General features: G+C 41.0%; 8 protein-coding genes, 3 long non-coding RNA genes and 2 pseudogenes across 30 annotated transcripts in view; 8 read left to right on the forward strand and 5 right to left on the reverse strand.

Annotated features, from left to right (window-relative positions):
* LOC122559715 (uncharacterized protein C3orf18 homolog) overlaps positions 1 to 22775 on the reverse strand; it is a 93937-nt gene extending 71162 nt beyond the window's left edge. For 4 of the 10 annotated variants that reach the window (XM_087997167.1, XM_087997163.1, XM_087997165.1 and 1 more), the window contains exon 1: positions 22630 to 22696. The gene's annotated coding sequence lies outside the window, so the exon portion shown is untranslated. Of the gene's footprint in view, positions 1 to 22629 lie in introns of all 10 variants that reach the window. The other 6 variants (XR_006314514.2, XM_087997170.1, XM_087997171.1 and 3 more) reach the window with 4 other exon arrangements.
* Positions 22776 to 35949: 13174 nt separating this feature from the next.
* Positions 35950 to 45229, reverse strand: llph (LLP homolog, long-term synaptic facilitation factor). The gene is made up of 3 exons (XM_043709645.2): positions 45093 to 45229; positions 40884 to 41093; positions 35950 to 38348 (listed from the first exon to the last, which is right to left on the reverse strand). Exons 2-3 carry the CDS (start codon positions 41083 to 41085, stop codon positions 38185 to 38187), a joined length of 366 nt encoding a protein of 121 aa, XP_043565580.2. The 5' UTR covers positions 41086 to 41093; positions 45093 to 45229; the 3' UTR covers positions 35950 to 38184.
* A 17-nt stretch (positions 45230 to 45246) lies between these two features.
* LOC148146743 (uncharacterized) lies at positions 45247 to 55495 on the forward strand. The gene is made up of 3 exons (XR_015760420.1): positions 45247 to 45462; positions 48370 to 48441; positions 55297 to 55495. It is a non-coding gene; the product is annotated as an uncharacterized LOC148146743 (long non-coding RNA).
* On the reverse strand, positions 50615 to 76435 carry tmbim4 (transmembrane BAX inhibitor motif containing 4). Its single transcript, XM_043709643.2, has 7 exons — positions 76282 to 76435; positions 57210 to 57318; positions 56296 to 56401; positions 55104 to 55137; positions 53580 to 53697; positions 52019 to 52064; positions 50615 to 51313 (listed from the first exon to the last, which is right to left on the reverse strand). The coding sequence occupies exons 1-7, from the start codon at positions 76367 to 76369 to the stop codon at positions 51107 to 51109; spliced, it is 708 nt and encodes a 235-aa protein (XP_043565578.1). The 5' UTR covers positions 76370 to 76435; the 3' UTR covers positions 50615 to 51106.
* A 13728-nt stretch (positions 76436 to 90163) lies between these two features.
* Positions 90164 to 120444, reverse strand: LOC148146744 (uncharacterized). Of its 3 annotated transcripts, none has more exons than XR_015760421.1 (3): positions 120396 to 120444; positions 98414 to 98479; positions 90164 to 90429 (listed from the first exon to the last, which is right to left on the reverse strand). It is a non-coding gene; the product is annotated as an uncharacterized LOC148146744 (long non-coding RNA). The 3 variants fall into 3 exon arrangements; XR_015760422.1 differs by lacking the exons at positions 98414 to 98479; positions 120396 to 120444 and adding exons at positions 92478 to 92558; positions 96782 to 96916; XR_015760423.1 differs by lacking the exons at positions 98414 to 98479; positions 120396 to 120444 and adding an exon at positions 96782 to 96920.
* On the forward strand, positions 96912 to 121088 carry helb (helicase (DNA) B). The gene is made up of 13 exons (XM_043709641.2): positions 96912 to 97261; positions 100296 to 100655; positions 103985 to 104178; positions 104532 to 105323; positions 108885 to 109065; positions 110381 to 110522; positions 111256 to 111401; positions 112832 to 112925; positions 114973 to 115032; positions 116519 to 116684; positions 117694 to 117840; positions 118613 to 119293; positions 120724 to 121088. Exons 1-13 carry the CDS (start codon positions 97060 to 97062, stop codon positions 120835 to 120837), a joined length of 3279 nt encoding a protein of 1092 aa, XP_043565576.2. The 5' UTR covers positions 96912 to 97059; the 3' UTR covers positions 120838 to 121088.
* A 715-nt stretch (positions 121089 to 121803) lies between these two features.
* Positions 121804 to 580842, reverse strand: grip1 (glutamate receptor interacting protein 1). Of its 7 annotated transcripts, none has more exons than XM_043709637.2 (25): positions 580442 to 580842; positions 259211 to 259291; positions 244203 to 244338; positions 242245 to 242390; positions 239206 to 239289; positions 236403 to 236478; positions 231997 to 232142; positions 231102 to 231249; positions 221432 to 221601; positions 215627 to 215782; positions 202996 to 203151; positions 201995 to 202181; positions 195664 to 195809; positions 192910 to 192990; positions 176388 to 176457; positions 169759 to 169904; positions 160447 to 160591; positions 159472 to 159611; positions 158656 to 158841; positions 132441 to 132594; positions 124811 to 124922; positions 124615 to 124683; positions 124043 to 124279; positions 123277 to 123423; positions 121804 to 123147 (listed from the first exon to the last, which is right to left on the reverse strand). In XM_043709637.2, exons 1-25 carry the CDS (start codon positions 580494 to 580496, stop codon positions 122908 to 122910), a joined length of 3414 nt encoding a protein of 1137 aa, XP_043565572.2. In that variant the 5' UTR covers positions 580497 to 580842; the 3' UTR covers positions 121804 to 122907. The 7 variants fall into 7 exon arrangements, with proteins under 7 accessions (XP_043565572.2, XP_087853299.1, XP_043565571.2 ...); XM_087997173.1 differs by lacking the exon at positions 580442 to 580842 and adding an exon at positions 402581 to 403052; XM_043709636.2 differs by lacking the exon at positions 580442 to 580842 and adding an exon at positions 312497 to 313508.
* Positions 580843 to 637814: 56972 nt separating this feature from the next.
* cand1 (cullin-associated and neddylation-dissociated 1) lies at positions 637815 to 670151 on the forward strand. Its single transcript, XM_043709633.2, has 15 exons — positions 637815 to 638070; positions 644046 to 644189; positions 647841 to 647995; positions 651519 to 651642; positions 654248 to 654504; positions 654617 to 654722; positions 655013 to 655155; positions 655895 to 656187; positions 657091 to 657232; positions 660425 to 661918; positions 664877 to 664972; positions 665064 to 665233; positions 665328 to 665492; positions 665726 to 665833; positions 668884 to 670151. Exons 1-15 carry the CDS (start codon positions 638003 to 638005, stop codon positions 669106 to 669108), a joined length of 3690 nt encoding a protein of 1229 aa, XP_043565568.1. The 5' UTR covers positions 637815 to 638002; the 3' UTR covers positions 669109 to 670151.
* Positions 670152 to 683683: 13532 nt separating this feature from the next.
* LOC122559392 (uncharacterized) lies at positions 683684 to 701678 on the forward strand (annotated as a pseudogene). The gene is made up of 6 exons (XR_015760505.1): positions 683684 to 683749; positions 687304 to 687371; positions 692987 to 693119; positions 696810 to 697006; positions 700338 to 701251; positions 701353 to 701678. The product of XR_015760505.1 is annotated as an uncharacterized LOC122559392 (transcript).
* A 49498-nt stretch (positions 701679 to 751176) lies between these two features.
* LOC148146745 (uncharacterized) lies at positions 751177 to 751854 on the forward strand (annotated as a pseudogene).
* Positions 751855 to 822922: 71068 nt separating this feature from the next.
* dyrk2 (dual-specificity tyrosine-(Y)-phosphorylation regulated kinase 2) lies at positions 822923 to 842065 on the forward strand. 2 transcript variants are annotated; one of them, XM_043709627.2, is made up of 3 exons: positions 822923 to 823898; positions 824558 to 824697; positions 839089 to 842065. In XM_043709627.2, the coding sequence occupies exons 1-3, from the start codon at positions 823856 to 823858 to the stop codon at positions 840688 to 840690; spliced, it is 1785 nt and encodes a 594-aa protein (XP_043565562.1). In that variant the 5' UTR covers positions 822923 to 823855; the 3' UTR covers positions 840691 to 842065. The 2 variants fall into 2 exon arrangements, with proteins under 2 accessions (XP_043565562.1, XP_043565566.1); XM_043709631.2 differs by lacking the exon at positions 822923 to 823898 and adding an exon at positions 824153 to 824185.
* A 49115-nt stretch (positions 842066 to 891180) lies between these two features.
* LOC148146746 (uncharacterized) lies at positions 891181 to 892887 on the forward strand. The gene is made up of 2 exons (XM_087997559.1): positions 891181 to 891195; positions 891295 to 892887. Exons 1-2 carry the CDS (start codon positions 891181 to 891183, stop codon positions 892885 to 892887), a joined length of 1608 nt encoding a protein of 535 aa, XP_087853685.1.
* Positions 892888 to 1045258: 152371 nt separating this feature from the next.
* Positions 1045259 to 1052084, forward strand: LOC148146747 (uncharacterized). Its single transcript, XR_015760341.1, has 3 exons — positions 1045259 to 1045342; positions 1045619 to 1045700; positions 1051954 to 1052084. It is a non-coding gene; the product is annotated as an uncharacterized LOC148146747 (long non-coding RNA).
* The last annotated feature ends 101349 nt before the right edge of the window (positions 1052085 to 1153433 follow it).

The raw sequence follows: 1153433 nt of genomic DNA on the forward strand, positions 1-1153433 counted from the left end.
TGAGAGAGAGAGCGTGAGAGAGAGAGCGTGAGAGAGAGAGCGTGAGAGAGAGAGCGTGAGAGAGAGCGAGAGAGAGAGCGAGAGAGAGAGAGCGAGAGAGAGAGAGCGAGAGAGAGCGCGAGAGAGAGCGCGAGAGAGAGAAATGGGATCACCTCTAGTGCGACATGAACCCAAGATCCCAGTTGAGGCTGTACTCATGGGTACCGAGCATGGCTATCAGCCTCTGTTCACAACTCTGCACTGTTGCATGTCCTGAAGTCCACCCTACAGGACATTCACCCAAAGATCTGAGGTTGAATATCCTTGACCACTTAAGTGTTCCCCCATTGGGAGGGAATATCCCTGTCTGGTGATTGTTGCACCATGTCAACAGGCAATAGACAATAGGTGCAGGAGTAGGCCATTCTGCCCTTCAAGCCTGCACCACCATTCAATATGATCATGGCTGATCATCCTTAATCAGTATCCTGTTCCTGCCTTATCTCCATAACCCTTGATTCCACTATCCAACTCTTTCTTAAATAAATCCAGAGACTGGGCCTCCACTGCCCTCTGGGGCAGAGCATTCCACACAGCCACCACTCTCTCAGTGAAGAAGTTTCTCCTCATCTCTGTCGTAAATGGTCTACCCCGTATTTTTAAGCTGTGTCCTCTGGTTCAGCACTCACCCATCTGTGGAAGCATGTTTCCTGCCTCCAGAGTGTCCAATCCTTTAATAATCTTATGTCTCAATCAGATCCCCTCTCAGTCTTCTAAACTCAAGGGTTTACAAGCCCAGTTGCTCCAGTCTTTCAGTGTAAGGTAATCCCGCCGTTCCAGGAATTGACCTCATGAACCTTCATTGCACTCCCTCAATAGCCAGAATGTCTTTCCTCAAATTTGGAGACCAGAACTGCACACAATACTCCAGGTGTGGACTCACCAGGGCCCTATACAGCTGCAGAAGAACCTCTTTGCTTCTATACTCTTGTTATGAAGGCCAGCATACTATTAGCCTTCTTCACCAACTGCTGTATCTGCATGCTTACCTTCATTGACTGGTGTACAAGAACACCGAGATCTCTTTGTACTGCCCCTTTACCTAAATTGATTCCATTTAGGTAGTAATCTGCCTTCCTGTTCTTGCCACCAAAGTGAATAACCATACATTTATCCATATTAAACTGCATCTGCCATGCATCTGACCACTCACCTAACCTGTCCAGGTCACCCTGTAATCTCCTAACATCCTCCTCACATTTCATCCTGCCACCCAGCTTAGTATCATCAGCAAATTTGCTAATGTTATTACTAATAACATCTTCTATATCGTTAATATATATTGTAAAATGCTGCGGTCCCAGCACTGATCCCTGTGGTACCCCACTGGTCAGTGCCTGCCATTCCAAAATGGAGCCGTTTATCACTACTCTTTGTTTCCTGTCAGCCAACCAACTTTAAATCCCAGTTAGTACTTTGCCCCCAATACCATGCGCCCTAATTTTGCTGGCTAACCTCCTATGTGGGACTTTATCAAAAGCTTTCTGAAAGTCTAGGTACACTTTGAGATATGTAGGGAAGAGGTGTTGGAAATTCTAGAAAGGCTGAAAATAGATAAGTCCCCTGGGCCTGATAGCATTTATCCTAGGATTCTCTGGGAAGCAAGGGAGAAGATTGCAGAGCCATTGACCTTGATTTTTATGTCCTCCTTGTCTACAGGAATAGTACCAGTAGACTGGAGGATAGCAAATGTGGTTCCCTTGTTCAAGAAGGGGAGTAGGGATAACCCTAGTAACTATAGGCCGGTGAGTCTCACTTCTGTTGTGGGCAAAGTCTTAGAGAGAATTGTAAGGGATAGGATTTATGAACATCTGGATAGGAATAATGTGATCAAGGATAGTCAGCATGGTTTTGTGAAGGGCAGGTCGTGCCTCACAAACCTTATTGAATTCTTTGAGAAGGTGACTAAGGAGGTTAACGAGGGTAAAGTGGTAGATGTGGTGTATATGGATTTTAGTAAGGCGTTTGATAACGTTCCCCATGGTAGGCTACTGCAAAAAATACGGAGGTATGGCATTGAGGTTGGAGGTTTGGATTAGGAATTGGCTGGCTGGAAGACGACAGAGGGTAGTAGTTGATGGTAAAGGTTCATCTTGGAGTGCAGTTACTAGCGGTGTTCCGCAAGGATCTGTTTTGGGACCATTGCTGTTTGTCATTTTTATAAATGACCTGGAGTAGGGGCTAGAAGGTTGGGTGAGCACGTTTGCGGATGATACGAAAGTCGGTGGAGTTGTTGACAGTGAGGAAGGATGTGTCAGGTTACAGCGGGATATAGATAAGTTGCAGAGCTGGGCAGAAAGGTGGCAAATGGAGTTCAATGTGGGTAAGTGTGAGGTGATTCACTTTGGTAAGAGTAACAAAAAGATGGGGTACTGGGCTAATGGTCGGATACTTGGTAGTGTGGATGAGCAGAGGGATCTTGGTGTCCATGTACACAGATCTCTGAAAGTTGCCACCCAGGTAAATAGTGCGGTAATATGGCGTACTGGCTTTTATTGGTAGAGGAATTGAGTTCCGGAGTCCTGAGGTCATGTTGCAGTTGTACAAGACTCTGGTGCGGCCGCATCTGGAGTATTGTGTGCAGTTTTGGTCGCCATACTATAGGAAGGATGTGGAGGCACTGGAACGGGTGCAGAGGAGGTTTACCAGGATGTTGCCTGGTATGGTAGGAAGATCGTATGAGGAAAGGCTGAGGCACTTGGGACTGTTTTCATTGGAGAAAAGAACGTTTAGGGGTGACTTGATAGAGGTGTACAAGATGATTAGGGGTTTAGATAGGGTTGACCATGAGAACCTTTTTCCACGTATGGAGTCAGCTATTACGAGGGGGCATAGCTTTAAATTAAGGGGTGGTAGGTATAGGACAGATGTTAGGGGTAGATTCTTTACTCAGCGAGTCGTGAGTTCATGGAATGCCCTGCCAGTAGCACTGGTGTACTCTCCCTCTTTATGGGCATTTAAACGGGCATTGGATAGGCATATGGAGGATAGTTGGCTAGTGTAGGTTAGGTGGGCTTGGATCAGCGCAACATCGAGGGCCAAAGGGCCTGTACTGCACTGTTTTTTTTTCTATGTTTCTACTACATCTACTGGATCTCCCTCATCCATCTTAAGAGTTACATCCTCAAAAAATTCCAGAAGATTAGTCAAGCATGATTTCCCCTTCATAAATCCATGCTGACTCTGACCTATCCTGTTACTAATATCCAGATGTGTCGTAATTTCATCCTTTATAATAGACTCCAGCATCTTTCCCACCACTGAGGTCAGACTAACTGGTCTATAATTTCCTGCTTTCTCTCTCCCACCTTTCTTAAAATGTGGTACACCATTAGCCACCCTCCAATCCGCAGGAACTGATCCTGAATCTATTGAACTCTGGAAAATAATCACCAACGCATCCACGATTTCTCGAGCCACCTCCTTCAGTACCCTGGGATGTAGAACATCAGGCCCCGGGGACTTATCAACCTTCAGACCTAACAGTCTCTCCAACACCAATTCCTGGCAAATATAAATTCCCTTAAGTTCAGGTCCTTCAGCTACTGTTACCTCAGGGAGATTGCTTGTGTCTTCCCCAGTGAACACAGATCTGAAGTACCAATTCAATTCTTCTGCCATTTCTTTGTTCCCCTGTTTCTGTCTTTAAGGGCCCAATTTTAGTCTTAACCATTTTTTTGCCTTTCACATATCTAAAAAAGCTTTTACTATCCTCCTTTATATTTTTGGCCAGTTTACCTTCATACCTCAAAGGTCGACTCATCCCTTGGCATTGCGTCTGCTTGGTTTCGCCAATATATAATGCCTTAGGGCATCCTTGCCTCAATCGGGATCTTCGGTTCATATCACACTACAAGTTACCCCACCGTACTACACACTTTCTCTCACACACACACACACACACACTCTCTCACACACATTCGCACACACACTCACATGCACGTTTTCACTCACATATACTCCCTCACATTCTCCCTCAAGGTACATGCACATACATACACACACACCCATAAACTCTACCTCTCATGCATACACACGCACACACAAATCTATGGGGTGAATTTGCATTTGCAGATATGTATTTACAGATACATTCCAATTTGTTCAATAAGTACATGATCTGTAGACAATCAATGATAATCAATGTGGCATTTTATAAATTCCTACTTTGGAAATAAATCTGGCTCCAGGTTGAGAGACAAACAGACTTAAAACATTACCTCATCTAAAATGCATTGTCTGACTTGAGGTGTCACCTTTATTCTTATAAAACCTGAAGTTATCTCAGGGCAATGATTTACATATTATTCAATTGAAACCTACAGCACCAATCTAACTGATGAAAGACTTAATAGCCATCACTTTTGGTCAATAAATTTGCATTAGTTTTATGACTCTTTGATCTATTACTTATAAAATCTGTATCCGATATATTGTCTCTCACCAGCTGCCTGAGGAAGAGGGGGGAGGGGGGGGGCTCCAAAACCTTGCGGTTTCAAATAAACCTGCTGGACTACAACCTGTTGACATGCGATTTTTGACTGTAACAATTGAAGTAGACTATTTCTAGATGTAACAAGACCTGGATTAACAGCCAGGCTGTGCTGCTACAGCCCGAGTAATGACCACCTCCAAAGGATAACAATCTATCTCTCATTGACATTCAATGGCATTATAAATACCAAATCCCCTATCATCAACATCAAGGGAAGCTATGCCATGTCTCAGTTCGTATGCAGCATTCCTTTAACAGATATGCTCATGATATCATCACTGTATCACAGTACGTGACCTAAGAGCATAAATGTTTTGGGCCTTATTTTAACTAAGTGTAGCACATTATTGAAAGCAAGCTACTCTTTGTAACAGAATACCTTAATGGTAACCCAGACACTGAAGGACCTGTGATTATAATATTTGTATATATCAAAAGCTGAAACTCAGCTATCCTCTTTAGTTCTTATTTCACTGGAGTTTACACAAGCAATGCTTCATCATACACAAATACCCTGCTGGATGCAAATTCATTAAAATGCTGGCAGTTCATAGCTAACAGCGGTGACAATTTATAAAATAGTCCCAAGATCTTGGAAGCAGACATTTGAAAACCACACTGTAGATCAATAGATAACATTTCTGGATATCGTTATGTTCACAAAATTAACAGCACCAATTTCTGTAAATAAAGATTTGGAAATTGAACAGCCATTAGGCAGACAGCTACTCCTTTTCTGCTGAAAACCTCCATTCTTAGAAGCCTCATCTCTCTTTTAAAACAACGGAACATCCTGCTTTTCAATTTAAACTAAAAAAAGGCAGTCAAAGGCTACTCACTTTACAAAGAATTTCTGAATGAAAATACAGCCATTAAAATATTAATCATTAAAAAGCAGTTTAGTACATTAACAAGACTTAACTGCATGTAGAGGGTTTTGGGTAACAACATTTTGTTTCACCAAATTGGTATCAAAACAAAGGGAACATCCTCAATTTCTTCTCCTCATTCCTAATTTTGTGCAAACTCTACCTAGTGGCAGAAATCTCATAAAGGTCTGAATTCATGAAAAGAAGTTTCTACACTAACTAAATCCTAGTAAGGAGTAGCAAGAAGGAAAATAAAGTAAAATAAAAGCAGAAAAACTAAAAGAAACAAACACTACACACACCAAAAACACAGCAAAACCTTCAATGAGAAATGGAAGGCAAACCTAATTATGGTCAGAGTAGGCAATTATATCTTTACTGATTTTGTACTATTCAGCAATACATGCAGTTTTATTTTAAAGATCATGTGATAAATGATCTCTGGAAGAGAGCTTGAAAATCATCTTTGTTATCAGTAAGGAGGTGGTTTGAGAATTAATGATTCGATCTTCCTGTTGATGATCAAAAATCCAAAAAAATTCTGGAAGGAACTCAAAGACCAGCTCAAGGTAAGCATTAACTCTGGGATTAAGACCATAAGACATAGGAGTGGAAGCAAGGCCATTTGGCCCATCAAGTTCACTCCGCCATTTAATCATGGCTGATGGATGTTTCAATTCCACTTACCAGCACTCTCTGTGGCCCTTAATTCCTTGCGAGATCAAGAATTTATCAATTGCTGCTTTGAACACACCCAACGTCCTGACCTCCACTACGTTCCGTGGCAATGAATTCCACAGGCCCACCAGTTTCTGGCTGAAGAAATGTCTCCTCATTTCCATTCTAAATTGACCCCCTCTAATTTTAAGGCTATGCCCATAGGCCCAAGTCTCCCCTCTTAATGGAAACAACCTCCCAGCGTCCACCCTTTCTAAGCCATGCATTATCTTGTACGTTTCTATTAGACCTCCCTCAACCTTCTAAACTCTAATGAATACAGTCCCAGGATCCTCAGCCGATCATCATATGTTAGGCCTACCATTCCAGGGATCATCCGTGTGAATCTCCGCTGGACACCGTCCAGTGCCAGTTTGTCCTTCCTGAGGTGTGGGGTCCAAAATTGGACACAGTATTCTAAATGGGGCATAACTAGAGCTTTATAAAGTCCCAGAATCACAACACTGCTTTTATATTCCAACCCACTTGAGATAGCAGAATACAACTCATATCATCCAGACAACAACCCCAAAAGTCTGTTGACAAGTTGTTGGAAGATGCTGCAGCAAATGGCATGAGTATGTCCTTTTCTGAAAAAGAGCTCTCAGAGAAGCTTATTGAATTGGTAGTCAACTCTACACCAATTAAACCCTTCAGGAAAGATTTTATGGACAAGAAAATGGGTCATGTCATTGATACTTTACTTGAAATGGACAGAAGAATGGAGTTATTATGGCAGGCCAACAATTATATAACAGGTGCAGCCAATACTTATACTATCATCAAAGTTTACCAAACTAACAACATCTGTAGCAGATGTGGTTTACCACATCTACCCAAAAGCTGTCCAGCTTTCCTTCATATCTGCAAAACATATGTGGCACCAAAAAATGTGTGTACAAGAAACCTGTTTCCAAAAGGCAAACCAGACCCCAAAACAAAATACAAGTGACCAGCAAAATGGTACAAAACCAGATGGGAGCAAATAAACTGTTAAGAACTTACACACATATATCTATGAAGGGTACAGTCAATCAACAACTAACATGTTGATTGTCTGAGGTCAACAGAAGATCTTACAGTCATTAACATCATAGAAAAAGACATACTGTTACAGCCTAAAAGTGAAGAACTAACTAGTACTGTGCACCCCGAAAGACATGTACCTCAGCAAATGATGCTCCATGGTCTAACCTATAACATACTATCATAGTATATTATGGATTCTCAATTCTGTGCATTAGCAGAATAAACTACAATGCCAATTCACATGCTCATCTTGGTTTCCCAAAATTATCTACCTGGCTAGACTATCAGTGTACAGAGATCTTGCTAAGTCATAATTCATGAGATTCAAATCAAACCCTCTGTGGCAGAACAGACCACAACTGATGCAATTGAATCAGTCAGTCTCAAACACTTATACCTAGATCAATTCAATGTGATCAACAATCATAAAGGAGGATGACAAGTATACCATAAAGATGATGCAAATTCATTTATTGGAATTTGAATTATTAATTCTGTGTTGACCTATTTGAACCATTATTAAATTGACAACACTTGTCTGTATACAGCCAAGTATATCTGTTTGAGATTATTTTTTATCTTTGGATAAAGACAGATGTTGTGTCATGTATCACAGTAAGTATGCCATATACCTTTAACAGACATGCTCATAATGTCATCACTGCATCATAGCATGTGACCTGAGGACATGAAGATCTAAATTGAACCATTTGAAGCATAACACATTGGTGAACACATGTGACTTTTTAATTATTGAATAGCATAATATTAGCCCAGACACTGAAACAGCTTCGATTGTAATATTTGCATATATCAGGAGCTGAAAAAAATGTTAAATCTTTCAGTTCTTCATTACATACACCTAGCTGTTATGTTACGTGAGTTAACAAAGCATTGCTACATCAGGTACAAATACCCTGCTGGAGGGTAAGCCACACAGTGATCTGAAATTCAAGCATACAAATGTAACGACTACTAGGTTTTGTCAAAACTGGAGAAAGGCGGAGAAAGGCAGACATGGTAATGGAGTACACTCATTGTCAAGTATCCTACATTTTCCTGCAACACTCAAATCTCAATATCAGGGCAAAGAAATATCTTTTGCTAGCAATAAGCTCCTTATTCATTAGCCTAAACATTCACAGTGAGTGAAACACTGAGCACTGACTTTAGGATGCACTGCAATACCTCAGTAAGGGTTCCTCAGAGGACCTTTTAAAGGCACAACATCCATTACACAAAAAGACAAGTTATCCAGAAGGTGCATGGGAGTACCATCACTTACAAATTCCTCCCTAAGTTACTCATTATCTGGACATGGTCACGTACCACAATTTCTTCTTCAGTGGTGAATCAAAATACTGAAATACTCCATCTAACAGCCCTGCAGAAGCATTTCAAGAATGTCCACTGTACCTTCACAAAAATGTTAAATAAGGATAGGTAATTAGTGCTAGGCTATTCAGACTGTTAACAGCGAGGAAATAAATTTACAGAATTACTTTATTTTACCAGGCCAAATACTTTTCTTCAACAGTCTTACACGAAATTTTTTAGACCCCTTCAGCTAGAGGATAATAGTTTAAAATTAATTTTAAATCTTGTTAGGACATTACTTTGCCACGCAGTAATGATCAGATTTTGACTGTGCGATCAGAGAAATACTAAATAGGAGGCTAGAAACTTCCCTTCAGCAAGTTTACTAGGCCACATTCACAAATACACAGCCAAAGCGATAGCAAAGGAGAGAAGGAGAGTGTGTATTTGCATACAGAGAAGTTTAAAAATAATAAAATGATGAAAACAAAGAGGAAAGGTCTTATGCTTTTGACAAGCAGGTTCGACTGAACTTGTGAATTATCTTGAAGAAGTCCTTCTCAGGTGAGTAAACAGGTAAGAGTTCACAACATAATGGTCTGGACACTGATACAAGGTCATAGAGTCATAGAGATGTACAGCATGGAAACAGACCCTTCGGTCCAATCCGTCCACGCCGACCAGATATCCCAACCCAATCTAGTCCCACCTGCCAGCATCCGGCCCATATCCTTCCAAACCCTTCCTATTCATATACCCATCCAAATGCCTCTTAAATGTTACAATTGAACCAGCCTCCACCACATCCTCTGGCAGCTCATTCCATACATGTACCACCCTCTGCGTGAAAAAGTTGCCCTTTAGGTCTCTTTTATATCTTTCCTCTCTCACCCTAAATCTATGCCCTCTAGTTCTGGTCTCCCCAACCCCAGGGAAAAGACTTTGCCTATTTATCCTATCCATGCCGCTCATAATTTTGTAAACCTCTATAAAGTCACCCTCAGCCTCCGAGGCTCCAGGGAAAACAGCCCCAGCCTGTTCAGCCTCTCCCTGTAGCTCAGATCCTCCAACCCTGGCAACATCCTTGTAAATCTTTTCTGAACCCTTTCAAGTTTCACAACATCTTTCCAATAGGAAGGAGACCAGAACTGCACGCAATATTCCAACAGTGGCCTAACTAATGTCCTGTACAGCCGCAACATGAACTCCCAACTCCTGTACTCAATACTCTGACCAATAAAGGAAAGCATACCAAACGCCTTCCTCACTATCCTATCTACCTGCGACTCCACTTTCAAGGAGCTATGAACCTGCACTCCAAGGTGTTTTTGTTCAGCAACACTCCCTAGGGCCTTACCTTTTTTATTATTTCATGCTTTTGTATTTTTATAGCATGAAAGCAGCAGACTGATGACCATCAAGAATAATTCTGCAATAAAACTGCCAATGCTCTTTTCAATGAGTGTCATTCATAATTTTGATTAGATGGAATAGGGTATAAATAAGACAAAAGATGATTATATCAGAACACTGTATCTCGGGGAAATATGTGTAATGTAAGGAAACTTTATGTATGAGTAATGGAAACTAAACCCACATAAGGAATTTCACTTAAGAGTCACAGAACTAAATACCAGTTATATTAATAGTCAATATTAAGCCATACTTTGTGGCTTCAGCAGGAACCCAGATAATTTAAGGGGAATTATCATTACAATCACACTTCCATCTGCTTTTGATTTTCATGGTGTTATCTGTTCCTTTCCTCTGATGTTTCTTTATTTCTTCTCTTCAGCTTGCACCTCCATTTTCTTCTTTTTTCTGATTCTGGCTATGTTAACTTTTACTTTGTGTTAGATGTGGTGAATGGAGATGGGTGGGAAATTTTTCTGAGAACTGCAGTTGTGAGACAATTATGGTCCTGCTTTATTCCCTTCATACCTGCTTCCTATTCTTACATTCTCAATGAATTAGTTGCCTGTTTAACTTCTCGGGATTGTATACATATAAAAGGAGGACAGGAGAAACCTAACTTGTTCATCAGGCCATCACCCAAATTTGTACCCCTCTCCCCCCCTGCTGCCATAGAATCTAGTGGAAGTTTTTTTTAAAAAGCTAATTTATCCTGAGTTTTCTCCTATCTCCTCTCTGACTTCTAAAACTGAACAAGTGTGTTCTAGGAGATCATAATACTAATATACCTTCTATATGCAGATATGCTTGTCATTCTCAGGAATTTATTAACCTGCCCTTTGAGTGGTTGCATATTAAAAAAAACACTATACTTATCAGCAATTTGTTTCACTGTTTAATGATTGTCAAAATATGTTTCACTGAGCAACTGACCTAGTCTATGCTTTCGTAACTGGTGGTTCCATCACTGGTCCACTACAATATGGCTGGATAATATCACCCAACAACTATGATGAGGCCTAAATATTTCAATATAAATGAAAAGTAAGCCCTTTATAACAAATTGTTGATTTCTAAGTTCATATCTAAAAAAAATCAAGATAAAGGAGTCCAAAAGAGATTCGGAGTGATCTTGAGCATGATAATGTGAGGCTGACCAGGACAAAAGTAGTGAAAGGCCCAAGCTGAGTGGGGTTTTACCAGTCAGTAAGGAACTCAAGATCTAAACAAATGCATGCATAATCTAAGAGAAAGCTGGTTGCTAATCTAGATATAAGACTAAGTGCAATCAACCTTATCCCCTGGTCTGGCTTACACATGACTCCAGATCCACACAGTGTAGGTAATTCTGAACTGCTCTCTGGGCAATTGGGAATGGACAATAAAATGCTGGTCTGTCCAGTGATGTCCACATTGTGTGAACGTACGAGAAAAAGATGTGTTTTCTCTGCATTTATTAAGATCCAGCATTGCAGTTAGCATGACTGTTCCCAGAAGAAACCATGTAGTGAACAAGGTGAGGATTGGTTGGATTTAAAGGGAGGTTGGAAAGCATTGTGATCTGTCTCTGGGTTTCACTGCTGCAGACCATATCTGCCCAGCATGAATGGTAATCTTATACAATTCCATCACTGGGGACACGCTAACTTTAATTGATTGGAATGTCTCAGCATCTCGGTCTAGTTTTTACACAGCCCTTTATTTCCTCTTTGGGGTGTCCCTCATCAATGAGGCTAGTAAACGTGAAAATGGAATCTCAGTTTGCATCTTAAAAGCTAAATCTGCCTGAACCAGTCTTTGGCTCCTGTTTTAGTGACAGAGGGCAGAGTCAGGTTTAATGGGCTTGGATAGTACACCATCGACTATAAAATACAGGAGCAGAATTAGGCCATTCAGTCTGCTCCATCATTTGATGATGGCTCGTTTCTCAAGCCCGTTCTCCTTAGTGGGACTAGTTTAGTTTGGGAAACTTGGTTGGCTTGGACGAATTAGACCAAAGCATCTGTCTGTGCTTTATGACTCAATGACTCTATAATATACAAACTGGGCAGGAACAAAGAGAACTGCCTGGCAACTCTTTGTTCTCTTAGAGAACAATGTCCAAAAAAAGGTAAGGAACGTCTGGAAAATTGCATGCAGAGGTAGTGTGGAATAACAAACCAACAAGTGGACCCAGGTAATATTTTACAACACCATGTACAGATGAGTGGCTTATGCTTTAAAAGACAATACTGGAAAGGGTTACCTGATATCACAAGATAAGGACTACCCATTAGGATATAAAAGACTGTTTCTAGGAGGAGATAACCAGTGCTGCAGTGGTTATCATTTTATTGTGTGCACCAGAAGGTTTCAGTAGCAGTAATATGTACTTATACTCAATTTTGCACTTGATGCCCCATACGAGACAATCAGGTATCAAAGATGTAATTTAGTTAGCTATTAAGTAATATATAATGAATCTGTTTACAGTTTATCAAGACCGAGCCAATTTCTGCTGAAAATGTTGTGTGGACATCATTCCCCACATTGTGTTAGTAACTTAGCTTAAATTATTAAGCAGGATTTGTGGCAGTGAATCTATCCAAAGTATCCCAGGTAGCTCAGGTGAATGATGACAATATTTTAATAGCTTGCCAGCATGACAGGTCCTTGGAAGTGAGGATGATATCTGTCAGGCTAGATGAGTCTTCAGGTGACTAGGAAGCCTAATTTCAAAAACATGACAAAATGTTGACACAGGAATTACACAGGTTTGTTGCATTCCAAAATCTTTGTAAACATTGAATTTGATTCCAAAGTATGTAGCTCTGTTATTTGTGACAAGATACAATATAAACATTGTTACCATTATCAAAAGTAACAGCATCAGTTTCAAAATCTTTGAATTATTTCAACTTAAAAACAAGAATAAGATGCAAAAATACACTCTGCACCAATCTCACCGTCTGTGTATGCTAGCTTGTGTTAATTAGAATGTTTATATTTTTAACTGTCATCACACCCCAGGCAATAATCTGAAGTTTTCCAGTCCTGATTCTGCTTTAAGGGGTATTGGCATCACGGACTCGTTTACAAATAACTGAATTTAAGTTGAAGATAGACATCTGCCTTTAATCCCAGAATAAGAAGTGGAATGGGCCCTTCAGTGATTTCCTCTCGCCTGGGAGAGGATTAAGTGGCTTGAAATTAAGGCATACCGTGCTTTACTCCAAAAGGGCAAGCAGTGTGACAATGATCTAAAAATTTACCAGATATTCTTAAATTCTTCTGGTATCCAGGCAACAACTAGACTGGGACACCAACTAAGCCCCATTTACTACTTTCACACAATACTAGACTACAGTTAGACTCTCAGGCTGAAAAGTAGGAATCAACTGATCGGTTTGTCACTATCCCAGCCACACTACCTCTGATGTAGAGATATGACCTTTGATATGTCTGGAGGCTTAAGCAATGTTTGACGAAACGGTCAGTTATTCAACAAATTAGGTTGTAGATTTTGCAGACCTTCAGACCAATTCACCTTGAAGCCAAAATTTAAACAAAAACTGCTGGAAATATTCAGCGGGTCTGGCAGAACATGAGAAGACAGAAACTAGAGTTAATGTTTCAGATGAATGATCTTTCATCAGATTTTGAGCCCTGCCTCATTCACACCTCTTGTGTTTTACATATCACTACTGAAATACGTACATTTTTAATTGTCAAGATAACAAGTAATAACAATACCTTTTGTAAGTGTGGAATATTTGAAATTACGCAGAAGCAAATTTAGAGTAATTCAACAATATCCTCAATAATTATCACCCCTCCACAAACACAAGGAAAGCATTAATTTCTTAAACACTACAGTATTTAAATTGGCACAAGACATAAGATAGCAACAAAAGATCTTTTCAAAATACCTTACAAACAGGTCTTACATGAAAAACATGGCTTTGCAAATTGGCAAGGTCACAATTAATATGTTTTCATCACATATGCACAAAATTGAAAGATATACTATTTTAATCTGATTTCAAACCTCAATCTCAGATGTATATTTAATATCTGGTCTGGTTCTGATCTTGATCTACCCTCAATTGCAGTCTGTAGAATAGTTTCCAAACTCTTATCTATTACTTCAATTATATTCCCTAGTTCTAAACCCCACTAAATTAATTAGTCATTGCCTCACTACATTTCTTTCATTACGACAGTGTGACCATACTTTCAAAGTATTTTGAGTGACATTAAATCACTTTGCGGTGTCCTAAGGTCATAAAAAACACAAGAAAAATGCAAGATGATCCTTACGAAAATAAAATCGTATTAGTCATTAGAAGGAGGAATGATTTCTTTGAAATTTGGTTGCTTTACATAATATAGAAAATGTTCTTATCTAATTTGTAGACTCAACAGATCCTAGCAGATGCGATCCACAAAATTTTTCCTTCTCGTTATCTGAATAGGCATCACTCCAATCCAAGTTGACAGATCATGGCTGAAAGTTTCCCTCACTGACTTAAACCAAGATGGAAACTGACACGGAATTTTCCTGTCAATTCTCAGCAGTGTTAAGACTAGCTAATGGTCTCTGCAAATGACAGGCAGCCCCCTCTCCAACATTCTACTCCAGCAGAAAGCTGTTCCAAATGCTCCCTCACATCCTCTCCCTACCTTTCCTCCTCCTACTCCCTTGCATGCTGCCAACCATGCCAGCAGTCAGTCACTCCCTTGTATTATCTCCTAACCTCAGCAGTCAGCTATTTGTCACAGCCTCTCCTCACACCCCAGTATAGATACTATCCACACCGTCACCATGGCTGCTACAATGTTGGACCTCGGATTATGTAGTGCCACTTGTCTTTCCAGTGCTTGCTGCTCCTCATCTCAGATGGTTTCCCTGCTGCCTCACTAGTGAGGTTACCAACAGTAAATGTGGGAAGAAACTGCCAGTGAATGGAAGAGCTGCTCCTCTCAAATTCTGTCAATCGTGCATACGAGTGACAGGTGACTTTCCTCTGATTAGTTACATCCTTAATTGAATTTCCCAGCTGTTTTGGGGGCTTGAGGACAAATTACTTCACTGGGCCCATATATTTTGAATATTAGCATGATGCATAACTACATATCATATTACTCTAACTTATTTATTCTATAAAAGGTAATTTTCTTGATGATAAATTACTTCCTTTCAACATTTCGAAGGGTTTTCATTAACTTTGTCTTAATTTATCAGAAAATAAGTACATCATAACTGATTTGTCCAAGTACGTAGGAATAGGTTACAAATATATAGTAATGCATTGTGCATACACAAATTAGATGCATATGCTGACATTTATCAAGTCATGTGTTTTTATCAAGTGAAGCTTAATTATCATACCAAGTTGCTATCAATTGTGTGGTTATAATTCAAAGGAAATAATTGTTAAAATGCAATGCATCACAATTATTTGACAAAGTCTCCTTATTATGAACGTAAGAACAGGTTATATTTTTGAAAAAAAACCTAAATTCATCGATAAAGAACCAAGAAAAATGGTGATTTTTTTTCCCCCCAGAATATAAATATTATATAATTTTCAGTGCGGGCTAGGTGGACCAAAAGGTCTGTTTCCATACTGTATGACTATGACTCCAACTTTATAATTTAGCTTTTAGTAAAGTAGGTGTCCAAAGCAAGGTTAGTTCTCTGATGGCTTTGCAGGTCTCTGCTGAGTTTGCTGATCTAAAGTGGATGGGAGGAAATATGCTATAATTGGACTTCCCTTTCCTAGAAAACTTCAGAGGGAAAGAAAATTCTAATGGGCTACCTGTTCCTGATCTGATTCCTTTCAGAAAGTTAATACACAAATGGCCATCAAGGAAAGAAAGGGTGCAATCAACTACAGTGTTCTTTACAGTTGAATAGCCTGTTCATTGTTGTGACTCACTGGGTTAGTATGCTATAATTGAACTTTGCTATTCCCTGAATTGTACAAAATGTTAACTTTTTTAAAACAATTACATACACTACCCCAATTTACCTGATTATCAGCTGGCCAAATTTCTTGTTGTTCTGCCTTCTTTCTCTGGATGCTTCCACTGCTTTGCAAGAAGTGTAGAGTAACAATTCACTTGGAAAATATCATTAATTTATCAATTCAAAACTGCTGCAGGAATGTTGGTTTTAAACTGAATTTTTGACTGCCGAGAGTGGCTTCTACGTTGAGAGAGTCTGTACAATTTGTTATGAAGATGTGAGTATACTGTTTCTTGAAGAGAGTTAAAAGCTAGCATAACAATCTAACACAGCACCAAGTGTCCTGAAAAAGATATAATGTAACATTTGGTCAAACAACTTGATTAGCTGGTTGCCTGGAAATTACAAAACAGATCTGAATTAAGCCAATCAATTTAAAACTTTTCAAAAAACCAGCCAGATGTCAAATCTTCTTTACTTCTTCTTAGGGATTTCTGTTTCACAGATTACTGATCGATAAAGGTATCTTTAGGAGAGCTATTCTCCAGCAGTCTGCAGATGTCGTTGGCTTGGAAGTTCTCCTCCCAACTGTTCAATTTTCCCTGGTCTTATACCCCCCCAAAGTATCGGATTGTGTCATTGGCTTTTAAGATTGTCAATATACTCAATTCAAACTTGATTGGAGTTTGTTTTTTTGGGGGGTATAATTTAAACTGATTGGTTTAATTCAAATCTGTTTTGTCGTTTCCAGCCAACCAGCTAACCGAGTTGCTCGACCAAACGTTACATTATATCTTTTTCAGAACACTTGATGCTGTGTCAGGTAGTTCTGCTAGATTTTAACTCTCAAAGGTCCGGTACACTCACATCTTCATAAAGAATTCCTCTCCAACTTGTTTCCAGCTCCAAACTGCTCAGCCACCACGAACTAACTCCATAATTATTGCCAAGCAAAAAGGTCTGTTGACAATATTGTCACTAGTCTGCAGACCAGTGAATTTTTTTTTGCCAACAAGACCTGGATCAGCACACACACTCAGCTCCTGATCACCTGCAATCTGAACCTCCAGCATTGGTTGCTCAAACAGTTGTTCAAAATTCCTGCCATGGCTATCAGGTACTTGCTTTCAAATTTGCAGCCACTCTTTCAAACAAACAGTTTTCCTAAGAAACTGTTGTTTCTCATATCAGTCTGAGAATTAAAAAAAAATACAAAAAAACCAAGACATAGTCCTTACATCACATTCACTCTCTAAACACTTAAACAATGGGAGCTTGAAAAACATCCCTGAGGCCAGTAAGAATCTATGAATCCTAGTTAGTGCCCTAGAAAGATCTGGCATTTTGAGATGAGGATCGAGGCGGAAAATGGAGAACAGTGATTTGTTTTCTTGTTCAGATGTACAACTTAAAGGCTCTCCAAAGGCTTCATAATTTATCCAGTCAGTGACTATACCACATAAATTAATATTCATCTCAAATTCCAATTTGTGTTATTTCATCTCAAGGTCGCCTATAATTTGCCTTCACACCGAGAGCAAAAGATAAACCAAGAAAGACTAAAAATGTTGCCAACAATTTCACATATGGGTGCCTCATCAATGTAGGAAAGGACTCAGTTGTGACGTTCATCACAGTTAAATAACCTACTGACATTCGGTCAAGACCCACAGATGAACCAATACTTACAGAAAATAATGAAGCATATTGAGAGATGACGGAAATGAAGGTAAATAATAACTTACTGTCTTCAAAAGCTAAAGGGGTTAAAAATCTGGCAAAAGAAATATTAAAAATACACTTGATTAAGAAGGCAGCTTTGGAACATTTTATCATGCAGAGATAATGTCTTCTTGATCTTGAAGAGCAGAACTCCAAGCATGAATATTACAAATGCATAGATGTCCACCCTTTTCTCTGAATAACTGCAGGATATTATCACCAATGGTCCATGCTATTTCTGACTGCTAAGTTCTTGCAACATAGTACAAGAAAAGCACCAAGGTAAGTCACACTGCAGTGCTATTTCTGGCTCCTGAGTTCTATGAGCCTGATTCTATTGCTGGGTCCTGAGTTCTCATAAATGATGCACACCAGTTGGAAACATAAGAGGCATGTGCAAATGAAGGAGGCATAGGCAGGATCATGACTACAGAGGTTGTAAAAGGTAGCCATTCAGAAAATGCATTGACAATCAAACTTTGAGGCTCGATTTTGAAAGGAATTACAAACCTGATATTAAGAACCGTACAAAGGACAGTAGTTCCAAGAAGAAACACAATCAATAATTCAATTTTTATCCTTTAGTTTCACATGCATTCTGTTTGATAATGGAAACCCATATCAATCAATTTTTGACATTCAGGTTGAAATCAGTAGTAGTTCATCAACATATCTAAAGTCAAGGGCACAGCACTAAAAGTGATCTTATGAAACATGATAAGTGCTAGAGGATTGTGGGATCTAAGTTTGATATGTTCTGGAAGTAAACAATGAAAATGAGACCTAAAGTGATCAGAGTTACAAAAAAATCATTGATTCATAGAATCCCTATAGCGTGGAAGCAGGCATTTCAGCTCATCAAGTCCACACCAAACCTCCAAACAGCATCCCATCCAGATCTACCATTCCTCCCAACAACTCTGTAACCCTGCATTGCACATGGTTAATCCACCCAGCCTGCACATCTCTGGACACTACAGGATACGTTAGCATGGCAATTCCATCTAATTTGAACATCTTTGGACTATGGGAGGAATCAAAGATGGGATCGCAATAGAAATCCGAGATGGAAAAACACAGTCCTCAAAGAACAGTAAGAATCAGATGGGGAGGGGCTTGTGTGGGGTGCTTGGGATGGGGTGAGTAGTGGAGGGGGTGAGGTCATGAAGTGATTTGAACATAAAGCTAAAAGCTTTAAATTTGAGTCACTGAAGGACTGGGAGCAACATAGATCAGCGAGCATGGAAGTGAATTTAGAGATCAGAATTTAGAGATCAGAATTTAGAGGTGGCTGAAAAACAGCACAGTTCTGGATGGGCTGGAATTTATGGAGGATAGGAGGTTAATCAGACAGCACTAGAATAATTATGCCTGCAAGTGACAAAGGCAGATGAATTAAAGTATGGGCAATCTTATGGTGGTAAACTTATGAGGTCAGAAATGGAGAGAAGGATCGCAAGGCTGCAAAACACAGTCTGGTTAAATCTACAACAGATGCAAATAAGAGAGGTAGAATTAGTGATTACTATATAAACTGGGTGGCAATCAGCAAAAGACAATGGCTTTTGTTTTTTCTTAATGGTTAGTTTCTTTTTACTAAGATTCAAAACATCCCCAGAATTAACATTACTGAACCTGAACACAGAATTTAAAATAATTTCATCACACAATGTCTGTAAAATTGTACAACACTGAATTAGGTTTTAAATGCAGTAAATACCCCAAAATGTAATTTGGTAATATAAATTCTAAAAAATACAAAAGCTATCTGAACATTTTGCATTACGAGTTATAAACCTCAGCACATAAGCTTAATTACTTCTTCGTTATATGAATAGGAAAGGTTTGGAGGGATATGGGCTAGGTGCTGGCAGGTGGGACTAGATTGGGTTGGGATATCTCATCTATGACTATGACTAATATTATAACAAAAAACAAGATTGAAATATTTAATTTCAGAAATCCCATTAACATCTGTACTAAAATATTAGTGACCTATGACCATAGAGTACGTTTAATATTGTATTAAAATGTGATAATAAGTATATAACATATTATTGTATACTTATTATCACATTTTAATACAATATTAAAATAATACAATATTATTCTGATTCTTAATTTTTTCAAAAGTTATCCTCACCTACACTATTCAAGCCAGACCAAAACTAGCAAAGGGGAAAATAAATTTCAATTAGACCCAACTAAGCAAAGACAGAAAGTTTGCCTATTTTGGATTTCTAAAACTGGTTAAAAAGTTACAGATATTAGTTACAACAAGCATTAATGCTCCTATCGCAATCTCATAATATGTTTGTCCCATAACAAGTCAAACCTCAAGTAACACTTGTAATATATTTCTGGCATATTAAAATTGTTCCACACCATATTCTTGTGGACTTCCTGAGAAGTGTTTTCACTTGTGCCATATAAGTCAGACCACTTTTTTTAAAAAATCATGCACCAGTTCATTATTCACTTGAAACAGCCCCAGGTTTGCCGAAGTTCATTTCATTTAATGTGTAAGAAACCTTTGTCAGTTCCACATTACTTTTAGAAACAAAAAGGTGTTCATTCAGCTTCATGGCTGAATGTAGGTCAATACTGCAGAAAGAAAAAGACAACTTTTAGACTAATCATTACACCAGTATTTTACATATCACAATAAAGAGCGGTAAACTACATATAAAAAAACCAAAAGAATTGCAGATGCTGGAGATTAGAAACAAAAATAGAAATTACTGGAAAATCTCAGCAGGTCTGGCAGCATCTGTGGAGAGAAATCAGAATTAACGTATTGGGTCCAGTGACCCTTTATTAGAACTGTTCTGAAGAAGGGTCACTGGACTCAAAACATTAACTCTGATTTCTCTCCACAGGTGCTGTCAGGCCTGCTGAGATTTTCCAGCAATTTGATTCTGTAAACTGCATATAATTTCCAATTGAAGTATACTGTAGTTATGAATTTGAGGAATGTATTTACATGTTCTCTGAACAAAACAATTACGTTTTACTTAAAAATACAATAATTATTTGCCATCTTTGGATTACAATTCTTCTCACTACATCCAAAATTTTCTACTCCTCTCAAAACAAAACTGACGTAGAGTTCAAAAATGTCTGACACTATCTTGATTCTCTACCAAAAGGTCGCTCAATACATGTAAATCTTGGTAATGCATGTTAACATTTTCTGTTTTAATTTCAGATTTTGGGCATCTGTAATATTTTGCTTATGCTTTAATGAATGCAAGCAAAGCTTTTGACAGTTGAGGGCACCACATCCACTCATATACAAGCACTTTCCAGTCGACGTCACATGGCAGCTACCAACAGCAAAATGTTTTGGTCGGTTTTCTTTCTCCCTTTCCTATCTGAGAAGTCTGAAGGTAGTTCTACTAATCCAACTGTTGCCCTGTTGAGGTTATTTGACTGAGTATGATCTCGGATCAAACTTGGAACTGGTGGTTCAGGAGAAAGTGAGGACTGCAGATGCTGGAGATCAGAGTTGAGACTGTGGTGTTAGAAAAGTGCAGCAAGTCAGAGATTCCTGATGAAGGGCTTATGCCCAAAAAGTCGATTCTTCTGCTCCTCAGATGCTGCCTAATCTGCTGTGCTTTTCCAGCACCACACTCTCGACTCGGTGGTTCAATACTGCACCAAATAGAATTTTAAACAATATGGAAAGTAAGATTTATTTCCTCCTTCGAGAGTGAAGTTTTCAATGCTACAAGGTACAAAGCAAGAAACATACAGTAAGTGGACCTGTTTTAAATTACCTATTGAAAATAAGATTATGTGGTGTTTCATAACAGGTTGCTATTATCTGTTTGAAGTTACTGAATCAATGTGAATCCAATAACAATTAGGTGCTATCACAGAAAGATCAGGTCAATTTATCAATCAAAAGTGCAATGCATAATAGATTCTGCCTTAAGTTGATACATGTTTGGAATGTCTAGGTTTGTAGAACAAGTGGAATGGCAGTCTGTGGAGTATTAGAGGAGGATCGGGGGAAAAAAATTCTAAAATGCACAAGCAAACTACGATTTTTTTTCTGCTTCAGCCATTGGGGATTTTATGCCAGGTAGTGAACACTTGGAACAGAATGGGGCATCAGCCTGGAAAGTCATTTGACAAAAGGATTGAAACCGGTATTCCTGCTGTAAGAACAGATGGCAAAACATTGGGATTAAAAATTAACGTTAATAAACATAAAATAACGGAAGGCGAAAACAAAAAAAAAACAATACCATTATCAAATAGCATATCAAGTTGCTTTAACCACTACTGAAATCAATACTGTTAGGAAAGTACAACAGGGCATCACCGTTGACAAACGTGGCACCAGGCGCATACAAGGACTGTAGCATTTCAAAAGGCAGCCAACACCACTTTACCAATAAGGGCTATTCGGAAAGGGGAATAAGCGCTGTTTTGCCAGGGATGCCAGCATCCCATAAACGAATAAATAGAAAACCAATTTGTCCTTATGGTTAATATCCAAACTTAAGCTTTATTCCCATCCAGCCAAATATGGATCATCTTAGTTCGGCTTGACAAATGACGAAGCAATATTAAACCATGAAATTCAATGGGGACAGCTACGAAATTAAAACCTGCAAATGCTCAGTCGTCAGTAACATTCGCATATTGTAGAGACCACAGAAGTTTTGTTGAATAGCAACCACGCAACATGACATGATGTTTTCTTTTGGGAAGTCTCCATCAGTCCAAATAAACAAATTTGAGCTGATCCGGGATGGGTGCGGACAGGAGATTAAGATCAAATTACAGCAAAAGTAGCGGAATATCAGGTAACGAGCGAATGGTAAAGTCTAAGCTGTCAAACAGGATAGAGCTGGGGACGGGTGAAGGAGCCCTCCACCCTGGTAACCGCAGCTGTCAGCTGGCATCCCACTCCAGAGAAACTTTCCGACAAAGACTCTCCCAACTCCTAAAGCTCGGTAGCTCCTTGCCGTCAAGATGACATCCCGATTCCCCCCACCCTTCCCTTTCCGACTAGGCGTTTCGTTCACGGGTGACCCTGTCACACAAGAAGCCGACATTTTACTCACTCGGACACTCCGCCGACTCCCGTCACCTCATCACTGTTCGGCCTCCCGGATCACGGCCGGATTAGGAGGGAGGCTTGTGCGCATGCGCACCAGGCCCAGTGCTCGTGCACGTGACGCCCGAGGCCGGAGAGACGAGAGCGCGAGTCCTTCTTGCTCGCGCTGCTACCGTGGCCCATCTCCAACCGTCTCTGAGGTTGCACGTGCCTTGGAGCGATGGCAGAAAGCTCTTCCTGAGAATGCACGGACCCAATGGGGTCAGGGAAGAACCTTCTCTAAGGATGCGCGAGCTCAGCAGGGACTGGATAAAACCCTCTGAAGATGCACGAGCTCAACAGGAAATGGGGAAAAAAACCTTCCCTGAGGATGTACTAGCTCAGCACGGACTGAGTAAAACCCTCTCTGAGGATGCACCAGTTCAGATAGGACTGAAGAAAACCTTTTCTGAGATGAACAACCTCAGTAGTGTTAGAAACAAAATTCAATAAAATTTAGAGGAGACCACCAAAGCTGGAAACAAGACAATTTATTACGAACTTGCAAGTAAGGGCTTCAATTGCATAAGCAAATAAAAGCAAATTAGAACTTAGGTTAGTGTATAGTTATACCCTTTGAACTGAGTGAGGTCATCTCTCCAGACTCCTAATTACCCAATCTCTCTTACTATTTCGCCTCTACCTATCTATGCTCCACACCCATTGCCCCTTTCTTTCCAAGTTGGCAATTTCCCCCTTGCACGTGCTGTCAAAAGGCTAAACTCTTATCTCAATGTTCCCCTTTGTAACTTCTTTCATTATCCCTAGGTACATTCCATTCTTGTACATACATCTTAACAATGTATCTTTTTCGTGCTTTGCTTATATGTTTCAGTAATCTTAGCTTTTTGCTGAAACTGTTGTTTTAAATATTATGGTAAAAGGAATTATTTTCTTTAATAAATCTACATTAAAGTTAGTACTTAATTATCCATAATTATGCACTGAAAAGTAGAGATACTCTTCCCTAGATACCTGCAGAGCTAGTAGTTCTCTTGCTGTACCACTTTTCTGTATGCTTTTTCTACATCTGCAAAAACAATACTTTTACCCCATTTCTAACAATAGGGACTGAGGAACCCCTCTCTGAGGATGCACTAGCTCAGCAAGGAGAGGTAGTTACTAAATTTGCAGTTGACACCAAAATTGGAGGTGTTGTGGACAGCGAAGAAGGTTACCTCAAATTACAACAGGATCTTTATCAGGTGGGCAATGGGCTGAGGAGTGGCAAATGGAGTTTAATTTAGATAAATGAGAGGTGCTGCACTTTGGGAAAGCAAGTCTTAGCAGGACTTATACACTTAATGGCAAGGTCCTAGGGAGTGTTGCAGAACAAAGAGACCTTGGAGAGCAGGTTCTTGAAAGTGGAGTCGCCGGTAGAAAGGATAGTGAAGAAGGCATTTGGTATGCTTTCCTTTATTGGTCGGAGTATTGAGTACAGGATTTGGGAGATCATGTTGCGGCTGTACAGGACATTGGTTAGGCCATTGGTGAAATATTGTGTGTAATTGAAAGGGTTCAGAAAAGATTTACAAGGATGTTGCTAGGTTGAAGAATTTGAGCTATAGGGAGAGGCTGAATAGGCTGGGGCTGTTTACCCTGGAGCATGGAGGCTGAGGGTAACCTTATAGAGGTTTATAAAATTATGAGGAGCATGGATAGGGTAAATAGACAAAGTCTTTTCCCTGGGATGGGGAAGTTCAGAACTAGAGGGCATAGGTTTAGGGTGAGACGGGAAACATATAAAAGAGACCTACAGGGCAACGTTTTCACGCAGGTGGTGGTACGTGTATGGGATGAGCTGCCAGAGGAAGTGGTGGAGGCTAGTACAATTGCAACATTTAAAAGGTATCTGGATGGGTATATAAATAGGAAGGGTTTAGAGGGTTGTGGGCTGGGTCCTGGCACGTGGGACTAGATTTGGTTGGGATATCTAGTCGGCATGGATGAGTTGGACTGAAGGGTCCGTTTCCATGCTGTACATCTTTATGACTATGACTGAGGAAAACCCTGTCTGAGGATGCACTAGCTCAGCAAGGTCTGAGAAAAACTCTGAGGATACACAAGCTCAAGAGGGTTTGGGTAAAACCATTAGAAGCTGTTTTCCATTTTTGATTACTTTGATGTGTTCAATCAGGATGCAGTGATAGAGATTTTAATTGCAGCACTTCTGTTTATAGCATGAAAAATGCAGAGTTCAAATAGCCACTTTTGGACAAGAGACCCAGCTCTGAACAACAGGATCAACATCAATTTGGGGTCTAGCAGCTGAGTGTGTAATTGTTGGCTCACTCAATTTTATGGTGTTTAATGTAATTGTGCCAAAAGATGTTTTCTGCAAAAATTAATTATTTTAAATATGAGAAATTTCATACTTATACAAACTTCAGTACAGATAACACATTCTGCATGCACTGTGAATAATCCTGCATAACAGCGAAATCTGCATTCACATAACAAGTCCTCTGAGATGCACAGCCTCAGCAGAGACTGAGGAAAACCCTCTCTGAGGATGCACTAGATTAGATTAGGTTTCTTACAGTGTGAAAACAGGCCCTTCGGCCCAACAAGTCCACACCAACCCGCTGAAGCGCAATCCACTCAGACCCATTCCCCTACATTTACCCCTTCACCTAACACTACGGGCAATTTAGTCAGGCCAATTCACCTAAACTGCACATTTTGGATTGTGGGAGGAAACCGGAGCACCCAGTGGAAACCCACGCAGACACGGGGAGAATGTGCAAACTCCACACAGAGAGTCGCCTGGAGATGCTGGAAACCAGATTCTGGATTTGAGTGGTGCTGGAAAAGCACAGCAGTTCAGGCAGCATCCGAGGAGCAGGAAAATCGACGTTTCAGGCAAAAGCCCTTCAACTTTAATAACTTCATGGATTGAAAGAATCAACAAAGATATACTGTTGTACATGGATAGAATCAGCAAAAACTCTTTCTGGAATAAACTGCTTATTGAGATGAAAGAGACAAGGAAGCACTGTTATAAAGGAATTGTCAGTAACATGTGAATTAACCATCCCTGGGAAGGAGTTTAAACAACATAAACAAGCTGTTTCTTGGGAGAGAGAAGATAACAACTGCTTGATAACCTGTTGCCTCCTGTCAAATGGGCAAATAAGACTGCCTGTAGAATTAATGTTTTGAATTAAAAGGGTTAATTACAGGAAAAACTGTGGTTTAAACAGATAGCTAAGCCTGAATGTAACAAGGAACAGGACAGCTACTATTGATAAGGCAAGCTACAGGCTTGACATCTTCAAAAATGTTTTTAATAATGGGAATGAAAGAATGATTTGATTCATCAATAATGTCACACCACAACCTTGAAAGAGAGAAAATTGTATAAGAATCTAATAACAGATCAAGTCATAAGCAGAACTTTGAAGCACAACACTGTACTAGGATTGAACCCTAGACATTTCCAGACACAGACACTGTTGGTGAAATCTTGGCCAGATTCCATCCTTAATCAAATTATAACCAAGTTAGATTGTGAGGGTTTAACCTGCTCACTTGCAGGCTCTTATTTTGGTTGCTACATGCAGTAAAGTTTAAATCATTGTTTCAGTGCTTGAGTAGGAATAAGTGGCTGAATCAAAGGGGATTTACCCACAATAAGATAATGCAACAAAATCACAGATTCGGCTTGGGATGACTCTAAACTGGCAAAATTCTACATCATTCAGCATATTTACATGCTTGGGAGCCAAACATTTATTTGTTTTAAATTGTACATAAAATTGATCTCCTGCAATGTTGTTTAGGGTAATTGAAACACAGTCATTATGCTTTTTTCCTAAACTAGCTTCTGTCTTCCTAAGCAGTACTATAAATAGGTAAGTTCAAATAATTCTTAAGCTATTTCAGTACTTAGGAAACATCAAGGTCAAACAAAGGGTACTTTATTTTGTGAATTCTAGGCCTCAGGCCAATATTGCAAACAGACATTGGATTTTTTAATGAAACATAAGAAATATAGGAAAAAGGAGCATGAGTGGCCCATTCACCCCTTTGGGCTTGCTGTGCCATTCAATATGATTATGGCTGATAATTCAACTCAGAATCCTGTTCCCACTTTTTCTCTATGCCTTTTAATCTCTTTAGCCCTAAGAACTATATCCAACTATATACTTTTTGAAAACAGTAGCTGATTTGGACACAACTGTTTTCTATGGTAAAGAATTCCGCAGGCACACCACTCTCTGGAGAAATAAAATCTTTAAATTGTGATCCCTAGTTTGGACTCTGTGGTCATCAAGAACTGCCCTGCATAAACTCTTGTCAAGTCCTTCTGGAATTCTTCATCCCTCTCCATTTGTTTGAACTCCACAGAATTTAGTCCTAACCAAACCAGCCTCTCATTGTACCTGTCAGTCCTGCCACCTCAGCATTCAATCTCATTCATTGTACTCTCTTCATAGCTAGAACATCCTTCATCAGATAAGGAGACCAAAACACAAGTATCACATAATACTCAAGGTGTTACCTCACCAAAGCCCTGTACAACTGTAGCAAAACATCCCTGTTCATGTAATCAAATTGTTTTGCTATGAAGACTGACAAACCACTTACCTTCTTGGCTGACTGCTGTACCTACATGATTACATTCAACAAATAGTGTACAAGAACACCCAGTCTCATTGCACGTCCTCCTTTCCCAATCTGCTATTCAAATAATAGTCTATCCATGTGCTTCCAAAGTGGATAACCTCACATTTGTCTACATTACACTTGATCTATCAGGATTTTGCCCACTCACTCAACATGTCCAAATCACATTGAAACATCTCTGTGACCTCCTCACAGTTCACCCTCCCACTCAACTTTGTGTCATAATCTAAAAATTTTAACCGAATTTATGTAGAGTAAAACTTTGAATGATCTTTGCATTCAACGTAATTTGTATGAGTATTTTGCATATGGATAACACTGTTTACATAGTTGTCTAATATTGGTGATGTCATTGGTAGGAATTTGGGTAGATTGCAGATTTCATGCACTGGTACCAGCATTATCAAGCTTCATGCAACAGGGGCACTACTCAAAATATGAGATGAAAATCAAAGAAAAATACAGCAAATGCTGGAAGTCTGAAATAAAAACAGCAAGTGCTGGAAAAACTTAGCAGCTCTGATAGTTCAGATCAAAAGGCTAGTACCTTCATGTCTCTCCCAAAAACTAGGCAAAAAAGCCTTAAATATATCTGCTATTCCATCCAGTGCTCCCATTTGCACAAAGCCAAATATCACAAAATAAAATCATCCCCATAGTCTTTAAATAAAATAGAATTAAAAAGATTTTAAAAAAAATAAAGGTAAGACAAGTGCAATAGATGAATCTGGGAAATTGGTTTAACTGGTGGAGCAATATAAACGTTGGCAGGGGAAAAATTAAGAAAGAATCTGTTATGACTAAATTAGGAGGGTAGACTGTTTCCTTTCTTTGTCCTGCAGTGCCCACAGCAGAATTTAAAATTAAATAGAAAACTGACATTACCAATTATATATATTGATTTACAAAGTCGGTATCAGAAATAAGTTTGTATTTTCACTCATGGGATATCGGCATCGTTGCCTGGGCAATCATTTATTGCCCGCCCCTGGTTGCCCTCGTGAAGGTGGTCTTGAGCCGCCTGCTTGAACCACTGAAGTCCATTTGATTTAGGTAGACCCACAATGCCATTTGGAAGGGAGTTCCAGAATAGAAGCAACAGTGATGTATTTCCAAGTCAGGGTGATCAGTGGCTTTGAGAGGAACTTGCAGCTAATGGCATTTTCATGTATCAGCTGCCCTTGTCCTTCTAGATTAAAGTGGTCATGGATTTAGAAGGTGTTGTCAAAGGGGCCTTGGTGAATTTTAGCAGTGCATGTTGTAAATGGCACACACTGCTGCTACTGAGTGTCAGTGATGGAGGGAGTGGATAGTTGTGGATTTGGTACCATTCAAGTGAGCTGCTTAGTTATGAATGGTGTCAAACTTCTTGAGTGTTGTTGGTGTTGCACTTGCCAGACAAATGGGGTTTGTTCAGTCACACTCCTGAATTTTGCCTTGTATATTCTGGACATGTGTTGGCGTGTCAAGGGCTAAGTTTCTGACCTGCTTCTGTAGCCAGTGTATTTATATGGCAAGGAGAAAGTGAGGACTGCAGATGCTGGAGATCAGAGCTGAAAATGTGTTGCTGGAAAAGCGCAGCAGGTCAGGCAGCATCCAAGGAACAGTAGAATCGACGTTTCGGGCATAAGCCCTTCTTCAGGAATGAGGAAAGTGTGTCCAGCAGGCTAAGATAAAAGGTAGGGAGGAGGGACTTGGGAGAGGGGGATTGGAAATGCGATAGGTGGAAGGAGGTCAAGGTGAGGGTGATAGGCCGGAGTGGGGTGGGGGCGGAGAGGTCAGGAAGAAGATTGCAAGTTAGGAAGGCGGTGCTGAGTTCGAGGATAAAGTCTTGCAGTGCGTTTACAATTCTTAAACTTTGATGCAAGACATTCAATGAAAGAGAAAGAAAGCAAAGTTGCACTGTGGCAGTTTCTCTTTGACTGTGTTCCAGATAAATGATCAAGGGTCAGGAGTAGGCCATCTGGTCCCTCAAGCCTGCTCCACTTTTCAAGTAGGTCATGGTTGGTTTTAACCAAAACTCCATGTTCCCACCTAGCTTTGATAACTTTTCAATCCCTTTCCTAAAAGGCTATTAATCTTTTCCTCAAAAATATTTAAAGACTCTACTTCAAGGAGAGTTCCAAAGACTCATGATCATTTATAAGAAAAAAAGTTGTCTCATCTCTCTTCAAGTGGAAGCCCCCTTATTGTGCTGCAAAACCCTAGATGTGGATTCTTCGATAAATGCAAACATTTTCTCTGCGTCTGCCCTGTCAAGATCCCTCAAGAAATTATGTTTCAATCAAGTCAACTCTCCTAAATGTCAGAGGATACAAGCCTAGCCTATCTAACTTTTCATCATCCAATGCTAACCCAGTCCTACCCTTTGCTATCGCAGCACAAACTCACCACTCATCCAGAGGCACTCCTACTGCCTTTATACTCTTCTAAGGATTTACTCGATCTGTCCTGCTATATCTCACATATGCTTCCTTCTTTTTCTTAACCAAACCCTCAATTTCTTTATTCACCCAACATTCCCTATACCTACCAGTCTTTTCTTTCACCCTAACAGCAATATACTTTCTCTGGACTCTCGTTATCTCATTTCTGAAGGCTTCCCATTTTCCAGCCATCCATTTACCTGCGAACATCTGCCCCCAATCAGCTTTTGAAAGTTCTTGCCTCATACCATCAAAATTGGCCTTTCTCCAATTTAGAACTTCAACTTTTAGACCTGGTCTATCCTTTTCCATCACTATTTTAAAACTAATTGAATTTTGGTCACTGGCCCCAAAGTACTCCCCCATTGACACCTCAGTCACCTGCCCTGCCTTATTTCCAAACACTAGGCCAAGTTTTGCACCTTCTCTAGTCGGTACATCCACATACTGAATCAGAAAATTGTCTTGTACACACTTAACAAATTCCTCTCCATCTAAACCCTTACACTGTGGCAGTCCCAGTCTATGTTTGGAAAGTTAAAATCCACTACCATAACCACGCTATTATTCTTAAAGATAGCTGAGATCTCCTTACAAATTTGTTTCTCAATTTCCCTCTGACTATTAGGGGGTCTGTAATACAATCTCAATAAGGTGATCATCCCTTTATTTCTCAGTTCCATCCAACTAAGTTCCCTGGATATATTTATGGGAATATCCTCCCTCAGTACAACTGTAATGCTATCCCTTATCAAAAACACCACTCCCCTCCTCTCTTGCCTCCCTTTTTGTCCTTCCTGTAGCATTTGTATCCTGGAACATTAAGTTGCCAGTCCTGTCTATCCCTGAGCCATGTTTCTGTAATTGCTATGATATCCCAGTCCCATGTTCCTAACCATGCCCTGAGTTCATCTGCCTTCCCTGTTCAGCCTCTTGCATTGAAATAAATGCAATTTAATTTATCAGTCCTACCTAGTCCTTTGCTTTGTTCCTGCCTGCCCTGACTGTTTGAGACGCCTTTGTTCTCAACTGTGCCAGTCTCAGATTGATCTCTTTTCTCACTATCTCCCTGGGTCACACCTCCCCCGACCTTACTAGCTTAAATCCTCCCTAGCAGCTCTAGCAAGTTTCCCTGCCACCATATTAATCCCCTTCCAATTTAGGTGCAACCTGTCCTTCTTGTACAGGTCAATTCTACCCCAAAAGAACTTCCATTGATCCAAAAGTGTGAATCCTTCTCCCATAAACCAGCTCCTCAGCCATGCATTCATCTGGATTAGAGTGGTGCTGGAAAAGCACAGCAGGTTAGGCAGCATCTGAGGAGCAGGAAAATCAATGTTTCAGGCTGATAAAGGGCCTGAAAAGTCGATTTTCCTACTTCTCGGATGCTGACTGACCTGCTGTGCCTTTCCAGCACCACTCTAATCTGGACTCTAATCTCCATCATCTGCAGTCCTCACTTTCACCATGCATTCATCTGCTCTAACATCCTATTCCTGCTCTCACTAGCTTGTCGCATCAGGAAATTACTAGTCTCGAGGACCTCCTTTTTAAATTCCTGCCCAACTCTCTGTATTCTCCCTTCAGAATCTCAACCTTTTCCTTCCCTATGTTGTTGGTTCCAATGTATAAAATGACCTCCTGCTGGCCCCTCTCCCTCTTGAGAACATTCTGCACCCTCTCTGAGACATCCTTGATCCTGGCACCAGGGAAGCAACACACCATTCTGATTTTTCGCTGCTGGCCACAGAAACGTGTCTGTACCTTGGACTAGAGAGTCCCCTAACACAATCGATCACTTGGAACCGATTGCATTGAAAAATATTTCATTTTATTTCCAAAGGTGCACATGTAAAAAGCCATTTTATATTTAATATACTGTACTTGGAAAACTTATGTAGTAAAGGTACTGGAATGTTGATTGATTTCAAGGTTAAGTGGAAACAATAGTAGTTATTTCTTTAAAACATTGAATTGGAAGTTCGCTGTGGAAGTTCGAGATTATTTTATAATAAGGCTTCCTGTAAGTACTGTTAATCCAGAGATCTAGATAATGTTCTTGGGACTTAGGTTCAAATCCTGCCATGGCACATGATGGAATTTTAATTCATAAAAGAAATCTGGAGTTAAGAGTCTAATGATGACCACGAATCCATTGTTGATTGTCGGAAATATCCATTTGGTTCACTAATGTCCTTTAGGGAAGGAAACTGCCATCCTTACCTGGTCTGGCCTACATGTGACACCAGACCCACAATAATCTAATTGACTCCAGGCAGTTAGGTATGTGTAATTAATGCTGTCTAGCCAGCAATGTCCTCATCCTGTGAATGAATAAAGAAAAAAATAAAACTGGTAAAAGCTGTTTGCCTGTCTGTAGACCCCTACTGGGGTTGTTTTGAAAATACTTGGTTTCATAGAATCTCTACAGAATGGAAACAGGCTATTCAACCCAACAAGTTCATACCTACTCTCTGAGGAGCACCCCAGACTTACACCCCACCGATGCCCGTAACCCTGCATTTCCCTGAGATGATGCACCTAATTTACACATCCCTGGACACTATGGTCAATCCACCTAACCTGCATGTTGTTGGGCATCTGGAAAAAAACCCATGCAAACACGGGAAGACAATCGCCTGAGGCTGGAATTGAACCTAGGTCCCTGGTGTTGTGAGACAACAGTGCTAACCAATGAGCCATTGCGCTGCCCCAATTTTTTTGTTTTTGTTTTCTTCCAACTCAAAACAATGTTAGTTTTATCTCCTTCCATTGGAAGGAAAGCTTCTAAAAATAAACTGCACATAAGAACTGCACAGCAGATTGTTCCCACTTTTGAAAAAATACTCTCTTGTTAAGCTATGTACAAGTTTACAATATAGAAGAACTAGATAATTTAGCCCCTTGGGCCTGCTGCAACATTCTGTAAGATCATAGCTTACCTGTTATTTTGAATTCTATATTCCCATCTACTCCAGATAACCATTGGCAAATGGAATGTTGGCTCTTATTTCAAGGGTGTTGGAGTATAAGTGTAGGGAAGCCTACTGCAACTGTACAAAGTTCTAGTGAGACCCCATGTGGAGTACGATCAGCATTTTTGGTCCTCTTATTTAAGGAAGGATATAATTTCCTTGGAGGCAGTTCAGAGAAGGGTCACTAGGATGATCCCTGGTATGGAAGGATTGTATTATCAGCAAGACTAAACAGATTGGGATTCTACTCATTGGAGTTTAGAAGTACGAGAGGTGATCTCATTTGAACATATAGGCTTCTTCAGTGGCTTGACAGGGCAAATGCTGAATGTTTCTTCTCATGGGAGAGTCTAGAACTAGAGGGCAGAGTCTCAGAATGAAGGGGTGCCAATTTAAGACTGAGATTTTATTTATTCATTTGTGGGATGTGGGTGTAGCTGGCCAGTATTTCTTGCCCATCTCTAGTTGCTGTTGATAAGGTGATGGTGAACAACTTTGTTGAACCATTGCAGACCATGTGCTGTGGCCAGACTCACAATGCCTTTAGGGAGGGAATTCAAGGAATTTGATTCAGCAACAGTGAAGGAATGGCAAATTACTTCCTAGTCAGGATGTTGAGTGGCTTGGAGAACAATTTGCCAGTATTCCAAGTATCTGTTGCCCTTGCCCTTGGAAGTGGTCATGGGTTTAGAAGCTTGTGTCCAATGATCTTTGGTAGGCTTCTGCATGCATCTTGTAGGTAGTACACACTGCTGCTACAGAGCGTCAGTCGTGGAAAAAGTGGATACTTGTGGATGTGGTGCTAATCAGTCAGGGTGCTTTGTCCTGAATGGTGTCAAGCTTCTTGACTGTTGCTGGTGCTAGGGTAGAGGGGAGTATTCCATCATACTCCTGACTTGTGCCTTGTAAATGGTGGACAGGATTGGGGAGTCAGGTGGTAAGTTACTAACCACGGTATTCCTAGCCTCTGACTTGCTCTTGTAGCCACTGTATTTATATGGCACAGGTTCTTGTCAATGGTAACCCTCCAGGATGTAGATAGTAGGGGATTCAGGGATGGTGGTTAGATTGGTTCTTATTGGTCATTACCTTGCATTTGCATGGCATAAATGTTACTTGCCACTTGTCAGCCCAAGATTATACATTGTTGAGATTTTATTGCGGCCATAGATTCGTTCGCCAAGCAGATGTGTTTTTCTGCAAACATTTAATCAGTTTGCTAGGTGACGTAGTCAGTGGACCACTAGTGAAGCATTGGTGGTCTGACATGTCTGGTATTTACTGCATTTGAAAATGGACTGCTTCAGTACTTGAGGGGTCATGAATGCTACTGAATATTATGTAATCATTAGTAAAACACTTCTGATCCTATATTGGAGGGAAGATCATTGATGAAGCAGCTAATATGTAATGATTTAGGACACTACCCTGAGCAGCTCCTGCAGAGATGTCCTAGAGCTGAGATAACTCAACTCCAACAACCATGACGATCTTTCGTATATACCAGACATAATTTCAACCAGCAGAGTTTGCTCCCTTAACCCATTTTACTGGGGTTTCTTGATGCCAAATTTGGTCAAATCTTGCCATGATTTTGCTGGAGCATGAATATAAAACTGCACTTTACTGCCTTTGTCCCTTTTGGCCTATGAAGATCCTTTTTTCATGTCCGTTCTCCTCTCTGACCTGGCTGTAGCCATTTGAGCAGCCATCTATTTCTCCATATTAAAGCAGTTCCATTTTTAGTGCACAAAGTACTTTCTAAATGCATTTGTTAACTCATGGACCATTAATTTCTGACACTGTAAGAGATTTGGATAAAAGCCAAATGTTGGAGAGTTTGGTGACAGTGCATGTGGAAGTTTTCGTGGAATGAAGAATGGGAAAGTAATCAAAGTAGTTACAATTAAAATATAACAAAGAACAATATTATTGTTTAAAAATGCATTTCAAACATTAGTTTTGGAGATTATAAATTGATTAAAAAAATAGAAGCAAGACTAATAAAAAAAGGCAAAACTTACAAAATTATGCAGAGCATGGATAGGATAAATAGACAAAGTCTTTTTCCCTCGGGTCGGGGAGTCCAGAACTAGAGGGCATAGGTTTAGGGTGAGAGGGGAAAAATATAAAAGACATCTAAGGGGCAACATTTTCACATAGATAGTGGTACGTGTATGGAATGAGATGCCAGAGGAAGTGGTGGAGGCTGGTACAATTGCAACATTGCAACATTTAAAAGGTATTTGGATGGGTATATGAATAGGAAGGGTTTGGAGGGATATGGGTTGGGTGCTGGCAGGTGAGACTAGATTATGTTGGGATATCTGGTCGGCATGGACGAGTTAGGCCGAAGGGTCTGTTTCCATGCTGTACATCTCTATGACTCATACAAAAGAAAAGCATACAGTTGGGAGAGGCAAGTTCAAAGAAAAGCACCATGTATGAGTAAATTGAAGATAAACAAATATGGGAGAAAACCAGACCAGAAGTCAGAATAAAAAAAAAACTGAATGACCAGTAATGGGGACATAACAAAGACAGCGTTTCTTAAAAAAAACTCTGCAATTTGGATTTTAAAAATGCACAAATGAGGTTAAAATTTAAAGTACAACTAAAAGAAATAGATGCACAAGGAGCCAAGAAAGAAATAAAAATACCAGAGACAGTCCAAAAGTGCAATTACAAGCAATAAAACTAAACTGGGATTGATAATAGAATATTATGGAGAAGTAAAAAATTTTAAAGCACAAAGTTTGAATTTAAAAACAATAGCTTAAACAGTAATAAATGAGATTTCAACCAAACTATCAAAAGCAGCTGTTTCAATAAGAACTTACAATCCACTACTTTATAATCCAAACAATTTTGCCTCATCCCCTCCTTCAAATCCCCAAACCTGTACTAATGAATGACCCTAATTCCCATCATTCAGATCAATCATGGGGAAATCAGATAGTAAAATAGACAGAAGATAACCCAAGGTGTAGTGGTAAGGAATATGAAATGACAAGTGTTAGGGTAAGGAATTCAACAAGCACCAGGAATGGCTACAAGAGTTATTACAGTTGCAAAGACCAAACCTGATTGAGTCAAAAACCAGAAGTCAATAATGAGTTAGAAACTCAATTGTCAGACTGAATCACTAGTGAGGCAAAGCTTTCTTTCAACTTTACTTATCTGCAATGTATGGTAAATATCATTTTTTAGATTCTGACTTATGGCAATACTGAACAAGTCAGATCTCAGAATGAAAGCTGGCTTGATATACTGTATGTTTATTTTGTTTAGTTAGTTCCATGGCTGGTAGTCACAGACATATTCACAAGGCTGAAATATATTTAAATGAGGTATATTAACACAAAAGACAAAGCAAGCTAGAGATGGTAAAGTTAGAAAGATCTTAAACATCCAAAGTTCAAACTGGTTTTCCAACACTATCCTATAGACCCACATTCAGAGAAATTACCACCGAGATGTAGGTTTGCTCGCTGAGCTGGAAGGTTTGTTTTCAGATGTTTTGTCACCATACTAGGTAACATCATCAGTGAGCCTCCGGTTAAAGCACTGATGGTATGGCCCGCTTTACATTTGTGTGTTTAGATTTCCTACGTAAACCATCAGTGCTTCATCTGGAGGCTCACTGATGATGTTACCTAGTATAGTGACAAAACATCTGAAAACAAACCTTCCAGCTCAGTGAGCAAACCTACATCCAGAACCTCAACCTAAGCCACAAATATTCTCAAAACTCGCTAAATTAACACTTTATTTAAACTCATTAGAGTGCCTACTTAATGTTTCTTTGCTGATGGCTATGGTGACAATTTGAGGAGTCCTTTCAAATCTGCTAACATTAACTTTTCACAAATTTGAGAGCCTAAACTTTCTCAGTTGTAATAACCTTCATATTTCTAGCTAATCCTTCCTGGTTTGGAAGTTTCATGAACTAAACCCTTTTGCTGGGGGGTAACGTTCCCATAACTCCTAGGAGAGAAACTAATTTCTAAACTCCCTTCTGTCTTTGCACTGAAAACAAAGTTAATAATCTTTAATGTTTACCCAACCACTGAAAGCTCAATTATATAACCTTCCCATCGATTCCACAGGGGTTTGCAATCACCTGCTTCATCACAAATGCTGGATTTAAATCACCATTCTAGAAGTCTCTGACATTTTAAAAAAAAACCTTCACAGAAGTAACCAATATATAGGTCTGAAATTAAAATTCAAAAAATGATATTTTAGATATAAATAATACTTTTGTCAGGACGACGTAACCCCAATTTTGTATGCTTTATATTCAACTACCACCCATATGCTTTAGAGTTCGAAGAAAATTGGTGACATCATCTTGAGTCTCCAAAGTCATCATCAGAACATTCCAATTCTCTTGGTTAATATCACTCATTTCTGCCTTGGAACACTTCAACCCCACGGCATCAATGTGGACGTCACCAGTTTCCTCATTTCCTCTTCCCCCACCTCACCCCAGCTCCAAACTTCCAGCTCAGCACTGTCCCCATGACTTGTCCGACCTGCCTATCTTCCTTCCACCTATCCACTCCACCCTCCTCTCTGACCTATCACCTTCATCCCCAGCCCCATTCACCCACTGTACTCTTTGCTACCTACCCCCACCCTCCTCTCATTTATCTCTTCACTCTGCAGGCACTCTGCCTCTATTCCTGATGAAGGGCTTTTGCCTGAAATGTCGATTTTCCTGCTCCTCAGATGCTGCCTGAACTGCTGTGCTTTTCCAGCACCACTAATCTAGAATCTGGTTTCCAGCATCTGCAGTCATTATTTTCACCTAATATCACTCACTGTCATGTGTTTCAGATGGTACAAGTTAGATGACTACAATCTGTAACATTGCAATGAGCAAACAATAACTTGGAAAATATTTCAATGGAATTTAGACAAATGCTCTTGGCAAGTTTTTATTTAGGTACATTACAAAATATTGTATATTTATTAAAAAGATTTCTGACAGCCAAACTGCACATTATGTTTGACACGAGTAAAGACGAATTGATAACAAATGTAGAAGTTTTACCAAGACTAGATCTCTTTAGATGAAATTTATATATTTAATTGTTCTTCTCAGGATATTTTCTCCACCTACATAAGCAGATCTATCAATCCCTTTTGTGTTCTGTAAGCTAAGAACTCTTGGTTAATGGGGAAATGCTAAACTTGCTGTGTAAGTGAACCTTAGAACACTAAACACCAGATTTTCACATCAGTGCCATTTTGTTGTTGTTGTGGTAACCTTTTAATCTAAAATATGTTCCAAGTCAAGAATCTTCAAAGGTACAGAACATCATACTAGAATTGTTATGGTACATTTCTAAAAACATAGATGACAACACTTTCACTGGCAACACATTAAAACATTTGAAGTACCTGCTTTCCAAAACTGATGTTTATTTCCAGTCTTATCATAATCTTAACTAATTAAGTTCTTGTATGCTTTATTTTCTTACAAGTCTAGCAAACCAGTCCCTTTGGATGTTTTGATTTTCGCTTCTTTTTCAGTTGGCTTTTGATCTTTTTTCTTTGTCTAGGGTGCATCCATACTGGATACTGTCCATGTTCATTTAAAAGAGTCTTTTTGCTCCTTTTATTATCTGTATCCATTGGAAATGCATCGCCTGTGAAGGATAAGTTGTATTTAGAGTGTTAGAAAACATTTAAATTACTTCCCAAATTGAAGGGTTTTGCCCGAAACATCGATTCTCCTGCTCCTTGGATGCTGCCTGACCAGCTGTGCTTTTCCAGCATCACACCTTCACCTACAAACAAATCGAGTTAGTGAGATACGGTTTCCATGCATAAAGCTATTTTAATAAGGCAATATTTATTCATCTTGAATGTATGCATGGAAACCGTATCTCACTAACTCGATTTGAGTTTTTTGAAAAGGTGACAAAGAAGATTGATGAAGGCAGAATGGTAGATGTTGCCTGTATTGAATTCACCAAAGTGCTTGCTAAGGTTTAGATTAGATTAGATCACTTAGTGTGGAAACAGGCCCTTCGACCCGCTGAAGCGCAACCCATCCAGACCCATTCCCCTACATTAACCTCTTCAACTAACACTACGGGCAATTTAGCATGGCCAATTCACCTAACCTGCACATTTTTGGATTGTGGAGGAAACCGGAGCACCCGGAGGAAACCCACGCAGACACGGGGAGAATGTGCAAACTCCACACAGAGAGTCGCCAGAGGCGGGAATTGAACCCGGGTCTCTAGCGCTGTGAGGCAGCAGAGCTAACCACTGTGCCACCATGCCCCCCATCAGGTTCTACATTGTAAACTAGTTAGTAAGGTTAGATGACATGGGATCTACCGATCACCTTCCCAGCTACTTTCCCTCCACCCCCACATTTCTCTCTCAGCCCCCAACCACATTCCTGATGAAGGGCTTAAGCCCGATCATCGATTCTCCTGCTTCTCGGATGCCACCTGACCTGCTGTGCTTTTCCAACCCCACACTTTTTGACCTAGGGTATCCAGGGGGACCTCGCCAATTTGATATAGAATTAGTTTGGAAGTATGAGACAGAGGGCGGTAATAACATGTTGCTTTTCAGACTGGAGGCTGTGACCAGGGGTGTGCCCAAAGGATCGATGCTGGGTCCACTGCTTTTCATCATTTATATAAATGAGTTGGAATATGGGAAGCATAGTTAGTTAAGTTTGCAGATGATCCCAAAACATGTGACGTAGTGGGTAGTGAAGACTATTATCTCAGAGTTAAACAGGACCTTGATCAGATGGACCAATAACTGGCAGAAAATGCAATACCTCACATCTTTCCAAATTAAATTCCAAGGCAAACCAGACCAGAACTTATACAGTTAATGGTGGAACCCTGGGGTGTGTTGCTGAACAAAGAGACCTGGGGTGATGTGCACAGCTCCTTAAAAGTGGAGTTGCAGGCAGACAGGATGGTGAAGGCGGTGTTTGGCACACATGCTTTTATTGGCCAGAACATTTGAGAATAGGAGTTGGGATGTCATACTGCAGCTGCACAGGACATTGGTGAGGCCATTTTTGGAATTCTGAGTACAATTCTGATCACCCTTCTACAGGAAGGATGTTGTTAAACTTGAGATGGTGCAGAAAAGATTTACAAGAATGTTGCTGGGACTGGAGGTTTTGAGTTCAAGGGAAAGGCTGAATAGGCTGGGGGGTTTTATCCCCCAAGGAGCATCGGAGGTGGAGGGATGACCTTATAGAGGTTTATAAAATCATGAGGGACTTAGATAGGGTGAATAGCCATGTCTTTTTCCTACTGTGGGAATCAAAACTAGAGGGCACAGGTTTAAGGTGAGAAAGGGAACATAAAAACGACCGGAGGGGTAACTTTCACACAGAGGGTGACGTGTGTATGGAATGAGCTGCTGGAGGAAGTGGTGGAGGCAGGTACAATTACAACATTTTAAAGGCATCTGAATGGATTATCAAATAGGAAGGGTTTAGAGAGATAGGGACCAAATGCTGACAAATGTGACTAGGTCAGATTGGGATGTCTGGTTTGCACAAATGAGTTGGACTGAAGGGTCTGCTATATAAATCTATGACTATAATTAATGCACCTCTGCCAATTAATTAAGTGCTTATGGAATAAACAATTATCTGCTGTAGACAAATTAGATAGGATCCAGAATTAATCCATATTATGTACCGTTACCTCAAGTCAGGCAGGACAATGTTGTGAACATTATAATTTAGGATCCTTAGGTAGGATGGGATTGAACCCTTTAAGCAGTCTGTGGCCATGGACAGAAGCAGCTCTAAATTTGGTTGCAATGTCACCATGACACTGACAGTCAATAATAGCTACTTGAGTTCTATATAAAAGATTAAACATGGCTTCTGACAAATTTATAGAAGGAAACAAAGTTACATCACAATTCTCACTTCTAAATTTATAATATAATTTCTTCCTCATATTCCTCCAGACAAAGTTAAGGGACATTACATTCTCTTATTCTAAGTCATTATCTTATTTAGTCTCAAACTTCTGCTTCAGATTTTCTTGCCTTTTAGAATTTGCTGGCCTTTAAAGAAGTGTGGGTACTGATAATAAGCCTTTCTTGATGTACCTTTTCTTTAAGCTTGGGTGCACTTTATATGGAACATTGCTCAATAGTTTCCCAAAATTTAGAAAATAAATTACCATCCTCATTTGCAGCTGGGTTCTGTTTCAGTTTCTCACATGGTACCACAGTTGCAATTTCTTTAACATCATTCATAGTGATGTCACCAGTGCCATCCACTCCTAGTATACGTTTCAGTCGAGTAAGCTCCTTTGGTGCATTTTTTTTCCTCTTTTCTGCCCGCATCTTCCGCTTCCACTTACTTCTTAGGCTTTTTGCCATTTTTCCTTCTGCATTTTAGAAAAGAAATTACACAAAGTCTAATCTTAGATTGACGTAGAAAAGTACACACAGAACTGGCCCTTTGGCCCACGATGTTGTGCCGAGGTTTAATCCTAATGTTAAATATAATAACTTAACCCATGCACCCCCCAACTCACTGCTATCCATGTGCATGTCCAGCAGTCGCTTAAATGTCCCTAATGACTCTGCTTCCACCATCACAGCTGGCAACGCATTCCATGCATTTACAACTCTCTGACGTCTCCTTTATACCTTCCTCCTAATATCTTCAAACTACGACTCCTCGTACCAGTCAATCCTGGCCTGGGGAAAAATCTCTGGCCATTGACCATCTATTCCACTCATTATCTTGTATACTTCGATCAGGTCTCCTCTCTTCCTCCTTCTCTCCAGAGAGAAAAGCCTGAGCTTATTCAACCTTTCTTCATAAGGCAAGCTCTCCAGTCCAGGCAGCATCCTGGTAAACCTTCGTTGCACCCTCTCCAAAGCCTCTATCTTTCCTATAGTAGGGCAACCAGAACTGGACACAATATTCCAAGTGTGGTCCCACCAGGGACTTGGAGAGCTGCAGCAAAACCTTGCGGCTCTTAAACTCAATCCCCCTGTTAATGAAAGCCAAAACACCATATGCTTTCTTAACAACCCTATCCTATGTACTTGCATCCCTCTGTTCCTCCACACTGCCAAGAGTCCTGTCTTTCGACTTTCTAAAATGCATCACTTCGCATTTATCCAGGTTGAACTCCATCTGCCATTTTTCAGCCCAGCTCTGCCTCCTGTCTATGTCGCACTGTAGCCTGCAGTAGCCCTCTATACTATCGATGACACCTCCAACCTTTGTGTCATCTGCAAATTTACTAACCCATCCCATAACCTCCTCATCCAACTCATTTATAAAAATTACAAGAGTAGAGCCCCAAGAACTGAGCTTTGCGGGACCCCATTCAACAGTGACCTCCAGGCAGAATATTTTCCATCTACAACCACTCTCTACCTTCTGTCAGCCAACCAATTCTGAATCCAGATAGCCAAATCTCCCTGTATCCTATACTTCCTGACTTTATGAATGAGCCTACCATGGGGAACCTTATCAATTATCTTGCTGAAGTCCATACATACCACATCCACTGCTCCACCTTCGCTGACCTGTCTTGTCACCCCCTCAAACAACTCAATAAGATTTGAGACATGACATGCCCCTCACAAAGGCATGCTGACTGCCTTTAATGACACTGACCACAGACGTAAGACTGACTGGTCTGTAAGTGACAGGGATTTCCTATTACCCTTCTTGAAAAGGGGAACAACATTCACCTCCTTCCAATCCTCTGGTACAACTCCCGTGGAGAGTGAGGAGGCACATATCCTCGCCAGCGGATTAGCAACCTCCTTTTTCACTTCCCAGAGCAGCCTAGGATAAATCTGGTCTGCCCTGGGGACTTATCAATCAATGTTTTCCAAAATTTCCAGCACATCAACTTCATCAATCTTGATCTGGTCAAGACTATATCCCAGTTCCTCAAAGTTTCCATTCACAACAAAATCCCTTGCTGAAAACCGAAGCAAAAAATTCATTTCGGGCTTCCCCTATCTGCTCAGACTCCACGCACAAGTTCCCTCTGCTATCCCTGTTTGGCTCTACCTTCTCCCTAGTTATTCTTTGATTCCTCACATATGAGTAAAATAAGATAAAGGTTTTATTCTCTAACTGGCAAACTGAGTAAATGTATTATCTAGTATTGATCTATAGAGTCATAGAGAAGTACAGCATGGAAACAGACCCTTTGGTCCAACTCGTCCATGCCGACCAGGTATCCCAACCCAATCTAGTCCCACTGCCAGCACCCAGTCCATATTAGTCCAAACCCTTCCTATTCATATACACACCCAGATGCCTTTTAAATGTTGCAATTGTACTATCCTCCACCACTTCCTCTGGCAGCCCATTCCACACGCACCACCCTCTGCGTGAAAAAGCTGCCCCGGGGGTCTCTTTTATATCTTTCCCCTCAACATTGATTGAAAACACTGTTAGTGAATTAGTACAACTGAACAAAATAGAACTGAGTAATAAACTTAATTCTCAATTTTCTCTCCCCCATGTTTGAAACATCTTATCTATTAATTTTAATTTCTAATATTGGATAGGCACAAACGAGACAAGACAGCAGAAATCAACTTTCACGTTAAAAAGATAGCCAAACATATGCACCAACACAATATCAAACCTTCTTAGATTTACACATTATTTTTATTTGTTTCACTTTAAATGGTATTTTCAAAAGGCTTTACTACAGTTTTATTAGTTCATGAACTAAACTCAACAAGCCATAGTTGCTTGAATACATTTCAAGGGCCTACACTCAATATTGTACTGTTGCTGTACCAGACTTTCAAAACTATATTTGCTCAGAGGATGTGGGAGATGCTAAATGTGGGTGGGCCAGCATTTCCTGCACATCTCTAATTGCTCTTGATGTGGTAGTGGTGGTGAATCTTGAACCATCATAGTCCATGTGATATATTCAGCATTTTTAGGAAAGCGATTTCAGCAAGTTGACCTAATGATAGAGAAGGAACAACACACAGGCAATGGTGTTCACATACATATGGTTGTCTTTCCTCTGGGTGGTAAAGGTTATGTAATGTAAGTGTTAGCAATGAAGCCTTGGTGAGTTACCACAGTGCCTCTCATAATGATATACACTGCAATGAATATAATAGTGAATTTTGAATGTCATAGATGGGGCGTCAATCAAGCAGGATTGTCCTGGATGGCATTCAGCTTTCAGAGTGTTGTTGCAACTGCACCTATGCAGGCAAGCGGAGAGTGTTCAAATCACACTCTTGGTCAGTAGCAGTCCCAGTGTTGTTGACAGGATTTCATGATGGTAACTTAATGGTATGAGGGGATGCTCAATACCTTGCAATGTATGGCACAAGTGTCTTTGACATTAGATGCTCCTGGGGAATTAATTTTTTTTTTGGAAGGAACAACTGCAATATTTGCTTAGTATTTTACAACGCAAAACAAAACATATCCTGCACACAAATGAAAATGATTTCCATTTAGAATCTTCTTTCCTGAATGTCTTCCTTTCATTGGACAGCTTAGTTTACATTGATTGTTTTGTTACCTCAGTTTTGAGTTTTTCTACTCAACTTCTTTGTTGGTAATGTTTGTTACACTTAAATCTCTATTTCCTTTGTCAAAAGGTTATCAAAGTGGTCCAATAAACAACTGATCAATTCAGAACATGATGAGCCCAGACTTTGTTCACTACTTCAGTAACAGTAGGACATTGCAATGCTGTTGCTAAGTTGAAAAGAATATTCCAGCTAACGTAAGTGGTGTAATTATAAAGATAACATTAAAAAGTTACATTTATTTACACCCAAGGTATTTAACAACAACTGCAACAGCAAAATCATTCTCTGAAAGATCCTAATCTACCAGCCTTCCTCTGAGAGGCAGAATCTGGAATATAGATCGGGCGGCGGGCCGAGGATCAGCCGAGTGGGATAGGATTTGAGGGTACACTCTGGCCCCGTGTAGGGTAGTCTTTAGAAATACATGCGTGGCAAAACATGCAGATGTGATTGAATTTGCTAGCTATTTGAAAACCCATCAGCCCAGAATAGAAATAATGTCATCCTCGATCCCGAGGAGCTAGGTAGGAAGGTGGAGAGAGGCGGAGAAAGTTTTAAAATCAACGTAAACACTCTGCCAGAATAACAATTAAAATATAATGTGTTTGAAGCCACAATAATGGCTGGGTCTGGGCAGAGTGGTACTCCCTTGTCTGCTCCGCAGGTAAGGCGCACGGGGTGGGGGCTTCTGGCGTCGGGCCGACCTCTGAAACCAGCTCCTGTATGCAGTGGCAGAAATTCAGCAAACCGGACTGATCGCATTCACAACTCGCTGCGATTCCACAGTTGTTGGTTTCCCTAATAAAGATGAAAAAAAGAGAAAAGCAATCACTTACATCAGTCACGCCGACCACCACGTTCACCAGCTCCGCGTCCAACATGAAAACGTTAGAGCATTCTGGGATACTGGAGGACTCCGGCAGACCTTCCTCCGAGCATCTCATAGATAGAGGATTGTGGGATACTGGAAGACTGTCTCAGCAGATCACTTCCCAATGTGATCCTTTAAAACACACGGGGGCGATGTGGGTCGTCTGAGTGGTGCTGCAGATCAGATCGAGAGTGTGTTGCTGGAAAAGCACAGCAGGTCAGGCAACATCCGAAGAGCAAGAAAATCGACGTTTCGGTCGGAACCCTTCATCAGGAATGAGGCCGGGAGCGTCGGGGGTGGAGAGATCAATGTGAGATGGTGGGGCTGTGGAGAAGGTAACTAAACGTGCAATAGGTGGAAGGACTTGGGGGTAAACATACCAAATGCCTTCTTCAGTAGCCTGTCTACCTGTGACTCCACTTTCAAGGAACAATGAATCTGCACTCCAAGGTCTCTTTGCTCAGCAAACTCCCCAATTGTGAATTTTCTGAATTTCCTTAGGCTTCTGGGGGAATAGAGGCATTGGGATGCTCTCTTGGCTGGAGTGTCAACATGAATGAGCTGAGATACATCATTTGTGATATTTACACCTCTGCCTCAACACCACTGACAGACAGAGGCGTGTCCTCTACTCCACATCCTGATGCCAGCTCTTTCATTTTGCTGGCATTGAGAGATTGTTGTCTTTATACCATGCTAATAAAGTCTCTTTCCTATACTTTGTCTCATTGTTTGAAATCTGACCAATTACAGTGGTGTCATCAGCAAATTTGTGAATGGAATTAGTTGAATTTGGCCACATAGTCATGAGTGTAAAGTAAGGGGCTGAATATGCAGCCTTGCGGGGCAAAAATGAAAATTGCTTCTCACTATAACATACTCCTCTGATAATTTTCTGCTTTTCTTCCAGTATAATGAAGTGCTGATGTACGTTTATTGAGGCAGCTCCTGACATACCACTCAGGGTTGAGTGTGTGATGCTGGAAAAGCACAGTAGGTCAGGCAGCATCAGAGGAGCAGGAAAATCAATCTTTCAGGCCGGAGCCTTTCATCAGGAATGCGGCTGGGAGCCTCGGGGGTTGAAAGATGTGTGGGGCTGGGGAAAAGGTAGCTAAGAGTGCAATAGGTGGATGGAGGTAGGGGTAAAGGTGATAGGTCGGAGAGGAGGGTGGAGCAGATAGGTGGGAAGGAAGATTGACAGGTCATGAGAGCTATGCTGGGCTGGAAGGTTGGAACTGGGGTAAGGTAGGGGGAGGGGAAATGAGGAAACTGGTGAAGTCCACATTGATGCCCTGCAGTTGAAGAGTTTCAAGGTGAAAGATAAGACGTTCTTCCTCCAGGCGTCAGGTGGTGAGGGAGTGGCAGTGGAGGATGCCCAGGACTTGCATGTCCTCGGCAGAGTTGAAATGTTCAGACACGGGCGGTGGCGTCCTGGAGATGTTCTCTAAAGCACTCTGCGAGAAGGCGTCCAGTCTCCCCAATGTAGAGGAGACTGCATCGGGAGCAATGGATACAATTAACCCACCAACTCCCACAGCTACCTATATTACACCTCCTCCCATGCTACCTCCTCCAAAAATGCTATCCTGCATTCCCATTTCCTCCACCTACACCGCAAATTCTCCCAGGAGGACTAGTTCCACCACAGAAGATACCAGATGACCTCCTTCTTTAAAGACCAAAATTTCCGCTCCCACTTGGTTGAAGATACTCTCCAATGCATCTCATCCACGTCCCGCATCTCCACCCTTGAACACCACCCCTCCAACCGCAACAAGGACAGAACCCCCCTGGTCCTCACCTTCCACTCCACCAACCTCCACATAAATTGCATCATTCACCAACATTTCAACCACCTACAAATGGACCCCATCACCAGGGATATATTTCCCTCCTCATCCCTACCCACTTTCTGCAAAGACCATTCCCTCTGCAACCACCTGGTCAGGTCCACACCCTCCCAACAACTCAACCTCCCCTCCTGGCACCTCCCCTGCCACCGCAGGAATTGCAAACCAGCGACCACACCTCCGTCCAAGGCCCCAGAGGAGCCTTCCACATTGTTCAAAGTTTCACCTGCACTTCCACACGTCATTTATTGTGTCCATTGCTACCTTCTCCCTCGCCACCCTCGAGGCTCCCAGTCTCATTCCTGAAGAGGAGTTCCAGCCCAAAACATCGATTTTCCTACTCCTCGGATACTGCCTGACCTGCTGTGCTTTTCCAGCAGCACTCAACTCTGATCTCCAGCATCTGCAGACCTAAATTACAAGTCAAGTGTCCTAATTAGATACAGAAAAGAGAATGAAAGAAAGAAGACGCTTAAAAGAAAAATATTGTAAAAAAACCTTAGAAGTGAAATAAGACTTTCTTTTTCCTCTTTCGGGGCCTTTTAGTGGAAAAGTATTATACAGGTTCAAAGCCAGTCACTAAAAGTCTGGAAATGTCGTGCAATAATGGCTAGATATTTCTGCAGAGAATTTTGTATTTATTTATATCGCAAATACAGCAATTCCTTGAAACTCAGCAAGATTAATGGCAAGTTCACATTTTCTATGAAAATCACCACAAATTGCTGCATGATTTGCAACTTTTCCCTCACTAAAACGTGCTTTTACTCTGCTAATGGCATTTACTGTAAATGTTACTTTCCAAGAAAATTCTGACTCATGATAAATGACCTAAACAAAGATGTATGTTCCTTTTATATTTATTCAATTAAAAATATAAATTTCCAAACTAGGCATGTAAACAACTTTGTTAATTTTCCAGGGTACTGTTTTAATGTCTTGTGCAGTGACTGCAATAAAAATACAATTCCAGAAGCCATAATGTTATTGGAATAATGTGAAATTCCTTAGATTTAAGTGAGAGGAAGATGCTGTCATTGTGTGGCAAAGTGGTTATCCTATTTCCAGACAAATGTGTTGGTTTCATATCTTACTGTAACAACACAAACACAACAGCTTAAGTAAACCTGCAAGGGCTTATTGATCAGAATAAAGAAATCTGATAATTGCATGGAGTGGTAATCTTGCTTGTAAAACTGCAGAAGAGAGAATATGAGGAGAAAGTGAGGTCTGCAGATGCTGGAGATCAGAGCTGAAAATGTGTTGCTGGAAAAGCGCAGCAGGTCAGGCAGCATCCAGGGAACAGGAGAATCGACGTTTCGGGCATAAGCCCTTCTTCAGGAATTTTCAGCTCAGAAGAGAGAATATGACAATCTACAATGTTTTCAACAGGAAAGTACCTGGATCTTGGATTTTAAAACTAAATTCAGAAATTAAGAGGAATTGCACAAATAATAGAAAAATGTGAATTAAAGTCTAGTTACTTTGTTTTCAACTTAGATGCAGAAGTGTCTGGAGTTATGTGATGGAGGTTTCTTGGTTTTGTTTGGGAGTTCACTGATGATTGTACTTTTCTCTTGGACCACTGAAGTCAAATTGAAAACAGAAGATAGTAACCACAAGTATTAGAAATAGCAGAGAGAAAGAGAGAGTGAATAGAGAGCTGAAAGATAGAGGCAGCAAGGTTGCAGCTAGGAGCTCATGTTTATACAGAAGAGACTCAATTCATCAAGTTTAAAAACAAGCTGAAAGATTCACCTAGCAATGGCTACGGGGAGGGATTTCTAACTCATCCTTTACCATAAAAGTCAGCTTGGACAATAAAGTTTATGTGGTTGGAAAAGGAAGAATAGTTAGAACATAGAAAAATACAGCGCAGTACAGGCCCTTTGGCCCTCGATGTTGCACCGATCCAAGCCCACCTAACCTACACTAGCCTCTATCCTCCATATGCCTATCCAATGCCTGTTTAAATGCCCATAAAGAGGGAGAGTACACCACTGCTACTGGCAGGGCATTCCATGAACTCATGACTCGCTGAGTAAAGAATCTACCCCTAACATCTGTCCTATACCTACCACCCCTTAATTTAAAGCTATGCCCCCTCGTAATAGCTGACTCCATACGTGGAAAAAGGTTCTCATGGTCAACCCTATCTAAACCCCTAATCATCTTGTACACCTCTATCAAGTCACCCCTAAACCTTCTTTTCTCCAATGAAAACAGCCCCAAGTGCCTCAGCCTTTCCTCATACGATCTTCCTATCGTACCAGGCAACATCCTGGTAAACCTCCTCTGCACCCGTTCCAGTGCCTCCAGATCGTTCCTATAGTATGGCGACCAAAACTGCCCACAATACTCCAGATGCGGCCGCACCAGAGTCTTATACAACTGCAACATGACCTCAGGGCTCCGGAACTCAATTCCTCTACCAATAAAAGCCAGTACGCCATATGCCTTCTTCACCGCACTATTTACCTGGGTGGCAACTTTCAGAGATCTGTGTACATTGACACCAAGATCCCTCTGCTCATCCACACTACCAAGTATCCGACCATTAGCCCTGTACCCCATCTTTTTGTTACTCATACCAAAGTGAATCACCTCACACTTACCCACATTGAACTCCATTTGCCAGCTTTCTGCCCAGCTCTGCAGCTTATCTATAACCCGCTGTAACCTGACACATCCTTCCTCACTGTCAACAACTTGGACTGATTGAGGAAAATAAAGTCTACATAAGAGACAGAGCAACATTTAACTGTGGCAAGCGTATTTTTGGTTATTGTAAAAGTTAAATAGGGATAAGTAGCTTTCGGAAAGTGTGTTAATTCAATGTTTTTTGGATAAATCAAACTTGAAATCTTGTTTTTCATCATTTTCGTCATTCACTGGAAGTTCTACTTTGCTTTTTAATAAGTTATTGGTCTTTACTAGGATCTGACAAACATAGCATGAACAGACATGTGGCTCAGCTTATATTTCATATAACCTGCTTTCCACTATTTAACTCTATTCCTTTCCCCATTTATGTATTTACTTAAGTTTTATGCTAAGTTTCATTCATGATAGTCACCAGTTCCATTTTCTAACCTCTCAGAGTTTAACTAGCGTGCATTCTTGATCTACTTGAAATGTATCTGTAGGTACTGTTGCATGAAATGTCCCATTTTAATACTTCAAGTAGACCATGTCAGATACTATAAATGAAAACAAAAGGTCTACATATTTGCCAAAATGTGCCTTTTTATAAATCTGAGGTAAAGGACACTTCAGCTTGGGTCTGAATAAATAATTTGTCCCAAATTAAAAATAAACACAAATTGACAGTCTAAGGTGGGATAGGGATGGATGAAAAGACCAGAGTAGTTCTCAATATCAAATATCAATTGGCACTTTTGACCTTTTTTAAAAAAATTTAACATTTCTCACTATATTTTACAAATCCCTTATCCCTCTGTAATTTTCTCTACTCCATGATTCTCCACCTCAAGTCACTTATTCACTTTACATCAGTCCACCTTTGTCAGCCATGCCTTCACATGTGTAGGTCCCTAAACAAAAGGAGGTATTTTGTAATTGTTTGCTGAGTACAAGACAAAATCATTATATATCTTTTAAAATAGGCACTAAAGTATAAAATGTGAACTACAGATTTTATTCAAATGATTGCACTCAAATGATTTTTTCTTACAGAATAGGACTTCAACCTATAAACACAAATTACAATAGAAAAGAACAGACAAAAAATCTTTCATTGAATCCATGTCACATTTAGAATTACTTTTTTCCAGTTTAGCATCAAATTTCATTCAGATTTTTAAAAAATTAAGCTCTCTAAATTCAAATCAAACAAAGCTGAAAATATGTTGGATTTTAGGTCTGGATTGGTGTTCCTCCACAATTTATAATATTTTTCTTCAACTATTCACCCAGAAGTGCCATCAAGCAAAACTATACAAATTGATGATTATTAGTTAAAACTATCTACAGCAGACAACAAATACAGATACGATCACTAAGAACAAAGTTAGATAATAAATCAGCAAGTCCATACACAAAGGGCACCCCTTCATTAAATTTAAGTTAGAGATATATTAACATCTTTTTTCTGCAATAATCCTAGAGATTACTTCTTGTTAAGTGATTGCAGGATTCGAAGGATATGCAAGAAGAGATTAATGATATCCAAATATAAGTTAATTGAAGCCAGTACATATTCTTCAGGTGAAAGCTTGTGCATCAAAACATGTGTATCATAGATGATAAAGCCACAGAAGAGGAGAGCTCCTGCAGATGCAAATACAAGCTCCACTGTGTCACTCAAGAAGAACAGCTAAAGAAAATTAACAGACAAACATGTTAGGAATTCTCTTGTATTTAATGCAATTACTTTCTCTACTTTTAAATGATACATAATTAACCCTGGATCCACTAATTCTACAATGTAAATGTTTCAAGATTCACATGAACAATCCAGCTTATTTTGATTAGCCCCAGAACAGAAGCATTAAACGATATCTCTGACAGCACCTTGATCTCAACTGATGTTCTAGCACTAAGAGGCCATACAAATAGATCACTAATTAAATCTAATACAGGTGGTGTGTGCACAGTTTAGCTGTCCCACTATCAAAAATAATTCTCTTTGGATATTCACTAAAATATATCAAGAATTACTCCCTCCCTCCAGGACTAGACATCATATTGGATTATTTTCACCAGAGGAAATTATACAGTTACATGGAAACCTTACTGATCCAAGGTTATGACTTCTGTCAGGGCCTTATTTCTATCAGATACACAAAGTATAGCTTTGCAGCAGGGCCTTAAAGCTTTTGTCTACATATGGCAGCAGAAAATATTACATGAATCTCACAAAAGAATGAAATAATTTATAAAGAGGCATATTAAATTAATAAAATCCAACTAATTTACCTATACCCATGTCTCTAGCCACATATGTACAGTGAAATCCACAGTAAATGTATTATGATTTAAACCAATTAATTTCGTACCATTTAAAGCAACCAATACTTACTCTTAAAAATCCAGCCAGGAACAAAATCCACAGACATGCAAAAAGACTAAGGAGAAGACAAAAATTTAAAAATTGCAATTTAATCATTACCCAATGCAGATTATAACTCTAATTATAAATTGGATGTGACAATTAAGGCTAAGCATCATCAGGTCTGTGGAAACTGTTAAGATATGGCATATTGGTAACTTCGCTATTTTGTGCTTTGGTCAATCCCCTAAAGTTATGCAAGTATACAAACAATTAATTGAGAGTACATGCTCTCAGATTAAAATCCTCAAAAATCGTTTTAAGAACAAATGCTAGCCTACGCAACACCTACATTCCATAAACAAATTGATTTTTTTTTTTAAATGGCCAGTTTGACTTCTGAACTGAATTTGAAATTACTACTATAAAACAGTGACATCATTTCCTTCCCAATTTGGTCATTACAAAAAAGTAGTTACCAGGACTGACACTTTTTGTCTGCTTAATATACTTATCTGTAGTCTACTGGTAGTGGCCATGAACATTGTTACACAACATTTAACAACACACAATGGCTCTTCAACAAATAATTCTTATCTGTGCAAGTAATTTACAATGATATATATCAACAGTACTACTACAGTAAGATTTCCACAAGTTTTAGATGTAATGTATTATTGAACAGAAACTTACATTGTAATATAAACCAGGGCATAACATTTGGCATTCTTCACTTCCCTTTACAAAATTGTAATTTCTGAAATTATTCCCTAGGCTAATGAAGTCCTTTGGTACTTAACCTATGATGTCACTGAGTGAATTTTAGCAGAATGTGCAACTGCAGGACATCACAGATACTATTATTGTGTCCTGAATCAATGTCACTTACACTGTAAATAATAGTTTCTATATTTTATGCAATTAAAATAATTATGGATTGCTTATTGTTATAACCTTGTAGTTAGCACCCAAAGTGTTAAGACTCGGTGGCACAGTGGTTAGCACTGCTGCCTCACAGCACCAGAGACCCGGGTTCAATTCCCACCTCAGGCGACTGACTGTGTGGAGTTTGCACGTTCTCCCCGTGTCTGTGTGGGTTTCCTCCGGGTGCTCCGGTTTCCTCCCACAGTCCAAAGATGTGCAGGTCAGGTGAATTGGCCATGCTAAATTGCCCGTAGTGTTAGGTAAGGGGTAAATGTAGGGGTATGGGCGGGTTGCGCTTTGGCGGGGCGGTGTGGACTTGTTGGGCCAAAGGGCCTGTTTCCACTCTGTAATTAATCTAATCTAAAAAGACTCCTATCATTTGAGTTCAAAAAGTGCACTGAAGAGCCACAGTGTAGAAATAAGAGATCTAAATGAAAATTTCCAAACTCAGCCATGGCTCAGGATCAGGACAAGAATGAACTATGTAACAGCTGTCTTCAGGTCACAATGCAGCAATTTATAGTGGCAATTTATTTCCAGATGTTTAAAAAAGTACATTATCTAAAAAATTCATCTTTAAAACTACGTAGTATCATAGTATCCAAAACTAAAAGGACATTACGTAGAACTTAAAGCATATCCGGTTTTCTCTTTCCAGTGAACATACCCTGCTCCATATTTGCTGAAATCCCTCTTTGACTGAAATGTGTAGACAGTCAATGCAACAAATACAGCTGTAGTCAGAATGAATGCTTGCAGAACCACTGAATAATCATAGAAAGTGACTAAAAATGAAAGAGGACAGATTTAAAACATTGTCAGTCACCGAACAGACAGACTGTTCGCAATATATCTCTGAAGCAACATTTGATTTACTGCAGTATCTGATAATGATTAGACACAAAGGCATGGATTTCTAAAAGCAATTTCATACAGGCAAACAAAACTTAACATAACTCTCAGATTTCAACTCATAAAATTTAAACAGTTATGTTGCTTTTCCTGTTATTGCTCTAATATAACTGCATTAATTTCCAATACCAGAGTGAGGTGGCACAGCCACCGAGCACACGTGAAAACACAACTTAGCACTGCCATTATAGTTTGGCAGAATTGACATGTATGTGGTTTTAAATAAGCTGTACTACGCTACTAGACCATCCATGAGGTACCCCTGAAATTAATTAGAAAACCGTTGACTAAGAGGCACAGTGAGAAAGAGCCCTCTATGCCTCACCTGTTGTTGTCCTCATTGTATGAGTGAAGTGGTGAGGTGTGCAATTAGGCATGCAGTCAACAGGAGGCCTTTGCAACAACCAAGGCAAAAGGAGCAGCCAGAAAGTTCTGTTGCAAAGAAAGTGGCATGCCATGTAGTGAGGGAAGCAACCAAGAGGGGTCCAGAGGGAAAACAAGTAATGTGAAGTATGACAGGGAGCAATGGAGGTGTTCAACAGGCCCTGTGCAGTGGTGTGACTTTAGCATTGCCGTCTGCACATGTGCAGGTGGCCACCTTGGCACTGGCAACACACACTCCATCCTAACATACACATCATAATAGGTTTATGTGTAAAAGTCTCAAATTCAAGTTATTGGGAACACTGCACCTACAAGTGTTCAGTTTATTTACATGATACATTTCATCTTCATAAAGCAAAACTCAAACTGCCAAATGTGTGCACAGCTAAAATTGCAGATTACAAAGCTGAGCATTAATAAACATGTTGTTCCTTTGTCTGGCTTGGATTACTCTCTCCAATGAGGTTATCTGATGCAACTGCAGGAAAAATACAAACACTGTGTGGTAATCTATTATATCGGAGTATTGTGGGCCAGCTTGTCAAAGACTATTAGCAATTTTATCAAAGAGGATCAATTTGGTTCCATAATTCAATTACCAAGTATATCAATGTGGAATCATATCAATATCAGGTATCTCCACTACCACCTTCCACCCAAGGAATTATAAACCAGGAAAATTGCTCAAATTTTTACATGATATTTACATACCATGCTTTCCCTAGTCAAACTTTGCTAGTAGTAAAGCAAAAGAAGAAAGATTGATAGAACCAAGATGATGATATGACTGTTCGTACGCACATTAGCAGAAACAAATAACCCATTACTTGTAATATGTTGAGTTAAATCATGTATTCCTGCAAACAAAAGCTAAAAATGGAGAAAAAGCCCTTACCAGCAGCAGCCACAGTTGAAGCTTCCAGCAGGGTCTGTGGAGAAAACATTTACTTTATTCATTAAATGTTTAAAAAACACATGCAGCTACCGTGGGCAACTCTCCTACTAAAAACCCAAAACAAAAATGTCTGATCAAAAATGACAACAAACATATAACACACACAAAACGTTAATGGTTTCTCTCTCCACAGATGCTGCCAGACCTGAACCTCTCCAGCATTTTCCAATTTTACTTCAAACAGATTATGATCACAACTTTAAAGATATACAGCGCATTGTTCCACACCAACTTTTAAAATCAATTTTGACGGAAGCATTATCTATGGGACAGACTAGGTCAAGCAATTTAAAATTCGTCAGGACAGAAGTTACCCCAAATTCAAGCTGAATTGTAATTAGTCAAAGGATTAAGATGTGGAACCCAGGTTACACAGAAACAACTTCTGGCTAGCAATTAGGGACAACTGCCAATTTTAACATGGCTTTTAGGCATAGAACCTACAGGGAAATTAGCCCACAGTTGTCAGTTTTGACAGTCAGTAAGTACTGCACAAATAAAATAGATTCAAAAAGCGTGGTGCTGGTAAAGCACAACCGATCAGGCAGCATCCTAAGAGTCAATGTTTTGAGCAAAGCTCTTCAGAGCTTACTCCTGATGAAGAGCTTATGCCTGAAACATCAAACCTCCTGTTCCTTGGATGCTGCCTGACCAGCTGTGCTTTTCCAGCACCACATTTTTTGACTCTGATCTCCAGCAACTGCAGTCTTTACTTTCTCCTAACCGAAACAGATTGAACTATAACTGAAATGTGATTTATGTTAGCTAGAGATATCTAACAACCCCATTTGGAAATGTTAACTTTTGCCAGAGCTTGTAAGAAATAACTGATTTTAACACTAGAAGATTATATTCCAATGCTATTGCTATTGTACTGTATTGATTTCCCACCATGTTGTATGATTTGGATTGTGTAGATCAATTAACAGGAGCATACTTTATTCGTGTATGGCCAGATTTCTCAATCAAACATTTCACAATTGACTCTCACAAGAAAAGTTGGTTAGACAAACTTTCTTTCAGTACAGAAACAAGAAACTGATAAAATAATGCCTTTAGCAATTTAACTCAGTGATATTTAGTTAACATGTCTGTATATGATCTCAATTCAATTACTTTGTTGAGTACTTACAAAAGCAAACAGGAGATACAGATTAATGGGATGTTGATGTCTATAAATCGCCAGAGCAATTATTAGACCCAGCGATCCTAAACATGCTACCAACACCAATTCAGGGCTAGAATGGAAACAAGGTAATCAAGTTAGAAGCACACATAGAAAAATAATACATATTTTTATTAAATTTTAAATTCAGAGGAGATAATGAATTTTAGTATTATTGCTAGACCCAGAGATCCTGGTAATGTTGTGGGGACCCAGGTTCAAATTCCCCATGGCAAATAGTAAAAATTGAATCCAAGAAAATCTGGAATTAAAAGTCTAATGATGACCATGAATTCATTGTCGATTGTTGGGAAAACCCATCTGGTTCACTAATGTCCTTTAGGGAAATTAACGGCTGTCCTTACCTGGTTTGGCCTACATGTGACTCCAAACCCACAACAATGTGATTGACACAACTGTATATGAAGAGTTATGGATAGGTAATAAATGCTGGCTTTGCCACTGATGCCAACATTCCTTGAATGAATTTTTAAAAAAGCTTCATTATACAGTGGCAACAGAAGAACATTTGTAATCTACTTCAATATTAGAACTGGAATTAGATAAACTTAATTACTGGAATGCTCACATCACATCATGAGGTCAGGCAGCATCCAAGGAACAGGAGAATCGATGTTTCGGGCATAAGCCCTTCTTCAGGCTTATGCCCGAAACGTCGATTCTCTTTTCCTTGGATGCTGCATGACCTGCTGCGCTTTTCCAGCAACACATTTTCAGCTCTGATCTCTGATCTCCAGCATCTGCAGCCCTCACTTTCTCCTCACATCACATCATACCTTAGTCACGACAAAAACAAAACAATTATGGGAAATGGTGACCTAATCCAATGTAATGTATATTACAAAACTAATACAAGTTACCTTCCGTGAACGACACCCTTGATTGTATCACTATACATGAACACAGCAGATGTCACAGTAGTAAGAATAATCTGGACAGACAAGATGGTGTATACCTTCCGCAGGAACCCTATCACAAGGAAAGAACTGACATTAAATATAACATCTAGAGGCAACATTTATGTCACAAGGAACATTGTGGTTCTAATGACATATTTATTAATCTCTTCAAAGTACCGTATTGTTTTCACTATTGTGTTGTCATTTAGAGATAGCCTTTCCAAAGATTTTCTAATCAACCTGTTCTGAGATGTTATTACCCACTTTTGGAGTAGTTGGGACTTGAACTTGAGCCTTCAAGTTCATAAGTATGGACCCTACCATCACCTCAAAACCCTTTCTACACCTTTCTCTTCTATCACCTGCAGCTGATGATCTCTCCTTGCCACCTTTCAGACTAATTGGTCATCCACAAATAAACACCATGTCACCCAGAACAAATCACAGACCCAATGATATCCAAAGAAAACATAGCTCTGTGATTCCTATTTTCTCCACAAAGCTTTCCCACCTGGTCACATATTTCATAGTTTAACTTGCCCAGATGCCGTAGCCCTCATCATACCTTGGCCACTGAACCAGTTGAAATTACAGTTCTAAGACTCAGACAACGGGACATTGATCAGATGGGCCAATGGGTTGAGGAGTGGCAGATGGATTTTAATTTAGATAAGTGCGAGGCGCTGCATTTTGGAAAAGCAAATCAGAGCATGACTTATACACTTAATGGTAAGGTCCTACACTTAATGGTAAGGTCCTGGGAAGTGTTGCTGAACAAAGAGATCTTGGAGTGCAGGTTCATAGTTCCTTGAAAGTAGAGTCGCAGGTAGATAGGATAGTGAAGGCGGCATTTGGTATGCTTTCCTTTAAGAACATGGACTAAAGGAGTTAGAGGGTCATGTTGCGGCTGTACAGGACATTGGTTACGCCACCTTTGGAATATTGCATGCAATTCTGGTCTTCTTCCTTTTCGAAGGATGCTGTGAAACTTGAAAGGGTTCAGAAAAGATTTACAAGGATGTTGCCAGGGTTGAAGGATTAGAGCTATAGGGAGAAGCTGGGGGTGAGGGGTGACCTTATAGAGGTTTATAAAATCATGACAGGCATGGATCGGATAAATGGACAAAGTCTTTTCCCTGGGGTGGGGGAGTCCAGAACTAGACGGCAAAGGTTTAGGGTGAGAGGAGAAAATTTAGAAGGGATCCAAAGGGCAACTTTTTCTCACAAAGTGGTGCACATATGTAATGAGCTGCCAGAGGAAGTGGTGGAGGCTAGTACAATTGCAAGATTTGACAGGCATCTGCATGGGTATATGAATAGGAAGGCTTTTGAGAGATTATGGGGCAAGTGCTGGCAAATGGGACTAGATTAGGTTAGGATATCTGGTCCGCATGGATGAGTTGGACTGAAGGGTCTGTTTCCATCTTACATCTCTATGACTGAATAACTGAAAGTCCCACAATACCCCTTCTTAAATGGACCTATTAATTTGTTTTAAAAGGGAGAAGACTTCTACCTTATCCCATTTCACATGAAATAAGGATTTGTGAAGTGACTTTTAGAAACAGACAAATTTTTACAAAGTTCTAATGTACAGGAAAAGACTCACTCCCTTTTTCCCACCACACCATCACTATCCCATCACTCACGGAGTTTCCACCACTATATTCTATTCTCCTTCCCTCCTTCCCATCTCACTTTCTCCTTCGCCAACACTATCCAATTCCCCTGCCACCACCTCTCTCTTTCCCACCTCCCTCACCTCGCTCATCAAGCCTTTTTCTCCCACTCATTGCCACAACCTTCTCCCCTCTGACCCACATTACCCTCCCATTACTTACGCTGTCACCACCACCCCGCGTCTCTCTCACCCCACGTCCCCCCACTCCCCTGTCTCTCTCACCCACCGTCCCCCCACTCCCCCATCTCTCACACCCCACGTCCCCCCACTCCCCCCGTCTCTCTCACCCCACGTCCCCCCACTCCCCCCGTCTCTCTCACCCCACGTCCCCCCACTCCCCCCCCGTCTCTCTCACCCCACTTCCCCCGTCTCTCTCACCCCACGTCCCCCCACTCGCCCCGTCTCTCTCACCCCACGTCCCCTCACTCCCCCGTCTCTCTCACCCTACGTCCCCCTCACCCCACGTACCCCCAGTCCCCCATCTCTCTCACCCCACGTCCCCCCACTGCCCCGTCTCTCTCACCCCACGTCCCCCCACTGCCCCGTCTCTCTCACCCCACATCCCCCCACTCCCCCCATTTCTCTCACCCCACGTCCCCCCACTCCCCGTCTCTCACACCCCACGTCCCCCCACTCCCTCCGTCTCTCTCACCCCACGTCCCCCCACTCGCTCCGTCTCTCTCACCCCACGTCCCCCCACCTCTCTCACCCTACGTCCCCCCACTCCCCCCGTCTCTCTCCCCCCGTCTCTCTCACCCCACGTCCCCCCGTCTCTCTCACCCACGTCCCCCCACTCCCCCCGTCTCTCTCACCCACGTCCCCCCACTCCCCCCGTCTCTCTCACCCCACGTCCCCCCACTCCCCCCGTCTCTCTCACCCCACATCCCCCCACTCCCCCCGTCTCTCACCCCACGTCCCCCCACTCCCCCCGTCTCTCTCACCCCACGTCCCCCCACTCCCCCCGTCTCTCTCACCCCACGTCCCCCCACTCCCCCGTCTCTCTCACCCCACGTCCCCCCACTCCCGTCTCTCTCACCCCACGTCCCCCCACTCCCCCGTCTCTCTCACCCTACGTCCCCCTCACCCCACGTCACCCCACTCCCCCCATCTCTCTCACGCCACGTACCCCCACTCCCCCCGTCTCTCTCACCCCACGTCCCCCCACTCCCCCGTCTCTCTCACCCCACGTCCCCCCACTCCCCCCGTCTCTCTCACCCCACGTCCCCCCACTCCCGTCTCTCTCACCCCACGTCCCCCCACTCCCCCGTCTCTCTCACCCCACGACCCCCACTCCCCCGTCTCTCTCACCCCACGTCCCCCCACTCCCCCGTCTCTCTCACCCCACGTCCCCACACTCCCCCGTCTCTCACCCCACGTCCCCCCACTCCCCCGTCTCTCTCACCCCACGTCCCCCCACTCCCCCGTCTCTCTCACCCTACGTCCCCCTCACCCCACGTCACCCCACTCCCCCCATCTCTCTCACCCCACGTCACCCCACTCCCCCGTCTCTCTCACCCCACGTCCCCCCACTCCCCCGTCTCTCTCACCCCACGTCCCCCTCACCCCACGTCACCCCACTCCCCCCATCTCTCTCACGCCACGTACCCCCACTCCCCCCGTCTCTCTCACCCCACGTCCCCCCACTCCCCCGTCTCTCTCACCCCACGTCCCCCCACTCCCCCGTCTCTCTCACCCCACGTCCCCCCACTCCCCCCGTCTCTCTCACCCCACGTCCCCCCACTCCCCCCGTCTCTCTCACCCCACGTCCCCCCACTCCCCCGTCTCTCTCACCCCACGTCCCCCCACTCCCCCGTCCCCCCACTCCCCCGTCTCTCTCACCCCACGTCCCCCCACTCCCCCGTCTCTCTCACCCCACGTCCCCCCACTCCCCCGTCTCTCTCACCCTACGTCCCCCTCACCCCACGTCACCCCACTCCCCCCATCTCTCTCACCCCACGTCCCCCCACTCCCCCGTCTCTCTCACCCCACGTCCCCCCACTCCCCCGTCTCTCTCACCCTACGTCCCCCTCACCTCACGTCCCCCCACCCCTCCCATCCCTCTCACCCCACGTCCCCCCACCCCTCCCATCTCTCACCCCACGTCCCCCCACTCCCCCCGTCTCTCTCACCCCACGTCCCCCCGTCTCTCTCACCCCACGTTCCCCCCCCGTCTCTCTCACCCCACGTTCCCCCCCCGTCTCTCTCACCCCACGTCCCCCCCCGTCTCTCTCACCCCACGTCCCCCCCCCGTCTCTCTCACCCCACGTCCCCCCACTGCCCCGTCTCTCTCACCCCACGTCCCCCCACTGCCCCGTCTCTCTCACCCCACATCCCCCCACTCCCCCCATTTCTCTCACCCCACGTCCCCCCACTCCCCGTCTCTCACACCCCACGTCCCCCCACTCCCTCCGTCTCTCTCACCCCACGTCCCCCCACTCGCTCCGTCTCTCTCACCCCACGTCCCCCCACCTCTCTCACCCTACGTCCCCCCACTCCCCCCGTCTCTCTCCCCCCGTCTCTCTCACCCCACGTCCCCCCGTCTCTCTCACCCACGTCCCCCCACTCCCCCCGTCTCTCTCACCCACGTCCCCCCACTCCCCCCGTCTCTCTCACCCCACGTCCCCCCACTCCCCCCGTCTCTCTCACCCCACATCCCCCCACTCCCCCCGTCTCTCACCCCACGTCCCCCCACTCCCCCCGTCTCTCTCACCCCACGTCCCCCCACTCCCCCCGTCTCTCTCACCCCACGTCCCCCCACTCCCCCGTCTCTCTCACCCCACGTCCCCCCACTCCCGTCTCTCTCACCCCACGTCCCCCCACTCCCCCGTCTCTCTCACCCTACGTCCCCCTCACCCCACGTCACCCCACTCCCCCCATCTCTCTCACGCCACGTACCCCCACTCCCCCCGTCTCTCTCACCCCACGTCCCCCCACTCCCCCGTCTCTCTCACCCCACGTCCCCCCACTCCCCCCGTCTCTCTCACCCCACGTCCCCCCACTCCCGTCTCTCTCACCCCACGTCCCCCCACTCCCCCGTCTCTCTCACCCCACGTCCCCCCACTCCCCCGTCTCTCTCACCCCACATCCCCCCACTCCCCCGTCTCTCACCCCACGTCCCCCCACTCCCCCGTCTCTCTCACCCCACGTCCCCCCACTCCCCCGTCTCTCTCACCCTACGTCCCCCTCACCCCACGTCACCCCACTCCCCCCATCTCTCTCACCCCACGTCACCCCACTCCCCCGTCTCTCTCACCCCACGTCCCCCCACTCCCCCGTCTCTCTCACCCCACGTCCCCCTCACCCCACGTCACCCCACTCCCCCCATCTCTCTCACGCCACGTACCCCCACTCCCCCCGTCTCTCTCACCCCACGTCCCCCCACTCCCCCGTCTCTCTCACCCCACGTCCCCCCACTCCCCCGTCTCTCTCACCCCACGTCCCCCCACTCCCCCCGTCTCTCTCACCCCACGTCCCCCCACTCCCCCCGTCTCTCTCACCCCACGTCCCCCCACTCCCCCGTCTCTCTCACCCCACGTCCCCCCACTCCCCCGTCCCCCCACTCCCCCGTCTCTCTCACCCCACGTCCCCCCACTCCCCCGTCTCTCTCACCCCACGTCCCCCCACTCCCCCGTCTCTCTCACCCTACGTCCCCCTCACCCCACGTCACCCCACTCCCCCCATCTCTCTCACCCCACGTCCCCCCACTCCCCCGTCTCTCTCACCCCACGTCCCCCCACTCCCCCGTCTCTCTCACCCTACGTCCCCCTCACCTCACGTCCCCCCACCCCTCCCATCCCTCTCACCCCACGTCCCCCCACCCCTCCCATCTCTCACCCCACGTCCCCCCACTCCCCCCGTCTCTCTCACCCCACGTCCCCCCGTCTCTCTCACCCCACGTTCCCCCCCCGTCTCTCTCACCCCACGTTCCCCCCCCGTCTCTCTCACCCCACGTCCCCCCCCGTCTCTCTCACCCCACGTCCCCCCCCCGTCTCTCTCACCCCACGTCCCCCCCCCGTCTCTCTCACCCCACGTCCCCCCCGTCTCTCTCACCCCACGTCCCCCCACCCCTCCCATCTCTCACCCCACGTCCCCCCACTCCCCACGTCTCTCTCACCCCACGTCCCCCCGTCTCTCTCACCCCACGTTCCCCCCCCCCGTCTCTCTCACCCCACGTCCCCCCCCGTCTCTCTCACCCCACGTCCCCCCCCCGTCTCTCTCACCCCACGTCCCCCCCCGTCTCTCTCACCCCACGTCCCCCCCGTCTCTCTCACCCCACGTCTCCCCCCGTCTCTCTCACCCCACGTCCCCCCCGTCTCTCTCACCCCACGTCCCCCCCGTCTCTCTCACCCCACGTCCCCCCCCGTCTCTCTCACCCCACGTCCCCCCACCCCTCCCATCTCTCTCACCCCACGTCCCCCCACTCCCCCCATCTCTCTCACCCCACGTCCCCCCACTTCCCCCGTCTCTCTCACCCCACGTCCCCGCGTCTCTCTCACCCCATGTCCCCCCGTCTCTCTCACCCCACGTCCCCCCCCCCGTCACTCTCACCCCACTCCCCCCCCGTCTCTCTCACCCCACGTCCCCCCACTCCCCTCGTCTCTCTCACCTCACGTCCCCCCACCCCTCCCATCTCTCTCACCCCACATCCCCCCACCCCTCCCATCTCTCTCACCCCACATCCCCCCACCCCTCCCATCTCTCTCACCCCACATCCCCCCACCCCTCCCATCTCTCACCCCACGTCCCCCCGTCTCTCTCACCCCACGTCCCCCCGTCTCTCTCACCCCACGTCCCCCCATCTCTCTCACCCCACGTCCCCCCCCCGTCTCTCTCACCCCACGTCCCCCCCCCCCGTCTCTCTCACCCCACGTCCCCCCGTCTCTCTCACCCCACGTTCCCCCCCGTCTCTCTCACCCCACGTCACCCCCGTCTCTCTCACCCCACGTCCCCCCCGTCTCTCTCACCCCACGTCCCCCCCCGTCTCTCTAACCCCACGTCCCCCCGTCTCTCTCACCCCACGTCCCCCCCCCGTCTCTCTCACCCCACGTTCCCCCCCCCCGTCTCTCTCACCCCACGTCCCCCCCCGTCTCTCTAACCCCACGTCCCCCCCCCGTCTCTCTCACCCCACGTCCCCCCCCAGTCTCTCTAACCCCACGTCCCCCCCGTCTCTCTAACCCCACGTCCCCCCCCCGTCTCTCTAACCCCACGTCCCCCCCCCGTCTCTCTAACCCCACGTCCGTCCCCCCGTCTCTCTAACCCCACGTCCGTCCCCCCGTCTTTCTAACCCCACGTCCCCCCCCGTCTCTCTAACCCCACGTCCCCCCCCCGTCTCTCTAACCCCACGTCCCCCCCCCCGTCTCTCTAACCCCACGTCCCCCCCCGTCTCTCTAACCCCACGTCCCCCACCCCCGTCTCTCTCACCCCACGTCCCCCCCCCCGTCTCTCTCACCCCACGTCCCCCCACCCCTCCCATCTCTCTCACCCCACGTCCCCCCACTCCCCCCATCTCTCTCACCCCACGTCCCCCCACTTCCCCCGTCTCTCTCACCCCACGTCCCCCCGTCTCTCTCACCCCACGTCCCCCCCCGTCACTCTCACCCCACTCCCCCCCCGTCTCTCTCACCCCACGTCCCCCCACTCCCCTCGTCTCTCTCACCTCACGTCCCCCCACCCCTCCCATCTCTCTCACCCCACATCGCCCCACCACTCCCATCTCTCTCACCCCACATCCCCCCACCCCTCCCATCTCTCACCCCACGTCCCCCCGTCTCTCTCACCCCACGTCCCCCCGTCTCTCTCACCCCACGTCCCCCCGTCTCTCTCACCCCACGTCCCCCCGTCTCTCTCACCCCACGTCCCCCCGTCTCTCTCACCCCACGTTCCCCCGTCTCTCTCACCCCACGTTCCCCCGTCTCTCTCACCCCACGTTCCCCCGTCTCTCTCACCCCACGTTCCCCCGTCTCTCTCACCCCACGTTCCCCCGTCTCTCTCACCTCACGTTCCCCCCCCCCTCTCTCACCCCACGTCCCCCCCCTCTCTCACCCCACGTCCCCCCCCGTCTCTCTCACCCCACGTCCCCCCCCCGTCTCTCTCACCCCATGACCCCCCCAGTCTCTCTCACCCCACGTCCGTCCCCCCGTCTCTCTAACCCCACGTCCCCCCCGTCTCTCTAACCCCACGTCCCCCCCCTGTCTCTCTAACCCCACGTCCCCCCCCCGTCTCTCTCACCCCACGTCCCCCCCCAGTCTCTCTAACCCCACGTCCCCCCCCGTCTCTCTAACCCCACGTCCGTCCCCCCGTCTCTCTAACCCCACGTCCGTCCCCCCGTCTCTCTAACCCCACGTCCGTCCCCCCGTCTCTCTAACCCCACGTCCCCCCCCGTCTCTCTAACCCCACGTCCGTCCCCCGTCTCTCTAACCCCACGTCCCCCCCCCGTCTCTCTAACCCCACGTCCCCCCCCCGTCTCTCTAACCCCACGTCCCCCACCGTCTCTCTAACCCCACGTCCGTCCCCCGTCTCTCTAACCCCACGTCCCCCCCCCCGTCTCTCTAACCCCACGTCCCCCCCCGTCTCTCTAACCCCACGTCCCCCCCCCCCGTCTCTCTAACCCCACGTCCGTCCCCCCGTCTCTCTAACCCCACGTCCGTCCCCCCGTCTCTCTAACCCCACGTCCGTCCCCCCGTCTCTCTAACCCCACGTCCCCCCCCGTCTCTCTAACCCCACGTCCGTCCCCCGTCTCTCTAACCCCACGTCCCCCCCCCGTCTCTCTAACCCCACGTCCCCCCCCCGTCTCTCTAACCCCACGTCCGTCCCCCGTCTCTCTAACCCCACGTCCCCCCCCGTCTCTCTAACCCCACGTCCGTCCCCCGTCTCTCTAACCCCACGTCGTCCCCCCGTCTCTCTAACCCCACGTCCCCCCCCCGTCTCTCTAACCCCACGTCCCCCACCCCCGTCTCTCTCACCCCACGTCCCCCCCCCCGTCTCTCTCACCCCACGTCCCCCCACCCCTCCCATCTCTCTCACCCCACGTCCCCCCACTCCCCCCATCTCTCTCACCCCACGTCCCCCCACTTCCCCCGTCTCTCTCACCCCACGTCCCCCCACTTCCCCCGTCTCTCTCACCCCACGTCCCCCCGTCTCTCTCACCCCACGTCCCCCCGTCTCTCTCACCCCACGTCCCCCCCCGTCACTCTCACCCCACTCCCCCCCCGTCTCTCTCACCCCACTCCCCCCCCGTCTCTCTCACCCCACGTCCCCCCACTCCCCTCGTCTCTCTCACCTCACGTCCCCCCACCCCTCCCATCTCTCTCACCCCACATCCCCCCACCCCTCCCATCTCTCTCACCCCACATCCCCCCACCCCTCCCATCTCTCACCCCACGTCCCCCACGTCCCCCCGTCTCTCTCACCCCACGTCCCCCCGTCTCTCTCACCCCACGTCCCCCCGTCTCTCTCACCCCACGTCCCCCCGTCTCTCTCACCCCACGTCCCCCCGTCTCTCTCACCCCACGTCCCCCCGTCTCTCTCACCCCACGTCCCCCCGTCTCTCTCACCCCACGTTCCCCCCCGTCTCTCTCACCCCACGTCCCCGCCGTCTCACTCACCCCACGTCCCCCCCCCGTCTCTCTCACCCCACGACCCCCCCCAGTCTCTCTCACCCCACGTCCGTCCCCCCGTCTCTCTAACCCCACGTCCCCCCCCGTCTCTCTAACCCCACGTCCCCCCCTGTCTCTCTAACCCCACGTCCCCCCCCGTCTCTCTCAACCCCACGTCCCCCCCCAGTCTCTCTAACCCCACGTCCCCCCCCGTCTCTCTAACCCCACGTCCCCCCCCCCCCCGTCTCTCTAACCCCACGCCCCCCCCCCCCCGTCTCTCTAACCCCACGTCCGTCCCCCCGTCTCTCTAACCCCACGTCCGTCCCCCCGTCTCTCTAACCCCACGTCCGTCCCCCCGTCTCTCTAACCCCACGTCCGTCCCCCCGTCTCTCTAACCCCACGTCCGTCCCCCCGTCTCTCTAACCCCACGTCCGTCCCCCCGTCTCTCTAACCCCACGTCCGTCCCCCCGTCTTTCTAACCCCACGTCCCCCCCCGTCTCTCTAACCCCACGTCCCCCCCCCGTCTCTCTAACCCCACGTCCCCCCCCCGTCTCTCTAACCCCACGTCCCCCCCCCGTCTCTCTAACCCCACGTCCCCCCCCGTCTCTCTAACCCCACGTCCCCCACCCCCGTCTCTCTCACCCCACGTCCCCCCCCCCGTCTCTCTCACCCCACGTCCCCCCACCCCTCGTCCCCCCACCCCTCCCACCCCTCGTCCCCCCACACCTCCCATCTCTCTCACCCCACGTCCCCCCACTCCCCCCATCTCTCTCACCCCACGTCCCCCCCACTTCCCCCGTCTCTCTCACCCCACGTCCCCCCGTCTCTCTCACCCCACGTCCCCCCCCGTCACTCTCACCCCACTCCCCCCCCGTCTCTCTCACCCCACGTCCCCCCGTCTCTCTCACCCCACGTCCCCCCGTCTCTCTCACCCCACGTCCCCCCGTCTCTCTCACCCCACGTTCCCCCCCGTCTCTCTCACCCCACGTTCCCCCCCGTCTCTCTCACCCCACGTCCCCCCCCGTCTCTCTCACCCCACGTCCCCCCCGTCTCTCTCACCCCACGTCCCCCCCCCGTCTCTCTCACCCCACGACCCCCCCCAGTCTCTCTCACCCCACGTCCGTCCCCCCCGTCTCTCTAACCCCACGTCCCCCCCGTCTCTCTAACCCCACGTCCCCCCCCCGTCTCTCTAACCCCACGTCCCCCCTCCGTCTCTCTCACCCCACGTCCCCCCCCAGTCTCTCTAACCCCACGTCCCCCCCCCGTCTCTCTAACCCCACGTCCCCCCCCCGTCTCTCTAACCCCACGTCCCCCCCCCCGTCACTCTCACCCCACGTCCCCCCGTCTCTCTCACCCCACGTCCCCCCGTCTCTCTCACCCCACGTCCCCCCGTCTCTCTCACCCCACGTCCCCCCGTCTCTCTCACCCCACGTCCCCCCGTCTCTCTCACCCCACGTCCCCCCGTCTCTCTCACCCCACGTCCCCCCGTCTCTCTCACCCCACGTCCCCCCGTCTCTCTCACCCCACGTCCCCCCGTCTCTCTCACCCCACGTCCCCCCGTCTCTCTCACCCCACGTCCCCCCGTCTCTCTCACCCCACGTTCCCCCGTCTCTCTCACCCCACGTTCCCCCCCGTCTCTCTCACCCCACGTCCCCCCCGTCTCTCTCACCCCACGTCCCCCCCCGTCTCTCTCACCCCACTTCCCCCCCCCGTCTCTCTCACCCCACGTCCCCCCACTTCCCCCGTCTCTCTCACCCCACGTCCCCCCGTCTCTCTCACCCCACGTCCCCCCGTCTCTCTCACCCCACGTCCCCCCCCGTCACTCTCACCCCACTCCCCCCCCGTCTCTCTCACCCCACTCCCCCCCCGTCTCTCTCACCCCACGTCCCCCCACTCCCCTCGTCTCTCTCACCTCACGTCCCCCCACCCCTCCCATCTCTCTCACCCCACATCCCCCCACCCCTCCCATCTCTCTCACCCCACATCCCCCCACCCCTCCCATCTCTCACCCCACGTCCCCCCACGTCCCCCCGTCTCTCTCACCCCACGTCCCCCCGTCTCTCTCACCCCACGTCCCCCCGTCTCTCTCACCCCACGTCCCCCCGTCTCTCTCACCCCACGTCCCCCCGTCTCTCTCACCCCACGTCCCCCCGTCTCTCTCACCCCACGTCCCCCCGTCTCTCTCACCCCACGTTCCCCCGTCTCTCTCACCCCACGTTCCCCCCCGTCTCTCTCACCCCACGTCCCCGCCGTCTCACTCACCCCACGTCCCCCCCCCGTCTCTCTCACCCCACGACCCCCCCCAGTCTCTCTCACCCCACGTCCGTCCCCCCGTCTCTCTAACCCCACGTCCCCCCCCGTCTCTCTAACCCCACGTCCCCCCCTGTCTCTCTAACCCCACGTCCCCCCCCCGTCTCTCTCACCCCACGTCCCCCCCCAGTCTCTCTAACCCCACGTCCCCCCCCGTCTCTCTAACCCCACGTCCCCCCCCCCCCGTCTCTCTAACCCCACGTCCCCCCCCCCCGTCTCTCTAACCCCACGTCCGTCCCCCCGTCTCTCTAACCCCACGTCCGTCCCCCCGTCTCTCTAACCCCACGTCCGTCCCCCCGTCTCTCTAACCCCACGTCCGTCCCCCCGTCTCTCTAACCCCACGTCCGTCCCCCCGTCTCTCTAACCCCACGTCCGTCCCCCCGTCTTTCTAACCCCACGTCCCCCCCCGTCTCTCTAACCCCACGTCCGTCCCCCGTCTCTCTAACCCCACGTCCCCCCCCGTCACTCACCCCACTCCCCCCCCGTCTCTCTCACCCCACGTCCCCCCACTCCCCTCGTCTCTCTCACCTCACGTCCCCCCACCCCTCCCATCTCTCTCACCCCACATCGCCCCACCCCTCCCATCTCTCTCACCCCACATCCCCCCACCCCTCCCATCTCTCACCCCACGTCCCCCCACGTCCCCCCGTCTCTCTCACCCCACGTCCCCCCGTCTCTCTCACCCCACGTCCCCCCGTCTCTCTCACCCCACGTCCCCCCGTCTCTCTCACCCCACGTCCCCCCGTCTCTCTCACCCCACGTTCCCCCGTCTCTCTCACCCCACGTTCCCCCCCGTCTCTCTCACCCCACGTCCCCCCCGTCTCTCTCACCCCACGTCCCCCCCCCGTCTCTCTCACCCCACGACCCCCCCCAGTCTCTCTCACCCCACGTCCGTCCCCCCGTCTCTCTAACCCCACGTCCCCCCCGTCTCTCTAACCCCACGTCCCCCCCCGTCTCTCTAACCCCACGTCCCCCCTCCGTCTCTCTCACCCCACGTCCCCCCCCAGTCTCTCTAACCCCACGTCCCCCCCCCCGTCTCTCTAACCCCACGTCCCCCCCCCCGTCTCTCTAACCCCACGTCCCCCCCCCGTCTCTCTCACCCCACGTCCCCCCGTCTCTCTCACCCCACGTCCCCCCGTCTCTCTCACCCCACGTCCCCCCGTCTCTCTCACCCCACGTCCCCCCGTCTCTCTCACCCCACGTCCCCCCGTCTCTCTCACCCCACGTCCCCCCGTCTCTCTCACCCCACGTTCCCCCGTCTCTCTCACCCCACGTTCCCCCCCGTCTCTCTCACCCCACGTCCCCCCCGTCTCTCTCACCCCACGTCCCCCCCCGTCTCTCTCACCCCACTTCCCCCCCCCGTCTCTCTCACCCCACGACCCCCCCCAGTCTCTCTCACCCCACGTCCGTCCCCCCGTCTCTCTAACCCCACGTCCCCCCCGTCTCTCTAACCCCACGTCCCCCCCCTGTCTCTCTAACCCCACGTCTCCCCCCCGTCTCTCTCACCCCACGTCCCCCCCCAGTCTCTCTAACCCCACGTCCCCCCCCGTCTCTCTAACCCCACGTCCCCCCCCCGTCTCTCTAACCCCACGTCCCCCCCCCCGTCTCTCTAACCCCACGTCCCCCCCCCCGTCTCTCTAACCCCACGTCCGTCCCCCTAACCCCACGTCCGTCCCCCCGTCTTTCTAACCCCACGTCCCCCCCCGTCTCTCTAACCCCACGTCCGTCCCCCGTCTCTCTAACCCCACGTCCCCCCCCCGTCTCTCTAACCCCACGTCCCCCCCCGTCTCTCTAACCCCACGTCCCCCACCCCCGTCTCTCTCACCCCACGTCCCCCCCCCCCGTCTCTCTCACCCCACGTCCCCCCACCCCTCCCATCTCTCTCACCCCACGTCCCCCCAATCCCCCCATCTCTCTCACCCCACGTCCCCCCACTTCCCCCGTCTCTCTCACCCCCGTCCCTCTCACCCCACGTCCCCCCGTCTCTCTCACCCCACGTCCCCCCCCGTCACTCTCACCCCACTCCCCCCCCGTCTCTCTCACCCCACGTCCCCCCACTCCCCTCGTCTCTCTCACCCCACATCCCCCCACCCCTCCCATCTTTCACCCCACGTCCCCCCACGTCCCCCCGTCTCTCTCACCCCACGTCCCCCCGTCTCTCTCACCCCACGTACCCCCGTCTCTCTCACCCCACGTCCCCCCGTCTCTCTCACCCCACGTCCCCCCGTCTCTCTCACCCCACGTTCCCCCCCGTCTCTCTCACCCCACGTCCCCCCCCGTCTGTCTCACCCCACGACCCCCCCCAGTCTCTCTCACCCCACGTCCGTCCCCCCGTCTCTCTAACCCCACGTCCCCCCCGTCTCTCTAACCCCACGTGCCCCCCTGTCTCTCTAACCCCACGTCCCCCCCCCGTCTCTCTCACCCCACGTCCCCCCCAGTCTCTCTAACCCCACGTCCCCCCCCGTCTCTCTAACCCCACGTTCCCCCCCCCCCCCGTCTCTCTAACCCCACGTCGTCCCCCCCCGTCTCTCTAACCCCACGTCCGTCCCCCCGTCTCTCTAACCCCACGTCCGTCCCCCTCGTCTCTCTAACCCCACGTCCGTCCCCCCGTCTTTCTAACCCCACGTCCCCCCCCGTCTCTCTAACCCCACGTCCGTCCCCCGTCTCTCTAACCCCACGTCCCCCCCCCGTCTCTCTAACCCCACGTCCCCCCCCGGTCTCTCTAACCCCACGTCCCCCACCCCCGTCTCTCTCACCCCACGTCCCCCCCCCCCGTCTCTCTCACCCCACGTCCCCCCACCCCTCCCATCTCTCTCACCCCACGTCCCCCCACTCCCCCCATCTCTCTCACCCCACGTCCCCCCACTTCCCCCGTCTCTCTCACCCCACGTCCCCCCGTCTCTCTCACCCCACGTCCCCCCCCGGTCACTCTCACCCCACTCCCCCCCGTCTCTCTCACCCCACGTCCCCCCGTCTCTCTCACCCCACGTCCCCCCACTCCCCTCGTCTCTCTCACCTCACGTCCCCCCACCCCTCCCATCTCTCTCACCCCACATCGCCCCACCCCTCCCATCTCTCTCACCCCACATCCCCCCACCCCTCCCATCTCTCACCCCACGTCCCCCCACGTCCCCCCGTCTCTCTCACCCCACGTCCCCCCGTCTCTCTCACCCCACGTCCCCCCGTCTCTCTCACCCCACGTCCCCCCGTCTCTCTCACCCCACGTCCCCCCGTCTCTCTCACCCCACGTTCCCCCGTCTCTCTCACCCCACGTTCCCCCGTCTCTCTCACCCCACGTTCCCCCCCGTCTCTCTCACCCCACGTCCCCCCCGTCTCTCTCACCCCACGTCCCCCCCGTCTCTCTCACCCCACGTCCCCCCCCCGTCTCTCTCACCCCACGACCCCCCCCAGTCTCTCTCACCCCACGTCCGTCCCCCCGTCTCTCTAACCCCACGTACCCCCCGTCTCTCTAACCCCACGTCCCCCCCCGTCTCTCTAACCCCACGTCCCCCCTCCGTCTCTCTCACCCCACGTCCCCCCCCAGTCTCTCTAACCCCACGTCCCCCCCCCGTCTCTCTAACCCCACGTCCCCCCCCCTGTCTCTCTAACCCCACGTCCCCCCCCCCGTCTCTCTAACCCCACGTCCCCCCCCCCGTCTCTCTAACCCCACGTCCCCCCGTCTCTCTCACCCCACGTCCCCCCGTCTCTCTCACCCCACGTCCCCCCGTCTCTCTCACCCCACGTCCCCCCGTCTCTCTCACCCCACGTCCCCCCGTCTCTCTCACCCCACGTTCCCCCGTCTCTCTCACCCCACGTTCCCCCCCGTCTCTCTAACCCCACGTCCCCCCCGTCTCTCTAACCCCACGTCCCCCCCCTGTCTCTCTAACCCCACGTCCCCCCCGTCTCTCTAACCCCACGTCCCCCCCCTGTCTCTCTAACCCCACGTCCCCCCCCCGTCTCTCTCACCCCACGTCCCCCCCCAGTCTCTCTAACCCCACGTCCCCCCCCCGTCTCTCTAACCCCACGTCCCCCCCCCCCGTCTCTCTAACCCCACGTCCCCCCCCCCCCGTCTCTCTAACCCCACGTCCGTCCCCCCGTCTCTCTAACCCCACGTCCGTCCCCCCGTCTTTCTAACCCCACGTCCCCCCCCGTCTCTCTAACCCCACGTCCGTCCCCCGTCTCTCTAACCCCACGTCCCCCCCCGTCTCTCTAACCCCACGTCCCCCCCCCCGTCTCTCTAACCCCACGTCCCCCACCCCCGTCTCTCTCACCCCACGTCACCCCCCCGTCTCTCTCACCCCACGTCCCCCCACCCCTCCCATCTCTCTCACCCCACGTCCCCCCACTCCCCCCATCTCTCTCACCCCACGTCCCCCCACTTCCCCCGTCTCTCTCACCCCACGTCCCCCCGTCTCTCTCACCCCACGTCCCCCCGTCTCTCTCACCCCACGTCCCCCCCGTCACTCTCACCCCACTCCCCCCCCCGTCTCTCTCACCCCACGTCCCCCCACTCCCCTCGTCTCTCTCACCTCACGTCCCCCCACCCCTCCCATCTCTCTCACCCCACATCCCCCCACCCCTCCCATCTCTCTCACCCCACATCCCCCCACCCCTCCCATCTCTCTCACCCCACATCCCCCCACCCCTCCCATCTCTCTCACCCCACATCCCCCCACCCCTCCCATCTCTCTCACCCCACATCCCCCCACCCCTCCCATCTCTCTCACCCCACATCCCCCCACCCCTCCCATCTCTCTCACCCCACATCCCCCCACCCCTCCCATCTCTCTCACCCCACATCCCCCCACCCCTCCCATCTCTCACCCCACGTCCCCCCACGTCCCCCTGTCTCTCTAACCCCACGTCCCCCCCCCCGTCTCTCTCACCCCACGTCCCCCCCCAGTCTCTCTCACCCCACGTCCCCCCCCGTCTCTCTAACCCCACGTCCCCCCCCCCGTCTCTCTAACCCCACGTCCCCCCCCCCGTCTCTCTTACCCCACGTCCGTCCCCCCGTCTCTCTAACCCCACGTCCGTCCCCCCGTCTCTCTAACCCCACGTCCCCCCCCGTCTTTCTAACCCCACGTCCCCCCCCGTCTCTCTAACCCCACGTCCGTCCCCCGTCTCTCTAACCCCACGTCCCCCCCCCCGTCTCTCTAACCCCACGTCCCCCCCCCGTCTCTCTAACCCCACGTCCCCCACCCCCGTCTCTCTCACCCCACGTCCCCTCCCCCGTCTCTCTCACCCCACGTCCCCCCACCCCTCCCATCTCTCTCACCCCACGTCCCCCCACTCCCCCCATCTCTCTCACCCCACGTCCCCCCACTTCCCCCGTCTCTCTCACCCCACGTCCCCCCGTCTCTCTCACCCCACGTCCCCCCCCGTCACTCTCACCCCACTCCCCCCCCGTCTCTCTCACCCCACGTCCCCCCGTCTCTCTCACCCCACGTCCCCCCGTCTCTCTCACCCCACGTCCCCCCCCGTCACTCTCACCCCACTCCCCCCCCCGTCTCTCTCACCCCACGTCCCCCCACTCCCCTCGTCTCTCTCACCTCACGTCCCCCCACCCCTCCCATCTCTCTCACCCCACATCCCCCCACCCCTCCCATCTCTCTCACCCCACATCCCCCCACCCCTCCCATCTCTCACCCCACGTCCCCCCGTCTCTCTCACCCCACGTCCCCCCGTCTCTCTCACCCCACGTCCCCCCGTCTCTCTCACCCCACGTCCGCCGTCTCTCTCACCCCACGACCCCTCGTCTCTCTCACCCCACGTTCCCCCGTCTCTCTCACCCCACGTTCCCCCCCGTCTCTCTCACCCCACGTCCCCCCCGTCTCTCTCACCCCACGTCCCCCCGTCTCTCTAACCCCACGTCCCCCCCGTCTCTCTCACCCCACGTCCCCCCCCGTCTCTCTAACCCCACGTCCCCCCCCCGTCTCTCTCACCCCACGTCCCCCCCCGTCTCTCTCACCCCACGTCCCCCCCCGTCTCTCTCACCCCACGTCCCCCCCCCGTCTCTCTCACCCCACGTCCCCCCCCCCCGTCTCTCTCACCCCACGTCCCCCCCCCCGTCTCTCTAACCCCACGTCCCCCCCCGTCTCTCTAACCCCACGTCCCCCCCCGTCTCTCTAACCCCACGTCCCCCCCCGTCTCTCTAACCCCACGTCCCCCCCCGTCTCTCTAACCCCACGTCCCCCCCCGTCTCTCTCACCCCACGTCCCCCCCCGTCTCTCTCACCCCACGTCCCCCCCCGTCTCTCTCACCCCACGTCCCCCCCGTCTCTCTCACCCCACGTCCCCCCGTCTCTCTCACCCCACGTCCTCCCCGTCTCTCTCACCCCACGTCCCCCCCGTCTCTCTCACCCCACGTCTCCCCCCGTCTCTCTCACCCCACGTCCCCCCCGTCTCTCTCACCCCACGTCCCCCCCCGTCTCTCTCACCCCACGTCCCCCCACCCCTCCCATCTCTCTCACCCCACGTCCCCCCACTCCCCCCATCTCTATCACCCCACGTCCCCCCACTTCCCCCGTCTCTCTCACCCCACGTCCCCCCGTCTCTCTCACCCCACGTCCCCCCGTCTCTCTCACCCCACGTCCCCCCCCGTCTCTCTCACCCCACTCCCCCATCGTCACTCTCACCCCACGTCCCCCCACTCCCCTCGTCTCTCTCACCTCACGTCCCCCCACCCCTCCCATCTCTCTCACCCCACATCCCCCCACCCCTCCCATCTCTCTCACCCCACATCCCCCCCCCCGTCTCTCTAACCCCACGTCCCCCCCCCCAGTCTCTCTAACCCCACGTCCCCCCCCCCAGTCTCTCTAACCCCACGTCCCCCCCCCCAGTCTCTCTAACCCCACGTCCCCCCCCCCTCCCCGCCCCATCATCTCTTCCCCCTCAGCTATCTCCCTAACCTCCCCCGCCAACGCTTCCATTCCTCCTCCCCTCCCCACCCGCTCTCCCGACGCCTGACTCTCTTGTGGGCTCTCCTCCCTCCTCAGTGCGCAATGTGGGCCGCGGCCGCAGCTCCAGTTCCTGCCCCTCTCTCTCTCCGTGCCCCCTGCCCCGCTGGGCTGGGCTGGGCCGGGCCGGGCCTCTCTTTCTCTCCGTGGCCCTGCCCCGCCGGGCCGGGCCCCTCTCTCTCTCCGTGCCCGTGCCCCTGCCCCGCCGGGGCGGGCCCCTCTCTCTCTCCGTGCCCGTGCCCGTGCCCCGCCGGGCCGGGCCCCTCTCTCTCTCCGTGCCCGTGCCCCTGCCCCGCCGGGGCGGGCCCCTCTCTCTCTCCGTGCCCGTGCCCCTGCCCCGCCGGGCCGGGCCCCTCTCTCTCTCTCCGTGCCCCCTGCCCCGCTGGGCCGGGCCGGGCCGGGCCCCTCGCTCTCTCTCCGTGCCCCCTGCCCCGCTGGGCCAAGCCGGGCCGGGCCCCTCTCTCTCTCTCCGTGCCGCTGCGGTGCCCTTACCCATGCGGATGTCGACACTGGCCGACGCCACACTGGTGCCATAGTTGAAATCATCTTCGATGGACGATCGGGGATAGGGATCCATCATTTCCCAAAACAACAGATTCCCAATAACTACTTCCGAGGTCACCCGCTGACCTTTCCCTGTGGCGCAGTCTGATCCCAGAGCAGCACAGCCTTCCCTAACCTCGCCCTAAACCCAGCAAATCAAATACTGAAGCAAAATACTATCGCTGCTACAATGCTTCCAGTTTGTTGCTTTGTTGGTTCGATTTTTAAAAATTCTTTCTTCCGTTTTAACAGCTGCAGTGCAACCATTTACACCTTAATTCGACACATCTTTTGTTTGTGTGCAATATTCATCACTAACCCACTCTGTGAAACATTTCATCATTTAATTTCTGACCTGGACCCTATCGTTTTACACAGACTTTCCCTTTTGTTTCTTTGTGCTGCACCTTCCACTTCCTCACCAATTGCATTTATCTTTCCCCAATTCTGAAGAAGAGTCATTGCCCTGGAACTTTAATTTCCCTTGACATTCAATTGCATAAGCATTATAAAATTCGCTATTAACATCCTGGGAATGATCATTGACCAGAAATTGACTTGAACTAGCTGTTTAAGTACATATGGTTACAACAGCATATTAGAATTTACTGTCATATGTACTCAAATGCATATGTTGTCATTCCTATCTTAGGTACAAAATCTTAAGTATAAAGTAGAGAAATAAAGAAACAAATGTTGAACGTCACATCCTCTTTAGTATTAAACAGAAAAGCAAAGAAATAAGGTTAAAAGTTCAACTGTCTTTTCTAAGTTGAGAGTGTGTTGCTTCTCCCCATCCCCCCATTTATCTCTCCATCCCCAAGACTCCCCCATGCTCATTCCTGATGAAGGGCTCCAGCCCGAAACGAGGACTCTCCTGCTCCTCGGATGCTACCTGACCTGCTGTGCTTTTCCAGCAACACACTGTCAACTCTGATCTCCAGCATCTACAGACCTCACTGTCCCTGTCTTTTCTAAATGCTGAGTTTGCACTCCCTGTTTTGAACTGCTCTCCAGGAGACCTCGGGCTGATTGCACTCACCATTGTCACAAATGCCAGCGGATATCCCTCACAGCCATTCTGGGCTTGCTCCTCGTGCATTTGGCTTGATCTCCAACCACCAAAGCCCCAATTATAGGCTCCCAACCACTGCCATGCAACTGACGTTAAGGTAAAGGAAAGACCTTTTAGAAAGGAGATGAAGAGAAACTTCTTCAGCCAGAGAGTGATGAATCCATGTAATTCATTGCCACAGATGGCTGTGGAGGCCAGGTCATTGAGTATACTTAAGACTAAGATAGGTTCTTAATGATCAAGGTTTACTGGGAGAAAGCGGGAGAATGGCTTGAGAAACATATCAGCCATGATTGAATGTTGAGCAGACTCGATGGGCTGAATGGCCTAATTTCTGCTCCTATGTATTATGTACCTCTAGCTGAACACCAAAGTCCTGATCTGCACCCCTAACCGTTGCCATGCTCCAGACCTGATTAAGCTGCAATGCCATCATCACTGCTATCTCCACGACTGATCTCTCGCCAGAAGGTAAATTCAAGTTCCGCTGCGCTTGCCGAATCTGCAGATGCCAGGAAACCTGAAGCTGTCACTCTCAATACTGCCTTGGATACCAGCGGATCTCTCCTGCTCCCATATTTGGCTCATTTTCCTTGCAATGGCTCGATCTCCCACACGCTGTGATCACTCTCCTCCACACTGCACTACTCACTCTCCACAAGATCATAGAATCGCAACAGTGTGGAAGCAGGCCATTTGGCCCATTGAGTCCACACCGATCCTCTGAAGAGCAACCCACCCCTTACCCTATCCCTGTAACCCTGCATTTCCCACAGCTAATCCACATATCCTGCACATCCCTGGTCACAATGGGCAATTTAACATGGCCAATCCACCTAACCTGCACATCTTTGGAGTATGGGAGGGAACCAGAGCACCCAGAGGAAACCACAGGGAGAATGTGCAAACTCTACACAGTCACCTGAAGGTGGAATTGAACCCAGGTCCCTGGCCATGTGAGGCACCGGTGCTAACCGCTGAGCTACCATGCTGCCATAAGAAGGTAAGTCAATTAAAATAAGAAAACAGTGAAAGAAGAAAAAAATAATAAAAACAAACACAGCAGATAAGCTCTGAGCAGGAGCCCTCCACTGTGCTTCTACTCCACCGCCATCTTGGATCATAGTAAAAAAAATCAAAATGCTACAAATTCTGTGGCGAGAAACTCATCTACAGACACCACAAATCATGTCCACCAAAGCACAAATCGGGAGTGTGATGGAATACATGGATGATTGCAGCTCCAACAGCACTCAAGAAACTCAATATCCTCGGAAACAAAGCTGCCACTTGATCAACCCCTGTCACCACTTGCAAATTATTGCAGGAAGACAGGAGAATACAAAAAAGTTAAGAGTGGATAAAGATCTGGCAGATAGAGTTTTATATGAGAAAATGTGAAATTGTCCATTTCGGCAAGAAGAATTAAAAGAAGCATATCTAAATGGTGAAAACTTGTAAGTTTGAGATGTACAGGGATCTCAGTGTCCTCATACATGAATCACATAAGGTTAATATGCAAGTACAGAAAGTAATTAAGAAAGCACATAAATGTCGTCATTTATCTTGAGGGATATTGAATACAAGATAGAGAAATTATGCTTCAGTTGTATAGGGCATAGCGGTGGCTCCATTTGGAGAATTGTTTACAGGATTGGTACCTTATGTAGGGAATAATGTAAATGTGTTGGAAGCAATTTAGAGAAGGTTTACCAGACTAATAACTGGAATGTGTGCATTATCTAATGATGAAAGTTTTGACATTGCTAAACTTATATCTACTAGAGTTCTGAAGACTCAGGGTCAAGTTTATTGTAACGTTTAATGTTTATTGTAAGAAATTGAAGAGTCATGACAGGGTACATGTGATTTGAAGAGAAAATTATATTAATGATTTAGCTGAGGGAACTAAGTGTAATATTTCCAAGTTTGCAGACGATGCAAAGCTGGGTGGATGAGCTGTGAGAAGGATACAGTGAAACTTCAGAGTGATTTGGATGACTCTGTGGACGGCACGGTGGCACAGTGGTTAGCACTGCTGCCTCACAGCACCAGAGACCCGGGTTCAATTCCCGCCTCAGGCGACTGACTTTGTGGAGTTTGCACGTTCTTCCCGTGGCTGCTTGGGTTTCCCCCAGGTGCTCCCGTTTCCTCCCACAGTCACAAAGATGTGCAGGTAAGGTGAATTGGCCATGCTAAATTGCCCGTAGTGTTAGGTAAGGGGTAAATGTAGGGGTGTGGGTGGGTTGCGCTTCGGCGGGTCGGTGTGGACTTGTTGGGCCGAAGGGCCTGTTTCCACACTGTAATGTAATGTAATGTAATCTAATGTAATGTAATCTAATGGATGGCCAAATACATGCTGGATTGAAATATAATGTGGATAAATATGAGGTTATCCAGTTCTGTAGCAAAAGCAGAAAGGCAGATTATTTTCTGAATTTTGATTTATTGGGAAAGGAGGAGGTGCAACAATACCTGGGTGTCCTTGCATACCAGTCCCTGAAAATAAGCATGTAGGTGCAGCAGGCAGTGAGGAAGACAAATGGCATGTTGGCCTTGTGGTGATGCTACTCCTTTAACAAGGTTATGGTGTCCTTGCTTTTTTTTTCAGGAGGTCATAAAAGACACAGACTCAGAAAAATCTGAGTTTGAAAGGTTTTAGGGCCAGTTTGATTATAGCTAACAGATACTGCCTCAGGTAAAAGGCTTTTAAGTTTAAAAAAAAACTTGTACAATGAAAGGGGAGTAGATAGTTCTCCCAGCTCAGCTTTTCTCTGGTTGGATTTGGTTTTGGCAGTCTGGCTATTCACTGAAGGCAGTCAGGCAGGTATACAATCTGCTGGACACAAAGAAGCAGATCCATGCTAGCTCTCTCTCTCACTGACCTCTCTCTTGTAAGACCCTGTGTTTAATTTTACCTTTTGTGCCAAGGGGTGTTTATGGGGATTTTTGCAAGTATTTGGACAGGATCATTAAGTTGGGATAATCTGTTGGGTTTTCAGATAGGAGTTATTCAGTATTCTGTTCTCTTTTGTAGGTGTTTCATTCAGTAATCTTGTAAATAAATTCTGTTTTGTTGAAAACTATGTGGTTTGACCAGCTGCATCCCTCCTGGAATATCTATGTTACACTTGCTTAAAACAACTAGCAAAGTTAGAATCTGGGCTACTTTCTTGAAATGTTTTGAGGGAGTCTGGCCTCGTCCATAACGGACTTCATAATGAGAGATTTTGCACAGAGGAACAAAGATGCCATGCTGCAATTGTACAGGGCCTTGGCGACACCATAGCTAGAGTATTGTGTGCAATTTTGGTCTTAACTAAACAATAATGTTCTGGTTTTGGAAGGAGTGCAACAGAGACTTATTGGACTGATCCCTGGCATGGGAGAAGTGATGAAAAGAAATTAGATCGGTTGGAACTATATTTAGAAGAATGAGAAGGGATGACATAGAAACTGATAAAACTCTGACAGGAATAGACAGGGTAAATGCAAAGGATGTTCCTGATGATTGGAGAGCCCAAAAGAAGTATTCAAGTCGAAGGATTGGCGGGCGGTGGGGGTCGGTCTTTTAAAGCAAAGATGAGAAGAATTTCTTTAGCTAGAGAATGGTGAACCTGCAAAATTCCCTGACACAGGAAACTGTTTAGGCAAGACATTGAAGACTTTCAAATAAGATATAGTTTTATATATACTTAGGACAAAAGGAATGAAAGGATATGGGAGAAAGCTGGAAAAGGTACTGAGTTGGATGATCAGCCATGATGACCATGATCATGGCCTACTTCTGCTTCTGTATTGTATGTTTCTAATTTATTTTGTACATAGTAGAAATTTTTGATGTTTTTGTAACAATACCAAATAAGCAGATTGTCCAAAATTGTTGTTTTCCTTTCATGCAATGAGTAATGCAATTCAATAATATTATTTTCATGAAATGGATAGCAGTGAAATAAATTGAGAAATGAACTTCATAGCAGCAAACTTTCATTTTTAGATTTTACAAAAACACCACATAAAAATACCCATTTTTAACCAGGTCAGTAGCATGGTGGATAAGAGTGGGTTTATGTCTGTTGCCTGAAATAAAAGACTTGAATAAGAAATTATTAGCAAATAAGCATATAACTTGGAGGTAACCTTGTATCAGGGAGCAATGACAAAGGGAATGTTGTCTTTATTGGAGAGACAGTTTTTCGCCAGATACATGAATGACCTAGATCCTAAGGTATAAAAAGTTGTGGATTCAAATGTTAAAAGTAAGAAATTAGAAAAGGCACAGAAGTAATGAGTTATAGAGTCATAGAGATGTACAACACAGAAACAGACCCAACCCGTCCATGTCAATTAGATATCCTAACCTAATCCAGTCCCATTTGCCAACACCCGGCCCATATCCCTTTAAACCCTTCCTACTCATATACTTATCCAGGCGCCTTTTAAATGCTGAAATTATACCAGCCTCCACTACTTCCTCCGGCAGCTAGTTCCATACATGCATGACCCTCTGCGTGAAAAAGTTGCCCCTTAGGTCTCTTTTATATCTTTCCTCTCTCACCCTAAACCTATGCCCTCTAGTTCTGGACTCCCCCACCCCAGGAAAAAGATTTTCTCTATTTATCCTATCCATGCCACTCATGATTTTATAAGCCTCTATAAGGTCATCACTCAGCCTCCACGCTCCAGGGAAAACAGTGCCAGCCTATTCGGCCTCTTCCAAGAGCTCAAATCCTCCAACCGTGGCAACATTCTTGTAAATCTTTTCTGAAACCTTCCAAGTTTCACAACATCCTTACAATAGGAAGGAGACCAGAATTACACGCAATATTTTTAAAATAGCCTAATTAATGTCCTGTCCCATCGCAATATAATCTCCCAACTCCTATACTCAATGTTCTGACCAATAAAGGAAAGCGTACCAAACGCCTTCTTCACTATCCTATCTACTTGCAACTTCACTTTCAAGGAATATGAACCTGCACTCCAAGGTTTCTTTGTTCCGCAACACTCCCCAGGATCTTACCATTGAGTATGTAGGTCCTGGGAAGATTTGCTTTTTCAAACTGCAGCATGTCACATTTATCTAAATTAAACCCCATCTGCCACTCTTCAGCCCATTTGTCCATTTAATCAAGATCCCTTTGTACTCTGAGGTAAACTTCTTCATTCTCCACTACACCTCCAATTCTGGTGTCATCTGAAAACTTACTAACTATACCCCTAGGTTCACGTCCAAATCATTTATATAAATGACAAAAATGTAGAGGACTCTGCACCGATCCTTGTGGCACTCCATTGGTCACAGGCCTCCAGTCTGAAAAACAACCCTCCACCGCCACCCTCTGTCTTCTACCTTAGAACCAGTTCTGTATCCAAATGGCTAGTTCTCCCTTTATTCCGTGAGATCTAACCTTGCTAACCAGTCTCCCATGGAGAAGCTTGTCAAACACCTTATTGAAGTCCATATAGATCACGTCCACCTGTCTTGCCCTCATCAATCCTCTTTGTTACTTCTTCAAAAAAACTCAGTCAAATTTGTGAGACATGATTTCTCATGCACAAAGCCATGCTGACTATCCCCAATCAGTCTTTGCCTTTCCGAATACATGGAAATCCTGTCCCTCAGGATTTCCTCCAACAACTTGCCTGCCACCAATGTCAGGCACACCGGTCTATAGTTCCCTGGCTTGCCCTTACCACCTTTCTTAAACAGTGGCACCAGGTTAGCCAATCTCCAGTCTTCCCGCACCTCACCTGTGACTATCGATGATACAAATATCTCAGCAGGGCTTAGCTTCCCACAGAGTTAAGGGTACACCTTATGTCCTGGGGATTTATCCACTTTTATGCATTTCAAGATATTCAGCACCAATTCCTCTGTAATATTTAAGATGTCACCATCTATTTCCCTACATACTAAATCTTCCATGTCCTTTTCCACAGTAAATTCGCTTAGTATCTCCCCCATCTCCTGTGGCTCCACACATAGGCTGCCTTGCTGATCTTTGAGGGGCCTTATTCTCTCCCTAGTTATCCTTTTGTCCTTATTGTATTTATAAAAATCCTTTGGATTATCCTTAGCTCTATTTGCCAAAGCTATTGTGTACAGTTCTGGTCACCGCATTATAAGAAGGATGTGGAAGCTTCAGAAAGGGTGCAGAGGAGATTCACTAGGATGTTACCTGGTATAGAAGGAATGTCTTATGAGGAAAGGCTGAGGGCCTTGAGGCTCTTCTCGTTAGAGAGAAGAAGGTTGAGAGGTGACTTAATAGAGACGTACAAGATAATCAGAGGGTTAGATAGGGTGGACAGGGAGAGCCTTTTTCCAAGTATGGGAATGGCAAACACGAGGGGACACAACTTTAAAGTGAGGGGAGATAGGTATAAGACAGATGTCAGAGGTAGTTTCTTTACTCAGAGAGTAGTAAGAGTATGGAATGCTTTGCCTGCAACAGTAGTAGATTCGTCAAGTTTAAGTGCATTTAAGTCGTCATTGGACAGGCATTTGGATGTACATGGAATAGTGTAGGTGGGATGGGCTTTAGATTAGTATGACAGGGCGGCACAACATTGAGGGCCGAAGGGCCTGTACTATGTTCTATGTTCTACCTCTGCCTCAGGCAACTGTCTGTGTGGAGTTTGCACATCCTTCCTGTGTCTGCGTGGCTTTCCTCCAGGTGCTCTGGTTTCCTCCCACAATCCAAAGGATATGCAGGTCAGGTGAATTGGCTATGGTAAATTGCCCATAGTGTTAGGTGAATTAGTCAGGGGTAAATATAGGGTGGGGGAATGGGTCTGGGTGGGTTACTCTTCGGAGGTTCAGTGTGAACTTGTTGGGCCGAGTCATAGAGTCATAGAGATGTACAGCATGGGAACAAATCCTTCGGTCCAACCCGTCCATGCCGACCAGACATCCGAACCCAATTTAGTCCCACCTGCTAGCACCCAACCCATATCCCTCCAAACCGTTCCTATTCATATCCATCCAAATGCCTTTTAAATGCTGCAATTGTACCAGCCTCCACCACTTCCTCTGGCAGCTCATTCCATACATGTACCACTCTCTGTGTAAAAAAGATGCCCCTGAGGTCTCTTTTATATCTTTCCCCTCTCACCCTAAACCTATGCTCTCCCATATGGACTCCCCCACCGCAGGGAAAAGACATTGTCTATTTATCCTATCCATGCCCCTCATAATTTTGTAAACATCTATAAGGTCACCTCTCAGCCTCCAACACTCCAGGGAAAACAGCCCCAACGTGTTCAGCCTCTCCTTATACTTCAAATCCTCCAAACCTGGCAGAATCCTTGTAAATCTTTTCTGAACCTTTTCAGGTTTCACAGCATCTTTCTGATAGGAAGGGGACCAGAACTGTACACAATATTCCAACAGTGGCCAAACCAGACCTGTACAGCCGCAACATGACCTCCCAACTCCTGTACTCAATACTCTGACCAATTAAAGAAAGCATATCAAACGCTTTCTTCACTATCCTATTTACCTGCTACTCCACTTTCAAAGAGCTATGAACCTGCACTCCAAGGTCTCTTTGTTCAGCAACACTCCCGAGGACGTTACCAATAAGTGTATAAGTTCTTCTAAGATTTCCTTTCCCAAAATACAGCAACTTGCATTTATTTGAATTAAACTCCATCTGCCACTTCTCAGCCCATTGGCCCATCTGATCAATACCCCCTATTGTAATCTGAGGTAACCTTCTTCGCTGTCCACTACACCTCCAATTTGGGTGTCATCTGCAAACTTATGCTCGGATCCAAATCATTTACATAAATGACAAAAAGTAGAGGACTCAGCATCGACCCTTGTGGCATTCCACTGGTCACAGGCCTCCAGTCTGAAAAACAACCCTCCGCCGCCACCCTCTGTCTTCTATCTTTGAGCCAGTTCTGTATCCAAATGGCTAGTTCTCCCTTTATTCCGTGAGATCTAACCTTGCTAACCAGTCTCCCATGGGGAAGCTTGATTCTTGATTAGTGGTGCTGGAAGAGCACAGCAGTTCAGGCAGCATCCAAGGAGCAGCGAAATCGACGTTTCGAGCAAAAGCCCTTCATCAGGAAGAAAGACAGTGAGCCTGAAGCGTGGAGAGATAAGCTAGAGGAGGGTGGGGGTGGGGAGAAAGTAGCATAGAGTACAATGGGTGAGTGGGGGAGGGGATGAAGGTGATAGGTCAGGGAGGAGAGGGTGGAGAGGATAGGTGGAAAAGGAGATAGGCAGGTAGGACAAGTCCGGACAAGTCATGGGGACAGTGCTGAGCTGGAAGTTTGGAACTAGGGTGAGGTGGGGGAAGGGGAAATGAGGAAACTGTTGAAGTCCACATTGATGCCCTGGAGTTGAAGTGTTCCGAGGCGGAAGATGAGGCGTTCTTCCTCCAGGCGTCTGGTGGTGAGGAAGCGGCGGTGAAGGATGCCCAGGACTTCCATGTCCTCGGCAGAGTGGGAGGGGGAGTTGAAATGTTGGGCCACGGGTCGGTGTGGTTGATTGGTGCGGGTGTTCCGGAGATGTTCCCTAAAGCACTCTGCTAGGAGGCGCCCAGTCTCCCCAATATAGAGGAGACCGCATCGGGAGCAACGAATACAATAAATGATATTAGTGGATGTGCAAGTAAAACTTTGATAGATGTGGGGGCTCCTTTAGGGCCTTGGATAGAGGTGAGGGAGAAGGTGTGGGCGCAGGTTTTACAGTTCCTGCGGTGGCAGGGGAAAGTGCCAGGATGAGAGGGTGGGTTGTAGGGGGGGCGTGGACCTGACCAGGTAGTCATGGAGGGAACGGTCTTTGCGGAAGGCGGAAAGGGGTGGGGAGGGAAATATATCCCTTGTGGTGAGGTCTTTTTGGAGATGGCGGAAATGTCGGCGGATGATTTGGTTTATGCGAAGGTTGGTAGGGTGGAAGGTGAGCACCAGGGGCGTTCTGTCCTTGTTACGGTTGGAGGGGTCGGGTCTGAGGGCGGAGGTGCAGGATGTGGACGAGATGCGTTGGAGGGCATCTTTAACCACGTGGGAAGGGAAATTGCAGTCTCTAAAGAAGAAGGCCATCTGGTGTATTCTGTGGTGGAACTGGTCCTCCTGGGAGCAGACACGGCGGAGGCGGAGGAATTGGGAATACGGGATGGCATTTTTGCAAGAGGTAGGGTGGGAAGAGGTGTAATCCAGTTGGCTGTGGGAGTTGGTGGGTTTGTAAAAAATGTCAGTGTCAAGTCGGTCGTCATTAATGGAGATGGAGAGGTGCAGGAAGGGGAGGGAGGTGTCAGAGATGGTCCAGGTAAATTTAAGGTCAGGGTGGAATGTGTTGGTGAAGTTGATGAATTGCTGAACCTCCTCGCGGGAGCACGAGGTGGCGCCAATGCAATCATCAATGTAGCGGAGGAAGAGGTGGGGAGTGGTGCCGGTGTAATTACGGAAGATCAAGTTCTACGTAGCCAACAAAGAGACAGGCATAGCTGGGGCCTATACGTGTGCCCATGGCTACCCCTTTGGTCTGGAGGAAGTGGGAGGATTGAAAGGAGAAATTGTTAAGGGTGAGGATCAGTTTGGCCAAACGAATGAGAGTGTCGGTGGAAGGCTACTGTTGGGGACGTCTGGAGAGGAAAAAACGGAGGGCTTGGAGGCCCTGGTCATGGCGGATGGAGGTGTAGAAGGATTGGATATCCATGGTGAAGATGAGGCGTTGGGGATGGGAAACGGAAGTCTTGGAGGAGGTGGAGGGCGTGGGTGGTGTCTCGAATGTATGTGGGGAGTTCCTGGACTAGGGGGTTAGGACAGTGTCGAGGTAGGTAGAGATGAGTTCAGTGGGGCAGGAGCATGCTGAGACAATGGATCGGCCAGGGTGGTCAGGATTGTGGATCTTGGGAAGGAGATAGAACCAGGCAGTGCGGGGTTCCCGGACTATGAGGTTGGAAGCTGTGGGTGGGAGATCTCCTGAGGTGATGAGGTTCTGTATGGTCTGGGAGATGATGGTTTGGTGATGAGGATGTGGGGTCATGGTCGAGGGGGCAGTAGGAACAGGTGTCCTCGAGTTGGCGTTTGGCTTCAGCGGTGTAGAGGTCAGTGCGCCAGACTACCACTGCGTCCCCTTTATCCGCTGGCTTGATGGTGAGGTTGGGATTGGAGCAGAGGGATTGGAGGGCTGCGCATTGTGAGGGTGAGAGGTTGGAGTGGGGGAGGGGGTAGACAGGTTGAGGCGGTTAATGTCCCGGCGGCAGTTGGAAATGAAGAGGTTGAGGGCAGGTAATAGGCCAGCGTGGGGTATCCAGGTGGATGCAGTGTGTTGGAGGTGGGCGAAGGGGTCCTCGGAAGGTGGGCGGGAATCCTGATTGTGAAAGTAAGCTCGGAGGCAGAGGCGACGGAAGAATTGTTCAACGTCATGCCGTGTATTAAATTCATTGATGCGTGGACGGAGGGGGATGAAGGTGAGTCCTTTGCTGAGGACTGATTGTTCGTCCTCAGTGAGGGGGAGGTCTGGGGGGATGGTGAAAACTCGGCAGGGCTGGGAGCTGGGATCTGGTGTGGGTGTAGAGCTGGGAGTGGGGGCGGAACCTGTAACTGGAGTGGGTGTGATGGTGGGGGGAATGGGGGTGGAGTCATGAGCAGGGGTAGTGTTCCCCTCGGGGTTCTGGGGGGTGGGGATAGTGACAGTGGGGTCTGTGGGGGGCATGTTAGCAGAATGCAGGTGAGTGGCGCTGGTGGGGGCAGAAGTGGTGGTGACCACGGCAGTAGGGGTGGCGGAAGTCACTGAGCATGTGGCATCAGCGATGATGTGAGGGGAGGAAGTGATGTCACGTGTGATGCATGAGGAATTGTGAAGGGTGGAAGTGGTTGTGGGAGTGGCCATGATGGGGCGGAAGTGACATCATCTATCAGCGTGGGGGTGGTAGCTGCATTAGCCGCTTGGCTAATGGCGTCTGAGTAGATTCCGAGGCCAGGGGAATCTTCTGGAATGTTTGAGGAGCACTGGTTATGGAGGTGGGTAGATAAAAGTTTGTTGTACTTACAGTTTTTGATGTTTGAGATGGAATTGAAATACTGTTTTTTGAGAGTATGAATTCTCCTGAGGATGTAGTACAGAGTGGGTCCTTTGCAATTCTGAGAGAGTGTGGCCCTCAGCTGAGGCAGGGATGACTGTAGAGAGGTTAGGTGCCGGCGCATTGCTGCAAACGTAGAGCGGAGGATCTTGAAGGAGAACCGTTGCTGGTGTTTTTGAATCTGTAGTCTGTACTGTTTGTCCTGTTAGGGTCTGAACTTTTTACCTCCCATGAGGAAGCTTGTCAAATGCTTTACTGAAGTCCATATAGATCACATCAACCGCTCTGCCCTCATCAATCCTCTTTGTTACTTCTTCAAAAAACTCAATCAAATTTGTGAGATATGATTTCCCACGCACAAAGCCATGTTGACTTTCCCTCATCAGTCCTTGCCTTTCCAAATACATATACATCTTGTCCCTCAGGATTCCCTCCAACAACTTGCCCATCACCGAGGTCAGGCTGACTGTTCTACAGTTCCCTGGCTTGTCCTTACCACCTTCCTGAAGTAGTGCCAGCATGTTAGCCAATTTCCAGTCTTCCGGCACCTCACCTGTGACTACTGATGGTACAAATATCTCAGCTGGAGGCCCAGCAATCACTTCTCTAGCTTCCCACAGAGTTCTCGGGTACACCTGATCAGGTCCTGGGGATTTATCCATCTTTATGTGTTTCAAAACATCTAGTACTTCTTCCTCTGTAATATGGACATTTTCAAAGTGTCACCATTTATTTCCCTACATTCTATATCTTCCATATCCTTTTCCACAGTAAATACTGATGCAAAATACTCATTTAGTATCTCCCCCATTTTCTGCTAATCTCTCCTGTCTATACCTGACATATGCTTCCTTTCTTTTTCTTAACCAAAACTTCAATTTCTCTACTCAGCCAGCATTCCCTACACCTACTAGCCTTTCCTTTCACCCTAACCAGAACATACCGTCTCTGGACTGTCATTATTTTATTACTGAAGGAGTGAGAAAAACTATGCCAGGTGGAGTTCAATGCAGCAAAGTGGAAAGAAAAATTGGAATATTTTCTTTTTGGGGAAAGCAGAAGAACTTTAGAGAAGGCTGCAGATCTTGCTGTATGTACACAAATGTGGCACAGTGGTTAGCACTGCTGCCTCACAGCGCCAGAGACCCAGGTTCAATTCCCGCCTCAGGCAACTGATTGTGTGGAGTTTGCATGTTCTACCCATGTCTGCGTGGGTTTCCTCCGAGTGCTCCGGTTTCCTCCCACAGTCCAAAAACGTGCACGTTAGGTGAATTGGCTGTGCTAAATTGCCCGTAGTGTCAAGTAAATGTAGGGGAATGGGTCTGAGTGGGTTGCGCTTCAGCGGGTCGGTGTGGACTTGTTGGGCCGAAGGGCCTGTTTCTACACTGTAAGTCAATCTAATCTAAATAGTTGAGAACTCATGCGCCAGTAAAAAAAGGTAATCAAAAGAGCTTTTGGAATGTTAGCCTCTATCTGGAATACAAAAAGGAAAAGATTCAGCATCATTTCTACAGGGCTTTGGTCTGACCCCACCTTGGATTCAATTCTGTGCACAAAACTTTAGGAAAGGAAAATAAATGATTGGCACTTAAAGAGTAATTTTCATGACCATCAAATATCTTATGGAGCTTTGCATCCGATGGAGTATTATGAAGAGTAGTCATAGTGTAGGAATCACTGTAGAAAATATGTGCACAGCAAACCTCCAGAAATAGCATTGTGATAATAACCAAATTGTCTTTTTATTGAGATATTGACTGAGGAATAGATATTCTCTCAGATACCAGGTTAATGCCACTTTTCTTCTTCAAAATATTATTTGAGAGGGGTTACATCCAACAAGCAGCCAAATAATACTTGGGTTTGGCTTCTCATGTGAAAGACACTCCTTTGATTGTCCATCTGCATTGCTGCACTGGAGTGTCAGCCTTGATGTTTGTTCTTGACCCGGAACTTTAAGAATCAGAGGCACAGTGCTGTCAACTGAAAAAAAATAGAAAATGCTAGAAATAATCAGCAGGTCTGTGGAGAGAGAAAACCAATTAACTACAAAGATAGAGACTATTTACAAAGGATCAATATAAAAGGATCATGAAAGTGCAGGTGGAGAAAGTAGATTATAGGAGAGAGAGCACCAATAATTTTGGAACGATGTTGTAAGTTTACTCGCTGAGCTGGAAGATTTGTTTTCAGATATTTCATCACATTGCTAGGTAACATCATCAGTGAGCTGTTTCATATTACTGGATTCATAGAGTCATAGAGATGTACAGCATAGAAACACTTCTGGTGAAGTGCTGGTGTTCGGTCCCACTTTCTATTTGTGTCTTGGTCTGTTAAGGTGGGTGATATCATTTCTGGTTCTTTTTCTCAGAGGTTGGTAAACTGTGTCAAACTGATGTGTTTATTGATAGAGTTCTGGTTTGAATGCCAGGTCTCAAGGAATTCTCATGTGTGTCTCTGTGTAGCCTGTCCTCGGGTGGATGTATTGTCCCAGTCGAAGAGGTGATCTTCTTCGTATGTACATAAGGATACTAGTGATAGTCAGTCATGTCTTTTGGTAGTTTGTTGGTGTTTGTGTGTCCCGGTGACTAGTTTCTGCTTGTCTGTCTGATGTAGTGTTTGTTACGGTCCTTGCAGGGTATTTTGTAAATGACATTTGTTTTGCTGGTTGTTGGTACAGGGTCATTTAGGTTCATCGGTAGCTGTTTAACTGTGTTGGTAGGTTTGTGGGGTACCATGATGCCAAGTGGTCTGAGTAGTCTGGAAGTCATCTCCGAGGTTTTATATATGGTAGTGTGGCTAGAGTTTCTGGGCGTGTTGTGTCCACATGTTTGGGTTTGTTGTTTAAGAATCAGTGGACTGTGTTTATCAGCTACCTATTGTTCTTGAATATACTGTATTTTTCTTCTGCTGCTCGTAGTTCCTTGATGCTGTAGTGTTGTGGCCTGTTCAAATAGTGTCCTGACGCAGCACTGTTTGTGGGTGTTAGGATGATTGCTTCTGTAGTTAAGTATCTGGTCTATGTATGTTGCTTTCCTGCAGACGCTGGTCTGCAGTTCTCCATTAACTGCTCATTCCACTGTGACATCTAGAAAGGGGGGTCTGTTGTTCTCCTTCTCTTTTGTGAAATTTATGCCAGTAAGGATTTTGTTGATGATGTTGTAGGGTTCCTCTAATGTGTTCCGTTTTGTGATGACAAAGGTGTCATCTGCATAGCGGACCCAAAGTTTCCCAGCCCCTCCCCCTCCCCTCCAATTACTGGATTCATAGAGTCATAGAGATGTACAGCATAGAAACAGACCCTTCGGTCCAACCCGTCCATGCCAACCAGATATCCCAACCCAATCTTGTCCCATCTGCCAGCACCCAGTCCATATCCCTCCAAACCCTTCCTATTCATATACCCATCCAAATGCCTCTTAAATGTTGCAATTGTACCTGCCTCCATCACTTCATCTGGCAGTTCATTCCATACCTGTACCACCCTCTCTGTGAAAAAGTTGCCCCTTAGGTCTCTTTTATATCTTTCTCCTCTAACCCTAAACTTATGCCCTCTAGTTCTGGTCTCCCCAACCCCAGGGAAAAGACTTTGCCGATTTACCCGAGCAATGCCCCTCATAATTTTTAAAATCTCTATAAGGTCACCCCTCAGCCTCCAATGCTCCAGGGAAAACAGCCCCAGCCTGTTCAGCCTCTCCCTATAGCTCAAATCCTCCAACCCTTGGCGACATCCTTGTAAATCTTTTATGAACCCTTTCAAGTTTCACAACATCTTTCCGACAGGAAGGAGACCAGGATTGCATGCAATATTCCAATAGTGGCCTAACCAATGTTCTATACAGCCGCAACATGACCCCCAACTCCTCTACTCAATACTCTGCATTGACCAACCAGGTTGTACCCAGCTACTTGTCTTCACCTATTCCCACTTCACTACTCTGCCCCCACCATCCTCTTTATCTGAAGCTCTCCTTATACCCACCCTGAGTCCTGAATAAGGGTTACAACCGAAATGTTAACTTGTGTACCTCCAGACGCCGCCTGGCTTGCTGTGTTCTTCCAGCCTCCTGCTTGTCTACCTTGGCTTCTAGCATCTGCAGTTTTTTTGTCTGTAAGAAAGGAGAGAGGCAGAAGACAGGAAACTAAAGGCATGTTAGCCTGACTTTGGTCGTGGTAAGATTTTAGAGTCCATTATTAAGAATGAGATTACAGGTACTTGGAAGTACATGGTAAATTAGGGCTGAGTAAGCATGGCTTCATCAATGGGACGTCATGCCTGACAAATCTGGTAGCATTCTTTAAGAAGGTAACCAGCAAGTTAGACAAAGGAGAGGCAGTGGACATGATGTATTTGAATTTCCAGAGGCATTTGATAAGGTGCCACACAGGAGGCTACTAAATAAGAGGCTAGAGGATTGGCTGACTGGCAGAAAGCAGAAAGTGGGGATAAAGGGGTCTTTTTCAGGATGCCATAAGACCATAAGACCATAAGACATAGGAGTGGAAGTAAGGCCATTCGGCCCATCGAGTCCACTCCGCCATTCAATCATGGCTGATGCGCATTTCAGCTCCACTTACCAGCGTTCTCCCCGTAGCCCTTAATTCCTCTAGACAACAAGAATCTATCAATCTCGGCCTTGAAGACATTTAGCGTCCCGGCTTCCACTGCACTCCGTGGCAATGAATTCCACAGGCCCACCACTCTCTGGCTGAAGAAATGTCTCCGCATTTCTGTTCTGAAATGACCCCCTCTAATTCTAAGGCTGTGTCCACGGGTCCTAGTCTCCTCGTTTAACTGAAACAATTTCCTAGCATCTACCTTTTCCAAGCCATGTATTATTTTGTACGTCTCTATTAAGTCTCCCCTTAATCTTCTAAACTCCAACGAATACAATCCCAGTATCCTCAGCCGTTCCTCATATGTTAGACCTGTCATTCCAGGGATCATCCGTGTGAATCTCCGCTGGACACGTTCCAGTGCCAGTATGTCCTTCCTGAGGTGTGGGGACCAAAACTGGACACAGTACTCCAAATGGGGCCTAACCAGAGCTTTATAAAGTCTTAGTAGTACATCTCTGCTTTTATATTCCAACCCTCTTGAGATAAGAGACAACATTGCATTCGCTTTCTTAATCACGGACTCAACCTGCATGTTTACCTTTAGAGAATCCTCGACTAGCACTCCCAGATCCCTTTGTGCTTTGGCTTTATTAATTTTCTCACCATTTAGAAAGTAGTCTATGCTTTTATTCTTTTTGCCAAAGTGCAAGACCTCGCACTTGCTCATGTTAAATTCCATCAGCCATTTCCTGGACCACTCTCCCAACCTGTCTAGATCCTTCTGTAGCCTCCCCACTTCCTCAGTACTACCTGCCTGTCCACCTAACTTCGTATCATCGGCAAACTTCGCTAAATTGCCCCCGGTCCCCTCATCCAAATCATTAATATATAATGCGAACAGCTGTGGCCCCAGCACCGAACCCTGCGGGACACCGCTCGTCACCGGCTGCCATTCTGAAAAAGAACCTTTTATCCCAACTCTCTGCCTTCTGTTAGACAGCCAATCCTCAATCCATCCCAGCAGCTCACCTCGAACACCATGGACCCTCACCTTGCTCAGCAGCCTCCCGTGTGGCACCTTATCAAAGGCCTTTTGAAAGTCTAGATAGACCACATCCACTGGGTTTCCCTGGTCTAACCTACTTGTTACCTCTTCAAAAAATTCCAACAGGTTTGTCAGGCATGACCTCCCTTTACTAAATCCATGTTGACTTGTTCTAATCAGACTCTGCTCTTCCAAGAATTTAGAAACCTCATCCTTAATGATGGATTCTAGAATTTTACCAACAACCGAGGTTAAGCTGATTGGCCTATAATTTTCCATCTTTTGCCTTGATCCTTTCTTGAACAAGGGGGTTACAACAGCCATCTTCCAATCATCCTGGACCTTTCCTGACTCCAGTGACTCTTGAAAGATCTCAACCAATGCCTCTGCTATTTCCTCAGCCACCTCTCTCAGAACTCTAGGGTGTATCCCATCGGGGCCAGGAGATTTATCAATTTTAAGACTTTTTAACTTTTCTAGCACTATCTCTTTCGTAATGGCAACCATACTCAACTCAGCCCCGTGACACCCTTTAATTTTTGGGATATTACTCATGTCTTCCACTGTGAAGACTGACGCAAAGTACTTGTTAAGTTCTCCTGCTATTTCCTTATCTCCCATCACTAGGCTTCCTGCATCAGTTTGAAGTGGCCCAATGTCTACTTTTGCCTGTCGTTTGTTTCTTATGTACTGAAAGAAACTTTTACTATTATTTCTAATATTACTGGCTAGCCTACCTTCATATTTGATCCTCTCCTTTCTTATTACACTCTTTGTTATCCTCTGTTTGCTTTTGTATCCTTCCCAATCTTCTGATTTCCCACTGTTCTTAGCCACTTTATAGGATCTCTCTTTTTCTATAATACATTTCCTGACTTCCTTTGTCAGCCAAGGTTGTCTAATCCCTCCTAATCCCTGCTCTCTTGTGGGCTCCATGACAAGCTGTTCCAAAAAGCCATCCTGTAAGCATTCCATGAATTCCCTTTCTTTAGATCTTTCTTTTCTTGGGAATGAACTTCTGTACAGTGTCCTCAATTATATCTACAAACTCCTGCCATTTTTGCTCTACTGTCTTCCCGGTTAGCCTCTGCTTCCAGTCTATTTTAGTCTGTTCCTCTCTCATGCCCTCATAATTACCTTTATTCAACTGTAACACCATTACATCCGATTTTTCCTTCTCCCTTTCAAACTCCAGACTGAACTCTATCATATTATGGTCGCTACTTCCTAAGGGTTCCCTTACTTTAAGATCTTTTATAGAGTCTGGTTCATTGCAAAGCACTAGGTCCAGAATAGCCTGCTCTCTTGTGGGCTCCATGACAAGCTGTTCCAAAAAGCCATCCTGTAAGCATTCCATGAATTCCCTTTCTTTAGATCCACTAACAACATTATTTACCCAGTCCACCTGCATATTGATGCTGGCAAGTAACTAGTGGAGTTCCACAGGGCTCAGTGTTGGTGCCAAAACTATTCATGTTATTCATTAACAATCTGGATGAAGGAACTGAGGGCATTGTTCCTAAATTTGCAAATGACAAAAAGATAGGTGGAGGGACGGATAGTATTAAGGAAGCAGGAAGGCTGCAGAATAACTTGCTAGGATAGTTAGCTAAGAAGTGACAATGTGGGTAAGTGTGATATTATGCACTTTGTTAAGAAGAATAGAGGCATAGATTATTTTCTAAACAGGGAAAGACTTTGGAAATCTGAAGCACAAAGGGACTCTGGAGTCCTAGTTCAGGGTTCTTTTAACAGGCAAGTTCCGTTGGCAGTTAGGAAAGCAAATGAAATGTTAGCATTCATTTCAACAGTGATAGAACACAATTGCAGGGATGTACTGTTGAGGCTCTATAAGGCTATGGTCAGCCCGCATTTAGAATATTGTGAGCAATTTTGGGCCCTGTATCTAAGGAAGGATCTGTTGATGTTGGAGGAATGTTCCTGGGGATGAAGAATTTGTTATATTAGCAACAGTCGAGGATTCTGGGTGTGTACTCGATGGAGTTTAGAAGGCTGATTGAAACTTACAGAATACAAAGAGGTCTGTTATAGAATTGGTGTGGAGAAGACCTGAGGGCACAGCCTCAGAGTGAAAAGAGCAACCTTTTAGAACTGAGATGAGGAGGAATTTCTTTGGCCAGAGGGTGGCAGATCTGTGGAACTCATTGCTGCAGACGGCTGTGGAGCCAAGTCATTGAGCATATTTAAGACAGAAACAGATAGGATCTTGATTAGTAAGGGGATCAAGGGTCATGGGAAAAAGGCAGGAAAATGGGGTTGAGAAACATATCAGCCTGACTGAATGGCAGGTCAGACCTGATGGGCTGAATGGTCTAATTCTGCTCCTACATTTTATGGTGCTGGATCATGCTGGGCTAGCCTGAGGGAATTGGGCTGTGCTGGGCTTAGCTTGGATGTGAGGGTGCTCAGTTATGCTGAGCTCTGAGGAATCGGAAACAGAAATCATTGGATAAAGTCAGCAAATCTGGCAGCTTCTAGGATTTTAGAATCTGATTCCAAGTTCCATATTTTTACCCACCCCTCACCTGGTCCTGGTACGGCATGGGTTGTTTTTAGCACAGTCACCCGTAGTCAGGTATTCCTAGGCCTATTGTCATATTACATGGGAAGCATTCAGCATACCTAACCCATCATCGCACTCTTATTATCCTTTATTCAACCTTTCTTATGTACTGGTCTGCTATCCATAATCTCTTGTGTACTTACCCTTTTAATATCTTTCTTTCTCTCTCTGTCACTCTCTAAGGGATTGGGCTCCATCTATCCTGCTGACCGCTCCCCCTCCCCAGAGTAAATGTCACATTTTTCATCGCTACTAAATTCTGCTGGTGAGTGACAGACGTTAAACTCAGCTGAATTCCAACGGGAACTGCCAGACCTGCCGAGTTTCTCCCGCAACTTCCTGTTTTTGTGTTAGTGGGTGGAGGGTGGGACCGAGTTGAGATCGCTGTGAGCAGGCTGGATCGGTCACAGGATCTGCCGCAATGTCCAGGCAGCGCGCGGCCTTGGGCAAGTCCCTTGTTGTAAATGGATACTTTTTGCCTTTAAAGAACGATGTAGCGAAGGAAGGTTCAGATACAGAGGACGAGGATGATGATGACCCGCAGTTCCTGGACCTCCAAGACATGATGAGCGTGTCTGACGGCGCAGTTTCCGTCAGAACCTCTTCTGTTGCTCGGCGGTTCGGTAAAACAAAACGTTTCTTTGTAGTTTGTTCAAATGTAGTTTATGGTGCAAAGCAGCAAGACAATCGCTGGTAAAACCTCACTTCCTTACTGACTGAAGTGGCCTGCAACGGGTCTTGTACTCCAGCAACTGGAAATCTTAAATTAAAACTAAAGCTCGGGATACTCAGCAGGCTTGGCAGGATGTGGACAGAGAAACACCATTCACGTTTCAGGCTCGTGACCTCAGTAAAGATTTCGGATCTGAAGTATTAACTGTGTCTCACTGTCCACGGATGCCGCCAAACCTGCAAAATATTCCCGGCATTGTCTGTCTTTTAATTTGTGGCATGTGCACAGTGGCCTAGATTTTGTGGTCAGTGGCGAAGTTAGATTTGGACCTCTCATCACAATGATGTAGATTTTGCGACACTAATGATAGCAATTTTTATTAATATTCATTGGTGTTCCTCTTCTGACTCTGGTAGCAACACCTGGAATCGGCACAGGTTCAATTAAACCCCGTAATCTGGAAGCTGTTGCTGATTTTCCCTTACGAATGTTTGATTGCACCCTGGAGGTTACACAACAGAAAACGAAACTGACTAGGTTTTCACTTATAAAAACCATGAAAAATCAAAATTTTTGAATAGGTTTTATCAGCGTTCTAAATTCATAATTGCTGTTGAACGCATTAATTGGCTGTGCAGTTAATTTTAAAATCAACTAGGCAAAAGTGAAGACTGCAGATGCTGGAAACCAGAGTTTAGAATAGAGTGGTGCTGGAAAAGCACAGCAGGTCAGGCAGCATCAGAGGAGCAGGAAAATCGACGTTTCGGGTAAAAGCCCATCATCAGGAATGGAGGCAGGGGAGCCTCCAGGGTGGAGAGATAAGTGGGGGTCGGTGGGGCTGGGGAGAAGGTAGCAAAGAGTACAATAGGTGAATGGGGGTGGGGATGGAGGTGATAGGTCAGAGGGGAGGGTGGAGCAGATAGGTGGGAAAGGAGATTGGCAGGTTGGAACTGGGGTAAGGTGGGGGACGGAGGGGAATGAGGAAACTGGTGAAGTCCACCTTACCCCATTTCCAACCTTCCAGCTCAGGACTGCCCTCATGACCTGTTTAGTTTAATTTCTTTCCTGGTATGGGAATACTTCAGCATGATTGACTGCTTACCTGGATGATTTTTCTTCGTGCACACCTGGAAATCCTTTTGACTTTGAATCAGATTTAAATTGACATCTGCAAAGTGAAAAATCCACATCAGATATGGTTTGTGGCAAATGGGCTGTTGAAATATTCTGAAGATAGTGAAGCAGGAATAAATGTACTACTTATCCTTTGATTTTAATTAAATTTCAGTGAGAGGGCATAAGAGTTACAAGCTGAAATATTGAGTTTTAAAGAAAGTGTTTCTTTGAAAATATGAATTTTTAATTTTGTGGCAAAAGTCGACCTTTCAATATATAAAATTAATTTTTCAGGGACAATGAGGCTTTTGAGTAAAGAATTTGGGCTTGATATATTATTGAAAACAGTTCTACTTCACTCTATAGGTTCACAATATTCAATGTCTTTTACAAGAATTGTTTTAGCAAGGAGAGAGTATATTTTGGCTTAAAGATTCTTGCCTCATTTGCAATCCGGAGTATTTTGTGAAGAAGTATGGAATGACTGACAGCAACTTTGGATTTAACTGAAGGCATGGTTGAGTTACTATCATTTTAACAGCAGTAATATGGTGAAAACTGATCACTTGTATTGGCTGTACTGCAGAAAAATCTAGTCTGTTGTATAGGAACAAACTACGCCAAAAAACTCTGATTATATCACTTGGTCAAAAGTGCAACAGTGATGTTACGAGAAATGCTGGAAATACTCAGATTTATGGTTGACGATTTGCTAATCAGTAACTGCAAAAGTGATAAAGCATCTTAATTAATAAACATGATTGCAAGATCAACACAGAATATGGTAGAGATAATTAGAGTAGAGAAAACCATGAAAAGATAATGAGCATTTGGAACTGGGGGAAAGGAATATTTCTGCTTGTTTCAGCAATTGTGATTGTGCCTGTGAATGAAGGCCATTCTTCATCCATTTTGAAATTGTATAGTTATCTTATTTGTCAACATTTTAAGATGTTAGGAGATATACTTTGGGTATCATTCAAGATTTTGCAGTTTTTGACATTGGATGATTAATGCAAACAGATTGGCTACTTACAAATCAAAGCAATTAGCTCTGATGTGATGGCATGTGAAAGTGTTTTTTTTTGGAAAGATATAAGATGGCAGCCAGTATCCTTAAAGCTATACTCTGGAAGGAGCAAATGGCCTGGAGGTTCATCTCCGGGCACAACCATGCAGTTTGTCAGGTTACACTCAAATTTCCTGTGAATCTAACAAGAATCTAGTACTTGAGCAGAGCTGTTAGAAAGGAATTCCGAGATTTTAATCCAGCAACAAGGAAGAAATGGTGATGTCGTTCCAAGTCTGGGTGGTGTAGTGTTCAGAGGCAAGTCATCGTAGTGATTGTAATTTGAAGACAGCCTCTGACAAACACAATTGCAAAATGCCCTGAACCTAGAGGTGGTAGCCTTATTACAAATGGAGGGATTGAAAGACGGTTGGTAAAGATTTAGAGGTATTGGGCATACATGAACTTGCTTTTGTACCTAAAACTCAAAATTCTGCATTCTTTTAGAACAGTACTTGATTAACACCAAGATTGAATGTTTCTTTCACTGCAGCTGTGCATAAAATTGTACAACATCTTCAGGAAAGTTGTAAAACTGAGTAGGGAATAAAATATCATATAAATAAGCCTTATTTAGATCAAATGAAAGCCATTGTTAACAAATTATTGAAAATGCAATATGATGAATCCTTACAGAACAGTTTTAAAACTATTCTTATTTCCTCAGTGATTTCATATGAGAAGGTGGGCATCTTTGAAAGCAAAATTAGTTGGAAGAGATGTAAGTAAATGATTTAGTGTTGAAACCTTAAGTTAGCAGTCAGACTTAATATCTCTGTATTTATCTACCTTTCCCTAGTTAAAATCAATGACCTTGACTCCAACAGAACTTACAAGGTGTCTGGAAGGTTTCATTTTACAGACCCATGGTGGAAAGTGGCTGCAAAGATCAAGTGCATCCAGAAGAAATGGTATTTACAATGTACATCCTACAGTCTGAGGAGTCATCTGGCAAAGCAAAGAAAGGAAATTTTCAGCCTGTTCCTAACAGCATGTAAAGTTCATGAGCAACATAAAAAACAATTTATTGAGACTTTGACAGAGGATAGTAACCTTGAATTTTCAAACCTGTTGATGACCTTACAAAGGATTGCAGATAAGGAGGCAACACAAGAACCAAACTTTGCAAAAAGCATTATTGCAGCCATAAATAGTTCAGGTAAGCTTTGTGTCGCTTTTTGGATTATAGATTTTGCTCTGTATTGAAACGTTGTACGTAATCTTCAGAATTCAGTAGCATCGATTTATAGAGATATACCGCAAGGAAACTGACCCTTCAGTCCAACTCATCCATGCCAACCAGATATCCTAACCTAATCTCGTCCCATTTGCTAGCATTTGGCCCATATCTCTGTAAACACGTCCTATTCATATACCCATCCAAATGCCTTTTAAATGCTGCAATTGTACAGCTTCCACCACTTCTTCCTCTGGCAGCTCATTCCATACATGGACCACCCTCTGCATGGAAAAAGTTGCCCCGAGGTCTCTTTTATATCTTTTGTCCCATTAAATCTAATGAGTAAAATTCTCTGTCTGGTGTGCATATTGATATAAATGGATAAATCTTATAGAAGTATCTTTTGAGCTCATTTAGAAATGTTTTGTCGAACTGCAGTGCAAGAAGTTTAGAATGATAAACACTTACTTACATTTGCAGGTTATTATATCAATTACAGGTCCTTTTTTGTGCAGCCAAAATGGATGTTTGGACAATGAAGCATTTTAAAGTCAATTTTCCAAATTCATGAAACAGTTTCTCACCATTTCTGCTAGTTTATTACAGATTTTCAGAAGTTTCCTTAATAAATCACTCCCAGCACCAAAAACTAACGTTTTCTTTTAACATTCTGCTTGTGTCGAAATGCTCAATATTCAAGTACAAACTAGTTTCATTGATTTTATGTGGTCTGAATGTCTTTAGTTTAACAATTTGATCCACAAATTTCAGTAACTGTAGTTTAGTGTATACAGCATTTGCCTGCAGTATTCAGAATTCAACCTGGAGGGGACTTGCAGCCCTACCCAATTGATTTATGATTACTAATGCGAGCTAATATTCGGAATTTTAAAATAACCACCACCTGGTACATTTTCCGAACTGAATGTACTTTTTTGTGATCCTGTTGGTTGAAAGCTACCAATATTAACAGAGAGGAAATATAAGAATTCATAGTTCTATCTATAAAAGGTGAAGCCAAGTTTGTTTTTACTCTATTAGTTGATAGCGTTACAAGAAGTGAATACTTCAGATTGCATTTTTAAAAATAAAGTTACAAATGTCATTCATAATCACAGGCATATGGAAGTACAGCAAAATTAAAAGGTAGGACTATAAAACCTGAAGTATAGCTTCTGTCTCAAGGCACACTTTGTTCTCTACAGTGTAGGGTATTTGTAGTTGAAAGCTAATATTGATACGCTGCTTTCAATTCAATGAAGATTGCTGTCATTTAGTTTATATCCTGTTTCATGTAAAATCACAGCACTGGTTAACCAGTGCAGTATTTCTGGAACATCATTGCTATACACGAGCTTGAATCTTCTGATCTCTGGCCATATGACTAAGATGTGCATTCTGGACCCTGCCAAAGTTTTAACGCATAGACCTTTTTCTGAATTCACTCGTAAGACATGGGCATTGCTGGCTGGCCAGCTTTTCTTGCCTGTCCCTCGTTGCCCTTGAGGGTGATTGGTGAGGTGCCTCCTTGAACTGTTGCAGTCTAATAGGGTCCAAAAGGCCATTCTTTTATCTCTGGGACTCTTTGCAAATGTTTCAATTCTGATGTACTTATCTGGATAGTTATTCAGAAAATATTAGACAGATCACACAACATTCTCTCAAAGCGTTTGTGCGTGTGCAGCTGCTCCAATTTTCCACACATGCTGATAAGATTAGAAGTAGCAATGTGTTTGAATTTGTGTGGCTCATTTTGTAGCTATAGTTAGAGTGGAGGACATTTCTCTGTCAGCATCAATGGCCCTGAGGCAGAGGTAATTTAGCTTAAACTTCCTTTGAGGAAATATCACCAACAATCTATCCTGGTCCATCTACATTGATGGTACAGTCAAGAATGAACACCAATGCCTCTACTACCTCAGAAGGCTAAGATAATTCGGTTTGTTCACAATGACTCTTGCCAATTTTTACAGATGCAACTATTTGGTTAAATCACGACTTGGTATGGCAACTACTCTGCCCAAGACTGAAAGAAATTAGAGAATTGTGAATGCACAAACTAGCCTTCCTTCTATTGATACTTGCCACTGTCTTGGGAAAGTAGTCAACATAATCAAAGGCGCCCCCTCCACTCCAGTTTATACTCTTGTAACTTCTGCCCACTGGGAAAAAAAAAAGTTTGAAAACATACCAACAGATTAAGGAACAGCTTCTTCCTCAGTGTCATCAGACTTCTGAACCACCTCTAATATTAAGAGTTGATCTTTCTCTGCACCTTGTCTGTAGATATAACACCATATTCTGCATTCTGTTCTATTACCATGATGTACTTGTGTAAGCTATGATTTTGTCTGATTAGTATGCAATACAATGATTTTCATTGTATCTCGGTACATGTGACAAAAACAAATCAAAATGAGGAAAATGTGCATGTGGAACTTTGTGTCAGATACAGTAGGTAAGATGCATTGTGTGCTGTATCTCTAAGCAGCAGGACTCGGGTTTAATCTCTGATTTATGTCCAGTTAGACAATTTCACGCCAGATGTATGTCAGGTTGTTGTTTGATCTCTGTAATATTGGTGTAGGGAGAAGAACATAATCCAACTTGCAATTTTATTCTCGTATTTGCTGCCAGAATTACATGTCCCTGCATGTCGGACAGGGTCATGATTTGGCTCAGTCATATTGCAAACAAAACATTTTTGTTTACATTGCTCATGATCGTATAAAATGATAGAACACATTTGAGGATTGAATAGCCTACTCTTGCATGTATAATCTTTGACTAGAGGATGGGAATGGCATTGGATGCACTGCCAAACTCAATGACCTTTTCAGAATTGAAGTAAGTGGTTAGTTATTCATGAAGTGAATGTGGGCATTTTTGATTGGACCAGCATTTATTGCGCATTCTGAATAGCCCTTGAGAAGATGGTGATGAGCTGTCCCCTTCGAAAGCACAATTGGGGAAAGACTGTAAAACCTGGTCCTGCCGGTGAAGCCTGCATGCCCTGAGTGAATAAAATGAAAATTTATAAAAGGAATCAGGGTTTTTTTTGTGTGATATTAGGATGACTGTTTATGTTGATGATAACAACTTGTATTTTGCAGTGCTTTTAATATAGGAAAACATCCCAAGTTGCCTTTCAGAATTGTAATCTGATAAATTTTGCTTTAGAACTGGACTATGACAACCCTTAAATGACTGCCATTAACAAAACAATCTGCGTGCTAAATGAATGCACGTGAGCATATGCATACGAGATAACATTTAAGATTCACATTATTAATTGTGCAATAATTTAGTTGAAGGCCAATATGTGCAATATGCGTTAAAGTTCCACAACTTGATGGAGATCCTGCCCAAACTTCTGCCGAAGCATTTCTTGGAAATTTTAATGCCGAAAGAGGAAAATGGAAGAGTGCCCCGTGCATGGCATATTCTGGAGGAGTTGGAACATTTGATTCAGACAGCAGTATGGAAGCTAGGATTCAGTCAAGTAAGCACATCTGTTTGCACAATTGTCAATATGAGTAAATCCCAAGTATGGTGTTGGTTTTATTTTCTGTCTGAGCATTTAAACTTTGTAGTTTTTCATCTGCATTGCTCTTCTAAGTTTCATTGACTATAGTAGCTGTGTTTGTGAGAGGGAAAAAAACAAAATTCAAATGTTGGCAAACACAATGCACAATTAAGGGAAACAATACCATTGTAAACCTGTTTCTAATCCTGAACCTTCCACCTTTTTTTATTAAGTCTTTTAAGAAATTCCAAGATCCTTTTAAGGTGCAGATGGTCTCATTAAATAGTTCAATAATAATTTCTGAAGGACATTTCCTTTACTGTTGACAGATTCTTTCAAAGGAGCTACAACTGATTGGTTGTGAGGCATCCTTGTTGGCCTTTGAGGAAGCTGACCTAATGAAGACAATTCCAGAGTTACAAAGGCATGCTTTGGTCATTTATGATAAGCTGAAACAGACTTGCTGGAGTAAGGGGCACACCTACGTTCAAGTTGATGAACTGACTGCATTACGCTCATCAGAGTTCAGTGTTCAAAGTGCATGGGAATCACTAAAATTTTTAAAGGACTCCAAGATAATCATAATTGAAAAAAGGCGAGTGTACCTCAAGTGTTTTTATAACTATGAGAAAGAAATTGCATCTTGTATAAAGGAACTTGTGAATAAACCTCCTTGGCACATTTCTCTATCTGAAGCTTTGACAAAAGCCAGTACTGCAGAACAAATGGAAACACTACCTGAAAACACAGAGCACATTGAAGAAGTTAAATTGGATTCTTATCAATTGAAAGCTGCTATCATGATGTGTGAAAATCCTGTTACAGTCATCAGTGGTAAAGGTGGCTGTGGAAAGACCACACTTGTCAGCCACATCTTCAGCACGGTAGTTAAAAATATGGAGAGTGCAGATAATGAGGAACTATTGCAAGCATGTCGAGATCTTGAGCAGGATGAATGGGCTCCTGAAAGTTGGGATATTCCAGTGGGCAAAACTCCCAATGGTGACTCTGTTGACAAAGTTGATGTCAGAAAGGTATCTGTGCTGTTCACTGCACCAACTGGAAAGGCAGCATCTCTTTTAAAGAAAAAAACTGGGTTTAATGCTTATACTTTACACCAGGTAATTGCCATTCAATGATACTTGTGGATAATTCAAATCTTTTAACATGTTTAGCATAAAGTAAACATGATTTTTAAGAAAGTTCCTAAAACACTTCTATTGCTCCTGTGTAGGAGGTCAAAAAGAGAGCCTAAAACTTTGAGCAATGTATTACTCCAGACTACATGTAAACATTCAGTGAATTGTTGGTTAGTTTCTTTCAACTTTCAAAAAATAACTGGTGTATATTTTCACTACATTAGACTATATTATTAAGATAATTTTGGTTATTTATATTAAGGGAGAATCTGAAAGGGTCAGAATAACTTTGGAAGCAGCATTTACTGGTTGCCATCAAGGGGTGCTGGAATCCAATTGCATATGGGAATAAGAATCTTGACAGTAATTCTAGTGGCTGCTAACAGTTGAAATATAAATTAGAACTTTGACAAAGCTAGTTTTGAGTATTTAGTTCAGAGCCAAGTACAGTAATGTGTTAAAGACATAATTCCAAACCATATCGTGGCTGGAAATTTGGAAGTCAGGTGATAGCAGGATTGTGCTCCACACTATAAGAAACTCTCCCATAAAACTTTAATTCCTGTTACTGTTTGTCTGTTTTCAACATGAATATTTTACTGAAAAATTTATCGATTAAGCTTCGAGATTGAACATTTCTTAATTCCTGTCTTTAGTCTTGCTTTGATTACCTTTTCTGATGTTAGCGTTTCTTTAATAGCACCTTTGTTGTTGAAGCTGTTGGTGAAAAGCTTGGTCGTTTCTTCAAATTGTGTTGCAGCTCCATTTTCTTTTCTGACTTTCCCTATCTCCCTGCCGTATTAGTGTGATCCACTACCATCTCTAATTAAATCTCCAAATCAGGATAATGACCCTGATGTTTATGCCAGTAATGACAGCAATACTGTCAGTGTTTGCTATCATCACTTCTCTGAAACTGACAATCATTTGGAGTGCAGGCACACACAGTTAAGCATTAATGCAGCTGTAGCTGCCAGTGATTCCACACAATGTGATTTTGAAATCCCTATATACCCCAGTCACACCAAAGACCCTGAACTTCCCCATTTATACTGTTAGTCTTTCCGTAAAAGCCACTGGGAAATACAGAGGAACCTCGATTATCTGGCATTCAATTATTCAAATATCGGCTTTTCCGACAAGATCGCAAGGTCCCAATGCATGGCTAAACTGTTATCCAGCATTCGATTATCCAGGATTCAATTAACCAAACGAATTACTGCCCTTCCGTGTCTCCTTCGGATAATCAAGGTTCCACTGTAGTTATATCTTGTTAAATGAGGAGTCACTTTATTTTTTAGCCTACTAAGTTCTAAATTACAGACTCTGTGACCTTGGAAAAACTACTTATTTATGGAATATCCATATTCTTCAGGACAATTTTAAAAATAACTAACATTTTGAGATGTTTTAAAAGTTCATGACTTTTTAACTTCTGTTTTCATTGCAAATGTATTTTTTCTTTTAATTGTTAATAGGTAACTTGAGTAACACTGAAAAAGGCATATTTTGTCAAAGCTTTTTGTCTTGCACTCATGAGGACAAGTCAAAAGAAATCCACATGGTGGGGGGGGGGGGAAGTAATATTCATACTGTATGCGAGCAGAGTGCTTTTTGGCAGGTGAATTGTTAGAGACATTGCCATGTAAAATGCACCAGTTAATGGTGACTGTCAATTAACTGCCAAGCATTGTTTACATTTTTAAACAGTGTCAATTTACTTTGGTCAAGGGACTGCCCTGAGAAATGAACCAACGAATACATGTCACCTATTTTGTTGTACTAAATCAGACTTTGTGTCTGTATGTTATATCTGTCTGCCAAGAACAGGGTCATGTCATATGTTGCCTCCAGGTCTCACAACTAAGGAGACACTGACTGACAATCCTAAATTTATTGTCAACATAATCCTTTTCATATTAAGAAATAAGTGGCAAACTTTGTCCAATTGCAGAATCACATCTAATTTTGGACATGCCTGTATTTTGAATTTTGCAAGCAGAGACTGGTTGGGTGGTCAGTACTTTGTTTGTTTGTTGCTAACAGCTGAAGGAATAAGCTTTCTGATTTGATCTACCTGTCATTGGGATGTGTGGCCTACATACATGGCATCAGCCAACACTGAAATTCATATGCAACATTTTCATTTGTGTGAAAGGCAGAACATCATCTTGGCTCGATGACAGCAGCATCCATTTAGTGGGAATGCTACTTGTGTAGCAGGACAAAAGAACTAGCTTGATCTGTTCCTTAAATTTTAAGATGCCTTACCCTAATCTGAGGTAGACTTGGCACATTTTCAAGATAATGAATTGTAAAATAGAATAGAATAGCCTTTATTGTCACATGCACTCGAATCCACTCCACTCTCCTGCCTGACCTATCACCTTCATCCCCTCCCCCACTCACCTATTGTACTCTATGCAACTTTCTCCCCACCCCCACCCTCCTCTCATTTATCTCTCCACCCTTCAGGCACTCTGCCTGTATTCCTGCTGAAGGGCTTTTGCCCGAAACGTTGATTTTACTGCTCCTCGGATGCTGCCTGAACTGCTGTGCTTTTCCAGCATCACTCTAATCTAAACACAAGCAGTGAAAAGTTTGTAATGTCGCCTCAATAGTGGCATCTTAGGTACAGGTACTTCAGATTTTTTTTACAATTGAAAGATTCAAAGAAAATTTAGCGAAAAAATGCAAATTTTTCAAAAAAAGAACTCTATTCAAACTCCAGAATAAGAGTAGAAAGTGTCTTTAAGTACTCAAATTATAGTCCTTTTTCACCTGAGTCTGTGCCAACTGGCCTTCAGAACATGAGCCCTTGCTGCCTCCACGTGCTGGCCTCCAGCCCAGACTTGCCTCCAAGACTCTTACTAGGCTCTGATTGCCTCCTGCTCCGGCCTCTGGCCTGTCACTTGCCTCCAGGACTCATCTTCTAGATTGGCCTGGGCTTGGTGTCCTCCTCCGCCCCTAGCTGGACTTGATCTCTCCTCCATTCCCTCCAGATAGGGTAGTTTACGAAGTTAAAAGGTTGGGATTGGGTGGTGGTAATTGGTGGAAGTGAAGAGAAACTGCAGAAAAGAGGCAAAAAAAAAGAAAGAAACTGGCAAGCAGAGCTGCTCCATCTGCTACCATCTTAGATAAAATGGCCATTAGTCCATTGCTAAATGCATGAGAAGTGATCTGTTCAAGTTAGCCATTCATCCACAGGATGTCATTTATTTATTGCATCACAAAATGTGGGCTCTGCTAGCAAGGCTAGCTGTTGTCATCAATCTTTTTGGAAACTTCTTTAATTCATTCCAATTTTCAGGTTTTATAACTCTTTAGGATTAAAAAAATGAACATGTGGAACTGCATTAATATTGGTATTAGAAATAGTAGTAGCTATAATGATGTTAGTGAGGTTTTATACACTTGTGTTTTGGTTAGTAAATATTGCACAGAACATTTTTAAGTACTTGAAAATTGATTAGAGAGAAATATAAATGTAAATTTCATATCTGTCTGAATAAAGAACTATTGAATTGTGTTTTTTATAAACAGGTGATGTGGAATTTCTGGGCTACAGAGAAATCAATTGCATCCGGGAAACCTCATGATTGGATGTTTTCTGATGTCCAGGTACTGATTGTTGATGAGGGAAGTTTGGTCTCCGTGCGTATCCTAAGTACTGTTTTAAAGTTGCTAATGCAGCATGCCAATCTCAAAAAACTTATAATCCTTGGTAAGTATCTGATGATCAGAGTTCTACTCATTCTTAGAATGCATTAATATGCAGTGCAAATTACTTGCATTTTCTTCAGTTTTCTTTTGACATGTCACCCAGAGGGAAACAGATTATAGAGTACAATTACAAATGGTGTTAAGTAAACTTGGTTCCAACCTCAGTGCTGCCATGAAATATAATTTCAGCCAACAATGTGGTGAAAGTGAATTGATGAACATTTCCAGAAATGACCAGTTAGCTTTACCTGTTTAAAGAAAAATCATAACTTTATGAATAGGACGGGTTTAGTGGGATATGGGCCACTGCTGGCAAATGGGACCAGATTAACTTATGATATCTGGTCGGCATGGATGAGATGGACCAGACAATCTGTTTCTGTGCTGTGTATATCTATGACTCTATTATTCTCATTGTTACAGAAATGTACTGATTATTCTGTTTGTATGTCATTGTAATAATACATTTGTAGATTTTAATTTGAATATCAGTTTCTACGTGACTATGTTCCTTGTGTCTAGAAGTGCTTCCTCTTCTATCAGAGGTATCCAGCCTCTTAGAGCATATGACATGGCCCATTTGATTTAAATTGTCTGAGTCATGCAGAATTCTGATTTAAACATCATGTATAATTCCTAATCTAATTTGTATTTTTTCAAATCCTTGGACTGTTACTTATGTCTCCATCATCCATCCATTCTACATGTTTCCTCTCTCCAGCAATTTCATTGGTGGTCTCCTTACTTTTTTTATTCCTTCTGTATTTTCCTTCCTTTTTGTAGGCTTCAGTATTTTTTCCTTTCCTTTGGCTCTGTAGTTATGGATGGAAAGAATCACCAGCAATGGCGTTCAAATGGCGGGGTTGAAATGATGGGTATTCCTGAGTGAGGAGCTGATAGTTGAGACCGGATCTCAAATTCAGTATGCTTTGTGGAGTTGGTTATCCCAAGAGGAGCTGCAGGAGATCAGCCTGAAGCAATGTCCTTCTCATGGGGACTGAAAAAATAAATGTATTTGATGACCAACTAGTGCATTGTTGATGCGAGAATGAGCATGTGCAGATTAAGTTTAAACACAAAAACAGAAAATGCAGAACCAGTTGAACTTAATGTTATTTTTCTCTTGACTGATGCTGCCAGGTCTGCATTTTCTGTTTTTACTTCAAATTTTCAGCATCTGCAGTATTTTGTAAAGTTTTCAAAATGCTGGATCAGTGCACTGTTGTTTGGTCATCCCTGGATTTGAACAGTGTTTCTATGTGTGCTTTTTCTAGTTTTGTGATATATAAAATTACATCTTTTGGTTTTTTTTCTAGGTGATGTTAGACAGTTACCAAGCATCGAGCCAGGCAACATGTTAAGTGATGTTTTTTCCAGTTTGTACCGCATTAGATGGAGCATTGAACTACCAACCAATCATCGTGCAGAGAGCCAGCTGATCATAGATAATGCTGCTAAGTATGTCTCTTTGTTTTCTTCAGAAGTGCAGTTGTCTACTCTCATGCATGCACTTGAACTGAAATAGTTTTCCTGTAATGTTCTCATAATCATTTACAAACTCTGTCAACAACCACCTTATTGTCCTCTGTTGAATTTTGAATGATCTGCCTTAATATATAAGCACAATAATCCTGACTAGTCTGTTTGCTTTGATGTGTTTTTGACACGTGCGGTTGGATCTTCTCGTTTTATTTTGGCAACTTTAAGATTGCTTTGTTGCTTTAGTGTCATTTGCGTTGTTGGTCACTTTGTTTTTCCTTTTGTGTATTAATTTTCTGATTAGTGTTCATTTTGTTTCTGCATGAATTACAAATAAAAGAAAGGGTTTACTACTAGCCTGCATGCCTGAGAAATGTAAAAGCTATATATATAAGGGCATTGGTCCAAGCATAACTTGTATTTACCTTCCACATTGTACAGGTGCTTCAATGGCATTAATGAAGCAGATTGTCTGAATGTGTGTGTTCTGTGTGAGCTCTATCTGCTCACTCAAAGCTTTATGTCAGTCATCTCCTTCAAGGCAAGATACTAATTGCAATTGCTACCCATAAGTCACTATCTTCAGAAGACAAGATGAAAAACAGTGGGGATCAAGGTGGTTGGGAAAGGGAAAGTGGTTTTTGAAATCGTTTTCATGACTTGCATTCTTTTGATGTAACCACTTCACTTTTCATGACTTCTAATTTCTTAGGATTGCTGAGATGGGTTTGAAGTCTACATATAAGGAGTTGCAATATGACGCAGTGATGCACATATCAAAGTCCATAGATGTCATCATTCCAACACCTGATAAAAAATTCATTCTTGTTTCTCTACCCTCCATACATAATTCCACCGGTGAGTCTGGAAATGATTCATATTGATTTAATGCTTGGACTTGCAATCAGGAAAGGATGTTTTACCTCAAACACTTGGGCATTTATTTTTTCATTGGCTGGGTCGCTCGCTGGAGACATGGTGGATAATGCAATCCTGCCAGTCATGGTTGCTCACAACTAGTTATGTGATATGGTACAGTGATGGGCATAGACATCACTATTCCAATATGAGACATCTGCCTTTCACTCAAGACAAAGTCCTCTTTCAGAGAATTGCTGCCATTCAGGTTGGAGCAGTGGATACCACTGAGATTGGAGGCAGTCCCAAATTTAAAAGTGGCAGGAGTTCAGATCAGGTAAGTAGGAGGCGTCATGGAGAGTGGATTGGGAGAAAGGAATGGGCATCATGATTTAAAGAGCAGACAGGTTAGAAGCACTTGGATAGTGCGACAAGTATCTTTTAGGTGGGTTGCCTACTCTTGAAAGAATGAAAGTAATAAAAGTGTGCCCTGCTCCACCTGCCTGAGGGCCAAAGCAGTGTGACTTGGTAATGTCTGCACTTACATGAACCTTTCCTGCAAGTCTCAAAATTGAGGCCAGGCTGGGAAGTAACCCTTGGATGGATATTTATAGGTTCCTGTGTCCACATTTATAATATAAATATCCTTTTTATAAATTTCTCATCCAATAATTACACATTCTTTCCTGCTGGTACTGAATTAAATCTGTGTGCTTGGTCTAGTTGTACCTGGGCTCCTAACACCGCTCTGTCTATGCAGTGCCAGCTTTATGCTTGTGATGCCGCAGTTTGCACATCTTAAGGGAGTTTGGATTGATCTATATACATCAGATTTTTGTTAAGGTGAATGAATGCAAATAAATGCTATTAACTCATTGTTATGTAGGTTGAACTTCTAAAGATGACAGGGAATTTAGATTTGGGCATAGTATTTATGTTTCAGATGCATATTTGTATTGAAGAGTACGGAGAACCAGAGTGAAACATGGAAAATAGGACCAGGAGTAGGCCATTTCACCCTTTTAAACATGCTCTGTTATTCATTATGATCATGACGGATTGTCCAACTCAGTAAATAGTTCCTATTTTCTCCCCATACCCTTTTAACTCATTAACCTTAAGAACCATATTTAACTCCTTTGAAAACATCCTTTTTTTTTTTTTAAGCCTCAACTGCTTTCTGTGGCCAAGGATTCCACAAGTTGTATGAAGAAATTTCTCTTCCTCTCAGCCATAAATGACCTACCCCATATCCTTAGACTGTGTTCTCAACTTCCCAGTCATTGGGAACAGGAAAACTGCACTGAGCTGATTTAAAAAGCTTGGAGTACCCTTGTTTAAAAATTTTAAATATGTGAAAACTTATTTCTTGTTTGTCTGGTTACTGTATTTTAAAGTATGATGGCAATGTTTACATTTTTATTTGTCAGGGGCAGATCTTCAAAAAGCTATTGAATGTTTACTAAACTCAAAAGCCCCAGGACTAGACGATGACGAGACTTCACAGTTCATTGCGTTTAGACGGTAATTATATGTTTAAGAAAGGTGATAATGGATTCAACGCATAGTGTTTCTGCCCAGGTATCACTGCAAAAACTAAAACAGGAATGTGAAAGATAACTTACTGCCCAATGTGCAGTGGCATACTATAGGGGTCAGTGCTGGGTCCCTTATTGTTTGTGATCATAAATGATTAGATGAGAATGTTGGGAAGGTGATGCATGATAATTAAGTTTGTGATTGACAAAGATTGGTTGGGTAGTTGACAGTGAGGTGACAGGTTACAGCAGGGTATGAACAAATTGGGCAGACCAGTGGCAGATGGAATTTAACTCTGATAAATGTGAGGTGATGCACTTTGAAAGAAGGAACAACATAAGAGAGTACTTCATGAATGGCAGCTCAGTGGAGCAAAGCGATCTTGGAATGCTTGTCCACAGATCCTTGAAGGTAACAGGATAGGTTAATAGGGTGGTTAACAAGGATTAAATGCAAGTGTCCTGTAATGGTCATGGCATATAAGAGCAGGGAAGTCATTTTGGATCTGTACAGAACTTTGGCTAGGCTACAGCTGGAGTATTGTGTGCAGTTCTGGTCACCACGCTACAGGATGGAATTGATTTGAATGGGAGGGATTGTAAAGGATATTCACCAGGATGTTGCCTGGGATGGAGCATTTTGCCGATAAAGAGAGGCTGGATAAGATCAGGTTGTTTTCTCAGGAGCAAAGAAGGTCAGCAAGTGATCTGATAGGCCTGCCATTCATCAAATACTTATGAGGGCCATGGATAGTGTGAATAGAAAGCAACTGTTCCCCTTAGTTGGAGAGTTAATAACAAGGGAATATAATTTTAAAGTGAAATGCAGAAGGTTTTGAAGAAACCCAGAGGACGGTGGGTGTCTGGAATTCACTGCCTGGGAAGGTAGTTAAAATAAGAAACCTCAAAAACTTTAAAAGGTACTTTTCATAACATTCAATGCTATGGTCCTAGTACAGAGAAGTGGGACTAGTTTAGATCGTAGCATATTTTTGGCAGTATAGAATTGATAATCCAAAAGGCCTGTTCTGTATGATTCTATGACATAAACTTGCAGTAAATTGAGATTTGTTGAAGATATTAACCACAAGCTGCTTAGTTTTTAAATCAATGCTTTACATACACTAAGATTATCTTAATGGCCTTTGTGAAAATCATTTGTTCTCTAAATTGCTACTGCTTATAGCTACTGCTGTCGGGGAATGCCACACCTGTCTGTTGATGCCAACCTCATGCATCCACTGTAGTTCATCTGCTGTCATAATCTGTTATCCAACTAGCCTCAGTCAAACCTTTTCTACTGCCTTCTACTTTGCCCTTTAGAAGAAATCTCTGCAGCTGTTTTCTGGTTATCACTGTTTAGTGTTCTTTTTGATTGGGCAAATTCAAGTTTCTATTTTAAAATACGGTTACAAGAAAGAAAATGACCTTTCACTATTCACCTTTGACATAACGGAAATATATCTTAAGTTAGCACTTCTTGTAGAAAGTGAGGCCCAATGTGTTGTTTTATTTATTCATGGGTAGTTGATAGCAGCAGAATTTGTCATCCCAAAATGCCCTTGAGAAAGTGGCGATGAGCTGCCTCCCTGAATAGCTTCAGCCCATCCAGTATGGTCTATTGTACAGTGCTATTAGGGGATTTCCCAGGAGTTTGAACCAGGCACTATTAAGAAATGATGAAACAGTTCCATGTGTGGTGTTTGGCTTGGAGGGAAATCTGTGGGTAGTTGTTTTCCAATGTGTGGCTTCAATTCCAATTCTCATTCTTTTCTACTGGTTATTTTTTATTATACATATTGAAGAGTAACTATAAAGTGTGACATAATGCTTTATTTATTTTGATAGGTTTAGATGGCATTTGAGATGCTATGCTCAAGCAGTTCAAATTTTACTGTTTGTGTGTGCAGTCCTAGGCTGCATTGACTGTTTTGTCTTTTATCTTGAACTAGATTGTTGTAATATTGAACATCTGTTCAAACGTCAATTGATGCCTTAATCTGCATTAAGATTTCTGACTTCTTATTACACAGGGCGGATTGTGAATTAATTAATGAACTTTGCTGCAAGCAATATGCAGGCCATTCGATTAGGTAAGGAGTGCTGCTAGCTGTGTGACAATTAATCTTGCCTATATTTTCACTTGTAACAGAATGATAGTAAAGATAAAGATTTTCCACAGAGTACCAAGTTTAGTGCTTATTGAAATTACATTATTGCAGTGATACATGAGTAACATACACTTTAAAAGAAACATTTGAAAGAGTCATAAACAGCATCTATTAGTGTATTCCCAGCTACTAGGCTGCTATGTAGTGTGGAACATAGGAATTGGTAAAGACCATTCATCTCCTTTGCATCTTGTTCTACCATTTAATTTGATCACAGCTGATCTTAATTGTGTATTCATATTCTGTAACCCTTAGTATCCTTGGCTAGCAAAAATCTAGTAATTACATTTTAGAAATATTCAATTGGCCTAGCCTGGAGTTTTAGATTTCCTCTCCCCTTGTTATATAAGACATCGTCCTTGAACAAGGCGAAAGTGAGGACTGCAGATGCTAGAGATCAGTGTCTAGATTAGAGTGGTGCTGGAAAAGCACAGCAGGTCAGGCAGTATCCAAGGAGCAGGAAAATCGACATTTCGGGCAAAAGCCCTTCATCAGGAATGAGCATTCCTGATGAAGGGCTTCTGCCCGAAACATCAATTTTCCTGCTCCTTGAATGCTGCCTGACCTCCTGTGGTTTTCCAGCACCACTCTAATCTAGACATCGTCCTTGAACAGACTAATTTATGCTTCTCAAACTGTGGGAATAAGCTGTTACAATTTTTAAGGCTGTTTCCCTTTGTTCTAAACTCCCTGCAGAGGAATTTTTTTTTAATCCCAGAATGAAACATCTAAAATGTTTTGGTTTTCTTGTTTTTCATGTGGAGAATATCAGTACTTCATTATCCCAACTTGCTTTTCTTTTTGAAGCAGTGTTGAATAGTGAACTCATTAGTTCTCTAAAATAATTAAATTTGGTTGATTTTAATCCCACCTCATCCAGCTTCACTTTCACTTCAGATACGAGTAAATATGGTGTAGGGTGCTGGAATTCTTTGCCACTTCCCCACAGAATGCATCCTAGTACATTGGGTTTTCTTTACCCAAGTTGTTGCTTGTTACTTCCTGGCACACTGCCAAATGAGTTCAGATCACTTTGAGCCTTTTCAAAAGCTATAAAAATAAGTTGCTTTATTCTATTGCCTCCTTTTTTAATTGCTGCTATTCTCTTTTAAAGTTTAACTTGCATATAATGTTATCTGCACAACGAACATCCTTCCAGACCCTGAAGGTGTGAATAATTATGTGAATAGTGTGAAGATGGAGAACGGAGTACAAATGATTATTTTGGAAAGATATGCAAAAATTCATAACACTGACTTATTCCAGTACTTTGGACATCCTGCCTCCACTATGCTTAAGCTCATGGTTTGTCATGTGCATTATACAGTGGAGATCATGCTGCAGTAATGAAATTTTTGATAAACTGTTTTCCAGTGATCAAGTTGCACAAATTTTGATTGTATTTCAGAAATCATAAAAACAAGATTGATTTCCAAGTTGGGGACAAAGTGTGCTGTTCAAAGAATGGATATGTCAGAGACTTTACACAACAATCAGAGGCGCAGACAAAGTCAGAATCAAAAGAAGAGAAACGAGTTCGTCTTTGTAATGGAGAAATCTTTTTTATCGCTGAGGTAGAGCCATGTACAAGTTGTTCTGGTATAACGCACACTTAATCAATGCAAATTGACCATAACACAGTTGACTAATTGTGGACGCTGTTTGGATAACATGAACATTTTACTGAATAGATATGGGGATATTCCACAACGTGATTTTTGATAGCACGAGGTTGCAGAGGAATGCAAATGTCGTGTCATAACAGAACGATCTGTAGTTACTAATTTGCTTTTAATAGTGACCATTTTGCACATAGTTAAAAAATTTAGTCTTATTTCCTTACAACCATCTGTTTACTAAATTAGATTTTTAAAATGATATTATTTTGCATTTACCTGTATTAAATATTTTTAGCACTCCTGTTGTGTTTGGGATATTCTAAAGTTAGAAGGAATTTTTTGAAATACTGATGCTTTCTTTAACTAATGGAGTGCCTTGGCTAAGGAAAAAAGTAGTAGTATTTGGTTCTGGTCAGAATTTGAGCTCAGCTAGAGGGTGTGAAAGATGTGCATGTTTAATGCTGCAGGGGTCAGGTTTGTGTGGAAGAAGAAGGAAAGTGAGAAGATAGGAAGAACATGACTTGGGTAAAATGCAATGGACTCATTGTGAAGAATATTGGACAGAGGCATGAGAAATAGGTACTTGGGCTGGCCACTGAAAGCTCGCTGGTGCCTATGAACTGTGTCCCAGCAAAAATCAACGCAGTTTAAGAAATTGGAGAATTTGTAGGATCCAGGGGTAGCAGTAGAAAACAGGCAGTAACTCACTAGCTAATTCTCACTAAATCATATTTAGAATGCGAAGAATTTAAGTTATAATATACTTCATAAGTTAGTAATTTTAATCTTTCTCCCCAGACAATAAATAGCAAATTGATCACTTTTTGCACATGTTGCTTCCAAGGAAAAGAAATTCAGGCAGAGCACAATGCATGTAATTGATTTTGCCAATGCACACCAATTAAAATTAGTCTGTTTCTTACATTTGGATGGATTTTTAAAAATTGTTTTGTTTGGTTTGCAGTATAAAATTGAACAAGTCAAGAACCAAAGCTTTCATTATTTGCTACTGGATGATAAGGATAGTCGGCAAATATTAGTGAACTATAAAAGTGTAATGAAAGAGTGCAGATTGCAACATGCTTGGGCCAAAACAATCCATACTTTTCAGGTAAGGAAAGGAGCTATCAATTCATTTGTTATCGGTTTGTACACCAAGCTGCACTTTCACCGGTTTGACTTTAAATGTTGGAATGGTTAAGCATTAAATATATAGTAGTATTTAGGCAAACACTTACTTAACTCCACAGGATGCAAGGCCAAGTGACGGTAAATGAGATTAGAGTGGCTATGTGCTTGATGACTAAAGGGCTTCTTTCTGTGGTGTGGTAGCTGTGACACTGTGACTCTAAGTTTGGGCTATATTCATGAGTTACCCTTTGACTCAAATAAATCTTGTCCAAATACTGTATCATTTTGATTCCTTTTACTCTCTCTCAGTTCATAATTGGCAGTTTAATCCAGTAGTTGAAGAAATAATGATTTCTAATAAGATAAGTCTAGGTAGTAAGTTGTTTTAATTGTAATTAGAGTCATAGAGATGTACAACATAGAAACAGACCCTTCGGTCCTCAAAATAAAATAGCAGAAGGGACACTTGAAATAAAAATCAGAACATACTCTGCAGCTCCAACAGCATCTTTGAAAAGAGGAATAATGTTTCATGTGGATGACCGGTCATCAATTGTTTGATTGTGTAGGACATTTATCTAATCATTTTCTAGGAAATGAAACTGCAATGATTTATCCTTTATCTATGAATACCACAACTAATTTCAGCATTTCTAGCTGACTCACAGTCTAGCGTCATTTCTAGTATGTAATAAATTCTGTTGAACCCTAATCTTTAGAACACCTCTAATGTATCGCCACTTGTATTTTAGGGTTCTGAAGCTGCCACAGTTGTGTATGTTGTAGGATCAGCAGGAAGACAGAACTGGCAGCACATCTATACTGCAGTCACACGAGGGCGCCAGCGTGTCTATGTTGTTACTGCTGAGGACGACTTTATTAAAGCAGTGACGGCCAAAAGCCCTCACAGAAACACCCGACTGCGTGAATTGCTGCAAGAGAAAATACGAGAAATGGAATCCACTTCAAAAACTGCAGGATTACTGACCAAGCAGGAACCATGTAGCGTGCTTTTGAGAGTGCCTTCCACACCTGAAGTAGCGGCCTCAGCACAGTTCGATTCACTAATGCCCTCTGTCCAAGTAGTGGATGACTCTGTGTTCTGCACAGCCAATGAAAGAAGAAAGGACAATGGCAAAATGGATCCTCAGGAAGGTGACTCCTTCTCAGCGGATCTGGCATTTGCACAAGATTACAGTTGGTCACCTCAAAGTCTGGAGTTTGAAAACAGGGACTGTGAGGTGCTGAAAAGTACAACAGCTGTGCACAGCAGCTCTCTTCAAACTAGTGGTGGAACCACAAGTGATATTCCAGTCACAATGACTGGAGAGGAGGTCGCAAGTTCTAATAAAGTTTCAACACCTTGGTCTTGTGGCAGTAAGAGAATTGGTAATACTGTGGAAGATGAGAAATCACCACAAAAATGCTCGAAGGTAATACTATCTGTGAGCTGGTGTAAATGTCTGAATAATTAATATTGGACCATAGTTGATTTTTTTGTCACGTGGAAAGATGCCTTAAGCACAGCAGTGTTCCGGGTAAAAATTATTGAAGGGAACATTAGTCCACAGCACTAGTGACAACTCTTTTTTTAGTTTAACTCCTGAGCAACTGTAATTTATGTGAAGGTATTCTCCATAGTGTTATACTTATTAGTATTTCATTAGAACCAATGAGAGAAACCAAAACAGAAAAATTGCTGTAGAAACTCTGCTTTCTCTCCCTGGATGCGGCAAACTTGAGTCTGGTGACCCTTCTTCGTTGTCATAACTCACTGATCTAAATTGCCGCACTGTAACTTTAGGCTTTTTGACCTTCTCTCTTACTCTCAATTGTCTAATGACATTGTGATGTCTATCTTTCCCAATGTTTCTGCACTCTGGTGTTCCCTCAGATGTTGCCTCTTGGTTCGCAAAACACTTGCCAACTTAGTTTAAACTTTCTCCTGCAACACCAGTAAATTGCCCCATGTGGAAATTGATTCCAGCTCTGATTGGGTGCTACTCATCAGGCCTGGACAGATGCAGTGTTCCACAGAGCTGGTTCCCAATCCCTCCCTCATGTACCACTTCCCAGCAGTCCATTCATCTTCCTTTATATTCATTGCTGTAATCATTTGTGTGGTATGGCGAGTGATTTGGATATTACAACTTTTGAGATCAAGAACAAAATGTTGGAAAATGACAAAAACAAGTGCTGGAGAAACTCAGCTAGTCTGGCAGCATCTGTGATATCAGACTCAAATTGTTAACTCTGTTTCTTTCTCTATGGATGCTGCTACAGGTGCTGCATTTTTATTGTTTTCCATTTTTACTGCTTTAAGGTTCTGCTAGCCGATTGGAACCAAATACCCTAAATTCTGTAGACAGAACCACATTTATCTTTTATGAAAACGGTACCAATCTGACATGCTATTTTGTCACCCACCTCAGGGTCTTCTGTACTATCTGGTAGTCACCTATTCTCACTTTCCCTGCATACAGTTAAGATGGAAATTGACCACATCTCTAAACATGTTATCCATTAAGCACTTACCAGTTGGCATTTCTGTAATGCACCCGAGGTAATTTCCTTGGTTAGTGGTGGTTAGTACTGCTTCCACGTTGTTGGGTTTTTATGGTTCTTGATTCCTGCACTAATGGTTATCCTGGTCAAAGACGTGACATAGAATATCAATATAGTGTGGAATTGTCAAGCTGCTAAAAGTTCTAGATACTAAATCTTGGCTTCTTATAACTAAAGGAAAAATAACTGAAGATTTTTGATGCTGGTGCCAACGAATGCTAAGAACCATTGATAGTATTGCGGTTGGGAATTTAAGTACCTATCTTATGCACTCAGCCAAATGTATTTTGTTTTGTAGATATCCTTGGTGGAATCACCTCTTGCCTGTAAGATGTTTAGGCAGCTGGCACTTGACTACTCACCCCCAAGACACAACTTGAAAGTAAAGCAGCTTTTCAAAGAAGAAAATTGAAATGAGATGATGCCAAACCCCCCAAAAAAAAAGAGGAAATGTGCAATAAGTTAAAGGAGTAGCATGCTTTCATGGAGGAGATTTAATGTTGTGAAGAAGTTGGAGGTTCTAACAATAGTATTTTTAAACTGGTTTTAGGAGAACAATTTGCACTGACTTGTAAGATTAACTTGTTTAAAAATGTGATCTGATTCTGTTTCGTCAATTACCACCAATTACCATGAATAAAAATAATGTTTAAAAAGACAGAATATTCATTATTTCATTTCCTTAAAAGATCATTTTGCAGAAAAGTGTTTAATTTTGACATCCATCTCTGATCACTACCAAGCAGTAATGTATCTTATACTGTATTTGTATTTTAGGTAAACTAGACTACTGCAGTCATGTATGCTTTTACTGTTTTATTTCATCTTGCATATCCCTTACAAATTAGCAGTGAAGATTCCCGAAACCTTAAGAGGACGATAAATATCATGCTACCAAAGTAGGAAATTTGTACAAAAATACTTTACAGTTTATAATACTTGTCTGTTACAAATAAAAATACATTGTCCAAAGGACATTAGTATGACAGATTTGATTCAAGTTTGCCGAGAGTCGAACTGTCTATATCTGTTGTTGGCAGTGTTTGTTCTAAATATGAATCATAGTGTTAGGCAGGAAAACTTTAACATAATGGATGTATTCTTCAGTGTTCGAAAGTTTAAATGGATCAAAGCAGGGTACAGCTGCTCTCTATTTCTTAGGTGTCAGGTGTAGATTTTAGGTTTTCCAACCAGTGGTAAAAAGTTTGCTTTTCATTGATCAAGTGCACTAGATTCTGCCCATTGCACCTTTTCATGGTAAGATTTCACCTGATGGTGGAAGTTAACATCTAACCTGGTACGTTTGATTCACTGAAGTGAGGCACAACCAACAATAATACTAACATTTAACCAGCCTTGAAATTCATGTACATCAAAGTAGAGTTCATATTTCAGTTTTACTGATTTACAAAGTCAACCTTTTACAAATACAAATGTGTTAATCATGGACCTTAACATGTAGAAGACACATAAATGAACAGGTTTAGGATTACCTATTTGGATTAATGGATTAATATTAAGACTTAATAATCTGAAATGGCAGGTGTATATATCAAGAGTTACTGTCATGGTGGTAATTTTAGAATCTCCATGGTAAAAGATGAGGCCACAAAATCCTGGTAAAGAGAAGGTCACCTGTGGTTATTTGTTTTTTTTTTAAACAGGAATGGTGTTTTACTTTTTTTCCCAGCAATTAGCATTCTCCTTTTGCAAGTCAGTGCAGTGCTTTGAAAGATCAAGAATGAAGTCTTAGCTATCATTCTCTCATTTTTGCAGTTTGTAGAAGGAATTCCTCAATATTCAAGTCTGAGCATTGTGATTTTAAATATTTCTGGAAATCAGAGCTAAGGATCGCATTGTAAGGCTCGTACTGCTTCCCTGTGAGAATTCTGTTAAAAGATAACTGCCCCAAGAATGAAGCCTTCAGGTTAGATACCAACTGAGTGAAGACTGATTGAACATTGTCTGTGCAGTTTAGACCCTTTTAAACATCTACATTTCACTAGGGATTGCTGCATCAATAGCTTTGGAATATAATCACGATTTTCAATTTAATTAAAAAGGCTCATTTTACATTTTATGCAGCATGTATATTTTTTGTCCAGTAACCAGCTGGCAACATCAATAAAAAGGTTAATTTTTAAAAAGAATTTGGACAGTAATCACCAGGAAAAAATAAACTACTCTTGGCATAATAGTGCACAGGTTTTGTTTCATGGCTGTGCCCTGCATAGACTGGCTTAGTTATGTTTCACAGTTTTGTCAAACCTGTTAACAAGTCTTTTTTTGTCATTTGTGGTGTTGAGGGGAGGGGGTCTTAAAAAAAAAATAGGTTTCTCCTGATTTATGAAATCTGTGCTTGGAACTTGAGAGACATGAATGACAGACTGAAAAGGCAGGTGTTCCACAAATGAATGTTAAAGTGAGTTAGCACCATAAAAGTATAGACAATACTTCAGCCTATTGGACTGAATGCATTGCACTACAATGTATTGGTATTCTCCTGTATGTCTGTACTACCGAGTCTTCCCTTCTGCTGCCTGAAAACATGAGCTTCGTCTTGCTCACTCCATTCTCCTGCTTGGAACGTCTGATCTACCGAGAGCACCTCCTGAAAGGCCAGTGGGTTTCTGCTGATGACCAACTCAAGTTTATTGCCAGAATCTGCTATGAGAGGCACCACCAGACAGCAGTCAAAATCTCTCGTACGGATGTGATTTACCTGTTGGAAGGAAATAAAGCCAACACCAATCTTTCAGTCTCTACTTTCAAATAATACATATAGCCACAAGATTTTTTTCCCCCGAGTGATTTATACAGTTATTGAATTTCATTGATGAATCTATTATACCTGCAACAACCTGTCGTAGGGTTTGACACCACCAAGGGCAGCTGGTCCATTTGGGCGAATGTTGTTGACATACACACCTTTCTCAAGCAGGCCATCTGAAACACTGAATCCAAAATCCTCAATATCTGAATCTTTATAGAGGGTTACCTAAGAAAGATTTCAAGAAGGTACTTAATCAATTGGTAACTTTCCAAATTGGTACAGAATCAATGTACAGTGTGCATCTTGTTTGGGAGGTGTACTTGTTTTTGCAATGAAGAAAGTGCTGGGTAAATGTGACAGGTGTGGCAACATCTGATGAGACTTCAGAACCTAAAGTGGTTGCCAATAGCTTAAAAACCACTTCCCAGCCCCTTTCAGTTCTCAAGAGTCACATTGGAATCAAGATATTACATCTGTTTCTTCCTTCATAGATGCTGCCAGACCTGGGTTCCTCCAACACCAACACTTTCATTTCAGATTTCCAGTATTCTGCTCTTAGTTTATCCAGCTGTTTTACTGGAACACTACAAAAACTATCAAGCAGAGAACAATGTGCAACATTATTTGAATAAGCTGTCCTTTCTATTTGAAAGCAAATTACAAAACAGATCTACTTCCAAGTCTAGCTTTACGAGTCATGAAAACAATTGATTTTTGCTAGTCTAATTTATGCAAATAGTAAAATTGATAATTCAATTTTCAATGTCAGTTTCTATAAAGGAACACATCTGAATTGAGAAACACAAACACCACTAGAATGATCATATTTTATGAAATCTAAAACCTTGTGCAACTCCACTGGTGTTGGTGACATGATTTCTTTCATTTCTTGCTTGATCTTTCTAATAGCAAGCAACTTCGATCTCCCACCATCTGACGGTAGAGTGTTGCTACGGGAATTCTGGGTGTAATGAACCCTGACAGGATTTCTCTCTTGGAAGCTGGACTGTCTCCCCAGCGGCCTGTGTGTCATGCTGTTTTCATGATTAAGACTCAGTGCGCTCCCAGACATGATTGTCGCCTGTTGGATTAAATAACAAAGCTGTAAAAGTTCAACATCCCGAAAAATGAGGTAAGCAGGGAACTCTTATTAGCAATGTTTGTGAGAGTTAGAAAAACTGTACGTAGTTACATTCACACATTTGAGTTGATGTAGAGAATTAGTTGCATAATGCTTGTATTAATATTTTAACACTATATGGGGTTTGTGTTAGGAAGGATTAAAAGTAAGAATTGTCAGTTTTGAATTATTAGCTGTTAATTTTAGTTAGTTTTAAGCAAAAAAAACTGTATTAGAAACTGTACAATCTTAAAAATTACTACCTCACTGCAATACTAAACAGTCAAAAAATGTACCAATATAGCCAAGTTTTTCAAATTCAGTTGGTTTTGGTTGCCAGCCTTCTTTAAAGAGGAGCTAGGTTCCTGTAATCATTAAGACCATATACAAGCTAAAGAAAAAATGCTGATGCAAAACTTTGACTCATTCATTTAATATTATTGGTCTGAAATGGTGACAGTCTATGCATACCAAAGAACAAAGCCTTATTACCTCCAATTCTCTCAGGATTCCTGATTGACCACAGGTCTCCAAATCTTCTAGAGCCTGGGACCAAAAGTTTTCTTCCTGATCTGTTTCTAAGCCATCATGACCACCTACATATCTGAAAGTTGTCCAAATAAAAAATACGTAATTAAAAACTGTATGCAGGGTGCAGTTTTGATGTCCAAAAAACTTTGAGAAATTACATTGTTTTACTGTATCAATCGCTGTTATGTAGAATATTTACAAACACTATGGCCTCAACTGTAGATTATGTCCAAATTCTGTGCAATGCCCTTTAATGTCTTCACATCTTTTCTCGAGTACAGGTTGCATTTGAACAATTGTTACAATGATAAGGAATTTTAGTTGTATGAATGGATTGGAGAACATAGAACAGTACAGGGCCTTCAGCCCTCGATGTTGTGCCGACCTTTTATCGTACTCGAAGATCAAACTAACCTACATACCTTACATTTTACTATCATCCATGTGCCAATCCAATTACAGGAACCTAGCTCCTCTTTAAAGAGTCACTTAAATGTCCCTAATGTATCTGACTCTACCACCTCTGCTGGCAATGCATTCCATGCGCCCACCACTCTGTGTAAAGAATCTACCTCTCACATCTCCCCGAAAACTTCCTCCAATCCCTTAAAATTATGTCTCCATGTGATAGCTATTTCCACCCAAGGAAAAAGTCTCTAGCTATCCCCTCTATCTATGCCTTTCATCAGCTTGTACACCTCTCACCCTTCTTTGCTCCAATGCGAAAAACCCTAGCTCCCTGAACTTTTCTTCATAAGACATACCCTCCTGGCCAGGCAGCTTCCTGAAATCTCCTCTGTACCTTCTCTAAAGCTTGCACATCCTTCCGAGAATGAGGCGATTGGAAATGAACACAGTACTCCAAGTGTGGTCTATAACGTGTGGGCCTTACAGAACTGCAGCATAACCTAGCAGCTCTTAAACGTAATCTCCCTGCTAATGAAAGCCAAGACACTATATGCCGTAATAACCCGATCAACTTGGGTGGCAACTCAGAGAGATCTATGGATGTGGACCCCAAGATCCCTCTGTTCCTCCGCACTGCCAAGAATCCTGCCTTTAACCTTGTATTTTGCATTCAAATTTGATCTTCCAAAATGAATCACTTCATACTTTGCCAGACTGAACTCCATCTGCCCCTTCTCAGCCAGCTTTGTATTTTGTCAATGTTCAGTTGCAACCTACAAACCCCTTTACACTCTCCACAACTCCAGCAACCTTTGTGTCATTGGCAAACTTACTAACACACCCTTCCGCATCTTCATTCAAGTTATTTATAAAAATCGCAAAGAGCAGAGGTCCCAAAACAGATCCCTGCGGAACACCACTGGTCACCAAGCTTTAGGCTGAATACTTTCCATCTACTACCACCTTCTGTCTTCTATGGGCCAGCTAATTCTGTATCCAGACAGCCAAGTTTCCCTGTATCCCATGCCTCCTTACTTTCTGAATTAGCCTACCATGGGAACCTTATCAAATGCCTCGCTAAAATCCATATACACCACATCCACTGCTCTTCTTTCAAATGTGTTTTGTCACATTCACAAAGAATTCAATAAGGTTTCTGAGGTATGATCTACCCCTCACAAAGCAATGCTGATTATCTCTAATCTATGCTTTTCCAAATAATCATAAATCCTGTCTCTCTGAATCCTCCCCAACTAATTTTCCCAGCACCAATGTAAGACTGACTAGTCTATAATTCCCAGGGTTATCCCTACTCCCTTTCTTGAACAAGGGAATAACATTTGTCACCCTCCAATTATCTGGTACTACAGTAGACATGATACATAAAACTCATCACCAAAGGTGCAGCAATCCCTTCCCTCGCTTCCCATAGTAACCTTGGGTATATCCTGTCTGGCCCAGAGGCCTTATCTTTTCTTAAGTGTTTCAAACATTTCAGCATTTCCTCCTCCTTAACATCAACATGTTCGAGCACATCTGCCTGTTTCATGCTGTCCTCACAAAGACCAGGTCCCTCAGTAGTGAATACGGAAGCAAAGTAATCATTAAGGACTTCCTCTATCTCCAGGCACATGTTCCCTCCACTATCCTGATCAGCCCTAACCTCACTCTGGCCATCCTCTTGTTCCTCACATAAATGTAGAATACCTTAGGGTTTTCCTGAATCCTATCTGCCAAGGCTTTTTCATGCCTCTTTCTATCTCTCATAGGTCCATTCTTCAGTTTCTTCCTGGTTACCTTGTAACCCTCTAGAGCCCTGTCTGATCCTTGCTTCTTCAACCTTATTTAAACTTCCTTCTTCCTCTTGACTAAATGTTCCACATCTCTTGTCATCAAAGGTTCCTTCACCCTACCATCCTTTCCTTGGCTCACTGGGACAAACCTATCCAACACTCACAGCAAGTGCTCCCTAAATAGCCTCCACATTTCTGTCATGCATTTCCCTGAGAATATCTGTTCCCAATTTATGCTCCACAGTTCCTGCCCAATAGCTCTGTAATTCCCCCTCCCCCAATTAAATATTCCCCCATACCATCTGCTCTTGTCCCTCTCCATGATTATAATAAAGGTCAGAGAGTTGTGATCACTATCACCAAAATGCTCTCCTACTGAGAGATCTGACACCTGACCTGGTTCATTGCCAAGCAGCAAATCCAATATGGCCTCCTCTCTAGTTTTCCTATTTACATGTTGAGTCAGGAGTCCTTCTTGGACATACCTGACAAAATCTGTTCCATTCAAACTATTTGCCCTAAGGAGGTTCCAATCAATATTAGGGAAGTTGAAGTCACCCATGACAACAACCCTGTTACTTCTGTACCTTTCCAAAGTCTGCCTCCCAATCTGCCCCTCCATGTCTCTGTTGCTTTTGGGGTTCTATAGAAAACTCCCCTGTTTCTGACTCCCACCCATACTGACTCAGTAGACAAACCCTCCTCGATGACCTCCCTTTCCGCAGCTGTGATACTATCCCTGATTAACATTGCTACTCCCCCACCTCTTTTACCTCCCTCCCTATTCCTTTTGAACCATTTAAACCCTGGAGAATCCAGCAAACATTCCTGCCCCTGTGACACCCAAGTCTCTGTATGGCTACAACATTGCAGCTCCAAGTACTCACTCTACGTCCTGACACTTCCTGCATCCCAGAAGCTGGGACTGTTCTTAGAAAAGAGACAGATGCAACAATGTTTAATAGAACATAGAAAAATACAGCGCAGTACAGGCCCTTTGGCCCTCGATGTTGCGCCGATCCAAGCCCACCTAACCTACACTAGCCCACTATCCTCCATATGCCTATCCAATGCCCGTTTAAATGCCCATAAAGAGGGAGAGTCCACCACTGCTACTGGCAGGGCATTCCATGAACTCACGACTCTCTGAGTAAAGAATCTACCCCTAACATCTGTCCTATACCTACCACCCCTTAATTTAAAGCTATGCCCCCTTGTAATAGCTGACTCCATATGTGGAAAAAGGTTCTCATGGTCAAACCTATCTAAACCCCTAATCATCTTGTACACCTCCATCAAGTCACCCCTAAACCTTTTTTTCTCCAATGAAAACAGCCCCAAGTGCCTCAGCCTTTCCTCATACGATCTTCCTACCATACCAGGCAACATCCTGGTAAACTCCTCTGCACCCGTTCCAGTGCCTCCACATCCTTCCTATAGTATGGCGACCAAAACTGCATACAATACTCCAGATGCGGCCGCACCAGAGTCTTATACAACTGCAACATGACCTCAGGGCTCCGGAACTCAATTCCTCTACCAATAAAAGCCAGTACGCCATATGCCTTCTTCACTGCACTATTTACCTGGGTGGCAACTTTCAGAGATCTGTGTACATTGACACCAAGATCCCTCTGCTCATCCACACTACCAAGTATCTGACCATTAGCCCAGTACCCCATCTTTTTGTTACTCTTACCAAAGTGAATCACCTCACACTTACCTACATTGAACTCCATTTGCCAGCTTTCTGCCCAGCTCTGCAACTTATCTATATCCTGCTGTAACCTGAAACAACCTTCCTCACTGTCAACAACTCCACCGACCTTCGTATCATCCGCAAACTTGCTCACCCAACCTTCTAGCCCTTCTCCAGGTCATTTATAAAATTGACAAACAGCAATGGTCCCAAAACAGATCCTTGCGGAACACCGCTAGTAACTGCACTCCAAGATGAACCTTTACCATCAACTACTACCCTCTGTCTTCTTCCAGCCAGCCAATTCCTAATCCAAACCTCCAACTCACCCTCAATGCCATACCTCCGTATTTTTGTACAGTAGCCTACCATGGGGAACCTTATCAAACACCTTACTAAAATCCATATACACCACATCTACAGCTTTACCCTCGTCTACCTCCTTAGTCACCTTCTCAAAGAATTCAATAAGGTTTGTGAGGCACGACCTGCCCTTCACAAAACCATGCTGACTATCCTTGATCACATTATTCCTATCCAGATGTTCATAAATCCTATCCCTTACAATTCTCTCTAAGACTTTGCCCACAACAGAAGTGAGACTCACCGGCCTATAGTTACTAGGGTTATCCCTACTTCCCTTCTTGAACAAGGGAACCACATTTGCTATCCTCCAGTCTACTGGCACTATTCCTGTAGACAACGAGGACATAAAAATCAAGGCCAATGGCTGTGCAATCTCCTCCCTTGCTTCCCAGAGAATCCTAGGATAAATGCCATCAGGCTCAGGGGACTTATCTATTTTCACCCTTTCCAGAATTTCCAACACCTCTTCCCTACATACCTCAAAGCCTTCCATTCTAATTAATTGTGACTCAATACTCACATCGGCAACAATGTCCTGTTCCTGAGTGAATACTGATGAAAAGTATTCATTCAGTGTCTCCCCAATCTCTTCAGCCTCCACACGCAACTTCCCACTACTATCTTTGACTGGACCTATTCCTACCCTAGTCATTCTTTTATTGCTGACATACCTATAGAAAGCCTTAGGGTTTTCCCTAATCCTACTAACTAAGGACTTTTCATGTCCCCTCCTTGCTGCTCTTAGCTCTCTCTTCAGATCCTTCCTGGCTACCTTATAACTCTCAATCGCCCCAATTGAACTTCACGCCTCATCTTTACATAGGCCGCCCTCTTCCATTTAACAAGGGATTCCAATTCATCATTAAACCATGGCTCCCTCACACGACCCTTTCCTCCCTGCCTGACAGGTACATACTTATCAAGGACACTCAATAGTTGCTCCTTGAACAAGCTCCACATATCAATTGTGCCCATGCCTTGAAGCCTACTTTTCCAAGCCACGCATCCTAGGTCGTGCCTCACCGCATCATAATTTCCCTGCCCCCAGCTATAACTCTTGCCCTGCAGTACACACTTATCCCTCTCCATCACTAGAGTAAAAGTCACCGAATTGTGGTCACTGTCCCCAAAGTGCTCACCTACTTCCAATTCTAACACCTGGCCTGGTTCGTTACCCAGAACCAAATCCAGTATGGCCTCACCTCTTGTTGGCCTGTCTACATATTGTGTTTGGAAACCCTCCTGCACACATTGGACAAACACCGACCCATCTAACGAACTCGAGCTATAGCTTTCCCAGTCAATATCTGGAAAGTTAAGGTCCCCCATAACAACCACCCTATTACTTTCACTCTTCTCCTGAATCATCCTCGCAATCCTTTCTTCTACATCTCTAGGACTATTAGGAGCCCTGTAGAAAACTCCTAACAGGGTGACCTCACCTTTCCTATTCCTAACCTCAGCCCAAACTACCTCAGATGGCGAGTCTTCATCCATCGTCCTTTCCACCGCTGTAATACTATCTTTGACAAGCAATGCCACACCTCCCCCTCTTTTACCCCCACCTCTGACCCTACTAAAACATTTAAATCCTGGAACCTGCAACAGCCAATCCTGTCCCTGTTCTATCCATGTCTCCATAATAGCCACAACATCGAAATTCCGGGTACCAACCCACGCTGCAAGTTCAAAATAGCTGTGTTCAAAACTGGGAGAGGTCAGAGTCAACCGAGGAAAGCTGATCTCAAGGGGCAAAGGTAGAGGGGATGGTTAGGAATGAGGGGAAAAGCTAGAAGATGGTTGGAAGAGAATGAAAGGTGACATGAAGAATTTTTTCCTATGCAGAGAATGTATACACCCAAAAAGCTGGAGGAGGTAGATTACATTATGGCTTTCAATAGGGAATTGAATATAAACATACAATCTACATCTTGGAGGTTGCCACTGACCAGAAACTATATTAGATCAGCCACAAAGACGGTGGCCACAAGAACAGGTCAGAGGGTAGGAATTCTGCAGGAAGTAACACACCCCCTCTCTTCCAAAGGCTGGCTGTCATCTACAAGGCACAGATCAGGAGCATGATAGAATATTTACCGATTACCTGGATGGGATGAGCTCTAACAGCACTCAAGAAGCTCCACAACATCCAGGACAAAGAAACCCACTTGACTGACATCTCATCTACCACCTTCACTCCTTCCACTATCAGTGCGCAATGGCAGAAGTATGCACTGTCCACAGGATGCACAGTGGCATCACATCCAGGCTCCTTCACTACCACCTTTCACACCCATGAGGTCTATCATCTAGAAGGTCAAGGGCAAATATTTCCCCTCCAAGTCACGCAATATCCTGACTTGGAACTCCATTGACCCAATGATGGTAAAGCAATGACAAAGTACTAAATCACCTTCCCAACAGCACTCTGGGTAATCCTACAGCCCAAGGACTGCAGTGGTTCAAGGAGCAGTTAACTGCCACATTTGAGGGTGATTGGTGATGGGTAATGAATGCAGGACAAACTAGTGACACCATATCCCATGAACTAATGAAAACAAGATAAACATTTGATGTTAAAAAAAATGTGCTACAGGTTTGTGGGTGAGTGGGCTAAAATAAATTGCTCTTGCAATGAGCCAGTGCACATTCCTAGGGCTGAATGGCCTCCTCTATACATCCATTTTGCTTGGTTGGAGACACTGGTCAGCTGGGTGACTTCGACCGTTTTGTATATTTAAATAAATACAAGCACTGTCTTTGTGTTATACCAGGTAAATGTACACCACCACCCCCCCGCCCCCCCCACCAACACACACCACACACACCACCCACCACACAGCCATTATCTACAATTCATTTGGTGAACTGCTAAAACAAAGAACTGTATAATTACCATGTGCAAGGTTTTATTGACCTCCTAATTACATGGGCTTGGAATCAAGACTGGAGGGTTGAAATTCTGATCCATAGGGATAAAAGCCTAGGATAATGTGTAGCTAGAGTCGGGGACTACATTCTGAAGTAAAACCCATAGCTGCCAGGTTTCCATCTCGATCAAGATACAAATCCCAGGACTGGAGGGTCACTTCATATCCCCACTCTGTACATTCTGGAAGCATCAGATTTTTTTTTTACATTGTAAAAGCACAATCCGAAAGTCATTAATTCAGTTACTACAGCTATTCTCTGAGGTATTTCTCATACGTATTCTCATATTCCATCTGTTTCTGTTCATTTTGAAGTTGTTCATAAATTATCAAAAAAGATGAAACCATAACACAAAAAGATTTGGATCTGACTGAAAAATGAACTGTATGCTCACCCACTAGTGGTAGGTCGATCCCATTCATCATCACTCAATGTTGTTTCATGATACAGGTTATTATGATGCCTGTTGGCAGGTGAGAAACTTAGTTTGGCACTTCTCCATTCATGTGCATGAAGACTGTAGCCAGAGGCTTGATAGCCAGAAGGACCTACGCGAAGACACAATAAGAGATTCAAACCAATCATTTCAGAAACAATAGGTTTGATAAAAGATTCAGAACAAGTTAAAACATTGGCAATATCATCCACATAACACAAGTGTAGGAAATTTGCAAGTCAAGAAAAAAATTATCGTGAAGGATCATTCAATGATTATGTCTCACAACCAAGAAGATTAACAAAAAGAAATAAATATCAAATTCCTTGAGTTGATTATTAATATTCCCTGGATTGTAATTTGGTGGAATGGAATTTGAGTTTTGTTGAAAAAAAGGACACATTTTGCTGAACTATTGTAAAAGGGAAAACATTGATACTGCACGGGAGGAGAGGGCTGATTTGAGACGTGGATTCTGGTAAAGGTGTTGCCATGACAAATGCATCAGTTAGATGACAACTGACAGTTAACTGCTCATGTTCTGTCTGCAAAGAAAAAGGATCTGTGTATTCGTTTATTTAGTGTTTGGATGCACAAGTACACCACAGTGAACCTGACTGACAATCTTAAATCATACCAGCAATAAAATTTGAATGCCACATTACTCGTGTGAAAGGTAGGCAGAATCATGTGTTGCATAACCAGTTGTATTGCTACTGCATAGCAGTAGTGTAAAACAGCTAGAATATTTCAGATACTTTCCTCTTTTGAGCTAAACTGGGAACTTTTCAGGACCAAATGAGACAGCCTAAATCCCACTCACTTATTGAAAGGTAAAAGTGAGAAATGATCTCATCAGAGTTGTCACTATTCGACAAGAGTTTGATGTGACCTAATTCAGTATCAATCCTTCATGTTGGACAAATCATTGTCAATTAGGCCAACCTTATCATATGTGGAATCACAGGAATCCAACACATGATAATTCCTGACCAATTTCTCAAAAATCATTGAGAAAGGGAGCTCATTTGACTGTTCTATTTCAAAGGTGGGCACAGAATAAAGCCCATTAGGGTGCGTAAGAACATTTTTAAATGCAGCTGTGAATTTAAGTATAGCAAACCTATCATCCACATCTTTGAAATACACAAGGTTGGATATCTTTCCAAAGAAGAGTTTTTTTTTTGCAGGATATCGCAAATTAAAATTGAATAAATTGAAATCAAGATGTTTGAGAGAGCTGGAGCCAGTGGGAATCTCACTGCAACATCATTTGGCCTTTGTTAAAATTGAACTCAACTACATGAGTTCATAAGTTCAACAAATTCTGATTCACAGATTCTGATCATAGATTGCCACAATTGCAATGAATGATTGATTAATAGGCTAGCAGTCAAATGAGCACATTGACAGCACATTGCTATCGACATGTAAGTGCTAATCTATTTCAGATGATCCTGGAAGGGGGTTATCTCAAAATATTTGAGCAACTGGTGAAGCTAGGTGTTTCATGCTGCTACTAGGCAATAGTAATAGATTAGATTCCCTACAGTGTGGAAACAGGCCCTTCGACCCTCCGAAGAGTAACCCACCCAGAACCATTCCCCTCTGACTAATGCACCTAACACTATGGGCAATTTAGAATGGCCAATCCACCTGACCTGCACATCTTTGGACTGTGGGAGGAAACCGGAGCACCCAGAGGAAACGCACACAGACACGGGGAGAATGTGAAAACTCCACACAGACAGTCACCCGAGGCTGGAATCGAACCTGGGACCCTGGTGCTGTGAGGCAGCAATGCTAACCACAGAAATGCTGGCTGACAGGATGCTGTCATGGAGCCAAACCCATATTCTGCCGATACATAAAAATGAGTAAAGTAGTTTATCAAATTCAGTGCTAGTGAGATGTAAGTTACAAAAGCCGTACATCCCGAAGATCGGTGGACCATACCAAACCCTATGTCTTTTCAGTTGTTCACAATGAGCAAGTTAATAACTGTATCCAATCAGCCTGCACTTGCAACACAATGCCAAACATTAGGGCAACAATTGTTAAATAATCACAAGTATGCAAATAATTAAGCTGACAAAAGATTTATGATAGGCTCTCAGTGTAGCATACTTGTGCATATATGAAGCTATATATAAACACATAGGGGCCTGTTCTTTGTAGAAAGGATATACACAGAGTTTTTTCCATCTCGCAAAATGGTGACAGCCATGCTCTAGTTCATTTCTCTGCACAATGCCTTGACCAGAGTCAACCTGCCTGGTTTAAAACTTAAAGAAAGCTTGGCAGTTAACAGTTAATTAACATCGAAATGTGCATTCTCCATGCTAATGCCTCCACCAATGAGTTCACTTGTCAACCAATCAACATTCTCCACTCAGAGAATAAATATTATTTTCCCTTTACGTTGGTATTCCTGCAAATTGGAATGAGGAGTGAAAGATTGTGTCTTTTGAAATTAATGTACCACTTCCACTCCAGCAAAATGTTGCGGCTGAGGCTAAGTTACAGTTCAACATTACATACAGCCACAAAAAAATGTAACCATACTGGCAAAATGCAGATTAAGGAAATATCATCCAATTTAACAATTGCTTTGTCACGTTCACAGATAGAAAACTTGAGCTTACTGTATTAAGCCATCCTTTATTTAATCAAAACGAATAGTCCTCAAATTATAGCATGCAATATGTCTTCACTTAAAGTTGTGGTTGCATTCATAAAAATTGCACCTTTAAGTGAATCATAGCTTCCCAGAGAAATCAATGTTGACTTGTGTTAGGTTCCTTCAGACATTTCTTGCTTGCAAATAAACAATAAAAGGTTAGCATATACTTCTTTATGTACACAGTGCTATATATTTCTAGCTGAAATAACATGCAAAATAAAATAAAATTTTATATAAAACAAACACTAAATTTTGGGACCTCAGTAGAAATCAACTTAAAAACATCAAGTTGAAAATGGTGTACATTCTTAAATGCTTATTCATAAACAAAGTGACTTTAAAAATACTTAGTTGATCGTGTTTAAAAGGACTAGACTCCATCTAGTGGTGGAAACCGGCTGGTGGAGGAAGAGCAATGCACGAGGTTGAGGCTAGGACATCAGTGCAAGCTCAGAATGACAGGCTTTAGAGAAAGAGACAAAGCTTACTTTAAACAGAACGGTTGCTGGAGGAAGGTATGGGTGAAAGTAGCTGGAGGAAGGTCAGTAGGAATTCAGGAGCAAATGGAGGTGATGAAAGAAGATCTTGAAAGTAGGGAGATCACAGAACATGAAGACTGTGGCAAACACAATATAAACTCTTTACATTAAACAAATATATTGTCATTACTGCATTAACAATGCAGATGTTAGTTGAAACTTTATTGCTGGAACAGCACAGCAGGTCAGGCAGCATCCAGGGAACAGGAGATTCGACGTTTCGGGCACAGGCCCTTCTTCAGGAATGAGCAGAGAGTGTTCAGCAGGAGAAGATAAAAGGTAGGGAGGAGGGACTTGGAGGAGGGGCGTTGGAAATGTGATAGGTGGAAAGAGGTCAAGGTGAGGGTGATAGGTCGGAATGGGATGGAGGCGGAGAGGTCAAGAAGACGACTGCAGGTCAGGAAGGCGGTGCCGGGCTGGAGGGATTCGGCTGAGACAAGGTGGGGGGAGGGGGGGATGAAGAAACTGGTGAAGTCCAAGTTCATCCCCTGTGGTTGGAGGGTTCCCAGTCGGAAGATAAGACGCTCCTCCTCCGACCGTCGCGTTGTTGTGGTTTGGCGGTGGATGAGTCTAATGACCTGCATATCCTCGGTGGAGTGGGAGGGGGAGTTGAAATGCTGTGCTACAGGGTGGTTGGGTTGGTTCGTCCGGGTGGCCCAGAGGTGCTCTCTGAATCGCTCCGCAAGTAGGCGGCCTGTCTCCCCAATATAGAGGAGGCCACACCGGCTGCAGCGGATGCAGTAGATGATGTGGGTGGAGGTGCAGGTGAATCTGTGGCGGATATGGAAGTTTCCTTTGGGGCCTTGGAGAGAAGTGAGGGGGGAGGTGTGGGCGCAAGTGTTGCACCTCCTGCGGTTGCAAGGGAAGGTGCCGGGAGTGGAGGTTGGGTCGGTGGGGGGTGTGGATCTGACAAGGGAGTCGCAGAGGGAGTGGTCTCTACGGAAAGCTGACAGGGGAGGGGAGGGAAATATATCCTTGGTGCTGGAGTCCAAACAGACCCCAGCACCAAGGATATATTTCCCTCCCCTCCCCTATCAGCTTTCCGTAGAGACCACTCCCTCCGCGACTCCCTTGTCAGATCCACACCCCCCACCGACCCAACCTCCACTCCCGGCACCTTCCCTTGCAACCGCAGGAGGTGCAACACTTGCGCCCACACCTCCCCCCTCACCTCTCTCCAAGGCCCCAAAGGAAACTTCCATATCCGCCACAGATTCACCTGCACCTCCACCCACATCATCTACTGCATCCGCTGCAGCCGGTGTGGCCTCCTCTATATTGGGGAGACAGGCCGCCTACTTGCGGAGCGATTCAGAGAGCACCTCTGGGCCACCCGGACGAACCAACCCAACCACCCTGTAGCACAGCATTTCAACTCCCCCTCCCACTCCACCGAGGATATGCAGGTCATTGGACTCATCCACCGCCAAACCACAACAACGCGACGGTCGGAGGAGGAGCGTCTTATCTTCCGACTGGGAACCCTCCAACCACAGGGGATGAACTTGGACTTCACCAGTTTCTTCATCCCCCCTTCCCCCACCTTGTCTCAGCCGAATCCCTCCAGCCCGGCACCGCCTTCCTGACCTGCAGTCGTCTTCTTGACCTCTCCGCCTCCATCCTACTCCGACCTATCACCCTCACCTTGACCTCTTTCCACCTATCACATTTCCAACGCCCCTCCTCCAAGTCCCTCCTCCCTACCTTTTATCTTCTCCTGCTGAACACTCTCTGCTCATTCCTGAAGAAGGGCCTGTGCCCGAAACGTCGAATCTCCTGTTCCCTGGATGCTGCCTGACCTGCTGTGCTGTTCCAGCAATAAAGTTTCAACTTTGATCTCCAGCATCTGCAGACCTCACTTTCTCCTCAATGCAGATGTTAACCAAGTCAACTTTAAATGAGGAGGAACTTCCTGTATGACAGCTAAGTTATTTAATACTTTGATGTAAAATAGTGTGTGGACGATAGTGGTACAGCATATTCAGTTTGGTCACAAGTTACTAGCAAATTATATTTCGTAAAAACATTTTATAATGAGGCATAATATCTTCCATCAATTTTTGGTTAAGGTATCCAAACCATTGTCAGATATTATTAGTGTGCAATGTGCACAACACTGAAATGTGACATACCTATTTATGAATTTAAAAGCAATCCTCTCATGCAATTGGTAGCAGACAAAATTGTAAACAGTACATTATACAGAGAACACACTTTGCAATCAAGATTTATCCAGGAAACAAGAAACTTTGAACTATGTGAAGTTAGGAAAACACTGAAGGAAATATAATAACCTGGGTGGGATGTTTAATCAATCAAAACACATTACATGCTTCAAGCCAAGATAATTTTAGATAAATTAGTCTAGTCCATATTCATAATGACAGGCTCCTGAAAAGGTGAGAGATATACTATTAACTGAGGGTCACTCTTTTGATGATGGATGTCTAACTGAACATTTGAAAGCTAAATGAGCTTTCCAATTGTCATCGTTCATGTGGGAGGAAATGTGAAGATGCTCAATTGAAAATTATTAACAGTAATAAATTATTTAAACAGACTAAGGTTAATTATCTCATCCAGCCAGGCTTTCGAGAATGCTGGTGTAGAGATTAAAGTCTGTTATCTATAATAAATAGACAGCTATTACATTTACTGCATATTTCCAGTTTTTCACAGAAAATTGATTTTCGTCAAATATACAGTAAAGGAAATCATGAGTCTGTTAGCTCAGTTAATTGGATGGCTGGTTTGTGATGCAGAGAATCACCAACAGAGTGGTGATCACCAACAGAATCACCAAGCCAGCTGTGGCTACCACGAAAGATGGTCTTTCTCAATCTCACCCTTAGCTATGAGGCACCAGTTGTCTCTCTCTGAGACAGTAGCCCTCCAGAACAAAGGTGACTTTACCTTTTACTTTTACAGGAGGCCATTCAACCCACAATGTCTGTGCTGGCTCTTTCCAAACGTTATCCAATTAATCCCATTTTCTTGCCGTTTCCCAAAATTCTACAAATTATACTTAGTTTATATTAAATTGTATAGATACCAATAAATTCACTTAAAACATAAAACTGTATTTCATTTTTTTCATTTTCCCTACTTATTTAAAAATAGATATCAACTCCTTTCTCCAATCAGTCAATAAGCACACTGACATTAGGCTAGCATTCAACATTAAGCTGCCTTTTTTTTCTGGCAACATAAATGGAGCAATTGAAGGGTTAGAATTAAAATCAATTTGCCTTCAAATACTAATTCACTTTTAACTTGCTGCCTGTGTTTTAACGTAGAGCCTAGGCAAAAACCTGCTCCAGCAGTTTTCTGTTTAGACGACCTGTACTTAGATATTCTGCAGTACACACCTGGGATGAGCTTTTTTAAAATGCGATTGGAGTTGCCTAATCAAAGTAGATTATGGTGAAACTTTCTATCTCTCAAAGGATCAACTTAATTTACATCCCAGTTGTCCCTGATACAAGAATTGGGGGATGTAATTAGCAATATGACCACCACGACAAAGAAACTAGACCTTTTATTTCACCCGTCATTTTTTCTCTTTCAATAACTTCAATATATATTTAAATTACCAAGTCGCTGAATTAAATTAGATTAGATTAGATTACATTACAGTGTGGAAATAGGCCCTTTGGCCCAACAAGTCCACACCGACCCGCCGAAGCGCAACCCACCCATACCCCTACATTTACCCCTTCACCCAACACCACAGGCAATTTAGCTTGGCCAATTCACCTGACCTGCACATCTTTGGACTGTGGGAGGAAACCGGAGCAAACCCACGCAGACACGGTGAGAATGTGCAAACTCCACACAGTCAGTCGCCTGAGGCTGGAATTGAACCCGGGTCTCTGGCGCTGTGAGGCAGCAGTGCTAACCACTGTGCCACCGTGCCTCCCACAAATTGTTTAAATTGAATTTAGAAAATAGAGTACTAAATGCTGGAAAGAGTTTGCCCCCATAGATTATCTATTATTCAGGTAGCCAACCATAAGGGTCACAACGACCTCTGGGTAAATTGATGATCATGTGACCTATCACTTTTGGTTTGAGTTATTGAGTTAAACGTTTATGAGCTTCTGATGCACCTACGCACTCAGAACAGACTAATTTTCAAAAACAGTTAGTAGTGGAGTTAAGAGGAAGTTACTGAACATCTGACACACTTAATTCAAGGTTCCCTCATAAGGTTTAGGAACTTCCCAATATTTAATTGGTTCCGCATGTTTCTTTTTGTTGTGCTTTCTGATGGGACAGCTACTCCCTTCTAGTATAGTGGTCTAGAATCATGTGATAACTACATTTTCAGAACAATTTTGTGGAGATTGTCACGACAATTAAGTAGCTTTTGCTTCTTTTTAGTGTATTAGTTATTTTAAGATTTTATCTAGCTTATTATAGTTGAATCATCTTGTGTTAGCTTGGTGGGATGTCTTAAGCATCATCTTACTGACTCGATTTTGAAAATAAATTAATCATCAGAATGAATGCAAGGCGAGCAGAGGTAATGCTGGTTACATTGAGAAGATTTATACAAACCAAAAAGACTTTCTTCACTCGCCACAGGAGATCACAAGCCTGGGGACAACTTGCTAAGGGAGGGGGGCATTAAGATACCTTATCTGGAAATTAGAAAAGACTTGAAAGCAATGTGAGAGTGATCTAGTATGTTCAGATATTACTGCTATATTGATTAGAAATAGTCAGGGTTTCAACAGGGCAGGGTACCCTAACTGATATGAGCAGGGCTGAAATCTGGGCAGAGTGTTTGATGAATCAAAGTGAGGAATTTTCATTGAAAATTAAAGGATGTAAAGATGGTTTGACAGTCATCCAGTCTCAATCTTTAGTATTAACTTTATTATAACTAACTGTTGTTTGTACATATAGGTTATCTCTGAAAGATCAAAAATCTTTGCTAACAGAAAAAAGTTCCTGAAGTCCCAGTACTAGAATAAAGATCCTCCATACCCACCTCATTTGCCAGGGCTCTCCATCTCCCAAACTATACATTCCCCGTTATAATCTCTCGCTGACTCCTGATTTCCTGTCCACCTTTATCCTGGTTTCCCAGTCTCCCTCTTTGTTTCTCCATTCTGAATTCTCTTTCTATCCCCCACTCCCAATCTCCCATTGTAGAAATCACACTCCTCTCAAATTGCTGAGATTCCCTCATTCCTAGCCACTCCCCTGCTAATTGTTTCATATTGACACAGCGCTGTCCTGCTGGTCATGGGACATCACAGATGTTGGAGGCTTCTCTAACCACAACCAGTGATGTTACAGAAGTAGAAATCATAGCAGGGGAGATGCATTGCAATTAGATGTTTAAATGGCTGATCTCCCAAGCTCTCAAAGAGGGTATGCACATGTGTGGGTATCTGGGGGGTAATACCTCTGATTTTAGGAACATTGGAAACTCAATGTGGAAGACAGCCAAGTCTGATAACCCCATGGAGATGTGACATAATGCAAATCATTGTTAGCAATTAGGAATAGGAGTATCAATTGAGTCTTCCTTTTCCTACACTTGAACAAAGGTCACATCTAAGAGCCCCTTAATGTACCCCTTGCTGAGACCTAGTAAAACATATCAACGCAAGGCTTTTGTTACTGGCTTGGTAATAGTGTAGTGAAGTCCCCCCTGTGAGCTTTTTTAGATTACATTACAGTGTGGAAACAGGCCCTTCGGCCCAACAAGTCCACACCGACCCGCTGAAGCGCAACCCACCCATACCCCTACATTTACCCCTTACCTAACACTACGGGCAATTTAGCATGGCCAATTCACCTGACCTGCACATCTTTGGACTGTGGGAAGAAACCGGAGCACCCGGAGGAAACCCACGCAGACACGGGGAGAACGTGCAAACTCCACACAGGTGGGAATTGAACCCGGGTTTCTGGCGCTGTGAGGCAGCAGTGCTAGCCACTGTGCCACCGTGCCACCCACTTCGCTGCTTTGGTTATCTGTTGGTAATGCAGTCTGCTACTATACTGCAAATGAAAATAGCTGTTTTTGTGTTCTTTTTCTCTCCCACAGACAATAACAGAGAAGTTGAAGTGAAGGAGAACTTTCTACCCCACAGATCTATCGAAGACAATGAGTGCTATACTGCTTTGGAAGCAGCGGTAATCCTATTTATCTTTGGCCTCTCTTGGTTACTGACTGATTACACTTGGAAGTTAAATTCCCAGTTTAATATCATGGTTTAGAAATAATAAAATGAATCCTAGTTAAATGAATAGCAAAGTTCTACAATTTCTAACCATTTCATCAGGTGTAATTTAATCTATTTGCAATCACCAGTGTAAGTACCACAGATATACATAAGATTTTGGTACACCGAATAGCCTATTGCCAATCATCAGACATGTCCTGAACGACTCACTGTACAATGCAACAGGATCAAGGACAAATTAGATGCAAATTTCAGTCCCTTTGGAGAAATCATGTTTTCACTTAAGGTGTCAATTTGAAGGTTTGTGTCGAAATAACTTACACTAAATAGCTGGATGTCACATTGTTGTTTCTGCATCTTCACACTTTTCCCTTGGAAACTAATGTGCAGTTAACAGATTAGTTCATAGGTTGCAACAATCTAATAGGTGTGAACACACTTTCCATAATACTGTTCTCCCTACCCATGATTGTTAGTCCTCTATGGCAGGACAGGTTTATGAATTTTCATAACATATATGTGATGAGCCAACTTAGAATTAAGAGGCAGAGCTGATCAAGACTGTTTGAAGCAGGGTTTGAACCTCTGACCTCCTGACTCAGGGAAGGCTTTTATCAACAAGCCAAAACCTCCGACAAATGTAGGCGCAGTAGGCCATTCAGCCTTTTGAGCTTGCATATATCAGCCAGTAATAAAATGATTGATTTAATACTCCAAAACCAGCTTCCCTTGATATCTTCATATGCCTTAATTTGCTTGGCTTCAAAATTCCATTTTGAATATACTCTGATGAAAAATTCACAACTGTTCAAAAAGATGTTCAAAAAAAAATTCAACACCATCTGAGTGATGAAATTTCTCCTAAACTCAGTTCTAAGTGACCAACTCCTTATTCTGACACTGTGATCCCTAATCCTAGATTCCCTCGACTATGGAAACATCCTCCCAACATCAACTCCATTGAGCCCATGAAAAAATACTTGAATGAGATGACTTTTGGGGAATATAGGCCAAATCTACTGACTCAATTCGCAGAGGACAACCCCCTTATCCCAGGCATCAGTCTTTGCCATACTTCTCCCCAGTGAAAATATGGCTGTCTGAGGTAAGGAGAGCAAAACAGTATTCAGCACTCCGGGTGTGATCTCAAGCAAATATGAGAGTAAGAATCCTTTACTCCACAACCTGGATTCTTTGCAGCAAAAGCAGGTATATTTCTTAATTGCTGGACATACTTGCATCATAACTTGCCATGATTAATGAACAATGTCAATCTGTATTCACCAATTAGATGATGATTCTACTTTTCTATTTTTCCATAAGTGGATAACTTCACATTTTCCCTTATTATTCCATCTGCAAGTTTCATTAGCCATTTCAGTTTATTTGCACCCCTTCACAGCTAGCTTTCCCACCCAACATCAGTAAGTTTGGATATATTATCCTAGGTACATTCATCAAAGTCATTGATATGAAAGGTAAATTGGTTAGAGTCAGAGTAATACAACACGGAAACAGACCCTTCAGTCCAACGAATCCATGCTGACCTGTCCAAACGTCTTTTCAATGTTGCAACTGTACCTGCATCAGAAATTAATATTTCAAAGCACTTTATATTCAGCAGAATTGGACCTGATGTTCTGAAGAAGGTGAACTCAATCACACTTTTGCAAATATTTTCACAGTTCTGCAGTGTTCAGCAAGTCAAATGCATTATTGCCAAGGTGTGGTATTCCAGGAAGCAGTGCAGAAATTGAGAGTACAGTAATATCTAACAACACAAAAGTGATCAGAGGCCTAACTGATCTGGGAATTCAGATATAAATGGTTTGGTATGAAGTGAAAAAGCCAAGTAATGTGTGTATCCTATTACTTGAGTATGGGTAGCATTAAAAAATATTCCTTTTCAACACGGATCATTGAAGTATTTTAGAAAGGATTGATCATGTGTATGGGGCTTGGGATGGAATAAGTGTTTTCTAAATTCAATCTCAGGACAGAACCTGTAGTTTTTTTAGATATCAAACATAATAGTGTGAAAAACCCACAATCTTATCTGACTGAAATATTATTTTCTCTTTGATAGTTATATTGTTTTTACATTTATTTTAAAAAGGTTGAAACTTCTGTAAATACAGATATCCTAGCTAATTTATATATAATAAATAGCAGCATGGTGGCTCAGTGGTTAGCACTGCTGCCTCACAGTGCCAAGGACCTGGGTTCAATTCCAGCCTTGGGTGATTGTGTGGAGTTTGCACATTCTCCCTGTGTCTGCGTGGGTTTCCTCCGGGTGCTCCAGTTTCCTCCCACAGTCACAAAGATGTGCAGGTCAGGTGAACTGGCCATGCTAAATTGCCCATAGTGTTAGGTGCATTAGTCAGAGGGAAATGGGTCTGGGTGGGTTACTCTTCAGAGGGTTGGTGTGGACGTTTTGGGCCAAAGGGCCTGTTTCCACACTGTAGGGAATCAAATCTAAGCATACTTTTAAAAAAAAAATTCATACTAATTACATATGGGTGTTGGCTACTTTTATGAATGGTTTGAAAAAAAAGCAAGTTCTTTCCAAAATCATGAGCGAATCCACTGTGTGTTTGAGAGCTTGCAACTCCTGCAGTGTTAATGGAAAGTGATTTGCATGATGTTGGAATAACAATCTGGCAGTGTAAACAATGACAGCCATGAATTAATTTTTGTTTAAAATAATCAAGGGCTTGATTTTAGCTTCAGAAACCCAGATTAGACATTTTGTACAGTTTTGGAAGAGATCAGAAAGAAAAACAGAAATTACTGCAGAAACCCAGTGGGTTTCTGGCAGCATCTGGGGAGAGAAAAACACAGTTAGTGCTTCAGAGACTAGCATGAATCTTCTTCAGAGTTGATGTTGCCAGTTTCTCCAGCGCTTTCTGTTTGTAACTCAGTCCTACATTCAAACTATTTTACTTTTATTTGAAAGAGACCTAACTGGGATCAGAAGCCTAAAGAATTTTAGGGAGTGGGTTAACTTAATAGAAAGTTAGTTTATGAAGCTTCCAGATAAGGAGGGCTTGGTTAGAACTCTGAAGATCATTAAAAACTGAGAAAGCTTTCAGTTTTGTGAATATTTATGTTAAAACAACTTCACAGTTCACAGGAAAGTATTGAACTTAAAGGCATGAGACAGAGGAGTAATCTCTCTGGATTTGAATTTAAACTTTGATTTCCTTTGTATTTTAAGATTTTTAAGAATGCTGCTCTATATTTGGATAGCTTGTTTTGTTACATTTTATTACTTTTTCCTTTTATGTATTATTGTTTTATTCTTAAAGAAAATCCGCAGCTTGCAATCTTATGTTCCACTAAATGACTACTATGTTAAAATAAAAAGACAACATAGGATTCAACAGACTAGGCTTCACACTCAAAGATGTTGCAGACACTGGAGAGTTTGAGTCATGAGAGAGGTTGGATAGGCTGGTACCTTTCTCCTCGAGTGTGGGAGGCTGAGGGGTGACCTTATAGAGGTTTATAAAATCATGAAGGGTATGCATAGGGTGAATATTCAAGGTCCCCAGGGTAGATGAGTCCAAAACTAGAGGGCATAGTTTTAAAGTGAGAGGGTAAAGATTTAAAAGGGACCTGAGGAGCAACTTTCTTTCATAGAGGGTGGTGCATTTATGGATCAAGCTGCCAGAGGAAGTGGTAGAGGCAAGTACAGTTATAACATTTAAAAAGACATTTGGACAGGTACATGGATCAGAAAGGTTTGGAGGATTCTGGGCCAAATGCAGGCAAATGGGAAGAGTTCAGTGTAGGAAACCTGGTGGGCATGGATGATTGGGCCAAAGGGCCTGTTTCTGTACTATGTGACTTTATGACTTATCCAGTAATAACATACTGTACTTCTTACCAAGGTATAAATCTAGCAAGTGTTCCATCAAATCAGACTAAAACCCTGCAAATTAAATGTGTTACAGTATTTAGAAAATATAAAACTGAGAGGTGTACCCTAATTTGTACAGTGACCATTCAAGCAGCAAACCAAATCAAATAAGGAGTGCATCAATAACTAGCAAGGATAGGTGGTTTTAAAAAGTCAGATGTAATGAGCTATCATAAAAGGCCATTATAAATGGACTGAAAAGACATGAAAAGCACTGGGTTGAGTGACATGGTGAAAAGGGGAGCAGAGAGCCTGACATTGGAACAGGGCAACTTTGTTTTTAACAATCCATGTTGCTTGTGTTGGATAGATTTGGGTGAAGCATATGTGTTATTCCCCAAAACATAAAAGGCAGATGTACAATAAATGAAATGTTGTGGAAAATATGAACGAATAAGTTAAAGCAAAAGTAAATAATGAGTTAAAAAATAAGACATTTTAAATAAATATTTCTATTAAAAATTGTTTCAAATCTTTTACAAAACAATGTATAAAAACATGATCAAAATACGAAACGATAGAGGTAGTACAACAATATCATATCACAATACTATTAATGATAAAATACCTACTATTCCACCAGAACAAATGTATCTACTTAACTTAAACTAGACCACAATCAAATTAAATAAAAATTAAACAAAGCTAAATTCAAATTAGCTTAAATTAAATTTTATCACATTACTTTATTCTATTTCACTCGCCACACCTCCACGAAAGTTCCCACCCTTGGGGGCACCAGTCATTGTACCCGTATTTTGTTCCCCCAGCTTCCCTCTCCCAGGGCCCCACAGGTGGCCAAACGGATATCATGGCCCTAATTAATATTACCGATAAGTCTGCGTCAATATAATGAAGAAAGGGCCGTCACGTTTTATAAAACTTCTCCGTTTTGTGGTGCACCATATCTGTGAAGTAGTCTCAGGGGAGATGCTCCATCACCAGCCTGCATTAGACCTAGGGTTTGTTCCCAACATCCAATTCATTAAAATGTTCTTCTTCGCACAGTGGGTAAGAACTTTGCACAGTCTCTTCCTGTGTTCCCCAGAGAGAGCAAATTTGGCAACCCAGAAGAAGAAATACCAGGTCCACTTTGACTTCAATTCTCAGGTTTTCCTTCAGCTCACTTACTATGGCACTTCTGTATCTCCGGATCTTGCAACATGACCTGTAGCAGTGTGTGAGAGAACCGATACTAATTTTACATTTGGGACACCCTGGAGACGCTCCTCTCTTGAACTTAGCTAGCCTCTCTGGTGCCATATGTAAAATTTTCAATTACATGGCCTGTGATTTGTTACATATTGAGATTTTCTTTACATTTTCCATATACCTTCCCACGTTTCCAGTGAAATATCCTCTCTTAGTTCCTGATTCAAAGTCCTACAAGTCTCTCCACATCTTCTAAGGCACGTACTTTCTGTAATGATACAAAGTACTAACTGAAAGAGCACCCATGCACCAGAGCACTCTTTTCTCCATGTCTGACTTGTAAGGCTGAGCCAGGAGCTTGATCTTCCTCTTATCTAATCCCTTATCTGAAAGTACCGGAAAAGGTCCCTATTAGACAATCCATATTTCTGACTTAGTTAGCTAAGTGACATCAAGACCTCGCCCTTGAATAAATCTCCCAAATAAGAGATTCTCTTCGTATCCCAAGCCAGAGTCCATTGCCCCAGATTTAAATCCTTGGGCTCCTGCCAATAGGGTGGGAGGTCTTAAGCCAATTGCCCTTGGCTTGCCTCATTACCCTCCAAGCCTTCACCGTATTTAAAATTGGTCTCTTACACTGCTCGATCATGGATTTCATCTTATTATAAAAAATAGATTAACTAGGGGACATCACGACTGCGAGGCTTCAACATCAAGCCAAAGTGATTCCGAATCCCCCTGTACCTAGTCACCCACATATGCTAACAGGCCACTTATTTGATATCTTTTCAAGTCCGGAAGGTCCACCCCCACTCACCCTACTAGAGTTGCAATTTAATAAATTTAATTAGGGGGCGCCTGCAATATTAAATAAAGGATCCCAGCTAATCACTGAGCCTCCCTAACACTCATCTGTGTAGCAACAAGGGGAGCATTCTCATAGGGTACAACGGCGAGGAAGAACATTCATTTCAATCAGGGCTATTCGGCCTAAACATGATCCCACCGCCACAAATCCTGTTTTATCCTCTGCAGTAGTTGTACATAGTTAGCTTTATACAGCTGGTGGAAGGCAGGGGGAATAAACATTCCCAAACATAAAAAATGTATTGACAACCATCTAAACAGGAACTGCGTGCCATTCTTCAGATCAGGCACCTCCATTAATCCCTCCCACTGGCATAGCTTCTGATTTTGTGAAGTTGATCCTGTAGCCCAAAAAACTGCCAAATAAATAAAATTTTTGAATCAATCAAGGAACAGACTCCTGCAGATTGGCCAAGAACAAAAGGACATCATCAGCGTATCGGGTGATCTTATGATCCCCCATTCCCACCCTTGGTGATGAAAGAGGACACCCCTGTCAACTACCTCTCCCAATATTAAAGTTTTCTGACTTAGTGCCTTTTGTCACGATTACCACCTTAGGATCATTATACAATACTACCACCCATCTGGCAAAGGCTTCCCCCAGACCAAAGCTCTCTAGGACCCCAAACAGGTACAGCCATTCTATCCAGTCAAACGCCTTTTCCGAGTCTAGGGAGACTACTAAACCCGGGATCAATCTTTGCTGGCATACCTGCTGTACCCTCCTGAATATTGTTGGAGGAGGTACAGCACTTAACAAAACCCATTTCATCTTCTTTTATAATATGGGGCAATACCTTTTCCAATCTCAGGACCAGCACCTTTAACAGAATTTTAAAGTCTACATTCAAGAACGAAATTGGTCTGTATGAAGCACATTCTTCAGGGTCTTTCCCTTCTTTAAAATGAGGGAAATCTTAGCCTCCCTAAAAGAGGGTAGAAGACAATCCAATGTATAAGAATAGCTATACATCCCCAAAAGTGGCTCCACCAACACACTTTTGAATTCCTTATAAAACTGACTCAGGAATTCATCTGGCCCCAGTGCTTTGCCACCCTGGAGATGCTTGATTGCTTCCTGTACCTCTTACATCGTCATAGGTGCATTTAACAGGGAGACCTGCTCAGTGTTTATACTGGGGAGATCCAGGTTCTCAAAAAAGGTCTGCATTCTTATTGCACCATCTATGCTGCCCTCTAACAGGTGTAACTCTATGAAGTATTCCCTACATCTAACACTGATCTTCTTCAACTCACGGGTAACCATGCCAGCCTTGGATAATGGATCGGGAAACATTCTTCTTTCTCACCAGATATCTACCTGGCTTATCTCCAAATTCAAACAATCTTTGTTTAGCAAAGGAGACCTTTTTTTGTCACCTGTGTGTGTAATGAGACAAGAGCAGCCCGGAGAGCTGTGACCCACTGTAGCTTGACCAATGAAGGACAATTATAATATGCTTCCTCAGCCAATTTCAGCAGGGCCTGCAGCATCCGTTGCTGCTCCTCCCTCTGCCTCCTTCTAGTTGTCGAATACAAAATGATCATAAGTGTGCCTTAGTGGCCTCCCTAAGTACCGACGGATTACTGACCTTCCCCGACTTGATAGTCCAGAAGACCCTGACTCTACTTGTAATGCACGCTACAAATTTGCTATCCCTTAACAGGAATGGGTCCATGTGCCAGTGCCATTCCACCATCCTTGACTTTAACATCTAAATACTCTGGTGCATGGTCCGCGATAGTTATATTCCCAATTATCCAAGCCAACATTCTGTCCAATCAAACCGATGGCATAAGGAACATGTCAATTCGCGTGTGGCACTTGTGTGAGTTGGAATAAAAAGAAAAGTCTGTTCCACTAGGGTGGAGATGCCTACACACATCCACCAATCCCAACTCCTCACACATGTCCACCAACTGTCTAGATTGTGTGGGCCTACCACCGAGGCCCATTGGCATCCTATCTACCCTGAGATCCATTAGGCAGTTAAAATCCCCTCCAGTGATCGTGCAGCACACCCTGAGATTCAATAAATTTAGCAACTGCATCAATCAGAAATTTAAGAGGGTGTGCTGGGGGACAATAAACATTTGGGACGCCATACTCTTCTCTATGTATTAGAGCTTTAAGAATGATGAACAGTCCATGTTTGTCCTTAATTTGCTCAGTTACCTGGAATGGGAGGTTCCTTTTTACCAGCAGAGCCACTCCTCTACTCTTGGAGCTAAAGGATGAGAAGAATAGCCTATCATAACCCTGCTGCTGCAGTTTCAGATGTTCCTTATCAGTTAAATCAGTCTCTTTTAATGGGGGAATGGCTCCCTTTTACATTCCAGGTGCACCACCTGAACAAATCAATCACTAACCATGGCCATCCAGGGCAGCCCGTGATTTCCCAAGGGGAGGAAGCTTATCTTGAGGTATGGCAAGCAAAAAAGACATTAACTCTAAGGTCTAAAAACTACAACAACTAAAAAACTAACCTCTACATTTAACTTAAACACCTAAATAAACCCCAATTTACTAGAGATCCCCCCCCTTCCCATAGGGGCAATCCTCACTCCCAACCTGGCTCCATCAAGCTGAGGTCGCACCCTAGTCCCAGGCAATGCACATATAGAGAAAACATGTTATTTACATTGAGAGCTAACAATGGACGACTACCCTCCCTGCTCCACACCTCTTCTCCATACATTTTAACCACAGATCCAAAAGAAAGAACAGCAGCAAAACAAATCCCCAGATAATAACTAACCAACTGACCAAAATGATAAATAAATCGGGTTTTACACCAAGGCATTACAAAAGCTATAAAACCGATAACCACAAAAAGGGGAGAGAGGAGAAAAAGAGGGGCAGAAAAAGTAAAGAAAAACTGTACCATTGTCTATAACAGTGCCACTTCCACCAACATTACCCCCCCTCCCCCACCCCCAACTCCCAAACTGAGTCCTTTATTTAAAAGCTCTCAAAGTCCTTGGCCTTTTCTGCTGAATCAAAATTATATACCGTCCCTCCATGAGCGATACGCATCACTGCCGGGTATCTCCAGGAATATTAAATGCTCAGATCTCTTAATTTTCTCTTAACTTCACCAAATACCTTTCCCTTCTTAATTATGGCTCCTGAGAAGTCTTGAAAAAACATTATTCTTGAGCCTTTATATATTACAGCCTGTGAATCTCTTCCCAGTCTTCTTGCTATTTCAATCACTAACTGTTTTTCTTTATAATGTTGGAGTCACACGAGGACCGGGCGCATTGCAATCTCGTAGGCCCGCTCTACACTTACCAGGCCCAATTCCAACCCCAGCCCCAGGAACCTTTGGAGTCACTTCTCCAGGAATCTAACGAGATCCTCACCTTCCTTGCGCTCCGGGGGCCCTAAGTTTATCTTCTACTTTTGTTTTCCAGGTTGTCTAGTTGTTCCTGAAGGATCCCAACCTGGTCTTCCAGCGGTCAGATCCTTCTGCCAAAGACCTCTGCCATGGTCCTCTGCTTCTACTCTTCGGTCCAGTGTTTGAATCTCCTGCTCCTGCTTTTTCAGCAGATATCGGCTCCATCGCTGCTTCAATCTTTTCTGAGTTTGGCAAACTCAGAATAAATGCTGCTGCCCATTAAATCCAAAGGGGCCACCCTGGGAGTTTGAGCTATGGCTATGGACACCCCTGACATAGTAGGAGAGTGCCCTGCTTGCTATACCTTTTGCACCTTTCCCTTTATTTGCCTTCATCCTGATATTAGAGCTGTCAAACCACAATTTTAGCAGCTCCAGGTGTTCAGTAACTTCATATTATTGATTTTTCTCCTACAGATGGTTAACAAGGTGGGGGGTTAAAGGTCAACCTTGCCAGGGGCTATGGTACAGAGCCCAGCACAGCAGACCACTCAGACTGCCACCATCTTGGATCTCCAAAAATAAGATTTTAAGCAGTCTCAAGTTGAGAAAATACAAATAATAAATGTTCATAATTTAAACACCATTGTATGTGTAAAAGGATCAAACTGAACTATGATCAACTTTCTGCCATTTACACTCAGAGCCATAGAGACACTGTACAGAAACAGACCCTTCAGTCCAAGTTGTCCATGCCAACCAAATATCCTAAATTAATAATCCAGTCCCATTTGCCAGCATTTAGCTCACATCGCACTGAACCCTTCTTCTTCCTCTACCCATTCAGATGCCTTTTAAATGTTGTAATTGTACCAGCTTCCACCACTGCCTCTGCAGCTCATTCCATATATACACCACCCTCTGCGTGAAAATGTTGTCCCTTTAGGTCCCTTTTACATCTTTCTCCTCTCACCCTAACCTATGCCCTCCAGGTTTGGTCTCTCCTACCCTAGGGAAAAGACCTTGGCTATTCACCCTATCCATGTCCCTCATGATTTATAAACATAAACCCCTACAAGGTCACCCCTCAGCCTCTGAAGCGCCAGGGAAAATAGTTCCAGCCTCTCCCTGTGGCTCAAGCTCTCCAACCTGGCAACATCCTTGTAAATCTTTTCTGCATCTGTTCAAGTTTAACAACATTATTCCTATAGCAGGGAGACCAGAACTGAATGGAGTATTCCAAAAGTGGCCTAACCAATGTTCTATAAGCTGCAATATGATGTCCCAATACTCAATGCACTGACCAATAAAGGAAAGTGTACCAAATGCCTTCTTCATTACCCTGTCTACCTGCAACTCCACTTTTAAGGAACTATGAACCTGCACCCAAAGGTCTCTTAGTTTGACAACACTCCTCAGGACCTTACCATTAAGCATACAAGTGCATCCCTGATTTGTCTTACCAAAATACAGCACTGCACATTATCTAAATTAAACTCTACCTGATGCTTTTTGGTCCATTGCCCATCTGATCAAAGTCCCTTGGTGGTCTGAAGTAACCTTCTTCACTGTCCACTTTACCACCAATTTTAGTGTCATCTGCAAACTTACTAACCATTCTTCCCAAATTTATATCCAAATCATTTATACAAATGACAAAAAGCAGTGGACCTAGCACTGATCCTAGCGGCTTGACACACCAATCCTCCAATCTCATTGTTGATTTGAAGCTGAACAAACAAATTGAATACAATAGGAATGCTAGTAACCATCCTCATCAAAACATCAACCTTATTTAAGAAATTATTTTATATACTCATTCAAATGACTTGGATGGGAGCATAAGAGGTATAGTTAGTAAGTTTGCTGATGACACTAAAATTGGAGGTGTAGTGGACAGCAAAGAAGGTTAGCTCCGATTACAATGGGATCTTTATCAGATGGGCCAATGGGCTGAGAAATGGCAGATGGAGTTTAAATTTAGATAAATGTGAGGTGCTGCATTTTGGGAAAGCAAATCTTAGCAGGATTTATACACTTAATGGTAAGGTCCTAAGGAGTGTGGCTGACCAAAAAGAGACCTTGGAGTGCAGGTTCATAGCTCCTTGAAAGTGAAGTCGCAGGTAGATAGGAGAGTGAAAAGACCGTTTGGTATGCTTTCCTTTATTGGTCAGAGTATTGAGTACAGGAATTGGGAGGTCATGCTGCGGCTGAACAGGGCATTGATTAGGCCACTGTTGGAATACTGAGTGCAATTCTGGTCTCCTTCCTATCGGAAAGATGTTGTGAAACTTGAAAGGGTTCAGAAAAGACTCACAAGGATGTTTCCATGGTTGGAGGATTATAGCTATCGAGAGAGGTTGAACAGGCTGGGGCGGTTTTCCCTGAAGCGTCGGAGGCTGTGGGGTGACCTTATAGAGGTTTATAAAATCATGAACGGCATGGATAGGATAAATAGACAAAGTCTTTTCCCTGGTGTGGGGGAGTCCAGAACTAGAGGGCATAGGTTTAGGGTGAGAGGGGAAAGATATAAAAGAGACCTAAGGGGCAACTTTTTCATGCAAAGGGTGGTACGTGTATGAAATGAGCTGTCAGAGGAAGTGGTGGAGGCTGGTACAATTGCACCATTTAAAAGACATCTGGATGGGTATATGAATAGGAAGGGTTTGGAGGGATATGGGCCTGGTGCTGGCAGGTGGGACTAGATTGGCTTGGGATATCTGGTCGGCACGGACGGGTTGGACCAAACGGTCTGTTTCCGTGCTGTACATTTCTATGACTCTAAGTGGAGGGACATTTCTGCTGTGGAATGGAACAATTCCTCAAATTCCACATGTCCATTACAGTAAGTACCAAATGTAAAGACAAACTTATTATTTTGTCCCCCCAAAACTTCTTCAATTTTAAACTCAAAAGACATCTCCTCCTGTCCCACCCTATTTCCAATAGTATTCATACATAAAAACATTTACAGTTGAAATTATGCACAACGTGCACTGTTATAGCATTAAGAGTTGTATGAAGAGCATCCAAATGTACTCTATGTCAATGATACCTTCATTCCAGCTGTGCAGAACTACTTTAAACCTACATCTCAGAGATTAAAGGAAAACATTCTAAGAAACATTGTTTTGTTTGTAAGTTCATAAGATATAGGAGCAGAATTAGGTCCTTTAGCCCATCGAGTTTGATCTGCCATTCAATCATGATTGATATGCTCCTCACCCCCATTTTCCTTCCTTCTCACCAGGTCACTTCAACCCATTACCAATTCAGAATCTGTCTAACTTTTCCTTAAATTCTTCCTAATCGATCGATTAGCCTAACCTTGGTTGTAGGTAAAATTCTCAAATCCATTGTTAAGGATGAGATTTCTAAATTCTTGGAGGTGCATGATCGGATTAGAACAAGTCAGCATGAATTTAGTAAGGGGAAGTAGTGCCTGACAAACCTGTTAGAATTCTTTGAAGATGTAACAAGTAGGTTGGACCGGGGAAACCCAGTGGATATCATCTACCTAGACTTCCAAAAGGCCTTTGATAAGGTGCCTCATGGGAGGCTGCTGAGTAAGGTGAGGGCCCATGGTGTTCAAGGTGAGCTACTGACATGGATTGAGGATTGGCTGACAGAAGGCAGAGAGTTGGGATAAAAGGTTCTTTTTCAGAATGGCAGCTGGTGACAAGTGGTGTCCCACAGGGTTCAGTGTTGGGGCTCCAGCTGTTCACTTTTTATATTAATGATCTGGATGAAGGATCTGGGGGCATTCTGGTGAAGTTCGCCGATGATACGAAGTTAGGTGGACAGGCAGATAGTTCTGAGGAGTTGGGGAGGCTGCAGAAAGATTTAGACAGTTTAGGAGAGTAGTCCAAGAAATGGTTGATCAAATTCAGTGTAAGTAGATGCGGGGTCTTGCACTTCGGAAAAAAGAATACAGAGACGGACTATTTTCTAAATGGTGAGAAAATTCATAAGGACAAAGTACAAATGGATCTGAGTGTGCTAGGCCAGGAATCTTTTAAAGTTAGCTTGCAGGTTGAGTCAGTGGTTAAGAAAGCAAATTTAATGTTGTCATTTATTTCAACTGGGTTGGAATGTAAAAGCAGTGATGTGCTACTGAGATTTTATAAAGCTCTGGTTAGGCCCCATTTAGAATACTGTGTCCACTTTTGGGCCCCACACCTCAGGAAGTACATACTGGCACTGGAGCGTGTCCAGCGGAGATTCACACGGATGATCCCTGGAATGGTAGGCCTAACATACGATGAATGGCTGAGGATCCTGGGATTGTATTCTTTAGAGTTTAGAAGGTTGAGGGGAGATCGAATGGAAAATTGCAAGATAATGCATGGCTTAGAAAGGGTGGACGCTGTGAATTTGTTTCCATCAGGTGGGGAGACTAGGACCCGTGGGCACAGCCTTAGAATTAGAGGAGGTCAATTTAGAACAGAAATGTGGAGACATTTCTTCAGCCAGAGAGTGGTGGGCCAGTGGAATTCATTGCCACTGAGCACAGTGGAGGCTGGGGCATTAAATGTCTTCTTGATAAATTCTTAATTTTGCAAGGAATTAAGGGATACGGGGAGACTGCGGGTAAATGGTGTTGAAATACCCATCAGCCATGATTGAATGGCAGAGTAGATTCGATGGGCCGAATGGCCTTACTTCCACTCCTGTTTCTTATGGTCTCAAATTTACACACTGTCCCAGCATCCACAGCACTTTGGGGTAGCAAATTCCACAGATTCACAACCCTTTGGAAGAAGTAGTAATATACTGTAGAGTTAATTTTAAGGATTGTCAGAAAGTATGTTTCAAAACAACTACTTGAAAATGCAATCCAACTCTGAAACACATTCTGGTTAATGATATGCTGTATTAGACATATAAAATAAAGTCAGTCCTTGCTTAAGTTATGCAGTATCACAGAATATAGTGGTGTACACACCGTCACCCATCAAGTAACTATATTCATATATAATTAAATCTGCTGACTCTATGGTTGTCAAATTAAAACAAATAATTACCCTTGAAAGATAAACTTCAGATTTAATAAATGCTATACATGCAGAGACAATAATAGAAAAGTAGCAGTGTAAGCCACTGGTCCTGCTGAACCAGCTCTGCCATTCAAAAAGCTTGCAGCTGAACGTTTGTATAACTTCACTTTCCCAGCTAATTCCCATTTCTTTGATTCCCTTAATGTTGCACAATTTACTCAAGAGTATATACAAACTGAGCATCAATAAGTAATACACAGTAGTGAATTCCAAAAATATACTACCCTCTGTCTGCTAACATGGCATATGATAAGACTTACTCAAGCAATTTCTCGTTTTTCTGAACTGATTTACAAGATTGATGTAAATTAAACCTTCAGATGCCTTCCTGCACAGACTTACAAGTGACACTCTACAATTGAGAATGCAGCTAATGATGCATGCAAACTTATTTTTGTATTTGTAATTTGCAAACAGTTCTGTTTACTGATTTATTGAAGTTATTCATTTGTTATTTCCACAATGATTTTACAGAGTAAAGCTTCAGTTTTTAAAATTATTACAACTCTTACTTCTGACTTAAATGCACATACTTAGTCACAAATGGTTTCACCCAAATTGTTTATTGGAATTCAGCAAAGCAATAACACATGAATACATGATCATAACTGGATTAGTTTCCCCTGGTCTTTGCTCATTAGATAGTCTGAAATTTTGGAGAATAGTTCAGCTGGTGCCACTTTAACTAGGCTACTAATAAAGGTCTGAGGTCAATAATAGGGGCAACAGCTCCAAATCTGAGCTAGTCTCTTGGTCAGTGCTGATGATTAATTTTGTTTCTTATTACTTTACATCTGCTCAAAAAGTGAGAGCTACTTGTGATGCCAATGCACCAGATACAAGCTACAAATGAAGTTTGTGTTCAAACAACCCTTTTGAAGAGAAAAGTAATTCTCAAGGGGTAGCAATGTTTCTGAATAAAGGTGAGAACTATTTGATGGCCAAAGTGATTTATCACTTCCATCTATCCTCTACAGTCATCTTAAAGGGATCTTTGCCAACATGGCCAACATATATTGAACAACGGCTTCTTCTTCCATTGTCAATTAGAATCAGGATTTGGAGATGCCGATGTTCGACTGGGGTGTACAAAGTTAAAAATCACAACCACCTGATGAAGGAGCAGCACTCCGAAAGCTAGTGCTTCCAATTAAACCTGTTGGACTATAACCTGGTGTTGTGAGATTTTTAAATGAGAATCAGGTCAGTTTTACATACATGCTGACAATAGCCACCTCCATTACACTGCTATCCTCCTTGATTCTATGACTACTTAGGAACTTTATCTGATACAGAATACTAGCTCCCAATCGCAAGAATTGGGAATATGGGATGGCGTTTTTACAGGGGGCAGTGTGGAGGAGGTGTTGTCTAGGTAGCTGTGGGAGTCGGTCGGTTTATAGTAAATGTCCGTGTTGATTCGGTCGCCCGAGATAGAAATGGAAAGGTCTAGGAAGGGGAGGGAGGAGTCTGAGACGGTCGGGGTGGAAGGTGTTGGTAAAGTGGATGAACTGTTTAACCTCCTCGTGGGAGCACAAGGCAGTGCCGATACAGTCATCGATGTAGCGATGTACAGTCATGACTGTATCGGCGCTGCCTTAACCTCCTTCCACCTATCGCATTTCCAACGCCCCTCCCCCAAGTCCCTCCTCCCTACCTTTTATCTTAGCCTGCTGGACACACTTCCCTCATTCCTGAAGAAGGGCTTATGCCCGAAATGTCGATTCTCCTGCTCCTTGGATGCTGCCTGACCTGCTGCGCTTTTCCAGCAACACATTTTCAACTCTCCTTACTCAAGGTTCATTAGAGGTGATTCAGAGGAGATTCAATAGATTGATGCCTGGAATGATTGGGTTGTCTTATTAGGTTAAGCTGGGGAGGCTGGACTTGTTTTCTCTGGGATTTAAGACAATTTGAGAGATGATTGACTGAAGTGCAGAAGATCCAGAATGGTTTAATAAGGTGGACACAGAAAGGATGTTTCCTTTTGGATAACTGTTACAATTCAGCATTGGCCTTTTAGGTCAGAGATGGGGAGAATTTGTTTTTCTGTCAGAGTTGAGACTTTGGCATTCTGCCTCAGAAGGTGGCAGCAGTGGGGTCATTGAATACTTAAGACTAAGGTAGATACATTCTCGTTTAGCAGGGAAATAAGGGGTGGATGGAAATGTGGAATGCAAAACACAAACAGATCAGCCTTAATTTTATTGAATGGCAAAACAACTAGAGGGGCAAAATGGTCTACTTTTGTGCCTTTATCATGTATATCCAAGTTTGGTTAAGACTTTCCTCAAAGCATCTTGATTTAGTGTACCAAAAGTTTTTAAAAGGATAAGCAATAAATACTGGACCTGCCAGTGACATCAACATCTCACGAACAATTAATAAAGTACAACTTAACTGTTACCTTGACTTCCATAGCCTGTGTCTATGCCTGACCCATCCCAGGATTCCACTGCACTGTCCACACTGGGGATCGTAGCAGAGTACATCTCAGAAAGCTTGGCTGGCTTCTGTACAGTGGGAATTTCATCTTCCACATCACTCAATTCACTTAGCCGTCCAGAAATTGATGATTTTTTAGGACTGGACACTGTGAAAACATAGACAACCAAAATTGTATCTGAAAATCAAAGAATATATCTTTAAAATTCAACCATTTCAAAATAAAGTCATCTGGTGTGGTACTTATATGTTAAGGACCAGGCTTAAGTCCATCCACAAATTAAGGAATAAAACCTCCCCTCTTTTTGCTTGGAGTTAGTTGGCAGTTTGTTTACAGTATTAAAGAAATCAACTGACTGTAACTTGGATCTATTTGGAAGCCTCAGAGTAGACAGTCCCCAAAAGTCTGTCAAAAAAGCTAACTATTTTAACAAGAACCAGGTGACTATTCCTGTGACAAAAACAGAAATTGCTGCAGAAATTCAGCAAGTCTGGCAGCATCTGTTGAGAAAAAGCTGAGTTAATGTTTTGGGTCCAGTGACCCTTCTTTAGAAGGGTCTTCTGAGGAAGGGTCACCAGTCCCAATACGTTAACTCTGCTTTCTCACTACAAATGCTGCCAGACCTGCTGAGCTTCTCCAGTGCTTTCTCTTTTAGATTTCCAGCATTGTTTTACTTAACTCTTCATGTAACCTCGATTTCCATAATTCCTAAAGTAAAACATCAGTTTTAATCTCAAGTCATTAAAAAAACGTGAATGCAGCAAGTGAAGTGCTTACTATCAAGTTGTTTCTTAATTTTCAGTGTGACAGTCTCTCCTGCCATCTGTAAGAGATGGATAGCCTCACTTAAGGGTTTACCCTTCAGGCTACTACTGTTTATAGCCAAGATTCTGTCTCCAATATGGATTGCACCAGTCCTGTAACATAAGACAAAAAACTTCAGATTAAAGGGGGAAAAAAGAAAGATTAGAACAGATGGCAAGAAGATTGTTTCATGCTTTATATAATTTTATATGTGCAAGGGCTGTGTTAGCTTCATGCATTGAGTCTGATTTATCACAGTTTTATTGAGCATAAAATTAACAATGCCAGAATGACAATCACGTTTTGAGACAATAAATAACCAGTGTGTGAATTACATTTCGGAGAATAAATCTAAATCATTATTTCAGTCTAAATAGGTTTCTTCAAAGAGGGCTGGGGAATAGTGAGGGGCCTTTAATAATTCAGATAGACATGAAACCAATTTTCCCAGCATTTTAGAAATACTCACTGCTAACTCTTCAATAGTCTACTGATGTGTCCAATGCAAACACCTAATACATCATGCATCTATTAAGTAAGCTATTTTCCCCATCTTGTTAAAACAAGCTAAAATGCCTGCAATATTTACAAATATCAAAGGATTATATAGGACACAGCATTCTCATATCAGTACACCATATATCTGGATAATCTCATGATGCACAGGAGATTACAGGCCAAGCATAGATATACATTTTAAACATTCAAGTAAATTATGGGTTAAACATGGTTACAAAGCACTCCCAAATTCATTGAGTCCTGCGAGTTACTCAGTTACATAGTTCATGCATTTGCTTCACATAAATGCAGGCACAGCTGACATTCTTTAACATTCTCTTCTTTCTTTGGGAAGAGGCAGCCTTGAACACGGCTTCCCAGACTTGGCTGACATAGGTGACTGGGGAGAGCTGTGCACTATTTGCAGAAAGAAGAGATTTTGCTCCTTACCTTTCAGCTAAACCTCCTTTTGTTAGGCTTGAGATGACAATTGGGTCAAAAGGTTCTTCAGTGCCCGATATGGTAATTCCTAACGGACCACCATAACGTTTTAACTCCACGGTGTAAATGATTGCCCCAGAGCTCTCTTGTTCATCTAGGAATTTAAGAAAGGCATAAATGCTTTTGTACAAAAGTAGCAGGTGTGTGCCGTTGAAATGAAAGGATTTATCAGCTTACAACTTGAACCAAGAATATTAGATTCAATAAATTGTGGAGCTCGAAAAAGCACAGCGGGTCAAGCAGCATCAGAACAGCAGGAGAGTCAACATTTCAGGCAGGACCCTTTAACAGTCCTGATTAAGGGTACTGCCTGAAACATCAACTCTCCTGCTCTTCTGATGCTGCGTGGCCTGCTGTGTTTTCTCCTGCTCCTCACTCTATCGATGCTAACTTTCCAGCATCTGCAGTCCTCACTATCTCGAAGAACAAAAAATACTACCAAATGGAGAATCTTATTTACATAGTTAATCTGTTGGCATGTGCTAAGTGCCTTCATTTAAACTTGGAACTGTTTTACATCTTTAGTGTGAAACGTCTAGCACTAAAATTAATAATTCTCTTTTTGTGAAAATAATTTTCACAAAAATTGTGAACCACACAAACCCCACTGGGATTCAAACAATCTGCTCGGAGATTGAGACATGGAAATGATTTTGCCCGATTCGAGATTGTTTTTTCACCCACATCCCTCCAAACACCAAAGATTAAAATACAGGGCATTTCTGACCAAAATTTAAAACGCTCATGATATGAACTAAACATTATAAATAACACAAGAGACCCCAAAACATATATAGAGCAAATGTGAATTAAGGTTGCACTTAATAAAAGGAAGCTGACGCACTGAACACTTGATACTGCAGTTTGAAGTATCATCAACTGTCATGGAGCTAGGCGAAGTCTAATTGGTCTAATCAGATTGAATTAAGTTGCATTGAATAAATCTTTTACTTCAGCAATAATTCATGTCAAATAAAAGCAACAATCGATTAAACTCCATTATATGTAATTTCTCTCAAGATCCAATCCTTATCTTTGTTTCACTGGCTTTTTGCCTGAAACACAAATGTGGCCAACCTGATTCTGTGCTCAGTGAACAGGAAGGCGTACTTCAAACATTCAAGGTGCACAGTGACCATAATATATTATTCCTTTATTTGTTCACAGAAGGTGGGAATTACTGGCAAGGTCAGCATTTGAAATGGACTGGTTTGCTAAACCATATTAGAGGGCAGCTGGAAGTCATGCACACTGCTGTGCATCTGCAGTTACATGTAGGCCAGGACAATAAGGATGGCAGATTTCCTTTCCAAAATAATATTAACAAACCAAAGGAAAACTTTGTGATTATTCCCCCTGTATTTACATCTAAATGGTTAGTATAGACCATGAGCATGAGGAGTCCTAGTACTGAACACTGCATAAGTCCACTGGAAACAACCTTCCAGTCACAAAAACACCTATCAATTACTGTTTGTTCCTACCATTGAACCAATTTTGTATCCAGCTTACTACATTCCCCTATTCCCATGGACTTTGCACCTATTAAGTAGTATGCAAAGTGGAACCTGGTCAAAAGCCTTAGTGAAATTTATGTTGACCACATTAATTAGTCAGACACTATCTGCCTTTAGCAAATCAATGCTGACTGTCCTTGGCTATCTGTACCTTTCTAAGTACAGTTTTGACTCCAATAATTTGCCCACTACTGAGGTTAGTCCAACTGCCCTGGATTTATTTCATTTATCCTTTGTTCCTTTTGTAAACAATGATATATCATTAGTGGCCCTCTCACCTCAACTATGCAGTTCAGCTTTCTTGTCCATGTTTGAACTAAGGGCATGCGAGATCAGATCTGAGTGGCCCAATTCCTCGGTTTACTCCACAAAAGGATGACGTTTGGATTCTTCATATGTAATTTAATGCCTCCTTTTCTCCCTGGAGCCATGAGCAGTGTTCAGTTGGTTGGACAGCTGGTTTTTCATGCAGATGACTGCCAACAGCATGGGTCCAATCCCCACACTTGCTGAGGTTATTGTGAAGGACTCTCCTTCTCAATCGCTTCTATCGCCCGAGGTGTGGTGACCCTCAGATTAAACCACCACCAGTCGCCTTTCTCTAATGAGAGAAGCTCTACGGTCAGTGGGATTGTGGCGACTTTACCTCATTCTTTCTAACTTATTCCTTGTTGGATAATAACACAGTCAACTGTCAAATCATAAGCCAATAGTCACATCCCTAAAGTATTCAAAAATGAAACTGTGAACATAGCTGTGGGCACAGTGCTTCTAATCCTAGTGCACTATTGTAACAATTCTAAGTGGCATCACTTTGAGAGAGACAAATTTGTTCCCTTCCTCATTCCCCCAACCCTCCGTGTTGATCACCTCCCAGTGCAATTGGTCTCTTGCTACAATCTCCTGCCACCAGGTTTGCATGTATCTGTTGGATAGGATCAGTGGAGTCTTGCAAGGTACCAGGCAGAACCTGAGGAATTTCTGTCTAAATGAGCTTCATGGAGGCATGTGGACACAGTTTCCACCTCTCCATTTAAAAGAAATACCAGGACTTATCCAATCCATCAAAATAAAATTGCTTTGTGCAAAATAAACCTCGATAAATACGTAGACTGCCATTAGATAAAAAACCCCGACAGGTCAAATTTATTATGTTAAAATGTGCTCAATTCACCTCAGCTCATTATAATGAATATTCCATGCCTACAGTAAAGAATTAACAATGCTCTTCAATTATGTTTACATTGCTGAATAATATACCTCTGAAATGATTGTGACATTTAATTATGCACCATTGACAACAAATTATAAGTTCTTCTGCAAAGACACTGTGATGAATGAATAAGTATCAGAGTGTATTCCTACTCAGTCAATATGACTCAGAAGGGTGCTGCTGTGGCACCATTTTATATAATAACAATGTCAAAAACCAACATAGCAAATCCTCTATGTTTTGCTAAAGGGGTTACAATGATCTTCTAGCTGTTGTTTTTGAACACACAACTGCCTTAGTGACTGCAGAAAACTTCCTCATACGAATGCAATATTCTTGTTAAGTGCATCAAAACACAAACTCAGCTCAATTGCATTAAAACTCAATGATGCAAGTTCAGATTTCTAAAAAGACATTAAACAAATCAATTGGAGCATAACTAAACCAGTCTCGAAATGAGATCCCCCACCTATTCACTACATGACTCCGCACCCCCACCCCCCAACTCTCCCAGCTTTCCTCCAGTTGCTCCGGTTTCCTCCGACAGTCCAAAGGTTAGGTGAATTGGCCAAGCTAAATTGCCCATAGAACTAGATGCATTAGTCAGAGGGAAATGGGTCTGGGTGGGTCACTCTTCAGAGGGTCGGTTGGGCCGAAGGGCCTGTTTCCACACTGTAGGGAATCTAATCTAATCAAAAAAAGACTGAACTGCCTATTGAAACACTTAGCCATCTCAAAGACCTTTCCAGTAAATTGTAGTAAAACTCTTACCTTCTCCATAATGGGGGTCTTTCTTGCAGCTAATTTTCTCATTTTAAATTTACATCTCCAGGTATTAAAACCTTTTTAATTGTGTACTGTTTACCTGTATCAATTTTGTGCAAAATTCCAAAGATTTTGAAGATGCACATTTGAAGAGGAAGATAATTTCAATCTCCTTAACATGTGAATAGCCAAAGCCACTTCCATGCTCATTTCAATTTATTTTATAGTTATCACATTTAATTTCACCTTTTACTTTTCCATATTTAAGATTCTTTTCAAAAATGAAACTCTGGAGGGATCCCATTGTTTTTCAGTTATTTTAAGCAGTTTGGGGTACCATCTTGAGTAATGTTTTAGTAATAGATGAAGGTCTATGCCAAATATAGTTTAAACAAAGTAGGAGCAAATTACTGCAGAAACTAGATTTTGTACTCAAAATGAAAAATGCTAGAAATCACAGTGAGTTTGGCAGCATCCATGGACAGACAGCAAGCTAATGTTTCAAGTCCAGATGACTCTTCTTCACAGCTCTGAAGAGGCATCTAGATTTGCGAATGCTGCTTGAACTGTTGCGATTACCAGCAATTTTTGTCTTCAATAGCTCAAGGAAACACAGAATCAACTTGTACACCAGAGCTTTCCTACACTATGCAACTAAAAGAGAGAGTTGATTGGTAAAATTGTTCTTACACTCTCCTGCCTTTTTAGGCCTAGATTATATAAATTGGTGTTCATTTAATTTTATGTTTGTCCCTTTTGGGGACAGTCAGGCATTTTATCCTAAAATACTTGGGTCAAGAAGTGAGAAAAAAAACACAAGTTTCAGCATGTTTCATTCTATGCCTTACTCATTGGGCTGTCAATAGATAAGTATATTTAACACAGGGCTAACTTAAGACTGTATCCTTCATAATTAAATCTATTTAAAATCTCAAAACATGTGATTTTTCTTGGAGCTAAGCATTAAAAAGTGGATCACTCAGTGACAAAACCATCCAGTTTCATTTGTTTTGGTTGAAGTCTTAGTGCTATGACTGGCTGTTGTTTGAAATATATGAAACAATTAGAGAGTGACCTTTCACAGGGGCTTTTCCATTTGTCCACAGTGGCTTCAGTAGAAGAGCTGTGGAATCATTTGCAAGGTAAATATAGGTCAGATGTTTCTTATGTGTCGGTGTGGACTCAATGGGCCAAGGACCTGTTCTGCACTGTAAGATTCTATGATTCTAGCACTGTGCCACTCATCCAGTATTTCTGTGATTTTGCTGAGGTTACAAAGAATTAGCAGGAAACCCATGTGGTAACTTTCCTGTATAATTCATCTTTTCGATGAGACATTAAATCAAGGCACTACTGTTGTAAAAGAAGCATTGGCAATTCTCAAAGGTGAGCAAAGGAGATCTCCTGGTGTGTGAGCCCACATATCCTTCAATAACTCCACCAGAAATAGATTTCACTTTTGCTTCTTTACATACATAAGTGACTAAAAATAACTTCTTAGCTGTGAATGCTTTAGGACATCATGAGGATGTGAAATGAGAATTCTTGTCGCATCAGTAATAAAAATATCATATCATTTAGCTCCAGTTAAGATGATTTGGTTACCTAATGAAGGAGTTCTGACCGATTAGCCAGCACTTTCGACATTGCTAAGTTCTAAATTGTCTTCGGGGTTGATAATTGTTTAAAGAGAAAATCAAACTTCCAGTTGGTAGCTGAAAGGCGTACAGGTCAAGATGTAGCTTTTTAAAAATAATACTTACAGCATCAATGACCAATAAAAAACTATTAGATAAACACTATTTTCCTTTCATTGGTAACTTATATTTGAAAGTACCAAAAAGAGTTTGCTCCTTTTTGCTTCGAATGATGCTAGAAAGTCAAATTTTGTTATAGTACTCGGTCTCTAAAGTAGACATTCAGTACTCCTGGGACCAATGCAAAATGATGCACAACTCATCAAGAGTGTTCATTCTGGCCACTATAAAGTGATAATTTTAAAAATGTGAAACATTTGGAAAATAAAAGCATCATTTCACATATTGGGTTGAATTTCTGTCCAAAGGGAACTAACACCAGTGCTGGGATGAAGGGGGCTGATCTGGTGGCTCAAGTTTCACTTCAACTATGCTGGGATCAGTGTCCGAGTAAATCCAATAACTAGGGCTGTAGAGAGGATGTTGAACAAATTGGAGTGGGAGTTCAGGGGGTCCGGAGAAGGGATGCATGTGAATTCTTACTGAGCAAAAGGTTAAGGCAGCTACTTAAAATAATGATACTCAGAGTGCGGAACAGAATGTACAAAATTAAAAGACAGCAAATGCAGTCAAAGGAGGAAAAGTGACAAAATGGCAAAATTAATGGGTCTTTACTGAATTGCACTTAGTATGTGGGACAAAATAAATGAAATAAGGAAATGAACTAATTACACAAATAGAGGTTAATGGGTATGATCTTCTAGCCATTACAGAGACATGGTGACAAGGACAAGATGGGAACAAAATCTTCAGGGAGATGTGACTTGTTGAAAGGAGAGGTAGAAAGAAAATAATGATGGGGTAGCAGTGTTAGTACAGAATGGCAAATGCAGTAGCTAGAAATTATCTTGGATCAGAAGATATAATATTTACATTGGTAGATGCAAGAAATAACAAAGGGAGAATGCAACATTTGTGGGAATAGTTTATAGGCCACCTAACAGTAACTGTACTGTGGATCACAGAATAAACCAGGAGATCATTTTAGGCATGCAAAAAAATTACTACATTGACCGTGGGTGACTTTAATCTTCAGGTAGATTGGGAAAATCAAATGGCCAGAAGTAGCCATAGACAGTTTCTTGGAACAGAAATGTTGTCGCTCCAACCTGAGAGGAGGCTATTTTGGAAATGGTAATGTGCAATGAGGCAGGTTTAATAAATGATCTCAGAGTAAAAGATCCTCTTGGAAACACTAACAATAAAATTTCAGAATTTAGCATTCAGTTTCAGGTAAGAAACTTGGGTTGAAAACAAATGATTAAACTTAAATAAGGATAATTACAAAGTTGACTAGAAGCAAGTTTAGCAGAAAAGACAGTTGAAAAATGATAGACATTTAAGTAGTTAGACCATAAGACATAAGAGCAAAAATTAGGCCATTGAGTCTGCTCTGCCATTCAATCATGGCTGATACATTTCTCAACCCCATTCTCCCACTTTCTTCCATAACCCTTGATACTCAAGAATCTAATCTATCTCACTCTTGAATATACTCAATGACCTGGCCTCCACAGCCTTCTGTAGCAATGAATTCCACAGATTCACCTTGCTCTCGCTAAAGAGGTTTCTCCTTATCTCTGTTCTAAAAGGGCTTCCTTTCATTCTAAGGCTGTGCCCTCGGGTCCCAGGCTCTCCTACAAATGGAAACATTTACTCTGTCCAGGCATTTAATATTCTGTATTTTTCAATTAGATCCCCCTTCATTCTTCTAACTCCATCAAATATAGACCCAGAGTCTTCAAATGTTCTTCATATGTTAAGTTTTTATTCCTGGGATCATTCCCGTGAACCTCCTCTGAGCACACTCCAGAGCCAGTACATCCTTGCTGACATATGGGACCTAAAACTTGCGCACAATATTCCAAATATGGTCTGACCAGTTCATGACTCATAACAAAGATATATATGGTAGTAGGGAAGGATGTTTTTGGACAAGTCACAGAAGACTGGAAAACTAAAAAATACCCTTATCCAAAAAGGGAGAAAAAAAGTAATCATAGGCCAGTTGGCTTAACATCTGACATTGGGAAAGTAGTATAGTCTACTTTAAGTACAACACACAGAAATGCATAATATAATTAAGCAGAGTCGGCATGGCTTCAAGAAGGGGAAACCATGTCTGAAAAATTTATTAGAATTTTTTGAGGAAGTAAAAAGGAATAAAGGAAAATAAGTGGAAGTAATATATTTGGATCTCCAAAGGTTTTCAATAATGCATTGCACATGATGCTACATCATAATATCCATGGTGTTTTGGAGACAGTACTTCAGCAAGGATAGAGGATTAGCCAATGAATTGAGATAAAAGAGGTAAATTCTGGATGTAACTTGTAGCTATTGAAGTGCCACAAGGATCAGGGCTGGCACCACAAATGTTTACAATATATGTAATGGTCTGGATGGCGTGTGTACACTATAGCTAAATTTGCTAATAACACAAAAATAGGTGGGAAGGCAAGTGGTGAACATGACAAAGAGTCTGAAGAGGTATGTAGATAAGGCGAGGGGGCAAAAAATACTTTGGCAGAAAGAATAGAGGAGCTAATTATTATTTGATTAGCGAAAGAACTGCAAAAAAGTTGCAGCACAGAAGGATTTAGAAGTCTTTCTGCATAAATTACAAAAAAAAGCATTCCAGTCTAGCAGGTAGTAGGAAAATAAATAGAATGTTGCCCTTGGTTTCATAGGGAATAAACTACAAAAATAGTGAAGTCTTCTTAAAACACTACAAGGCACTAGTCAGGCCACACTTAGAATATTATGATCTGTTTCGGTCCCATTATTTTATGGAAATATATACTGGTATTGGAGGCAGCCCAGGAAAGGCTCACAAGATTAATCCTGGGTATGAAGGGATTTTCTCATGAGAAGCTGAATAGGTTGGGCTTGTACTTCCTGTAGTATAGAAGGAGGAGAGGTGCCCAATGAGACATTTATGACACTTAAGGGGTTGACAGGAAAAAGATGGAGAGGATGTTGCCCTTTGTAGAAGAGACAACCAGAAAGGCTAACTCAGAGAAAGGAGTCACACATTTAAGATGGAGATGAAGAGAAACTTCTGTTTTGAGAAGGTAGTGAATCTATAGAATTCTTTACTGCACAGAACACGGGAAGCTGGATCATTAAGTTTATTCAAAGCGGAGAATAAACCAATATTTAACCAAGAGGGGAATCAAGGGATATATGAGGAAAAATGTAGGAAAGTGAAGTTGATGACTATCAGACTGGCCATAATCAAACTGAATAGCAGAACAGACTCGATGGGTTGAATTGACTTCTTCTGTTTGTAAATCTTATACCTTCATTACTTATGTTTTTTTTTAAAATAGGAGTGCACATTTGTAGGTAAATAGGGTTATGTCGGAGCTCTCTTGGCTAACTCAAAGCTCCATCTCACAAGTGTAGGCTTCCTGCAATTTGACTCATTATTTTACAATAATTTTATAAATCTCACACTTTAACATCAGCCACAATAAAAGAGAATGTAAGTCCAATAATCTGAACACAAATTCAAGATTCTTACTGAATGGCTTCAGTGAATAACTGGACCCATTCATGATTCAAGTATTTGGTTTTTACCTTTGATCTTTATAATCTGGCATTTTCCAACTAATTTCATTATCTGTCCAATTACAAGTACTTGGTCACATCCTAATCTTTCAATTTAAACCTCCATATATTGATAACTAAAATGTGCAACTTGCATTTTCATTCAATATTCATGAGAATCAGTTGAACAAATAGGTTGGCAGCACCTTAATGATGCTTAAATTTATTAAGAAAATACATGCATGGGCAGCAAAATGGATAACTGTGAATGTTCGTCCTTTTCAAAAACTTACTGTAAGAGTCACAGAATAATGCCTATGCAGCTTTCCCACATATCTTGCTGAAGTTAGCAATAGACCACTGGACAAAAACTCCAATCGCTTTGACTGAAATTAAGGAATGATTGCTGAATTGCAATGCTTGCCAACTTAAAAGAAAGCTACATGTTCCTTTCTACCTGAGTTGTCTTCATCTTTGCGTATTTTGAGTTTCACAAGTTCCTCGCACTGATGAAGGATCTGAACTGCATCTTCCATGGAGCAGTTATCTAAACGGATGCTGTCTATGGCAAGCAGCTTGTCTCCCAGCTCCAATGTTCCAGTTCTGTTTGAGAATACAAAATAGCCATCACTCAAGCTTTAAATCAAAATTCACATTGAAAGGTGAATTTGGTGGTTTTTTAATCTATTCTTCAGTATTTTGAACTCATAATTTTTGGATCATTAATTCAACAGTGCCATAATATATTGGAGATTGTGTAAATTAAAATCACTTGACAGAGGTAAGTACCTATAATGAGTATTAGAAAGTTGAAGAGGTGATGATAAGCTCCCTTGATACCAAAAGTATTGCCCAATGTACCACCAAGCCAAATGGGCTAGAAAGTCTAATTTTCAATTACCTGCCCATAAGAAACTAGCTGATTTTCACAGGCACAGAGGTGGAATATCAGCTGTGAATCCAGCTTCTTTTGCTAGTCAGTGACTTGTACCTGAAAATATTTGCGCGCACATTGAATCATGAACAGGATTAAAGTCGGTCTTCAAATTAACTGCTGACACTTGCTGTCAAATCTCACATAATGGGTAGCTCTAGCACTGCCATGGTTTATAGAAAAATATCTGATCAAAAGTCAGTGGTTGAAGGCATCAGTAGAAATGACTTAAATACAATAAATAATTGAGGATCTGTGGGCTAGATATTGAAACATTCAGACTTCAGACATTTGTGCTTATAAGCTGGATCAAAGGAAAGCATACTCTTAAAGGATTAATGAATGATTTATTTTAAACAAGTGTGTCTTAATCATTGCCTGTCCCTAACATCCCTGAGTTGATGGTGGAGAGCTTTCTCCTTGAACAACTGCAGCCTTGTGCCCATGATTCTTCCAAAAGGCTGGAACTTTAGGGTAATGAGATCACTGAACAGGAAATGTTTTGGAAATATTGTCACCTCCAGGTTCCTCTCCTGTCATAAGCCATTCCACATGGTCCTATGCTCACATGATTATTATTACAAATTCCCTACTTTTGGAATTGTCACCAGTACAGAGCTGCAGCACCATTCCCACACTTTGCCCATCAAACTTTCATAATCTGAAGACTCCATAAAATTACCCCTCACTCAACCTACTCTTTTCTGGAGAAGAGCACTTGTATGTAGGAGGAATGATTGAACAGACAATTATAGGAAATAATATTTCATCTTCTTTCATGTCATACATCCCCCCCCCCCCCACCACCTCGACACACATCCACATGCACATATACATATATACGTTTGTGGTGTGAATTTGCACTTGCAGAAGTACATTTTACTTTGCTCAAAAACTGCATGAATCCACATAAGATTCTGTAAATCTGTCTTTTAGATGAGAACCAGTCTGACCATTGTGGCACAGACAGCCTCGCAGGGAGTTAACAACTTCAATACCTTATCTGGGCTGAAATGACACCAATTGTTAATGTTCACTTGAGAATTTAAAAAAGTTTTGCGATTTACATATGAAAGAACTAAAACCAACATGGTCAGCTAAAAGATGAGAGACTTAACAAACAATTCAGGTCTTTTTCAATATATAATTTCAGTTATATCACACTGTAAACTTTTGCTAGAAGTTCTGGGTCTTCCAATCTTATTCTCCACAATCACCTGATGAAGCACTCCAAAAGCTAGTGTTTCCAAACAAGCCTGTTGGGACTATAAGCTGGTGTTGTGTAATTTTTAACTCAATTAATCTAATCCCATTTGCCAGAACTTGGCCCACACCTCTCTAAACCTTTCCTATTCATATACCCATCCTTTTAAATCTGTTGTAATTGTACCAGCCTCCACCACTTCCTCTGGCATCTCATTCCATACATGCACCACCCTCTACATGAAAAGTTGCCCCTTAGTTCCCTTTTAAATTCTTCCACTCTCACCCTAAACCAATGCCCTCTAGTTCTGGACTCTCCCACCCCAGGCAAAGGATCTTGTTTATTTAATGTTGCTAATGTCTATCTCTGTAACAATCATACTTGCCAATTTGACATTAGCTGTAAACTTTGAAGGTGTACTCACGAAAAGCTGAGTAGACATAAAAATCCAACCTCAACAGTCCATGTGATTAAGAATTCCACAAATTTGCTGCACTCTGAAATAATAAATTCCCCCTCCTGTCTCTCTCAGATGGGTGACCCCTTACTCTGAGACTATGCTCCCTAGTCCTAGCCTGTCCCCAGGGGAAAACAGCCTTTCCATAGCTTCTCTGTCAAGTCCCCTAAGAATTGTATATGCTTCAATGAAGTTGCCTCTCATTCTTCTAAATTTGTCGATGATAGGCCCAAACTATGCAACCTTTCCATGTAAGTAAATCCCTCTGTGCTGGGGGTCAATCTAGAACATCGAACACAGAACAGTACAACACAGGAACAGGCCCTTCGGCCCATCAAGTCTGTTCTAATCATGATGCCGTTCCAAACTAATCTCATGTGCATGCAAGTGATCTATATTACTCTATCCCTTTCCTGTTTGTATGTCTGTCTAAATGCCTCAAATATGCTAATACATCTGCTCAACCACCTCCCCTGGCAGCATGTTCCAAGGATCTACTATTCTATGCTTAAAAAAACTTGCTTTGCAGACCTCCCTTAAACATTCTTCCTTTAACCTTAAACCTGTGCCCCCTGGTGTTAGACTTTTCCACCCTTGGAAAAAAACTCCGAATATCCACCCTATCCACGCTTCTCAATTCTACGCACTTCTGTCAGGTCGCCTCTCTGCCTCCAATCCTCTAGTGAAAATAATCCAAGTTTGTAACACCTCTCCTTGCAGCCAATACACTCCAATCCAGACAACAAGGTGGTAAACCTTATTTGCAACCTTTCCAAAGCCTCTGCATTCTTACTATAGTGTGGGGACCAGATTCGAAACGTTGCCTAACTGAAGTCTTATGGAGCTGCAGCATGACTTGCCAACTTTTATACTCAGTACCCTGACCAATGAAGGCAAGAATACCATTTGCCTTCTTTACCACCTTATTCGTGTTGCCATTTTCAGTGAGCTATCAGGGATCCCTCTATATATCAATACTCCAAAGGGTTCTGCCATTAACCATGTACTTTCGTTTTGCCTTTTATCTCCCAAAGTTCATCAGTTCACAGTTCAAATTAAACTCCACTTGCCAATTCTCTGCCCAATCTTCCACCATAGTGATACCTTCTCCGGACTGCCTCCAATGCCAGTATGTCTTTCCCTAGAGAAAGGCTCAACACTAACCACAGTGTTCCAGCTGTGATCTGACTATTGCCTTATATAGTTTTAGCGAGAGTTCCATGTTTTATAGTCAAGAGTGTGGTGCTGGAAAATCACAGCAGGTCAGGTAGCATCCAAGGAGCAGGAGAATCGGTGTTTTGGGCAAAAGCCCTTCATCAAGGTTTTTGATTCCTGATGAAGGGCTTTTGCCTGAAACATCTCCAGCAGATGCAGTCCTCACTTTTACATGTTTTTATACTCCATTCCCTTTGAAATCTATGGCATTAAATGATATAGGGTCAGATGATGTGGAGACTGTGTGGGTGGAGTTGAGGAACCACAAAGGCAAAAAAAAACCCATAATGGGAGTTATGTACAGACCTCCCAGCAGTGGTCAGGACCAGGGGCGCAAGATGTACCAGGAAATAGATAGGGCATGTCAGAAAAATCAGGTCACGGTGATCATGGGGGACTTCAATATGCAAATGGACTGGGTGAATTATGTTGCCAGTGGATCCAAAGAAAGGGAATTCATGGAATGCTTACAGGATGGCTTTTTGGAACAGCTTGTGATGGAGCTCACAAGGGAGCAGGTTATTCTGGACTTAGTGCTATGTAACAAGCCAGACTTTATAAAAGATATTAAATTCAGGGAACACTTAGGAGGCAGCGATCATAATACAGTAGAGTTCAGTTTGCAGTTCAAGAGAGAAGGCAAAATCGGATGTAATGGTGAACTGACGAAAATCGACTGGAAGCAGAGCCTAGTGGGGAAGACAGTGGGGCAACAATGGCAGGAGTTTCTGGATGTAACTGAGGACACAGTACAGAGGTACGTCCCAAAGAAAAGAAAGATTACCCAGGCGGTTGGGGATTGGAATTAGACAACCATGGCTGACGAAGGAACTAAGGAAATGTATCACAGAAAAAGAGAGCGCCAATAAAGTGGCCAGGAGCACTGGGAAATCAGAAGATTGGGAAGACTACAAAAACAAACAAAGGATAACAAAGAGACAAATAAGGAAGGAGAGGATCAAGTATGAAGGTAAGCTAGCCAGTAATATTAGAAATGATGGTAAAAGTTTCTTTCAATACATGAGAAACAAATGAGAGGCAAAAGTAGAGATCGTGTTGCTCCAAATTGATGCAGGAAGGCTAGTGATGGGAGATAAAGAAATATGAAGAAATTAATAAATACTTTGTGTCAGTCTTCACATTGGAAGATGTGAGTAATATCCCAACAAGTCGAGGGGCAGAGTTGAGTGTGGTGGCCATTACAGAGAAGAAAGTACTTGATAAGCTAAAAAGGTCTAAAAACTGATAAATCTCCTGTTCCGGATGGGCTACATCCTAGAGTTCTGAGGGAGGTGACTGAAGAAATAGCAGAGGCATTGGTTGTAATCTTTCAAAAATCACTGGAGTCAGGGAAAGTCCCAGATGATTGGAAAATCACTGTTGTAATCCCCTTGTTCAAGAAAGGATCAAGACAAAAGATGGAAAATTATAGGCCGATTAGCCTAACCTTGGTTGTAGGTAAAATTCTACATTCCATTGTTAATGATGAGCTTTCTAAATTCTTGGAAGTGCATGATCGGATTAGAACAAGTCAGCATGGATTTAGTAAGGGGAGGTCATGCCTGACAAACCTGTTAGAATTCTTTGAAGAGGTAACAAGTAGGTTGGACCAGGGAAACCCAGTGGATGTCATCTACCTAGACTTCCAAAAGGCCTTTGATAAGGTGCCTCACGGGAAGCTGCTGAGTAAGGTGAGGGCCCATGGTGTTCAAGGTGAGCTACTGACATGGATTGAGGATTGGCTGTCTGACAGAAGACAGAGAGGTGGAAAGGCAGCTGGTAACAAGTGGTGTCCCACAGGGTTCAGTATTGGGGCCCAGCTGTTCTCTTTATATATAAATGATCTAGATGAAGAGACTGGGGGCATTCTGGCGAAGTTCGCCGATGGTATGAAGTTAGGTGGACATGCAGGTAGTTCTGAGGAGGTGGGGAGGCTGCAGAAAGATTTAGACAGTTTAGGAGAGTGGTCCAAGAAATGGCTGATGAAATTCAACGTGAGCAAATGTGAGGTCTTGCACTTCGGAAAAAAAGGAGTACAGGGACAGACTATTTTCTAAAAGGTGAGAAAATTCATAAAGCCAAAGTACAAATGGATCTGCGAGTGCTAGGCCAGGAGTCTCTAAAAGTTGGCTTGCAGGTTAAGAAAGCAAATTTAATGTTGTCAATTATCTCAAGAGGGTTGGAATGTAAAAGCAGCAACGTGCTACTGAGACTTTATAAAACTCTGGTTAGGCCGCATTTAGAATACTGTGTCCAGTTTTGGGCTCCACACATCAGGAAGGACATACTGGTACTGGAGCGTGTCAAGCAGAGATTCACACGGATGATCCCTGGAATGGTAGGCTTAACATACGATGAACGGCTGAAGATCCTGGAATTGTATTCATTAGAGTTTAGAAGGTTGAGGGGAGATCTATAGAAACTTACAAGATAATGCTTGGCTTAGAAAGGGTGGACACTGGGAAATAATTTCTGAGAGGCGGAGATACTAGGACTCGTGAGCACAGCCTTAAAATTAGTGGGGGTCACTTTAGAACGGAAGTGAGGAGACATTTTTCAGCCAGAGAGTGGTGGGCCTGTGGAATTCACTGCCACTGAGCACAGCTGGGACGTTAAATGTCTTCAAGGCAGAGATTGATAAATTCTTAATCTCGCAAGGAATTAAGGGATATGGGGAGAGTGCAGGTAAGTGGCGTTGAAATGCCCATCAGCCATGATTGAATGGCGGAGTGGACTCGATGGGCCAAATGGCCTTACTTCCAAGCTTATTTCTTATGGTCTTATGAAAATTAAGGCCAACATTCCACTTGCCTTCCCATTTGCCTATAGAATTTGAAACTAGCTTCTTGTAATTTATACGAGGACCCCCTAAATACCTCCATGCTGTGGATTTCTGCAGTTTCCCTCAAATTAAATAATACACGGCTCCTCTATTCATCCTGCCAAAGTGCATAACCTCACTTTTTCCCCACAGAAAGAATGGACAGATGATAGGAAGAGCTTATAATAAATTGTAACTGAAATCATGCTCACATTATAGATATCAACAGATTGTGGGAAAACTGAAACCTCTTTAACTGCAAGGTAATTTGTTATTCCTATGTTTGGCCAAAATGTAAATGAACTTCATCCAAGCTGTGGCACAACTGTATAGGACTTATCATTAGTCTCATTTACATACATCTTATTTTGCATTTGGTCCTTTTATGAATAGATAACTCAATGCATTTGATGACCCATTTTATTTTAAAGTACTTACAAAGTAACAAAGCTCACCTGTGTGCAACACTTCCTTTCTTAATGTCTGAAATAATGAGTGGATCTCCTGGTTTTCTGCTGGCAGGTGCTGTGAGGATAGAAATGGATTTTTAAGTTATGCAACAGTTTTCCAAAACAAAGAAGTTTTGTTTGTTCACTAATAGTTACTGTTTAGTTTTATAACAAAACCTTCAGACATGTGCACATGGGTAACTGAACACTAGAGTGTGCTGTGCTTTCACAGTGATGGAGGAAGAATTAAATGAAAGAGAATGGAAGGATTGTCAAAATAATTTAACATTTTTTGGGGAAGTGACCACAGTCTTGCCCAAAGAAGGCTGATCAAACTCAAGAAAGATTACTGCAATCTAAGTTTTCTCAAAATTAAACAATTAAAAGGCCATTTAATTTGACGTCAGCCAATGGAAATATTACAATGGCTTAAGAACCAAAATGATACATCATATCCGGCCAGTGTAATTTATTGTTGAGGCTTTTCAGGTGTTGTGAAACAAATCTGGCTCCCAAACATTTTCATTACTTTATTCACTCATTGTTGCTCACTTGCATAAGTGTAAACCAGATTCCCAATCTGTTTGGAATTGGGCAAATTCAGCCAGGATTATTGCTCCTTGTATGTCAGGAGCAGGAGAAGTTGAAGGAAGCTAGAAAGTCTCTACTTTTAATCAATATTCAGCAATATTCACAGAAAGTGCACGTGCATATAATTTGGGCAAAGATAGGGTTTGGCTACAATGAACACACAACTGAATTGCATTGCAGCACTCACTGGTTAAGCTCACACTAAAAATAGACAACTGACTTAGATAGTATAAAATGATCAGTTACTGGAGAATTATATCTCAGCATGAGTTAGTATCACCAGAAATGGAGAGATGAAGTAGTGGAGTGCAGGCAAAATGAATAATACTCCAGTGAAGTGCCTCATGGAGCTGGGCCCACAAAAAGATCAGCCATGATCTTATTGAATGGCATAGCAGGCACGTTGGGCCAGATAGCCTTTGCCTGCTCCTATTTCTTATGTTCTCATGATCTTTGCAATAAAAGTACTATGGGAGATGGTAGTGTAGTGGTAACATATCACTGGACTAGTGATCCATAGGCACCTGGGGACAGGGGTTCAATTCCCACCATGGCAGCTGGTGGAATTTAAGCTCAATTAACAAAACTGGAACATAAGAACGAGTCTCAATTGTCATGAAAACATATCTGGTTCACCAATCTGATAAGGATGTATCTATCTGACACGATTGCAGGCCTACTACAGAATGATTGATTTTTAACTGCCTTCTATTTGACATGGCCCAGCAGGCCACTCAATTGATGGGCAATTAGTTGGCAACATATGCTGGCCTTGACAGTAATACCCACATCCCAGAAAATGAGTAATCTTTTATTAAAATAAAAAGCTTCCGTTTTAAATAAAATTCACTTAATCAGAACAAAAAAAATGAGACGATGAGTTGTTTAGATGGAAATATTTCTCTATGCACACATTTCATTCCTGTACAGAGTAGCAGTTTCTAACAAATCACTCAAAGGAAACGGTTTATGTGCATTCAGTTTTCCATAGTTAGTTTCAAAAATCCTGAATCTCAGAAGTTTACTTAAGATTCTATTATGCATCTGATATAAAAGCACTCAATTCTTTGTTCACATGCAAGGAATAGGTCACCTCTACAAAATGGACATCAATATTGCTTACCAAACAAAAATTTCTTTGTATTAAATTCAAACATTAATTGATAAACCTGCATTAACAACACCACAAATAAGTGTGATGCTCTTTTGTGCATAACGAATGGAATTACTGTCCATTACCTAACAAATCAGAAATGTGGTCACTCAGCAAAAACTAAGAACTCTATTAAACAAATTGGCCAGAACGTTATACATAGACACAAATGAACTCCAGGGTTCTAGCATAACCTAGAAATGATCAGCTGTGCACTATTTAGGAATTAGCTCCCAATTGTTGACTGTGGGGCTCTTGTGGTGTAATAGTGGTGTCTCTATCTCTGAGCTATGAGGCCCAAGTTCAAGTCCCACCTGGTCCAGAGGTATGTAATGATGTTTGTGTACAAGGTGATTGGAAAATATTTCAATTGCTGAATGTTTCTTGGGCAATACCCTCTGTTTGTCAATCCTTTTCAGCTGCAGCAGTGAATTCTACACACTACTGAGTGCTGACCTACAGAATTGATTTATCGATTGAATGCTAGTTGATAGTTCAAGGAGACAGTTAAACACCTACAGAAGCTCAGGGGAGAGCATATCAGAGGTTTACACAGCAAAATTCCAGAGCAATGCAAGTGTGGAGAGACTGTTAACCCTGTGAGATGATTGAGCACCGTGTAATTATTCGTCAAGTGAAAAGGATACCTCGGTACAGAAAAGAACATCCACTGCTATCCTAACCCTCCACCACAAACATTCACATTCAGTAGTCTTGAGGATCAACTGCAGAGATGGTAACTGCTGTTGACATTATGCCAAAGATCTTAATGTCAGCCCAGACGAAAAATGGCAAAGGTATACCAGTCATAAATCGTGGTGCAGGGACCTGCTGGATAGCAGGCTTTCTGCACATTTCTCCACTTTTCCAAGTCTCATGCTTCCCTCATTAGTTTCTCATAGAAGCCTCCAATCCTGACCTGTCTCACATCAGCAATCTCTTTCTCTTCACCTGCGTCCCTCTAATAATCAATAATCAACTCCTTCCGCAGGTTCTAATGCCTTAACCCTGATCAACCCCAACCTTGATTTGTTGATGATATACAAGAATCACCTTTTCTCTGTCACCAACTTGAGAATGTTTTCTTTGTTCATGTTTTCTCCAAGTGACCTGCTCCACCCTCCGCCACAAGTACATTTCACAACTTTTTAATCTTTGGATGTCCGCTCTTCTCTCAGTATATTTTTCTACCTCGAATCACACCCAAATTAGTAGCTTATCCTGTTCTGTCCTGTCATGAAAGAAACATTCAGCTTCTGTGATGGAACTATCCAAGTATGACAGTAGTGATTAGATTACTTTACAGTGTGGAAACAGGCCCTTCGGCCCAACAAGTCCACACCGACCCGCCGAAGCGTAACCCACCCATACCCCTACATTTACCCCTTACCTAACACTACGGGCAATTTAGCATGGCCAATTCACCTGACCTGCACACCTTTGGACTGTGGGAGGAAACCGGAGCACCCGGAGGAAACCCACGCAGACACGGGGAGAACGTGCAAACTCCACACAGTCAGTCGCCTGAGGCGGGAATTGAACCCGGGTCTCTGGCGCTGCGAGGCAGCAGTGCTAACCACTGTGCCACCATCCACTAGTGGATAGGACTGAATCAGCTGCAGGATGATAATTTGGAACAGCCAGTAGAACATAGAACATAGAACATAGAAGAATACAGCGCAGTACAGGCCCTTTGGCCCTCGATGTTGCGCCGATCCAAGCCCACCTAACCTATACTAACCCACTATCCTCCATATACCTATCCAATGCCCACTTAAATGCCCATAAAGAGGGAGAGTCCACCACTGCTACTGGCAGGGCATTCCATGAACTTACGACTCGCTGAGTGAAGAACCTACCCCTAACTTCAGTCCTATATCTACCCCCCCTTAATTTAAAGCTATGCCCCCTTGTAATACCCGACTCCATACGCGGGAAAAGGTTCACACTGTCAACCCTATCTAACCCCCTAATCATCTTGTACACCTCAATCAAGTCACCCCTAAACCTTCTTTTCTCTAATGAAAACAGCCCCAAGTGTCTCAGTCTTTCCTCATACGATCTTCCTTCCATACCAGGCAACATCCTGGTAAACCTCCTCTGCACCCGTTCCAGTGCCTCCACATCCTTCCTATAGTATGGCGACCAAAACTGCACACAATATTCCAGATGCGGCCGCACCAGAGTCTTATACAACTGCATCATGACCTCAGGACTCTGGAACTCAATTCCTCTACCAATAAAAGCCAGTACGCCATATGCCTTCCTCACTGCACTATTTACCTGGGTGGCAACTTTCAGAGATCTGTGTACATGGACACCAAGATCCCTCTGCTCATCCACACTACCAAGTATCCGACCATTAGCCCAGTACCCCATCTTTTTGTTATTCTTCCCAAAGTGAATCACCTCACACTTAGCTACATTGAATTCCATTTGCCACCTTTCTGCCCAGCTCTGCAGCTTCTCTATATCCTGCTGTAATCTGCCACATCCTTCCTCACTGTCAACAACTCCACCGACTTTCGTATCATCTGCAAACTTGCTCACCCAACCTTCTAACCCCTCTTCCAGGTCATTTATAAAAATGACAAACAGCAATGGTCCCAAAACAGATCCTTGCGGAACACCGCTAGTGACGGTACTCCATGAAGAAACTTTGCCATCAACTACTACCCTCTGTCTTCTTCCATCCAGCCAATTCCTAATCCAAACCTCCAACTCACCCTCAATGCCATATCTCCGTATTTTCTGCAGTAGCCTACCATGGGGAACCTTATCAAACGCCTTACTAAAATCCATATATACCACATCTACCGCTTTCCCCTCATCAACCTCCTTCGTCACCTTTTCAAAGAATTCAATAAGGTTTGTGAGGCACGACCTGCCCTTCACAAAACCATGCTGACTATCCTTGATCACATTATTCCTATCCAGATGTGCATAAATCCTATCCCTTACAATTCTCTCTAAGACTTTGCCCACAACAGAAGTGAGACTCACCGGCCTATAGAACCTTTGGGTATCTGATTCTATTTGCAATTACGAAACCCTACATCAACAATAACATCTGATACATGACAGGAGATCCAGTCGCAAGTCAGGGACCAGGGATTAGATTGGATTTTTAAAAATCTTCTGCATCTCTTCACTCTGTTGACCCAAAGATGGTTGCTCCCAGTTTTTGATGCTAGGTTTAGGCAAACTTTTCAGACTTTTCAATCCTAGGAGTGATAATTAATAAGTGACACCAATGCCATTATCAATTCATGACTTTTCCAGTTTCATTAGATCTCAGACTGCCAAGGCAGGTGGGCGGCTGCGTGTTGCTGGAGTCGTGGCAGGTTAAATATGGGGAGCACAGTTTACCAAAAGCTACTCATGCACCATGTACACACCATGTGGGCTAGGTCAGAGTTGAGATTTTGACGAACCGACTATTTAACCATCAATCACAGCAAGCAAAAATAGCTCAATGGCTTCAATGCAACAATGTTGAGCAACCTTAAAGTCAGTACAGATGTTAGCTGTGCCTCCTAGCCATGTTTGATTGTAGCGGAGATTTTATTTATACCAAACAAAATTCCGGTCTGTAATCTCAGGGTTTAAGGTGACATTTATACATTGTACAAGGTTCACATTTTCAGATTTCAATTAAATCCAATCATCTAACCATTTCAAAACCAATCTTTTTCCTTTACATGTGTTCAAGATCTAATATTATAAAATTTGTTAACAATCTAGAACCGACACACATGCTTAATATTTATGCCTTAATGATTTCTGTCAGAAGTTATTCCAAGTCAGGTTTCATAAATGCTACATTAGCTTTCATCTGTGATTCAGTATCATTAATATATGAACTATAACAGCATGTGTGCTTTATCTGCGCAGCAACATGTAAATTGAAACACACAATATTTATGGAAAACACCAGCCATTTTAAATATGCTGATCAGTCCAAATGAATCACAGTGTGTTGGAGATGTGAAATTCATCAGTATTTTACTTTATTTTAAAAATGAGAATCAGAACTTAATTTTAAAGGGCCAACTACTGAGCTGTGGGAATTTAACTCTCCTGTTGCAATTTTATTTGTCTGCATTGAATTCACACGAAGGTGAGAAACCTCTGAACCTCAATATTTTAAAGAAACTCAGGACTTTCAAATGTCATTTCAACTTCAAATCTGTCAGTGGGTAATTAGGAAACCAAACCAGGAAAATACATAGCAGGCGTCAGCAGTAATGATTCAGGCTTATACTAGCTGGCTTAGGGGACTTCTGTGTTGCCAATGCAATCCCTGCATGTAATATGCACAAATTATAACACTGTTTAAAATCCATTCAAGGGACATGCATACTACTGGCAATTTTCTATCTGTTCCTAATTGCCTTCAAGGTGGTGATGGTGTGTTACCTTCATGAAAACAGGCTGAGTGGTTTTACTGAGCTAAGCAAGGCAGTGGCTAAGAGTCAACCACAGCATCATGGAAAGGAGGTCATTTATTGCTCAGAGTGGTCAAGGATGATAGATTTGCATCCCTAAAGGGTATTAATGAACCAGATGAGTATTTATAATAATTTAAGTTTTTCTCTGCTAGACTCATTTGATTCTTTGCCCTTAAATTCTACAGCTGCCATAATGAGATTTCACCTCAGATCCATGGCTTATGTTATGGATCAGGCCAGACCCCCTCAAACAATTCAAGAAAATAGCCCAGACCCTAGCTTTTTGCTAGTTGTTTTAAACAGGTGTAACACAGATATTCCAGAAGCAGCTGGTCAAACCACTTAGTTTTAAACAAAGCAGAATTTATTTACAAGTTTACCAAATGAAACACAAACAGAAAAGAACAGAATACTGAAGAACTTAATCTATCCGAAACCCAACAGATCATCCCAGCTTAAAGATGTTGTTCCAAATACTCGCAACAATCCCCATAAACCCTTGGCACAAAGGTAAAATCAAACACAGGGTCTAAAAGGAGAGATGTCAGGGAGTGAGGAGGAGCAGCCGGGACCTGCTGTTTCGGGTTCAGCAGCTTTTACAGCTGCCTGACTGCTTTCAGTGACAGGCCAGACCAAACTAAACCATAGTAAAGCTGAGCTGGGAGAACAGGCCATTCCCCTTTAAAACAAGTACAAGTGCTTGTTTTAAAACTTGAAAGCCTTTTGCCTGAGGCAGTATTTGTTAGCTATAATTAAATTGGACCGAAAACCCTTCAACTCCAGATTTTTCAGAACTTGTGTTTTTATGATCTCCTGAAAAAAAAAACAAGGACAACATAATCTTGTTAAAGGAGCAGTATCATCACACTTACTAGCCCAGTAATGTAAACATGATACCAGCACACCTGTAAAGATGATAAGATGCACTTCTCTAAAAATGAAGTAGTAAACCAGTAGTAATTCATAGTAGGCTGACTTGTACAAGTTGAATTACATTTACATTGGTAAGCTATTTGTACCCGAGAATGTAGAATTACAATACTGCAGCAGAGTAGACCATGTTTCATACTGTCAGGAAAATTTCACAACACTGATATGATTCAAGAACAATAAGCACAAGAAAGTTTATGATTGATGTGAAACAAGACATAGGAACAGAAAGTAAACCATTTAGTTGTCAAAGCCTGTTTTGTTGTGTAATGAGATCATGGCCAATATGTGGTGCAACTCTATATACTTGTCTATGCATCCTATCCCAAAGCAGCTTTGGTTAACTAAAATTTACCAACTTCCAATTTAAAATGAATAATTGATTGAGCATCAGCTTCCATTTCTGCAGGAAGTTCCAAACTTCTATTGCACTTCTGCATGTCGGAGTATTTCCTAATTTAAATCTTGAAATGTCTAGCTCTGTTTTAGACCAGATTTCCTAACCTTAGACTTCCCAACCAGGTGGAAATACTTTGTCTTTAATCTACCTGATCTGTTCCCCTCAATAATGTGAAAACTTTGATAAAAATCAACCCTTAAACCACTAAATTCCAGAGAATTTGTTTAACTCTTCATGATAATTTAGTGGGAGAAGGATTAGAGGGCACAAGAAGAAAATCATTTTTTAAAAAAAAATCAGAGGATGGTGGGTGTCTGGATGAAGGATGAAGCTTTGTCGTTAGACATGAATGTTCCTTCAATTTTTCAAGACCAGATCATGCCTGGTTGAATTGTTTATTCAGATTACAGACTCGGACATAGAAAAATCAAAATGAGCCTCCAAGAACAAAATTTTAATACTTCTTTAGCCCCTTCAGATGCTTTGAAATGTTTTGATTCCAATACTCTCGTGGCTGACTTCCTCCCTGTGACTAAGGTTCTTGAAATGGCAAGAAGATGTGTTTCAGATACAATGAGGAAGGGATGGAGAATGAGAACTTCAAATGTGAAGCATTGTGGCCACCAGGAATCAGTATAGATCACTGACAGGAGTGATGAGGGACAGGAAGTGGCTGTGGGAAATGACATAAGCAGTAGCAAGGAAGGGCTGTTGTAGTACAGTTGTAGTTTCCCTAGCTCTGGATCAGGAAGTCCAGATTAAAGTCCCACCTGCTCCAGAGATGGTTCATGGCATACCTGAACAGGTTGACTAAAAATACAACAAAGTCAGAAAGAAAGTTTGTAATATTAAGATGATGTTTGGCACAATAGTCTCTCTGAAGCACATCTTCCTCGCCATTTCAAGATCATTAGTCAGAGGGAGGAAGTCTAAAAATGTTGGAATACACTTTAGCTACCAGCATTACCTGATTAATGAACGTTATCTCTAACTGGAGGTAGACTTTGCTGATCATTTGTGTTGTTCAACTACAGAGATGAGTGACACCCTTATTACTCAAGATGAAAATTATCAGCTAACATGAAAGCAATATAAAACACTATTAATAATTAACTATCCCCAGTTTCAAATTCTTTCCAACGCTAATGGAAAAGGAGCATCAGAGGGACGATCAGCTTTGCTTTAATTATAATAATTTAAAGATGGTTAAAAAGTGAATTCATGATGACCTGAAGGAATTCTGCCTGTGCAGCCTAAAGTTGATGCCTTTTCAAATTCACTCCAGAGTAAGATACTTGGCATATATTGGCTTGTGAAAAGCAGGTGCTCTCCACAAGGTACATTAATTTGTTATTGGCAAGTTATTAACAAAGTAAGTCATTGAAAATCAAACTGCTTAATTAATGAGCCATGAATTGCACTACTGAATGAGTTTTGCTGAGCTACATTATAATTAGTGCTAAAACCACATGAAAAGGAGGTTAGGGAACCAGACAGGCATCCCTGAGCCATAACACAACTTCAACATAGTTCTTTTCCAATGGTAGGTTGGAGATATGTACCTAGACTTTGGCAGGCAGTAACAATAAGATTGAGTTTGCCGTTGACCTTGAAGAAAGCTGCCCAGAAAGGCTCTAAAATCCCTGAGAGAGGAATTTCCCCTTTACAGACTGTAGTTTAAATCTAGCGTCTCCTCAAAGGAAATGTAGCAGTAGAGTTGTCAACAAATAAGCAGGCAACCAATCAAATCAAACCATTCACACACTTGGGAAGCCAGACAATTAAAAACTTAAAATCCTTGGCTTATAATTTAAATTTTCAGATTGTGAAATAAATTATGCTCATATTAAGAGAGAAGCTAATAAAACATTTGGTTCGCAATGCAGAATGACACACTGAATTCAATTTCCACACTGACTGAGGTTACCATGAAAGACTCTCCTTCTCAACCACTCCCCTTGCCTGAGGCATGGTGATCCCCAGGTTAAACCACCATCAGTTCTCTCTCTCTCTCTAATGGAGAGGATAGCCCTAAGGTCTGGTAGGACCAGAGCAACATTAATTTCCTCTCCACCCTTTATCTCTTGATTATTTTATATTTATGGAATGCTATTAGTGTCTTCTACCATGAAGACTGAAGCAAAGTATTTATTCAATTGCTCTACCATTTCCTGGATCCCCATTATTCTCTCAACTGTCTTTGCTGCTAAAGTATTTTTCCAGTCCACTCCAGCCGACTCTGCCTCCATCCTTTGTAAATACTCACTTTATGATAGTTGTTTCTGACCCAAGCTTCTCTCACATAAACTGAATGCAAGGTTCTACCATGTTATGATGTTATTACCACTGATTTTAACTGAGTGGATCAGCTACTGAGTAAAAAAAATGATAAAATGAGCTTTTCCATGAGGGCGCTTAGCCGTAATTATAACATTAGTATACTGCTAAAACAGAGTTATGCTGCATTCAACATGCTGTAAAATTTCTTAGGATATCGACTATATGGAAGTGGAAGTTCTCACTAAATCAGGATTGTATGGATGAGTACACTCTGTGAGACCTTTCTGATCACACCCATTGAGGAGGGTAGCTTAGGCCCAAGCAACAAAATATCTTATGTTCTGAAGAAGGGTTGCTGGGCCTGAAATGTTATCTCTGATTTCTCTCCACAGATGCTGCCAGACCAGAGTTTCCCCAGCAATTTCTGTTTTTGTTTTTGTTTCTGATTGCCAGTATCCACAGCTCTTTCAGTTTTTTGTTCATGATTAACCAATTGGGAATACTGTCACAGTGTGCCATAATACATGTTTTAATAACGGTTTCATATGTTCCAGTGGCTTTAAGATAACAATTTTCTGTTATTGATCTCAAAGTTAAATAGTTTGGTTAATATCCATCCATAACTGACTGACATTTGTTTCCATTCTATAATTTAAAGCAGTTTTTTTTTTACAATTTCTACAGCTCTTGCATATTAACCATCTTTAAAGTAGCACATATTAATCTTAAATAAAATGGTAGAATCCGTACAGCATGGAAGCAGGCCAGAGTTTGCACTGACCCTCTGAAGAGCATCCCAGCCAGACCCAAACCCTTACCCTATAACCTGCACCCCCATGCCTAATCCACCAAGCCTGCACATTATGGGCAATTTAGCATGGCAAATCCACCTAACCTGCACACCTGTGGATCATGTGGGAGGAAACCAGAACACCCAGAGAAAACAATGTACAAACTCCACATAGACAGACAGTCACCAGGGGCTGGAATTGAACCGAGGTCCCTGGCACTGTGATTCAGCATTGCCAACCACTGAGCCACCGTGCTGCCAAAATAAGTACCAACAGGCTGGTTTGATTAGATTTTTTTAGATTAGATTACATTAGTGTGGAAACAGGCCCTTCGGCCCAACAAGTCCACACCGACCCGCCGAAGCGCAACCCACCCATACCCCTACATTTACCCCTTACCTAACACTACGGGCAATTTAGCATGGCCAATTCACCTGACCTGCACACCTTTGGACTGTGGGAGAAAACTGGAGCACCCGGAGGAAACCCACGCAGACACTGGGAGAATGTGCAAACTCCACACAGTCAGTCGCCTGAGGTGGGAATTGAACCCGGGTCTCTGGCGCTGTGAGGCAGCAGTGCTAACCACTGTGCCACCGTGCCGCCCACCATTCTCTCTTTTTCAGGAAATCATTCATGTACTAGGAACATTAATAATTGGTTGTTTGCTTTCAATATTTGAGAAAGAAGAAAACAATTCATTATAAAGGTAAGAGAAAGCAGCACCCAGAGCTTGCCTAAATATAGGAAGAGTAAGATTTAGAACTGTTGGTCTCCAGTCATCAAGTACTGAAAACATCAGTAGCTTATCAGTGACCAAATATTTAGTTTCATATAACATTTGAGATTTACTGCATGTATATCATCTTCACAATGATTACCCTGGGTCTGCTTAATTGACACATTAATCCAGTCAGTTTGAATACAATAATTAGGACAGAGCCTGAACAAATCTTTGCCTGATTTGAATGTGGCTTGACAAATACATTTAGATACAAATTTCTGTTTATTATGTCCCTTTGCCTCAAATTTCTCATTTCCTTATCTTGAATTTGTTGACTCTTGCTGATGGTCATTATTCACTTGGGAGCATAGACAGCAAAGCACATTACAGTGTTCAACAAACTCGGTCTTACTTTCCCTCATCTGATCGAAGAAACTGACAGTAATCATTTTTGGTCCAACTGTTGATTTGGATTTTCATCTCTGCATTGCATTGCTTAATAATGCACCAAGACAAGGATTACATTTTCATTTTTAATATGAAGCATACTTCATGCCATGGGAATGTGAACCTCAGAGAATAGAATATAAAATGGAAAGCTAAATTATTCTGCAGATTAGCAAACTAAATCAAGTAGTTCAATTTGAGCTGCTTTTTGGTTCAATAAATTAATTCTGAATGCATGTTGTCCAGCTCTAAAAATTTCACTGACTCCATTTCATTTGGGTCATCATTTCAGGAAAATTATTTCAAGAAATTTAATTGGATATCCCCCAGAGAAAAAAACATCAGGTTAGTTAACCATTGATTCAAGTGGGCTCAATGGCATAATAAAATTAATGTGAAATTCTCATAATTGTTCATTCCTCAGTGGTCGTGCATGTAACATACTAGTTACATTCATCTGCATTTCAAAATGAATGGGTAATTCTGGCATCTGCTTCAATCATTTTTTTTTAGTGTTTGCTTGGTTCTAGTTTTAGAATGAGCCAAAGCTCTCCTATTTCCCTTCTTTAGGCTCAGACACTTATACATTTGATGCTACCATAGTTCATAAAATAATAACATTCTTGGATCACCTCCCAATGTTATCGGCCACATTCCAAAGGTAGAATTTTAGACACAGGAAAATATGGTTTGACAAATTTATTGCAAGGACATTATTACAGACTTGCACACAACATTGATTCAGCCTTACTTGGACAATTGCATGAAGTTCTAGGTACAATGTTTTAGGCAGGAATTTAAAATGTGCAGAAAAGATTTACATCAATGGTTCCAGAGATGAGAAACTGAACTTGCATGGGTTATAGAAGCTGGCGTTGTTCTCCTTGAAGAGAAGGTTGAGGAGATTTGATAGAAATAGTCAAAATTCAACAATCAGAGAAGTTGGAAAAGCAGGATTTTATGTAAATAGAGAAAGATTGCAGAATTCTGAGGTACAGGGCAATCTGTTTGCCCTGGGTCATGAATTACTTAAAAGCTAGCATGCAGGTACAACAACTAGGAAGGAAAATAGAACTGTGACTACTTTAAGTGGAGTGGAATATAAAAATAGGGATAATTTGCTACAGTCATCCAAGGTATTAATAAGAGCACATCTTGGATACTGTGTAAATATACAGTCTCCTTAATTAGTTGCATTAGAAGCTGCTCAGAAGAGGTATTAAGGGTATGGCAGTAAAATCTAGTTTAGCTAATCTTATGGAAGGGAATCTCCTCTCAGTATTGTGATACTGATAGCAACAGTTAGAAATATCATCTCGAACATTTATAAAATGCATGGGAATTGGAGATTTTACAGAAATATGTCTGGTTTTGAACAGGTGGTGCATTTTGCCAAAATAAGAATGATCCTGAAACATGTTATCTGTATTTATCTGGACAGATGCAAGAATATCAGATTTCAAAGTAAACAGAGTTCATACTGCTTGAGAAACAGGGTCCACCATGTAACAATTACACCAAAGCTTTTATTAGTGCAATTCTGTGATTGGCCAGTACTTAGTGAACAATTCCAAGTGTGCCAAAATCACACCAACATTTAATTTAAGATCATCAGCTGAACTTGCAGTTGTTTATTTATGTTTGCTAGAAGCAACATATTTATATATTAGGGTCAAGTCCAACAGGGACAACAAGGGACATTTCCTGATAAAACTAGAGCCCCAGACTAATCTCATGAACACACGTTGACTGTGGCAAGGCTTACATGATATAATGGGCCACAAAGCAAAGTCAATTAGAATTGCTGACAACAATGTATTCCTCCCCAATGAGCTCAATATATTCTATGCTCGTTTTGAGCAGAAGCTCAGTGAAATGATGCCATCGCTTCGACAGCCTTGGGTGGACCTGTACCCACAGACACCATCACAGACGTCAAATCAGTTTTCTGAGGGTGAACTCATGCAAGACAACTGGCCCAGTTGGAGTCCCTGGTCATGTGCTCAGATCCTATATGGATCAGCTTGAGGAGGTATTCACAAAAATTTTTACGGCCCTACATTCATCCCTTAAACATGTGGATAACAAGGACAATTACGTCAGACTCCTGCTTATTGACTTTAGCTCTGCCTTCAACACCATAATTCAATAAAATTCATCTCCAAATTCCAGGACCTAGTACGTTGCTCCCTATTCTGCAACTGGATCCTTGCTTTTCTGACCCACAGACTGCAATCAGCAAGGACAGATGACAATACCTTGCCCACGATAACCCTCAACACTGGTGCCCCGCAAGGCTGTGTACTCCGTTCTCTATTATACTCCTTATACATTTGTGTGGCTAAATTTGGCTCTCACTCCATTTGCAAATTTGCTAATGACACCAGTGTAGTGGGGCAGGTCTCAAATGACGATAAGAGTGTGAACAGAAAGGAGATAGAGCACTTAGTGGTAACAAGCTCTTCCTCAATGTCAGGAAAACATAAGAGCTGGCATTCACTTCAGGGAGCAGAGCTCAAGGCACCCTCCTGTCAGTATTAATGGTGCTAAGGTGGAGGTAATCGAGAGCTTAAAGTTCCTAGGTGTAAGTATCACCAACGATCTATCCTGGTCCATCCATGTTGATGCTACGGTTAAGAAAGCACTTCCTCAGAAGGCTAAGGAAATGTGGCATATCCATTATGACCCTTACCAATTTTTATGGACGCACCACAGAAAGTATCCTATCTGGAAGCACATAGCTTGATTTGGCAACTGCTTTGCTCAAGACCGCAAGAAATTATTGAGAGTTGTGAATGCAGCCCCATCCATCATGAAAACCAGTGTTCCTTCTATTGACACAGTCTACACTTCCTGCTGCCTTTTGAAAACAGCCAACGTAATCAAAGATCCCTCCCACCCCAGTTATTCTCTCTTCCACTCTCTTCTGTCGGGCAGAAGATACAAAGGTTTGAAAACATGTAGCAACAAATTGAAAAACAGTTTCTTTTCCCCTACTGTTATTAGGCTTATGAAAGGACCTCTTGTATATTGTATGTTCTGCATTGTTCTATTAGCCCGATGTACTTAGGTTAGGTGTGATTTGCCTGGTTAGCATGCAATACAATACTTTTCACCATATTTCAGTATATGTGACAATAACAAATTCAAATCAAATCAAAAAGACCCTCTGCAGGCAAAATGAATGCTTTATCATTATGTCTTCTCAATTCAATAAAACTTTGGAGATATCACAAATAGCTGGTGGATTTCCTATGGCACATCTCATCCAATCAGAGTTGACTTGTCTTTCGAATTTAACGATGTGGGATAACTCTTCAGTGGTATATTCATGACAGTCCACTTTCCAATCAATCAACACCCTGTTTCTGATGCAGCACAAATTATTGTTCCATTTAAAAAATGTTTTTCTGCATCTATCCTGAAAAGTGCATGACAAAAGCTTCAAAAGGTTTCCAAGTGTGTGAGTTAAAAAAAAAAATGGGCAGCAGGTCAGCACAGTGGTTAGCACTGCTGCCTCACAGCGCCAGAGACCCGGGTTCAATTCCCGCCTGTGTGTGGAGTTTGCACATTCTTCCCGTGTCTGCATGGGTTTTCTCCAGGTGCTCTGGTTTCCTCCCAAAATCAAAAAATGTGCAGGTTAGGTGAATTGGCCATGCTAAATTGCCCATAGTGTTAGGTGTAGGTGAATGGGTCTGGGTGGGTTATGCTTCGGCGGGTCGGTGTGGACTCGTTGGGCCGAACAGCCTGTTTCCACACTGTAGGGAATCTAATCTAATCTAAAAAGTACGTCTTTTATTTCAGCAAATTGTGTTCTATACTGAAAAACCACTGGTATTTGAAAAACAATGTTATAATGGATTCATTTAAATAAAATGGTAATAAATCCAAGTATTTTCTGGAACTATGTTTTATAGGTATATATACATTCTAATTCAATGTTAACTTCAAAGCTGATGAATGTTCTTTCCTCTTGTGAAAGCTAATCTATGTGCAGCTTCATGAAGGTTAACAGAGCATTCTACAACAATGCTAGTTTCAATTACTCTATTTGTGTAGCAGTAATAATGAAAAACTAGTGTACCATCACAAAGAAATTAAAATCAGAAGACATCAACACAACCAACATAAACATGAAAATGAAAAGAGGAAGAAGTCCATTATTGTTCTTTAAGAAAGCAACACAGTCTTTTTCTAAGGTACTTTCCAATGTTAGCTCTCGAAGTACGTTTTGAACCTTTTGCCCAAAGCGCATGCATTTTCTGGAAGACTGCATCCTCTCTAAGTGACTTAGACAGTGGAGATCAATTTTTTCAGTAAAGTTGGAAGATGTTTTTGAAAATTTAATTGACAATTCTGTTGCAAATATTGCACAAGAGTTCTTTTCCCAGTAAATATGGACGAGTTCTTCAATAACACAGACATCAAAGCTCAGCTTTTGCCAATTTCAACCAATGTCTGTAAATGCTTCAAATATGGACTCATGGAAGTGAGTCCTAAACCCAGAGTCACAGAATCTAGATGTAGCAGTCTGACAGCCAAACTTGCAGGAAACCAACTTTATCTGTGACAAGTCACATGCTCAAAAATACTGGCTGGCTGTGAAGATCATTTCATAACAGTGTACATAATCAGGATTGCTAGCCTCATAAGTGGCTTTGGAAGAATTTTAATGTTCAGAACAGTACAGCATAAATGGTAATGCATGGCATTATCTGTAGAGAGTTCTTGTTCAATATAATTGTTCACACAAGTACTCACAGCTGATGGTGATGCCAAGCTCCACACCACTCCTCTTTGGTAGCTTCACATGAAATGTGCCACTGCTTGGTACAACAGATTCTGTACAAGAGAAATGTGCAAGTTCAATAAGCTCAGTGCAGATAAATTTGAAAAATGTTTGAAAATAATCTGACCTCTGAAGTGGAAACAATCAAAACCACACATTCCTTGTGTTTCATTAAAGGCGTACAATACATATTTTCCACCTCTCAGGCTGATCACTTTCAACTTTGCCTTTCTATTTGATACACTGAGCGGTATTTTAAACCCAGTTTCCTATCTGTCACCAGCATCCATTGCTGGCTCTCTCTGAAATGACCTTGACCACAAGGATAGTTCTCTCCATACTTGTACTGCTTCCTCAATTCACCATTTCAATGCTGTTCTTCTTGGGTCTCCTATCCTCCTCCTTCCATAAACTCTCAGCTTCTCACTGGCCATATCCCAAATCTGGTTAAGCTAAATCTGCCGCAAACTCAAAATTCACGTATCCTTCTAAGTGTCTCCAAGAATTGGCTCTAGCACATCTCTCTGCAAGTTTCTCAAACCTTACGACACTTCAAGGGTATTTTGTTATTTTGCTTTATTCCAGGTCTTTGATTGTCTTCCCTTTTTATCCCACCACAGGGTACCACCTTCAGCTGTTCAATCCTAGTCTCAGAAACACTTGCCCCATACTTATCTATGTTTAAAAAACTCTCTCTCTCTCTCTCTCTCTTACTGTTGGGGCATCCCCTGGTCAGAAGTGGCACTATATGGTCACCCATTGGCATAAATACATCTGCAGTACCAGAATTAGCTTGCCTGATTCAGCATTAAAGCCAGGTCATAAGTTAGCACATAGTAGTTTTGAGAAGAAGTAATCCCAAAATAAGAGGGTGCACTTTGAACAAAGAATCTTACAAATTAATATACGGGGAGTTCTGTAAAGACAACAGCTGCAAATGTCTGTGGGAAATAGTTTGATAAGAGATGTGAGAGAATGGACAACCTGAAGTTTGTAGCAAGCATTAATTAAAAAGAAAATAATGACCCCACAACAACAGAAACAAGTGATAAGGCTTATTAATCAAAGAATCCTAACATTAGGTGTAACCATATAGCTTTACTGGAATTGATAGTACAAACTCCACATATAACTAACTTTGTATTAGAACTATTATTATGAATCTCACAGCAAATAGTAAGAACCAACCTCCCTTTGTATCCCTTGAATAGGGCAGTGACTAATACAATATGCGCAAGAACATTTGATTGGGATAGCAACAAATATAATGAATAACAGAATTTGAACAGTCCTTAGGAGATGAGCAAGTCTGGGAAATGTCTAATTAATGGGATACATTGTAATATTCTAAGGTCTGATGATATGATATCCAGTAAACATCATGAGGTCATGGGGAACCTAGGGCTGTCCATAGGACTGTCCATCATTGAGCAGGTGTTTCACAGGATAGGATGTATAGATTATGAGGGAAGGAACAATAAAAATGTTGCATGTAATTATTGTAATGCAAAACGTATAAAAATGCTGTATCCCACTGGTGAAATCACAGCGTCATTGTTTTATCTTCTGATCTGAACTATTATTAAGAGGGTGATTGTGCCCCACGTGAAAGCCAGATTCCTAGCAGTCTCTGACCTTTCCTGCATGTGTGGTTAAACAGCTTGAATAAAGATCGACTGGACTTCTTGAGACTGCTGTTTGACATCTCTCTCCAACACTTACCAAATGTTTAGTCAATCTTTTTTAAAATTTCCCTTTCTGGCTCCATCCTTGTTTTTTATAGCCTTCTGAGAAATGTTTTGGGATATCCACTCCGAATGATAGACAAATTCAAATTTTAGCTATGAGGAGCAATCCATTCTAAACTACAATATATTCATCTAACCACTACTTCAATGGACAAAATTAAAGTGACTGGATCAATATCTTTGCTTAAAGTTGCTGCAGAGGTACACTATATGAAACACAAAAAGTCTGTACATTGACAGCATTTTTTAAGTAAAAGAAATCCACAATCAATTTTCACTGAATTGATCTTAACCACTTGAAGTGTGCTCACTGTGAATTACATCTCGTTTATTTAACATTATTGGGTATACTATTAGTATTCAGTACAAATTATTTCAAAAGTTGTAGAATACTTTAGATCCTTATTTTGCCTTTCATGTGCATTACCTGTTAAGATGACATACAAATTTCCTGTTTGAGATTCCTCAACAAAAATCACTCAGAAGGTGTCAGTTCCCGAGGAACATTTTGATGCCGTTAAGATACTGATGAAAAATAACTGGTGCAGAATGGGCTATTTCAGTGCTGCAGTGTTCTATGATTCTGTGACATGTATCAAGTTGGACAGAAAACCAAGTGTTCAAAGTCATATTCTTAAAACTCTGCTACTAAGGGAGAGCATAGCAAGTTGCATTACTCAATTTGATGACAGCAGAGCCAGAATTTCAAATGAATAACATTTTTCATGTTTTGCTGATTTCCTGTCATAATACAGCATACATCATCAGTAATGCAGGCATGGAATAAACAAACTTAAAAATCAAAATCATTTCAAATAAAAAAAAAACTTTCCTTTTGTAAGGGGTCCAATAGCAATTCCTTTATGAAAACTGAAAACTAATCCCTTTCATACTTTTTTTTTTACCGGAAGAGAGCCCCGTCTCCCAAATAATTCACGCAATGCCTAAAAGCAAATGATATCTGCTTTTCAGATTTACCTGCGACGTCAAACTCTATTTCAAGGGTGACTTTGTTGTTGCCAGCACAGTCCCGAAGGAGCTGGTTGGTTTCCTCCAGGGTGCTTTCTTCAGTGAGGATTCCATTGATTGTCAGAATTCTGTCTCCAACCTGCAGCATTCCACACCTGCCAGACACAAGGACAAAAACACCATCTGTCACATGCACTTCAGGAAGCAAGAGAGACAGAACTTTGAGTGTGCGTGACGCTTGAATGCTGGTAACAATCCTTGTCACCTGTTACTTTCTATTAATGAATTCATGCCCTATACTTTGTGCAAGACACAAATCTGTTGAACAGCAGTAACACACAGGATTCCAAGCTGCTATCTCAAGCAAAAAATTCCATTAAACCAGTTAAAAACCATGACGAGTTAAACTTAGAAGCCCATTCTGTCCTTGTGGCTGCAATTTAATTATGACTGAGCTGGAAGAGGGGATGTGAGAATTACACCATTTTTCAGGTTAACCATCATAGCTCAACATAATACTTAAATCTGTCCAATGTCACATTGGGTTAGGTGCTCTGAGCATATACACAGCATCAGCGCAAACAGGTATTAGGCCCCCTGAATATACCTCATGGTTGGGGAAGGATTAACTACTGCTTATTTTTTTTTTAAAAATCTTGCATGGGATTGCAAGATCAGCGTTCTTATGCTCTCAGTGGAAGGGAATTCAAAAGACTGAGTCCTCGGAGAGGAAAATTCTTCCTCATTGGAGTCGTAAATGGGGACCTTATTTTTAAGCTGTGCACTCTAGTTCTAGATTTCCCTAGGAGGGGAAGCATTATCTCAGCATCTATCTTGTTGGTCAGCCTCAATCTTTGTGTCTCAATAAGATCATCTCTCATTCTTCTAAACTCCAACTACTACAGGCCCAATTTGTTGAAGCATTCCTTATAACTTCTTCATCTCTAGCATCATCGTAGTGGACCTGCTCCTAAATCAAGTATGCCCCACATATGTACAGAGGCCAAAACTGCACATAGTGGTCTCACCAATGCCCTGCTAGAGCAAGATCTGTTAAAACAAACAAACAGTCTCACAATGAATGTCAGCAAGAGGAGCATCAGTGTATCAGTTGAATCCAAAGCAATGTTGCAGGCTTACATTTCACTCACTCCTAAATCACAGGACATAGGAATGAGAATCACTGCTAATGTGCAAGTCTAATCTCTAAAGTGTCATTAAACTGCTTATTAAGAAAAGGTCCAAGGCACAATATTAATAATTTTGCAATCCAACATAAGCATTAATCCCTAGGTCCTGTTTTTCCCACTCAGAAGTGTGAACAACCTTTTTTTTATCATGATAGTTTTTCCCTAAGTGTGAAGAATTAATTGTCCTTTTGCAATGGGTACAATTTCATTTCATTTAGACAACAAAACAGCTTGATGAAAGTGAGGACTGCAGATGCTGGAGATTAGAGTCGAGAGAGTGTGGCGCTGGAAAAGCGCAGCAGGTCAGGCAGCATCCAAGGAGCAGGAAAATCGACGTTTTGGGCAAAAGCTCTTCATCAGGAATTCCTGAAGTGCTTTGGCCTGAAATGTCGATTTTCCTTCTCCTTGGATGCTGCTGGACCTGCTGTGCTTTTCCAGCACCACACACTCGAGATAAAACAGCTTGTGTTACATAACATATCACATGAAGTACTGGCGGTCTCGCCTACACATGCAGAGTAGCTGTGCAGCTGCTAACACAAGGCAATGGTTTTAATGCATCTACAAAGATTTATTCCAGTAAGTATTTATACCAATGAGAAGTTATTTTTAAAATTGGTTTACAATGTCATTTGAATATTAACCAGAGGAATGCTTCATAAGCACATGTGCAATGTTGCTACATGTAACATGTAACCTCATAACCTTTAAAAAGTATTTGGTTGAGCACGTGAAATATCATAACGGTTAAGGCTATGGGCCTAGTGTAGAAAGTGGGACTAATGTAAGCGTAGTGTACTTTTGGTGGTACAAACTCAACTGGCAAAAGGGCTTCTTCTATACTGTATGATTTCATGTAATAATCCTGCAGCTTATCTGTACATATCATTCTCACAGAACAAACTGGGAAGAGTTTAACTTCTATCAAAAGAAATATAATGGGACAAGTTTACTTGCATGTACAAGTTGGACTGAAAGGTATGTTTCCATTCTGTATGACTCTATGTTGTTCCAGCGGATGCAACGAGCCAATTCTTCCATCATTTGAGGCAAAAGAAACGCTTATCATTTAAACAAATTTTTTTAACTGAGTAGTTAATGAGTATAAATATTAAGATCATGTCATCACCTTTGTCTTATGATCAATGTGAAATCCATTAGTTGCTTCGAAAATACTGCAGTGTGGGTCTTCAACTCATTATCTACTTCTGTTCTGAAGGTTACTATTGAATCTGTATGCAGCAATCTATCAGGTGGTGGATTCCAAATTGTAACCACTTGTTGATAATAGGGTTTTTCCCTTAAGTTGTTGCCAGTTATTTTACCAAATCAGCATTTCGATCAGGGAGCAGAGAACAGATCATTTTTATTTACTCTGTTCAAATTCTAAATTATTTTGTCTTTATAAAATTCTCTCATAACTTCTCTGCTTTAAGGAGAACAACAGACTCTCCAGTTGATCAAACTAGTCTCTGATCTTCAAACCATTCTTGGATACGTCTTTTGTATTCTCTCCAAAGCCGCCACATGCTTCCTGAAGTATGATGCCCAGTATTGGACAAAATATTTCACCTGGCTCTGGAATAGTGTTTTAATGCAGAATTAGCAATACATCCAGCATAACAACCTGGTGTTGTACACCCGAGTCCAACACCGGCATCTCCAAATCCTGCCTTTGAGTTGGGAGCTTGGTAAGGGGTTAAGATAAAGGAATTAAAGAATTGTCTGAAAAGCTCAATAAATCTACTTAATTCAGCCTAAATCCCAGTGGTCTTACAATCCCACTAAACTATAACAAATTTCTATACCATGGTACGTTCAACTGAAAAGTAGAGTCTGCACGTTGCACTGTCCTATATACATTTCAACTTCTCTGGAAAAAGCTTTTACTTGGATATCTGGAATGAACCTGGGCAAGAAATCTACAAGTGGCTAATGCTTCTTTTAGAAACCATAAGATCATAAAGCATAGGAGCAAAATAGCCATTTGGCCTGTTGAGTCTGATCATGGCTGGCATGTTTCTCAACCCCATTCTCCTGACTTATCCCCATAATCCTTGATCCCTTTAATCAATCAAGAACCTATACATATTGGTATTAAATGTACACAATGACCTGGTCTCCACAGCCTTCTATGGCAATGAGTTCTACAGATTTACCTCCCTCTGGCCAAGCCAATGAAGAGTTAGGCCTTTTTCTGATTAACATTTGGCAAACTAAGATATTAGAGTTTCAGTATCCAAAGGAGAAGATTTTAATTTGTCTAAGGCATCAACTGGTTCTGTTGAAACTAGGGGCTCCAGGTAAAAGATGGACAACATACCAGCGCATAAAGCAAATAGAAATCAGGTCCCAACCCATCAAGGTAACCTTAAATATGGATAAACAGAGAGAGAAAGAAGGCCACACTCATATATAGAAGTCATAGAAGCTGGGCAGCAATAATTCCCCCCGTCCAAGGGATGACCAATTTGCCAAAATTGTTGCTTAAATGTAAAATATTTTTAAAAATGATAAACATCCATAACTCAAGTCAGTTCCAATGTAGATTGCAAGTTCCTACTGACATTTGTGAGTAGTGTACCATATTCACAAATAATTCAACATAAAGAAAAAATTGTGGGATAGAGGGGTTCTAGAACAAATGCCATGAATAATTCCCTCTAGCTACTTGGAGAATGAGAAGAGATGACAAACATAAATGGAGCCGATTCACAGTTTCCAATTCTTCTATGTGTGTATTGGCTTGACCTCTTGGTGCAGACACTGTGGATTGAGGAAGATGGAGGATGATTAAAAAAGTAAGAGATTTTAAAATAAATTCCCTGCTGTGGTTAAGCAGTTGAGAATAAGGAGCAACAGTGAAAGAAGAGACATTAAAGACGACTTATCAGTGCTATCAATTTAAATAGCTTCTGGTACAAACTTTTTTTTGTCAGTTAGATCTCCAATTACAATCGGATTGTAATGTGTTACTTGGGCAGCAGCCAAATATCTGCAATAGCTGCATACAGGCTACCAGACTTAACAGAACACAATTGCTGAATAATGCTGAAAACCTGACTTTGTGATGTCATCATCTTTATTGAATACTACATAATTAATTGACCCAAATTAAGATTGTAGAAAATTCACAGTTAAACATCAGTTTTGGAAATACATACTATATTTGCACATGCATCAATAATTAAGCTCATGTAAAATTCAATCCATAACTTTTGTACAAAAAGCTATAATTTCTCATACACCTCATTTCGAGGTTCACTGCAGCTTTTCAGGGATCAAAGTCCAAAGTTTTCAGAACCAAACTACTCACAGCGATGTACTGATGAGATTCATTGTAAATGCATTAATAATCATGGAAATGAGTACCAGTAAAGAAATGATAAAAACATGTAGAAAAGTTTAATTTTTGTTTTCTCTAAATTATTGAAGTGATCAGATGATGAATGAGAATTTTTGTTGTTGTTGGTTTTCATTTTATTTTATTATGATGTTTTGCTTTGGATTTGACTTGAGCCCAAATCAAGCACACAGATCAACTCTGTGAAAACATTTCCTACTCAAACATTGCTCCTGTAGTTCGTTACCTAAAAGCATTGTTGTCAAAAATTTGACATTTATACAAGTTTCTGCAGTGTGACTTATGTTAGGGCAATCTCAAAATGTGATTGATACAGAGTTCTACTCTGCACATTAGTTAGGTAATGGTGTCTGAAAGTTACAGCAGTACACCATATTGCTGTTCTTCTGGGAAGGTATAAATAAAGATGGTTCAATGTTGATAAGCTGAGCACATAGTCTTATGTAGCACAACACAACAACAGTTACGTTAATGCAAATCTACCAACTTGATTTCAGCAGGTTTCCTCAGATCTGTCAGCCAGCTAAAAACTTCAGGCAATGCATTTTATTTTGAGAGGATGAAAACAAAACCATGATTAATCCATTTGAAACACTCCTTTGAGGGGCATAAACAACATTTTTGGAGAATGCTATGCTCCAAACTACCTTGCCCTGCCAAATGGAGAATGACAAATGGAGAGTGTGCTTGAAGTATATAAACTCTTAAAATTCCTCAGAGCCTTTGAGAAGGCAAATACTGAGAGTTTCCCCTGGTGGAAGAGTCTAATACAAAGGTCCGTTGTCTTGGGATAAGTTAGGACTGAGATGAGATGCTTCTTCACTCAGAAGGCTTTAAATCATTGGAATTCTCTACTGCTGGAGGTCTGTGAATGCTCAGTCAGTCATTTAATATATTCAAGATTGAACACAACAAATTTTGGGGGATTACAGGAATCAAGGGTATGGGAATCAGGTGGAAAGTAAGTGGGACCATGTGGACTAACTCTATGCCTAATTATGTTATGTAAGCCTCTATATGAGGGAAGAAAAGAAGGAAATTGGAAGGAATAAAAATATACTTTTCAAAATTTTTTTTAAAGTCAGCCACTACCAATAAGGAGTTTACCCTTTTTTAGTTGAGCTTACTGAATTTCAATGCAGCATAAAGTATTTGTCTTGCTAAGAATGTAAGTATTTATAAATCATGCCTTTACCACACATTTCAGCCCAGACATAAAACTGAAAAAAAGCTGAACAGAGAGACAACATAAAAGATGATAAATGCATTTATTTTCAAAAAAACCAAAATCACAGCCTTGTTGGTGCTTCAGGGCTGCTGGAGAAATCTTATTTTACTTGATCCCATGAGGACTGCTGCAGATCGAATATCTGAGATTTTATACAACAAAAGATTTTTCTTTCAAAAAATAAAAGGAAAATACTGTGGAGATAAACACTTGAATTTAAAACAGCAGAAAAAATTGAAAAAACAGCAGCTTTTTTTGAAAACAGTAAAGCATGGTGGATTTTAGAGAATCATTACTGAAGAACATTGTCAATTGTTCATCAAAAAAGGAACCATGACTTCCTGTTCTAAAACGTCTACTAATAAATAGAAGGGACACATCCTAGTGCTTGCTGTCAATTAATAACATTTAGCTGTAAAACACAGAAGACTCCTTAATTGGATAACTTTGCTCAGTAATGGCTTATAATTAATTGTAAATGTCAAGACGGAACATCCTTTCAAGCAGAGAATATTGCCTGCAGAAAACACTGAAGCACAGAACTTGGAAGGCTCTCACCTTTCTGCTGGGCTGTCAGGTTCAATATATGCAATCAATGGTGGAGAAGACAAGGTCTCTGTTGCAAAGACACCACCCTGGAGCTGAATTCCAAACCCTACGATCGGGTCACTGGTCAGGACTACTTCTGCTGTCTCAGTGTGAACAATCTGGCCTGCAAGACCAACCGTACTGGAGGCTAAAGATACTGTAAAAGATGGACATTGGGGAAGCATCATTTTCAGGTCACTAAACAGAACAGAATTCCACTCACACTGTGCCTCTAGGCTGGTCATCGTCTTCACAAGTTTCACAGATTATGTGCTGCATCTATCAATGTGACTGGCAAAAGAAGCACATTAGTTACAAAATATCCAGTTCATTCAAACAGTGAATTTCTACAAAGGTAAAAAACAGAAACAGACCATCCAGCTCAACCAGTTGTTATTATTCTTCCAAGTGAGCAAAAAGATCTCAACACATTCCCATTGTTCTGTCTGTCTTTCCGTCATGCTACAATTCACAGCTCTCAGTTTTTACTGGGGTATCCTTTCTGATGCTTCGAAAACAGTGTATTACTGGATTGGAGCTGGTCAACCCAATCCAATTGTGTTATAGATGTTTTTGTTTCACTTCTTGTCAAGAAGTTAATCAATTGGCTCGTAAATCCTTTCCAAATACAATCTCCAAAACTGCTATAAAAGTAAAAATAAAAAATTTGTCTCACTGATATGTCTTTGAAATACATAGTAGCAGGATAGTAAATCAGCTGTGCACAGTTGCACTGAGGGCAGAACAAGCAAATTTGATACATTTATTTCTTGCCTGTGTAGACTTTATGTCAAATTGCTCCTGATAGTTGGATAAACAAACAAAAACCCGCAAGAAATAAATTCAATTAAATTACATTAAAAGGATAAAAGTTTAAAATTCATCAACTGAACACTGACATATTTTTGTCTGCACAATATGTTTTCCCCTATGATTCACCAGCAATTTTTACACAGGAACCTGCCACATACAGGAGCTCTTGTAGTCTTTCTTTTTCATTTTTCTTCTCATTAGTGTTCCTCGTGGGCTTGTTGGATACAAGTTGCGAGGTAGGGTCCCCATATTCAGGGAACTCAGACTATATGCACTCATGGAGGTAGGAGAGAATGATGTCGACACCAGAGCAGCTAGAGAAACAAATGAAGATAAATTGAGCATTATCTCCATAGGACACAAAAAAAAACACAACTGTTATTTCTTTTTAATCCAGTTGCTTACATACCTTGACCTTCACCTCCTATCATCTCCTAAATTTACCTGTATTGTGGGTATAATACTTGCCTAAAGTATTTCCGTTCTAAAATGTTGACTATAAGGTTAGGGCAGCAACATGGTTTTGAAGGAAAGATCAACAATGATCTTATTGGCTGTCATTAGCAGACTCAATGGGCCTCATGCTCTCCTTCTATTTCTGAATAGATGCTTTCTTTTTCTTTCACTAAACCTATTTGTTTTGCCTTTAGTAGTCCTTCACTCATCTCTTCAATTCAGCAATAAGGCAGAATATGAGTACATTTAGCTGGTGAATAGAGCAGGCAGATTCCAGGCTTGGCCATTACAATGTGGAGTTAGTCAAACCTAAAAAAGTGACAGTAATGTAGTAATTTGTTTAAGTACTTTGAAGTTAGGGAATGGAAATTTGGCCAGGTTGCCAAATTACAACTGAGTTAATCCTACTGGTGATACAAGTATAGATGCCAAGTGATAACCGTATTACCACTGTGGGGATGCCTTCAGCGGTCAATGCTCACACATGATTAATAGCCACTTAAATGTATTTGTTGCCATAGCCTTATCAGATCATTGGACTGCTCGCTCATTAGAGAGAGAGAAAAGACAAATAGTGGTTTAATCGGAGGGTCATTATGCCTCAGGCAAGGGGTGATGTTGAGAAGTAGAATCCTTCATGGTGACCTCGGCCAGAGTAGGAATTGCACCACCCTACTGGCATCACTTTGTAACTCAAATCAGCTGTCCAGCCCGCTGAGCTATCTGAACCACAAGTCACTTGAGTCGTGCTGCAGAGTCTACAGTATAATAGAACAACCCATTGAGAGAAGTGGGTACTGCAGATGCTGGAGATTAGAGTGGTGCTGGAAAAGCACAGCAGGTTGACGTTTTGGTCCTGCTCCTTGGATACTGCCTGACCTGCTATGCTTTTCTAGCACCACTCTAACCTCTACCCATTGGGAGTCAACCCAGCAAAGTTGTTCAGACAAGGAAGGAATGAAATTGCAGAGATGCCAACCACAATGTTCCAAATTTCCCCAGATACATGGGGTGTTGCTAGAGGACTGGAGAATTGCAAATGTTACACCCTCGACCAAAGAGGAGAAATATGAACCTGGCAGTTACAGGTCAGCTATCTGATAGTGGGGAGTTTTGTACAAACCATAGTCCATGCTTGCCCAAGTGGCTTTTAATTTTCTCCTGGATTAAGTAAAGGAGAGCCAGCATGGACTTGTTGGATGAAAATCACACTTCAGTAACTTTTGATAAGGGCAGTGCAGCTGATGTTATGCAAAAGAAATTTTAAAGATTTTTTGCTGAATTACCACACAATAGGTTTGATTGAAAAACTGCAGCTCATGGAATAAAAGGGACAACAGCAAGGATACAAGGGGGCATAGCTTTAAATTAAGGGGGGGTAGGTATAGGACAGATGTTAGGGGTAGGTTCTTTACTCAGCGAGTCGTGAGTTCATGGAATGCCCTGCCAGTAGCAGTGGTGGACTCTCCCTCATTATGGGCATTTAAGCGGGCATTGGATAGGCATATGGAGGATAGTGGGCTAGTGTAGGTTAGGTGGGCTTGGATCGGCGCAACATCGAGGGCCGAAGGGCCTGTACTGCGCTGTATTCTTCTATGTTCTATGTATGATACAAAAGTAGCTGGAAAACAGAGTTGTTCCACATTACTGTTTTTCAAACGGAGGTGTTCCCAGGACTCAGTACGAGGACCATTGTCTTTTTTTCAAAACATATTAATGCTTTTGACCTGAAGGTATTGGGCAGAATTTCAAAATTCACAAGCAACTCAAAATGTGCAAATTTAGTAACAGCAAGAAAGATAGCAAGAGGTTTTAAGGGAATATATGTCAGGTATATGTTTGTATTGAAGTCTGGTGAACTGCACAGATCTACAGCGTATAAATTCAATATACAAAAGTACAGTGTGAATTATTTTAATTGAATGAGGAAAGACAAATAAACACATGCTGAATGGACAGAAAATCATGAGGGGCATGAATAGCCAAGGTCTTTTCCTCAGGGTAGGGGAGTCCAGAACTGGAGGGTGTAGGTTTAAGGTGGGAGGGGAAAGATTTAAATGGGACTTGAGGAACAACTTTTCCATACAGAGGGTGGTGCGTGTATGGAATGTGCTGCCAGAGGAGGCAGGTACAATGACATAATTTAAAAGTCATCTGGATGAGAAAGGTTTAGAGGGATATGAGCAAATGCTTGCAAATGGGACTCGATCAGTTTGTGATATCTGGGTCGGCATGCACAAGTTGGACCGAAGAGTCTGTTTCCATGCCGTGCAACTCCATGATTGTTGACATTTGTGCAAAGACCTTTGTAGATGGTAAGGGATGTTTACAAGGCAGTTAATGAAACATATGGAAACCTGGCCTCACAAATGGATGGATACAGTAAAAATAAAAAGACAAGATATTTTGCTTTACTGTTACAAGATACTCTTTGGTCCAAGCTGGAATAATTTTGAGAGGGTACAGAGAGATTTATTATTACGATTGAAAGAGATGAGGAATTACAATTATGTGGATAGATTGGAACAGCTGAGAGGAATCTGGTTAAAGTTGCTTAAAATGTGAAAGAGTTGGATGAAATAAATGCAAAGAAACAACTTTGAAATGCTGAAATGCCATTATCTAGAGAGTACAGACTTAAGATGATTGGCAAAGGACCCTGAAGCTACATGTGGAACATCCGTCTTACACAATGACTGGTTAGGATTTGGAATGCAATTAGTGGTGGGGTGGTGAAAACAGATTTCGCAGTAACCTTTAACGATAATTGGATCAATAGGTGAAGAAAAACAGACTGATTGGATTGCTTTTCGAAAGAGCCATTGCTGACTTGATTGGCTGAATGGTTTATTTCTGTATGTTATTTTACAGCTCCCTTGAGGGCTGGAGATGAGGTTATTGTCTAAAAGTGAATAAATATATCTGAAATAAAGGAAACCAATTTATATCTGCATTTAATTCATCAGCTTTTTTCCTCATGCTCCTGTAGACCTACAGTAAGCAACCAATTTTTTTTTTTACAATTTTGTCCTACTCCTTATTTCTGGTTTGCTTTTGATTTTTTGAGAACCTGTACTGAATTGTTACTTTTTAGACAGGGATTTAAACCTGTGATTATGTTTTAATTAAGTCAAACAATTATGCAATTATATGATCAAGAGTAACATTAGTAACAGTAGACTTAAGATCTCCCCCACCTCACATACTCATTCACAACTCTAACTTTGACTGAAGTATTGATTTTTCCATACTTGCTGCCACAGTCGCATTTGATAATTTCAAAAAAAAGGGGAACAGTTCCTATTTCTGGTATCCCAATGATCCTTGACCATGATAAGTCGATTCTCCTTCTCCTTTGATGCTGCTTGACCTGCTGCGCTTTTCTAGCAACACATTTTTAAGCTCTGACCCCCAGCATCTGAAGTCCTCACTTTCTCCCAGGATAATTAACAGCTTTACACAGAAGGCAAAATTGATTATGTGAAGAAGGAGCTTGAGTCATAACTTAGTGAATGAAGTATGAGAGACACCAAACATGTAAAAGCAACTGAAGTTCTGCAAAGTCTGCTAGAAGACATTGATAGAGACTCCTGGTCGCCAGGCCTTAATTTTGGGAAAGTTTAAATAAGCATCTGCAAAGCTTGAATGGAGCCAGAAATTAGACTTAAGGAACAAAGCCTGTAGGGTTCAGTGCAGCAGCCAGAGTTGTCCAGCCAACCACTGAAAGCTACAGAATAAAGTATGTTAACAAAGTAAGTGACCAGAGATTTCATCCTCATGTAAGGTTATGTACCAAGGATTATTTTGCCCTTGTATAGATTTGTTATGGGCTTACTTTTTGGGGATCATTTTGGAGATCAATTGCAAAAAGACCAATCTGGTGCTTTTTTTGGAAGATAATAATGCTGCCTTACTATCTTTCTACGTATGCAACGTTTTCCTTCTTTTATGAAGTTACGTTTTTCTTATTTCTTTTATTTCATTCTTTACAATTGTTCATAGGCATTCCATAAAAATTAAATTTTACTGCATTACGTACTGTGGAGACTCTCATTTCCACCAGGTTCAGAGATCAGCTCAGAATCTAAGCGAGACTCTGCTAGGAGTTTTCTCCTTATGGTCCTACTGGAATTGCTATCACTCATACTTAAACAATATGAATTCTTGAAAGTACGTCTAACGCAAACAATGTTAAATCCTGATGCAATATATTGTGGTTATCCTGGAGAGTTATTACACTGACTACAGTTGTTGCCATGATAGTGCAATTGCTCTGGAATAGGCTTTGCTTCACAGGACATTACATCTATCTTTAGAAGAATGCAATGACAGATATTTCTGGATTCCACACCCATGAGATTTCACAGCATCGCAACCACTTCCAAGAATAACAAAACCACAATACATATATTACGTAAAATAACAGTTGTACATGCAATCAAACACAAAAACGTTACTCCATACTGAATATTTTATACTGATCCAAATGCATGCACACAAAGCATCAGATTAATGCTTTTAAAATTACTTTTCCTTTCTAAAATAAAACAATTTCATTCACTCCATTGGTTATGGTGTGATAATAAAGTATTAGTTTCATAAGATTTGGAGTAATTGGATAATCAGTAAGCATTTAACCAATGTTAACTTTTAAAAAGCTCTAATCCGTGCTTTCAGTTGACATGAGCTTCCAAACATACGCTAATCACCACTTCACATGCAAAGAATTGAAAGGTTTTGAAACCTTTCATGTGAAAGTTCTTTAAGTCTAAAAGCCATCACAGGAATGTTCAAAGTCAGCAAGTCTACTTTACTAAAGCTGCCTGCACTTTAGCCAGTCAGGGTGTTTTTTTTTTGAAAACATGAAAATCTAGATGTTCGTGCCATCTTGGATTAAAAAAAACAAAACAATGTGAAAGTCAAAAATTCATATTGTTAGCAAAGGGGTTGAAATGAACAATAAACCTTTATTATGCAATTCTTCTTGATCTATACATATTTTATACTAAGAGTTCCACCTTCAGGGCTGCTTTTGGAAAGCAACCAGCTATAGAAGTAATTCTGAGCTAACATTGATATCTTATTCCTTCTCAAGTTGGACTCAGGAGTTTTACTCTCTTCAGAATAAGAGGCAGTAATTGTAATGAGGTTGGCCAGGTGGACCTCATAGAATGAGTTCTCTGACTGGATCAGATTAACAGCCTCAATCACAAGCATTGGCTGACAGATAAGGAGTGTCAGACATCCTGTTCACTCTGAGAGCTGGTACAGAGAGGGCTGGATCAGTGTCAAGGACTCTCCATGTATAAATAAAGGGTGACTTGGTGACGGGATAATAGCCTCTGCAGAATTTTATTTCATTAGATTCAGGAATTTTAATGCTAAGCCAATAAATATTCGTGGGGTCCTATTGCTGGATAGGCAACCGGGTAGAGTAAAATTAACAATAGTTTTAACACTTCATAATTACCAGTTATCTGGTTAAGAAAATAGATATAGGGTACAGATGGCAATTGTACCACCCCTAATCAATTAGGTTGTTAAAACACTAAGTTTATATGTAAAATATAATTTATTCATTCACAGGATGTGAGCATTGTTATTTATTATTCATCTCTAATTGGCCTAAAATGGTAAGGAGCTACTTCTTTCACCACAATAGATACACCCACAGTTTTGAGAGATGGCGATCTCCAGGATTTTAACCTAGCAACAGTGAAAGAACAGTGACATAGTTCCAAGCCAGGACGGTGCGTGGTTTGGAAGGGAAGTTGCAGGTAATGGCGTTCCTATATATCTGCTGTGCCAGTCCTTTAAGATGGCACAGCTTGCGGGTTTTGAGGGAGTTGTTGAAGGAATCTTAGTGATTGGTTTCAGTCCAGCATGGTATGCACCATTGCCACAGTACACGAGTGGTTGACAAAAAGAGTGTGATTATGTTGGTGGATGCAACTCTCAGGCCCCTTCCCCCTCTACATTCCTAACAAAGGGCTTATGCCTGGAATGTCGACTCCCCTGCTCCTCGGATGCTCCCTGACCTGTAATGGTTTTTCCAGCACCATGGTTTTCGACTGTTGGCAAATGTAATGCCAACTGAGTGGGCTACGTTACCTTTCAGGGTGTTTTACTGGTGGTGGCTACTAGTTTAAAAAAAAGGAAAAAAGTCACAGTGATTTTGGTGAGTGAGAAGATCACTCAGGGGTGCATAATAGCACTTCAGGATAGGGAAAAAAAGGCTGAGGAACTATTTCTGAGCAGTCTTGGAGCTGAGATGATGGGCCTCCAACAATAACAGCTATTTTCCTTTATGCCAGATGTGACTCCAACCAGTAGGGAGATTACTCCCAATTCCCTTTGACTCCAGTTTTGTCACAGTCAAGTTAGTTCAGGAACTGATTGGTTTTATTGGAACCTGAACTAAGCATAAGTGAGCCCGTTATTGCAAGTGCTGCTAGGTAACGTTGTTGATGGCACTTTACTGACAAATGACTGATAGATGGTAACTGACTGGATTGGATACACAAGACTGGTGAATATTCCGCCTTGCCAGGTGGATTCCAGTGTTGTAAATGTACTGGAACAGCTTGCCCAGGGGTGCAGGTGGATAAAATCCTTTGATGATATTGCCAGAATATTGTTGAGGCTTATAGCCTTAGCAATGTCTAACAGCTTCATCCATTTCTTTTTACTCACATGGAGTGCATCAAACTAGTTAAGGATCAACATCTACAATTTTGGGAACCTCAGTAGGTGGTCATTACGTCTCCACTCAGCATTTCTAGCACAGGATGCTTGCAGCTAGCCTACTAGGTTAGTTACATGGAGGTTGGTAAAAATTATTGGTTTGTATGCAACAGGAAAATTCAACAATAAATAATATCAATAAAAGGAAAACCAACATTTATTCTGTACAAGAGGAGAGTTCTGACTGGTCAACAAGCGGACTCTGACTGGTAGTGGTGGTGTTATTAAGAATGCAGCAGCTAATAATGACTGATAGTGAACTGCCAGACTTTGTTTAGATTTGAAATCAGGCAGGTTGACTGATTAGTCAGAGCATTGCCCTAAGACAAGAACCAGTTAATGGCTGTCGACTAGTTTGATGAGATGTAACAGATGCAGTGTGTGTGGGCATGTTGTGTCTGTAAAGAACAAGGCCCTGAGCATGACAGTATGTGCAAGTGTTCTGCTCTGCAAGCCCAACTGACAATCCTAAATTGGTTGTCAGTGTCATTTTTATCCAGCAAATGCTGTCCAATTACAGAATCAAACCTAATGTTGGATACTGTGTTGCAAACACCCCTGTCTAATGGTTAGGTACTATCAATACCTTGCTCGTTGAAAACAGCTGAAGGGATATATTGTTTGATATGATCTGCTAGTCTTGGGATGTACAGCCGATATAAATAGTATCATACTAGAACTGCAATTCGTATACCATAATATTCATTCGTGTGACTGGCAGAATGTCTTTTGACAGCATCCTGTCAGTTAGCGACAAACACTACCCATTTTGCCTTATGCTTCCAGAGTAACTGGAGATAGACTGGACAACTTTCAGGATGTTAAGTGATTGCATTTGGGGTTTTCATGAACTTGCATGATATGGAGTGAGTAGTTATCTGAGCAGGGTCACCATTGTCCTGCAGGATTGAGTTTGATATGACCTGTTTTAGGATCAAGCTTGCACAGTGAGCAAGTGGCTTGGACCTTATTTACGTGTCTATTGGTATGATCCAACTCACATGTGGAATGGTGGAAATCCCATTGTGTATACTGATCAGAGAAGATAGGCACACGATAGACCATTAATCTTTAACTAGGACATTAAAAAAAGAGCTCATTTGACTGTTCCATTTCAAATGGGAATTTGAGTGCAGGATGGAGCACATTAATACTTATTAAGAAATTCTTACATGCATCTGTGGAGTCAAACATAGCAAACATATACAAATATATGATCTACACATTGGAAATATGCAAAGGATAGGAGCTAAGGCGCCAGCTGAAGACACATTTCGCATAGCATCCAAAATTGTGAGAGAAAGCTGGATCTAACAGGAATTTCATAGCAACACCATTGAGCTAGGCAAATATACTGTCATTAAAATTTATGTAACTGATCCTCAACTGGTGAGTCATCTCAAACAGCATATGATTCTGAAATTGGATAAAATTTACGAGATAATCTTGAATGTACAAAGAATTACACTGATAATTTAGGACTAGCAGTGCAGGTAAGAATTTCCTAATAAGTATTAGTATTGTTAGTGTCGTACATAATCTTGTACCAAAGCTACATATATTACTTATATTGCACAGGAACATGGTATTTCTGTCAGCACAGAACATCCACAGCCCATGCCTATTTCAGCACAACAAAACAGATGACAGCCATTCACTGGCCCATTTATCAGGATAATACCCTAACCATTTAAAGTCAATCCACTGGATTTAAAATCTAAATGAAGCCTGGAAGTTAACTATCAATTATCTTTAACTGTTGCATTTTCCCTGCCAATGCTATTACTAATCAGAGTCCATTTGCCAACTAATCAGTACTCTCTTCTCACACATTGTTTTTTTCCTTTATTGGTATTCTTGTGAATTGACCTGACAAATACAAAATGAAAAGCTTCAACATTGCTTTTTGAGTATTGCTGAAAAAACGTCAAGTTCTATACTATCAATTGACCATTTCTATAAAGTTGTTGACATTAACAGAAACAGAATCAGGAGGCTGCAGAAAGGGAGAAAATTGTAAAGAAAAAAAGACAAGGAAATCGGCAACCACAACGTTAATGTTAAAACTCTTTTGAACTATTTGGCTTTTGGTTGAGTTTGATAGACAAATGAGTCAAGGGATTGGAGTAGCTGACAGCAATGTAGGGTTCAGACCATAAACAGATCAAATCTGCTTCTGTAGATTGTGGTGCGGGTTCAAAGCGCTAAATGATCTCATTCTGCACCTAAGTCAGGCTTTCTTAACTGAGTCACAACCAATTTTGGGGGCACCAGCCTAACCTTTGGCTTTGTGAGCACCTAATCAGCAATTGCTACCAAGGAGCTCTGAATGATTTAAAAGGAACAGCTGCACAGTCCCTTTAAATCACTGGAGTTGTTTTTCATAGTGAGTGTGGTCTAACCACCCAATCATGGAGGGCTGAATCAGGATCAGAGAAATTCAATGGAAAGGTTGATTGCTTTTTAATTTGAAAGACAACATTTCTGCCACATTGTCCATTCCCTCAAACAGTTTTTGACCAGCTATCCTCACACACAAAGATCTCTTTACTTACCCACAGGAGTACAAGCCCCTCAGAAATACCTCAGTACCTGTCACCCTCACTCTCTTAGATCTGGGTTCTTGACAATTTGCCAGCACCATAAATGCACAGTCATTATAGGAAAAAGTTACAGAGGCATCGTCCCACTTTCTAAATAGTAAAACTCCTCAATGAAACCACTATTTAATTTGTTATAATTGTAGCATTCATTTCGTTTATTTGAATTAACATTTTCTTGATGATTTTGAGAGATGGCCTTTGACAAGGATAGACATTCATGCAAAATTGTTCATCGGACCCTCCACAAAGTGTGGGCCAATCAGGACATGAAAATCTGCTTTATGGTTCCTCCAGAGTCACTTTTGACTATTCCAGGAGAGTCTTGCTTTTCATATGTCTGATTAAGTTTGAGATGGTATTCATTTAAAACTGTCATTTAACAGAACCTAATTAATTCTTTTAGTTATAATCATCTTCAAATAAGAGCGTGTTGGCTTTGAATAATTCTGGTGTTCCATTTTCTAACCAGCTCATTTGTTTTATGTTAATTACAACTGGGCTTCAACAAAACCTGGATTTCTGCTACATGGTACTGATCACTATCAGTACCAGCCATCATTAAAACCATTAGGAAGACAAGCTTAAATCGATTATGACCCCCACATCATGATTAAGCAAATTCAAATGGCTATTTTTAGTCAGGAGCCTTCACAAAAACATTACAGCACAAGAGGAGGCCATTCAGCCAAAGTGTATGCATTCTGGATCTCTGTACGAGAATTTCACTTATTCTGCCTTCTCCCTATAATCCCACACATTCTTCCTCCTCAAATAACAGTTTCACTCCTTTTTTAAAAATGTACTGGTTGGACTCACCTTTACCCCTTCTCAGGCAGTGTATTCTAGACATTACCCACTGTGAGAACATTTTGTTTTCATTGCCAGCATGACATTTTTTTGCCAATTACTTCAAATGTGTGCCCCTTAATTTTAAATCCTTTGAACAGATTTTCCCCATCTACTCTCGCCAGGCCTCTCAGTTTTGTATACATCTATCCCCTTAACCTTCTCATCTCCAAAGAAAGCAGTCCTAGCTTCTCTAATCCATCTTCATAATTGAAATTCCTTAGCCATGAACCATTCTCATGAATCTTTTCTGCACTCTCTTTAATTTCTTCATGAACTTCCTAAAGTGCAGCACCTAGAACTGAACGGAATATTCTCGTTGAAGTTGAACTAGTATACGAGGTCAATATAATCTCCTTGTTTCTGTACTCTATGGGCTTGTTAATAAAGCCTAGAGAACTGTATGCTTTATTAACTCCTCTCTCAACTTGTCCTGCTACATCCAGTGACTTATGTAATTGTATGCCTAGGTTCTTCTGCTGCTGCACTACATCCTTTTAAAGTTCTAGGGGTTTACAATATGATAAAATTTTTGATCATCTCCAAATTTTTGAAATTTTATGCTGAACACCACAGTTTCTGAAAACTACAATATGTATCAGGAAATGTACTGACCCTTAACTCCTGGGGAATTCCACTACAAACTTTTCTGCAGCCCAAAAAATATCCTTTTAATTGTCCTCATTGCTCCTATCACTCAGCCAATTTCACACCCTTTTATTTAATGTGCAAGAACCTTGCTCAGAAGTCTGTGGTGTGCCATTGAATTACATAGCTTTTGGAAATCCATGTATATAGCAATCAGCAGCATTCCCCTCTGTTACCTCTTCCTCCAAGAAACCCAAGCAAGATAATTGAACCAGATTTTTCCCTTGAGAAATCCATGCTTGGCTCACCTTAATTTAGTCCTGAATTGTTGTTTATAGTAATTTGGCAACTACTTATATACTCATTAATAAAATTGCATCTAACTGTGACTCATTTTTCAAGAAGACTACAGGGAGAAAGAAGCAAAGAATTTGACTAAAATTTCAACAGCAACTTTGGTTACTGGCACAAAGAACAGCTCGAACATGTTTTGCTTGGCTTGTATCATATGGTTAGTTTGTTAAGAACAGTATCATTTTTTAATACATCGTACATGCAGCAACTAGGATATGAGATCACAACAATATGTTCTGAGGCATTGATGAGCAGGGAATTTCTCTCAAAACAGAAGTTCTGAAAGGAGAGCAAGACTTGTTGGTGACTGGAGCATAGGTTAGAAGTGATGACACACTCAAAGCTCACTTGTCTGGCATATTCCAGAGACATTCTACTTCGCCAAACACATCATTTAAAATATTACTCAATAAACATTAAGAATAATGCTTCAGATTTTTCCAAGTTACAAAACTGTGAGTTTTAACACTGATCATCTCAGAGGAAAGAATATAACTAACTGAGAAGGTAGATAAGGTAAAGGGTTGTAGGGCTTTGCCAGTGTAGCTGCTCAGAGATGGTGAATGGAGCACAGATAACTCATCCCTCTCAATTCTTCCTTCTGCCCATGTTCTCTTTTTCATGTACTGAATATCTAGACCCTACTCAGCATCCACAAACTACAGGAAAGTGACATCAGCTATTCAACAGCATGAGCTAAATCAAACTTCTGTTTGATTCCAGCACTGTTGTGGTATTTGGTACGATTGCTCAAATTTCTGTGTCATCATACCCTTTAGGAGTTAAAATTCTCCATGCATTGCATGTAATGAAATCGTCAATGTTTTAGAAAATACATTTTAAGAGCTCTGTCTCATGTATCTCACAAAAAGAACTCTTCCCCACAACTTAGTATATACAATTTCTATCTTCTCTGGTTGCACACACAGTTAAATTAGTATGGATGGAAAAATTAGCATTTAAATTCTGATATATTGATCTAACCTTAGGTTGCTTCAATACTCTAGTCCAAGTGATATGAAGGTCAACAGTACAATAATTGCATTCTTAAGCAATAATGTTACAAGTTAATCTTCAAACATAGTTATCCATACAATGATGATCACTTTATTAGTGATATTCAATCCATGCAAACAGAACATGGGACAGAAAACTAATGAATAAAAGGACGGGAGGAAAATAAAAAGTGGAACATTACGAAGACTGTTTTGAGAAGAAGGTTGCTGGCATTTCAAGGCTGTCATCCTACATTGATCAGGGTGGTAGGTGTTATAGGGTTGGTAGGTGAGCAAGTTGCTGCTGTTGCTTCCACAAGTATCCCAGGCAAGTTGTCTGCTGCTCCTTTGAACCCTGACTGTCCACATGAAGGATGATGGGAATCGCACACAAAGAAGACAGAACAGAGCAGAAAAGAGGGAAAGACAACAGAATTATACAGATCGTAACATCTGATAGAAGAGAAAACAGTTTTGAGTAGAAAGAATTATGATCTTTATCACCACCTATTGGAACAGCCTCTTTTAATTGAAACATACATAGTGATTTGCAAACAGACCTTGCCCAGTCTCCTAAGGCAACTCTGGTGGGAGACTGCTGGAACGTCCAAAGAAATTGCTGATAATGGATGTTTACAGCATTTCTCAAACTTCCTTTTGTCTCTTAGGGTTATGCTGAAAGATACCCATGGATCCTCTAGGGTGGTACTCCATATTCAGTGGACCACACTTTTGAGAGGATGAAATTAATTTTCAAAAAGAAGTGTGTGTAGTAAGAGTGTAAGGCTGCACTATATGAAACCTTTCACTTCAATTTTCCCACACAACGTTTGCCATGCATATTCAAAGATACTCAAAATTAAATACTTGGCAAGATGAAGTGATTGATAAACTACATTTTGAAAGTTACCATCTTATATGGGTATATTTTCCTCCTTTTTCTCAAAAATGAGTTTAAATTTCTCATGTTTAATACTGCCAATTAAAATTGAGTGTTCATTCTAGCTGGTTTTATTCAAATGTGAATTTAAAAATAGGAATGACAGAAAAGGCTAATTACAGCATAGCTTAATAATGTAACATTCTCAAATAGATGACTGGAGCATAACCTAAGACAAATTGCCTCCGCAAAAGGGCATTGAATGCTTTGGGTTTCTCCTGCAATAAGAGCTGCTAGAACCATTTTAGGGTGGCACGATGGCTCAGTGGTTAGCACTGCTGCCTCACAGCATCAGGGTCTCAGGTTCGATTCCAGCCTCGGGTGACTGTGTGTGGAGTTTGCACATTCTCCAAGTGTCTGCGTGGGTTTCTTCTGGGTGCTCCGGTTTCCTCCCAAAGTCCAAAGATGTGCAGGTTAGGTGAATTGGTCATGCTAAATTGGCCAGAGTGTTAGGTGCATTAGTTGGAGGGAAATGGGTCTGGGTGGGTTACTCTTTGGAGGGTCAGTGTGGACCTGTTGGTCCAAAGAGTCTGTTTCCCTGTGGAATCTTAAAAAAAACAAACAAACATTCACAGGAAACACTGGAGACATTTCCTTATTGACTTTATGGCCGTCAGTCCAGCACAAAATATTTTGCTTTTCTGAAGAAATCATATTTAACTCTGATTGTCAACTCTTTTTTTTTCCCTCTCTCTCGCAGATACTGCCAGACCAACTGAATACTTCCAGCACTTTCTGTTTTTATTTCAGACCTCCAGCACCTGGAGGAGTTTGCTTTTACTGTTCATCCAGTTGTAATACAAGTTAAGGGCTTAGCCTATTAAAGATTCGATTCAAGCCTGCTCTACAGATAAAGGAATGGAGTCTTATCGAGTCATAAAATTGTCCAGCATGGAAACACACCTTCGGTCCAACTCTTCCAGATATCCTAAATTAATCTGGTCCCATTTGCCAACATTTGTCCCATATCCCTCTAAACCCTTCCTAATCATTTACCCATCCAGATATCTTGTGTCAACTCCAACATTAACTGTTATTTAGCATCATCTTCCCCAACTTCAGTAGGTACTCTCAACAAAGAGATATGGCCTACAACATAAAGAAAATTCTGAAATGCTGAAATGAACAAACTTACTAGCTGATAAATCAGTCAGAGTTCATTCATCACATGGTGTAAACACTATACATTACAATAGTGATAATACTTAAAAAGTGTTTGATTGGTTTTAATATATTTTGAGATATCCTGAGATCATGCAAGGTACTATAGAAATGAAAGTCTTTCTTTTAAATATTTTATGCATATCGTCCACATTTTTTAAAAAAGCCAACATTTTAGCTATTTTATTATTCACTTCTTTTCAGAATTCCAAGCACTACATTACCTAGTCGTGGCAGTTCATTGATTTGAGTGTATGGGCATCTCATTGATAATTTTTAAGAGTGACATCGAAAGCTTCATCCCCCAATATGTCCCGAGGGGCTGATGTGATAGTTGTAAACAGCTCATACATTCAAATCGATGAACAGTTTCAACATAGTTGCTTGCTCAAATGTATAAATTGACAAGCTCTTAATATTGACCAACTACCAGAAAGGGTCAAAAAAATGTTGGGACTGCCACTGAAAACCAAATTAAGCAGAACTTAACTGTATCCCTCTGAATCATTTGTTTACTTTTCAACATGAAGTGACAGCCGATGTATCCAAATCTAGATTTGTTTTTAACATGACTAGATTCCTTTATCATAGGTACTGGGTGGCAATTGTTAGATTGGATCCCCAACAGCAACTCAAGAATAAAACAAATAGACCTACTCATTCTCCCCATTTGTGTGTGGGTTCCCTCCCACAGTCCAAAAGATGTGCAGGTTAGATGAATTGGCCACACTAAGTTGCCCATAGTATCCAGGGATGTGTAAGCTAGATGGGGTAGCCATGGGAAATACAGGGTTAAAGGGGAAAAGGCAGGGGAGTGGGTCTGGATAGTATGCTCTGCTCAGAGGGTTGGTGTGAACCAGATGGGCAAAATGGCCTGCTTCCACGCTGTAGGGATTATAGACTCTACCTCTATCGGGAGTGCCAAAATTAGATTTTCTTTCCCTGCCAATTCCACATTACTATGTGCAAAATTTTATTGCAAATGCCCCCTTTAGAGGGCTTATTCAGCATTTTCTCTCACCCCTGTTGTCATGGAGCAAGATGCATAGTAGTTTTTATTTTTTAGTCTGCTTCCGTTTACTGCTGATCTTGCTCAGCTACTCATCACATTAGCATTCTGGTCCACTTTAGAGTGAGAAAAATATACCCATTATTTTCCATAACCTCATTTCAGTTACATCAAACAAATAAAAAAGTCTACACACTATAATCTGCTGACGATGTCAGTAGCATCATTCAATGATTCTGCACTGTGAACTGGGAGTTATACTCAATGAGTAAGGCAAGAGCTGGGATGAACACAATCCAGCATCCACAATCTCTATAAGCATTGCTTCCCTGTGTGTGGGGAAATCGGTAAATCTGTTCTCATATTTAAAAGAATTGTGAAAAAAAAATGAACTTTATAAAATTGCACCGAAAAATTTATTCCAGGCTGTCAACTATCAAATGATAAATCAAAAACCTGTGATTTCCAACTAATCTTTCACAATTGTACATCATTGAAGTTTGACTCAAAAAGGTACAAGTCTCACACCAGAATGGCTATTAGATGATGAAGATAAAAACCCAACAAGAATCTTAATTGTCAAAAAAAATCTTTAACTTAGAAGAATGGGTTAGTAATTTTGTGGATGGCACTAAAGTCTGTGGAGTTGTGAATAGTGCAGAAGGACGTTGCAGGTTACAGAGGGACATAGATAAGCTGCAGAGCAGGGCTGAGATGTGGCAAATGGAGTTTAATGCAGAAAAGGTGATTCACTTTGGACAGAGTAACAGGAATACAGAGTACTGGGCTAATGGTAAGATTCTTGTTAGTGTAGATGAGCAGAGAGATCTCGGTATCCATGTGCATAGATCCCTGAAAGTTGCCACCTCGGTTGACAGGGTTGTTCAGAAGGCATACGGTGCGTTAGCTTTCATTGGTAGAGGGATTGAGTTTTGGAACCATGAGGTCATGCTGCAGCTGCACAAAAAACTCTGGTGCGGCCACACTTGGAGTATTGCATACAGTTCTGGTCATTGCATTATAGAAAGGATGTGGAAGCATTGGATAGGGTGCAGGGGAGATTTACCACCATGTTGCCTGGTATGGAGGGATGGTCTTATGAGGAAAGATTGAGGGATTTAAAGCTATTTTTGTTAGAGAGGAGGTTGAGAGGTGACCTAATTGAGACATCGAAGATAATCAGAGGGTTAGATAGACTGGACAGTGCGAGCCTTTTTCCTCAGATGGCGATGACTATCGAGAAGGGGCATAGCTTTAAATTGAGGGATGATAGATATGAGACAGATGTCAGAGGTAGGTTCTTTACTCAGAGTAGTAAGGACACAGAATGCCCTGCCTGCAACAGTAGTAGACTCGCCAACCTTAAGGGCATTTAAATGGTCGTTGGATAAACATATGGATGATAATGGAATAGTGTAGATTAGATGGGCTTCAGATTGGTTTCAAAGGTTGGCGCAACATAGAGGACCAAAAGTCCAGTACTGGGCTGTAATGTTCCATGTTAGAGATACAATACAATTTCAGCAGGCTGAGAGAATAATGGAATATACATATGCATTTGCATTCCAAGAGTTACCCATGTCAAATATTCAAATTATAGGAAAACATCTATTTAAAACATAGATCTTGGTATGTCTTTTAAAATGTACCTTTCTACTTGGGTTGAAATTCTTCTGAGATGGATGAATACCTGCTTTTCTTTACTTAACTTGTTAATGCAAGTAGATTCCAAATTGTCAATTAAATTTTCCTTGTTGTCTTATTGAAAGCTGAACTTAATTCTTTACAAAAGTGCAAACATCCATTGCATTGGACATCCATTGTTCCCATCTTCAGTTATGTTAGTACTTTCTATCAGTTCAGTGTTAGGCCTGGACTGATAGTATACTTAGGTTGCAAACTTGCTTTCACAAGGTGGATATCGAATCTCATGGTTCTCAATGATCTGCAGTACACCCACAACTTTTCAAAGCTCCAGGGACAATAGAGGAACATGTGTTTAAAAAAATGCGACCTTGTATATACCAAAATAGTTTTACAGACATGAATGCCACCTACAAATAAAACTGTTGGACATTCTCTATTAATTAGGAAAGTCTGCACAAACCAGCAAACTATAGCTGCCCAGAATTCATAAAGCAACAAAAGCTCCTATATTGACAGTCACTAATGGGCTAACAAAATCATAGTCAGCAAAAAATTAATAAAAGTGAAAACAGAAGGAAGGGTGAAGGATTTGAAAACACAGTGTAGAAAATACTTTCAATGTATAATTTTTTTAAGACATTAGCTTCAGTTTTTCCACAGGATTGGCTAGACTATGTTTGACCTTGTATACAATTAGTGACACTCTGTAATAATAGGGTATGATCACTAACTTCCTAAGATTACACATTGAATCATTATAGTCAGCAATGAGGCGAGGGTTAGGACGAGAGATAGGTCCAATGTTTCAATAATTTTTACTCTATCTTATTGTAGCTTCAAACTTCTTTTTTGATTCCAAAGCATTCTTAAGACTCAAGGAGCTTAGACGATATTCCTAGAATTGACTTGTACAGATATACCCTACAAAAGAAAACAGAGCCCTTTGTACAGTATGAGGTGCATTGTTTCCAGAGGTACTGATGAAGCTCTGTTCTTTCAAATAAAAAAGGACATTCCTGTTTATAGAATTATTTTTAACTAGCAGAGTCAGGTCTGTGATCTATAGCAATGCTGTGAACTAAATAGCACATAAATGGGCATCAAAACCAGTTATTCAATAATCACCTCAAGCCAGACAATGAGAAATGTGCTAACTGAAAAGTTTTATTTCAACTGTCACTTGTTATTATGTGCACTTGAGCTGTCAACTTCTATTCCTATTCTCTTTAGGCAAAGTATTCACAAACCTACCGTGTTCCGGTCCCTTCAAAGCCAGTCGTGTTTGATGGTAAGGAAGCAGTTCTAGCTTGACTTGTTCAGAGGTACTGGCTAAAAGCTGAGTTGCTTCAGCTAACGTGCAATACTCCATGCTGGTGCCATCAATCGAAAGTATGTGATCTCCAACATGCAAAGCGCCACATCTGTGAATATACAAAACTTTTAGGTCACAGAAATAACTAACATAAAGTATAGTTAGGAAAAGCATTAAAAATGCTTGAAGAATTCTTCAATTATAAAGGAAGCTCTATATTTTCAAATGAAAATGCAACTTGCATTACACTACTTATTGTCAAAAATGCATAAGGTTTATTGCCAATCAGTTGGCTGCTCTTTTGGATGCATTAAATGCAACAATAAAATAAGAACCAATAAAATCAGAACACTTGATAAAATTATAAAAGATGTACAATATAATATTTTTCTCCCTATCCTTTTGCCCACTATTTCTGTGGGAATAGCTAGTCTGAGTAAATTCGACCCCCAGCTATATAACTGTACCGGGGAGTTTATTGGTGTGAAGAATCACAGCGACATCCCTGTAAAATACAGCCTGCTAGAGCATGACTATAGGTAATACATAAGATGCATTTTCTTAACAAATTATTTATAACAGTAAAGTGAAATGCAAAACTAATTTATAATAGCACAACATGGAATAATTAACATCACAAACTTTCCAAATACAATTGCCACAAAATTAGAGATATTTCCACACTGAGCACATTTCACAATTTACAAATCAGATAGAAATATATTCATATTCAGTAGAATATTGTTAAAAATCTTCTTGCAATAAAGTATGATGTTTTCCTTTAATACACCACAAATTCTAGCTGAATAAATAATTGCAGATGAGACTATTACAGTAACTTTTCATTTGGAATAATTTGCGTGTCAGATTTTATGTAATATGGATCAACTTTTGCAAAATCAAACATACGAGACATTGAAAATAAGCCACAAAAGTGGATGTCTTATGTCAACAATATAAACTATAGGCAAAATCTTCCACTCTGGAGTCTCAGTTTGAAGTTGGAACTTCTGTTGAGTAGCAGATGAAGATGTTCCGATTGATGACGGGATTGAGACAGCAGGGAAGGTCAACATAGGTCCCTCGCAACAGAGCTGGAATCCAGCGTAGGAACAGTATGAATGACATCCTGTGCTCTGTATGGGTATGTTGGACAATCTACTCACTGCTAATTGCATTTCTCATGCTTTGCCAGTGTAGATGCACATCAGACAGAACAGTCTGCTAACCTCAGCTCCAGATGGAATATCTGCACAAATGAGCAACATTCACCTCATGTTGTCAATGTTCTACCCGAATGCAGGAGAGTTTGCTTCTTAAGTACTTATCAGGGAGGGGCAGGACTTGGCAAGGTTGTGCAGGCTCACTAAATTCTCACGCACCCATCCATCATGATGATCCTCATTCCTCTTCTTTGCTTGTCTGTAGGACAGGAATACTCACATCAGAAGGCAGTGCTCTAGGCCAGTGGAGGCAGTGAACTAGTCACTGACCTTGGTCCACAGTCAGCGGGGGAAGAAAGGCCCAAGTTCTTGGAGATTCGAATGAACTATTAGAGACCAAGCACTTGCTCAGCCCCATGCAGACGATAAGTCTCTGTACTCATCCATAAGTGACATGGTGGAGATGCAAAGACAGGGGAACATAAGGTAGGGCTGCCAGAGGCATTCAGGAAACCAGAATGCAGGCTGGAAGCATCTGTCCACTGTTGTGGCTCAGGCATTAGAGGGTTTGGTTGATTCTATGGAGAAGGTGGCAGTTCCTTGGAATCCAGCTCCAATAGAGCACTCAAAGGCTTTTGGATATGTGGCAATGCACTAATGGCAAGCTAAGTGGGGTCAAGGCATGTTGGCCTTCAACCAGGTGAGCCTTTACCTCAAAGTAACAGAGGTGGCATAATGGCTGAGTGGTTAGCACTACTACCTCACAGTTCCAGGGACCCAGGTTCAATCCCAAACGTGGGCAATTGCCTGTGTGGAGCTTGCACATCCTCCCGGTGTGGGTTTCCGTCCACAGTCCAAAGATGCGCATGTAAAGTGGATTGGCCATACTAAGTTGCCCATACCATTCAGGGATGTGTAGGTGAGGTGCATAAGCCACAGGAAATGCAAGGTTATCAGGAAAGGTTAGGGGGATGGGTCAGGGTAGGATCCTCTTTGGAGGTTAGGTATAGGCATGTTGGGCTGAATGGCCTGTTTCCACACTGTAGGGATTCTTTGAGCTGTCATTGGGTACCCAGTGCAAGGAGAAACACCAACCAGGCACACCAGAAGTATCATTCATCTTAGGATTCTCCAGAACAGCCCTGTTGCTCAACCTCACCTCTGTCAGTGACCCCATCTCATCCACAAGGCCATGCAAAGGACACTGCATTGACAGTTGTGCCAGGGACCCTCAAGGCCCATAATACAGTGGCACAGTCACCAAAGATGCTCAACCTTAGAGTCAAGAAAGAAAAAGATCTCTGGCACTGTTGGGATCACAACAGTTGTGATATAGGAGAACTGAAGAGCATATTGCACAGTTCATTCTATCTTCTCTCTGTATTTCCTGGAGTCTGCTTTACAAAACTCTCAGCAAGTGTGCAGCATGTGTCATGGTGATATTATCAACGAAGGCTAGGTGAGTCATGATGTGGCTGTCAAGATGGCATTCAAATGGACTTTGAGGAAACTTGGCCGATAATCTGTCAGGTGGTCAAGGCCATAGGAGTCCAATGTGTTGTGCAAAGGCAGCTGTGTATAATTAGAGTAAAGGCTAGGAACTTTTGAAAATAAACACACAGTTTAACCCTTCCAAGGTATCACACACCAGCATACTTGAAGTAAAATAATAAGACATTTAATTTAATGAAACAGAAGTTTAACTGAAGCCACTCAATGATACACGTTCCAAATGGGAAGCAGATTTTTAATAAAAGCACAACATTGTGGACGATGCAGCACATCGTAATGATGCGTGGTATATTACAGCTCACTCATTTCCAGTAACCTAAATGTGTGTTTCATTTTAAGCAGTGTGCTCAATGGTGGCATATCAATACTTGAATAGAGTATCAAAATAGGTTGATAAAACTTTCCAAAAGATACACCTTTTTTTGAGGTTAGACAAATTCAACAGCGCAAACATACACCCATGAGGCAGTCCCAGCATTGAAGAAACACCAACATGTGCTGAATGTTAAACACCCAAAGGCTATAAAGTAAAAAAAATCAAAGTGTTGAGACAATTGAGTAGATATTAGAAGGAACGATCAAAGCTTAACTGAAGAAGTGGATTCATAGGAAAGAGTCATCAGAGACGCTAAAGCTATAGCTTGTGGGGGCTACTTTGAGTAAGATCTGCCTCACACTCGGCAAGATGGCAGCGATTCTGTAGAACTGCTGTGGACAGCTCTGCCTAACAGCCAAGGCATACTGGTGTTTTTTGCCATCCCTGGCCAACTTATGTGGTGGAATTGTTAGTTTAAAGCCTTACAGAACACATATTTGTTAATATTTGGTAGTGGGAAGGATGCCAAAGGGAAAAGGAGTGAGCAAACAGCAGCAGGGAGGACACTTCCCTGCAGCACCTACCATACCAGAGACTGCAGCAGCAGCAGCCTCTTCTGAACCCCCCGGGGGCCCTGACAGGAATTGGCTGCGGCGATGGACAAACTTACCTTGAAAGTTGGGACTGCGATGGAGGAGATCTGTGGGGAAATTCATGCCCAGGTCCAACCTATCGCAGCCATGCTGCAGAAGCACGAGGAGGAGATCCAGGGCCTCAGGAAGAGGCTGGAGGAAATGGAGGGTCGAACTAAGGCCTCGGAAGCTGCGATGGAGTCCTCATTCAGTCAGACCCAGGTGCTGGAGCGAGACGTGCGGGCCTTGCAAGACTATATTGATGACCCTGAAAATCGAGGTCGGAGGATAAATCTTCGAATTGTGTGGCTTCCTGAAGGTGAGCAGCCAGTCAGATTCTTTGAAAGCTGGCTGCTGTAAGTTTTGGGCCTTCACATCGAATCCAGCAGGTTGCAGATTGAAAGGGTTTATCGGGTTACAGTGCACAGGTGCAGCGCCCCTACTCGGTCCTACTGCACTTCCACTCACATAAGGACAAGCAAAAGGTCATAGAAGCTTCCAGATCCCTGGGAAAAGATCTGCAGGCACTGCTGTACAAGGGGTCAAAAATAATGTTTTTCCAGGATTTCTCTGCAACTGTAATTCGAAAGAGGAAGTCCTTTGATGAAGTTAAAAAGAGGTTGAGGAACCTAGGCATCCAGTACTCCATGAGATACCCCACAGTACTTTGTTTCAGCCACGAGGACTCAGTTTATACATTTGACTCAGTGGATAAAGCTAAAAACTTTATGGACACTTTAAAATAGACGGGTTGGCCTGAAGAATACGGTTAATGTTTGTTCTCTTTCCTCTCTTTTTCCATGTTTTCCCTTCCTTTTTTTAAATTCCTTTCTTTCTCCCTAACAATTTCCTTTTTGGAAAGGGGGCAAAAGACCTTGGAATAAGTTGTTCTTTTTTTAAATAACTGGATTTTCTGATGGGAAATTTTGTGGATGTCCTTTGTTGTCTCTCCCCCTTTTTTTTTTGTTTGGGCTGTTTCTCTTTTAGTCACAAGTAGGGGTGACATGAAGCCAGGGATGGTGGAGTGCTCATCCTGACTTCATATTTTTTCTGTTCATTTAAGTATCATATCCTTGGGTTTTTTCTGGACTAAGGCTGGGGCACAGTCCGGATTGGAAGGAGCTGTGAAGGAGGGGATGGATAGAGCGAGTGTCCCCTATGGGCAGGGGAAGAGTCTTCCATTCAAGGTTTTATAGTTGGTTTTCTTTGTAGTTTTTTGGTAGTAATAGTTGTTTATAGTTATGATAGGGTAGTTTTTGTATATATAGTTTTTCGATTCTGAGTCTTTATTTACTTATGCTCGGCACTTTGTAAGCAGGGTTCTCCCTTCCAAGGGGGTTCAAGGGTCTCTGAAAGGGGATATGGCTAAGTGTCTTATTAAATGGTGCACCTGGAACATTAAGGGAAGTCCCTTGCCTGTTAAAAGGAAAAAAGTGCTTTCTAGCCTTAAGAGGGAAAGGGTTGATATCACTTTGTTGCAGGAAACCCATCTTGATGGGGAACACCTGAAATTACAACAGGGGAGTTATGACCGGGTATTCTTTTCATCCTTTATTACTAAAAGTAGGAGAATGATGGTACTTATCCAGAAAAATCTTCCGTTCACATTATTAGAGCAGGTGAAAGATGAGCAGGGACGGTTTGTGATACTTAAAGCCCTGATACGTGGGGAAGAATATGGCATTTTAAATATCTACTGTCCTCCGGCGCATGCCCTCAAACTTTTTATTAGTGCTTTCTCGAAGTCGAGTGCTTTTGAAACACGGCACATTATTCTAGGGGGGGATTTTAATTGTCTTTTGGATCAGACAGTGGACAGGATGCCTTGTGGGCCCCCAACTATTTCTTCGCAGGCCAAGCAGGTGGTTGACTTATGCGAGGAGTTGGTGCTGGTGGATATTTAGTGATGTTTTCACCCTACTGGCAGGGACTTCACCTTTTTTTCAAACCCACATAAATGTCACACGAGGATTGACCTCTTTCTGGCTCCCTCGGCCATTTCTGGATTTGATTATGGGTTGTAAAATTGGGAATATAGCTATCTCTGATCATGTGGCAGTATATTTGGAGGTTAAAGCCACGAGTTAAGGGCTAGGTTTGCGGCACTGGCATTTGGACCCTTTTCTCCTTAAGGATTCCAAATATGTGGAATACTTTTTGTAGAAGTTTCAGGAATTCTTGACTATCAACTCAGGAAAGGCTAGTAGCCCATCTGTGCTATGAGAGACTGCTAAGGCCTTTGCTAGGGGATTAGCTATTTCCTATTCGGCTAGCTGGATATGACTGAAGGGGGAACAGCAGCGCCTGCTTGAGATGCGGTTGAAAGCCGCTGAGGCGGCACATTTTACGTGGCCTTCGGTGACTAAGCTACAGTGGATCATGGCCCTCCGGACTGCCTTGAATTCAATACTGACACAAAATGCAAAGAAAGAACTTGCTTTTGGTAGACAAAGGCTGTTCGAATATGGAGATAGACCAGGGAAGTATTTAGTGTATCTGACTAGGAAAAAGCGTGCTCCCCAATCCACTACTGCAATCAGATACAGCGCCGGGGTCCTTACATACAATGCTAAAAAGATTAATGAGGCTTTTCAGAGCTTTTACTCTGAATTGTATCGGTCTGAAGGTTGTGAGGACAGGAGGGCTAAAATGGAGAACTTTTTTCAGAACCTGGACCTCCCAGGGGTAACCTTGGAACAGGCATCTCTCCTTAATACCCCCTTGAAAGTTCAGGAAATACAGGAGGCAGCTAGGCAACTTCAGAGTGGGAAAGCGCCTGGCTCTGATGGTCTTCCGGGTGAGTTTTATAAGGAGTTTATAGGGATTCTGTCAGGGCTGATGTTGGAGATGTACAATCACTTCTATATGCATGAATGCCTACCACCATCTTTGAAAGAAGCTAATATTTCCTTAATTCTTAAGAAGGGAAGGTTCCTGAGGATTGTGCCTCATATAGGCCCATCTCTCTATTAAATTCAGATTTCAAGATTTTGTCCAAGATCCTTGCACTGAGATTGGAAAGGGCGTTGCCCCATATTATTAAAGAGGACCAGACAGGCTTTTTAAGGGGCCATAGGTCCTCTAATAATATTAGAAGGTTGCTGAATATGGTCCAAGTTTGTCAGCAACGATCGATTCAGGGGTTGGTGATTTCCTTAAATGCAGAGAAAGCATTTGACCGGGTGGAATGGCCGTATCTTTTTTATGTCTTAGAACAGTTTGGATTGAGTGGAGTCTTTGCTAGGTGGGTGGTTTTATATCGCCACCCTCTGGCCGCAGTCATCACCAATGGGGTGAAGTCTGGGAATTTTAGGATTGGTAGGGGTAGTCGGCAAGGTTGCCCCCTCTCACCGCTGTAGTTTACATTGGTGACAGAGGCGCTGGCAGAGGCCACTCGTCAGAATGTCCACATAACCGCTCCGGAAGTGGGGTCGAAGGCACACAAGATTACACTGTACGCGGATGATGTCCTTCTGTTTTTAATCAAACCTGATCACCTCCGTATCCCATTTGATACAATGTATCAATTCATTTGGGGCTATTTCAAGATATAAGATTAACTACGCAAAATCGGAGGCTATGCCTTTGGGGAACCTTAAGGATGTGCCAGAAGTTGAAGGTGGCCCTAAGTTCCCTTTTAGGTGGTCATGGGCAGGGTTCCTATACCTAGGCATTTTTATTACACCCATGTTTGGTCTGTTATTTCGGACCAACTTTGCTCATTTGTTCAAAAATATTAGGCGAGATCTCTAGAGATGGGAGGCTCTTCCAATTTCGTGGCTGGGCTGAATATCTCACATTAAGATGAATGTTCTTCCTAGTTTGTTTTATCCCATGCGTATGCTCCCTATAATGTTTCCCAGGTCAACGCTGCGGAAGCTTTTGGGGTGGTTTGGTTCCTTTGTCTGGCATCGTGAGTGGCCCCTCATCAAACTTACTAAATTGCAGTTGCCTCAAGGAGGGGGAGGAGTTGATTTTCCAGACATCAGGAGGTATCAAGTGAGTTCCTTCCTGTCCTTTGTCTGCGATTGGGTAGGTAACGATCCAAACTCAATATGGCTGGGTATTTGCACTCCCAAGCAAAGTGCCCTCTTATTAACCTGTTGTCCATGGATAAGATGAGGACAGTTATGGACCACCGCCGGAACCCTATTGTTATTAGTACAGTCAAGGCATGGAGGGCGATACATCAGAGTGAGGGTTGTTTTCCAAGACTTCGCCACTTATACCTATAGTTGGCATGCCAGGGTTCTGACCAGGGATGATGGACTCAGGGTTCAAACTATGGGCAGTGCGAGGAGTTTCTAGTTTGGGAGACTTGTTTGAGGGGGAAGTTATGATATCTTTTGAGAAACTGAGCCGCAGAGATCTTTTCCGTTTTTTTTCAGGTTAGGGATTTCATCCAGAAGACGACTACGCTTCTCCCCAAGCATGATACAGAGAGGTTGTTGCTACGCTCCACAAGCATCCTTTTGGTTAGAGCCCTCTATCACCTGCTGGGTGGCAGGGCCTGGCAGGATATTAACCAGTTATGAGAGGTCTGGGAGCAAGAGCTAGGAGTGAAGATCTCTTCCGAAACATGGGAGAATACTCGAAAGATCTCAATCTGTAACAGGACATGCGCTACACAGTTAAAAGTTCTGCACAGACTGCCTGGTGAAGTTTAAAAAAGGGGCATCTTCAGTGTGCCCCAAAAGTGTAGGTACTCTTACCCATTGCTTCTGGACATGCCACAGGCTCAGTGTTAATTGGAGCGCTGTTGCGGGAGAGATAGAGAGGATATTGAGGACTGAATTCAAAGTAGACCTGATATCTCTCCTCTTAGGTCTACCGAATTTACCATCTTTAGACGGGCATGGGAAGAAACTATTTAATATTCTTGCATACCGTGCATGGAAGAATATTCTGATGAATTGGGTGTCTGAGAACTCGCCGGGCTTGCTGGGAAGGCAGAAATTAATTATGGAGCACATTCCCTTGGACTTTTTACAAACATGGTGCACCACACAACAGACAATTTTTATAAGACATGGCAGCCCTACTTGAGTTATTTGGATATAGATTTGTCAGTTATCTTAACTAGGGTATTTGTATAACCAGGATGGTTAGATTTGTCAAGCCCTGGACCCTGGAGGGGGTCTCCTGAGTTAATACGGATATATATACAATGCTCCCGTTCCTTTGTACCGAGCATAGCTGTTCTGTATTTTGTGGTTTTGTTGGTTTTTTTTGCTCTTCTTTCTTTTTTTGGTGTTGCTTTGCACAGTATTAGGGTTTGTTTTGTATTATAGGGTCGGTTAGTTGTTAGTAGACAGTAGTTGTATTGTAATTTGTTTTTTTTTATTATACTGATCTTTGTTATTGCTTGTATTTTTCAATAATTTTATATGTTTGTAAAGTTAAAAAAATTTGCTAATATATTTACAAAAAAGTCCACTTCACATTGCTGAAGTTCAATATTTAAATGCAATTTTAAAAAAACAGCCACATCTTATTAATAACATTACATTAGAACACTGTCTACAGAACTGTCCCTTTCTTTGTCAACTTCTTTGACGTAAAATTCCTAAAGGCTACATGGACAATGGAAAGTTCACCTTAAAGACTACAATTGGCTTCACACCAAACACAGTACCATTGTAGATTGATCATATCAAAAATCCTGCACATCGCCTAGACTTCGGAGGACAGACACACATGATCATATTCACCCATCAGACATCATAACATAACTACTTTCCCCAACCAAACAAAATCTGCAATTGTTTTACAATTATTTTCTGTGACAAGTAACAGGAAAATAAAATATTAGAGACTTTTTCAGCCTAATTTCAGATCTTGATTGAGGACACACTTCAAATACACCAACTGTTGTGTTTATAATCAAAATATACATACATTGCTTCACATCACATGGAGTTCTATTTGAAAATGCATAAAATAATGAAGTGATTAATAGCTGTGATGATTAAGCCCAAGTACTTACCTATCTGCAATGCTGGCAGCCTTTATTTTGTCTATGACTATGACTTGCTTGTTACAGTACAGTGAGGTAGTTAAAGCAATGCCCAAGCTTGAACCAGGGGTCTTGGCCACCTCCACCATCAGGGGGCCTGAAGCATTTGCTACGGAATCTAACAAATCAAAAAACAAATTGACACAATGTGATACTTCTGTGTTACCATACAGCAACTGGCCATGAATACAATAATAGAAGGCCAGACTTCCAGTGACAGTTTCAAGACAAGAATAGACAGTGATCTGTAAAGAGAGATGATAAATCTTTAAAACTAAATGACACAGTAAACAAAACCATCTGTGTGACAGAGAGAAACAAGAAAGGTGCAAATAAACCCAAATCTATTCCAATTCTTGAAGACAATTACAATAAAAGTCAATTTTACTGGGTCAAAGTGAAGGACAATGTTTTGGATGTTACTTATTAACATATGAATTATTTATGCAGAAATACACACTTATTTCTCAATCATAGAATAGCTAAACTAGCTCAAATTCACTTTGGTAGAAGTGCAATTGCCAGATAAATAATAATAGATGTTATATAATACATACGCTTTTGGAAATTAGCATCAATTTAGATGCATTATACTCTCATTTAGGAGAATTATTTGAATAAAACTTATATGTAGCAAAGAGAAAGATTGATTTACCTGCAATCTCAAGAGAGGGAACCAGAAATAGTTCACCTCAGAATGAACCTACAGATGATACTGTTACACTCAGTAGTTCCTAATGGAACACAGTTGGGCACAGCTGAGATGAAACAATTCTTTGTACAGAAAGGGCAAAGTGGTTAGGAGCTCAAGGTCTTTTTTTTTTTAAACAGAAGAGCTCAAGGACGTCTTCAAAACTCAACATACCCATGACAGACACATCATATTCGATTATTAATGTTGCCTCCTGTCCACATTGTTTGAGAATGCTCATAGCTTCTGTATGCGTTGTTCCATGTAACCGTATTCCATCAACACTCAACAGCCTGTCGCCAACTTTTATTGTGCCTTCCCTGGAGAATAAAACAAATCATATCACAATTCAAAGTCATTAGTCACTACGGCTAATAGCAGTGCCACAGTCCAATAGTAAAACGTATCCAGTTAGTTTCTGAATTCAGGCTGTTATTCATAAGATAGAGACTGCCTCATAAATAAATTGCATGGCTGGATGGTTCACTATCAACTTCATATTAAACTTGTTATTATTGTGTTATGATAAGTCAACATGAACAGTTCTCATTAATTAGTTTTATGTTATTTGTTACACATGATTCTTCTACCAATTTTTTCCTTTAGTCTTTCACAGAAATGTGGGTGACTTGTTACCCAATCCTAACTGTTCTTGAACTGAGGGCTTCCTCAGCCAGCGCAGAACACAGTTAAGAGTCAATCAATCACATTGCTGAGAATCTGAAGTCACGTGTCAAAACCTCTCTCTAAAAGCACATTAAATGAACCAGACGGGTATTTTTATGACAACTAAATGATACTTTTACGGCATTAATACAAAGTTTCATATTATATTCCAGATTTTCATTAATCAAATGAATTCTTAGTCATCAAATTTACATCCAGCTGTCATGGTGAGATTTGAATTCATGTCGCCAGGATACGAGTCTGGGTCTCTGCATTACTAGTCCAGTGACATTAGCATTATGCCACAATCTCCCCTAACCTATCACTATGAATGGCAGTAAGGATATTGGCCATAAATAGCTCCAAGAAATTGGCAGAGAAACAGTTTGACTATTAATAAATTACCCGAAGTTCTTAAATGTTCATATACTAGTATCTGCTCAGAAACGCCAACCTCAGTTTGGGCTGAGAAGTGACAAATGACATTCACGCCACACAAGAAAGTGTCTAACCTTTGACATTTCATGGCATTACCATCACCGAATCCCTCATTATCAATTCCCTGCAGGTCAGGGCCCAAAGGAAAAGGCGTAAGAGGTATAAAACCTGCGCCCACACCTACCCCTTCAGCTCCATCCAAGACTCCAAAGGAAACTTCCACATCTGGCAGAGATTTGCTTGCACATTCAAACACCTCATCTACTGTGTTCATTGCTCTTGATGTGACCTCTTCTACATTGGAGAGAGAGAGGGCACTAACTCGCAGGACGTTTCAGGGAACATCTCTGGGACACACACTAAACAACACCAGAGCCCTATGGCCAACCACTTCAACTCCCCCTCCCACTCCTCCAAATCCAACCCACCTGATGCCTGGAGGAAGAATGTCTCATCTGCATAGGAACCCTCTAACTACACAGCATCAATGTCAATATCACCAGTTTCTTTATCTCCCCCCCTCCACCTCATCCCAATTCCAACTTGGCATCACCCTCTTGAACTGTCCTATCTGTCCAAATTCCTTCCCACCTATCCGTTCCACCCTCCCCTCTGATCTATCACCATCAATCCCTACCTGTATCTACCTATCACCTTTCCAACTACCTTCCCCCAACCCCACCCTCCTATTGATCTCTCAGCCCCCATCACCCCCACCAGCCCCCCAACATTCCAGATGAAGGGCTTATGCCTGAAACATCGATCCTCTGCTCCTCAGATGCTGCCTGACCTGCTGTGCTTTTCCAGCACTACACTCTCAACTCTAATCTCCAACATCTGCAGTACTCATTTTCTCCTGGATTAGACCTATAAATACAGTGGCTACAAGAGCAAGTTAGGCACGAGGAAACCTGCAAGTAACTCACCTTCTGACTGCTCAAAGTATATCCACCAGCGAGAAGACACAAGTCAGGAATGTGATGGAATACTCGCCATGTCTGGATTAGTGCAAACACTCAAGAAGCTTGATACCATCCAGGCAAAGAATCTGCTTGATTGGCACTACATCCACAAGCATCCACTCCTTCTACCACCAACACTAAGTAGTAGCAGTGTGTACTATCTACAAGATGCACAGCAAGAAATTCAAAGATCCTTAGGCAGCACCTTCCAAATTTAATGACCACCTTGTCTCGAAGAACAAGAGTAGCAGATACATTAGAACATCATGCCTTGCAGGTTCTGCTCCAGGCCACTATTGGTTCTTCAGTGTCACTGGGCCAAAATCCTCAAGTTCCTTCCCTAATGGCATTGAGGGGTTACCACAGCAGATGGAAGGTAACGGTTCAAGAAGGCAGCTCAACATCACTACCTCATGAGCATCTAGGGATGAGCAATAAACGCTGGCCCAGCCAGTGAAACCCATATCGCTGAGTTTTTAAAAAAAATTGAAATGTGGAGGGTGGAAACAGTCAAAATACAGCTTAGTTTTCTTAGTTTTTGAAAAGAAAAGGTCAGAGGATTTTAGTGAGATCAGTCTCGTCTAATCACTTCCTGAATACCATAACTACATATTCAAGTTCATTTGAATGTTTACATCAACCAATGGTTGACATTTTCAACATTTTATCTTCCTAATCTAAGAAATTGTTTTGAATAAGGAAAACAGTGGAAACTGATATCAAACATAATCAAAACCTCACAAAGTGTATCACAAATTTGTGTCATGCAAGTCCAAAATCATAAATACGTCGTTTTCACGAACATTCAAGTGTCAGAGTTGAAGGCAGTAACATGCTTTGGGGCATTCACATAGACCCATTATAAAACATTTCTTTATATTTTTAAAAACTCTATAAAAATTCAAAAGACCAATAAAAATTCAAAAGCATTAAATCACAAACACAGACATGACTCAGTATTGGATGTGGTACATTTTTAATTACTTCTCTGTACCAAATCATCAGCCTATGATTGTACACTCTTGTTTTCTATAATGAAATAATTGTTGCAAGACACATCAGGTTTGCACCATTTACTAAAACAGTGAACAGGATAACATATTAAGAAACAATGTTTAAGAGCAAGTCAGCATCATTGTGATGGCTACATTTGTGAGTGGCTGCATCAAATCATGCGTGGACCCTTGGTTTGCAAACATTAAGTGTAACTATGCGTTTAGGTTCTACCTGACCCAGGTCTACCCACATTACCACTGAATATTCCATATCACATGTCCCTCATGGAAACGTTCACATAGAAAAACCTCTCCGGCCACACACCCATCAGGCAGCGGTCACCATTTAACATCCATGAGGCCCTTCCAGGAATTAAGGAGGTCATTGCTTTTGGATGGTACACTGAACCAACTGTCAAAGTAATTTGCAGAATTTCTCATCAGTAGAACATTCCAACGTACACCAAGACAAGGTTTGGCTGCTGTTGAGAAGGGTCCAATTGGTCAGATCTTTCATGCGTGCCCAGATTCTCTGCGCTGCGCACGCTGCCCTTGAGATGGTGGTCAGACCATCACACGTCACCTTCTGGAAAGTATGTTTATGAAGGAAGTCTGGAAAGAGATGTAATGCTCTTTGTCGAGGTTTATTCCATGATGCAGGACCCTGTGCTTTTTACAGGCTGTTCCCTTACATGCACACCAGGACACTGCACTTGGAAGACCATCAACTCAGTGAAAGATCTACTCTTTGTTCTCCTCAACCGAGTGTTGCAGACTGGTACAGTCCAAGATCCAGGACTATGTGCTGAGGGATGTACTAAAGCTTGGGGTAGCCACTGCCAAGGAAGAGAGGGTAAAGATCGTCCAAGACCTTTCTGTCATGATATCCCGAGGACTTGTTACGAACAGAAGTTTATGTTGGAATGATGTAATTCTGTTCATATTTGATAAATACTCTTGTTTTAGATTTGGATGGCAGCACCAAAAATGCAATGCTCAGATTAAAAAAAAACGTGATTTTTGTAATTGTATTTTCAGAAAACCCCAACTTAAGCTGTTTTGTAGAGTACTTAGCGATAATTTATGAATAAAGCAAATTTTTACAACTAAAAAAGCAATTTGTGTCATGATACCAAGTGAGTCTGTTAACTTTTCGAACCTCCCTGGAGCTTCTATTGGAATGTGGATAGTTTGTCATAATTAGTAAACGCCCCAATTTTGCATTTGGATGGAGATACCAAAGAATGCACAAATGGAAAATGCATTTTTAAATTTAAACTTCTATATTGCTTGACTTAATTTGCTTTGTAATGTACTTGTAGATAAATTATGAAAAGTATACTTTTACAACTAATAAAATAATAGAAGGGAGACAATGACTGGTGGCGATAGGATGAGAAATGCAGGGTTTGATAAAAGCCGATTATACTGGCCTACAAAACTTGCAGTTGACTAATGAGTTATGTAAAGACTACCTGATTTAGAGGTATGATCATGATGTTCATTTCTATAACTGTACCTGTCAGCTGGTCCCCCAGCTCTGACATAGGTTATTACAATCGGGCGGGATCTACTTCTGTCTTCATGGGCTCCTCCTGAGGAAAATAAATATATAAAATATGAATCAATAGAAAGAGACATATCAACAGCTGAATGTGGAACTGAGCAGTACCAATACAGAAGGCCCCAAGGCTAATATCCAGTCTGCCCAAAGTGAGCCAATTGGAGGCAAGGTGATGAGGATGCCAACAACTGCCTTCAGCACTTCAGGAAGGGAGAACATTTGTAAAGCCCTCACTTGTGACTGCAACCAATGATGATAATCAAAGTGTGTGTGTGTCAGGGACCTCTCAGCACTCAGTATCTGGCCGCACATTTGAAGAATGTCCAATTGGTCAAGTTACTAAAAAGCAACTGGTAGCAATGGAATTGTACCTCAATCATCAGTCTGTTCCTTCTGAAGAGAAACTTGGGAGGCAAAAAAACACCCACCCCAGTTTGGATTTTCCAATCATCTAAAATAACTAAGCAATGTTTGGACTAGCAGAAACCAATATGTCAATTCATTGTCCCAAAGAACAACATGTATCATTAGACCGATTAGCAGAATGCAAAGTTTACAGCAGCTCAGTAAACCAATCTAGCCATACGTTTGTTAAAGATATCAAAAGGGAGATAGGTTGTTTTACTATTGTTGAATGAGTCTGATGTGTTTTAGAATTTCTTCACTTTAAATGTGGTGAATCTTGAGAAGTTCAAGCATTGCAGTCTTCAACATGCTCAACCAGCGGATTTCAGGAAAATAACGACATCAAGGGATGAGAGGTAGCATTGACGTAGCTGATCAGCATGATCTGTTTCAATGGTAGGGCAGGCTCAATGGGCTGAGCGGCCTACAAACTTTGCTGAATGAAACAAGGTCAAAATCTTCCCTTTGCTAATACTTTTTATCAAACACATTTCAAAGGATACAATGGCACCCAGGTGGTTTGCTGTACAAATTAGAGGAGGACGACAAATGGCAAGTTCTAGATGCTCATTGCAACCATAATGCTGTTTAATGAACACTGTACTTCAAGGTTCATTAACAAACACTGTGGTTCATGGTCCATTAGTAAATCCACTGTGTGGTATGGCTTGGCCCTACATGACTAAGTTCATTTCATTGCCTGTATTCAGATGAAAGATTTCATTCAAATTGACAAAGACAGCATTATAACTGGCCTTAGTGTTCCAAGCTTCAGAGAGGAAATGCAGCCAGGGTTCTCATTTCTGAACTTAATTCAGTGATTGCTGCTTAAATTGTGTAGATATTCCACTTCAGTGGTATCACTGAACCAACAAGGACTAAACTGATCTACAAGAATTACAATGCAGCTACATGACTCAATGAAACAAGGAAATCCACAACATAACGATGTTTTAAGTCTGCAGCGCCAATGACAGCTATACCTAACACAAGTATATTTATTTTCTAGAAACATACTGACTCTTGCCCCAGCCCCATCACACTACATTATTTTTATGAAATTAAATTGATTGTGTCAGCTCCATCTGTTTTTCTTGGCACTACAACTCAAAATACTGATTTTTTTTAAAACACTCGTTGTCAAGGTAACAGCCTCATTCAGTGCTGAGTAGGGTACAGACGTCAGAAGTCATACTAAATCATGTAGGAAACATGGTTCGTCAGTAACTCTTACAGGAAAGTAAAATTGAAACTTCCTATTTGCACAGTAACACAACAGAGACCAATATCATATTCAATAACTTTCTCAACACTGAGGATCACTTGGAAGAAAAAAATAATAATTTAATGACAAAGATGTGGAATCTATAAATAGAAAGAACATCAAATGGTGATGTAATTAGAACCACATACTCTAGTAGTACTTTTAAGCGAAACATATTACACATTCTATTCAGCTGTGGCTCTGAATCAAAAGGCTGTGGCTCATGTCCCACTTGGGTCTTGGGTTCAGAAATCTAGGTTGATGCTCCAGTTCAGTACTGAGAGAATTCTGCACTAAAGCTCTCTTTGGTGGATTTTAAATATCCTTTGCCATGATTTCAAACAAGACCAGGGAAGTCACCCTGGTGGCCTGATCGATATTTATTCCTCAAATCGATTTAACAAACCTAGATTATCTGGTCATTACCACACTCACATTTGTAAGAGCTTGCCGCGCACAATTTAGTAGCGACATTTCTTAAGTTACCACAATGCCTACATTCAGAAGCACTGAATTGGCTCTAAAGTGCTTTGGGATGTCTTGAGGTTGGGAAGATGCTGTATAGATACAAATCTATCTTTCTTAGTATACCCATTTTGTATCAAGAATGGAATGGAGTTTTAACAGTGACTAGAAACAGGGAACAAAAAAAAAAGACATCATGAATATATATGATCAATAAGCACTTATTTCAATGGATTGAAACAACAGGTGAAAGTTGGAATATATCCTGCAATATGCCATTATGCCAGGTGGCATGGTGACTCAGTGGTTAGCACTGCTGCCTCAGTGCTAGGGGTCTAGGTTCGACTGTCTGTATGGAGTTTGCACATTCTCCCAGTGTCTTCATGGGTTTCCTCCAGATGCACCAGTTTTCTCCCACAGTCCAAAGATATGCAGCCAAGGTGGATTGGCCATGCTAAATTGCCCGTAGTGCCCAGGAATGTGCAGGTTTTGTGGGTTAGTCAGGGGAAATGCGGGGTTACCGGGATGGGATGCTCTTCGGAGGGTTGGCGCTGACCCAAGTGGGCCAAATAGAATCCATACAGTGTGGAAATAAGCTATGATTAAACATATAGACATTCTTACCTCGAATCACAAATCCAAAGGTATTGCCTTCTTTGTGCAAAGTCACTTCCACAGTTTTGAGAATAATCCCCGAGCCTTGAGTAGCTAGGAATAAAATTAAAGAACTTGTCACTCAAATCACTGGGAAAGGATTCCATGCTAATATACAGAACAAAATCGAACTAATTATTTGGAGAACAGCATTTAGCTGCAGCTTATTCGTACATTTTGTCCCATTTTGAGGCATGTATGCAGTGAACGAATTGCCTGCCATTTTTGAATACTTCACATCAAGAAGGCAGTTCAAAAGTGATGCATTAAAATACTGAAATCAAGAACAGCCACAGTATTGATAGTCACATGCTGTGGCACCAGAACATGTGGAGCACACTTCAGGTAGCAGGTAGTCATTAGACGAATGCAAGCATTTTATAGTTTTGAACAAGATTTAAGATTTGCCAATCAAGAAAACAATCAAAGCATACTGAGGCAATGGGGCAGATGTATTTTTTTCTAAAAACATTCATGCACAGAATGTGCTATTTTTTGCCCATCCCCGACTGTCCTAGAGAAGGCAGTGGTGAGTTTCCTTCTTGAACTGTTGTGGTTCATGAGGTGTAGGTAGACTTTCAGTGCTGGTAGATATGGAGTTCGTGTATTTTGACCCAGTGACAGTGAAGGAATGATAACACAATTCCAGATCAGAATGGTGCCCCCCCACAAATTGTCTGCCACTGTTCTTCTGGGTGGTAGCAGTCGCAGAAGATACTGTCTAAGGAGCCTTGGTGAACTGCTGCAGTGCATTTTGTACATGATACACACTGCTTCTATTGTGTGTTGGTGGTGGACTGAGTGAATATTTAAAGGTGGTAGGCCTTCAAACAGATAAGTGGGCAGCTTTGTCCTGAATGGTGTTGGGCTTGCTGGAGAAGCAACTATCCAGTCAAGTGCTGCTGTAGTTGCAACATGTATGTGACTAGTCCAATTCTATTTCTGTCAATTATAACCCCTGGAATGTTAATATTTGGTGATTCAGTGATGGTAATGCCATTGAACATCAAGGGTGATGGTCATTGTCTGGCACTTGATATATAAATATTACTTGCTACTGATCAACCAAAGCCTGAACATTATCCAGCTCTCCCTGCATATACACAAAGATCTCAAATACTGCAAATGAGGCTGAACAGTGTGCAAATCATCGACAAACATCCCCACTTCTGGCCTTATGATCTAAGGAAGGACACTGATGAAGCAGCTGAAGATGATTGGGCCTAGGATGCTCTCCTGAGGAACTCTTGCAGATATGTCCTGGAGCTGAGATGATGGACCTCCAACAATCACAAGTTATCATCTTTTCTGCTCGGTATGAATCCGACAGTGGATGTGTTTTCCAGATTCCCATAAACTCTAATTTTGCTATGGCTCCTTGATGTCACTCAGACAAGTGATGTCTTAATGTCAAAGGCACTCAGCCCCACCTCATTGTCTGGGGGGTCAGCTCTTTTGTCCATGTTTGTGCCAATGCTGTAATGAAGTCATGAGCTGAGTGGGTAATAGTGGAATCCTCACCGAGCAACAATGAGCAAATGCCTAATAGCGCAATTGGCACCTCCTTTCACCATTTTGCTGTTAAACAGGAGTTGGACATCTCCATACAACTGGAGAACTCTAAAGATCTAACTGGTGGATATCTCACCCAGAAAAGAAGAGTTTTGCTGGTGGCAATGACCTGACTTAAAGTTAAGGCTAGGACAGCTGCTCTTCAGGTCTTCATTCAGCAACGGATTCTCAGATCTCAGCATCAATGTAAGGTGGCACCAGATTATGTGGGGAGTGGAATAATTGAAGTGGAAGCATCATATTGCATACAACCTAACTGTATTCAAATAACCAGTGACGTTAAATGTACTTGTAGGACAGCAAAATTTATGATGAATTTAATTAAAATAAATGCTGCAAGTTTTTCCTTGAATAATCACACTAAGAAGAAGTCAACACTTTACATTTTCAATTATAAAGATACCAGGAACAGTTTTAATTGCCTCCATTTGAATGCAGTACAATTATTGCAATATCTCCATTAAACATGAATTACAGATTCATGATTTCATATGTAGAAATCATTGCAAAATTTTGGTATATTTAAAGACTGGGCCGGAATGTTTCCAGAGTCACTCCAGAAAAGTGGGGTTAGAGTCAAATACCTCTTCAACTATACAGCAACTAATCCCAGCAAACACATTGACTAATTTAACCTGCTTCTGAAGGCTTGAGTAGAAGCAAATAAGCAAGCATCCAAATCCTTACCTTCGCCCTATTAGACTTTATCTAAATTCTTCACGATTGATGTAATGGTTTTGGTTTGGAAAATACCACTCTTGAGAGTCACTGAGACGTGTTTGGAGTTGTATAAATTGCTGTTTACACATATGGCATGCTGTACATCACATTTAAAGCCCCAAGTGAGCTGTTATCACACACAATTGACTGCCATGTTCACCTGCATAAGTGACTACTACACTTTATTTTAATTAACTGAATGCAAATGTTTCTGGGGAATATACTAAGGTGCCATTGATAAATACAGTTACAAATCATATCAAAATTTCAAACTTCTAAACGAATTCAATTTTGATGGCTCAAGTTCTGAAATGGTTGAAAGCTCATCTCCAATTATATCTATGAGTTTGCACAAACAGCAGCAAATCTTGTATAATTGATAACTGATGTTTAAGTGTCCCGGTTTTACCTGTTGCTGAACAAGGTATTCTCAGAATTTTGAGAATTTTAAGTGTGAAGTTCTGTGTTTTAAATAGTCTCCAGGTAATTAAGATTATATAATTAACAGAGTGGGTATTAGCTGTTGGGAGACATGTGTGTGTATATATGTACGATAGAGAAGGTCGTAACATAATAATACAGGCTATTTTCTACATGAGATGAATTAAAACAACGATCAGTTCAATAGTTACATTTAGATTTCAAGTGGAAAGAAAAATTGCCAATAGTTACTTCAAGCTTTTTAAGTGAACTTTAATTTTAATTTAGGATACTTACAAGCAGGAGGGAGCTCATATTCCACCTCAAGAACCACTCTCTCACCAACATTCTTCAGGAGACTGATGATCTCGTCATGTCGGAATTTTGTTAAATTGATTCCATTGACGGATTTGATGTAGTCTCCAATATTTAACTGATCACTCCTGTAAAAAAACAGCAAAGCAGAGAGCCCACAGGCATCATGCCTCAGAACACACAAAGTCATATACAATTGTGCCAAATCTATCTCCGCCTTTAACCTTGTTCTTAAAAAAAATCTCAAAATGCCTAGTATATTTGAGCTGAAGATATCTTCACACACAAGAGCAACTGAGTTAAATGATTATGCAATTAAAAAGCTCAGGAAGACTAATCTGGTTCCACTTCAAGTATCAAAACATTTTTTCAATCTCCATTAATAAATCTTCTGACATCCAATTTTTAGAAGGATTACTTTAATCAATTATCACCAGATTGTTTCTTCAGGTTCAATGGCCATGAAAGATATTATTGTTAAAACTATGATTTTTTTTAAAACAGTAGTATGCATCTGAAACATTCCAGACTGGTTAGCACTATCCATCTGACAGAAATCAGTTTGTTGCCATCAATTTATTTCTCATCCCTTAAAGTTTGACAAACATAAATTTAAAGACATTGGTTTAAGACACTCCCTCTTGAGTCCATAATCAAATTCAAACTTATTATGGTCACTACTTCCAAGATGCTTCCTTATTGTTAACTATTCCTTGTCCTCAACAGTCTGCTTTTGCTGGTTCTAACATATTTTCTAGAAAACCGTCCTGAACACCTCTAAAAATTAGCTGCCGACACTAGGTATAGATTGGGTCAGCAAAATAATGCTCATGAATATTAAATTCACATTGTCATCACTACTTATTTGGTTATTTGTTTTGCTATGTATAATCATTTCATAATTCATATTATTTCAGTGCATTAAATGTGTTGGAGCAGAACATCTTAGTACCCTTAGGAGTGCTGATACGTAGAGGGATCTGGGTGTGCAGGTCCACAGATCACTGAAGGTGGCAGCTCAGGTAGGCTTTTGGCATGCTTGTCTTTATTGGAAGGGGTATTAAGTATACGGATAGGCAAGTTATGCTGCAACTGTACAGAACTTGAGTTAGGCCACGTTGAGTACAGTTCTGGTCACCACACTACCAGAAGGATGTGGAAGCTTTGGAAAGAATTCAGAAAAGGTTGACTAAGATGGGGCATTTTAGCTATCAAGAAAGGTTGGATAGACTGGGTTTATTTTCACTGAAATGCAGGAGATTGAGAAGCTTATAAGATTGTGAATGGCATGGTTTGAGTGGAAAGTATGACACTTTTTTCCCAGGGTGGAGCACTCAATTACTTGGGGACAAGTTCAAGGTGAGGGTGGGGGGTGGAGTTTGAAAGAGATGTGTGAGGCAAGTTTTTCACACAAAGGGCGGAGAGTGCCTGGAACGCATTACCAGAGAAGCAGAGACAATAGCAGCATTCAACAAGCACCTGGACGAATACATGAATAGGAAGGGAATGGAGGGATACGGATCCTGTAAGTGAAGACAGTTTTAGCATGCAAGGGCAAAATATGGTGGCACAGGCTTGGACAGCCAAAGGCCCTGTTCCTATGCTGTATTGTTCTTTGTTCTAAAGTTACAATAATCAAAAAACAATTTCATGCAGTCTGTCACTAAAGCAATTACATTAAATTATTTTCCACACCAACAAAAACATTTGGATTTCATGACTGTCTTGCAAAAAGATTATGGAGCAATTATGGAGCAGATACATTTTCACCAATTCTGTAACAGAAAACATTAGAAATTTTAGCAGACAAAACATTTGAGAAGAACTCAGCATCAATTTTAGAATGTATTATACACAAAGCCTGTATGAACTCAGTGAAACACATCTCAAGTGCAATCTCACATCACCATCTGGTAATGTTTCACAACAATTTTGGTTACCTCGCAGCAATTCCTCCAGGTCGAAGATTGGATACTCTTGGTTTCCCTTCCTTGTCTACTCCACCTGATACTGTAAGCCCCAGGGTACTGCCTTCCTTCTTCATCAACTCAACTACAGTTTGACCTTTGAATTCCTCTGAGAATAGAACACACCAACTATTAAAACTGCTCAACTCAAAGAAAAAAGAATAACATCCCAAAAACATGAGGAACACAGAGCCTAATGAAGAGAGATTGCTGAAATTAATATCAGTAGGGAAACAGTTTTGGGGAAATTAATGGGATTAAGTTCCCAGATGAATTCCCAGGCTCAGTAATCAATATTCCATATTACCTAAACAAGTCACCGTAAACATTGCTAACTTGGACATTAGTAATGCCTTTGACAAGGTTCCACTTGGTAGACTAATTAGTAAAGTTGGGTCACATGGGATTCAGGGTGAGCTTGCTAACTGGATACAAAATTGGCTTGATGGCAGGAGACAGAGTAGGCATGGAGGGCTGTTTTTCAGACTGGAGGCCTGTGACTAGTGGCGTTCCACAGGGATTGGCACTGGGTCCACTTTTGTTTGTCATTTATCTATACATAATTTGGATGAGAATATAGAAGGCATGGTTAGTAAGTTTGTGGATGACAACAAAACTGGTGATATAGTGGACAGGGAAGGGCATTATCTAAGATTACAAAGAGATCTTGATTAATTGGGTCAATGGGCTAATGAGGGCAGATGGGGTTAATTTTGGATAAGTGGGAGGCATTGTATTTTGGTAAAACAAACAGGGGAACAACTTATACAATTAAAAGCAGGGTCTTGGGTAGTGTTGTAGAACAGAGACCTAGAGGTTCAGGTACATAATGCTATGAACACATATAGATAGGGTGTTTAAGAAGGCATTTAGCACACTTGCCTTCATTGTTCACATCATTGAGTATAGGAGTGAGGACGTTACTTTGAGATTGGACAGCACATTAGCGAGGTCTCTGCTACACTACTGGTGTCTATTTCTGAATACCCTGTTATAGGAAGAATATTATTAAGCTGGAGAGGATTCAGAAGAGATTTACCAGGATGTTGCCAGGAATGGAAGGTTTGATTTATGGGGAGAGCTTAGATGGGCTGGGACTTTTTTCACTGAAGTTTAGGAAGTTAAGGGGTGACCTTATCAAGGTTTATAAAATCACAAGGGACATAGATAAGGCTAATGGAAGACGTCTTTTCCTTAGGGTGGAGAATTTCAAGACTAGAGGGCATATTTTTAAAGGGGAGAAGAGAAGATTTAAAAGACATGAGGTGGAATTTTTTTTTGTTTTACAGAATGGCTTGTGTGTGGGTGCGGCTACAGTTACAGGATTTGAGACATTTAGATAAGTACATGAAGAAGAAATGTTGGGAGGGATATGGCCCAAACACAGACAGGTGGGACTAGTTAGTTTGGGATTATGGTCGGCATGGTTTAGTTGGACTGAAGGGTCATTTTTCATGCTGCATGACTCTAAGACTCTAGAAATAGCAGATGTGCTAGGCAATCATTTTCCAAAATTCTATAGATTCTGAAATAATTCCCATGGATTGAAGGGTAGCTAATGTAACTCCACTATTTTAGAAGAGAGAAAGAAAAAGCAACAAATTATAGACCGATTAACTTGACATCAGTAGTGAGAAAAATGCCGATGTCCATTATAAAAGATTTAATAGCAGAACAATTGGAAGGTAATGACAAGATTGGATAGAGTCAGCATGGAGTTACAAAGGAAAAGTTATGCTTGACAAATCTACTGGAATCTTGTTTGAGGATGTAACAAGTAGTGATTTGGATAAGAGGGAGCCAGTGAATGTGTTACTCCTAGACTCTATTATTCCATTGCACACCTGTACAAATTGAGTGAGTGGGCAAATTCATGACAGATGCAGAATAATATGGAAAAACGAGGTTATCCACTTTGGTAGCAAAAACAGGCATGCAAATTATCTGAAATGTTGAGAGATTAGGAAAACACAACGAGACCTTCTACATCAGTTGCTGAAAGTAAATATGCAGTTGCAGCAGGTGGTGAAGACAAAAAATGGTATGTTGGCCTTCATAGTGAGAGGATTGAATAGAGGACCAGGAATATCTTGCTGCGATTATACATGACCTTTGTGAGACCACTCTCGGAATATCACGGAGCAGTTTTCGTGTCTTTATCGGAGAAAGGACATTCTGGCTATGCAGTACAAACAATGTTTCTCATGCTGATTCCCACATCGGCAGGACTGATATACAGGGAAAAGACTGGATCAGGTGAGGCTACATTCACTAGATTTTAGAAGAATGGGATTGCAGGGGATCTCAGAAATCTATAAAATTCTAACAAGATTAAATGGGGTAGATTCAGGAAGGATGTTCGCAATGATCACAGCATCCAGAACCAGGGGTCACAGACTAAGGGACAAGAGATAGGCCTTTTCGAATAGAGATGAAGTGAAATTTCTTTTACCAGTGAGTGGTAAGCCTCTGGAATTCTCTGCCACAGGAAATGGTTGAGTCCAAATCCTTAAAGACTTTCATGAAAGATGCAGATGTTGTTTTTATTACTAATGGGATTAAAGGATATGGGGAGAAAGTGGGAGTAGGGTACTAAGTCAGATGATCAGCTATGAATGGTGAAGTAGACTTGAAAGGGCTGAAGGCTTACTCCTGCAACTATATTCAATGTTTTTATGTTTCTAAATGACAAATAGAAAGTCACTAAAATTGATCATTCACTGGGGAACTGTTCTAAGAATACTTTGCTCAAGTGATCATTTTGCATATGTAAATATAGGTAGTAGTTGCCCCTTGTTGTGCAGTGATAGACAGTCTGGATTCAAATTCTAACCACCATTAAGGTGTGTCACAACAAGTTGATTAAATTAACTTGATGGTAGCTCCCAATTGGCAATGGAGAAGACAAAAGCCTCTTCCGCGGTTACGTTAGAGCCCGGGTGTCCTTGGAGAAGGAGCACGTGGTGTTGACCAACACCCTGGAGTTGTTCAGGGAGAGGTGGGCACCACAGGGAGTGGAGTGCATCATTTCTCCCTCCAACTCTATTTTGATTTAGTCGCTACCCTCCCCCTCACTGTTTTGATCACACAGCACTGCCCTTTGATGTGAAGGGCAGTGTTTGTCACTGGCCACCCGGGTGTTTTCCTATCTTCCTGGTGGTGGAATTTGAATAAAGATTCGTGCATAAAAAAAAGACAAAAGCCCAATTTTGTCTGAACCCAAATCTGCACTTGCACATCCATAAGGGGTTACTGGACAATGGAAATGAGAACCTTGGTTATTTTTCCACCATTAAAACTGCTATGGTATACCATTAAATCAGCACAGAGCAGACACCAAACTGGTATATTCCAAACCCATGTGACTCAGACTGTTCACTGGTTGAACCTGCTGCACAACAACAGACTAAGACATTCTGTATTCATGTCTTAAGATGATGATCAAAGCAACAATGCGATTGTCTAGTAATAAATAATTGAACTTTTGTTGAAGTAGACTCAAAGGTTACATTAAAAACTTTTGTACTAACAATGTGCAGACATTAAACTTTGCTTGATAGAAATAGCCCAAGAAATTCATTCTATTACAAAAGTAAATAAGAATCTAATGATACCTCAACTGACATTAAAACTTTGTTCCTATAATAATTTTGGTACAAGGCCTGGCAAGAGTTTGACTTAATGAAGCTAATGTACTGCTGATATTTATCCCAATTGTATACTGCATTTGATTCCAGTGTGTAAACCATGGCTCAATTGGTTGCACTCACCTCTTGAATCACAAGGTTCTAGGCTCAAAGCCAAATCCAGGACTGGAGTATAAGACACAAGGCTGATGTTTCAGTGCAATACTATGGGAGTGCTGCACTTCTGGAAGTGCAGCCTTTTAGATGATGTAACAAATCAAAGTCCTCTCTGCCTAATTAGATGCACCTAAATAATTCAATAGACAACTTTGAAGAGGAGAGGAGCTAACCCCATGTCCTGGCTAATATTTATCCCTCAAGCAACATTACAAAAAAGAAAACTGTAACCTAGCCAAGACTGCAGTATTTGGGTTTTGTTGTTGGCAAATTGGCTGCTACATTTCACATACTGCAGTCAGCACCTAGACTTCAACAGTACTTTGTTTGATTGCAAAGCACTTTAAGACAACCAGTGGTCAGGAAACTTGCGATATTAATGCAACCATTTCTTTTCTTTTTAGAGCCATCAGCTTTAGCTCTTCTGCTTGGTTTGTGAATATACAGCAATGTCAAGTGTGATTTGTAATCTCATACCAGTTGAAGTTACCATGAAGATTTCTCCTTCACAACCTCTCCCCTGCCTGAAGTGCGGTACCCCTCAGGGTAAACCACCGCCACTCATCTCTCTCAAATGGGAGAGCAGCCCTATGATCTGGTAAGGCTATGGTGGTCTATTTTTTAAATAGAGGAAGAGAAACATTTAAAAATAAACAAGGTTGTGAACCGTGTGCACTGGGATTAAAATGGAATATTAGTGTCTAATTATAAATTAAATCTAAAACAGATTCCACTCGGAGAAATTTACCTGTACCTCTACCAATGTCATCTATTGTATCCGTTGCACCCGATGTGGTCTCTTCTATATTGGTGAGGCAGGACGCCTTTTTGCGGATCATTTCAGAGAACATCTCTGGAACACCCGCACCCACCAACCCCACCACCCTGTGGCTGAACACTTCAACTCTCCCTCCCATTCTGTCGAGGACACGCAGGTCCTGGGCCTCTTCCACTGCCAAAACATTACCACCTGACACCTCGAGGAATAACGCCCCATATTCTCCTTTGGGAACGTGCAACCACACGGGATCAATGTGGATTTGAACAGTGTCCTCATTTCCCCTCTCCACACATTATCCCAGTCCCAAGCCTCCAACTCGACACCGTCTTCCTGATGTGTCCATCACCTTTCCCATCTATCCGCTCCACCCCCGCCTCGACCTATCAACTTCTCCCTCACCTTCATCTACCTTTCACTTTCCAAGCTACTTTCCCCCCAGTCCCAACCCCCTCCTCCCATTTATCTCTCGGTTCCCCGGTCCACAAGCCCCATTCCTGATGAAGGGCTTATGCCCGAAACGTTGATTCTTCTGCTCCTTGATACTGCCTGACCTGCTGTGCTTTTCCAGCACCATACTCTTCAACACAAACAAATTCCAGCCAAACCTACATTTAAAACGGAGGGGAAAACCCCCTGCAGTCACAATTCGTTCATCTTAACTTCCATCTACTTTCTTGAATTGCGTTATTTGTTTCTCCTTGCAGCAGCACCACCCTTTTTCTTTTTTGCTCACTTCTGTAAATTCGGCAGAGATCTGTGAAAAACCCTACTACACAGTAAAAGTCGTAAAGAAAAAAAACAATGAAACTCCTGCCCATTCTCACACCTCAGTCTCAAATTCATGCTGAATTCATTCAAAGTTTAATTTATTTTCCTTACTAGCAGAGAAGATAGATCAAAAAGAGTTAAGAAAAACTGTGGATACAGTGTTCATCCATGTTCATTGCAACAATAGAATCTGGATAATGGAATTATTGGATGTAGTAGGAAAAGGAGAGGAAACAGGTTCAAAAAAGCTGTTAAAAGCTTGTACAAAAGTTAAAAATCACACAACACCAGGTTACAGTCCAACAGGTTTATTTGGAAGCACTAGCTTTCAGAGCGCTAACTCCACAACCACCTGATGAAGGAGCAGCGCTTCGAAAGCCAGTGCTTCCAAATAAACCTGTTGGACTATAACCTGGTGTTGTGAGATTTTTAACTTTGTACACCCCTGTCCAACACCAGCTCCTCTAAATCGTTAAAAGGTTACTTCATCAAGGAGAGAAACAAAGGGGAGTTCTTTGCTGAGGACTATTTGTCCTCAGTGAGGCCACAAGTAGAAGAACATTGAAAATTGAATCCTTGCTTTGTTATCTTGTTGGATAGGATACACAAAATGGCAAGAAAGTTGAACAAAATAAACCTCAAAATAAATATAGCCATAATTGCAGGTGTGGTGTACAATGAAAGCAATGGAAGGAATATTGTGCACATTTACTCTGATGCTACATTGATAAATGTTTTGCAGTTTGGAAGACAGTCTTGAAAATGTTGGGATTTTGTTTCAGATCTGGTAAGATCATCATCTAAAGAGAGAATGCCAAAACTATGAAGTGTTTTGAAAAGGATGGTAAATTGGTTCCAGAGATAGTGAGGACATGAATCTTAGAACACAATCAGAAAATAAATTCGGTGATTGCTTTTCAAGTTGGGACAATGGATCAAATATGGAATTTATTACTAATCCATTGAAAAGGGAAATTGGGGAAATTATAAAATTACTTGCAAATGTGGAATTTTAAATCAAAGCTGTCTCATGTGAAGAAAAACACAACACGTTGCTTCTGTTCTGTATCAGTCACTAGTCCTAGGAGGTAAACTCACATCAATGAAAGATGTAGAACAGCAGTCACACCAGAAGAAATAGGAGAACAAACTCTGAATAAAACACATCCTGGGCCCATCTTCTGACATGGGTGTGGTGTGTTGCTTTTAACCATATTTATGAGATACAATGCCAAAGGTTTATGGACATAATTTATGTTTAAAGATCTGTTCAATGTTGACAGTGTTGCTACACATGAACATCAACCATGTTTACACTTTCTTCCTTTTTTCTCTTTTGCCTATCTCCCAAATACAGTCAGCGGTAAGGCATCCATGTACAACATAGATAAAAACATCCACACACTACATAGAGATAAAACAAACTATTAAACATGGATGGCAAACAGAAGTTTTATAATTACTTAGCTCACAACAAATGTCTGAGTCTAAAGAGATCTCTACTCTGTCACTAAGAAATGGCAATAAAACGACTGCAACGTCCTCCTGATACACATCAGCACTGGTTAAACAGGACACTGCAATGATATGTGAAAAACAAAAATAGAAAGCTTTGCAATAGTATCACATTAGAATCATATTTTGGGGCTTGTTATGGGATGTGTGTATTGGAGCATTTGTGAGTGGTGATGCACTTCACAATTTTAGTTCTGACTAATGAAGGATCCATAACAATGGCAAGGAACTTCCTTAGAGCTACCATGATTTCAGATGGATTAGTCTGCAGTGACAATGCCACAGCATTTGTTCCACATTTCCAGGGAACTAATGCCCGCAGACTGGGAACAGCTCCAAGGAATGTCCTAGAATGTGTTGTATTTGACATATTGGCATCTGCATGGCCAAGATTGTATTTGGCTGCATAGTATCTCGTGAATAACAGACAATATTTGTTAGACCTAATAAACAGTTTGACAAGCAGTGGATGTGTTTCTGCTCATGGCTGAAAAGTCTGACAATTTTAGGATACAGTTTTTTTTGTGAAAGTAAGGACTTTTTTTGAATGCCTTTATTTGTTATTTGATTGCTGTGGTTCTGTTTGCCGAGCTGGAAGTTTTTGTTGCAAACGTTTCGTCCCCTGTCTAGGTGACATCCTGAGTGCTTGGGAGCCTCCTGTGAAGCGCTTCTGTGGTGTTTCCTCCGGCATTTATAGTGGCCTGTCCCTGCCGCTTCCTGTTGTCAGTTTCAGCTGTCCGCTGTAGTGGCCGGTATATTGGGTCCAGGTCTATGTGTTTGTTGATGGAGTTTGTGGATGAGTGCCAAGCTTCTAGGAATTCCCTGGTTGTTCTTTGTTTCGCTTGCCCTATAATGGTAGTGTTGTCCCAGTCAAATTCATGTTGCTTGTCGTCTGCGTGTGTGGCTACTAGGGATAGCTGGTCGTGTGGTTTCGTGGCTAGTTGATGTTCGTGGATGCGGATCGTTAGCTGTCTTCCTGTTTGTCCTATATAGTGTTTTGTGCAGTCCTTGCATGGGATTTTGTACACTACATTAGTTTTGCTCATGCTGGGTATCGGGTCCTTCGTTTTGGTGAGACAATGAATTTGACTGGGACAACACTACCATTATAGGGCAAGCAAAACAAAGAACAGCCAGGGAATTCCTAGAAGCTTGGCACTCATCCACAAACTCCATCAACAAACACATAGACCTGGACCCAATATACCGGCCACTACAGCGGACAGCTGAAACTGACAACCGGAAGCGGCAGGGACAGGCCACTATAAATGCCGGAGGAAACACCACAGAAGCGCTTCACAGGAGGCTCCCAAGCACTCAGGATGTCACCTAGACAGGGGACGAAACGTTTGCAACAAAAACTTCCAGCTCGGCGAACAGAACCACAGCAACGAGTACCCGAGCTACAAATCTTCTCACAAACTTTGAACATGTTATTTGATTATATTAAATGCAAATACTAGAATCATTAGTGCCATGCTAAGTTGAATGCTGCCATTTTGCTACTGTATCTCTGGCATTCACCTCGGCTCCATTTTTGGATAAAGATGGAAAAAGGATATCATAAGCTGAAAGGCTCAGGCAGAAGCAGAACTGAGCATTGAGGAAGTTATGATTCAGTAGGCAATGAATCCTTCCATCATTGACTGATGATTAGCAGACTGGCATTGGCCAGATTACAGTCATCCCGTGCTTTATGGATAGGAGAGAAAGGAACACAATGTCCCATATTGCAAGATGGAAGCTGGGCTGGAAGAAGCTAATTTTGCTAGTGTTCTTGTCCACAGTCAGATTCAATTATTCTGGCTCTGACTGGTGCAGTCAATCGCTACTAAATTTCAGGTGAAGTGAACCAACTTAGCCAGGTAGATGCATTTACAATAATGAAGATTGTGTAGGATCATGCAGTTGGCGTGTTTGGCATAAAACGTATGCAAACACTTCAGCCTCACCAGTTACATTCACTTGCTTGGCTGCACGAAGTTTGTAAATGGGGATGCTTTTACTGCTTCCTCCAACTCTTAGTTGGGTGGTTACCTAACACCATTCTTGTCTGGGTTTCGTAGAGCTACAAATTTGAACTTGCAATCTTACGTTGTTAATCTAATCATAACCATTAGGCTGCTATACCCAAGTAATCGATTTCCATCTTCATGGAATAAAATTCCTGGAATGATTTTACATCAAAGGTACCACATCAATGCATAACATTATTTAACTGCCAAGAATGTCCGGACAAAATAATGACAATCAGAAATAGGATTTTTTTTATGGCAGCTTTTACAATCAAAAAGCATTCTTTGTTCCGTTGACTGTTCCACTGATAATTATTCTAATAGTCATCAATCAATTGCATTATTTATCCTCAGGGGTGCAATATATATCAAATCAACAGGCGAGACAGAGATTTTTAGACAACAGCAATCACTTTTGAAGGAGTTAATGTGACTGATATAACTTTATCATGTTATGACAACCTTCATCATAGATCACAAAGGATTTAAATGTGATAAATCACAGGGCTGTAAATACAAGTACTACATAGCTAGGGAACATTGATAATTACCTGCACTACTTCAAGAGGAGGAAATTGTAATCAAAGCTTTTGTAAATAGGGGCATGGGATGCAAAAGCAAGGAAATAATTTATAAAACAGCAGTTTGCCTTCAACTAGAGCACTGTGCCCAATTCTAGGCACTGCACTTTAAAAAAAGTGTCTGAAAACATTAGAGTGGGTACACAGAAGGTTTTATGAGTGGCGCTGGGGATAAGCAACTTCAGTTGCAGAGACAGATTGAAGTAGTTTTCTTTGGTATTCATTTCTGGGATGAAGTCATCACTGGCTAGGCCAGCATATATTGCCTATTCCTAATTGCCAGAGGGCAGTTAAGAGTCAACCACATTGCTGTGGGTCTGGAGTCACATGACAGTCTGACCAGCTAATGACATTCCCAAAAGGACATTAATGAACCGGATGGGTTTTTCCTAGTAAGAGTCTAATGATGACCACAGTCAATCAATTCCAGATTATTATCTGGTTAAGCATGGCAGTTTCCTTCATGAAAAACATTAGTGAACCAAATTTTATTTTTGACAAGAGGCAATGGGCTCATGATTATCATTTGACTCCTAATTCCAGATTTTTATTGAATTCAAATTCTGCCATCTGCTGTGGCAGGATTCAAATCCAGGTCCTCAGAACATTAGCTGGGTCTCTGGATTAACAGCCCAGTAATAATACCACTAGGCATCACCTCCCCTATTGGAGGTTGGAATTGGAGTTGTTCTCCTTCAAAGAAAAAAGTGAAAAGAAGCTTTGAATATGCTGTTCAAAATTAAGAGGGGCCTGGATAGAGAAGATAGGAAGAAACTGCTCCCATTGGTGGAAGAGTCAAAAACCAGGCGACTCATTTAAAGTGACTGGCAAGTGAACCAGAGGTCAAATGAGGAAAATCTATTTACTCAAGAAGATGGTTAGTGTTGCATAATAATTAGAAATCTTAAAGTGCTAAAGCTGAGGGGGATGTCATATGGGCTAGGCACAGGAATGACTTAGAATCTTAAAAGGAGTAAGGCTGATTGACTTCCTCATCGATTAACATGATGGACATTGTTAGAGAGATTAAGTTATATATGATTGCTATCATGCAACAAATTACATCTTCATGATAAGAGCTTCTCAGGAGGACAGAATTGCAATGGAGAGAGATTGAAAAGTGCTGATGTTCCTCAGGACCTACGTATGCTTATTCATCAGTCATTGAAAACTAATAAACAGATGCAGCAAGCAATTAGAAAGACCAATGGTCTGTTCACTCTTACTGCAAGACGATTTGAGTACAGAAGTATAGTGGTTTGCTGAAATTATACAGAGCTTTGGTGAGAGTAGTGTGTGCAGTTTGGTCTTTTTACCTAAGAAAGAATATACTTACCATAGAGGAAATACAATTAAGGATCGCCAGACTGATCCCTGGGATTGCAGGATTGAGGAGACAGGGCCATTATTTACTCAAACTCTCTATTCAAATCTACAGATTAATATTCATTAAAAAAAAAGAGGCTTCCAAAATTCTCACAGGGCCTGATGCAGTGATTGCAAAAAATCAGTAATGGCAGTGTGGTCTCCCAAGTGCCTCTCACAGGGGGCACAGCATTGTGTTCGACAGGTCGATTCTCCTGCTCCTTGGATGCTGTCTGACCTGCTGTGCTTTTCCAGCACCACATTCTTGATTCTGATCTCCAGCATCTGCAGTCCTCACTTTTTCCACAGCATTGGGATAAGCAGTAAATCAGTGCTGAGTAGAAATTTCATCATTCAGATCTTTGAAATATTCTGTCACAGAAGGCTGTGGAAACCTCATCATGGAGTATGACGGAGATAATAAAATTTCTAGATATTAATGCTATCAGAGGGTAGAAAGTTAGCATGAGAAAAGTAACGTTGAGGTATAGGATCAGCCACATTTTAGTTGAATTGTGCAGCAGAGTTGAAGGACCAAATAATCTGCGCCTGATCTTATTTAAAGTGTATGATTAGCAAAATGGAAAATAAGAGGCACAGTGGCTAGCACTGCAGTCTCACGGCTCCAGGGACCCAGGTTCAATTCCAGCCTCGGGCAACTGTCTGTGTATAACCACAAATTGAGGAGTGATAGATTTAAGACAGATGTCAGAGGCAGGTCCTTTACGCAGAGAGTGGTAAAAGCGTGGAATACCCTACCTGCTAATGTAGTCAACTCAGCCGCATTAGGGAGATTTAACCAATCCTTCGATAAGCACATGGATGATTTTGGGATAGTGTAAGGGGACAAACTGAGAATAACTCACAGGTCAGCACAACATCGAGGGCCAAAGGGCCTGTTCTGCGCGATATTGTTCTATGTTCTAGAAACTGCAAAGGATCAGTCATCAAAAATATTCTAATTAACATAATGCAGCAATTCAATCAAAAGAAAGCTTCACCCATGCCTGGTAACATTTCCCAGGATGTGGTAGTAGTTTCGTGTCAGTCACTTTGATGTTAAACCTTACTGTGGTGCTTAAAGAGATGGAGCAATTGTGGATCAATGAATGACAGCCAGTGCTCAATGTAACAGCAATGCATGGGAGAGACAGAACAGAAACCTAGAAATATTTCCTTTACAAACACTGGAAGCAACAGCTATGATTTATATGCATGCTAGGTAAGTATTTGAAAGTACACACACATTAGAAATGAAGCATGTTCATGGCAAGTCCTACTTCTGCAAAGTTACCTGCTGGAATTATGAAAACAATTACAAAAAGAATGAGAAATTGTTATGGACCACATCAAGGAAAAGGAAATCTCCTTAATGTTTCCAGTGCTGGAAAAGGGCATAAATACGTAAAGCTCAGTGCAACCATTTTTAAACCTTCCCCCAGTTTATAACAATGTTTATGTGTAAGCATGTAACTAGTGCTTACTAAGTATGAAGTGTTGTACTGTATGAAGTTTTAATTTTTTTTTACAATCTATGAACATTTGCATTCTGCAAGTGCTCTTCCATCACAAGCCTCAGGCAACAAACAAACAATGACAATGCACAATCTTTTTCAACAGCAAGATAACACATCATATCAAAATGCTAGCTTCTGTTAGCACCATTGCTTTCCCGAATGAGCAAAATTAAGCTCCTGCCATTGTCAGATTTATTTTCAAAGACTACTTTTATTGGCTTACTATTAATAATTTTCGACTGCTAGCACATCACTATAAACACGTGTCCCACAGCCTGAGAATGTGCATATATATAGACCATCTGGATTCAGCCAGTAGACTATAAATAGTCATTTGGTACAGTGTACAATACCGCAACCCCATTTTATCTCATACAGCCACTCATATTGTGGATGTTGACATAGAAATTGACCTTTGAGGCCTTCAAATGTCCTTCCAAAGATGGCAACCAACTTATACATGCCAGGTTTAAAAGTAAGCACCAACATCGATGTGGATAGTGGTCATCTTTGTCACTCCTCATACAGGGTTTGGTCTGTGTAGGCATGTTTTAAATTCCTATGCATCTTTGCATCACCTGTTTGATCCTTCGCTTATGGTTAAAAGGTGAAATATTGAAACCAATTACTGTTACCAGTACAGCATGTCATGGCTGAAAAGGGGGTCATTGCTGACACACGCAAAAATGCATTCTTCCAAAAAATAATGGGATCACCTTTTAAGCCACAATCTAAATCAACGTACAATGTAAACCATTAACCTGCAAAAAATTGCTTTCAGTGTCATGGAATTTCCAGTTTTCCATGAGAAATTTGTCGAAACTAATGGTAGAATCCATCAGATATTGGAATTATCAACTGAAACCAATGCCTTCTTTATTTTAAAAATATTCCGTGAAGCATACAAGTGACATCAAGCCAAATGAAAGAGACAACAAATGGGCAACCGATCAGGAGTTAATGGAAACAGATTTGAAGAGGCTTTCGATTGAAGGCAGAGGTGGAGAAGGTTAGGGAAGTAATTCATAGGGAGCTGAAGACAGAACCCCTCTGCTAACCTCTCTAATGTTCCAAAGAACTTTTAACTTTTCATGACTTAAACTTCTTTTTTGATCAGTTATGCATCTAAGGACTGATTTAGATCAATCAATTCAAGTACATCAAGACAGGTTATCACTCATTTAGTGCTGAGAGACAGACAAGAATTTCTTTTAGGTTAACTCACAGCAGGTTACGAAGAATAGATGACTGCAGTGGATTGTTGACCTTTATTATTGGTATACCAGAAATTTTGAGAACTGAAATGTGATTAAAATTTAAAGTACCTTCAATAAAAATAATGCTGTTTTAAGACGAGAAGTAGAAGCAGGGGAAGATCATTCAGCCCATGGAGCCTGCTCTGTTCATTCGGTTTCAGGATAAAAGAGGCTAATGATTCAAGATTGAGATGAGGAAAAACATCTGACCTCAAAGAGTTGTGAATCTTTGGAATTCTACACTGCAGAGGGTTGTGGATATGCCAGCTCAAGTTTATTTAGGGCTGACAGGTTTTTGGTCTCTCGGGGAATCCAGGGATATGAGTAGCAAGTGAAACATTGCAGTTGACACTGTAGGCTGGCCATGTTCATAGTGAGTGCAAGTATCTTGGCTGAAAGCAGCCCAATCACATTTACCTGTACAGTATTCAGTCCATAGTAGTTGGATAAAAATATCAATCATGTAAGTTTTAGTAAATCTGGCAAAAAATAAATGTGTCTTATTGCATTACCAGACTCCAATAGAAGCAATAATAATTTTTATTGCAGCAATTCAGGAACAGTCAATGGTTGCCTGTGTTTTCTCTCTTACTTTGCAATTGGAACCTCTGATATTTTCACGCAAGTGAAAGTTTAGGTGACTCCTTTTCTCCCCAGGTCAAGTCCAAACAGAATAAAAGATGAGATTCAATCCAAGAATGAAAGAAGACCCTTATAAATTATATATATCCCAATAATATCATAACCACTGTACAGGTATCTGTCTATTGAGGGCTCAGGAGGACCAAATTAACATCTCAAGTACTGCCTGCTCTTTTTAAAGAAAATAACTTTCTGAAATAACAGATAAACAGGCGAAATAGAAGATTAAGTGGCATAGGGGAGCAAGGCTGTGGCAGAAATCTGAAGTAAAACTAAAACGATAAAAATAAGGATTCTTAATTAATTATTCCCAGAATGCATGAATATATCAATGTTTCATGATTCTGTTCCTCCCTCTAAACCTAGCTTTAACAAAATCAATAGAAGAATAAAAACAGAAAATGCTAGAAGTGCTTACCAGGTCAGAAAGCATCAATAGAAGATTATTTATGTAGAATTCTCAGAAGTGAAAGAAAGCAAGGATACAACAAAAGAAATGTCACTATTCCTCATTAACTGCTGGTGATCCTATCATTGAGGACATCCGAATATTTGCCAAACTCCACAAGAGAGCACAGCACAGGCTAAGGCTCTTGTAGAAGGTGTTTATTACAGAAGAGTACCATGTTTCAAATCTGTTTGTGGGTGATATGTAAAAACACCCTCCCAAAGGAGCACATTTAAAAAAACAGGCCTGAGCTGCAGTACAGACAGCCAACACACGCAGATTAGACTAACCTGGAATACTTTGTCTTCTAACTGCCAAGGTGCCTTCGGAAGCTTTTGCTGGGTTTGTAGATTTGGCGTATGGTCCCTCATCTGTAAAATAAAAATGTTGGATCTGTCTAAAAGAATTATGGAAAGGAATTCTTTGTTGGAGAAAACCATTCTGTGAACAACATCGTATACTGAGGTGACAGTCACCAAAGCTTTCAGATTATCAGAGCTTGCCCAAAGTGCCTAAAGATCTGTAAGAGCCAGCTCTGTATTCTTGCTAACATTAGCCTAGTAATATCAAAACATGAGTGGTTTCACGTTTAAGTAATCAGCAAGGTAAAGGGGTGGAAAACAGATTACTAATGACAAAGAGATGAATACTAGATTATACTAGTTTCACTGTCCCCCATGAGGACCACTAAGACCAAAATGTCATTGCATATTACAGGAAGCACTGCACCACTACATTTTATAAAATTTATATTCAAATTTCAGTGATCTGAAGACGGTAATAGATGAATTGCCCGTTTTGAGAAGAAATGTTACCTACCTCAGACACAGCACATAATACCATAGGTCTGGTAGATTCAGAAAGAACAGTTAACATTACAATTCTGAAGAAGTGATAATAAACTGTTTCTCTTTCTGTAGATGCTAAGATTTGAATTTTTTTAGTACTTGGCTTTATTGCAGCTCTCCAGTATCCAAAGTACCTGCAGTATTTTGCTTTTATTTTAGGAGAACCTCCTTTCTCAGTCAGGACTAACAGTTAAGAGATAAAGCAAATTTGCTATCTACAGATCTAATTTTTTAAAAAAAAAACTCAGTTCTACAGAGGGTGAAATGAAAACATTCTTTTGGAAAGGGACTCCCTTATCTGTACATCAGCAATGACACAATGAGGACTGAGCTAACCACAGCTAAACAAGCATGCCTTCAGGCACTGTATTCTTCGGTTTGTTGAAAACCAGCTGTAGATTCAATACGTGAAACACATGCAGCCCTCCACAGATGGATCTGCTGCCAAATCTACAGTGACGTCTTGGTTTGTGACAAGGTGCCTACATTTCTTGAGATGTTTGATTCAAATAACTGAATTTCAGATTCTTCCAAAGCAAGTGCTGACCGTGACACAATGCCTGTCCAAAAAGAATTCTGCTTCAATGCCCAACATATCAGATATCCCAAAGCTTTGCTCCATTGTGGACTTGGGATTTTGGCTCTAAGTATAGAAACAGAGTTTAGTACTTCAAAATACCAGCTGCATATTTACATGCAACACGTTTTCATGGTCATCCTTGCTCAGTAGTTGTCCTCCTTTCTCTGGTTTCAGGTGCCATGGTTTGAAGTCCCATTCCAAACATTACAGCCTTTAACCAAGTTATTAACATTTCAGTACAGTACGGAGAATAAGATGCTGCCTTTTTGATGCAAAGCAAAACTAAGGTCCTGTGTGCCTTTTCAAAGAATGCAAAATGATTCCATATCACTGTTTTAAAGAAAAGCACCAAATTCACTGGTGTCCTGGCTTACATTTATCCAAAAATGAACAGAACAAAAACAAATTAATTGCTTAATCATCTCATTGCTCATTGTGAAAACTGCAGAGAGAAGCTTTTTGGACTTTCTTAACAGAGGAGATAGAGGAGGGAAAGAAAGTGAGAACATGTAAGAGGCAAGGTTTACGAAAAAAAGAGAGGAATCTGCAGTTAAGACAACTGAGTCTGCACCACCAATAAGATCATTGCTGACCTGGTTTGTACTCCTACCTCTCGAAGTTGTCATTGATCAGAAATCCAAGATAGATCGAAATATATTCAATAAGCTCTGAATATATTCAATGAATATATTCTGTGAAAGATCATTCCAAGAACTAGCAGCTCTCAGAAGACATCCTTCCTTATGTGGTCTTAAAACAGACTCGTTTTAAAATTGCGCCCTCATGGTTTTTCATCTTCTCATGAGAGAAACATCCTGTCAAGACCCTCAGAATCATATGTTTCAATAAGATCACCCTCATTCTTCTAAACTCCAATGAGTACAGATAAAAAAAATTTTTCCTCACAAGCTAATATGCACATTCCAAAAATCAGACTGTAACTATATTCTTTAAGGTGCCCAAAATTGGAACCACACCATGTATAGTTATAACAAGACATTCCCACATTTATACTGTATCCCCGTTTGTAAGAAAGGTGAACATTCCATTTGCCTTCCCAATAACTTGGTGCACCTCCATACAACTTATGCAAGAAAGACACCCAGATCCTTCTGTACTGCAGTGCCCTGCATTCTTGCTCTAATTGATGTTCTGGTTTCTGATTCTTCCTGCCAAAGTGGTCATCTTCCCTGTTCCCCAAAGTATACTGTGGTTGCCAAAATTTGTATCCTTTTGCAGACTCTTTATATCCTATTTGCAACATGGTTTTTTTCCCAAATTTTATATCATTAGTAAATTTGGCTACAATACTGTCAGTGCTTTCCTCCAAACTATTAACATAGATTTCAAATAGTCAGCTGGAACATTTCCAGTATCTAAGGAATTTTATAAGATTCCTACCAATGCATCCACTATCTCTATAGTCATTTTCTTTAAGACCTTAGGTTACAGGGCATCAGATCCAGGGGACTTGCCAGCCTTTAATTTCCTATTACGTTTTGTATGTGACTATGAGTGATTCAAGTTCCTTTCTCTCTTTTGCCTACTGGTGTTTCCACTATTCTTGGAAGCTTTTTGTACAAACGACTGTGGAGACAAAGGTAAAATATTTGTTCAAAGTCTCTACCGTTTTCTTTGCATTCTTTTGTCAATTTCCCAAACTCACCGCTTTAAAAATCCAACATTCATTGATGTTACTCTTTTGCCTTTGATATAGCATGAAAAGCTTTTATTTTATTCTACATTTTTTCAAGTTCTTTCTCTCGTGCTCCAATTTCATTTTTTTAAGTCATCCTCCAATTGTATCTCACATTGTCCAATCTCTGAGTTGAAAAGCATGGCACTGGAAAAGCACAGTAGGCCAGGCAACATCCGAGGAGCAGGAGAGTCGACATTTTGGGGATGTGCGCGCGGTTGGTGTGTGGGGGGATGTGTCGGGTATGGGAGGCTGTGGAGGGTTGAAAGTTAAAGAGATCAATTGGAGGATGGGTGGAGCTGGGGGAATGGCAGCTGGGAAGGTGATAGGTATATACAGGTTTGCGGGTGATGGTGTTAGGGTGGAGTGGATAGGTGAGAAGGAAGATGGACAGGTGGGCAGTTCAAGAAGGCAGTGCAGAGTTGCAGGGTTGGATCTGGGATGAATGGGGGAGGGGAGATTTAGAAACTAGAGAAGTCAATGTTGATGCTGTATGATTGAAGCATCCCCAGGTGGAAGATGAGGTGTTCTTCCTCCCGTTGGCAGGTGGCTTGGATTTGGCCTTGGAGGCAGCCCAGGACTTACAAGTCTTTGGTGGAGAGGGAGGGGGAGTTGAAGTGATCGGTTATGGGACAGTGGGATAATTTGGTGTGTCCCCCAGAGATGTTCCCTGAAACGCTCTACGAGTTGGTGTCCTGTCTGCCCGATGTCTGGCCTACCATTAATCTTTGAAGAATTGTACATAGTTTCTTTCAATTTGGTACAATTCTTAACTTGCTGTTAACCTTTGGTCATACTTTCTCTACCACTTTACCTTTTGAACTATTTCCCCAGTCTATTTTAACCAACTCAAACTTAAATAAATGCAATCATAAAAGGTTTAAAGTCTCAGACACTAGTTTCAGACCTAAGTAGATTAAACACGAAATTTAATCATGTTATGGCCACTCTTACCTACAGTATCATTTACTGAGGTCACTTTTAATAATGAATCTGAATTAACTCCACAGAGGCTGGTATCCAGTCACCAAGTCACCCTTTAGTTACAGATGGAGAGTCCTTGACACTAATTAAACCTCCTCAAAAGGCAGCCCTCAGAGTGAACAGAACCTCTGACATAAATAGAACCTGTTTATTATGTCAGACAGGGCTCCATGACTGGGTCTGATTAACAGCCCAAGTGAGAGAACACATATTCTGTGATGTCCACCTGGCTGACCTATAATCAGGATACATATTTACATCTGATCAAGTCAAAAATTATCTGATCTTCTATTACTCTAAATAAAAGTTTGTATTCCAACCAAATAACTCATTCTCCAGGCAATACCTTTCTTATAAGCCCCTATGATTTCTTGATTTATACTCTAATAGAGTAGCTAGTGTCAGAGGGCCTATACAGCAGTCCCACCAATGATTTTATTTCATTGTCATTTCTATCTCTACAGAAATTGAACCATTTTTTGATCCTCCAAACCAAGATCATTTTTCTCTACTGTACTGATCCAATCTTTCATCAGAGGTAACGGTCTCCTTTTCCTTTCTTTAGCCCTTCTGAAATGGCAAACCGCCTTGACTATTCAGGTCCTTCCCACCAGAGGTCATTTTGCAACCATGTCTTTAGCATCTATCATCCTAATCATTTAAATTGATTTGCATTATCAACTCATTCAAGTGCATATGATTAGATAATGAAAATGTATATCTGTTCATTGTTTCCCATTCTGTTTGTGTTCTGACCTTATTACTGGTGCATGCTTGGTGTATGTGCGCTGTCACACGTCAGTACCCTGTGCTAGTGTCTTAACCTTTTCTCCAACTCTTTCAAACCTCTTAGGAAAAACCAAACTACCAACTGGCTCCCATCCCCATGAATAATGAGTTTACAGCTCTATCTCCTACTGTGGTTATCTGATTGACTAGTAAACCGAATCTAGCACAACTCAAGTGAAAGCTATCCCAACAGTACAGCACAGCTTCCCCTTTTACTCTTCCCAAATACTGCAGCTGCTGTTCTATAAATTAAAATGCTTTTAACAAACCCTACTATAACTACATTTCTGTTTACTCCCCTCAGTTTGCTCATTGGCACTGCAGTGCCTGCTCTGATTTACAGATGATGCAAGAATCCATTGGGCAGTTGCAATGGCAGAGGCTCCTCCACTGCAACCTTCTAGCCCTCATTCTTGCCTCCCTTATAGTCGCAACCTCCTGTCCCTCACAAACAGGATAAATCTTTAATACTTAACCCAAGGGCTGTGACTGCTTCCTGGAAGTGAACGTCCAGGCAACATTCCCCCATCCATGAGTTACCATATTGCCTGATGTGTGGAATCGAACTCCAAGTTCTTCGTGCTGCAGACACTTAAATTAGGTGTGGTTACCGTGGATCTCACAGGTTTCCACTTCCTCCAAGCTGGAGGACTGTAGTACCCTGAGCCTTCCCTGACAAGGGAGAGATGGGAGTAAAGCCACAAAGGTTATGTAAAAGGTGAATACGAGATTTCAATTGAAAGACAGTGAGTCAATGGAAGTCAATAGGCTATGACCACAATCAACTGCAAGGTAGAATTTGGATGAGCTTGAAATTTAGAGGATGGGAATTTGGAGGCTAGCCAAGAAAGCATTTCAATAGTTAAATTTAGGATTAACAAATGCATGGATAACCGTTTCAGAAGAAAGGTTAGCAAAGTGCACGCTCTTCTTTTTGCACAAGACTAGATGGCTCTGTAGAATCATATCTGGTCAAAACAATCAGCAAATTATACAGCATGGGCAATCTTGAATCACAGAGTGTGATGAGATTCTCCAAAAACAGTTTGGAGAATTTTTAGTCAATTTTTGCCACTTCCTGTTCTCGTCATATTACAGAGTATACGGGTTGATGTAAGTCAACAATTTAATTACAGATGGATAGAAATGTACAGCACGGAAATAGACCCTTCGGTGCAACCCATCCATGCCGGCCACACAGCCTAACCTAATCCAATCTCATTTTCCAGCACTTGGCCCATATCCCTCCAAACCCTTCCTATTCATATCCCCCTCCAGTTGCCTTTTAAATGCTGCAATTGTACCAGCCTCCGCCACTTCCTCTGGCAGCACATTCCATACACACATCACCCTTTTCATGAAAATGTTGCCCTTAGGCCCCTTTTATATCTCTCATCTCTCACCCTAAATTTACGCCCTCTAGTTCTGGACTCCCCACCCCAAAGAAAAGACCTCGTCTATTTATCCTATTTTAGTTAAAATTCTTCTTGATGCAGAGCAAAAACCACAGTGCTGCATGTTATTTCCAATTTGATTTAAATGGAGGTACTTAATATTCTGTTTAACCAACTCTTCCTAAGCAGGAATGTTATGTTTCCACCATGCTTTAAAATGCTCATAACGGCACATTGGCAGCCCATGAAAGTCAGCATCAACTGAATAACTGATTAATTAAAGGGCTGGTTTTCAACAGCATTTCCCTTCTTTGAATTTTCCAGAACCAAAGGAGAATTTGGATTCACACTTCCAATAAAAAAGATGGATAGGCAGAATGACAACATCCCCAATATTTAAATAAGCACTCTTTTCATTGAGAACGTTGGAGAGTAATTAAGGCCTGAAACTTCGTCAACTTTCCCCCTGTGCCACAGACAGATACTAAGGCCAATTATAGGATCTCTATGGTAATCCCTCCTAGAATCAGCTAATTTGGCAAAACATTGCAATCCACAATCTGTGTGTGATTGTGTCAGTCCCATTTTTATTTCCAAAGACCCATTAGGGGTGCGGGCTGGATTTAATTGTTCAAAGTGGATCGAAGTGTTGCCCTATGTGTTTTCCCTTTAACTAATACCATAAACAATCTCGCTGTTGATTCCTCACCACATTACAATCCATACATTGTAATAAGAGTAGATTAGAGTCAGTGCAACAGCAGACAATGTTTACTACAGGGAGACGTCCATTGTTTGTGCAGAGTAACAAATTGTAAATATGTTATTTAAGTAATTTAGACGGATGTTCTGTTTAACATATTATTTGTACAATTTATGGAAAGTTCTAACTTGTTCGATTCTACTGTTTGCAACTAAGAGGAAATGAAACCAGTTTGAAAAATTCAGGCTTTCTAAATAGAGATGATCCTAGCATGGCACCAGTCATGAACTTCAGTGTTATGTGATTGGCAACCTGGGCGAAAATGGTACTTGCAAGTGTGGGATTAGATGGCCAGGCTGTTTGTAAACTAGGCCTCGGGTAGCGTGGACACATGTAGTCAGGGGTCAACATGCCGAGCTCACAAAACAGCCTCTGGGACATATCAAAAGTAGAGATGTAAAAGCGTAAACGTGCACAGCATTGCAGCAGAACCAGGAGCCAGAGACGAGAACCAAAGCTGACAACACTTGTATCCTGGCAGCTTTAAGGAACAAGGATTGAAAGCAGTTATGCTCAATGTTTATTTCCTTTCCCCCAATAATGTTCTTCAATTCTGTTAACTTGTTGCACCAAAATCGTCATCCACTGCGTGTTTGTCTTGCCTCATATAAAACGTCAGGGAATCTTACACCAGATATTCTTTGGACCTTGAAAATCATGTTTATTTAACACACTTGAAAATGTTAAATGATTTCTGCAGCAAGCATAAAAGAAAAATTATACAAAATTTGTTTGACTCACTGTATGGTATAAAGGAGCGTTTATCTAGGCGGTGTCTATTGCTACTTAACCATGTGTCTAATTGGGATAGGCAATGATTCTAATGCCTCACCCATATTGATGTCGTCTGATAATCAGACAGTCAGATTAAGAGATGATGACTTTAGTTCTGGAAAACTAACAATGGCAGAAGTAGAAATTGTAATGTATTGCTCGCATGTGACACCTGGAGAAAATGGATACAAATTATTCCAATGCAGGAGTGGGGTTGTGACCAAAATATAGATTAAATAAAAAGTATTGTGAACTTAATTTAAAAGGCAAACCTGGTCAATGAAATCTGGCTTTAATTCCAATAAGTGTGTCAATTAAGTGACTAACATCATTAGAGAGAGATTAAACAGACAAATTTTTCCAGATCAGGATCCTTCAGCAGCCACAGAATCTAACACTCAGAAGTGGTGCTATGGGTCCAGGAGAAGCAAAGTTGTGACTTTAACTTCAGAGATTCACAAAACTATCCCATCGCTGCCATCTTCAAGTCCCAAAGCCCCCCTCACCCCAAACTATCCAGAGGGCCAAAGATAGCACAGCAAGTGACCCAGTAGTGATCACTTCACTCATCTGTGGAAGTATCAGCAGTGACTGTTGCTAAAACTAGAGATCCAAATTCCATTGAGCCTCCAGCCTCCGCTATATACAGACTGCGTGTTCAAAAATGACCTCCGACCAAAATCCATTTTGCATAGACAGCTATTTCACACAGTTTGTACACTTAAACTTGAGGCCCCACAATTGTTCAGTGATATTAAGTTTCCTCTAACAAATGAACTTTCTTCTTGGTCAGGTATTAAATAGTTTGTAAATTTCAAATCAGCTAAGCAGACGTTACATTGCGTCAATTGTTTTGGGTATGTTTGGCATTGCGTATACACAATATTCAATAGATGCCATTCAGGCAGCACGGTGACTCAGTAGTTAGCACTATTGCCTCACAGCACCAGGGACCCGGGTTCAATCACAGCATGGGGTGAATATCTGAGTGGATTATGTATGTTCTCCCATGTCTGCATAGGTTTCCTCTGGGTGCACAGTTTCCTCCCACAGTCCAAAAATGTGCAGGCTAGGTGGATTGACCATACTTAATTGGCTGTAGTGTCCAGTATTGTGTAGCTTAGCCATGGGAAATGCAGTATAATGGGGTGTTTCCAATATGACCACATGTACTTATTTCCAGATAATTTACATCTAATAGTGTAAACCCTCTGGCATTGCACAGCATTAGATTTAGTGCAACAATAAATTCTTCAAATGTGCATAACTACATATAATCAGAAGGAATATTCAGCAATGCTTCAATTAAATTTGTCCAAACTGAAATACATATTGATCAAGCTTCTCAACAAATCGTAACATTGCCTGCTGCTATGTATCCTTTTGTCTAAAAGGAGTTAAATTTTGAAGTCTTCTCAGTGATCCATAAACAAGTGCAAATTAACAGACTTCTGCAATAGAGGTTAATCTGGTCAGTTTTATGGCAGAAGTTGCATTGATTTCTAAACAAGCATAAATATCACAAAATGCAACTTGTATTTAATACTCTACAATCATTTGCAATGGTTTGGTAAACTACACAAATTTAAAAAAAAGTTAAACAGAAACTCTGGACTAATTGTACAGCTGAAAAACATGCCTTGTACTGCATAGCAGATTCAGAAAATAAACTATAAATCTCCATATTAAATCCCACTCAAACTCCCATCTCTGCTCCCTCCACAGTAAAACAACAACCTGATCAAGCAGCTTTTATCCGATTAATAACTATAGCTACATATTCATAAATGCTGTCTTAAACAATTGAATTATTGAAAAAAGCTGTGACAAAATCAAAGTAATATTCTGTCTCATTTAGAAGAAAATGTTCAGCAGAAGTTATTTGAAGTCAGACAATAATTCTATTTTTTTTTTAAAAAACAACTTTAACACAGCAGCAGCAGCTCTGGAGAGAACTATAATGCAAAATGTCCTGTACCTTACTTACCAAAATCACTGTTAAGTTCATGGCCAAGTCCACATAACAAATCCATGGCATTGTTAAAAACTCAAACAAGATGATCAATTAGTCCAGCAGTGTAGCAGCATTAAAGACAGTGACTGCAGCAAATATTACTCCTCGTTACATACATAGATCCTCAGCAGTACACTGCTCGCTGCCAACTCATTTGTTGCACGTAATCAAATTCAAATGCAGCAGCTAACATGTATGTCATCATTCCATTGTCAGAGAACACAAGCAAAACACTGGAAACTCCCTCAGGAAATCACCACTGAGGCAGCTTCACTCTCTCAGCCGCAGGAGCAAGCCCGACTTTCAAGCTTGATCAGCAGAAAGTAGTTTAATTTAGCTCCAACACTCAACAGCCAGTTATTTGGCACCACAAAATTTTTGTGGCTCAATTTATCCACATATCTCCTATGTCTGCAATGCCAAAAGGTTACTCGTGTCCAGATTTATAGATCAGCAGCTTGTATTCAATTGCACAAGTCAACACGCAACATTACAGGCATTTAAAATATGATACTATATCAGTCTACTTAGAAGGAATGCACAGTAAAGCTAAAGAAATCTCTAATCCACAATGACACAGAAACATAAGTTTATAGCAGAGGAGTGTTGTATTACTTCAGTAATGAGCTGGATCAAATGCAAAAATCAAGCTCTTGACCACACCTTCTATCATGGGATGTGTATTTTACTGACAAGGTCAACATTTGTTGTACATGACTAGGTAGTTTCTTGCCATGCCATTTCCACAAGAATGTAGGGGGGAACACTATTGCTGAGAGTCCAAGAAGGATGGCAGATTTCCTTTACTAAAAAGAGCATTCGTAAACCAGATGTGGTTTTACAACAATTGATGATAGTTGTCATTACAAAGACTAGCTTTATTTTCTGGATTTACTAATTGAATTTAAATTCCACCAACTGTCTTGGTGGGATTTGAACTCATGACCCCAGAACATTAGCCTGCTTGCCAGAACAGTGATCTTACTGCAACAACATCTCCCTGTTTATATGTATTTATTAAATTAAGCTGTACAATCATGTTACAGTATTTCGAGGGGAGCTACACTTGCCCCTGGATCTTCTGGTCAAGGGATAGTGATATATCCACCGCACTACAAGACCCTTATTCATTTTAATATTTCTGTATTAAGTATTCACCCACTTCTCCCCAGAAATGCTTAATGGTTGCTGCCTCAACGAGTACAGTATATGGCAAAGGAAATTATGCTTGAATAACACTGTTTAAAGAAATCATACCTCAACACTTGGTTCAGCAACTGGCTGATCATTTTCAATCGTTTATCCTCTCATCACTAACTCACCAACAGAAGGGAATAGTTTCTTCCCTAATCACCCTTCTGAATGTAAACACACAACTTGAATTAAATCTGGTCTCCTCAAAACCATGTTTAATTCTGATGAAGCCATCCTGTACTTGCAGTGAGATGGAGTTGGTTCTCTTAGATAAGCAGCTAGCTTGTGAATCAGATCAATACCAACAGCAGGTATGCGCTCCCATGCTCTGGGCAAGACAGCCTCCTCACCACAAAAGGTATCACAGTACTTTATTATAAATCATTGAATAATTACCAAGGTCCTGCTTCCTGGCAGGAAAGCTAAGGAGAGAACCCACAGTACATTGAAGATCCAAACTAAAATTTTCTTGTCGAATTATTGCTAACACACAATATTCAGACGACAACTTGAAGAAATGCAGCCAAAGCATGGGCTGGGTTTGTTCAGTCGCATTACCACCCACCAAGGAAGCTGCCAGTTCCAGATCCTATCAGCTTACGAGATGACTAGTAAGCTTCTCATTCAATCACAGGCCTCAACAGTAGTCAAACTGAGGCTGACAGCTTGCAGATCCTAAGAAATGGGTCTGGTGTTACATGTAGGCCAGACCAGGTAAGGATGGCAAGCTTCTTTCCCTAAAAAGACGTTAGCGATCCAATTGTGGTTTTATGACAGTGGTCACCATTCAGTCCACTTTCTAAAAATATAATTTCAGATTTTTACTTAATTCAAAATTTCACCATCTGCCCTTGTGGGATTTGAACCCATGTCTTCAAATCATTAGCCTGGGACTCTAGATTACTGGCCCAGTGACATTATCACCATCCACCACCTCATGTGGGATGAGGATTGTGGTGAATGAAGATATACTCATCCCTACCCCAGATTGGGCCAAATGAAGGCAGACACACACAACCCATCAGACAGGTTGCTCTGTTTCCACAGTCAGAAAACCATCCCATCCCGACTGCCACGAAGGCAGGTAATTGGCCCGGTGGTGAGTGGAGGTCTTTAAGTGGTTTTAGGGGGAAGTGGAGGAGGTGCAGCATCGTCAACCTCAGACGTGGTTGACGATGCTCTCCACCGCATCTCCTCCACTTCTCGCTCCTCCGCCCTTGAACCCCGCCACCAGGACAGATCCCCACCGGTCCTCACCTACCATCCCACCAACCTCCAGATACATCGTATCATCCTTCGTCATTTCTGCCATCTCCAAACAGACCCCACCACCAAGGATATATTTCTCTCCCCTCCCCTATCAGCATTCTGGAAAGACCACTCACTCCGTGACTCCCTCATCAGGTCCTCACCCCCCCACCAACCCAACCTCCACTCCCGGCACCTTCCCCTGCAACCGCAGGAAATGCAAAACTTGCACCCACACCTCCCCCCTCACTTCCCTCCAAGGCCCCAAGGGATCCTTCTATATCCGTCACAAATTCACCTGCACCTCCACACACATCATTTACTGCATTTGCTGCACCCGATGTGGCCGCCTCTACATTGGGGAGACAGACCGCCTACTTGCAGAACGTATCAGGGGACACCTCTGAGACACCCGCATCAACAATCCAACCGCCCCGTGACTGAACACTTTAACTCCCCCTCCCACTCCGCCAAGGACATGCAGGTCCTTGGGGCGCCTCCATCGCCAGACCATTGCAACACGACGCCTGGAGAAAGAGTGCCTCATCTTCTGCCTAGGAATTCTCCAACCACAAGGGATGAATGGAGATTTCTCCAGCTTCCTCATTTCCCCTCCACCCACCTTATCTCAGTCCCAACCCTCGGACTCAGCACCACCTTCTTGACCTGCAATCTTCTTCCCGACTTGTCCGTCCCCACTCCCTCTCCGGCCTATCACCCTCACCTTAACCTCCTTCCACCTATCGCATTCCCAACGCCCCTCCCCCAAGTCCCTCCTCCCTACCTTTTATCTTAGCCTGCTTGGCACATCTTCCTCATTCCTGAAGAAGGGCTTATGCCCGAAATGTCGAGTCTCCTGCTCTTTGGATGCTGCCTGACCTGCGCTTTTCCAGCAACACATTTTTCAGCAAAGAGATCTTGGAGTGCAATTCATGTTCCTTGAAAGCAGAGTCACAGGTTGACAGGATAGTGACGGTGGTGTTTGGTAAGCTTTCCTTTCTTGGTCAATGCATTGAGTATAGGAGTTGAAAGGTCATGTTGCAACTATACAGGACACTAGATAAGGCTACTTTTGGAATACTGGGTTCAGTTCTGGTCTCTGTGCTTTCGTAAGGATGTTGTTAAACTTGAAAGGACTCAGAAAAGATTTACAATGATGTTGCCAGCATTGGAAGGTTTGAGCTGTAGGGTGAGGTTCAATAGACTGAGGCTATTTTCCCTGGAGCATTGGTGAATGAGGGGTAATCTTATAGAAGCTTATAAAATCATGAGGGGCATGGATAGGGTGAACAGCGAAGTTCTTCTCCTCAGGATAGGGGAGTCCAAAACTAGAGGGCTTAGGTTTAAGGTGAGAGCAAAAAGATTTGAAAAGGTACCCAAGGGGAAACCTTTTCAAACAGAGGGTGGTGTGTATCTGGAATGAGCTGCCAGAGGAAGTGAAGGAGGCTCATACAATTACAACATTTAAAAGGCATCTGGATGAGTACATGAATAGGAAGGGTTTAAAAGGGATATGGGCCAAATGCTGGCAAATGGGACTAGATTTATTTAGGTATCTGGCCAGCATGGGCAAGATAGACAGAAAGGTCTGTTTCCATGTTGTATATCTCTATGACTAAGTGCTACACCCATTCCTAGTTTTGTTTCCATCCTAAAACAATAATTTCAGACCTGTTCCCATTCAACATCTACCTACCTTTCCCACCAACTCACCCACATATTCCTGAAAATTTTCATGTAAGCTCACTGGCTCCGTTTCAGTTAGAGGCAAGCTACACCTTGCTTCTGGAAAAATAATTTCTTGTTTTCCTTTAACAACCAACTGGTAACCCACTCAAACCTTTCTGCTGGGGAAGGGGACTACATTTGATTTTGTCACAAGTTTTCAAATATACACACACAAGTTAAGTCCAGTATGATTAGAGAATAGATTCTGCAACAGATAAAGTATTGATTTATTGAAGTGAAGATTAATGGGTTTTGATATTAGGACTGTGTCTCTAATCATTCATGTGAAGAGTAAACATTGATAGATGACTCAAACAATGCAACTGTACTATAGCTTTGGGTGAGCAACAAAAGATTATAATCAGAACAGGAAGAAATGGAGAATATGAGTCTGTATCTGGCAGATGACATTTAATGCATTGCTAATCCAAATTACACATGCACTAGACAGAGTTCTGCGACTGAAGTCTGTTGAATAGGAAGGAGACATAAAGGTTATTGCACCAGAGACTCTAAAGCACACGATGACAAAAAGCAAAATAGCATGCAACACTGACAATTTGAAATAAAAAGAATGCTGGAAATTCTCAGCGGGCTTGTTGACATCTAAAGGACAGTGTCAATGGGGATCATCATTGCTTTGCTGCGGTAGGAATGACATGCATGAGGAAAGAGAATGTACCTCGCCAAATCTGGATAATAGAAAAACAGGCAGGAAGGCAAATGGTAAGGATTGCACCAAGTCTGCAGAACATAGAAAGGTCAAGTAGTCAGGCAAAAATTTGACAGATGGAATACAATGTGGGAAAATGTGAGCTTATGCACTTTGGCAGGAAGAATAGAGGAGCTGAATATTATTTAAATGGAGAAAAACTGCAGAAAGTGACAGACCCGAAGGATTTGGGAGTTCTTGTCTATGAATCACAAAAAGCTAGCATCCAAGTTCAGCATTTAATATAGAACGCAAATGGAGCATTGGTCTTTATTTCAAAAGGGAATGAAGTATAAAAGTAGGGAGACTTTATTTTGGCAAAGTAACTGTCAGACCACAGTTGGGATACTATAAACAAGTTTGGTCTCCTTATCCAAAGGAAAGATAGACTAGAACTGGAGACAGTCCAGAGAAGGTTCACACAGCTGATCCAACCTCTTGGATCTCTGTTATGAGGAGAACCTAAGTAGGTTGGGCCTGTACTCATTGGGATTTAAGAGAAACAATAGGTGACCTTATCAAAACACGAGATGAGGGGACTAGACAGGGTAAATGAGGAAAGGCTGTTTCCCCTTGTGGGGGAGTCTTGGATGATAGGGACTTATCTCAGAGTAATTGTTTGTCCATTTAAGGTAAATGAGGAATGTTTGTTTTCTCAGAGGGTAGTGAAACTGACAATTTTTTTAACCACTGAGGGCTTGAGAAGCTGAGTTGTTAGTATATTCAAGGCTGAGACAGCTTTTTAAAATCAGTCAGAATTAAAGGAAAAAGGCAGGAAATTGGAGTTGAAGATCAGATTAGCTTTGATCTCAATGAACGATGGAGCAGACTCAATGGGCTGAATGGCCTACTTCTGTTTCATGTCTTATGGATTGTACAGGATGAACTCAGCTGTGGTTTGTGTGTTATGCAACATAAATTTCTACAGGTGTATACCTTCTCAGTGGTTTTGTTTGGACAGCCTTAAACAGAGTTTATTTTCCATTCATACGAGATACACAACTAGCCAAAATATTTCTGGTGCACCTTCCAACATTTTGAAATTGACTGCAACTCTGAGTTGTCAAGAATTAAAATAAATTTACTCTTCATAAATGTGGCACACAGACACCAAATCAAAAGCCTCATGAATAGCAGTGCAGCTTCATTGCCAGTCACAGCAGACAATTTACACTGTCTACTTAAGGTTAACAAATTTCAGTAAGGCACTTGATAAAAGAACCCCACAGTAGGCTATTGCACAAAATACAGAAGCATGGGATTGAGGGTTATTTCACGGTTTGGATCAGAAATTAGCTAGCTAAAGACACACAGTGGTGATTAATTTGAAATGTTCATCCTGGAGTTCAGTTACTAGTGATGTACTGCAAGGGGCCACTGCTGTTTGTCATTTTTATAAATGACCTGGATGAGGGCATAGAAGGTTGGGTTAGTAAATTTGCGGATGACACGAAGGTCAGTAGAGTTGTGGATAGTGCTGAAGGATGTTGCAGGTTACAGAGGAACACAGATAAGCTGCAGAGCTGGGCTGAGGTGGCAAATGGAGTTTAATGCTGAAAAGTATGAGGTGATTCACTTTGGAAGGAGCAACAGGACTAAGGAGTACTGGGCTAATAGTAAGATTCTTGGTAGTGTAGATGAGCAGAGAGATCTCAGTGTCCATATGCATAGATCCCTGAAAAAGTTGCCACCCAGGTTGATAGATTTGTTAAGAAGGCATACGATGTGTTATCTTTTATTGGGAGAGGGATCGAGTTAGGGATCCATGATATCATGCTGCAGCTGTACAAAACTCTGGTACTTGGAGTATTGCGTACAGTTCTGGTCACTGCATTATAGGAAGGACACGGAAGCTTTGGAAAGGGTGCAGAGGAGATTTACTGGGATGTTGCCTGGTATAGAAGGAAGGTGTTATGAGGAAAGACTGAAGGACTAGAGTCTGTTTTCGTTAGAGAGAAGGTTGAGAGATGACTTAATTGGGACATAAGATAATCAGAGGTTAGATAGGGTGGACAGTGAGAGCCTATTTCCTCAGATGCTGATGGCTAGCACAAGGGGACATAGCTTTAAATTGGAGTGGTGATAGATATAAGACAGATATCAGAGGTATTTTCTTTACTCAGTGGTAGGGACATGGAATGCACTCCCTGCAATAGTAGTAGACTTGCCAACTTTAAAGGACATTTACATGGTCATTGGATAAACACATGGATGGACATGGAATGGTGTAGGATAGATAGGTTTCAGATTGGTTCCACAGGTGCAATGTCGAGGGCCGAAGGGCCTGTAATGTTCCATGAACTAAATAGTCATTTGGTTGTATAAAATTTGGGTACTATTGACATTCTGTTGAAGTTTTTCCATCTGTAGTCATCAGGACAACTGGCAAGAATTACTGAAATAAAAAAAGGGGAAATAACATTTATACTGTCTAAGAGGGCAGTGTTGACTTTGTGGCAAGTAGGCTGACTCACGGGAACAATGGATGACACGTTCTGCATGTTCCCAGTTTCTCAAATGGTACTATATACAAACTTTCATTAGCAGCATGCAGATGCTGCAGGGAGCACACAAATCTTCACTGACTAATGTACTAGCCCTTCAAATACCCCCTGCTGTACAGGCACCAGCTTCTGCAGATGATGCACTAGACTTACTAGCCATCTCAGAATCCATCAAAGTAGAGTGGAAATAAATCATCATCACTCCTTAAGAAACAGCAGAATAGGTGCAAAATTAAAGTTTCTCTACAATAAATACCCTAATATTCATTTGGCCCTCCATTCTCAATGTACATTGTGTCTGTGTAGTAAACAGGACCACCATTAGTACAAGTTGCCATTGCCTATTCTACAAATTTCCACATGCAGAATCATTTGCTGACTAGGTGATTTCGTTCTTCAAGAGTTAGATTTCAAGACTGAAATATAAGTATAAAAGAGCTAATTACAAGATAGTCTGGGCTAACTAGGAAGACTAAGCAGGAAAAGAGGAAAGTCTTGGTATTGAATCTAAAACAGTGCATGACATGATGTGAAGAAAGACATCAACCCAATGAAGTTGACTTCGAGATGCCACAACTGCCAGAGCAAACCGTAGTTTTGCGTCAACAAATCACAACTTAATTCTGCAACTAAGTTTATTGAATTGAGGTAAGTCAGATAATCATTTTCGGTAAAATATGAAAATTAGAGCATAATAATGCAGTGATCATTAAATTAGGGTGGTTATATTGTCAGGGTTCAAAGTTTAACAATCACTGGAGTCTTATCGTTACATAGTTGAGATATGGCATTGGACTCTTCTTAAATCTTGTCATTTTAAATCTTAATTTCATGTGAAAGCCAATGTAAGTTTTATCTGCAGATACGGCAAAGTTGATCCTATCTGTTCGAGGGTCTCTCTAGTCTGTAGTCATGCAAGGCTTCTGAATAAATATGGCAACTAGGCCAAAGAATTGTATTGGAGTTTGCCATGTCTGTAATTAGCTGGTTTAATGTATGCATGTTCTGAACTGAGTATCCAACATGCAATATGGCATATCCACAATGCATAAACTGATATTTATTCTTTCACAGTTGCACTTTCTACTTCTAGTTATGAAATATAAAATTCTATTGGCCTTTCTTATGGTGCTTTTTACTAGCATTCTTCAGGTAATTGTGTGTGCATTCAACATGATGATAATGAATTCTGCTAGATTGATCAATAATGCCCTTTTGTGCACAACATCCTGGATGCCCATTATATGTGGCTCACGTTGCCTATGGTTGACTGTAAGTACTCTCAGGAACGGTCGCAAATCAATTAGCATGAAGAGAACAAGAGCAGCAGCTTTGGACAGACTTCCTGCCAGTGATCATGCATTTGATAGAAACAGGAGACAGGCCATAGACAATCACAGCCCTATCATCCGTGTACCTTCCTCCTCATCAACTGGAGGAGCCAGATGCCTAAGGAAGAGAGCTATCCCACAGATCAGAGTCACATACACAGCATCACTTTCCAACAAAATCACAAATTGCAATGTCTGATCCACTTACTTTCAGTACTTTGTTGTCATAAATGAATACATTGTAATAGAGCACCCTAGTTTCATTACAAATTATATATTCAATTTAAAATCTTAAATTACACACAGTACACAAGGTATGGTTCAATCTAGTTTAATTTGAAAATATTTAATCTTGATCATACAATCTATCGCCTGAAACCATCTTTTTAAGAACAGTTCAAGAATACAGTTGTCTGTAGATAATAGTAAAATAATGCCATTTGCATCTGTAGATTAAGATAATTTCTAAGAGATATATTATTGCAACCATACACATGATTGAGATGTGGTAGCAAGATATAACACTATTCCATTGTTACATTTTTAACCGATTTAAAGTGAAGCACATTTTAGATGTTATCATGAGATACCAAATGGAGATTTACTGGCAAGATTAGATCATTGTTTTCCCCAAATGCCGCAGCTCATCACTCAAAATTTCAACTTAAAAATGTGCAGAAATATTTTTCCTTTCCTACTATCTCCAAGGCAGGAGCCACACATTGCTGTCTAAATTTATTGAGAATAGATGTCCAAAAGGATATTACTGCTATCAAGTTTCATAATAATTGAAATAATGCTGTAATATTACATACTAGGGCAGGTAAAACAAGTTATTTTCATAACACTAAACACAAGACATTAAAAACACCGCATACGTACAATCCATCTGTTGTCTCAGTCCACCACCATGTTCATACTATACCTTATGCAGTACAGGTATACACAGGAACACTTATGATTATTAGCTATTAGTCTTGGCCACCTCACAATTCCAAACATTTAACATGATTTTACTGAAGTATTTCTGTCTTTTCACTATTCCTTTGAGATTGATCCCATATCCTCTTAATGTGGTTTTCACCAGCATGATAAATAGTTAGTCTGAATTAAACTTGCTAGTACAATTAAGCATCTACAATACCTCAGTAAATCCTCACATCAAATGCTGGGAATCTTCTATTCTTTAAGACATCTTAAACCTTATGTCTACAACACAGAAGTTAAAACTCACACAACATTGGGTTATTGTCCAACAGGTTTATTTGGAAGCTCTAGCTTTTGGAGTGGTGCTCCTTCAACAGGTAGCTTTGGAACAAGATCATAAGACACAGAACTTAGAATGAAAGATTACAGTGTCATGCAACTGAAATGATATGCTGAACAAACCTAAATTTGTTCCTACAACCCATTCTAAAAGATGAAAGACATAATGGCAATCTAAGTTTGTTCAGCATATCATTTCAGTTACATAACACTAATCTTTTGCTATACCTTTAGCAGGGTCTTGTGGCCCTGCTACACAGCTACCTGAAGGAGCAGCACTCCGAAAGTTAGTGCTTCCAAATAAACCTGTTGGACAATAACCTGGTGTTGTGTGATTTTTAACTTTGTCCACCCCAGTCCAATTCAGACTCCTCCACATTACAACACTGAATTCCAATGTTAAGTTCTTCCCATCTGTTGTACATTGTGATACATGCGCATGTGCCTGCATTATCTGCAAAGGATCTTTTAAGTTAGATGGTAAGAAAACAGAGAAACGATTTTCTTTCTCCAAATTGAAGAACTTGCTTTATACTGATTCACTGATCAGAAAAAAAATCTAATTAATTGGTGGGAAAATAATTAGTCAAAATTGATGTTAATAGGTTTTAAATCCTTCAAAAAAATGATAGCTTACTGCTTTCAAGGTTCCAAAGTTTCACACACGTTCTTCTTTTCATCATTAAAGAATCAAGATTATTGAAAAAAAAACTTTCAATTAGCGTTGCAAACATTCAATACTTTCATCAAGAATCTAAATACCAAATTAGAATAATGCCTTTCCTATTCTGCTATTGCATTTTTGAAGTGAACTGATCCATCAATTGGCAGCTGGAGCAAGTTATGCCTGTTCTTAATTAGCATACTCAAAGAGTTCTTGTGGCAGAGTCGGAGTGTCCCTGCCTCTGGGACAGAAGGCCTGGGTTCAAGTCCTACGTGCTCCAGAAGTGTATTATCTCTGAACAGGTTAATTAAAGCAAATCAGCCTGCTCAATCCATTGTTATAGTACTGTTGTAATCCATTAGCACACATTTAGTTCTTCACAATCAGTGCTTTTATTATAGAGGTATTATGCAAGGATTTTCTAATGTACTTTCATTTACTTGATTGAAGTAACCTTTATTAGCAAGATTTCAACTTTGTTAGAAATGAACAAAAGCATGTAACTCACACCACTGCAGCATTCAAATCATGTTCTGAAATAGATTTTATGGCTTTCTAATGTGGGCACTGTCCTTTTGAATAATTTTTTAGCAACTCATGTATAGTTTAACTGCTTGGATTGCAACACTAACTTGTACTGAGATTTTGATTCTTCAAAAGAACACGGGAATATTACAAATGTTAGTACTACTGAGGCAGTTTTCTGTACCTATTACCTGAATGATTTTTTTTTGTATTGGTCTTGCAGATAAATGATGTAAAAATTATAACCAAATCTTCTCTTTATATGTAGACATTAATCCATCATTTTAATTATTTGTTGGAGGCAATCTATAAATTTCTACTATTTGAGAATAAATGTACAGATTGTTACAAACATCTAATATCATAGTTTTAGAAACTGTTTTTAAATTCAAGCTCAAATGGATTTAAAACTACTAGTAAACATCCACAGGCTGATAAACCACACAGACTTAAGACAAATGGTAATTCTTAATGCACAAAAAATGGTATGTGGTCAGCCTGAGCTAAAACAAAACTGGAAATGTGATATCTGCACTTATTCCAATAGAATTTGTATTTCAAATGTTTTATTCCTGTGTTTCAGGTTTATCTGAGGGATAGAATTTATGACTATTTGGTAAAGCATAGTATGATTAAAGGCAATCAGGTCATGCCCCACAAATCTTAGAGTTCTTTGAGGAGGTGACAATACAGGTCGATGAAGGTCGAGCAGTGGATGTGGTGTGTGCGGACTTCAGCAAGGCATTTGATAAGGTTCTTCATTGTAGGCTCATTCATAAAGTCAGGAAGTATGGGATACAGGGAGATTTGGCTATCTGGATTCAGAATTGGCTGGCTGACAGAAGGCAGAGAGTGGTTGTAGCTGGAAAGTATTCTGCCTGGAGGTCAGTGTTGAGTGGGATACCGCAGGGCTCTGTTCTTGGGCCTCTGCTCTTTGTAGCTTTTATAAATGACTTGGATGAGGAGATTGAGGGGTTGGTTAGTAACTTTGCAGATGACACACAGGTTGGAGGTGTCGTTGATAGTATAGAGGGCTACTGCAGGCTGCAGCACGACTTAGACAGGATACAGAGCTGGGCTGGGAAAAGACAGATGGAGTTCAACCTGGATAAATACGAAGTGATGCATTTTGGAAGGTCAAACTTGAATGCTGAATATAAAATTAAAGACAGGATTCTTGGCAGTGTGGAGGAACAGAGGGATCTTGGCGTTCAAGTAAATAGATCCCTCAAAAGTTGCCACCCAAGTAGATAGGATTGTTAAGAAAGCATATGGTGTTTTGGCTTTCATTAACAGGGCAATCGAGGTGAAGAGCCGCAAGGTTTTGCTGCAGCTCTACAAGTCCCTGGTGAGATCACACTTGGAATATTGTGTCCAGTTCTGGTCACCCTACCATAGGAAAGATACAGAGACTTTGGAGAGGTTGCAAAGAAGGTTTACCAGGATACTGCCTTATGAAGAAAGGTTGAATAAGCTTAGACGTTTTTCTCTGGAGAGAAGGAGAAAGAGAGGAGACCTGATGAAGGCATACAAAATAAATGAGTGGAATAGATAGAGTCAATAGCCAGAGACTTTTCCCCAGGGCAGGATTGACTGGTACGAAGAGTCATAGCTTGAAGATGTTAGGAGACGTCAGAGGTAGGTTCTTTACGCAGAGAGTTGTGAATGCATGGGATGCGTTGCCAGCTGTGGTGGTGGAAGCAGAGTCATTGGGGACATTTAAGCGACTGCTGGACATGCACATGGAGAGCAGTGAGTTGAGGGGGGCATAGGTTAAGTTACTATATTGTACATTAGGATTAAACCTCGGCACAACATCGTGGGCCAAAGGGCCTGTTCTGTGCTGTACTTTTCTATGTTATCTCAGAATTGAATTTACATATAGCCAACAGGCAAATCAGTTGATGCTTGGAAAAAGAGTAAACAGACTTTGTCATCTTTGGGTCTTAATTAGCTTGTTGTTCTTTGAAAAGTTGAGATATAAAACCAGACTTACATGTGAAGTAAAGCAAATTCAAGATTTATTGTCCATGATGTTGTCTGGGATTAAGAGCTCATTCAGAATATGACAAAGTTTTTAAGGGAAAAGCAACTGGGAGAGTTATTTATCTGGAAGCTAAAGGAATAAAGCTACAGTAATCTTCTTGGTGAAAGGCAGTTAAATGTTGCTGCAACTGAAATTCTGGAAATCAATCAGCTTGGCTGCAGTTTGAAACCACAGCAGCAGGCTATTGGAAAGCAAGGGTGCTTTCTGATGCTTGAAGTAACAGCACAGGAGTCACAGCATCTTGCAATTTTAAGGAAATATTGGAGGGTTGTTTGTTAAAAGCAGTGGAAGGACCTCATGATGTCTTTTACCTTGGCAATATTGCTGGAGGACTGAAGAGGAAGCACAGGGAAGAATTCAGGTGAGCTGTGACTTTTGTCTGGCACCACAGGTAAAATGAATGAGCCTTCAAGGATTCTTTTTAAAAATTAGTTAATGTGGATGTTGCGAACTCAGCCATTTGTTGTCCATTCCTAAATTCCTAGAAGGTAGATAATAATCAACCACAATGCTTTGGGTCTCAAGTTATATTCACCCTGATGGATTCAGTAATGGCAGACTTCCCCTCCCTAAAGACATGAGTGAGCCAGATAAGTATTTGTGACAATTTAAAATGGATACATTGTTACCATGAGGTAAGCATTTTATCCTGGATATTTACTGAATTTCCTCCTCTACTCTGGTAGGATTTGACCCAAAGTCTTAGTTTCTGGATTACAAGTCTAGGTGACATTACCAGTACGCAACACCTTCCCTTAAGGTCAGGGAACTCTGTGGTGGAGTGGGTGTAAAGGAAGTAGAACTGAATTCATATTATAATCTTTGTGGATGGAGTTGTTAGCTTTGTTTAATTTCTCTGTCCATTAGTTGCTGGATGGTTTTTTAAAAAAATGTTAATGGTCACTAACTGGGTTACAACAATACCATTCAAGTGTCAAATGTTGTCTCATTTGACACATCTATTTCTAAACTTATTCAATATACTGCATCGAAAATACACCTTTCCAATGATAAGATTATGAAGTGTCAGGTTGCAAGTACTATATAATGTTTCCCAATAAAATTAGATTTCCAGAGGTATGTAATAATTTCTACCATACTCCATATTAATTCTTAGTAACAGATGTCACAAACAGCCTCATCAATTCAATTACATCCTTTTTAACTCATAAAACCTTGCACACAGTCATTAAAGTTATTTCAGCATTGTTTCATTTGTAGTCATTTTCTGCCAGTTTATATTTATTTTCTAGACTGTTGATGTTATTGTGGCTTTAATGATATTAAGCCTGTATAGTTTTTGGCAATAAAGGTGGAGTTAAATGTTCAAATGGGTGAGCCCATCTCTGGACTCATAGCAGAAGCAGTAATGCAAAGATTAGAACAAACAGTCTTACCGCAAATTCAAGATGGAAATGTGTTGCTGGAAAAGCGCAGCAGGTCAGGCAGCATCCAGGGAACAGGAGAATCGACGTTTCGGGCATTAGCCCTTCTTCAGGCTAATGCCCGAAACGTCGATTCTCCTGTTCCCTGGATGCTGCCTGACCTGCTGCGCTTTTCCAGCAACACATTTCCATCTCTGATCTCCAGCATCTGCAGACCTCACTTTCTACCGCAAATTCAACCCAAACTCTGGGTCTGATATGTGGATGACACCTTTGTAATCATTAAAAACACAGAAATAGAGAACACACACCGGATCATCAACGCCACACTCACAGGAATCCGATTCACTAGAGAGGAAGAAAAGGACAACCAACTCCCATTCCTAGACGTGATGGTACAGAGAACACCGAACGGAGAATTCACCACAAAGGTATACAGGAAAGCCACAGACACAGACCAAGTCCTGAACTACAAAAGCAACCACCCCAACACACACAAAAGAAGTTGCATCAAGACACTATTCAAAAAGGGCCACAACACACTGCAGCACACCAGAACTGCAAAAAGAGGAAGAAGAGCACCTATACAATGTATTCACCAAAAACGGATACCTGCGCAATTTCATCAACAGATGCTTAAGGGAAAGACAACGGAATGAGGACATGACACAACCCAAAGGACTAGCCACATTACCAGACATCAACAGCATTTCCGAACTGACAGCCAGACTACTGCGACCACTAGGACTCATAACACAAACCAACAGCCACCCTCAGACAACAACTCACCAGAACGAAGGACCCGATACCCAGCATGAGCAAAACCAATGCAGTGTACAAAGTCCCATGCAAGGACTGCACAAAACACTACATAGGACGAACAGGAAGACAGCTAACGCTCCGCATCCATGAACACCAACTAGCCACGAAACGACACGACCAGCTATCCTTAGTAGCCACACATGCAGATGACAAGCAACATGAATTCGACTGGGACAACACTACTATTATAGGACAAGCCAAACAGAGAACAGCCAGGGAATTCCTAGAGGCATGGCACTCATCCACAGATTCCATCAATAAGCACATTGACCTGGACCCAATATACCGACCACTGCAGCGGACAGCTGGAACTGACAACCGGAAGCGGCAGATTCAAACCACTATAAGTGCCGGAGGAAACATCACAGAAGCGCTTCACAGGAGGCTCCCAAGTACTGAGGATATCACCTAGACAGGGGACAAAATGTCTGCAACACAAATTCCCAGCTCGGCGAACAGAACCACAACATGGAGTTAAATGTTTCAGTCCAGTGACCATTCTTCCGAACTGATAGTAGCTAGGAAAAGGTGGTATATATGCTGAAAACAGGAGGGGAAACATCAAAATTACAGCCACAAAAAATGGCTGAGAGATTCAAGTTGCTTGCCACTTCAACACATTGTCTTCTCTGACCAACATTTCTGTCGCAGGTCTATTGCAGTGCTCCAGTGAGCCACAGAACAAGTTGGAAGAACAGCACCTCATTTTCCACAGTGACCCTGTATCAAGATCAATACTTTTAGAACCTGAACACCTTCTTCCAATTCCTATACTAACTCCAACAGACCAGGCCCTGTCATGACATGGGCTGCTTTCAGCACATCTAACCCATTTCCACTGACTATGGGTCCCAATTATCAGCTTTACGTTTTCCCTCACTCACCATTATCTACCTATTACCGGTCTCATAGAACTAGAGAGAAAATCAATCTTCACCTATTGTACATTCCTTCTTCCATTTCCCCAATCGCGTTCCAGTCTTCAGCATATATATCACCTTTTCCCAGCTATCATCAGTTCTGATCCAAAACATTAATTGTCTTCTCTACACAGATGTTGCCAGAGCTGTAGTTCTCCAGCAATTTCCATTTTTATTTCAGATGTCTAGCATCAACAGTTCTGTGTATTATTCTAGCAATAAATATTGGTCTAGTCAGCCACATACTCATCCCATAAACAAATAAATAATACAACTCTGGAGCATTTGATTCTCCAATTGAGTGGAAAATTTACTAGAATTATTGAATGCAAATCAATCTTTTGCTTTAAGATAGGTCATTTCATGGGTTGCTCCACTCAGTAACACAGAGGTTTACAAAACATGATAAATATGCCTGTGAGGAGGTGTTGAAATGTATGCAGAAATTAACAGAGATGTTGTTCTGGGAAGAGGTTATATTATAGGAAATATGGGTTAGCTCTGTTACAAGACAGGTTACCAGATGGGGAAATTGGACCAACCAGAATTGAAGAATAGAAGTATTGGAAAATGTTCTATGGAATGAACTATACTATCATCAATGCCGTACAGAAATCTGTAAACAAAGGCAACGCTTTGAAATTTAATGTACTAAGCAACAGAAGCTAGTACAAGATAGTGAAAATATGAATGATGAGTTTGAATGTGGTACAGGAGAGAGATGACATTTAGAATTTTCACTTCCAATTTTGGGTTTTTCCTCATGGGTTTGAAAGAATGTATTTTTGCTTACAACGTCACAGTGAGGAAGATTACTCTGTCAGGGATTCAACAGACTAATCAGGTGAAATCCTTTGTAAATGAATAATTAATAGGCATAATAGCTTCAGTGAACAATAAAACAAAATGGCTGCAATTTCTCATTGCATGTAAAAGAAAACAAAATAAACATTAATTATAAGTGGCTTTCAATGTACAGCAAAAGACAGCAGGAAAAAAAAGCATACATTAGAATAAATGTGTAGAGTGCCTAATTACAAATGTATATGAATATCAATTATAGGTATTTTATCAGTAAGCATTAGACTAAATTCAAGATAGCCAAATTCATGCTTTGTTGTTTGTAAAGTTAGGGTTGGTTTGCAAGATTTAAGTCTATATGGAATTATAGAGACAGTTGAGACAGGGATTCAGAATTAGCTGATGGACAGAAATTAAAGCAGCTACATTGGCATCCTGCTGATTTAGTGGGAGCACTAAGACATAAGAAGGATACAAAGAGAAGGATAGCAAAGATGGTGAAGAAGTGGGGTTACAAATGGAACATGAAAATTAAAGCAGAAAATGGAGAATGAGACATTATGGTCGGAAGAGAGAAAGATTGTAGACCAGCTATGAAAATTTACACTGGACATTAAAGGATGGCAAAACTTTAGAGAAACTTCAGAAGAATGATACTGGAGTGAAGGAAAAGGAGGAGTTAAATAGAGAGTGCGGAGAAGCTAGGTTGTTCTCAAGTTGAGAAAACTAAGAGGAGATTTGATAAAGGTAGTCCAGAATATGGAAAGTTTGAATAGTAAACAAGGAGAAAGTTCACAGTGGCAAATGGCTCAATAACCAGAGGACACCGTTTTTTAAATTCATTCACAGAATGTAGGCCAGCATATATTGCCATCCTGAATTGCCCAGAGGACAGTTAAAAGTCAACCACATAGCTGTGGGTCTGGAGTCATGTGTAGGTCACACCAAGTGAGAATGGCAGATTTTCTTCCCCAACAGGATATTAGTGGGCCAGATGGGTTTTTCTAACAAACAACAATGGATTCATGGCCATCATTAAACTCCAATTCCAGATTTTTATTGAATTCAAATTTCACCACCTGTCATGGCAGGGTTAAACCTGGGTCCGCAGAACACTGCCTGGGTTTCTGGATTAACAGTCCAGTGACAATACCACTAGGCAATGGTCTCTCCAAAGGTGGAGAAAGTGAGGTCTGCAGATGCTGGAGATCAAAATTGAAACTTTATTGCTGGAACAGCACAGCAGGTCAGGCAGCATCCAGGGAACAGGAGATTCGACGTTTCGGGCACAGGCCCTTCTTCAGGAATCTCCCCAAAGGTGACTGGCAAAAGAAACAGAAATGACAAAGGAGGAACTTTTCTTAAAATGCACCGCCTGAGGGAATGGTAGAAGCAGATGTAATAATAATATTTAAAACAAAAAAGTAGATTAGATTCCCTACAGTATGGAAACTGGCCCTTTGGCCCAACAGGTCCACAACGAACCTCCGAACAGCAACCCACCCACACCCATTCCCCCATCCTGTATTTACCCCTAACTAATGCACCTAACACTATGGGCAATTTGGCATGGCCAATTCGCCTAACCTGCACATCTTTGGACTGTGGGAGGAAACCGGAGCACCCAGAGGAAACCCATGCATACATGGGGAGAATGTACAAACTCCACACAGACAGTTTCTAGAGGCAGGAATTGAACCACCGAGCCACCGTGCCTCCCAATTATTGGGATTTTGAACAGGTGTTGAGAATATGCAACCAGCCTAGCTCTTACAAAGTTACTACTGATCATGGTGCTACACTGTGAAGGAACCAAAACTAGTTCAGCTCAGTATAAAACATGGCAGTCATGCATAATGACGACGACGATGACAATAGACGATGTTGTTGTTGTTGTAGTAGTGGTATTGAGTGACAGTGGAGAAAGTTAGGACTGCAGATGCTGGAGATCAGAGCTGAAAGTGTGTTGCTGGAAAAGCGCAGCAGGTCAGGCAGCATCCAAGGAGCAGGAGAATCGACGTTTCGGGCGTTTGGGTCCTGAAGAAGGGCTCATGCCCGAAACATCGATTCTTCTGCTCCTTGGATGCTGCCTGACCTGCTGCGCTTTTCCAGTGACATATTTTCAGTATTGAGTGACAGTAACTAGCAACATGACAATCCTTTTGTCATCCAAGAGGAAAGTCAACAATATGGACCTCTCCAGATGAACACATGATCACCAGATCAGGATGGGTTGCCAAACCTTTTTTGGTGTTCCAAGTTCAATATTCAAACTTCAATTTTACTGGTCTGTAGAATTACAAATTGACAACATATTCCCAATATATGTGGCTGAACACAGGTGATTTACCAATAAATATTTTTGGAAAACAAGATAGATATCACATTTATGTCCGAGTTATTATGTCAGTTTACTTTTCAGAGACCTGCTCACAATATCATCACTGTTTCAGGCATGTGACCGGAGGATAGATTACAAATGTGGAAACAGGCCATTTGGCTCAACAAGTCCACACCGACCCTCTGAAGAGTAACCCACCCAGACCCACTAGGGGCAGTTTAGCATGGCCAATTCACGGGGAGAATGTGCTAACTCCAAACAGACTGAGGCTGGAATTGAACCTGGCATTGCTAACCACTGAGCCACTGTGCCACCCTATAACAAAGGTCTCAGAGTCAAACACAACTCCGACCACTTGAAGCATAAACATGCTGATGAAAACAAGTGAAGTCTGGAGGAAGAGGTAGTGGTTTTTGTTGAGGGTCGTTCCAAGCAGCTCCGTGATGTGGGAGTGTGTGCTCTATGTCTGTTCCCAGGACACCGACAGAGCCTTCAACTGCATCTGGAGGACCATCAACTCAGTGAAACGCGCTCTAACCTTGTTTGTCTTCCAAAACAAGGAGTTGGCCTCCGAGCAAGTGTTGCAGACAGGCACATTCCAAGGTTCAGGACTGCGTACGGAGGGGCACACTAAAGCTTGGGGCAGCTGCCACCAAGGCACAGTGGAGAAAGACCATGGTCAAAGGTCCTGATGAAGGGCTATGGCCCGAAACATTGATTTTCCTGCTCCTCGGATGCTGCCTGACCTTATGTGCTTTACCATATTTTTATGTGTAAAGTATAAATTTGAAATTTAAAAAAGCTTTATAACCAAACAGCCTAATTTTAGTCCAGACAATTCTGTGCTTGTGAACCTAATGCCTGCACAGAACATTGAGCTGTAATAAACATCCTGTTGGATCTTTGCATACCCCATTACCCATGTCTAGTTCTTATATTATGGAGATAACATAAGCATTTTCTTGTCAAGTAGAAATGCCTTGCTGGAGGCAAAACAGACATTAGTACAGATGCTGATTGAAGCACTGTGCAGATCCTCCATAGATACAATATATCAGAACAAATATCTGAATAAACATAATCAATCTGGCAAATTTCTGAAGTTTTCATCTAAGAATGATTGGCCTTGATTTGCAGTTCACTAGAATTTGTATGTTGGCCAGGAACTGAAACCTTCAAATCGACGAACATCGATTGTAAAATCATCACCTCTGTCCTAATTTATGAAGCTAAATCAGTAGGCAGTGAGAGCACAGAATCTTGTCGGCAGATTTGGCTCAGTACCACATGGAAATGATGCATTTATTCATGCAGCAGTAAAACAGCATCCTCCTCCATCATTTGAAACTCTGGCTGTTCTTGACGCATGCAAGGGAGAGGGGGGGGAAAGAGTCATTCAGATTACTTCTGCATCTTATTAGTCATAGTATGACTCATCATTCTGTGTGATGTGATGACAAAGATTCCTGAATTAAATCACCAGGGTATCCACCATCTCAGGCAAGATTGCCCTCTGCTTCTGCAGAAAATCAGGCAAACGAAGAGAGCAAGGTGTGGGGGGAGGGGGGGGGGGTGGAGAGAGACTGGGAGAGAGCGAAAGAAAGAGAAGGTGAATATTTATTTAATGCCTGTTGTGCTCCTGGGACAGTCGAGAGTGGTTGATAATCAATTAATTATTTCCTATATTTACATGGGTAACATCCATGTACAGCAAGATCCCATGAAATAAGTGACCAATTAATTTGAACTGAAGTAGTATTGACCAAAGAAACACAAAATGCAGAAACCTGATAGTCATCTGTAACATGCAATGTGGAACTGTTTTGCACCTTCAACAACACGGCACATGTTTGATACTGTTCTCACGCCCTACAGCACTTTAACAAACTGTCCATGAATGAGAATTCACATTATTAATAAAGAGAAACCAAAGTGATGAGCACAAAACTCTAAGTAATGAATATACAGTTTCTCAAAGAATGATAAATTTCGATTACAGACTGGATTTTCTTCTTGGATTTTGATTACTCTTCACAGATGCTGCCAGACCTGCTCAGCTTTTCCAGCAACTACTGTTTCAATCAACGGCAGAGGTTGGCTTAGGAAGTGCTTCCCTCTGTTGTTCCACTACCAACTCACTCCCCCCTAGTTGAGGAGAATGACAGTCCCAGCAATAACAATGGCTTACAGAGGCAAGGCCATTCCAGGGAAACAAAAATGGGATGATGTAAAGGCGAGGTATTGCATTTTGGTAAAGCAAACAAAGTCAGGATTTATACAATTAATGTTAGAGCCCCGAGTATGTTGTAGAAGAGAGAGACCAAGGGGTTCAGGTACGTAATTCTTTAAAATTTGCATCACTGGTAGACTGGTTAAGAAGGCGTTTAGCATGCTTGCCTTCATTGCTCAGGCCTTTGAGTACAGGAGTTGGGAAGTATTGTTCAGGTTGAACAGGACACTGGGGAGGCCTCTTCTGGAGTCCTGTGTGCAATTCTTGTTGCCCTGTTATAGGAAGGATATGATTAAATTGGACAGGGTTCAGAAAAGTTTTACCAGAATGTTGCTGGGAATGGGGGTTTTGATTATAAAAACAGGCTGGAATTTTTTTTCCAGTGGAGTATATGAGGTTGAGTGATGACCTTATAGAAGTTTATAAAATCATGAAGATCATAGGTAAAGGTGAATAGCAGGTGGCTTTTCCCTCAGGTGGGGGAATTCAAAATTGGAGTGCATATTTTTAAGGTGAGAGAAGAAAGATTTATAAAAAGGACATGAAGGGTAACTATTTTCCCCCCAAACAGAGTGTGCTTAGTGTGTGGAATGAACTGTCAGAGGAATTGGTGGATGTAGGTATAGTTACAACCTTTAAAAGACATTTGGATTAGTACATGAATAGGAAAGTTTGAGAGGGATATGGGCCAAATGCAGGCAGGTGGGACTAGTTTAGTTTGGGAAACATGGTCAGCATGGACTTGTTGGACTGAAAGGTCTGTTTCCACACTGTATACTTTATGACCCATTTTCAGGAGAGACTCGAGTCTCTTTAATAGAGCAGACCATTATGACAGAGATTTGGAATAAACAGGATTCTGAATTAACAGGGTGGCAGCTAGACAGCAGCATAGAAAAGGAAGAGGTGGCCAGACAAAATGTTTTTTCCACCTTTTCCCCCATCAGCACCACCAAAACTCCTCTTTCTCGTTCAGTGATTCCTGTGGTCCTGCAATTGCTATCAAGTCTGCATCGTCATCCTGTTGTGGTCTAACTTTGGCTGCTCTAGGAATGCAAGATACACTATTGGGGCACTTTCCCTCAACCTGCTTCCATTGATAGTACAATACATCTATATGACCTTTGAGAGAGCAAGAGCAAGTGCGTATGTGCACACATACAAAGTGCACTCGAGTGAGAGTGAAAGTGAGAGTGTGAGGGAGAAGGTGCAAAATCATTTTAGTGGCATGCTGCACTTGTTCGTCCATTTGTTGGGGTTAGGCAGAGGCACTTACCTGCTCTCTGACAAATTTTGGCCAATATATTGGAACATACAAACAATAAACAAGAGTAGGCCATTTGAGCCTGCTCTGCCATTCAATAGGAGCAAGGCTGATCAGATTTTGACAACTCTACATTCCTGCACACCCCCAAATAATCTTTCACCCCTTGGTAATCAAGAATTTATTCATCTCTACTTTAAAAGTATTTAAAGATTCTGCATCCACTGCTTGTTGAGGGAGAGAATTCCAAAGACTCTCAACCCTCAAATTTATTTTTCCTTATTGCGGTTTTAAATGGGAAACCATTTTTTAAAAATTATAACACCTGGTTGTGGAATCTCCCACGAGTGGAGAATCTTTTGTCATCCAACTGGTCAAGCTCCCTTGGACCTTAAATTTTCAATTAAGTCATCTCTTACTTTTGTAAACTCCAGAGTTTACAGACATCGCTTTCATCGCATTAATATTCTTCCTCAAGGATAGTGACCAGAACTGTATTCCAGATGCAGTCTCCCCAAATCCCTATATAATTGAAGCCTTATCCATTCATTCACAATAAAACATAACATTCTAATAGATTTTCTGATTTTTGCAGTACCTACTTACTAACCTTCTGCAATTCATGCACCCAGATCTTTCTGCATCTCAGAGCTCTGCAACTGCTCACATTGAGGTTTTTTTTTTCTGTTCTTTCTGAAATGGGTAATTTAACATTTTCTGACATTATGATACATTTGCCAGAACTTTGCCAATTCACTTAACCCAACTACATTCCTTTATAGGCTCCTTATGTCCCCTTCAAAACTCACTTTCCTGTCCATCCAGTCCTACATCTTTATCACACAACAATAAAACAACAGTCACAAGAAAATATATATGAATTGCTGTGCTTGTCTCAGTCCTTCAAATTTAATTATCCCAACAGAGTTATAGCACAGTAACACACCCTGTGGTCCAACTCATCCATGCCAACCAAATTCCCCAAACTAAACTGGTCTCATTTGCCTGCATTTGGCCCATATCTCTCTAAACCTTTCCCATTCATATATCTATACAAATGTCTTAAATGTTGCAATTACATCTACCATTTCCTCTGGCAGTTCATTGCACATATGCATCATCCTCTGAGTGATAGGGTTGTCCCTCAGGTCCTTTTTAAATCTTTCCCCTCTCATTTTAAAAATATGCCCCCTAGTTTTGAACTCTCCTACCCTTGGCAAAAATCCTTTGCTGTTCACCTAATCTATTTCCTTATGATTTTCTAAACCTCAACCTCCTACACTTCAGTGGAAAATGTCTCAGTCTCACCCTATGACTCAAACCCTCCAGTCCTGACAACAGCCTTGTTAACCTTTTCTGCAACCCCTCCAATTTAATAGTAAAATAGCTTTCATTCTTCAAAGAGAAAAGACTGTGCTTTCTCCTTGATTTTTCAGAAATTCATTTGTTAAATCTAACATATATAAACTCACTTAGAGATTTTTCACTGCTGCATTTCCCAGAATTTTACTTCTGCAGCTCTGACAAAGGCAAAGGCAGTGTCAGTAAAACATACTCCCTATTTAAAACTATGCAATTTCCTACAGTTTCTGTCCTCTTGGGTTGTGTGCGTATGTGTCTGTGTATGCTTGTGTGGGGGGAGGGGGTAGGAGAACAGAGAGCGAGAGAGAGAGAAAGTGTACGTGAGAGAGATCTGCTGAGATTATCTGATTTCTATGCACTGAAGGTAACCCTCCACAATGGACTCACCTAAACTGGGAAGTACAGCGAGGGCATTTCCTTCAATGCCCTTGATAACCACTTGTGACATTATTCCATCCGATTGCTGGATTTAGCAATTAGATTCAATGCTATAATCCAGCAAGGAATTTAATTCAAGTCATTCACTAAATTAGGTTGATTAAACAATTAAGCTGAAATAAAACTAGCAGTGCATTTATACCTTTTATACATTAACTACTATTACAAAAACTTTAAGGGTAATGCACAACATCCTTATGGAAACATGACATAAATGTTGCAGTGTGAACTACATATAGCCTTCCAATTTTATTAAATGCAGAACATTGTAGAATCAGTCATATGGAGGTGAAACACAAAACTGAAACCACTGAAGGGATGCGGCCTGTATGACACAGCATTTTTACTGAGGAATTATAATGTTCAGTCAACTTGGCTGATTCCTGGGATGAAGGAGTTGCCCTGTGAGAAAGAAATGTTTGAACTGGGCCTATATTCATTGGAATTTAGGAGCAAGAGAGGCAATCTTATTGAAATATAAGATTCTGAGCAGAACTGACAGTTTGAAGGCTGAAATGATGTTCCTCCTTGTGGCCAAATATAACTCGGAGACACAATTTAAAAATAATGAGTTTCCCATTCATGATGGAAATGAAAGATTTTCTCTGAACTCACAAACCTCAAAATGATATAAACAATTTGATGGAATGGGTGGCCAGATGGTATATCATTGCAGAAAATGTTCTATTCTAGTCAGAAGAACATGGTGAAACAATATAAAATGAAGGATGCAGGTTCAAAGGAACCTGGAAGTTTCTGTATGTAGGTCATTGCAGGAATACAAGGAATGGCATTAAGTCAAATATTCATTTGGGGATCCAGTACAGACATGATGAAATAGCAGCCTCCTTCTGCACTGTAATGATTCTGATTTTTTTTTTAAACTTTACAGCTCCTGGTCACTGCCAGAAGTGTTGAACAACAGCTGAAAGGTTATGACTCACTGAAGCAGTGTTTTTACAATGAGAAAGTAATCTCTGTGAAGTAAGACTTAAGGGCTTCATATGCAACATTTCACACTTTGTGAAAACATCTTGTCAAGTGCAAAGCTTGCAAGTTTACAGGCACTACCTGCAATTTAACCTTACCTTCAGATGTCTACAACAAGGGTTTATATATACACAAGGGTTTATATATATGATTACAATTGTAACTTAACTGTTCGGCTGTCTGACAATGATTATATTCAGTTTAAGGGATAAACACATGAACATAATAATTAGGAACAGGAGTACGCCATTGAGCTCCTCGAGCTTTCAATAAGAATATGGCTCATCTGATTTGGGCATCAACTCCACTTTCTAATCTTCTTCCAACACCATTAGATTTTTGACTAACAGGAAGTCAAATCCACCTCTGCTTCCTCCATCAGTTGAAAGAAAAACAGAAGGTTCTCATTTTTGGAACGATTCTTAGAATATTTTCTGCTCTCTTTCCAATTCCTTTACATTCTCCCAAATTGTGGTGTCCAGAACTGGACACGATTCTCCAGTTGACGCTGAACTAGTGTCTCATCCAAGTTCAGTGTAAGCTCCTTGCTCTTTTACTCTGTCTCTTTTAATAAAACCAAAGATAGGTCGAGGGCACAACTTTGAAGAAAAAAAGCATGCCCTAACTTGTCACCTTCATCGATTTATACACTTGAATACCCAAATTCCTCTGCTCCTTTTATTATTTTTGAACTGCACCTTTGGTTTTTATATTGGATCTTGACGTTCTTCCAATCAAAACAAATCACTTCAGGTGTTTCCATATTGAATCTCAGAATCCCTACAGTGTGGAAGTAGGCTCTTCGGCCCATGAAGTCCACACTGACCCTCTGAGTAAAGCACCCAGACCCATTCTCCTACTCTATTATCTTATATTCACCCCTGACTAATGCACCTAACCTACACATCCCTGAACACTATGGGCAAATTAGCATGGCCAATTCACCTAACCTGCACATCTTTGGATTGCGAGAGGAAACCGGAGCACCCAGAGGAAACCCATGCAGACCTGGGGAGAATGTGAGCAAACTCCACACAAACAGTTGCCAGAGGCTGGGATCAAACCTGGGTCCCTGGCGCTGAGAGGCAACAGTGCTAACCACTGAGCGGCCATACTGCTCCTCTGCTAACTGTCCACACACTCCAATAATGTGTCTACGTCCTTCTGAAATTTTACATTTTCTCCCTCAAAGTTTATGATACTTTTAAGTTGTGTATTATCTGCATTGTTTGAAATTGAACCCTGGACTCGAAGGCCCAGGTCATTAATATATATCAGGAAAAGGATAAGGTCCCAAAGCTGAGCCTTGAGAACCTTCACTATCAACCTTCCTCAGACCAAAAGCATTCATTGACCACTACTGACCGTTTCTCGTCATTCAGCAATTCTGCATTCATGTTGCGCCTGTCTGCTTTACTTCATAAGCTACAACTTTTCTCAAGCATATTGTGTGGCATTGTATTAAGTACACTTGGGAGTTCATATACCCTATACCAGCAGCATTACACTCTTCAATTCTTACCATTACCTCTTCAAAACAAAACAGTAAAACAGTTAAACATGGATTTCCCAAGAAATCTATACTTGCTTTTCTTAATTAATCTAATTTGTCAATGTGATTATTAAGTGTGCCTTGAATGATTGATTCTGGACATCTCCAAACCACAGACTTGATCAGTTTTCTTGGAACTAACTTCATTTTTTTTTGAATGTTTGAAATTCTACAGTTCTCTGGCACCATCTCAGAGTCTAAGAAAGGCTGGAAAATTATGGTCAATGCAAATACTTATGTCTTAATATTCATTAATATAGTCAATTTGAATAACAGTGGTCTGACATTCATAATTCAAAAACATCAATAAAATCTACAAAAATCTTTTCTTGCAGAAATAATGGATTCAACTTTCTAATTATCTAATAAATTGAGTTTAAACTAGGTTCAAGGCATTAACTATGGGCAAAACAGCAATTAAAGTAATGATGCTGAAAGCATAACTGTTAGTGGTATTGCTGCAAGCAGCAGGAGACTAAGTAGGTTACATGGACATCTACAAAAAGGTCATAAAGGCAGACAGCATGGAAGCAGACCCTTCGGTCCAACTTGTCTGCGCTGACCAGACATCCCAAATTACCTCGTCCTGTTTGTCAGCATCAAGCCCATATCCCTCCATATATGAAGAGCAGCTCAGTAAGGGCAGAGGAGAACTTGTGATATTAGATTAGGAAGTAAAAAAGGGAAATAGTCATGTGGAGGCATAAAACATTAGTATGGTTCTTAATAAAATCTTTGTTTTTGTCTGCAGATTGTCTGATTTAAATGTTGTTAGTTAAAGAGGAGTGTGAAATATTGGATAGGAAAAATATAGGAAAAGATGAAATATTAAAAGTTCAGCATCTTTGCAAGTAGATAAGTCATAGGGCAGAATGTATCCAAGGCTGCTGAGAAGCAAGATAGGAATTTGTGGAGACTCAGATGACCATTTTCCAATCTACTTTAGCTACAATGCCGTGCTGGGAGGACTGCAAGCACAGCTTCAGTTTTTTTTTAAAAACTGGGAGGAAGGGATAGATTGAGTAATTACAGACCAGTCAGTTTAAATTTAGTGATGAGAAAATTATTGGAAAACATTCCGGGGCTTAGGAAAAGAGTCATTCAGAAAGACAAATTAATCATATAAAGTCAGCACAGATTTGATAAGGTGAGGTTATGTCTAACTAATTTGGTTGGACTGTATGAGAAAGTAACAAACAGTATCAATTAAGACAATGGATTACAGTAGTACATGGGGTCCAAGGGAAATCGAAAATTGGAACCAAAATTAGCTTTACAGCATACAGCAAATGGTAATTGTTGATGGGGGTTTTCAAGATTGCCTGGCTAATTATAGGGACATGTTGCAAGATCCAATAGTAAATCCCTTGCATTTTGTGTTTCATATCAACAAATTCATCTTCAGTACAAAGTGTGTCTAAGCTTGCATTTTGTTCATTGCAACTGGCAAACAGCCAATGTGAGGTTCACATGTATTTCATCAGTGCTGAACAGCCTTAGCAACTTTCAAACAATGACTTCAATCATGTGGTATTTAATAGGAGTTGGAACCTTCTAAAGTTGAACTGACTTCTATCGTTGCCTGGATTAAACAGCTGGATTTCATCGATACAGCAGCTCACGTCTAGTGCTGCATGAGGTTTTAGAATGGCACCACTAAGAAAAATGAAACACTATTTGATTTATGATTATTAAGCAAAAATGTTCATTCAAAAATGATAAGAATACCACAGGAAAAGTCAGCATTTAAAAACAACTTTAGTTGCTTGAAAAAAAATGGCAGTGAGATGCCTCTTTGAATCACTGAAATCTTTGTGGGTTTTAAAAAAAATTAATTCATAGGACGTGGGTACTGCTGGCCAGGCCACCATTTATTACCCATTCCCAGTTGCCCTCGAGAAGGTGGTGACGAGTTGCTGTTTTGAACCACTGCAATCCATTTGTTCAGGTTAACCAACCATTATGGAAGGAGTTCCAGGATTTTTATCTGACGACATTGAAGGAATGGAGATATATGTCTAAGACAGAATAGTGAGTGGCTGGGAAGTGAACTTTTAGTTACTGACGTTCCCATATACCCTGTATCTGCTGTCCTTATCCTGGATGGTAATGGACATGTGTTTAAAAAGTTGCTATCCAAGAAGCCTTAGTGAATTTCTGCAGTGCATCTTATGGATAGGAGCAACAGTGTCGAAGAGTGTGGTGCTGGAAAAGTACTGCTGGTCAGGCACCATCCGAGGAGCAACAGAATCGATGTTTCAGGCAAAAACCTTTCCTCAGAATTATGCTTGAAACATCGATTCTCCTGCTCCTTGGATGCTGTCTGACTGGCTGTGTTTTTCCAGCACCACACTCTTCGACTCTGATCTCCAGCATCTGCAGTCCTCACTTTCTCCGAGGAGCACTTGTGTGTCTACAGGTTCTAAGTGTCAGTGCTGGAGGAAGTAAATGTTTGTGGATGTGGTGCCAATCAAATGAGTCTCTTTGTCCTGGATGGTGTCAAGCTTCTAGAGAGTGTTGTTAGAGTGGGAATATTCCATCACACTCCTGACTTGATATGGAGGTGGTGGTGTTGGACTGGGGTGGACACAGGCAGAAGTCACATGATACCAGATTATAGTCCAACAGGTTTGTTTGAAATCACAAGCTTTCAGAGTGTAGCTCATTTGTCAGGTGAAGTGACAGAGACGCACACAGACACAGAATTTATAAGAATGGAGTGTCTTTGTCCAGAGGTAGACAAGCTTTGAGAGTCAGAAGGTGAACTACTCACTGCTTATTCCTCACTTCAAACCTGCTCTTGTAGCCACAGTATTTATGTGCTAGTCCAGTTCGGATTCTGGTCAGTGATTACCCCCTGAAAGTAGACAGTGAGGGATTCAGTGATAATAATGCCATTGTCTATCCATGTTCAACGATTAGATTCTCTCTTGTTGGAGATGGTCATTGCCCAGCATTTGTGTGGTGCCAAAGCATGCACCATTTGTCAGCCCATTCCTGAATATTGTCGAGGTCGTGCTGCATTTGGACATGGACTGCTTCAGTATATGGAAAGTTAGAAATAATGCTGAACGTTGCATAATCATTAGCGAACATCCTCATTTCTGCCCTTATGATGGAGGAGAGGTCACTGATGAAGAGCTGAAGATGGATGGCCCCACAACACTACCCTGCAGAATGCCTGCAGAGATATCCTACATCTGAGATGACTGATCTCCAACAACCATCTCTGGTAGACCTAGGGATGTTCAACAGGCTTTTGACCCAACAATAACGAAGGAATGGTGAAATGAGAATTGGACAAATTCTGTTTGGAATTTGTGACTTTTTAAAGCAGCTATTCATGTTGTATATTCAAATTCCAAGATTTCTTTGGTGGTGAGGACTGGGAGGGATGAAAGAAAGTAACTGTAGTCACCAAAGTTTAGCATTTGAATTGGGGATTTACGTACTCTGGCAGATCAAAAGGATATTCAGGAATTAGGGGAAGAAATGAAAACCAAGACTCCGGGGATTGTAATTTCAGGAAAACTCCTAATACTGGTGCTATTCGGATCAGGAAAACAACACAAGGGAATTAAACATATGGTGGTATGCAAGTTCTAACTAGGGTTCTGATTACCATGGTATTAGATCCAAATTTGGTACAGAACTAATCTTTATAGGATTCATCCAGAACTGAGACTTCACTGAGCAGGGTGAACACAGTGGATTAATATTGAAAGGAAGGGGGGGGGGGGGGGGGGGGGGGAGAGAAACAAGATAAGAAAGCAGAGAGGAAAGCAAAATGGAGGATGAAACATTTCTGGTCATAACTTCATTGTGAACAGTTCTGACTAATATAATGCTGGTATTCAAAAGTTTTATTAATATTTTGCTGCATTTCTGGTCACAGTTCCATTGTAACTTTAGCAAGAGCCTTTTTACAAGTGGCAGATTCAGAACCTAACTGAAAGCAAACAGAAATGGAACTCTCCTTTTATGCTTATGATTATTACTCGACCCCTTCAGTTGCTGCAACATCCTTGTAAGTCTTTTCACAATTTTAACAATATCCTTCATATAGAATGACCAGAATTGTGGCCTCAACTACATCCTGTACAGCTGCAATCTGACATCCCAACTCCTATACTCAATGTTCTGATGAAAAGCAGTGGACCCAGCACTGATGAACCTTGTGGCACACCGCTGGTCACAGGCCTCCAGTTCAAAAAACAACCCTTTACTACCACCCCTTGTCTCCCATCAAGTCAATTTTGTATATAATTGGCTAGTTCCTCCATGTGACTCAACCTTACTAATCAATCTACTATCCAGGGGACTCATCTACTTGTGGTCTGAGAATCAAAAGTGAAAGGCAGTCTCGAAACCTGTAACATACGAATGCTTGTTAACAAGCTAATCAATCATTCGGAATGGAGATCTACCCTTGGTGCCTAAAAATCCAGGCATTTTAACATTGATATCACTGCCCAACTCCCCAGAGATGATCTTAGACTCTTACCTAAAGTGGCAGAAGTTGAAAACTCCATTAGAGACATTAAGAATGGAATAGCTGCAGGAGGAACTGACATTCCAGGGGAGATGTTCAAACTTGGAGGAGTCAAGCTTACTAGCCACCTCCATCGAGTGTTCCTGAAAATCTGGGACAGAGAAGGAATCCCTGTCAATTGCAGGGATGCTGCCATCACCACTGTCTTCAAGAAAGGAGGCAACGTGGATTGTGGAAACTACAGAGCAGAGCAATCTCTCTACTCGCTAGGTGCCTTCTCCCAGTCATGGAGAAAGTTCTTACTGAAAGTTAGTTTGACTTCTGACCGAACTGTGGAACTATGGACATAATTTTCACAACTTGGCAACTCCAAGAGAAATTCCAGGAACAACATCAACCATTCTACATGGGCCTCACTGACCTGACCAACGCTTTTGACTCAATCAAATGGGAAGTACTATGGAAGTTCCTGTCAAAGACCATCTCGTGAAATTTGTCAGCAGCCTTCACCTGTTCCGTGCCAAGATGTCAGCCTCACTGATAGTAATATGACAGAATCCTTTGAAGTCAAGACATGGGTCAAGCAAGGATCATCGCCAGCCTTTTCTCCATTTTCTCACCACCATTCGTCACCTGTCAAGAACGTGCTTCCCAGTGATGTGGAGAATGCTTAAAGGATGGATGGAAAACTTTTCAACCTCAACCAGTTGAAATTTAAGAAAAAAAGCCATCAGTATGCAGATGACAATGTCATCTCTCCTCTCTTGGAAGAGTCTTCAAGCCTCATTTAATACCAAAGAATTACTCTCAACTTCAAACTGAAGGAGATTCAAATCCAATTCCGACCGGTCCCAGGTCAAGTTCCAGTCCATCCCTCCATTAAAATCAATAGAGAACCATCCCAAACATGGAGTATTTTCCCTACCTGGGAAGTTACCTCTCATCCAATTCTGAGACTGATGCAGAAATTCAACATTGGATGCAATCGGAGAGTGCTGCTTTTGGACACCGAAGGATGAGAGTCTTCAATGACCATGTCATCAGTACTAATACCAAGACCTTTATGTAGAAGGCAGTCATCCTTCCAACTCTTCTATTTGGCTCTGAAACATGCAATAAATATAGAAGCCACCTCAAGATCCTAGAGAATTACTATCAATGCTATTTGACTCACCACATCAGGTGGGAGGACAGGAATACTTACATCAGATTCCTTGTAACAACCAAGAGCATGAGCATCAAGGCCATGATCACGTGGAAATAACTCTGCTGGGCTAGCCACATGCTTGGGTTGCCCAAGTTCTGACTGCCAAAGCAATACATTTCTACCCACCTTGAAGAAGGCTCTCAAGCAATACAAGGACAAAGGAAGCATTTCAAAGACCCTTTGAAGGCTTCCCTCAAAAATATGCAACACAGATGTCAACACATGACAGACCCTTGCTCAGAAGAAGCCAACTTGGAGGAATCTCCTTATGACGGGATACAATTCTTTGAGAACATCCAATGGTAAGAGGAAGTACAGTAAAGGAATCAGAGAGGAATGCCAATGCTTGAGGCCAAAACCAATTCCACCTCCCAGAAACATCAGCCAAATGTGTGGTTCAAGATGTGACTCTTGGATCAGGCTCATGAGCCACAGAACCCATGACCAATGATACAATTTCCTAGGTGGACAAACGCAGTCATTAATGAGTGATTACCGATGACGACCATACTTGCAAGCAGTCACGGGCTGTGAAATGGCACTCAAACGCTTGTGCTTACCTTCACAATAAATTGCCTCTGCTACCCATTTCCACCAGTCTCTTCTGTCAATAGAATTCTGTATTCCCACTGTATATCTACTCTCCAATACTCTCAGAGTGCAGTGGTTCACCAGAACGATACCAGGACTGTCCTACAAGAATTAGTTTGACAAGACTTGTATTCACTGGAGTTCAGAATAAATGAAAGGTGATCCGATTGAAAACATTTAACATTCTAACAGGGCTAGACAAATCAGATAAAGCGAAGATATTTTGTCTGGTTGTGGCATCTAGAATCAGCAGTCAAAGTTTCAGGATACAGGGTAGGCCCACGTATTATAGAGATAAGAAATATTTCTTCACTCAAAAAGGGAGTGAACCTGTGGAATTCTCAACCACAGTGGGCCATGGAGACCCAGACAGTGTTATATTCAAGAAAGAGAGATGGAAATTTTTAGATATTAAAGCCATCAAAGGGTTTTAGGGAAAAACAAGAAAAGGGCATTGGGATGGAGGATCAGCCATGATTCTTTGAATAGTTGAACAAGCTTGAAGGATGGACTAGCCAACTCCTGCACCTAGTTTCTAGATTTCTATCTTTATTTAGGGATGGACAATAAATGCCAGTTTTGCCAGAAATGTCCACATCCTTTGAATGAATACAAAAAAAGTGGGAAAGTACTCTCAAAAAAAAAAAGTGCTGGGGTCTGGCACACAGGATACTAGGTAGTCTTCTTTTTTACACTGCTTGAGAGCGTCACCCAGCATGTTATGTTGGAGACCTGATTTACTGTGAAAGACAGCAGTCTGCAACATGCAGGTATCAGCAAGGGTTGGAAAGTTGCTTTGTTAAAATTCATGACATAATGTCACTTCACCATCTTCTCCTGAATTAAATTACTGATAAACCATTTCCCTTGCTCAACTTTGCTACTTACTGCTTGATAACAGTCTTCTCCAAAGTTAATTTGGCTAAAACAAGCAAAAGCTGAATGGTTTTGCTTAACAACAAAGGAAGCAGGCATGCTATGCTGCAGAAATGTGACAGATAAATTGAAACTGTCACAATGTATGAGGGCCAGTGGGGGAAAAAATGCATGGAAGGAAGGTAAATCTTATTTTTCCTTATCTTTCATACATGGTAGTTTTATGCAATTTATTCTTTTAGTATCACAAAATATCATGAGGACATGAGACATTTCCTTAACTTGTCTTCGTATTGCATCTTAATATATTGTTCTGTGTTACCTATTTACGTATTCTTCTGTTCAGTGGTGATCAAACCCATTTTCTTAATTACTACTTAACATTCATACCAAAGTAACCAGATCTTTTATAAGCAAATCAAAGATATGGGAGATTCAACTGTTCTCAATCTCTCAGTAGAGGAGTTTCTTTTCTTAAGAAAAGAAACAATATTCTGGGAGTCACTCAGAATTTACAGCCGTGCTAGTTAGATTAGATTACTTACAGTGTGGAAACAGGCCCTTCGGCACAACATGTCCACACCGACCCGCCGAAGCGCAACCCACTCAGACCCATTCCCCTACATTTAACCTTTCACCTAACTTGCACATTTTTGGACTGTGGGAGGAAATCCACGCAGACACAGGGAGAATGTGCAAACTCCACACAGACAGTCACCTGAGGCTGGAATCGAACCTGGGACCCTGGTGCTGTGAGGCAGCAGTGCTGACCACTGTGTCACCCCTAGTTGCTTTGAGAAAGTGGTGGTGAGCTGCCTTCTTGAAGCATTGAAGCTTTCTTGAAGCATTGCAGTCCATCTGGTGCAGGTATACCCGCAGTGCTGATTAGGAAGGAAAAGCACCACCCGGTTTCTGACTCAGGATAAACCTGGTTAATTTGCAGATAACCCCGTTTCCACCCACCTCCCACTGCGTCCCTCAAAATGTTCTAAATATGCACAATTACCCATGACAAATATCCAAAAACAAACTTTTCCACACCAACCAATATATGGGCCACAGAAAACTCTTTAGTTCTCTATCCCCCTCTACAAGGCTCCAAAAGAACAACAATCTAAAAGGGTTTCTCAATAGGTCAGAATATCATCAAGCTTCCTGGTTCAAACATCTGTTTTTGCTGAGTTAGCCAGTCTCAAGACCATAAATTGACGAGGTTCAGGAGATTGGTGTCAGCTTTGGTGGATAGAAAATTAAAGGGGGAAAAAAAAAAATCAGGATTGGCTCGTACCCTTGTGTCTTTATGTTGTGACTCTTACTGCTGGAAGTGCACATAAGGATTTCAGCCATGGACTGACATGGACTTAGCTATGGCTTCTTATGCAGCACATCACCATAGCTACTGTTGCTTTCATATGTGAGTCTTAGCACCAACTTTATTAAGGTTTCAGCAGGCAATGTAGCAACACCTTGGATGAACAATACAGATAATAAAAGCCATAGCTAGAACAGCACAAGAAAGAGAAAAGCATTATCACAGAATGATTCACACAAACACACTGACTGCTTATACTAGAAATATTGGCAGATACTTGAATGTGGAAGCATGTAGCCTTGCGGTGGTGTATGGTGTCAAGTCCAGAGGCACTGAAAAAGTTGACCACATACATTTTTGAAAATATCTCATTACTGAAAGATCAAAGTTTCAATATAAATGAGGGTGTGAGAAATAGCAAGTGTTTTCATGGCTGCACCAGTCCAAAGGTTTTAACAAAATATTTGCATTTATATAGTGTCTTTTCACATGGTAAGCAACCACAAGGAGCTGCCTAAGTCCATTACAATTCAAGCTGTGTAAGGAATTAGAAAAATGGCCAATAAGGATGGTCAAAAGAAATGAGCTTTAAGGAGCATCTTAAGACAAAAGTCATAGAAGCAGGAGAGTTCAGATTGGTATACTTTGCTTTCCTTTGACAATGAAAAGATTTGAAAATTGAACACTTTCAAATGCTGTTTCTTTAGAATACGATGCAGCCACAAAATCTTAGAAAACAAACGATTGGTGAATGAAATGCTAAATCAAGTCAAGTTTCATGTTTCGCCACAGGCTAGGTACAAGCAAACCACTGACTTCCATCAATAAGACCTCATTCTCTTTATGTTGGGAAGCCTTTGATCCCTTTTGACAATGCATAGAAGTAGGTGCATAGTACAGACAGAGATGTAGGCTGGTAGTCTTTTTTTTAAAAACAGGACCAGGTTTTATACCTCTTGCAGAGGCAAGGGAAGGTATCGCGAGTGGAGGGTGAGTTGGTGGGCAGGGAGGGATGGCATGGACCTAATGAGGGCATCGAGGGGGGAATGGTCTCTGTGGAATGGGGTGGAGAGGTAAATATATCCCTGCTGGTGGGGTCTGACTGTAGGTGTTGGAAATGGTGGAGGATAATGTGCTGTATCTGGAGGCTGGTGGGGTGGAAGGGGAGGATGAAATGGGATTCTATCCTTGTTGCAGTTGGAGGTGTGGGGCTCAAGGGCGGAGGTGTGCTGGAGGGCATTGTTGACCATGTGGGAGGGGAAATGGCAGTCTTTGAAGTAGGAGGCCATCTGGGATATTCTGGAGTGGAATTACAATTTCCCTCCCACATGGTCAATGCCCTCCAGCATATCTCCCCCACTTCCCACATCTCCGCCATTGAACCCCTCCAACCGCAACAAGGATAGAACCCTCCTCATCCTCACTTTCCACCACACTAATCTCTAGGTACAGTGCATCATCCTCCTCTATTTCCATCATCTACAGTCAGACCCCACCACTAGATATTTATTCCCTTCCCCAGCCCATCAGCATTCCACGGAGACCATTCCCCTCCTCAATGCTCTTGTTAGGTCCATGCCACCCACCAACCCACCCTACACTCACAACATCTTCTCTTGCTGCCACAAGAGGTCTAAAACCTGCACCTACACCTCCCCCCTAACCTCCATCAAAGGCTCAAAAGGACCCTTCCACATCCAGCAGAGATTTTCCTGCACATCCAAACACCTCATCTACTATGTCTGTTGCTCTCAATGTGGTCTCCTCTACATTGAGGGGACAGGACGCCAACTTGTGGAATGTTTCAGAGAACATCTTTGCGACACCTGCACCAAATAACTCCACTGCCCTGTGGCCAACCACTTTAACCCCTCTTCTACTCTGCCAAGGACATGCAAGTCCTGGGCCTCCTCCATTGCCAAATCCTAGCCACCTGACGCCTGGTGGAAGAATGCCTCATCTTTCGCCGAGGGACCCTCCAACCACATGGCATCAAAGCTGATTTCACCAGATTCTTTATCTCCCCTCCCCCCACCTCATCTCAGAATCAACTCTCCAAGTCAGCCCCGCCCTCTTGACCTCTTACCTGTCCATCCACCTTCCCACCTCCCCTCTCCAACCTATCACCATCCCCCCTGCCTGCATCCATCTATTGCCTTCCAAGCTACCTTTCCACCAGCCCCACTCCTTCCAACTCATCTCTCAGCCCCCTTGCCCCTCCATTCCTGAAGGGCTTGTGCTCAAAATGTTGACTCTTCTGCTGCTCAGATGCTGCCTGACCTGCTGTGCTTTTCCAGCACCATATGTTTTGACTTATTTCCTTGATAGCTCCCTAGGCAATTCTGCACTGAATGTGGAATGGAGTTGCAGAGATAAGGAAGATCCAAACTTTGCTCCTTTGGTTTATGTTAATCCCTGCTGGGGGACAGGAAAATATGATACTACAATTTCCAATACCTCTCAGTTAAATGAGGGAATCAGCTAGAATTTGGGTTACCATTGCTCCCCACGTTGGATGCTCACTGGGAGTCAACATCTACTGTTAGGACCGAGCTCTGCTTTCTATCCACAAAAACAGACAGAGTAAACTAGCATGAAAGACTTCACAGTTTGAGGTCCCTTTCTCCAGGAAAGAAAGAGTTGAGTTGGTAACAGTGATAAAGTTCTTTAAAATGGCAATGACAGTGTAAAGAAGGCAATACTGATCAGATGAGACAAGGTGAGGTAGAATTAAACTTACATGGAATATAAATGCTGGTGTAAGGAACAGTTGGTTCAAATGGTGCATTTCTGCACTGGAAATGCTGCACTGTAAACAGTGCAACATGACCTAGGCACAAACATGAAGAATTAGGCAAGGTACCAGAATTTGGCAGATGCCCACAAACTCTCATCAGGTGGCATTGCTGTAAGAGTTTTAAAAAGTGAAAATTGGTTGTGAAACACTAAAAGCATTTGCAGCAGTATTTTTTGTTTAAAAGAAACCCGACATACGATATTAACTGAACAGCAACATAACTAACCAAATTCCTTAAAGAGAAATAAAATTGAAACATGAGAAAGTAGACTCGGGGATGAGCATAATTTGAAAGGTTTATTGTCCGAGTCGGGCATTAAGATGCATTTTCAACACTGAGGCAATTGTAACAGGAGATCATCCAAAAAGTATAAATTAGGCTTGTATATGCTGACAAAAAAAGCCTCAATTTCCACTTTCCTTGTTGTAGCAGGACGCTCCTTCGCATATATTACCCTGAACAGCAAATAACTATGATGCTCAATGGTCACACTAGAGGAAGTACTATTTAAGCACAAAGAATTGGGCTTTTTTTCCTCCTCAGGTGAATCTTTTTGGTATCATATTATACTTTGTACCAAAGTTCAGCTTAGGAATTATTAAACTCTGCCAATGTATGTGACATGCTTTCTTCTAATTTGAAGCTAAAAAGTCTACTTGTACATTACAAGTATTTTAAAACATGGAAATCTAAAAAAAAAGAAAACTCTGAGCTTACAAAGTGTGAAGATTAGCATCTGTTCCTGTGAACCTCAATATTAACTAATCCATTCTTTCCAAAGATGCTGAATGATCAGCATATTTAGAGTAGATTCCCTACAGTGTGGAAACAGGCCCTTCGGCCCAACTCGTCCACTCCGACCCTCCGAAGTGTAACCCACCCAGACCCATTTCCCTCTGACTAATGCACCTAACACTATGGGCAATTTAGCATGGCCAATTCACCTAACCTGCACATCTTTGGGACTGTGGGAGGAAACCCACGCAGACACGGGGAGAATGTGCAAACTCCACATTCCGAAGTTGGAATCGAACCTGGGACCCTGGTGTGTGAGGCCGCAGTGCTAACCACTGAGACACCGAGTTTTATTACAAACTTACTACTAGTTCTTCAACATAAAATCTTTAAAAACAAGACGTAATCGAGAAAGCTGATCTTCAGGCAAAATAACTTGCACATGATCTTCAAATGAGGCAGAAATGAGCACGACTGCAATACCAATCCTCAACCTGCTTTTGACTCAAGAATGGGTCAGTGGAAAAGATTCTATATAGCTTTGATGCTCGGCAGATTTCCGAGACAATATAGCTTTTTTTGTGTCTACTTCAAAATTAATCAGTCACTAGCTCACAGGTTAGCTGCATCAATGTGGAGGAGTGTAAAATCAGACAGTAAAACAGGTTCTATTTCTTGGTGAGCTGTGAGATCATGGGGTGCATGTGAACGGTCTTCAGCTAATATATTAATGCAAACACATGCAGAGTGAACTTCCAACAGGAACCATTTTAACCAAAGTGCAAGTTGGCTTCTCTTCAGTACATGCTGACAGTCTTGTGTTTGTAAAATATTGCACTGGATTTGGCAGGAATAGATAAAAGCGAAGAGAGACTAGTCCCTGTGGTGGGGAAAATGAGAGAACACTTGCAGAGACGAGCACGGTCATGCAGGGTGGAGTCAGGAAGTATTTTCCAGGATGAAGGAAATTGAAAATTGTGGAAGACTTGTTGCCAAAAAAGCTGTGAATGTTAGGATAAATGCTTAAACTCTTAAAAGCAAGTTAGGCAGACATTTGTTAGGTGAAGATTTTAAGAGGATTGGAGGGAAATGAAAGTGACAGAGGCTGAATGGTCTACTTCAGTACTTGATTGAATTTTTTTGACGAAGTGACAAAGGTGATCGATGAGGGTAGAGCAGTGGGTGCTGTCTACGTGCTGTTTAGTAAGGCTTTTGGCAAGATCCCTCATGGGAGGCTCATCCAGAAGATTAAAATGGCTGCATGGATTCAGAATTGGCTTGCCCATAGAAGGCAGAGGGTAGTGGTGGAAGGGTGCTTTTCAGGCTGGAGGTCCGTGACTAGTGGAGTTCCACAGGGATCCATACTGGGACCTCTGCTGTTTGTGATATGACTTAAATGAAAAAATAGATGGGTGGGTTAGTTTGCCGATGATACAAACATCAGAAAAGTTGTGGATACTGTAGAAGATTGTCAAAGGATACAGCGAGATATAGATCAGTTGCAGGTATGGACGGAGAAACTGCAGATGGAGAGTTTAATCAGCGAAGTGTGAAGTGTTGCACATTGGGAGATCAAATGTTAAGGAAGTGTATACAGTTAATGGCAGGGCCCTGAACAGCATTAATGTACAGAGGGATCTTAGGGTTCAAGTCCATTGCTCCTTGAAAGTGGCCATGCAAGTAGGTTGGGTGGTAAAGGTGGCAAATGGCATGCTTGCCTTTATTGGTCAGGGAACTGAGTACAAGAGTCAGGATTCATGCCCGATAGAGGACTTTCAAATGTCGATTCTCCTGCTCCTTGGATGCTGCCCAACCTGCTGTGCTTTTCCAGCACCACATTCTCGACTCTAATCTCCAGCCCTCACTTTCTCCTACAAGAGTCAGGATGTCATGTTGCAGCTTTAAAAGATTTTGATTTGGCCACACTTTAAAGTATTGCATTCAATTCTGGTCACCACATGATAGGAAGGATGTGGAGGCTTTGGAGAGGATGCAGAAGAGGTTTACCAGGATGTTGCCTGGAGTGGAGGGTATGAACTATAATGAGAGACTAGAAAAACTTGGGTTGCTTTCCTTGGATTGGCGGAGGTTCAGATGAGACTTGAAAGAAGTTTCTAAAATTATGAGATGCATAGATAGGGTCAATGGTCAGAATCTTTTACCCAAGAATTGAACTTTCTAAAATTAGGGGGCATGCATTTAAGGCAAGAGGGAGAAGCTCAAGGGAGGTGTGAGGGACAAGTTTTTTTTTAAAACAGAGAATGGTAGGAGTGTGGAACATGCTGGAGGCAGATATGCTAGCAGCATTTAAAAGGGACTTTTAAATAGGCACATAAATATGCAAGAATGGAGGGATGTGGACCAATGGCAGGCAGAAAGGATTAGTTTAATTTGGTGTCACTTTCTGCACAACTTTGTGGGCTGAAGAGTTCATTCCGGTGTTCAGTCCCCAGTGTTCCTAATATTGCTTATACATCAGTACATAAAGTGTAATTCATGAAGTGACTTAGCTCTTCAATAAATAAAAGCTTTTTTCCCCCCAAATCTTCAGCACAGGCTGTGAACTGAAAAAAAAATCACCAAAGGCTTCCATTCCCAATTACTACCAAACTGGGCTGAAGATTGTCAAGTGGTTTAAACATAGAACACAGAACAGTACAGCACAGAACAGGCCCTTCAGCCCACGATGTTGTGCCGACCACTGATCCTCATGTATGCACCCTCAAATTACTGTGACCATATGCATGTCCAGGAGTCTCTTAAATGTCCCCAATGACCCTGCCTCCACAACTGCTGCTGGCACAACTCTGTGTAAAGAACCTGCCTCTGACATCCCCTCTATACTTTCCTCCAACCAGCTTAAACTATGACCCCTCGTGTTAGCCATTTCTGCCCTGGGAAATAGAGTCGATAGCCAGAGACTATCTACGCCTCTCATTATCTTGTATACCTGAATTAGGTCCCCTCTTCTCCTCCTTTACTCCAATGAAAAACGTCCAAGCTCAGTCAACCTCTCCTCATAAGATAAGCCCTCCAGTCCAGGCAGCATCCTGGTAAACCTCCTCTAAACCCGCTCCAAAGCATCCACATCTTTCTTATAATAGGGCGACCAGAACTGGACGCAGTATTCCAGTTTCTTTGCAAGACACATGAATTACAAATGAGAATTTGATTGTCCGTTGATTGACATGCCAGCCACTTGCCATTTGGTGACAATGTTACTGCTGGCGTAGAGTGCATACTTGGTTCTGCAATGTATTTGAAGTCCACAGGAATGTCCCATTCATGTGACTTGCAAAGGGGGAGAGTATGGAGGTACTCAGCAAGAAAGAGCACTTCCAAGAGAGGTCTCCTCCCCAAGACAGCAATGAATTATGCAGGACAACAAAGTGATGATAAAATTTTAACAGCTTTTTCAGCAGTAATGATGAATGTTAAAAGTTAAAATACTAGAGTGGCTAGACAATAAATTTTAAGATAACAATATGACTTTATTGGTAATTTTCATATAAATTCATTTGACCAAAAAAAGTTAATTCGTCCAGTCCAGTACATAAAATTATTCCTTCTATTAATGCAGGCTTAATAGTTTCCCAAGCGTTTGATGTGTGATCCACTAGAGGACAGCCTAAGACCAGGCAAGGGTCTTAAGATTTTTGAAAATGAGGTATTAATTGCATTATCAGTGGTATTGACGGTTAATCAGAGAAATCTGACCTGCAAAGCCACGTTGATACAAATAGATTCCATTAAAGTATCGATAGGGCTTCTACCAGCTGCACTAATGCCAGAATGCAGAATATGTTGCACAATGTAGACTAACTGCAGCAATTTTTCCATGCAGTACAGTGCTAAATAAGCAATGACAGGGTTCTTTTTGTTCTAAAGTATTACGAATGTAAGCACAAGTAAAAAGCACATAGTCACAATCATTGAACTCTCAAATAAACCAGATGTATAAAGTTTCTACTGGCATCCCGCCATTGCTTCCAAAAACTTAAAATTTAGTGAAACAAGATAAAAGTACGTTGCAGAGGCAAGTAGTAAAACTCAAGTGAACATCAACAAACTGCCCCATCCTTCAGCATATATAATAAGCATAATAAAAAACACCATCATAGATATAGACACTTCAATGACCCGACTCCTTTCAAGAACAGCGATATTACACGGTGAAGGAAAATCGTTCCCCTGTTCTAATCAGTTGAAGTGTTTGGTAGGAGAGAAGCGGAGGACAGATTGAGGCCGTTTGCCTGCCACTCCACGGAGAGTGCAGCATCACATTTTAATGCCAAACACCCTGAGCATAAATGAATACTTCAGTGATGCTCCTTCATATGCTTGCTGTTTTAAAAAAAAGGAAAACAATGCCGAGACTTTCTGAAAGAACCTACAATACCTTTAGCAGCCCTCCGCAGAATCTGACAACGGCATTTGAATGAGACAGCTATCATTCTTAGGGGTTTGTTTTTTGATAGCAGCCGAGTGTATTCAAAGCTCTGCTCCCGGGAATGCAGCAGAAGTCTCTTTGTTCTTCGCACGGCGCGGGGAAAGCAAGCCGGCTCCCAGCGGGGGAGTGACGGCTTAATTCCACTTGGCTGATGCACCGCTCAGCTCCTTGTCATCTGGCAGCTCTTTGTCATTCACATTGCTACCTGCTTGATGCAACAGCAGCACATCAATACGGGCGAGAAGGTGCTGGCTCGCTTTCTCGCACAACCCAGCCTCCCCGGGAGGCGAAGCGGAGTTTACTTGTGTGAAGCTGCACCACAGTTTCCCTGTTCACACTTTTCCCCTTTTAAGCAGTGCACTCTTCAGAAAAACCGCGGCCTGGGCGGCTCGGTGTATTTCAACAATGTCTAACGATCATTGAGGAAAAGGAAAACGCCAGAAAGGTGAAAGGCAATTAGAACCTGAACAGTAAAGAATTGCCCCCTGGTTTTTTTTTTAAAAAAGTGCAACCCACAGGAGTCACAAACCAATCATCTCGTATTGCTAGCAATTCCACTGGCAGAGACGAGCCTCTCCCAAGGTAACCCCAAAAGCCTGCAAGGGAAAGCTGCTCAGCTCGCCCAGTCAATATTCAGTCAGCAGCTTCCGCTCCCGCTCGGAGATCGGTCAGATATCGCCAAGCCAGCAGTCCTGGCTGGATGATACACAAATCTGCACCGCTCGGTCTCTTAACACTCACAACTCCGGAGCCGGGCAGATATCATTAGCCCATTTCGTACCTGGTGAGCGCGTCTAAACTAAAAGCTAGATATGCTAAGCGACCCAGTGAATAAGAATGAACCCAGCATCAAAGGCAGGAATCCAAGTGCATTACTTCAGTAGGTAGATGAAAGCCAACCGTGATTTTGAACATTTTCAGATCGGACCAACGGCCAGCATGCCCCAGGGAAGAAAATAAAACCGCTGTTTACTTGCTTCCGCTATCTTGCAGCTAATGATTCTGCTCACAAAATCAGATTTCTCTTTATTCGACTGCACTCCTATGATCGAAGGCAGGTAACTTTGCCCTCCCTTTGTTCCTGCTGTCTGCCTCATAAATCATTCATTAATGCCCCAATCTTCCCAAAGAAAAAGATTGTCAGAACATGTTAACAGCTTGGTCTATGGAATGGCGTGAAGAAAATGATGGTCCACCGTTTACATCAGTGGTATAATGGGAACAATCGGGTACATTGGTCAACATATTAGAAACAGTACCTTTCATAGAGATATAGAAATAAACGGAAAAGTGGCATGTGGAAAGAGCAGGTGTGAGACTTCATGAATATAGTTCTTCATAAAAAAACACACAACAGGCGGGAAGGAATCTCGTCTGGAAAGATTTTTGGGTTTTTTTTGACAGTATTGACTTTGCAGGTAAGCTGGATATTCATTTGCACATGCACAATGGCCCTTAAACGGAGTCATTTGCACGGCCATGTCCGAAGGCAGTAAAGACAGTACATCGCTATACGTCTGGAGGCACAGGTAAGCCTGATGAGCAGATTTCATTAAAGGACATTAGTGAACCTGATAGTTGTCACGGTCACCATACTCCATACTTATTCCCTGAATTCAAATTTCAACGGCTCTTGAGGTGGGGTTTGAACTGACATCCTCAGAACATTAGCTAAGATCTCCAATTACTAGTGCAACAATTTTGTCATTGTTAAGTTTTATGTAAAATTGAACTAGTTCATTCCAAACTTGTGTGCAAGTGGTTTCACATGTTCCACATCATCATTGAATTAATACCAAAGGGGAGGAGCTAGAAGAAATATCAGTTACCTTTTACATAAGTAACTCTCAAATTGGTTGGGAATGAGCAAAACAGGGAGGGGAGCAGGAATTTTAATTGGCTACTGAAGAAAACAGAATGAGACAGAGGAGAATAGCTCAGTAAACCCAAAACATTAACCTGGTTTCTCTACACAGATGCTGTTAGGTATTTTCTATCTTCATTTAAGATTTCTAGCATATGCAGTATTAACTTACCCGAGCTGCAGAGAACTAACACCATTGATTCAGTCAGCCATTTTACACAGAGCCTGATCTGATTTTTAATTGGCACAAATAGAATAACGTCGCATAGGATGAAAGATGGGCAATTAATTGAATCCAGTCACATTTCCAACCGAGCTGAGTTTTTTTTTAACCCCCACACTACCGCCTAAGTGCGGTAGTGCTTATTTTATCCCCAGCACCCATGGTGTGTATGTGCAGGTGTGAGACACAGTGAAAGACACAAAGTGCAGGAATCTTTATTCAAATTCCACCACCCGGAAGATAGGAAAACACCCGGGTGGCCAGTGACAAATACTGCCCTTCACATCAAAGGGCAATGCTATGTGATCAAAACAGTGAAGGGGAGGATAGGGACTAAATCAAAATAGAGGTGGAGGGAGAAATGATGCACTCCACTCCCTGCGGCGCCCACCTCTCCCTGAACCACTCCAGGGTGTTGGTCGACACCGCGTGCTCCTTCTCCAAGGACATCCGGGCTCTAACCCGAGCTGAGTTTACAATGACCTGGGATTATTTAATTAACAAGAGAAAAAGAACGATGTCATAAATGCTTTCCAATTTATAGGACTTGGGTTTTGTACGTTGTGTTGTAATTGTTTAGAAGCGGCTTGAGGGGCTCCATGATAAGCAAGTTCAGAAGGTTTGTACTCAAAATGATCCCAAAGACACTTCCTAATATAAAGTGACCCAGAAACAGAAGGTAAAATAACTATAAAATAGTATGCAAAACATCTCAACAATTTCAAATGATGGGACACATTTTTCATAGTTTGCTGGTTGGTTGTTGTTAGCTTTGAAAAAAACTGTCCATTCCAGCCATAAACCAGTTATGATAATTACTATCACTGCAACTATTTAGGGCTGATTAACATTACCCTTACCGTGTGAATTGCTGATGTGATGTACTATCCCAACTGGTTTGCCAGTTGCAGGCTCAGACTGGAAACAATCGCATTATTGCAAATAGTAAATTGCTCCTTGTGGTACTTTAAATTTAAAGTTTTACTTATTTTCTTATCCTTCTCTTTTATTCTCTGCATTACCTAATGCAATTTAGCTAATTCACCCAGTTTCCTTTTCCATCATTGATTAGAGACACAAATACAATCTAAAAGGAGAGAAAGTTGAACCGGAGGTTCTGAATACCATGTTGATGTCAATTCTCAGTGTGCCTTTCAGTGAAACTGGCAGCACAAAAATTAGGTTAGAAACAAATTGGATTCAAATAACTCTGCAAGACACATCACTCCAGTCACTTCTAGGCTATTAAACTGGGTGACTGAAAAAATGGATCCATTCAAAAAGGTTTTGGTAGGTGGACAAGTCGACATGTTCAGGGATAAAATTCCTAACCGGACAGAGGCAGGCACACACTTTATTGGTAAGGCAAGCACAGTGAGGAGTGCACAAGAGATTAGAGTTGGAGCAATACAGTGTTATTAGAAGGTTGGCAGATTAGAGGACGTTACAGAAATAGGTAGGAATGAAGTCAAAAAGATTGGAAGAGAAAATATAAATTGTGGTGACCCACAGCCAATGCAGGAGGGATGAGGGAGTGGAGGATGTTGTAGTGCAAGCTCGGACATAGACAGCAACAAATAATCTTCACACAAACTTTGAACTTTTTGTAACTCAGGTGTGGATTTCAAAAAATGTTTGTTGTAGGGTAGGGTAGGGAATATAGGACACCATATTTAAATAAGGAAATAAGATCAGAGATGGAGGAGTAGAGCAGAGTGTCAGCATTATACCCTTGAATACTTCTGTATTTTCAGATGATATCGCTCAGGACAATCTGGAGATGAGAAACAGAATGGGACGAATGATGGATCTTTGGGGAATACCAGTGGCATCAGTGCAGGAGTGGAAGGGAATGCCATGGTCAGATTCCAAATTGACCAGATACAGGGAAGGCAGTCCCACCCAGCACAGCAATGCAGGAAGAGTGGTAAAAAGGAGCATAGAGGCATCAATGTTCACAGTGAATACATTGCATGTGACTTGGTTAGCACCATACCAACTTTCTGACAAGGACAAATCTGATTGCAAAATTACAAGCCTAGAGGCTGTGACAAAGATGGACAGATTTGAGAAATGATAACTTCTTCCAAACATCTTTCAGAAGGAGCAGGAAATCAGTTAGTAGCTATTTGGATAACAGCAGATTTGTAAGGGGTGCCCTGCAGGAGGCAGATGAGAAACATAGCCCAAGTGAAGAGAATAGCTTACAATATCAGTTAATTAGGAAAAGAACACTCCAAACAAGTGGTTTCATCAATGCTTTGTGAGATTAGAAGTATTCCTGACAATTTAAATGCTCTGGAGATAATTTAAAATTTCATCAGCCTTAATGATCATATTTTCACATTCATGGAAATCTTTCAGTGATCAATAATCCAATTGTTTTCTTTCTTTGCTGGAGGCTGGTTTGCATTTCATCAACCCATACATTTACATTGATAGCGTAATTGAGGGAGGGAATGTTAAGGCCACAATTCCAACTACAGAGATGATGTCCTGATCAAGGATATTGTTTTATCAATTTTCAGGATTAAAATCTTTTTTTCTGTAGAAACCAGTATTAAGCATTATCAGGTAAGGGGGTTGGGGGTGCTGTTCTAAACTGAAAAACTAATTTAAAAAAAACTACGAAGTTACAGCCCAGTCAATTGTTGGATTTTACTTGTCTAGATTAGAGTGGTGCTGGAAAAGCTCAGCAAGAAGCAGGAGGAAGTGCAGGAAAATCAATGTTTCGGGCAAAAGCGCTTCATCAGGAATGAAGGAAGGGAGCCTCTGGGGTGGAGAGATCAGGGGGCAGGGAGTGGAATTTACTTGGACAGTTCTGAGGCCCTTTTTCACTTAGTGAGCTCAGCTCAATTTAATGTTTTGGAAACTGACCCTTTTTGGAGGTGTGACCTCTGTCCATCTCCAATAGGATGTCCACGGTGAACTCACAGCAATAGCAGGAGTAATCATCTAAAACATCAAACATATTTTTGGGAAGTAATTTCCAACAAGTTATTGAAGCCAAATGTAATGTACTCAATTACCATCTTAGTCATATTGCCTCGACAAAGTAATCTTTATTATTCCTAAATCAGCTCAGCTGTTTAATCTTACTTTTTGTGTTTCTATAGAAGTTTCTTGGATGACTCTTTTGTGAAATACTTATCACCACTCATTCACTTCTTTTGTTTTTTTGATATTTTTTCAGTCTTCCATTTCCGCCTGTTTCTTGGTTGAATGTTGTGCTTGATGTGTTAATTATTTCCCTCAAATTTTACTTGAATCTCTTTCTTTTGTTTTCCAAAAAGAGAGATCCCATTTTGGATAATCTATTTCCTATTCTTTGTGGGAATACATGCTTGAATTATCTTCGTATGTTTCCTTCAAACGAAGGTCTGCCATTGGTCATTTACTGCATTGTGCTGGTGGTTTTCTTCAAATTTTGGAATATTGGCTCTTTACCACTTGGATAATTCCGCATTTGATTTTTCTTTCCAGACCATTTTAAACCCAATTATATTGTGATCATTAATATCCAGATATTCTCCAGCTGAATGGTACATCAATTCATTGCACTTCCTTGAATTAGACTTCGCAACACTTTGTTCTTCATTAAGCTAAAAATACATTCACAATATTTTCCTGAACACATTTTAGGAATTTTTCTATCACTTTTCCCATTACCTTCTTCCTCTCCCCAATCTGGCACACATGACTGAAGTACAGGAAATTTACTTAAAATCACACCAGGGCTCAATTTACACAATCCACACAAGGTAACCAGAGAAGGTTCAGTAAGGCCACAATGATATGTGAACCTTCTTCAATGTGATCTAAGTGAATGATCCATTTTTGATGGATGAATTAATTTGGATCAACCTTAACATTAGCAACACATTTATTTACACTCATCTCCCATTAATGGAACAGCTATGATTATACAAATCTGTTTACACCATTATTTGGTATGTATTCAGTGTTTTCTAAATGTTCATGTCAGGAATATAAACCTTTGACACCAGATGCTTCAAAAGGGGGCAGGGGAGTCCATTTAGACCAGGGAGAAAGACAATAGGTGTAATTTTAATGACATGTCAGGCAATTTTCGTGCTATAATCTTTGATGAATCTTAAATGGATTTGCCGACAGGCATGCTGTTTTCGATAATCAGTTTTATACTTAAGTTCTTTCTTCAACACTTAGCCATATTTCCAAGCACAGATGTGTTAACATTATAGTTGCAACAAGCTTCCTAATTGGTCCATGAATCATTAAACAGCAACATAATTTGAATTTGATAAAATATAGAAATTGTCCTTTATTTTGGGTTTACTAGTTCATAGTGCAAACGAAGTTAATAACATATTTAATGTAGAGGGTCCCATTTAACATAAATCACATTGCTAGAGACAGAGCAGCAAATTAATAGAGATAAAAATCTAAATAATGTCAATATTGATAGAGGGAGAGAGAGACTGACAGACAGACAATGAATGTAAGAAAACATACTTGAGAGAGAAAGCTGCTCCACAAATGTATATGCAAGTTACTGTAATTGATAGACTTGCTTTTATATAAAACCTCACCCCACCTGAAGATGACAGCCCAGGGCTTGCTAAAACCATTTTATTACTTTGAAACATAGTCACTACTGTAATTTGGAAGATGTTAGAATTAACTTACACAAAGCAAACGCCTATCAGTAACATTAAAATAGATGGTATTATAGCCTGGTATAATATACTCTCATTTATGTATCACCTACTTAGATCCTCTGGACAAAGTGAATTCTCCTTGAAGTACAGATTGTAGCTTAGGCAAAAATGGCAGCCAGTTCACACACAGCGAAGTTCCATTGTGCCAGCTGTGGATTAGCTGGTGACACCCTGTACAGTCACAAGGCTGTAGGTCCCGGTCTTTTTCCAGGACCCGAGCATAAAAATCAAAGTCCACACAGTTCTGCTGCACAGACTGTGTGCAATACTCTCAGCAATGCCACCTTTTCAGTGTGCTGTTAAACTGATGGCCCAGCTATCTGCTTGGATGTATGCAAACGATTTTCAAAAGAAGAAAAGGAATCATCTTTGGTGTCCCGGCTAATTTTAATCCCTTCGTCACAAAAGTAAAACATATCTAGTAATTATCACAATGGTGATTATGGGAATTTGCTGTCGTCCCTAAATTACAACAGTGCCTATTGTTACATCACTGGTGGGAATAGTGCACTAAATCAAACTTCACTTTTCCATCATTTGTTATGTGTGGATGATCAACGTAAACACTAGGACACTTACTGTGCCCAAATATGACTCATCTCAGTTAGAAGAAACTCACGCCAGGTTTTAAAGGAGAAAACAAAAAAAAACCTGGCTATAACAAACCTAATGTCTTAATATGTGGCAAAAACACATTCATTACTAATATGAAAACTTGAACTTTATCACCTTGAAATCTAAACATACACATATTAGATTGACAGACAGCTGAGACAAAGTTTTTTTAAAAAAAAATATTATGGGTGGAAAATATGGCCAGGAAAAAGAAAGGCAGGAAGTCTATGGATCAAATGTCAAGCCAAAAGGAGCAAAATTAGATAGATTTTCTCCGTTTTTTTGAAGCAATGATATCACATTGTTGTCGACTGTAACAGTTTTTAATTCAGTAGCCAGTTAGATTTGAGTATTGGCTTGAAGAGGTTTTCTTTTTGCCAAGTCATTAAGTATTGTTATTACTTTTCCAAATTTATGAGTGTGTGCATGACAGCAAATGAGAGTGAGAGAGCTCTGTGGGTTGCTTACAGGCTTTCCTGTGGTGTTTTTAGCAACAGGAGGTCTCTATCCCAACTGCTTTCTCTCCTCAGTTCAGAATCAAACTGCTACTTTGAAACAATTCAAACCTCGCTAATGAACAATTACTTCAGTTGATGTTTTTTTATTTGAAGACACTAGTACAGAAGTTACAAAATCTGGTTTCCAGCAAAATTATATTCTCTCACATAACCATTAAGTGACCACATTCCTTCAGGCTATATATATATAAAAAAATCATTCTCTACAAAGTTATCCAAAATTCAATTGTGTCCCTTTTATATTTTAATCATTCTTGGCAGCATCATTAAACCGGCCAAATATTTTTGAGAAGCGCTCCTCTCCCATCCCCTTCACAGCTGGCCCAAGTTGAAAACTGACACTGTTTAAATTCATATGCACTGGTTCAGATGAACATGTTAACTTAAGCAATGCATAGTGTACCTGTCCATGGTGTCATTAGAGGCAGGCAACAAGATACAGTCAGACCTTACACTACACCTAGGAGAAAGTGAGGACTGCAGATGCTGGAGATCAGAGCTGATCTCTAATCAGCTCCTCCATGATTTTCGCTTCCCCAGTCCCCAATGCCTTATCTTCACCATGGACATCCAGTCCCTGTACACCTCCATCCCCCATCACGAAGGACTCAAAACTCTCCGCTTCTTTCTTTCCTGCTGTACCAACCAGTACCCTTCCACTGACACCCTCCTTCCACTGACTGAACTGGTCCTCACTCTGAACAACTTCTCTTTCCAATCCTCCCACTTCCTCCAAACCAAAGGAGTAGCCATGGGCCCCAGCTATGCCTGCCTCTTCGTAGGATATGTGGAGCAGTCCATCTTCCGCAGCTACACTGGCACCACCCCCCACCTTTTCCTCCACTACATCGATGACTGTATCGGTGCTGCCTCATGCTCCCACGAGGAGGTTGAACAGTTCATCCACTTTACTAACACCTTCCACCCTGACCTCAAATTTACCTGGACCGTCTCGGACTCCTCCCTTCCCATCCTAGACCTCTCCATTTCCATCTCAGGCGACCGAATCAACACTGACATTTACTATAAACCGACCGACTCCCACAGCTACCTAGACTACACCTCCTCCCACCCTGCCCCCTGTAAAAACGCCATCCCATATTCCCAATTCCTTCGTCTCCACCGCATCTGCCCCCAGGAGGAGTAGTTCCAATACCGAACAACACAGATGGCCTCCTTCTTCAAAGACCGCAATTTCCCCTCAGACGTGGTCGACAATGCTCTCCACCACATCTCCTCCACTTCCCGCTCCTCTGCCCTTGAGCACCGCCCCTCCAATCGCCATCAGGACAGAACCCCACTGGTCCTCACCTATCACCCCACCAACCTCCATATACATCGTATCATCTGTCGTCATTTCCGCCACCAGGGATATATTTCCCTCCCCTATCAGCGTTCCAAAAAGACCACTCCCTCCGTGACTCCCTCGTCAGGTCCAACCCCCCACCAACCCAACCTCCACTCCCGGCACCTTCCCCTGCAACTGCAAGAAATGCAAAACTTGCGCCCACACCTCCCCCCTTACTTCCCTCCAAGGCCCAAAGGGATCCTTCCATATCCGCCACAAATTCACCTGCACCTCCACACACATCATCTATTGCATCCGCTGCACCTGATGTGGCCTCCTCTATATTGGGGAGACAGACCGCCTACTTGCGGAATGTTTCAGAGAACACCTCTGGGATACCCAGACCAACCAACCCAACCACCCCATGGCTCAACACTTCAACTCCCCCTCCCACTCCACCATGGACATGCAGGTCCTTGGCCATCTCAAATTGCCAGACCATGGCAACACGACAGCTGGAGGAAGAGCGCCTCATCTTCCGCCGAGGAACTCTCCAACCACAAGGGATGAACTCAGATTTCTCCGGTTTCCTCATTTCCCCTCCCCCACCTTGTCTCAGTCCCAACCATTGAACTCAGCACACCTTCCTAACCTGCGATCTTCTTCCTGACCTCTCCGCCCCTGACCCCACCCCAGCCTATCACCCTCACCTTAACCTCCTTCCACCTATCGCATTTCCAACACCCCTCCCCCTACCTTTTATTTTAGCCTGCTTGGCACACTTTCCTCATTCCTGAAGAAGGGCTCATGCCCGAAACGTCGATTCTCCTGCTCCTTGGATGCTGCCTGACCTGCTGTGCTTTTCCAGCAACACATTTTCAGCTTACACTACACCTCCAAATTACATCAGTGGTCACAAAGAAAATGGACATGTCACATAATAGTAAGAACTACGGGACAAATACAACTTTTTTTTGTGGTGTTGCGAGCTACAGGAGCAATATTGGTCACATCACCAGGAATCTGTCTTCTTTATCAAATATCACCATGGGGGATGTGTGGAGTTTGCACATTCTCCCCATGCCTGCGTGGGTTTCCTTCAGGTGCTCCGGTTTCCTCCCACAGTTCAAAGGATGTGCAGGTCAGGTGAATTGACCATGCTAAATTGCCCATATGTTAGGTGCATTAGTCAAAGGGAAATGGGTCTGGGTGGATTACTCTTCGGAGGGTCGGTGTGGATTGGTTGAGCCGAAGGGCCTGTTTCCACACTGTAGGGAATCTAATATAATCTAATTTACGTGCATCTAATGAAATAGTGAAGAACTCAGTTTTATAACTCACCAAGGAGATAGCAGCTCCGGCATCAATGAGTCAATAATACTGCACGGTGTTGGTCTAATGTGAACTTTAATCTTCAGCCTTCTGAATCAGGAGGGAGGGTGGCATAAAAGAAATCTCAAAACATTGTATGCAAAAAAAAAAGCTTTTGCAGACTTATTTTGAAACAAAAGGAATATTTTACTGTTTTTTTTAAAAAATCTGAGAACTGCCATTTCTTCAAATGAAATCTGCTGTACTGATCAGAATGAATACAAACAGATAATGATCATTTTTAAGGCCAGAATTTGCAATACTACATTTCCTGCATTTCACCACCCTTTAATTGTTAATGTCAAGTGGAAAACCAGCAGGAACAAGTTGTATCTGTAAAAAGCAACTAATCTTTTTGCCTCACAGAGACAAGCTGCTGACACATGCCAATGCAAGATTGTGACGTATAAAACAACATGCTAAAACAGCCAGGAGCAGCCACTTTTAATCCTATGACAACAAGTCACCGTGGTTGGCAAAAAAGCGACTTCACCTTGTCACGCTCTGTTGTAATGCATGACTAACTAACATAAAAACACATCATTTTGGCATTAACCCTTTTGAAAAGTTTACAATTGTACTATGACTGTAGGAATATGGATTTCACTAGCAATGCCAGCATGTATTATCCATTCCTAATTGCCTGGAGGACAGTGAAGTGTCAACCATATTGTGGTGAGCCTGTAGGCCAGACCCAGTAAGCAACCCCAGTTTCCTTCCCTAAAAGGACATTAGTGAACCAGATGGATTTTCATAACAGTTGATAGTGGTTAGGTGGTCACTTTGAATTCCCAATTTTTAAAACTTGAATTTACGTTTTCCATCTACCACGGTGGGATTCAAACTCATATCCTCAGAGCATTAGCCTGGGGTTCTGGATTATTGGTCCAGTGACATTACTAGTACACCAGTGCCCCCCCCCCCTTAAAAAATTAATGTACAGCGTATATCAATGGAGAAGAGAACCTGATAAGTCAACAATATATCTCTATTATAATTTCTTGATCACGCATTTGTTTTATCACACTTTTTAAAAAAAATCTGTTGTCGCTCTTGTTCCTCACGTTGGATGTTAGTTGTAACAGGTTTCCCAGCACCAGATGGCACTGCTGATCCATGCTCATTTTGTCCTCATCAATTCATCCAATTAGAGATGCTGTAGAGTCAGAGTCAGAGATGTACAGCACGGAAACAGACCCTTCGGTCCAACTCATCCATGCTGACCAGATATCCCAATCTAGTCCCACCTGCCAGCACCTGGCCCATATCCCTCCAAACCCTTCCTATTCATATACCCATTCAGATGCCTTTTAAAAGTTGCAATTGTACCAGCCTCCACCATTTCCTCTGGCAGCTCATTCCATACACGTACCACTTTCTGCGTGAAAAGGTTGTCCCTTAGGTCTCTTTTGCATTTTTCCCCTCTCACCCTAAACCTGTGCCCTCCAGGGGAAGCGACTTTGTCTATTTATCATACTCACGCCCCTCATGATTTTATAAACTTCTATAAAGTTACCCCTCAGCCTCCGACGCTCCAGATAAAAACACAGTCACAGCCTATTCAAATTCCCCCTATACTTCAAATCCTCCAACACTGGCAACATCCTTGTAAATCTTTTCTGTACCCTTTCAAGTTTCACAACATCTTTCCAAAAGGAAGGAGACCTGATATGCACACACAATTCCAAAACTGGTCTAACCAATGTCTTGTACAGCTGCAAGATGACCTCCCAACTCCTGTACTCAATACTCTGATGAAAAATCTTAACTTTTTTTGTCAATTCCCTTCGACCCCATTTCCTTGGAGGTAAGTTTTACTATGTGAAGGAACATTTTAAATTTAAATAAGTTTAATCTAGATAAATGTGAGCTGCTGCATTTTGGAAAGGCAAATCTTAGCAGGACTTATACACTTAATGGGAAGGTCCTGGGGAGTGTTGCTGAACAAAGAGACCTTGGAGTGCAGGTTCATAGCTCATTGAAAGTGGAGTCGCAGGTAGATAGGATAGTGAAGGCGGTGTTTGGTATGCTTACCTTTATTGATCAATGCATTGAATACAGGAGTTGGAAGGTCATGTTGTAGCTGAACAGGACACTGGTTAGGTTACTTGTGGAATGCTGCATGCAATTCTGGTCTCCCTGCTATAGAAAGGATGTTGTGAAACTCAAAGGGTTCAGAAAAGATTTACAAGGATGTTACCAGGATTGAAGGTTTTGAGGGATAGGGAGAGGTTGAATAGGCTTGGACTTTTTCCCTTGGAGTGGCAGATGCTGAGGAGTGACCTTGTAGAGGTTAATAAAATAATGATTAGCATGATAGGATAAGAGTCAGAGCCATAGCCAGAGAGATGTACAGCATGGAAACAGACCCTTCGGTCCAAACTGTCCATGCTGGCCAGCTATCCTAAACCAATCTAGTCCCACCTGCCAGCACCCGGCCCATATCCCTCCAAACCCTCCCTGTTCATATATCCATCCAAATGCCTCTTAAATGTTGCAATTGTACATGCCTCCACCACTTCCTCTGGCAGCTCATTCCAAACACATACCACCCTCTGAAAACGTTGCCCCTTAGGTCTCTTTTATATCTTTCCCCTCTCACTCTAAACATATGCCCTCTAGATCTGAAATCCCTGACTCCAGGGAAAAGACTTTGCCTATTTACTCTATCCATGCCCCATATAATTTTGAAGACCTCTGTAAGGTCAGCCCTCAGCCTCAGACGCTCCAGGGAAAACAGCCCAGCCTGTTCAACCTCTCCCTATAGGTCAAATCCTCCAACCCTGGCAACATCCTTGTAAATCTTTTCTGAACCCTTTCAAGTTTCACAACATCTTTCCGATAGGAAGGAGACCAGAACTGCACGCAATATTTCAACAGTGGCCTAACCAATGTCTTGCACAGCCGCAACATGACCTCCCAACTCTGACCGATAAAAGAAAACATACCAAACGCTTTTTGCACTATCCTACCTACCTGTTCCACTTTCAAGGAGCTATGAACCTGCACTCCAAGGTCTCTTTGTTCAGCAACACTCCCTAGGACCTTACCATTAAGTTACAAGTCCTGCTAAGATTTGCTTTCCCAAAATGCAGCACCTCGCATTTATCGGAATTAAACTCCATCTGCCACTTCTCAGCCCAGTGGCCCATCTGGTCTAGATCCTGTTGTAAGCGGAGGTAACCCTCTTCGCTGTCCTCCTACACCTCAAATTTTGGTGTTATCTGCAAACTTACTAACTGTACCTCTTATGCTCACATCCAAATCATTTACGTAAATGACAAAAAGTAGAGGACCGAGCACCAATCCTTGTGTCATTCCACTGGTCACATTCCTCCAGCCTGAAAAACAACCCTCCACCACCACCCTCTGTCTACCTTTGAGCCAGTCCTGTATCCAAATGGCTAGTTCTCCCTGTATTCCGTGAGATCTAACCTCGCTAATCAGTCTCCCATGGGGAACCTTGTCGAACACCTTACTGAAGTCCATATAGATCACAGCTACTGCTCTGCCTCATCAATCCTCTGTTACTTCTTCAGAAAACTCAATCAAGCTTGTAAGGCATGATTTCCCACGCACAAAGCCATGTTGACTATCCCTAATCAGTCCTTGCCTTTCTAAATAAATGTACATCCTGTCCCTTAGAATTCCCTCCAACAATTTGCCAACCACTGACGTCAGGCTCACTGATCTATAGTTCCCGGCTTGTACTTACCACCTTTCTTAAACAGTGGCACATCAGCCAACCTCCAGGTCTTCCGGCACCTCACCTGTGACTATCAATGATACAAATATCTCAGCAAGAAGCCCAGCAATCACTTCTCTAGCGTTCCACAGAGTTCTCGGGTACACCTGATCAGGTCCTGGGGATTTATCCACTTTTATGCGTTTCAAGACATCCAGCACTTCCTCCTCTGTAATATGGACATTTTGCAAGGTGTCACCGTCTATTCCCCTATAGTCTATATCTTCCAGATCTTTTTCCACAGTAAATACTGATGCAAAATACTCATTTAGTATCTCCCCCATTTTCTGCAGCTCCACACAAAGGCCGCCTTGCTGATCTTTGAGGGTCTCTATTCTCTCCGTGGTTACCCTTTTGTCCTTCATGTATTTGTAAAAACCTTTTGGATTTTTCTTAATACTATTTGCCAAAGCTATCTCATGTCCCCTTTTTGCCCTCCTGATTTCCCTCTTAAGTATACTCCTAGGATTCACTATCTATCCTGTCTATACCTTACATATGCTTCCTTCTTTACCTTCACCAAACCCTCAATTTCTTTAGTCATCTAGCATTCCCTATACCTACCAGTCTTTCCTTTCACCCCAACAGTAATATACTGTCTCTGGATTCTCGTTATCTCATTTCTGAAGGCTTCCCATTTTCCAGCCGTCCCTTTACCTGCGAACATCTGCCCCCAATCAGCTTTTGAAAGTTCTTGCCGAATACCGTCAAAATTGGCCTTCCTCCAATTTAGAATTTCAATTTTTAGATCTGGTCTATCCTTTTCCACCACTATTTTAAATCTAATAGAATTATGGTCACTGGCTCCTAAGTGCTCCTCCACTGACACCTCAGTCACTTACCCTGCCTTATTTCCCAAGAGTAGGTCAGGTTTTGCACCTTCTGTAGTAGGTACATCCACATAATGAATCAGAAAAGTTTCTTGTACACACTTAAATTCATCTCCATCAAAACCCTTAATGCTATGGCAGTCCCAGTCTATGTCTGGAAAATTAAAATCCCCTACCATAACCACCCTGTTATTCTTACAGATAGCCGAGATCTCCTTACAAGTTTGTTTCTCAATTTCCCTCTGACTATTAGGGGGTCTATAATACAATCCCAATAAGGTGATCGTCCCTTTCTTATTTCTCAATTCCATCCAAATAACTTCCCTGGATGGATTTCCAGGAATATCCTACCTCAGCACAGCTGTAATGCTATCCCTTATCAAAAATGCCACTCCCCCTCCTCTCTTGCCTCCCTTTCTATCCTTCCTGTAGCATTTGTATCCTGGAACAAATTAGAGAAGGATCTTCTCCCGAGGATGGAGGACTCCAAAACTAGACGGCATAGGTTTAAGGTGAGAGGGGCAAGATTTAAACAAAGGCACCTCATGGGTAACCTTTTCACACAGAGGCTGGTGCATCTATGGAATGAGCTGCCAAAGGAAGTGGTGGAGGCTGGTACAATTACAACATTTAAAAGGCATCTGGATCGGCATATGAATAAATTAGATTAGATTCCCTTCAGTATGGAAATAGGCCTTTCGGCCCAACAAGTCCACACCAACCATCTGAAGGGTAACCCACCTAGACCCATTCCCCTACCCGATATTTTACCCCTCACTAACATACCTAACATTATGGGCAATTTAGCATGGCCAATTCACCTAACCTGCACATCTTTGGATTGTGGGAGGAAAGCTGCACAGACATGGGGAGAATGTGCATGGTCCATACAGACAGTCACCTAACGTGGGACTTGAACCCAGACCCCTGATGCTGTGAGGCAACAGTGCTAACCACTGAGCTACTGTGCGGAAGGGTTTAAGAGGGATATGTACCAAGTGCTGGCAATTGGGAGTAGACTTATTTCGGATGTCTAGTCAGCATGGATGAATTGGACCGAAGGGTCTGTTTCCATGTTGTATCTCTCAATGACTCTATAACATGTACTGTGGAGCAGATATTAGGATAGGGGCTAACAGCATCAGCCTATGAATGCTGCCGCCTGCAACCAGGCACACAGTATGCCAACACTGCATGCCTGGATAGAATCAAAAGACACACAACACTAGGTTATAGTCCAACAGGTTTATTTGGAAGCACTAGCTTTCGGAGGGCTGCTCCTTTATCAGGTGGTTGTCCATATCTATGCCAGTCATGATTTTATAAACATCTACAAGGTCACCCCTCAGCCTCTGTCACTCCAAGGAAAATAGCCCAAGTCCATCCAACCACCTAATGAAGGAGCAGTGCTTCCAAATAAACCTGTTGGACTATAACCCAGTGTTGTGATTTTTAAGTTTTTACACCCCAGTCCAACACTGGCACTTCCAAATCATGCCTGGCTAGATGCCATCTCTTGCCTCTAATCTGCACACGCTGTTGTAGGCAGATCCCTCTTCTGACTACTATACCTACCATAAACAATGAGGAGAGAGATTGAAACCAAGAACAACATAGTATGCAAAAAAGGAAGAAAGGAGCACACATCATTGAAATGAATCATAAAGAGAAAAAAAGGCAACCAACAGATAAGCAGAAAATAAAAAGCAGAGAACGACAGGCAAAAAAAGTGTCATAGAAGATAGCACAGACCAGTTTAATAAAAGCACATAGTGTGATTTGTATAAAATGTCACAATATAAATAATGTATTTCTTCTCAAAATAGCTCCTTCACACCAACTGCTTCACTAACCAGCACAATTCAATTCCCGCCCCATCATCCTCTTCCTCCCTGTGCTCTCTTCACCAACCCCAGAGCATCAATGTGGACTTCACCAGTTTCCTAATTTCCCCTCACCACCTTCTCTCCCTCCCCCCCCACCCCTTCTCTCCCTCTTCCACCCCCCCCCCCCCAGTTCCAACCTTCCAGCTCAGCACTGTCCTCATGACCTGTCCTACTTGCCAATCTCCCTTCCGACCTATCTGCTCCACCCTTCTTCCTGGCCTATCTTCATCCCCACCCACATCCACCTGTTGTACTCTTGGCTACCTTCTCCCCAGCCCCACTCCCCTCCCATTTATCTCTCCATCCTGGAGGCTCCCTGCCTTCATTCCTGATGAAGGGCTTTTGCCCGAAACATCGATTTTCCTGCTCCTCGGATGCTGCCTGACAGGCTGTGCTTTTCCAGCACCACTGTAACCGACACTCTGATTTCCAGCATCTGCAGTCCTCACTTTTGCCTCTCTTCACTCTTGTTATGTCCTGCTCTGTCTCGGATATTCCTGTCTTTGATGGAAAGGATGGAGAATAAAAACCCAGTTTGATGGTAGCAGATTAAATAGTACAATTTTTAAAAAAAGTTTAATTGACAGGGGTGTGTGGAAAATAACTTAGTTTTGTGTAGAAGAGAGTACATGGTTGGCCAATCTTTCAGATTTTGTGGAATTAGGTAGCTACTCCGAGCTAAGAGGCACAACTGTTTTTGTGGCTTTAAGTAGATAATTTCTCAAGTTGTTAACACATAGTTTGTCTTGAACTCTTTTAGAATTGATCAACAACTCAGCAAGGGTTGCTACTCTTATCCAAAAATAGATTAAAAAAAAACTTTGAGTACACAAAATCCATGCAGGTTAAACCAGTTCAAAAACAGTATAACAGCAAATGGGAACAATGAGTCCATTTTGACTGTTCTACTGCAAATACGTGAGAGCTACAGGTAGGATACCTCTGCAGTGAAACCTCCAGAATTTAGAACTGCTGTGCCATTTACACATACATTGTACAAGTTGCCAGCAAAGCACTTTATTTAAGGAGAAGCAAACTTTGAGAATGATAAGATGGCAAATTAATATTGCAAATTGATCATCTGAAACCAATGACAAAGTGAATATCTTCTACATGACCGAAAACATCAAGAGCTCAGTTAGGCATAAATACCCAATGGCTAAAAAAGTGCTGTACAAATGTAATTGTAAGTTGTCAAATATTTTAAATACATGTCTATTTCAATGAACTACAGCAGACCTTGAATTCAGTCCATGCTCTTTCAACATCCTCGACAATACTCGAAAACTGAGCTGTGTTTACAAATTAACTTCCCCAAGAAAGATGTACAGAAATACCAAATGAAGAACTGTTGCAGCGCGAACTAAACGCCATGAAAATAATACATGTTTAGAAAATTTATATTAGCTCACATTCAGTTCATAGTCCTCCCCCTTCACCCCATCCCAATTCAAAAGAGGTAATGAGAAACAAAATCAGATAGTAAAATAATCTATGAACGTATTTTGATGGTAACAAGAAACCTGAAGTATTTTGAGTTGTTGACAATAGTCTGTCGACAAAGTTGCAGAATTTACCAACCACTCCAATCCCCAATCTGAACAGAGCTCAGGGCTTGACGAAAGGTAGTTCCCTTTCTCAAGCTTGAATCCAACCTTCAAATTAATGATTAAATCATAAGACCATAAGACATAGGAGCGGAAGTAAGGCCATTCGGCCTATCGAGTCCACTCCGCCATTCAATCATGGGCATTTCAACTCCACTTACCCGCATTCTCCCCGTAGTCCTTAATTCCTTGTGACATCAAGAATTTATCAATTTCTGCCTTGAAGACATTTAGCATCCCAGCCTCCACTGCACTCCGCGGCAATGAATTCCACAGGCCCACCACTCTCTGGCTGAAGAAATGTCTCCGCATTTCTGTTCTGAATTTACCCCCTCTAATTCTAAGGCTGTGTCCACGGGTCCTAGTCTCCTCGCCTAACGGAAACAATTTCCTAGCGTCCACCCTTTCCAAGCCATGTATTATCTTGTAAGTTTCTATTAGATCTCCCCTTAATCTTCTAAACTCCAATGAATACAATCCCAGGATCCTCAGCCGATCCTCATATGTTAGACCTTGGTCATGGTATCAGAATAAAGGCAAGGCAGCAGCTGAACCTGCCACCGTTTACAGAGTGGACTGTCTGGAGAAAATCATCAATCAAGCCCAAAGAGAAACTGCCAAAGCTCTTAGTTTTAAATTTAGCAAATAAAAGAAAAGGTTACTGTCTACAACAAGGCACAAGTGCAATTGCCATCAACACAACACAAATTCCCTTCCATAATATTCGAGGTTCTAAATCGAAGCAGTAGTACATGTATTTGCTGGCTAAGATTGGCTTCTTTCGTAATGGTGTATTAGCAAGGAGCTGGTGTGGAGTCAGCCTGAATAAGTCTGACCGTCAATGTGGCAGGAACATTGGTGGCAATCGTGGAATTCCAGACTGATACAGCACGGTTTTAAAAAGCTAAATGGTACTCTTTGAAACTTTAATACACTCTGTGAAACCCTGTCTATGTACTTTGTGTTAGAAGCAAATATTTATGTAACAAGTCCCACTGACGATATGGCACATGATCAATTGTTTTTTTTTGAACGAATGACGAGTGCATGATTTATTGTCACGCGTATTTTATAATGGGGAAAAAAAACAGTAAAATACACAGTGAAAAGCTTTTCTACTGTTGCCATGATCTGGAACTATTTTGAAAAGTTTTAAAGAAAAAGGCATAGCTGAAGAAAGTCGAGCAGTCCTGAGCCAGCCTGTGTCCCCATCTTTCCTCCACTGTCTCACTACCGTCTAAATCAGACCCTACTAACAGGGAAGTCACCACTCTGCAATGCCACCTTCAGTGCAGGGACAAAGCTTGTCTGCTACTGCCTCACTGCCGCCTGCACTGGACCCACCTACACTAGAGTTGCATCTCCCATCCCCGGCCCACGTCAACGTCATTGTGATGTCCATCCGACACCACTTCGCCACTGCCAGTGCTGGACTCGACTAACGATGAAGTCGCTGATACTCAGGCACTACCTTTCATTGCCAGGCCTACCCCACCGGCATCATCTCCACCAACTGAGTCTGATACCAGATCCTGTGCTCCCCAAATAAAGTGGGGGCTCACTTACCAACTCCGCAAGGTCCACTTAAGTCTGCACTGCATACCTTGCCAGCACCGATACGGTCTGAGCTCAGGACAAGAGGTAAATAAAGAGGAAATTGAATAGAATAGCAATTTCTAGCCACTAGTATTTATGAAAATACAGTGAGAGGTGTATAAGTCGTCATAATTTAGCACCATTTTCATTACAGAAATGATGAAGAAATAATTGAGACAAGGACACAAAGAAAAAGAAAAGCAGTCAGAGTAGATAAAGCCCCAGCTCAAGAACTCTCGTGCACGACCAACTTGATGATTTTAAATGAACTGTTTCACTAACTTACCTTCACTTCACTTGTGCTGACTCTGCCTTATCTCTCCATTTTTGTCCAGAACTAAACAATTATCATTTTACAACTATATAACCCTGCCGAAATCTCCAAATATATCTTGTTGCACACCAAAAATAAATTATGCTAAGTTATTTGTTCTTTAAATTCTTAACAGATCTGAACAGACAGGATAAGATTCAGCAACTGTTTCAAAGTTAATGAAATGCATACATTTTTGGTAAAACTGAAGGTACTTCCATTATGCAATGTCACCACAAGGGGCAATTCATTCAATTGGTACCCATCATTGAAGCAGAACAAGCATTATGTGAGAAATTAATTAGACTACTTGCAGTTTGAAACAATGCTCTATTTGAAATCAAAAATAAAGAGGGTTCTTGACCATGTAACAGCTTTAGTCTATCTCCTCAGTTGCATTTTTAAATCTTAAAATTGGTTCACGTGATTGAAAAATGCTGTTAAGAGGGTCCAATTTCACTGTTGTTTTACACAGACAAAAACTTCACATTTTATTTAATGAGTTTTTAATCTGGTACCCTCCTCAAAAAGTCAAAACTATGACAATTTATCTGTAAGGAAGTAGTTTTGCTATTTTATATTTTTCAAGAAAACAGCAAGATCAGTACAATTGTTACCACTAAAAATCTGGGCCAATGATGACAGAGTCAACCTTTATGGATTGTCACTCCATTGAAAATGACAGCAACAGCAAGGGAGTCTTCACATGCCCAGATTCACATCGAAATCCAACAATAGCAATCAGCGATTCTTTACCTGCCCAGATTGTCTGATGTTGAGGCACCTCCAGAGTGCAATGGAAAATGAAATGAATCAATGTGAACTTTCATTCTTATATTGTTGTCTTACTTGTAAAATCCTTGAAGTCACACTTTGTTGAATGAGGTGTACTATTTCTTAATTTGAAGATTATTGTTAAACATCCTCACTGGCCATGGAAAGCTAAGTTAATAGTTGTGAAATATCAATAAAAAATGTAAAATGTTTACAACAAGTGAAACATTTGCTTTTTGTCCTCCATTTTAATCCAATCCAGAATTGCTTCACCTTTTGAAAATCTAGATTGAAAAGGGAGATAGTCAATGCTTTTTATTTGCTGTTTTGCCAAGTGTAAATGCTCCATTATGCTCACCACTTGCTGCTCACATTCATGTTCTGGCATGGCAACATTGCATCTTGACTGGATTTCCGATTTAAACTGCCAACAGGGAAAGGGAAAATCATGCCAGAAATCACTAGATAGGTTGCTAACCTTGATGAAAACTGGCAACAGGTGCCATTGCTCCATCATTGACAAGGAAATCACAACCATCTAGAATTCCTAAACAGGGGTGAATGTTCCGTTTGAGCCCCTTTGATGGCTCAGTTTGATTCTCTAAGCAGTTGTTGAGCCATTCAGAACTGAAAGTTTGCACAAGTTGTTTCCCAATGTGTGTTCCGTTAACTGGAGCAACTCATTTAGCTACGAACATTCCAGGCTGTGGAAAGCATATTTATTATGGCTTTTTGTGTGTGATGTATTGTATTAATGTATGTATCAATTTTTTAAAAACAAACAATTTGTTACTAATATGTCTATTATCTGGGTCAGTTTAAGTCCTGCAGCAAATAGAAATTATTCCTCTTGTGTTGTGGCTTTGTGTTTAACAACGCAGCACTGATTTGAGGGGAATTAAAATTAGGTTTTATTGTCACAAGTACAGGGATACAGGAGTACAGTGAAAAGTGTACTAAGTCACTATTCTCCGGCACCATCTCAGGTACAAAAGGTACTTGGGTACAAAATCTTAGGTATAATACAGGAAATAAAGACAAAGTTAGAAGTTTGACCATGGGTGTGGGTCCAGGTTCTTCCATCCTTCACCAGCAGGTTCTTCCAGCACAAGTCCCCCTGCTGCATTGCTGCCGCAAAACCGTGTTGCCATTCTTTGATGATGTTGCCACTATGATACCACAATGGACAACAATGGACAATACTGTTGAACTCATGTAATTGTGTTTCTTTGTAAGTCTGAATACCCGATGTCAACAGAAATAAAGATAACATACCACATTATTGCGACACATAATAAAGGGGTTCAAGAGAATGGAAAAGTAACTCCCGACAATTAAGCTTTTCTAGTTTTTGAGAAAAGCCCTAGGAGGAATCTTCAAAAGCAAAAAGAAGTTACCGGTGTAGAGGAAAACTAATCAATGCATTGACATTAGGCACTTTATTTCATTATAGGATCAATGGATGGTAAAGCAAGAATGGGAATCCTGGTTGCTTTCTATTGTCCCTTCCCAAGGCTAATGAAACACTCCAAAGTTGGCATAAAAAAAGCACACTTTGGGGATTAATCTTGAAAGCCTCTTGTGGTTGGTATTGAGGCTCTTGCCTTTCTGGATGTGTAGAGATGATTTAGATTTTGATGTACACGGGACAACTTTAAAGTTTTCAGATACCATAAAACTTGGAAGAGCTGTAAACTGTAAGGACAGTGTAGAACTTCAAAATTACAGTGAGTGGGTAGTAAAGTGGGTGGATAAGTAGCAGATGTGATTCAATGCTGAGATGTGAGAGGTGATGCACTTTAGTGCAAAGAACATAGCAGACAGCATAAAATAGAGGTATCACTCGGTGTGCAGGAGTAAGCAGACCCATGTACATGGTTCAGGACAAGGACAAAATGTTCAAAACTCCACAATTAACACAGGAGAAGAACAGCGTCCTTCTGTACCGCTAACAATTTTGTGACTCAGTTCCACCATGAACAGTATGATTTTCAACTGAGCTGTAACATAAGCAATGGCTATCAACAGGACAGCTGATAATATTACATGAAATGACATCAAGTTGACACTCCATGCAAGAGGACCTCAGACTCTGTCCATTCAACAATCACTCCTTGCTGTGTATATTAACTGATCAAAAACAATCCTGATTACCAAGCCTGGCTTCATGACCATCTCTAAACACACAAGCCACAAATGAAGCCCGAGTTTCCACTCTCTCACTTAGGCAACCCCATTGTCTTATAACCGAAGGTTATTTTTTCAGAATCTTATTACTGCAAACCAACAGAGGGCAGCAGAACCAAACCAATAACAGACAAAGGAAGCCTAAATAGCCAATTCACAAGGAAATTGTGAAAAACAATTCAGTGTAGGAAAAATCCCTCGGTGAATCAACATACATGCCACCCGACTCTATCAGATTACAACAAACCTCATTCAGAGGGCAATAATTTCTACCTGCAAATTGTCATTTTTAAAAATGGATTTAATTTATCCTTAAATATTTGTACAGTTGGTAATCATTTCAATACAATGCAATCTTTAACAAGCAGAAATAACAGGAAAGATGTTCTTTCAAATCATTTGAGTTTTAATATTAACACCTAAAAGTGAGGAATTTAGCTCCCTTCACTAGTTTTAAGGCAGATCTTTTTACTTCAGCCTACACCATCCATATATCCTTTAACTCGGAACATCCAAAAATATCATTCACTGCATAAATATGCTCCAGGACTGAGCATCCACACGTCTCTGGTAAAAAAAATCTAAAGGTTCAGCACTGAGTGAGGAAATCTCTCCTCAGCTCAGGCTCAGACGGAGACTCTGATGCACTAGTCCCTGACTCCTTAGCCAGGGGAAATATTTTCATGGAATAAAAATCTTCACAGGGTAGGTACTATGTTGCAATGTGATCACTTCTCACTTCTCCTTCAAAATCCAGGGAATACACACCTAGCTTATCCTCACAGGACAAAGCTCTCATCATCGGAAGCAGTCTGGTGAATCTGCATTGCAGTGCATTCCATCCCAAGAAAGTTTAACACCAACTGAGATAAGGGGATCAAAACTATACGAAGAACTCAAAGTATGGTCTCAAAAAGCCTCTACATCATTGTCAGTCTATTTTAACTTTAGAGACCTACCGGTTTTGGGACACTCTACACCAGCTGCTTTCATTCTACGTTTAATCCCCATCACTTCCAATGAGGGATCGATCCTTCCAAGGCTTTCTGAACAATTTTAACCTTCCAATAGCTCTATGCCATGAACAAGCAGTGTTCTCGGTGGCTCCTTGAAGCTAGCGAACAGAACTTAAGGAGACAAATTATGCTCACGAAACAAGCCAAGAATTTTCACTTAGTGCAAGAGAATACTTTAGGAACGTAGACAGTTTGCAAGTGGAAATCATTTCTTGACATTTACATAGCATTAACCTTAATTAAGTGCATATCATTAAAACCATAGCAAAAGCCATCCACTGTGTATGTTTTAGGGTTTGCCAAAGGATTGGTATTCTCACTTTTGTCTAACTTGAAAAATTGTCAGACTTGGCAAAGACTAAACATCTGTGCATAAGATGCTATCAAAATATTTTCATACAATGGCAAGGATGTGAATCAGGTTAGTCAGTCAGTCACACAGACATTAATCCAGCACTTGATCAGATGTTAGCATTCTACCTAAGATAAAAACTACCATTTATACCAGACTATCAGAACTGGAAAAACATTCATTAAAGTATGTTTGGCACGTGAATATAGCCACTCCTGCTAGTGCTTAATTCATCAGAAATAGACATTACAATTTGTGTGTAATAAACGGTCCCTTGACTCAATGAGCCCTGCAATTATGGAAATATGTTAGAATGCAGCTCATATTTAAAGTCAAAATGAGGACCACGTACAGTGCCACCAATTGCAATATTTGTAAAGGAAAACCTACTACAGTTTAATGCTACACTAGCAAAGGACAGCCATTAAAACATCATAATGCTTACAAATGAATCTTTATAACTTTCTCCAGTAGCTATAAACATGCTCCTGACTCCTATCTGAATGTGAATTGACTGTGCAATTATATCACCCATTCTATCTCCTAAATTACATCCTCTGCCTATAAGTCATCTTCAGCCACAGTTTAAATTCAACATTTTCTTCATCACATTTTAAGCAAAATTTTATAAGGAGATGATTAATGAATTCCTAAGTTATATGCTATTAGCACGCTTGAACACATTGATGCAGATAGATGGATAATGGGCTTAAGAAAGCTGGCTTGATATTTGGTATGTTCACTGATGGTTATCAACCACTTTACTACATGGAACGTGTAATAACAAATCACAGACCTCACATTTTTTATCTAAGTGATTGTTCTTCATGTGTCCATTTTCAAAATTGACTCTCATTAAAGAAAGTGAAATGATAATTGCAATACTCAGATAGGGACCAAGACGAAGTCCTAAATGCAAACTTTGAGCTCAAAAACAAGAGTTTGAGACCTCCATGAAGTTTCTTTTCTTAAGAAAAAGGATCAAGCCATTTGGCCCATCGAGTTCACGCTGACCCTCAAAAAAGCATCTTATCCGGATTCGTCCCCCTACCCTGTCCCTGTAAAGTGCTTGCCAATAGTCAAATTATCCAGTTTGAATTTTATCAGTTAAAAGCTTCTGTGGCGCAGAATCGATCCCTCAGGACCAGGAGAACTTGAATCAAGTCCCACCTGCTTCAGAGGTGTGTAGTAACATTTCTGAACAGTTTGAGATTTCTAATCAACCTATGTTTTGTGCTTATGTTTTAGGTGCAAGGATTCCATAGGTGAGTTTTTAAAAATTAAGTTTCTTGAATAAGATAAAGTGGACTGGTGAATGGTTCTGTGTGGTTTTCTTTAAATATCATTTCCATTACATAAATACCACAGACAGCTGCTGAACATGATGCTGTCTAGTTTATATGGACTTCAGTAGGGCGTTCAACAAGGTTCCTCATGGTAGATGGGTTAACAAGGTTAGATCACCTGAAATAAAGGGAGAACTAGCCTTCTGGATACAAAGTGGCTCAAAAGGTGAGAGATAGTGGGTGGTGGTGGTGGTGGTGGTGGAGGGTTGCTTTTTGGACTGGAGGTCTATGGACCAAGGAGTGGTAGATGGGGGTTAATTTAGATAAGTGAGAGATGCTGCATTTTGGCAGGGCAAACTAGGGCAGGACTTATACACTTAAATGGTAAGGTCCTGGGGAGTCTATCAGGGAGAACTTGGGGTGCAGATTCATAGCTCCTTGAAAGTGGAGTGTAGTGAAGGTGGCATTTGTTGGTCAGTGCACTGACTATAGTAGTTGGGACACATTGTGGATGTACAGTACGTTGGTTCAGCCACTTTTGGAATACTGTGTGCAATTCTGGTCTCCCTGCTATAGGAAAGATGTTGTGAAACTTGAAAGGGTTCACAAAAAGGTTTACAAGGATGTTGCCAAGTTTGGAGGGTTTGAGCTATAGGGAGAGGCTGAATAGGCTGGGGCTATTGAATTGAATTGAATTTATTGTCATGTGTATCGAGGCACAGCTTTGTCTTGCTAGCAATACAGGCAGATCACGTAGTTAAATAGCATAAATAAGTAAATAATCGGTAAACAGCGGCAAAAGCCAAAACACAGGTACAGGTGAATGCTAAGAGTTTGAGAGTCCATTCAACATTCTAACAACGTTAGGGTAGAAACTGTTTCAAAACAGGCTGGTGCGTGTGTTCAGGCTTCTGCATCTTCTCCCTGATGGTAGAGGTTGTAGAAAGGTATTGCCAGATTCGGATGGATCTTTGAGAATGCTGGCGGCCTTTCATAGAGATGTACAGCATGGAAACAGAACCTTCGATCCAACCTGTCCATGTCGACCAGATATCCCAACCCAATCTAGTCCCACCTGCCAGCACCCGGCCCATATCCCACCAAACCTTTCTATTCATATACCCATCCAGATGCCTCTTCAATGTTGCAATTGTACCAGCCCCCACCACATCCTCTGGCAGCTCATTCCATACACGTACCACCCTCTGCCTGAAAAAGTTGCCCCTTGGGTCTCTTTTACATCTTTCCCCTCACCCTAAACCTATGCCCTCTACTTCTGGACTCCCTGACCAAGGGAAAAGACTTTGTCTATTTATCCTATCCATGCCCCTCATAATTTTGTAAACCTCTATAAAGTCACCCCTCAGCCTCTGATGCTCCAGGAAAAACAGTCCCAGCCTGTTCAGCCTCTCCCTGTAGTTCAGACAGCAGGCCTGGTAGATGGATTCCATAGATGGGAGGTTGGCCTTTGTGATTGTCCAGGCTGAGTTCACCACCCTCTATAACAGTCTCTGATCTTGAATGGTACAGTTGCCATGCCAGGTAGTGCTACATCCAGACAGAATGGTCTCGATGGCGCACCTATAAAAGTTGGCAAGGGTATTCACCATCATGCCAAATTTCCTCAGCCCTCTGAGGAAGGGAGGGAGGCAGGAGTAACATCCCGCCGAAAGTCAATAATGAGTTCCTTGGTTTTGCTGGCATTGAGAGCTAGGTTGTTCTCAGTGCACCATTTTTCCAGGTCTTCCGCCTCCCTTCTGTAGTTTGTTTCGTCGCCAGCTGAGATTCGACTATGGTGGTGTCATCAGCGAACTTGTAAATGGCATTAGTCTGGTATTTGGCGATGCAGTCATGGGTATACAGTGAGTACAGTATGGGCTGAAAATGTGTTGCTGGAAAAGCGCAGCAGGTCAGGCAGCATCCAAGGAACAGGAGAATTGACGTTTCGGGCATAAGCCGGGGTTGAGTAGGCACCCCAAGGAGGCTCCAGTGTTGAGTGTTAGTGAGGATGAAATATTGTCCCTAATTTATTTGGTGAAATATCATCTCTGGAGCGTCAGAAGCTGAGGGGTGACTTTATAGAGAGTTACAAATCATGAGGGGCATGGATAGGGTGAACAACCAAGGTCATTTTCCTCAGATAGGAGAGTTCAAAATTAGAGGGCTTAGGTTTAAGGGAGGAAGGCAAAGATTTAAAAAGGGATGGAAGGGGCAACTTTATTTTTTTACGCAGAGGGTGCTGCATGTATGAAATTATCTGCCAGAAGGTGGAGGCTGGTACAATTACAAGCTGAATGGGTAGATGAACAGGAAGGGTTTGGAGGGATATGGGCCAAATACTAGCAGATAATAGATTAATGTAGAATATCTGGTCATCATTGACATGCTGTACAACTTTATGACTATATGCTTATTCTTGCAGTAAATGCATTTGTAGCTTTAAAAGGAAAACTGCATCACATACCAGTCTTAAATCGGAAGTGTTCAATAATGCAAATTACTTTTTAAAGCAAAAACTACAGCCCTAATTGTGTTGGTTCATGGAAGATTTTATATTTTGATGACACAAAAACAAACTTGAGCTATGCAAATATTTCAGAAATTGTGATCAAATTTGAGCAGGTTATATGCTTAATTCACCAACTGCCCCCTGAAAACTCTCAGCCATATAGTTGGGATGATTCCATTGATGAGAAAAGTTTATAATATGTTAGCGTACAGCACAAAACCCTATCACAATGAGTTTGTGGGAAGTATGGCTCTCATACACTGAAATATTCATCTAATTGGTGCCTCACCATATAAGCAAGAGTGTTATGAAAACTATACTCACTTCTCCTAAACATGTTCTAGCAATCACAACAGTGTCCACATGTATTGCCCCCACCAGTGTGTGTGTGTGTGTGTGTGTGTGTGTGTGTGTGTGTGAGTGAGAGAGAGAGAGAAAATATAGTTCCCCAATCAGCAGCAGTTGCATGTCACAGCTAACATGTGGACATATTGCATAAATCTGACAATTGAGTGACACCTCATTTGGTGAGAGTCTCATATGTGGATAGGTACCCTTTTAAACTAAACTGAACAATCAGTTTTACTCACATTGTTTTGTTCCTTAAACGCATTAGATTATCAACATCTAAATTGTGCAACTTTCCCATTAAGAACCCAGTTATAGGAATTGTCTTGATCATACAATTCAGCCCCTTGAATAATGCCCTAAGAAAAGAAATGCAGGATGTGGCTATAAATTAGTTTCCCATTACATAGAACATGGTAGCATAGTCCCAGGCCAATATGAAGAATTATTTAGGATGGAACAGAGGAGAAAAGTCTTCATTGAAAACAATAGTGAACCCTTGGAATTCTCTGCTGCAAAGGTTTGTAGATGTTCCATCATTGAGTAGATGCAGATACTTAATCTCTCAGGAATAAAAGGATATGGGGGCAGACAGGAAAATACAGTTGAGGCAGAAGATCAGCCATGACCACCTTGAATAGTGAAGCAAGTTCAATGGACGAAGGTGTTTGCTCCCAAAGACAAGATGATAAGGGCAATCGTAACAGGGGTATTTTATGGACAGTTCTTATACCTTCCACACCATTTTAATTATCCTTTAGACATGACTTAATCCACCTTCACTCAAATTTGATGGGGTACCTTCCCACCTCCATGTATTCTCTCTGTGGTTCCCAATCTTTGGTCTTCTACTTTTGATCTAATCTGCCTTTGATGACCTTATCCAGAAAAATGGTTAGTTTTCTCGCACACTGCCAGCTCTATTTCACCACCACTTCTCTTCACTCCTCTGAATTGTCAGACTGCTTGTTCAATAACAAATTAAAACATTAGCTAAAACTACAACTCCTTTCTTGATTCACCCGATCCATCTTTCCTCCTGCTAATTGCCAACCCTATTCTCATGTTTCAGGTGGAGATGAATTTCTGGCCAAATATTCATTCCATCAGTAAGTCTGTCGATTTCACATCTCTGTAACATTGGCAGACTCTGCTCATTACTGCTCAAATCCACATCTCTGCCCATCTTACTCGAAAAAAAACTTAAATTATTTCAGCAAACTTCTGGTCAGCATCTCACATTCTAATCTCTAAAAGGTGGTCCAAAACCCTTCTTGTGCATAGCCTGACCTGCACTAAGCCTTATTTAATTAATCACCCCTGTGCATACTTACCTTTATTGTCTACTTCTGGGTTCTGAGGAAGGGTCAATTGACGTGAAAGGTTAACTCTGATTTCTCTCCACAATGCTGCCAGACCTGCTAAGTTTTTCCAGCAATTTCTGTTTTTGGTTAATGTCTACTTGTTCAGTAATACCTTGATGTTAAAATTCTCATAATTGGTCTTCAAATCCCTCCAGGGGCTTGCTTCACTAATCTTCACAATTATCTTGGAGTTGTGAAAGTGGAGACGTTATAATGCTTCAAGTCCAGTGTGACTTGAAGAATTGGACTGGATTTGAAATGTTAACACTGTTTATCTCTTTCCACAGGTGCTGCCAAACCCAGTTTTCTCCAGGACTTGCAACTTTTTGTTGTTTCAGCTTTCTAGCAACCGCAGTATTTTGCTTTTACTGGAGGTGACCGTGCTCCTTGACTTCTGGCCTCATGAACATGACCAATTTTAATCCTTCTAACATTAGTAGATACGCCATTGGCAACCAAGGCCCCCAGCTCTGGGGCTCCCTCTATAATTTTCTTTGCCTCTAAGAGATTTGGGGTGTCAGTGGTTAGCACTGCTGCCTCACAGCACCAGGGACCCAGGTTTGAGTCCTACCTCACGTGACTGTGTAGAGTTTGCATGTCCTCCCAGGTGTGTGCATAGGTTTACGCCGGTTTCCTCCCACAGTCCAAAGATATACAGGTTAGGTGAATTGACCATGCTAAATTGCCCATAGTGTTCAGGGATGTGTAGGATAGGTGCGTGAGTCAGGGCCAAATGCAGGGGAATAGGTCTGGGTGGGATACTCTTTGGAGGGTCGTTGTAGACTTGTTGGGCCAAAGAGCCTGTTTCCACACAGTAGGTATTCTAATTTTAAAAATCCTGAATACTGGTCTCTTCGACCAAGCTATCGGTGAGCTGGCCTAATACCGCCTAAGTAGCTTAATGTCAAATTTTGCTTTAAATATTCCTGAAGCATATCAGGGTACTTTATTATGAGTGGGAGAATGTCCAGACTTTCTGATATCTAGACAGACAGTCATTAGTTCAGCGCAGATGGGAATTACAAACAGAATCCTTATGGAATCTCTGTTACAGGAAGAAAACGAGGACTGCAGATGCTGGAGATCAGAATCGAAGAGTGTGGTGCTGGAAAAGCACAGCAGGTCAGGCAGCATCCGAGGAGCAGGAGAATCGACATTTTGAGCATAATTCTTGATGAAGGGCTTATGCTCGAAATATCGATTCTCCTGCTTGTCAGATGCGCCCTGACCGGCTGTGCTTTTCCAGTACCACTCTCTTCAAATCTCTGCTTCCTTGGGGTCTTCATTTACAGCTTGAAACATCCAATAGTCATCATTTAAATGAGAGAATTAGGACAGGCTCACAGAAAATAATTTAATCATTATTCAGAAAAATGAAGACTATAAAATATATACTCTAAATAGTTGAACTCCTGAGGAACTAATCGACCTCTCAGACCTCCAGTTACACCGTCCCTAGACTAATCATACCACCAGACCCTGGACCAACAACAATCCTGCTCAAACCCCCCAGGAGCCTTCCAAAACCCCACCCCATCCCAATCTGCCTTTTGCCCCCCCACAACATCCAAGATCCACCGCAATTCCCCCCATTCCAGACACAAACTGCCACTGTCCTTACTCGTACACCACCGCCACACCTCCACTCACATTGGGCGCCAACCCCTTCCATTATTCCAGACCTCACACCACCCTCCTTCCTTTCTAATCCCATTCTGCTTCTCTCTTGCCCCTGCTATCACCAACCCGACCTCTATCCCAATAGGTGCTTTTCTCCACCATCCCCAATCACCCCATTTGCAGCTTAGTGCTACCCAGCAAGTACCCTATTTAGTACACTGCCCCCAGGCACCCTATTCCTGACCCCTTAGGCACCTCATCCCAACTGGCACAACAACCCCATATCCATCTGGAACCTAAGGCTCACACCCACCGTATGTCAGAAATCACATGACAGCAGGTTACAGTCCAACAGGTTTATTTGAAATCACAAGCTTCCTGAGCTCTGCTCCTTCATCAGGTGAAGTGCAGGGAAGGACACAGGTGCAGCCAGTTTTGTCCATCCAGTCCAAAACCAGCACCTCGACATCACTCTATGTCATCATCGGTGGAACCTCACAGACTAGGATGAATCTCCCCCATTCAGGGGGAGTCTGTAGGTGGCTGTACAGACTGACGTGGATACCGCAAACTCTGTTACACTTGGGGCATGTGGTGTCAGCAGAAGGGTGGGTGGGGCATCATACTCCTTTTGCCTGATGTTGTACATCACCTTACGTACTTACTGCCAGATAGCTGCTGTCAAACTTTCAGACTCCAGCAAGTGACTGTTGTGAAAAGGGGGATTGAGTTTCCCCCGACAGCCCTGGGAGAAAAAAAAAGGATTCAGAATGGAAGTACAGCTCTGCATTTCTGAAGGAGCCCTGATCAGAATCTCTCGTCAGAAATGGGGAGCTGTCTTGTTTTGTTTTTAGAAAAAAAGGGCAGAATGGCGATCTGTATGAGATTGCCAATCCTTGGAAAATCTGCCCCATTTTTGATAGCAGACTCTGGTTTTGAACAACAAGATAACTTAAAACATGAAAGCTGGAATGTTATTGACCAGCAATTTGAAACTCCTGGAGTATTCTTAAGACACACAAATCAGTGACACTGTTTCATTTGTTTGCTAGGCAGTCACTGATTAAATTTCAACTATACAGTTCATTATACAAAGTGGCAATTAAGGTTAGCTTATCTGAAAGAGACTCTAATGGCAAGGTAGCATATCTTTACCCAATAATTTAAGCTTTTTTTTTGGTACAGACACATTGAGCTCATTTGAAAGCTCATACAGCATTTTCAGCTGTATTTTGTTCTATTGTCAGAATTTACAATTTTCTTGGTCATGTTAATCTTGGGACTACTGTGGAATACAATGGGCTTCTGAACATATGGCAATTACTGCACAAATTCACAGCAGAAGCAATTTTTAACCAGCTTCAGCCAAAAGCATAAAACACTCTTAATTGTCCTAATCACTAATGCTGCCCCTGAAACCTGGGATATAAAGCTATTTCCAATGGATCACTATAGAAGAGTTACATCACACGATGTATTCGCCGAGCAACATTCTATCAATTAATCTTACAATGAGTCATACAAAAGCAGAGAGAGTCATAGAAAAATTAATTCAGGATTGATATACAGAGAATTGATTTTGTTTTGGATTAGCAGCTATATTCTTCCTCTCTCAAACTAATAATAAACAAAAATAATTACTGCACTCAATGGCCATCATTAGCTTTACATCAGGGAAAAATTATCCACTGTGTCTACTGGCAGATTCTTCTATTGGACACGAGAATCAACACTGCATATACCAACATATATAAAGACATGTATCCTCTTCACAACTTACTTCCTTTTGCATTTGTGTCCTCAAATTTAAGCAACCATACATCTAATCCCTTCATCCAAATCATTGATACAGATTGTACAGCATGGAGTCAACATCCTTGTGGTACTCAACTGATTCCATCTCAGTCATCCAAAAACGACCCATTTATGCCCACACTGTTTCCTGTCACTCCCTACACTTATTTTGTATAGTAATCCTTGATGTGGTACTTTGTCAAATGTCTTTTGGAAATCCAAGTACACCTACAGTCCCCCTTTACATCTTCTACAAAAATGCTCAAGTCAGAAATATGAATAGTTCTGAATTGATATATCATCTTTCTCAATAGGGTCACCATGATTTTATGTAGCCCAAATTCCTTGGAGTTGCTGCGATCATTCTGCACAGGCAGATGCAAGCAGCCATTCTACATACAAAGATCTCTCAACCAGCAAAGTGAATGATCAGTTAATCCATTTTAGTTGAGGAAAGAATGTTGGCCAAGTCCCGGAACGTCACATTTTTCTTGGAAATAAGCCACAGAAAAAAAACTTAAGTCAACAAACTGAGCCACCAAATTAGTGCATAGGGTTTTGGTTTATCAGCCTTTTCAAAATATATCACCTTCAACTATGCAGGAAATCCCCACCACTGCACTGAACTGAACTGTGTAAATGAGATTATATGCTCAAGACTGGAGCTAAACTTAGATTTATATTTACTGAATGAGTGACAAGTGTTTTATCAATTCAGCAAACCTGTGGCAAAACTGAAAAGCAGAGAATCACACCAGACCACATTTAACAGATGGCAAGGTGTAATAGAAGTACTGGTTAGGGAAAAAATGGCAAATTTAAAGCCATCAGGAGGTCAGTGATGGTTAAGGCTCAGCTACGCAGAAGGTGGAAAAAGGGACACAGAGCACCAGCATGTCAGGTTGTCACCACCACAGATGCTAACCGCATGTGGCCACTTGCCAATTCAATCTCTAAATAAAATACTATAGATGCTGGAAATCTGAAATAAAAGCAGGAGAAAAAAAATGGCAATGTTAATGTCAGCAGGCAGCTTCTGTGATGAGAGAAAAGTTAGCAGTTTCTCTGTGACCTTTAATTAGAAAGGAGTTAACTTGGTTTCTTTCTCCACAGATGCTGCCAGACTTAGCAACTAGATCAAGAATTTTCTGATTTTTACATCAATGCTATATGCCCATTATGTATTAAACCATTTAAAAATGATAATTCAAGCCATATCTTCCATTTTCCTTCTACTGAATTCTCTTTCGCAGGTAATGTTAAGTATTGAAAGAATGATTTTTCAATGCTCAGAGCTATGACAATTTCACACAGTCACAGCCAAAAAGCTGAGTGAACATCTATCACCTAATGAGGTCTTATATTTAGCCTGCTGGTTTTAAAACACAGCTTCACTACTAAATATTTTATTAATATTCAGAAGCAGAAACATTAATTACTGCCACCCTCAGGGTCATAATTCTCCCTATGTTCATGAATACCTGGGATGCAAAAAATAAAAGTCAATATGCTTAAGATCATACATGTATAGGATATTTTTCAATTAAAAAGGATCAAGTTGATACAACTCCAATCACAATCTCAGGATGTTCCAATTAGTATTGATCCATACATTCTTTAGGTAATAGGAGGAATCTAAAGAACAGTCTGTCGTAACATCCCCTACACTTCAGAAGTGAATCATTGGTTGTGAAGTGCTTGGAGAATGTCTGGTGGTCATGAAAAGTGCAATATAACTGCACCTCCTTACTTATCCAAAGGACAACGGAAAATCAACTTGGCTCTTTCCTCAGTGGATATCCAGGCATGAGCTTGCATGAAGGACCACTGGAAAAGGTGTGTAGGCCAAAACCCTAGGTGATGCCCCCATGCTATAGCTCAGAAAGAGTTTATAAGTGCCTCTTTATCCACAAGGAGGGTATTTCTCAAAGAAATCCTGTCTTCTGCTGTGCTTTATGGTAAAAACTTCCAACTCCTTTCTAAATTAGAATTCATAGAAATAGGATTCTGACAAAGTCATCCAGACTCAAAACGTTAGCTTACTCTCTCTCCTGACCCACTGTGATTTCCAACATTTCTTGTTTTCAGTTCATTGGAACAGGTGTAGGCCTTTCAGTCCCTTGAACCTGTTTCAACATTCAATCAAACAATGTTTTATCTGTTGTCTAACTCCGTATACTAGCTTTGGCCCACTTGCCTTAATAAATTTATCTCAGATTTAAAATTAACAACAGATCTTGCATCCACTGCTGTTTCCAGAAAGGAATTCCAGACATCACCTTTTGCTTCCTAACATTTCTCCAGAATCCTGCTCTGGCCCTAATCTTCAGACTATGCCCCTAGTTCTAGAATCCCCAGTCAGTGGTAATATTATATCTTTATCTACCATGTCCTTTCCTGTTAATATCTTGAAAACTTTGATCAAATCATCCCTTAATCTTCTCACCTCAAGACAAAACAAGTCTAATGTGTGAGATCTCAATTAAACCCACGAAGTCCAGATATCATTCTTGGAAACCCATGATATACTCCCTCCAAAGCCAATAAGGTGTGATTAGTGAACCTTCCTAAGGTGTGGAACCCAGATCTGGTGACACTGCTTCAAGGTGGGGCCTAACCAGGGTTTTGTCAAGACTGCAGTATAACTTCGGCATCCTTACATTCCAGTAATATAACGGATTATGCACTGTGTTGTACTGAAAATAGAGACAGGCTGTAAGCAGAAGGGATTACATTCAGCTGGGCCAAACATCACAAACTTCACTCTGTACTTGGTCGAACACGAAGTTTGACGAGCTAAATGTAATATCCTCAGAAGCAGGACGTGAGACAATATGCAGGTCATTGAAGCAAACAGCAGGCATCCTACTGAATACAGACAAGTACTGGCTTTTCACTGTTCCACATCTCTGGTCATTGCAGTCAGCCTTTGATGGAGGCCAAGATTTTAGGACAAAAAAAAAGCAAAGAGGAGCAACATTCAGACATGTTTAAGTTTACTCAATTTTAAGTAAAACAATCAAGTTTAATGTTTAAGATTAAAAGTTCAAATTCCAAACCTCCAGAAATGGGGAAAGATATTAACTTGTGCCTTCTGCTCCAAGGTTACACTATATTATCCCACTATCTTTTTTTTCCTTTATAGAACTAAAAGCACATTCAAATATCTGATGCACAAGAGTTTGTTAGCTGACAACTATAAATTTGCATTCCTTTATGAAGTGATTTTTGCATACAAATGTATTTCAGCTGCTGGGAACTGAATACTGTCTAGTTTTATTATCTAGTTTTGGCATCAAGCTTTCCCAGGTCAGATACTGCATTGCAAAGACAGTTTAATATTTTCTCTAATTGGTCCACATATCTTAACCCATCCTCAGAAGAGTAGGTAAGTAATTGTTTCTCCACTACCTGTCTTAAATGGATCTTTCCGCAAAGCTACCAATTTAGTGTCAGTTGGTGTTGCTGATGAGACCAGTATCTGTTGCCTGTCTCAAAACGGCCAGAGGCAGGCAAGAATTGCCACACTGCAGTTGGTTGGGAGTCCTGCGAGGACAGTAGGTTTCCTTCCCTGCAAAACATTAGTTAACTAGATAGGTTTTTAAACACCTGACAGTAGTTACATGGTCACAATTAGACAAGCAAGATTTTATTTATTAATAAAATTTCACCATTTTTCATATTGGGATTCAATCCCATGTCACCAGAGCCATTAGCTTGCATCTCTAGTCTACAATTAGAATGCCATCTTGGGATTGTTTTATGCTCATCTGTTTCAAATTGAATCATTTCTTGTCATGTGTATACATTATAAAATACAGGGAAAAGTGTATACCATCACAATGCATAGGTGCCATTCACATTCAGTTATCTTTCCTTATTTTTTTTTTTAAGTTAAAGAGCCTCCATTCTTTCCTTCTCTGCTGCTTCAGTCCCATTTCATGCTTCTCAGCCAACACCATGCTGCTGACAGAATCCTGCTCTGGGCTACACCAGTCCATGCCATGCTGCCAAGGCCCAATTCCACGTGGAAGAGAGTGTGCTTCACAGGCCAGCTGACTCTGTAGCTTCAGTCGCTCCAAAATCCATAGAGGCCACCCTCCTGCCAAAGAACTATCTTTATCAGGCACGTTTGAGTGAAAACTAAAGAAAACTAAGAAGGGGAGAAAGAAAAAGCAGAACAGGAGAAGCCCAAGCACAGATCCCCGGACGATGCCTACTCTGCTACCGCCATCTTGATAATTACCCAAGAATGCACAGTTGCAGTATGAAACATTTCCAGTAATAAGTCAAGGGTGGTTTCAAATCCAGGTCACAATGTACAAAAGTGGCTGGAATTCCATTAATATAGCTAAGAAATAAAAACATGTTTTACAAATAATAGAAAGCACAACATTAAATCTCAACCTAATCTTACAGTTCAGCAGACTTTCTAATGAGCTGCTCGAATTATAGTCTTGTGGCACTGGCATCAAACCATGAGATACAGGAGCATGTTCCACTATTTGATGGAGAGTTGATATGTTTCTCAACCCCATTCTCTTGCCTTCTCCTCATAACCCTGGATTCCCTTATTAATCAAGAACCTCTCTCTGTCTAAATTACACTCAAATGACTTGGCCTTCACAGCCTTCTGCAGGAATGAGTTCCATAGATCCACCACCCTCTGGCTGAAGAAATTCTTCCTTATCTCTCAGTTCTAAAAGGGTTGTCCCTTCACTCTGAGGTTGTGCCCTCAAGTCCTAGTCTCTCCTGCTAGTGGAAACATCTTCTCCATATCCACTCTATCCAGGCCTCAGTATTCTATTAGTTTCAATCAGCTCCCCCCCCCCATCAAGTACAGACCCAGAGTCCTCAACCACTCCTCATATGACAAGTCCTTCATCCCTGGGATCATTCTTGCAAACCTTTTTGGACCCCCCTCCAAGGCCAGCACATCCTTTCTTCAGTACAAAAACTGTTCACAATATTCCAAATGTAGTCTGATCAGATCTTTATAGAGCATCAGCAGTACATCCCTGTTCTTGTAATCTCACCCTCTCAAAATGAATGCACCCTCTCAATGGCCTGCCTAACTGCCAGCTGAACCTGCATGTTAACCTAACAAGAACCCTGAATGAGGGATTCCAAGCTTTTTTTTTTGAGAGTCAGATTTTCAAAGCCTTTCTCTATTTTAGAAATTAGTCCATACCTCTGCTTCCTACCAAAGTGCAAATCTCACACTTTCTGCCATTATATTCCAAATGCTACTTTGCCTACTCTCCTACCCTGTCTAAGTCATTATGCATTCTCCCAGCTTCCACAACACTACCTGTACCCCCCACCTATCTTTGTGCCATCTGCAAACTTAACAATAATGTCCTCCATTCCTTTGTCTAGATTGTTAATGTTTAACATTAATGTAGGTGATGGCCGAGCAGAACCATCACTAGATTATCAACCCAGAGACTCCGGTATTGATCTGGGGACCTGGGTTCAAATCCTGACCTGGCAGATGGTGGACTTTAAATTCAATAATAATCTGGAATTAAATCGACAATGGTTTCATGTTCGTCAATAGACTCTTCAGGAAAAACTCATCTGGTTCACTAATGTTCTTTGGGGAATATCCTTACCTGATTTGGCCTATGCGTGACACCAGACCCCAAGGCAAAATGTGGTTGACTTAACAGCCCTCTGGGCAATTAGGGATGGGCAATAAATACTTTCATAGCTAGTGATGCTCACATCCCATGAATGAATTAAATAAGCATGAATAGTTGTGGTCCCAACATGGACACCTACAGAACTCTACTAGTTATTAGCTGCTATTCCTTCCCAAACCAGTTCATTTTAAGATCAAGGCCGGAGATCAATTTTCTTCATTTTGAACAGAAATAACATTGCAAATTAAAACCCAGGGGTTTATATTTTGGATAATGAGAAAAAGGAACAAATCTCATTGAAAATATGATGCCAGGCAAATCAGTTTGGAAAAGCTCCAATCAGCATGGCATATAAACAAGTTGACAACTTGATGTCAAGCATATGAGCTGTGCATGGCAAAAATGACTGTGCAAAGGGATAAATGTGCTAAGTTTAACTTCATTACGGATTTAAGTGAATTGATGAGAATTAGGAAGAAGGGAATGAGTCATCAGGCAAGATTTTAACATCCAGTAAATTGCTGAGGTCTCTTACAGTGACTAGTTATAATTTCATAGCAGAACGGAGATTTGTTATGTTACACAGACTTAAGTTTTATTGATTTTTCCTGCAACCATGAACAAGTTCTAATATATGGAGTTACCATTGCCTGTCATTTTAAAGCAACAGTTATGCTTGACCATGCTAGACTCTGCTAAAGCTCCAGCCGAAGCAAATACCTTCTATAGGACAGCTTGCTGAATATTAGCTGCCTGTCAGGAGTCCTTAAAAAAGTTATTGAGCATTTAAAATCAGAAGGAAATTATTACTGATGGGGGCATCTGATAATTTGTCAGTTTTACCTATATATTTACATCTGGTGAAGTTTAGGAGACTTGAGGTTTTTGGGGGTCACGTAGCAGAATCATTGGTCAAATTAAATAAACTGAAGCTTATTATTGCAGAGGGCAGGATCTTTGTGCTGAGAACATAAACAAGAGCAGGAATAGGCCATTTAGCCCATCAAGCCAGCATCACTACTGAAAAGATCATGGTTGGTGTTCCCAAAGTTTCAACTCCCCTTTTGTGCCAGCTTCCCATAGTCTGATATTTCAGCATTCAGTTCTTTCAGCAATCTGTCCAACAACTAAATTAAAACAGAACTGTGGATGCTGGAAATCTGAAACAAAGAAAAATTGGTGGTGAAACTTAGTGGATCTGGTAACATTTGTGAAGAGAAAGCAGAGTTAACATTTCAAGTCCAATGGCTCTTCTTCAAAAACTTTCTGCACAATGGTCTCCAGAGGAAGGGTTACTGGACTGGAAATAAACACTGTTTTCTCTCCACAGATGCTGCCAGACCAGCTGAATTTTACCACCAACCTCCCTTTGTTATCCTCAATAACTCACTGGGTTAGAGAATTCCAGGCATTCACTACCCTCAGAGGAAACTCCTTAAGCATCTCAGTTGTACAAGTGTCCATTTATTCTGTAATTATATCCCTAGTTTGAGATTCCGCCACTAAAGGGAACATCGTCTCAGCATCTACCCAGTCAAGCCCCTTCCGAATCTTGTATTTTACAGTATAGTCACCCTCATTCTAATAAATTCTTGTGAATGAAGGCCTAGCCTGTTTAGCTGTTCTTGATCAGTCAACTCCTTCCACACAGGGATCAGCATAGTGAATATTTTTTTGAGCAGAGTCTGATGACAGTATTTTTTCCTTAAACATGGGGATTATTGTTTCCTGCTGTCCCATCCAAGACCAATCTTCCATTCATCTAGGAAGGCCTTGCCATCTGGAAGTTACTGCCAAACTATTTTCCCCTTTTTACTCTCTACCCTCAGAAGTCACCTAGAATAAACTAACTCCTTCAAACAGGCTGCTGGTTCGTTGATCTTTCTCGCCCCTATAATCCTTCATTTATTTTCCCCCTCAATGTTTCCCTCTAAGTGTATATGATACTCTGGGGAGTACATGCAGTGGGTGGTTGTTGGTGATTAATGCGTAGATAATGTCTACTGCTGGGTTTTTGGCTTGGGTTACAACTGTTACAGTATTTCAAGTCATGTCATATTTTGCCTGAGACCAGCAAGTGCGTTGTCTCCCACAGATTCTATTTCAAGTTAAATATTATCAGCTTAAATTTTATTTTAAAAAACAGATTCTTGCCTTTCAACGTTCTCCCCATGCTGACCTACCAGAGTATTAAATCATCTGAGCACTGAACCTCAGATTTTCTTTCATTAGCTGAACAAATCTACCTTCACATCTGAGCTTGGATGGCTAATGTGGTCTAGCAAGTTAACTTAAAGGATATTGCAGCCCACCCTCATCTAATATCATGCACATGGCACTTTGACAGCTGCAGCTACACGGTTCCCCACGTTTTAACTCCCCTTTTGTGCCAGCTTCCCATAGTCTGACATTTCAACATTCAGCAATCTATCCTCAACAACTAAATTAAAACAGAACTGTGGATGCTGGAAATCTGGAACAGAAAGAAAAAAAATTGGTGGTGAAACTTAGCGGGTCTGGCAACATCTGTGAAGAGAAAGCAGAGTTAACATTTCAAGCGATAGCGTCACAGTCAGACAGCATGGAAATGGAAACTTTGGTCCAACCACTCCATGCCAACCATAATCCCAAACTAAACTTGTCCCACCTGCTTGCTACTGGCCCATGTCCCTCTAAACCATTCCTATTCATGCATCTATCCAAATGTCTTTTAAATGCTGTAATCGTACCCACATTCACCACTTCCTTAGGAAGTTCATTCCACATGCAAACCATCCTCTAAAAAATGTTAGTGTTGTTTGTAAAATCTCTCTCTTCTCACCTTAAAAACGTGCCCCCTTGTCTTGAAATCCCCACCCTACCATTAACTCCATCTATACCCCTCATTATTTTATAAACTTCTATCTGATCGCCTCCCAGCCTCCAAATTTCAAAGAATTATGTACCTACACCCCAGGTCCCTGTCATACGACACTACCCAAGGCCTGACCAGGACTTGTATAAGGCCTACCCCTTGTTTGTTGCACCAAACTACAATACCTTACATTTATCCAGATTGAACTCTATCTGCCATTTTTTCAGCACATTGACCCATTTAATCAAGATCCCATTGTAATCTTTAAAAACTTCTTCACTGTCGACTATGCCACCAATTTTGATGTCACCTGCAAACCTACTAACAATGCTTTCTATATTCTCACTCATTTGTATAAAATGACAAATAAAAAAGTGGATCCAGAACCAATCCCTACAGAACACTGCTGGTCACAGGCCTAGAGTCTGAAAAGCAACCCTCCACTATTCCACTTTTTTTTTGAGAAAACAGGTACTGCCAAAATGTCTTCAATACAAACCACCGATAAAAACACCTCAAACCAGAAGTTTAACAGAATGAAACGGCTGCAGAATGCTCAGAGAACTAATCGATGACGCCAACCACAATGACTTGTTGGCAGGAGACAGAGTATAATTATGTATTCAGTTGGAAAGCTCACCTAGGGTCCTCTGTGACCTAATTCTTTAGGTTAGATTCCTTAGAGTGTGGAATCTGGCCCTTTGGCCCAACAAGTCCACACCGACCCGCCGAAGCGCAACCCACCCAGATCCATTCCCCTACATTTACCCCTTCACCTAACACTACGGGCAATTTAGCATGGCCAATTCACCTAACCTGCACATTTTTGGACTGTGGGAGGAAATCGGAGCACCTGGAGGAAACCCACGCAGTTACTGGGAGAATGTGCAAACTCCACACAGTCTAGTTAGCCTGGCATGTGGAACATTGGCAAAGGCTTTACTAAAATCCAACTAAACATCAATCTTTTTGGTAACTGCCTCAAAAAATTTAATCAAGTTTAAGAGACAATTTTACTCACACAAAGCCATGCTGATGATCCCTAATCAATTTTTGCTTCTCTAAATGTCCATAATTCCTATCTTTTATAATCACCTCCAACAATTTACCCTCAACTGAAGTCAGACTCACTAGTCTATAGTGCCTGTTTCTCCTAACAACCTTTCTTAAAGATAGAATATTGATCACCCTCCAGTAATCAGGCACCTCACTTGTAGTTATAGTTAATGCAAATATTTCTGCAAAAGGTCTCACAATTACCTCCTATACTTCCCAAAATGTTCTGGGATATGCGAGATCAGGCCCCAGAGATTTACCCACCTTTATATTCTTTAAGACCTTCCGAACTTCCTCTTCTGTAATGCAAGATATTTTTAAAACATCAAAGTTTATTTCTCTGTATTCTCTAGATTCCATTTCTTTCTTCACAGTAAAAGCTGACATGAAGTGTTCATTTACTATCTCTCCTATCTCCTGAGGTTCAACAAAGATGTCCTTGATCTTGAAGAGGCTCTAACCTCTCTCTAGTTACCCTCTTACCCTGAATGCAGCTATTTCATTCGCAAGCAAAGGAATCTTGATTGACCACCCTAAATGGGCCTAACATGGAAATGAATAGTTGGAAACACAAGTGATTTATTGGTAGCGGTTAACAGAAGATTGCCTATTACCAGGTGGTGATTTGGTGGTTGGAGTATCCATTTGCTTGTGTAAGGTAGCACTTGCAGATAGAAAAGAAATGGAGCCTTGGCTGAAGGGCCCATGTAGTGCAGTGGTAGTGTCTATAACTCAGAGTCAATAGGCCTGGGTTAAAGTCCCATTTACCTAACATCTCTGAACAGGTTGATTAGCAATTATAAAGAGGAATCATGGCTGCATTTCTCACTTTATACTGGTGCGGACAAAATAGAATGAAAGTTCAGCAGAGCTGGTATAGAATTACATAAATATTACTAATACTAGTAATCTATGATCATATAGTGGAGGGACAGGTAGTGTTGAAGAGGCAAGGAGACTCCTAGCCTGTCCAAGGTTTTCTACAGAGTCAGTAAAGAGGCAGACAAATACAATGTAGGAAAAAAGTGTGAGGTAGGAAGAATAGAGGTGGGAACCATCTAAATGAGGAAAGGCTTCAGGAATGAGGCACAAAACAAAAAAAGGACTTGGGAGTCCTAGTTCATGGTTCTCTCAAGGTTAACTGCCAACTTAACCTGCATGTTCAGAAGGCAAATTCAATATTAGCATTCATTTCAAGAGGGCTGGAATACAAGAACAGAAATGTACAGCTAATGTTGTGTTGGCAATATTGCACACAGTTTTGGGCCCTGTACCTAAGAAATGACACATTGACTGGGGAGGAGGTTTTGAAGAATTATCCTGGTGATGAAGGTTTGTCATATGAGGAGTGGTTTTCATGCTACATGGTTTTATGGCATGAGAACGGACCTCAGTATCCCCACTCAGAGGCAGGTGGAGAGGAAAGCTCTAACAAGGATTTCTGTTAGTGAATTATCACCAATCACTCCTGTTTTGGTTTCCCAAATGTACAATGATCTTAATGCTCAATCATACACTAAGTTGACCCTGAGGAACAGACTGGAATGGAGGGACCTACAAGGCCATCAGTGCCTCTGGACTAATTGACCATCATGCCTTCACGAGCATAAAAAGGGCAAAAAAGTCTAACATGAATGAAAAGCTAATTAATATACTTCTACCTTTTTTTTAATTATTCATGCATGGGATGAGGGAGTCACTGGCTGACTCAGCATTTATTGCCATCCCTAATTGCCAACAGAACAGTTAAGATTCAACCACATTGCTGTGAATCTAAAGGCCAAACCAGGTAGGGATAGTAGTTTCCTTCCCTAATGGACTCACATGGGTCCTTCAGACAATGGACAATGGACAATGGACAATGGATCCATGATCCTCATTAAATTCTTAATTCCAGAGTTATTATTGAATTCAAATTCAGTCTGTGGTAGTGGGATTCGAACTAGAGTCCCCAGAACAATACCTAGCTCTGGATTAACAGTCCAAATAAGCTGTTGCCTCCCCGACTTAGTAAGCACCATTGTTCTACACAGCACGGTAGCTCAGTGGTTAGCACTGCTGCCTTACGGCGCCAAAGGACTGGGTTTGATTCCACCCTTGGGTTGCCGTTGGTGTGGAGTTTGCACATTCCCTCCAAATCGGTGTGGATTTCCTCTGGGAGCTCCAGTTTCCTCCCACAGTCCAAAGATGGGCAGGTTAGGTGGATTGGCCATGTTACATTTCCCATAGTGTGTAGGTTAGGTGAGTGAGCCATGAGAAATGCAGCATTACATGGATGGGATGAGTCTGGGTGGGATGTGTTTTGGAGGATCAGTGTGGACTCGATTGGTTAAATGGCCGACTTCTACACTAAATGGATTTTGTGAAAAACACAATGACAATTAAAATGAATAATTCCTTCAAATAATGTTGCTGCATAAGTTTCACTATCGAAAATAAATGAAGCTATACTGTGAACAAATTATTACACACTAACACGTCCAACACTATTCATGGGAAAAAGAAAACATGACAAAAGAATATATTTTTTGCTTTACACATACAAAATTCAGTGCTCACATAAAAATGATTTATTTTTAAGGATGTAACTGAGAGTAAGTATAATAACAAAAATGGATGTGAGATTTTCAACACAATAATCAGAAGCCAGGAAGCGTGGAAGATTGTGCAAGCAATAATTTGAAGCACATTCCAGAGAGAAGTGCACTCTGAATCATTTTGCTGCATTGGCAATCACTAGGATGCAATTACTCCCCTTCTTGACATACATTAATGCTGAAATAATGACAACATTTCAAGAGCGCTCCTGACAGTGCAGATGTGAAGTTCAAAATGCAGCCTAAATACTGTAATTCTTCCTAACAGTTCACATCCATCTCAGTGGGTTAACATCCCCTAACCTAGAAGCATAACCTCAACTAGCAGCACATAATCTTTGCTGTGCAGGAAATGAACGCCAATTGAAAAATTGCATATCATGACAGTAGCGACAATCAGGAATTTAATAATCACATCAACTGTCACCACAAATCAGTGGACAGGCATTGGAAACTAATATTTTCATAATCATGTGTCAAAATACTCTGAAGTATAAAGTTCTGTAATACTGGCATGAAAAAGTTGCTGGAGTGTAAATCTGCATCATTTCAGCTGTCAGGCTCAAATCCAATTGCTTGAAAATATGTGTTTCACAAATGCATTTTAATTTTGCTCTTCCTGACTAACCAGTTTAAAAACGTTTGTGGTAATTTAACAGAAAATCAGTTAAGTTCGTAAGTCGTAATGACAGTGATGAACATTTCTGAACGAGACAAGATCTATATCAAGTACCAACTAAGTGACAATACAAGCAATCATCAACCCTAGATACTTAGTTATACCAAAAAGTACAGTTTTACAATCATTACAGAATACTGTTCACAATTCCTTTTGCCAATTGGCAGCCCACGCAAAACTACTAACAAAATATAACAGTTCAGTGCTCTTGCATTCATATTTGCTGACAGAATAAAAATATCCTGCAATCATTTGCAAGTCAAATTCTTTGGAAACAAGACAGACCAATTATCCTTCAATAGCAACAAATTCAAGGTCAGTTTTGCAATGAATTTGCAGATAGCCCAGGTACCACAGTAAAACAATGACATAATGCTACAGCAATGAGCACAGAACATATCATCATAGTTGGACACTTGTCCAGCCTCTCCACTGAAATGCATCCCTGCTATTGGGAGTCACATCTTTGGTCACTGAGACTACAAGTTTTCAAATTTGTCCATTTTGAATCTCTAAATCTCATTAGCTTTTAAGACTCTACTTAATTATACCTCTTTCACCAAGTGTCAAATGCACTGCTGCAATATTTTCTTTGGATTATCTATATGCTTTGCCTTGGAATTTTTTGTTGTCCATTTAGAGGAGCTATATAGACACATCCTATTGTTATGGTCAGCAATCATTTGAAAAAGCTCAATGCAATTTGCACCAATAATGAAGTGGGCCTTGATGCATGGTCTAACTTTGACTATATCACAAGGTCTCATCACTGGATTTAAATGAAAAAAAAATGGGGGAAAATAGAACTCTGAAGGAGGACATCCTGAGTCAATTGGACTTCTAACATTGCATCTCTGGTAAGGTGGGGAAAACACAGCCACTAATTTATGCACTACAAGGTCTTCCAAACTGGAACTTGAATAGCTGACCAGGTAATCTTTTTTGGTGATCTATGTCAAGAGATAAATGTTGGCAAGGACAATGAAAGTTGTCCGGTCACTCTTCAAATAGTGCTATCCTTTATATCTATCCAAGCATTTATCCAGATGGCTTCAGTTTAATGTCTTGGCTAAAAGAACGTACCTCTGATAATGCAGCATTCTCACAAACGGACCACTTGACAAAATAAACAACCAAGTTCCTCTTGGAGGCAACTTTAGTATGCTCATTATGCATGCTGTCATCATGAAGCCATAAGCTGCAACTTTAACTGCGTTTGGCAATTCTGTTCTGATATAAACTTGGATTTATACAACTCATTTAAGCTAACAAATTGTACTAGCTTGCTCACAGAAGAGCAAATAAGGTTGATAATCTCTGGAGTTTTGAAGAATGAGAGGTAACGTCATTGAAATATTCAAAATTATGTCGAGGCTTGATCGAGTTGGTACTGAAAAAAGTTGTTTAATCTGAATGGGAAAGAAGAATGAATACAGAGGTACAGGTTTCAGAATAATGAGTCAATAACTTAGGATGAAGAGGAGGAGAAGTTTCTTCACTAAAGGGTTGTTGGGAAATCTTTGGAATTCTCTACCAAAGAGTATTCTGGATGAGGGGTTGTAAAATTCATGCAGGCATATAAAGCTCTGAATCAGAACACTCAACCTCGAAAATCTTAACAATTCAAAGTTGTTAAAGCAAATTGACAACAGTAACAGTAATTATTTCATAAGTAAGGGCAAAGTGCCCAAGATTTAAAACATGACGAAATGTGTGCTAAAGTCCAAATAATCCATTGTACAAGTCACTTGTTATTTTCAGCTGGAGTATTCTGGGTAAAACACTTTAGAAAAGATGTCAAGGGCTTGGAAAGGATATAGTGAATGCTTACCAACATGACAGCAGAAATGAAGAGTTTTGGTTTTGTGGAGATATCAGAGGAGCTGAAATTGTTTTGCTTCAAGTAATGGGGTTAAAAAAAACTTGGAGGCAAACCAATGACATGCAGGAATATGGAATTAGCAGAAGTAGGCCACAGACCCTCGAGCCCACTCTGTCATTCAGTACCATCGAGTCTATGATAATTACTCCACATCCCCATCACCCTTTCACAAGAATTTTTACATAAAAAGATTGTTAAAACAAAAATTGCCCAATTCTCTCAAAAGGCCAGCACAGGAATGTTGTGTCAAATGGCCTCATTCTGTGAATATGACATACATGGAATCTTTCCATCCAATTGTTCCGAAGGTGCCGGAAGTGCTTCAATTTAATCAAAAGCAAAAATAAAAAAAGAAATATTTTCATTAGGCTAATTTTTCAAAAATGAGCAACCATGAATGACTATAGAGAATTGTTGTGCATTAAATGTAATTCCCTGCAAAAAGTAATTTTGATGATATTCTCTGTGTTGAAAAATGTGGTGCTGGAAAAACACAGCAGGCCAGGCAGCATCCGAGGAGCAGGAGAATCGACGCTTCGGGCACAAGCCCTTCCTCAGGAATGAATCATGTTTTTCCAGCACCACATTTTTCAACTCTGGTCTCCAGCATCTGCAGTCCTCACTTTCTCCTAGTTGATATTCTCTTTGCACTAACAGAAGCACAGTAAATTTTATTATAAATTGGTGATAACTGAAGATTAGATTTACTTATGCACCAAAACTGCCTCACTGTCGTCTCCGTAACATTATCCATTTTCATCTAAAACCTTCATTTGATGACTTTGTTAATTCTAGACTCAACTATTCGAACAGACTCTCATCCACCAACCTCCATGAAATATAGTTCCTCTAAAGTTCTGCAGCAAAGTCCGAACTAACACCATGACTCATTTGCCCATTATCTCATGCAATTACTGATATATATTGGTTCACAGTCATGTCTTAATTTTATCATTTGCATCCTAGGTTTGAAATCCCTCCATGGCATCATCACCTCCTCATGTCTGTAATCTCCAACAGCCCAAGCTCCTCAGAAATCCCTGTTCTTCTCTTCTGGACTCTGCATCCCAAAAACCCTTCCCCTGGAGTAAGCTTTAGTCACCTCTCCTGATATTTCCTTTTGGCTCAGTGGTCAGTTGTCTTTTTTCTGCCATAAGACTCCTATGGAGTCCCTTGTTACTTCAATGTGCTTATGCCACGATGTCACAACAATCAACTTTGCAATACAACACAACCAACGTTTGTGCTGGATTCTTCTTGAAACATTCAAGCCTTACATGAGGAGTCTGTAAGTGTTCCTATAGTACATACCTTAATTGTTTGCAAGCATACATTGTGGAAACATTGTGCTGAAAAGGTTACACTAGACCATTTCCTTACTATTAATTACATAGCAGAGAATGGAAATGACTTACAGCTAAAAGGTCAAAGCATTTTAATTACAGTTAAGTATCACATAAAATGGCTTTGAAGAGATCTGTGACTAAGTAATATCACTATGGCATTAGTGTAATAATTATACCTCCCAAGAACATTCCTGCCCCTATATTTCTAGTAAACCACTATCATTACAGAACCAGCTGTGCATCTAAAATCTGTTGGTTCTGCAGAAACTGGCAAGTAGTACGTTTTCGGTTCTTGAAAATGAGCTAACACTACACTGTTAATAAATTGTACATGTTTTGTTGCACAATACTGATATACATAATATTAATTCTGCAGTTAATATAACAGCTACATACAAATTTTTTTACAGCAAGCAAAGTTCAAAAGTAAATAAAAGCTACAAGGCTACGAAGCTGGTCACTGAATGTATGATCCCACAAACACATTGAAGTCTAACATGTTATTCAGGGAATTTTTAATACTTACAAATATACAATATAGGTGTCATGGTTGAAGTTCTAAGAAAGACATGCTTGCATTTAATTTTTAAAAATGCAAAACATTGCCATTTTGAGAAGAAATCATTTCTTTTCCCCAGACATCTCATTCCTTCTCGATGCTGGTAGGAAGTGGAACTTGGGTGCTACGTTTGGACAGAATCTACTACTCTGCACCAATTTTATCAATACATGTTTACAGTGCCTCAGAATGACTAAATACAGTCATGGAGTCAGAGATGTATAGCACGGAAACAGACCCTTTCGGTCCAACTTGTCTATGCTGAGCAGATATCGCAACCTAGTTTAGTCCAATTTGCCAGCACTTGTCCCAAATCCTTCTTAACGCTTCCTATTCATTTACCCATCCAGATGCCTCTTAAATGTTGTAACTGTACCAGCCTCCACCACTTCCTCTGGCAGCTCATTCCATACACGTGAAAAAGTTGCCCCTCTCACCTATGCCCTCTAGTTTTGGACTCCCCAACCCCAGGGAAAGACTATTTATCCTATCCATGCCCCTCATGATTTTATAAACCTCTATAAGGTCACCCCTCAGCCTCTGACGCTCCAGGGAAAAACAGCCTCAGCCTATTCAGCCTCCCCCTATAGTTCAAATCCTCCAACCCTGGCAACATCCTTGTAAATCTTTTCTGAACGCTTTCAAGTTTCACAATACCCTTCCAATAGGAAGGAGATCAGAATTGCATGAACTATTCCAAAAGTGGCCTAACCAATGTCCTGGACAGGCGGAACATGACCTCCCAACTCCTATACTCAATACTATGACCAAACACCTACCAAATGCACAGTATCAAGTATACATTCAATTAAAAAAAAAGTATTCAGTCAATGCATAATTTGAGCCAAATGTCGTTAATGTTGCTACAGCAGCAGGTTTCTAAGTGGCTTTGCCAAAAGCCCCTATTAATAGTGTCAACACTGCTACTTCACCTAATGACTGAACCAAACACAGTGAAGTTCAGACATTGGTACGTCTATGTATTGCTGCATTCAGTACATCCAACATCATAGTGGTAATGCTACTGGACAATTAGCAAACTAACTAGTACCAGCAGCCTTGGTAATGCTCCAGAATCAGGTTCACTACAGTTGGGGAATTTAAATTCAGTTAAATCCTAGTCTGGTATAAAATGCTAATTTCATTAGTAATAATCATAAAAATTTCTCACAATTAAAAACACTCATGGTTCACCTGGTCCCATTGCTTGGTCTGGCTTACATGTGACTTCATATTCTCTGAAACGGTCTAGCAAGCAAATCAGTTCAAGAGCAATTTGGGACGGAAAATAAATGCTGCCTTTGTCAGCAATGATCATAACTCAAGAGCTAATAAAAATAAAAGAGCGTGGGCGTCTGGTGATCTGGACATTCGATCATCCAAAGGGTGACCACGGTTCCTTGTGAGCATGTAGTTTTTTTTGTTCTTTCCCTAAAGGGCCTCAAAGTCAATTTTGTCAGAGGATTTCCTGAGCAGACTGTCAAAGTTGTTTGGCAGAACGCTGCATAATCACAACTTTTCCACAAGCACCAAGATGTAGTGTGGCTGCCATTGACAACGGCATTATCAGTCAGATCTTTCACGCATGCCCAGTCTTTGTGCCATTACACATTGCACCCAAGGCGACTACATGTGATGAAAATTGCACATCTCCTTCTGGAATATGCCTTTACAAAAGGAGGTCTGGAGAAAGATGAGATGGTTTTTCTCCAGTTTCGTCCCAAACAGCTCTGTTACGCAGGGCTCGGAGTTCTACAAGCTGTTCCCTTGGACGCACACTGAGGCAAGCATCATCCATGCCTGGTGCACCACCAACCTAGTGAAAGTCAGTCTTTGGCCAGCCCTCGAAATTTGTTAATCTTCATGTCCTAAGTGTTGTCCTTAACCAATCGTTGCAGATGAATGGATTTCAAGGTCCAGAACTCTGTGCTAAATGATGCACTAAATCTAGGGGGCAGTGCTGCCAAGGTAGAGTAGGGAATGTTCTGAAAGTCCTTTCAACCATAACATGCTAAGAGGCTAGTAACTCAAAGCCTCAGAGCTTATATTAGAACACGTACACTGTGTTACATTTAGGAAATTGCCCAATTTTGCATCTAGAATAAGGCACCTTTAGAGTTCAAAGCACTCAACTGAGAAATGAGATTTGTTTTGCTGTATTTTATGTAATATTCAATTTGAATTTATTTGTAATGTGCTTATAGCTATGTACAATTGATATATTTTATGCTTAAAATGTATTTCTACAAAAAAAAAAGGACTGCTTTAACATTTGTCAAATTTACTCTTCAACCCAAACCCTAAAAAAATGACCAAAGCCTCTTTTGTCAGGGCTATGTCCCACTGGTAACAGTGTTTATTTCTATACACTTTACCTTGGACCCTGTGCAGCTGAAGAAAGAAACTTTTAATTTAAAGCAAAAATTCACTTAAGAAAACAGATATTTCAGGAGGTATTATTTATGCCACTACAAAATTTCCTGATGTATTTGTATCTCTTCAAACTGGGCAGCACGGTGGTGAAGTGCTTAGCACTGCTGCCTCACAGCACCAGACACCCGGGTTCAATTCCCACCTCAGGCGACTGACTGTATGGAGTTTGCACATTCTCCCAGTGTCTGCGTGGGTTTCCTCCAGGTGTTCCAGTTTCCTCCCACCGTCCAAAAATGTGCAGTTTAGGTGAATTGGCCATGCTAAATTACCCCTTCACCTAACACTACGGGCAATGTAGAGGAATGGGTCTGGGTGGGTTTCTCTTCGGAGGGTCGGTGTGGACTTGTTGGGCCGAAGGGCCTGTTTCCACACTAAGTAATCTAATCTAAAAACAGTCCTGCCTCGTTTTCTCTCTTCCCCACCAGTGGAATAAATTGTACAAAATGAAAATGATTACACAGTAACAAGTCCTGATGAAACAGAATTTCACACATCAGTAAACACATGATTTACTGAAAAGGGTTTTTATTTGAAGCCATGTTTGGCAGCGCATGAATTACTGTTGCTGACTCACGATTCACTGCAAAACCCCCAGGATGTGAAACTCCTGTTTTCACAAGCAAATGCCTAATGGCTGGGAGAATTGTTAAGAAGCTGGGTTGTTTAGTTCCTCCCAAAAGAAAGTGAATAGTTGTATAGTGCTATGGTGAAAAATCCAAATGGAACTTCTGCAAACAATCTGCACCTTTGAGCCTGGCCAAAGTCACTGGCTTGGGAAAAACACAGAGGGAGCACTGTCAGGATAGACATTCTTTTGGTCAGATTGTCACACTAAAGTCCCCTTCTGCCTTCTCAAGTGGGTATTTTAAAAAAAAAACCATGTCACAATTTTAAAAGCAGCAGCATTCTCTCCAGTATCCTGGCCAACATTTATTGCTCAACCAACATCACTGCAGCAGTCAACAAAAACAGAAAATGGTGTGGAAATACTCAGATCTAGTAGCATTGCTGGAGGGAAAAAGAGAATTAACAGTTTTGGTCAAAAGGCCACAAATAAGAAGGAGTATTAACTGCTTCTCTCTTCACAGACACTGCCAGTTCTGTTGAGTATTTCCAGCATTTCCTGATTTTATTGCAGTTGTCTAGCATCCACTGTACTTCACATTTGTGTCACTAGTGCAGTTACCCTGTAGCCTGCTCTTTTACTGATAGTTGTAGGATTTGTTAAATTAATTTCCATGTTTATCAACATTGCAATAGTAACAGCAGTTAAAACAATTGTTGTAAAGACTGCATTTTTTTCCTTTTCTTATTTTCAATTGTGGACTGAATTGGGAAAAACACTTATTTAAAAAGCAACAATCAAGGAAGGATTTTTCTTCAATTGATTTTCAACAATAAACACTTAAAAAGAACTATGATTGAATGAGGAAGGATGCAATTGCTCTGGACATAATGCAGAGAAGATTTATTAGAACATTGCCAAGGCTGGAGAATTATATCTTTGAGGAGAGGTAGAGATTATTTTCCTTGGAACAGAAAAGTCTGAGGAGCTGACACGATTGGAGGTATACAAAACTCTTGAGGTGTAGAAATAGACAGGAGTAACTTGTTTCCCTTAACAGGCAGTTCAAAAGTCAGCAGTCAAAGATTCAAGCTAAGTGGCAGAAGGTTTAGAGGGGATGCAAGGGAAAGTTATGGTTTTGTTTTAACACAGAGGGTGGTGGGTGTCTGAAAATTCTCTGCTGAGTTGAGTCTTGGAGGCAGAGATCTTGAACTCTTTTAAAAGGAAGTACCTGGATCTGCACCTTAAGAGCTGTAAGATGCAGCGCTTTGGGCTAGGTGAAGGAAAATGGGATTCAAAAGAGCAACTTTGTGTCTTTGGGTCAGATGGCAGAATGACCCCCTTCTGTGCAGTATCATTTCTATGGTTCGATAGAATCTGCTTCCAGTACAGCTCTGATCCTAACCAGAATGAAAGAAGTTACTTTTCTAACAGGTTTGCAGCAAAGGAATAAGGGTGCAGAAAAACAAAACATAAAAGTCTGCAATTGGGAAGAGATATTAAACAACAAAAGCTGTAATGAAACCACTCCATTTAGTTTTTGTAACAGGTAGGAAAGCAAAAGATGCATAAGGTAAAGTGAGGATATCATCCATCCAAAAACAAAGCAAAAAGGATTACGAAAATAACAAGTCAAAAGGACAGCTCAAAAACCATAAAAATGTGCAAAACAAAATGGTGGCACAGATAACGATCTAATAATTTCATGATTCCATATTGAGACAAGGAATTTGTTTGCAGAATGTCAAATCCACACAGCATCCAGATACAACTTTTGCTTCTTCCATTATTCATTACCACTCCTTCTGGCTTTCGTATTAAAGCTTTTGTCATTGTATCACTCCTAGTGTCCAGCCGATTTGCTCTTCTTCCAATTACAGTTGCTGAAAAACCATGACACTTCTAAGCTCCATTAGTTTGATGAAATATCGCGAACCTGAAACGTTAACCTGTTTCACTCACCATCCCGTTGGCCAGGGCATGGGAGAGAATCCTGCGGCTGCTTTTAAAGGAAACACCCAATTCACCATTTTTAAAATGTCCGCGTGCAAAGGCAGCATGACCTGTTGAGCATTTCAAGTACTTTGTTTTGTAGATCAGCAGTATTTAAATTGCAGTATTGTTAAATTAACTACTGCTTTTTTTTTCCTCAGAATACCCACCTTGGAGAAATTCTACTCTTCTCTTTGATGGGGTTTCTATGTGTTTTATTCAACCATGGGATGTAGGCATCACTGGCTAGACCTGCAATTATCAGCCATTTCTAACTGTCCAGAGGGAATTTCAGAGTATAACACATTTCTCTGGTTCTAGAATCACACATCGGCCAAACCAGTTAAGGATAGCCGAATTCCTTCCCTAAAGGAGGTTAATGAACCAGTGATTATGTGGTCAGCATGAGACTAGTTATTTTTAATTCGAGCTTTTATTGCATGCAAATTTCATCATTTGCCACAACACGATTCACATCAATGTCCTTAGAACATTAGCTTAGGGCTCTGGATTGCTAGTTTCCATAACATTACATGGTATTTACTTTTAAATCTTATTCGCTTTCCTTGCTGTCTAAGTTCTCTTTCTGTGCTTGATGAGATATTGATAGAAACTCACTTCCACAGCCATATCTCCTTTGTCAGTAATGGTCTCTGGCTCTAACTCATTCCACGTGGAACTCAAATTCCACCCTTAAGCATCCTGAATACACACGCAATTACTGATATCTCCAAAACATTCAGAATTTCCAAACTGCTGCTCTTGACACATCACAATGCACACCATCAATGCCAGCTCCCATCTAAGAGTTCTCTCAACCTATTCTATTTCAAGTTGTCCTGGTCCAGGGTTTTAGTTTATCCTTCATCTCATCTGGCTTCTCAACAAAGACATGTCAGTCTGCTTGTCAAGAGCGAAGGCTTGCAAAGTTTAATAATCCATTCTCCAGAATCTTATTTCCTTCAAATCTCACCCCTTGTTGAATATTCTCAACCCTGAACAACTGTCATAGAAACGTACAGGACGGAAACAGATCCTTCGGTCCAAATTGTCCATGCTGACCAGATACCCTAAATTAATCTAGTTCAATTTGCCAGAATTTGGCCCATAAAACTTACCTATTCATATAGCCATCCAGATGCCTTTTAGGTGTTGTAATTGTATCAGCCTCCACCAGTTCCTCTGGCAGCTCATTCCATACACGCACCACCCATGCGTGAAAAATTTGCCCCTTTGATCCCTCTTAAATATTTCCCCCCTCACGCTAGACCCATGCCCTCTAGTTCTGGACACCACACCCCCGGGGAAGAGACATTGCCTACTTTCCTAATTCATGTCCTTCGTGATCTTAAAAGCCTCTAAATTCATAAGATATAGGACAGAATTAGGCCATTTGGCCCATCAAGTCTGTTCCATCACTCAATCATAGCTGATGTGCTTCATAAAAGGGTGATAAGGTTACCCCTCAGCCTCCGATGCTCCAGGGAAAATAGCCCCAGTGTATTCAGCCACTCCTTAAAACTCAAACCTTCCAATGCTGGCAACATGCTTGTTAATCTTTTTTGAACCCTTTCAAATTTCATAACATCCTTCCTGTAGCAGGGAGACCAGAATTACACACAGCATTCCAATAGTGGTCTTCCCAATATTCTGTCCAGCCACAACACGACCTCCCAACTCCTATATTCAATGCACTGACCAAAGGCAAGCATACTAAACACCTTCTTCACTACCCTATCTACCTATGACTCCACTTTCAAGGAAGTAGGAACCTGCCCTCAAAGGTCTCTGAACAGCAACACTCCTCAATTCTCTCATTAAAAGATACAAGTCCTGCCCGGATTTGTCTTTCCAAAATGTAGCACCTCACATTTACCTAAATTAAACTCCATCTGCCCTCCTCGGCACATTGCCCCTTTTAATCAAGATCCTGTTGTACTGAGGTAACCTTTTTTCACTGTCCACTATATTTTCAATCTTGGTATCATTTGCAAACTTGCTATCTACTATATTCACATCCAAATCACCAATCCTTGTGGCACACCACTGGTCACAGGCCTCCAGTCTGAAAAAGGAATCCTCCACTACCACCCTCTGTCTTCTACCTTCAAGCCAGCTCTGTATCCAAATGGCTAGTTCTCACTTTATTCTGTGTGATCTAACCTTGCTAACCAATCTACCATGAGGAACCTTGTCGAACGCCTGAAGTCCATATAGACCACGATTACAACTCTGCCCTCATCAATCCTCTTTGTTACTTCTTCAAAAAATTCAATCAAGTTCGTGAGACACTATTTCCCAAGGATAAAGCCATGTTGGCTATCCCAAATCAGACCGGTTTTTCCAAATACAGGCAAGTCTTAAATTGCTTAGGATTCCCTCCACAACTTGCCCCCCACCGATGTCAGGCTCACTGGTCTATAGTTCCGTCTTTCCTTACCATCTTTCTTAAACAGTAGCACACATTAGCCAACCTCCAGTCTTACAGCACCTTACCTGTGTCTATCGATGATACAAATATCTCAGCAAGGGGTCCAGCAATCTCTTCCCTAGCCTCCCACAGAGTTCTGGGGTACACCTTATCAGGTTCCTGGGGGTTTATCCACCTTTAAGCGTTCTCAGACATCCAGCACCACCTCCTCTGTAGTATGGACATTTTTCAAGATGTTGCTATTTATTTCTCTACCTGTCCTTAGCAATAGATTCTGGTTAACCTTTTCAAACTTAATACATTTTGGGCTCAGCATAACACCATGCTCTTCTTCCTTACCTTGAAATGCACAATGGCATTTTTGAACGGGAGACTTCACTTCCCCACCATTTCCTCTCTATACCACCCCCAACATAACTCCCATGGGTCTTTTTATCCATCTCTAATATTTCCCCTCCCTCCACCTGGACCTCCCTCCCCCCCCCCCCCCCCCCAGATGGGGAGATGTACTTCCAGCATGTACAGTTTTAATTTCAGATTTCCATCATCTGTGGTATGATGATTTTGTCTAATTTTGAACGTAAATCTCATATTCGCTCTCCAAATTCAGCAAAAATGTTTCAGAGGCCATGCCAGGTCAGTATGTGCCTGTACTACATGAATCATTACCTCAACTCTACCCAAATGTCATGTCCAAAAGTGTCCATTGTAAGTTACTTTACAATAATTTTACAACCAAGGAAACAAAGTGGTGCTCAGTCCACACACTCTCAATATTAATAATCAGACAGCCATCTGGAGTGTGGTGTTAAGTACATGCACTCAAGTGTATTGGTACCCCTTTTGCTACCAACCTCGATGTGACTCATGGTGACACATAACTGGCAGAATAACTTAACTTTCTTGGCTGCACATTGCAATTTACAAACATTCAACTACAGTGAGTTACAAAGGAGACAACTAGATTATAGCTCACTGTCTAAATGTCAGTCCTCACTGCAGGAGCAATGATTTGGCCTGATCTCACTGCATGCTATAAACCCTCATCTCATGTATCCATCAAATTGCATTGCTGGATCTCATGGTGGTGTTTAACATAGTATTACAACCTGGACATTTCTTCCAGACCGGACTAGAAAACGTGACTGATGAAAGATGTTTGTTTGATCAGAGTGGGTAGCAATGGCTGAGCATCAAATGACTTCAAGTTCATGTGAAAAAATTAAGAGTTAATTTTGTGGTAAGTGCAGCTTGTTTAACAAAAGATTAAGAATAAGAGGTCTCCCTTTTAAGGCAGAGAATGAGGAAAATTTGTTTTTTTATTCTCAGAGGATCTATAGAGTGTGGAATTCCCTTCCCCAGAATGTCGGAAAGGCTAGGTATTTAAAATTTACTCAAGGCCAAGTTGCATTTTTGAGAGACAAACAAATCAAATGTTATGGGTGTTCAGAAAAGCAGAGTCAAGTCCATAACCAGATTAGGCATGGTCATGAATGGTAGTGCAGATATAAGCAGTCAAAAGGCTTACTCATACTCAAGGTTTTTTTTTAAAAACATGCTTTTGAACAACTAAATGATTTGTTTAGTTTGTGTGAACTAACCGCTTCTGCACTGTGGCCTCAGGTTATCATATGGTCATAGACAACAGGACAAAACAAAATGACTGAAGAGCAGAGACATGCAAGAATTTTGTAGTGAATCATCCAGTAGATTACAAGTAGCACTGAATCTAAATTAAGTAGTGTTTCAGAGAAGAAAAAGAGAGACACAGACTTTGGGACAGATAAATTAAACAAAAATGACAGGAACAGGAAAATTAAATGAGGTGGTTCAGAGCCTTTTTGCTTGATTTCTCTACAGTTGGCAGTGCAGTTCAATTTTCCAGTTTGCTTCACCATTGTGTCAAGCTTCAGTTCTATAAAAACTAATTAGAATAAACATACAACATTAGCAAGATTAAAATGAGGTTAGTTTAAAAACAAACTGTAATCAAACATCTCAAGAGACAATCACCTTATAAAGCAAGAGGGTGTCTCAGTTGACAGGTTGCTCAAAAGTAAGACATCAATACAGTATTCTCCTGAAGACTAAATACATTTACAGTTAAAAATGCAAGCATCTAGACAAGACCTATCAATCTGCACAGCATGGACCTATTACAACCAAGAACAGACCTGAAATATTCTTCATTGCTGAACACCATCATAGGAAGCAAAAGGATGAAAAAAGTAGTAATTATAATGCAGAGTCAGAACCACACCTGTTCCCTCCTTCCTCCTGGAGTGAGGCAAGTTTAAGCAACATTCAAATTAAGGCTGTGCTTTTCTGCAATTTTTCCCTGCTTTTTCCTTTTAGAAATTAAACTGGAGCTGAATTGACTGACCTCAACTGGAGTAGCAAATGGCCTTGAACTGTGCAAGGTGTTGAAGGCCAGTGGAACTGCTGCTTCACCCAGAGAGGTTAAGGAGCAGCAACTACATGAGCTTTTAAATGCAATTTTTGATTTTAAATTTTTTTTTAACACCTTCAACCAAATAGCAACAGACAGGATTAGCGGAGGCAGGTTTAATTGAGGCATTCAAGGTGGCATTAGGTGCTTACTGAAATAGAAACAAAAATTCAGGTTTTTGTGGAAAAGACAGGAGAGTGGTGTTAAATCAGAATGCGTATTCAGAGTTGGTGCAGACATGGATCGGTCAAATGACCTCCTGCTCCATTACAATTCGGAGACTGTCATTTTAAGTAAGTCTGTAAAACTGCGTACTTCAGAGGTTTGTCAATTTTACAGCCTCTCCAAGGAACTGCACAGATATCAAACAGAGGAATGCCCTAAAGACCATTTGTGCACACAGGCTCAACAGCATCAGGCAACAGCACTGAACCGCAGGAGCGGAGTTCCGTCGTGTACCCCCTTGTGTGCATTCACATATATGCGTGGAGAGGGAGAGGCAGAGGGAGAGAGAGAGAGAGCGCCCGCACGCGAGAGAGAGAGACAGACAGACAGACAGACAGACACACACACACCTGGCTTCGGTGATGCAATATAGACCTAAGGAAATTCAATCACTTCGGCTGAAATCTCCAATAATCCATTGGGAAGTCTGCCAATTCTTATGCTGAATTTGAGAACACAATTACAAAACATTCAGGTTATTAAACGAATAAGAACCCATTTGTATACTGCATGTTTCAGAAAACTAACAAAGGATGCATTAAAAAATCTAATATTCAGGAATTTGAGCAATTTCAACCTGCAATCTAGAAAACACCAGGTGGTTTCACATATTACTAAATAAATATTGAACATGAATAATGAATACTTGCATTCATAGTTATTTTCACAACCACAGCATGCCTCAAAGTGTCGTACATTCAGTGAAGTATTTTCAGTGTAAGCAGGGTTGCAATGCAAAAAGGCTGCCAATTTATCTGCAGCAAAATCCCACAAACACACGAAGCTAATGACCAGATCACCTGCTTTTTTGATTTGTTTGAGGAATAAATATTTGCTAGATCACCAAGGATAACTTCCTTGCACTTGTTCAAAAGCAGTGTCTCAAGATCTTGTATATTGTCTCAGCTGACAAATGGTACCTGCAACAGTGCAGCTCTCCCACAGTATTGCACTGGAGTGCCAGCCTTGCTTTGATTTTTTTCTTTCTGCCCTGCCCTGTCCTGATGTAGACTTCAATCCACACAGACATGTGGGCCACCAACTAAATCAAAAAGAAATCACATCCTCTTCTGTGTGTGGGGAGCAGGGTCCCATTTCCCTGGCTGTTTGGATTAGATGCAAGGATGCACTTGTGATGCAAACTCCAAAGTTCAGAGATTAAAAAGGTGCCTACATAAAAACAAGTTCCATTCCCAATTTCTTTCCACACACCATCTGCTGATTATTGTTCAAATCCAGCCTTGGTTGACTGTGTGGAGTTTGCACATTCTCCTAGTGTCTGTGTGGGTTTCCTCCAGGTGCTCCAGTTTCCTCCCACAGTCCAAAAGTTAGATGGAGTGGCTGTGCTAAGTCACCCAGTGTCCAGAGGTGTGCAGATTAGGTGGGTTAATCAGGGTAAATACAGGGATAGGTGGTGGGATTAGTCCGAGTGGGATGCTCTTCAGAGGGTCAGTGCAGACTCAATGAGCCAATTAGCCTCTACCTGCACTGTAAGGATTCTATGATTCAAGCATTATTCTGGACTTTGAATCAAAGTCAATTGAACATGACAGGGTTAAAGCAAGACCAAACAAATCAAACAATCCAACCTTTGTGAAAAATACTTTCACAACCACTGTTCTAAATAAGTCATTTGGATTTAAATAGCAATGTTCATAAATGGAAACAAAGCATGCCATTCACTTCCAAGACTAAATTAATTTAAAAATGGATGCAGTGGATGTGGAAAAAGCACAGCAGGTCAAGTGGCATCAGAGAAGGGGAGACGATGTTTCAGGTCGGTATCTGAAATGTCGACTCCCCTTCTGACCTGCTGTGCTCTTTCCACATCCACTCGGACTCTCCAGCATCTGTAGTTCTCACCATTTCCACTACATTAATTGCAAATACAACCAAAGGAAAACTCTGGCCTCCATACCATAAAATGGATAGAGGGGCACAGGAGAATGCACAAAGAAAAATCAGAAGAATTGTTACCATGGAAGGGCAGATCAAGGTGGGGTACTTAAGAAAAGCAAAAGCTGGGACTGATCTAATTGGCTGTTAGAATTATTTAAAAAAGGGGTCTGATAAGAATGGCATTGAGCAGACATTTATACTTGTAGGGGAGAACAAAACTGGAACCATTAAAAAAATTGTTACTAATAAAGTCTTGTAGGGACTTCAGACCAAAAAGTGAGGTAACAATGAATAAGTTGATACTACATAGAAGAGGTGTAAAATACAGTGACAGTTAGGGGAAGCATGAGGGAGAGTTTTACTAAGTCCCCAAGTTATCTGTCAGATAGACTCAAGAGAAAAAAAAAGACCATGTTACTGTGCTTATTAAGAGTTTGAATTTGTAACAAATAGAATTAACCACAAATAAATAACTATTAACTGCCAACATGCAACTCCAGAAATTAAAACTGTAACCCCCTTCCAAAGTCCCTCCAATACACACACAAAAGAAAATTAATGCAATGGTGGAGAGGGGAAAAACAGGATTCAAAGGGTTGTTCAGTTTGTTTCAAGTCCTTCTGTTTTCTGATCTTTTTGTTCAGGTTCCCGTATTTGTTTACAGGAGGCACAGAGCAACTAGCTCATAAATAGATGCAAGTAAATAAACTGGCTTTCTTCACGTTTCACCTGTTTTACTGAAGACAGTGACACACACACACACACACACACACACACACCATCTGCCCTTTTAGCAGTCTGAAGGCTCTGACAATATCATTTACACACATAGTTCAGCTACCAGCAGCCAATCAGATAGTTGTCAGGCTAAAGGCCTTTAGCATCCATAACTAGTCACCACTCTACAATCAACCTGTTGCCAGCCAAATGTAATTTTGTATACACGCCAAATGCCAGCCAGTCTACAAAACAGCTTCCATCACTGCATCAGGAGAGCAGTATAAAGCAGGACCTCCATTTAGTTTCAGGAACTTGTTTTTATTTAGAAAAAGTGCTGCATCTCCTTCCACAATCCTGGAGTTTTAAAACTGCCTTACTTATGTTTCAAACTTGAAATGAAATAAATTGTATTGGCTTTACACTCTCCAAGTTGTTTCCTCCAAAAGTGTTCCCACTTCACATTCTTAAAGTTTCCCACAGCTGCTAATGAGCGAGCGTTTAGCTACATTTTTTCAGATCCGCAATGCAATGACAATTTAAAGATATCAAACAGAATATTTCAACAAAAATCATGTTTGAATGTTTATCTGGAGCAGAAAAATTACTGACATCTTTCATCCATAGTTCTCTATGAACATTGCAATATTGTGCAGGTTACTAAATGTTTACAGTGGTCAAGACATTCACACGGAGAATCCACTTCTCTACAATTACTAAACGCTCTGCATTAATACACCATACTTTCCTCGGCTTGCAGTTTTTCAAGAATTTGGTACAACTGCAAACCATCTGTTACAATAAGAATTCCAGTTACCATCCATAATATTATATGGTAATAAATGTACTGAGGTGTTCTAATTTACTCACTCTCCCTCTAATATTAGACGTCTTAAAACTGCTTATACAGTGCTATAAAATGGTTTTCCAAATTCCCTATCTCACTCCTCCAGTTGTCACAAACAGAGCCAGTTAAATTACCTTGGTTTGTTTTTCCAACAGGATTTTAAACTTTGGCTATAACCTCCTTTCTTAATAATCTCCTTTACTTCTTCCCCCCTCCCAAGATGAGGCTATCACTGATAAGGCTATTTCTAAATGCCTTTGAGCAGAGTACTTTGCTAACCCATTTAAAAGGGCTCAAGAGTCGATCACATTAACATGGATCTATAGTCACATTTAGGCCAGATCAGATAAATGTTTATGATCACAGCTGACAATATGACCAGACAAGTCAGATCCCAGACTGCAATCTGGCTTGATTGATCATATTTTGGTTTGATTTAATGAGGTGCTACCTCACTGAAACACACACATGCAATGTTGCAGATCTAGTCTGAACAGTAAAAAAAGTTAAGCAGATTTTGAACCAGATGGTAAAAATACAGTGCCATCAATTTAAGGTATGCTGCTCCCATACCTTAAAGGATTAACTTAATTGTTTCTTTCACAGGCATGCCTGAGAATTTGGTACCCTCTTCCTTAAGTCAGTCCACAACCGAGCATACATTTTCTTACTTTCAAAACACCCTTCAAAGTTCTAACGAGACATCTCTGGTCTGGAATGTTCAAACTAAAATCCTTACACTTAATTTAAATCCTGACCATTCTAAGTGATCTTCTTTCTGGAGATATTTCTTCAAAAGGGGAAATGGCTTAGTGGTATTATTGCTGGACTATTAATCCAGAGACCCAGGTTTGAATCCTTACTTTGCAGATAATGGGAAAACAAACAAATTGCTGGAAATGCTCAGCAAGTTGGCAGCATCTGTGCAGAAAAATCACGAGTTAAATGACTCAGGTCAGGTGACCTCTCTTCAGATTTGGGTTGTTTCAGAAGGGTCACTCGACCCGAAGAGTTCACTCTGATTTCTCTCCCACTGATGCCCTTAACCCTTCAGGTTGAGCGACCCTTCTGGAGGGTCTAAACGAACCAAATCTGGGGAAGGGTCACCCGAGCTGAGTCATTAAGTCTGATTTTTCTCAAAAAAAGATGGTGCCAAATCTGCTGAGCTTTTCCAGCATTTTCTGTTTTTGTTTCTGATTTACAGCATTCAGTTCACTCGTGTCCTTTAGGGAAGGAAACTGCCGTCCTTCCCTCGCCTGGACTACATGTGACTCTTAAACTGCCCTCACGGCAATTCGGGATGGATAATAAATCCTGGCCTGGGATGGCTTCATTCCATAACTGAATTTAAAAAAAAAGGAACAGTTTCACACATCCAACTCTCACCAGGATCTCTGAAGTAGTGGTTTTGCACTGAAGAAGAAGAAAAAAAAGATTCTTCCATATTATACATTACATCATGCAAGGATGGTGCATTTCTTTAGCTTAGAAACAATATTCATGAATCAAATGAGTTTTTATGACAATTGATGATAGTTTTATGGTCCCTATTGTTAAGATCAACTTTTAATTTCAGATTTTATTAATTGAATTGCATCTGCTGGTATAGTTGGATTTAACCTTGGCGGCACGGTGGCACAGTGGTTAGCACTGCTGCCTCACAGCGCCAGAGACCCGGGTTCAACTCCCGCCTCAGGCGACTCTCTGTGTGGAGTTTGCACATTCTCCCAGTGGCTGCGTGGGTTTCCTCCGGGTGCTCCGGTTTCCTCCCACAATCCAAAAATGTGCAGGTTAGGTGAATTGGCCATGCTAAATTGCCCGTAGTGTTAGGTGAAGGGGTAAACGTAGGAGTATGGGTCTGGGTGGTATACGCTTCGGCGGGTCAGTGTGGACTTCTAGGGCGGAAGGGCCTGTTTCCACACTAAGTAATCTAATCTAATCTAAACCTAGTGTCCCCAGCTTGTGCGTAAGAATTATCACTAGTTAAAGCTTGATAAACACTTAGTCATACAGGCCCTTCAGACCAACTTGTCCATGCCAGCCAGAGATTTCCTAAACTAGCTAGGATAGTGAAGGCGGTGTTTGGTATGCTCTCTTTTATTGGTCAGAGTATTGAGTGCAGGAGTTGGGAGGTCATGTTGCGGCTGTACAGGGCATTGGTTCGGCCACCGTTGGAATATTGCGTGCAATTCTGATCTCTTTCCTATCGGAAAGATGTTGTGAAACTTGAGAGGGTTCAGAAAAGATTGACAAGGATATTGCCAGGGTTGGAGGATTTGAGCTATAGGGAGAGGCTGAACAGGCTGGGGCTATTTTCCTTGGAGTGTCGGAGGCTGAGGGATGACCTTATAGACCTTTACAAAATTATGAGGGGCATGGATAAGGTAAATAGGCAAAGCCTTTTCCCTAGGGTCAGGGAGTCCAGAACTAGAGGGCATAGGTTTAGGGTGAGAGGGGAAAGATATAAAAAGAGATCTAAGAGGCAACTTTTTCACACAGAGGCTGGTACGGGTATGGAATAAGCTGCCAGAGGAAGTGGAGGAGGCTGGTACAAGTGCAACATTTAAGAGGCATTTGGATGGGTATATGAATAGGAAGGGTTTGGAGGGATGTGGGCTGGGTGTTGGCAGTTGGGACTAGATTGGGTTGGGATCTCTGGTCGGCATGGAAGGGTCTGTTTCCATGCTGTACATCTCTATGACATGTATAACTAGTCCCACCAACCCACACTTGACCCATATGCCTCTAAACCTTTCCTATCCATGTACCTGCCCAAATGTCTTTTAAACATTGTTACTGTACCTGCATCCACCACTTCCTCTGGCAGTTCATTCCACATACACACCATCCTATACATGAAAAAAAATTGCCTCAGGTCCCTTTTAAATTTTTCCCCCTCACCTTAAAACTATGCCCTTCAGTTTTGAACTCCCCTACCCTCGGGAAAAGACCTTTGGCTATTCACCTTGTCTATGCTCAGGATTTTATAAACTACTGAAGGTCACCTCTCAACCTCCTACACTCCAGTGAAAAAGCCTCAGCTGATCCAGTCTCTCCTTATAACTCAAATCCTCCAGTCCTGATAACATCCTTGTGAATCGCTTTCTGCATGCTTTCCAATTTCATAATATCCTTCCTATAGAAAGGCAACTAGAACAAGAAGAAATAGAAGGTTGATGACGATGACATAGGGGGTTAGAAGAGGGTAATATAGGGTATTAGCTTAACCATGGACCAGTTGGACTTAATGTCCTGCGTAATGACCTTCCCCTTACTGAGGACGAACGATCAGTCCTTAGCAAAGGCCTTACCTTTATCCCCCTCCGTTCACACATCAATGAATTTAATATGCATCATGATTTCGAATACTTCTTCTGCTGCCTCCAAGCTTACATGCACACTCAGGACTCCCGCCCACCTTCCGAAGACCCCTTCACTTGCCTCCAACACAGTCCATCCACCCTATGCTAGCTTATTACCCGCCCTCGATCTCTTCATTCCCAACTGTCGCCGAGACATTAACTGCCGCAAACTGTCTACCCCCCCTCCTCCACTCCAACCTCTCATCCTCTCAATGCACAGTCCTCCACTCCCTCTGCTCCAATCCCAACCTCATCATCAAACCAGCAGATAAAGGGGGTGCAGTGGTAGTTTGGCACACTGACCTCTACACCGCTGAAGCCAGACGCCAACTCGAAGACACTTCCTCCTACAACACCCAAGACCATGACCCCACTCCCCATCACCAAACCATCATCTCCCAGATCATACACAACATCATCTCAGGAGATCTCCCAGCCACTGCTTCCAACCTCAGTCCAGGAACCCCGCACCGCCCGATTCTACCTCCTTCAAGATCCACAAGCCTGACCACCCTGGCTGACCTATTGTCTCATCATCCTCCTGCCCCACCAAACTTACCTCGATACTGTCCTATCCCCTCTAGTCCAGGAACTCCCCACATATGTTCGAGACACCACCCACACCCTCCACCTCCTCCATGACTTCCGTTTCCCCGGCCCCCAACGCCTCACCTTCACCATGGATATCCAATCCTTCTACACCTCCATCCGCCATGACCAGGGCCTCCAAGCCCTCCGTTTTTTCCTCTCCATACGTCCCCAACAGTACCCTTCCACCGACACTCTCATTCGTTTGGCCGAACTTGTCCTCACCCTTCACAATTTCTCCTTTGAATCCTCCCACTTCCTCCAGACCAAAGGGGTAGCCATGGGCACACGTATGGGCCCCAGCTAGGCCTGTCTCTTTGTTGGCTACGTAGAGCAGTTGATCTTCCGTAATTACACCGGCACCACTCCCCACCTCTTCCGCCGCTACATTGATGACTGCATCGCCGCCACCTTGTGCTCCCGAGAGGAGGTTGAGCAGTTCATCAACTTCAACACATTCCACCCCAACCTTAAATTCACCTGGACCATCTCTGACACCTCCCTCCCCATCTCCATTAATGACGACCGACTTGACACTGACATTTTTTACAAACCCACCGACTCCCACAACTAACTGGATTACACCTCTTCCCACCCTACCTCCTGCAAAAATGCCATCCCATATTCCCAATTCCTCTGCCTCCGCTGTATCTGCTCCCAGGAGGACCAGTTCACCACAGAACACACCAGATGGCCTCCTTCTTTAGAGATCACAATTTCCCTTCTCACTTGGTTGAAGATGCCCTCCAATGCATCTCATCCACATTCTGCACCTCTGCCCTCAAACCCCACCCCTCCAACTGTAACAAGGACAGAACACCCCCCTGCCCCCCACTTTCCACCCTACCAACCTTCGCATTAACCATATCATCCGCTAACATTTCCGCCACCTCCAAACAGACCCCACCACCAGAGATATATTTCCCTCCCTACCCCTTTCTGCTTTTTGCAAAGACTGTTCCTTCTGTGACTACCTGGTCAGGTCCATGCCCCCCCCCCGCCCGAACAACCCACCCTCCCGTCCTGGCACCCTCCCCTGCCACCACAGGAATTGCAAAACCTGCACCCACACCACCTCCCTCACTTCCATCCAAGGCCCCAAAGGAGCCTTCCACATCCAAAGTTTCACCTGCACATCCAATGTCATTTATTGTATCTGTTGCTCCTGATGCTGTCTCCTCTACATTTGGGAGACTGGACGCCCCCACGCAGAGCGCTTTAGGGAACATCTCCGGGACATGCGCACCAATCAACCCCACCACCCCGTGGCCCAACATTTCAACTCCCCCTCCCACTCTGCCGAGGACATGCAGGTCCTGGGCCGCCTCCATCACCGCTCCTTCACCACCCGAGGAGCCTGGAGGAAGAACGCCTCATCTTCTGCCTTGGAATACTTCAACTCCAGGGCATCAATGTGGATTTCACCAGTTTCCTCATTTCCCCTCCCCCCAACTTACCCCAGTTCCAACCTTCCAGCTCAGCACTGTCCCCATGACCTGTCCTACCTGCCAATCTCTCTTCCCACCTATCCACTCCACCCTCTCCTCTGACCTATCACCTCCATCCCCACCCCCATTCACCTATCGTACTCTTTGCTACCTTCTCCCCAGCCCCACCCCACCCATTTACCTCTCCACCCCGGAGGCTCCCTGCCTCTATTCCGGATGAAGGGCTTTTGTCTGAAATGTTTCCTGCTCCTCGGATGCTGCCTGACCTGCTGTGCTTTTCCAGCACCACTCTGATCTAAAAACTCTGGTTTCCAGCATCCGCAGTCCTCACTTTTGCCTAAAATTCCAGTTTGTTCACATTGGACTGAAATGGGAAAGGGCTTGTTAGAAACTAAAGAATTATTAAAAAGCAGGCTAACACATTTTAAGCCCTTTTACATTGCTGCTGGGTTTTTGTGGGGTGTGGGTGGGGGTGTGGGCAGGGTATGCAATTCAGGAGGGTTGGAAGTTGGGAGTTGGGGTTGGAGGAGAGAGATTACCAGAGACAGATTTGTTCAGTCAGTGCGTATAAAGGGAGATTTGGCCAGGAAATGATGGAGTGGAGTAGGTGATTGATAGGTGGCTCAAAAATGTGTGGTGATTGTGAATGATAGGGAGGGAAATCACTGAGTAGCTAGAAAGGAAATCAAAGTTTTTCTCCAGGTAAAAAAAAAAATCTAAAGCCGGTTTCCTTTCCCTCACTAGTTGATATAATAAGTATGAACTATTTGCACTGTGCCTCCTGCAAGCAAATGGAAATATCTGGAGATGACAGCGCAAGGAGCTGCAAGTCCTAGAAAGCCAAAAGGATCTGTGGGAACCCTGTCAACAGGGACCATTGAACTGCTCTCCCATTGAAGAGTGGCAAAAGACAATTTAATTTTGATTAATATGAAGTGTTGCATTTTGGGAAGGCAATCAGGGCAGTAATTATACAGTTAATGGTCGGGCCCTGGAAAGTATTCCTGAACAAAGGGACCTAAGGATGCTGTGCATAGATCCTTGAAAGTGGAATCGCAGGTAGACAGGGTGGTGAAGGCGGCATATGCTACACTTATCTTCATTGGTCAGACCATTGAGTACAGGGGTTGGGAGGTCTTGTTGCGGGTGTACAGGACATTTGTCAGACCACTTTTGGAATACTGCGTTCAATTTTGTTTCCTTGCTATAGGAAGGGGGTTGTTAAAACTTGAAAGGGTTCAGAAAAGAGTTACAAGGTTATTGCCATGGATTGGAGGGTTTGAGCTATAGGGAGAGGATGAATAGGCTGGGGCTAGTTTCCCTGGAGTATCAGAGGCTGAGGGGTGACCTTCGAGGTTTATGAAGTCATGAGGGCATGGATAGGGTGAATAGCCAAGGTCTTTTCCCCAGAGTGTGGGGGAATCCAGAAAAGGAGGGAATAGGTAGAGGGTGAGGGGGGAAAAGATTTAAAAGGGACTCAAGGGGCAACTTTTTCATACAGAGGATGGTGCATGTATGGAACTAGCTGGCAGAGGTAGTAGTAGAGATAGATACATTTAAAAAGGCATCTGGATGGGTATATGAATAGGAAGGGTTTAGAGGGATGTAGGCCAAATGCGGGCAAATGGGACTAGATCAGTTTAGGATATCTGGTCTGCATGGACGAGTTGGATGAAAAAGGTCTGCTTTTGTACTGTATTAATTTTTGATGGTTTGGCTCTGCCTGATTGCATACGCAGACATTGGGATGGTTTAGATGGGAGTTAGAATTTAATGATTAGAATTCTAAGTCAAAGTTTGCAATTCTTTTGTGAAGTTAAAATCTATGAATTGAAATAAATTGGTTTTCTTGTTCGATTCAGAAATTTGGTCTGGCCTTTCTATCAACCTGACTTTAACACGACAGGTAAATTGAGGACTTCACACACTGAAAATCTTTAACTTCTGTGATGGCTCTAAGAATACTGGGGCTTGACTTCCTGCATGCTACACCAGTAAGGTGTGATACTTTTTGTGTATATTCTACATAATTCTCCCACTATGCCTACCAGGATGACCTTAGATTGTACATTTTTGTGTTGTTCTAACTGCCATATAATTAATAGCACATAGAGGCACTGGAGAAGATGACCGACAAGTTAAGGGATGAGTAGCCAAAGCCATCTCACACTCAAACAGCTGAAGAATACGTCTTAAAAATTTGGTAATGTTTTGAAAGACAGATGGAGTATACCCACTCACTACAAAGGCTATCAATACGATTGCCAGCTATAAATCAAAACAGGAAATTTAGAAGACAGCTTTCTTTGATCGAAACAAGTCCAAAAGAGACATCCTTCCGAGACAGATTACCTATATTAGGTATTAAGTAGTTAATTTTTCACATTAAAATAACAAATGCAGAAAAATTTCACAAAACATGTTAATAAAGAATGATCTCGAAAAAAACAAAATAGGTAAGACATGACCAAGATTATAAAGTCAGCAGTTCCAGATATTACTCTGAGGATAGTGGGCCACACGGTGACACAGTGGTTAGCACTGCTGCCTCACAGCACCAATTCCTGCCTCAGGCGACTGACTGTGTGGAGTTTGCACATTCTCCCAGTGTCTGCGTGGGTTTCCTCCGGGTGCTCCAGTTTCCTCCCACAATCCAAAAATACGCAGTTTAGGTGAATTGGCCATGCTAAATTGTCCATAGTGTTAGATGCAGGGGTAAATGTAGGGGAATGGCTCTGGGTGGGTTGTGCTTTGGTGGGTCGGTGTGGGCTTGTTGGGCTGAAGGGCCTGTTTCCACACTAAGTAATCTAACCTAATCTAAATGGCAATCAGGATCCTCTAAATGTTCTGATGGGCTCTACATGCCATCTAAAATCGTTTAGTTTTACCCTTGGTTTCCAACAAGGAACTTTAGAAGACTACTTTCTTTTATCGAAGAGTCCAAAAGTGACCTCCTTCCAAGAGACAGCGCTGAGAATGTAAAAGTTGTAGGAAGATTTTGAGGCAAATGGAACAGATGCATTTGAAGTTAGTTCAGAAAGAAAATAAAAGATTTGAATTAAGTAGCACTTTTCACAACTACCCAGAGTGTCCAAACACTGCAAGTTACTTTTGAGGTGTAGTTACTGTTGCAAAGAGAAACACGGCAGCTAATATGTGTACAAAAAACAGCAGTATGATAAGGTGTATGAGGAAGAGAGAAGTAGAAGATTTTGCTGGGGAAAAAAAACCCCACTGAAATGAGTGCATATTGTTCCTGGTAGAATACATTCTATGAGTAATATTTTAAAATCACGTGTATTGGAGATTCAATGATCTCCTAATTTGAGATTTTGTTGTGATCTCAGCTCCAACGGAATTTGTTCACTCTTATGATTGGACAGTTTTGTTGCGTAACAGGGTTGAAAGGAAGACAAAGAAAACAAAATAACTTGATGCATCTCAGTCATTTCACAAACCATCTCATTGTACTTCTATAGCATCTTCAATTAACAATACATTCCTGATACTAGGAGATATTATAAACACAAAATGTAATTCTGCACAGCGTCAGGAAATATTAGGGCAGGTAATCAAAACTGAAATAATCCCACATAGGCCAATATCCTGTCATCAAGTCACCCGTTATTTACACATAGTACATGACACTGACCCAGCTAGCTCAGAGCTGGCTACTAGAGTGAGCAGAACACATGTCTGCCAGGACTCCAATTAGTTGAAGTTAACAGCCCCACTCAGGGAACTCATATTCCTAGATCTACCTGGCTGATCTTGTTCCAATCACTACAAAAACCTCAGTCAGGAGGTAAATTTTATAGATTGCCTTCAAAGGAGTAACCAGAAATAGTGACGTTAAAAATCACACAACACCAGGTTATAGTCCAACAGGTTTAATTGGAAGCGCTAGCTTTCGGGGCACTGCTCCTTCATCAGACAACCACCTGATGAAGGAGCAGTGCTCCGAAAGCTAGTGCTTCCAATTAAACCTGTTGGACTATAACCTGGTGTTGTGTGATTTTTAACTTTGTGCACCCCAGTCCAACACCGGCATCTCCAAATCAGAAAGAGAGACACAGGAAAGTCTAAGAGAACAATTCCAGTGCTCAGGGCCTGACTGAGGCCACTGAAAAGGACGGTCAATTTTTTTAAAAATTTGTTTTATTCACTCACAGGATGGGGGGGGGGGGGGGGGGGGGGGGGGTCACTGGCTAGACCAGCATGTTCATCCCTAATTGCCCCAAGGGCAGTTGAGTCAACTACATTGCTATGGGTTTGGAATCACATGTAGACCAGACCAGGTAAGGATGGTGGTTTATTTTCCTAAAAGAGCATTAGTGAACCAGTGTTGGGTTTTTCCAACAATCCAATAGCTGGATTGATTAAAAATTGAGAATGCCCGGAAGACCAGATTTATGAGACCACATATCTCAGAGGGTTGTAGGTGGTTACTGAGAATAAGCAGGCCAAACCATTACGAGATTCACAAAAGATGAGAAGTTTAAAAACATGAGACATTGTTTAGCTAGGGACCAATGGAGGGTCAGCAGACATGTATGTGTGACGAGTGAACTAAGCACCACACAGCAGAGCTTTGAATTGTGTTGATGAAGGGTAGAATGTGGGAGATCAGCCAGGAGGCTGTTAGAATAAGCAAGTCTGAACATAAAGGCATGCTTGAGGGCTTCAGCAGAACAGCTGCAGCGAGGGTGGTAGTTGCTATACGTAGAAGGTGGAAGTAGGCAGCCTTAATGACAATGACTATATGCTTGAAAGTTCACCTCAAATACAACATAAATACAGGCCAGTTGGCCCAACAAGTTCACGTTTATATGTCTCCACCACTCTAGCAATAGACTTGATCCTGAGAGAAAATATCGTTGCCATATCCCTTATTTCTCCTGTTCTGCTTAAAAATGTTGACAGTCTCTGCTTCAATCGTCAACTCTGGAATTGCTTTCCACAATCGTGTTCAAAACAATGTTGCTTTTTTTCCATTTGAAATGGTTTACCTTTAATTTATATCCTCATCTCTAAAATGACTGGAGTAAGTCTGTTTTAACCCATTCCTTCATAAATTTTAAAACACCTTTTTCAAATCACACCTGAATCTCTTATGATTTAAGGAAAGCAGCCATTTTTCCATGTCACTTTTTCATATTTGCATTTCCTCATATCAGACAGGATCAGGGTAGAACTGGGATTCTCTCTCAATATCGCAACATTACATTTATAGAATCTTCATTCATATAGAATTCCCAATGTGAGCTTCCTAAAATTTTGGAAAGATTTACTGTTTTGTCTCAACTTATATGTTCTATTCATTCTGCCATAAATATCTATTTACCAATTTTCTTTTAAATAGCCTCACCTACTCAGTACTCAAGGTTTTCAATGTCTGTAGATGTAAACTTGCAAATCCCACTGCTCTATGTCAACATTCACTCTTCTCCAAAACTGTATTGTTACCCAGTTTGGCAAAAAAGGTAATTTGGCATACAGACAAAACAAAATTAAATTCTCCTTGTACTATTCTGATGATGAAGGAACAAGAGACTACAAAAAGCATTGATAGCAGCAAGGAAATTGCCCCAGAAAACAGTACCATATAATTATTTATTTTTTAAGACGTTAATTACCTCGAGCCCTACCAGTACGGATAATTTAAATATACTAATTAATGCTCCCTGACACATCTAATTGCTAGTTCTTGTACAAAAATAGCAAAAACGTTAATCGTAAGTAAGTTTAAGTCTGTGGTTACACTATAGACTAAGTTGTAGATGACTGTTCCAGTCAAATTAGTGCCTCTAGCAAAGACTTGCCTGATCAGATTATTCCATAACCTCAGGTGGAAAGAATGCGCATCAAGTGCTGCATTGTTGTGACACTAGATTTTAACCTTGGGGATACCATTATACATTGCCAGCACACAGTTAGAAAAAGGTCGTGCATAACCAAAAAAATTTGGTCATAGTTAAAGCAGCAAAACCCTGGAAACATGGGAGGAACAGAAAATAAAACTTGCATTTCAAGCAGCCCACCACAACTTGAACATGAGTGAAGAAGGAGAAAAAACAATTCAGTCTTGGCAATTTACAGGATTCTTTATTAATCCTAAAATTATTAAAAGTTTATCTGTAGTCAGTATTAAATAGCTATTGCTTAACAATAGTGAAGTAATAATGCAGAAAACTTTCACAAAAAAGTGAACTTATGGGCTGTTAATGACATGAAAAGTGGTCCAGAAAGAAATTACATAAACCTTTATTAAGGTAAGACATGACCAAGGTTTTAAAAGAAGCAGCACAAGTTCCAGACATTATCCTAAGAAATGGCAGAGGATCCAGTCTAATGTCATTGTGTGTCCCACATGCCATCTGATCCATTTAGTTTTACTCTTCGTTTCCATCAAGGGACTTTCAAAAGTTCAGCAAACTGATAACCATCGCTTTTTGAAACCGTTGGTGGCTTATTATGAAGGTAAAGGGGAATCCTAAAAATACAGTGACCAAACATTTTCTATTTATCCTCTTTATAGCCCTAGTTTTTCATTCCAACAATCACCACTATAATTTTCATTGGAAATATAAGAATGTCCAACTCTTGTCCATTGACTTATTTTCTCCTGCAAAGGTCTTATCAAACTTATTTGCAAGCTCCGGACTCTCTTTCTCTCCCACTCCAATTCCACCCTTTTTTAATAAGGTGAAAGTGAGGATTGCTGCAGCACTAGGACTATCCCAATGTAAAGTTAGTCTGTTCACATCTGAGGAACTTGAGATGATCGAGATATATTTAACATGAACCCACACAAATGGATGGATAAGCTACAATTGTCACCCTGATGAGATGTAAACTGGCAGGTAGTGTACAAAGGTCTCAATGAGGCAGTGGTGACTCCAACATTACTAGGATTGACAATGAGTAATAGCAATGACTGTGTATGAGTAAACCAAGCATATTCAGCTTCACCCTCTACATCTTCAGATGGATTGGTCTACATTTTATTTACTGCTTTAATCATATTTTAAAGGCCATCCTAGTTGTCACAGGTGAGGACAAGGATCGATGGTTAATATTTTAAAGACTAAACTGTCCTTTTAAACTTTAGCAAATTAAATGTTTGAGAAGCTTAATGCAAGTCATTTAAAAGTACTCAGATAATGCTTCTTAATGTCATAACACAATTCACCTACTACATAACAGGTCCAGTGCACACATAAATCTCTTTTTTATTCTTCACTACCATCATTAATACTCAGCCAGGCTGTATAATCACATCAATAGCTATTACATGGTGGAATGATCCTGACATTCTAAGACAAACTGAAATCAGAAATCTAATTCTGCTATCACTGTAATGCTTCATCTCAAAACAAGTGTTATCATAAAAACAAAATTAACTTATTATAAAGACTAGTACAGCAACACCCAGAGGCTGAAAACTACAATGACCTTTGACAACCCTGCTCAGTTTCTGGAAACGTGTATGTGGCATCCAATCCATTCTGCAACCATTCCATAATCAGGTCACCTTGCAGTGACTTAGAGGAGATTTCAAGGTCAGAGCAATGAAAATCCTCCGTAAAGCAACAGTGGCAATCTTGTTTAGTTATTTGACTCAGATTTAAAGACAATTTAATGTACAAATGTCATTGTTTTTTTAACAACTCTGCCATGGAACACAATGCAAAAGCAGTTTCCTTCTTCTTGAAACAATGTTAAAGCTTTTAACAATCCAATCAAAATGGGAGCAGTGCACATGATCTGATGTTATCAAACTTGCAGCGAATCTAGGAGGCTATCAAATGCCGAACTGAAAGATAAAGTGCACTCTCAAGTTTCCATAGAGTTTCATAGGAACAGCACAAAGTCAAGACAGATTAGATCGCAGTGTTACTGAGGTAGAGAATTAAAATGACAGGTAACAGCTACCTCAAGTATCATGCTTCTGGACTGAATGGAGACTTACACAATGTGGCTTTTGTCTCCCAATTGTAGAAGAGACGGTGTTGTGACCAGCAAATATAGTCTGAGACTGAAAGTACTTTACTGTTTCAATTACAAGCAATGTTTGGGGCCATAGTTCTGGGAAGGTAAGCTGGGGTGGTAAAAGGTCAGGTGCTGCATCGGAAAGAATAGGAGTGGTGATCAAAGAGTGGATTAGAATTTTGTAGATCCCTCCTGTAGAGGTAGTGAAAGAAAGGGTGCTCAATGGGGATCCTATCATTGTTTGGAGATGAAAGGGAAGAACTGCAGAATAAGGATTGACACAGTGGAAAGACGTGTTCTGTTATCGTGAGGAATTGAATCCTTGTGTGCAGAGAAAGGAAGATATATTAGAGGCACTGGTATGGAAGTGATAGCATTTCAACATTCACAACAAAAAGTGGGAGAATCGAATGACATCCTTACTGGATGTGCAGAAGTACATCGCAGGTAGCTATGGAAGTCGATGAGATTTGTGAACAGCCTACCTCCAGAAGCGGAGATGAATGAAAGATGCTTATTGGAAGCAAAAGTCATTACATTTTCCAGTTGGGGTGGAAGCAGGAAAAACTGTGATCCAGAAATAACTTGGCACATTTCCCTGAAAGTGCATACACTAGTGTCATACATAATATGCTAGAATTTGAGAATCTTTTGCTATCCGATCCTGTGGGACAGCTACATTCTTCTATTCTGTGCAATGGTTTTGAATCATCACTCTGATTAGGGCTTATGATGTTGCATGAATGTTACTGGTGGTAACTGCTTCAGGAATAAAAAGGACTTGATTTTTTCTCCAACTTCAAGAAGATCAGACATATCTTTAGCATAAGTAGCAGAAGTTTTGCTGCTTCTATCTAGTTCTTTGCTGTTTAAAGTTTGGAAACAGTGCTGCCTTTGTTCATCTGTTGAGATGAACTTGGACAGCACAAAACCACAAAAAGCTTTGAATCAAAGTCATTGTGAGTGTTGAGTAGCAGGCTTGCTGACTTTGAATTCTGTGGTAGAGTCAAAGACCATACAGATGATTACTGACCAGGCTCTACAGTTCATCTATCATGATTTCATAAAAGAAACATACTGAGTTCATTAAATATCATGACAATTCCAGGTTGATTCTTGACTTGGACTAAGTCAACTTAATCCAGTAGGGGTTGAAATAAGGGGTGGAATAATTAGCCTCATCACTCTGGGCCAGCAAGAAGAAATTTAATCAGAAATCTGCTTCTGAGCACTTTCCTGTGACCCCTGTTCCATATACTGCAGGTGAAGACAGAAGGACGCGAGACTATGATGCAACCCAAGAACACACAACCTAACACACCCATAAAAGCACTGAGAAACTCTAATCTAGGCAGCAAGTGAATACAGGCAGGTGATATTCAAATGATTAGCCTCAAATGATTCTAGACAAAGCTGCAACACATCCATAACATTATTTCTCCTCCAAATTTCCACAGCATGAAATGCATCTAATGCAAGATTGGGTAACTTAGTAATGAAAGAAATTCCACTTTGTGTCATTTCATGTCTGCTGTTCCTTCCAGTCCCACTGACCTGTGGCTCTGTGTTTCATTTCTTTCCCCCCACACCTACAAGATTATATCACACCAGACAATACATCAGCTACGCCAGAGGTTCAAATGTTGTTAAAGGCTTCAATTAAAGAGAAAGTTGAGAATCCCAAAGTTTCCAGCTCAAAATTTGCAGAAAGCATTTCACACCCTCATGATTACTCAACAGTATCATAGGTCATTGACTTGTGCACCATCTCTGAAGCCTTCAAAGTTTCTTCCAAAAAAAGAGAGTGATGGCACCTCTGCCAAGTATTGAATGAGAACTGCTGATGTGGGTCATTGCAATTTGAAAGTGTGGGGAAAAACTGGCAATTTGCATTAAAATTAATATGGCACAGTTTAATGAATTTATTATACAATGAAGCCTTTCAATCACAATCAAATCATTTTAAAACTGTCACATTTATTGTCTTTGACATCCGGCACAAAAAAAAAGAGTTCACTGAATTAGTTTTGAGTCTCCTTGGCATGGGCATCATTATAAAAATCCCACTTTGGATCAGATATAGAGGTGGCACGGTGGCTTAGCGGTTAGCAATGCTGCCTCACAGCACCAGGGATCAGGGTTTGATTCCACCCTCTGGTGACTGTGCAAACTCCACACAGACAGACATTCTCCCTATGGTTGCGTGAATTTTGTCTGGGTTCTCCAGTTTCTTCCTCCAGTGTGAAGATGTGCAGGTCAGGTGGATTGGCCATGCTAAATTGCCCATATAGTGTCCAGGATGTGCAGACTACGTGGATTAGGCATGGGAACTAGAAGGGTTGGGAGTCGAGTGTGGGTGGGTGGATCTTTGGAGCATCTGTGCACATGATGGGTCAAATGGCCTGCTTCCACACTGTAGGGATTCTATGATTCTGCTTTTACTTTCAGAATCACCCTCCTCTCCGTCCAATAGATCTGATGACATGGGGTTCTACTGGTATCGCACAATTTAAAAGAATTAAACCACACAGTACATTAAAGCAAGGGATCACACATATTTCCACTCTCAAGATATCTCTCTGCCAATCATTTCCCTATCCCTTTCAGCTTGACCATGATCTTTGAATGGCTGTTCAAGCACACACCCAAAAGGATGAACTGCAGACATGAATACCCAAAATGCAATTATACTATGGACTCTCTCTTCACAGGCACCTCAAATTTCCTTCAACAAGATATGGGATTTAAGCATATTCCACACATTCATTACATAGGCCATCAGGACACCTATTCCATACAAAATCAAATCCACAACTTCACTTCATCCATTAAATCATTGCCATGGAAAAGCACAAAAACTCCCAAACAGAACTCTATTTTTAGTACAATTTTACATTTGTTGGAGGGTCGGTGCTGATGGACTATTGATAATGACATAACTTTCAAGGCTTATTAGCCATGTGCGGGAAAGTGGGACTGGTGTAGATTTAGAGTAATTTTATCAGACTTGATGTGCATCTAGACTGTGATTCTATGAAAATTACCATGGGCTTTCAATTTTGTTCCAGTCACACAGGCAATTACCACTGCGAATCATGCCCGATCACATCCAGCCATTTCACTAAAACCATATCCAAACTTTTCAATTCCTTAGCTTGGCTATTGCGCACAAAATGCATGGTCATTTCATTCATATTGTTGATTTACCTTCATAGATACAGCATTTGCACTTTTTTCTGCTGTCTTTTCCAGAAGCATTGGGAAATGGTAGTTTTGGCAGAGATCCTTTAAAGTCACTGTGCAATCTTGGTCTTTTGTTGTAACTCTAGACTGGTTCATTCCATAAAGTGGTTAGAATAACTTACTGTTGCACTGAAATCTTTGTTGGACCGAGGGTCTGATTTTGCCCATTTAAGTATACATGCACAAACTGCACGTTTTTGATGACTATGTAATCATTCTGATGAGTTCTCAGGACCTGTTTCAATACATGCTTCCAGACCAAGCCACAGCTGCTCTCTATTTTAAATGGGCATTTGGTTTTGGATGTCATCTTCAAAGGTAGATTCTTTCTTCTACCATTCCCTCAGTTTTTCACCAGCACCAAATATCCTCACTGCAGTGAAGTTACTTGATGAGTTAACAAAAGATATAACTTTGAGCATGAAATTATCTTCATAATCCATGCTTTTGCTGCAGGCCCTATTTCGGTTTGCCACTTTGCTTGTCATGTGCAGTTTGGTTTTAAAGTCCTCTACATCATCTTCACTACACAACTGGTAATGTCTGCTTGATTGCAATGTGCTGGTTGGATAAGCAAAATTTTCTAGGGTGAAAATGGAGGCCAATATTAAAGCCACTAGTGGCCTTCAGTAGAAGGTAAAACATTCTAATTCTTCTTAAAGCTAAAATCAAGATTAAAATCTGGTTTGATGAATTTAAGTTTCATTTTAAAACTGCTCCACTGAATTATTATAAGGAAATTTCTAGATTATCTGAAGCAATCATGGACCTGAGCCTTTTGATATACATCCATTAACTGATGTTGCTGTTTCTCCACTTCCTTACAAGCTTTGCCTCACGTTTTCCTAATTTTTGCTCCTTCTAATCTATTGTATTTGCTATTCATAGAGCTATACAGTGTAGAAACAGACCTTTCAGTCCAACTTAGCTACACCAACCAGACATCCCAATCTGACCTAGTCCCATTTGATAGCATTTGGCCCATAGCCCTCCAAACTTTTCCTTATACCCATGCAGATGCCTTTCAAATCGTAATTGTATCCGTCTCCACCAATTCCTCTGCAGCTCATTCCATACACACACCACCTTGTGAATGCCACAATATCCTTGTAAATCTTTTCAGCACCCTCTCAAGATTATCACCCTTCCTATAGAAAGGCGATCAGAATTACATGCAGATCTCTAAAAGCAGTCTCATCTATGTCTTGTACAATCACACCATAACGTTTCAACTCTGATATTCAATGATCTGAACAAAGGCAGCAAGTGTGGCAAATGCCTTCTTCACCACCCGGTCTACCGAGAGCTTCACTTTCAAGGAACTGTTCACCTGCACCCCTGGTCATCTTGTTCAGCAACATTCCCCAGAGCCTTACTATTAACTGTAAAGTGCTGTCCTAATTTGCCTTATTACAATACAACACCTTATATTTATCTAAAACTACACCCTCTCTGCCAGCTCATTGGCCCATCTGATCAAGGTCCCGTTGTACTGAGAATCTTCTTCACTGTCCACTACACCACCAATTTTAGTGTTATTTGCAAACTTACTAGGGATGCCTCTTATGGACACATCCAAATTATTTTATAAGTGACCCAGCACCAATCCTTGCGGCAACCAGTGCTCAGAGGCCTCCAGACTGAATAGGAACCCTCTATCACACACATTTGATTTATTGTTGTCACATTTACTGGAGTACAGCGAAAAGCTTTGTTTTTGTGAGCAGCACAGGCAGATCATAACAAAACATACAGATCATAGTTTAGACAGAGCGAGGCATAAAGACTTGAAATTTGAGAGGTACATTCAGCAGGCTAATAACCGTAGGGAAGCAGCTATTCTTGAATCTGTTGGTACGTGTTCAAGCTTCCGTATCTTCCAACCTGTTCCATCAGACAGAAGAGAGTATTACTCTGTCTCCTACCTTCATGCCAATTTTGTATCCAATAAACTGCCATCCTCGGGATCCCATTTCATCTAACGTTACTAACCAGCCTACCATATGGAATCTTGTTGAATGCATTGCTGAAGTCCATATAGAAGTGTCTTTCACCCTGTCATCATTTCTCTTTTTCAAAAAACTCAAACAAACTATTTCCCATCGTCAACCTGGCTTTGTGTATCTCTAATCAGTCCTTGCCTTTCCAAATGCATATAAATCCTGTCCCTCAGAATCCCATTCAACAACTTGCCCACCACTGACATAAGGCTCACCAGTCTACACTTCTTTGGCTTTTCCTTATAGCCTTTCTTAAACAATGGCACCACCCTACCCAACCTCCTGTCTTCTGCCACCTCACCCATGGCTGTCAATGATGCAGATATCTCAGCAAAAAAAAAAAAGGGGCCTAGCTATCTCTTCTTGAGCTTCCCGCAATATTCTGGGAAACACCTGATCAGGTCCTGGGGATTTATCTACCATTTTGCATTTTAAGAGCTCCAGCACCACCTCTTTTGTCATATGAACCCTTTTCTACTCGTCACTATTTATTTCCCCAAGTTCCTAGCTTCCATGTTCACAATGTAGTCTCCTCCAGATTAATAAAACTAAATGCAGACTGGCTGGCCATTAAGTAAAATACCTTGGCTTTGTCTGTAAAAATGGTTGACCTTCTAGTAGCTTGCCATTTTAATACATTCTTGAGCTCATTGTTGACCTAGGCCTGCTGCAGTGTTCCAGCAAAGCCAATACTAACTGAAGAAAAAACACTTCATTTTCTGCTTAGGTATTTTTCAGCTTTGGAGACAACATATAGAACAACAACTCAACATAAACAATGCTCACCATGATAGATAGCCCCATCTCACAAATGTTTTGTTTGCATGGATTGCTTTCAGCAAATCCAACCCATTTTTAGCTACTCACACCTACCACTACCATCTATTTTGCATCATTTTCCCTCTAGTACTGCACTTTTGCCTTTTGCTCTGGACACACCCTCTCACTTTGTGAACAGCGAGAAAACCATCTTCTAGCCTGATTCATAGTAATTAAGATGAGTAGGCCATTTGGCTCTTCAAGCCTGCACCACCATGCAATATGATCCTGCCTGATCATCCAACATCATTCCCACATTCTTCCTATATGCTTTAATCTCCTTAGCCACAAGAACTATACCTAACACTTGCCTGAAAAAAAAAAGTGCAATTTCACAGGCTCACTACTCTCCTGGTTAAGAAGTTTCTCATCAGTCCTAAATGGCATACCCTTACTCATAAACTTAAACTGTGATCTTGCGTCCTGGAATCCCTGGTCTTTGGGAACATCCTTCCTGCATCTATTTGTACTAGACCTTTCCAGATTTCTACAAGAACCCCTCCTCTCCCCATTGGAAATTCCTTGTTCTGCTCCCTTCATCGCCACATCATCCTGCAATTATGAAGTAGGATTAGACTTGAAATGTGGATTTTCCCTCTCTGCACAGGTGTTTCCATATCTGCTGAGTTTAGCCAACATTGTGTTTTTATTTCAGATCTCCACTACTTTACTTTTACCATAATTATTTTTTAAAAATTCACTCCTGAAATATAGGCATCACTGGCTGGGCCAGCACTTATTGTCCATCCTGAGTTGCCTGGAGAGTGTGGTAGTGAGCTGCATTTTTAAGCCACTGAGTCCTCCTGGTGGGGACAGACAAAATGCCATTTGGGAAGGAATTCCAGGAATATCATGGAAGAAAGAATAGATTAGGGAATGAGGGATATCTGGCACAGAAACAGGTCAAAGTATTTTCTTCAAATTCCTGATTGCCCCACACCAAAAAAAAAAGTGAAGTTTGGACTCCTATTGAAACTTACTCACTTCAGCAAACCATGCCCTCACGTGGCTATCTGGGTCCTGCTAGCAGTCTAGACTTCTAAATTAAAGGTGGTAAAAACAATGACTGCAGATGCTGGAAACCAGATTCTGGATTAGTGGTGCTGGAAGAGCACAGCAGTTCAGGCAGCATCCAAGGAGCTTCAAAATCGACATTTCGAGCAAAAGCCAAATTAAGGTGCCTATTTCCTGAAACAGACAGGCACTTCAGCCACTCATTGAAGGGTCCTTTGGGCATGCTGGTGTTGAAAACTGATTTCAACTTGTTACTGCTCAGCCAATTTGAGATGATCCAAGTTAATAATCCAACCCAATGAGTTTGATAAACTTTATTTGACACATATCCAAATTAGAATTAGACTGTTAATATTTAACAACTTAAAATTGAAAATTAAACACCTGTATTCAATGCTTATAAAATGTAATATTCTTCACTGCAACAAAAATGCAGATTTTGGTTAATGCTCATGGAGGATATTGAAATTACAGAATCTTTGGACAAAACAGAGCAAGATGCTACAGAACATTCTCAGTAGACAGGCCGGAGGCTGCAATAACACAGCAAGCCAGGCAGCATCAGGAGGTGGAGAAGTCGACGTTTCAGGTGTAACCCTTCTTCCGGGCTGGAAAAGGGTTACACCTGAAACGTCGACTTCTCCACCTCCTGATGCTGCCTGGCTTGCTATGTTCTTCTAGCCTCCAGTCTGTCTATTTTGGATTCCAGCATATGCAGTTTTAAAAAAAAAAAATCTTGAACAAAACATTCTCAGGACATCCCAATATTTCACAGTAAATAGACTTTCTGAAATTGTAACTTCCATTACTTAGTTAACAAGACAGCTCCATTCAGAGTGACATGCCCACAAATGAAGAGGTCAACTAATGCATGCATTCAATGCTAGTGGTTGACGAAGGAATACAGATAAGGATTCCAATATAATCTCAGGTTTTAAAGTTCACTTTTTCACTACAGTTCCCACAAATTTGAATGAGATACAGTGATAGAAAAGTTATGAAAATCTGCAAGGGATCACTTCATTTTCCTGAACAGAATGTGCATTCAAGATAATTCGACTTCGCAGGCATACGGCTGGGGCATCGGACTCTTTGAAGTTGAATTATCATGATACAACCTTAGATTAGAGATAGCATTTTAAAAACAAAATCACTGCTTTTTGATGTTAATGTCTAGACAGCTGGAACTCTGGTGGCTGCATTGTAAAGCAAAGGCTTATTATGTTATCACTGAATAATGTTTACTTGCAGTTACCTTCAGGTCTATGTTTCAAAAGGCAAACTGTTGTGAGGAACCATGCAGGAAATACGAAGAAAGAAAGTTCATTCTTCTAGAGTAATTCAATTCTTCTCAGAAGTAAGAGTACAACAACTAACACTGGCCAGAAAACATGCTGCAGATACAATTGTGGACAGAACCATGCTGGAGACAGGACATTCATTCAATTGGCACTGTGCACCATGGCAAAGGTTAAGTTGTTGAAAGTGTCATTTGTACCTGAAGGATTGCCCTCGTCAATGACCTATAAAGCTGATAATGTCAATACTGTATAAAATAGGTTGTTTAACCATTTCTTAAATGGTGGCTTATCAGTGCATGCAGGTGAGAGGAAAGTAATTGATGTGAATGACTGTACTCAAGGGCACATCACATATTAATCCAGCAGCAGAAAACCAAGGAATCTGAGTTTAGAAAGAGATGTACCTTTTCAAGAAAAGGTAATCACAGTGAATACTGACAGAGTCTTCTGGCATCATTTCATGTCATTCAATTTGATGTTTATATAGAAATGATGTGGTACAAGGATAATAACAGTCAATGACTTGGTTTCAGGGAGACACAATAGGTAATCTAACAAAAAAAGTGTAACACAAGTATTCGAAATTACAATTCCAAACCAAATTATGAAAAAAAGGGAGGAGGAGGCCATTCAACCCCTCAAGCCTGTTCCACCGTTAGTATGATTATGGCTAATCAGTGAATGCCATAATCCTGCCATTCCCCTCACATCCCTGGATACATTTAGCTGCAACAGCTATAGTTACCTCCTTTTTGAAAACAGAAGGTTTTGGCTTCAACCACTTTGTGGTTGTGAATTCCACAGGCTCACCACTCTCTTGATGAAGTGGTTTAACCTCATCTCAGTCCTAAAGATTTACCTCTTATCCTTAAATGATAATGCCATCAGGTACATCTTTCCTGCATCTAACCTGTTCAATCCTGTTAGAATTTTATAGGTTTCCATACGATCAATCCTCATAGCATAACCTACAGATTGTCTCCTCATAGGTCAATCCTGTCATCCCAGGAATCAATTTGGTAAACCTTCAGTGCACTCTCTCGATCACAAGAGCGTCTTTCCTCAAATAAGGAGACCAAAACTGCAAACAATATGAGAAAGGGTCACCAGACTGATTTCTCTGCACAGATGCTGCCAGACATGCTGAGGTTTCTAGCAACTTCTGTTTTTGTTTCAGATTTAATATTCCAGGTGTGGCCTCACCAATGCAATGTTAAATATATCAAGGCATTTGAATCAAAGTCTGGATTCATAATGTTGAATTGTCTCCTGGAGATTTCATGTCTCCTAGAGAATCAAGGAATATGGAGGAGATGGGGGAGTGGGTATTGCAGCCCAAGATCAACCATGTTCATACTGGAATGGCAGAGCAAGCTCGATGGTCCAGATGATCTATTATTGCTTCTGTTCCATGTTCACAAAAGCCCAACAACTTTGTTTTTTTTTTAAAAAGGGAAAGACCTTTGTCTGACCCTAAAACTATAAACTAACTCAAATGTTCTCTGAAGGGTCCAGTATCACACCTTCTCATGGAAACTGGAATGAATACCAAATGTTAACATTGTCACTGACAGCCGCAACTCAAAGAAAGATTTTTAAAACATTTTTAAACATGAAATTTTAAAAGGCAGTATTGTAATACAGCACAAGATATTATATGGCAACAAATTTATCCATGAAGCACAAGTAATATTAAGCATTCATATTTATTTTATTTTAGTTTATGGGAATTCAACCAAAGTGACCAAATTCAAATTCAGAAGCAACCCTGGAACACATTACTATTTTAAGAATCATTGACCTAAAGCACACTGAACCATTTCAAAAGCACTCCTTTCATAAGCGCATGAATAAAGATCTTGATCAATAAGTACGTACAACAGATCTGTTAGATGTCATCTCCATTAAGATGATGCCTGACTCAACAATGCAACGACATGCTTTGAGGGGTAGCACAATGTGTCATCACACTATAGAGTTCTGTAAACAATACTCAATAAATACTTAAAAGTTGCACTGGGAGGAGATTGTGGAGTTGAAGAAAGAGCACAAAATGAGAGTATTGAACTAAAGGTTAAAAATTCAAAATCCAATTTTAAATTTCTCATACATCTCACCACATTGTGAAACCCAGACAGAAACAAAAACTAATGGACAGAAACATCACTGTCCCTATTTTGTTCATCAAGATTAACACAAATTGATATATCAGATGCCCTGATCCAACTAAGGCTGTACTAATGAATGTCAAACAAAGCAAGTTAACTTGAAGAAAAGGAAAATAATAAATTTACTGTCACATATGAAAATGCTATACTGAGTTTCTATGTTAACCAATAATGTTTTACTCCAGTTCTATGTGACATTTGGAGGAAGGTTATCAATTTCACTGTAAAATGAAAATTATTATTAAGAGCTGTTCATACTTAAGCAATTTCATGCAAATAGATAATTGTTGTCCAGATTATACCCATTATGTACCAAATAAAAATTAAATAACTATACTCAATTCATTGAAAGGACAACGTGCAGAACGATAAAGTTCAACTTTTAAGATAGAAATGTGTACAAGGCAAAAAAGGTATACTTCAAAGATTAGATTCCTTCTATCATTAGGTTTAACCTGTATTGTAATACATGACTAACGGTAAGCTTGTATTGTAACTGGTTGCTTGAATGTATAGTGCACAGAATCCATACACAAGACAGATGTCACAGGAAGTCACAGTTACCTCCCCGACTAATCACTTGATAAATGACATAGCTCTACACAAACCAGAAAATGTCCCAAACTTAACCTTCAGCAGGCTTTCATTTAGCTCAATTCATGATAATGCCTAAGCTTCAGTTAATGCTCCTGTTTTGAAAAGGAGACACAAAACATCTCAGGGGTCCTAGCCCTGAGCAGTACCCATTTATTCCTGTTTAAGAATGTCTGGGTGGATGCTCAAGTCAAGTAAAATGAGATCTGGCAATATCCCCAAATGGTCAAATAGCCTAACAACATTATTTAGCATGATCCATCCATGGAAAGTGGCTGGCTTCAAAAGATCTGGGAGTGCAGCTGCAGAATTACATCTCAACACAAATGATCATCTTCAGAAGCGATTGGGGAAATATTAGAAACAGACAACATGAAGGTAATTTAAACAAAGTCTAACAAGTAACAGTGAAGATGTTGTAAGACTTGAAAGGGTTCAAAAAGGATTTACAAGGATGTTACCAGTGTTGGAGGGCTTGAGTTATCAGGAGAGGCCAAATAGGCTGAGGTTGTTTTCCCTGGAGCGAAGGCAGAGGGTTGACCTTTTACAGGTTTATAAAATAATGAGAAGCATGAATAGGGTAAATAGACAAGGTCTTTTCCCTGGGGTAGGAGAGTCCAGAACTAGAGGGCATAAGTTTAGGGTGAGGGGGAAAGATTTAAAAAGGGACCTAAGGGGCAACTTTTTCCACACAGAGGATGGTGCGTGTATGGAATGAGCTGCCAGAGGAAGTGGTGGAGGCTGGTACAATTACAACATTTAAAAGGCATCTGAATTTGTATATGATTAAGAAAGGTTTAGAGAGATATGGGCCAAGTGCTGACAAATGGGATTGGTTTAATTTAGGATATCTGGCTGGCATGGACGAGTTGGACCAAAGGGTCTGTTTCCGTGCTGTCCATCTCTATGATTCTAAATAAATAAAAACTTTTGCATTAACTAAATAGATTATGCACAGAAGTCAACTCTGCATGCAAAGGATTGTGTAAAATCCTCAAATGTAACTTCTTTTTAGTGGTTACCTCAGGCATTTGTCTGCTGACAGGAGTCAAAGATCAAACTCAATAGGAGGACGCTGAGTGCTGAAGGCAACAAGATTGATCCCTGCAGAAATGGACTGCTTAATTATTCATTCCCAGCTTTCAATGTGAATGGACATTCTTGCTCATTTACTTCTACAAATTATTCAAAGCCACGCACACCTGAAACCACCTGTCAGTTGAAAACCCATCAACACAGGAGTAATCCCTGGGTGATGTACACGTGGAATTGGAAACCACAAATTGTTACAAAGGCATGTGCTACACAGCAGTACAGGTCAACACAACCCCAAGGGATATGCTGTATTCTGAGCAGAGACCTTGACAGCATACAGGGCAAGTGATATCAAATAGTTTTGACAACAGAATAATAAATAACCATTTGCTTCCTCACATCTCATTATAATGGTCATTTGCATGGTAACAACAGTGAAGCTGAATTCCACAAGTCTCGCTGAAAATAAAATGAAGTTCACACTTACTACGCAGTTGTTCTGAGGCATAATAATACACATCTTCATATCCCTCATGGTAATCCTCCTCTGGTCTATACTTCTTGCTTTTCCTTCTCCTCGACCTTCTCATTTGTTTCATAAGGTACAAAAATCGGTCCATGCTTATACTTGTACCTTGTCAACCTGTTCACTGTCGAGGCGTTTAGCAGCAGCAGCACCACCACTCAACACAAAACTGACAGAGCAGGAACTGTGGGCAACATGAAATAGACTGAAGGTGGCTGCACACTACAGCGTTTTTCAAACTACAGTACTCTGAGCAGTTTTAAACAAAGCTGATAATACCTGTCAGTTAGGGCCAAGGGGGGAATTTGAAGATGGAAGCTATCAAACTTAAACCATTAAACGGAATGGAGAAACAATCTGACATTGCCTAAAAGGGAAGAACAAAGTTCAAAAGAACTACTACGGTGAAGGCAAGGAATCCCAATCCTTAGATTGCTCTATCCAATGCCTCTCCTACTTATTTCATCACTAAGGGGGTGGGCGTGCATTCATTTCCACCGACTGCACCAAAATAAAAAAAAGACAAATCAAACGTTACACAAGTTGATAATTAAGTCCTTCCACTTAGCGCACACAGTGAACTGCATTGCGAGATGCTGAGTAGCAGCAGACTTCATCTGCCAAAGAGGCTTTCAATTTTACAACAGGAGAACACACACACACACAGCGAGCTAAATGGTTCAATCCACTCAGCACACTCGCAGCCAAGTGTCTATGTGTTAATTAGAGCGGTAAGGAGGAGGCTCAGCAGCTGTTTAAATTGACAGCTTAGCCCACTGGACGTGTGTGTTCAAATTGCGATTTGTTTGCAATGTTCAAGGTATTACCATGAAGCCACAACATGTTCATCAACAGAGGCAAGACAATTAAGAAGGTTCAGGATACTTGAGTGTTTGATCTTCCAACCGAGTTTCCAAGCAACAAACAGAGGCACACAGCCAAGGACAATAGATTCTTACTGTTTGAATTCTCAGTAGCCTGAACGATTTTTTTTGGGGAGGAGGTGTTCATGATCAATCTAGACAGAAGTTAAATGCTGTTTTTACTTAAAAAATAAAAATGCTTCAGGATAACACATTAATTACATATGCATAGATAAGCCAGGAATCGAAAAGGAATGCAAAATAAATTACATTCCTTTGTCAGTCAGTAAGGCACCGTTTGCATAGAATCATCAAACAGTGATTGAGTGCACTCTTTTGTTTTACTGACCCGGACTTCTGTGACCGAACCAGCGACTGTCAGCATCCGGAGGTTTCGGATTGCAGTTAATCAAACCATTTCTCAATGAGGATTGCTGAGTAAGGTATTCTGCTGTGCTGTGATCCAAGTCTACCAGCAAGTCATTTCATCTTCAAATGAAATGTGCTTTGAAGTCATCCTGAGGATCAAGTAGACTTTTTTTTTATAACTGCAGCTATCCTTTGCCTTTTTTTAAAAAAACAATGAGACAGTAGGGAATCAGGAGGCGTTATGAAATGATTTTAAAATTACATTTAAATAGAAATGTGAATGCTCGCTTGGATAGGCTCCCAAAAGTTATTAGGAACATCTTGTATACAACCTGAAAACCGATTTAAACAAACAATAAATATATTGAATTTTCTTCCTGCCAAGTATCCTAACACAGCTATGTTATTGGTCGTGTATTCAGAGACGTGGTTTGATTGCTGTGGAGTCACACATCATAGGAACAGACTTTTCAGTCTAACTCTTCCAGGCCAAGCAGGTTTCCCAAACTGAACTAGTCCCATTTGCCTCAGTTTGGCCAGTCTCCCTCTCAGCCTTTCCTATTCATGTCTCCAACATCCTGTACAATTGCAATGTAATGTCCCAATTGTTATACTCAATGGACTGAGGAATGAAGGCAAGTGTGTCAAATGCATGTCTATCTGTGACATAACTTTCAGGGAACTATGTACCTGAACCCCTAGGTCTCTGTTTGGCAACATTCCCCAGGGCCCTACCATTAACTGTGTAAGTCCAGCCCTTGTTTGTCTTAACAAAATACAACACCTCACATCATCCCATATTAAAGTCTGTCTACCACTCCTTGGCCCAATTGATGAAGATCCCCTTGTAATCTTAGATAACCTGTCCATTATACCACCAATGTTGGTGTCATCCTCAGAACATATTCCATCCTAGTAGTTGGAAAGTTTATATCCTAGTCATTAAATGAATTAGAATGAAAAGTCAGCATAATGGTGACTACATGATTCCAGTAAGAAACCATCCTGGTAATGTCCGTTCTTGAAGGAGATCGTCTGATCTCACCCTGCCTAACCTAAGCAACTCTGAGTGTCCTTTGAAATGTCCCATACCAAACTGTGGGAGGAAAAAAAAGATTAAAATTGAATGAATTAGTTGCATCGACATAGCACAACATTCAGACATGATGCTGTAATGTCACAAAATTGTTTCAGTGCACAAAAAGGCCATTTGTCCCATCATGTCTGCACCAGCTCTCTGAATGAACATTATGACTTGGTGTTATTCTCCTCTCTTTTCCCTTTAAACTTGCACATTATTTGAAAAGAAACAATTACCACCATCCCACTTGCATATTTTAATTGAACCTATTCTCCCCACCCCTTTCCAGGCAGTGCATTGCAGATCCTAACTACTCAAGAATATGAAAAAGTCATCACTTTTACTTCTTTCACGAAGTAGTTTGAATACTTGCCTTCTTGTACTTCATCTTTAAATGAGTGGGAATAGTTTCTTCCTGTCTACTTTATCCAGACTTCTCATGATTTTGAAAAATTCTATAAAATCTCCTCTGAACCTTCTCTTCTCCAAAGAAAGCAGTCCCAACTTTTCAATCTATCTTCATAAATTGAAGTTTCTCATTCCTGAAGCTCTTTGACACTCTCCATTGTGTTTATATTTTTCTTAAAGTGGACCTCCCAAAACTATATAATACGCCAGTTGATATTGAACTTGAGTCATATACAAATTCAGCATAACTTCCTTGCTATTGTACTTAGCCATCAATAAATATTTTATCAACTGCTCTCTCCATCTGTCCTGCCATCTTAATAGTTTATGCACATATACACTCAGGTCACTCTATTCCTGCACATCCTTTTTAAAAAATCCTTTAGTTATGTTATCTTTCTCTGTTCTTTCTATCAAAATGTAAAACATCACACTGCTCTACATTGAACTTCATGGGACACCTATACAACCAGGAGAAAGTGAGGACTGCAGATGCTGGAGATCAGAGCTGAAAATGTGTTGCTGGAAAAGCGCAGCAGGTCAGGCAGCATCCAAGGAACAGGAGAATCAACGTTTCAGGCATAAGCCCTTCTTCAGGAATCATTCCTGAAGAAGGGCTTATGCCCGAAACGTCGATTCTCCTGTTCCTTGGATGCTGCCTGACTTGCTGCACTTTTCCAGCAACACATTTTCACACCTATTCAACCACTCTACTAACTTGTCAATGAACTCATAGTTTACAATGCTTCCAAGGTTTGTATCATTTTCAAACTTTAAAATAGTCACCTGCAAGATCTAGATGATTAATATCAGGAAAACCAAGGGTCCCAATACCAAGTCTTGGGGAACACAGTGCATACCTTGATCCAGCCAGACAAACATCCGTTAATGATTACTCTGTGTTCTATCACGCATCTAATTTTATATCTGTGCTCCTACTGCTTTTTATTCTAAGTGCTATAATTTTGCTTTCCAGTCTGTTCTGTGGTACTGTGTCAAATGTCTTTTGGCAATCCACGTATGCCATATCAACAGCATTGTCCCCAACAGCCTCTCTTAACCATTCAAGAAACTCCAGCAATTTAGTTATACACTATTTTACCCAGAAATTCATGTTGACTCTCCTTATTTGACCCATGTTGGTTCACATGATACTAATTCTATTCCAAATTCCCTTAGTATAGTGGTCAAACTCAGGGTGCTGTGATTTACGCTAAGGTGCAATAGTCTTAAAGGAGATTAAAGCAGTGATTCTTTCACCCATAAGGTAGTGGGTATCTCAAATTCACTGCCTGAAACATCGTCAGAGGCAGAAACCATTACAATGTTTAAGAAGCATTTAGATGAATACTTGAAATGACATGGTACAAGACTATGGGTCATGTGCTGAGAATTGGGAGTATGGTAGATCGGTGCTTGATGACCAGTGTGAATATGATGGGTAAAAGGGCCCGTTTCTGTACTATAATACTCTAGGACTCAGATTGCACAGTAACTAAATCTTCATAAAGTCTGGAGGCATAGTCAAAGGTTCATGGCCTGTGTCAAATATGACCATGGGAAACCCCTTGCTGATTAACATTTACCACCTTTCCTTTGCTGATGAGTCATGTACTCCATGTCCTCTGGAGTTTAAAATAATGAGAGAATCTCACTGAAACAGTCAAGGTTCTGAAGGAATGGATATTGTAGCTACCAAGAGGTTACTTCCCTGTCTGGAGACAAAGTGCTACTGTCTCAGGTTAAATGCCACTCATTGGGGCTCTTATGACACAGTGGCAGTTTACCTACCTTTGACCCAGGAAGCCGACATTGTTTAGAAAATATCTGAAAGGATACTCATGTTGGACTGAGATGATGTGAATTTTCTTTCCTCAAATGGTTGTCCATCTTGGGAATTTCTACTCCAGAAGATTCTAGCAGTACGTTCAGCATGCGGATTCAAGATGGGAAAGTAAGATCTTTGGTCTTTCCAGGCCTCAAGATACAGGTAGGAAAGTGAAGGTAAATTCGAACAACATTTCTCACATTAAATAATGGAGAAGGCTTGACGGGCCGCATGACTAACTCCTACTACTACTTCTCATGTTGGATACCACCTGGAAGAAGATTGAAAGCAACAAGGACCCAGAATGAATCCACAGCCAAGAACTGTTTGATGGTTATGGCTGACTGATCTGGCCAAGTCCTGAAATATCTGCCAGTCTAAGTCTGCAGCAGATGACAAGAGAACCAATGGATCAACTAGATGTGTCCTCACCAATCTACCATCAGAAATGCATCCATTTGACATGCTGTGCAGCACTGTGACTATGATAAATGAGATAGGTTCAGTTCAGACCTACAGCTTACAACAGGACTGTCAGAATGTAGGAGGGCATCAGCAACAGCAGAATTGACTTCAACCAGAATCTGTAACTTCATGGCTGGGGTTATTCCTCTACCAATTTCACCAGACCAGGATGTCGATCTTTGCTCAATGAGGACAGTAGGAGGAGAGCAATCAGGAGAAGCACCAAACATCTAATCTCAAAAATGTGATGCCAACCTGATGAAGCTACAATACACAACTATGTACAGATATTGGCAACATGGTATAGACAGAGCTCATAGAATCTGAGTTGTACAGCAAGAAAACAGATCCTTCTGTCCACTTGTCCATTCCGACCAGATATCCTAAATTAACCTAGGGCTTTTTGCAGCATTTGGCCAGTAATCCTCAGCCTTTTCTATTCATGTACCAATCCAGATGTCTTTTAAATGTTATAATTGTACCAGCCTCCACCATTTCCTCGAGCAGCTCATCCCATGCACGCAGCATCCTGTGTGAAAAAGTTACCCCTTTTATATCTTTCCCCCTCACCTTACAAGAAGGCAGCTCTCGAGGACCTGGGATGTGGAGGTACATCAGGGTCCAATAACCTGGGCCCTGGGCTTCAGGGGGACATTGTGCTCAGGTTAACAGCCTGTACCAAGAACAGCACCAAGGATGTAAATTTCAGACTCTGGCCCTGCAGCTTGCCACCATCTTTGAGAGCAAATAGCAATGCCAGCCTTGCCAACGGGGCCCAAAATCTCACAGATTAATAAAATAAAAATTTACAAAAAATTTCACATGTAAACTTCAAAAATAACCAGTCAGCCAAAGTCTGTATTACACTTCTTAGGAAGGCGTGAAGATTTTAATGAAATATAAATTTCAAAATGCTTTATTTGAACAGAGACAATCCATCCTTTTCAGTGTTTAAATAATTGCTATAAATCTATAAGTAAAACCAAGTAACACTTCCAAGTTTCATTTCACGCTTGGTGAGCAAATATTAACTAACTACTGACACTGTCAGTCTCTTATCTTTTTTACTGAAATCTAAGAGACAACATTATGTTTTTGACCTTGAATTTCTTTCCAGATGGATGGTCTAGTTACTTTTACAAACTGCAAGAAATTCCTATTCAATCCGATCAGTATTGACTAGCTTTTTTGTTCCAAAGGCCTTTCTATTCCTTGCTGAAGCTATGAGATGGATGTTCTACATTTAGTAGCTAATTTTAAAGTAAACTGCTGTATCAATGTGTGTCAATAATGGCAAACTCCCCAGTGTAAGAAGTTAAAAATAAACCAAAGTAATGATTATTCTTCTGCTTATTAAATGGCAATTTCTGATAAATAAGATACAAAATATCAAAAGAATGGTATTGCATTGTTATTGAAATAAGATATCTTGTTTTAAGATTCAGCCTTAGTAGTCAACACGAATCACAATACCTTATATTTTATACGGCAGTTTAAGTAAATATCCCACGATGATGTAAAAGGAAATAGGAATAAATCAATGCCAAAATAAATGGGGACTTAGGATGGGATGAACAAAACTTGGTTAAACATGTGCATTTGTAACAAGGAGAGAAAATGAGTGGGATTTAGGGACAGGATGTAACTGAGCATGACAATCAATCAGTCGTGGGGGTGCAGGGATTGGGTGTCATACAAAAACTCATAATTAAAGTACAGAGTTCAAGGGAAAGGTTTGTCATGCTCAAGTTAGTTATAGATGGAAGGAGACGCAAGTCCTTTAAAGGATTTAAATAAAAGGAATAAGAATTTTACATACAAGGGATTAGGGAACCAAGTACCTAAATAAGTCAGGAGAACAGAAATGATGGGAGAGGAGGACTTGTTGCAGGATAGCATACGAGCGGCAGGATTGGATACGAGCAGGAGGAGTTTGGATGAGCTGATGTTTATGGAAGGAACACACTCCTATTTCCATCCCCCGACAAATGCATGTCTGTTTTCTGTCTCTGCTTCTGTAGCCAGCATTCTAACTGAGCTCAATTACAAAAATACATCGGTTGTTCTCCCTTTCATTGTCAAGATTTAATTTGATTTATTGTTGTCACATGTACTTAAGTATAGGGAAAAGTGTTGTTTTGAATGTAGTATGGAAGAATATAACATACAAGAACAAATGATCATTGGGTGATTGAATACAGCAATGCATACAAAGTTATGGGTGCACAGGAGGTGGACTAAAGCAAGATCAACATTAGATTTGAAATTTGAGAGGGTCTATTCAGCAGATTAATAACAGTAAAGGAGAAGCTGTTCTTAAACTTGTTAGTATATGTGTTTAAGCTTTAGTATCTTCTACCTGATGGAAGATATTGGAAGAGATTATAACTGGGGTGAGAGGTGTATCTGATGCTGTTCACTGCCTTTCCACAGCAATGAGTAATGTAGATGGAGTCAATGAATGGAAGGTTGACATGTATGATGGTCTGGGCTGTGTTCACAACTTTCTGTAAATTTGTACAGTCTTGGGCAGAGCAGTTGTCATACCAAACCTTGATACATTCAGATAGAATGCTTTTTATGGTACATCTGTCAAAGTTGGTGAGGGTCCTCAAGGACATGCTGAATTTCCTCAGCCTCCTGAGGAAGCAGAGACATTGTCGTGCCTTCTTGACAGTCACATTTACGTGGGTGGCCCAGGACAGATTGTTGGTTATTGTCACTCCGAGGAACCTGACTCTCTTGACCCTCTCCACCTCAGCTCCATTGATGTAGATAGGGGCACTTTCTCCTCTCTTCCTCCTGAAGTTGGTGATCAGCTCTTTAGTTTTGTTGACATTGAGGGAGAGATTGTTATTTTTGCACCACAACACCAAACATTCTATCTCCTTCCTGTGTTCTGTTCCATCATCATTTGATATTTGGCCGACAATATTGGTCTCATCAGTCAACTTGTAGATGGAGTTTGGCTAAAGTTTGTCCACAAATGTACACGGAACATAGGAGGGAGCTCAGCACGCATCCTTGTGGGGCATAGGTGTTGTGAATTATCATGAGGAGGTCCATCTTTACTGGTTGCAATCTACATTCCACTACAAGAAAGATGAACTCAGGATCCATTGACATAAGAATTGGGAAAACTAATCTCCAAACAGTTCATGGAGAACACAATTGATACACCATTACACTGTTCATGAGGATATTTTAATTTCCATTTATGTTTATTTCTCAATCAAATAGGTGCACAACCTTATACTATTCCAAAGAAATATTTCATTAGATCTATTTGCAATTAAGCAAACAGGGTATTTTGCAAGTTTGTCGGTAAACTGTCCCGCAACACAATTACAGTAAATTTTCAATTACGAGGAATAGCAGCATTGATAACTGGAGTGTAATATACACGAATGTACCCCAGGATCAGCATTTGGATTACAGCACTTATTGGATATAAATTTCAGTGAATTATGTTGAATACATTATGCAGAGACAAGTTATTCAGTCAAGCCAGTTAGAATGGCATTTGTGCTCAACTGGAGTCTCTTTCCATTTCTTTGGCATCTAAGTGTCCCCTTACAACAATCTTATCCCTTCTCCCTTATATGCTTCTCCAGTATCGCCCTTAAATATATCCACTCTGCTCACCTTAACCGCTCTCTGTGGTGTTCAGTTCCACATTCTCACCACTTTCTGGGTAATGATGTTTCTTTTGAATTCCTGATTTGATTTCTTCAAGACTATCGGATACCAGAGGTCTCTAATTCTGTTGTTCTACACAAATAGAAACATTGGCTATCTACTCTATCAAATATCTATAAAAGGCCTCCACTACATGATGACTTTTCAGGAGCAGACAGACCCCAGCCTGTTTATTTTTTTTTCCCTGGTGGATACAACTTCACATTCTGCTATCATCAGTGAATTATTTTCCTCACAAAGTTCAGTGCCTGGATATCAGTTCCTTATAACAGAAACCTGAACAGAATTCAGCATTCCAGGTATGGTTCAACCAACATTGATATGATTTTACTTTATTACAAAGTGACAAAAAAACATTAGGAGTTGAGATAAACAGCCTTCTAACTAAAGTCCATGTACTAACTTGGTATGACCAGGTTAGAAAGGGTGGATTGGCTCCCCTCTTTTAAAACCCCTCTCAGAGACTCAGTCAAAACAAATATTTTATTTAATTTTAGCATTCAGCTATGACACTTCAATTAAAATGTAGTGCTCATCAAAATTAAGAAACCAATTAAAAACGTTTTGATTGGAAGACAACTTTTATTACCTACTCACCTCAAAAACAGAGAAAAGCATGACATCATACAGAAATGTAAGCAATAAGTTTCAAGAAAAAAGTGTCCTATTCAGACAGGAATAATAAAGACAACACAGCATATAATTTCTTAAGTGTTCTTCAGACATTAGATTTTTCAACCCGTGAACAAGTTATTTAATCGTTGACTGGTATCTGCAGTGGTGGCAGAATTTGTAGATATTTAAGTTCTTGTTGACTGATGGTTTCCCCGGTTGCATTTCCATGAGATGTTGTCCTTCAAGGTGAGAGGGAAAAAGGGAGAGAGAGAAGGAGGGTATGAGTGAGAGAGAGGAGAGAAAGATGATTTCTCTACACTACATTGGACAAACACGCAGAAAACTAGCCACCAGGATACATGAACATCAACTAGCCACAAAACGACATGACCCACTCTCACTAGTACCCCTACGTGCGGATGAGGAAGAACACCACTTTGACTGGGACAACACATCCATCCTAGCACGAGCCAAACAGAGACACCCACAAGAATTCCTAGAAGCATGGCATTCCAACTGGAACTCTATCAATAAACACATTGACTTTGATCCAATTTACCACCCCCGGAGATAAAGAACAGGAAATGACATCACTATAGGAAATTATGTCACCACAGAAAATGACATCACCAACCCAAGGAAACTCAAACATAAATAGAAAATGGGCTACACCATCAGTGCTTCATTTGGAGGCTCACTGAAGATGTTACCTAGTATGGTGATGAAATGTCTGAAAATGAACCTTCCAGCTTAGCGAGCAAACCTACATCCAGAACCTCAACTTGAGCTACAAATCTTCTCAAAACTCGCTTGAAAAATGATTTGTTTATATTCCCAAATTTGGCTCCACTGTCTGTCCAAGCTGGCTCAATAGCATGTGAGCCTTTCATCTTTGAATGTGAAATTACGATACAAGTGTGAAATGGTGCCAATTTCTTAATACTGACTCTTTTGCCTAGTTTTCATGTCTTTAAGTTAAATGGAATTTTAGTGCAGATGGTATCATTTATTCTGCATTGTTCTCATGCACTTGCCTCAATCTATGGTCAGCCATTTTATGTCAGTATTTGTCTTTATTAAAACCATGTTAGTCCATAAAAGGTCTCCGGTAGAACAATCAAGTTAAAACTTGACTAAAGAAAACATAAAACTATTATTTTTCTTTATGATATTTGTATCAAAGTTTAACTTCTTTCTTTATGATGATGGTATCAACTTGATATCACTATTGTAAAAAAAAATTAAAACTTGATACCACTATCATTAAAAAAATGTTTTTGTTTTCCTTAGTCTATCCTTTACATCTGGGGTCAGGTCCAGCAAAGTGAGGGATGGCTCATACCAAAATAAAGCGGTTCATGATGGAATTCAATGGGCATCTATGTTTTACAGATGAGGCAAATGCAAAAGAACATCCACCAGTCTTTTCTTTTTATAGGTGCTAGTTAATCTTTGTATACCTTTAATTTTAGATTTTGTTCATTTGCAGTGTTTTTATTTGATCTCCAGCAGGTCATGGAAAGTTTAGTGCTGTGTTTCTGGGATGACTGGAACCTGAATAGAAGACGTTGAAATTAATTTTACACACAGTATTTACACCAAGCAAATTTACATCATTGATGTTTGGGTCTAGAACACTACTGAACTCAGTTGACAAAAGAAGCAGAAATGAAACAAACTGCTACAATTTTAAAATGTACCTTTTAATAAATGTTATAATTTTAATAATTTTGAACAAATAAGAGTGAATTAATGTTGTACCACACCATTTTCTTTCAAAGAAACATATAGATTTTTAGCTGCAAAACAGTATTTTGACTTCTGTGAAATGGGCTGGAAGAAATGAAAATTGATCCTCTTAATTAGATTACCTATGTCTGTCAAATAACACAAACTCCTGAGGAGGTTGATCCAGGTGTCAAGTAGAAGGGCTCTAAGGTGTTCATGTACAAAAAGTAATTCAACTACACCGAATTTCAAACTGGCACAAAGTTATTAAAGCAAATGAAATATATGGTGTTTGAACAAATATGCCATCTTCATTATTCTAACTAAACTACTTTACAATTCACCTGCACAAGCAAGATATTTCCTGACGTGATTTTGAAACAAGGCAGCAGCTGGATTGAATCAAAAATATTTACAATGTACATTTAAAATATTAAATTTACAAGATGCCAAATGACAATAAAAAGAGTTGGCAAACTATTTAAATTCCTATGTATTGCTAGGTACTTCTCCAATTGAAACTGGATGGTGAAACATTGCATGCTTTAAAATAAAATAGTCACCAGCGATGTGCTCAAAAGCAATTATGGGTGGAGAGAAGGATATTTAACATATTCCCAACATTTTAATTCAAAATAAAACAATAAGTTATGAAGTCTTAGTCCTCAACAACATAGGCTGAGTATCGTAATTACATAATGGAAATTAATATTGTTCAATATTATTGTGAATGGAATATAAATTGTGTAAATAGTGAGTGTCAGAGTTAATCAAAGGACAAAGTTACTTGTTAGCACTATGAAGATTTGAAGACAATATGAACAAGAGTAATAATTTAGTGATAAACAAAGTAATTCATCTTAGATAACTCAAATGTTCCTAATTCAAATTAAGAATATATTGCACTCTAAAATTTGGACTCAAAATGTCAGACAGGAAATTACATGTCCACAGTGGTTGGATCTACCTGTATTAAATCATTAAATTAGTGCTTCCTAAACTGTTTAAGAATTTTCTGTCAAACGAACGAAGGACACAGATTATCAGGTGCAGGGATGTTGAGGTAGGGTGGGTAAGGAAAGCATGAAGGTTTTCTCCAGCAAAACTCTGAAACCGGCTGAAATCAGGCAATTTCACATATGAACTGAATAGAAAATAATGATTTGCAATTGAACAGTTTGAAATAGCTCTTCACAGTCAACAAAGTGAACAACTGAATTTCACACTAGTTGTTGGACATCCTCTGTCTTTAACAGCAAAATGTTGCTGTGTAACATTAAAGAATCAATGGAAACATTTCATTAAGCGCAAAATAAACAAAAAAAAGGAGCAACAGATACAAAGATTATTGAGCAAAGCACTGGAAAAATACAGTACACCAAATCTTACTGTACACATCTTAATATCATGAATTTAATTATTTTCTATTGCCCCTTGCTCCCAACTCAAACTGTCTAGTGACACCACACTTGCATTAAGTAGGAATGAAATATACAGTTCTGTAATTAAAATGATGCTGAGAGCAGTCAAAACCCCAGGTGACATCATCGCCAATAGTTCTAAGTTATAAAATAAAACTGAAAGATAATCATGGAGTCGACCTGTATACAGTTTCAAAATCTCCTATGAGATTTCTCTGTGCATGCACATTTAATTAAACACCAAAGCAAAAGCTGAAAAAACCTTGAAATATACTTGAATGAACAAAAAATGCTTCAAAACAGATCTGATTTGAAGATGCCGGTGTTGGACTGGTGTGTACAAAGTTAAAAATTACACAACACCAGGTTATAGTCCAACAGGTTTACTTGGAAGCACTAGCTTTAGGAGCACTGCTCCTTCATCAGGTGATTGTGTGTCACCTGATGAAGGAGCAGCGCTCCGAAAGCTTAGTGCTTCCAAATAAACATATTGGACTATAACTGGTGTTGTATGATTTTTAACTCAAAACAGATGGATCAAGTAAAGATGCTATACTTGGAATTTGGAATACCCATGCACACATCAATTTCAAGAATCTCTACAGCAAAGCAAAATGAAGTGGCTTATTTTCTTGCTGAAGGTTAGCCAAATTGAGAGCTGATTTGCAGGGAGGCAACTCTGTGCAGTTAAATACAACGCAGTTTGCCAGCCCATGTGTTCTTGTTGCTGTTAATTCATGGGCTTGTAAAGTTTTCTGGGGTTAGGTAAATACATTTGTCATGATGACAGACCAGAACTCCATATTACTTGCTGGCACACTGAACCTTCGGACAAGGCATGAGTTTATTTAAAAACACAAAAGGACTATAAATAAAGCCTGGCTGGTAATGTAAATTTGAAGTTATAATTTCAAGATATAAAAAGATTCTCTCTGTGAACCCCTGGAATGTTACACATTGAAGCGTGCTAATGAAACTGCAAAGAACAAAATATCAAAGGGCAGAGGTACAAAGCCATCCAATTATCTCCTGTCAGCAGTTAGAACATCTCTTTTGGATTATGTTGCTGACTGAGGACATGAGTTGAAAGTCATGCTTGTATTTTATTCTTCTAGGAATATAGTAAAGTGGGGTTAAAATATGATTGCAACACCTGATTTGAGTGGCCCAATGTGCTATGGAAGCACTACTGTAAAGGTCATAGCTAGTGGATATCAATTTAACACCCCTGCAGTGCAGGTAAAATTTAAATATTCATATATCTTTTTGATAGCCACAAGCCAACCACCATCAAAAGAAAAAAGTAGAATAGAATTCAGCTAACTTGCAAAGCCACTAATCTTAAAGTCCCAACTTAATGACCAACATTAATGTTATCAGTATCAACCAATTAACCACAACATCCTACGATCTCTCTTCTCAGAACCCTTGAAGGAGATTGTCATTACCTGGCACTTGTGTGGTATGAATTTACTTACCACTCTTCAGCACAAGCCTGGATATTGTCCAGGTCTTACTGCATTTCGAATGGGATAGTCTCAGTATCTGAGGAGCTGCGAATAGTGGTGAACACTGTGCAATCAGCTGCAAACATTCCCAGATATTCCCTTACGTTGCCTCCTCCTCCTGTGAGTTGTTTACTTGTCCATCATTGTTACGACTAGATATGGCTGGACTGCAGATCTTTTGGTCCATTAGGTGTAGAATTACTTAACCCTGCCTTTCATTTGCTTCTTATGATGTTTGACAAGTAAGTAGTCCAATGTTGCAGCTTCACCAAGTTAACACCTCGCTTTTAGGTATGTCAGATGCTACTCCTGACAGGTTCTCCTGCACTCTTCATTGAGCTAGGATTGATCCTATTGTTTAATGGTAATGGTGGAGTGGGGGATAAGACAGGCCACAAGATTGCAGATTATGATCAAGTACAATTCAGCTGCTAATGATCCACAGTGCTTCATAGAAGACACATTTTGAGCTGTTAGATTCATTCCAAATCAACCCATTTAACACAGTGTTAGTACTACACAACATGTGCAGAGTATCCTCAGTGTGAAACACAGAAAATATCAGTCAGCCATTCAGCTCTTTGAGCCAGTCCACCATTAAATAGGATTCATGGCTCATTATTAAACTCAGTATCTTGTTCTAGATTTTTCCCCATATCCTTTGACGACTTTAGTCCCAAGAACACATAACTCCTTCTTGAAAACATTCAATGTTTTGACATCAACCACCTTTAGTGGCAGAGAATTCCACAGGCTCGCTACTCTCTGGGTGAAAAAATTTCTCATCTCAATAGCCTTCCTCATTCCTTAGACTATGACCCGAGTTCTGGACTCCGCAGTCCTCAGGAACATCCTTCCTGCATTTACCCTGTCTAATTCTGTCAGAACATTGTAGGAGTCTATGGGATATCCCCCTCTCCAGTAAATACTGTCCTAACCAATCCAGTCTCTCTCCATACATCAGTCTTGCCTTCACCGAAAACAGTGTGATGAACCTTTATTGTACTCCCGCCATAACCAGAATGTCCTTCCTCAGATAAGGAGACCAAAACTGTTCAAAATACTCCAGAGGTAATCTCACCAAGGCCCTGTATAATTGCAGCTGGATATCTCTGCTCCTGTAGTTGAATTCTCTCGATAAGAAAGCAAATGGTATGTTGACCTTCATCGCTGCCTGCTGCACACTTCCAGCAACTTGTGTACAAGGACACCCAGGTCTCATCACACCTTCTCCTCTCCCAATCTATTGCTATTCAGATAATGATCTGTCTTCCTGTTTCATTACCAAAGTGGATAATTAGGGTGAAAGGAAAAGCTGGTAGGTGTAAGGAATGTTGGTTGATGAAAGAAATTTAGGGTTTGGTTAAGAAAATTAAGGAAGCATATGTCAGGTAGGATAGATCGAATGAATCCTTAGAGGAGTATAAAGTCGGAGTATACTTAAGAGGGAAATCAGGAAGGCAAAAAGGGGACATGAGATAGCTTTGGCAAATAGAAGTAAGGATAATCCAAAGGGTTTTTACAAATACATGAAGGACAAAAGGGTAACGAGGGAGAGAATAGGGCCCCTCAAAGATAAGCAAGGCAGCCTTTGTGTGGAGCTGCAGGAGATGAGACAGATACTAAACGAGTATTTTGCATCAGTTGTTACTGTGGAAAAGGACAGGGAAATTATAGAATGTAGGGAAATAGATGGTGACTTCTTGGAAAATGTCCATATTATAGAGAAGGAAGCGCTGAATGTCTTGAAATGCATAAAAGTAGATAAATCCCCAGGACCTGATCAGGTGTACCCTAGAACTCTGTGGGAAGCTAGGCAAGTGATTGCTGGGTCTCTTGCTGAGATATTTGTATCATCGGTAGTCACAGGTGAGGTGCCAGGAAACTGGAGGTTGGCTAACATGCTGCCACTGTTTAAGAAGGGTGGTAAGGACAAGCCAGGGAACCATAGACCAGTGAGCCTGAAGTCAGTGGTGGACAAATTGTTGGAGGGAATCCTGAGGGACAGGATGTACATGTATTTGGAAAGGCAAGGACTGACTAGGGACAGTCAACATGGCTTTGGTGTGGGAAATCATGTCTCCCAAACTTGATTAAGTTTTTTGAAAAAGTAACTAAGAGGATTGATGAGGGTAGAGCAGTAGACATGATCTATATGGACTTCGTTCGACAAGGTTCCTCACAGGAGACTGGTTAGCAAGGTTAGATCTCATGGAAAACGGGGAGAACTAGCCATTTGGATACAGAAGAGGCTCAAAGGTAGAACACAGAGGGTGGTGGTCAAGGGTTGTTTTTCAGATTGGAGGCCTGTAATCAGTGGTGTGCCACAAGGATTGGTGCTGGTCCACTACTTTTCATCGTTTATATAAATGATTTGGATGTGAGCATAAGAGTTATATAAGTAAGTTTGCAGATGACACAAAAATTGGAGGTATAGTGGACTGTGAAGAAGGTTACCTCAGATTACAATGGGATCTTGATCAGATGGGCCAATGGGCTGAGAAGTGGCAGCTGGAGTTTAATTTAGTTAAATGTGAGGTCCTCGTTTTGGGAAAGCAAATTTAAGCAGGACTTATACACTTAATAGCAAGGTCCTGGCGAGTGTTACTGAACAAAGAAACCTTGGAGTGCAGGTTCATGATTCCTTGAAAGTAGAGTTGCAGATAGATAGGATAGTGAAGAAGGCATTTGGTATGCTTTCTTTAATTGGTCAGAGTATTAAGTGCAGGAGTTGGGAGGTCATGTTGTCGCCGTACCGGACATTGTTTAGGACACTGTTGGAATATTGCGTACAATTCTGGTCTCCTTCCTATCAGAAAGATGTTGTGAAACTTGAAAGGGTTCGGAAAAGATTTACAAGGATGTTGCCAGGGTTGGAGGATTTGAGGGAGAGGTTGAATCGGCTGGGGCTGTTTTCCCTGGAGTGTCGGAAGCTGAGGGATGACCTTATAGAGGTTTAGAATCATGAGGGGCATAGATAGGGTAAAAAGACAAAATCTTTTCCTTGGGCTGAGGGAGTCCAGTACTAGAGGGCATGGTTTAGGGTGAGAAGAGAAAAGGGACCTAAGGAAAAACGTTTTCACACAGAGGGTGGTACATGTGTGCAAGTGGCGGAGGCAAGTACAATTGGATCATTTAAAAGGAATCTGGATGGGTATATAAATAGGAAGGGTTTGGAGGGATATGGGCTGAGTACTGGCAAGTGGGACTGGATGGGGTTGGGCTATCTGGTCGGTATGGATGAGTTGGACCGAAGGGTTGATTTCTGCGCTGTTTCTATGACACTAACTTCACATTTATTGACTTTATACTTCATCTACCATGCATTTGCCCACTCACTGAACTGGTCCAAATCAACTGAAACATCTCTACATCCTCCTCATAGTTCGCCCTCTCACCCAGATTTTCATTGTCTACAAACCAGGAGGGTGGGGGTTGAGGGCTGGCATGGGGTGGGTTGCTTTTCAGAAGGTTGGTGCAGACTCGATGGGTCAAATGGCCTCTTTCTTTACTGTATTGATTCCATATAGACCTGATTAGAGCTTCAATAATGGACATCTGGAAAATTTGGCTCAAATTTGATTTACACCAGAAACTTCAAAGATTTCAAAGAAGATTGGCAATGTAGGATGTAGTTAGCAAGGACAGAAAGATTGAAGATTTTTTTTCAGGAGAGCGGAGATTCAATAGATTTGAAAGAGAGAGAACAGTACAGAATAAGATAAAATCCTCAACTTCGTCACTTTACATGGGAGCCAGGAATGGTTGGTCAGCAGTTTAATGAAAATAGGTTTGTGGGAACAAGGTAAACAGAGCCAGGATGGATTGCTGACAGGGCATTTTGCCGGGGCTCTTGGGGAAGGTTTACTCAACTTGGGAGGGTGTGGGGCAACCAGGAAAGAATGTCAGGCAGTAATAGCAATGTTAATGCTGGGAGACACAGCTAATAATGAAATAGAGAAAAGTATTTAACAGACGGAGTCAGAGTAAGAACAAAAATAATGACATCTAAATCAGGGTTACACTGAAGGTACAGAGTATAGTTAATAAGATGAGGGAGTCACAGGCACAGATTATCTTGTAGGATTATGATATTGAGACGATAACAGACTTTAGGAAGGGCAGATCTAGAGAGTAAACAATCCTGGTAACAAGGCATTCAGAACAGGTAAGATAGAGTGAAGAAAAGAAAACAGGCGGCAATTTTAGTTAAGTAGAGTACTGGAGAAAGTGAATGAGTTCAAGGGCAGAATCTATTTGGCCAAAACTAAGGAATAAGAAGGGTCCAATTTCGTTGCTCAGTGTAATATATACTTTGCCAGCTAGTGTGAAGGATATAGAGAACAAATTTGCAAGAAAATTATAGGCAAGAATGGAAAAGTTCTATTGGGAGTTTTATTACCCAGAACTGTAACCCGCACTTCAGGTGAGGTCTAAACAGTTTTATGTTGAAACTTTATTGCTGGAACAGCACAGCAGGTCAGGCAGCATCCAGGGAACAGGAGATTCGACGTTTCGGGCACAGGCCCTTCTTCAGGAATGAGCAGAGAGTGTCAGAAAGTGTCAGAGAGTGTCAGAGAGTGTCAGAGAGTGTCGAACACTCTCTGCTCATTCCTGAAGAAGGGCCTGTGCCCGAAACGTCGAATCTCCTGTTCCCTGGATGCTGCCTGACCTGCTGTGCTGTTCCAGCAATAAAGTTTCAACTTTGATCTCCAGCATCTGCAGACCTCAGTTTCTCCCCTAAACAGTTTTATATAAGCTCATTATAAACTGACTGCTTTTGTTTTCAATGCCCCAGTTAAAGTCGAGAATACTGCACACTTTATTAACAGTTCTCTCTTCCTGTCCTGCAACCTTTAATGACTTAGGTACATATACGCACAGGTTCCTACTCCTGCACACTTTTTAGAACAGTACTCTTCATTTTCTGTTGTCTCTCAATGTTCTTTCTATCAAATGTATCACGTCATACTTCTCTGAACTGAACTTCATCGGCCACTCATCCACCCAGTCCATGTTCAATGTCTGTTTGAAGTTTCATTGTTAAAGTTTACAATTCGCACCTTTTCTCAGAGGGCTGAGGGCCTGTCTGCGATTATAAAGAAAGGGAGAGGATAGCCCATGGAAGGATTTAAAAACAAGAATGAAAATGTTAAAATCAAAGCACTGCAGGACCAAAAGCCAATATAGGTCAATGAGAATTGAGTGTGATCAGTGAAAAGGACTTACTGTAAGTAAGGACAGGCACAACACTGTTTTGAATTACCTCCATTTATGGATGAAATAAGGGAAACCAGCCAAGAGTGTGTTAGAATTGTACATTTAGAGGTAATGCAAGCTTGAAAGAGGGTTATAGCTGCAGATGAGCTGACATAGGGTGACGTAGAACAATGTTGCAGAGGTTGAAATACGTAGTTTCATTATTGGTGAAAATGTATGGTCCAAAGTCATCTTGGTAAGTCTAGATTAGTCTCAGACATTTGTCAGGAAGAGGGATGGAGTCAGTAGCAAGTTTAGGGCTGAGACTGAAAACAATAGGTTCAGTCTTGCCAATATTTAAAATCAGGTAAAACATCTGTTTATTCAGTACTGGATGCTGGATAAGCTGTCTGATCATTTGACAACAGTGAACAAGGTAGAATGCTGAGCTAATGACTGGACATCACCGACATGTGAAAACAGAGAGAGATAGGGAGAGATAATATATGCAACATAGAAATGGTTAACAATATACAATCTTTCAGGGCTCTCACTGCCACGCAGGGTAGGCGTTCTAGGTGCTGTGTAGAAAGTGTCATTCAAGATTATACCCAGGAGTCCTCATATTTGGTTTGGACTCACTGACCTTACATCAAGTGCAATTTTGGCTATGACTGGCAGCAATGAAAAATAATGAAACTGAGGAGCAAGGAAAGGAGGAACAAGGTGATCCTGTACATTGCAAGATAGAGCTACAAGGTGGATAATATAAAGTGGCATCTCCAGAAACAGCACAACGTGACAGTCTAGAAAGAAATATTTTGACCTGTACTACAAGTGCTTCTTAAGGTAGATGATTTCTAATCAACCCTTTTCAGAGATGGTATTGCACACCCCTGGAACAATGCTTCTTCCACTTTAACTGTTGTTCCCTGATAAATAAGGTAGCTGATTTTCTGGTGGAGTGGCTCTTATTGCCTATACAAGAAGATGGATTGGAGTATAGAAAAAGAAAATACTTTTTTTATTTGCTCTGGGAGCTGTTACTTATTACAGAAAACAAGCAGAAGTACTCAGATTCCTCAAACATGTTACAATTAAATTGACTACACTGGTACAGGGAGGACACTATACAATATAGATATGCACAAGGCTAGCAGATAAATTTCTGGAAAACATTACGGATAAAGATGCAAATTGAAATTAGTGAGGAGATCAGGATGCCATGAACTAGTTAATTTTCTAGATCTTTTAATCTTCTTCTTAAGTCACATTTACTGAAACAACATTGTCATCAGTGATTTCTTTTGTACCAGTTACTTTTGTGACACTTCAACAGTCTTGTGTGGTATTTTTCTGTTGGGAAGATGATACTTTCTATGTGGGTTATGCTTTTGAAAATGGCAATTTTATTTAATGACAGACTTCCGAGCCAGAAACAAGAAGTAAAGCAGAACTGCAAGCAGCAATGTTAAAAAAGATTATGCAATACCTCCAAAGGCTCCATAGAATTTGTAAATGTATGTCAACATTATTATTAGCAGTGCTAGACTCAACCACAACAAGTATTCTTTAAAATTCTTGGAATTTAATTTCACACTGCAACCCCCCTCAGAGTATAAACAGATGTTACTATAGCAACCAATTCATAACATTTCTGCTTGGATTAGGAAACCTACACAACAAGGGGGCACAGAAAGTGGTTCTGAAGCCTCCAGCACAATTGCTTTCTGATCAGACATGTGTTGATCTTTTAAAAGATTAGAGACACAGATCAGGTTTCTTAATGAAGGAAATTTAGAGTGATAACAAACTGCGTAATTTAGCAGGCCAAAGACAGACATGCTTTGATTCTGAAAATGTTTATCTTCTATTTGATTAACCAAGTCACATTTTCATCATTTTCTTCTGGGTGTTTCCCAGATTATTCAGTAATAATTTTAGTTAATTATTGAAAATGACACTGGGCGAAACAGTCTCCAGCAAAGACAGCACATTTCAAATTTATTCTTATGTGGAAGAATGATTAATAACTGACAAACACGCTCAGGCTAGGGAAAAAGTGGGGGATACATAGAAAATTTACATGCCACAAGCCACTATCAGTATAATTATAGATGGACTTTTCTGCTGTGCAACACGCCTCCACTTCCTACACCAATAGCCATCTGACCTTGAATCTCCATGCAGCCATCTCTCTTCAATGAGATGAAATGAAACCCTCACAATCTCATCTTAATCAGTTTTATATAACAGTGGTGGAGACCAATAACAGGCCAGAAAAATTAATAGGATCCTGCTCCTATTTCTCTTCCTCATCTCTGTATCATGCATCTTTGGCTTACATTGTCCTCCTCACTGATTCCCACACTCGGAAAACAACACCTCAGCTTTGATAATGTTTATAGTGCTTTAATTATCATGAATTCTAAATAACTGTGGAAACCCACCACATGTTTGCAAGTAAAGAGCTTCAGAGATGGGAAATTGGAATGGTTGACAAGGCAGGTTGGAGAGAAGGGTAGAGGGCTTGAAACCTGCAAAATGATCTTGGTGAAGATGGTGGCTGGGATTAATAAGACAGTTTCTGGATCAGTGGTGCTGGAAGAGCACAGCAATTCAGGCAGCATCCGAGGACAGGCAAAATCGACGTTTCGGGCAAAAGCCCTTCGTCAGGAAGAAGGGCTTTTGCCCGAAACGTCGATTTTGCCTGTCCTCGGATGCTGCCTGAATTGCTGTGCTCTTCCAGCACCACTGATCCAGAATCTGGTTTCCAGCATCTGCAGTCATTGTTTTTACCTCGTTAATAAGACAGTGCCAAGTACATCAAGTTCAATAAGATGTCAGGACGCAATATGACTAAAGTTGTAAGTGTGCTTTGCTGGGCTCGTTCCATTATTCCATGAGTCAAAAAAATAAAAATACTTTTTTCAAGAACGCCAATTAAATAGCTTCTCTGCATCAAGTTTTAAACAAGATGTGTCAACCAGTGTACTTCATAACACAATAATTGTTTTTTAAATCAAAATAAACCCATTCAATGATGCTGCAATACTTGACTAACATACAGAGTTAGATTCATAAAAGCATAAATGCTTATTCCTCTAAATATCTCCAAAATACATCAATCACACATACCCTCTTCATGTTAAAAAAAAAGAACAAAATAACTTGTTGCAGAAATTCACTGAGAAAAGAACTTTTGGTGAATGTTTTATTCTTGTTGAGAAAAGGATAAAATGTAGGCTCAGAATGAGGAAGGGTCACCGGACCCAAAATGTTAACTCTGATTTCTCTCCACAGAAGCTGTCAGACCTGCTGAGCTTTTCCAGCAATTTCTGTTTTTCTTTTTGATTTCCAGCATGCACAGCTCTTTTGGTTTCTATTGCTCTGATATTCTATCATGTATGTTCTCACTCCCTTAATCAGCATGGTTGTCTCTGAAATCTTGCAAACACAGGAAATTTAATCTTGACAACTTTCTTCAATCACTTTTTCCAACGAGTTCAGGTTTTACTCTGAACTCAAGAGGACTTTATTTTCAGAATGAGAGAGATCAGCTGGACAGTTTGATCTTAGCAGGCTTTCCTTCATCTAAGCAAAATGAAAGACGCTCAAAGATAGCCACTATTCAAAACAGTCAGCAGGAGTCCACAAGCAAGCAAGCAGTTATTACCAGGAACAAAAAACAGAAACTGCTGGAGAAATTTCCAGCATTTGCAGTCCTTTGGTTTTTTTTCAGTTGTTATCTGGCATATGATTTACAGGAAACCTTATTGAATAAAAACTCCAATGTCCATAATGAACTTTCAATGACCTGTTTTAAAGAAACCACTCCAAGTGGTTCCTGAAAATTTGAAATGTATTTCTTTTTCGCAGTCATTCGAAACACAAGTCGTTCGTCTAATATTAAATAAAAATAGCTGTAACAGGTAAACATATGTGGCACGGTGGCTCAGTGGTTAGCACTGCTGTCTCACAGCACCAGAGTCCCTGGTTCGATTCCAGCCTTGGGCGACTGTCTGTGTGGGGTTTGCACATTCTCCCAGTGTCTGCATGGGTTTCCTCCGGGTGCTCTGGTTTCCTTCCACAGTCCAAAGATGTGCAGGTCAGGTGAATTGGCCATGCTAAATTGTCCATAGTGTTAGGTGCATCAGTCAGAGGGAAATGAGTCTGGGTGGGTTGCTCTTCAGACGGTCAGTGTGGACGTGTTGGGCCGAAGGCCCTGTTTCCACACCGTAGAGAATCTAATCTAATCATTTAGAATAAGGAGGGAGTGACAGAAAAAATGATAGAGTTGGTCTAATACAGACAAAGATGGACAAAAGGTAAAATGTGATGGTAACAAGGTCATATATAGAAAGTGCAAATTTTAATGGGAAAAGGGCAGGGGATGAGATTGGAAACATGATAGACAAGGTGTCAATTAGAAGATCAATGCAGTAAAATGTGAAAATCGAAAGGCAGTGGGACAATGTTTGGGTTATGAAGGAGTGCAAAGAGAATTGTTCTTGACAAAAGCCTAAGGAGTGAATCAGAGAAACAGAAATTAGCATCGAAAATTAGAAAGAAGATAGAAGAAATGGGATGACGATGAGACATCCCAGGTTGCAGGAGAACTGTAGGGATATAATTATAACATTCAAGTACAAAGGCAAATTAAAGACAAGACTATAAGTGGCAGAACATACAAGGCAACTGTTAAATAGATAACAGAGATGGGAATTATGGAAGTAGCTCAAATGAATCAACTGGCAAGGAGAGGGATACAAAGGGATGGATAAGAGGAAATGAGGATCAAGTAGGAAATGTCAAAAGCAAAGCTCAGTAATGACCAAGAGGCAGAACAAGCAACATGAAGCGATAAGTTGCAACTTCTTGATGCATCTACAACTGTAAAAAAGTTATATTATGTCTCAGAAATAACCTATTAACCGCACTATAAATAAGTTTTCATTTCCCCTAATTTCCCTGTCAATTCACTATATCATCCTCATTTTTTTCTAATATTTGTCTGTTTATACTAAAAGCTGTTATAAATTTTATTTTTAATCTCCATTTCTAGCAGGCAAATCTACATTACAACAACCAAGGGTGAGAAGAAATTTCTCCATTTCTTCATATGTTTTAACGATAATGTGAAACTTCTGTTCTCCTGTTACTGATTCACCAAATAGCAGAATTAGTTTCCTACAATTTATTTTACAAAATTGCTTTCTCAATTTGAATAGCTGTCAGACCTCTTCTTAACATTTAAAATGGGGGAATATTTCCCTTTTGTAAGCATCCAACAATAGATTATTTGTTGAGAGACATTTGCAAATTAACAAGATGTCTAAATTTATAGCTCCATGTCAGAGGAAGTCCAATTGCGACACAGGAATTAAAGCCTCTCATTCACTGGTGTCATCCTAATAAGTCTGCTCCTCATTGTCTCTATTCTTTTCACATTCTAAGTTATGGTATACAACACTGCTGCCTCTTAAATAACTTGCATTCGTTTAATATCATCTCTTTGTCCTTTTTACTTTGTGACTGGCTTTGTAAAGCCTCTGAAGTCATTCACATCTAAAAGTTTACTCAACGTTAAAAGAAACGGCTATACAAACTTGTTCTTCCAGTATTTAACAATTTGTGCATCTGAACTCTGCTTCTTCAATCCTTTTCAAGTCGTAGCTTCTTATTAGATTAGATTACTTATAGTGTGGAAACAGCCCTTCGGCCCAACAAGTCCACACTGACCCTCCGAACAGCAACCCACCCAGACCCATTCCCCTACATTTACCCCTTCACCTAACACTACGAGCAATTCACCTAACCTGCACATCTTTGGACTGTGGGAGGGAACCTGAGCACCTGGAGGAAACCCACGCAGACACGGGGAGATTGTGCAAACTCCACACAGACAGTTGCCCGAGGCGGGAATTGAACCCGGGTCTCTGGCACTGTGAGGCAGCAGTGCTAACCACTGTGCCACCGTGCTGCCAAACTGCACCACCACACATTTCTCTTAATACATCTCTTATTATTCCTTTGTGAAATTTCATCTGATATCTACTTGCCCAATCCATTAATCTGCCCTACAGTGTCCATCCTTTATTCACACACACACATGACCGATACACAAGTTAAGACCATTAGTGGTCCTAGTGACTCAATGACCACCAGTTTCCACTCCTCCATTCTGTAAAATGTTAACCATTTTCCTGCATTATGTACAAAGTTGCTTTTATTGACACCTGCCTTAACCAACTATAGAAAATCTATATATGCAAGAGTCTGTGTTTCTTTAATCAATACACTATTCTTATCTCAAATGGTTCAACTAAACTTGTTCAGTATGACTTGACTTTCATTGATCTATGTTGGTTGCATTTAATTAATCAACTCCCTTCTTGGGAAGTGTTAATTTTATCTTGTTCTATAGCCTCTAAAAGTTTGCTCAACATTACTATTAGGATGCCTTTATCCTTGATTTCCTTTTTGATTGGTTCTCATTCGTATCAGTAAACTTCCAGTCCTCTGGTTTTGCAGTACATCTGTCACACATTATTTATTACGCATGAAAAGTTTTGCTTCACAGTAAGATGTTCTGCAGCAGATTTTTAAAAAAAAAAATTTTCTTTTCAAGAACTAACAGGGCAGAGGTGGAACTTGTCAAAAAGTTGCAGTAAAAGGTTGTGTCTGTGCGTGTATGTGTCTGTGTGCATATGCGCGCTATTTGGAGATTTACCCAACAAAGGCAGCAGCAGTTTTACTGTTGGTGTCCACTCCTGTTGCCCGTGGTTGATGGAGGCAGGGGCACAAGGGGGAGGGACTCAAGGGGTGGGACGGCCAGGGACAGGGGCGCGGACGGGGGTCAGACAGTGGGTAGAGATGGATGGGGTGGACTGGACGGTGTTGGGGGTGTTGGGGGGGGTGTTGGGGGGGGGTGTTGGGGGTGCGGTGTTGGGGGGGCGGGGGGGTGTTGGGTGTTGGACGGGGTTGGGAGCGGTGTTGGACGGGGTTGGGGGCGGTGTTGGACGGGGTTGGGGGGGGGGGGGGTGTTGGATAGGGTTGGGGGGGGGTGTTGGATGGTGTTGAGGGGGCCAGGCTGGGGGTGTTGGATGGGGTTGGGTGCTCGCGCAGTGTGCTGCAGTCTCCCCTCCTGAACGGGAAACAGACTTAACAGAAAACTCTGAGTCCCAGAGGAGAGGCATTGAATCGATTAACCAAATAATCAATTATCCGAACGAAATAGTGCCCGCCCATCTTGTTCGGATAATCGAGGCTCCTCTGTACATGTTATAATGAAATGATCATTAAAAGCAAGACATTACTTTCCAACTAACCGAGAGCTAAGTGATCTCCAATTCATTGGTATTCTGCTAAAATAAACCAAAATTTCACGCAGTTCAAGAAAATCACTTAAGACTGCCATAGCTACAAATCTTGTGGTCAAAAAATATTTATTCAGGACTGAAAGATATACTCAGAGTGGAGAATGGCAAAGAAACAAGATTTGAAATTTATTTGTGGGAGTAAACTAATCTTGTATTGAGAACCAATTTTGTGCTTCAACAGAATATTAAACATATGGCCATCCTAGAGCTTAGACTCACTTCAAGATTAATAGAAACTGAAGATAAAGGCACAAAAGACACAATTTAACTTAAAACCTCATTATACAGATTTGCCTGTTTTGCCCTTCATTTGTTCTTTCCCCTCCCTGTGCGATAATGTTATATCTTAACAATCACACTCACTGCATAATACAAATCACTTCTTATAAATGGCTAATTACAAGTTTCTATTTTGTTGCACTGTCATTGAAAATGGCATGATTATTGTACTTTAAAGAAAATCACACGCTGAGTTTTCTTTAGCCTACCAACCCAGGAAATGGATAGCAATGCCACTGAGCCAGAATACGTCAATCTAATCTGGATCAAAATTTGAAATCAATTTGAATTACAGCGGTAAAAAGAGATTAATTTGGCACAGCTCCTGGTAACTTTGGAATGGCTTTGAATCTTGGTGAGTTTCAATCTGTTGCTGATGGGAAACTGTACATTTGAGTAAACTGCAATATTCACATGGTTCCTGTTGAATTCACTAAGTGCAAGAGAGCTGGGAAACATTTTAATGGATTACATATCTATTTGCACATGTATTAACAGAAGTGTTTGAACAGAATCAGTCCACTAGAAATTCCCACGAAGCAATTCATTGTATCATAACAGTGTCAATAAAGTTTATGAAAATCCACACTACAACCAATATGCCTTAATCTGTGGAATTCCTTTGTGTTCAAAGTGAGGAATGCTAGCAGGGGAATTCTCCATTAGGGAGCCCAGAGTCAATGCATGCCAGACTCTATGCCCCATATCTGGAAAAGCACTCACTACCCAAGCAATGACGCTTGTTTCAAACCTGACAACTTTACTGCTTTCTTTAACAATAATCAAAGCTGACTGCTGCTATCTATTCATTTCAATTTGAAGATTTTTCCATCTGTTTTAAAACCGTAATATCAATCTCAGTCTTTAACTTCACATGCACATTTTGTTGACTGTACATTATTCTTTACGGATTCAATGGGTATTGCTGCCAAATCCCTTTTAAGAATTTCTTTTCACATGTTTGCTACAAAAAATGCCATATTTACTGATTTGGAGATGCCAGCGTTGGAGTGGGGTGTACAAAGTTAAAAATCACACAACACCAAGTTATAGTCCAACATGTTTATTTGGAAGGTTGATCAGATGGTTGTAAGAAGCAGTGCTCCGAAAGCTAGTGCTTCCAAATAAACCTGTTGGACTATAATCTGGTGTTGTGCGATTTTTAACTTTAGCCATATTTACCATCTCACCAAGACTGAGTGTCCACCATTAAAGTTTATTTTACTACTCTTCTAATTATTTTAGTTTCCCAAACATTTCCCACAAGAAAAAAATCCAAATCCTCATTCACTTCACCTCACAGATTTGCAGGAGCAGTGTCAGTAAAAAGAATAAATCTCACGTTCGTGTAATCTCCCAATGATGGAAATCTTTTGTTGGCCTGAATAATATATTCGTTGCTATCCTCAATGCCAACACTTCAAAACTGGCATCTGGCCTTGTTTGGGTGCTCAACCAATTCAAATGTCCAATTATAAGCTTAACCTTTTAAGCCCCTTCAAAGAGTGGCAAATGCACATTATTAGTGGAAACTTCTAATGGTGATTAACACACTCTGGGGACAAGAGCAGGTTTGTGGGTTGGATAGGCATTCTCTGTGATCTTTCTTTAACTGGCATACACAGAAAAAAGATCATGGAAACTTAACTTGTGCTGAGTACAATATACATTTAATATAATTTGTGTTTAAAATTCCACAATGGTTTAATGCTGGTGATGTCGATTTCTGACAAATTAAACTGAAAAAAGCCCTTGTAACAGATTAAAAACTCTACACTACTGTGCTGTTAATTACTATATTAGGCTACAACCCATTGATTTATAGCATAGCACAATGCCAAACCAATGCTCTAAAATTGAAGCTCAATTACTTAAACTAGAAGAGGAACATTTAATATGGCAGTCAATGCTATGGTTGCGAAATAATTCATTTCCAGAGGTATGCAAGGGCAGCGGCTTTGTGTAACAACTCCAACCTCTCTGCAGGAAGAAATAAATCAAACCCACTCTACTGCTTCGAATCACTAAAGTACAGACTTTTTAATTTAGACAATTAAATTATTCCTTTCATTTACTCAAATGCATTAAAAAGCACCTGCACAATAGTTTTAAACCTGTTTATATCTATTCCTGATGTGCCCAGCTCATCATGCCATAGTGGGGCTGGGCTATAAATAATTTATTCTACAGACCACTTTGCCAATGAGATTCAGCATTAAGATCACACTGATCAATCTTGCTGCGTCCTTCCTTTGCTGGATTCAACATACTCTCCTCAAAATTTTGTACATCACTTGAACACAGCACTGGTGAGAGGCTAAACATTAAACAGTTAAATTTCCCGTAGCTCCACCATTTCAAAATGTTAAAAGATTATCACAAGTATAACTATTGTGTTTTGCCAAGTTCTCTGCTACAAAGATTTCACCAGTATCCTCATCTCCCCTCCTCCCCCGTTATTCCAGATCCAACCCTCCAACTCGGCACCTCCCTCTTGAACTGTCCTACCTGTCCATCTTCCTTCCCACGCTCTGCTCCACCCTAACACCACCGCTCGCCACCTGCATCTGCTTAGCCCCAACTTCCTCCCATTTATCTATCATCCCCCTTAGCCGTCCCTCTATATTCCTGATGAAGAGCTTATGCTAAGCACATCGATTCTCCTGCTCCTCCCATGCTGCTTGACCCGCTGTGCTTTCCCAGCACCACATTTTTTTACTTTGATCTCCAGCATCTGCAGTCCTCACTTTCTCCTACAAAGGGGAAGGCAAACAGTTGACATCTGACAACTTAAACAACTCAGTCCTGAATAGGTCATAAAAGGGAAAGGAAGAAATCATCCATTAGCTTATCCACACCCCTGCCTACCCATCTGAATTTTCTTTTCTCACTTCCTTACTACAGGGCAAGAATTATAGCTGGGGTAAGGGAAATTATGATGCGGTGAGGCATGACTTAGGATGTGTGGCTTGGAAAAGTAGACTCCAAGGCAAGAGTGTAAATGATATGTGGAACTTGTTCAAGGGGCAACTATTGAGTGTCCTTGATAATTATGTACCGGTCAGGCAGGTAGGAAAGGGTCGTGCGAGGGAGCCGTGGTTTAATAAGGAATTGGAATCCCTTGTTAAATGGAAGAGGGCGGCCTATCTCAAGATGAGACGTGAAGGTTCAATTGGGGCGATTGAGAGTTATAGGGTAGCCAGGAAGGACCTGAAGAGAGAGCTAAAAGCAGCAAGGAGGGGACATGAAAGGTCCTTAGTAGATAGGATTAGGGAAAACCCTAAGGCTTTCTATAGGTATGTTAGGAATAAAAGAATGACTAGGGTAGGAATAGGTCCAGTCAAGGATAGTAGGGGGAAGTTGCGTGTGGAGGCGGAAGAGATTGGGGAGACACTGAATGAATACTTTTCTTCAGTATTCACTCAGGAACAGGGCATTGTTGTCGATGAGAATACTGAGGCACAAATAAGTAGAATGGATGGCTTTGAGGTATGTAGAGAAGAGGTGTTGGAAATCCTGGAAAAGGTGAAAATAGATAAGTCCCCTGGGCCTGATGGCATTTATCCTAGGATTCTCTGGGAAGCAAGGGAGGAGATTGCAGAGCCATTGGCCTTGATTTTTATGTCCTCTTTGTCTACAGGAGTAGTCCCAGAAGACTGGAGGATAGCAAATGTGGTTCCCTTGTTCAAAAAGGGGAGTAGGGATAGCCCTAGTAACTATAGGCCGGTGAGTCTCACTTCTGTTGTGGGCAAAGTCTTAGAGAGAATTGTAAGGGATAGGATATATGCACATCTAGATAGGAATAATGTGATCAAGGATAGTCAGCATGGTTTTGTGAAGGGCAAGTCGTGCCTCACAAACCTTATTGAATTCTTTGAAAAGGTGACGAAGGAGGTTGATGAGGGGAAAGCGGTAGATGTGGTATATATGGATTTTAGTAAGGCGTTTGATAAGGTTCCCCATGGTAGGCTACTGCAGAAAATACGGAGATATGGCATTGAGGGTGAGTTGGAGGTTTGGATTAGGAATTGGCTGGATGGAAGAAGACAGAGGGTAGTAGTTGATGGCAAAGTTTCTTCATGGAGTGCCGTCACTAGCGGTGTTCCGCAAGGATCTGTTTTGGGACCATTGCTGTTTGTCATTTTTATAAATGACCTGGAAGAGGGGTTAGAAGGTTGGGTGAGCAAGTTTGCGGATGACACGAAAGTCGGAGGAGTTGTTGACAGTGAGGAAGGATGTGGCAGGTTACAGCAGGATATAGAGAAGCTGCAGAGCTGGGCAGAAAGGTGGCAGATGGAATTCAATGTAGCTAAGTGCGAGGTGATTCACTTTGGGAAGAATAACAAAAAGATGGGGTACTGGGCTAATGGTCGGATACTTGGTAGTGTGGATGAGCAGAGGGATCTTGGTGTCCATGTACACAGATCTCTGAAAGTTGCCACCCAGGTAAATAGTGCGGTGAGGAAGGCATATGGCGTACTGGCTTTTATTGGTAGAGGAATTGAGTTCCGGAGTCCTGAGGTCATGATGCAGTTGTATAAGACTCTGGTACGGCCGCATCTGGAATATTGTGTGCAGTTTTGGTCGCCATACTATAGGAAGGATGTGGAGGCATTGGAACGGGTGCAGAGGAGGTTTACCAGGATGTTGCCTGGTATGGAAGGAAAATCGTATGAGGAAAGACTGAGGCACTTGGGGCTGTTTTCACTAGAGAAAAGAAGGTTTAGGGGTGACTTGATTGAGGTGTACAAGATGATTAGGGGGTTAGATAGGGTCGACAGTATGAACCTTTTCCCGCGTATTGAGTCGGGTATTACAAGGGGGCATAGCTTTAAATTAAGGGGGAGTAGATATAGGACTGATGTTAGGGGTAGGTTCTTCACTCAGCGAGTCGTTAGTTCATGGAATGCCCTGCCAGTAACAGTGGTGGACTCTCCCTCTTTATGGGCATTTAAGAGGGCATTGGATAGGTATATGGAGGATAGTGGGTTAGTGTAGTTTAGGTGGGCTTGGATCGGCGCAACATCGAGGGCCCAAGGGCCTGTACTGCGCTGTATTCTTCTATGTTCTATAACAATGAACAACGGAAGTAGCTACCAGAAAGGCTGCACCTTTGTACTTGACATAAGTACTGATTTTCTATGTAAGATCGCTAATAACTTATGGGTGGCATTGGCCTCATGGCATTATTGCTAGACTATTAATCCAGTGACCCCCCCCCCCCCCGCCCATCCAGTGATAATCTGAGGACCCAGGTTCAAATCCCTCCATGGTGAATGGTGGAATTTGGATTCAATTAAAAATCTGGAATTAAGAGTGTAATGATGACGATGAAATTTTTGTCAATTGTCAGGAAAACTCATCTGGTCCATTAGTGTCCTTCAGGAAAGGAAAATCAGCCATGGCTTACATGTGACTCCAGACCCAAAGCAATGTGGTTGACTCTTAACTGCCGTCTGGGTAATTAGGGGTGGACAATAAATGCTGGCCTAGCCAGTAACGCCCTCATCCTGTGAATGAATAAAAACAATGGTTGGCATCAGACCATGAATACCACAGAAGACCACTTCATTATCAATGTGTGTTGAAGCACAATCCACATGACTCCACTAATAATTCAACATGCTATCTGGATACATTTGACCCGCTCCTCAGCTGATCCACCACTCCTTTAACTAGTGTCAAAACACTACCCTCTAATTTGTAAGTAAAATATGTTGAGATTCTGCCATTCCAGCAATTGATGGAGGTCAAAGAGCAGATTCTCTGCATCAGCTATTATACAGAGCAATGACGTGAAAATGTGCCACAAGATAACTTAAAATGTGCAGGCACAGATAAAAGAAATGTCACCTTGAATGAAAGGATCAACTGCATATTAGACAAGTTTGCTTATGATACAAATTTAGATGGGAAATAGAGTTGTAAGGAGGATACCAAGAGGCTGCAGAGAGATATCGAGAGGTTAAATGAGTGGAGAAAAAAATAGGGAAATGAACTATAATGCGGGAAGGTACTTGGTGGATTGTGTGTGTCCACCTGCCTTCCACTAAATGGGGCGCTTAAAATATAGCCTTGAAGGTTAAATGAATGGGAAAAAAAATGAGATGTAGTATAATGTGCAAAAAAAGAGCGACATTGACAGGAAGAATAGAAAATTAGACTATAATTTAAAAAGAGAGAAAGAAGGATCTAGGCATTATTATCCATGACTCTTAAAAATGCAGCCATGCAGGCCCAACAAGTAATTAGAAAGGCAAATGGAATGTTGACCTTCAAAACTTTAAACTAAATGGGGGAGGGGAGCTCTGTTGTAGGGGAAATTAGAAAACTCGAATTTGAGGAGGAGGTTGAGTCAAGAGTTAGGAAGGCAAATGCAACGATGGCATTTATTTTGAGTGGACTTAATATAAAAGCAAGAACGCACTTCTGAGGCTCTAGAAGGCGCTCGTCAGATTATAACTGGAGTACTGTTTGCAGTTTTGGGCCCCATATCTCTGGAAGGATGTGCTGGCCTTGGAGCGTGTTCAGAGGAGGTTCATGAGAATGGTCCCAGGAATGAAAAGTTTAACATTTGAGGAACTTTTGAGGACTCCGGGTTTATACTTGATGGAGTTTAGAAGGATGAGTGGAGGATCGAATTGAAACATACAGAATACTGAATGGCCAGGACAGAGTGGATGTTGGGAAGATGTTTCCATTGGTAGGAGAGACTAGGACCCGAGGGTACAGTCTTAGAGTAAAGGGAAGACCTTTTAGAATGGAGATAAGGAGAAACATCTCCAGTCAGAGAGTGGTGAATCTATGAAATTCTTTGCCACTGAAGGCTGCGGAGGCCAGGCCATTGAGCTGAGATATGGGTTCTTGAGTATCAAGTGGATCAAGGATTACAGGGAGAAAGTGGGAAAATGGGGTTGAGAAACTTATCAGCCATGATTGAATGGCGGAGCAGATGCAATGGGCAATTTTTGATCCTATGTCTTATGGTCTTAAGATGGATGGACTATAAAAGGCATAATGTCTTACTAACATTGCACAGTGCATTGGTGAAACTGCACTTGTATTACTGTACAGTAGTGGTCTCCTTACTTAAGGAGGAATTTATTTGCATTTCAAACAATTCAGCTAAGGTTCATTAGTCTGATTCTTGGGATGAAGAAGTTCTTATTTTTTAAACTCTAATGCATATTGTGCCAATCTCTCCTCCTGTGAGGTGATTGTCTTGAAGTAAATGAAGATTCTGAGTAGACATGACAACATACAAGCTGGGTACACACATCCCCTTACGGGGGGAATATAGAAGTAAGCGACACAGTCGATAAATAAGGGGTCTTCATTTTAAAATGGACATGAGAAGGAAATTCTTGTCAGAGGGTCATTAATCTTTGGAATTCTCTTCGAGAGAGAGCTGCGTCATTGAATACATTCAAGGCTGTATTAGATAGATTTTTGATCACTAAGGGAATTAGATAAAGTGGAGTTAAAGACACAATCAGCCAACACCCTATTGAATGGCAGAGCAGGCTCATTGGTCTAAATGTCCTAATCCTGCACCTACTTCTCATGATCTTTACCAAATAAAATGCAATAAACATAAATGGAAACAAACAGCCCAACATTCATACACTATTTCAATAATATGGAATTTTCCAAGTTCAGAATTTTGATAAATCCTGGGAATATTTGAACCAACCCTCAGGGTAGCCCAATTAGGTTATGATACACAAAAACTGAATCCCTTCAAATCAAATCTATGTTACACTTTTGATGGCTTCCCTTGCAAATATACATCTGTTCAAGAATAATTAGCATTAAATCTTAGCTGATGAACTAATTAGGAGAGACAGTAAAGAACGTCCATGATAAGAAACTATTATTAGAAACCATTTAAAACTTTACAAATATCAGAAAAATCTGTCACTATATACTAATATGATGCTTCTATTCCATGGTTTATAAAAATCAATTGTTTAATTATGATTCACTACGTGTCTAGTCCACAATATGCCTGCGATTTCATAAAAAAAAGTGCCTCAACAAAGTTAATCAAAAAGTACAACAAACCTCCTTTTCCATGTTCAAGAAAGTTCAAGTAAATATGAAAGAGGACTTTTCCCCAGTATATCAAATCATTTCAATTTGTACTTGGATCACAGGCAACCACAGTGATTTATAGAGATGGATGGGATAATGTAGTTACTCATACGCTGTGTCATCTTCTTGCCCTTACAGGCTATTGTGAGAAAAGGTCACCTCCAGCCAGGAGGATAGCCAGAGCAGACTGTGAGCACTGCTCCACTCATTCTATCAAATTAGTTGATGGCACACTTTGATTGTCTGTTAGGAGTGTGTTGTAAATTCAGGAAGCTGAAGTTAGCACTTCAAGAACTTCCTTTCTATACCCATTGAAACCCAAGATCTCCTCCCCTTTGCACACATCTCCTTCTTTTGAACCTGCAACCCTCGTTTTCCTCTTTACATTTGTATCTCCACACCAGCAACTCCTTTTCGATCTCCCGATCTTCCATTCTCTTTAGCCCAACAATTTGGAGCAGTTAGCCAGACAGCCTCCCAGGCCTGCTTCACCATTCAAAACAAGTCAGAGTCATAGAGATGTACAGCATGGAAACAGACCCTTCGGCCCAACCTGTCCATGCCGACCAGATATCCCAACCCAATCTAGTTCCACCTGCCAGCACCCGGCCCATATCCCTCCAAACCCTTCCTATTCATATACCCATCCAAATGTCTCTTAAATGTTGCAATTGTACCAGCCTCCACCACTTCCTCTGGCAGCTCATTCCATACACATACCACACTCTGCGTGAAAAAGTTGCCCCTTAGGTCTCTTTTATATCTTTTCCCTCTCACCCTAAGCCTATGCCCTCTAGTTCTGGACTCCTCGCCCCCAGGGAAAAGACTTTGTCTATTTATCCTATCCATGCCCCTCATAATTTTGTAAACCTCTATAAGGTCACCCCTCAGCTTCCGACGCTCCAGGGAAAACAGCCCCAGCCTGTTCAGCCTCTCCCTATAACTCAGATCCTCCAACCCTGGCAACATCCTTGTAAATCTTTTCTGAACCCTTTCAAGTTTCACAACATCTTTCCGATAGGAAGGAGACCAGAATTGCACGCAATATACCAACAGTGGCCTAACCAATGTCCTGTACAGCTGCAACATGATCTCCTAACTCCTGTACTCAATACTCTGACCAATAAAGGAAAGCATACCAAACGCCTTCTTCACTATCCTAGCTACCTGCCACTCCACTTTCAAGGAGCTATGAACCTGCACTCCAAGGTCTCTTTCTTCAGCAACACTCCCTAGGACCTTACCATTAAGTGTAAAGTCCTGCTAAGATTTGCTTTCCCAAAATGCAGCACCTCGCATTTATCTGAATTAAACTCCATCTGCCACTTCTCAGCCCATTGGCCCATCTGGACCAGATCCTGTTGTAAGCTGAGGTAACCCTCTTCGCTGTCCACTACACCTCCAATTTTGGTGTCTTCTGCAAACTTACTAACTGTACCTCTTATGCTCGCATCCAAATCATTTATGTAAATGACAAAAAGTAGAGGGCCCAGCACCGATCCTTGTGGCACTCCACTGGTCACAGGCCTCCAGTCTGAAAAACAACCCTCCACCACCACCCTCTGTCTTCTACCTTTGAGCCAGTTCTGTATCCAAATGGCTCGTTCTCCCTGTATTCCATGAGATCTAACCTTGCTAATCAGTCTCCCATGGGGGAACCTTGTCGAACGCCTTAATGAAGTCCATATAGATCACATCTACTGCTCTGTCCTCATCAATCTTCTTTGTTACTTCATCAAACAACTCAATCAAGTTTGTGAGACATGATTTCCCACGCACAAAGCCATGTTGACTATCCCAGATCAGTCCTTGCCTTTCCAAATAAATGTACATCCTGTCCCTCAGGATTCCCTCCAACAACTTGCCCACCACCGAGGTCAGGCTCACTGGTCTATAGTTCCCTGGCTTGTCCTTACCACCCTTCTTAAACAGTGGCACCACGTTTGCCAACCTCCAGTCTTCTGGCACTTCACCTGTGACTATCGATGATACAAATATCTCAGCAAGAGGCCCAGCAATCAGTTCTCCAGCTTCCCACAGAGTTCTCGGGTACACCTGATCAGGTCTTGGGGATTTATCCACCTTTATCCGTTTCAAGACATCCAGTACTTCCTCCTCTGTAATCTGGACATTTTGCAAGATGTCACCATCTATTTCCCTACAGACTATATCTTCCATATCCTTTTCCACAGTAAATACTGATGCAAAATATTCATTTAGTATCTATCCCATTTTCTGTGGCTCCACACAAAGGCCGCCTTGCTGATCCAAAGGCATGTGGATGGGTGTATGAATAGGAAGGGCTCTGAGGGATATGGTAAAAACAATGACTGCAGATGCTGGTACCAGATTCTGGATTAGAGTGGTGCTGGAAAAGCACAGCAGTTCAGACAGCATCCAAGGAGCAGGAAAAACAACGTTTCGGGCAAAAGCCCTTTATCAGGAATACAGGCAGAGTGCCTGAAGGGTGGAGAGATAAATGAGAGGAGGGTGGGGGTGGGGAGAAAGTAGCATAGAGTACAATGGATGAGTGGGGGTGGGGATGAAAGTGATAGGTCAGGGAGGGTGGTGGAGTGGATAGGTGGAAAAGAAGATAGGCAGGTAGGACAAGTCATGGGGACAGTGCTGAGCTGGGAGTTTGGAACTGGGGTGAGGTGGGGGAAAGGGAAATGAGGAAACTGGTGAAGTCCACATTGATGCCCTGGGGTTGAAGTGTTCCGAGGCGGAAGATCAGGCGTTCTTCCTCCAGGCGTCTGGTGGTGAGGGAGTGGCGGTGAAGGAGGCCCAGGACCTCCATGTCCTTGGCAGAGTGGGAGGGGGAATTGAAATGTTGGGCCACGGGGCGGTGTGGTTGATTGGTGCGGGTGTCCCAGAGATGTTCCCTAAAGGGCTCTGCTGGGAGGCATCCAGTCTCCCCAATGTAGAGGAGACCACATCGGGAGCAACAGATACAATAAATGATATTGGTGGATGTGCAGGTAAAACTCTGATGGATGTGGAAGGCTCCTTTAGGGCCTAGGATGGAGGTGAGAGAGGAGGTGTGGGCTCAGGTTTTGCAATTCCTGCGGTGGCAGGAAAAGGTGCCAGGACGGGAGGGTGGGTTGTTGGGGGGCGTGGACCTGACCAGGTAGTCACGGAGGGAACGGTCTTTGCGGAAGGTGGAAAGGGGTGGGGAGGGAAATATATCCCTGGTGGTGGGGACTTTTTGGAGGTGGCAGAAATGTCGGCGAATGATTTGGTTTATGCGAAGGTTGGTAGGGTGGAAGGTGAGCACCAGGGGCGTTCTGTCCTTGTTACGGTTGGAGGGGCGGGGTCTGAGGGCAGAGGTGTGGGATGTGGACGAGATGCGTTGGAGGGCATTTTTAACCACATGGGAAGGGAAATTGCGGTCTCTAAAGAAGGAGGCCATCTGGTTTGTTCTGTGGTGGAACTGGTCCTCCTGGGAGCAGATACGGCGGAGGCAGAGGAATTGGGAATACGGGACGGCATTTTTGCAGGAGGTAAGGTGGGAAGAGGTGTAATCCAGGTAGCTGTGGGAGTCGGTGGGTTTGTAAAAAATGTCAGTGTCAAGTCGGTCGTCATTAATGGAGATGGAGAGGTCCAGGAAGGGAAGGGAGGTGTCAGAGATGGTCCAGGTAAATTTAAGGTCAGGGTGGAATGTGTTGGTGAAGTTGATGAATTGCTCAACCTCCTCACGGGTGCACGAGGTGGCGCCAATGCAGTCATCAATGTAGCGAAGGAAGAGGTGGGGAGTGGTGCCGGTGTAATTACGAAGATGGACTGTTCTATGTAGCCAAAGAGACAGGCATAGCTGGGGTCCATACGGATGCCCATGGCTACTCATTTGGTCTGGAGGAAGTGCTTATCTTCTTTTCCACCGAACTACTCCACCCTCCTCTCTGACCTATCACCTTCATCCCCACTCCCATTCACCTATTGTACTCTATGCAACTTCCTCCCTACCCCCACCCTCCTCTCATTTATCTCTCCACCCTTCAGTCACTCTGCCTGTATTCCTGATGAAGGGCTTTTGCCCGAAACATTGATTCTCTTGCTCCTTGGATGCTGTCTGAATGCTGTGCTTTTCCAGCACCATTCAAATCCAGAATCTGAGGGATATGGGCCGGGTGCTGGCAGGTGGGACTAGATTGGGTTGGGATATCTGGTCGGCATGGACATGTTGAACCAAAGGGTCCGTTTCTGTGCTATACATCTCTATGACTCTAAGTCAATAATCTTTGGCCTTAATTCCCCAACTCACTCAATATATTCAAGGAAGAAGCATCCCCAAACTGTCTGGAGTAGAGAATTCTGAAAATTTCCAACAACCCTTTAAGAGAAGGGATTTCCTCTCTGTTCAGTCCTGAATAATCAGCTGCTGCCCTGAAAGCTCTCTTTCTTTCAGCATTTTTGCTCTGCATCTCCCAGCTTTTTTTCTTGCATTAATTTCTGGGATGTGGGGAATGCTGGATGGCCAGCATATTGTCTGCCCCTAGTTGCCCTTAAAAAGGTAGACATACAGCTGCCTTCTTGAACTGCTGCAGTCCACCTGCTGGCAGTTGACGCACAATGCCGTCAGGGAGAGAATTCCAGGACCCAAAAGAGAAAATGCTGGAAAATCTCAGCAGGTCTGGCAGCATCTGTAAGGAGAGAAAAGAACTGACATTTCGAATATAACTGACTCTTTGTCAAAGCTAAAAAAAGGGAGAAATAGGGAGGAATTTATACTCGGCTGAGAGAAGGTGAGTCATGGCTCCAGAAGCAAAGGTAGCAATAAAGAGGTGATAATGACAGTGCATAGAGAGATTAGGAGCTGTGAATGACCAAGGCTGAAGCCAGTGCTATGTGACAAAATACGTGGGGAATGGGGGGGGGAAATGGGTGAAGCAGAGACAAAATGGAAAACAGGGGAGAAGGGTGGCAAAGGGGGAAGAGGAGAGGAAAAAGGTGATAAGAGAGTGGGGAGCGAGAGAAAAAGAGAGACGATCAAGAAATATGAGGTACAGAACAGTGAAAAAAATTTATTAAAGAAAGATAAATAAAATAAATGAAATAAAATTACAGAGCAGAATGAAAACAGAGGGGTCGAGATGGGATAATCATCTGAAGTTTAGATTAGATTAGATTACATTACATTACAGTGTGGAGACAGGCCCTTCGGCCCAACAAGTCCACACTGACCCGCTGAAGCGCAACCCACCCATAACGCTACATTTACACCTTACGTAACACTACGGGCAATTTAGCATGGCCAATTCACCTGACCTGCACATTTTTGGACTGTGGGAGGAAACCGGAGCACCCGGAGGAAACCCACGCAGAGACGGGGAGAACGTGCAAACTCCACACAGTCAGTCGCCTGAGGCGGGAATTGAACCCGGGTCTCTGGCGCTGTGAGGCAGCAGTGCTAACCACTGTGCCACTGTGCCGCCCATTGAAGTTGTTGAATTCAATGTTGAGACCGGCAGGCTGTAACGTGCCTAGTCGGAAGATGAGCCGCTGTTCCTCCAGTTTGCGTTGAGCTTCACTGGAACATTGCAGCAGGCCAAGGACAGACATGTGGGCATGGGAGCAGGATTGTGTGTTGAAGTGGCAAGCCATGGGATTGCATACAGACTGAAGGTGCTCAGGTGCTCTCGACCCCTCTGTTTTCATTCTGCTCCGCAAAACGAGTAAAGTTAGGGTTTGGGCTACTTCCTTGAAATATTTTGAGGGAGTCTGACCTGGTCCATAATAGCCACCATGTGATCCATCATCAGCGTCTTCCTTTCTCCCCCTTGCATTAGTCATAAATCACATTCCTCAGGATTTCCATTCTCCCATGCATTCCAATTCTCTTATCCATACAATTGCATCAAAGTAATGGTACAAGGAAGCCTGTGGTGCTGCTGTAAAATGCCAATGGTCAAAAAGGACTGAGTCAGCTACAATGGCAGTCAAGGTAGCATCAAGTGAAGAGCAGAAGGGTTGTATCAAAAGGAGCAAGGCTGGGAATGTAACATTGAGGCCAAGAAGAATACAAAATGGTATCAAAACAGAAGGTGGGACTTCAAGCTGGGCTCGAGGAGGTGTGACTGAATAGCCTCAAATGGAAAAGTTGTGAAAACTAAATGCAAAAGCTCAGGAAAGCCAAATCTGGATGTATATCAGCATGTGTTGCTTATGACTCCTGAGGTCAAGTGTAAGGAACTCTCTCGGAATGTTAAAATACTAATTAAATCACGATACAACTGCTTATAAAAGAAAATAGAGCTATACTTGATGACAGGCAATCTCACTGTTGACATAAAAAGCATGACCCCAAGACTGAGTCAATGGAAATCAAGTTCAATGATCAGGAAGACTGCTCACAAGTATAAGCCTTTTAATAAAATACAGTTAATCTCCACTGATGGTGCCAAAGTTTCAAGACCAGTGCTCCTGATGTGCTATCAGAGATTTCAATAATGTGGCATACGTTCAAACAAACAAGCTGCATGAAATAAAAATATAAGGGTGTCACAATTCCCAGAGACTAATAGCTTTAAAAAAAGTTTGAATTTATGGTGACTGACTAGAAGGATCATATAGGTGAAAGTGAAGACTGCAGATGCTGGAGATCAGAGTCAAGATTAGAGTGGTGTTGGAAAAGCACAGCAGGTCAGGCAGCATCTGAGGAGCAGGAAAATTGATGTTTCGGGCAGGAGCCCTTCGTCAGGAATGAGGTTGGGAGCCTCGGGTTGGAGAGATAAATGGGAGGGGATGGGGCTGGTAGCTAAGAGTGCAATAGGTGGATGAAGGTGGGATAAAGGTGATAGGTCATAGAGGAGGGTGGAGCGGATAGGTGGGAAGGGAGATTGGCAGCTAGGTCAGGTCATGAGGGCGGTGCTGAGCTGGAGGGTTGGAACTGGGATAAGGTGGGGGAAGGGGATATGAGGATCATATGACAACTTCAGGGTTTAATATATTACTGTAGTTAACTAAAAGCATGGTCACAACATTACTCAGCAATCGATACCCCAAACTACAAAAAAATTATTAAATAAAAACCGAAGGAACTGTGGATGATGGAAATTAGAAACAAAAAGAGAAGTTCTTGGAAAAGTTCAACAAGTCTGGCAGCATCTGAGGAGGGAAATCAGAGTTAACATTTTGAGTCCAGTAACTCTTCTTCTGAAAATTATTCTGGATTAACTTTTCAAAACACTGAAAAATACCCCTCCATGGTCATGCTGCATTCTGTCCCTTAAGAGGACAACAGATGCTGGAGATCAGAGCTGAAAATGTGTTGCTGGAAAAGCGCAGCAGGTCAGGCAGCATTCAAGGAATAGGAGAATCGACGTTTCGGGCATAAGCCTTTTCTCATTCCTGAAGAAGGGCTTATGTCCGAAACGTCGATTCTCCTATTCCTTGGATGTTGCCTGATCTGCTGCGCTTTTCCAGCAACACATTTTCAGCCCTTAAGAGGACACTTCAGTATCTGGAAACCAGTCCGGAGGTATTCTCAGGTTAGGGTGACTTGCTTCCTTTCGCCTATTTCAGCCAGGTAACGGGTGGCATGGTGGCTCAACTGTTAATACTGCTGCCTCACAGTGACAGAGAGTCGGGTTTGATTCCACCCTTGGGCGACTGTCTGTGTGGGGTTTGCACATTGTCAGCATGGGTTTCTTCTCACAGTCTAAAGATGTGCAGGTTAAGTGGATTGGCCATGCTAAATTGCCCATAGAGTGCAGGCTAGGTGGGTTAGTCATGGGAAATGCACATGTACAGGGGACAGGGTAGAGTGGTGGGTCAGGGTGGGATGCTACTCAGAGGGTCAGTGTGGACTTGAAAGGCTGGAGTGGCCTGCTTCTACACTGTAGGGGTTCTATGATTCCAGGTAACTTCCACTCCCTGACTGACTTTGATGGTGAGGATTACTCTGAAGATTCTTCCCTCTCGCCAAAGCCAGGTAAATCTTACAGCCCCATTTATGTCCTATGAATTTTAAAAGGCATCGCATAGTCTTTCCTGCTTGGCACTGTAAAATGAAATGAACATTGTACACAGCAGTACAGCTAAAACACCTGAAGAATTTTGCAACATGAACAGCAAGTGGGATTGCGTGGTGCACTAGCTGTGTATGATAATGCTGCTTTTTGAAGCAGTGAGCAGTATACTTTGAGACAGAGTGGCATATGAGCCAGACATGAAAGTTCTGTCTGACAACAGCCCCTGATTAGATGACATGTAGTTTTCTCTAAGTGCAAGGACAGCCAGAGACATCCAGAACAGAAAATGTCTCTCTCCATGTGGATGCAAAAGACAGGAAATGATGTTGTGAAATCAAAGATGAGTGGTTAATAGTCAAATCAGTCAGGTGTTCCAGCACAGTAAGTCAAAGGTAAACTCCATGATCAGTCTCGTGCTGTGGACACACTCATTTGGCACTTAGGTAATCAGGGTCAGGGGTTCTTTACTTCTACAGCCCAGGAGGTAGACCATTATCAGACCTCAAGGCCCAAGTAACCTCTCCAGGGAGTCACAGGAAATCAAGTGGAGAGCTGCACTCAGATCAGTCAGGGGTCTGGTCTGTCTTCAGCTCAGTGATTTCTGTCCAAGTTGATCAAGAGGGTGTGCCACATTCAGTCCTGGTGGTCTATCCAAGGAATGCTAAAGGAGGGGTGTGTCAGCGACCACGGTTGAAGGAGCAAATTTGGAGAATTCAGTGGCAGCATGGTTTTGAGGTTAGCTAAGTGACAGGAAACAATGGTGAATAGATGCCTTTCAGACTGGATTAAGTGACAAAGTGAGTCAGTACCAGAACCTCTCCTTGATCAATATTAATGGCTTCGATCTGGATTTATCGGGCACAACTCAGATTTAATTGAGTTCTTTGGCAATGTGACACAGGCATCGGATGAGGGTGGTGCTGTCTGGGTTGTACATTCAGACTTGCAGAAAGCATTTGATATGGTGCCACTTGACAGGTCAGTTAGCAAATTAGAAATGTTTGTGATTGATGGGTCTTTGGCTGCATGGATTAGAAGTTGCTGAAAGGTAGGAAACAGAGGGCAGGTATGGATAAGCATTTCTCAGACCGGAGAATAGTTCAAAGTGATGCTCTCCAGGGATCAATGTTGGGACCCTTACTTTTTCTGACTTATGTAAATGGTTTGGAGATAGATGTTGAGGGCAAAACCTCTAAATGTGCAGATGATATTAAACTAGGGAGAAGAGTGAATTGTGAGAATGTTGCTCAGCGACTTCAGAGAGACATTGACACGTTTGCCAAATGGGCAGACACATGGCAGATGAAATTCAGTGCAGAGAAATGTGAAGTAATGCATTATGGTCGAGCAAGCATGCAGAGATAATACAGGCTCAATGGGACAACTTTGTGAATAGTATAGCAGCAAAGAGACCTCAGAGTTCAAGTGCACAATTCTTTCAAGTTAGCCAGGCAAATTGAAACAGTTGTTAAGATGGCTCATGGGATTCTTGGCATAGAGTATAATAGAGTATAAAAACAAGGAAGTGATGCCAGACCACAACAATTCATTGGTCAGACTATGTTTGGAGTCCTGCGTTCAGTTCCGGGCTTTATTTAAGGAAGAATGTTAAAGCCCTGGAAAGAGTGCACAAGAGATTTACGAGAATGATACTAGAAAGCAGGACTTCAGATACCTAAGGAAAGACTAGAGAAATTGAGTTTGTTCATCATGGAGTGGACAACATTAACATTGAATGTTTAAAATTATGAACAATGTTGACAGGTAATGTCGATATTCTGATTCGACTAGTTGATACGTCAGTGATAATGGGTCACAATTTCAAGATTGTCACCAAGAGAGCTAGAAAAAAAGAGATGAGGAAAAATTTTACTCAGAATAGTTAGGATTCAAGCCCTGCCTGAGAGTGTAGTGGAGGCAGATTCCATTCAAAGTTTCAAAAAAAGAGCTCAATAGACATTTGAAAGTGATGAATTTATAGGGCTACGGAGAGGGGATGGCCAATGGGACTAGCTGGGTAGTTCTTTCAGGAGCCGAGACAGACACTAAGAGTGAATAGTCTCAATCTATACTGTAAACTTCTATGGTTCTATGTCATGAAGCTTGGAAAAATAGCAAGTTGTGAGAAAGAAAAACAGTGATAGATTGCATGAGAACATAGACAAGTGGAACAGGAGGACATGTGGCAAATTAAATTAAAGTGCAGAGGCGTGAAGTGGCACATGCTGGTAGGAATAATGTCAACAGAAATAAAATAACAATAAGATTCTAAAAGGATTGCAGGCACCTGGGGTGTGCACAAATCATTGATGTTAGGGGGCAGTTTGAGAAAGTGGTTTAGAAGACAGTATGGTGGCTCAGTGATTTGCACTGTTACCTCACACCTTCACTGACTCGGGTTCAACTCCAGCCTCGGATAACTGCCTGCGTAGACTTTGCACATGCCCAATGTTTGCGTGGATTTCCTCTGGGTGCTCCGGTTTCCTTCCATAAACCAAAATTTTGCAGGTTAGATGGATTAGCCATGCTAAATTGACTATAAATTGTGTAGGTTAGGTGGACTAGCCATGGGAAATGCAGACAGGATGGGGGGGCGGTGAGTCTGGGTAGGATGCTCTTCGAAAAGATGGTGTGAATTGGTTGGGCCGAATGTCCTGTTTCCACACTGTAGGGATTCTATGGAAGACATGTGGATCCTGAGTTTTATAAATAGGAGCAGATAACGAAAGCAAGATATGATGCACCTCCATAAAACACTGGTTCAATATCAAGTGGAGTACTATACCTAAATTCTCAGCACTGTTCTACATGAAAGCTATGAATAATTTAGGGAACATGCATAAGAAAATTGGGAACAGGTCCATGGATGAGAGATGTACGATGTGTGAATAGGCTAAAGAGAACCTAAGACAAAAGCAGATTCAATAGGTGTATACCAAACCAGGAAGACACTTGCCAGAGTAGATAGCGAGAAACTGTTCCTATTGGCAAAAGGACAGAAAATGATGGGACATCAATTTAAAGTGATTGAAAAAAGAACCAATACTGACATGAAAAATAACTTTGGTCTGAACACGGATAACAAAGACGAATTCTGGAGTGTTGGTGACAGCAACGGCCGTCCACAGCATTTAACTGGAATATGGTATCAAGCAAATGGAATTCAGCGGAGAACCTCCCCATGGTTGGAGTCAGTGAGCAGAAGAAGATGGCTGCGTTTGTTGTAGGCTAATCATCTGACCCCTTGGATATCATTGCAGAAATTCAAGGTAGTGCTTCAGAAAACAAGTCATTACTGCCCATGCACAGCAAACCCAGGTTTGTACTGATCAGCACAAGTACATTACAAGAGTTAGTAATGACCATCACTCCATGACATTTAATAGCATTGCCATTGCTGCACCCGTCCTCCATCATGAACATCTTTGAGTGGGTTGGGCGTTACACTTTGGTGGTGGTGTTTGTACTGAATGGGAAACCTGGCTGCAAGAGTGGGTCAGAAGCTGGGTATTTTGTGTAAGTAGCGGACAGCTTCACCTCACCACCATTTACAAGCTCAAGTGAGGAATGTGATGCAGCACTCACCAACATCTTCCAAACTGGTGACTTCAACCTTCTAGAAGAATAAGAACAGAAGCATGGGAACAACTTTGCCTGCAAATTCCCTCAAAAGTTCACAGTATCCAGATCTGGAAACATATCACAGTTTTTTCGTCAGCATTAAGGTCAAAATCTCATAGTTCTTGACCTAATAGGCTATGGATGCAGCACCACACAGAATACAACAGTGCAGGCTGGCAGCTCACCACCATTGCAAGGATAATTAAAAATGGACAATAAATGCTGGACTCATCAAGGAATGAATCACAAATATCCTAACCTAAAATGAGGTGAGAGGGAACAAGATTAATTGCACAAAGGCATTCGGATGCACTACAGTTCTCATTTTGAAATCATATATTGCAACCTTATTTCTATATAATATTTTGAATTTACTCACAAATGAACACAATGTCTCATGATGCATTTAATATGAAATTGGACTTTTATTTTATTTGTTCATGGAATGTGAGCATCGCTAGCTGGGCCAGCATTTATTGCTCACCCCGAATCAACCACATTGATGCAGATCTGGAATCAATGTATGCAAGACTAGGTAAAGCTGGTAGATTTCCTTCCCTAAAGGACATTAGTAACTGGTTATTTTATTGATTAAAAACTGGGAGAATTAAATGATGTCATGGATAATGAGTCAATGAATAGGTCATGTAGAAATAATGAAATGAATATATGCAATTAGAAATGGGCTTGAGGTTGTTCAAAGTTTTCTGTAAGTGTAGAAGTTTAGGTAAAAGAAAATGAATAAAATTTGTGAAAAATAACCATACAGAAAAATATTGCATGCATTATGTAAATAAATTGAGGATTTCTTTTCTAAGATATAGACAAACATGGAAAAGAATTAAATGTAGTTTTGCCTGCAGATATTATAGAAGCTTGAAGTAAATCTGACCTTTTTTTGGGTGCTGGAACGGTTTTATGGACCAGGCCAGACTCCCTCAAAACATTTCAAGAAGGTAGCCCAAATTCTAACTTTTCTAGTTGTCTTGAGCAGGCATATGGTGGATATTCCCAGAGAGATGCAGCTGATCAAAATGCCTCGGTTTTAAACAAACCAAAATGTATTTATAACATTACCAAATGAAACAAACAAAAGAGAACAGAATATAGAATAACTTAAACTATGTGGAATTCCAACTTAACGATGCTGTCCCAAATTCCTGCAACAATACCCTAAACACCCTTGGCAAATGAATCAAACACAGCGTCTTACAGGAGAGGGAGAGAAAGAGAGAGAGCATAGAGAGAGCAGAGAGATTCAGCATGTAACACCTTCCACATGGCTGTTTCTTTGACCAGCAGCCTCAAAAAAAACCTGACTGCTAAAACCAAAATAAACCAGAGAAAAGCTGAGCTGGGAGCACTGGCTACTCCCCTTTCATTGTACAAGTTTTCGTTTAATCTTGAAAGCTTCTTCAAGTAGACAAATGAAGACAAAACAGAACCCCTGTCTTTCTGACCCTTCTGGAAAAAACCCAAGGACAATCCTACTCTATTAAAGGAGCAGCATTGTCACAATGGAAAGGTTAGATATAAGACATTTGCAGGGTGTAAAGGATGAACTTACATTAAAATAAAGGAGTGGTACAAGACAATGCTAAAAGAAGAAAAAGTTGCAGTGGAACTGAAGTTTAAAAACATCAGACTTTTTTTTAATGTGATAGTGGGAGTGGGACCAAAAGATAGAGAAAAAGCAGCAAAGGAATTTCAAACTAAACAGCTAAGCTGTGGTTCAATTCAGACAACTGGACTTGTAATTTTAAAAAGAAAATACAGCTGGACCATCAATAAAACAGGAATTAGAAAGGAAAGAGTAAAAGGTGTATGTAACAGAAACAGGAGGGCAATTTTTTAACTTGTTTTAAAGAAAGCAAGTACATAGGTATAAAGACAGGGAGATAAAAAGTACAAAAATCAAAAAACTTCAAAAGCTTTTTGTACATCTGTTGTTATTGTGATGCATAAACCTCTTTTCAACTTCTATCTCATTTCCTTTCTGGCAGCCTTGTGTGTATTTGCTGAAGCATCCTTGTGTCAGGCATTTTCAGAACTTGGTCATATGGATCCGTCTAAACTAGTTAATACTTCTAGTCAGTGGTGGTGTCTACACTCTTTAAAGCAAAATTTTGGATTCACTTTGTTTGTAAAATTGAACTACTCACTTCACCAACCCGCTAAACCATTAGCCAGGGGTAAGGGATCTTCTCTTTTACTTTCAAATTGACATCTGCCAAAGCTGACACTTTAGTCATGTCAGACAGAACTAGTGTTACACGGTCTCAATATAGATAGTTTGATGTGAAAACTACTTATTGGTAGGAATTTATTTACAGGTTGGATTTGTAGCCATTTGCAACAGGAACATTTCGGCATAAAATATAATGCTCTTATATTGTCTCCCTTTGTTCAATTTTTGTCTGATTTCTACTTCTGTGAAATATCCTACAAATCTTTTTTTAATGTTTAAGGGCATTTTATAAATGTAAGTTATTGTAAAATGGTGGTATTTAATTTTTAAAAATCACTAACAAAGGATTTAGCACACAGATGTCAAGTGCCTAGAAGATGTGATTTAATTTTAGATCAGAGTTTAAGTGCATTCCACTTCAAGTGGAGATGATGTCAACTCATTTAATCATTAAGAGATTGTCCATGTCTACTACATTTAAGATGGGTAATACATTCGAGAACACTGTAAGAGCAGAGGAGGTTCTCCTGCTTTCAGCCTTGCAACACCACTCCTCCTTACCTCCCATTCTAAATATGGTCCCTGCACCTCCATTTGTTTACTACCTTTCTGACTTTTAATGTTCTTCTTGATTGTTCTACAAATCTCTCCACTCTTGCTAATATGTATTTCAACATAATCAATTTCTGATTTCTTTAAGGCATTTGTACGGATGTGTGCAGAAACAAAATGGTGGCTGAAAAGCAAGTATTGGAGCAATTCCATTTGTTGGTTTTGTGCTACTTGCTCATATAAATGGATTACCTACATGTGTTTGTTGCTTGTTCATTTGTACTCTTCCATTGCTTACAATTTGAAGGAATTTGTATACTTGTATGGTTGTCGGCAATTAATATTATTATGCAACTTTTATTTCAGTCTTTCAGAACCTTTTGGTTTATGACTGGAATTCCATTGCAACAGATTCTGGCCCTGTTTCTCTGTTTTATATGCTTTCTAAGATTGAGAGGTGTTCTGTTATATTCAAAATAAATGTGCCACAAATTCATCACTGTCATTTTGATGAGTAAGATGCATTCAGATGTTCTGTTTAATCATTAGTCTGCTTAAATTGCATATGGCCTCACTAGTATTTTATGGTATTCCCTAGGTATGTCCTCCCTCCTATTGCTTTGTGCTTTACAGTTATGAGTTCAATATTTCAACATGTCACCTTATATGTCTTGACTTCAATTTGGGCATAATCATTTTGTTCAATTAAATAAAAATGATCTTTTTAACGTAATGGTTTGGCCATGATTTTGGTGACTGTCTTTCTGCATAAATATTTTTTTCAAGATTTATACATTCAGGAAGCAGTGTTCATGAATTAGACAAAAATTTTTGACCTATTTTTCTAAAGCTGCTTTGTAAGCTACTGATTAAAGTTGCCAGTGTCAGCAATATGAAGGGTTTGCAAGCTAAGTAATATAACCCAAAGTTTCTTTTTCACTGCTATTCCCATCCTTGACCACTGCCTTCCTTCCAGAGTTCAGTTTTTTTAAAGATATATAATCCAGAAGGTAAGACTTTACATAGACCTAAACTAAATTGCTGTTTATCAGGGTCAGTTCCATAATGCAACAAGTCAACAAACCCTTTTTTTGTGTGTGCAAGGGTGATAGCTTCCAGGGCAATAATCAAAAAGGAATCTGCCTTATTTGTCAAGAATGGAATGTTTGATTAAGGAAAACATGCAATGATAGAGCCAAAGGAGCTGTCAAGTGTGCAATTCTCACTTTGGGCACACAGGTTTCCCTGTGAACCTGGCAGGGTTTCAGAGGGCACTATGCCAGAAAATCAGTTTCAAAGATGTCAAGTTTAAATAGTCCCTGAGTTGATTCAACAGACTGAGAAAAGCTTTGTGAATGTTGAAACACAGCTGGTATGCTGGCCAGCACACAAGATATGGGAGGTCAGATTTTTTTTCTTCACAACCTAACAGGTTTTCCATAGAATTATGACTTTATTGATCCATCATCCACAAATATCAATGTTCTATCTCCCTTTCCCCTATCACTGTACCGCATTGGAAGACACAACGCACAAATCTGATGTAATATGATATGAAGTATAATTCCTCAAGTTTTGACAAATTCAATGTCCACAATGTACATGGTCTTTTTGGGAGATGATGACGGTGATGTTGGATACATTTATTAAGATACAATGACTATGATTTCTAACCCACTTTCAGAATTTCTAACCATTTGCAAAAATACCTCTGTCACACGCATCATCTGTTGCCATGGAATTCATAAAAATTTACTCTAAAAAGTTGGCAAAAATAATGCTCAAATTATTGATAAGTTTAGGACAAGTCACTGAGCTGCACTATTCAAGATTTCGAGGTCAGGTTAAAATGCCAATCATAAACTAAAAAGACAACAATTTCATACACAGTATTTGCACTGATCAAAATCAATTCAAAATGATCAAAATTGAAATGGTGCAAGAAAGGGAGCATTGTTAAACATGGCAGAGAGAGATACTTTGTGCCTTACTGACTCACTAGATCATGTCTCAATGAAGCAATGTACAAAAAAAACTTCAGGAGACAGAGGCATTTGCAGGAGGTCATGCTTTTTACCCAGTAATTTGTTTATCCTGTATTATGCCAGATCTTTTGATCCCAGGCACAGAAAGAAATTTAGGTGCCTGGAAAAGATCTGCATGTTATCTCACTTGTTGGAAATAATAAGGTGCACTTTCCTATAAACAGGTTGCATGTGAAAAGCAGGACTGTAGTCATTAAGGAAGGTACTTTTAAATTAGTTGCACCAATAATGTAGTTAGTGACCTGCATATACAATCTGGCCATTGGGGGCCCTCTTGTGGGGGAAAAAGGTGGTGTTGTGTAGTATGCCTGAACTGGAAGGTTGTGTGTAATAATAGCTCTCAACATGTTGATAAGAAATTAGGTTGATAAATAAGAAGAAAAAATATAAATGGTCTTTTAAGGGCTCTTGTGGCACAGTATCCTTACCTTTGAGGCAGAAGGCTTGGATTCAAGTCCCACTTACTCCAGAGATGTGTCATTAATCTCTGAACATAATTATATTTGATTAGAAAATAGATATAAACTGGATTTTTGAATTGCACTTGATGGGCTCTGAATGTAAATTGAATAATTTGAAACTCAGATGATTAATTGGTGGTGGTTACCAGATGAAAAATAATCATGGGTGATTGATGGTTGTGTGTGATTGCACTTGCAGATATAGAAATACAAATACAAAAACTGGCTTTTACAGGGGACGTTTGTGGTGCAGTGTTAGTAGGCGAAAGTGGGCACTGCAGATGCTGGAGATGAGAGTCAAGATTGGAGCAGTGCTGGAAAAACACAGCAGGTCAGGCAGCATTCGAGGAGCAGGAAAGCCAATGTTTCAGGCCGGAGCCTTTATCAGGAATGAGGCTGGGAGCCTTGGGGGTGAGAGATAAATAGAAGGGGGTGGGGCTTGGGGGGAAGGTAGCTGAGAGTGCGGTAGGTGGATGGGGGTGAAGGTGATAGGTCGGAGACTAGGGTGGAGCGGATAGCTGGAAAGGAGGATCGACAGGTGGGACAGGTCATAAGGACAGTGCTGAGGTGGAAGGTTGGAACTGGGGTAAAGTTGGGGGAGGGGAAATGAGGAAACTGGTGAAACCACATTGATGCCTGGGGTTGAAGGGTTCCGAGGCAGAAGATAAGGCTTTCTTCCTCCAGGTGTCGGGTAATAAGGGAGTGACAATGGAGGAGGCCCAGGACCTGTGTGTCCTTGGCAGAGTGGGAGGGGGAGTTGAAATGTTCATCCACGGGGCGGTGGGGTTGATTGGTGTGGGTGTCCCGGAGATGTTCCCTGAAGCACTCTGCGAGTAGGCGGCCCTTCTCCCCAATGTAGAGGAGACTGCATCGGAAGGAACGGATACAATAAATAACGTGGGTGGAAGTGCAGGTGAAACTTTGATGGATGTGGAAGGCTCCTTTGGGCCCTTGGATGGAGGTGAGGGGGGAGGTGTGGGCGCAGGTTTTGCAATTCCTGCGGTGGCAGGGGAAGGTGGCTTGTTAGGGGGGCGTGGACCTGACCAGGTAGTCACGGAGGGAACTGTCTTTACAGAACACAGATAGGGGTGGGCAGGGAAGTATATCTCTGGTGGTGGGGTCAGTTTATAGGTGGCGGAAATGTCGGTGGATGATGTGATATATATGGAGGTTGGTGGGGTGAAGGTGAGGACTATTCTTTGTGTCCCTACCTCTGGACGAGGTAGAAGTAACACTTGTTTGAGAAGTGTGTTATAACACCCCTGTACTTATATTTAGAGGGAGGTATCTTGAGGGCTGTTCTGGTGCAGTTGTAGTATCGTACCTATAAGCCAGGAGGCCTGGGTTCAAGTCCCATATGCTCCAGAAATGTATCATAACATATCTGAATTGGCTGATTAGAAGTACATCTAAAGTGGCTTCCAGACATTGACCTGCCCTAATCAAAACTAGAATCAAAAACATGAAAGCACCTCCAAACAGTACTTTGCACTAACCAGCAGAGGGGTAATAGTCAATGTTATTCTGAACATGCAGAAAAGAAGCATGAGTTTGAAAGAGGTGATTGGGTCCATCCTACCCATCCCACCTAACTATCATGCTTTGTGTCACAACAGATGCACTCCCTCATTCGGGTTGAGGGTCTCTTTCACTAATGCTCCACTTCAAGGAAAACCTTTTTAAAAAAAATAATTTTTAAAAAATTGTGCGGAAATTATTGGAAACATTCACTGGGTTAGCCAGTCTCTGCAGACAGAACAGATGAGTTACTGACCCAATTCTTCCAGCTAAAGTAACCATTTTCAACACTTAGAATCATGCAATGGATGCAAAATAAAAGGAAGCCATTCGTCCTGTCAAATGTGTGCTGGTACAGCATTTGATCTCATGCTACTCCACCAAGTGGTTGTCTGTAATTAATGCACAAATCAGCTTTGAAAGCAATAGGGATAAAGAGAAATGCCATGATTTCTGAATTGACAACTGTGATCAATTTCTTTTTCTTTACGCAAGTGACCATTTGCAGTAAAATTGCATGTTATTTTTAAAAATCTGCTTGGTTTGCAATTTAAGCTTGGAACATTCTACAAAATGTATGGATTTGTATTGACAGTTCGAGTACATATTTAACAAAACACTAATTATTATTGGATATTAAATCAACCACTTGAATCCAGAAATAGATAAACAGTTTGTATTTATATACTGTCTTTAATATTGTAAAACATCCAAAGGCTTTTCACAGGAGACTTGTAAAATACTATTTGACTCAAATTACAAGGAGATATTAGGGCAGATGACCAAAAATGTAGTCAAGTGGATAGATCAGTTTTAAAATTACAAGGAAGAGGCAGATAAACAGGAGGAAATATCAGAGCTTACAATTTAGTAGCTGAAGGCAGGTGCTGATGGAGCAATTAAGTTAGGGTTGCTAAAGGGATCACAATTGGAGGAGTGCAGGTAACACAGATGGATTTGGGGTTGGATGACATTACAGAGATGGGGAAGGGCAAGTTCATGGAGAGATTGGAAAACAACGATGAGAATTTAAAACTGAGAAATTGTTCAACAGGGATTGTAGGTAGGGATGATGGGGGAAACACCTTTGAATAACAGCTGGAACAGGGGTAGTCGAGTTTTGGATGACCTTAAATTTCTCCTGGATGGAAATTTGAGAGTTTTGGCTGGGACTGTATTAGAATAATCAAGTCTAGAAATTATAAAGGCATGAAATGGGGGATTAGCAGATGAATCGTGGCTATCAGAGAGTCATACAGCACGGAAACCAACCCCTTGGTCCAACCAGTCAATGCCAAACATAATCCCAAACTAAACTAGTTCACCCTGCCTGCTCTGGGTCCTTATCCCTCCAAACCTTTCCTATTCATGTACTTATCCAAATGTCTTTTAAATGCTGAAATTGTACCCACACCAACCACTTCCTCCAGATGTTCATCTCCCATGCAAACTACCGTGTACAAAATTGGTGTCTCATGTCCTTTTTAAATGTCTCTCATCTTCTTGAAATCCCCATTATAGGGAAAGATAACTACCATTAACTCCATCCATACCCATCATTATTTTATAAACTTCTATAAGGTCACCTTTCAACATCCTAAGCTCCAGTGAAAAAAGTCCCAGCCTATCCAACCTCTCCTTATAACTCAAGCATTCCATACCCAACAACAACCTGGTAAATGAGATTCAATAGACAATAGGTGCAGGAGTAGGCCATTCTGCCCTTTGAGCCAGCACCACCATTCTCAATCAGTATCCTGTTCCTGCCTTATCCCCATAACCCTTGATTCCACTATCCTCAAGAGCTCTATCCAACTCTTTCTTGAAAGTATCCAGAGACTTGGCCTCCACAGCCTTCTGGGGCAGAGCATTCCACACACCCACAACTCTCTGGTGAAGAAGATTCAGGAGATATTTTGAAAGTGAAGATAGGAGCTGTTAATGATTTCATGAAAATGCAGTCAATAGACCATCTCTGGGTCAAATATAGCCATGGGATTTGTAAATAGTTTGGTCTTACCTCAGACAATTGCCAGGGAGAGGGTCAGTAGCTAGGGAAGAAGTTTGGTGTGGGGACCAAAGATGATAGATTCTGTATTCCAAATATTTAGTTGAAGGCACCTTCAGGACATCAAACAAGCGACCTGATAGCTTGGAGACAGTGGAGGAGCCAAATGGCTGCTGAAGACATTGGGGTGTGTCTGTGTGTCATCAGTATTCAGAGGGAAACTGATGACGTGTCTTCAGATGACGCTGCCAAGGAACAATTCGTAAGATATAAATAGGAGAGGGCTGGGGTAGATCCTTGGGGAACATCAAAATCTAAGACACAGAAAAAGAAAAGCCATTACAAATGACCATCTAGCAAGAAAGAATCAAATCAGAATAGAAACAGCTATGTACAGTCCCAGCCAGATGGATGGCTATGGAGAAGTCAACTCTGCCAAAGGCTGTCAAACAGATGAGAAGGACAAGAGGGGATAGGAGTTTATTGTTGGCAGATTCATATAGGATGAGATCAACATCTGTAATATGGCAGGAGAAGAAACCCAATTGCAGAGATTCAAATCAAAGATGGGCATGGATTTAAGAGAATAATAAATGTAGAGACATGAAGGGAGATAGAGCTAGGAGACAGGACAGGATAGTTTGCAAGGAACAACTTAAGCTGTTCTGTGTCAAACGCTCTTAAGGCAATTGAGTAAATATTTTGAATTTATTCCTACTTTTCCTTTGTCTCTTTCTTACTCCTTCGATCTAACTCTAGTTAGATTCATTTTTTTGGAGTGAATATTTTACAAGTTACATCAGTACAGTAAAAAAAAAAGATTTAAAACCTCATGTATACTTCACTACATTGTAAAGTAGTGAGGGAAAATTCCCACTATTAAAAACCAGTTGATCGCTATGAAATTTAATGGAAATCTTGCTGCAACTTCAAAAATGTAAAATGCATATTCTGGAACACTATTATCAACCTTGGAGTGCCCTCTACTGGAAGTTTAGGGCTTGGTGAGCAAACAACAGCTGTGCTGACACAACTTCCCTGAAGTCAATATTATTTGTGTTTTAACAGATAAATATTAATCTAGTCAATAAGTAGAGGAAACAGCTATTGTAAACAGTTAGCACAACCTTAAAGAGGTTTATAAAATCATGAGGGGCATGGATAGGATAAGTAGTCAAGGTCTTTTCTCTGGGGTGGGGGACCCAGGACTAGAGGGCATAGGTTTAGGGTGAGAGGCGAAAGATATAAAAGGGACCTCTGGGGCAACTTTTTCACACAGAGGGTGGTGTGTGTGTGAGCTGCCAGAGGAAGTGATGGAGGCTGGTACAATTGCAACATTTAAGAGGCATCTGGATGGGTATAAGAATAGGAGAAAGTGAGGACTGCAGATGCTGGAGATCAGAGCTGAAAATGTGTTGCTGGAAAAGCGCAGCAGGTCAGGCAGCATCCAAGGAACAGGAGAATCGACGTTTCGGGCATAAGCCCTTCTTCAGGAATGAGAAAAGTCCACAGTCCCACAGTCTAAAGATGTGCAGGTTAGGTGAATTGGCCATGCTAAATTGCCTGTAGTGTTAGGAGCATTAGTCAGGGGTAAATGTAGGGGAATGGGTCTGGGTGGGTTGCTCTTTGGAGGTTCGGTGTGGACTTGTTGGGACGAAGGGCCTGTTTCCATGCTGTAGGAAATCTAATCTATATCTCAAACTATTTGCCCAACCACATCAATAGGTTTCTCAATCTGCAAAGTTCGTCTCTCATCTTCTTTCAACACCGTATGAAACAATGTGACAACACATTAATGACTTGAAATGCAATCCCACAAATCAAACTAATACAGTTGATTTAATATTATGTAGTCTATTATAGAGTACAAGTTATATCTGCAGCTATCAAAACTAGGTAAAAACAATGACTGCAGATGCTGGAAACCAGATTCTGGATCAGTGGTGCTGGAAGAGCACAGCAATTCAGGCAGCATCCGAGGACAGGCAAAATCGACGTTTGATGAAGGGCTTTTGCCCGAAACGTCGATTTTGCCTGTCCTCGGATGCTGCCTGAATTGCTGTGCTCTTCCAGCACCACTGATCCAGAGCTATCAAAACTAGCATGCTGCAACAGTGCTGGTAATTTTCTCAGCTTTATCAAAATTCAATACTGAACTGGTAGCAGCATGATAGTACAGTATGTAAAAAAAAATGCTGTGCTGTCCCTAATTAACTAAACATGCTGAATACCTTTCTATTGTCTTTCAAGCAGAGAAAATGTCACTGTTATCGATATGTAGCAGAGAATAAAATTTCTGCTTTTATTTCAAACACACAGGACCGAACTTCTTGTTTTTAAAAATTAAACCTTTCTAGTACACAGGCAGAAAATAAATGGAAACAACAGGACCTCTCAGTCATATTGAGGTGCAGCGTAAGTATGCAACTTTTATTGTATGCAACACCACAACCAACTTTATCCAAGTGCCTGTTCTTGCCTGACTCCATTTTATTACATTGTTCAATAATGGGTTAGGATTATTTTGTCATTCATGGAATGAGGTTGTCATCTTGATTTACTGCCCCACCCTAAATGTCCAGAGGGCAATTAAGAGTCAACCACATTGCTGTGGGTCTGGAGTCACATGTCGGCCAGACCAGGTAAGGTCAGCAGATTTCCTTCCCTAAAAGGACATTAGTGAACCAGATAGGTTTTTCTGACAATTGACAATGGTTTCATTTAGAATTCAAATTCCACTGTCTGCCATCATGGGATTCGAATCCAGGTCCTCAGAACATTACCAGAGTCTCTGCACTAGCAGTCCAATGATAATACCACCAGGCTGTTGCCTCCTCTATGATTCAACTTACAGGCTTTCTGCTGCTTTCACAAGGGTGAGCATGGAATGAAAGGAAAGTGTATAATTATCTTGCAGTTCATATTACGGTTAGCCTTCACCTAAACACTGGATACTAATTCAATCATGGTGGTTTACATCAGCATCCTAAAATAGATGCAAAGCTGAACTAATTTTTGGGACAGAGAAAGCTTAAAATTGTCCTGCATTTCTGCCAAATACCTTCATTGTTATCACACTACATTGCTCAACGAAAATCAAAATGCCATTAAAATTTCTCTCCAATTGTAAAATTGTACCATCCAGCCTTGCATTCACTGATGGTCATTCTTTTCTGCCTCTTACGTACCTTATAAAGGTAATTTGATATGGACAAGTTCTTTATTTTTTTCTTCAGGTGTCTCTTACTCTCTGCATACAAATCTTATACAATAGTTAATTTTGTTTTTCTCTCCATATGCATCTTACTTCTGCATATGTCTAACATGCTTCCTTCTCCATCACTAGTCATGGAGACTGGCTTGAAGCCTTCTGCATCAGATTGCTATGGCTGGTTTCTCCTGTTCCCCCATTTTTGTTGTCTCCGTCCTCCACCTTAACTCATGGGCTCACATGGAAATTTGTAGTAAAAGCTAGACTACTTTCTAGCCTATTTTGGCTCTGAACCCACTTTTGTTTTGTTGATCTGACAGTAAAAGCCACGCCACCTTGCCACTGGTTAGAATAGCAAAAGACCGAACAAGGTATTCAGAAGCTGATCTCCATATTTTACGAAGTCTGTCAGCTTCTACTGAATACCTCCTTGCCGGTGAAGAAGAGATTAATTTTTGACACCAAGTAGGGTTTTTTGGTGGGGTAATGGGTGGATGGGTGGGAGGGGTGTGTTGAAGGTGGAGGTTGGGGTTCACCATCCCACAGGCAATTTAATTACGTGAACAACTCAGCAGGTCTGGCTGCATCTGTGGAGAAAGAAACAGAGTTAATGCTTCAGGTTCTTTACATTTCAGAGCTTCGGGCCAGTTTTTATTGATCCTTCACTGACTCTCTGGGAACTTCACTGAGGAGACAACAGCAAAACAAAGTGCATACCTGAAATCTAAACAGTTTAATAACTGTGTGCATTGGAACAAAGGAGCAGGAGTAGTTGCAGACTGGATTAAATCTATTCCTGGTAGTTCCTTCCCCACCTTCCCAAGGCTCTGGCCATTAGAACTCATCCATCCTTGTGATATACTACCTTCCTACACCGACGAAAGCAAATGAAAAGAGTTACACAATTACCTAATGCTTGACTGTCAGTCAAACAACCGATCATTCCTCTCCCCCATCCAACCTAACTTTAAATATTTCTATTTTTGGGGAAGAGAGATGTATAAATAAAATTTAAATATCCCATGGTTTTTCTCCAGATGGTACACACAATCTTTTATTCAAGGAAACCCAGCAACTTGAGGAGTGCACTATTCAATCGGATCGTAGCTGATCTGGTTGTGGTTTTAACTGTCTGCTACATATAACTGCGACGGCCTTATCTGTCAAAAATCTATCCAATTCAGTCTTGAATAAATTCAATGACCCAACTTCCACTCATTTCTGGGGAAAAGAAGTCCAAACAAAAACAGCACTCTGGAAAAATGTGTGCCTACACCAGTCATCAAGCACTGTCCTACCCCAGCCTATTTTTCAGCATGTTGTCCATTGCTTTGTATGTAATGGGCTTCAAGTGATCAGTTCAAATGTCTCGATGGTCCCCATTTCTACCACCCTTTCAGGCAGTATGTTCCATATATCCACCATCCATGAGATGAAAAATTCTTTACTATTTTCCCTCTAACCTTCTTCCCCCTACCTTAAATCTATGTCCTTGGCTATTGATCCCTCTAAAGGAGAATTTTTTTTTCCTATTTAACCCATCTATGTCCTCTTAAATTTGTACACCTCAATTAAACCCCGCCTTAGCCTTCTCTTTGATGAGGATACTGCAATCCTTCTTGAATCTACAGCTTTATTTCCCCTACCATCAACTATACTGCCAACTTAGTAGCATCTAAAAACTTTTAAATCAAGTACCCTTCATTTAAGTTTAAATCATTGACAATAGATCCCGAAAAGCAAGGTATCTAGTACCGGATTTTATGCGATTTCACTGGAAACAATCTACTAGTCACACAAAAACTCAACCAACGTTACCCTTGACTTCCTGCTACTGAGTTAGTTTTGGGTCCACTTTTACTATGGATCCCATTGGCTTGACCTTTGTGATCAGTCTGACATTTCTTAAATTCCTTGCTAAAATTTACGTAGACAGAATCAAATGCATGACTTTCCAATCTGATGGAACTTCTCCAGAACATAGTAAATTTGGGAAAATTGGAAACAATGCTCCCACCTACTGCATGAGCAACCTCTTTTAAGACCTTGAAAATGTTATCTGTTCAGACCCAGAAACTTGTCATCTCACAGCTCCATCAGTTTACTCGACACCACTTGCCTAATAACTGTAATTAAATCAATTTTCACTTCCACATCCTGATTTAGTTGGTACTTTTAAATTAGTAAGTATTTCTGTGACCTGATTTGAAGAGACAGAGACAATCACTTATTAGCATTAATAGAATACTGGCTGGTTAGCAAAAAGCATAAAAAAGCCTTCTTCTGATTAGCAGGATGTGACAAGTGGAATTCCCAGGAGTCTGTGCTGGGGCCTCAGCTTTTTAAGAGTTTAAATCTTTACATGGGGGAAGCAAAGGCAAGAACAGCTACATGTACAGATGATACAAAGACATGCCGAAAAATATATTGTGGAGCGGTCATAAGGAGCATGCAGAAGTATATAGATAGGTAGAATAAGTGGACAAAAATGCAGTGCATTGGTAATGTCCCTACCCCTGGACTGGCAGACCCATATTCAAGTCCCACCTGCTCCAAAGGTATGTAATAACATCTCTGAACAGGTTGATTAAAAAAATGTTAATTTTTTTTAAAAATTGGGCAAAAATCTAGCAGAAGGAGTATCACATGGGACAATGTGAGGTTGTTCACATTGGCATGAAGAATGAAATATGTAGAGTATTACTTAAAACAGTGAATGACAGCATAATGCTAAGGTGCAGAAGGATCCAGCAAGTAATGAAGGCAAGTGGAATACTCTTTGACAATAATATCTTCACTTTAATAAATGTAAGCCATATTATGAATTATGATCCTGTCAGATGTAGCTACTGGACAAGTCAGATCCCAGAATGAAATCTTGCTTAATAGATCATTTAAAAAAATGTTGTGGCAATTTTGCACACAAGGCTGCAGATTTGGGTTTAATGAAAGAACAGAAGTTTTGTACACAAAAGAAAAATAAACCAAACCAAGCTATCTACACTAAACCACTTAAAACATTTCAACCATGCAGCAAAATGAAATTCCATCTACCCTCCCCTCAACACTATCACTTTAGAGTTAATCAAAATGCAGGGCAATTTTCACTTCTCCGTCAAATTTGTAGATTGATTTAACTGCTTTGTTTCAGTTCCAGTCCTGTGAAGGTATTTTATTTGACTCACTCAACTGAGATCTTAGACTCTCAGCTTTGAATAATCAATTGCAGATTTCTAATCAAACAGTCCTACTCTGGAAGCTTTGCAAATTGAAACCCATGCATTGAAGTAACTTATTCCCTTAACTACTCTAAACAAGGTCTTTTTCAAGGAGAAATCATTCATGCATCTAATTTTAGTAAGGTCTTCTTCAAATTTTACTCAGAAACCTTTTACTGTTTTTTTTTTGCTTATCCTAGCTTCTGCTAATCTAATGACTTAATGTAGTTTTCTTTTCCAATTATACACTCCAACTGTACAAAGTACCATATTTGATCCTGGAGGGCCAAACTGTTTTGGAATTATTGGTTTGGAAAGACTGGTCAAGTTAACTTTTAAACTCCTGCTCAAAAAAAAGGGCCAACATTCATTTTCCCCGATTTTGAAATCCAAATTTAAATAATAAATTAATATGTATATGTCACATCTTACATCACATATTCTTCAGTTCTACAGACTACTGGTGAGGTCATATCCTGTATAGTCTCTGCAATTTGTGTTTCCTTCTTTAAGGAAGGATGGGTTAATGCATTGAATATGGTTCAATGAAGGCTTATTTGATTGACACGGGGAATGAGCTGTTGTGTAATTAGTTTGGAATGCTCTGCCTAAAAAGACAGTGGAGGGAGGATCCTTTAATATTTTTAAAGATTGATTCTTGTTAGGTAAGGGAATTGGAGGTCAATCAGGGGTAGTTGGGAATGTGGAATTCAAAACATAAACAGATCACCCATGATTTTATAGAATGGTAGGGCAGGCCTGAGGGGCTAAATGGTCTACTTCTACTCTTCATTCTGATGCTTGTAACTGAGGTTATTCACCATATCAGCATACTGAAACTGTTTAAATGTAATAGCAAATTGCGTCAACCAACAATTACCAGCAACTCAATCAATTACTATCAAAGTTTACGCGAGGAACCAAAATTGTTTAGTCACCGGTTCGTATACATCAGGGAATGAACACTGCAGAACAGCTTGATAATCACATTTTGTGTATTTGCACATGCACTTTATTGTTACAACTCCACAGAGTGTGCTACCATCAGTTACACCACTATAAATTAAATATAATGCCTGGACTACAGAATATTTCTCACAAAACTAGCAAACTTCAGTCACAGATGAGCTGCAGCAAAATAAAAATGGGCGGCACGGTGGCACAGTGGTTAGCACTGCTGCCTCACGGCGCCAGAGACCCAGGTTCAATTCCCGCCTCAGGCGACTGACTGTGTGGAGTTTGCACGTTCTCCCCGTGTCTGCGTGGGTTTCCTCCGGGTGCTCCGGTTTCCTCCCACAGTCCAAAGATGTGCAGGGTCAGGTGAATTGGCCATACTAAATTGCCCGTAGTGTTAGGTAAGGGGTAAATATAGGGGTATGGGTGGGTTTCGCTTCGGCGGGTCGGTGTGGACTTGTTGGGCCGAAGGGCCTGTTTCCACACTGTAATCTAATCTAATCTAAAAATCAAGCAGGGAAATCAGTCACAGCAGCAGATTTTTGACTAAGTGGTTTTCCAATCTGCAACATAAAACAGACATTTACTTCAAATAATAAATCGGGACAATATGCTGTATGCAAAATCTGCGCTATTCAGTAATTTCACTTTTTGTTTCACAGAAATTGTCATGCTAGTAAAATTTCTGACAAATTAATGAACTGAATTAAACCACTATTGATAAATGCTGCAAAAAATCTTTTATTTTTGACAGTTTAAAATAGCACATTCTTCAACAAACATGAAAATTCTCCACTTACTGATCTGTTAAATTTGCAGTTGTTTTAAAGAAAAATGCTTTTATTGGTGCTTTATTGTTTGGGTGGGGTTGGAGCTAATTACAGAATTCTTTTCCTGGAGGAGAGATGGTTAACACTGTTAATTCATCTCCTGGTGATCAACTCTTGTTAAACAGTCAATAAAACTCTGATTCACAGAGGGCCTTGGTCATCAATTGCTAAAGACAGCAACAGAAAACAGAACAGAATTCTGTTTGGAAGCATTGATTGACAGCTTTTGTCAGCATCCACTTAATCAACAACTTTCACTAAATAATTCCTCTCTGCCTGAAATTGTTGACTACTGCAAGAAGTACAATTTCATGGATGCTGGAAGCACTTTAGCACATTCCCAGAAAGATCACGATCACTCTTCACAAGCTGAGCTAGTGTTGGCAGTCTATTTCTCTGAGGGCATTGAAACGAAGCACAATTCAGTTCTCAATCAATAACCATGAGTGCAGTTTTCTAGTGTAAATCAACACTTGGGACTGAGAGGTTTGTTTCCTTCCATAGCAATGGCAAAGACCAATTCGAATAATCAAAAAGTCTCCCAATTGCTAACAAAGAAGTATTTCTGGAATGGTCAGAGACACTGGATGTTTTGATGGAGAAGTGAGCAAGTAGTGCAGGCTCAAAGGGCTGAATGGCCTACTCCTGCACCTATTTTCTAAGACTGGCAAGCTCCATATTTCTCCTCCTCCTAGATATAAATGCTTCCAGCGTGACAGTTGAATTGATGCCATCACATGGACCAATCCACATATAAAGAAAGACTTCAAGAATAGACCACCACGTGGGCTGGAGTCCGTAGTCAGTAACACAGCCCAGCTTTGAAATGACTCTCAGCCTTCAAACATTACACATTTGCTTCTCAATTAAGCACCCAAGTCAAATTCTTTTCATTATGATTGCAACATACAGCACATGGAAAGAATTAAATTCATTAGATTTAATTCCTTCCATTAAATATAAGTACCTTAAATTGAGGAAATAGTCAATAGAACAATGACTTCAGAAAAAAAATGAGAAATGGAAGAAAATTTGCATTTCTTTAGAACCTTTCACAAACGTAGGGCATGTCACAGGTGTTTAATGTTGAAAAGGTGTGTGGTTACTGTGGTGACATCATGAAGTACAACAGCAGATTGCTGTTGCTGGAACCTTCAGAGAGCAGCAATAATTAGGTGGCTAGGAAACCTGCTTTCTTGTGGTGTTGGCTGAGGTGTGAATATTCACCAGATTCCGGGAGAATTATCTAGGCCTTGGGACTTTTAATAATCACTGAAATGGAAAAGATTGCCTTCAAATCGCATTGGAAATTCAGAACCTCAGCAGGTCAGTATTCCCTTCGAAATGCACCAGACCCCATCATCCCTAGATGACATGTTCAATTCTTTAGAGTAGGCCTTAAACCCACAGGCTTCAGACAGAGGTGTGACTTCAAGCACTAAGCCAAACTGGCAAGAACTGTAATGCTACATAGGATGGCTGATGAAAATTAAGTAAAATCAGGTCATTCACCTGACTGTGAAGATCACAATATAGTTATTCATGAAAGTGATAGTTAAGATGAAACAAATTCATCTCTCACTTCCCCAGTATTTAGACTTTTGAATGGACATCTAAAATCTTCATGTTCATTTCTGTCTCTGTACCTTCTCTGGTATATTGTATTCTGCAGTCTGTTCTACTCCCTGATGCACTTTGTATGGTATGATCTGCCTGCATAATAAGTAAAACAACACTTTTCACTGTATCTTGGTACATGTGACAACAATAAATCAAATCAATTTATTGGCAATGTTGGTAGAACCTTGGACTCTGAATCAGGAGACTGTGGGTTCAAGAACTTGAGCACAAAAATCTAGACAAATCCTAGTGCAGTGCTGATTGAATGTTGCACTGTCAAGAGGTCATAGAGTCATACAGCATGGAAAGAGAGCCTTTGGTTTAACCAGCCCATGCTGAACATAATCCCAAATTAAACTGGTGCCATCGACTCGTGCTTGGCCCATCTCCATGCAAACCTTTCCTATTCATGTACTTATCCAAATGCCTTGAACATAACTGTACCCATATCCTCTAGAAGTTCATTGCACACATGAACCACTCTGTGTAAAACATTTGCCCCTCTTGTCTTTTTTAAAAAAATCTTTCACCTTAAACTCAATCCCTCTAGTCTTGAAATCATTCATCCTAGGGAAAAGACACCTACCATTAACCTTGCCTATACCCCTCATGATTTTAGAAGACTTTACAAGGTCATTCTCAGCCTCCTATATTCCAAAAGAAAAAGACCTCGCCTATCCAGCCCTTTCTTTTTAACTCAAATCTTCCACATACGGCAACATTTAATAAATCTCATCTGAACCCTCTATAGCTTAATAATATCCTGGTAAGGTGGTTTAACTGAGGTCTCACCTGCTCTCACTTGTAAAGAGTTCCTTGACTCCTGATTGGTTGCACATTGCAGGAACCCACAGCCACAAAAATAGTTCATAACAGTTATCAAATTTCTTGTTGTGATATTATGTAGCCATCCTGGTAAATTCCTGCTTTAAAATGGTTCTCTAATTGCTCTCCACAGTTTTTAAAAAGGCACAAATAAAAAGACAGTCCTTATAAAACCATGACCCTAGAATCAGGTAGAAGATCTGGTCCTCAAATATGGCTTTCCCTTATTTGACAGAAAGCACATTGGATGTAATGATAAATTCAGACAATTATCTTCCCTTTTTTGAGAGGAGCCTCCCAAGATATGTCCGTGTTTTCCAGGAAATCAGGTCGGTCTTGCAAGAGATCCTACCCGTGGTGTGCAGTTGTCAGAATCTCTTGTGCAGCAAAAACCAATTTGAGAAACTATCAGAGTCCAGTCCATTATCATAAGACTAAGTTTTGTGTTAAATAGAGAGAAGTGAAGCTGGTCCATTGCTGATTAAGGGTTCATCCCACCAACACTACAATCACCACCATCCACCAACAAACTACTGCTAACTAGGACATGCACAGTGTTACCTTCTTTTGGAAATCCTGCTGCAAAAATGGCATATCGTAGCTCAAATGCTGTAGGAAATTATGGTGAAAGCAATTGCAGTCTCAGTTTGCAATAACAGCATCTTGCTCTCGGTTTTACCATTCAATGGCATGAAAACTGTAGTTATGCAGCAGACACAAAGTAAACTCACTCGAACGTTAGAGTGAGTCATTCCAAGTCTAAGTGCATATCACAATGTGACCAACCTCTGGTACAGAAAGTTAAACATTACAAGTGTGCCGCCTCATTGCTTCTGGTTTTAACGGCCAGAGTTTTAAAAAAACTTAATAGGCAACGAATTTTAATTCATATTTATATGTCCATGCTGGCCCCAACACTGCTTTCTCCCCATCTTCAGTCTGACTGTTTAATGACTGCTTGCCCTGTTCACTCAGGATCCAGGTGTCTAGTTGCCCTCCCACTGTGATGTTATCAACCCTCACTTTCAGCAAGTTGGCACAAAAAAATTGCAACTTACATTAGCAAATTGAACCATCAGCAGATCGCAAGAGATGTCTTGGCAAAGCAAATTATGGCTCAATGCATTCAGGTTTTAAGGGAGACTTGAATAATAAAGTACATAGCCTGTAAAATACCGATTTTGAACAATATATGCTGACAGCACAAAGTAATCACTGACAGCAACCAAATACTGACAGTTCGTACCTATGGTTGAAAATAGTTGATGTCAATACTGCCTGTAAAGAAGTCCAGGAAAAGTATTTCAGTCCTCATCAGTATCTCAAAAACAGAAAACCCAAAAACAATATTCCATTCTATAAAAGTAACAAGTGTTATGATTATTATTATTATTATTAATAATAATAATAATAATAATAAAGAGCACAGACTAGCTACCATAGTTGATGCCTATGATTTCCACAACAGTGGAAAAGGAGATCTAATGATGATGTAGTAAAATTCCCTTGATTAAACAAAATAAGTCTTGGGTCTCTCTGATTGCCCTAAGAGCTTTATTGCAGGAATTTTTAAAATAGCGAGTTGTTTCCCTCAATGTAATATTGGCTAAAAGGTTAAATGCCTACATGTTTATTACACTACTTGATCCAAGAGATATATCTACAGAAATGTAACTAAAAAGATGTTTTCATTACAGAATCTCTTACCCAGGACTACAACTTGTTGTGCATGTTGGCTGTTAAGAAAATTAGAAACCACCAGTTTCTGCTGGTCCATCTACAGCAACATTTTTGCTTAAAGGCTTTCAAGTTTTCCTTGAGTGGTTTGCTGTCAGAGAAACAGAATGCTTGCTTGACACCTGTCTGCCCAAATGCATAACTATACAAATCACTTATTTATATCTAGCTCTTTTAACTTAGGAAAATGTTGTCACTAAGTCCAGATGCAGAATTGGAAAGAAATGTCATTGACCTTTGGGAGGATATACTCAGAGGGGTGTCTAAAAGCTTGATTCTGGCAACAAAACAAGCCTGTTGATCCTGCAGCAATAAAACCTGCAGGTTGTTGAAAAGGGATATGATAAGTTATCTTTCATCTTGGACTCTTGGGGACAAGAATGTCAATTTCAAATGGTCACAACTATTCATACTATAGAGGTTGCTTATTGGTTGGTAAGTTGACCCATTCTCCATGGCATTGCCTCAAACAAAGTAGTGGGGAACTATCGGCTCTCCAAGGACCGAGGCAGTTCAGAAAGGTTGCAAAGCTTGAACATACTGATTTGTTTGCAAAGAACTGGTCCCAGTGTTCAAATGCATGCCATTTCTAGTAAGCATACATGGAGCACATAATGAGTTCAACCAATTATCTAAAACTGGTTGTTCATGTTGCTATTAGCATACTCAGGATTGCTCAGCAAGTGCTTCATGTTGTGAAAGCGCATCTAACAGAAGATGTTCTATTTTCAGATTTGTATGTGTAGAGTGACTGACTGTGATGTATGACTCTCAAATAGCATGTTACTTCATTTTTTTGTGAGAAACATACTACAGGCCATACTCAGCCAGTCCTCACTTACAAAACCCAACATGAAACAACTAATAGATGTGATTCCATGAATGACTAGCACATGCTAAACAATTCTAAGTGTACAAATTGTTTCACGAACAAATAATTTAAGATGAACAATTCTGCTTATAATCTACTTTACTAATGCTTTATTTGTTAACCATTCCCAGAATCCTGATCTCTAGAATCAAAAAGAATATCTTCAAGCTTTAGGCCTTTTTTGAATTGCTTAGGAACATGGGGATCCTAGAATTCCCTTTTCCACTCTCCATGGTTCCTCAGCCAGAGTCGCCTTGCCAAACAAATAGCATCCCTTTCCTTTGTGGTGTAAACTATGATTACGTGAAATTTAGCATTCTAACCACCACCATGAGGGAGCAGCACTATGGTACAAAGAACAGTTTGCTAATTGAGAAAAGATTGCGTATCACTTTTCTGTGATTTTCAAGTTCTGTCATTAAAAACTGTGATTAACATCAAACTTTAATACAGATTGACTCAAATTATTGTTCTGTATTGTGCAATATTAAATTAAATGATATGCAGTTAATATAACTTGTATCCTGCCTCCAAAGCCATATTCAAGTTATTGGGCTTATTATCAATGTAAACTACCATTGTTGAAGGATTTCCAATTATCCACAAGAGCACTCTACCTTTGAATAGTTGAGAGAGAACCTATTCGTTCTACAAGCTTGAGCTAAATCTATAATAGAGCAGCAGTATTCCACGATAGTGAACGTTTAAGGTAGTTACATAACTTTTTCATATTTTTAGCCTCAAACTGGTCCCCAAGTTTTATTTATTGGATTGCAATATGTACACTAATAATGATTCCAGCTTTCACATTAGACTATTTTAGCAGTATAATACCTTAACATTAAGTTCCTTTTCAGTGTATGGGTCACTTCTTAACTTAGATGATGATTATAATTCTCAATTAGCAAACTGTTCTTTGTACCATAGTGCTTCTCCCTCATGGTGGTGGTTTAACCTGAGGGTCACCACGTCTCAGGCAAGAGGAGATAAAGGGAGTCCTTCATGGTAACCTCAGTCAGTGCAAGAATTGAACCCATGCTGTGGCATCACTCTACATTTTAAACCAGCCATTCAGGCGCTGAGATAACTGACCCCTTTAGAAAACAATAATTCAATCAAACCAAGACAATATGCTTTTGTAGAAATTAATTATATTTGACTAATTTATTTGAGCTCTTTGAGGATAGATAAAGGGGGATATGCAGATGTGGGGCATTTGAATTTCAAAAAGAACTTTCAATAATGATGCCATATTAAAAAAAAAGTTTACTGTGCAAGATAGGTGCTCATGGTGTTGGGATTGATATATTAGCATGGATTAAGCATTGGCTAACTATCAGGAAAAAGAGGGGGGTAAAAGGATAATTTTCTGGTTGGCAAATTGTAGCTATTGGAATGTGGTTCAGTGCTGCAGTCTTTATTACTTATGAGCATTTATTTAGATGACAGTATCGAATGTACTGCAGACAAATTTCCTGAGAATTAAAGGATAGATATGGAATAAAGTTGTGAGGAAGATATTAAGAGTGCACTAAAGAATGTAGGTAGGTTAAGTGGGTAAAAAATTAACAGACGGAGCACAGTGTGAGAAAATGTGTGGTTACCCCCTTTGACACAAAGGGTCGCAAAGCATGTTACTATTAAATTGAAGAGACACCAAAGAATGCTGTAATATAGAAGTATCTTTGTACATGAATCACAAAAATCAAAATGCAGATGCAGCAAGTAATTCGGTAGAAAAACGAAATGTTAACCTTTATTGCAAGGGGAATGAATTGAGACTACACTTTAAGCTCTGTGTACACCTTTTGTCACCTTATTTGTACTGGATGCAGTCCAGGAAATATTCACAAAGTTGATTACTGGGATGAAGCTGTTGTCTTACAAGGAAAGAATGAGCAAGTTAAGCCAACACATTGCAATTGAAAAGAATGCCAATTTATCTTATTGAAACATAAAAGACTCTGAGGGGACTTGACAGGCAAGATGTTGAGAGGATATTCCCCTTCTTATGGAAATCTAGAATTAGATGGCAACCTAAATAAGGTTCTCCTATTTAAGTCAGAGATGAGACTTTTCTTTTCCCCCCTTCAGAAGGTTATCAATCTTTGAAATTCTCCCCACAGGGAGCAATGATGGCTGGCTTATTGAATGTATTCCAGACTGAGGTAGATTTTTGTTTTACAAAGGAGCCAAGGATCATAAGGACACAGAGGAAAGTAGAGAGGCCACAAGCAGATCAGAATTGCTCTGATCGAATTGGAATGAGTGACCTCCTCCAGCTTCTATTTCTTGTGATTATAAACAGAGCAAATTTACCTCAGAAAAGCAGCAGGGCAGAAAGCTCAAACAAGAATCCAATTTGATGGAATTAATATAAAAACAAAGTGTCTTGGACAGGAGTTGACAGCTTATCGGTTGATAATCATGGATGGAGATGTTCTCCAAAGTTACACTGGCCCATACCATATCTAAAAGTCACTATTTTTAGTTTTTAGATAGCCAATAAATCTCAGCGGCACAGTGGCTCAGTGGTTAGCACTGCTGCCTCACAGCACCAGGGTCCCAGGTTTGATTCCAGCCTTGGGTGACTGCCTGTGTGGAGTTTGCATATTCTCCCCATGTCTGTGTGGGTTTCCTCTGGGTGCTCCGGTTTCCTCCCACAGTCCAAAGACCTGCAGAGCAGGTGGAATGGCCATGCTATATTGCCCATAGTGTTAGGTACATTAGTCAGAGGGGAAATGGGTCTGGGTGTGTTGCTCTTCAGAGGGTCTGTGTGGACTGGTTGGGCTGAAGGCCTGTTTCCACACTGTAGGGAATCTAATCACCTCAGTAAAAATCAACTTTTAGTGGGTGGCACAGTGGTTAGCACTGCTGCCTCACAGCGCCAGAGACCCGGGTTCAATCCCCGCCTCAGGCGACTGACTGTGTGGAGTTTGCACGTTCTCCCCGTGTCTGCGTGGGTTTCCTCCGGGTGCTCCGGTTTCCTCCCACCATCCAAAGATGTGCAGGGTCAGGTGAATTGGCCATACTAAATTGCCTGTAGTGTTAGGTAAGGGGTAAATGTAGGGGTATGGGTGGGTTTCGCTTCGGCGGGTCGGTGTGGACTTGTTAGGCCGAAGGGCCTGTTTCCACACTGTAATCTAATCTAATCTAATCTAAATGGAAAGACTTAATTACTCAGCAGTGTGCCCCTGAATTGATTGATTATTTGAATCATTGAAACTATTTGAATAGTTTTTGAAAGTTACTTTTGATTTTGTTTTTACTACCTGTTCAAGCAGCAGGATTAATCTGAATGAGCAGCGAAACTTATGGTGGAAAGAGGAAAAAAGAATTCATTAAAATTAAAAAATAATAAACCTTGGACAGGATAGCATTTGCAGCAAGTAATTTAGTTTAGGAAAAGTATTTGAATTAATCCAGTTTATTAATTGTTGCCTGGGAGTCGGCCATGTTATTAGGACAGGGCACAAGCAAAGAAGAAAGGGTTAAAACAAAATGGTCACATCCTAGAGTGATGATCACACAAGTCAGTGAAATGATAACACCCCAAGGTGTACAATAGGCTTTTGTAAAAATTCTTTTCCATAACTTACACAGTTAATGGTAGGGCCTTGGGTAGTGTTGTCACACAGAGAGACCTAGGGGTTCAGGTACAGAGTTCTTTGTATATTGCATCACTAGTGGTTAAGAAGGCATTTAGCATGCTTGCCTTCATTGCTCAGACCTTGAGTATATGAGTTGGGACATCTTGTTAAAGTTGTCAGGATGTTGTTGGGGCCACTTTAGGAATACTGTGTACAGTTCTGGTCACCCTGCTGTAGGAAGGATGTTATGAAATTGGAGCGAATTCAGAAAAGATTGACCAGGATGTTGCCAGGACTGGAGGATTTGAGGTATAACGAGAGGCTGGGACCTTTTTCTGCCTGGAGTGTAAGAAGTTGAGGGGTGACCTTATAGACGTCTATAAAGTCATGAAGGGCAGAGATAAAGGCAAATAGCAAAGGCATTTTCCCTAGGGTAGGGGAGTTTAAAACTAGGGGGTATAAATTTAAGGTGAGAGGATAAAGATTTAAAAGGGATCAGAGGGGCAAATATTTCACACAGAGGATGGTAGAATGTGGAATAAACTGCCAGAGGAAGTGGTAGATGCAGGTACAGTTGCAACATTTGAAAGACATTTGGAAATGAACATGAATAGGAAAGCTTTTGAGGAGTATGGGCCAAATGCAGGCAAGTGGGACTAGTTTAGTTTGGGTAACTTGGTCAGCATGGAAGAGCTGATCCAATTCCATACTGTTTGACTCTTAGACGCTACAAAAGGCCAGGTATACCATTCTATGGCATTAAACCATCGTACTGGGACAATAAACAGATAGGATACTCCAATAAGAAAAGATTAGGGAGCCCATCAAAACAAGATTGAAAAGACAGCAGCTGGCTGCTTATACCACCCCACTTCCTGTACACATGCCTTGGGTGTTAATTTACTGTCTAAACATCATTGATGACATTTGAACATGGCTGGATAAATGGAATCACACATAATTTAGAGGTGGTTGTTACATGAAAATAATCTAACAGCCATGTAAAACAGTTCAAATCAAAGTTTTGTTACAGCGCAGGAAGGTCCATTTTTTCCCATGGGAAGAGTGGATCTCCTTGCAAATACATGAATAAGCTCTGGAGGAGCTTTCAAGAGTCCCCATCTTGACTGTGGGTCAAGATAATTTAAAGAGATCTTCCTTTTAATGCTAATGAAAAATTGCTATATTTAATTCAAGTCTTTGAAGAAACTAAAGGGAAAACATTTCAGTACTGAATTGTCAGTAATGAAAACAAAACAATGATTTAGGCAGATATGACACTGATGAATGTAAAAAATTAAGTTGTCAAAATTAACTACCTTACCAACACCATGTGACATTAATCTTTACACGCACAGTAGGAAAACTGAAGAGATGAACTCCATATTCAAGTTGCCCCGAGTCAGTAAACATGCTGCCAAAGCAATACTGTCACTGGTGAGTGCTTTCTGCAGGTCTGATGTATTTACAGCACATGACATGTTATCAGATAATATTAGTATTAGCATTTCCAGCTAAAACTTTTGCGTCAATACAAAGGAGGAACATTACAATTTATATCATTCATCAGTTTGTGATGCAACTGTATTAAAAACAAAATCATGGAAGTAAACCCTACTAGAAATACACTCCGCGTAATCTCAAAATATTTCACTTTGTATTCACAAATGGCACAGAAATACAGTTCAGCTTTCGATGAAATTAAATGCATGAACTCTGAACTATTTCATCCTAAGTACCACACAGACACAAAACTAGAAAATTCTCGCTAGAAGGTTTATAAACTCTCCTGAGGCTGTTAGATGCAATTCTTCTACTTGTGCCATAGGCTTACATTTCAGTGCAAGTACTATATGAGACACTTTATGAAACTATCTTCAAAACAATTGAACTTTAATGAGAACTATGAAACTTCAATACTTGATGCAACACAGGAAAAGGTTATTTTGAATAATATGCTGATTGTCACAGCCGAAGTAAAATCAGCAAGAATGTCAACTATGACAATTAGATTTTCTTACCATAATAATGCAGTCCATGTTTTGGTCATACAACACAATTTTACAGTAGCCACATGAGATAGGAGAGAGACCATTTGACCAAACCTATCATGGTCATGGTAGGAGTCATGGCCCTTTGGATAAGATGTCAGAGGAATCATACTCTAAATATTCCCTTTAGGAATCTGGAAACAAATTAATGGTAAGTCAAAATTTTCTCTCTCCACCGTTCTTGTTGTAAACAACCAATTTTTAAAAATAGTTTTGTAAGGCATAAGTTCAGTTTTGTAAGGCAGGGTAAAACTTCCCATTAGATACCCTGGACTAGAACCCTCTGAACTTTGTGGAATCCACATTTGAACTAAGAGTCATGGAGCTCTCTGGCTGAGACAGATGAGGCAATATGTAAGCATAGGGACAGCTGTCTGGAACAGGGGTTTAGCTTGTAAAGCTAAAAGAAGAACCCCACAAATGCCTCAACTAAAAGACAATGAATGCCAGCCTGCAGACATTCTGGAACCTACAAAATTACAAAAAGGCACAGTCGCTCAGCAGTTAACACGGCTGCCTCATGGCACCACGGACCTGGGTTTGACTGTCAGTGTGGAGCTTGCACATTTTCCCTATGTCTTTGTGGGTTTCCTCCGGATGCTCCGGCAATGCAAAGACATATAAGTTAGATGAATTTGCCATGCTAAATTGCCCATTGTTTTGAGGGATGTGTAGGTTAGGTGCATTAATCAGGGGTAAATGTGGAGTAATAGGATAAGGGGTTGGGTCTGGGTGAGTTACTCTTCAGAGGGTTGGTGTGGACTTGTTGGGCCAAATGGTCTGTTCCCACACCGTAAGGATTCTATGAAACCATTCAACTTTTAATCATTTGCTCCGACGCAGAAATATTAAACATTCCACACCATTGTATAACATACAAACCTGTTTGTCTCGAATGGGAAGGCCTTCAGACTATCAGCAAAACCTTAACCTACACACATCTAAGAGAAATGTTGGATATTCAGAACTATTGGAAACCCACTCACTTTAATTGGAGAACCATTCACACCTCATCTAATATTCAGATAGGTCATTCAGCCCAGAGAAGTGGAACTGCAGAATCGAGATTGTGGTGCTGGAAAAGCACAGCAGGTCAGCCAGCATCCGAGGAGCAGGAGAACTGACCTTTTGGGCAAAAGCCCTTAATCAGGAATGAGGCTGTGAGCCAAGGGGGTGGAGAGTTAAATGGAAAGGGGGTGGAGCTAGGGAGGAAGGTAGATGAGAGTGCAATAGGTAAACGGAGGGGGGGGGGTAATGGTGATAGATCAGAGAGGAGGGTGGAGCCAATAGTTGGGAAGGAAGATGGATAGGTCATGAGGATGGTGCCAAGTTGGCAGGTCAGATCTGTGATAAGGTGTGGGGAGAGGAAATGAGGAAACTGGTGAAATCCACATTGATTTCAACCGTGTGGTTGGAGGGTCCCAAGACGGAAGATGATGTGTTCTTCCTCTAGGCGTCGGGTGGTTAGGGTGTAGCAATGGAGGTGCCCCAGGACCTGTATGTCCTTGGTGAATTGGAAGGGAGAGTTGAAGTATTCGGCCACGAGGCGGTGGGGTTGGTTGGTGCAGGTGTCCCAGAGAATTCTCTGAAGCACTCTGTAAGTAGGCGTCCTGTCTCCCCAATGTAGAGGAGACCCCATTGGGAGCAATGGATATAGTAAATGACATGTGTGGAAGTGCAGGTGAAACTTTGGTGGTTGAGGAAGGCTCCTTTGGGGTCTTGAATGGAGGTGAGGGGGGAGGCATGGGCGCAGGTTTTGCAATTCCTGTGGTGGCAGGGGAAAGTGCCGGGTGGGGAGGGTGGGTTGAACAACAGCTCACTGATCAAATCCAGATTTGGCAGGAGACAAGGGAAAGGGACAGTCAGTATAACTGGAGAATCCTGAGTGGGCGATAAGGGAACGGGACAGTCAGTATAACTGGGGAATCCTGAGTGGGCGATAAGGGAAAGGGACAGTCAGTATAACTGGGGAATCCCGAGTGGGCAATAAGGGAAAGGGACAGTCAGTATAACTGGGTGATCTCTGGGGTTTGTTCGGCAAGAGGTTCAGTCAGCATCAAGAGAATCAGCTAAAGCCAGTCGCAGACTCAGGAAAAGGAGAGTGAATAATCTTCTGAGAAACGAACCTCCCAACTATTGACAAGAAATGATTAGAGAGCCGTGGCACCGGCTGGGGACAGCACCAGCGACATCCACCACTGTCCATACCAACAAAAGCCACTTCAGGGGTGAGCATAAAGGTCATCACACCCTCTGTCCCAACTCAGTACGAGCTGATACAATGATACAAGGCACTCCCCACTGAAGGGAAACAGGATAGGTCCCTGGGATTCAGGTTTACTCTCTTTTTTCCTTGCCAGTGATTAACAGTTCTCTGCAATTCAAAACTCACTGTACCAAGTCGGGGCTGCAAGAGTTAATTGGAGTATTAGTAGCTGTCAGACAAGTCTCATTTTACTTGATGCACAGCATTATTTTTTTCTAAATATTTATTTTATTGTCAGGGATTATATATAATCTCCATTTTGCTTGTCTTATTAAATTAAAGTTTCCTTTGCCTTTAAAGTATTTGCCTCCTGTGTTTTTCACCAGACCACATTTCACCATATAAGCCCAGTGTCAAAACCAGGGAGCTGTTGTACAATAAACCAACCAACACCCCCCACACAGCAGGCCCCCATTTCATTCCTGATTTCACTTGTGTAGTGATCTCCCTATTCCAGGCTCCTCCTCTTCTCCATGGTGATCTGCTTCACTGTAGTCAACTTCAAAGAGCAACTTCAGAGAAAAAATCATTTAATGGTACCTTTTCTGATCCCACAAGTTAACTCTTAAGGCAGCGGAATTCAAAGAAGAAATCACTTACAGTTGCCTACTGTTTGCTAGTTCGCTGTTGCTCAGAGGAAGCAGTGTTGGTGCCCAGGAAGCATTTAACATGGTGCTGAACTACCTGTTAATGCTTTATTGCCATAGAGTGGTGATGACTAGAAACAATGATGAGCTTATAGGGATGAGAAATTGAAATATGGTACTTACAGATTATTTTCAACATAGTTACTTCTGAAAGGTCAGAAAAACAAATTGCCTAAAATTACACAATGCCTGAATTTTCAGAGAATTGATTCTGGGGAAAATCTGAGATCAAGGATTCAATTGGCCAGTCATTTTGTTAGCCTCTTAATTCTCACCATCATTATTGCTGTAGGTATAGAGGCTCCCAGGAGTTCGGTGTTTCTAAATACTGTAATATTCCTACAGCAACAGTTTACTCAAACTGGAACCAGGATGGAAATTGCCATATTCTTTTCACAACCAATGTACACAGATGGACACTAAATGAGGTAGCTTATATGAATACTATATTTCTGCCTGACTTATAACATCCAAGGCTAACATTTAAACTTCCAATCATTGTTTTGCGATATAAAGGAGATATTGAATGTGAATTAAATTTACTTTCAAATTATTTAACAAGTTATGGGAGACAAGATTTTTTTAAAAAATCTTATTTTCTCAGGGGTTCCTCACCATCCATCTCCCCTCACCAGAAACTACTCAGATGATCTTTTGTATGGTTTTGGACAAGCTAGTTTGCACTGGATGATGCTGAGAATGGAAACCAAGGCCTCAAAAGTAAAGGTTTAAAATTGTGTAAATTATTACATCTAGTTTTCTCTTGATTTGGAGTCATCAAATTGATGTCTTTCAATTGAAGTTTCAAATTCACTTTGGGATTTAGCATAAAATGCATTATACTCCAACACAATCTGCAACCTCATGGCCTGGTATATACCCCACCCTACCATTACCATCAAGCCAGGAAGGGGAGTTCAAGAAGGGGAGTAGGGATAACCCTAGTAACTATAGGCTGGTGAGTCTCACTTCTGTTGTGGGCAAAGTCTTAGAGAGAATTGTAAGGGATAGGATTTATGAACATCTGAATAGGAATAATGTGATCAAGGATAGTCAGCATGGTTTTGTGAAGGGCAGGTCGTGCCTCACAAACCTGATTGAATTCTTTGAGAAGGTGACTAAGGAGGTAGACGAGGGTAAAGCGGTAGCTGTGATGTATCTGGATTTTAGTAAGGCGTTTGATAAGGTTCCCCATGGTAGGCTACTGCAAAAAATACGGAGGTATGGCATTGAGGGTGAGTTGGAGGTTTGGATTAGGAATTGGCTGGCTGGAAGAAGACAGAGGGTAGTAGTTGATGGTAAAGGTTCATCTTGGAGTGCAGTTATGAGCAGTGTTCTGCAAGGATTAGTTTTGGGACCAATGCTGTTTGTCATTTTTATAAATGACCTGGAGGAGGGGCTAGAAGGTTGGGTGAGCAAGTTTGCGGATGATACGAAAGTCGGTGGAGTTGTTGACAGTGAGGAAGGATGTGTCAGGTTACAGCAGGATATAGATTAGTTGCAGAGCTGGGCAGAAAGCTGGCAAATGGAGTTCAATGTAGATTAGATTAGATTAGATTACAGTGTGGAAACAGGCCCTTCGGCCCAACAAGTCCACACCGACCCGCCGAAGTGAAACCCACCCATACCCCTATATTTACCCCTTACCTAACACTACGGGCAATTTAGTATGGCCAATTCACCTGACCCTGCACATCTTTGGACTGTGGGAGGAAACCGGAGCACCCGGAGGAAACCCACGCAGACACGGGGAGAACGTGCAAACTCCACACAGTCAGTCGCCTGAGGCGGGAATTGAACCCGGGTCTCTGGCGCTGTGAGGCAGCAGTGCTAACCACTGTGCCACCGTGCCGCCCATGTAGGTAAGTATGAGGTGATTCACTTTTGTAAGAGTAACAAAATGACAGGGTACTGGGCTAATGGTCGGATACTTGGTAGTGTGGATGAGCAGAGGGATCTTGGTGTCCGTGTACACAAATCTCTGAAAGTTGCCACCCAGGTAAATAGTGCGGTGAAGAAGGCATATGGCGTACTGGCTTTTATTGGTAGAGGAATTGAGTTCCGGAGCCCTGAGGTCATGTTGCAGTTGTATAAGACTCTGGTGCAGCCGCATCTGGAGTATTGTGGGCAGTTTTGGTCCCCATACTATAGGAAGGATGTGGAGGCACTGGAACGGGTGCAGAGGAGGTTTACCAGGATGTTGCCTGGTATGGTAGGAAGATCCTATGAGGAAACGCTGAGGCACTTGGGGCTGTTTTCATTGGAGAAAAGAAGGTTTAGGGGTGACTTGATAGAGGTGTACAAGATGATTAGGGGTTTAGATAGGGTCGACCATGAGAACCTTTTTCCACGTATGGAGTCAGCTATTATGAGGGGGCATAGCTTTAAATTAAGGGGTGGTAGGTATAGGACAGATGTTAGGGGTAGATTCTTTACTCAGCGAGTCATGAGTTCATGGAATGCCCTGCCAGTAGCAGTGGTGGACTCTCCCTCTTTATGGGCATTTAAACAGGCATTGGATAGGCATATGGAGGATAGTGGATCAATGGTGCTGGAAGAGCACAGCAATTCAGGCAGCATCGAGGAGCTTCAGCTGAAGCTCCTCGATGCTGCCTGAATTGCTGTGCTCTTCCAGCACCATTGATCCAGAATCTGGTTTCCAGCATTTGCAGTCATTGTTTTTACCTATATGGAGGATAGTGGACTAGTATAGGTTAGGTGGGCTTGGATCGGCGCAACATCGAGGGCCAAAGGACCTGTACTGCGCTGTATTTTTCTATGTTCTATGTTCTATCAACCTTGCTTTATTGGAGACTGCAGGAGAGCTTGCCAAGAGCAACACCAGGAATATCTGAAAATGAGTTATCAACCTGGTGAAGTTACCAAAAGGACTGCATGCATATAAAACAGCATTACTGGCACATGATAGTCTGTCATTTTCTTCTTTAAAAAGATGACTGGTTATTTAGTCTTGCTGCTGACTCAAGATGTTCTGCATCTGGTATTACAATCTCATGACAGTAAGGCCTTGCATGCCCTGGAATCCATGTGTGATGTTGATTAAAAGTGAGAATAATCTTCAGCAAGCAATAAACATTTTCACCTCCAGAATATCTCTCTTTGAGCTCTCAAACCTTATCACACAAATGTTTAACTGAGAGAAAGCAAATGAGCAAAAAAATTCACATCTCCAAAACATATTTTAACCCTTCTCTCAGTTTGACTTTTTGCATATTTCTCAGTGTTTGGTTGCTGCTCCAATTCTGGTACTGCTGAAATCTATTACTCTTTCATTAAGAAAGGATCTCTCAGTGTTTGTATTGATACTGTTCTCCTGTTTAAATACTTCTGTCCTCCAATTGTGTTTCCTGTGTTTTTATTCCAGATCATGGCAAACAATCAGCTTTGTGTTGCAGCCAGTGGTATTTATCAGGATCGTTGGGACCGATAACACAACCAATGAGGTGTGATTTACAGGCAAATACGGTATAGTTGGACTGTTCTATGAGCTTGCTTGAAGGGAAGGTCAGATTGGAATTGTGTTGGAGAATCACCTGACCAGATAGAACTACTGCACATTGAGGAAAAAGCATGATAGACTTGCATTTATACAGCACCTTCCAAGCTCACAGGACATGCTTAAGCATTTTTCAATTAATGGGGTGCTTTTAAATGTAGCTGTTGTTGTATTGTGGGAAATGTTGCAAGTAATTTGGGCACAGCAAGCTCCCAGGGTCAGATTTGCAACCAGATAATCTAGTTTTAATGATATTGATAGAGGGATAATAGTTCGCTCAGCTCCCTTGATCTTCTTTGAAAGAATACCACTGGATCTGTGCATCCATCTGAGAGGAAGATGGGGTTTAAAATCTGACCAGACACCTGTGACAGTGCGGCGTTCCACACCACTGCATGTTCTTGAATTTTGTGCTAAATTTCAGGAATCCTAAAGTCATATCACATGGAGCCAATTGAGCCCAACTCTTTGTTGAGCAATCAAGTTAGTCCCATTCCCTTGCTCTACCCCTAACACCTAAAAAGGACAAACCATAAACAAACTGACAAGGACTAATATTCAGTTATGGTTAGGCACCTGTTCTTGATCAGAACAGACATCACGGACCAAAGAGCCTTCTTATGTGCTATAGACTTCTATGATGAGGAGAGAATTTGACAATGGGTTGGAAGGCAAATCAGAGCAGGACTTATACACTTAATAGTAAGGTCCTGAAGAGTGTTGCTGAACAAAGAGACCTTGGAGTGCAGGTTCATAGCTCCTTGAAAGTGGAGTTGCAGGTAGATAGGTATGCTTTCCTTTATTGGTCAGAGTATTGAGTATAGGAGTTAGAAGATCATGTTGTGGCTATACAGGACATTGGTTAGGCCATTTTTGGAATATTGTGTACAATTCTGGTATCCCTCCTATGGGAAGAATGTTTTGAAACTTGAAAGTGTTCAGGAAAGATTTACAAGAGGATGTTGCCAGGGTTGGAGGATTTGACCTATAGGGAGAGGTTGAATAGGCTGGGGCTGTTTTCCCTGGAGTGTCGGAAGTGGAGGGGTGACCTTATAGGAGGTTTATAAAATCATGAGGGGCATGGATAAGGTAAATAGACAGGATCTTTTCCTTGGGGTGGGGGAGTCCAGAACAAGAGGGCATGGGTGTAGGGCGAGAGAGGAAAAATATAAAACAGACCTAAGGGGCAACATTTTCACGCAAAGGGTGGTGCCAGTGTGGAATAAGCTGCCAGAGGAAGTGGTGGAGGCAGAACTACAGCATTTAACAGACATCTGGATGGGTATATGAATAGAAAGGGTTTAGAGGGATACTCCACCATTGCTGCTGGAGGAGTTTGAGCCAAAGAAGTGAGCCACCAATAAGCTTCCAGAGTGCTGTCACAAATAGTCAATATTTGAGGAAAGGCATCTGCTGGAAGCCCCAAACTTGGTCCCTCCAAAGGAGCAGCCGTAGCTAAGAACTTAGGTTTTTCACACGCTCACATTTTTACTGCATCACTGTGGAGCTCAACAAGTGAGACTGTATTTCGGTACCTTAAATAATTACTCAAAAACAAGAAAATACCAACATAAGAAGGCTTAACTGTTTATTATGCACTGCTTTTGAGGCATCATATTGATTGCAAAAACTACGATTAAGCCTTCAGAGTTCTTTTCTTTGAATCTGCCAGATCGTTAATTCAAACTGAAGGATCATGAGAAGAAGCAGCAATCATTTCTTCTTGGTGAGAACTTCAACACATCAAACAAAGATTGCTGGGAAAATTGGTCAGTTACAGGGCATAGACATTAATTTTATATATTTTATTTAAATGATTTCCCACAGGTTCTGTAAGTTAACTCCATTCCAGCGAGCAACTTGTCAGCACTGAGGTGAAGCATTGCAGCCAGGTAGATCAAGAACAGCATTGAGGCGATGATACAGACCTGCTTGATATTAGTCCAATCGGGAAATGGTCAGTGGTGGAGTCATTTGCATTACCACAACTTCCATGCTGTCGTGGTGCACGCGAAGGATGGTGACAAACTTCTTGGTGCAACCAAAGCGGAGAAAGACATTCCATAATGCTTCCCGACTGACGATTGTAAAGTCAAAGAAAGCTGTGTACAGGGGTCAGTTCTTTTCTCTGTATTTCTCCTGCAGCTGTTGCAGTGAAAATCATGTCTGTTGTGCCCCTCCGTGGCCGAAAGCCACACTGCGACTCCAGGAGAAGTTCCTCAGGGAAGAAAATGATTGAGGAGGACCTCGGTGGTGTTTTCTGATGATCAACAGTAAAAAGATTCCCCTGTTACCACAGTCGGATTTGTTCCCTTTGTTGAAAGTACTCACGACCGTGGCTTCTCAAAGCCCTCCCAGGATGCTCTCCCTCATCCAGATATGGCAGACCAAGTGCATGGAGCTGCAGCAGGAGCCCTTTGCCTCCATATTTCAATTCCTCAGCAGGGATACCGCCTACTCCAGCAACTTTGTTCGAAAGCTGGCAGGCGGCCTTCTCTACTTTGTGTAAGGCTGGGGTGTGAGTGAGCTCACACCTTGTACTATGCTGCGGGATGTGTTCAAGAATGCTCTGGTCAATGACAGAGCTCTGGTTGAGAAGATGGCTGAGGTGCTCCGCCAGCGTTTTTATCATGGCTTTTTTACCTTTGATAAGAGTCTGACGCTTTCAAGCCAAAATCAAAGTCACCCCAAGCAGTGTCACTGAGCTGCAGGTTTATGAGGGACATAGATAGGGTAAATAGGCAAAGTCTTTTCCCTGGGGTCGGGGAGTCCAGAACTAGAGGGCATAGGTTTAGGGTGAGAGGGGAAAGATATAAAAGAGACCTAAGGGGCAACTTTTTCACGCAGAGGATGGTATGTGTATGGAATGAGCTGCCAGAGGAAGTGGTGGAGTCTGGTACAATTGCAACATTTAAGAGACATTTGGATGGGTATATGAATAGGAAGGGTTTGGAGGGATATGGGCCAGGTGCTGGCAGGTGGGACCAGATTGGATTGGGATATCTGGTTGGCATGGACGGGTTGGACCGAAGGATCTGCTTCCATGCTGTACATCTCTACGAGTCTATGACTCTAATCACCGAGGATGTACTCCAGACCATCATCAAGACCTTTACAGAGAGAGGTAGGAGAGCATGGTCTCACCCTGAACATCCTTCTTCAACCTGGCCTGGCGTTGTGGAGCAAATCCCCAATCATTAAAGCCCACAGGGAAGCCTTACAGAACATTGACCATTTTCAGCACGCCGGAGGTGTCTTGTCTGCCAAAGCAGCTATTGATGAAGAGATCCAGTATTGGCTCCAATGCACTGGCGCAGCCTTTGGCCACCTGAAGTAAAGGGTATCCGTGAACAACAACATCAAATCCGACACCAAGATTGTGATTTACAGAGTTGTGATGGCTCTCGCCCTCCGATATGGCTCTGGAACAGCACTACTTAACCCTGCCTGCACAAGATCCCATAAATCTGCTGGGAAGAAAGACACGCCAACACCAGTGTCCTTGACCTGGCCAATATCCCCAGCATTGAGGTACTGACCACACTTGATCGGCTCCAATGGGCTGGGCATGTCGTCCACATGACCAGCATGAGACTTTGCAAGCAGGTGCTCTCCTCCCAGCTCCGAAACAGCAAGCAAGCCCCAGGTGGACAGAGGAAACTCTTCAGGGATACCCTCAAGACCTCACTGATGGAATGCAGCATTCCCACAGACACCTGGAAATCACTGGTCCCAAACCGTCTAAAGTGGAGGAGCAGCATCAAGGAACATGGTTAGCACCTTGAGATTTGCCATCGGGAAAAAAATAGAAGCCATGCAAAAAGGGAAAGGAGCACGCTGCCACACCAATGCTCCACACACCCTTTACCATGACCACCTTCTGCCACAAGTGTAACAGAATCTACGGCAGCCATATTGGTTTGTACAGCCACCTACGGACTCATCCTAAGAGTGTGAGAGAGTCACCCTCGTCAGCAAGGGACCACCAATGGTTATGATGATCTTATTTCAATCAAATTATGCTTTTTCCTTGCTGATTGTCCTACATAATTTGTGGCATTTATGCAAACCAACTAAAATTCAGACCAACCATACGACCAACATATAGAATAGTAATTTGAAAATTGTTGGGTTGCAGACGGCGACACACACAGAAAAAGAGCGAGAAATGGATGAGAACAATGTGATAAATAATACTTCCATATGCAGTTTTCAATCTTGCTGTTACAAGAACAGGATCTTGTACAATAGCTAGGACTGTGGCTGGAATACAAACGCTTATCCTATCGTAACCAGCAGGTTCAGTACAGTGTAGAGGTACCATGACATTGCAAACATATTCCATTGTACAATGTCTGTTGGAATTAATATGAACAGCGAAGAAATTGAATGCAAAGAAAAAGAGCTGCTGAGCCAAGAATTTTAAAGTTTAGCTAATTCATTCTAAAAATGCGATCAAAGAAAGGATATATTGACATTTTCCATAAAACTGAATGAGTAATGAAATACCTTTTTAAAACACATGTCTTTAACTCCCCTCCATTCCTGTGGATGCATTATTTCTCTACTGTCAGGCTACCTGCTCCCAATGCCTCTCTGTAACTATAGCAGCTATCCATAATGGGAAGCATGGCAATTAATTGCTTCATTAAATAGGCAGATCCAATCAATATAAATGAAATGCCAACTATCCAGTTCAGCTGTAGTAGCCCTGGGGTTATTGCAATGGACCTGCAATCCAGAGATTATGATTCCAAATCGTATTGTGCTCAATTTGATTCAAATTAAATGGATTAATTTGTGGACTGGTATCAGCAAATAATCAGGCATACTTGTGAACTTTCTACAGGGTGGATAATCTATCATTACTACCTCCTCTGGCCTGTATCCCCTCTAATCACGTGGATAACTCTAAATTTTCCTTCAATGAAAAGTTTCCTTGATCTCCTTCTGCCAATCTCTGAACCAAGGTCTGACGAGAAACAAAGCTTAAAGGTCAAGTAAGAATCAGGTCTAAACTCCAACCTCCCAGACATTAATTTCCAGTTTTCTCCCACACAATAATTTTGAAATGCTGTTCTACGGTAGAGTGCTGTGTTTAGCTATATTGCAGAGAATTTTGCAACCCAATTCTACCAAAGTCTAAAAGCCACAAACATAAATGAATAATAGGATAAACGATAGTCATGATTCAGTAATAAATTTCTGAAAGTTAAAAAGAACAGCACTGCTCATATACCCACAGCAGAAAGGCCACATTGTTTAAAGAAGAGACACACCAACTCTACCACCTTTTCAACAGAAATTAATTACGGTGGCACAGTGGCTCAGTGGTTAGCACTGCTGCCTCACAGCACCAGGGTCCCAGGTTCGATTCCAGCCTTGGGCGACTGTACAAACTCCATACAGACATTCTCCCCATGTCTGCGTGGGCTTGCTCCGGTTTCCTCCCACAGTCCAAAGATGTGCAGGTCAGGTGAATTGGCCATGCTAAATTGCCCATAGTGTTAGGTGCATTAGTCAGAGGGAAATGGGTCTGGGGGTGTTACTCTTCAGAGGGTCAGTGTGGACTGGTTGGGCCGAAGGGCCTATTTCTACACTGTAGGGAATCTAATCTAATCATAAATGTTGAAATACCAACAATGATCAAATCCCATGAGTGTATTAAACAATCCATTCAATGCTCCGTTCAAACTAATATCCATGATTCAAACTTGGGTACTTAATGACTTTTGGAATCTATTCCAAACTTTTCAATGGATTACCCTAGCTCTGTCCTTACTCTAAAGTTTGAAAGAAATGTACAGTTGACATCGTTAATATTCTGCAGGAAATACTTATTTCTTATGACAGTACTTTCTCTTTTCTAAAAAGTAAATTACATTGGCCATAAATTGACGTAATTTGACAGATGTCAACTTCAATGCACGATGAAAAGGCAGCTTTAAACTTGCTATGCATTAACCCTTATGTGGCACAATGAATTAACAAAGCTGTCCATTAACTTATGTTTGAGACATCAAATTGCAACATCATCTGCCTGCTCAGGTCAACATAAAAAGGTCTAACAACACTATTTCCAGAAACAGTTTAGGACATTCTTCTGGTATCCTGGAAAACATCTTAAATCAACACCAATTGATAATCTGATCATTCACCTCATTGTTGTTTGTGGGATTTTACCAAATTGGTTTCTGTGCTTATCGACAAAACAATAACAGCTACACTTCAGGAGGTAAGTCAGTGGCTTTTGATACTGAGTCCACTTCTGTGTTCACTTATCATTTTCTGACAAATAAAAAAGAGATTATTCTTATATTTTGTTACTAGTATTTACCTCAAAAAGTATTGGTCCATTTTTGGCACATAATTAACAAGGGTAATGGAGTAATCAAAGCTCAGTGATCAGAATCAAATATAAAAGAAAAACTGCCAGAGATTGAAAATAACATTGATCATGTCAACATATGGTTTGCGTGTAGAAAACATGTTTATCATTAGAGATATTCCAAGGTTCTTCACAGAAACATAAATCAGACAAAATGGACAAAGGGATGACTATAATCTTGGCAAGTGTAAGTTGCTAACAAATGTTTCTAAACACAGATTGGTGAAAAGATCCAGAAATAATGCCAGAATCTGGAGCCTATTAAATATCATTCCTGGTTAACTTTTTCTTTTTAGATTAGATTTTAGATTACTTACAGTGTGGAAACAGGCCCTTCGGCCCAACAAGTCCACACCGACCTGCCGAAGCGCAACCCACCCAGACCCATTCCCCTACATTTACCCCTTCACCAATTTAGAATGGCCAATTCACCTAACCTGCACATTTTTGGATTGTGGGAGGAAACCAGAGCACCCGGAGGAAACCCCCGCAGACACAGGGAGAATGTGCAAATTCCACACAGAGAGTCGCCTGAGGCGGGAATTGAACCCAGGTCTCTGGCGCTGTGAGGCAGCAGTGCTAACCACTGTGCCATCATGCTGCCCATTCCTAACTGTACGAATATTGAACTGCAGGGAATGTTGTAGTTAGAAGGGAAAGATATCCAGTGCAGTGCTGGATTGAAACACTGCCACTTTATCTTAAAAGGGAACAACTGTTCCACTAAGTAAATGACTAAACTTGGATCGTGGAAGACAAACAAATGACCATGATAGAGAGGAGACTGGCTCCATTACAGAGAGGATCCTATAGGTCATGTTGCATAAGATGCAAAGGAGTGTCATCAGAAATTTGTATCAATGGATCTCCCTCCTCAGATGGTTGCAGCATTGACTGAACTGGAAGTAGTCTTCAAGCAGATTAATGAGGTGGATTAGTGAGGAGGATGACAATTCAGACAAGAAAGCTTCTACATGCCGAAAGTAGGCAAAACTAATCCAACATTTATGCGTGTCAAGTTAATTGGTATGGTATATTGAAACAACTCAAACACCTCAAATCTAACATTCCTGATGAGATAAAGCCAGCCCTATTCTCAAAATTACAATGGCCACTGACTGAACGTCATACTTTTCATCTTTCAAGAAAAACATACAATGTGTTAGCTCATTTATAAAAATCATAGATCCACCAAATTACTCAATAAACATTCATGTTTTTGGGTCAGGTCCATTTAATGGGAAGCTAAACGTACATCAATGGGAAAGGAATGCTTACAACATTGATATAGTTAGAACTGGAGATGTGGGAGTAGGCTGTTGCGAAACATAATCACCAATGTGAATCAGCTAGACCAAATGGCCTTATCTGCTTGCTTTACATTTTAAGAGAGGCTTAAAATATGTTTTGAGAAACAGAATGGCCATGTTTGTTGCTCTATCACCTTGTGAAACTTCAAAATGGATTATGGTTGCAGTTTTAACAAGTCTGCATCACTTCACATGACTGAAGTAGGAGAAAGTGGAGCATTTTACTCTTATTCTTTAACTGCTCAAAACAGTGGGGCCAGGACATGTCAAGGAGAGGAGATAGCAGAAGGTGATTAGTTCCAATGTGTACAACGAACAGGAAGGGAAAAAGGATGAGATTCTGAAGGGAGAATATAGAAAGTTAGGCAGGAGTTTAAAAAGGAGGTCCTTGAGGGTAGTAATATCTGTATTACTGCTGGAGCTATGAGCTAATGAGGGTAGAAATACAAGGATAGAGCAGATGAATGCATGGCTGAGGAGCTGGTGCAGGAAAGAAGGGTTCACAGTCTTGGATCATTGGAATCTCTTCTGGTGTAGAAGTGACCTGTACAAGGAGGATGTATTGCACCTGAATTGGATTTAAAGTAGTAAGTTTGGGGGGGATCCCAGAGAAATAGTGAGGAAAGAGATCAATCTGAGATTGGTACATTGGGAAAGGAAGCAAGTCAAACAGTCAGGGCAGGAAGGATCAAAGCAGAGAATAAGGTCAGACTGATAAATTAAACTGCATTTATTTCAATGCAAGAGGCCTAACAGGGAAGGCAGAGGAACTCAGGGTATGGTTAGGAATATGGGACTGGGATATCATAGTATTTACAGAAACATGGCTCAGGGATGGACAGGATTGGCAACTTAATGTTCCAGGATACAAATGCCAAAAGGAAGGACAGAAAGGGGGGGGGGGGGGGCAAGAGAGGAGGGGTAGTGGCGTTTATTCTCCCAGGGAGAATATTCCTGGGAATACATCCACAGAAGTTTGTTGGGTGGAACTGAGAAATCGTAAATGGATGATCATTTTATTGGGATTGTATTATAAACCCTTAATAGTCAGCAGGAAGTTGAGAAACAAATGTATAAGGAGATTTCGGTTATCTGTAAGAATAATAGGGTGTTTATCATAGGGGATTTTTAACTTTCCAAACATAGACTGGGACTGCCATAGTGTTAAGGGTTTAGATGGAGAGGAATTTCTTAAGTGCATACAAGAAAATTTTCTGATTTAGAATGTGGATGTACCTACTGGAGAAGGTGCAAAACTTGACTTACTCTTGGGAAATAAGGCAGGGCAGGTGACTGAGGTGTCAGTGGGGGAGCGCGTTGGGGCCAGTGACCATAATTCCATTGGCTTTCAAATAGTGATGGAAAAGGATAGACTAGATCTAAAAGTTCATGTTCTAAATTGGAGGAAAGCTAATTTTGACAGTATTAGGCATGAATTTTCAAAAGCTGACTGGGGGCGGATATTTGCAGATAAAGGGACGGCTTCAAAAATGAGATAACGAGAGAACAGAGAAAGTATATTCCTGTTAGGCAGAAAGGAAAGGCTGGTAGGTGAAGGGAATGCTGGATACTAGAGAAATTGAGGGTTTGGTTAAGAAAAGCAAGGAAGCATACGTAAGGTACAGATAGGATAGATCAAGTGAATCCTTAGAAGAGTATAAAGGCAGTAGGAGTACACTTAAGGGGGAAATCAGGAGGGCAAAAAAATGAGGGCTTTAGCAAATAGGGTTAAGGAGAATCCAAAGGGCTTTTATAAATACAATAAGGACAAAAGGGTAACTAGGGAGACAATAGGGCCCCTCAAAGATCTGCAAGGCAGCCTTTGTGTGGAGCCGCAGGAGATGGGGAGATACTAAATGAATATTTTGCATCAAATGTTTACTGTGGAGAAGGACATGGAAGATATAGAACGTGGGGAAATATATGGTGACATCTTGAAAAATGTCCACATTACAGAGGAGGTGGTGCTGGATGTCTTGAAACACATAAAAGTGTACACTAGGACTCTGTGGGAAGCTGGGGAAGTGATGCTGGGCCCCTTGCTGAGATATTTGTATCATTGAATGTGACAGCTGAAGTGCCAGAGGACGGCTAATGTGGTGCTACTAATTAAGAAAGGTAGTAAGGAAAAGCCAGGGAACTATAGACCAGTGAGCCTGACATCAGTGGTGGACAAGTTGTTGGAGCGAATCCGGAGGGATAGGACTTGCATGTATTTGGAAAAGCAAGGACACATTTGGGACAGTCAGCATGGCTTTGTGTGTGGGAAATCATGTCTCATAAACTTGATTGAGTTTTCTGAAGAAGTAACAAAGAGGATTGATGAGGGCAGAGCGGTAGACATGGTCTATATGGACTTCAGTAAGGCGTTCAACAAGGTTCCCCATGGGAGACTAGTTAGCAAGGTTAGATCTCATGGAATACAGGGAGAACTATCCATTTGGATACAGAACTGACTTGAAGGTAGAAGACAGGGGATGGTGGTGCAGGGTTGCTTTTCAGACTGGAAGCCTGTGACCAGTGGTGTGCCACAATGATCAATGCTGGGTCCATTATTTTTCATCATTTATAAAATGATTTGAATATGAACATAGGAGGTATAGTTAGTAAGTTTGCAGATGACACCAAAAGTGAAGGTGCAGTGAACAGCGAAGAAGGTTACCTCAGATTACAATGGGATCTTGATCAGATGGATCAATGGGTGAGGAGTGGCAGGTGGAGTTTAATTTAGATAAATGCGAGGTGCTGCATTTTGGAAAAACAAATCAGAGCAAGACTGATACACTTAATAGTAAGGTCCTGGGGAGTGTTGTTGAACAAAGAGACCTTGGAGTGGAGGTTCATAGCTCCTAGAAAGTAGAGTTTCAAGTAGATAGGATAGTGAAGAAAGCGTTTAGCATGCTTTCCATTATTGGTCATAGCATTGAGTATACGAGTTTTGGGAGGTCATGTTGCGGCTGTACAGACATTGGTTTGGCCACTTTTGGAATATTGCGTGCAGTTCTGGGCTCCTTCCTATCGGAAGGTGTGTGAAATTTGACAGTAGAGATGGGAGATGCTTCCAAAAATTCCTTCAAATTTTGGAAAAGATTCAAGCTGACAGATACAAAGATAGGTCGGAAACTAAGTTGTGAAGAAGATATAAAGAGTCTGCAAAGTCTGATAGGTTAGAGGGTTGGACAAAAATTGCAGATGTGACAAAAACAAAGTGTGAGAGTGTCCATTTTGGTGGGAAGATTAAATAAGTAGGATATTAGTTAGATGGAGACTGAAACTGCAACATGTTGCAGTAAAAAGGGATCTGGTTTACAAGGAAGTCTAAAGTTAATAAGTACAGGCAGGAAATTGTAGAACAGTCCATAATCAGATTAATTATCAGCTTGGAAAATGTGGAACAGGCTTGATTGGCCAAATAGCTTACTCCTCCTGCTATTTCTTATGATCTGCACCCATGAATCTAAGCTGTCCATTTCCACCATGATACAGCATCATCAAGATACCATAGTATCAGTACAGAACTTCAATCCCCATCTTACCATGTCTGATGTGCTCTTATGCAGATTCAAGGTCATGCTATGGGCATACTCAATGGCAGGGAAGAGGAGAAACCATGAAACACCACTGAAAGTAACTACTGCCAAGATAGAAAGAGAGTAGGCTGAACCATTCCAACTTCAGATATGGCCCATTAAGTTTAAAAGAACCTACACGAAGAAATATCATTAGCATAATCCCAAGAGCCAGTCGTAAAAATTCAGTAACGAACAAGCTCATTTGTTACTTCCTGTACTGTAACATCAAGGTGGAATTCTAGATTCTATGAAACAAAACTCTGATATAAAATACTGCTAGACAAAAAACATTGAGTAAGCTAATTATGTGCATTAATTATTTGATTTTACATATTTATGTTCCACTTTTTATGGGGAACTAACTTACAAATATGTAGACTACCATAGCAGGAGGTTTAGGTTGGATGAAATGTAGACTAGGAGTAAGCATGATATTTAGTAGAACAATGAATAGAGGACATGTACTCAGTGCCACATGTAATGCTATGACAGTGCAAACAATTAAAACTGATCTACATTGGACAATGCCAGCGTTGCCTTGCTAGTGAAATGGCAACTTTTAACATCAGGCTGTGTGTCCACCTCCTTGGGACTTTGTCTGACCCCATTCTTGTTTGTTTTCTTCGAAGAGAAGATCAATATTATACAACTTGGAGGTATTTTTGGTTACCTTTACCAAGCTGTAAAGTGGGCGTCCTCACACTTTCCAACCAACAATGCCTTGGTTTCAGCATGCAAATGGTACACTCTACTTGTACCCTTGTATGGGCACTTACTTCATTATGAAGCATTTAACTTTGGGTACATCTTTTCTTGAGGGTCCCACTAAATAAGGTGAGTGCATCAAAGCTGTAGTTGCTACATTCATGCATTCTAGAAACTTCCAAAATATTGAGTGCATCAGCATGTTGCTTATCTGCGGTAAACCTCAGATGATTAGTAAGCCATAGATTCAGTGGCAGAGCAGTCGTCTGTAATGGATTCACACTGACTGCACTGGCATGAGAGCGCACAGAAGCTCCAGTCCAGCCTGAGTGTTCAAAGCTAGGTGTGTCATCCCAGCATGCAAGCATTACACGTGGCTTGTACATGGACTTTTCAAATGACCTTCAACTGCACTTTTAATAATCAATGTATCACAAAATACATGTATTGGTCACAAACCCGGATGTTCTGAAAGGTTTCACATATACTGCAATTTAAATCTCATCTTCATAGTCTACATATCCGAAGAAAATACCAGACTAGTGGATGTAAAGTAACATGTTGGTAATGGTACTTACTCTCATGCTCTAACACCTTTGTAAGAGAGACAATGGTTTTTTATTAAGTTGGATTGCTTTCATACCAATATTTTGCACACTTTGCAAATTAATTAACTTTACACTTTGGTCACAAAGTATAGCTTCCTCATACTGGTCTGATGAACAATTACTTGAGTTCTCTTGAATTAAGAAATGTGCCAAATCATCTCACGTCAATAGCAGAAATTACTTTCTTAGAGAATGAGGGAAATTGAAAACTGAATACATTGAAAATATTCAGCTGATACACATGGAGAAACAATGGTAAAATTTTAGGTCCATTGGTCACAGACCGGAACATCAATGTTTTTCTTTCCCCATTTATGCCATCAGCTCTGCTGAGTATTACCAACATTTTCAGCTTTTACCTGATTTCAGCACCTGCAGTATTTTACTCTTGTACGACAATTCCTACCTTAGTTAAAACTCCATGAGTAGCAGTTAGGGAACATTGATGCTAACCTATAATGCTGGAAAACAGCAATAGAGAAGACAAAAGCACCCATTAAAAGAAAATTGAAATCCAAAAACAAGTATTATATAATTGAAAAAAACTTAGTAAAGGGCCTATAGTTTTACAGTAGCTGAATTCAAAGTTTTTTTTATTAAATTGGATTTCATTTCTTTTCTGGTGTCTTGGGATCACATTTTGCAATTCAATTATTGTTTGGAATCAGAAATTCTATGGGTCATACAAATAACACATGAAAAGAATTAGTTATGATGGGACAAGAGCTGAACCTGAAGCTATAACTAATATTGCAACAAATGTATTATATAGGGGAAATAAATTGAAGTACATAAAAGGTGAACTCTGAAATTTTCAAAGGATGGGAAGTGCAAAATTTATTCTTTAAGCGTCTGGGCTCTACAGACATGTCCATGCATAGTTTCTAATGTACAGGTTTATTATTATTCTTCCAGCAATTCTTTTTGGTCTCCTTCCCATCCTTCTTTCTACAACCTACTTTTGAAAACCCATGTTTGGTGTCAAGTAGCCAAAGGTTGTTTCTTCTCACATTGTACCCCAGTCTGTTCAATCCTGATGGTACTCTCTACTGTCGTCCCTGGCTCTACACCCATGTACCACCCAAGAGGAGAATTAGGGCATACAACTCTGAAATTACCTCCTTAGAACGTTATGACCAACATACATCCCAGAGTATTTCATAGCCAAAGAAATATAATGTATGATTGTGAAACATGCCAACTGATTTGTACACAGTCATATGTATAGCAGTTGGTAAACAACTTGATAATCTGTTTTAATGTTAGTTGAGGAACAAATGTTGATCAGAGTTCTGGGAGGAGACTGTTCTTCCAATAATGCTATGAATTTTTACATGCAGCTGACTGGGTTCAAGATAAATATTTCATGAGAAACTGGCACTTCCAAGAATATTCAAACATTGTGGTGCGAGAAAAGCACAGCCGGTCAGGCAGCATCCGAGGAGCAAGAGAGTCGACATTTTGAGCATGAGCTCTTCATCAGGAATGTGCAGGAGGCCCAAGGGGACAGAGATAAATGGGAGGGAAGTGGGGTGGGGAGACGTGGCAAGGTGGCTGGGAATGTGATAGGTAGATGAAGGTGGTGGGGGGGCGATGGTGATAGGTCAAATGCAGGACCTATCACCATCACCCCCCCCGACCTTCGTCTACCTAGTGCATTGCCAGCTACCTTCCCCCCAGTCCCAAACCCACTCCCATTTATCTCTCAGCACCTTTGGGCCTCCCCCTACATTCTTGATGAAGAGCTTATGTTTGAAACATCGAATCTCTTGCTCCTCAGATACTGCCTGACCGGCTGTGCTTTTCCAGCACCACACATTTTAACTCTGATCTCCAGCATTGCAGTCCTCACGTTCTCCTACTTCCAAGCACATTGCCCATTACTGTGCTGATGTGCAAGCCTTGATGATGTGCACTGAATAGTGCTGCAATCTATAACTTTCTGACTAGTCCTGGGACAGTGTTTCACCTCAGTTGGTACTTCATGCTAATAATTAGTCACATCATTCCATGGACTCCTAAAACGTTTCAACTCACATGGCGATTTGGTTTGGAAATTTATCATCAACAGATAACAGAATTACATATCCTAGAGCCTCATTTCAACTGAGACACAAGTGTCAGGTCATGGGCTACAATAAAGAAAAATAGACTAACATTAACAGATGAAAGAATCAGAATAATTTTAAGTTGACGCCAGCATTGTAAATCATAGAAGATAGATAATTTTATGTACAATACATTGGCCAGGTAAGATTTCCTCCAACACTGCCTCTCCCAGAGATACACAGACACTGGCTCCTTCACTGACCTTTCTTAATTGAACATTAAAAATCCCCATCTACTTAATTGCTTCACAGCTCCAAGACTTCTTTCCAGCACAGAAAACTGGAATGCCATAAGACTGCCCGTTTGCTGGTATGTAACTGTTGAAGTAAAATCCGTGGCTCTATATGTATTTTTCATAAAAAGTTCAAATTTGTAAACATTGCATTAATGAAGTCATGTAGATATCTAGTCATTTAGCTTAATCCAAATGCTCTTTGAAATGATATTTGAACTCATTGTGCAAAATTAGTTTTTGCCCACTTTTTAAAAAATCTTCACAGAATTAAATCCCCGTGTTAGGGAACTGGAGCTGGAGTTGGATGAACTTAGGATCATTCGGGAGGCAGAGGGGATCATAGATCGGAGCTTTAGGGAAGTAGTAACTCCAAAGATGGCAGATAGATGGGTGACAGTGAGGGGGACTGGGAGGAAGCAGCCAGTGCAGGGACCCCCTGCAGCCGTTCCCCTCAAGAACAAGTATACCGTTTTGGATACTTGTGGGGGGGAACGACTTACCAGGGGCAAGTAATGGAGCTCAGGCCTCTGGCACGGAGCCTGTCCCCGTTACTCAGAAGGGAAGGGTGGAGAAGAGCAGAGCAATAGTAATTGGGGACTCGATAGTTCGGGGCACAGATAGGCGGTTTTGTGGGAACGAGAGAGACTCACGTTTGGTATGTTGCCTCCCAGGTGCAAGGGTACGTGATGTCTCTGATCGTGTTTTCCGGGTCCTTAAGGGGGAGGGGGAGCAGCCCAAAGTCGTGGTCCACATTGGCACCAATGACATAGGTAGGAGGAGCGCTGAGGATGTTAGGCAGGCTTTCAGGGAGCTAGGTTGGAAGCTCAGAGTTAGAACGAACAGAGTTGTTGTCTCTGGTTTGTTACCCGTGCCACGTGATAGAGAGTCGAGGAATAGGGAGAGAGAACAGTTAAATGCGTGGCTACAGAGATGGTGCAGGAGGGAGGGATTCCGGTATTTGGATAACTGGGGTTCTTTCTGGGGAAGGTGGGACCTCTATAAACAGGATGGTCTGCACCTGAACCTGAGGGGCACCAGTATCCTTGGTGGGAGGTTTGCTAGTGCTCTTGGGGGGGGGTTTAAACTAACTCTGCAGGGGCATGGGAACCCAGACTGTAGCTTTAGGGTGCAGGACCTGGAATGTAGGGAGGTTAGGAACATGGCATCAATTTCAAAGGAGGGTGCCCGTAAACAGGAAAGTGGCTTGAAGTGTGTATACTTCAATGCAAGAAGTATACGAAATAAGGTAGGTGAACTTGCAGCGTGGGTTGGTACCTGGGACTTCGATGTTGTGTCTATTACGGAGACATGGGTAGAACAGGGACAAGATTGGCTGTTGCAGGTCCCAGGGTTTAAATGTTTTAGTAGGGTCAGAGGTGGGGGTAAAAGAGGGGGAGGTGTGGCATTGCTTGTCAAAGATAGTATTACAGCTGTGGAAAGGACGATGGATGAAGACTCGCCATCTGAGGTAGTTTGGGCTGAGGTTAGGAATAGGAAAGGTGAGCTCACCCTGTTAGGAGTTTTTTACAGGCCTCCTAATAGTCCTAGAGATGTAGAAGAAAGGATTGCGAGGATGATTCAAGAGAAGAGTGAAAGTAATAGGGTGGTTGTTATGGGGGACTTTAACTTTCCAGATATTGACTGGGAAAGCTACAGCTCGAGTTCGTTAGATGGGTCAGTGTTTGTCCAATGTGTGCAGGAGGGTTTCCTGACAAATATGTAGATAGGCCAACAAGAGGTGAGGCCATACTGGATTTGGTTCTGGGTAATGAACCAGGCCAGGTGCTAGAATTAGAGGTAGGTGAGCACTTTGGGGACAGTGACCACAATTCGGTGACTTTTACTCTAGTGATGGAGAGGGATAAGTGTGCACTACAGGGCAAGAGTTATAGCTGGGGGCAGGGAAATTATGATGCGGTGAGGCATGACTTAGGATGTGTGGCTTGGAAAAGTAAGCTTCAAGGCAAGGTCGTAATTGATATGTGGAGCTTGTTCAAGGAGCAACTATTGAGTGTCCTTGATAAGTATGTACCCGTCAGGCAGGGAGGAAAGGGTCGTGTGAGGGAGCCGTGGTTTAATAAGGAATTGGAATCCCTTGTTAAATAGAAGAGGGCGGCCTATGTAAAGATGAGGCGTGAAGGTTCAATTGGGGCAATTGAGAGTTATAAGGAAGCCAGGAGGGACCTGAAGAGAGAGCTAAGAGCAGCAAGGAGGGGACATGAAAGGTCCTTAGTTGGTAGGATTAGGGAAAACCCTAAGGCTTTCTATAGGTATGTCAGGAATAAAAGAATGACTAGGGTAGGAATAGGTCCAGTCAAGGATAATAGTGGGAAGTTGCGTGTGGAGGCTGAAGAGATTGGGGAGACACTGAATGAATACTTTTCGTCAGTATTCACTCAGGAACAGGACATTATTGTCAATGTGAATACTGAGTCACAATTAAGTAGAATGGATGGCTTTGAGGTATGTAGAGAAGAGGTGTTGGAAATTCTGGATAGGGTGAAAATAGATAAGTCCCCTGGGCCTGATGGCATTTATCCTAGGATTCTCTGGGAAGCAAGGGAGGAGATTGCAGAGCCATTGGCCTTGATTTTTATGTCCTCGTTGTCTACAGGAGTAGTGCCAGAAGATTGGAGGCTAGCAAATGTGGTTCCCTTGTTCAAGAAGGGGAGTAGGGATAACCCTAGTAACTATAGGCCGGTGAGTCTCACTTCTGTTGTGGGCGAAGTCTTAGAGAGAATTGTAAGGGATAGGATTTATGAACATCTGGATAGGAATAATGTGATCAAGGATAGTCAGCATGGTTTTGTGAAGGGCAGGTCGTGCCTCACAAATCTTATTGAATTCTTTGAGAAGGTGACTAAGGAGGTGGACGAGGGGAAAGCGGTAGATGTGGTGTATATGGATTTTAGTAAGGCGTTTGATAAGGTTCCCCATGGTAGGCTACTTCAAAAAATACGGAGTTATGGCATTGAGGGGGAGTTGGAGGTTTGGATTAGGAGTTGGCTGGCCGGAAGAAGACAGAGGGTAGTAGTTGATGGCAAAGGTTCATCTTGGAGTGCCGTCACTAGCGGTGTTCTGCAAGGATCTGTTTTGGGACCATTGCTGTTTGTCATTTTTATAAATGACCTGGAGGAGGGGTTAGAAGGTTGGGTGAGCAAGTTTGCAGATGATACGAAAGTCGGAGGAGTTGTAGACAGTGAGGAAGGACGTGGCAGGTTACAGCGGGATATAGATAAGCTGCAGAACTGGGCAGAAAGGTGGCAAATGGGAGTTCAATGTAGCTAAGTGTGAGGTGATTCACTTTGGTAAGAGTAACAAAAAGATGGGGTACTGGGCTAATGGTCAGATACTTGGTAGTGTGGATGAGCAGAGGGATCTTGGTGTCCATGTACACAGATCTTTGAAAGTTGCCACCCAGGTAAATAGTGCGGTGAAGAAGGCATATGGCGTACTAGCTTTTATTGGTAGAGGAATTGAGTTCCGGAGCCCTGAGGTCATGTTGCAGTTGTATAAGACTCTGGTGCGGCCGCATCTGGAGTATTGTGTGCAGTTTTGGTCGCCATAGGAAGGATGTGGAGGCACTGGAACGGGTGCAGAGGCGGTTTACCAGGATGTTGCCTGGTATGGCAGAAAGATCGTATGAGGAAAGGCTGAGGCACTTGGGGTTGTTTTCATTGGAGAAAAGAAGGTTTAGGGGTGACTTGATAGAGGTGTACAAGATGATTAGGGGTTTAGATAGGGTCGACAGTGAGAATCTTTTTCCACGTATGGAGTCAGCTATTACAAGGGGGCATAGCTTTAAATTTAGGGGTGGTAGGTATAGGACAGATGTTAGGGGTAGGTTCTTTACTCAGCGAGTCGTGAGTTCGTGGAATGCCCTGCCAGTAGCAGTGGTGGACTCTCCCTCATTATGGGCATTTAAGCGTGCATTGGATAGGCATATGGAGGATAGTGGGCTAGTGTAGGTTAGGTGGGCTTACTGCGCTGTATTCTTCTATGTTCTATGTTCTAAAAACACATTCACCTCTACTTTAAAATCCAAATGATAATATCACATGCCTTCATCAGAACTTGTAAACTCCCTGCTCCCTACTGAAAAGCCTGAAACTTCTCCAGCAATTGAACATCTTGTCATTATCACAGCTATTTATGGGTGTTTGCTGTGTGTACTGGGGCTACTACATTCTCTCCAGTTAAGTGCCTAAGAGTCCCAGGAGAGGGGACATGCAGAGTGCACCCAAGCAGAGTTGTTTTCGGTAGTTCTTGACGTCAACCAGATTAAACAAGCTGAGCTGAAAAACTGGGAGCTCAAAATAAAGCTGAACTCTCAAGTTGACAAATCCTAGCTTGTGTTTTTAAAAAATTGCTCTTTTTGGTCAGGGTTGTTGACAGCTGATAAGCGGCTGCTTTTAACTTTCAGGTGGTTTTGTGGCTCGGACTGATTTTTTTTTTTTAAAAACCTGCCAGAAAATCTCAGAGTTGTCCAAAAGGACAAAAGGACAAGCTGTATCAGAACACTATTCCAACGAGCCACCACACACTGCAGCACAGACGAACTTCAGAAAACAGAGGAGAACCACCTATACAATGTATTCAAGAAGAAAGGATACTCAAAAAATACAGTCCGCAGATTCCTCAAGAACAAAGACAAGCAGACCAGACATAGCCAGAAACCCGAACCACCTTACCATACATCAAAGAAGTTTCAGAAATGACAGCCTGACTACTAGGACCACTTGGAATCCTAGTAGCACACAAACCCACCAACACTCTCAAACAAAAACTAACAAACTGAAAAGACCCAGTACAACCCATGGACAAAACCAACGTCATCTACAAAATTCCATGCAAGGACTGCCACAAACACTACGTAGGACAAACAGGAAGAAAGTTAGCCACCAGGATACAAGAACACCAGCTAGCCACACGACCCTCTCTCACTCGTAGCCCTAAACACAGATGAAGCAAAAACCACCATTTCGACTGGGACAACACATCTATCCTGGGACAGGTTAAGCAAAGACATGCCAGAGAATTCCTAGAGGCCTGGCACTCCAACCACAATGCCATAAACAAACACATAGATCTAGATACCGTCTATCAACCCCTCAGAAAACGAACAGGAAATGACATCACCACAAACCCCAGGAACCCTATCCAGGAGAAAGATATAAATAGAATGCAGGAGACAACAGCTTCGCGTCACTTGGAGGTCGCCACTGATGATGTTACTTAGCCAGGTAATGAAACATCTGGATATCAAACCTACAGCTCAGCGAGCAAACATACACTCTTGTCCAAAAGGTTTGAGCTTCAAATCAGGCAAAACAAAACCTGTTGAACCATTTGTTTTTGATCTAATGAAAATGTTCTTCTCATAATGAGAATTATAATTTTCAGCTCCCAGGCCGAGGAGTGTACAGAAGGAGTCAGTCTGAGAGCTTGTTTCTGATCACTGTTCTGTGTTCAATATGTCAGGTGTCTATCTTTACGTGGTTTGTGTGCTTAAACATAGGGTAAGGAATACAATTAATAAAGCAGCACTTCCCACTAACAGGCTCTCCGTGAACGTTAGTCAGATTTTCAACCAAGTGAACATGCCTATGTCAATAAAGATTCCTATAATCATTTTGGAGTCAATTGAATCTTGTGTGTGCGTGTGCACATATGCCTATGTGCGCACATGCGAGAGTGTTTTGTGAAGGGGGTAATTTTTCTTCAGGTTAATAGCACTAAATTAAACACTATTACAGGACTTAATTTTATTTAAAATTTAAGTCCGCATATAAAAAGTTGTGGGCTCTTGTGATGCAGTGGTAGTGTTGCTATCTCTAAACCAGGAGGCACAGGATCAAATCCCACCTGTTGCAAAGGTGCATGGAGACATACAGCATGAAACCAAGACCCTTTAGTCCAACTAGTCCATGACAAATCATTATCCCAAAATAATTTAATCCCACTGCACTTGGTCTATATCCCTCCAAACATTTCCTATTCATGTCTTATCTAAATACCTTTTAAATTCAATTGTACCTGCATCCACCACTTCCTCTGACAGTTTATTCCACACTCTAACCACTCTGTGTGTAAAAAAAGAAAATTGCCCCTCAAGTCCTTTTTAAAAATCTTTCTCCTCTCACCTTACAAGTATGCACCTAGTTTTGAACTCCCCCACCCGAGGGCAAAGACCCCTTCTCTATGCTCATGATTTTATAAAGCTCAATAAGTCACAGCCTTTCCAGTCTATTTTTATATCTCAAATCCTCCATTGTGTAATAATATCTGAGCAGGTTGATTAGAAAATATCTGTAAACATTTGTTTAAATGATCACAATAAAGTAGGTCTAATTTTGAAGACATGCTGTGTTGACATTCTCAAAAGCTCATAAAATAAATGCAAGCAACTAAAAACCAGAGTGTTGATTCACTTCTGCCCGTTTTATTAGTCTTGCATCGGCTGGATCCTCAATTTTCACGAAAAGCTCACTCAAAGACAGAGTTTTCCAAATCTCTTCAATCTCCTAGCTTCAAACCACCCTGGTTAAAATCCAGCAGAAGGTGGTCACATTGTGGCATTAAAATGAGTTTGAGGAGAGGATCCAATATAAAATTAGCAAAAAAATAAAATCCATTGACACTCAGTGAAACAGCTTTCAGGGCTTTTACCATAAAAAGGCCTTTATCAAAACCCAACCACATCGTTGAAAACTACTTTGAGAATGGTTTTCTTTCAAGGACTTTCTGTTCAAGTTTATTCTGTATTAACTGCATTTCTTTTCATTTCAATTTACCTGTTTCTCCCTCTTCAAACAATTAGCTTTTCTAAAATATGATTTTCACATTTATTTTGTACAAATATAACTCATCAGAACATAACCTGTGGGGGATTAGCTGTAAATTCAACAGGCATAGCACAATTTGTTTGACAGCTTCAGACGAAAGGGGAAAACAATTTACTTCTTCAGTTAAGGTCGTACTGAACTTTTGAACTATGAATCATTCTTCTCTTTAAAAAATTGAGATCAATAATTAAATACACATTTTTCTGAGTAGGTGCTTGAGTGATAAATGCTGGGGATAGAGTCAGTAATGCAAAAGAGTCAATGCATTTTATAGTATTTTGTGAGTCAGCATTTGATAAGTAGTCAAACATAAGGTTCTATCACAAAACAATTCGACTCAGTCACTAAATGTAGTGATTTCTTTGCAGCCACTTTGTTAACTTCAACTGAGTGTTCTGTGATTAATTATTCCATACAGTGCAAGCATCAGGTTTCCAATTCATCGTGGGGCTCTCGAGATGTGTGTTAGTGCCTCTACCTTTGGGTCAGGAGAACCAGGCTCAAGTCCCACCTGTCATAACATTTCTAAATTGATCAATTCAAAAAAATGCTTTTCTGCCCTTCCAATTCTCCACTGCTCCAGACATTTAGCCAATGCATGCAGATGCAATGAAAGAAACATAAAACTTGCAAACCTTTCATGATACCCCAATTTGCTTTACAGTCAATTAATTAACTTTGGAGTTCTCGCCACTCATAAAATATAGGCAATGTTATTAAACAGGAGAGCAGGCTTACTTCCACTTCTGATATTCATGATCATATACTGTTCTGCATGGATGAGTTAAGCTTGGCTAATCCCTAATTATCTTGCTGAGGGGTGAGTCGTAACTGGGTTTTTTTTTCTGTTGCTCATGGAATTTTAGTGCGAGCAGAGTTTGTGGTGTAATTGTCAGAACAAGAGTAGATTATGGCCACATGATGAACCAGTAATTCATTTTATACTGCAGACAATTTTCAATGGTCTTTATCATTGACTTCAATTTTAACCTTTTGTCTATTGTAGTGATTGTAACAAGGTCAGCCAGGTGGATCTCATAGAATGAGTTCCCTAATTGGACCAGGTTAATGGTCCCATTCAGGGAGCCCTGGCTCTGAGGAAGCCAGACCTTTGACAAGGACTCCCCACGAGTAAATAAAGGGTGACTTGGTGTTATGGACTAGGCCAGTCCACTCAAGACATTCTTAAGCAGGTAGCCCAACCATAACATTGCAATTTATTTCGGTAAGTGTACAGTGAAAATTACCTGGAGTAAGTTAACGAGGTTGATTACCAAGTTTTAAAACAGACAAAAATGTATTTACAAAATTACACGATGAAACACAAAGAACAGAATAAAGAACCCCTACAGAACTCAGTCTATCCAAACTAGACTTAAGTATGCTGTTCCAAATATACACAACAGTCTCAATTAGCAAATCCCGTCAAAAACCAGTAAAAATGGAACAAATGCTTACAGGTTGAAGTTAGAAGGGCAGAAGGAGAGAGAGAAAAAGAGGGAGAGAGAAAGAGAAAGCAAGTGAGAGAGCAAAAAAGAGAGATTCACAGCCTGTTTCCACACAGCTGAACATCTAACTAGTTCTGGACTGAACTGCTCAGCTAGAGAACTAATAAACCGCCCCCCCCCCCCCACTTTCATTATACAGGTCACTTCTAAAACATGACCACTTTGACCTGAAGTCTCATCTATTTACATATAAACAAAAGGCTTTTCAACATCCTTTTTCACCTTTGTACCAAACTAGCCACCTCAGAGCCAGTAGAATTTTATGACCCCTTTGAAAAAATCAAGGATACAGTATCCTTGAGAAAAGGAACAGCTTTTAGAATAAAGGGACCAGCTTTGTGACATTGGTGATGGAATACTGACCTCTGAGGAATTATTTCACCAATCATTCCACCTTAACTGGCTCCCAGAATTCTTATTGATTCTGAACAATGCGACAAAGTTGCATTGCATGGTATATACTAATAATACATTATAGTGGGAACCAACAGTCAGTCATTCATCAGACTCACTGATTGAATTGAATTGAATTGAATGTCACGTGTACCTAGGCACAGTGAAAAGCTTTGTCTTGCGAGCAATACAGGCAGATCACAGAGTTAAGTAGTATAGAAAAGTAAATAATAGGTAAACAGCAGCAATAACAAAAACAGGTACAGGTGAATGTTCAGAGTTTGAGAGTCCATTCAGTATTCTAACAACAGTTGGGTAGAAACTGTTATGAAACCAGTTGGTGCGTATGTTCAGGCTTCTGTACCTTCTCCCCGATGGTTCAGGTTATAGAAAAGCATTGCCAGGGTGGGATGGATCTTTGAGAATGCTGGCGACCTGTCCTTGACGGCGGGCCTGATAGATGGATTCTATAGATGGGCAATTAGCCTTTGTGATTGTCCGGGCCAAGTTCACCACTCTGTAACTGTCTCGAATCTTGAATGGTGCAGTTGCCATAGGAGGTAGTGATACATCCAGACAGAATGCTCTTGATGGCACACCTATAAAAGTTGGCAAGGGTATTCGCCATCGTGCCAAATTTCCTCAGCTGCCTGAGGAAGAAGAGACGTTGTCTGGCCTTTGTAACCAGTGCCCATGACCACTCCCAGGAGCTTGACAGCCTCCACCCGTTCCACCTCTGCGCTGTTAATGTGTAGGGGGGCATGAGTTATATCCCGCCAAATGTCAATAATGAGTTCCTTGGTTTGGCCGGCATTGAGAGCTAGGTTGTTCTCAGTGCACCATTTTTCCAGGTCTTCCACCTCTCATCTGTAGTCTATTTCGTCGCGATCTGAGATTATGGTGGTGTCATCAGCAAACTTGTAAATGGTACTGGTCTGGTATTTGGCGACGCAGTCATGGGTGTACAGTAGGGGGCTGAGTATGCACCCTTGGGGGGCTCCAGTGTTGAATGTTATTGAGGATGAAATATTGTCCCCAATCTTTGCTGATTGTGGCCTGTGGGTCAAGAATCTGAGGGTCCAGTTGCAGAGAATGGGGCTTAGTCAGAGATCACTAAGTTTAGTAATCAGTCTCAAGGGGATAAGAGCATTGAAGGCTGAACTGTAGTCAATGAGTAGGATTCTTACGTAGCTGTTCCGAGTGTCAAGATGTTCTAGCAAGGAGTGAAGGGCAAGTGATATGGCATCTGACGTGGATCTGTTGGTCCGATAGGTAAATTGGAGTGGGTCGAGAGTAGCGGGGAGGCTGGAGTTGATTAATGTCATGACCAGCCTTTCAAAGCACTTCATGACTACTGAAGTTAGGGCAACTGGTGTGTAGTCATTGAGACATGCTGCATGAGCCTTCTTAGACCCAGGGATGATGTTGGCCCTCTTGAAACAGGCAGGAACATTGGCAGGGAGAGGTTGAAGATGTCCAAGAAGACCTCTGCCAGTTGATCCGCGCGTGCTGAGTGCATGGCCTGGTACTCCGTCTGGTCCCATCACTTTCCTTGGATTCACATGAAGGAAAACTGATCTGACCTTTGATGCAGTCAGGACTTGTCGGAATAGGTGTTGAAAACACGGATACAATTGTGAACCAGTCAGTATTCTCTATCTGTTAAAAACTGTATTTTGCAGAGCCATATCTGGGGCCTTCAACGTTTCTTAATCAGTGCAAACAGAAGTTGGTCATTCCACTGTGTTGCTATGAAATCATTTTATGTTTCTGAACATTATTGACATATTAGAACCCAATTACACCTTCCATGGAAACAATCTTGTTGAATAATTTCATGCAATGAGGCAGAATGGTTGAGATCCTGGTCAGTTTACCTGGGTTGCACAAATGAAACTTTTCTCAAAATATAATTCAGTTACCATGCTCATATGATGCAATGTCTGGAATATGTAATGAGGCCTGAGGCAGTCATTGAAATCAGTCTTATAAAGGGAAAATGAGAAATATTCATACCAAATTAAGATTTAGCATGACACAGTTGTTCTCCCTAATTTATTACTTGTTGCACATAAACAAACATGACCACTGTAGCTCTAAACATTAATGACCCATGCTGCAAGATAATTTCATGATATCTATTATCAGTTGCCAATAAAGGATCTTTTCTCTGATTGTTTGGTGAATTGATAAGTAAATCTTGAAAGAGGAAAAATTAAGTGTACAATTGATGGGGAGAATGAAGGTGGTTGGGTGGGAGGGGGGAGGAGAAGAGAAGAGGGTGAATAAAATGCCCTTAACTGTAGAAGCACCAGAGTCCACGATTCCTCTTCCTGGCCCTGCCTACATTTCAAATGTACTTGATTGACTGTAAAGCAGTTTGAGATGCCCGGTGGTCTTGAAAAGTGCTATATACAGTAAATGCAAGTGTCTGCTTTCTTGCCAGACCCAGAATCATCACATTTGAGTTTATCCATACGTAATAGGTGTGTTATTGGGAAAGTATTTCAGAGAACTGAATTTAATCCTATCATAACTTTTCATTTAAATTCAGATTTCTTCACAGTATGACATACTGCATGAAAATAAGCAAGCACAACTGATCACTGAAATTTAGAATATTGTTGCCTTGGACATTAATCTCTAAGAGGGAACAGATAAGGCACCAAATTCAAGTGTGAGGGGGGAAAATATCCACCTTATGGAAGATGCGCTAGATTATCAGGAGACAAGGCAAAATGAAGAATTCTTCAAGTGTAACTCCATTTAATAGACTAAATGAAATAATCTACAGGTCTGGAAGAACAAGACGGAAAAGACAAGCGATTTTCTGTCAGAATGGTTTTGAAGCAATTTGCATAAATGACTACATGGAAATAGCAGTTCAATCCATGATGCAGTGGAATCCATACCTTTAGGAAGAATTTTTTTTCAACGATTATAAATAAATAGATACTTGAAACAAACTGTCTGCATATTCAAATTCAGAAAAAATACTCACATTAGGACATGCTTACTTGCTCTTTTCCATTGGTCAGAAAAATATTGCTGATAATGTGAGATCAATATTATGCACCTATTTACTGGCAAACATCATATTCCATCAGTGAATGCAATTTATGTGAGATACAATTAAATTATTTAAAAGTTTACATTTGTTTCAGTGTTAACAACCTAAGGTTGAATAAAGGTCTCGGATAACTTTCTGCAGTAGTGCTGTGATTTATTTGGGGGAAAAAAAGGACATCCACTTTGAACTGCTGCAAAAATGAGAAAGGCTTTTAAAATGAAAGTAGAATCCAGCCAATGTGGCAGAATTCCAGGACAGATGAATAAAACGTTTCACAGTGAAAAGAAATATGAACTTATAAAATACCAGTTTGGGCCAAAGATTCAACAGCAACGTTTACTGGGGAGGATGGAAAATCAGGTGGGACATCTTTACCAAGCCATAAAGTGCATCTTTCCCTCTGAACCTGATAGGGGGGGGTTAGGGGAGAACAAGTGTTTAAACTTACTGGACTGAAAGCTACCTCAAAAAATGTACAGTATACCCATATATTAAATTTTAATCTAAAAGTTGTGCATAATTTTAACTGTTTATTATCTTTGTTCTTAAGTTTGAAGAGTAAAATTTTCATTTAAGTCTGTAAAGAACATGTCTCAAAAGTGAATGGATAAATTTTAAGAAACTTGGTACCCAGGTAAGTACAACCCAAGGAAGGAGGATTCAGTTTTGAAAATGTCATCCAGATCATTGATTTTTTTTTGGAGTCTGTTAACATTAGGAGATGGGGTGAATGGTGTTATTTTAAAATATGTTTTCAGCTGTTCAGAAATTTCTGGATTGTCCCAGCTGCTGTGGTAAAATGTATCCCTGGTATCAAAATGTGAGCAAAGTTTTCAGAACAGCTTGTTGCACTTGGCCAGGCCTAAAACCTCCTCAATGAGAAGGAAATGCTAAATGAAAACCTGAACTTCTTCAGCTTTTTAAGTTACAAAGCAGCAATCGAGTAGGAAAATGCCTCAAGCAAGAGCTGCTTCATTATAATAACTGAGTTAACATAACATGGTGTAGGTATGTACTGAAGGCCTTCTTCCCTTACTGATCAGTGCGCCTGAATAAATAACATATTTATAAACATAATTTTATCTCATTTGGAAACAGGAAGCTGCAAACATTACCAGGTCAATGTCTTATTATCTTGGGATCCCTCCGATTGGTGATCGAGCCGCTGGCGGAGTCCAATGTAAAAAGCAATGGCGAAAGGGGACAGCCCAGTCGGCTATGCCTCAAGATACTAAAATTGCTTGACTGCACGCCATTGGAGTCTACATTAGAGTGGTGTTGGAAAAGCACAGCCGGTCAGGCAGCATCCAAGGAGCAGATAAATCGATGTTTCGGGCAAAAGCCCTTCATCAGCACACCATTGGAGAGGACTGCAGGAAGAGGGTCACTGTAGAGTACGTTTACCCATCTTATAAAGGCTTTGCCCAAGCCAAAAGCAATCTATACAGTATAAAAAATGTACAGCCACTCGATTCAGTCAAATAGAATCATAGAGATGTACAGCACGGAAACAGACCCTTCGGTCTCACTCATCCATGCTGACCAGATATACTACCCAATCTAGTCCCACCTGTCAGCACCCGGCCAATATCCCTACAAGTCCTTCCTATTCATATACTCATCCAGATGCCTTTTAAATGTTGCAATTGTACTTGCCTCCACCACTTCCTTTGGCAGCCCATTCCATACACGTACCACCCTCTGCATGAAAAAGTTGCCCCTTAGGTCTCTTTAAATCTTTCCCCTCTCACCCTAAACCTATGCCCTCTAGTTCTGGACTCTGCCACACTATGGAAAAGACTTTGTCTATTTACCCTATCCATGCCCCTCATGATTTTATAAACCTCTATAAGGTCACAACTCAACCTCCAAGACTCCAAGGAAAACAGCCCCAGCCTCAGCCTCTCCCAATAGCTCAAATCCTCCAACCCTGGCAACATCCTGATAAACCTTTTCTGAACCCTTTCAAGTTTCACAACATCTTTCCGATAGGAAGGAGACCAGAATTGCATGCAATATTCCAACAGTGGCCTAACCAATGTTCTGTACAGCCACAACATGACCTCCCAACTCCTGTACTCAATACTCTGACCAATAAAGGAAAGCATACCAAACAACCTATTCACTGTTCTATCTACCTGCGACTCCACTTTCAAGGAGCTATGAACCTGCACTCCAAGGTCTCTTTGTTCAGCAACACTCCCTCAGACCTTACCATTAAGTGTATAAGTCCTGCTAAGATTTGCTTTCCCAAAATGCAGCACCTCGCATTTATCGGAATTAAACTCCATCTGCCACTCCTCAGTCCATTGGCCCATCTGATCAAGATCCTATTGTACTCTGAGGTAACCTTCTTCACTGTCTACTCAACCTCCAATTTTGGTGTCATCTGCAAACTTACTAACTATAGCTCCGATGTTCACATCCAAATCATTTTATAAATGACGAAAAGTAGTGGACCCAGCACCCATCCTTGTGGCACTCCACTGGTCACAGGCCTCCAGTCTGAAAAACAACCCTCCACCACCACCCTCTGTCTTCTACCTTTGAGACAGCTCTTTATCCAAATGGCTCGTTCTCCCTGAATTCCATGAGATCTAACCTTGTTAACCAATCTCCCGCGAGGAATCTTGTCGAACACCGAACTGAAGTCCATATAGATCACATGTACCGCTCTGCCCTCATCAATACTCTTTGTTACTTCTTCAAAAAATATTGATATCAAATCTGACAATATGCTTATACATTCCTTATAAAATTCACTGGGAAATCCATCAGAACCGGGTGCCTTTCCACACTGAAGCTTCTTCACAGCCTCCTGCATGTCTTGCTCGGAGAAAGGGGGCATTGAGAAAAGACACTTGTTCGGGGGTCACACCCGGTAGCTCCAGACTCTTGAAAGAAAACTCTATTCTGGCCCGCCCATCCTCACAACCTTCAGATTGGTATAATTCAGAGTAAAATCTCTAAAACGCCACATTGAATCTCAGGTTAGGTTTCCAGCACCTTCCCTAATTGACGTAATGCATTGAGTGGCACTCTTTTTCCTGGCAAGATATGCTAAGTACTTACATGGTTTGTTCCCATGCTCAAACAGCTTTTGTTTTGCAAAAATAAGCTCCTTATTTGCTATCTGCGTGAGCACAGAGTTCAATGCAGACCAAAGCACTGTGATTCTCTGTAGGTTGGCCAACGAGGGCCTGTCAAAGTAGGCCTTGCAGCTGCCTTCAACTGTGCTTCGAGGACATGTTGCTGCCCACCCTTCTGCCGTTTCGTACTGGCAGAGTAGGCGATAACTAACCCCCTGACATAGGCTTTGGCAATTTCCCAAAGAACGGATTGGCTACTAACCGAACATGAATTAAAGTCTAGGAACACCCTGAATTCATTAGAGAAATACTCCACAAACTTACTATCCTTAAGGATAAAGGGATCCATTCGCCAGGGTTCCCGGCCTGCTCCAGCATTCTTAATCTTAACCAACAAGTACGCTGGAGCATGATCGGAGATGGTAATATTATCTATCATACAAGATGCCACTAAATCCAGGATTGCCACGGAGGTCAGATAAAAGAAAAATCAATCCTGGTGTGGCACCTATGGGGATTGGAAAAAAAAAGTAAAATCCCTGCCTTTCGGGTGGAGACACCTCCAGACGTCCACCAACCCTAAATCCACACACATATCCACTAATTGTTTGGTTTGTATCGGGGGCCCTTTGGGCAATCTGACTACCACGGTATCCATTAGGCAATTAAAACCTCCCCCATGATGATATGCCGAGAGTCGAGACTGATCAATTTAGAGAACGCATCTACCAGAAACCCGAGGGGATGGGCCAGAGGGCAGCAGACATTTAAAACACCATAATCTTTACTGTTTATCAGGGCTTTGAGGATTACAAACCTCCAGTGTGTCTTTAACACACTCTCTTAACTTAAATGGGAAGATTCCTCCTAACCAAAATAGTCCCTCCCCCTATTCCTGGTATTGAAGGATGAAAGTCATTCTGCTGTAACTTCAAATGCTCCCTATCATCCAAGTGTGTCTCCTGAATAAAGCAATATCTACCTTTTCCCTTCTAAGACTCAAGAGCACATTTTGCCTCTTAATTGGTGACTGGCTCCCCTTGATGTTCCAGGTATACCATTTAAACAAGTCATTAGCTATTACCTTTAGATTCCAGAGAGGAGGAACTCGAATTACAAATTGCCGAGCATTAGTAACAGAAAATCTACAGAATATAAAAACTACACAAACTAAAACCACAACAGTTAGGAAACCTACACAACTATCAAAAGGCCATGTACAACAAAAAACAACAAAAAAAGACAACATATAAAGCACCAATGAAACAGGATATGGAATTCACCCCCTGCCCAAAGAGGGCACCCATGTACCCCAAATCCCAACATCCCATCCTGCTGCTAATACAGCAACCAAGACATTTAAATATCTGAATCAGATGTAAACTGCCCGTAAATAGGCACCTAGCCATCCCAACTATTTTCTCACCTCCTAGCTATAGCCACGCCACAAACGCAAGCAATTAAGCAAGTAAATGCACAAAAAAAATCATAGTGAACAAAGAAGTTTAAAATGAATAGTAAGTTAGTCAGTCCCCTACCCTTCCCTTGGTATAGCCTCAATTCCAAGTTAAAAGTAAATAGCCCAGTCACCCCTGAGCATAGTTTTAACCAGATTGTTACCAAAAAGAGGAAAAGAAAATCCTGACAGGACATTGTCTTTTTTTTAAAAAAAGGAAAAACAGAGACATATCCAAACAATGCTATTATTTGTACATACCAGATTGTTCAGACTAAGTTAGTTTGTCCACAAAGTCTCTTGTCTTCTGTGACGAGTCAAAGAAGTGCATGGATCCATTAAAGGTAATCCAAAGCACTGCTGGATACCTCAGAGAGTACTGGATCCTGAGCTCCCTCAGTCTTTTCTTAAAGCCATCATAGGTTTTCCTTTTCCAGGTCACTGCTGCTGAGAAGTTTTGGAAAACATGATCCGAGAGCCCTCGTAAACTAAGGCCTTTGGATCCTTCCCCTGGATACTGGAAGCTTCTACGATTCTCCGCTTATCTCAATAATTATGGAACCGCATGGGGATAAGGTGGGGACATTGGGCCAAGCCTGACCTCCATACAGTGACCTGGTGAGCCCTCTCAACCTTCAGACTTCCCATTCCAGCCTCCAAGTTAAGGAATTTCGACAACCAGTCCACAATAAATTCCACTGGTCGCTCACCTACCTTACCTTCCGGCAGACCAATTATCCGAGTATTTTTTTCCTTGCCCCCATTCTAGAGATCAATCTGGTCAAGCAAATTACAGACCTGCATCTCCAGAACCTGGCTCTTATCCTTGGAGGAATCGATATCAGCTTCTACCACAGTGACTCTGCATTCTACCTCATCCGTCCTTTTCCTGAGGTCTCCCAGCTGCTATTCATGCTTCTGCATGATAGCGATCGGGGCCAACTTCTCTTCAATTTGCTTACCCAGAATCTCACAAGATTTTGGGGCTCCAATACCAGGGCCTGGTGAGAAAAAGAGTCCAAGGATCCTATAGGCTGGGCCACGGCCCTGGCCTCAGGCGACCCAGTTCCCTTCTTCGGCATCCCTGGATGATGAAAACGCACGTAAGTAATTTTTAACAGTTTCCTAGGGCTCCGCAATGTTTCCAGAGTCCTGGGATATCGCAATGACCTGGGTAGGGTGGGTTAGGGTTTTGTGCTGCTTGCGATTGAGTGTGGAGCTCTGCAACATGATCTTTCTGGATCGCCTCCATCTTGGATCCCCCCCAGTGTTCATGTTTTGAAGGTTGATTTTTTTTAATAGTTGCCTTTTGCCCCCAAGCAACGTTCCTTCTTCTTTTGAAGAGGAGCTTTTGAATCCAGAGGAGATGGTCTGCTTTTTATCTCTCCAGGTAGCTTTTACTGTCTCAAATTATCCTGTGGTTAGGAACAGAGCCAGCACAGTCAGACTGAACCTAACTCGGTTCTCAGTCAGTATCCACAGCTCTTGCTATCACCAAGAGTTCTGAGCAGACCAATGACCTAGAGCAGCAACTGTGGGTAATTTCCCTTCCTTAAGCAAGAGGTATTGAGCAAATGAGCAAGAGTAGGCTATTCAGCCTCTCAATTCTGCTCTGCTTTCTAATAAAGGTCATGACTGACCTGTGTCACAACTTTATTCAACTCTGTATGAAGAATTGTACCCTAATTTCTCCCCCCAAAATGATCCGACACTTACCGTATTCTATCCTAGATTCCGCCAACAGCAGAAAATTAATTCATTTCAAAAATCCAGTACAGCACAGGCCAAGAATGAAATGTTATTGATCCATGTCATTCAAGCACAGATGGAATAACCTCACAAAGCAATTGTTTAAGCACTGACAACAACCTTCATAATAGCCTGGAATGGTTTCCTTGCGAATACAGCGTGAAACAAACATTCTAGTCCCCCAAGAGTCAACAAAACCAAATCGCTGAAGCAAAATATTTCAGATGCTGAAACGAACAGAAAATGCTGCAAATACTTCCTAGGACTTTTGATTGAACTCCTCAATCCTTTGTTTCTCTTGCTACAGATAACCTGAGCTTTTCCAGACTTTGACATTCTGTTTGTGGTTTATTAAATCGCAGTTTTGGGTTCAAATCCAGGGATTTCCCCACCCTTAACAGCACTGTAGGCATACAATACGACAGGGACAGCAGCAATTCAAACTGACAGTTTACCAGTTGTTTCCAAGAGCAATTTGGGATCTTGCATTTACAAATGAACATTTAATGCATGAATAGTGAAAACATTGAAACAATCCATTGCAAGGGGATCATGAAATAATAATCATGATTTGGAGATGCCGGTGTTGGACTGGGGTGTACAAAGTTACAAATCACACAACACAAGGTTATAGTCCAATAGGTTTAATTGGAAGCACCCTAGCTTTCGGAGCGTTGCTCCTTCATCAGGTGGTTGGGGAGAATAAGATCATAGGACACAGAATTTATAGCAAAGGTTTACAGTGTGATGTGACTGAAAAGATGTATTGAACAAACCTAGAGTGCTGTTTAGTCTTTCATCTTTTAGAATGGGTTGCAGGTTTCAGTGCATTAATATGTAAATTCCAGAACTTCTTATAAGTCACCTTCTCGAGATAACTTAAGGTCCAGAAGTTCTTTTATTTCAAGAATGACTTAAAAGTAGTTCTGGGATTTACATAATAATGAACTGAAACCTGCAACAGATTCAGCACATCTGGCAGAAGAAAGCAGAGTTAACATTTTGAGTCCAGTGAACCTTCATCAGAACTGACAGCAGCTAGATTCCAGCTCGCTGGGACACTTAGTGCAAGCTCAAAGAACATCTCATTTTCTGCTTTCAAGCCCGATTCCATCCTTCCATGTTTTTATGTCTATTGAAACCATTCTATATTTCTATAAATAGAACTGAAAACTAAATGTACCAGTATTCATGTAGAGATGGAAGAATGTGCGCAAACATAATTGCTGTTTCCAGTGATATATGGTCACACAATCTCGCAATTTGCATTTCTAAAGCATACAATAGCACAATTACCCCGAGAATCACAGTAACTTCCTTTGACTTATTTCATGGGCGTACAGTTCTTTTCAGCGTCAGCTATTAAGATGGAATTCAAAAACTCAAAGCAACCATGAAATCTCAGCATCTCATAAAAGCTTGGCGACAGAAGACTCTAAGTGGATAGAAACACCTAGAGTTGCAACTACTTCTGCAAGATCACTACAAATTCTGGACTGCCTGTGATTTTGAGGATTCAATTAACGAGGTCAGATTTGGCTCAGTGGTCAAAACGTTTGCAGCTGAACACTGTTCAGGCCCAATCCAGAGATCTGAGCACAAATACAGGTTGACATTTCAGTCCAAAACTGAGGAAGTGGTGCATATTTAAAAGGTGTCATTTGTAGGAGTAAATTAACACACACTATAGAATAGTACAGTACAGAAGCAGCCGTTGCACTCATTAAAGCTGTGCTGGCTCTTGTGAAGAGCAATGTTGTTAGTGTGTAAATCACCTGGCTTGATTATATCCTGTAATTGTTTTCTCGTAGAAGTATTTTTCAAAATTGTGCTTGATAGGTACTACTGAATCATACCACTATCTTGTCAGGCAGTACATTCCATACTGCTGCTTCCAAATCTTTTATTTTGTTCTTTTATTCAAGTGGATATAATTCACTTATTAGGAGAAAGTGAGGACTGCAGATGCTGGAAATCAGAGTCGAGAGTGTGGTGCTGGAAAAGGGTTGGAGAAGGGCTTTTGCCCAAAATGTCGCTTCTCCTGCCTCTCGGATGCTGCCTGACCTACCATGCTTTTCCAGCACCACACTCGCGATATCATTCATTTATTGCCTATCCCTAGTTGCCCTTAAGAAAACAGAAGTGAGCCATCTACTTCATTTGCTGCTGTCCATTTGTTTTGTCAATCACCTCAAATTTGAACCCTTGGGTTATCAATTTTTCAACCACTGGAAATGGTTTGTCTAAGCTTGTGACTTTAAACCTGTTGAATCTTCTGTGTCTGTAGTTAAACATAAAAACAATGAGATTGCATAATATATATAAAAATTGAATGGATCTTGGAATATTGCAAGTCCTGAATCTGGAACTGGATTGGAGATTTGCAGCTGCTGCCATACATTTGTAACAGACTTGTCTAATAAAGGTGTTGGCTTGTCTTTATATTTTGTTTGTGCTTCCCCCTTCTGGAAGCATTGACTAATACTAGGTATGGTTCCACAGCTATCAACCACCTTCCAGTAAGTAACCTGCCTCAGCAACTAATCTTTCAGAGTCTCCTCAATGGGAAGCTGTTCATTTATTGAAAGCATCATGCATGTGCCTGGTCCACTGCTCAACCAAGGTTAACGTACACCTTCCAGTAGGCAGTCAAGTTTGAGTGCTGAGCATTTTAAAGCCTACTATAATCACTCACTCTGTGCAATCACAGCTGACTAATACTAATTTGCAGAATTACTGCATGCAATCCATACAATTTTACTGATTAAGCAATGGGATTTCTAAAAATAAATAAAAACAAATTGTCAGAGAAACAAGTTTGGCAACATCTATAGGAAGAAAGCAGAGCTAACATTTTGGATCTAATGACTCTTCGGTGGAAGTGCTAGCAGTTAGGAAAATGTGGTATTTATGCTAAAGTTGAAGTTTGGGGTGGGTGGGGTAGATAGATGAAGCACACAGCGAGACACTGAACAAGAGGTGAAAGGGCGAGGTAAATAAGGAGATTCGCAACAGTGTGACAGGACAAGGGTTCTGAGTAATCGAAGATGGAGGACAGGAAAAATTTCTGACTTTAACAGCTGCTCCTTTATTGAGGTATTTTAGGTGTTGGAGGTGATTTCCTCAAATTCCAGGAACAGCAATTACTGTTTTATATGCTGTTGCATTGTTTTGGAACTTGGGGGAAAAAAAAGTCAAAATAGCAGCAGTTGTAAAAGGGAGAAGAACAAACAAAGGAAGTACATGGTGAGGGCAGTGCAGGAGAGAGACAGAAAGAAACTGACACAGCAATGAACCTGCAGAGTTACTGCCTTTGCTGTTTGAATTCATGTATCGCTGGACATCGGAGTGCGTCTGGGAAAATTAACAAACAGTGAAATTCACAACTGATCTTGGAGGAACTGTTAGGCGAAGTTCACAGCACAGAAGAAGATAAGTGTATTGTTTTTAAATGTGACCTACAGAAAGTCTGCAGTAGTAAGTAGAGTGGGTTCTTTCTTGATTATATGTTTTTTGAGATATGTCTCTTGATTAAACTTAAAATGTAAGCCATAACTATTAACTTAACCTGGGGCAGTGTTTGGTAGAGAAATAAGACGGTGTTATTTTCTGGGTCTGTAGATTGTGAAGAAGCAAAAATGGCCTTAAGTAGAGAGTGATATGCATTTCTTGTCAGATGTAGGAGTTCAAAGAGAGTTTAAGGGATACTGCAGATTATATCTGCAATAAATGCTGTTGGTTACGAGTCTTATCAGATCAAATGGATCAGTTGGAGAGACAGATAGAAGCAATGAGGAATTTGCAACAATATGTGATGGATGACAGTTATAGGAAGGTGGGGGGGGGGGGGGGGGAAGTCTCAGATACAGTTACATAGATGGGTTAACTCCAGGAAAGGTAAGAGAGGTAGGTAGCTAGTGCAGGAGCCTTCTGTGGCTATACCCATTTCAAACAAGTGTGCTGTTTTGGAAAATGTAGGGGGTGATGGATTCTCAGGGGAACGTAGCACGAACAGCCAAGTTTCTGGTATTGAGACTGGCTCTAATGCAATGAGGGGTACGTCGGGTTCCAAGAGATCAATTGTGTTAGGGGACTCTCTAGTCTGAGGTACAGACAGACGTTTCTGTGGCCAGCAGCGAAACATCAGAATGGTGTATTGCTTCCCTGGTGCCAGGATCAAGGATGTTTCAGAGAGGGTGCAGAATGTTCTCAAGGGGGAGAGGGGTCAGCAAGGGGTCATTGTCCACATTGGAACCAACGACATAGGAAGGGAAAAGGTTGAGATTCTGAAGGGAGATTACAGAGAGTTAGGCAGGAATTTAAGGAGGTCCTCAAGAGTAGTAATATCTGGATTACTCCCGGTGCTACTAGCTAGTGAGGGCAGGAATAGGAGGATAGAGCAGGTGAATGCATAGCTGAGGAGCTGGTGTACGCGAGAAAGATTCACATTTTTGGACCATTGGAAACTCTTTTGGGGGAGAAGTGACCTGTACAAGAAGAACAGTTTGCACGTAAATTGGAAGGGGACTAATATACTGGCAGTGAGATTTGCTAGACTGCACGGGAGAATTTAAACTAGTAAAGTGGGGAGGGGGGGTGGGACCCAGGGAGATAGTGAAGAAAGAGATCAATCGGAGACTGGTACAGTTGAGAACAGAAGCGAGTCAAACACTCAGGGCAGGCAGGGACACAGTAGTCCTACTAAATTAAACCGCATTTATTTCAATGCAAGGGGCCTAACAGGGAAGGCAGATGAACTCAGGGCATGATGAAGAACATGGGACTGGAATATAATAGCAATTACAGAGACATGGCTCAGGGATGGGCAGGACTGGCAGCTTAATGTTCCAGGATACAAATGCTACAGGAAGGATAGAAAGGGAGGCAAGAGAGGAGGGACGGGGTTGGCATTTTTGATAAGGGATAGCATTACAGCTGTGCTGAGAGAGGATATTCCTGGAAATATATCCAGGGAAGTTATTTGGGTGGAACTAAGAAATAAGAAAGGGATGATCACCTTATTAGGATTCTATTATAGATCCCTTAATAGTCAGAGAGAAATTCAGAAACAAACTTATAAGGAAATCTCAGCTATCTGTAAGAATAACAGGGTGGTTATGATAGGGGATTTTAACTTTCCAAACATAGACTGGGACTGCCATACTTTTAAGGGTTTAGATGAAGAGGAATTTGTTAAGTGTGTACAAGAAAGGTTTTGATTCAGTATGTGGATGTACCTACTAGAGAAGGTGCCAAACTTGACCTACTCTTGGGAAATAAGGCAGGGCAGGTGACTGAGGTGTCAGTGGGGGAGCACTTTGGGGCCAGTGACCATAATTCTATTAGATTTAAAATAATAATGGAAAAGGATAGACCAGATCTAAAAGTTGAAGTTCTAAATTGGAGAAAGGCCAATTTTGACGGTATTCGGCAAGAACTTTCAAAAGCTGATTGGGGGCAGATGTTCACAGGTAAAGGGACGGCTGGAAAATGGGAAGCCTTCAAAAATGAGATAACAAGAATCCAGAGAAAGTATATTCCTGTTAGGGTGAAAGGGAAGGCTGGTAGGTATAAAGAATGCTGGATGACTAAAGAAATTGAGGGTTTGGTTAAGAAAAAGAAGAAAGCATATGTAAGGTATAGGCAGGATAGATCGAGTGAATCCTCAGAAGAGTATAAAGGCAGTAGGAGTATACTTAAAAGAGAAATCACGAGGGCAAAAAGGAGACATGAGATAGCTTTGGCAAACACAATTAAGGAGAATCCAAAGGGTTTTTACAAATACATTACGGACAAAAGGGTAACTAGGGAGAGAATAGAGCTCCTCAAAGATCAGCAAAGCTACCTTTGTGGAGCTGCAGAAAATGGGGGAGATATTAAATGAGTATTTTGCATCAGTATTTACTGTGGTAAAGGATATGGAAGATGTAGAAAGTAGGGAAATAGATGGTGACATCTTGCAAAATGTCCATATTACAGAGGAGGAAGTGCTGGATGTCTTGAAATGCATAAAGGTGGATAAATCCCCAGGATCTGATCAGGTGTACCCAAGAACTCTGTGGGAAGCTAGGGAAGTGATTGCTGGGCCTCTTGCTGAGATATTTGTATCATCGATAGTCACAGGTGAGGTGCCAGAAGACTGGAAGTTGGCTAACGTGGTGCCACTATTTAAGAAAAGTAGTATGGACAAGCCAGGGAACTATGGACCAGTGAGCCTGACGTCGGTGGTGGGTAAGTTGTTGGAGGGAATCCTGAGGGACAGGATGTATTTGGAAAGGCAAGGACTGATTAGGGATAGTCAACATGGCTTTGTCTGTGGGAAATCATGTGTCACAAACTTGATTGAGTTTTTTGAGGAAGTTACAAAGAGGATTGATGAGGGCAGAGCAGTAGATGTGATCTATATGGACTTCAGTAAGGCGTACAACAAGGTTCCCCATGGGAGACTGGTTAGAAAGGTCAGATCTCACAGAATACAGGGAGAACTAACCATGTGGATACAGAACTGGCTCAAAGGAAGAAGACAGAGGGGGGTGGTGAAGAGTTGTTTTTCAGACTGGAGGCCTGTGACCAGTGGAATGCCACAAGGATCTATGCTGGTCCTCTACTTTTTGTCATTTACATAAATGATCTGGATGCGAGCATAAGAGGTATAGTTAGTAAGTTTGCAGATGACACCAAAATTGGACAGTGAAGAGGGTTACCTCAGATTACAACAGGATCTGGACCAGATGGGCCAATGGGCTGAGAAGTGGCAGATGGAGTTTAATTCAGATAAATGTGAGGTGCTTCATTTTGGGAACGCAAATCTTAGCAGGATTTATACACTTAATGGTAAGGTTCTAGGGAGTGTTGCTGAAGAAAGAGACCTTGGAGTGCAGGTTCATAGCTCCTTGAAAGTGGAGTCGCAGGTAGATAGGATAGTGAAGAAAGCGTTTGGTATGCTTTCCTTTATTGGTCAGAGTATTGAGTACAGGAGTTGGGAGGTCATGTTGCGGCTGTACAGGACATTGGTTAGGCCACTGTTGGAATATTGCAAATATATTGGAAAGACGTTGTGAAACATGAAAGGGTTCAGAAAAGGTTTACAAGGATGTTGCCAGGGTTGGAGGATTTGAGCTACGGGGGAGGCTGATCAGGCTGGGGCTGTTTTCCCTGGAGCATCGGAGGTTGAGGGGTGACCTTATAGAGGTTTACAAAGTTATGAAGGGCATTGATAGGGTAAATCGACAAAATCTTTTCCCTGGGGTCGGGGAGTCCAGAACTCGAGGGCATCGGTTTAGGGTGAGAGGGGTAAGATATAAAAGGGACCTAAGGGGCAACTTTTTCACGCGGAGGGTGGTACATGTATGGAATGAGCTGCCAGGGGGAAGTGGTGGAGGCTATGACAATTGCAATATTTAAAAGGCATTTGGATGGGTATATGAAGAGGAAGTGTTTAGCGGGATATGGGCCGGGTGCTGGCTGGTGGGACGAGATTGGGTAGTATATCTCGTCTGCATGGACGGGTTGGACTGAAGAGTCTGTTTCCATGCTGTACATCTCTATGACTCTATGACTCTGTGACAGAAGGCAAGCTGAATAAGTCATAAGAGTAGCACACAACGGGTGAGCTGTACTGAATGCAACCTGAATAATGTGATAGTGAGCCAAGGTGTAGGTGAGAACAGATGACTGTGCTAAAAGCAACCCATGTCACAACAGGGCCGGGTGGAAGAATGGAATCAAGCTCTGAAGTTATTTAACTGGATGGTGAGTTCTAGACACTCGTATTTTTCAAATGAACACAGAGTTCTCCTACTGTTCAAGTCAAGTCTTAATTAGCTGAAATCTGCAACCTAGAGTAGATATCATCCTCAAAATTAAGGGGCAGCCAAAGTTCTTCATGTATCTGAACAGATGGATATGTGACCTGCAGATCTTGGGACACAGTAAGGGACTCCTCTCAATGCTTCACAGAACAAAATAAGCATTTGCTCATTTGCTTATTTTCCTTCCCTTTTCTGCCGCTGCTCCACTTCATCATTAAGGCCTTTGTTCAAAGCACCATGCAGTTTCATGGGCAAGTCACTGCCATTTTGAATGATTGAGAGGAATGTGATGCCAGTCATTAAAGTCAATAATGCAGAACTTCAAAGGTGAGCTTCAGAATGGACGAAGCATTTTCTTTTCGGACCCTGGATCACTGGCCATTTAAAAGGTTGAGAAAACAGGGCCAGTGTGGTGGGAGGCATACAGTTTTTTGCCATTTGGACAGTTTCCAGTCTATTTGATTTTGCAGTTTTGTCTGATTGTCTGTGAACCAGTGTTCAAGGACACTAGCAATTATTCAATGGTCCTCTCATTGGATCTGGATAACATAGCAGAGGCAATGTTGGTGCAATTGTTTCCACTTTTATGTGTCACTGAGAGTCCGAGTCTCGATACAGTACAGGAGTATAGTGATAACTACTACCTTTGTACATTAGGCCTTTGTTTCTTTGTGCAGGTCTTTGTTATCAAACACATTTGATAACAAAGGAGCGGCACGGTGGTTCAGTGGTTCGCACTGCTGCCAAGGACACGGGTTCGATTCCCGCCTCGGGTGACTGTCTGTGTGGAGTTTATACATTCTCCTAGTGTTTGCATCGGTTTCCTCTGGGTGCTCCAGTTTCCACCCACAATTCAAGATGTGCAGGTCAGGTGAATTGGCCAGAGTGTTAGGTACCTTAGTCAGGGATAAATATAAAGTGGGGAAATGGGTCTGAGTGGGTTACTCTTCGGATGGTCGGTGTGGACTTGTTGGGCCGAAGGGCCTGTTTCCATACTGTAGGGAACCAAATCTAAACATACAGCTGCAATTTGTAGATGACTCCTCTTATGATGGACCCCTCATCAATGATGGCCATCTGAGAGAGGTGGCTGCCAAGGTATCATCAAGACCATAATGGTTTGACTTGTCACACACTAGACTAACATTGCTCTGCTGATGCTTTTCTTCACAAGAGGTATACTAGAACAAAATTGATATGTTAAATGTTGCTAAGCTAAAGTAGAAAATACTGCTGCCTGGTACTTATGTTTGGTCAAAACTTTAAAAGCAATTATTAAGCTGGTGACCTATTCATGACAAGACAATTCTTTATCTCAGGTCAGACCATACATAACATGCTTTCAGTAGGAATAAATTCCAAGGCACTGATCAACCCGGAAAGAGGAACTTACAACACATTATTCAGAAAAGCTTGACTTTCATGTTGTATTAGTCTCTTCTAATCTATAATCTACACTTATTACTTTACTAATCGTAGCATCTTTCAGCTCTCCAGTGCGTATTATGTCATAGCTGCAAAATAAGTCATATGATGAATGCTCTCTCTGTTCCTTTCATTCATTTATATGCAAATTACTTTCAGAATAAAAATACACACAGAGTTTAAAATGTGACTTTTGCCATGTGCCCTCAAGTTCAACATCTGTTCCAAGAATCATCTTTGGGTAATGTGATTTACATTTGTCTGTGATTCAAACAAAATGAATTTGAGACTGAAATACGAAACTCAAAATTGATCGGGACAACTAAGTGGCATATTTATTGAAGCTGTTATACTGCTCTTTCCAACCTGTTAAAAAAGTTTCTTATAATGGTGTGATAAAATCAAAAACATTGACTGTATACACACATAACTCGGAGCTGCCCTTTCAGCCTGCTCTATCATTCAGTAAGATCATGGTTTGGTTGGACAGTAACTCCACCGTCCCACTTAATCCCTTAAATTCTCTTTAGAGCCTAAAAATTCAACCACCTTAGGTTTAGAACAATGAACTTCTCATCTCAGTACTAAATTTTCAACCTCTTATCATGAACTCTTTAGCACTGAGATACACACTACCTCCCTTGTTTTTGACTTTCCTCTTGCCATCTGACACTTTGTGCTCCTGATCGTGTGGTAGCTTTCCGTCATGAGTCCTTGAACCCAGGGAATACTCACCCATGTCCAGTTAAGCACGTAGAAATGGTAGGTCTTCCCTACAAACATAATGCACGGAGCTTACTGGCTATCCAGACAGTGGGCAAGACCGTCATGGCCTCCATTAATAACCATCCATCACTGATTTCAAATAACACCAGCTGCAGCAGTGGTTCTGTGACACCTCAGAAAAAAGTAACAGTTTGCCAACCTGAAAATAACATTTATTCCTTCGTTGTTTTTCTGTCCTTTAACTAATTCTTTGTCCATGTTAATGTATTACCATAATCCCATGAACCCCCATTTTAACATGTTTTCTTCTGACCCGAGTGGATGTGTTTTGAAGATTTAAATATGCTATGTTACACTGGTTTCCTGTCATCCACCTTATTAGTGGCTCCCTTAAAAGAACATATAATCAATCTGCTAAACAACTTATTTCATAAAACTGAGCATTTTTAAAAAAAACTCATGGGATGTGGTGCACAATTTATTCGCCCATTGTTAGACATCCTTGACAAGTTGATGGCTAGTTGCTTTCTTGACCCAATGCGGTCCTTAGGGAGTAGAGAACACACTGTGCTGTTAGGAAGGGAGCTCGAGGATTTTGCATCAACCAGTGAAGACTTCATGACATTGTAATTTCCCAACTGCCCTTTTCCTACATCCTTAAGCAAATTCTAATCATTTTCTCTCCAGTTGATGCTAGTGACCTTTAGGTCTCTAGGTTCTCTCTCCCATATTTCTTGGGCAGTGGGGTTACAGTTGCTACCTTTCAATTATTAGCATCATTCTAGAATTTACGAAATCCTACTAAATAAAAGGACAATTGTGAACACTCTCTGTAACCAACATTTCTCAAAGGAATTAATGGCCAGATCCTAAGTAGTTGGCCGCTGTTCATCCCAATACTTTTTCCTGTCCTTTGTCTTTGCCAAAATTCATTACTTAAAAAGTTCCGCACACTCATTATACTCATGTCACTTGATAGCATTATCACTGGCTCCTTCCAGGCAGAGAGGACTGATGTTGTGGTTACCAGCTAGATTGGAATCATCTTCACTTTCCCATGCCCTCCATGTTTCCCTGACAAACCAAAAATCTGTCCTAGCCTTAAATATGTTCAATGACGGAGCATTCACAATCCCATAAGATAGAGGATTCTAACAGTTCACAATCCATTGTGTGAAGATATTGATCCTCATGTCAGTCCTAAATGTAATTTATTGCAAATCTGAGCACTCTTGTTCTGCATTCCCCAGCCAGTAGGAAGTGTCTCAGTCTCTAACTTTGAGCATCTTCAGAACCAATGAGATAACTTGCTTTACATTCTCCCAGTGTCTGTGTGGCTTTCGTTCGGCTGCTCCGGTTCCCTCCCACAATCCAAAGATGAGAAGGTTAGGTGAATTGGCCATCCCAAATTGCCCATAGTGTTCAGGGATGTGCAAGTTGGGTGCATTAGTCGTAAATGTAAAGTAATAGGATAGGGGAATGGGTCTGGATGGGAAACTCTTCAGAGGGTTGGTGTGGACTTGTTGGGCGAAATGGTCTGTTTCCACACTGTAGGGATTCTATGATTCTTAAACTCCAGACAGCATAAGCTCAATTAAATCAGCTTATCAAAATTGGACAGCCCTCTCCTCCCATGACCAATCTAATGCCAGTAGATGCTTCCTTAAAATCTGGAAGTCAAAACTATGCATAGTATTCTAAGTATAGCCTCCCTACAGCCCTGATTGTACTCCAATTCCCTTGCAATACCAACCATGTCACCTACATTCTGAATTGCTTGCTGCACCTCCTTGCGGTGTTCCGTATATGATTACATTAAAGTTCCTTCAAAAAATGAATATTTCCAAGTTTCATGCATTTTATTTAACATTCTGCTTTTATATTCTTATGACCAAAGTGAACAACCTTAATTTTCCACCCTAAAGTTCATCTGTCACCTTTTGCCCATTCACTGAACCTGTCCATACTGCTATAATGTCAGTACAGACTGATCCCTTTTAAAGCAAAGAAATTCTCACAATGCCAATGGAAATAAACTCAAGGGCAAGATTTCACTTCAAGATTTTTACCGCAAGAAACAAAGTAAAATCAACATATATCAACTAACGAATAGGCAACTCATACAAACTATTAATGTTACTATAGGATGTTGTGAAACTTGAAAGAGTACAAAAAGTTTTCCAAGGATGCTGCCAGGGTTGGAGGGTTTGAGCTATAGGAAGAAGTTGAATAGGCTGGGGCTGTTTTCCCTTAAGCATCAGGAGGCTGAGGGGTGACCTTATAGAGGTTTATGAAATCATGAGGGCATGGATAAAGTAAATAGACAAGATCTTTTCCCTAGGTTGTGGGAGTCCAGAAAGAGACCATAAGACCATAAGACATAGGAGCAGAAGTAAGGCCATTCGGCCCATCGAGTCCACTCCGCCATTCAATCATGGCTGATGGGCATTTCAACTCCACTTACCCACATTCTCCCCGTAGCCCTTAATTCCTTGTGACATCAAGAATTTATCAATTGAAGACATTTAGCGTCCCAGCCTCCACTGCACTCTGCGGCAATGAATTCCACAGGCCCATCACTCTCTGGCTGAAGAAATGTCTCTGCATTTCTGTTCTGAATTTACCCCCTCTAATTCTAAGGCTGTGTCCACAGGTCCTAGTCTCCTCGCCTAACAGAAACAATTTCCTAGCGTCCACCCTCTCCAAGCATGTATTATCTTGTAAGTTTCTATTAGATCTCCCCTTAATCTTCTAAACGCCAATGAATACAATCCCAGGATCCTCAGCTATTCCTCAAATGTTAGACCTACCATTCCAGGGATCATCCGTGTGAATCTCCGCTGGACACGCTCCAGTGCCAGTATGTCCTTCCTGAGGTGTGGGGACCAAAACTGGACACAGTACTCCAAATGGGGCCTAACCAGAGCTTTATAAAGTCTCAGTAGCACAACGGTGCTTTTATATTCCAACCCTCTTGAGATAATTGACAACATTGCATTCGCTTTCTTAATCACGGACTCAACCTGCATGTTTACCTTTAGAGAATCCTCAACTAGCACTCCCAGATCCCTCTGTACTTTGGCTTTACGAATTTTCTCACCGTTTAGAAAGTAGTCCATGCTTGTATTCTTTTTTCCAAAGTGTAAGACCTCACATTTGCTCACATTGAATTCCATCAGCCATTTCCTGGACCACTCTTCCAAACTGTCTAGATCCTTCTGCAGCCTCCCCACTTCCTCAGTACTACCAGCCTGTCCACCTAACTTTATATCATCGGCAAACTTCACTAGAATGTCCCCAGTCCCTTCATCCAGATCATTAATATATAATGTGAACAGCTGCGGCCCCAACACTGAACCCTGCGGGACACCACTTGTCACCGGCTGCCATTCCGAAAAAGCACCTTTTATCTGCCTTCTGTCAGACAGCCAATCCTCAATCCATACCAGTAGCTCACCTCGAACACTATGGGCCCTCACCTTGCTCAGCAGCCTCCCGTGTTGCACCTTATCAAAGGCCTTTTGGAAGTCTAGGTAGACCACATCCAATGGGTTTCCCCGGTCTCATCTACTTGTCACCTCTTCAAAGAACTCCAACAGGTTTGTCAGGCACGACCTCCCCTTACTAAATCCATGTTGACTTGTTCTAATCCGACCCTGCTCTTCCAAGAATTTAGAAACCTCATCCTTAATGATGGATTCTAGAATTTTACCAACAACCGAGGTTAGGCTAATTGGCCTATAATTTTCCATCTTTTGTCTTGATCCTTTCTTGAACAAGGGGGTTACAACAGCGATCTTCCAATCATCCGGGACTTTCCCTGACTCCAGTGACTTTTGAAAGATCTCAACCAACGCCTCCGCTATTTCCTCAGCCACCTCCCTCAGAACTCTAGGATGTAGCCCATCGGGGCCAGAAGATTTATTAAGTTTAAGACTTTTTAGCTTTTCTTGAACTTTCTCTTTTGTAATGGCAACCATACTCAACTCAGCCCCCTGACTCCCTTTAATTCTTGGGATATTACTCATGTCTTCCACTGTGAAGACTGATGCAAAGTACTTATTAAGTCCTCCTGCTATTTCCTTATCTCCCATCACTAGGCTTCCAGCATCAGTTTGAAGTGGCCCAATGTCTACTCTTGCCTGTCGTTTGTTTCTTATGTACTGAAAGACACTTTTACTATCATTTCTAATATTACTGGCTAGCCTACCTTCATATTTGATCCTCTCTTTCCTGATTTCTCTCTTTGTTATCCTCTGTTTGTTTTTGTAGTCTTCCCAATCTTCTAATTTCCCAGTGCTCTTGGCCACTTTATAGGTGCTCTCTTTTTCTGTGATACATTTCCTGACTTTCTTTGTCAGCCATGGCTATCTAATCCCTCCACGGATAATCTTTCTCTTCTTGGGGATGAACCTCTGTACAGTGTCCTCAATTTTACCCACAAACTCCTGTGCATAGGTTTATATCGAGAGGGGAAATATTTAAAAAGGGACCTAAGGGGTAAAGTTTACATGCAGAGGGTGGTGAGAGTATGGAATGAGCTGCCAGAGGAAGTGGTGCAGGCTGGTGCAACTACAACATTTGAAAAGGCATTTGGTTGGGTACATGAATAGAAAGGGTTTAGAGGGTTATGGGCCAAATGCTGGCAAATGGGACTAGATTAATTAAGGATATCTGATTGGCATGGATGAGTTGAACCGAAGAGCCTGTTTCTGTTCTGTATTTCTCTATGACTCTATGTAGTGTAATAAAAACAAAAAGGACATTCACAAAGCCACTCCCTTAGCTCTCACGGGATGTTCACCAGTCTGTTACCATGCCGGATTGAAATTTCCAGTTTCCTCTACCAAGCTTTTCCAGTTCTAATTATTTCCAGCATGTCATAATTTAATAACATAATATCCCTCCATTAAAAATAGCCATGACAATCCAGATGGCTAGAGGTTTCCTTTAGGTTATTTTAAATTGAGGCTTTGGCATTAGATAATTATGTGAATACAATTAGTATGCAAGGGTATGGAGGAAAATGCAGCAGATTGGTATGAGGCAATGATGCTGGTTTGAAGAGATAGTACATGCACAGTTGGCTGTATGGTTTCCTTCTGCACTGTAATATGTCTGTGGTTCTGTGAATCTTTCTTACCTCTTCTTAAAACTTACATTCCTACCTAGCTTTGTACTGACACTGTGTATTCAAATTGTTGAGGTACACAATGAATGAAACCAATTCCAGAATAGAACCTCATGGGTCAACATTGTCCAGTCACATCGAGCAGGACATTTTCCTCATATTCCTGCTCCTTCATCTCCTTCCAGCTTACCTGCCTTTACATCAGTTTGCTATATTTGCCACATAATTATAAACTCTTTACTCTTCTCCATTGTCTCCTGTGAAATACATCATTGCAAAATTCAATTTCTAAAGCATATGTAAAAATTCTAGAATATTAAATAAATCCCATTTTTATTAATTCATTCACTGTAAAGTAGTATCTCTAATATTATATCTGACAAAGCTCTTAAAAGTACTCTCTGACTTATAATGACCAAGAGGATAATAAAAGTCTTTTGGAATAAATCTGGAGGCTGACAAACCTAATTATTAAACTATTACAAAGACTCACTAACTCAGGGCTTTGTAGTTTTAAATGCAGTCTGTGTCAGGCATCATTTTCTACAAAATCAAATATATACAGCACCAAAACTAAAGTTACAAAGAACAATTTGAATTTAAGTTTCCATGCAAACTTATTTGCACAGCTGTAAATAGTCCTCCCTTGAATCAGAACAATGGAGCAATTTCAAGAAGCACAATTAACAAGGTGACATGAAAGAGTGCAAACACTCAACAAAAGTGAACTCATTTGGCAATATGTGCCCAGTGTTTTAAAAAAAAGTCACTCCAATCAGACACAGTGAAAGTGAACATACCCTCATGATTGCAGAGATTCATGTGCTACTGGTGAGGCTATCCAAAGAGGTAACACTACTCTTAGGACAAGTGGACATCAGAACAACAGCCAATAATAGTTTGCACATGTACCATTAGAAGACCTAAATAGTTACAAAATTATGTGCAGATAAAGAAGCTGGAACAAATAAAATGAAAACTGTCTTCTGCATGTGTAATGATTTTCTTTGTAGCTTGCATGCGTGCACATATGTCTTCTTATTTTTGTGAAAAGGAAGATGTTTGGAAAAGATTGTGCTTTATGGCTTTCCATGGTCACGTGATCTTCAATAAGCCTCTTTGCATATAAACATCTGAGATTAGAAGCCATTGCATCCACTGCTTGAAACATGGCCACCAAAGGATCTGGAAATAACTACCAGCAAGAGAGGCAGAAGTGAAGACAGCTAATAATTTTAAAAGGAATTGCATTGGCACTTAAAGGAAATATATTTGCCTATAGGAATAGAGTGAAGCGATTGCTCTACAGCGAGCCAGTGTATGCATGATGGGCTGAATAGCCTGCTTCAGTACTGTAATGACCATGATAAGCCTCACATGTCTGCGGAAGGAACCAATTAAATGTCACTGAAGTTAGAAATACATTAGAGCAAGGCTGAAGATCAAACCTTGATGAGCCTTTCCTTGTCTACAAACTTTATACCACCACACAACCTACCTGACGTTATTGATATAATTCATAGAGAAAGGCAGAAATCCAACCCCACTCTTGATCATTCCGGTTGATGTTTTGACCCATCACTAACTGAGGGCTTCAAAAGCTCTAGACAATTGTAACTGACAGTTTCATAAGTTATTACATTTCTGTTGCACTGGATCATCATGAAATCTGTTATAGATTTCGTTTACAAATACACAGCATTTACGTTACAGATTTTAGTATCCAATATCACATTTTTCTCCTGTGGAAATTTCTTAGTTCTTTGCATCTTCCATCTGAGGGAATACAATAATTGTAGTTATTCTGTGCCAGATTGGTAATTTCATCCTGAAAAAAGTCAGGCAATGAATTCTGTTTGGCTATTTCACCAAGGGAGTCATCACACTCAAACAGAAACCAGTCTTTTCATACTATTTTTTTCTAAGCATGTACACCAAAGAGTCAGGTAGCAGTCAGAAACGTAAGCTCCTCGGCTTATTGAATATTGATACTGACTATCATACAATGACGGCTGCCCTAGTGTAGAACAAATAAATCAGCTTAAATGGAAGCAAAAATCAGGAATGTATGTAGTTCTGAAACACCATGGCATGCAGTTAGCATCATCTCAAAGACTTTCGTGCATATCAGATACTCTGTGCAAAACTCTCAACACAACTCCTTGTACATGAGTAGATAATTAATTGAATTATATCAAGTTAAGACCAAAGCACATTTTTAAGGGTCGGGGAGATGAGAAGCCAGGAAATAAATATCAGCATGCTGGAGAGAACTTAGCTGTCACACTTCAACGGTTACATCGCTTTCTATCCATTAATGCTCATAATGAGCATGCCAATGTGCGTCTGCTGAAATAGTGGATTTTAAGCAAATTAAAGCACTCAGCTTTTCCTATGTGCTACTCAGTTCTGCAGGTGTTATTTCAGCAAAAAATCCTGGAGCACTCAATGCTGCATAGAATATTGCAGCCAAGAAACAGGCCATTCTGTCTATCAAGCCTGTACTAGTGCTTTTCTCTACAAGCTAACATATTGAATTGCACTATGATCATCCTCCCATTCTTGAAAATTTATCTTTCACAAACAAACTTTTATTTCAATTTTGAATAGATTTCACAACTCTGGCTTTTCTGGTGCTCACTTAAAACTTCTCTTAAAATTTTACATACAAACTCTGCTTTCTGCCATCCAACCACCATTCTATCCACATTTCCCCTTAATTCCAAGCATCATTAATATTCCCAATGGTCCCTTGTGAAGCATCTTAAGATCCAAGTAACATTTTGATAATAATTTTCCTGTTGTTATCTGTGTACCTGAAAACATGCTCTAGACAAAGTGGACCCAAACCCAATATATGCATGGGTTCAGATCATTTTCCAAGGGTGAAGGCATTCCCAGGAAATGGCCCACACAAGCTCCTGGAAAATTATGTAAAAAACCCACGCTAGGATTTGCAGAACATTGGTTACTCAATGTTGGACAAACGGCTTCCAGTAAGAGTCCTGCCCTATGGCTAATGGAAGAGTAAGGGACCTAGCTTGTGCCCTCTCATCTTTGCCGTCAGCTTCTCTGCTGATCCTTTATAAGCTCCAGAAACTCTGAAACCTCAAGGGGGAGGTCTGACATGTTGCTCAATTTACCCAGAATCTGGATATTGAGCATTTATTCATCAGGCTGAGTAGCAAATTCCTTTTCCCATCTACCAAATCTCCATTCTACTTCAGCTGATCTGTATTTTGTCTATTAAAGAATTCCTTGCAGTTAACCAAGGAAAACTGCATTTTAAAAATTCAGACCAGATAGTCCCAAATTCTGCAGGTATCCAGGCGTTTGTAATTTCACCCTGTATTTACAAACTCCAATAGTTTTCCAACAATTGATAACTAATTGGCATAAAATTTCCCAACTTAATACAATCTGGTAAACTTCCACTAATTATTTCATAAAGGTCAATATTCAAATCTTAGAAAAATGGTGGTAAAGTATTTATTCAGTATTTCTACTAATGTTTATTCCACTGAAGGCTTATATCATACATTTCATCAAAACCTATTCCTACTTTTACAACCCTCTTCATTACCAGTATGCCAAGAGCAAATAAGCTTCATATTTTCTCTATTTACCTAATAGTGTATCTGCGTCACAACACAGAATGCATTTCACTTTGATTTCAAATTTGGTCCAAATCTCTGTTACCCACATTCTGGAATAAGGGGAGCAAAGAATCCAACCCAACCTAGAACACAAAACAATATCTGATCATTCTTTTACTTTGATATTAAAAAGGGAGTTAAAAGTAAAAACAAACCTGGAGTTGCATGGAAGGCCATGATTTTACTTTGAAAGTTTTTGTCTAAAATGTGAAAGTTAATGAATGAAGAATTAATAACTTCTCCCTAACTTTGAGAGCACAGTTAAAATCCTAGCTTCTGGGTGAACAAGTGTATTCTTTGCCACTTAGTATGGAATATTCTCATGGCACAAACAAGGAAATGAGAAACAACCACAATGTGGTGAAACAAATGGAGCAAATGAAAGTGAAACTTATGTTCATAACAGAAAGAGAAGGATTACATACATATGTGGTGCATTTGGCATAAAAAACAATGAGACTATACAGGCTACACATGGAATTTAAAAGCAAGAGACTCTGGCATTTCTTTATGAAGGAATATAATGTGCTGCCTGGGTCATGGTGTAAGAAGATGGAGTTCAGACACCAGATTGTTTTAAAATTGACAGGATGACGGTACGTTACTTGTACTTAAAAGTGATAAGGTGCCAGGAACAAATAAATGCATTGAAGAATACAGAAGAAGTTGAGTGCAGAAATTGCAGGGAAAATTGGGAGTGATGCCTAAGGCTTGGAGAATTAAAGTGCATCATGATAAGCCCAGCAATTACAGGCCTGTCAGCTTAACCTCGGTGTGGGGATGCTTTTAGAAATGATGGTGAAACAAAAGTGGAAAATTATGGATTGACTAAGTAAATCCACTATCAATTTGTTAAGGAAAAAGACAGTTTTTAACTAATGCACTTGAGTTGTTTGAGGGTTGGATGAGAATAATATGATTTAATGTGACGTATGTTGACTTCCAAAAAGCATTTAATGAAATGCCAACAACAGTCTTGGGACGTATCTATAACTTATGGAATAAAAAATGGACAGTAACAACATGGATACAAAACTGACAGAATGACAGGGAACGAATGGTAATTTTCTTTTCCAGACTAGAGAAGGATAATTGTGGTATTCCCTAAGGATCAATGTTACGAAACCTGGTATAGATCCATGATATAGACTTTTGTGTATAGCACACAAAGTTTGTGGATCATGCAAAATATAGAAGTATTGTGAACCATGATTTAGAGACACAGTGGCATAGTGTAATGTGACTGGACCAGTGAACAAAAGGTCCAGGCTCATCTGGGCTCAACCCCAACCATATCAGCTCATGGAATTTCAACTCCGTTGATATATCGGAAATTAAATCTAGCCTTAGTAATGCACTACACAATTTACTTTGTTCACACATTAACTTTCCCAATGTAAACAAAGCCCCATAGCTCTCAGGAAGTCTCTGCCTAGTTCCATGCTTTAAATGATACCATGGCTACAGAAATACAAATCAACAGTGGAAGCAGGGTAAATGGAGGTTTTGAAAATGCAAATTGGACCACTATCTGAAAAGGAAAAATTTGCAGGGCTGAGGGAAAAGGCAGGGCAATAACACTAAGTGACTTTCTTCTTCAGAAAACCAGTACAGAAATGACAGGCTGAATAGGCCCCCTCTATGCTGTTACCATTCCACAATTCTAACACAAAGACAGAATTGTTGAAGATGAAACTAGCAATAACTAACCAAAATAAAACCTTGGGAGGGAAGGCCACTACTAAAAGTGAGCATTCGTTTTGCCAGCAGTATTTTAGATAATCTACTGCAATCTTAGAACCGCTTTTAAATATGAAGCGTTTTATATTTGAGGACTCGCTTTGAAAGATTGTGGAATAATTGATTTATTTCAATTTGTGGAGACACTTGGATTTTTTTTAAAGCAAGGTCATTGAAAGGTTCACTGTGGACATTAGGTCCCTTTAAAATCAAGACTTCCTAGAAATCATATGATTTACGATAATGTTTTATTTAGCTGAAGGCTCCTGCTGGGGATGTTTGAACAGTATCAGCTTGAAGTTGGCTCTGGTCTTCATTGGGAGGCAAGGGTATAGCTAAATGGAAAGCACTGTTGAGCTGATTTCTCCAATTTCTGAAAATTGTTCTTGAAGTGAGTGCAGGTGAAACCTATTTGGTCTAGGAAGCTCCTTCAATCACATGCAATTTCTCAATATTTTATTCCTGGAGTATGTTGTATCTGCCAAGATTTCTGACTGTGTGTTTCGGGAGCTGTTTATGAGTACCTGACCACTGGACTGGAAGACAACATGAACATTCCACACTGGTGTCTGTTCTCTTGAAGGACGAAACTCGATTAGCCCAAAAAAAAAACAGTTCTTTGTTCAGAAAAATAATCCTGCAAACAAAACATTTTTCCGCCTTTATGTGGTTTGCATGAGCATGTCTTTTGGTTTATTTAAAGAAGGATAAATATTTTTACTTCATTATTACAGGCCAGTTTTGCATCTTCATTGAATAAATTTTGTTTAATATCAAACCAACATGAAAAGAAACCTGGTTGATGGGTATTTTTCATTTAAAACTTGATATAGCTATATTGGGAACTGGAAAATATGTTTGTGGCACATGAATATTGGAACTAGAACAATAAGCTGTTCCTTCAACCTTGATCATATTTTCCAACAGGTTTCCATGGTGTAGCAATATTTAAATTACCGTACAAGTTACACTAATAACAGAGTCTACTGGTACATCATTTGGGTTTGACACAAGATGCAGTAAAACTCCAGTGTGGTGTTAAACATGGTTTTAAAATATGTAATGACATAATGTTACATGAGTATTGAGAGAACCATATTCCTACTTCCTTCAATAAACAAGTAAAAATCTTATAACAAGGCTGATGGGGGAATTTGTGTTATTAAACTAGAAACACTCTTTCAGCTTTGCACAGCAACATTTCCCTTCAAAACCATAATGACTAAAGTTTGCATAGATATGTCTTTATGTAACACAAGACCTCTTTAAATCAAATCTTTCTGCTCGTGTCTCCTTTGTTTTCTCTCTTTAGCGATCATCAATGAGGCCCTTAATCCAGTTTTAGATATGAGCCTTTTTGCCCACAAGAGAATTAAGAATAGTGCAGCCACTACTACTGAAGAACTGGAGAACACAAGTATTTAAAATGGCTTCTCCTTATTCGATCGGTTCCATTTGATTGGCGCAACGCTCAAACTTCCTTCTGAAATTATGCCACCAAATTAACAGCCTACTTGGGTGCAGTGCAGATCAGTTATTTAAGATGGCAAATATTACAAAGCCAGGTAAATCTTTTGTCTACACATCAACTGCAAACCAACTTTATTTTCTACTTCCTTCTTCTCACAAAAGAGACAAGTTCTGACACATTGATCAAAATTTCAGTAATTCAGAAAATGTTTACCTTTGTTTGTTGTTTAGCTATCTTGCATTTGATAGAGCACTAGTGAAATGATACTTGATTCAATCCCAGTGTATCACAGATCAGTAGAAGGATAACAACATCTAAAAAGAGAGTTTTAAAAATGCATTTTTTTTCACCTTTATTCAGACAAAAGATGACTGCTTTCAGTCTTGACCTTACACGATTAGAATCCCAACCACAAGTACACAAAAGCTGTTCGTAAGAAGAAAATTGTGAATTACATTTTAAAGTAACTTATTGTGCCTGTAAATAGACAGTTTTAAAGACAAATTATTCATGTAAACTAAACCAGACAGTTTTTGGCACTCAAAACTCAATATGTGCTGAAGAGTGCTGATGTGTGCTGTTAGGCAGTCTCAAAGTCCACAAGTTACTCGTTACTTATTAGTTGAAAGTTACTTCGAAATGTTCTCATGCTAAACTATATTATACTTTATGCTTTAAACAGTGCGATTTTTGATGCCAACTTTAAATGTTTTGCACAAGCAATTTATCACTAATGCATGAAAGACCAAAACCTGTCCTGCAACAACCTGGTCAGAACTCTTTTGGAATGCTTTGAGCAGTTTTGGGCCCTGTGTCTAAGGAAGAATGTGCTGGCCTTGAAGGGGACCCACAGGATATTTACAAGAATGATCCCAGGGATGAAGGGCTTGTTATGCGATACAGTTGAGTACTCTGGGTCTGTACTCAATGGAGTTTAGAAGGATGGTGGGGGTGGAGTCTGATTGAAACTTACAGAATATTAAGAGTCAAGGGGATGGTGGTGGAAAAGCACAGCAGGTCAGACAACATCAAGGAGCAGGAGAATTGATGTTTTGGACAGAAGCCCTTCATCAGAATACTGAGAGGCCCGGATAGGGTGGACATGAAGAAGATATTTCCACCAGCCCTTTAGAACTGGGATGGTCCTTCAGCAGAGGATGGTTAATCTGTGGAATGCATTGCCATAGAGGGCTGAGGAGGCCAAGTTATTGAATGTCTTGAAAACAGTGCTAGATAGATTCTTGATTAGTAAGGGGATCAAGGGCTACATGGAGAAGGCAGGAGAATGGCGTTGAGAAACATATCAACCAGATATGCGTAAAATGTTGGCAAAATGTTGTAGATTGATGTCAGGTATCTGGTCAGCATGGATGAGTTGGACTGAAGGGTCTGTTTCTGTGCTGTACAGTTCTACAACTCTAAACATCAGAGCATACTTGATGGGCCATCTGGCCTAATACAGCTCTTCTATCTGATAATCTTATAGTCCAACTACCCAAACTGAATAAACTCAGTGAAACTTCAGAAGGTTAAGTCTTAAATGTGCAACTGTACAGAGCATCAGGTATGACATTTCAATGATAAAGGAGGAACTCTTAATTTCTAGCTGAAAACATATTAAATTAGATTAGATTACTTACAGTGTGGAAACAGGCTCTTCGGCCCAACAAGTCCACACCGCCCCGCCGAAGCGCAACCCACCCATACCCTTACGTTTACCCCTTACCTAACACTAAGGGCAATTTAGCATGGCCAATTCACCTGACCTGCACATCTTTGGACTGTGGGAGGAAACCGGAGCACCCGGAGGAAACCCACGCATAAAAGTGCTAAATTTTATATCCAAGTGTCAACACAGTGTTGAATGCAGTAGGGCACTGATCAAGGGTTTTACAAGCAAAAAGAAAAAGGAGGAAGGTTTGTGGGAAGAAGGCAGGACATGTTTTTCCTGGTAATGAATTAAATAAAGTAACCAGTACATTGCCCAAATAACAATTGTTTATTAATTTGGCCTCGGCTCAGATCCGTCAACAAGATGCTTACTTTCGGGCAATCCTTGTATCTATAGCTCACTCTTTGATAAAACCACAATGCTGAAAGTGCCATGATAGCTCTGAATTTATTTATAATTGTCCATGCAACAATAACAAAAGCAGGATGACACTGTTTCTTGTTGAAAATGTTTGCACAAGTACTTACACCTGCTTTACACCAGAACTTTGCCCTGTCCAACTTCTTTATTATTTTTTCATCCGAAATAAGTCCATTTAGCTCATTAACATTATCCAGCCCCACATCCACACAAGTTTGTAGTCATCACAACAGTTCGAAAGCAGCATAAATGGACATTTGAAGCGATCCCCAGCACCTGCAGTCCTCACATTCTCCCATTAAGTCTTGGTGACTATTTCTGATGCGAATAGGATTTGTTTAAAAAAACTATTATTTTTAAAAACTTGTCTTTTAAAAAAAACAAGCTTTCACAACTTGAATTTTCTTAAACATTCTGTGTACAATATGGAATCACTGTTCAGTGAGAATGTTCAGTTTTTCCAAAAAGTCAGATTTCAGCTCATTATCTCGAGGGACTTGATGTTCCCACAAATTTTAAACAAGATTCTCAGAAAATTTACTTAACAGTCTTCTGCTGTTTGTCATAGAGCCCTCTTGTAACTTTGAGCATAAATCAGATCAAGATGACTTTATCCCAATTATCTGCAAGCAGTTTTGTCGCTCAAGTAAATATTTGGTTGTACTTACAATGATGCAGATAGGTTGGCCAATAATAATATTATTTTCAATGAAGCAATGATTACATTTTCAGAATATTGCTGATAAAATTCTAGCTTAATAAATTCTGAACACAATATGACTTAACACTAAAGCACTAATTCCCTTTATGTGTGCTCCAGAGATTGCGTGTTAGGGAACAGCCTCACCTTTCCCATTGTGCATGCCAGATTTTCCATTTGCACTATTGGCGAGAATGAAGACTCCACTTGAGTTGTATTGTCAAAGTATTACACTACTGTGAATGAAAAATTCAATTAATGAAAAAAATTAAATGAAAATTTTTTAAAAAGCATGGAATTACTCGTCAATAATTTTTGCAAAACCCGTCATGCTAAATTTTTAAAACTCAAAATTTTTCCAAAATCAAACTAATTAGCAGTCATGCTGAAATACTGGAATGAAAATGTATTCTGCTAGAAGTCTCTAGCTGGGAAGGAAGGTGTAGAGGAAATTAGTTTTCAATAATTTATTTATGCTGACATTGATCAGCCAAGCATTTCTTCCAAGTAGTCATTACAAATGTACATTTAGCATAAGGTTGGGATTGATTAATGACAAGCGACTGCAGGAATTCTTCTCCATGATGTACCAGTTTGATTAGTTGCCTTGTTGGTGTTAAATCACAAAGAAGGGAAAGGAAAGAAAACTGAAGCTACAAAAACAAAATGCAAAAAGCAAAAAAAAAATTGCAAATATTAGAATTACTCATTGAAACAAGCAGTTAACATTTCAGAGTGGATTTTTGGAAAAATTTCTTATGTTTTCTCCCTTTGTTAAAGTGTGCTCTAGGAGTTCATTTGCAAAAATTTCCATAGTTAAAGTTATAACTTTGTACAAAGTCCCAAAGAAAACTGAAATAATTCCTCCAAATACTGCAAAACCATTACATATTGAATTTTCTCCCACAGTTAATTAAAATCATGAGCACATACACTTCAGTAATCCAGCTACCTACTTAAAAATTAATATATAAATGAATAGTTTAAAAATATAACTGTAAAGTATAAAAATTAAAATAGTCTTTGCCACATTAAATTAGGAACTCACTCCTCTGCCCTATAATTACATGATTGCAGAAAAGCAGCATCAGAAGACGTGCCAAGAAAGAAAGAAATTGCAAATCTTAAAACTTAGCAATGCTCAGGATATCACAAAACATTTCACAGCCAATGAAGTGCTTCTGAATTATAATCATCGTGCAATGTAGAAAGTCAGTCAATCAGCAAACAACATCTCACTTGACAAGCCAAGAGAAAATTTGCCAATTAACTAGCTTTGAGGTGCCAATAGGCAATAAATGTTTGCCAGGGAATTAGAAAAACATCCGTGCTCTCTATAAAGTGCTGTTTTGTGCTACTTTATACTCATTTCAACAAGGACCAAAAAAAAAAGACTTTTGATTCAAAATACTTTGTTCAGTATCACACAGAAGTGTCAGACTAGATCTTTTCTTTCCCCCCAAATCCTGGAAGCAAGGCCTAAATCAGTGATCTCGAGATTCTGGTACTAAAAGATACTACCATTAAGCCCAGATCATAAACTGATCTCTCAAACACGAGATAAGGACATGATCAGGTTCGGCCGTGTTGTCCTGAGGACGAAATCACCTTTAACATTCACCAAGGCTAAGCACCAAATAATAGCAGGGAGCTAAAAGGCAGCAGACAAACTATTACTATACTGTTGGAAAGATGCAAAGAAATCTGCCCTCTTACTGAGATATTTGTATCATAGATAGTCACAGGTAAGGTGCTGGAAGACTGGAGGTTGGCTAACGTGATGTCACTGTTTAAGAAAGGTGGTAAGGACAAGCGAGAGAACTACAGACCAGTGAGCCTGACATCAGTGGTGGGCAAGTTTTTGGAGGGTATCCTGAGGGATATACATGTATTTCTAAAGGCAAGGACTGATTAGGGAGAGTCAACATGGCTTTGTGCGTGGGAAATCATGTCTCACAAACTTGATTGAGATTTTTGAAGTAGTAACAAAGAGATTGATGAGGGCAGAGCGGTAGATGTGATCTATATGGAGTTCAGTAAGGCGTTCGACAAGGATCCCCATGGGAGACTGGTTAGCAAAGTTAGATCTTATAGAATACAGGGAGAACTAGCCATTTGGATAGAGAACTGGCTCAAAAGGTAGAAGGTGATGGTGGAGGGTTGCTTTTCAGACTGGAGGACTGTGACCAGTAGAGTGCCACAAGGATTGGTGCTGGGTCCTCTACTTTTTGTCATTTATATAAATGATTTGGATGTGAACATAAGAGGTACAGTTAGTAAGTTTGCAGGTGACACCAAAATTGGAGGTGTAGTGGATAGCGAAGAAGGTTATCTCAGAGTACAAGATCTTGATTAGATGGGCCAATGGGCTGAGAAGTTGCAGATGGAGTTTAATTCAGATAAATGTGAGGTGCTACAATTTGGGAAAGCAAAACTTAGCAGGACTTATACACTTAATGGTATGGTCCTAGGGAGTGTTGCAGAACAAAGAGACCTTGGAGTGCAAGTTCATAGCTTCTTGAAAATGGAGTCCCAGGTAAATAGACAGTGAAGAAGGCATTTGGTATGCTTTCCTCTATTGGTCAGAGTACTGAGTAGAGGAGTTTGGAATTCTGGTCTCCTTCCTATCGGAAAGATGTTGTGAAACTTGAAAGGGTTCAGAAACTATTTACAAGGATGTTGCTAGAGTTGGAGGATTTGAGCTATAGGGAGAGGTTGAATAGGCTGGGGCCTTTTTCCCTGGAGTGTCGGAGGCTGAGGGGTAACCTTATAGGGATTTATAAAATAATAAGGGGTGTGGATAGGATAAGTAGACAAAGTCTTTTCCCTAGTGAAGGGGGGTCCAGAACTAGAGGGAATAGGTTCAGGGTGAGAGGAGAAAGATATAAAAGAGACCTAATGGGCAACTTTTTCACGCAGAAGGTGGTACGTGTATGGAATGAGCTGCCAGAGGAAGTGGTGGAGGCTGTACAATTGCAACATTTAAAAGGCATCTGGATGGCTATATGAATAGGAAAGGTTTGGAGGGATATGGGGCAGGTGCTGGCAGGTGGGACTAGATTGGGTTGGGATATCTGGTCGGCGTGGAAGAGTTGGACCGAAGGGTCTGCTTTTGTGCTGTACATCTCTATGACTCTATAAATTGGTGAGGATTATAAACACTAGTGCTTATATTAATTGGAAGATAATGTGGAATTCCCATTGCAATCCTAAGTATTCAGACAAAGGCCCACTTTTACATAATAGTCAAAGGCAAGATTACATTGTTGCCTTCCAGCATTACTGTGCAAAGTTTGATCTATACTGACCTGAACAATTTTTTTTGATGTAGTGGACTTTACATAATACTGCATGAGATTTAATAAACATGTTTGGACGACATAGTTTGAGGACATCACATTTGTAAGTTATAGTACTTTCCAAGCATTTTATCACTCCTGGCAAAGCAAGCTGCTTTGCTATTTTGCACCTACGTGTGGTTATGAGATTTAAAAAGATCTTCCTTTCGTGTAATGTTATCTATCCATTTTCTTCAGCCAGAAATTAAAAAATTTCAGTTGAAACATAACATGAAAAAGTTAAGACGATATCACAGACAATTCCAGATAATTTGTACTTCCGTTTGCATTTCTGTTCAGGAATAATTGTTGTGATATCTATTTGATCACATTGTGTATCCAAGTTGCAGAGAATTTATGAAATCATTTAAAAAGAAAATTGGGTAAGAACAGATAAACAGTGACTATATTTCCCATGCAAATTCCAATCAAATGCAATTCCCTCGCTAATGGCATTGTGGGTCGACTGACAGCACATGGGCTGTAGCAGTTCAAAAGAAAGCTCACCACCACCAGCACATTTTCAAGGGCAACTAGGAACAGGCAATAAAAATGCTGACTCGGCCAGCAATGCCTGATGTCCCACATGTGAATTAAAAACAAAAAATACTGTTGTTTTAAAAACCTAGACATGTACACCTCATTCATGTTGACCATTAAGTGAATAATGCTCCATCAAATTACACTTCAACTTTTAACAAATATTGAGCCAAGCAAATTTTAAGGCTTTACAGACATTTATTTCTAACAGCAGGAAGTATGCAGCGAGAAGAATTCAACTTCCTTCTGAAAGAGTCCATTATGAAAAATTAATTGGATCAGTGATATTTCAGTGGATTTAAAATGTGGGTCAGTGAAATAATTAACAGTAATGACATTTCTGTAGTAACTATAATCTAATTTACAAGATAACATGATTAATTGGGGAAGAATAATTACTGGTGACTTACTCAGACCTGTGGAAAGCCTGATCAAATCTCACAACAAAGTGGATAATATCTTTTCCAACATCAAACAGGTAGAGAACAGCAGAATTTCTCTGACCTAAAATGTGTTGGCAAATAATCAGTGAATATGCTCCAAAAAGAATTGCTTATCTATTGTAAATTTGTACAACTCCTCCCTGAAAAAGCATTTCAAATCTTGCTCAAGTTACTCAGATAAGCATTTGAAAATGATAAATTATTGAATAGTTTAATCAGCGTGCCAACATGACAAGTTTTGATTTGATTTTACTACCCCTTAAGCAGTGGAGTACTAACTTGAGCAATATCTACAGGGATGAATACAAAAAAAGATTGAATTTAATCCTTCAAAGCATGCAGTGTGCTTCAATGATCACATACCATAAAGTTTGTTTCTGCCTTGACTGCTAAGAAAATAAACATTTCACAGTAAACTTCAAAACTTACACAAGCCACTTCACAAGCTCTACCTTTAAAGAAGGATATTTGGATCTTCAAGACTTTGCAACTCACTGCTGCCTCAACCTTCATCTGTACCCTTGCTTGGCTTGACTTTACCTTTCTTTTTGTAATATGAGAAAGAACACAGGTATAGCAATTTCTACAACAGTGTGAGGACAAGTGTGGACAGCAACTTCAGAACCAGCTGGAGAGGCAGCAAGGGCAGTTTCTTCATAAAAGGTGGGAGACACATGGGTAACAGCAAAAGAAATCAGCAAAAACTAAATGTCAAGCCACAAGATAGAGAACATTTTAGAAACAATGCAGATGGCGAAAATGTGAAAGAAGAGGAAGAAATTGATTGTGAAAGTACATTGGCAAGAAATTTTTAAAAAAGCAAGAACTTTGAAGAATAAAAAAGGGAGAGTGGGACGCTTAGAGGATAAAATTGGGGATTGGAAAATAAATGGCAGATGATTCAAAACAATTATTTGCAAGAGGGATTGAGTATAGAAGCAAAGAGATTCTTCTGCAGCTGTATAGGGCCCTGGTGAGACCATACCTGGAGTACTGTGTGCAGTTCTGGTCTCCAAATTTGAGGAAAGACATTCTGGCTATTGAGGGAATGCAGCGTAGGTTCACAAGGTCAATTCCTGGAATGGCGGGATTACCTTACACTGAAAGACTGGAGCGACTGGGCTTGTATACCCTTGAGTTTAGAAGACTGAGAGGGGATCTGATTGAGACATATAAAGATTATTAAAAGATTGGACACTCTAGAGGCAGGAAACATGTTTCCGCTGATGGGTGAGTGCCGAACCAGAGGACACAGCTTAAAAGTATGGGGTAGACCATTTAGGACAGAGATGAGGAGAAACTTCTTCACCCAAAGAATGGTGGCTGTGTGGAATGCTCTGCCCCAGAGGGCAGTGGAGGCCCAGTCTCTGGATTCATTTAAGAAGGAGTTGGATAGAGCTCTCAAAGATAGTGGAATCAAGGGTTATGGAGATAAGGCAGGAACAGGATACTGATTAGGAATGATCAGCCATGATTATATTGAATGGCGGTGCAGGCTCGAAGGGCAGAATGGCCTACTCCTGCACCTATTGTCTATTGTCATCAGTCTTTACAGTGGAGCACACTATAAACATCTCAAAACGTAAACAACGCTAATGGGAGGAAACTCATTCGAACAGTTTCGATTGAAGGAAAAGTAGAGCAGACAAATGCGTGGCTGAGGAGATGGTGCAGGGGAGGAGGGTTTACATTGGAATCTCTTCTGGGGTCGAAGTGACCTTACCAAAAGGATGGATTGCACCGGTATTGGAAGGGGACTAACATACTGGCAGGGAGATTTGCTAGAGCTGCTCCAAACTAGTAAGGCGGGGGAGTGGGATCCAGGGAAATAGTGAGCAGAGATCAATCTGACGCGAGTCAAACAATCAGGGTGGGCAGGAACAAAGCAGAGAACAAGGTAGGACGGATTAATTAAAGTGCAATTTCTTAAATGCAAGAGGCCTGAATTGGATTTAAACTAGTAAGTTGGGGGGGGGGTACCCAGAGAAATAGTGAGTTAAGGGGCATGGTGCCAGAGAAATAGTGAGGAAAGAGATCAATCTGAGATTGGGACAGTTGGGAAAGGGAGTAAGTCAAACAAACAGTCAGGGCAGGAAGGATCAAAGCAGAGACCAAGATAGGACTGACAAATGAAACTGCATTTATTTCAATGCAAGAGGGCTAACAGGGAAGGCAAATGAACTCAAGGCACGGTTAGGAATATGGGACTGGGATATCATAGCATTTACAGAAACGTGGCTCAGGGATGGACAGGACTGGCAGCTTAATGTTCCAGGATACTAATGCCAAAAGGAAGGATAGAAAGGGGGGCAACAGAGGAGGGGGGGGGGGGGGGGGGGGGAAGAGTTGTTTTTGAAAAGGGATAGCATTAGAGCTGTACTTAGGGAGAATATCCCTAGGAATATATCCAGGGACATCAGTTGGGTGGAACTGAGAAATAAGAAAGGGATGATAACTTTATTGGGATTGTATTCTAGACCCCCTCATGGTCAGCGGGAAATTGAGAAACACATTTCTAAGGAGGTTTCAGTTATCTGTAAGAATAATAGGGTGGTTATGGTTGGAGATTTTAACTTTCCAAACAAAGACTGGGACTGCCATAGTGTTAAGGGTTTAGATGTGGAGGAATTTGTTAAGTGCGGATAAGAAAACTTTCTGATTCAGTATGTGGATGTACCTCCAAGAGAAGGTGCAAAACCTGACCTTCTCTTGGGAAATAAGGCAGGCCTTCCCCATGAGGTGTCAATGGGGAAGCACTTTGGGGCCAGCAACTATAATTCAATTAGTTTTAAAATAGTGATGAGAAAGGATAGACCATATCTAAAAGTTAAAGTTCTAAATTGAAGGAAGGCTAACATTGACGCTATTAGGCAAGAACCTTCAAAAGCTGATTGGGGGTAGATGTTCTCAGATAAATGGATGGCTGGAAAATGGCCTTCAAAAATGAGATAACGAGACTCCAGAGACAGTATGTTCTTGTTAGGGTGAAAGGGAAGGCTGGTAGGTGTAGGGAATGATGGATGAATAGAGAAGTTAAGATTTTGCTTAAGAAGAGAAGAAAGCATACATCTGGTATTGACAGGAGAGATTGAATGGATCCTTAGAAGAGAATAAAGGCAGTCAGAGTATACTTAAGAGGGAAATCAGGAGGGCAAAAAGGGGACATGAGATAGTTTAAGGAGAATCCAAAGGGATTTCACAAATGCATGAAGGAAAAAAGGGTAACTAGGGAGAGAATAAGGCACCTCAAAGATCAGCAAGGCTGCCTTTGTGTGGAGCCGCAGGAGATGAGAGAGATACTAAATGAATATTTTGCATCAGTGTTTACCATGGAAAAGGACATGGAAGATATAGAATGTGGGGAAATAGATGGTGACATCTTGAAAGGAAGTGCTCAATGTCTTGAAACACATAAAAGTGGATATATCCCCAGGACCTGATCAGATGTTCCCTAGAACTCTGTGGAAAGCCAGGAAAATGATTGCTGGGCCTCTTGCTGAGACATTTGTAGCATCAATAGTCACAGGTGAGGTGCCAGACGACTGGAGGTTGGCTAATGTGCTGCAACTGTTTAAGAAGGGTGGTAAGGAAAAGCCAGGGAACTATAGACCGGTGAGCCTGACATTGGTGGTGGGCAAGTTGTTGGAGGGAATCCTGAGGGACAGGATGTACATATATTTGGAAAGGCAAGGACTGATTAGGGATAGTCAACATGGCTTTGTGCGTGGGAAATCATGTCTCACAAACTAGAAGGCGTTTTTGAAGAAGCAACAAAGAGGATTGATGAGGGCAGAGTGATAGACTTGATCTGTATGGACTTTAGTAAGGCATTCGACAAGGCTCCTCATGGGAGACTTATTCGCAAGGTTAGGTCTCATGGAATACAGGGAGAACGAGCCATTTGGATACAGAACTGGCTCAAAGGTAGAAGACTGAAAGTGGTGATGGAGGGTTGCTTTTCAGACTGGAGGACTATGACCGGTGGAGCACCACAAGGATTGGTGCTGGGTCCTCAACTTTTGTCGTCATTTATATAAATGATTTGGATGTGAACATAGAAGGTATAGTTAGTAAGTTTGCACATGATACCAAAAGTGTAAGTGGAGTAGACAGTGAAGAAGGTTACCTCAGAGTACAATAGGATCTTGATCAGATGGGCCAACGGGCTGAGGAGTGGCAGATGAAGTTTAAATTTAGATAAATGTGGTGCTACATTTTGGAAAAGCAAATCTTAGCAGGACTTGTACACTTAATGGTAAGGTCCTATGGAGTGTTGCTGAACAAAGAAACTTTGGAGTGCAGGTTCATAGTTCCTGAAAAGTAGAGTTGCAGGTAAATAGGATAATGAAGGAGTTTGGTATACTTTCCTTTATTGGTCAGTTCATTGAGTACAGGAGTTGAAGGTCATGGTGCTTTTGTACAGGGCATTGGTTAGGCCACTTTTGGAATATTGTGTGCAATTCTGGTCTCCTTCTTATCGGAAGGATGTTGTGAGACTTGTAAGGGATGCTTAGAAGAACTTAATGAAACCTTGATTTAACATCATCCAAAAGATAGCACCTCCGTCAATGATGAAATGAATCTTCAGGCTCGACCTTTGAGGTGCTCATGCTCTGGAATGAGACATGACCCCTCAACATCTGACTCGGAGGCAAGTGTGTGACATATCCTAATAGTTTCACCTTATTCCCAAAACCTAATAATCACCCCCACCCCCACTTTCCTTTAATGAGCTATCCAGCAATTTAGCAAGCTCAGAGTCAACATGGTTTTGAGAAAGGGAAATAATGTTTGGCAAATTTGCTAGAGTTGATAAAGGGGAACTGATAGACGCAATGCTGTGATTGATTTCATTTTCCTCTTCAGCTGCTTATCTGAATCAGTCCATACAGCATTGAAAAAAAAAAGAGCTGCTGGGAACATTGTCATTCTGCACAACCAATATCCTCGCAAAGCAAGCCAAACCGGGAACCTGGAAACAATTGTAACCACAGAAGTGAATGCTGGTGCATCCATACTTGAAAGCAGCAATATTCTAGATGTTTCATGGATCCAGAGGCCTAACTGCAGAATGATGTCATGAATTACAAGGTGAAGCAATAATGAGTGATGAACCTGAAGCACAAAAAATACTATTTCCACACAGCATGGAAAATGAATTTCTATTCATGCCTGTTAAAGCTCAGAGTGTTTGCCTTACATGTAACCAAAGTATCAAGAAGTAAAAAGAGAAACTTGGAACAATACCACAAAACGACTCATGACAAGTACTTAGCTATCTTTTCCTTCAATGGCATATTTTGGACCAAGAAACTTAATGACCTGAAGGCTGTTTTCAAAACATGGTTTTTCCCTAAACCAAGAACCAAAAAGGTAAAGCCTTCACTGAAGCATCATTTTGTGCTTTCTACCTTCCAAAAAAAAAGTTTAAAAACATCATTTACATGGTGGTGAAGAAATTAAATAAGTAATGACTGTGGACATTATTCTTAACTTCATTGAAGAAAGTCAACGCAGGAATAATCCAAGACATGTTGTTTAGTGCTTCCATTGTGGCAAGATGAGCTAATGTTTGACAAAAGGTGTGTTTCAACAACGACAGCAGAACCTGAAGGACTGAGAATGCTTGTACGTAGCAGTTTGACATAACACTGGCCATTTCAGCAGACATTTAAAGAGTCAGCCACACTGATCTGTCCAGATATGAAGATGGCAGATTTTCCTTTGTTAAAAGACACAAGTGAACCAGATGGGTTTTTTAAAATGACAATCAACAATGGTTTCTTGATTTCACTTTGCATTCCAGACTTATTAACTGAATTCAAAATTCAATCTGCTAGTGGGATTTTAACCCATGTCCCTATCCCATTAAGGCTGGAACACTCATCTCATGACATTCCCACTGCACTGACAGCTTCCCATTCAGTTTGTTACAGGAAGAACTGGACCAAAAACTTGCAATTACACAATGTCTTTAATATGAAAGATTGCAAGATATCCCCAGGACAGTAATAACTAATCGACACCAAGTTGAAAGGGGACATCAGGAAACACTTGGGCAGAGGCAGATTTTAAGAAGCCTTGCAGTCAAGCCTAATTTCAAGATGGAAATAGGTCATATTGAATGAAGTGAACCAGCAAATCTTTTGAGGAAATTGCAACATATAAATATTATTTGTTTCAATGAAAAATATAATGGCAGCTAAGAAGGCATCATTGAAACAGACTGCATAATTTGAATTTAGTAGAGACCAAAAAGGTATCTAATTATCAGGAGTGAGAAGGAGTGTAAATAGAAAATTATTTTAGGTGTTCAATTTCTATTAGATTTATTCTGCAATTACTTCAGTGGAGCCAACTACATCAATTTTAATTAAACTCAAGGAGTCTTTTATTTACTTTCACTGTCTGTGTAAATAATTCGGTGCACAAAACCAAAGCTACACAACTTCAGAATGATCATGCAATAAAACGAATAAAAGCTGCTGCTTTAATCAGCTGGTTTTCACAGCAGCCTGTGGTGAAATAATTATTTCTTACTGCTATTCATTAACCGTAGTGCTGCAGTGATAATGTCTTGGACACCACCCCAATATCAAAGGGCAGTCTAGAATGTGCTTTGGTACAAAAGAATTTTTGCAAAAGGTACTTTTATGTAAACAACAATACTAACATGGTTATTGAGAGGCCCTTGCGAAGGTTGTTGTTTCTGCGAAAATCATAAGGCTGAGTCATGGGGGGTGGGGGGTGGGAGTGAGTGGTGTATGTTAGGCTAGAAAGCTTGCACACAGACAGCTACAAGTAGCTGTATCTTGCTTCTGCAAAAATCGCAAGGCGGTATCATGAGGGTATATACCAAGATATAACTAACCGAAAAGGGAGGTGGTCGACTGGTAGAAACACATATGTTGACATGACAGTTGCAATTGTCACGCACATAGGGAGTTAGTATGAACAAGGTAACCAAATAAGACCCAGTGTTGCATCAGCAAAAGTAATAAGACCCAGCTATCAAGTGGGGGGGTTGCACACCAACAACAGGCCACAGACAGATGTGGTAAGTCGATTAGATTAGCAGCTGCACAGAGCTATACAACTTCAGATTTGAAGTAAAAGGGGAGTACCAAGAGACTCAACTGAACTGGATAAATTGTAACGTAACTTCCTGATCGGGGTGCCTACTTTATGGTCACCCAACTTGCAAGAACGTATGAAAAAAGACTGCTTCAGAATTTGACTCGGACTGAAATTATTGAACAGTGAGCTTTGTTTCTCACATTTATGAATGAAATTACAACTCTAGAAGGTTAAAAATCACAACACCAGGTTATAGTCATGATGAAGGAGTAGCGCTCTGAAAGCTCGTGCTTCCAAATACACCTTTAATCACACAATACCAGGTTATAGTCATGATGAATTATGGTTAAACAGGTGTATTTGGAAGCACGAGCTTTCAGAGCGCTACTCCTTCATCATGACTATAACCTGGTATTGTGTGATTTTTAACTTTGCACACCCCAGTCCAACACTGGCATTTCCAAATCAAAACTTGAGAAGGAATTTTACATTTAAAAAAAGCAAAACAAACTTTAGTGTGCCACCACTCCACTGACAGGTTTTAACAATTAATGTTGGAGAAATAAGGTCTTGTTTTTAAAACAGAAACGAAAAATCACAGACAGCTAAGAGCCTGTAAGCAGTGGTTATTCATGAATTACAATCAGGCAAAGCATTGTTTTATCTGAGAGTGATGCAAGCAGAGATACAGTTAAATCCAAAGACTGTATTTGCACCAAGTTTTAATGAAATCTCACCACAAGTTAGATGTTAATATATTCCACTGCTGTTACTGGGCTGTCACGTATTAGCATGTTTATGTTGTTTTCAAAACAATGATAAATTTATTTTGGGTGACTCTTACACCATCACTAAAATGGCATTGCAATTTAAATTGCAGAGTCCCCAACTAATGAAAGCATAGTTTCTGCGTGTGTCTGATGGAAGGAACAAGAAGTTGATTGAGCAAGATTTGGCTTTCTAAAAACAGTGTTCAAAATTCTTATTAATTTTATGACTGCCAGCTAAGATGGAGGAGAGGGGTGTTCCAGAGCAGAGTCAGCAACAGACTGTTGAATGAAAGGTGCAATCTCTGAACTTCCGTGCTAATCTGAGCATATTTTTTATGTTGGTTTTGTTGCCAATTTCAGAGAGGCGTTAAGAAGGTGAATGTTAAGAGAAAATTAGCAACCCTGTAACCCATCCCCACCATACTGAAACCTGGTTCAAAAGATCAAAATTTAAAATGGAGGCATGAAGCGAACAAAAACAATGATTATTGAAATGTGAGAGAAGGTCAGGATATGGGCAAAGTAGAAATGGAAGTCACGTAGAACTTAACATACAGAAAAAAGCCTACACCAGATTTAAGATTCATACAAATTATCCTCCCACACTAATCCATGTAGTTTGCATTAGTTACTGATCCTTGTCCACTGTTCTCAACTGCTGAAGGCTTTGGGTGAAGCTAGAGAGCTAAGTAAACAGAAATGTTTCTAAAGAGCTGCGCTGAGACCATGTATGCAGCACTGAAAGCTGTTTAATTTTGGAATGAACATCATCTCTGCATTGTTCCAAATCAATATTAAGACATATAGCAAACCAATAAATATGCAAGAAAATTAGTGACAAGAATTTTTGCAAAATGTTTAACTTCACCAGCTCTGGGGCCCAGAACCCATTTTTCTCTGTGAGGAGATCCTTCCATGTTGTGAGACAGATAGATTTCAGGGTTCATAAAAAGGAGTTAAACGGTATGTTGCCTTGCAGTTGGGGGCCAATGAATAAATCATCAACTCATTGATGATACAGCTATATTTGATATGGCAACAAGTGCTTTTGAAAAATATGAAGGCTAGAGTGATGATTCAGCAATGTATACTCCAATAGACTAATTCCAGTGATACAGTGAGCCCATAAAACAACATGCGGTGGCAATCCAGAAATTGGCTTCTACATGTAAATTTGTATGCTAATCAGAGATCAATAATTGAAAACAATCTCAATTCCACAAATTTGGGACTGTCTCCCCATGGAGCATAGTGATTAAACCTTAGAATAAAAAAAGTCTTAACTTTGCCTGTCCAAATCAAATTTGCCACGTTAGATTCAATCAAGCTACACAGGACTGCAGACACGGCCTTCCTCACTAGCTCAACTGCAAGGATGACGCTCAAGGATATTCCAGTAACCCGAACAGCACATGGGCGATCACTGTCACATAACTTCAAAATAAACAGCTTTTCCACAGTCTGGGCATTAAGCCAAAATTCCATATCCAACTCAAAAGGAACAAGTGTAACACATGCTTTAAATCGAACTATTTTACAAAGTTGTACAGATCAAAGGCGACAACTTCAATGGTTTGGCAGATGGTGGAGTCACTTCCTGAGAGTTACATGAAAATACAATCAATCAATAGAAAAAGGTAAAACACCAGGGCCTGTAAAGAATATTCAGTTGTGTTCCCATGTGTCTCACTGTTACTTGTTATCAATATTAGCACAGAGGTATCTATATGGAGTATAATCATTACTATCAGTATTTTTCTCAATTTCTTCTCATTGTTGCAAAAGACACTAAAAGGTTAATGATTTTTTCTGTTAAGCTCCACTACAAAAAAAAGTGTCACCCTAGTCTGATTCAACTCCAATGTCGTTAAAAGCAGAAGCCCATCCAAAGCAATAACTGGGGTCTTCAAGTTTGTATCCAAGACTAAGCACACACTGATATTGTTATGACACGGGTAAACCCTCCTGCTTAATTTAAACCAGCAACACAGAAAAGATTTATCCCATTCAATAATCTGTGAAAATCTGAGAGGCCAAGAACTATTTAAAGCAAAAAATTAACAACTTTATTTCTTAAAATATAACAGAATAATTAACTAACAACTATTTACAACTCCTTCCTCTAATCTATCTTTTTTCATCCCTTCTAATAAATACTAGTCTGATAAAACCCCCCAATTAAGATTTACTGAAAAATTCCAATTTCGAAACCAGGCAGCAGTCAAATCTTCTCATTACATCTTCCTCTGTAGACTTGCTCTCCAGGTCGTTGTTGACGTCTTTCCTCTGTGCAAATTCCTTCTCTAGACAGGTACCTCTCAGTGAGTTCTGACTAGTAGCCTGCCTCTGTTAGCCTTTTGGCAGTTATCCCCCAACTGTTCAATTTTTTTCCCCTGTCTTATAACCCCAAAGCACTGGATTGTATCGTTGGCTTTTAATATTGTTAATATACTAAATTCAAACTTGTTTGGAGTTTGTTTGTTTTGATGGTATAATTTAAACTGATTGGCCTTGTTCAATTTTTTTTTGACTGCAGGCAACCAGCTACCCTAGCTGCTGGACCACACATTACATTATATCTTGTTCAGAACACTTGGTGCTGTCAGGTAGTTCTGCTAGCTTTTAACTCTCCCAAAAAGTTACAGAACACCCACATCTTCATAATATGATCAGTGATATGGGCTTCTCTTCCTTATGTACCAGATTAAATGGTACTGACATGCTCCATACGCATTAATTCTACCAGGTTTACAAAATTTGAGATAGTTGCCATTTGCAGTTCATGCTGAAGTGTCACAGGAATTAAAGCAACTACAAGAGATTGCATTATTGATGAACTAATTCATCATTGTAGATATTAACCTTGTCATCGTACAATGATAAAGTTAAAAATCACAACACCAGATTATCGTCCAACAGGTGTATTTTAAAGTACAAGCTTTTGGAGCGCTGCTCCTTATCAAGGGTCACGGTGGCACAGTGGCCATGGACGGCACGGTGGCTAGCACTGCTGTCTCACAGCGCCAGAGACCCGGGTTCAATTCCCGCCTCAGGCGACTGACTGTGTGGAGTTTGCACATTCTCCCCGTGTCTGCGTGGGTTTCCTCCGGGTGCTCCGGTTTCCTCCCACAATCCAAAGATGTGCAGGTCAGGTGAATTGACCATGCTAAATTGCCCGTAGTGTTAGGTAAGGAGTAAATGTAGGGGTATTGGGTGGGTTGCGCTTCGGCGGGTCGGTGTGGACTTGTTGGGCCGAAGGGCCTGTTTTCACACCGTAATGTAATGTAATGTAAAAAGGGTATGTATCATGGCAGCCAATGATGTTATTGTTCCTGTTGAATATCCACTTCCCACAATGCTGGAACAAAACTGGATGCCTCCAGAATAGCAAAATTGATGAAGCGCTATTGAAAATAAATTCAGTACCTAGCGTATCCCAGAAAATAATTCCCAAGGTTTTGTTAGATGTTGAGGGAATGCTCAACCTAGTTGATATCATCATCTATCAATGGGGCAAAAAGGAACACTTTTCAGCAGAGCTCACTTAATTTGCAAAAACACACGTTTGCAAAAGGAAAATGCATATTTTCAGCACCCAAGATTGAACTGTTCAGATACACAGCAACAGCACTTGGAGTTAAGCCTACACATGACAACATCAAAGCCATTCGTGCACGTCCAGCATGGGAATGTTGGCATAATTCCTTGTTACTACCAACTTGATCGCAAATCCACGCCCAAGAATACAAAATCGCGGTGTGGTGCTAGAAAAGCACATCAGGTCAGGCAGCAGAGGAGCAGGAGCATCAATGTCGATTCTCGACTCTGATCTCCAGCATCTGCAGTCTTCACTTTCTCCAAGAATACAAAGCCTCATTAGAAACTACTGCTCAAACATTTAGAATGGGAGGAGGAAAATGACACAGTAAACAATATTTACAACATCAAAAAGTGAATCCAATATCTCTGCCAGTCCTTGTGCATTTAAACCCACTTCACAACAGATGCATTGGGAATTGCAATTCAAACTATATTCTTCGCATATTGAAGAAAGTGAACAACATATCAACCTGTAACCCAGCAAGATGTTCCCCGACAACCAGGGTTATCTGTTAGATGCCAATATCAAGTAGATCACAATAGGTTAGATCGTAAGCAGGCACATGTTCTTTCCCTTGGATTGATAGTGATCACCTGCTTCTTCAACGTGATCACAAAGAGCCTCAACAAATCTGTCGATCTAATCACAGATTTAAAAGACAAAGATTATTTCTGTAATTAGAAAAAACAGACAAGAAATTACTTGATATATATGATTTCTGTAAATTATTCATCCGCAGGATGTGAGTGTCAGTGGCAGGGCCAGCATTTATTGTCCAGAGGACAGTTAAGAGTCAACCACATTGCTGTGGATCTTGAGCTCCACGTAGATCAAACCAGGTAAAGATGGTAGATTTCATTCCAAAATGATATTCATGAATGAGGTGAATCTTTACGACTATCAACAGCAGTTACATGATCACCATTTTATTCCAGATTGCTCTTAAATTCACATATCATCTGCCAAAGTAGAATTCAAACCACTATTCTCAGTAGATTAACCTGGGGTCCTGGATTACTAGTCAAGTGATACTATCACTACCACACTGCATCCCCCCATTGTTTGATTGACATGGGACTGATGATAGCCCGGTTACTGATCCTGATGAAGGGCTTTTGCCCAAAACGTCGATTTTCCTGCTCCTCGGTTGCTGCCTGACCTGTTATGCTTTTCCAGCATCACTCTGATCTAAACTCTGGTTTCCAGCATCTGCAGTCCTCACTTTTGCCTGGTTACTGATCCTTGGTCATTATGCTTGAATATTTAAGCCTGTGAGTGGAGCGAGAGAGCTAATTCTAAACAGAACATTCTAGAGAAGACCTGAGTAAAGATGATTTGTCAAAATTCCTGGAGGTTCCAAGATATTTTAATGATTTGGAGATGCCGGTGTTGGACTGGGGTGTACAAAGTTAAAAATCACACAACACCAGGTTATAGTCCAACAGGTCTATGGAAGCACTAGCTTTTGGAGCGCTGCTCATTCTCCACAACCACCTGATGAAGGCGCAGCGCTCCAAAAGCTAGTGCTTCCAAATAAACCTGTTGGACTATAACCTGGTGTGGTGTGATTTTTAACTTTATTTAAGTCTGAGAGTGGAGCTAGAGAGTTAATTCTAAACAGAACATTCTAGAGAAGACCTGAGTAAAGATGATGTGTCAAAATTCCTGTAGATTCCAAGATATTTTAAAGTATGGCAAACAAAATTGGTGGGATGGGGAGAGACGGATAATATTAGTTTGCTTACAAAGCATTCACAGCAACCAGAAAAGAAGTATTACAAGAAACTGTAGACATGAATTTTGGCAATCAACAAGAAAATTTAATGGAAGAAAACTAGATGTAGCTGCTATTTAGCCAGGAATAATATGCAGATGGATGATACACAAAAAAAAAGGACAGCAAGCAGAGACTTTATTTACTTATTTGTGGGATGGAGGGCATTGTTTACCAGACTAGCATTTACTGTCCATCCCAAAGAGCAATTGTTAAGAGTCAATCACATTGCTGTAGGTCTGGAGTCACATGTAGTTCAGACCTGATAAGGATGTCAGATTTCCTTCCGTAAAGAAATTGAGGGAACCAAATGGGGTTTTATGAATCAGTGGATTCATGGTAATAATTAGATTCTGAGTTCCAGAGTGTTCATTGAATTCAAATTCCATCATCTGCCATGGGGAGATTCAAACACTATAGCCCATAATAACATCTGGGTTTCTGGATTAACAGTCCAGTGATAATACCACTGGGTCATCACCTCCCCTGTTGTGAAACAAAAAAAAAACTGAATAAGCAATTTAAAGGAGTGACTTGGAAATAGTTTGATTGGGAGTTTCTATTTGTATGAGACTTGGACCTTACAGATGGAGATCAACTTGTTGAAAAGGTTTGAAAGAAAAGGAAATATTTAGCTGGAAAGTAATCGTGAAGTGCTAAGGAGAGTGAATGAGCAAAGACATTTTCTGAACATAATTAGGAATGTTAGAAATGGGGAAAAGTGTTGTTTTTGCAGATATAGAAAAAGCATACAGAAAAGGGGTACAGCAAGAGAACATACAGAAAAGGGGTGCAGGTATTTAGGGAAGAGTATCTCTACTTTTCAGTGTATAATTGTGGCTAATTAAATACTAACTTTGGTGTGTAATTATTATAGCAAATAAGTTCTTTTTAAAAATTATGTTTTCAGCAAAAAGCTGAGATAACCGAAATGCTTGGGCTATATAAAATGATACAAGTTAATGAAATGTCCAAGGATGGAATGTACCAGCAGAATTGATACAAAATGTTAAAACAGATCTTGATGTACTGTCAACAAAATAATGTGTGTGTCAACACTTACAGAGAGGAAGGTTGCCAACCTGGGGAAGGGGGCAATGGGCGTGGAACATAGATGGGCAGAGGCAAAATACTAAGAGAGATTGGGTAATGCAGGAGTCGGGAGAGGTGACCTCATGCAGCTCAAAAGTATAACTGTGTAGTAGTTTGAATAATCATCACTTCAATTGCTTTTTCCAATTGGGGTCCTTTCTTGCGAGATCGTAGAATAAATTGTCTTGTTTCCAGCTTTGGTGGTCTCGTCTAAATTTTATTGAATTTTGTTTCTAACGGGAATGTAATTGGAAAAAAGAAGAGAGGCTGGGGAGGGCATATCTTAGGAGGAAACAGCAAGGACTAAAGGGAAGCTTTAAAGGCAAAAGAAGAAAAGAAAAACTATCAACACTGAATGGCTTACGGAAGTTACTACTAAATTGAAAGACAAGATAGAGAGAGATATTTAAGTACAACTATGAGTTTACGATTTGCCCTTGAACTGAGCTCACATGTTGATAAAATAAAGCTGTTATAGATTTGAAATTAGTTTAATCTCAGCACTGTTCTAAGATATATCATTCATATAAGAAATACAACAAAATGGCAAACAGTTAACAATATTCATCAATTCTTTTCCATCAGAGGGTTGGATCGGGTGGACAGTGATGGTGAGCAGGAGGGAACATAGCTTTAAATTGAGGGGTGATAGATATAGGACGGATAGAGTTATTGAGATATACAGCATGGAAACAGACCATTAGGTCCAACTCGTCCATGCTGACCAGATATCCCAACCTAATTTAGTCTCATTTGCCAGCCCTTGGCCCATATCTCTCTACATCAGAGGCAGTTTCTTTACCCAGAGTAGTACAGGTGAGGAACGCCCTGCCTGCAACTGTAGTAGACTCACCAACTTTAAGGGCATTTAAATGGTCATTGGATAAACGTATGGATGAAAATGGAATAATGTAGGTTAGATAGGCTTCAGATTGTTGCACCGACCTGTGGAACCATCGAGGGCAGAGAGCCTGTACTGTACTGTAATGTTCTATGTAATATTCCTAGCCTCTTAAAAGTACCTGTGCTATTTTCCAGCAAGTGACATAGTTGATCCACTTTGCGAAATAAACATTTATCCTGAACTTACTGGATTAAAGTGATTTTTACAGTTATGAGCTCATTTTGCACTCATAAATGGAAGTAATTCCTCCATATCTATTGCATCAAACTCCTGCATAATTTTCAAGATCATCCTCAGTCTTATCTTTCCTAGAATATACAGGTCCAGCCTGTGGTCTTTTCTGACTGCTGTACCCTTTGGACATATTTTCTCCTTCATAAGTTTCAGCACATCATTTTGGTAATAGTGGAGACCAGAACAAGTTATTAACTAGAAAGATTTGCAACATGAAGTTTAAATGGACTAGAATACTCATTGCCAATAACTGGGAATGCTTGTCGACATTAACTCTCTCCCATGCTGCCAACAGTCTTAGCAGTAACCAATAGTAATCATTCATGAGAAGTACTCCATTGGCTGCAAAGTGCTTTAAGACATTCCAAGGTTCCAAAAGACATTATATACCTGCAATTTCTTTCACTTTTTTCTTTTGCTTGTCAAGTGTATAAACCATAAAATAGATGTCAGCTTTTATTCTTAATCTGTGCTGCATTTGATGATCAACATAGGTAATAAGTCACAGCACCTGTAGACTGCCAAAAATACCGAAATGGTCAGAGGTCAGCGTTTTAGCTTCTATTAATACCCATTGTAGCAAACAAAGCAGAAGCAGGGTGGGGGGTGGGGGGGGGGGGGGGGGGGGGAAACAGCAATAGGCTATTCTGTTTCATTTGTAAATATCATTGAGTGCAATAAGGTACAAATAAAATGTGAAACATCTATTTAGTCCTAAAACAAAAAAAACCTTAGGGCAAGGCAGCCACAGTTATCACCTTGAATGAGAGCTGGAGATTAGCAGCAGTGTTCACTTCCACGCTAACACGTACAGCATCAAGGTGCTCATCATTCCAATTCAGCAGCGTGGATCAGAATGTTATTTCTATCTCCAATACCAAATTCCAAATGCAACAGCTCTATTATTACAACCAGAGACTCCCAGGAGGACAGAAATACTATAGAGACTTCTTCAAAGTATCTTATGACATATTCACATTCCCACTAATGCACAGGAGTTCCTGACTTGTTATCAACCCAAAATGCAGAAGGTTTATGCAGGAGGGTACCAAATCGAGACAGAGATCATCAGGAGTATTGCAGAGGCAAAGTTGAGACATTGCAGAGAGTGCACAAACCTTCCAATGAATCACCAGCTTGAACCCTCAAACCCTCAAGTCCCATATATGGGCAGAATCCACAATGGACTGGCCAGCCATTTCAGAACCGATCAAACCAGAGTAAAGCAAATCATCATCAATCCAGAGGGACTGATGAAGAGCCGCAAGAAGTATCAACTATCTGTGGAAAATCTGTCATACCCGAAAGGAGTCAAGGGAGGGATTGGTTCAACAGGAGATTGAGTAGCGACAGATCTTGAACCAATTTATTGCCTACTTTAAACAACGACTCAAATGAGTTTCAAGAAAACTAGCCTTAAAATCAGTCACAGTGGCTCAGCAAAGAGAACGTGCTTGGGAAATGGGAGAAGATGGATTTCCACCAAATTACAGGTAGTGTCTAAGAAATTAAAAACAATTCTCATAATTTACTCAAGCGCCACATGACTTAAATTGCAAACCTAGATCTAAAACAAATAGATGTTACATATTTATATCCATCCCTTTCTTCCTCTTTGCAGATCCCTGTTTTCATTGCATTTTGTGATTCTGCCTATTGACTGCAAACCAGCAGCATTATTTTTCCAATCACCAATGGATTTTTTTGTAGAATATGGCTATTTGAGAGTCAGACTGAATTAGGCAGGGAAAGGAGATTAATTAGCACATACTTCATTACATTGCATAGATGCCAGTATGTGTAGAAAATGTCATTAAAAAACTCGCAATGATCCAGTATGCTCCTACTGCTTTTTACTATATGAATTAAATTACCTACCAAAATTATATAAAAGATTACGATCGAATTAAAAACACTAAGTCTTGTGAAACTCGACAAATTGGTCAATTACAAGCAATCCTCCCCTACCCAGATTCAGCTGACTTCCTACCGCGGACTGATCTGATGAACTTGATTGAGGTTTCTTGAAGTATCAAGGAGATTTGATGATAGTAGTACATTTGGTGTTGTCCACATGGATTTTAGTATAAAGTCCCACTCAGTTGACTTTGCCATAGGATCCAAGGCAATGATTAAAATTGGATCAAAACTGGGTTTGGCAAAAGGCACAAGATAAGTGCTGGTGTGTGTTTTCATGACTGGAAGGCTGTTTCCTATTGGATTTCACATATCATTTAAGTGCACAGGGAATATTAAGAAGTTTGCAGATGATATACAAGTTTGCCTAATGATTGACACAGGAAGACAGATGTAGATTTGCAAGAGGTATTGCAGAGTGTTCTAGTTGTCAGGTGAAATGAAAGATTATTAGAGAGGGTACAGAGAGATTGGAGAATTTTAGCGATGAAGAAAAGTTGGATAGGTGGTGTTCTTTGGAACAGTGCTGGATGAGGAGTGTTTGAAACGAGTGATGTAAAATTATGTGGGCCCAGAATAAGAGTGGATATAAAGGATCCACAGGAGTTACCTTGGCAAAGCAGTCAATAACAAGTTTCATAGATTTAAAGTAATTGGTACAAGAATTAGGGGGGAATTAAGGAGAAAATCTCTGATGAGCATTTAAAAATAATTGACTGGATGACAGAGGCAAGAACCTCCATACATTTGAAAAGGAATTCACTTGATAAGAGATAATCTAAAAGGCTGAAGACCAAGAGTTACAAAATAAGATTAGGCCAGGGTAGCGCTTTTTCAAGTGGCATGATCGGTGACATATACTCCTTCCAGGAGAAAGTGAGAACTGCAGATGCTGGAAATCAGAGTAGAGAGTGTGGTGGTGGAAAAGCACAACAGGCAGGCAGCATCAGAGGAGCTGGAGAATCGACGTTTCAGGCATAAGCCCTTCGTCACAAATGAGGTTTGTGGAGCAAGGGGGCTGTGAGGTAAATGGGAGGGGGTGGAAGGTAGCTGAGAAAAAGTAATAGGTTGCTGAAGGTGGGACTAAAAGTGCGAGGTTGGAGAGGAGGGTGGAGCAGATAGGTGGGAAGGAAGATGGACAGTTAGGACCATCAAGAGGGCAGTGCTGAGTTGCAAGGTTGGGACTGGGCCTGGACCTGATAAGAGAGTTGCAGAGGGAATAGTCTCTCTGAAACACAGATAGGGGTGGGGAGAGAAATATATCTCTGGTGGTGGGTCTGCCATTTCCACCACCGACAAACAGACCCCACCAATGTGAAATCCAGTGCAGATTTCACCAGTTTCCCCTCACCCCACCTTATCCCAGTCCCAACCTTCCAACTTGGCACCACCCTCTTGAAAGGTCCTAACTGTCTATCTTCCTTCACACCTATCTGCTCCACCCTCCACTCTGACTTATCATTTTCAGCTCCACCTATCAGTTTCCCAGTTATCTTCCCCTCCACCATTTATCTCTCAGCCCCCTTGGCCCACAAGCCTCATTCCTGATGAAGGGCTTATGCCTGAAACATCGATTCTCCTGCTCCTCAGATACTGCCTCACCAGCTGTGCTTTTCCACCACCACACTCTTTGACTCATATACTCTTTCTGTGCTGTTAATGTTTATAATTTGTACTCAAGATGCTAGAAATTCTTCAGTGAGTCACTCATCTCCCAACTCCCGAAAGCCTATCCACCAACTAGAAGACGACAAGTCAAGAGTGAGAGTGCTCTCCACTAGCCTGGACAAGTGCAACTCCAATAACACGTCACAGGGAGAAGGCAACCCCATGTAGCACCTCCAAAATCCATTCCCTTCACCACCTATTCACAGTGGGAGCAATGTATACACATGCACTGCAACAGCTCACTGAAGGTCCTTAAAAAGCATCGTCCAAACAAACAATCTCTACAACCTGGAAGGGATTGGAGCAGCACCACCTGCATATTCTCCTCCAGGCGATACACAGTTCCAAGTTGGAACTATGCCATCATTCATTCATGATAACTGGATCAGATCCCTGGAACGCTCTCATGTGAGATGATATCACACAGACAGAAGCAATTCTAAAAAGCATGGGCAATTAGGAATGGACAATAAATATGGGCCTAACCATTAATGGCCATATCTCAATTTTTTTTAAAAAAATGGTACACAAAGTCTTCTCTAAATCCTTGATGCTTCCATTGATGTAATATTTTCTTTAAAAAGAACAAGTTAGTTTTCTTTAACCACATTCAACAGATATCAAGCAAGGAGGTCATCTTGACAAGATTTACTACAAGTTTAGAAACAGATGCTGAATAAAAACATCAATGTTCAAAATACTTACTTACATTTTTGTGACATCAAGTACTATTGCAATGATATTAGTAATGTAGCAGCATGAATTAGATTAGTATTGACCATCTATATATTTCATCGTTCCCATAAACACTCCATGTCTTAATTGGATAGAAACTAAAAAAAAATTCTCCTATCACATGCAAATAATTAGTTATTGATGTTTGCTTCATGAGTGTAATAAATGTTTGTGTGTATATTTCTGCAGTACATACAAACATCCATTTTCTTAGTTTACGTAAAATATGTTTGTGTGTCTCGAGATAGTAAGTTTTCCTATTTATTTCCAAGTTCTCCTCTCAACAAATCTTGCTGCGCATATGGCTAATTGTGAGCATTCTCTGCCCGACCACATTTGCAAAGTTGATGTCCTCCCCCCACCATTCACTTTCTTCAGGCTGCAACTCTTGCACGTTGTCATGAGCACAGCAGAACAGAATGGTCGAGAGTCCAATGTTGATGTATATGTTGTTGCTCACGAATAGCTTCGAACATGATGTAGAGTAGCTACCAATCATGGCTGTAATCAGCAAACTTTTCAGTCTTTCCACACCCACTATCTTATTTAGCAGCACCAAAAAAAAACAATTGGTTTGGAAATCCCACACAAAACACTGTTTCAGTAAAACACAAAGTGACTCAGAGCCTCATATCAAAAGAATTTGCAAGGGTTCTTTGATATTTTCAAGAAGTTACATGACCTGATTTTATTTATTTTAAAAAGTCTTAAAAAAAAATTACACCTCCTATTGCAACTGAACACACTGTATTCTAAGATATTCATAAAGTCAGAAATCACACAACACTAGGTTATAGTCCAACAGGTTTATTTGAAATCACAAATTTTCAGAGCGCTGTTGCTTCATCAGTTGATGAAGGAGAAGCACTCCAAAAGCTTCTGATTTCAAATAAACCTGTGGTTTCTTAACTTGGTGCCATGTGACTTCTGATTTTGTCCATCCCAATCCAACACCGGCACCTCCACATCATAAGCAACATGAATGTCATAGGATTCTCAACAATTCTGTGCTCATTATAACACAGGAGAGATGACCTCTGAATGTGGAAAGGTCAGTCTGGCAGAGGATGCTCAGAACCAACCGAAATGGACAGAAAGGCCAATGTGCAAATCAAAAGCAGAAGGTCAAAAATCAGGAGTGGTTCTAAGTTCAGTTACATAGTGACTGATAGTAGGCACACAAGGCCCAGCCTTGTCCAGACAACTGAACAGAAGTAGTGAAGGTATAAACAGAAGGAGGAAAACCAGATGTGTGGACAACATTTGACAGTTGGAAACTTGAAAAAGGCCAGAGAAGCAGCAAAATTAGAGCAGCAGCCCCACCAAGTCAGTGGTGAAAACAAATGAATGAGCAAGTCTCCAGTACTTTAAAGAATTTCAAGACTATGGGAGATAAAATATTCACTTTCTGTCATTATTTTGTGGACAATAGTTTTAAACTTCACAAAGTTAGTTATCAAAAGTAAACTAAGCTGGTCATAATATTACATATAATAGATAGCAGAGAGAATAAAAAAAGGTAATGCAGCCCCAGTGGACCCTACTAATGTTTATGGCATGTACAAACCCAACCCTCTACTTAAATATAAACATACGGCAGGTCAGGAGAGTAGGTAAAGTGGCAGATGGAGTACAATATGGGAAAGTGTAAGGTCATGCACTTTGGTAAGAAGAATAGAGGCATGGAATATTTTCAAAATGAAGCCAAAATTCAGAAGTCTGAAGTGCAAAGAGACTTGAGAGCCCTAGTCCAGGATTCTCTCAAAGTAAACTTGCAGGTTGAGTCAATAGTTAGGAAGGCAAATGAAATGTTGGCAGTTATTTTGAGAGGACTTGAATATAAAAGCAGGGATGTACTTCTAAGGTTCTAAAAGGCACTGGTCAGACAGCATTTAAAGAATTGTGCACTGTTTTGGGCTCTATATCTCAGGAAGGATGCACCAGCCCTGGATTGAAAAGCTTAACATACGAGGATTCTGGGTCTATACTCAATGGAGTTGAGAAGAATTGGGGGGGCGGGGGGGGGGATCTGATTGAAACATACAGTATATTAAACAGATTCCTGATGAAGGGCATCTGCCTGAAATGTCGATTCTCCTGCTCCTCAGATACTGCCTGACCTGCTGTGTTTTCCAGTACCACACTTTTCAACTCTGATCTCCAGCATCTGCAGTCCTCATGCTCTCCTAAATACGGAATGACCTGGACAGAGTGGATGTTGAGAAAATATTTCCACTGGTAGTAGAGACTAGGACTCAAGGGCACAGCCTTAGAGTAAAGGGAAGACCTCTTAAAATGGAGAGGAGGAGAAACTTCTTCAGCGAGAGTGGAGAATTTATGGAATTCACTGCCACAGAAGGCTGTGGAGGCCAGGTCATTGAATGTATTTAAGACGGAGATAGGTTCTCGGTTGCCACGGGATCAAGGGTTATGGGGAGAAAGAGGGAGAATGAGGTTGAGAAACTCATCAGCCATGATTGAAATGGCACAGCAGACTTGATGAGCTGAATGGTCCGATTTCTGCTCCTATGTTTTATGGTCCATCATTTCCTCTTATTTCTCTTGCTTCTCCTTACAAACATCCATACTATTCACTTCAATTTATTTTATTCACTTGTAGGTAGACCCACAATGACGTAAGGAGGGAATTTCAGGATTTTGACCCAGTGACATACTGAAGGAATGACAATATTTTTCTTAGTTAGGATGGTGAGTGGCTTGGAGGGGGAGTTACAAGTGGTAGCATTCCAACATCTCTGCTGTTCTTGTCCTTCCTGATAGAAAATGCTATCTAAGGATCTTGAGCGAATACCTGCAGTGCACCTTCTAAGTAGTACATGCTGCTGCTAAGTGTCAGTGGTGGAGAGAATGGATATTTGTGGATATGGTACCAATCAAGGTGGCTGTTTTGTCCTGAATGGTGCCAAGCTTCTTGAGTGTTGTTGGAGCCGTATTCATCCAGGCAAGTAGTGGGGTACACCATCACATTCATGACTTGTGCCTTGTAGACGATGGACAGGCTTTGGGGGAGTCAGGAAACGAGTTAATTGCTGCAGAATTCCTGGCCTCCAATCTGCTTTCATAGCCACGGTATTTTTGTGGTTGGTCCAGTTGAGTTCCTAGTCAATGATAACCCTCAAGATATTGATAGTGCAGAATTCAGTGATGGTAACACCACTGAATGTCAATGGGCAGTAGTTAGAATTACTCCTATTGGAGATAATCACTGCCTGGCATTTGTGTGATACGCATGTTACTTGTCAGTCCAAGTCTGGATATTGTCTAGATCTTGCATTTGAAGATGGACTACTTCAGTGTCTGAGAAGTCGTGAATGATGCTGAAAATTGTGCAAACAACGGTGAACATCCCCACTTCTGATATTATGATAGAGGGATGATCATTGATGAAGTAGCTGAAGATGTTTGTGCCTAGGCAACTCCACTGAGCAAGTCCTGGAGCTGAGATTACGGACCTCCAATAACCACAACTATGTGCCAGGTATGACTCCAACCAGCTGAGGATTCCCCAACCCAGTCCCCACCAAATCCCATTCATTCCAGTTTTGCTTAAGCTCCTGATGCCACATGCTATCAAATACAGTCTTGATGTCAACGGCTATCACTCTCACCTGCACTCTGGAATGCAGCTCCTTTGTCCATATTATAACCAAGGCGAAAATGAGGTCAGGAGCTGAGTGACCTTGGTAGAACCCAGACTGGGTGTCACGGAGCAGGTCATTGCTGAGCAGATGCTGTCCACGTGCATAACATGAGGTCTGAGTAAGGATCACTGGACCTAAAACGTTAACCGATTTCTCTTCACGGATGCTGCCAAACCCACTGAGCTTTTTGAGCAACTTCGGTTTTTGTTTCTGATTAACAGCATCTGCATTTCTTTTGATTAAAATCAAATATTCCTTGAACAATTAAGTTCACATTTATTTATGGCAAGTTTAGAGAAATTTAAAACAGAGTTCTGAAGTTGATGATTTTGCAATGAAAGCTATGTTATCAAATTTATCTGCATTTATCACAACAACTTAAACATGCATAAAACATTTATTATTATTTAAGCTGCTTCACAGAAGCATTATAATGAATGACACTAAGCCACATGATTTGATATTCAGTCAGATGACCAAAAACATGGTCAGAGAGGTAGGTTTTTAGGATTATATTAAAAGAAGGAAAGTGAGATAGTGGTGAAGATGTGTAATTATACTACTTATTTTCCATATAGAAATAATTGTAGACCATTCTGGTAAAGAGGTTTTCAAGACTGATAAGAAATCATGCAGGAAAAAAATCATTTTGAAATAATGCGTAAATAGAGTCCATATGTCAATTCGAACACTACAGTAAAATGCTTGCACTGTGCTCATTTAGAAATAACCATTGCTACTAAAAGTGGAACTGCATGAAAGGCTAAATCAAATTGCCTTTTGGTTGCTCTAACTTAGGATATATTAAAAAAGGGTAATACCATTACCATATATTGATCATGTATTACAAAACCATTGCATTGCACTATTATGGTGGCAGTCTATTTCAAGAGTTGCTTATAATACTGTGAAAATACTCAGGCTGTCACTTACCAACCTAATTACAGGCTTGACAATCAAAATTAAAATCTACTTTGCATCACAATAAAATGTCATAATGATCTTGAAAGTAGATGAGACAGCATCAGAGTGCAGCTGGAACAGAAACACCAGACAGTTTGAAAGATAAGACACAAGAGGTTTCAAGCCCTGAAAATTATAGAAGGCAATAAAGCTCGTTGAAGAGCACTAATATGATGCAACAGAGATCAGTATTTCTTAACCTCAAGCCCAGGTTGTGTGTAATATTGTCAACAGAAATAAAACATTGACTAGAGGAATTTAAATAAAGATTTATGAAGTAGCTATAACTTTTTTCATATTTTCTAAACTACAGATTTCTTCCTTTCCCATACCACAGTTAAAAATGACAACCAAACTGTATCCTGTGGAAATTTTTATATTCACTATAAATTCTGGAGAACTGATTTGGTCGCTAGACAACAGCTATTTATCAATTTTACACAATTATGTTTAGGTCTCTGCCCCTGAAATTCCCACATGTAAATTATCGTGGTAAACAACTTCTTACTTGGCACCTTTAATGTTGTTTTAAAAAATCCCAAGGCATTTCACAGGAATATTTTCAGAGAAAATTTGATGCTGATTCACATGAAAATATAAGGACATGAGTAAAAGTCTGATCAAAGAGGTAAGTTTTAAGGAAGATCATAAAACATATGAGACAACAATATTTTCACTTTTGATTTTATTGAACTGAGAAGTTGGAGCAGTGATTTCACTGATTACCATCAAGCTCTTTTCCACTGGAAGAGCCATTTATTAGCAGCATCTGTTATACTGCTGGTAAACACAATTTCATCCCATAATGTCGAAAAAATGGCAACTTTCACAATGACATAGGTAAATTTACCAAACCAATCATCATATTAGGCTTTTTTTATTTCATGGTCCCAGATGTTTTAAAAGCCTGAAATGTACTCAAATAGACATTTCTGTCATAGATTTCAATTCAGAAGATATGCAGCTAGTTTTATTCAAGATGTTAGTCTGTTCTTTGACAGGTGATAGATAGAGAGTACGCCTCTTACATCCCATGAGGAGCAAGGAATTGTTTTGCAATTTTTCCAGAAAAAAAAAGAGTTGAATTCTCAAGGTTTCCTTTCAGAATAGATAGAAATATTTAATGGACAAACATTGGGCTTCTCAGACAAATCACTGGGATCAGCATTTGTGCTTATGCAATGTTGACGGTTATAAAAGTTCACCAAGAATATACTGCCTATTTAGTTGCTCACCTCTTAAGATGGTTGAATAGTTTAAAATCTCCTCTGTACCATTTGAGGCTACGTGTTACTTTGCTGTTGGAAATTAACCTATAGCTTCTTCCCAAGTGATCAGACATCCTATCTAGAAGTTTAACGCAACCACTCCTTTACATTTCAATTCACCATTCTTTGGAGTCTTTTAATTAACCCCAGTTCTTTTCATCGATTTGTACATCCGCTTAATTGGAACACTCTTCTAATTGCAATTATACCAGTTAGATTCTCCTCTTTCTCCTCAATCATTCCAAACAAAAATTAGAAGGTTAAATAGCATGAAATCATAAGTGATTCGTGAAGATTATTGGCAGAGTCAACCCCAAATGTAATCGCATGCACATGGACTATTGTGTCTGAACTTTTATCAGCTCTGCATCATCTCCTTCCTTACCATCATTTCTCCCCACCATGACAACTTGAAAACTGAAATCTTTCCAGTAAAGCTCACCAACAAATTATATTAACTGAATCCAAGATTAAAGCTACGTTTATAAACATATCATAAAAGATTGAGCTCAAACAACCGTTCAAAGCTCGCAAAACATCAAAATTGACCCCCTGAAATCGTTATTTTTTCTCAACAAAAAGCAAATGCAAATATTACAATACAGAAAAAAACAATAAAAGACTAAAAGAAGTGAAATTTAAGGAGACAGACAGAGGAAGACGGAAAAGAGCACGAGAGTGTATGTGAGAAAGAGAGAGAGAGGATCACAGATTCAGAGAAGACAGGAACAGAGACAGTGAGAGAGTCAGAACAAGGGAGAGCTAAGAACAGAGTCAAAAGAGACAGAGAGAGGGATGGTGAGAGAGATGTGTTCAGTTTGACTGGGATTTCACTCTTGCCTCTGGGGGTTCAGTGGGGAGGTGTTCAGTGATTAGAAGGTGCAGAAACTGCAGGCTGTGGTCCTGCAGCCTGACTTTCAGACAGATGAATCCCTGAGTCAGTGAGTGGCTTCTAGGATCTGACTGTGCACCACCTCATCATTACAGCAGGGATCGAACTGTAAAAATTAACAGGGTTTCTTCATCCTATGGCCTCAGGGCCTAATGGTCAAAGCCCTGAGTGTAGAACTGGCTTGTGAAAAGGTTTTGTTCTTCCACAAGGTTTTATTGGTGGTGTCCAGAGGGGTGGGAGGGGAGTAGAATTTGATAATTTGGTGAAACCTTCTACAGAAATTTCAAACCATTCAGTCTCTGATCTGAACGTTGTATTGGATACAAAATTGGCTTGACAGTAGGAGACAGAGTGGTGGAGGGTTGTGACCAGAGGTGTTCTGCAGGGATTGGCGCTGGGCCCACTTTTGTTTGTCATTTATATAACTGACTTGGATGAGAATTTAGGAGGCATGTTGAATAAGTTTGCAGATGACACCAAAGTTGATGGTATAGTAGACGATGAAGAAGGTTACTGAGATCACAAAGGTATCTTGATCAATTGGGCCAATGGGCTTAGGAGAGGCGGCTGGGGTTTAATTTGAGTTTTGGAAAAACAAACAAGTACAGAACTTATACAGTTAATGATAGAGCCTTGGGTACAGTGTAGAAACAGGTCATTCGATCCAACAAGTCCACATCGACCCACCGAAGAATAATCCACCAAGACCCATTCCTCTACCCTATTATCCTATACTTACCCCTAACTAATGCACCTAACCTACACATCCCTAAACACTATGGACAATTTAGCATGGTCAACTCACATAACCTGCACATCTTTGGATTGTGGGAGGAAACCAGAGGAAACCCATGCAACTCCACACACAATCACCAGGGGCTGGAATTGAACTCGGGTCTCTGGCGCTGTGAGGCAGCAGTGCTAACCACTGAGCCATTGTGCCACCATATGGTAAGGCCACTTTTGAAGTACTGTATACAATTCTGGTCACTCTGCAGTAGGCAAGCAATTATTAAATTGGAGAGGATTCAGAAAAGATTTATCAGGATGTTGCCAGGACTGGAGGTTTTCAATTATAGGGACAGGCTTGAACTTTTTTTACACTAGAGTGCAGAAGGTTGAGGGCCTTATAGAAGTTTACAAAAATCATGAGAAAGCACAGATAAGTTGAATAGTAAAAGGTCTATTGGAGGAGTTCAAAAATAGGGCGTATAATAGGGAGAAAGATTTAAAAAGGGATCTGAGATGTAACATTTTCACACAGAGGGTAGTTCGTGTACAGAATGAACTGCCAGAGGAAGTGGTACATCCATGTAGTTACACTTAAAAGACAATTGTACAGGTAGGTGAATAGGAAAGGTTTAGAGTGATATGGGCCAATGCAGGTAAGTCAGAGTAGTTTAGTTTGGGAAACTTGGTCAGCACGGATGAGTTGGACTGAAAGATTCATGCAGCACAAACAGACCTATTAAGACAATGATTTTAAATGATTTAAAAAAAAACGTTCAGAAAATATAGCATGGCATATTAAGTGAAAAATGAGAGATATTCGGGATGAAAGCAGTCTGAAAAGTCTGGGTTGGGCTCTGTGCCATGCCCTAGGAAAGGTGGGCTCCTACTCCCTCTGCCTTCTCCCCCACCCAATTAGCAACCCATGAAAAAAATTCAATATAAAGCAGGCAGAACACCAAGAACCTTTTAAAATTTGGATTTGGAGGTTCTGGAGTCAAGATGAAGACGAATAAAGGAAAAGGAGCGAGGGAAGTGCAGCAGCGGGGCACTCCCCTACTGTGTCGGGCACACCTGCAATCACTGCTTTGACTCCCATGGTGGCACCTTTGAGTTTTGTGGAGCAGCAGCACCTACTCAGAGTTTGCAAAACTCTGTGCAAAAAAAATCAAAACAGCACTGGAACCGATTACTGCCATGCTGACAAAGTATGAGCAGGAGGTACAGGCATTGGATCGCCGAGTGGAAACGGTCAAGCAAAAGACCGCGGTAACGGAGAACTCAGAGGGATGGATCCAAACCTCGGAAGGCCAGGTTTGGGCCTTGCTGGAGCAGGTCAACGACCTCCAAATCAAGGTCAGAGAGAAAAAAAAAAACTTAGGTTTGGTTGGTCTTCTGGAGCGTGAGAAAGGCGAGAATCAGGCTGAGTTCCTTGAGAAATGGCTCCCGGAGTTGCTGGGGCTGGAGATCGAGTCAGGCCGGGTGAGTGTGAAGCGAGCCCACCGGATCGCGGTGCTTAGGTCCGGGTCCGGGTCAGGTAAGTGCCCTCGCCCGGTCCTAATGCGACTCCAGCACTATAAGTGAAGTAGTTAATAATGGAAACATCCAGAAGACTGGGAAGGGATCCACAGGCTCTAGTATGTAAAGGTTTGAAAATAATGTTTTTTCCAGGATTTTTCTGGGACCCTAACTAAGAATAGGAAGTCTTTTGATGATGTCAAGAAAAAATTAAGAGACTTGAATATTCAATATTCTGAGGTACCTAACAATACCATGTTTGAATTATGGGGGAACATAGAACATAGAAGAATACAGCGCAGTACAGGCCCTTTGGCCCTCGATGTTGCGCCGATCCAAGCCCACCTAACCTACACTAGCCCACTATCCTCCATATGCCTATCCAATGCACGTTTAAATGCCCATAATGAAGGAGAGTCCACCACTGCTACTGGCAGGGCATTCCATGAACTCACGACTCGCTGAGTAAAGAATCTACCCCTAACATCTGTCCTATACCTACCCCCCCTTAATTTAAAGCTATGCCCCCTTGTAATAGCTGACTCCATACGTGGAAAAAGATTCTCACTGTCGACCCTATCTAAACCCCTAATCATCTTGTATTCGGTCCATAACTTTGACTTGCCAGAAAATTTGTGAATTCTCTGAAATTATTGACTTGAGCTGAGGGGTAAAGAGGAAAAGATGTTTGCAGACAATGGCTTATTTTTTTTATCTTCTCTTTCTTTGTTCTAAATTTGGTTTGATTAACATTGTATCCTTTTGGTAATTAACTGTTATGTTACTGTTCTTTTTTTTCCGGAGTGAGAAGTGGTGAATGCGTTGGTGTAAAAATTTATGGGGTTGAGATATGGAGGGGAAGTATCCATTATTAACTTTCATGAGTGTAAATAACATTTTTTTTCCCCATCGCCTGGGTTTGGGCAATGGCCTTAACTGGAAGGTGCCAGGATGGTTATAAGCGTGGGAGTGAATGCCCCTTATACGCAAGGCAAGGGAGATCTCTCAGGATTTGTGGTTTAAGTGTTTATTTGTTTAAGTTAGGAGTAGTGGTTAGTTGATTAGTTTAGCGTTTATAGGAATAGTTTTTGGATTTTATAAGGTCTGTGTTTTTTGCCACTCGCTGCATATTGAATGGGTTTCTTCCTCTTGGGGAACTGTGGGCTGTAGTGTGCGGTCATGGCTAGCAATCTGTTCAGGTGGTCCATCTGGAATATAAAGGGGAGCCATTCCCCCATTAAAAGGAAAAAGGTGCTCTCAAACCTTAAGGAGGAAAGGGTCAACATTGCTCTGCTTCAAGAGACACATGTATCTGATAGGGAACATCTGAAGTTACAGCAGGAGGGATACGAGAGAGTATTCTTCTCCTCCTTCAATTTCAAAAGCAGTGGAGTGGCCAGACTGGTACAAAGGAACCTCCCATTTCAGGTGATAGATCAAATCAAGGATGAATATGGACTGTTCATCATTCTCAAGGCTCTGATACACGGAGAGGAGTGTGGCATTCTGAGCATTTACTGTCCTCCGGCGCATCCTCTCAAATGTTTAGTTGACGCAGTATCTCAATTAATGGCTCTTGGGGTGTGCTGCACGATTGTAGAAGAAGACTTTAAATCGTCTCATGGACCTCCAAACTGACCCCACCACCAAGGATATATTTCCCTCCCCTCCCGTATCAGCGTTCCGGAAAGACCATTCCCCCGCGACTCCCTTGTCAGGTCCACATCCCCGACCAACCCAACCTCCACTCCCGGCACCTTCCCCCGCAACCGCAAGAAATGCAAAACTTGCACCCACACCTCTCCCCTCACTTCCCTCCAAGGCCCCATGGGATCCTTCCATATCCGTTACAAATTCACCTGTACCTTCCCACACATCATTTACTGCATCCGCTGCACCCGATGTAGCCTCCTCTATATTGGGGAGACAGGCCGCCTACTTGCAGAACCTTTCAGAGAACACCTCTGGAACACCCGCTCCAACCAACCCAACCGCCCTGTGGCTGAACACTTTAACTCCCCCTCCCACTCCACCCAGGACATGCAGGACCTTGGATTCCTCCATCGCCAGACCCTGGCCACACAACGCCTGGAGGAAGAGCGCCTCATCTTCCGCCGAGGAACCCTCCAACCACAAGCGATGAATGCAGATTTCTCCAGCTTCCTCATTTCCCCTCCCCCCACCTTATCTCAATCCCAACCCTCGGACTCAGCACCGCCTTCTTGACCTGCAATCTTCATCCTGACCTCTCCGCCTCCGCCCCCACCCCCTCTCCGGCCTATCACCCTCACCTTAACCTCCTTCCACCTATCGCATTCCCAACGCCCCTCCCCCAAGACCCTCCTCCCTACCTTTTATCTCAGCCCGCTTACACATATTCTACTAAACATGCTGACTCCTGTATATCTTTTGCTGGAATCAAATAACGTCAATCGGAAACCATATTTCACTGTAAAATATTAACATTTGTAATTAACAAACTAATAGCTCAATAGGAAAACGGTGAGTGTATTCAAAGTTTAATAGAGACAAATGAAAGCCCTTGCTACTAAACTCAGTTGCATTTAGTCATTTGTTATCTCATGAGCGTGTTCGGAATGCAGATATGTGATCCTTAAAACTTAACAGCTGTGCCTTCTCATTCTAATCAAAAATACACTGGTAACATTTAATATGCATTTACTTGTGACATCACAAGGAAATATTTTGGCTGAGATGTCTGCAGAAGTGAATAATGTATTCAAGTAAGCATTTCTAAAATCAGGTACAAGCGAATGTGTTGGGGATTAGAAAACATAATAGCTTTATATTTTTTCCCCATCATGTCGTTACAATTATGGGATTTAAAAGATTATTTTGGAACTGTTTCTTTAACTTTAAAAAAAGGTAAAACAAAGCAAATCATGTCAGCTGTTTTGAAGGCAACCTGCATGCAAGCCTAGGTGATTGTTAGAGATTAATGTGCTCCAAATTATCGATTTGCATGGAAGAAGGTGAAGTGTTTATAGTTTACGACAATGGCAGCAGCTCAACTATTAACAGTGGATATACCAACAGTCTCCAAAATCATTTTGAGAATGCCAGGGTTGTAAACAGTTTTGTTTTGAATTGTACATTTATTTACAAGATATTACAGAGTTGCGGTCTTGAGGACAGCTAATTAACCTAGCATTTCAACCCAAGTACAATGCTCAACTGATTCACATTGCCATGGAGATAGGAAGATTCTGCGATATTAGAAAACTCACATTAGAAGTTAGTCTGCCAGGATCAGAGAAAGGGAGAGTAGCCATAGGCTGCAAAACACAGTGCCTCACCAAACAGGAATATTCACACTCAGATTAATAAGATTGATCCTATGTGGGTTAAAACCAGGCCAGAAAATTCAGCTAACTTTCAACTGAGAAAGTCCTTTTGGGGAGGGAAGATCCTCACTGTGATGAATAAATAGTCTGGATTTAAAAAGTTCCTAGGCTGAGAAATTAAAAGCTCCCTTTAGAGCGAGAGTGTCACTTTGGACTGGTTCTTGAAGAATTGACTATTGATGTAAAAGAACAGTGTAAAATATATGAAATGCGTTTTCAGTGATACTAAAAGGAGACATCACATTTTCTGTTTTAAAGTACAAGTTACCTACAAAGGTAGGTAACAGAGTTGAGTCTTTTGTTACAGTACAAGTCTTATAACATGAAGTTCTTCATTATCCTTTTAACTGTTAACCAAGTTTTTGTTTTTAAAAGCTATCCACCTCTACAAAAGGTTATAAATAGTATATAAAACATTTGGGGATATTATTAAAAATACAGATCAGACAACAAAGTTACTGATAGCTTGTTGAAAAGTTGGAAACTGTTCTATTTTGCCCATAACATGGTAAACAAATAATGGTAGCTAAATGAAAATCAATAACCCAAATTAAAGAATCAAAATAATGACTTGCTGGATGATTTGTTTTTAAGTAAAGCAGTTCTCTGCAAACAATTATGGTACGCTTTATAGCAATATTGAAAAATATAACCACTACAGACAAAGCATTGCTTGGTTTGATCCTGGGATTTAGCTTTTATACATAGAAGATATTTCAAAACATAAATCACTGAAGCCTTTTGTTTGCACTGGAGATTTGTGAAATTACATCTAAATGGTTATAAGTCATTATTCCTGGCCCTCATATCCTAATCATCATAAAGTTAAAATCATCCAAAACACTCTTGACTCTGTCTTTGCTTACACTAAGTCCTGTTCACCTACCATCTCGTTGCTCACAGACCTGCACCACTCCAGTTTAAAATTAGCATTCCTGTTTTCAAATCCCTCTTGGTCCTGTTACTCCCCATCACTTTGTGAACCCCTCCAATCCCCAACTCCCAGCTTCTTCAGCATCCCTATTTTATTTTGCTCCCTAAAATATCTGGTGGTGGAGTGGGTAGTGTCTTTGCCTTGGAGCCAGAAGTTCCAGAGTTCATTCCTGTTTGATGACCCCTGAAGGTGCTTCCACAATGTGGTGGGAGTGTTTGATGCAGAGTAAGCTACAACGTTTGGCAACAGAGCTGGTGATCTATTCTAGATGAAAATAGCCATAGAAACATGCTTTGTATGAAGTAGATAGAGAAGAGAACGCCATCCAAATATGTACAGGGCAGGTGAATTGGCCTTGCTAAATTGCCCATAGCATTAGGTGCCTTAGTCAGAGGGAAACAGGTCTGGGTGGGTTACTCTTCAGTGTGTTGGTGTGGACTGGTTGGGGCGAAGGGCCTGTTTTCACACTGTAGGGAATCTAATCTTGTTCTTCCTTCAAGATGTTCTATAAACATTCTGAGCAAGCTTTAGATCATTTGTCCTATTCCTCATCTTACATGGCTCCATAGCTAATCTTGCTTTGTTATGTTCATGTGAAGCACTTTAGAAAAGAAGATTACACAAAAAGGTGCTACATAAATACACATCTGTGTATGTAAAATCTCCGGTTTCCCATTATTCATTTTATCCAACTGGGCAATCTTCTGAAGTGATGATTTGGGGACTTCGAAAACTAATCAAAGCAGATGTTTTGGTACTTAATTAGTCAATTATTTAATTTAATACTCAAGCATTTCATTTAATTAAGAAAATAGTATTCACTTTTAAAACATCATTTGCAGCAAATGTGCTTTAATTTAACTTGATTTATTTCCTATTAGCGATGTTGGGCTATAATGACGCTGTTTTGTTTCTCCGGCGTAGGCTAATTAGAGAGAATTTAAGCGTAACTTGACACGAGAAATATACATAGGAACAGGCGAAAGTCAAACGTAACTTCTCAATTCCGCCCCCTCAAGAAATTTCAGTTCATTGGAAGCAAGACGAACACCGACAGTAACCTTTCATCTGCTAAAGGATTCCCAGCAGTGGCATCCATTCTATTCTTTCGTAACTGAGAGTATACCGGTAGGCAGCACAGTCTAGATTAGAGTGGTGCTGGAAAAGCACAGCAGGTCAGGCAGCATCCGAGGAACAGGAAAATCGACATTTGGGGCAAAAGCCCTTCTGCCTGACCTGCTGTGATTTTCCAGCACCACTCTAATCTAGACTCTGGTTTCTAGAATCTGCAGACCTTGTTTTTACCCGGTAAGCAGCACAGATCAAGCAAACATGTTACATTTATACTCGGGTAGACAGTAAAATGAAACAAATCGGCAACTCTGAAATTAGACTAAAACATCAGTAAACATTAAATACTTGAAAAGATATCGACAAAATCATCCCAGTTACATGCACCAACCACAAAACACCATTCACTTTAATATTCAAAGTAACCAGGTGTAGCCACAATAACCATTCAGGAGGCTGTCCCCAGTCATTTAGCCTGGTGGGGAATCAATGCCTATCAGCTGCTGGTTGGCTGTCTGGAAATTGACTCCATGTACAACACAGCACGCCAAATGAACAATCATTTCAAAATTAGGAACGCAGTAAATGCACACTCACAGGCTCTGGAGGACTGGGTTTATAAACTAGTGTTTGCAAAATTAAGTTGTTTGGGAGGTAGGTTTAGGTGCAACTTTAAGAACATCTCCCGTGAAAGGGGCTTGTCTTGCAGAGGAAACGCCAGACTACAAAGAGTAGCTAGCAGCAAACTGCACAAGTAACGTGTGTGGTTAAAGATCGCGATTGGCAGCGCCTTGTTCTCTCTGCCTTCAGCTGACTGCCGAGTGAACGTGTGAGTGAAATGCAATGAGCGGGTTTTCTTTCCCAGCCAGCTCTCCCTCCCCCCCACGCCTTTTTTTTACCTCTGTCGTGGTCAGCTTGCAGACATGAAGGCATGTTCTTCTTCCAGACCGGCATCTTCTAATGGAACTCATTCAAAAAGCTGGCAGTAGGAGCTGTGGAGTTTCGTCGTTGTCAGTCGATGGGAGGGAGAGCGAGGCGGTGAGCTCGGCGCGGTCTCCGCTAAACGGCGGCCTCGCTATCCAGGCAAGGGGCTCTCCCCACTCACCACAGCCAGACACACACACACACACGGATTAAAAGGATTTGCAAACTTTAACGGGAAGAGTAAAAGCGAAGCAACCTTCGGAATCCCACTTTACCAGGATACAAATGTTACATTTTCTGAACACACGGATATTGAGACCTGGCCTTTTTTATATATAAAAAGAAACCCCTCTCTCTTTTACACACACATGCAGCTTTTAATCCTTCTCGTGTACAGACCAGATTCTTCCAAGTGTGAATTCAGGTGGAAACAAAAATCCTTTGGTAATGTATTAAAAATGGACGAGTCGAACTTCTGAGTAGACTGAGGAAAAATGGTGCAGTCCATTCATGAGTTGAAACGGTCACTGGAGTAGTAATCGTTTAGGAACTGCACAGCAAACTTCATATTAACTGGCACTCTCGCCTTTTCTTATTTAATTACAATGGCACCCCGGCTGCGCCCAGAGTCACTAGACAAATATTATCACAGTCAATATTTGCCATCCCAGCTACAATGCAATATTCACACACCTTACCATTGAGCACAATAAGACCATTGACATAAGAGCAGAAATTAGGCCATTCAGCCCACCCAGTCTGCTCCACCATTCAATCATGGCTAACGTTTCTCAACCCCACTCTTCCCCATTACCCTACATCCCCTTGGCAATCAAGAACCAATCTATCTCAGTCTTAAAAATACTCAATGACCAGGCCTCCACAGCCTTCTGTGGCATTGAATTCCATAGATTCACCACTCTCTGGCTGAAGCAGTTTTTCCTTAGCTCCATTGTCTTCCCTTTTACGGTAAGGCTGTGCTAGTCACTCCTACAAATGGAAACATCTTCTCAACATGCACTCTGAACAGGCCATTCAGAATTCAATAAGTTTCAATTAGATTTCCCCCTCATCCTTCTGAACTCCATCAAGTACTGACCCAGAGTCATAGAGATGTACAGCATAGAAACAGACCCTTCGGTCCGACTCGTCCACGCCGACCAGGTATCCCAACCAAATCTAGTCCCACCTGCCAGCACCCAGCCCATATCCCTCAAAACCCTTCCTATTCATATACCCATCCAAATGCCTTTTAATTGTTGCAATTGTCCCAGCCACCACCACATCCTCTGGCAGCCCATTCCATACACGTACCACCCTCTGCGTGAAAAAGTTGCCCCTTAGGTCTCTTTTATATCTTTCCCCTCTCACCCTAAACCTATGCCCTCGAGATCTGGACTCCCTGACCCCAGGGAAAAGACTTTGTCTATTTATCCTATCCATGTTCCTCATAATTTTGTAAACCTCTATAAGGTCACCCCTCAGCCTCTGACGCTCCAGGGAAAACAGCCCCAGCCTGTTCAGCCTATCCCTGTAGCTCAGATCCTCCAACTCTGGCAACATCCTTGTAAATCTTTTCTGAACCCTTTCAGGCTTTACAACATCTTTGCGATAGGAAGGAGACCAGAATTGCACGCAATATTCCAACAGTGGCCTAACCAATGTCCTGTACAGCCACAACATGACCTCCCAACTCCTGTAATCAATACTCTGACCAATAAAGGAAAGCATATATACCTGCGAATCCACTTTCACGGAGCTATGAACCTGCACTCCAAGGTCTCTTTGTTCAGCAACACTACCTAGGACCTTACCATTAAGTGTATAAGTCCTACGAAGATTTGCTTTCCCAAAATGCAGCACCTCGCATTTATCTGATTAAACCCCATCGGCCACTTCTCAGCTTATTTGCCCATCTGGTCAAGATCCTGTTGTAATCTGAGGTAACCCTCTTTGCTGTCCACTACACCTCCAATTTTGGTGTCATCTACAAACTGACTAACTGTGAAAAAGTGAGGACTGCAGAAGCTGGAGATCAGAGCTGAAAAATGTGTTGCTGGAAAAGCGCAGCAGGTCAGGCAGCATCCAAGGAGCAGGAGAATCGATGTTTCGGGCATAAGCCCATTCCTGAAGAAGGGCTTATGCCCAAAACATCGATTCTCCTGCTCCTTGGATGCTGCCTGACCTGCTGCGCTTTTCCAGCAACACATTTTTCAAACTTACTAACTGCACCTCTTGTGCTCACATCCAAATCATTTATGTAAATGACAAAAAGTAGAGGGCCCAGCACTGATCCTTGTGGCTCTCCACTGGTCACAGGCCTCCAGTCTGAAAAACAACCCTCCACCACCACCCTCTGTCTCCTACCTTTGAGCCAGTTCTGTATCCAAATGGCTAGTTCTCCCTGTATTCCATGAGATCTAACCTTGCTCTTCAGTCTCCCATGGGGAACCTTGTCGAACACCTTACTGAAGTCCATACAGATCACATCTACTGCTCTGCCCTCATCAATCTTCTTTGTTACTTCTTCAAAAAACTCAATCAAGTTTGTGAGACATGATTTCCCACGCACAAAGCCATGTTGACTATCCCGAATCTGTCCTTGCCTTTCCAAATACATGTCCATCCTGTCCCTCAGGATTCCCTCCAACAACTTGCCCACCACCGAGGTCAGGCTATAGTTCCCTGGCTTGTCTTTACCGCTCTTCTTAAACAGTGAGACCACGTTTGCCAACCTCCAGTCTTCCGGCACCTCACCTGTGACTATCAATGATACAAATATCTCAGCAAGAGGCCCAGCAATCACTTCGCTAGCTTCCTACAGAGTTCTTGGATACACCTGATCAGGTCCTGGGGATTTATCCACCGTTAACCATTTCAAGACTTCCTCCTCTGTAATCTGGACATGTTGCAAGATATCACTATCTATTTTCCTACAGTCTATATCTTCCATATCCTTTTCCACAGTAAATACTGATGCAAAATATTCATTTAGTATCTCCCCCATTTTCTGTGGCTCCACACAAAGGCTGCCTTGCTGATCTTTGAGGGGCCCTATTCTCTCCCTAGTTACCCTTTTGTCCTTAATGTATTTGTAAAAACCCTTGGGATTCTCCTTAATTCTATTAGACAAAGCTATCTCATGTCCCCATTTTGCCCTCCTGATTTCCCTCTTATGTATACTCCTACTTTCTTTATACTCTTCTAAGGAGTCACTTGCCTCAAACATTCCTCATATGTGATGCCCCTGAAGGGTCAACTGGCTACAAACAAGAAATTGGGCAGTAAAGATTGCACCAATAGCAAGCTTGAACATTCCAAAGTTTGTGAGATGCAGTCACTATTAGAGCAAATTTCACACCAACACCAAGCTCCCACAAAATTACAATGTGATGAAAAGATTTCCTGTTTTTAGTGATGTTGATTGAAGGGTGGATATTGGCCTGGGTACAGGGGTGAAATGCAGCATTTCCCACACTGTAGCACTCTCTCTACCAGAGAGTGGAGTGCCAGCAGATTGTTGCACTCCAAACTCTGGAGGAGGAGTTGAAATTGAATCATACAATCCCTACAGTGTGGAAGTAGGCCATTCAGCCTATCAAGTCCACAATGACCATGTAACGAGCATCCCACCTAGACTCACCACTATAATCACCCTTCTCTCATGGCTAATCCACCAAGCCTCTGCATCCCTGGACACAATGGACAATTTAGTATTACCAATCAACTTAACTTGCACATCTTTTTAATGTAGGATGAAATCAGAGCGTCTGGAGGAAACCTACAAAGACACAGGGAGAATGTGCAAACTCCACAGGGAAGGATGTGGTGGAAAGGTGGAACTTTTTCAAAGAGCAGATACGACGTGTCCATGATATGTATGTACCTATCAGGCAGGAAAGAAATGGTCGTGTGAGGGAGCCTTGGTTGACGAGAGAGGTTGAATGTCTGGTAAAGAGGAAGAAGGAGGCTTACATAAGGTTGAGGAAACAGGATTCAGACAGAGCAGTGGAGGGATACAGGATAGCCAGAATGGATTAGGAGAGCTAAGAGAGGGCATGAAAAATCGTTGGCGGATAGGATCAAGGATAACCCCAAGGCATTTTATGCGTATGTGAGAAACCTGAGAATGACGAGAACGAGGGTAGGTCCGATCAAGGACAGTAGTGGGAGACTGTGTATTGAGTCGGAAGAGAGAGGAGAGGTCTTGAACAAGTACTTCTCTTCAGTATTTACGAACGAGAGGGACCGTATTGTAGAAGAGGAGAGTGTGAAATGGACTGGTAAGCTAGAAGAGATACCTGTTAGGAAGGAAGATGTGTTGGACATTTTGAACAACTTGAGGATAGACAAGTCCCCCGGGCCTGACGGGATATATCCTAGGATTATGTGGGAAGCAAGAGAGGAAATTGCAGTACCGTTGGCAATGATCTTCTCGTCTTCACTGGCAACGGGGGTGGTACCAGGGGACTGGAGAGTAGCGAATGTTGTGCCCCTGTTCAAAAAAGGGAATAGGGATAACCCCGGGAATTACAGGCCGGTTAGTCTTACTTCTGTGGTAGGCAAAGTAATGGAAAGGGTACTGAGGGATAGGATTTATGAGTATCTGGAAAGACACTGCTTGATTAGGGACAGCCAGCACGGATTTGTGAAGGGTAGGTCTTGCCTTACAAGTCTTATTGAATTCTTTGAGGAGGTGACCAAGCATGTGGATGAGGGTAGAGCAGTGGATGTAGTGTACATGGATTTTAGTAAGGCATTTGATAAGGTTCCCCATGGTAGGCTTATGCGGAAAGTCAGGAGGCATGGGATAGAGGGAAATTTGGCCAATTGGATAGAAAACTGGCTAACCGGTCGAAGGCAGAGAGTGGTGGTAGATGGTAAATATTCAGCCTGGAGCCCAGTTACAAGTGGAGTTCCGCAGGGATCAGTTCTGGGTCCTCTGCTGTTTGTAATTTTTATTAATGACTTAGATGAGGGAGTCGAAGGGTGGGTCAGTAAATTTGCAGATGATACGAAGATAGGTGGAGTTGTGGACAGTGAGGAGGGCTGTTGTCGGCTGCAGAGGGACTTAGATATGATGCAGAGCTGGGCTGAGGAGTGGCAGATGGAGTTCAACCCTGCCAAGTGTGAGGTTGTCCATTTTGGAAGAACAAATAAGAATGCGGAATACAGGGTTAATGGTAGGGTTCTTAGTCAGGTGGAGGAACAGAGGGATCTTGGGGTCTATGTACATAGATCTTTGAAGGTTGCCACTCAGGTGGATAGAGTTTGTAAGAAGGCCTATGGAGTATTATCGTTCATTAGCAGAGGGATTGAATTCAAGAGTCGTGAAGTGATGTTGCAGCTGTACAGGACTTTGGTTAGGCCACAGTTGGAGTACTGTGTGCAGTTCTGGTCGCCTCACTTTAGGAAAGATGTGGAAGCTTTGGAGAGGGTGCAGAGAAGATTTACCAGGATGTTGCCTGGAATGGAGAGGAAGTCGTACGAGGATAGGTTGAGAGTTCTCGGCCTTTTCTCGTTGAAACGGCGAAGGATGAGGGGTGACTTGATAGAGGTTTATAAGATGATCAGAGGAATAGATAGAGTAGACAGTCAGAAACTTTTTCCCCGGGTACAACAGAGTGTTACAAGGGGACATAAATTTAAGGTGAAGGGTGGAAGGTATAGGGGAGATGTCAGGGGTAGGTTCTTTACCCAGAGAGTGGTGGGGGCATGGAATGCGCTGCCTGTGGGAGTGGTAGAGTCGGAATCATTGGCGACCTTTAAGCGGCATTTGGATAGGTACATGGATGGGTACTTAATCTAGGTTAGAAGTTCGGCACAACATCGTGGGCCGAAGGGCCTGTTCTGTGCTGTATTGTTCTATGTTCTATGTTCCACACAGACAGTTGATCGAGGATGGGGTCAAACCTGGATTCCTGACACTGATGCCTCACAGTCTGTAAGAAGATAACCAACTTGTGAAGCCTTGATCCTTGTTTCAAAAGCTGGAACAATAGAAGCAGCCTGAATGGGTGTGATTAAGCTCTCACCCACAAAACCAGGGATTTTTTAGTTTTGTAGTTTTCAGCAGCAGTTGCTGTTGGAGTCTTGAAGAAGTAAAAGCTATTTTTTCCCTCGTAATTACAGTCAAAAGCTGGGGGTTCTCTTCCTTGGCTGCTGGATTGCATGTGAGGCAAAACCTTTTTTCTGAATTTGCCTTTTGCCAAGGGTGTGTTTATGGGTTGTACCATATTGGAACAGTTAATTAGTAATGGTTACTGTATCTATTATTTTGTTAAGTTTTCCACAGAGTTAAGAAATTCCAAGATCTTCTTTCTTTTGTTGTATTTTAACTGTATTGTTTGAATAAATTATGTTTTCTTTAATGTCAAGTAGTTTCACCAATAGAATTGCATCTGGAACACAGTACCTGACATTTACCTTTAAAATAAGAAAACATTTGGGTCTAGGCTACTTCCTTAACATTTTGAGGGGTCTGGTCTTGTTCCCTCTCAATTATCACTACTCCAAGGAACCTGTTGATCATACCTTCTACATTTAAGTCCAAATCATTTAATGTACACCATTAGTAGTGAGGGCTTCAGCACTAAAACCCACGGAGCCCAACTAGAAACAGACTTATAATCACAGATACATCCTTCCAAGATTACCCTCTCCTTCGCAATTCTCAGCTAATTTTGGATCCAAAGTGCTATTTTGCCTTAGATCCGATTGGCTCCTATGTTCTTGAACAGTCTGCCATGAGGGACCTTATTGAAAGCCTTGATGAATGTAGATATTTTCTAATCAACCTATTCAGAGTTATTATGACCCATCTGGAGCAGGTGGGACTTGGAGTCCACTAAGGACACTATAACAGTATCACCAGAGTTCTGTTAATGTCCAGGTTATTTGTCTCTGCACAATCATTATACATGGACACAGCCATGCATAAGGTAACGTGTAAATATTAAAATAAAATACAGCATATTACCAGCATTCTGCCACTATTCAGACTTAGGTATTCTGAATTCTCCCCCCTGGATAATGCAAGTATTGTTTCCTCATTTGTAGTGACATTTTTCTGGTCACAGCGTCAGATTATTTGTTAGGTCTAGTTTTGAACAGAAGAGTGGGAATTGTAACAGACTGGTTAGTAGAAATGAAGTTCCTTTGCAAAATTAATTCAATCTTTCTTCATGATATATATATATATATAAATAATTTAATTTGTCTGTTGCTATTTTCAGTTTTGATCTGTTACTCACTACATTCTTGCCAGTATTTTGCCTGATAACATGTATTTTATAATTTGGAGATGCCGGTGTTGGACTGGGGTGTACAAAGTTAAAAATCACACAACACCAGGTTATAGTCCAACAGGTTTAATTGGAAGCACACTAGCTTTCGGAGCGATGCTCCTTCATCAGGTGGTACTGGAGCGCTCCACTACCACCTGATGGAGTGTCGCTCCGAAAGCTAGTGTGCTTCCAATTAAACCTGTTGGACTATAACCTGGTGTTGTGTGATTTTTAACTATGTATTTTATAATAAGTATGATTTTGGATGATAGCTTCAACAACTGCTACCTTGCTTCAGGTTTAAATGTGAATTGCATTTGTGCTGTACATTAATATTCATTTAATTGTTTGGTTCTGTAAATTGTACATTTGTTTTCAAGCTATCCTGCCAGGTCCCTCAAATGGGTATTTCTGTTTGGCTTTGAGTTACATATTCAAATATTAAGGGACTGTCAGTAACTATCCATTGCACCACACAGCACCCCCCCCCCCCCCGCCCCAATCCACCCTTGTTTCTTTCAACAAAGCTTGACAATTATTCAGGGTCTGGATAAGTTTTACTTTCAGAACCTTGAAGTTGAACTGTTTGCAGCAAATCGCACAATCCACAGCTGCATTTCTAAATCTTTCAGTGTCTTTACAAGTTAAATGGCTCATTTGCTGCTTAAGAAATGTTGAAGTATAGCAGGACTGATCTCTTTTTTTTGTTCCCTAGAATGAAATTACAACCTTAGGAATGATTTGATTATGATGCATTCTGGTGAGTTCTTCAGGATACCTGCAATTATGAGGAAAACCAATCATTCTCCTGCATTTCCTTTCAAACAAAGGCCATTCAGATCACACACAAAGTATTTTGACACATTTCAGTGTCCTTCAATGAATGCATCATATATAATTGCATACAGCAAACTATAGCTCACCTTTTATATAGAATTCTGCCTAATGAATATTAGCTTATAGAATTCAATCTGGGAAAAGAAATTACTAAATAATTTCTGAAGATCACACATTCCTGGAGTTACTATCTCCATTTTGAAGTATGTACTCTATTTAAATCAATATATTTTTTAGTTATTCAATAACATCATTTCTTTCATACATACGTAATGAGTGTTCAAAAGGAGCATTAAATCTAGCATATAAGAAAGTCTAGGGAAAGTGCTTGGGTTGTGTTCGGTCAGGTTCACATATTCCATCAAGTGACCCATTGCCTGTACAGTTTCTTTATTGAAACTCGCTGCAAGCTACATGCCCCAGTCACTGCTTCATTTCTATCCCAAATATCTCCGTTTTCTGACACAAAAAATTGCATGCACTATTATTTACACTTTGAGTTACACAAGTTACAGTCTGCACATGACACATGCTTGAGCAGTTTGATTTTTTTTTGTCAGTCTCTGCACATGCATTGCATACAAATGGCTGAACATTACTAAATCCAAGTTGTGTTGAGTTCTTTAGAGGGATTTCGACCATGAGGTCTAGCAAGTTTTTTTCATCATAATTTACCAAACTCACCTCATTACCTAATCTGATCCTATAGCATTCATCATGTCTAATTATGGTGTCACATTACCATGTGCTGTTCCCATAAAAACTCAGCAGATATGCCAGGATTCACTGGCATCAATTATACCAATGCCAAGCACTGTCAATCTGCAGCTGCCCTGCACAATTCCTGACATTTGTCCCAGACATTGCAGAGAGGGGGGAAATTGTGAGCAAGGATCTGGAAGTATTGCTAGATGGGACCTCCTCTTCTGCCAGGACAAGCAGTGGAAACCACAACACCATACCATGTCAACCTATCTGAGGTAACCCAGTAATTTGAAGCTGTCTTAACCATCTGGATGAATACATAAGCACCATTGGAAGAAGGTCAATGATCTTCTAACTTCACCAGCATAAGTCCTACCATACATTCTCTCCAATTCACATGCTATTTACTATATTAACAGCTGCCATACTCATCTCCCATCAAGGCTCATGCTCTACCACTTTCACGAATGCCTGTGACATCTTCTTTTGCATGTTGTTGTCCATCCCAACACCTGACACCACCAACCCTTAGTACAGCTCAATCTCTGGCTTTGAACACCTTTCAACCTGTGCTAAAAGTAACAGTTGCGCTACCCATTTTGTTTGACTTTAATATCTGCCTTTCTCTCATTCCAAAGGCAATAAAACTCCAGCAAGCCAGAATGAGTAAGGAAGGGCGGTGGGTTGCCTGACATTTGGGTCCTCACCACTGATGTGGAAAGCATCCTGATTCTGACCAGCCCAAGTAGCTGAATGTTTCCAAGCTTTTGGACTAGTATCAGAGGCTGACCTTGACTTACAGTGCTGAGACTCCTTGCATTCTGGGTGACTTGACTGAAGACTGCTGACAACCATGACAAGCTTCTTTTCTTTGTGTCTGTGCTAAATGGCAAGGCAAGACAAAGATAATATGAGCCTTTATCTCTGGTTTGAGGGGGCGAAACAGAAAAAGATAAGGTAATGCAAGGCAAGAATTCTGAGAGCATCCAGGTTCACTTTGAAAGTGAGCACTATGATAGGAGTCTAGATCCTGGAGATGTAACATGATCCAGTCCATCAGCTGGGTGTATGTCCCTGAGCTAAGTGTCCTTGTTGCAGCATTATAATGACAGTTGCTGCTATAGCCCAAGGTGCTGCATTGAAGTGCAGAAGCATACTCTATGTGGATTGGAGATATATCATGAGAATTTGTAGGGGCTGGCACATATTGGATGCCAATGCTCATGGATGTGGGATGCATGTAGCTGGTACCTATGGATCGTGCCATGAGATGTTGACGCTTGGTGTCCAATATGGAGATCCTTTGGAGCAATCAGTGAGCTGAATTCACCAAGTATCTGCTTTGGTTTCCATATTGAATGCTGAGCTTCCTTTCTGAGTTTGTTAAGATAGGAAGCTGAATATTAATGAGGCAAGTTAAGCTGTCAACAAGGTGTTCTATGAGTTACAATCCCCCTTAATTACTGAGTGAGTAACTTGCCTCACTGCTTGTGAAAAAGCATAAAAGCTGTTACAAATTGCTCTTGACGTCAAGATCAGCTTCATTGGACTTCTCATCTGATTCTGCGATAAACACGCCGTGGCTCATGTCACTCAGACCCCTACCCATGGTCTTTAAATTGTACCCGTCTCTTAATAATACACATTTACATTGTTATTGGCTGTTCAGCTGAGTGATGTTCTTTCCCTGGTCGTTCCCATGTCATTTGCATTGTTGTGGTATCTGTTGTTCCATTTTGATTGTTGAGATGCTGTGGACCTCAACTGATAGTTATCTATGCTCTGTGCAAACTGTGAGTTCACACTTTCCTGTTCAACCACCTGCAGCCTTTCCCATTGTCTGTATGTACTTATGGTTGTAATGTTATTTCTGGTCATCATTTCCACCACAAACAAATAAGGTGGCAGGTGCTGTACATAGGGGCTAGTTGCTATTTGGACTGACTTTTGCTGAGACCATTAAAGGTTTGCACTTTGACTGACTCTTCAATGCTCAACTCTGGAAATGGGAATTTGGTAATGAAATTTTACTTTCTGTCATTTTACCTTTATATTGTCATTCATCCCTGCTATGATTTCTGGTTTCAGTGGCTTTTTGCTATTGGAAGAGTAGCTTGGGCATGGTGTGACATTAGTGTTGTATTGGACTGCTTTCCATGTCTTCTGTGGATGTGTTTCTCCACTTGAAGACTGCATTTTATGAATCTGTGTTGGGTTAGTTTGATTTCTTTATCATTCTTTTGATGATTTTCATTGCCTGGGGATTGTATGGAGATGTATGATGTTGAATTTCCCAATCTTTTCTGAAGCAGCTGAATTCATCACTCATGGACTGAGAGCCAATGTCACTCATCACAAAGTCAGGCAAGTAGGAACAGCTGAAGTTCTCTCCACATTCTACAATTTCACTGGTAGTCATTGAAGTCCACTGGTCTATCTCCCAGCAGTTAGAATAGTAGTCTATGGTGGCAAGATAATCAGTTCCTATAAGAGTGAAGCAGTTTATTTCCACTTTCATTCCTGGTCTGCCTCATCATTGACTCTCTGACTTGCTTAGCTTGGTATTCATTACAAACACTGCCCTAGTTGATGTGATCTTTGATTTTGTTGCTAATGTTTGGCTGGTAGAGTATATCTCTTGCTTTTCTCAGACTTGAACCAATTCCTTGATGCACTTTTATATTTCAACTTTCATATCCTTTGGGATTCTGACCCTGTTTCCTTTGCACAATCTTGAGCTATCATTTAATCTCTGCACATCCATTATGATTCTATGACTACAGGAGTGTTCTTGATGCTTGCAGGCCATCATTATTTCTTGCAGCAATCGGAGACTTGCACCTTATTGGGTAATTTGTTTGATTTGAGCAAGATAATTCAATGATTTCCAGAGCATATTGAGCCATTGCTTTTAATTGGACCTGGATGATTTTACACTCTGTTGTAACAGTCTCTCTCATGCTGCGCTCTCTCAATAGCATATTAGCAATGAACATCTGTTTCATTTGCTTGTATGTGTGGAAACTGATTCAGAACTCTGATCTTCCCACGTGAGGTATACCTTCTTTTGTGTGATGTCCATTGGAGTATTTGCATCCCACCCTTTTCCATGATCATTCTTTCCCTTTGGTCTGGAATGTGATTTAGCAAAGCCTGGTCGGTTCTGCCATAAATATGCTCTACTTGCTGATTGACAAAGTCAGCATCCTACACGTATTGATTGCTTTCCTGAGAGTGTGTTTCCCTTTCTTAAAAGAAACGCTCTTATTGTCTGATCGCTTATTGCCTGATAGAATATGGTCTTTAATCAGATAGTCTTTAGTTGTGCAAATTCACAGGATTCTGTGAGCTGTGTTAATGCAGTCGCCTATTGATCCATGGATCCATGGTCCGAATTTTGAAAATGTTCATAAGTTATATTGTATTCACTTGGTGTTAGAAGCTTGTCTTCAAGGCTTTCAAAATTTCTCTTTTCTTGAGAGAGATTGAAACAATCTCTCTCCAACAATTATGTAAGTTCACTATTCGTAACCACCGTAGCTTAGCTTCAGTAGATATGTCACTAATTTGTAAATTTGCATATTTGTGAGTGGAAAACCTAACAGTTCTCTTTCATTTCAACCAGTGCTGAAATGCCAAAAGTTGTAACCCTTATGTCCAGTTCAGTATTTCAGTTGTGGCTTGCTTCTTTATTGCTTTTCAGTATTGTCCAGTCGCTTCTTTTCGCAGCTTTTGCATATCTGAACTTCTTTGTGATTCTCTTTTAGCGTAACTCTTTAATATTCAATCTCAGCTCCACTTCTGCTGCCATGCTTCGTGTTCAACCCAATACCATGCTGCCTGTACAATCTTTTAGTGATGGATGCTCCAGTCAGTGTTTTATATGTGATGACAGTAAGCTAGGACACACATTGATATTGTATTTCTATCCAAAACACTCAGAATTCTTGACTAGGTTAGAATTAACTCAGCCACTGTCCCTCTCCTTTATCACTATCCTGTGAACCCTTTGGAAAGTATACAACCAACAACACAGGAAGAAGACAGGATCAGAATTTACTCTGATTTTGCTGCTTTCACTTTCTCGGCTTCCACATGAAAAATGACCAAATGAATGAAATATTGACCCCTGTGGACCTACGCCCCAATATCATCAGTTTTACACATTAGGAAATGGGGTGGAGGGAAAAATAATTAAAGAACAAAAACAATACAACTATATTAGAAAATAGTGAGGATGAGGCAGCCCTCTCACCCATTTCTAGCCCTATCCCACCACCAGGAGTTCCTGAAAGGACTTGCCATTCACTGGATATCTATTGATATTTTGGTGCCTGTGGCATCTTTAAAAAGCCACTGTGCACCCAGATGAGCACTGGCATTGTAAAGCTGTCTTGCTTGTTGAAGGACTGAGTTTCTAAAGATGTCTGAGAAGTGGAAAATAGCTCTGTGATTGTCCGACAGGGAGTTGGAGCTCCTGGTGGGCTGGGTAGGCCAGAGGTGAGAAGTCCTCTTCCTAGATGACTGGCAGAGGAGGCCACACTACAGACCCTGGCAGCCTGGTCCTGGTCACCACCCAGGTTAGTGGTGTATATGTTGTCCTTAGGAATTATTTTTATCATGCAAAGAAGTTTGATGCTCAAGTTATGAAGTCACCTTTTCCAAGCTTGGAAGTGTTTAACAGTATTTGTGAAATTAATTCACTTTTAAAAACCTAATTATACCAAGATGTGACATTATCAAAATTAACAGTGTGAAAGAAGAGGTTCTCACAAATTCAAGAATGCAATGGAGATTTCAGTCTCTGGGAACCTTTATGGAATAGCAAAGTCTCAATGACTGTGCCTTTGCGTTATCTGCCTTATTCAGCATACGTCTACAGTCTAGAAATTATCAGTTTCAGCACAGCAATGGCAGAAAATACTGACAGTTTTTGCCATCACTACGAGCACAGAATTCAGGCCTGATACTTGTTACAATCAAAATGGCTGGGCATGGAAGGTTAAAAACAATGCAGCATTTATACAAAGTTGTACATTATAAACATGCATCTCCAAGTAAATTCCTGGTTAATTGTAACTAACTGAATACAATTAACACCCAATTTATAAACAGTTAATAACAGGGCTCTTTGATCACACAACATTGCCCTTTGATGTGAAGGACACTGCTTGTCCCTGGCCACTTGGGTGTTTTCTTTCCTTTCTGGTGGTGGAAATCGAATAAAGATTCGTGCACTGTGTGTCTCTCACTGTGTCCCACACCTGCACACACACAACATGAGTGCGGAGGAAAAATAAGTACTACCGCAGTTAGGTGGTAGTATGGGGGAAAAAAAAGAAAAAAATATACAGGAGTGTCAGAGGGAAAAAAAAAGTGAAAAAAATAATAATAACAGGGCTCTTGTGGTGTAGTGGTAATATCCCACTTCTGTACCAGGAGAGCCAGAGTTCAAGTCCCACCTGCTTCAGAGATGTGTAACATTAGAAAATATCTAAACAGTTCCAAAAATATACATAGTGCATATATAAAAACTGAAATACAGAAGGAATTTGGGGCAAAGCTATGTTTTTGGCTTCAGTATCTGGCATTGCACCTTTACCTATTATACCAGGAGATAAAACATTGTGCCAGTGTTGGCACTCACAATGCACATTTTGTTTTATGATTAAATGATCAATTAAAGCAAAGGCAGTCACCATTTAATTTATCCAGCAGTTGTCCACGTGATTGTCCCTTATTAATTATTGCTTCTTGAGGTTTCCCAACCACCTGACTGCCTACAGTAGCTGGCTTGTCCTGACATTCCTTTTTAAACAAGGAGGGGGTGGGTATGGGGGGAATTATTGCTTGCAATTCTCCAGACTTCTGACACTTTCCTGAGTCCAAGGCAAATGATATAAATATTATATAGATGCCTCTGCAATTTTAGTTTTTACCTCCCCTGACACCCTCACTTGCATCTGGTCCCGGTACCTTGTCAGGTTTAAGGACAGGCAGCCTTGATCAATTTTAAACCCTTCTAGTGACAGGAGTTCCTCCTTTTATGCCATGGTCTGGATGGCATCTTCATTGGTAAAGGCAGATGCCACATATTAATTTAGTACTGCCCACTACCTCCATGTATAAATCCCTTAGAGGTCTCTAATAAACTCCGCTGTTCCATTCACCGCACTTTTATTTTTTGATTCCTGTGAGAAGATTTTGGAAATCAGTCTCTTCTCATATTCCATGTTTGAGAGAGGGTGTGGCATAGTCTTTTCACTTTCTGTACTTTCAGCCTCAACGACGCCAGAATTTGAAAAGCTACATTAGAAGGGCAATTTTTGAAAACATTCCAGATAACATCACAGGCAGAACATAAGTACATCAAGTGGACAGGAAGCCAGCACAAGTTGAGTGTCATCCTGAGGACCTCATCCCTTTTTGGGATGTCATTGACACGAACATGGACAATAACCTCTGCTGTCTTAGCTCCTTCTTCAGAATGCCCAACAACCTCACAGTGACATTTTTGAGTCTGGCATAGGGAGGCAACATACCATCCCAAAATCTTCCCTGTGCTCACAGAAATGTCTGCATGTTCTCTTTACAATAGAATTCCCTAACACTATTAACTGTTGTGCACATACTGCACCTAGTTCAAATCATAAGGACAGCTATTCACTTGTTCAGAATCAACCTGCCTGGTTTGAAATCTAAATAAGGCCCGTCAGTTAACAGTCAATCATCATTAACTGCTGCACTCTCCACAGCAGCTAGAGTCTATTTGCTGATCAACCAGCATTTTCATCAAAAATATATTTCCTTTTTATTTGTATTGTTCTTGTGAATTGTCCTGATGAGTGCAATACAAAAGTTTTTACCAAATGTGTCTTTTTGAAATAATTTCTGTATTCTCTTGTGCATAGCTGAGGGAGTAACTCAGAGATGACTGCTTTCGAGGTCCCACTGGCTTGTTTTTGATCCAGCTTCCTATGTTCTGTCTGCAGGGTCACATCCCATTTTCCACCGATGTTGTTGGTTCTGACTACAACTGCTGGCGGTTCACCCTTGCCCCTCGGGGACATTCCTGACCAAAGAGGCAATATATCTTCCTGGATTCACATCTGTGACTTCAGAAACATCTATCTGTTCCATTTTTAAAATCAAATCATCTATCAGAGTGGGTTTTCAAGTCTTTCTTTTACCTAGGCAGATGAACACTCAGGTTGTCATGGACTTGGCTTTGGCAGCATTTACCAGATGAAACATCAGTATCCAGAACTGAATTGTGGATGGAGAGGGTGATGCATTTGGGCATCTCCTGTACAACCTACCTATTCTTTTTCAACTGCTCATTCCCTCTCTTCCTGCATAATCTTAAACTGCAGAGTGACCACATCTGGAGACATGCAATTGATGTAGTTCTTAGCCTCATGGATGCTGCAACAACACCAGCTGCCAGTTATGAAACCTGGAGCTCAAGGTGCTGCAATAGATGGCTCTCCCTGCACAAATGGTTATCCAGGAAGCATATATTCTTGAGGGTAAAGAGCTTTACTAATTCTTTATTTATTAGTTAACCTTGCTACTGCTAAAATAATCCTTACCAATACTAATAAATCAATAATGACATTCATGCAGATCTGATGGATCAGGTCTTCAAATTGGAAATCAGGCTGGTAACTATTATATCAAATAGACAGGGTGGTGAAGAAGGCAATTGGTACATTTGCTTTTATTGGTTAGTGCACTGAGTATAGGAATTGTGAGGTCATATTGCATCAGTACAGGACATTGGTTGGGCCACTTTTGGAATACTGTGTTCAATAATTCTGGTCTCTCTGTTATAGGAAAGATGCTGTAAAACTTGAAAGAGTGCAAAAAGATTTACAAAGATGTTGCCGGGGTTGGAGGGTTTCAGCCACAAGGAGAGGCTAAATAGGCTTGTGCTATTTTCCCTCGAGTTTCATGAGGTTGAGGGGTGACCTTACAGAGGTTTATAAAATCATGCGGTGCATAGATAGGATGAACAGCCAAGGTGTTTTTCGCATTGGAGAGGAGTTCTACATTAGAGGGCATAGGTTTAGGGTGAGAGGAGAAAGATATAAAAGGGATCTAAGGGACAACTTCTTCACTCAGCATGGTGCACGTATGGAACAAATTGCCAGAGGTAGTGGTGGAGTCTGGTACAATTAAAAGTCATCTTGATGAGTACATGAATAGGAATGGTTTAGAGGGATATGGGCCAAATGCCTGCAAATGGAATTGATTAATTTCGGATATGTGGTTGGCATGGATGAGTTGGACATAAGGGTCTGCTTCTGTTCTATACAACTCTGTGACTCTATCTGCAGTTCTTTCAGTTTTTTGCAGTTTATTAGACCTCAGTAATATTCACAGGTAACAGATTACTTAACTATTTTAGGGTGATCTACTGTACTTATTGCTACATTGTCAGTTTATTTGACTCAAAATATTAAACTCTGATTTCTGTCCACAGATGCTGCCAGACCTGTTGAGCTTTTCCAGCAATTTTTGTTGTTTCCACTCATGAGATCAAGGTAACCCAGGAAACCCACAATTTAATTGCAAAAACCATCTTGATATCCCAGTAATTGAGTGAACAACATTGAAATAGACAATTTATCTACAGTTAAATATGGAAGTTGATAGATTGGAGACAGCTTTCCAAAATGTTGTCAATTTCCCTGCATCCCCACTCCTGAACCCACACATTTCTGCAGTAAAATTCAGCCCTTTGGAGGTAGTTCAGTTGATATATTTGGATGAAGTGTTACAACTAGAACAATTTACTAGATGTGTACAAAATATCTCAGCAACTATATGAATAATATAATTCTTATGTAAAATGTGCTCCTTTTAGCTGCCAGTCCTGGTATATTTTTTTCCCATGAACTCATTATAGTTGTATGCAAGGACATTCTAATATGAAAAATAATTTATACTTGCCAAATAAATTTAAAAAGCTCTCGAACTGAAGTCATACTTTGTCTAGAAAAATATAGATACTTGTCTGGTAAGTTGCAGTACACAATTTTATACATGTTTCTGGTTGAATGCTGAATATCATTTGAATATAAATATGATAGGTAAATAAGATTTATGTCATGATAATACAGTTCCCATGGTTTATTCATGCTTATGAATTTTGTTCTTGGATGATAACTGTTTTATTGTGGATAATTTGGCAGATAGATGTACCTGGCAATATACTAACATTGCAGAAGTAATATCGCTAGGAAGGTTAATACTCTCTTGTGAAACCATTATGGAAACCATAAAGATGTATAGCAATTGCTTTCTTTTAAAAAAAGTTCATTTCCAAATTTAAGCCTTCCTAAATTGTTTACTATTATGAAGAAGATGTCAATTATATTTTCATAATGGATTCAGTACTGGAATGAAATTGAGGAAACAATATTCAGAAGACATACTGATTTTTTTTCTCATAAGCCACACATGCAATTTGCATCTCACTGTTAACCTATTTTTAGCATGAATGCAATGAAAATGGGAGAAAATAAAAATGCCACCGTTTGTGATTTTTAGAATGGTCATGGATTTCTGAACCCAGCAGAAATTAATGTTCTACGACCTATTTGACATGTACTTGGAAAGGGGACTTCACAGGACTATGGGCGAAGGGCAGAGGAATGGGTTTAATTAGATGGATCATTGAAAGAACAAATATTGGTATGGCAGGACAAACTGACTATTCCTTTATTGTATGCTTCTATGACTTCTAGGAAACTGATGCTTTTTAAATGATTTGGAGACGCTGGTGTTGGACTGGGGTGTACAAAGTTAAAAATCACACAACACCAGGTTATAGTCCAACAGGTTTAATTGGAAGCACTCGCTTTTGGAGCGCCGCTCTTTTCCACAACCACCTGATGAAGGAGCGGCGCTCCGAAAGCTAGTGCTTTCAATTAAACCTGTTGGACTATAACCTGGTGTTGTGTGATTTTTTAAAGCTTTTTAAATGAACTCTCAGTGAGTGTGAACAAAATAAAATCTGTAGTGGTACAGAATGGAAGAAAGGGCTACCAAATTAGGCTACTGAAGAATGCTTGGAAGACATTATGACATGACTTTCTTGGTAATTTATTTTGTTGTTGAATGACTGCTGTCCTTGGCTTCGCATACACCATCTCACCCATGATCAATCCATCTACAGAGTCAAAGATTAAAGAGTGGTTGTGGGGAAGAAGGCAGGAAAATGGAACTAAGGCTACAATCCAGTCAACCATAATCTTAATAAATGGCAAAGAAGTTTCAAGGATTTGAATGAAATACAGCTGTTCTTATTTCTTATGATCTTACAGTTATCTTTACATTGCTTGCCCTATTTTTATGGTATTCTTGCAGCTCAGTTGAATGGGTAGCCAAAAGGTTTCCTGCTTCCTTCTGATCATTGAGTGCCTGTCAATGTTTGTTCAGTGATGGCCCTATCACTCCTCCAGCGCAACAGCTCAATTTGATGTATGTTTGAAATGAAAACTCACCCACGCCCATACTCTACTATTTCCTTTCAATGAGGAACAATAAAACTGAGTCAGAATACTTCAGAAAAACGAATAAGGAAAAGACCATACGGAATCTATTTGGCAAATGTAAAAGTTAGTGAAACGTGTTAGTGTTCAACATTCTGGGTTCAAAGTTCATAGGAATGACCCATCTTTCAGGCATTAACTCAAGCATTAACTCCTTACATATTACAATTGTGAGTCCTGTTTTAAGCCTTCTCTGGGGCATTGGCTTTCATGAAAGTAAGAACAGATTATTTGCAGTGTGCAAGCATATATTATATACATACATATATCTAAACCAAAATGAAAAGAATTGAAAGCTTTTACAGCATCCGGTTCCATTACAATATGTTTACAGTATTCCAAAATAAATCAACTTGTATTGTTCAGAGCAATACATAATGCTCACAGTCAAGATAACAAAGTAGGGAATATCTTTGCTACATAGCTATGGAAAACCAATGGAATTTCAACTCCATATCATTGAATATGACTGATTGCTTAAGGGCAATAAATACAGTTCAAGACCAAATAAGGTTAAAATATGCTGAACAAGAACAAGTTGCTCACTTGAAAGAGTGAGAATGGGCATTTAACACAGCAACAACAAGAAAATCTCTCACACAAGTTGTGAAATGTTGCAGAACAAATCCTTCCAGTGGCTTGTCCTGATCTGTAAATTAAAATTGCACACTTTCCATAATGGCATACCTGATTACTTTGCCAGTTTTAAACCTTAAATAAGAGATTTGATTGTATGTCTTGGGCAGGAATATAGCTAGCAAGCAGGCAGCCTGTTCAGAAGCATTGACAAGTCTAAATTTAATCACTTTTAACACGAGGCTTGTTAGAATGCCACGAGGTTGGAAGCAATAATAGGTGTACATTGAACGTGTGGGGCAGGAGACTGTGTGTGGCCAGAAACAATAGTCCCTGGTATTACAGTAAGTGATCAGAAGAGAAGGAGATCTGACAGGTCATGATAGGGACAGGGAAGGGGGTATATGAAACCTTGCTTGCTCCACCTGAGAACAATCTCTGACTACCTCACTGAAGCAACAGTGTTGTGCTCTGATATTTTCCGATTGCATTGGAATGTGCCTGGATGTGAATGCAGACAAGTTTGTTTCCTGAACTTGGGATAAGATCTATGTTTCTGCTAACACAAGGCCCATTTCAGTGGATTTCAATTCAGCTAATCAGGATTTCAGGCCTGCCTGCTTCATTACACACTCAGTTCGTAACACAACCATAACAAACATCCCTTAAATGTTTTGACAGCTTCCTACTTCTGTATGCTGCCTGCCAACTGAAGGCAATGCATATGTCTCCTGCAGGAGGAATTATCAGAAAATCATCTTGTTGCAGTTGAAACAGCTCAACTTAAACCTGTTAGCAGTAACCTTACTCAAGGTAATGAATTGGAGATGCCGGTGTTGGACTGGAGTGTACAAAGTTAAAAATCACACAACACCAGGTTATAGTCCAACAGGTTTAATTGGAAGCACCAGCTTTCGGAGCAACGCTCCTTCACCAGGTGGTTGGGGAGGACATAAACACATGAACACATATGCATATACATTTGTTGGGTGAATTTGTACTTGCAGAGTTACATTGTACTTTGCTCAAAAACTGCATGAATTCATGTAAGACTCTGTTAACTCATGTTTTAGATTAGAATCGGTCTAAACATTATGGCATGGACAGAGAACACAGAGGGCTAACACCAATTGTTACAGTTAACCTGAGAAGTAACTTTTTAAAAAAGTGTTGTGATTTACATATGAAGGAAGTGAAACTATCATGGTATTCGAACAGATGAAAGACTCAACAAACAATTTTTCAATGTATAATTTCAGTTACATCACACTGTAAACTTTTGCTATAAATTCTGCGTCTTACAATAAAGTCCTCCACAACCACCTGATGAAGGAACGGCTCTCCGAAAGCTAGTGCTTCCAATTAAACCGTTGGACTATAACCTCATGTTGTGTGATTTTTGACAAGGTAATGAAAACATTAACTAAAGGATCCCCATTGTTTTCAAATATTGACAGCCAAGCTGTTCTGTTCATTCTTCATTGATGTATAGGAAGTTCTTCGTGGAGAGCTAAAGTCCCTTGGGAATTACTGGCTCGTGCTGGATACATTGTGGCGAAAGTGAGGACTGCAGATGCTGGAGATCAGAGTCAAGGTTAGAGTAGTGCTGAAAAAGCACAGCAGGTCAGGCAGATCCGAGGAGCAGGAAACACTGCAGGATACATTGTGACTGCTGCCAGGATATTATGCATTCGTTATTGTGATGTATTGTAAATGACGATGTAAGGTAAAGGTAAATAGAATGATGGTCCTTGCGTAATTATTTACTGGAATACTTGACATCTTGCCCTCCTGAATGCTCTGATGGCAGTGTAGTGGAAAATGTTTGAGATGGCATCCACTACCACCTAAAAAGACCCTAGTCCATATAAATTCAAAGTCACTGAGATCTTTCTGGCCGCTGGCAACATCATTCCTGCTCTCGTGTGAGACTCCAGGCTGGGTTACAATGATATCACAATTACCACCTCCCAATTGATAAAAATTAACATACTGCAGAACCTGTAATTTAGAAATTGGAAAAATACTGGGAATACAGAGCATATCTGGCAAAACCTATGGAGAGAGAAACAGTTAATGTTTCAAATTGAATATGACCCTTCTTCAAAACTGAACTCATTGTTAAATCTGAATCATATTAGACATGTTTGCTGGGTCAAGTGGATGTAGAAGTGTTATGGTTAGATGACCAGCATAGAAATGGCTACAAGACAGGTTAAGAGCTACAATCAAACATTGTAGGAATTTTGGTCATAGAGTCATAGAGATGTACAGCATGGAAACTGACCGTTTGGTCCAACTCATTCATGCCAACCAGATATCCCAACCCAATCTAGTCCCACCTGCCAGCACCTGGCCAATATCCCTCCAAACACTTCCTATTCATATACCCATCCAGATGCCTCTTAAATGTTGCAATTGTACCAGCCTCCACCACTTCCTCTGGCAATCCATTCCACACACACACCATCCTCTGTGTAAAAATGTTGCCCCTTAGGTATCTTTTATATCTTTCCCCTCTCACCCTGAACCTATGCCTTCTGGGAAAAGACCTTGTCTATTTACCCTATCAATTCCCCTCATGATTTTGTAAACCTCTATAAGGTCACCCCTCAACCTCTGATGTTACAGGGAAAACAGCCCTCACCTATTCTACCTCTCCCTATAGCTCAAATACTCCAACCCTGGCAACATCCTTGTAAATCTTTTCTGAACACTTTCAAGTTTCACAACATCCATCCAATAGGAAGGAGACCAGAATTGCACGCAATATTCCAACAGTGGCCTAACCAATGTTCTGTACAGCCGCAACATGACCTCTCAACTCCTGTACTCAATACTTTGACCAATAAAGGAAGCATACCAAATGCCTTCTTCACTATCTTATCTACCTGCGACTCTACTTTCAAGAAGCTATGAACCTGCATGCAAAGTCTCTTTGTTCAGCAACACTACCTAAGACCTTACCATTAAGTATATAAGTCCTGCTAACATTTGTTTCCCAAAATGCAGCACCTCACATTTATCTAAATTAAACTCCATCTGCCACTTCTCTGCCCATTGGCTTATCAGATCAAGATCCTGTTGTAATCTGAGGTAATCCTCTTTGCTATCCACTATACTTCCAATTTTGATGTCATCTGCAAACTTACTAACTATACCTCCTATGTTCATATCCACATATTTATATAAATGATGAAAAATAGTGGACCCAGCACCAATCCTTATGACATTCCACTGATCACAGGCCTCCAGTCTGAAAAACAACCCTTCACCACCACCTCTGTCTTCTACCTTTGAGCCAGTTCTGTATCCAAATGGCTAGTTCTCCCTGAATTCCGTGAGATCTAACCGTGCTCATCAGTCTCCCATGGGAACCTTGTCGAATGCCTTACTGAAGTCCATATTGTTCACATTTACCACTCTGCCCTCATCAATCCTCCTTATTACTTCTTCAAAAAACTCAATGAAGTTTGTGACACATGATTTCCCATGCACAAAGCCATGTTGACTATCCCTAATCAGTCCTTGCCTTTCCGAATACATGTACATCCTATCCCTCAGGATTCCCTCCAACAACCTGCCCACCACCGACATCAGGCTCACTGGTCTATAGTTCCCTGGCTTCTCCTTACTACCTTTCTTAAACAGTGGCACCACGTTAGCCAACCTCCAGTCTTCCGGCACCTCACCTGTGACTATCAAGGATGCAAATATCTCAGTAAGAGGCCCAGCAATCACTTCTCTCGCTTCCCACAGGGTTCTTGGGTACACCTGATCAGGTCCTGGGGATTTATCCACCTTTATGCGCTTCAAGACATCCAGCACTTCCTCCTCTGTAATATGGACATTTTGCAAAATGTCACCATCTATTTCCCTACATTCTATATCTTCTATGTCTTCTATGTCCATTTCCACAGTAAACACTCATGCAAAATATTGGTTTAGTATCTCCACTATCTCCTGCGGCTTCACGCAAAGGCTGCATTGCTGATCTTTGAGGGGCCCTCTCCCTAGTTACCTTTTTGTCCTTAATGTATTTGTAAAAACCCTTTGGATTCTCCTTAACTCTATTTGCCAAAGCTATCTCATGTCCCAGGGAGATAGTGAGGAAAGAGATCAATCTGAGACTGGTACAGTTGAGAAAAGAAGCTCTCCTGATTTCCCTCTTAAGTATACTCCTATTGCCTTTATACTCTTCTAAGGATTCACTTGATCTTTCCCGTCTATAGCTGACATATGCTTCCTTCTTTTTCTGAATCAAACCCTCAATTTCTTTAATCATCCAGCATTCCCTACACCTACCAGCCATTCCTTTCACCCCAACAGGAAAATACTGTCTCTGGACTCTCATCTCATTTCTGAAGGCTTCCCATTTTCCAGCTGTTCCTTTACCTGCAAACATCTGCTATTTAAATCTAATAGAATTATAGTGGCTGGCCCCAAAGTGCTCCCCTACTGACACCTCAGTCACTTGCTCTGCCTTATTTCCCAAGAATAGGTCAAGTTTTGCACCTTCTCTAGTAGGTACATCCACACACTGAATCAGAAAATTTTCTTGTACACGCTTAACAAATTTCCTCTCCATCTAAACTCTTAACAGTGTGGCAGTTCCAGTCTACGTTTGGGAAGTTAATATCCCCTATCATAACCACCCTATTATTCTTATAGTTAATGAAATCTTCTTACAAATTTGTTTCTCAATTTCCTCTGAATATTAGGGGGTCTATAATACAATCTCAATAAGGTGATTATCCCTTTCTTATTTCCCAGTTCAACCCAAATATCTTCCCTGGATGTATTTCCAGGAAGATCCTCCCTCAGCACAGCTGTAATGCTATCCCTCATCAAATAGCACTCCCCCCTCCCCCTCCCCCCCCCCCCTTTTGCCTCCATTTCTGTCCTTCTTGTAGCATTTGTATTCTGGAACATTAAGCTGCCAGTTCTGTCCATCCCTGAGCAATGTTTCTGTAATTGCTATGATATTCCAGTCCCATGTTCCTAACCATGCCCTGAGTTCATCTGCCTTCCCTGTTTGGCCTCTTGCATTGAAATAAATGAAGTTTAATTTATCAGTCCTACCTTGTTCTCTGCTTTGTCCCTGCCTGCTCTGACTTTTTTATTTGTTTCTTTTCTCAACTGTACCAGGCTCAGATTGATCTCTTTCCTCACTAACTCCCAGGGTCCCATCCCTCCCACCTTACTAGTTTAGACCTTCCGGAGCAGCTCTTGCAAATCTCCCTGCCAGCATATTAGTCCCCTTCCAATTTAGGTACAATCCGTCCTTCTTGTACAGATCACTTCTACCCCAGAAGAGATTCCAATGATCCACAAATGTGAATCCTTCTCCCATACACCAGTCCCTTAGCCATGCATTCATCTGCTCTATTCTCCTATTCTTACCCTTACTAGCTTGTAGCACTGGGAGTAATCGGTGGACCCTTTTTAAAATTCCTGCCTAACTCACTGTATTCTCCCTTCGGAATCTCAACCTTTTCCCTTCCTTTGTCGTTGGTTCCGATGTATACAATGACCTCCCCTGGGCCCTCTCACCCTAGAGAATATTCTGCACCTTCTCTGAGACATGCATGATCCTGGCACCAGGGAAGCAACATGCCATTCTGAATTTTCGCTGTTGGCCACAGAAACGTCTCTGTGTGCCTCGGACTAGAGAGTCCCCTAACACAATTGATCGCTTGGAACCCAATGTACCCCTCATTGCATTAGAGCCAGTCTCAATACCAGAAACTTGGCCGTTTGTGCTACATTCCCCTAAGAATCCATCACCTCCTACATCTTCCAGAATAGGATACTTGTTTGAAATGGGGATAGCCACAGAAGACTCCTGTACTAACTGCCTACCTCTCTTACCTTTCCTGGAGTTAATGCATCTATGTGATTGTATCTGTGACTTTTCACCCTTCCTATAACTGCCATCCATCCAACCCCCTTACTTTTGTAAATTCCTCATTGCCTCTAACTGTCACTCTAAATATTCCATTCGATTTGATAGGATTCGCAACCAATGGCATTTATTGCAGATATAATCCTCAGTAACACGTAAACTCTCCCTAAACTCCCATATCCAACAAGAAGAGCATATCACTCTACTAAGGGCTATTTTTGCTTCTTCCAATCTGCAGACCCAGAAAATTGTCCCAACTTATTCTTCTACAAAACACTGCTCCAGGCTAACTTAATGCTTATGGCTTATATTTTTAATCAAGAGACATATCTCCATAAAACATATAATCAAGAAAGAACCCACTCTGTTCACTACTGCAGACACCCCCAAGGCCGCTCTTCAAACTATTCACTTATCTGTGCTGTGACCTCTCCCAAACAGGTTCCTCCAAGATCAGTTGTGAATTTCACTATTTGTTAAGTTTCCCAGATGCACGCCAATGACCAGCGATACATGAATTCAACAGCAAAGACAGTAACTGCGTAGGTTCACTGCTGTGTCAGTTAACAGTGTGGGTTTCTTTCTCTCTCTCCCTCTCTCCTGCACTGACCTCACCATGTGCTGCCTTTGTTTGGTCCTCTCTCTTTAGGAAGTGCTGTTGTTTTCACTGTGTTCTTTCTCCAAAGTTCCAAAACAATGCAACAGCTTTTACAACAGTAATTGCTGCTCTTGGAATTCAAGGAAATCACCTCCAATACCTAAAATACCTCAAAAAAGGAGCAACCTGTTACAGCCAGAAATTTTTCCCATCCTCCATCTTGGGTCAAGCTAGTTTAAACTCTGATCTCGGATAAAACTGCATCACGGACATTTTGTGACTTGTCCTGTGAGCTGTCACTTGCAGTTTCCCGTGTTGTTGCCATAGTGTTAAAGGTTTAGATGGAGAGGAATTTGTTAAGTGTGTACAAGAAAATTTTCTGATCCAATATGTGGATGTACCTACTAGAGAAGGTGCAAGACTTGACCTAATCTTGGAAAATAAGGCAGGGCAGGTGACTGAGGTGTCAGTGGGAGAGCACTTTAGGGCCAGTGACCATAATTCTATTAGATTTAAAATAGTGATGGAAAAGGATAGTCCAGATCTAAAAGTTGAAGTTCTAAATTGGAGAAAGGCCAATTTTGACGGTATTAGGCAAGAACTTTCAAAAGCTGTTTGGGGGCAGATGTTCACAGGTAAAGGGACAGCTGGAAAATGGGAAGCCTTCAGAAATGAGATAACGAGAATCCAGAGAAAATATATTCCTGTCAGGGTGAAAGGAAAGGCTGGTAGATATAGGGAATGCTGGATGACTAAAGAAATTGAGGGTTTGGTTAAGAAAAAGAAGGAAGCATAAGTAAGGTATGGACAGGATAGATCGAGTGAATCCTTAGAGGAGTACAAAGGCGGGAGGAGTATACTTAAGTGGGAAATCAGGAGGGCAAAAAGGGAACATGAGATAGCTTTGGCAAATAGAATTAAGGAGAATCCCAAGGGTTTTTACAAATACATTAAGGACAAAAGGGTAGCTAGGGAGAAAATAGGGCCCCTCAAAGATCAGCAAGGCGGCCTTTGTGTGGAGCCGCAGAAAATGGAGGAGATACTAAATTAGTACTTTGCATCAGTATTTACTGTGGAAAAGGATATGGAAGATATAGACTGTAGAGAAATAGATGGTGACATCTTGCAAAATGTCCATATTACAGAGGAGGAAGTGCTGGATGTCTTGAAACTCACAAAGGTGGATAAATCCCTAGGACCTGATCAGGTGTACCCTAGAACTCTGTGAGAAGCTAGAGAAGTGATTGCTTGGGCCTCTTGCTGAGATATTTGTATCCTTGATAGTCACAGGTGCGGTGCTGGAAGATGGAGGGTGGCTAACGTGGTGCCACTGTTGAAGAAGGGTGGTAAGGACAAGCCAGGGAACTATAGCCCAGTGAGCCTGATGTCAGTGGTGGGAAAGTTGTTGGAGGGAATCCTGAGGGACAGGATGTACATGTATTTGGAAAGGCAAGGACCGATTTGGGATAGTCAACATGGCTTTGTGCGTGAGAAATCATTTGTCACAAACTTGATTGAGTTTTTTGAGGAAGTTACAAAGAGGATTGATGAGGGCAGAGCGATAGATGTGATCTATATGGATTTCAGTAAGGCGTTCGACAAGGTTCCCCATGGGAGATTGATTAGCAAGGTTAGATCTCACGGAATACAGGGAGAACTAGCCATCTGGATACAGAACAGGCTCAAAGGTAAAAGACAGAGGGTGGTGGTGGAGGGTTGCTTTTCAGACTGGAGGCCTGTGACCAGTGGAGAGCCACAAGGATTGGTGTTGGGTCCTCTACTTTTTGTCATTTACATAAATGATTTGGATGTGAGCATAAGAGGTACAGTTAGTAAGTTTGCAGATGATACCAAAATTGGAGGTGTAGTGGACAGCGAAGAGGGTTCCCTCAGATTACAACAGTATCTGGACCAGATGGGCCAATGGGCAGAGAAGTGGCAGATGGAGTTTAATTCAGATAAATGCGAGGTGCTGCATTTTGGGAAAGCAAACCTTAGCAGGACATATACGCTTAATGGTAAGGTCCTAGGTAGTGTTGCTGAACAAAGAGACCTTGGATTGCAAGTTCATAGCTCCTTGAAAGCGGAGTTGCAGGTAGAAAGGATAGTGAAGAAGGCATTTGGTATGCTTTCCTTTATTGGTCAGAGTATTGAGTACAGGAGTTGGGAAGTCATGTTGCGGCTATACAGGACATTGGTTAGGCCACTGTTGGAATATTGTGTGAAATTCTGGTCTCCTTCCTTTCGGAAAGATGTTGTGATGCTTGAAAGGGTTCAGAAAATATTGACAAAGATGTTGCCAGGGTGAAGGATTTGAGCTATAGGGAGAGGCTGAACAGGCTGGGGCTGTTTTCCCTGGAGCATCAGAGGCTGAGGGGTGATCTTATAGAGGTTTACAAAATTTTGAGGGGCATGGATAGGATAAAAAGACAAAGTTTTTTTTCCTGGGGTTGGGAAGTCCAGTACTAGAGGACATAGGTTTAGGGTGAGAGGGGAAAGATATAAAAGATACCTAAGGGGCAACATTTTCACACAGAGGGTGTGGAATGAGCTGCCAGAGGAAATGGTGGAGGCTGGTAGAATTGCAACATTTAAGAGGCATTTGGATCGGTGTATGAATAGGAGGGGTTTGGAGGGATATGGGCCGGGTGCTAGCAGGTGGGACTAGATTGGGTTGGGATATCTGGTCAGCATGGACGAGTTGGACCGAAGGCTCTGTTTCCATGCTGTACATCTCTATGACTCTTTGACCAAATAATGAGGTGAGATTAGAGAGGTGCTGGTAAAGCACAGAAGGTCAGGCAGCATCCGAGGAGCAGGAAAATCGATGTTTCGGGCAAAAGCTGTTCATCAAGAAGGTACAAGTTACAAAAGCCCTTTAGCAGCTCACAGGACAAGTCACAAAATGTCCGTGATGCAGTTTATTCGAGGTTAGAGTTTAAGCTAGCTTGACCCAAGATGGAGGACGGGAAAAATTTCTGGCTGTAACAGGCTGCTCCTTTTATGAGATATTTTGGGTGTTGGAGGTGATTTCCTCGAATTCCTGATAAAGGGCTTTTCCCAAAACGTTGACTTTCCTGCTCCTCGGATGCTGCCTGACCTGCTGTTCTTTCTCAGCACCACTCTAATCTTGACTGATCTCCAGCATCTGCAGTCCACACTTTCACCAAATAATGAGATGTCATGGTGGTCTGCTTTTCATAATGACAACATATTACCTTATATGCAGCCTGGAATTTGGCTGTCCATGTCTTGGTATACAGATTTGGGAGATATTTACCAACAAACTCCATTGGCTTGGATCAACAGTGTGGTCAGGTTTGGTCAATCATTGGCTGAGTGTCAGAGATGTTTTGAGAAGGATGTGCACACTTCGGGATAAAAGTTAGTTGAACAAAGGATTTTGCAGGAGTGAGACCAACACTTGAGAAGAATGTGCCCTTGACAAGAAAGTTATTTACAGAGAGGACAAAGAACTGCAAGGCAAGATCTACACTGAAAGGAAAATTGGCCACTTCACTCGAATCAGGGTAGTATTTGTTTCAAGCTAAACAAATACAATTAAAGTTACAGTTAAAATTAAATGTGGGTTAAATTTTGGTAGGTTAAAGTGAAATTGAATTAAATGAGCTAAAGTTGAAGTTTAGTAATATGAAGTAAGAAGTAAATGTTGCAACAAATGTGTGTTTTACATTGATTACTGGTACTTAAAGAGTTAAAATAATGAAGTGTTTGTTTAATTAAATCTGATTCAGTTCCCTGCATTTTGTCTGCTACACATCGGAAGATGACTATCACCTGATGAAGGAGTGTCACTCCGAAAGCTAGTGTGCTTCCAATTAAACCTGTTGGACTATAACCTGGTGTTGTGTGATTTTTAACTTTGTACACCCCAGTCCAACACCGGCATCTCCAAATCATGTCTCTCCATAGGTCTTTTCCTCGTTTCTCTATTTTGTGATATTATTACAGATCAAGAGGTACTGCTATCACAGCCCTTGTACCCTTTTATTTTATTCTTTCACAATATTGGCTGAACCAATATTTATTGTCTGTCCCTTACTGTACTTGAGAAATTGGTGGTAGTCTCAGCATTGCTGATAAATTGAGTGCTGTTGGGAAGGAAATTCCAGGATTTTGACCCAGTGACACTGAAGAAATGGTAATATATTTCCAAATCAGGATGGTGAGTGGTTTGGAGAAGAACATGCAAGTGACGCTGTTCCAATATATTTTCTGTCCTTGTCCTTCTAGGTTTTTGATATTTCAGGTTTGGAATGTCACAGAGTGCTATATTATCTCTAATTTTAAGCATCAGTTCTCCAAAACACCTTCAAAAATAGAGCAGAGTTGATCCTCGAAACATCTGAGCTGTAAGTTTATGTAAAGCACTTCATGTATGGCAATTTTTGGGTCTTTATATTTTACCCTGTTCAGGTGGAAATGATTAATAGTTAATTTTGCAGGGTCCTATGCAAACTTCATCTAGGCTTCAGAAACTGCTATCTCATCATCAGAAAGTCTAGGCGGTAGTTATATAACCAGTCCATTTCAATTCATAGTGTAGTCTCCTCTACATTGGGGAAACGAGGCACGGGCGAAGTGACCACTTTGCAGAACACCTACATTCTGTTTGCAAAAATAACCCTGAGCTTCCAATTGCCTGCCACTTCAACACAACATTTGTGTTCGCTGGTGCACATCTCTGTCTCAGGCTTGTTGCAGTACTCCAGTGAAGTTCAGCACAAGCTGATAGAACAGTAGCTCATTTTCTGCATGGCAACCCTGCTGCCATTGGGACTTAATATCGAGTTCAATAATTTTAGGGCTTGAGCATCTTTCCCTATTGCTTTCCCCAACCCTCACACACCAGGCCCTGGCATTGCATGACCTGCTACTACATACTATCCATTGTCAGCTCCTAATAGTCCCCATTAGCAAGTATTCATTCCCCAGAATAACCTTTAACCACACTTTTGTCTGTTTTTCTCTCTCTCTTTCGGCTCTAGCTCTACGTCTCTCAGCCCATCCTTTGTACAAAAAACATCCTTTTCCTCGCTATCATCAGTTCTGAAGAACAGTCACTGGGCCTGAAATTAGATTAGATTCTCTACCGTGTGGAAACAGGCCCTTTGGTTCAACAAGTCCACTACCGATCCTCCAAAGAGTAACCCACCCAGACCCATTTTCCTCTGACTAATGAACCTAACACTATGGGCAATTTAACATGGCCAATTCACCTAATCGGCACATCTTTGGACTGTGGGAGGAAACCCACACAAACACGGAGAGAACGTGCAAACTCCACACAGACAGTTGCCCGAGGCTGGAATTGAACCTGGGACCCTGGTGCTGTGAGGCAGCAGTGCTAACCACTGAGCCACCGTGCCACCCCTTAATGTTAACTCTGTTTCTCTCCACTGATGCAGCCACACCTGCTGAGGTTTTCCAGCAATTGCTTTTTTTTGGTTCAGATAACTCCAGGATTTTGATAGTGGGGGATCCAGTGATGTTAACATTATTGATTGTCATAGGGAGTTGATTAAATTCGCTCTTTTTGGAGATGGTCATTGCATGCCATTTGTCTGGTGAGAATGTTACCTGCCATTTTCATGATACTATCAGAATGATACAGCAACAGTGATATTGGTTTCACTTTTAATTTGGTTGTTGTGCCAGTTGTAACATTATTTCATGTCAAGTATGTAGTGCAGCTCACAATTGCTGGCCATAAAGCAGTCATTCTGCTGATGCAAAACACCATATAATAAGGACAAACAACTCAGATTTTTTCTATATCACATTGCGTGGCTGATTCACCATCGTTTCTGGAAAAATACACCTTCGAGATTGTCAGGATTTATTTCAAGCTCAGGCCAACTAAAATAACCAATAGCCAACAGGTTTATGAGAAAGATATTATTTTACTTTAAAACAATTGTGTTTCTTTTAAACCTCAGCTTCAATGGAAAATAGGAGGTTCCTGTTATTTACACAATCTCCCTAGTTATCAGAAATACTTTGGTATCTCAAAATACAGATGAGATTATTTCTCATTATCACCATTTACAGTTTATCCAGAGCATGTGTGTCAGCATTTATAAAGAGAACAGATCGATTAACATTCTGACTGGGAGATTTATCCTTAAAACAGTTTTAAGGCTATTGTACTGACTGAATCTTCACTGTTTGATGAGAGACCTGTCACAAAGGAAATATGGCTCTGCATTCCTGAAGGAGGTCTGATCAGAATCTTCAGTCAGAAATATGGAGCCCTTTCTTTGCGTGAAAAGGGACGACTGGGTTGGCAATCTCAGAAAATTAGGCCCAATGTGGCGAGAAGAGCTGGTCAGATCTTAGGAATTCGGCAGTAACTCAATTCTTTTCTCCCCAAAGCATGTCTGCTGTCTACAAGCTCAAGTCAGGATTGCAGGGGGATACTCTCCATCTATACATTTCAGCATAGCTCCATCAACACTCTTTAAGCTCAATACCATCCAGGACAGAGCACCACATCAACCACCTTCAACATTTACTCCCTTTACTGCTGAAGCAACTGTTTGTGCCATCGGCAAGATGCACTGCAGCAATTCACTGTGCCTCCTTTAAGAAAAATCTTAAAATCCTTGAACTCTATCACCTATAAGGCCAAGGGCACCAGATGCACAGGAACATTGCCATCTGCAAGTTCTCTTCCAAGCTCCACACCATTCTTACCTGGAACTCTGTAATTGTTCCTCCACTGTCAGCTGGCTATCATCCTGGACTTCCTTTCTTAACAGCACTGTGAGTGTGCTTGCATCATATTGACTGCAGCAGTTGAAGAAGGCAGCTCACCATCACCTTTTCAACGGATATTAGGAATGAGTAATAAATGCAGATTCAGCTGACAGTACACACATCCCATGAAAGAATAACAAAATAGTCAATGCTGGAATGGCACAGGAGTTTTGGTTGCATCCAAGTGGGATTGATTACCAATAACAAGAAATTTGTATTGGGTTTTATTTTGATTTTGTCCATAATCTATATTTTCAGCTGAACCTTTTAGTTATCTTAGAATGAATGGCACTATTATTGCCATGTAATCTTGCTCACAGACTTTCTATGTGCTTCTGCATTGGAACTTACTGTGACTAGAAAGCCATTTCCAACAGGGCAACCAAAATCTGTGTAAGGAGAACAAACATCTGAGTATCTCCTTAACCAATCAGGATGAAGACATTCTTTTCAGACATGCAGGACTGATGCAAGAACTGTTGTGTTTTCTGAAGGCAAATACCACTGTCAGTATGATATGGTCTAAATGCTTCTCTATATGTTAGTCCATGTAATATATGGCACAAAGACTGAGATCTTGCTGAGACAGATGACTTGAAGTTTATTAACAACATTGGTTACACTGCTCATGAAGAAGGGTTACTAGACCCAAAACATTAACTCAGCTTTCTCCCCACAGCTGCTACCAAATGAGGAAAAGGTAGCAAGCTGTCTCCTCCAAGTTAATAAAATAAACTGCTTGTAAGGCCATGTTTTTTAAGTTGGAGCAATTGAAGCAGCATGAGTGGATGGACTCAAGCTCCCACAGAACTATGGTTTTAGTTCAGCTTTCAGCAATTGCTGGGGGAGAAGCTGGATGTGGAAGCTCTTATTCCTCTCTCTAAAAGCTGGGGTTCTCTTCCTGCTGCGAGAAGATCGATTTTACTGAATTTGCCTTTGCCAAGGGTGTGTTTGTCCAATGTTACTATTGGAACTGTTGTGGTTTAGTAGCTAAATCATTATTCTGTCAAGTTTTCCAATAACGTTGTTATTCCAATGCTTATTTCTTTTGATTGTATTTTAACTATAAAGAATAAAATGTGGAGAAAGTGAGGACTGCAGATGCTGGAGATCAGAGTTGAGAGTGTGGCGCTGGAAAAGTACAGCACATCAGGCAGCATCTGAGGAGCAGGTGAATTGTCGTTTTGGGTCTAAGCCCTTCATCAGGAATGAGGCTTGTGGGCCGGAGAGTGGGGGGGGGGGGGGGGGGGGGGTGGATGCTGAGAGATAAATTGGGGGGGGGGGGAGACAGGGGAAGAGCTGGGGGTATAGGTAGCTGAGAATGCAATAGGTAGATGAAAGTAGTGGAGAAGGTGATAAGTTGTAGAGGAGGGTGGAGCAGACAGATGGGAAAGACAATGTACTGATCAAGAGGGCGGTGCCGAGTTGGAAGCTTGGGGCTGGGATAAGATTGGGGGAGGGGCAATGAGGAAACTGATGAAATCCACATTGATCCCATGTGGTTGGAGAGTCCCAAGGCAGAAGATGAGGTGTTCTTCCTGCAGGCATTTGGTAGTTTGAGTTTGGCAATGGAGGAGGCCCAGGACCTGCATGTCCTTGGTGGATTGGGAGGAAGAGTTGCAGTGTTCGGCCAAAGGGACGGTAGTGTTGCTTCATGTGGGTGTCCAGAGATGTTCTCTGAAACGATTCACAAGTAGGCGTGTTGTCTCCCCGATGTAGAGGAGACCATTTTGGGTGCAACAGGTATTGGACAGTATTCACTAAATAATCATGACTGCACTGAGAATTGCAACAGAAACCATTTTGATTACCAGTCAGGATGAATGTATGATAAATTTTCATATACAAGAAGTTACATTTATTCAAACTCAGTGCCTTTTTCTTTGATGGCAACAAAAGACTCTGTCCAAACATTGCATCTTTTTCACTGAGTAAAGTGAGACAGGTAATCCAATGTTGAGTCTCCACAGCAATGCCCTGACCAATCATAGTTGACAGGTATGGTTTGAATTTGATCAGTTAAGTAAGACAAATTAACAGTTCCTGCTGCATCTCCATGTCAACAATAGATCAACTGATCAGAACCTTCTCCTCATGTTGTCTGCATTATTGTTTATTTTCTAAATTAATTTTATTGTGCTTTAGTCCTGATGTGTGTAGGTCCCATTTCTCTTCTTAACAATATTTAAGTTTTCTAGGTAGTGCTTCTTTTGGATAAAAAATGTTCCATTGTTAAGACTGTGGATATAAATACATGAGTGTATAAAGACTGTCATCTGTTGTTTCACACTCCTTCCTCACATACATTGGGATAGATCACGACTTTGACTTAAACAGAAACAAAAATCACAAGAGATGTAACTCCAGCTGCAGGCAGTTGTTAACCATTTTGTTCTGATGCACCAAGATTTCTCAGGTTTTCTTTCTGCAAACTCATTGGTCTGCAGTTCCATACTCCTCTTCTTTGCACTTGTAAACTCAATCATGTTGTTTGTCATTATCCTACTATATGTCAAAAAGAAACCATCCATCTTCCAGAAAAATGAATTACTGGCACAGATGCCTGCACATTAAGTCAATCACCTCACTCTTTTGACATTACATCAACAGCTGCTGCTGTTTCTCCTGCTACCAGAGTGCCAAGGCAGAATTACAAATCAACCCCTGCTTGTGAACATGCTATCATGAGAACAAAATTAAATTCAGAAATGTTATTTTGCATTAGCCACACTAGGCAAATTCTCAAGCCATTGCAGCTTTATTAGTGTTAGATGTCCAGGGCACAGTGAGATAGAATCAGATAGTTGATAACTTAGGAATAAAATTCAATGTGTGAAATTTAGAATAGACAGGAGAAACTTTTTATTTAATGAATGTTAAGGGAGTGAAATTCTCCTCCAGATTTAAAGATTGAGGCAGAAAATGGTCAACATTCAAAATTGGAGTAGGTAAGATAAAAGACAAGAGGCAGAAGGAGAATGGGAGCTGGTGGATGAAAGTGGTTAGGATTGTTGTTTACACAGAGAGTAATCACTGAAAAAGATTGATTGGAGTGAATAATTTTTTCATATTAGAATTTCTATGAAGTTATGTTATACACATGGTGTAAGTAGATTGCATAACCTGTTATTAATGCATACAGCACTACAAAACCTTAGTTTATGTTTTATTAACATAAGTAGACAATAATATTGTGCAAGACCTCAAGGTCAATATGTCAGTATACCTTTAAGAGTCATTTCATGACATCATCACTATCATGTGACCTGAGGGTATAACATCTCATACTCCAACTTGCCCTGAATCACTTGAAGCAAGCATCATGCTTTGTTATATTATAATAGTTTAATGTTAGCTCAGGCACTATTGTGCCTGTAACTGTTATGCTTGTAGTGTTGGATCAGCTGTAACAAGTTTCTGTTGAATTCTTCAATGTAAAAATATTTATGTTTGTATTATGGGAGGTAACATAAGCATGACCTCATCATGTTAAAAAACACCCTGTTGTGGGTAAGTTCACATTATGGGACCAGTGGTGAAGTGCATATACAAAATGACTCCAATACCTGAGAGAAAACAATTTGGAAAATTAATTAAAATGCAAAGAGCCAACAGCTTTGGACAGTAGAGAATTTTGGACAATGAAAAAATGTTTTAGCATTAGCAGCATTAGTTTCTATGAGTGCAGATATTCATACAGATTTGTAGATAGGGCATAGAACACCAAGAAGCCACAGTTTATGTATTTTTGATTTGAATGTAAGTTCTCTCAAGTTAAAAAATATTGTAAGACTGCCTTACTTAAAAATAAAAATGTCTGAAATTACAAATTCAATAAAAACTAAAGGCTAATGACTTGTACTGAAGTATTATAAGTACTCTGCATTTCTATCTCTTGTTATGGACGTGGCCAGACCATTCAAAACATTCTTAAGCAGGCAGCCCAGACTGTAACTTTGCTATTTGTTTCGGCAAATGTCAAGTGAAAATGACCCGGAGTAAGTTAGCTAGGTTGACTACCAGGTTTTAAAAACAGACAAAAATTTATTCACAAAACTATGGAATGAAACACAAAAAGCAGAATATAGAATACCCACAGAACTCAGTCTATTCAAACTAGACTTAGTCATGCTGTTCTGAAAGTACACAACAGTACCAATAAACAAACTCCTTAAACACAGAGTAAAAATGAAATTAGAAGGACAGAAGAGAGAGAAGTTCCAGTCTCAACTGATTGACTCCAGCAGCCTCTCCTCCACACACACTGCTGCTGAACTGAACTGCACAGCTAGAGAGCTAGCCATGTCCCTCTTGATTGTCCAGGTTACTTCTAAAACATAAAAGCTTTGGCCTGATTTATGTATAAACAAAAATCCTCTCAGTAAACCCTGTCATATCTGTATCACTTCAGCTGACTCGGAGCGTGGGCTGTTTTATGACCCCTCTGAAAAAAGATCAAGGACTCAGTAACCTTGAGAAGAAGGAACAGCTTTTCGAAAAAGGACCAGCTTTGTGACAGCTGAACAGGAAAGGCTATTAATGTAATTTTTAAAAAGTGGTTCAGGAAGTACAACTTCAAAGTGCTCTAGATAAAAAGTTTAGCGTAAAACTATTAAGGTAGTAATTTTCTTCATTGAAAGGCTTACTTGTGTCCAGACATTGTGCTAGTTCTACCACTTTCTTTCTCCAAAATAGCACGAAGTAGAAAACCTACCTGATATTATCATAAGAATCTGATATCCTCTTCCTTAACTCATCATATAACCAACCTAAACTTTTCTCAGCTTCAAATAACCCCTCTAAGATTTTAACCAAACACTTCTCATCTAGAACTTTTAAACTAAATTCATTCTACCAGAATAATCTATTTTTAACAATTCTAAGCTGTCCTCTCCCTTTCTTAGAAGCAAATTTTAAAAACTCACTTGTGGGATGTGGGCTTCGCTGGTTGGCCAGCAGTTATTGCATGTCCCTAGTTGCATTTGAGAAGGTGATGGTGAGCTACCTTCTTGAAGTGCTGCAGTCTACGTGCTATAGGTAGATCCACAATGCTGTTAAGGACAGATTCTAGGGTGTTGACCCAGTGATAGTGAAGAAATGGCAATATATTTCCAAGTTAGGATGGTGAGTGGCTTGGAGGGGAACTTGCAGGTTGTGGTGTTCCCATGCCTCTGCCGCCCTTGTCCTTCTCAGTGGAAGTGATTGCGGATTTGGAAGGTGCTGTTTAAGGATTACTGATGAATTTCTGCAGCGCATCTTGCAGATAGTACAATGCTGTTCCTGAGCCTTGGATGCTTGTGGATGTGGGCCTAATCAAGTGGGCTGATTTGTGCTGGATGAGGTCAAGCTTCTTGAATGCTGCTGAGCTGCACTCACCCAAGTAAGGAGCAGTCCATCCCCCTCCAGACTTATGTCTTGTAGATGGTGGGCTTTGGGGAGTCAGGAGGTGAGTTAATTGCTTTAGTATCCCTAGCCTCTGACTTGCTCTTGTCACCACTATAGAAACATGGTGAGTTCAGAGTCAAAAGTGTGGAGCTGGAAAAGCATAACAGGTCAGGCAGCATCCAAGGAGCAGGAAAGTCCTCCACATCCCTGATGAAGGGTGTATGCTTGAAACGTTGACTCTCCCGTCCTGCCTGACCTGCTGTGCTTTTCCAGCGCCACACTTTTGACTCTGATGACCAGCTTCTACAGTCCTCACTTTCTCCATATGATGAGTTCAGTTGAGTGTCTAGTCATAGGTAACCTCTATGATGTTGAATTTGGGGGATTTAGAGATCGTAACACCACTGAATGTCAGTGGGGAGTGGTTAGATTGTCTCTTATTGGAAATGGTGATGGCCTGACATTTGTGTGGTGTGAATGTTAATTACCACTTGTCAGTGCACTCCTTTACACATTCAGCTTCAGCTAAGCATTCAGCAGAACTGACCAAGAGGAAACGAAAAAGATATATTTGTTCTAAGATATAGATATTTCCCCTAAACTACTAAACTAAATCACTATAACTACAGAAGTACTTATAAGTTCATCATTAAATATATAAAATCCAAATTCCATCAGTTCAAATTCTAGATCCAAACTCAAAAATAATTTAGATTAATATATATGTATATAAAAATACATATAAATCACACACCTCAGATCAAACTGTTGTAAGCATGCTGCTCTGTTGTAAAATAATAGCTTAACATTAGTTCCAATGCTTATGTGCCTGTGAGTACAGGGGTATACTGTTTCTCCATAATGGTCAGCTGCAATAGAAGTCTGTTGGGTTTTTCAATACCACAGTATTCAGCTTCTTATGTTATTGGAGGCATCCAGTAAAATGCCTTGTTGGAGGTAAACTCACACCAAATACTGAATATTATATGAATTTATGGAATGTAATGCAAAAAGGAGTTACAGGCCACTTTTGATGGTATTAGGCAAGAACTTTCATTGATAGTCACAGGTGAGGTGCCAGAAGACTGAAGGTTGACTAATGTGGTGCCACTGTTTAAGAAAGGTGGTAAGTACAAGCCAGGGAACTACAGAGCCTGACGTTGGTGGTGGGCAAGTTTTTGGAGAGAATCCTGAGGGACAAGATGCACATGTATTTGGAAAGGCAAGGACTGCTTAGGGATAGTCAACATGGCTTTGTGCATTGGAAATCATGTCTCACAAATTTGACTGAGTTTTTTGAAGAAGTAACAAAGAAGATTGATGAGGGCAGAGCAGTCTATGTAATCTATATGGACTTCAGTTAGGCGTTCAACAAGGTTCCCTGGGGAGACTAGTTAGCAAAGTTAGATCTCATGGAATACAAGGAGAACTCACCAATTGGATACAGAACAGGCTCAAAGGTAGAAGACAGAGGGTGGTAGTGGAGGGCTGTTTTTCAAACTGGAGGCCTGTGACCAGTGGAGTGCCACAAGGATCGATGCTGGGTCTACTACTTTTCATTATTTATATAAATGATTTGGAGGTGAGCATAAGAAGTATAGTTAATAAGTTATACAGTCATTGAGTCATAGAGATGTACAGCATGGAAACAGACCCTTCGGTCCAACCCGTCCATGCTGACCAGATATCCGAACCCAATCTAGTCCTACCTGCTAGCACCCGGCCCATATCCCTCCAAACCCTTCCTATTCATATATCCACCCAAAAGCCTTTTAAATGCTGTATTTATACCAGCCACCACCACTTCCTCTGGCAGCTCATTCCATACAAGTACCATCCTTTGTGTGAAAAAGTTGCCCCTTAGGACTCTTTTGTATCTTTCCCCTCTCACCCTAAACCTATGCCCTCTAGTTCTGGACTCCCCGACCCCAGGGAAAAGACTTTGTCTATTTACCCTATCCATGCCCCTCATGATTTTACAAACCTCTGTAAGGTCACCCCTCAGTCTCCGACGCTCCAGGAAAAACAGCCCCAGCCTGTTCAGCGTCTCCCTATAGCTCAAATCCTCCAGCCCTGGCAACATCCTTGTAAATCTTTTCTGAACCCTTTCAAGTTTCACAACATCTTTCCGATAGGAAGGAGACCAGAATTGCACACAATATTCCAACAGTGGCCTAACCAATGCCGGAACATGACCTCCCAACTCCTGTACTCAATACTCTGACCAATAAAAGAAAGCATACCAAACACCTTCTTCACTATCCTATCTATCTGCGACTCCACTTTCAAGGAGCTATGAACCTGCACTCCAAGGTCTCTTTGTTCAGCAACACTCTCTAGGACCTTACCATTAAGTGTATAAGTCCTGCTAAGATTTGCTTTCCCAAAATGCAGCACCACACATTTTTTGAACTAAACTCCATCTGCCACCTCTCAGCCCATTAGCCCATCGGGTCAAGATCCTGTTGTAATCTGAGGTAACCTTCTTCGCTGTCCACTACACCTCCAATTTTGGAGTTTGCAGATGACATGCTGAGGCATGGATAGGATAAATAGACAAAGTCTTTTCCCTGGGGTTGGTGAGTCCAGAACTAGTGGGCATAGGTTTTGGGTGAGAGGGGAAAGATACAAAAGATACTTAAGGGGCAACTTTTTCACTCAGAGGGTGGTAGGTGTATGGAAAGAGCTGCCAGAGGAAGTGATGGAGGTTAGTACAATTGCAACATTTAAAAGGCAACTGGGTGGGTATATGATTAGGAAGTGTTTGGAGGGATATGGGCCGGGTGCTGGCAGGTGGGATTGTCTGGATTGGTTTGGAATATCTGGTTGGCATGGACAAGTTGGACCGAAGGGTCTGTTTGCATGCTGTACATCTCTATGACTCTGTACATTGTATGACGCTGTTATGAGTGAGATGCTTTGGGGTTGCTGCATGTTCAAGTTCTGAATGTCAAGTTTATTTTATAAAGGAGCCCTGGGTAACTCATTAACCAAACTGTTTAACTTACATGCAGAGTCTATTATGTTTTGTCTCCAAATTGTTCAACTCTTGGAAATGTAGATATGTGGAGAGACAATTTTACAGGCATTGGCAACCTGCAACATTACAACATAAAATGCTGCAGATATTCAACATGTCTGGCAGCTGCTGTGCAGAGAGAAATAGAATTTGCCTTTCTTTCAAGATGCTGCCAGACGTGTAAAATGTTATCAGCATTTTCTGTTTTTATTTCACATCACCAGCATCTGCAGTAGTTTGCTTTTGCATCACTGGTGATTTTCCAGTGGTTTTTTTTCAGCGTTCTGATTAAATGTAATCAAAACGGAGACATTTACATCTCATCCAGCATCCATGTACATGTTGATTAAAAGCTGGCGGCTTATTTAAATTTTCTCTGCTTTTAACCACATTGCCGATACCTTGGCCGAGTTGAGGTAATTCAGTGTACTTTAAGGATTAAGTTAATACATAACATATTTTACATACATCAAAAGCTTGTACAGATGAAGGAGCTAGCAATGATAGAGTGGGCTGAGGCAATGAAGATATTGAAAAGAAGGATGGGATTTTTAAAAACAAATTTCTGCTTGACTTGGAGCTATTATGGTTGGAGAATAAAGGAGTGAAAGATGAGTTGAATCTGGCATGAATTAAAACATGGACAACAGCTTTTTGGATTATCTCAGACTATAGAGTGTGGAATGTGGGAAAGCAGCCAAGTCTCTGCTGGATCCATCAAATCTTATAAAAGCATAAATGCATGTTTCAGCAACAAATCAGCTATGACAGGACAAAGTCAACTAATATTGCACATGTGCGAAGAGACGGTCTCAAAAATCACAAATAATTGGTCAGAAGCAGATCATGTATAATATAAATTTCACAAATAAATTGATTTAATTTTAGATTTGCTAGGAAGTGAGACTAAGAACTAAATACAAGGACATAGTGAGGACTGCAGATGCTGGAGACCAGAATCGAGAGTGTGTTGCTGGAAAAGCACAGCTGGTCAGACAACATCCTAGGAACAGGAGAATCAACATTTCGAGCATAAGCCCTTCATCAGGAATGAGGCTTGTGGGTCAAGGGGGCTGAAACAGAGATCCCAGATTCCTTATCCCAGATCCAACCTGCCAACTCAGCACCACCCTCTTGACCTGTCCTACCTGTCCATCTTCCTTCCCACCTATCCACTCCACCCTCCTCTCCGACCTATAACCTTCACCCCGACCTTCATCTGCCTATCGCACTCTCAGCTACCTATCCCCAAGCCCCACCCCCTCCCATTTATCTCTCTACCCTCTTGGCCCACAAGCCTCATTTCTGATGAAGAGCTTATGCTTGAAGTGTCAATTCTCCTGCTTCTCAGATGCTGACTGGCCAGCTGTGCTTTTCCACTGCCATATTCTTGGCACTAAATATATGGATTTTAATCTTCCCAATGTTAAAGTGGAGGATGTTTATGCTTATCTATGCTGGATGTTAGATAAGCAGCCTGATACTTTAACAAAAGTGCAGGAATTGCAACAAGTTTGGGTTGTCTGCCACATCAGAAAATGAATGGTTCCACTGAGTGGATAATAAATAAATTATATTAATTAAATTCTGCTTTATCTCCTTTGATAGGAAATGGAGGGGTTGTAATGTTTCATTTGTAAAACATATGCATTCAAATTTAGTTATTTTTAAAACATCTGAAAAAATGCACAAGGGGTGATTTTAATCCTATCCACTGTGCGTGAAAAAGCTGGGAGAGAAGCTTAGATTAGATTAGATTACTTACAGTGTGGAAACAGGCCCTTCGGCCCAACAAGTCCACACCGACCTGCCGAAGCACAACCCACCCAGACCCATTCCCCTACATTTACCCCTGCACCTAACACTAGGGGCAATTTAGCATGGCCAATTCACCTGACCTGCACATTTTTGGACTGTGGGAGGAAACCGGAGCACCCGGAGGAAACCCACGCAGACACGGGAAGAATGTGCAAACTCCACACAGTCAGTTGCATGAGGCGGGAATTGAACCCGGGTCTCTGGTGCTGTGAGGCAACAGTGCTAACCACTGTGCCATTGTGCCGCCCACAAAGATCAATTAGATAACTTACACACCACCACAGTGCTGTCAAGAATTTTAACCTTTTTTTTAAGCAGGCAGCCGGACAACTCATTGAGCATGGTGGGCCTTTTTTTTCAAATGTACAGTTCAAGATCCAATACTGCAATTTCAACTACTAGCTGGAACAGGAGTTTCTTTTTGTCAGAGACAGCAGGAAGAGAATCAAGTGCCAAAATAAGCTAACCAAGCTGAGTTCTTCCTCTTTATTTTTAAAATAAACATCCCTTCTGAGGCCAGGTAAAATGAAAGGACTATTAAAAAATTCTCTGTTATAGCATAGGAATCTAACTATTGCAATAATGAAAGAAGAGAGAGCTTTCTCCCTTAGAGCCAGTCATTGCAAGAGTTTAGGTCTGCAGGAGAGTGGAAAACATTGGCAAAAGAAAATAATGCTAAATGGTTTCTGTTACCACTCGTTTAGAATCTAAGATATTCTTACAGGTGGAAGAATTATCTAAACGGGACTATAAATTCCTCACTCACTCATAAGGTTGATGTTATGTCTCCACCTTCTGGTCTGAGACATTAGTGTTAAAAAGTGCTAGCAGATCTATATCAAAAACAGAACTTACTGGAGAAACTCAGCAGGTCTGGCAGCACCTGTGGAGAGAAAAACAGAATTAATGTTTTGAATTCAGTGACCCCAGGTCAGAACTGACAGCAGCGGGGAAATGGCAGTATTTCTGCTCATAATGGGAGGTGGGAGGAAGGCGTATTGAGTAGACAGCGAAATAGTCCTATTCAGGTATTCATCCAAATGTCTTTTAAACGTTGTAATTGAACTGCCATCCACCACTTCCTCAGGAAGTTCATTCCACATACGAACAATCCTCTGTATAAAATATTTGCCTCTTCTGTCCTTATTAAATCTCTCTCCTCCTCGCTTAAAAATGTGTCCCCTAGTCTTGAAATTCCCCATGAGGGAAAAGTCAATTACCATCAACTCTATCTATACCGCTCATTATTTTATAAACTTCTTTTGTCACCTCTCAACTTCCTATGCTCTAGTGAAAAATGTCCCAATCCATCCAGCCTTTTCTTTTATAACTCAAACATTCCATACCTGGCAACATCCTGGTAAAGCTCTTCTGAACCCTCTTCAGCTTGGCTATATCCTTCCTGTAACTGGGCGACCAGAAGTGGACACAGTATTCCAGAAGAGGCCTCACCAATGTTCTATACAACCTCAACATAACACCCCAAAGGTACATTTATACCCAAAGGTTGTCTGTCTTCCCACCTGCTGTTTTGTAGCACCATTTTGAATACAACGTTACTCAGGTTTACAATGCATTTTAAATCTACAATTAACTTCAATATCAATGGACTACATAGGAAAATAAAGGTCAGGTTTCTCTGCTTCACTTGACACAAAATCTATCTAGAAGCCTGTGCCGATGGAATGTCAGGTCAGATCAGCAATGTGCTAGGTTGTGATGCAGACTGTTCCAGGTGAATAGATTTTATTTGATTCTAAGTGTCAAGGCTCACATAAGTGACAGGCATGGTGCAAATATTTATAGCAGGTTGGTAAGAACTTTGGAAAATATAATTGTTATGAAGAGAAAAACAAAAACAAAAGCCACATTTACAGCCAAAGTGACTAATTCTGATGTTTTTCTTAAACTTGTCTTTCAATAATAATATTGTTAAACTTTACAGTTTGAAGATACTATCTAATTACCTGATAAATAGAACAATTCACACCTAATTAAATTTGCAATTCTGTGGGGTTTTCCTTAACACTTTGATTTACAATGTAAATTTGTAGCACGGGCATATGTGATGTTACTGTTAGTGTCAGTTGTTCCACTGATAGTACTCTAACCCGTGAGCTGGAAGGCACTGGCTGCAAGTCCACCTCCTCCAAGTACAGTTCTGATAAAGGGTCACTGGAACTGAAACGTTAACTCTGATTTCTCTCCTCAGATGCTACCAGATCTGCTCAGCTTTTTCAGCAATTTCTGTTTTTGTTTGTGACTGCTTCGCTATGTTATACCAATTGTATGTTGTGTAGCCAACCAGCGATTCTTGAAGGTAGTTTGTCCGTCTTAAGAGTAAATTATAATAAATGAGAAAACGTTGCTGCTGAATATCTTTGCTATAATTCTAAAAAATGGGAAATCAGGGCATAAAGGAGACTCCAGATTATAGGTGTGGTCCTGGAGGCTTCGTTGGGTGAAGGTGAATAAGTGAGATGATCCATGGTTTCATAGGGCCCAGGAAGCTCAATTGGCAACCCCAGAGGGAACAGGTGACCAAGGCAGTCAATTCTCAGCTGCTGTTTCACCATAATCCTGGATTTTCCTTCCTAACAGCATTGAAGGTGCACCTACATTACAAGAGTTCTAGAAGGCACCTACTGCCATCTTTCAGGGACAATAAGGGATGGGCAATAAATGTTAGCCGAACCAAAAATGTCCAAATCCTTTGAATAAGTTTTTAAAAAGATATTTATGGGTCCTTATTTGTTTATTACTGGCCACATGCCTCAGCAGTTGTTGTAACCAAGTAGTTTGAAATGTAGCCAACAAATACAACACTTGATCTGTCCAAATTAGAAAATGTGACAAATGATCAATTAATTTGCTTCTTTAGCCAGAATATCAGAAAAAAAGTCTTCTTCTCTTTCAGTTTTGCTAGGGTGTGGTTCTCTTATGTAAACATGAACACAAAAACGTAGTTCAATTTCTAATTCAAGAACCTAGTACCACTGCAATGCACACTGTCTCAGTAGGGCACTGATTTTTAGAGTAGATTAGTCCTTGGGGGACTAGTCCTTTGTCTCTGATTTCCACCACCCGCAGTTATTTTGATTTTTATACAGCTCAGCTGTCAGCTGAGAACAGAGGCAGCCAGTGTCATTCAATGGTAGCAAGTAGCACAGCAGCTGCTTGGTCAAAAACTACTGTCGATGAAATGAGTTGGTGGCATCACTCCTATGTGTTGCCACTATCCACCAGAAGTGGCATGGGCAAATTGCAAGTAATGGCCCCAACACTTGAATATCACTATAATCCAGTTTTTAGTTCCTTGTCTTTGTGGCCCATTTAGGTATGTGTTATGGTGTCCATGCAAAGGAATTTAAGCCCATTATCACCATCATAGCCATGAACCACAGCATCCTCACTTTGCTCTGTCTGACTGCAAGAGTTGGCAATGTTTTACAAATACCTTCTTCATTAAATGCAGTCATAGCAACTGATTTACACAGAGATAAGTGAAGTACTCCTGAAAGATCCAAGCTGGATATGGAGTCTTATTGAGGGCCATTCTTCCCTCCTCCTCTTCTTCCTGTGAGAATTCTCTATCGGTGCTTCATTTTTCTCAAATGCTGTAGTTAGGAGGAACTGCTGCTAACAATTTAATGACTGGGAGAAACCTTGCAGTCACAAGTGATGTCTCTTCCGTCTCAGGATCACTCTGTTACAGACTTCATCAGCTCCTCAATATATTCAGCACGTCCACAAAGTCAATATGGCCAATAGAAATTAACTAGCAAGTCCACTCCAGCTTTATGATGATTCCTTTGAATACTTCTGGTGTGGCCATGAGGCAAGGTTCTTCATACTAGTATTTCCTAAGGCAATGAAGTCAAAAAATGGCAGCACTGCCTTCAAGTCTGTGATCATTGAGTTGAAATAGACATTTCCATTTTTCATACATCTATTCTTGTGAGACACAAAATAGTTAGGAATTCATGAGCTTGATTTCTCAACATTCTACACTCTGAGTTTTTATCTTGCTATCTCAGAGAAAGGCTAATGAGATTCCAGGAACTTTGCTGCAGGAGGGGATTAAAATCAGTAAGTGAGTCATCTTTAATTCACTTTAATTCATTTCCAAGTACCTTGCTCAGAGACAGCTAGACAGATTCTTGGAATCAGATCAACCTTCTGCATATTGAAAATGCATCATAAATAAATGTAATGAATGGAATCAGCAGACTTAATAAAAGATCTGGAAATGATTATTGGCTAATTATCATCAGGATCTGGAAAATGTGACAAAACAATGAAACAATGGTGATATAACAATAAAATATGTACCTCTTGAGGTTATGCATTTACAAGACCATTCTTGTTTCAATTCTGATTACCACACCACAGAAACATTGAAAAAGTTTAAGGAAGGTCATGAAGATTTCTCCCAAAAGTAAATCGAATAACTTGTGAAAAAATATAAAAGGAACTTAAATGCTAAAGTACTAAAGTTCTTGGTTTTCTGTCTGCAAGAATGTGATTGGTTGCTTAGCTTGTCGTCATCACTACTGCTCACATTTGTGGAGATCCTTTTGATTGGTGTCAGATTTAAACTTCTATTGGGAAGTCTGTGTGACAGAGATCATGAACTCTGTGTGAGCAGATTCCTGCAAGGCCAGTAATGAGTTCCAGTGTCTTGCAAGTGACCTCAAAATCTGGACCAAATTGTCACATGTATTACAAATGTATATAACATAACATAAAGCACGATTAGATCAGATTAATTGTCCAAAATACTGTATAATTACTATCAAATGTTACTTTGTGCTACAAACTCTAAATAGCAGATGAAATGAAGTGTTGTTTTTAAATTAGTTTTCTACTGTTTTACTAATTTATTATTTAATAAATCTTTCAAACAATTAGTAGATTTTTTTACGCATAATACTGAACAAGTGCGCATTTGTTGAGCTATAGTTCTCTTTAACTGGCACAGTTAGTTTCGTTCCAAAAAAAAGCATCAAATTACCCAATTCTAAAATGCTAACAATTCATGCAAATAATATTTGACAACTATCTGAACCCAAAGTTAGTACTTTCCCAACAGCTTATCAATGGAGACTTCCTACATCTCTGCAATACTGATGCAAGTATTACAATCTAACTCATAGGTTGTAATAGAATTAGTAAAATTTCAAACCAATATTCTGATTGGGAATTGTCCATTTAGTTTACAATAAAGCAAGTTGCTGCAAAGAATATTGAGAAGTTCATGTTTCAAAATAAAAATGGCACCATGCAGACTGTGTTATTAGTTGCTAAAATGATGTGATGTTATTATCATTACCATGAACAGTATTTTACCATTTTATTGTTAGCCTCTTGTGTCTACTTTAATCTTTTTCCAGAAAGATTGTTGAGCTTGTTGCCTCCCTGAGACAACAGGAGCTAATTATGAACACACAGGACAAGATTCCATTTTCTCTTCAACCTATATTTATTTAGCTGGAAAACTTCAGCAAGTCTGGCAGCATCTGTGGTAAAAAAAATCAGTGTTAACATTTCGGGTTCAGTGCCCCTTTTTCAGAACTCAACTATTCTGACTGATAATTCTGCCTCTGATCCAACCCACCCAGACTAAAACACTGACTCCTAAGCAACACCCTTACTCCTGACTGGTACATACTCCATACTCTGGATGTAGTTTTGCTCGCTGGGCTGGAAGGTTCATTTTCAGACATTTCATCACCATACTAGGTAACATCATCAGTGAGCCTCTGGACAAAACACTGCTGATGATTCCTGCTTTCTATTTATATGTTTGGATTTCTTTGGGTTGGTGATGTCATTTCCTATGTCGATGTCACTTCCTGTGTTTTCTTCTCAGGAACTGATAAATGGGGTCTAACTCAATGTCTTTATTGATAGAGTTCCAGTTGGATTCTAGCTGGAACTCTACCAACAAACACATTTCACTCCCTGAAAAAAAAACAGGAATTTACATCACCATAGGAAATGACATCACCAACCTAAAGAAACCCAAATATATAAACAGAAAGCAGGAATCATCAGTAGTGCTTCATTCGGAGGCTCACCTGAAGATGTTACCTAGTATGGTGACGAAACGTCTGAAAGTGAACCTCCCAGCTCAGCAAGCAAACCTACATCTAGAACCTCAACCTGAGCTACAAATCTTCTCAAAACTTGCTAACTCCACACTCTGATCTTCATACCTATTTTCACTCTTGTTTCAGAAACACTGATTCATGATTTTTAAAAAATTTGATTATTTCAACATTTCCCATTCTACCCCCTATATTTCTGATAATATAAATCCTTTGCAGCTCAATACTTAACTTACAGCAAGTTCATTTCACCTATTACTCCTGGACTTCAATTAAGCAATGTCCTGATTTAAAGTTCTCATCTTTGTTTTCAAATTCCTCTTACTAGCTCCATAATCTCCTCCAGCCTCACAATTCTTCGTAGAACGTGATCTCACCTATTTCTCCCCATACTGATTTTAACCGTACTGTGTTTTCAATTCCCTAGGCTCTAAGCACCAGAGTTCTGTTTTTACTCCTGCATCTGTCTACCTCACTTTCTTCCTTTTGACACTCTCCTGTTTGATTGAGTGCCATATTTTGTTTTATAATGCTCGTGTGAAACATCGTGAAATGCCCATTTTGTTAAAGCTGCTGAAAATTTGTTGCTGAAAATAAAACTAAGTCAAGCAATATGACAAGCGACAACTAATTACACGGTTCACCAACATCAATATTTGGACGTCAATGTTAATTCCAATAATGTGAAGCAAGTTTCTATTTTCATAAAATACTGTTTGGTGACTTTAGCAGTAGGAAATATTTATTGCTTTTGTGAGTGGACTGTACATTTCAAAATGTTGCTCCTGTAATTGTTTAAATTGCCACCGCAGTAATGCACAATTAACTGAACGTCTGTCTGAAATATAAAATCAAGATTCTAATACTTATTCAAACATGTGGTATTTTGAGGAGGCTTGACATGATACATCTTTCTGCTAATGATGAAATCTTGAAATAGAATTGGTTATTAATAAGGGAATACTCACTTAAACTGAGAGCTGAAAGGATTGCTTCTCCCAAAGAGCAGCAAATATCTGCAGTTCTCTGTTCCAATGAGTTGTGGAGGCTAAATCTCTGAATCCATTTAAAGAAGAGGTAGATAAGATTTTTGAAATTTTGGGAGTTGAGGGCTATAATAAGCTGGCATGACATTGCAGCTGAGGCCTGAGGCAGATTAACCATGATCTTTTTGAATGGTGGGGCAGACATTAGGTCCAGGATGGCCTACTCTTGCTTCTTTTTCTTATGTTCCTAATCACAATACAACTCTTACCCATGAAACTGAATACTTATGAAATCTGTTCCTCTACTTGTAGCCGGTCAGCTGCTTTGTGAAACAGAGTCACTACAGCAACCTGGATAAGGGACAAAAATACAATCTATCATCTGAAATCCAAAGTAGGACAAAGAAAGCAAACTTTGCAGTTGCATAACTATTGCCAAATTTCCTGATGTAATGTTTACATCTACAGAAAATAACCAATGATAGAATGACCTCATTGGTGGGTCTGCTTCATTGGTCAGCAGTGATATTTGTGCTTATTGTGAGAACTATTAAATCAATTCAACTTTTGTTTATTCATTCATGGAATGTGGCCATCATTGGCTGGATCAGCATTTATTACCCATTCTAATTGTCCTTAAGAAGCTGGTAGTAAGCTGCCTTCTTAAACTGCTGGGGTACTTGTGGTTAGGGGCATCCACAATTCTAGTCTAGTCAAATTCAGAAAATCCATCTACCTTTGAAGCAATGTTAGGTTTAATCAAGATAGCTATATCTCCCATTACATAGCGAAGCTATTATAAACTTGTCATGCTAATCAACCTGAAACCTCGCAAATAGTTTTAAAAAATGTTTCCGTTGTAATGCTGATGGAAGCCCATTCATTTAGGAGTAATATATTTGGTCTGACTTTTAGTATTGCTCGTGTGGAATAGATCTTGATGCTAGTTTTGTGATGGACATATCACATGGTATGTTTAAACTTTTGCATTGATGTTTCTGGTTTGAAACCTATTACAACTCTTCCATAAAACACTTTCACTTGGGACATTAAGTAATACTACAATTCATAATTCTGTCAATGTTGCAACTGTGATTGGACACTGTAGTAACTATAATGAAGTCAGTCAGGTGGATGTCATAGAACACGAGTTTCCTGGCTAACAGATGTAAACAGGATTATCAGAGGTTTCATTGACTCTGATAGCTAGCTCTGAGGAAGCCATGTATATAGTCAAGTACTATATACATGGAAGTAAAGGGTGACTTGGTGACGGGATCCCAGCCTCTAAGAAGATATTTCAGTGGAGACAAGAGAAAAAAAAATACGCTCCAGAAGAAATTTGCTGACAACGGTCGTCTTCGAATTGGAGTAAGCATTTCCACCAATTTGCTTGACTCATTTGATCCTGCCGTCGAAGACTGGGCCCAGTTTGTGAAAAGCATGTGTTACCCTTTCCGGGTAATCAGGACATCAGGACAGATAAAAAGCAGATGTGGATACACTCTGCTCCATTTTTGAAGAGGTTTTGAAGAGCTGCTATTTAAAATTAGGGATAATACAGCATTCTAAACCTGAAATATCAAACAGCTAGAAGGTCATGGGCAGAAAGTTGGTTGGAACACCACCCACCACTTGCAAGTTCCTCTCCAAACCACTCATCATCTCGATTTGGAAATACATTACCATTCCTCCAGTGTCATTTGGTCAAAATGCTGGAACTCCCTTCCTAATAACATAGTCTATCAACACTGCATAGATTACAGCAGTTCAACAAGGCATTTCATCAAGTGCAATTTGGGACAGGTAATAAATGCTGTTCCAGCCAGCAACACTCACATGTTGTGAAAGCATAAATTAAAAAAAAAGGTGCAGAGATTGTACTGGCATCACCTCTTGATCTGCAACAAAGTGGATGGAGGACAGTCTTTGGGCTGTCAGGAGGTGAGTTACTTGCAGTAGGATTCCCAGCTTTGCACAACTTTTTGTAACTTGCGTAACTCTGCAGTAGTGTAAAACAAGTTACAGCAACTTTGAAGTCTCCGCAGCTCTCCTGTTTTTATTTCCATCATCTTAAAATTGCCAAATTAAAACATACATAAAGCAAAGTTCAAATAAGGTTAGAATAGAAGTGCTGTGAACTATTTCTTCTGAAAAAAGTAAATATATTTTCATGCAAAAAAGTAATACCACTTGTAATACTAACTGAGGTACACAGAAAAAATATTAAGGTGGGAATAAGCACAAAAAAAAATTCCAGAAGTGTCCCTCAAAATAAACATGTTGAAATTTAAAATTAAAACAAGAAATTACACAAGTGGGGACATGACTATACTTTGCAAATTGAAATAACTGCACAGAGGCTGGTATCCGTCACCAAGTCACCCTTTATCGACTTGTGCACAGAACACTGGGTATGGCCAGTCAGCTTGGTGTCAGTGTCCTGAACTGAGGACATTCTAAACCTGATTACATTTTTCTTCTCCCTTTTTTCAAATTTTATTTTTTTTAAACACCCCCACACTGCCGCCTAACCACGGTAGTTCTCATATTTTCCCCAGCACCCATGTTGCGTGTGTATAGGTGTGAGACACAGTGAAAGACAACAGGTTTACACATCTTTAATCAATTTCCACCACCAGGAACAAAGGAAACATCAGAGTGGCCAGTGACAAGCAGTGCACCCTTCTCATCAAAAAGCAATGCTACGTGGTGAAAAAAAGTGAAGGGGAGGATCCCCTGATTACATATATTTTATTAAACAAATTACAAACAAACAGTTTACAAAAAACATTTACAGCTGTACATAAGAGACAGCAATGTTACAAGGGAGAGGAGCAGCAAAGCTAGGCCCCAAACCCTACCATTCAACCATTTTACAGGGAGAGGAGGACAAACCTCAAATCCCAGTTCCACATATGACAAGACAGTGACAATGACATTTGTACATTAGACAATACCGTTACATACAAAAGTACAGACAATACAGACCCAGCAAGCCCCCGCCCCTCCCACCTTCCGACCACTCTAAGGCAGCCTGCCCCTACCCATCCCCTGATTACTTTTTTTTTATTTTAACCCCCACACTGCCACCTAAGTGCGGTAGTGCTTATTTTATCATCCCCTGATTACTTTTTTTGTGTGTGCAGGTGTGAGACACAGTGAACTCCCTCCTGTGTATTTTTTTTTCTTTTTTTTCTTTACCCCCACACTACCACCTAAGTGCGGTAGTGCTTATTTTATCATCCCCTGATTACATTATTTTATTAAACAAATTACAAACCAGTTTACAAAAAACATTTACAGCTGTACATAAGAGACAGCAATGTTACAAGGGAGAGGAGCAGCAAAGCTAGGCCCCAAACCCTACCATTCAACCATTTTACAGGGAGAGGAGGACAAACCTCAAATCCCAGTTCCACATATGACAAGACAGTGACAATGACATTTGTACATTAGACAATACCGTTACATACAAAAGTACAGACAATACAGACCCAGCAAGCCCCCGCCCCTCCCACCTTCCGACCACTCTAAGGCAGCCCGCCCCTACCCATCCCCTGATTACTTTTTTTTTATTTTAACCCCCACACTGCCACCTAAGTGCGGTAGTGCTTATTTTATCATCCCCTGATTACTTTTTTTGTGTGTGCAGGTGTGAGACACAGTGAACTCCCTCCTGTGTATTTTTTCTTTTTTTTCTTTTTTTTCTTTACCCCCACACTACCACCTAAGTGCGGTAGTGCTTATTTTATCATCCCCTGATTACTTTTTTTGTGTGTGCAGGTGTGAGACACAGTGAACTCCCTCCTGTGTATTTTTTCTTTTTTTTCTTTTTTTTCTTTACCCCCACACTACCACCTAAGTGCGGTAGTGCTTATTTTATCATCCCCTGATTACATTGGTCAGCAGGGTTTTCCTGATTGGCTCAGGTTGACAACCCCAATCAAGTACCTTGTAGTCAATGAGATCCACTTGGTTCCAATGACTATATCCCTTCCTCACATGACCAGGGATATCGGCCTGGTTGTTCTCCTGTAGCTTTTCCTGTGATGTTTTCACCCAAGGTGCGGCTCCTCTGACTCAGACTCTGACATGGGTGGCAATGTACCAGACTGTAGCCTGCTTCTTGTGGCCAGAGCATCTTGGGAGAGTCACCTCCTCTGCTTCTGGCAGTAATGGTATCGAGGCTGCATATGTCTCAGACTCTGAGGTTCCCTTGACACTAGATGGAGGGGGAAAACCTACAGTTTCCTACAGGCCTTCTGCATGTTCTGAGGGCTCAGGGATGTTTTGCTCCTATTTGCGAGGTAACAGCTTTCAGATGATACACATATTTGTTCAGGACCACTTCACCTACCCACACTTTGTAAGTCATGGAACCTGAATTCTTGTCAACCTTGCCTTGTACCCAACGTAGGGATATTTCCATATTCCAGCACCAAACTTCATTCCCAAATTAAAATCTCTCTCCTCATTAAGAGGAGGCACATAACCAGTATTGGCATTCTTGCAGCCGTTTCACTCCCTGATTTAATGCAGCTCCATTTGTTAGAACAGTATTTCAACGAGCCACCACACACTGCAGCACAGAGAAACTATGAAGGGCAGAGGAAAATCACTTATATAGTGTATTCAAAAAGAATGGGTATCCAATGAACACTGTCTGCCAATTTTTCAGCAACAAACCCAAACAAGCTGACAGGACATGTCCAGAAACCCTAGCCACTCTCCCCTACATCAAAGACAGCTCGGAAATGATTGCCAGACTACTCAGATCTCTTGGCATCATGGTAGCCCACAAACCCACCAACACACTAAACCAACAGCTAATGAACTTGAAAGACACTATACAGACTAAAAACAAACTAATTTCATTTACAAAATACCTTGCAAGAACTGTAACAAACACAACATTGGACAAACAGGCAGAAAACTAGCCACCTGAATACATGAGCTGAAAATGTGTTGCTGGAAAAGCGCAGCAGGTCAGGTAGCATCCAAGGAGCAGGAGAATCGACGTTTTGGGCATGAGCCCTTCTTCAGGTCATGCCCGAAACGTCGATTCTTCTGCTCCTTGGATGCTGCCTAACCTGCTGTGCTTTTCCAGCAACACATTTGCAGCTCTGATCTCCAGCATCTGCAATCCTCACTTTCTACCTGAATCCATGAACATAACTAGCCACAAAATGACATGACCCACTCTCACTACTATCTTTACATACAGATAAGGAAGGACACCACTTTGACTGGGACAACACATCCATCCTGGGACAAGCCAACAGAGACAGGTGTGAGAATTCCTAGAAGAAAGTGAGGACTGCAGATGCTGGAGATTAGAGTCGAGAGTGTGTTGCTGGAAAAGCAGAGCACGTCAGGCAGCATCCAAAGAGCAGAAGAATCGCGTTTCAGGCACAAGCCCTTCATCAGGAATGACGCTTGTGGGTCGTGGTTGAGAGATAAATGTGAGGGTGCTGGGGTTGGGGGGAAGGTACTTGGGAAAGTGATAGGTGGTTGAAGGTGAAGGAGAAGATGATAGGTTGGGGGGGCGGGGGGAGTGATGGACAGGCCCGAGGGCGGTGCCGAGTTGGAGGCTTGGGACTGAGATAATGTGGGGGGAGGGGAAATGAGGAAGCTATTGAAATCCACATTTACCCCGTGTGGTTGCAGAGTCCCAAGGTGGAATATGGGGCATTCTTCCTCCAGGCATTGGGTGGTAACAGTTTGGCGGTGGAGGAGGCCCAGGACCTGCATGTTCTTGACGGAGTGGGAGGGAGCATTGAAGTGTTCAGCCACAGGGTGGAAGTGTTGGTGGGTACGGTGTCCCAGAGATGTTAATTCCTAGAAGCATGGCACTCCAACTGGAACTCCATCAACAAACACATTGACTTGGATCCCATTTACCAATTCCTTATTAAAAAAGAACAGGAAATGACATCACCACAGGAAATGACATCGCCAAACCCAAGGAAACCTAATCACATAAATAAAAAGCGGGCCATATTACTAGTGCTTCACTGGACGCTCACTGACGATGTTACCTAGTATGGTGATGAAAGGTCTGAAAATGAGCTTTCCTGCTCAGCGAGCAAAGTTACATCCTTAATCAAACTATGTTTTTCCAAATAGTCATAAATCCTACCTCTCAGGATCATTTCCAGTACCTTAAATTACCACAGACATAGGGATTTACATTTATTAGTCGTACTCCCGTGGAGAGTGAGGACGCAAAGATTGTATTACCAGAAACATGGCAATCTTATTCTTTGCTTCTTTTCGGAACCTCAGATATATCTGGAGATTTATCTATCTCGATGCTTCCCAGAATTTCCAATTCCTTAATATGTTCAGACCTATTACCCTGTCCAGGGTGTACAGCATTGCCTTAGCTTTCCTTGATTATTTTCTACATCTGTTCGTTTATAAAGAACGGTTGGCTAGATGCAGAATACTGGGTTCAATCCCCTCACCAGTTCACGGACAGAGGGTTGCTACGTTGCTTGATGTACAATGGTATTAATTTGAAACTCAAAGTGGTGATATTGGTGAGACTTGAACTGGGATCTCCCGATGCAGAGGTAGTGACATTCTGACGGCGCCATTGGGCCGCCCGCGGGTGAACTCACCTGAAGTTGACTCCACCTTCACGAGCCGGGAAGTGGGAGGGGAAGCAATGTGCTGGAGCGCACTGCGCAGCCGCGGTGAACTCTGCTGGGTGAGGGTGAGTGGGAGGGGCCTCAGCTCCAGGGAGACACACGGCGGCGGAGGCCTCGCTTCGGACAGAGAGAATCTCCCCCCCCCCCCTCCCTCACACCCAAGGGAACAGCCGGCTGAGTGCAGCCCGTCTCCTCCCTCCCTCTCCCCTCCACCCGGGGTGAGATACGGCGCAGAGAGTGAGGTGGAGCCGGGGGCTGGGAGCCGTGGAACCACAACGGGCGGCGGCAGCGGTAGCGCGGGAGTGAAGGCCTCAAGATGGCGAGTGCCTCCTACCACATCTCCAACCTGCTGGAGAAGATGACTTCCAGCGACAAGGACTTCAGGTAACTCCCTCCTCCTCTCTGTCTCGGGATGCAGCTCCGGCGGGCTCCATCTCTCTGAAGTTTGCGCGGGCACAGCGGAGTCCGGGAGAGCTCCTGGCTCAATGAACGCCGCCTCCCATTCCATGTGCCCTGGAAGGATTCACAATGTGAAGGCCTCCTCCTTCTCCTCTGTCCCTTCCCTTCGTCCCAAGCCTTCAGAGGTTAGCGGAGGGAGCCGGCCCCGCGCTTTGCTTGAATAAGCTCCAGTGCCTCGGTAGGCAGTGCACATGTTCCCTGTTTGGAGCCTGACTGTTTTTGAATGCCAATTTGCAGTGATCCGTGTCTCCGAGAGGGTGATGAGGATAAGTGTTTACTCACAGTCGTCGATCTGAGCTCTTACAGGCTCCACCAACTGCGGCAAATTTAAGGTTTTGAAAGCCGCATCGAGAATTTGAAGCTCTCCCAAATCAATTGAAAGTCACCGGTACCATAACATTCAATCATCTAATTATAACAAAGCTTGTGACGAAACAGCCATGATTGTTTTTACATGTTTAAAAGCAACGTGTTTTGTATTTCCCAGCAGTTTTGCCTTCTTTCTCCTCCTGAACCTCCCCCAATCCTATTGCAGGCTGCATGGATACTTGTCACTTTGCGTTCTCTCGCCCAAAAAGAAAATTTATTGCGGTGTAAACTAGCACTAAAGTGTTACTTCAATATTTGACTGTGCATAGTTTTGCATCTAGTCAAATCTTGTAAACTGTTGTACACAGACTTCAGGAGAGGTTGCAGTTATGAGTTGGAGTCCCTAACTTTGGTGCTGAGGTCACAAATAGTACCTGAACTTACACTGACTGAAGTATCGAAATAGCATCAGATGATTAAGGGTTTTTTTTTTAAAAAGAATGTTATCCTGGAGATATGACAGTTTTTGGATTTTAACTCTTGGAAATGTGGTGAGCGTTTTGCAATGGTTGGTAAAGGTTCTCCCACAGTAGTGCTGAATAAGAAGAAATATAATTTCAACCCAGCAGGAAGGGAGAGATGATCTGTATTAAGTGATGCATTTTTGTAGGGAAAGGGAGTCAAGATAAACCACATGAAATAATTTTTAAGATGATCAAAGGGTGACCAGAGCCTTCAGGAACACAAATCTTTAAAGGAAGCATGATGAGTTGACAATGCTGTTAAACCAGTCATGATCGGTGCAAAGATAAAATTATGCGCAAAGCTTATAAATCATTATTGGGGCCTTAGCTGGAGTGTTGTACCTAACTTTGGGCAGTATTCTTTTGGATGAATGTCAAGTGGGTGCTGAGAATCACCACAAGGGGTAAAGTTTACTTGATCTTGTTATAAAGTCATGCAGATGTACAGAACAGAAACAGACCCTTTGGTCCAATTTGTCCATGCCGACGAGATACCCCAAGCTAATTTAGTCCTATTTGCCAGCACTCGGCCCATATTCCTCAAAATCCTTCCTGTTCACATACCAATCCAGGTAGATGTCTTTTAAATGCTGTAATTATACCCTTAGGTCCTTTTTAAATTTTTCCTATCTCACCCTAAACCTATGCTGTCTAGTCCTAGACTCCCCCACCCCAGGGAAAAGAACTTGTCTATGGCAATCCATCTGTCACAGGTACATTTATTCATAACAGTTTTAGTAAGAGAGACCACCTTACAGATCTTGTGGGGAGACTGCATATGTACACAGTGAGAGCACCCTCCATCATGGTGTGTGGTGTTACTAATGTCTTAAATGGGATAGATTCAGAACAGGTCAAGTGATACAATCCAAGAAATGCTGAAGAACATCAGTAATGCTGAGTTGTTTTCTAGAAGGTGGCCTGACATTTTTCCCACCGTACCATTACCAACAATACAAAGGTCTATTGTGAGAAATGTACCTATATTGAGGTATTTCCTCCTTTTCCACAGCATGAAAAATCCTGACATGCATTTTGCTCAATTGTCTACTTCCTGAGGAATTCCTGAGCCACAGTTTTACCTTTAGACCTTACAGGCGAACCTCTGAAATTGCACGACACATCCAAGGAAAACGTCAAAGGCAGTGTCAAGAATGCTTCATTGCATTCATCAACCTAACCAAAGTATTTCCCTCAGTAAATCATGAGGTTTTGTGTTCCAAATTTTTAGGTTTGAGATAAGTCCTTATGATCCTGAAAATACTTCATTATGATGTGACTGCAACTCTCTTGAGTGGAAGTCTGCAACAATTGACTTCAAAATCTGTACTGGGGTAAGCCGCACTGTTGTAGCCCTCTTAGACATACAATCAACCTGTCACAGGCTTTTCACCTCAAAGATCTGGTGCCACAACAATACTATTTGGGGGTAAATTTCTTTGACCTCAATGCCAGAACTGAACTAACCACCATAAAAATAACATGATTTACAGTTTGTACATCCTGCCATATTATTACCCACTCTGCACTAGATTTGCAATGTACTTTAAATATCTTAAATTCTGCATGCAAGTAATGTGACCTGTCCTTGTCATCAAAACAAACTACTCAGCGAAACGTTCTATGTGCCATAAGTGTTGATGGGAGACTCTGGAATATGTTGAGCACTGGAACCTAGACTCTGGAATATGTTGAGCACTGGATCCTTGACAGGCGTTGCAGTAGCAGTTGTTGCTACAGCTCTGTCCTGCAGTCAGACTAGGACTGTGTATCAGTATTATACTATTGAAGTAATTTCATGAGCAATGTCTTTGCATCTTTCCAGACTGAATGGAAGGACTATCACACAAATGCAGGTGTCTTCCTTGTATGCAGCTCCAGAAATGTTTGTGTAAATCTCCTGTAATATCACCTTTGGTGGGCCAGCTGTCTTCCACTTCAAGTCTTGTTTTTCAAGTGACCAGAGTCTCAGAGAAGACAAATATTTGTTTTCAAAGGCATTCACATGCTCTTCTGAGAGCACAGCAGCATTGACCATAAAGCTGTGCTGCACTTTGAGTCACAACATCTTAATGAGGAGACAGAGTGGTGGCAAAGAAGGAAACAAATCAAAGCAGATCAGACTAAGCTCATGGGGCTATATGCCCTTTGTGCCCATAGATCTGAGAGTTGAGAATTGGCCTGTTGAATTATGAAGACTTATGGCTGAAATTTGCAACACTGAGTAGATCGTGTAGAATCAGGGAACAGCTGTTCACGAAGGCAACCCAGTTATTCCCTAATGCAGTGCTATACACAAGAATTACATGATGCTGTCATTAATGGATCAGATCAGAGCTCTGCAGTTCTGTACATTTAGCTGTAACTGTTAGGTTATTTAATTGTCAACTAATGGGACGATGTTCCTAATTTTTGATGATGGAACCCAGCATTTGAGTGCAAAAGACGAGGCTGAAACATTTTCAATTGTATTCAGCTAGAAGTGAATGGTCATTGATGCATCTCAGCCTCCTCTTTGTCTCTACTGCCAAAGAGGCTAGTCTTCAAATAATTTGATCCACTCTGTGATATGAAAGAGCAGCTTAATCTGCTGGATATAGCAGAAACTTTGGGGTCTGACAACATTGATTGCTGTATGTACTTGCATTATGGAGTGGAGGTACACCAAAGGCTTGTTATATTGTTCCTGGAATGAAAAGATTTAGCTAAGATGAATAAATGAGTAAATTGGGTTCATAATCTCTGGAGTTTAGAAGAATAAGAGATCTTATTAAAACATTGAAGGTTTTTAAATGACTTGCCAGAATAGACAGAGATTCGTTATCCAAAACATGAAGCTATAGTCTCTGAATAAAGGGTTGATCATTTTGGGTTTCAGATCAGCAATTTCCTCACTTGGTTGTGAATTTTTGGATTGTCTGCTTATAGAATTGTGAATATTCCGTCATTGAGGCAACAAATTTAATAAATATATTCAATGAATTGTGGTAGCCAACCAAAGTGGAGTTAAGGAAGAAGATCAGTCATAATGAGTGAGGATACTTGTTTGAGGTCTCCTCCACTTTCTTCTGTCATTTAATTGTTTTCCTATCTACAAGATACAAGTTAGATGAGAGATGGAATGTTATTGAGTCTGAATGTATGCTGTCCTGATAAAGCCAATAAGGTTCCGTTATCCAAGGCAAAGGAACATACTCGATCGGCACCCCTTAAAAACCTTAAACATTCAGTAACTTCACCACCAGCACATAGGCATGTACCATCTACAAGCCACATTGCAGCAATTCGGAAAAGCTTCTTGACTTCTTCTACCTAGAAAGATTGAGGTAGTACGTCTATGAAAATGCCACCACCTGCTAATTGCCCTCTAAGTCATATGCCTGATTTGGACCCATAATGCTAATTTTTTATTGTCACTGGATCTTAACTGACAACTGCCTTCCTACCAGCATTGTGGCTGCATCTACATTCTGTGGACTTTGAGTCAAGAGTGCAGGTTAGGACCATCTCAAAGACAGTTAGGGATGGATAATTAATATTGGCTGTGGTAACAGCCAAATCTCTTGAACAAATAATAAATATAAAGGTCTGTGTGAGTGGTTGGCATCCAGGGTAAGACACCTCTGTTAAATGGAGGGGATAGAGAAGCTAAGTGGAGATTTAAGAGGTGTTCAGAAACATATGTGGTTTTGGTGGCGTTGATGGGGAAAATGGTTTATTTTAGGAGGAACTTTGGTTACCAGAAGAGATTCCAGATAATTCCAATTGAAGAGGGAGAGAAGAAGAAATGTTTCTTGAAGAGAGTATTTGTACTGCAGTACTTGGAAAATTGTTAGCAGATTAAAGAGTAACTTTCAAAAGGGAATTGGATACTTAAAAGGGAAAGAACAGTTGAGTGGGACCAACTAGATGGGTTAAAAATTAACTTGTCAAATTGCATCCTTCTCTGCGCTTGGTGTTGAGATTGGTCACGAGAATACACTGGAGGGGTTGCTCATCAAATGCACCTTTATTGGCAAATTCGTTAAATTGCTCTGTATTATCTGCACCTGCAGCAGAAGCTGGACGGGGTTAACACATGGCAAGGAAAGTTCACAAGACAAATGCCAAAAAATGACCATTTCTGACAAACCTATGTATCATCTCCAGATCTCAAAAGTCTTGTGATCACTGAAAAGTTTGCTTTAAGGTACAAGGGCTGGCATGTGCTACAGAATATTTGACCTGCTCTGGTTGAGTGTCTGATTACTGGGGATCCCCAGGATTTGGTTGGTGGTAATGCCATTGAATGTCAGGATGTTAGTTAGGTTTTTTGTTGGTGATGGTCATTGCTTAGCATGTGTCTTATGAATGCTCCTTGTCACGTGTCAACCCTGTCGAGCTCTTGCTACATGTGAATGCACACTGCTCATTATCAAAGGACTTGCTAATCGAGCTGAACATTCGTGGTCAGCCAATGTTGCTATTTCTGGTCTTATTGTGGGAAGCAGTGACTGGGGCTGAAGGTGATTGGTCTTGAGGCACCATCTGAAAGGATTTCTGCAGTGGTGTCTTGAAACAGATTATTGACCTCCAAGTACAGCGATCATCCTTTGTACTTCTGGATTTCCCTTGATTTCCAAAGACAGCAGTTTAACATGGCACCTAGGTGTCACATGTCAAATGTTGCTTTGATGTCAAGGGCAGTCACTTTCTTCAGCTTTTGTTCATACTTCGATCAAGGCTATATTCAGATAAGGGAGAGAACTAGGAAGTCTGTGGGAAGGAATTGCATTTCAGTTGCTAGGTCAAATGTATTTCTTTGATAATGTTAGAATCTTTGTATTTTATTTGAACTGGTACATAATCGGCTTTATGCTTTGAGATACCCGAGGTTTTATTTCTCGATTGACAAGAGTAATATAACCAAATCATTATCTTTATATAGGTTCTTGCTATTCGTGAAATAATGCAGTTGGTCACCCGTTTTGTGTCATTGCAAAAATAAGCATGTACTGTTGAGTAATTACTAACAGTGGATTAATACAAAACTCGTAACAAAATTAATTTCATTTGTATAATTTCCAGATTTATGGCAACCAATGACTTGATGACAGAATTGCAGAAAGACTCTATTAAGTTGGATGATGACAGTGAACGAAAAGTGGTTAAGATGATCTTGAAGTTACTGGAAGACAAGAATGGTGAAGTGCAGAACCTTGCTGTTAAATGGTAAACAAAAAATTCATCTGCTTGTAGAATAAATTGGTGCAGATGTAGATTTATTATAATTACTGTTTCACCTGTACTTACCAATTAAGTATGGAAGCATGTCAGAATTATTTTGCTCCCAGTACTTAAAGTACTGCAACTTTATTTTTTTATATATTGTTATCATCTCCCTCACTTGAGAGCATTGGCTTTTGGGTTATGATTCAGGTTGTCATTGTCATTCAGTACCAAGTGTGTATGTACAGGCCATATTTTATGCAAGACTTTTAGAGAGGAGCCCTTTATGTTCTGATTGGCATGGAGGGATTGTATTCTGAATGTAAAGTGAGATCATGGCCTACCCCAGATGTTTCCTTACACTAATTGGTAATTCTGACCCTGACATTCCTTCTGAAGAAGGCAGGTTCTTCAGCTTTACCTGTATCATTCTGAACCTTTGAAATAGGTGCTGCAAAATACCAGATGATGATGAATAATTGTTGAAAATGGCCAACTTGTATCTTTGAAACAATACAGGTTTTTGCCTGGAAAATGTAGGAGGTGGAGCAATATAATCGCTAAATAATTTTCTGAAGGTTATAACACAAAGCTCATTACTTCATGGAAAACATCAAAATCAAACTACTTAGCATACCTGTCAAATTCATTTTCTTTCTAAAACACTAGTTGTTTATTTTAAAAAAGCTAGTGTTTCATTATTTTTGCTGTATTTCCCATTGTTTCTATTCGCAAATTATTTTCTTTCCTTTACATCGTAACCTGTCCTATGTGCACTTGACAACAGATACATGCTAACAGGGCACTTGTCCAAACTGTTGTACCTCTGGAATAGCAAGCTGAAAATCAAGCTCCCTTAGTCCCAGGGTGAGCAGAACAATTAAAGATTTTAAAAAGTATGCAAGATTCTCCAATTTACCTGAACCATCAGCATATAACTCTACTAGTTAAAACTCTAAACCCCATTATAATTACCCTTTTATACCCATGCAGACGGTTGAGGTGAAAACACATGGGTGAAGGAGAATACTGGGAAAGCAGTTCAGTGGTTCCTGTTCACAAGGTTTGCTGAGATAATTCAGCTTCTTGATCTTGTTTGCAGGAGGTTCGGGTTTCACACTTACAAAGGCCTCTGACTTAATTAAAAGTCACAGATGTATGGCAACTACTGAGGGGAAAAAAACTTGTTTCCTTCAGGTTTACATTTCTTTTACTGCAGAGAAAATTGATACAGCTTCTCTGTAACTTGTTCACTACCCTAAGGCGTTCAGCTACCTGGGAGCCAGCTACACAATCATTGACAGACAGAAGGCCTTTGGTTTATGGACTAGTGACCAGTTATTGATGACAGTCGGTTCCTTGCTACTGGCTGAATCTCCATGTATACACTACTTGTGGCTCCAGCTCATCTGCACGTTTCCCCCACCTCATGAGTAGTAACCTAAACAATACAATGAGTGTCGGGTTACTTGTTTTCAAAAGATGTGGTAATCCCTCATTTAATGCATGGTTTTTAAAAGTTCCATTTCTCATTTCAGTCCACTATCTCAACCAAAGGCCCAAAAAAAAAGTATTTACAAAACAACAGCAGTACTCCCATTGCATCTACTTTTGCTAAGACCCTAAGTTTGGATTTTCCCTCCCTAAATACCTCAGTTTCTGCCGCCACCCCACAACCTTTTAAGACACTGCTTAAGCCAATCTCAGACTAACATTTTTATATTGACCCTATTGTGTCTGCATGTGGCTGAGCATCAAACTTTGTTTGTGTTCTGGTGAATGTTCTATCACTTTTAAGAGTACTTTATAAATAAGTTTTATTATTACATAAAATTTTGGCTCCTTAAATCTATGCCCTCTGATTGATGATCTAGGTTAAAATAATTGGAAGAAGAACCAGAGGAGATGAGGAAATGTTTTCATTTGACACAATAAGTTATTTTGATCTGGGCTGCATTGACTGAGAGTGAGTAGAAGCAGATTCAATAGTAATACACAAGAAGAGGTTTGGGTAAATATGTGCAGGGGAAAAAAATTCAGTGATAAGGAGAGAGAGTATGGAGTTTGATTAATTTGCCAGTATTGCCACAGAGCTGATAGAACATTTGCTTCAATTGTCATGGCCACTCTAATGCTGAAATGTTAGTATATTAAGTAGTTTCAGATTGATTGTGGGCATGTGTTTGTGCAATTACTGCATTGTGTACCAGAGTTTCCAGAGTACAAGTATGCATTTAAACTGTTATCAGAACTAGGACCTAGCAGCTAGTGCATATTTCAAACTGTTTCTAACGATAGAAACAGACCACTTTCCGTAGAGAAAGTTACTTGGCTGCTGACTGCAAAATTCAAGTCATTTAATTCAAGCTTTTTATACATTTTATGTCGAACAGAATAACTGATTAGCGCATACACATATGCTGAAATATTATAAACTTAATTAAAATTCTACTTCTTGAAATGGGAACATATGAAATACGAATGTAAAATGTATTGATGCAAGGTTGGTCAATTACTATCACTTCAGTACACCATTTCAATCCAGTTATATCACATTACAAGGCATAATAGGAGATTTTAACAGTGATGTCACAGCTTACAAAGGGAGGTTCTTTTCAATTTTGTGATTTCTGAAGGTTTCTGTTTTGAGACCATGCACCCATTAGAAGAGCAGGACATCATTGACAGCAACTTCTAGATTTTTGTTTGTAATTCCATGTTCATGTCAGAAGTTGCTGTCAGTTTCCCAGTGTGGGGATCTCCAATACTGAGCTAATAGCTGTAATAACAGCCACAGAATTTGGACCACCATTTTTGATATCCAACTCTGTTGTTTTATTGCAAAATTTGTTGACACACAAAGATGAGTAAGATCTCTGTGAATGTCTGAGTGACTGCTTAGGAGTCTTAATAAAGCGATTTAACTATGTATATACGTTATAAGGGATATAGTAATATCAGTTGGCCTGAATAATGGTGAGTCATATTTAATGTGCATATTGAGTTTAATTACATTATATATAGTATTATGCTTTGACTCAGCACAACAAAACATTCACCTGTACTTGTTTAATTGAACAAGCATAGAAATATAATTTACTGATCTACGTCTAATGTGCTGTTAAAATAATGATTGCACAATATGGCTGTACAGTACATTTTGTGTTGCGTGTAATGATGAGCCAACTTGCCATCGGCAATCTTATACATGTACATGTAAATATACTTGTAATTTTAAAAAAACTTTTCACTTTTAGCCATAGTATTTTACAATACAGAAGAAAGCCAAATGACCTGTTAAGGATATACTGGAAGCTACACAGATTTTATAGTGATAGCTTGTGTATGCTTGGAGGAACTTATGGCAGGAATGTGTTTGATTTAGTGTTTGACAAACCTTTATAGTCATTACTATAGGCACAATTGCTTTAGAAGTAAAATTATCAGTTTGGTCAATCAGTTCAAGTTCACCAATAGCAATAATCACAGACATCATAAGGAAATAGTAAACAGGTTGTGGAAAGTGCAATCTCTCTAATAGATGTGTTATGAAAATGTGTATGCAGCAGATTTAAATATTAATTTATCAGGAATTTAGTTTTGAATGTCTCATGATAGCTCTGTTTAAGCATGTCTTTCATACTTATCCTTCAGCCTTGGTCCATTGGTCAGTAAAGTGAAGGAATATCAGGTGGAAACAATTGTGGATACATTGTGTACCAATATGTTGTCAGATAAGGAGCAACTGAGGGATATTTCCAGTATTGGACTGAAAACCGTCATTGGAGAGTTACCTCCAGCTTCTAGTGGTAAGTTTATATTTTGAAGGCGGAGGGGGGGGGGAGAAATTGTCATTATAAGGACACTGGAAAGTATTCTCTGACAAGATAATCAAGAAAGAAAAATAGGGTTTTTTAAAAAAAAGAGTAGCTGGAATATAAACAAAGTTTTAAAAGTATGTTTTTTAAAAAGTAATTTATGGAGAGAGCTGGCAAATTAATAGTAGGAAGTAATGTTTGAACATATATTGTGCATCTCTCTTCAGTGTAACAATATAAATAATATCCCACAAATTATGAAATCAGATGGAAGGAAGGAATGTAGGAAATGGTATTGAAAACTTAATAGAATTAAAAGTTGTGTTCCTCTGGTCTTGATGGACTTCATCCTAAAGTTTAAGAAGAAGTGACGTGAGGAGTTGTGATGGCTTTAATCCTCTAAAATCACGTAGATTCTGGAAATTTCCCATCACATTTGAAAGTAGCAGATGTAAGTCCAACATTCAAAAAAGGATAAAGCAGGAAACTACATATAGTTTACCATCTGTTATCTGGAAAATGCTTGAACCTATTATTAAGGAGGTTAAAACACTGCACTAAGAAAATATCAGTGCATTATGCAAAGTTGACATGATTTTGAGCAAGTGAAATTGTATTTGAATCATTCTTTAGAATTTTTGAAGGAAGCAATGTTCTACTTGACTTAAAAAGGAACCTGTGAATGTGATGTTCTTAGATTTCCAGATGTCATTTGACAACAAAGGTTAAAAACTGAAAGAACTGTGGATGCTATAAATCAGAAATTAAAGCAGAAATTGCTCGAAAAGCTCTGAGGAAGGGTCACCGGACACGAAATGTTAACTCTGATTTCTCTTCACTGATGCTGCTTGACCTGCAGAGCTTTTTCAGCAACTTCTGTTTTGTTTCTGACAATGAAAGTTATTGCACAACAGAAGAGGTCATGATATAGGGGACTTGCATATTAGTATGGACAGAAGGTTTGCTAGTTAGTGGAAAATGGTAGGTATATTGGAATGAGAAGAAAAAAAAGCAAAGAACTGCAAATGCTGGAGATCAGAAGCTGGAAAACCTCTGCAGGTCCGGCATGATCTATGGAGAGAAAACAAAGTTAATATTTTGGGTCCAGTGACCCTTTCACAGGATGAGAAGAGGTTGTCTTAGGGGTAAAGTTTGGACACATTGTATCTGTATTTTCCAGTGCTGAGAAGAACGAGAGTTGATCTTATTGAAACATTTAAAATTCTGAGAGGCTTTACAAGCTGGATGTTGTAAGAGAGACTAGAACTAGGGAGCACAGTTCAAAAATAAGGATTTTATTATTTAAGACAGAAAAATTGGTGAGTGTCATGTATAGTTCTCTTCCCCAGAGAGCATTAGAGGCAGAGTCGCTGAATATTTTTTGAAGGCAGAGCTATAAAAAGGAGCCAAGAAAATACATTGGGGTCAGAATCCGTTTCAGGTGACAGACTGCTTTCTCCAGGTCCTAACTCGTATGTTTGCTCATATGAAAGGGTACATAACAAATTTGTGACCCTTCACTTTAATTATTTGTCAGTGGATGATTATGTTAGCATTTAAATTAGCAATCTCTCAATTGGATCTGTGTTAATTGCTGAGTGAAAAAATTAACATATTTTTCTGTATATTAGCAGAAGTCCAACAGCAAAATAATTAACCATTGTTTAATAATCTTAGAATTATGGATGGCAGCTCTTGATAGTTGAATTTGGACACGTTTAGTGAATAAATTTAATTGACAATGTAAATATGTGAAAATGGTTGATGATTTATGTTACAATAATTTAACATTAACTGGATTATAAATTTGCAGTTAAGATCTGTGTCTGAGATTGAAATAAATTGCTTCATTTAATTTCTGACTGGGTTCTTTAGATTGCTGACGAGTTAACAACAGTAAAATATTAGTCTGAATATTTTGACGTCTTTGCTTGTAGAGTTATGACACAAGATGAGGAAAAATCTTTCACCCAAAGGGTGTTGGGAATCTGGAACTCACTGCCTTAAGGAGGATAGAGGCAGAAGTCTTCATTACCCATTCCAGAAGTATTTAGAAGTATTTAATGCCAAACGACATACAAGGCTGGGAAATGGGATTCAAATAGTTATTGGTTTTGGTGTGAATTTGATGGACTGAAGAGACTTTTCTGTTTTGTAGATCTCTGACTCTTATGACCGTTTGGCTTGTCAAATCCATTATTGCTGTCTATTGAATAATCCAATCTGTTCCATCCTTGTGGCCTTGCAAATTTACATATAGATTGGACATCAAATTTTCTTTAGAAATCATTGATCACCTGTTTCCACCACCCTTGGAAGCAGCATTTCAAGTCATTGTGGACAGAAGTTAGTTCTGAGTGAAAGAAGATCTTAGATAATTAGAAACCTATCACAAGGAGATGTATATAATAAAAGATAATTAGATGAAAGCGTGTGACTGAGAAGTGGGCTTAAAAAAGTTTAAAATTACGACCAGTACTTGATTCACTTTCCATCATGTCTTCCTTATTCAGTTTTTCTGTTTAAAATTTTTTTACATTTAATTGTAGCTATCTTAAAGATACTTTGTTGACCAATGAACTAACTCACCCATTTTTCTCATTTTTGCAAGTTCCAGGTCACCTCTGGCTAAAAAGCAATTTTAAGCTGTATTGTGCCATTTAATTTGAAAAGATGTGACAGTGATGTGACAGTGAAAAACTATTTTTGCATCCAACTGTGTTGTGGAGCCATATGGCATGGAAACAGCCCCTCTGGTCTAACCAGTCTATGCCAAATATGATCCCCAAACTAAACTAGTCCCACCTGTCTGCTCTTGGGCCATATCCCTTCAAATCTATCCAAATGTCTTTTAAACGTTGCAATTGTACCCGCATCCACTAATTTCTTAGGAAATTCATTCCACATGTGAACCACTGTCTTTAAAAAGTTTGCCTCTCATGCTTTTTCTATTTCCCTTTCCTCTCACCTTAAGAATGTCACCCCAATCTTGAAATCCCCCATCCTAGGGAAAAAGACAACTACCGTTAACTCTTTACCCCTTATTGTTTTATAAACTTCTATCTGATTGCCTCTCAACCTCCTACGCTCCATTGAAAATGGTCCCAGTCTATCTACCTTTTTTTTAAAAAAATAACTCAAACCTTCCATACCTGGCAACATCCTGGTAAATCTCTTCTGAACCCTCTTCAGCTTATTAATATCCTTTTTTGTAACTGGGCGACAAGAACTGGACACAGTCTTTCAGAAGAGGCCTCACCAATGTCCTGTGCAACCTCAACATGACTTCCCAACTCCTATACTCAAAGGACTCCGCAATGAAGGCAAGCTTGCCAAAAACTTTTTTTTAACCACCCTATCTATATGTGACACAAACTTCAAAAAAAATGTGCCTGCACCCCTAGGTCCCTTTGTTCTATAACATTACCCAAACATCTTTCAATGACTGGGTGTATTTTAAAACACATTCTTGTTATTTATCTGAGATCTGTTCAAATTTGTATTTGTTTACTAGGATCTGCTTTAGCAGCTAACGTTTGCAAAAAGATCACAGGCCGCCTCACTAGTGCAATTGCGAAACAGGAGGATGTCTCTGTTCAATTGGAAGCACTAGACATCATGGCAGATATGCTAAGCAGGTAATCGAGTTTTTGTTGGAGGCCAAAAGAGCAAAATTCACCCAGCACATACTCTAGCAATAAACAGGGAAAATAGACTGAGCATAACCTAATTATGTCAACGAGATTAAGGCAAAAGCACAGTTGTGAGAATTGTGCTGAAGTTCACAACAGTACTTATGAGGCTTTTGTCTGAATTACACATTTAATTTTCTGCCTTACAAATCTCTATACAGTAAATCCTCTCGGCAAAATCGCTAATTGAGAATTCATCTATCTGTGGCAAAAAAATCAACATTGGACAAAAATTGCGTATCCACCATTTTTTTTAACCACTTTAACCTATTTTAACGAGCTTTGTACTCATGAATTTAATCTTTCATGGGGCTTCTCAGAAACAGAACCCTTGTGAATATGTCAGTTTAATTAGTCCAGTGTAACATGACGTGTGAAATTGCCATGGGGCAGGGAAAATGTGCAGAAAAAAAAGTGGATGGTGTTGTTTGGGACTCAGCACAACAGCAAGTTTTACTAAGCTTTGCAGAAAACTAACCATTTTGAATTGTAGATCAGTAACCTTAAATGAGCTTGTGATTAAAATCAAAATTGATAAGTAGTGATAAAATAATGAAATGTAGCACGGAGGCTTAATTTGATGAAAGGGAGAATTTGTAAAATGAAACAATCTGAAAGGATTAAAATATAATTTATAGCAAGAAAACTGTACAGGCGAAGCTGGTAACCTTTTGCTATTTCCTTTCTGTATTTTCCCAACGCTTCTAACTTGTACTCACAACAGAAGTGCAGTTTATTGAAGAGATCCTGTGTGACCTAATACCGTGGCTTTACTTTTAGCAAGGATTCTGACTCTGAGGTGTCCAGTCACATTCAATCCAACAGCTGGTAGCTTTACATGACTGCTTCTTGAACCAAACACACACATGTTCGAACTTGCTGTTCTTTGAATATCACAATTGTTATTGTGATGACATATCAGTAGGTTAAAACTAACCTATGTCCTGACAGTTCATGCATGTTAAGTACTGTTAATGTAATAACTGCTCCTTAACTATGGTATATAACACCCAAACCTCCTCTGTGATATAAGCCACCGCATCCTGTCATTCCAGTCAATGGTAGGGGGAGAAATAGTGACATAGTGATGGTGTCACTGAACTAGAAATCCAGATGACGGGTTAATATTGAAGGGGTGTGTGTTAAAATCCCACAATGGTCATGAAATTTAAATTCCATTCATAATTTGAAATGTACAGCTAGACTTAGTAATGTTGACAGTGATAAACCATCATTGCTGTAAAAAGCCTGTCTGATTCACTAATGTCCTTGGGTGAAGGAGATTTGTGGACCTTACCTGATATAACTGACATTCTTGGCTGACTTCTGAAATGGCCTAACAAGCCATGTTCAGGGGCAATTGGGGACGTGTACCAATGCTCACATCCCATTAACCCATAAAATAATCAGACCACTATTTTTGTAAGGTATAGAGTTAATAAAAATAGTGTATTCAAAATAAGAGCCATGGGGTTTTTATAGCATAAAAACAGTGCTAGTCATCCAGTATCTATTCTAATCTGATTTTCCAGCATGTGACCTGTATCCTTGAATGCTCATGTGTTTCAAGTGGTCATCTAAATACTTCTAAAATGTCTTGAGGGTTCCTTACTCTACCATACTTTGAGATGGAATTCCAGATGACCGCCACCCTTTTGGATTAAAAAAGTTGTCTTCAAATGCTCTCTAAATCTCCTTTTTTTTTTTACCTAAGAACTGTGCCCTGAATGGTGACATCACATCTATTCTATGGTGTGGCAACCAGAAATATGCACAACTCCTAGCTGTAGCCTAAAATAACAAGACTAACATCATCCCATTCATTCTTCTTTGGAGCATATTTCTTGCCTTTTAAGACTTTGAGATGTAAGTCTTAGAGTACTACACATGACACAGTAATTGGAAATATTTCTGTTGACTTCACAAGTAAATTGAATTTGAAAATGTTGGTTGTCTGTCTGGAGCATATGTATTGAAGAATAAAACAAACGGTGGTTTTGAAATAAAATCAGAAAATTTTGAAGTAACTTAGTGGCTCTGGCAGCAGAAGTTGCGAAGAGTGTTTGGACTCCAAACATCAACTCTATTTGTCTATCCACAGATGCTGCCAGACGTGCTCAGTTTTTCAAGTGCTTTCTGTTTTTAAATGCATGGAAAACTTAAGCAAAAAGCTTGACAGTGTTGATTTTAAAAAAGGCCAACAATAAAGTGGAATGCAATATCTATAGAGTGATGAACATACATGTGTACCTTATCCTCTATATGCGTTAATGTTTGCATCTTGTATTGTTCTAATGTTGACTAATTGATTTAAACATTGTAGCTTGGTCCATTTTTGAAACTTTCATTTTAACTTCACTTATTCCAAGATTGTTCCCTTTGTGGTGCAGGGCAAAAAGGACCGTTACTATTGTAATATGTTGACCAGTAGTTAGCTTTTTTGTCAGACCTGCTGCATTCTAGAATTAAAAGCTAACTTAAATTCTGTTTAAACAAAGATAGTCATTTTAAGTTCGAACTATAATTGGAATTTTGCATTTTATTTTTCTAGGCAAGGAGGTCTGCTGGTTAATTTCCATCCATCAATTTTAAACTGCCTTCTTCCTCAGCTTACCAGTCCCCGACTTGCTGTTCGAAAGAGAACTATTATTGCTCTTGGTCACCTTGTTATGAGTTGTGGAAACTTGGTCTTTGTTGATCTAATTGAGCATTTGTTGACCGAGCTTGCCAAAAATGAATCCATGTCTACAACCAGGACTTATATTCAGTGTATTGCTGCTATTAGCAGGCAGGCAGGGCACCGAATAGGTAATGTAAATTTGCATTTGGAGTCCCTTTTAAAATGTTTTTGCTAATTTTTTTAACGCTTTTAAGCAATTATTTGAGAGAATTTTTGAATTGTTATTGATTTGTTCTTTAGGTGAATACCTCGAGAAAATCATTCCATTAGTCGTTAAGTTCTGCAGTGTGGAGGATGATGAACTGAGAGAATATTGCATTCAAGCCTTTGAGTCATTCGTAAGAAGGTAAGGTGCAATGTCGGTTTCATTTTAACTTAAAAAGAAGTTGCAGGGAAAAGGTCATTGATTCAATAAACCTTTGCCTAAGTACAAAATGTGTGCTACTAAATAAATCCATTTCTGGAATTAAGGATTGTGTTTGACCTGTTTTGTCTATCTGTGAGCAGGAAATACATCACACAGTTTGTATCCTTGACTAGCTGAACCGGTATTTTCTGAACACTTCGGTGTTGGAACTAGATTTTATTACTTCGCAAGCTTAAGTGGAATATTTATTCAATGACTATGTTTCGTAGGTGCCCAAAGGAAGTTTTTCTTCATGTCACAACCATTATTAACCTGTGCCTGAGGTATTTAACATATGATCCCAATTACAATTATGATGATGATGAAGATGATGCTGCGATGGAATCTGAAGGTGGAGATGATGATGATCAAGGTACAGAACCTGGAATTAATACACTCTTATTTTATATAAAGTTGTTAATGGGGTAAACGTATGTAAACAAATATATATCAACTTGGATTATTTGGAGAGTATACTTTTGTTCTTGTAGAAGAGTTACTACTTGTTAGTTAACAGCTATAAATCTATCATTCTGGAAAAGGTACTTAGAATCATAGAATCCCTATAGTTTAGAAACAGGTCATTTTGGCCTATTGAATCCACACTGACCCTCTGATGCGCATCCCACCCAGACCCACACCCCCTAACCTATCCCTCTAACTCTGCATTTGCTATGGCTTATCTACATAGCCTGCACATCCCTGAACACTGGCAATTTAGCATGGCCAATCCACCTAACCTGCACATCTTTGGACTGTGGGAGGAAACCGAAGGACCCAGAGGAAACCCATGCAGACAGTCCCCTAGGGATGGAATTGAACCTGGATCTCTGGCGCTGTCGAGCAGTGGTGCTAGCTATTGAGCCTCCTTGATGATGTTGATATTTACCCCGTCCTTCGATAACTCAACAATATTAGTGATATATTAGATATGAAACAATGAGAGTCACTGGGTTATTTTAACAGTTGGTGCCTTGTCTCATATGACTTTCATTTGTGTGCTGTTTTCCAGCATAGTAAGTCCTAAGTGAATTTCTTTTTATTTAGTTGTTTAATCTATGATCACTTTTGTTTGAAAGGCACTCAGTTTTTAATATCGTTTACTTGACTAGGGAGCGATGATGAGTACAGTGATGATGATGATGTGAGCTGGAAGGTACGACGTGCTGCTGCCAAGTGTTTAGATGGTGTTGTCAGCACTCGCCATGAAATGCTACCAGAATTTTATAAAACAGTATCGCCTGCGCTGATTGCCAGATTCAAGGAGCGTGAAGAAAATGTTAAAGCTGATGTTTTCCATGCATATCTCTCGCTGCTCAAACAGACCAGGCCTGCTCAGAGCTGGCACCTTGACCCAGATGCAATGGAACAAGAAGAGACCCCTTTAGTTATGCTGCAGAATCAAGTACGTTTGACAGTGGCTTATGCTATTACAGCGGTTATCTTTTTGTGACTTTATTACAAATTCTCTTGCCAACCTGTATTGATGTTGTGCTTGGGTTCATTGCCTTTTCACACCTATTGTTCTGTCATCAAAATCCTGCAATAATTTTAAATTTATACACTTTTCCCATGGATGTCTATATTGTTCCATATGTGAGCCCCCTTAACGTTAACTCATTCTTTTACTTTTAGTTTGTTTTTATGTAAAATTAGATAGAAGACCATGAGCAGCAGTCTAGGTTTGTTGACAAGTTTCGTACATTGTGTGGTCAGTGTGTGTTGAATGCAAAAAGTATGTTTTTCTCATTTGGATGAAAAATATGCTCTCTTATTTGAAAAAAAAATTACAGATTGTATTTAATTCTTTAGAAGTTTTATATAGTGTTAAAACTGATTGTTATTGGGGGGTGAGATTAGAATTCTGGTCCTTAAATAATTTTTCTCTGCATTTGAGCTCAGTTTGAAAGACCAGAGTGCTTTTTCCTTCTAAAAGATGATTGTACAGTGGAGGTTGGTTAATAATTTGTGGTTTATTATATAATACTTGGATCCAAAAAGTGAAATTTTATTATAACTAAATAGCATTAATAAGTTGATCCTTATTTTTCTACTATTTTAATTAGCAAGATGAAGGTTTAAAGTGATATTTACCTCTTTGGGAGCAGTGAGACCGCATTCTCCTAAGTGAATATGTGGTTCATTTGAAATGCTACGATGTTGAAGCTGGGTATTTGATTGAACATTTTATCTTTTCTGTTACTGCTTTCAGATTTTTTTTTCTCAGTCAGTTATATGGTATTCAAGTCGCTAAAGAGTGTGGCATGAAAGCATAATTCTGAGCCTGCTTAAATCCCTTTCTTTAAAGGTTCCCAACATTGTTAAAGCTTTACACAAGCAAATGAAAGAGAAAAGTGTGAAGACCCGTCAGTGTTGCTTTCACATGTTAACTGAGCTGGTGAATGTGTTGCCTGGTGCTTTGACTCAGCATGTGCCAGTTCTTGTTCCGGGTAAGTATTGATGTTTTTTCATCAGTTTTGCTGCAGTCTGTGATTTTTGTAAGCTGATGCAGTAAATGTGTTTATTTAAAGCTATGAGATAGAGTTGGGAAATTTTTTATCTATGGCATGGGGAGACAGTGGCACAGTGACTATTTCACTGGAATAGTAATTCAGAGTGTGGGTACAAATTACTACAAAGTAGCTGATGAGGTTTAAATTCAATGGAATTGATAGTTAGTCTCTAATAATGATGAGCGTGAAACTTTGATTTTGTGAAAACAAAACTGGTTCACTTAAGTCTGTTATGAGAGGAGATCTGCATTCCTTATCTGGTTTGGCCTGTAAAGAACGACAGATTCACAGTTGTTGATTCATAACTGCCCTCAAAATGGCCGAGGAGAAAGTGAGGTCTGCAGATGCTGGAGATCAGAGATGGAAATGTGTTGCTGGAAAAGCGCAGCAGGTCAGGCAGCATCTAGGGTTTTTAAGGAAGCATCTAGGGTTTCCTGAAGAAGGGCTAATGCCCGAAACGTCGATTCTCCTGTTCCCTAGATGCTGCCTGACCTGCTGCGCTTTTCCAGCAACACATTTCCATCTCAAAATGGCCGAATAAACCAATTAGTTCTGGGGCATTTAGGGATTGGCAACAAACCTATTTTAGTAGTGATGCTCAGATCCCTTGAAAGAATAGACCAAAAAAATTTTCAGAATTTGGCATTTGTGACTTTAGAAGTCTAAGTTGTTTAGTAATCAGCCAGTTCTATGTCCAATGAATGACAACCTGACAGTTTCAAACTGTCCCTGTCTCTCTCTGTGTCTGTCTGTCTGTCTCTTTCTCTCTCTCCCCCTCTCTGTCTGTGTCTCTCCCTCTCTCTCTGTCTGTCTGTGTCTGTCTCTGTCTCTCTCTGCCACTACCCCTCCCCACCACCTCCCACTCCAATCTCTCTTCCTTTAAGATACTCCTCAGCCTAACTCCTGGACCAAGGTTTGGGTCACCAATGCAATTTTCTTTGTATATGATCCAGTATCAAATTTAACTTGATAATCCGCAAATTACGAGCTTTAAACTTTTTGCAGAGTTATAGGTGCTATCTAATACCTTGTTCTAATATGTGGTAGTTTAGAAATGCAGAAATAGTATATTAATAGCTTTTACTCAAATTCATTTTTCACTAACCACCACTCTTTATGAGTACTTTGACCAGAACTCAACAATTAGGCCAAGGCTTATGCTGTCAAAATCGGGCAGACAGAAAAATTGTCATGAAAAGGCAAATTAGTGCAAAGCAGAATTAGGCTGGGTCAGCAAAGGAAGGAAGAATAGAAAACTTTTTTTTACATCTGGGATTAAATTTCTTACAAAGAAAAAGGAGAGAATGAGAGCGAGACTCCCAAGCTGAGTCTCTAACCTCAACTTTACAAACGCTATGTCTATTTCCATCTCTGTAACACTATCCAACTTTGCTGTCTCAGCTCTTTTACACTGAAACATTCATATCTTTGTTACCTCTGCACTTGATTATTCCAATGCACTTCAGCAATGGCTGTTCACTTTTCTATGTCTTCTCTCAGTCAATTCTGACTCTCTCTCTCTCTCTCTCTGTCTGTCTCTCTCTCTCTGTCTGTCTCTCTCTCTCTCTGTCTCTCTCTCTCTCTGTCTCTCTCTCTCTCTGTCTCTCTCTCTCTCTGTCTCTCTCTCTCTCTGTCTCTCTCTCTCTCTGTCTCTCTCTGTCTCTCTCTCTCTCTGTCTCTCTCTCTCTCTGTCTCTCTCTCTCTCTGTCTCTCTCTCTCTCTGTCTCTCTCTGTCTCTCTCTGTCTCTCTCTGTCTCTCTCTGTCTCTCTCTGTCTCTCTCTGTGTCTCTCTGTGTCTCTCTCTGTGTCTCTCTCTGTGTCTCTCTCTGTGTCTCTCTCTGTGTCTCTCTCTGTGTCTCTCTCTGTGTCTCTCTGTGTCTCTCTCTGTGTCTCTCTCTGTCTGTCTTTCCCCCTCTCTCCCCCTTTCTCCATTTCTTTCCCTCACACTTTCACCTTCTCTCGCGCACCTGCAATCTTTTGCTCTTGTGCTCGCTCTTGAGCTCTCCCACCCCCTACTTGACTTACATTGGGGGTTCTAGGTCAATCAACACATTGATATTAAATTTCTCATCCTTGTTTTCAAACAACTTTATACCTCCATAATCGCTATCCTCACAACCTTCTGAGTTAAAATTGCTCAACCATTGGTGACTGTGCCTCAGTTACCTAGGCACCCTGCTCTGAAATTTGTTCCTTACGCCTCTTGGATTCTATCTCACTTTACGCCTTTAAGGTCCTCCTTAAATTTAGCTTTTTTGGCCAGTTGACTGATGGATGACCAAATGACTGATTTTCCAGTCAGCTTTGGAGTAGGAATCCATGCTGCTGACCTTGTTTAAAACTACAGCATTACCTTTTTATGCCGAAGCATTTGGACTTATTGTGTCCAGCTTCAGCTTCAATTCATCAATGAACTGGTTTGGGCATCGCTGAAACTTGGAGGCCATTACCAACCTCAATATCACTGGACATCTTGGTGCTCAATGCTATTGTGTTTGGAAGATCTCGGTGATCAGCTGTGTGTGTGGCTTGGCTAGCACGCTTTTTAATGGTCCTAGGATATTCCGTAAGGTGCTTTACAAATGTATGTTTTTGAAGCGATGCAGCACAAGCTATTTTAAAGCAGGTTATGCAACAATATGTAAGGAGAAGCCAGTTAAAAATTGGCATCATATAACAGTTGAAGAAACAGGAAATCTAAAATGGGGTACAGCCACTGAATCTGTAATTACTATTCCCCTTTCTCTCCAAGCTATGTGTTAATGTTAGACCCCATAAAGTCTAATAGATTTACAAAATGTTTCTAAGTTAAACTTTAAGCACACTATATTAATGTTTGTATTGCGTCCTGTTATTGACACTAGCAAATCTGTATTGTCAGTAGCAAATCATTAAATCAAGGTTGACTTCAAAAAACAATATAGCCAGTGTACTCTCAAAGTAGTAAATATCCATTGTTTAAAAAATGTTGATATTTGTACATTTGTTTCTTAGAACAACTATTTCTATCTTTTGTAGAATTATATTGGGAGAGCTGCTTGATATTATAACAGAAAATATAATTTGGGTTGTTCATAAATAAAAAAAAAATTCCAAACTGCTGTCACTTTTTGTTTTTGTTTCTTGCAGGGATAATCTTTTCCTTGAATGATAAATCCAGCTCATCCAATCTAAAGATCGATGCTCTCTCATGTTTGTATGTTATCCTTTGTAACCACTCGCCTCAGGTCTTCCATCCTCATGTAGAAGCTTTAGTTCCACCAGTTGTGGCTTGCGTGGGTGATCCATTTTACAAGATTACTTCAGAAGCACTTCTTGTAACTCAGCAGCTTGTAAAAGTACTTAGACCTGTAGATCACTTATATTCGTTTGATGCTTCCCCATACATTAATGACTTATTTACATGTACTGTCAAGCGTTTGAAAGCTGCAGACATTGATCAAGAGGTGAAGGAGAGAGCTATTTCTTGCATGGGACAGATCATTTGTAACCTTGGGGACCATTTAGGCAGTGATTTACCCAGCACACTGCAGATTTTCTTGGAGAGGCTGAAGAATGAAATTACTAGACTTACAACAGTTAAAGCTTTGACGTTAATTGCTGGATCTTCTCTCAAGATTGACCTACGACCAGTGCTGAGTGAGGGAGTACCAATTTTAGCCTCATTCTTGAGGAAAAACCAGCGAGCATTGAAACTGAGTACCCTTTCTGCTTTGGATATCTTGATCAAGAACTATAGTGACAGCCTGACACCTGCCATGATTGAAGCAGTCCTAGTGGAGCTTCCACCTCTTATTAGTGAAAGTGACATGCATGTGTCACAGATGGCCATAAGCTTTCTTACAACTTTGGCCAAGGTGCACCCATCTTCTCTTTCGAAAGTCAGTGGCTCAATTCTTACTGAGCTTATTGGGCTGGTACGGTCCCCACTACTTCAAGGAGGAGCTCTTAGTGCGATGTTATATTTCTTCCAAGCTCTTGTTGGGACTGGAACTGCAAATCTTGGTTATATGGAGTTGTTGCGAATGCTGACTGGTCCAGTTTATTCCCAAAGCAGTGCATTGACTCACAAGCAGTCCTATTACTCAATTGCAAAGTGTGTCGCAGCACTTACCCGAGCCTGCCCCAGAGAAGGACCAGCTGTGGTTGGGCAGTTTATCCAGGATGTGAAGAATTCTCGATCCACAGATTCTATCCGTCTCTTGGCTTTGCTCTCTCTCGGAGAGGTTGGTCATCATATAGACTTAAGTGGACAAACTGAGCTTAAATCTGTAATCTTAGAAGCTTTCTCTTCCTCTAGTGAGGAGGTCAAATCTGCAGCATCCTATGCCCTTGGAAGCATTAGTGTTGGAAACCTTCCTGAGTATCTGCCTTTTGTTCTGCAAGAAATAACAAGTCAACCCAAAAGACAATATCTCCTGTTACATTCTCTAAAAGAAATTATTAGCTCTTCGTCAGTTGGAGGTCTCAAACCATATGTAGAAAACATTTGGAATTTGCTGCTGAAACATTGTGAGTGTGCAGAAGAGGGAACTCGAAATGTTGTTGCCGAATGCCTGGGCAAACTTACTTTGATAGATCCAGAGACGTTACTACCACGGCTTAAAGGATACTTGGAATCAGGTACATTACATGTAGCATATGTAAAATATGTTTGATATAAAACTTCTATATCTCATACGGTATTTGCTTATAGTATCAATTTTTGCTAAGTAGTATCTTCAAGTGAAAGAATAAAATTTTGAATAATCTGTAATTATTATTTGTTGATATTATAAAAACAAACTATTGCTCTGCATGGTTATGTGGAAAGCCATCAATACCACCTCGCTATAATAATTCAGTTCTTATACTGTGGGGATAATGAGTGAACAGTTTTCAAAGGAAAAGTTTTATGTTAAAGAAAATGAGGAGAGAGCCGTAGAGGAAAAATGAATAGAAAGGGGAAGTTAATGACTAAATCTGCCACAAACTATTCGCTCAATGCTGATTTCAACCATCTCAGACTGAAACAAACCATTTGCAGCCTTGCTGTTGTATTTAACCCTGATGTGTGTTTCTGACTGCATACTCATGTCATCGCTAAGATGTAACTGCCCGTTACTATATCTGCAGTTTGTCTGACTCTTCTCTGCACCTTGATCCCTTGCTCAGCTTATCTGTTGAAACCCTCCTCTATGCTGTTGCAACTTCAAGGCTTGGCCATTCCAAGCAACACCTGTCCTACTTACCTCCTTCCATCCTCCGTAAATTTGAGAACACCTAAAACACTGCAGATGTCCAAACTCTTTCCTGAAGAAGGGCTTATGCCCGAAACGTCGATTCTCCTGTTCCCTGGATGCTGCCTGACCTGCTGCGCTTTTCCAGCAACACATTTTCAGCTCCAAACTCTCACCACGTCCTGTTCCTTAATCTTTTCTTTACTGACCTACATTAGCTACTGATTAAGAAATGCCTTCATTTTAAAAATTATAATTCTTTTTTAAAATCTTTCCATGGCCATGAGTTCAGCTGTTCAGCTCTACAATTCCCTACTCACCTAATTCTGACCATCCCTAGTTTATATTGCTCTGTGATTGGCAACTACACCTTCAGCTGCCAAGGTTCTAGAGCCTAGAATTCTTTCTCCAAACCTCTTTGATTTTTTACTGATCTTTATTCTTTCAGGGCACTTAAAATCATTCCATTTGGCCGTCTGCCTTAATATTTCATGTGGCTTAGCTTGGTGTCAAATTCTGCTTGACAACATTCCTGCATATAACCTTAGGATATATTTTAGTATCTTAAAATGTCTACAGAACAACCTCCATTATCCAAATGAGATAGGCGGGGCGTATTTTGTTCGGATAACTGATCTGATCATAAACAAAGGAAGTATTCTCCGATGTAAATGGAACCCCGTGACGCGCGCACACAGCCAGAAGCACCAGTCAAATTGATCAAATCAAAACAAGGGCATTTATGACGGCACATAATTTTGAAAATGGTTAAAATAGATTGAATTGTTCCATGAATTCAATGAAAGTATTTTAAAAAAAAAAGTTAAAATGAATCATCAGAGCTTCCCAGATAACTCCGAACATTTGCAAGTGTAGTCCTGCCCCTTTAACATAAAGACATAGTTTGAGGTACTAAGAGTATAAGGTCTCTACGTGTGCTACAGTAAACTTTTGAGAGTTTTAATTGTATTTTTTATACGAAGTACCGAGATGCTAAATTGAGTTTGTCCTGCATCTTTGGAAATTGGCTTCCCATTTTGAACACAAACCATTATATCTATGCTGGGAATACTGGAAACGGCTTTTGTGGTCACATTGTTATAACTTTTTTCATTCTCAATGATAACCAGGTTTTGACAATAATGGTGATGATATTTGCATTGTCAACATATCCCCACTAACACTCTACTGATTTAGCTTGACATTTGTCAATCATCCATTGGGAAGGTGATTTTCTTTGTGATGGTTATTTGCATCTCTTGCACATTATCACAGAACATGGGGAATTTACTGAAAATCCTGTGATCTTTCGCTGCACCCCATTTTTAAAAAGTAGTACCAAGATGCTAAATTGAATTTGTCATGCATTGCTGGAAATCGGCTTTCCATTTCGAGCACAAACAATTGTATCTATGCTAGCAATACTGGTTGATGAACATGGAAAGTAATGTCCCCAGAAACAAAAAGTGAAAATATTTCACAAGCAGAACTAATACGGAATGTGTGGAGCTACAATCCATTTGTAAAATTCTTTCCTGTTCGAGGGTATTTGCATTGTAGAGTTGATTAGCATTTTAAGGCTTTATGAAATGAAAACCACTCTCTAAAAATGTTAGAGCAAAATAACATTTGGCGCAATGGAAAGTAAATGATTATCTTTGCAATAAATCTTGGTACAGTACATTGTTTTCAGGTCACGGACAATTTCTTAGCAGCTGCAATAGTGGGTAATTTATAAATCAGATACTTCAGTTGTTTAAATAAACACATCTCAACAAACTATCTTATAGTTCGGTACCATTCCTGTTGGTTGTAACAGAAAGGAAGAAAGAAAGAAAACAAATGACAGAGGCAGAGCAGGAGAAACGTTGCTGAGTTCACAGGTGAACAGTTTTTCTTAGAAAGAGAGTTTCTGCAGGTAGTGACAGATTCCAGTTTCTGATCTCAAACTTTAAGACCTTGAGATCTTGTTCGGATCATCCAAAATGTGGATAATTGATGATCAGACAACAGAGGTTATTCTGTATATAAATACAGAAATTTGTGTAATAAGTGGAAATAACTTGCTTATCACCGCTTCAAAGACTTCAAAATGGGAATTAAGCCAGTGTAAATAGGTCTTCACTTGCAAGATTAAAATTTCTTTACTCTGTTTAGATTGCTTACTTGGCATTTGGTCAAGACTTTGGTTGAAATTTGTATATGACGCTTTTTATGTATACAGTCATATTTTGTCTGCACAAGTTCAAGTTTTCATTTCAAAAAGATTACTGATCTCAAATGCAGAAATCTTAAAGGGAATGAATTGGAATATGTATTCTGCCAAGTCCTTTGTGTTTTAACCTTGCCATTTCCTCTGTAGGTTCATCTTATGCTCGAAGCTCTGTGGTTACAGCTGTGAAGTTTACAATTTCTGATCACCCGCAACCGATAGATCCTCTATTAAAGAACTGCATAGGTAAACTTGCTTCTGTTGATTCACAAATCCTTTAGATAGTGAAATGTTTTGTGAAGTTAGTGATAATGTTTTATTTAAATTACACGTTCAGGTGATTTTCTGAAAACATTGGAAGATCCAGATCTCAATGTGAGAAGAGTGGCTTTAGTTACCTTCAATTCAGCTGCACATAATAAACCATCGCTAATCAGGGACCTCTTGGATACTGTTCTTCCTCATCTATATAATGAAACAAAAGTTAGGAAGGAATTAATAAGAGAGGTTTGTATGCAAAATATATTTTTGTCTGAAAATGCTCAGTGGATTTAAATATTTTTCACTTTAATTATATTTCATCTCTCTCCTTTTATGTAAGGTGGAAATGGGACCGTTCAAGCATACTGTAGATGATGGCCTAGATATTAGGAAGGCAGCTTTTGAATGCATGTACACACTTCTGGATAGCTGTCTTGACAGATTAGATATTTTTGAATTCCTGAACCATGTTGAAGATGGACTAAAGGACCATTATGACATCAAGGTAAATAATATGGATTATATTGTTCAGTATCGATTAGTTAGATTTTAATTAGCTCAGGGCCACATCATGTGGGTTTGCACTTTGTCCAAACCTTAGTTTTCTGCATTTAGTGCAAGGTATTTTAAAGTGAGATGTGCTGAAGTCTGTGTTTATATTATGGAAAACATGAATGCTTGTAATTAATATATTATTATAGGCAACTAATTTACTGTCTAAGCTTTTTAATCTAACAGATGTTGACCTTCTTGATGTTAGTACGGTTATCCACTCTTTGTCCAAGTGCAGTTCTACAGAGATTGGACAGGCTGGTGGAACCTCTGCGTGCTACCTGTACAACTAAGGTATATGTTTGAAATTTCTGTATATAATTTGTGATTGTACCAAGGATACATTTGCTACCAGACATACTTTTAGATTTTTGAGTTATCTACTGAGGTATTTGAATATAATCAGATTCTGACCTGATTTATAGGTACAGTCTGTACAGTAAGGAAGTAGAGTTTAGCCCCTTGAGCCTACGCTGCCATTCAGTAAGATTATGACCTCGCTCCACTTTCCTGGCTATTGCCTATAACTCTTGATTGTCTTGCAGGTCAAAAATCTGAGTGAACCAACCACCGTATCTCCCTAGAGTAGAGGATTCCAAAGGAGACCAGAAATCTGTACTCATTTGGCTATTAATTTGGAGAACTTTTATTCTGAAACTATGCTCCCTTGTTCTGGATAACCCCACTAGGGGAAAGATTAACTCAGCATCTCTGCTATCTAGGCCCCTCAAATGTTTTTTTTAAACTTCAGTATCTGCTCGACCTCTTCCTCATGAGGCAACCCATCATGTTGGGAATCGATTGAGTGAATCATCTTTGAGTTGACTTCAATACAAGTATATCCCTCCTTGAATAAGGAAATCAAAACTGTACACTTCTCTAGCTACAGTTTCATTAATGCCTGTAATTATATGACATGATTCCCCTCTATCTTCATACTCAAAATTCCCTTACAAAAAGGGCCAACATTCAATTTGCCTTCATAAGTTTTTGAGTTTTTGTGCATCATATATGAGGGCTGTCAGATCCTATACTGCAGATTTTGCAATCCTGCTATTTAAATATTTAACTTGCTATTCTTATCAACACAGACAACCTCATGCTTTTCCATGTTGTACCTAACTGCTAAGTTTATGTTCTAATTCTATTTATGTGTCTTTGCAGTATTTTTATATCCTCCTGGCAACTTGTTTTTCTACCAGTCTTTGCATAAAGAAGTTTGGCTGCTATACAGTCAGTCCTTCATCCAAGTCTTAATAGAGATTGCAACAGATTGAGGTTCCTGCGCTGTTTCCTGTGGCATTCCAATCATTACTGTTTGCCAACATTAAATGATGCAAATTTATCTTGACTGTTTCTTATTTAACTAATCCAATAATCCAATATCCACTCTCTCGTATTACCCCTAAAATTGAGCGCTCCCCTCATGTCATGCCACTTATGTTGCACTATGCTAAAGGTGCTTTGACAATGTTCTCATTTAATATTAGCGTTTGGAGGTAACCACTAAATTTCTGATTTTTAACAGAAGAAGAGACCTCGTTATATGAATAAGCATTTTTGTTAGAAATGATTTAATTGATTTACTTCGGATAAGTATTTTCCTAGCTCATAATGAAAGGTCACATTAACACACACATCTTATTCAAAGTCTTAAACAAAACTGTGTCCACTGTCCCTATGCAGTATTATCCCAGTTGATGCTTTTACTGGACTATTCTGATCCCAGACTGAGATATATATCTTTTTTTAAAAAAAATTAACATGGCAGTCTTTCGCCGAACCATTAGCACATAAGAAATAACAAAAAAAGCTAAGCCACTTTCTAAATATAACACTTTGCAAGATATCAAAACACACCATAAAACTAAATCCTATATACTCCTCAACAGCATCATTTTATAGTTGGTCGAAATCGAAAGAAAATTTCCTTCCCAGTCAAACCTGTAGGCTGGACTTAACTATTCTTCTTGGGTCTGGTCCTGGAGCTGTTGACTCCTCTATCAGTTGAGAGCTTAGGCTATCTTTTAATAATCTGTAGGGTCCCAACCAAACACTCCTGGTTTGGAAGTTTCACAGACTGCTCTCATTCACTGAGGGAGCTTATTTCCTTAATTGCTGTAAACAATCTAGGCACTTCTGACTTAATTTAGGTCACCTTTAAAGTGCTTCTAAATTTTCCAATCTCTGTTTTTCTAAACAAACATCAATTCTTGATTATTCTAAACCCAAAGTAAGCTCATGTCTTTTAATGTTTTCTCTGTCCTGTCATAAACCCCTGCAATACAGACAAACTTTCATTAACACCCCAGAAGGTACATACTGATTTAAAACTTTGGTTCCAGAAAGACTGACCTAGTTTAGTTTTTAAGCCCTTTCACTAAAATTGACCAACGTTCATGTGCCACTAGTTTAAAATCGCTTTTTTTTAAAAACCTTCTAACTTTTACAGAAGAAATATATATTTATTTTAACCTTTCATCACACCTGCACCCAGTAGTATTAAAATGATATCTTTAGTCATTTGGAAATTCAATTTCTTGTCATATTGCACTTGAGCACCATATTGGTATCTTGTTTACAAATATTTTAGAAATTGGTACCAAAATGCTAAATTTCTAATGTTTGGTAAAATGCTAGCATGATTTTTTTTCACCTTTTTAAAAAATAAACCAGTGCAATAGTCTGCTAAGGATTATTCTACATTTTAAAGTTTCAGAAAAGTTGCAATCTTATTGATAGTAGGCAATCAAAGTTCAAAGACTGAAACCTGAACACTAGTTTAACTGTGGTGCACTGCATGCTTAACAGCATTACAAAATATGTGCTGTTTTTGACTTACAAATTACTCAGTATGATTTGAATAGTATGGGATCGTATTTGCAGCTAAGTTTTGGCAACTAAAATTGGGACATTTGAAACATAGACTTGATTGATTATTAATTTAAAATATGTATTGTACAATGAGCAGAATGGAACTAGCTACCAAATGTTCAGCAGAGTTTTTAAGCATTTGTTAATAAAGCAGACGTTTTGACTTTGCACATACTGGAATTGTTACACTAATAGGCTTCTTTCAGATTTTTCCAGTTATTTTACCAATTTGTCTGTTTAAAGAAATCCAACACTTTTTTTACAGCTATGATGTCCAGAATTGCATAATTATCAATCAATTGTCTAGAATGTGAAAAGAGTACTGAAACTTTTATTACCTGCTCTTTTCCCTCATCTCTTCAATTGACACAATATTGTAGATTTCTTTGCCTATGAAATTCTATAAAACGTCCTTTAAAATTGATTTTTTAAAAACCTTTCTGAAAATTTTTTATGGTTTGCTTTGTTAGGTAAAAGCCAACTCTGTTAAACAAGAGTTTGAGAAACAAGATGAACTGAAACGATCGGCGATGAGAGCAGTTGCAGCACTACTGACTATTCCAGAAGCAGAGAAAAGTCCACTTATGAGTGAGTTTCAATCTCAGATAAGCTCCAACCCTGAGTTGGCAGCCATCTTTGAGAGCATCCAAAAGGACTCATCTTCAACAAGCTTGGAGTCAATGGACACTACCTAAACCTTTTCTTCCAAAGAAGGAATCTTTCATTCTTGTGTTGATGTTATGCACTGAAATTTCAGTCATTACGCAAGCAAAAAGAAAATCTGTACTTTGAGCTTTAAGCTTATGAATTAATTTTTACTTTGGAAATTCTAGTTTTTGTTTATTGTTGCTTTTTTTAGTAGTTAATCCTGAATGTCCATGTAGTTCAGTGGAAAATATAGTGTAAATTACACAGAACATTTTTGTTATACGACATCCAATTTAGCAGTATTTAAAAAGGTGACACATTTGTAGTAGTAGATTGTGTATAGGTATGCAATAAGGATTTTGGTGTGCTGAATGAACTTGGAATATAAATGTTAAATTTTACTCCCAGGATCATTTTCTTTTAGGAAACTTCATGCCATTCACCTTTTATTATGTGAATTTTGTAATGAAAAAGGAGAAAAAAAGTCTGTTTGTCTGTCTGCTGTTTCTGTTTCAGCTTGCTAAACAATAGTTAAAGAACTCTGCTTTGTGAGATTTATTAGATTAAAATGGTTGGCACAGTTCTTAAATCATAGATTGGTACTTCCAATTTCTTGGAATGGCAAATTATTTCCATGGATGCATTGATACTGCATGGGACATTCCAATATGTATGTTCTGTAAAATGTATTTTGTTTGGAATACAAAGCTTGAATTTAAAAGATGATTTTACTCTGTGCACCGCTTATGCCTTGCTAGTTTTTGTTCCATTGATCTTACTTACATTTAACTACCTTTTTCAAGTAAAGGTAGAATAAATCTATATTAAAAAATATTTTAAATTGGGTCCAATTTAGATTAACTGGAGTGTACTGAAACAGAAAAGTTTGGGTGCTCCCTAAGTTGGTAAAACAAAAATACTTCTAAGCTATTTTGTATATCACTAAAAAGCTGTTGTGCAAAGAAAAGCACCCTGAATTTTTGAATGGTGGTATCTGCCAACGCTGTTTCCTTTAGAGTAGAATGACTCCCTTTAATTGGAGCCCTGTGTTCAGGGATGCTGTAATAAAGTTTGTTTCGTGATCAGTGGGTTCATAAATGTGTCGGTGTTACTTGACTCAAAATTAGTACAAATAACAGCGAACCCTTGCATGGCACTTTGCAGATGACGTAACATCCCATGAGGCTTTACAGTGGATTTGAAAGTCTTTGATACGAATTGGGTGAGCAAGATAAGGAAGATGACAAGGTAGCAGCTTTTGGATGATGTTGGTTAGGTATCCAGAAGGAAGTACACATGCAGCTTAACTTTGTCTGAGAGTTGCAAACCATTGTATGCAAGAGGCTGATGACATAAGCATCAGTTGCTCCTAATTCTGCCCATTGGGTTCAAAAGCTCTGTAAAGGCCCTCTTGTGGTACAGTGGTAGTGTCCCTACCCTGGACTAGGGAGGCCTGGATTCAGGTCCCACCTGCTCCAGAGGTGTGTAGCTTTGTACGCTACATTTCCCTGAGGAATTTTCAGATGCTATTTGGTACTAATTTCAGTGAATAATTAATCTACATTTTAGAAACATTGCAATCCAAACCTAATTTAAAGAATTTCTCCTCGAACCACTGTACACATCCCATAGTTTTCATTTCAAGGTTTAATGGAACAGCAAATCTAATTTAAGGAGCAAATTTGCTGTAAAATAATGACCAACTTGCTTTTTTTTGCCATTAAGCAAATTGCTTTCTGCATACTTAGTTGTATTGGGCAAAAGTGTGAATTTCCATTTCATTTGAAATGGCATCAATTACTCAGCAGAAATGTTGATCTATTATTATGTTTATTTCTTCTCGAGAGTGAGTTACAGGAAATCGGTGAAGGTTAGTCTTAAAGCTTAATTTAAAGTAAACTTGCATGAATCTGATCTTTGTTCGTTCAGTGGCAATTTCTGGACTGGGATTCATTTTTATACTACTTGTCCATTTGTAATAATTGGAGGGAAAAAAAAGTGTCTGTCTGCTGTTTCTGTTTCAGCTTGCTAAACAATAGTTAAGGAACTCTGAGACTTATTAAATCAAAATGGTTGGCACAGTTCTTAAATCATAGATTGTAACTTCCAATTTCATGGAATGGCAAATTATCATTGACAGTATCGAGGGCTGTTGTAGGCTGCAGCGGGACATTGACAGGATGCAGAGATGGCTGAGGAGTTCAACCTGGATAAATGCGAGGTGATGCATTTTGGAAGGTCGAATTTGAAAGCTGAGTACAGGATTAAGGATAGGATTCTTGGTAGTGTGGAGGAACAGAGGGATTTTGGGGTGCAGGTACATAGATCCCTTAAAATGGCCACCCAAGTGGACAGGGTTGTTAAGAAAGCATATGGTGTTTTGGCTTTCATTAACCGGGGTATTGAGTTTTAAGAGTCGTGAGATCTTGTTGCAGCTCTATAAAACTTTGGTTAGACCGCACTTGGAATACTGCATCCAGTTCTGGTCGCCCTATTATAAGAAAGATGTGGATGCTTTGGAGCGAGTTCAGAGGAGGTTTACCAGGATGCTGCCTGGACTGGAGGGCTTATCTTATGAGGAGAGGTTGACTGAGCTCGGACATTTTTCATTGGAGAAAAGGGGACCTAATTGAGGTATACAAGGTAATGAGAGGCATAGATAGAGTCGATAGCCAGAGACTATTTCCCAGGGCAGAAATGACTAACACGAGGGGTCATAGTTTTAAGCTGGTTGGAGGAAAGTATAGAGGGGATGTCAGAGGCGGGTTCTTTACACAGAGAGTTGTGAGAGCATGAAATACGTTGCCAGCAGCAGTTGTGGAGGCAGGGTCATTGGGGACATTTAAGAGACTCCTCGACATACATATGGTCACAGAAATTTGAGGGTGCATACATGAGGATCAGTGGTCGGCACAACATCGTGGGCTGAAGGGCCTGTTCTGTGCTATACTGTTCTATGTTCTATTTCATAACTGAGTAGCAGGAAATGCATGTTACAGAATTAGAAGAGAATTGCAGATCCCAATATTGTCCATGTACTGATGTACAGAATATTTAAAATCTTATGTTTTTGATAAAACTAAAATTTTATTTGAATTTTGTTTAATTGTGTACCAAGACGTTTTTTTGCTCATTTTGAGTTTGAGCATCATTGACTTGAGGTTTATTCATAACTGTACTACAAATTCAACATAATGCTTACATGTACATTACTATATATGTGCATGCCAGACTTGTGCTTTCCTCACAATCAGTCATTTCAAATATTCCATTGTTTTTTTGCTTATTAGCAGTAATGTTAAGTGGCCAGAGACATTAACTAAAAGCAATGATATGAATGGTTGGCTTTGACATCAGATCAATAGTATGTTTTGTTTTGGATAGTGGAAATCACTGCCTCCAGTGCTCATGAATTGGTGCATTTAGTTTATTTCTTGTAAATGCTTGTCCTAAGTTTAACGAGTCTGTAAAATGGAAAAACAGTTTAGTACATTAGAATTCTTGTGTACAATTATTTGATGCTTATTGAATAGTTACTTTCTGTTTCAGTCTATAAGTGATAATTCTGATCTGAATCATTGTTCCATTATTGCATAAAATAAGACGCCAATTGATAAAAAACTGACCAAACACCGATCTGCTTTTAACTGTAGTATACTTCAAAAAAAATTGGGCAATAGAACCACCAGTGGACGATTTTTGGAGGAGAGGGGTGCTTGTAATTTTTGCCTGGTGCAAATTCTCCCCCTAAATAAAAACCAACATGTATAAAAATATTGTTTTAAAATCTACGTTTTCAGTTCCAAAAAGGACAATTCCATACAATGAGTGCATATCTGTTTGAAAAATGTGAAGAGTACATATAATTGAAATAGAATTTTCATTCACTTCAAAATCCCTATCACATTCTAAGGTACCAACATTTTTTGCAGCTAATTATATAAACATAGAATAGCACAACACAGGCTATTCGGCCGTGATGTTGTGCCCACCATTTGTCCTACTCAGATCAAAATAAACTACATACCCTACATTTTACTATCATCCGTGTGCCTATCCAAGAGACCCAAATGTATTTGATTCTACTACCACAGCTGGCAATGCATTCCACACACCCACCACTCTGTGTAAAGAACCCACCTCTGATATTGCCCCCAAACTTCCTCCAATCATCTTTAAAATTATGCCCTGGGAAGAAGTCACTGACTATTCACTGTAGCTATGCCTCTCATCATCTTGTACACCTCTATTAAGTCACCCCCCCCCCCCCCATCCTGCTTCACTAATGAGAAAAGCCCGAGCTCCCTCAATCTTTCTTCATAAGACATGCCCTCCAGTTCAGGCAGTAAAATTGAAACATAGTCGTTGATGTTAATGTGTCCAACTTTTGTGCAAGTTTTCACAGACAAATAATTAACCAGTTGATTTATAGTGATACTCAATTGTAGAATCTTTTGCATCCAGTAGCCATACATCTACCTCTTCGCAATGTGTCCTGTCAACAAGAGTGTCAGTTGGCTGGACATCTTTTTGTATGATGCAGCATGATGCCAACAGCATGGGTTCAAATCCCACTCCTGCTAAGCAATTGTAGCATTTACCTGGACTGACAGATGACATCTGAATTCATGTACTATTTAAAGGTTGACATTTATTACAAAGAGGTGCTCAATCTGAATACTGTACAGTGTCTCCCCTTTGGCCATGTGTTCTACGAATGCCCTTCAGCTTGCAAGCATAAATTAACTAGCAGCAATTCTTAGAGCAGTGTATTAATCTAAGCTGGATAGGTGCTCTAGGTGTCAATGTGAGAACATTTTAGTGATCGCAACCACAGCACCATATGTTTGAAGTTGGTCTGCAAAGAAAATGTTACTGATGGGGGAAAGGCAGATATTAAAATAAGACAGGGTATGGCCAAAATAGAGGTGCTATACTTCAACACTCTCCCCCTCTCTGTCTCTCTTCACATGTGTGTGCGCGCACACCCACCCACCTTCCACCGCCTGTGGAATTGTGACCCTAAGATTAAATCACCACCAGTTGACACTATCTAATGAGAGAGTATCCTGGTAAGACTGGCAACTTTATTGCCAAAAAGAGAGACTATGGCAATTCCTTTTGGTAGCTTGTTCTTCAGGTTTTTGAATTCAATCAAGTCATGCACCATCCTGGTAGGTACATGCCATTCTATCATGCCTGATCTAATGCTAAATTTAACTATGATGTTGGAATGCCATTACTCAAATGGCTGAAAGGGTTGGTGAAGATGCACATCATTAGCTTAGGGGGAAATGTTTAAATTCCTGATGATTATGGGAAAAAGTTTTCATTTTATGGTCATGTGAGTGATATATAGTGCTTTACCTTACCATATCTACCTTACGGCATTCCTTGGCAATACTGCTAACAAATTGCAGCAATTCAGGTATTTATGGATGGATGCAAAATGGCATGGTGTATCCTCATCCAAAAAGTGTACAGGGATTTCACTAGAGAAGTACAGGAGGATAAAACAGATGAATGTGGGCTGAAGAGCTGGTGTATGGGAGAAGGATTCACATTTTTGGATTATTGGAACCTCTTCTGGGGTAGAAGTGACTTTTACAAGAAGGATGGATTGTACCTGAATTGGAAGGGGATTAATATACTGGCAGGGAGATTTGCTAGAACTGCTTGGGAGGATTTAAACTAGTAAGGGGGTGGGACCCAGGGAGATAGTGAGGAAAGAGATCAATCTGAGACTGGTACCGCTGAGAAGAGAAGTGAGTCAAATGGTCATGGCAGGCAGGAACAAAGCAGAGAACAAGATAGGACTGATGAATTAAATTGCATTTATTTCACTGCAAGAGGCCTAGTAGCGAAGGCAGATGAACTCAAGGCATGGTTTGGAACATGGGATTGGGATATTGTAGCAATTACAGAAATGTGGCTCGGGGATGGACAGGACTGGCAGCTTAATGTTCCAGTATACAAATACTACAGGAAGGATAAAAAGGGAGGCGAGAGAGGTGGGGGAGTGGCGTTTTTGATCAGGGATAGCATTACAGCTGTACGGAGGGAGGATATTCCCGGAAATACATCCAGGGAAGTTATTTGGGTGGAACTGAGAAATAAGAAAGGGATAATCATCTTATTGGGATTGTATTATAGATCCCCTAATAGTTAGAGGGAAATTGAGAAACAAATTTTTAAGGAGATCTCCGTTATCTGTAAGAATAATAGGGTAGTTATGGTAGGGGATTTTAACCTTCCAAACATAGACTGGCACTGCCATAGTGTAAAGCTTTAGTTGGAGAGGAATTTGTTAAGCATGTATAAGAAAATTTTCTGATTTAGTATGTGGATGTATCTACTAGAAAAGGTGCAAAACTTGACCTACTCTTGGGAAATAAGGCAGGGCAGGTGACTGAGGTGTCAGTGGAGGAGCACTTTGGGGCCAGCGACCATAATTCTATTAGTTTTAAAATAGTGGAGGAAAAGGATAGACCAAATCTAAAAGTTGAAGTTCTAAATTGGAGAAAGGCCAATTTTGACGGTATTAGGCAAGAACTTTCAGAAGCTGATTGGGAGCAGATGGTTGCAGGTAAAGGGCCAACTGGAAAATGGGAAGCCTTCAGAAATGAGATAATGAGAGTCCAGAGAAAGTATATTCCTTTTTGGGTGAAAGGGAATGTTAGATGAGTAGAGAAATTGAGGTTTGGTTCAGAAAAAGAAGGAAGCATATGGCAGGTATAGACAGGAGAAATTGAGTGAATCCTTACAATATAAAGGCAGTAGGAGTATACTTAAGAGGGAAATCAGGAGGGCAAAAGTGGGACGTGAGATAGCTTTGACAAATAGAATTAAGGAGAATCCAAAGAGTTTTTACAAATACATTAGGGGAAAAAGGGTAACTCGGCAGCAAATAGGGCCCCTCAAAGATCAGCAAGGTGGCCTTTGTGTGGAGCCACAGAAAATAGGGGAGATACTAAACGAGTATTTTGCATCAGTATTTAGTGTGGAGAAAGGCATGGAAGGTACAGCATGTGGGGAAATTGATGGTGACATCTTGAAAATGTCCATGTTACAGAGGAGGAAGTGCTGGATGTCTTGAAACGTGTAAAAGTGGATAAATCCCCAGGACCTGGTCAGATGTACCCTATATCTCTGTAGGAAGCTAGGGAAGTGATTGGGCCCCTTGCTTAAGATAGTTGTATCATCGATAGTCACAGGTGAGGTGTGAGAAGACTGGAGGTTAGCTAACATGGCACCATTATTTAAGAAAGGTGGTAAAGACAAGCCAGGGAATTATAGACCAGTGAGCCAGACATCGGTAAGTTGTTGGAGGGAATCCTGAGGGACAGGATTTACACGTATTTGGAAAGGGAAGGACTGATTTACCTAATCAGCATAGCTTTGTGCGTGGGAAATCATGTCTCAAATTTGATTACTTTTTCAAAAAATTCAATGAAGAGGATTGATGAGGGCAGAGCGGTGGACATGATCTACATGGACTTCAGTAAGGCATTCGGCAAGGTTCCTCATGGGAGACTGGTTAGCAAGCTTAGATCTCTCAGAATACAGAGAGAACTAGCCATTTGGATACAGAACTGGCTCAAAGGTGGAACACAGAGGGTGGTAGCAGAGGGTTGTTTTTCAGAATGGAGGCCTGTGACAAGGATCGGTACTGGGTCCACTACTTTTCGTCAATTACTTAAATGATTTGGATATGAACATAGGAGGTATAGTTTGTACATTGATGGAAAGGGATAGATGTACTCCACCGAGCAAGAATTACAGCTGGGAGAAGGGAATTTATGTTGCAATTGGGAAAGATTTAGGAAGCGTAGAATGGGGAAGGAAACTGCAGGGGATGAGCACATTAAAAATGTGAAGCTTATTCAAGGAAAAGCTTCTGTGTGTCCTAGTAAGTATGTACCTGTCAGGCAAGAAGGAAGATATAGAACGCGTGAGCCGTGGTTTACTAAGGAAGTGGAATAAAGTGAGGACTGCAGATGCTGGAGATCAGAGCTGAAAATGTGTTGCTGGAAAAGCGCAGCAGGTCAGGCAGCATCCAAGGAACAGGAGAATCGATGTTTTGGGCATAAGCCCGAATGGGCAGATTCCTGAAGAAGGGCTTATGCCCGAAACATCGATTCTCCTGTTCCTTGGATGCTGCCTGACCTGCTGCGCTTTTCCAGCAACACATTTTCAGCTAAAGAAGTGGAATCCCTGGTCAAGAAGAAGAAGGCGGCTTATGTTTGGACAAAATGTGAAAACCCAGGGTGCTTGAGGGTTACAAGGAAGTCAGGAAAGACCTAAAAAGAGAACTCAGAAGAGCCAGGAGGAGACATGAGAAGTTGTTGGCGGATAGGATCAGGGTTAATCCTAAGGCTTTCCATAGGTATGTCAGGAATAAAAGAATGACTAGAGTTAAATTAGGGCCAATCAAGGATAATAATGGGAAGTTGTGTGTGGAGTCAGAGGAGATAGGGGAAGCACTAAATAAATATTTTTCAACAGTGTTCACTATAGAAAATGAAAATGTTGGCGAGGAAGTTACAGAGATACTTGCATCTGGACTAGAAGAGATTGAGGTTCACAAGGAAGAGGTATTAGAAATACTGTAGAGTGTGAAAATAGACAAGTCCCCTGGGCCGGATGGGATCTATCCTAGGATCCTCTGGGAAGCAAGGGAAGAGATTGCCGAGCCTTTGGCATTGATCTTCAAATCATCATTGTCTACAGGAATAGGGCCTGAGGACTGGAAGATAGCAAATGTGGTTCCCTTGTTCAAAAAGGGTAGTAGAGACAACCCTGGTAATGACAGACCAGTGAGTCTCACTTCAGTTGTTGGTAAGGTGTTGGAAAAGGTTATAAGAGATAGGATTTATAAGCATCTAGAAAAGAATAATCTAATCAGGAACAGTCAGCATGGTTTTGTGAAGGGTCGGTCGTGCCTAACACATCTTCTTGAGTTTTTTGACAAAGTGACCAAGCAAGTAGATGTGAGTAAACTGGTTGATGTGGTGTATATGGATTTCAGCAAGACGTTCGATAAGGTTCCCCATAGTAGGTTATTATACAAAATGCGGAGGAATGGGATTGTGGGAGACATAGAAGTTTGGATCAGTAATTGGCTGAAAGAAAACAGAGGGTTGTAGTTGACAGAGCATGTTCATCTTGGTGTCCAGTTACTTGCGGCATACTGCAAGGGTTGGTGTTGGGTCCACTGCTGTTCGTCATTTTTATAAATGACTTGGATGAGTTAGTAAACACGAGGGGACACAACTTTAAAGTGAGGGGAGATAGGTATAAGACAGATGTCAGAGGTAGTTTCTTTACTCAGAGAGTAGTAAGGGTATGGAATGCTTTGCCTGCAACAGTAGTAGATTCGCCAAGTTTAAGTGCATTTAAGTCGTCATTGGACAGGCATATGGACGTACATGGAATAGTGTAGGTGGGATGGGCTTCAGATTAATATGACAGGGCAGCGCAACATCGAGGGCCGAGGGGCCTGTACTGCACTGTAATGTTCTATGTTCTAAGAAGGTTACCTCAGATTACAACAGGATCTTAATCAGATGGGCCAATGGGCTGAGGAGTGGCAGATGGAGTTTAGTTTAGGTAAATACATTTTAGAAAAGCAAATCTTAGCAGGACTTATACACTTAATGGTAAGGTCCTCGGGAGTGTTGCTGAACAAAGAGACCTTGGAGTGCAGGTTCATAGCTCCTTGAAAGTAGAGTTGCAGGTAGATAGGATAGTGAAGAAGGTGTTTGGTATGCTTTCCTTTGTTGGTCAGTGTGTCGAGTACAGGTGTTGGGAGGTCATGTTGCAGCTGTACAGGACTTTGGTTAGGCCACTGTTTGAATATTGCATGCAATTCTGGTCTCCTTCCTGTCAGAAAGATGTGAAACTTGAAAGTTTTCGGAAAAGATTTACAAGGATCTTGCCAGGGTTGGAGGATTTGAGCTATAGGGAGAGGCTGAATAGGTTAGGGCTGTTTTCTCTGGAGTCTGAGGGGTGACCTTATAGAGGTTTATAAAATCATGAAGGGCATGGATACGATAAATAGACAAGGTCTTTTACCTGCTGTGGGAGAGTCCAGAACTAGAGGGCATAGGTTTAGGGTGAGAGGAGAAAGATATAAAAGGGACCTAAGAGATAACGTTTTCATGCAGAGGGCGGTGCAAGTAGGGAATAAGCTGCCAGAAGGGAAGTGGTGGAGGCTAATACAATTGCAACATTTAAAAAACATCTTGATGGGTAAATGAGTAAGAAGGGTTTGGAGGGATATGGGCCGGGTGCTGGCAGGTGGGACTAGATTGGGTTGGGATATCTGGCCGGCATGGACGAGTTGGACCGAAGGGTCTGTTTCCGTGCTGTACATGTCTATGACTCAACAAGTATATTCTGATACTAATGGTAATGGATAACCAAATGAATATTTGAAAATTGCTCCAACTGCTGGGCCTGTACAGTTGAATGCCCATAGGACCAAAAAAGGCAATAATGCATAAATGCTTTTCATTTTATTGTATTTGTTCATGGGATTAGGCTATCAATAATTGTCCTTCAGAAGGTAATGGTGAGCTGCCGCCTGGAACGGTTTCTGAGGTGCAGGTGCACCCACAGTTCTGTTAATGTGTTCTGGGGTTTTGACAGTGACAGTGAAAGAATGTTGATACAGTTTTCTGTAAGGATAGTGTGGCTTGGAGGGGACCTCGCAGGTGGTGGTGGTACTCCTATGCATAGCTTACCCTTGACCTTCTAGGTGATAGCATTGGCAGGTTGAATGTTCCTCGCAAAAAAGAGTTTATTTCTATCTATGTATAAATCTGTATGATTCATTACAGCAAGTCACCAGCGAGGAACTGGAAATGAAAATATCCCAGCAGTTACCTGAACTGGCAGTTGACATCTGAATTCATGTACCATTTGCAGGTTGACATTTATTACAAAGCAGTGCTCCATCCATATACTATACAGTGTTTCCCCTTTGGCAAACTCTTCTACAGATGCCCTTCAGCTTACAAATGTAAATTAACTGTAGCAGCAAATCTTAGAGCAGTGTATTAATCTAAGCTGGATAGGTGCTCAAGGTGGCAAAGGGAGAACATTTTAGTGATAGCAACTACAACATGATATGTTTGAAGTTGGTTTTGGAAAAGGAAGAAGTTGGTCTGCAAAGAAAAGGTTAGTGATTGGGGAAAGACAGATATTAAAATAAGGGTATGGCCAAAATAAACTGGGGACAGCTACTTCTGAGTAAATATACAACAGATCATTGTGGTGGTGGTGGTGGGGAAGTCATTCAAGATTGAATTGGCAAGAGTACAGGCCCAATATTAGTTAGATGGGTTGATCAGTGATAAATTTTATCTATCCTTGGTAGGTGTGAGATTATGCCATTTGGAAGAAGGATAATGGTGGTGCAGTACTCAATGGTAGGACATTACGAACCTCAGGAACAGTGTGATCGTGAGGTGCTTGTCCACACATCACTGAAGATGACAGGGCAATTTAGCAAGGTAATTAAAGGAAAGTGTCCCATATGTTGCCGTATCAGTTGTACTGGTGGTTATAAGAGCAGGGAAGTTGTTTTGGAGCTGTACAGAACTTTGATCAGGCCACATTTGGATTACTGTGTGCAATTCTGGTCACCCTACTAGAGAAAAGATGTGATTGTACTGGAGGGTGTGCAAAGGAGATTCACCAAGATTTTGAATGGGAAGGAGCTGGTTAGCTATAGAGAGGCTGGATAAGCTTTGGGAGACCTGATTGAAGTGTATAAGATTTGAAGGGCATGGGTAAGGTGGATAGAAAAACATTTGTTCCCCTTAGTTGAAGGATCGGTATCAAGGGGTCATAATTTTACTAAAGACGAGAGAGTATTTGAGTTTCTTTTTCACTCCAGAGGGAATCTGGAATAGACTGCCTATAAGGGGAGTTGAGGCAGGAAACCTCACAATCTAGACCTTAGATGAACAGAATATGTGTCATAAAATTCAAGGCTATGGGGTCCAAGTCTGGGCTAAAACTGGGGTTATTGTAGTTGAAGGGCCTGTTCTGTGGTGTTTGACTCACTGTATTGAAGTAATAGATCATTACACTATGTAACTGATTGGAGCAGTCATGCTCAAAGATAAATGTTGCAAGAGGGCCAAGACTGTTTCTCAGTGGGAGGTCGTTGGTGCCAGCAGATGCCCCCTCCTGCCCCCCCTTGCCCAGCAGCTTAGTGGGGGGTGACTATATTCAGGCCCACAAACTCAAAGTCATTTACAAAGGACTCTCGCGATATTCAAGTAAATGAGGTTTTTGAGGCGGTGGGGTGGACAGCAGGAGAACTTATTTATTTTTGCAGTCTCTGCACTTCTTTTGCAATTATTCTCTGATGTGAAACTGGATAAACGTTAGAGTGGGAGTTTGCACGGACTTGACAGATTGGGTGAAAAATCATTAAACAGGCTGCAGGTCCTGAATTCGACAAGTAAGTCGACTTTTGCGTGAAGTAAAAAAAGTTACTGTGTAAGGCAGGAATGGACCAATGTTAAATTATGCCCAACATTGTACCAAACTCATTTAGAGCAAACGTCGAGTAACAAATACTGGCCTAAAACTTCGACTGACTTTAAATAAATGGGATGTATCCAGTACTGTATTCTTGAGCACTAAGAAATGTCAGCTATGTTTGTACAAGCCATTGGCCAGGCTGGATGGGAACTGGAAGGTTTGGAGTTAGTGGGCAGACGAAAGTGTCGTTTTTTTTCAACTGCACAGTGATTAATCCTGAACTGTACAATGGAAAATGAACTATCGTGAATGGTGTTTGTATGTTTTAAAATTAATCTTTCTTGGTTATAATTTCCAACAAATGTCCAACGTGAAGAAGGTTATCTTGGATAACAAAGAGATCTTGATCACTTGGGTCAATGGGCGGAGGAGTGGCAGATGGAGTTTAATCTTTACACAGAGTTGTGAGAGCATGGAATGTGTTGCCAGCAGCAGTTGTGGAAGCAAGGTCATTGGGGATATTTAAGAGACTACTGGACATGCATATAGTCATGTAAATTTGATGGTGCATACATGAGGATCAGTGGACGGCACAACATCGTGGGCTGAAGGGCCTGTTCTGAGCTGTACTGTTCTATGTTCTAATTTGGATACATACAAGGTATTGCATTTTGGTAAAGCAAATATGGGTAGAACTGATACAATTAATGGTAGGGCCCTGGCTAGTGTTGTAGAACAGAGACACCTCGGGGTTCATGTACATAATTTTTGAAATTTGCATCACATACAGAGAGGGTGGTTAAGAAGGCATTTAGCATGCTTGCCTTCATTGTTCAGACTTTTGAATTGGGAAGTCATTTTGAAGTTGTACAGGACGTTGGCGAAGCCATTTCTGGAGTACTGTGTCCAGTTCTGGTTGTCCGCTGTTTTAGGAAGGATATTATCAAGCAGGAGAAGGTTCAGAAAAGATTTGCCAGGATGTTGCTGGGAATGGAAGGTTTGAGTTATAAAGATTGTTTTAATGTACATTTTTCTCAGCATGTGCACAAAATCTGTAGAAAGCATCCTATCCTGATGTATCACAGCATGGAAGGCAGTGCTTCATCCTGAGACTGCAAGTCGTGAGCACTGCCCAGTCCATCACGCAAACCAGCCTTCCATCCTTTGACTCCATCTATTCTTCCCGCTGCCTCAGGAAAAGAACCAAAGCCGCCTCCTATCCCAGTTATACTCCCTTTCACCCTCTCCTGGCAGGCAGAAGATATAAAGTTTGAATATGTGCAAGAACAGGTTCATGAACAGGTTCTTCCCTGCAGTTATCTGACTTTTGAATTGACGTCTCAAATGTTAATGTTGATCTCTCTCTCTGCACCTTTTCTGTGGCTTTAACACTACATTCTGCTCTATGTTCTGCTACCTTGATGTTCTTTATATGGTATAATCCGCTTGTATAGCACACAAAATAACACTCTTCACTGTATTTCGGTAAGTGACAACAATAAATCAGGTCAGGCAGCATCCAGGGAACAGGAGAATCGACGTTTCGGGCATAAGCCCTTCTTCAGGAATGGAACAGTTGAGGAATCCGGAGTGTGGGGGTAAGTACATGAAAGTTTTTGGTACTTACTGTCTTTGATTTCCGATATGGCCAGGAAGAACTGTTTGTTTAGTTTATGGATCCTTCTGTGGATGAAGAACAGTAGAGGTCCTTTGCAGGTGTGTGAGAGTGTTGTCCTGAGCTGGGGTAGGTCGAGTTGCAGGGAATGTAGGTAGCGGCACATGGCTGCAAGCATGGAGCGGAGGATCCGGAGGGAGGTCTGTTGCTGGAGGCTTCGGATTTGTTGTAAGTACTGGTTGTCCTGGTTGGGTCCAAGTTTTGTTGGACCCGGTGTCTCCGGCTCTGATCTCCAGCATCTGCAGACCTCACTTTCTCCACAACAATAAATCAAACTCATAACCATGAAATTTTAAATTTTGTATCCTGAATTCTGCTGATGTTCAAAAACAGTTGAATTACGGTGGCATGGTTTGTTACTCACTGCTTGTATTTTTTCATTGTGTTATTCAGTCAGATTGTCAATATATTTGATTATTTCAAGAAAAACTCAATGGAGATTTGACACCATGGAGACGTTGTACAAGGCCAAGTTCATGACTAGCAGTGAACAAATGCTTCAAAGGGAAGCATCAGTAAGTATTTCTATACTAAAGTTTGCAGTGAAATAGTAAGAGTTATCTTGACTTTTGTAGAAGTTGAATTGATAAATATACAGGATAGAAATTATTTCAGCATGTTTTTTTTTTGTATTATATTGCGTAGAATCGTTATCTCTTTTTGTAACAATCTGAGCATATTTTCATCACTGAAACACGTATTTTAGTGAAAAATGTTGTGAAAAAAATGTCTTTTGCATCAGCAATTTCTTGAGCTTCTCTACTGTCTGTCACAATGTGGATCCATGGGAACTACAGGGAGGATCTTTAGTAACTCTCAGTGCAACATTACCCTGGACTCCACTCATCACCTTAAGTGATACAAAGTTGAAACTTTATTGCTGGAACAGCACAGCAGGTCAGGCAGCATCCAGGGAACAGGAGATTCGACGTTTCGGGCACAGGCCCTTCTTCAGGAATGAGCAGAGAGTGTTCAGCAGGAGAAGATAAAAGGTAGGGAGGAGGGACTTGGAGGAGGGGCGTTGGAAATGTGATAGGTGGAAAGAGGTCAAGGTGAGGGTGATAGGTCAGAGTAGGATGGAGGCGGAGAGGTCAAGAAGAAGACTGCAGGTCAGGAAGGCGGTGCCGGGCTGGAGGGATTCGGCTGAGACAAGGTGGGGGGAGGGGGGATGAAGAAACTGGTGAAGTCCAAGTTCTTCCCCTGCGGTTGGAGGGTTCCCAGTCGGAAGATAAGACGCTCCTCCTCCGACCGTCGCGTTGTTGTGGTTTGGCGGTGGATGAGTCCAATGACCTGCATATCCTCGGTGGGGTGGGAGGGGGAGTTGAAATGCTGTGCTACAGGGTGGTTGGGTTGGTTCGTCCGGGTGGCCCAGAGGTGCTCTCTGAATCGCTCCGCAAGTAGGCGGCCTGTCTCCCCAATATAGAGGAGGCCACACCGGCTGCAGCAGATGCAGTAGATGATGTGGGTGGAGGTGCAGGTGAATCAGTGGCGGATATGGAAGTTTCCTTTGGGGCCTTGGAGAGAAGTGAGGGGGGAGGTGTGGGCGCAAGTGTTGCACCTCCTGCGGTTGCAAGGGAAGGTGCCGGGAGTGGAGGTTGGGTCGGTGGGGGGTGTGGATCTGACAAGGGAGTCGCGGAGGGAGTGGTCTCTACGGAAAGCTGATAGGGGAGGGGAGGGGAGGGAAATATATCCTTGGTGCTGGGGTCTGTTTGGAGGTGGCGGAAGTGACGGCGGATGATGCGCCGTACATGGAGATTGGTGGGGTGGTAGGTGAGGACCAGTGGGGTTCTCTCATGGTGGCGGTTGGAGGGGCGGGGCTCAAGGGCGGAGGAGCGGGAAGTGGAGGAGATGCGGTGGAGGGCACCGTCGACCACGTCGGGGGGGAAATTGCGGTCCTTGAAGAAGGAGGCCATCTGTGTTGTACATATTTTGAACTGGTCCTCCTGGGAGCAGATGCGGCGGAGACGAAGGAATTGGGAGAATGGGATGGCGTTTTTACAGGGGGCAGGATGGGAGGAGGTGTAGTTCAGGTAGCTGTGGGAGTCGGTTGGTTTGTAGTAGATGTCCGTGTTGATTCGGTCGCCTGAGATAGAAACAGAAAGGTCTAGGAAGGGGAGGGAGGAGTCCGAGACTGTCCAGGTGAATTTGAGGTCGGGGTGGAAGGTGTTAGTGTAGTGGATGAACTGTTCAACCTCCTCGTGGGAGCACGAGGTAGCGCCGATATAGTCATCAATGTAGCGAAGGAAAAGATGGGGGGTGGGGCCAGTGTAGTTGCGGAAGATGGATTGTTCCACATACCCTACGAAGAGGCAGGCATAGCTGGGGCCCATGCGGGTGCCCATGGCTACTCCTTTTGATCAATGTAGCGAAGGAAAAGATGGGGGGTGGGGCCAGTGTAGTTGCGGAAGATGGATTGTTCCACATACCCTATGAAGAGGCAGACATAGCTGGGGCCCATGCAAAGTCATGCTGAGCAATCGGTATTGAGGTCTAAACCATAATTTCAGAATGAAGTAGTTCTGGATAGAAAATAATTAAACCAGGGTATGTCAGATCACAGTGTACTTCTGAAACTTCAGATCTGAAGAGAGAAAATATTGCCCCAGTACACTTTTGAGTAATTGTTTTTTATAATCAGCTTACCAAAATAATATTGAATGTCAATCTAGGACAGTTTATTACATAAGAACCAATTACTGCAACCACTGAAAATACTGGAAATACTTCACAGGTTAGACAGATTCTGTAAAGAAAAACAAAGTTAACATTTCAGGTTGATGACCTTTCATCAGAACAGTCATGACATTTGTCTGCATAAATATGTCTATATATCATTGAAGTAGTTGATTACTAAGTGATTGGGCAAAACTGCAGCAGATGGAGTTCAACGTAAGTATGATATTATCCATTTTGGATTGAGAAAAGTTAGATCAGGGTACTTTCTGGACGGTATAAAGTTTAAAAACAATAAATGCCCAAAGAGGGGTTCAGGTATATAGACCTTTGAAACATCATAAAGTGATGAAGAAAATAACTGATAAAATCCTGATCTTTATACTTCAATGACTGGAGTACAAGATGCAGAGGTAATGCTGTAGTTATACAAAACTCTGGTTCGACCTCACTTGGAGTCCTGTGAGCAGATCTGGGCACCATATCTTAGGAAATATACCTGGGCCTTAGAGAGAGTACAGTGTAAATTTGCCAGAATAATACCTGCATTTCAGAGGTTAAGTTATGAGGAGAAATTACCGAAATTAAGCCTGTTTCTCTAGAGTTTAGATCTGATCAAAATCTTCAAGATATTAAAAAGAAAAGACAGTGTAGATAAAGATAAATTATTACCACCGGTTGGGCATTCTAGAATTAGGGGGCTTAGTGTAAGAATTAGAGCCAGACTGTTAGGATGCTCCTACACACACACACACACACACACAGACATACACACACACACGTTTAGAACTCTTCCCCTAACAGCAGTGGATGCATGTTCAGTTGTTAATTTTTGTGAAGCAAAAGGTTTTCATGAACATGGGCCAATGGCAGGTGTATGGAGTTAGGCCACAGATCAGCCATGATCTCAATGAATGGTGGAACAGACTCGAGGAGCTGAATGGCCTACCTTTGTTCCAATGTTCCTGTATGTTTCTAAACCTTTAAATATGGTAATTTTATATTTTAAATGATATTAACAGCTTCAATTTTAACACATATATACAATATATTCACAGAACCATGTCGCTTTGCACAAAAGACCAAAGGAAACATTGAGAATAACAGGCATGATTGCAAGTCTCTGAAATAAAGAATCATAGATGGACGAACTGGGCTTTATTTTACAGCAGTATCCACATAATGCTGATGTTCCTATCTGAAAAAGTGAGCAGTATTTTCAACTCGCAATTTATATTTTCCTCTGGGCATTTTTGGGGAAAAAATGTGTTGGATTTTCAGAATAAAGACAGACTTTTAAAAGTAATTAAAAATTGTTTGTGTGGGGAGAGAAGATTTAGACAATGTAACATGGTAAAAAAAGAACAGGTTAATGACTTATTGACATCTTGCACAGGTAAAGTCATCGTCTGATGTGAATTGCCACAATTGCATGACAGCCACTGAATGTCTGGTACAAAAAAAGTACAGATGTCATAAATTCCATGTAACAACAAAGACTGTAGATCTCACTTTTAGAAAACATGAAGCTCATTAGAGAAAACATTCAAACATGTGACTGTTAAAATATTGTTTCAAGCTTCCATGCTTGCCAGAAATTTGATGAGATGGATTCGGACTGAAGTTTTCATTTTGTGAAAACTTCCAAACTTTCCTTCTAAATGGCAATATTGTATTCCTTTTCCTGAGGGAATTCTCTCTCTTATGTTGCATCAGCAATCTGTTGCTATTTTCAGAGTTTAGTTTATTATTAATCAGCACTCAAGATATTGTTTCTGACTGACTTAACCTGAAATAGTCATTATAGAAGCTAGGTCAGTCGTTGAGAGAAAAGCCTACAACCATACGCCAGGAGTGAATTTATTCAGTATAATGTAAGTGAACTCTACATGACACACAGTTTATTCTTAAATTGGTTGTAGCATGAAGTGGTAGTCAGTTGACCATTTGCTATTTGTGGAAGATAATTAGATTAGATCAGATTCCCTACAGTGTGGAAACAGGCCCTTCAGCCTAACAAGTCCACACCAACCCTCCGAAGAATAACTCACACAGACTCATTTCCCTACATTTACCCCTGACTAATGCACCTAACACTATGGGCAATTTAGCATGGCCAGTTCACCTGACCTGCACATCTTTTGAACTGTGGGAGGAAACCGGAGTACCCGGAGTAAACCGACGCAGATACGGGGAAAATGTGCAAACTCCACACAGACAGTCACCCAACGCTGGAATCGAACCCAGGTCCCCGGCACTGTAAGGTAGCCATGCTAACAACTGAGCCTCCGTGCCACTCTCTAAACAACTACCACTCTTTGTGTGTTTTGTCCATTTCTGCTGATTTTTATTTTTGTTCATGTTAAGAGATCCACTTCTATGACTATCCTTCTTGTGCTTATTGATCTTTCTTCAGACTTTGACCAGGATTGACATCCTCATCTTCCTTGAACACTTGTCCCCAGTTGGACACCTGGGTGAGACTGCCATTACTTGCACCTAGTTTTGTTTATCAAATCATAGAATATTTCCAGTATTGTTCTCTTCCTGTTCCTGCAGTCACTTCTGGATTCACCAAATGATCTATCTTGCGTTCCATCCTCAACAAAACTTTATTTTATGTACTGCCTTTAAAATGGTTGAACATGAGTATTGCTGAAAAGGCAGATTTTAATAAAGTTTTCCTCTTGATTACGCCAATGTGAAAGGGAAGACATTTTTGTACCTTATGAAAAGAGTATGCCAATTGATTGGCAAATGTACTCTGTAAGGGGCATTGTCCTGAAGAATGCACCAGTTACATGATGATTGACAGTTAAATGCCAAGCTTTAATTAAATTTAAACCAGGCAGGTGTACTCTGATCGGTAAAGACAATGCCCTGAGGAATAAACTGAAGAATAGCTGCCACTTGACTATGCTCACTCAAAATAGATGCAATGTCTGCATATGCTGTTTGGGTCTGTAAGAAACAGGCTTCTGTACGTCAGTGTGTTTAATTTCCAGTAGATGCAGGTATGCCCCATTGCAGGGCCACTGATGATCTTAAATTGGTTTTCAGTAATTCTTAGCACACTCAGTTGATTTAGCAACTTGAGATCCTCATGTTGGGCATTTGTGAGGTTTGTAAGCATAGGTTGTTTAGTTACAGTCAGTACCTTACCTGTGGGGAGCAACCATGCTGTTTGATGCACCCTGCCAGTCTTTGGAACAAATGCCCTACCTGGCATCACAACAGCACTCAAATTTATGTGCTAGGCAGAATGTCTTTTTGACTTGGTGGCAGCACCTATCATTGGCAACAACTACTTATGTTGCTGCTGTGTAATAACAGCACAAAGTAGCTAGCTTCACCTGTTGATCAAATCTTCCAGAGTAATCTGAGGTATGTTGGACACTTTTCAAGTCCAAAGGTAGTGGCCATAGGCTCACTTGTACCTTTGTGTAATATACTGTACCAAAGGTAGACATCATGCTGCAACCTGAGTCCTATTTCAGCATCAAGCTTGTACATCGATTCGAGCCATATTGCATATGGCTGCCAATTAGGCCAATCTTATAGTTTGAAGGAATCCAACGATGTATATTGCCCAAGGAAGACTTGCAGTAGACTGTAGTAGATAATCCCTATGGCACAATTTCTCAATTAATAAATCAAGTAGGACATCCCAACATGCTTCTCGGGAGCATAATAAATCCCTCGAATTGTGCTTGGGTGTGACTGAGAAGGTCGTAGGCTAGTCTCCTGCCTTATACTGCATGCTCAGACCCTGAAAACACACCTCTGGAGGCATGGGATGGCACAGTGGCTCATGGGTTAGCACGTCTGCCTCACAGCACCAAGGTTCAATTCTACCCTTGGTTCTCTCATGTCTGCCAAGATTTCCTCCGGGTGCTCCTGTTTCTTCCCACAGTCCAAAGATGTGCAGGTTAGGTGGATTGGCAATGCTAAATTGCCAATAGTGCCTCAGGATATGCAAGCCTGCTGGATTAGTCATGAGAAATGCAGGGTTACAGGGACAGGATAGGGGTGTGGGTCTGGGTGGGCTCTTCGAAGGGTTGGTGAGGACTCGGTGGGTTGAATGGTGTGCTTCCATGCTGCAGGGTTTCTATGTAACATCCAGCCCCACATATTTAAATCCCTACGTGAAGTTACTCCTCCCTAATTCTCCTCTCCTACATTGTCAGAAGAGCGATCATGTGTCTGTACAATTCTGTTTTAATTTTGTTTCCTAATTTCCATAATTAATTTTGCATAACCATACATAATTTGCTCTTACATTGACCATGCCAACTTCTTGATCTGGCAGGTAACAAAGCTTTGAGGACTCTAAGAGATCAATTTCTCTTACTCTGGAAATATTATCAATGCTCCATTTATAGCTAAATTGTTAATGTCCCTACCAGCTCTTTTTTAATCCCTTAGATGTTTATTTAATGGCATACACGGCCTCCATTATCTCCTAGAAACCAAACCATAATGTCTGATTGAGAGCATTAATTGCCCTGCAAACTGTTGTAACTTTTCCTTTTAGCTGTTCACTGCTCTTAAATCGCCATCCATCTCTGTTTTCATTGCCTACTTTTTTCCCATTAGTCAGTGTGATAATCTTCTAAATTCTACCATTAAACTAGTAAACTTATTTCCCAGCCTCATCTGCTGCATTGTCACTGTGTCTTTCTCAAGTTCTGATGCTTTGAGTTTGAGAAATGTGAGCCATCTGAGTTAACACCTATTGTTCAAAATTTCACATCCTACAGGAGCAATTGCTGCTCTTTCCTCTGCAAATGTTTTTAAGTTTTGCTAATTTATTCAACTTTATTTGCATATTATATCAGCTACGAGACTTAGCATCTCCTCCCAGTCTCTGTTAGTTCCTATTTTGGTTAAATTTCTGTTTTTAAAATCTTTACACACTTCACTTTGTTGCTGTTCATTCTATAAATTGCTTGCTGTTCATCCCGTTCTTTGATGAATATCAATTTATTTGAGCTAAACACTGGGAAGACCAAAGCCGTCATCTTTGGCCTTAACCCATTTTTGGCTTCAAACATCTTTGGTACTGGTTTCACCCTCTCCCTAGCCATTACCTACAGCTGAGCAACACTTTGCTACCTTGGTATTCTTTCAACCCTTCAGCTGAGCTACTGATGCCATATGGTCTTCATTCTGAAGACTGACAACCTCTACCTTTGTAATATTGTACATATTCGGCAATACCTAGTTCACATGTTACTGAAACCCTCATTTATTATTTTCTCCTGATCTATTTCAATCATCCTCTGGTTAATCTCCCATTTTTAATAACATTATCAGTCATACAGACTGTTCAAAACCAGGCACATTAATGGATGAACAAAAGTTGTTCACGGGACTTTTAAATGAAAAGTATATTAGAGTTGCTTTTCAGTCTGGAAACCTGTGGCCCCTGGTGTGCCACTAGGATTGAGGCTGGGTCCACTGCTTTTCTTCCTTTCTATAAATGGTTTGGATGTGAACATAGGTTTAGTAATTTTGCAGGCGGCACCAAAGTTGGAGGTGTTGTGGACAGTGAAGAAGGTTACCTCAGATTAAACAGGATCTTGATCAGATGGGCCAAGGAGTGCCAGATGGAATGTAGTTTAGATAAATGTGAGGTGCTGCATTTTGGAAAGGCAAATCAGGACAGGACCTATACACTTAATGATAAGGTCCTGGGGAGTATTACTGAACAAACAAGCCTTGGAGTGCAGGTTCATAGTTCCTTGAAAGTGGAATTGCAGGTAGATAGAATAATGAAGAAGGCATTTGTTACACTTTTCTTGATTGGTCAGTGCATTGAGTATAGGAGTTGTGTGATCGTGTTGCGGCTGTACAGGACATTGGTTAGGCTACTTTTGGAATACTGTGTGCAGTTCTGGCCTCCCTGTTATAGGAAGGATGTGAAACCTGAAAGGGTTCAGAAAAGATTTACAAGGATAATGCCAAGGCTGGACGGTTTAAGCTATAGGGATAGGCTGAATAGGCTGGGGTTATTTTCACTGGAGTGTCGGAGGCTGAGGGGTGACCTTATAGGGGTTTATAAAATCATGAGGGGGGTGGATAGGGTGAACAACCAAGGAATTTACCCCAGGGTAGGGAAGTCAAAAACTAGAGGGCAAAGGTTTAAGTTGAGAAGGGAAAGATTTAAAAGGCAGCTAAGGGGCAACATTTTCACATAGAGGGTGGTGTGTGTATTGAATGAGCTGCCAGATGGAGTGGTGGAGGCGGGTACAATTACAACATTTAAATGTCATCTTGATGGGTACATGAATTGGAAGGGTTTAGAGGAAAATGGGACTAGATTTGTCTGGTCAGTTGGACCAGACAAGTTGGACCGAAGGGTCTGTTTCTGTGTTGTACAATTCTATGACTCTGTGACTGGAAAATATTTAATTTTTCATGTTAAGTCTTTATTGAATAAACTTAGGTATAACAAGCAGCAGTCTGGATCTGGTAACAAGTAAACATATAAAAGCTATAGATACTTTTGTAAAATAAGAATTGCACACCGCTTGACAATGAATTGCCTTAATCTTTTTAAAAGTATTTATTTCCATGAAGTTTAAATTTTAATTAAAATTTAATTCTATGGTTTACTGCAGTAAAATTGAAAGTACATTGCTTGACAGACGTGTAGATGAAGTTCTTTAAATATTGCATCTTTTCAAAAAGAAATGAATAAAGAACATTACTGTGTATTAATGATTTTAGTTTTAGTAAGAATTGTCGAAAGTGGTGAGTTATGAGTAGATATTCACTTTTTGTTACACTGCTCTTATTTCAGAGGCTACAAGAGTAGGAACAGTGGTAACATGGATGATAGTGAAAAGTGCACAGGAGATAGGAAAGGAAGAAAAGGCTGTGTGTTGGAATCCAGCATAAACAAGTTTATATTTTCTCAGCTTTACTCATTTCATGATACACCTTTGCATATTGCAGGACAACCTTGTAATGACTCAATTCATATACAAATGGAAGCAAATTTCAATAGTTTAACTTACCTGTGATTGCACTGAGTGGAAGATTGCAATCAAATCTCTGTTTGTTTATATCTTCAGAAAGTTCATGCAAAATGCAGAAGAAGAATTAACAATCACAAATAAAAATTGTGCTGGTTTAGCAGATAATGATAATGGGTATTATTCAGCTTTGCAACAATATTATGGACCATTATCATCCAAATGCCAAAAGGTAATTTCATATTAATGTTTCATTATTCATCAGATAAGAATTATATTTTCCACAATTGTTGATACTTACTCAAATTACTCCCTTTTACTAATTACTAAGAAATTGCAGTTGAGTTTTGTTTTCACTCATTTTCTTGTTGTATTAGACAAGCGCAGTTCTCATAAATTGAGTATTTAAAAGCAAATTGAGTGTCTTGACAAATTTGATGGTGGGAAACCTTCACAGCATTAAATCATTCAATACAGACTGACTATTAACTCAATTTACTAAGTTAATACATGTTTTAAAGTATACTATTTTTTGCAACTCAGTACAATTGCAGTTTGCAATACATGCTACTGAGGTAATGGTTTGAAATAAAGTGCTGTTTGTCTCAGCTTTTCTTGTCAAACCCTCAAAAAATTAATCTCTGAATTTAACTCCGTCGAAATAGTCGAAAATTGAAACTCCTGCTATTAGTTTATCCACCATAATTTTGCCCATGGAATAGGGTTAAGTAAATGCCTGCTTCTATAAAGTCAGAGCCTTATTAATCTGGGCCATGTAATGATTTTGGCATGCTGCATTTTCTGCACTGGTCCTGAGGAGGGGATTCTCCTTATCAATGTTAAGAGAGAGAGCCTCATGCAATCAGTAAGACCTGAATTCCCTCAGAGTGAACCAAATCTCCTATAGCCTCTGATGATAACCTATATATTTTGCAAATAGTTGGTATTGTTTATTTCAGGCAGCCCTCTATTCATTCACTGCCTCCATGTTAACTGGATTAATTCGCTGGATCTCTGAAGAAATAAAGGAAGATCTGGTGATGCTCCAGCAGTTGTTACTTTGTCTAGGAGAAATGAGCCAAAAATTGAACTGAGAAAACACCATTAATCCAAAACAAAAACAGAAATTGCTGGAAAAGCTCAGCAGGTCTGGTGCATCTGTGGAGAGAAATCAGAGTTAACGCTTTGGGGTGGAGTGATCGTTCCTCAGAACAGGCTCTGAGGAAAGGTCCCTGACTGACAGCATCCACAGTTTTTTGGTTTTTAATTAATCCAAAAGAATTTGCCCATAACAGCAAAACTGTGGTTAGCAAATTCTATGATATGTTCCTTTCTGATCATTCCTCTAACAAAGAGTGGGCTAACTCAGTTGGCTAGACTGAATAAAGGTATTTATAATAAAGATCTTTTTTGTTAAATCACAGCACTGCTTTCGAACTTCAATGCAAACTTTCTCTGTTGGGTGTGGCTATACATCTGGGCCTGCCTTCTCACCTTAGCCTGTGCTAATGGAGTTGTTCCCCTCAAGCTATACATGTCCAATAGAGATACTTGGAGAGAAATGCCTATGTGGATATGTCTGCTTACCTCACCTCCATCAAAAAAATTCTCATGAATGCATGGATTGCACATTCACTTTTTATCATCATCAGCCATAAATTTCCAATTATTACACAGTATGACACACCCTGTTGTGAATGGACTGTTCAGATGATGTGTGTTCTAACACTTTTAAAAATGTTGTGGTTCTGTTCGCCGAGCTGGAAGTTTTTGTTGCAAACATTTCGTCCCCTGGCTAGGCGACATCATCAGTGCTTGGGAGCCTCCTGCGAAGCGCTTCTTTGATGTTTCCTCCGGTGTTTATAGTGGTCTGTCCCTGCCGCTTCCGGTTGTCAGTTTCAGCTGTCCGCTGTAGTGGTTGGTATATTGGGTCCAGGTCGATGTGTTTGTTGATGGAGTTTGTGGATGAATGCCATGCCTCTAGGAATTCCCTGATGTATGGTAGTGTGGCTAGTCCTTTTGGTTGTGGTATGTCCTCGTTCCGTGGTCTTTCTCTTAGGCATCTGTTGATGAAGTTGCGCGGGTATCCGTTTTTGGCGAATACCTTGTATAGGTGTTCCTCTTCTTCTTTTTGCAGTTCTGGTGTACTGCAGTGTGTTGTGGCCCTTTTGAATAGTGTCCTGAGGCAGCTTCGTTTGTGTGTGTTGGGGTGGTTAATTTCATAGTTTAGGACTTGGTCTGTGTGTGTGGCTTTCCTGTATACCCTTGTAGTGAATTCTCCGTTCGGTGTTCTCTGTACCATCATGTCTAGGAATGGGAGTTGGCTATCCTTTTCTTCTTCTCTCGTGAATCGGATTCCTGTGAGTGTGCTGTTGATGATCCGGTGTGTTTTTTCTATTTCCGTGTTTTTAATGATTACAAACAGATATGTCGATGACATGTTTGTAATCATTAAAAACACGGAAATAGAAAAAACACACCGGATCATCAACGCCACACTCACAGGAATCCGATTCACTAGAGAGAAGAAGAAAAGGATAGCCAACTCCCATTCCTAGACGTGATGGTACAGAGAACACCGAACGGAGAATTCACTACAAGGGTATACAGGAAAGCCACACACACAGACCAAGTCCTAAACTATGAAATTAACCACCCCAACACACACAAACGAAGCTGCCTCAGGACACTATTCAAAAGGGCCACAACACACTGCAGTACACCAGAACTGCAAAAAGAAGAAGAGGAACACCTATACAAGGTATTCGCCAAAAACGGATACCCGCGCAACTTCATCAACAGATGCCTAAGAGAAAGACCACGGAACGAGGACATACCACAACCAAAAGGACTAGCCACACTACCATACATCAGGAGCATCTCAGAACTGACAGCCAGACTACTGCGACCCCTAGGACTGATAACAGCACACAAACCAACAGCCACGCTCAGACAACAACTCACCAGAACAAAGGACCCGATACCCAACATGAGCAAAACTAATGTAGTGTACAAAATACCATGCAAGGACTGCACAAAACACTATATAGGACAAACAGGAAGACAGCTAACAATCCGCATACATGAACATCAACTAGCCACGAAACGACACGACCAGCTATCCTTAGTAGCCACACACGCAGACAACAAGCAACATGAATTCGACTGGGACAACACTACTATCATAGGGCAAGCCAGACAGAGAACAGCCAGGGAATTCCTAGAGGCATGGCATTCATCCACAAACTCCATCAACAAACACATCGACCTGGACCCAATATACCAACCACTACAGCGGACAGCTGAAACTGACAACCGGAAGTGGCAGGGACAGATCACTATAAACACCGGAGGAAACATCAAAGAAGCGCTTCGCAGGAGGCTCCCAAGCACTGATGATGTCGCCTAGCCAGAGGACGAAACGTTTGCAACAAAAACTTCCAGGTTGGCGAACAGAACCACAACAACGAGCACTCGAGCTACAAATCTTCGCACAAACTTTGAACTTTTAAAAATAGGGCAAGTGATTTATTGCTGTTTGTGAAGAATGACATATTTTATGATTTTATTTGGTCTCTTGATGAGGTGCTTTTCTTCACAAGAGCTGAAATTTTACATCAAGTCACTAGAGCAAATAAGGATCCCAGTTGCTGAGTTGTGTTGCCAGTTTGGCTATTCCCAGTACATTTGGCTGCCAGAGGAAACAATCTCTCATAGCCTACCTTTCCCAGAGCTATTGGAATATTGTATGTTTCAATCAGAACATGCCTTATTCATCTCAACTACAAATGCAGCTGTCCTGGAAATATTGTCACATTTGCTGGGCCAAATTTCTCATATTCTTAATGATTTTATTGTGATTTCTTCTGTTGCAGAATTGTGAAGCCTTTGTATGCCTTTTTTCTCCCCCTTTGCAAACCAGGTTGGAACAAAGATGGCAGACAAGTTCCAGATTGAACATGACACAGTGGATGATGATGAGATGAAAAGTGCAAAGAGTAGAAATAGTTCCTCAGATTCTGTTGCAAGTATGAAATTGTCAAAGGGCTCTGTGAGAAAACTTGGTAATAATCAGCAGCGAATTTCAGCAGTGTGTTTTTCAGAAACTGGAAATACCAGGTGAATTGAAGCTCTTTTTGGAATGTATTACCATTTTAATGAATTGCAGAATCAGAGTTGAGAAAGAAGTTCAGACTGGGCTGACAGGTCAAACTTTGAACATAGGAGGATTTCTATGTTAAGGATAGAAATATTTTTTAAAATTCTAAGTATAATTTGAAATGGCACATCTTGTGGCACACATATTTTGAATTTACAACAAAATGGTTGGGTACTGAAACAAATTGTTATTTAGTTGATTCAAATGCATTACAATAATAGTGTATAGCATTTTTTTTAACCCACAGAGCTACTTCAATATAAAATGAGAGAATGGTAATTCCCAAACATTATCCTGATCTACAGAATAAAGCAGAGCAAATTAACTCCTGTAAATATTGCCTACACACTACTTAAAAATCCATTTGGGAAATAAACTAAAAATGTATACTGTTAATTTATTTTAGATTTCTTTCTGTTTCCTGTCTCTTGCTAGTTTACATTTTTCTGTCTTGTAGTTTAATTATTACTTTATTTTCTGTTCTCTGATGTTACTTCTTTTGCTTCTGCAGTTACTTCTGTCTGCAGCAAAAGTTGAGATGTGTCCTGCAGAAAATTCTGTCTTATCAGAATTTATTCTATAAAGCAAGCTTGTTTAACTCATTTTTACCTGATTCAAACAGTCACTCCACCAATAAAGATTACTTAGTGTGGAAACAGGCCCTTCGGCCCAACAAGTCCACACCGTGATGGTGCATAACTAAATGCATTTTAGGATATACCTAAATGAAATGCATTATTTTTGTGGGCCTAATCAACCATTTCTGTAAGTAATCATGGGATCAAGGGATTTTCATGAACTGAAAAGGGTAATGCAGTGGTTATGCAGTTGGAATAGTAAATCAGACATCAGACTCCTAATCCGAAGGCTGTAAATTCATAATTCCAAATCGCACAATCACACAAATCATTGACAAGCATAACCTTTGACCAGTACAGTTTCAGAATTGGAATTCACTTTTATGAAACTGTAAATGAGACAATAAAGTTTAACATTGTCATAAAAACCCAACTGGTTTACTTAGCAAAGGAAATCTACCATAATATTCTACATAATGCTTCTCATCCCTACTGCCAATACTGATTGGAAGCCAAATTCAAATGAAAGCGTTCATACAAGACATGGTACAGTACCCAAACTACTGTGGTGTTTTGACCTAGATTGTGCAGATTAGATATAAATGTAAATGATGCAAGCGGTCCCAAGTATTCTACCACTCTTTAAGTAAAAAAACTAAAGTCTATCTCAAGTAAAAGCATGATTAATCTGCACAGCCAGCAGCCTTTGTTAAGGTTTAGCTTTTTTTATATAGTATTGTTGTATATTTTAGCTGCTCATTATTCAAAAGGAAATTCAGTTTACCTTGTTTTATCAGGCTGATTTGAAAATCTGCCTTTTAACAACAAACTGGTATTCCATTTGAGTATTACTGATTTGGATGTTACAGGTTAAATGGTGTTGGCACAAACTTCATTCTTTATGCTCCCTTGCAACTTAGACGTATTATAACGCTACCATTTAAACATGTCACTAATGCTTTAAACACTCACCTATTTAATTAACCCTCCCTTGCTCCCTTCTTGTGTAGCTCTCAATCTGAAAGGTAGAGAGTGAAAAAGTGGCTCCATGGACACTGCTAAAACTTGAAAACACTTGAGTAATATTAGAAGGGAACCATTATTCTCTAATGACTGTCCTCACTTGCAAATGCTATCTGTAATATAAGTAAATCTGAGATCGCACATCTTTACTTGATGTCTTAATTGAGGGACTGTAACTGTTGACTTGTCCTAGATATTCTCTATCTGTTTGCAATCTATTAAAGTAAATGAAGGTGAGGTTAAAGTCTCTCGGTCCTGTTACTTTCATCCTTATGATGCACAAAATAGACAGGCACAAAACAGACAGCCATTTTGGAACAATATTAAACCTATGATGAGACAGTTGAGAAAAATTGAACAATACAGTTAGAGAAGGGTCAAAAATACATAGAAAAGCAAAAAAATGAAAAACTGATATTGTTTACCATTCTGATGTCCTTTGTATCTTTACAATATCCTCGACTGACACAGCTGAAAACCAGGTCTGATAACCTGCACCAGGGGATGCTGAAGGAAATAAGGTTGGAAATTATGGAGACATTCTCATCATCATTCAATCTTGCTTAGATGCACAGTGATTCCAGAGGACTGGGAATGGTGAAGGTTACGCCCTTATTCAGAAAAAGGGTATAAGGATAAACCAAGCAATTACAGGCCAATTAGTTTAACTTGGATGAAAGGAAAGTTTTTAGAATTGAAAATCAGTGAGAAAATTAGCAGTCACTTGGACAATATGGATTATTAATGAAAGTCAGGACTGAGTTATTAAAAGCAAAATAAAAACAAAATGCTACAGGTGCTGTAACTCTGAAGTAAAAACCCAGATACTACGACTAACTGAGCAAGCCAGGCAGCATTTGTGGAAAAGGAAACTGCGTTAATGTTTCAAGTCGATGACCTTTGATTTTCATTTTACAAGATTTTGGGCAAAGGGTAAGCGAGTGGGAGTCACTGAGTTGCTCTTGCAGAGAAGCAGTACAGAGAGAACCAGCTGAATGGCCTCCTGTTCTGTAATGTTTTCCTCAAAATATACTTTATTCGTAAAATTTGTAGAAGTACATTCTGTAATAGTTCAATGCTGACATTAGAAAATGCAAAACAGATCAGATTCTTTCAGTGCAAGCCCTATGTGCAGTGTCTCACTGTATTTAAAGGCACACATTATATTTCCAATATTCATTTCATGTCACGCATACAGCTTGACGACTTTTACATAGTTGAATTGGTATATTGCATTGAGGGGGTCTTAAACAGTAGGATTGAGACTTGCAGTCCCTACCCCAAGCTTTCGTGCATCTTTCAGCATATAATCCTGGACCTTGGAATGTAACTCTTTGATGACCTTATGCATGTGAGGCCCAGGATTTGTGCTGCTGAAATTGAGCTTGTTTGCTGTCCATCTTAATGCCTGTCTGCCCAGCCCACATCTCAAGTTAAAATCCTGGCTCAAGCATACTCATTTCACTTCAGAAAAAAATCTAAAATGCTGATTATTTACAAATTCTTAACATGAAATTAAGAATTCTTGAAGACAATAGCATTCAAATTAGAATTTAAGAAAAATAAACTATTTTTCACAGAGCAAAAGAATTCCAAAATTATCTCTAATACAGTAGTATTTCATAAGTGATTTACAATACTGTTATTTTTTGTTTCTCAATAAAAGTTTAATTATTTTTCCCTTTCGAAGGACTGAACCTGAACAAAACTGTCACTTGCCTTGTCTGAATAGAATAAGCCTGCACCAGGCAATTGAGCGCAGATCTGTAAGTCAGTCTGCAAACCATGCAGAATGAATTAGCACTGACAAGTTGTGCTTAGAAGACTGTGTGCGAAATGTAGAAAGTACCCGCAGTGAGAAAGAAGCTCATCCAGACCTTTTCCCTCACCTGGTGCCTACAGTTGTTTTCCCAAGTTCAGTTCAACACATTACTTTTCTAACTTCAACTTGTGAGAAGCCTGAAGGAAAGATGATCAAAATAACAAAGCATCCTGGTGCCAAAATTCAATCAACTAAATCTAACTCCTCTATAGCAACCAGTTTAAGCAAAACATCTATGAAGTCTAGTGCTGGCAAGATCTCCGAAGGAACTCTTTGTCACAGCACCATCAGCGAATGTTCTGACAAAAAATGTAAAGTTAGTTCTATTGTGGGTGAAGAGGAAACAAGAGAAGAATATATTTCTGACTTCAATCCTATGTTTTGCGAGAAGGGACGAGCACACACTGGAAGTGTACTTCCTCTCATGGAGTCTGGCATGAGAAGGCACAATCAGAAGCAGCCTTGGAAGTCTGTCCCAAAGAAGTCATTTGATGGGCATAATCATCCTCAAATGTTGGTTCGCAATGTTCCTAAAACGGGAGAAGAATGGAAGGATATCTTTGAAAAGGAGACTTTGAAGAGAAGCACGAAAGGCTGCTTATGAAAGAAACATCTTGTACCCGTCATTAAACCGAGATGTTAGCTACTCACTTCCTGAAGAATCTACTGAGTTTTGTGTTAATTGCTTTTATGGACAGAAGCAAGACTGGAGATTCAAGCAACCTTGTCACCAACACTCCCCTTGTTATCAGAGTGTGCATAGTCTAGGATTACTGAATGCAGTCAGCAGACACTGAAACAGCTCTATTTCTACGAAACAACTGAACAAACATCTACCATGAATCATGAAATGGCTGTGAATATAAATGCATCATCTTATCAGTTTTACTGTGACGAAAAGTGCACTTTTCAAGCTAAGGATGAACAGAACTGTTTGCGACTCCCAGAATCAGTGAACTTGATGCTGCGTAAAAGTCCTTCAACAGAACGTACTATTGAATTATCTAATGGTGGTAAGGTTCCTATAATAACAATGACTTGTCCTACTCCAGCACCACATCGAGCATCTTCACAGTGAGAAGCTTTTCAGAAGGTTGTTGTCAATTTGCTTCGCCTTAATGAGAAAGAAATCCGATGGGTAATCGAATGGTAACAGTTATATTTTTAGTCCACACTAGTCAGGATGTGTGTGTGTATGTGGTTCAGGCAAGTGACAAACCCACATATTGAGGCCCATAGAAATTTTAGCTTCGCATTTCCATATTCAGGCTCCAACTTGCACCCAGACCCTGCAGGAATCACTGGCCAGTGAGAAGAAACTTAGGATGCTGACCACTCCCACCAGGGAACAGCAGGAGTGCGGTTTTAATGTGCTTTTTAGTATCGCCTGTATATATAGGAATGGCTTACAGGGTGAGATGATGGAACATATTCAATGATAAATTGTCTGCATTGGTAAAATAACTTCTTGTATCATTTTGGATTCCTTCGTGATCAATAAGATGTTTTAGAAGCGCGGTCATTTAGGAAATTGGAGCCAGTCTGAGATCTTGTATTAATCTCTTTTCTAACACTAGTTATTTTGTTTCAATAAAAATAAGAAATTATGTTTTTAATATTCACTGGTATTGGCAGACTGTGCACCTTTTATCATCAAGGAAAGTGGGGGGGGGGAATTGGCTCTTCGGTCGTAACAAAGATTTTAAAGTTTTTTCGCCATGCAGCTCTGTCACGCAAAAAGTACAATGTAGTTTTAGTCAAAATAGAAGAGGCAATTACAAGATTTTCCCATGTAAAAGAAAGAGTTTTATTGTTGAATACAGCATGCCTGAATGCCTTTGAACCATAAAATGCTGCGGTCTACATGCGTTGGATTGAATTGATGACAGGACCTTCTTAAATCATGACTACACCCTTTATATCCCTTGTAAGTAGTAAGATTTTACACACAACTTGACCAGCCACATGTGGTTAGACATATATAATTAAGAAATGCAAATCTGTGAAATATGTTTCAGAACCTTTCGAAACCCCACTCCTGGACTACTGGATAAGCATGTATGCATCCTTCATGTCCAGCACTGTTGCAATCCTTGGAGGTTTCTGGGATACTAATACTTAAAATACTGGAATCAGCAAGTGAGTAGTAGAATTATGGCATGGCTGAATGGAAAACTAGCCATTTTTAAACTAACTTTATTTTACTGCTGCAAAAATATCATAGGGTCAGTTATGGAAAGGCAACACAGCTAATTCTCTCCTACTGCCTTGCTGAAGCATTAGAAACAGAGATTACATGAGCTGCACAACTGGCGTGGGCTCATGCCTGCCAAGGATATGTACCATTGACCCCAGTATATCCATTAAGGGCAGGAGCAAAGCTATGGAATAGTACAACTTTCTGCTCCATCCATGATCATTGGTAGTTCCTGGGCGTTTGACTGACTAAATGATATAAAAAGATTTGACGCTGGTTCATTTGACTAAAGTTATTATAATTCAGGTGTTTGACTTACATTGTGCCATTGATTGTAAATCTAATTAAACATTTCTAAGTCAGAAGGTATGATACATTCCACTGATTTCAAGGTTGACAATGTAAATAATGTAACAATAGATGGACATTGCCAAAATACTCAGTCAAATTATAACATCGACATGCAGAAATATTATCCACTAGCACCTAATCAGGAATAAAAATCTGAACTGGACAAAATCTCTTTTTCTGCAGATTACTTAATGAACTGAGCATGAAACTTAGTTAGGCATGAGAATACTTTTGTCTGTAATAAAGATATCATGTAAATATCTGTGATATATATACTAATGTTTTAAACCTGTACATGGTTAACATTTATTATATACATGTAAAACAAGTTTTCCAAATGAGATTACTTTGTCATTTTGCACAACAGAACTTGAGTATTGCTGAAAAATGACACATTGTGTTGATGCTTTTTGTCTTGCTCTCATCAGGACTATTTGCGAAAATACCTGTCTAAGGAGAAAAACAACACTTATACTGGACAAGGGGACAGTGCTGATTGGATAGCAAATGAACTGTTATTGTTATGAGTTTTTGCCTGGAGAATACACCATTTATTAGTCATTTTCAGTACCACTGTAGTTTTAGGAATGTAGACCATATGTCCCAATGGTTGGAGGATCATATCAAGCACCATACCCCTTTGCCTATTCACAATGAGCAAGGTACTGACCAACTAGCTCATGCTTGCTAAACCTGTAACATCGTGTCCAACATTAATTGTGCTTCTGCAACTGGACAACATTTACTGGATAATCCTGTGTAAGTGAAGAATTAAGTTTTGATAACCAGTTTTAAGTAGTCAGCCAGGATGGCAATGTGGTGTATTGAAAAACAGGGCTATGTTCTTTGCAAATAGATAGACATAGGCACCCACTCTGCCTTCTTCAAAATAGGTCGCACCTGTTCATTTCCTTTCTCATGGCAATGTCTCGAACAATCAGAGTCAGATGATATGGTTAAAAATTTAAACAAGCCTGACAATTAACTGCAAAACATTATTAATTGAAGCATTCCAAACAGAGTCCACTTGTGAACTTTTTTCTTTTATAATGTCCCTGTTCGTTTTCCCCTTGAACAGGTATTCTTGTAAATTGTCCTGGCGAAATTGGCATAGAAACTTTAAACAGGGATATGACAAAACTTTCTAGTCAGTCGAAATACACGTCAGTTATAAATCATTGCTGCTTGTTCAGTTATCATGTGCCAACATTTCTAGATGACCTTTTATGGTTTTTAATTTGCTAAAGTATTGTTATTGCTGAACAAATACATTTTGTCTTGTAGTAGAATCATAAAGATGTACGGCATGGAAGCAGATCCTTTGGTTCAACTCGTCTATGCCGACCAGATGTTCCAAATTAATCTAGTCCCATTTGCCAGCACTTGACCCATATCCTTTTATAGTGGGAAGCTGAATTGGCTGACACTGTTTTCTCTGGAGCATTGGACGCTGAGGAGTGACCTTACATTGGTTTATAAAATCATGAAGGGCGTGAATAGGATAAATAGACAAGGTCTTTTCTGTGGGGTGGGGGAGTCCAGAACTAGAGGGCATATGATTCAGGTGAGAGGAGAAAGATTTGAAAGGGACCTAAGGGGCAACTTTTTCACACAAATGGTGGTCCATGTATGGAATGAGCAGCCAGAGGAAGTGGTGAAGGCTGGTACAATTACGACATTGAAAAGACATCTGGATGGGTATATGAATAGGAAGGGTTTAGAGGGATATGGACCAGGTGCTGGCAAATGGAATAGATTAATTTAGGATATCTGGCAGCATGAACGAGTTGGACTGAAGGGTCTGTTCTCTGCTGTTCATCTCTATGACAAGTCAAAATGTCTTTGTTCGGTAATAATAATCCTTCATGGTTTCTAATTTGCTGAAGTATTATCCAGGAAGTTTGATACATGCTAACTGAACAATCACCAATGATTTATAATTGACATTTATTTGGACTGACCAGAAACTTTGTCATATCCTTGTTTAAAGATTCTATGGCAGTTTCCAGCATCTTTTTAGCTGTAACTGCTTTTATAAAATAAAACGTCCAAGTCTTTGACTATTTCAATTTGATTGTGTATCATTTGAAAGTGATTTGTAATTTTACTCAAGTTGTTAAATGCTGCCTCTGGCAATCATTGTTACTTTATCAGTGGCAATGGAAGATAATATAAGAATTTACAACATGAATAGAGGTGATTTGGTCTATCATGTTGTGCTGGAAGTTCAAGTTAAATTGTCTACATTAACCATATTTTCCTGCTTTTTCATTGTTCCCTGTTACAATATGCCATTTCTAATAATGACCTAACATTTGTAGGTCCAGTCTAAAATTCTAAATTTGACCTGAATTGTGTCACTAAGGATGTGACAATGTGTGTGTGTGTGACTGGATTTTTTTTAAACTGGATTTTTATCTTATGAACGTTACCCCAAGTGACTGTATTGCTATTTTACAAAACATCTTTAGATCTTTTCAGTGATCAGTTTGGAATTTACCTGCAAATGTTTTCTTTTGAAATGCTTTTGGAAGTTTGTAGTGAAGCCCTTTCTGGCTGTTTGTTCTTATGTATTAGAACTATTTGCTTGTGATGAGGGTGAACACTCATGCACACACCCACTGTTTCGGTTGAATGACATATTTCTATGTTTGATTTCTTATACCGATGTATTTCTGTGTAAAATGTGGACCCAAATTTGTGTTCTCAATTAATTTTTGTCAGGTGAGCTTAGTTAGTAGCAGGGCTAGAATTCCTAATTCATTTCAAATTGGCACATGTGGACTTTCCCACTATCCCAAGCAGGTAGTGCCATGAACCTGTGCTGCCTAGAAATCAGACTCTGAACAGGTAAATCACTGGGTATAGCTGCTGGGATGTCCGATAGATGTCCCTATGATTGGGAAGGAGAGAGAAAAAGATTGCACCAAGGGAATACTCAAGTACTTCTGACATCAACAGGATCTCTTTTCTTAAAGAACAACACTTAATGAGCCTGTTTCATTTCCACATTGGACTGTCCTGGTGAGAATGCAGACTTCACCAAGGTTTCTTAAACAGCAGAGCTGTAGATATATGGGAACACCACCATCTGCAATCTGCCTTCCAAGCCACTCACCATCCTGACTTGGAAATATATTGTGGTTCCTTCACTGTTCCTGGATCAAAATCCTGCATCTCCCTTCTTACCTATAAAAAAATGGACTGCAGTGGTACAAGGTGGCAGCTCATCACTACTTTCCCAATGGCAAATTGCAATGGGCAATTAATGTTGGCCCAGCCAGTGAAGGCCACAATGAATGATTTTTTAAAAAAAACACAGCTGACTGTGATTTTCTACTTGGTCTTTCCAGTACATTTGGCAGTGTTGGCACGGTAATGTGAACTCAACTGGCACATATTAAAGTGCTGACTAAGGGCGGCTGCTCTTGCTACTTGTTTAGTGGAGTCAGTGAAGATCCCAACAGGCCGGGGGCTCCGGGTTAGGTATGTTGCCTGGGTGGTTGCAACTGCTCTAAAGCAATTTCTGATCAGCAGATTAAATTAAAGTCACCCCTGTAGCTTTGTCATATTGACTTTGTGAACAAATGCAAGCTTTTTTTTCTGCGTATCCTACTTCCAGCATTCCAACATCCACAAGTCCAACATTCAAAATTATTTTTGTTGTTGGTTTCAGTATGCTCAATATTGATTCTATTCAAACAAGGCTACTGTGACCCTTATGATAACCTGGTGGTGCTTCATCAAGTTGTGAATATTAACAGTTGCTGTGGGTACAGTGAAATCTGAGGGAAGACTTTAACCACAACACCAAAGCCACAATAAAATCTTCACAGGCAAGAAAAGATTAAGGAACATTATTTTGGCGCACCCACTTGTACACAGTATGTAGGGTTATTTCACTGAAGGTTTTCAGTTTTAGCAGAATTGCAGACTGGTAAATATTTAAACAATTCGCCATGCCTGAAAAATGACTAGTGGAATATTGTATAGTGACATCCCCGTGAGAAGACTGAGTGTTTGATAAATGAAGTTATTATTCTTTAATTAACCCAGGAGATCAGAGGTATATGCTCCCTGGAGTGGGGCTCACTTGCTGCATGTAATGCATCCTTATTAGTAGCATTTTTGTAAATATATCTTTGTATCATGCTTTTCACTTGATTGCATTCTTTATCCATAATTAGATGTTTTCTTTTTGGAATGAATTATTTAACTACTCTATTTAATCTTTGCAGAATACTTCAAATTATGTAGACTTGAGTTTTATGGAATTTCTAATTTACTGCAGTAATATTTCATATTGATCCTCAGTTACATAGAACTACAATGTGTTAGTTGGATGAATAAATGTGCAAATATTTACTTCCCTTTAATTGACTACCTCAGCCAAGCCAAGAGGTTTGCCATTATTTCCTAATTAAGTTTCACCATTCTTCCCCATAACCAAATACATTGAATCCTTGCAAGGTTATGAGTCTACTGATTCTAGTACTCTCCAATATGCCACACTTAAATGACCATTGATCACTTAAAAGTCATTTGTGAATGTTGGCATGTTCTTCAGCTGTTACATGTCTCAATAGATGAAACCAGCTTTTAGCCTCATTTGAAGCTTTTTCAAGGGGGCGGGTTTTCCCTCTATTAAGGCTGACTGCACCATCCCTCCCATCTCTGTAGCTTAGAACAGCTAACAAACAGCCTGAGTCCTTTGGATTATTCACCAAGTGATTGTATAAATTTGCTGAGCCATTATGGAAAATTTCAAGGTTAGATCCTGTTTCTAAAAATAATATAAATTTTGAAAAAAAGTTAGTTTATCTTAGTTGTTATACAGGCCCATGTTGGTCAGCATCGGTTCAACTTTGCAATGGGACAGTAGGGCGTCAGTCATAAGATGACAGGTGGCAGCATAGCAGGAGTCTCTGTAAAAGTTGACAGACTGATTCTCTGCTATTCTGCAGGGTTATGTCAGAGCCTGTAGTTCTACTGCCTACGCCAATGCTCTGAGGAGTAGGCTTCCCAATTTCATGACAGTGTGGAGTGTCTTGACAGCCCATCTGGCTTTCCAGTGATCTGTAATTAATATCCATTCCCCATTTGCCTTTTGACAGGCCACACCAGGCTATTTGAGGTACTGTGGATTTTTATTAACGTTCCTTCTTCCTGTTTGGTACAAGGTGAAGATGTTCTTGTAAAAGACATAGGTTCCATTTTCAGTAACCTGCAGTCTTCCTTGCCTTTAGCTCAGATGGGGTGATCTTTTAATTCTGCCCTTTGTAAGGTTCTGATGGCCCACGTTACATGTCAATCATCAAAATATAAAGAGGAATTCAGCTGGGTGAGGATATCCATCCCGAGGAATGGCTAGGTGACTGGTCCTACTCAGCTAAAAGTTATTAGCTCGTGGGGGCTGAACTCAAGGTGTATGGGTTTTGTTCTTTTAATTTCAGTCCTGCCAGCTCCTGCTCCATAAGCTGTCTGCACTGTCCTGTCTAACAGGGGTTTAGTCTCATACCTCTGGGATAGGCACGTCGATACTGTTCCTGTGTCCAAAAGGCACTTAATACCCAGATCTCATGTTCACATACAGTCTGTCTCCCCTCTGCTGGCATAAAGCCAGTAGGAGCATACAGAAGCATGAGGTGGGTTCTTTACAGTTTTTTGTCATTTTTATCAGCTCCTGCTGCTGCTGGATGGTTTAGCTTTTCAAACTGTTCTCAGGGATTGGTCTTACTCCCAGCTTTTAGGATCTCCTCTTCCTCATTGCTTGTTAGACGACATCTCCCTTTTCAACTTTGCCAACACTCATTGGCCCAGTCGCCTGCCTTCCCGCAGATGTAACATTTCCCTGGGCATTTGTCTTGGGTCATACTGAGGGCCTGTCCTATTTGTTCTATCTGTATGGCTTGCAGTTTGGCGCCCATATCTCTGTTAAGCTGGTGGGCTTGGTCCACCAAGTCATAATAGTTAGTCCCCCTATGGTTCCAATCCAGTTTAGTCAGCGTTAACATTTTAGTGAGCTCAGGTTTACAGCCGGTCACAAAAGTAGACTTTAGCAGGCCATAGTCGCAACCTTCAAAATCCCTGTCATCCTGCATATTTGGGATTCCTGCATATTCTTTCCAGGGCATCCTAAATCTTTCCTCATATTCTGTGATGACTTAAGTGGGTTTTTGACAGCAACCTGTGACTTTTGTCTAATCAGTCTTCTGCAGACAATACCAATGCTTTATTGCTGTCCATCCAGCTTGCAGCTCCTGCTCGTATTCTCCAAGAGCACCTTTTATTCTCCAAGAACACATCCTTCTCATTTAGTTACAATAATGTTCAAAATCTGTACCCCATCCCAGGGATGGAGTATATATATTCCCCTTAACCAGTCTAGGCTTTCCCATGTCTTCACTGGCCCCTTCTTTGGGTGTGGCATTTCTTTAGACCACGTGTCTATACTCTCAGGTGTCACTGGTCTATGTACAGTGTGTATTTCAATCCGTACTACCAGAACATCCACCTCAGTGCCGTCCTCTAATCTCTGCCTGACCATTTTTTTCTATCTTTAATTTCCTGGTCTTAAGGGAATATACAGGGATATACAATCCTCATCGCTTTCACTGCGAGAGTCCTCTGTTCCCCAAGGGCAATAGATTGGTTTTTTCAAATCACTTCCTGGATGTCTCAGGTTGCCAGGTACAAATTCTTTGTGGGCTTGGGAACCGGGCAATAAATTGACCAGACTGTTATCTTGTCCTTCAGTTTCTTGTTCTTCTTTTCAAGCTCCTGATTTTTAAGGTGAGCTGTTTCATAGAGTCATAGAGATATACAACGCCGAAACAAACCCTTCGGTCCCACTCGTCCATGCTGACCAGATATCCCAACCCAATCTAGTCCCACCTGCCAGCACCCAACCCATATCCCTCCAAACCCTTCCTATTCATATAACCATCCAAATGCCTTTTAAATGTTGCAATTGTACCAGCCTCCATCACTTTCTCTGGCAGCTCATTTCATACACGTACCACCCTCTGCGTGAAAAGGTTGCCCCTTAGGTCTCTTTTATATCTTTCCCCTCTCTCCCTAAACCTTTGCCCTCTAGTTCTGGACTCTCCCACCCCAGGGAAAAGACCTTGTCTATTTATCCTATCCATGCCTCTTAGGATTGCATAAACCTCTATAAGGTCACCCCTTAGCCTCCAACGCTCCAGGGAAAACAGCCCCAGTCTGTTCAGACTCTCTCTATAGCTCAAATCCTCCAACCCTGGCAACATCCTTGTAAATCTTTTCTGAACCCTTTCAAGTTTCACAACATCTTTCCGATAGGAAAGAGACCAGAATTGCAAGCAATATTCCAACAGTGGCCTAACCAATGTCCTGTACAACCGCAACATGATCTTTTAACTCCTGTATTCAATACTCTGACCAATAAAGGAAAACATACCAAATGCCGCCTTCACTATCCTATCTACCTGCGACTCCACTTTCAAAGAGCTATGAACCTGCACTCCAAGGTCTCTTTGTTCAGCAACACTCCCAATGACTTTATCATTAAATGTATAAGTCCTGCTAAGATTTACTTTCCCAAAATGCAGCACCTCATATTTATCTGAATTAAACTCCATCTGCCACTTCTCAGCCCATTGGCCCATCTGATCAAGATCCTTTTGTAATCTGAGATAACCTTCATCGCTGTCCACTACGCCTTCAATTTTGGTGTCATCTGCAAACTTACTAACCATACATCCACTCCCGGCACGTTCCCCTGCAACTGCAAGAAATGCAAAACTTGCGCTCACACCTCCCCCTTCACTTCCCTCCAAGGGCCCAAGGGATCCTTCCATATCTGTCACAAATTCACCTGCACCTCCACACACATCATTTACTGCATTCTCTGCACCCGATGTGGCCTCCTATACATTGGGGAGACAGGCCGCCTACTTGCGGAACGTTTCAGAGAACACCTCTGGGACACCCGCACCAACCAACCCAACAGCCCCGTGGCTGAATACGTTAACTCCCCCTCCCACTCCGCCAAGGACATGCAGGTCCTCCATCGCCAGACCATGGCAGCATGATGCCTGGAGGAAGAGCGCCTCATCTTCCGCCTAGGAACCCTCCAACTACAAGGGATGAATGCAGATTTCTCCAGCTTTCTCATTTCCCCTCCCCCCACCTTTTCTCAGTCCCAACCCTCAGACTCAGCACCGCCTTCTTGACCTGCAATCTTCTTCCCGACCTCTCCGGCCCCACTCCCTCTCCGGTCTATCACCCTCACCTTAACCTCCTTCCACCTATCGAATTTCCAACACACCTTCCCTCAAGTCCCTCCTCCCTACTTTTTATCTTAGCCTGCTTGGTACACCCTCCTCATTCCTGAAGAAGGGCTTATGCCCGAAACGTCGATTCTCCTGTTCCTTTGATGCTGCCTGACCTGCTGCGCTTTTCCAACAACACGTTTTTAAGCTCTGATCTCCAGCATCTGCAGTCCTCACTTTCTCCTATCTTATGATAGTAAACTATACTACAGAACCATGGTTTTATGAATGATGAATGAAACCGTGTAATAGTAGGGAGTTACAAATGAATGAAACGGGAATGTGGTGTTCGCTTGTGAGTGGGTTAGTAAAGGAATTATGAATGAATAAACATAAAGTGCTCGTAAGTGGGAAATGTAAAGCACTTGTGAGTGGGTTAGTGAAGTGACCTAGAATACAATATCTCACTGTGGATTTACATCCCACAACAGAACTATCAAATTCCTCCATTTGCTGTAGGCAGCATTATTTGTTGGCTATGTACTGTAATGCCCATCAGACAACAGACAGTTATGTGGAATTTCAATCTTTGAATGTTGCAACTTAAACATAAATTGACCAAAATAAGATTTAAATACTTGAAAATGGCATATTGTTGGAGTTACATTAGATTTAGATTAGATTAGATTAGATTAGATTACAGTGTGGAAACAGATGGAATTATAGGTGGCCATTCTTTTACTATTATTGTTGTGAAGGTTATCAGTTCAGTAAATATCATTAAAGATACAACCATCAGAACAGCAGGACACATAAGTAGCCTTGATCAATAACAAATGTAAGACTTTGAAAAAGGTTTGGAGTAATCAGGTCATTCTGTTGAAATAATTTTCTGGAATAATGCCTGTTTCTTTTTGTTCTATTGCAATCTGTAATGTTATGTTGCTTTGTAAGAACAAGCAGTGTCAACTGTGCCAATTATGGCCAGAAATCAGAATGCTGAATACATTTGATTTATGTACTCCATACTAAAAAGCACAGTTGGATACAAAATGTATGTTGTATTGCCCAGTCAATTCAAGTCAATAATGCGATTGAAATCTGTTATGTTCCTTTATAACTGGTCTGAAGTCTGTTTAGATGGATTTGTATAATGTGGCCTGTATGTAATACTGCATTGTCCATCAATATTTAACATCAAGGATAAAATTTAACTTGAGAAGAAAATGTGCTTGAGGAGTTTGCTAGAAATGTACTTGATGAAGCTTTTAGGATGATAAATGTGAAGTTGGAGTCTGATTTCTCTAAATCTTCGTGTCTGCTCAAATAGTATAATGGTAGGAGTGCATTGTATCTTGATAAAGATCTGTCTGTACATTCACTTTTGATATTGTATATGATTTCTTTATTTGATCATTTCACATGATTTCAAGATTTATGTTGCTTACCTTTAAGACCATGAGACATGGGAGAACACAAGTCGGCCATTCAGCCCATCACATTTGCTTCACCATTCAATAAGATCATAGCTAAACAGATTATCTACGTTTTTGCCATTTCCCCATAACCCTTGATTCTCTTACTGATTAAAAATATGTCTACCTCATTCCTAGATTATACTTAACAACCTTATTCCTACAACCCTCTGTGAAAAAGAATTCTACAGAGTTACTACCTTCTGATAAAGAAAAGAAAATTCTCTTCAGCCTTCCAACTGGGTAATCACTTTCTGTCTGCACCTTGAATCTTACAATAAGGTATATAACCTTTCTGCAACCAACCTGTCCAGTCCCCTAAGAATCTTATATTTCAATCAAGTCACCTTTCATTCTTCAATGAATACAGGCCCAACTCATTCAACCTCTCATAAGTTTAAAATCACACAACACCAGGTTATAGTCCAACAGGTTTAATTGGAAGTACACTAGCTTTCAGAGTGTCGCTCCTCATAAGATAATCTTTTCATACCTGGGATCAACTAACAAAACCTTCTCTGGAATGCCTCAAATTCCAGTATATCTTTCCTCGGGATAGGTGATCAAAACAGTTCCTGGTATTTCAACTGTGGTCTATCTATCTACATACTCGCAAGACTTCCCTATTTTTATACTCTATACTCTTTGAAATAACGTCAATACTCAATTTGCCTTCCCTATTACCTGTCGAACCTGCATGCTAGCTTTTTGTGTTTTATGCATGAGCACTCCCAAATCCTTCTGTGCTGGAGCTTTCTGCAATATTTCTCAATTTAAATAATTTCCAGCTCTTCTTTCTGCCAAAGTGCATAACCTTACATTTTATCAAATTATACCTGATCTGCCAAGTTTTTGCCTTATCGCTTCCCCTGTCTCTATCCCTCTGCAGATTATTTGTTACATTCCCCAGTTTCTTTTTAACCTGTTTTTGTGCCATCCACAAACTTGTCTATAATACATCCACCTTCCTCATCCAAGTCATAGATATGTAGTACCTATTTATTTTTATATAGAATGAATAATTATTGTCCCAGCACTGACTCTTGTGACATTCCACAATTTCAGTTTGCCTTCATGAAAATACCGCCCCCCACCCCCCACCTTATCCCAAATAAATTGGCTTTTGTCTATTAGTTAGCCAATCCTCTGTTCATGCTAATAGACCATCTCCAAGACCACGAAATCTTAAATAAAACAAAGAACAGCAGATGCTGAGTTTCTGAAACAAAAACAGAAATTCCCAAAAGAAACTCAGCAGGTCAGGCAAGATTTATGAAGAGAAAGGAAAGTTCACTTTTCAAGCCCAGTGAACCGTTAGTGCAGAACCATGGGCTCTTATTAGACAGCCTAACGTATGCCAACTTATTCCCCTGGTTAGTCACGGTTGCCTTATCTCCTTCCTGTAATCCTTCCTCCTTACTGGGATATATCTTTTTGGTGAGCTCTGAACTATTTTCTTAATTGTTCCTCAGCTTTGCTGCTAACCTGCTTTCTCAGCCCACTCCAGCTAGCTCTGTCCTCATTCCTCAGTTTTGACGGTCTGCTTGATTTTCTTCAAACATTTGTCAAGATTACTATTTGGCAGTGACACAGGAATTAAGATTCTGTGCTCCAGTCTTTGTATTTGCAAGCATCAGCGGTAACAATTGACCTACTGCAGTCCTATTTAGACCCCCACCTGAGGTAACACATTCTTTAAATATCTTTAAAACTTCAGAGCCAAATTCAAAAGGACTTTGGTCCAGAGCATGGTTAAAGCAAGCAACTATAACTGTCAAATTAATTTGAGCTTGAAGGAACAGTTAATTGAATTTTGAGCAAATGAGATTTTAAAAACATGAGGGGGGTGAATGCATGACCAAGAATTTTTCTGGCATGGAATTATAATTGGATATTGTTATCCGCTCCATTATTGCTTTAACATAGTCCTAATGTAACTTGAGAAAGGCACTAGTCTTATTAGAATTAGAATTACTACAGTGTGGAAACAGGCCCTTCGGCCCAGCAAGTCCACACCGACCCTCTGAAGAGTAACTCCCCAGACCCATTCCCCCATGACTCTACATTTCCCCTGACTAATGCGCCTAACCTACATATCCCTGAACACTATAGGCAATTTAGCATGGCCATTCACCTAACCTGCACATCTTTGGACTGTGGAAGGAAACCAGAGCACCTGGAGGAAACTCACGCAGACACGGGGAGAACATACAAACTCCACACAGACAGTCGCCCGAGGCTGGAATCGAACCCGGGTTCCTGGCGCTGTGAGGCCGCAGTGCTAACCACTGAGCCACCCCTTTGGAGAAATCCACTAGGTTCACTGGTACCCTTAAGTCTACATGTGACTCCAGACCCACCGTTGGTTAAACCTTATAGTTATCCTTATAGTAACTGCTGAAGGCTGTTCAAAAGAAATGGCTGGAGGAATTCTGCCTTTTTGCTTTTGCATGTTCAGTACAAGGAGATGTACTCTCTCTCATCCTACAGAAATAAATCCAACTAACGTCTGGTGTTTTTTTTTAATGTGCACTCAAATTGTTTGCAGCAAGTTATGATAAGAGAAAAGGTCATCTCAATAAAGCATGTACAGACCTGAATAGGACCATCTATTTGTTACTATTAATGTCTCCACAATGGTGATTCAACAAATGGTATATGACCAGATTTGAAGAATCTTAATTATGTGCTGTTAGGTGAGCTTTTGGAGCAAAACATAAATCAAGAAACTATTTACTATAAGGCTTTTACAAATCAAGTCTTACTACTCTGTCTCACTTAGCCATGCATGGAAACCTATGGTTCATTGTTACAAAATGCTCATGTGCTGTGCTGTAATATTGACAGTAGGAGGATGTGGAATGTCTACCATAGCATAGGAATGCTTAAATTATTACAGACAAAGGTTAAAACAATTTTATTATTCATTCTCAGGGTGTGGACATTAATTGCAATGCTGCCATTGAACCCAAGTCGAGTTTTATGTCGATGATGAACCGCCCTGCCCATCATCACTCAAAATATTGATAGGAACTTGAGAGATGGTAACATCGTTGAATAACAAGTGGAGGTAATTAGACTTTGGAGATGGTCATTGCCTGATACTTTTGTGGCATGATTATTATTTGTCGATTATCAATCTTAATTAAGATCTTGCAGCTGTGGCCATGTAAACTCTATTCACTATTCATTGTACAATGAAATAATATAATGAATCACCACTTCTGACGTTTATTATTGGTTCCCGGGGTTTAACCAGCACTAATTATGCCAGCATTTATTGCTCATCTCTAATTGCCCTGGAGAAGGTGGTGATGAGCTGCCTGCTAAAACCCCTGGAGTTCTTAAGGTGTAGTGACATCCATGGTTTTGTTAGGATTGGAATTACAGAATTGTGTTGCAGTGAAGTTCTAAAGGAGAGAAAAGCATTAATGGAAGTGGTTGGGACTAGGGTACTGTATGAAAAACACAGCGATTGCTTAGGGCTGAGATTCAAACGACCACAGTCATATTTGTGCTCAGATGGTATCTTCTCATCAGACTTTTCAGAGATGTTATTACCTTCCTGAGGAGATGGCACCTCAGCACAGACCTCCTTGTTCTGAGGTAAGGACACTTTGAGTGCGAGCAGCAGCTAAGGTAAGACAGTTTGTTTTAAAATTACTTACCGGTAGCGGGCAGCAGTGTTTTTTTCTCTCTTTACAGAAAGAGCGGGAGCAGCAGGGGGAAGTGACGAAGACCAGAGGGGCAGCCGGGTAGGTTTTTTTCCCTTTAAAAGCGCGCAGGAGAAGAACCCGAGGCACTACAGAGGTAGTGTCTCCCACCCGCCCTCCTCCTCTAACCTAAATAATAAGACCCGTTGTGGTAAGTAGGTAAGTGCTGCATTTTGCTTGTTGTATTCTTTAGACCCAGTTTTTTTTTACAAAAGGTTACTTTCAGAGGGATGGCCCCGTGAAGGCAGTGCAATGTTCCTCTTGCAACATGTTTGAGGTGAGGGATGCCATGGACGTCCCTGCTGAAAACACTTGCAGGAAGTGCACCCATCTCCAGCTCCTCCAAGACCATGTTAGGGAACTGGAGCTGGAGTTGGATGAACTTAGGATCATTCGGGAGGCAGAGGGGGTCATAGATCGGAGCTTTAGGGAAGTAGTAACTCCAAAGATGGCAGATAGATGGGTGACAGTGAGGGGGACTGGGAGGAAGCAGCCAGTGCAGGGACCCTCTGCGGCCGTTCCCCTCAAGAACAAGTATACCGTTTTGGATACTTGTGGGGGGGAACGACTTACCAGGGGCAAGTAACGGGGCTCAGGCCTCTGGCACGGAGCCTGTCCCCGTTACTCAGAAGGGAAGGGTGGAGAAGAGCAGAGCAATAGTAATTGGGGACTCGATAGTTCGGGGCACAGATAGGAGGTTTTGTGGGAACGAGAGAGACTCACGTTTGGTATGTTGCCTCCCAGGTGCAAGGGTACGTGATGTCTCTGATCGTGTTTTCCGGGTCCTTAAGGGGGAGGGGGAGCAGCCCGAAGTCGTGGTCCACATTGGCACCAATGACATAGGTAGGAGGAGCGCTGAGGATGTTAGGCAGGCTTTCAGGGAGCTAGGTTGGAAGCTCAGAGTTAGAACGAACAGAGTTGTTGTCTCTGGTTTGTTACCCGTGCCATGTGATAGAGAGTCGAGGAATAGGGAGAGAGAACAGTTAAATGCGTGGCTACAGGGATGGTGCAGGAGGGAGGGATTCCGGTATTTGGATAATTGGGATTCTTTCTGGGGAAGGTGGGACCTCTATAAACAGGATGGTCTACACCTGAACCTGAGGGGCACCAGTATCCTTGGTGGGAGGTTTGCTAGTGCTCTTGGGGGGGGGTTTAAACTAACTCTGCAGGGGCATGGGAACCCAGACTGTAGCTTTAGGGTGCAGGACCTGGAGTGTAGGGAGGTTAGGAACATGGCATCAATTTCAAAGGAGGGTGCCTGTAAACAGGAAAGTGGTTTGAAGTGTGTATACTTCAATGCAAGAAGTATACAAAATAAGGTAGGTGAACTTGCAGCGTGGGTTGGTACCTGGGACTTCGATGTTGTGGCTATTACGGAGACATGGGTAGAACAGGGACAGGATTGGCTGTTGCAGGTTCCAGGGTTTAAATGTTTTAGTAGGGTCAGAGGTGGGGGTAAAAGAGGGGGAGGTGTGGCATTGCTTGTCAAAGATAGTATTACAGCTGTGGAAAGGACGATGGATGAAGACTCGCCATCCGAGGTAGTTTGGGCTGAGGTTAGGAATAGGAAAGGTGAGGTCACCCTGTTAGGAGTTTTTTACAGGCCTCCTAATAGTCCTAGAAACGTAGAAGAAAGGATTGCGAGGCTGATTCAAGAGAAGAGTGAAAGTAATAGGGTGGTTGTTATGGGGGACTTTAACTTTCCTGATATTAATTGGGAAAGCTATAGCTCAAGTTCGTTAGATGGGTCAGTGTTTGTCCAATGTGTGCAGGAGGGTTTCCTGACACAATATGTAGATAGGCCAACAAGAGGTGAGGCCATACTGGATTTGATTCTGGGTAATGAACCAGGCCAGGTGTTAGAATTAGAGGTAGGTGAGCACTTTGGGGACAGTGACCACAATTCGGTGACCTTTACTCTAGTGATGGAGAGGGATAAGTGTGCACTACAGGGCAAGAGTTATAGATGGGGGCAGGGAAATTATGATGCTGTGAGGCATGACTTAGGATGTGTGGCCTGGAAAAGTAAGCTTCAAGGCAAGGGTGTACTTGATATGTGGAGCTTGTTCAAGGAGCAACTATTGAGTGTCCTTGATAAGTATGTGCCCGTCAGGCAGGGAGGAAAGGGTCGTGTGAGGGAGCCGTGGTTTAATAAGGAATTGGAATCCCTTGTTAAATGGAAGAGGGCGGCCTATGTAAAGATGAGGCGTGAAGGTTCAATTGGGGCGATTGAGAGTTATAAGGTAGCCAGGAAGGACCTGAAGAGAGAGCTAAGAGCAGCAAGGAGGGGACATGAAAGGTCCTTAGTTGGTAGGATTAGGGAAAACCCTAAGGCTTTCTATAGGTATGTCAGGAATAAAAGAATGACTAGGGTAGGAATAGGTCCAGTCAAGGATAGTAGTGGGAAGTTGCGTGTGGAGGCTGAAGAGATTGGGGAGACACTGAATGAATACTTTTCGTCAGTATTCAATCAGGAACAGGACATTGTTGTTAATGTGAGTACTGAGTCACAATTAAGTAGAATGGATGGCTTTGAGGTATGTAGAGAAGAGGTGTTGGAAATTCTGGAAAGGGTGAAAATAGATAAATCCCCTGGGCCTGATGGCATTTATCCTAGGATTCTCTGGGAAGCAAGGGAGGAGATTGCAGAGCCATTGGCTTTAATTTTTATGTCCTCGTTGTCTACAGGAGTAGTGCCAGAAGATTGGAGGCTAGCAAATGTGGTTCCCTTGTTCAAGAAGGGGAGTAGGGATAACCCTAGTAACTATAGGCCGGTGAGTCTCACTTCTGTTGTGGGCAAAATCTTAGAGAGAATTGTAAGGGATAGGATTTATGAACATCTGGATAGGAATAATTTGATCAAGGATAGTCAGCATGGTTTTGTGAAGGGCAGGTCGTGCCTCACAAACCTTATTGAATTCTTTGAGAAGGTGACTAAGGAGGTGGACGAGGGGAAAGCAGTAGATGTGGTGTATATGGATTTTAGTAAGGCATTTGATAAGGTTCCCCAAGGTAGACTACTGCAAAAAATACGGAGGTATGGCATTGAGGGTGAGTTGGAGGTTTGGATTAGGAGTTGGCTGGCTGGAAGAAGACAGAGGGTAGTAGTTGATGGCAAAGGTTCATCTTGGAGTGCCGTCACTAGCGGTGTTCCGCAAGGATCTGTTTTGGGACCATTGCTGTTTGTCATTTTTATAAATGACCTGGAGGAGGGGTTAGAAAGTTGGGTGAGCAAGTTTGCGGATGATACGAAAGTCGGAGGAGTTGTAGACAGTGAGGAAGGATGTGGCAGGTTACAGCGGGATATAGATAAGCTGCAGAACTGGGCAGAAAGGTGGCAAATGGAGTTCAATGTAGCTAAGTGTGAGGTGATTCACTTTGGTAGGAGTAATAAAAAGATGGGGTACTGGGCTAACGGTTGGATACTTGGTAGTGTGGATGAGCAGAGGGATCTTGGTGTCCATGTACACAAATCTTTGAATGTTGCCACCCAGGTAAATAGTGCGGTGAAGAAGGCATATGGCGTACTGGCTTTTATTGGTAGAGGAATTGAGTTCCGGAGTACTGAGGTCATGTTGCAGTTGTATAAGACTCTGGTGCGGCCACAGCTGGAGTATTGTGTGCAGTTTTGGTCGCCATACTATAGGAAGGATGTGGAGGCACTGGAACGGGTGCAGAGGAGGTTTACCAGGATGTTGCCTGGTATGGTAGAAAGATCGTATGAGGAAAGGCTGAGGCACTTGGGGTTGTTTTCATTGGAGAAAAGAAGGTTTAGGGGTGACTTGATAGAGGTGTATAAGATGATTAGGGGTTTAGATAGGGTCGACAGTGAGAATCTTTTTCCTCGTATGGAGTCAGCTATTACAAGGGGGCATAGCTTTAAATTAAGGGGGGGTAGGTTTCGGACAGATGTTAGGGGTAGGTTCTTTACTCAGTGAGTCATGAGTTCATGGAATGCCCTGCCAGTAGCAGTGGTGGACTCTCCCTCATTATGGGCATTTAAGCGGGCATTGGATAGGCATATGGAGGATAGTGGGCTAGTGTAGGTTAGGTGGGCTTGGATCGGCGCAACATCGAGGGCCGAAGGGCCTGTACTGCGCTGTATTCTTCTATGTTCTATTGTAATACAAGAACCCTTTTGTGCAAGGTATGACTATAGCCAATGGAGTGGTTTCCTTTGATTCCCATTAACTTCAATTTTATAGAGTTTCATGCCACTACATTTAGTTGAATGCTGCCTTGATGTCAAAGGCAACCATTTAGACTTATCCATGGAATTTAGTTCTTTAATGCATGTTTGAACTAAGTCTGTAATAAAACCTGGAGCTAAGACATTCTTAGTTAGCTGGGAATGCAAACTATTAGTGATCGAAGTTAAAAAGGACAACCACCTGATTAAGGAGCAGCGCTCAGAAAGCTAGTGCTTCGAAAAGTTCCAAAAAAATCGCACAATTTTTAACTTTTACACCACAGTCCAACACTGGCATCTCCAAAACATATCTGTGATCAGCTTTTCTTTCTTTATTCTTTCAAGGAATTTGGACAATGCTGGAAAAGATATTATTTGTTGCTCTTTGCCACAATAGTAATAAAATATGGACCATGAACTTTCAACTTCTGTCATTGGTTTTCATTACCCAGGACTTCCATGGGCTTTTAATTAAAAGATGCTGACTTTAAAATGGCCACAGTAATCACCTGACTACAGGTCGAGCCAATGCCTAGAAAACCAATGAGGAGTAAACAAAATCATCTGAACTAAAATGAATACTTTTATGAAATAGACTGAAACAAGTAGAATGTGAAGAAATTGGCATATTCTGATTTTAATTTCCATCTATATATGTTCCACATATTGGATATGAAAGACTTACCTACAATTATTCAGCTTGGAAACAATGACCCTAGACACAGGAATACACAAATGAGCTATATTTCAAGTAACCGCCTTGGCAGAACAGAGAAGCTGGATTTGTAACAGTTGAATTTTCTCTCTCCACTCTGATTCAGGATTGACAAAACAATATAAACTGGAGAAGCATCCAAACACCAAGAATTCGAAAGGATCTGCAATATTTACAGCTGGTGCTGATTCAGGATGCCACTAAACATCCCTTCATAACTTTAACTTTTAAACTGATATGTCTCGTATTTTACTTTGGGTTAGTAAGTGATAAAGTTTGTCTTTCTTTCACTGAAGAAAACCTTTTAATTGGCTCCTCAATGTTTCTGGTGAATTAGTTAACTACATTTAAATTGAAGAATGGAGTAGCAGTGCACTTAAAACAATCATTACAGCTTTGCTTGGCCAACTGACGGGGAGCTGAATCACCTCCCCTCAACTGCTTGTAACAACATCCATAATTGCCACTGCACTGAGTGGATTTCTCAGAACATTTCAGAGGCTGCTTCAGAAACAACCATATTGCTGTGGCTCTGGAGTCACATTTAGGCCAAATGGGGTAAGGATAGCATGGAAACAGACCCTTCGATCCAACCCGTCCATGCCGACCAGATATCCCAACCCAATCTAGTCCCACCTGCCAGCACCCAACCCATATCCCTCCAAACCCTTCCTATTCATATACCCATCCAAATGCCTCTTAAATGTTGCAATTGTACCAGCCTCCACCACTTCCTCTAGCAGCTCATTCCATACACGTACCACCCTCTGCGTGAAAAGGTTGCCCCTGAGGTCTCTTTTATATCTTTCCCCTCACCCTAAACCTATGCCCTCTAGTTCTGGACTCCCCGACCCCAGGGAAAAGGCTTTGCCTATTTACCCTTTCCGTGCCCCTCATAATTTTGTAAACCTCTATAAAGTCACCCCTCAGCCTCTGACACTCCAGGGAAAACAGCCCCAGCCTGTTCAGCCTCTCCCTATAGCTCAAATCCTCCAACCCTGGCAACATCCTTGTAAATCTTTTCTGAACCCTTTCAAGTTTCACAACATCTTTCCGAGAGGAAGGAGACCAGAATTGTATGCAGTATTCCAACAGTGGCCTAACTAATGCCCTGTACAGCCGCAACATGACCTCCCAACTCCTGTACTCAATACTCTGACCAATAAAGGAAAGCATACAAAACACCTTCTTCACTATCCTATCTACCTGCGACTCCACTTTCAAGGAGCTATGAACCTGCACTCCAAGGTCTCTTTGTTCAACAACACTCCCTAGGACCTTACCATTAAGTGTATAAGTCCTGCTAAGAATTGCTTTCCCAAAATGCAGTACCTCGTATTTATCTGAATTAAACTCCATCTGCCATTTCTCAGCCCATTGGCCCATCTGGTCAAGATCCTGTTGTAATCTGAGGTAACCCTCTTTGCTGTCCACTACACCTCCAATTTTGGTGTCATCTGCAAACTTACTAACTGTATCTCTTATGCTCGCATCCAAATCATTTATGGAGAAAGTGAGGTCTGCAGATGCTGGAGATCAAAGTTGAAACTTTATTGCTGGAACAGCACAGCAGGTCAGGCAGCATCCAGGGAACAGGAGATTCGACGTTTCGGGCACAGGCCGAAGAAGGGCCTGTGCCCGAAACGTCGAATCTCCTGTTCCCTGGATGCTGCCTGACCTGCTGTGCTGTTCCAGCAATAAAGTTTCAACTCCAAATCATTTATGTAAATGACAAAAAGTAGAGGGCCCAGCACCCATCCTTGTGGCACTCCACTGGTGACAGGCCTCCAGTCTGAAAAACAACCCTCCACCACCACCCTCTATCTTCTACTTTTGAGCCCATTCTGTATCCAAATGGCTAGTTCTCCCTGTATTCCATAAGACCTAACCTTGCGAATCAGTCTCCCATGGGGAACCTTGTCGAAAGCCTTACTGAAGTCCATATAAATCACATATACTGCTCTGCCCTCATTAATCCTGTTTGTTACTTCTTCAAAAAACTCAATCAAGTTTGTGAGACATGATTTCCCATGCTGGAAATGTGTTGCTGGAAAAGCGCAGCAGGTCAGGCAGCATCCAGGGAACAGGAGAATCGACGTTTCGGGCATAAGCCCTTCAGGGCTTCCTGAAGGGCTTATGCCCGAAACGTCGATTCTCCTGTTCCCTGGATGCTGCCTGACCTGCTGCACTTTTCCAGCAACACATTTCCAGCTCTGATCTCCAGCATCTGCAGACCTCACTTTCTCCTCAATGATTTCCCATGCACAAAGCCATGTTGACTATCCCGAATCGGTCCTTTCCTTTCCAAATACATGTACATCCTGTCCCTCAGGATTCCCTCCAACAACTTGCCCACCACTGAGGTCAGGCTCACCGGTCTTTAGTTCCCTGGCTTGTCCTTACCACTCTTCTTAAACAGTGGCACCATGTTTGCCAACCTCCAGTCTTCCGGCACCTCACCTGTGACTATCGATGATACAAATATCTCAGCAAGAGGACCAGCAATCACTTCTCTAGCTTCCCACAGAGTTCACGGGTACACCTGATCAGGTTCTGGGGATTTATCCACCTTTACCCGTTTCAAGACATCCAGCACTTCCTCCTCTGTAATATGGACATTTTGCAAGATGCTGAAAAATGTGTTGCTAGAAAAACGCTGCAGGTCAGGCAGCATCCAAGGAGCAGGAGAATCGACGTTTCAGGCATAAGCAAAATCAATTTCCCTACAGTCTATATCTTCCATATCCTTTTCCACAGTAAATACTGATGCAAAATACTCATTTAGTATCTCCCCCATTTTCTGCAGCTCCACACAATGGCCACCTTGTTGATCTTTGAGGGGCCCTATTCTCTCCCTCGTTACACCTTTGTCTTTAATGTATTTGTAAAAACCCTTTGGATTCTCCTTAATTCTATTTGCCAAAGCTATCTCATGTCCCCTTTTTGCCCTCCTGATTTCCCTCTTAAGTAAACTCCTACTTCCTGTCGATACCTGACATATGCTTCCTTCTTTACCTTCACCAAACCCTCAATTTCTTTAGTCATCCAGCATTCTCTATATCTCTCAGCCTTTTCTTTCACCCTGACAGGAATATACTTTTTCTGGATTCTCGTTATCTCATTTCTGAAGGCGTCCCATTTTCCAGCCATCCTTTTACCTGCGAACAGCTTTCGCAAGTTCTTGCCTAATACCGTCAAAATTGGCCTTTCTCCAATTTAGAACTTCAACTTTTAGATCTGGTCTATCCTTTTCCATCACTATTTTAAAACTAATAGAATTATGGTCACTGGCCCCAAAGTGCTCCCCCACTGACACCTCAGTCACCTGACCTGCCTTATTTCCCAAGAGTAGGTTAAGTTTTGCACCTTCTCTAGTAGGTACATCCACATGCTGAATCAGAAAATTGTCTTGTAACACTTAAGAAATTCCTCTCCATCTAAACCCTTAACACTATGGCAGTCCCAGTCTATGTTTGGAAAGTTAAAATCCCCTATCATAACCACTCTGTTATTCTTACAGATAGCTGAGATCTCCTTACAAGTTTGTTTCTCAATTTCTCCCTGACTATTAGGGGGTCTATAATACAATCCCAATAAGGTGATCATCCCTTTCTTATTTCTCAGTTCCACCCAAATAACTTACCTGGATGTATTTCCGGGAATATCTTCCCTCAGCACAGCTGTAATGCCATCCCTGTCAAAAATGCCACACCCCCTCCTCATGATTAAGAAAACTAGTCTTCAATTTCAGGTTTGTTAGCTGAATTTTAAATTCTACCAACTTCCGTGAAGAAATTTTGAATCTGTTCAAAAATGTGTAAATGATATATTGTGTAATAGCATTGCTCAATTGATTCTGAATTGTCTTTAGTGTATTTTAAATGCCTTTCCCCTAATTCTGTTCACTTTAGACCTAAGTGACATCCCCCTTATTTAAATGTCATACACCTTGGTTTTAGACTCACCAAACCAGGTGAAATATTTTACCTGCATTTACCTTGTCTATTGCTTTAAATATGGCGTAGGCTTCAATGAGACCACCTCTCATTCTTTGCAACTGTAGAGAATACAGGCCTGGTTTGCCTAATCTCTCTTCACAGAACAATCCTTCCATCACAGATGCAAGTCTGGTGAATGGTTTATTTTCAAACCTTCTCACAACAATTCTGAAGCATGAAGCCCATTTCCCAGGACAGCAAGATAGCAACCTCCTTTCCCATAGCTACTAGATCCCAATGCTGCATCACTGCTGAAAAACAAAAGGAGAATTTACAAAAGTTCTAAAGCACTTTACAACCAGTTAAATGCGTTTGAAGTGTAGTCATTACTGTAAAGTAGGAAATATGTAGACAATTTGCATTCAGTATAGCAAGAAACATTGTAATTATGATCAAATAATTTGGCTGTTGGATGGCAAGGAGAACTCCTCTGCTCTTCAAAGTCACCCCAGGGATCTTCTACATCCATCTGACAGTGCAGATGTACTCTTAGTTTAAAGTCTTCTCTGGCAGATGACACTTTAAGTGCCACATTGGACTGACATGGTGCCTAGATCTGGACATAATACTCCAGTTAAAGCTGAATCACTGTCCTATAATATTTTGGCCTTCAGTATCCATTATGACCAGTTGAGGAGAGGTGAATCACTTCTCATGTTTTCAACCTTCCCCAGTCAGTCACACAAAATGTTTAAGTTCTTTTCAACTGCTGTACCTTAATCCAGTTAAAATATAGTGAACTGTTTTTACCAGAAACAATGAAGAATCAATTGTAAGACTTTCCCGAGTTAAAGAAATTATAATTTTATCATTTGCTAACCCCTCTTAAAAATAATAAAGATATATGTGTCAAGCTCTCTGATTTTGTGAAACAATGTGGACACTCTGACACACACACTGGTACAAAGCTGAGTATAGGCAAAACCCAGTGTAAAGACAGGTAAAGGAATATAAGTGCTTGTGAGGCATAAGATTTTAACCTTAGACAACAATTGGTTAGTTGGTGTCTTGGTTCAGGGACTACGTACTCAGGGATGCAATAAAGCTTGGGGCAGCTGCTGACAAGGCATAATGGAGAAAGACCTTTCTGCTGAAGTTAAATGCGGGTCCATTCAGTTATTGGATCCCCTGGTGCCTCAAATACATATAAATATAATCTTGTACAAGTAAGAGGTGTCTTTGGTTTATTTGGATAGATTCAAACTCCAATGTTTGTTTGTTTTCCTTGATTTGCACTGTATAAAACTGAACTGCATTTGTGACTATGCATATATGCAATAATATTTTCTATGAATAACGTATAGATTTGAAATGAAAAAAGATCAGCAGTCATGGATATTACAGTTCTTCGTTCAGTTTCCAGTATCCTGACGTTTCTTTCCAATCAGTATTGTCACTGGGTGCTTTCTCTCCTTAAGAGACAGAGAGAGAGAGAGAGTGAAAGAGTCTTCAGACAGAATGCAGTGCTGCATCAATAATTTCATCTTTTCTTTCTGAAAAAATGCAAGATATCCCATAGCTGTGGAAGTTATGATTATCCACAGCTCGTCAACATTCTCATAAATCAAAATCAGAGGCAAGAAGTTTCTCACAAGCTTTGGTGGCTGGCTTTACTGCACCTAAAGGAAATATTAGTCTCAGCTTGGGTTGTTTCTTAAACAAGTCACATGGTTTCATGAAACATGGCCAACCTGTGCCCATTTTGAATCCGTGTTTTTGGTGCTTTTTAAGACTATTTCAGTGCATGAAAATCAAGGGTATTAAATCAGATGTGATGCAATTCGAAAATGTATCATCTATATTTTGATAACATCATGACAACCCTCTGTGGAGAATCAAGTGTGCTGCATCAGGAAAGCTAATAGAACAATATGTTTTATTGTGGAGGGAAATGAATGCGCCAGTATTATGATTCAATAATGTAAGACATTGGTGAGAGGGCATTTGGAGTATAGTGCTGTTCACTGTACTTACAGAAGGATGGTAATGCATTAGAAACAATTCAGAGAAGATTTACTAGACTAATTGCTGAGGTATTAATAGACTAATAGCTTCTGAGGAAAGGCTAGACTGGGTAGGCATATGTCCTTTAGAGTTTAGAAGGGTCAGAGGTGACTAAATTGAATCATATGAGATCCTGAGGAGAATTGAACAGGTTGATGTACAAAGCATGTTTTCCCTTGTGGGAGAATCTACAACTAGGGATCATACTTTAAACCTAACAGGTAGCTCATTTAAGACAGAGATAAGGAAAAAAAAATAAAGTTCTCTTCGAAGGCTGAGAGTCTTTGGAATTCTTCTAAAGGCAGTGGATGCAGCAGCTTTATATATTTTTGAGGCAGGAATAGAAAGACCCTTGGTTATCAAAGAAATAAAAACAAAATTGGAAGTATGAAGGAACTTACAATTAAAGTTAAAAATCAGGTGAGTCATGATCTTATTGACGGAAAAGATTTGAAGGACTGAATGATCCATCCTTCTTTCTTGTACATTGTCCATTTTAAAGACTTCTCAACCGGTCCTGTGAATTATTTTTGCACATGGAAACACACCCCGCAAGATTGCCCATTCCTCCTTTCACATTGTAGTTATTTTTACTCAAAATGTTGACACATTATGACACACCCGGAGCAGTGGGACCTGAATATAAGCCCGCATGTATGGACTCTGCCACCAAGGCACAAGAGTCAAACTCCTTTTGAAATTATATTCTTTTTACCTTTGCCTTCCTGTCAAAATGCATAATTCATGTTTCTCTGCATTAAACTTCATGTACCACATTGAAGAGATTGGAGAAGTGCCTAACGTGGAAGTAAAAGGAGCCCTGCTCAATGAGTCTGGAGTCGGAGATTACTTCTAGATTTGGCATTAGGGGTAACATTAACACATGATTGAATCTAAAGGTTTATTATTATCGCAGTAGCCTATATGAGAGATCTTAAGAATCCTAGAGATAATTTAAACTTCATTATGTTTCAATGTCTGGAAAATAATCTGATGGGGTAGTTTGCCTGTTCTTTATAGAACCTAATTAGCGTCAATAAAATTAAATTCACGCTAATTTTTATATGACATTTGATTCAACTTGTCAAGTTACCGGCCCAGGATATGAAAATATATCTGATTTTTTTTTGAAAAAGCAAAACCCAAATCCTAAATAAACTACTTTGGACATTTGTCAGCGCTGTCCTTTAGTTTTATTTATTTGGGCACTATTCGGGTATCGACTTATTAATCTGTAGTGAAAATCAGGTTCACAAAAATCCCACACTGAGTTGCATTGAAATGAGAGAGCCAACTCTGAGAAACTGCATGCTGATGAATTTTTAATGAATTTTAAACTTTATTTAAATTTAAATGACAGGTGATGTTCTGGATGGCTAATACCGGGTTATGGTACATGAAGTTGATTGCATTACTTTAGCCTGTGGAATAGCTTCAATTAAAAGACAAATTTATAACTTCATGACCAGCTGTAATTATTTTTACAGGCAACTTTAATAATTGAAATATTTTAAATCCCTCATAAATTTTCTCAGAAAGTAGAATACTGATACCAATAAAAGATCTGGTTGCTAACAGTGCAAAAATTGACAACCTAAGTGTGGAATAGCAAGTTAACTTTCTCAATTAACTTTCATGGTTACTAAGTTTGGTCCTTTAATTCATTAAGAATGTTTCAAATGTAAAAGTTTGCAAGCAATCGAAACTGATCAGTTTCAAGTGTGGTAAATGTTACTTAGAAACTTGCTGTAAAGTCTAAGTTGGTTTCATTCTGTTGTAGGCATAACAATTTTGCACAGCAGTCTGCTCACCAGAGAGATCAACATTTCATAAAAACATAGGGTGGAAAAATAGGAGTCTGAATGATATGAGCTCCACCGAGAAATGTGGCAGAATTGTATGAGAAATCCAGTGACGTTTATCGAGAACAATTTACTGTATCTTTTAACCGAATTCTGAGCACCAGTTACTGTTGAGGGGGATTATTGCTTGTTAATTACTTTATTAACTGCACAGCTCTCCTTGTTAAAATGCAAGTTCTGAGTGTACCACCTGAGCAAACTAGACACTGAGAATTCTCGATGTGGAAGTCAGTGCACGTAGCTGGTGACTTCAGCTTGCCACTGTATGCAAACTGCCCCATTGTTGGTTACCACCCAACAGCATTTCAGGCCACGCTCCGTGTGCACCAGTCGCATGCGTCCATCAACACTGGCATCCAATAATTGCCAGTTCCTTAGGATCATCACGGCACTTCTTTACCGATCCAGGACACTTAGGAAGTTGAGACTTACATTGCAGAGAGCACTGGCAACCAGCATTGAAAAGCTGCTGCAAGGATATTTTGCACACAGGGCAAGCAGCCATCTTTCGATCTGGACCAGGCTCATGGTGCGCATTCATTTAGCACATGTATCAGTGCTTGCTGGAACTACGTCGTGCCTTACCTTGCCTTTCCAGTTAACATATTGATGCTTCAGCCAAAGCCAAAAGGTTATCAGTACTGCCGTCTTAACATGCACTTCTGTATCGACACACAGATGTGCTACTTGTCATGCTTGTCAGTAGGGGAAGAGACATTGTTGTATAGCACTATAAGACATCAATCTCACACCTACAGCATGTGGTAAGTGCCGATGTGGCAAAAAACAGTGCACAGTTATTCAACCTAGGACACTTTGATGGAACTGTCCTGGATTGTAGAGAGTGACCTAAAGAGAGTAGGAGCAGGAGGCCACCCTCTGCCAGTAGCTGCAAAGTTGATAGCCGCTTTATACTTCTATGTAAGTGATTCTCAATTGTGTTTTGGCTATGATCCTGCACCCACCCACCCCCCGCCTCCCAGGAGGTCTTCTCAGGTTCCAGGGCCCCCCTTTCAAATAGGCATACAACACAAACAGGTAGACAGAAAATCATTTGTTATTAAACACCAAGAAAACTTGTACATTCTGACATATTGGAGAAAACTTAAAAAAAAAACTGTATGAAATTAAACATCTATCAGGCCTGATGCGATCCTTGAGCTTGGTGCTTTTCTGCAAGTTTCATGATATCGGGCTCCAAATTAGGCCATGACAGTTGGAGATCACCTCTTGTTGCAATAGCAATTCTGGATTTTGTCAAGGAAACTAGGTGAATGACACAATGAATAATAAAGACAGAAGTTATAACTCCTTTTAGGTGGGCGATGAATCCTCTGTATCAACCAACCATAGAAGTGGCACCATCAGTTGCACAAGCAATTATATTTGCCATTGGAAAATTGTTCTTGCTTAAGTAACTTCTGAATTCTTCAAAAATAGACAGTCTCTTAGTATCTGTTTTAGTCTGCCTGGCAAACAACATCTCTTCCATTAGTTTGTTTCTGTTTCCAGAATCTCACATATACCATGAGAAGAGTGCTGTTACCTTGTAAAGTAGTTTCATCTAACTGTAGAGAGAATTTCTTGGATTGTAATGAACTGACCAATCCCTCTTCAATATCCCGTGCCATCTCATCAATTCTTCTGGCAACAGTAGAATTACTCAAAGGAATTGCCTGAATTGCTTCTTTGGCACTCAAATTCATGGTATCAGATATTATTATGGACACTGAAGACAGGATAAGCGACTCACCAATATTGTGAGCATTTCCAGTTTTAGCAATCAGTTTACTAATGTTGTATGATGCAAACAGACCCTTCTCTAATTTCTGTGATGTTTGAGAAAGCATTTGTTTTAATGTTGACCTTCTCTTGAAATTACCTCAAAGGTTTTTGAAAAAATCTATGAGTTTATCTATCTTATTTGGATGTGAGATATCCAAATGTTCTTTCAATTTGCTTGGCCTCAGGCTTTCATTTGAAATGTAGACATGCAGTTCAAACACATGGGCAAAGATAGATATTGTGGCAGTGCGATGAAACTATACAATAAGTATTCCAGTGAATACTGCTGGCACATTTTTTTTTGCCAAGGAACTCTTGGGTACAATTATTTCTGAAAATAATAAAAATAATCATGAGGCACTTCTTACAAGGAAAGTAATGAATAAATGAACTTGGATTAAAAAAGGCCTAGCAAAGGCTGATCCTCGGATAATGAAGCATGGCAATAATGGATGCAAGAACGCTTGATTGAATATGTTGACCCAGTGCAGTCTGATTGGCGACTGACTCTGAAGTGAAGCTGTGTGGGAGGAGCTTAAGCACCACGGCACGGTGGCTCAGTGGTTAGCACTGCTGTCTCACAGTGCCAGGGACCCAGGTTCGATTCCAGCCTGGGGTGACTGTATGTGTGGAGTTTGCACATTCTCCCCGTGGGTTTCCTCCAGGTGCTCCGGTTTCCTCTCGCAGTCCAAAGATGTGCAGGCCAGGTGAATTGGCCATCCTAAATTGCCCATAATGTTAGGTGCATTGGGTCAGGGGGAAATGGGTCTGGATGGCTTAGTTTTCGAGGGTCGGTGTGGACTTAATGGGTCGAAGGGCCTGTTTCCACACTGTAGGGAATCTAATCTAATCTAATCAAAATTAATTTATCAGGTGTGCTGAATTCAAACGGTATATTGAAAAGATATCATAAATAGGAGGAAACTATTGACTTCAATGAAGGTTGTTGCTTGGGTATTTCATTGGTTCAGTGACCAGGACCTCCATAAACTCTTGGGGCTCCCCTTCTCACAGTTTTCAGTCTGTGGCCCCCTTCAAATGTGCCAGGGGCCAGATGGGCCCTGTTGAAATGGCTGTTTTATATGACTGGCTCCTTCCAGGGATTGATGGGTGATTTGTGTGAGATCTCCCAGTTATGCACCTACAAATGGATCAGGACAGTGAGCAAGGTCACACCAGTTCATTTTTAATTGCCCATGACGAGGTCATGAAGAGTCATCTGGACGCGAAACATTAGCTTGCTTTCTCTCCATGGATGCTGCCTGACACGCTGTGATCTCCAGCATCTTTTGTCTTCAGGACCTGAATGACTCGTGGTTTCAGTAGATGAGAGTTGAGTGCAGCAGAAATGGTGGTAAAATAGTCATTGGTTATCATGTTAGAATTTGAGTTACATTATGGGGGTAAACCAGAGCCTCTTTTTGCTTTGTTTGTATTCACTCTCGCTTGCTGGAAATAAAAGCTCCTCTTTGAAATTGCATACCTGTATGTAATGTTCCCCTTTTGGACAATGATATGATGTGGACATTGAGGACAGAGTTGTGGGGACTTAGAGAGAGAACAAAAGCAAAAATTGCTCAGGAACTTCAATAGGTCTGGCAGCATCTGTGGGAATAAATGTTTTGAGTACCGGTGACTCTTCATCAGAACTGTTAGTCGCAAGGAAAAGTTAATATTTATGCTGAAGCCGACATTGGGAAGTGGAGGGAGTTGCGACAGTGGAAGATGAGCCCTTTCTCCGCCCATCCCCACACTTTGTCTTCATCATAAATACCACAGTTTGCATCCACAGTTCTTTGTTTTAATTTAGTGTATAGATGGGATGTAGTTTAGAACAAGTAATCAATGAGACTTGGTGGCTAAACAGCAACTAAGGTGAGAGAATGAGGTAAATGCATGAGGGAGTGTCAGCCATGAGCTGAGGTACCATGAGGCTTTGTGGCTGCTGTGCCATTATGTTGCTGGCAAGGGTCAATGCTATTGTCAATTCTTGCCTGGGCCTTTTGAAAATGGCACAGTGTTGGGGAAAAGTTAACATTATTTGCCTGGAAGCAATTTTCCTAATCTGGCTGAGAAACTATTTTGTGTCCCGGAGCCAGAACTTTGCTGGCTGTGCATTCCTTACTATGAGGTAATGTGAACGGTAGGCTTTATCTTCCTAAGGTGCCAAGATAGCATTTCCCCCCTTTGCTGAATGATCAGCGCAGGCTGTAGCAAGCTGACATAGACTTGCCAATGAGTCCCACTTCCTTCACGAGTTATTACCACTTCACGGTCATTCAGTTAATTAGGGATATCTCTGCTTAGTGTTAGCAATCTGTGTAACTAGAGCAGGTGGTGATACCATTTGTTCTGTCCACTTGTGGAATGCATAATAGTGCTTTAGTTTTGAACTTAATGACTAACCTCTAATTTAGTACTAACTTGTAAGCATGCCAAACTGTGTAATTAACGATCAGCTCCTATCTCCTTTCTCTGTATAATCCTATAGTATCCTGATGTACTTCGGAATAAACCGAGCCACAGGACGGTGAATTCCCCATAATATATTGTTTAATCAACGAATAAGTTCGCAAAGTCCGAGTCTCAAGAGTTTTCTTCAACGTACGGGCACCAGGGAAGCTTGTATTTTGGTGGATGTCTGGTGTGTGGTGAATTTTTCTGAGAACAGTGGGTGGTAGAGTGGGACTGGATCCATACATGAGAGATAATGGCAAGATGGGTAATTAATGAGGTGCAATTTGTAAGCTATGTGAGCGATCTCACTCGGCCTGAAACCCACCGTGAAACTCAACAAAACTAATACTTTGCCACTCATTGAAAGTGGAGTTGCAGGTAGATAGGAGAGTGAAGAAGACGTTTGGTATGCTTTCCTTTATTGGTCATAATATTGAGAACAGGAGTTGGGAGGTCATGTTGCGGCTGTACAGGACATTGTTGGAATATTGCGTGCAATTCTGGTCTCCTTCCTATTGGAAAGATGTTGTGAAACTTGAAAGGGTTTAGAAAAGATTTACAAGGGTGTTGCCAGGGTTGGAGGATTTGAGCTATAGGGAGAGTCTGAACAGGCTGGGGCTGTTTTCCCTGGAGCGTTGGAGGCTGAGGGGTGACCTTATAGAGGTTTACAAAATTATGAGGGGCATGGATAGGATAAATAGGCAAAGTCTTTTCCCTGGGATCGGGGAGCCCAGAACTAGAGGGGAAAGATATAAAAGAGACCTAAGGGGCACCTTTTTCACACAGAGGATGGTATGTGTATGGAATGAGGTGCCAGAGGAAGTGGTGGAGGCTGGTACAATTGCAACAATTAAGAGGCATTTGGTTGAGTATATGAAAAGGAAGAGTTTGGAGGGATATGGGCCGGGTGCTGGCAGGTGGGATTAGATTGGGTTGGGATATCTGGTCGGCATGGATGGGTTGGACCGAAGGGTCTGTTTCCATGCTGCACATTTCGATGACTCTAAACATAAGATTCAGCCTATAGTAACCAATTCAATAATTTGTTCAGATTAGAACTAGCAAGGTCTGGAAATACTCCTCTATGGAGAGAATCACTGGGCTACATTTTCAGACCCTCCTGGGGTCAGTAATTGAGGCAGACAGAGACCTGAAATTATAAGGTCAGATTGTTCCCAAACCCATTACTGACACAGGACATTTTGTTTGACATGGCTTCAAATCCCCAAAACACCTCACCTCAAGATAATCCATGCTCTTGTTTCCTGCCTGGAGCTAAAATACTGCTCAATATTTCAAAGATTAGTTCTGTTTTGCTTTTCCAAAAAGCTGTTCCGATTAGGGTTTCTAAAGTGAAATCTTTTTGTGTCGGCCTGTTCAGAACAATTTTAGTCCTGGGTTTTTAATACCTTTTTTATTCATAATCGTGAAGAAATTCTGAAGTGAAATGAGTGTAACGATACATCATAATAAACAAACATATTCCAGTCTCATGTTAGTGTGAACTATTTTCGAGCTGCAGAAGTGACAAAAATCATTAAGGAATCTTGATGATTGTCAGCATTAGGTTTGCAGGTAGGATTCTTGTCGTGAGATGGTAGTGCCCCTACCTTTGAACCAGGAGGTGTAGGTTTAAGTCCCAACTGCTCTAGACATGTGTCATAATGTTTCTGAACTGGTTGGTTATAAGTGCCTTAGATATTCAGGTCTCTTTAACAGTCAAGCTGAACAACACCTGAGTTGTTTGAGTGCAGGCAATTCTTATTGGAGGGGGGAGAGAGCTGTATTCTTTGAGTTCAAGTTCTGCATAATAACATGTCTGAACAAGGTGATTAGAAAACACAAGAAAAGGAACTGTGTTCTTATTTAGACAAAGAGAGAGAGAGTAGTTTGACACCACATGTGCTGGAGTGCATTATTTTTTCTCCCAGTTCCATTTGATTGAGCCCATCCTTCTTTCCCCTCCCCTATTCTGTTATTGATGCACTGCCCCTGGTGGGCACTGCCTGTAATTCATTAATTGTTTAATTGGTTACACAAAAGGAAAACAAAATGAGCAAGCTTCATCTCCATTGTCTGCCTCTTTGTCACAGCGACATCTCTGCCTGGGTGGTCCTGGAGAGAGAGGACATGGTGCCCACCAATACCCTTGAGGACTTCAGAGAGAGGTGAGCATCGCAGGGGTGCATTCTCTCCCTTTCAAATCCATTCTAAATTGATTCCCTCCCATATTCCCAACCTTTCCTTCCCTTCTGTGTTGGTTGTTATTTGCTTAGTTGGTCGATTGGTTAAATTGGTGGAGATATGTTCAAAATGAAAAGGAGCTGTCTTCGTGTAGGGCTCCTGTGGTGCAATGTAATGTCCCCTAACTCTGAGACAGCAGGCCCTAGTAGATGCCCCACCTGGTCTGGAAGTGTCTATAACATGCCTGCTCAGGTTTTTCAAAATAAAAGCTGCCTGAATTATTTTGATTTCGCTCCCTCACTCGCTTTACCCACTTGTTAAACTTATTGCTGCACTGCTTCTGGTAATTAGCGTGTGTTATTTGCTGTTTTTAATTAGGTAGTTTAATGGTTTGGTGGTGGCTTTTTTTTTTGAATAGAAAGAGCTGGCTTCATTATCCAGTGGTGCTGTGTGGAGTCCATGGACCATATAAACTGAATGTGGGCCAGTAGCACCCGTATATATTTGAGTAAAAAATTGATCTCATGTAAAAGTCGACTCAATATTTTTAGCCAAAATGTCTGGAACTTTCCATATACCTCACATAAAAGTCAACCCTAGCTCTTCACAGATAACATTTGTGAGTAAGGAATTATCCTGTATATAAATGTTATGATGAGGAAAATAATTTTTTTGTGCTGTTATGTGGTTTGATGCACAATTCACACCAATTTGATGGGAAAGCTTATGACGTATCAGGTCAGAGTCAGGTGACAGCCAACTTTATGGAATACAGTCATACACCTAGTTGAGGTTTTGAAATTACTTTTTCATTTTGTGTAAAACTGCCATCCAGAAAAAAAAAACAATATACAGCAGCATTTAAACTGAAAGTTATTGAAGTTGCAGAGAAAACAAATAACTGTGCAGCAGTAACAGAACTTTGTGTTTCAGAGAAACTTACAGTCATAAAGAAATACAGCATGGAAACAGACCCTTCGGTCCAACTCATCCATGCCGACCAGATATCCCAACCCAATTTAGTCCACCTGCCAGCACCCGGCACATATCCTTCCAAATCCTTCCTATTCATATGGCCATCCAAATGCCTTTTAAATGTTGCAATTGTATCAGCCTCCACCATTTCCTCTGGCAGCTCATTCCATACATATTACCTACTGCATAAAAAAGTTGCCCCTGCACGTCCCTTTTATATTTTTCCCCTTTCACCCTAAACCTATGCCCTCTAGTTCTGGACTTCCCCACCCCAGGGAAAACTTTGTCTATTTATCCTATCCATGTCCCTCATGAATTTATAAACCTCTATAAGGTCACCCCTCAGCCTCTGACACTCCAGGGAAAACAGCCACAACCTATTCACCCTTTCCCTATAACTCATACCTTCCAACCCTGGCAATATCATTGTAAATTTTTTCAGTACTCTTTCAAGTTTCACAACATCCTTCCAATAGGAAGGAGACCAAAACTTGTGAGAGACGGGACAAATGTATTGAACCAACTTCAGACAATGCTAAAAGGAGTGTGTGCCAACAGAGGTAGACCTAGGAAGTGGCCACAGCTGGAGAAAGAAGTTGCTGAGTGGATATTTGAAAATTGTCAAAATGGAAAATGTGTTAGTCGTGAAGCTATCTGAATCCACAAAATAAATCGAAGAATGGTGGAATTTCGGATTTTAAGACAAGTGCTGGACAGAGCACAAGATTCATGAGAAGGCATGACTGAGTACTTTGGCAGAGAGCTCAGATTGCACAAAAACTGCCTGGTGAACTAGAAGATAAGATATTACAGTTCCACCAGTTTGTAATCAGAAATCGGCAGAAAGTCGGCTACAAGTTATCATGCACTGGAAACATGGATGAAATGGCTACTACTCTCAGCATGCCAGGGAATTGAACTGTCAACCAAAAAGGAGAAAAAACAGTATTGGTGAAAACCACAGGCCATGACGAAAGTGGGTTTACTTTAGTTCTTTCTTGTATGGCTGATGACACTAAGTTAAAACTGATAGCTGTTTTTAAGAGAAAAACTTTGCCAAAGGAAATATTTCCAAATGAATTGTTGTCCATATGCATCCACAAGGCTGGATGGATGAAGGTGGATGTAGAAAATGGATAAAGGAAGTTTGGAATTTACGATCTGGTGGACTACACAAGGAAAGGAGTTTGCTCGTCTGGGATCAGTTTAGATCACATCAAGTGAAGAATGGTGTTGCTAACATCCAATCACGTGACACTGATGTAGCTGTAATTCCTAGCAGGAGAAAGAGAGCACTGCAGATGCTGGAGATCAGAGTTGAGAATGTGGTGCTGAGAAAACACAGCTGGTCAGACAGCATCCGAGGAGCAGGAGAATCAACGTTTTGGGCGTAAGTCCTTCAATCGGAAATGGCTTATACCCGAAACGTTGATTCTCCTGCTCCTCGGATGCTGTCTGACCTTCTGTGCTTTTCCTGCACCACACTCTCGACTAAAATTCCTGGCAGACTTACAAGTTTAAAATCACACAACACCAGGTTATAGTCCAACAGGTTTATTGGAAGCACCAGCTTTCGGAGCGCTGCTCCTTCATCAGGTGGTTGTGGAGTATAAGATCGTAAGACACAGAATTGATAGCAAAAGTTTACAGTGTGGTGTAACTGAAATTATACATTGAAAAAGACCTGGATTGTTTGTTAAGTCTCTCATCTTTTAGAATGAACATGTTGGTTTCAGTTGTTTCATATGTAAATTGCAAAACCTTTTTTAAAAGTTACATTCTCAAGTGAACTTTAACAATTGGTGTCATGTCGGCCCAGATAATTTTTTTAAGGTGTAAGGTGCCCTGTGTGAGACTGTCTGTGCCACAATGGTCAGATGGATTCTAATCTAAAAAACAGATTTACAGAATTGTACATGGATTCACGCAGTTTTTGAGCAACATAAAATGAAATTCTGCAAGTACAAATTCACCCCACAAACATATGTGTGTGTGTGCATGTGGGGGGTGGTAAGAGTGTCTGTGAGAGAGTATGTGAGTGTAAAGAGGTACAAGTCTGTGAGAGGGTGCGTGTGTGCATGTGAGTGTGGAAGTGAATGTGTGAGCGTATGAGAGAGAGCTTGTGTATGAGAGAGGGTCTGCGGAAGAGCATGGGTCTGTAGGAGTGTGTGTGTGTGTCTGTAGAAGTGTATGTCATAGTCATAGAGTCATAGTGATGTACAACACAGAAACAGACCCTTCAGTCCAAATTGTCCATGCTGACCAGATATCCCAACCCAATCTAGTACCACCTGCCAGCACTCAGTCCATATCCCTCCAAATCCTTCCTATTCATATACCCATCCAAATGCCTTTTAAATGTTGCAATTGTACAGCCTCCACCATTTCCTCTGGCAATCCATTTCACACACACCCCACCCTGTGCTTGAAAAAGTTGCCCCTTAAGTCTCTTTTATATCTTTTCCCTCTCACCATAAACCCATGCGCTCTAGTTCTGGCCTCCAGCACCCCATGTGTAGGAGTGTCTGTGTGTCTATGTCTGTGTGTGTCTGTGAGTGTGCGTCTATACTCAGACAGACAGACAGACACACACATGCATGCACACACATAGACAGATGCATACTCACAGACAGACAGAAACACACACACAGGCACTCCTACACACACAGACCCTCTCTCATACACAAGCTCTCTCTCATACGCTTACACATACACTCCCACATTCACACACACACATGCACCCTCTCACAGACTTATACCCCTTTACACTCACACTCACACACACAGTTTCTCACAGACACTCATAACTTTATTTGTTGTATAACTTAAGACTTACTATCTCATGCATGTTCAGATAAGTTTAGTCTAATTATACACTGTTCCTATTTTTTATAATAAAACAAAATATTCAGATTGAATGACAATTTTCATGGAACATGGGATGATTGACATGGTGTGAGAGGGAGAACTGAGCTTGCAGGAAAGCGGGAAGTCACTGGAAAGTTTATTGGTTTTGTTACACATCTGTTGGAAGCAAGGTACAAAACAAAATATTTTCTGACATTTACTTCAGCAGAGTTATTTAGTCAATGCAAAAGCCTGTCTTTTTAGTTTGGTGTATTACTTGCCGAATACATGAATATTTGATTTATGTTGGTTTTAATTAATTTATTTCAGTAAAGATCTCAAAATGTGAAATTTTGTCCTTTCATTATTTCTGTCAAGCATCAGGAAATTAATCTCTTTTAAAGTAAGTTATTGATGTTTAGAGCAATTTTAATAGTTACCTCAAAGCATTTTATAGCCAGTGGAGTACTTTTCAGCCAGACACATATTTATAATGCAGGAAATGCAATAGTCCATTTGCACACAGCATGTGACCTCAATATGATAATGAACAGAAGATCTGTTTTTGTAATGTTAAATGTGGGATAAATATTGACCAGGACAGCAGGATAAATTGCCTGCTGTTTTTATTAAAAGCCTGTGACTTTTGCCTTTGTAGCCACACAATAAAGCAGAGTCTTGGTTTAGTATATCATCTGTAAGATAGAGCCTCTAACAGTGCAGCATTGTCAGCTGTGATTTTTGTGCTGAGGTTGTACGCTGGGACTTGCATGTAGAGCCTTCTGATGCAGAGGCAAATGTACCACAGCAATGGTTCAGTCTTTATCAAGTGTATTAAGATTGACGCTGAACCAGTCTTGTAGAGTTCACATCCCAATTGAAGATCTAAGCAGTAGGGGGTTTGTGAGGAATCTCAAAGCAAACTGACAGAAAAGTCTGAACATGAAAAACATAAAATAACTTGATGATACTTAAAACCTGTCACACTCTGACACAATTCAAACTCTGTATTCCATTTATGCCTTCACATAACACACTCCACGTAGTTCCATGATAGGCTAAAATCCAGAAAAGAATGTGATTAACTATTTAAGAAAAGAAATCCTGGGAAATCCTCATACCCCAAAGGTATTCAAGCAAACTCCAGGAGTCTGTACGAATTTACAGTTATGGGGATTTGCCCAGTTCTCTATTAAATGTTTGCACAAATTTTCCCTCACAAAATGCAAAAGTGTACAGACTAAATATCTGTGCAAATATGTTTTAGATTCACAATTATCTCACTTTTGTTGTAACTCACAATACAAACACCAGGTGGTGCTACATCACCTTTGAAAGCACCGGAGCTGAATGGTGTATCTCTGAAAGGAGTTTGCAATAACAGCACGATTAACTTTAATTTACTGAATAAAACATTAACATTCGATTTAAAAATAATCTAAAATTACCGTTTCCCTGTTTCCAGGAAAATGTGCCAACATCTAGACAGCATTTATATGTCCCTACAAATGTTTTCCTTTAGGAGTAAGCATGGCGATTGAGTATGGTGGAGATGGCATAGGATTTGGGAGTTATGAGCAGGGAGATCTATTAAGTCTCCATGACTTGTGAGGTCTCCTGGACTTAGGTGACTATCATAACTGTTAGCTGAAGGAAGTCGATTACTATCAGTGAAAAATATATTGTAAGAACATATTCTGAAATAAGGAAGTGTATGTTTGAAGGTCAACTGAAAGATTTCTTAGTTTAAAAAAACTCCCCAGATTTTGCAGTAAAAATGACAACAAAACTCTCAGTGTTTATCATTATTATTCCACTGATGCAGACAGCAGCTTCTGCCGTCTGCACTTACATAATTAAACACAGAAATCCAAAGTTGCTTTTCGTGATTCTATGCTTCACCAGAGAGCACGCTGTTGAGATCTCTTTGGAATGCAATTCATAAAAAATTTATGGACTGAGTATACTCTTACATTCATAATTAAATGTAAAATCTTTCAAAATGTCAAACCTTGTTGAATAAGTTTTAATTGGGTTTTTAATAGTGAACTAATTACTCACAGATGCACATAGACGCTGAAAATGGTAACTTTACACTTGTTCGCTGTCGGATATCTTTTATGTTAAAACTCAACACGTTCTCAATTGTTTGAAGAAAAAAAGTTTATTTATGTTACTTCAGCTTCTAGCTTAATCAGATGTGTCAACGCCATCCAGAAAGATTTAAAGTTAAAAGTGAAAGGATTCAGTAGTGTTTATTTCCTGGTTTGCTTTCTGTGAGAATACTTAAATGTGATTGCTTGCCCTGCTTGATGGTATAATTGCTACTGAAGCTTGGGAATCTCCCTGACTTGGCTGCTGAAACAGTCAGGAAGGGGAAGATCCACACCAAAGAGATCACTAGATCTTTGTGGTAACATTCTTCAATCTCTGTGGTGAGTTACGGTGTTACTACTAACCATATAGTCCAGGCCACTATGTTAAAGTAAGAAAATAATAGGAAGTAAAAGCTGTAATGATTATCAGGCATTTGTGTATTAAATGACTGTTTCATTTTTTAATGTAAATCGCTTGATTTAACATATTGATTTAGCTACATGATAAATAGAGAAATGGAAGCTTTGCACGTTAAAAAATAGCTTTCGAAACCTTTTCCTAAATGGAACTCCATTGTCTGCATCTGTTTTGGTAGCAGTTAATGCCAGGATTAACCATAAGTGCTAGCTTCTGAAACGTCCAACTGGCATATTTATTTTTAGATGATTTACAAAGAAAACGATATACTTTTAGAACTCCACTCTTAACTCACTAACGAAGAAAGAATTCTCCAGTAAGTAAAAGGAAATTTGTGCATCTGATAGGTCAATTAATGATTCTTACTTGGAACTTGATTTTAATTTTCCTCTTCCTGTTTGTTAGTGCAAATGCTGAGTATGACTTTCTGAGAATTTGGTTCTTAGCTGCTGGTAGACTGACAAACATAGTGACTGAAATTGCTGATTCAGTACAGTACGGCACAGTTAACCTTGTCGCTATGAAAGAGGTCAGCAGCACACAGCAAGTAGCATAACACTTGGCTATGGAAACTTGACCCTCAGCGTTAAAATTAGTTTAGCCAAGGCAGCTGAACACCGCAAACCTTTTGAAATGGCCATATATTTGCAGCAACTGTCAAAAATTAGTGTATTCAAAAATGTAGTACTGGATAAATATTATATCTTTTTTTAAAGAAAGGATTTATGTTTTGACTTTGCATATTAATGATATAGAACATAGAACATAGAACAATACAGCACAGAACAGGCCCTTCGGCCCACGATGTTGTGCCGAACATTTGTCCTAGCTTAAGCACCCATCCATGTACCTATCCAATTGCCGCTTAAAGGTCGCCAATGATTCTGACTCTGCCACTCCCACAGGCAGCGCAATACATGCCCCCACCACTCTCTGGGTAAAGAACCTACCCCTGACACCCCCCCATACCTTCCACCCTTCATCTTAAATTTATGTCCCCTTGTAACACTCTGTTGTACCTGGGGAAAAAGTTTCTGACTGTTTACTCTATCTATTCCTCTGATCATCTTATAAACCTCTATCAAGTCACCCCTCATCCTTCGCCGTTCCAATGAGAAAAGGCCTAGCACTCTCAACCTATCCTCGTATGACCTATTCTCCATTCCAGGCAACATCCTGGTAAATCTTCTCTGCACCCTCTCCAAAGCTTCCACATCTTTCCTAAAGTGAGGTGACCAGAACTGCACACAGTACTCCAAATGTGGCCATACCAAGGTCCTGTACAGCTGCGACATCACCTCACGACTCTTGAATTCAATCCCTCCGCTAATGAATGCTAATACACCATAGCCCTTCTTGCAAGCTCTATCCACCTGAGTGGCAACTTTCAAAGATCTATGAACATAGACCCCAAGATCCCTCTGCTCCTCCACCTTACTAAGAACCCTACCATTAACCCTGTATTCTGCATTCTTATTTGTCCTTCCAAAGTGGACAACCTCATACTTGACAGGGTTGAACTCCATCTGCCACTCCTTAGCCCAGCTCTGCATCATATCTAAGTCTCTTTGCAGCCGACAACAGCCCTCCTCACTATCCACAACTCCACCAATCTTCGTATCATCTGCAAATTTACTGACCCACCCTTCGACTCCCTCTTCCAAGTCATTAATAAAAATTACAAACAGCAGAGGACCCAGAACTGATCCCTGCGGAACTCCACTTGTAACTGGGCTCCAGGCTGAATATTTACCATCTACCACCACTCTCTGACTTCGACCGGTTAGCCAGTTTTCTATCCAACTGGCCAAATTTCCCTCTATCCCATGCCTCCTGACTTTGCGCATAAGCCTACCATGGGGAACCTTATCAAATGCCTTACTAAAATCCATGTACGCTACATCCACTGCTCTACCCTCATCCACATGCTTGGTCACCTCCTCAAAGAATTCGATAAGACTTGTAAGGCAAGACCTACCCTTCACAAATCCATGCTGGCTGTCCCTAATCAAGCAATGTCTTTCCAGATACTCATAAATCCTATCCCTCAGTACCCTTTCCATTACTTTGCCGACCACCGAAGTAAGACTAACTGGCCTGTAATTCCCAGGGTTATCCCTATTCCCTTTTTTGAACAACATTCGCTACTCTCCAGCCCCCTGGTACCACCCTCGTTGACAGTGAAGACGAAAAGATCATTGCCAACGGCTCTGCAATTTCCTCTCTTGCTTCCCACATAATCCTAGGATATATCCCGTCAGGCCCGGGGGACTTGTCTATCCTCAAGTTGTTCAAAATGCCCAACACATCTTCCTTCCTAACAAGTATCTCTTCTAGCCTACCAGTCCGTTTCACACTCTGCTCTTCAACAATACGGTCCCTCTCGTTTGTAAATACCGAAGAAAAGTACTCATTCAAGACCTCTCCTATCTTTTCCGACCTACCCTCGTTCTCGTCATTCTCATGTTTCTCATATACGCAGAAAATGCCTTAGGGTTATCCTTGATCCTATCCACCAAAGATTTTTCATGCCCTCTCTTCGCTCTCCTAATCCCTTTCTTCAGCTCCGTTCTGGCTATCCTGTATCTCTCCAATGCTCTATCTGAACCTTGTTTCCTCAACCTTATGTAAGCCTCCTTCTTCCTCTTTACAAGACATTCAACCTCCCTCATCTACCAAGGTTCCCTCACACGACCATCTCTTTCCTGCCTGACAGATACACGTCGTATCTGTTCCTTGAAAAAGTTCCACATTTCCACGACATCCTTCCCTGACAGCCTATGCTCCCAACTTATGCTCCTCAGATCCTGTCTTGCAGCATCGTATTTACCCTTCCCCCAATTGTAAAACCTACTCTGTTGCACGCGCCTATATCTCTCCATAACCAAGGTGAAAGTCACAGAATTGTGGTCACCATCACCAAAATGTTCACCCAGTAACAAGCCCATCACTTGTCCCGGTTCGTTACCAAGTACCAAATCCAATATGGCCTCCCCTCTGGTCGGACAATCTACATACTGAGTTAGAAAAACTTCCTGGACACACTGCACAAACACCGCCCCATCCAATCTACTTGATCTAAAGAGCTTCCAATCAATATCTGGGAAGTTGAAATCGCCCATGACTACTACCCTGTGGCTTCTGCACCTTTCCAAAATCTGTTTCCCAATCTGTTTCTCCACATCTCTGCTGCTATTGGGGGGCCTATAGTAAACACCCAACAAGGTGACTGAACCTTTCCTATTTCTGACTTCAGCCCATACTACCTCCGAAGGCAGATCCCCCTTGAACTGCCTTTCTGCAGCCGTTATACCATTTCTAATTAGCAACGCCACCCCCCCTCCTTTTTTACCACCCTCCCTAATCTTACTGAAACAACCATTCCTGTCCCTCTTCTATCCACGTTTCCATGATGGCCACAACATCGTAGTCCCAGGTACCGATCCACGCCTTAAGTTCACCCACCTTATTTCTGATACTCCTTGCGTTGAAGTATACACACTTGAACCCATCTCTGTGTCCGCAAGTACTCCCTGTCAGTGCTACCTTCTCCACAGCCTCCCTACATTCTTGGACATCCTGACAAACAGCTAGCCTACTTGCTGGACTACAAGTCCGGATCCCATCCCCCTGCCAAATTAGTTTAAACCCCCCCCGAAGAGTGCTAGCAAACCTACCCCCCAGGATATTGGTGCCCTTCTGGTTCAGGTGCAACCCGTCCTGCTTGTACAGGTCCTACCTTTCCCAGAATGCAGTCCAATTGTCCAAATACCTGAAGCCCTCCCTCCTACACCATCCTTGCAGCCACATGTTCAACTGCACTCTCTCCCTATTCCTTGCCTCATTGTCACGTGGCACCGGCAACAACCCAGAGATGACGACTCTGTCTGTCCTAGCTTTTAGCTTCCAACCTAACTCCCTGAGCTCTTGAATGACCTCCCCACCCCTCTTCCTACTGATGTCATTGGTGCCAACATGCACCACGACTTCTGGCTGCACACCCTCCCCCTTAAGGATTCTGAAGACATGTCCGAGACGTCTCGGACCCTGGCACCTGGGAGGCAACAAACCATCCGAGAGTCTCGCCCATGTCCACAGAACCGCCTGTCCGTCCCTCTAACTATAGAGTCTCCTATAACTAGCGCTCTCCTCCTCTCCCCCTTTCCCTTCTGAGCCTCAGAGCCGGACCTCGTGCCAGAGACCTGGTCACTGCAGCTTACCCCTGCTAGGCCTTCCCCCCAACAGTATCCAAAGCGGTATACTTATTGTTGAGGGGAACGACCACAGGGGATCCCTGCACTGCCTGCTTCCTCCCCTTCCCCCTTCTAACTGTTACCCAGCTACCTCTGTTCTCTGGCGTAACTATGTCCCTGTAGCTTCTATCTATCACCCTCTCAGCCTCTCGAATAATCCTCAGTTCATCCAACTCCAGCTCCAGTTCCCTAACGCGTTCTGTGAGGAGCAGGAGCTGACTGCATTTACTGCAGATGAAGTCGGCAGGAGTATCGGTGGTCACCCCTACCTCAAACATCCTGCAGGAGGAACATTCCACTGCCTGCGCTGCCATTATGCTACACTTAGTCTCCAAAACAAGAACACTGTTAATTGCTTTCTAAATTGTCATCTTTCTCATCTCTTAAAGGTTCTCAGGGCAGTGATTAATATTATTGCATTCAGAGTTATATATTATTTGTAGCTTTGTCAATAATTTTGGGATTTACAACAGAACTTATCGTGTATGAATCTATAACCCGTGTGGGATATTGCCTTTGCTGACCTATGGAGAGATGAAATAACATTTCACAAATTATTGCAACATAATGGTCAAGTAGAAATATTCACTGTTGTTTATGGGAAGTTGCAAAAAGCTTGCAGTAGGAAAAGCATTGTCTTGTATTAGTATTACATTAAAGAAGGTGTGACAGAATGATCAATAATGTACACAGCCTGATTGACATCCCAGGTGCCGTGATACAAAGAAATATATCTAAATATATTGTTGCACTATCTATTCACACAGCGCATACTCCTTAAAACCTTTCAATGGTTCCAACAACAATTTGCTTTTATATCAAGGCTTCAATATAATGAAATGCCCCAAGCATTTCAGAATGATATTAATTTCAGAATGATATTTCATGAAAGGGTTATTCGGATGGGTGGTCATGGAGATAGGTTTTAAGGAAGTGGCCTGAAAGGAAAGCAGATAAGGAGTGAACAGTCATCAGATATGGGGCCAGATGCTGGACTGCATTACGGCTAAGTAAAACCTCATGCTTGTACTTTGAATCCTCTTCCATATCACGCCTACTTGTTCGTACATATCTATTTCCTCCTTCAGATTTGCCAAAGGTTACTTTGCCAATTGAACCTTTCCAAAGGCTCATCAAAATATTTTCCAGACATTTTAAAATCCTAATCAATTTAAATGCACTAAAATAAATTTTGTCACACCTTCAAGATTCACATCTGGAACAGTGTAAATGTGACATCCTTTCAAATTGGATTGCAATGTTCCTATGCAAATTTTAAGTCCATTTGATCATTTTGAGCCTGAGATTCAACCAAATTTGTAAGTCTGGCTCCAAAATAAGGTTTTTTGAAGTTGTTATTTAACTCTGGGACCAAACAGATGAACTGAAATGGCCTTTTCTGCTCCTGTACATTCCCGTTTAGAAATAGCTGTGTTAAACTGCATGTGTGGCTTCTACTGAGTAATACCTACCACTTTTAGCTCCTGTCACCTAGCCAGTCACTGGGCACAGCTTCGAGAGAGAGAACAGCTGATCTGTGAATGGCAGTGCAACTGAATCTAAAGCTAAGCATGAGTGAATTAGCCCAAGCTGAAAGTGCAGAACAAACTGGACTGATTTCATTCTTCAAAAATAACTGTCCACTGCAAATCACAGAAATAGGGAGGATTTGGATAAAACATGATAGGCAAATCAATTTAAAACAAATCTCTTTGTCTTTAAACATAGACGGGTCTGGTCTTGTTAATGCTTTCAAGAATATTTAGTACAAAATTTTCTTAAGTCATCAGATTATTTTAAAATTAAAATTAGTTTATCCTTTATTAATTCCAGCAGTCCATTTATTCCTAATTTCCAAGAAATGGTATAAATAGTACAATACTTATAATATCTGCAATGGATAATGCCTTGATTCAATTACCATTGTATTAAAATGTCCACATTTGGGTTGGTTAATTACTGTTACCAATGTTAACTTAGAAAAGTGAAAGAAGTTAATATTAATTGATCACTATGTTACCGTATTACTTATTATCATGATAGTGACAGAGAAATTTAAAGTAGGAAGTTATCTGAAAAAATCTAGAACAGATTTCTCCCAAATGTTTATAAACCTCCAGTAACTCTGATCTGATCACAATTAGTTGATTAATTAGTTATTTAATACTGTCTTAAACTGAATTTTTAAAATCATTACATATCACGGTTCTGATTCTCCTCAGTAATAGGAGATATTCTATTAAATTAAAATGTCCTCTCTGTTAGATGTATTTTTAAAAATCTAGATTTCATTTTCCTTTTGTTTACAGAACAGGCAATTGAACATGTTAAATATAGGAAAATCATTTCAGCACCTTTCCAGTTATGCCCTTTCACCACTCCTATTTTTTTCTTTATCCTTTGTGCCCACATGACCTAATAACCCCCTTTGTAGGAATTGTTCTCCAGTTCTGTAACCATTAAGACACATGGCAAATATAATAACTTTGGTCCTCAATTCAGACCTTTGCCAGTCTGAAGTATATCCTTCCACTGTGATTTGTATGCGTCAATTTTGTCAGAACCTGAGTCCATTACGTAGAGTTGTGAATGGCAGCAGAACGTTCAACTGCCTGTTTTAGTGAAGGACGTGCAAAGGAAAACTGGCAGGCACTCTCCTGTCTCGTACATGAACATTTTTGTCAGCTAATTACAGAGCAGTGATGCCAAAGGCAATGGCCCAGAATATCCTGCCCTTTTGACTGGAGAAGGAAAGATATACCACCTGGAGTTGCAATGGCAATCTACAGGGTTATTTATTGACCTATATTTAAAGGGCATCACAATATACAGGTTGTGTATATTACAGCTGAGGCTTTCAAAGAAAAAAATTACAAATGTAATCATTTTTTTACTGCTATCACTGTCCATTTAAATTCCCCTTCCCACTCCCTCTCCGTCCATCCTCGGCCTCCTCCATTGCCACTGCAAATCAGACTGCATGTTGGAGGAACAACACCTCATCTTCCACCTGGGCAGCCTACAGCCCAGAGGATTCAACATTGAGTTCTCCAATTTCAAATGACCTTCCAACCCATCCCCTGATTCTCTTTCCATCCCTTCCTCCTTCCTTTCATTCCACCGATTGATCCTTCCTTCCATCTACCAACTGGATTCATTCCTCCCATTGACCAAACAGGTCGTACCCACCACCCTGTGTTCATCTATCCCTACCCCAACACTCCAGGCCTCCCCCCACCCAAACCCGGCCCCTCCCTTTATCTGCAGCTCCCCCTGCCCAGTCCTGAAGAAGGGTTATACCCAAAACATTGACTTTATCACTTCCTAATGCTGCCTGGCTTGCTGTGTTCTTCCAGCCTCCTGCCTGTCTAGTTTGGATTCCAGCATCTGCAGTTTTTTTTTGTTTCCAACCAAGTTTGAGGCATCTCAGCATTCCGAGAGTTAAAAGCCTATGTTTCTTGACCAATTATCCATTCTCGGTAACAGTGAAACTTGTCTCTGTCAGGTCACTATCTCAGAAATAATGAGGACAAATGTAATCCTTATTTCAAGATGGGGTCAAATCGGGGGCGGTTCCAGAAATGGGGGAATTCCTGAGTGACCGCAGAAATGCAGCCTGATAAATGTTACAATTCCCAAAGATAGCTACCAGAAATGGCTGCTGCCTTTAAATCTGGGATATCTTCATCAGAATTTTAACTTTGGTGGTGGCATATATGTGTTCTTTATCAATTATTTCTGAATTATAATTTTACCTGGATCAGCTATAGAAGCATGCATCATCAAAGATATGTGAATCAAGGCCTTTTGGCAAAGTTCAGATCATACAAATAACGAGTGTGTTGGCAGTTCACAGAGGTTACAGCATTTGGTTAGGTCGTTAAATGTATCTAATTACATCTAAAAAATTGTGGTTGATTTGTTCACCATACCATATGACCATATCATTCTTTATGCTCCTAGTTCCTGGTTGTCTGTCTGGAAACTGCATTTTTGAGGTTGTTTTTAGCAAATCTTTTACAAATCATTCTTAGGATTAGTAATATCTTCATAATAGGCAGTGGGATTTAGTAATAAAATCTTTTATGGAAAATTAGTGACACACTACGGTGGCACAGTTGTTAGCACTGCTGCCTCACAGCGCCAGAGACCCGGGTTCAATTCCCGCCTCAGGCGACTGACTGTGTGGAGTTTGCACGTTCTCCCCGTGTCTGCGTGGGTTTCCTCCGGGTGCTCCGGTTTCCTCCCACCATCCAAAAAGATGTGCAGGGTCAGGTGAATTGGCCACACTAAATTGCCTGTAGTGTTAGGTAAGGGGTAAATGTAGGGGTATGGGTGGGTTTCGCTTCGGCGGGTCGGTGTGGACTTGTTGGGCCGAAGGGCCTGTTTCCACACTGTAATATAATCTAATCTAATATATGTGCGTGAAATTCAAATATTCAACATTGAGTACAAAGGATAGGAAAGGAAGATTAAAACAAAGAGTTGATTTTAACTTTTGGTAATGGTGTTAAATAGGCAGAAGTAGTCAGCCTTGCAGGTTACACCCTGTCTGATTTTCCTGTCACCTGATCTCACTCACAACACTGGCACTTGTCTATGGGATGCCAAAGTGGAAGATGTTGTTTGTAATGAAGTGATGGACAAAGTGAACACTCTGCCACAAACTTGAATGGTATGGAAACCATGGTGAGAGAGAAGGAACAAAGGAAACAGGAGCAGGAATAGACCGTTTCACCTCTAAGCCTATCCAACCATTCAACTACATCACGGTTGCTCTTTTACCTCAACTTGTTGCAATATTTCAATAAGTTTTAGGAATTACAATATAACACGTAGATAGTCATATATGGATGTAGGTTTGCTAGCTGAGCTGGAAGGTTCGGTTTCAGACGTTTCGTCACCATACTCGGTCACATCATCAGCGAGCCTCCAGATGAAGCACTTAGTAGAAGACTCACACCACTCCATCCACTCTACCCAAGAATCCCTGAAGACCATCAAAGACACCAAGATAGAAGAGGATGAAATAATGGTCTCCTTTGACGTAACAGCCTTGTTCACATCCATCAACATCAACCTGACCAAGGAAATACCGACTACACTATTAGTAGAACCAAAGACACATACACCAAACACCACCAACGTCATCAGCAAAGACAACATCGTCACGCTAGTGGACCTATGCCTTACCACTCACTTCACCTTCGACAACAAAATCTACCGACAAACCAATGGAAAACCCATGGGATTTCCAATATCAGGGTTCTTTGCAGAGGTAGTAATGCAGAGACTTGAACAAACAGCTCTGCCAACCATCCAATCCAAACTTTGGGTCCACTATGTGGATAATACCTTTGTCATCACTAAATGAAACAAATTAAAGGAAACCTTCAAGACCATCAATAACATTCTTACTGACATAAAATTCACTAAAGAGGAGGAAAACAACAACGACCTGCCATTCCTAGATGTCACAGTAGAGCGAACAGCCAATGGGGAACTTCAAACCAGCATCTACAGGAAAACAACACATATTGACCAAATACTGAACTATAGAAACAATCATCCCAACACCCACAAACAAAGCTGCATTAAATCATTATTTCAATGAGCCACCACACACTGCAACACAGAGGAACTACGCAGAGCAGAGGAGAATCACCTATACAGTGTGTTCAAAAAGAACTGGTACCTAACTAACACTGTCTGCCAATTGATCAGCAACAAACCCAAATAAGCACCAAAACACGTCTAGAAACCCTAGCCACTCTCCCCTACATCAAAGACATCTCGGAAATGACTGCCAGACTACTTAGACTTCTTGGCATCATGGTAGCCCACAAACCCACCAACACACTAAAATAGCAGCTAATGAACTTGAACGACCCTATACAGGCAACAAGCAAAAATCACATCATTTGCAAAATACCTTGCAAGAACTGTAACAAACATTATATTAGACAAACAGACAGAAAACTAGCCACCAGGATACATGAACATCAACTAGCCACAAAAAGACATGATCCATTCTCACTTGTATCTTCACATATAGATGAGGATGGACACCACTTCAACTGGGACAACACATCCATCCTAGCACAAGTCAAACAGAGACACGTGTGAGAATTCCAAGAAACTTGGCATTCCAACTGGAACTTTATTAACAAACACATTGACATAGATCCCATTTACCACCCCCTGAGAAAAAGAACTGAAATGACATCACCACAGGAAATAGCATCACCATACGAAATTACATCACCAACCCAAGGAAACCTAAACACATAAATAAAAAGCGGGCCATACCACCATTGCTTCATCAGGAGGCTCACTGATGATGTTACCTAGTATGGTGACGAAATGTCTGGAAATGAACCTTCCAGCTCAGTGAGCAAATCTACATCCTGAACCTCAATCTGAGCTACAAATCTTCTCAAAACTCAGTAATATTCACGTATATTCAGACTACTTCATTGTTACTAGTGTGGCCTACATGTGACTCCAGACACACAGCAACGTGGGTGACTCTTAGCTGCCCACTGGGCAATTAGGAATGGGCAATAAATGCTGACCTCGCCAGTGACACCCATATTCAATGAATGAATAAAATTTACTCCTGTACAGTCAATGTATTGAAGGATGTATCCTTCTGCAGCGCATGATGATATGTGAGAAATACATTCACTGCCAGATCTGGCATTTGTCTGAAAGTGTGATTATCTCAAACTCTGGAAATCTGTAGACATAACAGAATCACATAGACTACAGGCTACTTGCCCAGAAGGGCCTAATGTAGACAAGAAAGCTCCCTGATGGTATTAGGAATGTGTGCTGATTCCAAAGAAAGGCGAACAGATAATGCTGAATATCATTAAAAGATGGATTGGGAGTTCTGCAAATAAATGATGGGGCAAAACGTTCAAAGACATTCCACGATTTTGTGAATACAGTTAGATTGCTCTGTGTGTATGTGTGGAAGTTTCCAAAATAGTTATTTGTCCCTGTTTATAAAGTGCCAGTTTGTTCCAAACTTCAGCATTATTGTTGCACCTTTACCAAAGTTGTTGAAGAAAGGCAGAACATTTGAATGGATGCCAGTGTGTCAAAGTGCCTTTCAAGACTTGAAAGCTGTACTGACAACTGCACCAATTTTAGATGTACTGAATTATGCAAAGCCATTTAAACTGGCTGTTGATGCCAGTGACATCGGTGTGCAGCTGTTTTGACGAGATGGGCACTGAATGGGTATCAGTTATTTTTCAAAGAAACTGACCACATGTCAGAAAAAATATTCCATGGTGGTGAAGGAGATGTAGAGTTTGTGGTGGCTCTGCATCCTTTTGAAATATACATCAGCAACAATATGTAAGAAATTGTTAATTAAATGAACCACAGTCCTTTGAATTTCTCAGAAAAAATTCAGGACAAGAATTTATGATTGTTTTGGTGGAGCTTAGTTCTCTAACCCTGTAATTTGAAAGACGTTTATGTGCCTAGAAAGGAAAATGTTTTAGCAAGTTCTTTATTATGACCACATTTGAAGGGCACAGTGATGTGGTGTCCATGGACTTATGTAAAATATGGTTGTCGTGTAATTCATTCTATGTTGAATGGCACTATACTATTACTGTTAGTGTGACATCAGAGTAGTGTTCAGATAATTTTCATGAATATTGAAAATGCCTCTTAACAATGAATTTTCATTCTTCTTTGGAGCTAGTGTGATGTTAGGTGTATGATTTGTATGTATTTTAATCTCATTTTATTTTAGATTTTGAATTTTGAACTGCAGTGTGAATACACAAGCTTATCTTGGCTTTGTGAAATCTTCTATCTGATATTTTTGGCAGCGCGATCAATATGTGCATCTTTAGGTATTGTCATACTGAATGAGATTCATGCTGGTGGAACAGTCTACAGACTACACAAGCAAATCAGTCAAAGTTGAAGATATTATTAAAGTTGATCTATCACACATTGATCAGAGGCAGTGTGAATACAGAAGTTGCAATTAGCAATTGCTAAAGATGAGTTCATTCATTTTGGCCATCAGGAGGCTAACTTGGTAGATCATGGCTAGTCATTTTCAAGATCAAACAAGTCCTAAATCTGAAAGCAATATGCGAAGATATAATGACCATGTTACTCAAGGACACATGCATACTGAGCACACAAGAAGACTAATAAGTGAATTTGTGTACTGGTCAGGTATGAATCACATTATTCAAAAACTCATGAATTGAATGGGACACATGTCAAACACACCAACCCCAGCAGTGAAGGGGACCTGTACACCAATATAACGTTCCATTCATTCCTTGGACTGAAAATAGTATCAGATGTTTTCACAGATTGTGGGAAATATTATATCATTTTGACAGATTATTTCTCTAATTTCTCATTGTTCAAAGGCTTGACAACACAACAAGTCTGGCATTCATTGAAATGATGCCTACGATTACTCAGCATTCTGGAATAGATAGTGTTGGCAATAGATCACTCTTGAGTGGAAAACTATTTCAGTACCCATGTGCTAAGTGGAGAGTGACCTATATTACATTATCATCTCACTATTTTCACCCAAATGGTCTAATAGAATGTGTACTACATACTAATAAATCTAACATCATGAAATGTCAGGAATTACACTGCTGAATTATCATTAAACAACAGTGGAGAAGGGGACTATTATTCACAGCACAAGTTGAGCTCAGAATGATCTTGTCCAACAACCAGTTACTAACCATTCTGAATACACATAGGTTATTTTGCTCTCCCTGCTGATGGGCTTTGAGGGGAAGAGAAGTGTTTGATTGGGCAGGGTGCTGGCTACCTGAATCCCATGTCTTCCTACCTTTGACAGGAGCAGGTTCTGGGTGAGAAGGCCCATTGCCGACCTTCCCTCCCCATTACCAACCGGAAGAAGGTGGTAACCAGGTAGAAGGTTATGTTGCCAAGTGATATACACAACAGGGAAAACTGAGCATGCCTGTTGTCACCTTTAGGGGCTGGGCTACCTGGATCAAAGACGATTAGTGACTGACTGAGGGTTAGGATATCAGGAAGTGGTGGTTCCGATGAAAGCCATCTTCCTGGCCCATGTTCTGGTCCCTTCCCACCATCCCATCCCAACACCACCATTTTGTTATGAACCCCACTCCACCAACTCTCATCTCCACTGCTCATTAATGTTGTCGATCCTCCATGTGATTGCAGGATTTGGGAAGGGGAGAGTGGCAGTGCCCTTCTGCTAGCAGCTGTGACCTCCTCAGTGCCAAGCTGTGCTGAGCAGAGGAGTGGCCTGCCTCTGATTGGCTGCCAGCTCTTACTTGGTGAGATTCCCAGTCCCAGAGTCTGGATTCCCGGGGTGACCTTCCAGTGCGCCTCACCGCTGCCTGATTGCCAAGTGGCTTTCGTGGTTAGAGAAGAAGCAGCGTAAGTGAGACTTCTGAACTTTTAATGTAGCCACAACAAGAATCTATCTTGTCGGTGAAAAATGTACTTTAGTTATTTGCTAGCAACTATAATGTCAATTTGGGGCACCAACAGATGGCACACTGTATTACCTGATTAGGCAATTTCTCACATATCTATGCAATGTACATTCAGCTTCTAAACATACAGGATATTTCCAACAACTTAATAAAATGACATTATTTTTCAAGATGGCAGCACCAGCACAGTAGGTAGTGTTCAGGTCCTGAGCCTGTCTGCTCCAGGCCAGTGGCATCCTTTTCTCTTTCTCCTTTTTGTCTATTTTCATTTTGTTTTCATTAATCATTTTCAAGGCTGGTGCAGTTTGGGGCTTCTGGCAGCAGTGGCAGTGCCCAGAGCGGTAACTTTGGTAGGTTTGGAGTCCACATTCATGGTGGTGGCTGGAGCAGAGATTCCTTGCTGTGGTAGGCCTGGAGCCTGGACTCTTGGTGGCGGTGGTCAGGTGTGAGTTGCAGTTGTGATGGTGCACAGAGTGGGAACTCCTGTCTGTGGTAGGCCCAGAGTTTGCATTATTGGCAGTGCCAGCGAGCTGCCAGCAGCAGCGGAGTCAGAATCTCCTGGGGCATTGATGTCATTGTTACTGTACCCAGAGCAGGGACTCCTTGAGGCCCTGAACATCTTACAGAGACCTTGCAGAAGCTCTGGAGCCGTGCTTCCGACTCAATTTGAACAGAAGATGGACTCAATTTAAGTAATTTCTATTTATTATTTTTGTACCTCAAAATGGTGCCAGATTGTGACGACAAAACACTTTTCACCGTACCTTCCTACATATATGTGACAATAAAATCATCGTTTCATATTTCAAAAAAATGCAAATTCAGCAGTATCCTGTAGTTTTCTGTACACTTCTTTCCTGTTCTATATAGGATGCTTTATCTTTTAAACATTAAGAGCGCTTCTACACTGAAACAATTAATCTCACAGCAGATTTTTCAAGCCACTTCAATTAGTTTTGCTCAATTTCTCTTACTATTCTGGATGACTTTCACTGCATTGTATTACTGCCGAGAGAACAGTTTTACAAAATAAAGGTTGCCATCTGTACCTCATTATTAAGAAAGTCTTCAAAGCTGGGGTGCAATCAGACTGGGTTTTCTTTAGTAACAACATCAGGCACAACATCCCTGGACAACACATAGTGCCAACTGACAAGCTGCTGATTCAGATGCCCACTTGTTTTCTCAATGTCCTTAACTATGATCAGAATTCTTTGCAATGATTTTATTCAATTTAATTTAAATATTGCATATGTTTTATCCTGAAATAATTACGTATGTCCATGCAATCATTTCATAGAACATAGAACATAGAAAAATACAGCGCAGTACAGGGCCTTTGGCCCTCGATGTTGCGCCGATCCAAGCCCACCTAACTTACACTAGCCCACTATCCTCCATATGCCTATCCAATGCCCGTTTAAATGCCCATAAAGAGGGACAGTTCATTCCATGAACTCACAACTCGCTGAGTAAAGAATCTACCCCTAACATCTGTCCTATACCTACCACCCCTTAATTTAAAGCTATGCCCCCTCGTAATAGCTGACTCCATACGTGGAAAAAGGTTCTCATGGTCAACCCTATCTAAACCCCTAATCATCTTGTACATCTCTATCAAGTCACCCCTAAACCTTCTTTTCTCCAATGAAAACAGCCCCAAGTGCCTCAGCCTTTCCTCATATGATCTTCCTACCATACCAGGCAACATCCTGGTAAACCTCCTCTGCACTCGTTCCAGTGCCTCCACATCCTTCCTATAGTATGGCGACCAAAACTGCACACAATACTCCAGATGCGGCCGCACCAGAGTCTTATATAACTGCAACATGAAATACAACTGCAACATGAATACAACTGCAACATGAGTACAACTGCAACATGAATACAACTGAAACATTTCTTATTCTTTTTTACATACAATATCGCATGGTAGATGAAGTACTATTCGCTTTCTAATGAACCATATTATTCTGTCTTTATATGGTGCAAAGCATGCCAACTGATTTAACTAATCCTGTAATTAAAGTTTTGAGTGTCACTGGAAATGTAATAACAAGGCTGTTAAAGATGCTTAAATTGTTCACTGGAATGATCTTGTCAGCAAACTTAGTTTTTTTCTTTATTTGACCCATTTTCATTTGTGGAAAAAAACCGAATAAGTGTTGTCTACTTTGATTTGTCATATAATTTGTCATTTTCAGACAGTGTGGATGCAAAGTTTTGCTGTACGCTCTGAAATCATAATACCAACTTTTCAAGTTTAATTTCCCTGTCGAAGTTCATGCGTGAAGCTTAATATTAGCATTGCCATTATGCTGATAAAATATAATTCCAACTGAAGACTCAGTTGCATCTTTTTACAGATTTAATAATTGCCCTACACTATTACAGCATATAATGTCATTTCTAATAATGGATTAATAGAAGTCAATTTTCATTCAAGAATCTTTGGGATACATGGGATATCTTGTAAAGATGTTGCTTATTCATCTCTTAAATGGTTAAATTAGGGTCAATCCGAAATTGTGAAAATTATACATAGAGTCATAGAGATGTACAGCATGGAAACAGACGCTTCGGTCCAACCCGTCCATACCGACCAGATATCCCAACCCAATCTAGTCCCACCTGCCAGCACCCGGCCCATATCCCTCCAAAACCTTCCTATTCATATACCCATCCAAATGCATTTTAAATGTTGCAATTGTACCAGCCTCCACCACATCCTCTGGCAGCTCATTCCATACACGTACCACCCTTTGCGTGAAAAGGTTGCCCCTTAGGTCTCTTTTATATCTTTCCCCTCTCACCCTAAACCTATGCCCTCTAGTTCTGGACTCCCCGACCCCAGGGAAAATACTTTGTCTATTTATCCTATCCATGCCCCTCATAATTTTGTAAACGCCTATAAAGTCACCCCTCAGCCTCCGACGCTCCAGGGAAAACAGTCCCACCCTGTTCAGCCTCTCCCTGTAGCTCAGATCCTCCAACCCTGGCAACATCCTTGTAAATCTTTTCTGAACCCTTTCAAGTTTCACAACATCTTTCTGATAGGAAGGAGACCAGAATCACACGCAATATTCCAACAGTGGCCTAACCAATGTCCTGTACAGCCGCAACATGACCTCCCAACTCCTGTACTCAATACTCTGACCAATAAAGGAAAGCATACCAAACGCCTTCTTCACTATCCTATCTACCTGTGACTCCACTTTCAAGGAGCTATGAACCTGCACTCCAAGGTCTCTTTGTTCAGCGACACTCCCTAGGACCTTACCATTAAGTGTATAAATCCTGCTAAGATTTGCTTTCCCAAAATGTAGCACCTCGCATTTTTCTGAATTAAACTCCATCTGCCACTTCTCAGCCCATTGGTCCATCTGGGCCAGATCCTGTTGTAATCTGAGGTAACCCTCTTCACTGTCCACTACACCTCCAATTTTGATGTCATCTGCAAACTTACTGACTGTACCTCTTATGCTCACATCCAAATCATTTATGTAAATGACAAAAAGTAGAGGGCCCAGCACCGATCCTTGTGGCACTCCACTGGTCACAAGCCTCCAGTCTGAAAAACAACCCTCCACTACCACCCTCTGTCTTCTACCTTTGAGTCAGTTCTGTATCCAAATGGCTAGTTCTCCCTGTATTCCATGAGATCTAACCTTGCTAACCAGTGTCCCATGGGGAACCTTGTCGAACGCCTTACTGAAGTCCATATAGATCACATCTACTGCTCTGCCCTCATCAATCTTCTTTGTTACTTCTTCAAAAAACTCAATCAAGTTTGTGAGACATGATTTCCCATGCACAAAGCCATGTTGACTATCCCGAATCAGTCCTTGCCTTTCCAAGTACATGTACATCCTGTCCCTCAGGATTCCCTCCAACAATGTGCCCAACACCGAGGTCAGGCTCACCGGTCTATAGTTGCCTGGCTCGTCTTTACTGCCCTTCTTAAACAGTGGCACCACGTTTGCCAACCTCCAATCTTCCGACACCTCACTTGTGACTATCGATGATACAAATATCTCAGCAAGAGGCCCAACAATCACTTCTCTAGCTTCTCACAGAGTTCTCAAGTACACCTGATCAGGTCCTGGGGATTTATCCACCTTTAACTGTTTCAAGACACATAAAGAGTAGAATTTTCTAGGCCTTCCAAAGCCTTTGGAAGAATGAGAGGTGAAACTTAATTGGGTGGGATGCAAAAATTCCATTTTAAACCAGCAGATTGAAGTTTTGCCATTAATTTCTCTGAATTGAGGACTTCATGATGTGAACCTGTTTTACTTTCATTAGCACATCATAAATACTTATTAACTTGCCAGCCTGCTGGATGTATGTTCATGGTCAGACAAAAATAGGAAACACATGTGTCCACAATTCCAATTACATGCATGAACTGTGCATCTGATGTGGTAGACTGCTTCTTCCAAGCTCTGGTAAGTCCAAACTTCTTCACTAGTGTGCCACCTCCCTTAACTGTTTCTTTGCACAAATGCTTACAGTGTAAGGGGTGAAAGCTTGACATGATCAACTACTCATAAGAATCTTTCATCAATGTGCAGTATTTTTTCTTGGAGTTAAATATTGACTTTGTTACAAGGGAAAGCTGACTGGTCACACCAGCCTGTTCAAGGGAGGTAGGGTAAAAACAATGACTGCAGATGCTGGAAACCATATTCTGGATTAAAGTGGTGCTGGAAAAGCACAGCAGTTCAGACAGCATCCAAGGAGCAGGAAAATCGATGCTTCGGGCAAAAGCCCTTCATCAGGAATACAGTCAGAGTGCCTGAAGGGTGGAGAGATAAATGATAAATGCTCAAGGGAGGCAGCCACACTGACTGATTCCAGTAATTTAGGCAAAGCAAGGCTCAGTTTAAGGAGGAGTCAAATTCAATGGCGGAGCGGGCAGGGAATAAACTCAAAAATTGGTAGAAAGGTGGTTTGGGTGGAAAGGAAATTTAGGGAATGATATTTAAAGGGTGTAGTCATGAGGGGCACTGGATGGATTATGGGAATGGATGATGCAAAGGGAGAGTAAAAGTGATTGGGGCAAGGGACAAAAGGAAAGCTGGAAACTGGATGTTATAGGTGTGAATACAGCAGGGTGATTAGGTGTGTTGGGAGGGACATCAGGTGATTGAACAACAGGGAAGTGTAATTGGATCAGGGAGAAGCACGGGATTATTGAGGGAGATGTTTAATCTTCCTTTTCCTACCACTGCATGTTGGTGCCACCTCGTTAGCTGAGCCTTAGGAATTTTCCTGGTTGCTTTATTGCCTTGTCTCAGATGAGTTGGCTATTTATCAGTTTGAGCCTCGAGGGCTCTGGCCTGTTGTGGGTCTCCTGAAAAAGTGCAGGCGAATTCTCCCTTGTTCTAACCTGCTGGATGTGCCTGGGTTCCTGGTTGAGGGGTGGTGTGCAGCAAGGCAATTACCAAGTACCTAGTTGACACACCATCTCCCTATTGTGCTCAATGGCATTCCCCTCACCTTTTTAGAGGATTGGGCACCAGGAGGGTGTCAAGGTCCCTTTGCCCACTCTTACCTAGTACGTGAATACCTGACTCTCCACAGCGGCCCCTACCTAGTCCATGAGGTCAGCCATGTGTTCACTTGCTGGAAATGTCAGATCAGCTTGGAGTCAAAGAGACTCCTCTGCCTTTCAATAAACTCTGCGCAAGATCTCTGAAACCTCCCTCAGATATTCCCCCTGCATGCCTCTGCATTTCCATCTGCTCATTAATCGCCAAGTCTAGGGGTCCATCATCTGTATTGAGCTCAAAGGGTGCTTGTTCTCCAACTCCAGGTATTCTCCAGGTGTCAGAGACCTTGGTCATTTCTTCCTTCTCTAACCTATTCTATTTGGTTGGAGGGTGGAGTAGAAGACTGCGATGTTGCATTCTCTGAGAGGCCTGACTATTCCTCCTCAGAGTGGTGCTGTGGACTTTGTTGGAATTGGGCCTATTCTCTGGAGGCTACAGAGTAAAACATAAAGATTTCTTAAAATGTTGTGATCCTTACTGTGACCGTTACTGACATTATTGAGACATTGTTGCTTGATGTCCAATGTGAGCAGTTGCTTTAGGGCTTTCTCAGTAAATGTCTGCAATGAACCAAACTCTGCTTCAGCTTGGGCACATTCCTCTTGCTCTCCTGCCAGCTTACTGGCCTATTCCTTGAAGGGGAAGAAGAGCCTTACATCAGGCACAGTCTCTCCCACCACCACCACTATGCTTTATTGTACATTATTCTTTTTTGGCAGAAGGAAAGAAGCAGTAAGAGACATTAGCATGGATACCTGCGCGCTGCCTGCATTAACAGAAAGAGATGGGGATGGGAGTTTGCAGAGCTCTGGCTGTCCATGTGCAATAATTCCAAGTGTAACATGGTACTGTGAAAGAAACTCTCACCGGGGCAAAATGTCTGCCCTCCCTCCCAGCATCCTTGTTCCAGGGAAAAGTGGTCTGTGAAGTGGCTGAATGGAACAAGATGTGGCATACCTACCCCAAAAGAGATAATGATCAGGTCAAGTGTATCTGGGGGAAATAAATAAGGGATCATTTATTATTGTGGGCAGGTGGGTGATAATTGCTGATGGGACCATAGGTGTAGGTTAGGGATGGATTTGCTTTTGACAACCATAGGCATAGATTCCTGATTAGATATTCTTTTATCTTTAGGATGGTTACATCACATTATGACTTGTAATATTCTGATATATAGGTATATATTTCGCCTAGAGTCTCCCTTTTTCTATGTAATAATGTCAAGAAGGGCATGTGCCCGAAACGTCGAATCTTCTGTTCCCTAGATGCTGCCTGACCTGCTGTGCTGTTCCAGCAATAAAGTTTCAGCAGTGTAGTCAGTCAACATGTGGTTATTAAGTATCATTATATCAGTAAGTATAGAACCCAGATTATGTGTGTAAGTTTGTGATATTGTGGCTCTGTAAATACTTGGTTTTGTAAATAAATTACAAGGTATCTGATTCAATAGAACTTGACTGTCTACATATATGTTACACAGGCTAATATCCGGAAAACCACAAAGTGCATCATGGTGGCAGCAAGTGAGAACTAAAAGCTAGTTGTAATAATTTGTTAATGGCAATAAGTGAATGCTAAAGGATAAAAACGTGATAGTTATGAAAAGTCATTTTCCTAACAGTCACCATCATCTGTCCAAATCCAGACTGAAATTACAACTACAACCAAATTTAAAGTATAAAAATAAAACTAAAGGCCTCAAACCTACAGTGAAGCATTGCGTATTTCACATCTCTCTCTCTTTAAAAGACACAAACATGAAAAGCTGCTGCTGAGCTGATTCAAAAAAAACCTGGCAGTTTTAAGGTGCTGAAAGGACATCGCCATTCTGAAAAAAAAGTAAAACAAAATACAGAAAATAAACATACAAAAAACTATTTCATTACTAAAAGGACCTTTCATATGTGTAGAAGTCAATTGAAACCGTCATATTTTCCCATAATGATGCAAACATTCTAAAATGGCACAGAAATATTATCCTTACTTCTTGTTTTGTGTGAACACCATTTACAGGTAAAAGCCTGTGACCTTTGAAAGAGCAACAACTCCAATCAACCCCAACAGTCGTTGGCCTTGACATCCCTCAAAATGCCACCACTAGCCCCAATACACCCACCCCTCCTGACCCACACTAGGCTCTCAATGACATATTTGGCACCCTGACACTCCATACACATCACATTGTGCCTTGTGACATTCTGGTATGTCGGTACCTGGTTTACCTAGAGTCCTTCTTTTCAATATAATCATGTCAGTGTAGTCAGTCAACTAGGTCATTGCCTCCACCTTTTATGTAAGGGGAAATTAATCCAATGACAGAACATTGACTCTCTGTTAAATGTGTTTAGCCACGTGAGTCAATTATGGCTCATCACTACATTTTAGATTGGCAATGGGATGGTCAATAGATTGCCAATACATTGCCAACACTGCTCATATCCCAAGAATGACTATGAAGAAAGTATACTAAAAAAAAAATGGAATTTGGATCACTGTCTACCTTGAATTGTTTTATAAAATTCACTGTTTTGATTGCAGTTTTGGAGCTTTACAGACTAAAGGAATTGATGTTTAACAGTAGAAAACAAGCAGTTTGAAAGTTTCAAAGGACTCCCTGTGATATTCAGTTCTCAAACATTTGATGAGATACATAACATTGGGCTGGATATTGCACATTCCTCCTGGGTGTGTTTTCTACAGGGAAGTTGTTTCCACAAACCACAGTGGATGCAGGATCAGTTGTTAATTTTAAAACTGAGATAGATAATATTTTGTTTTGCAAAGCTATTAAGAGATATAGGCCAAAGGCATGTATATGGAGTTAAGCCACAGATTAGCAATGATCTCATTAAATGATGGAACAGGCTCAGAGGTTGAATAGCCTACTCCTGCTCCTATCGTTGGAGTGTGCTCTTTGACTGGGGATACCACCTCTTGAAGATTGTAGATCCCCTTTCCTTACTACCATACAACCTTTAACACCCAGCATCCACACCTCTTACTCCTTCCCTTCGGTGACAAAAAACTCTGCCCAGAGCCTCATGATCTGCCTGGATCTAGAATCCGATCAGGTCCCTTCTGTGAGCCTGCCTGCAGTCTGAGGAGATTGGCCAGCAGCTCTAGAAGGTGCAACATTCATCAATAATGTGGAATATTGTGAGTTCTTCACTCTCACATAAATGTCTGACCTTTGAGATGTACTTGTCACGATATGGGGAGGTGTTGACATCTGAATTGGACTAGAACCACAGACCGGTTCACCAATGGAGAACCTGAGCACCTTTTTGGTGGTCTGACCATTTCCCTCAGATTATAAACATACTTGGTTCATAGCAAAACTCTTCATCCTGGAGCCTGATTTAGAATTTAATTGCCAACTGAAAGTATTATCGTATCTTTTGGTAGCTTTCTTCCCCCTCACTTCTACAGTAGAGTTAGGTGCTCAGTTGGCTGAATAGCTAGTTTACGATACTAACAGCAAGGATTTAATTGGTGGAAGTGACTATGAGGATCCCACCTTATCAATCTCACCCCATGCCTGAGGCTTGATGACCCTCAGGTTAAACCACTAGCCATCTCTGACTAATGAGAGAGCAATCCTATAGTCCTTAATAGACTTTACTTACTAATTACAGAGGCAGATTTCAGCATACATTCTTTTTTTTCTAATAGTGAAGTCCTCTTGAGGTTGTAGAACAAGGTGAATCTGTTTTCACACTGATGAACAACAATCTTTATTATTAGATAATAAAGTGGGTAGGAGAAAACTTGCAGGCTCTATCCTAATTCCATTTGCCCCTTATGTCAGCATGCATCACTGATGACAAATGCTATTTGTTAGCACAACAGGACTTACCCATGATTCTACACTGCTCACCTGACATAAAGTTAGCACAGAAACTAGTCAAATACCATAAAAGCAGTGTGCAAGTCATATCATGATGTTACAACCAGAATATAGATGGTTCCCAATTTACTAATGTCTGAATTAGGAACACAGTTTAATACAGGGGTATGTTTATATTAGTTTTAAAGATCTGACATAAGAACTTTCCTCATATTTATGAATGGCTACTTTATTTTGTTGAGCATTGTATTCTAACTTGCGTACAAATTGACTTATAATTGGACTCAAGAACAGGACTTGTTGGCAACCTGTACAGAAGAGAGCTTCATGAAATTTGACCTGCTTTTTTTTTCCTTTTCAGGTCCCAACTGGAATTATTTTATGAATCTTCAATTTGCAATGAAATATATTCTTAAATTTTCGCTGATTTATATGCTGTCTCTTCTCATTTTTATTTTTTTTTAAGTCAGATGGGGAACAGGGATAAATAAAAATGTTGTTCTTTCTGGATTGCAGCGTAAATTTTCAGGTCTCCCCCTCTGCATTCCACACTCTGGCATGTTGACATAAATTACTAATCTAGACAGAAGTAACATTTAAAACTGTCCTCTGGTCAATAAGATGCTGCATGTTTCTATTCCAATCTGGGAACTTCAGAGGGCAACTGAATGAAATGTACAAACATTAGCCAAGCAGCAGAGAACTGAGTTAGATCATTGAAAGATTTGATTACAACAGTGACATGATTGAGCAGGATTTTTCAGATGGTTGAAGGGAAATTTCCAGCCCCATCTCTGGAAGAGTCTGTGGGGAATACATCCCTACCAATCACTGCTGCCCCCACTTTAATATTCAGCAGGAAGCCACAAGTCTCCCCATCACTTGGGTGAAGGTCAGTGGCTCAGTGGTTAGCACTGCTGCCTCACAGCACCAGGATCCCAGGTTCAATTCCGGCCTTGGGTGACTGTCTGTGTAGAATCTGCACATTCTCCCTGTGTGTGCGCGGGTTTCCTCCGGGTGCTCTGGTTTCCTTCCACAGTCCAAGGTTGTGCAGGTCAGGTGAATTGGCCATGCTAAATTGCACATTGTGATAGGTGCATTAGTCAGAGAGAAGTGGGTCTGGCTAAGTTACTTTTCGAAGGGTTGGTGTGGACTGGTTGGGCCAAAGGGCCTGTTTCCACACTGAAGGGAATCTAATCTAGTCTAAAATCTACCAGTAAATCTGATTGGTCAGCAGCTCTGTTGTCTCAGCAGCACCAGTGGTGGACATGACTAGAATTACAAGCTGTCCTCAGATTTTAAACTGCAGAGACCAGGACCAAGTCAATCGCTTGTGTTTGTATGTTCCTAAGTTCATCTAGTTACTGTCCCTGATAGCTTCTGATTTATTTAAGTGAATGAACAAATATAAAGGTGCAATTTTGCCTGGCACTTGTTAATGTTAAAAAAGATATGCATCACTGTTGCTACACAGGACTGCCATTCTGTTTCTTTACCTACAAGTTATTGTTGTAAATATTTAATTTTGCAGCGCAGGAAATTTTGTCTGGCTCCTGGCAACTGATAATGATGATCCTGCCAACATTGCATTTTGAAGTTTCTCTTGTTTTATTGCACTTAAGTATTTATGAGAAAGTACTTTTTTTTTGCAAGTGCTCCTCTTTAGTGCATTAGACTGCAATTTGCTCTCACTTCCTTTATATTAAATGTGACAAAATGTAAAAAATAACATTTAGGCTCCATTGGTTGCCCTTTTCAATATTGAATACAGGGTCATCCACAGTAGGAATCTACTAATGGCAGAAAACCACAGAGTCTGCAATTACTGGTCCTCAATGCAGTGGATTTGGCCAATAGAAATACGTATGAAATAGGTTTTTGTGAAATATGAAAATTTCAGTCTGAGGAGAAGTTCTTATGATTATATGCTTATGTCCTGTTTGAAAACAGTTTTCCCATTTAACTTGTTCGAAACTCTATTCCAGCATCACTACCCAGCCATCCAAGCAAAGGCAATTGGCCATGATATGCAGGGTTATAGAAAAACATTACTTATTCACCAAAAATGAGCAAAACAAAGATTTGATTTAGAAAAAATAAATTGTTTTATTACAAATTAAGTCATGATGTTTCAGAATGCAACTTGAGCCACTTGGCTTGTCTCAGCATTTTAGCTAATGTTTAATCATCTTTTTCACCATCTTTACACTTTGAATTGTTCATTTTACACATAACATCAGAGACATCTATGGATTAAGAAATCCATTGTTCCAGTGTAAACTCAATTAACTGGAATAAAGAAATCTCTGTTTTTTCACATTGTGCTATGTCAATGTCTCCACTGAAAAGTTGTTCCAAATGTTGATTCAGTATTTACATGATGATTACCTGTTTTTTCCTGTGCATTTTCCTTTCACCAGCTTTAGTCAATGCTCCATCCTCTGTTCTATTATTCAGGTTTATATCAAAGTATGCATCAAATTTGCATCCCAGATAAACTGACCCCAAAATTCACCCACTTTTGGAAGTCAGAATTACAGTTCATGGCTTGCCCATTTTCATTGAACCATCTCATATTTATGGCCCAGAAGAAAGATTTTTGAGTCATCTTGAATCTGTTGGCTGGCTGAAAGAGCAATTCTCTGAGTGCCTCTTCACTGCCTGCTCCCCAGCCCTGAATATTCTTTCTTTTCATGATCAATCCATTTTCTTCTTTGAATACCTTAATTAAATGCGCCTCCATCATATTCTTAGACTGTTGTGCATTCCTGGATGCACTCATGTAAAGTAAATGTTGCTGCATGTCCCCGTTGCTTCTGTTGTCATTATCCTTCAATCTGTGCCATCTGTTTTTGATCCTTCCAGCTATGGGAACAGTTTCTCTCTCTCTACTCTGTCCAGATTCCTCAGGATTTGGAGATGCCAGTGTTGGACTGGGGTGAACAAATATAAAAATCACACAACACCACATTATAGTCCAATAGGTTCCTTCATGATCAACCACCTGATGAAGGAGCAGCGCTCCAAAAGCTAGTGCTTCAAACTAAACCTGTTGGACTATAACCTGGTGTTGTGTGAGTTTTAACTCAGATTCCTCATGATTTTAATAACATATTACATTTCCTTCCCAACTTCTCTCCTGCAAAGAGAACAGCCAAACTTCTGTAATCTATCAATGCAGTTGGAGTTTTTAATGCCTGGAAGGCAGATTGCACACTTAGTATTGTCTCCTATTCGATTGCAGTGATGGTCTGAACTGGGTCAGATTTATCAAACAACCAGCAGGAGGCCCTGCAGTGTACTGATGTTAGCTAGCCTTCTCCTCTTAAAAAGGAACCTGTCCCTCTCAAAGGGGAGCAGCAAATAGTGGGAGAGAACTATTGTCGGCTTCCTGTATTGAAACTGGCTGCTTGTATGAGCTGTACAATTAGAGCACCATCAAAGAGGGAGGGGTTATGGATGGGACACTGATACGTTTATTAGAGAGGAGGAGAGAGTCCATGTTTCTCAGAGGCCATCAAGGAGAATTCTCCAGGGGGAATAGGAATGGGTGGCCAGGATGAACAGTCTAGCCCCTGACAGCAGTGGCATAATAAGTGTAATAGCTTCACACAAGTGGTCAAGGTCAATAAGTGCATTTGGAATGCATCTCTTATCCAATGCATCAACAACCTCTCATGCTGTTTAATGCACCAAACTGCATCACTTAAAAACAGCAGGCTTGCAATTACAGTCCCTGTACCAATTACAAGCTTAATGTGGATAGTTCATCTATTCCTCTAACCTATCTGTGAGGATGCTGCTAATTATGACTCCACAACAGCCTCTCTAAAACTATTCCTCATTATTTTTAATCAATGGCCCCTTCAGGGATTCCTGTTATCACCACTGTGATTTCTCCCATGCCAGGAAGGCTGTGGCCCAGTGTCCAGTCTACCAGGTGAAACCTACTGGCAGTATGACTGGGCTGAGAGGGTGTATTTTGGTTGGGCACATTGTGCCCATTGGAGATCACATTCTCAAGGTCATACACCTCTAAGTTTCTCCCCTCCTACCTGCCCTATTGTTTTTTAACCCCAAACCCCATCACTGAGGCCTACCAGTCTATCCCTAATGAGACCTGCAGACTTCCCTTCCTCCTGTCTGTATGCCTCCTCATTTTTGTGATTGCGTCCAATCCCTGCAGTGGCCACTCCTCCTGCTAATTTTGCTGAAACAAGAGAACTACTCGCCATTAAACTGGCCATGGAGCAACAGCTCTTACAAACCAACTTAAAGGTCCAGTCGTCATTAATTGACTTTGGGCATGCTCAACAAATGCAGGCAGGCTCACTTCTGACTTTTATAATGGGACGGGGGAAGACATGTCACCACTGCTTTATAAAATTCAACTCCGGAATGCTTCTTTCCTACTCTGTACCATGATTTTAGTATTTATTCTTGAATGTCTTGGTGATAAGGTTATTATTAATGCTGAAGTTTGACCAGGGCACCCTTCATTTTCAGCAAGACATTTTTCTGATTGATGGAGGGAAATTACTCAGAAGAAATGTCTGAAGCTTCAGGCACTGCCTTCTTTACCTATGACCATCTCTTTGATTAAACTTTTTATTCCCTCTCCCCCTCACAACTCCAAAACCTCTGCTAAAAAGCCATTAGCACCTTGGTCTTCCCATAGATTGGGATCAATTCGCCATGTACGAAGCACAGATTTTCTGGTAAAATGGCCGCTAGTGAGGTCTAAGTATTTTCAATTTGGCTGCCCTTCATTTTTACTGATGACAAGACTTAGTCATGGAGCAGATCCAATTTGGCTTGCTGCGATTTTACCAGCTTCCTGTCTCCATTTAAGTGTCATGGGAACCAGTAAAGTTCTGCCCGGGGTTCACAATATTATCACCCTCATTCTAGGCTTCAAACCAGTGAGCACTGGAACCTTACACTTCTTACCCAGGAAGACAGAGTTTGAGGATCTCAAGCATTTGGACATAAAAGGTGTTTGGACAAATCCATGGGCAGGACAGATTTAGAGGGATATGGTCCAAATGCAGGCAAATAGGACCAGTTAGTGTAGGAAATCTGGTTAGCATGGATCAGTTGGACCAAAGGGCCTGTTTCCATGGTGTAAACTTATATAACTCTATGACTCTAAACTTTTTACTCATGGCAATGCTTTCATAATGATAAAGCTACAAATAATTCAAAAGAATTGGCATTAAATTGGCAAATTTAATAAAATTAAGTGACTTGGTATAGGCTTGTAACCACTATTGCCATATCCAGTATTAAAAGATTACCTTGAGCCTGCTGGATAAATGCAATGGAAAATATTCTATGGATGTTTGTGGGGCATGTTCAGTGGCAGGAAGCTTGTGGCAGGATGTCAGCTTTACATAGTGAGAACACAAGCAGCTCCACATTGCTGTTTTCACAGCAGTGTAAAAACAGCTCTAGCTTATGGGACGATATTCTGTCATATAAGTATAGATTCCTAATGATTGTCTGCCCTTGACATGTCTGCTAAATTTCAAGCTGTAAGTTAAGCTGTGAGCATATGATGGAATAACCATCTTCCACCCCTCCCTCCCACGACCCAACATCAACAATATCTGCTTAAGTACAAAATACACTTGAGCGGTTTCTGTCAGTGTAAGCACACTCTCAGTGGGACATGGCATAACTCTATTTTAGTCCAACAGAAGCTCCATCCAAAAAGAAACATGATATTCCTGTGTTAAATTACCAAAGCCATATATGGTAAGAAACCACCTGTTTTGCTCTAACCTTCATAAAACGCAACAGTCTGTTAAGCACACTGAGGTAAAATTGCAGCAACTCAAATGAAACATAAAGGTAGATTTATACTAGTGGTTTCCAGTAGCATTGCTCAAAGGTAGTCTTGTTTGGGATCTTTAACTGGTTCGTGCCCTGAGATCACCGCTCTAATTCAGCAATTCTAGGTAATTATAGCTACTTATAACTGTTGAGTTCAATCAAAGGTCAGTCACAACTGCTTATAAATTAGCCTCCAAGGACAGTGGCTGATTTTCTTAAGTTTTCTTTCCTTCTGTAACAACGTGCACCAACTTGTGTGCAGTTTTATGGATGTGTGCTAGGTACCAGAGAAACATTTTGTTTAGAATGAAATGCAAACATTTACAAATGTCTGTCTTATTCCGCTGAAGTCACCTCTACCATGAAGCACACAACCTGTAGGCAGATATCTTAAGCTTCACTTCAATAAAGTCCCTACGTTGAATAATCTACTGTTGTATGGTTGAAACACATGTAGTGTCCAAAATTGCATTAAACTTTGATCTGGGACCTCACCTAACGGGTGACCAAATTTAAATGGTCTTTGCTGGCATCTGGGCCTCAAATGATCTACCTCAAAAATCTGTCCAGCCCAAGTGACTGCAAAGGACAGGGTAATTCACTCTGCTGACAGTCAGCTAAATACCTGCCACACCATGTTAAAATACATTGCACTTCAATAGGGCTGAAGAGAATCCTTTAAATTAAATACCTTCCACAGTTGGATGATATATTCTCAGACTGGTTCTCTAAGAATAGTTGCACCTCCTTTGATCCCTCTTATTCCTTGATGCTACGAACCACCAAAACAGGAATAAGGTGTTTGTAGCTCTGTCCATTTTCCTCTTCTGTCACTGGCCTCGATATGGGTGAGTGGGAGTTCTTAATGAGGGTCTATGGAGGTGCCTGCACACAGTTGAAATCTGGATAACCAGAGCTCATGCCTAATTTTCTGTCCTCCTGACAGAGTTGCACATGGAGTCTGCAGAACTGTGGAATAGTTACACCACATGGACGACATGACTCAATAAGGCTGTTCCACACCACCTTTTCCAGGACAATTAGCAGTAAGCAGTAGATGTTGGCCTAGCCAGCAATGCCCATATCCCAAGAATAGATTTAAAAACGATAATGGATTATCTTGGGCATCTGATGTCATTGCTCAATATAGCCTCATTGCCATACTTCGATACCAAGGTATTTTTCTTTTACTCATGCAGCACAGTATATTGGAAATGTTGGGCTATTGCTGTATCCTGTTTGGTAACAAGGTGAAGAACATTTGCCTAATTTGAATTTCAAATTCCAAGCCTGTGCAAAAGTGCACCAAATTTTTCTAGTAACTCATGGGACATGGGCATCGCTGGCTGGCCAGCATTTATTGTGCATCCTTAGTTGCCCTTGAGAAGGTGGTGGTGAGCTGCCTTCTTGAATTGCTGAACAATGTCCTTAGGGAGGGAAGAGTTGAAAAGTGTGGTGCTGGAAAAACACAGCAGGCCAGGCAGCATCCGAGAAGCAGGAGTATCGATGTTTTGGGCATAAGCCCTTCTTCTTAGGGAGGGAAGTCCAGGATTTTAACCCAGCAATAGTGAAGGAACAGCGATATGTTTCCAAGGGGAGTGGCTTGGAGGAGAAATTGCAGTTGGTGGTGTTCCCAAGTATCTGCTGCCCTTGTTGTTCTAGGAAGTGGCCTGAGGATTTTTGGTAAATTTCTGCAGTGCATCTTGTAGATAGTGCACACTGCTGCTACTGAGTGCCAGTGTGGAGGAAATGGATGCTTGTGGTGCCAGTCAAGAAGGCTGGATTTTCCTGGATGGTGACAATCTTCTTGAATGTTGTTGCACTGTGCCCATCCAGGCAAATGGGGAGCATTCCATCCCATTCCTGACTTGTGTCTTGTAGGTGGTGAACAAGCCTTGGGGAGACAGGAGATGAGTTACTTCCTCCAGTATTCTTAGCCTCTGACCTGCCCTTGTAGCCACTGTATTTATGTGGTGAGTCCAGTTGAGTTTCTGGTCAATGGTAACCCCCAGGATGTTGATAGTGGGGGATTCAGTGATTGTAACACCATTGAATTCAAGCAGCAGTGGTTAGATTGTCTCTTATTGGAGATGGTCATTGCCTGGCATTTGTGTGGCACAAATGCTCCTTGCCATTTGTCAATCCAAACCCGGATATTGTCCAGATCTTGTTGCATTTGAACATGGACTGATTCAGCATCTGAGGAATCGCAAATTGTGCTGATCTCTTCTGACCTTATGATGGAGGGAAGGTCGTTGATGAAGCAGATGAAGATATTTGGGCTGAGGCACTTCCCTGAGGAACTCCTGCAGAGAAGTCCTGGAGCTGAGATGGCTGACTTTCAATAACAATAACCATCATCCTATGTGCCAGGTATGACTCCAATCAGCAGAGAGTTTGCTCCCTGACGACCTTTGATTCCAGTTTTACTGGGCTCCTTAATGCTACAGCCTCGCTATCAAGGGCTATCACTCTCACCTCACCTCTGGAATTCAGCTCTTTTGTCCATATTTGAACTAAGGCTGTATTGAGTCAGGAGCTGAGTGGCCCTGGTTGAACCCAAACTGGGCATCACTGAACAGGTTATTGCTGAACAACTGCTGCTGATAACACCTTGCATCACTTTACTGATGATTGACAATAGATGGCAGGGGCAGTAATCAAACGAGTTGGATTTGTCCTGCTTTTTTGTGTACAGGATATAAGTGGGCAGTTTTCTACTTTGTTGGGTGGATACCAGTGCTGTAACTATATAAATAGAGCTTGGCGAGGGCAGCAGCAAGTTCTGGAGCAAAAGTCTTTAATACTATTGTTGGAATGTTGTCAGCACCCATAATCTTTGCAGTATCCAATGCCTCCAACTGTTTCTTGATATCACATAGAGCGAATCAAAATTTAAAATTTGAAAAGGTTTTGCACACTTTTTCGGATATAAATGGCCAAATTATGTTGCAGCAGATACTGAAAGTCTCCATTACTTATACTTCAATTTAACAGAGGTGGTGGCTTTCTCCAACAATATTAATCTTGTCCACATTAGGAAAATCCAGCAGGGTCAGTGTGTGATGAATATTTATAATTTATATTATTATTATCATTATCATTTTTGAATTATAAAATAGAGGTAAATGGTTTTAGTTTTATAGTTCCGTGCAGATGATTTGTGTTTTTACTGTTTAACAACTCTTAATTTAGCAGTGTGTCAAAATAACATTTCCAAGAAATCATGCGATTTAAGCTAAAGTGAGCCAGTGACATAATTTCTGAAGTACTTAGGTTTAACTTTTAAGATTTACAGAAAGAGAAGCCAGTGGTCATAGTTCAAAAGAAAAGATCCATTCCACCATAAGGCCATAAAACATTGGATGCAGTATTCTTGATGAAGGGTTTATGCCCGAAACACCAACTCTCTTGCTCCTTGGATGCTGCCTGACCTGCTGTAATTTGCCAGCACTATACTTTTTGACACTGAATCTCCAGCATCTGCAGTCCTCACTTTCTCCTAAAAGCAGTGTTAGATCATTTGGCCCACTGATCCCAACAGATGGGCTTTGAACATCAGGGTTGGAGAGAAGCCTGAAGCTGTTTTACCAGTCCAGTAAGACAGGGCTGGAAAAAAGCCCTGCGTTTTCATTAGAGATCAGTGAAGAAAAAGTCAGTCAGTTAGCTTGTGAATGTTATCCCAGAAAGACACAGTAATAGAAACAATAATGTGAGAAATCCATCAAAGACACAGTTTGTAATCTTGTCAGTTATACAAGAAATTAAAGTGTTAAGATAGGTGTAATATTTCACTGGGGTTGAGTATCTGTAAAGGATACTGCTGGGAAAATGTTGATTTTTCTTTTTTCGCTGCTTATGTTAAGATCTTTCCAAATTATCCTTCCTGTTCAATGCTCCTATCGTGAACCTTTCTTGCAAGTGAATGAGTGGAAAAGGGATATTGAGTTGGAGGAGACCAGAAAGGCCATTATTGGGACCATGGAGACACTTAGTCATTGAAAGTAGGCATGACTGGAGCTTAAAGTCCCTCTAAGTGGCCAATCCTAAAGGAGTGTTTGCATGTTTATTTGCATGAGAACACAAAGGGATATAAGACCACCTTAATATAAATTGTTCCAGTTTATTGAGAGGAGAAGTGATGCTACAGATATTCCAGACATTGCATTTGAATCTGTATCCAAAAATATTTCTGGTTGAAAATTTGTATTTGAGACAAATATCAATTATATAGTTATCTGTATAGTATATTCATGTAAGTTAAGGTCATATATGTGACAACATCAGAAATACTACATTATTCAATTCAGTTACTTGTTGATGATGTGTTTGGATTTGAAGTTGATGCTATATTTTTACTACTGGTGAAGCTGTGTATTTTACTTTTCGTGTCTAAGTGTGTTTCATAAAAGATTTCAATAGAACAATCTTACATTTGTAAAATGTCTTTATCAGAACCTCACAAAAGTGTTTTTCAGCCACTGAAGTACTTTCGCAGTCAGTGTTGATATGTTGGGAATTCTAAATGTCCATTTTGCACTTGGCAAGATTTACAAACAGAAAACCAGACCTTGGATGCAATATTGGTCTCCAGGATGCTAAAGTTTGTTAAAGTTCTGAAATGGAGTTTGTGGCTTATGGACACACTTTTACTGCCAGATTATATTTCAAATAAAACTTCCCTAATTCCAATTGGTCTCTTTATATTCTATGAATTTTCAGTCTAATTAGTTTGTCAGGTACTCTTTAAAATTAACTCTTACATTACATTCACTTCTTGCCAGAAAATCCGATCTGCACAAGCATGACATCAGAAATGGAAGATTAGAAATTACAAAAATTTGAAATACTTAGAGGTTACGATTAAGCATGAAGAGCTCAAATTGAAGAACATTGATGATGAATGTTGAGAGGGGATAAATTAACATGTATGTTTGAAGGTAAGGGTTAAAGTTAATGTTTGGTGGGTGGATATGAAGTTGGATATGGGGCCAGGAAGCAGGAAAGTGGACATTTAGAATTCCCAACATATCAACACTGACTGCGAAAGTACTTCAGTGGCTGAAAAACACTTTTGTGAGGTTCTGATAAAGACATTTTACAAATGTAAGGGTCTATGATTTCTCTCCTTATCCCACAGAGGGCCTTTTAGCTGTTGGACAAGTGGCCTGACTCACTGTAATCCCATGATTAGGTATAATCCGGGATTTTGAATTGGCCATGAAGAATGATCATCTAAATGAGTTATCAGAGGGTGCTAGATGTTCATGGATCCATCGTATGCTGAGAAGAAAGGAACAAGACCTTAGCACAACCTCTATTTATGCTCAAAAATAAGTTATATTGTGAAGGCAGTTGGATTGAGGTGACAGGTCATTGTAAAAACATAAATTGAACAAGAATGTAACTGTGTTCAAATAGATAAGAGCCTGTGCTGTTAATCAGATATTGTTACCATATTGGAGAGCTTCCTATGTAAACTAAAGTTCTCGCAATGCTTGGAGCTGCCAGTAACCAAGTCATTGTTATAAGATATGTTCATCACAGAAAGTTCCCGCTACAACAAAGACAGGTTGCAAGCTTTTTCCATTAAAATAATTCATGTTTATGTTCATTCTTACTAAACATTAATAGATTTATAGTTTCCAGAGTGATGAAATAATTATAGCACTGATATTCTTTGATCACTTTGATCACAGATCTGACTATATATCCAGAAAGACATTTCTCAGAGATAATTTCCTTTGAAATATTCCTGACTTTACAATGCTACTCAGGTGAAAATTTCCAGTAAAACATTTTTTTTTAAAAATGCCAATTGTTTATTATGCCTTTTGCAAATAGGGCTTTATGCAAATGAAAGCTTTCTATTTTTGTACAAAAGAAAAAATGTTATTCCGGAAGATCAAAGAAAATTCATTGTAAGGCCTCCCTTTTCTTAATAATGTATAAAGGCATTCACAGAGAAAGAATTAATTTTTGAGAGCAAAAACAAAACATTGACTAATAAAGCATAATCTTGTGCTAAACTTGACAAGTGTCATTACAATCCTGTGATTTGTAATAAAAATAACATCTCTTTGCATTTATATGACATACATGTCTCATCTCACATTACAAGGTATGTAAATGTGATGATTTGACATTAAGAAATTGAACAACCTTACATCAAAAACTAAAATATCTAGCAGAGCTAATTATCCTAATGGAGTCTGCTTAATTAAGGTAATGTCCTCTTGAAATGTACAAAAGATAATAAACTGTACACTTATTGTCTCTTTTTCAAAAAGCACATTTACCATCAGGCACCTGAGCTGGATCACTGCAAATTCATCGCCTGTGTTAATATTATTTACTATGGTTATTATCCTGTGTAATGATAATTGAATTTGAAGCCTGCTCATGTAACTACCTTTAAAGCTATTTCTGTAAAATTCCCAGCATCAGTTGAAATGTGTCCAATACCCTGCTATTAAAGTCCGCTATCAGAAAACAATCTTTGAAATTTAACAGATATAATCATATAGTTTTCACTGTTATACAGTTTGTCTCCATAGAATGTTTGTGCAATTGGCAGCTTAGAATGGAATATTTTCCACTTGCCTTTCAAGGAACATGACTCTCTATACAGAACTTAACTTGCAAGGAGTAATTAAAATTCGGCTCATCAAATCGCTGACAAAGCTAAGGAGGCTCTTTGAAGTAACAGAATCAGCATTTTGCATTTAAAAGAATGAGGCACAAAGCATCCCATACCTATACAGCCAATCGCCAAATTTTAACTTCACAAATTTGTACCTACCTTTTCTGGAATTCTGCGTTTGAATCTCACCAATCAGTTTTCTGCCCCTACCACTATACTGAATCAGTTCTCAATAAAGCCACAAATGATATTCAATGCAACTGGGATAACGATAAATTAACCCTCCGCAACATTTTTGACCTATATGTTGATGTAGTTAACTAAACAATCCTCCTCCAACACTTTTCCACTGTTTTTCAACTGTGCAGGATGGCTGTTTCCTGATTCCATTCCTATCTATCTTCTTCTGCTTTGGCGGTCCTGTAGGATCAAGGATGACTTGCTCCCACCCTGGGACATGAGTTGTGCAATGGCTGAATAGTTCAATTCTAGAGGCACAGTCTTTGCTACAGGTGGGGCTGGTGATGTTTGCGGTAGGTGGATGGGACTGTCTGGATTCTGTGCATTCTTTTCTGCAGCTTGTGTTTGCTCCACACAGTAATGCATGAGTACTTGATGTCTTTATGAATGCTTCCTTGCCAGTTTGTGCATTCTAGGGCAAGCGATCCCCACATATTAGTGGGGATGTTGCATCTGTTTGGGGAGGCTTTCAGGATGTCTTTGTAGCATTTCCTCTGCCCTCCTATGATTGCATTGCAGAGCTCCCAGTAAAGTTCATGTTTGGGGGGGGCTTGTGTCAGGCATGCAGATAATGAGCCTCATTCCCGATGAAGAGCTTATGCTCAAAATGTCGATTCTCCTGCTCCTTGGATGCTGCGTGACTGGCTGTACTTTTCCAGCACCACACTCTCGATGTAGACAATGTGGTCCTCCCACTGCAGCTGTTCATGTGTGGCCAGTACCTCGATCTGGAAGAGGATGCTCATGTTGATACACCTATCCTGCTTTCAGGATTTTGCAAGGCATTGCTGGTGATAACTCTCTAGGAATTTGAGCTGACTGCTGTACGTGGTCCATGTTTCTGATGCAGACAGAAGGGTGGGTCCATGGTTGTTCTATGAACCATGTGCTAGGTGCTGAGTTTGACTTCTCAGACTTCAGACACTCTGTTCATGAGGTGTGGGAAGGCTGCCCTGGCACATTGGTGTCAACGTTGGACTTCATCATCAATGTGTGCTCACACCCAAAGGATAATATCTAATTGTATAGCTGGGGTTTAATTTGCAAGGCTTCCCTTGTTGCTTTCACATCATTATCTCTGGCATCCCAAGGAACCGTCCTTCGCTATCTCTGAATTCTTGTTCACATAATACCCTTTGGTGCACCATCAAGTACAGCATCAGCTTTCATATTTACTTTGATGACACTCAGCTCTATCTTCCACATCTCTCATGACACATTCACTTCTGTCAAGTTACTGGACTGCTATTCCAACATCCTGTGCTAGATGAGCTGAAATTTTCACTATTAGTTATTGTGATGATTTATGTCATTGTTTTGGTCCACTATCCAGCAGAACATTTTAGAGTTAGCAAGTATGTAGTCACTGACTAAATACACCACTTTGCTGTGACATGGGAATTTTCATGGGGTTATTTTGTTTATCTGTGACAATAAATGATACAGTACTGAGTGCACTAATTACTCTTCATTCAGTTATCGGAAAGATGTTTCTACTTTCCGGTAGGTCGGGAGTTTTTCTTCAGAAGAACAGAAAGCAGGAGGAGAATAATTGCAACCCTGTCAGATGAATGATCAATCAGATACTTACACTGAACTTACTTGTAAAGGTGAGGAAAGAATATCATTAGCAGCTATATCTTAAGTCAATGTTTGACCTTTTGTGTAGGTCTGTGTGGTGACGGATATTCTCATTTTTGGCCCTGATATGCTGATGTGGTTACTACCTGCCTCATAATCAGAGGGAAACTATTTAGTGAATATTGGAGGTGTCAGAGTCTGCTGTTTCCAATCAACTCTGGTTGGACAACAGTGTCTCATTGTTCAAGATTTCTGTGATACAGCCATGATTTAGATTCTAAACACGAGCGCCTACCTTTCCATGCCTTGAGCCTACACTTGTAGCAATTCTTTCATAGATCTATGATGTGGAGGTGCAGGTGTTGGACTGGGGTGGACAAAGTTAAAAATCTCAAAACACCAGGTTATAGTCCAACAGGTTTATTTGGAAGCACTAGCTTCCAGAGTGCTGCTCCTTCATCAGGTAACTGTAGAGCAGGATCATAAGACACAGAATTTATAGCAAAAGATCACTCTGTAATGCATGTAACTGATATGGTATATTGAATAAACCCCAACAGCAATCTAGGTTTATTCATTCATTACTGCCTGCCACAATCTCCAACATCACAAACGCTGCATGCCCTCAGCACTATCTACTCACTCTCCCAGGACACATCTCCAACTGCACCAACAGTAACATCTACGCCACCCATTTACTGTATACCTCCTTTAGTACCTACCTCTCTCTCCCATGGCAAGATGGTGATGAAGTGGTAATGTCACTAAATGAGCAATCCAGAGCCCCGAGTTAATATTCTGGGTTCATGGGTTCAAATCCAACCATGGCAGCCAGTAGCATTTGAATTCAATAAAAATCTGGAATTAAAAATAGCTAGTGACCATGTACATATTTTTAAATGTCATTAAAAACCCAACTGATTCACTAATGTCCGCCAGCGACACCCACATCCCATGACTGAATAAATTCCAGGAGGAAAACAACCTATAATAGGGCCAAAGGAGTCAAGATGGATGGTGGGTTGCCCAACATTTGGTTCCTCATCCCTAATGAGGAGAGCATCCTGACTCAGACTGTCATGAGTGGCCGACTGACTGTGTCCAAGCACTTGGACTGGTATTGGATGTTGCCCTGTCTTACTGAGCCATGACCCTGTGATGAAGGCTGTTGGACTTGACTTGATTGAGAAACACTGACAAATATGACAACTATGCCAATGTTCCTGGCTTTATATCTGCTGTAATCAGCAAGGAATAATATGAACCAGTGGTATCTCTGGCTGAGGGGGCAAAGCACAAAACAGGCAAGTCAATGCAAGGTACAGATGCATCCAGGTAGGCTCAGAGTGAGTGAATGCTATAACAGCAAGTGAACAGTCTCTAATCTGCATTTGTGTCCCCAAGCACTTGGTGTCCTTGCAGCAGCAAGGTTTCTGGTGCTGCCTAAGATACAGCATTGAAGTGCAGAAGTATACTGTAAATGGATTGGAGATGTGCGAAGAGAGTTCATAAAGGCTGACACAGGGCAGATACCAATGTCTGTGAACATGGCGTGCATGTGATTCTTGCCAATGCAGTGTGTCTTGACATGTTGCTGCTAGTATCAAATATGGAGATTGGCTGAAGAAAACAGTGAGCTGAAGTAGTCAGGTACCCTATTCCTTGTCAAGAATTCTCGAGTCTATATTGTTCGGCACATTTGACAAAACAGAAATATGAATGAACTGAGTTGTGGCATGAAAATACATTTAACAAGCTATAATCCTCCTTAATTGGAAACTCACTACATTGCTCAGCAGATGTATAAAGGATTGAGAGTTCTTCCCAAAGTCGGGACCTTCTTGCCCAATCCTGTCACAAATCTCTCCATAGCCTCCATTGTTCAGATTCCCATAAGATTCTGTCCAAAGTGTCTGTCTCAATTTCTCTTTATGACAGAAGAAGTCTTTTTGCAGACTCTTTGCACAGTCGAAATAGGGCCATTCTGGGCTGTCTCCACTGACCCACAAAATCTGAGTTTTAGAGAAATCTGTTACTGCTGTCTGTGGGTCTAGAAAAGAACTGCTATTGTTCATTGTTATAGTTTATGAAAGGCAGAACTCTTGATGGATCATAATAATTTCTTTTCAAAAAGTTTAGTTACAGTAAACAGTCTCATAGATGCAACACCATTCACACCTCCCTAAATATCTGCAATGTTATCCTAGAGCTTCTTCCTCACAAAATTTCAATTTTTCACACTATTTACTTCTACATTGAACTTAAATTGCTGGATTAATATGGAAGTTTCATTTCCAGTAAGACTTCTGAGGACAGCCAAGCAGTCTCTTGACTATTTCAGCTCTGAAAATGCTTTGTAGGAGCATACAGTGCAATAATGATTTGAATAAATTTATTGTTCATTAAAAGCATTACTTTATGAGATGTGACTTATCCCACAGAATATTGCCATATTTAGGTTAGCCTGTAGAATTCCAATATATGAATGTATGGTTCATTCTCTAAACATTGCAGTGTACAGACTATACATCCTAAGGATTATTATTAGTAGAGTTTCATCAGCTATGCACTAAATTAGTCAGATTTATAATGTGTTTTATCCAGACTAAATTCTGCATTCTATATAATGTACTATGTTTTGTGGAACTACAGGGCCTAATAAACTGCTCATCAAATGGAACTCTGCTCAATACATCCTCTAGAATTCTACTTTTGTAATTCATCTTCTGAACTTTACTCTGTAATATTCTTCTTTGGCCTCTCCTAAGATTGTCAGAGAACATTGAATCAGCCTGGACATACTCCACTTCCCAAACCCTCCATTGTGCTGAATTTTATGCTATAAAGTCTTGGATTGTGAAAATGTAGCTGAGTGCAAAATGTGAGAATCCAGCCAGCTCTACAATAACAAAAGAAATGGCAAATATGCTGAACGTTTTGTGGCTTACACAGTTTTCAGATAAATATATTATGAAGATCCCACCCTTCAGGATACAACTCAGTGAAATCTCAGTTTGACCAAAAGATAGGTTTTTGGCTAATATGTACATCATGTATTATGTTGCATAGCAACAATAAATTGAAGGCACTTTTAGAACAAATACAAATATCTGAATTGTGAATAACATCTGGAAGTTATACTGGCATGTGAGTGAATGATACTGTTATGTTTTCTAAGTGCTACCTTTGGAATCAGGCTGTAAAGTACAAAGTTCTAGACAATGATTCTAATCAGGATGCAATTAAGTTGACAGAAAAAGATCTGTGACACTGCTATTATTTTGTAAACACCTGTTTGATTGATGGTTTATGCTGTGGTGTAGTTGTGTAGCCTTTGTGCTCCTGGCATAAGCAAACACAATCTGACAGTGAACATTTGTAGCACTGGCAGATCAGAAAAAACTAGAAATATCAAGATGTTTCAGGTTGGCTTTTCATAAAGTATTTAAATACCTTAAAATTTGTATGCTTCAATGTTTAGTTATCAATAAACAGATCAGATTTCATCTTAATTACAGCCACCATTAAAAGAAATGTTATATTATTCTTCCCTTGTTTTATTTGAAACATATTATACCTTGCATTCCAGGGATGCAGTCCTCACTTCCAGTGGTGGGTAGAGACTGCAAAGTTTAGTGTACAATCTGATTGACCCAATTCTTGGCAGGCTGCAATTAGTGGCATCTAATGTGGGAGGATGATAAGATCCAACCCAAAGATGAAAAGACAATATTTTAAAACATGGCACCAGAAGCATACAAATATTTAGGGATGAAAGGGATTGATGAGTATCAACATGTGTTGAGTGGGCAATTGGAATGCTGTGATAGTCAACCACATTGTTCATGTTAAACATTAAGTTGGCAACCTTTGTGAACCTGCAGATAAATGCTTATGGCTGTTCACTTATCACCAGTGTTCCCTGTAATTGGTCTAGTGCCTTGTTGGAACTTGGGGTAATCTGAATGGCACATTCCAACCAATAAACAGAAGTCTTACAGCAATTTTTTCACTGCATGCTTGTACAGATGTTCTACCTGTTAAAATAAACAGATATCTAGGGATTTATTTATTTGTGGCACCTAGGTACACTATGTATAAAACATGGCCAAAGGATGACACTCATCATTTCTTCACTTCTTTGCTGGCAGCTTTTTACATCTGTCTTTAGTGGCTGCCGAATGACCGTGTGCCACCTCATGTTGATATTTGTCTGGGTGTATAACTTAATTTGCATCAGGTTCTCAAAGTGATCTATTTCTAATCTATTTCTGGATTTATACTTAATTAACTTCATGAAGCTAAACCCACACACAGGTCAACACTTGCCTGACAGGTGGTACCAATGCCCAGAAGAATGAACATTTCTTGAAATTGGTCATCTTGTAAGTTCATCAAATGACTTGTCTAAATGGAATCAGTCTTGGCTTTTCCACAATTATAAATTTGAATTCAAAGTATTATTCAAGTATCCTTGTGGTCACAATTTTGATATAGTTTGGTATAGTGTGAAATATTTGATATCAGTTGTATTTTGCAAATTCATAACCAGTTGACTGGGTGGTGATTGCAGGCTGATCAAATACATGCCTCTCCATTACTTTACTTTCTGGAAATCTGCTATCTGGGTCACATAGCAGCTGAATAAATAGATTTGCAGCAGTGTCAACATCACCGTCTGGAGCAGTTAGAGCCTTCTCAAAATCCTCACTCCTATAAACATGTTCACCTCAAGACTGAGTCTTCACTTATTATTCTTGCCTTTGCAAAATGTATAACTTCAATTGTTGTCGAACAGCTTCTCTGAAAGAATGTGTACAGCAATGCCTAGTTCACTTAGAACATCGTGTTGAGCTGTCAATGCAACGTGATAGTATGGTTATGAGATCATTTTCGGGCAATATTTGTTTATTGGATCATGCACTCATTCACATGTTCCTAATCAAGATGTTATAGTTTTGCCGTGGTGCACACACTGGAAAGTGACAGCCACCTCACTTCAGAGGTCAAAATGCCACTGTATCACACGCTGCAACTTTGACCAATTCTTCCAAATAACTTTTCTTCACGGATGACTTGATGAGTATTGTATATGCTGTTCTTTGAAATGTTTCAATAGCATGCACAATCGAGACCTGATTCCAAGCACCATCTATTCCAAATTCTTCTCTGCGAACAGTACAATGCTGTTCCGACAAATGATTGATTTCCTGTCGCACCACAACCGTTACTCCATTATTCTTTCTGAGCCTAACAAGAACTCCGTCTGATATAAACAACACCGTCTTCAGTAAATCAAGGTAACTGTCAGCTTAAAATTGCTTGATTGCTGTCATAATGGAGACTACGTTGCTAGCAGTCTGTTTTAAAATTCCTGCAAAAGACCGCCTTATAAATAAGTTCAGTTTGTGGTCAAAAGTTGTACAAATTGAACATTTGTTTGTACTGAAATGTCTGAACTTTCATCCGCCATCAAAACATGACAATGTAATTTGCACAATTCACCCAGGATCTCGTTCCGTATAAGGAAGCTAGTGCATTCCACAAATCCAAAATTGTAATTCCGACTGCCCCAACTCTCAGTATCTGCTGTGGTCTACAAGATTATGAGTCTCTTAAACAGATAGTGTGGGCACATTCATTTTCACTGCAGGCATGATACTTTCGCAGTCTCGGGGTTGGTCTTGCTGAGCCCTGTACGCTCCACCCTCAGCTCCCATCCTCCTGACGTTTCGGGAGGCATTCATAAATTTCTAACTTTGTTGTGATTTCAGAACTTATTACAGAATCTACTTTTTGGTTCAATGTTGTTTTAGATTGTTCATCTGTAGACTTTATTCCAGTGTTGAACTTGCCACCCACGTTTGTTTTAGAGCAAATAGATTATCGACTGTTTCATGATGAATGAAAATCTTAGTACCTTTTACATTTCTGTTGAAGATGTCATTTTGGGTTTAATGATCTCAAAGCCATTTTTTTAATGTGTTCAGGATTTCTTTCCTAAGGAGCTTCAAGACTCGACTGCTTTTCCTTTGGGCTAAGCCTATTTTATCAAGGGAGTAACTTACCTATCTGTTCACAGGTTCTGGGCTTGGTGCGTGGAGAATTATGAGGCATGCACAGAAACCTTCGCTTCATGTATAACTGCACATGTGCAGAACTTACAGGGAACATCTGTCAGTCAAATCCATTGAGTAGTTTTGAGCGTGAAGAGGCTGCCAGTCCCAACAGCTTTAGGGCACCTCCATCACTTTCCCCATTAAACCCAGCACCTCACTAGTATTCACAATTCACCTATTCTCCATCACTTTCTGGTCCTCAGTTTTGCCTTCCAGTACTATTAAGCTGCCAACTGTCCCTTGTTGTATGCTGCTACTGGAGGTGGCCTCTAAATGGACTTCCTCCGACAGGATCCCTCCAGTGAATGGTCATGCATGCCCCTGGATTACAACTCAGTAATCAGCCTGACCGTGTGTTCATGACTGCGGCAGGAAAATGCAGACTGATGTTTATTTATTGTTGAATTATAAATCCACTTCAGCAGGTTAAACAATAAATGTATTACAATAAACGGCATAGGGAAGTCTTTTTCCATGTCATTTCCTGAGAAAGCACTGTTCCATAAACAAAATCAAACTTAGGCATGCCTGTATTCGAAGCCTTTGGGTATAGTTGACCTTTCCTGTCTGACAAGGAAGTATATATCTGGATCTGCAGCTTACAGCTTTAGAGGAGCCATTGTAACAGTTTAGAATAATTATTACAATCTTATCAGTGTGAATAGCCTTGAATATATTTTGGCATGATTGGAATGCAAATGTTTCCAAAAAGACCTCTCTTTAGGTAGTCTCAAAATTACATTTCATTTTATGTAAATCAATATAAAGCTTGGATCTTACTTACAGCATTCCTTCAATTAATGAAGTAAGTCAATAGGAAACTATATTGCTGAATATAATGTAACATCAGAAAATGTTGAAAGGAGCTAACACATCGAAAACAAAGCTAACACAAGAAAATGTAAGTGTGCTCAGATATTAAATCCATCCTAGTAACAAGCTACACTGTGTAGCAAAGAACCACAGCATATTGCTATAGCAACAGCCCAAGATGAGTCAAGAAAGTCAAAGACAGATTCACAATTATGTAAATTCTTCCTAGTGAGCAATCGATCATAGAACTGGTGTTACCTGATTAATCTATGGACATTGTTTGGTCAAGCCTTAGACTTCATTAAGCTGCGTGATGAATTTTAGACAATGAATGAATTTTCCATTGAATTTTATCAATTTTTTCTAATGTGTTTACCCTTTGCGTGGACATCAAAAATACCATTATATACTTGTCCTATCCATCATACAACATGAATTAATTTCAACAGGATGAGCCTTTACGGAAAATGCACCATTAATAGCACTTTGCTGGACTATTTCATAATTGTAAAAAGGCTCATAATTCATAAAGCTAGCTGCAGATGTGAGTGAAACTGAAGGTTTTTTCTCATTGAAATCAATTCCATGATACACTATTTGTGTCTCAAAAATCAATTTAGTTTAACTTCTTGGTGGCTTCAGATTTTAAGCCTATGAGGTAGTCTGAATTGCAATCATTGTCTGTCTTAATGTGCTTCTTTTTAAAGATTAATCAACTGCTGACTAGTTTAATTAACTATCTTTTGTATTTTGTTGTCTTAAATCATCCATGATAATGCAAGCAGGTTAATTCAACTCATACGACTAAATCTGCAACCTTGGTCAAGAGGAAATAAAATAAAAATAAATTTAAAATCAATCTAGGTGACAGGAACAGTCAACAAAAAGACTTTTTTATTGCTGTTTACATTATGTGTAGTCATTACCCAATACAAACAATAGAAGGTGTGCTGTAAGAAAGGTGTTTTCAATTAATTGCTGCAGTTGCACTGAGTCAGGTATCATGAATATTTACATCACAGGCAGAGTTTGCCAAATCACCTTTAGTTTGTGAGTCAGTTTTTCATTTCACTTTTAAAACCCACTTTTGAATGATCCAATCCTGATCTACAACAGACAGCACTGAACTGTTACCTCTCATTATAAACAGTCAGCAATTCTATTTTTCATTTTTATTTTGAAATAATTTTATTTACACAGCAATCATTTGAGATTACTCTTATTTTGAATTCTGCACAATAAAAAGCGCATTGGAATATAGGAGTTGGAATGTTGTATTGTGGCTTTACAGGATATTGGTTCAGCCATTTTTGAAATACTGCATTCAGTTCTGGTCTTCCTGCTATAGAAAAGATCTTGTTAAACTTGAAAGGGTTCAGGAAAGAGTTACAAATAAGTTGCCAGGGTTGGAAGGTTTGAGCCATAGCAAGAGGCTGAATAGGCTGGGGCTATTTTCCCTGGAGTGTCGGAGGCTGAGGGGTGACCTCAAAGGTTTATAAAATCATGAGGGGCATGGATAGGATAAACAGACAAGGTCTTTTTCGGCTTGAGGGAGTCCAAAACTAGAGGGCATAAGTATAAGGTGAAAGGGGAAAAATTTTAACGGGAGCAAAGGGGCAACAGAGGGTAGTGTGTGCATGGAAAATTTAGGTTATAAACAAAGGCTGGATAGGCTGGGACTTTATTCACTGGAGCATAGGAGATTGAGAGGTGACTTGATAGAAGTTTATAAAATACTGAGAGTATAGACAGAGTTAATGGTTGTTGTCTTTTCTGTAGTATGGGGGATTTCAACACTAAGGGACACATTTTTAAGGTGAGAGGAGAGTTTTGTTTTAAAATGAGGGGCAACTTATTTTATACAGAGGGTGGTTCACATGTGGAATGAACTTCCTGAGAAAGTGGTGAATGTGGGTAGAATTACAATGTTTAAAATACATTTGAATAAGTGCATAAATAGGAAAGCATTGGAGGGATATGGGTCAGAAGCAGGTAGATGGGACTAGTTTAGTTTGGGATTATGTTTAGCATGGACTGGTTGCACCAAAGGGTCTGTTTCTGTGCTGTAAGACTCTGTGACTCTACGACTTTAAGTACAAGATGCTGGTGAAGCCACATCTGGAGTATTGTGAGCAGTTTGGATCCCTTTATTTAAGGAAAGATAGTGTTTATTTGGAGGCAGTTCAGCGAAGGTTCACAAAGATGATGGAGGGACTGTCTTAGGAGAAAAGGTCAAACAGGTCAGGAATATACTCACTGGAATTTAGAAGCATGAGAGTTGATTTCATTGAAACATATAGATTCTTAAGGGGTTTGACAGGATAAATGCTGTGAAGATATTTCCCCTCATGTCTAGGACATAATCTCAGAATAAAGGGGCATCAACTGTAGACTGAGATGAGGAGGAATTTCTTCTCTCAGAGGGTTGAGTGTCTTTGGAACTCCTTGCCACAAAGAGCTGTGGGGGCAGAGTCCTTGTGTATATTTAAGGCTGATACTGATTCTTAATCACTAGAGAAATCAGAGATCACAGGAAAAAGGCAGGAAATGTTGGATCGGCCTTGATTTTATTAATGGCAGAGCAGGCTCGAGGGGCTGAATGGCTTACTTCTAGTCCTATTTCTTATGTTCTTATAAATTCACTCCCTTGTTGGAGATGACCACCGCCTGGTATTTGTGTTGTGCAACTTTACCTTTAAAGCCACCTGAAAGGCTAGATAGAAACTCAGCTGAACATCGCCTTCTGGGGATACCACACCTCACAGTACAAAGCTCCCACATTATTATATCGGTGTGAACCCAGTTAAAAGGCTCTGGAAAGGGGTTTGAACTTGCAATCCTCTAACTCAGGCATGAGCTGAGGCTGACACCTCCCTTGGTCATTAACTTCCTTTGCTGTGCTCAGCTTGTGAATGAATATCTTTTTCTTTCCTGTGTAATTTTGGTGAGTAAATAGATTGGGTGTAAGTATTCTTTGTTGTTGTAAAAGTCTCGCAGTAAATTTAGCATTATTAGTCATAAGATTTTAATTGCCTTATACCAATCCAAAATGTGAACTGTAAATAAGATGATTCATTAGGTTTATTTGGCAAGACCTGGCATGTAATTTATCAATGAACTATGTAGATGAAGGGAGATATTCAATTTGTGCCCAGAACAGGCACAAAGTTTACGCAGTCTGCTCCCCACACCAATCTGCAAAGGCCATAGAACTGGGTCACATTTGAATTCAGAACTCATTTACTGGTGAGTTGTGGCTGTGAAAATAAGCATCAGCTGGGGAGAGAGGGAAATTGACCAGCTGCTACACAAACTTGCTGCAGTAGAGATCACAGCAAAGGGGCAATTCTGGGAGCGTGCCTTGACCTTACTGACAAGAAGGTAGATTTTGTTTTGTGCACTTCTGATTCTTCTGGGTTAAAGTTGATTTTAGTTTATTTTCGACTACCTTGACTAGATTTTTTTAAACTTGTTGGGCCATTCAAAACCTAGCTGGAACATATACAAGTTATGTTCGGCTCATTCGGACCTGAGTGTTATTGTGAAGATACTACAATGGGCATCACCATTAGTTTTATAAGATTATTTTGTTTCAGGATTGTACCTTTCAGTTTATAAGGTTACTATATTTTGGAATTGTAAATTTAAATATCAGCTTGATAAACAGGGTCATGTTACCTGTGCTGGTGTTTATATGTCAATACTTTAATGGTTATAGATTTAAGGAAGATTTAAAGTCAGTGCAGAACCTGCCACTATTATGGTGGTATTGGGTATTTATATTTATGATATTGGGTATATCATAAATAAACTCTGATCCCAAACTCTCAGAAGGGTGTTATAAAAATTAAACTGTATACTTGGGGGACTGTAAAAGGAAAAGATTTAGAATCAAGGATAACCCAAATTAAGATTTCTACCTAGGTACAAAGCTAATATGCTTCCTCTTGCCTTGTGGAATAAGGAGGAGGAAGTCATTTCAAGATGAGCTGCCAGGCTTTTCTTTAAACTAGGCACATCACAGACAGTGAGCAATAGTAGTTTGTCTTGTGTAATCTGCTGCCATATTGGAAAAAGAGACCAGCAGATAGAAACAGCCTGGCCTGCGCCTTAAGCAGAAACAATGCTGACTTAATTGCTCACCACACAGAACATTGATGGGAGTAGGTGTTTAGATTGAAGCCTGATTTGTTGAGGAGTTAAGGATGTAGAAGATTCACCTAACATTGAGCTAGAAAAAAAGATTGCATAATCCAAGCAGCGAAAAGTAGTTCTAGGGTTAGAAGTTACCCAGCTGGGAAGATGGAAAAAAATGAAAGAACTCATCAGAAGCTGGGAGCAACTCTGAACCATTTGCTGGAAGAACTGTGGTTCTGTGAGGTATGTGATGTGTGATAATGAGCAAAATGTTGCTAATAAAACAAACAACTACGAATGATGGAGACCTGAAACAAAAACAGAAATTGCTGGCAAAGCTCAGCATGTCTGGTACCATCTGTGGGGCAAATGCAGAGTTAAGCTTTCAAGTCCAATGACTGTTCATCAGAACTGATAGCAGCCAGGAAAAAATTATATTTGTGCTGAAGGTGGGGTGGAAGGTGAGCATATAGTTGGAGGCAGAGTCCAGAGAGAGATACAAAAGGGATAGGCAAACGAAGGGATTATTGATGATAGGCCAGGATAGAAGTGGAGTTGAATTAGTGATAATTAGAGCTGAAAGTAGGACAGAATAGGTAAGCTGTGCTGAAAGCAACCCATGTAATGGCAGGACCACAGTGTGAGGTTGGGTAAAAACATGAAAGGATGGAATCAGGTTCTAAAGTTATTGAACTCAATGTTGAGACCCAGAAACTGCAATGTCCCCAAGTGGACCCTCTCCTCTCCCTCTGACCCCAACCCCAACGTCAGCTTCAGTGTAAATACCACACTTTCCAAGTGCTATCAGTTCTGACGAAGAGTCACCAGACTCAAAATTTTAACTCTGCTTTCTCTCCATAGATGCTGCCAGAGCTGTTGAGTTTCTCCAACAATTTCTGGTTTTGCTGTTTAACTCTATAGTTTAAAGTCTAAGTTGCACATAGAAGAAAAAAAGTCAATGTTGTGTTTGATTAGTGATTTAATACAGCAAACTTTAAAAACTCTGAAATCTTCATGTGTCATTCCTTCAGCTAATTTTCAAGTTCAATTTTCAATTTCTCAGGTTAATGATCTGCATGGAGATTGTAATAAAAGGACCTCAATTTGCATATTTAAGCAACCTCCTGTCTGTTTCAGATCAATGCTGTGAATGACTAATTTGGTATCTGACACTTTTCTCGTGCAAATTGTGTGCACCAGATTAGACTCTTTTCATAGAACCCCTTCAGTGCAGAAAGAGGCCATTTGGCCTATTGAGTACAGACCCAGCCCTCTGATGAACATCCCACCAAGATTCAGGCCCTATCACCATAGTTACCATGGCTAATCCACACTAGCCTGCATATTCCTAGATACTACAGGACAAATTAGCACTGCCAATCCACCCAACCTGCACACCTTTCAACTGTGGGAGGAAACTGGAGCACCCAGAGGAAACCCACGCAGATACAGGGAGAATGTAAACACACCACTCAGACAGGTACCCAAGGCTGGAATCAAACCTGTGAGGCAGCTGTGCTGATCACTGAGCTGCCATCATTTTATTCAGTTTTGAAGGCCAATAAACTGACAAGTTACTTCTGTCCCAAAAATATTTCCACTTTGTCAGGAGGAATTTTCCAAAATGAGACAAATAGTTAGAAATTCATTAGACAATTCTTGGTGATTTTAATTCTATCCATCAGATTGGAAGTGGATGAATAGGTGGCCTAAATCACCAAGATTCTGCTGTCCAATTTTAACCTGGCCAAACAACAGTTCTTTTTTATATATATGTGGTCACATCACTAAACACTGTCTACAATTCGAGCTCAGCTGTCAGTGGTACGACTGCAGAAGAGACCAGGAGCAGCAGAACAGCTGCTCAGAATGTTAATGTTTCTCGAACCTTAGATATGTGACCATTTTGAACTACAGAGTACCGCAAACACCTCCCTTTAGGTCTTGTAATTCTCGGACATTTCTCAATGTATGAAAAATCAACCAAAGGATTTAAATATGATGCACGAATTAAAATAATCTCATTCTCTCTTACACATCAGTGGTTAAGATTTGTACTCACCTCATTACACACCTACCTGGAGTTAAATCAAGGCCACGATAATTTCCAATAACACTTTCACATATATAGTATCAGAAACAATAAAATAAATAAATCCCTTCCATATGTTTTATTTAGAGTTGATTGCAAATAAGTATGTTTGCAGGGCCCCCTCGATAGCTCACCTGGTAATTTCAGGGTATTATGTGTTCAGTCAGTGCTGCATTTGCTGATTCCAATTAAGGTGACACTGTACATTAGGCATGGATAGAGTAAATAGACAAGGTCTTTTCCCAGGGTTGGTGGAGTCCAGAACTAGAAGGCATAGGTACAGGGTGAGCGGGAAAAGATTTAAAAGAGACCTAAGGGGCAACTTTTTCACACAGAGGGTGGTGCATGTATGGAATGAACTGCCAGAGGAAGTGGTGGAGACTGGTACAATTACATCATTTAAAAGACACCTAGATGGGTATATGAATAGGAAGTTTGGAGGGATATGGGCCAAGTGCTGGAAAATGGGACTACATTAGTTTAGGATATCTGGTTGGCATGGATGAGTTGGACGGAAGGGTCTGTTTCCATGCTGTATATCTCTATGACTGTATGACAGGATTGAGCTTTCCTCATGGCTGAATTAAAGCCTATGTTCACATGCAGGTGCAAGCATGAAAAGTGGCTAGAGGCAATCATCAAGCACATCAGAGGACTGCAGGAGGTGTGAGGAGAAAACAGGTCAATGAAAAAAAGTGAGCTGTCTAGCATAGTGTGGGCTTCATTAAGGATCCAATCCTCCAACCTTTCTTTCCTAAACTCATGATGCAATAAAACTATATCAAATTTGCTACAAACCTGACATGCAAGTGTGTGGGGACAGGCAAGGTGGGAAGGGAATGGCTGTAATTCTTTAGATTTTGGAGCATATTGTGCTTTTTTTCATATGTGTATGCACATGCAATTTCTGCTGTCCTTACATCGCTCCTCTCTTTTGTTATCATTATAAGCAGCTGATGGAACACGTCAAGTTTTATTCAATTAGACTGACATGTTAGTAAGCAGTGTGGGTTCTTAGCCAGGTAATTGAATATGTGGTAACGACTCCAGCAGAACCCTTTCTAATTTATTCAATGTATGCCAGATACTAGATTTGATCCTCAGCCTGTGCTGAGTTGGCCACTAGAATAGCTGTAAGGGTGTTACAATTGGCTTCACTCTTCTAGCTTTGATCGTCTGTGTAAATATAACTCATATTCTTGTTTACTGTTCAATTATATATTGAATAGATGTTTGTGATATTAGAACCAATAAATTCAATTTTACTTGAATTCTGATATGCAAGAGTTGGGATATATGTTGGATGCACCGATTCAGATGGGACGATGTTAAATTGGTGCAACAAGCTTATTGCTATAATTTAGGAAGGCAGCCATTGCTACCTGTGCCTTTCATTGGTCATACACCTGTTGGGGATAATTAGCTTAGACTGACACCACTTAAAGGCAGCCGACCCCCCACTCCAACCTAATCTTAAAGGGATGTTGATTTAGCTACAGAGAGCAAAGAAACCTCAGGGCAAATGGCTGGAAGATGTCCAAAAGTTATCATCATTGTCTCAATTTAATATCAAAATACTTTTGACCCCTTTCTCTTTCTTACATTTACTTTACCATCAATTTTCCTGAATCCTCATGGTGACAGACAGAGGTCTAGTCGATATCCTCTGCTATGACAATAATTGCACTCATTTATACTGATCCGTGACTCATCATGCTTTTGTTATAGCTGTTTGTGTATGCCTGCTGACTTGTGTGGATGGTTGTGAGGGGAAAATAAACTCTTAAGTACATATGAATCAAATGGGACCTCCCAATTTACTGTTGTGTTCCTGTAGTTTTTCTAATAAAATATGGGACTTTTAAAATTAAAAAAAGGCATTAATGAGACTTTTAAAATTAAAAAAAGTGCATTAATTTGCATATTGGTTCTACTTCCTGAAGCTTGAGGTGTAGCACAGGATATTTACAGGAGTACTGATGTAAAAAGGGAATGACGGTTTCTACTGTCTGACATGAGAATATCGATTGTATGACAAATAGACTCTAACTGGGAGAGGCATTGCCATGTTTATTGTGAAGCTGAAAGTAACTAAAGACAGTCTTTGAGGTCTGATCCAAATGAATAAAAGTAGACACATGTGCTTGATATAAAGCACATTTATTATTAATCTAATTTAGATATATGCAAACTAAGGAGTGAATCCATTAGCTTAAACTATTTTAAACATATTCGACAAGCAAGTCTCACTGCCTTTTGCCTGTGGGGAACTCCTGAGTGATGGCTGGCACTCAGAGGCTGATCTCAGTTTCCACAGCACCGGTCCTCAAACCCTGTCCATGAAGGTCCATGGCCCTGGTCTCACGAGCCCAGTCTGATGGGGAAAGTCAATAAGTGGGACAAAGTTCCCGATATTAATACCATTCTAAATCGAAGGTTTCCTGCTTAAACCCCATTTGTAATAACTTCAGTGCTTTCCAAGCCTTCGATCGATGAGAAAACAAGTCCAGTTGGCCCCGTGTAGACTGCACAAGTAGTAGGGTCTCATTGTCCCTTAAGTTCAGACAGCCTCCCCCACACACCCCCATCAAACAGGCTATTTTTGCATTAGGCCTGTTTTTCATGTACTTTTTCACGTTAATTCAATTGGTCATTATTAAGTCCAATAAACCTTTAATGGTTAACCCTTACTGGTCTGGCTTGAAGATATAATTTTTGACCCGAACACTACACAATGGAAAACACACCAATTAGATAATGACTGACAGTTAACTGCCAAGTGTTGTTTAAATTAAATGATATTTAGTTTTGTTTATTTGTTCTGACTTGAAACATGTGAATATTATTTTCTCTATGGATAAATTAGATTGAAATGCATGTTTCCAATTAAGTTACAGTAGTTATCAGAAGTTAGGAATGAATAAATTGCTACTTTTTAAAAGCAGTTTCAGCATTAAATGCTGCTAGGTTAGATGCAACACACTAAAAATTAGCCAGAACTGCAATTTTTAATGTTGATATGGTCTGAAGAAAGGGCATTTTTGTACTGTATGCATTGCTGTGTTTCAATGCACACTTTGTAGTTCATTTGATAACACTGAAATACTTTATGTAGATTGCAAGATCTTTGTGTCTACAGCCCTTTCAGTAAGTAGGTGGGGTAGGGGGGAACAGTCATTCCAAGCATTGTCTTCTGAAGCTTGCATGGTTCCCTACAGGGAATTAGATGGAAATTTCTCCGAGTTTTTTGACCTCCCCGCCCCCCCACCCCAAATTGGTCAAACATTTTTCTTCTCTGGGTTTGTTCACCTCTTGCAGGAACTTGTGTAAGTGCAGAGGAAGGGATGAAGTGGAATGGATTTAATGGTGAGCAGATTATACCATGTGGAATGGGATGGTATTGTTGTACTAGCTTTTTTTATATATGTGTTGTTTGTATTTTATAGATTTTTGATCTCTGCTTTGATTTTTTTTTCAATTATTTTGTCTCTAATCAGCAAATGTTCTTTTGCAGCACACAAAGTTCGAATTGAGTGCCAGGTGCATACATATTTGTAACAAGTTATAAATCACACAACACCAGGTTATAGTCCAACAGGTTTAATTGGAAGCACTAGCTTTCGGAGCGACGCTCCTTTATCAGGTGGTTGTCTGATGAAGGAGCGTCGCTCCGAAAGCTAGTGTGCTTCCAAACCTGTTGGACTATAACCTGGTGTTGTGTGATTTTAAACTTTGTACACTCCAGTCCAACACCGGCATCTCCAAATCATATTTGTAACAAAGCATTTTAATGAAGTTGCATAAAAAGAATATTTATTGTCTTATTGTGAGATCCCAAACTCTAACAACATTTATTTTTAAAAATGTGAATCCCATGTTCAAATATGCTACAATTTCTGTGTCGTTTCCCATCAGAAACAGGTTGGTTTTGTTGAATTTTATGATTGCACATTGAGGAGGATTTATATACTGCATTTATATAGTGCATTTATATACTGCCTTTTTGGTTTTAGGATATTCCAAAGGTTTCACTACAAATGAAATACAGTGTGATCCTTGTTGTGATGCAAAGTAGCATGGCAGCTAATTTATGCACAGCAAGCTCCCAAATATAGCAATGAAAAATTGCTCACATAATCTGAATGACAACATTCTTTCAATTGCTTGGGAGTTATTAAGACATTGCAGTTCTACTTATCACAGTGATGACTTCAATGCCCTACAAAGGACATACTTGTCTAGTGATTAAATGTAGTAATAATATTTGGCAGCCTCTCCAGCAAACTTATCTCTTGGTCCTTGAATCAGTTCAAAGGCATGCAGGCAAGGGATTGGACAAAGGTAACTTACTCAGTGCCAGAATCTACTTACAATACATCAAGGATGTGGCTAGACTTGAATGTTATTACTTTGTAATTACACACTTAGCAAAATAGTCTGTCAGTTCTCTCCAATATCATGGAAGTGTCCCAACCGTTGCTAGTGCTAAGTCAGAATTACATATTTATGCTGGAAAGGGCTCATGCCCGAAAAGTCGATTCTCCTGCTCCTTGGATGCTGCCTGACCTGCTGTGCTTTTCCAGCGACACATTTTCAGCTCTGATCTCTAGCATCTGCAGTCCTCACTTTCTCAGTAGAACTGTTGCAGATAAGATTCAGTGTTCTGTTCAATATAAAAACATTTGCATGGAATTCTACCGACAAAACTTCATGCATTGCTTTCACTGTCTGCAGAGGATGACTACAGACAGTGTCATCATCAGAAACCCTCAACAATTGTATGCAAATTTGATATACAGCTATAACCATTACTTACATGTTTCCTTATGTTTCACATGTCTCTGATTTAAAAATCGAAGATCCAGCAAAATTTCTTAAAATCTTTCTATGTACAGACCATTTGACAGATACGTTTTAAACAAAGCCAAGCAACTAACTGATCTTTTCAATAAAAAATGTGGTGACATTTTATCCTGGTAATGGTGTACTCTTCAAATGGGTTATTTTATCATGTTACGTGGAATAAGCTAAGTACAGTAAGAACAATGATAATGAAAAGCTGTAAACAGATTCACCGTGAGATCGCTGGAATCATTCGATCATCTTTCAACACTAGAAAGCAAACTCATGTAGCCAAGTTAATTACTAAGTGAATGAAACATTATGTCATATTTTAATGTACATTGTAAGGCAAAGTATTTATATGAATTCTCTTCTGTATTCAGCTGAAGCACTACAAGAGCCAATAAATACTGGAGGCCAGATTTTCCAAACAAGGTCAGAAACTGTATTTCTGACTCTGATAGGACAAAAAAAACACTTACATTTGGAGGAATCCTCCATGTGAACTTCCAGGCTAGGAGACTTCCCAGCTGAATCAAACAAATCCCGGCCAGGAATCCACACATCCAGGAATGGAGTGGATTGCCCATGAAAACACTAGCTGCAGTACTCAAATATTTAAAGGTCCTGAAGCCACAAAGGCCACTGCTGAGAAAGGGATTGTGTCTAAGGTAGGGGGAGAAGGATTAAGGTGGCCACTGTCTGAAGGGATAGGCTGCATTTTTGTGGGAATGGGTGGAGCAGGTAGAGTGCCAGGTAGATTTGGAGATAATATGGCAAATGGTTGAAGGGATAGTGTGATGGATTGTGGGGTACAGGAGTCAGTGGGTGATGCAGTAGGCTGACAAGTCATTGCATGGGTTAGGATGCCAGATTGGTATGGGTAAGGTGCAAAATGGTGAGAGTTAGGGTGCCAGGTCAGTGAAGGGCAGGGTGGCAGGTAGAGGCTAGAGATGCCAGTTGGGTGAGGGGGTACTGTGACAGATGTGTAAAAAAGTACAGGTGCCAGGTGTGTGGGGTGTTGGTGGGGTGGGGGTGGGGGGGGGGGCAGGTGGGTGAGAGAGTAGGATACCAGATCATTAAGAGTGTGCCAGATATGTGAGAGAATACAGATGCCACATGGGACATGTTAGTAGGATTTTAGCTAATGAAAAGGTATTGTGTCAAGATAAAGGGGGCACATGGAACAGATGAGTGGGTGGATGCTTAGGGTAGACCACAGTGTGATTGTTGGATTGGGGATTGGGAGGGGTCAGTGTGAGTAGTTAGGTGGTTAGTGTGAGAAATTAGAGAGTCATTTTTATTCTCGGCCAGGAGTTAGGGAGGGTTTTAACCTTTCCAACATTTTCTGGATAACTATTCAGGTCAATGAGTTGGACCCCTCTGGAATATCTGACTGTAACTAAAGTAAAGAGGTCATGATATGAGTGGCTCTGGTGGAGCTCAAACTATGTGTCAGAATGCAAATTATTCATTTTCAAGTGCCACTTGATACCACAGTCAATGAGCCCTTTTGTCACTTTGCTGATGATTGAGAGTAGACTGATAGTCATGGCTGCTCTAGAATTCAAGACTTGAGTATTATTGCAGGAATGTTGTCAGGGCCATAGCCTTTGCTGTATTCAGTACATCCAGCCATTTATAGACAATAGACAATAGGTGCAGGAGTAGGCCATTCAGCCCTTCGAGCCTGCACCGCCATTCAATATAATCATGGCTGATCATTCCTAATAGGTATCCTGTTCCTGCCTTATCTCCATAACCCTTGATTCCACTATCTTTGAGAGCTCTATCCAACTCCTTCTTAAATGAATCCAGAGACTGGGCCTCCACTGCCCTCTGGGGCAGAGCATTCTGTCCTAAATGGTCTACCCTGTATTTTTAAGCTGTGTCCTCTGGTTCGGCACTCACCCATCAGTGGAAATATGTTTCCTACTGCCAGAGTGTCAATCCTTTCATAATCTTATATGTCTCAATCAGATCCCCTCTCAATCTTCGAAACTCAAGGGTATACAAGCCCAGTCGCTTCAGTCTTTCAGTGTAAGGTAATCCTGCCATTCCAGGAATTGACCTCGTGAACCTACGCTGCACTCCCTCAATAGCCAGAATGTCTTTTCTCAAATTTGGAGACCAGAACTGCACACAGTACTCCAGGTGTGGTCTCACCAGGGCCCTGTACAGCTGCAGAAGCACCTCTTTGCTTCTATACTCAATTCCTCTTGTTATGAAGGCCAGCATGCTATTAGCCTTCTTCACTACCTGCTGTACCTGCATGCTTGCCTTCATTGACTGGTGTACAAGAACACCCAGATCTCTCTGTATTGCCCCTTTACATAAATTGATTCCATTGAGGTAGTAGTCTGCCTTCCTGTTCTTGCTACCAAAGTGGATAACCATGCATTTATCCACATTAAACTGTATCTGCCATGCATCTGCCCACTCACCTAACTTGTCCAGGTCACCCTGTAATCTCCTAACATCCTCATCACTTTTCACCCTGCCACCCAGCTTTGTATCATCAGCAAATTTGCTAATGTTATTGCTGATACCATCTTCTATATCATTAACATATATTGTAAAAAGCTGTGGTCCCAGCACGGATCCCTGCGGTACCCCACTGGTCACTGCCTGCCATTCCGAAATGGAGCCGTTTATCACTACCCTTTGTTTCCTATTAGCCAACCAATTTTCAATCCAATCTAGTACTTTGCCCCCAATACCATGCACCCTAATTTTACTCACTAACCTCCTGTGTGGGACTTTATCAAAAGCTTTCTGAAAGTCCAGGTACACTACATCTACTGGATTTCCCTCGTCCAACTTCATAGTTACATCCTCAAAAAATTCAAGAAGATTAGTCAAGCATGATTTCCCCTTCATAAATCCATGCTGACTCTGTCCTATCCTGTTACTACTATCCAGATGTGCAGTAATTTCATCCTTTATAATAGACTCCAGCATCTTTCCCACCACTGAGGTCAGATTAACTGGTCTATAATTACCTGCTTTCTCTCGCCCACCTTTCTTAAAAAGTGGTATAACATTAGCCACCCTCCAATCCTCAGGAACCGACCCCGAATCTATTGAACTCTGGAAAATAATCACCAACGCATCCACGATTTCCCGAGCCACCTCCTTCAGTACTTTGGGATACAGACCATCAGGCCCCGGAGACTTATCAACGTTCAGACCTAACAGCCTCTCCAACACCAATCCTGGCAAATATAAATTCCCTTAAGTTCAGGTCCTTCAGCCACTGTTACCTCAGGGAGATTGCTTGTGTCTTCCCAAGTGAACACAGATCTGAAGTACCCATTTAATTCCTCTGCCATTTCTTTGTTCCTAATAATATATTCCCCTGTTTCTGTCATCAAGGGCCCAATTTTTGTCCTAACCATTTTTTTGCCTTGCACATACCTAAAAAAGCTTTTACTATCCTCCTTAATATTCTTGGCCAGTTTACCTTCGTACCTCATTTTTCCTCTGCGTATTTCCTTCTTAGTAATCCTCTGTTGCTCTTTAAAAGCTTCCCAGTCCTCAGATTTCCCACTTATCTTAGCTATGTTATACTTTTTCTCTTTTAACTTATATGTTTCTTTACTTCCCTCGTCAGCCACGGCCGCCCATGCCTCCTCCTGGGATCTTTCTTCCTTTTAGGAATGAACTGATCCTGCAACTTCTGCATTATACACAGAAATATCCGCCATTGTTCCTCCACGGTCATCCCTGCTAAGGTATTGCACCATTGAACTTTGGCCAGCTCCTCCCTCATAGCTCCATAATTCCCTTTATTCAACAGAAGTACTGTCACTTCCGACTTTACCCTCTCCCTCTCAAATTGCAGATTGAAGCTTATTGTATTATGGTCACTACTTCCCAATGGCTCCTTCACTTCGAGGTCTCTGACCAATTCTGGTTCGTTACACAATACCAGATCCAGAATTGCCTTCTCCCTGGTCGGCTCCAGCACCAGCTGCTCTAAGAATCCATCTCTGAGGCACTCCACAAAGTCTCTTTCTTGTGGCCCAATACCATCCTGATTCTCCCAGTCTACCTGCATGTTAAAATCCCCCATAACAACTGTAGTGACATCTTTGCGACAGGCCAATTTCAGCTCCTGATTTAACTTACATCCGACATCCAGACTACTGTTTGGGGGCCTGTAGATGACTCCCAAGAGGGTCTTTTTACCCTTAGTATTTCGAAGCTCTATCCACACTGACTCTACATCTCCTGACTCTAGGTCCCCCCGCGCAAGGGACTGAATATCGTCCCTTACCAACAAGGCCACCCCACCCCCTCTGCCCGTCAGTCTGTCCTTACGATAACACGTGTATCCTTGAATATTCATTTCCCAGGCCCTGTCCGCTTGAAGCCACGTCTCAGTTATCCCCACAATATCGTATCTGCGAATTTCCAAAAGAGCCTCAAGCTCATCCATCTTATGTCTAATGCTTCGTGCATTCATGTATAGTATTTTTAATTTGTTACTGTTCTCACCCTTCCCATCAATCCTTATTTCACTCAACCTTACAGCATGATGCCTTTCCGAGTTTTCTGCCTCATTAATACAGTTGTCTTTCTTGACTTCTCTTGTTCTAACTTTCCCTTCAATTTCCTTTTTAAACATCCAGCTTGTCCTCTCACCCCCGCTACTTAGTTTAAATGTAGCGGTGTTGCAGTAGAAAACCTGCCTGCCAGAATACTGGTCCCTAACCTATTAAGGTGCAAGCTGTCTCTCTTGTAGAATTTATGTTTACCACAAAATATACCCGAGTGATCCAAGAACTTAAATCCTTGCTTCCTGCACCAGTTCCCCAACCAGATGTTCAAGTCCATTATCTCCCTGTTTCTGGCCACACTAGCCCGAGGAACTGGAAGCAAACCGGAGCCTTCTTCCTAGTTCTCTGAAGTCTCGCCGTAGTATGTTCCTCCTCTTCTTCCCGACATCATTTGTGCCGACATGTACCACCACCTCTGGCTCTTCACCCTCATCCTTCAGGATTTCCTGCACTCTGTCCGCGATGTCTTTCACTCTAGCACCAGGAAAGCAACACATCTTCTTTAAATCCCGTCTGCTGCCACAAAAACCCCGGTCAGTGTGTTGCTTTGGTTGAAGACTGACACCTCTGAGGCTGGGGACCTCAGGCAGGGGCCTTACGTCTTGCATTGATGTGCAAGGCTTCCTTGTCACTGAAGATGGAGATATTTGTCATTCCTTCATCCCCTGTTAGTTACTTAATTGCCCACCATCATTCACAATTGAATGCGACAGCACCATGGAGCTTGGATTTGATCCATTGGTGTGAAATTGCTTAGTTCTTCTTATTGCACTCTGGTTCCACTGATTAACATGCAAATAGTCCTGTTTGTAGTGTCACCAGGTAGCTACCTCACTTTCATGTATACCTGGTGCTCCTCCCGGCATGACCTCCTGTACTCTTCATTGAACCATTGACTTAGTGAGAGCTGAATCACTGAACTAGAAAGAAGGATGTGGTATGGGGGAGGTTAGGTGTTAGAAGTTTCTGAATAAAAGGTGATTTGGTGTTGTTGATAAGCTAAAGTTGATGGAAAAAAAATGTAAAACATTATATGATGTGAGTGTCTGAAGTACCTGTGAGGTGCTTATCCCAAACTATCGTTTTGTGGTTATGCTCTGGGCCCATGCAAACCTTGGGTGGAAAACTATCAGATGTGCATGTTCTTGTAGCTGATGGTGTAAGAGCTGCTGATGTTGTGGCTCCTTTGATGTTTTAAGTGTGAACCTCAGCAGATGTGTGAGAGGCAGTACCACTGTGGTGCCGACATTAGTAGCTGCACTGAGGCCTTATGCAGAAGTGTATAAGATCCTGATTGGTCTTGACAAGGTGTATGTGGAAAGGATGTTTTCTCTTATGGCAAAGTCTGGAACCAGGGGCCACCATTTTAAAGTTAAGGGTCACTTTTCCTTTCTGAAAGAGAAGAGGAGAATTCTTTCCCCTCAGCCTTGGTTGCATGACTTTGGAAATCTGCCTCAAAAAGCAGTGGAGATGGAAACATTCAATAGTTTTAAGACAGAGGTTGATAGTTTGTTGTTTGGCAGGGAAACCAAGGATTATTAGGCATAAATGGGATTGTGGAATTCAAGGCACAAACAGAGCAGCAATGATTTTATCAAATGGTGAATTAGGCATGATGGGTGGTCTACTTCTGCACCTATTTTGTATGTTCATATTGATTGCACATAGGAATCTGATGATGATGCCGAGTACACAATCTTGTGCACAATAGTTCTCTGTATTGGTAATCGTACAATGTTAACTCACAGGAGCATGAATCACTGAGTAGAGAGTGGTACAGTCAATGATGGAATACAAGAGACCATTAGTCCTTGCAATACTTGAGCCAGATATTAGATTAGTTACAGTGTGGAAACAGGCCCTTCGGCCCAACAAGTCTACACCGACTGCCGAAGCGCGACCCACCCAGACCTATTCTCCTACATTTACCCTTTCACCTAACACTACAGGCAATTTAGCATGGCCAATTCATCTAATCTGCACATTTTTGGACTGTGGGAGGAAACTGGAGCACCTGGAGCAAACTCACGCAGACACAGGGAGAATATGCAAACTCCACACAGTCAGTCGCCTGAGGCGGGAATTGAACCCGGGTCTCTGGTGCTGTGAGGCAGCAGTGCTAACCACTGTGCCACCGTGCCGCCCACTATGGCCACTTCCTTCGACAGCCACTTTTGTTTAGGTGCCACTGTCAGTCAGATGGCTTCCTGTTGCAATCCCTTTGAAAAATGATTTCTTTTTTCTGCCATAAATCCTTTGGTAGAACCATCCGTAGAGTGTAGCCCTGCCTTTTGATGGGTCATTGGCATATCCAGAGTGGATGGGCGGTGATGATCAAAGGGTGAATGATGCTCCTGGGTTTCAATGGGTGAAGTGCTATCTGGTACCTTTTATTTATGTGTATTAACTCAGGAAACCTGACTGGAAATAACCTCATTTATTGTTGAACACCAAAATACAGCCAATACTTGTGGCATACATAGGCTAGTCCCAACCTGGGACAAACAGTTCTGCAGCCCCATCCCTGGATTTGCTTTGTAATATTTTCTAAACAACCTGTTCAGAGATGTTATGATGTACCTCTGGAAGAGGTTAGGATTTGAACCCAGGCCTACCATTGCACCATAAGGGCCCTACCTACGTCTGCTTTATAATATTTTCTAATCAACCTGCTCAGAGATGACATTACACACTTCAGGAACAGGTGGGACTTGAAGCCAGGCCTCATGGATCAGAGGCAGTGAGGCTATCACTGCACCACAAGAGGGCTCTGGGTAGGCTTTTCTTTTATTAACCTATCTTTTCTAATCAATCCTGATCAGGGCTGCACTTCCAGAGCAGGTGGGACTTGAACCAGGGTCGCTTGTTCCATAGGTGGGAACACTACATTTGCACCAGAACAGGGTACTAGGTCTGCATTGTTAAGGGCTCAGGTGATGAGTTCCAGCTGAGTAGGCCATTGCTCGTTATCAAGAGAACTTATACCCAAGGACCTCCACAAGGATTTTAATTAGTGATCGCCATGGGCCTTGTATGGGTTCTCACAATATAGTTTCTAGAAGTTGGAGTTCAGATCCTGGTGAGGATCATTACTTACTGTCCACATGCTAATAAAATATGGAGTTTTACCCTGCATGCATATGTGATGGGCTGAGAAGAACATAATTATATGCATTTAAGTGAAATTACTTCCTCCTTTTAGCTCCGCCTGCACAAGATTCCACCCATTCACTCTATTTCTCTCTCTACAGATGTTACCGGAACCTGCTGAATATTTCCAAAAGGTTCTGTCCTTTGTACACGTTATTTTCATGTTGGTCTGATTTGCGGTCATTTGCCTGTATCCGTGAGAACCCCTGCAAACAATGAAATTCATGGGTTAAAATTATGTTGAAAATAGGTTCAAAATCATGGATAATGGATTTTTGCTGCTAGTGTTGACTTGTTACTTCTTTTTTGGCACAGATCGGTGAATACATGATTCGTGATTTCACAGAAGCAAAGGATTTCCCAAATTAAAGTAGTCCCATTTGCCTGCGTTTGGCCTATATCCCTCTGAACTTTTCCTGTTCATGTACTTATCCAAATATCTTTTAAATGTTGTAACTATACCTGCAATAGCCACTTCCTCTGGCAGTTCATTCCACACATGAACCACCTGTGTGAAAAGATTGCCCCTCAGCACCCTTTTAAATCTTTCTCCTGTCACCTTAAAAATATGCCCCTAGTTGTTTAAACTCACCCACGCTAGGAAAAAGACCTTTGCCATTCAACTTTTCTCTGCCCCTCATGATTTTATAAACATCTATAAGGTTACTCCTCAAGCTCCTACATTCCGGTGAAAGAAGTCCCGATCTATCCAGCCTCTCCTTATAACTCAAACCCTCCATTCCTGGCAACATCCTGGTAAATCTTTTTGGAACCCTCTCCAATTTAATAATATCTTTCCTATTGCAGGTGACCAGTACTGTAGAGAGTACTCCAAAAGTGGCCTCACCAATGTCCAGTACAACGTCAGCATGACATCCCAACTCCTATACTCAATTGTTTGAGCACTGAAGGCAAGCATGCTAAACACCTTCTTAACCACCCTACTTGTGATGCAACTTTCAAAGCATTAATATACTTGAATCCTGGGTCTCTGTTCTGAAACAGTATCCAAGGCCCTACTTTTAATTGTTTAAGTCCTGCTCTTGTTTGTTCTTCCAAAATGCAGTATCATGCATTTATCCAAAATAAACTCCACCTGCCACTCCTTAGCCCGTCAGCCAAATTGATCAAGATTCCTCTGTGAGCTTAGATAAACTTCTTCACTGCCAATTGTACCATCAATTTCAGTGTCATCAATTTACAAACCATGCCTCCTAAGTTCTTATCCAAATTGTTTATATAAATGACAAACAAAAGTGGACCCAGCACCAATCCTTGTAGAACACTGCTGTTCACAGGCCTCCAGTCAAAGAAAAGCCCTCCACCACCACCCTCTATCTCTTATCATAAAGCCAATTTTGTATCAGTTGGCAAGCTCTCCCTGAATCCCACATGATCTAACTTTACTAATTAGTCCACCATGCAGAACATTGTTAAGGGCTTTACAATAGTTCATGTAGACAACGTCACTGCTCTGCTCACATCAATCTTTTTGGTTATATCCTCAAAATATTCAATCAAATTTATGAGACATGATTTCCCACACATAAAGCAATGCCGACTATCCGTAATCAGTCCTTGCTTCTCCAAATGCATGAAAATTATATCTCTCAGAATCCCCTCCAACAATTTACCCACCACTGATATCAAACTCACAGGTCTGTAGTTCCCAGGCTTCTCCTTACAGCCTTTTTAAAATAAAGAGCTAACATTAGCTACCCTCCAATTCTCCGGCACCTCACTTGTGGCTGTAGATGATGCAAAGTATCTCTGGTAGGGGCCTGCAATTTCTTCTCTGACTTGATCAGTTTGTCCACCTTTATGTTTTTAAAGACGTCCAGCACTTCTCTTCTGTAGTGTGGACTGTTTTCAAGACATCACTATTTATTTCCATGAGTTCCCTAGCTTCTACTTCTTTCTCCAGAGTAAAAACTGATGCAAAATATTTGTTTAGCATCTCTCCCATTTCCTGTGATACCACACCAAGACGACCTCATTGATCTTTAAGAGTTCCATACTGTAGGGAATCTAATCTAATCTAAAAGATTGAGATAGAAAGACATAAACATTCCAATGAAGTATTAAGACTCTTCTCTCCCTAGATCCTCTTTTGCTGTTAATGTACTTGTAATATCTTTTTGAATTATCCTTAAATGTAGGCTGCCAAGACTATCTCGTATCCCCCTTTTGCCTTCCTGATTTCCCTCTTAAGAATGCTCCTGCACCTGTTATACTCTTCAAGAGATTTACTTGATCCCAATTATCTATACCTAAAATATGACTCCTTATTCTTGGACTCAAGCCTCAGTATCTTTATTAATCCATTGTTCCCTACTCTTACCTCCTTCCCGTTCACGGAATTTGTTGAATGTGTTGAAGAAAATTTTCTTTATCAATATGTAGATGTACTTACTAGAGAAGGCAGAAAACTTGACTTTCTCTTTGGAAATAAGGCAGGACAAGTGATTGAATTGTTAATTCAGGGAGCACTTTGGCACCAGTGATCATAATTCTATTGGTTTTGGAATAGTTATGGAAAAGGATAGGCTTTGTATAAAAATTAAAGTTCATAATTGGAGTAAGGCAAAGTTTTATGGTATTTGGCAGGAACTGTTCACAGGTAAAAGGACAACTGGCAAGTGGGAAGCTTTCAAAAGAGAGATAATGAGAGTTCTGAGGCATTAATGTTTCGCTCATTGACTTATCTCATCATGTGATGTTTGCAACTGTCTTCTTATTTCACAGATTAAATGACAGATATTCTTAGAAATTAATGATATTGATGAGAAAATATTTGTAGAAGTGTGAACTGTTGATAGCTTATTTGATGAAATAATTTCAGGTGTATATAAGAGATCCCACATTAAAATCAGACAAGCACTGCCTGCAAACATCAAGTGCGCTCCACTATTCATTGAGATCATGGATGAGCTAATAATCTTAACCAGCACATCATAGCCTTATTCCTACAACCCTGCATTCCTTTAGCAATTAAAAATAATAAAAATATGATGGTAGAAATCACTTCCTTCCCATAGTGAGATGACCAAAACTGCGCACAGTACTTAAGCACCAAATTACATATACTATCATTTACACTGTAAATTAACCAAGTTACCCACAACGCAAGCAACTGTTTTCATGCATTAGCAAAATGCCAGTCAGACTGAACTTGGGGAATCCCAGTTCAGTGCAAGCAAATGCACAGTCTTACTCAGGACATATCCTGAACAGAGAGAGCTGAAAGCTGTCTCTGAAGGAGCTGGATCAGTGTCAAGGACTCTCCATGTGTAAATAGAGGGTGATTTAGTAAAGGTAGACTAGCCTCTGTGAAGTTATTTCAGGTAATATCTTCCCAACTTTGTTATTCCAAGTCACAATTCTGTCAAAAACTAATGCCATTATTGTTTAATCATTGTGATGAAATAATTTGGTTTCAATATTCCATAATATGTTTCTGCAGTTTGATTTAGAGTGATAGAGTCATGGAGATATACAGCATGGAAACAGACCCTTTGGTCCAATTCGTCTATGCTGACCAGATATCCTAAATTAATCCAGTCCCACTTGCCTTCACTTGGCCCATATCTGTCTAACCCATCCTATTCACGTACCCATCCAGATGTCTTCTTTATGTTGTGATTGTACCAGCCTCCACCACTTCCTCTGACAGATCATTCTATAGACACACCACCCTTTGCGTGAAAAGCTTATTCCTTAGGTCCCTTTTAAATCTTTCCCCTCTCACCCTAAACTTATGCCCTCTACTCTGGTCTCGTCCAACGCAGGGAAAATACCTTGTTTATTTACTGTATCTATACCCCTCACGATTTTATAAAACTCTATAAGATCACCTCTCAGCCTCTGATTCTCCAGGGAAAACAGCCTTCAACTATTCAGCCTCTCAATATAGCTCAAACCGTTCAACCCTGGCAACATCCTTGTAAATCTTTTCTGAATCCTTTCAAGTTCAACAATATCCTTCCTATCGGAGGGAGACCAGAATTGTACACAATGTTCCAAAACTGGCCTAACCAATGTCCTGTCCAGCTGCAAGATGACCTCCCAAAGCATGCATTCAGTGCTCTGACCAATAGAGGAAAGCATACTAAATGCCTTCTTCACTATCCTTTTTACCTGAGAATCCACTTTCAAGGAACTAAGAACCTGTACTCCGAGGTCTCTTTGTTCACCAACACTCCTCAGGCACTTCCCATTAAGTGTATAATCCTGTCCTGATTAGCCTTTCCAAAATGCAGTACATCACATTTATCTAAATTAAACTACATCTGTCACTCCTCAGCCCAGATCAAGATCCCGTTGTATTCTGAGATAACCTTCTTCACTGTCCACTACACCTCCAATTTTGGTGTCATTTACAAGCTTACTAACTATACCTCCTATGTTTAAATTTCTTTTCCTTTCTTAAGCACACTGGAATCTTGACTTTGTTTCAGCTTCATATGTTTGTAAATAGTCAACAGTAAAGGGGTGCCTAATGAATTGTGATTATAACTGAGACCCCAAAAATCCTGACCAGCCTTGGGAGTGGAGCTATCTCAATCTGTAGTGGGTGCTGTTGTGGGAAAGAGGAATTTTGGGCGCACAATGTCTCTTCAGATTTCTGCATCATTATGGTGGAGGAGAGTGGTTGCACTATCTCCCTCTTTTAGCCATGACATCTTAGCTGCACTGACTGCATTTATTGGTGCAGTATCATTGGAATCCTCAAGGTTTTCAACAAAATAAATATCACATGTAGGACTGAGCATATCTGAATTCTAATATTTAAAATACCCTCTGAACACCCAAATCCTCCTCAATGCAGTACAATTTTATTGTAGTGAATAAAGTGTTTGTGATTACCTTAAATGCCACTCCACACTACTTGAGGATACTGGAATGTGCAATACAGTTGTTTAGCCTGTGGTCTTACAGCCCAATTATATACTTCCTGCTCAGCGAAACACTCAACATTGTAGAGTGTTGATTATGATGATCAAAGATGTTTAATTATATCTGCAGAGCAAAACCAGCTCTTTGTAACTGACCTTGTTTTAAAAGAATAATTTGAGGACCACATGCCATTTTCAATGTTTTCTTGCAAATTATTTGTCTATGCTAAAATGCCGTGTTTCCAAGATGAGAATTATTTCAGGCATATTGAGCTAAACGTGCTGTGACATATAAGTTATTTTTAAAAAAAGCAAATGTCCTCTCCACATCACACAAGGTGTAGCAGTTACGATCTAATTTGTTTATTATTCTAATCTTGAATATGAATAAGTAATAAATGTTTGATTGAATGATTTCTTTCTCATTGCATATATCTGAATATAAACCAAAATATTTGATTATCAGCAATTCTTGCTATAGGCTTTGAAATTAACTCTGAAAATCTAAATCATAAAGAAAAAAAAATTTTTTGATGTTTCATTAGGAATATAGATGTAGCAATGAGTTAAATTAAAGGAAAAGTCACCAAGCTCAATCCATATCCATACGAAGTTAGCTGACTACTGCAGCTGGCCTCTGCACAGCTTCTGTTGAGTACACTATGACCATAATTGGTACAGTAACAGTAATGAGATCAGTGAAAGCCCTGCCTGAGGATTTTCACAGAACTATTCCCAAACTTAATGAAGTCACAAGAGACAATTTGTCTTGCTTGGGTCTGTAAGGCAGCAACTGGAGCATCCATGCAGGAATTACCCAGCTGCACTTGGGATCTTTAGAATGGCAAGCAAATTGTTCTATTGTTCTTGCATGTCCCATGGTAGACTGCAGTGTTACTAAATCATTTTGCATATTTCTGCACATGAGGTTTAATGGGATCATTCTTCCCAGCTGTCATTTGCAGCCCAGTTTTTGGCATTGTCTGCAGTGCTTACATCAGTGTTAAATACTCAGAATGAATCCTTTTGAAAAATATGGACTGAGAGATCCAGATGCCTAGAATCGATAGCCAAGGCAAATGCTACGTAATCTTCCATTATTCAGGTTCCTTATGTTTAGAAACCTGTGTGCACTTGGTTTGCATACGTCAGCTATGTCCTCCCCTCTGGCAGATTGGTATCAAGTCATGAACCAGTGTATGGTGCCAAAATTCTCCACCTATAGTATATTCATAATTTCCCTTCCAAAAATTTTCATTGCATCTTTCTCATGCGGCGTAACCATTGATAGATTTATGCTTCGTATTGATTATTCATATGGTAATGCTTTGAAGTACAAGAGATTCGAAATGTTAGCGATTAAGTCAAAATATGGGAATTCATTTGTTTTGTGGGGATGGCAACAGTTGTGGAAATACCAGCCTTCCTTAACTCATCCCTAATTAAAAAAAAAGTGGTGTTTGGCCACCTTTTTGACTTGCTGCGAACCAGCTGCTAGGAAGGAAGTTATTGGATTTTCACTCAGCGACATTAGAAGGATGGCAATATAACTCCAAATCTAGATGACGAACAGCTTTGAGGGGGGTATGCACGTGGCAATGGTTCCGTGCATCTGCTGCCTTTGCCCGTCAAGCGGGCTACTTTGTTCCAGATTGCATGATGGTATACTCTCCACTTGGCTGGATGAGTACAGTTCTAACAATTGTCAAGAACAGTTAACAGTCCTGATTGAGTGGTGTCCCATCAAACATTCACACTTCCCGGCACCAACACACACAGTAGCAGCAATCTACAAGATACACTGCAACAACTCATCAGGATCCTTTGACAGCACCTTTCAGCAATCCTTCTCCATCACTTGGAAGTATATGGGCAGCAAATGAATGACTGTTCCCCTCCAAGCCATGAATCATCATTCCTTCAATGTTGCTGGGTTAAAATCTGGAACTTGATTCTTAACAGCATCATAGATATACCTACAATCGTGGACGCAGTGGTTCAAGAAGGCTCATACATTGTTCTCAGAGGCAGGTAGGGATGAGCAACAAATGCTGGCTTAACCAAAGACAGCCACAGTCCATGGAAAAGTATAACTTTAAGAAATCTACTGCTGCTGATGGTGATAGCACCTTATCAACTTCCAATTAAGCTTCTAGATCTATTCTGAATCTATCTTATTTAGCTGGGTGGTAGTGCCAAAATAAGAGGGAGAAACCTACCTGATCTTGCCCTCACTGAGCTATTAATCTCAGAAGCATAAGACAAGCTCAGTACAAGTAGGAGCACCATATGGTCATTGTAAAGACAAAGTCCCTTCTCACACTGGAGATGATGGTGGTAAGTATGTTCTCCCAGTGGGATAGAAATACTTAGAGATGGTGAAGGAGGTAAAGTACAATCTGATGTGGATGACAATATCAGGCATTTTCTTGACTAGTCTATGGAAACTCTTTTCATTTTGGCCCAAGTCCTCAGATGAAGTAGAAGAGGATTTTGCAGGATTGACTAGGCAAGATGTTCCTTTGTCAATTCTGGTGCCTAGGTCAAGGATATGTCAGCCATTCAATTTAATTTTATCTTATTCCTTTATGAACAATTATATTGCCAAACATCAGTCAGTTACATTAGACAGGAAGATTCATTGGGTCTGAATTCAAGTGAGAGTGTGAGTGAAGGCAGGCTAAAAGCTGGAGTCTGCAGGCATTAAGAGTAGCTGGAAGGGTTTGTAAATATTTTAAACATTGTTTTGGGCAGGGAGAGGATGAAACCTTCCTGTTTCTCTTTGCAAAACAAAAAAACTGAAAGAATTGTGATGCTAGAAATCATCAACAGAAACAGAAATTGCTGAAAACCTCAGCAGGCCTGGCAGAATTTGTGGAGAGAAATCAGAGTTAACATTTCAGGTCCAGTGACCCTTCTTCAGAATGGTTTTTCTTTGTGTATGGTTGAGATTGTGTTCATGTTGAAGCTAGCTTCCATCATTCACCTGAGTATTTTCCTTGAGGGTTCATAGCACACATTACTGAAGACAGAAGCCCCTCTCTGCTTCAGTTGCTCAAAATGATTCTCAGTAGCCCATCAGAGAGATGAAAACTATTTTACTCACCTCTTTGCAGAACCTTTCATTTAAAAATATAGTTCTAATTTTGACATTTCTGAATGCTTATGCCTTTGGAACTGCTGCAGTTCTTTAAACTTTGCTGTGACACATGATTTTCTCCCCTCTCATTGTGCAAGGTTGAATCAGGACATCCTACATCCCCAGAGCTTGCTCACATACAAAACATAAAGTCACACAGTCCTACCAGACCATAGGGCTACCCTCTCATTGGGTCATCACACCTCCAGTGAAGGGAGAGATTAAGAAGGAGAGTTCTTCATGGTAACCTTAGCCAATCCAAGAATTGAACTCACACTGTTGGCATCACTTTGTATTGCAAATCAACTGACCAGCCAACTGAGCTAACCAGCCCTTAGTCACAATCCTAGAAATTGGCAAAGGTTCAACAAAATTATGGGTTGCGTGATAATGCCACTACCTGATTTGAGGTCAAAATAAAAAAATGATTACTGTCTAATCTTACAAGTAAACAATGGCTGGGGCCTAAGTTATCAATGGATTGCCAGTGCTGATATACCATCAAAAGTTCATATGAATAAAAGTACATGAGAACACATATCTGTGCTTAAATGGTGGCATATGCCAATTTGGTATCATCATTGCTGACTCTATACGTCCTGGGTCAGGAAGAGGGTCCCTTCATTATCCAATGTTGGTTGCCTTCATTTGTGCCTATTGAAAAAGCTACGTTCTGTGGCCTTGGTTATCTGGTGTTGAAGATGGATCCTGAGGATATGATTCCCTTCAGCCCTGTCAAAATAACTTTTTATTATGCCTTCAGTTTTTTTTTAACAAGAGGGCTGCTTTGAAATTTTAAAATTTGTCTATTAAATTTTCATGAGTGCAAACCTCACCAGGTGAGTGAACAAGCTTCTGACTAGACCAGAGAGACACACACATTTTGTAGTACAGGGAATCCCAGTAGTCCCATCAATTACCTTAGTTGGCATGGCTAAAGGTTTGGTGGCAAGGTATGTTTCACTATGAATCTGCAGTCATTCTACTGAGCATTTCCCGCGAAAGCCTCTGGTTTTCACTTTCCAGGAGGTAAGAGGGAAGCACTGAAAATCAGCAACTAAAAATGAGCAGAATGAAAAGGAAGTTAAAATATAAGAATACATTTGAAAACTGTATCAGTGAGAAAACAGGGGTAGGAAAGTTACCTTAAGCTAAATGTAATACAATCCATTCTATGATTTTTTTTTCTGGAAAGAAAGGTATCAGAACATATAAAGTACCTCTCCAAATGAGATCCTCCATTCCAGAGTAAAACATGTCTCAGACATGTCTGATGATTTAATTATCTGCCTGTCCATTGGCCAAGATTACATTCATTATTGCTTTAACTTAACAGATAGAATAGTGGACGGATGAGAGCAGTTATCAAACTGCAATCAAAGCAAGGGTTTCAAGTATTAGGGCAAAGTTCAAATCGCTATTGAATTTTAATCAAATCTTCAAATTAGATTATTGCTTTGAAATGTATAAGTACACGGAGACAGCAATTTTGTTTCAAATATTAATTATTGTAAGCACATCACTAACAACTCTGTTTGTTTTCTTAGAGGCTCACTGAGGTAGGGGAGTTGTGGTTGCTAGTTTAACAACTAATTTATTGTAATTTTCAGATAAATGTAGTTCAATATAACTTTTCTGAGATACAGAAATAAGGGTAAAAAAGTGAAAATAATTTACTTCCCAATTCTATCAGTTTTAACAATGTAAGCATATGTGGTAATTTGACAGCTGTGAATTGCGTAATATGACCATGGGATATTAAAGGTGTTTAACATCAATTTAAACTGATAATCTCCACTGATTTCACAGAAAGTGTACCTAGTGGAATAACTGCAGAATCATTGATGAAATTTCCATTTTCAAATATAAATGCACATTACATGCATTTTAGTAAACAATTGAGTAACATTAGAGGCACTCATTGATAGCATGCTATATGTCACAGTGGTGATGTTGAGACATGGTGATCACAGTAGATGGAACAGTCATAGGACTTCCACACATTTCAGGAAATCACATTAAGGTGGCCCCAAGGAAATCCTTACAGCTGAGATTTAGTTTCTCGTTTAATGCATGTGTAGGCTTGAGTCATAGAGAGGTATAGCACGGAAACAGATCCTTCAGTCCAACTCATCCATGCCGACTAGATATCCTAAATTAATCTAGCCCCATTTGCCAGCACTTAGCTCATATTCCTCTAAACCTTTCTTATTATATACCCATAAATAAATTTGCAGATACCTTTTAAATGCTTCAATTGTACTAGCCTCCACCACTTCCTCTGGCAGCTCATTCCATACATGCACCCCCCTCTACATAAACAAAGTTGTCCCTTAGGTCCCTTTTATATCTTTCCCCTCTCACCCTAAACCTATGCCATCTAGTTCTGGACTCCCCCAACCCAGGGAAAAGACTTTATCTATTTATCCTATCCATGCCCCTCATGATTTTATAAATCTCTGTAAGGTCACCACTCAGCCTCTGACGCTCCAGGGAAAAGAACCCCAGCCTGTTCAGCTGCTTCTTATAGCTCAAATCCTCCAACCCTGGCAGCATCCTTGTCAATCTTTTCTGAACCTTTCCAAGTTTCACAACATCCTTCCGATAAAAAGACCAGAATTGCACAAAATATACCAAAAGTGGCCTAACCAATGTCCTGTACAGTGTTAACATGACCTCACGACTCCTATAATCAATGCTGTGACCAATAAAGGAAAGCACACCAACACCTTCTTCACTATCCTATCTAACTGCGACTTTACTTTCAAGGAACAATGAACTTACACATCAAGGTCTCTTTGTTCAGCAACACTCCCTAGGATCTTCTCATTAAGTATATAAGTTCTGTGCTGATTTGCTTTTCCAAAATGCAGCACCTTGCATTTATCTAAATTAAACTCCATCTGCCACTCCTCAGCCCATTGGTCCATCTGATCAAGATCCCGTTGTACTCTGAGATATCCTTAATCACTGTCCACTACACCTCCAATTTTGGTGTCATCTGCAAACTTACTAACTTACCTCCTATGTTCACATCCAAATCATTTATATAAATGACAAAAAGTAGTGGACCCAGCACCGATCTGTGTGGCACTCCACTGGTCACAGGCCTCCAGTCTGTAAAGCAATCCTCCACCACCACCCTCTGTCTAATACCATCCCTGAGCCACGTTTCTATAATTGCTACAATATCCCAGTCCCATGTTCCTAACCATGCCCTGAGTTCATCTGCCTTCCCTGTTAGGCCTTTTGCGTTGAAGTAAATGTAGTTTAATTTATCAGTCCTACCTCGTTCTCTGCTTTGTTCCTTCCTGTCCTGACTGTTTGATTCGCTCCCTTTACCAACTGTACAGCTGGTTGTTCTTGAGCATTCAAGAACTTAATTTTACTATTTAATTCAGTTCTTAATATATGTAAACAGAAATATTCATTTAAAATGCAAGCCAACAGTGTTCTCAGCCAGCTTATTTACAGAACATATAAAGTTAAGCTTTATGCACGAGAGTTCTTCAAGGGCCGAGAACATCTATTTTACATATATTTCCTTAATGGCTTTTTTGTACTAGAAAGATTTTAATTCTGGAATTTCCCCAGATTTGAAAGGAACAGACACTCTATTATTTCTTTTCAGTTCAATTGCATGACATAGGTACAATGAATCCTCTTTCTCCGTGAAATCACGAATCACAAATTCACATATACATGCCAGAAAATAAGTAACAACAAAAATCAACAACCGCGGGCAAAAACTGCATATATGTATTAATTTTAAACCAATTTTTAGCAATCTCCACCCTTGTAAATTTCATCATTTGTTCAAATAGCAACAGAATCCTCACATGAGGAGGAATGACTGTATATCTTTTAAAGTAAAATATCAAAAATGATTAAAAAGCCCCTTGTGGGGCACTGTAACAAAAATACAAATTAATGGTGAACACAATCTTGTATAAGGAAATGGAAACTTAATAAATTAAATCTCTTTTATTTCAAAAATGTACATTATTCATAAAAATTATCTATTCATACATACAAAGGTTCTAAATAAGTTCTGTACAGTCTTTGAAAAAAAAATGGAATTTTGGCATTCCTCAGAACTTCTCTACTGTTGCATTTTCTACTTATGGAAGAAACTATGCTCATTTTCAGGCACCGAGATGGTCTAACAACTGAATACGTTGGCATATACCTTGTTATACTTTGGTAGAAAGACATTAGACGATGGTTTTTCCCCACTGCGTCTTGGCGGCAGCTGCCCCAAGCTTTAGTCCATCTCTCAGCATTTAGTCCAAGACCTTGGAACGTGCCAATAGGCAAGGTCAAGGCTTGGAACACCAAATTTCAGACAGACCAAGGAGCATCTTTTACTGAGTTGATAATCCTCCAGGTGCAGTCAATGTTTGTCTCAGTATGCGTCCCAGGTAACAGCCGTTTAGCACAGATTCTGTGTCATAGAGCTGTTTGGAAGAACCTTGATAAAAATCAGTGTATCTCTCTCCAGATCTTTTTTGCATATGTGCATTTCAGAAGGAGATGACTGACAGTCTCTTTACCAGCACAGCCGTTCCTTACTAAATTAAAATAACATTGTCCACAGTGATGAGTTTCCCTGATCCCTAGCTAGAAACAAATAACTGGCATACCCATTAAATACAAATGTACAACTAGAGGTTGGAAAGAGTTGTCTGGTAACATAGCCTGCACTCTCCAAGGATGATGTAAATAAAATATTTTTTGAAATGCTGTTCTCTGACAAAAGGACCTACTGGAGAAACTTGATTTTTATTTATCAATGAGTATTATGCTGCTACAATTTGTGACTCATTGGTAGACACAAGGATAGGGGTCCAGTAGCTGTCTCAGGCCCACCAGCCAATTTGGATTGATGGACTCTCTTTTAACCCTGTAAACCTCAACAAGATCAGTAACAGACCTGAATGGCGGTAGGGGAGTTTTGCTATTTACTCCTACTTCAGATTTTCAATTAATCTGTTTAGGCCAGTTGGAGTCTTTAACCTCCTATGTTTATAGCTTTATAGCAATTTTTGGAGATTTAGAATTTAAGTTTAAACGTGTAGTGCAGTTATAAGACGTGCTAGAGTTTGATTTGCTGTGGGGAGCTCGCAAGGAATCGCACAGTGTTGGCGCCATCTTGAACATCAGTGTAGATAAGTAAATGTGCCTCTTCCATAATAACGCTCAACATTGGAGCCCCCCCAAGAAAGCATCCTCAGCTCCCTATTCTACTCCCTGTACACCCACGACTGTGTGCCAAATTCCAACCGATCACAATCAACAGGTTTGCTGACGACACCACCGTAATGGGACGGATATCTAACAATGACAAGGCAAAATACAGAAGAGGGGTAGAGGGCTTGGTGATGTAGTGCAATGAGAACAACCTCTCTCTCAATGTCAGCAAAACTAAGTAACAGATCGTTGACTTCAGAAAGAACAGAGGAGAACACACCCATATCTACATCAACAAAACTGAGGTTGAGAGGGTGAAGAGCTTCAAGTTCATCAAAGTGACGATAACCGGCAGCCTGTCCTGGACTTGCCCCGTAAATGTGATGGTCAAGAAAGCACAACAGGCGACTCAGGAAATTTGGCATATCCTCACTAACCTCTACAGATGCACCATTGACAGCATATTGTCCGGGTGCATAATGACCTGCTATGGCAACTGCACTGCCCAGGACCATAAAAAAACTACAGAAGGTAGTGTGCACAAACCAGACCGTCATGGAAGCCAACCTCCTATTCACAGACTCCATTTACAAGGCAGAAGATATACGAGCCTGAATAGACACATCAGCAGGTTCAGGGACAGCTTCTTCCTGGCCATTATTAGACTAATGAATCAATTCTCTGGCCTCAAATAATGCTGATCTTACTAATGCTGATCTTTCTAATGCCATGTCCTGTGCAATGAAACCTGTATGCCTCTGTCTGAGTCTTTTTGATCTGTATATCCTTGCTTACTGTGATCTGCTTGTATTGCTTGTAAACCAAACTTTTCACTACACCATGGTACATGTGACCATAAATCAATCAATTAATCAATTGTAGAAACCGACATGGTATCCACAAATTGTGGGCAAGGAATAGTGACCAGATTTTGTGATGCAACATCAAGGAGTACATTTATTTTTCAGATGTGACCATCCTCCATGGTAATTCATTTGTACATTTGCCAGGTTGAGGGGGACTTTCCCAGTGATCAGATCCAGTGATTGGCTATTGTTTAGGAGGAGACCTAAGATCGGCGATGGATTATTGTATCTGGTTTGGTAGCACACTTTGTAGTTTTATTGTTGTCATCTCCTGGAAGTAAATCTTTACGTTTGAGTATGGTTGGAGAATGAAAGATCGTACTTTTTTCACCACAGCTTCTTCACCACTCTACTATAGTTGACATTAATTCATCATTAGTTATGTACAGTCCTTGTCCTGTATTTATTCTTGTTAAATTCACTCATTAGCTCCATGTACAGTGATAGAATCTTGAATAAAATATGCTTGCTGTGAAAGTTGCATAGTAAATCACAGCTATCTATTCACAATTATTTCCATTGTTAGATGCAGAATTACAGGATTGTCACAGTGCAGAAGGAGGATGTTCAGGTCTTTGTGAGTATGCCAGCTCCAAGTGAGCTCCCCATCTCATGCCATTCTCCTTTCTTCTCCCTATAACCTAGCATATTGTTTCTTTTCAAATAATCATCTAATTCACTTTTGAATGTCCTATTTGAACCTCCCTTCATCACTCTCTCAGACTGTGCATTCCAGACAGTAACCACTCACCTAATGACGTTTTTCTTCATGCCTTTTTTTTCTCTTTTAAACCTGTGTCCTTTCGCTTTCACCCATTTTGTGAGGGGGAATATTTTTACCCTCTCATTATTTTGAATACTTAAACCTAATCTACTCTCAGCCTTCTCTTCTCTGAGGTGCATATTCTCAACTCCACTAACTGAAGCTCCTCATCCATGGAGCCATTCATATAAATATCTTCTACGTGCTCTCCAATGCATTCAATAACACTGTATCCCATCTATCAAAGTAGTACTCTACCTGATGTTTTCTCTGCATTGAACTTCATCTGCCACCTATCTACTCATTCTTCCAACTTCTTCATCTCTTTTGGAGATTCTATACAACCCTCTCACATTTTACAAACTTCCAAGCTTTTTATCATCTGCAAATTTTGTCCTGAACCTGTACTCCAAAGTTTAAATCATTGAAAAATATCTGAAAAAGCAAAGGCCCCAACATTGACTTCTGGGGAGCTCCACTACAAACTTGCTTCTAACCAATTAACCATTACTATTTGTTTTCCTCTAACTCAACCAATTTTGTAACCATGTTACTACAATTCCTTTAATTCCATGAGCTCCAGTATTACTCATAAGTCTGTGCACAGCACTGTATTAGATGCCTTTCGGAAGTTCACATACACCACATCAACAGAATTTCCCTGGTAAGCCCTCTCTGTTACCTCATCAAACAACTCCAGTAAGTTAGTTAAGCATGATTTTCCTATAAGTAATCAATGCCTGCTCTCCTTAACTTTTTCTATATGGTGACTAATTATTTGTTTTTTCTGCTGATTACAAGTTATTGATTATGCTGTGTTCAAAGTGGCTCAAACATCTAAATCTTAAAAATTGAACTTACCTGTAATAGCTGAAAATGTGTTGCTGGAAAAGCGCAGCAGGTGAAGCAGCATCCAAGGAACAGGAGAATCGACGTTTCGGGCATACGCCCTTCTTCAGGAATGAGGAAAGTGTGTCCAGCAGGCTAAGATAAAAGGTAGGGAGGAGGGACTTGGGGGAGGGGCTTTGGAAATGCGATAGGTGGAGGGAGGTCAAGGTGAGGGTGATAGGCTGGAGTGGGGTGGGGGCGGAGAGGTCAGGAAGATGATTGCAGGTTAGGAAGGCGGTGCTGAGTTCGAGGGATTTGACTGAGACAAGGTGGGGGGAGGGGAACTGAGGAAACTGGAGAAATCTGAGTTCATCCCTTGGATGCTGCCTGACCTGCTGCGCTTTTCCAGCAACACATTTTCAGCTCTGATCTCCAGCATCTGCAGCCCTCACTTTCTCCTCGAAGATCCTTACCTATAATAGTGCAGGCTTTTTTTTCCAGCTGCTCAGTATACTATTCTGCCCATTCAATTTAGTGGAATTGCCTAATTTCTCAAACTGAGCTAAAGGCCGTGGTTGGAGCAGGTCATTTTGCATCTAGCTGAGAGATATAGTGTATCTAAGTTAAAAATAAACCTATTAGTATAGATCTTTTGAGCAATACCATAGTCTTTCACGGGATATAGCTTCACTCAATGGCACCAACATAGATGCAGGGGGAATTAAAAATTGGACAAGTGTATTTTGTACTCAGGTTTTTTTATACCTGTAACTTTCCAATCAGTTGAATTTCCTGCACTAGCACCTGATTATATTTCGGAAGACGGTCTTATTAAAAAGTTGATAATTCAAGTGGATCAATTTGTAGCACTTCTTTAGAATACAAATGTATTAAAAGAAAGAAGCCATGTGAAAAGGGGTTTATCTAGTGCCAACTTTCACGAGAGTTGTGTGAACTACAAACTTCTCTGTGTAAGCATCACAAGCCTCAAGCCATGACTGGTGTCACAAAAATCCTCAGGATCAGGAGTTATGTAATGCAGGGCGAAGGATTGGGAAGCCAATGGATGCATGCCCAGGGATAAGAGTGTCAAGGAACAAGGATCAAAAGACCAAATCATGAATCCAGAATCAATGGTGAGAGGTGGGATTGGGAGTCCTGGGGTGGGAGAGGGATGAGTGTAGGAACAGGAGTTGAGAATTTAGGTTCTTGAATTTATTCTACTATGGCTGATCTGTGTCTTAATTGTATTTAGACACCATTGCTCAATATCCCTATACAGCCTTACTCAATAAGAACCTAGTATTCTCAGCACTAAAAATTTAAATTAGCCCAGTTTGGTGGGAAGAGAATTCAAGATTACAACTACTAATTCATTCTTAACATTTTTCCTGTTTCTTGCACTCAGACACTTTGCCATCTCCAAATTTGATTCCAACATTTTTCTTGATTGAATTTCACCCTGGTCCAGCATGCTATTATTGCTGTTTGACTGTTCTCTCTCTCTCTCATGTCTTAGATTGTTGTCCTTGCACCTTTTTAACTTATACTGCGTAGCAAACCAAAAGTTAAAATTGCCCTGCTGCATACTGTAATTGGCAGAATATATTTTGGACCTGCCTTCAAAACTGGAGACTGTCATAGAGTCATAGAGATGTACAGAATGGAAACAGATTCTTCGGTCCAACCCATCCATGCCGACCAGATATCCTAACCCAATCAAGTCCCACCTGCCAGCGCCTGGCCAATATCCCTCCAAACCCTTCCTATTCATATACCCATCCAAATGCCTCTTAAATGTTGGAGGCTGATACAATTGCTCAAAACTAATTGTAAAAATTAACCTTGTGGAAAATAGAAGTGTGAACTTAGATGTTTGTATGTACACCTACTTCTATGTATTGAAGCTATGTTTTAGAATATATATTTTTAAAAATAGAACATTGCTGCACTTGATTCCTTATAGACATCCCTTCACTGCAGTATTTTGAATGATTTATAAATCTAAAGTTCTGGAAATACTGTAATATCAACAAATTGAAATGGGGCTCACCACAATAATGACAATAACTTAATATTAATTTGGGAAGTTAACTTTATTCCTGTTAGTGAAATATGTTAACAATCTGTGTATACATCTTGGTCAAACATTGTAATGTTCAGAAATTGCAGGGCTAGTTTATCTTTGGACAACAAGATATTTTCTATTTTTCAGCGTACTAAAATAACAGATCCAGCCTTTATTTACAAAAAAAGTGACGCCTTTCATTGGACCGGCACTTGGATCCTCACATTGGGTGAGGACAGTATTATCACATCCACACTGATGAACTCAGGGTCATTTAGGTGAGTCTAAGATTTTCTGTTTTTTGCCTATGTCTGTGTGGCTTCACTGTAAGCTCTTGTCACTGTTGTACCAATCCATTCCGTCCAATGTATGGTGTTTTATTATTGCATTTTTAACACCAGAAGTTACCTTTTTATCTCTCCCTCTCCTCCAGACTAACTCAAGATTTTCTCCCAATTTCCTTAACGAACCGGCTACCCGTTCCTTTTGCTGTGCCCTAGCCCCGAGGCAACGTGAATGACGTCGGTGTTTTGCTTGGTTTTTCGGGTGTCGGCTGATTTGAAATGACTCTTTGCGAGTATCTCCCTTTCTCTAATGTGTATGTACGGAGTTTCACTTAGCAACCGGACGGCCAGTGTTTTAACCACAATCAATCAGCATTACACACAGCTACCGTCTACTGCACCATTCCAGTGTACAACACAAAGCCGCTCCCAGACAGCGGCGTGTGGGGAGTTGCTTGGTGTGTGTGTCTGTAGATTTTGAAAAAATATATCGATGAAGTTGTGCATTATGTTGGCGAGGAAGCAGTGGTTGAGTTCGGAGCAGTTTGTAGTCTCCACGGATGTAGGTGACTCTGCTCCTGCAGCTTGGAGTTGAGAGAAGGATCAGCTGGAGATTTTTTTCCTCTCTCTCTCTCTCTGTCTGTGTATCTGTCTGACTGAGCGGCCATGTTAACGAGGAAACCCTGCTCCACGGCTGCCTATCCTACGGGTAAGGAGATCCACAGGGGAAAGAGCCAACACCCTGCCCGCTGCATTGAACAGACCCCACACCGTGTGTTTTCACTCCAGTTAATTTTCAGCTTGATGCACCTTTAATATCGTTGGGAGAGGGACTTTTATTCCCACAACTCCCCCTTAGTGCTTTGACATTTGGGGAGGGGGTGGGCAGAGAGAGAGAGAGGGTGAGAACTTCCTACTCATGGAAAGTGTGCTCGCCCTCGGCGAATGAGGATGGGGGTCTGGAGAATGATCAACTTACTTTGGTAGTTTTGAGAGGTCATTAATTCATAATAGTGTATGGCGGAGGGGTGGACCTACTACAGTTGTCCCCTGGGGCTAGGGTGGGTTTTGGGGAAAAAGAGAATTAAACCTTATAGTTTGCGAAATGGTGTGTGTGTGTGAACATTTGTTGAGGTGAGGTTGGTGTGTTTAGTTTGCTTTACCAGAACAAATGGGGATTTTTGTGTGTGTATTGTGTGTTGAAAGATGTTTGTGTTGTCGAACGTTCCCTCGAGGGTGTCGGGTCATGGCTTTCCTGTCTTTGATTATGAGCACTTGATGTATTCTGTTTACTTTAACGCCGGGCTCTTTTTATTTTCTCACTTGGTTTAAACATCCGTGGCGCTTTTGTGTGTGTGTGTGTGACAGGTAGGGCCGCTGACAGCTCGGTGTTACAGCCCGATTGCAGAACGGGAACCGATTGCTCGGAGAGACAGAGAGGCGGAGCAGGATCTCGGCTGGGAGACCCGCCATCACCCCTAGGATTACCGCCACTGAAGAGTCACACGGTAAGAAAGACAAACCCCACTAAAATATTGTGAAAATTACCAGAGCAACCGCCTCTGGATTAACTAAACCCGCACAACAAGAGGGCAAAAAAAACTACCATGGAAACCACAGCGTGTAACGTGTCAAAGTACAGATTCAGTAGCACTTGCAACAATGAAGATTACAGGGATGTATATTTTCTATAATTCAGGCAAATCGATTTTAAGATACACTGGAAATTGTTATTTTTTTCTCCATGAGTTTGATTGTGGGTGAAGGGTGTGTTAACTGTTAACAAATATGCATATTCCTTGTTAGATAATCAAGATCGCTTTTTCACTTGAGGTTTTCACACATTGAGATAATCACTTTCTAAGTGCGGGTTCTGTGTCCCTCACCCCTCAGTTTTACGGTTACTACGTTTTGCAGGAAAGCAATTTTAAAAAAAATTAAGGACACACACAAAGCAAGTACAGTCTGAAATACCAGATTATCAGTATCGTATGCAATTCTGGAATCCATATAATAATAGGAGGGATGTAACTGCACTGAAAAAAAGTGCAGAGGAGACTTACCAGGATGTCTGGGCTGGAGAGTTTTGGTCCTGAAGGGATTGGATTGACTAGGGTTACTTTCTTGAAGCAGGGGAGACTGAGGGACAAAGACAGGATAGATTGGAAGAAACATTTCCCTTTGGTGAAGGGATCAGTGACCAGTGATATAGATTTAAGGCGAAGGGCAGTAGATGTGGAGAGGATGTGAGGAGAATTTAATTTTCACCTCAGTGGGCGATGGGAATGTAGAACTCACTGTCCATAAAGGTAACCCTCATGACTCCTAAGAAACATTTGGATGTACACTTGTGATGTTAAGTGCTGGACAATGGGACTGGGCCGAAGGACCTTTTTCTGTGCTGTAGATCCCCATGACTTTGATGACCACTAATCATATTAAGCAGTTCTGACGAAGTTTTAGTTTGGGGCTAGATGATAAACTAATTACTCTTTCCACTTCTTCAAAACTATTTGTAAACTAATAGGTTAAGGCTGCAGTATAAGCTGAGTGATGTTTTTCGTACAGATGAGGTTGGATTTGCTGGATGTGTTGTGATCCTCAACTCTCTGAGGCCTCGGCTTCAAACTCTGGTCTGACAGATCCCAGGGTGGGGGCGGGGAGCAGCTTGTTTGGGACTTCCAAGTACAGCTTTGTTTAATTGAAAAACATTTGTGCCTGTTTCAACATCAAGGTTTGGTGCTTTTGAATGACTGGTGTGAGACAGTAGATTATTTCTCGCGCGGCTGTACGGAAATGTTTTGTTTGTCTTAGAAATTTGCTGTTTGTTCGTGTGTAACCCGCGAAGTGCACTCGATGTAAATTTTTTGGGGAGCGGAGAGCCTGGGGAGGAGTGGGGGTGGGGGTATAGACGCAAGTTGTGCAGTGATTTCTTTTAACGTACGTCTAAACTGAACAATTTAAGAAGAACTATACCATGTTGTCTGCTACTATATCTTCCACTTTGCCTCCAACTATATAAAATCCACCCGTTTGGAATCAAGCGAATGTAAACAAAAGAAGCGATATTAGCATTATAAGATTTAAATGAATTGGGTGAAGTAGATGCCTTGGAGCCGAGGGAGATGTTACGACAAAATGTTTTTGCCACAATATTGTACGGGCGTATTAAATAATTCATTGCTTCCCAGGATTTGCGTGGTACATTTGAAACAGCAGTTGATCCAGAGAGTGGGATATTTATGGTTTCTGACGGACACTATCAAAGCACATTTTTAAAACAGTATTATCCCACCATTTAATGATTTTTAAAAGTATACATTTAAAAAATGTACTGAATCCCCTTTAAATTATTAGATTGCTTAATGAACTGAAAGTATTAGACACATTTGGGCTTTCATCTATCGTTGTAATCTGACAGTCCGCTTCCAACACCCTCACTCCAGCTCCTGTCCCTTTATCTCTTTGGATAGTGATAGCCCACAAAAGTTTACATTAGTGTATTTGTGTTCTTATATTTTGTGGAAGTGTGTTGGATGCTTTTTAAGCAGTGAGGGGAGTTAAGACAAAAGCAGAACTGCTGGAAAAACTCAGCAGGTTTCGCAGAGAAAGCAGAGTTCAGTGACCCTTCTTCCTAACGGGCAAGTTAGGACTTCTTTAAGAAAGGGAAGGCCCGGGGTCCTGTAAATCAATAACCATATCTTTGCTGCAGAGGTTGGTGAAAGTTGCAACTAAGATGGATAAACATGCCAGAGTTTATTAAATGGTTACTTTGGGATATGTTAGTTTCAAATACAAGGAGCCCTGCAAGCACCCTGAAAAAAATTATAATTCTTATAATTGACATTTAATTGGTTATTTTAATGTATGTTAGAAAAAAAAACATACACTATACATAAAATGTAATGGATATTGACATTTTGTTTTCAACCCACATAAAATGTGAACTTCCGGAATGCTTGTGTGCGAATGGAGCTATTGGTCACATCAAATTTGAGCATTATGACCATTCTAATATCTACAAAATAGTGACTTCATGCCATGTGGGATTGCATTTACAATGGTTTTTAATCACTAAACCTGCATTGCTGAATGCCAGTACATGTGTTTGAACAGTCAGCTTCTGTTAGCTGACACTTCAATCCTAGGACCGAATATTTAAGTAGTTGTAATCCTGTATCAGGACTTCTTCAGGAGTGTTTTTAAATTCATTGATGAGATGAGGGCATCACTGGTGAGGTCACCATTCCTAATCGCCCAAAAGGCAGTTAAAAGTCAACTGCATTGTTATGGGTCTGGACTCACATGTAGGCCTGACCAGGAAAGGATGGCAGTTTCCTCTTCTAAAAAACATTAGTGAACCAGATGGGTTTTTCTGACATTCGACAATGCATTAAAAGAAGTAAACCAAAATCTTCCACCGTATCTTTTCTATGTGTAGGCAGTAACTGGACTTTCACAAATGAACCTTCTGTAGTAGGTTTCATCAAAATTTTAGGAAATATTGGTTGTCTATATATTTAACAATTTTTAATATATATAGAAATGTCAAAAGTCATATGCTGAGAGCTTGATGTCTGAGTTTAGCACAAGTTTTATGCGGTCCACTCTACTGCCATAAATGATTTCCCTAGCAATAAAAATTAAAAGTCAGCATTTCTCCTAAATGTGTCCACCACACTTCATTTTGAGTGTGTCAAAATAGATTGTATTGCCACAAATAAAAGAGCAGGGCTATATATTCCTGTTTTCTCGAGTATGGTATTTAATATGTTGCTCTATCTCTGGAAAGGCACAGACAGTACTTAATTTTAGGTACAGTTGCAGTAATTAAAATTTGTACTCTGATTCTGCGCTCTGGGGATAGAAGTAGATTTGCATGAGTACATTTGGAACAGGAGTAAGTGGCCTTTAGCTCATTAGATGGCAGAATAGAGATGATGAGATCAAAGCTGAACTGTGATCTAGCTCCATTTACCAATGTTTGCCCCATATCATTTAGTATCCTTAGTCAGCAATAGCCTGTCGATCTCAATAGTTAAAATTAATAATTGATCTAGTATTAATTTCCAAATATGGATCAGTTCCAAACTTTTAACTTGCTTTATGTCTAGATGTGTTTCCTAATTTCATTTCTGAAAAATCTGGCTCGATTTGTTTGACCATGTCTTCTTTTCCTGGTTTTCTGATCAAACAGAAGTAGATTAGATAAATAAACTATTTGTTTCCCTTAGGCTTTGAAAATTTTGATCAACTTACCCTTTTAACTGCCAAAATTCCAGGAAATATAACAGCTCTAAATTATGCAATTGCTCCTTGCAATGTAACCCTTTGAGTTCAGGAATTATTTTTGAAAATTTCTGTGCATGTCCTCCAAGACCAAATATACACTGTACTTCCTGAGATACAGAATCATAGCAAGTCTTAGAGATGTACAGCATAGAAACAGACCCATTGGTCAAACTTGTCCAAGCCCACCAAATGTCCTAATCTAGTCCAATTTGCCAGCACTTGGCCCTCTAAACCCTTCCTGTTCATATACCCATCCACATGCCTTTTAAATGTGTAATTTACCAGCTGACACCACTTCCTCTGGCAGTTCATTTCATATACGCACCACCCTCTGCATGAAAAAGTTGCCAGTTAAATCCCTTTTAAAAATTTCCCCTCTCTCCCTAAATCTATGCCCTCTAGTTTTGGACGCTTCCACACCCCTCCCCTAATAAATGCTCGTGATACTCCATGTATAACATATTTGAATTTGTACAATTGTAGAATTATTTTACCCCCTTTCGGTCTAGTCCTGTAGATATAGAGGCTGAGATTCCAGTTACTTTTGTAGTTACTTTCTGCGCTGGTTCATGACATTTAAATCTCTTTGGAACCTCACAGTTTCTAGTTGTTCACCATCATTTTTGGGTCCTAAGTGGATGAATCACAATTGCCAAATTGAAATCCATTTCCCAAAGTTTTGTCCATTATCTTAACCATCATCTTTTCTAATTTTATGCTTCCATAAAAATTACTTACAATGACACTGATTTTATGTCCTCAGAAAATATGCAGATATAATTTTGTATTGCAATATCTACAATTTTAATTAATGCAGTGAGTGTTTGAAGCCCCAAACCGTTGGGTCTACTGGTGTCATTACCATGTCAAAAAAAAAATCCAATTTAATGCAAATTTAGCCCTCACAAATCTTTTCTCTGAAAACTTTCAAGGCAATCAGTCACTATCTAGTAGACTTTAGTAATTTTCCAACAATAGATGTTCGGTCAACTGGTCTATAGTTTTTTCTATATTTTTCCTTTCTCACCCACCTTAATTTAATGGAGTGTTATGCAGAATTTTCTGAAACAAAAGAAATTTGAAAGATTATTATAAAGGGGCCTGCAATAATCTAAGCCACTTCCTTTAAGACTTGAGGAGTGATATTACCTAGTCATCTCGGGATTTATTATTCTCTTTAAAACTATGACTTTCTTCATGACTATTATTTTGCTTACATTAATTTTAGGGAGTTGTCACCCCCATTCAATAGTACTTTATTATCATATGTTTGGCACATTCTCCTCTTCCGTTGTAAATACTAACACACCACCTGGCACCCTAGCTCACCATCACATTCTTGTGGGTAACTAGGGATAGGAAACAAATTTTTGATCTTGTCAGTGACACTAATGTCTCATGAAAAAATGAAAAAGACTAATTATTCAACAAGTCTGCTGTTTGCCTATTTTCATGGACTCTATCAAAGAGTTTGCATTCCTCCCTCAGTTTCTTTCCTAATAACATTATAAAATATCAGCAATTGCTTTGCAGTTATTTTGAAGCAGTTTTCTTGTATTTCCAAATTGATAACTGCAGAAATAGATTGCTCATATTTCTGCCAATTAGTGTTCAATTGAGTCAGATTAATATTGGGCAGCATGCTTTCAGTGCCTTAATGTAATTTTCTGATCTTTTAGAGTTATAGAGATATAGAGACAGAAACAGACCTTTCAGTTCAACTCATCCATGCCGACCAGATATCGTAAATAAATTTAGTCCTGTTTACCAGCATTTGGCCCACCTCCCTCTAAACCCTTCCCATTGCATTCAGATGTTTTTTAATGTAATTGTACCACCCTTCAGCACTTCCTCTGCCAGCTTATTCCATACAGGCACCAATCTCTGCATGAAAATTTGCCCCTTTGGTCCCTTATAAATATTTCCCCTCTCCTCTTAAAACTCTGCCCCCTAGTTTTGGGCTCCCCACCCTGTTTCCACTATCCATGCCCTTCATGATTTTATAAACCTCTATAAGGTCACTCCTCAGCCTACAATGCATCAGGGAAAATAGCCTCTCCCTATAGTTCAAACCCACCAATCCTGGCAACATACTTGTAAATCTTTTCTGAAAGAAAGTGAGGGCTGCAGATGCTGGAGATCAGAGCTGAAAATGTGTTGCTAGAAAAGCGCAGCAGGTCAGGCAGCATCCAAGGAACAGGAGAATCGACATTTCGGGCATAAGCCCTTTCAAGTTTCACAATATCCTTCCTATAGCAGGGAGATCAGAATTGCACACAGTATGCCAAAATTGGCCCAACCAACGTCCTGTATAGCTGCAACATGACCTCCCAACTCCTGTACTCAATGCACTGACCAATAAAGGCAAGCATACCAATCCAACTTATGTTAGAATGCTACTTGTATGTTATGTAACATGGACACTTAACATTCTTTCTTCTGGAGTAAACTATATATCGATGTTACATATAGATCTATATCCAGAAACATTTCAGGAAAATTTCTGTTGCATCATCACTTGGTGTTAGCTGTTTTTATTTCAAATGAAAATATTTTGAGTATTTATTTAATGCAAACATCATTAGAGAACTTTATACAGCAGATATCGCTGAAAATATGGACTTTTGTAGTCCTGAAATACTTCCTTTTAGCTTAGGATTCATTCTTCTGGTTAAGTAATAGTGGTTCTTTAGAGTGAATATTGCTATCTTCTGTCTGACCACATTTACCATATATTTCAGTGCTGCACTGCATTTGATAGGGCATTGTATACCCATGTACCTGAATTTGAAACAAAAGAAAAACTGGCTGTGTGTATTATATTTATCTTGTCTGAAGGGCCAGACTAGATTATGCCAAGTCAGTACAGGTAACTAATATAAAACCTTTTAGGTATATTGAAACATCTCATTCTAAACTGCTTCATGATCATTAGTTGGTTATTCATTTATTGTGTGTTAGGCTGTTCAGGTCAAATTGATACCACAATTAGTATAAATTTGATCAAATATGAAAACAACGCTGACATGCAGCTTCACAAAGGAGCTAGTTTGACATTCGTTTCTCTTCTGTCTGTTCTTCTGTGAGCAAACCCTTTGTCATCAGTGAATTTATAGTAAATACTGCATCATCATCATCATGGCCTTGATGAAAAATGGAGGCGGTGAGACTTCTTCCTCCACTGCCCAAATGAAGCCAGGCCCTCAGCTATCCCTCCAAACACTTGCCCAATCCGGATTGTTATGGTGGAACTCTGGCGATTTGTCACCAAACTACAACTTAGAGTGTACACATGCTTTAGGCACCTTTTCCTCCTTAAGCATCACTTCCTTTTCTTTTTTAAAATCCTCAATGTCTATTGGAAACTTCAATATCATGTCAGTTTCAGTAACTTTTATTGTTTTTGTTATTTGATCACAATGACTTTGGCCTCCATTTCATTGCAGTGTAGGAATAGGAGAAAGTATAGACTGTTTAACACCTAGAGCCTGTTAATGACACCTGATCTGTGACCAAGCTCTATATATCCACCCTTTCCCCGTGTTCTTTGATACCATTGCAATCTTAGTTTAAAAAAAAAATGATTAATCCAATACCACTTACCATTTTTGATGATCCCAATGTATGAAAATAATGTGACTTATTTTCCCTACTATGTATCATCTACTTCAACTCCCTGCTCTTTATGAATGCAAAATGTTCATTCTGTCTTTGTCACTAAGATTGAGAACCTCTGTCCAGAAGAATTTGTTACTGCCCTATCTCCCCCGAGCCCAGCAATTCAGTGAAGCTTCTCCCCACAGATGCTGCCAGACCTGTGGAGTTTTGTCAGCATTTTCCATTTTTGCTTCAGCTCTCCATCATCCACAGTTCTTTGTTTTACTTCAGTGAAGTTCCTTCCTTAGCTGTGAACTTGCATTTTCCCTCCTATCTTTCCTCATTCTGCTCTTGAAATTGTCTTGCCCGTTAAACCCATGTTAGATGATGATGGTTCAGTTTCCTCCAATACAGTCTTCTACTTACGGAAATCAGCCATCTAAAATATCTCTCCCATTATTCCACCTTCCTTAAAAACTGTCTTCAATGTTTTTTCTCTCAAGTCCATCACCTCCCAAATCTACATGCATCTTACCCACAGTTCCATGTTTGAATACCTCAATCATTTGCTTCTGCCACATCTTTGAAACAGCTTTTATATTGAGTGTGACTGTGACCATGGTAAGGCGGAGGTGGGTACTGCAGATGCTGGAGATTAGAATCAAGATTAGAGTGGTGCTGAAAAAACACAGCAGGTCAGGCAGCATCTGAGGAGCAGGAAAGTGCTTTTGTCTGAAACATCAATTTTCCTGTTCCTCGGATGCTGCCTGACTGCACAGCTTTAGAGTAAAGGGAAGAGATAAAGAGAATCTCTTCAACCAGAGAGTGGTGAAACTATGAAATTCATGGCCAAAGAAGGCTGCGGAGATCAGATCATTGAGTATATTTAAGATGAAGATAGGTAGATTCTTGACTGTCAAGGGGATGAAGGATTACGGGGAGAAAGTGGAAGAATGGGGTTGAGAAACGTATCAGCCATGCTTGAATGGCTAGCGGCCTTGATGGGCCAAATGGCCTAATTTCTGCTCCTATATATTGTCTTATGGTGCCACTCTTCTCTATTCATATATAAGGAGCAAGAGGGTAACTAGAGAAAGGGTTGGCCATCTCAAGGGCAAAGGAGGAAAGTTATGCGTGGAGAGAGAGAAAATGGGTGAGATTCTTAATGAATACTTTGCGTCAGTATTCACTGAGGAGAGGGACATGATGGGTGTTGAGGTTAGGAATAAATGTTTGATTACTCTAGGTCAAGTCAGCATAAGAAGGCAGGAAGTGTTGGGTATTCAAAAAGGCATTAGGGTAGACAAGCCCCCAGGTGTGGATGGGATCTATCCCAGGTTACTGACGGAAGCGGGAGAAGAAATAGCTGGGGTCTTAACAAATATCTTTGCAGCATCCTTGAACATCAGTGAGGTCCTGGAAGACTGGAGAACTGCTAATGTTGTCTCCTTGTTTAAGAAAGGTAACAAGGGTAAACCAGGAGAAAGTGACAACTGCAGATGCTGGAGATCAGATTCAAGAGTGTGATGCTGGAAAAGCACAGCAGGTCAGGCAGCATCCAAGGAGCAGGAGAATTGATGCTTCGGGCATAAGCCCTTCATCAGGACTCCTGAGTCATTGCAGTGTCTGGTCGGAGTACTTTGGTCCTTAGGCTTGAGAAGATTCAGGCCACATTCAGGATATCGATGGATGCCATTTCTCCCAGCTGCTCTGCTGTTATCTGGCCAGAGGAACCTGTTCTTTAGCAGCAGCTCACTTAAAACAGCCGCCACACCTGCAGGAAGAGTGCACTGCACAAGGCAACCCTGACCCAAATCCTGATCAGATCCAAATAAAAGACAGGCAACTCTGCATGCCATAACTGAGGTCGCTCACCTGATGGAAGAAAAACATCATCAGGGCACATTACCCTGGAGGAGGCTCGGTATAAAGGTATTGTTGCAGGGTCTGAAGGTAAGAAGTCACTATCTGGGATCTGGGTGCAGAGGCACATGAGGGCAAAAATGGGTAGCTCAGTATCTGAGCAGTGAGCCAGTGCTGACTTTTGTCTCCATGAGCTTTTTCCGTTTGCTTGTCCCTTCCCAAAGTACAACACTGCTGTCAGGGATCCATTAACCTTCACTAAACACTGAGGTTGCGTACAGATCTAGGCATTGAATGTGTCCCAAGTAAATACTCGTGATCCATCATGTCAACAAACTTGTAAGGAGATCTCAGCTATCTGTAAGAATAATAGGATGGTTATGGTAGGGAATTTTAACTTTCCAAACGTAGACTGGGACTGCCATAGTGTTAAAGGTTTAGATGGAGAGGAATTTGTTAAGTGTGTACAAGACAATTTTCTGATTCAGTATGTGGATCTATCTAGTAGAGAAGGTGCAAAACTTGATCTATTCTTGGGAAATAAGGCAGGGCAGGTGACTGAGGTGTCATTGGGAGAGCACTTTGGGGCCAGCGACCATAATCCCATTAAAATAGTGATGGAAGAGGATAGAGCAGATCTAAAAATTGAAGTTCTAAATTGGAGAAAGGCCAATTTTGACGGTATTAGGTATGAACGTTCGAAAGCTGATTGGGGACAGATGTTCGCAGGAAAAGGGACGGCTGGAAAATGGGAAGCCTTCAGTAATGAGATAACGAGAATCCAGAGACAGTAGATTCCTGTTAGGGTGAAAGGAAAGGCTGGTAGATATAGGGAAAGCTGGATGAGTAAATAAATTGAGAGTTTGGTTAAGAAAAAGAAGGAAGCATATGTGGGTACACACAGGATAGATCGAGTGAATCCTTAGAAGAGTATAAAGGAAGTAGGAGTATACTTAAGAGGGAAATCAGGAGGGCAAAAAGGGGACATGAGATAGCTTTGGCAAATAGAATTAAGGAGAATTCAAAGAGTTTTACAAATACCTTCAGGACAAAAGGGTAACTAGGGAGAGAATGGGGCCCCTCAAAGATCAGCAAGGCGGCCTTTGTGTGGAGCCGCAGAAAATGGGGGAGATACTAAATGAGTATTTTGCATCAGTATTTAATGTGGAGAAGGATATGGAAGATATAGACTGTAGGGAAATAGATGGTAACATCTTGCAAAATGTCCATATTACAGAGGAGGAAGTGCTGGATGTCTTGAAATGGGTAAAGGTGGATAAATCCTAGGACCTGATCAGGTGTAAACCTAGAACTCTGTGGGAAGCTAGAGAAGTGATTGTTGGGCCTCTTGCTGAGATACATGTATCATCGATAGTCACAGGTGAAGTGCCGGAAGACTGGAGGTTGGCAAACGTGATGCCACTGTTTAAGAAGGGTGGTAAAGACAAGCCAGGGAACTATAGGCCGGTGAGCCTGACGTTGGTGGTGGGCAAGTTGTTGGAGGGAATCCTGAGGGACAGGATGTACATGTATTTGGAAAGGCAAGGACTGATTAGGGATAGTCAACATGGCTTTGTCTGTGGGAAATCATGTCTCACAAACTTGATTGAGTTTTTTGAAGAAGTAACAAAGAGGATTGATGAGGGCAGAGCGGGAGATGTGATCTATATGGACTTCAGTAAGGTGTTCGAAAAGGTTCCCCATGGGCGACTGATTGGCAAGATTATATCTCATGGAATAAAGGGAGAACTAGCCATTTGGATACAGAACTGGCTGAAAGGTAGAAAACAGAGGATGGTGGTGTAGGGTTGTTTTTCAGACTGGAGGCTTGTGACTAGTGGAGTGCCACAAGGATTTGTGCTGGGTCCTCTACTTTTGTCATTTACATAAATGATTTGGATGCGAGCATAAGAGGTACAGTTAGTAAGTTTGCAGGTGACAACAAAATTGGAGGTGTAGTGGATAGCGAAGAGGGTTACCTCAGATTACAACAGGATCTTGACCAGATGTGCCAATGGGCTTAGAAGTGGCAGATGGAGTTTAATTCAGATAAATGCGAGGTGCTGCATTTTGGGAAAGCAAATCTTAGCAGGACTTATACACTTAATGGTAAGGTCATGGGCAGTGTTGCTGAACAACGAGACCTTGGAGTGCAGCTTCATAGCTCCTTGAAAGTGGAGTCGTAGGTAGATAGGATAGTGAATAAAGCCTTCCTTTATTGGTCAGAGTATTGAGTACAGGAGTTGGGAGGTCATGTTGCAGCTGTACAGGACATTGGTTAGGCCACTGTTGGAATATTGCATGCAGTTCTGGTCTCCTTCCTATCGGAAAGATGTTGTGAAACTTGAAAGGGTTCAGGAAAGATTTACAAGGATGTTGCAAGGTTGAAGGATTTGAGCTATGGAGAGAGGCTGAACAGGCTGGGGCTGTTTTCCCTGAAGCATTGGAGGCTGAGGGGTGACCTTATAGATGTTTACAAAATTGAGGGGCATGGATAGGGTAAATAGGCAAAGTCTTTTCCCTGGTGTGGGAGACTCCAGAACTAGAGGGCACAGGTTTAGGGTGAGAGGGGAAAGATATAAAAGAGACCTAAGGGGCAACTTTTTCACACAGAGGGTGGTACAGATATGGAATGAGCTGCCAGAGGAAGTGGTGGAGGCTGGTACAATTGCAACATTTAAGAGGCATTTAGATGGGTATATAAATAGGAAAGGTTTCGAGGGATATGGGTCCGGTGCTGGCAGGTGGGACTAGATTGGGTCGGGATATCAGGTCGGCATGGACTGAAGGGTCCCTTTGCATGCTTTACATCTCTATGACTCTATGTCGTGTGCCATTCCCTGATCAGGGGCAAGAGGGAAGCCTTCTGGGAAAATGGACCGTGCCGTGGATCAGATGGATGATGTCCTAATTACTCTAGTCTGGGACTGAGTAGGATTGGTCTGGCTTATTCACACTTCTTCCAGTACGGTGCTAAGGTGCAAAGTGATCCCCTGGCAAAGAATTTATGATCTCTGCTGAGAAGGGAAACCAGATGCTAGTTCTTTAATAACTAGACATCCTCTGCTCTTGAGCAGCAGAGGAACTACAGCCCTCCATCAGGAAAGAGGCAGATCTCTGGTCATGATGCATTCCTCTAGGACCCTCACATAATCATTCTCCAGAACATCCTGAAGAACTTCACAGTCAGCCCGTCCATCCGAGGGAGTTGCCCCTGGAGAACTGGTGAAGGGCACCAGTCAGGCTCAGAGGAACATTCAGCCTCTTGGCACCCTTTGGGTCAAGCTGCAGCAGATCCTTCCACAGACTCTTGTGAACCTCCTTGCTGGATGGATCCAAAGAGATGAATGAAGAATAGACCTTCCTGACTTGGACTCTGATGCTCTCCGGATCTGAGACCAGAGATCCGTCATGCGCAAGCAGCACAAAGAGCTTCTGGCTGACCCCGTGCCTTTTTCCAGCAAGGAGAAGAAGAGGGGGCCATGGACTAGTCCCTGGAGGAACCGATCTGTGGACTCACTATGGACTCCTAAACCCAACGAGAGCACACCCTCCTTCACTCCGTACGCCTTCCAGATGGCCTGGCCCTCATCGGGATGACCAAGGCATGCCTCCAGATTGAGAACCTCCTTCTCATTTTCCTCAGTCCTGGATTTCTATCTCTTTGACACCCAGATATGTTGTTGACCCAAGTTCCAGATGTATGTCTTGCCCACATCTAACCATTGATCCTGTTCATCCCCTTGATGTTTTGTTTAATCCTAAGATGAATTCACAACCACACATTGATGCCATAGTCAAGCTAACCTACCCCAACTTACTGTTGCCCACTTCTCCTTTCTACCTAAGCTCATACATACATGCCTTTGTTACATTTAGACTTGATCATTAGAATGGTGTCGTAGCTCATCTTACTCCATCAATTTGAACTCATCCAAACTCTGTTGCTACATCCTATCTAGCACCAACCCCATTCACCTGTCTCCCTGTGCTCGCAAACTTGCATTGGCTCTTAGTCTGGCATGTCCTCGATTTTTAAATTCTCTTTGTCACATTTTAAAATCTCCCTATGCCGTGCCTATCTTATTATTTCTAATCTTCTCTCACCTATAATCCTCAGAACTCCTGCATTTCTGAACTTTTGCAATTTACTGATTTTGATTGCTCCTTAAAATCTGTGTGCTTGACTGAACTTATGGTCACCATTTCTAATTACAGTAGGTACATATCAGATATTATTTAATGTTGCTGTGAAATGTGCTGGATTACTTTAGAAGGTTAAAGGCACCAAAAATGAAATATTTGTTTTCAAATGAATTCTGATTGGATTTCTATAAGGTTCTATATTGAATCAATAACTTTACTGAAATGGTCAAAACAGATGCTTAGGCATTGAATGGGAGGGGAATTCAGTTAATATAATGGTCCACTCAGCTCCTGTCATGTGACATTATCAAAATCATTGAGATGTTTTAATTGCGATGTTTAGGTGGCTAGGAGCTAATGATGAACTTTGCATGAGAGTGATATGAGGCAAAGAATGCGGAAAGTTAATACCCACTCCTTACTAAAACTGTCCTTGTTAAAGATGTATGCCGTGAACAAAATGGCCCTTTAGACCCTAGATTTGGTCCAAAGAAATTGCGTGAAATATTGAAGTGTTGAGTTTATTTAATCAAGCTTCAATAAACTTGCCTGTTCGTTTGTATGATCTAAGTGTTTATTTGTATTTTCATATTCTATCCAATATATCATGGATTATAGCCATATTCAGATCAGTTTTCTGTTCTAGCATTTTGATGCACTTGAAATAAGGAACATGAATTCATAGTCTGGACTACTTGTTTGAGGTCATTGCTGTTAGACAGAAGAGAGAAATGGAGCAGATATAAAATGAGCCTACAGAACAGGTTGTCTACCTTGCATACAACTTGAAAACGGTGTTGAGAGAGGAGGACAAGTGAAAAGGAGTGTATCTCAAAGTTTGAAATAAAAGGACTGGCAAACTGAGACACTTTGCATCCAATTAAGCAAATGAGTATAAATCAAAAACATGTTTTGTGTTTTCACTTTACAGCTTCTATTTATTACATATCTTAAGACAGTTAAATATATTTTCTTTTTCTCCCCAACCAAATCTGTTTTAGGTTGGAGGTAACAAGCACACAATGAATGACCACCTACATATTGGTACCCATGGACAGATTCAGGTTCAACAGCTCTTCGAAGACACTGGCACCAAAAGGGCAATTTTGACTACGCAACCCAATGGCCTCACTGCAGTTGGTAAAACCTCATTACCGGTGGTTCATGACAAGCAATTGGAGAGTTCACAAAGGCGGCAAGGAAGCTCTGCATCAGTAAAGTCAACAGATTGTTCTCCAAAACCCAAATCCACAGTTATGACCCCAGAGCAAGCCATGAAACAGTATATGCATAAACTTTCTGCATTTGAGCACCATGAAATATTTAACTATCATGAAATCTACTTTGTTGGTCCAAATGCAAAGAAACGGCAAGGTGTAGTCGGTGGCTCAAATAATGGTGGTTACGATGATGACCAGGGTTCCTATATCCACGTACCTCATGATCATATTACTTACAGATATGAAGTTTTGAAAGTTATTGGCAAAGGGAGCTTTGGGCAGGTTGTAAAAGCTTATGACCACAAACAACACCAGCATATAGCCCTGAAAATGGTGAGGAATGAGAAACGCTTTCACCGGCAGGCTGCGGAGGAGATACGGATTTTGGAGCACCTGAAAAAGCAAGACAAAGATAATACCATGAATGTCATTCATATGCTGGAGAACTTTACATTCCGCAACCACATTTGCATGACATTTGAATTACTGAGCATGAACCTTTATGAACTGATCAAGAAGAATAAGTTTCAAGGGTTCAGCCTTCCATTGGTTCGCAAGTTTGCTCACTCCATTTTGCTGTGCTTGGATGCTTTACATAAGAATAGAATTATACATTGTGACCTTAAACCTGAGAATATCCTGCTGAAACAACAGGGACGAAGTGGGATTAAAGTGATAGATTTTGGCTCAAGTTGTTATGAACACCAACGTGTATACACATACATACAGTCACGCTTCTACCGTGCACCTGAAGTCATCCTTGGAGCTCGCTATGGCATGCCTATAGACATGTGGAGTTTGGGTTGCATTCTGGCTGAACTATTGACAGGTTACCCTCTGTTGCCTGGGGAAGATGAAGCTGACCAGCTTGCCTGCATGATTGAGTTGCTGGGTATTGCACCTCAAAAGTTTTTAGATCAGTCAAAACGAGCCAAAAATTTTGTGAGCTCCAAAGGTTACCCCCGTTATTGTACTGTTACGACTTTGCCAGATGGCTCAGTAGTTCTTAATGGAGGACGGTCACGGAGGGGAAAGTTACGTGGCCCGCCAGGGAGCAAGGATTGGGTCACCGCTTTGAAAGGATGTGATGATCCTCTCTTTCTTGATTTTCTGAAACAATGCCTAGAATGGGATCCTGCATTGCGTATGACACCCAGCCAGGCATTGCGACATCCCTGGCTACGTAGACGCTTACCAAAGCCTCCAAGTGGAGAGAAAGGCTCATCAAAGAGAGCAACAGAAAGCAGTGGTGCTATTACATCAATTTCTAAATTGCCTCCAACTTCAGGCTCATCATCAAAACTGAGAACTAATTTAACACAAATGACTGATGCCAATGGGAATATTCAACAACGAACAGTATTACCCAAGTTGGTGAGCTGAGTGTGAATAAATCTATGCCAGGAATGCGAGGAAAATTTCTTGCCGCATCACTGAGCCTTATTCAATTGAAATTTTGTATTTTTTAGAACTTTGTAATTATTGAAGTTTGGAATTTTAAACACCATTCTGTAGTTAAGAACTCTGAACAGTTTTGATTTTGTAATTGCTGGGGACCATGGTTGGAAGTAGGTTTTTCATGTATTGAGTGTGAAATGCATTTGCTATTCATTTTCTTGGCATACGAATAATGCACTTTGTAGGCTAATGAATAGCATATGTCAGATAACATTTATAGTTGTCAAAAAATGTCATTATTCATATAATGTGACAAAATAATAGCAGATTATTATCCACTATATGAGATTTTGGAATTTTTTGATTTTGCGGATTGTGGCTTTTACTCGTCAATAACAAATAAATGAAGGTCTTTTAAAACAACACCTTTTTATAAATCTATGACAAAACCCTTTACTTGGAGTGTCATGGAATCTAGTTTTCAGTGCCTCATAATTGTATTGTATATACCTTCCCTGTGTTGCTATCCTACCTGGTCTTCATTTCTCAACTAGATATAAACAAACCAGGAAACCAAAAACTTTATAATATGGTATTGGTGGGTAAACCATTTTGCTTTTTTAAAAATCAGTTTTGGAATTAGTTCACTAATGTCAGATTATGTTGGTAAATCAAAAGAGTTCATTGTCTCTCTGCTCATGAAAGGCATTGTTATTCCGTTACTTACTATCAAGCATGTGAGCAATATAAGTCAGTTGTGTGACCAAGGAGTTTGGTCATGGGGAAGTATTGGTGAAAAATCATCACAAAAGAATGAAGAGATCAGTGAAGGCTCAATGATAGTTTTCTTTTGTACATTTTAAGCTGGAAAGTATTGAAGGAACTAAATGAATGAACTGCATTATCTGAATGAACTTGGATTGGTCTTAAATACATTACATATTCTTCTCAGTTGTAACCAAAATTTAAACATGTTTTAAATTGAAAGACTAAAATTCAAAGCATGGTCCCCAGTTAGTAAAAATAACTTGGAATTTTCCCTTGAAAATATTTTACAAAAAAATTGGAATTTAGGTCCTGCCCATTTCTCACATTTAAAGGATTGACATCTTCAACTGTTTTTGGTAATGTTAGTATTTATGTGAAAATTTTATATGTTTGTAAAATTAATGATACAAAATTAAACCTTTACAGCACTCGGATTGGGTTTAAGCCAGTAAATCCAGTCTTTTGTTACAGAATGAAATCTGATTTTGTGTATTTAAAATGTATGTTGCTTTGTCTTAGTGCAATATTTCAAATAGCAGAATATCCTTTTGTAGTACTTTTATGGTTTGTAATAAATTTTTATTGAATGTTATGTAACTGTACATTGTCACTGAAATACCACTACAGAGATTATTGCTAGGTAGTGGATTTATAAAACACTACCGGAATGATATTTTTATACATGAATTGGCCTGAAAGATAATCTGAGCATTTTATGTATGTTCATTTGTTGAAACACATCTCCAATCAAAGCTTTACTTCTATTGCACATTTTGTGATTGACCTTTGATAGTTATTACAGCCCATTTGTTTGTTTAAGGGAGTGGTAAGCTTTGGCTCAGTGTAGTGTGGATTGATCAGTACTGTACACAAATGGCTCAGATGGCTAAATTACAGCTAGCTAATTTTAGAAGTCAGTCCAGTCTCATAAGTGGCTTGTGTGAACATACCTGTGGTACATGTTCTGACTTGATAATTCAGTGTCATGCAGTCTCAGGTTATAATAAGAACAGAAGTTAAATGACTCAGTTCTTCGCATTGCTGTTCAGGACCATTTAGAATACATCACTACAACAAAAAGAATCAACAATACATGAATGATTTTTATAGGCTTTGTTTTCTTATAGCAGGCAAATTGTGCCCTTAGTGTTAACAGTGTGCCTTTTGTTACCAGTGCCATGTTGTAGGGTTTACATGCAATTGATTAATCCTTGAACTGTGCACACTATTAATGTAGCAGTTTACATGACCGTATTGGATTAATTGTTGAGGTCGTCCAGAAAGGAAATTAATGCACACTTTGAATTTCATATTATAAATATTCAGTCCTAAATGTTTAACAGTATAACACTAAAGGAAGATCTAAGCTATTGTTTCACTTCATTAGCTGCTTAAGAAAAGCTATAACCAAAATAGAAATATGGCTACATGTTCATAGAGGGACTTGTGATCTTTTCCATTTTGAACTATCCTTTTTCATTATTTCATTGTATTCAAATTATGTGAAGGATACTTTATTCTAAATGAAAATGTGAGAATTCTTTTTTGACAAGTTGTTGGGAGCAATGGCAGGGATACAGCATTTGACCTCCACCCTGAATTATAGAGAAGGGAGGGAATAAATTAGTAAAGGTTCTGTCTGCTAATTATTTTAATCTAGTGACTACTTGATAATGAAGAGTTCAGATGTGATTAAGTCTGTGGTCCAGTACTATGTTGACACACCAGGTTCAAATTTAATAATTCAATCTGATGACTTGGGTAAGGTTCCAAAGTGTACTTAATGCTCCTGAAACCATGCAGCAACGATAATTCAAGACTTCAGGGGAACAGGAGGAAAATTGATTGGGAAAAAAGGGGAGAAGTACACGTTATACAGGTTGGAGGGGTACAAAAATGCAACATTAAGAACAAAACATGTTTTTGGCCATTGGAGTACATTGCCCAGTATGCTTCTCTGAACGTACTTTAATATGATGGAGGTCATATTATGTTGAGTAGATATGATAGTTTAAAGTAACTTGAACCAAACTGACTGATTATACACAAATGTTCCAACCAGAATTTTTTGCAGTCCACATTTTCAAATTGAAAATGTATTGGTATACTATAATATATGAATGAAGCCAAAAGAAGATATTGTATCTAAAGGAACATTTTAATCTACTGATTTGCACAATAATCCTGAATACTATAAAGAAAATACCAATCTGCTTTTTGATAACTAGCCCTTTCTTCTCTTTGATAATCCAAACTAATGCTTAATTTTAGTGATAAATACTTCCTGTAATATATTTTTAGTAATGAAGCATGTCAAGATTGAAGGTCCCTAAACTGTAGGTTTAACTCACAAAATATAGATCCTTCTGTTAATTATTTGTTGTGCATTTGAATGTAATACAGCTAGTGTGCGCAACTGTAATGATCAATTAATAGAGGCTAATTCTGGATGTGTTAGTTATTAATTTTAAATTTAATTAGATTATTCACTTTTAGATTTGAGCCATTGTAGGTGCCATATTCAAGTTCCCTTAAGCCGCTCTAGTATTGTGCACAAAGTCTTTACCTTACCACCCACTCGCACCAACCCCCCGCCCCCAAATAAGTATGGTTTAGGTAATATAAACTACTTCGTGCACTCTTAAATAGGCATTGAAATATATATCAAGAAGAAGTTTTTGGTTTAGCTTTACAGCAGAAACATGCTTTTATGCTGAAGTGCATTCTTGAAGGTTAAAGATGGCCTAGCTAATTATTTCAAATTTGTCTTCAAAAATGTGAAACAGCTTCCAAAAAAATATGGTTAATGCATTAGGGCAAAATAATGATTTTTATGTTTACCTCAAAAGGGTTTTCTTAAATAAAAGAAAATCCAAGGTATTTGGTATGTACCAAAATGCATTCCTTTTCACACATCTAGCTAAATGTGTAGCCAGCAAATTGGTGTCTAAAGCATCTGGACGTGGTTTGTTCTGTTGATATCTGGTGTAGCACCATGATGAACTTTGTATAATCTTTAAGCCACCATTGTTAATTTTTAATTTTGGATGAAATTGAAAACTTTTAAATGATTTTATAGGCATTTTGGCATGTTTCAAGTCCAATCTGTATGTTACAACTCAATTTCTGTATTCCACAATATTGAATATTTGACTGCAGCACTGAAATCTAGTACCGTTTTAGTTAGGTTCATACCAGTAAAATACAGTATCACCCAAACCTGAACCTTGTAGCAATTTTTGTTTATAGCACAGTTCTGCTAAAATGTGTGAATTTCTATTGCAAAGGGCATTTAGCATTCTGAATACTCTGCCGACCTAGCTATGGTTGCTCCAACTGAGCAATGGCAGAGATTAGTTTTAAGATGAGCACCCCACAAGATGTGTGTTTATAATATGCTGCAGTTGTGTATTGTATATAAATACAATTTTGAATAAATGCTGACTTTGTATATATGTATGTAAAATTCTTGTGAAATGCTGTCGCCACTTGATGTGTTTTTAGTGGATCCCAGTGGCCAGTTTTATGATACTGTATGTATTGTACAGCTGATGACAGAAGTTGACTTTTTTTAGTGAATATTTGGTTAAAATTATTGTGGCCTAAAATTAATTTCAAAATAAATTTTATGTCAGAGTTTATAAGAAACATTGCATGTTGCTTTTGTTATTTTGGATTTAAGTTTTGCACATTATACACAATGATAGCAAGACCTTGAGCTGAAACAGCTTATGTTTATTTTGTAATTTTTTTCCGGCCGAAGGAAAGAAAAGCACTGTGCTCATTCTGCATTGAGCGTTTTATAGGATTAATTTAAGCATAGTAATTGGTCTAAATAACAACCTAAACTTCAAAGATGCCCGTTCCTGAGTATTAAGTTTAATCTTACTGCCCATCTGTTTATGACACCTGAGCTGGCTTGTTTTCAGACCTGGTGAGTAGCTCATATTGAATGGTGGAGCAGGCATGACGGGTCATATGTCTGGCAATTGAAGCAGATTTGGTTGCTAGCATTTACTGCCATTTTGATGCTGAATTTTCCAGTGGAGTTTTTCTTTGGATAGTTTGCAGTGATTACTAAGTCTAAGTTAACTCTGAGAAATTACAAGCAAGTTTTGAATGAAGTTGATCTGAATCTCAAAAGGTTGGAGAATGTTTGATGGGTTAGGTAGAATGGATCTATATGCTGTTAAGGTTACATGGACAAGAGGTGAAATATGTTAAGAGGATTTGACTAGATAGATGCTGAGAATCTGTTTTCCCTGGTTGTGAAGGGGAGGGATTGGGTGGTAGTGGTTAGCTGAACGATTGTGACGCTTTTAAATTCTCTCAGATATAAAAAAAATTCCAGTGCTCATAATGTTCAAGGATATGTGAGTTAGGTGCATTAGTCAGGAGAAATGTAAAATAATGGGGTAGGTGAATGGGTCCAGGATACTCTTCGGAGGGTCGATGTGGACTTGTTGGGCCTAAAGGCCTGTTTCCACACAGTGGGATTCTGTGATTCTATGAGGCTCACTTGTTGAGTAGGTTGTGCCTTTATGTCCTGCCTCTTTCCAAGCATGCAATAAAATGTAATTTGAACTGGTTTGCATTTGTAACTTTTTGGAAATACGAACTAAACTAGACTTGCTAAATACTTGTTCAGAAAGAAATCTTGATAAACAACCAAAAATCATAGAAAGTGAAAATGGTTAAAATAGCTACAAAGTCTGTCTTTGGCAATGGTTCCAAATCTAATGCTCAAAGAGATGAATTCTCACCAATGGATTTGTCTTTTAAGTACATTTTGCATCATATACGGCATGTTATTGAGATTCCATACCAAGATGTTCCAATTATTTGATTACTTTAATTGGGAACATTTTAAGTCTCTGCTCTATTACAAGGATATCTGGGCTTTCGGTGACTTTTTACATGAGAGCTCTCACTGCATATTAAACAGTATTGTAGTGTCCAAGTATGTGTATATATGCTTGAAAAATTCTTGTACTTTTTTTGCTAATGTAAATATGGAACTTTTCCCTTTGAACTGAGTGGTAATTTGTGCATATGTCGGTAAAATCTGAACAGTCTGAAATTCTTGAGCCAATAAACATCTGGAGAACTTCATAGGAAGTTGTTTAACCTTCTATGGGCTTACTACTTTCTTTTCAAAATAATGCATGCATTCCTTTGATCCTTTTTTCTTCTTTTGGAATTTCCTACACAATTCTAAATTTATTAAACCTTTTATTGGCAAAGATTTTTTAATAATGAGGCATGATAATATTTCCTCAGCAGACTTGATCTGAAAGTTCTGATTATCCAATTTTTTATTAAAATAACTGAATGCAGCAAAGTTCTTTTATTTTTCATCCTACGTAATGTGGTTGTTTAATTGACATCATGTGACTTTGACATAGTCTATTTGGACTTCTTCAAGGCTTTTCGTAAGGTCCCACATGGGAGACTGAGAATGAAGGTAAGAGCCCATGGGATGCAAGGAAATTTGTTCACTTGATCCAGAATTGACTGAGTGGCAGGAAACAGAAGGTGATGGTCGAGGATGTTTTTGTAACTGGAAGTGTGTGTCCATTGGGATTCTGCAGAGGTGAGTGGTGGGGCTTTTGCTGTTATAGAGTCATAGAGATGTACAGCATGGAAACAGACCCTTTAGTCTAACCCGTCCATACCGACCTGATATCCCAACCCAATCTAGTCCCACCTGCCAGCACCTGGCCCATATCCCTCCAAACCCTTCCTATTCATATACCCATCTAAATGCCTCTTAAATGTTGCAATTGTACCAGCCTCCACCATTTCCTCTGGCAGCTCATTCCATACCCATACCACCCTCTGTGTGAAAAAGCTGCCCCTTAGGTCTTTGCGATATAAATACTGTAAATTTCAGTTTGAATGTAGGAAGGTTGATCAATAAATTCATGGATAATACAAAAATTGGTGGGGTAGTAAATAGTGAGGAAGATAGTCTTGGATACAAGAGGAGAGAGATTGGCTGGTCACTGGCAAATAGATTTCAATCAGGATAAGTTTGAAATGATGTACTTTGGCAGGACAAACAAAGCAAGGAAATTATGATAAATGAGAGACCCTGGGAAGTACGAAGGATCGGGGGGACTTGGTGTGAATGTCCACCACTCCATTGAAGTAGCAGGACAGGTAGATAAAGTGGTAAGATGGCATATGGGATACTTGCCTTTAGCCGAGACATAGAGTTTAAAAGGAGTAAAATGTTGGTTCAAAAAAGCTAGAGTATTGTGTGCAGTTCTGGAATCCATATTAAAGGAGAACTGTAGAATCCCTCCAGTGTGGAAACAGGCCTTTCGGCCCAACAAGTCCACACCAACCCTCCAAAGAGTAACCCACCCAGATCCTACCCTATTACCCAACATTTGCCCCTGACTAATGCACCTGACCTACATATCCCTGAACACTGTGGGCATTTCGCATAACCAATTCACTTAACCTGCACATCTTTGGGTTGTGGGAGGAAACCCACGCAGACACAAGGAAAATGTACAAACTCCACACAGACAATGTCCTGAAGCTGGAATCGAACCAGAGTCCCTGGCGTTGAGAGGCAGTAGTGCTAGTCACTGAGTCACCATACCACCCCAAGAAGGGATATGATTGCCCTGGGACCAGCGCAGATGAGATTTACCAGGATGTGTGGGCTGAAGAGTTTTAGTCCTGAACAGAGATTGGATAGACTGGAGTTGTTTTCCTTGGAGGAGAGGAGACTGAGGGCAGGCATGATTAAGATGTATAAAGTTACGGGGGGAATAGATAGTGTAGATAGGAACCTAGGTGGGGGGATCAGTAACTGGGGGCATAGATTTAAGGCAAGGAGAGATTTTTTTATTCACCCAGGTTGTGGTGGGAATATGGAACTTGCTACCTGTATGAGTGAAGGAGGCAGTACCCTCATGACATTTAAGCAGTAGTTCGATGTACACTTGTGACATTAAGACTGTAGGTTAAGTGCTGGAAAATGGGATTAGAATAATTAGGTGGTTGATTTTAATTTGTACAGACTTGATGGGCTGAATGGTCTTTTCTAGATATTTATGAATATTACCTTAATAGTTTCTCTAGCTAGTCGTGTATTAGTTCAGTTTTCCCTACCAATGATTCCATTGGCTTTACACTGTCAGATTAACTTACAGGCATTTTTACAATATTTACAGAACTAATACTTTTATTGCACATTTTAAAAACGTGATCTAACTACTTTTCCTGAGAATATTCATTGCAGCTAAGTTATTTTTAAAATTAATAAGTTTGGTATACATGCATATGTGGCATTTAATAGGACAATTTGCTCTTGCATTGTGAAATTGTGCTAAAATCCAAGAGGACGCTGAACTCATTTAGAATGTAGCCTTCTTTTAAATCCTCGTTGAAGCCATTGAACTAAATAGACATTTTTCCTTTACCTCCTTTTAATTTTTTAAATCTTTTTAAGAGGCATGGTATTGTTGCTCAGTAGACATTTTAATAATAGGTAAGCCACTGCAGTTTGTAGTATATTGAGTCCAAACATGGCATGACAAGATTCTTCCTGTGTCTTAATTTCTACGTCTATCCAGAGACAACCCAGGCTAAATTCCATTTTGGTAGACAGGCATGGCATTTGCAGGCTTTGATGGTCATTCCTATGTTTTAGAGCCTTAGGATGCTTGGAATGCACAACTAAAATTCAGCCAAAAGTGATGCCAGCATCTGTCGTTGCTCAGGGGCAGACTTTAGTTAGGAATGATATAAAGTCTCAAAAAAACCAAACATGGGGCACTTCGGTGTATGTTTAATATGTCTAATATGTGGTGGTTCCTGGTGCTAAAATTTAGATTTGAAAATCACAAAGTAGTTTCTTACATTACAAAAAGGCTACACTTCAAAATGTGAGTTTTGTGTGACTACACTTCCAGAAGACAGTTGATAAGGTGCCACAGGAAAGGCTGCTGTGGAAATTAAAAATTCAAGGTGTTGAAGGTGGCATATTGATCCAGATAGACAATTAGCTCATTAACAAAATTGACTGTGCAGCACTTTAACATGTTCTCAGGTTGTGAAATGCCCTTAATACCAGTTCTTTATTCATCTTAGTTACCTATTTTAACTATTTTCACAGTTGCATTTGGAGTTGTGAAATTTTAACAATTAATATACTGTAATAATTTTATACAACCTATTCTCCAGTCAAGTAAGTAGTTAAATGTTTGCTACCTATTTCTACTGTAATAATACAACAAGGTTTTAAAATTACACATGAATAATGGTAATCAGTAATTACCAAACCAAAAATCCATATTAATGTGCCATTGTCATGGTCAAAATATGGAAGGCCTTTGCATTCAACAAACACAATTAAATGTGCAGTTTGAAGAAATAAGTAATCAACAACTAATATACAGCAAACCTTTTACTAATGGGCATCTATGGGACCAAGACGATGCTGGTTGATCAAATACTCTAGTTTATCAAGAGGTTCACATAGTCAATGTAAAAACACACACTAAATATAGAGATGTAATGCAGGAGGTATATACTGTTATACTTCATTTACAGCATCGATCACTTAAATAAAACTTACCAAGGAGGAAACTACAGGCCAGTTTGCTGAACATCTGTCATGGGAGAAAATATTAGGAACCATCGTTAAAGATGCTACAGCAAAGCATTTGGATAAGTTCAAGGTAATCAAGCAGAGCCAACATAATTTTGTGAAAGGGGAATCATGTTTAACTAATTTATTGGAGATATTTGAAGAAGTAGCCTGTGCTCTGAATAAAGGGAAAACTGTGGATTTATTGAAGTTCCAGATGGCATTTGATAAGATGCCACATGAAAGATTATTGTGGAAATTAAGAGCTCGCGGTGTGGAGGGTAACATATTGGCCCAGATAGAATATTGGCTGATTAACAGGAAACAGAGTGCAGGAATAAATGGCTCTTGTTCAAACTAACAGGATGTTATGAGTGGTCTGTCACAGGGTCAGTCCTGAGGCCTCAATTCTTTTTAGTTTATATGAATGATTTGAATGGAAAGTATGGTATGGTAAATTTGCTGATGACACCGAGATAAATAGGAATGTGAGTTGTGAAGAGACTATAAGGAATCTTCAAAGGGTTATAGACCGGTTAAGTAAATGGGTGAAATCTGGCAAATGATGTATAATGTGGGTAAATGTGAAAACGTCCAATTTAGCAGAAAGAATTAAAAAGAAGCACATTTATCTAAATGGTGAGTGCTTACACAGCTCTGAGATGCTGTGAGATCTGGGTGTCCTAGTGCATGAATCGCAGAAGGTTAGAATGCAGTATTGGTGATGGCTAGTTTTCACTGCAGAGTGATGCCAACAGTCCAGGTTAAATTCCCACACAGGATGAGGTTACTATGGAGGTCCCACCTTCTCAACCTCGCCCCTCACCTGAGGTGTGCTGACCAAGTTAAAGCACCAGCAGACCAACCATGACGTCCTGTTAGCTCGAACAAGACCAATTTATTCCTGTTCTCTGTTTCCTGTTAACTAGCCATTCTTCTATCCGGATTGAGAGTGTGGTGCTGGAAAAGCACAGCTGGTCAGGCAGCATTCGAGGAACAGGAGAATCGATGTTTCAGGCATAAGCCCATCAAACATCGATTCTTCTGTTCCTCAGGTGCTGCCTGATCAGCTGTGCTTTTCCAGCACCACACTCTCGACTCTCATCTCCAGCATCTACAGTCCGCAATTTCTCCTAATCTTCTGTCCGGACCAATATGTCTCTTGTCTCTTGTATGTAGGAACAGCAAGTAATCAAGAAAGCTACTAGAATGTATTGCAAGCGTCAGGAGGTTATGCTTCAGTTATATAGGGCATTGAAGAGTACAGTACAAGATTCAGAGAAGACATGACAGGGTACATGCAGAAAGGTTGTCTCTCTTTGTGGGAGAATCTGGGTTAAAAAGGTATAATCTCAGAATAAGGGGTTGCACATTTAAAACAGAGATGAAGAAGAATCTTTTCAGTCAGAGGACTGTATATCTGTAAAATTCTTTACAACAGAGGGCTATTGAGGTTTATTCATTAAGTACATTCAAGGCTGAAATACATAGATGTTTAAATAGTAAGTTAAGGGCAATAGACAGTAAAGTAGTGTTGAGTATTATCAAATCTGCCATGGTTTCATTGAATGGCCTGCTTCTCCTATGTCTAATGTTGTACAGTATTGGTCACTGTACTTTTGAAGGTATGTTAATACATTGGAAATAGTTTAGAGAAGGTTTACTATTCTAATACCTGGAATGAGCAGATTGCCTGATGAAGAATACTAAGACAGTCTAGGCCTGTATCCCTGTGGAGTTTAGAAGAGTCAAAAGTGACTTAATTGAAACATAAATGACCCTGAGGGATCTTAACCAAGTGAATGAGGAAAGAATATTTCCTCTTGAGGTAGAAGATAGAATTAGAAGACATTGATTTAAATGGGCTCCCCTATTTTTAAACTGAGATGAGGAAACATTTTTCTCTGAGGGTTGAGAGTCTTTGGAATTCCTCTCCTCAAATGGCAGTGGATGCAGAATCTTTAAACATTTTTAAGGCACAGGTAAGTAGACTTTTGATTATCCAGACGATGTAAAATTATCATGGGTATGCAAGAATGAAGAGTTGAGGTTGAAATCAGATCAGATCAGCCATGATCTTATTAAATAGTGGAGCAGGCTCAGAGGGTAGAGTCTCCTGCTCATGATTCTTTGTAACAGAATACAACAGTGGTGCAATTGGATGACCTTTTACAACATGGATGGAGAAAACAAAAATGCGGTTTTTATTCTGAGACTTTTAGAATATTCAAGATGTTAGAAATATTGATTGAATTGACTTGTGGGATGATACTGGGCTTTGTATTAATAAAGGTTTGCAATATTTAACCCAGAAGTAAAATTAAAACATTGCTTGTAACAAAATTTACAAACATTGAGTTCCTTGAAGTGATTGTATAGAAAATGGGATTGAAATGTAAGCACTTTGTCTGCTTTAAGGAACTCACAAAAGAAACTAATTTTGAAATAATTCTTGAAAATAAAGCAATTTTCATAAATGCTTGGGATATTTTAAATGCTGCAAACTAGATATAGTTATCCCTCACTGACATCATCTGGTGAATCCATGTTGCATGTACAGTATGGATAGATTTTCTGATTCCTTGAGTGGTGTGAGAGAAAATTTGGAAAATGTGGCGCAAAATGGAAAAGTCACATTCTTGAGAACGAGTAAATGATTTCCAAATTTCCCCTTGAGGTTTGAATAGTGAGTTCTGAATCTTGCTAATCAGCAATGACTACCTTACTTCTTTGTTTTTGCATCTCATACTGACTAATCTTGAATCATTTCTATGCGGCTCACAATTCTTCTCTCTTTCCTCAAGAAGTTAGTTGACACCAATCCCCGATGTGCAATTCAGAGAGTTTTCTGATGCCAGCAGCTCACTGTTTGCTGCTCTGGGGCTTCACCCAACATCACCTTCACGACAGTCCTTGCATGGTCCATTGGTACCACCCTCTTTCACCTTGTGTCCATACAACAGGGCATTTCCAAACTACCAGTCTCACCACATCATGGTTGCTTTTAGACCAGTCCATATGCCATTTCAACCATTCAGGACTTCACTTTGGAATGCAGGGATAATGCTAATTTATTTGCTTCTGTCAGCTTACTTTGCCCACAGAGGTGCACACATCTCCTGAATCTACACAGGATCCATCTTAAGGTCGTTTCTTTTATGGGACTCATTCAACTTTGGCAAACTTAGAGCTGCCAGCCTCAGTGGTGCAGAGGAGAGACAAGAAGCTTGTCACTCTTGTGAGCACTGAACAGTCAATAGATTCAATTTGGCTGTTTGGAACCGTGCTAAGTCCATGTCACCCCTACAGCAGGTGGCAGCAGCTTATATGACAAGCACACTGCGCATTCTTCAACCAAATGGCCAAGTGGGCTTAGGGGGTTTGCAATCAACCAAAGGAGTATCACCATAGTCAGTCAAAGAAACTGTCCAATTTCAGTCCAGGGACTGGGCCAGTTTTCGTGACAAGAGATACAGGGAGGGATTTGTGAAACTTGAAAGGGTTCAGAAAAGATTTACAAGAATGTTGCCACAGTTGAAGGGTTTGAACAAGACTGAGAGGCTGAATAGACTGGGGCTATTTTCCCTAGAGTATTTGAGGCTGAAGAGTGACCCTATAGAAGTTTATAAAATCTTGAGGGGCATGGATGGAGAGAATAACTAAGGTCTTTTCCCCACGGTAGGGGAGTTCAAAACTAAAGGGAATAGGTTTAAGGTGAGAGGGGAAAGATTTAAAAGGGACCTAAGGGGCAACGTTTTCATGCAGAGGGTGGTGCATGCATGGAATGAACTGCCAGAGGAAGTGATGGAGGCTGGTACAATTATAACATTTAAAAGGCATCTCCATGGGTGCATGAACAAGTAGAGGTTTATTAGGATATGGGTCAAATGCTGACAAATGGGACTAGATTAATTTAGGATATCTTGTCAGCATGGACAAGTTGGACTGAAGGGAATGTTTCCATGCAGTCTTTTTGACTCTATGATTTTAAATGGATAAGAACATTAAATGGTGATTCATGAGCAGGAGTGATGGTAAAGCATCACTGGTGCATGTGTAGGATGATGAAGTGAGTTGAGTGGACACGAGATGATGAGAAATGTAGACCATGAGACTGCGACATGAGTGGATTTTGAGTGGTGGCCCTGTGAGTGTGGGCTTGGCAGAAACAAAAATGGTAGCATTTGCCGTTACAGAGTGTAGGAGATCATTAATCCTTTCTCTGCAGTGGCATTCCTATTCACCTGGGATAGTGCATCAGTCCAGGTTGGTAGGTCTGGTGGCGGGGTCTCCTTTGCTGGTCAACAGGAGATGTTACCGCCTTTCTCTCCACCACCTTATCCACCAGCACCTCTAGGTTTATATCAGTGAACTAAGGAGCTAATTTGCCTTTTTGAGGCATTTCCTTTTGCATAAACGTGCAGGACCACAGAGTAAAGGACAGTTCCTGGCTTGTAGCACCTGAAATACTGAGGAGCTGGGATTTAAATATGGTGTTCACATCATAAGCATTAAAAATTCCAACAGCAGCAAACACCTGCACCTATCTTGCTGCACAAGTCCATGTGATGGACACCGCGGAGGATGTTTTCATAACTAATGAGCTGAAGAGCAGATGGTTGCATGAGAAAATTTATCACAAACTGTGCAAACGCTGCCACAAATGGGAAAACTCAGCCAACAACTTTAATGTCATCTGTATGGTTGCACACAAAAAATGGTGCTTTTTTTTCACTTCTTTGAGGCTCTGTGACCCCATTCATAATGCTGCAAATTCTATTGGCCTTTCATGTGACTTCATTAAACTTACTTTCCACTTTCACAGAGTTTATCATGCCCCTCTGCTCAGTGTCTGTTCACTCAGTGTATATTCTCCTGTGTGTAATTCCATTCTTCTTCCCAAAAAGCATTACACATGCACTCATGTATAGTAAAATGCATCTGTCACCTGTATTTCTGAAGTATTTTGTAGATCTCACTTGTTTGCTAGGTTTATTTCCAATACTCCATCAAAATGACACTCGTATGCAGAGATTGAATGAGTCTAACACAAACCTCTAGTATGCACCACATTTAACATAATATGTTTATTTTCTTGCCATAAAGTAGCTTTTGAATTATGCAATCACATTATTTTCTTCTCGCATTTGCTGAGTTTCTTTTAACAAGTCAGTTGTGAGATGCCTTGTCAAATGCTTCTGAAAATCCAGAAACATCACATTTACTGGCATTGCCTTTATCCAATTAGTCACTTCTTTCAAAGAAAAATCTCCATCAAACGTAACTATGTTTTATCTACCACGTCCATTCCTAATTGCCTTTGAGAAGGTGTTGGTGAGCCTTCTTGGACCACAGCGGTCGGGTCGCACAGTCTGTTAGAAGGGGAGTTCCAGGCTTTTTGACATTGTGAAAAGTGAAAAATGAGTGACATAGTTCCTGGTCAGGATAGTACTGTATATGACTTGGAGGGCAAATTGCAAATGTTGGTGTTCCCATGCATCTGCTGCCCTTGTTTTTCTAGATGCTGGACATCATAGGTTTCAAAGGTGCTGTTAAATAAACCTGGGTGAGTGACTGCAATGCATTGTGTCAATAATACACATTCCTGCCATTGCTGGCGAAGTAAGTGGATGTTTAATGTGGTGGATAAGGTGCCTATTCGATGGGCTGTTATTTTTCTTGGAAATACATCCATCTAGGCCAGTAGAGGTTATCCAATCACACAGCTGATTCCTGTGAATTGATTGTTATTTGCCACATATTAGCCCAAGCCTGAAACTCATATGGATATGATTACTTCAATATCTCAGGAGTTGCAGAAGTTGCTGAACACTGTGCAGCTTGCAAATATCCCCACCTCTGAACTCCTGATGAAAGGAAGGCCATGGATGAAGCAGCTGAAAATGTTGGCCTGGGACATCACTGCAGGCGTTACTCAGAATAATATCTGCAGTTTGAGATGTTTGACTTGCAACAACTACAATCATCTGCTTTTGTGCTAGGTATGTTGTAAACCAATGGACAGTCTGCACCCTGATTGACTCCAGTATTGCCAGGTCTCCTTGGTGCCACACTTAATCAAGTACCTTTGTTATCAAGGTGGTCTGGTTTTTCATATTTGGATCAAGGCTGTAATGACATCAGGAAATGAGTAGCCCTAGTGAAACCCAAGCTTGATGTCAATAAACAGTTGATTTCTTTGGAAGTGCAGCTTGTTAGTACTGTCAATGGCCCCTTATAACACTTTGCTGATGATGGGAGCTGATGGATCAGGTGGTTTGTATTTGTTTTGATTTTTGTGGACAACCGATAATTTTCCACTTTGTCAGGTAGTTGTTAGAATTATAGCTGTACTGGCAACAGTTTGACTAGGGTCACTGCTAGTTCTGGAGCACAAGTCTTCAGTAATGTAGCTGAATATTCTCAAGGCTCAGCCTTTCCAGTATACAATGCCTTTGGCAGTTTATTGATGTCATGCAGAGTGAATCAGACTGGTTGAATACTATATCTGTAATGCTGGGGAGCTCAGCTGGAGGCTGAGGTGGATCAGACACTCAACACGTTTCACTGATAATGGATGCAAATACTTCTTCCTTATCTTTTGTACTAATGTTCTGGGCTCCCCCATCATTGCGCATGGAAATGGTTGTGGAGCTTTCCCCTCCTGCTTGTTATTTAATTGTGCACCACATTCGTGACTAGATGTAATAGAACTGCAGACCTTAAAACTGATCCATTTGTGGGATTGCTTATCTGTTGCTTCTGTAGTTTGGCATGCAAGTAGTCCTATGCTACAGCCTTTCTAGGTTGATACTTCATTTTAGGTTGCATTGAACTGTGGTTGATCCCCTGGCTTTTTGATAAAGGTAGTGTGGGGAATAAACCAGGTTATGAAGTTATAGTTTGTGGCTGAATATAATTCCTCAGCTGCTGATGGTCTACAATGCTTCATGAATGTTTAAATTTGAGTCTATTCCATTTATAGCAGTGATAGTGTCACACAACGTGAGGAAAGATAGCCCCATTATGAAGATTGGACTCTGGTTCAGTGACTGTATCAGTATGAGAGACCACTGCACAATTGTAGACAGTTGCTTTGGGTAGATTGGTGAGGATGGGGTCAAGTAGGCTTGACTGTTTTGTTGGTTCCCTCATCACCTATCACAAATCTAGTCTAGTAGCTATGATCTTTTGGGCTCATTCAGTCTACTGAGCCACTCTTTGTGATGGTTATTGAAGTCCCATACCAGAATACATTCTGTACCATTGCCACTGTTGGTGCATTCTTTAACGGGTGTTCAACATGGAAAAGTATTGATCCTTCAGTGGAAAGAGGGTAGTAGATGGGAATCAGCAGGAGGTCTCCTTGCCTATGTTTGATTTGACTTTCCATGAGATGTAATGGGATTTCGAGTAAATGTTGAGGATTCCAAAGCAACTTTCCTCATCTGTATACCACTGTGCCACCTCTGTCCTGTTGGTGCAACAGGAAAGACTCAGAGGTGGTGATGCAGCAACCTGTGATATGGTCATCTTCACTGAATCATACCTTAGACAAGTCAGGCTATTGCTTGACTAGCCTATTGGACAGTGTTCTCCACTTTGGCACCAATCCCAATGGGTTGATAAGGACTCTGCAGGGTCAGCGGGGTTGGGCTTGCTATTTGTGCAGTTCATTCTTTTGATTAGACTTTGTAATATCATGATACAGTTGACTGTCTTGCTAGGCAATTTTGGAGGTCAGTTAAGAGTCAGCCACATTATTGGGAGTCTGAAGTGACATGTAGGCCACACCAAGTAAGCACTACAGATTTCTTTCACAGATGGCTTTTTATGATTATTATTATATAATCACCATTCAGTTAGCTTTTAATTCCAGATTGTTGTTGAATGCAAATTTCACCATCTGCCATGATAAGATTCAAACCCATGTCCCCGGAACTTTAACCTTTTGGCTTCTGAATAACCACTTCAATGATTACCACTACGCCACTACCAATGTCTCCACTTGTATTTTTTACAGGTTGAAACTGGCATGTCCTGATTAACCCATGCATTCTTCAATCCTAACTAACTTCATCTTAAATTGCAAATTGCATAGATTAAATATTTTATAAACAGCTGACTTCAGACTAAATGATTTTTAATTGTGAGCCTCATTCTCCTTTCTTGAACAAATATGTTTCATTGGAAATAGGTCCACTGTGCTCTTAGGTCAATTGAATATTCCTCTCTGGCTTTTTTTCAATAGTTTGGACTACAGCATCATGACTCAGTGGCTTATTGATCTTGTGAGTTTGCTTTTGGAACTAGCTAACGACACTAAAGCATGCAGTACCTACACCAGATGAACTGTTGTGCTCCAGGGAAACAGCTCATCACCATCTTCTCAAGAACATTTAGGGATTGGCAGCAAATATTGGCCTTGCCAGCAATGCTGACATCCTAGAAAATAATGTTCCAATATTTCTATCAATTAAGTATAAAGCAGGGATTTCTTTCCGCCTTTGCGTAGTCCTTCGTGAGATTTTGATGAGTGAATACAATGGCTTTGGAAAAGATCCAGAGAAATGTCCCAAGACTGATTTAAAGTTTGAAGAACCTTAATTCTTCTGATAGATTTACCAAGCTAGGCTTATTTATTTTAGAAGAGTATATATTTAGAGGTTATCAGTTTGAGATTTGTAAAACAATGTAAGGGCAGATTGTTTACCCATTGAGATTATTTGACAGATTAGAATGGACCAATGGTTATGTAGTAAAGGGTAGGGATAAGCATGAATTGTTCTTTTTCAAGAAAGTTTCTTTTTGGCACAGTCATGGCTAGTGTGAACTAGGTAGGTTTGATGGAATGTTTTATTCCTTCTGATGAAAATCGCTGTCATGGTTTACACAGAAACTCAATTATCACAGAACCCAAACAGTCAGAGAGATAACTAATTTCACTGTTCTAAAAATGACCTCATCTCCAATCCTGAGCCCATGCAATTGTTTCATTTTGCTTCCCAAGATCCATAAACAGGTCTGCTCAAATTGTCCCATTGTTTCAGCATGTTGTTCCCCTACAAACTCGATTATCTTCTTTCAACCAGACTGCTGACACACACTCCTCTTAAGTTTTCAGACCCTAAACTCCTAAACATCTCTGCTTCACCTTTACACCCAACCTCTCTACATTTCCATCCCTCTACTCCATCACCCAAACCAGGGTTGTCAGAGATTTCTCCACTTCTCCTTGAGTAGGAGCCCACTCAGTTCCTTTATAAATCATTCCTAGACCTTGCTGGTCTTGTTCTCTCATTGAACACAATCTCCTTTGACTTTTTTTACTTGCTTCAAGTAAAAGGTGTTGCTATGGGACTTTTATCTTATAAAAAATTAGAAATATCTATGTGGAGCATTCTTGTTTCCACCCCTAGTCCAGTTCCTTCTCTTGCCTTTTTTCTGGGAAAATGACAAACATGGGTGCCATTTCTTGCTTTTGCTCTGAACTGGGAAATCTTTGATAACTTTGATCACAATTTCCACCCTTCTATTATGTTCATGCAGTCTATCTCCAATCTTTCTTTTCCTCAATCTTCAAGCCTCATTTCTGGTGTCAAGTATGGACCAATATCCACTATAATTCACTGACTATGACATCTCCATTGTCTACATTTCTTCTCACTCCACTTCCTGTAAGGACAACTCTACATTGTAAGTTTCTTCATCTCAATTGTAATTTAAGGTGCCACCTTCAGTACTTCACCTTGATTGCCATGGTCATTGAATATTTCTATTTGATATTCTGTCCTTCTGTTCTCACTATTTCTAGTTTGTCCATGGACAATAATGGCATTCCTTTTCTCCTGTCACCTTCAAACCCAACAGCCTCTACATTCAGTGGATCATTCTTCTTTGTTTCCATCATGGTGCCACTAGCCTAAAACACTTGTTCTCCCCCTGCAGCATTATACGTTATTCTACTTCTCAACCAGCCGTCCTTTTCCTACAGCACCTTACTTTGCCAGTACAGGAGATGGAGAGAGATAGAAGTGTAGGCTCTCTTTCTTACTGTCTCAGACCTTGAGCGCTCTGCAGTTGAAACTTTATTTCAATTCAGTGCTTCGCATCCACTCCTCATAACAGTGTTTTCCCCTACTCTGGGGAAGCCAAAAACAGACTGGGTTATTGCTTTATGAAACCTTTTCATCAGTCTGAAAGTATGAGCCCTACCTTCTGGTCACTTGACATTTTAATTCTCTGGCTCATTCCCGCTCAGTGCTCCAACCTCAGCCTGCTACATTGTTCTAATAAAGTACAATATATATTTGAGAAATGGGACTTTGTCTTTTGATTAGGGCCTTGTGCAGTCTTCCATGTGGAAAAATTTCAGATCACAACCATTATCCAATTTTATTCAGATAGTAATTATTGTTGAAGGTAATGCACCTCCTATTTATTCCTTCTAACCTTTTTTTAACATGTCCAATTACCATTTTGCTTACACTATTGTCCTTTTTGTCATTTTAACTTCTATCTCCAATCCCATGACAGGCACTCTTATGTGCTCTTCTCCTCCTCACCCTTCCTGCCATTGTATTTGCTTAAAATCTGCCCTATCTCAATTCCATTCCATTTCTGACAAAAGGTCATGACCTGAATATTAATACTGTCCTTCTGTGTCCACAAATGCTGCCTGACCTGCTGAGTATTTTCGGCATCTGCAATAGTTCTGTATATTGAGGAGTAAGTTGAGTGGCATGGATACAATAGAATTACAGTTGTCAGACTGGAACAGCACTACATAATTGAAAATATTTTCTTGTCATCATATGGACTGCAGGGCTTTTGCCATTACTGTACACCAAAAGAATGCTCGAGAAACCCCAATCTAACATATGATCTTCATTACAGTTCAAGGTTGATGCAGCAAAGCAGCTGAAAACATTTCTCACTATTAATCAGCATTGTTTTTATACATGCACAGGAAGACTTGGAGAATAAAATTACTGGCTGGTACAGCAACAGTACTATTTTTGTTTCAGCCTGCATGGGAATTAGTTTGCACCCCTGATTTGCTATTTTTAAACAGGTTTGACACAACTTGTGCTAATTAAGTTAGTCAATTCAGATAAGTGGCATCCTGCTTTAATATTTAATTTGTCAGGCCTTTCTACTAACTTAACTGTTGAATGCATTAACTGAAAATCATAAATTCAGTGGTTCCATTTGTGTTGCGTTGTTTGAATTCAGCTGGGACAGCAGTTAGAATACAACAGTTGTCTTTAATCCTTCAAACTAGCTTCATTTGGCGAGGACAATTCTTCTTGATTGCTGAATGACATCTGCTGGAAGTGCATGTGCGGCTTCATTGTGATATCTTCCATAGATGAATAGCCAGCTGCCAGTGACTTTGGCTTACAAGTGAAAAGTGTCACAAGTTATCTTAAGTACCATGAGTCATATTTGGGCAAGAAGAAAAGTAAAGTAGAGCAGAAGGTCACATTTTTCTAGAAAATGTGCTTTGCCTTATTATAGTGATCATGGAATGAACTTCTCAATAAACTCTTACTAACAATGGTTCAAATTTGAACATCATTCTGTGTCAGTGCTGTATGAGATCACATTAGAATTAGCACAGAATTATGCAATAATAGTCATCCCATTCAGGGCTCAGATCTAATCCAGGGTTCATTAATTAGTTAGTTAACCTGTAAATCTAACTATGACCTCTAAATTCAGCAAGTACACTTATTTTTCAGTCTTCTTTTCGAATACTTTAAGGCTGCACTACATATGTGATATTTCACATCAATGTGTTAAGCACAGGTTTGTGCTAATCAGTTCAATAAATACATTTAATTTCCTTTATCCCCTCCACACCACAAAGGTTTGTCAGAAAGTATTCTGTATAGACTAACACAATTCTTTATACAGTGAGCACAAGAAATGAAGTGGCTCCAGTTTTTAAGTATTCAGATGTTTCAGAGAAGAAAACATATTGACTGAGTAAACTTGCCAATGAGAGGATTGTGTGGACTTGCACACCTTATTAGGAATGTTTCCAGTTAAAGCTCTGTCTGGCTTACATAGCCCTAAAGTTAAGAACTCAGTGACTGGATCTTAGCACAGTAATATTTAGTGGCTTTAGTGTGTTAAATTATTTGCCTATATCTTTGCCTATACCCAAACAATGGCTTCTAATGTGATGAGTATTGCTAAATGATATGAATTTCCATGAAGCTCATGATTTTAGGGAATTCATACCCTTGTTCATTTGCAGCTTATTAAATACTGTGCAGCATGGACTTTTTGTTTCATGAACTGGATTAGGAATAGCCATTTTCCTTTACAAGTTTATTGTACCTCTGCAAACTACACACATAAGTGTTAGATGCAGAGTGACCTTCTCCTGTCACTGTGTGCCTCGCTTGTTTTTGGAATGCAGCAACTGGTGTGCAGGGGAAAATAAGTGCTGTGATTCCACCTAAAATTTTAACCTGTAGTTTACGTCTAGCAGTTTCTGGTTTTATTTCAAGAAAATAAATATGTGTATGCTCTGGCGGCCGTTACCCAATAATATGATTCTCCTTCTTGTGGTCCAAAAAGGAATAGCCTCAAGGGAAATACCAGAAAGGATCAAACACTTCTCTTTCCTCAGATGCTAATGCGCTAGGGTTCTGTGTAGCCAGCATTTATTTAAAATTGCTATTTTTATCTTGAGGGAGTGCACTGTGACACGTCTGGCACACAAAACAAACTGACATAGCTCAAAGGTACCTGTGAAAGTCAGTTACCAATTACACATTTTATAAAAAGAAAATTATATAAATAAACTGTGAACGCTTTACATAAAATGCAATTTTACAACAACATTCAAAATGAAGAAGAATTGAACTGTGCCACACACTTACAATGTTATAAAGTGTTATGATGTTACTGAGACATTTGTTGATGTCCTTCAGTTGTACCATGTTACATCATTGAATGGAGATGGTCTAGTGTTGGGTGTTTTGTGTAGAATATGTATAAAATACCAATGACAATATGTTTGCTGCTCTCAAGCCATTGTTGTAATTCATGATATTATGGGGAATAGTTAGAATGGCACGTGGAAGATGTTCTACACAGAATTCTTAAAAATAGAAAGCTTAGCAGGTATTTTTACAGAACACAGTGACAACAGCTAGTTATGACTTTTATTAACTTTGTAAAGTTCTTGGGAAGAAACTGTATGATTTAGCAATGAACGTTCAGAATTAGAACTACATGTGTTGTTGAAACACAAGACCAGATTTTCTGGTGGTCTCTGAATAGTTGGAGACGGGACATACCTTGAACAATGCATTGACTACGCACTCTCTGTCCAGGGAGTTTAAATTTCCTTTAGGCAATTACCCAGTGTCTAGCCTCAAGGTTAGAAATGTAGGTTGCTTTAAGGCTCAACCAGAACAACTCCAGAGTTGACTGAGAGTTGGTGATGCTCAATGGACTTTGTATTTGAGATCTAGGTTCTTAGGGCCCTCTTGTGGTGCAGAGGAAGAGTCCCTATCGCTAGAACAGGAGGCCTGGGTTCAAATCCCACCTGCTCCAGAGGTGTGTGAATACATCCCTGAACACGTTGGTTACAAAATTAAGAGCTGGATTCTTCTAGCTCCATTGTGATTTAACCACCTCTATCTCTTCACTACCTCCTCACTTTAATGTTCTATATTGCCCTTAATGGCTTTGCACATAAATTAATAAGTTGGAGAATGTGGGTGATTTACTCCTCGTGGTTAGTTAATAGGTTAACAAGATATCTTTGGTGATGGGCAAAAAAGACATAGTTGTGTAAGAGCATCCCTGGATGTAAATCAAGAGGGAAAAAAGACTGGAAATGAAAAAAAGAGCTGTGTTCTTGTGGCAGTAGTAATGTTCCTATCTCTGAGCCAAGGGACCTGGATGCCAGTCCCACCTATTCCAGATATGTGTAATAACATATCCGAACAGGATGATTAGAAAATATTAAAAGTTGGGTTCTTCCCCAGTAAGAAGTTGGCTTCTGGACACAGAAAGGATCTAGAAAGGAAGGGTGGAAATTATTGTTTGTGAAAGATAGATTTGTAATAAAGTCACCATAGTCCTGCCAGACATTGGACTACTCTTTCATTAAAGAGAAACAACTAGTGGTGGTTTAACCTGAGGGTCACCACACTCAGGTAAGTAGAGGGATTGAGAAGGAGAGTCCTTCAAGATAACTCAGCTGGTGCAGGAATTGAAACTGCACCCATATCCTACATTGCAAACTAGCTGTCCAGCCAACTGAACCCCAGATTTATGATAAAACCCTCTTCTGGAAGTCTTTTGGCACTTAATTCAATATATGTATGTCAGTCAGTTAAACACCTGGAACCCTCAAAATAAAAGTCCCCTGTTCTGAATTAGAATCAGAGATTTTGGAGGATTCTAACTTAATTACCTTAATGGTTGTCAGGAAACTTTAGAGGAATAAAAAGCCTATTCCAATTGCAAATTAACTACTGACCACACCGCACCTCTAATGAATGACACTAACTGTTTCATCTGAATCCCCCCCCAACATGACTTCCCTCTTCTGCCTGACCATAAGCAATCAGCCCTTGGCCCCTTTCCACTGAAACCAGTAATGTGGTCAGCATACAACTGAAAATGTTATTGATATGCCTAGGAATTGTATATGTGACTGTGTAATCCTGTGCAGATCTGTTGCTATGCGGAAACTGATAAGTATGTCACATTCTTCAGATTTGACGTTGAATGCAGATTCATTCTAATGTCTTTGAATGAAACAGGCATTTCAAAATTCTCAATCACTTTCAGTGGTTTATCACTGTTGTAAATAGAAATTTTCACAGTCCCTGGTTTGCAGAGAACAGGGAGGTCTTGCAGCTTGTTGAACATTTTGTCTCTCATGACATTGACAGATGCTCCTGTTATGTGAGAACATCAGCATTCAAACAGCCAGTGAGCATTGTTACACATGATTAGTTGCTGTGACTGAAACAGTACCGTCTCAGTAAGAGGGAGAATGGGGTAAAGTTATGATTGGTTTTCCCCCTGTTAAGCCTAATATTGAAAGTATTGTTTGATTTAATTCTTTCCCTTTTTGCTCCTGCCTCCTACTGAGGTAGGCCAAAGTGTGTTTCCAAAGCCATGGTTTGTTAACTCCAGTTTTTTTAAAAATAAACCCACAGTAATATTCTTTACAACTAAGTCAAAGATAGGGTTTATTATCAAACCATTTAAAATGCAGGGAATTTATTTGCCACTTCATTCACACAAACATGAGTATTCAAGAAATTAAGGAAGACAGCAGAGGAGAGGAGATTGGTTATAACTTAAAAGTTTTAATAAGTCCAGAGGTATAAAAACTTAGTATTTGTGAGTTATAACTTCCAGGAGATCAATTCAATGCCAGTTTCTTTGGTGAGCAAGGTTCAATAGGTTTCTTTCATGCAGGTAAAGTGTAGATTTCTTTCCAGTCAGTAACTTGGAGACAAAAATGAAAAATAGAAAATAGGAGCAGGAGTAGACCATTTGGTCCTTCAAAGCTGCACTGCCATCTGTTAATATCATGGATGGTCAACTAACTCAATGGTTTGTTGTTGGTTCCTCCCCATATTAGGTTGTTACCTTTAGCGCCAAGTATTATTTCGAACTCCTTCTTGAAATCATACGGTATTTTGTCCTTGGCTGTTTTTTGTGGTAGCAAATTCTACAGGCTCATCATTCTCTGAGTGAACAAAGTTAAAAGTCACACAACACCAGGTTATAGTCCAACAGGTTTATTTGGAAGCACTAGCTTTCGGAGTGCTGGTCCATTGTCAGGTAGCTGCTACTGTGAGATTTTTAACTTTGTCCACCCCAGTCCAACACCAGCTCCTCCACATCATCTCTGGGTGAAGACATTTCTCCTTATGTCAGTCCTAAATGGTTTACTGCATATTCTCAGACTGTGATCCTTGGTGCTGAATTCCCCAACCATTGGGATTATCTTTCTTGCATCTACTCTGTCTAGTTCTGTTAAAATTTTAAAGGTTTTCTATGAAATACCCGGCATTGTTCTGAGCTCCCGGAAACAATTCTAACCACAACCTGTCCTTGTGTGCCAGTTCTGCCATCCCAGGAATCAGTCTGGTATACCTTCACTGCACTTCCTTTATAATAAGAACATCCTTCCTCAGATAAGGAGATCAGAAAGCACACAATATTTCAGGTTTGGTCTCACCAAGACCATGCATTATTGCAGCAAGACATCCCTGCTCCTGTACTTGAATCCTCTTTCTATGAAGGCCAACGTACCATTTGCCTCCTCTAGCACCTGCTATACCTACATACCTACCTTTAGCAACTGGTGTATTGAGGATACATTTTACATTCCCCTCTCTGTATATATCCATTCAGTGAACAATCTGTCTTACTGTTTTTGCCACCAAAGAGAAAGGTCTGAAGCAGGCTGCCAACTCAGCCTGGAATCTCATTCTCCCTCTGGAGCTCAAACTGCAGCTGACTTAGAATCTGTAGATGAGCAGAGAGATATCGGTGTCCATGTACATAGACCCTGAAAGTTGCTACCCAGGTTGATATGGCTGTTAAGAAGGCATATAGTGCATTAGCTTTTATTGGCAGAGGGATTGTGTTTCGGAGCCACAAAGTCATGTTGCAGCTGTACAAAACTTTGGTGCAGCCGTACTTGGAGTATTGCATACAATTCTGGTCACTGCATCACCGCATTGTGGGAAGGATGTGGCAGCTTTGGAAAAGGCTCAGAAGAGATTTACTAGGATGTTGCCTGGTATGAAGGGAAGGTCTTATGAGGAAAAGCTGAGGGACTTATTAGAGAGAAGAAGGTTGAGAGGTGACTTAATTGTGACATATAAGATAATCAGAGGGTTAGATAGGGTGGACAGTGTGACCCTTTTTCCTCAGATTGTGATGGCTAGTACAAGGGGACATAGCTTTAAATTGAGGGGTGATAGATATAGGACGGATGTTAGAGGTAGTTTCTTTACTCAGAGAGTAGTAGGAGCGTGGAGTGCACTGCCTGCAACAGTAGTAGACTCGCCATATTTAAGGGTATTTAAATGGTCATTGGATAAACATATGAATGATAATGTAATAGTGTGAGTTAGATGGGCTACAGATTGGTTCCACAGGTCGGTGCAACATCGAAGGCCAAAGGACTGCACTGTAATGTTCTATGTTCTATATTCTATCCCAGAATTGTATACATAAGCAATTCAACAAGCTCAAATTTCAGTCATGTGAAAGCGATGAGCATTTCAGGTACTGAGGTCCATATCAGCTAAACAGACGTTAACCATGTAGCTTTTCCTCCCACAACAGTTTCCATTGTGAGGTGAAAGGTGCCTGTTAAAGTATGAGCACCCATTTTAACATAATGGTGAGAATTTCCTTTTCCAGAGCTAGCTATGGAGACTTATCTGCTTTAATTGGAATATATATAAATTATGTAGGCTACAGAAACTTCTGAACCACTATCATGTGATCAATTTCAGACTTTCTTATGAGTCCAGCACAGTTGTCCGTTTTTAAAAGAACCAGATGGTAAAGATGGAAAAATAGAAGAGAATACAGTCAGTTCTGCTATAATGTGTGTTTCTTCTTCGTGAATTGGTTTTAATACGATTGAAGAATTTAGACTGTTATTTGCATTGGCTATAACACGATTCCAGCCCCATTAGTCTAAATAGTGTGGCATTACATGATTTTCCTATAATGTATTGCATTATATCAGAACTGACTGTACAGTTTTTTTTTCATATCCTTTGACGGTTCAAAAATATAATCACAGTAATCTGCCTCTACATTGGTTAGATCTTTCATCCTTTCCTATGATATGCACAATTAGCACCCTTACGATGGTATATGTATTAATAATTGAGTTCATCAATGAGGAACAAATGCAAACAAAGTAGTTTTCCACAGGCTTTATCATTGTTTTCTAGTAATGGGACACTTTTAGTCAAGATACATACTGCCATAATGGAAACACTTTTTCAGTATTGAAGTTCTGTGAGACCATGTGTTGTTGCTTTACATGTGAATGATGAACAGTGTTCAAAACAGTTGAACCTACAGGGTGGTGGCTACTGATGGCAGTGTCAACATTAATGGTGTTGAACTCTGAAAGTGATAACGTCCTTGCCAGTTTCAGCAGCTCTGACAGCTTTCTGTTTTTTCTCACGTGCTTTTTGATGCCTTTGATGAGCGAGAAGACCTTTTGAATGTTTGTTTTTTGATCAACCATTCAACACATTTGCTATTAGTTGTCTCAATCATGTGTAATACTGTTATTTCTCTTTTATGATTCTTGCTTAGTACATTGAAGAGTTATTGTTTCATTTTTTTCTTAATTGTTCATGGGTGAGGGCATCGCTGGTTAGGCCAGCATTTATAGCCCATCCCTAGTTGCCTAGAGGGCAGTTAAGAGTCAAACACATTGCTGTGGATCTGGAGTCACATATAAGCCAAACCAGGGAAGGATGGCACCCAAAAGGACATTAGTGAACCAGATAGACTTTTCCAAAATAGAGAATGGATATATGGTCATCGTTAGATTCATAATTTCAGATTGTTAAAAAAAGTTCAAATTCCACCATCTGCCATGGTGGGATTCAAACCCAGGTCCCCAGAACATTACCTGGGTCTCTGGATTAACAACCCAGCTAGACCATCACCTCCCCATGCAAGAAAAATATTGTATAAACTAGATTGTTCATGTACTTTTGTTAAGTCATAGATGTTTTGCTCAGGCATAAGTATCTCAAAAACATCAGCTCATTCTTCACTCAGACTTGGATTTTGAGTTAACAAAGTACAGGGTGTTTATCTGGAGTTATATTGTCTGGAGTTTAGAAGAATGAGGAGGTATCTCATAGAAGCCTATACAATTCTTGATAGGATTGGACAGGATAAATGCAAGAAGGATGTTCCCAATGAGTGGAGTGTCCAGGACATGGAACCGCAGTTGAAGTAAAAGGGCCATTTAGATCTGTGATAAGGAGTAATTATTTCACCCAGACAGAGGTGAGTCTGTGGAATTGTCTGGCAAGAAAGTGACACATTTTTCTCATAAGTATGAACCAAAATACATTTGGGTAATTGCTGACTAGATCTGCTTTCTGTGTGATGCATTTCTTTTAGCACTTAATTTAATTCAGGCCTTTGACTGAGGCACTGATTGTGAACTGAGACCCTTGCCCTTAAATTAAAATGTCTTGCCCAAACAAAATGTTGCATCTGCCAATTTCACTCTCAAAGCCAGCAGAGATCTACTGCTTCACACAAGGCCTTGCTGTACTCTGTAAAATCTGCACAAATCAATTTCATTAAAGCTAGCATTCTACAAGTGAAAGGCATCCCTGAGTCAGTTTTGTGTGGCTGGTCAAAGCAGAACTTGGTCTGTCTGGTTTTGGCTGAAGACTGGCTCCAGCAGTAGCAAGAAGAAAGACTCAATTCTGTAGTGCACATATCTCTAGCTGCCCAAACCAGGAAAACCTTATCTGATGCAAACATGGCTGCTCATTGAACACAACACTAGATGCATTCTGTGCCTACATTAGCCTTTACAGATAGAGATGCTGGAGTTTACTTGCCACGTCTAACAATCCACATGCATCTGACCAGGTGAGTAAAGAATCCCTGCCAATTGAAAAGTTCACTCATTTGTCTCTTTCAGCACAAGAAGGTGCACCCCTTTATTGAGGAACAATCCAACACTATTATAATTAGCCTGCTTTAGGGGAATCAAATAGGTCTGCTAAGTTTTAAGCTGGTGAAAGACTAAATATGGAGTCAACCTCCTGATCCTCCAGATTCTCAGACAAGAACTAGGATTTGTCATGGCACCTTGTTTTTTTCTTGTTGCACCAAATCAATACCATCACCATTTCCCCAAACTCCAATATCCTCAGCCCCATCAGCCCAAACTGTTTTTTTTTTGCATCATAATTGTCTTATTGATAAATTCTTGATTTGAAAGGAATTAAGGGTTATGGTGAGAGTGCGGGTAAGTGGAATTGAAACACCCATCAGCCATGATTAAATGGTGGAGTGAACTCGATGGGCCGAATGGCCTTGCTTCCACACCCATGTCTTATGTTCTTAAGGTGTTATATTAGTACTTTGGAATACTCCCAATGCATTACGAAATATGTACTACAGCATGTACTTTAAGAAATCAAAACCAAACTGTACAAATAATTATTGCATAAAATAACTGCAGTTCAATGGTTTATACGGACCAGCAGTAATCAGAATAGAAACATTGAAAGATTATAAAATTATGAAGGGCATGGATAGGATAAATAGACAATGTTTTTTTTCTGGGGTGGGAGATTCCAGAACTAGAGAGCATAGGTTTAGAGTGAGAGAGGAAAGATATAAAAGAGACCTAAGGGTCAACATTTTCATGCAGAGGGTGGTGCGTGCATGGAATAAGCTGCCATCGGAAGTGGTGGAATTGCAAAATTTAAAAGGCATTTGGATGGGTATATGAATAGGAAGGGTTTGGAGGGATATGGACCTGGTGCTGGCAAGTGGGACTAGATTAGATTGGGATATCTGGTTGTCATGGATGAGTTGGACCAAAGGGTCTGTTTCTGTGCTATACATCTTTATGACTCTATGACCTGAAAAGTTAATTCTATTTCTTTCTCCAAATGCTGCCTGACCTGCTGAAATTTTCCAGCATTTTTATGTTCTTATTTCAGATTTCTAGTATCTGCAGGATTTGGGTATTAAAAACAAACTGCCTGGTTCATTTTCTAATCTAACTGTACCATTTTGAGTTGAGGATTAAAATGTTGCAAATCTGTCTGCCTATTTGTAATTCCACAAAAGGAAAAGATCACTTCTGTGTGCATGGAGTTTAAAATGCCAGCATACAAAGCCAATAATAGATGTCAGCTTGGAGATTACTTCCGATAAAGTTTAACAAAGAAAATCTTGTTGTCAAGCACCAACGGCCTTTTTATTTAACTCTGATCTTATATACTGGCAGCAGGAAGGACTACAATGGATATGCATTAGTGAGTTTTACATTAGGCATTATTCAGCCTGTGTAATCCGCACTAATTCTCCAGTAAACTTGTCTGCAGAGATTGTATCACGATCCAGAACATATTAGAAGAGACAGGTCTATTTGTGATGCATTCCAGGCTATTTGTGAACCTAGATAAATTAAGTGATGTGTCACATTTCAATGCAAGAGATTACTCCACCCCTCCCCCTTCTTTATCCCCCTCTCCTCTACTCCACACCAACCCCCCACCACTTCATCAGCATATATCCTGTACTTTGTTAACTCAAGATACAAGTCTGAGTTCTGTAGGCCTAGAATTGGTGCATACCTGGTTTCAGGTAATTAAATTCTCCATAAAGTGACCAAATCCAACATCAGTTTAAAGAGCAGAATGAGAAGAGTCAAAGAAGAGAGGATGCAGTTGCCCCATTAAGTTTTGTCCCTCTGTTACCATAACAACAGAAGTTTGGTGTTCAAATGCACCACCTCACAAATAAATTATATTCTTATATAATTATAATTATTTAAAATTATATCATTTTTATTCTCTTTAATAAATATTTATTTTAAAAAATGGAATGTAGTGTTTAATCCCTCTTTGGAGATTTGAGGACATTATCTCAGCTCCAGTGACATTCCAGTGAGACATTGGAAATGATATTCTTCAGATGTACTTTTAAAACATGGCCCATCTGTCCTCCAAGGGGACATAAAAGCCCAAGACGCTGATTTGAAGAAGAGCTGGAGAATTTACCATGTGCTTAGGGAGGGAATTCGAAGATTTTGAGACACAACGACACTGAAGGGAAGACGATGCATTCGCGAGTGATAGTGTCATACAGCACGGAAACAGACCCTTCGGTCCAACCAGTGGAGATTAGCACTGGTTCCACTTTTGTTTGGCATTTATGTAAATGATTAGAATGAGAATAGAGGAAGCATGGATAGTACGGATAGTCAGCATGGCTTTGTGCGTGGGAAATCATGTCTCACAAACTGCATTGAGCTTTTTGAAGAAGTAACAAAGAGAATTGATAAGGGCAAAGCAGTGAATGTGATCTATATGACTTCAGTAAGGCGTTTGACAAGGTTCCCCATGAGAGACTAGTTAGCAAAGTTAGATCTCATGGAATACAAGGCGAACTAGCTATTTGGATACAGAACTGGCTCAAAGGTAGAAGACAGAGGGTGGTGGTAGAGGTTTGCTTTTCAGACTGGAGGCCTGTGACCAGTGGAGTGTCACAAGGATCGGTGTTGGGTCCATTACCTTTTGTCATTTATATAAATAATTTGGATGTGAGCATAAGAGATATAGTTAGTCTGTTTGCAGATGACACCAAAATTGGAGGTGTAGTGGACAGCAAAGAAGGTTAGAGCTGAAAATGTGTTGCTGGAAAAGCGCAGCAGGTCAGGCAACACATTTTCAGCTCTGATCTCTAGCATCTGCAGCCCTCACTTTCTCAGCAAAGAAGGTTACCTTAGATTACAATGGGATCTTGATCAGATGCACCAATGGGCTGAGAAGTGGCAGATGGAGTTTAATTCAGATAAATGCGTGGTGCTGCATTTTGGGAAAGCAAATCTTAGCAGGACTTATACACTTAATGGTACGTCCTGGGCAGTATTGTGGAACAAAGAGACCTTGGAGTGCAGGTCCATAGCTCCTTAAAAGTGGAGTTGCAGGAAGGTAGGATAGTGAAGAAGGTGTTTGGTATGCTTTCTGAGTCTGAGTATTGAATACAAAAGTTGGGAGGTCATGTTGTGGCTGTACAGGACATTGGTTAGGCCACTTTTGGAATATTGCGTGCAATTCTGGTCTCCTTCTTATCGGAAAGATGTTTTGAGACTTGAGAGGGTTCAGAAAAGATTTACAAGGATGTTGCCAGGGTTGGAGGATTTGAGCTATAAGGAGAGGCTGAACAGGCTGGGGCTGTTTTCCCTGGAGCGCAGAGGCTGAGGGGTGACCTTATAGAGGTTTATAAAATCATGAGGGGAATGGATAGGGTAAACAGACAAAGTCTTTTCCCTGGGGTGGGTGAATCCAGAACTAGGGGGCATAGGCTTAGGGTGAGAAGGGAAAGATATAAAAGGGACCTAAAGGACAACTTTTTCACACAGCGCGTGGTGCATGTGTGGAATGAACTGTCAGAGGAAGTGGTGGAATTGCAACATTTAAAAGGCATTTAGATGCGTAAATGAATAGGAAGGGTTTGGAGGGATATGGGCTGGTTGCTGGCAGGTGGGACTAGGTTATGTTAGGATATCTGATCGGCATGGACGATTTGGACTGAATGTTCTGTTTTGGTACTGTGTATCTCTATGACTCTGTGATGGTATAGTAGACAGTGAAGAAGGTTATCTAAGCCTATAAAAAGATCTTAATTAATTGGGTCAATGTGCTGAGGAATGGCAGATGGAATTTAATTTTGATAAATGTGAGTTATTGCATTTTGGTAATACACACGAGGACTTATACAATTAATGTTAGGATCCTGCGTAATGTTATAGAACAGAGAGACATAAGTGTTCAGGTATATAGTTCTTTGAATTTTGCAACGCAGGTAGATAGCGTGCTTAAGAAGTCATTTAGCATGCTGGCTGTCATTGCTCAGCTCTTTGAGTACAGGAATTGGGATGTCATGTTGAGTTTATAGTAGATGTTGGTGAGGCCTCTTCTGCAGTACTGTTTGCTGTTCTAGTCATCCTGTTTTAGGAAGAGTATAATTAAACTGGAGAGGGTTCAGAAAAAAATTATCAGGATGTTGCCAGGAATGGAAAGTTTCACAGATAAAAATAGACTAGAAAGGCTGGGAATTTCTTCACTGGAGTGTAGGAGATTAAGGGGAGACTTTATTGAGGTTTAGAAAATCATGAGAGGCAAAGACAGGGGTCTTTCCCCTAGGATGTGGGAGTTCAAAACTGAGGATTTTTCAGGTGAGAGAAGAAGGATTTAAAAAGGGGCAATATTTTTACAGAGAGTGATTCATGAATGGAATGAACTATCAGAGAAAGTGGTGGATGCAGGCACAGTTACAATGTTTAAAAGACATTTGGATAAATTCATGATTAGGAAAGGTTTGGAGGAATATGGCCAAATGCAAGCAGCTGGGACTTGTTTAGTTTGGGAGCATGGTTGGCATGGGATGCTGAGTGGCTTGAAGAGGAATTTGCTGTTGGTGGTGTTCCCATCCATCTGTTATCTTGCCCTTCAACATGGAAGTGGCATGGTAGATACTGTTTAAGATGCCTTGGTACATTTCTGTGTCACATCTTGTAGATGGTATGCATGGCTACTATTTAGCACCGGTGATGGAATGACTGAAAGTTTGAAAGCAAGTTGCTATGTCCTGGATAGTGTAAAGCTTTTTAAGTGTTATTGGAGCTGCACTCATCCAGGAAATTGGGGAGTATTCCATTACAGGCCTGACTTGTGCCTTATAGATGGTGGACAAGGTTTGATGAGTCAGGAGCTAAGTATTCCTAGTCTCTGACTGGCTTTAGTAGGTACTGTATTACATGGCAAGTCCAGTTCAGTTTCTGGTCATGGTAACCTCCACCATGTTGATATACCATAATGTCATTGAATGTTCAGGGATAAAGATTAGGAAGACTATTATTAAAGATGCCATTTATGTAGTGTGTAGTGCCAATATTCAGCCTAAGCCTGTGTTTTTGCCCCTGCATTGTATGTGGATATAAATTGCTTTAGTATCTGAGGAGTTGTGAGTGGTGCTGAACATTGTGGAATGATTATGAACATCCCCTTTCTGACCCTATGATCAAGACAGGGTCATTGATGTAGCAGCTGAAGGTGGTTGGTGCTGGATAGAGGGAATCATGCAGAGATGTCGTGGATCTGAGATGACTGACTCCCAGCAAATACAGTCAGCTTCCTGTGTGTCAGGTTTGACCCCTGGTACTCAATGATTTCAAAATTGCCATGGCTCCTTGATGCTACACTGTGTCAATGTGATCTTGATGTCAAGGTCAGTCATTCTCACCTCAGTTCTGGAACTCAGCTTTTTTGTCCATGATTGAAGCAAGGCTGTCATGAGTTTAAGAGCTGAGTTGCCCTGGCAGAAAGTGGGGCATCAGCGGACAGGTTATTATCAATCAGGTGCTTCTTGACTATAAAGCAATGATGATAAGTTACTAACAGTGACGGAGTCATGACGGGTCTGGTGAAGTTTCTCAAAAGTGTAATTTTCTGATAAAGCCTTCAGTTGCTTACCAACTTAAACTTCCACTATTACTCCTTTCCTCCAAAATACATTTTTACAATGAAGAAAGTGATATGTAAATATGAGTTTTCATTTTTTCCTAAAACATATCTAAATGGCTAAAGTGCTGCTTTTTCTCACTTACAAGTGCAATCTTCAAAGAATTTTATGTATTAATAGTTTCAAACACTTCCACAGCTCTGAATATTGTCTAAAATCTGCATGCAGTTGATCAACAAGTGGTTTCACAGTCTTAATTACGTTGTAGGAATTCTGTGGTATGTGGTCTCCACTATGAACTCTTGTGTAGGAAGAAAGCTTATAATGCAGGGATTATTATCCATTGTGTTACTTTTTCAAGACAGCCATCAGCACACTGAAGATTCCAATAACAACATATTTTTCTGATGCATTGTATATATTGCTCAGCAGAAATTTGTTTTGTATGAAAAGCAATTATGCATCTGACTTCTGGCATGTCAAAAAAATCCAAGTGAACAGCCAAAGGATGGTCCAATATTTCAAAGGCAAAATTGCTTCATCAGCTTCACTGCGATATGTAAATTGCTTTTCTGAAGATTTAGACATGTAGTTTCTTTGATAACCTAAAGGAAGTATACTTGTTTGACAGCACCTAAAGAAAGACTATTGCCTAATAATAAATAAATGAATGTTGTATTGTTGTTAATACTATGAGGTCTGAATCATTGGGATCTCTTCCAGGGCAGGTGGGACCTGTACAAAAAGGACAGGTTGCACCTAAACTGGAGGGGCACCAACATTCTCATGGGGAGGTTCACTAGTGTCACTTGGGAGGATTTAAACAAGCATGGCAGAGGGGTGGAAACTGAAGCAGCAGGTCAGCATGTGAGGAGAAGGTAGAGGTTAATTGGATGAACAAGCAGGGCCAATTTAATGAACAAGGCAGAACTATAAAAAGTGCATTGAATAAGACAGGAGGAAGAAATAACAAAAAGATGCTGAAGGACAGAGTTAAAAATCACACAACACGAGGTTATAGTCCAACAGGTTTAATTGGAAGCACACTAGCTTTCGGAGCGACGCTCCTTCATCAGGTGGTTGTGGAAGACACAATTGTAAGACACAGAATTTATAGCAAAAGTTTACAGTGTGATGTAACTGAAATTATACATTGAAAAATACCTTGATTGTTTGTTGAGTCTTTCGTCTGTTAAAATACCATGATGGTTTCACTTCTTTCATACGTAAATCACAAAACTTTTTTTAAAAGTTACATTCTCAGATTAACTGTAATAATTGGTGTCAGCCAGATAATATGCTGAAGGTGTTAGCCCCCTGTGTTCTCTGTCTGTGCTATAATGTTTAGACTGATTCTAATCTAAGAAGTGAGTTAACACAGTCTTAGATGGATTCATGCAGTTTTTGAGCAAAGTACAATGTAACTCTGCAAGTACAAATTCACCCCACAAACATATATGTATATGTGTGCATGTGGGTTTTTGTGTGCTTCCTACGGCAATATGTTTTGGATGCAATAAGGGGACAAGCAATGTTGCATCTAATAAAGAGCAATGAGCCTGATTTAATTAGTTACCTAGTTGGCCATATGCATTTATTGAATAGTGATCATAATATGAGCAAATTTTATGTAGCATTTGTAAGAGATAAGCAAAAATCAGGTACTATAATTTTAGATTTAAGTAAGTCAGATGTTAATGGAATGATGCAGAGCCTTTCCAGAGTAAACTGGGAACAGTGGAGGGTTTTCAAAAAAACAATTAATGCTATTCAGACTCAGCTGTACCCATGAGAAGGTAAAGCTCCACCTCACAAAATAAAGCTATGGACATTTAAGGAGGTATGGCATAGCATGAAATTAAAAGGTAGTGCTTAGAAAATGCAAAGAACAAAATGATCGCACAGATCACACATAATGGAACAAATGCAAAGACGACCAAAGGGCCTCAAGATGGCTTATAAGAGCAGCTAAAAAGGATTATGAAAGGAAACATGCAAGGGACTTAAGCCATTTGGATACAGAACTGGCTCAAAGGTAGAAGACAGAGGGTAGTGGTGGAGGGTTGTTTTTCAGATTGGAGGCCTGTGACCAGTGGAGTGTCACAAGGATCAGTGCTGGGTCCTCTACTTTTTGTCATTTACATAAATGATTTGGATGCGAGCATAAGAGGTACAGTTAGTAAGTTTGCAGATGACCTCAAAATTGGAGGTGTAGTGGACAGCGAAGAGGGTTACCTCAGATTATAACAGGATCTTGACCAGATGTGCCAATGGGTTGAGAAGTGGCAGATGGAATTTAATTCAGATAAATGCGAGGTGCTGCATTTTGGGAAAGCAATTCTTAGCAGGACTTATACACTTAATGGTAAGGTCTGAGGAAGTGTTGCTGAACAAAGAGACCTTGAAGTGCAGGTTCATAGCTCCTTGAAAGTGGAGTCACAGGTAGATAGGATAGTGAAGAAGGCGTTTGGTATGCTTTCCTTTATTGGTCAGAGTATTGAGTACAGGAGTTGGGAGGTCATGTTGCAGCTGTACAGGACATTAGTTAGGCCACTGTTGGAATATTGCGTAAATTCTGGTCTCCTTCCTATCGGAAAGATGTTGTGAAACTTGAGAGGGTTCAGAAAAGATTTATAACCCTATTGTCAGGGTTGGAGGATTTGAGCTATAAGGAGAGGCTGAACAGGCTGGGGCTGTTTTCCTTGGAGTGTTGGAGGTTGAGGGGTGACTTTATAGAGGTTTAAAAAATTATGAGTGGCATGGATAGGGTAAATAGGCAACGTCTTTTCCCTGAGGTGGGAAAGTCCAGAACTAGAGGGCATAGGATTAGAGTGAGAGTGGAAAGATATAAAAGAGACCTAAGGGGCAACTTTTTCACACAGAGGGTGGTACATGTATGGAATGAGCTGTCAGAGGATATGGTGGAGGCTGGTACAATTGCAACATTTAAAAGGCATTTGGATGGGTATATGAATAGGAAGTGTTTGGAGGGATATGGGTCGGGTGCTGGCAGGTGGGACTAGATTGGGTTGGAATATCTGGTCGGCATGAACGGGTTGGACCGAGGGGTCTGTTTCCATGCTGTACATCTCTATGACTCTATGACTCTAAAAGTCAATAAAAAGAGATTTTATTGTTATATAAAGGGAAAGTGGCTGGGTAAAAGTACAAAAGCAGAAGTTGCTAGAAAAGCTCAGCAGGTCTGACAGATCTGTGAAGGGAAATCAGAATTAACATTTCGGGTCCAGTGATCCTCAGGCCCACTGAAGGCTGATAGTGGGGATATTGTCATTGACCATGGGGAAATGGCAGACATGCTGAATTATTAAATAAAAACTGAAAAAGCTGAAGATGCAGTGACTGGACCCAAAGTGTTAACTCTGCTTTCTCTTCACAGATGCTGCCAGACTACTGAGCTTTTCCAGCAATTTCTGTTTTTGATGCTGAATTATTATTTTGTTTCAGTATTCCCAGCAGAAAAGGAGGATAGCTTGCTGGAAATCCTGCAGAAATTAATAGAGGATTAATTTATGTAAATCATCAAAAATGGGGAAATTAATGGAACTGAAGAGTGACAAATCCCCAAGATCTGACAGCTTCCATCTATGGTTGTTAAAGGAGGTAGGAGTTCACATTGCTAATGCCAATCATAATCTTTCAGTTCTCTGGATTCAGGAGTTGTACTATGGGTTGGAAAGTTGTTCATGTCACTTTGCTCTTTAAGAAGGGTGTCAGAAGGAAACCAGGTAATTATAGACCAGTTAGCCTAAAATCTGTGATGGGGCAATTGCTGAGTCTATAATCAAGGATAGGGTAACTGAGTGCCTTGAAAAATTTATTTTAATCAGGGCAAGTCTGCAGAGATTCATAAAGGATAGGTCATGCCTGGCAAACATTGTAGAGATTTTTAGAGGTGACAAAGATGGTGGGTAGAGGTAATCGATGAATGTTGTTTATAGTGACTTCCAGAAGGCTTTTGATAAAATCCCATAGAACAGAATGCTATGGGAAAGATGTGGTGAAACTTGAAAGAGTTCAGAAAAGATTTACAAGGATGCTGCCAGGAATGGAGGGTTTGAGCTATAGGGAGAGGCTAAATAGGCTGGGGCTGTTTTCCCTGGAGGCTTGAGGAGTGATCTTATGGAGGTTTATAAAATCATGAAGGGCATGGATAGGGTAAATATATAAGGTCATTTACCCGGGATAGAGGAGTCCAGAACTAGAGGGCATAGGTCAATGGTGAGGTTGGAAAGATTTAAAAGGAACATAAGGGGCAACCTCTTCATGCAGAGGGTGGTACGTGTATGGAATGAGCTGTCAGAGGAAGTGGTGGAGGCTGGCACGATTACAACATTTAAAAGGCATCTGGATGGGTATATGAGTAGGAAGGGTTTAGAGGGATATGGGTCAAGTGCTGGCAAATGGGACTAGATTAATTTAGGACATCTGGTCGGTATAGACGAGTTAGACAGAAGGGTCTGTTTCCGTACTGTACATCTCTCTGACTCTGACTGAGGTGGAAACTCACTGAGTTGAGCACAAATTACTAACAGAGATAGGAAATTGGTTGACTGACAGGAAACACAGATTAGAATAATGGGTAAGCTCTCAATTTGAGCTGAAAATGTGTTGCTGGAAAAGCGCAGCAGGTCAGGCAGCATCCAAGGAACAGGAGAATGATGTTTCGGGCATAAGCCCTTCTTCAGGAATGAGCTCTCAATTTGTCAGGACATCCCTCGGCATAGATCAATGGTGGGGTCTCAATTAATTCACAATATTCATTAACGAGTTGAATAATGGCATAAAAGTCAAATATCCAAATTTGCTGATGTCACAAAATTTGGCAGCATAGTACACAGAGTTGACAACAGCTTAAAATTACAACAGGATATTGATAGATCAGATGAATGGGCAGAGGTGTGGCAGATAGATTCTACAATTAGCAATTATGAGGTTATCCATTCCAGACCAAGAAAGGATTGATCAGGGTTGAATATAGTGGATGTCCAATGAGATTTGGGGTTTCAGGTGCATAGCTTTCTAAACTACCATGAACATGTGCTAATGGAATGCTGGTCTTCATATCTAAAGGTCTAGAACATAGGGTTGCAGGTGTTATGCTGCCCTTATACAACGTCCGATCCCACTTATAGTACTGTGAACAGATCTGGGCACCACGCCTTAGGAAGGATGTTTTGACCCTGGAGGGAATTCAATGCAAGTCTAGAAGGATAATACCTGGACTTCAGGATAAGATTATGAGGAGAAATTAGACAAATTAGGCCTTTGTTCTCTACAATTTAGAAGGTTAAGGGGCGATATAATCAAAGTCTTCAGGGTATTAACAGGAAAAGATAATGTAAAGATAAAATATTTTCTCGGCTTGAAGATTCTAGAACTGGGGGCATAGTCTAAGATTTAGGGCCAGGCCATTCAAGAGATATGTTAGAAAGCACTTTGAGGGATATGGGCACAAGACAAGCTTATGGAGTTAGGCCACAGATCAGCTGTGATCTTATTGAATGGCTGAGGAGGCTCGAGATACCGAACAGCTTGCTCATGCTTCTGTCATTGTGATGGCCAGTTTGTAGGCATATTCTATTCTAACATAACTTATCAGTTTTTTTGGTTTATTGTTTCTGTATTCTGTAAGTTTCCCAACCCTCAGATTTATTACTATTTCTGTCCACTTCATATGCTTTCTTAAAATCTTGTATGAACCTTAATTTCCTTTGTTAGCCACAGTTGACAGTCCATTTTTGGATTTTCCACAACTTGACAGAATTTATAGTTGCTTTATCCATTTCCTATTACACCTATACCTTTTAATGCATTTTCCCAATCCACCTCAACCAAATTGTGCCTCCTGCCTTCAGAATTTCTGTTGTTCAAGTTTAACACCCTTATTTCAGATTGTACTACCTCACTTTAAATATAACATTAGATACTATTGTATTGTGGCTATTCATCACTCTAGATTATTTAACAACAAGATTATTGATTAGATCTTCTTCATTACATAATACTAGAACCAAAATTGCCTGTCATCTAATTGGCTGTTCAACATCTTGATCTAGAAAGCCATCCCTAACCATCCAGAATCTCTTCCTTCACAGATCTAGTGCTCTATTGTCTTCCCAATCTATATGCAGATTGAAGTCACCCATGATATTGCACATACTACATGTTCCTCTTCTGATTAATACCATGTCCCAAACCATCACTACTATTTGTTGGCCTATAAATAACTTGAACCAATATTTGCTGCTCCTTGCTCTTTCTGAGTTCCACAAATCATTCTTCCAATCTGAATTCCTTCCTTACAAATGTACTGATCCCATCTCATGTTATCAGTACAACTCCAACTCCTTTTACTTCTTGTCTGTCCTTTGTAAACATAGAATATTTTTGAATATTCAGTTCCCTGTTTTAGGAACCATTCAGCCATGTTTCTATAATGGTAACCATTACCTGTTTGTACCTTTAGATTCTGTACTGTTGTGAATGTTGAATGCATTCAGGTACATGCCTGTAATGTTAACTTTTTTGACATAATTCTGGAATCCAGTCATGCTCAATGCTCAGCTTTGTTCCAATTGTCTTCAAGTCTCCTCCACAGACTGTCTACTTCATATTACCAGCTTAACTTCCTTTCAAGTTGCTTACCCTGAGGTGCTCAACCTCTTGAGACAAGCTAGCTTAAATCTACCCCCAGCAGCACTTGCAAATCTCCGCTGGAGGATATCAATCCCAAACCTGTTAACCCATCCAGCTTGTGCAGATCCCACTTGCCTCAAATCTATTCTCAATGCCTCAAGCATCTGATGGCTTCCCTCCTACACCAGTTCTCCAGCCATGTTGATCCTCCTGTTCTTATGATCACTAGCACATGGCAATGTGAGTAATCCTGAGATTACTACTCTTGAGATCCTGCTTTTTCGTTTTCTTCCTATCACCCTGCATTCTACTTTCAGGACCTTATCCCTCTTCCTGCAAATGTCATTGGGTATTAATGTCAATTGTGACATCTGGTTGATCCCTCTCCCTTAGGAGGATATCCTGCAGTCATGCCATGACATCCTTAATGCTGGGACCAGGGAGACAACATTTCATCCTAGAATGATGCTGCAGAAACACTTGTTTGATCTCATGACTATGAATCCCCTATCACTATTGCCCTTCCACTCTTCCCCCAAACCAAGGCCCCATCCTTGCAACCCCTGTACAGCTGACATGCCATTGCTATCAAGAAGATATCTTTGGCTGCATTCCACTGAGGAACCTCTTTCCACTGAGGAAACTGCTTTCACTTGTTTCCAAAATGGAATACACACAATAGACTCAGGGGCTTCCTGAATTACCGGCCTGGTTTTCTTAAACTGTCACCCATTCCCTCTCTTGTTTCTAAGCTGTATATGACCGCTCCCTTATGCATCCTATGTGTGGTCATCTGCCTTGTGGTTACACTAGAGATACTCTAGCCACTGCTCAAGTTCCAAAGCCAGAGCTAAAACTTGTGCAGCCAGTGACAGTCCCTGCAAATGCGATTAGCTGAAATACATGACTTCATGACTTCACACATACTGCAGGATGTACAATGCACTTGTTTGTGCTGGCTTGCCATCCTGTAAGCCTGAAAAGTAATTGGAATCCTTAGAATAAATATAACCATACTATAAATACTTAATCTCACCTCGCCCACTCCTCTTGGTGATGTCACAGTCTTTACCTCACCCAGTCTTCCCAGTCAGGTCCAATAGAATGTTCCAATAGTGATGGAGCTGTCCTCTGAAGAGATACAAAAGTGTGAAAGAAGTAGGTATTGCTATTATTGCTAGGCCAGTGGAGAAGGAGACTCACCATAGGATAGCCTGTGGTTACCATTGTTGCCTTCTGGTCACTATCGCTCTGAGGCAAGGGTAGTTTTAAGTAGACTCATTGACTCCCTGGCCAGCCACTGCAAGGCTGCTCAAGACATTGGACTTGGAGTGGGATCTACTTGCCATTATGAAGATTCGGTGGTATCTCCAGTTGGATCCTAGTGGGACATATTTCAGCTTAGATAGCTACTCAGTGGCTGTGATATGCTTAGCTGGTACCAGTCAGACTCTATCTCTCGCAAGATCATTCCTAAAGCAAGATTGTCTCATTTTCTTCCAATCTCGCCTTCAATCCCTCCTCCAATGTCATGTCCATGCAGGAAAGGAAAACTTTACCCCTGGATTCTGTTCCAAAACATTTTCTTTACTAGATTCCACTTTCTCTTGTTGCCAATTGGATGTGTTATTGATACTGTCAAAGCTAAGAAATTACTCATGTTTTCAGTTGGCAAATGTGAGGAAGTAACTTATTTCAGCTAGGTTTCCCTGTATTGTTCACATGCTAGAGAATCAGAAATATTCATGCCAAACTAAACTATAACATGCCAAGATACACTTACTACTTTAGAACCAACAATATTAATCACCAAAGCAACTGCCAGAAACTGGTACAACACTGAATATGTCGATTCAGTTCCAAAATTTCTAAAATAAGGTCACAATGGAAGTCAACAGTAAAAATAATTCTATCTCCAAACAACAAACAAAATGGTCTAAAAATGAAAAAAACTGAAGCTGTAGGGTGTATTCTTTAGTCATTCTAAAATTGTGTAGTGTATGCAAAATAGATTTACTCTCACAGCAATGCTGCAATTATACTGTGAACATAGCTTAATTCCAGAGTCAGAGCCCAGCTTTAACAGTTTGATAAAACTGTTCCGTAGAGAAAACAGTTTCACTGCCTTTCACTTCTCAGTCAGTGTGGGCCTTGACAGCCAATTAGCAGTTCACAAGCTTCTTGATGGTATAAGCTATAACAGGTTTGTATTCTTGCTAAACCTATAGTGTATGTGAAAATTCCTGTTGATTCAGAACTCTGCTGTCAAATCTGGATAATTTTTGTTCTATTCTTACTGAATTTTCTTTATGCAGACTGCAAACACTCAAAAAATAAGCATTTCTACACTCTTGGGAAATATTCTCACTCATTCACATGCAGTTTGTGAAAAAAAAGGTCTATAGGAACATCTGGAACAATGACAATACTGTGTACTTATATAGCACTTTTAATATAGAACAACAGGCAGCACTGAAATCTAATGAGAGAAAGTGGTTCCAGTTCAGTGAGGACTATTGACCAAGAACTTGGTCATAAAATTTATTTTCATGTCAGATCTGAGATATTTAGGAAGGGAAGTTTTTGAGAATGTGGCCTAGGAAGCTGAAAGCACAGCTGCCTACAGTGGAACAGAGACAGATTAGAACTATATATGATCTCACTGTCAGAGAAAATATAAGGTTGAAAAACGTATTGAGCCACGGAAGATTATAGAGTTGGAAGGGTGAGGCCACAAAGGAATTTAAGCGTAAGAAAGACAATTTCAAGTTTGAGATCTGGGGGGTTTGAAGCCAATGTGTATTGGTGAGACTAGTGGTGCTGGTAAGCATCATGTAATGCAAGATAGAATTTGACGCAGTGTTTTTGATCAGCTGAAGGTTGGAAAAAGTGGTGGATAGGTGACTGGTTCAAAAGAACACTGCTATTACCAAATCTAGAGAAGTATTTCCTACGCTGCTTTAATTTCATGTGACAAATCCTGTATTCTTCTTTGTGCAGTATCCTCATTAATTTTTCAGATTTGAAGCAAACATGCATGTAAAGTGTTGCGGTCATTGTCCAGGCTTTACTAGGATTACATTGAATTTATTGGCTGTGTATTTAAAACAGGTATTATATTAAAGGAATATTCCATGAATTAGTTTCAAAATCACCTTCCTTCAATATTATTCACTTTTACTCTTCATTTCAAGAATCTCTGCTTCACCATTCCACCATTCTAATTAGGGGCACTATTTCCCAGACATGTTTTTATACAGCTGAAACAACAACTGCAATGCTAGTTCATTCACCTTTTTCAACAAAACTGTGCAGGGCCCCAAAGGCTTCTTAGATCTGAAAACTGTACATGTATATCCCACAATATAATAGACTGTACTTCTCAAAGTATGCCATTGTCTGCACTGGGGAGGTCAAATACATATTGTTTTGTTGAACAATGTGACCTAATGGTTCACTACTTTAACTGCCTTTGTTATTCCTATTTTGATCCAATGACTTTGAGTCATAGAGTCATCCAGCAGAGAAACAGACCCTTCAGCCCAACCTGTCCATGCTGACCAATCATCCCAATTTGACCTAGTCCCATGTGCTAGCATTTGGCCCATGTCCCTCTATGCCCTTCCTATTCATATACCCATCCAGGTGCCTTTTAAATGTTGTAATTGTACCAGGCTCCACTGCTTCCTCTGGCAGTTCATTCCATACATACACCAACCTCTATGTACAAAGGTTACACCTCAGGTCACTTTTAAATCTTTTCCCTCTCACCTTAAACCTATGACCTCTAGTTTTGGACTCCCCCACCCTAGAAAAAACACCTTGTCTATTTACCCTATCCATGCCCCTCATGATTTTATAAACCTCCTTAAGGTCATCCCTCAGCCTCTGATGCTCCAGGGAAAAAAGTCTCAGCCCTGAGATGCTCCAGGGAAAGAAGCCCCAACCTATTCGCCTCTCCCTCTAGCTCAAATCCTCCAGTAGTTTTTCTGAGAAAAGAGTCGCGGATACTGTGGGGATTGATCCCTCCACAGTTCTGGCTGTGGCATGCTAAATTTACAATGCTGAATAAAACATATTCCCAAGCCCAGAAGTTTCAAGACCACAGATTCAGCCACGCACTGGGTTTTGCTTCATTGAAACAGTTAGTTTCTTTACTGATTTGAACAATATTCTGTGCAAGAACTTGAAAGCAAGACAGTGACACCAGGACCTGCAATCCAGATGTTGTAGCAGATAAGTTTTGAATGCTGCTGTGCACATTAAAAGCATGCTATAGATTTTTTGCAGTTTAGAAGTTAAATTTTATTGATCATTTATTATGCACGTGATATAAAAAAAGATTAAATTTGTAAGCATGTTTAAACAAATCATTGAATAACATTTAGAGAAACAGGAGTTACACGCAAAAACTAAATGGTGTTTAGATGACATAAAAATCTAATGATGAACTGACAGCAGTATCGTCATTCCTTGCTGTCTTTGTAAAACAGAAACAATAGTTTTGACAGTTAAAAGTTTAAGTGACATTGAAGTTTGAAGGGGGTGATTGTAATGTCATTCCAACAGAATGTTATTCAAATCATTCTCAAAAAGGGAGAATAAAAGATAATAATGCATAGAATCTGTGGTTTATAGGTATATTGTAGTTGTGAGAAGATGCACTGTATTATATATGTGCACATTTGTAGAAAATATCTTATAACATTGCATAACCTCCAGGAGGTTCATTTGGGAGTTAGGAAGGCCAATGCAATGTTAGCATTATTTTTGAGCAGGCTAGAATACAAAGTTAAAAATCACAAAACACCAGGTTATAGTCCTACTGGAAGCACTAGTTTTCAGAGCGCTGCTCCTTCATCAGGTGGTTGTGGAGGACACAATTGTAAGACACAGAATTTATAGCAAAAATTTACAGTGTGATGTAACTGAAATTATACATTGAAAAATACCTTGATTGTTTGTTGAGTCTCTGATCTGTTAGAATGACCATGATAGTTTCATTTCTTTCATATGTAAATCACAAAACTTTTTTAAAAAGTTACATTCACAGGTTAACTGTAACAATTGGTGTCAGCTAGATAAGATATTGAAGGTGTTAGCCCCCTGTGTTCCCTGTCTGTGCCATAATGTTTAGACTGATTCTAATTTAAAAAGTGAGTTAACAGAGTCTTGCATGAATTCACACAGTCTTTGAGCAAAGTACAATGTAACTTTGCAAGTACAAATTCACTCCACAAACATATATGTGTATGTGTGCATGTGGGTTTTTGTGTGTCTGTGTGTGTGTATATGTATTAGCTGAAAAATGTGTTGCTGGAAAAGCGCAGCAGGTCAGGCAGCATCCAAGGAGCAGGAGAATCGACGTTTCAGGCATAAGGCTGTGTTCTCTGTCTATGTCATGATTCTAATCTAAAAAGTGAGGTAACGGGGTTTTACATGAATACATGCAGTTTTTGAGCTCAGAGCTTTACATGAATGCATGCAGTTTTTGAGCAAAGTACAATGTAACCCTGCAAGTACAAATTCACCGCACAAAATATATGTGTGCATGTGGGTCTTTGTCTGTCTGTGTGTGCCTGTCTGTCTGCGTTGGGGGTTGTGAGTGTGAGAAAGTGTATGTGTGTAGTGAGTGTAGAGTGCCTTAAGTCTTTGAGGGGGTGCCTAAGTGAATGTGGGAGTGTGTGTGTCTGTAAGGGTGTGTGTGGGTGTCTGTGTGCATGTCTGTGTATGTGAGTGTGTGTGTGTGTGTGTAGGAGTGTCTGTGTGTGTATATAGTGCAATGGTGGTCACCTATAATGTGACATGAACCCAAGGTCCCACTTGAGGCCCTCCCTATGGGTACCGAACTTAGCTATCAGCCTCTGCTCGGCCACTTTTCACTGCTGCCTGTCCCGAAGTCCGCCTTGGAGAATGGTCACCCGAAGGTCCGAGGTTGAATGTCCTGGACCACTGAAGTGTTCCCCAACTGGGAGGGAACACTCCTGTCTGTTGATTGTTGTGCTGTGCCCATCATCCATTGTTGTAGCCTTTGCTCGATTTACCCAATGTACCATGCCTCCTGCAAAGTGTATGATAGACAACGTTGGCTGAGTCACATGAGTACCTGCCATGTACAAGGTGGGAGGTGTCCTCACGCGTAATGGTAAAACTGCATGAATTCATGTAAAACTCCGTTATCTCACTTTGTAGATTAGAATCAATCTAAACATCATGGCATAGACAGAGAACACAGGGAGCTAACACCTTCAACATATTGCCGAGCTATCACCTATTGTTAACAGCTAACCTGAGAATGCAACTTTTTTTTAAAAAAAGATTTTGTGATTTACACATGAAAGAAGTGAAACTATCATGGTATTCAAACAGATGAAAGACTCAACAGACAATGAATTTTTCAATGTATAATTTCAGTTACATCACACTGTAAATTTTTGCTATAAATTCTGTGTGTTAGGATTGAGCCCTCCACCATCACCTGATGAAGGAGCGACGCTCCGAAAGCTAGTGTGCTTCCAATTAAACCTGTTGGACTATAACCTGGTGTTGAGTGATTTTTAACTTTGTACACCCTAGTCCAACACTGGCATCTCCAAATTATGTGTGTATGTGTGAGTGTAAAGTGTCTAAGTCTGTGAGAGGATGCATGTGTGAGTGTAGGGGTGTATGTGTGGTGGGGTTTGTGAGTGTCTGTGAGAGAGAGTGTATGTACAGGTGTTTCCACGAGTAGATAGACTAGGACCCAAGGGCACAGCCTCAGAGTGGAGGAACTGAGATGAGTAGGAATTTCTTCAGCCAGAAGGTGGTGAATCTGTGGAACTCATTGCTGCAGAAGGCTGTGGAGGCCAAGTCATTGAGTGTACTAAAGACAGAGATAGATAGGTCCTTTATTGGTAAGGAAATCAAGTGTTACAGGCAAAAGGCAGGACATTGGGATTGAGAAACATATTGGCCATGATTGAATAGTGGAGGAGACTCAGTGGACCAAATGGCCTAATTTGTTCCTCCATCTTTGGTCCTAATTTGGTCTCATGGTAGTGCAGACCCTGAAAACAACTATTTGCTTTGATCTAAGGTAAACTCTTCCCACAATTATTTTGCAAAGTACCCTAAAAATGTGTCTTCTGGCTACCCACCCCTTTGCCACTGAAAATAATTTCTTCTTACTTAGCCTATCAAAACAATTAGAATTTTTGAACACCCCTTAACCTTGTCCAGTCAAAACAATCCCAGCTTCTCCAGTGTCTCATGTAACTGAAATCCATCAAAGCTGGTATATTCTAATAAATCACTTCCCCATCTTCTCCAAAGTCTTGACAGTCTTCTTGAAATATCCTCCCGAGATTTGAACACAATATAACAGCTGAGGCCCAACTGGTGTTTTAAAATCTGTCTATTATTTCCTTGTTTTCGTACTTGTTGTATCTATTAATAAGGTCAAGCATCCCATTTGCTTTCTAAGTAAACTTTACAACTTGTTCTTCATGTGTCCTAAGTCTCCTTATTCATGCTTCTCCTTTAAAATGACTCAGAAAGTGAAAATATTTAATTTACATTAGTAGTTCTCACTCTTCCTCCCAAAAACACATCACATTTCAGCTTGCTGCATTAAATTTGATCTGCCATGTGTCTGCCCAGTTCTTCAGTCTACTTAAATCCCTCTAATTCTGTAGTTATCTTCCTGTTTGTCCATTACAATTATTATACTTCACTGGGCTAATGTGCTCAGAGGAGAAAGTGAGGACTGCAGATGCTGGAGATCAGAGCTGAAAATGTGTTGCTGGAAAAGTGCAGCAGGTCAGGCAGCATCCAAGGAGCAGGAGAATCGACATTTCGGGCATAAGCCCTTCCTGAAGAAGGGCTCATGCGCGAAACGTCGATTCTCCTGCTCTTTGGATGCTGCCTGACCTGCTGCGCTTTTCCAGCAATACATTTTCAGCTCTAATGTGCTCAGAGTCAAGCCCTGCTATTCCTAGAGTAAGTACAGAAGTTAAAAATTTTATAAAATCATGTAAAATTCCCTAATTTTATACTCATATTCCCAGAAAACACAATCCAGATTTCTATACTTAACAAAATGACTATTTATTACAAATCAGTAGTGTCTAGCTACTGTTGGTGATTATGAAGCATTAACATATAACCAATTTGGTTAAAACGCTAACATTTTTATAAACTCACTTTCCTTACATGCAGACAGACTGTATAGGAAACATATGCATGATGGGTGGAGGGAAAGACTGGGAATATAATTCAGTGGTCCCTGTAAAGACGGTTTGCTGAGATGATTCTTGTGCTTATTAAGATTTTGCTTCTCGATCTCACTTCTCCAGATACTTTCATGTGTTTCCATGAGGCACAAGTTGATTGGTTCCCACTTATAAGTCTTTGGCTTATCATTTAAAAGTCATAGATAATAGCAACTGGAATGGGGAAATAAATTGGCTATTTCGAGGCTTGAGTTTTTTTACTGCAGAGAAAGAGACAACTCCTGTATTTGTAGAGATGCAACTGTTTCTCCCAAACAATCACACCCTCAAGCTGTTCAGCTACTTGGTAACCAATCACAAAGATGTTGGCAGGCAGCATGCTTTTGTCAATAACAACTAGTTACTAGTCCACATACCAATCTGCTACTTTTTGCTAGCCAAAGCACCACTTGTACGCACCCTTTGATCCAGCTCATCTGCAAACCAGACTTTCACCACTGTTTTAATGACCAGCTGTGTAAACAATACTTACAATGAGGTTACTTGCTTTTAAAAAGTTTGTATTAAAGCTTTCTTTCTCCATCTCAGTCTAATCTAAAATACATAAAAAGGAAAAAATATGGTCTTTACACAATCCTAGCTTTGTGTTGCTGATAAAATGTTGAATTATTGATTGTATATAAATGTCCATGTTCATAATCTATATATGTCATAAAGTGTGATGATCCTAATACTAACAACTGGCGAACACCATTGTACACTTCCCTCTCTCCATTGCATTTTCAGGTCACTCCTATGATTTGTCTCATGCTGTTGCCATCAAGTTTATCCATGTTTACACCAGAAAATTCTTCATGAGGGAAAAGGTTATTTGCATGGATCTCAATAAAATCTACTTACACACAAGGACCGTCTAGAAACATCCTTCAACAATTTTAGACTAACAGCCAGCACAAATGGATCATGACCACAGCTAAGGTATGATTCGGAGATGCCGGTGTTGGATTGGAGTGTACAAAGTTAAAAATCACACAACAACTGGTTATAGTCCAACAGGTTTAATTGGAAGCACACTAGCTTTCGGAGCGACGCTCCTTCAACACCACTAACTGCTGGCTTAAAGTGGAGAGGATCTCCAAGAAGATCGCACATATCGACACAGACATCAAGTTTCAACAGGAATGCAGGCAAGCAGGAAAGATCCCGAAAAGATTACGGATTACGAACCCACTCAGGTCGACCTACAACACAGACTACGCAGAGAGACTTTGCCACCGCACCTCTCGTAAACTTCTCAATCATCTCGTGCACCAACTCTACAGCAGGCGCCACAACCTTGAAATTCAGATGGAGTCCACACTCTCAGCCTGCACACAGGATACATCAGTACAATTACGTGACATCGCCAAACAGACAAGGCAACAAAACTACACCATGTACATGCACGCCAAGAACAAAAAACTGGAGAAGCTTGGCATTCTCACCAGTAATAGCAAAACCCGCCCTGGAACCACAGTAGACAACATTATCACTGCGGGGAAGTCTATTGTCAACTTATCGGACCACACCCTTCGACCGGAAGAGATTGAAGTCCTGAGTAGGGGTCTCAACTTCTGCCCCACCACCAAAATGGACCCGTTGGTTCTGGCAGCAGACACAGAGGAGTTCATCAGACGAATGAGACTCCGGGAATTCTTTCAAGGTGCCGGCAGTGATCCCACTGAGCCCACTGATGAAGTAGAACAGTCATCACAGGGATCTGTAGAGGAGCGACCAAAGAAGGTGTCAACATGGACCCCACCGGAGGGCCGCTGTCCTGGGCTTGACATGTATGTTCAAACTGTCAGGAAATATATAAATGCCAGATTCATCAGCCGTACCCATAAGGTAGAGCAAAACATCACCCGTTCCCAACGCAATGCCATCCAGGCTCTCAAAACCAATCACAACATTGTCATCAAACCAGCAGATAAAGGAGGAGCCGTTGTCATTCAGAATAGAACAGATTACTGCAAGGAAGTGTACCGACAACTGAACAACCAGGAACACTACAGGCAACTACCAGCTGATCCGACCAAAGAACATACCCGAGAATTAAACACACTGATCAGAACTTTGGATCCAGTCCTTCAGAGCTCCCTACGCGCCCTCATCCCACGTACTTCTCGTGTAGGCGACTTCTACTGCCTTCCAAAGGTACACAAAGCCAACACACCGGGACGTCCCATCGTGTCGGGAAATGGGACCCTATGTGAGAATCTCTCTGGCTATGTGGAAGGCATCTTGAAACCTATTGTACAGGGGATCCCCAGCTTCTGTCGCGACACTACGGATTTCTTACAGAAACTCAGCACCCATGGACCAGTCGAACCGGGAACATTCCTTGTCACAATGGATGTTTCCGCAATCTACACCAGCATCCCCCACAATGATGGCATCGCGGCAACAGCCTCAGTACTCAACACCAACAACTGCCAGTCTCCAAACACCATCCTACAACTCATCCGCTTTATCCTCGATCATAACGTCTTCACCTTTGACAACCAATTCTTCATCCAGACACACGGAACAGCCATGGGGACCAAATTTGCACCCCAATATGCCAACATTTTTATGCTCAGGTTCGAACAAGATTTCTTCTCTATGCAGGATCTCCAACCGATTTTTTGAGCTCAGAGTTCTACATGAATGTATGTGGTTTTTGAGCAAAGTGCAATGTAACTCTGAAAGTACCAAAAAAATTCACCACACACAATATATATGTGTGCATGTGGGTCTTTGTCTGTCTGGGGTGGGAGTTGTGAGTGTGAGAAAATGTGTGTGTGTGTGTGTGTAGTGAGTGCAGAGTGTCTTAAGTCTGTGAGGGGGTGCATGTGTGGGAGTCTGTGTGTCTATAAGGCTGTGTGTGGGTGTCTGTGTGCGCATCTGTGTGTATCTGTGTCCGTGTGCATGTGAGAGTATGTGTGTGTGTGTAGGAATATCTGTGTGTGTGTGTGTGTAGTGCAATGGTGATCACCTGTAATGTGACATGAAGCCAAGGTCCCGGTTGAGGCCCTCCCTATGGGTACCGAACTTAGCTATCAGCCTCTGCTCGGCCACTTTCCTCTGCTGCCGGCCCCGAAGTCCACCTTGGAGGATAGTCACCCGAAGGTACGAGGCTGAAAGTCCTGGACCACTGAAGTGTTCCCCAACTGGGAGGGAACCCTCCTGTTTGTTGATTGTTGTGCGGTGCCCATTCATCCGTTGTCGTAGCCTTTGCTCAGTTTCCCCAATGTACCATGCCTCCGGGCATCCCTGCCTGCAACGTATAAGATAGACAATGTTGGCTGAGTCACATGAGGCAGGTACTCTCACAGACTTAAGACACTCTGCACTCACTACACCCACACACACACACTTTCTCACACTCACAACCCCCACCCCAGACAGACACACACAGAGACAGACAAAGACCCACATGCACACATATATTTTGTGTGGTGAATTTTTTTGGTACTTTCAGAGTTACATTGCACTTTGCTCAAAAACCACATACATTCATTTAGAACTCTGAGCTCAAAAACTGCATGAATTTATGTAAAACTCTGTTATCTCACTTTTTAGATTGGAATCAATCTAAACATCAGGTCATAGACAGAGAACACAGGGGGCTAACACCTTCAACATATTGTCTAGCTATCACCATTGTTAACAGCTAACCCGAGAATGCAACTTTAAAAAAAAGGGTTTTGTGATTTACACATGAAAGAAGTGAAACTATCACTGTATTCTAACAGATGAAAGGCTTAACAGACAATCAATTCTTCAATGTATAATTTCAGTTACATCACACTGCAAATTTTTGCTATAAATTCTGTGTTACGATCGAGCCCTCCACAATCACCTGATGAAGGAGCGTCGGTCCGAAAGCTAGTGTGCTTCCAATTAAACATGTTGGACTATAACCTGGTGTTGTGTGATTTTTAAGCTAAGGTATTTTGCTTATTTTTGTTGGTTTGATGAATGTGAAGATACATTGCTGTATGATCCTAGAGTTGCTCTTTAATCTGATATTGTATAGCAGTGATTTTTGTTGATGTGGCTTGGTGCCAACAGGTTTTCAAAATAGGCACGTGCAGCACTTCAATAATGGACTAACATCTAGTAAGCAAGATAACTGATGGAACAAGTTCATCTAGTTTTCCAGCTTCACCAACTGACTGGGACTATGCACAAGTACTTTCACTAGCACATGGCAACAGACTCATTCCTATTGAGATGAAAAAGAGTATCAATATATCTTGTAAGGTACCTTGCAAGTATATTGTAATTCTTGGAACCTGTATATGAAAGATGAATAGATCAATTGAATAACAGTTCACTCTTTGCAGGCTTTAAGCAAGAAAGCCTTAGCACGGTTTTGAGAAACCACTTTAGAACATCATGAATTAAACTGCTGTTCAACTAGTGGATTGTGGTGACAAAGCCATTGCCTCATTGGATGAGCAATCACATCCAGTTTCAAACTAGATTTGTTAGATTTGCTATCAACTTTTTTTAGCAGTAACTCGCCTAAGCAAATTTGACAGTTTTTCTTTGGTGTTGCTGCCAACTGTATTGAGTGTTTTGTTTCCTGCATTACAATATTGGCAATGCCTCAAAAAGTGGTGTACTTAATTAACTATAAAGCACTTTAAGACATTCTGTGGTTTTGAAAGACATTATATAAATGCAAATTATTGTTTTTTTCTTTGTGTTAGGAGTCAACACAGTTAACATGGCAGTACAGAAGCATTATAACAATTTTAACTAGTAGCATTTGTTCATATAGACACAAATGTAACAGTAAATGTTTGACAGTAACAAACAGCATTTAACAGAATGACAAGTTAGTCTTCTTTCCTTAGAGATATTTCTGAAGATTTGATAATGTGCTCTGAAAATGTAAGTCTTTTCTTTAGGTATCTGTCGAAAAGGTAATGCTGTACTGGAGAATCTGAAGAGAAGACAGACTAGGATGATTCTAAGCTATAGGAGATGAATGAGAATTTAGTTAGCATTCATGGAATGTGGTTGTCATTTACAAGATCATCACTTACTGTCCATCTTTAATTTCCCTGGAGGAAGTGGTATTGAGCTGACTTCCTGAGCTATGCTGTCTGTGTACTTAAGAATTCCCACAATGCTGTTTGGAAGGAAGTTCCACAATTGCAGCTCAGTGAACATGAAGAAATAACACAATATATCAATGTCAGGATGGTGTAGAAAACTTGGATGTAATGACTTCTATCCTCCTGTTGCCTTGTCCTCATAATCAGTCAAGGCCTCAGGTTTGGGCCCTTCTCTCAAACCAATGCCTTGGCAGATTGTTGCAATGCATCTTGAATATCATGTTACACACTGCAACCAACTTGTACCAACAAGATGGAAAATTATAGGCCAATCAGCTTAACCTCGGTTGTTGGTAAAATTCTAGAATCCACCATTAAGGATGAGGTTTCTAAATTCTTGGAAGAGCAGAGTCTGATTAGAACGAGTCAACATGGATTTAGTAAAGGGAGGTCATGCCTGACAAACCTGTTGGAATTTTTTGAAGAGGTAACAAATAGGTTAGACCAGGGAAACCCAGTGGATGTGGTCTATCTAGACTTTCAAAAGGCCTTTGATAAGGTGCTACACGGGAGGCTGCTGAGCAAGGTGAGGGCCCATGGTGTTCGAGGTGAGCTGCTGGGATGGATTGAGGATTGGCTGTCTAACAGAAGGCAGAGAGTTGGGATAAAAGGTTCTTTTTCAGAATGGCAGCCGGTGACGAGCGGTGTCCCGTAGGGTTCGGGGCTGGGGCCACAGCTGTTCGCATTATATATTAATGATTTGGATGAGGGAACCGGGGGCATTCTAGCGAAGTTTGCCGATGATACGAAGTTAGGTGGACAGGCAGGTAGTACTGAGGAAGTGGGGAGGCTACAGAAGGATCTAGACAGGTTGGGAGAGTGGTCCAGGAAATGGCTGATGGAATTTAACGTGAGCAAGTGCGAGGTCTTGCACTTTGTCAAAAAGAATAAAAGCATAGACTACTTTCTAAATGGTGAGAAAATTAATAAAGCCAAAGCACAAAGGGATCTGGGAGTGCTAGTCGAGGATTCTCTAAAGGTAAACATGCAGGTTGAGTCCGTGATTAAGAAAGCGAATGCAATGTTGTCTCTTATTTCAAGAGGGTTGGAATATAAAAGCAGAGATGTACTACTAAGACTTTATAAAGCTCTGGTTAGGCCCCATTTGGAGTACTGTGTCCAGTTTTGGTCCCCACACCTCAGGAAGGACATACTGGCATGGAACGTGTCCAGCGGAGATTCACACGGATGATCCCTGGAATGACAGGTCTAACATATGAGGAACGGCTGAGGATACTGGGATTGTATTCGTTGGAGTTTAGAAGATTAAGGGGAGACTTAATAGAGACATACAAAATAATACATGGCTTGGAAAAGGTGGATGCTAGGAAATTGTTTCCGTTAGACGAGGAGACTAGGACCTGTGGACACAGCCTTAGAATTAGAGGGGGTCATTTCAGAACAGAAATGCGGAGACATTTCTTCAGCCAGAGAGTGGTGGGCCTGTGGAATTCATTGCCACGGAGTGCAGTGGAAGCTGGGACGCTAAATGTCTTCAAGGCCGAGATTGATAGATTCTTGTTGTCTAGAGGAATTAAGGGCTACGGGGAGAACGCTGGTAAGTGGAGCTGAAATGCGCATCAGCCATGATTGAATGGCGGAGTGGACTCGATGGGCTGAATGGCCTTACTTCCACTCCTATGTCTTATGGTCTTATGGTCTTATGGTACCAATAGTAGGGAGAGTGAGTATTTGAGATGGTGCATGGGGTGTTGATCAAGAAGGTTGCTTTATCCTAGATGGTGTTGAGTTTCTTGAATCTTGTTGAATCTATTTAACTTCCATTTTACCTTATATTATTCTGTTAAATTGACAAAATTGCTGTTATCCTGTATGTTAAAGCAGAGCAGGAGGCCATGCCTTCCATTGAGTCTGGGCTTTCCGTTTTGAAGAGCAATCCAATGATACTCTACATTCACAAATTCTTTCCCAAAGCCCTGCATTTTCTCCTTTAGATATTTAACCCACTTTAAAGCTGGTATTGGATCTATTTCCACTGTCCTGTCAGGCAGTACATTCCAAATCCTAAATGTTCATTGCATTAAAAAAACTGTTTCCTCATTTGCCCTTAGTGTTTTATCAATCACCCTAAATCTCTGCTCTCTGGTATTGTTTCTTCAGCCTTTGGATACAGTTTCACTTTATTTAAGTATACAATTCCATCTTCTCCAATTTATCCTTATAACTAATCATTTATTTCTGAACCATTTTAACAAATTTCTTCTGCACCTTATAGGAATAATAGTAAATGCCAGTGACATCCAGACATGGTAAATTGATTAAAAAAATGAAGATGATGCGAACCTTAATTGTGTTTATTAAATCTTCAATTATATTCTACTCCTGTTCACTGTTCATATTGTATGTGTCTTGACTGTTGAGCAGCTTTGCAAGAAATCTTTGCATTCAGCCCATGGAGAAAGTCATCACAGTGAGGGCAGGATCATATTACTGAACCTGATTGTCTAGAATGCTGTGAATGAAATTGCTTTTATAGAGGTTCTTTGCACTGTAATCAACTCAGAGTTTACACAGACATTTCTTTTAGCATACAGAAAATGTAAAAAGACAGTTCCAGATGCAGTGGGATGTTGGTGGGATTGGGGGCAATGGGAATCAGCAAAGGTTCAGGAACTCATTAGAATGTGACGCATGCTTTGCTACACTCGTTAACGATGACATGGTATTAGCATCCTGCTTTCAGATTTCCTGACCAATTGAATAGTGTGGCTATGAAACCAGCACATATCTCTTAATAAAGCGCTCTACATTTAATAGGAATTTGACAAGGGTCAGAAAGGTTATGGTAAATTTGCTTGTGCTGTCTGGAGGATGTGCAACCATTCAGCACTCTATGAATCCCCCAGCCGTCTGCCTCACAGCATTCTTCTGAGTCACAACTCCGCTTATGTCTCAATCTTGAGACAAATTTGCAAATCTCTATCTGAACAGTAAAACTAAAGCACTATCTGCTCCTGGTTGCCAAAAATATTGTCACTCCAGCTTTACCACACATTCCACTTCCCATGCCCAGAACTCTCCTTCTCTCATTTCAGAAGAGAGCTTGCAACTCCAGGGAGTGGCTGAGATCTACTCTCACATATCTGCCCGCTGCCCTTGAAGCAGCAGCTGAGGGGTAGAGACTGCCACACATCTCTTTCTGAAATGTGCCTTTGCAAAGGAAATCTGGAGGAAGATGTAGTGGTTTCTGACAAGGTTTGTCCCAAGCAGCTCCGTGATGCAGGACTCTGTGCTCTATGAACTGTTTCCCCAGAACATACACAGAGACAGACATCAGTTGCACCTGGAAGACCATCAATTCAGTGAAAGATGCTCTTTTGTCTGCCTGAACCTTGTTAGTCTTCCAGAACAAGGAGTTGACCCTGACTGAGTGTTGCAGACCCTAGAACATTCCAAGCTCCAGGACTATGTGCTGAGGGGTGCACTAAAGCTTAGGGCAACTGCTGCCAAGGCACAGTGGGGAAAGACCATGGTCTGAGGTCTTCCTGCTGGAGGTAAATGGGGGCCCTTTCAGTTATTGGACCCTCCTAGCGCCTCAAATGCATGTAATTAACGTCTTGTTCAAGTAAGAGATGCTTTTGGTTTGTTTGAATAAAGTCAAACTCCAATGTTTGATCAACATATACTAGATCTCGTTTAATCAGGACAATGTGGATGAGGGGAAAACTAAAGATTCTTTTATACATTGTTTTATAGATGGTTATTGCCAGATGAGTTCATAAAGGACTAATTTGTAGTGGGGGTGCAGGACAAAGCTCTATTAATATCTTTGCCAGGACCTTATATTGAAAAATTCAGTGTTGTGCACCAGACAGGCTCATTTTCGCAAGCATAACCAATTTTTTTAACCTGTGGGGACAAGGAAACTTCCTGGGACTAGAACATTGATTCTGACTTTGTTCAGTTCATCGATGTGCCAGTACGATGAAAGACATATACTGAAAACCCGGTTAAGACCCATTAATCTTGACACTCTGTCCTCTCTGTACTAACTAATCCTCAATCCAATATTATCCTTAAATACCGTGAATTTCTCCTATCATGTACATGATCTTTTATGTGGCACCATATTACATATATTGTGGAAACTTAAATGCACTACATCTACCAGTTTTCCAACTCTCTTTGTCATATCCCTCAAAGAACTCTAGCAAATATGTCAAACGTGATTTCCCTTTCAAAAAACTATGTTAATTCTGTTTTATTGCATTAGGCTTAGCTAAATGTCCTGCTATTTTAACCTTAATAATGGATTTAAGCATTTTTCCAACCAAACAGTTTTGTATAGTCTCCTACTTTCTGTTCCCCTTCCTTCTTGAACAGGACCGTATTATGAGCAATTTTCCAACCTGATGGAACGCTCATGGATTAGTGAGTTCTAGAATGTTTCAACCAATGCCTCCCCTGTCTATGTAGCCACTTCCTTTATAATCCTTGGATATATGTCATTAGGCTCTGGCAACTTTTTGCCTTCAGTTCCAATCAGGTTAGTGAGTTTCTTTTTCTGAGTCAACTTTTTCTTTGAGTATCCCTTGGCATTTTCATGGTCCATCTATTGTCTCATGGGAGAAGAACTTGTGGGAAGTGAAAGACATTAATTAGAACAGACATGTGGGAAAGTCTTGACATCTACACTGTCCAGATCTTGACAGTTAAATTATTTGTGACAGCAATCACAAAATATTGAGTAAAGTATTCCAAGTTGTGGCATAGTATCAAAATTTGACACCAGGTCTTTACGAGTGCCTGATCCCACCTTTGTCTACAGCCAGTGTCCATGCACCCTGACTGATCTCCAACGAGGTAGTTGTTACAGCAGTCAGGGTGGCTATGGCTGCAGGTGACCTCCAGATTTGTTTCTATATTTCAAAAATACACTTTATTTATTAAAACTATCTTTAAATAGCTTCATAATGTACATAGTCACAAATGTGGTTTGGTTCTGTACAGTGGCATATCAAGAAAACAAACACGCATCAGAGTTCTGAGGAAGGGTCATTGGATCTGAAACATTAACTCTGATTTCTCGTCACAGATGTTGCAAGGCATGCTGAGCATTTCTGGCAATTTTTATTTTGGTTTCCAGTATACTTTGGGATTGCACTGTAAACTAACATAAGAGTAAAAAGGCCTCAATGATGTTTCATATTTCAGTTTCTTCTTCTAACCACTCTCTAATGAGAACGGCATTAGCACTGTTATTGATTGCACACAGCAGCACAATACTCCTTGTCCAGTTTGTTTTCAAGGCTGAAGGCAGTCTGGCACCTGCCAAAACAGGAGCACCATTTGATCTAATACACAGTCTGATTAGAGTCTTCCACATGGCCTAAGATCATGGATAAAGGCAAAGTTTCTCCAGTATCAGGTGTGGCTCTGGTGATGGTGAGTTGGTCTTGTACTGACTGGGAGCATTTTTTCCAGGTGAGTTTTGAAAGTTGAAATCTTTTTTACTTGCTCCCAATTTGTCAGTGCAACACGCTTTTCCCCACTCTGCAGTCAGATTGCTGACTGACTCCAAACTTTTTCATCTACTGCGCGCTGGCATTGCTAGATTTCTCTTCAGACTTTTCCCTGCTGCTTACCACCATTTGTTTAGGTCTGGAAGAATATCGTTAGAATCTTGAGATATATGAGGGTTGAATCCAAGGCTAGCATGAGCTGTTAACATTTATTGTCTGTATCTGTATACATAAGGATAGTAGAGTAGGGCTTTCCCAGTGCCTTCTTACGTCAAGTCTCAACCTGATGTGATCTGGCAACGTGATGGTGTAGCTCCTTACATACATGTTTAGTAGCTATTGTCAGAGCATTAAGATAATTAACCATTTTATAAGGACAAAAACAAATAAAGTGCATGATAAGTGAAATGACTTCCACAGACTCCTGTTCTGTAAATGGGGTAATCATTTTCTCAGGATGAGGACTGTGAGTCTTTCCCATAGGCATGGCTGTTATTATTCTGTTTAACTATTTAAATCCCTGCTAGCATGTCAATTTCAATTCCGTATGATTTCCCACTGTACTATGATTTGGAGATGCCGGTGTTGGACTGGGGTATACAAAGTTAAAAATCACACAACACCAGGTTATAGTCCAACAGGTTTAATTGGAAGCACACTAGCTTTCGGAGTGACGCTCCTTCATCACCTGATGAAGGTGCGTCGCTCTGAAAGCTAGTGTGCTTCCAATTAAACCTGTTGGACTATAACCTGGTGTTGTGTGATTTTTAACCACTGTACTATCACTTTGTGAATAATGGTGCAATCCAAACATTTTGGGAAATCCGTGGTTGCAGAATTGTCAGGTTAAGTTGTGAATTAATTGCTAATTAACATATTTAAAAGTTGGATCGCATTTGAAGGGAACTTTTTGATCAAATTCAAAAATGTCCCTGAAAAAGTGCAGGAAGATGGACATCTGTGCATTGTTGTAACTGCAAATAGTTTGTATGAAAAATTTTAAAATCTCTACAAGGATAAATCAAGTTCACACAAAGTACAGCAATGTCTGCTTCATTAACATAAACTGTTTTATTTTATAGGTAATGAACAAATAATAATTATGTTGGCAAGAGTTGCTTGGAACAAAGAACTTGATTACTGGCACTGTTACAAAAATAAAGTATGAGTATTAGCCCACTCCATTCTTCAGCTTAAAGAAACAATTTTCCCCTGGAAACATTTTCTGGTGCTATGAACAATGGCAATTTCCTAATATGTCAGTATGTAAGTTCTGATTTTTAATATCTGCTCTCCCTGACCAGATCTAGGGGTAGAGGTTCGTAGCTCCTTGAAAGTGGAGTCATGGATAGATAGTATGGTGAAGAGGGGTTTTGGCATGGCTTTCATCAGTCAGAGCATTGAGTATAGGAGTTGGGAAGTCTTGTTGCACCTGTACAAGATATTGGTGAGGCCACCTTTGGAGTACTGTGTGCAGTTCTGATCATCCTAATATAGAAAGGATATTATTCAACTAGAGAGAGTGCAGAAAAGATTTAATAGGATGCTGCCTGGACTCAAAGTTTTGAGGTATAAGGAGAGGCTGGGACTGTTTTCCCTGGAGTGTACGAGACTAAGGGGTGACCTTATAGAGGTCTATAAAATTATGACAGGCAGGGATAAGGAGACAGCCAACAGCTTTTCCCCATAGTAGGAAGTCCAAAACTAGAGGGCATAGGTTTAAGGTGAGAGGAGAGAGATACAAAAGGGTCCAGAGGGCAAGTTTTTCACACAGACTTTGGAAAGTGTCTAGAACAGGCTACCGGAGGTGGTAGTGGAGGCAAGTACAATTTTGGTGTTTTGTGCAGCATAGACAAGTTGGGCTGAAGGGTCTGTTTCCATGCTGTAGATCTCCATGACTCAACTCAAAATGGGCCTGAACACCAAGATACTAGCTGTCTTTCTGAATGACAAGACATTTGGCAACTTGGCCATTGTTTGGTTTTTAACTTTAAAGAACTATTGTGGGAATTAATCAGTCTCATCAATTGATGGTTTCACAATCCTGTGTGACTTACTTCTGAAGCTTTGGTCAAAAGTCATTCAAAAAGAGAAAAAATCCTTTTCACAGAAAATGGGCCAAACCACATTAGAACTGTAAAGGGTGCGGAATTCCACACCCCTTCCAATGTGGTACAATAATTGAAATCAAATTAAGAATCCAAAGTGAAGGACCCAATGTTCACAGAACACAATATCACTCCATGTAAAAGAAATAAGAAAATGAGATAAATTAGAATGATGTGTTTGATTAGGTGATGTCATGCTTGGCTTTTAAAGTCTAGGTGTTGTAAAAGGCTACAATAAGGAGATACAGTGTCACAGTATTGAAATCCTGGAAAATAATGAATTAAACTTAGAAAGCTGTGTATTCCAGGCAACCTTCTCAATGATGCACATCTTCCATTAATGGGTACAGTTAGAATCAACCCAAGTTTTGAATTTAACATGGTAAGTCTATGAAAGTGAAAATAATAGAATCTCTAATGCTGAAACCTGAGAGCTGAGTATGAATTGAGAACCAAATTTAACTGTCTCGGATGACTGCAAAGGTTCAAATGAAAAAAAAAAGACCGCACTTGCTGGAAATCTGAAATGAACACACAGAATGCTGGAGAAATTCAACAGGTCTGGCAACATCTGTGGAGAGAGAAACAGAGTTAACATTTCAAGAGCAGACTGACTTCTTCAGGACTTTTGTCACTATTGATTTTCTGTGGTGTTTACAGATACAAGTTAAAATAAATTAACATCTCTTTTACCTTCAAGTCTTACATTCTCTAAATCTTTCTTCCATAATTCTGTTCACGTCCCGGTTGCTTTCCTTCTGTAAGAAAAGTTCCTCTTTAAAGAAATCTATATACATTTGCTCTGATCTAGTCACCATGGTAACAGTTGAAAGTATTGCTGGTAGAATTTTTTTTTGACAAATGTGTGTGCATATCCAGAAATATTGTTCTACCTAATCTGTGTGATGAATAGGTGTTGTCACATTTCAAACCATAAAAATCTCTCTCTATGTATATATTTATTATCTATTTATGAGATGTGGGTTGTTCAATTTAAATTTCATTACTACCCGCTGAGTGAGAATCCCTCAGCAGTATGCTTCTTATTCCGAATGTTTTCTATATTGGAAAGATGATACATATCACTGTCAGGTATGCAAGACATCACTTCATACCATTATTCCCATGTAAATGTATTTTGATTGTGACACCATTTAAGGCAGACTGCTCATTTTATCCTCAAATCAGTCATCATGAAGTGTTGGGAAAATGCAAGAAAATGCACTTAGGTCATAAGTCTGGGAGGAGTTCTGGAAATCATTGAATAATTTGATAAGCTTGGTTGACCTATGGAAGAGATTTTTCCTGTATTTTCAATGTTAGGACAGACATTTACTTTAAAATCAGAAGCATTTGTTGAAGTAGAGATTCTATGATGGCTAGACTATCAGTTTATGTTTTCCAGGTCTATTTTTATTCGAAGAGGTAATGAAAAACCCACTTTGTGGTGAATTGTGATTGTTGTGGCTATCACTGCGGTGTGAACGAAATGTTCTGGAAATCAGTGAAATATCATGTATCAATATTCCATCACAAGTTAATCAATATCAAATTGGATTTGTAGTTTATGGCCTGAGTCACTCGACATAATTGGATTAATTCCTCTGTCATCAAAGGACTAGGAGGACTCAAGGGATATGTATTAATTCAGTAACTATTATATTAACAAGGATGCCTATGTAACCCTTCAGCTATCTTACACTGCAAGATATTGTACATATTAAATCACATTGCAATTTGTAGAGTAATCAGGCTTTCTATCAAAACAATCTTTGACACTAAGTATGATAGCAATATATGAGCAAAGAGTAAACATTTAACAATTTTATTTTGATATGTCTTCCTGCAATTTACAGTTTAGTACTAACTGCTATTGGAGCTACTGGTATTTTCAGGCTTGGATGAAGTAACACTTATCTTGTGAGTTAGTCCACTAGAATGTTCCACATCTCTTGTCACTTGCAAAAACACTGTCATTTTTGTATCAAGATATTAAAATTATTGCAAATGCATTAGAAGACCAATAACAGATTCTTATCTCTTGCATTAAGTACCTCTCAGCTTGATAGAGTGTCCATCACACTACACATATATAACGCAATGCATGTTGCAATGACGAGGAACAGCGGAAAAGTAAGAGGCACAATTCCAGGAAAGTATTATCCTTTAATACAACTTTTGGAAATTGTATTGTTTTGAAAATAAGAAAATCTGATTTCATAGCTGTTTAATTAGTTTTATATATATATTTACAGATATTTGCCAAAATGTATTCATTTGAAAGCCTCCCTAGGAACTGAATGAGAATTGGCACTTTTCAGACAGTGTGATATCAGATTCAAAACACTAACTCTTTTCACACGTGCTGCCTGACCTTTTGAGTTTCTCCAGCATTTTCTGTTTTTATTTCAAATTCCCAGTTTTTACAATACTTTGCTTGTATAAATAGGTTTGTGATTACTCCCTGTAGGTAGGTAGATAAATGAAGAAATATTTCAGTGCAATTTTCGCATCAGTCAAATAATTAACCTGTGAGTGTAACAAGATACAAGGTGGCATGGTGGCTCAGTGGTTAGCACTGCTGCCTCACCACACCAGGGAGCTGGGTTCGATTCTAGCCTTGGGACACTGTCTGTGTGGAGTTTGCCCATTTTCCCCGTGTCTGCGTAGGTTTCCTCCCACAATCCAAGAATGTGCAGGTTAGGTGAATTGGCCAGACTAAGTTGCCCATCGTGTTCAGGGATGCGTGGGTTAGGTGCATTAGTCAGGGATAAACGTAGAGGAATGGATTTGAGTGGGATACTCTTTGGAAGGTTGGTGTGGACTTGTTAGGCCCAAAGCCCTGTTTCCACACTGTAGGGATTCTAAGATATATATGTTTAAATTTCTTGGACTTGGAAAGAGTACCTGCTAAGCACTGTTTTGTAATGTCTGAAAAAATGCTAAATCTGAATAACTCAGATCTGTTAATATTGGCAATTTGCTTATACGAATTAATATAAGCATGAATTGAAACCTTATATGTGACTGTCATGATGGCCTTTGAAGAGAAAAATCTTTATCGTTCCTAATGTAGAACAGTTTCTCTTGATCATGACAAACTTTAGCACCAAATATTCTAAACTGGTTCATCGAATGGTCTCATTTTTGATTAAATTGGAATGTATCAAAGAACGAGTATGCCTTGCATCTCAATACATGATGATCTATTGGGTGAAATTGCTGCATCATTACATAAATGACCAATAATTAAATGAAACAGATCGAAAAGCTATTTATTTTCATAATGAGTTTGACTTGTATTTCAATATTTCCTTTGCTACTTTTATTTAAGATTGGAGATCAGAAGCCACATGTGGTTACTGCATTGTGACTAGTGCTTGAATGCATAAAACCTTAGGTGCACTGTTCTGCAGCTACCATTCTAAGATATTAATCGTCTGTAAGCTGTGTGGTTTTGTTCATAATATTGCACTGTTTGTTGGCGATAATGGAAGCATTCTGAATTTAAAAACCTGTAAATTGATGCCTAAAAGTTTATTACCAATAGAAAATGAAATGAACAAGTTGTCCTTGTGACTGCAGTGCTGTTTGTGTGATTATTTTCTGGTTGTTCAGGTTTTGTGTCACAGACGACTAGTGATACACTATTTGGTTTGGAACAATAATTTAGATGTATGCATTTACTATTTAGAAACAGTTGCTCAGCAAGATGCTACATTTTCTTTCACTAAAAACATTTAAAAATGCTGGAATTTTCAAAAATCATTTTGTGAAAAGTTTTGTATCTTTTTTTCTCCTATAAATACAGTTAGACTGTGTTTTCCAAGCATTTACCTAGTGTGATCCCACTTTAATGTTGTGCTACCCTGAAATACAAATTTTGAGGGGTGGAGCAGACTGGGGACAGGAATTGTGTGTGTGCTACATACCTGTCATTCATATACACAATTCCCCTCCTTCATACCCCCAAAATCATTGGGGATGGGGTGGGTTGTCAACGAAAAGGGAATCCCACAGCAGTCATAGAATCATAGACATGTACAGCATGGAAACAGACCCTTCAGTCCAACTTGTCCATACGGACCAGATATCCTAATCTAATCTAGTCTCATTTGCCAGCACTTGGCCCATATCCTTCTAAACCCTTCCTATTCATATACCAAGCCAGATGCCTTTTAAATGTCATAATTATACCAGCCCCCACCATTTCCTCTGGCAGCTCATTCCATACATGCATGAAAAAGTTGCCTCTTAGGTCCCTTTTAAATTTTTCCCCTATCACCCTAAACCTACGCCCTCTAGTTCTAGACTCTCCCACCCCAGGGAGACGACCTTGTATATTTACCCTGTCCAGGCCCCTCATGATTTTATGAACCTCTGTAAAGTCACCCCTCCGCCTCTGACGCTCCAGGGAAAACAGCACCAGCCTATTCAGCCTCTCCCAATAGTGCAAGTCCTCCAACCTTGGCAACATTCTTATAAATCTTTTCAGAAAGCAGTTTAAGCATTCCAGATAATGTTTAAATTATTTATATCTCATTCAGTCACATGGTCGATGTTTAGTTTAGTTTAGTTTACATTACAGTGTGGAAACAGGCCCTTCGGCCCAACAAGTCCACACCGGCCCGCCGAAGCGCAACCCACCCATACCCCTAACCTAACACTACGGGCAATTTAACTACAGCCAATTCACCTGACCTGCACATCTTTGGACTGTGGGAGGAAACCAGATCAAACCCTCGCAGACACGGGGAGAATGTGCAAACTCCACACAGTCAGTCGCCTGAGGCGGGAATTGAACCCGGGTCTCCGGTGCTGTGAGGCAGCAGTGCTAACCACTGTGCCACCGTGCTGCCCACGGTATGCACATGATCCTGCAAATGATAATACTCCACACACATCTGGAGAAACAGAACTTTGGAGAAACAGTCTAAATAACTTTTAACACTATATACTTTGTGCATTGTCAAAGGCAATTCCTCATTTAGTGTTTAATTCCAACCCTGAAGACAGAAACAGGAAACTAAAAGCCCTCTCCAGGAATTAGCCATGTCTGCATTTGGGACTTCAGCCTATTTCTGAACCAGAGACAGATTTTTGTCTCTGAATGGAGGTCTGCATCTGGTTGTGATGCTGCACTTAGTTTGTTTCCTGCTGGTTAAACAATTTTCCTGTCCCTTCCTGAGCCTGTCATCCCTTCCTCACTGTCTTCTGGCCTTTTGGTGGACACACACACACACACACCAGGTATACCCATTGTCAGGGGCAGAGGAAAGTTCTGTGTGTAAGAATGGAAGAGTGCGTAAAAAACACAGTTCCTGGAGGAGGCTCATGACTAGTGGGTGAAAAACTGAGTAAAGTTGGTAACATTTTGATAGCTAAGTGTGAACTTAGTTGCTGTATTGTCATGTAAATGTGTTTGTAATGCAGGATTCATCACAGGAATCTGTCCTACAAAGCTAAATTGACCTTTACATTGAGCAGAATTCTGTAATTGTTGTCACTTATTGCAATACTTTTCCCAGTGTCAAAAGTGCCAGACTGCATTAAAAGAGTAAATAAAATGGTTCTGTTGACTCTACTGTTATATTTATGCTGAGATTTAAAACATTCCTGTTTTTGAACTGTTAAAAATTCACTGCACCTGCTCCCCTCAGTTGATTTACAGGCACTCTGTTTTGAAATGGAAATTGGACACCATTCTGTTCTGTTAGTTTCAATCAATGCAGCTGGAAGCTTTCCTAAGGACAGCACCAGCCATTATGAATGGTTGGCTGGTTTGCAAAGATTGGAATGAGATCAGCTCAACAGGTTGCCTATTGATTCATGAAGAATTGAAACTTTCAAATGGCTGTAACAACAGAGTATGATATGATTTCTTGATTGTTTGCAAACTTAATTGGCACTTAGATAACTACCTTTTTTACATCAAGATGGCGGCAGAGTATGGCTCCTGAGTTGAGGCTCCATCCGTTCCGAATCTTTTCATTTTTTATCTCTTTCACTGTTTTTTTCTTTTTGTTTCCTTTATCTCTTGTCCTGAGCTTGGACGACATTGGCAGCTGCAAGAAACCCCAATATGGGCTCGAGTGGACCCAGCCCAGATTCCAGCTGGTCCAATGTGGACTTGATTGGTTCCATTGTGGATTCAAGTGGGCCCAGCATGGACTGGAGGAGAGCCAGTACGAATTGGAGTAGGCCCACCACGGACTGGAGCAGGCCCAGCATGGGCTGGAGCAGGCCCATCATGGACTGGAGGAGAGCCAGTACGGATTGGAGCAGGCCCAGCACAGGCTGGAGCAGGCCCAGCATGGACTGGAGCAGGCCCAGCATGGACTGGAGCAGGCCCAGCACAGGCTGGAGCAAGCCCAGCATGGACTGGAGCAGGCCCAGCATGGACTGGCGCAGGCCCATCATGGACTGGAGCAGGCCCATCATGGACTGGAGCAGGCCCAGCATGGACTGAAGTAGGCCCAGTATGGACTGGAGTGGACCCAACATGCACTGGAACAGGGCCAGTACTGACTGGAGCAGGCCCACCGCGCACTGGAGCAGGCCCAGCACAGACTGTAGCGGGACCAATACAGACTGGAGGGGGTCCAGTACAGACTGAAATAGGCCCAGCATGGGCTGAAGCAGGGCCAGTACGGATAGGAATGGACCTAGCACAGACTGGAGTGGCCCAGCAGGGACTCAAGTGGGCCCAGCACGGACTTGAGTGGGTGGAGCGCAGACCACGTGAGGGCAGCGGTGAATGAGCTCCTACTTAGTTTTCCAGGGTGAGCACAGGATGTGACAATGGAATTGGCGGCTCCTATATCAGAGGAGGTGATGTTGGTGAGGTAGGCCCAGCAGCGAAAGATGGTGCCTGAGAATCAGTGACTTGGTCATTGGCTGGGTACAGCATTGGCGGCGGTGAAGCAGTAGCAGAACAGCATCTCGGTGACCTCGATGAGGTGGGTCCAGTGGCAGGAGATACAACTCTGATGTTGATGAATTGGCCCAGCGGTGAAAGATGGTGATTTCACCGTTTGTTGGGCGGTGGCGGGGTGGTGGAAGAGCGATGGCACTGCAGGCACCATTGATAACGAGTTGTTCGAGGAATGATGGACTCTATCCAAGTTATATCTTTTTTTTTTGCTTAGTTTTAAGTTTATTCAAAATGGCACTGCCTGGTGGTAACAGTGTAAAGGCTTTTCACTGTATTTTACCATTTTTCTCACTATAAAATAGACCTGACAATAAAATCATTCACTCATTCATTCTTTTTCCCCAGCAGGAATGAATTGAAGGCTTTGTTAGGTTATTAAAAGTTTAATTCTCTGTCCCCAATACCAATACTGCTGTGTGTCTCCTAAGGATGGTATATACTTCATATTTGGTGAAAGGTTATGGAGGATGCATGGGGAACATGGAGGTGACATAGCTGATCTGTCTGAGATCTGAGGTCAAATGGGGAGTGTGTGGAAACAGGCCATTCGGCCCATCGAGCCCACACTGACCCTCTGAAGAGCATCCAACCCAGATCTGCCCCCTACCCTGTCCCGATAACCCTGCAATTCCCATGGATAATTCACATTAGTCTGCACACCCTGGATACTATGGACAATTTAGCATGGCCAATCCACCCAACCTGCGCATCTTTAGATTGTGGGAGGGGACCTGAACACCCAGAGGAAACTCACACAGACATGGGGAGAATGTGCAAAATCCACACAAGCAGTCGCCCAAAGGTGGGATCGAATCCAGGTCCCTGGTGCTGTGAGGCAGCAATGCTAACCCACTGAGCCATCCTGCCACCACTAAATGCACCATGGGCCTGAATCCTGGGTGTAAAGGTAAAAGTCTTGAGCAAAATCACATATACTGAGTCTACATGAAATCCCAGGGCCAGGGCTCGGAGTCTGTTACTGAGGGGGTGGGGAAAGTAGACCACCTGGATGTCAGATAGGTTGTTACCCAAAATGCCACAGAACAGTGCAGAGGAAAGGATCTGCTGATATAAAGAGGAACACCAACATCTCAATCAGGATACACGAGTTGATATATGCACCAGATATCATCAATGTCATTGCCATATTGCTTCCCTCATCACAATCTGTTTCTAATTGCTCTCAAAATTGATATTGTGGTTACATTTATTTCTTTTAATGTTTTTTTTATAGATATTTTTATTAGAAATTTAACATTTTTACAAGTTTACAAAAATAAACAAAACTCTCAGATATAAACATTGATATACAATTAGCTCAAATATACAATAGCCAAAATTTAACAAAAAAAACAAAACAACAAAAAAACCCCGAAAAAAAACAAACAAAACTCAACTATCTACTAATCTAACCTACAACTAACCAGAGTGTATATTTAAGTCTCTTACATGCTCGGGATGTGTTAGCATCAGATATAATAAAACCCGTATTCGTGTGGGATTCCTCCCCCGAGTGGCCGCGGACCAGCCAGGTTTGTAATCTCAATTAAATAAAAGCCCTTGTTAGGATAGCCGAAATATCAGTATTTATGTAATTCAAAAAGGGCTGCCATATTTTATAAAATAATTCGGTCTTTCGGTGCACCATATTTGTAAGGAAGTCAAGGGGAATACATTCCATAATTAGTCTGTGCCAATTTGAAAGTCCAGGGGGGCCCTCAGCCGCCCAGTTCACCAAAATATTTTTCCTTGCACAGAAAGAAAGAATAGAAAATAGTCTCTTCCCGTACGTGTCCAGGGAGGGAAAGTTCGAAAAGCCCAAGAGGAGAGATACGGGGTCCACTTTAATTTCCGTTCCCAAAATTTCTGTCAGGGTACTTTCTACGGATCTTATGACAGGTCCATAAGCAGTGTACAAGAGTGCCCACCTCTATTTTGCATTTAGGATACATTGGAGATGCTCCTGCCTTAAATTTTGCCAATCGAACCGGTGCTATATGGGCCCTATGAAGTATCTTCAGCTGGAGAGCCTGGGCTCTGTTTCAAATAGTAATTCTTCTAGCATTTTCCCAAATATCATTCCACGTTTCTGTGGAGATTTCTAGTCCCAGATCCTGATCCCATGTTTTAAGCAGATTATCCATATCTCCCGATACTTCATCATGTAGTAAATGATAAATAGTACTGACGGAAGATACCCCCACTGGTCGTAGGACACTACATTCCCTATCGGATTTATAAAGACTATCTAATAACGTAGTCTTCTTCTGTATATAATCTCGAATTTGGAAGTATCGAAAGAGGTCTCCATTGGGTAATCCGAATTTCTGACGTAGCTGTTCGAAAGACATCAGGACCCCATCTTTAAATAGATCCCCTAGACATTAGATACCCCTGGATCTCCAGAGTTTAAAAGTGGCATCTGTTAACCCCGGTTGGAATCCCCATGCTCCCACTATCGGTGCATAGGGGGATGTTATATGTGAATTGCCCTCATTTTGCCGCATTATATTCCAAGCCTTGATTGTATTTAGTATTATAGGGTTTTTACAGTGATCTGTAATGATTTTCCTCTTGTCTGAGAATAAAAGGTTAATAAGTGGGTATTTTACTTGAGAAGCCTCGATGTCCAACCAGATTGATTGTGGATCAGACAAGACCCAATCAGCTATGTAACTTAATAGGGAACTTAACTGATATTTCCTAAAGTCTGGGAAGTCCAATCCACCCTTTGCCTGTGGAAGCTGTAGCTTCTTCAGCTTAATGAGGGGTCGCCTATGGTTCCAGATAAAGGAACTCAGCCAGCCGTATAATTTGCATAAAGCTGTCCTCGGCAGCATCACCGGAAGCATTCTCATAGGATATAGGAGACGGGGCAGGATATTCATTTTGATTAATGCTATTCTACCCAGCCAGGAAATTGGCAGGTCTCCCCATCGCTGGAGGTCCTGCCTTATCCTTTCCAATAAATTCACAAAATTAGCCTTATACAACTGACCAAATACTGGAGTAATAAAAATGCCTAAATATAAGAAACCCTCCAGGGACCAGCGAAAGGGAAAAAGGGAACCGTCCGCTAAGCGGGGTATCACAGCAAGGCCACCCATTGGCATAGCCTCCGATTTTGAAAAATTAATTTTATAGCCTGAGAATGCACTAAATGTATTAATAACTTGGATTAAGTGAGGTATGGACATCAGAGGGTTACTGAGGAATAGAAGAACATCATCTGCATAAAGGGTAATTTTATGAACTCCCCCACCCCTCTCACCCACTCCAACCTCTCACCCTCGGAACGTGCAGCCCTCCACTCCCTCCGTTCCTACCCCAACCTCACTATCAAACCAGCAGACAAGGGAGGCGCAGTAGTAGTTTGGCGCACCGACCTCTACACCGCTGAGGCCAAACGCCAGCTCGCAGATACCTCCTCCTACTCCCCCCTTGACCATGACCCCACCCCCCACCACCAAACCATCATCTCCCAGACCGTCCATAACCTCATCACCTCGGGGGATCGCCCATCCACCGCCTCCAACCTCATAGTCCCACAACCCCGCACCTCCCGCTTCTACCTCCTGCCCAAAATCCACAAACCTGACTGCCCCGGCCGACCCATTGTCTCCGCCTGCTCCTGCCCCACCGAACTCATCTCTGCATACCTCGACACGGTCCTGTCCCCCTTAATCCAAGAAGTCCCACCTACGTTCGGGACACCACCCATGCCCTCCACCTGCTCCATAATTTTCGCTTCCCCGCCTTATTTTCACCATGGACATCCAGTCCCTGTACACCTCCATCCCCCATCACGAAGGACTCAAAGCCCTCCGCTTCTTTCTTTCCCGCCGTACCAACCAGTATCCTTCCACTGACACCCTCCTTCGACTGACTGAACTGGTCCTCACCCTGAACAACTTCTCTTTCCAATCCTCCCACTTCCTCCAAACGAAAGGAGTAGCCATGGGCACCCGCATGGGCCCCAGCTATGCCTGCCTCTTCGTAGGATATGTGGAACAATCCATCTTCCGCAACTACACTGGCCCCACCCCCCACCTTTTCCTCCGCTACATCGATGACTGTATCGGCGATGCCTCGTGCTCCCACGAGGAGGTTGAACAGTTCATCCACTTCACCAACACCTTCCACCCCGACCTAAATTCACCTGGACAGTCTCAGATTCCTCCCTCCCCTTCCTCGACCTTTCTATTTCTATCTCAGGTGACCGAATCAACACGGACATCTACTACTAACCGACCGACTCCCACAGCTACCTGGACTACACCTCCTCCCATCCTGCCCCCTGTAAAAACGCCATCCCATTCTCCCAATTCCTTCGACTCCGCCGCATCTGCTCCCAGGAGGACCAGTTCCAAAAACGCACAACTCAGATGGCCTCCTTCTTCAAGGACCACAATTTCCCCCCCCAACGTGGTCGACGATGCCCTCCACCGCATCTCTTCCACTTCCCGCTCCTCCGCCCTTGAGCCCCGCCCCTCCAACCGCCACCAGGACAGAACCCCACTGGTCCTCACCTACCACCCCACCGATCTCCATGTTCAGCGCATCATCCGCCGTCATTTCCGCCACCTCCAAACGGACCCCACCACCAAGGATATATTTCCCTCCCCTCCCCTATCAGCATTCCGTAAAGACCACTCCCTCCGTGACTCCCTCGTCAGGTCCACACCCCCCACCAACCCAACCTCCACTCCCGGCACCTTCCCCTGCAACCGCAGGAGGTGCAAGACTTGCGCCCATACCTCCCCCCTCACCTCCCTCCAAGGCCCCAAAGGAAACTTCCATATCCGCCACAGATTCACCTGCACCTCCACACACATCATCTATTGCAACCTCTGCACCCGATGTGGCCTCCTCTATATTGGGGAGACAGGCCGGCTACTTGTGGAGCGTTTCAGAGAACACCTCTGGGACACCCGGACCAACCAACCCAACCACCCTGTGGCTCAACATTTCAATTCCCCCTCCCACTCCACCAAGGATATGCAGGTCTTTGGACTCCTCCATCGCCAGACCACAACAAAACGACGGTTGGAGGAAGAGCGCCTCATCTTCCGCCTAGGAACCCTCCAACCACAAGGGATGAACTCGGATTTCACCAGTTTCCTCATTTCCCCTCCCCCCACTTTGTCTCAGTCTAATCCGTCGAATTCAGCACCGCCTTCCTAACCTGCAAACTTCTTCCCGACCTCTCCGCCCCCACCCCAGTCTGACCTATCATCCTCACCTTGACCTCTTTCCACCTATCACATTTCCGACGCCCCTCCCCCACGTCCCTCCTCCCCACCTTTTATCTTAGCCTGCTGGACAAACTTTCCTCATTCCTGAAGAAAGGCTTATGCCCGAAACGTCGATTCTCCTGTTCCCTGGATGCTGCCTGACCTGCTGCGCTTTTCCAGCAACACATTTTCAGCGCTAATTTTATGTTTACCTGTTCCAATCCTTGGGGCCACTATATTAGGATCAGCTCGTATAGCTTCTGCTAGTGGTTCAATTATTAGCGTGAATAACAATGGCGAGAGGGGACATCCCTGACGGCAGCCCCTACCCACACTGAAGCTATCCGAACCTAATCCATTGGTAACCACAACTGCTTTGGGATCACTATACAATGTTGAGACCCATTTGGTAAACACCTGTCCAACGCCAAACCTCTCCAATGTGTAAAACAAATATGACCATTCGACCCTATCAAATGCCTTTTCCGCGTCTAATGAAACCACTACTCCTGGTATCTTTCCCTGATGACAAGCTTGAATCATATTCAGAGCCCTTCTAACATTATTGGATGATCTACGGCCCTTAATAAACCCCGTCTGATCCTCCTTTATAATATGTGGCAGTATCCTTTCTAGTCTCAGTGCTAACGTTTTAGAGAGGATTTTAAAATCTACATTTAGCAAGGATATTGGTCTGTATGATGTACAATCTTCTGGGTCCTTTCCTTTTTTAAGGATAAGAGAGATATTTGCCTCTTTCAGCGAAGGCGGGAGACAGCCCTGACTATATGCATAGTTATACATGTCCATAAGTGGACCAGCCAGTATTTCAGTAAATTCTTTATAGAATTCAGCTTGAAGACCATCTGGGCCCGGCGCCTTACCATTTTGAAGTTGCCTAATTGCATCAACTATTTCTTGGGGTGTAAGAGGAGCATTTAGGACCGATACTTGTTCCGGAGTTAGGCCTGGAAAAGTCAAATTTTTAAAAAATGACTGCATCCTCTTCGTCCTATCTTCACAATCCTGTGATTTATATAACTCAGAATAAAATTCTCTAAAGATCGCATTAATCTTTTTGTGATCATGAGTCAAAATACCCGTATTTTCCTTGATAGACGTAATAGTCTGAGGGGCCTTTTTTTTCTTTGTAAGAAATGCTAAGCATCTACCTGGTTTGTCGCCATATTCATATAACCTTTGCTTTGCAAATAATATTTCCCTCTTAGCCGTTTGAGTAAGCGTAGTGTTTAGAGCTGTCCTAAGAGCTGTAATCCTTTGCAATTTAATAATAGAAGGTCTATCAGTGTATGCTGTTTCAGCTGCTTTTAAGCGGGCTTCAAGCAGACACTGTTGTTCTCCCTTTAATTTCTTCTGGGTCGCTGAGTAGGAGATGATCAAGCCTCGCGTGTAAGCTTTGATGGTCTCCCACATCATTGACGGGTTGCTAGCTGTACCTGAATTAATTTCTAAAAAAGTTTTAAATTCTTGAGAGAAGTACTTTACAAATTTACTATCTTTCATTAGGAAGGGGTCCATATGCCAATGCCGAGGGGATGTCCCATTGTTCCTTGTCTTAGTTTCCATATATACAGCAGCGTGGTCAGAAATTGCTATGCTACCTATTTTACAGGATGATATGGAATTTAAAAAAATCGAGGGGGCAAAAAACATATCAATTCTGGTATGACATTTATGTGGATTAGAGTCGAAAGAAAAATCTCTACCCTGTGGATGAAGACATCTCCATGCATCTACTAATCCTAATTCTTTGTTCAGATCCATCAATTGTCTAGATCTGGGAGATACTCCTGCAGTACTCTTGGGAATCCTATCTATTTCCGGATCCATAGTACAATTAAAGTCTCCCCCTATAATTATATGACGGGCATCAAAAGCCATCAATTTTGAAAAGGCTTCGGTTATAAATTTAAAGGGGTGTGCCGGGGGGCAGTACAAATTTAAAATCCCATATTCCTCTCCATTTATGAGGGCTTTAATCAAGATATATCGTCCAGATTCGTCTTTTATCTGCTTTAGGATTTTGAAAGGGAAATTCTTCCGAACAAGAATAACAACTCCCCTGCTTTTTGAGCTAAAAGAAGAAAAAAAGGCCTGATCAAATCCGCCCTGTCGTAATTTCAAGTGTTCTTTATCTGACAGGTGTGTCTCCTGTAGGAGAGCTATATCAACTCTTTCCTTCTTAAGATTTGATAATATTTTCTTCCTTTTGACTGGCGAATTACTCCCCTTGACATTCCAAGTGCACCACTTAACCGACTGATCAACCATAATCCTCTGTGCCAATCCGAGACCCCTCGGGAGGGGGAACCCTATCCAGAACATCCCGAGCGTAGAACATGTAAAATTTACAAAAATAAAGCCTCTTTAATACACCCACAACAATACAGTAAAAAACTATTTCTAAATAAAAAAAATATAAAACGTATCTAAGTGGAGACTTTCACCCTTGTTCCCAGGGGGCGTCACTTCCTCTCCAAAAGTCCCTCATATCCTCTCCCAACCAATGCCCCACCCTTGACCCAGGCACTCCTCAATAAAATGAGGAGAATTCAAATATAATACAAAGCTAGAGTTAACAGTGAACACCCTGCCCCCACCCATACCAACACCTGGGTATATTTGGTAATGTTAATACCATATATAAACATATAACTATAAAATTATCACCTCAACAAATAATAATTAAATATAATAATACAAAATAACAAGGGGAAAACAACCCCGCTCCTAGAGACAGAGGTAAAATTGAATAAGGTAACCACCTCCCCCCACCAACATTAACCAAAACCCCCAGCTTTTATATATATATATATATATACATATACATACATCCCTCATATATACATAAAATAATAACAGAAAACAACCCCGGGGGGGGGGGGGGGGGGAGAAAATCAAATCCCTCTCCCCACCCCCCATGATAATATTAAACAGTAAGGTAAGAGAAAAGAGAGAAAAAAAAGGGGGGGATATAAACCAAAGCGGGGGGGAAAGGCAGACCAACATCCATTATGTCTTACGTTTATCTAAGAGAGTCCAAGAATTCCTTAGCCTTTTCTGGTGATCCAAAGTTATATACGGATCCTTCATGGTTAAAGCGTAACATCGCTGGGTCGCGTAAGGAGTACTGAATATTTAAGTCCCTTAAACGCTTCTTCGCCTCGTTGAATGCCTTCCTCTTTCGAACCAGAGCCGGGGAAAAGTCCTGAAATAGCATGATCTTGGATCCTTTGTAGATCATAGCTTGGGGGTCTTTTCTGAGATTTCTAGAGGCTTCTAGGAGTATCTGCCTCTCCTTGTAGCTCTGCAGCCGGAACAGGACCGGGCGCTGGTGCTGGTTCAAGCCGGGCCCATGTATTGCGACCCGGTAGGCCCATTCCACCCTTACCTGGCCTGATCCAGCTTGCAGATTTAAAAGTTGTGGCAGCCACTGCTCCAGGAATGCTGTAAGCTGGCCTTCCTCTTCCCGTTCGGGAAGGCCCAGCAAACGAATATTTTTTGGGCGACCTCGATTATCGAGGTCGTCAATATGATTTTCCAAGGTCCGGACTCGCTGCTCGAGAGTCCGGACCTGATCCACGGCCGATTGAGCGGTATTTTCGGAGGTCGCGGCCTTTAGCTCCGCCCCTCCGACTCGGCGTTCAATTTCTTGAATCTCTCGGTCGTGCTTCTGCAGCGCGGCCGAGAGCGAGTCCCAACGATTTCTGGATTCTGCAATAAAGGCATCGATCTTCGAGTCAAGCTTGGAAATCATTTCTGCAAGGCTTGTTACTGTTGGTAAGTCCCCCGGGGCGGCTGTGGACGACTCTGCTGCAGCTGGAGAGGGTCGGGGAGGGGTTCCTGCTTGCTGAGAGGTGCGGGCTCCCTTTCCTTTAGTCATTTTAACTTAGGATTAATTTGTTTAAATGTAATATTACACAACTAATTAAATTACACAACTATTATAAATGATTTGGTGAGTGTGGTAGGGGGTGGGTGACCCACTGTACCCAAGTCTTGGGAGGAGCACAATAGACTCAGTCTTGCTGGGTCGCCGCCATCTTGGATCCCCCTTAATGTTTTTTTAATCATACTGTTCATTTGAGTGACTCCCATTATTTCTTGATGTTGTTCATTTATTTCCCTTTAATCACTCGAAGAAAAAGAGCTGTCAGCGGCCACCTCATGTGGTAGACAAACTGTCTGCGCATCCCCAGTGATTCTTACAGAGATATTGATGGCATTTTATCATGGAGGTGCATATACATTTGGTGTTAGTGAAGGGTCAAAACTGACAAAACAATGAGCATGTCAGGAAGTCAATCCCAATCCACTAACTTTCTCCTTTAACTCAAGTGTGCTGAGCTGATTGAGTGAAATCACTTTGGAAGGGTAGGGTTGTATATTACCATAAGTTAGAGAGATATTTCGAAACGGTTTTAATAGTGCTCCCACAGGTTACTTTGACTACCTAAAGCTTGCCAGTGGAAGCAAGACAAGACCGCAATGGAGGTTGATTCCAAACTCCAGGAAAAATTGTAATCATTTAGAATCATAGAGTCATTGAGATGTACAGCATGGAAACAGACCCTTTGGTCCAACCTGTCCATGCCAACCAGATATCCCAACCCAATCTAGTCCCACCTGCCAGCACCTGGCCCATATCACTCCAATCCCTTCCTATTCATATACCTATCCAAATACTTCTTAAATGTTGCAATTGTACCAGCTTCCACCACATCCTCTGGCAGCTCATTCCATACACGGACCACCCTCTGCGTGAATAAGTTGCCCCTTAGGTCTCTTTTATATCTTTCCCCTCTCACCCTAAACCTATGTCCTCTAGTTCTGGACTCCCCGATCCCAGGAAAAAGACTTTGCCTATTTATCCTATCCATGCCCCTCATAATTTTGTAAACCTCTATAAGGTCACCCCTCAGCCTCCGACATCCAGGGAAAACAGCCCCAGCCTGTTCAGACTCTCCCTATAGCTCAAATCCTCCAACCCTGGCAACATCTTATAAATCTTTTCTGAACCCTCTCAAGTTTCACAACATCTTTCCGATAGGAAGGAGACCAGAATTGCATGCAATATTCCAACAGTGGCCTAACCAATGTCCTGTACAGCCGCAACATGACCTCCCCACTCCTGTACTCAATACTCTGACCAATAAAGGAAAGCATACCAAACACCTTCTTCACTATCCTATCTACCTGCAACTCCACTTTCAAGGAGTTGTGAACCTGCACTCCAAGGTCTCTTTGTTCAGCAACACTCCCTAGGACCTTACCATTAAGTGTATAAGTCCTGCTAAGATTTGCTTTCCCAAAATGTAGCACCTCGCATTTATCTGAATCAAACTCCATCTGCCACTTCTCAGCCCATTGGCCCACCTATTCACATCTGTTTTCTAACATACTTGTGGGAAAGGTAAAAATCACACAACACCAGGTTATAGTCCAACAGGTTTATTTGGAAGCACTAGCTTTCAGAGTGCTGCTCCTTCGTCAGGTGGTTGTGGAGTATAAGATCATAAGACACAGATTTATAGCAAAAGTTGACAGTGTGATGTAGCTGAATTACATATTGAAAAAGACCTGGATGTTTGTTAAGTCTCTCATCTTTTAGAATGACCATATTGGTTTCAGTTCTTTTGTATGGAAATCCCAGAACTCTTTATAAAAGTTATATTTTCAAGTGAACTTTAACAATAGGTGTTATGTCGGCCCAGACAATGCTTTGAAGGTGTGAGGTGCCCTGTGTGAGGCTGTCTGTGCCCCAATGAACAGACTGATTCTATTTGTAAAAAAGAAATTTACAGAATCTTACATGGATTCATGCAGTTTTTGAGCAAAATAACATGTAATTTTGCAAGTACAAATTCACCCCACAAACTTATATGTGTGTGTGTGCATGCGGGTATGTGTGGTGTGGCGGAATGGTATAAGTGTCTGTGAGAGAGGGACAGTGTGTATGTAGTGCAGTGGGGTCACCTGACATGAACCCAAGGTTCTGGTTGAGGCCATCCCTATGGGTACCAAACTTGGCTATCAGCCTCTGCTCAGCCACTTTGCGTTGTTGCCTGTCCCGAAGTCCGCCTTGGAGAATGGTCACCCAAAGGTCCGAGGACAAATGTCCCGGACGGCTGAAGTGTTCCCTGACTGGGAAGGAACACCCTTACCTGGTGATTGTTGTGCGGTGTTCATTCATCTGTTGTAGTGTCTGCTCAGTCTTGCCAATGTACTATGCTCTCAGGGCATCCTTGCCTGCAGCGTATGAGATAGATAACGTTAGCCAAGTCACACAAGTACCTGCCACATACATGGTGGGTGGTGTCCCTACGTGTAATGGTGGTATCCGTGTCAACACTCTGACACGTCTTGCAGCGTCTACCATGACAGGGTTGTATGGCGTTGTTCTGAAAGCTGTGCAGTTTACTACGAGCAATGATTTATTTGAGGTTTGGTGGTTGTTTAAAGGCAAGACATGGAGGCATGGGGAAGGTCTTGGCGAGGTGCTCATCCTCATTGATAACGTGTTGCAGGTCACGAAGAACATGGCGTAGTTTTTTGGCTCCTGGGAAGTACTGGACAACGAAGGCTACCCTGTCGGTTGCAGCACATGTCTGTCTCCTGAGGAGGTCATTATGGTTTCTCGCTGTGTTTGTTCACAATAGTTTTGCTGCGAGTTTACTTGCTACACTTGAGAGGTTTCCTTAATCACATCAAAACCTTTGCTGCCTTAAATTCGACCTCCAAAGTAGAGCAATGTAACCATCACTGTCAGCAATGGCATTTTCAGCTTGCTGTTGACAGAGCTGCCATTGAACATAAGAGGAATCAGCATCAGTGGCAAATTAAAAACAAATGTGGTGACTTGGCACCTAACAACTAAGGATAAGAGTGCAATGCCAACTAACAACTTTATGAGATTCTACGAAAGAAAGGATGTTACCAGAATTGGAGGTTTAAATTATAGTCAAGAGTGGGGTGCTGGAAAAGCACCGCAGGTCAGGCAGAATCCGAGGAGCAAAGAATCGACGTTTCAGGCAAGAGCCCTTCATCAGGAATGAAGCTGTGAGCCAAGAGGGTAGAGAGATAAATGGGAGGGGGGTAGGGGGAAGGTAGCTGAGAATATGATAGACAAACGGAGGTGGAGGTGATAGGTCAGAGAGGAGGGTGGAGTGGATAAGTGGGAAAGAAGAGGGACAGATAGGACAGGTCATGAGGGCAGTGCCGAGTTGGAAGGTTGGAACTGGGATAAGGTGGGGAGTGGGGAAATGAGGAATCAGGCGAAATCCACATTGGTGCTGAGGGTCCCAAGGCGGAAGATGAGGCATTCTTCCTCCAGGTGTCAGGTAATTAGGGAGTGGCGATGGAGGTGGCCCAGGATCTGCATGTCCTTGGCAGAGTGGGAGGGGGTGTTGAAGTGTTCAGCCACAGGGTGGTGGGGTTGGTTGGTGTGAGTGTCCCGGAGATGTTCTCTCAAGCATTATGCAAGTAGGTGTCCTGTCTCCCCAATGTAGAGGAGACCACATCGGGAGCAATGGATACAGTAAATTAGATTAGATTACTTACAGTGTGGAAACAGGCCCTTTGTCCCAACAAGTCCACACCGACCCGCCGAAGCGCAACCCGCCCAGTCCCATTCCCCTACATTTACCCCTTCACCTAACACTACGGGCAATTTAACTTGGCCAATTCACCTGACCTGCACATTTTTGGATTGTGGGAGGAAACCGGAGCACCCGGAGGAAACCCATGCAGACACGGGGAGAACGTGCAAACTCCACACAGAGAGCCTGAGACGGGAATTGAACCCGGGTCTCTGGCGCTGTGAGGCAGCAGTGCTAACCACTGTGCCACCGTGCCGCCCTGACATGTGTGTAAGTGCAGGTAAAACTGTTGAGTGTGGAAGGCTCCTTTGGGGCCTTGGATGGAGGTGAGGGGGGAGGTGCGGGCGCAGGTTTTATAATTCCTGCAGTGACAAGGGAAGGTGCCAGGACGGGAGGGTGGGTTGCTGGGGACGTGTGGACCTGACAACTAATCCTCCAATCAAAAGGAGCATAGATAAGTTGAATAGCAAAGGTCTTTTCCCTCGGGTAAAGAAGTTCAAAACTAGAGGGCATAGTTTTAAGGTGAGAGGAGAAAGATTTAAAAGGGACTGAGAGGCAATGTTTTCACACAGAGGGTGGTACGTATATGGAATGAACTGCCAGAGGAAGTGGTAAATGCAGACACAGTTACTAATTTAAAAGACATTTTGGACAGGTAAATCAATAGAAACGTTTTAAAGGGTTACAGGTTTTATGTAGGCAAACGGGAAAGCTGGTCAGCAATTTGGACCAAAGGGTCAGTTTCCATGCTGTATGACTCCATGTCTCATTAACAGAAACATTTTCTCATTCACCATATGCACAACCTAGTATAAATATAACATCCTACTTTCCCCTTTTCTACAACTCTTACATTCTGTTACCCCCAAAACAGAAATAGAGGCTGCTGGTCCAGTTGACAACTGAGATGGTCTTTGCTAATGACTTCTGGATTTTGAAGCCTTCAAGACCCCTGCCAAAGACTGTTCCACTTGCATATATGCCACTGGGAGACAAGATGAAGTGACAGGAGGTGGGGAGGGGGTTTTCTTTGTGGTGTAGTAGGTGAGAAGTGGAAGCACATTGAGTGAAGTCCCCACTTCCATGATCCCTTTCCCACCATTTCTTTGATTGGGTAGCAACAGGTAACTTACATTTCTTTTGGAGAGCACTTTTGTGCACTTCAGTGTGATTATTTAAGGCTAAGCCTGAGAGATCTGTCATCCTATTTGAGTTGCAGATGTGTTGGCATTCATAGTGTATGGCTGTGGTCAATGTGTGGTCTGATTTGATTGACACATGTTGTTTTCTCCATAGAGTTTGACTCTCTGTCAATGCAAGAAGGCATTGTCACATTGACCTATGGCTTGAGGTGAACTGCACCATTCCATCTACAAATGCAATCAGTGTGTTTGGAAGACCAGTCTCTGCATGGGACATTCTCTGCTTCTCCCTGGTTACATATTTGATTGATCAGCATCTGGGCCCAGCTGACCAGTGCTTGGAGACGCTGTATCATTCAAAGTCTGTTCCTGTTATCACTGACTGTCCTTTCTCACTTGTGAAATGAGAGTCACTGGTGAGCATTCAATTATCTGTCTAATAGCATATAAGCAGATGTACGATAAGTGACAGTTCACTCACAGAATGAATCAGTTCCTCTGACGACACATCATTCATGAATCCTGTGGATTCCTGCTCCATGTGTGAAAGCTGTGCCAGAGGGAAAGGATAAGATTTATCACAGGCAAGTTAAGAGCTTTACAGACTGCCCCCGATGACAACGTCATCTGAAAAGATACCAGTTTACACATATACACTGGCAATACCCAGCTCTCCTTTGCAATCTTTTGTGTCAAACTTTCAACTGTCTCTGAATAAATGGTGGATCTGCAAAAAATTCCTCCAACTCAATGCTGGGAAGACACAAGCCATACATTTTCACACCCTGCCATGAACTCAGCTGCCTAGAAACTAACTCCAAGATTATCCCTGGCAACTGTTAGTGTCTGAAAGAGACTGTTTACAACCTTAGTGTGTGATTTGATCTTGCAATTAGTTCCCAATCACTTGTGCAGATCACCACAAATGCTGCCTATCTTCACCTCTGCCATATCTCCTGAATCACGACTACCTCAATTCATCTACTGCTGAACCCCCATCTGTGCCTTTTTTTAACCTCCAGCCTGTAATATTCTAATGCACTCATGGTCAGCCTCCCAGATTCCAACCTCTGCAAACTTAGTATCACCAGTTCTCTGCTGACAGTTTTCTAATTCCTGGAAACCCATTCACACACCACCCCTGTGTTTCCACCTACACTGGCTTATGTTAAGTAATGCCCTGATTTTAAAATGATCATCCCTAGTTTCAAATCCCTCCATTACCTTGCATCTCCCTATAGCTGCAGACTCAGCCAATCTCACAACATTCTGAGAGATCTGTGTGTTCATCCTATTCTGGACACTTGTGACTTCCTACTTGTAATTGTTCTATGATGATGGCCTTCCCTTTAGCTACATGGGTTCTACACAGTGGAATTCCCTTCTAAATCACCACGTCTTCCCATCTCACATTCCTTTTAAATCACTCCTTAAGATCTGTATCTGACGACATGTTTGGTCATCTGCCTTAGTATCTCTGCTGTCATATTTTGTTGATTCTACGTTTCCTTGGAATACACTAAATGTACCACATAAATGTAAGTTATCTACACTGAGATCATATTTAACACTTTTTTGAAATTTTAACAATTTTACTGTATGACATTTAGATCCACAATATTTAGTTGTGTTCTCAAGTTATTGTGAGGTCTCCAACTCCAGTGGCTAGGGCCACTGAAGCATCAGTGATCTCGCCCCTCCACTTCTGCTATTGTTAGCTGGGAAGGGCCTGTCCTGGCTCCCTTCCCCTCCCTAGCCTTCTCTGCAGGGCCAAGAATTGACTTATGAGTGACTGAAATATCACGCGCTGACTTGGTGGATATAGTGTCATTGGTTGGGACAACTGTCAATTGAAATTGCATAAGGAGAGAGTGAGAGGCAGTGGTGAAAGAACACTGACAGTGAAAGATGGATGTGCCTGCAAGGTAAGTGCTGTAAAGAATGGTATGGTAGACTTAGTTTGAGGGGTGGTAGTGAGCAAAGAATACTATAGCACAGGAACAGGCTATTTGGTGCATCAAGACTGCACCAACAGGTGATGCTTTTTTAGACTAAAAACGTTTTGCCTCTATAGCCCTTTATTTCCTGCCTATTCATATATCTGTCAAGATGCCTCTTAGCATTGCTATTGTATCCACTTCCACCACCTCCACTGGCAGTGCATTCCAGGCACTAACTACCCCATGTGTAAAAACACTTGCCTCTCACATCTCCTTTAAACTTATCCCCTTTTACCTTAAATCTGTCTCCCCTTGTAACTGATATTTCTACCCTGGGAAAAAGAAGACTCCAACTATCCACTCTCTTCATGCCTGTCATAGTTTTGTAAACTTCTATCAGGTCACCCCTCATCCCTCGACATTCAATTGAAAACAAACTAAATTTTTCCAATTTTTCCTCACAGCTAATACACTCCAAACCAGGCAACATCCTGGTAAACTGTTTCTGTACCAAGTCCAAAGCCTCCATATCCTTCTGGGAGTGTGGCATCCAGACCTATACACAGTATTCCACATGTAGTCCAACTAAAGTTCTATACAGCTGCAAATGACTTGTCAATTTTTATACTCTTTGCCCTATACAATGATTGCCATATGCATTCTTGGCCACCTTTTCCACATGTAATGTCACTTTTAGGGAATTGTGGGCTTGTACACTTAGATCCACCTGTATCTTGATGCTACTAAGGGTTCTGCCCTTTACTGTATTCTTCCCTCCTGTATTAGGTCTTCCAAAACACATCACCTTGCATTTGTCCAGATTAAACTCCATCTGCCATTTCTCTGCCCAAATATCCAGCCCATCTATATCCTGCTCTATCCTCTGGCAATCCTCCTCACTATCCGCAGCTTCCCAAAACTTGTGTCATCCATAAACTTACTAACCAAATCATTTATGTTCTCCTCCATATCATTTACATATACAGTATTATAACAAACAGGGGTCCCAGTACTGATTCCTGCAGAATCTCCAGATCTCAAATCAGAAAAACACCCCTCCACCGCTACTGGAGGGGTGTTTTGTATCTATCGTGCCAGCTCACCACGGATCCCATGTAACTTCACCCTTTGTATCAGCTTGCCATGAAGGATACTGTCACAGGCCTTGCTAAAGTCCATATGGACAACATCTACTGCCTGTCTTCATTAATCATCAATCACCTTTGTCACTTCCTCAAAGAACTCAAACAAGTTTGTGAGACACAAGTTCCCTGCACAAAGTCATGCTGCCTATTGCTAATAAGTCCATATTTTTCCATGATACCTAACAGCAGGGTGTTGGCGAATGTGCAACTGTACTTACCTTTTCTAAACCACTTAGGTTATAAAAGTGAGTTCTGCACTGAACCCAGAAGCATGGCACAATGCTACTGCTGCTCACCTCCTGGGCCACCATTAGCCACACCATCCTTGTGACAGCAGCAATGTTTTTCTTCCTCCCATTACTGTGGCTCCTTGTACCTCCCAGCAGTATGTTATGGGAAATATCATTGAAGCAGACCAAACCTTTCTGCATCCTGATCCTATTGTCACATCTCATCATCTCTTGTGACTAACTCCAATGCTTCCAAATTTCACCTTTGGATTGGGCCTTTGGAACTGAGGTTGCATTATTCATGTCTTCATTACTGCGGAACCTGGAATTGACATGATATTGAGCTGATTGTATTATAAATCCACCAAATGTTGCACTGAACTTACTTCTGAATTTCTCATGCAATAACAGAACCAGCCTTCCTCCACATTCTGCTGTATTGGCCCAGGGCACATCAGATTTCATGTCTTAAAATATATTTTGATCAGCTGTGGTCACCGTTTTGTATTTGTGCTACTGTTTTTCTGAAACATCCCTCTTCAGACAAATTGATTGGAATGAAAATGATTGGAACGTCATGTTTACACCTGTAAGTGGCCATGGTATTTTGTAAAATATGAAAACTTATGTCATTGAGAAAATTGCAAAATCCATCACAAAGTCAGTCTGTATAGAGAGGTTAATGTATAACTAGTGCTTAAATATTCAGTCCAGTCTAACCATGGTGGTGCATATTAATTATCTTTGTGAGAGCTCCACTGTTTCAGTAAATGTAAAAGAGCACACTCAAGAAAGTGTTCAGAACAATGTTAATTAAATAGCTGACAGATGTGAGTGCTGAACAAAGACCATTTGCAGCTTATATAATTTGAAGGTACCTCAAAGGAACTAAAGTTCAGCCCTCACGTCATCAAACAGTAGCGGGCTGAAAATAATTGCATTGTACAATACTGGTCTTTGTGTTATTATTGTTCTAATAAAAACTGTTCAAATTATTTGATGTTTGAACCTAACCTATAAAGAAAGAAAAGTTTTAGCTTGGATTTATGCAACACATTCTGAACATCACAAAGCACTTTCCAGCCAATGACTTTGAAAGTGTGGCACCTATTATAATGTAGAAATAGCAAGTGTCAACTCCTGCATGGCAAAGTCCCACAAACAATGATGAGACAATACCAGAAATTGCTGGAAAAGCTCAGCAGGTCTGGCAACATATGTGGAGAGAAATCAGAATTAACATTTCAGGTCAGGTGACCCTTCCTCAGATTTCTCTTCACAGATGCTGCCAGACCTACTGAGCTTTTTCAACAATTTCTGTTTTTTGTTTCAGATGTACAGCATCTGCAGCTTTTTCAGTTTTGATTTAATAAGACAATTGCCACATCATCTCTTCTAGTGATTCAGGACAGAGATAAATATTGGGCAAGACATCAGGAATAATTGCTCTGTTCTTCTCCAAAATAGTGTTGTTAGATATTTGGTATCTATCAGACAGTGTTATGGCTTGACATGTCATCTGCCTCCACTCTCCATGATTGTCTACGTAGCTTATGTATCACATCTAGGTTGTTGCTTCTGAAGTAAACACTTTCTAAACCACTTGTGTCTTTGACCTATTTGGTAATCTGTGACTCCTGGCTGAAGTGCTAGTCACTCTAGCACTAACTTGAAATTGTTGAACTCTGCTTACTACTTATTGAAGATAAAGCTGTAAGTGAGCTCAGGCATTGATCAAATTGCCATTGTCCTCGAGGTTGCATTCACTCGGAGAAATAACAAGTAGCAAACAGGTAGAGTGGAATCTTTTCAGGCCCTGAACAATGTGGCTTATGGTGAGAAATCTGGGAGAATTGTGTGAACAGTCCAAGGAGCTCTTTCTCGACATCATCGAGCAACGTGTCACAATTTTCAAAAGACCTCCAGACGTTGAGATTAGATTCTTGCTATTCAGTGGTGAAAAGACTATAAACAGGGATTATCAGTCATTATCACCCTCATTATCAACAAATATCACCTCATTAATATGCCGGTTGCTATTCTACCACATGCTGCATAGAATTGAAATGTTGAGGAATCCTGACATGAAAGTCAGAGCAGATATCTGGTCGCAGTTAGATAGGGTAGTGAAGAAGGGTCCCCCTTGTCCTCACTGACCACCTCATCAGTCTCCGCATCCAACGCATCATCCTTAACCATTTCCGCCAACTCTAACTAGACCCACCACTGAGAACATCATCCCCTCCCTACCCCTCCTCTGCCTTCCACAAGGACCGTTCCTTTTGACAGTACTTGGCTTGCGCCACTCTCCCCACCAACCCCACCCCGAACCCCCAGGTACCTTCCCCTGCATCCAGAAAAGATGCAAAACTTGCCAGTACACCACCCCCCTCACCTCCTTCCAGAGGTTCACCTGCCTCTCTTCCAACCTAGTTTACTGCATCAGATGCTCCCGTTGTGGTCTGCTGTACATCGGGGAGGCCAGACATAAACTTAGGGAGCGGTTCGCTGGACATCTCAGTCGGGCTCACAGGGCCGACCGGACCTACTAGTCACCGCCCATTTTAATTTGCCTTCCCATTCCCTTTCCAACATGACCAACCTTGGCCTCGTCCATTGCCACAACAGACCAAAGGACAAATTGGAGGAACAACACCTCATCTTCCAGCTGAGCAGCCTACAGCCCGGCGACTCAACATTGAGTTCTCCAATTTCAAATAACCTCCCTTGCCATCTCCCGACTCCCTTCCCACCCCTTCCTCCTCCCTGCCACCAACTGCATTCATTCCTCCCATTGACCAACCAGCTCGTACTCTCCACTTGTCTTCACCTATCCCCACTTCACCACCCTGCCCCCGCCACCCCTTTTATCTGAAGTTCCCCCAACACCCACCCCCACTCCTGAAGAAGGGTTACACCCGAAACGTTGACTTCTCCACCTCCTGATGCTGCCTGGTTTGCTGTGTTCTTCCATCCTCCTATCTGTCTACTCGGTGAATCATCACAACATATCTCCAATCGACCTTGTTCGACAAGATTCCCCATGGGAGATTGGTTAGCAAGCTTAGATCTCATGGAATACAGGGAGAACTAGACATTTGGATACAGAAGGGGCTCAAAGGTAGAAGACAGAGGGTGGTGGTGGAGGGTTGTTTTTCAGACTGGAGGCCTGTGACCAATGGAGTGCCACAACGATTGGTGCTGGGTCCTCTACTTTTGTCATTTACACAAATGATTTGGATGTGAGCATAATAGGTAGTTAGTAGGTTTGTAGTTGACACCAAAATTGGAGGTGTAGTGGACAGTGAAGAAAGTTACCTCAGATTACAATGGGATCTTGATCAGATAGGCCAATGGGCTGAGGAGTGGCAGACAGTGTTTAACTTAGATAAATGTGAGGTGCTACATTTTGGGAAAGCAAATCTTAGCAGGACTTAAACACTTAATGGTAAGTTCCTAGGGAGTGTGGCTGAACAAAAAGACCTTGGAGTACAGGTTTGTAGCTCCTTGGATGCTCACAATATCCCTTTCCTTGAATAATCTTGGAACACTTTTCCCCACGTGCCAGAGTTTAAGGTCTCAGATCTGTTATATTGCCTTACCTCTGAGAGTGCACACAAAGCTAGGCAGTTTGTCCATTCCTGTCAACAGTCGCCAGTCAAGGAGGTGGATATTTTGTTGTCCAGCTTATTGCTATTGCACTATGTGCCACATAGTACATGGCAAACACACTACATTTGGCTTGAAGCAAATGGTCTAGTCTCAAAGTCTAAAGGAAGTGATCCTCATTGAAGTCCAAGGAGGACCCATCAGTCAGGAGGGCCCGGCACAGTAAGCAGAGGGCAGCCTTTGACATCAGTGCAGCGGCTTGCATGATCATGCATCATTCGAGGCAGTCACAGTTAGTGGGTATGTACCTCTGCAGTCTGAGGAGCAGGCCACAGTCAGCCCTTTAGGTCCAGTCTCAGGAATTGTGGGAAGGCAGGGAGCTGTACAGATATCAGTCAGGGATCTGGTCACTCAAGGGAATGGAACACAGTCAATCTGAGTGGTCTGCCCAAGGGGGAGCGTTTATGCTGACAGCGTCTGGCAATGTGACCTCTTCCAGATGTTTTGAGGGCAAAGAATAATCTTCCTCTACAATGGCTCAGCCCATCAGCACCATCAGGTTCCTTTCTGTAAATTGGCTGCCAATTTCCCCTTGTCTGCCTTGGCATCTGAGAGACTAAGTACTGTCATGCAAGGCAGCTCCAGCTCCTGCATTTCAAGATACAGAAAGATAAAGTCTGAGTGGTTTGACCATGATGATCTAATGATTGCTAACTATCATAGTTTAAAAGTTTCAAGTACATACATTAGGATTTTCTCTCCTCAGAGTTCAGCAACATGCTGAGACAGTGCTTGGCAGGAAAGCCTTTTGTGAATATTATTGAATCTGTAAACCCAATGAAAACAGCTTGACTCTTATCCTAACTGTATAAAATATAATGTAATTCTTTGTTTTTAGTGTTTTAATTGTAGCCTGCTAGAGATTTGCTTAAGACAAATTTCATGATTTGTATTAAGGCCAAGTTATAAACTATCATATTTGGTCTGGCAAAATCCGGTAGGGTGGAGAATGTAAAATCTAATGAAATCTTGCCATTCATACTAAAAACAGTCTCTGTGTTATTTTGGTAAAAGGAAAGCAGACACTAAGAAGATGCTTTGCTAATAAGACTGTTGTGTTACCCTTAATCAAACACAGCAACCACACAAAAGCTTGGTAACCTTTGATTTTTCAAGTATTCTTGAGATCATTTGGGTCATCTACCTGTTCAATGCTTCCATCATTTTCTTGCATTTAACCTTTATTTAGTTTTCAGCTTTCTTGTAACAGTATTCATACTCTATCAGCGCAATATTTCATCCATATTCACTTGTTGGTTTATGTAAAATTCTGTTGATTCTAAATGGGAGACTATTTTGCCCATAGCAGATTGTAAAGTTGAGGTGTATTTTATAGATCACCACATGTTCCAGACAACTTTTAGAATTGTATTAACAAAAGGTTATGACATTTACAGTCATAATATTAACATCTTAACAGTAAAAGCAACCACTTTAGGTTCTCAGTAATATCTTGAGTGAAACAATGTAAACCTTCAAGATTGAATACAAGAAAGAAGATATATCTTAAGACATTTAGCCATTTTTGCATGTTTTATCACTCTTTGTAACCATCATATAAAATACTACAGTGTCAAAAATGAATGAATTTCCTCTTAAATATGAATTTTTTTTTCTTCCATTGTAGTTTCCAGGTAATTGCTAGCAAAGGCATAACAATCATGTCAAAAGTATTCACGTTTAATAATGCCTGGACAATTTTGTTGAGTTGATTGGAATAAAATTTTGCTAAATATTATTATTGGTAAATATTACTGAATTTGATATTCATACAGATTTGGAATTAAGAATCTGTAGTCTTCATTGAACAGTGCAGTCACTTATTGTCTAATTTTATTAACTTTATAGGAAATAGTAGATCTCACTGCATGTATTTCCTCATGGCTTAATTTCTTATATACATATCTGCATTGAATATAATGCAGCACTTAATCAAATAAATTAATGAAGATTCATTATCTTAGATTTAGTTCAATGGAAGTTAGCTGCAACTTTAAATTTGATTTTCACATATATTGGGAAATATTTTATTTTTTGCCTTCATTCTGAACCATATTCAACTGAAGCTTTTGTATTGCTTACTGAACATTCATTGTAAAAAAAAGCAATAGACCAAACATTTATAGCCTATTCAGGTCAAAAGAGCAGCCAGAAATAGATTACTTTGGACTTCTATTGACTCTGTATAAGAGAACCCAGCTGTTAGTTTACTGAAGCCATCCAGACAATGTGCACTATCTAATGCAATTGACCCATTCTTACTTTGAGTGATAGCTTTCAAGTGCAAGTGACTGGATACTAGTTCCAGATTCTTATGTGTAAGTGAAATGCAGAAACCAGAATAAATTGGAAGACATCCTGCTTGCTAAACTAAAGAGAGCTGGCATTTTTTTTATCTTGGACCACACTTACAAACACATGTAAAATTAGAGTTGATAATTAAGTTGCTAATTTGAGCTGAAATTTAGACTCTTAATCCTTTCAATAAATAGGCTTGTCAGTCATGTCCTTTCTGCCTAAGCTGTGTTTTTTTTTGGTCTTGAAATAAAGATAATTTATTGCTTCGGAATATAGCAGAGTTAACTTGTAATAATGGACAAGTAACTGAGAGCAAACAAAAATGTGAAGAAAATAAACATGTCCACATTATTAGCTTTCTGTTTTATTTAAATTTCTAGGTTAAACATTTTATAGTTGAATCCAGCACAAATGAGTATTTTAATATTAAACATATTCACTCTGTTTCAGCAAATCCTGTTTCAATATAGCGTTACCATATCACACAATAAAAGCATGCCAATAATACTTTAGATTCATGACACTCACACAAATTATTGCCTCAACTACAAAGCAAAAATAGTAGAGTGAAATTGTTGCCAATGAACAAAAGAAAAGTAAAGCTGCTGTTTGGGAACAGCGCAATCTTTCAATGTTGAAGAAAACATGGATTGAGATTGTTACAAAAATAAGTCCCACATGGTCTGGGCAGAAAATAAAAGCAGGATCATTTTCATTAGGTTTCGCATTTTGGAAGATAAGTTAACTGACAGTTTTAAAAAAAGCAATGATTACTCTATTGATTGGTGATGGTCTTCCTGACATTCCTAATTCATGATTTTTTTTCCCTTAATGAATACAAAATAATGAAACTCTGTGAGAAAAGAAATTGATTAATCAATGGTTAGAAATTCTGGAGACAAAACCATCAGAAAATCAGTATTGTGCCTAAACTTGTCAATGATGAATCTTGATAGCTTTTTCCCCCTTTTCTCCCCAAATTTGAGTTATAAATGTTTACGTTTCACAGGGATTAATAGATATCTAACACACTTGTATAGCATCCGTCACAACTTCAGGATATTATACAACCAATGAAATGTCTTTTCAAATGTGATCAGCATGAGATTGGAATATACTGTGTTAGATTATTTTATTACAGGGAGCAGATTGGGCCTACTATGAACCCACATGATGTTACTACTGATCAAGTCAGTTTCAAGAATGACACCTAGCTTGATAGATCATTTTTTTAAAAAAGTGATAGTGGCAGTTTTTTTTAACTGAAACCTAAGCTATAGATTCTGTTTTAACAGTAAAACAAATGTTTATTACACAAAATAAATGAAAATAAAACAACCCAAACCAAGCTATCCAAATCTAACATAATTTGAGAGATTTCAAAACACATGGCTAAACAAGGTCCCATCTATTTCTTAACACTACTACTTTACAGCTAATCAAGATCCAGAAAGATTTCTTCTTCCCACTTCAACCTGCAGGTCTGTCTTAATTGCTTCTTCTCACTTCCTGTCCTGTGAGCTATGAAATCCTTTTCCTGGAATATTTTTTAAAAACTGGGAGCTTAGATTTTGTTGGTTTTTTAAAAATCTGTGGAGTTCTAACAAAACACTCCTGGTCTCGACTAATCTCTTTCAGTAAAGTAACACATTTTCTTAACCATTCCCAACAATTCTACTTTTCTAGGAGATAGAATACATCCTACTCACCCTTAACAGATCTCCTTAATCTGAACCAAAACTCTTTTAAACTAATTTTAAAAACTTGCTCTTTCTAGATTCTACTAAAGATGGATTAAAGTTTTCTCTTTCTTTTGTCATAAACGCCAATATAAACAAGCTTCCATTCACTTCCAGAAGTCCTTACAGCCACCTGCTGTGTCTGATGCATACTGGTTTGGAAGTAATGCTTCCAGTAAAACTGATCCAATTCATGTTTAAACCCCTTTATGAAAATACCTGAATGTTACTGGTTTGTAATACAACTCCAAAAAGCTGATATACAAATATATATTTAAATCATACACCTTTCGTTTTGTCCTCACTTTACCATTGTACAAACTTTCCAAAGAGATCTTTGGAAAGGCTTTTTCATCTTTTAGTCCAGTTCTTGGAAATATTCGTAGTTCTAATATCCTAATTGAGATCAGACAACTCAGCACATGCTCACAAGGCTTGAAGAGAGATCACTCTTTTAGAAGTATACTGTCTTGTTTATTTTGTTTTTGGGACTCTTGCTCGATGTGAAATTACTCCTTTTTAACACAAAGTGGGCAAGATGGCTGCTTATCAAAAATTCCAGTAATTCACACCTCTCGTCATGTGGATATTGCAGTGGAACCCATATAAAGGAACGATATATACAGTTTCTCCCCAGCTGGTTTTGGTTTGAAAAAATCTTGAAAACCATTGCTTACGAAATGGTACTTAACAGCTGTACATTATCTTCTAAAAAACTAAATAATATAGCCCAGAAAGTTTAAAACCATCTTATTGGGTTGCATTGGCCCATCTAGATACCCTGTCAAATAACTGAAACTTCTCATCTTGAACAGTTTTAACTGCACAGCCTTGTAGAAGGAAAAAGCAGTAAAATGTATGAATGACAAATATTAGTCTGACACATATAATTCAAAGTGGAGCTTCCCACTGACCCAGTATGTTGATTTCTAAGTTTTACTTTTTTAAAACAGATTTTTCTCTTTGTGTTTTAACTTTGGAACAGGCAACAATCAGCTCTAGACTCTGCTAAACCCTGCTTCTAGTCACCACCATTCTCAAACTCTGATTTCTTGGAAGAATCCTGTATATTTCCTGAAAGTTCTTAATCCCCAAGAATCATTTTGCTGCATCTTCATTAGCATCAACCTACATCCAAACTCCTAACAAAAAGGAATTCTATAAGAACAGGCAACAAAGGAAAAATAAATAGATTTAAAAAAAAAATAAAAATCACTTCTTTTATGGAATGCAAAGAGATCTGAGATAACAGGAATTAAAACTGTGCCAATAAGTTTGAAATGCTAAACTAATTTTACAGGACTGAAGGAGTGTTGCTTTGTCAGAGACACTGTTTCAAATTTTTTTTAACTTTATTTATTTTTCCTTTCAAATAAGTTGTAATATGCCCCCCCTCAACAAAAATCCTCTGTTTCTGAAATCTAATTTTTAAATGAATCATAAAAATCTAAATTTAGGATTAAAAAAGGATAGTGTATTTAAGCATACAAAAGCAAGGATTAATTTTCGCAATGCCAATGTCTAGTGAGGAATCCTGGAGTTGCCTGTTCTTATATAATTCCTTTTTGTTGGGAGTTTGGATGCAGATTGATGCTAATGAAGATGCAGCAAAATGATTCTTGGGAACTAAGAACTTTCAGGAGATATGCAGGATTCTCCCAAGAAATCGGATGAGATGTCAAATAATGGCTGTGTCTTCCTGTCCAAAGTTAAAAATCACACAACACCAGGTTATAGTCCAACACATTTATTTGGAAGCGCTAGCTTTCAGAGCGCTGCTCCTTTTTCAGGTTGTTGTGAAGTATAAGATCGTAAAACACAGGATTTATAGCAAAGGTTTACAGTGTCTTGCAACTGAAATTATATATAGAAAAAGACCTGGATTGTTTGTTAAGTCTCTCATCGATTAGAATTACCATGTTGGTTTCAGTTCTTTCATATATAAATTCCAGAACTTTTTTTAGAAGTTACATTCTCAAGTGAATTTTAACAATAGGTGCCATGTTGGCTCAGATAATGCATTGAAGGTGTGAGGTGCCCTGTGTGAGGCTATCTGTGCCCCAATGTTCAGACTGATTCCATTTCTAAGAAAGGCATTTACCAAATCTTGCATGGATTTATGCTGTTTTTGAACAAAATAAAATGTAATTCTGCAAGTACAAATTCACCCCACAAAGTTTGGGTGAAGATTTGTAGCTCGGGTGCTCGTTGTTGTGGTTCTGTTCGCCGAGCTGGAAATTTTTGTTGCAAACGTTTCGTCCCCTGTCTAGGTGACATCCTTAGTGCTTGGGAGCCTCTTGTGAAGCGCTTCTGTGGTGTTTCCTCCGGCATTTATAGTGGCTTGTCCCTGCCGCTTCCAGTTGTCAGTTTCAGCTGTGCGCTGTAATGGCCGGTATATTGGGTCCAGGTCGATGTGTTTGTTGATGGAGTTTGTGGATGAGTGCCATGCTTCTAGGAATTGAAAATGTGTTGCTGGAAAAGCACAGCAGGTCAGGCAGCATCCAGGGAACAGGAGAATCGACGTTTCGGACGTCAGGCAGCATCCTGTTCCCTGGATGCTGCCTGACCTGCTGCGCTTTTCCAGCAACACATTTTCAGCTCTGATCTCCAGCATCTGCAGACCTCACTTTCTCCCCATGCTTCTAGGAATTCCCTGGCTGTTCTTTGTTTGGCTTGCCCTATAATGGTAGTGTTGTCCCAGTCGAATTCATGTTGCTTGTCGTCTGCGTGTTGCTTGTCGTCTCAAGATATGCTAGCTCAACAATGAGTTCATTTTGTATGCAATGTGACAATGTCAGCTGATTGGAAATGAGTGCCCCAAATAATTAAGGTATCAGCTTTAACTAAGAATTGTGGAATGTATCGTCAAACTGAAAAAAGTCCGAATCTCGAGGTCGAGAATCTTTTCCAAATTTTCCCTTAAGATTTAAGCAGTGAGTTCAGAATCTCACTAATGAGAGGTGGCTACCTACTTTTCATGCATTTGCACAACTCACCTCATTTCTTAGCAGCTTCAAACTCCCCTCTTTTTTCCAGAGAAACTAGATGGCACCGATTCCCAAATTATCAGAGTGTGTACCTGGCAGCAGCAGCTCACTTCTCTGGGTCTTCATCACAACTTCCCTGCATGCCCCATGTTCACTGTCTTCCTCCACCCTCCTTCCAAGCCAGTCAGCATCAGAAAACCACTATTATCAGGCTTGCACTTGGACCACCTTCAGGGCTTCACTTTGGAGCTCAGAGACATGTGCAGTAAATAACCAGTAAAACTGGGAGAAAGTGAGGGCTGCAGATGGCAGGAGATCAGAGTGGAAAAAGGTGGTGCTGGAAAAACACAGCATGTCAGGCAGTATCCGAGGAACAGAAGAGTTGACAATTCAAGCATAAGCCCTTCATCAAGAATTGGGGGCAGGAAAGGGGATTGAGAGATAAATAGAAGGATGGGGATGGGGGTGGGTGATAAGATAGATGCAGATGAGGGGGTGACAGTGATAGGTCAAAGGGGAGGATGGAGTGAAAATGTGGGAAGAAAGATGGATAGGTAGGACAGGTTAACAAGTGGTGCCGAGTTGGAGGGTTGAATCTGGGATGAGGTTGGGAGGATGGAAGATTAGGAAACTAGTGAAGTCAATGTTGATGCCACGTGGTCGAAGGGTTGCAAGGTGGAAGTTGAGGTGTTCTTCCTCCTGTTGTCCAGTTGCCAGTGGAGGAGGCCCAGGACTTGCATGACCCTGGTGTAGTGGAAGGGGGACTTGAAGTGGTCAACACAGGGCCGTGAGGTTATTTGGTGCATGCGTCCCAGTGATGTTCCCTGAAACTTTCTGTGTCCTGTCTCCCCAAAGAGGAGACCACATCGAGAGCAGTGGACACTGCAGGAGACTGGGTGGATGTGCAGGATGTGAAAAGGTGTGCCAGATCTGCCAGATGTGAAAAGATCCACTGGGGCCTTGGATGGAGGTGAGGGGGGGAGATGTGGGCGCAGATGTGGTGACAAGAGAAGGTGCCGGATGTGGACGATGAGTTGGCGGGGGTGTGAACCTAATGAGGGAGTCACAGAGGGAATGGTCTCTGCAGAACACTTGTAGTGATGGGAGCGAAATATATTCTGGTGGTGGGGTCTAATTGTAGGTGGCGGAAATGGTGGAATATAATGTGCTGTATCTAGAGATTAGTGGAGTGGAAGGTGAGAACCAGGGGTTTCTGTCCTTGTTGCAATTGGAGGGGTGGGGTTCATGGGCGGAGGTGCGGGAAGTGGAGGAGGTGCGCTGGAGGGCATTGAGCATGTGGGAGGGGAAATTGTGGTCCTTGAAATAGGAGGCCATCTGGGATGTTCTGGAGTGGAATTGCTCGTCCTGTAGGTGGTTATGGCCTGACACACACTGGTCTGAGTTGCCTTGTATGTGTCAAAATAGAACTCCAGTATATCCATTTGTAAGAGTTTTTACAAGTAGTTTTCCCCTCAGCTATGTCTTGCACGCTCTGCTAGGTCACCATACTAGGACAAACACGCGCCTCATACGTCTGCACGGAATGTAGATTATGACTCTTAGTTGCGTTCCTTAGCATTGACTTACTTTGGACTTACTTGGGATCTACCACCCTCTTAGTACTGAGGGGGAGGCAGACAGCTTGTCAGACTTTGGAGCACTGAACGTTCTCAGGCATGGACATGTCGCTGTACAATACCATGCTGTATCAATATCACACTTACAGCATGTGCCAGCAGGTTTCACGGCATATACTTCAAATAAATGTGCGTAACTCAAAGGGTATCTGTTCCAAGTGGGATCTCTGACTACTTTGGGGTGCTACCACCGTTAGTCAAGTGGTTCGTCTGATTCCAGTCCATGGTTAGTCATAGTCAGTCAAGCACTTAGCCCTTTCAGAGTCTGGGGATTAGGCCACAAAGCTGCAGGTCAAGTACAAGCCAGTCTGGGGATGACACATAGCTTAGCTGAGGTGCTGTGAATCCATTAGTCAAGGAGGTGACCAATGTTTTTGCCATGAGACAAAGGAAGTAATTGAGTCTGATGGAAGTGGATGGAGGAGCAGTTAGTGGTGTTACAGGAGCAGGAGAGATGGTGAAGTGTCCTCAGTGAGTGAATAGGAAGGAGACAGGAGGAAGGGTGAGTAGTTTAGGAGGCTGAGGTGGGTGAGAGCTAATGAGTGGACATTGTGCTTGCAACGGTGAGCATTGTGGACCATAAGCCTTAGCAAGATGTGCGTACTGTGGCAGAGTTCGAGTGAGTGGTAGTCCTGTGAGTGTGAAGAGGCAGAGAGAAGATGCATTGCTGGGCATTGAACTTCATCCCAGATACTGCACTGACTTTGGGCCCTTGTATCGTCCAGGCTGGCTGAGTCTGGTGGCCTAAGTTCCCTTTGTTTGTTTTCTTTTATGTGAACCTCTGAGATCCACATGTGGCAGCGACTCCAAAGTCTGACGTCAATGCATCAGCATACAAACATATCATTCACCTTTTTCACAGCCTGCTGCACTGTTAGCAGGACTCAGCTTGTCCAAATCTGACATCCTCCTCACAGCATAACTTCCCACACAACTTTGTGTTGTCTTGGAGGTATTGTATTTAGATCCTTCGTCTAAATTATTAATACAACTTGTAAATACGTGGTGTCCAAGCACTAATCCCTATGATACTCCACTAAACACTGCCTGCCAATCAGAAAAATACCCATATATTCCTACTCTTTGTTTCCTGTCTGCCAATCAGTTCTCTATCTTTTTAGTGGTATCTAATGGAAAGTCTTCTGAAAGTCCAGGTAAGCCACATTGCACATCTGAGTTTTGATCCAAGAATTGCAACTTTGTGTTTTTGGGAGTGAGTTGCATGGTCTGCCCAAGATGTATGATGATCCAGAGTCCTTATGTTCGCTTTTATGGTGCTGTCTGTGTAATTCCACTGACCTTCACCTTCTCTTACTTCCATCAATAATTGTTAATGACCCACCTGTCCCCCAGAGAAGAATTGACAGACACTTCATGGCCATACATTCACCCCCAGTCAGAATGACGGTGATCAGTGAGAGCCCCCACCCACTCCTGGAGCTCCCAGTCCCTTCCAATGGTCCAAGCGACCTCACCCTTCTGTTGAGGATTGCCTTTTGCTGAAATAATTTCCTCAGTGACCCAATGCAATGAACCCCATTCCTAGACTTGAGTTACCTGCTTGACACAGCGTACCATTGAATACCTCCTTATAAGGTGCTTGACCATTATTATTCAAACTCACAAAATTGACTATGGCTGCTAGACTGACTTGGTGGGACAGTCCACTCCTGGACTGGTTGCTCTTGACCTGCAGGGCACACTGTGTCTCAACCTTTGGATTGCAAGGACACGGATCTCTGGAGTCTGGTAGGACCAAGTGACTGACTGACTGTGGCTGATCTCTTGGACTGCAACTGGATGAACCCTGACTGACTATGATGGCACCCCATCACTGATTGTTGTCCCACTTCACCTCACTAAAGGTTGCTCCCCATTGTTTTTCAGACATAGTAATTTTCTTGTTATCATTCTTGCCATATCTTCCCAATTTTCTTGCCAATGTCAATTGGGATAATTCCTCACTTAATTGCTGTCCAATATATTTTTTAAGCGTGAACAAGAAGTTCAACCAAAAAGTATTCTAAACCAATCTTTACCTCTAATGCAGAAGGAAAGTGTTCGAGGTTTAGAGCTATAGAGCAATTACACGTGAAATTACATTGTGAAGCTGTAAAAAACGTTGTGTTTCTTGCACAACATGCTTGTAAAAATGTCATACATAAAAACTGGCATTTACTTCTTACTCTCAAAATAAATAAAATAAACCATTCATAATAAGAATGTGAAGAATGAATCCACCATTACAATTCTTAATTGGCAATTTGGCAGTGCATCATAAAAAAAGTCTATCCAATACATATAATTAATGGTTTATATTAAACGCATGAAGACAAGATAGTGCCACAACTAATAAAAACTTCAGCTTCAAAGTCCTGTTTGCCTGCACTAAATATAAAGGCGCATTTAGATTTAGGGAGAAAGAAAGAACAGCTATAAATATGATGCATCAGTTGTACTGAGATAATGCAGAACAAATTGAGATTTCAAACCAATAATGACTTTGATGAGAGAGGAACAACTAAGTCCATCATTTTTAAAGATGTAAATGCCTTCTATTTCTTTGAACACAAGTCACTGAGTTAGGCTGGAATATAGAGAACTCTCACTCGTGGTTGTCAGATAGTTTACTGGTATATTTTCATGAGCTGTACAAGGCAGATAACTGAAGTCAGAAAATATCCAAAGGGTTGAATATACAAGGGGAAATAGTGGGACATGTTTCAGTGGATAAGGGAATATATGAGATTATGTTGAGTACAGCAAGGGATTACTCAGATTTAGTGCAATGCAGCAAATGCGTCATGAGACATTCCATAAGAGGCTTTTTTTTAGATCTTTCTGAGTCATCAATTTCAGAGGCATGTTTCTTTTCTTGTAGTTCATTCAAAAATTTCAAAACATCACACCCTACTTACTTTGCATGAGTAATTCCTTTAGTTTAAAGACAGACAATCCATCTGCTGTGTTTGGAGTCAGGAACTGAACTCATTTTACTTTGAATGTTTCAACAAACTGCATTAAGTGATTGTCAGTTTCATTCATTCAAAGATTATGTTATTTTTCATTTTCCTTTTCATAGTTTTTCAAATAGTACTTCTTTACAGGCATTCAATCTATTTCATTTATGATGTTAAGACTGTGTGTCTATCTACTTAATCTCTTTCTTCAATTGTAATAGATTTAGCTTTCTTATCCTCTTTACATAGCACACTGACCTAAATCATGGAATCACCTTACCACCGTTTCTCTGTTTTATATGTGTTGACTATGCCATTAAAGAATGCTTAAAGCGGGGAGGAAGGGATTTTAATGGAGATTCTTTCTCTGCTGGGAAATTGTTGGTTTTAGTTAGTTTTCACCATTGTAGAGAAGGGATACAGAAGATTCTTACTAGTGGAAAGTGAAATTTTGTTAATAGGGCACCTTTTCCATTTGCTGACCCTCTGCAACTTCCTGGTGTTCTACACACTGACCTTTCACTGGATGAAAGACATAGCAGCTCTCAATTCAGGCCACCTTTTAAAATTCTATGATGTGCTGGTTAGCTGCCTGGACAAAAATGCTACATCAAATTGGAAACAACCAGTTTCGGCAGATTTTAACTGGGAAGGAGAACGTGTGGGTTTTTTTTACTGACTGCCTACCTGTTTTCTACCCAGTTTACAGGCCTGATATTTTCTCACTGCAATCATACTAAAGTTTTAAATATTGTTTGTAACATTTCATTTGATGTGTAGGTCTAATATAGATTTATGATTTTTCTTCAGTCTGCTTTCTCACAAAACCTACAAGATCTGCAGACTCAATCTGGTCTTGGATTCCTTCAAGTTTATCTTCAGTTAAAGAAAATGCAAGCACTAAAGGAAATTGTTGGCACTTAGATTGAGGCCGTTTGTTCAGCTGCCTTTGCCACATTCTCCCATTTCCTTTATTTATTAAGCTGAACTTGCCCCAAAATTAGTTCCTGCCCTGACCCTGAACCCACATCTTTCTCCAAATTCTCTCATCATTTCTCAGGTCCTCTCAAAGCTGATCTTGTGCATGAAACTACTTCCCAAATCACACTAAATAGCTGAATATTATCTTCCTGCCTAGTCAGCAGATATTGTAACAGGTTTATTTTCCTTAGGTACTGTCCCTTCTCTATAAAAAGTGTGAACATCGCTTCCTTCTCAAAATATCCACCCTACACCCATGAAAACCACTAGTCCACCTTCCAGCCTTTCAATAAGAACTTGCATTTAAATCGGAAGATTGATTGTAGTAAACTTAAGTCATGGTTTTAGAGCTGCAATTTTGTTCTCACTTTTGAAGTTGCATTATGTACAATGTTTCAATGGGACACTTTTTCAATTTAGATTTATTGATGACTCTTGTCAGTCTGAACAATGGCGGAATGGACTTTATTGATTTATATAAATATACTTCTAAACAGATTTAGAAGTAAAGGATTTTTTCCAAGATAGCAACACACTAAAAGACACTATGAGTTTAGTAATCCTCAAGAAATGCATGTTCTCTACTTCTCCAAAATGATTTCCAATCAATGATGGTGGAGGGAAGATTTGGTTGAATGGCTTCTACATTTACAAACATAAATTGATTGATTAGAGAAAGTAACACCACAGTCAATACTTGGTAACTCATATGGTGTTCTTCATGATAGCAATGAAACAAGTAGCTGGGGCTGTGTAGGTATTGGTTCTGACCTTCCCAGGGAATTTACATAGCTCAATAATGCTTCTAGACCTGCACCGCATAAACAAATTTCTGTCCTTGTATGTTGGAGAAAATCAAGTGTGTCAGCAAGTTGAGAAATATAACATGTATTTTCCAGGGGAACTTCACAAACAAACCTCTTCAGAAGTAGAAACATTGATTTGTGAGATGACAAAAGTACACTTGAGCTGTATTTAGATTTTTATGCCTCTAAGCCCATGACACTTCTCATACTTCTCTAAATTCACTCATGGGATGTGGTGCTGCTAGCTGGGCCAACATTTGCCTAGTTGCTCTTGAGAAGTTGGTTGTGAACTACCTTCTTGAATCTCTACAGTCCATGTGCTATAGATAGACCCACAATGGTGTCAGGGAGGGAATTCCTGGATTTTGATCCAGCGTCATTGAAGGAATGCTGATATATTTCTAAGCCACGATGATGAGTGGCATGGAGAAGAACTTCCAGTCTTTTGATCTTCCCACAAATTTGCTTTTCTTTGCCTAATGTAAAATTCCAAAGCTATTTCTAGTTGCCTATCAGCTAATTAGAAATTGCAATTCTTACTTTAAGCATGTAGAATACTAACTGGTAAAGAACAAAATTTTATTCAGATTACATCAAGGTACCTTCAGTAACTTTAACAATATTTCCTAATAACCTGGATGATGTGCTACTGGACGTCTTGGAAGTCCCAATGCACTGATTCCATTGGAATTGCTTGGAACTTTGAAAATCCAATGGCCAATTTCCTTGCTGTCTAGAGCCCTCCACAAATTAGAGTAAGAGACTTTGGACAGTTTTGACGTACTTACCTAGATAATTACCAATGAAATGTTAGACCAAAAAATCCTAGACTAATTTCTGGACAACTAAACAACTACCCTTCCTAATAGACAATAGACAATAGGTGCAGGAGTAGGCCATTCTGCCCTTCGAGCCTGCACCACCATTCAATATGATCATGGCTGATCACCCTCAATCAATATCCTGTTCCTGCCTTATTTCCATAACCCTTGATTCCACTATCCTTGAGAGCTCCATCCAACTCTTTCTTAAACGAATCCAGAGACTGGGCCTCCACTGCCTTCTGGGGCAGAGCATTCCACACACCCACCACTCTCTGGGTGAAGAAGTTTCTCCTCATCTCTGTCCTAAATGGCCTACTCCTTATTTTTAAGCTGTGTCCTCTGGTTCGGGACTCACCCATCAGCGGAAACATGTTTCCTGCCTCCATAGTGTCCAATCCTTTAATAATCTTATACGTCTCAATCAGATCCCCTCTCAGTCTTCTAAACCCAAGGGTATACACGCATAGTCACTCCAATCATTCAACATAAGATAGTCCCGCCATTCCAGGAATTGACCACGTGAATCTACGCTGCATTCCCTCAATAGCCAGAATGTCTTTCCTCAAATTTGGAGACCAGAACTGCACACAATATTCCAGGTGCGGTCTTACCAGGGCCCTGTACAGCTGTACAGAAGCAACAACCTCTTTGCTTCTATACTCAATCCCTCTTGTTATGGAGGCCAGCATGCTATTAGCTTTCTTCACTACCTGCTGTACCTGCATGCTTGCCTTCATTGACTGGTGTACAAAAACACCCAGATCTCTTTGTACTGCCCCTTTACCTAACTTGACTCCATTTAGGTAGTAATCTGCCTTCCTGTTCTTGCCACCAAAGTGGATAACCATACATTTATCCACATTAAACTGCATCTGCCATGCATCTGTCCACTCACCTAACCTGTTCAGGTCACCCTGTAATCTTCTAACATCCTCCTCACATTTCACCCTGCCACCCAGCTTTGTATCATCACACATAATGTTGATGATACAAAGCGAATAGAAGCTTTTAAAACAGTTGATATATGTCCTGAAAAGACAATTTGTCTGGATACAGGCATTTGAGATTGTTTATTCCATTATGTCATGTTTTATCAGTTCCACTACAGTCAGTGTGGTTTGAATCTCATGAACTGTGGGTGCACTGTGATATTGGGTAAAAGCTGTGATATTGGTATTCCTACCACTGCTGGACATTGGTATCTACCAGTTAGAATGTTTTGGAAAATAAAGATGTACTTGCTTATGGGCACTGCTTCTTGCAGATATTCCCAAGCTGATAGATTTGCTCAAGAAGGAGCCACCATGTGGCAAAATGACCATCATTGCATAGAATCGGTGATTGATTGTGTGCTGAACAATGGAGTTTCTCTTACTGATAAATATGTTTTTCAGGACATGTAGTGGTAATATATCGCACTCTCTCTTGTGGTCTTTTACTTTATAATGTGTGTTATCTTGTCTTTTCAGGACATATATCAATTGTTTTAAAAGTTTCTATTCACTTTGTATCATTAACATTATGTGTGAGATTAACAATTTGGAAGATATAGTCATCTTTTGAAATTTGCCTTTCACTTGGCTGGTTTAAACTTTGTTGATGTGTTTGTGATTTTAAAAAATCTTCTTCACACTTTTAAAGCTGCAATACTGTATTTTATTCCGGGGTCTGACTTGATTATTGATTAAAAACATTCCTGCACATGTCTGTCCAAAGTCCCTTGGTACCACATACTTTACATGTACCCAGAAAAGCTTTTGGATAGGTGTGGCAGGCCACATCTGTTACAGATGGTTTTTAGTTTGGTGCACTTTGTTAAATGTAGCAATAGTGTTGACTGCAGCATAAGCACATAATCATTGTTGCCCTGTCATTATATGTCTTTATTCACCTGTCCATTCTCAAAGAATATGTCAATGGTAAGCCCTATGTCTTGTTCAGAACATAATATTGATGGCCTTAATTGGTGTAGAGGTCATGACTAGCTGAATGAGACTCTCTGATCGTTCCTCCATGGACAAGTTTTGCATCCTTTACTGCAGCATCTTCCAAAAAATTGGTCAGTGGACTCTTGGGGTCGTTGCCAGTTTGACATGATGGGAATCTGTTAACCCTGACGTTACTTTTTTTTTTTACCTTGATCTAGTCTTCAAGAACCTTCCTGATTGTCTGTGGAAAGACTCGATGTTAATTCTGAGGATCAGCTTTTGCTTGTTTTGCAAAGTAGAACTGTGTACATTATTTAATTAGTTGTAATTCAGTAAATTGGATGCTCCTTAATCCATAATGAAGGATTTGCAGATTTGTTTTTACAGGCGGAGTCCTATGCAGTCTTTTTGTTTATTGGTTTTACTTCAATCTTCTTTATTCCTCCTCTTATTGATTAATTTTCCCATCCCAAGTTGCTCCTTAAGAATTACAGGTTGGAGTTTAAGAATTGAAGATTTCAAGTAGCAGGTTTCTGCCTGTAGGTGGTGTTCACATGAAAAAAGAGTGATGATGTCAACATGGGTTTTTTTTATAACTTGGATACCAATGGAAAAAAAATGGCAGAACCAAAGTCTGCACATAAATAAAGTCTCTTAGTGTATAACACATTTTTAGTGTTTCAAAGCTATATCTTCTTCTCGGAGAGCTTTAAAGGACCATTTAAAACTTCCATTTAAAAAAAATCATCAGATCAGTCTCTTCTGTTTACTTTTAAAGAGACAAAAAGAGAAAGATAGAGTATTCATTGTGCTTTGGTACAGATCTGTAATCTTTAATTTTGATTGTATTTTTAACTTCAGCCTTTTACTTTTAAGTGAGGCACTTGTTTATCTTGAAATAACATCGTAATGTTTTTTAAAAACTCTGTTTTCTTTCTGGTTAATGCCCTAGTTACAGTCTCTGTACTCACAGATACTGCTCATTGTTTGAATTGTATGTCTAAAGCTGGTGTCTAATTCATCTTCAATTAGTTTTCCAAATATCTCCCCTCAAAATCTTGCAGTCTTTTTTAAAGCCAGCCATTGCTGCTAACCATGATATGATGTTGCCTCCAGCAGCACATTTTACCTGATACTTATGTAATCTCTTGTTACATTAGAAATTAGGCTTGAATATCATGCTATTGAAGAATCCAGCATATGTTTATTATAACTATTTTCAAAAACATTACACTTCTCAGATACATAAGTGTTTAAGCTAATATTAAATTAATAGATTGTAACAGAGCAGCATGCTTTCCACATTGTGTTGTGCTTCAAGTAATCCCAGATAAAATGGAATAGAAGACATTTATATCCTCAGGTCACACATGCTTTCATAGTGATGATATCATGAGAATATCTCTTAAAGATATACTGATATATTGACTGTGAGAGAAAACGTGACACCACTGACTCACTGACTAACCTCTTGACCCACAGATTACCCCCTAACTTCACAACTGAACTCTTGGCTCCCCAATCCACCCACTCTTACCTGGCTAGTTCCCTCCATCCAACAATCCCAACATTCCAACCCAATGACTCCTCTGATGTGAACTGACCCCCAGACACCACTTGACACCCCCAAACTTTCTCCAACACATATCAACTGCCCAACTACCGATCTCCATATCTCACTTGCTTGCCATTCTGTCCACCGACCACTCTATCGCTTAACCTCATTCTATTCCCTTGCTAACTCAACCTCCTTAATTTTCTTAGCCACCTATCCCTTTACCAACTCTACTGCCTCACACCTTTACTTTCAAAGAAGCTTTAGGTCATTTATTTACCAGATGCAGCAGCTTTTGCTGTAAAAATTGGATATGATTCTGCATTTCTCCCTCTGAAGTTTTACACACTGAGCTGGTTCTGAAGGATACCCCATTGGAGGCTATCTTGGAGTCACTTTAACCATCTCTGTCCTGTATTCGCTGTCGTAGTTCCCAAAATCAAGCAGTCCCTTCCCTCTGCTAAGCATACAGCTGCCTTTCTGTGATAGTCATTGATTTGCAAGGAAGCCTGTAATTTGATGTCAAAAATGGTTGCCACTTCACTCTTTCCACATGGCAGCATATTATATTTGTGTCCAGGTAGAAATGTTGATTAGTTATTTTTAAATTCTGGCTCATCTGTCACACTCTACCCTCTGTAAACCTGAGGTCATCCAAAAATCTTCTGCCCACTTGTATTCAGACCCATTCACCTATCAGCCATCTACTCCCTCACTTAACTGACCCTGCTACCAAACAACATCTCAATTTTAAACCTCTCATTCTGGTTTTGAATTCCGTTTATGGCTTACTTTTCTCTATCTCTGTAATAACCTCAAGCCTCACTATCCTACAAGATATCAACACATCTAATTCTGGCACAATGTCCCTTCAGTTACAGAAACTCAACTATCAAATATCTGGAAATCCCCCCGTTACCTCTCTGCCTGCCAAACTCATTTTCCCCTTCTAAAGTACTTCTTACCTCTCTAAATGAATTTCTGCTCATATCAGCTAGTACGACTAATGTGGCTTGGTGTCATATTTTTTATAGAATGCTCTGATGAAGTGCCTTTAGATTTTATTCCATTAAAGGCACTATGTAAAAATAAATTGTTTTTGTTGGTGTTATAGAGAATGAAACTGACATTCTGTATTGTAATCCTGTGGTTGCAGCTGGAGGCATCAGTAATGAGAATAGATAGCTCACAAATTGCTGCATCTGCTGACCCTTATCATAGATTCTCTTTCAATAGAATGCATCACGAATGTTATAGGGGAAAGCAGAGAAAACAAATGCAGGCATGAAAAAATAAATCAAGAAAATCAGCACTGTTGACATGGGGATTAATTTTCAAATGTCTACCTTGCAGTGATCATTGACGAACACAAGGTTGTGACATTCCCAGATCAGGCTGGTATGTGCTGAGGCACTGACCGTGTAGCGTTCCCTTCTAGCTTATTCGCTTTTGTGGTTTTTGTCATGATAAAACAATTAATAACAAAGCCCTCATGAAATGAAGTGAAAGGGTGATTCTGTTATCATGTATATTTTCTGGAAGCTGGTTACACAGTACTTTGGGCAGAAGGGTTAGGAATAAGTTACCGGGCCACTGGGGATTTCATGTGTGATATGAGAAGGTTCAGTACAAAAAGCACTCAAGGAGCATTTAAAAAAAAATAAGTTCAGATCTTTCCTGTGCTTCAGAACTTTTTAAGTAGTCTTAAAACCAGATTTCTTTCTTTCTGTGAAGAGATCATGCTGGTTAATAAGATTAAGCAGAACACTAACCGCAGGATGTAGCCAGCAGTCAGACCATTTCTGGGCAAAGGATAAATATAGAGCTAAGCATTTGTAAGCAGCACCTCACTGCAAGATGCCAGAAATAACTCAACAGACTGTTCACACATATGTAGAGATTGCCAGAGGCAAGTAGATGGGAAAATGGAATGTTTCCAGTTGTAACATTACAATTCCTGACCCTATTTGACACTTCAGTTCCAGTTTTTAAATCAAAGCCAAAATTAGCATAAAAGATGATTGATGATCTTCTATTAAATTCACGACTACACAATTTCACTCCTATGAAATTACTTCAGAATTCTCACCATCCACCCACAGGGTGAAACATAAATGTGGTAGGAAATGCTTCTTAATTATTCCCAATTCCGTTGAATCAACTTGACAATGAACCTTTATTCTCTCCATATTCCTTTTTTTGGTACTTAAATCAAAACTATGGGTGGTTCTGGAAAATTATGCATTTCCATTTTTACATTCATTTACAGTTAAAGCAAGAAATTGAAGTTCAAGCCAATCCAGCTTGTCTCATTCTGGGGTTTTGTCTGATATTTTATAGGAAACCTCAAGCCCTACGAGAATATAACATTTTGGGCAGAATCTTATAAGAGTCTGAAGAATGTGGCTGTGATGAGATATGTGTCATAATTGAGTGACAAGTTCATTGAGGTTCATCTCAATAACTAGATTGCCTCACTCCATCTTCTGTTTTTTGCAGGTGACATGGTGAGATTCCCACTAGGCAGCGGCAAGATGCCAATTGATGGGGATCAACACGTGTTCAACACCTTGTCATTGCCTCACTCCGCTGATATTCAGACATCCATCTTACCAAACCCACCGAAAACATGAAAAGGAAACCAGGGTGAGAGCTCAACAAGTCAGATCACTGATTGTTCCAAGCGACCTCCATGTTGGAAGTCAGGCACTAACATCTCAGGGCATGTTTGATAGGCACCAGGCAGATACACCAGGCATCCATGACATAAGCATCTGAAATGTCCCAGCTCCTAACACCTGTCATGGCACATCTCCGATCCACTTACAGTATGCTCCTGCATTTCCATGGCGCATTTTGTATTGCATCAGCAACCATTAATGTAATGCTGCAGCAAGGACATTGAGTGCTCAGTGATCTGCACCCAGCTCATAGGCTGGACCTGGCTGCATCTCTGGTCTCTTTGCGTACACTCACTCTGATCCTACCTGGATGCCCTCTGTCTTGCATCATTCTGCCTTTTTGTGCTTTGCCAATCAACCAAAGATACCAGGCTCATATTACTATTGACTTGTCTTGCCATTTCACATAGATTCAAAGCCAATAACTGGGCCAGGCCATGTTCTGATTGGTCAGAGTCATGATAAGGGATGAGCAAATGAATGTTGGGCAGCCCATGACTGACCATTTTGACTGTTTCTGCCTTACTGTGGGCTGTTTTCCTCCTGAAAAGCAGGTATTCTGAAGATGAAAATGGGCACCACAGCTATCACTGTTGGTGCAGATGGGGAAGTGTACAGAGTGAATGAGTAGGCAGTGCAAAGGACATACAAGGCTAGGATGGATAAGAGCAAGTGAGAGCCAGATGCTGCAAGCAATCGAGAGAGTAGTAGAGCAGAGATTAAGTGAGTGTGAGGTATCAGAGAGAAGATGTGGCACTTATGCTGGTGGAGTGAAGAAGGACATTTACATCCTTTCTACAGTGCTGGACATTCCTCCAGATGGTTGAGACTAGTATAGCCCATGTGCCATCATCAGACCAGATTGGCATAATCTGGTGTCACCGTCTCCAAGTCCTGGGGAAAGAGGAAGTCCCATGGACCACCCCATCCAATAGGACACCCTTCACAAAGCAGGACCCCAATTTCCGCTGCCACATCCAGCAATGTAAACCTCCAGTTCTTGTCTTAGTCCACAACATACTTAAAAATAGTATGGGCACAGGGGATGCTGCTGAATTCCAGGATATCCCAGAAATGACAAATTATTCCAGGAATGGTGAATGGCGAGCTGGAGGCAGAAATCAGATATGAGAGATCTCTTTAGGGGTTGGCATGTAAATAATGAGGTGACTTTGATAAGATACAGCTAGCCCTTCAAGAAACACAGAGCAGCTTGGACATGGTCAAAATTATGTGCGATTCACACCTTTAATTTTTGACCCATTACACTGTCACCATCACTTATATTGTACATCTAATTTGTCAAAGTGGCTTTACCACAAAGAAGTGAACATGAAAAAATATGAAACGTGAATCTGACATTTAAATGTACCCAACTCACCAATAATCAAAGCAATTCAATGTGCCTGCAGGCACATTTATTTTATTTGAGACACTATTTCTCGTAGAAAAGATAAGACCTGAGAATTGCTATTAGAATGATGGTGAAATTAAATGTGAAACTGACAGCAACTTCTGCCATCTGTGTGCAATTATTTTATTGTGAAAATCTGAAGTTATTGTCAGCCATACCTACGCCTCCACACAGTGCACTGTTGCAGCCTGTGGTATTAGTTTCTGACTAGTTGAAATATCTTGCTGTCACCACACCTACTATCTGAGTCAAAGTGTTAAAGCTTAAAGGGTTAAATATGCATTCACTTAGAAGTCATAGAGTCATAGAAATGTACAGCATGGAAACAGACCTTTGATCCAACTCATCCATGCTGACCAGATATCCTAAACTATCCTAATTCATTTGCCAGCACTTGGCATATCTCTCTACACCTTCCTAGTCATATACCCATCCAGATGGCTTTTAAATGTTGTAATTGTATCAGCCTCCACTACTTCCTCTGGCAACTCATTCCATACACATACCACCCTCTGTGTGAAAAGGTTGCCCTTTAAGTCCCTTTTAAATTTTTCCCCCTCACCCTAAACCTATGCCCTGTAGTTTAAGATTCCCCCACCCCAGGGAAAGACCTTGTCTATTTATCCTATCCATATCCCTCATGATTTTATAAGGTTGTTTGTTTGTAGTAAAATAAATGTAAGTACATGGTATTGTGCTGGGACAGAAAGTGAATGTTGGAAAAAAGAATACAGCCTAGACTGCACACTCAGCAGGATAACTGGAGATCTTGGATGGACATAAACAATACTTGATGTATGTGTTGTGGGAAATAAATTAACTTTGGTTAAGATGCAATAATCGATTGATTAAATTAGAAATTGAATGCGTACTGTTACGTATACAAGAGATGAGAACTTGTGAGCTTTTGCCAGAGTTCAGTATTAGAATGTTTAAGATTTTTACTCATAAATAAATGATCTTGACCTGTACAAGTGTCTCCAAATAGTTTGTTCCAATTAACAATCATTTGAGTGACAACAAAGGATGTATCTAATTTATTGGTGGTAGAGATTTGACTATTGTTGAGTCTTAACAAAAATCCACTATATAACTAGAGTTAGTTAATTGCATCATAGCAATTGGTACAAGTTACTATGACTGCTTAGACATGATTATTTAAGATTATCGGGAGCTAGAGATGACACATCTGTTTCCATTGGGACCGTATGCTAGAATGCCCAATTTTGCATTAAAGAATGTGTGACATCATAAAATTAGGTAATGTTTAAATCAAGTTCATTGTTGAGTTTCAGCATCATTACCCTACACAAGATCTCTTGATGTTTTCCCCATCATTAATAATTATATATTCATCTATAAAACCACTTTTATATTTATCACTATCTCCTCTCAGGTTTCTGAATTCACAAATTCCGATAGTCTGGAAGTTTCATGGTTCCTCCAGAACTCATCCTTTCCTGAAAGATAGGTAGGCCTTTGGCTTATGGATGATTGAGCTTGATTCTGATCTTGGTTATGATTGGTTTGTGAAACTTTTGTCATCATGACATTCCTCATTGGGTTTGTTCCAATCAAGCATTAGGAAACGATTGTTATGCAATGAAACTAAGTTACTGTGGTTCCTCTTCACATCTCCCTCAGCTCCATAGTCAAATATGATTGCTGTTGGTTATTTGAGTTTTCGATCACAGAATTATTCATATTGCTGTCCCTCATTTACATCCAGTGTTTACGGTCCAAATTTGGCGATTGTGATTGCTTTCTTTTGAAACAAACATTTTTATAATCCTGTGACTTCAACTGAGGAGTCAACCTCTTTAATTAGTACAGGGAGTTGAATCTTCATCTTCCACATCAGCAATGCTGATGGTGATAAGGCACATTGAAGTGGGATGGATCAGTAATCTAATAAGGCAGTATAAAAGTCTGCATTTTCTTCAAAGGAGTTTTGACTTTCAAGACTCCATATTCAGCTCCCCATTTGATTGTGGGAATCTCAACGAGCTGGTAATATGTTGAAATCCAGAATGACTGCAAACTGGTTGAAAGACCTGTTAGCAAAATGCGGTCTATTGTCCAACACAGCCACATTTGGGAGGCTATGTATAGTGAATATTTCACACAAGACCCTGAAAACTGCTTCTGTGGTGCTGAAACATATCACTTTTACCTCTATCCATGAAAACAGTTGATAGTGAAAAGGTAAGCTCACCTGTCAAATATAAGCAAGCTATTTTCCATTTGATTCCATCATCTGACGGACAAAGTAATGCGGATCAGAGGCTATCTTTGTTCACATCCGTGAATTACACAACCTTCACAGTCGGCTGTGAAGTTCCAATTGCCATTGAGATCCTTGAGCCTCATACCCACACCTGAGCTCTGGCTCAATTCTTGGTAACCCCCTCGTGTTTATGGTCTATCTTGTCTGCACTGTTTTACAATAGTGAAACAGTAATGACTAGCTAGTTTAGATCAGAGTGGTGCTGGAAAAGCACAGCAGGTCAGGCAGCGTCCAAGGAATAAGACAATCGACATTTCCGGCAAAAGCCCTTCATCAGGAATGGAGGCAGGGAGCCTCCAGGGTAGAGAGATAAATGGGAGGGGGGTGAGGCTGGGGAGAAGGTTTAAAAGAGTACAATAGGTGAATGGGGGTGGGGATGGAGGTGATAGGTCAGAGGGGAGGGTGGAGCAGATAAGTGAGAAGGGAGATTGGCATGTAGGACAGGTCATGAGGACAGTGCTGAGCTGGAAGGTTGGAACTGGGGTAAGGTGGTGGGGGAAATGAGGAAACTGGTGAAATCCACATTGATGCCCTGGGGTTGAAGCGTTCCGAGGCGGAAGATGAGGTGTTCTTCCTCCAGGCGTCGGGTGGTGAGGGAGCGGTGGTGGAGGAGGCCTAGGACCTGCATGTCCTCAGCAGAGTGGGAGGGGGAGTTAAAATGTTGGGCCATGGGGTGGTGGGGTTGATTGGTGCGGGTGTCCTGGAGATGTTCCCTAAAGCGCTCTGCTAGGAGGCGTCCAGTCTCCCCAATGTAGAGGAGACCGCATCAGGAGCAATGGATACAATAAATGATATTGGTGGATGTGCAGGTAAAACTTTGATGGATGTAGAAGGCTTCTTTGGGGTCTTGGATGGAGGTGAGGGAGGAGATGTGGACGCAGGTTTTGCAGTTCCTGTGGTGGCAAAGGAGGGTGTCATGACAGGACGATGGGTTGTTGGGGGGGACGTGGACCTGACCAGTAGTCACGGAGGGAACGGTCTTTGCGGAAGGCGGAAAGGGATGGGGAGGGAAATACATCTCTGGTGGTGGGGTCCGTTTGGAGGTGGCGGAAATGTCGGCGGATGATGCGGTTAATGCGAAGGTTGGTGGAGTGCAAAGTGAGGACCGGGGGGTTCTGTCCTTGTTACGGTTGGATGGGTGGAGTTGTGGGATGTGGATGAGATGTATTGGAGGGCATCTTCAATCATGCAGGAAGGGAAATTGCGATCTCTAAAGAAGGAGGCCATCTGGTGTGTTCAGTGGTGGAACTGGTCCTCCTGGGAGCAGATACAGCAGAGGCAGAGGAATTGGGAATACGGGATGGCATTTTTGCAGGAGGTAGGGTGGGAAGAGATGTAATCCAGGTAGTTGTGGGAGTCGGTGGGTTTGTAAAAAATGTCGGTGTCAAGTCAGTCATCATTGATGGAGGTGGAGAGGTCCAGGAAGGGGAGAGAGGTGTCAGAGATGATCCAGGTGAAGTTGAGGTCAGGGTGGAATGTGTTGGTGAAGTTGATGAATTGCTCAACCTCCTCATGGGAGCACGAGGTGGTGCTGATGCAGTCATCAATGTAGTGGAGGAAGAGGTGGGGAGTGGTGCCGGTGGAACTACGGAAGATGGACTGTTAGTTGTTTATAACTGTGAAATACTGCCAATACTCAATATAGGTCTTCATGGTCACTGCTGTGGGCCTTTGATCTGGCCTCCTTTTGATAAAATACTGGTGAATAGCAACAAATTCAAATATCTTTGTTCCTATCAAATTTGTTTGGGACTATAATGTGTTGCTCACCACTGGATCACTATAGTCTGGATATTGATTCAGTTTCACTAATGAGTTTCTCATCAGTCATTTGAGAGCTTTAAATTGAAAGTTGATGCAGACAGTGCACCCAGCATTGTTTGTAACTGCCCCTGCACATATTTGGTCTCACAGACAAATTTCATAACAAACAGAGTTGGAACTCTTATATCTGTGGGGGCATTCTTTCCAATTCTTTCGTCCAATAGGGAGACTAATGACTTTTGGTCCATTTCTATGAGAACACTGAGGTCAATGATGTAGTCTAAAACCTTTTGTATGCCCATGTGACTGAGAGTTCCTTTTCTGTAACTGCACAGGAGGTCTTCATGATTGATGATACCTTGGAGATATAACATACTTTTTTTTTATAACCAAAAGGTTTCTCCTGAAAAAGCACAGCTCTGTACACATTACTGAATCTTCAGCAGCTATAAAGGTTGGGATGGATGGATTGTAGTGCCCAGGACATCTGTGGATGTCAGTGTGAAAGTATGTCCTGATGTGAGTCCCAGCAGTATTCTTGTCTCTCCTTGAGTATTTGTTTCAAGGCTTCAGTTGTAATTGCCAAGTGAAGTGGAAACTTTGGGAACTGATTTACCATGTCTAGAAATCTTGTAGGTCATAAGCCCAGTTCAGAATGTGAAATCCCAAAACAGCCAGTATTTTCTATGTACCTGGCCTTATCATCTCTTTGTCAGCAATATGTGCCAAAAAGTGAATAAATCCCTTTTCATTGAGGATAAGCGCTTTAGCTTGTAGGCAATTTAAATCTACAGGGACTCCATGCTTGAGTTCCTCAACCATCTCCATATGTATGACCCCCCTGTAAACCATATAATAGTCCATGTGAAGACCTTTAAGACTGAGGCAATCCTGAATGGAAGTCTCCTGAAGCAATATTTCCCAAAATGAAGTAGTAACTGCAGTTGCTGCTCATCTATTGGCACTTGTCAGAGGCCACTGTTGGCTTCGAGTTTGGTAAAAATTCTACTTTTACACAAATTGGCTGAAGTCTTGTTGACTGCATACTTAGGATGGATTTCCCTAGCTACCACTTTATTGAGCTATGCCATGTCAACAGATAGACTGGAGATTCCATTGGATTTGGGTACAATCAACATGCCCATACAACATTCAATTTGTATAACACCAGGAAAATGATGCCCATTATGGTCATTTCACCGAGTTGCTTCTGGTCTTCATTCATTAAGGAATGCAAAATTTTCCTTGGTGTGTAGAGACATATTGAACTACTTCTTTAACATGAGAAGTATTCAGATTTGAGGTTCACTAATCATTTGAATTTCATTGCATAATAACAATAGGTCCAAGTTAAATCAATTAGCTAGGCATAATTACTGAAAACTATCAGGAGCCAGACATAACATCTGTCTCCTTCAAGGCTTCATGCTAAACTGCTTGATTCTTTATTCACAGAGTATGCAATATCATTAGATTGGGTGGAGTTTAATGCAACTTCAATCTCAACTCTTTCAAAACCTTTACCTATACAACACAATCTTTCCCAAATGCAGTCATGTTCCGATCTTTTTTTTCTCTGTGACATGTAACCACTGCTTTTATCTCTCTGTATTCAATGCAAACTTCAATCCAGATCAGATCCTCATAATTACATGAGTGAGATCCAATCTGATATCGTAAAATCAAGGAAATCCATCAAATTTCCCTGAGAGAACTACATAAGTTAGTCAGTTATTGTGGGTGTGGTGCATTTAAAAGAGACAAATGATTCACTATACTAGTCAGGCCAAACTTAAGGACCACTTTTAGCCATAATCTGTGGAACTACCAAGGCTTTGGATGAGTATATTACGTGACAGGCCCAAAGACAGCAGTTCTGCTGATCCAAAAGCCCTCAAAAAAGGGGAAAAACGCAGGAAACCATGCAGCAACGATATTGAAGAACAGAAGGCAAGGAGTGTAGCTCGTTTCCTGTGTGGAAAGACAGGGCACTTCAATCAGTTCTGCGAAACCAAATGTACAATTAAAGGAGTAAAAGACAAGTCTCTGAAAGACAGACAAGTCATGAAATGGAAATAAGGAAAGAAATAAGAATATGGATTTCTAAATGGATGGAAAAGATCAACACCAATGATGTTGGTCATTTGCTTTAGAAGTTAAAATGATTAAAATTGAGTTCAACTTTCATACAGTCACAGTTGTTATAGTACTGACTGACTATTTGGAATGGCTAAATTTTGTACATATCCAGGTATCAAGAATCAAATTGCAAAGGTGCAAATTGCCAAGTTAAGATTAACCACCACCTTAACCACAAGGGATGTGATATTAATGAGATCCTCTATATCTTATGGCACCATAAAGCATTTATACTGAGCAGAAATGAACCCTTATAACTGGGTCTTCTGAAAAAGGAGAAAGACTAACTGCAAGACAGTGGGTCAGATTTCTGCCAAGAATTCTTACAGGCCAATGGAGAGCTGAAGAAACAGTGAAAGCCATTAAAATGTGAATGATCACGAATAGTGATTGGGATTTAACCTTGCTGAATTACAGAGCAACACCCTTTCGTAAGAGAGTTTTGCTCACCAGACCAGACAAGATGGAGGATGTGAGAGTGGAAACTTGCAGAACAAGTGTCCATTCTATTCAATCCCTAAAGGTGGTGCAAGAGGACTGGTGAATTATGTAATATTAAACTCTTATTCAAAAAGGATAAACACAGCAATTGTTGGCCAGTCTACTTAACTTCGATGGTAAGAAAATGTTTAGAATCCCAGAAGTAATACAATCCGGAAGGAGGTTATTCAGCTCATCATGTCTGCACCAGCTGTACCTCATTTCTGTTAAGATAATCATCTAATTCCCTCTTGAATGCCTCCACCTTATTTCCACACAATGCATTCAGACTTGGACCACTCAGTTTCTGAAAACTTTTTTTCTCGCATCACATTTGCTTCTTTTGCAAATCACGTGTGCCTTCTTTTCCTCGGTCCTTTTGCGAGCAGTAACAGTTTCTCTCCATCTACACTCCAGCCTCTTCTCTCTAGGGAGAACGGTCCCAGCCTCTACAATCTATACTTGTCTTAACATTTCTCATCCCTGCAACCATTCTTGTAAACCTCTTCTGCATTCAGTCCGATGCATTCATATCTTTCCTAAAGTCTGATTCTGAGAAACTTACACAATACTCCAACTGAAGTCTAACTATTGACTTGTACAAGTTCAGCATAACATTCTTCCTCTGTACTCCATGCCCCTAGTAACAAAGCCCAGGATAATGCAGGCTTTATTAACTATGCTTTTCATCTATTTTGACATCTTTAATGATCTATGCACATTTACACCCAAGTATCTCTGCTCCTAAAGCCCTTAAGTGTTGTACACCTATTTTATATTGTCTGTCACAATGTTCTTCCTACCAAATGAATCACCTCATACTTCTCAGCATTGAACTTCATGTGTCAACTTTCTGCCCACTCTACCAAATCATCTATGTCCCTTTGAAGTTCTAATCTGCCCTCACAGTTGCAATGCTTCCAAGTTTTGTATCATCCTGAAACATTGAATTTATTTTCCTAATCAACCTATTCAGAGATGTTATTCCATAGCTCTGGAACAGGTACGATTTGAACCCGTGCCCGCTGGGCTAGGGGTATGGACAATATCACTGTACCACAAGAGGGCCCTCAGAAACATTGAACCCCCCCCAAAAAATGTCTAAATCTTTGAACCTTTTGTGTAGTGATTGTAACGAGGTCAGCCAGGTGGACCTCACAGAACATGAGTTCCTTGATTGAGGCCTGTAGGAGCATGCCCCTGACCGGAAACAAAGACTCAGGAGGTAGGCAGGATTCAGGCAAGTGGCAGACTTTCTTCTTATTCAAGCAACAGCCAGTTAATGCAGCGAGAGATCCCAAATCTGGCCTTGATGTGAGAACCCAGTCATTCTCCTAACCTATGAGTCAATCGGAAGAAAGATCAATGACACACTCTTATTTTTTTATGAAATGCAGCATTTTCATATAGTTTGAGTTATAATAATCACATGCAATGTGGCCACTGTGTCCTTCCCCTTATTCCGTACACCTAATCCCGTGAAACAGTGAATTAATGATGAGCATTCCTTATGGACAACCCCAGGTTTCCATGATCTCATGGTGTTTTAACAGGTATTGTAATCGCCAGCTCTTGGGATCTTTCTATGCATCTTATTTTTCCACTGTCCTATTTATATATATTTTAAAAAACTAAAAGACAGTTGGTTCTAACTAACTGCTTTAAGATTTGTAATATTAATTTCTGTTCTAAAGTTAGTTATATGTGTAAAGTTATACAGTTACTTCTACACTTAGCACTTTTAAACTAAGAAGTTGCGAGCAATATATTTCATTCAGGACGTGCCAGGCATTTTTTAAGAGATAAGGAAAGTGTTTCCCAAGACTAACTAACTTTCATGTCTATATTTAAATGTTTTTCCCATCATGTTTCTATTTTACTTTATTATAGATACACATATATAACCAATGCTGAAATCAATCTATGTGATTATCTGAAGAATCTTTAACTAGAATCTATTTCTTAATACTGTGCATTACTTCAAAGAAACAACTGATTACTACAAAATAACTTTAGCTGTTGTTTTCATAGTTGCTTAATGAGTTAGGCTAACTAGTTCATGGACTGCGATTTACACCTCTTGTTTTAACTGGCACTGTCCAACATCCTTTCATTAATAAGGCTGGAATCAGTTGTCATATTTTAATAAACTTGTATCGATCTTTAGATATCTTCTTATCAAACTGTCTCGGATGGTTGCTTGTATAGGGCTTCCTATTCACCTTGGAGTAGCCCTGTTCAAAGGCACCATTTTATTTTGTTAAAATGCCGAAGCAAGCTGTTTAATTCTATTTATCCCTTGTTGGCCATTTTGTGTTTTATAGCGGGAGCATGGTGTTTAATTCTGTTTAACCTTTGTCGGCCATTTTGTGTCTTTCAAACATGGGCAGCCCTTTCAGGGTTGTTAATCTGGCCCAATCAGCGAGCACAGGCTGACGGATAAGAGCAGGAGTGTCAGGCATCCTTACACTCTGAGAGCTGGCTCTGAGGGAGCTAAAGATGTGTTGTTGGAAAAGCGCAGCAGGTCAGGCAGCATCCAAGGAACAGGAGAATCGACGTTTCGGGCATGAGCCCTTCTTCTGCTGTGCTTTTCCAGCAACACATTTTCAGCTCTGATCTCCATCATCTGCAGTCCTCACTTTCTCCTCTGAGGGAGCTAGACTAGTGTCAAAGAATTTCCACACGAAAGCATGGAATTATTTCATGGTGCACCAAGATCTAGATCATTAATACGTATTAGGAAAAGCAAAAATCCCAATATTGACCCTTGGGGACGTATACTACAAACCTCCCTCTAGCACACTTGAGTAGGTTTCTGTTTTGGAATATTGCGTGCAATTCTGGTCTCCTTCCTATTGGAAGGATGTTGTGAAACTTGAAACAGTTCAGAAAAGATTCACAAGGATGTTGCCAGTGCTGGAGAATTTGAGCTATAGAGAGAGGTTAAACAGGCTAGGACTGTTTTCCCTGGAGCGCTGGAGGCTGAGGGGTGACCTTATAGAATTCTATATAATCCTGAGGGGAATGGATAGGGTAAATAGACAAAGTCTTTTCCATAGGGCGGGGGAGTCCAGAACTAGGGGTTTAGGGTGAGAGAGGAAAGATATAAAAGAGACCTAAGGGGCAACTTTTTCACGCAGAGGGTGGTACATGTGTAGAATGGGCTGCCAGGGGATGTGGTGGAGGCTAGTACAATTGCAACATTTAAAAGGCATCTGGATGGGTATATGAATAGGAAGGGTTTGGAGGGATATGGGCCAGGTGCTGGCAAGTGGGACTAGATTGGTTTGGGATATCTGGTTGGCATGGACGGGTTGGACCAAAGAGTCTATTTCCTTGCTGTACATCTCTATGACTCTATGACTCTATTAACATTACCACACAGAATAACAAAGCAAGGATGTTATATAAAAAAATACTCTTCAGCCTCCACTGTGTTTCATTCCAGGGACTTATTAAAAAATAATGCAAAGCCATTGGAGAAGATAAAGTAAAAATTATGAAAATAGTTGCTGGGATAAGAGATTTCAGTGATGAGATGAGAAGAATTCTGGTGAAGCTGATGCTGTTCTCTTTAGAGAAAAAGCAGAGAAGAGTTTTAAAAATTATCTATTGGTAGACCATTTAAACCAGCGGTGACCATTTTAAGATGAATGCCAAAAGAAGCAGCAGCAACATTATATAGAACATTACAGCGCAGTACAGGCCCTTCGGCCCTCGATGTTGCGCCGACCTGTCATACTAATCTGAAGCCCATCCCACCTACACTATTCCATGTACATCCATATGCCTGTCCAATGACGACTCTAATGCACTTAAACTTGACGAATCTACTACCATTGGAGGCAAAGCATTCCATAGCTGAAAATGTGTTGCTGGAAAAGCCCAGCAGGTCAGGCAGCATCCAGGGAACAGGAGAATCGATGTTTCGGGCATAAGCCCTGAAGAAGGGCTTATGCCCGAAACGTCGATTCTCCTGTTCCCTGGATGCTGCCTGACCTGCTGCGCTTTTCCAGCAACACATTTTCAGCTCTGATCTCCAGCATCTGCAGACCTCACTTTCTCCTCAAAGCATTCCATACCCTTACTACTGTCTGAGTAAAGAAACTACCTCTGACATCTGTCTTATGCCTATCTCCCCTCATTTTAAAGTTGTGTCCCCTCATGTTTGCCGTCCCCATACTTGGAAAAAGGCTCTCCCTGTCCACCCCATCTAACCCTCTGATTATCTTATATGTCCCTATTAAGTCACCTCTCAATCTTCTTCTCTCTAACGAGAACAGCCTCAAGGACCTCAGCCTTTCCTCGTAAGACATTCCTTCCATATCAGCCAACATCCTAGTAAATCTCCTCTGCACCCTTTCCAAAGCTTCCATATCCTTCTTATAAAGCGGTGACCAGAACTGTACACAATACTCCAAGTGTGGCCGTACTAGAGCTTTGTACAGCTGCAGCATAACCTCCTAGTTCCGGAACTCAATCCCTCTATTAATAAAGGCCAAGACACTGTATGCCTTCTTAACAACCCTGTCAATCTGGGTGGCAACTTTCAGGGATCTGTGTACATGGACACCGAAATCTCTCTGCTCATCTACACTACCAAGAATCTTACCATTAACCCAGTACTTTGCATTCCGATTAATCCGTCCAAAGTGTATCACCTCACATTTGTCCACATTAAACTCCATTTGCCACCTCTTAGCCCAGTTCTGCATCCTATCTATGTCTCTCTGCAACCTACTACATCCTTCGTCACTATCCACAACTCCACCGACCTTAGTGTCGTCCACAAATTTACTAACCCACCCTTCTAAGCCCTCATCCAGGTAATTTATAAAAATGACGAACAGCAGTGGACCCAACATTGACCCTTGTGGTATGCCGTTAGTAACTGGACACCAAGATGAACATGTTCCATCAACTACAACCCTCTGGTTTCTTTCAGCAAGCCAATTACTGATCCAAACTGCTATATCTCCCACAATCCCAATCCTCCGCATTTTGAACAATAGCCTACTGTAGGGAACCTTATCGAACGTCTTGCTGAAATCCATATACACCACATCAACTGGTTTACTCTCATCTACCTGTTTGGTCACTTTGTCAAAAAACTCAAGAAGATTCGTTAGGCACAATCTACCCTTCACAAAACCATGCTGACTGTCCCTGATCAGATTATTCTTTTCTAGATGGTTATAAATCCAATCTCTTATAACCTTTTCCAACACTTTACCATCAACTAAAGTGAGACTCACTGGTCTTTAATTACCAGGGTTGTCTCTACTACCCTTTTTGAACAAGGGAACCACATTTGCTATCTTCCAGTCCTCAGGCCCTATTCCTGTAGACAATGATGATTTGAAGATCAATGCCAAAGGCTCGGCAATCTCTTCCCTTGCTTTCCAGAGGATCCTAGGATAGATCCTATCCGGCCCAGGGGACTTGTCTATTTTCACACTCTACAGTATTTCTAACCTCAATCTCTTCTAGTCCAGATGCAAGTATCTCTGTATCTTCCTCGCCAACATTTTCATTTTCTATAGTGAACACTGTCGAAAAATATTTATTTAGTGCTTCCCCTATCTCCTCTGACTCCACACTCAACTTCCCATTATTATCCTTGATTGGCCCTGATTTAACTCTCGTCATTCTTTTATTCCTGACATAACTATGGAAAGCCTTAGGGTTAACCCTGATCCTATCCGCCACCAACTTCTCATGTCTCCTCCTGGCTCTTCTGAGCTCTCTTTTTAGGTCTTTCCTGACTTCCTTGTAACCCTCAAGCACCCTGAGTTTTCACATTTTGTCCTAACATAAGTCGCCTTCTTCTTCTTGACCAGGGATTCCACTTCCTCAGTAAACTATGGCTCACGCGTTCTATATCTTCCTCCTTGCCTGACAGGTACATACTTATCTAGGGCACACAGAAGCTTTTCCTTGAATAAGCTCCACATTTTTAATGTGCTCATCCCCTGCAGTTTCCTTCCCCATTCTACGCTTCCTAAATTTTTCCTAACTGCATCGTAATTTCCCTTCCCCCAGCTGTAACTCTTGCTCGGTGGAGTACACCTTTCCCTTTCCATCACTAAAGTAAACCTGACAGAATTGTGATCGCTGTCTCCAAAGTGCTCACCTAAAAGGGAGACCTTTTTTAATGATGAGAATAGTTATGATCTGCATTGTATTGCCTGTGAGTATGTTGGAGGCAGATTCAATCAGAAGTTTCAAAGAAAACTGGCTAATTATCTGAACAGAAAAATTTGTAGATCCTTTGGGAAAGGCAAGAGCGTGAGACATGTTGAGAAGCTCTTACTGAGACCTCCATGGACAAGAAGGGGTCAATGATTCTATGATTTACTCTCTAAGTTGACAATAGTACATTTTTGAATATCCAGCTGCTGTGTTTCACCATTTTGGCTCATCTTCAGTGCCTCAGCCATTTTGTTTAGGATGGGGTAAAAGCAATGACTGCAGTTGCTGGAAACCAGATTCTGGATCAGTGGTGCTGGAAGAGCACAGCAATTCAGGCAGCATCCGAGGACAGGCAAAATCGACGTTTCGGGCAAAAGCCCTTCATCAGGAATAAAGGCAGAGAGCCTGAAGCGTGGAGAGATAAGCTAGAGGAGGGTGGGGGTGGGGAGAGAGTGGCATAGAGTACAATAGGTCAGTGGGGAAGGAGATGAAGGTGATAGGTCAGGGAGGAGAGGGTGGAGTCGATAGGTGGAAAAGGAGCTGGGCAGGTCGGACAAGTCCGGACAGGTCAAGGGGACAGTGCAGAGCTGCAAGTTTGAAACTAGGATGAGGTGGGGGAAGGGGAAATGAGGAAACTGTTGAAGTCCACATTGATGCCCCGGGGTTGAAGTGTTCCGAGGCGGAAGATGAGGTGTTCTTCCTCCAGGCGTCTGGTGGTGAGGGAGCGGCGGTGGAGGAGGCCCAGCACCTCCATATCCTCGGCAGAGTGGGAGGGGGAGTTGAAATGTTGAGCCACTGGGCGATTTGGTTGATTGGTGCGGGTGTCTCAGAGATGTTCCCTAAAGCGCTCTGCTAGGAGGCGCCCAGTCTCCCCAATGTAGAGGAGACCGCATCGGGAGCAACGGATACAATAGATGATATTAGTGGATGTGCAGGTAAAACTTTGATGGATGTGGAAAGCTCCTTTGGGGCCTTGGATAGAGGTGAGGGAGGAGGTGTGGGCGCAGGTTTTACAGTTCCTGCGGTAGCAGGGGAAAGTGCCAGGATGGGAGGGTGGGTCGTAGGGGGGCGTGGACCTGACCAGGTAGTCACGGAGGGAACGGTCTTTGCGGAAGGCGGAGAGGGGTGGGGAGGGAAATATATCCCTGGTGGTGGGGTCTGTTTGGAGGTGGCGGAAATGTCGGCGGATGATTTGGTTTATGCGAAGGTTGGTAGGGTGGAAGGTGAGCACCAGGGGCGTTCTGTCCTTGTTGCGGTTGGAGGGGTTGGGTCTGAGGGCGGAGGTGCGGGATGTGGATGAGATGCGTTGGAGGACATCTTTAACCACGTGGGAAGGGAAATTGCGGTCTCTAAAGAAGGAGGCCATCTGGTGTGTTCTATGGTGGAACCGCTCCTCCTGGGAGCAGATACGGCGGAGGCGGAGGAATTGGGAATACGGGATGGCATTTTTGCAAGAGCTAGGGTGGGAAGAGGTGTAATCCAGGTAGCTGTGGGAGTCGGTGGGTTTGTAGAAGATGTCAGTGTCAAGTCAGTCGTCACTGATGGAGATGGAGAGGTCCAGGAAGGGGAGGGAGGTGTCAGAGATGGTCCAGGTAAATTTAAGGTCAGGGTGGAATGTGTTGGTGAAGTTGATGAATTGCTCAACCTCCTCGCGGGAGCACGAGGTGGCGCCAATGCAGTCATCAATGTAGCAGAGGAAGATGTGGGGAGTGGTGCCGATGTAATTACGGAAGATCAACTGCTCTACGTAGCCAACAAAGAGACAGGCATAGCTGGGGCCCATACGTGTGCCCATGGGGTAGCCCTTTGGTCTGGAGGAAGTGGGAGGATTCAAAGGAGAAATTGTTAAGGGTGAGGACCAGTTCGGCCAAACGAATGAGAGTGTCGGTGGAGGGGTACTGTTGGGAACGTCTGGAGAGGAAAAAACGGAGGCCCTGGTCATGGCGGATGGAGGTGTAGAGGGATTGGATATCCATGGTGAAGATGAGGCGTTGGGGGCCGGGGAAACGGAAGTCTTGGAGGAGGTGGAGGGCGTGGGTGGTGTCTCGAACGTATGTGGGGAGTTCCTGGACTAGGGGGGATAGGACAGTGTCGAGGTAGTTAGAGATGAGTTCAGTGGGGCAGGAGCATGCTGAGACAATGGGTCGGCCAGGGTGGTCAGGCTTGTGGATCTTGGGAAGGAGGTAGAACCGGGCAGTGCGGGGTTCCTGGACTATGAGGTTGGAAGCTGTGGGTGGGAGATCTCCTGAGGTGATGAGGTTCTGTATGGTCTGGGAGATGATGGTTTGGTGATGGGGGGTGGGGTCATGGTCAAGGGGGCGGTAGGAAGAGGTGTCCTCGAGTTGGCGTTTGGCTTCAGCGATGTAGAGGTCAGTGCGCCAGACTACCACTGCGCCCCCTTTGTCCGCTGGCTTGATGGTGAGGTCAGGATTGGAGCAGAGGGATTGGAGGGCTGCGCGTTGTGAGGGTGAGAGGTTGGAGTGGGGGAGGGGGGTCGACAGGTTGAGGCGGTTAATGTCCCAGCGGCAGTTGGAAATGAAGAGGTCGAGGGCAGGTAATAGGCCAGCGTGGGGTGTCCAGGTGGATGCAGTGTGTTGGAGGTGGGCGAAGGGGTCCTCGGAAGGTGGGCGGGAGTTCTGATTGTGAAAGTAAGCTCGGAGGCGGAGGCGACGGAAGAAGTGTTCGATGTCACGGCGTGTATTAAATTCATTGATGCGTGGACGGAGGGGGACGAAGGTGAGTCCTTTGCTGAGGACTGATCGTTGGTCCTCAGTGAGGGGGAGGTCTGGGGGGATGGTGAAAACTCGGCAGGGCTGGGAGCTGGGAGCTGGTGTGGGTGTAGAGCTGGGAGTGGGGTCGGAGCCAGTACCTGGAGTGGGTGTGATGGTGGGGGGAATGGGGGTAGAGTCATGAGCAGGGGTAGTGTTCCCCTCGGGGTTCTGGGGGGTGGGGATAGTGACAGTGGGGTCTGTGGGGGGCGTGTCAGCAGAATGCAGGTGAGTGGCGCTGGTGGGGTCGGAAGTGGTGGCAGACACGGCAGTAGGGGTGGCGGAAGTCACTGAGCGTGTGGCAATCGGCAATGATGTGAGGGCCGGAAGTGGCTGTGGGAGTGGCCATGATGGGGGCGGAAGTGACAAGGATGTCAATTTCTTCAGGTTGAGGTTCATCAGTTCCCTCTTGACAAATCTTCTTCAGTCAGTAAATATTTGGACAATCTAGAATTTAGAATTAGGTTTTTCTTCTGATTCAGTATGTGGATGTACCTACTAGAGAAGGTGCAAAACTTGACCTACTCTTGGGAAATAAGTCAGGGCAGGTGACTGAGGTGTCAGTGGGCGAGCACTTTGGTGCCAGCGACCATAATTCCATTAGATCTAAAATAGTGATGGAAAAGGATAGACCAGATCTAAAACTTGAAGTTCTAGATTGGAGAAAAGGCAATTTTGACGGTATTGGGCAAGCACTATCAAAAGCTGATTGGGGGCAGATGTTCACAGGTAAAGGGCCAGCTGGAAAATGGGAAACCTTCAGGAATGAGATAATGAGAATCCAGGGAAAGTATATTCCTGTTAGGGTGAAAGGAAAGCATGGTAGGTATAGGGAATGCTGGATGACTAAAGAAATTGAGGGTTTGGTTAAGAAAAAGAACGAAGCTCATGTAAGGTATAGACAGAATAGATCGAGTGAATCCTTAGAAGAGTATAAAGAAAGTAGGAGTATACTTCAAAGGGAAATCAGGAGGGCAAAAAGGGGACATGAGATAGCTTTGGCAAATAGAATTAAGGAGAATCCAAACGGTTTTTACAAACACATTAAGGACAAAAGGGTAACTAAGGACAAAATAGGGCACCTCAAAGATCAGCAAGGCGGTCTTTGTGTGGAGCCACAGAAAATGGGGGAGATACTAAATGAATATTTTGCATCAGTATTTACTGTGGAAAAGGATATGGAAGATATAGACTGTAGGGAAATAGATGGTGACACCTTGCAAAATGTCCATATTACAGAGGAGGAAGTGCTGGATGTCTTGAAATGCATAAAGGTGGATAAATCCCCAGGACCTGATCAGGTGTACCCTAGAACTCTGTGGGAAGCTAGAGAAATGACTGTTGGGCCTCTTGCTGAGATATTTGTACCATCGATAGTCACAGGTGAAGTGCCGGAAGACTGGAGGTTGGCTAAGAAGGGTGGTAAGGACAAGCAGGGAACTATAGACCAGTGAGCCTGACGTTGGTGGTGGGCAAGTTGTTAGAGGGAATCCTGAGTGACAGGATGTGCATGTATTTGGAAAGGCAAGGACTGATTAGAGATAGTCAACATGGCTTTGTGCATGGAAAATCATGTCTCACAAACTTGATTGAGTTTTTTGAAGAAGTAACAAAGAGGATTGATGAGGGAAGAGGGGTAGATGTGATCTATATGAACTTCAGTAAGGCGTTCGACAAGGTTCCCCATGGTAGACAGGTTAGCAAGGTTAGATCTCATGGAACACAGGGAGAACTAGCCATTTGGATACAGAACTGGCTCAAAGGTAGAAAACAGAGGATGGTGGTGGAGGATTGTTTTTCAGTCTGGAGGCCTGTGACCAGTGGAGTGTCACAAGGATCCGTGCTGGGCCCTCTACTTTTTGTCATTTATAGAAATGATTTGGATGCGAGCATAAGAGGTACAGTTAGTAAGTTTGCAGGTGACACCAAAATTGGAGGTGTAGTGAACAGCGAAGAAGGTTACTTCAGATTACAACGGGATCTTGATCTGATGGGCCAATGGACTGAGAAGTGGCAGATGGAGTTTAATTCAGATAAATGCGAGGTGCTGCATTTTGGGAAAACAAATCCTAGCTGGACTTATACACTGTCCAAACATTTAATGGCGCTAACTGATTGGGTTTGATAGAATGGCACAACACTTAATGGCAAGGTCCGAGGAAGTGTTGCTGAACAAAGAGACCTTGGAGTGCAGGTTCATAGCTCCTTAAAAGTGGAGTCGCATGTCGATAGGATAGTGAAGAAGGCGTTTGGTATGCTTTCCTTTATTGGTCAGAGTGTTGAGTATAAGAGTTGGGAGGTCCTCTTATGGCTGTACAGGACATTGGTTAGGTTATTGTTGGAATATTGCGTGCGATTCTGGTCTCCTTCCTATCGAAAAGATGTTATGAAACGTGAAAGGGTTCAGAAAAGATTGACAAGAATGTTGTCAGGGTTGGAGGATTTGAGCTATCGGGAGCGGCTGAACTGGCAGGGGCTGTTTTCCCTGGAGCGTTGGAGGTTGAGGGGTGACCTTATAGAGGTTTACAAAATCATGGGGGGCATGAATAGAGTAAATAGTCAAAATCATTTCCCTGGGGTTGGGGAGTCCAGAACTAGAGGGCATACGTTTACAGTGAGAGGGGAAAAATATAAAAGAGACCGAAAGGGCAACGTTTTTACGCAGAGGGTGGTACGTGTATGGAATGAGCTGCCAGAGGAAGTGGTGGAGGCTGGTACAATTGCAACATTTAAAAGGCATTTGGATGGGTATATGAATAGGAAGGGTTTGGAGGGATATGGGCAGGGTGCTGGCAGGTGGAACGAGATTGGGTTGGGATATCTGGTCGGCATAGACAGGTTGCACTGAAGGATTTGTTTCCGTGCTGTACATCTCTATGACTCTATGACTATGTACTCAAGTACAGGAATATGGGAGTACAGTGAAAATTGAACAAATCTTTGGTATGAAGTAGAAAATAAAAAAATAAAGTTGAAAGTTTAGCATTGCAGTCCTTCTTAAGTACTTAGCTGAAAATGTGTTGCTGGAAAAGAGCAGCAGGTCAGGCAGCATCCAAGGAGCAGGAGAATCCACGTTTCGGGCATGAGCCCTTCGTCAGGAATGGCAGGCTGAGACAATGGGTCGGCCGGGGCAGTCAGGTTTGTGGATTTTGGGCAGGAGGTAGAAATGGGCGGTGTGGGGTTGTGGGACTATGAGGTTGGAGGTGGTGGATGGGAGATCCCCTGAGGAGATGAGGTCATGGATGGTCTGGGAGATGATGGTTTGGTGGTGGGAGAGCAGGCTGAGACAATGGATTGGCTGGGACAGTCAGGTTTGTGGATTTTGGGCAGGAGGTTCCTGAAGAAGGGCTCATGCCCGAAACGTCGATTCTCCTGCTCCTTGGATGCTGCTTGACCTACTGCGCTTTTCCAGCAACATATTTTCAGCTCAGATCTCCAGCATCTGCAATCCTCACTTTCTCCTTCTTAAGTACTTAGCCATGGACCTAGACTTGGGCTCTTTCACTCTGACGCTAAGACCATCATCAGCACAGGTCCCTCGCCACGGTGCCACTGCAAAACCGTGTCACCATTCTTCCATGCCATTCTGCCTCTAACAACAACATCACCTGCCATGAGACCACGCTGGGCTGATTTTGGCAATGCAACCACTGCTGAGGCTGTCATTTGGTTTCCCCAGAAGGTAAGTCAGGTTAAAGCTAAAAAAAACAGAGAAAGAAAACAGTAAAAGCAACTGGAAGAGACGAGTTCACAATGGGCTTCAACTCGGGTCAAATCTGTAAATAGACACTAATGACAAGAGACTCTATTCTTTCCGTTTAGGTTGTGAGCATTACTAACAAGGCTAGTGTTTATTACCTATCTCTATTTGGCCTTGGGAAGTTGGTGGTTAGCCAATCTCTTAAACTGTGCAATCTGTGTGATGTAGGTCATTCCCAAGTGCAGGGTTAGATTCTAGACAGGGAATGGGTCTGGAAAGGAAAGTGGAAACTGGCACTTGTGTTAACCTTTTCATAAAGCCATTGTAAATCTCTAAAAGTCTTTTGCTGTCTAATTCAAAATATGGATATCTACTTGTTAAACAATCCAATTTTCCAACTCTTAGTTTGTAGCCCTGTAGGTTGCAGTGCCTCAAATAACATTCCAAGGGTTCTTTTAAATGCAGTGAGAATTTTTGTCTCTGCCATTCTTTCAGGCTGTGAATTTCAAATTTGTAGCACACTCTGGGTGAAGACCATCTTCCTCAACTATCATCCAATCCTTCCAGAAATCCTGGTTATTGAACTCATTGCTAATGGAAGGAAGGTCCTGATTGTCCAAACTAAATGGCTGGCATTAATCAACTGACATAGACAGTTCTGTCAGTAACAGTGGAATGTGTAAGTGTTTTGAAATATCTGAAGAGAATGTGTTTTATTTAATCCAACCAGCTCTGGTGATGGTGATGAAAGGTTTATAGCAACATAATCTAAAAGTAGAATTTGGCTCTGAAGTGATTTCAAATTTGTAATATTATCTCTGGGTTCTGGATTCAGACATGATTAGAAATAACCTGAATTCTCAAGCTCTATGATCTATCTGCACTTCTGAATGACAGATACCTCAAATGTTTATGCACTTTATATTTTGGCATTAAGAGTTTCACCGCACTTACATATGCACATGTCGTCTAGGACATCAGAAGAATAGGTTTATTTGTGGACTGTTTATTACTTAGTAATGAGAACCAGTTGCTTTTCAAATCAGTGCATTTAAAATTTTCCACAAAAACAGATGTTCTTAAGAATGCTTTCTGGTCCTAAAGTATTCATGAATTTCTGTCCTATAGGTTGGATATTTGTATTATTTAGAAATCCTACAAATTCTGGGAAGGTTTACTGCAAGCGATTTTCTTTCCACTGTTAACACCATCTTACCTTGCATCATTTGTAATTTATTGAAGAAGAAACATAGACAGTGATGAATAACAACAAATGGTTTATCTGGATGTTCTGCAGGAGAAACCTTCCCTGGCAAAACTGTGCTTAGAATTGCCATTGATTAGGTTAGAATCACTACAGTGTGGAGACAGGGCCTTCATCCCAACATGTCCACACCGACCCTCCGAAGAGCAACCCACTGAGACCCGTTCACTGAATGATGTCACCTCGTACTATAGGCAATTTAGCAAGGCCAATTCACCTAACCTACACATCTTCGGACTATGGGAGGAAACCCACACAGACATGGGGAGAATGTGCAAACTCTACACAGACAGTTGCCCAAGGCGGGAATTGAACCCGGATCCCTGGCGCTGTGAGGCAGCAGTGCTAACCACTGAGTCACTGTGCCGCCCCATGGTTTGGTTGCAGTCTGAAAACTGTATTAACTGTGTGATTTTGACACTGGTGTCCATCAAAAGACTTTTATCTTTCAGAAAAGTATATATATGTTGGTCCTGCAAATATGACAGCAACACTATCAGCTTTCATATGAATTATAATGAAAGTCGTTTTGATTTCTCTGATAACTGATCCATTTACATGAATTGCACAGTCTCTTTCCTACCTTGATGAAAGCTGATTTTTAAATTTATAATCTGCAGATTAAAATCATAATAGCACCCAATTCAAGATAAAACAATATATAATTTAAATAAAAAACAATGCCTTCTAGCTTAATTGCAAACTGATGACAGTTTAGCAATCAACCCTGATTTGATGTATTCCCAGATTTTACAATATATCTCTTTCATAGTCTTTTGTTCTTTGTGGAACTCTGTAACACCCACGTAGAGCAGGCTAATTGCTCACAAGCAGTTCGTCATGGGTGTTACGAACTTCAAAGACCATAACATTTAACAGAAAAGCAATTGTGGAAAATGAAATTCTATTTCAGATGCATCCCATCATTATTAGGTGACTCCCTGGCTACAGGGATGCTGTTTTGTAACCATTTAATCATTCATCTGGCACCTAGCTTTTACAAAGTGTCATCCAATTTTCTAAGGCTATCATTTACTTAGGAAAGCATCTTCACTATGCTATCATTTAAAAATATCACTATAGGCACCAGTCCAGAAGAATTATGTGATAGGCTCGTTGTCTGACACTTTGACATACAGATGCTCACTGAGAGGTTTTATTTGTAAAATCAAATTGCAGCCTGTAAAACCTGATGAAGGAATGAAGCTTTGCACTCAGAAGAGCTTACTGCTGCTAAATAATTCAAAATAATTTAAAACACCAAAACCAAATTTCTTCAGTTTCAAACTTTCACAGCTCTAGTCTTCATCTAATTAATAAATAATTCCAGAAGTGCAGTATGTTATCACATACTGATTATCAGCAAACTTAAAGCTAATTAGTAAGCCTGACTAGTTGTTTGTATTCTCAAGTGCAACAGTTATAATGAAAATTAAGATTGTATTGCACATGCCAGGAAGCATTCTGGAGAAGACAGGAATAATTAAAATAGTAATGTGTGAGTGACTGGCTACATATGTTCAACTCATCCTTGTTTTTCTCTGAACCCTACTCGGTGGTCCTGTTTGATGCCATGGATTGCATGTCATTCCCCTGTTTGTTTCTCTCTGACACCAGCACGTGTTATTTGTGACATTATTGGTAAGAAACCAAAAACTGCAATTTTGCTGCAGACAAAAGAAAAGATTTTCATGGAAGGTTCCTGTGCTTATCTCTCTCAAAATGGCGAGTTAGTGCTGAGATGTGATATTTCATGAAACAATTTAAAACCTATCTGTAAACGAATTTACAGTAAGTGATACTACATCACAGGATTTGCATCTGGACATTTATTAGTTTCAACCTGTCTGAGCTCTGACATTTTTCTGATGTTAACTAGCTGTGAAAATATGATTGGAATCTTATTTGCAAATTGAGAATAAAATTGCTTTATAAACTTAAAATACAATTGTTATGTTTTTGCTGTCAGACATTTCTTGTTGTTTTTCTGATACAGGGATTATTGTAACTACCCACTGAGTAAATTTGCTTGTTATGTAATAAAGAAGAGAATTGAAGTATCCGGGAATGTAGAAATCAGAGAATGTGCTGTCCGCTGTATGCAGTAATTGAAGCAATTTTTTCAAGGTTTGAATGCAACTGAAACTAGTACATAAACTTTGATAAAAACAGAATTAGAGAAATATTTTGCAGTGTTTAAAAAAACGTTAACTTTTCAGGCTTATGATTTCATCAGCTTTCACATTATTTTGCTTTTGCAGGAAAAAGGTTTTTCCTTCCTTTGACTCTAGTTAAGAATATTACAAGACTGGAGAAAAATCAGTTGCATTTCTATTTATAATGGATGGAAGTGCACAAGAAAATGACTCAAATTTGGTACATTTGTCATTAATTTGGAGGGTCTAAAAGGGAGCTGTTGGATTCATAATTGGGAGTCCAGGATTGAGATTGAGAGTTTGAGTAGATTGCTGGATACATTCATTTAAAAGCAATCATTGGGTTGTTCCAAATACTTACAGCAGTCAAGAAGAAGATCCAAGTCACAGTGTCAGTATCTGCTCTTTGATAATCAAATTCAAAGTAATCCAATTACCCTACTCTCTCCACAGCCACTTCCACCTTTTTCAAATAATTTGTTCAATTTCACTTCAAGAGTAAAACGTGATCACTGCACTTCAAGAATAAAAAAGCCTGCTGTTTGTATCTAATAAACCTTAACAACCATTTACATTTAAATAGTGTCTTTTACTTTGTAAAATTTCCCAGACACATCACCAGAGCATTATGAAACAAAATTTGGCTGAACTGCATGAGCAGCTATTGGACCAGAAGACCAAAACGTTAATCAAAGAGATCAGTTTAAAGAAAATAGGAGAGAGAGACATAGATTTTTAAGGAAGGAGTTCCAGAGCTTGGTGTTTGAACAGCTAATGGTAGAATGATTATAATTGCTGAAAAATGCACAAGAAGCCAGAATTGAACATGTCCAGGGCTCTCAGATAGTTTTAGGGCTGAAGGACCTCAACAAAATGCTACTTCATCAGCAACTGCTTCCAGAACTGAGCAACACATTCAAGAATGGATGTGAAGGCAACGGAAAGGGTACAAAAAGGATTGACAAGAGTGGTTCCAGGGACAAAGAACCTCTTTACAGAGACAGATTGGAGAAGTTGTCATTCATCACTTTGATATCTAGTGTTGGTTATATACTGTAACAAATGTCTGTATAAATATTTTTAAAATATATTTCCTCAGTCCTTCAGCACACTTTTTCATGACTAGTCCCTCATTACTGGTTATTCAACCAAATGTTGAACAACAAATAGGAACAAAAATTGGGATTAGTTTTGCTTTGGGTTTTGGCAGTTGCTTTATCGAACGGAAATATAGGTAACCATCAGTTACAATGTGAGTCTACTTAAATTGGCAGAAAGAAATGAGCAGAGTCTAGTGTCCACACATAAATGCACACATGCATATTATTCAGAAGCAAAATGGCTGTCAAAGGCTCTCTATAGCAGTTCATTATTAAATGACAGTAAAAGTTTTTTTCAATACAAAGGAAACAAACGAGAGGCAAAAGTAAAAATTGGGCCACTCCAAATTGATGCAGAAAGACGAGTGCTGGGAAATAAAGAAATAGCTGAATAGCTTAAAAAGTACTTTGTGTCAGTCTTCACAATGGAAGAAATGAGTAATATCCCAACAATTAAGGAGAGTCAGGGGGCAGAGATGAGTATGGTAACCATTACAAAAGAGAAAGTGCTAGCAAAGCTAAAATGTCTAAAAATCGATAAATCTTCTGACCCCGATGGGCTACACCCTAGAGTTCTGAGGGAGGTGGCTGAAGAAATAGCGGATGCGTTGGTTGTCATCTTTCAAAAATCACTGGAGTCAGGGAAAGTCCCAGGTGATTGGAAAATTGCTGTTGTAATCCGCCTGTTCAAGAAAGGATCAAGACATAAGATGGAAAATTATCGGCCGATTAGCCTAACCTCGGTTGTAGGTAAAATTCTAGAATCCATCGTTAAGGATGAGCTTTCAAATTCTTGGAAGTGCAGGTTCGGATTAGAACAAGTCAGCATGGATTTAGTATGGGGAGGTCGTGCCTGACAAACCTGTTAGAATTCTTTGAAGAGGTAACAAGTAGGTTAGACCAGGGAAACCCGGTGGATGTTATCTATCTAGACTTCCAAAAGGACTTTGATAAGGTGCCTCACGGGAGGCTGCTGAGTAAGGTGAGGGCCCATAGTGTTCGAGGTGAGCTACTGGCAAGGATTGAGGATTTGCTGACTGACAGAAGGCAGAGTGTTGGGATAAAAGGTTCTTTTTTGGAATGGCAGATAGTGACAAGTGGTGTCCCGTAGGGTTCAGTGTTGGGCTCCAGCTGTTCACTTTATATATTAATGATCTGGATGAAGGGACTGGGGGCATTCCGGCGAAGTTCACCGATGATACGAAGTTAGGCAGACAGGCAGGTAGTTCTGAAGTGGTGGGGAGGCTGCAGGAAGATTTAGAAAGTTTAGGAGAGTGGACCAGGAAATGGCAGATGAAATTCAACACGAGCAAATGTGAGGTCTTGCACTTTGGGAAAAAAGAATACAGGTGTAGACTATTTTCTAAAAGGTGAGAAAATTCATAAAGCCAAAGTACAAAGGGATCTGGGAGTGCTGGTCCAGGATTCTCTAAAGGTTGACTTGCAGTTTGAGTCCATCATTAAGAAAGCAAATTTAATGTTGTCATTTAATGTTGTAAAAGCAGCGATGTGCCAATGAAACTTTATAAAGCTCTAGTTAGGCCCCATTTAGAATACTATATCCAATTTTGGGCCCCACACCTCAGGAAGACATACTGGCACTGGAGCGTGTCCAGCGGAGATTCACACGGATGATCCCTGGAATGGTAGGCCTAACATACGATGAACAGCTGAGAATCCTGGGATTGTATTCATCAGAATTTAGAAGGTGGAGGGGAGGTCTAATAGAAATTTTCAAGATAATGCATGGCTTAGAAAGGGTGGATACTGGGAATTTGTTTCCATTAGGTGGGAAGACTAGGACCCATGGGCACAGCCTTAGAATTAGAGGGGGTCAATTTAGAATGGAAGTGAGGAGACATCTCTTCAGCCAGAGAGTAGTGGGCCTCTGGAATTCATTGCCACAGAGTACAGTGGAGACTGGGACGTTAAATGCCTCCAAAGCAGTGATTGATAAATTCTTGATCTCGCAAGGAATTAAGGGCTATGGGGAGAGTGCGGGTAAGTGGAGTTGAAATGACCAACAGCCATGATTGAATAGCGAAGTGGAATCGATGGGCTGAATGGCCTTACTTCCACTCCTATGTCTTATGGTCTTATTATGGATTTGTAATGGATTATTTGCTATTGAACACTTCCACAAATAGAGGTTCATTTAAAGTTTTTTCTATTTGCTAAATTAATTCACATATATGCCAGATTTTAAAAAAAGGGACTGCTTACCATTTAACGTGATCAGGATGATGTCAAAATTAGCAAGATGAATAAAATAAGTTCAGTTTATGTTACAGGTACATTATTTTAAAATAAATGCATTAGGTCATTTTATGATATTATAGGTTCTAAATGTATGCAATTTATTGTGTTTTTAAATTCTGATATTTCTACTTTAGCCTTTGCTTCTTAAAATGAATAATTCCATGAAAACGGCAGGCCAATGTACTTCAAATCCAGTTTTGAGATGGTTAGCAGCCAAGTATTTTTGTACACTGTGGCTGTAATGACAAATAATTTGGTTGCAAACAGTGAAAAAAGTAGGAAGTAAATTATGAACTGTGTCAGACAAGAAAACATCAAGGTATCTGTTGCAGTCAAAATGCTTTACTTGATATAACCTTCTAAGAGAGTCTCAATGTCCAAGCTAATTAGGGGACAGAATGTGGAAAATTCCTCAATGTCCTCCAGAAGACTACGTAAACACTGATATAGCTTACGTGGAAACCGCTAAATCAGTAAAGTGGAATTAAACAGATGATTTTTCTTTTCTATATGGATTGTCTCATTACACGTGGATCAATCACTTACTTTGAGATTTTTCTATAACATTGTAGTATTTTGTTCTCTGTGAGTGTCCTCTCAAAAATGAAGTCATGTTAGTTATTCATGCTGGTGATGTTATAATCTTCTATAAAGAAATGGCTTTTGTGGCGCTCTACTGGAGATTTCCGATGTGAAGTATGATGTACTAAAATGATCACCATAATCCCCTAGTTGATTAGACTAATTAAAATTCAGCTACAACAATCCTCTGAATAAAGAGACTGCAAGAACGTTTTGATGCAGGGTTTTTCTGGCACTTTCCAAAGTGCAGATGACAAGGGAGGGGTAGAGATATTAAATAGGTGTAAGTTTTAGGTCCAAAGGGAGAAAATTGGTCCACTCTGCTGTCTTCACTTTTCACCCTATCTGTCTCCTCATTTGCCATTTCCACCATCTCCAGCAGGATATCACAACCAAACACATCTGTCCCTCTCTCTAATGCCAGCATTCAACATGGACTGTTCCATCTATAACAGTCTGGTCCGCACATCCATTATTCCTAAAACTTATTCAACCCCTCCTTTCCTTCCCTTGTCACTATTGCAATTGCGGAAAGATAAACATTGCTCTTTCACCTCCTGCCTCCTTACTATCCAAGGCCAAACATACCTTTCAGTTGAAGGTTTACTTGTACTTCTTTCAAGTATGGCACTGGAAAAGCACAACAGGTCAGGCAGCATCCAAGGAGTAGGAGAATCAACGTTTCTGGCATAAGACCTTATCGCCACCCCACCTACCTTTCAACCAGCCCCATCCCTATTTATCTCTCAGCCCCCTTCCCACTCCACATTGCTGATGAAGGGCTTATACCCAAAATGTCGACTCTGCTGCGCCTCGGATGCTGCCTGACTTGCTGTACTTTTCTAGCGCTCTACTTTTTTGATTGAGTCTCCAGCATCTGCAATCCTCACTTTTTCCTTCTTTCAATCCAGTCTACTATATTTGCTTTTCATAATATACTCTCTTTTACATTTGTGAGACCAAATGCAAACTTGGAAATTGATTTGCAGAACATCTCTGCTCTGTGACTGTTGTCCTGAATATGTCTCATTTGTGTTGTGTTGGCCTTTATCTCAGCAGACTGGTTGTATTTTCTCCCTCTCATACTTATCCTTTATACTTATTTTGTACCTCTGTCACTTCTTTACCACCATTAGCACTCACTTTGTGTTTTTGATCCTCCTCTTCCTCTGGCAATGACATGAAAATTTTGTTTTTTCCATCTACTTTCAGTTCTGAAGCAGAGTCACACTGGACTTGAAATGTCAACACTGTTTCTCTCTGCAAAGGTGTTGCCAGACCGGCTGGTTTGATGGTGACCTACTGTTTTTATTTCAGACTCACAGCTTCCACATTGCTTTGGACTGAGAGGGAGGCTTATTGTTCCATTCTGGAATTGTAGTTCAGATAATTCCGATGCATGCATTCAGATCTGTATTGGCCGCAATTTTCAAATTTAAATGGAAATGCTGGGAACATATTCCAGATTTGATAGTATGCAAACCTGTTCTATCTGCCAAACATTTCCTGCATGCTTATTTTCATGTCATTTAAATATATTTTAGTCACTATAGTTTTGAGGTTTTTCTTCTCATCTTATTGGTGTTAAGGAAGACGTTAAATCAGCCATTTGCATTGAATTTGAACTAACTCCACCAAGGCCGGTATCATATCATCAAGTCACCTTTTATTCACATATGGAGAGTCCTTGACACTGATCCTGCTTCCTCAGAGCCAGGTCTCTGAGTGAGCCGAAACTCTGTCACTCCTGTTTATGTCTGTTTGGATCAGATTATCAGCCCCAGTCAGGGAACTCATGTTCTATGAGGTCCACCTGGCTGATCTTGGTGCATTCACTCCAACTTATTCGGAGACCCATATGCCATTAGTGAAGTCTAATTGATTGCTGACACCAAAATCAGGGGGTACATATTTTGACAAAAGTGTTTGAACCACTACATTATTACAAAAATCACAAGATAGACTATCTAAGGTTTGTTATTAGTTAAGGGAACACATCCATTTATTTGCTTTCTTTAATTGATGTCACTGGACAAATCAACACATCCATATTGAACATATTAGCACAGGCCATTTGAAAGGTTAAGCTCATCTTAATCTTTCTTGAAATACTGAGGCAGGAGAAACAGTTTTAAAGATGGAACGGATTGATTCACTAGATGTCTGAATGTTCCAAGCTTTGGGAGCATATGGTAGTATTTAAAAATTGAGCAAGGTCAAAGCTTTTCACAGTGAGTCAGAAAGGACTCCAAGTGAACTGATAGTGTAGTAGAAGAAGATGGACTTGTGAGTATAGCCTCCTGCTGAATATTAATTGAAGGTCATGAAGTCTGGTCCAAATAACAGCTTAAGGGTTAGTGTTGTCAAAAAATGATCTGCTCTCTCTAAGTTATATGGAATAGGTATTTTCACAAGGTTAATCCTCTGAGAAAAACCTGGGTAGCAAGAAATTAATTATAAATTTGCTTTGATCTACGTAGTTACATTATTTATATATATAAGACATGAAAAATTGTAGTCATCGTGCTCTGAGTCAAGGAAAGGTGTATAATAACCACAGCTTGTGTTTTATGGTTTGTGCTTAACCAATGCTGTGCTTCACTAAGTTATTCTTTTTTATTTCAAAAATATACCTCATTCATAAAATAATCTTTATATATAAATATATACATAGTCACAAATGCAGTTTGGTTCTGTACAGTAACATATCAAGGAAACAAACAAACATTGGAGTTTGACTCTATCCAAATAAACCAAAGCATCTCTTACTTGAACAAAGTTATGCTCACATGCATTTGAGGCATTAGGAGGATCTGATAACTGAACAGACCCCCTTTAACTTCAGCAGGAAGAAGTCCGACAATAGTCTTTCCCCACTGCACTTTGGTGACAGCTGCCTCAAGCTTTAACGCATCCCTCAGTACGTAGTCCTGGACCTTGGAATGTGCCAGTCTGCGACACAAGGTCAACTTCTTCTTCTTAAGGACCAACAAATTCTAGGAACACCAAAGAGCATCTTTCACCAAGTTCCTCCGGGTGCAGTTGATGTTTGTCTCGGTGTGTGTCCCGGGGAACAAACCATCGAGCACAGAGTACTGGGTTAGAGAGCTGCTTGAGGCGAAGCGCGAGGAAAACCACTGCATCTTTCTCTAAACTCCCTTTGCAAAGACACATACCAGAAGGAGATGTGTGACGGTCTCTATCCCCTGCAGCTGTTTTGAGGGAGGTGTGCAGTGGCGCAGACCAAGCAGGCATACAAGGAGGATCTTCCTGGAACTGCATCCTGATGAGCACTGTGGAAGTGCTTTCACAATAATGTGACCGTTCAAGATGGCAGCTCACCACCACCTTTTCGTGATGAACAATAAATGCTGACCAATGCCAATGAAACCCATGTATCAATTTTAAAAAGCTACTGTGACTTCCTAGTTTGGAATAACTGCCAGCTTCATTAGCTGTTGTCACTAAAATTATTTTACAATCAATTAATTATGGGTGAGTAGTCACCTTGATTTGCCTTTATGCATGCACAGTGTTTAGAGTGTGGTTTGCTGTAACTGGGATTCCTCTTAAGAACCATCAAGTGTGACAGTTTATCAGGCTGCAGTATATATCCATGTTTTAATGTTACCAAGCATCACACATTTGAAGAATTAGAGCTTCTGAAGACTTGATTTTGTTTTCTAAGGAAGATCTCATTACAGTTGCCTGCAAATTTATGTACGTAATTAACTGCTGGGCACATTTCATGTTGTATGTTCAACCCATTTACCATTGTTCTGGTTAATCCCAGTTGCTCTCAAATGAGGGAGTTTCAAAGGGAACTCTTATAACAGTAAATATGTGTATCTAAGAGCCAAACTACAAAGGAAAAGAAAATAACTTGAGAAACAACAGTCAGAATTTACTTCAAAACAGGAAAAGAAAATTGTTTTCACTCTTACTGTGTTTAATTAGCCCACAATAGAAACCAAATTCAATGAAAACTATTTTCAGTTGCTGTACACATGGCATTAAGATGGAAAAAGTACATGTGGTGGGTTAGAACAATGCACCTGCATCATTTAATTATGATAATAAAGATCCAGTTCTTGATATAGGAACTTCCTCCTCCCGAGCCTGGCCTATTATATGCAAATAGACTAGAGACTTGGTATTATGTGTCTGTACCTTACTTCAGTTGTTAGTAAAGTGTTGGAAAAGGTTATAAGAGATAGGATTTACATTCATCTAGAAAAAAATAATTTGATTAGGGATAGTCGGCACAGTTTTGTGAAGGGTAGGTCGTGCCTCACAAACCTTATTGAGTTCTTAGAGAAGGTGACCAAACAGGTAGATGAGAGTAAACTGGTTGATGTGGTGTATATGGATTTCAGCAAGGCATTCGATAAGGTTCCCCACAGTAGGCTATTGTACAAAATGCGGAAGAATGGGATTGTGGGAGGTATAGCAGTTTGGATCAGTAATTGGCTTGCTGAAAGAAGACAGAGGGTGGTGGTTGATGGGAAATGTTCATCCTGGAGTCCAGTTACCAGTGGTGTACCGCAAGGTCGGTGTTGGGTCCACTGCTGTTCATCATTTTTATAAACGACCTGGATGAGGACGTAGAAGGGTGGGTTAGTAAATTTGTGGACGACGCTAAGGTCGGTGGAGTTGTGGATAGTGACGAAGGATGTAGTAGGTTGCAGAGAGACTTAGATAGGATACAGAGCTGAGCTGAGAGGTGGCAAATGGAGTTTAATGCGGACAAGTGTGAGGTGATTCACTTTGGTCGGAGTTACCGGAATGCAAAGTACTGGGCTAATGGTAAAATTCTTGGTAGTGTAGATGAGCAAAGAAATCTCGGTGTCCAGGTACACAGATCCTTGAAAGTTGCCACCCAGGTTGACAGGGTTGTTAAGAAGGCATACAGTGTTTTAGCTTTATTAATAGAAGGATCGAGTTCTGGAACCATGAGGTTATGCTACAGCTGTACAAAACCCTGGTGCAGCCGCACTTGGAGTATTGTGTACAGTTCTGGTCACGGCATTATAAGAAGGATGTGGAAGCTTTGGAAAGGGTGTAGAGGAGATTTACTAGGATGTTGCCTGGTATGGAGGGAAAGTCTTAAGAGAAAAGGCTGAGGGACTTGAGGCTGTTTTCGTTAGAGAGAAGAAGGTTGAGAGGTGACTTAATAGGGACATATAAGATAATCAGAGGGTTAGATAGAGTGGACAGGAAGAGTCTTTTTCCAAGTATGGTGACGGCGAGCACAAGGGGGCATAGCTTTAAATTGAGGGGTGATAGATATAGAACAGATGTCAGAGGTAGCTTTTTTACTCAGAGAGTAGTAAGGGTATGGAATGCTTTGCCTGCAATGGTAGTAGATTCGCCAACTTTAAGTACATTTAAGTCGTCATTGGACAGGCATATGGACGTACATGGAATAGTGTAGGTTAGATGGGCTTCAGATTGGTATGACAGGTCAGCGCAACATCGAGGGCCGAAGGGCCTGTACTGCGCTGTAATGTTCTATGTTCTACCTTTATTCATTTATGCTAATATACCAAAGACTAGGATAAAGATATGAGAATGAAAGAAAAACTAATGAACAAAAAGGACAGCTACATAACGTGAATTGGATAAAATATTCAGTTTTATCACATGTCTCATGCAGACTGTAAACTGCTATTTGACAGATAAAATGTAAGGGACATTTAAAGATCTGCAGCATATTAGTTTTATCTAATAATTGTCAAAATAATCTTTCTTAGCGTAAATACTGTGTCTTTTTATTCTTCTCAATTTTTAGTTGCGAACTGGCATGAGAAAAGAGCTGTTTTAAATATATGGATTGCTAGAGATTTGGAGTATGTTTTGAAAGCTAGTATCCCAACACTCATTGCAAGTGTTGGTTACACAGCCACTGGTTCCAACAGTGCTTGAACCATAGTTTGTAGACAAAATGGAGTCAAAGGATTGTGTACAGACTTCTGGCAACAAGCAGCAGTTTGGTTTATATTTTAGTGACAGTTACTGATGACATTGACCTTCTGCTTGCCAACAGTTATGTGATTGATTCTCAGGCAGGCGAACAGCTTGGAGCTATGTACAATATGCATACATAAAGGCAAGTCACAGTGACTATTCACTAACAATTGATTATAGAACAATTTTATTGACAATAGCCAGTGAAGCTGGTAGTTATTCCAAACCATGAAGTCATGAGAGCTTCTTAAAATTCATTCATGTCTGTCATTGGTATAGGTCAGGATTTATTTTCCATAACTAAAAGGTGGTGATGAACTGCCCTCTTGAACAGTCACAGTGTTATGAAATACTTCCACAGCGCTGATAGAAATGCAGTTCCAGTTTACCATCTTGAGTTCCCTCTGTTCTCTGAAGTACAAGACAATTTAAGCCCGAAAAAAAAAGCCAGTTTATCTTTTCTTCAATGGTTCTGCGAGCTCAGACTTCCAACAAATAAATCAGAGACCTTTTGTAAGTGTAAACCAGCTACCATGTGACCATACAACTCAATGAAAATATCCGAAGAAGAAAGTCTTGGGAAGCAGAGTTCTGATCAGCACAAGAACCATCTCAGATCCTGTAAACAGAGGCCACTGACCGGCTTTCCCAATGTTCCCTAATCTGTAACACCCATGTTTTTTCCCTTGCTCTGTTTGTGTGTATATGTGTCTATAGATTTATATGCCAGTGGTTCATGTTGTTTACCTTTAGCTAGAGTCTATTTACTATTCAATATCTCTTGCAATGAATGATAACATTCTATTAGCTTTCCTAATTATTTGTTGGCCTTGCATACTAGACTTTTGCAATTCATCCACTAGGTCATCCAGGTCCTTCTGCATCTCAGAACTCTGCAAACTCTCACTAATTAAATAATTTGCTATTTTAAAATCTTCCTGATGAAATTGACCATTTCACATGATACTCAATGGCTTTCCCATTGAAGGAGACTTCTAAAGGAGGCATCCATTCTACAAGAAACACTTTTCTACTAGATGTGAGTGTTGATCTCATTAGAGGTGTCCGTTTTACTCAAAGCAGATGTTGTACTGGGGGTTTATGTTCCATTAAAGGTGTTTATTCATTAGGAACATGGATCCTTGTGGCGATGCCTGTCAGTGGCAGCTCTTCACATAGCCAGTTCAGTTATTAACGTTGGGCTGCAGCTGAGCACTGTGGTTTTATTTTATGAATTAGAAAATTACATTCACACAGGAAATAAAAACAGTTTTCAATTTCTCACTACCTCCACCAATATTGATCTATATTGATGTAGCTGGTTGACTGGTTTGATAGTTCAAAATTGACTTGGGTGCAGCAAATTCAGTCACTAATATAAAGTGCAACTGATAAATGACAATATAGCTGGCATAAGCTAATCTTGCAATTAATCTGCTATGAGAAAATATTTAATTCGAAATGCTATTTTGCCATGAACATATAGTAACTTGAATGTGCGCTGATCATAGTCATGTGGAAGATAATCGCTGTTTATCACTGACTTGGTAATAAGGAGAAACTAAGGTATTTCTAGAACATTTGAAATTTCTACAGACTCACATTTCAATAATGCTGTTAAAAGTTAAATACTACATGCCTGAAAACACTGAGGTATAGTTCTAATTTGGGGCTAAGTGTAAAATGTTAAGTGTAAAATTTAAAATGAAGATATCTATTTGAAATAGAGGTATCTTCACACTATTTCTCCAGTCTCAATGGGAAGTATTTTAGCCTGCTGTTGAAGCCCTTGATCTTCCAATAACTTTTTTGCTGAATCTTAACAATATCTGCTTGGTGTGAATTTAAGAGAGTATCAAGGAAGGTTTCTTCCTGTGAGTTCCAGTAGGTTTTCTCACACAATTCTCCAATTCCCACCTTATTAGGTTTACGCCATGTCTCTCTGATGTCCGGCTCACCAATAATTGAAATACTCGCCACAGCTGGGACCTTCTGGGTGTCCTGGTGCTGGCACCATCTTTAAAGCCCAGTCATGAGCAAGTCAAATGCATTCATATTGTGTGTAATGGAATGAGATCAAGGAAAAAGAAGCTTCTGATGTATATGGGTTGCTTGAGTGACACATGTGATGATGCTGCTTCTTTAACAAGGTTATTCTGTCCTTGGTTTTATTTTCAGAGAGGTCGTAAAGGCAGAGGTTCCAATATGTCTGAAGATATCTACTTGAGAAAGCTTTTAAGTTTTTTTCTAAACCACTTGTACAATGAAAGGGGAGTGATCAGTTCTCCCAGTTCAGGGTTTGGTTTTAGCAAGCTGGTTTGTTTGCAGCTATTGGTCAATTTTTAGCTGGGAACCCAGAGAAGCTGCTGGGGATCCAAGAAGCAGTTCCATGCTCTCTCTGATATCTGTCTTGTAAAAACCTGTGTTTGATTTTACATTTTTTTTGCCAAGGGGGTGTTTATGGGGATGGTACAAATATTTGGGACAGCATCATTAAGTTGCGATAGAGTCGACTGGGTTTGCAGAGAAGTTAAGTTATTTTAAATTTGATTCTCTTTTGTTCGTGTTTCATTCAGTAGTCAGTAAATACATTCTTTTTTTGTTTAAAACTGAGTGGTTGGGCCAACTTCATCACTCCTTGAATATCCACTGTACACTTGCTTAAAACATCTAGTCGAGAGTGTGGTGCTGGAAAAGCACAGCAGGTCAGGCAGCATCCGAGGAGCAGGAGGATCGATGTTTCAGGCATAAGCCCTTCATCAGGCTAGAAGAGTTAGGACCTGGGCTGCCTTCTTGAAGTGTTTTGAAAGGGTCTGGCCATAACACACATCATTGCAAATACAAGCCCACATTCATAAATGTACTACTATGTTACAGTATCACCTGTCTGATTGACTGTCATTGTAATTGCAGCTACAAGAATCAAGCTACACAGACTACCTATCCCTAGTATCGTCTAATCCTTAAACCTTTTCCAAGAGAGTGTTACTTTTTCTCCAATATCCAGTGTAGCAAAACATCACCTCATTGCTCGACATAGGAGTGTCATGTACAGGAAAGTCTTCAAATGGAGCCTTTACATCTGCATCACCCAAGAACACATTCATTTTATTTAACAATGACAAAAGCAAAGAAACAAAGAAATGCAGAAAACTCCACTTGGTTTTGAGAACAAAGAGGGACCACTTGTCTTTTAAGCAAATGTGAAGTTGCAGTCAATGAATGATCACATCTATAGGAGATGGGTTGCAGTTAACTCTTGTGTGGCCTATTGTGCTCAATGTCCTCATCATTCTCTCAGAAGAATGCTACCACTGTCCCAGGTCTTCACTCCTCTTCTTTCCTGGCTTCCGTTGTGTAGAGCACAACAAGCAATGACTGTCTGGCACAGGGATTCTGAGGAGGGGTCACCGGACCTGAAATGTTAACTCAGATTTGTCTTCGCAGATGCTGCAAGAGCTGCGGAACTTTACCAGCATTTTCTGTTTTTGTATCTGATTGACAGCATCCACAGCTCTTTTGGTTTTTATCTGGAACATTCTGTCTGGAATGTCCTGCAACATTGCAACCTCCCCACCCTCCAAATGCCTGATCTAATGTAGGGTGTGTTGGTTAGTTTGATCTTACAGTCGGATAAAAGGACAACACAACATCGAGCGCCGAAAGGCCTGTATTGAGCTATACTGTTCTACGTTCTAATAGTCAGAACCTCAACTTCAGCAGGACTTTCATCTACTCCAGATCATAGACTCACAGAGATGTACAGCATGGAAACAGACCCTTTGGTCCAACTCGTCCATGTAGACCACTTGATCTAGTCTCATTTGCCAGCACTTGGCCCATATCCCTCTAAACCCTTCCTATTCATATACCTATCCAGATGCCTTTTAAATGCTGTAATTGTACCAGCCTCCACCACTTCCTCTGGTAGCTCATTCCATACACACACCACCTACAGAATCCTGCGTAATCCAAGATGGAGGACCGAAAAAATTTCTAGCTGTAACAGCTGCACCTTGTTTGACGTATTTTAGGTGTTGGAAGGGATTTCCTCTAAATCCAGGAGCAGCAATTACTGTTTTCTATGTTGTTGCATTGTTTTGGCACTTTGGAGAAAAAAAGCCAAAACAACAGCAGTTTTAAAAGGGAGAGGTACAGACAAAGGAAGCACATGGTGAGTTCAGTGCAGGAGAAAGAGAGAGAAAGAAACTGACACCACAGTGAACCTGCACAGTTACTGCTTTTGCTGTTTGAATTGGTATATTGCTGAATATCGGAGTGCATCTAGGAAAATTAACAGTGAAATTCACAACTGATCTTGGAGGAACCTGTTTGGGCAAGGTCACAGCAGAGAAACAGAAGTGAATATTTAACTGTGGCCTTATAGTAAGTCTGCAGTAGTGAGTAAAGTGGGTTCTTTCTTGATTATATGTTTTATTGAGATATGTCTCTTGATTAAACTTGAAATATAAGCCATAACTATTAATTTAACCTGGAGCAGTGTTTTGTAGAGGAATAAGATGGTATTTTTTCTGGCTCTGTAGATTGCGAAGGAGCAAAAATGGCCTTTAGTAGAGTGATGTGCTCTTCTTGTCGCATGTGGGAGTTTAAGGAGTGTTTGCGGGTTACTGCGGATTATATCTGTAACAAATGCCATTGGTTGCGAATCCTATCAGATCAAATAGATCGGTTGGAGAGACAGTTAGAGGCAATGAGGAATGTACAAGAGCAAGGGGATGTGATGGATGGCAGTTATAGGAAGGGGGAAAAGTCACAGATACAGTCACATAGATGGGTGAACTCCAGGAAAGGTAAGAGAGGTAGGCAATTGATGCAGATGTCTTCTGTGGCTATCCCCATTTCAAACAAGTATGCTGTTTTGGAAAATGTAGGGGGTGATGGATTCTCAGGGGAACATAGCATGAACAGCCAAGTTTCTGGTATTGAGACTGCTCTAATGCAATGAGGGGTACGTTGGGTTCCAAGAGATCAATTGTATTAGGGGACTCTCTAGTCTGAGGTACAGACAGACATTTCTGTGGCCAGCAGCAAAACATCAGAATAGTGTGTTGTTTCCCTGGTGCCAGGACCAAGGATGTCTCAGAGAGGGTGCAGAATGTTCTCAAAGGGGACAGGGGCCAGCAGGAGATCATTGTACACATTGGAACCAACAACATAGGGAAGGAAAAGGTTGACATTCTGAAGGGAGAATATAGAGAGTTAGGCAGGAATTTAAAAAGGAGGTCCTCGAGAATAGAAATATCTGGATTACTCCCGATGCTACGAGCTAGTAAGGACAAGAACAGGAGGATATAGCAGATGAATGCATGGCTGGTGAGCTGGTGTATGGGAGGATTCACATTTTTGAATTATTGGAATCTCTTTTGAGGTAGAAATGACCTGTGCAAGAAGAACGGATTGCACCTACATTGGAAGGGAACTAATATACTGGCAGGGAGACTTGCTAGAGCTGCTCGGGAGGATTTAAACAAGCAAGGTGGGGGTTGGGTGGAACCCAGGGAGATAATGAGGAAAGAGATCAATCTGAGACTGGTACAGTTGAGAACAGAAGTGAGTCAAACAGTCAGGGCAGGCAGGGACAAAGCAAAGGACAAGGTGGGACTGATAAATTAAACTGCGTTTATTTCACTGCAAGAGGCCGAACAGGGAAGGCAGATGTACTCAGGGCATGATTAGGAACATGGAAGTGGGCTATCCTAACAATTACAGAAACGTGGCTCAGGGATGGACAGGACTGGCAACTTAATGTCCAGGATACAAATGCTACAGGAAGGATAGAAAGAGAGGCAAGAGAGGAAGGGGAGTGGCATTTTTGATAAGGGATAGCATTACAGCTGTGCTGAGGGAGGATATTCACAGAAATACATCCAGGGAACCTATTTGGATGGAACTGAGAAATAAGAAAGGGATGATTACCTTATTGGGATTGTAGTATAGACCCTCTAATAGTCAGAGGGAAATTGAGAAACAAACTTGTAAGGAGCTCTCAGCTGTCTGTAAGAATAATAGGGTGGTTATGGTAGGGGATTTTAACTTTCCAAACATAGACTGGTATTGCCATAGTGTTAAGGGTTTAGATGGAGAAGAATTTGTTAAGTGTGTACAAGAAACATTTCTGATTCAGTATGTGGATGTACCTACTAGAGAAGGTGCAAAACTTGACCTACTCTTGGGAAATAAGGCAGGGCAAGTAACTGAGGTGTCAGTGGGGGAGCACTTTGGGGCCAGTGACCATAATTCTATTAGTTTTAAAATAGTAATGGAAAAGGATAGACCAGATCTAAAAGTTGAAGTTCTAGATTGGAGAAAGGCCAATTTTGATGGTATTAGGCAAGAACTTTCAAAAGCTGATTGGGGGCAGATGTTCCCAGATAGAGGGATAGCTGGAAAATGGGAAGCCTTCAGAAATGAGATAACAAGAATCCAGAGAAAGTATATTCCTGTTAGGGTGAAAGGAAAGGCTGGTAGATATAGGGAATGCTGGATGACTAAAGAAATTGAGGTTTTAGTTAAGAAAAAGAAGGAAGCGTTTGTCAGGTATAGACAGGATATATTGAGTGAATCCTTAGAAGCGTATAAAGGCAGTAGGAGTTTATTTAAGAGAGAAATCAGGAGGGCAAAAAGGGGACATGAGATAGCTTTGGCAAATAGAATTAAGGAGAATCCAAAGGGATTTTAAAAATATATTAAGGACAAAAGGGTAACTAGGAAGAGAATAGGGGCCCTCAAAGATCAGCAAAGTGGCCTTTGTGTGGAGCTGCAGAAAATGGGTGAGATACTAAATATGTATTTTGCATCAATATTTACCGTGGAAAAGGACATGGAAGATATAGAATGTAGGGAAATAGATGGTGACATCTTGAAAAATGTTCATATTACTGAGGAGGAAGAGCTGGATGTCTTGAAATGCACAAAGGTGGATAAATCCCCAGGACCTGATCAGGTGTACCCTAGAACACTGTGGGAAGTTAGGGAAGTGATGGCTGGGCCCCTTGCTGAGATATTTGTATCATCGATAGTCACAGGTGAGGTGCTGGAAGACTGGACGTTGGCTAACGTGGTGCCACTATTTAACAAGGGTGGTAAGGACAAGCCAGGGAATTATAGACCAGTGAGCCTGACGTCAGTAGTGGGCAAGTTGTTGGAGGGAATCCTGAGGGACAGGATGTACATGTATTTGGAAAGGCAAGGATTGATTAGGGATAGTCAACATGGCTTTGTGCATGAGAAATCATGTCTCTCAAACTTGATTGAGTTTTTTGAAGAAGTAACAAAGAGGATTGATGAGGGCAGAGTGGTAAATGTGATCTATATGGACTTCAGTAAGGCATTCAACAAGGTTCCCCATGGGAGACTGGTTAGCAAGGAATATCGGGAGAACTTGCCATTTGGATACAGAGCTGGCTCAAAAGTAGAAGACAGAGGTTGGTGGTGGAGGGTTGTTTTTCAGACTGGAGGCCTGTGACCAGTGGAGTGCCATAAGGATCAATAATGTGTCCACTACTTTTCGTCATTTATATAATATATATAACGGAGCAGCATGGTTGCTCACTGGTTAGCACTGCTGCCCCACAACGTCAGGGTCCTAACTTTGATTCTAGTCTTGGGCGACTGTCTGTGTGGTGTTTTCACATTCTCCCCGTGTCTGTGTGAGTTCCTCCGGGTGCTCAGGTTTCTTTTCATATTCCAAATATGTACAGCTCAGGTGAATTGGCCATGCTAAATTGTTCATAGTTGCTAGGTGCATTAGTCAGAGGGGGATGGGTTACTCTTCGGAGGGTCGGTATGGACTTGTTGGGCAAAAGGGCCTGTTTCCACACTGGAGGGAATCTAATCTAATTTAATCGAAATGATTTGGATGTGAGCATAAGAGGTATTGCTAGTACGTTTGCAGATGACACCAATATTGGAGGTGTAGTGGACAGTGAAGAGGGTTACCTCATATTACAGCAGGATCTTGACCAGATGGGCCAATGGCCTGAGAAGTGGCAGATGGAGTTTAATTCAGATAAATGTGAGGTGCTGCATTTTAGGAAAGCAAATCTTAGCTGGACTTATACACTTAATGGTGAGTGTTGCGGAACAAAGAGACCTTGGAGTGCAGATTCATAGCTCCTTAAAATTGGAGTCACAGGTAGATACGATAGTGAGGAAGGTGTTTGGTATGCTTTCCTTTCTTGGTTAGAGTACTGAGTACAGGAGTTGGGAGGTCATGTTGCAGCTGTACAGGACATTGGTTAGGCCACTGTTGGAATATTGCGCACAGTTCTGGTCTCCTTCCTATCGGAAAGATGTTGTGAAACGTGAAAGGGTTCAGAAAAGATTTACAAGGATGTTGCCAGGGTTGGAGGGTTTGAGCTATAGGAAGAGGCTGAACAGGCTGGGGCTGTTTTCCCTGGAGCGTCGGAGGCTGAGGTGTGACCTTATAGACATTTACAAAATTATGAGGGGCATGGATAGGATAAATAGGCAGTCTTTTCCCTCGGGTCGGGGAGTCCAGAACCAGAGGGCATAGGTTTAGGGTGAGAGGAGAAAGATATGAAAGAGACTGAAGGGGCAACTTTTTCACGCAGAGGGTGGTACATGCATGGAATGAGCTGCCAGAGGAAGTGGTGGAAGCTGGTACAATTGCAACATTTAAAAGGCATCTGGATGGGTATATGAATAGGAAGGGTTTGGAGGGATATGGGCCGGTTGCTGGCAGGTGGGACTAGATTGGGTTGGGATATCTGGTCGGCATGGACAAGTTGGACCGAAGGGTCTGTTTTCGTTCTGTCTATTTATATGACTCGATGACTATGACTCTGCATGAAAAAGCTGCCCCTTCGGTCCCTTTTAAATTGTTCCCCTCTCACTTTAAACCTTTGCTGTCTGGTTCTGGACTCCCCCACCCCAGGGAAAAGTCCTTGTCTATTTAACATATCCATGCCCCTCATAATTTTATAAACCTCTATATGCTCACCCCTCAGCCTCCAACACTCCAGGGAAAACAGCCTCAGCCTATTCAGCCTCTTCCTATATTCCTCCAACTCTGGAAACATCCTTGTAAATCTTTTCTGAACTCTTTGAAGTTGTGACCCTGTTTGAAGAATGAGTTTCATTGTTTTGACGTTTACCCTGAATCACGGGGTTGTGTAGCAAATTCATCAACCATGGTCACAGCAGCAGTCCTTGTGTCCCAGTAACCATTCATATCAGACATGCAACCCTTGAATTGATGCAAAATCTGAGACTTCTCGAGTGTATGGGCAAGCTGCAGCTCCCGTTACCTAGCACAGACTGTAAGACGTGATGATGACTTTTACATTGATGGAATGGAACCCTTTTCTGATGATGAAGTCAGCTGACATGACTGTGTATAGTCTATAGTGCCCTGTATCAGGGATTGGTCAGTTGTTGGCATTGCCTGCGCTACAGCACTGACCTCACCACTGAGGAAATGAGTTGAAACAAATTGTTTCAGTAACAGCCTTCATATATTTGTGGGTTGAGAATTGTGAAATCCCTTACAAGTCTCCAGTGGATGCTTGGAAACAACCAGGTGCATAAACATTTACTGATGGCTCTAGGAATAGGAGGGCCACCATTCCTTCAGTTTTGCAGATCCCATTCTAGCTGTTGGCATAGTTCTGTGCTTGGTACCCTGGGACATCCACAGTTTGGGGTGACAATGCAACCTCATCCACTTTCGGAAATGGCATCAAGGCCGACAGACTCTGTGCCTCCTGTATCTCCTGCCCATCCTGAGGGATTTTCAGCTGTGATTTCTTCAGGTTATTTGGCATCAGCAGAATGCTGGTGGAGGACCTGGGCTTACTGGTGTATTTGTTTCTCCTGTATTTTTCTATTCTTTTGTAGCACTGTGACAATATTCTCTAGTGTGGCTGGATCCATTGGTCACTGTTCCAATGAAATGGTGTGGTGAACATCAGGAACAGAATAGCGAGCAGTCAGCATTCACATCATCCACAAATGATAAAAGCAAATTACTGCGGATGCTGGAATCTGAAACCAAAAGAGAAAATGCTGGAAAATCTCAGCAGGTCTGGCAGAATCTGTAAGGAGAGAAAAGAGCTGACGTTTCGAGTCTAACTGACCCTTCATCAAAGCTGGTCAAAGCTGCCTTGACAAAGGGTCAGTTCGACTCAAAACGTCAGCTCTTTTCTCTCCTTACAGATGCTGCCAGATCTGCTGAGATTTTCCAGCATTTTCTCTTTTGGATCCACTAATGCTTTTGGAGCATAGTCCTCCAATCCACTTTTGGAGCATAGTCCTCCAAACATTGGGACATGGTAGACTCTGGCAAGGAGGACCATGGAATGCCTCGACAAGGGCCATTGATATAGAGACCTAATTCTGATGAATGTAGCACAAGCCATGCAATACAGCAGGAGATTTTAAGTGCTGAATGGTAACGAAACCCTGTGCCTCTACCTCCACATCGTCCAAGAAAGGCAGGATCCAGGTGCATTTTGGTGAAATTAACTCTGTGCAATCTATGGGATCATGGATTGTCTTTGTGAATTGTGGATAGGAATCTGCATATAAATGGGGTAAGACTAAGTACTAATGGCAAGCAAATACATACAACTAGGTTTCTCAACGTTCAGTTACGAGATTCTCACCTCACTGTTCAAAACCTAATTGGAGAATCTGACTTTTTTTCTTGATGATGAGGATCTCATTTCTCCAATCATCCCATTTTTTACCAATTGATTCACCGTTGTCCATGTTGTTCAGAGGCTCGGAAGATTCTGTCCTTTACAATCATAGCTGGATGTTTGAACACGGTGGGATAATGGCGTTACATTAAAGTTTTAGCCAATGTCAGACAGTGGCTGCCTTGCTTTTGTCTGTTGCCATTTCACCAGGCCTTTTTACTGACATATGGTATTCCCAGCTAATGAGGCATTTTTGCAGCAACCAGCAATACTGTACCGAAGCATCTGCAACTGTAATAATTCATAGTCATAACATGTATGATTATCTTTAACACCTGCATGTGTAATGATAATTTCTTCCACTGAACTCAGCATAACCTTTACCTGCTAATGGCAATACCTTGAAGGTGCAATAAAGGAAGTCAATTCATCAAAATAAACACAAATGGGAATTCTTAGTTCAAATGCAATTTTGGCTTTTGAGTTATCAGTTGCCTTTAGGCCATTTTGCCTGATGGTATCTTATCAAATCCATCCAACTGGGTTTATTGATGCTGTAAGCAAAGCATATGTATAATGAGGTGTTACAAGGTTGAAAAGGTTAGTAGGATTGTCTCTCTTCACATGATGCCACTCATTATTATACATTATACTCTTCTGAAAACTGAAAATCTCTTCAGCACAAAAGTTAAAAAAATATATGAGCTTGGGAAAACTCAATGCAAATTGCATCTATTTATATTTGATCTGAAGAATTACAATTTTTCTTCCATTAATATAACTTAAATTTGAATAGACTCGTCTCTTTAAGGGAATAATTGCATTTGATTGGAATATTATGATAATTTTGCATGTGTGTTCATTTTGGACTTGACCCATTTTTTAAAATTAATATTTGCATTTTGCCTTTTGTCAACAATGTCTAATTTTTCTGCTTTCCAATGATATTATTATTTTCCTCAATACATTTACTTCTACTGTAGTCCAAGATGGTTATCTTGCAATTGTAGCTATGTCCTGGAAAGGTCCACTGCACCTGCCCCACATTTGGCAAAAAAACTATACGTTTTTATCCAAATTTAACATAACATTGGCTTTATTCATTCTGTACTTAAGGATTAAAGACTGTTTTGCCTTTTTTAATATAGTGATTACATAAGTTACTTAACTATGTCTTAACCAGAAGCCAAACATAGTCATTTCAGATACAGGTAGTTCTTCTATAACATGGTGGTTGCATTTAGATTAGATTAGATTCCCCACAGAATGGAAACAGGCCCTTTGGCCCAACAAGTCCACACCGACCCTCTGAAAGTAACCCAACCAAACCAATTCCCCTACACTATATTTACCCCTGACTAATGCACCTGACACTATGGGCAATTTAGCATATCTTTGGATTGTGGGAGAAATTGGAGCACCCAGAGGAAACCCACGCAGACACGGAGAAACCATCCTGAATTCCACTTCAATAAATTTTTATGGAACTGGCTTCAGAGCATGTGTGGATGGTGGGTAATGATGATTGTCAACCACCTGCCAAAGATCAATTTAGGCCAATTAAGATATCTATTGAGGGCACTTGATGACACAATCTGTGATTTTTCAGATGGCAGGTAGGATTTCCCTTGCTGAGGCCCTGTGGATAGAACAGGCCACCTGGGCCCACTGAGTCTCATTTCATTTCCAGCAGCACCTTTGCAGCCGTAATTTCTAGAAGGCCACAGGTTACCGTGTGAAAGGGCTCCCTCTCCACAAATGCTGACCTTTAAATTGCGACCACATTTTATTTTTAACTACTGACAAAGCTTTAGAAGGCACCTGAATATTGATGCACCCTTGCCTTTCCCACATGCTTTAGCAACACCTATCTCTGACACTGGGGCTGCTGATCTTTCAGTGCGTGGAAGTCTTAAATTAGACACCACGCCATTCTGTAACTGGATAAGACTTTTGGAGGCAGCCACAAAATGAATGGCCTCTTTTAAAGGTCTTCTTCTGGGAACTGCTCCTGGCTCTGATTTCATACCAAGAGGCCAATGAGGATATGGGAATGTAAGTCCTGCCCATAATATCCAATACACCATGGTCACCTAAGTTTCAATACTTGCATCACCTATTAGTTGATCAGCCATTTCCAGGATTCCAATTGGGTTTGTGTCTTGTTGCTACTATACCTGATTTCAATTCTCCTCATTTGGAATGGACAAATAACTTTACTGCATCTCTTTTAACAGGGATTCTTCATTAAAACTGTTGCGATGTTCTGAATGTGATGGAGCATCCACCAGCAGGTGGCAAAGGTGGACGAGGGGGCCAAGGAGGGAAGCTCCAGCAGTTCTGCTGATCCCTTTACCAGCAGGTGGCAGCAATGAAGGAGGGCAGCATGGAATGGACCCTCCCTGGCAAAAGGGCTCAGGGGAGGAGGAGCAAACAGACAAAACATTCTTCAACTCAATGTAAACAACAGGCTTCATTCCATTTGAATAATTCCTTGTTTGAACTTAATTTCTCTTCATGCTTGTAATGACATGATGCCAGTGGAATTAAAAAATCCCTTCTTCATGATCTTTGTGTTCAAATCCCATCTTGCCCTTGGCAGAGGGTTAAGAAGACATACTGGCCTCTATGGTATATGAGTCCTCTTCTTAGCTAACTAAGCATTTCATTTCTCTTTGCTTCTTCCAATGCCCCTCTAAACAGTTTGCATTTCAAGGTTGCAGTTGTCGGCAGCAACAGTTTTTCTGTTGTCATTTCTCAGTTGTCATTCCCAGGGTCTCAAATCTTCATATCTTGCTTGAGTGTATCCTCATAGGAGAGGCATGGATGCCAACCAAGTCTAACTCAGGCATCCAGCCAATAATATAAAACACCTACTGAAACTGGCATCATTTGGTATTGATTATTAACAGAGAACAATACAGCACAGGAACAGGCCCTTTGGCCCTCCAAGCCTGTGCCGCCACATTTTGCCCTTCCATACTAAAACTGTCTTTACTTACAGGATCCGTATTCCTCTATACCTTTCCTATTCATGTATTCATCTATGTGCTTCTTGAATGTTGCTATTGTGTCTGCTTCCACCTCCTATGGCTGCATGTTCCAGATACTCACCACCCTTTGTGTGAAAAACTCGCCTCACACATCTCTTTTAAACTCACCTAGGCCCACCCCACACCTTGAACCTGTGTACCCTAGTAATTGACCCCTCCACCTTGGGAAAGAAAACTTCCTACTTCCCACTCTATCCATGCCATTCACAATCTTATGAGCATTTTTCAGGTCGCTCCTCAACCTCCTGTGTTCTAGTGAAAATAAACCCAGTTTATCTAACCTTTCTTCATAGCTAAAATCCCCCATAATAGATAACATCCTGGTAAACCTTTTCTATACCCTCTCCAAAACATCCACATTCTTTTGTTAGTGTGGTGACCAGAACTGTACGCAATATCCAAGTGTAGCCTAACTAAGGTTTAAAGCTGTAGTATAACTTGTCTATCCTTATACTCAATGCCCCTTCCTCATTGAGGACAAGCATAATCAAGTATTGATTATCATCTCTTGCACCTTTGTAGCCATTGGCAACATGAATCAGTGCTCCTCCATGTTAAACATCATTCAGAGGAAACACTGAGGGTAGCAAACCCACAGAATGTATTCTGGGTTGGAAATTCCAATGATCATCATCAAGAGTGGCTTGATCACACCATTACTGAATGAGCTGTATAAGCCCTGAAGGTCATAGCTACTAGGCTTGGTCTGCAATAAGTGCTGAAGGAACCAACAAGAGGGAAAAATTTGCTTTATCTTACCCTCATCAATCAAGCTGTTACAGATGCATCTATCCATGAAAACATTGATAGGAGTGATCACTGTCCAGATCATATGGAGACTTATGAAGTCCATATTCACATGGATACCACCATGCTGAATAGAGTAGATTAGAACTAGGTATTACAGGGTTGGACTGATAGCAAGCACAAAGGAAAATGGTTGCAGTTCTTGAAGGTTTCTCATCTGGGTGCAAGGGCATCTCTGCAGGAATTCCTCAAGGTAGTGCCCTCAGCCCAACCACTTTCAGCTGTTTCATCCGTGCTCTTCCCTCCATCATAAGGTTTGAAGCAATGACTGCATGATGGTCAGCACCATTTGTGAATTTCAGAGACTAGTGCACCACTAAAGATATGAAGCAGCACCTGGACATTATCCAGGCATAAACTGACAAGTGGTGACAGGTAACACTTGTGCTACTGAAGTGCCAGACAATGACTATTCCCAACATTTCCCCTCCACATTCAACGGTATGATCATTGGTGATATCCCACTGACATTAACTTGGAGGTTACCAGAGATCAGAAATTGAACTAGAGCAGCCATTTAAATACTATGGCTACAAGATGAGGTCAAGAGGCAGTGGCAAGTAACCCACCTCATCTCCCTAGTGCTTGTGTACCATTTCCAAGGCAAAGCCATCTAGATGAGTGCAGCCCCATTAATACTCAAGACGCTCACACCATCAGGACAAAGCCACCCACTTAAATGGCACCTTATCCACAACCACCCAGACTCAGTCCCCTCCTCAGTGATGCACAATGTCAACAGTGTGTACTATTTACAAGCTGTCTTTCAGCAACTCATCCAAATTAGCTCAACAGCACCTTCTAGCCCGACAACCTCTAACACCAAGAAGGACATGGGAGTATTACCACCAGTAAATTCCCCTTCAATCATTCTGGTTTGGAAATATATTATTGTTCTTTCTGTATTATTGAGTCAAAATCCTGGAACTTCCTTCCTAACAGTACCATGCTTGGACCCAAACATCAACTATGCAACGTTCCAGTAAACTCTTCATCACACCTTCTGAGGGATTAGAGATGGGCATTAAATGTTGGTATAGCCAGGAATGCTCTCATCCTGTGAAGAAATAGAACAAAATTTCACTCTACACTGTCTCTTAAATTTATTTGTAGCTCAAAGCCTGCTTATCAGAAAATCTTCAAGTTTTCTCCCATCCAGTTGTAACTGGATTTGAACATTAATAAGAAAATAAGTTACAATTGTTTTTAGCTTTATGCATTTTCCTGTTGAAGGTACAAATTTCCAATTCAAATTAATGAACCTTTCCCAGGACAACACAGGAAACAATTGTTTCCTGATCATGTTGGGGAATTAATTACCTGGGTTCTGCTATCAAATAAGTTGGCAAAAGTGAGGGTCTAGAGGTGGGTCAGTCAGAATACATGGCATATTGTGACTATCTTTGGTGACTGCCATTTGCACATTATGTTTGAGGGTAAAACTTGGCAATGTGAAAATTTAGGGGAAAGTGAGGACCGCAGATGCTAGAGTTGAGAGTGTAGTGCTGGAAAAGCACAGCAAGTCAGGCAGCATCTGAGGAGCAGGAGAATCGACGTTTCGGGCAAAAGGGCTTACACCCACAATATTAATTCTCCTGCTCCTCGGATGCTGCCTGACCTGCTATCCTTTTCCAGCATCACACTCTCGAATGTGAAAATTTATCATATATTGGATGGCAGTGGGGGTCAATTGATAATAGATTCTTTAAAATTAGTGAATTTCATCTAATAGGGTGCAACTATTTTAAATGGTGCATATATATTACAAATGCAAAGCAAGTTTGCAAATAATTTATGTGATATCACCTTTTTGAAGTGCATTCAGGCACCAGTTATGACTAATGCAACAACACAGTTCATGAATGTCAGTTTTTCATACTCACTGTCAAGTGGAACTTGTGCTAGCATATGCTGTAAGTGTAGCTTTTTGTTCAATGGCACCTTTATGTTCTTTCATAAGTATCTTGCCTCCACGGGAAGTAGAAAATACTGAATGGAATATTGTAATATGAATTTCTTTCCTTGGTTGGTTATAAACACGCAAAATCCTTTTGAAGTGGATTGGTAAAGATGCATTTACACTTTCTTAACAACACCATTTTCACTTTCTACTAAATCTCAAATGATGTACGTGTTCTACATTCAGTCAGCATTGTAGCTATGGCAACTGCAGTGAGCTTTGACAGCTCTTATCACTAATAGTAATAGCAACAGTGATTGAAAGTTTTAAGTATTTCCTTCTGATGCATTTAATATTTAGACATCCAGCAGATATCCACATCCAAGGTGACTTACGCAATGCACTCTGTGCTGTAGCTTAGTAATGCATTAGACTTATTCCGTTAGAAATTAAAAGTTGAGACACTTGGGAGACATGCTTCATGAACAGAAAATGTTCCATATGCATTGTTTATAGGATTCATAGATCCAAGAGAGTCAGGACGTATGTCACCCTGGTTACCTTGGAAAGGAAGTTTCCAACTTTATTATGGTGACAGTATTTCAAAATTACTTCATGTGGCTATAAAATGCTTTGGGATATCCAATGAAAATTTATAAATACAAATACTTATTTAATAATATTCTTGTCCTAAATGTACAGTTTTGGATGGATTAGTGGAAGTTTTCTGTTTGGTATGTTGTGCATTGTAGCGCATGTACTTCTGGAGATTTTTCAGTTGTTTAACCTTTGTTGTTTCTGTCCCTGTTAAAATATTCAGAAAACAACATTGTTCGATGCTATGTAATTAGATCAAGTTATTAACTTAAAATTTACAACATTTCATAGCCTTGAACTGATCAAATTCATTGGTAGTGCAGAGATAATTATAGCTTGGAAAATATTATATTTTTATATTATTATGCAGAAGATTTTTTTTCTAAATATGTATTCTTTACGTTATTTTGCAGAGGCATTAGGTTATTTACTTTAAGCATTAAACATCAATGTGATATTATTTACAGGCATTTATGTAAATCTTGAATTACTCAGGTTATTTATGAATAAATGCACACTATTTAATTGCTACAAGCAATCAAAGTTGAATTTAGGTCTAATGATTTGAGTATGGGCAATAAATTGGGAGAATAGCTCACAAATGTTGATTGATCATGTGTTAAAAAAAAATACTATCAGGTTATAAAACTCCATAGGGTGTACATGAAAGCGTTTGGTTAGATAATGGACAGTAAAATATTGAAGAAGATTAGGATTTGCGAAATTAGGGGAAGGATAAGAATGTATTTCAAGTTTCCCAAATTGATTGAAAGTGGCTAACTGTATCCTTCAGTTTTCAGTACTCAGATTGCTTCTATACAATGATTTAGGTCAAAAGTCATACACTACCAGGTTATAGTCCAACAGATTTATTTGTAAACACAAGCATTTGGAGCCTTGCTCCTTCTTCAGGTGCTAGTGAGAGAATTTATTAGTCAAAGATCAAAGGGTCATACAACTGATGCAAAAGAATTGAACATACCTAAGATGGCTGTTAAATCTTTAATCAGTTAGAATGGAGGTGCAGGTTTCGATTGATTAATATACAAACCCCAGAGGTGGTATCTCAGGTCAGACAATGCATTTTAGGTGTGAGGCCTTGTTAAGAATATGTCAGTGTCTTAATCTAGAGTCAGACTGGTTTTATTCCCAAAGTAGGAATTTATAAAATGCCACATTGACTGACTGTCTACACATTTGTGCTTTTTAAATAAAATAGAATGTATCTACAAATGCAAATTCACCCCATAGATTTGTGTGTGTGCGTGCGCACATGTGTGTGTGAGAGAGGGTCTGTGTCAATGTGCAATTGTGTTTGTGTTAAAGAGAGTGTGTGTATATGTGTGGGTGGGAGAGTGGTGTGTGAGAGTGTATGGTGTGGTGGGGTCACCTGAAATGCGACATGAACCCAAGATTCCGGTTGAAGCCATCCTCAAGAGTACTGAACTTGGCTATTAGCCTCTGTTCAACGACTCTGCATTAGAACATAGAACATAGAACATAGAACATAGAACAATACAGCACAGAACAGGCCCTTTGGCCCACGATGTTGTGCCGAACATTTGTCCTAGCTTAAGCACCCATCCATGTACCTATCCAATTGCCGCTTAAAGGTCGCCAATGATTCTGACTCTGCCACTCCCACAGGCAGCGCATTCCATGCCCCCACCACTCACTGGGTAAAGAACCTACCCCTGACATCCCCCCTATACCTTCCACCCTTCATCTTAAATTTATGTCCCCTTGTAACACTCTGTTGTACCTGGAGAAAAAATTTCTGACTGTCTACTCTATCTATTCCTCTGATCATCTTATAAACCTCTATCAAGTCACCCCTCATCCTTCACCGTTCCAATGAGAAAAGGCCTAGCACTCTCAACCTATCCTCGTACGACCTATTCTCCATTCCAGGCAACATCCTGGTAAATCTTCTCTGCACTCTCTCCAAAGCTTCCACATCTTTCCTAAAGTGAGGCGACCAGAACTGCACACAGTACTCCAAATGTGGCCTAACCAAGGTCCTGTACAGCTGCAACATCACTTCATGACTCTTGAATTCAATCCCTCTGCTAATGAACGCTAATACACCATAGGCCTTCTTACAAGCTCTATCTACCTGAGTGGCAACTTTCAAAGATCTATGAACATGGACCCCAAGATCCCTCTGCTCCTCCACCTTACTAAGAACCCTACTGTTAACCCTGTATTCCACATTCTTATTTTCCTTCCAAAATGGACAACCTCACACTTGACAGGGTTGAACTCCATCTGCCACTCCTCAGCCCAGCTCTGCATCATATCTAAGTCCCTTTGCAGCCGACAACAGCCCTCCTCACTATCCACAACTCCACCAATCTTCGTATCATCTGCAAATTTACTGACCTACCCTTTGACTCCCTCTTCCAAGTCATTAATAAAAATTACAAACAGCAGAGGACCCAGAACTGATCCCTGCGGAACTCCACTTGTAACTGGGCTCCAGGCTGAATATTTACCATCTACCACCACTTTCTGACTTCGACCGGTTAGTCAGTTTTCTATCTAACTGGCCAAATTTCCCTCTATCCCATGCGTCCTGACTTTACACATAAGCCTACTATGGGGAACCTTATCAAATGCCTTACTAAAATCCATGTACACTACATCCACTGCTCTACCCTCATCCACATGCTTGGTCACCTCCTCAAATAATTCAATAAGACTTGTAAGGCAAGACCTACCCTTCACAAATCCGTGCTGGCTGTCCCTAATCAAGCAGTGTCTTTCCAGATACTCATAAATCCTATCCCTCAGTACCCTTTCCATTACTTTGCCTACCACCGAAGTAAGACTAACTGGCCTGTAATTCCCGGGGTTATCCCTATTCCCTTTTTTGAACAGGGGCACAACATTCGCCACTCTCCAGTCCTCTGGTACAACCCCCGTTGACAGTGAAGACGAAAAGATCATTGCCAACGGTTCTGCAATTTCCTCTCTTGCTTCCCACATAATCCTAGGATATATCCCGTCAGGCCCGGGGGATTTGTCTATCCTCAAGTTGTTCAAAATGTCCAACACATCTTCCTTCCGAACAAGTATCTCTTCTAGCTTACCAGTCTGTTTCACACTCTCCTCTTCAACAATACGGTCCCTCTCGTTTGTAAATACTGAAGAACAGTACTCATTCCAGACCTCTCCTATCTCTTCCGACTCAATACACAGTCTCCCACTACTGTCCTTGATTGGACCTACCCTCGTTCTCATCATTCTCATGTTTCTCACATACGCATAAAATGCCTTGGGGTTATCCTTGATCCTATCCGCCAAAGATTTTTCATGCCCTCTCTTAGCTCTCCTAATCCCTTTCTTCAGCTCCCTTCTGGCTATCCTGTATCCCTCCAATGCTCTGTCTGAACCTTGTTTCCTCAACCTTATGTAAGCCTCCTTCTTCCTCTTTACAAGACATTCAACCTCCCTCGTCCACTAAGGTTCCCTCACACGACCATCTCTTTCCTGCCTGACAGGTACAGAAAAAGTTTCACATTTCCACGACATCCTTCCCTGACAGCCTATGCTCCCAACTTATGCTCCTCAGATCCTGTCTTACAGCATCGTATTTACCCTTCCCCCAATTGTAAAGCCTACCCTGTTGCATGCACCTATCTCTCTCCATAACCAAGGTGAAAGTCATAGAATTGTGGTCACCATCACCAAAATGTTCACCCACTAACAAGCCCATCACTTGTCCCGGTTCGTTACCAAGTACCAAATCCAATATGGCCTCCCCTCTGGTTGGACAATCTACATACTGAGTTAGAAAAGCTTCCTGGACACACTGCACAAACACCGCCCCAACCAATCTACTTGATCTAAAGAGCTTCCAATCAATATTTGGGAAGTTGAAATCGCCCATGACTACTACCCTGTGGCTTCTGCACCTTTCCAAAATCTGTTTCCCAATCTGTTTCTCCACAACTCTGCTGCTATTGTGGGGCCTATAGTAAACACCCAACAAGGTGACTGCTCCTTTCCTATTTCTGACTTCAGCCCATACTACCTCCAAAGGCAGATCCCCCTTGAACTGCCTTTCTGCAGCCGTTATACCATTTCTAAATAGCAACGCCACCCCCCCTCCTTTTTTACTACCCTCCCTAATCTTACTGAAACATCTGTAACCAGGAACCTCCAACAACCATTCCTGTCACTCTTCTATCCACATTTCCGTGATGGCCACAACATCGTAGGTACTGATCCACGCCTTAAGTTCACCCACCTTATTTCTGATACTCCTTGCATTGAAGTATACACACTTGAACCCATCTCTGTGTCCGCAAGTATTCCCTGTCAGTGCTACCTTCTCCACAGTCCCCCTACATTCTTGGACATCCTGACAAACAGCTAGCCAACTTGCTGGACTACAAGTCGGGATCCCATTCCCCCTGCCAAATTAGTTTAAATCCCCCCCGAAGAGTGCTAGCAAACCTACCTCCCAGGATATTGGTGCCTTTCTGGTTCAGGTGCAACCCGTCCTGCTTGTACAGGTCCCACCTTCCACAGAATGCAGTCCAATTGTCCAAATACCTGAAGCCCTCCCTCCTACACCATCCTTGGAGCCACGTGTTCAACTGCACTCTCTCCCTATTCCTTGCCTCACTGTCACATGGCAATGGCAACAACCCAGAGATGACGACTCTGTCCGTCCTAGCTTTTAGCTTCCAGCCTAACTCCCTGAGCTCCTGAATGACCTCATCACCCCTCTTCCTACCTATGTTGTTGGTGCCAACGTGCACCACGACTTCTGGCTGCACACCCTCCCCCTTTAGGATTCTGAAGACACGGTCCGAGACATCTCGGACCCTGGCACCCGGGAGGCAATAAACCATCCGAGAGTCTTGCCTATGTCCACAGAACCGCCTGTCCATCCCTCTAACTATAGAGTCTCTTATAACTAGCGCTCTCCTCCTCTCCCCCTTTCCCTTCTGAGCCTTGTTGTGTATCCCGAAGTCTGTCTTGGAAGACATTTACCCAAAGATCCGAGGCCAAGTGTCTTTGACAGCTAAACTATTTCCCCACTGGGAGGGAATATCCCTGTCTGGTGATTGTTTTGCGGTGTCCATTCATCAGTAGTTGTAGTGTCTGTATGGCTTCTCCAATATACCACGCCTTACGGCATCCTTGCCTACAGCAACTGAGATAGACAACATTGGCCAAGTCACATGAATATCTACCGTGCACGTGGTGGGTGGTTTCACCACGTGTAATGGTAATATCCACATTGACACTCTGACACTTCTTGCAGGGACTGTCCTGACAGGGTTGTATGATGTTTGGTTGATGTTGTTCTGAAGGCTGGGCAGTTTGCTATGAACGATGGTCTATTTAAGGTTTGGCAGTTGTTTGAAGATAAGACAAGGAGGCATAGGGAAGATTTTGGCGAGGTGCTCACTCTCATGTGTTACAGACTGCAAGAACATGGCGTAGTCTCTCTGCTCTCAGGAAGTAGTGGACAACAAAAGGCACTCTATCGGTTGTTTCCTATGTCTGTCTCCTGAGGAGGTTATGATAATATTTCATTATGGCATGTCAGAACTGGTGATCAATGAGTTGAGCATTGTATCCTGTTCTTAAGTGGGTTTCCTTTAGCACCTTCAGGTGTCTGTCATGTTCTTCCTCATCTGAACAGATTTTGTGTATGCATAGGGTTGTCCATAGGGATGGCTGTTTTAATACATTTACGATGGAAGCTCAAGAGGTGCAGCATTGTGTGGTTATCCATAGACTCACGATAGAGTGAGGTACTGAGGTGTCCGCCCTTGATGGAGATGTGTGCGTGTTCAAGAATGAGACTGATTCTTAAGAGTAGTCCAAGGTAAGTCTGATGGTGGGATGAAACTTGTTGGTATCACTCAGTAGTTGTTTCAGTGATTCCTCGCCATGAGTCCAAACGAAGAAAATGTCATCAATGTATCTGGAGTATAATGACTACAATGTCTTCACTGAGCAACCAATTCTTCATCCAGACACTTGGAACAGCCATGGGGGCAAAACCTGCACCCCAATATGACAACGTGTTCATGCACAAGTTCAAACAAGACTTCTTTGCTACAAGGACCTGCGACCAATCTTATACATCAGATATACTGACATCATTTTCTTTGGATTTTATGTTCTGTTCAAGGTTGGCGGCAAGTGTGGAAGTGAGTGCCACTTCTGTTCAGGAACAGGCCTGCTCCTTTTGTGCAGTTACACATTTGTCAGCTCATTACAAATGAATGCACAAAGACCACGCTATTGCAATTACTTATTGCAAGTCAGGAGCATTGCCTGAGCTCTTGGAGTGGTCACCTGCAGCTAAACGTTATGGTCCCAAACCCTGGTCAATTTGCCTCCTTTCACTGGTCAGCCTACATCCTGTGATGGATTTTCATCCTTTGCCAGAAGGAATACAACTTTTGCGATTACCTTTGAGCCATGACCATTTTGAAAATCCTCAATGTCCTGTACAACTTAGATAACTGCCAACCATTCTCAATCATAGAAAAATACTCCCCCAAAGAAGACAAAACAGTGGCTACCCACTCAAAAGTGCAGCAGATAAAGTATATTGCCTATTGCATAGTTCTCATACAAAGTGAGGAATCTGAAAGCCCATATTTCTCACTCATGGAGAACGTAGTTGGAAAGGAGAACTTAAGGAAACTGGCCTTTAAATGAGAATAAATGATGTGCAATTGCATGCAAAAGGGCTTCCTGTGTTCACTGTTGAGAAGCTTGGACCTTCCTTTTAAGTTCAAAGGACTTATTAATAAACTTTTATCACATGTCGTGAATCTAACTTTTGGCCTCTCTGCTTGGCTTGTATCCCACTCCCAGTGCAACACATGGTTCTGACCGTGGTATCTTTTCCATCCAGCAGAGACAGCAAATATACTGTAGATTTAACATCACCTCTGAAGGATGGTACTTCCATGAGTGCAGCACTTCCTCCAAACCGCGTTAGAGTGCCAACCTTGATTTTTGAACATACTGGAATGGACTTAGGTCCACAGTTTTCTGATTCGTGTGTGAGTTGTCACGGCCCACTGGATGGTGCACTAGAATTCAAACTCCACGGTTCCTGGAGTTATCTCAAATTGTTTGAACCAACAAATTATCCAGTTCGACCTAACCTTCCCTGAACATGAACAAAAGGTTAAAAATTTGGTCACGTTATCAAATGTCCCCAAATTATCTGACTGACAAACTCAGGTAGACCACAAAGTAAACAAACACTTCAGCGCTGAACAAACACAGCCAGATGGGGCACCTGACATCGACAAAGCAGTATTCAGTAAGCACAGAACAATCAGACACACCCAAAACAAATACTCAGACATCACAGGACAGGACAACACAGCTGGATCCAAGTCAATGTTGTTTGAGCTGTGGATCTATCAGTAATAAAGCGAGAATTTGATGAGCGGTCTCTCCACGTATTGTGCCTAACTTTCTGTGCCTGACCGTCTTTCTCCTGGCTAGAACAGGTTTGTGGCAGCAGTTCTGAGTCAAGGTGAATCACGCGTGGGCCAAGTTAAGGTTTGTTGTAAAATTTCAGGTAATTAATTTAGCACAGGTGACGACTTCCACAAGCCCAGACCACGCTGTTTAGTACCGAATTACCGGCTGCCAGTTCACTTACATTCCCACCAGACCACCTCCTCAGGCCCAGACCTGGCAGCTTAAAAGTCAGTTCACAATTTAGGAGTCAAATGCTCACCTCCGCAGGCCAGAGTCATTATTCACGTTCCAAATTGCAGTAGCAGCCGGCTGCCAATTAGTTAAATTTGAAAATTAATTTAGCCACTTACCAGACTACCTCCTCAGGCCAAGTTCTGGCAGTGATTTAGGAATCCAGTGCCCACCTCCCCAGGCCAGGGTCACTACTCAATTTCCGAATTACAGTAGGTGAAGCCAATTCACCCCAGGTCAGAATTGTGGCCATCCTCCGCAGTCGTCCAGCCTTTCTGGTCTGACCCACTGGGTAGGGCTGTCCACCAGGTACCAATTGGATTAAATTTAAAATGTAAGGTTTGCTTACCCTGTTGAGAGAGAAAAAAAGGGACCTGCCGACTAATGCCAAACTGTCGGAGAAATTTGCCCAATAGGTTAGAGATCACAAAACACAGCTCAAAGTGAAATTGACAAACAGTTTATTGCAAGCGATATCACTGGAAGAGAAATTGACCCAGGCTGACACAGAACTGACAGTCTGCACAGGTAGATCAGATTTCTCCTCCCAGAGCTGAGGATGAGACCAGTTTTATAGTAATGCTGCACAATGACACTGATTAAGAAATGGGAAGCTACAATGTTTCTGGAAATGGAGTAATTTAGTTGCAAGAATGCTAATTGAAAAACAGTTTATCGGATGAATGTCCTGTTCCTTCACACAATGCAACATCCTGACAGTATCATGGTTCCATTCATCTTCACAGGTAGGTGTTAAAGTCTTTTCTGAAGTGGTGAGATGCTTCCATTGTCCTGTGGTGCCTCTCTGTCTGACCTGCTCTTTGTGTGGCTTTGGTATTTCTGGGTTGTGAAGCTGCCCTTGGGGCTTTGAGATCTTTGTCATGTCCATGGGAGCTTAAAGCGTATTCCATTGTCTGCGTGCTGTCTGACCCAGCTTGTGAGCTGCTCGGGAATTCTGGGTGTCCTGGTACAATTTGGCCAATTTGCTTTTGTGGGCCTGTCGTGGGTTAGCAAATCTTTTCCCACACTTAACCCCTGCTGCTGCTTAAACTCCACCTTCAGAATCATACAGGATCACAGTCTGGACCACAGGTATCAAGGAGATATTTTCTTTCATTTCCTTTCTATTCTTTGATGTTGAGACAATGTTGTTTGCTTGCTGATGTACAGTCTTTCTGTCACTGGTTGAGAATTCATCCTTTCAATGTCTTGGAAGGTGCATTATTCCTCCTTAAACACCTTCCTCAAGAAATCTGTTACTGGAGACTTTCTGCTATCTCCATACAGGAGAGAATGAGATTTTTAATGCTTTCTACAGGTTGGATATTTCTGCTGCAATGGCCCCACACAAGCCATGGTCACTTATTCAGAAGCCAATCAAAACATTATTGTCAAGCCATTGTGAACGAGTTCAAAACCCATTGGTCCATTCTATTTGCTTTCATTCTCAATACTCTTGGGGAAAAAAAAGCAACTTTGAATACAACTCACAATGTGCTTGAGAATGTGTGATTTTTAAAACTGCAGCTCAATCTTCCTGGTTTAAAATGGTATCTTTCTCTTTTAAAGTCCACTGTCCAAAAAAAAAAGAAATAAAAATATGTAATCTTTACAGAGTGTAACTAACTCTGACAACTTTGGGCGGCACAGTGGCTCAGTGGTAGCACTGCTACTTCACAGTACCAGGGGCCTGAGTTTGATCTAATTAGCACAGAAGGAAAGCATTGATTTCCTGACCAGTTGCTCTACATTTATATCTTTTTGCAGCCACAAAACTTTGAGTTACCAATTATGAGAGCTACACCGCTTAACGTCAGTAATATCCTTATAATCAGATACCCCCAAAATTGTGATGTTTATTCCTCAGCATAAGACACTAATATTGTAATTATTCCTTGATTATTTCCTTGTGTAAATGCTAAAGCAGTTTGTGTCAATTCATTAAAATAAATTATAATAGGACACATACTCATGGGATTATACATAAATGCATTCAAAATTCAGAAAGCAAATGAGATTACTGTAATGGAAGATATTAAGGAACTCTGTGACATGAAAGTTAACAAAAAGTAAGAAAGTTATGAAAAATATTTGAGCAGTAAATAAGGATTATTTAAGAGTTAAATAAGAGTGAAGTATGAAAACCCTGGCTCTTACACAAATTTATTGATAATATTAAAATGTATATACTTTAACGATAGCTTCATCAGAGTTGTGTATCTTCCAAAGTGACATATTTCATTTTGTCATGCAAATAAATCTGTGGTGTTACAGGGCATCACAAAGAATCTGCACTATGAAACTGAAGTGAAACTGATAAAAGTCAATCCACTTAAAATATTGATAACCACAGATTAAGGAAGCTAGTCAGTCAGCCTAGTCTGAGTTTGATCCTGGATGAAAGTGAAACTCCAGAATAAAGAAACCATACAGTTTAAGTATTGAAGCAGAAGTTGATGTTAAAACAGATTAATATCGTACATTAATTTCTTGCTTCTCTCCAAATATTTCTATATCATAGTGACCTACTGATTACTTAGAAATACTTGATTATTACTGGAAATAGAGATATGTTGCCAAAGATTTTAAGCTTGCACTCCATGGGCCATAAGCTTGAAGAGCAGAAACAGGTCACTCAGCGGAGTCTGTTCTCCCATTACACAAGATCATGAATGATCTGACAATCCTCAACTTCACTTTCCAGCCTCATTCCCTTAACCCTTGATCACCTTGCTGAAAATCCATCCATCTGAGCCTTGAATACTCCTAATGACCAAACCTTGATAGCTCTTTGTGAAATAGAATTATGCTGATTCATTACCCTCAGAGAAGAAATTCCTCCTCACCTTAGTTGGGCCACCCCTCATTCAAATATATGTCCTCTTGTCCTTAGCACTTTCACAAGGAGAAACCCAACTTCTCTGCATGTATTCTGTCAAGCCCCCTAAGAATCTTATATGTTTCAATAAGGACTCCTTTCAATCTCCAAACTCCAGTGAGTAGGACCCTAACTTATTCAACCACTCCTCGTGTGGGCGGCACGGTGGCACAGTGCCTCATGGCGCCAGAGATCCGGGTTCAATTCCCACCTCAGACAACTGTCTGTGTGGAGTTTGCACATTCTCTCAGTGTCTGCGTGGGTTTCCTTTGGGTGCTCCAGTTTCCTCCCACAGTCCAAAAATGTGCAAGTTAGGTGAATTGGCCATGCTAAATTGCCCAAAGTGTTAGGTGAAGGGGTAAATGTAGGGGAATGGGTCTGGGTGGGTTGCTTTTCAGAGGGACGGTGTGGACTTGTTGGGCTGAAGGGCCTGTTCCCACACTGTAACTAATCTAATCTAATCTAATTATCATAAGAAAATCCCTCCAGATTTCAGGTCAACATGATGAAACTTTTCTGGACTGCATCCAATACCAATGATCTTTCCTTAGATAAGGGGACCAAAGGCAGTTCACACTATTCCAGGTGTCATCTGACTAGTGCCTTGGATAGTTTTAGCAAGACTTCCATATTTTTATATTCCATCCCTTTTGAAATAAAATACAAATGTCCATTTGCTTTCCCTATTTCCTGCTGAACTTGTATGCTAGCATGTTGTAATTCATGCACACAGATCTTCAAATCCCTCTGCTCTACCGCCTTCTGCTGTCTTTCCCTATTTAAATAATATTCAGCTTTTCTATTCTTCCTGCCAATGTGCATTCCCTCGCATTTTCCTACATTATATTCCATCTGGCAATTTTTTTGCCCACTCATTAACCTGTTTATATCCCTCTGCAGATTCTTGTGTCACTGTCACTACTTGCCTCAATGTCATCAGGACAAATGCAAAAATATGAAATGTCAAATAATCACACCAGTTTACACTACTGTAAAAGAAGGTGCTGAATTGTTTGCAATTTGCCTCTGACTGACCAAGGCACTGCTATGGAGAAAATAAGAGGGTAATTCAGAAAAAGAAACAAGGTTTGAGCATATTCCTTCTATTTGCAAAGATCAGGTCCCTGCGTGTGAATATAAGTATCATCTAACAAGTGTCAATGAATCATGTTACAAACTCAACTGGTTCAAGAACAGAAATTGCTGGAAAAACACAGCATCTGTGAAGATAAGACAATCCTGTTTTGAGTCCAGTGATCCTTTTTCAGAACCAGTTTTATTTTATCTTAAGTTGGTCATAACTTTAGCTGTTATAGCAAACAGGATTGCTCAGCAAATGTTATCCAATCACAGAATCATATCTAATGATAATTCTTTTGTGCAGGCTTTTCCAAGCAATATTCATCAATATTTTCCTGCTCACTATTGAGACACCTTTTCAAAGAAACCAGTCAGGTTTGTCAAGCGTGACCTACCTTTTTCAAATCTACACCGGCTCTCTTGGATTGAATAGTAATTTTTAAAACAGTCATCACCAACTTACTTATAAATGCCAGTAGTTTACTGACAATAGGTATGAGGCTAACTGAACTATCATTCCGTGCTTTCTCTCTCACACCTTTCTGTAATAGAGGAAAGACAAATGCAATTTTCCAATCTAAAGGAATCAAGAAAAAATTGTTCGATTATAATCAGAGCATCTGAATATTGTCAGCTATCTTCTTTAGAGCTCTGGAATGAAAATCATCTTGTCTAGGGATTTATCACTTGTTCCTGCCATTGTTCTCTTCATTTCTGTTATCTTGCATATGCTAATTTTGGGGAGTCCCTGTTACTAAATTTGTGTGTATGTATGTGTATACCTGTTTTAATATTAGTTTCTTTTCAATTTATAACCTCTTCCACTGTTTTATGCAGGCTATTATTTTTAACAATGCACACTACTTAGAACTTCTCTATGCTGAGCAGGTATACATTTTTGTGAACCGCACCCAAGTTATAAGTTTCCATTCAGCTTCCTGTTCTCAGTATTTTGCACTTGTTCAGACAATCTCCCAGCTGGCTGGCTATTAACTGTCACTGTCAAGTGGTGTATGATAACCAACTTGCAGTTTCTTTATCAGTCTTTTCAAGTGCAAAGTGAAATTCAAAATCTCAAATTGAATTTCAGTATGAATCCTATTAAATAAAGAATTCCACTTTCATAAAGTTTACATGTTGTTTACGATGCAGTCTGTTCACAACCATGTTGTGCGACCATATGTGGCCTGTGATGATCTAATCAATTGAAAAAAGAACAAAAATGGCTTGCTATGTGACTGGTTAACCGATACAACTATAAGCAAATGAAAGAAGTTTGGGTTGTTAAGAGTTAATTGATATATTTAAGGTTGATGTGAAATTAAGTTTGTTGTGGAGCACAAGTGTTGCCTTTATTAATTTCTTCATAGTTGCCTTTATACTTCTGCCCATGTTTTTATTTTTCAGGGCCCTGTAGTGTCAATAGTGAACCAAATATAAATACATCAAATGACTTTCAGGAATCATTTAAACCAATTAAACTAATTATAACTTTGTAAAATATCATATTATAATTATTTTCCATTGACTTAGCTATATAGAGTGCTTCACTGAAGGCTTCTGCATTATCATAATTAGGTAATGGAAATGCATCAGAACACAAGGGAAAAAAGTGTCAGTCATTCGATTAGCAAAACACATCGTGAAAGAGGACATAAAGCAATGTTAAGTCAGTAAGCAAATGTCTGGCAAATGGAGTATAATGTGGATAGATGTGAAATTGTTCATTTTGGCAGGAAAATTACAAAAGAAACATATTATCTAGATGGTAAGAGAGCACAGAGCTCCAAGATGCAGAGGGGTCGGAGTGTCCTCGCGCATTAAACACAAGATCAGACTTACCAGGATGCAGCCATGAATGGAGAGTTTGAGTGATAAAGAGAGGCTGGGTAGGCTGGGACTATTTTCACTGGACATAGGAAGTGAGCTTATAAAAGTCTATAACATCATGAGAGGTATAGATAAGGTGATTTTTTTTTCCCTATTGTGGGGATTTCAAGACTATGGGGAATATTTTGAAGATTTAAAAAATACATGGGGGCATTTTCTTTACACAGAGAGTGATTTGTGTGTGGAATGAACTTCCAGAGAAAGCAATATATCTGCAATAAATGCCGTTGATTGTGAATCCTATCAGATCGAATGGATTGGTTGGAGAGGCAGTTAGAGTCAATGAGGAATTTACAAGAGCTGGGGGATGTGATGGATGGCAGTTATAGGAAGGGGGGGAGGTTTCAGGTACAGTGACATAGATGGGTTAACTCCAGGAAAGGTAAGAGAGATAGTCAGGTAGTGGTTATCCCCATTTCAACAAGTATGCTATTTTGGAAAATATAGGGGGTGATGGATTCTCATGGGAACGTAGCATGAACAGCCAAGTTTCTAGTATTGAGACTAACTCTAACGTAATGAGAGGTACATTGGGTTCCAAGCAATCGATTGTGTTAAGGGACTCTCTAGTCCGAGGTACAGACAGACATTTTTGTGGCCAGCAGCGAAAAATCAGAATGGTGTGTTGCTTCCCTGGTGCCAGGATCAAAGATGTCTCAGAGAGGGTGCAGAATGTTCTCAAGGGGGAGAGGGGCCAGCAGGAGGTCATTGGAACCAACGACATAGAAGGGAAAATGTTGAGATTCTGAAGGGAGATTACAGAGAGTTATGGAAGGAATTTAAAATGGAAGTAGTAGTAATAACTGGATTATTCCTGGTGCTACGAGGTAGTGAGGGCAGGGATAGGAGGATAGAGCAGATGAATGCATGGCTGAGAAGCTGGTGCATGGAAAAAGATTCATATTTTTGGATCATCGGAAGCTTTTCTGGAGTAGAAGTGACCTGTACAAGAAGGACTGATGGCACTTAAATTGGAAGTGGTCTAATGTACTGGCAGGGAGATTTGCTAGAGCTGCCCAGAAGGATTTAAACTCGTAAGGTGGGGATGGGGTAACCCAGGGATAAAGTAAGGAAAGAGATCAATCTGAGACTGGCAAAGTTGAGAACAAAGGTGAGTCAAATAGTCAGGGCAGGCAGGAACAAAGCATAGAACAAGATAGGACTGATCAATTAAACTGCATTTATTTCAATCCAAGGGGCCTAACAGGGAAGGCAGATGAACTCGGGGCATAGTTAGGAGCATGAGACTGGGATATCATAGCAATTACATAAATGTGGCTCAGGGATGGACAGGACTGGCAGCTTAATGTTCCAGGATACAAATGCTACAGGAAGAACAGAAAGGGAGGCAAGAGAAGAGGGGGAGTGGTGTTTTTGATAAGAGAAAGCATTACAGCTGTGCTGAGGGAGGATATTCCCAGAAATACATCCAGGAAAGTTATTTGAGTTGAACTGAGAAATAAGAAAAGGATGATCACCTTGGGGATTGTATTATAGACCCCCCTAATAGTCAGAGGGAAATTAAGAAACAAATTTGTTTGGAGATCTCAGTTATCTGTAAGAATAATAGGATGGTTATGGTAGGGAATTTTAACTTTCCAAACATAGACGGACTGCCATAGTGTTAAAGGTTTAGATGTGAGGGAATTTGACCGTGTGTACAAGAAAATTTTCTGATTCAATATGTGGATACTAGAGAAGGTGCAAAACTAGAGCTACTCTTGGGAAGTAAGGCAGGGCAGGTGACTGAGGTGTCAGCGGGGGAGCACTTTGGGGCTAGTGACCATAATTCTATTAGTTTTAAAATAGTGATGGAAAAGGATAGACCAGATCTAAAAGTTGAAGTTCTAAATTGGAGAAAGGCCAATTTTGATGGTATTAGGCAAGAACGTTCAAAAGCTGATTGGGGGCAGATGTTCGCAGGTAAAGGGACGGCTGGAAACTGGGAAGCCTTCAGAAATGAGATAACGAGAATCCAGAGAAAGTATATTCCTGTTAGGGTGAAAGAAAGGCTGGTAGGTACAGGGAATGCTGGATGACTAAAGAAGTTGAGGTTTTGGTTAAGAAAAAGAAGGATGCACATGTCAGGGGTGGCACGGTGGCTCAGTGGTTAGCACTGCTGCCTCACAGCACCAGGGTCCCAGGTTCGATCCCAGCCTTGAGTGACCGTCTGTGTGGAGTTTGCACATTCTCCCCATGTCCGTGTGGGTTTTCTCTGGGTGCTCCAGTTTCCTCCCACAGTCCAAAGATGTGCAGGTCAGGTGGATTGGCCATGCTAAATTGCCCATAGTGTTAGGTGCATTAGTCAGAGGGAAATGGGTCTGGTTGGTTACTCTTCGGAGTGTCGGTGTGGACTGGTAGGGCTGAAGGGCCTGTTTCCACACTGTAGGGAATCTAATCTAAAGGTATGGACAGGATAGATCAAGTGAATCCTTAGAAGAGTATAAAGGCAATATGAGTATACTTAAGAGGGAGAGCAAAAAGGGGACATGAGCTTTTGCAAATAGAGTTAAGAAGAATCCAAAGGGTTTTTACAAATATATTAAGGGTACTTAGGGAGAGAATAAGGCCCCTCAAAGATCAGCAAGGTAGTCTTTGTGTGGAGTCGCAGGGGATGGGGGAGATACTTAGTGAGTATTTTTTCAATATTTACTGTGAGAAAGGAGATGGAAGGTATAGATTGTAGGGAAATAGGTGGTGACATCTTGAAAAATGGCCGTATTATAGAGGAGGACATCCTGGATGTCTTGAAATGCATAAAAGTGGATAAACTCCTGAGACCTGATCAAGTATACCGTAGAACTCTGTGGGAAGCTAGGGAAGTGATTGCTGGGCCTCTTACTGAGGTATATGTATCATCGATGGTCACAGGTGAGGTGCTTGAAGACTGGAGGTTGGCTAACATGGTGCCACTGTTAAAGAAAGGAGGTAAGGTCAAGCCAGGGATATATAGACCAGTGAGCCTGACGTCGGTGGTGAGCAAGTTGTTGGAGGGGATCCTGAGGGACAGGGCGTACATGTATTTGGAAAGGCAAGGACTGATTAGGGATAATCAACATGGCTTTGTGTGTCAGAAATCATGTCTCATAAATTTGAGTTTTTTGAAGAAATAACAAAGAGGATTGATGAAGGCAGAGCAGTAGATGTGTTCTATATGGACTTCAGTAAGGCGTTCGACAAGGTTCCCCATGGGAGACTGATTAGCAAGGTTAGATCTCATGGAATACAGGGAGAACTAGCCATTTGAATACAGAACTGGCTCAAAGGTAGAAGACAGACGGTAGTGGTGGAGGGTTGTTTTTCAGACTGGAGGCCTGTGACCAGTGGAGTGCCACAAAGATCGGTGCTGAGTCCACTACTTTTCATCATTTTTATAAATGGTTTGGATATGAGCATAAGAAGTATAGATAGTAAGTTTGTTGATAACACCAAAATTGGAGTAGTAGTGGACAGCGAAGAAGGTTACCTCAGATTACAACAGGATCTTGATCAGAGGGGCCAATGGGCTGAGAAGTGGCAGATGGAGTTTAATTTAGATAAATCCGAGGTGCTGCATTTTGGGAAAGCAAATCTTAGCAGGACTTATACACTTAATGGGAAGGTCCTAGGGAGTGTTGCTGAACAAAGAGACTTTGGAGTGTAGGTTCATAGCTCTTTGAAAGTGGGGTCACAGGTACTTAGGATAGTGAAGAAGGCGTTTGGTATGCTTTCCTTTGTTGGTCAGAGTATTGAGTACAGGAGTTGGGAGGTCATGTTGCGGCTGTATAGGATGTTGGTTAGGCCACTGTTGGAATATTGTGTGCAATTTTGGTTTCCTTCCTATCAGAAAGAGGTTGTGAAACTTGAAAGCGTTCAGAAAAGATTTACAAGGATGTTGCCAGGGTTGGAGGATTTGAGCTAAAGGGAGTGTTTGAATAGGCTATGACTGTTTTCCCTGGAGCGTCGGAGGTTGAGGGGTGACTGTATAGAGGTTTATAAAATCAGAAGAGACATGGATAAGATAAATAGACAAGGTCTTTTCCTTGGGGCGGCGACGTCCAGAACTAGAGGGCATAAGTTTAGGGTGAGAGGGGAAGATATAAAAGAGACCTAAGGGGCAACCTTTTCACGCAGAGGGTGGTACATGTATGGAATGAGCTGCCAGAGGAAGTGATGGAGGCATGTACAATTGCAACATTTAAAAGGCATCTGGATGGGTATATGAACAGGAAAGGTTTGGAGGGATATGGCCAGGTGCTGGCAGGTGGGACTAGATTGGTTTGCGATATCTGGTTGGCATGGACAAGTTGGACCGTAGGGTCTGTTTCTGTGCTGTACATCTCTATGACTCTATGACTCTAAGTAGTGGATGCAAGTTGGATAAGTACATGAATAAGGAATGTTTAGAAGGATATAGACCAAGGGAAGACAGGTAGGAATAGTTCAGTTTGGGATTAAAATTAAGATTAAGATTAAGCTAACAGAATGTTGTTGTATATTGTAAGGCAATTTGAATGAAAAGGTAGGTAGATTATATTTCATTTAGGCAGGGGTCTTGGAGAGACCACACCTGGACTACTATGTACAGTATTGGTCTCTTTATTTAAGGAAGGATATTATTGCATTAGAAGCAATTCAGAGAAGATTTGCCAGACTGATACCAGAAATGGACAAGTTGTATTGTGGGAAAATGTTGGCAATGCTAATCTTGGAACCACTGGAGATTTGGAGAATAAGAGACACCCTGATTAAAACATAGAAGATCTTGAAGGGCCTTGTGGTGTAGATATGGACTGGATATTTCCTCTTGGTGGAGAATCTAAAAGTAGAGGATACTTTAAAATTAAGGAATTGCCCATTTAAAACAGAGATAAGGAGAAATATTCTTTCACAGAGAGTACTGAATCTTTGGAACATTTCTTCAAAGTTTGTTGACAGCACAGCGTTTGAGAATCCTGGTCCTGGTCACTAATGGAAGCTTTCAAAAGCTGGAGGTGGTACAGAGACGAGCAACATGGACAATATCTAGTATTAAAAATTTGAAATCATAATGAAAGACAGGATTCTCAGTATGTTTGAAAAACATAGTAAATAGTAACTGAAAAGTTAGCACAGAATACTTTAAACTATTGGGACAGAACAAGATGAGATGAGCCTTATTAATCTAGGATGGCAGCGGAGTAAAACTGGAGCTTGTCTGCACTGCCCTTTCTCCTTCTTGTTCTTCTCTTTCTTTCCTCTTAGTGGTTTTTCTCCTTCTCTGCTGACCTCTGGTGGTGATTCCCAGTCTCTGGTGATGACTCCTGGTCTCTGGTGATGACTCCTAGTCTCTGGCAATGACTCCTGGTCTCTGGTGATGACTCCTGGTCTCCGGCGATGATTTCTGGACTCCGGCATTGACTTCTCGCCTCTGGCAACAACTCCTGGCCTCCAGTGACAATTCCCGGCCTCCGACAACTCACCCTCTGGCAACGACTCCCAGCCTCTGACACCTTCTGGTGTGGCGTGGCAAACTCTTGGTCTGGTGTAGAGTCTTTCTGGCATGGCCTGGTGGCCTCCCAATGTGGCGTGGCAACTTAGTGGCCTGGTTTAATGATCTCCCTGCCTATTGTGGTGGCCTGCCAGGGCAGCCTCCCAGCAGGATATCCTCTCAGCTTGGCATGGCATCCTCAGCCCAGCGTTGCCGTTTGAAGTGATCTCCCAGCCTCAGGATCCTCAAGGTGAAGCCCAGCCCCGTGTGGAGCCAGGACCCACTGCAGTCTGGAAGCTAGGTGCCAGTGTGGACTGTTGTTCTGAGCTTTAATTTCTGCAACGCTGGACATTTTATTTCTCTCTGTCTAACACTTTGTAATTAAAGAAGCTGTAACTGGATACTTTGTACCTTAGATGGCACTTTAACTGGTGATGTATAAACTTTTCACTGTACTCATTGAATATATGTGACAATAAAGCTAATTCTATTCAATTCAATTGAATATTAATTAAAATTAACTCTGTGTTTGGGATTAGAAGGTCTTCTTCATGCCGGGAATGAAGATCATTTGGAATAGACTGAGAAACAGAGTGGTTGAGGGCCTGATTTTTAAGAACTTGATGCAATGATGGATAATTATAACTTTGCATTGGTTATATGAAAGAAGGTGAAATCAATAGCTTTCAACTAAGTTTCTTATTCCATTGTATAAAGTTAAAATATTGTCAATTTTTACATCAAGATGCCAAAAGATGTTTTTCAGCCATAGTCTTGCCTGAGAGTTGTTTCACTTCCAGGTGTAATGTCATACCTCAGATTATGGGCTGGATTTAGTGGAACTTACTGGAGTCGGAAGAACAGCAAACAGATATGGAGAATAGTGCAAAGGTCAGCATGCCAGGTGAGAGTGGGAAAATTGTAAGCAATTAAGTGAACAGTCAGAAGATTACGAAACTTGCTCATGAACAATTGAATGCATGTATTTCTCATAATGTCAATAATCTGCTCACTGAAAGCTGCTGACCTACATGTGGTTTCCTTAACTCATTATGACAGCCCCTTTGACTTCTCAGAGATTGAGTGACAGGGCACACGATTGACATTGCAGACATTTTTTCTGTGTTGCAACTTATCGAGCTGACTCTGATGATGGACCAAAATAGGAAATTCACAACTCAGAAGTACTAGGCTCAAATTTTAAAGCAGCAGCACCCAACATGCATGGAGAGGCCATCCCTTAAAGTGCTGTCACAAATTTGATTCCCAAAGGAAAGAAGACTGAATCCAAAGAAAGAAAGAGATCATGACAACATGGGAATTATCCACCTTATCTTTCTTCCTTGAGTGTTAGGGGGGATGCATCAATTGGTGAATTTGTTGATGTCACCAAATGGTTGCATGAACACAGTAGAACCTTCTCACCTGATTTTAGATTTTTTTTTTCATGCTAGACCAACACAAACTCACTTGTTGTCTTCTTAACGTGCAGTACTTCCTTACACTTTCTTAAAGGTATAGTCCATGCCTTCAACTTCATAAAATATTGGAGTAGCTGCTGCTGAGGGTTGGGGTAAAGGCCATTGACCAAACCTCTCCACAAATCCAGCTTTGACTACTGTCTACTGACTTCCTTAAAAAGTCTGTAAGATGATTTGCAGCTCTTGCACATAACTACATGTCCTTTATCTATGGTACCTATCCTTCAAGGCCAGTAGGTGATGCAGGCTTCTCAAGATCAGAGGCTAAAACAATCTCTCCTCTTTCACTATCTGTGCATTTATTTCAACGTCTTTCTTCATCTTTACTTCTGAAGCCTTTTCTAGACCTACTTGTGTCCTCCACTCTGCTGATTTTGGAATATTTTGTATCCTCTGTTTTCTTTGGTAGTTTTAGTGGCAGAGCCTTCAAAAGTGTTGGCTTCATCCTCAATTTTATAACTTAGCATCCTACTTCCAACTTTGGAGAAAGAGTTGAACCATTGAACCATAATTTTCTTTATTAAAGCAGGTAAGAGTTCTTTATAATTTCCTAAATGTGCTAAGGGTTCTTTGTATACCCAGAGTTTTCTATTTGTATTTCAGAATTCAGGTGTAATTTCCATTTTATCTCTGTAAGAACATTTTAGTTCATTTGAATGTATAATTTTGTCATTATAAGATCCTCAATTGTAACCTGATATAATTCTACTAGGCCTTGAATTTTTCCTCTTCAAATATTCTTTTAAATGATCCATGATCCACCGTAATGTATATCTTGATAAGAGGACACAATATGTTTGGCTTTCAAAGAATATGTTATACCTAATGAGGTACAACAATGGAATGTTCATATCCATTGACATTCTTCATTTGTCCATTTTATCTTTGCTAAGTAATGGTCACAATATCTTAATGGTACAATATTCAAGATGAAATATCTTTTCAGAAGCTACCATCCAGCTTTCTTGTGAGGACAACAATAACTTTCAGTTAACACACTTTACTAGTTCTAAAAATCCTTGGCCGACTACAACTGGGTAATATTTCTCCAGGGAACTGGGAACTATTCCCTCAACAGCTCTGAAATCTAGAACCATATTAACATCATAACTAATTACTTTACATGTACAAAGTCTGTTTCAAAATGAAAAAAGAATCTCAGTCATAATGTGCCAATAAATAAACTGCAGGGTGAATTAAATTGCTTTTCATTGGTCCTCAGGCTATGAATTTCTGTCATTTGATGTAATAAACTGCAATAACAGCATTCCCTGACCTTTGATCTATTTCCTGGTTTCTTTTAATGGTGGAGAAGCTAAAGAAATAAACTAATAACACACTTACCACATTTATAATTTTTGTGCACCACACAGAAATATTTAAAGGGATCTGTTGCATTACGTATATAAAGCTGAAGTGCAGATATAGCAGTGCGCTGGGAAGGAACAATACTCAATCTTGAGGTGCTGTGCTCTGTGAGTTTATGTTGCTACAGCTCTTTGTGATCTGTTATAGAATGGATCGGGCTTATTTTTGTGGCTTGGCCAACAAAGCAAAAAAATGTTTCTTAGTAACGTAAAATTCCCAAAGGTGCAAAAGGCCACTGTATGTATCATGCACCTAACTACTAGAATTCATATTTTAATGGACTGTCTTTTGTAATATTGGGAAGGAGTGAAAGAGTGACATTTTTTATGACATGGATGTGAACCCTTCTGTTAATTAAACAAAACACCCAGAAAAGTCCACCTTACCTTGTATTCTGACAGAGAACCTCAAGGCAATAACATCAATTTATTTTGCTAATTCTAAAAGTGAACATGAAACAACAACTATAAGTCCCCTATTGTCTTAACTTATTATCTGCCTCCAATGCTATAATAATACACTGTTCCAACAAAACAGTTAATAGTACATCAACTTAATTTCAAAATCATACAGCGGCTGTCATCTTTGGTGTCTGTCTTCTTCCATCTGAAGATCTCCCTGGGTTGTCTTCTTTCTTTTTATTGTGAATATGTTTCATATGAAAAGGTACCTTTAATCGAGATTGTTTCCTCATTTCTTGGATCTGTGTTGATGGCAGTTACTCTGTCTGATTTTCAAAATACTTGCCTTTTTTTTATCCCCAACATTGGATTGTGTCATTAGTTCGATGTTAGCAAAACAATAAATTCAAACACAATTGGGTTTTAGTATCATGGGGCATAATTTAAACTGATTAGTTAAATTCGAATTGTTGTCAAAACCACAACCAAATCGGGTGACCATTTCACAGCCATGTGTTATATATTTTCAATTTCCCGGTACACTCTGAGACTGCTCTTATAATCTCTCAGTTCTGAAAGGTACAGGTATACTTTCTTAAAGGTATAGTCCATGCCTTCAACTTCATAACATATTGGAGTCGCTGCTGCTGAGGGTTGGGGTAAAGGCCGTTGTCCAAACCTCTCCACAAATCCAGCTTTGACTACTGTCTACTGACTTCTTTCCACAACTTCCTATTAATTCCAATACACATAATTAAATTACTCCCTTCAAATCTACTTTCAGTTTACCTGAAAAATCTTAAAAACAGACTTACTGGGTTTCTCAGCAATTAAGTCAGTACAGATGTAAAGACCACTGCAGGTAGAATAGTGTAATATTACTAAACTCAGAAGTTAAAAGGACTGATTTTTTAATGTTCCAATTGTATGAAGAAAAGAAGTTGAAAGTGTAGCACTGGGAAAGGAAAATGCTTTGTTTATAAAGAAACAAAAGCTCCTTTGACCTCAAGTGTAAGACACAATAGACAACAAGAACATCCTTGAGGTCATGTGAAAAAAGAAGATGATAAATCCTATCGCTGAGCAGATGTCATTTGGCATAGCACCTTGTCACTAGAACTTACAAATAATGACCGAGTTATAGCTTGGCCAGTGGTGAGAAAGGCGCTTCCCATCAGATACTTCCCACATGCTGCAGAGGCATGAGGGGGCTGCTTGGTGTCTAAGCCCTTTCAGCCATAGAACACCAAGAGGGTGGAATCTGTAGAACCCACCGTGCTGTATGCCTGATGAGGAATGCACATTGTGAACATCAAGCTTATTGAAATTGGACTGAGACATTTCAGACAAGGACACAGCATGAGCAGAAAAGTTTATTTCTATTGCACTTTATTAATATTCAATTTGAAATATTATACCCTCAGATTGTATGGCTAACATGGAATGAATATTGTAAATATTAAGACTATGATAATTGTATTGTGATACCTAAGACTGGAATGTGTTGTATGAAGGCAATTTGAATTAGTTGCTCTTTCTGTAATTTTCAAGTTTAAATAATTTTAATGGACTTTTACAAGTGTGACAAATAAAACACATATTTAGGAAAAATGGAAATGTTTTATTTAGGCTGGCATTGCCACTAGTAGTTAGATATCTCTCCTTGCTACTGCTATGGGTATCTCTTTGAGGCTATTGTTTCCATATCCTGGAGTAAATCACTTTCATTCCTTCAATACTGTAACACTCTTTGTTTACACCTATATACCCCATATTACTGAATACAGCTGTCTAGTGCAGTATTCCAGACCTCTATGTATGCTTTTTTTGCAGTCTGAGCTTTTTTCCTTAGATTTGCCTTGCTGACGTCAGAGTAACATAATCAGTTACACTGTCACAGTGTGCATATCCAATTAAAAATACCAAAAAAGACATGGTGGATGAATGAAAAATACTATCTGGATACAACAATTTATCAAGTGTTATTTGCTTTCTAGTCAAAACTTGGGGAAGATTAGACCCAATCTCAAAGTGAAGTGGGACATTGGTGAGTTTTGAGCATACAATCCTTTAGCAGCCTGGATGCTAATCCAGAGAAGATTAAGTGGATTACTTAGAACATTGGCAGCAAATTAAGCTGTAACAACAGAACACAAATATGATTTACTGAATGATGTTCCACTTCAGAAAAATGGAACATTCTTGAGAATTTTTTGCATGCTTAGTGCAATTATCTAAATTATTGTGATGTTACCACTTAGCCACCTGGTGTTTGCCACTCTATAAGGTTGTTAGGGCATTAGACATTGGAGCAGAGGTAAACCATTTGGACAATTGCCTCTATGCATTAAAATCATGGCTAATCTGAATTCCACTTTCCTGCCTTTTCTCCATAATATTTGATTCCTTTAATAAGTAGAAATATGTTTATCTCAGCCTTGAATAAACATTCAAGCCTCAACAGCCTCAACAGTCTTCTGCATGCAATCAGTCCATGTAATATTTTATAAATTCCTACTTTGGAAATAGAACCATTCTGACTCAAGATTGGGATACCGACAGGCTCTAACCTTATACCTTTAATGCATTGTCTGATCTGAGATGTCACTTTTTTTTATAAAATCTTGTTATCTTGAGAATGTGACTTAAAAGAAATTCTGAGATTTACATATTAATGAAGCTATACCTGCAAGCCATTCTAAAAGATGAAAGACTTAACAGCAATCTGGGTTTGATCAATATATTATTTCAGTTGCATGGCACTCTAATCTTTTGCTATAAATTCTGTGTCTTATGGTCCTGTTCCACAACCACCTGATGAAGGAGCAGCACTCCGAAAGCTAATGCTTCCAAATAAACCTGTTGGACTGTAACCTGGTATTGTGTGATTTTTAACCATATTCTTGTGTCATCAGCAAATTTGGAAATAGAATATTTATTTCCCTCACCCAAGATAGTAATGAATAGTGTAAATATATGTCACAGTGTCTGATCCCTGTGAATTTCCACTGGTGACAGGTTGCAATCCAACAAATGCTCTTTATGCAAACTTTCCCTTTTCTATTAGTTGGCCAAATCTCTATCTATGCTAATATTGTACCGCCAATAACATGGATTCACCTTATTCAGTAGCTTTCTGTGTGATAACTTATCAAACGCTCTTCGGAAATCAAGATATAGTGCAACTTTGGTTTGCCTTTATCTATCGTGATTGTTGCCTTCTCAAAGAATTATAATACATTTGTTAGGCATGGTTTCCCTTTCTTGAATCTATGCTGACTCTAATTAGTTAGATTATGTATTTCTAAATGTTCTGTTATTAACTCATTTATAAAAGATTCTAACATGTTTCAATGACAGATAAAGACTTAATTAATATTAATTTGCAGAATTGTGAAATGTTTTTCCTTCTATCTGATAATTTTGAAAAGTGCAGCATTTTAATAAGCAATCTATTACAGATTATTCAAGCAGGACTAATATCAGCAGGCATGTACTGGTGTTAGAATATTTTTACAATCATTCTGATATAATTTAAAGAAAATTTGAAATTAAAATCTGCAATGTGAAAACGATTTTTGATGACTGTAATACAATCCTTTAAATGAATGGCAGACAGATTGAATTCAGGGAAAGCATAGCACAAAATAAAAATAGCATTGCATAAGTACTGATTGCTGCACTACTTTCCAAACAGCTATATATCAACTTTAAATGTACCCAATTTGCAAATGAATTTTTCATCTGATTTGAGGCATTACTGTGATGTACCTTGTGGTTATTTTGGAGCAGAACAGAACATATAGCACAGAGAATTAGGTTCTTTGTGAGACAGATGTCATGAAGTTTATCAACAACTAATTTCATACAGAGTGACAATATCACAGAGTTATTCACATCGCCTGGGTTCTGTCCTACTGATGTTATTGTGCATTGCATACACATATCTGACTGACTGAGGAAACTGCACCATGACACAGAGAGAGTGACTGCAGGTGAGGTGGCTGGAAAATCCAATACCATGATGTCATGTAACTGTTGTAAATTACAGACCTGTATGAAACCACACCTGGCTAGTATAATACCCCCGTTTACCTTCCAACAAATGAAAACCATTTTTCCAATAATATGTAAAAGGATGCAGATACATTTGTCGTCTCAATACATTGGTAGACACATGACACAATCAGCTGTAGTCCTTATATAGTTATCATGACATGGCAGTGTTGCTTCGCTCTGCAATGTGCCATCTGTTGTCACAAATTAATGTGAATCATTTGTCATAGATGTAAAGTTGATAGCTTCAACATCCAAATCACCATCCTGTGGTAGGGATACCTGCACATGGTTTGGATGTGTAATCTAATTCTTATCAGGACTCAAGCATTTCTCATTGCAATATCAGATGACTTAGGCAGGTTACAATCACAAAGCAACATTTTCACAAACGCACATGCTTATGTGAAAATCTTGAACTGTTATGCTTTGTCCCGGTTCAAATTGAGACAATTGACCACAGGGTCATTAATCATGCTCTTGTCTCCCACTTCTCCCTTCTTTTCAAACATGCTTCAGTTTTGGTTGGATGCTGACAGTGTGTGAGGGGAGAGCTGTGGGGATATGCTTCCCAAATATGAGAGCTGTGGGTGAGACCAAACCATCATCTAGAGATGTAGCACATTGATTTAAAATATTGTCAAGTTGTTTTCCATTCAGTGACCATCAGTTTTAATGTAGGAGCAGTACCATTTTGCAGGTCCATTAGACTGAGGGTTGTGAGGCACGGAGTAAATATGTCGAAAACCCCAATTACTGCATGTCATTGAAATGTGCACTAATGAATTGAGGACTGACTTAAAAATAATTTATCAGGGATCACTGAGCATACTGGATATGGCAGTTAATGTGGCAACAACCACTCTACTGGTATCTTTAATAAATGATTCAAAAAGGAATGTGAATTGTAGAATCCCTGCAGTGCAAAAAGGGGTCATTCAGCCCATCAAAGAGCATCTCATCCAGACTAGCCCCCACCCTATTCCTATAACCATGCATTTACTATGGCTAATCCACCTAGCCTGCATATCCCTCGACATTATGGGGCAATTTCACATGGCCAAACCATCTAACCTACACATCTTTAGACTGTGTGAGGAGACCAGAGCACCTGTTGGAAATCCATACAAACATGGGGAGACTGTGCAAACTACACACAGATTGTCACCCAAGGCTGGAATTGAACCTGGGTCCCTGGCACTGCAAGGTAGCTGTGCTCACCACTGAACTGTCATTGGTGAGCTAGTCAGTCAACAGAATGTAATCCCATCTTTGGAGTGGCAAATGTCAATAACAATCTCTTACCACAGCTCAAAAAAAATCTCATATGCAATGAACGGTTCCCTTGATAGTTAAGGTTGGTAAAATTGACATGTTCACATGATTTGATTAGTTGATTGATGTTTTTATTAATGTTGGGCTAATATATAGATTCACACAACAATCTTGCGGGTTTTTTTGCATTTGTATACATGTTTGTGGTCTGACACACATTGATGTATAACTTATGGAAGTATGACTTGTTTGCCTTTGAAAATTATATTCTTTAAAATCTCTTTCATCTTTAACTATCAGAACATGCTAGTTCAGGGGTTCAGGCAACTCATTAATTATTATCTTCTTAAGTTTCTGTGGCTGGTCATCATCTGACATAGTTTGCTGAATCCACATTATTCAGCTGCGACCAAAATGTACCAAATTGCTGTTCCAGTCTTGAAGCTTTGGTATTGCAACTGTTGGATTTATCACATTATGGATCATAGTAACATGTCGATACATGCTTGCCAGTAAACCAGTGATAGGGGTCCATCTGTCTCAACAATGGAAAAGGTTTCAGGTGTCTATCCTGGGAGCTGCAGTGACATTTCAGATGCATAATGCCAATGCGTAGGTTGTTAGATCTGTTGCAAATTCATTGTGCCAGCTTCCTGAGTTCATCTAATGTAAGATGTGTAAAGGGATGATACTTGTGCTGATATTAGTGTCAATTTTAGAGTGCAGTGTACTTTTTCCCTTCCTTCATGGGTATATCACTTGGATGGAGATGAAGGCTTTTCTAATGGCATTCATGTGGTGATTTATCATCCCCTACTGATTGGCTATTACATCTACTAGTCTGGTAAAATTGCCTTTGCTTTCTGGGAAAGCCCACCATGCTCCCCCCATTACAACTGATCACACCTTCTGATCCCACACACCCACTTGACCCCTTATAGCCTTCATGCCAATTTACGGTCCTTTCAAGCCCATTCACTGAGTGAAAACTATGTACACAACTAATGAGCCATATTGATAGAGTGGCACAAGTGGAACCGATCTGAAAGAATACATTATTCATAAATCAAAATTGCTATTCCTACAAATTTCTAAAACATGTCAATTAAAGAACCTATTAAAATATCAATAACTTCAAACATTATGAAGTTAATCACTTTCTTCATTTTAGTCTTGTGTAAATAAATACACAGCAACTATCAAAAGGTATAAAACACTTATTATAATCATTTAAAGATGTCAACCAAGCAAATTTACCAGTTATCAAAACAACTCCCACTGAAATTGTTTGAGTTATAAGAACAGGCTGAATAGGTTGGGACTTGTTTCCCTGGAGCACAGGAGACTGAGGGGTGATCTTATAGAGGTCTATAAAATCATGAGAGGCACAGATAAGGTAAATAGCTTTTCCCCATGGTAAGGGCATTTAAAACTAGAGGTTTAAGGTGAGAGATAACAAAGGGTCCAGAGGAGCCATGTTTTCACACAGAGGATAGTGAGTGCAGGAATGAGCTGGCAGATGTGATGGTGGAAGCAAGTACAATCTCATCTTTTAAGAAACATTAGATAGGTACATGATTGGACAGTGTGGAGGGAGATTGAACAACTGCAGCAAATGGGAATGGTTTAAGCTGTGAAAGCTGGCTGGCATAGGCAAGTTGGGCTGAAGGGCCTTTTTCCATGCTGTAGACCTCTTTGACTATATGATTCCTAATTATCCTCCAATGAATCTGGTCTCTTAGTCTAGCACAAATAAGTACACTTGAGAAATGAATGGCAGATTAACTTTAAAATGGCCATTGTCTCAATATGTTCTCTTCATGCCTGGAAAAAAATTGAACATATAATTTGCCCATGTGTATTTGCTCTCCCAATGTGTATCTATATTAAAAATACACCAACCTAAAATGACTCTGTACAGGCAGCACAGAAGCTGACTCCTTTACTTTGCTGCACATGCCCAGTTGTGCAAAAAAGGTAGATTGATATCTTAAATAAAATGACAGTGCCAACTTAAAACAAAATGACCATTGGGTATTGATAATGTTTTTTATAGATAATATTACACATTTTGAATCTACTTCACTTGTCATTTTAATCTGCTTTAGATTATCTTCTGAAGTTGTTTCAGTAGGATTTTTGATGGCAGCATATGTTGTATTACATTCCAGCAAGAATAGAGTTAAATTAATTTACTGGGGCTGCTAGTTTCCTTTAATTAGATCTGTAGTAAGAGAACTTAATTCCAATAGTTTCAAATAGTATGTGAAGAACATAGTGCCTGTGTCACAGAGATGTCTAAGGATCATTTGCTTGAACTCCCTATTGAAGTAAGTAAAAGCCCCGAAGAAAAAAAAGGAAAAATCTATCTACACTACATTAAAACTTTATCCTAAGTGGCATGAACATTCTTATAACAATGAATCTTTATGTATATTTCATGAGTAAATGTATATGTATAATAAAGAGTGTACAGTAAAATATCAATTTGCCATTCAAATTAAAGTGAAGATTTCCAAACATAATCACAACAAATAAAATATTTTATGTATGTTCATTTATTAAGCAATTGAAGGCTAGGGCATCTTCTATCAATAAATGTTGAAAAGAATTAATGGCAAAACAGCTTATGGTGTTACAAAATACATTGTAGAAAACCGAAGACTTTTCTTCATTATACTTTGCATATATTGCAAACTAATTTAGCAAAATAGTGATTAATTTTGCCATTCAATTATTAAGACAGCAACTATCATGTTTACACATGCCACATTTAAATTTTTGATTCATACGAAGTGATTATTAGTTGATATGTAGGTACTGTATTTTGACAATGCCAAGTACTGTATAAGGCAATGAAAGGGGAATGTTAGAATGTATTAAATGGAAAGTTTAGAAGTACATATTTGTGAAACATAAACTTGCAAATTATTTTATACTCATTTATTTATTGTCATGTTTATGAATGTTCTTCTTGACAGTAAATCATATAAGATAGGACAAGTGGTCAGAGCAGTGGTTAGCACTGCTGCCTCACAGCGCCTGAGACCCGGGTTCAATTCCCGCCTCAGGCCTTTGACTGTGTGGAGTTTGCACGTTCTTCCCGTGTCTACGTGGGTTTCCTCCGGGTGCTCCGGTTTCCTCCCACAGTCCAAAGATGTGCAGGGTCAGGTGAATTGGCTATGCTAAATTGCCCGTAGTGTTAGGTAAGGGGTAAATGTAGGGGTATGGGTGGGTTTCGCTTCGGCGGGAGGGTGCGGACTTGTTGGGCCGAAGGGCCTGTTTCCACACTGTAATGTAATGTAATCTAATCTAATCTAAAAAATATATTTGCGATGTTAATTGATGATTTATAGCACCCTTACAGCAATAGGGATTGGTAACTTGTCCAGTTGTAAATCTATAGATAATGAGTGGTGTGGATATGAAGTAATCATCATGACTATTGGAACAAGTGCTTCAAAACATTGCAATAGACCATGAATTTTGGCAGGTAGCTTAAATGCAATTCTACAAAAGTTAAAACAGGAACGAAAAATGCTGATTTCTTTTCAGATGAGCACAAAATAATAAATCCAGTTTCTACAAATCTCCTAACCACACTGTCTTCTGGCAGTACATTTGATTTATTTCATTGGATTTCTTATCTCTACCATTTTCACACAAGCTGATCAACATATATGCACTGAGTTGTTATACAATTAGAATGACACTTAATGACAGGTTCAGTTTATGAATTTTTTTTCTGCAATACAGTTGTTTCATTATAATTCTGGCTAGTTGGGTATTGGCTCTTGTCAATAAAAGTATTTATCTTTATGTTCTTTTGCACCAGATTCTGCTATTATTAGACATTTCTTGTTGTAGAGTGTTGAAATTATATACTTTAATTCACAATCAGTCTTGGCGATCAGAACAGAAGTAGGCCATTCAACCCTTGACCTTGTTCTCTTGTTCAATTAGATAAAGACTGAGTTGCACATCAAACCCATCAATCCATCTTTGCTCCATATTCCTTATCAAAAAATCAATCTCAGTCTTGAAAGATCCAATTGACCTTATCTCTTCTGTAGCCTTATAGAAGAGACAGAACATGCTAGATTTGTGGTTGAAGAAGTGCTTCGTTGATTTAATTCTTCAGTGTCCTGGCTCCAATTTTATGGTTATGCCAATATGTTCTAGAATTCCCTAAAATAACTATTTATTCTGCGTGTGCACTGTCCAATCCCTTTATTATTTTAATAACATTTAAGCTTTAGCACTTCACCTTTTATATTCAGTGGAATACAGACTCAACTTTGTTTCTCTCTTAATGTGAAGTGCCTGACCTAGTAAGTTCTTCATTTTCTGTTTTTATCTCAGATCTTCAGAATCTTTGCTTTTGTATGAAATCTATCTTCACTTTCTAACTCACTTAGCCCTGGCACCAGCACTAAACCTGCAGTATACCCCTCCAATGTCAACATGCCTTTCTGGAGTTGTGATGCCCAGATCCCTGTTTCCAGGTAGGATCTGTATAATTGCAGCATAATTTTCTCCCCTTTGTAATTCAGCCCATTTCAAATAAAAAAACAACATTCCATTAGACTTTCTGATTGTTTTTTGTACCTGTCTATGATCAGTTAATGATTTACACACGTAAACATCCATACATCTTCACTTCCCCAAGTGCTTGTTGCTTGCTGTTTAAATATTTAATTCATATTCCCCCAAATTGAACTCTATTGAATTCAGTTTTTCCGACTCATTTAATTGATGTGTTTTTGTAATATTCGGCTTTTGTCTAGTTTAGAAAATATGCTTATTCTTTGAAAATCTCTCAACCAATAATCAAATAGTAAACACTTCTTAATAGAATCAATCAAAACATTTCTAACAAACATTTATTCGTATTATTACTGAAGTTCGAAGTGGCTGAATATTATGAGCAACAATAATCAGGCAAGACTTCCACAGAGTTAAAAACATAGCTGATATTCAGAGACTGTCGGATTTCTTAATTGTGGGCATTAATGAAATAACTTTACTGCCAAACTACCATTAGTTTCATGTGTACTTTCAACAGTATTTGATCTTCAATGGAAAAATTGACAGTTGAAAATGGGATACATGCTGTTGAATCAACTAGCGTAATTCAGCAATGAAAAATGAAACTCTTTCACTCTAATTGGATTACATAGATATTGTGTTCTGATATCAGTGCCATGTGCAACATCAAAGGAGCTGAAATTTGTTTCAATCGTATTGTAACATAAGAATGTAAAAACAAGTGAAGTAGGGCATTTGGGACGTAGAGCCTGATCTGCCAATAAATGTGAGCATGGCTGGATTCACCTCCACCTTCTTGCACTATCTCATATCTCTTAATTCCAATGGTATTCATCCAAAAATCTATAGATCACAGTTTTGATTGAATGCATTGACTGAATATTCTTGTGTTATAAACTCTTCATATAATATATTCAGCACAACTGTGATTTTTGACGTTTGTATCTTGGTACATGGCTAAACAAGTGTGAGATTGTGTTTTCTTTAAAGAAATGAGAATTGATATTGATCCTATAATATTTAAAATCAGAACATGAAGTAATGAACAGAGGCAGAGGTCAGTGCTCCAGTTTGATTTGATTGAGAGAATTTACTCTGTTCTAGATGCTGCTAGGTAATTCTTTTCATTGAATTTTCAAATACCAAATCATTCCACCATTGACATTTAATAAATGAAAACTCTTATATTCTGATGATGATGCTGGTTATGACATCGAGAGACAATGGACTGTGACTAGAGTGTGTAGTACTTCTGGATTGAATATTGTCTATTGTGGCTGTAGATAATGTTTCACGAATGGTAATCTCTTCTGCAGTAGGAACAGATAAATAGCATTTGCCCAAGGCCAACTGATTGCTTTTTTTTCTTTCCAATGGGTTTGTTTTCCATAACCTGGTCATTTCTTTTGTCTTAAATGTTTTCCATACCTTTTTCAACTGCTTGTGTCCAGACACTCCCTTACATTAACTCTGATCTTGGTCAACTTGGGGTTTTCCTTGCAGACATTCTTGTATCGCAATTAGGAGCAACCTATTGGTTTTGTGCTGATAGCAAGCTCACCATACAGTATGTCTTTGGAGATGTGGTTATTATTTATCTGGCTCACTTGTTCCAGACAATGCAATCACCTCAGGCTCAAGAAGGCAAAAATAATGGGGATCTCTGCATGCTGATAAATCTTCCTATTCACCAGTCATAACCTTGCCACCCCGTTTTAATGGTCTCCCACTGTAAGTTTCTATCTGGTGTTTCTGCGGTTTCTAATTTTTCACAATCTTTTTTTCCTTAAACATGATCCTCATTAGGTCTTTGCTTGGTGGTTAATTTCTCTTGCTTGATATAACAGTGCCTGCCTTGAGTTTACTTATATAATTAAAGAATTGTTACAGTACTGAAGAAGTCCATTCAGTCCATCATATCTACTCTGGTTCCTTGAGCATTTTAACAAAGTGCCAATCTCCTACCTTTTCCCTGCAGCCTTGCACATTGTTTCATTTATATAATGATCCAGTGCCCTCTTGAATGCTTCAATTGAACCTGCCTCCACCATATTTGCAGGCAGTGTATTCCACACTCTAACTACTTGCTGTGTGACAATGTCTTTTTTCTGACTTTCCATCTGCTTCTTTTGCAAAGTGCTTTTCATCTGCACCATCTGGTCCTCAATCCATTTGTGAATGGGAACATTTTCTCCCAATTTTCTTCAACCCAACCCACTCAGTCCAGATTGCTCATGATTTTGAAAACTTCTATCAAATCTCCTCTCAGCCTTCTCCTTTCCCAGAAAAACTTTCCCAAACTTTCCTCAGAACTGGAAGTCTCATCGCTGGAACACTTCTAGTAAAACTCTTCTACACTCTCTCTAAATTCACACCCTTTTTATTGTGTATCACCCAGAACTATACATAATACTCCAAATGAAGTCTAACCATCTTACAAATGTTGTTCCCCCTTCCATTCTTGTACTCTGTGTTCCAATTTCCAAAGTGTGGAATACTGTATGCTTTATTAGCAGCTGTCTCTATCTGCCACCTTTAATGACTTAAGTATATATACACACTCAGGTCTTTCTACTCCTGCACACTCTTGATAATGTCTTGCCTTAATCTTATGCTGTCTGTCCATGCACTTGATCTCAAAATGCACCACTTCCCACTTGAACTTCTCACCTCCTTTGATCTTCTTTACTGAGTATGTGAGACTGTGAAAAGCAAGAATAGCTGCTTCTTTCTTTGTGTCCAAGTTTGAAAACTACTGGGAGAGTTTCAATAGCACCACACACTTGGATGGTCTCAAGCTTCTTGACTTAACTGCATTTTTGCCACTTAACGATGATGAATGAGCATTGGGGACACAAGAGGTGTGTTAGTCACTAAAGAATTCGAGCGGCACAGTGACCCAGTGGTGCAGCACCAGAGACACAGGTTTGATTCCAGCCTCAGTTGACTGCCTGTGTGGTGTTTGCACATTGTCCCTTTGTCTGTGTGCATTTATGCTATGTGGTCTGGTTTCATCCACACTAGTCCAAACATCTGCAGGTTAGGTGGATTGGCCATGCTAAATTGTCCATATGGTCTAGGGATGTGCAGGTTAAATGGATTAACCATGGGAAATGTGGGGTTGCAGGGATAGGATTTGGGCGGGATCATCTTTGGAAGGTCAGTGTAGACTTGATGGGCTTATTTCCACATGGTAGGGATTCTAATTCCTAATCACTGACCTACTGTTGTAGCCATCTTTTTTTTAATATAGCTAGTTCAGTCGGTTTCTGGTTAATAATAACCCCAGTGTGTTGATGGCAGCGGATTCAGCAAATCATTTAATGTCAAGGAGTTACTATTAGATTCTCTCTTTTTGGAGATGGTCACTGCCTGGTATTTGTGAGGCACAAACATTCCTTATCAGCCCAAGTTTGGATGTTGTCCACATTTTGTACATATGGAGATGGGCTGCATCACTGTCAAAGGAATTGCAAATGGCACTAAACCTTGTGCAATCATCAGTGAATTTGCCCACTTCTGATTATACAATGGAGGGAAAATCATTGATGAAACAGCTAAAACTGGTTGGGCCTAGCACCCTATCCTGGGGAACTTCTGCAGAGATGCCCTGGAGCTAGATTGCTTGAGCTCCAACACCTACAACCATCTTCCTTAGTGTCAGTTATTACTCCATATCTATGCCATCTCTCACATTGTCAGGTACATGTCACAGTTGTAACTGTACTGGAAGAGCTTAGCTAGGAACACATGTAGTTCTAGAGCACAAGTCTTTAGTACATTTGCTAGAATGCTATTAAGGACTATGGTCTTTGCGGTATCCAGTGTCTTGTGCTGTTTCTTGACATCATGTGTATGAAATTGTCTGAAGACTGGTATGCAAGGGACCTCCAAGGGGGGGCCGAGATGGATCAGGGACATGGCATTTCTGGATGAAGATTGATGCAAATGCTTCAGCTTTGCTTTTGTGGGGAAGTTGGTGTATTACTGGTGTGAGGCAGAGGTTATCACATGCAGATGAGAAATGACCCATGCCATGTTGTTCTGAAAAGGACTTAGAGCAGTCATCGGTGAAAACAAAGTCACGAATCCCAGGTTTATGCACTTCGCTTTTGACCTCAAATTGAAGACTTTGCTGACTGTATGTTATCTAATGCTAACACAGACTGTTGCAGAAGCATGGCAGTGAAAGAACGGGAGCCAACATACCATCCTTTTTCCCTCCATTTGTGACAGATGCATCATTTGTCACTATCCAGGACACAAGCAGGCATGCCATCCTGGAATTGCCATATGTTAATAAGGAATTGATCTCTCAGCAAAATTTTGCCGTGATCTTTTGAAGACAATTGTAACCAATTGTATGGAAGGCTTTAGTCAGATCAATAAATATTGTGTACAAGTTATAGTTCTGGTCTTGGTGTTTCCCTGTGTTGACTGTAATACATAGGAGGTCCTGTCCCAGATATAGTGTTAAGCCATTGCATAGGATTTGTATAAATATTTCCCAGCAATGCGCAGTCGGGAGACTCCTTGATGATTTTTAGTGCAACAATGTCCCTTCCTTTTGTAAAAGTGGACAACTGAATGCATCTTTGGATTCCTGAGGAATGGCTTCGTGGTTCCACATTATTTAAAGTAGTTTGGTGAATTTGTCAGTGATTGTTGTGCATTCTGTCCTTTAAATTTCATATTGTACCTGACCAGGAGACTGTTTTAATTATCTCAATTGGACAGCAAGTAACATGTTGAATTCAATTCAAGTTCGATTGTTGAGAAACAATTCAGAACAATGTTAAAAATTCCCACTGTATTCTCTAGGGCTTTTGATTCTATTTGTAGTCAATGTGATTCTATTTAAGCCAGTGAGTGAAGAATTTCCAAAAACCTGTAGATTGTAAACTGTCTTTAGAGCTGTGTTTTGGAAGTGTTTTGTATCATGTAACGTTTTCAAATTTGATTTTGCACTCTCCAGATAATTTATTCTAAACCAGGAAGTCTTCAGTTTTGATGGCACAAAAGATTTTGCACCCAGTGAAAAAGAAATCTCCAAGCAGGAAATGCAGGAAATAACCTTTATTACAAGTTTATCTGTGCTTTACTGAGCTGAAGATAATCCCTGGGTTTTCAGTGGGGCAAGTTCTCATCAGACAATGTAAAAAATAAATATTTACCAATTCCATCTGTCATGTCTTACTAGTGAAAGCTCTGATGCTGTGAATAAAATATTAAAAATTTCATTCAAATGTGAAGGTAGAATTTTATTAAAATTGAACAGATTTGATCATGCCTGCTTATAAATCCATCTAGATTGTGGCAACCTGTGTAACATTGTGGCATCTAATTGGAAGATGTAATTTAGCGTTAGGTTGAACTACACTGAAATGCACACTGTGACTACATTGCCCCCTGCAGGACATTTTCATAGCGTTTTTGTGATCTGTAACGGGAAAGTTGAGCATTAGTAAATACTGTTAATCTTTTGCTCCTTGTTGTCTGTCCATTGCTATCTGACCATGTTATGTTAGATTCTTTTCAAATCCAATGATGGATTGTCTCTAAGAAGTAACCTTATAACAATTGTTCTAGGATTTACATTCATTTATTTCATATTTTACAATACACATTTTTAGAGTACTTAACCACTAATAGATAGCAACAGAATAACAACTAGATCTTTTGATGGTTGAAAACATTTTATGTGCACTCAGAACTAGATCTTAGATTTCTCAAAGATTATGTTAGTATTCACAAAGATGTGAGTACTGTGTATAGAAGTGATGGATAAGCAATACTTTTCTAATTCTTTGATTGGGTTCATGGAATATTTTGCATTCCAAAGGTTGGTGTTTGAATACATTTTTCTCTATACCACACTCATACAATTTAATACATCTTTGTATGCATGACAACAAAACTTGATTGATTGATTTATTGCCACGTATTTCTAATTACAGTGGAAAGCTTTGGTTATGAGCAGCACAGGGAGATCATTGTAAACAAGGACACACAGATCATAGGGTGAAAAAACAACTTGGACACAGGCATACAGGCTACATCACACAAGACATGTGCAAGGAAACATCAACATTAGCAAAATCAGCAATATTTGAAGTTCATCAGTCTAATAACTGCAGGGAAGAAGCTATTCCTGAACCTGCTGGTGCAAGCGTTCAAGCCTCTTTATCTTCTGCCTGTCAGAAGAGGCTGTAGGAGAGCATGCTGGGGTGCAATGGGTCTTTAGTGATGTTGGCAATGGGCTGTGTAAATGGAGTCCACAGAGAGAAGTTTGGCTTCCATGATGGTCTGGGCTGTGCACGCAGCCTTCTGTAGTTTCTTACATTCCTGGGCAGAGCAGATGCCATACAAGGCTGTTATGCACCCGGACAGTAAGCTCTCGATGGTGCATCTGTAAAAGTTGGTGAGGGACCTAGTGGACATGCTAAATTTCCTGAGCTGCCTGAGGAAGAAGAGGTGTGTTGAAACTTCTTGAACATTGCATCTACATGGGTGTACATGTACATGTACTTATACAGCAACTTTAACATTATAGATTACCGAAAGTTCTTCAAATCATAGAATCCCTACATTGTGGAAACAGGCTATTTGGCCCAAAAGCCTAATCCACCCTCCAGAAAGTGACCCACCCTATTACTCTACATTTATTCCTGACTAATGCACCTAATCTATACATCCCTGAACACTATGGGCAAGTTATCTTTGCCATTTCACCTAATCTGCATATCTTTGGATTGTGGGAGGTAACCAGAGCACCCGGAGGAAACCCACGCAGACACGGGAAGAATGTACAAACTCCACACAGACAGTCGCCCAAGGGTAGAATCAAACCCGCGTCGCTGGTGCTGTGAGGCAGCAGTGCTAACCACTGAACCCCTGTGCCACCCAAATGAACATTATAAAGCAATATTAGGCACTGCAATCACATACTGCTGTATTAAGACAGCCAACCAAAGGTTTTATCAAAGATTTAATGAGTGTCTCATTAAGTGAAGTGAAGAAGAGAAGTAGAGAGTTTAGTGAGAGAATGCCAGAGCTTGGGACCTTGAGTCTTGGGTGCTGATACCAACATTGGAGCAATCAAAATCTGGGATGCTTCAGGGTCTTTGCATATTCTTGGAATGGAGAAAATTGCAGAAATTGGGAATACATCTGTTTCTTTTCCTGTAGAATTTTTCACTCTAAAACCAAGAAAAAGAAATTCATTTACTGAATGTTTTCTAATTTGTATTTCTGCCTCTTCATCAAATTTTCCTTCATATTATATTCAGAAAAAGACTTTGGGGAAAACGTTAAAAAAACCTAAATGTTGGTTTTGAAATTCTAACAGAGATCAGACAAGGATGCCCATTCACACTGAGTATCTGCCAGCTATTTATTGTTTACGGCCCTCAGAGGTGTTTAAAGATTGTACTTGAACAGGCATTAGGCCCCTGCTTAACCACAGAGAGCATGACAGCTATTTCAGATCCCTTTGAAACCACTGTTTATTTTCTCAGGCACATCGCAGTCTAGCCAGTGATCATTAAAGTGATGGTTGGAAGTTGCTGTTTTATGATTCTGAAAAAGTTAATGTTGAAGCTGTGTTGGGTTCTATCCAATCTGATGATGTCTCACAGTCTTTCGGTGAGAATCAGGCAGTCTACTGCCTGGTCTCAATGGTGACAGGAGTGTCTTCCCTGCCTTAAATGATTATGACTAACAAATCAATATAATTAATACATATTATTACCACACAATAAACTACCTCTTGTGATGTAAGACAATTACCTCTTCTTGTTGGACCACCAGTGGTCTGCCATCTATCACTTGTATTTACACAGGCCTTTAGACTCAGTCTTGGAATCCTTAATTCTCAGAAAGGAGAATTCATGGTAAGTCTATACATGAATCATGCGAGCTCAATATAACAGTTCCAATAAAATCAAAACTAAGTGACAAATATTATACTAGAGTGTATATGGAGCCAGAATGGGCAGGAGTGCTAATGGCTAAATTGTCTGTTGATAATGCAGTGTCATTAGTGTCCCCGAATGCTGGTTATATAACAAGGATGCAAGAAGAAACCAGCATAGAATTCAGAAACATATTAATCTCTGGAAAGTCTATTCAGGACTTCACATCAAGTGTGAAAAATAGAATTATTTCTGATGATGTGAGAATTATTTTTGAGTACTGGATAATCACATAAACTAATAATGTGTTAGAATTTAGAAAATGTTGGGGAAATATCAAGATTCATCATTCTCAAATTTTCATCTGTCACAGAGGAACCTCAGAGACAATCGAAGGATTAATTATTTACTTTTGATATGGCCACAACCCGAAAAACACCTCCATTAGCACAATGATGCCAACAGTGTGAGTTCGATACCTGTACAATCCCGATAGTCTCCTCACCTTTCTCCATGCATCAAGCTTTATAACTTTTTAACAGTGATTCTTACTTTTCGATCAGAGTAGAAGAAAAATTGGGTCGATGAAACAAATTCTAAATTGCTCCACGTATTGTTGGTCTTATTTGAAATTATAATAAATGCTTAAAATGTAGCTGCACATGCATGTTTTAACTTATAACCTCTAGCTTCAAGTAAGGGTAAAGTCACTATAGTCTTACCAGACTACAGAGCTGCCCTCCCATTAAAGAGACAGCTAGTGGTTGTTTAACCTGAGCACACCTCGGCAAAGGGAGAGGTTGCGAAGGAGAAATTGAACCTATGCTGTTTGCATCACTTTGCATCGCAAATCAATTATCCAGCTAACTGACCCTAGTTTCAAGTAAGAAATGATAAGTTAGTGTCTTACTCAGGACTATCAACTAAGAATAAATTCCAATGGAAATGATTGTTACATGCAATACAAAAACAGAAACAATGCTACGTACAAACAATATTTACTGTTTTGTTAAGAAACTTGTAAAATAGGTCCCAACAAGAACTGCATGTTCATATCTATCCTTCCTCACAGAGTATCATTGAATCATTGAAATGAGGAGAATCATAGAAACATAGGAAATAGGAACAGGAGTAGCCTGCTCTGCCATTCAATATAATCATGGCTGATCATCCAACTCTGCATGCTGTTCCTGTTTCCCCCATACATTTTGAGCCCTTTAGCCCAAAGAATTAAGCAGAGAACCTCTATTTCAATTGCAAAATCACAGCGCAACTCCAGTAAACAGCAAACAGAAATGCAGCTGTTACAGAACTGAAAGCTGTAAAAGTAGGGAATTAAAACAGCATATATAAATGCCTGTCAGGCAAAGAGAATAAAGCAGCATTGTGATATTGCAGAATTGAAATGCTTTAAAGTAATAAAAAATAAATAATCACATTAGGAAGAAATGGCAGGAGAAATAATAATTAGCTGGCAAGTTTAATTTTAGAAATGAGCCAGATCGACACAGGATTTGATATCTTAAAGAAAACTGTTCTTCAGATATAGAATTGCATCCATACTAGATATGAAAACAACAGTGGATAAGTAAATAACAATTGTATTCAATTGGACCCAGAGCTGATCAAATCAGAACAACATTTTGATGAAATTAAGTCAAAACATAAAAAAGGCACATATACTTTTAATGAAATTCTACAAACTTCTGAAAATTACTTTAATCTGGAAACAAATAAACCTCCTTCCTTTCAGAATTCTGACAGAAGATTCTGCATCCAGGACAACCAGAAGTTAATTTAATTAATAATCATCACATAATACTGAAAAATGAAGACTTCAAAGCTTTGAATTTCTAAGTAACGGAATTGTTGAATTTTCTGATGTATTTTTGTAAGAAATATTACATTTCAAAGAAGATGCAAATTTCAAGAAGGTGATTCAGAATATGCTGACAACAGAAACCAATATCATCAACACACCAGAAGAATTATAGATTACATTTACCATTGTTACCAGGAATACCTGCCACCAACAACTCATCAATGAATACAGGACAGGAATGCTGGTGCCTCTGCCTTTGCTAATTGATTTCTTCTTTGGGACTCTTGACACAAGTAGGAAACTGTAGCAGATTCCAAACTATGTCTAGCTGTTAAGAATGCAGAATTATTTTCTTTATTAAAACACGCATAGTTCAAATCTTGCAAATCATTGCTGAACCTGCCTTTCCTGATGTGAAAATCAATTGTCAACATTTCATTAGATCACCTTCTTACTACAAAGCATGTTGTCCTGCACTCAGAGGCAGCAAACTCACTTTTGACAAATGAGATACCTTCTCTTACTTCAGTGGTTCATTTTGTTTTCAAAAACTATATTATAGTTTTGTTCCACACACTTTATTACACAAAGCATTGCTTCTAAACGTTTTTCCATATATTTAGATTCTTAATATTTAACTTGTACTGAATAGTTTTAGATGAGAAAGCAGTCATGAATATATCCTTCTTGAGCATTATCTATACACAATCAAGGTTCATTTCAGACAGTTGAGTGTATTTCCTGTTTTTTTTATCTGATTGTGTGAATGTTTTGGTTTTGCAGACCATGATGTAAAATCGGATGTTTGGTGCAATGCTGTTGGTTCAAAGTTCTTTCAAAGTATAATTGTTTTCTGCAGCACTTCTGATAGTAGCTGTTTGAAAATAATATATGTACAGACACCAATATGAAGAGGAACAAGTGTAGGTTATGCATCTGACTGGGAGTGGCAAATGCTAATTTTATTATGTTGTCAGTTGTCCTTGGTAATTTGCGGAATAATAATACTTTGTAAGATTAGGGAGCATGAAAAAGTGCTTTGATTTTGAAGCGACATATTTGTCAAAGAATTTGAAAAAAGGAGACTAATACTCAGGTCAGTGAATGCAATGTGAAGTCAATTTTAACAATGATCAAAGAGTATGAAAGCAACAATCACTGTTCACTTTGCAATATTGCACAGAGATGATAAATTAATTATTGTTCTAAGATCCCATTCTCAAGGTACCATTGTTCCAATTCTCACAAGGGCATCTATAAATGATTTTTTTTAAAAATTACTTGCTCAATTTAATTTTACCAAAATAATCATTCCTTGTACATATAATCAACAATTGACATTATAAAAATGCTTTATAATTGTCTTTTAAAGGTGAAGAAGAAAATTGGACATGAATTTCCTTCCATTTAAAATATGGACTGTACAACTATGCATGAGGACACGGGTCTGATGGGTAAGATGAATGTCTTTCTCACCTAAAATGTTAGTCATTCACAGTGTAATCTTTTGATGGATGGTGTGGGATAAAGTTGAAGAGATAATACAGAAAGCACTTTACAATTGTTAATAATGACAGAAAAATATTTTATACCGTAATCCCATTAGTATGGTATCAGTTAACCTATATACTGACGGTGAAATGCCAGAGATCAAAGAAGAAGTGGTGAAATTCCTCTTAATTTTAGCACAGTTATAAAGCAGAATTTTGTGAGACAGAACTTTAAAATAAAAGTTTCAAATTGTTCTTTGGAAAGAAAGTAACTCCAAGATGCTAAATGACCATTGTGCAGATTCCTGACATTTAGAATGATACTAAGAATACTATTAAAGATCTGTTGAAAGTGGTTCCATATGTGTGCTAACTTGGTACTGCTTCGGTCCTGCCCCATATCCCACATTATTGTGGCAATGAGATGTAGAAGCAGCAAATTAAGGAAACCTATCCTGATAGAATTTCCAAGGCAATGTGTAGAACAGTTTGATGAAATAAAATCAGAGAGAATGGGAAATTCAAGACCTAGGATTTTTTAAACCTAGTCTTCTCCACTCTGTGACAACTGTTACCATGTACATTTGGAAAGGAAGATCTAAATTAGGAGCTAGATTGAGCCATTAGCCCTGAATAATAGTGGGGCAAGGGAGGGAAGTGTAACAGTCAAACGTTCATCACAGGGTGCGCTTGCATTGTATTCTATTCACCATCAATGAATCCGAAGCGACTGGTACTGTAAGGTATAGGCTGCACAAAGTATTCCATGATGTTAATTAACCCCTGAATTGTACATGAATATTAAAGCTTTTAATAGTAGATCTAATCGCACTGTTTGTTATAAGAATATCTACATAATAGAAGCACATAAAGGAATTTTCCATAGAAAGAAATAGGATTTAGATCAATGCAACAGACAATTCAGTTCAACTGGTGAATGCTCATTTTTGAGCTCTGCATAAGCCTCCTTACACACCACTTCATCTAGTCCTATTAACATAACATTTGTCTCTAATGTGTTCATATAATTTCCGCTCAAATGCATCTATTCTATTAAGTTTAGCTATTCCGTGTGTTGGGAAGTTCCACATTGTAGCCACTGTTTAGGTAAAGGACATTTTATATATTTGATATAAATATTTGCTATTTGAATATTTTGAGATGTTCCATTGCAAGTGTGTTTTTACATTACTTAACTTCTAGCGGGTGGCTTGGTACTTTTTTTTACCATTACATAATAACGTGGGTGATGATGGAAACTCATTAAATTAAACCACCAAAAAATTTAATATTTGACAATTTTTTCTTGATAATTAAATCTATTTTGCCATAATATTATTTACCAAAAGAGGTAAAGGGACATTCTGATATTTCTAACAAGTTTTCCACGGGCTTTGCTTTTTCCAATGTACATAACTAGTTGGATCCTTGAAGTAATGTATTTATCGCATAATAATGTTGACTTTAATGACATGAATTTACCTATCATGATTTGTTATAGGCCAGATTGATTGAAAAAACAGATAATTAAAGGGGATAAATAAATAGGAAGAAATCTATCTCTCCTATATATTCTCAAACTACTAATAAAAAATTTGAACCATTGGCATTGGCAGTAAACTTCAGATTGTAACACTCATAATATCCTAAATGTGAGCCAGTAAAAGTTGTAGTTTCATGAAATTTATCCTTGGAAGCCCCTAATAATTTGATCCAATTTAATATCGTCCAACAAATATTCAACACTTAAGATGTTTGGACAGATTCCTACAGATTCTCAAAACTCCAAAAAGGTCTAATGTAAGAATTCTTCTGATCTCCAAATTCACAGGAATTTTAAACTAGTATGATTTCATACATTTATTTGTTTGGCAATATTGTAATCATGGACATAACTTTAACCCTCACTGGTCCTCTTGAAAAGTACAGCATCTGTTTGGTCATCTGTAACACATCATTTTCCTTTATATTGAAGTCAACAGGACAACAGCTGTATAATGAATAGCTGATCCATAATTCCCCTTATCATCCTACCAGTGAAAATTAAGATTATCCATAATATGAATAAGATTTTTGTAAAATAGCTAAACAGGAAGTAGTTTTTCCAGAGAGATTCTTATCCTGTGCCAAAATTTATACATAGAACACTGGGCAATAATCATCTTAAGGCTGCTCTGAAGTTCATTTGATTCTGTGATCCAGGAGGTACAAAGTTTAAAGGCACACATGTGGAAAAATATTGCCATTCAAAGTGATGCCAACAATCATAATTAAACCAGTTAAAATAAGCTGGGCTCCAGACTCTGTGCAACATATGAAAAGAATTCTCCAAATCAAAAGAAGATTTATAAGAACATAAGGACAAAAGACTGAGAAGCAATTCAGCCCCTTGAGCTTGCTCTGCCATTTGATACAATCTTGGCTGATCTCATCTCGGCCTCAACTCTACTTTCTTGCCCACTCCCCATTAATCCATTACTCATTATCAACCTGGCTATCTCCTCCTTTAATTTAGTCTATGTCCTGGCATCCACCGTACTCTGGTATAGTGATTTCCACAGAATCATAACCCTTTGAGAGACGGTATTTCTCCTCATTTCTGTTTTAAATCTGCTACCCCTTATCCTAAAAGTATGACCACTCACTCTAGATTGTCCCATTTTGTCAATCCCTTTTAGCATCTTATCTAACTCAATTAGATCTCCTCATTTTTCTAAACACCAGACAGTACAGGTTTAAACTGTTCAAGCTCTCTTCAAACCCTTCAACTAAATTGAATTGAATTGAATTGAATTTATTGTCACGTGAACCAAAGCACAATGAAAAGCTTTGTCTTGCGAGCAATACAGGCAGATCACAGAGTTAAGATGCATAAATAAGTAGTTACTAGATAAGCAGCAGCAAAAACAAAAACACAGGTACAGGCGAATGTTAAGAGTTTGTGAGTCCATTTAGTATTCTATCGGCAGTAAGGTAGAAACTGTTTCAAAGCCAGCTGGTGCGTGTGTTCAGGCTTCTGTACCTTCTCCCCGATGGTAGAGGTTGTAGAAAAAACATTGCCCGGGTTAGATGGATCTTTGAGAATGCTGAAGGCCATTCCTTCACAGCAGGCCTGGTAGATGGATTCCATAGATGGGAGGTTGGCCTTTGTGATTGTCCGGGCCGAGTTCACCACTTTCTGTAACCGTCTCCGATCTTGAATGGTACCGTTGCCATACCAGGTAGTGATACATCCAGACAGAATGCTCTCGATGGCACACCTATAAAAGTTGGCAAGGGTATTCGCCGTCATGCCAAATTTCCTCAGCTGTTTGAGGAAGAAGAGACGTTGTTGGGCCTTTGTAATCACTGCGTCCACTTGAACAGTCGAAGAAAGCTTGTTGTGAATGACCACTCTCAGGTGCTTGACACTCTCCACTCGTTCCACCTCTGTGCTGTTGATGTGTAGGGGGCCATGAGTAACATCTCAGTGTTACTCAGTTGTTCTCAGTGCCCCATTTTTCCAGGTCTTCCACCTCCCACCAGTAGTGTGTTTTGTCGCCATCTGAGATTCAACCGACTATGGTGATGTCATCAGCGAACTTGTAAGTGGCATTAGTCTGGTATTTGGCGACGCACTCATGGGTATACGGTGAGTACAGTATGGGGCTCAATACACCCCTGAGAGGCTTCAATGTTGAGCGTTAGTGAGGATGAAATATTGTCCCCAGTCTTCACTGATTGTGGCCTGTGGGTCAAGAGACTGAGGATCCAGTTGCAGAGAGTGGGGCTTAGTCCGAGATCACTAAGTTTAGTAATCAGTCTCAAGGGGATAATAGTGTTGAAGGCTGAACTCTAGTCAATGAGTAGGATTCTTACGTAGCTATTCTTGGTGTCAAGGTGTTCTAGGGAGGAGTGAAGGGCAAGTGATATGGCATCTGAGGTGGATCTGTTGGTCAGATAGTCAAATTGGAGTGGGTCGAGAGTAGTGAGGAGGCTGGAGTTGATTAATGCCATGACCAGTCTTTCAAAGCACTTCATGATCATTGAAGTTAGGGCCACTAGGTGGTAGTCATTGAGACACGCTGCACAAGCCTTCTTAGGCACAGGGATGATGTTGGCCCACTTGAAACAGGCAGGGACAATGGCCTGCTGCAGGGACAGGTTGAAGATGTCCGAGAAGACCTCTGCCAGTTGATCGGTGCATGCTGAGTGCACAGCCTCCATCTGGTCCTATCGCTTTTCTTGGCTCCACATGAAGGAAAACTGATCTGACCTCTGATGCAACGACTGTTGGGATAAGTACATCAGGACTTGTCGGAATAGATGTTATCTCTTCGCCAAAATGCTGCTCAAAACGAGCATAGAAGACATTGAGACGATCTGGGGGGGGGGATGTGTAATCGTCTGCTATCTTGCACTGTCTCTTTTTAGAACCTGTGATGTCATTCAGTCCTTGCCATAGTCGCCAGGTGTCTGTCTGGGTCTCTAGTTTGGATCGGTATTGGTCCTTGGCTGTCTTAATGGCTCTGCGAAGGTCATACTTGGATTCCTTATATTTGAATGGGTCTCCTGATCTGAAGGCCTCACACCTCATTTTTAGCAGGTTCTGTATGTCCTGATTCATCCAGAGTTTCCTGTTGGATTGACTTCCTTGGTATGCAGTCCTCCACACACTTGCGATAAACTGCCTTCAAAGCGTGGGTTTCCTCCGGGTGCTCCGGTTTCCTCCCACAGTCCAAAGATGTGCAGGTCAGGTGAATTGGTCACGCTAAATTGCCCGTAGTGTTAGGTAAGGGGTAAATGTAGGGGTATGGGTGGGTTGCGCTTCGGCAGGTTGGTGTGGACTTGTTGGGCTGAAGGGCCTGTTTCCACACTGTAATGTAATCATTATTTTAACAATTACATCTCTCCTTAATAAAGAAAACGTAATTATTAGAACTTATCAGGATCCATTTGTCCTCCTTGAGCTCTTAAAAGATGTTACTCATGTAAAAAGATGGTTTGTGGGTGAGCAGGCATATCCCTTCTGCCATGGACAATGATCTCACAAAGAGTTGCAAGAGTGACACAGAAAAGTGATGCAGTGAGGCACATTCCTCTACTAGGTTGGCCATTAGTTTCTTCAGCAAATACCTTTGCTGTACAGTCGATCAGCAGGACCTTTGTAGCATACTGCTAGTCATATGTCCAGCATAGCTGTAGCTTGCCATGCCCTGCATAAATTTACTATTCAAAGAGATCTAGGTATGGACATTATGGGAAGCTTTGAGGGTCTCGAAGAGTTAAAGATTCATACAGCATGGTAACAAACCTTTCGGTCCAACTCATTGGTGTCAACCAAACATCCCAATCTGACCTGGTCCCATTTGCCACCATTTGGCTCATATGCCTCGAAACCCTTTTTGTTCATATACCCATTCAAATGCTTTTTAAATGTTGTAATTGTAACTTACTCTACCACTTCCTCTGGCAGCTCATTCCATACATGCACCACCCTTTGCGTGAAAAAGGTGCCCCTCAGGTCCTTTCTGGATCTTTCCCCTCTCACCTTAAACCCATGCCCTCTAGTTTTAGACTCCCCCACCCTTGGAAAAAGACCTTGGCTATTCACCCTATCCATGCCTGTCATGATTTTATAAACTTCTATCAGGTCACCCCTCAGCCTTCGATGCTCTAGGAATAAAAGCCCCAGCCTATTCTGCCTCTCCCTATAACTCAAATCCTCCAGTCCCTGCATCATCCTTGTAAATCTTTTCTGCACCCTCTCACTTTTAACAACATCCTTCCTCTAGAAGGGTGATCAGAACTGAACACAGTATTCTAAACGTGGCGTCACCAATGTCCTGTACAGCCGCAGCATGGCATCCCAACTCCTTTACTCAATGCTCTAATCAATTAAGGTAAGCATGCCAAAGACCTTCTTCACCACCCTGTCTACCTGTGATTCCACTTTCATGGAAGTATCCGTCTGCACCCATACATCTCCCTGTTCAGCAACATTGCCCAGGGCCCTATCATTAATTGTCTAAGTCCTGCCTTGATTTGCCTTACAAAAATGCAGCACCTCATATTTATCTAAATTAAACTCCAATGGTGACTCCTCGACCTGTTGGCCCACCTGGTCAAGGTCCCATTGTACTCTGATTATTTTCTTCACTGTCAACTACACCACGTATTTTGGTGTCATCTGCAAACTTACTAACCATACCTCCTCTATCATCTAAATCATTTATAGAAATGACAAAAATCTGCTTTGGAACCAGATCAACAAGAACGGTGCTGCGAGAATAATAATCACTCACGAGTCCTCAAGGATTACTCCATGGAGAATCTGAAGACAGCTTACTGATTAAATGCTCTTGTCTATTTAACAAAGTTGACCTGCATTAGACATTCCACAATTTATCCCTCCCCAATGGAATAAACGAACATTTCTCCAAATTTGTTTCTTTCCAAGGATATCACACTACATTATCTTGATGCCTTTCACTGTATTAATGATTTAATTCATCGGGCTGGCACCAATAAAAGGCACCATTTACGATTAATTGAATTAAATAGCTGGGTTTTGTGGTGGGATTTGAACTTGAGTCATCAGAGCCTGAGCCCAGCATTATTTGGTCCAGTGACATTAGCACAATGACATTGCCTCCACCAGCACGTCTGTACACTCTTGAATAAATGCCTGTAATTTCCATCAATAAAGCATGACATAGAGTGCATTCTACTTTAATGCAAACTGCAAATTGATTATAAGTCATTTTACTGTTTCTCAAATCATGTTTCTCAAGCTGTTTAAACATATTGTTCTTTCCTCTGTTCTATTGTTTCTCCTTGGTAAAACTTGACAGACTATGTTGTGAGAAGTAATTTAGCTGCTCCTGTTCTACAAAAGGTTCCTGAGACTAATATGTCTCCTGGTTCAGGTCAGCTTCTACTAAAAGTGGCCCACTTCTTGTGCCTTGGCATGTATGCAGCCCCTTCTATGCACAGTGAATGTGGTATCCTCAGAGGATGGCATTGCTCTATCCTTATTCTATTTGCCTTGGTTCTGTGTTTCCATGGATTTGAGGTTTGGCTGGTCTCACGGCATCAAGCTAATCAGGAGAGCTCTGAGGCTACCAGTATAAGTGTGATATAGCTGCAGTTTGTGTTATGATTTAGTAAATCAATTGATCTAATTTCCAATTAAAAGTGTAATGCTAATGCAGGGAAAACAGTATGGAGAAAACTTAATGAGCCTTGATTCAAAAACAAATCAGGACATATAGAGAATATTATAAGCAGAAAGAAACAGAAAATTGTGCAGTAAGTAACAGAATAAAACCCTCTTCTACATTATCCCACAGCATAACCACTCCATATTTCTGTAATAGTTCTCCATCGCTATGACAAGAGATTCTCAGAAGTGACTGAAATGTCAATTTTATGTTGTAATTCTAGAGTTTCCACTGATCTGACAAGGGGACAGAGAGTAGAATCCTGCAGAATGTTGCATGTTTCTTGAATGACAGACAGTAGTGTTAGTGAAAGCATGAAGAATGCTCTGTAATAGCTTTACAAAGCTGACATTTTCACAATGTTCTGTGTGGAGCCCTACCCTAAGAATTAACATACCTGGGACTTTGAAAATATTACTTTTTGGGCATAAGCCCTTCATCAGGTTTATGCCCAAAATGCTGATTCTCCTGCTCCTTGGACGTTGCCTGACTGGCTGTGCTTTTCCAGCACCATAGTCTCGAGTCTGATCGCCAGCATCTGCAGTCCTCACTTTCTCCCACTTTGAAAATATTGACCCAATGTTGGGAACCAACTGTTCCACCTACCAAGAATAGGTAGAAATCTCGATGATGTTATACTTGGCCATGACAGGGATCCTTCCTCGGACGAGGGGTTTAGAACTATGGGACACTGTCTCAGAATAATTGGCAGGGCATTTAGGACTGAGATGAGGAGGAATTCTTTACTCAGGGAATGACGAATCTTTAGAATTTTCTATCACAAGAGGTATTGAGGCTCAGACATTGAACTCTAGAAATTGATAATATTGAGAAGTATGATGATAGATATTTGGGAAAATGTATTTGAAGTTGAAGATCAGCTGTGACCTAATTTAACAATGGGACAGGCTTGAGGGGAATGAATGATCTGCCCTTGCTTATATTTTCAGTGTTTAGATTAGATTACTTACAGTGTGGAAACAGGCCCTTCAGCCCAACAAGTCCACACCGACCCTCCAAAGAGCAACCCATCCAGACCCATTCTCTTACACCTAACACTACGGGCAATTTAGCATGGCCAATTCACCTAACCTGCACATTTTTGGTCGGTGGGAGGAAACTGGAGCACCCGGAGAAAACCCATGCAGACACGGGGAGAGAATGTGCAAACTCCACACAGACAGTCGCCTGAGGCAGGAATTGAACCCGGGTCTCTGGCACTGTAAGGCAGCAGTGCCACCATGCCGCCCTTCTATAAAGGGCTCTCATTTTTGCTACAATATCTTTATTAAAAGAAGAATTCTGACTGGATTTCAAAACTCGGGGAAACTGGAGAGCTGTTGATTATTAAACATATTGAATGCCCTGTGTAGTTTAATGAGACCAATAACCTAATTGTGGGATTGTGTGAAACATATAGTTCCATGATAGGAAAACTGGCTAACCCCTGGTTGTTCTTTGCACAACCTCAAACCTGCCTGACACAACACAAGTTAAGACTATAACAAAGGTCAAATCATTTCAAAGATTGAAGTAGGCTGAGTCCACATAAATTCTTTAACCTTGGTAGGCCTCGGCAGAGCTTGTTCCACATAAACTCTGGGAAACTGACTAAGTCCAAATAAAGACATTCCACAAAATCCCTTGAGCACCCAACAAGGATGAGATTACGAGATGATGTATGTGGCACCAGGTTTTGGGAAGTCAATATGAAAAACCTCCAAAGGAAAAACGTAATTTAAAGTACCGGTCTAATGGATGACTAACTTTGAGAGATAGTTATTGATAGCTATTAATAAGTTTGAAGTATAAATATTTCTGCTCTTCTCTCTGTAAGCGCGAACTTGTGAGAGACTCAGAGCTGTGAATAACTCTCTTTTCTGAGTTCAGTCACTCTGCATGCAGTTTCTTTGTTAATAAAGACCAATTGTTTTGTTGGAACAAGTTTTGTTGAACGTTGTTGAGTGTTGTAGAGCTTAGCTCTCACAGTCTTGTAGCTTCTTTTTTGTCCATTTCTACACAATCAAAAATTAAAGTAGTGTATCACTTATCACCACTAAAGTTATTAATATAGATCTATTTACTGCTTTATATCATCTAATTCAAAATCCAAAAGTAACTACAAACCACTTACACAAGTGTTTTACTGTTCCTTTTAATCAGTGAGATGAACTACAGAAAATTCAAACCATAAAACCCTAAAACGATAAAATGCAGAAACAAGCACAAAAAGTTTGAAAACTGTTACAAGTTTTCAACTGACAGCTGCCAATGTATCACCTGAGAAGTGGCAAACTAACAGAGGAAGACCTAGTGATAACGTTCAAGGCTTGATATGCCACCAGCCAGTACTCAACCACAACAGTCAGAAAGTTGCCAAATATACAAATTAGAGACTTACTGAATCTCCCTCATTCCAACATTTATGTAAAATGGACAATACGATATGTGTTATACTTGTACTGTATATGTTAGACAAAATTGTATTGATTTAGTGACCTAACCAGTGGTCCTTTTTTAAGGGGTTCCTGAATGCCCTTGAACTAAAAGTATAAAGTGAGTATTCATGATCCTCTTGTCTTCATAAATATCGAGGCTGCCTGCTGGCCCTTTGACACGTTTTTCCAGGACCACACTACCCTACCCCAACCCCCACTCACCTACACTGCCCTCCCCCCACCCCACATAGCAGAATACCCTACCTCTTTTTAAAGCTTCAGAACACTCCAGGCTGTGCAAAAGCTCCAGGTTGGTCCCAGACTGGCTCATCGGAAAAATTCAAATGACAGCCAATCCTGAACAATGTTCCATGCTTGTGTCAAGTCTTCAGAATTTGCTATGGAAGCACAAAGAACTTTGAGCCAGTTGTGAGCTGAAGTTGAAAATTCCCTCCACTGCTCACAACTGTATGAATGCAATTACAGCATTTCAAAAAAAAAAGATGTGTTGACCACTAAATTGCTTTTGCCATGGGAAAAATAGGTGAATTGTTACTGCATCATAATATTCCCCTCCCCCAACCTTTTCACTTCCACACTTTGTCTTGCTGTTACTTTGACATCCTGTGTGCACAAAACTCAAAACATGTAAATTTTTTTTTGCTTATTCAGTTAATTGCACTTGTGCTTTGTTCCATTCTTCTCTGACACCTTTGTTTTCAGAAACTCTGCAACTGGCAGTCTTGTTTCCTCACTCTGTCTACACATAAGCATCTATGGAAAATCTCTGATACCATTCAGATGTACAATGTAAGTCATAATATGGTGTACATAATTATTATGGGAGGAAATGGTGAAAACAAACATTGCAGTTCTCCTATAGACTGGATCATTATACATTTTATTTTAAAAATGTGTTCTAATCCCCCAAATGTCTTTGAGAAGGTGGTAGTTGCAAACCACCTCCTTGAACGACTATAGTTCATGTTATGTTCAGAAGAGAATTCCAAGTTTTTGCCCTACGGGCAGGGGAAGATCAAATATTATAATTCCAAAGTCAGGACGCTGTGTTGTTTGGAGATAAACTTGTAGATCTTGTTTTTTTTCCAAGCACCTGCTGCACTTGCCTTTCTAAATGATAGTGTTTGTGGTTTTAGAAGGAGCTTATGAAAGAGGCATGATGTGATAATTGGGAAATGTTTTGTGTGAAGGAAGCAGTTGCAAATCTGTGGATTGTTCCAGCAAAGAAAGAACAACATGATGGGCCAAAAGATGTTTTTCCATTCTGTAAAATTCTATGACTAACATAGATTTATTATTTTTTACAGTCTTCTCCTATAATAAAAGATGTAAACATCCGTCCATCAAAACAATAATGCTCAAACATTGTTCAACAACTGGGTGCATTTATAGGATGCAATTTATATAATTAGTGTTCATGATTTATTTAGCAGCCTCTGTCTTGTGGTTCTAAGTGCAGAACTTGCATTTAGAGGAAAATGTGAGGCATTACTTTAAGTATAATATCTTATAAAAAGGTTTTACATGTTTCAAATGCACTTAATTTATTGACCATGTTTTTAAATTATTTTACTAGCAATATAAAATCCATTCCTACATATATCTAGAACTAATTAAACAAAGAATTTACAATCATGGTACATTTTTTCATGTGAAAACAAATGACATGATTTTAAGATCTTTGTACGTGTACTTTAAATTTCATAATTTTAGTATTGAGAACCATTCAGGTAGCTGGGTAATAAGTTTTTCTTTAAAATAATTTTATTGGTACTTTAACAAAAATGAAAGAAGAATCAGAATTTGTTTCCAAAATGTTAGAACATGGGGCAGCAAATTAAATATTTGGCTTACACTGGTGGTATTATTTACACCTATGTCAATACTTTAATTGAATACATCAATCTTTCAGGAGTAGCTTTGAAAAGATGAAAAAAATGCAATTTACAAGTTTTAACTCTGTGATAATATGTACTGAAGTATTGAGCATCTAGATTATAAAGAGATGTTGATCAATTGAGTCAACGGGCTGAGGAATCGCAGATGGAGTTTAATCTGGATAGATGCAATGTTTTTTGCATTTTGGTAAGACAAACAAGGGCAGGACTATACAATTAATGTTGGGCCCTGGGTAATGTTGCAGAACAGAGTCCTAGGGGTTCAGGTACATGTTTCTTTGAAATTTACATCTCATGTAGACATCTGGTTAAGAAAGCATTTAGTAACTTGCCTTCATTGCTCCAACCTTTGCGGATGGGAGTTGAGATGTCATGTTGAGGTTGTACAGGATGTAGTTGAGGCCTCTTCTGGAGTACTGTGTACAGTTCTGGTTACCCTGTTATTAGAAGGATACTAGGAAATTGGTGAGGGTTCAGAAAAGATTGTTGCTGGAATGGAAGTTTTGAGTTATAAATATAGACATGATAGGCTGAGACATTTTCCCTGGAACAAAGGAAGTTGTGGGATGACCTTATAGAGGTTTATAAAAGCATTAGCTGCATAGGTAAGGCAAGTAGCAAGGGTCCTTTCCCTAGGGTGGGGGAATTCAAAACTAAGGGGCATATTTTTAAGGTGAGAGGAGAAAGATTTGAAAAGGACATGAGGGGCAATTTTTTTATACGGAGAGTGGTTTTTGTGTGGAATGAACTGCCAGAGGAAGTGGTAGATTCAGATATAGTTACAACATTTCAAAGGTATAAGTAAATTAATAGGAAATGTATGGAGGGATATGGGCCAAACGCAGGAAGGTGGGACTATTTTGGTTTGGGAACATGGTCGTCGTGAACTAGTTGAACCGAAGGGTCTGTTTCCATACTGTATTACTGTATGGCTAGACTATACAGCTACCAAGATTAGAGTAGCACTGGAAAAGCACATCAGATCAGGCAGCATCCAAGGAGCAGGTAAATTGATGTTTCGGGCAAAAGCCCTTCATAAGGAAGGATGAAAGCTACCGAGCTGAACTTTCAATGATGTTGTCCAAGACAAAAAAAAACTTTTGTTTACTATGTCAGCTATGATAAAATCCAGAAATAAGTTGTAAAGTTTACAATGATGACAAGATTAGTAAGGATATTTGGGAAAATAATGACACCTAAATGATAATATTTAAACAGAGGTTCAGAAAAGAAAGCTTGGTGTACAGATATACAGAGCATTTAAGATAGCAGCATTCTTCTTGCGTCTGAAGGCTCAGAATGCAAGAAGCAGCATGCAAAGTTGAAAGTGTATAATATCTCTGTTAGCTTCAGACTTAGACCTGCCTTTTTCTCATTTATAAACTGTTATTCCTTAATTGTGAAGTTGAGTTTGAAATAGCACTCTTGACATAGCTCAAAAATATGAATCTGTTGCAGTATTTACCTTTTGAGTCACAAGGTCATGGATTCAACTCTACGTTAAGGGACTTGAGCACACTTAAGAGTTAATGACATTGCTAAAGGATGTTAGTGAACTAAACATGATGCTTTTAATGGCAATTAATAAAAGTTTCATGGTCACAATTATTGAGAGTACCTTTCGATTGCATATTTTATTAACTGAATTTAAATTCTGTGTTCCCAATTTGGAATTTGAACCCACACCCAGAGTATTAACATGGACCACTAGATTACTAGTCCAGTGACATTGTGCCACAGTCTCCACCAGTACTCACCATCGACCAACATCATAAAACAAATTATTTGCTCTTTCATTTCATTATTGTTTATGGTGCTTGCTGTGCATAAGTTGGCTGCCACATTTAGCTATGCCACAACAATGGCCACACTTCAAAAATACTTTAGGAAGTCATGAAAAGTGTTATAGATATTTCAGTTATTGCAAGGAACAGTGATTATCCAAACAAGATGGGCGGGCACTATTTCATTCGGATAATTAATTATTCGTTTAAGTGATTCAATGCCTTTCCTCTGGGGCTCAGAGTTTTCTGTTAAGTCCATTCCCCGTTCAGGAGACGATGCAGCAGCACATCACGCAGGAGCCCCCACGACCCTGTCCACCCCCGCATGCCCCCCAACCCCATCCAACCTCGCAGCCCCGTCCGCCCCAACAACCCCATCCAGCCCCGCGCCCCCAACCCCGTCCAACACTGCACCCCCATCCCCGCCACCCCCGCAGCAACCCCATCCAACACTGCACCCCCACCCCACGCCACTCACACCCCAACCCCATCCAACACCGCCCCCATCCCCACCATCACATCCCCCAACCCTGTCCAACAACCACCCCAATCCCCGCCACCCCACCCCCAACCTTGTCCAACAACCACCCCCATCATGTCAACCCACACCCCAACTCTGTCTGACACGGCCCGCCCATCCCCAGCACCCCCAACCCCGTCCACCACCTGTCCCTCGCACATCCCCCAACACCGCCCAACACCGCCCACGGTCCTTGCCACCCCCAACCTCAACCCCATCCAACACCATCCCCCACACACTCCCCAACCCCATCCAAAACCACACCCCGTCCGCCACCACCCCTGCCCCCGCACACCCCCCAACCCAATCAGACACCACCTCCCCGTCCGCCACCAGCCCCCCACATGCCCCCCAATCCCACCCCCACCCACTGTCTGACCCCCGTCTGCACCCCTGTTCTCAGTCCGATCCAGCCAACCATACCCCCCCGCCTCCCGTGCAACCCAGTCCGCCTGCCCCCGGGCGGGTGAGTCTCGAAACAGAACACACACACACACACACACACACACACACACACACACACACACACACACACACACACACACACACACACACACACACACACACACACACCTTTTGACAGGTCTCATCTTTGCCCTGTACAGGACAATGTTGGAGAGATTATCTGGGGAAGGTGGGGTTTAGGGTACACCCCTGTGTAGTACTCCAGGGAAAGTGTGTGGGGAGAGAGAGAGGGGCGGGAGGTCAGTCATTTGGAGAGGGTGCCTGGACTCCCAATGATGTCCAGGACTGTTCTCGGCAGCATTTCAGTAAGTCGAGTTCACTTTTAATCACTGTAAACAAACGCGCGATCAGTGTTGGAAGCACATCTTTGATGTAATGTTTCTATAGGGACTTTGAGATCTTCTTTGGATAATCCGAAATTCGGTAAATTATGTTCAGATAATCGAGGTTCCTCTGTATTTCCCCCTAAGTTATAATAAGATCCAAGTTGGTTACTGGTTAATAAATTGTTATTGTATGTATAATCTTGAAGATTCTTCTTGATAGCTCTGGATGATAGGCTTAAGAAATGACCTTGGCTGTTTTGTTTCTTTTTCTCACATTTATGTTGAAGTTGACTGTAGCACCTCTCAGCCTGCCACAAATTAGATCAACTTAGCCCAGACATTGAAACTGAGATCTTCTAGTCTTCATGGATTTCTGCTAAACCAAGTCATAGCATTATCCACCAGACCAGTATATTCAGCCAGTAAGACAACAGGCAAATTATTCAGCTTTCATTATTCAGTTATTTGCTGATTTAATCCTCCAATACTTAGAAAAAAAACAAGTAGTGTTGATCCTGGGATTATGTGAGGGCCATTTCTGATATGTCCAAGTTTGCAGAAGTACCAAAACTAGGTGGGAATGTGATGAGGATGCAAAAAGGTAATGAGAATATTTAGACAGGCTGAGTGAGTGAGCAAGAGCAAAACAGAATATAACGTGAACGGGTGAGGCGTTATTAAAGGTAGAGAGTATTTCTTAAATATTGAGAGATGGGAAAGTATTGATGTCTATAGGAACCTCGCTGCCCTTATTCATAAGTCACTGCATGCAACGGCAACAAGAAATTCAGAAGACAAAAGGCATGTTAGCCTTCACCACAAGAAGATTCAAGAATAAGAGCAAAGTAGTCTTGCTTTGATTTTATAGAACATGTTCGAACCTCTCTGGAGCACTGCGTGCCGACGGAAGGGTGTACTTGTCATAGAGTGATTGCAGTGGAGGTACATCAGACTGATTCCTGGGATGGTGGAACTGTCCTGTGAGAAGAGATAGAAGAGACTGGTTCCATATTCTCTGAAATTTAGAAGAACAAAAGGCATTGAAACTTACAAAAGTCTGAAAATGATGTAGAGTGTAGAATTAGAATTAGAATCCCTACAATGTGAAAATGGGCTCTTCGACCCAGCAAGTCCACACTGACCCTCTGAAAAGTATCCCACCTCAACCCATTCCCCTACATTTACCCCTGACTACTGCACATCTCTGAACACTGTGGGCAATTTAGCATGGCCAATTCATCTAAACTGCACATCTTTGGATTGTGGGAGGGAACCAGATCATCCAGAAGAAGCCCACGTAGACACGGGGAGAATGTGCAAACTCCACAAAGAGAGTCGCCTGAGGCTGGTATTGAGCCCAAGTCCCTGGCACTGTGAGGTAACAGTGCTAACCGCTGAGCCACCGTGCATACAGAAGGAATGTTTTCTTGCCCTCTGTAATTAGGGGACAGGATATCAGAATCAAAGGCACATTTTATAAGAATAAGACAAGGAAGAACTTTTTCACCCAGAGGGTGTGAATCTTTGGAATTCTCAGAGGGCTGTGGAAGCTCTGTTATTAAGTGAATTTAACCTAGGGATTGATAGATTTTTAGTTACAATGACATCAAAGGATATGGAGAACAATTCAGAAGTGTGGCCTCTAATACCATCAGCAGCCATTGTGAGGCCCTGACATCATTGTTGACATAATAAACAAAAGGTTTTGTTGGACAATATTATTGAGAATGCAGCTTAGTAATTATCAATATTCTCATTACTTCAGTACAAATTATTGTTGAGATAAACCTTGTACATTTTATTATTTTGTATCTTTCTGAAGTTATTTCTGAAGAATTCATATATTAAAGATTTAATATAGTCTACATATTGGCAACAGAGAAGCAAAATATTATTTAATTTGTTGCCCCATGTTCTAAGATTTTGCAAGGACCATATTTGACCCTCCCCTCTTTCCTGAGAGGAACATGACCTGATTACAAATCCAAGCACCTCATGTCCCTCTGTCTGTGGCTCTGGGCACGAGTCAGAAAGCATACACAGTATCCCATCAGTGAAGAATCACCCTCTATGACAGTCACTAGCTCCCCCATGGAAGAAACCATGTGTTCTGTAGAGCAGGCAGGGGAGAGCAGTGGTGGTTGCGGGGGTTGAGAGAGTTGCAGTACTCGTGGTCTAGATGGATTCCTCAAGTCCATGCCTGACTCACTTCAAATCTCCACACATCTCCACTACATCTCCATGTTCTGCACACTATATGTTCAGCATCTATCGTCTGACTGGCTGATTCCAGAGACCCACTATCAGACTGCAGCTCAGAATCAAGGTTGCATCCAGCGTTCCTCCAAGTGCCAGAGGGCTGCTCCATTTGACAACTGGTTTTGCCAATCTGTGTTCTAACCTGCGTCTGTATCTCTTACAGGACATGCTGTGCTTACTCCCGATGAAGGGCTTTTGCCTGAAACTTTGGTTTTCCTGCTTGGGTGCAACCTGAACTGCTGTGCTTTTCCAGCACCACTCTAATCTTGACCCTGATCTCCAGCATCTGCAGTCCTCACTTTCACCTATGCTGTGCTTACTTACTACATAGGTGTATCAACAGTGGTGCTAGACCATAAGACCAAAAAAAAGGAGCAGAATTAGGCCATTCAGCCCATTTAGTCTGCTCTACCATTTGATTGTGGCTGACCATGGATAGGTGTGGTAGACAAGTAGGGGCTGGAAGAACACAGCAAGCCAGGCAGCATCAGGAGGTGGAGAAGTTAACGTTTCAGGTGTAAGGCTTGGCAAGGATATGATGGTACACTCTTTGAGGCTTCTTTCTCCTCAGATGACTGATGCTTCTTTTGGGACAAGTAGCTCCAGCTGCTGATGTTTGTCCTGTGGGAAAATAAAACAAGGAGAATGAGGTAAAATAAAAATCATCAAGTGAAACCCATATTTTTAATTCCCCTATGGGTGATACAGTGTGGTGCTCCCTAATCACTGCTGACTATACTGGTGACAGGCTGCTGACTCTTACCTCCCCTTACATCATCATTTGAAGTGTTTTCAGAACGCCAGGCTTCCTCAAGATTCCCAGTCTTCTTTGGGAAATGGTAGGCACTGTTTGAATCTCAGAGCCTTCAATATTGAAAGACACCTTATTCTTTGAATACAGCAAGCCTTTAAAGTTAAGTGCCATTAATCTTATCTGTCTGCCTGCTTTCCCAATTTCCAACACCCTCACCACTCCACCTCTGCAGAATAGTTTGCAGGAGAGAGGTGTGCCCCTTTGGAAAATCCCCACCCTGGAACATTCCTTCAACCTTATCTCATCCAATGACTCAACTCCAATTATTGGCTGACATCTCCAGGACTTTCTCTTCAATTGACCAGGTTTGCAGCTTTAGCTCCATTTCTGGCCATTTCTCTGGAATTATATGTCACCTTTTCCTGCAAACAAAATGGGCCATTGCCATGAATATGTTGTGTTACAGTCATATTTTAATATAAAAGATTATAAGAAGTAGAAGCAGGAATAGCCCAGTCAGCCTCTCAAATCTGTCCCAACTTTCAATATGATCATATCTGATCTGCCTCAGGCCTCAACTCATCTTTCATATTAGCTCCTCATTGCCTTCAACTCCCTAATATTTCAAAACTTTATCTACCTCCTCTTGAAATACTTTCTGATTAGTTTGTCAAATAATTTATCACGTCTGTAGAGACTGATATAAGATTTTTCCTCCAATCAGTACCTTGCTTATTTGTTATCTTTGGGCTCTTTGGAGTACCCTTTGCCATGGTGACCAGCGGAAAGTATGGGTTTCAAGTATCTGCTATTTTCCTGTTTCCCAATTTTAACTCCTAGATGCACTGTCCGAGGCCCGACACCTAATTTAGCTACCCTCTTTCTTTTAAATACCCATAGAAACCCATGCAGTTTATTTACTTTATACGTCTTGCCGATATACTTTCATAATCAGATTTTTCGTTCTTTATTAGATTTTAGTCATCTACTGCAGGTTTCTAAAAGAATTCCCAATCCTCTGGGTTACCACTGGTTTTGGTACATGGTATGCTTTAGTTTTGATTGAAAACTTGTCTTCACTCCCTTTGTTAGCCATGGGTGGTTCATCCTTCTCATCAACTTCTTATTTTTGACCAGAAATATCTGCTTAAATATTTGCCACTGACCTTCCCGTTCGTCTATCTTTCCAGCTCACTTTAGATAACTCTCTCTTCACACCTCTACGATTTCCGCCATTTAAGTTGAGATTGTTGGTTTGAGACCTAAGTTGCCATTCCTTGATCTGAATTTTAAATTCTACCATCGCTACCTCCTAGAGGATCCTTGTCTATGAAGTCTCTTATTAATCCTGTCTCATTACACGTTAGTAGATTAAATAGCTTTTTCCAGGTAGGTTCTGCAATGTACTGCTCTAAAGATCAATCCTTGATTCACTCTACAAATCCCCATTCCACGTTACCCTTCCCATCCAAATTGTCCAGTGAATGTGCAGATTAAAAGCCCCATCCCCAAGGCCCATTGCCATGCCATGTGGCATACCTATATCATACTTTTTTTATATACTTGGGCAAGACATTGAACAATTCTATAATTGACCCAAATCGCAGTCTCTCATCTTTCCACATAGGTCACCTCAATTTGATAACTTTATTGTCTGTATGAGCATTCATTTTGGATATATCACTCATTTAGTTTTTTAAAAAAATACCCAATCACAGAGATCCAATTTTCATTAAAATACATACTAAAAATCCATTGCAATTCATTAAAACAATGATTCCTGAGTCTAACCCTGAGTTCATTTCTCCATCGATTTATCAAACTTGTGCTATGTGATCTCATGGAGAAAGGTACAAACAAGCTGAGGAACTGATCCGTGCTGCAGCTGAGGAATTATAACATTTTCCCTGAATGCATCTAACAGCATGCTCAGCTACAACTCTGTAAAATAATTCCATGATTGTATGACCGACTTGAAAGGATTTAAACTTTCTGAGTTAGCATGCTCATTATGACTTTTATCCACCACATCTATATCTAGTTCCCTCAAATGTAACCATTCATCTACTTCATAGTTAGTAATTAATTAAATATCCATGACATCAATCTCAACAGCAGCAGTGTCATTAAACTGTTTTTCTCTAAAGTCAATAATTAATTCTTTCATTTTATTTTCATTCAGAATAAGAGATTGTTACCATACTGTTTCACAAACTTCTCCACCAAGTTTTGACTGTTTATTTCGTGATTCTTGATGAGAACCACAATTAGCAAACTGTCAGCATATTTCAGGATCATTATTATACTCAGATTGACAATCATTCATATAGAGTATGAAATACAGAGGTAAGTGTACACAGCTCTGAGAAGATTCAATAATTCTTTGACATAGCTCAGAGTAAATCCCAGAAATTAACACACATTGCATCCTGTTGTGGAGAAAATTACTGATCTGAAGTAGAATCCTACCATAGTAGAATATCATAGTTTTTCAATTTTGCAATACGCTTGAATAATTGCATGACAATAAAAGCTGAAGAAATTCAATAAAGGAAGTGTGAATTTGGTTGTCCAATCTATCCATGTACTGTTGGATCAATAGGACTAAGGTCAGAAGAATGCCATCCACTGATTTATTAAGATTATATGAAATAGGATCAGGAGTAGGCCACTTGGCCCCTTTAGTCTGCTCTACCATTCAATAGGTTCATTGCTGAGTTGAGATTCCTCACCTCAATTTTCCTGCCCTTTCCTGAGAGCTCTTGATTCCCCTACTGATCAAGAATCTGTCTTAGCCTTCAGTATACACAAGGACTCTGCCCACAGCTCCCCGTGACAAGGGGTTCCAAAGACTCAACCCTCTGAGAGAAGTATTTACTGCACATCTCATTTTAAATTGGCATTCTTCTATTTTGAGACCATGTTTTCTGGTCCTAGACTCTTCCATGAGGGGTAATATCCTCTCAGCATTTTCCCTGCCAAGCCCTGATATGTTTCAAGGAGATTACCTCTCATTATTCCAAATTCTAATGAGTCCCAAAATCCCTCTATACTGGGAAACATCCTAGTGAACCTTTTCTGAACTGCCTCCAATGAAATTATATCTTTCTTTATATAAGTGGAAGAAATCTGCTCACAGTACTCAAGATTTATTGAATTGATAGGCAAACTGTATCTGAACAATAGGTGGAACAAGAGGATCAAAAAGACACTTTGATACAATTGCACTCATAACACCATGCTCACTACATCACGAAGGTAACTGGTCAGTAATTACCTAATTCAGCAGGCTCTGAATTTCTAACAGCAAGGGCAATGCTATTTCCAGCAGCAAATCACAGCATAGTATCAAACAATTTCTGAAAGAGCAGAGAAAAAGGAACAGTCAACTGATGAGCAAGTTCCTTAAGAATTTTTCTGCTGATTTATGCCTTGTGCTTTCTGGATTCACTCGCTGAAATTGCTCCTATACCTTTCACTTGTTGACCTAACAAAAGAACCTTCTAATGTCACAAAGTGAAGCCTGCTGCAGAATCTCATGCATTCTAAATTCACTGGTTTCAAATGGGTTAAGAAAAACCTTCTCAATTAATTTGCAACATTATAAGGATTATCTGTGGACAAAACAGAGTAAGTTATCTTCTTTGATGTGATCTCAGCCATTTTATGCTGACGTGCCTATGCATCTCTCGGATTCTTTGTCTATCTCTAAGATACTCAGATGTCGAGCTCATTGAACTTTTTTTATGGTTCTTTGGATGACCCCTACAGTTGCTGATCTCCTCTTGGACCTCCATCAGGCTGCTTTAGTCTGCCTGGGAGGCCTCCTTCTCCTTTGCATGAGGAGGTCCTGCTAATCACTAACAGCCTACAAGAGTTACCCAAATAGCAGCATCATTCATAGCCTCATCCTTGGTCAGGATCTTTCTGCATCTGTGGCATCATTCTCTCCTCCATCTGTGGAAAAACAATGATAATTTAAAGGTTGATTTTGAGATTTGTCCTAAATACTTACTGTTCATAATGGTAATACATCAGCTACATTCAAATGTTCATTTCTTTCTGACAAGAGTCCTGAATAGTTCACTATTGCATAACAGTCATCAACATTGGAAATCAAGACCTTATCTGCTGATGTTGAAATAATGAATGGATTTAACAGGTTTGATAACAAAAACGCCTACTTCCCAAAGACTATTTCCACTGAAGGATGCCCTTAAATAGGTGACAGTGACTGGCTTCTGGTTCAAAGCCTTCCCCCTTTTCTCTGGACCTACCACATTTCCTGTCAAATTGGTTATGGTGATGCCCCCATTGTTTGCTGCTGTTAGCCAGGTTCTTGCCAGGAAGCCATTAGTTGGTTCAAAGATTCATTATCGGACACTTTGGAAGTCCAAGGTGGGAACTGTTTCTCTGGACATGCTCTGGTTGGACTGCCCCTGACCACTGAGCAGTGTAAAACTCAAGCCATGTAACCCCTTTCCTGCCTTACAGGGGAACTATGATTTATTAAACTTTAAAATTTTTGGTTGGGATGAAAACTATTTTGGTTTTACATTTAGCAGATTTTGATTTTACATGTAGCAACATAAAATAGCAACATAGCAACACTGTTTTTTGTTTGTAAAGTATGAGTTCTGACACTAGGTGGCACTGATGATACATGTAGTAGGGAAGAGAGTTCACAAACATTTCTTGAGTTGTGATGAGGTCAATCCTTAAAATGTTATTAATTGGCCTTCTGGTGAATCTGCTACTTAACTTTTGGGGAAATTAGCAATCTAAAATAATTGAAACTTAATTAATAAGAGAACCAAAAAAAGGGAGCAATGGGACATCAACGTCATGAATACAAGCGCACTAAAATAGAAGAAATACTGTAGATGCCAGAAATCTGAAGTAAAATCATAAAATACTGGAAGTACTCAGTGGGTCTCACAGAGTGGAGAGAATAGCATCATTATTATTGCAGATTCATGATGTTTCAACGGAACTGAAAATGTTAGAAATGTAATAAATTTTAAGCAAGGGATGTTGGGCAAGAGGGAAAAGGTGGAAGGTTTGTAATAAAATAGAAGACAGAGAAATTAATTAAAGTCGGAGAATGATGCAAGAAAGAAGGTGGTAATTAAAGAAGAGACAAAAGGTGAACCTACCGAGGTTGAAATGGGAACATGAGGTTAGGATCTGAAACTGTTGAGAGTTGCCATTGAGCCTGGAAGACAGTCAAGTACCTTGTTGAAAGATAAGATTCCTCAGACTTGCAATGGGTTTGATTAGAAAAGTGCACAATTCCACTGTATCTCAAACCCTCCAAAAAAAAAGTTGGGGAATTCTGAGGATTCTGTTTCAGTTAAACTAACAGTTATTCAGGAAAAATCCCCTCCAGCCCACTCCCACATATTCCACCCCCCCCAACAACATTCCAATTCCTGCAACCAACCAAATTTAATCAACACCTGTCGAGCACCAGCCCACCTTGAGTCCTAACTCCTTAACCAACTGCCCCTCTCATCTCACATCTTACACACTCACCCTTTCAGAAGAGGTGTCATTGGCCAGCTGTGTTGATATTTAAAGTGCAGAACATGACAGACTGCCATAAAAGTGAGAGTGTGTATCCTGCAAGATATAGAAAGTGTGTGTTTTATATGGAAAGTGTGTAATTTCAAGTATGCTTCTGAAGGAAGGAGTGAGCATCAGAATTGCAGCAAGACCTCTGAAGCTCATTTCTCAATTTTTAAAAAATCATCATTGACGGTCTCATGTAGACAAAAGAAACAACAGCGGAGTGACACTCTGACTGTCATTGCCATTCTCAGAATATCCAAGCTATTAACTCATTACACAAATGCTGGCTTGCTTGATGAGTATTTTCAGCAGTTTTTGAAAAATACATCATTTGATCGATAGTGTTGTTTTAACTTAGATATATCTTGCCAATAGTTCAATATTTGTTCACACATGGTATAGAGGTGTCAACTGCTTACAGTTGCTGCTTTAATCTATTACAGTTCTAGTTATTTGACACTATTATAGGGTTGTAGTAACAATTTTTTTCAGAAAGTTATGAATGGCTGTTTGTTAAGCTTTTCTGCACATCATTATTGTTACAATAGGGTTTATTTGTTCTTATAAATTTGTATGCTGAGTAAATGTGATGGAGGTCCAATGAGCTGCTGGAGTTTTGCAGAATTAGGAAGACTTCACAAACCTTTCAAAATGCTGAACAGAACCCAATTCTGGAACTCTCATCCACATGACCAGCAACCCCAATTCTGGAACTCTCATCCACATGACCAGCAACCCCAATTTTCACCAGGGTGGAAGAAAGGTGTGCTCCCACACCATATTTTCCTGATCTGTCCAGATCCATTGTGGGAACAGGTATCTCACAGCCTTCCATGATTTTCTCATAGAGTCATGCCATATTCTCAAGGAATTGCAGTTCACAGCCAATCAGAGAATTCTGAATATGGGAACTTTAAAGATAACTTTAAAGACATCTTACCCATGCCAATCCAATGCCCCACTTAGCCCTTCGTGCCAACATGACCCCAATTCAACCCTTTACAGCCCCTATGTTAACTTAGTGCCAATCTTGCCTGCCCATTCCCTCTATCCATCCACTCCTAATGGCCCTTCATACCTCTTTCTCATAACACATTTAAAATTAAAGCATAGCTTAGTTGTTTAGTGCCAGTCGTTATGTAACTTGGGCATTTTCCATGGTAAAATCTCTGCCAATCAGAATCACTTGCTAAACAATCAGCACTCTCCTCTGATACAAACAATATACAGGTTCCCATTACGGTCGTATTTCTTGTGAATTTTCAGATAAACGCAAGACAAAGCATTTCAACAAAATTTGTTATTTTTCGGCAATGCAGTCCTGTTAGGTAAATGCTGCAGGAAATGAAAAAAGATGGCTTATTAAACGTTACATTTTAAACATTTGGAGTGGTAAAAGAAAAACAGGCCTGACATGGTAACATAAAGCACAGTATCTGTCAGGTTTATTTAAATGTGAGTTTTATGCTGTTGCTATACTGGATGGTGTGTGTCTGTTAAATAAAATACTGTAGATGTTGGAAATCTGAAACAAACACTGAAAATTCTGGAGAAACACACTAAGTCTGGCAGCATCTGTGGAAAGAAAACAAAGATAAAGTTTTGAGTCTGGTGTGATTCTTCTTCAGAAATCATTTCAAACACACAACATTAACTCTGTTTCTTCCTCCACAGATGCAGATGTGTTTCACCAGTGTGTTAAGTGGTCTGGTGTTGATCACATTTGAGTACAATAAATTGCTGTACAGTTTCTTTTCATAAGAACATGATACACATTCCATAGATTTCTCAAGACCTTTTTGTACATTTACTGTACGTCTCTGTGTTGTAACCAGCAGGTGGCTTACAAGTTACTTCAAAGGGATAAACAAATTAACAAATTTGAGGAAACCCTTTTGTATTTGCATCTTGGCTTTACAGATTCAACTTTAAGATAAGCGAAAACTCAATCTGAGATCTTAGTGTAGATATTACAGATATGGTCCAGAGATGGTTGGTCAACCCTAATTCAGGAGAACAGAGGCTTCTACATACACTGTTTACAATGGATTAAGCAGTGTATCGCTTGATTACGAAGGAGTGTAAATATCTGGTAAATTTATTTGGGGCTGCTCAGGAAACCAGAATTCGTAGAACCAATTAAAGCTGCCGCAAACTTGTTTCTGCCACAGTTGGTTAATTGTAGTTTTAAACTTGTATAGACAAAAGACAACAGTTCAAGTGATAACATGGAGTTGGAGTTTCCTTTGGAATTCTGCCCATTTTAAGTGGTTTTGAGGTACAACCTTGCATAGAATCTGTTGCTACTACTGACCAATTCAATCCTTCCACAGGAAATGGCTTTCAAAATCCTCTCCAGTCTTTGTAACCACGATTCCTATGTCCACCACACCTCATATGAATGGTCAAATGGCTCAAAGCAATGTCATTAAATATAATAAACTGATAAGTGCCTGTATAAGTGACTGCGATTCTTTTATTTATTGTTTAGTGAATGCAATCCCTGAAACCAGATAATAGCCTAAGCTATTTCTAAATTTAATTTGGTTAGTCTGCCACTTATTCTGTAGAGGGGACACTGTCTGGTAATGTGCAGCAAAGTTTGTATCTTTCCACAATCCTGCCTAAGGGATTTGGATTGCTTGCAGTGGAGGTTAGCTCTGCAGGAGCCCTGGTTTGTTGGGCGGCACGGTGGCTCAGTGGTTAGCACTGCTGCCTCACAGAACCCAGGTCCCAGGTTCAACTCTAGCCTCGGGCGACTGTGTGTGGAGCGGCGGCACGGTGGCTCAGTGGTTAGCACTGCTGCCTCACAGCACCCAGGTCCCAGGTTCAACTCTAGCCTCGGGCGACTGTGTGTGGAGCTTGCACATTTTCCCTGTGTCTGTATGGGTTTCCTCCGGGTGCTCCAGTTTCCTCCCATAGTCCAAAGATGTGTAGATCAGATGAATTGGCCATACTAAATTGCCTATAGTGTTAGGTGCATCAGTCAGAGAGAAATGAATCCGGGTGGGTTACTCTTCAGAGGGTCGGTGTGGACTTGTTGGGCTGAAGGGCCTGTTTCCACACTATAGGGAATCTAATCTAATCTGAACCTGTTTAGCAAGGACCACTCTCCTCCAAACCTGTTGGAGCTTGTCACAGGAATTTGGTTAGTGACTTCCCATGTTCCAAATGTCAGATCCAAGGGCTCAGCTCATGGGGAGGCTTTCTTCACATGGGATTCTGAGACACATGGAAGGCAATGAGTGGATTGAACATGTCGTTACGGAGTGGGCATGGATGGGTTCCCCCAGCTTGTGAGCTTGTGTCAATGGTGGATGTAGGAGGGTTAGTGATGTTTTGTGAGGTTCCTGAACAAGGCCATTATACCAGAGTCCATCTTGGATGAAATCACTAAGCTTCCTGACAACTTCCCAGAGACCCATTTTTAAAAAAAATATTGTAATTTGGAGCTATACAAAACACTGAAGTACTTTTGCATCTTAGATTGGGAAAAATGGATTTCTCAAGGGGGAACCTTCTACATCTCTGATATGAAGAGGAGGAATATGAATCAATGGGAGATGCTAAATCAGAGGAACTTATAATCAGGCATCATAAAGGGCATGTCTTTCTAACACATTTATACCCACTGCATGGGTTTTAGAAAAAAAGTCTTGTAAGTATTTCTCTGCCGATTAATGCCTCGGAAGGTTGCACTCTCTCACTGTTGTCCTACCCCAACCCATCCGAGAGATTGCTGGGAATTTAAGATCCTACTGGTTGAACACATTATCCATAATAACACTGTGAAATTTGATGCCACTGAATCATTCCTGGTCACCCCTGAAGGCCTTTGACAAATTGGTCAAGCAGCATCTCACCATTAGGTTATTAACAATATATTTAGGTGGCCTTCTTTGTTTATTACTTTCTCATTGGAACCTGGAAAACAAATTCAGTTAATTGTGTGGATTTCCATGTAGAGAACATATGACACTGAAAATGTATCCTTTAAAGAAGAGGGCACTGTTGGTATGATCAGCAAGTTTGCAGATGACACAAAGATTGGTGGAGTAGCAGAAAGCATAAGGGACTGTCAGAGAATACAGGAGGATATAGGTAGACTGGAGAGTAGGGCGGAAAAGTGGCAGATGGCTTTCAATCCAGACACGTGTGAGGTGATGCATTTAGGCAAGTCTAATTCTAGAGCGAATTATACAATGAATGGAAGAGCCTTGGGAAAAGTTGATGGGCAGAGAGATCTGGGAGTGCAGGTCCATTGTACCCTGAAGGTTGCTGCACAGGTGAATAGAGTGGTCAAGAAGGCATATAGTATGCTTGCCTTCATCGGACGGGGTATTGAGTATAAGAGCTGGCAGGTCATGTTAAATTTATACAAGACATTGATTTGGCCGCATTTAGAATACTGTGTACAGTTCTGGTTGCCACATTACCAAAAGGATGTGGACGCTTTGGAGAGGGTGCAGAGAAGGTTTATGAGGATGTTGCCTGGTATGGAAGGTGCTAGCTATGAAGAGAGGTTGAGTAGGTTAGGTTTATTTTCACTAGAAAAAAAGGAGATTGAGGGGGGACCTGATTGAGGTTTACAAAATCATGAAGGGTATAGATAGGGTGGTTAGAGACAAGCTTTTTCCCAGGATGAAGAATTCAACAACGAGAGATCATGCTTTCAAGGTGAGAGGTGGAAAGTTTAAGGGGGATACACGTGGCAAGTACTTTACACAGAGGGTGGTGGGCGTTTGGAACACGTTGCCAGCAGAGGTGGTAGAGGCAAGCACAGTAGATTCATTTAAGATGCGTCTGGATAGATGTGTGAGTAGGTGGGGAGCAAAGGGATACAAATGCTTAGGAATTGATCGACAGGTTTAGACAGTACATTTGGATAGGCTCAGGCTTGGAGGGCCGAAGGGCCTGTTCCTGGGCTGTAAATTTTTTTGTTCTTCTTTGTTTTTTAAAAGTTCATACACCGAAGTTAATTTATAGAAACTGCCAATGCCCCTTTTTTGGGGAGCCTTGTTGTCTTGGATACTTCTTGGACAGTCACAATCTCTCAGGTGCTCTGAATAGCATTTGAGTTTTTGTCCTGTAATAGAGATATTTGTAATGGACTCCTCCCTCTAGTCCATTCCTTGAACTGTATATTTGGAAACCCTCTTAGCTATGTTATGACACGGGAGGTAAACCCTCCAGCTTAATTTAAACAGCAACACAGAAAAGATTTATCCCGTGCAGTAATCTGTGAAAATTCATGAGGCCAAGAACTATTTAAAGTAAAAATTAATAACTTTATTTCTTAACATATAACAGAGAATAATTAACTAAAAACTATTTACAATTTCTTCCTCCAACCTATCTTTTACCTTCACCTTCTACAATACTAGTCTGATAAAACCCCTGATTAAGATTTACAAAGTAAAACCTCTTATGACAAAACCAGGCAGCTTTCAGTTCTTCTCTGTATTCCGGTCTTCTTGCCTTCTTCTTGGGGGTTCTGCTTTATAGGTTACTGATCGATAAGGATACCTTTAAGAGAGCTATTCTCTGGGCAGTTTGCAGATGTCATTGGCTTGGCAGTTCTCCACTCAACTGTTCAACTTTCTCTGGTCTTTTACCCCCAAAGCATCAGATTGTGTCATTGGCTTTTAAGATTGTCAATATACTAAATTAAAACTTGATTGAAGTTTTTTTTTGGAGGGTGTATAATTTAAATTGATTGGCTTAATTCAAATCTGTTTCTCTCTCCCAGCAACCAGCTACCCTAGCTACCCCAGTAGATCAACCACATGTTATATTGTGTCTTATTGAGAACATTTGATGCTGTCACTGCGAGCTTTTAACTCTCTTAAAGGCACAGTACACCCACATCTTCATAATACCTCCCTCCTTAAAAAAAAAGGAACTATCATAATGAAAAGATTCTTTTTTTTTTCTATTTTTTAAACACATTATCCTAACATACAGATAACTTTCATATAAGTTCACCTTAACTTCTTCCCATATACCTGTATATATAACATTAAATAAATATAAACCTCATCGATACTCTACCAATTGAATCTGTGATAACACATCTGCGATTACATTCTTATGATCCGCAACATGTATTAATTTAAAATTAAAAGTCTGTAACATAAGACTCCAATGAAATAGACTCATATTCGTGTCTTTAAAGTGTTCTAAGAATGTAAGTGGATTGTGCTCTGTGTACACAACCGTCTCTGACACATTGTTCACAACATCCACATTAAAAGGTTGTAAAGCCAGTACCAAACTCAATAGTTGCTTTTTCAATTGTGGAGTATTTCTTCTGGTGGATGTTGATCTTCTTCGAAAAGTAACCAACTGGCAGTTCAATCCCATCCTCATCTTCCTGAGGGAGTACAGCTCCAAGTCCTATGTACTAGCATTGATGGCAACTTTAAAAGGTTTTGAAAAGTTTGATGTAGCTAAAACTGGTTTGGTGGTTAATATTGATTTCAAATGGTCGAATGCCTCCAGGCATTGATCTGTCCATCAAAACTTTGTGTTCTTCTTCAGCAAATCAGTTAACAGTGACAATACACTTCTGAAGTTAAAAAAAACTTCCAATAGAATTCACTGAGTGCTAAGAATTAAAGCACTTCTTTCTTCAAGGTTGATGGTAGAAATTCCTTGATGGCCTTCGTCTTTGCATTCTGTGGATTCAATCTTCCATGACTGATGTTATGTCCCAAGAATGTCACCTTTGCTTTCGTGAATTCAGTTTTATTTAAGTTTATCACCAGTTTTCCTTTTCGTAGTCATTCAAAAAGCTCTGCCAACTGTACCATGTGATCTTTCCAGGACTTGCTGAAGATCACTACATCGTCCAAATAGACTACACAGCTGTTCATGAGTTGTTGGAATGTGGCAGGTGCGTTCTTCAATCCAAAGGGCATCACTTTAAACTGATATAGCCCATTTGGGGTTACAAGTGCAGAAATTTCTTTTGCCAACTCTGATAAAGGTACCTGCCAGTAACCACGCATTAAGTCCAACTTAGTGATGTAACTGGCTTGTCTGACTTTCTCGAAACAATCCTCCAATGTAGGAATTGGAAATGAGTCCGATTTTGTAATGGCATTGACCTTCCGATAATCCACGCAGAATCGTTGAGTCCCATCTGGTTTGGGAACTATGATGATTGGTGAACTCCACTCGCTCTGAAATGGTTCGATGCTGATGTCAAGCAGGGCCTCCATCTCCATCTGGACCTGTCTGGCTTTGAAAGGATTAAGCTGATAGGGGTGTTGTTTTATCGGAGCAGTATTCCCTATGTCTACTTCATATACAAGAGCATTAGTCCTCCTCATCTGATTCTTACATATGTCCTTATACTGTAGTAACAAATCTTTCAACTGCATTCTATGCTCCTGAGACAGACAGCTTAATAACCTATCCTACTCCTCAAGGACTTCTTCATTTTTTAATCTATTTTGAGGCACACCAAAACCCACATCATCTGCATTTGATTGCTCACTCTGTGGGGCAGTAACTAACACCTGTTTCTCCAGTTCTTTCTCTCTCATATAGAACGTTTTTAACATGTTCACTTGATATATCTGATACCTTTTTGTGCTATCTGGCATTTTTACTAAATAGGTCACCTGATTTGACTTTTTCTCAATTTGATAGGGACCATTAAACCTGGATTTAAAGGGATCTTCTATCACTGGGAACAGTACTAACACGTCATCCCCTTGAGAAAACATCCGAGTCTCAGAGCTTTTATCTGCCACCAGCTTCATTTTACACTGTGCCCTCTTTCGGTGCTGTTTAGCTGACTCACTTACTCGATTTAGTCTCTCCCTCACCTCTAATACAAATCTAAGTGTGAGATCTCCGACTTTGGTCCTGTCAATTTTTCTTTAATTAATTTCAAAGGGCCTCTCCCTTCATGCCCGAATATTAACTCAAAGGGAGTGAACTGAGTAGATTCATTTGGGGCATCTCTAATGGCAAACAATACGAATGGAGTACCTTTATCCCAATCATTCAGGTAATCCTGACAGTATGGTCTCAACATGGTCTTCAAGGTCTGATGCCATCTTTCTGAAGCTCCCTGGGATTCAGGATGATACGCACTGGATTTAAAGTGCTGTATATCTAAGCTATCCATAACCTCCTTAAACAGCCCAGCAGTAAAATTTGACCCTTGGTCTGACTGAATCTCTCTGGGTAGCCCATACTGTGTGAAGAAAGCTACTAATTCCTCTACTATCCTTTTTGCCTTGATACTCCGTAATGGAATTACCTCCAGAAATCTGGTAGACACATCCATTATGATTAACAAGTACTGGGTCCACTTTTAGTTCTCGGGAAGGGAGCTACACAATCAACTATAACCAGCGTGAAAGGTTCTTCAAATGTAGGAATTGGCAACAAAAGTGCTGGTTTTATTTCTGCCTGTGGCTTACCTACCATTTGGCATATATGACACGTACGGCAAAAGTTAACCCATCCTTGCGCATTCCAGGCCAATAAAAATGTTTTTGTATGTTAGCCTGAGTCTTTTGTACCTCTAGGTGACCTCCTCCAGGTAGTTCATGTCCTACCGTTACACCTCCTGTCTGTATGCTACCGGCAACACAATCTGATGCACTTCAGCCCAGTTCACCTCTGCATTAACCTGCTGAGGTCTCCATTTCTGCCTTAGGATACTGTCTTTCTGATAATATTCTCACCGGAATATTCCCTGCCTCCTTTTCAGAGTATGCATCCACATATATATCTTTTATTGTCTTGTCTATGTTGCAAGTCCCTTCACCTTTCAGGATTAAACGCATCTGTCTGACCCTCTGACTGTTCAGGTTTTTACTGCACTGCTATGTCAAACAGGGTATCTGCTAACTGAACCTCAACTCCTTCATCTTTCACTTTACTTTTCACTTCATGCTGTGACCTATGATAGAGGGATCTGGTTACCACACAGTCTGGGAAAATACCAGGGTATTTCTGTTTCAACTCCTCAGTTTCTTGGTCTTCCTTAGGTTTCTCCACAACACAGGGTGTCACTCCCACCTTGGATCCGGCCAAATCATTCCCAAGAACAATGGCCAATTCCTGGAACTGGCACTTTGTCAATCACTCCCACTGTTACTTCCCCAGTCTTAAGCTGGCACTTCAATCTGATTTTACAGAGGAGAACGCTAAGTTTCTGTCCATCTATCTCACAAATTAACACACTCTCGGGTAACAGATCAGAAAGAGTGCATATTCATTCATATCTTACTATCAGCGACTGATTAAATCCTGTATCTCTCAAAATTATAATTTTTGTCCTTCTCCCCTGTTCTTTCTGAGTAAACAGTGGTTAGCACTGCTGCCTCACAGCACCAGAGACCCGAGTTCAATTCCCGCCTTAGACAACTGTCTGTGTGGAGTTTGCACATTCTCCCTGTGTCTGCGTGGGTTTCCTCTGGGTGCTCCGGTTTCCTCCCACAGTCCAAAAATGTGCAGGTTAGGTGAATTGGCCATGCTAAATTGCCCGTAGTGTTAGGTGAAGGAGTAAATGTAGAGGAATGGGTCTGGGTGGGTTGCTCTTCAGAGGGTTGGTGCGGGCTTGTTGGGCCGAAGGGCCTATTTCCACACTGTAAGTAATCTAATCTAAACTTTACCCACAGAGGTGAATTCTTTGTCAAGATCAGGTACTAACTCCATACCCAACCCCTCCCTAGCCTGTGCACTCTCCTGCAGCTCCTCGGCTCTTCTTGGCTCTTCTGGGGTCTCCTTTACTACCTTCACTAAAGCCACTGGCTTAGCTTCTTTTACCACATCTTTTCCCACAGTTCCTTTCCTTAACGACCAGCACTGTGTCTTTATGTGTCCCACTTTACCACTGTGGAAACACATGGGGCCTTTCACCTCCTTTCCACCCTATTGGGCTTCTTTTTTTATCCTGTGGTAAATTCTTACTAGTGTTCTCTACTTTTAGTTTTGTAGTATAGGATCTCCCCTTCTCCCAATTTCTATCCCTCAGGATGAAATTCTGGCCGGAAGCTTGTCATGCATGTAGACGTGCTAATTCCGCTGCCCTTCTTACTTCCAGAACTTTCTGTTCCTCCACATGAATTTTTACTAGCTCTGGAAATGAGTTTTTAAACTCCTCCAGTTGAATAATCTCTCTTAGAGCCTTAAAGGTCTTATCTATTTTCAAAGTATGCACCCATCGATCAAAATGGTTATGTTTAATTCTTTTAAACTCAACATAAGTCTGAACTGGTTCCTTCTTTGTGTTTCTGAACCTCTGTCTATATGTGTCTGGTATTAATTCATGAGCACTTAAAGTAGCCTGTTTTACTCTTAACAATCTTTTGACACCTCATCTGACAGTACGGCAAATACCTCACTAGCTCTGCCTACCAATTTAGTCTGAACTAGCATTACCCATAAATCCTTGGACCATTCTATCTGCCTCGCCAATTTTTCAAATGAAATAACGATGGCTTCAACACCTTTCTCATCAAAATGTGGCAGAGTTTTGACATATTTATATGTATCACTACCTTCTCTCTCTCTCTCTCTCTTTCCTCCCTCTCCCTCTCTCTTTCCTCTTACTCTCTTTGTTTATCTAACTCCATTTTCCTCAATTGTAATTTACGTCTTCCTACCTCTCCTGCACTTGTTTGTTTCTCTGACCCACCTAAGAGTTTGAGTAATTCCCTGACAATTTCAGTTTTACTTTTGTCCTTGGTTAAACCCAAATCTAACTTATTTACTAATTCTAAAAGTATGGCCTTTCTCTTTCCTTCTAAACTTCCTTAGCAAATTTAAGAATCATCTTCAAATCCCAGAACCCCTTTAGCAATTTTAAGATGCATTTCTCTCACTTTTAATTTAATGAACCACAAGTCATCTAAAGTAAACAAATTGCCTCACCTACATTTTATTTGAAGATCTAGGACACTAACCTGCAAGTGTTTAAATCTGCTGGGAACTTTCGTACCCCAAAATCCTTTCAAATCTGTCTAAACTACTTCAAATCCTGACAATGAGCCCCAAAACTGTTATGATACGGGGTAAACCCTCCTGCTTAATTTAAACCAGCAACACATTAAATATTTATCCTGTGCTTTATTCTGTGAAAATTTGTGAGGCCAAGAACTATTTAAAGTAAAAATTAGCAACTTTATTTCATAAAGTATAACAGAGAATAATTAACTAACCACTATTTACAACTCCTTCCTCTAACCTATCTTATATCTTCCCCTTCTCCAATACTACTTTTCTTCTTCTTGGGGATTTTGCTTCACAGGTTACTAATCAATAAAGGTACCTTGAAGAGAACAGTTCTCTGGATAGTTTGCAGATGTCGTTGGCTTGGCAGTTCTCTTCTCAACTGTTAAATTTTTTCCGGTCTTATATCCCCAAAGCATCGGATTGTGTCATTGGCTTTTAAGATTGTCAATATACTAAATTCAAACTTGAATAAAGTTTGTGGGTGTTTTTAGGGGTATAATTTAAATGGATTGGCCTAATTCAAATCTGTTTCTGTCTCCAAGCAACCAGCTACCCTAACTGCACCAGTAGATGGACCAAATGTTATATTGTATCTTATTGAGAGCACTTAGTGATGTCACTGTTAGCTTTTAATTCTCTTAAAGTTACAGTACACCCACATCTTCATAACAACTACATGTGCACAAAGTGTCCATTAGTCATTGTTTCTTTTAAGATTGAGGACTTAAGACCAAGGTTCCTCAAACAATTCTCTCCACATCTTCCCATTTCCTCACTAACGTTCTATATTTCCATCCTGTGAAAAACTCCTTTTGATAGGAGTTTTAATAGGCAACTCTTTTAATAAGCAACTCCTGCAACAGCTTACTTCCCCCTGCCAACTCCCAACTTCCTCAACCATTTGCAGTAGATGACTCCAGAGTGAAGCTGCTAACTTTACCACCTTTTCCAATCAGTAAATTGCATTGAATTTGTCTATAGAATGGGAATTAGGTTTGACCAAGATAATTGTTGAGTCCTTTCCTTACTTCAAATGCTCAGGATCAATGGACAGCTTTTTCATTTCATGCCTGGTTTGAGTGCCATTTGAAAATCATCTCCTAGGATATATCTTCTTTGTTTTTTGAACACTTGACTTAGAGTGCAGACTTTCACCAAACAACAGAAACAATGTGGTGGAGCAATGTGCAATCCGGCATTCCACCTGACAAAAGGCAAAAATCATTTTGGTACAAATTTATGGTCATAATTAAGGATTTTGGGGTAGATTAAATTGTCAGAATATCTGGGAGACACAGAATATGTTCAAGAGGGTGTGTTTATCAACAGGACGAGTTTATATGTTTGCAGGTATTGTGCAAGTTTTCATAAAATATTACTTCTTTTGATGGTTTGAATTAATTTTATTGATTTGCAATTTAGTAATTGGCCTATCAAACTTGGAAAATGAGTTAATTGAAGAAGCTGAGTTTGAAGTGCTATGATTTTTGAAGATGTAACAAGTAGGTTAGACCAAGGAAACCCAGTGGATGTTATTTATCTAGACTTCCAAAAGGCCTTTGATAAGGTGCCTCATGGGAGGCCACTGATTAAGGTGAGGGCCCATGGTGTTTGAGATGAGCTACTGGTATGGATTGAGGATTGGCTGGCTGACAGAAGGCAGAGAGTTGGGATAAAAGGCTCTTTTTCGGAATGGCAGCTGGTGATAAATGTTGTCCTGCAGGGTTCAGTGTTGGGGCCACAGCTGTTCACTTTATATATAAATGATCCAGATGAAGAGACTGGGGGCACTCTGAGGAGGTGGGGAGGGTACAGAAAGATTTAGACAGTTTAGGAGAGTGGTCCAGGAAATGGCTGATGAAATTCAACGTGAGCAAATGCGAGGTCTTGCACTTTGGAAAAAGGAATACAGGCATGGACTATGTTCTAAAGGGTGAGAAAATTCATAAAGCCAAAGTACAAAGGGATCTGGGAGTGCTAGTCCAGGATTCTCTAAAGGTTGACTTGCAGGTTGGGTCTGTGGTTAAGAAAGCAAATGTAATGTTGTCATTTATCTCAAGAGGGTTAGAATATAAAAGCAGTGATGTGCTTCTGAGACTTTATAAAGCTCCAGTTAGGCCTCATTTTGAGTACTGTGTCCAATTTTGGGCCCCACACCTCAGGAAGGACATACTGGCACTGGAGTGGAGATTCACACGGATGATCCTTGGAATGATAGGCCTAACATATGATGAATGATTGAGGATCCTGGGATTGTATTCGTTAGAGTTTAGAAGTTGAGGGGTGATCTAATTGAAACTTACAAGATAAGGCATGGCTTAGAAAGGATGGACACAGGGAATTTGTCTCCATTAGGTGGGGAGACTAGGACCCATGGGCACAGCCTTAGAATTAAAGGAGGTCAATTTCGAACAGAAATGAGGAGACATTTCTTCAGCCAGAGATTGCTGGGCCTGTGGAATTCATTGCCACGGACTGCAGTGGAGGCTGGGATGTTGAGTGTCTTCAGGGAAGAAATTGATAAATTCTTGATCTCACAAGGAATTAACGGCTACGAGGAGAGTGTGGGTAAGTGGAGTTGAAATGTCCATCAGCATGGTGGAGTGGACTCAATGGGCCGTATGACCTTACTTCCACTCCTATGTCTTATGGTCTTATGTCTTGTTCAGTTGTGACCCAAGACAATATTCTGTTTAAATTCTCCCTACACACAATGTGACATTATACTATGACGTGTAGAAGTAATTTCTATAGTTCTAAATTCAATATAACCTCATTCTTTGCAGCTTTTATGATCTTATAGACAATAGTATTCTTAAAGGATGTCATTTTACAGTGCACATTTGCAAATATTCAGTTAGTGAAACAGTATCTATGTAAACAGCAACAAAATTCTAATGAAACTTCATCCACCTGAAACATTAACTTCATTTCTACCCAACCTGCTGGGTATTTATGATATTTTCTATTTTATTTTTCGAGCATTGTTGTATTTCACTTTTGTATTGCATATTTAGTCAAATCTTTTGTTATTGCACGGCAGAACATATTCTTGTACCGTATTAAGTCGAGCTCAATGGGATTCGAAGGTAGAATCTGAGTTAGGTAGAGAATTGATTGCATTCTTGAATATGGAGGTTTACTGGTGGAGTCCTGTAGGATGTTAGAGCTGTCCTATGGATGAGTATCGAAAGGATATGACAATGAAGACCTTCATTGTGCACACTGAAACTTTGTTTAACTTGCTGGTGTCTCCCATATGTTTGCTTTCTTCCTGAGTTGGACAGACAAATAGAGAAAGTGAGGACTTCAGATGCTGGAGATCAGAGTCGAGAGTGTGGTGCTGGAAAAGCCAGCAGGTCAGGCAGCATCCGAGGAACAGAAGAATTGATGTTTCGGGCATAAGCCCTTCATCAGGAATGATAGGACAGATAAATACCCAATGTAGGATGTGAAATATTACCACATCAAGTGATAACAAACCAATCCTCTTTTGCATTATTATCTTTGCTTTGTTATCTTCGTAAACATTTAAATTTCTTAGATATCACCTTCTTGCCTATCAAAGTAGCTTGTGTTTTCAGTGTGGAGAACCCAAATGTTGTATGTGTGCCAATTTAGATAACAAATAGATGTTCCTCAACAACCATACTGAGAAAGTCTGGCACATCTTCTAAACAGCTGATCATTTAAAAAAGCAACGCTAAATACAAGCCTCAGAGCTGTGGTTGCACTGAAAGTGTGTTGTGTCAAGAGCTTGTTACAACTTAAACTGCAGACACCCCCTATAGTTGTTTGCTTGATGAAGAAGCTAATAACTTGGAGGGTCCATTTTTCCAGATTTCATGTGACAAGTTGTGGGCTGTAGCAGATATTTACATGAACTTTCTGTTTCTAAAGCTGTTAAGTTATTTTAGAATTGGTTATTTATACAGTCGTTACAATAATTCAGAGGCACTTTTTCCCACTCTCCCACTCATTCACAAAGAAACCTTTCTCCCCCAACATCTCCCAGTTCACAACAGTAATCTTTTCCCCACACTCCTTCCTGTTCATGATGGCTCACTTTTCCACCTCCACCCCTCACATCACTTCATCCCGATGTTTCCTCCACAAACATACCCCAACAATTGGCACTGTTCTCCTTTCTTTTTCCTTTTCAGTTCATTTTAGCATATACTCCTCTTGCTCATTCATAAGGTGTAGGCATTACACATTTTTTGGCACTCATCAAGGTAAAGAATCTTGGTAAGGTTAGACAATTGCAGGACAATTAAACTTTTCATTTTGAAGTATTGAAATTTGCTACATCAACCATTATTCTGGTTACATTGTAAGAGCTAGTAGAAACAAAGTGATCACCATTAATTTTTTTCAGGGTTCTCTCCAGTGTCCACTATAACCTCTGTCATGTTAATGCAAACAGTGTAACCATCACTCACTTACCAGTGATAAAATAATTCTGTGTGTTAGTTCATTTAAAACAGTAAAACACCTTATAAGTTACAAAGCAAACTGATTCGTGTGTGTGTCTGTGCGTGTGTGTGAGTATAGCTTTCAAATCCACAGCAGACTAATTGTCAGGCAGAGTTTCAACACTGTATGCACCCAACACTGTAGCACTTGAAATTTGTCAAGTTGATCTTTCTTTAAAGGCAGGGTGCACATTGAACAATTCAGCAGCAAAACTGCAGAAACCCTGGAGAAACTATATGAAAATAAATGGTTTATATATTGCTTTGTCAGGACTATATTGGATGCTGTCCTCAGATGACAGTTGGCATTTGTGTGGTTAATTCAATTCATTTTTAAACTGATTAAGCCATTTAATTATAATTAAATTGACTTTTCTGCTTCCAAACAATAAAGCAAATCGAAACTCAAATTGATGTATTTGATTTCCTGATGTGCCTTTCATCTGAAAAGATTATTGATGAGAAGGAGAGTTAGCATTGTATGTTACATGGAGGTATTAAAGATCCCCTCAGGTTTACCATATGACAGATGCATTCAGCAAACTTCAATGTGCCTTTTACCTCATAAACCTACAATGCTATCCCGTGTGGTAAATGGGGTTACAAATTCAAGGTATCATTGGAAATACCCACCGCTTCAATTACTGTCTGTGATTGCCATAACTACCTTTTATAGGCATAGCTTTGATCTGCTTGTCAAGTTGTAGCATATCAATGGGATGTGGCTGATTGCTGAGATTGATATGCAGAACAGTAAACATGCTCTGGCTAATTCATTTATAAATTTCTTGGTAAGTTTAAAACCACTTGCAAATTTGAAATAGTAAAATAACTATTCAGAACTTTCGATCTTTTTACATCCTTCTTTAATTTTGTCGACACTATCTGGGAATTCTTTTCTAATTTTGATAGTTTTATTGAGTGAGGTTTAGGATCATGTCAGTTACCTGAGGCAAAAGGAGAAATGACTGGGATAGTCAAACTAGTGCCATGCTTTCCTGTATTAAAGGAACAATGAAGACATTGTTCCTTATCCCAGTCACTGGAGTTTGGGTTCAAAATGGATGGAGATATGATTTAGGATGGCAAGCTCCTGGCTAGCAGGAACTGTACTGGTCTTGCTAAAAAGTGCATGTCAGAATTAGAAGATCAAACATTTCCTGCTCTGAATCTGCGGTTGTTTAAAGTCTTACATTGTGGGCAGAACTTTATGCTCATTGCAGTGGACCCATTCGCCAACCAGAGTTCTGGTGCCAACTTTGCCACAGTCTTTACATGCCTGATGACCCAATTTAGTGACACTTAACCACTCAGCTGGATGGTATTTGAATCCTCCTCCTCCTTGGGGCATTTTCCACCCCTGGGAATGGCTAAGCAATGGAAGCTAGCAGATCTTCAGTACGAGCAGGAGCAGTAGGCAATGGCAGAGGGTAGGAGGTCTGAGCAGCAGGAATTTCACTGCAGCCTTGTCGATAAGGCGGGTTCACCAGGACCAGACAAAAATGCAGTGAGCGGACAATAATATTCAAGGCTAGTAGGGTCAGGGAGAATGATCCCACACTATTCCAGATATTCCTGTTAGGCAAAGGCTGCCCAAGGGTCCTTCACCAGGGTCTTGGCTTTACCGAATGGGTACCCACACGTGATCCTGACTTGCTGCCTGTTGATGCCCTCAATTAATCCTATATGCCCATTCTTGAACCTTCCCAGCCCAGACTGAATTGGGAAGGTCAGGAATACAATAGATCTCCATCCGACCCCTTCACACCCAAATAAATGGACCCTGTAGTCTCCCTTCTCATCCCAGGGGAAGATGGGGTGCAAGAATAAAATGGTATTTCACATCAGCTTGAAATTTCCAACTTCCAATCTACCTCTGCTTCTCTATGCTGTTCGTTAAGACTTCGGGCATGCCCAATACAGAAATTTCATGCTTTGAACTTCCAGTCAATAGTTTTTAAAAGCTATCAAACAAGCTATTGATATGGCTGCTTTGAGTTATGTGAGATTTGGTATTTAAGTGACAGACAATACAATATTTCAAGTGAATAACCAAAGACATGTAGACCTTCATAGCCATCAGGAATCTCAATACGTCTCTTTGTTCAGAAATAATCAATACCAAAGGAATCTTTATGTTGACTGTTTCCAAAGGTCATTCTGAATAACAGAGAAAATTAAAGTTAATTTTTGGCAAATGGAAGTGTCCTGTTGTATCAACATGATAGTTTCAAGCTGTCAATTTTTGGAATAATTAACACAGGCTATCAGAATCAACATGAATACTATGTCTTATTTGAAAAAGGATTTGAACCTGTAGAAAGTCACATGTCATGTGAAATGTGAACGTCACATAGGGCCATAGCGGTGTCTGCTTTTATAATCACCTAAAAGTTGTTTGCAGACAGCTCCAACCATGAGAAAGTCAGACCACAAATTAGCTGTGAGCCACCAAGCAGCCAAGGTGATTAACAGCAATACATTGAAAGTACGGTACAAAAAAGAGGAGGACTCCCAGTGCAGTTCCAACCTCAACTGAGAGCCAACATCCGAGAGATTCAACTACAGGAAACTGTTATAATCCCAGCCAATGGTATTACCAGACAAGTCAGTCCCAGACCAAAATCTAGTTGGTAGAGTCAAAGTCCTAGAGCATAGAAACAGACCCTTTGGTCTAACCAGTTCATGCTGACCATGTTCCCAAACTAAACTAGTCCCACTTGACTGTGTTGGCCCATGTCCCTCCAAGCCTTTCTTATTCATTTCGTTATCCAAATGTCTTTTAAATGTTATATCTGTCCCTGCATTCACCACTTCCTCTGGCAGTTCATTCCACACATGAGTCACTGTCTGTGTAAAAGGGTCGCTCCTCGTGTTCTTTTTAAATCTTTTTCCTTTCACCTTAAAAATATTCCCACCAGTTTTGAACTCTCCCACCCTAGGGAAAAAGATCCTTGCTAGTCACTTTATCTATGTCCCTCATGATTTTCTAAACCTCCTTAAGGTCAGCCCTCAACCTCTTCTGCTCCGAAAATGTCCCAGTCCAATTTTATGACTGAAACCTTCCATGCCTGGCAACATCCTGGTAAATCTTTTCTGAACCCACTCCAACTTAGTCATATCCTTCCTATCCCCACCGCCCACCTTTTCCTCCGCTACATCGATGACTGTATCGGCACTGCCTCGTGCTCCCACGAGGAGGTTGAACAGTTCATCCACTTCACCAACACCTTCCACCCCGACCTCAAATTCACCTGGACAGTCTCAGATTCCTCCCTTCCCTTCCTCGACCTTTCTATTTCTATCTCAGACGACCGAATCAACACGGACATCTACTACAAACCGACCGACTCCCACAGCTACCTGGACTACACCTCCTCCCGGGAGAAAGTGAGGTCTGCAGATGCTGGAGATCAAAGTTGAAACTTTATTGCTGGAACAGCACAGCAGGTCAGGCAGCATCCAGGGAACAGGAGATTCGACGTTTCGGGCACAGGCCCTTCTTCAGGAATGAGCAGAGAGTGTTCAGCAGGAGAAGATAAAAGGTAGGGAGGAGGGACTTGGAGGAGGGGCGTTGGAAATGTGATAGGTGGAAAGAGGTCAAGGTGAGGGTGATAGGTCGGAGTAGGATGGAGGCGGAGAGGTCAAGAAGAAGACTGCAGGTCAGGAAGGCGGTGCCGGGCTGGAGGGATCCGGCTGAGACAAGGTGGGGGGAGGGGGGATGAAGAAACTGGTGAAGTCCAAGTTCATCCCCTGCGGTTGGAGGGTTCCCAGTCGGAAGATAAGACGCTCCTCCTCCGACCGTCGGGTTGTTGTGCTTTGGCGGTGGATGAGTCCAATGACCTGCATATCCTCGGTGGAGTGGGAGGGGGAGTTGAAATGCTGTGCTACAGGTTGGTTGGGTTGGTTCGTCCGGGTGGCCCAGAGGTGCTCTCTGAATCGCTCCGCAAGTAGGCGGCCTGTCTCCCCAATATAGAGGAGGCCACACCGGCTGCAGCGGATGCAGTAGATGATGTGGGTGGAGGTGCAGGTGAATCTGTGGCGGATATGGAAGTTTCCTTTGGGGTCTTGGAGAGAGGTGAGGGGGGAGGTGTGGGCGCAAGTGTTGCATCTCCTGCGGTTGCAAGGGAAGGTGCCGGGAGTGGAGGTTGGGTCGGTGGGGGGTGTGGATCTGACAAGGGAGTCGCCGAGGGAGTGGTCTCTACGGAAAGCTGATAGGGGAGGGGAGGGAAATATATCCTTGGTGCTGGGGTCCGTTTGGAGGTGGCGGAAGTGACGGCGGATGATGCGCTGTACATGGAGATTGGTGGGGTGGTAGGTGAGGACCAGTGGGGTTCTGTCCTGGTGGCGGTTGGAGGGGCGGGGCTCAAGGGCGGAGGAGCGGGAAGTGGAGGAGATGCGGTGGAGGGCACCGTCGACCACGTCGGGGGGGAAATTGCGGTCCTTGAAGAAGGAGGCCATCTGTGTTGTACGTATTTTGAACTGGTCCTCCTGGGAGCAGATGCGGCGGAGACGAAGGAATTGGGAGAATGGGATGTCGTTTTTACAGGGGGCAGGATGGGAGGAGGTGTATACGTATTTTGAACTGGTCCTCCTGGGAGCAGATGCGGCGGAGACGAAGGAATTGGGAGAATGGGATACGTACTTTGAACTGGTCCTCCTGGGAGCAGGTGCGGCGGAGACGAAGGAATTGGGAGAATGGGATACGTATTTTGAACTGGTCCTCCTGCGAGCAGATGCGGCGGAGACGAAGGAATTGGGAGAATGGGACTGGTCCTCACCCTGAACAACTATTCTTTCCAATCCTCCCACTTTCTCCAAACAAAAGGAGTAGCCATGGGCATCCGCATGGGCCCCAGCTATGCCTGCCTCTTCGTAGGGTATGTGGAACAATCCATCTTCCGCAACTACACTGGCCCCACCCCCCATCTTTTCCTTCGCTACATTGATGACTGTATCGGTGCTACCTCGTGCTCCCACGAGGAGGTTGAACAGTTCATCCACTACACTAACACCTTCCACCCCAACCTCAAATTCACCTGGACAGTCTCGGACTCCTCCCTCCCCTTCCTAGACCTTTCTGTTTCTATCTCAGGCGACCGAATCAACACGGACATCTACTACAAACCAACCGACTCCCACAGCTACCTGGACTACACCTCCTCCCATCCTGCCCCCTGTAAAAACGCCATCCCATTCTCCCAATTCCTTCGTCTCCGCCGCATCTGCTCCCAGGAGGACCAGTTCAAAATACGTACAACACAGATGGCCTCCTTCTTCAAGGACCGCAATTTCCCCCCCGACGTGGTCGACGGTGCCCTCCACCGCATCTCCTCCACTTCCCGCTCCTCCGCCCTTGAGCCCCGCCCCTCCAACCGCCACCAGGACAGAACCCCACTGGTCCTCACCTACCACCCCACCAATCTCCATGTACAGCGCATCATCCGCCGTCACTTCCGCCACCTCCAAACAGACCCCAGCACCAAGGATATATTTCCCTCCCCTCCCCTATCAGCTTTCCGTAGAGACCACTCCCTCGGCGACTCCCTTGTCAGATCCACACCCCCCACCGACCCAACCTCCACTCCCGGCACCTTCCCTTGCAACCGCAGGAGGTGCAACACTTGCGCCCACACCTCCCCCCTCACCTCTCTCCAAGGCCCCAAAGGAAACTTCCATATCCGCCACAGATTCACCTGCACCTCCACCCACATCATCTACTGCATCCGCTGCAGCCGGTGTGGCCTCCTCTATATTGGGGAGACAGGCCGCCTACTTGCGGAGCGATTCAGAGAGCACCTCTGGGCCACCCGGACGAACCAACCCAACCAACCTGTAGCACAGCATTTCAACTCCCCCTCCCACTCCACCGAGGATATGCAGGTCATTGGACTCATCCACCGCCAAACCACAACAACCCGACGGTCGGAGGAGGAGCGTCTTATCTTCCGACTGGGAACCCTCCAACCGCAGGGGATGAACTTGGACTTCACCAGTTTCTTCATCCCCCCTCCCCCCACCTTGTCTCAGCCGGATCCCTCCAGCCCGGCACCGCCTTCCTGACCTGCAGTCTTCTTCTTGACCTCTCCGCCTCCATCCTACTCCGACCTATCACCCTCACCTTGACCTCTTTCCACCTATCACATTTCCAACGCCCCTCCTCCAAGTCCCTCCTCCCTACCTTTTATCTTCTTCTGCTGAACACTCTCTGCTCATTCCTGAAGAAGGGCCTGTGCCCGAAACGTCGAATCTCCTGTTCCCTGGATGCTGCCTGACCTGCTGTGCTGTTCCAGCAATAAAGTTTCAACCTACACCTCCTCCCATCCTGCCCCCTGTAAAAACGCCATCCCATTCTCCCAATTCCTTCGACTCCGCCGCATCTGCTCCCAGGAGGACCAGTTCCAAAAACGCACAACCCAGATGGCCTCCTTCTTCAAGGACCGCAATTTCCCCCCCAACGTGGTCGACGATGCCCTCCACCGCATCTCTTCCACTTCCCGCTCCTCCGCCCTTGAGCCCCGCCCCTCCGACCGTCACCAGGACAGAACCCCACTGGTCCTCACCTACCACCCCACCAATCTCCATGTTCAGCGCATCATCCGCCGTCATTTCCGCCACCTCCAAACGGACCCACCACCAAGGATATATTTCCCTACCCTCCCTATCAGCATTCCGTAAAGACCACTCCCTCCGTGACTCCCTCGTCAGGTCCACACCCCCCACCAACCCAACCTCCACTCCCGGCACCTTCCCCTGCAACCCCAGGAGGTGCAAGACTTGTGCCCACACCTCCCCCCTCACCTCCCTCCAAGGCCCCAAAGGAAACTTCCATATCCGCCACAGATTCACCTGCACCTCCACACACATCATCTATTGCATCCTCTGCATCCGATGTGGCCTCCTCTATATTGGGGAGACAGGCCGGCTACTTGCGGAGCGTTTCAGAGAACACCTCTGGGACACCCGGACCAACCAACCCAACCACCCTCTGGCTCAACATTTCAATTCCCCCTCCCACTCCACCAAGGATATGCAGTTCTTTGGACTCCTCCATCGCCAGACCACAACAAAACGACGGTTGGAGGAAGAGCGCCTCATCTTCCGCCTAGGAACCCTCCAACCACAAGGGATGAACTCTGATTTCACCAGTTTCCTCATTTCCCCTCCCCCCACCTTGTCTCAGTCTAATCCATCGAATTCAGCACCGCCTTCCTAACCTGCAATCTTCTTCCCGACCTCTCCGCCCCCACCCCAGTCTGACCTATCACCCTCACCTTGACCTCTTTCCACCTATCACATTTCCGACGCCCCTCCCCCAAGTCCCTCCTCCCTACCTTTTATCTTAGCCTGCTGGACAAACTTTCCTCATTCCTGAAGAAGGGCTTATGCCCGAAATGTCGATTCTCCTGTTCCCTGGATGCTGCCTGACCTGCTGCGCTTTTCCAGCAACATATTTTCAGCTCTGATCTCCAGCATCTGCAGACCTCACTTTCTCCTCATATCCTTCCTATAGCAAGGTGACCAAAACTGCACATAGTACTCCAGAAAAGGCCTCACAAATGCACTATCAATCTCAATATGATATTCCAACTGCTATACTCAAAGGTCTAACAAATGCCAGGATCCTTCTGAACCACCCTGTCTACCTGTGATGCAAATTTCAAAGAACTATATACCAGAACCCCTAGGTGTCTCTGTTCTACAACACTACCCAGGGCCCTACCATTAATTATATAAGTCCTGCCCTTGTTTGTTTTGCCAAAATGCAAAACCTACATTTATCCAAATTAAACCCCATCTGCCACTCCTCAGTCAGTTTGAGCCAGTTGGCCAATATCTCTTTGTAATGTTAGATGATCTTTTTCGCTGTCCACTATACCTCCAATTTTTGGATCATCTGCAAACTTACTAACTTGATAAATCATATTTTCTTTTTATTTAATGAGGTGGTCTTCCACTGGAACATAAATATGTAGTGTTGCAGAATTGGTTCTAGCAATAAGACAGAAGTTTATTATGGAAAAGAAATGAAGCTAAAAAAGAATAATCCAAACTATATACATATAACACAATTTGAAAGATTTCAAAACCATCTATCCTAATATCATGACTTTTTGGTACTCAAACACTAGGGACAGTTGCTTTCTGCATTACATCTGTACTTTAAAGATCATAAGAAAAGGCCATAAGACATAGGAGTGGAAGTAAGGCCATTCAGCCCATCGAGTCCACTCCGCCATTCAATCGTGGCTGATGGGCATTTCAATGCCACTTACCCGCACTCTCTCCACAACCCTTAATTCCTCGCAAGATCGAGAATTTATCAATCTCTGCCTTGAAGACATTTAACGTCCCAGTCTCCACTGTGCTCCTTGGCAGTGAATTCCACAGGCCCACCACTCTCTGCTTGAAGAAATGTCTCATCATTTCCGTTCTAAATAGAACCCCTCTAATTCTAAGGGTGTGCCCACGAGTCCTAGTATCCCCGCTGATGGAAACAATTTCCCAGTGTTCACCCTTTCACCCTTACAAATGCATTATCTTGTAAGTTTCTATTAGATCACTCCTCAAACCTTCTAAACTCTAATGAATACAATCCCAGGATCCTCAGCCGTTCATTGTATATTAGGCCTACCATTCCAGAGATCATCCGTGTGAATCTCCGCTGGACACACTCCAGTACCAGTATGTCCTTCCTGAGGTGTGGGGCCCAAAACAGGATGCAATATTCTAAATGAGGCCTAACCAGAGCTTTATAAAGTCTCAGTAGCACATCACTGCTTTTACACTCCAGATAAATGACATTACATTTGCTTTCTTAACCACGGACTCAACCTGCAAGTCAACCTTTAGAAAATCCTGGACTAGCACTCCCAGATCCCTTTGTACTTTGGTCTTATGAATTTTCTCACAGTTTATAAAATGGTCCATGCCTGTGTTCTCTTTTTCCGAAGTGCAAGACCTCACATTTGCTCACGTTGAATTTCATCAGCCATTTCTTGGACCACTCTCCCAAATTGTCTAGATCTTTCTGTAGCCTCCCCACCTCCTCAGAATGCCCCCAGTCTCTTCATCCGGATCATTTATATATAAATGTAACACCAAGACATCCGATTTTGCCTTCTCTCTTTCGAACTTCAGACTGGAGGCCTGTGACCAGTGGAGAGCCACAAGGATCGGTGCTGGGTCCACTACTTTTTGTCATTTACATAAATGATTTGTATGCGAGTGTAAGAGGTACAGTTAGTAAGCTTGCAGATGACACCAAAATTGGAGGTGTAGTGGACAGCGAAGAGGGTCACCTCAGATTACAACAGGATCTGGACCAGATGGGCCAGTGGCAGATAGAGTTTAATTCAGAGGAATGCTGCATTTTGGGAAAGCAAATCTTCGCACGACTTATACGCTTAATGGTAAGATCCTAGGGAGTGCTGCTGAACAAAGAGACCTTGGAGTGCAGGTTCATAGCTCCTTGAAAGCAGAGTCACAGATAGACAGGATAATGAAGAAGGCTTTTGGTATGCTTTCCTTTATGGGTTAGAGTATTGAGTACAGGAGTTGAGAGGTCATGTTGCAGCTGTACAGGACATTTGTTAGGCCACTGTTGGAATATTGCATGCAGTTCTGGTCTCCTTCCTATCAGAAAGATGTTCTGAAACTTGAGAGGGTTCAGAAAAGATTTATAAGGAAGTTGCCAGGGTTGGAGGATTTGAGCTACCGGGAGAGACTGAACAGGCTGGGGCTATTTTCTCTGGAGCGTCGGAGGCTGAGGGGTGATCTTATAGAGGTTTACAAAATTATGAGGGGCATGGATAGAGTAAATAGGCAAAGTCTTTTCCTTCGGGTGGGGGAGTCCAGAACTAGAGGGCATTGGTTTAGGTTGAGAGGAGAAAGATATAAAAGAGACCGAAGGGGCAACTTTTTCACACAGAGGCTGCTACGTGTATGGAATGAGCTGCCAGAGGAAGTGGTGGAGATTGGTACAATTGCAACATTTAAGAGGCATTTGGATGGGTATATGAATAGGAGGGGTTTGGAGGGATATGGGCCGGCTACTGGTAGGTGGGACTAGATTGGGTTGGGGTGTCTGGTCGGCTTGGACCGAAGGGTCTGTTTCCATGCTATACATCTCTATTACTCTCTGACTCTATGCAGACTGAACTCTACCATATTATGATCGATGCCTCCTAAGTGTTCCTTGACTTTAATATCTTTTATAAAGTCTGGCTCATTACATAGCACTAAGTCCAGAATAACCTGCTCCCTTGTGAGCTCCATCACAAGGTGTTCCAAAAAGCCATACTGTAAGCATTCCATGAATTCCCTTTCTTTGGATCCAACGGCAATATAATTCACCCAGTCCATTTGCATATTTAAGTCCCCCATGATCACCATGACCTTACCTTTCTGATATGCCCTATATATTTCCTGGTACATCTTGTGCCCCTGGTCCTGAACACCGCTGGGAGGTCTGTACATAACTCCTACTATAATTTTTTGTCTTTGTGGTTCCTCAACTCCACACAAACATACTCCACATCGTCTGACCCTATATCATTTAATGCTATAGATTTAATTTCATTCTTAACTAACATGACCTCCAACAGGAAGGCTCAACGTTAGGTCTGTTGTGTGATTTGGATGGCAAAAACACTGGCATCCAAAAAACATCTCTGTCCCCATAATGTTCTGGCTCATCAGATGCCAGCAACTCTCCACTGCCAATTGTGCTCCCAGCATGCACTGAGGCCCAGCCCCAGGATTGATCTCTACCTAAGATACAGGTGAGTGAGGGCAGGCTGGGGGGTCACCAGACACCAGCGGGAGGGGAGTTAGTTGTAAGTTCAGCTGATTGGACTTCAGTTGATACTTCTCCTCCTTCCCAATGTCAGGTCCTCTATCAGAAACAGAGTCTGTCAACAAGGGAGTCTCCCTCCCTCAAGAGGACGCAAGCTGGTTGACTTTAGGACACATGAAAAGTCTAGTGAATCTAGCAGAATCCCAGAGTCACCACTGAATTCAGAGGGCTGACGGATAAGGCAGCTCATTAGTGAACCTGACTGCTTTCTCTCCAGTTCTCCCATCCTCACCTTGCCAAAGTGTTTACTCTGGCAGACTTCACTGCATTCTAGCCCACTCAATAAGTGCAAGCTGTCATTTTAATCAAGCAAGAAACTCAAAAATTGTCACAAACACTTCAATTTTGAGAGACTTTGCGGGGTGTAACAGTGTTGGCTTGTGAAATCAGTACTTTATTGGATGCTGACTCTCATTTTTCAGATATTACTATCTAAATGGTATTCACACTTTCAAGCGATACTCTTCACGGGAAATTTTCATCTTTTTTCCACATGATGGGGGGAAATAATTTCTTGTAAATATCAATCGAGCAAAATGTCATACTGGGGGCTCATTTTCAGTGCCCAATGAGTTAGATCGAGGGGAGGAAACGTTCTGAAAGATTAATCTGAAGCAACAAAAATAAACCCATAGAAAAGAGAAAAAGATACTAAATTCTTTTTTCCATAGTCTGCTTACTCCATAAAGCTAAACTTTCTCCCATGTCATAGCGGGAGATAATTTTGTGCAAGAGCATGACAATTGTGCTGTTCCAAAAGTGAACATAAATTTTAAGAATTGGAGAAACTAAGTAGGAGATAATGTGTCAAAGCAGAAATAAACAGTTCCACTTGATGTGTTATCTAGTGGCAGTGAAATGACGTCAGTCTACATATGGAACATGTGATTGAGTTATTCACGTGGATCACTCACGGCAGCATGTTTGCCAGCAGCTCGAATTAAAGATCTTCAGAGTCACGCAACAAGGAAAGTCACCTTCTAATCAGTTGACTACCCATGTTGTTGAACTCAATCTGAATATATTTGTTATATAGCAATACCTTTATTGTATCTCAATATCTGCAAACATTATTCCGTAAAAAGTGTAGAACTTTTAATGTAACGGCTCCTCTTTTGAGGTTATGAGATTTCTGTTCGCATGAAATGGATTGAAGTTACGGTACATGCCAGTGACACAGGAAGTAAATTCTGGATTTATTAGGAACGCATATATCCCAAGAATGAATTTGAAAAGTTTACACGACCAAAGTTTGTGGTTAGCAGAGAAGCAAGGGCATTCATTACTGAAACAAACAATAACATGGTGGCTCAATGGTTAGCACGGCTGCCTCACAGCACCTAGGACCCAAGTTTCATTCTCAGCCTTGGATGACTGTCTTCATGGAATTTGCATATTGTCTACATGGTATTCTGGTTTCCTCCCACAATCCAAATATGTTCATGTTAGATGGATTGGCTATGCTAAATTGCCCTGTAGTGTCGAGGAATGTGCAAGCTAGGTGGATTAACCATGGTAAAGGCTCTGTTATGGGGATAGGGTGGGTGGAATGCTCTTCGGAGGGTTGATTCAGACTTGATGGGCTGAATATCCTCTTTCTGCACTGTAGGGATTCTGTGACTCAGGAATTGCTGGAGAAACTCAGGTCTGGCATCAGTGAATAGAACTGAAGAAGGGTCATGGGACTCAGAATGAAAAAAGGTGACAGGACTCGAAACGCAAATGCTGCTTTCTCTCCAACAATGCTGCCAGACCTGTTGTGATCCTCCAACAATTTCTGCTTTTGTTTCAGATGTCCAGCATTGATAGTTCTTTGTTTCATTCAGTACTTGTCCTGAAGAAAGCCTTCACACTGAGGATATCCTCCACTGTGTTATGTGGGACTATTACAGTGCAAAATGAGGTAGATTTCAAACCGATCTAGCAACCCAAAACTAGCAAGACTGTATTCAACTGCAATCTGTAACCTAATGGCCCAGGATATCCGCCACACTACCGTGACCATCAAACAGGGAGATCCGCTGTGGTTCATGCAGGAGGGAATGTTGGGAGCAGCACCCAGCATACCTAACAATAAATAAGGATAAAATACTGTGGAGCTGGAAATCTGAAACAAAAACAGAAAATATTGGAGAAACTCATTAGGTCTATCAGCATCTGTAGACAGAGAAACATACTTAACAGGTCAAATCTGATATGACTTCTGAAGAGTCATACTGGACTCAAAACATTAACCTTTCTCTCCTCACAGATGATGCCAGACCTAATGAGTTTCTCCAGCATTTTCAGCATTTGTGTACCTGAAATTGAGGTGTCATCCTCGTGAAGCTTCAACAGAATCATGAAAGGAGTAGACACTCACTTCAAGGTAAAGGTACACACGTATCTCTATCCTCAACAATGACAGCACCCAACACAGTGCAATAAGGCTGAAGCATTTATATCCATCTTCAGATAAAAGGCCAAGTGAATGATCCATCACAGCTTCTTGACATCACCAGCATGGTCAATGTCAGCCTTCAACTAATCTGATTCACTCCACATGCTGTCAAGAAGTGGCTGAAAACACTGGATATTGGAAAAGCTGTGGGCCCTGACAACATTCTGGCCATGGTGCTGAAGACTTGTGCTCCAGTATACCAATGCATTGTAGTACATCTACAACACTGGCATCTACCTGACAATGCTGAAAATTTCTCAGGTATGTCCTATTCTCAAAAAACAGATCAAATCCAACCCGTCAAGTATCATCCTCTTAGTCTGCTCTTGACAATTAGCAAAGTGAGGGAATGGGTTACCGACAGTGCTGTCAAGCAATGCTTAGTTAACAATAACCTGCTCACTGATGCTCATTTGGTTAACACCAGAGCCACTTAACACTGAGCTCATTACGGTGATGGTCCAAACATGGACAAAAGAGGTGATAATAACTGCCCTTAACATAAAGACCGCATTTGATCAACAATGGCATCGAGGAACCCTAACATAGCTGGCGTCAATGGGAATCAAGAGGAAACCTCAATTAATCCCTCACTATCAACATACGGCAGTTACCATTGATGTATATCTGCCATATACTTACTATAGGTCAGAGACTAGGAATTCTGTGAGGAGGAACTCGCTTGTCTCCTGAAAACCTTCCATCTACAAGGCACAAGTCAGGCTTATAGTGGAATACTCTCCACTTGTTCAATAGGTGCAGCTCCAACAACACTTAAGCAGCTTGAGACCATTCAGGAAAAAGCAGTCTGCTTGAATTGCACCTAATCCACCACCATTCACCACTGCACAGTAGCAAGGTGCAAGAAGCTTTGCAGTGACTCATCAAAGCTCCTTCAAAAGAACCTTCCAAACCTCCAACTCGTATCATCTAGAAGGACAAGAGCAGAAGATACGTGGTAACATCACCAACAGCAAGTTCCCTCCAAGCCACGAATCACCCTGTCTCAACTTCAGTGTCTCTGGATCAAAATCCCTTCTTAACAGTAAAATGTTTGTTCCTACACCTCAAGAACTGTAGTGGTTTAAGGTGCCAGCAACTTCTCAGGATAATTAGGAATGGACAACAAGTGCTGGCATTGCTTTAAGATCTAGTGATTTCTAAGGTGGGAATATCACCCTAATTGCCATGCAGTGATACTGCAACCCATCACAGTGTTTTCTTTTTGCCCGGCATTTCCAGGGTGAAGGCACAGTGATGCCACTGATAATCTAAACTGCCAATCATGTCAAAGGAGAGCCCAACTGGGAAATTAATAAAAGTGGTATAAAAAAAATCACTTTTAGCATATTTTATTAGTAGAACAAATTAAAAATTGGAATCTAGACATGGAGTGAAGGAAGAAGATATTTTTCTGGAAAATAATTTTTAGAATGTTGATTAATCATTTCTTCAGACTTGTTCTGATGTGTATCAAATTCTTTAATCACATCACCAATAAAAATACATCTCCACCTGATTAAACTAAATCATCAAGAATTTACATTGTGTTTTCAAACAGAGATGCGAGAGCACTAAAGAAAACATTTTCACTGATTTTGATCATTCTAGTCTCGGGGGAGCTGGGTGAGAGGGCTGGTGTGATCCACAGCACAGCCTACGGTGGAGGCGTGAGTGATAGACAGCAGCCTCAGAATTTCCATTTTGATCTGTATATGCTGAACCTTTTGAAATTGCTGCCAGTTTCATAGGAGTAATGACAACAATCAGTTTGCTGTTCAACCCAATCTCCATTGCAAAATCTGAGGCGTAGAATGTCTCCTATAGAACGTCAAGTGGTTCATAGCAATAGAATTTAAATGTTTTGCTGGATGGTTAATTTATTTTGAGTCTATCCCTTTTGCATGTCCTGATTGATTGCTGTACTAGTAACTTAGTATTTATCAATTAAATACAGAGTCAACAAACCAAACCTGAATAAATAATATTATTGTTTAACTTGTTAAAAAATAAGGAATTCCATTTACTATTTAATATTAAAAATACACTACTGACGAAACACCAGATTTATATCCTGGAATGGTATGAAATGGAATGTTCTCATGATTGAATAACAGGAGTTATTACCCATTTGCCAAGTCCCCCCCCCCCCACCAAACCAACGAACCAGGCAGGTACATGGAACACAACATTTCCCACTGTAAGGAACAAAATCTACAATTTAAAGTCACGCTACTTATTTTACAATCTTTTACACTTCTGCTGATTCAACAAAGCATTTGGAGGGATAAGGTGCAGATCATCTGGTTGGAAGAATTTAGGAGTAGTGTGTAGAACATTGAACATAGAACAATAAAGCACTGTACAGGCCCTTTGTCCCTCAATATTGTGCTGGCCTTTTATCCTACTCTGAGATTAGACTAACCTACATACTCTTCATTGTACTATCTTCCATGTGCATATCCACAAGTCACTTAAATATCACTGATGCCAGTACGACTGCTGGCAGTGCATTTCATGCACCCACCACTCTCTGTGTAAAGAACCTACCTCTGACATCTCCCCTAAACCTTCCACCAATTACCTTAAAATTATGATCCCTTGTGATAGACATTTCCACCATGAGAAAAACTCTTTGGCAATCCACTCTATCTATGCGATGCAACATCATGTACACCTCCATCAAGTCACTTCTCATCCTTCTTCGCTTCAATGAGAAAAGCACTAGCTCCTTCAACCTTTCCTCATAAGTCATGTCTTCTAGTCCAGGCAGCATCCTGGTAAACCTCCTCTGCACCCTCTCTAAAGCTCCAACATCTTTCTACAATGAGGCAAACAGGACTGAACACAATATTCCAAATGTGGTCTAATCAGGGCTCTATAGAGCTGCAGCATGACCTCACGGTTCTTAAACTCAATCACCCTGCTAATGAAAGGCAACACACCATATGACTTCTTAACAACCTTATCAACTTGGTTGGCAACTTTGAGGGATCTATGGACAAAGACCCCAAGATCCCTCTGTTCCTTCACACTGCAAAGAATCCTGCCTTTAATCCTTTATTCTGCATTCAAATTCGATGTGAATCACTTCACATTTTTCCAGGTTGAACTCCATCTGCCACTTATCAGCCCAGCTCTGCATCCTGTCAATGTCAGGTTGCAACTTACAGCAGCCCTCCACACTATCCACAATTCCACCAACCTTTGTGTCATCAGCAAGCACACTAACCCACCCTTCCACTTCCTCATCCAAATCATTTATAAAAATCATGAAGAGCAGAGGTCTAAGAACCGATCCCTGCGGAATACCATTGGTCACCGTGCTCTAGGGTTGAATACTTTCTATCTACCACCACCCTCTGTCTTCTATGGGACACCAATTCTGTATCCAGACAGCCAGATTTCCCTGTATCCCATGCCTCCTTACCTTATGAATGAGCCTACCATGGAAACCTTATGAAACCCCTTGCTAAAATCCATGTACACCACATCCACTGATCTACCTTCATCAATGTGTGTTGTCATATCCTCAAAGAATTTAATAAGATTTGTGAGGCATGACCTGCCCCTCACAAAGCAATGCTGACTACCTCTAATCAAATTATGGTTTTCCAAGTAATCATAAATCTTGTCTCTCAGAATCCTCTCCAGTACTTTGCCCACCACAAACGTAAGGCTGACTGGTCTATAATTCCCAGGATTATCCCCTATTCACTTTCTTGAACAAGGGAATAACACTTAACACCCTTCAATCATCTGGCACTACTCCAATGGACAGTGAGGATGCAAATAACATTGCTAAATGCGCAGCAATCTCTTCTCTTGCATCCTATAGTAATCTGGGGTATATCCCACTTGGCTCAGGGGATTTATCTATCCTTATGTTTTTCAAAATTTTCAGCACATCCTCCTTCCTGATATCAACCAGTTCTAGCATATCAGCCCGTTTTACACTGTCCTCAGAAAAATCAAGGTCCCTCACAATAGCAAATACTGAAACAAATAATTCATTAAGGACCTCCCCTACTTACTCCGACTCCAAGCACAAGTTCGCTCCACTATCCCTGATCGGCCCTACTCTCACTCTGGCCATTCTTTTGTTCCATACATAAGTGTAGAATGCCTTAGAGTTTTCCTCAATCCTACCAGCTAAAGCTTTATTATGCCCCTTATAGCTCTGCTACGTCCATTGTTCAGTTCCTTCCTAGCTACCTTGTAACCCTCTAAAGCTCTGTCTGATCCATGCCTCATCAACCTTAAGTACGCTTCCTTCTTCCTCTTGACTAGATGTTCCACATGGTAAAGTGAGGACTGCAGATACTGGAGATTAGAGTCAAGAGTGTGCTACTGAAAAAGCACAGCAGGTCAGGCAACATCCGAGGTGCAGGAAAATTGATATTTTGGCCAAAAGCCTTTCATCAGGAATGAGGCTGAAAAGCTCATCAATTCCTGATGAAGGGCTTTTGCCCGAAACATAGATTTTCCTGATCCTCGAATGCTGCCTGACCTGCTGTGCTTTTCCAGCACCACACTCTCGACTCTAGATGTTCCATATCCCTTGTCACCCAAGGTTCTTTCAACCTACCATCCCTTCCTTGCCTCAGTGGGACAAACCTGTCCAGCACTTATCAGCAAGTACTTCCTAAACAACCTCCACATTTCTGTTGTGCATTTCCCTGAGAATATCTGTTCCCGATTTAAGCCCCCCCCCCCCAAGTTCCTGCCTAATAATAATATAATTCCTACTGCCCGAAGTAAATACTTTCCCATACTGTCTGCTCTATCCCTCTCCATGACTGAAGAAGGGCTTATGCCCGAAACGTCGATTCTCCTGTTCCTTTGATGCTGCCTGACCTGCTGCGCTTTTCCAGCAACACATTTTTAAGCTCTCCATGACTATAGTAAATATCACGGAGTTGTGTTCAATATCATCAAAATGCTCTCTCACCTGGCATGGTTTGTTGCCAAGCACCAAATCAAATATGGCCTCCTCTCTAGTCGGCCTATCTATATATTGCATCAGGAATCCTTCCTGGACACACCTGACAAAATCTGCTTCATATACCTATTTGAACTAAGGAGGTTCCAGTCAATATTAGGGAAGTTAAAAGTTACCCATGACAACAACCCAGTTACTTCTGTACCTTTTCAAAATCTACCTCCCAATCTGCTTCTCTGTGTCTCTGTTGCGATTTGGGGGGTGTCCTGCAGAAAACTCCCAATAACGAGACTGCTCATTTCCTGTTTCTGATTTCCACCCATACTGACTCCACAATGGCCACAGCATCATAATTCCAAGTACTGATCCATGCTCTGAGTTTGTCACCCTTATTCCTAATACTTGCATTAAAGTAGACATGCTTCAACCTATCACACTGACTGCACCTTTGCCTCTCTAGTGCCTAGCCCTCCTCACAGACTCTCTGCATGCTGTATCTGGCTGTTCACTACGTGCTCCATCATCTGATCTGTAGCTCCGGTTCCCATCCCCCTAGCAATCTAGTTTAAACCCTTCCAAAAAGCTCTAACATACCTCTCGTCCAGGATATTGGTGCCTCGCCAGTTCAGGTGCAACCTGTCCAAGGGCAAGGGCACTGAAATAGTGAAGAGAAAATTGCAAAAAATAATTCCCAGAAAGGTCACAACAGGAACTTTACAGCAAACTTAAATTGTGAACTATGAAATATTACAGAAGTAATCAGTTAATTTTTGAACTGCACTGTTTTGGGTTATGGTTTTCCCTTCTCTCTTATGACTGTGAAGTGCTGTGCTGAGTGAATTCAAGGCATATTTGATGAAGTTATCTTGTTGATAAGACCCTTCCTAGCAATGGGGAAGGGGGAAATTAATTGGAAAAATGTTCCACTTGTATAAGTGGGTAAGAATTCATTTTGACCTCAACAGTATCGCTCTGTCAAGTTCCTCTTACCTGTCAATTATTAATTTTGTGTGGTTATTTTAAAGCATTTGCTTGTTTATAAGTACTTTGAAACAAAAGTTGACAGATTGTTCACTGGGTTTTGGAAATCAGAATGATAGGTCCTAACTTTGTGTGATACAATAAATCAGGGAGAAACACATGATCAACCTGATTTACCTTTCTGGCAAAATCTACTGTTCTTTGATTTACACACTTCTCAAAAGTCTTGGGCTGTCTTTTGTAAATAAAGGTGATTTCTTCAAACAAGTTCTTGTCAGGTTTAAATGATGCTGCAAACTTTTTGAAAGTTGTACAATGTGGTATGAAGATCACACATATTTACAGTTGCATTATAGCATTATCCCTTGCATTTTGCACATAAAAGTGGAACACTGTAGTCTGTAAAAAGTGCAAATCTGTCTGTCATCCTAAAAACACTGCCAGATTTGACTCAGTTAATGAAATGTGAGTTGTGGTTCAACATTTGGAAAGCAATTACTAGCTCAATTTTTAATATTATCAGAGCAACTTAATTATGCCTCTCAGGCAATGGTACACAGTTTTATTTTGTGGGCCTAGCCAAAATAATGTTAGACTGATTTACAGGATTTGGAGCCAAGAGGCATATTGTTAAGTAAGCTGAGATTCCTGTGAGATGCCACATACCTCAGAATATTGCTTTCAGTTCGGGGCACTGTACCTCAAGAAGGAAGTATGACCTTGCACTGGGTGTAGTGTAGATTCACCAGAATAATACCACCCAAATTATGAGAAGGAGTTTCTGAAAATAGGTTTTTATGCCCTTGAATATATACAACATACCAAATTAGCAATTGTTTAATTTGATGAAATGACTAGGTCAAGAAGATAGAAACCATTTCCTCTCATGGGAGAGTGTACAATGGGGGTGGGTATATAATGTTAAAATTAGTGCTAAGCAATTCAGGGGTGATGTCAGGAACCACTTCTTCACAGAGTGTTGTGAAATCTGTGACATTCTGAATAAGAAAGCTATTGCTGTTTTACAAAATTTCAGAAGTGCAACAGATTTTATTTTTTCAGCAATTAGCATTCAGGTCTCTGGGACCAAAATGGATAAATTGAGTTCATATACACAGCGGTCATAATCTAACTGAATGGAGAGTCAGGCTCAAGCGCTGAATGGCTTACCCTGTCTCTATGCTTTTATTCCATATAAATTGAGCCAAATTATTTAGTGGTTGCAAATGAGAATTTCTGGAACATCAAAGTTGATGGAACATGAATAGGAAAGGGGGTGTAGAGATATATGGACCAAACAAAGGCAAATGGTACCAGGTTAGTTTGGGAAACTTGGTCGGCGTGGGCAAGTTGGACTGAAGGTTTCTATGACTATAATTTGAATTCTATTTGAGCTTCGAAGCAGAGAATACAACTGAATTGATTTGAAGTGGGATTGGAAGCTAATCCAGGTGTACTTACTTGACTGCTGAAACACATAAACAGAATTGTCATATTGCAGACAAGAATGTATTTCACACCAGTGCTTCTGGTTTATAACAAACTTGAAAAATCCAGGTTGGTGTAATATTATATGTTATGTGTATGTTGTGCCCAACAATCTCCACATAGTAAATCCACAAGCTAGTTGTCGGATGGAGAAGGGAATCTTAAGTAATGTATACAAACACCTCACATAGTGAAGATATGATATAAGGGTATATTTGCTGACCTCTCCATGGAGCAACAGGTAGATTTCTATAAGTGACTACAATCCCTTTGCTGGTGTGTAGGAGAAGTGCCTAAAAGTGAGCAAGAAAAATCAAGATTAATTGAGGTCTGATGAAGAGTAATTTAGACTTGAAACATTAGCTTGCTCTCTCCACAGATGCTGCCTGATCTGTTATGATTTCTAGCATTTCTTGTTTTCAGTTCAGATTCTAGTATCTGAAGTAATTTGCTTCTCCAAAATTAAATGAGAATTGTGATTTGTGTCTATGATGCTGATATCTTCTTGAATTAAATCATCTTTAAGAATCTTTTTTTCTCTGAAACAATCTAGAAGACAATGCTTTAGCTCATTCATGTGGATCATGTTGCTCCAGTCAGTAATCAGTTCTATTCTTCCAGTTGTTAGGATTCTCTCCCTTTTTCAGAACAATATTCCCTTCATCTAATGCTTGAACTTTACGTCCCCCACAAGGTCAATTTTGTTGTTAGGGCAACATTCTCATCCAATGTTCGCCTGATTCTACCACATGCTGTATCCAAAAGAACTTGCCACTGCCGGGGTATCCCAGAATTGATTGTCATCACAGACACTAACATCACCTTTACAAGGCCATGACCATTGTGCAACTGGGAAAGCATTGTCAGTCCAGGCTGTGCTGCAGAGTGACTGACAATTGCTCAGACATAGCAGAGAAGTGGAAATTGGTGTCTTGCTTTGTGGACAGAGACCTGGAGGTCCTGATGGACAAAGTGATGGAGTGGAGGGCTATCCTGTTTCATCTGGGAGCAGAAGTAAGATGCAACACCAGTTCCTGCTAGCCAGGGCTGAGATTGCCACTCAGGTCAATACAGACTCAGGCACCTGGAGGAATACTCCACAGTGTCGGAGGAAGGTCAATGACCTTCTCCACTCTGCCAGGATAAAAACAGCTGTTTACTCTCTGCTACCTCACACTCTAACACTGCTACTGCACACATCCCTCCCACCAAGTCTGAAACTCAACTCTTCTGGCTATAATATACAACATCCTCCCCCACTCATTCTCACCCAGGCCAATATCTGACACCATCAACTCTGCATGATCTCTGCGCTGCCTACTCACTCATTCGGGACAATTCACCATTTTTCCCCCACCCGCGCTGACACTAATAGCCATGCCATTCACTCCCTCCCTTCCTCTGATTCCAGGAGTAAAAAACCCACAGTTGGGGTGCAAGACAGGTGGTGGATCCTGAATGCCCCAAGTGTCCAAGCCCCTGCACTGATATCAGAGATTACCCTTGACTAACTATTCCAGGACTCCCTGATTAATGTTTGTCTCCCCCCATGTGACTGAAGACTGCTGACAATTGTGACAGGCTTCCTGGCTTTGTGTCTGTGTTAAACAGCAAGGAGAGACAGAAGCACTGTGTCTGGAAGCTCTGACTGAAAAGGTACGGCAAAGCAGGGATGCTGTGAGCTTCCAGGTAGGCTCAGAGTGAGTAAGCAATAAGAAAGTGAGTGAACACCCTGAGATGCAGTCTGGTTCAGTATGTGAGCAAGGTCCCTGTCCCTGCACCTAAGGTGTGCTTGCAGCAGCATTGCATTGCTAGTTTCCAGGGCACCCCAAGTTGCAGCACTGAAGTGCAGAAGTGTCCTTTAAATAGATCAAAGTGATGCTGTGAGGTCTCTGAGAGGTGGTTAGGTCTTGGATATCAGCTGGAAGGTGCCATGAGACATGTTCCTGGCTGTCCAAGATGGTGGCCTGGAGCTGTAAGCAGTGAGCTGTAGTTGGGAGGTACCCACGCAGAGTTTCATGTCAGGAATTGTCATTGGCTAGTTTATTCATGGATGGTAGGATAGAAAGTTGTGTATTAATGAGAGAAGTTTCATTGTTTGTGAATTTCTGTTAACAAGTAATAATCCCTGCAAGTAGGCATCTTACCACTGCCTAGCCAGAGTGTCATCTTGATGCTCAGATGTTGTTAAAAAGATGTAGTTAGTTGCTCCTGACTTTGAGATGGTCCTTATTGAATATCTCATGCGATTCTGCCAGATTTTGTTGCCATAGCCCATGTTGTTCTGGCCCCTATAATGTTCTGCCCATTGAATCTGTCCATTTATAAAACTTTGCATATTAGATGTTGTAAACTTTGTCCTGATCTCCAATTTGTTTTTTTTTGGTGAAAATTATTCATATCAATGGAAAGTTGTTTGAACTTTCCTGTCCATATTTCAGTAAGCACTATCACACATCCCCCATAACAACTCAGTCAGAAAACTAAGATCAGCAGTTTACTGTGTGTTATAGACGAGAATGAACAACATCAAAATATCTGTGTACAGTTGGCAGTTACTGTAAAGAGTGCAATTACACTGTAATACAGTCACTTGAGATAGACATTAATGTCTATACTTGGCTTTAGACCAAAGGTAATGTTACTCAAGATAGTTCAATTTCAGTCATTTTAAATGTATAAAGTTTATAGCATGGATTGACAATCTGCAAACTGACTTTCTATGGCCGAAGGAGAATCTTTGATAGCTGTGTGAAGTTTCCTCAACCATTCAGTCCTAATAGTTTGGATTGCATCTTGTCAACAGAAGGCTGGTCCAAACTGGGGAGAAGCCAGCCCAAAAGGAGCCCATTTCAAGGCGACAAACAGGCTATAACCAGAGCTGACCAGGTTCTCATCATTGCACTTAGCTGATGATATTCCAGATGGGTTGGAATGTACCACAAGCAAAGCAAAAGAGAAATCTGTTACAATAACAACCTATTTTGTTTGTCAGGCCCAGAGCAGCAGACCTGCTCTTGTTAAACCTTACAGCGCTTTCACTTAAACTTTGACTGGTCTACTGGAGAGAACATCCAAATCTGTGTTATGCTTATCAAATATTTAAAAGGCTGTACAGGCCCAAGAGGTAGTAATCTTTTATCTTAAACTGCCATACAGGAAAGCAACAGTGTGCAAAATTGGAATGTGACAATGTGAATGAAGTTTACAGAAAATAAGCGTACAACTACCTTGTTTAGCTCAGTGTTAAAGCATTTTTCAAACTTCCGCAGGTGGGGAAAAGAAAATGTAGACCTCATTCCCTTCCTGCCACGCTTTTCTTTCTCACCTCTACTTTGTTCAACTGTTCCCTTTCTGATCCCCTATGCTTTTCTTCCTTCACCAAGTCCCATTGGTTCCTGTCCTCTTGCTGCTTTGATCTCTTTCTTCAAAGTCTCCAAACCTTTCTCACCATTTCCTGCTGAAAGCCAGCAAATGTCCTGTCAGATATATGCTCAAGTATCACTGAAGAATATTCAAGACTGCAAAATTGACAGATTTTTAATCAATAAGGTAATCAAGGGTTACAGGAGTAAAGCAGGAAAGTGGAGCTGAGGATTATCAGATCAGCCATGATCTCACGAAGTGGCAGAATAGATTTGATGAGCAGAATAGCCTATTTCTGCTTCATGCCTTATAAGTTTCCTTATAAGATGCCGAATAAGTTTCTTTCAGCATCTATAAGACTTAGGTAAATCATTTTAAATAATCAGTAGCCAGTTTGTAACAGAGACATGAACCATTCAAGTGTTTCCCTCAATTGCCTCTTCTTAAAGGTGCTAACGCCCAGAATGCCCATTGTATTGTTCCTGTATCTGACAACTATCTATCTAATGTCCCAATATCTCCATCCCATTGCTCCCACAAGTGTTGATTGAACTCCTATCTCTGCCATGCAACACTACCCACCCACTACACTCAGACTACAATATATTGTTCTTAGAAACCCAATTTCCTACTGCTTCAATTGAGAGCTACCTCCTTTCAATGTTCCTCTATCCCAGATGAGACTCTGAAGACTAAAACCACTTCTTCTCATAAATAGAGTCTTGTCTACTTACAAACTGCAACATCCTTTTTTGAACCGGGGTACACCTAACAAAATGCATAAAATATTGATGAGAGTGGCTGAACAAAAGAAAATAGTTGTAATTAATTTATAATTTTCAGAAAATTATGAGCATATTCACTGTTTTGAAACCCTAAATTCCATAAATACTTTGTATAATTTAAATTATTTTCTAGTGAAATGTCCATAAATTAGTGACACTGATGATACTTTGTAGCATAATCTCTGACTCACCATGGGGAACACTATTGGAGATGTATGTATACATTAGCATATATGACTATCTGATATACATGTGGATATATTGTGTGAATTGCTCATAGCACATGCCAATCAGAATTTAGATCGTGCAGTTGATATATCACACCTCACATCTTCAGACATGTAAATGAAAGTGAAAGTAAGTCAGTTATTTCCTTCTGAGTGTGTTTCTACGAGGACAGGAAAAAAATGTTGCAACTGCTGATCTACCAAATCTTTCTCCAATGGTTGGTCACTATTTTCTTCTAACAGTTGTTGACATAGATCAATTGGTGCTGGCAGGAAATGTCATGAGCAAAAGCATTAAAGAAATAATCCATAAAAAACCAGCACGGTTGTGCTTCAGAATCTATACCATATGACCTGGCTGAGCCCACCAAGAATGGTTTGCAGGAGTGTCTGGGAGCAGAAGTTGAAACAACAGTGTCTGAATTGGCTCTTGCACATGTTTACCCAACAAGTGATTTTGCCAATTGTGGGATTAAATTGCAGTGGTGTCCATCTGCTTTCAGCGGGTTGTCAATTAGGCCATTTAAAAGGCCAAATGAGAACAAGTTTCTGGCAGCAAGTGAGAGGGTCATCTGAGCCCATTCCACTGATCTCATGAAGATGCCACAGAAGTTGCAAAGACTACAGCCCTAGCTCCAGCCCTAACCCTAGCTTTACCCCAAGCCCAGCCCTACCCCAATCATAACCCTAGCCCTAGCAAAAGGATTTCCACTACATTATGCAGGTGTAATAAGAGGGAAACCTTCTGGTTTAGGTCCTCTTCTTGGCTGGTTAAAATGGAAGTATCCTGTTAATCCAGAAAACTCCCACTACAGATGCATATCCAGGTCTGATTAATGTTGGAACTCGCACATCGTCCCAGTGCCTGATATTTCTCAAATGACAGGATGTTTAGCCTTCTGTGCGCAATGCCATAGGAGATAAACTTGCATTAAAATTCTGGGTAAAATATTCTTGAGATTATGACAGTTTATACTATAACTGCAACAAGTTACCGGTAAAATCTTTATACTCTCTCCCACGTGTGTTAAAATAGCAGAGGCACAGTTGTATCAAGTCTCCGTTAGTTTCACAGTTTCCTGTTTGCCTTGTAATAGCTAAAATATCCATCCATTCCTTGAATGGTAAATATTGTCAGTGATTTGGATTGTTTAAGAACAGTCAACATTATTCTACCAAGGGAAGATTATGTCAAATTAGTATGATGGAATAATTGAAGGTGGTAACAAAAGAGTAGATTGGGTTTCTTCTTCTTAGGCAGGCCCTCAGGATTACTTCCAATATGTTTGTTGTGATTCAGTGGTGGCTGATAAGTCCAAAAATGATGTGCACATTCTGCCACATGGAGGAGGTGCTTGAAGATTTGGATAGAGGTGTTGTTTAGAGGTTTGTACACTTCTTTGACACCTTCTAATTTTCCCAGCCTGTTTCCAACAGAGCTTCTTTGTGTATTTGGTGTCGTTTGAATGAACTTTCTATAATTTGTTCTGTCACAAACCAGACATTTTCATGAGTCAGGGAATATGTTTGACATTATCAAGGATACTTTAAAGAATCTCTAAAGCATTTCTGCTATTTTCTTGGGAGTGACCCATGATAGTCAAGATTAGAGTGGTGCTGGAAAAGCACAGCAGGTCAGACAGCATCCATGGAGCAGGGCAATTGACATTTTGGGCTAAAGCCCTTCAACAGGCCATTCCTTGTAAACTTGGACAAGGAAGTTGCTGCTGGACTGTCTTTTTTCCAACATTCTGTAACAGTATGTGGGTGTGTAGAATACATAGCCAGAGGTAGTAGTAGAGTCAGGTACATTAGGGACGTTTAAGAGTCTCTTGGATAGGCACATGGATGATAGTTAAATGAAGTATATGTAGGTTAGTTTGATCATTCAGTAGGATAAAAGGTTGGCACAACTTTGAGGGCCGAAAGGCCTATACTGTGCTGTACTGTTCTATGTTCTATGTTTTATACAGGGCTGTTAGATGCCTGCAGTAGGAGCCCATATTTCCAATGCATACTGGAGTACAGCAATCACCGCTGCCCAGTACATCATAAACTTAGGCTCAGACTTGAGATCATGATCCTCAAATATTCTTTTCCTTCATCAGCCGAAGACCAAGATGGCAAATTGAAGACAGAACATTTAAAATTATCTGCATAGATTTTAGCAGGTCTTTTAGTGAATCCCACCTGGCAGATTGGTCAGAAAAAATATAAGTCTGTTATTTGTGGGATCTAAGGGAAAATAACAAGTTGTGTCCAAAATTGGCTCAGTGGCAAGACTGTAAGGAAGTAGTTGATGGATGCTTTAGTGTCTGAAGATCAGTTTCCTGTGGGGTTCCACAATGCTCAATACTTCCTTACTTTTCATAGGCAGATAGGTACAGATAGAGACAAGAGAAGAATCCAAATGCTGTTGAGTACATCTGCTCCATGAGAATACAAACTGTGGAGGAATTGTCTGAAAAACAAAGTGGAAGTTTATATCTGATGTTGCCACATTAATATGTCAGCACCACATCTCAGAAAGGCCACCTTGGCATCGGAGATTCATCAGAATTAACAAAGGCACACGCATTAAATTAAGAGGCAAGGTTGTACACGCTAAACTGATTCTCACACTTGAGAGAATGATTAAGGAGCAGTATAACTGAGGTGTTGAAGATGATCAAAGATTTTGGTGCGATAGGTTTGTCTGCATACATTAAATATTACATGACTGTAATGATGAACAGAGTTGCTAAGATTTACACCATACCAGAATAACCATGTTAACCCAAAGTGTTTTGTAGCTAATAAAGTAATTTTGTTGAATGTAATCATTTTAACCAAATAAAGCAACATTATTGCTCACAGAAAGCTCTCACAAATAACAAAATAACTGACCTACAAGTCTGTTCCAATGATGTTGGGGTTTTTTTTGTAATAATATTGGCTAAGCATTAAAAATTAGGAAATACACATCCCTATTCTTGTTCAAAATAGTACCATGAAATCTTTTGTATCTACCTGATAGGGACAGACAGGAACTCAGTTCAACAACACATTTGAAAGATAGCATCTCCAATAGTGCAGCATTCTGAATACCATACCAAAGTGTTAGCCTAAAATCTATGCTGAAGTTTCTGAAGTTAATTTTAACTGCTCCACCACTGATAGCTATATAGTAAATTTCCGAGACCCTAAGCTCTGGAAGGTTCCCGATATCTTTCAGCCTTGCCATTGTTATGAAGTTGTGGGTGTACCTTTAAGAGAGCTAAAAGCAGCAGAACTACCAGACACAGCACCAAGTGTTTTCAATAAGGCAATAATGTAACCTAGGTCGAAAAACTTGTTTAGTTCGTTACCTGGAGACAAAGAAAACAAATTTGAATTCAGCCAATCAGTTTAAGTTATACCCCAAAAGATATCAAACTCCAATCCAGTTTGAACAGGGTATATTGACATTCTTAAAAGCCAATGACAATCTGATGCTCTGGGGGTATAAGATTGAGGAAAATTTAACAGTTGGGAGGAGAATTGCCAAGTTCTAGCATGACTGCTTGAAAAAAATCTCCCTTAAAAGTACCTTTTCGATCAGTAACCTGTGACACAGGAATTCCTAACAAGGAGAAAAAAAGACACAAGAAGATCCAAAGACAAGAACCTACAGCTGCCTGGTTATGAGATAAGGACTGTTGTTTTGTAAATCTTAATTGGGAGTTTTATCAGACTAGTATTATACAAGAGAAGGTAAAAGATAGATTAGAGAAAGAAATTGTAAATAGTAGTTAGTTAATTATTCTCCGTTATTCTTTAAGGAAATAAAGTTGTTAATTTTTACTTTATATAGTTCTTGGCCATTCAAATTTTTACAGATTACTGCAAGTAAATCTTTTCTGTGTTGCTGGTTTTAAGCAGGAGTGTTTACCCCGTGTCGTAATACCATTTTGCTTTCTTTTGTTCAGATGCTCCTTAGAAGCTAGAAATCCTGTTGTTTATCAACCTAATCTCCTGAGGGTCAGTGTCTTTTTCTGATTTAGAACAATCCCATGATGAATAGAGGACACAGTCAGTTTCAACATTGGTTTGTACAATATTACAGTAGGGTACTGATGCGAAAACAAAATTATGAACACCATGCCCAATTTTGATGTGTTTTTACATACAATGTAACTCCAGTGATAAAGTAAAATGAATCAGTTTGGAGTAAACAGGTTGGCAGTTTGGAGTAAACAGGTTGGCAGTTTGTTATGAAACTGTTTCATGAGGATTGTGAAAGACAATTTTTACTGTCCATATATTAACTGCAGAATTTACAGTTGTTATGAGCCAAGCTAACACAAAGGGAAGCAATGGCCTGGTGGTATTACTGCTGGACTGTTCATCCAGAGACCCAGGTAATGTTCTGGGGACCCAAGTTTGAATCCCACCACAGCAGATGGTTGAATTTGATTTCAACAAAAATCTGGAATTAAGAGTCTAATCCATTGCCGATAGTTTGAAAAATCCATCTGGTTCACTAACGTCCTTCAGGGAAAGAAACTGCCATCCTTTCCTGGTCTTCATGTGACTCCAGACCCACAACAATGTGGTTGACTCCTAACTGTCCTCTGGGCAGTTAAGGATGGGCAATAAATGCTGGCCTAACCAGCGACATCCTCATCTCATGAATGAATATAAAAAGCATAACCATTGGATACCATCTGGTTTTGGTACCATTACTGTGGGTGAGCTCATCACTGCAAATCACTTCAACTATGTTGTCTTGGAGCATGCGTTCAAACTCCTTCTGAACCTGTGCCAATTTGAGAGGATTAAGTTTATAAGGACATTGCTTAATTGGAACACCATTTCCTATATCTACATCATCCATAATTAGATTTCTACATCCCAACTTATTTCCACATATCTCCCTGTGCTATAGCAATAATGCTTTCAGGTCATTTTGATTTTCCTCTGGAAGGTAACTTAATAATTTATCCAAATTTTTGACAACTTCCTCATTCTCCAATTTAATTTGAGGAATGTCCAATTCAAAATCCTCTGAACTTGGTTCTTCACTCTGTCTCATAACCAGTAACAGATTCTCATTTTGCTTTCCTTCCCTACAAAAATACTCTTTGAGTATGTTCACATGACACACTCTGTGAGATTTCTTTCTGTCAAGAGTCCTTATCAAATAATTCACCTCACTCAATCTCCTTTCAACGTGATAAAGTCCACTAAACCATGCTTTTAAAGGTTCATCTAACACTGGAAGTAACATAGAACATAGAACATTACATGCGCTGACCTGTGGAACCAACCTGAAGCCTATCTATCCTACACTATTCTATTCTTGTCCATATGCCTAGCCAATGACCATTAAAATGCCCTTAAAGTTGGCAAGTCTACTACAGTTGCAGGCAGTGAATCCCACTCCCCTACTACTCTCTGAGTAAAGAAACTACCTCTGACTTCTGTCCAATATCTATCATCCCTCAATTTAAAGCAATGTCCCCTCATGCTAGCCATCACAATCCAAGAAAAAAGGCTCTTACTGTCCAACCTATCTAACACTCTGATTATCTTATATGTCTCAATTAAGTCACCTCTCAACCTTCCTCTCTCTAATGAAAACAGCTTCAAGTCCCTCAGCCTTTCCTCATAAGACCTTCCCTCCAGACCAGGCAACATCCTGGTAAATCTCCTCTGCACCTTTTCCAATGCTTCCACATCCTTCCCAAAATATGGGGACCAGGACTGTACACAATATTCCAAGTGTGGCTGCACCAGCATTTTGCAGCATGATATTGCGGCTCCAGAACTCAATCCCTCTATGAATGAAACCCAACACACCTTATGCCTTCTAAACAGCACTATCCACCTGGGTGGCAACTTTCAGGGATCTATGTACATGGACTCCAAGATCCCTCTGCAATCCACACAACCAAGAATCTTTCCATTGACCCAGTACTTTACCTTCCTGTTATTCTTCCCAAAGTGCATCACTTCACATTTAGCTGCATTGAACTCCATTTGCCAGCTCTTAGCCCAATTCTGCAGTTTATCCAAGTCCCCCTGCAACCTGTAACATTCTTCCACACTGTCCACTACTCCACCGACTTTAGCGTCGTCTGCAAATTTACTAATCCATCCACCTATGCCTGCGTCTAAGTCAGTTATAAAAATGACAAACTGCAGAAGTCCCAAAACAGATCCTTGTGGCACACTACTAGTAACTGGACTCCAGGCTGAATATTTTCCATCAACTACCACTCGCTGCCTTCTTTCAGAAAGCCAGTTTCTAATCCAAACTGCTAAATCACCCTCAATTCCATGCCTCTGCATCTTCTCCAATAGCCTACCATGTGGAACCTTATCAAAGGTTACATGCTTGGTTACCTTCTCAAAAACCTCAATGAGGTTTGTGAGACACGACCTGCCCTTGACGAAACCATGTTGACTATCTGAAATCAAATTGTTGCTTGCTAGATGATTATAAATCTTATCTCTTATAATCCTTTCCAAAACATTCCTACAACAGGCTCACTGGTCTATAATTCCTGGGTCACCTCTACTGTCCTTCTTGAACAAGGGCACAACATTTGCAATCCTTCAGTCCTCTGGTACCAAACCTGTAGACAATGACGACTTAAATATCAAAGTGAAAGGCTCTGCTATCTCCTCCCTAGCTTCCCAGAGAATCCTCGGATAAGTCCCACCCGGCCCAGGGGACTTGTCTACTTTCACTCCTTCTAGAATTGATAGCATCTGTTCGTAACTAACCTCAATCCTTTCTAGTCTAATATCTTGTACCTCGTTCTTCTCCTCTACAATATTCTCCTTTTCCTGAGTGAAAACGATGAGAAATGTTCATTTAGCACCTCTCTGACCTCCACAGGGTCCACACTCAACTTCCCACTTCTGTCTTTGATTGGCCCTATTCCTACCCTAATCATCCTTTTATTCCTCACATGCCGATAGAAATCTTTAGGGTTTTCCATTATTCTATTTGCTAAAGACTGCTTATGTCCTCTCTTTGCTCTTCTTAACTCTCTCTTTAAATCCTTCCTAGCTGATCTGTAACTCTCCATCGCCTCATCTGCACCATCTTGCCTCATCAACACATAAGTCTCCGTCTTCTTCTTAACAAGAGATGCAATTTCTGTAGTAAACCACAGTTCCCTTACATTATCACTTCCTCCCTGCCTGACCGGGACATTCCTATCAAAGACAAGCAAAATCTGCTCCTTAAACCAGCTCCATATTTCCATTGTCTGCTTCCCCTGCATTTTGCTACCCCATTCTATGCATCCTAATTCCTGCCTAATCGCATTATAATTGCCCTTGCCCCATTGCTTCCTGACCTGTGGCATGTACCTATCTGTTTCCATTGCTAAACTAAACGTAACTGAATTATGGTCACTCTATCCAAAGTGCTCACCTACAACTAAATCAAACACCTGGCCTGGTTCATTACCAAGCACCAGATCCAATGTGGCCTCCCCTCTTGTCGGCCCTTCGACATAATGTGTCAAGAGCCTTCCCGTACACATTGGACAAAAACTGATCCATCTGACACACTAGAGTTATAGCATTTTCAGTGTTTATTCTAACCCACTAACACTGTGACTTCATGTGGCCTACTTTGAAAACACTTGAACTTTTTAACTTCTCTTTCCCTTTCATGGGTTTCCTTTTTACTCTGTGATATGCTATCTTTATTCACCGAGATCTACTTTTCCCTTACCAAGTGAGGATTTCTCTTTTCCCCAATTTCTATTTCTCATAGATTGATGTTGGAACCCAAACCAACTCATAATCATCAACCATTTCAGCTGCTAATCTTGCCATTTTAACTCTCTGCTCTTCCACATGAGTTCTCACTACAGCAGGAGGTGAATTTTTATACTCCTCCATCCTTCTAAGCCGACTTTCCTGTTTAAGTGCCAATTTCTGAAGTTCAAACTCTCTCTCTTTTTCCCTTTCTTCTCTCTGTTTCTCCCTATCTTCTGCCAGAACCTTCCTCTCCTTTGCTTTTTCCTCCACGTTTAACCATAATTCAGTTGTCTCCATTCACTTGCATATTTGGGCAGCACAGTGGCACAGTGGTTAGCACTGCTGCCTCACAGCGCCAGAGACCTGGGTTCAATTCTCACCTCAGGTGACTCTCTGTGTGGAGTTTGCACATTCTCCCCGTGTCTGCGTGGGTTTGCTCCGGTTTCCTCCCACAGTCCAAAAATGTGCAGGTTAGGTGAATTGGCCATGCTAAATTGCCCCTAGTGTTAGGTGCAGGGGTAAATGTAGGGTTCTGGGTGGGTTGCGCTTTGGCGGGTCGGTGTGGACTTGTTGGGCCGAAGGGCCTGTTTCCACACTGTAAGTAATCTGATCTAATATTCAAAGCTGCTTTATCGGCAATTGAATTCCAGCCATTACCAAGAATTGTGATGGTCTTTCCAGCAATTTTAAATGCTGAGCTATTGCTGTAACCACCTCTCCTTTTCTCACAGATGAAAGCAACCCTAACCCCAGCTTGTCAGCCAATTCCAGTAGCTTTGTTTTGCTCACCTTTTGTAAAACCCCCAAAGTCACTTCTTCCGCCTCTTAGTGGAAAACTGAAAGAGCCATTACTACACCAAACACAGTTTAAACTAACCAAATCTAACACCTAGAACAAAGACACCAACACCTACCACTTGCTGCCTTTGAGTCCAATTACCCGAAACCCAAATTGGAATTATAAGACCAGAAGACATAGGAGCAGTCTGCTCTGCCATTCAATCATGACTGATAAGTTTCTCAAACACCTTCTCCTGCTTTCTCCCTATTAAACCCTTGATCCCTTTGATACTCAAGAACCTATCTATCTCAGTCTTAAATATACTCAATAATCTGGCCTCCACAGCCTTCTGTGGCAATAAATGTCATAGATTTGCCACTCTCTGTTCTAAAAGGTTCTCCCTTTACGCTAAGGCTACTCCCTCGGGTCCTAGTCTCTCCTACCAGTGGAAACATCATTTCAACATCCACTCTGTCCAGGCCAATCAGTATTCTATATATTTCAATTAAATCCTCCTTCATCCTTCTAAATTCCATCGAGGATAGATCTAGAGTCCTCAAATATTTCTCGTACGTTAAGCCTTTCATTCCTGGGACCATTCTCGTGAACCTCCTCTGAACATGCTCCAAGGCCACCAGACCCTTCCAGAGATATGGGGCTCAAAATTGTGCACACTACTCCAAATGTTGATTGACCAGACCCTTACACAGCCTCAGAAGCACATCTCTACTTTTATATTCTATTCGTCTTAAAATAAATGCAATCATTGCATTTGCCTTCCTAACTACTGACTCAACCTGCAAGTTTACACCAAAAGAATCCTGGACAAGAACTCAAGTCTCTTTGCACTTTAAATTTCTGAATTTTCTATCCATTCAGAAAATAGCCCAAGCGTCTATTCTTCCTAACAAAGTGCATGATCTTACACTCCATCTGCCACTTCTTTGCCCACTTCCTAACCTGTCCAAATCCTTCTACAGTCTCCCCGCCTCCTCAATGCTACCTGTCCCTCTACTTATCTTTACAGAATCAATCCTGACTAGAGCCCCCAATCCGTTATGGACCTGACCAGACCCATAGAACAGAGAACATTACAGCGTAGTACAGGCCCTTCGGCCCTCGAAGTTGTAGCGACCTGTGGAACCAATCTGAAGCCCATCTAACCTACACTATTCCATTCTTCTCCATATGCCTTGAAGCTATGCCCTCTCATGCTAGCCCTCACCATATTAGGAAAAAGGCTCTCACTGTCCACCCGATCTAACCCTCTGATTATCTCATATGTCTCAATTAAGTCACCTCTCAATCTTCCTCTCTCTAACGAAAACAGCTTCAAGTCCCTAAACCTTTCTCTTAAGACCTTCCCTCCATACCAGGCCATATCCTATTAAATCTTCTCTGAACACTTTCCAGAGCTTCAACGTCCTTCCGATAATGAGGTAACCAAACTGCACACAATACTCCAAATGTAGCCACACCAGAGTTTTGTACAGCTGCAGCATGATCTCATAGTTTCAAAACTTGATCCCTCCACTAATAAAAGCTAACACGCTGTATGCCTTCTTAACAGCCCTATCAAGCTGACTGGCAATTTTGAAGGATACATATTCATGGACACTGAGATCTCTCTGCATAAGTACACTACCAAGAATCTTACCATTAGCCCAGTATCTGTACTCCTGTTATTCCTACCAAAGTGAATCACCTCACACTTTTTTGCATTAAATTGCATTTGCCACCTCTCAGCCCAGCTCTGCAACCTCTCGGTCTCTCTGTAACCTACAACATCCTTCATCACTATCCACAATTGTACCGACCTTAGTGTCATCCGCAAATTTACTAACCCATCCTTCTATGCTATCATCCAGCAGTGGACCCAAAACAGATCCTTGCAGTACACCACTAGTAACTGAACTCCAGGATGAAAATTTCCCATCAACCACCACTCTCTGTCTTCTTTTAGCTGGCCAATTTCTGATCCAAACTGCTAAATCGCCGTCAATCCCATGCCTTCGTGTTTTGTGCAGTAGCCTACGATGGGGAATCTTATCAAGTACCTTACTGAAATCCATAAACACCACATCAATGGCTTTACCGTCATGCACCTGTTTGGTCATCTTCTCAAAGAATTCAATAAGGTGTGTGAGGCACGACCTACCCTTCACCCGGCACGGTGACACAGTGGTTAGCACTGCTGCCTCACAGCGCCAGAGACCCGGGTTCAATTCCTGCCTCAGGTGACTGACTGTGTGGAGTTTGCACATTCTCCCCGTGTCTGCGTGGGTTTCCTCCGGGTGCTCCGGTTTCCTCCCACAGTCCAAAAATGTGCAGGTTAGGTGAATTGGCCACGCTAAAAATTGCCCGTAGTGTTAGATGCAGCGGTAAATGTAGGAGAATGGGTCTGGTTGGGTGCGCTTTGGCGGGTCGGTGTGGACTTGTTGGGCCGTAGGGCCTGTTTCCACACTGTAAGTAATCTAATCTAAGTAATCTAATCTAATCTAAAACCGTGTTGACTATTCCTGATCAACGTATTCCTATCGAGCTGATTATAAATCCTATCTCTTGTAACCTTTTCCAACACTTTACCCACAATCGAAGTAAGGCTCACTAATTTCCAGGGTTGTCTCTACTCTCCTTCTTAAACAAGGGAACAATATTTCTATCCTCCAGTCTTCTGGCACTATTCCTGGGGACAATGACGACATAAAGATTAAAGCCAAATGCTTGGCAATCTCCTCCCTGGCTTCCCAGAGAATCTTAGGGTAAATCCCATCTGGCCTAGGGGATTTATCTATTTTCACACTTTCCAGAATTTCTAACACCTCCACTTTGTGACCCTCAATCCCATCTAGTCCAATAGCCTGTTTCTCAGTATTCTCCTTGACATCGCCAGACCATGGCAACACGACGCCTGGAGGAAGAGCGCCTCATCTTCTGCCTGGGAACCCTCCAACCACAAGGGATGAACTCAGATTTCTCCAGTTTCCTCATTTCCCCTCCCCCCACCTTGTCTCAGTCAAATCCCTCGAACTCAGCACCACCTTCCTAACCTGCAATCTTCTTCCTGACCTCTCCGCCCCCACCCCACTCCGGCCTATCACCCTCACCTTGACCTCCCTCCACCTATCACATTTCCAACACCCCTCCCCTACATTGGGGAGACTGGGCGCCTTCTCACAGAGCGCTTTAGGGAACATCCCCCGGACACTCGCACCAATTAACCCCACTGCCCCGTGGCCCAACATTTCAATTCCCCCTCCCACTCTGCCGAGGACATGCAGGTCCTGGGCCTCCTCCACCGCCACTCCCTCACCACCCGACGCCTGGAGGAAGAACGCCTCATCTTCCGCCTCGGAACACTTCAACCACAAGGCATCAATGTGGACTTCACCAGTTTCTTCATTTCCCACCCCCCCCCCCTCCCCCCACTACCTTACCTCAGTTCCAACCTTCCAGCTCAGCACCATCCTCATGGCCTGTCCTACCTGCCAAACTTTCTTCCCACCTATCCACTCCATCCTCCTCTCCGACCTATCACTTTCATCCCCACCTCCATCTACCTATAGTACTCTTGGCTACCTTCTCCCCAGCTCCAAACCACCCCCCCCTTCCATTTATCTCTCCACCCCATAGTCTCCCTGCCTTCATTCCTGATGAACGGTTTTTGCCCAAAACGTCGATTTTCCTGCTCCTCAGATGCTGCCTGACCTGCTGTGCTTTTCCAGCACCACTCTAATCTGGACTATCATCAAAGTGCTCACCTACCTCCAAATCTAACACCTGGCTGGGTTCATTACCCAGTACTAAATCTAGTGTGGCCTTGCCCTTGTTGGCCTGTCTACATACTGTGTCAGAAAATCCTCCTGCACACAATGGACGACAACTGACCCATCTAAAGTATTTGAACTATAGTATCCCCAGTCAGTACTTGGGAAGTTGAAGTCCACCATAACAATTACCCTGTCACTCTCGCTCCTATTGAGAATCATCTTTGCTATCCTTTCCTCTACATCTCTGGAACTACTCAGAGACCTATAGAAAACTTCCAATAGGGTAACCTCTCCTTTCTGTTTCTAATCTCAGCCCATACTACCTCATTTGACAAGTCCTTAAACATTCTTTCTGCAGCCGAAATACTGTCCTTGACTAACAATTCCCCTCTTTTACCAGCTTCTCTGTTCTTACTGAAATATCTTGAGTCCCAGACCCTGCTACAACCATTCCTGACTCTGCTGTACCCATGTCTCTGAAATGGTCACAACATCGAAATCCCAGGTACTGACCCATGTTGCAAATTCACCCACCTTATTCCGGATGCTCCTGGCGTTGACATAGACCCACTTCAAACCAACTTCTTGCTTGCCGGTGCCCTCTTGCGACACCGAAACCTTATTTTGGATCTCCCTATTCCCAACCTCCTCTATACTCAAACTAAAAATCAGGTTCCCATCACCCTACTGAATTAGTTTAAACCCACCTAAAGAGCATCAGCAAATTTACCCCCCAAATTATTGGTACCCCTCTGGTTCAGATGTAGACCATCTTGGTTGTAGAGGTCTCACCTACCCCCGAAAGAGCCCCAATTATCCAGGAATCCAAAACCCTCCCTCCTGCACCATCCTTGTAGCCACGTGTTCAATCCCTCTCTCTTCCTATTCCTCGCCTCAGTAGCACATGGCATGAGCAACAAATCAAAGATAACAACTCTGTTTGTCCTAGCTTTAAGCTTCCCCTCCCCCTCAAGGATCCCAAAAACACGAGCAGAGACATCACAAATCCTGGCACCTGGGAAGCAACATGCCTCTTGTTCCTACCAAGCCTCCTATCTGTCCCCCAGCTATCGAGTCCCCAATGACTAATGCCCTGCTCCTCTTCCCCTTTCCCTCTGAGCAACAGGGACAGACTCTGTGCCAGAGACCTGTACCCCATGGCTTGAATTGAATTGAATTGAATTGAACTGAATTCATTATCATGTGTACCGAGGCACAGTGAAAAGCTTTATCTTGTGAGCAATAGAGACAGATCACAGAGTTAAGTAGCATAGATAAGTAAATATTAGGTAAACAGCAGCAAAAACAAAAACACAGATACAGGCGAATGTTTAGAGTTTGTGAGTCCATTCAGTATTCTAACAACAGTAGGGTAGAAACTGTTACGAAACTGGCTGGTGCATGTGTTCAGGCTTCTGCACCTTCTCCCTGATGGTAGAGATTGAAGAAAAACATTGTCAGGGTGGGATGGATCTTTGAGAATGCTGGCGACCTTTCCTTGACAGTGGGCCTGGTAGATGGACTCTACAGATGGGAGGTTGGCTGACCCCTGGTAAGTTGTCTCCCTCAATAGTATCAAATACGGTATACATTTTGTTGAGGAAAATGGCCACAGGGGATCCCTGCACTGTCTGCCAGTTCCCTCTACATCTCCTGATGGTAACCCAGCTACCTTATACTTATACCTGAGGTGTGAATACCTCCCTGTAATTCCTCTCAATAATCTCCTCCACCTCTGATTGATCCAAAGTTCATCCAGCTCCAGCTCCAGTTCCTCAACATGGTCTTCGAGAAGCTGAAGTTGGGTGCACTTCCCGCAGATGCAGCTAGCAGGGACACTGGTGGTGACCCTTACCTCCCATACTCTGCAGGAGGAACATTCAACTGCCCTAACCTCCATTCCCACTATTCTAAATTCTTTTTTGTTCGAGGAGGAGAATTGGTTGGGAGACACTATGTGAGTAGTGTTTTAGGTAAAGCAACCACTCAAATATAAAGCCTCATTTAACCAGCAGTCGCTGTCGCTCCTTCCACTGCAACTGCCACCGAGAAAATGAAGATCCCCTCCAAACATTTTAAGAAGATAGCCTAGACCCTAATATTTCCTTATTTCAAAGGCAGATATGAAGTGGATATTCCAGGTGTAATGTGGCTGGTCAAACCACTTGGCTTCAAGCAAAACAGAATTTATTTACACACTACCGTTGAAACACAAACAAAAGAAAACAGAATTTAGAATAACTTATCTATTGGAAAGCAGAACCAACCCGATACAGCAACTTCACAAAGGAACTGTTCCAATCCAATAACACCCATTAACACACCCCTTGACAAAAATATAAATTCAAATACAGGTTCTTACAGACTGCAGGGAACAACTTCCAAAGATATTTCAGAGAGAAAATCAGTCAGGCATCATTTGCTGAATCTTTCAATCTTCCTGACTGCAGGATCTTGTGACTGCTACAGCTAAACCAAACTAGAAAAAAACCTGATCTAGGATAACTAGCCATTCCCCTGCCATTGTTATAAAAACTCTACTAAGCAGCTGTGTTATCACGAAATGAGGAAGGGTAATTCAGCTAACCTCTTTTCAACTCCTTCTTGATGGATCATAGCAAATTTATTTTATTTCGTTTTAGCATGCAGCTATTGTATTTCAATTAAAGGTGCAGTTAATAATCAAAATAAAGGAACCAATTACAAAGTTTCCTTGAGTGAAAGAAAGAGGAATTTCTAACCTCAAAAAATAAATAATAAAATGTGATATCAAACACACGCACACAAACACAGGTAATAAGTTTTTGGAAAAGGAGTGTCAGTGTCTATCAAGTACAGATAGGAAGAATTTAAAAATCTCATGGAGTCCTCAAAGCATTTAATTTTAAATCAGCGACAACCATTATTAAATTGTTGACTGGTATAGAATCAGAAAGTCATACAGCACGAAACAGGTCTTTCAGCCCAGTTCATCCATGCTGACCAGGTTCCCTAAACTGAACTAATCCCAATTTCCTGTGTTTTACCCAAATGCCTCTAAACCTTTCCTATCTATGTACTTTGCCATATATCTTTTAAATTTTGTTAATGTACGTGTGTCTTGCACTTCCTTTAGCAGCTTGTTTCATACATCACCACGCTCTGTATGAAATGGTTGCCCCTCAGGTCACTTTTAAATCTTTCCCCTCTCACCTTAAACCTCTGCCTTATGTTTTGGACCTTATCTATGCCCCTCATAATTCTATAAACCACCATAAGATCACCTTACAGCTTCCTACATTCCCAGCCTATCCAGCCTCTCCCTATAACCCAGATGTTCCAGTTTTGGTAAAATTCTTGTAAATCTTATTTGCACCCTTTCCAGTTTAATAACATCTTTCCTGTAGCAGGGCAACCAGAATTGTATGCAGTACTCCAAATGTGGTCTTACCAATGTCTTTTACAACTGCAACATGATGTCCCAACTCCTGTACTCAACGCTCGTATGAATGAAGACAAGTATGCCAAACGCCTTCTTCACCACCCTGTTGACCTGTGATGCCACTTTCAAGGAACTACATATCTGCACCCTAGGCCTCTCTGTTTGAAAACATTCCCCAGGACCCTACCATTAACTATGTTATTTCTGCCCTGGTTTGTCTTACCAAAAAGCAACTTCTCACCTTTATCTAAATTTAACTCCATCTGTACTCCTTGGCCTACTGGCCCAGTTGATCAAGATCCCATTGTACTCTTAGATAACCATCTTCACTATCCAGTACACCACCAATTTTGCAGTCATTCGCAAACTTACAAACCATGCCTCCTATATTCTCATTCAAATCTTTTATGTAAATGACAAACAGTGGACCCTGCACCAATCCTTCTGATACAGAGTATTCTCAACAATAGTGAAAGTTATAGATATCATTGAGTTCAGGACAACCAATTGTTTCCTCGGAATGCTTTTCCACTTTTTGAAAATTATGAGGGAAACAGGAAAGGAAAGGTAGAGAGTCATCTAGTTCTTGTTTACAAATCCACTTTTGTTCTCTCTCTGATTCTTTAGTAAAGAACGGCTTGAAATATAGTTCACTGTTTTCCTGAGACTTTCAAAGCCTGGATAACTTGATGGCAAACCTTCATCTTCTATTATGTGAAATTAATGTACAAGTGAGAATTAAAAAAGATGAGAATTTCTTGGAGCTGACTCAATTGCCTATTTTCGATGTCTGCAGATAAACTGGTAATTATAGTGCAGGTGATTTTGTTCATTCCACATTAGTGTCCTGGACTTGCCTCAATCAGTGGTCAGGTGATCATAGCAGCCATTTTAGATTAACACTTGTTCTTTTATAAAATCATTTTAGTCTCTGAAAGGAATTAGGTATTACATTCAGATGGTGGATGTTAAAATGTAATAATTCATAGTTACCATTATCATAACCACTGTGATACAAAGGTCAGTATGTTGGACATTATTGTGCAAGTGAGAGTTTGTCAGTGTGCCTGGGAATCAGACAATAGTCACTCTCAGCTAAGATAGAACAGAGATGCAGTAGATTCGAAGTAGGGACAGTCCAGTTAAGTATAGCAGCCTCAAGAGTACCAGCACAGACAACCAAAGCCCAGACTTCATGATAAGTACAATCCTTGAGCATAGAACAACATTGGATTGAATGCCAGGAAGTAATCCAAGCCAGAATTGTTAACGGCACAACATTACATTGGAAGCCCTTTTCAGGTTTAAGCTCCTCCAACTTACACTTAATGACACATGAATAGGATCTGTACAAGATAGTTTCTTCTCTCTATTTTGAGAATTCTATCCCTGATAGAATGTACATTTTGCCAATAAGAATAAAATAAAACCTGGAAAATGGATTTCTTTAATGTAAGAACATGTTTCTCCTGATCTTGCTTTTAATTGGTTATCCTTTACTTGTAATGCCCCCATCTTCCGAGCGGCCAGGGGTTCTACCAACCACTTTTTAAGGATAGAGGAAAATGAAAATGAAAAAGCCAATGCAAACCACATCAATCATATCACGCTCAAAAATGTCTCATGGTTTTTCTTCAGAAACAGGGTTTGGGAAATTCTTTCCTGTAATGAGTTTTGAGACAGATGGTATGTTGTTTTCAGTTTTCTGGTTTATGACAATGTGACTCAATGTGGTCAGCTGCTTCAGTTGATTTCAGCTTCAGCTGCACCTGACTCATACTGTTTCCTTTAAGCCACGTGAACAATTTCAGTTTGGGTCATACATGTGAAAAGATGCAAGTCTAACAATTGAAATTAATTTCACAGTTTTAAACATGAAGGTTCAAATCTTACACAAATACACATACTCATATAATGCTTCAAAGTCAAAAATAATATTTTATACACGCAGCGTTAAACATCAACACATACTTCAATCAAAAACAAGGTAACAGCATATAAAAGTTAGGAACTATAATTTGTAAATAGTTAAACTTTTCAAATGAATACAAGCTCTACAAATGACTGGCAAGTTATGAAATCAGAACTGAGAATGGTTTCTAATTCTGCTCCACTGCTATCTTAATAACGTCACAACTTTTGCTCTTATCAGAATAAAATCATTTAACCATGAACATATACCATGCTTGTCAACATATTTTGGGTGCAATTTAATTCAAAGATGTTACCTGAAGCATTGCACATATGATATAAAAAATGGGTGTAATCTGTTGGAGTGCCTAGAAATCAAAATGCAACCTTTAAAGGGGCAGTTTAACCTGCAAACTTCAGAGTCAGACATGAGGGACATCCCAATAAGAAAATAATGACAACTGGTTCCCTCAATCCTCCACGTTAGCTTTACTGCATGTTTCATCAGTCTTTTCAAGACATCTCTAGCAACAAATCAAAGCTATAAAACAAGGTATATGCAAAGGAGGTAGAATTTAAAAGGTTTGTACCTCACAAAATCCTAGAAGAAATAGACTTGAGGTTCATTTTGAATGTGACAAATAGCTTACAAAGAATCAAGGTATTGTGGCCAGGCATGGAGAAAAACATGGAGAAATTTATCAAAACAGATTATGGGTGTCAATTTGTCAGCAGACCTAATCCACCATAACCTATACACAGCTAACTATTAGTTGTGGATGATGTCACTGTTGTCCTCTTAGTCTTAATTCCATTACGCATGGCGATTGGCTACCACAATCACAATGAAATCTATAGTGGTGGGAGCGACTATATTGTATTGACTGAAGTGCTTACAAAGCATGTTCTATCAGTCACTCTTCATTCAGAAAAAGGGGCACAATTCAATTCTCTTCCTTTTCCAATCTGATGCAAGTCATAGGCATTCAGCATCACAGAGTGATCCTTCAATCACCAAAGTTAAAAAGAATGGAACAACAAAATCAATCCTTAGAGAAAGAAATGAGGATTGCTGAGGCTGAGGGCAGAGAATGGAAGCAGACATTGCTGCCACATGTAGTATGTGAGCAACAACACATAATTCAGCTGGGCTCTTCCCCCTTATGGTGCAATTTGGATACATCAATGCAAATAAGAATGCAAAGCTGAGAGACATCAGTGTTGACCAAAAGGTTTTGAGAATGTGATGCTAAGGAAAGGTGTTACTAATTTCTGTGTAGACCACAAAAGGGGTGCTAGACTGATGTGATGCCAAGTGATCACGTTTTGCTGAGAAGGGAGAGTCCATGTATGATGGATAGACCATGTTAACTCATGTCGCAAATTGCATTGCCAGGAGGAAAATAGTGTGACAACACTGTCACTAGAAGGAATAATGTCTCAAAAAGTATTATGATGGCAAAGACAAAACATCAAATAAGCCAAAGATGAGGTGAAGTTCACATTCAGAGATCCAGAATCCAAGCCAGCAATGCTGATGGCAGGCAGGCAGCTTGCTGTCCAGATAACATTATTTCTAAGGGAATGGTGACATTTGCTAAGCCTGGCATGATGGCCATAGTTTCTGAGACATTGGGCAGATCCCAGCACAAGAGACCATCAAAGTGATGTGAAAAATTTTATTTATGATTTGAAGCAATGTGATTTTACATTGAAACACAGCAAACCTGACACAATATATGTGCCGAGGTATAAATCTTTTCTGTTGCAATTGTCCTCAAAACAGAAAGGGGCTACATTGAATGCTACCATTGAAAGCAAGTGTGCTGAAAGAGAAACAATGAAAATACTGAACCTATGTTGGAATGACTTGTACTGAACTTATGTGACATTCGCGGTTGAAGAAATTCACATGGTATGTTAGTAAAATGATTTATTAAATTTGTTTTCACAATTTATTATAGTATGCTTGCTAAAAGATGGGACATGAGGTAGATTTGGCAAATAGAGTTAAGGATAATCCAAAGAAATTCTATAGGTATGTTAAGGGCAAAATAGTAACTGGGACACCTTAGGGCCCCTTAAAGATCAATGTAACTGTCTTTGTGGAACCACAGGAGATAGGCGAGATACTAAATAAACATTGGAAACTAGCGAACTTGGGGAAATTAATAGTGATGTCTTGAAAATAACTCATATAACAGAAGAGGAGGTTCTGGAGGTCTTAAAATGCACAAAATTAGATAAATCTCTGGGACGTGGTCAGGTGTTTCCCAGAATTTTGTGGGAAGCTAAGAAAAAGATTGTTGGACCCCTTGCTGAGACAGTTTTATCATCAACAGCCACAGGTGAGGTGCCAGAAAACTGGAGATTGGCTAATGCAGTGCTATTTATTTAAAAAAGGTAATGAGGAAAAGGTAGGGAACTATAGACTGGTGAGCCTTAGTTAGTGTTGGGTAAATGTGGGAGGGGATTCTGAGGGACAGGATTTACATGCATTTGGAAAGGCAAGGACTGCTTATGGATAGTCAACCTGGCTTTGTGCATGGGAAATCATGTCTCACAAACTTTTTTGAAGAGGTGACAAAGAAAATTGATGATGGCACAGTGACAGACGTTATCTATATGGACTTCAGCAAAGGTTTCGAATGATACACTGGTCAGTAATGTTCAATCAAATGGGATCCTGGGAAAGCTAGCCAATTGGATGCTAAATTGGCTTGAAGATAGGTGACAGAGGATCGTGGTGGAGGATTGCATTTTGGACTGAAGGCCTGTGACCAGCAGTGTGCCAAAAGGATCGGTGCTAAGTATACTGCTTTTTGTCATTTATATAAATGATTAGGGTGTAATGTAGGAAGCAATGATTAGTAAGTTTGAAGATGACACTAAAATTGGCAGTGCAGTGGACAGTGAAGAAGATTATCTCAGAGTACAGAGGGACCTTGTTTAGATGGCCCAATGGACTGAGGAGTGGCAGGTAGAGTTTAATTTAGATAAGTATGAGGTGTTGTATTTTGAGAAGGCAAACCAGGACAGGAGTTATACAGTTAATGGTAGGACCCTGGGGAGTATTGCTGAATAAAGAGACTTAGGGATCTATGCAAATACACAGTTCCTTGCAAGTGGAGTTGCAGGGTGATGAAGAAGGCACTTGGTGTGCTTGTCCTTCATTGGTCAGAACTTTGAATATAGGAGTTGGGAGGTCATGTTGCAGCTGTACAGGACACTGGTGAGACCACTTATACAATACTGTGTACAATTCTGGTTGCCCTTCTACAGAAAAGGTGTTGGTAAACTTGAGAGGGTGCAGAAGACATTTATAAGGATGTTACCAGGACTGGAGTTTTGAGTTTTAGGGAGAGGCTGAATAGGCTAGGGCATTTTCTCTGGAGGTTTATAAAATCATGAGGGCTATGGATAAGGTGAAAAGTCATGGTCTCTTTTCCTAGGGTAGGGTTGTCAAAAATAGAGGGCATGTGTTTGAGGTGAGAGGGAAAAGATATAATAGGGACCTAAGGGACAACTTATTCATGCAGAGGGTAGTGCGTGTATGGAATAAACTGCCAGAGGAAGTGGTGGAGACTGGTACAATAACAACATTTAGAAGGCATCTGGGTCTGTGTATGAATAGGAAGGATTTAGTGGTTTATGGGCCAAATGCTGGTAAATGGGACGAGATTAATTTAGGATATCTGGTCAGCATGGATGAGTTGGATAGAAGGGTCTGTTTTTGTGCTGCACGACTCTATGAATCGATGACTTGAAAGCTTTGATATATCTTTGATAATCTTAAATCTGTGACTGTGTTGTTCTTTCAGCCTGAGCTGTGACAGCCACCTCACCTGTTATTCCCGGTCATCATCCCAAGTGTTTTTACCAGAGGAAGCATGGTCATGATTAGATTAGATTATCTACAGTATGAAAACAGGCCCTTCGGCCCAACAAGTCCACACCGACCCTCCAAAGAGCAACCCACCCAGACTCATTCCCCTACATTTACCCCTGACTAATGTACCTAACACTATGGGCAATTTAGCACGGCCAATTCACCTAACCTGCACATCTTTGGACTGTGGGAGGAAACTGGAGCACCCAGAGGGGAGATTGTGCAAACTCCACACAGACAGTTGCCCGAGGTGGGAATTGAACCCACGTCCCTGGAGCTGTGAGGCTACAGTGCCAACCACTGAGCCACCATAGAAGAGATTTTCACTTTTCATAATAAAATACAATGTGCACTAATGTTGTGTTCTGTTAATTATGTGAGCCAGTCATATAGAAAGACTACACTTGTTTAGTGCTAGCTTAAACATTCACATTAGCAGAAACACTGAGGCAAATAACTGATGCAAAGTACAACAAAAACTGAATGAGAGATTGTCCCTTTGCTGCAAGGTTGGGGAGAAGAATGTAAGGCTCTAGAGTCAAAGTTAGCGTGTTCCAGAGACGACTGCCGTCATTATATATTCCCTTATCCTATCACCTGAAGAATTTTCTGAGTCCAGATCATTATGTTTCCTCTTCTTTTTAGTTTGGTCTCCAATGATACTTGGACGCCTCTCAAAAGTTTAGTCCTTTTGAATGGCAAAGTTGTGAATCGTGTGGACCTCCACCGAACTGGCGCGGCATTGAAGGGTTTTGCAGAGACCTGCCTGGTCCTCCCAATTCAGGCATGTGCCTCTACTTCCCACCTTTCCCTTACTCCATGTTGTCCCTCCTCTCTGTAGGACATCCCCATGAAGTTTGGTGGTAAGAGAGGGGAAATGATCATTCAGTTGTATGGTTTGTTAGGAGCAGTGAGAAGCCAGTACAGGTAATTTGAGCAAACATTTTAAAAATGTTGTTCAGAATTGTTTTCTTTTTCTCTGCTTGCTTTTGTGGCATATGAAATAACATTCCAATCAAATTTAGATTGGGCAGTACATTGAGGGTGAATTTCCTCATTCATTTCTGGTATATTTTCACTACATACTTGAGCAAAGCAACATTTTTTGGCAAGAAACCAGGCATGAATCTAGAATTCATTTTATGAATTAATTTATAATGAAATTTGTGGGCCTTTTATGTGATTTTCTTTTGTCAAAATGCTTTCTTCCAACTTTAAGATCTTCTTAAAAAGTTATTTTTATATTTATATTTATATTTCTAGAACTTAAAATAGGATATTTGAGAGGGTACAGGATCAGATGCACTAAAACTGAACAAATTGGTGAGCTGATTAGGTCTTCACTGGTCTTATACATATTATATTATTCCAAGGTGTAAAAATTGGCTAATTAGCAGGCTTGAAAATTGTATCAGAAGGTCCTCAAACACGTTTCTAAGCACATGGAAGTCTTTGGCTCTACATCAGTGGTATTGACACCAGAACTGGTATTTCACACTAATGAGTCAAACAAATATTTTCCTTTCCATGTCATTTTATCTAAACATCTTCACCATTACAAAATGCGAAAAACAAAATGATAATTATATGCATTTTCTGTACTAGTATCACAACAGAAGTATATCATCTCAATTATATTTCTTCTATTTATGACAACCAGGGATGTTTCTTCTGGATTCTTGCACTCCACCCCTCACTGTACTGCATTCAGTCCATATTGATATTAACCATGACAACTGCACCTACTGGTGGAGAAACAATCATCACAATTCCATCAAATACTAAGTATTCAATTATGCCAGAAACCTTTGAATACAGAAAATATAAAAATTAAATTAGTTACAGTTCAATAGCATAGGCAAATTAACCAGCAGTAACTGTGATAAATGTTTCTACAGATGCATCAAGATTTAGCTTTGGATCACAAACAAAATATCCATAAAATCATTTTAACGGGTTTAATAAGCTATAATCACCCTTACTTGCTAATTTGCTGCTACCTAGACAAGAACTCACCTCATCACTTAGCACACACATAAAAAGACGCAATGAGTTGCTCCTAACATCAAGATAAGCCTCGCTAGACACCTTGTGTAATTCTGCCACAAATCTTACTATAGCCAACATCACTCAGGCTCATATAGGTTTCCGCCCTGTTAATCTATGAAGTATTCTACATAAATATACTATCCTGCAAGTACTGGATGGTATGATGGCACAGTGGTTAGGTTGGTTGCCTTATAGAGCCAGGGACCTTGGTTCGATTCCAGCCTTAGGCAACTGTCCATGTGGAGTTTGCACGTTCTCCTTGTGTCTGTGTGGGTTTCTGCCAGGTACTCTAGTTTCCTCCCTCAATCCAAAGATATACAGGTTGGGTGGATTAGCCATGTTAAATTGCCCTGTAGTGTCGAGGGATTTGCCCAGGGATGTGCATGCTAGGTGGGTTAACTTTGGTAACTGTAGGGGATAAGGATAAGGTGGGATGCTCTTCAGAGGGTCAGTGCACACTTATTAGGCCAAATTACCTCTATCTGCCCTGTAGGGATTCTATGCAATCAGGTAATTAAGTTCATGTGAGAATGAAACTGTGATTTTTTTTGTATCAGCACGAAGATTTTATTTCGAAACAATTTCAAGAAAATAATATCATACTCTGGGAGAAGGTGTGCAGGTTTTTCACAAAGGTATTATCCTTTAGATAGGACTCCATGTTGAACAATTTGGTATCACCTAGAACATTGTTTGAGCCACAGAAAAGTGGCAACAATTATTGCATACACAGGAAACATTTCAAGCTGTGTTCACAGTGGGCTGTTAATTTGTTGCATTTGCCATTGCTGAATCATCAGAAATACTTCTAAGAGCAGTTAAATACCACTTCATGCCATAAATGGTTTATGGTCAGCTGTGCAAATGGAATTATTATAGCGGCTGTATACTACCTCTTAGACTTACACTATCATTTAGTTAAAAATGATTATATTTCAACTGATTATAGATTCTTGTTCAATGAATTAACGTCTGTCCTTCCATTAGCATTCACCAACATTACAATCATTTCATCTCTTAAAATCTCATCCAGGAAACAGGTAAAAGTCATTAGCAGTTTAACCTTTGGTATTGTACTTATGATATAATCTGAAAGCTTGATCTCAATCAGGATACTCATAAAATTAATATGCATTTGCAAAATTGCACATTCCACCCCAGGAAATTCTTTGGAAATAGTTTTATGAAGGTCATGTTGTTATGATAATGAATTGCTTAGAATTACATAGAATTTAGCATAGAATTCAGAACTAGAGAGCCTTTAATCCTCCATATGCAATTGCCCTAATGCTACTTCCTTGTCCTATTGTCATATCTCTATATTCTATTTTGCCTTTAATCATGTATCTAATTCATTCCCTTCAAGATTCGCATGGTGTCTGTTCTAATTGACCTTGTTAGTCATGTATTTTTGAGTGTGACTGACACCAGCTTGAAAATAAAGTTTCTCCTGCCCTCTGTCCTAAGACTTATTTGGTCAAACATCTATGTCTAGTCATATTTTAATGACAGATACAACCTATTTATATCTATTCCTCTTAAGCCTTCATCACATTGTTCTCTGTTTCAATGAAAAAATTTTTTTGTTTTCCAATTGATTTGATTTATTATTGTCAAATGTACCTAGGTACAGTGAAAAGGTTTGTTTTGTGTGCAGTACAGGCAGATCATACCATTCAAAGTGCATTAGGGTAATAGAACAGAGCAAATAATAGTGTTACAGCTGCAGAGAACGTGCACAAACAGCGAGATCAACATTTAAATTTAAAATTTGAGGGGCCCATTCAGAACTTTGACAACATTGGGAAAGAAGCTGTTCTTGAATCTGTTGGTACGTGTGTTACATACCTGATGAAGGGCTTATGCCTGAAACGTCGACTCTACTGCTCCTTGGATGCTGCGTGACCTGAAGTGTTTTTCCAACGCTACACTTTTCGACCCTTGAGGAAGTAGACACTTTGATGTACTTTCTTGACCATAGCATTACTATTTTCATATTTCATTTCCTTATACAAGGGAACATCTTAATCTGTGCTGTTCTTTCTCTGCTGTCTCAAAATCCTTCTGATAGTATTGAACACAAAATTGCATTTGACACTGCATTATATAATTCATCATTACTACACAATTCCAATAATTTCCTATGACTTTGTTTACTTATGCTGTTGCCTATGTATTTGAAACCCCAAAGCCTTATCTTATTTTTCATATTCAGTCATCCTGATCAAAGAGTAGGATAACATATTGTTTCTTTGACTCAAAGTTTACCAGCCTATGTTTGAATTCCATCTGTCATTTTAGTACTTACTGAAATTTTTTTAAAAACTATTCCATTTAGCCCTATGTCCAAATACAAATATTGTTTTTCTCCACCTGGCTATGCTGAAAATTTATAAAAATTATGGATTTACAGCATTGTAAGTAGAAAATGCATCATGTAAATTAAGTCAAAGTGAATTGAAGTTCGTATGTCTGTTAAGGTGAGATAATTTGCGCTTCTCAAACAGCATTTCAAAACAAGTGGTGTGAGAGATTTTAACTATCTGAAAACCTATCCACTCTCACATAGTTGATATTGAGCTATCTCAGGTGACCTCTTTACTACTTTCCACATCTTTTGTCTTACTGCTACTCCTTAAGTAATGCAATAATTGTTTTAATTAGCATCAATATATTGTAAAATAAACTAAACATTGCTAAGATTATTGAAGGCCTTTTATACCAGTCTAAATATTATTCTTATGTATTGCATGTTTTACAAAAGAATGTAGATGATTGTAGATTGTAATAGAAACAGTCCTTGCACAGAAAATGTCTCGGTTGTTTAGTTGCCTCAGGCAAAATTTTAAAGGGGCATCAACTCTTTAAGATGTTTAGAATAGCAATAAAATTGCTCATCATGTTTAGGTATGTAAAGCTAGACTACCCTATTGGGCTTGGGTGGTAAAATTATTAGCATCCCAAATATTTTCATTAGTTTAAGTCAGTTGTAAGTACAGAAAATTAATCAGTCTTCATTCAATAACATTTTTCACCAATTACTTTGATACTTTAGATACACATAGATGAAGGATATTCTATATGTAATTATCAGTTGAACAGTGTTGTTGAGATTCTGCAGCTTTAGTGATGTTTTTTGAAATATATCTCTAGGATGGGGAATAATTGAAATAATATATGGTATATATTTGTGCAAAACGCTCATAAAAGTTGACCCTACACTTCTTGAGCTAAAAATGGCTAACTTTTCATTTACCTCAGGTAAGAGTCAACCTGCGTTTTCCAGAGAACATAGCCATGAAACTTCATAAGCAAAGTATGATCCTCGAGATGTTAGTGATTTGACGTCATTGAAAATGTGTAAGTATTATCTAAAAGAAAATGAATATAGTTTTCATTTATTCAAATTAAGTAGTTAGATTATAAATTTTAATTAATACAAATGCTTTAGTGTTTCTTCCTCTGCAGAGACTTTTTTGAGTCCAAATTAAGTATGTATGTCAACACCACAAAATAGTGCCATGTAACAACATTTCCACATGATTGTTAACCTAGAACATTGGTCTCAAAAACTCAACTTTTACCTGCGCATTTGTGGTATCTCTTCATGAAAGGATGTAACTTTATGAGTTTTATAACTTGTTTGAATTATATTTGAAGATAGAAAAGTAACAGTTGAGAGTCAGAATATAATGAGCATAAAAGCTCATAATTATTCTGCATCAATCATTTCTTTTCTGCGGGTCTGCAACAAGGTATGGATTTTACTTGTCTGAATTGTGAACGCAGCATAATGCATTGTATTGAATATTGACATCTTCTCATACTTATATCTTCATACATTTGTAAAAATGGCTCAAAATTTGACAACAATTTTGCCTGAGTAGCATCAGGCTCAATCTGCCATTGTAATGGGTCTCAGCACCAAACAGATGGCATCTGAAAAGTGGTGACTTCACGGGTCTGGCGCAGGCACTGGAGAGGTGGCAGAGCAGGTGTAGAAGGTGAGTCGACTCAGGACTTATGGCGGAGGAAACAAAACAAAGATTGACTCTATTTCAGCTGTAACTTGTCATTCTTTTTATTCTTAAACTATTCAACACGGATAGTGTTGGATTGTGGTGTGGTGTGGGTTGAAACTTGTCACTGTATTTTACTATGTTGTTTATTTTAGAGTACAATGACAATAAACCATGATTCATTAATAGACAGAGGAGCCTGCTGCCACTCCTAAGATGACTGCCAGCTCTGAAAATGTTAAAAATCACACAATACCAGGTTATAGTCCAGGACTAGCCACCTGACCAAGGAGCAGCACTCCAAAAGCTTGTGCTTCCAAATAAACCTGTTGGACTGTAACCTGGTGTTGTGTGACTTTTAACTTTGTCCACCCCAGCCCAGCACCGGCACCTTCACATCATAGCTCTGAAAGGAGCCATTTTTCTTGAAGAGAGAAATGAAACACTCCTCCACAGGACTGATAACCTTGGCCTGATTGTAGTTTGTAACCTTTCAAACTGCCTCATCAGTAGAACCCATATCTACCTTCAGCAGGTAAGGTTGTTTTTGTTCAGGTCCCATATGAATGGATCAAGTTGGTTGAGAACTTCCTTCATCACACACTTTTGATGTGTTGCTGTCTCCAAGACCTCCCTACAACCCCATCGAAAAAAGGACAAAAGTTACAACACAGAATCTGGGTAGACCTTGATTCAGGCACACTTTAAAGGTTAAAATAGCCAATTGGAAATCTGTTATTCAGGATAGAAGAAGTAATTTTAGAAATTCATGTGCTAAGCTCGAACTTTGGAGTGCATATCAGGAATCCATATATATGTACTCCATATTATATTGCATCCACTAATTTTGCTAATCAGCCAATATATAGCCATATTTCCAATTTGCAGTCTGACAAGGGGATATTCTGTGTCAGATGTAGTTAGTTATCTATAAAAATGAAACTCTTTTTATGATGTCTAGATGTTGAGGTGTCTTATTGCACTGAACAGCCAACAACTTACTTATGAACTGTAATCTTTATTGTTATTTAGGATATACTGCATACAAGCATACAAATTCAGAATGGAGGTAGACAATTCAACCTGTGAAGCATGATCCGTTATTCAATAAGATTGTAGCCTATCTATTTGCATTTAGCATGCTGCATTTCCATCCATCCTGATGAAGTTTGATTCCCTGCCTAACAAGAATCATACACTTAGGCCTTAAAAGTATTTCACCACCACCACCATCTGAGGCAAAGCTTCAAAGTTGCACAGCTCTGTAAGAGTGAGAAAAAAACTTCATCTCTCTCCTAAATGGACAACTCCCAATTTTAATACAGTCTTAGATTTGAAGCATTGAGTTCTGGGCTGACCCACAAGACCATTGAGGATCTTATGTACTAAACATTATTTTGCACTCTTCTAAATTCCAATCTTCATAGGAAAACCACACATTCCAGATACCAATCTAGTAAACCTCCTCTGAACCATCTCAAATACATCTACGTCCTTCTGTAAATAAATAGACTAGAACTGTGAACAGTAATTGAGATGGTAGGGCAAATCAGAGACTTATACACTTATACACTGGAGAGTGATGCCAAACAAAGAGGCCTTGGAGTGCAGGTTCATAGTTCCTTAAAAGTGGAGTCGCAGGTAGACAGAGTAGTGAAAAAGGCATTTGGTACATTTACCTTTATTGGTCGGTGCAATGATTATAGGAGTTGGGAGGTCATGTTGCAGATGTACAGGACATTGGCAAGGCCACTTTTGGAATACAGTGTTCAATTCATGTCTCCTTGCTATAGGAAAGATGTTGGAAAACTTGAAAGGGTGCAGAAAAGATTTACAAGAATGTTGCCAAGGTTGGAAGGTTTGAGTTATAGGGAGAGGCTGACTTCCTTAATAAGACAATAAGAAATAATAAGAAGAGAAAACTGTTCAGCCCCTCACATTAATGATAGCCCCCATTAACAGCTATTCATATTCCCAGGCTGACTTTTACCCACACCTCTGTCTGTCCAACTGTTTTTCTCTCTTTTTGAGCTCTGTCTGCACCTATCATTTACTCCTCCCCCTACCCCCTACATTGTCTTCTGCATATATACTAATGTTTTCCTAGGCTACCATCAGTTCTGAAGAAAGGTTACTGGACTCAAAATGTTCAGTCTAATTTGTCTCCACAGACCTGCTGAGATTTTCTAGCCATTTCTGTTTTTGTTTCTGATTTCCAATATCCACAATTCTTTCAGGTTTTTTTTTTCTCTATCCTGATTTCATTATAATTCCCTCTACTTAAGTTTTTAAGTTGAGGACAGAAGTGCGGGAGATAGCTCACACTCGGCTAAAGGCGCTATCAACCATGGTAGTGGGGTATCCTCAGTTCAGGAAAATGGTGGCAGAATTCTTTTCCACCACCACATCTCCTCACCTGGCAGAGCTCGAGCTCACATTGAATAACTTCTCCTTTCATGCTTGCACTTTCTTCAGGTCAAAGGTGTAGCCATGGCTACCGGATTGGGTCCCAGTATTGCCTGTCTCTTGTGCGATACATGGAACATTCCTTGTTCCAGTGCTACTCTGGCACCGACACAACAACTCTTTCTTCAGTATATCAATGATATTATCGGTGCTGTTTCCTTCTCTTATCTGTAACTGGACAAATTTATTAATTTTTCTTCCAATTTCCAACCTACCCTCATCTTCACCCAGACCACCTCTGACTTGTCCCTTCCCTGCCATGATATCTCTGTTTTGATTTCTGGGAATAGGCTGGTCACCTCTATCCACTTCAAACTCACTGATTCTCACAGTCACCCAGACTGTACTTTCTCAGACCCTGCTTCCTTTACGGATTACATCCCATCCTTCCAATTTCTCTGTCTACGTTGCATGTGTTCTAATGATGCCTCCTTCTGCAATGGGGCCTCAGAAACATTCACCTTTTTCCTCAACTAAGAATTCCCCACTACCATGTTCAACCCATCACCAGCATTTCAGTCCTCACCCTTTCCCTTCCTTCCCACAACAATGATAGAGACCCTGGGTCCTCCCTTACCTCTCCACCAGCCTCTACATCCAAACTAATATCAGTTGCCATTTCTACAACCTCTAACGGGATGTAATGACCATACATATATTCCCCTCCCCTCCCCTGTCAGCATTCTGCTGAGACTGTTCACTCTGGGGCACTCAGGTACACTCCTCCTTCATTCCCAACACCTCTTCACACCCCCAGGGCACCTTCCCATACAAGAACATACCAGGTGGCCTGCTTCTTTAGAGACCGCAATTTCCCTTCCCACGTAGTTAAAGATGCCCTCCAACGGATCTCGTCCACATCCCTCCCCTCTGCCCTCAAACCCCACCCCTCCAACTATAACAAGGAAAGAACCCCCCTGGTGCTCACCTTCCACCCTACCAACCTTCACATAAACCACACCATCCGACATCATTTCCGCCACGTCCAAACAGACCCCACCACCAGAGAAATATTTCCCTCCTTACCCATTTCTGCTTTCCGCAAAGACCGTTCCCTCTGTAACAACCTGGTCAGGTCCACGCCCCCCAACAATCCACCCTCCTTTCCTGGCACCCTGCCCTGCCACCGCAGAAATTGCAAAACCTGTGCCCACTCCTCCTCCCTCACCTCCATCCAAGGCCTCAAAGGAGCCTTCCAAAGTTTTCCATCCTCATCCACCAATATTATTTATTGTACCTGTTGCTCCCGATGCGGTCTCCTCTGCATTGGGGAAACTGGACGCCTCCTCGTAGAGCGCTTCAGGGAATATCGCCGGGACATCCGTACCAATCAACCCCACCGCCCTATGGCCCAGCATTTCAACTCCCCCTCCCACTCTGCCAAGGACTTGCAGGTCCTGGGCCTCCTTCACCGCTGCTCCCTCACCACCCGATGCCTGGAGGAAGAACGCCTCATCTTCTGCCTCAGAAGACATCAACCTCATGGCATCAATGTGGATTTCACCAGTTTCCTCATTTCCCCTCCCCCCTCTCACCCGAACTTCCAGCTCAGCACTGTCCCCATGACCTGTCCTAACTGCCTATCTTGCTTTCCACCCATCCACTCCACCCTCCTCTCTGACCTATCACCGTCATCCCCACCCCTATTTACCCATTGTACTCTTTGTTACTTTCCCCCACCCTCCTCTCTGACCTATCATCCCCATCCCCATTCACCTATTATACTATATGCTACTTTCTCCCCACCCCAACCCCCCTCTCATTTATCTCTCCACTCTGCAGGCACCCTGCCTCCATTCCTGATGAAGGGCTTTTGCCTGAAACATCGATTTTCCTGCTCCTCAGATGCTGCCTGACCTGCTGTGCTTTTCCAGCACCACTCTGATCTAGACTGGTTTCCAACATCTGCAGTCCTTGTTTTTACCACCTTCCCATACAATACTGGTCTCCATCCTATAGGAATGATGTTGTTAAAGTTGAAAGGATTTAGAAAAGATTTACAAGGATGTTGCCAAGGTAATAAGGTTTGAGCTATATGGAGAGGCTGAATAGGTTGGGGCTGTGTTTCCTGGAGTGTTGGAGGCTGAGTGGTGACCTTATAGAGGTTTATCAAATCATGAGGGGCATGGATAAGGTAAATAAATAAGAATTTTTCCCTGGTGTATGGGAGTTGAGAACCAGAGGGCACAAGTGAAAGAGGCAAGATTGAAAAGGGATCTAAGCGGCAACTTTTTAACGCAAAGGGTGGTGCATGTATGGAATGAACTGCCAGAGGAAGTGGTGGAGGCCAGTACAGTTACACCATTTAAAAGGCATCTGGATGGGGTATATAAATAGGAAGGGTTTAGAGAGATATGGGCCAAGTGCTGGCAAATGGGACTTGATTAATTTAGGATATCTGGTCAGCATGGAGGAGTTGGACCAAAGGGTCTGTTTCCATGCTGTACATCTCAATGACTCTATGACTCTAATTGCAAAAGCTGTAAGGCCTGCCCATATACCTCCTCCATCTAGACCATCCAAAGCCTTAGATATAGCTTCCAGGTGGAGCAGTGATTTACCTGTACTTTATTAAATCTAGTTTACTTTATTCACTGTTCACAATGCGGTCTCTTCTGCATTAAGGAGATGAAACACAGGCTGGGTGACTGCTTTGCAGAACATCTACATTCTGTCCACAAAAATGACCCTGAGTTACCAGTTGCCTGCCAGTTCCACACACCACCATGAATCATAGAATTGCTACAGTGTGCAAACAGGCTCTTTGGTGGGCCAACAAGTTTACAACAATGCTTCAAAGAGTATCCCATCCAAACCTATTCCCCTACCCTATTACACTACATTTACCCCTGACTAATGCACCTAATCTACACATCCCTGAACACTATGGGCAATTTAGCATGACCAATTAACCTAACCTGAACATCTTTGTGAGGAAACCCACGCAGGCAGGGGGAGAATGTGCAAACTCTACTTAGACAGTTGCCTGAGGCTGGAATTGAGCCTGGCACTGTGAGGCAGCAGTGCTAATCACTGAGCCACCATGTGAGCCAGCAGTGTTTCTGTAAGAGGCCTGCTGCAGTGTTTTAGCAAGCCTCAGTGCAAGCTTGAAGAAAAGGTTCTGAAGAATGGTCACTGAGCCCGAAACATTATCTTTACTTTCCCTTCAGAAATGCTACCAGTTTGTCCATCAATTTATGATTTTGTTATGGATTCCAATAACTTAGCGTCTCATTCCATCCTTCCATGTTTTTTACCTACCCAGCCTCCAGTCCTGTAATGACATGGGTTGCTTTTAGCACAGTCACCAGTTCTCCCTGTTTTCCTGGCCTGCCATCCAATACTTCCTTGTTTATCTGTCCCTTTGATAATCTTTCTTTTTCTGGGCATCTTCTCCACCTGTCCAGTCACCACTTCATTACCTCCCGTCCATTTCAGCTTCAGGGCAAGTACCATTGTTTCCAAAGCCATATTATGTTAATTCTGTTTTCTTCCCACAGATGCTACCAGACGTTCTGACTTCCTCCAACAATTTCTGTTTGTGGTTAGGATCTCTAGCATTCGCAGTTCTTTATTTTGTTTTAATCCTGCCTTTTTGATTGTAATTTCAATATTGTAACTTCCCATGAAACTATGCCCCACTCCCTGATTTTTAGTTTAAAGCCCTTTCTACTAATTATGGATTTTGCCAGGTATGATTCAGGTGGAGCCTTTCTCATTGGAACAGCTCCCTCTTTCCCCAGGACTGAAGCCAGTATCCAATGAATCCGTTTCTCCCACACCAATCTTTGAACCACGCGTTTATTTCTTTAACCTTGTTGACCCTGGACCAGTGAGCTTGTGGCTCAAGTAGTAATTCATAGATTATTATCTTTGGTTCTGCTTTCTAATTTTGCCCCAATTGTGCATATTCCTTGAGAATCTTTTTCCTCGTTTATGCAAGACCAAAATAACATTTTAAAACCTAATTCACAGGATGAGGACGTTGCTGGAGAGGGCAGCATTTATTGCCTGTCCCTAATTACCCACAGGGCAGTTAACAGTTAACCAGATGGGTCTGGAGTCACATGTAGGCCAGACCAGATATGGATAGCGGTTTCATTTCCTAAAAGGATTGGTAATTCCCCATCTGCCGTAGTGAGATTCAAACTCAGGTCCCCAGACATTGCCTGGGTGTCTGATAACAAGCCAGCAATAATTAGCAGTTCAGCAATAATTCCCCTCGGCCATCTGCTCCCCAATGTTGCTATAACTTGAGCTGTATATGTTATCATGCTTGATTTGAGCATTAAAGTGAATTTGATGGATAGCCTGTCCTCTGTAGCTCAAGTTGTCTAGTTTCTTCACCTCTTATTGACACAAATAAAACCTGATATCATAAAGGAGATCAAAATAATGTTCTGAGTAAGTCAGACCCAAATGGAATCATACTCATTTCATTTTATTTGTTTTGGTACAGTATAGATTCATTATGTATATAGATGCAGTGACTATGTTATTAGTTTTTTTTTGTTTATTTGGAATAAGCTGCTTTTTATGTACAGGTAGCAGTAAATTACAGTAGCATTTATATTACTGCATTTGGGATAAAACTGTGTCTTAGACAGGGCCCATCCTATAATGGGTCTATTTCAAAATAAAGCTCAGATACATACAGCAGTCAGAATGTCTTTTTTTCTAAAGAGGTTTTCATCTTCCATATTTCCATGATGTCAATAATCATGTAAACAGCTATGAGAATCATATTCTTTTCAAATATAATTTACACTCAAGATGCATTGAAAAATATTGCCCTCATATTGCAAAAGTGACACCCCCATTTACTTTTCAAGATGTGCTATGTGTTTATGGTTACAAGAATTTAGTGACCCACCTGCAATTTTTAGAATGAACCAAAAATAGTTTTAACCTTTCATTTTTTAGGCAGGTATATGCAATGTGTACTTCAAAGCTTCACACAGTATAGATTTGGTTTATATAAATTCAGCATATTAGCAAACTATAATGGATTAATATAATTTTATCATGAGGTTGGACATAGATTTGCCTGATTTATGTGAGAATGTACATATAGTGACCATAAAACCATAAAATTAAGAACAGGCATAGGCCATTTAGTCCTACAAGCCAGTTCTGGTTGATCCAACCTTCTTATGTTTACATTACTGCGTTTTCCCCATTAACTCTTGATTCCTCTACTGATCAAGAATCTATCTAATCCAGCCTTAAACATACATAAGGAATGTATCCCTCACTGCTCTTTATGGCAAGGAGACTCTCAAACCTCTGTGAAAAAAAATTCCTCCTCATCTCAGTATTAAAATTTTATTCTGAAACTATCCCCTCTGGTCCTAGACTTTCCCATGAGGGCAAAATCCTCCCAGCATTTACCTGTTCATGATCCTTAAGAAGCCTAAATGTTTTAATGAGATCATCTCTCATTTTTTTACACTGCACTGAGTAGAATCTCTATTTGTTTAACCTCTCCTCAAAAACAATCCCTTCGTAACAGGGGTTATCCAAGTGAACCTTTCCTGAACTGCCTCCAATGAAATGATATCTTTCTTTTAATAAGTGGACCAAAATTGTTCACAGCTCTCCAGAAATTGTCTCACCAGCTCCTTGTACAATGCCGTCAGATGTCCCTACTCTTATTCTCCAACACCCTTGACATAAAGGCCAACATTCCATTAGCCTTCTTGATTACCTTCTGTCCATATTTGCTAGCTTTCTATGTTTCATGCAAAAGTACTCCTAAGTCTCTTGTGTTATAGCTTTTTGTAGTTTGTCTCCACTTAAATAATATTCTATTCTTTTGTTCTCCCTTCCCACATTACACTCGATTTGTCTTTCCACCTATTTTTGTATTGTCTGCAAATTTGTCTATAGTATATTCACTTCCTTCCTCCAAGTCATTTATATATTATACACAGTGATGGTCCCAGCACCGATCCCTGTGGAACCCCACTCGTCGCAAGTCGCCAACTTCAAAAAGACCCATTGTCTCCACTTGCTATTTCTTGCCCATTAGCCAATTCTCTGTACAAGTCAACGTGCTACTCTAACACCATGGACTCTCATCTTATGACTTACCTTTTGTGAGCTACCCTTTCAAACATCTTCTGGAAGTCCAAATACAACATGTTTACTGGTTCCCCACATCCATTCTGGTTAAGACTTCCCCAAAAAACGTAGACATGATTACACTTTTTTGTTGCCATGGTGAATCTGCGTGATTAGATATAATTTTCCAAATTTTTCTGTTGTTACATTCTTAATAATTGATTCTAATACTGTTCCAACAATAAATGTTTGGCTAATTGGCCTTTGTTACCCATTTTTTGCCTTTCTCCCTTTTTGGATAGAGATGTCAATTTAACAGTTCTCCATTTCTTTGATAATTCTCCAAAATCTAAATATATCCACTCTGTGTAACTACCTTTTTTAGGATCCAGCATGCAAGCCATCAGGGGACTCATCTGCTTTTAGCAACATTAGGATGCCTAATACTACTTCTTTAGTGATGGTACTTAATTCCTCCCCTTTGTTCTTTATTATTAATGGGATGTTCAAAGTATCTTCCACAGTAAACATTAGTGCAAAATATCTGTTTAACTCCTCTGCCATTTCCTTGTTCCCCAAAACCATCTCCCTAGATTCAATATCTCAGGTGCCCATTTTCACTTTGACCTCTCTCCATATTTTTATATATTTAAAGAAGCTCTTATTGTCAGTTTTTATACTCCTCACTAGTTTGCCCTTATAATTTATTACCTTTCTAGTCTTCCTTTGCTGCATTTTTTCCAGTCTTCAGGGCTAATACTTACTTTAGCCCCTTGTATGCTTTTTCTTTCACCTTAATACTTTCTTTAACTTGCTTGGTTAGCCATGGTGGATTAATCCCTCTCTTAGAATCTTTCCTCCTTACTGGGATGTATTTTTGCTGAGAGTCAGGAATTACATCCTTCGATAACTGCCACTAATTGTTTACTGCTAATCTATCTGCCCAGTTTACTTAAGCTAACTCTGTCCTCATTTCATTGTGATGCTCTTTATTTAAGTTAATCACAATTGTTTCTGACCAAGTTTCTCAGTCTCTAACTGGAATTTAAATTCTATCATATTATGATCACTACTTCCTAGGATTGCTCTAAATAACTAATGCACTATGAATTTGTTGTCATAGCTACGTTTTCCAATTTGGTTAACCCAATCAACATGAAGATTTAAGTAATTTATAACTATTGCTCTGTTCTTTTAACGTGTTCCTATTATTTGTTGATTTATAGCCTTTCAAAGAAAGGCTGCTGTTTCCAGTCTGTACACTACTCCTACCCTATATCCCTCTTCCCTTATTGCTTTTTACCTCCTCCCAAATGGACTGTATATCATCTGAGCCCGGATCATCTCTCACAAATATCCTCATTTCATTTCTTGTTAACGGTGCTCCCCACTACCTTTTCTATCTCTTCTAGCTCTCTGAAAGATCAAATATCCCTGAATGTTAAGTTCCACAGTTTTGATCTCCTTGTTTCAATAACAGCTATGAGATCATGTCTGTTTACCTTGACTTGCACTGTAAGTTCATCTACCTTATTTCAAATGTTTCATTCATTAAGATACAGAGCTTTTAAGTTTGTTTTATTATCTGGTTTCCAACATTTCTTTGGTTCCTTGTTACAAGATGAGTTCATGCATTCAATCCCTTCTTTTTATTTTCTGGTAGCAATTAGACAAACTCGGCGAGGTGGAGGAGGGTGATAGTGGATGGGCGGTCGGCCACCTATCTCCTCAACTGAGGATTCCCTGTGGTCAACAGGGCACTTAGCCATGTTTTACTCTTCTCCCACACTTATGCTCTCACCCCTCCCACAAAAGTGATAGGAGGTCTTCACTTACCACTCCATTGGCATCTGCATCGAAAGGATTGTAAACCGCCATTCACATCAACTCAAATGAGATGCCACCACCAGACACGTACTCCCCTCCCCTCCCTTGTCAGCATTCTGCAGAGACTGTTCCCTCCAGGACACTCTGGTAAACTCCTATATTCCCCACACCTCCTCACACCCCTATGGCAGAAAAGATAAGACCTGACTATTTACTTCCTCCCTCTTCACCATTCAAGGCCCCAGATATACCTTCCAGGTGAAGCAACAATTTACCTGCGCTTCATTAAATCTAGCTTACTGTATTTGCTGTTCACACTGTGGTCTCCTCTGCATTGAGGAGATTGCTGGTTGATTGCTTTGCACAACACCTTCATTCTGTCTGCAAAAATGACCCTGAGTTACCAATTGCCTGTTACACCACCATGTTCCCACAGCAACATTTCTGTTGGAGCCCTGCTGCAGTGTTCCAGCAAGCCTCAGCACAAGCTTGAAGGACATCATCTCGTCTTCCTTTAGGGACACTGCAGTCTCTAGGACTCAACATTGAGTTCAATACCTTTAGAGCGTGGTTCCATCCTTCCATGCTTGTTTTTACCGAACCCACAGCCGGCTCTGTTGTGACACAGATTGCTTTCAGCACAGTCATCCATACTCACCTAATCCTAGGCCTATTATCACATTATATGAGTTGCATTCAGTACAGTTAACCCACTTTCTCACTCTGAACTCTTCATTCTCACTTAGTCAGCTTTTTTTCTGTCCTGGTCTGCTATCCATAAATTCCATGCTTGCGACCTGTTTCATTTCTCTCTGTTCCTCTCCGACTCCATCTCCACCTATCTACTGGCTCCTCACCTATCCCACACAGCCCCTCACCCCCAGCATAAATACCACATTTACCTGGCTACTCACAGTTCTAATAAAGAGTCACCAGTTAATTTGAAACATTAACACTGCTTCCTTCCCATACCATAGCTTCTGCCAGACTTGCTGAGTTTCTCTGGCAATTTCTGTTTTTGATTGAGATGGCCAGCACCTGTAGTTTTTTTGGTTTATTATAATCCTACCTTTGCCCTAACTTTTGATTTTGTAATTTTCCATGCAACTGAACACCCCCCATCACTTAATTTAGTTTAAAGTCCTAACTACAGTTCTAGTTATGCCATTTGCCAGACCTCTGGCCCCAGCATGCTTCAGGTAGAGCCTGTCCCATCGGAACAGTTCCTTCCTTCCCCAGAACTAATGCTGATGTCCTGAGAAATCACATTTGTTTCTCCCATACCAGACTTTGAGCCAGTACAAGCGTTTACATCTTTAATCTTTTTGTTCCCGTGACAATTAGCTCGTGGCTCAAGTAGTAATCCAGAGATTACTACCTTTTTGGTATTGCTTTTTAGTTTAGCCTCTGGCTGCTCATATTTCCTCAGCAGAACCTGTTTCCCCTTTCTTTGCAAGAAAGAAATAACTTGAGCTATATACGTTATCGTGTTTTATTCAAACATTAAAGTGACTGTAGCCTGTCCTCTGTAGCTCAAGTTGTCTTTAGTTTCTTCACCTCTGATTGACCCAAATGAAATGTGGTATCAGTGAAGAGATAAAATCATGTCCTGAGTAAGTCAGACTCAAATGGAAGTACGCTCATTTCATGCATTAATACAAATATAGACTCATTATGTACATAGGTGCAATGTCTACATTATTATGTATACAGTGAATTACAGTAACATTTGATTTCAGTATTTGGGATAAAATTGTACCTTACACGGCTACTACAATGGATCAGTTTGAAACTAAAGCTCAGATACATACAGCAGTCAGAATGTCTTTTTTTAATGAGGTTTACATATTGCATATTTCCATGATGTCAGTAATAACACAAATGGCTGTGAGAATCATATTCTTTTCAAATATAAGTTACACCCAAGACGCATTGAAAAATGTTGCCCTCATATTGCAAAAGTGGAATCCCTATTGCAGAGTAAGCATTTCCTTTTCAAGATGAGCTATGTGTTTATGGTTACAAGAATTTTATGACCCAGCTGCAATTTTTAGAATGATCCAAAAATAGTTTTAATCTTTCATTTTTAGGTAGGTATATGCAATGTGTACTTCAAAGCTTCACACAGTTCAGATTTGGTTTATATAGGTTCTGCAAAACATTACAAATGAGTATAATTTTATCCTGAGGTTGGACATAGATTGTTCTATTCCTTATTCCATTTTAATTTTGTCTGATTTGTCAGCGAACGTACATAGAATGACCATAAGACCATAAAAAATAAGAACAGACGTAGGTCATTTGGTCCCTCGAGCCTGCTCTGCCTTTCAATAGGACCATGGTTGATCTGACATTCTTCATGCATTTTCTCCATAACACTTGAATTCGACCTATCTCAGCCTTAAATATACATAAGGACTCTGTCCCTCACTGTTCTCCGAGGCCAGGATTTCCAAAGACTCTCCAAAGAAATTCCTCCTCATCTCAGTCTTAAAATGATGCTCCTTTATTCTGAGACTATCCACTCTGGTCCTAGACTTTCCCATGAGTGTAAACATTCTCTCAGCATTTACCTTTCATGCTGCTTAAGAATCTATATGTTTCAATGATACCATTTCTCATTCTTCCAAACTCCAGTGAGGAGAATCCCGATTTATTTAGCCTTTCCTCAAAAGACAACCCCTCCATCCTAGTGAACCTTCTCTGAGCTGCCTTCAATAAAATGATATCTTGTCTTTAATAAGATGATCACAGTACCCCAGATGTGGTCTCACCAGCCCCTTTTACAGTTGTAGTAAGACTTCCCTAGTCTGATACTCCAACGCCGTTAAAATAAAGACCAACATTCCATTAGCCTGCTGCATTTGTGAGCAAGCTTTCTGTGATCCATGCAAAAGTACTTCCAAATCCTTTTGGTTGCAGTTTTCTGCAATTTTTCTGCACTTAAATTATATTCTGTTCTTCTGTCCTCCCTTCTAGGTGCACTGCAGCGGTTCAAGAAGACAGCTCAACACTACCTTCTCAAGGGCAATTAGAGGCAGGCAATAAATGCTGGCTAGCCAGCGATGCCCATGTCCCACAAATGAATAAATAAATGCTTTCACATTTTCCCATGTTATTCTCTATTTGCCAACTTATTGCCCACTTACTTAAGCTGCCAACAATTGTTGCATCCTGCCTTTCATTTATTTTTTATGTCATCTGCAAATTTCGCTACAGTACATTTACTTCTTTCCTCCAAGCCATTAATATATATTATAAACAGTTGAGGATCCAGCACTGATCCCTATGGAACTCCAGTGGTCACGAGTCATCATTCTAAAGAAGACCCTTTATCCATACCCACTGTTTCCTGCCCATTAGCCAATTCTCCATCAATGCCAATATACTACCTTGATCATCATGGGCTCTTATGACATAACCTTTTAAGAGGTCCCTTGCCTTGTACTTCCTGGAAGTCCAAATGGAACATATTGACTCATTCTTCTCCATTTACTCTGGTTGAGAATTCCTCAAAAAACTAATAAATTATTAGAGTTCCCTTTCATGAAGCTATGCTGGCCCTGCTTGATTAGATTTTTCTTTTGTAAATGCTGCGTTATTACTTCCTGATTCCAATACTTTTCCACTTTTGGATGTTAGGCTAATGGGCCTATAGTAACCTGCATTTTTTTGTCTCTCTCTGCCAAACCACTTTTGGAAAGGGATGTCACAAGGGCAGCTCCAAATATGAATTGTACAGAGAATGGAGATAGACAGCTGATTAAAGAACACCACATGACAAATACTTAAACAGCAACTTGTTTCTCATTCCAGAAAAAGAGCATATTAAAAATTCTTTAATAGGCTGGATTTTGATCTGAGCTTATGCTTTCCCATAGATGTAAACTACAAACTTTGACAGTTGAGTTTCAATCAGTTGTTATTTTTAAATCTGTTACAGATAAATTTCCGTTAAGTGAAGGGTTTAAGGCTCATGGGCCAAAGGCAGGTATATCATAGATTGGTCATGATCTCATTAAATAGTGGAACAGATTCAAGGACTGAATAGCCAATTCCTGCTCCTATGTTCTGAATTGTAATTGCCAGGCAGCCAATCAATCAAAATGTGCAGTGCCCTTTACAGAGCAACATTATCCATGTGACTAGTGAAAACAATTGTGCATCTTAAATAATCAGGTCAAGGAATCATTATTGAGCCAAGTAGAGTCAGAAAAATAAGACAACATATTTTATATGTATCTATTATTTTATCTATTAAGTCTCCGATGATAAATAAAATTTTGAGAAGTGAGACTGTGAAAGCTAATTTTCAGTGTCAGAGTGCTTTCTTAGCAGTAATTAAGGGCACTTTCACTCGAATGAACATACCCTAAATTTTTGTGTCTATTTAGTGTCATTAATATGAGCAATATCAGCAAGTCAGCATCTTGGATACAAAATGTTTGGAATTCCATGTTTAATTGCACATTTGCAGTGGCTGCAATTAGCTGTCCAATTCTAACATAAATAATGAAGAGCATTGTTAGGTTTTTTTCTATAGGACAAGCATGACACCATATAATAACCCTGCTTGTGAAGAATAGCTAAAAGAATAGTGCCCATACTAGCATAAAACCTCATCATGATTGAATTAGGGAGCACCAGTCCTTGCTGAGGCCTTCATCAGTTTGTAATATTAACTTTTATTAAACAAGAGCCATAGATATGTAAGATCAAACCAGTAAGCTACATTTGGGATGAGACATGAAATGCCGACCTTTGCAGCATAAATGCATTTACAGTCAGTGAGTGTTGTCTTCTCCCAAAACCCACTGTGATCTCCAGCATTTATTGTTTTCAGTTTCATTGAAAGAGGTCGCCAGAGAAGTCCTGTAGGGGTCACTGTGGGCAATGATGCTGTGGGATGGTGAAGATGCCATTCCTGCTGATGAACTTTGTCTTTTTCTTGCTTGGTACAATGTTGCAGTTCTCACAGATACACACTGTCCATCACATACACTCATTGCAGCCTTCAGTTGTCCAGGGCAAAGCATGCAAGGATTAAAAATCACCTTGCATCTATGTTTGACGACAATAAAACCCCAGATCAGAGCAAGCACAGGAACCTGACATCAAGAAGATATTGTATGGCCCTCATTGGCCTCAGTGGAAGAAAGGGATGTCTTGTATATTTGCTGGGTCTCATAGGATGGTATTGTGATTGCTACCACAGTACAGACTAAAGCATTCTGCACCTGAAATTCTATACCAGATGATAAGTGATGTCACAATTTCCTGGAAAATCCTCATTCAGCTGCACCACTACTCCTCTCTCATCAGGAGGACTTCCCATTCATAAAGAATGATTGTGGATCTCCTGTACTTCCACTGCAACATGAGGGCACATTGTACTGGAAATGTTGCATTAGGAGGTTGTTCCACATCTGTTGGAGGTTGATGCTGGTCCTGAGCTGATTGATGCATCCTCTGAGGATGCTTGTAGTGACATGGGGAGTGGAGATAGATAAGGTTTCAGTAATCTCAGTGTGACTACAACCCCTACTGTATTACACAGGTTGGCTTCTGCTGCACATATTGGAATAAGGTCCCTTACCATATAGAGAAGTATTGTTCACTGTCATTTATGTGCGATGTAAATGCTGACTACTCACATTTCCTGTCCTATTTCTGATATTCCACACACAGTACCATTGGATCTAATCACAGCTGGCATTATCATCATTTGCGGTGCTATAGAGTTGCAGAGAGATGAAGGAGGAAGCCAGCAAGCCCAGGCCATGAGTAATCTCCAGCAGCTATCAAACAGCCCCCACATGAAGTAATCGCAACTGAAAATGCCCCCAGGATCTAACAGAAATACAGGAGGCCTGGAGTCTAACAACATCAATAGCATTGCCTCCAGACACATTGCTACCACAGACTAAGGATGCCCCTCCACATTGTCAACAAACCATGCCAATTGCGGGAGCAGGACC

This window comes from Chiloscyllium plagiosum, unplaced genomic scaffold (assembly GCF_037043375.1).
Source record: "Chiloscyllium plagiosum isolate Xiang-an unplaced genomic scaffold, Cpla_swu_hap1 HiC_scaffold_19, whole genome shotgun sequence".
NCBI classification, from domain to species: Eukaryota; Metazoa; Chordata; class Chondrichthyes; order Orectolobiformes; family Hemiscylliidae; genus Chiloscyllium; species Chiloscyllium plagiosum.

What these genes read in the sequence shown, in the direction of transcription:
- llph (XM_043709645.2), bottom strand. Translation starts at nt 41,085, where the DNA reads ATGGCAAAAAGCCTAAGAAGTAAGTGGAAGCGGAAGATGCGGGCAGAA. An exon ending in CCCAGCTGCAAATGAGGATG is followed by an intron (nt 38,349 to 40,883) that starts GTAATTTATTTT and finishes TATCCTTCACAG; the next exon opens with GCGATGCATTTCCAATGGAT.
- tmbim4 (XM_043709643.2), bottom strand. Translation starts at nt 76,369, where the DNA reads ATGATGGATCCCTATCCCCGATCGTCCATCGAAGATGATTTCAACTAT. An exon ending in AAGGGTGTCGTTCACGGAAG is followed by an intron (nt 56,402 to 57,209) that starts GTAACTTGTATT and finishes TTTCCATTCTAG; the next exon opens with CCCTGAATTGGTGTTGGTAG. An exon ending in TTCAGCAAATATGGAGCAGG is followed by an intron (nt 52,065 to 53,579) that starts GTATGTTCACTG and finishes TCTTCTCCTTAG; the next exon opens with TCTTTTTGCATGTCTGTGGA.
- helb (XM_043709641.2), top strand. Translation starts at nt 97,060, where the DNA reads ATGTCCAGGCAGCGCGCGGCCTTGGGCAAGTCCCTTGTTGTAAATGGA. An exon ending in TTCTGTTGCTCGGCGGTTCG is followed by an intron (nt 97,262 to 100,295) that starts GTAAAACAAAAC and finishes ACCTTTCCCTAG; the next exon opens with TTAAAATCAATGACCTTGAC. An exon ending in CAGTTCATTGCGTTTAGACG is followed by an intron (nt 112,926 to 114,972) that starts GTAATTATATGT and finishes CTTATTACACAG; the next exon opens with GGCGGATTGTGAATTAATTA.
- grip1 (XM_087997173.1), bottom strand. Translation starts at nt 402,713, where the DNA reads ATGGACCGATTTTTGTACCTTATGAAACAAATGAGAAGGTCGAGGAGA. An exon ending in GCTGCCAGCATTGCAGATAG is followed by an intron (nt 221,602 to 231,101) that starts GTAAGTACTTGG and finishes GTATATTCACAG; the next exon opens with ATGTGGCGCTTTGCATGTTG. An exon ending in AAAGGAGGTTTAGCTGAAAG is followed by an intron (nt 159,612 to 160,446) that starts GTAAGGAGCAAA and finishes CTTATGTTACAG; the next exon opens with GACTGGTGCAATCCATATTG.
- cand1 (XM_043709633.2), top strand. Translation starts at nt 638,003, where the DNA reads ATGGCGAGTGCCTCCTACCACATCTCCAACCTGCTGGAGAAGATGACT. An exon ending in TCCAGCGACAAGGACTTCAG is followed by an intron (nt 638,071 to 644,045) that starts GTAACTCCCTCC and finishes TATAATTTCCAG; the next exon opens with ATTTATGGCAACCAATGACT. An exon ending in TGTGCCAGTTCTTGTTCCGG is followed by an intron (nt 657,233 to 660,424) that starts GTAAGTATTGAT and finishes TGTTTCTTGCAG; the next exon opens with GGATAATCTTTTCCTTGAAT.
- dyrk2 (XM_043709627.2), top strand. Translation starts at nt 823,856, where the DNA reads ATGTTAACGAGGAAACCCTGCTCCACGGCTGCCTATCCTACGG. An exon ending in CACGGCTGCCTATCCTACGG is followed by an intron (nt 823,899 to 824,557) that starts GTAAGGAGATCC and finishes TGTGTGTGACAG; the next exon opens with GTAGGGCCGCTGACAGCTCG. An exon ending in CGCCACTGAAGAGTCACACG is followed by an intron (nt 824,698 to 839,088) that starts GTAAGAAAGACA and finishes AATCTGTTTTAG; the next exon opens with GTTGGAGGTAACAAGCACAC.